Source organism: Aricia agestis, chromosome 13, assembly GCF_905147365.1.
Source record: "Aricia agestis chromosome 13, ilAriAges1.1, whole genome shotgun sequence".
Taxonomy (NCBI): Eukaryota; Metazoa; Arthropoda; class Insecta; order Lepidoptera; family Lycaenidae; genus Aricia; species Aricia agestis.
The window spans coordinates 7218580-8372012 of record NC_056418.1 but is presented as its reverse complement, the minus strand read 5'-3'; the positions used below and the strand labels follow the sequence as shown (position 1 = coordinate 8372012).

The window sequence follows — 1153433 nt, the reverse complement described above, 5'->3', positions numbered from 1 at the left end:
ATAAAACAAACTGATACTACATTGGTGTGTGTATGTAAGGTGAACAGTGGAGTGTAATAATACCTATAGTTTTAAAAAAAAATTAAACTATTAAATCCTGGAAAACATCAGTGATTTCAGTAGGTATAGCATCAGCCCGGCTAGCTCAGTCGGTAGAGCATGAGACTCTTAATCTCAGGGTCGTGGGTTCGAGCCCCACGTTGGGCGACCTTTTTTGTAGATAAATAAAATTTTAAATTTTGTATTCCTTCCATCCTTCCACAGTAAACACAATATACATGATATTAAATTATAATCATCACTAAATAGTAAATTATCACTTTTATAGTTAACCGTAATTAAAATCACAAAAGGTGGAGGTTGCTCCCATTCTGAAAATAATTGAGAAATGCAAGTTAATATTAAAGTTCATTTCTTTATCTGATTATGATATTTCAAGTCGCAAGCGCGTAAAACCTGTCTGTTTGTGTTAACTTTGATTCGCTCTACTGTATTATACCTATACTGTAGCGGTAGTCCATGACGCAAACGCCAGCGACAAATTTGTGAATGAACCGTTCGATGTGACGTCACAAATATAACATCATAATTTTTACCCGTCCTCTAATTCCAGATGCTGTCTATAAAACCAGTAAGTGATTTTCGTAATTAATTATGGCCGCGAGGCCATCAAAAAATATATTGGAAAGTTGTGTGACTCTCTTCTAGGAGTTATAGGCCTGGGCCCTTTATATGGCCTACCTAGATACTTAATCCCAGAGCCTTCTTTAATTTGATATTTATTCTTTACCACGCTTATATTATAAGCTTCGGTTGTATCATGTACATAATATTTATGTAATAGAATCTTTAAGCATGATTTTTACCATAAAGTTAGTTACCTATCTCCAGTAGTCCAATTCGAAACTTTGCATACGTATTAAGAGCCAATGAAAATGCAATAATTTATTATTTTTTTTTAAAGAAAAGCGTGTTTTTAATATTATATTTGATCAATTTGAATTTGAAAAAATTTGAATTTTATCTGAGCTGGCATATTTTCTATAAATTGTAGGTACAAGTTTGATAGGTAGCACGTTGGTCGACAAATCGCCAATTCTTGTGCTTTAGATCGCAACGAGGGAAAATGTTGTAAAAGCAGAACAAGCGTCAATTAAACGATGACTGTTATAACAAATTGTGGTTTTACAAGCTCTTACCGCTAACACTATAGAGGTCTCTCTGAGTCAGCCCGCGGCCTACTTGATGAAAGTCAGTCAGAAGCTTAAGGTGGTTTAGGTTAAGTCCCGAAGTTTCTTAAACACCTCTTTCTTCTAGTTTCTAATATTTCACTTAAATTTTATGACAAAAATATGACCGTACACTTAAATGCACGTCTTTATTACCTCTTCATATCAAAGAGAATTAATAATAGCTCCCACACCGGTTTCGGTCACGGTGGCCGGTTTCATTGAAACCAGGCCAGCTACGCAGGAGTAATTTTAATAGTGACCAAGTGTGTGCGTAGTACACAAGAGCACTCTCTATTCCTTTACTCTCATAACCCAGTGGGACGGACGACCGACACGACTGGCGAGAGATCAGGCGCAGGACCGACTTTTTACATGCCCATCCGACGCATGGATCATCTTACTTGTCAGACAATCAGATGATCAGCCTGCATTGTCCTAACCAAACTTGGAAATAACATGTTTCCAACGCGGGAATCGAACCCACGACCTCCGAGTCAAGAGCCGCGCTCTATACCACTAGACCACGGAGGCGTTCTCTTCGACTTGGGGGACGCATGGTCTAGACGCTAGCTAGGTACCATACCGTGAGGTACACTATCATCCGACGCCACCTAGGATCAAATTATCACAAAGATAATTATTGTAACACACAATATTATGATGACTCTGGATGCTTCTACTAAGTATCTCCTGATAGATGTTTGAGGATGGGAACAGCAATTTTCTTATAACTTCCGTAACTTTTAGTCTTTTTCTCTTCCTTTTTCAAACAACGTCTGCTTAATGATCGAAACATTCTGAAATAAATATTTTTCTACGAGCTTTTGCCCGCGGCTTCGCTCGCGTTATGAACTATTATTATATACACACTTTCATCCCCTATTTTAACCCATTGGGAGTGGAATTGATCAAAATCGTTTCTTAGCGGATGCCTACGTCATAACATCTACCTGCATGCCAAATTTCAGCCCGATCAGTCCAGTGGTTTACGCTGTGCGTTGATAGATCACCATGTCAGTCAGTCACCTTTGAGTTTTATATGTATAGATTATTAGTAAAGAATAAGGATTATCCACTCTTCCGACTTACAAAACATTCTCATTTCTTTCTTTCTTTATCTTCAAGCATATCAAGTGGATTTTCGCCAAACTTGGCTCTCGGCTGTAGCTATTTATCTCTTTAAAGTTTAAACAATTATCATGATCAACTCATCCTGCCGACGAAACTTTGTGACTAATTTTCTAGAACGTCCTTAATTTTCGAAAACTTAACTCTCACTATCTGTCACGATCCACTTTCTGTGGCAGACCACAGAATGAGTTGTCAGCAAAAGGGATCGTCATACTGAGAGTGGCTTAATCTCTTTTTAATGTCCACTAAATTCTATTTATTCTTTCACTATCTCTCTCTAAACAATTATCACGATCAGCTCTTCCTGCTGGCGATAGCTCGGGTCACGAGCGGCGCTCACGACGACACGTACGCGCCATATACGCCGACCTCTGCGCCTGCGCATGCAGCACTTTCCTGATACAAATCGTGACATTAAAAATGCTTGTTTGCAATTAGTTTATCAATTCAGTTCCGAACGGGCTCAATATTTGTTTCGTTCCTACTTTCTAGGCTGCAGAATATAAGCAGCTTTTTATTCGAAATTCTGCTGCATCAAAAAAAAAAACACTAGACGATGTGAAGCATTTTCCCGAAGTAAACTATACTATTTCTCTTTCTCGGACGTATTGTACGTGTTTGGGCGTGAAGAGGTTCCATACATACAGACGTACAAACACAATTTCGCATTTATGACATATGTTTGGATATAGATTGAAGAAGCAATTAGTAAATGACTAATAGGTTTACATTGACTAAACAAAGGTTGTTGCCACAGGAAAAGGAGTGTATTTGGATGAACCGAAAATGACATGAAAATATGTAATTTTTCGGAAAATATAATTTACAGAAGGTTGCAATTTTATTGTCATGGTGTGTATTTAGCCAAATAATTGCTATAGAATTGAATACATGCATAATATTCTTCTTGTTATTATTAAAATCATAGAGAAATTATATTTTCCTTTGTCCACGTTAAAATTATGTTTTAATTACGTATAGGTACTCATCATTAATTTTATTTTTATCGTTTTTTAAATTTATGACAGGATTATTTTGATTTATTTACTTAAGTATATTTAAACAATTAAAATTTCGTTGTTTTACAGAAATATTTCTACATTTTATAACTGTAATTATTTTTTCTTGTATATTTAACTTACTTCTAATAATAATAAATTACCTTTGATATAATATTATGACTATAATACAGGCACATTCTAGTACATAAGTGGGCATGTGTTTATGCCACATTTGGGCTTTACCTTATATGTATTAGAATAAAATGTCATATTTGTTTGGCCCTCCCAAGGTTTTCTGGTATACTAAATACAGTAAGCTATGCAGACTGAGTACCGCATACGTTTGCTGGTCGATGTTTTATTGAACTAGTTATATCCGTTATTATCAACTTATACTAATATTATTTTAATACTATTATCATAAACATAAAATACTGTCTGTTTGTCTGTCTGCTTACTGCTACCTCTTTAGGCTTACTGCGCTGAACTGATTTTAATGAAAGGTTACATGGAGATACTTTTTGATCATATGGATATAGTACCTATTTTACTTATAATTTTATCAAGGAAAAATACAAATAGTTTTTTTTTTATTTCCCTGATAGAAAGTATATCCTTAGATCCTATGTCCCTCCTACACTGAGTCGGCGGTCTACTCTCTGCCTGTTTTAAGTTAGTTTTCTTAGGTATGGTCCGGGTTCCCTAGAATATTTTTTTTTATTACTATCAAGCTAATTTTTTGTGAGTAGCTTCATTTTGATAAGACAAACTGTTGTTTTTTTTTTCAGAAAAATACGAAAGTGGCTAACGGAGATGGAAAAGATTTAATACTTTGATTTGATGGTCCTAAAATATGGATTGTTCTATTTGTAGGACAATGTTACTCTTAAATAATATAACTATAAACCTATCAATATACAAAAAATCTGCTGGTTAGGGTTCCGTTTTAGGGTTCTGCAATCAACAAAACTTGGTTGACTACGGAACCTTAACCCTGCTGGTTAAGGTTCCGTAGTCAACATAGCATGAGCACGGATATATCTTATATCTTTAACGGCTCCAACGATTTTCATGAAATTTAGTATATAGGGGGTTTCGGGGGCGATAAATCGATCTAGCTAGGAATCATTTTCACCGAATACCGAGCACAGCTCGGTCAAATAGCTAGTTATAATTTATATGGGATATATCATGTTCATGTAACGTATGCGGAACGATGTATGTTATAGTGGGCAGACTTTTCGTGGGTGGTCCTAGGATTATTTAGGTCAGCTGACTTGATAAGGAGTAAGGATAAATTTATGAACATAGAACTTATTCCACCTTACTAAATTTAGCAATAAATCATTCTATTCTATTCTGTTCTGTTCTGTTCTATTCTAGACGTTTTACTTGACGAATGTAGTCAAGTGAAATAGCATTTACAAAGTTAGCTGATCCTAAATCCTAATTAACGTTTAGTACGCTATTCGGAAGAAGTGTGGCTTCTGATTGGTGGAATCAGAAGCTTTTAATTAGTCTTCTTTTTAGGATCCTAATTAGGTGTCTAAATTTAGTAAGGTGGAATAAGCCCTTATGTTTGAAATACAAAAATAAAAAAAATCAAAAGCTATAATACGAGTATATAATTCTTTAACAGCTACACTAGGAGAGATTTAATTAATAACTTAACTTTGATTCAATAAATATTGGCTTATAATTAACTGATCACCAGAAATGGTAACATTTCACAGACAAAAATAGTAAACGATCACCAAAATACAGACCACCATTTTAATGTAAAATGATAACCAAAGATTTAACATCTTAAAACCAAAAATAGTAAATGATCACCAAAATAAGTAAATGATCACCAACATTATACTAGCATTTTAAAGTAAAATGATCACCCATACAACAAACGTTATTTTTTTGGCCTTTTTTGCTCGATATCAATAATGGCAACCGGTAGGCACGTTGATATTTTCGCAAAGGCCATGATTATATTATGTTAACTTCAATAATTAGGTTTAATAATAATAATAATAATAATAAATAATTTCAAAGGCCAAAGACCAAAAATTGTGTTTTTGTATGGGAGCCATACAAAAACACAATTTTTGGTCTAATTTTGTTCTATAACGGTACGGAACCCTCCATGTCCGACTCACACTTGGCCGACTATTTTGTTAATAATATGCTTACATGTTTTGTCAATCGTAGTGATTTATTTGGTCAGAAATATCGCATTGATTTGCTCACAAGGATTTGGTGATCATTTACTATATTTGGTGATCATTTACTATATTTAGTGATCATTTACTATATTTGGTGATCATTTACTATATTTGGTGTTCGATTACAATTTGAAGTGCTATCATGACTAAAATAGCTGGTAGTATTGCAATTTTAGACTTTATTTTGTTGGTGTTAATTATCTTTTTTTGGTAAACAAGTTTAGAGTATCAGTGCATTTTTTGGTGGTCATTATATTTGTTCCCATAAATATTTCGTCATAAACTCTATTTTTTTCGTCAACTCTTCATTTAAGTCAGGTAATTATTTGCCAATATAAGTATAAGAAATTGCTTGAATATTTACGAATTTTGAACCAGTAACTATCTGACAAAGATTCTCAAAATATTATTAATTATTATCGAATCATTGCGGCCATATAATTGTAAACACTGGTTTTCTGCCGACTTCAATGAATCAACTGTACTAGGTCAAAATCCATGTCATGACGTACATAAGACACAGCACTAACCCATAATATACTTACCTACCTCTTGTACAGGAAATAATATAACTCCTTATCAAACTATAGTACTTGTAAATACAGATTTCGAGAAATGGCTGTATTAAGGTCATTCAGGTGCAATGACGAGGTCATAATGAAGTCATCTTACAGTCATTATGAAAAATTTGTCATTTTAATGCATTTTTTGTAGATCTTAGGTCACTATGAAATATTATAAGTAATCTAAATGTCGATTTATTGTTGCCAGCAACTTCGTTCCGCGATTATTTGTAAACGGGAACCGTTCATTTTAACCGGCCAAATTTCAGCCCGATCCGTCCAGTGGTTTGGGCTGTGCGTTGATAGATCACCATGTCAGTCAGTCACCTTTGAGTTTTATATAATATATAGATTATTAATAAGGAATAAGGATCTAAATACATAGGAAATAAACAAACAGATTTGCAATGAAAACATTTCACTTAACTGCAAGTTCACTCCTGAAATTCAGGAAAACAGCAGTTTGCACGGGAGCGAATAAATTAGACCTTGTCTAAACAAAATCATCTCCAGACAAAATCAAAGCAAAACTTCAGCGCTATTTCGGTGCGCGAGTTCAGACGCTAGTCGGGCCAAACTTTTCCGACTCATTTTACACTATTTACATGTTAATTCCCTTAATTTGTGATGCACAAAGGCTCCAAAAGAATTGAATCAAACTTCATTGTGTACAATAATAACCGCCACGCACACATGCAGGGCGCATGCACCGACGATCGCCGAGCGAAATGCGAACCGAACTCAGAACTTTAGTAAGTCGCGCGACGTACTGCCAGCCGCGCGTCGCGTCACACTCGACTCCCGTTTACGAAACATCAATGAGAATAACCGAAACTGTGACATTCTGTGCTCTGGATACCGTTCAGTGATTGTGCATTTGATGAAAGGGAAATTGTTTTGAAGTGCGAATAAAATTGTAAGTGTGTGCTAATTTTTGTTAAAACAATGTGTTGTTATGCTACGGATTGAAAAAGCTTACTGAAACACTATTTTGAGAGTGAAAGCTTTACTCATCAAAGTTCATTATAAGATGCGCATTGATTTATTTCTATCCAGTATTATTGTTCCCTGCGCTGGAGGATAATTTAGTCTGTTTATAAATAGTCACACTTAGTCCACACTTAAACTTGTGCCAAGGAACTTTAGTTTTAGTCATTTCAGTTTCAGTGTATGTCTGGTTTAGTTTAGCTAGGGGGATAACAAGTTTTCATATGAGAATAAGATGCTCAACAGGTTGCTTATATATGACGAGCTTTTGTCACGGCTTCGCTCGCATTAAGAAGTATTATTATATACAACCTTTCATCCCCTATTTGAACCCCTTGGGGTCGGAATTTATCAAAATCCTTTCTTAGCGGATGCCTACGTCATAACATCTACCTGCATGCCAAATTTCAGCCCGATCCGTCCAGTGGTTTGTGCTGTGCGTTGATAGATCACTATGTCAATCAGTCAGTCAGTCACCTTTGAGTTTTATATGTATATACGTTATACGATATATCCTACGATTAATCTAATTTATAAGATGTTTGTTTTTATTTTTAATATGATTAAGTTGTATGTTTTGATGAAACTTTGCTTGGGACTAGTTTAAACTTCCAAACCAAGGGTAAAAGTTAGCAAAGAATTTACGGGCAACATCCAGTTTTGGCAATAGCCAAAGCAACGAAAAATGCAGTTACTATATTGAATCGTACATTGACCACTTACAACATATGGCTCTGTCGGCTGATTGTTTGTACAGATTCAATTGAGTCTTAATTTTTTGCGATGGAGGTCACTATTGCAACGCGTTACGCGACAGCTGCTTACGACGAAGTTTTAAGAGACTTTTGACCATAATATTATCAATGCGAAAGTCTGTCTGTCTGTTATCTTTTTACGCTTGAATCGCTGAACTCTACTGAAAGAACTCAGATGAAAATTTTCCGGTAAAATGTAAATCTCAAATTAAAGACACGTCAGACTGATTATTGGTATTGAATGCGAGTAGTATAGTCTAACTCTAGTTTAATATTAACATCTGGTTGCAATGAGTTATTCCACAGTTAGTAACTATGAACCTTATTGTGTGGAGCCTAAAGCTTAGTTTTCCTTTTATCCCACTCTTGCGAAAATCGCCCCTCTAAATTCTGGTATTTAGATGTTTGCAAAAGCATAATTAAGACGAAACTTCAAGTAATAGGGAACGTAAGTATTAAAACTTAAAATATGAAGATATCATGAATATCCCTTGCTGCTTTTCTCTCTAGACTCTAATCAGGGGTTACCAATTAGTTTCGCTCAGGGTCCGTTTTAAGGAATGAAATGACCTTCGCGGTCCGCACATTTTATAAAAAATATTTTTTAAACATAGATAATTACAGATTTTAAAGAAAGAGAATTACAAAGGTATTTATTTACATACCTATGAGAAAAGCGATAATTTTTGTTGCTAATTATCTGTCTAAAGTTTGAATTGAAATTGGTGCAATTAAACGAAGTTCATCTTCGAAAATGTTTGGTCGGTGGTCCGCACACAATGGGTCGGCGGACCGGATGCGGACCGCGGTCCGCCATTTGGTGAACCCTCGTCTAGATGATCTTAAGGAAGTATAAAATGTTTAATGGATGACTCAGATTTAATGATTCGTTATGTATCATATATTAACATGTCCAAAAAATGTAATCTATGCAATAATTTCATAAGTGAATTGATCACGGACTCTACAATTATAGAGCGCTTGATAGTCCGGTAACTCGCACGTGTCATAGTGATTGATTATACTATTATTTAGGTATTAATACTAAGTCAATTCTAAATAGGAAATAATAAAAAATAAATTAATAGACGACGCTCGCAAGTCGCAACTCCGTTTCGCCAAAATTCGTTTAACCGTTATTTTTTGCGGGATAAAAACTATCATATTATATTATGTCCTTTCTTGGGATTCAATCACTTAAAGTATCCATAACAAATTTTATCAAAATCAGTTCTACAGAGGTAACAGATAGACAGAGAGCCAGACAAACTTTCGCACTTATAATATTAGTACGAATATTGCCCGGATCTAGATGCGCTCTACTCATTTATTTCGCGACATATTTTGTGGATTTTTTACTCTCTTAATTCCTATACCGAATTTAAAGACTATGCCAAAATATTATGGAAATCGGTTCAGCGATAGGCGTGAACAGCTAATAGACTGCAACTGAACTGCAATCCAACTGCGCGTTTGGTTTGCAGTTCTATTGCAGTCGTATTGCAGTCGTGTCAACTGCATTCAAACTGCACTTGAACTGTAATTTGCAGTTGAAATGCGGTCCGTCTGCATAGACCCTAATGATAAGGAACATTAAAACACAGCGAGCCTACACATCCCATAATATACATATATAATATATATAATTAAATCGAACAGTAGATACAGTGTCTGCAGCGCTCAAGGCTAATGTTTTATTAGTGCTTATTAGTATTTCACCTTTAAACCGTACTCCACTGCCAATTTCATCCAAAAGAGTTTTGCGATGTCCATGTTTAGGGAATTAAAAGTTTTTTTTAAATATTAAACTTGATGGTTAAATATAATAGCTCCCACACCGGTTTCGGTGACGGTGGCCGGTTTCATTGAAACCAGGCCAGCTACGCAGGAGTAATTTTATAGTGCCCAAGAGTGTGCGCAGTACACAAGAGCACTCTCTATTCCTTTACTCTCATAACCCAGTGGGACGGAAGACCGACACGACCGGCGAGAGATCAGGCGCAGGACCGACTTTTTACATGCCCATCCGACGCATGGATCATCTTACTTGTCAGGCAATCAGGTGATCAGCCTGAATTGTCCTAACCAAACTTGGAAATAACATGTTTCCAACGCGGGAATCGAACCCACGACACGAGTCAAGAGCCGCGCTCTATACCACTAGACCACGGAGGCGTTGGCGTTGGTTAAATAACTATATTTTGATAACTAAATATATCCTATTTATACTATTACCCACAATACATCAACGGTTTGAAGGTGAAGAGGTAACAGACAGACAGACTCAATTTACAATATTAGTATGTGTAACAAGAACTCTACATCAGCCGCTCTATCGAGTCTCCAACTTTAAATTCTCAAATCTATATAAGCCTCGGTCTCATATGCACACTTTGAGCTTTTTAAATCTGGTTTAGAGTTTACGTGTTGCTCCAACGTAAGTACTGGCTTAAGACGTAGTCTACGTTGGACGTGGTCTAACGTAGTCTAAACTGTAATCGATTTAGCTTCTGTCACGTAGAGTCTGCCACGTACAGCCAGGGTACAAACACTTCTGTCTTCCTGTTTTGTAACTTTGAAAAAGTGACAAGAAAAAAGTCAAAGTTTTCTCCGTCTGGTTGTGTATTTTCTTTTTGTTTTTTAGTTTTTTTTTTCACTTCTTGCTTGCAAGAGGTATTAATAACGTAAAGTAACCGTACTTAGTATGACTGGGTACATGAAAGTTGTGTTTGCACTAAATCTGCTTCGACATTATATTCGATAGACAGTAATTAAATTCGTCACAGTTATAAAGCAGACCAAGGGAAACAATGTAGGTCCTTTTAATCGCGAAAGTGTACGGTTTCTGTGTTATTTTCCATCTACAATTCTACGCAAAGTCGGGTATGGTTATAAGTTATAACTTTAAATAAGTTACAGCATATTATTACTTAGGAGTTAGGGCTACCGCAATTTAATTACACATTACATAAGCCATGATATGTCGATATATCTCCCAGGCAATACATCATACTAAGATTTACGAGGGGCTGCCCTTCATTTGTTATCAGGGAACAATAACTACTTCGAAGTTGTGACGTCACTAAGTTAAAATCAGAAGACAAACTGTGGGCAAAGCAGACATTTTAATAAGGGCTTGTTTCACCACTTCCTGATAAGGCTATCCACTAATTAACTTGACAGATCAAGTATGGAGAATCTGTCAAAAAAGTTGTGAATAGCCAATAGGCTATTCACAACTTTTTTGACAGCAGTTGTGAATAGCCAATAGGCTTTCTTATAAAGTGCCTAATAAGGCACTTTATAAGAAAGTGGTGAAACAGGCCCTATATAAATAAACAAATACTGATTTATTCGTGCTTTATACACACTAAACAACTACGTATTTAAAAAAAATTGTTAACCCTGTACGCGGGGTCTAACACTGCACGCTGCATAGGTACTGAGGTACAAATCCAATTATTTTATTTTACAAACTTGAAATAAATTCCCTTGATATAAAATTTGAATGTACATTGTATCTACGTTTCGGAAACGTGGTGTGGGAAGGTACTTCAAGTTTATGAATATCTCGGATCAAGCACCTCTATTATTGTCTGTATTTTGAATAACAATAGAATAAATTCACGTGATCCTTATTCTTGAATTTGCGTGCTCCAAACTTAAAATGTCTGTACCAATGCCGTGGTTGTGGATGGTTCTTCTTCTGAGCCAAAATGAGTGAGTAAGAGAACGGTAAACGCGTGAAAGTTGACAGCGGCAAACTAAGCGCGGACGGGTACCTAGTAGGTGATTAGCTTTGTCCACACTGTGCCTTTTTCTGTTCGTCAAGGGCATGCATTATAGCGCAGTCAACAGCGAATGTAAGGCATGCCCGTGACACATGCCCTCTGACCGTATCCAAAACTTCAAACGCCCAAACACGAAACCTCTGCTCTTAGTTGGTGAGGAGTTGGATATCCTATTGATTACAAGGTGATGCTGCAGCACCAGGTCAACTTTCCATTAATGTGTGTGTGTGTATTGTATATATTCACAAATGTCACGAACTATAATAAAATATTAAACCCATCAACCATTGCGAGTTGCTAACGGCCTTTCACGAACCAGATAAATTCTGATTGTCCAGCACTGAGCAGGTTGATGATGATGAATTATAGCTAAGAACACTCTCGATCATATTAGCTTTCAAACAAAAAAACTAGATCAAAATCGGTCCACTCGTTTATTAGCTACGATGCCACGGACAAATACACACACAGACAAACAGACAGACACGTCAAACTTATAACACCCTCTTTTTTGTCGGGGGTTAAAAACTGCACGTTATTTTTGATGTTTTGGAAAGATAAATAAGATTACGTATCATCACATTGTATGGCCGACAACGAACGCGTAGGTTGATTTATGCTAAAGCAAACACATCAAATTGAATCATCTTGGTCCGTAAAGTCAATATTTCTTGACTCTTTGTATCTTATCTTTTTGTTGCAGAAAATCGCCGGGATTATAGTGAGCAAACAGCCTCCCACCGCGTCGCGTTACTATCTGGAGCTAAAACCGGAAATATGATAAAATCCTGGAAGACCGACGAACGATGATACGAGCAAACTTTAAGACGAGTAGAATTTGACATGACGAAATCGAACTTTGAGATGGCGACCGATAGGTGCAGTGAAAGAGAGAGGACAAGGTGTTGTGTAGTGATGAGAGTGTTGAAAGTGCTGTGTAGGACAAGAGCCCAAGTGTTGGTGTTACTGTTAGTGACGTGTGTGGCGGCGGCTCCTGTCAGATCCAGGGAGGAGAGGGACACGCATAGCGAGAAAGCCGTGGTAAGTACCTTCCCTTATAATATAGAGATAGGAAAGCTTTCAAGTATGTTATCTGAAATCTTACATCTATCATCGATCAAGATGCTAGTCTAAAAATAGTAGTAATATAGGTGGAGATTCTAAGCCAGGGGTCGGCAAGTAATTTTAGGTGGGGTCCGGATACTGTGGGAATTTTTTACGAGGTCCAGAAAAAAACACATTTGTCCTATGTAGCTTAAAAAAATTATTCAAATTTATAAACTCTTTATTAATTGGTACTTGGTATAAAATACATTCCAATATTTCGCGGTCCGAGATTCGACCTTTCGCGGTCCGCATACGGACCGCGGTCCGCCTGTTGCCTACCGCTGTTCTAAACTATAGATGCGATCTTAAACTGTATTTTAGGATATCAATTTCTTGAGTATGGACCTAGAAAACATAGCTACAAAATTATAGTTCTAACTTCCAAATCGTTGCTCTAAAGGACTAACCTTAATGAAGAAATGAAGCTTAATTTGATTTTAAAGTATTAAGACAAATCCACTTTGCAAAGCAAAATTCTACATAAACAAAATATACGGAGTAACAAGCTTGAACCAAAATTGAGATTCGTCTGCAAATATAACAGAAGTTGATGCAAGTTGCATACACAATGTCTCGTCTGCGACCGGAAACCGACTGCATAAGTTCCCCTTTGTTTAAAAAACAATGTTCGTTCTGTTTGGTGACAATGAAATCTTTTTGGGTGCTAAGGTTAAATGTTAACAGTTAGTTGGGGGCATGTTTTGCCCTCTATCCTTTAAATCTATATTACTCGCTCGTAAAAGTGTTTAAACACATCAGGTAACTATTACGTTTTCTGCTTTCTTTGGATGTGTTGCCTTTTCAATTTATTATTCTGATAGACAGCAGACAATGTATAATAGTTCTCTGTGTCAATCATAAAGTTATTATACGTATATTAACTTTATGGTGTCAATAGACATAGAGAACTAACTTAGTAATGCAGTTATTTTTTTAATTTGTGTGTCAACATGTCTAACATTTTGTACGAGTACGCACCAAACACTCCACCATAGACAGTTAAATAAATAAACGCGTGAAGCCCGTTACATCAAGAATCCAATTATACAATCCATATAAGAGTTCCTATCCCGGAATGCATTATCTATAAAAGGAGATGAATCGTTTCGGCCGAGTCGAGCGCGACAAACGGACAAAAAGCTGGCGTGTCGTATTAGATTACGTGATGGACGTGGACAAATGGATAAGTGGCGAGTGGGATGATTCCCACCTCAGCCATTAATCGGAAATAACGAGCAGTGACGGAATCCACTCGGCAAATTGTGCCGGATGAAAAATGATCAGTTTAAAGAGTTTAAACTGCGTTACAGATGCTTTTTTCACTCGCTTTGGGCTTAATAATTGAAAGTTGGGGGTTTTCTTAACACATTTTAGAGTGAAAAATAGAACGATAAAGCTTTTTGACTCGTTTTAGGTTTAATAATCGAAAGTTTAAAGTTCAGACTCTCTTCGTTCTGCGTTTGGACGCATAATTTGATTAGTAAGGAATGGGGCAACATGAAGTGTTGCAACTTGCAGACATACATTAATATTGCCAAATCCTATCCATGCCTATCCATGCCTTGCCTATCCTTGCCTTGCCTATCCTTTAAAGATTTGTCTTTGTTTATTATTTAAGTACTGTTCCCAAAAACGTATTTGTAATTTATATCAATCTCTATATAAATTTGGCTATCAAAATTCACAGACTATGTGGTTTTTCCTCAAAAATAGTTTGCATGCTTGGTTGCATCTAACTAAAGTTTTACTTATGAGTTCCATAAAGAATAGATCCGAGAATGGAGTGATAAGCTTGAGTTATGGAGGAGATAGGCGATGTTCATTGTGTTAGGAGTTAGGCTACTATTCAAATGGAGCGATTGTCTATGATAATTCGAGGCACGTCTGAGTCACGGAGCTGTCTTTCCGGTTCCGGTCTAAGGCGCTTCTGAGTTATGCAATAGATTATTGTCTTTGGTCTTTATAACATGTCTACGACTATAATTTATATTTAAAATAACTCGGAGGAAGCATTGTACTCTTTGGACTAAAAAGTAACCTAACTTTTTTTCCTTTGCAATGTTTCCGTTAATCCAGAACCTACTAATTATCATCCAAATCTGATCAAAATCTGTAAAGTAATTTTTGCGTCAAGAAGTAACACCTTTAGCAATAACCAAATTTGGCGAAAGGGAAAGTCCCTTTCGACCACGATCACAAATTTTGAAATCACCAATAGGATTTAGGCTTTGGCACAAGTCTATTTAATCGAATGCATCTTGATTCTTGACTGTGGTTACCTTGTACCATTAAAAAAAAAACCTGTAACTGTAAACACCATCGGTGACCGTATGTTGGAGAAAAATAGAGCGTATGCTCGGTATTGATTGGAATAGTACAACGCATGCTTCATTCAAAAAGTCGGTCGGAAGTCGGAACTCGGAAGTAATATGAAATTTCAATCATCCCGATTCTTAATTATTATCTTCTGATTCTTCTGAGGTCTTAGGGTCTGATTACACCTTCCGTAGTAGATTGGCGAGACAGTGCTCTCGTCAATAGGCATGATGACTATTTTTTTTTCTTATCGGTAATTGAAAGACACTTAAAAAATAGAAACATCGTTGAAAGAATGACTCTGATAGCTTAAAAATTCACAAAGATATGACAATTCAAATATCTCATAAAAAAGACCTGCCCGAAACGCTCCATACAAAGTGCTACGAAAGTATGACGTCAGTCTTTCGTAGTTTGTACGCATCGGGAGACAACTTTGTTCGACAGGTATATTAAATATTGCGTTTATGAAAGTGGTTTCCTAACAAAAGTTGTTTTTAATTGCATAAGTTATCGAATTGTATACAAATACGATCGTGGAATAACGAGACACAATAGCTTATCTATTGTTATTGCGGCTGGATGCGGACGCTTAGGGCTTCATGAATTAAGAAATTTAATTGAAAAAAAATCGACTTGAATATCCAACTTTGAAGGCGCATAACAAAAAAAATACAAATGCTATCAAGCTGAAATTTTGGGAACACTTATTTTTTCTCTTTATTTTATTAACAAAATTCGCTAATCTTTGACCTTGTCATCATCCCTATTGTCTGTTTGCACAGTCGCCACTACACGGTGGGTGTAATCAAGACCATACAAAAAGTTTATCCCTGATGATTGTAAAACACGTTTACGAACATAATCATTTGAACTTTGGGTCAAATCTACGCTCCATACTGAAATCAAAGTGGGACCATTACTACATCCTGTGCATGTAGGTCGAGTTTACTCCTGATAACGACCGCTCAGCACTTGAAATGCCCATTTAAATGTGCCTCAACTATTCAGGCAATGTTTTCTTTTATAATTGCATCTATTTTAATCTTAGTTTAGGCAATACTAAGGCAAATGGCGGGCGTATTTCATCAGGTATTGTTGAACAGGGGGGTGAGCCAAAATCTTTTCGTTTTCGCTTCTATATAGAATCGCCGTTGAAAATGTATGGAATTGACATAAGCGTTCGTTAATATGACGTTGACGTTCGAATCGTCTTATGTCAATTACATACATTATGATCGTCGATTCTATAACGAAGTGAAAACGAAAAAGTTTGGCTAAATGGCCTGGAAAGAGACTTGATATAACTTGAACAAAATATAATGTCAATCATCAATGCATGGCGAACAGATAGATAGAGCGAAACCGTAGTTAGTGAGTTTGCATGAAGGACAGATTCATATAGCGAGACCATACCTTAAGGTAATTTGTACCAAAAACAATAATATTATGCAGCGACCGGGGAAGCCCTATGCTACTTTTTGATGCTCACTTCAGCCAAGAATTCTTGGCTACGGTCTACAACATTGTCTAGAATTAATGATGAATTGACTAAACAAAAGTTTGAACCGAAGCAAAACCGAGTTAGATGTTTAGAATTTTAAAAGGTTTCATTCATCCAGTTAGATGTTTTTCTAGCAGAAACCATATTTTTTGCGATAAAAATGAAGTGGTAACAGATATACAGACAGAGTTTTTCTACTTCGAATTCAATAACGTAAATCATTTTAGTTTTGGAGTCATAGAGTTCGTTGTCACCAATACAACTGTATACATTAATATGTTATCTTTATACAGCTGTGATCGATTAAAATAATAACGATCCTCCAGACAACAGTTAGACACGTACTCGTACTAAAATAACAGTATTTTTATTGAACACTTTCAATGTTCTGTTATTTCTATAAGCAACAACGCAGACGAGATACAATTTGTATGAAATTAACGATTAATGTAACTGTTCTATAAAAAATTCTGACTTGATTCGTGATTTAAGCTCTAAATACTAATAGCTTAAATAGGGTATTCCTGTGTATTTTATATGTAAAGAAATTTTCTTTTGTCTATGTAATGCTACACGATGGAGGCAAAAGCTCAAAACTGATTAGCAAGTATTCGATTCTAAAACAGCATAAATCCACATTTCACAAAGCCATCTCTAGCCTGAGCAGTCGTTTGTTGGCTGTGGCATGTCACACTTCCTCTCCTCTTATTCTTCCGTCTTATTACATTCCTCCTGCGATTTTAAAGGTCCCAAAATGTGTTTTCCACGCCCTTCGTAAAATAACCAAAATTACCAACTCTGATGAACGTACATTGAAGGTTCGATTCAAAACTTTGTTCATGTGATTTGATATGGCCAAATTGGCCATAGAGAATGGTCTGGTATTTTGAATTGCATAACGCACTACCTACAATCTAGATGTAGCATTTCCTAAGTCTAGTACATCTATTGGAGCATGTTTGTCGGGTGGTCAGGTGTGGCGACTGTGCCCTTTCTATGCGCGTGGGCGACGAACACTTTCGGTTGCGTAGTTTCCTTAATATACTGTTACAAAACGCATTACTGCATCCCAATTCTTCAATTTATTATGACTTGCGAATTAATTTGAATCTTCTTGATAATACCTTTTGGTACATTCCGTGGAAACCGTACGTTTTGTCCCGTAGTTTGAAGTTCCGCTTTACTCTTTAGTTCTTTATACATGACGTTATCTCTCCTTGTCTATGGCATCTCTATACCGAATAGATATGTCCACACTATGCACTTTCATCTTCAATTTTCGTCATCAACTTTCATATCAATGGCAAGGAACGCAACGCCAATATTGACAATAATACCAGTGACACATACGTCATAACTCATACAGCACCTTATTATGAAACCGTACCATAAGAACGAATTATGAGGAGAACAGCGGGGCTAAAATGGTCACATTTAGCAATTCCCCTCAATCAATTCAGTAAATGAATTGTCAAACTGTCAAACTGACAAATGTCAAACAGTACAAAAATACAGAAATGAATTGCAAGCAGAGTTGCATTTGCGATTATAGAAAAATGAATCATATAATGATTCATATCATGATTCTTCAAAGCGACCATTTTAGCCCCGCAGAAATAATGGGATTGCTAAACATTATATTTTCTGTCTACAGTACCACGTGTTGACTGCAGTCGGAGCACGTCCGCCATTTCCTTATAAATTATTTTGCAAATTGAATAAGTTTGAGAAAACTCATCACATTCCCACTCAGATATTCTGTTTATCACGTTAATAGAATATTTATTTGGAACTTCATTATAGTATACCGATGGCGCCCGTAACTCCTTACAATATTATTATGAATAAGTATAGGAAATATTATGTGTGTCTTTCTGTATGTCTGGAACCTGAACTGATGAACTGAAACCATTAAATTGATTGTGCTGGGCACGCAGATATTAAAAGCCCCGGGAAAGGACATAGGATACGTTCTATCTCGGAAAAACGTAGGTTCCCGCGCAAAAGACAAATTTTGGCGCAACAGGGTCGTAATCTAGTTTTATTACCACAAATAATATTATAAACTTTTCTGCCTTGATGAAGCCTCGTTTGGACTTTATTTAATACTCATCCTCATAAACATACATATATATGCTAGTTACATCTGAATCAGAATAATTTATTATGAAATATTGATATTAATAGTCTGGGTGCCGTCGAAATTCTCATACAAACGTAATACCAAGATCATTTCCCATACGAGAATATTTTAACCATATTTGAGTTATTATTCAGCTTAAAATAGTAATTTTATTATGAAATATTGATATTAAGAGTCTGGGTGCCGTCGAAATTCTCATACAAACGTAATACCAAGATCATTTCCCATGCGAGAATATTTTAACCATATTTGAGTTATTATTCAGCTTAAAATAGTAATTACCTAGGTTCCTGTACAAAGATTCACTGCAAAATATTTACATACCAAAAATATGAACGATTATAATATTTACATACTAAATTGTAATCGTTCATATTTTTTGGTAAGTATGTAAATATTTGGCAGTGAATCTTTGTACAGGAACATAGGTAATTACTATCTTAAGCTGAATAATAAGTCAAATATGGTAAGTATTCTCGTATGGGAAATGATCTTGGTATAACGTTTGTATGAGAATTTCGATGGCACCCGGACTCTTAACAGCGTGTTACTGATGGCATAATATTAGTCTCAGTCGGTAGGATATCAAGAGACACAGGTGGTGGTTTATTGACTATAAAGGGGTGTTGTGGGCACTAAAATACTCCATTTCACAAGCCCGTATTAAACATAAGCCAAACCAATAAAGCTGGAAATATAGCTTTTTCTATATTGTTTTCTTTCTTGTTTGTTTTTTTTTTTTTGCTATAAGTAGTTTTAATCGATTTTAAAAAGAAATTTATTATTTATAACTTTATTACGTAGAGCTATGTGGCTTAGTACTGAGAGAGCAACATTATTTTTGAAGATGAATTGTTTCTTTTAGACAACATTGTTTTATTTATTTTATTTTATTTTATTTGGGTGGCTTATAGCTAGTAATATTATATTAAGCTTAAAAGATAGATAACAAAAAAGCCAATTACAAGCTCCACAGATAACAGTTACTTTAGAGTAGGTAATTGGTGTAAGATAAAACTTAATTTTAACAAATTAGTGACAGGACTATTTATAGTATGCGACTTATAATAATAATTATTATTTAAAATTAAATAAGTTTAAAGTTATCCTATGAAGTTATATTTAAATTTTAAATGCTTCCGTCAATAACATTATCTAGCCTTCACCCAATACAAAGATAGTTATTATGTCTCGCCTTACTTTGCCTACTTTCCAGGGATGTGACGTCATTCTTGGCGCCATGTTTAACATAATACAGAACCTTTACTTTGCTTTTAATATCACCATTATGCCTTGGACATAAAGTACACGATCGGGGGTCAAATTATTCTGAAAGGAATGTACACAATTGAAACTGTCATGCCAATTAGATTCACTTTGCCAATACTGTAAATTAATATACGGACAAACAGATGAAGACGTAAGGCTAGTTGGAGCAAGAGGGCACACGTTATTCCCTTTTTGGGTCAAGTGGACCTTACCTATGTATTATAATTATGAATGAATTAAATAATGTTTTTTAAAGCTTCAAAACGTAAAGAATTTAATTTTAAAACCTATCTTATCTTTAATTTAATGAAGTGTGCAAGACACCACGGACTTATCAATCACACAGCCTACAGCTCGACAAGGCTTTAAATGAATGTGGCGAGAAAAGGAACTGACGCTTCTATCATACAAAAACTTCATTTTTGACAATTCCCCTTTACCAGCAGCGCCCCGTCCGCGTTCATTTAAAGCCTTGGAGCACTTTGTACCACCGGTACTATAATGACACTGCTGAAACTATCGACACTGCGTATAGGTATAATAAAGATAAAGCCATAAGTAGCATAAACTCCAATACTATAACTTATGAACTCAACTAATCTCAATGTTGTCTCTATGCGTTGTCTCAAACGAAGCACTCCAAACTCTACATATTAACGTTAAACATAGTTGTGCTGAACACAACGATTCCAAAACTTTTAATTAAATACGTGTTCATTGTTTATGTACAGCATTGTTGAGACAGATAGCAACTTCTGAGCTAGAAATATCATAAAATATTAAGATCTAAGTCGGTAGACGTACAGTTTACTAACAAGTGTTATCCACAGCATTATTTGTAAAATAAATGAAAAATCCTTTTATGAATTCTACATAAAAAGTGTTAACAGTTAAAAAAATTGCTTTAAAGCCCCCTATAATAATTATTATTATACGAAGAGACCAACCGAATGGACTGGACTCGTTCACGGGATTGCACTAATAGAGAAGAGTAGAGTCTCCAAACCTCTTTTCTATGATAAAAAAATAATACACAGCCGAATATATTAATATAACCTCCTTTTTTTTGGAAGTCTGTTAATAATTTTATTTCACCATTCAACTGAGCTGTTGAAACGCAAAGTTTTTTCTGTTACAGTACCAAGTCTAGAATCTAGACGACTATTTCTGTCAACTTGCTTTTGTTATTTTTATATTTCTAGCCAATTGAGCGTAAAACTCTTTTGCTATTTTTTGTGCACAACGCTCGGGTATTTTACCTAGTTTTAATAAAGCAAGAATTGCGTTATAATATTGCCAATATTGTGTTATAATATTTTTATTAAATATTTAGTATACCGCTCGCCCTTTTTAGTTGAGTTCGTGCCTTGTAACAATTTAGAGATTTTCAAACTGTGGGTAGCGACCCCCTGGGACCCCCCAGGGGGTCGCTTCTGTAGGGGGTCGCCAAAGGTTGAAAGGACTGTTTTAGTAAAAAAAAAAACAATAAAGATAAAAATTCAATTTAACAGCTAAGGAAATCTTTAAAAATACATACTTACATGATAAAAAGCCATTGGGGGTCGCGTCATAAATAAGTTTGGAAAAACACTGATTTAGAGCTCAAACACACACACACACACACTTTTCGGTCACGTTGCAACTACTTTGCTTTGTTTACTACTTAGCAATTCGGAAAATGCGCGATTCCCGTGGGAAAGATAGGAAATATCCCTAGCAGATTGGCGGTCTCTTTAGAGCTATATTTAGCGTAATGTAGACTAGAGTAGTGATAATTCGTTGCGTAATCGCCTATCTGCCCGCTACAAGTGTGAACTGACACAATTACAGCTTGCCGATATGTTTCTACAGACATTAACATACAAGTTATAAATTATGCACTTTCATTATGGGAGAAAAATGAAAAGTCCAGTAGGTATAGAGACGAATACAAGCAACCATTTTTATGCTGCAACTTGAAAACAATGTTTAGTTTAACCAAAGACGAATTATCCATTCTCCGTGGTTTAACTAAACTAAATAAATAAATAAAATAGAACATCAAAAGCAAAAGCTTATCATAGGAGAGAAAAAAAGTATTCGCCCAACGTGGGGCTCGAACCCACGACCCTGAGATTAAGAGTCTCATGCTCTACCGACTGAGCTAGCCGGGCTGATGTTCAATAATTCGAAATAACTGTACGTTTCTAAATAACTTTATTTTAAGAATTAAGATTGCCGGTATCCAGTCTTCACTCTTCAATGATACCGAATTTGCTATTTTTATACAACACTAGAGATCGGCCAATGGTCGAAATTCGACCGTAGTTTCAACGATATTAGGACTACTACCTATATTTTGTAAAAAAATATTGACTTTATCATATTTTTTTTTCAACTCTTGTCTCTGGGACTCAGCTGATCTCAGACTGGCCGTGTAAGCATTGTCTAATAGTACCTAAGATTCAATTAAAAAAAACTATAATCCATTTTCAATTTGTCACCTTGTTGTCAACAAACTACAACCATAAATAAAAGAGTAGGTATAATTCGTATACTGGGGAAGGGGGTATATGTATGTATAGGCTTGTCACTCAAAAATCTGTCATTTTTCCTAGTGTGTGTGTAGTGTGTGTAATGTTTTATTTGTTAAAAAAATGTATGACAAAGGCATAATTTCAAAATAATATTAGCTCGATGCACTCCTTCACCATATATAAACTATAACTGTGCAAAATTTTATTCACCTACGTTTTCCCATTTTTCGTCAAAAGGGATACAAAGTTTTTGGCTCACGTATTAATATATACTTGGATACAGTTTCGATTCAGTCCGGACTCCGGACTCTATCAAGTAGGTACCAAAAAGTCAAACTGTTTTTGGATATTTGTCCAATCAGAAGGCATTTGGCGTTGGTTTTTCATTTTATGAAAATGCCTCTTTGTAGTTTTATGTATTGTATATTGTATATATACAATACAGTAGAATTGGCTGCTGTGAGAGCACTCCACCAAATTGTTGATATTTATTATAATTTGCGTTGTGCATTCAGTTTACGGTCGAACGTGCATTTTGCCGCTCACGATGTTAATGAAGCGACGAATGAACTATCGACAGCCAAATACTACGCGGTTCAACAAACTTCTAGGTAGTTACGTAAACTCACAATAATGTGACTGCCGTACTCAGGGCCCATACCACGAAACGGTTTTGCGGCTCAAACAATCGTACGAGAATGTTGCGTCCTACTCTTAAAAACGTGAAATGACGTTGTTAGAGCAGGACGCGGCATTCTCTTCCAATTGTTTGAGTCTCAAAACGGTTTTGTAGTAGGCCTACTGAGACGAATATTATTACTTAACTGTAATTTAATGAAGATTTAGACATACGCCCCTTGTCAAAATTTTCATTAAATCATAATATTACTTATACGAGTACAACCATACATTACTTGTCAAACTCTTCATTAAATTGATGTTTAATCATCATTAAATGTCTCTGATTGGCCGTTATGTTGTTACATTGAAAACTAAAAGTGTTTACTGTTTACTAGTTAAATATTGTTTATTAAAGAGGTGCTTAAATTATGCTTATGCTTAAAATATATATACTTATGTATTAAATTGTTCGAGCCCTTTTTCTCTACACTTCATGACAATAATTGCTGAAAACTGATCGTTTAGAGTTAAGGATCTCTATTCTTAAGTCTAAACGATCAGTTTGCAATTAATTTGTAAAGCTAGTTACTACAAAAAAACCGGCCAAGTTCGAGTTGGACTCGCCCATGAAGGGTTCCGCAGCAACAATAAGGTTTGTGTTCTATGAAATTAAAAGGTTTTTGATGTTTCAATTGATTTAATGAAAGTTAATTTAAGGTTTACTATTTATGACGTATAAAAAAAACTACTTGCTAGATTTCGTTCAAACCAATTTTCTTTGGTAGTTTTTATAGTAATGTACATCATATATTTTTTTTAGACTTAGCATGCCCGTACTTTAGAAATTAGAGGGGGGGACACACATTTTACCACTTTGAAAGAGTCTCTCTCGCAAACTATTCAGGTTAGAAAAAAATGATATGAGAAACCTCAATATGATTTTTTAAGACCTATCCATAGATACCCCACACGCATAGTTTAGATGAAAAAAAATTTTTTTTGTTTCAGTTGTACCTCTATGAGGACCCCTAAAATTTTTAATAATTTTTCTATTTTTGTATCAAAATCTTAATGCGGTTTACAGACTACATCTACTTACCTAGTTTCAATAGTATAGCTCTTATAGTTTCGGAGAAAAGTGGCTGTGACATACGGACGGACAGACAGACAGACAGACAGACATGATGAATCTATAAGGGTTCCGTTTTTTGCCATTTGGCTATGGAACCCTAAAAATATATCGAATTTAACCTCTGTAGAGTGTAGTGTAAATTAAATGAACGGATAATAGCCCGAAACCACATCAAACACAGGTGAAAACAGTTTTATTAATTGATCTGTAATATATTAGTGCTATCAATAATAGTTCTAGAATTAGTTAGGTGGGCGTACAATGTAAATACATACAGTAGACCACTTCATACTAGCCTGAAAGGCACTGCGCGGCGCGGTACTTTTATCTCTGTATTGAGTCAGCGCTCGCGTATCTGTGTTGAGAAATTTTGTTGTTTAGGACCCGGCTATTACGAGTATACTCACTTCTTCCCCTAAGTTCATCAGGGATTGTCTTCTGCTCCTTTTTTTTTGATGATTTACTATACTGCATGATATTATACATTGGTGGGTGTTAGAATCAACACGGGAATCTTACGGGAATATACGAAATTTTCGAGCGGTCAAGAACTTTTTGTTCGAGGTTAAGGCAATAAACGTAGTGAATCATTGTAGATAAGTTGCTTCTGCGTCTACACTGAAATAAACTTCCTTGTCTATCCCACATAGTCCATACGGTATCCATAGTCCATACTTGTACTAATATGTATTCTGTGTCCATACTAATGCGAAAGTCTGTCTTTCCGTTCCTCTTTCCACCCAAACCGCTAAACCAATTTTACTGAAATTTGGTATGGAAATACTTTGAGTCCCGGGAAAGGACATACGATACTTTTTATCCCGGGACAATATACGGTTACTGCGCGATATACGAATTTTGGCGCAACGGAGTTGCGGGCGTCATCTAGATAAGTGTGTTATAGTGCGACTAATATCTAATGTGTAAGATTGTGTAGATAGAGTCGTAACATGTTATCGACTGCATGAAAATATTTAAATGCTATTAGCTGTCAGTGATGAAAATGATGCTGATAGTGATGAAGCGATAATGATGATTTTACTAACTCTATGAAAAGTTACGTAAATAATACTTACTTCGGGCAGCATAGGCTCTTAAAAAATACTTGTCAGCTGTTATTAAAATTCTTAACTCAAATTTATGTTCCCTACAAAGATCTCAATTGGTAATAAAAATTGAATACCATCGTTTAATTAATAATAAACCCATATAAATTTATAATTATGTTTATGTCCATAAGTCATCAACATACTTTCTTCGAATAAAGAATGAACAATAAATATAATTTAATTGGCGCTACACGATCGGAGTGACCCAAAAACATTGTAATTGCAGTGTTAGTCAACTGTAGATCGCAGACAGATAAACATATTCCTCGAATGTTGAAACATATGTTTATGTTTACATATTAACTATATTTTGGAGAGGATTAAGAGATTGTTGGACTTAGATAAGCTAATTATTATCACCATGATTCAGATTCTTAGTAACTAATTTTATCATCGCAATTTTTAGTTAGGAAAACAGTTGCTATGCAAAAAACAAATAATGTCTTCGTGTAGAAGGTATTATTTGTTTTTATAGTGCCCAAGTGTGTGCGCAGTAGATACGTTCACAAGACTACTACCTCTTTATTCTAGTCTCTCGGTGGAACGGGTGAACACGACTGACTAGAAATAAGGCTCTGGATTGACTTTCTATTTGCCAATCTTGATCTTTTCGATGCATGAATAACTTTTTGTCGAATAATCAAGTAATTATCCCAACAATTATATCCCTACCAAACTTGAAAACAACATTTACCATCCCGGGAATCAAACCCACGATCCCTGATCCACAATCTGCTTTGTATAATAAATCAGTCTTCTCGTACAAGGAAGCAAGGAGCAAATTTTTATTTGCGCTTATTGCGGCGCAGGCGCAAGGCATCTTGCACCGGAAACCGCGGCATTTATATATAGAACGCAATTCTGTCTGTACGTTTGTTCGCCGTATTAACACGTCTAGATAAACAAGTGTGAAGTGTGTTTAAAGAGTTAACTAACATCGTTTTAACTTCAGCTTCTTTTGAAAAAATCGATAAGATTCGAAATTTAAAATATTGGGAAACAAGAGGAAATAAAAATTAAATTTTAAATAATGAAAAAAAAACTGTTAAATAATTAAATTTTCGATTTACTACAGTCCGAAGTCCAATGAAATTTTCTATTAATATTCACTCATAGTACTAGAAAAAATATTTCTACTAGAAAATATTCACAACAATCACAACACACTTTTGACATTTAAGGAAAAATAAGTTAAAATGTGGCTCGTCTCATAGTTTGGACTGAGACATACTTAATAACGCACTCTGAAAACAAAAGTGGCGTTATGCAAAAACAGTAGTTTTTCAGTATGGCCATTTAAAAGTTTGGGTCTAATACTGTGATCAATATTTAATGCAAATAACTGAAATATAACACGGTAATTAGTTTCACCAACAGTTTGACTATCTGGCTTTTAGTTAATTATTAAAAACATGCGATTAATTAAGATAGTTATTTAGAAAATAACAGTTTAAAAAAATAGTCCGTATAGTGCCACTTTTGATTTTTGTATTTGTTTCCGTTTTATAATAAAAACCCAAGTTAAAGCTCATCTACATTATTATGTCGGGCCCGGAAGTAATACGTGGTTAAAACTACACACCACAGACGATTGTGTATAATTTATCACTGTAACAATACAATCACAATTGTACTACTAACAATACTAATTTATGTTAATTATTGTGTCACTTAAAATTCGGTGCGGGTTCCGTCCCGTGTGAGGTCTATACTATTCTATCCGTCCATTGTATGACTACGTAACTTAACTGTTTTTCGAAAATAAAAGCTTGACCAATTATCGATACAATATACTAAAGTTCGCAGCTTAGGTAGAGGTAAAATGTAGAGTATTTTTTTTTTAATTTCGTACTAGATGACGCCAGCAACTCCTTTTTTTATGAAATAGGGGGCAAACGAGCAAACGGGTCACCTGGTAGAAAGCAACTTCCGTCGCTCATGGACACTCGCAGTATCAGAAGAGCTGCAGGTGCGTTGCCAGCCCTTTAAGAGGGACTAGGGTAATAGGGGAGGGTAGGGAAGGGAAGGGAATAGGGGAGGGTAGGGAAGGGAATAGGGAAGGGGATTGGGCCTCCGGTAAACTTACTCACACGGCGAAACACAGCGCAAGCGCTGTTTCACGCCGGTTTTCTGTGAGAACGTGGTATTTTTCCGGTCGAGCCGGCCCATTTGTGCCGAAGCATGGCTCTCCCACGTCTAAAACCGTTGCGCCAATAGTAACTTATGGCGCAGGAACTGTACATTTTCCGCAACCAAAATGCCCTTTCCCGGGACTCAAAGCATCTGCATACTAAATTTCATCAAAATCAGTTCAGCGTGAAGAGGTAACACAGAGACAGAGACACTTTTTCATTTAAAATGGAAAGTAGTATGGCGAATTTTTGGTGTGCAATGAAGTCTTAGTTTGCTATAAAAAGATTCATAATACTATCAGCGCCTAAGCCATCTTTGGACTTTCTTTGGTTGCTGCATGTCCAGCAATCAGACCAAGATTTTAGCCAATTTTTTTCATTGTCTAATGTCTAGTTATGTCGTATTGCAGTGTTCTATATTCACGTCAGAAAGGCTATACGTAACGTACGTGAAATGTATAATCACTGTCGATGCACTTTTGTCATTACATTCCACGTAGGTCTCAAGATTCACTAGAATCGAACAATGCATCACCATTACATCGCACTTTCATCCTTACAACCATGCCGTAGAGGTCATTTTACCACCACATCAAACATAATGGCAGATTCTGCCCTTGTTGGACGAGTAGCCTTAAAAGTGCATACCGCGTTCTCGACTGCCATATATCGCAGGGAAAAAGTATTGAGTAATATTACGGGGTCCTGAGAGTCTTTCCTGTTTAATGACTGCTCCTGGACTATGAGTCATTGACGTCGGGGGCTGCCATGTTTGTCAAGTCTTTGATTGTGGCTTTGAAATTGTTTATCGTGGTTATCAGATAGTACCTACTATCCTATAGTTATAGTACCATCAAAGTGATTCAAATATGCAGTTGACAGACCAACGTCATTTGGTCAAAAAATGACAATTCAATGTAATTCGTGGTTCGTCAGCTGGGTTTGACAAAACGCGACCAATTATTTACAGTAGCTCCCTACGAATAATAAAAGTAGCTCCTCTATCTGCCTATATCAACTTCTCTGATAGCACAAATTACAATTCATTCATCCATAATATCATAGCTTAATATCATACACACATGTAACATGTCTAATAACACAATGTAAATAAGTGTCTGCGGAAGTTGTTATTTGAACATATAAATATTGAATGTACTGTCGCTTCTTGGTGGAAATTCATCTTCAATTAAATAATTATACACTTTCCTTGCAAAATTGTTAAATACACGACCGGTTTAGGACACCTGATGATGATTTTTTCGAAACCGGTCGTGTATTTAACAATTTTGTAATAAATATATCAAAATAAAGTGGAATAAGTGCAAGGAAAGTGTATAATTATTTAATTGTTATTTAAACGAAAGTTATTATTGAAAAGAATGTGTTATTCGAACGAAATTATGGTGAAATTTTACTTTAAGTAAGTAAATAGAAAAGTTATTCTAGAATTCCCTTAGCAACTACTGGTTATTAAGACTTTAATATTTTATAACACAGTTTCAATTTATCTAGATTAAAAATTCAATAACAGATTTCTATAGAAATCAATTCATTATTTAAATTAGGTCCTCAAACGATTGTCCTCCAATTTCATCTCTATAAACCTTTTTAGGGTTGAGCGGTCAAGCCAATAATCTGGCCTCAGGTCTATCGATTTACCCTTATGCTAATTTCGGTTTCTCATTATCGTTTAAAACTTTGTTTGCAATCAAGTAGTTTATAACAAAAACATACTGTTGATTTTATGATCTAGTTTGAAAAATGGATTAAGTATATACTTTGGTCTATCGTTTCAAGATCAAAAGTTCTAAGGTTATCTATCCGACTAACACGCTACTCAATAATATTATTGATTTATAAGTAGCAATTTCAGTTAAAAGTATTTGAGCAAAACATATAGACAGACATACACACTTTCGCATTTAATATATTAGTATGGATATGAATAATTAGCGTAGTGATTATTGTTTTTTGAACCAAAACACACTAGACTATTGTTGTTTTTGTAAAGATCACTCTGATGATATAAATGTATTGTTATACAAAAGAGTTCGAACCTTTTTGTATGGAGCGTGGCATACCTAAAGTTATTTTCGTGTACACCTATGAAACATACGGCAATCGACAGAGAAAATAATTGCAAACAACAAATACACTTTGACAAAATGTCGTAAATGTTATACTTTTCGAAATATTTCAGATTGTATATCTAAAACTAAAATGTTAATCAATTTAAATTTTCAAACTGAAATAACTCAGAAAGTATATCATTTACTATATTTTGTCAAAGAGTATTTATTGTTTGTAAACATTTTTTCTATCGATTGGCGTATGTTTCATAGGCTTATACCAAAATATGACATTTTATATGTACTATCAGAGAAGTTGATTCCTATGCAAATCAGGAACCGAAATAGTTTGGTTGCGTTACGTCAAACCCAGCTAACAGATCACAATTAAGAGCTCACCTGACTCTAAAAATCAAACATCGTCCTTCTCTCTTCACACTAACGCCCGTCTTTCATATGCCAGGTGAAAAAGGACGGCGCGGAATCATCGCCGAGTTAGTTTTACTTGAATAAAAGACGAACTATAATGATTATGAAAAAAGTGTTTTGAGCAAATTTAGGTTTTATCAATACCTTTTTAGATGTTAAAAAATAATAAAGAAAAGATAGCAAACTTCTAAGATCCAAGCAAAAATGTGTCTAAAACAAGGTTTTTTGTAAAAAAGAAACTATCGAGCATTTTTTGAGTAATCGTGTTTTCGTCTTGAGCATTTAATCTTTATGAACTGAAGTTACTTGTGTCAAAAAATCAGTTTTCTCGACCTTACAGATTTTGAGATCTAGGTTAAAGTATGTAGTCAAGTTAGGGTCATATGGGCTCTTAACATTGAATTGACATATTCAATTTGGGGGGCAAATTACCCAGGTCCTGGTGCCAGGGGGGGGGGGACAAATTACCCAGGTCCTGGGCCAGGGGGGGGGGGGGGCAAATCAGATTTTTCATAAGCAAGGTGTTTATAAAGAATAAAAAATTAATAATTTTTAGTTGTAAAAATATTGTATTGCAAACAAATGGCAAAAAATAGTTTTCTTAATTTTTAATTTTGATAGATAAAAGTACTAGATAATATACTTAGTAGGGACGTCAACATGATCCAGGGGGGGGGGGCAGCCGCCCCCCCCTGCCCCCCCCCTCGGTACGCCCATGGATCTCTTTGCTTGTTTGTTTGCCAAAACAAATTCATTTCAGGACTTTAAACATGCCAGCAGGTCTGTGGAAAACTTGAAACTAACTTTGGGCAAAATACATCTTATATATAAAATTCTCGTGTCACAATGTTCGTTCCCGTACTCCTCCGAAACGGCTGGACCGATTCTCATGAAATTTTGTGAGCATATTGAGTAGGTCTGAGAATCGGCCAATTTCTATTTTTCATACCAAAAATTATTTATATGGCAAAACAACGTTTGCCGGGACAGCTAGTATATACATAAAAATTCACCGTATTATTCATGTTACAGTAAATAAAAATTCGTTGAGCATAAAATAATGCACTTTATTTAATTATGTTTAAATCAGTGGCTTTTAAGGTCGCTATACCTATATGGTACACGCAACTTTCACATGCAGTCCTTTTAGGCGCATCTGTACTTCGATTTTGCTAGTCATAATAATTTTTAACTGCGATCCAGCTCGCCTTTATCTTATAGCTGTCAAAAATGACCGGCGCTGGAAGACGAGATTCCTCCACTTACCGCGAAGAATATAAGCTATGAAATTGAGCTTTACTCTTTCTCGAATGTCAGGTAGACCCTCAGCACTGGATACCTCCTAATCTAACCGCGACCGAAACTCCATAGTTGCTGGTCGTTCTTACCTCTGTAAATGCTACAAACAGATACTTTCAACTTTAAGAAACTGAGGAAGGTCTGGCCGTCGCAGGCTCTTGGTCCAAGCAGAAAATGGTAGGTATATGTATATGTACGTTGGTTCTACATTTAATTAAAAAAAAAACTAGGCCTTTTCATCGGTTGTGGATGATTTATAGAGTACTTATATGTATTTTCAGAGCGAAGTAACCACTCCTCAATACTGTAGTGCCTGGGACAAGATTTTTAAATGTCCGTATGGTTGCTCAAGCACATACGGCATTCTCGCAGTGGCAACATAGTCGGCCTAGTCCAGAGGAAAGAACTAGTCAATACGTCTGGGACCAACTATGTGCGGGTGTCCTCACGATGTAATATGTACTTCAGATCAGAAAATGTCTCAAAGGTACACGCCTCCACCTGGGATCGAACCTGCACCCTCTAAGAGTGCGAACCAAAGGTCTACCCATTAGGCCACGGACGCTCACTTTCTCAGGTTCATAAAAATACCAGCTTATAGGTATATGGTAGAAAATTGACTTGACTCGAATAAGGTACGAAGCGGTATTAATGTTGAATTTAATAAAAACACAATCTGTACAAGGTACAAGCCATGTTTAAAAAACGTAAACTTTTTATATTATTAGTAGTGAAGTAAACCTTTATAAGTTACAACCTATTGTTAGATCGACTGTGGGCTGGCTGCCTACACTTCTGTTGAAATATTGTGTTATCCTCTTAGCCCACTTGCGCCAAAGGTAAAGTTAACATTATGTTAAAATAACATACATTTTCTTTATAAGTTTATAAATAAAAAAACGAGAGAGAGATTGCTACGGTCTAAGCTATAAGCTCACAACAAATTATGTGTTAAAAAAAAATCCACTTAAACTTTACATGAAAAGAAAATTATTAACTGGAAATTTTGTAAGCAAACTGGAATCACTCAAAAACTCATTTTTTTATCTCCTCTTTCCTTTGTAGATTAAATTATTAAATCACATTTTTCTTTTTTCTTTTTCATTGTCGATTCTAGATAAAACTTCTCCAAATATATTTAGAAATAGGCGATAAAAAACGTGGTAGACGTACACAAGAACTATTTCCGTGGCGAAATGTTATTGTTTGTTTTACAACCTGACGGATCGCTTTCTTGTCGGCGCGGCCGTTTCCAAAAATACGCGCACGTGCCGTTTGAGTATAATCCTGTGGATGAAGTGGATTATACTTCACTGGAAGTGTGATCTATGGATGGCTGGATCATACTGTATCTTGAAAGTATGTCTATTAATTAATGGTCTCGGCTTTTAGACTCAAAGATCGAGGCTAATGCCTAATACAGGAATAGTAATCACACGCTAAAGAAAATGTTTGGCTGTTTGTGCATGGTCACAATTTTTCTTTTTGTTATTATTCCCTTAATATTTGATCGGAAAGGCATATCATACTATGAATCCATACTTATACAGTGTGTAACAAAAATAAGTGATAATACTTTTGGTTTGGCAGCGCTGAAAGACCAAAAATTTTTTTCACTTTTGTATGGGGAAACTCGTGACGCTCGGGCCCTTTCCCATACAAAAGTGAAAAAAAAATGTCGTCTTTCAGCGCTGCTACTTTCACAATGAACTCTCTACAAGGAACACGTACACACCCTAAAGTATTATGACTTATTTTTGTTACACCTGTATATTAATTTAAATGCAAAAGTGTGTAGGTATGTCGATTCGTATATGTAACCTTTCCACGGTTAAATCGCTGATCGGATTTTGATAAATTTTGAATGCAGATTTTTTGATTCCGAGGGATAGTTGAAATCCCGGAAAAATGACTTTTCGCGCGATATAAAAACTGCTGCGTAAGTTAGTTGCGGGCAACAGTAATAATTATAAATAGTAACCGGTTGCTCTACATTTAATAAACTCCTATTAGTACTTAAATAGATACTGGTTACATTGTAAATTGTTACTTATAAGTTATAACAATGTACCGGCAAATACAGTAATGAAAGTAAAATCATATTTGAGCTAGACCGTTGCTTCCCGGGTCTAAATATAGCGCGCTTTCACCGGGTAGCGCCCCAGTCAGCTGATTCAACTCGTTTATATCCTTTTTATTGGAGCTCTGTCTAAACAAACCGTTAACGTAAGCGCCTGTTTTGATTCATGTTTCAGAGATCCGCATAAAACGTTAAGTTTGGAAAAGGATAAGTTTTATTGGTGCTCTGGAATTTTAAATGTATAGGTTGTTACCTTTTGCCTTCTTATCATTCGTTTGTGTGTTATTTTTAAGTCAAAATCAAAATATTTATTTCTGAATAGGTTAACAAAGTTAAAACTTTTCGAACGTCTACATGAGGCCTACCACCGGCACCGGTTGTTCAGGTTTCGCTCTGAAATTTTAAATTAATTCATTGTTATCTTTTTCCATCTTAAGTTCTGCTTTGTTAAGTTTCGATAGTGAGTAAAAAATTTGGTAAAAAAGATGTTATATTCTTTCACAAATATGATATTTTAGTTTTGAAATGTAAACATTCATTAGCATTAAACGTACTTGGAGCAAAAAAATAATAAATTTTCTTTCATTTAGGAATGAAACAAAATTTATTAATTTTTTTGCACCAAGTACGTTTTCTCTACGCTATATAGGGCATAGAAAAAACTGGGACTGGAAAAAGTTCTTTTTTCCTCCGTATTCCAAGCGTAATTTTTGCAGAATAAATATTTAACGCAACATATTTCTCATTTAAAGGGCTAAACAATAATTGATGAAGTTATTTTTAACTCAACTCGAGCGGATACTCAGTTACTCATTCTGTTGTAATTAAGATTAAAGAGATACTGCAATTTCTCGAAAATGGCAAAAACACAACAATTATGCGAAACTTTTTAAATTTAAGCATTGAAACAAAAAATATATTAATTTCATCAAGGACAGTGACAAAAACTATTTATACAATCTGTATAGAGAAGATAGAATTCAAGCAATAATGAGAAATTTGTATCTTGCTTGTGCCATGCACTTTATATTTGCGATATATCGCTTCGATAGATTCGATCTATCGCAAGTAAACAAGATACATATTATTATGAATTCATAAATAACAAGCTAAAACCAGTTAATTACTAATAAGTAATAGGTATATCAAGAGATTTAATTAACTTTCTATAGCAATAACAATAACCACGTGCCTTTAGAAATCTAATTAAGTTTATGAAAAAAAAAACCAGTACGTTTGTTCGTGTCTTCGTTCCTTCACCTAAATAATTCGGTACGTTTATTGATTGTTTACTGTCAGTATTTTTTTGGTTTCCAACAACGAATGTCTGTAAAGGTCGCTCATCCCCTAATATATTAATAGCGCGCGCCCCAAGGGAGCTCAAAAAACAACTGCACCGCCCCACTTGTAATACATCAAGATATCGATTTGAACTGCAGCTACTACTTTTGTATTATAAAATATTGTTTAAAGTACTCATACTATATTTTGGGGTTCAATAAACTATATTATTAAATATACCTCCATAAGATATAAAATACTATACTGTACTCGACGAAACATGGTGGTAGCGGTCATTGACTCCCTGTCAAAAAACTTGTCATTTTCTATATAAGCCGCGATTGATGAACATCTGTCTCTTCATTGTCAATCGTTGTTTATATAAAAAATGACAAGTTTTTGACAGGGAGTCAATGACCGCTACCGTCATATTTCGCCGAGTACAGTATTTTAACTCATTTTAAATGGCAAAGTACAAAATTTTGTAAGCCTCTTGGTTTGTATTCTAAACAAAGATAGTTTCGTCGTGTTTCTTTTACTATTCTCAACAGGATTTTCACATGGTTTTTCCATTAAAACCTAATGACGGAAAGCTGCTCTACAAGCTCTACATTTTAAAATTTACATGTTACGAAACTCCGGTTTTTTTCATGATAAATTAATATCAAACTAGTGTGTCGGTTTTAGTTCTATGATTTACCTTTATATTTTACTCGGTGTATTGTCTTATTGTAATAAAAAATCATAATCCGTTACAAAATATGTGCGTTTCTTTCGGGACGAGAGCTGAATTGCATTTCTCCCCCTAAAACTAAATACAAAATTTTGTGGAAATACTTGTAGTCACGGACGTAAAAAAAATACGGACGGATCGCCATTAAGAAATGAGTGAAGCACCCTTAATAAGCCCAGGCGTTCATATGTACACATCTTGCACAAACACTCGCACTGTAATAAGCCGATCGTACCGCCATTACGCAATTAGACTGCATCGCGGTGACACATCTTTGTCATTCATAAATAAAAATAAATATGCCATCTTGTGTTGTAAAATGGTGCAAGAACAATACAACCTTACACAAAAAACATCAAGGAATAATATTTCATAGGTAAGATAACATATTTTTAAAGTATTTTGATAAAATAATGTAAATATTAATTCAACTTCAACAGGTCAGTAATGTCCATAACAAAGTGGGGAAATTTTCCCCAAACCGGGGAAAATTTTAAATTATTTTTAAATAATCAAATAATTAATTTTATTTTCTTTTATTAGTGTCATGTAAGTATTTAGCATACTATTGACCAGTAATTAGGCAGGAATACAATAATAGGGGTGTAGACAGTAAACGAAATCTAATACAAATTATTGTTTTTTTGAGAGTTTGTATTATAGAATTACCGAAAATGGACATATTTTACTTACTTAATAACTTTATAATATTTTTTATATTTAATAAGTGATTTTTTTTATTGAAATAAGAGTGTATTTATTTTTATACATATTTTTAGGTGTAACAAAATACTTATGTACTATCAGAGAAGTTGATTCCTATGCAAATCGGGAACATAAGTAGTTTGGTTGCGTTACGTCAAACCCAACCGACAGATCACAATTAACATTGAATTGACATAAGTATTCGACCAAATAACGTTGGTCTGTCAGTTGCATAGGAATCAACTTCCTTGATGGTACATTTGTAAAATAAATATATTTCCTAAAAATAGTCTACACCCATATTAATTTCTTAATTTACAAAAGTGGATATAACTGTTGTTTGACGACTTCTGTGGCTCAGTGGGTGGGCTGTCGGTGGCTCAAGCCGGGGGTCACGGGTTCGAATCCAGCCGACGGAACAAAAAGTTTTCAAAGTTCCTGGGTCATGGGTGTGTATTAAATATGTGTATCATATAATAAAAATCTTAAATATATGTATAGTATAACAGTATTAAATATATTTCCGTTGTACGTTGTGTCGTTTACGGGTACCAGACCCGTAACACAAGCCCTTCAGGTACTTAGCACGGGGTCAGACTGACGTGGTGTGAAGCGTCCATAGATAAAGTTGTTGTCTTAGATTTCCTTCAGTAGTAGGGGAGGGAAGGTGCTATTGGTGTAGTCACCCGAGCGTCATTGAGACCTAGTAGGAATGAAAATATTGAATGGACCTCTAGACCAGGAATAAATTTAACACCATGTTAGGTGATTTGATTTGACGTTAGCGCATGGTAGAACTCTCGATAGCTCTAACAGGCCGTTAACTGATTTAACAAGCCATTATTTATTTAATATTACTTGATTGTTTGATGAAACGGGTTACGGGACTTAAGTATCTTATATCTTTTCGTATACAGGTTTCTTATATAGGTTTCGGGGACGATAAATCTGTCTGTAGGAATTATTTTTAGAAAATGTCATTTTATTCGTGTTTTATCGAATACCGAGCAAAGCTCGGTCAAATAGCTAGTAATAATTTTATTATTGTAAATGTTTGTACATAATCATTATTACTAATAATGTTATGTAAATAATATACTTCTCTGTACGTAATAAGTATGTGTTTTTTTTCTATCTATAGTGTCATAAAAATATTTCATTTTGACAAATATTCAAATTTTCATTATGACATCTTTAACAACCGCTTACATTTCTGAAGCGAAAAAAACATAAAAATATGTTTAAGTATAAAAAATACATTTAACTTGTCTGAGTTTACAAAATTTAAAAGTAGGGAAATTTATGATTTATATGGCAACCCTCATATCACGCACACGTCTTACACGGGCGGCCATAACTAGGCTTCACTCGTGATTAGAGAAGGTTACGTCCGTACTTTTTTTACGTCTGTGCTTGTAGTTATTAAAAAAAACCTATATTAAAAAAATACAATATTATCTCGTGACAAGCATACAATAACATTTTTTTAATAATATTATAGAACGAAAGAAAACTGCCAAACTGACCGGAAGGTTACGCATATCCGACCTATTGGCACGAATTCACGATTTGTAAACGGCAGACAAAAATGTTGCTCATCAATAAAGATGTAAACTTACGAAAAAAAAGAAAAAAATCAATGAGCTGACCTACGAATAATAAAAACTAAGGAAAAATAACTCCGTCAAAAAACATGCTCCACAATACTTGTCAAAAAAGTGTACCTTAGGTACACATTTCAATACATTTGCAATATTTAGGTGACCTTGAGCGGTACTAGGCTGACGTTACATGACAGATCAAAAGGAACCAAATTTAAAACGGTAATAGTATGGGAGTTACGATTCCTTAGTTTTTATTATTCGTAGGAGCTGACGCATAAGTTTACAAAGCTGTCATGCTGTCAATAATGTTCTCCAATCAGTGTCCGCTTACTCGTAAGGGCCTTAATCGATCAAATTAAGGCCTAAGGCCAAAGGATGGTCATTGGTACACTTTGGTACTGATTTGCTGAGTTAATTACCGTAAATAATTTGCTATGACTTAATAAAATTTTAATAACAGTTTCAGTGATTTTAGTAGTATTTTCTTTTAAAATAAAATTACTTATTTTAGTTTTTTTACATTTTTTTACTGAAAGATTTGCCGCCGATACGCCAATTTATGCCACGGAAATCGTGCAGTTTTCCAAGATAGAAATTATCCTGTCTTTTCTCGAGACTTAACTATTTTACATAATACCTTTCATCAAGAATCGCGTGTTCAACGGATTCACAGGTTTCACATACATATTTTATCAGCTTAGCTTCAATTCATCAACATCTCATAGTCTTCAATACTAATAGAGACCATAAGACTATAGGGTTACACGGTCTGGCATTAGCTCAGTTCATCAGTCTGATCCAGACCGACGGGAGAATGATCATGTAACCGTGTGATTGACGGACTGATCATTTTTTTATTATGTACTTTTCGGCCATCATTCTGACGTCAGTCTGAGAGTTAACTGATGCCAGACTGACTGACTGACAAACTGATACACTATCGTATTTACGATATCAGCTTAGCTTTTATTTGATGCATTCATCTCGTAGTTTTAATGCTATATAGAGGACCATAAGGTATAGAAGCAATAGAGGGTTTAGCGCGCCATGTGCGTGAAGGGCGGCAGTCGGCACACAATCGATGCGGGGTCAACGACACCGGAACTGACCTTTTGCGACACAGCTGATCACTTTCGGCGTCATTGATTCGTTCATCAGCATAGTGTTGCCAAAAAACACTTTAAAATTACTTTGTTTCTTTCTGACTTAATTATACTTTCTTTGTGTCACTGTGTCGTGAATCGTGATTCGCAATACATACTATACAATAAACGGAACCCCGTTTCACACAACGTCTTATTATTTACTTTCATTTTGTGACACAGCTGATCAATTTTGGCGTCATTGAATAATTTATCAGCATCATGCCAAAACAGTTACAATCGTGGTGAAAGTATTGTGGTGACTAATTAGTGCCGCAATCTTGAATGGCGCTATCAAAGTTTTCAGACTGAGAAACTTTGTACAGATTTAGACAACTACGAAAGGGGGCTTCGACCTGGCTAAGTATACCTCGCTTATTCAGAGATCTCCTGTTATCGAAACTGTAATATTGTAAATTGGTAGAATCGACCTACATACTCGTAACTCTTACTCTTTTAGAATATTATCTAATGTCTTCTTTTACATGGAGAAAAATTATGATAAAAGTATTATGATATTAAGGGCCTGTTTCACCACTTCCTGATAAGGTGCCGGATAGGCTACCCACAACTTATTTGACAGGTGCCCCATATTCTATCTGTCAAGTTAAGCTATGGATAGCCTATCCGGCACTTAACAGGAAATGGTAAAACTAGACACGCGTCAGCGTGTCAAAGCCAAATTCAAGCAAAGGAACTGGCTAGCCAGCGTCGAGTGTATTATTACACGAACCATTTGGTGCCACTTCTTTACTTTATCCCACACTGTCAAACCTAACCTGACTTCAATAGCCCTTTCTTGCCAGCTACCATTTCCAGGTAGGTGAGGCTCAAGGGCTGTTTGACGGTAATTACCATGCGGGTTGGCAAACGCCTTGACATTCAGGACACTCCCTCTGGGCCCATCATCTCAAGGCCACGTGATTCACGTCACGGCATATAGTGTTGCTACCAGACGTGTCACAATGAATTTCATTGAAGTTTCGTGCTGCGTATCAATGTTTGGACTATAGTTTTCGTAGACTGAAGGAAGCTGCTGGTTTAAAAAAGCTACCATAAGCCAATAGCATGACAAAATAGTTTACCTTACCTTAATTTTATGAAAAGAACATTACATACTTATATTTCTTTTGAGTTTTGTTGCCTAATAGGTTAGTGTACTTCATAGTGCATACTACCTAGTTGTATAGTAAGATGTAAAATTCTATAATTCGCTTACGCCTTATATTAAAGCAGCCATTTGGTGAATTCGCCAATTGTTTACCCAAAAGGAAATCACCAGTCACTCAATGAGCTCCCTATAGGGGGGTTGGGGGGTACAAAAGGGGGGAGCGAAGGGGGGTGAGATCAAATGCAGCTCCGACGGTGACCGGTGGTGCGTAAAATAACCTATTACGGAGCCCTTTTGTTGTCATACCGATGCCAGCGCGCCGGTTTATTTCCTCCCACAGACTATGTGCTAATACTGATAATGATAGTATTTTAGTGCTTAAAATGTTATTTTATATAGTGCTTATAATTTTTGTGCTTTAAGAACGCCTCCGTGGTTTAGGCTTTAGAGCGTGGCTCTTGGAGTTCGTGGATTTGATTCCCGCGTTGGAAAAAATGTTATTTCCAAGTTTAGTTATGAAGTCAGCAAAGTGTGTCTGTTAGTCTGGCTGTCACGCTGAGGCCAAGAAAGGTCATAGAATAGTTTTCGTCCAGGAAAAGTGTACAGCTCTCGCTGACGTCAATTTTGGCCCTTTTAAAAGCTGACATTTTATAACATCTAGGGTCCCCCTACAATGTAGAGGCACGTTTAAAATGTAGACTGTAGAGTCTACATATTATTAAAATATGCCAAAATGTTACAGCTGCACGAGCTTTTAAGTGATAATATTACGATGTCCTGCTCTTTGACCTAAGGGAAGAATAGTGACGAATAAGGTCTCAGTGTTTGAGCATTCAAAAAGCTCTCTCTATTTTATACAAAATTGTATGTAGCCAATTCTCAATTCTAATAAACTGTTCAATAAACAAAAGTAATGATCCCTAACAACTGCACCATCTTTTATTCATGTGGACAAACTACTGGTATACGCATGATGCGAGTCTTCGTAAATAATGTAACGACGATCGCTTGAATATCTTAAAATAATTTACCTACTGCACTGATAAACTGATTTATAATCATAGATTTTGTAGCATTATTTTCCATTTATCGGGAAAGAAATGTCAAATATTCCATTGAATGTAAAAAACAACAGCGCCAAATAAATATAGAGTTGTGTAAATGTAAACTCAATGGGGAATATATCGTAAGGTTGGATCAGAGGGAGCTACTGGGACATGTATCTTTAAACGAGCAATTCTTGATTCCAATATATATATATATATATATATATATATATCGATCTAGCTAGGAATCATTTTTAGAAAATGTCTTTTTATTCGTGTTTTATCGATAATCGATAAACTGAAAAATATGACTCTTCCTGACATCTATTGGCGAATAATAATACTATTTTGTAGCAACTAATTGTTTTAACGATCAGCAGATGGCGTTATTTAGTAACACGAAGTCAATGAGTGTTTGCTATACCGAGCTAAGCTCGGTCTTCCAGGTACTAATATTAATTGCCCTATTGAAACGGTATACAAATAGTAGATACACAGTGGTTCTTTCATACTCATATCAATTTGTATTAATGAATGGAGGTATTTCTGTAGTCGGCTCGACAGACGAACGATTATATTTATTCATTAATCTTACACAATGAATGAGTACAAGTGGCACAAGTTCAACGTCTTGTTGACAGGACATTTTGTAAACTCATTTATCAATGCACATTTTACAACGTACATAATGTAAACATTTCATTATTTAAATCATGGATGTAAATGACAAGGCGTGGTAATATCAACTCAGATATTAAGTGAATATGATCTACTGATAATTGCTACTATCACAGTGAACTCTATTTAAGGGACACATAATAAATACAATTAAATAATAATACACTTTCCTTGCACTTATTCCACTTTATTTTAATATTCTATTTATTACAAAATTCTTAAATACACGTTTCGAAAAAATCATCATCAGGTGAAGGAATAAGTGCAAGGAAAGTGTATAATTATTTAATTGCAGATGAATTTCCACCAAGAAGTGACAGTACACTCAATATCATATAATAAATACAATCTAATCCATCTATAATCCAATCCATAATAAAGAAAAAAGTATTATCACTTTGTTTTGTAATTTTGTTACACTCTGTATAAAGACAGATAGGAAATTAATTGCCACACTGGTGCCTAAAATATCTGTATATTTTGTACACCTGATCAAAATACCATTTCTTTGGCCATTCCTAATACTTCGGGGTTGTTTGGGCTATTTGATATTTGAGCATATTGACGGATCATTTCTTGTATGAACAACTTCTTTTAAATATGACTAGAAGGAGTGCTGTAGGTGTAGAGTGTTGATTATTGAATTAGTGTGGTTTTTCGTTTGACAACCTCAAGAGTAAATGTAGAGATAAGCTAGAGTAGGTAATTAAATAGTGATTTGAACTTTAAAGTTAAGCACAAACACATGTTAAGTATATAGTTGGGTGGGGTTAAGTACTACGATGATTGATTTGTGAGGGGTTCCGTGACAAAAAGTAAGACAAACAACCCGACGTAGCAATAAAAAACCATGTCCCTGGGTTGTATAGTTTCTTGTTTCTGTTTTATTGTATAAATCCATAAAAAATCGTAAATATAAAATCCCTAATATTATACCTAAGTAATCTAATATATAAAAATAAATCGGGTTTTCCCTCCTGACGCTATAACTCCAGAACGCACGAAGCGATTTCCACGGTTTTGCATTCGTTGGAAAGGTCTCGGGCTCCGTGAGGTCTATAGAAAAAAAAACCGGCCAAGTGCGAGTCGGACTCGCGCACCGAGGGTTCCGACAGCTTAAAGGTATTATAGACCTGAGTATTTGGTATGAATTTCAATTTAATACCTCTACGCGTTTATGAGGAAATGGGTAGTAAGTTTAAAATTATTAAAAAAAATATATTATTTGATGTAACTAAAAATTTATGGTTTTCGTAATTTTTCCTTTATCTATGCTATAAGACGTTGCTTCGTACCAAATTTCAAGATTCTGAGTTCACGGGAAGCACCCTGTAGGTTTTGATTCCCTTGCAAGTGTCGAAAATTTGCGGCATAAACGGCTGTATCTTTTGATTGCGTTGGCTTAGAAGTTTGATTTTTTCACAGCTTCAAGGGACAGTAGACCTGAGTAATTGATATAAATTTCAGCTTCATACCTCCACGCGTTCCTGAGAAAAAGGGTCTTGACAGACGGACGGACGGACAGACGGACAACAAAGTGATCCTATAAGGGTTCCGTTTTTTCCTTTTGAGGTACGGAACCCTAAAAAATATCAGAAAAAACTTCAAGAGAAAAGCAGGAAAACGGGGAAAATCATTTTATGGCAAAACAGCGTTTGCCGGGACAGCTATGCATTATAATTTTTAAAGATTTTCTAAAAAATGTCCAGCCTGCAAGGTTAAGAAAATCGAAAATTTAATTATAATTTTCATAACCCTTGGGCTCTTCATTTATTTGACGTCGGTAAAATAAGATTTAGGTTAGGTTCCATTTAAGGAATGATAAATCTATTTTCTTCATTCCTACATAAATAAGGATCAGTTCACGTGACGACACAATTCGATGCGATTTATTTTAAACTAGATGACGCCCGCAATTCCGTTTATCGCCCGGGAACCGTACATTTTCCGAGATAAAACGTATCCAATGTCTTTTCTAGGAACTCAAGTATCTCTATAGCAAATTTTAGCAAAATCGATTTAGCGGTTTGGGCGTGAAGACGTAACGGACAGACATACTTTCGCATTTATAAGTATGGATGAGCCAATTTAAACTGAGCTTAACTTACAAAACAGTAATGTGTATCTTACATTTAATTGACAGTCTTGGCCGCGGTGTAAGGCTGCGTGTTTCAATTTGAATGGCTCATTTAAAAATTCGTCGCATCGGCTCGTTACGTTGTAATGTGACTCTAAGGTTGGGTTGCACCAGAGGCGTGGTTAAAGTTAAAGTTATGGTTATAGTTAAGGCTAAATTTAACTTTAACTTTAACCTTAACTTTGACCGGAGAAATGGACAGATGACAGCTGGTCCAACAAGGTTATAAATGACATGGGCGGGGGTGCTGCTAGTAAAGGAGAACTGTCAAAAATGGCGTTTTTGTATGATGACAGCGTTAGTTCCTTTTTTCACCACGTGCATTTAAAACCTTGTCGAGCTCTATGGTTATGTTTAAATATGGCGTCTTGATGGCGTCAATTTTTAACTTTAACCAAAGATTTGACATTTTGCATTGTAGTTAAAGTTACAGTTATAGTTAAAGTTTGTTGGTGCAACTCAACCTAAGTAGGAAATAGTATTCAATTCAATTTATTTATTTGCATTAATGTACATAATAAAGTTTTTAAAAGTAATTATATTAGCTATTATGGTAATCAGGGCGAGCGAAGCGAACCCTAGTATATCCCACAAACTTACGGAAAAACTATCACGTCTATTGATTTGTGCTTGATCAATGATCATAGTAATTTTTATTTAAGAACTTTATGATATATACATTAATGTACATAATAAAGTTCTTAAAAGTAATTATATTAGCCATTATGGTAATCAGGGCGAGCGAAGCGAGCCCTAGTATATCCCACAAACTTACGGAAAAACTATCACGCCTATTGATTTGTGCTTGATCAATGATCATAGTAATTTTTATTATTTATATGAAGATATGTTATCATTATTCATCAGTCAGTCAAGGTGTGACGACGCGAGCCCTCACAAAGCTCGGCTTTTTAATAGCTAGTGTATTATGTATTTAGTATGGTCAGATGTTAATTTTGGATGTACGTTACTTAAATATAAAGAAGAAAATATCCGTTTTACAGGTCATCAGGAATCTAATTATGTATCATAAAAGTTGGCTCCTCGCCAGAAACTTTCACCTTTTATCAATGCTGATTAAAATATTTCCTAATAATTTTCCTAAGCCATATTTCTGAAGATTATGACTTGTACGATAATATGATAAACATAATTTCATGTTTAGGTATATAATGTAGAAGTTTGTTTGTACGTCAAGAAAGTTTAAGAAAATAATCAACAAAGGCAATTTTATGCGCCAGAAGTAAGGTAAAATAAGATGAAATAATCCAATAAAAAGACAAGGATGTATTGAGGAATCAACATGTATATAATATAAATAAGCCAAGTTTTGTAGCACCCTCTATATTCTATAAAATATGAGCCTAGTCCAGGGTCTCAAACTTTTTTGGTGGCGGACTCTTTCAAGAAGTGTCATTTTTGAGGGTTACAAAAAAAGGAATATTATGTATTTTTTATATTGTCTCCACGCTACTGTCTTATGTCGTTTCTAAAAAGAAGTAATTATGCATCACGAGGTGACGCCCGCAACTCCGTTGCAACAAAATTCGTTTATTGCAGGGGGAACCGTACATTTTTCGGGATAAAAATTATTATATATCCTTTCCCGGGACTCAAAGTTTCTCCATGCCAAATTTCAGCAAAATCGGTTCAGCGGCTTGAGCTTGAAGCGGTAACAGATAGACAGACAGACAGATAGACAGGCACACTTTCGCATTTATAATAATACAGCTAGTGCTACAGCTACAGCTACAGCGGTGTTACCCGCGGTTCAAGTGATTATATCATAAAATACTTTGAAAAGAACGGTTTATGGTAGTGATGATGATTAAGATGAAGGTAATTTGTATAGTAGTATGCTTTCCGCTCTTAAAATAACGTCGAAACCCCCAAACTCGTATATTTAAACAGTCAGGAGTTCTCTTAGCACCTTCCGAACCATGGTATACCTTAATGCAAAATCTTACTTGTTGGTAGCATATGCTTAGAATACTGCTCACAAAACCAAAGTCAACACAATATTCCATATACATTTTGAGGAGTTCCCTCGAGTACTTATGGATCTCTTCATCAGATCACCATTTTTATGAGTATGGTACCAAATTAGAATGATAACCTATACACCTAAAGAAAATTTTTCAAAATCGGTTCACAAACGGCGGAGTAATCGTTGAAGATAAAAAAAAAACGAACATAACACCTCCTCCATTTCTAAAGTCGGTTAAAATTGTAGCCTATGTGTTATTCTGATTTATAAGCTATATTATTGCAAAGTTTCATTAAAATCCGTTCAGTAGTTTTTGCGTTAAAGAGAAACAAACATCCATACATCCACTTATCCATACATCCAAAAAAGCTTTCGCCTTTATAATATTAGTAGGATTAAGTATGGATTCGCGGAGCCCTTACAAAGCCTTTGCAGAGCCAGAGGTGAGAGGGCGCCGCGGAGTACACTTTGAGAATGTCTGGTCTAGTCTATGTATATTAAAATATAATATTCAAGATATTTCAATGTCATCCTTGTCAACTTGCCGATAAAACAATTTTGTTAAGTGCTTAATAAATTGTCGTGCTACTGCAGCAGTCTACAGAAACTTCGTTCATAGTTTTGTTGCCCTTGCCAGAACCTTAAGTCGATCACATAAGGATCACTTTCGTTAAAACTCATAGGCAAGATAAGTATGAAAGAATAGATGGGTTATATCTGGGGTCAATTTATAAAAGAGATAGCATAATGTCGACATTTAAACCCAAGTAATAACCCAAGTTATAGCGTTGCAAAGTCTTTAATATTACATACATGCAAAACCAAACTGAACTTTTTGAAGTGAAAACTTTAGTATTGGCCTTCTCTCTGCAGATATTATCTTTCTTTAGATACAGCCTGGAGACAGACAGACACACGGACAGACATCGAAGTTTTAGTTAAACAGGGTCCCGATTCTATCTTTTGGGTACGGAACCCAAAAAAAGTGTAAGAAAGAAAGTTATAAAAATTGCCTCATCGCATTGTTTTGACTAAAATTTTTACTTAAGAAAGCCTTGCTATACGATATCAATCATCCACACTCCATGTAATTGAATCCGCAGGATGTTACCCATCAGCTCTATTGAAACTTTTTACAAGCTTTTACACATATCCATCAAATTTCAACTTTATTTACATTCGCGTACGACACAAATTCTAATGATCGTATGGTAATTATTAGAAATTGTTTATGTTCATTATTGAGAGATTAAATTAATTTGTGAGAAAATAATAAATTAATTGACTAACCTCCTTACTTATTTATTCCCTTAGTAATAAAAAGCTTCACATTGTTACTAACCCCTTTATTAATTAATGTAGTTTTAATAATTTAGGCTCATATTTTTTTAACAGTAACTTTTATCCCCTAATAACAATTATTATAGTAAAGTAGTTTGAAAAAACTTTTGAGTAACAAGCTTATGCTCAAAGTACTCATCAAGAGGAATCTAACGAGCCCAAATTCGACGGGGCTACGTGTTTTTATTACGGAGTTCATACGGCAGCCTTCCCGCTCCATCATCGGGTGTAGCTGGATTGAGCAGGCAGCTAAAAGGCCAGCTTCACGTCATTATAATATCTATTGCAATCAACGGACAAGTAAATTAAAATGAGTTTATATAGATTCTTAGCCATTATTACAGTTCTACAGGAATTAACTCTTGGACAAAGTCAGGGCAACATCTAGATTCTAGATTCTAGATCCATAAGCGCACTCTGCGTGCAAGAACCTAATAAGAAAGTGAAATTATTTCTTTTCTTTTCTTTCTTTTTCTTTTTATTTCTTCGGAAAACTTACAGCTATTATCATAAATTAACTTGACTAAATAGTAACTATAAGCCATTTAAAAGTTTTCGCAAATAGTTCAAAAATGTAAGTGCACAAAAAGTATGAATACAAAAATTATGAACATCATAAACAAAATGAGAACATAAAGGTAACTTCGTTAAGTTACTTTGTATGAAAAATCAATATCGCTTACTTTATTGTTCTTATATTTCTTTGCGCAGATTGCAATAAACTCGTTTATAAAATCATTTGTATTTTATATGTACGTTTTATATTTGTACGTGGGAGAGCCATGCTTCGAAACGAATGGGCCGGCTCGACCGGAGAAATACCACGTCCTCACAGAAAACCGGCGTGAAACAGCGCTTGCGCTGTGTTTCGTCGAGTGAGTGAGTTTACCGGAGGCCCAATCCCCTACCCTATTCCCTCCCATACCCTCCCCTATTCCCTTCCCTTCCCTTCCCCACCCTCCCCTATTACCCTATTCCCTATTAAAAGGCCGGCAACGCACCTGCAGCTCTTCTGATGCTGCGAGTGTCCATGGGTGACGGAAGTTGCTTTCTATCAGGTGACCCGTTTGCTCGTTTGCCCCCTTATATCATAAAAAAAAATGTATAAGTACTAAAATTATTTTAAAACTTGTATAGTTTGGTTTACTTTGCAATTCGGTCGTAAGCCTATTTAATTTAGTGTGTTATTATTGATTTAAAATGTAATTTATGTATTACGAGCTTTTGCCCGCGGCTTCGCTCGCGTTAAGAAGTATTATTATATACAAACTTTCATCCCCTATTTGAACCTCTTGGGGTTGGAATTTATCAAAATCCTTTCTTAGCGGATGCCTACGTCATAACATCTACCTGCATGCCAAATTTCAGCCCGATCCGTCCAGTGCTTTGGGCTGTGCGTTGATAGATCACTATGTCAATCAGTCAGTCACCTTTGAGTTTTATATAATATATAGATTCCCTGGCAAGGCACTAACAGAAAAAAATCTGATTTATTGAAAAGTGATGAAATCGGTTCATAGCGTGGAGACAGCTAGACAAACCCGGCAGAAACTTTGTCATTAATGTTTGTAAGGATTGTTGTGAAGAAAGATTAAACGGTCACGGAATCCTTGAAATTAATCAAGATTGTCAATAATATCGTCTGATAACGGTTCATGGAACTTTTCATTAGCTACACAATAAACTCATTTGAGCCAATCACCGCTTTTCACTTTTACGACGCGAAATATTGTTGATTATTATTTCCTTCTTAATATGTCTCAATTGTTTTTGTCTACTCTTTAATCTAGATAGGTAGAGGAGAAATTAAAAAAGAATATTAAATTTTGTTAGTCTAGCTTAAACTCGAGATCGGCTAGGGCTAAACCGATACGACTACATTTAGTCTTGAAATGTTCGTGAAAGTCCAAGGAAGGTTTATATTAAGAGGAAGGTGATACGAACTTCACCGGGTCATCTAGTAGGAAATATTATTATAGTTACCTTCAACAAGGCTAAGGATACGTTTAGTCACGCTGAAAAAAAAATTACAACTAATTTTGTTGTTTAGTAAAACGAGTTGCTTTTGTCGCGTCTTCGCGTGAAAGTGACAAGATATTATTGTCTACAAAAATAAGTGATAATACTTTAGGGTGTATACGTGTTCCTTGTAGAGAGTTCACTGTGAAAGTAGCAGCGCTGAAAGACCAATTTTTTTTTTCACTTTTGTATGGGGAAACTCGTGACGCCTTTGCCCATACAAACGTGAAAAAAAATTCATCTTTCAGAGCTGCTACTTTCACAGTGAACTCTCTACAAGGAATAAATAGACACCCTAAAGTATTATCACTTATTTTTGTTACACACTGTATACTCTATTGACCTAATATTCTAAAACTTATATTTTTTATGTACCTATAATGATTTTTATGCTCAAAATTTTACGAATGTCTCGCAAAACGGTGCCACCGGAAGAACTAACATATTTTATCTTCTCTTTATTTGAGATTTGACTATACCTGTGATGATGATGATACTTTCTCGTAGTCGCAGTAGATATAATTCTCGTTTTCCTAGACTCGTGTGAAGTCTAGTGCTTTTTTATGCGTCTCGCCCCTGGCTTAGAGTGTGTTCAAAGACGGATAGGACTTTTATACTTTTTTCGCAGTCGTTACTCTTGGCGACTGTATACCGAAAACTCTTTGTACAGAGTAAATATTATACAGTAGAATGAGACAGCGGGGCTCTAGAAATCTGACTCTTGTTGATACAAGTTTTTCAAGGTCTGCGCGTGTATCGTAATTCGTACCTATCTGAAAATGTCTCGATGCACATTGCTCGCTACGTCATGAAATGCACTATAATTGCACGCCACTGTATGAAAAAAAATATGAAATCGTAGGAAATCAGTCCTCAAGTGTAAATTAAAAGGTCAGGGAGCCCTAGAACATTTTTTTAAATTACTATCAAGCACATTTTTTGTGAGTAGCTTCATTTTGATAAGACAACCAACATAATATTTTTTATTTGCGAAAAATCTTGAAAGTGGTAGCTAACAGAGATAGAAAGGATTTCATACTTTGATTAGATGGTCCTAAAATATGGATTTTATTTGAAGGACAATGTTACTCATAAATTATATAACTATTAACCAATATACAAAAAATCTACTGGTTAGGGTTCCGTTTTAAAGTTTTGTAATCAAGAAAACTTGGTTGACTCCGGTACCCTAAAACGGAACCCTAACCAGCTGATTCGCAAATAAAAATGAAGCTACTCACAAAAAATTAGCTTGATAGTAATAAAAAAAATTGTTCTAGGGCTCCCTGGCTACTAACTAATGGGTACACACAAATGGCCACGGAAGCTCCTTTCTTATTTGATTTATTTTGAGAGCTAATGTTGTTGACTTCATTCAGGATGTCCATTGTCCAGTAAGGTGATCTACTGCATATTATTTAATATATTATGCTACAACAAGAGCTTACATAAAGCTCCTTGCTCAGTCAAACCGCGATTTGTCTGTAAGCTGTGACAGGTTTCTGAATGTCTACTCGTAACTCGTGAATTCTTTTCTAATATAAATGAGGATGTAAGTGGATGAAGTGGGTAACTAACATTTTTTAATGTTCCTTTTGGAACGATGTTCCTTGTCGTGCGTTCGGCGTAAAGGGGGCTCGACACTTTTTTATTAGTAATTACCTGCATGGTAGGGGCAGAATCACAATAAGGGCACAGAATATATATTAGTAGTACCAAATAAGGGCAGAATAAAAAAAATATGGATGATAAAATATGTTCATAAAGAATACATTAAATCGTTTTTTATAGCCTCTATCCATACTAATATTATAAATGCGAAAGTGTGTCTGTCTGTCTGTTTGTTTTGTCTGTTACCTCTTCACGCCCAAACCGCTGAACCGATTTTGCTGGGTATGAAGATACTTTGAGTCCCGGGAAAGGACATAGGATACTTTTTATCCCGGAAAAATGTATGTACGGTTCCCGCGCGGAAAACGATTTTTGGCGCAACGGAATTGCAGGCGTCATCTAGTTTAAAATAATACCTAAAATTTCAAAAATTTTTAGTTACTATTTCATCATTCATCCACCTACGTTTTCAAATGTTTTGCTGTTATTTATATTAAAAGTATGTTTAAATAAACTATCTTCCAATTTTCTAATTCCTACCAAGTACCTAATGAGTAATGACTTTCGCGTGTTGTTAAAGTTAGAACTGTCACGTATTTTAAACCTTTTTTTTAACAGTGGGAAAACCTGAACCTACTCAAATAATTATTATTATGAGTAATTTGCGTAATACTGATATCATTTCAAATACAATACATTTTTAGCAAGAATATAAGTAATTAATAAATAAATAACAAAATATAAACTTAAAAAATCAACTTCTGTGTATAATTTGATAATTTAAAGTTTATATCAGTTTTTATAATATTTTGTACGCATTGTTTATTTTAGAAACTTTTTGGCAACGCACTTGTAACTCTTCTGATGTTCCAAGTGTCCATGGGCGACGGTTGCTTGCTTTCTATCAGATGACTCGTTTGCCCCCTAATTAAAAAAAAAACTTTGATAGTTGATACCTCAGAACAGCAAAATATAAAATCTGTCGTTGATACTCTTAAAGTAAGCAATTTTTGGTATTACTTGACTGCAATGCCTGCAAATAACATTTGCATAACATATTTTAACCGACTTCAAAAACAGGAGATTATCAATTCGACCCGTATATTGTGTATACTATTATTCCGACGTAAACTCAAACTCAAACTTTTTTATTCAGAATAAATTATTCAAATGTTCTTTGAACGTCTACTCTAACGTCTAGGCATCATGCCTACCACCGGTTCGGGAACTATCCCGGCGAGAAGAACCGGCGTAAGAAACTCGCACGGGGCCCACTTTTTTACCAAAAAAATTTAGAAAAAAATTTATCTTTTAAAATAGGGTTTACAATGTTGTAAGGTTGCATCTATTCCATGATCCATCACTATTATTCATCTTGTGAGTCTTTGACATTACAATACTTAACTAGTAACTACAAACAGACGTACAGTACATAAAATATCTAGACGGGCGCTATACACAGTAGCAGATGTAGCAACTTTACTACCTAATATAAAACACATAAACCGTATTATTGAGGCATCTACAGTCATTTACATTTTATTTACCGCCGCACCGTAACAGAAGCCGTTCAATTGTAGTAAAGCTTTATTGGATGCCTTTAAAGATGTAAAACCACAGTAATCTTAACTATTCAGTGTTGTTATACGTCATAATTTGAATCAATTTACATATCGCTAGAACCACTAGCGGCGTTAGGGGGGGGGGGGGGGGGGTCTTAAAATAAATAGATTATATTAAAATATATTTTGATATCGTTTTTAAACTGTCTTTTACAATCGCAGATTGTTGATTCAACCAGTCATTGACAATTGTGGTATGCTACAGCTAAGCGCCAGTAATTTCACTTTTAAATCAGTACTTATACTAATTGAATAACCTAATAAGTGTTTGTATAGGATACCAGTCAGACGCCACATGACGTGTGCCATTGTTAACAATTCGTAGAAAGGTTTAGGAATATCCTGCCGGCGTTTTCCGGTGCCCAAGATGAGTCAAGGGATGTTTTAGTATGCGCTGCTGATGTGAACGGAAGCAGAGGCATCGGAAGAAGCAAGGGTATCGGAAGTTGATCTTATCTTTTTTAACCGACTACGCTCAAGCCTAGATGATGATAAATGATGACAGTAGGAGATACGTTAGACCACAGAAACATTTCTAGGTAGTAACCTATAAATGTTTCTGTGGTCTAACGTAGCTCCTAAAGTACCTACTTATCTATTTAATTTATGTAATCGGATGTCAAGCGGATGGCAGACTTATAAAATAACTAGCTGGTGCCCGCGACTTCGTCCGCATCAGCATAGTAGATCTCGTTCCAAGTATTATTTTTCAAAAATATTCAATGTACAGAATTGAGTTTCCTACGATTTTATTATATGTATAGATGACTTACTTTGTTCCTAAAGAGGAGAAGTGTAAGTCGAGACGAGTTTTGTGTAGAGGAAAATTTTAAGGGGCGCAGCCCCCAAGAAACGACCGGTGCCGAAGCTCGCTGCATATAAATCAAACGACACTCGAAATATGTTTAGATAAGAGAGATAAAAGCTCATAGCAAGAAAATGAGTGGAGATAGTTACAAAGTGTAAAGGAAAAATTTGTAGGAAATTTTATGAGCTTTCATAGCGTACTGCACTTTTTTCTCTACGACGCACCGTTTTAGCAATATGATCAAAAAACTAAAAATAATGAAACTTGAGCATAGGCGATATCGTAATAATATATACGATACGCCTATGTGTTGACCCAACATTTAAATAATATCCGTGCAAAATTTGAAGTAAATCCATCCAGTACTTTCTGAGTTTACCCCGGACATACATACAGAGAAACAGACAAACAGACAAAAATTTTAAAAACTATATTTTTGGCTTCTATATCGATTGTAGACCACGTCGCAAGTATTATTTTTCAACTTACTTTGTTCCTAAAAAGGAGAAAACGCCACGATACCATTTCGTTATAAGTAACAGATCCATGGTGGGGGGGGGGGGGAGCCTCTGTATATAAATCAAACGACACTCTAAATCTGTATAGATAATAACAAAGACGGATAGTTTTCTTTTCTCCTTTTTGTTTTTGTGGTTCCTTATACAAAGGGTAAAAACGGACCCTATTTAAGCAAACGTCAATAAACTTTCATGTTTCTAACTCAAGAAATGACGCACTTTCATTGAAACTTTCTACCCCAATTTCACCCCCTTGGGGGTAGAATTACCAGAAACACTTAAATACGTATCCATTCATTTTTAATCAGTAGCACAAAAATAAAGTTTCATGTTTCTAACTCAAGAAATGACGGACTTTCATTCAAACTTGCAACTCCAATTTCACCCCCTTGGGGGTAGAATTTCTAAAAACGCTTAAATACCTATCCATTCATTTTTAATCAGCAGTCCAAAAATAAAATTTCATGTTTCTAACTTAAGAAATGACGGACTTTCATTTAAAGTTTCAACCCCTATTTCACCCCCTTCGGGGTAAAATTTTCAAAATTCCTTCCTTAGTGGGTGTCTACATAATAAAACAACCCTATTCACCAAATTTCGTGGCTGTAACTTTTACAGTTTTTGCTCAGCGATGATGAATCAGTCAGTCAGTCAGTCAGGACATGTAATTTTATAAGTATAGATTTTGCGTATTGACGTAGATAGTGTGGTTGCAACTGCAAGTTTTCCTGGAGATTCAAGGAGACATTGCAGGGGCAAACCACAATAAGTACATATTAGTAAATAGTAACCGAAAGGAGGATTCATCAGCAAATGTTTCCATACACGGTAATGAAATGAGGATAGTGCATTTGTTACTCATGAACATTGACGCCAACTTGAAGAGAATATCATAATTATTCATCATTATACTAGTTTCGACGACCTCTGTGGCTCAGTTGATGGGCGTGTTGGTAGCTCAAGCCGGGGGTCGCGGGTGCGAATCCCGCCGACGGAACAAAAAGTTTTCAAAATTCCTGGGTCATGAATGTGTATTAAATATGTTTATCATATAATAAAAATCTTAAATATAATAATATGTATAAGTAGTATAAAAGTATGAACTATAATTTCTGTTGTCCCGTAACCCGTAACACAAGTCTTTCGGGTACTTAGCACGGGGCCAGATCGAAATGGTGTGAAGCGTCCATAGATATTATGTTATCATCATTATACTAGTTGTCAGTTAATGCCCGCAAGTCCGATGTGATGAAATTCTTTTGTCGCGCAGAAACCGTACATTTTCAGGATAATAATATAAAGTATCCTATGTAAGAACATAGGATACTTTACATCCTGAAATGTACGGTAATCCTGAAATGTAATGTACGGAGCTGGGTATGGAGATATGTTCAATCATGGGTCCATACCCAGCAAAATGGGTTTAGCGGTTTAATCTTGAAGAGGTAACAGATACATAGACACGCTACGCATTTATAATGTAGTATGAATTATATGACTAGCTTTTGCCAATGATTTTGCTTTCGTGAAAAAGAATAATTCACTTTTCAAGACTACTGCTATTTACTGCTAAACGTCAAGTTTATAGTCAAATCGCAATAACACAGATACCACAAGGAAAACCGTGAACTTGTCTTCCATTCAGCAGAAGGACTATCTTGTAACATGAACACGAGGCATAGACAAAGTTAGTCATACAACGGAGCAACATAATAATAATGTTATTATCATACTAGTTGTCCCGGCAAACGTTTCTTTGCCATATAAAATACTAGATGACGCCCGCAACTCCGTTGCGCCAAAATTAGTTTATCGCGCGGGAACCGTACATTTTTCCGGGATGAAAAGTATCATATGTCCTTTCCCGGGACTCAAGGTATCTCCGTACCAAATTTCAGCAAAATCAGTTCAGTGGTTTGGGCGTGAAGAGGTAACAGACAGACAGACAGACACACTTTCGCATTTATAATATTAGTTAGTATGCTATGAAATTAGTATGAATTTCGGCCGTATTATTTTATTGAAGTGACTAAATAAGTATGACACCATGGCAACGTCCATCGTTATCCCGTCGCACAAACAATGGTCGCCGTCAGTCTCGAGTTGTAATAATTTACTATTATTTATTCAACAAATGCACTTATCAATATAAAAAGTACCCAGTAGCCGATTCTCAGGCCCACTGAATATGCATTTAAAATTTGGTTAAAATCAGTAAAGCCGTTTCGGAAGAGTACGCGGCCTAACATTGTGACACGAGAATTTTATAATTTTATATATTAGATTACTAGCTGTGCCCCGCGGTGTTACCCACGGTTTATGGTAGTGACGATGATTAAGATGAAGATAATTTGCATAGTAGCATATGCTTTCCGCTCTTAAAACAACGCCGAAACTCCCAAACTTGTATCTATAAAGAATCAGGAGTTCTCTCAGCACCTTCCTAACCATGGTATACCTTGGTGCAAAATCTTACTTGTTGGTAGCATATGCTTAGAATACTGCTTACTAAACCGAAGTCACCACATATTTCCATATACATTTAGAGGAGTTCCCTCGATTACTTATGGATATCTTCATCAGGTCACCACTTTTATGAATATGGTATCAAATTGGAATGATAACCTATACACTAAAAGAAAAATTTTGAAAATCGGTTCACAAACGGCAGAGTAATCGTTGAAGAAAAATAAACGAACATAACGCCTCCTCCATTTTGAAAGTCGGTTAAAATTGTTGCCTATGTGTTATTCTGATGTATAAGCTATATTACTGTAAAGTTTCATTAAAATCCGTTCAGTAGTTTTTACGTGAAAGAGTAACAAACATCCATACATCCACACATCCATACATCCAAACAAACTTTCGCCTTTATAATATTAGTAGGATGCAGGAATATGTTATAGTAGGAAAGTAATGAAAGAACATCTTTAATACTAACTAGATGACCCGGTGAACTTTCCCTCCTAATATAAACTCTCCCCGGACTTCCATGAATATTTCAAGGCTAAAATTAGCCAAATCGGATTAACGTGGGAAAGCCATGCTTCGGCACGAATGGGCCGGCTCGACCGGAGAAATACCACGTCCTCACAGAAAACCGGCGTGAAACAGCGCTTGCGCTGTGTTTCGCCGAGTGAGTGAGTTTACCGGAGGCCCAATCCCCTACCCTATTCCTTTCCATACCCTCCCTTATTCCGTTCCCTTTCCATCCCTACCTTCCACTATTACCCTATTCTCTCTTAAAAGGCCGGCAACGCACCTGCAGCTCTTCTGATGCTGCGAGTGTCTATGGGCGACGGAAGTTGCTTTCCATCAGGTGACCCGTTTGCTCGTTTGCCCCCTTATTTCATAAAAAAAAAAACCGTTTTCAAGTTTTAGCGAGATAAGGATAATAGAAAATTCATTTTTATTTATACAAGGTGTAACAAAACTAAGTGATAATACTTTATGGTGTGTATATGGAGTTCACTGTGAAAGTAGCAGCGCTGAAATAGCAATTTTTGTGATTTGTATAGGTAAGCACCCCAGCGCGAGCGTCATGAATTTTGCCATACAATATTAAAAAAATACTACTACTTACTACATATACAAGCCCTAAAGTATTAATTATTATTGACCATGGTGATAATACTTAAAATTAAAACTTTTGTATGGGCAAGCTCGTGACGCTAGGGCGCTTGCCCATACAAATCACAAAAAAAATTCACAGTTAACTCTATATTATGAGGGCACTCTACATTATGTGTATATGACACATCCTAAAGTATTGTCACATAGTTTTGTTACACCTTGTATATAGCTCTATCTATGCTATGTATGATAGTACTGGATATAGCGACTATTACTTAGTGAAAATGTATCCCAGGGTGAGTCCTCGGACGCCGGGCGCCGCCGCTCCTGAGTCCTGACTCACCCGACCCTCTTAATAAGCATTTCCGCACCTGCATTGCAAAATATACTCTAATCTATTAGCGATAAATACCATTATCCTAGATTAACGATTCGGTTGCAGCTGTTTTATGTAAGTGGATGACGAAGTATCACTTTATTATTCTCATAATTAGCTTAATATTGAGGTTTTGGCAATATAGGGGAAATATTTCTGGTGTTATCCGTCCGTACTAATAAATGCGAAAGTGTGGTTTTACGATCGAACCGCTGAACCGATTTGAATGAAATTTTAAATATAATTTATACGTGGAAGAGCCATGCTTCGGCACGAATGGGCCGGCTCGACCGGAGAAATACGACGTTCTCACAGAAAACCGGCGTGAAACGGCGCTTGCGCTGTGTTTCGCTGAGTGAGTGAGTTTACCGGAGGCCCAATCCCCTACCCTATTCCCTACCCTCCCTTATTCCCTTCCCTTCCCTTCCCATCCCTACCCTCCCCTATTACCCTATTCCCTCTTAAAAGGCCGGCAACGCACCTGCATCTCTTCTGATGCTGCGAGTGTCCATGGGCGACGGAAGTTGCTTTCCATCAGGTGACCCGTTTGCTTGTTTGCCCCCTTATTTCATTAAAAAAATCGGTATGGAATTTGGATAAATAAATAGGATAGTTTTACTGCAAAATATACGGGTCCGAAGTTGCGCAAAGTTGCAGGCAAGACGCTAGTACAAGCTAGTAGGTCATTCGTTTATGCTGCTAAAAAAAGTAATTTATGAAAATGTCCTTTCCATATCCTAAAGATTATTAAGGCCAATTGAACTAATTCTTGACGATTGTTCTTCGATGCTACTGATGATTGTAAACAATGTTTAATTTGTATGAAGTCTACTAAATTATGCCTACTTATACCTAAAACTCCGAGACGTTTTTTTTTCTTACAAATTGATTTTTATCAATTTGTAAGAAAAAAAAAACATTTTTAACATTTTTGTTAATAACTTAATACTTATGTCTACTCAAATATTATTTAAGAGAATATTTCGAAATAATTTCCTAATTTGTATGTAATATGATCATAAAAGCATAAAATACTCCAAACCAATATTGTAATATATTTTGTTCACTTCAGCGCGGTATATCATGAAAAATATCGAAAAAGGTTTGCTCACTTGAGTTGTGCCAAACTTCATATTCTAAGTGGCGAATAGAAGGTGCTTTATTCAAAAAGTTATGAATAAATTATTGTATTGCCCAGACGTTATGTGCTAGTTCGTCTGAAGAAAACTCGATATTTTCATACAAAAGGGTAAAGTATTCGGGAGCAGTTTAACCCGACATTCCATCTGGAGCTTATTATTGCAAAAGTGTCTATAACCTTTTCATAGCGTTACCTGCTAAACTAAGGGCGCTTTTCCTGTCATGCATGTTATCACCAGCGCGCGGATCTGGTCCGCACGCGGGCGAAAACATGCTCCTGGCCGTGTGTTGCCTGCATAACAGGAAACCATCTATCAAATGATGCGGGAAACTTGTGCGGACCAGACCCGCGCGCGGGCGATGACAGCATATCAGGAGAATCGTCCTAAACGCCAGCCTGGCCAGCGGTGGCACAGGAGCCATCTTTTTCTAGGCGCCATCTTTTTCTAGGCCGGCCACGGCGCGGCGGCGGCGTCCATCTTCCGGTACCCACTCTGTTGAGATCTTTGCCCAGCGGTCGGGATGCATGCAGCTTACATGTCCCGCCCAATCCCATTTCAACTTTGCCGTCTTTACTCCTACATCCTTGATTCCCGTTTTTGAGCGCAGTTTGTTGATTCTCATTTTATCGAGAAGTTACAGTTAAGTACACGCGTAACTCGCTGTATACATTTTGATGAATACAATGATACTCACAAAGGACACTTACTAAAGGACCATTCAGATTAAAATCAGCGCAACTATTCGGGTTAATTTTACGATTACCCACTATCATAAAATTAGCTCATAATGCAAACGACGCAGTTGTTCGCTGTGCACCATCTACTCGCTAGTCTAATCTATAATGAAACATCTTCATTGTTCCCACAAGTTTCGCTTTCGTCGACTTATATTAAATTTCGTTTTTAGAGTTCCTTTCCCAAAGGTTCAAAACGGAACCCTATTACTAAGACTTCGCTGTTTGTGTGTCTGTCACAATGGCTGTATCTGTATACAGTTGTAATTATTGTTGCCACTATAAAAGCAAATATGTACTAAAAACAAGATTTTTGTGCATTTTTACTCGAGAACATCAACAGGTACCTACTTGTAATTTTCACACAATTCTCAATAGTAGATATAAATTTTCACTTAAATAATAAGTAGTAAAAATGAACTAAATAGTTATTGTCGCACTAACATACGAAAAACGCCATTTTTTGCTTATTTTGGTCGATATAAAAAAATGCTACGGAACCCTTCGTGCCCGAGTCCGACTCGCACTTAACCGATTTTTAATATATGCATGCACCGCATGGAGCTTATCAAGTCAGTGAACTTCGTTAACCCGATTCGGTCCGTCTGTCCGTCCGCGATTAATCACTGGACAAGGGACGCTAACGACGTCCAAGGACTCCAATTTATTACAATTCCCTGACAAAGTCCACCGGACAATTAATAGTTAAGATAAAGTGCATGCTAGCCGACATAATCCGACACATACCTATTTGTTGCTACATGACGCCCGCAACTCCATTGCGCCAAAATTCGTCTATCGCGCGGGAACCGTACACGTCCCAGCATAAAAAGTATTATTCGTCCTTCCCCGAGACTCAAAGTATGTGTCTCTACACAAAATTTCAGCAAAAGAGGTTACAGCCAGATAGACATACCTACTTTATTTCTTTACTACATACAGTGTTAGATGGCACAGTTATCCAGAAAGACTATAGGCTACATTTTATCGCGCTAAAACTAATAGGAGCGAAGAAATAGACGAAAATGTGGAAAAAACGAGGAAAATTATTTGAAAGGGCTAATTTGAACGCGCTAATCTCAGTAACTACTGGTCCGATTTGAAAAATTCTTTCAGTGTTAGATAGCCCAGTTATCGAGGAAGGTTATATTTCATCACGTTAAGACTAATAGGAGCCGAGAAATAGAAGAAAATGTGGAAAAAACGGGGGAAATTATTTGAGAGGGCTTATCTCACGAACTACTAGATCATTTTTTCTGTTATTTGGATCAGATAAGAAGTAGACCACGTGAAGGGTCATAAGCTTTTTTGTAGACTAATTTGTCTGTGAAATATCTAATTTACGCGGGCAAAGCCGCGCGGAACGTCTAGTTTATAATATTAGTATGGATGCTGAAGACGTCTATCTGACTCACGGATTCTCAGCTTGAACCGTACCCTGTTTATATCGCATTGGAAATGCTTTATGCTTTTTGAAGTCAAACTACTTTAACCACCTTTTTGGGGATGATTTTAAACTCTCATCAGAACTTGATGCTTATAAAATATAAGACAAGCTGCCTAATCTCCTACTAACCGAAAAGCAAAAAACAAATTGCACTCCGGAAAAGCCAGCCAAAGTGAAAAACAAACTGCTAGAGATACTACTTCCTCTCTTACGCCACGCCGGCTGATTACGCTCTCTCCGTATTGCGAATTTTCGATGGTCACGTGTTCTGATTTCTGACAGGAGTTTGATATTTTTTATCCATCCCAAAAAAAGTGCACAACGCTATTAAATAAGCGCTTTAAAAGTAAATTAAGTAATTTACTTACACAAAAAAGTTCACCAAAGCAGTGCCCACCCATCCATGAAGTTTAGTGTTTTCATCGACTTTATAATTCGTTTCACTTTCATAATAATATGTACTTTGACTCAACGAATTTTAATTTTAACATCGAAAGTTTATTGAAAATTCTTCTTCCTTTTGCACATTTAGCCTTCGCTGCAGATTATTATCGGAGGGCTGTATTTGCTCTACGTTTTATTGTTAAAGTTGAAACTTAACCAAGAGTGTCTGGTCATATTTCAGGCGGGTTCAGTATTAAATTGGAGAACATTTTTGCCTTATAAAAATACAAAATTTTCAATATTAAATTACAAATCAGTATAGCGTTTTAACCGTGAAGAGGTGATAAACAGAAACATACATACTCGTACGAAAACAATGATAGTTTGATATGTCAAAACTGAAATTTAGGCTAGGCAATGTACAACCATAATAATAATATTATGAAATACAATTAAATATGATATTAATCATAGTAATTACAGAAATGAACCTACTCAAATCGAGTTGATTGTGTCGGGACTCGGGAGTAAGGAGGTAGAGCGACATTATAACTTGTACTACGGAACCCTGAAAACCTCAAACGCTGTCACTTCGAACATCATTATTTATTGGCGTGCTGCACTTATTTATGGCGCCCCCGTGATAATGGCTACTTACGGAACCCAGCTCGTAATCTGGCTAAATCACGACCTGCCAATTTGTGCCAGGTCAATGACTCTAATATCGTAGATTGGCGACTAGTCCGCGGCCTAATTCGTAATTTAGATAGTGCTCGTTAAAAAGACAAACAGACAGTAATTAGAGGAAGTGTAAACAAAACGTAGGCTTAAGTCGATGTTGTGCGAAATGACTCCTCTGCAAGCTCAGCTTTGCAATTTTTTTTATATATTTTTTAGTTTTTCCACTAAGCAAAGGCATTCAAACAATCTTCCAATTGCCAAACCTAGCTTTAGGTTACATGGCGACGTAGAAATGTGAAAGAATAGAAATACTGACAGATTTTAGGAACAAACTGACATAGGGAATTGTGGTAAATATTGTAACAATTGTTTTAAATTATTAAACAAGTAGGTTTTGCCAGTAACCACGTGCAAAAACAATGATTTTAAGATTGGTTATCTCCTATGGTGTGTTAATGATATTTGCTATTTGATTTTTTTTTCTAACTTTTATCTGAAAAATCTTTTTAAAAACTCGAAAAAAAACAAACAAATGAACGATTCAACGATTTTTCGTGCATTAGTCGGATAAGATAAATTGTTTAATCTGTGTTTCGTAGTTTCGTCTGCGAGTCATGTTCGATTTTTAAATTCGTTTCGACTAATTTTAGCCAAATATTTCTCCTTCTAATTTGAATAGTTTTGGGTAAATAGTTTTCTGTCTGGCTCGGAACTGCTGCATCGCTTGAGGTGCCAGCGACCTACCTATCTGCTTTGGGAGCGTTGACTTATCAATATTGTTCATTGCAGGGATGTTTTGGTGCGTGAACTTAAATAGATCGCGGTGCTCTTGTAAAATGTCACTTGAGAGTGTTTCTCATTCAAGCGTTTTTCCTTCAAATTATGAAGTATCCATGTCATTTTTATTTTCAAGTGACGGCTGTTCGCCTCCATGGCATAATGTCATCCACGTCCCAATCATAAAGTTAATATACCTAGCGGAATAGAGCAACAATCTCGAGCTGTCAATCGAAACCGAAATTGGTTTCATCTGTGTGTAAAAATATGTGTACATATACACTTACACAAGCATGATTGAACATGATTTCTATGAGATTAAATTGTCAACGTGCGGCACGTGCCGACTAGACGTCAAAAAAGAGTGCTGCTGTCATGTATCACACGTCTCTTTTTACCACGCCGTGTTACTGATAGTGACATCTCTTTTGCTCAGGCCTATGTTTCTCTATTCCGCCAGGTATATTAACTTTGTGGTCCCAACTCCCAATACAATTTCATCCACGCGTTAAGAGCTCACCTGACTCTAAAAATCAAACATCGTCCTTCTCTCTTCACACTCACGCCCGTCTTTCATATGCCAGGTGAAAAAGGACGGCGCGGAATCATCGCCGAGTTAGTTTTACTTGAATAAAAGACGAACTATAATGATTATGAAAAAAGTGTTTTGAGCAAATTTAGATTTTATTAATACCTTTTTAGATATTAAAAAATATTAAAGAAAAGACAGCGAACTTCGAAGATTCAAGCAAAAATGTGTCTAAAACAAAGTTTTTTGTCAAAAAGAAACTATCGAGCATTTTTTGAGTAATCGTGTTTTCGTCTTGAGCATTTAATCTTTATGAACTGAAGTTACTTGTGTCAAAAAATCAGTTTTCTAGACCTTACAGATTTTGAGATCTAGGTTAAAGTATGTAGTCAAGTTAGGGTCATATGGGCTCTTGAATACTTGTAGGTTTGTACTACGCTTTCCTTGACGTGTTATTTTTAAAACAGAAACCTAATGTTACTGACATCCTATCTATTTGTTATTGTGTTTTACAGTTTACTGAAAACTAAAATAAAATACGCTACTTTATATTTCGTACTTCTAACTTTTTTATTTGGTTGCCGCATCCGATTTCTTTGGGCAGCAAAATATAATCTTAACCTGCTTCAAATATGTGAAGCATTGATACATTTTTAACCCTCGGTTAGTCGCATGGGGTTCTAAAATCACCATCAAATCACATCAAACCCAAACACTCATAAAAACAAACTTTTTCCGAAATACTTTTCGCTCGTTGGTTGAAATTGTTACCTCACTCCCTGGAGAAATCAGACGCGGTCTCAGTAGTGACTGGTGAGTAAACTTTGAGAATCACTTCGATAGCCATTGTCGATAGCTGAAAACTTCATGTACCAAGAGTTCTATTGAAAGTAAAAGTTTGTAGAGTTATATAGGTATGTAAAATGTATAATTTACATTTTTATACCAGTAAAAATATACTTTATAGATCGCTATCAGTAGCGTTTTAAAGTGTATTTTATCATGTTTAACTACGTAATGCGTTACATAACTAAGCTACGGAGGAACACAAGAAAAGTTACGGAAAAATTATTATAATATATTGTACATAATATTATTATATCAAAATGGACCCCAACAGTCTCGAAGTTGCACAGTGCACACACAGAGGAAAATGTGAAAAAACGGGGAAACATATTTGAAAGGGATTATCTCACGAACTACTGGAGCAATTTTTATGTTATTTAGCACAGATAAAAAGTAGACCACGTGAAGGATCATAGGCCTTTTGTGGGCTAATTTGTCTGAGAAATTGCTAATTTACGCGGGCGAAGCTTTCGGAACGTCTAGTCTAATAATACGAACTCAGAACTAACGTAATTTCTTTGTTTCATCTAATCCCTTTAATCGCAAGCCCTTATGAAATGGCAAATTCCAAGGCAGGTAATAAATTAGTTCTTTGTGTAGTGAGCTGGCCACTAGTTGCCATAATAGTAATGTTGAATCACTAAATACAAAGGAATATGGAGAACACTTTCAGTTGTTAATATTAGCATTAAAACTTAGAATCTAGTTATTTATTATATTTCCTACTTGGTATTTATATAAGGCCAGATAAAAGTTTTCCGCAAATGTGTTTGCTATAGGAAAAAAAAAACATTAGACCTAGGAAAAATTTGCATAGAGTTCAAAATTCGTAGAGAAGTTAATTACACCATTACAAAGAAAACCTCGAAAATCCCCGTCGATCGAATCGTTTTGTACATTTGACCTTAAATAAATTTTTCTGCACAAAAGGGATTGCCAGAGAATTTTGATGGTTTCTTTGTGATGGGTGTATATTTAACGTCTCTACCAATTTTCAGCTCAATGCGAATTTTTCCTAGGCTACGACTTTTTTGTCTGATTTGTCTGGGCTAGATAGAATTAGGTCACACAAATACCGTTTGTAAATAGTTCGTTATAAAAACTAGGTTATGTCTTTTCCCGGGAGTAGGGACTAGGGCCCCTTAAAGTTTAAACGTGAAGATGTATATAGACACACCAATGAGTTCAAAATATAAGTAAAGGGTAGTTGCAGATTTTTTTTTTATTATTAAATAAGGGGGCAAACGAGCAAACGGGTCACCTGATGGAAAGCAACTTCCGTCGCCCATGGACACTCGCAGCATCAGAAGAGCTGCAGGTGCGTTGCCGGCCTTTTAAGAGGGAATAGGGTAATAGGGGAAGGCAGGGATGGAAAGGGAACGGAATAAGGGAGGGTAGAAAAGGGAATAGGGTAGGGGATTGGGCCTCCGGTAAACTCACTCACTCGGCGAAACACAGCGCAAGCGCTGTTTCACGCCGGTTTTCTGTGAGGACGTGGTATTTCTCCGGTCGAGCCGGCCCATTCATGCCGAAGCATGGCTCTCCCACGTCACAAATAGAATAAAGATAGTTCAAATTAATGTTCCTAAAATAATGCTTTGTACCTTTAGGCCCTTGTAAACCGTAAGGTCTGCTAGTTCAAATTAATGTAAAATAATGCTTTGTACCTTTAGGTCCTTGAAAACCGTAAGGTCTGCTGTCTTTATCTGTCACTTGACTTTTCCAATGTTCCGGACAAAGACAAAGAGACCGGTATAAGCTATTCGCTGTGATTTTTTTATAAGTTATAATATTTGGCGGGTGGTGTATTTTAATTATTTGATATGCGATGCATTGATGTACGAGTATCCGGCGAATAGATGCACATACATTGGAACCAGCTATAAATCATCCTTTGAGTTAAATATGTTTGGTGAGATCATTGACGTACCAGCTGGGGATATCACGTTATTATAAAAATGTATGTTTGTTTGTTGATAAAAGAAAAACAAAATTGCATTAAAATAGAGCATAACATGCAATATATTAATTACAATAAAACTCCGCGTAGCTGCAAAAGTGTAAAACACAGGTGCTACGAAATGTGCTCACACAATTCCGCATTGTTCGTGAAATGATTTACAAAAAATTAAAACAAGAAAAAATACTAGACCTAATATCCAAAAACAAAGAAGTTTTGTAGTAAACACTACACATTTTTTGTCTCGATTTAATTTTTTCGTAATACCTATGCATTAAAATATTAAATAAAAAACCATACTTAAATATTAAATAAAAAACCATGCAATACAGATATTTTCATCTACACTTTTGTCAGTTCTCAGTCCTATTATATTCTATGTAATGCAACGTCCTGTGTACGGTATGTCAACGGTGAAGATTAATCATTGTCGCGCTCCAGTTTTATATTTTATTTTGAACCACATACGTTTGTTACAAAATTGGAAAATTGCAAATGCGTCCATTAAATAATTGCCTGCCAATTTCTATTTTACAAAGTGTCGCAACTCGTAAGTCGCTAACTACTAAACTTATGACTATAGTAGTAGTGTAGTATTATGTGTATACTACACTACCACTATTATTATCCTAGTCTACCAGCCTGCCTAGCATACGCCAACGACATAATATCTCACTCTACATGTTTTCTCGATGTTTGATAGTTTTTCAGCAGATTTTCAAAAAACATCCTTGATCATTGGATAAATTTTATATTTGCATGTTCCAGTAAAGAAAAAAAAGGATCAAAAGGTTTTACTCCTCTTACCCCGGTATTGCTTGAGTCAATTTATTTTATCACTTTTTGCCATCAGATTCTGATAGACCTATACTTATATAGGTACAATAAGAGATATTGACTTTTTGGCAAATCGCAGACCTATGTAATTTAGTCGGGCTCTGTCAATCCCAGCCGATTCGATATACCATGTCTACTATTATACGTCTATGAGTGCCGACCAGAAAGCCTTACCACTACAATACTTGGGCCATGATTTATTACCATGTTTGTGAAGCTAGGTACAAAATGTTGATCATGGGCAAACATAGTCGAATATTATTTTGTTCGTAATGGATCACGTTCGTATTCGCTTGTAGAATTGTAACTTTGTAAGTCCAAGCGCCAACATAGAGGCCACATAATTTAAATGTAATAAATATTTGTTGGGGCCATGCTTAGGGCACAATTATATTGAGTGTGAAGCAGTAAAATGTTACTGCCCGAAGCGGGTTCCCAATATTTAATGTACCCCGCTGTGCCCCGGCGCCCCCTTCATGCGCAATATTACGTTTTTAAAGTCAGATAAGACATTTTTTATTGGTTAAATCTATTATTAACTTTATGACAAAGTGCTTTTTTAAAGCCAGCAACTTTATTGTGTAAAACAATGAAAATTTAGTAGGCGTTTTTTTGTTGTTTTTATTGTACCATCGAGGAAATTGATTCCTAGGCAGTTGACGGACCAACGTCATTTGGTCGGATCATGTCATTTCAATGTTAATTGTGATCTGTCGGCTGGGTTTGACGTAACGCGACCAAACTACGTAGGTTCCCCATCTGCCTAGGAATCAACTTCTCTGATAGTACATATTAAGTACTTGTTGATTACAATGACAACGTGAAAAGGAGAAAAAATATTGTTTACTGTCTGTGCTGATGCTGCAGTGTAGCGTGAAAACATTGCAGTAATATAATATTATAATTTTCCTGAAACTAAACTTGAAATTGAAAGTAACGACCACACATTACATAAAGCACAACACATACACTACTAATACTCGTAGCCCCCGACAACTTAATATTCCGAACCACGTGCCTACAGCCGATAGTAATCTCTCCCTCATTTGCATTTCATCAGATTAAAAATACCAGACGCTTCTTAGACTACGTTTATTAGTTTTCACGGTTGCAATAGTGGGTAGAACGCAATTAAATAGTTTTGTGTCTTACATTTTACTGGTTTTTTCTAACGTACTAGTCTAGGTAAGCCGAATTGGCTATGAACCGTTTAGGGGATGTAGGTCCCCTATGTCAAAATCTTCACTTAATTACAGCTAAGTAATTCGTCTCTGAGTGCGGCAGTTAAAATATATCCAAGTGTGGCCGTAACACTCAGTCAAGTCAATTTCCTAACGTAGCAATCAGACGAGGACAAAACAAGAACTATAGTTAACTCATTATTGTAACGTGTTAAAGTTTTTGTAATGAAATAAGGGGGCAAACGAGCAAACGGGTCATCTGATGGAAAGCAACTTCCGTCGCCCATGGACACTCGCAGCATCAGAAGAGCTGCAGGTGCGTTTCCGGCCTTATAAGAGAGAATAGGGTACGAGTAATAGGGAAGGGTAGGGAAGGAAATAGAAGACGGTAGGGAAGGGTAAAGGGTAGGGGATTGGGCCTCCGGTAAGCTCACTCACTCGGCGAAACACAGCGGAAGCGCTGTTATACGTCGGTTTTCTGTGAGCCCGTGGTATTTCTCCGGTCGAGCCGGCCCATTCGTGCCAACATGGCTCTCCCACTTCAAAAACTACAACAATAATGAAATATTATTGTTGTAGTTTACAATGTTCTCTCTCTCTAGTCTCTATCTTTATGAATCGGGTTTCCTGCAGCTTCAGAACCCCCTGCGGCTCCTTTATCGCACCGGAACCAGTACTCAAAGTATAATATAATACCAAATTTCAGCAAAATCAGTTCAGCGGTTTAGGCGTGAAGAGGTAACAGACAGACACACTTTCGCGTTTATAATATTAGTATGGAAGTATGGATGTAATGCAAGTTAAAGTATGAAAAATTAAATAGTCCCATGCTAATTTCTTGGAAGTCTAGACTTAAGTTTATGTATTTCATATTTAACGCTGGTTTAACATTTTAACTGTAGTTTGGACAATGAAAAAGAACAATTATTGTTGGAAACATAAAGTTGACTTGCTCTAAATTTATGAACGAATTTTCTTAAGAGGCAAACTTAGTAATCCGTAGAAGTTTAGCAAAGACAAGAATATGATTAAAAAGTTTTCCTTTCTTTCATAATCAAGTTGAGTTTCCTGTGAATCTCTAATGAGAAGCGACAACACGTCAAAGTGCTACGAAGCTCTACGCGCTACGAAAAAATCATTAACCGACTTGCCAAAAAGGAGGAGGCTCTATTTGGTTGTACTTTTAGGGTTCCGTACCCAAAGGGTTAAAACGGGACTCTATTACTGAGACTTCGATGTCTGTCAGTCTGTCCATCTGTTTCCAGGCTGTAACTCAAGAACGGTAATAGGTAGAGAGTTAAAATTTTCACAGATCATGTATTTCTGTTGCCGCTATAACAACAAATTCCTAAAAATAAAATAAATTAAATATTAAAGGGGGGCTCCCATACAAGAAACGTGATTTTTCAAACATTATTTGTTCGGTATCAATGATGACGACAGGTAGGCACTTGAAATTTTCAGAAAAGCCTTAATTATATGTGTACTTTCATAATTAATAATAATATTTAAATAAAATAAAAATTTAAGGGGGGCTCCTATACAAAAAACACAATTTTTGGCCTATTTTTGCTCTTTAACGGTACGGAACCCTTCGTGCGCGAGTCCGACTCGCACTTGGCCGATTATTATAACGTACTCGTATCTAAAAAAATCCACTTCGTATTCTTTTTCTTAATATGACTTAACTTGTACTAACGTCTAATTTTCAGGTTTCTTAACATTTCAGTTCTAAGCATGTACTAAGTACTTAGTAGCTTTAGATCGGTTTAACTAATGACCGGATTTTGTTGTACTTTTTCAGTTATATTTCAGACTAGATTAGGTACATAGGTACATTTTTCCGGGATAAAAAGTATCCTATATCCTTTCCCGGGAAAGTATCTCCGTGCCAATTTCTTTTGTTAAAGCAAAATCGGTTCAGCGGTTTGAGCGTGAAGAGGAGAGACAGACACACTTTCGCATTTATAATATTAGTATGGAATATGGATGCTTCCATAGTTTCTTTACATCGAGGTATCCAGTTAACTTCTGCGTGTTGTCCTTTCCCGGGACTCAAAGTACTCTGTGCCAAATTTCAGCTAAATCGGTTCAGCGGTTTGGGCGTGAAGAGGTAACAGACAGACAGATAGACAGACGGACAGACAGACAGTCACACTTTCGCATTTATAATATTAAGTATGGATTTTAATAAGTAATTAATTGAATAAATAAATACCTAAGTAATGTTTAGTCGACTACTTCAAATATTACAAAAGTGCCAACCTACCTACCTAGTAAATATTATATTACGTACAAAATTCACAGAGTAATGCATGAACAGAGTTTCCTAGTTACATGAGCCGGTAATTTCTCAGTAGCGGCTAAATTTAATTATGCGCTGCACTAGTCCACGTGGAATTATTCATTGGACAGACAAACGTCTCCTACGTGAGACACATTTGTCTGCATTATGGGTTATCATATTTTACAAAACTTAAAGTAGGTAATAAAAAACCATTACAAAACCTAAAGACGTCGACAGATAGAGTCCTCTAAGGAGTCTTGGTTTATTTTTAATTTTCTAAGCATAAATTAGGGTTGTAACTGTCTCACTCAGAGACGAATGTGAATTACTTATTTATGTAATAATGAAGATTGAAGACTGCTTTAAGATATGGAATCATATTCTGGAAATTGTTCGACGTGCATACGTTGTCTGATTGCCATAACACAAGTTTTTACTTAGCATGGGATTAGACGACGCGATGTACGCTACCTAGCTTAATACTATTGTATATTATTTATTGTATGCTTAATAAAGAATTTGAACTTGAAATTGGCCCTCAAGCATTTTTTTTTCTAATACGTGTTGAATTTTTTTTTACAAAAGATCAAGACCAAATCACTCCGATACGTTGCGTCGTCGCAACGTAATAATAACGCATCGCATTTGCACTATCGTTGCGTCCAAGTTCGAGTGTCGCTAGTCGCTACTCGCTACTGAAACAATACAACGCAATCAAACTCACGCTTCAACCAACCATAAAAATAACTATTATTATTTAAATAACTATTATTACCCTTATCCATTTTTTGGGATCATTTATTTTTGATCCTATTTATACCGAAACGGAGTACATAAATTATTCTCCCACGTCGTCCTTTCCTCATTAGCCGAACAGATGTCGGCTGATGACCTATTAACCGTCATTACCTCGCGAAATGTTGACTCGTCATCGACCACGTGTTCCTCCGTTTCGATTAATCTTGGTCTGAATGTAAACAAAAAATTTCCACTGTGTGTGTAGTGGTCCCTTTTTACTTCATGTGCGGTTAAAATGTGACATATAAATAGGTAGCATAATATTATCCGCACACACACAGTATGGACTATGTCCATACTAACTCACATTCTCATTTAAGAACATTTTGCTTTGTATATTATATTTTAAGATTTAAATTATTGAGACAGAGCGTAGGAGATGATATGCTCACTTCTTTTTTTGCGTAAAGGGGTAACTGCAGGACGTAGAGATAGGCTTAAAACGAATAAAACAAAACACTATTGCAGGATTTTACAAGACATAGAGCATTGAAGAGACAGAGCATAGTCATAATATTAATAATTTAGTACCTACTCTGTGGTGGCCTGGTGGAGTAGACACCCAAACAGACTAGACATTCTCGGAAAATGTTCACGCCTCGAATTAATGACGTTAGACACGCACGTCTCAATGGGTTATTAATCATTAGACCATTTTTTGTACAAACTTGACCTTCTGGTATTTTTATCCTTATTAAAAGTCAAACATTGAATCATGGGCACTGGCAAAAGGGTTACATTTTGGCCTTACAGTGCGCTGTAAAAACCTTACCTAAGCGTTTCATTGAAAAGTCATTCTTATATCCTTGGAACAAAGGTCATGTCAGTGGCAGTATAAATCTGAATGGATAGTAAATGGCTCTTTCATATCACTGTCAAGCATCAAGATAACAATAATTAAATGTGCGTGACTGTACTTTTTAATTCGATGTAAACATTACTTTCTAAAAGGGCGGCGAACTGTCACTGTCAGTGTCAAATTGACATTAATTATTTGTTTGCTTTATAATTGGCAAAGCGCTTTAATAGGACTAGCATTGTTAGATTAGCTACCACGAATTGCAGCTGGTTTGTTATTGCCATGTTTGGTTAACATAAAATCATTTAAGAATCGTTTACTTTTTAACGGATATTTAATAATTATGATTACACTTCAATTTCACGAAGAGTTTGACAAACAATGTGAGGAACCTTTGTCAAAACCTTCATTTAATTACAGATACAGAAGTGATTAACATTCGTCTCTGAGTGCGGCAGTATTTATTGTCCAAATTGTATTATCTATCCTGTCAGTCAACTACAAACTGACTAGCACCACCCCGTTAAACGTTTAACAGTTTTAAGCGACTTCCTTTTTTGTTATTTTGTCAATGGGCGACAAAAAAGCAAAAAAAAAAATGTGAATAATGAACGGCTAACACATTCCTTAATCGTCTAGGTTTTCAATTTAAAGAACCAAATGCCGTTCTAAATTTAAGTCCTAAACAGGACATAGGGCGCGCGCTGTCCGCTGTCAGACCCATGTCCTGATGCACGATAAAACCTGACAGTGTCCGAATTCAGAACACAAAGAACGACCAACTGGCATGGACTGATTAATGTGTTATCTGACTATGAGAACCATGAAATTAATTATTATGTGAATCTAGATGATATTCAAAATTTTATTTGCGCAAAAATATTTTTTTCAAAGATTTTGAACAAATTACAAACACAAAAAAAGACAAAATTTAAAGCTTTTTTGTATTCTATCCTACATTTTTCTGGAGTTTTCCCAATATGAAGTAATATCAAAATCGGTTCATCGATGTCGGCGTGAAGAGGCAGGCAGACAGTCGTTAATAGACAGTTAAGTTAGGCTTTGCTTCAGTTACACTACGGTTACCTATAACTATTAATATTTTTTAATCAATTTATGTATTAAGCTTGACAGCTTTTTTATATTCTGTGAAGTTTACCTTGCGGAATCGGTAACATTAATATTAATAAGTAGTTTCGATTCAAATCTTCGAACATAAAAGACTGTAAAAACTGAAGAGCAAATTAAAAGCGTGTTCACATGCTCATAAAAGCATTAAAGATCCATTAGAGTGGTCAGTGAACGTTCCCTGTCGTCGTGTCATCGCCACTCCAACACTGAACAAGGAACAGTGATCAGCCTGACCTCTAATCATCTTTGGCATTCGGTACATTAATGCTTCCATATCCTGCAGCAAAACAAATAATACTTTAGAATTTTGTTAACACTTAACTACTACAAGGGAACAGATAAACATCCAAAGAAATATACACACATACATACAATTCAAAATCATATCCCTCCTTTTTGCTTCGCCGTCGTCGGGTAATACATCGACGGTGGCTAAGTTTGCAAATTGATTTTACGTTCTTGTTTACTATTGTTACTTTTTAATCTATTAAGAATTAAAAAGTAACAATAGGGAATATTATGCAAAGGTCACAGCAGAGGGCGTTACTTATAGCACATACAGTAAATAATCCGACCGACATGTTGCACCCGTCATATCCATAAAGTTAATATACCTAACGGTCATATCAGAATATAGACAGAAACGTTGTCAAACGTCGAAAAAAAATTGTTGTTTACTGTCGATGCTGGTGCTACCTCTAGCGTGAAAACATTGCAGTAATATATCCTATTCTGAAACAAAAGTTCAGGTTTGAATGGCTTATTTAAAAATGCATCGCCTTACATAACTAATATCTTCTTCAAATTGCAATCTGCACTGACCCTCATGTAATAAATCGTCTTAGGCAAGGAAAGCGACACCCTTATCTAAAGACTAGATAAACCAGGGACTAATGTGTCTAGGAATCCTACAACTCGTTACTTAGTTATCTTAATGTGGCTAGATTTTAAAGTTTAGACCCTGGAACAAGTTACCCCAACCTAGATGCTTTCAACTCTTCATGAAACAAAACTTTGGTTTTAAAAAAGAATTACCATTTATCGTACCTATTCCAATTCAGTATAAACTAAACCGATAACAATAAAGTATGGCCAGTGAAAGGTCACAGGTACCTACTACAGGATTTAGCGTGGTCTAAAAGAATTGGTATAGTTCATCAATTATTATTGTAAATAATTAATCGTAATTCGTACGAATATATTTAAAAGGCGAAAGTAAGTACTTTATGAGTTTGTGATAAAATTTAGCATGAAGTTAGCAGCTGACTTCATGGATTAACACTAATTATACGCCATGATATATTCGCTACGGCCTGAAATAAATTATGCTTTCACTAAAAAATCGGCCAAGTGTGAGTCGGAATCGTGCACGAAGGGTTCCGTACCGGTATAGAGTGGAAGTAGACAAAAATTGTGATTTTTGTATGGGAAATAAATATTTACTTTATTTTAATTTTATTGTTAATTATTAAAGTCCAAATATAAATAAGGACTTTGTGCAAATTTCAAGTGCCTAACTGTTACTTGTGTTATTATTGATTAAGAGCAAAAAAGGCCAAAAAAATCATGTTTCTTTCTTCACCCCCTCAAATATGAACTTTATTTTATTTTTAGTATTTGTTGTTATAGCGGCAACAGATATACACAATCTCTGAAAATTTCAGTAGTCTAGCTATAGCGGTTCTTGAGTTACAGCCTGGAGACAGACAAATGGACAGACAGACCGCAGACGGACAGACAGGCATCGAAGTCTCATGAATAGGGTCCCGTTTTCACCCTTTGGGTGCGGAACCCTAAAAACCGCGGGCAACACCGCGGGCGGCGGGACATAGCTAGTAATATCATATAATTACTGCTTAATTTAATGATCATGATTCATGATATTAAGTATAAGAAACCTGCAGTCCATTCCGGCACGTTTGGGATTGACACCATAGAAAAAGTTTCTTTCTACGGAAAATTAGACAAATAATAATATATCTATGGACGCTTCACACCACGTCAGTCTGGCCCCGTGCTAAGTACCTAAAGGACTTGTGTTACAGGTACCAGACAACGGAAATATATTTAATACTTTTATACTATACATATGTTTAAGATTTTTATTATATCATACACATATTTATAATTTAATACACATCCAGACCCGGGAATATTGAAAAACTTTTTTTGTTCCGTCGGCGGGATTCGAACCCGCGACCCCCGGCTTGAGCTACCAACGCGCTCACCATTGAGCCACAGAGGTCGTCAAATAAAATAAAATAGTACACTGTCGTGTCTGAACTTCTTTTAAAGGGCCGTTTCCCTTAATCGTAAAAGTAGTGGGCTAATGAGACCATTTAATTATGGAACAGATAGGGCACATCACGCGACCCTTATTACTAACTTAATGCCCTCATGTACATTTTGTGAGTGGTTTAATACTTGAGTATTGATCGCGCAATTAGGTGGATTTTTACCATCCCCTTTACTGTTTCAGGACTCAGAGCTTGTTTTAGCTCTTTTTTTTTAATTTTTGGTGGATGAGTGATACCTAAAATTTTGTTAAGTATTTTTTATTATTTATTTTTCTACCTATATCCTTACTATAAATTTACCGCGAGAGAATCCCGCGTTAATATACTTAGTTTTACCTTTTTACGCGATAAGAGGTATAAATATTTTTAACTAGATGACGCCCGCAACTCCGTTGCGCCAAAACTCGTTTATCGCTTGGGAACCGTATACATCTCTTCGGGATAAAAAGTATCCTATATCCTTTTCCGGGACTCAAAGAATCTCCGTGCCAATTTTTTTTGTTACTGCAAAATCGATTCAGCGGTTTGAGCGTGAAGAGGTAACAGACAGACACACTTTCGCATTTATAATATTATAGTATGGAATATGAATGCTTCCATAGTTTCTTTACATCGAGGTATCCAGTTAACTTCTGCGTGTTGTAATATGGCGGGGAGTACACAGCTCTTAATTGTAATTCAGGTTTTATTGCTCATAAAAACTTCATTTATAAATATCAAATAAATTGACGAGTACTGTAGATTGGACAATAAACTATTAAGGACATTTAATTAAACTATGAGTTCTATTGGGGTACTGATTGAGGGCTTTTGAATAAGTCTTACAACTAATCAAGTTGCACAAGTGCGGTTATTAAATTTATTTACTATTTTTATTATGACATCCAAGACTACTTTTTTGATATAAAAAGTCATAGAACATAAAAATACAGCTTATTAAACCCATTGGGCATACTTATATAATATTAAAAATTAAAATAAGTATTATAATGTTAATAAATCTTATAACTTTAAACGAGCAATTCTTGTATATATATATATACACATACATGAAATTTAGTATATAGTATCGGGGGCGATAAATCGATCTAGCTAGGAATCATTTTTAGAAAATGTCATTTCGTGTTTTATTGAATACCGAGCGAAGCTCGGTAAAATAGCTAGTTGTTACTAAACTGTCCACTAATTTATAACTGTTTTTTTTAAGTCCAAAAACCAATTAATATTAATTCATTAATAATTATTAGTATCGACCACTTGGCCTACATAGAGTTCAGGTCAACGAAGGGAATATTTCACTTCGGGCGATCTCGTAAAACAATGCGAATGATGTAATTAGGTTAAAAGTGCTAGTGATCTTAATGGCCCCGATCGACGGCCTTCGGATCACGCTACTCGTTATAGGCCGGCCTAATGCGATTTATATGCAGCGATGTCACGGCAGAAGAAAGTAGGTAATATATCAGCTGTATTACAGCTGCAGAGTTTACGCGCTAATAACAAGGCCAATTCATAGGCCAAGTTCTATTGATAGTAATTATTGATGTATGATTAAATGGTATTTGGACTGAAAAAAAAATACGAAAGGAACAATTTTCGAAAAATATTTTATAAGACGATTTATAAATTACCAATTATTATCGTCACATTTTCAAATAATTTACAAGTAAGTAATAGCGTAAAGCGCAATAGGCATAGGCTTAAGATTTAATTTTGTGTTCAGTGGTTTAATCAATAACTACAGAAAATTGCAGAAAAGTCACGGAAAAAACTGTAAGTGTACTGGCGAAAACCTAATAATATAAGAAATCATACACTTTGTCACTTTCGTCTCAACCGCAAGGCGCAAGTTATTACATAATATGTAGGTATATTGTATAACAATAAGCCTTCATTAAAACGGAAGCCACAACTTAATAGCTTTTTATATGGCTGTTCAGCTTTGAAAAGGGTTCGGAGGCCCTTGTTAAGGAGCAGCTGTTACAACATTGTAAATTCTTCAAAAACAAATAACGTCGATAGATGAACAATCAGTTCGTTTGTTTTGTGGATTTGTGTGTTTGGATGTTTGGATGTGAATGTAAAGCTTTAGTTGTATGAGAATTAGAGTACATTACAAATCAGTAAATAATACTCGTTAGCGTATGCGATGCATCTTGAATGCCTTTCAATATTGCATTAGGTAGCCCAATACCGCGATTTCTTGTGTGCGTAAACCGATTGATACCACAATACTACTAGTAATATAAATTAAGGGTGGGTTGCACAATGATTATTTGTATAACATGTTGCATAACATTATTCTATGTTACTAACGTAACTAGATTGGAAGTTTACGGTAGCAACGCGTTGCCACTTCGAAGATACCTGCAGGCATATCTCACATACATAATGACATAACGAATATATGACTTGACATTGTCTTTTGAACAAAAAAGTGGTTACGCATTTCTGAGAATCTTTTGTAAGACATTGCTACTCTAGTATTTTAGAAACTCATTGGGGTTGCACCAGAGGCGTGGTTCAAGTTAAAGTTATGGTCAAAGTTATGGTTATAGTTAAGGTGAATTTAACTTTAACCTTAACTTTGACCACAGAATTTGACAGAAGACGTTCCTGGTCCGACAAGGCTTTAAATGAACGTAGACGGGGCGCTGCTGGTAAAGGAGAACTGACAAAAATGGCGTTTTTATATAATGACAGCGTTAGTTCCTTTTTTCGGCGAAAAAAGCCTTGTCGAGCTCTATGGTGATGGTTAAATTTGGCTTACATTTTTTACTTTAACCAAAGGTTTGACATTTTGCTATGTAGTTATACTTAGTTAAAGTAAGTTGGTGCAACCCAGGGTGGGTTGCACCAAGGGTGCATAGCCTCGTCAAGCTGCAGTGTTAATTATTGACCCTTAAAGGCACAAGTCAAATATTTTGAGGTTGAAACCATGTTGAAACTTAAAATTTTACTCCTGTATCTCTCAATATGGTTACATTCACATTACACATTTTGTTTCAACCCCTAATCTTTACTATCACTATTTTACACCCCAAAGAGAACAATTATTAATTTTTTAAAACAAAGTAGGCACAACATAACCCTCTGATGGTAGAAATATTTTGGATCCGTGACGCAATTGACTTATGGATACTCTGTTGTAATTTCAGAGGTCATACCTGGAGACGTTTGGGTACCTGAAGAAGGGTAACCCGGAGGTGGGCAACCTGCTGATGGGCGACGTGGCGCACTCATACGAGGACGACTTCAGGATCGCCATCAAGACGCTGCAGGTGAGAATCATCTAGATTCTAGAAACATCGTCAATCGTTTGATCCTTGTGTGTCATAATTTTTTAATTCTAGTACAAGATGTAACAAAACTACGTGATAATACATTGGGATGTGTATTTGTTTCTTGTAGAGAGTTCACTGTAAAAGTAGCAGCGCTGAAAGAACAAATTTTTCACTTTTTTTTAGTACTCGAGTTTCCCCGTACAAATTAAGTGAAAAAAATTTGGTCTTTGAGCACTGCTACTTTCACAGTGAAAGTTGCAGTGCTCAAAGATGACTTATACAGTATACACACCCTAAATTAGTATCACATGGTATCACTTAGTTTTGTTACATTCTGTATATTATCCTTACTAATTTATTATTAGCTGTTTCCCACTGAGGTGTCTTGATAATATTATTCTTCATGAAACGAACAGAAACGAAAGAGAGAAGGCCACAGCCATTTTCTTCAATACCTCGTCTATTCTAACAGTGTTTTTCCCCAATTTCCAGGAGTTCGGCGGTATACCGGTGACGGGGGTGGTGGACCATGAGACCAAGCAGCTGCTCCGGCGGAAGAGATGCGGCATCCCCGACCGGGAGCCCGGCGAAAGACGACGGAAGAGGTTCGCCGTACACGTGGGGGGCAAGTGGAAACACACCAACATCACGTGGAGGTAAGTGGTACATTAAGCCTGCGGGATTCAAAATGTTAATAATTATTATAGTTTCTATCTAATCCATTGATATATTATACCGTTCTATAGCAATTTAATTTTTAATTTAGGCTTTCAAAAATTAACAAAGCTTTTTGAGCGCCATCTATGACATATCATCCTGAAATTTAATTCAGCGCCATCTAGTAACGGAGTATTGAACTACGATGAGCGCTATCATACTAACCTCGATGTTGGTGTTTTCTGAAACTGCTAGATGGTGTTACCTAGCTAATACTAGTTTTTATATTCCTAATTTTTTGTAACAAAAGAAATTTAATTGATGTAAAATTTGGTTTTGCCTTGGCTTTTTGAAGCTATTGTTATTTTTTACTGTTCAATGAAAATAATTATTGTTTAAATGTGTTGCCCAATAAAATAGCTTATAATTTACTCATACTCTACTTCTCTCTACTAATACTCATAATACGCACTTAATCTATAAATTTTACCAGAAACTATCTAGAAATCTATATTATAATGGTCAAGTACCTACTTCCATTCTTAGTTTCCAGTCAAAGGAACACCGTATCATCTAAAAATAAACTTTAGAAGTCCTGTCGGTAGTAAAACAGTAAACTTTTCATTTGTCGTCCGTAATGACAAAATATTATTACCTTTCGTGTGCTATAATTCTTGGGGACAAAAATGCTTTATGGGGGCGTAAAATTGATGACAAATAATAGTTAAATCACGGAGCTCGTAAAAGTTACGAGGCCCTTCGCCTCTTAATTAAAAGAATATGTCTATTCCGGAGTGGAGTTGCCTATTCCGAGCCCGAATAAACAATAAAACCCCGTGTGTGTTCAACACGATTGATATTATGAAGCATTCTTCAAATTGAAGTTTCCTTACGATACTTTTGTACTTTTATAGTGCTTCTATTTTTATACGTCTCCACAACATAGACACAATTCATATCGAGCCAAAATGACATTTTGGCTATTACATTGTGACTTGTGTGGCCAGAAATTGAGGCCACTTCGATGATTCCATTTTACCTACATTTGAAAATTGAAGAAATTGACAATAGCCGATAGTGTAACTTCTTCATGTATGAAATTTTTGTGCCATAATTATCTGGAGTTTTGGAATCCTTATAAAAGTTTATTTTTAAAGTTGTAGAGATACACTAAGGTGGCTAAGTATAATAAAAGTTTTCATTCATCAGTTTTCATACATAGTAACTAGTAGAGGCCTAGAGTTATAATAATATTATAACTTATTGTATACATATTTAACAGGGTCTTTCAAAAGTGGTACTTATAGTAAGCTGAAAGGGGGCCATTCTGAACATTTGGAAATTCGCGAAAAAAAATGTTGCTTTTCCATAGTAAAAACTCACGTGACCATCAAAGTTTCTACAAAGTTTCTAAGGAGAATCAATATTTGTTTTCGCGAATTTCTAAAAGAATAGTAGAACAAAAGTTATTCAGAATGACCCCTGAGTCACCCTTATTCGACTACTATTATGTAACCACTTTTGAAGCATTCTGATTTCTGTATACCTATAGACTATAGACTTATACCCCTTATTAATAAACATTGTATAAGCTTAGAATAGTTATGCAGTGTTTTGTTCCTGTCACACAAGTGACATTTTTAATTGGATTGTAGAAGACAAAACATCGTGTAACTATTCAAAGCTTATACAACGTTTATTAATAAGGGGGGTAGAGTATAGACGTTAAGTAGAGTTTGATCATTGAAAAACATAATCACAAATAATATCAAACTTAAAGAAGGTAGATACATAAACCTTTACATTTATAAAAGGAATCCGAAATACAAAAAGCGCACTCGTCGACTCGGTATTTGATGTGGAAACAACGGCGTTGGTAATTTGAAAAGTTCACAATCACCTGGCCCTCGCTGCAGCGGCTTCAGCACAATTTCCTGGCGAATTAATGGTCTGTCAATATTGTAGTCTTCCATTACTGCTTGTTGTGTGTCGGCAATAAAGCGGACGACGCCATCTAGCGGGCGGTTTATGTAGCACAGCGCGGACCTGAAAATTAGCTTTTTGTTATCTACATTCTAGATTCTAGACTAATTCAAATACATTAGTAAATACTAAATAGTAGTTATCAGGGCGAACGAAGCGAGCCCTAGTACATCCCACAACCTTTACATTTTGTGGTACACTTTACGGAAAAACTATAGATTTGTGAAACATAGTAATTTTTATTATCATCAGTCAGTCAAGGTTTTTTTTATGTAGATGTGTTTTCATCAGTCAGTCAAAATTTGACGACGCGAGCTCTCACAAATCTTGGCTTGTTGCTAGTATTCTGTAAGTAAAACACTTTATGAAATATAAAAACTGTTAAGTAATGAAAGTAAGTAGTAACTCTAAAGAAAGAGCAAAATCACGCAATATTTGTGTATCAATCTACATAATATTATTTCCTTTTGTTTCAAAAATAATAGGGACTCAATGTATATATCAGAATAGTATTTTATGCATATTAAATAATAGTTGCAAATTAACTATGGTAAGCAACCTTAGAACTTATCTAAAACCAGATGACCCGGTGAACTTTGTTTTTTTTTTTTTTTTATGAAATAAGGGGGCAAGCGAGCAAACGGGTCACCTGATGGAAAGCAACTTCCGTCACCCATGGACACTCGCAGCATCAGAAGAGCTGCAGGTGCGTTGCCGGCCTTTAAAGAGGGAATAGGGTAATAGGGGAGGGTAGAGATGGGAAGGGAAGGGAAGGGAATAGGGGAGGGTAGAGAAGGGAATAGGGTAGGGGATTGGGCCTCCGGTAATCTCACTCACTCGGAGAAACACAGCGTAAGCGCTGTTTCACGCCGGTTTTCTGTGAGAACGTGGTATTTCTCCGGTCGAGCCGGCCCATTCGTGCCGAAGCATGGCTCTCCCACGTATAAATGTTGTATCACTTTCCTACTAATATATTGCCTTCCCTGGATTTCCACAAACATTCAAAACTAAAATTAGCAAAATTGGTTTAACCGTTCTCCAGATTTAGCTAGACTAACAAAATTTAAAACTCAGTACGGTACTTAATTTTTATGTAAATAGTTAATAGATTATACAAGTGATTTATGTCCAGTTTCACAGAATACATATTAGTTTCTGAGTTTTTTGAGAGGAGTTTATCTATTCGCTATTGCTTTTGTTATTTTTTCGCTATTACATCTTCAAAAATATACCCATCAACAACGCTAGTGAAAATATCCTGTCAAAAAACCTTACAAACCGAACATAAATGAACTAACCTTTAATAAATGTAGCTATGCCTGTAAATTAATTTTATCTTAATCATCCGAAACTGACACTATCCAAAAAACAAGCATTATAATCATGAATGTAGCTAAACCTGTAAATTATGTTTTAAATAATTATTATCTGAAACCATGGGCGTATATAAGGGCGGTGTCACTCCTGGGGGTCCGGACCGGAATTTCGACAATAATGTATGTACCTCGCCGATTAAAATCAGTGCGGTACATGTACAAAAAAATATTTTTGATTTCCTAAACACGTTGCCTATTTGCTGCTGCGGAACCCTTTATGGGCGATTCCAGCTCGCACTTGGCCGCTTTTTTACGTTTGGGACCCCCCTTTTATCAAAGCTATATATACGAACTATCCAAAGAACAAGCATTCTATAGAATAAAGATAGTTGTTATCCCATAGCCAAGAAAAGCGCTACCGAGTCACGTGGGCTCAGACAAAGGCATCGAGCGTAATATCTAAACAATGCGATGTAAATAGGCGTGTGCGAGACACCTAATAACGATATAGTTACAGTATCGCTTGCGACCGACAACCCCCCGCAGGCCTGTCAACGCCACGGCCCACGACACTCAATAAAACAATGAATATTTGTATTTCTAGGACAACCAGGACAGATACTGGGAGTACTTCGAATTAAAATGTTAGTTTTAAAAGTTATATTATTTTACTTCGTCTTAGCGTGATTAAATTGATTTATAAATTATAGCCAACAAATGGACTATCTTAGCACTTACTTTTTTAATCAGGTTCTTGAAAGGAACAAAAATATTAGTGTTTTTTTGGTAACAATCAATACCGTACAATATTAATTGTAAATGTAAATATGATTTGAAATTATCTGCGCGAGGTGAGCTGCTGTTGCATTCGTAGAAAAGATGACTGATTTTATTATAGTGATTAAATTAGCTCAACTTTTTTTTTCTGACGCGAGTCTATAACATTAACATGAAACACTAAGTCTAACTTCAAAAAAAGAACCGCCCGAACAGGGACTTGAACCCTGGACCCTTGGATTAAAAGTCCAATGCTCTACCGACTGAGCTATCCGGGCTCATGCTAAGTAGGTCGAAATTTGTAATCGGTCTAAGTTCAATATAGAGCTAATAAATTAGTACATATTTTTAGGATTCCGTACCCAAAGGGTAAAAACGGGACCCTATTGATGACCTGAGACTTTGATGTCAGACAGACAGACATCAAAGTCTCAGTAGACTTTGATCTCTGTCTGTCTGTCTCCAGGCTGTAACTCAAGAACCGCTATAGCTAGACTTCTGAAATTGTCACAGATTATATTGTATTTCTGGTGCCGCTATCACAATAAATACTCAAAACAAAATAAAGTTAATATTTAAGGGGGGCTCCCATAAAAAAAACGTTATTTTTTTGGTCTTTTTGGCTCGTAATCCATAATGGCAATTGACATATTATGGTGCCTTCTCACGGCGCGTATTATCGCAAGCCGCGCCGCGTCCGCTCGAGCCACGCGCCGTGTGAAGGGGTGGCTCGGGCTGGCTCGAGCAGGCGCGTTTAATATAACGCGCCGACTCGAGCCACGCGCCCTAAGAAAGTGGTGGCGTGGTTGCGTTCTCACGGCGCGTGCTACCACGAGCCGCGCCGCGCCCGCTCGAGCCACGCGCCGTGTGAAGCACCCCTTCAAGGAGCGGCTCGTGCAGGCGCGTCCTGATCTGGAGTGAGACCTATAACAAATATCTTCGTGCTAGCTATAGCGCGATGTAGCCGCCAGGCAGCGGCATCTGTTATCAAAATAAAGGAATTAAACTTAATATAATAAAATTAGCGGCATAGATTGAAATACAACCAACTAGGTTGTATTTCAATCTATGCCGCTATTTGTGAATAAAGTTGCATTTCATTAAAATTTACTTATTTAACGTAGTGACTTACAGCAAAATGATATCTATTAACGTGTTAATAAAGTTTAATTTTACTTGAATGTTTGTCAGCGTGGCGCGGCTTGTGATATAGCGCGCCGTGAGAAGCCAGCCTTATAGACACTTGAAATTTTCACAAAATCCTTAATTATATGTGTACTTAAGGTGAGGATAAACCCCAATTTGTTATTCCGTGACTGCCGGTTTACCTAGTTCCAATATAATAACGAAGTGTTAAAAAATATGAGATATAAAGCACAATATTTAAAAAAACCTTAAACCGTAAACATTTTAATAAAACGTAATACTTTGGCTGTAATTAATTTACAAACTCACCTCCGAAAAAACTCTATTTCATCGAAATATAAGTATTAACTAGGATAATTATACATTTTATTTGAATAAATTGTTAGTAAATGTATATTAAAATTTCTTTAACCGAACAATCTTGTTTCTTAATATTTATTTCCAAAGATATTTAAAAAGAACATGAAAAATAGAGAAGATCCGCCCTTGTTGTTACAGTTTTATGCTAAGCTAAAATGAATCTTATTGCGATGTGTATACGCTTGGTCTTTGGTTGTGTGCAAGGTTATCGTTTTTGATTGAGATTGATCCCTGCCTTAAATATTAAATAATAAAATTAAAATAAAATAAATAATTAAGGGGCGCTCCCATACAAAAAACACAATTTTTTCTTTATTTTCTATAACGGTACGGAACCCTTCGTCTGACTCGCACTTGGCCGATTTTTTTTTGTTACTGGGTGTGTTCATAAATCATAAGGCGTCATTTGACTTCTTGGTAGCCAAAAACTTTCGTCAAAACAAATCACACTGATTAGTAATAACAATGGTTAGTGTTTGGGAAATCAAAGTAGGTAAACTTTTAAAAATCAAAATCAAAATTGTTTTATTTCTGAATAAATTTAAAATAAATGTTTTCAGAAGGTCCTACATGATGCCTACCACCGGTTCGGGAACTAACCCGGCGAGAAGAACCGGCGTAAGAAACTCGCACGGGGCAATTTATACTAGCAAAGTGCACTCTACCTACAACTAGACTCTAGTTACTTAAGTAAATTACTACTTTAACATATTTTATTTACCTACTAAGTAGTATGATAACTGTTTTTATTTTATATCTTAAAATTTAACGGGCTACCTTATTCCGAGGTTATATATTATGTGTTATGGTTATTTTATTCAGGTGGAACGTGGTAATCATGACGTATTTATTTTTTATAGAGCTCGACAAGGCTTTTAGTGAGGGAGCCCTAGAACAAATTATTTTTTGATTACTAACAAGCAATTTTTTTGTGAGTAGCTTCATTTTGATAAGACAAACAACTTTTTTATCTGCGAAAAATCTTGAAAGTGGTAGCTAACAGAGATAGAAAGGATTTCATACTTTGATTTGATGGTCCTAAAATATGGATTGTTCTACTTGTAGGACAATGTTTATCTTAAATTATATAACTATTAACCTACAAATATACAAAAAATCAGCTGGTTAGGGTTCCGTTTTAGGGTTCTGTAATCAACAAAACTTGGTTGACTACTGTACCCTCACCAGCTGATTTTTTGTAGATTTGTAGGTTAATAGTTATATAAATTAAGAGTAACATTGTCCTACAAGTAGAGCAATCCATATTTTAGGACCATCAAATCAAAGTATGAAATCCTTTCTATCTCTGTTACTTCTGTTAGCTACCACTTTCAAGATTTTCCGCACATAAAAAAGTTGTTTGTCTTATCAAAATGAAGCTACTCACAAAAACTTAGCTCGTTAGTATTAAAAAAAAAATGTTCTAGGGCTCCCTGACTATTTATAAAGTCGTGACGGGCGCGCTGCTGGTAAAGGAGAACTGTCAAAAATGACGTTTTTGTATGATGGCAGCGTTAGTTCCTTTTAGCGCCACGATCATTTAAAGCCTTCTCCTGCTGTACCACGATTTTGAACATGGGAACATACCCTTATGATTATTGTTGTTCCTCAGAACAGACAAACATGTATAATATAATGACTAAGAGACAGACATGTATAATATTATTTCGCATTTATAATATTAGTATGAACATATAAAACAGATATCATAGTGAATATATAGTTCTCTCGGCGTGTACAACTTCATGAAATAGTTTCTCTGACAAAAGGTAATAGTTTGAGCTTGGATTATGGAGCACAAACAAATCCGGACTGTCAAATTCAGCCCAGCCCGGTGCAAATTGTAATTGTTTTGAATATCAACCTAAGAGCGTTATTATGCTGGTCTAGACTTAAGTTTTATCCGGTTACTGTTTTAAATAATATATTCCATTAGCTTCTAGTATTTTTTGCATTCATGTGGGCAGTGGCGGGGCAAGACTTAAGTTTAAGGTGGGCAAGAACCAAGATATTATATTTTGCGAGGCCCTCTGATGGACCGCGAGGCCGGCCGTGAGCAGTCGCCCACGTCGCCCACGCCTTACGCCGCTTCTTGATGTGGACTAGGTATCTACAGATACAAAAAAATCTTCTTAAAATCTTCTTCAGTAACTAAAACAGTAGAATATGTTTGTAGACGTTTTAATCGCTTTTATAAATCATTGCATTTAGTGATTGAAGTCATACACCTGGTCCACATCAAGAGGGCGTGGGCGCCCAACCAGCCTCGTATCTGTAGACTCGACTGTCTACAGATACATAGTGGCAAAGACTGGTTGCTTTTTAGAGAGGTTTAAATATATACATATTAAAATAGGTAGAGACTTGAATGATGATCTTTAAAATGGAGAAGTCCGATAAGAATCGAGTACTTAACAGGCTCTATGCTACAGTTTTAGGTAAAACTAGACAACGCCCATAACTCCGTTGCGCCAAAATTCGTTTATCGCTCGGGTATTGTACATTTTTTCGCGATAAAAAATATCCTATAATAATCCTCCTTTCCTGGGACTCAAAGTATCTTTATACCCAGCAAACTCGGTTTAGCGGTTTGGGCGTGACGAGGTAACAGACAGACGGACAGACACAATTTCGTCTTTATAATATCAGTAAATTTTGAACCTCAATGGGCATAATCCAAAAAAATCGCATGTGCTTTTTATTTATTTTTTTCGTTGGAATAGGGTGGGTATTTTAAGAATATAAATGAAATATTTTTTAAATTCGTTGGATTGTTTTTTAATATTTTTTTAAAGTTTTCGTATCTATGACGTCATCATCGGCGGCCAATATTGACCTACAGTATTGAATACATAAGAGCATTGTTAAATATCAACAAGGTGTTAAATGTCATAAGAAATATTGACCTCCAAACCCTACGTCTCCTCCTCGTGTTTATTTACGAGTATACAATTTTGTTAAGTAAATAAAAAAATTTAAAAAATCCTATCAATCGTATTTATAATGACTCGTTCCTCAAACGCAAGTTCCCTTATATTTTATGTGAAAGCTGATTCGAGAAAATTACCAAAAGTTCAAAATGTTGTTCGAGTTTATTGCTAATTTAACGTTATGCCTTTCAGTGATGACGTCATTGAAGGTCAAACTAAGGTTAAACATATTTGTTTAAAAATATAAGTAACTAATGGGTATTTTTTAGTTAATATACAGAATAGCGATCACTGACCTTATTCCTCGAAATTTTTTTGGAATGGGCAGTGGGCACAATAAAAAAAAGGACAATCCCAATTCTATTTTCATTCTGTCCCGCTCACTGTAACTCGAATATTCAAGTTATAAAATTTGGGTGCAGCGTAATATCAAGAATTGCAATCAATTTATCCTTAAACTAACGTATGCCGCGTCCTAACCTTTCGGCACTACTTAATACAATTGAGGCTTCTGTACATACGAGTGGGAGATTGAAAAACAACTACAAAAGAACTCTGTACCCCTATTCTGCCATTTTAATCCAACATTAACATGGCTTCGATCCGGCAGAGACATTGTATTAATATGCGACAGCCATGCAACAAAGCAATTATTGTACAATATATCCAATTAAAGCTGCTTGCAGTTCGTTGCAATGCTGTCGCATGATATATCATCACCCTGCCAATCTTGTCCAGCAGCAAAATAATATTCTCATTTTATACGAGTACAAGTATATCAATCAAACGTCAAAGGACATTTTTTATAGTTTAAACTATTTAAACCAATCAGAAATTGATTAACGTTGGTTTGTCGTTTTACGAAAATAGAATGTTGAGGTTTTATTATAATAAAACTTCAAAATAGGCTTGATGACTTATTTTTTTTTCTTATTGGTGATTGAAAGACCCTTAAAAAATAGAAACATCGCTGAAAGAATGACTCTGATAGCTTAAAAATTCACGAAGATATGACAATTCAAACATCTCATAAAATAGAGCTGCCCGAAACGCTCCATACAAAGTGCTACGGAAGACTGACGTCACTCTTTCGTAGTTTGTATGCATCGGGAGAGAACTTTGTTCGACAGGTATATTAAATATTGCGTTTATGAAAGTGGTTTCATAACAAAAGTTGCTTTTAAATGCATAAGTTATCGATTGGTATACAAATATTAAGACATTCAATTGAAAAAAAAAATCGACTTGATTATTATCTTACTTTGAAGGGGCATAACAAAAAAATTAAAATGCTATCGAGCTGTAATTTTGGGAACACTTATTTTTCACCGTGATTTCTTTATTTTATTAACAAAATTCGCTAATCTTTGACCTTGTCATCATCCCTATTGTATACTTGGTATACCAAGACCGCATAGAAGTTGCATTTTCAGAAATACTTAATATGTATAATTGCAGAATAGGGGTACAGATTGAAAAACAAGAGCAAAGGAGCTGTGTTTTCCAGCGGGCGGTCAAAACAAGGCTGGATATCGCGTTTGTAAATTTATTCATGAACATACAAATGGACACTCGATCGAACGTCTTAAATTAAATTATGTTTTGATTTCAATATGTTGGGTTTATTTGAAGGCGTATCAGCGATTTCTGTTGATAAAAATATTAGGAACTATATGAAGTGCCTGATAGACGTACGAACTTAAAGTACGCGGGTTTTAACTTCGCGAACATACTCGGCTCGCGTCGGTGACACACGAAAATCGCTCACACTGGATTACTATGCCCCAGGCTCGCGGCTCGCGGCACACAGGCGATTAAGATCGTCGAGCCATAAGTCCGCGTACTTACTCGCACGTCTGTCACCCCCTTGACGGTTTTCCGTTGCGCCAAAAATCGTTTATTGCGCGGTAGCTGTACATTTTGCTGGAATAAAAAGTATACAATGTCCTTTCCCGGGGCCTAAAGTATCTCCATACTCGTAACATCCAAAATCGGTTTGGGCGTGACGAGGCAACAGACAGATAGACAGACAGATACACTTTCGCATTAATTTATAATATTAGTATGGAATTATGGATTTTATCAGATGGCTAAAGTCCTACTATAATATTATGACTGTAGACTAAATTGTAAGCCTTACATTTTTCTGGCATGAAAAGTATTTTATGTCCCAGGACCTTAATGTATCTTCCAAACAGGAAAATTGGTTCAGCGGTTTCGGCGTGAAGAAGTAACATACAGATAGACGGACAGGCAGACAGACTGACAGACTAACAGACAGACAGACTGACCGACTGACAGACTGACAGACAGACACACTTTCGCATTTATATTATTAGTAAGTATGGATACTTTTACGTAGACACTTTTACGTAAAATGTGATAAAACTTCCCATCTTCGCCGTTTGGAATGCGCTTTATAAATGTAAATAGGCTTAATAATAACTCATATTTATTATATCGTAGAACGGTTTAAGTGTAGAACTGTAATAGACGAAGCCAGTACTGGATATATTGGAGACGCCGCGTTTACAGCGCATAAAACCACGGAATTGAACGTAAACTGGAACTCCAATACTAGAGATGTAATGTGTGACTATAAATACACATTATTAAAATATATTAATCTAATATAATTTATAAACTAGCTAACCGGGCAAACGTTGTTTTTCCATATTAATATAAAAAGTAGATAAAAACCTATTCACAGACGAACGAACGAACTTAATTACAAAATTTCAATAAAATCAGTTGAGCCGTTTTGGAGGAGTTCGCGCACAAACACTGAGACATAAGAATTTTATAGATTAGATAAAAATGAATTTTAAGATTTGGCTAATTTTAGACTTGAAATATTCGTGGAAGACCAGAGGAGGCTTAGGAGGAACTTGATACGAAGTTATAGTCCGTGCAATCCACGGAGACGCGCCCCACTATTCCTCCTAATCGTTTATAGTATATGTGTGCAAGCTTTCGCCAATGGTTGAGTGTTATCGGTACACACAAATTACCTATGAGTGCACGCGCACACTACAATAAATAGACCAATTAAAAAAAAGCGTCACGGTCAAAGGGAAAGATGCTCACCCAAAAAGTGGTGCGGCGCGTCTTCGTGGATTGCACGAACTATAACCGGGTCTATCTAGCACTTAATGATACAAAATGTATACCATAATAATAAAATTAAGTATTAAAATGTCTATTAAAGTTTTAAAGTTATAAAGATACTTTGAGTCCTGGTACATAGTACGATCGTATTTATTTCTGAAAATGTACGGTTTTACGCGATACACGGTTTTGAGCATCTTTTATCTTAAAAATAATTTCTGTACTGAAATGTATTTTTTTCATCATTTTTAACCGACTTAAAAAAAGGATAACAATTCGACCCGTATGTAATATTTCCAGAACTGCCCAGTTTTCGTGTTAGTCTATATCAGCGTCTGAACAAATGTGCCATTACTATGTATGTATGTTTTTATGTTTGTGTTCGCATATCTCCGGAACTACAAGTCCGATTAAATTATGTAATTCTTTTTTTGTTGTACCTACTAGTATTTTTCAATTAGGAAATGTACAAGTTTCATCAAAATCAGTATTTTTTGAGCTAGGGAATTATTAATTACGTAGATACAATTTTAAAGTCAGTTTTATCTGGTTTTATATTTTCAAAATATTATTATCTCTAGTAAAATATAATAACAACGAAAACAGCATACACAAAACAATAGAGAATATCGGAGTTTCTCGATGGCGCAAGGCTTTCAGGGTGATCCAATTAGGCTACTAATTACTGGTCGACCGCCGCCGATGTGCTCCGTATTCAATTACAGGTTATGCTTTAAAAGTAGCCTAACTGTGAATTTTATTAACTTTAATTCTCTGATTAAAACTACTTCACAGACGGGACAAGCTTGTTAGGCTTCATATTATTGCGGAGATTGCACGGTTTCAACACCATTCTTCAACTCTCTAGCTATCACCGTTCGTGAGATACAGCCTGGAGACAGACAGACGGACAGGCAGACATCGAAGTCTTAGTAATATGGTTCCATTTTACTCTTTGGGTACGGAACCCTAAAAAAGGGATGTAATATTTCAAAATAATAGAACATAATTTACTGTCTCAAAAGCTGAAAATAGGGAATCTCGTAACAGACAGAACTTTGCAAGCTTAATTGAGCTTTCCAACTTTTGAAACTGATGTCTTCAAACATTTAGAGCTTTCTTAATAATTTATGTAGTCCGTAACTTTAATCGTATACTATTATTACAAATATGAATGTGTATAGGTAATATGCCTGTTACCTCTAAACAGCTAAAATTCGGTACAGTACTCCCACATTAATAATGCGCATGGAAATCTTCGCTAATTGTCGTAATCACTGAAACACCCGAATCTATGAAACGTAAGAGCCCCAAACAATGCACTTGCATTTTGGACCTAAGGAAATAGAAGTAAATATCATATAGCCGGTGGCTGTCCGCTATCACCTAATTTTGGACGTTACCATGGTAACGTCCAAGCAACGTCAGACGCCTCTACGTCGCTGCAAAGCGCAGTTTTTCTTAAAGTTAAGTTTCAAACAGCGCTTGCAGCGATGTCTTCCGACGCTCGGGAAATACGACAGTTGCCGAAAATTTTTTTTACAATTTATCACGCTTACAAAAAACGGAGGCCAATTTTGGCTTGAAAAATAAAATAGGTTGTTTTTTTAGAGTTCCGTACCCAAAGAGTGAAAACGGGACCCTGGTACTGAGACTACGATGTCTGTCCGTCTGTCTGTCTGTCTCCAGGCTGTAACTCAAGAACCGCTATAGCGGTTCTTGAGCTATAGCTACACTTCTGAAATTTTCACAGATTATGTTTTTCTGGTGCTGCCATAACAACAAATACTATATAAAGTTAATATTTAAGGGGTTCCCATACAACAAACGTTATTTTTTTTGGTCTTTTTGGCTCGTAATCCATAATGGCAACATGTTAGACACTTGAAATTTTTATAAAATCCTCAATTATATGTGTACTTTAATATTAAATAATAAAATTAAAACGAAAAAAAATATTAAGGGGGGCTCCCATACAAAAAACACAATTTTTCCCTAATTTCGCTATATAACTGTACGAAACCCTTCGTGCGCGAGTCCGGCTCGTACTTGGCCAATTTTTTATTTTACACAAATGTCAAGCAGTCGAAAACAGTTACGTTACGAAAATTTCCATACACGCGACCGGCAAAAAATAAACCGATTTCGAAATTGTAAGTTTAAAATGAAAACATGTTTCAATTTTATTTTCATCGCCTGGATATGGCCGACATAAGCCGCTGTCTAAAAATGGCGATCATAGTTCGGGAGCCACGTCAAAGTTGATCGTCAAAATGAATTCGCATCCGAAACGGCGGTAAAATTGGCTATAATATATTATATTATGTGACGCCCGAAAATCCGTTGGGCTGAAATTAGTTTATCTCGCGGGAATCGTACATTTTTCCGGGATAAAAAGTATCTAATGCTCTTTCCCGGGACTTAAAGTATCTCCATACCTTTCACCAAAATCGCTTCAGCAGTTCGGGTGTGAAGAGGTAACAGACAGACAGGTAGACACGTACACTTTCGCATTTATAATATTAGTAATAAATATTTTATAATAACACACTCGAACGCCTGCAATGTTGGAGTATAGTGATAATGCCTTGCTCAATTGCTCATCAACGTCCATTAAAATGCCTGATATTAGCCTAATCAGCCCAGCAATTCTTCAGTTTTTTTCAAGAAAAATATCAGTTTAGCGCTTTATGCCTAATAGTAGAAGAAGGGAGGGTGTTATTTTTGTAGTCACTCGAGCGTCATGGAGACTTAGTAGGTTTTGTACATTAGATAAAACTGATTTAAAAATAACAAGAGCGTTTTTTATTTTAGTGGTGGGTTCAGAAATGCAACCATTTTAAAGTTTTGAAAAAGAAAATATATTCAGAAAATTGCTTATTTATTATTTAAGTCAGTTATAAATATATTTTAGACAGCAAGGACTAAATCATTTAGTTTAGTGCAAAATAAAATATCTGCGAAGCTTAGTTAGGAAAATATAAAGGTTTACTTTTTTATATTTTAAAATGAACCTACAGGCTTACCAAACCTTTGAATCGTCAGTGCTTTATATGGAAGCTTCTTTGGGTTATACTAAACATCCAGTATCTTAATCTGACAGATCCGATGACATTTCAATGTAAAAAAAAATTAACCCACCACATGAGAAATCTGATTTCTATACCACGATAATTATACACATGTCGGAAGCCTATAAATCCCTTCTTCCCCTCCCCAACTATAAAGAGGTAAAAGGCAGTCACACTTTCGCATTTATAATATTAAGCATGGATAAGATTTTCAATTCAATAAGTTTATGAAGTATGAATTAAATATAAATGATGTAATAGTTGGAATTCTAGCTATGTCGGCGCTTTTCTTTCACAGGGCGTTTTTAGCGCGAGTTCGGAATACCGCCGGGTGACCCCATTGCTCGACCACTATTGAATTACAATTATGTTCGTCGCCTTCAAACAATAACAGCTACACTAATGACTCTTGCCCTAACTTTGTCGTAGACAAGTCTTACTTTGCTAGGCTTTCTATGAGACTCGATATGATGGTGTCTACGAAGTGTCTAGGTGTCTACGAGATGCCTACGAAAACTGAATAGATCTCTACGAAATCTGTTTAGATGTCTACGGAAACTAGTACAGGTATCTACGAGGACTGTACGCAAGTCTACGAAAACTGAACTATGTAGTATGTACTAGATGTCTACGAGAATTGTATTGGTCCCTACGAAAACCGTACAGTTGTGTACAAAAAATATGTATGTCTCTACAAAAACTTTACAAATGTCTACAAAAACTGTACACATGTCTACAAAAAATGTACAGATGTCTACGAAAACTGAACAGATGTCTACGATAACTCTACAGATGTCTACGAAAACTGAAAAGCGGAGCTGAAATGGTCACATTTTGCAATTCCTCTCAAATCAATTAAGAAAATGAATTGTCAAAACTGTCAAACTGACGAATGTCAAATTAGTATGAATTACATACGAATTACTAGACATATGAATTGCAAGCAAAGTGACCATTTTGTGATTTTTTAAAATGAATCGTATTACGATTCATAATATGATTCTCCAAAGCGACCATTTTAGCCCAGCTGATATCTACGATATCAACGAAAAATGAATGTTCAGATGTCTAAAAGAACTGTACAGATGTCTTGTATTGGTCCCTACGAAAACCGTACGTTATCTACGAAAACTATACAAATGTTTACAAAAACTGTACACATGTCTACGAAAACTGTATAGATACCTATCTATGAAAATTTCGCAGGTGCTTACATAACTGTACACCTGCCTACAAAAACTGTACACTGCACATATTTATAATATTAAAACCGTACAGAATGATGAGAATATTTTTTCCGGTTATATTTTTATTGATTGTATTAACTTTTAATGTTGTTAACGTTAGCTTTTTGATGATCTATCACGAAATATACTAATAATCACGAAAATAACTGTATGATCCACTACAAGGGTTTATTCGGAAATTTATGGTTTTCTATTTGTTATATTGTCTTCCGGTTATATTTCAAACAAGGGTTATTAATACAGAAACTACAATTCAGTCAAGTCAAGTCAGTATACAAAACTGTAGACATTCTTATAAGGATAAAATTCGAAAATGTTTCTTCAGTGTTATCAAATTGTTTAATGCATAAGTTTATTTTTCTCTATGGTTTAATGGTATTCATAATATTATGTTTCATATTGAGACATACTCGTATTATAACACTTTTTTTCATTAAAGACTTCAGTCTAGAGTGCTCATGGTGAATCGAAAAAAAATGATATCAATAAAACCGGTAAGGCCCTTGTCACGTTAAATTTTATTGACATTCAAGGCTATATTAGTAGCTACTTAAGGTAGCAAAACTGTCGCAGCGTCTGCTTGAATTGTAGCAATATAAAAAATAAGTTTTACAATGTTTAAATTTCAGTAATTGAAAGGAATATCTCTATTAGGAAATATAGAGCTAAGCGTTAGAAAATAGTCGTTAAGTTAAAAACTTTATAGATGTACCTTCGCATTCATTATATTAATTGCAGTAAATAATCACGTTTTGAGTGTTAATCAAGTAAGTTTCCGCGTTTAGTTTAGCAATTTTCCGAGCTAGGAAACAATTCGAATCCCACCGAAGTATATTCCAATTAAGGGTGCGCTAGGCGAGTTCTCAGGCCTGTGCGGCGATCACTCACTTGCACTTTTAATTAATTTATTTATCGAGTCGCGAATCGACGGCGCAACTCGCGCCACCCTCTCCCCGGCCCGCACCCCCCGCCCGCCTATATAAGCCGGCGCTCGGGGCCGACGGCCGTCAGTTTCCACCGGGAGGCCGCGGGCGCCGGCGTCCCCGCCCGCCACGTGTACAGGACGAGGGCTAGTTCTAATCACAGAATGTAAGGGTCTCGAGGGTCGACGGGTTCGGCTCCCGGCGGCGATGAGCGAGCTGGAGGTGAGTACCGCGGCCGAGCGGCGCCGCCCGCCCTAGACCGCCCGACCCCCACAGCTGATCCCTAGCGTACCATTTGGACGACCCACATTTTTTTTTATTTTCTATTTTTTATTTATGTATTCAATATCTTATTACTATTATTTTAAACAGACTGTGTTTTATTTAAATAATTTTAATTAAATCGTAAACAGACTTAAAGTTGCCGGCGAACTTTCGCCGTAATTCGAGGCGGCGAAACTTTTTTGATGAATAAGTTAACATACGTTTAACGAGAATTAATTTTAAAATGCCTCCGGAGGAGCGGGGCACGACGAGCAGATAACATTCATAGTCCGCCAGGGGGCTCGATCGAGTTTCATACGGAAATCTGTTCCCATACGTCTAACGTCACCGCGCGATGACTGACACTCCGCCGGCCGTAATCGTATCTTCGCATCGCCTCGTAATTTCCCCAATCCGAAGTAGCCGATCGCTCGCCACTCGCCTTCTCGGGAATTCCCCTAATGCCGGTGATTCCGAGGATAATGCATCCAGCAATTTTATTAAAACGCAAAAATAAAGAGTTGAAATTTCGCCCGTGAATGGAACGTTTCGGTCTTTTTCGTTTTCGAGTAAGTTTGAAAGAGGGAAAAATACAATGCGCGGTTATTCAAGACTGCTATCTCGTGGGCCGCAATAAAAGCCCAGTGGGTTCGAACGACGGCCGTTTTTGTATTTGGAGCATGCATTTTAGAACCGCGACAGGCTCGAAATACTAGCACGAAAATGTCTCGTTTTGCCCGTTTCAATATTTTGTAACTTATAAATGTTTTTTTTACAATTCGCTGCGCTCGTTTCGTTTACAGGTATTCCAGTTTATGAATAACGTGTAGTTATGAAACTATTGTAGTTGTAATTTGCAAAGGCTAAATGCAATGCAAATGTAACAAAAGTTCTGAAATTCGAAACTATTCATTTTACTCGCGAGGACTGATTTTGAGAAAACTTGACTTTTTGGGCGTGTGTGGGCGTGGCCACAGATACTATACCTATTAGTCGGATTTAAGATTAAAAATGTATCAACTCTTAAGAAACATTGAAAAAAATCGATGATCCGAATAAAAAGATATTATAAAGTTAACTTATGTCAATTATTGTCTTTAAAAGTGGCTTTTGCCAAAGTACCGTTGTAGATATTATATTTGTCAAATGAGGTAAAAATAATGTCCACATCGAAGTTATAAAAAAACCAAAAAACGATAGATTTGGATTCTGTTGTCTTAAAGAATTAGACCGTGATAGTTATCTAGTCTTTGGGGGAGGCCTTTGCCCAGCAGTGGGACAGCATAGGCTCTTAAAAAAAGAATATCTAAGAGCTGGCACGCACTACGACTTTTTGCCGCGCGATTATTTTACCGACCGACGAAAATTCAAATAAAATGTCACTTCATGAAATAGGCTAGGTTTCATTTTCTACCGACCATTGTCTAGCGACCCATGCCGCCGCTGCTTTTCAATGGGATAGAGCAAAATGAAACCTATAGCGTATGTCGTAAAGTGACATTTTATTTGAATTTTTGTAGGTCGGTAAAATAATCGCGCGGCAAAAAGTCGTAGTACGCGCCAGCTCTAGCTGCCGCACGTAGAGACGAATTTTAATTACTTATCTGTCAAACTCTGCATTAAATTGTAGTTTAATCATCATTGAATGACTTTGAGTGCGGCCGTAGCAGTTTTGAGTTTTTGCAATTTAATTATTGTAAATAATTTTCATAGCATGCAAACTTACTACGAGTATATATTCATATCATGATAAGTATATTCGCTATTCGTGCTCAAAAGACTTATCGTTCCGGACCTAAATTAAATTCCAGACGTTTCTACAACAAATAAAGACATCCATTTATAAAAATATGAAGAAATCTACATCCATATATTTTATAACAAAGCAAAATATGTGACTTGAAAACTCCGTTGCGCAGAAATTCGTTTATGGCGCAGGAACCGTTCATTTTTCCGTGATAAAAAGTATCCGATGAACTTTTCCGAGGCTTAGGTGGGATTTCACCAATCACACATAAAACTCCGTTTTATAAAACTTAATTCCCATTAAACGCGTTCATGCGGCGACGTAAATCTCGTTTTGTTTCGAATGGATTTCTCAATCTTCTTTTAATCGCGATTAATAAATCTAAGTTCACGTGACGTCACGCGATCATTTTACATGTTTTTATCATTTTTGAGCCTTTTCACGTTATTTTATCATAATATATAAAATAGCAAGAAAAGATTAATAAACTAACCAAACGCATCTGTCAAAACTGCCATTTTGACATTTTTCGATCCGCCATGAGTCATGACTACACAGATAGGGCTTGAACAGGGTTTATGAAGTAAACAGCAGAAGTAAAAAGATGAATTAAACTCATGAAATCAAATCAATTAGTACATAGACAGATGGCGGATCTTAGTTATTTAGTAGGGCTATGGTCAAACCCTGCCTATACATAAATACCCACAATACTTAGCCCGACCAAATAACGTAAGTCGGCCATTTGCCTAAGGATAAATTTAATTGATGGTACAAAAAAATACACTCATAATTATAGCAAACAAGTGCAGTTTTCCTGCTTTATGATGATTGTATGGAAATAGTGATTTTCATACAACCAGTGTATTCCCGCCCTACGTCAGTTGTTTGTAAAGGCAAACGTTTTCCATCAAATTGAAAAGCTTCTGTTTTTGAGATATGACATAATTTAATAGGGCGCTTGCGTTTTGTCATTGTAATAAAATTGCGATAAAGAAACAAAACACTTTCTATAATTAAGGGAAAGCTTTCTGATGTTAATGTTTTTTTGTAACAACATTTTTAATATGGGAACGTTTTTAACTTTTTATCGCCTGGATTTTAAATTTTTAAATTATTTTCGGTAAACATAAAGTTTAAGTTAAAGTTTTAAAATATTTTTGATCATTGAAAGAGAGACAGAGGTTGCTCTCTCTTCCTCTTTGTCTCGACGACGTTGACGAAGTTTCAATTAGGTTATGACTTTTCAACAACTTCTCATCATTACATAAGAAGTAAATTATATTATATTAATTTTACCAAATGTTCTCTAAGCTATGAATGAGTAATAGTAACTAGGAGGAAAACAAAATTTTAAAATCTTAAATGGGCATGTGACTCATCTATTTATATTAGTCACTGCGAACTAAAAAAAAGGACATAGGGATAAAATATAACACCAAATGTGGGGTTTGTCATATAAAATACACAGCAGCAAACTCTAACTCTAACTCTATTATAACTAGGTTATGAAAAGTAAAAAAAAAATACAGACATTGATTTAATGTTGCAAGCTACTTTTTTATTATATAGAAATTCGATTATTGCATGACAACCGATATCTTGAAACGTCTTTTGATGTAAGTCAAAGTATGTTTATACTTACCCGGTAAAATCGGTTCAGCAGTTTGTCACGTTCGCATTTATAATATTAGCATAGATGAAGTATAAAATATCTGACTACATTGTTGTTATTAACTGAAATGTTATTTCAATCTCGTTAATACGGCCTAGTTTTCCATCAAAGTACGCTGGGTGCAACTTTTTATTTTACCACAGAATAATAAGCTCGGCTGCCAAGACATTAATTGATCTTTTCATGATCTCTTGTTGTCAATTTTAATAAACTTTGTTAAGGATCCTTGTATTTTCCTTTTTTTATTACTTGGCCATAAATTTATTTATAAAATTTATAAGTTCACTGTATATTTATTGTCTCAATCTTCCATTAATCCTTTTTTTTTCTATTAAATCTTATTAATTTTTAAGGAAGTGCAATGAGCTAATAAATCAGTAGTCAAAACATTTTAAGTACTTATATCAAAGGTTTTATATAACCAGCAATTTTTACCACATGTCACACCCAAGACGAAAAAAAGAATAGTAGAAACTAAGAAAAAGTAAGTCCGTCAAAAAACATGCTCCACAATATTTGTCAAAAAAGTATATTATAATATAATACATTTTGATTTTAAACAAATGATTAAAGTGGAACTAAAAATTGTCTGTAAATTAAATGAAATTGTCTGTAAATTGAATGTGACAGCTTCCAAGAAACTAGCGCCCTCATTTTCAGTAAACTCTTTTTGACGCAGCTGTAAATTGCCCAATTTTTGTCTATGTAATTGACAATATTTTTGTCGGTTTCGGCGGTTGTCAATACATGAACACCGTCAAGTGACGCCGAGTGGGTCGCGACTCGCGAGTAATTGTATTCTTAGGACCCCTCTCCACTGTACTGGTAATACTATGGTGATGTCTGATGTTATAGCTGCGCTACAACTAAGGAAAAGTAACTCCGTAAAAAACATGCTCTACAGTACTTGTCAAAAATGTGTACCTCATTACACATTTCAATCACACATTCTTTAGTTTTATTCGTAGGCTACAACTAACAAAATAATAATATGTTCAGTAAGTGTAAAGATGTTACTTACTTACTTACTACGATGGCTCAGCGACCCAAAGTGGATCTTGGCCTCCGACACGAGTTTGCGCCACTTGTCGCGGTCTTGCGCAGTTTCTTGCCACTCTGTGACTTGAAGATCGCGCAGGTCCGACTCCACGACATCTAGCCACCGGTATCGTGGACGGCCGACAGGCCGTCGCTCGATCGGACGCCCAAGAAACGCCATTTTAGTGGCACGATCCTCCCCCATTCTTGCAACGTGACCGAGCCATCGGAGTCGCTGGGCTTTTGTTACGCCAATAATATTGGGCTCGGCCATGAGGTCTTCAACTTCGGCGTTGGTTCGGATTCTAGTTCCTCCGTCTTCTGTCTTCACCGGGCCCAAGATCTTGCGGAAGATTTTTCTTTCGGCAACCAGTAATTTATTCTCTTCATCGAGTGTAAGCGTCCAGGTCTCGCATCCGCACATAAGTATTGGCCTTATTACAGACTTGTAAATGGCGATCTTACTTTTTCCACTTAGGAGATTGGACACTAACACTCCATGAAGTGCCGCGCTGCATCGTAAGGTGTTTATTTCCTCCTGTCTCGTGTTGGTGTTGGTAATGGTGCAGCCTAAGTATTTAAATTTGTCCGTCCCTTTATAAGAAATCCCTCTCACTTTCAGGTCTTCTCGTTTTGTGCGCGTGTTTTTATAGCGTTTAATGTGGAGGTATTCTGTTTTCTCGCGGTTTATACTTAGGCCTACCTTAAGGGCTTCGTTTTCTAAGACTTCGGCCGCGCTGGCCACTTCCTCTGGAGTTTCACCCAGTAATGCCAGGTCGTCGGCATACCCTATCAACCTATGTTTCCCATTCAGTTGTAGCCCTTCATCTAGTGCATTCACTTCTTTGAGGACATATTCCAGAACTAAATTGAAAAGCACAGGTGACAGCGCATCTCCTTGTTTAAGTCCTGTGACCACTGCAAACTCGTCCGTAAGCTCTTTAGCAACCCTTACTCTCATTTTGCTTTCCTTAGTGGCGACCATTATCATGTCAACTAGTTTTTTAGGGATGTTGAAGTTCCTTAAGATCGTGTATAACGAATTACGGTCGATGCTAATAACGCGTGTATGCTTTGGGCGTATTCCCAACGTTTTTCCATAAGTTGTTTCAGAAGGAAGATCTGATCGATTGTGGTGCGGTTTTGCCGAAATCCACACTGATAATCGCTGATGATTCGTTCTGCATGAGGTTCTAGCCTTTTAAACAACACATATGTTAAGACCTTGTACGCAGTTGGCAAAAGAGCTATTCCGCAAATATAAATAAAGATGTTACATAGAAAAATTAATATTGTGTCACAAAGGAAAATCATCGCATGTGATGCAAAACTTGCAAACATCTCTTTGCACTCGCTCCAACAAAGGAAGTTTTTTTGCGACAAATTTTGTAAACGTCTTTGCATAGGTTATTATACTGAAAAGTCGTTAATTGATATGCCTCATTTAACATTGTAATTTTTATAAAAAATCCCTTTTATAGAGTCCAATCTACGAAGAATAAAAACTAAGGAAACGTAACTCCCATACTTCAACCGTTTTAAATGTGGTTCCTTTTCGCACACTAAAATATTATGACAATAGCTACGAAACACTAAAATTTACGAAATGAAGCCGTTGACAATAATTGTCATTTCTATAAACACACAAAATTGTATTGTAATATTATATGTGTACCGAATACATGCAGAAAATATGCATGTATCCAGGTCTCATTTTGTAGCCTCTTGGTGCAATTTTTTTGACGGAGTAACTCTTCCTTAGTTTTTATTATTCGTAGAGTCCAATACATATTATAAAAATATTAAAGAGGCAGATAGTCACTGCATTACGACCATACCTTGTAGTGCTGTCTACAGCCTCGCAATTTAGTTAACCGTTACCTACTCAAACCATTTCTCCGACCAAACTATCAGCCAAAACTACAGTTTACTCAAACCAAATAACCAACGAAACCTGCAGTGTACAAGGTCCGTGAAGGAATCACCCGTGATCCACCCGGAATGTAATATTCCGCCATTTTCCACAAGTATCGCGTATCAAGGAACACACTTATAAAGGGTGTCGCCTTATTATTTCTGCTCTCAACCGATAGTTTATTGTATATTTTTATCTCTTTGTCGAACCTTTTTATTGTTAGTTTTCGTTTATACAATTTCATTCGACACGTTCATTGTATTTTATTTTATACTGGATTTTGCCCGCCACTTCGGTGCGTTAAAATCGCCGAAACTATTGTTTTTCGTGATTACAGCTATCCTATGCACTTTTCCGGGACACAAAATCCCTTCATACTACTCGTAAAATTCGTTGAAGTTGGTTTAGCCGTTAGACACATTTGAGCATTTATTAATATTATGTTTCAATATGGTTTTGTTAAAAAAAAAATCTTCTACTGCCATAATACGTATTTTGTTGTGTTCAGTAATCTCCAGGCTTTCTTAAGTTAGTTCGATCAAAAGAATCTTCATTTAATCATTGTAAGCTAGAGAAATGAGTATTTTTAAGAAACTCAGAAAGTATAGAGCCATAACTTGGTATTAATCGTAGAAACTTCTAAATCTTTATCTAACTCTGGAACATTTTCTTAAGTTGGAAGTTTAAAGTAAACTTACCTAACCCATGTCACTTCAGACCTCTATAATTGACTTATTAGGTTTATGTTTATTGTTAGTTGGAGTCCCGTAAGAGTTAGGATTAACTATGTGTTAAAACTTAACTTAACTGTTAATTGAGTCTTTATTAAAGCCTGCTGTTGCCTCAATAAACATTATATCACCATTATTATCAGCCTTTGTGGTCGTTTATTTAGAACCTCAGTATAATATTAGTATTTTCTGCAATTTGGTATCGTTCAGTATAATAAATTATGTGAATATTTTAACTTAGTTTGTTGAAATAATTACAAAAATTAGGATATATTATGTCGTGGTCTATCCTAACTTATGAGTTTTTTTTTTCATGAAATAAAGGGGACAAACGAGCAAACGGGTCACTGTGGGAAAGCAACTTCCGTCGCCCATGGACACTCGCAGCATAAGAAGAGCTGCAGGTGCGTTGCCGGCCTTTTAAGAGGGAATAGGGAAATAGGGGAGGGTAGGGAAGGGAATAGGGGAGGGTAGGGAAGGAAATATGGGAGGGTAGGGAAGGGAAAAGGGTAGGAGAATGGGCCTCCGGTAAACTCACTCACTCGGCAAAACACAGCGCAAGCGCTGTTTCACGCCGGTTTTCTGTGAGCCTGTGGTATTTCTCCGGTCGAGCCGGCCCATTCATGCCGAAGTATGGCTCTCCTACGTCATATTTTTTCTTAAAATACGCGTGGCTGGGTTTTTCACCTCAAGTGTCAAAATAGCCCCCAACTTTGGAAAAGCCTTTTTCCTCATGCCCATATTATATCTAACACATAAATATTATTATACACTTAGGGCCTGTTTCATCACTCTCTGATAAAGTGGTGAATAGGCTATTCACAACTTATTTGACAGATTCTGCATACTCTATCTGTCAAGTTAACTTATCTGTCAATAAGTGGTGGATGGCCTATCCGAAACTTGCAAGTGGTCAAACAGGCCCTTAAAATATTATAATGTATTTTATCGCACTACTTTTTCAAATTAAAAAGTATGCAAAGACAGTGTCCCCGAAGGATATCGCGATAACTCGGAGTGTATGAATTTTAATAAATATTTCCACACAAACTGTGCTTGATTGGAACAATTTGAGCCCTTAATTAAGTTTTCCTTATTTCAATAAACCCGCCTGATTCCTCGTTAATTGCTGGTAGATGCGGCGACTGGAAATGCAAAATAAAAATACAGGGTGTAACAAAACTAAGTGATAAAACTTAAGGGTGTGTTTGGGTCCTTTGTATGGGGTGTAACAAAACAAAGTGATAATAATACTTTAGGGTGTATATGGATGTCCCTTGTATAGAGTTCACTATGAAAGTAGCAGCGATGAAGGAGCAAATTCTTGTGATTTGTATGGGCATTGGGCAAGCAGCATAAGGATTTTGCCCAAACAAAAGTAGAAAAAAGTTACTCTTTTAGCGCTGCGACTTTCACAGTAAACTCTTTACAAGGGAAATAGAGACACCCAAAAGCATTATCACAGATTATCACTTAGTTTTGTTACACCTTGTATGACCTGTGAGTAACTTTTTTTAACTTTTGTATGGGAAAATCCATGACTTGCCCATACAAATTGCATTTTTTTTTTGATCTTTCAGCGCTGCTTTCGTAGTGAACTCTATATACGGGACCTATACCCTAGAGTATTATGACTTTGTTTTGTTACACCCTGTATACAGACCGACTGCCAGTTCTAGTTAATTCGCTGAACCCAGATTACTCTGCCGTTTAACATTTGTTTTTTAAATGAAAAATTTATGCAGCTTGTTTGTCTTGAAACAAAGAACCCGGTTTATTATTTGTGATATTATACTATTTTGGTTGGTGATGGGCTTGTTACCTACTTATTTTTACTTTGTGTAATGTAAAAATGTGATAATGCTTTAGAGTTCAGGTGTGCACTGTGTAGTATGCAATTTGCATGTATCACTAATTGTTCACTGTTCACAATTTCACTGTTAGCTGTGGCGGTGAAAGGATTAAATTTTCAAAAAAATATTTTCAACATTTGGCATATTATATTATTACTTACTAATTTTTTTGTTACTATAATTATTTAAATCAATGCTGAAAATGCTAAATGTCAAGTGAAATTTATATTGTCCAAAATTAAAAATACTAGCATTTTCCAGAGGAGTAGTTCGATTTAATAGCACTGGCCAACGCGTCTGAGACAGCCGGAGCTCACTCAGGGATGAAATTATTTTATTTAAAATGGATATTATATTTTGAAACACTGAGAAATCTTTATGTTTTAGGGAAATATAGCAAGAGCAGAGGAAATAAGACATGACATATTTTATAAAATCGTTATTTTAAATATTTAATAATACTTCAGAACTACGAAGGTTTAGTACAAGAGGAAACCAAGCTTTTCTTAAAGTTTGAAAATAGAAAAAAAAAACTAAAAACTGCATGGCCTCCGAAAATCTCTTTCTGCATTCACAAAACCTTCATATTTCTAAATTCATCACAGTACTGATTGAAAGAATTTTCATTGAAAGTAAGATACGATAAAGATTTATATAATGATGTTGACAAAAATTACAATACTTCATGAGTTCCTCTATTATCTATTCTATCTGCATAGTTATAATCCTAATACAATACATTCTGTAACATTTTGTCCCTAGAAATGGGGACAATACGGCATTATGACGATATCACCATCAAACTTTATGTAAATATGACTCGTCTTCGTTCCTACTGAAGTGAACCGGTTTATGTAATGTCCCCGTTACCCCGCGAGCTCACAGACGGAATCATTTAGTAGAAAATTAATTATTGAATGAAATCTTTGACTTGTATCGCCAATCTATGGCTCGTGAAATGGAGTCTAAATGCACAATTTAAACTGTTGTTTTCTGCTTTTTAAATACAGCTGCACTTAAGGAGTAGGTAACAAATTAAAATGGTAATAATTAGAGTGTTTGTAATATTATGGAGTTAATTAGTATTTAGTTAAATAGTCAATCATAAGCAAAACATTTTTTAGCTATTTTGTTATTAAAATAATTGGCCAAGTGCGAGTCGGACTCGCGCACGAAGGGTTCTGTACCGGTATAGAGCGACGGTAGACAAAAAATTGTGTTTTTTTTGTATGAAAGCCCCCCTTAAATATTTAGTTTTATTTAATTTTATTATTAATTATTAAATTAACAATGTAATTAAGGTTTTTGTGAAAATTTCAAGTGCCTAGCTGCTACCATTATTGATTATAATCTAAAACGTCCAAAAAAATAAAATCACGTTTCTTGTATGGGAGCCCCCCTTAAATGTTAACTTTATTTTATTTGTAGTATTTTTTGTTACAGCGACATAATCTGTGAAAATTTCAGAAGTCTAGCTATAGCCGTTCTTGAGTTACAGCCTGGAGACAGACAGACAGACAGACAGACGGACAGACAACGAAGTCTTAGTAATAGAGTCCCGTTTTTTACCCTTTGGATACGGAACCCTAAAAAGATACTATTTTTAAGCCTATATTCTACGGACAGCCCCCCTAGACAAGTGGCAAAACGCTAACGCTAACGCTACAAAATTTATGTGATTTGACATAAGTCATCGCTTCGCTAGCGAACACTAATGTCAAATCACATACATTTTGTAGGGTTAGCGCTAGCGCTAGCGTCAGCGTTTTGCCACTTGTCTAGGGGGGCATCAACTTTCGCCTACGAGGAGTTAAGAGGCAGCTGGATCGTTACTATGGTCGAACAGACTTTACGATCGCATAAAATCATAATCAGTTTGAAACTTCTCATTCATTAATTATTATATTATTTAATGTCATCATTAATATTCGAAGCACCTAATAAAACCGGGTTATGAAATAATTTTCTTAGAAATGATATCTGAGGCGAGTTCTCGAACGTTCGAGTGGGTGGACTTTGACATGAAAATTACAATTTTTCATTATTTGTTGATTTTTTGCTCCAAGGCGGGGGGCATGTTCATACATTTCAACTGTCCCGCTCTAATTTCATGAAAAATATCGCCATCTCACTCACACATGAAAAACTGATAACCGTGGCCTACTAGATGTCATGACGTCATGCGCGACCAACTCGATTTTAAGGAAATTCTAGAAGGAAACAAGAGAACGCGTGGAACACAAATAGAACACGCATCAAGACGCTTCATATGACAATTATTATTCGACATCAATATTCGAACTAGACGACACGTATTTTTTCACTAATTGTAAAATTCGACAATAAACGTATACGGCTGTAATCTGTAGCATTTTTTATTCGAGAAAACGCTTAACAGTAAGTGTAATACAATAATCACGTCCCCCGATTCGCCCGGGGCAAGAATCAATTTTCAGTTACACTTAAAATTCGAACACATTCGCCGATATCCGGCGGCGCATCGTACATTTCCTGCCGCCATGATTGAGTCGCCACGTCCGCCCCCAGCGCCGCGCAGCGAGCGAATGAGTTGCGATTCCTTTTTTGAATTTTAACTTTTTTTGAGAAGCGAATTCGAGCTGCCAGTTTGCCAATTTCTATACAGATTGGCACATAAAATGGCCGTAAACATGGGAACGGTCGCTTCCGACTGGAGCCGGTTTACGCCGAGGAGTGTAAGGAGATAAGGTTCTTTATGTGTGTAATCATTTTGTGTTACGACGGACTGTGTCGTGAGTGTTATTAAGGCGCTGGCATCCTCGGGCTTTTATGCTGCGATTTTTAACCGCGACCTCCGAAAGAAAATGCTCGCAGCGATTACTTTCGTACATATTCGTGTGTTATTCGACTCAGCTATAAAGAGCGTTATTTTCTATCGTATCTTTTTTAATGCGGAATAAAATTGCCTTAGGAAAACCATCGCTTTAACGTCTTGCCATATTTGAATTCGGAGGTTGCTTTTAAATTTTATATTATTAAATATACATACTGTATTACATACAGTACAACTTATTTACTAAACATAAAATCACGTTTATTGCTAGTTTCTGTAATAGTAGCCAACATACATACAAAATTATCGACATTATAACCGCAACCGTTGTAACCGCACACATACCGTCGAGTTCGGGTGCGATTTGGGCGAGATGCCGGTGCGATTCGGGTGCGATTACGAATTGAAACATTCGCAGCTAATATGAATGACAACGGCCGACCCACTCTGCATGTATTTCCCTCGACGCGCCTCTTATTATAACTTACGTCTTACACCCTCAATACACGTGCCTTTTTACCAGGCGGAGCCTGATTTCAGGAAAAGCAATGATTTTGGTAATAAATACGACATACATTGTAGGTTTGTTCTATTTGCAGAGCACAAACTACTGGTCTGAATTTATAAATAAGATGAGAACAATGGTCCGGATATCGAAAAAATGTTTGTAATCGAATTATATTTTTAAGTTGGCGTTACTTACTTGCAAAAACAGTTGTGACCTTTGCAAGATGGTGTAAAATATATTTTTTGTCCTGTTTAAAGTTTATGTAACGCGTAAGATATAGCTAAAGTGTTTCTTAGGGTTGGCACAAACAGGGAATATGGGACGGCCATTAGCCGCTTAGATCAGAATGTAATTAAACTTTTCTAATTAATATAAATGAATTTACACCGATTCCAGCGTTCGGGCTATCAGCGATAAGCGAGCCCCGACACTGATAAATACATCTCGCTAATAAATTGCTTGAACAAGTTTTGGCCTTATTAATCTGTTATTGTTTGTTTTGTGGCTTCAAATCTTGAATCGAAAAACTTTGCGCCGAAGAAAAGAGCAGTGAATAGTATTAGTTAGTGTCATTTTCAAAGTAATAATATTTCCTCTTAAACAACCACCGCGTAACACAAGGAACACAAACATTACTACCCCCGACTGAATACGGGCCGTAATCACGAGTAATCGCAAAAAATAAATTACAGGGTAACACGAGAACGCGAATAAATAAAATCAAACAATGTCCGTAAATAATTCGCGGGCCCGAATATATTATTTACGGGGCCGAATGAGACGCGAGGGGCACGATTTTGGCGTTTCAATGGCTTCAAACACTTTTATATATTCGCGACGAAGCCTGAAGGTGATAGCTGCGGCGCCCTATAATCCGGCCGGCCCTCGAACGCGTCGAGCGGCCGAGGTTTGGAGAGGCCCTTCAATCAGCCCTCGCCGCGGGCGGGCGCGGGGCGGGCGGGGGCGGCGCGGGGCCGGGCGGGGAAGGGGTACGAGGACTCCGGAGCCGGGGCTCTTTGACACGAGCCACTGGCGCGCTCTTCAAGTAATGATTCATTCTGCTGATGAGTGAGGCGGCTAATGCTCCCCACGATATTTGGTTACGGATTACGGTTGCGCACACAGGCAAGCCGCACAGGCTTCGAATTGCATTTTAAAAGTGCACTGATTCTGCTCGCAGGCTTTTACGTGCTCTATCTGCTGTTGTTGAAGCTTTGTTCCGAAGTGACTCTGGAGTTTAAATGTGCTGTTGAACGTACTACATTACTGATATTGCTGTTCCGAGTTAAGCGTAATTACTTTCATAATGTTTTGTTCTTAAGTGGGTTTATCGAGGAAGCTGTTTACATAGATTAAAGATCGGTTTGAAACCAATGTTTTATCCTGGATAACTGAAGTTTTTATTATTGATAAATACCACTTTTCCTATGCAAAGATTTGTTTTTATGTGACAAAAAGTTTTTATATTATGTGCATAATGTTTTTGACTTTTCTTTATTTTATCAGATTAACTTAAAAGTCGTTTTGTTAATGTTTTGGAATAAACTTCACTTCAAAACCCTTTCTAGGGTCCTTATCATACAACACATGTCACATACCGATAGTAGGTATCGATGGTTTATAATTGGATAATTAATATCCATAAATAGATTAGCCGTACGTAATTCTCGGCAGCGTGCGTCGCCATTATGTGTCAAAGTACACCAATTATGGTGCACAATGGACTCCACCCCGATTGTCTCCAGCCTAATTCTATAAAGGCCAACATATGCATCGCAAGAAGGATTCAGTTACAGCCACTGGTCTGTTACAGCAAACAAGTGAACTTGATCGATCAACGCACTTAAACTACGGAGGGGAATTTTGTTAGTCTATGTAATTTATATTTTTGGGTTCTATCTGTAGTGCCTTTATCACCTATTGGTGGTCAAATTATATTTTTTAAATAAGTTTTCAATAGATTTCTTTTTGACGTAATGTTAAAAGCTACGCAATTTTTCGGGTCGCATATTTTTAGCATAAATATTAAATGAATAACAATTACAAAATTGGCCTTACATTTTAGAACTTATTAGCAGGCTATTTGGAACTTATTGGGGTACCATTTTTACTTAACCCTTACATCCCAACTCCCAACCCCCATATGACATGGGATACTTTTAGCAACTAATGACCAGATGGAGGGTTAGGATATGATATTTGAAGGCACATCTAAGAATGTATCGTGTGGCCGGCCAAGCGCGCGGTCCTTTTGATCCCATGGATGAGAGATCTTACACAAATTAAATTAGAGCTTTATTTCAGCTTAACCCGTTTCAATATAATATTTTTTCGTTTGAAAATCGATTTTTAATTCTTGTAAATATAGTTCATTGGTGAAACAAACTATATTCTGATATCGATATCTGCATAATAGTATGCAATTTTAATTGTTTTAAGTGATTTTATTGGTTTTACTCTATTAAATTGTTACTCATTCTTTTAACTGTTATTGTCTTAAATAGGTAGCGATTTGATGTAGCCACTGGGTGTGAAAATCCTTAAATAATATGTGAATAAAAATATAGATAATAAGGAAAGTAAAGATTTTTATATGCTCTTGCTACACAACATTAAACATACGATGTTCCTTCTGAATAAAAAGAAAAATATAACACGCTAGTTCCTTTTAAAAAACAAAGCGTAGACGTAAAAAAATAAAAACTAAACAAGCGCTTTCGCTGTTATTTCAGGACGAGTTACTAACATAATTCTACTGATTATAATATTTTCAAATGCAAACTTAATGTTATTGTTTACTTCTGCATACATTATAATTTATGCAGGTCTGAAATAACAGTATATTATGATGAGCACACGTTTATACATCACTACTAGCTGTCCCGGCAAACGTTTCTTTGCCATATAAAGTATTGCGCCCGTGTTATTTTATTGAAGTGACTAAATAAGTATGTCACCATGGCAACGTCCATCGCTATCCCGTCGCACAATGGTCGCCGTCAGTCTCGAGTTGTAATAATTTACTATTATTTATTCAACAAATGCACTTATCAATATAAAAAGTACCCAGTAGCCGATTCTCAGAACTACTGAATATGCATATAAAATTTGGTTAAAATCAGTAAAGCCGTTTCGGAGGAGTACGCGGCCTAACATTGTGACACGAGAATTTTGTATATAAGATATTGTTTTTCAGAAATTAATGTAGCCTTACGTTTTTATGCATTAAAACGAAAACGATTATATGCCTTTTTGTTGGAACCCGCAGTACATTCATAGGTTTGAGCATTAGGATGTAACAAACATACATAGTTTCGAATAACAAATTGCATTAAAACGCAAAATTAAAGTTGTAGATGCTGCATGTTACTTTATGCAGATGCAGTCGATAAAAAAATCAGACGAACATATAACATCCTCCTATTCGGAAGTCGGTTAAAAAATAGACGTCATTTTAAGAATATTCTTCCTATTTTCAGTGCCAAAACTGAATCACACTCAAAGGCTAAAGTCATACAAAAATCCAATATAAAATCTAGTCTTATATTTGATTTTCACATAATCTAAAGTCGGATGGAGCTCAAATACCGTTACTTGTCACTTAAAAATGCAGCTAAAGTATATATTCGTGTTCCTTCGTATGCTGCTCACAATGCCGCTGCAATACTGCATATCAAAGTATACAATAACATATCCTTAATACATCTACAATGACGCTAGAGTTTATGGAAATCATAAAACGCGCCTGGAATTTTCTGGAAAATCTTAGCTGAAATTTTCAAACAGGATTTTCTTATCATTAGGTTGCATTGAATTTAAAGACTTTGATAAAATGTATACTGTACTCAGCGAAACATGGCGGTAGCGGTCATTGACTCCCCGTCAAAAAACTTTTTTTTTTTTACAGGGAGTCAATGATCGCTACCAATGTTTCGCCGAGTACAGTATAGTTACTATCACATCCAAAACTAGTAGGAGCTATTCAATAAAAGCTTTTAATCGCGACGCGTTTCTGAGGTTTTTTGACAGAAGTTTATCTATTCACTGGCGATTTTGGTTGCCTAACGCCATATCAGTAACTTCTTAACAATAGCCGAAGCAGAATACGTATTGTGCGGTCCACATCTAGATAAGTAGTGAAGAATTTAGCAGTTTTACAAGGCATGGTGACGTACAATGTTGCTACATCGTGCATTTTCACGTTACGTTGACGTAAATTTTCACGTCACAATAACGTACCGTGCCACGCTACCGCACCTTTCCACGTTTACGACGTTGTGACGTGGAGATGTGGACAGGCCGGTTTGAGAATGTTTTGACGTTGATACATTTTCTGCCAAAGTAGCTATTAAATGTCTCTAATTACTAAAATAATTTTACTACCTCTTCCTATACTTTTTTTAAAAATAATACGCAAACATAACATTTAAATAAGCCTTTTTTGAGAATTTTTTGTGCGTACGATAATTCATACCTAATCCAGGCAATAAAATTGCTAATTTGTTTTTATTTTGGCCGCATTCTCATTAAATGAAAAATACGGTTACCTCTGCACCGCCGAAACGTAAATGAAGTAAGTATTAATTTCACCATTAAGTTTGAATAATTGCGTACGGAGTAAGCCGGTATTATGTAAGATTTTATAATTATACTTTTCGGTTTCCATGGGTAAATTATTTAAATTAGTACCACGGATATTATTCTTCATTAAGGGATTTGTTGGGTCATTAAATTAGAGTGTTACAAATCTAATAAGTCTTTATTTGGTATAGCACAAAAAGAGGGCTTATTTTAATGTAAATTTTTTTATGTGTTAATAGTATTAGAGTAAGAGCCTGCGATGGCTAGACCTTCCTCCATTTCGTAAAGCTGAAAGTTTACCCGTTTTTGGCCTATACAGAGGTAAGTTTTTACGTGGGAGAGCCATGCTTCGGCACGAATGGGCGGGCTCGACCGGAGAAATACCACGTTCTCACAGAAAACCAGCGTGAAACAGCGCTAGCGCTGTATTTCGCCGAGTGAGTGAGTTTACCGGAGGCCCAATCCCCTACCCTATTCCCTTCCCTACCCTCCCCTATTCCCTTCCCTTTCCATCCCTACCCTCCCCTATTACCCTATTCCCTCTTAAAAGGCCGGCAACGCACCTGCAGCTCTTCTGATGCTGCGGAAGTTGCTTACCATCAGGTGACCCGTTTGCTCGTTTGCCCCCTTATTTCATTTAAAAAAAAAGAATGACCAGCAACTATGGAGTTTCGGTCGCGGTTACTTTATAAGGTATCCAGTTCTGAAGGTCTACCTGACCTTCCAGAAAGAGTAAAACTTAATTTCATAGATTATATTCGTCGCGGTAAGAGGAGGAATCTCGTCTTCCAGTAGATGGCGTTATTAAGTAACACGAAGTCAATGAGTGTTTGCTATACCGAGCAAAGCTCGGTCATCCAGGTAATAATTAATAATGTTATGTGTGGTATAGGCTTAAGTAGCGAAAGCAAATTATTATTTTGTTATTTTTATTTTATCTAACACTAGAACAGAATAAAATAATATAAAATGCTACATTTAATAAAGCTATTATGCTATTCCACTCTTTCTATTTTACTCTTCTTTCAAAAAACGAGTATTAACGTGATAACGATTTTAACCAATTTTGTTCGTTTACAGGTACGTTAAAGTTTTGGCCGGCTTTGGGTATGTACACAGCTCGGCCATAATAGACAGAACGAACCGGTAGCCCGACTTCAAACAAACTGACGAATTGCTGCGGGTACCGCTGTAAGCGTGCTATGAACATCAGTTTAAATAGAAGTCTTTGGCTATGAACGGTTTAGAAACGCATTGTCACGGCGCGCGCCGGCTGATATGTTATACTTCGTCTAACGTATATTCGAGAAAACTACTAAGCGCGCATCAGACGTGCGCGTACTTTGCGCGCGCCAATTCAGCTCCCGTGTTTTTCAAATTACTACAGCAAAAAACGAGTATGTCTGACCGCGCCGTCAGTCGGCATACTGGTTCGTTGTATATTGTGGCTCGGCCTACATATTATAATGTAATGACGCCGACGCTAAGTTACCTTAATAGTATTACTTAGATTAAGCGATTTTACCTAGCGGCTGTCCCGCGGGGCCGCTCCTATAAATTGGTTGAGCGAAACAACTATTTTACTGCCCATAATAAAGTGAAGGCCTTAAGTCGCCTCAAATTTTAATGTTAAAAATTGCCTACATATTAAGTTTCGGTGACGGTATCTTCTGCTTATATTCAAATCAAGCTTTTTAGGTTTATATAGTGCCCAAGTGTGTGCCCAGTACACAGGAGCTCCCAGCTTTTACTCTTCTAACAGTGGTGGCACCCAACATGACTTGCGAATATTTACATTTTTCATGGCCATCTGACGTTTGGACCATCTATCTTGTCAGACAAATAGGAGATCAGCCTGCATTGTCTTACGAAGCTTGGATACAAAAATTTCAAGGCGGATTCGAACCCTCCTAGCTCTAAACCACGAAGACTATTTAGATAGTGATTAACACTCTACATCAAATATAAAAAGACTGAAAAATTATCGCTTGAAATAGTTGTATGAAAAAAGCAAAACAGATCAGTGCGATATATTACAATAAGCTAACCCGAATGGATGTCGGCCTGAACAGTTGTCGGAAATAGACGTCCGACCAAATTGCTTCCGGACTCTTCTACGACCCTACTAAGTAATGCTCTACTACACCTTCCACTCTCGATATAACTATCAGCTATAAGATGGAAAGAGGTAGAATTTGGCAACATGAGTATAAGATGCGCACCTGTTAATTTCGTGATCTTACCTTGCTAATAAGTAATAACTGAGTTAGATTTTTATAAAGTACTATTATAGCTAGCAACTATACTAAGGTACTGCTGAGTCCTGAGGCTACTTGGGCAGTGGTTGTACACTACGCTCTACATGAGAACACTAATAAAACAATATTTGCGTGCACTTTTTCCACTATATTAAGAAATTATTAACAAATTACACGACCGGTTTCGAAATTAATCATCTTCAGGTGTACTTAGTGTACCTACACTAAGTACACCGTTTTACAAAATTAAATATAATCAAAAAAATATTGGGAATTTAGCATCATGAAATTTTTTTACCATTTGGTAGAATTTCTCTACCGAATACGACTTTTTTCTACTAATGAAACTCTACATGAGAGTTATACAGGCATCACACATCAAACTACGCGATTTATCCATCGTGATTTTTACGTGTTTGGTCGACTACCCAAAAGTTACCTTGAAGGGGTCATCAGAAAACACTTTGCCTCGCCATGCGTCCATAAATGTTCGGTCGAGAAGGTGAGCTTAATACTTGCGCCCGTAATGAAAAACTTGTCTTTCATAAGTACGACTGCTAATCCGACTCGGAGTCTCTCGATCGGAGTGCTGTCAAATATGATATAAATACATCACGTATGTTCGGGGTATTCCCCGCACGTCCCGCGGCTTGCAGGGCTTAGCCCAACTCGCTCCATTACCCGATCGTTCCCGCTTTTCCCCACTTTTCCCCGCTACCCCCCACTATTCGCCGCTTCTCGCCGATACTAAATTTAAACTGTTTTATTGCTTGTATCGGAATGAGATTGCTGGACTTATGTTCGCGTTTATTTTTAAAGTGGCAAGATCAATAAATAAAAATAAAAGAGTATGTGGGAATATTCCCACAAGTATATTAAGCATAACTTTAATTTGAAATAAAAGTGAGAGCACTATAATAGTAATGTGCTAAACAAGGGTAAGCAATTAATCTGTTTTTTTATTGTTTATTCAAAAGTAGTACAAAAGTAGCTGACACTATGTAATATCTCGCCAAACTATAAAGGTTCTCCCTCACCGGGAGCATTCGCTTGTAATGTAACGTTACAGAGTCCAGCATTGCAATGCGAACCTTTTAATAATACAATATGTAATATCTTGTCACAACTTGTAACATCAACTAGATATGGAATGCTCAAAGTCGAATGTTACATTACACGCGAATGCTCGTCAGTCAGGGAGATAGTATTATAATGTAATGCTCAAAGTCGAATCCTCAATGTTTTATGTTATATTACACGTGTAATGTAATGCTCAACAACATCTATTACAATTATCTGTTACATCTATTATATATAATGTTACATTACAAGTGAACACTATTACAATTATTGTCAAAATTGACATTAAATCATAACATATTATGTACGTTACGTGTATCGATGAACATTTATATGAATTTTTACAACCGCGAAAATTCTGTAACATCTATATGATATGATACGTCTACGTAGAGAAAAGTTGTGTATCGGAGCCTCGGAGGTACAAGATTGTTCCACCCGTACTCAAATAAAACTAAATGGCCCGTGTTCAAGTGGTTACATATTTTATTTCACCTTTTTGAGGTGAAATCTATAATATGAGAATTTTATAAAGAGGCTTATTAAAGTCGTAATTATTAGATTGTGTCTTTTATCTAAGAATTCTTCTTCTAAAACACATTCAAAATCATTTCTCCTCCTGAGTTAGTATTCTGATAAATAATTTTTCACACTCTTTAAATAGCGGTCATATTTAATGAAATAGCCCAACATTTTCATTATAAATTACACTAAAGTACACAAGTAATTGGTTGAAAATGGCAACAATAATATCACTATAAGTTTTCAAGCGGTTTATTGAAATTAACCGTAATTAGCGGTACAATTAAAACAAACGCACAGACACTCAATCCGACTGAATAATATATTTAATGGAGGATTCACACTGATCGAGTTTTGCTGCACGATGAGATTCGCTCATTAAATATTACGGGAAATGCTCCACTGCTTTCCTATCACTGTAACTCCTTTGTAGCCAGGATCTAATTCTATAGACGTTCGCTGCGTTGAGCGTGTACCCGGCGCGGCTGCCCGTCGCGGGCGCCCGCGCCGCCATGCGCTCGCCATAGTAATCGTGCGACGGCTGACCCGCTCAACGCAGCGCTGCTCTATGGGATGACATGAAACAAGCACACCTCGCGGGTGGCCGCGCCGTGCGCACGCTTAACGCAGCGAACGCCCTTAGGTTTTAGTATAGATGAAGATCACCAAATGGAGATACTTTGAGTCCCGGGAAAGGACATAGGATACTTTTTGTCCCTGAAAAATGTACGATTCGCGCGCGATAACTGAGTTTTGGCGCAACGGAGTTACGGGCGTCATCTAGTATTTTATAATGGGATATTATTAAATACACATCAGAATAATTTTTCAGCACACTACCTTAATTCCGCTAATTAACTGAATGCATACCAGAAAAACTAATACTGATCAAAAAAAACAATTGATTAACTGAACATGTCCTTAAAAAAAAACTTAAACATCATACAAAACGAGACGACTTTATAACCGAATTCACACCAAAAATATGGTTCATACATCGGATATATTATTTGTAAAACTAAAATTTAAATTGTTTATCAAAGATACTAACTTGCACTCTAAATTGGACAATCTTACAACGGAATTTCTAAAAACGATATCGAAAGTTGCACCACAATAAAATCAATTTCTATTATCAAAACAAGTCTACAAATTGACAAATCGTGCAACTAAAATATTTTTAACCTAACTACCTAACCTACCGCAAAGGAGTGAGTGCGGCGTTAGATGAGGAGGCCCCAACATGTTTTTCAGTAAAACAGAGAAACAAAAAGAAAATAAAGTTAGGTTAAAAATATTCTAGTTGCACGATTTGTCAATTTGTAGACTTGTTTTGATAATTGAAATTGATTTTATTATGGTGCACGTTTCGATATCGTTTTTAGAAATTCCGTTGTAAGATTGTCCAATTTAGAGTGCAAGTTAGTATTTTTGATAAACAATTTAAATTTTAGTTTTACAAATAATATATCCGATGTATGAACCATATTTTTGGTGTGAATTCGGTTATAAAGGTCGTCTCGTTTTGTATGATGTTTAAGTTTTTTTTGAAGGACATGTTCAGTTAATCAATTGTTTTTTTTTTTATCATCATTAGTTTTTCTGGTATGCATTCAGTTAATTAGCGGAGTTAAGGTAGTGTGCTGAAAAATTATTCTGATGTGCATTTAATAATATCCCAATAATTAATAGCAATGTTGGCCCAATACGACTTGATTGGGTTAGGTTAGATGGCTAAGGCGGGAGCGTAGCGCAGCGTAGCTCCCGCCTTAGCCATCGTGGTTATTTTTTGTGAACCACCCAGAAGTAGGAGCCCCGCGTAGCGGGGCTCCGTCGACTCATAATTGAAGCCAGTTTTTTCTTTCTTTTTTTTCTTTAGTAGCTTGTCAACCCCTAGAGTGCAATTCCTAAGCCGGAGGCTTAATTATTTTGCAATATATCGGTAAGGAACCCTTTGTGCACGAATCCGACTCGCTCTTTGCCGATTGTTTATTATTATTGTTTATAAACTGAGTTACCATTCACTATGCCAAAGTTTAGTCCATGCTAAGTTAGCACTTGATGATTTTTATGTGTTCTTAATTATATGAACATAACAGATTAAATTGGGTTTTATTTAGAATAAATGATGTTCCTAAAAGTAATTTAGGTGATGGTTTTCCTTTAAAAAGTTGTAGTATGTTTGTTGAACTAAGGAATTGTTAGATATACTATTTTAATGATAGTTATTCGTTCAGTAAAACAGTTTCGCAAATAACTTTAAATAGTATGCTGAATTCGAATTATTTAGGGTGCATAATTAGTGTGCAAGTCAGTATTTTTGGTGAAACTTTCAAATATTTTGATCGAGAAAAGGGAATATACAGATATTGATTTAAATACATACCTTTTATAATTCAATCGATTTTTGCGGTGCGACTTTACTCATCAGTGTGAAACCCGCATAATGGTATAAATGAAACAAAATAGGTTTGTTTATAGAATCTGTACGTGCCCCGTGACCGCGGTATGTAAATCTGCGGCCGATCGTGTTCCCTCCAGTGACGCGCGGCTTCCCGTCGTAATGTTGCCATAAGTAATAAACCACTAATATTGTTAATGGAATTAAGTTTATATACACGGAAAATTCCTGGTTCAAAACAAAATAAATTTATACATTTTATTAATTTAATACTAAAAATATGTTTCTTAGGTTTTACATCCGAATAAAATGCTTAAGTTTTACTTAGATTGAAAGTCGCTCTATACGTCAATGTGCGTTCTAGTAATCATGCCGAACTTCCGCCGCGTAACTTCGACATGGTGTGTTTAGACGTAGACACTTAAAAATGTCAACATAATTCACCCGACAAGCGCTGCTACGGAGCCGCGTAGCACTTCGTAGACGTCTCGTCTACGAAGACGTAGCGTCTTCGACGTCAAATGTAAAAGTTTTAGTTTTAACTATATTATTTGTGGATTTTCACTTTACAAAACAATGATAAAATAACGTTAATATGAATGATCCACATTGCTTTATTGACTAAACATCAAAGAAATCATGAAAAACGACGATAGAAAAATCTATATATTAATACGTGAGCCAAATACTTTATCTGTATCATTTTTGACGAAAAATGGGAAAACGTAGGTGAATGAAATTTTGCACAGTTATAGTTTATATGGTGAAGGAGTGCATCGAGCTAATATTATTTTGGAATTATGCTTTTATCATACAATTTTTTAACAAATAAAACATTACACACACTACAACACACACACTAGGAAAAATGACAACAAGGTGACAAATTTAAACTGGATTATAGTTTTTTTTATTCAATCTGAGAAACTATTAGACAATGCTTACACGGCTAGTCTGAGATCAGCTGAGTCCCAGAGACAAGAGTTGAAATTTTTTTTACAAAATATAGGTAGTAGTCCTAATATCATTGAAACAAAGGACGAATTTCGACCATTGGGCGATCTCTAGTACATTTAAACATACAATGTTGAGGTATGCAATATTTTAGTATTTACTATGTGAGTATTAAAACGTTAATTATTCAGTAGTGGTGGGCTGCGATAGGCCGGCTGCAGGCCGACAGGCCCGACAGGCGGCAGGCGGCAGGCCTGTGCCCGATACCGGACCACTTTCATGCGCTTAACTATAATTACTCGCGCAAGTTTGACCCAAACTTTTTAATTGTTATTTGTACTGCTACACTGTGTTTTAATGAGAAAGTTTGCAACTGTTAAGTGTCATTGTTAGTATTTTATGATATAAAAAAATATAAATTATTAAGTTCCTAAAGTAAGTTACTTAAAAAAAAGTTAACCTCTGGCGGTTAATGTCTGATAAGTCATGTTAGTATTATCCATTATTCAAGATCGTTGACTAACGAACATTACCTTCATCTACTACTTTTCTCTTAATAATTATAGCATAGAATATAATTATATGGTATGGCATGTTCAGGCAACAAGCGTATCACCTAAAGCGCCCCACTTTTGGGGACTTTGATGGGGACTAGAACATGGAATTTAGACTTTTCAGATTTAAAATGAGGTAATGTAACTTTTCTTCTAAGAATATTCATCTGATCCAGCCTTTCCCAAAGTTGGCGATAACGCCCCCTTGTGGGCGCTGAAAATCTAAAGGGGGCGGTGTGGGACCCAGAAAAAAATAGGGGCGTTGTTTAGAGGCATGAGGGGTAATTTGTAATTTCATTTCATCTGGATGCATTTTATATTGAAAAAACATACCTAAATGGGGCGTTAAAACATATTTTTTTTCTCAAAATGGGCGGTAGACAAAATAAATTTGGAAACCCCTGATCTAATCTAATCCTAACTTTTGATTTCTATACCCGTAAGATTACAATATTAATATTAAACTATAACCGCGTCAACTCTTGTGACTCAACTCGTTGTTGACGCGAGTAACGTGTTACACCGAAGTGTCGGCTGCAAGATAGTAATTTATTCACACACGAACCCCTCAAGTTAGATTGGACTTAAACGAGTACGTATTATGCCAAATGAAGTTGAAGCGAGACAAGTTGGCGCTGTCGCGAGATGAAACTGTTTCCAAACAGCGGGGTGTTCTGTACCACACCACGTAGTGGGGGGTTAGTATGTAGTGTAACTTTATCACGTATTAAGTTTTATTAAAGTCTAAACATGCATATCTCTAGGATTTTAACATACTTTGTAGCGAATTTATATAACGGATTCCCTCCTATGTACTGCAGGTTCAGTTCCTATAAATTTAGTTCTATCGGCTTTACTACTCATTACTTATCGAAGATCGCCAACCAAATCTCTTCCTGTTTTTTGCTTGGCCTTTCTCTGAAGAACTAATCTACTAATCTTATCCAAATCTAAATCTTCGTCATCACGCTGTCTCATCGCAAAACACGCTGCAGGCCTGATTAATTTGTGCCAAATAAGGTCTTGTATGACCTAAAGTAAAAATCTTATTAATGTTATGCTCTAATGGATAATTACTTAGTTTAACTATTAATTATGTATACTGCTTTGCCCGCGTATTTCTTCTTCTCATTTCTTATTTTAATTATTGTAAAGCTGTCCCAAACTTTATCTTAGGCTGGCCGCATACGCACGTTTTCCGAATTCGTTTTCTGTCTTCGGAATTCCGAGAGTCTAGCGCAAACGTTCGTTTTTTACGCGCGAACGCGCCGCCTTGGACTTAAAACGTACGTGCGGAATTCGTTCCCTTCGAAAAAAAGCAAAGGTGTGCGCTAGTGTATTTTCTACTGATTACATGCTTTCGGATTTCAGAATACTGAAAACGAATTCGGAAATCGAATACGGAAAACGAGTGTATGCGGCAGCCTTAAAATGAAGTAACGCAATACAGATTGTGTGTAGGTTTGTCTTTGTAACGGTAGTACGATGAAGTTCGCTAAAAGGCCATTAGCTGGCCGCCGTATGAATTATTCCTGGCCGAGCGACCGCCTACTGAAATTATTGTACCGGCGCCCTCGTTCCTTACAACATTATATAGTGTACCAACATCTGAATATAATTTACTGGAATTAATTCTTATTATTTAATAATTCTTAATGAAGCATGTAAATAAATGAAGGCTATTTTATTGATTTCTTGGATATTTAAAGATGCTCCAAATAACATAACCATAATATTAATTACTTTGACATTATTTGATTCTACAAATAATATTAAATTAATATTATGCTAAAAAGAACTAACCAACCTTACTAATTAGTGGTTTGACGAAGTCTATAAGTGTGCTAAAAAAGTCGAGTCAAATTATTGTTTCTTAAGAAATACGGGGAGTCCGATCGGACTGATTGCAGGCTGACTAAATTGGGATCGTGCCACACATGACACAGGTAAGCACGAAACGAGTCAGGTCGGCCTGCCTTTTTCAAAACGCCTCTATAAAGCGAATATTTAATAAAAACCCCCTTAAAAGTAGTCAAAGTGAGTAGCCCACTTAAAGGTTAAAGTCTATATCAGGGGTCACCAATTAGTTTCGATCGGGGTCCATTTTAAGAAATGAAATGACCTTTACGGTCCGCACATTACGGAAATTACAAAGGTTTTTCTTTACATCATCATTTACAATTATATCAATGAGAAAAGTAAAAATTTTTGCTAATTATATCTCTGATGTTTGGAGTGAAATTGGTGCAAGCTATTGAATCCTGGTGATGTTGATCAGTAAGTCGAGACCGATTATTACCTACGATCATACTCAGAAAGATATGAGTGATTGTATAACATAAAGAAAAGATTTTCTGTCAAACTCTTCATTAAATTAATGAACATATCGATTATCGCAACTGTATTATTATAGAATTTGAATACCTGAAATTACCTACTGGCCTTCAGTGTAAAAGTAATTATTGATTACAACGAAAAGCAATAAGATACATTTACTTTACAAAAAAGCGAATAAGACTTAAAATTAATATAAATTAGTCTTCGGAATTACTGCCATTAGGATTCGTTCAGATCTATCTTTATTTTTATTAAGGGCCCTTCCACATGACGTTTTTTACGCTCGTTTGTATCGATACAAACGCAAGTTGAACGCTCAGCAAACGGAAGGAAGCCGGAAGTTTTAAACTTTATATCTGCCAAAACGCGATAAAAACACGCAGAAGACGAGCGCATCAGAAACGCGCGTCGTCAGTGCGCAAAAAAATACGTCGTGTGGAAAGGCCCTAAGGTTAATACTAAAGATATAGGCAAAATGATGTAGTTTTACGACTTACGAGCGTTTTTAATTCCCTCCTTTTTCTTATATCGCCGCGGTAGAAAAACGCGAAGTCATCGTGTTGTATCGTCGCGCGTTGCCGCAACGCAAACATGACATACTACGACTTTACAACGCACCGCAATGTAATGGAACATATTCACTCTACATTGTTAATTATTTATAAATAACTAACTAGTTATTTATAAATAATTAACAATGTAGAGTGAATATGCTCCATTACATTGCGGTGCGTTGTAAAGTCGGATCTATTAACTAATAGATCCGATGACAAGGTCAAAGATTAGCGAATTTTGTTAATAAAATAAAGAAATAACGGTAAAAAATAAGTGTTCCCAAAATTTCAGCTTCATAGCATTTGTATTTTTTTTGTTAAGCGCCTTCAAAGTTGGATATTCAAGTCGAATTTTTTTTCAATTTAATTTCTTAATATTTGTATACAATTCGATAACTTAAGCAATTAAAAACAACTTTTGTTATGAAACCGCTCTCATAAACGCAATATTTAATATACCTGTCGAACAAAGTTGTCTCCCGATGCATATAAACTACGAAAGACTGACTTCATACTTTCGTAGCACTTTGTATGGAGCGTTTCGGGCAGGTCTTTTTTATGAGATATTTGAATCGTCACATCTTGGTGTATTTTTAAGCGATCAGAGTCATTCTTTCAACGATGTTTCTATTTTTTAAGTGTCTTTCAATTACCGATAAGAAAAAAAATTAGTCATCATGCCTATTGTATTAAACGAATGAATGCCATAAAACCTTTTATCGTCCATTATATAAAGTATATTGTTGCCAAGTCGACATTAATTAAATTATACACAAAAGAGAATCATAATAAAATAAATTCAAGTATGAACGGACATCGGGAGCTGGGACGGAAATCAGGCGTTAAAATATGTCTATATTCAATATAAACTCAGGTTCAGCTCAGTCGATTAAATTTCTCGGTTTAAGCTGTTTTCAATTAAGAATACGTTTAAACTTGAACTTAATATGTCATGGTCATGTCATGGTAAGTGTTTTGCTAATTTATGTAAAATACAAATTTACTATAACATATAGGACAAAACAAGTTTTGTCGAGTCAGCTATTTTATAAAATATTCATAGATAATACTAGATGACGCCCGCAAGTCCGTTGCGCCAAAATTCGTTTATAGCGCGGGAACCATACATTTTTCCGGGATAAAAAGTAAAGTTTAGTTCCGCAAGTGGCTGCTAGAGGCGCTGTAAAATTTTCCATACTAAAAATTTACGGTAGTCGGTATCGAGTATCGAGAAATAAATACTATAGCTTTAAACTCATGGTAGAGCTACTGGGGCTTAGGCGTGAAGAGGTGACAGAAAGACAAACAGACAGACACACTTTCGCATTTATAATATTAGTGTGGATTTTAATAGAGTGTCGCACGTTACACGACTCGCTCGAAGTCTAGATCTGTCACCGCTTAGCTCTGACGTTTCGGAAATTAAGCCTAATGTTACTACCAGTTACTACTGAACACCGTTCACAGTTATTTTACTCCTACATCAACTTTATTCCAACGAAATAGGGATCAATCTCATGGCACTAGCATACTCGATACTATACAGTAGATAGCACATTAGTATTCAGAAGATATCTCATACTCAATGACTTCATATTTTCATCTTAATCTGGTATAGGTATGTATACTGAAAACTAAAGCTTTAGGTACCGTGGAGTGCGGCCACGTTTTCACCGCAACGAGGACGCGACGTTTCAACATCTTAGAGTTGATTCAGACCGCAACGCGACGCGTAGATGCATTCCTAAATTTGTATGGATTTGACAGATTTCAATTGCGTCAGACGTCTTCCGAATCTGTCAAATCCATACTAATTTAGAAATGCATCTACGCGTCGCGTTGCGGTCTGAATTGACCCTTATGGTCATTAAAATATTATGTCGCCGCGATCAACGATATCAATATACTATGGCGTTCTAATTCTATGGCCGCGATGCGATGCATTTTTAAGTAATCTAAATAACCAAGTCAAACCTGAAATTTATTTACCAGTCAAGATACATTGAAAGATTGCCGCTTGCGTTCTCGGGCTGTCTTTTATAGAATGGCTCATTTAAAAGTTGCAACGCCTCGTAATGTTGCTGAGAACTGCCCCTTACATCTATATCTATACATATTATTATGAAACAAAGTCGCTTTTTTTCCCTCATGTCCCTTTGTTCCCTTTAATCTTTAAAACTACGCAACGGATTTTGATGATTCTTTCAGTGTTAGATAGCCCATTTATCGAGGAAGGCTATAGGCTATATTTTATCACGCTAAGGCTAATAGGAGCGAAGAAATATTTCTTCGCTCCTATTAGCCTTAGCGTGATAGGAAAATGTGAAGAAAACGGGGAACATTATTTGAAAGGGCTAACTTGAACGCGCTCATCTCAGGAACTACAACTACTGGTCCGATTTGAAAAATTCTTTAAGTGTTAGATAGCCCATTTATCGAGGAAGGCTATAGGCTATATTTTATCACGCTGACTAATAGGAGAATGTGGAAAAAACGGGGGAAAATTATTTGAAAGGGCTTATCTCGCGAACTACTGGAGCAATTTTTGTGTTATTTGGCACAGAATAAGAAGTAGACCACGTGAAGGATCATATACTATCGATTTTAATAATTTTTTCAGTGGCTATATATTTTATACCCGTGCGACGCCGGGGCGGGTCGTTAGTACATAATATTTCATAATGTGACGCTGCGCTGTCACCATCTATCATGTCGCACGACGCCACAACTGCGTTGTGTTGTCGCGCGATTATCTCGTATTAATCGCGCGTATCTGTTGCGACCACGCAACGCAAAAGAGCAATGTGGAGTGGTTCTTATGAAGATATGTATTTAATTACTAAAACTTGTAGCTACGAAGTATATACTAAGTGTTATAAATGAAAATAAAAATGTATTAATTCATAAAGGATAATAAAAAAGGTTTCAATCATTTTGCCTTCCTACGCTTGCTTACTTACTGTGAACACAATCTTTTATGAAACATAATAATGGAGAATTGATGGCCACTAGTAACTAGATCTTGGTCGCTAAGAGTCTCCTCAGAAAGTACACTATATTTCTACTTAAAGACCGAAGTAACCATTTAACGCGTTCATTTGAATAACACAAAACCGGTCAAGTGCGAGTTGGACTAGTACAAGGCGGATTCCGTAACAAACGGCTCTTTGATTTCCCGTCTTTTTTTTTTCTTTTTACAATTTTTTGTTAGGTTATGTTCTGATGACAAGCGCTCATCGCGCGTTTTGATGTAGTATATGCACAGTGTACAGCATGAAAAAAATGTACCTATTTAGTTGTGCGCGTGGAGCGTTTATATTCTGGCCTTCTGTTTGTATCTGACAAGTAGCAATACAAAATATATGTACATGAATAATATCAACTGTCTAGCTATCGCGGCTCATAAATTCAGCCAGTAACTGAAAGACATACAGAAATCGTAATCTTAGTGGTTTAAACTCTTCGTCCCGTTTTACCACTCGAATACGACACCCTAAAAAGTGTTGCCTCGGCGCGTCTCGCTCGGCTGGTTCGCCGCTTTAAGAAAATCCCGCTTACATTAGCAAATTTTACATGTGTTTAGCGCGAGGGCTTTTAAAACGACGCAAATTTATTCGAAATTCTAAGGAAGACAAAAATTATATTCTCATTTCTTTTATTTTGCAAAAGTAACTTGAAAGCAGAAAAAATAAATATAAGGTCTGTGTTATTTTGCAGAATTTTATTTTAGTTTATATTAGTACAAAATTCAGATTGTACTGTGCCCTCTGTAACTCTATGTAACTACAAAAAATACTTATAGCTATAAAGATTAATAATAAATAATAGTAGAGGAGAGGAGGGTGCTATTTTTGTAGTCACTCGAGCGTCATGCAGACTTAGTAGGTTTTGTACAGTAGATAAAACTGACTAAAAATAATAATTTATAGTTTTTTTAGCGGTGGGTTCAGAAACTGCAGCCATTTTAAAATTTTGAAAAAGAAAATATATTCAGAAAATTGCTTATTTATGTCAGTTATAAATATATTTTAGACAGCAAGGACTAAATCATTTAGGTTGGTGCAAAATAAAATATCTGAGAAGCTTAGTTAGGAAAATATAAAGCTTTACTTTTTTATATTTTAAAATGTACCTACAGGCTTACCAAACCTTTGAATCGTCAGTGCTTTATATGGAAGCTTCTTTGGGGTATACATAACATCCAATATCTTAATCTGACAGATCCGATGACATTTCAATGTTAAAAAAAAATCCCCTCCCCAACTATAATGAAATGTGTCCTAATAATATTGTGTCAAAAATAAGAAGCAGAAAAACAGATAACTTTCAACCATAACGACTTTAATCCAAATGTTTCGCTGTAATATTTAATTTTCTCCTTCAATTTGTAGTCTATAAAAGAAAATCACAATAATCTGTTTTTATTTGTATACGGACTTTGACTTGTGAAGTTGTTATACAAATATGGAGAGGCCGCTCCCGAAGGAATCATAATTTGTAAATATTGTGTAGGAAGGTGTAGACGTTGGAAAATAGCTACAGATATTTTACAATATAAAATCTCTGTATCAAAGAAATTTATGTATAGTCAGATGATTCGTAGAAATGTTGTTTGGTCGGGTTTAATTGTCAAGTCAATTTTTGTCCTATATCTGTTGACTAAGCTTGTTGACTTCTGTCAAGCCTAGTCAATCAGCATTTTAGCCCGTTTTTACGGGACAGTTCCCGTAAAAACGGGCTAAAATGCTGATTGACTACTACAAATTTCCACCATCACCCATGTCGCCATCGATAGCGGTATCTAACCACGAACACGAACATGAAATGCTGACCCAGGAGTTGGAGTAGAGATACCTGACGTAAATCGACGTAATCGAATATAAATTTTAGTGCATTTAATTTACGTAATATATAATTCAGTAAATGAATCTAACAAGCAACTAAGTATTTAAAAATTTCTTCAATCGTTAAGGGATCATTCAACAATTACGTGATCACCGTGAAAACAAAATATTACGCTGTGATCACATAGGGGGGTGGGGTTAAAAAAACGGCAAAAAATGATCACGTAATTGTTGAATGATCCCTTATAATACTATACTAGCTATGTGACCGAGCTTTGCTCGGTATTCGATAAAACACGAATAAAATGACATTTTATTAAATGATTCCTAGCTAGATCGATTTATCGCCCCCGAAACCCCCTATATACTAAATTTCATGAAAATCGTTGGAGCCGATTCAGAGATTCCAATTATATATATACAAGAATAGCTCGTTTAAAGATATAAGATTTAATCCACTGGCGCCTTATTACTACTTAAAGTTCTATTGCATTTTATCCACCTTCCACGTTTTGACGAGATTAAAATATTATTTTGTTAAGCTATTTTGCCCGTTCATTTAGTAACATTTGAATGCGAAGTTAATAAGCGGCACACAAAACTCTGACGTGTTGAAAGGCATCAATTAAGTTAGTAAAAAAATTATCAATGGGTGTAGGCTACGGGAGAAGGAATTCAGATTAAAATTCTAAATGTACGAGAAAGTCACTCATATTAATTAACGAAAAACACAGAATAAACTTTTCATGAACTAAATCTAAATCAATTTATCCGCCGGCATTCTTTTCTTAAAAACAATTGAAATTCGAGGCGTCGCTTAGCCATAGACAAAATAATATTATAAACATAGACAATAACTTCTTTTTTTATAAATGTAGCAAGGTCACAGCAAGGTGCAGTACGGCGTGGGTTAGTGAATATAGAACCCTAATTTTCTATACATATTATGATCGGTACCTGAGATTTTTTGACTGGATTTTATTTATTGACTTGCGCTTTTGATAGGCTCTTAAACTATAATATTATATCATCAAATGTAAAACAATCAGCAAAACTCTATTTCTAAACTTTGTTTCTAGGTGTATCTGAATATACACTGAGAAACAGTCAAACAACCTGAGAAACCGAGAATTAGAGTTTCAATAATTACTTATTAGTTATAAGTCAATATTATTTATCATTTTATTTAGCAGACTCCAACTGCCCATTAATATTAGTAATAGTAGTTAGTGGGTTGTTAATATATTAATAACACACTAACTACTAATACGCCAACTAGATTTAGAGCTCTATAAATCGAAATAAAACCCGCCATCTTCAAATAACTTAGCAATTTAACTGTTCTATAAGTGGGAATGACATAAATTCTCGTTCACATCGAGTGGAAGGAAACATCAATACTTCTAAATAAAGGTCGTGTAAAGGGCAAACATCGGGCCCTGCTACGAGCCCTGCATGTGACGTAACTCTATAAAGACAGACCGACTTCCGAAACAGCGGCCTTTTACCGAAATAAAAGTGAACAAAAAGCGCAAACTCCCACACCGAATGTGGTTTTGTTTGAAAAGGACTAATTCGGTAACCCTGTTTAATCTTTATTAAGTTTTAGCTCGTTTAATACGTCATTATGTTAGCCGAAAACGGACAGTCCTTAATATGCGGATCTTTTTATAAAAGTATCCGCATATTAAGGACGCTATCACATTTTTTCACAAATATCAGCGATTTTCAGGTACCATTTTAAAGAATTAGGAGTCACACTGTAAGGATATTTTGGTTTCAAATGAAAGATAATATATTCATCTCCACGTCTATATCATAAAAAATTTATAGCCGCATACAAAATTTTCACATAAATACATTTTAACCATCACAATAATCGCAAAAGATTTAAAAAAATGGGGTTTAATTAGGTACCATTATAGCTAAATACACTGAGCTAAGGAAAATAAATATACAAGAAAATTGTTGCTTATTTAGTCCCCTATGCCAATAGCTAAATATTTTATATAGAAATAAATAACATTTCCATTTATAAGAAAAATAAGAAACGCTCTCAAATTTCTTCATACATTTTCGCCCTATCAAGAACGCGGCGAGCGTCGTAACCACTACTGTAGAAGGCGCGCTGATATTGAATGTTTTTTAATGTCCTTAACGTCGATATTCGTACGGACTTGCTAATTTTTGACATAACTCTTGTGATAGCGTCCTTAAATAGCGTCAAAATCAATTCATTCGTCAAAGTCTGTTAAACCATAATATAGAGTATAGACTGTAGAGGTATTGCTTACGCATTTATGATATCGGTGTGCACAACGCTAATTAAAAGTTTATGTTTTGTCACTCACGTGGAAATCCCGAAATCCACGTGACACGGGACTTTAAAGTCGCGCTGATGAAAAATGGCAAAGCCGATCGAGCAGATAACGAAGGCTAATCCCTAAACACGTCGATATCCGTCAAAGCCGTCATTAAACGCTGTATTGTGTAACTTCTAAGCCAATTAGCTGATCATTTTTGCCTGGACTGAGCCGGCCTGAGCTGCTCCACCCCGGAATCTAATTAGAGGCCAGGCCGAAACGCTGACAGTCGCTCGCCCGCGTTTTTCTACGTTTCAAAGGTAATTGGTTTGTTTGTAACCGTGTCTAGTAATGCAGCCGCACGAATTAATGCAATTGTTTGGATTCGTTCGTATTAAACTCCCGAGAACGGGTAACTATGTAAGACGGGCCCCGAGCGAGCGCCGGAGCTTCGTAAAAATAAAATTATTTCAACACACGCGAATTTTCTTCAGGTATCAACGTATATTTTAATTTGAGCTGTGTACTTAACCTTCTTTCGCGAGTTTATATAATACTTTGCGAAGTTTTAGCCATTTTTGTCGGAAGGTTATCGAGGGTATCGTGCAGGCCGTATACGGTATTCAGTGGGCCTGTAATTTGATTTTAGCATTGTAACATTCGTGTATAGTCTGAGTAGCATGCCGATATGAGCGGCGTACTGCGGGGAGGTAGCTTGGGGCGTATTTTATCCAATATTAAACGTAGTGGAGTCTCCCAGGAGAATACTTTACGAAGGCAATGACTTTTAAAATAGTTACGGAATAACAGAGGAATTAGTGCCGCTGCTTATCTACATATTACTGCGGTCTACATGTGCTCTGTTTGTATTTTCTTCTGAATAAAATTATCTTTTGACTAGAAATTAACTTTTGCCTGTAACTTTGTTGCGCCAAAATCAGGCGAGTATCGTACTTTTTTTTAACTGCAGGACAGATCCTACCCAGGAACTCTATGTAACTTTTATCCCCTTACCAAATTTCATCCTAATCAGTTTCGTTATAGATAAGCGGTTAAGCATGAAGAGATAGTCAAAATGGCTGATTATTTTATTCTCTGTCGTGAAAAAAAATCATGCATTGAATGGGAATAAGTTATCATTATGAGAGTAAAAGATCAGAGGGTGACCTTACATTGCCCACACACTTGGGCACTATTACACCTAAATAGGTTTCAATGAAACCAGCCGCTAATGTCAGTGGGAGGGGAGGGCATCATGGATATAGAGATTGAAATCTGAAATGTAATAATGGAGCCCTTTATTTTATAAGATCGTGCGAAAGTCCCTAGACCCTTAGAGATGTGCGTCAGTTTAAGGTCGCTATAAACGTTTTGGATAAGTAGAAAATCTCAATTTCCCGGGACCTTTGTAATGTAATTTGTGGTTTTTATTTTCTGTTCCCCAGAATAACCTTGAAACCTTATTTCATAGGTATTTTCAAGTTACGCGTAATCCTTGGCCGATGTTAATCTTGTTAAGTTGAAAATAGACATGACATTTTTTTTGCGAAGTAAGTATGGCTTTAACCACAAAAAGTCATGGTCGTCGCTTTGCTAGCGAATACTAATGTCAAATCCCATACATTTTGTTGGCGTTTACGATAATCTCTTGCCACTTATCTAGGCCCTCTAAGTATAATATTACTTTTTACGAAATTACAAGCCAACGCCTAAAACCTTTCGACATATGAGAATATGTTTGCTGTTTGATAGGTAACGCGGACGGTGAGGACGCGACCTGGATCGAACAACGCACGAAACTTCATTTATATAACATAAAATAGTAGAATCGATGTACAGGTCCATGACCCGTATACCTTTGGCGTTCAGAAATAGCATAACATGCAAAACACAAGAATGTAACCTGCGCTGCGCGGCGCTGCGGCTTTGTAACCGCGAAACGCGAGCCGTATCGATATCATTTCACATAGCTAGAGCCGTACTTATTACTGCCGTAAAGACAGGCTCACACACCCTCAAAAATGTCTCCAAAGTTAGTGACCCGTTGGGGACAATGAAAAACATGCATGATTTGGGAATCTCGAGAACTTATCTGCAACGAGATAATATTATGAGATTATGTCTTGTAAGGTATATGCAACACGTATAAGGCTCAACCTTACTCTCTTAATCATAGGGCCCTTTTACTCGTTTGAATATTTATTACTTCATTAATATGCCACCCCTGACTCGGTGCGGTGCGGAATTGTACGAAAGTGTTTTCAAAGGCCGAAGCTTGCAGTGATTTTTCTAATTACGACAAAATTTCGAGGCGAAAAGCGACGCTGTAAAATTACACGAAATTCCTATTTCCTGTGATAGTTTCATCATTACCTATGTAACTTTGTGACATTATGTAATATCCAGATGAAGTTAACCCTGTATTTTAAGTACAGGTTTTCCAAGTTATCAGGGACAACAGACATTCACCCAACTGTGACTAGATCGTAAAATATCAGAAATCAGTAATATTTGTACCAAATTGCAACAACAATAAAGTGATTTTCTTTTTTAACCAGCATAACTTCGTATAAGAACAAAAGCCTAATTTTAATTTTGATAGATCGCCCATAATTTGCAACTTTACTAGTGAGTGAACCAGTGAAACCTGCGACTTGGCTACGACCTAGGACAGTGCTTAGTGATTGGACCTAGTGATTAGTGTTTGGTCTTAGTGCTAAGTGTTGTGACCTAGTGTGTGCTTGTGTGACCTGGACATAGTGAATAAAGTCTTCAAGAGAGTCACCAGTAGCGGTAGCATGGCGACCAGCGGAAATGCGAAAGTATGGACAAACTGTGGAAATAAACCTAAGGTGCCGTTCCGATCTTTTTTCGTTCCGAAAAATTCAATTGGACTGGACTGGAATATGACACACTATAGTATATGTCATAATGTAGGATATTATTTGAATTTTTAGAACTATAGTCTGTCATAAAGTGGCTTTTTACTTGAATTATTCGAAACTAAAAAAGATCGGAACGGCACCTTAAGTTTATCTCCACAGTTTGTGACTATAGTCTGTCATAAAATGGCATTTTAATTGAATTTTTCGGAACGAAAAAAGATCGGAACGGCACCTTAGGTTTATTTCCACAGTTTGTCCATACTTTCGCATTTCCGCTGGTCGCCGTGCTAGCACTACAGGTCTTTCTCTCCAATTCCTTCGAACCCTAGCACGTAACAATAGTAACTAGTTGTGTTTTAAAGACAAACGAGAGGCATATCATACGCTAGATTTTCACGAAGAAAACTAGAAAATAATTGATAATCACGCCGTCTAGTCTAACTCTCTTGTCAGTAAACAAAAGGGTGAATTGTACAAAGTAAAGCTGAGACTATTTGGATGCTTCTAGAAGCCGTGAAAAATTCATGGTTTTATTCGCGAGTGTCGGGTGTGTCGGGTGTCGGGTGACAGTCGATCGCTTACGGCGCCGTCACTCACCGCCGCTTGATTTATGTGACGGTGGCCTGTCTCTGCACGAGAATCATATTAGCTATCGACTTTAGAGTTCAGACCGTTCTATGTACTAAGTCAAATTGCATTCGATAGTTTTGACAGTACTCCATATTCCATACGTGGGAGAGCCATGCTTCGGCACGAATGGGCCGGCTCGACCGGAGAAATACCACGTTCTCATAAAAAACCAGCGTGAAACAGCGCTAGCGCTGTGTTTCGCCGAGTGAGTGAGTTTACCGGAGGCCCAACCCCCCCTACCCTATTTCCTTCCCCACCCTCCCCTATTCCCTTAGCTTCCCATCTACCCTGCCCTAATTACCCTATTCCCTCTTAAAAGGACGGCAACGCACCTGCAGCTCCTCTGATGCTGCGAGTGTCCATGGGCGACGGAAGTTGCTTTCCATCGGGTGACCCGTTTGCTCGTTTGCCTCCTTATTTCATTAAAAAAATATATTAATATTATGAATGCGAAAGTCTGTCAGTCTGTTACCTCTACACGCTTAAACTATGCGTGTCAAGTAAGAATATGGGATACTTTTATTCCTTTTTTTTTTTTATGTACGGTTCTAGCGTGATAAACGATTTATGGTGCAACGGAGTTGTGAACGTCATCTTGTTAGATGAAAATATGGGATTAGACAACGCATCGCTATGTAACATGGCGCTTGCAATGCCTTATGCGAAATCCTATGTATTTTTGATTTTTAATCTGTCGAATTACGGTCGAAAGCAATTTGACTATGTACCCAGATGTTTTTTTTTAATTAAATAAGGGGCAAACGAGCAAACGGGTCACCTGATGGAAAGTCCGTCGCCCATGGACACTCGCAGCATCAGAAGAGCTGCAGGTGCACTGCCGGCCTTTTAAGAGGGAATAGGGTAATAGGGGAGGGTAGGGATGGGAAGGGAAGGGAATAGGGGAGGATAGGGAAGGGAATTGGGCCTCCAGTAAACTCACTCACTCGGCGAAACACAGCGCAAGCGCTGTTTCACGCTGGTTTTCTGTGAGAACGTGGTATTTCTCCGTTCGAGCCGACCCATTCGTGCCGAAGCATGGCTCTCCCACGTATGTTTTGTTACCTTTAAGGGCCAGGCCACAACACTGCATTGCGGCGTCGCATTGCATAAACAACATCGCACAGAAATGCGATGCGTTGTCACAATGCACAAATGTCATCGGAAACCTCGCTGTCGCGTCGCAAATTACCACGATGCGTTCCGCGACGTCGTAGATTTTTACGATGCGACACCGCAACTCACTGTTGTGCTCTGGCCCTAACGGCCAACGGGTTTCAATAAGATAAGGATTTATTTTATTAATGACTCGTGTTTTGTTCGTAGTAATAATAAAAGTAAACCAGTTACATACTAAAAGTCAAGCTAAGCTAAGTAAAGTTTGGGGTATCAAAATATAATAATTTCAGGTTGCACGTACCCACACACATAGATCAAGATAGATACCGCATGTGTATGTACTTCGGTTGCCACATCGCATACCCAAACGACGAGCAATGCTCGTCTTTCGAAAGTCTGTTCTTCAGTCTGCGCTCCACCGTTATCGGTATCAGACGTCAATCGGATCAAATTCGAACAGAAACGTTGGCCTAGATAATTGACATGTTTCTTATCATCGGTACGTCACAGTAGGTAAGAAAAAAGTGGCACGCTCGTTTTCATACAAAATATGGAGGGACATGCGCTATCTATCTTGATCTATGTCTCTGCACGTACCTCACAATTATCTTTTTAAGAAGGTAAAAAATGCCCATTATTTAAGATCTCCAACAATCGTCAACACAATGACTCTCACAATAACCAAAAGCAAGCACAAAAGAATCAAAAACGGAGAGTGAATCGGGGAAGTTTAAGATTCATTGTGAAATTTTCTAATAAAGACACAAAGGAGTAGTTGAGGAGCGTGGCCCTCGATGGACCGCTAAGTAGGTCGAATAATGTGACGGGACGTGAGGGCTCTCGTCTCCTCTCGAGCACCCTCGCCGATCCTCGCAGAATCGCTCGATTTGACATGATTTTTAAACGCTGATAACAATTTACATCCTTGTTTCTGGGCGCACAGAATTAGGTCTCAGTTATTAATATTCATTTTAATTAAGAATCTGTGCGTTTGTCTAATGCTCCTCACGTCCATAACATAACATGGCTTACGTAATGGGTGATCATATTGTATCCTTGATTGCGAACAGACGACCGTTTAAAGGCTTTCCTCCAAACACACGTATACAAGTACAATTTACGAACGGTTTTAGAGTGTTGACCGGACATTTGATGGAAAGGTCGCACGTCAATGCACGTCCTATTTACATTGTACTTTTAACGAAAGTTACGTTAGCTTGTAGGTTAGCTTCTATTAACATAAATTTCGTGTATTTATACAAGGTGTAACAAAACTAAGTGATAATACTATTACCGACTGCCGACTACTGTCGACTCCCGATACATTTATTAGCCTGTTTATTTTGGGATTTACTGAGGAATCCCGTTTTAGAATTTAGAAAGTATACAGGGTGTAACAAAACTAAGTAATAATAATTTAGGGTGTGTATGTGTTCCTTGTGAGGAGTTCAACGTGAAAGTTGCAGCGCTGAAAGACCAAATTTTTGTATGGGCCAGCGCTCCAGCGTCACGAGTTTCCCCATACAAAAGTGAAAAAAAAATTTGGTCTTTCAGCGCTACTACTTTCACAGTGAACTTTCTACAAGGAACACATACACACACTAAATTATTATTACTTAGTTTTGTTACACCCTGTATACTTTCTAAATTCTAAAACGGAATTCCTCAGTAAATTCCAAAATAAACAGGCAAATAAATGTATCGGGAGTCGACAGTAGTCGGCAGTCGGCAATAGTCGGCAGTCGGACACGGGAATCGCTCAGCGGGGTTGACGGACCGACTGAATTGAGAAATTGAATCGCAAGATTACATAGCGCACAGATAGCGCTGACGTATATTATACTGTCGATAGGTTTAGCTTTGGTTCTTGTTCTGATATAATTCGTCACCCTCCTGGCTAAGTGTAGTATCTAACAAACTGTCGTAACTACACTGATACTACCTTCGAAATCGTAGCTTCTTTTTGCATAAGTTCTCTCTAACAATCGTATCGGTATCTTCTACCGTTAAAGAGATATCACATTATTGTAAAACGCTTATCTGTTAAAGTATGAGAAAAAAGTAATGCTAACTGTAGTATGTACATACGGTTGAATGATTTTCCCAAAAAACAGGACATAAAAGGTATTCATACCGTATACTTATTTGCTGATGGGTGCAGTGGTTAGAATAAAATCTCCATTGTGGCTTCAACTCTCTTATACACTGTCAATAATGCTCAAGATATACAGGAAATTATTTTACGATTTTCGGTACCTAGTCACGGGCAAAGTGAGGGGGATTCCGTGCATAGCTGCGCTATTGGATACGCCTCCGTGGTCTAGTGGTATAGAGCGCGGCTCTTGACTCGGAGGTCGTGGGTTCGATTCCCGCGTTGGAAAAATGTTATTTCCAAGTTTGGTTAGGACAATGCAGGCTGATCACCTGATTGTCTGACAAGTAAGATGATCCATGCGTCGGATGGGCATGTAAAAAGTCGATCCTGCGCCTGATCTCTCGCTGGTCGTGTCGGTCTTCCATCCCATTGGGTTATGAGAGTAAAGGAACTCTTGTGTACTCGCACACACTTGGGCACTATAAAATTACTTCTGCGTAGCTGGCCTGGTTTCAATGAAACCGGCCACCGTCACCAAAACCGGTGTGGGAGCTATTATTATTATTGGATACGCCCTTAAGAAAAGTGGTGACATTATCGTACCAAGCCAGCTACATCCAATATTCAAAATTAGCTAGAAGAAGCGAGCCCTATGTAATGAAGGGAATATACTTGGATATTCTGACTATAATTATATTAAACAAGACTTGCTAAGTTTCTAGTAGTTCATTGATTTTATTAAGACTGTTCATTTCATTGTTATAATTATTATGTTTCTAAGTTAAAAATATATAATTTCACATAGAATGTACTTAGTCAAAGGGGGCCGACCTTTTGGTATGGAACCCTAAAAATTTTTGTTTTTCAAACTTTATAATATCGTTTTTTTTTTATTGATGGCATTGACTGATGTACAATAGATAGTAAATAAAGAAAAAAATATACTGCAGCATTGGGACAGCATGGGCTACATAAAAAAAATATCTAAAATAAAAAATATATTTACTTTTTTATGAATTCCATCACAATTTATAGTTCCACCGAGATTTCAGTCTTCTGAAATCAAGATGAGATAATATTTCCCGCCTATTAATGGGAGACTGGAAAAATCCAAAGTATTGTTACTTTTTTGACATTATATATGCGAAGACGTCCACGTTCCTCTCAAATTCAGCGAGATGAGTATTTAGAGGCGTTGATAAATTGAACCAGAAATCGATTTATGGCAGCAGCTTCCGGAAAAATTCATAAAATCTGTTACGAAATTATAATAGCCTTTCCATCCATCACCAGGCGGAAGTCCGGATGAATTGCGAATAGACAAATTACAATTGATTAAGACTAGAGCTGGGTCGAGTCGAACGCGTTTCATAAACATTTCGATTCGTACCTATATTGGAATGGTATGTAATAATTTATTTAGTAAGATGCTTCCATTTCTTTTTTCTAGCTGTCCTGCAATTATTTCCAATTAAACGGTACACCTATTTATACAAACAGCCGGTCAACTCTTAAGACGTCTGAAATTTGCGTCAGTACGTCCGTATGGATGGATATTGGATAGTTATATTAGTTTGATAAAGTTGAGAAGAACGGCCATTTCATAAGATTTACAATATTTTTGAGTATATATACGAAAGTTTGAGACAGAAATTCTATTTTAATGAAGCATAATATAAGATTTACGATAATTTTAAGTAGATTCGAAAGTTTGTGATATCTCTATCACAAACTTTCGAATCTACTTTAATAATACTTCTCTTCTTCTCTTCTATCTTTTTAAATAATACTTAAAACTCAAAACTACTTAGCCTATGCTATACTCGTGAAGCATAATATTATATAGAATAGCTTAAACTACGTAAAAATATACAGCCTTTTTTTCAGCTGTTGTAGCCCGGTTCTGTAGGAATTTTCAAAAAATTCAAAGAAGAAAGACGACTAAAGACACTTGCTACTATATCTTATAGTTAGGGCATAATGTAAGGTTCGAGGCCTTTGTTTAATAAGCCTTTGGACAGTAGATGAGGGCTGCCGCGCCAGCACTCCGCTCGAGGGCCGTCGACGTCAAGGGCCCGGTACCGCTGACTACTTAATATACCACAAATTACTATAAAAACTTGCCACTAACCTTATTTTAAACTTCGGTTTGCTATATACTCAGTTAAGTATTCGATTACCGAATTCGTTTTCTGTATTCGGTCTTTCGATTCATGGATGTTTGAAACAGCAGAAAATACATTAACTGATGCACACGTTCGTTTTTATCGATATTTCGCACGTGCGTTTCGAATGCAAGCCGGTGCGTTCGCTCGTGAAGAAAAAGAAAAACCGGCCAAGTGCGTGTCAGGCCACGCGTAATATAGGGTTCCGTAGTACCGCCAGTTAATGAATGTACATTTATAATGTGTTTTTACGTTCAAAGAAATTTGGACGACCTTTATACTTCTACGAATACATTTTTTTTAGTTGAGCGACTATTACTTAATAATTTTTGAAGTCTTCTTAGCCGTGATAGTTTTTCATTTAAATTCAGGATATTTCCTACTCCCGTGAATTTTTTTCACATTTCCAGAAGCAACCGTTTAGCAGTTAGCTGGTAGAAGGGGGGACACTGGACTCTAACGATTTTTTCCACTTTAAAACTTCATATTTCACAAATGGATTCCTAAATCGGAAAATGAGCGTTGAATACTCATAATATTTTTAAAAAACCTATCCAATGACACCCCATATGATAGGGAGGACGTGGAAAAAAAAAAACACCCCCCGCTTGATGTGTGATAGGTACTTAGCATAAAAAATATATATTTTTTAAGATTTTATATACCATTTTGTCGGCATCATTAAGATGTGCATTCATGCCGAATTACAGCTTTATAGGCCTTATAGTCTCTGCCAAAAAATTGCGGACAGACAGACGGACAGAAGGATGGACAGATCGAAACTATAAGGGTGCCTTGTTGGCTGCGGAACCCTAAAAGCGAACGCTAATTTCACGGAATTCCAAATCGAAATTCCACATAAGAAAACGTATGTATGCGGCCAGCCTTAAAGTCTTTTAAGCATCAAGCATGATTAAAACAGTAACACTGTTTGAAATCAAAGGCAACAACAGCTACCTCGTTTGGTTTGTTTTTTTTTTTATTTCCTTAGTGAAAATGTAGCACGGATATTAGTATCTATATAATTTACAGTTTGTAACATATCGTAATTTGTATCAGTAGATCGTATACTAACGTTATAATTTAGACAAGAGAATAGATGTTTGATGTCGCACGATATTGATCTGAGCCCAGCTATCGCATGAGAAAACTATTCTCGAATGGGAAAACTCTAAATATTTTACTATTCTCAGCTCTGATTGTTTCTTCTGCAACGAGAACATTTCTATTCAGTCTCTATTGGTGTCATGTAAAACAAGGAATGCTATTGGGTAGCGTTTTGCACTTTTACACACCTAAACTGCGAATTATTTACATAGAATAAACTTAGATCATGCAGATTTAAGTTTAGAAACTTTCTATGTTGTGTTTACATTACATATTACAATATAATATGATATCAAAATTCGAAACGGGCATTTTGCATTTAGTTGAAACTAGATGACGCTCGCAACTCCGTTGCGCCAAAACACGATTATCGCGCGCGAATCGTACATTTTTCCGGGATAAAACTATCCTATGTCCTTTCCCGGGACTCAAAGTATCTCCATGCTAAATTTTTGCAAAATTGGTTCAGCGGTTTAGGCGTGAAGAGGTAACAGACAGACAGACAGACACACTTTCGCATTTATAATATTAGTATGGAAGTATGGATTTAGCATATTTCAAGTAAATACAAACAAAAAACACATTTAAACGTTAAAACACTTTGTATATCTTTTAAAATAATTCCAGTAAAAGGGAATAACAATTACACATTTGTTTTGGGCATCATTGTAAGCGAAATAAAACGCTAAGATGAAAGAAGTTTATAATTTTGCGAGCGCGCTGCAGCAGAAATTAAATTTTCAATTTGGAATGAATAACTGTAGTGAGGCGACAATCTAGCCGAACAAAAAGTTTCATACAACCTCTGTAATTAGACACCGCAGCTCCCGCCGCCCGCTCGCTAGCAACATGCCGCTGAATTCAACAATAAAATATATATTTCAGTCGGTTGATTCGTTTTTTACGTTGCTTTTTTATTAGAAACCCGTGGTCATGTAAAATTAGACTCCAAAGGATGTTCTTACTCGCTCATTGCTTAGACATCCATTATACGATCATACAAGCGACAGTCAATTCCGTCAATCATGAATTATGTTTGACTGATGGTGACTGATGGACTGATGAATGGATGAATGGTATTAGACGGTCACTCAATTCTCTTCAGTTTTATGTCAGTGAAATCCAACATTTTGAAAGGTATACGTTTCTATTTTTTTTCCTATTTTGTCAGATGTGACAACACTCACTCAAAATATGTGACTGATGGTTGCATGAAGCAAAAATCAAGATATCCAGATTTTCGTCAATCAACTTCATGCAACCATCAGTCACTGCATTACACGACAGGTTATGCATCAGTCACAGTCATGACTGTGGTAAAACTGACAGCAAAACCTACCATGTAATGTTTGCCTTACGATTCAGCCGTACTGCGCACCGAAGCCCTTTGCTCATCTCGCGGTGAAAAGTAAAAGCCTTATTTCGCACCGGTTTTATGCGAGGCCGCGATCGAGTGAGTTTCAAAATAATATTCGAAAATTCCTCGCTCGAAGAACTCAAATAAAATTGCACTAAAATTATCTCAAACCGGGAGAGTCAACATATTATATTTGCATGGATAGTTAGCAATCTACGTTCCGGGCGCTTAGACGGGATGTAACTCGATTAAAATTTGCACAGGTAGCTCGGACAATGTGGTATCACAATTATTCTATAGTACCCCGATCCTACTATTTTATTGCAAGATTAATGTTGCATGGTAAAGTCTACTAACTATGCAAGCTTAATATGGAATTAAAATCTGGGGTGCATTATTGCATCGATCCTTGTTCGATCTAATCCGTTTTTTACCCAACTGCATGGTATTCTCATAATTTCAATGATAGTTTAATTATTATGAAATAACTGTTTTTTTAGAAATCAAATATAAAAAACTGGTTTATTTCAGTTCACTTACGATGGATTAAACAATCGATCGTAAATAAGTTACTGCCATTAGACAGTATTCGCCACGGCAAATAAGCCTCCGCAGCTCCTCATCGATCTTGCACATTTGCAATTTTAGAATTATATCACCACTTTGTTACCAACTACAAGTAACTGAAATATGTTCTTTTAATCATCATAAGGCGTTACCCTTTATTTATCAACCCCAAGATATAAAAGTATACAGAGAAAAACTATAGTGACCCCGCTGCGCCGCGCGGGGGAGCGACACGAGTCTAATGGACGACGAGGCGCGCCGGGGGGCGGCACTAACTTTAATCGAAAGCCAATTCCTCCAATGTTAATAGCTTCCATTGATACACTGCAGCCTTGAGTTAAATGACTTATAATAACTCAATTATACGCGACGAGACAATGTAGAAACAACACACCTTTTAGTAAACTCTAGGTGAGTTTAGGGAAGCGTATTCGGCGTTTTACTCAGCGATGTAGGTACCATTATTAATAGTTATTACGTTGGGATCTTAAGAGGTGGTACACATTGGGCGTTCGAAATTTGAAAAAAATCGAATCCGGGGTTCTCAAAACGCGCGTTAGAAAAGCGCGCGCCTAACACGCGCTTCAAAACGCCCAATGTGTACCTGCTCTAAGGGTCAATTCAAACCGCAACGTGACGAGGCGAGGCGTGACGCGACGCGACCTAAATTTGTATGGATTTGACAGATGTCGTCAGCGTGAGACATCTTGCGAATCTGTCAAACCCATACTAATTTAGAAATGCATCTACGCGTCACATTGCGGTCTGAATTGACCCTAAGAGTCAATTCAGACCGCAACGCGACGCGTAGATGCATTTCTAAATTTGTATGGATTTGACAGATTCGCAAGACGCCTGACGCAATTGAAATCTGCCAAATCCATACAAAGGAGTATGTTTTATAATGTATCTGTGTGGAATCTGGTCCAAATTTCCACCACTAACAAAACCCATTTTGACTTATTGTGTATATTTTGAGTTTTTTTATTGTTTTTCCTCGCAAAAAAACTCTGTAACTGGGCATGACTAAGGCTGAAGCGCTTCTGTAGATAATTTAGAATTATGATTCAATAAAAATATACGTTGGGAAATTAAATTATTTTTTCAATTATTTCATACAAGGTTCTGCAAACAGATACTCATTAATATAAAAGAACTCAAAATAAAGCGGGAGCACTTACCTAATTACCAAAATATTTATTCGTTCATATTATATAATATAAACGAATAAATATTTTGCTTCACGCACACACAATCGGATAACAAAATCACAAAGCCATCTCGTAATTAAATTAAACAAAAATAATGAAATTAAACACACCGTCCCTTAATTCTTGGCCGTTTCGCAGTCACTTAAAAGTTGCGAGTGAATAACGAATACTCGAAAAGTTGGTCCGCAAATTGTTTGGGACACCGGGTCTTAGCGGGGAGCATAAAAGGATGGGGTCTTGTAGCCTCAACCGTAAAAACGTTACGTGTAAAATGTTGATTCCATTATTTCTCTCGAGTTTCAGTCGCGCGGCTCGCATGTTATTAAAGCTTTTGTTTCAAACTTAGTTTAAAAGGAAATCGAGAGTGCTGAGCGAGTTGGTGATTAAAATGTTTTATAATTTACAACTTTTAAAGGACTTGAGTTTAAAGGAAACGAGATTATCGAGTAACTTGGAGTAACAAATCCTACTACTTTAATAAATGTTATAAAGTGAGAATGCATGGATTGCGTTATTCTTTCACGCAAAGTTTTATATCTTGATTCTTGAATAACAATGGTAATACCATCAATGTTTGCAATATTTTAAGCTAGAGCTTAAAATAAATACCCAAAACGCTGATTTTTTGGAACGAAGTTCCTTATCGCGCGTTTGGCGTAAAGAAGGCTAGACATTTTGACGTGGGAGAGCCATGCTTCGGCACGAATGGGCCAGCTCGACCGGAGAGATACCACGTCCTCACAGAAAACCGGCGTGAAACAGCGCTTCCGCTGTGTTTCGCCGAGTAAGTGAGTTTACCGGAGGCCCAATCCCCTACCCTTTTACCTTTCCCTACCCTCCCCTATTTCTTTCCGTACCCTCCCCTATTCCCTTCCCTACCTAGGGGAGCTATTACCCCTTAGAAGGCCGGCAACGCACCTGCAGCTCTTCTGATGCTGCGAGTGTCCATGGGTGACGGAAGTTGCTTTCCATCAGGTGACCCGTTTGCTCGTTTGGCCCCTTATTTCATATAAAAAAAAAGACAGAACGATATTTGACCTCGACACTTTTTTATTAGTACCTGCATGGTAGGGCAGAGGGCGTTGATAGTATTCCCGTGCGTTTTTTGAGAATAAACAGCGACGCGTTCTTAGTATTCCTGGGCATGGCGATTTTTTAATATTTTTTTGAGTGTATATGTTTACAGATTTTTTGAACATAAGAAATAACTTTGTTCCATTCAAGTTTTTAGACTTGTATTAATTTCTTTTTTTTTTTTTTTTTTCCTGCCATGTCCCATTGCCATAGGATTGAGTGATAGCATAATTACCAGAGCTGACGGATGGACCGCGTACCTCATGTACGATAGTTATTTATTTAATTACGCGGTGACAAATCCATTCGCCGCAGAAGCCTGATTATCTTTTGTTGTCTGCAAGTCTCCGCAATCAATTACTCACTAGCCGCTGGGGACTTGATTACCGGCTCCGGCTAAAGTATCGGCTAAATATCTAGCCGGTTTGTTGCGGCTAAAATATAGGTGCATTTATCTGGAGTCATTGCGCGGAAATTGCACCTGCAACTTGATTGTAACGAACTGCGAGAAGTCATCGGTTGTTCTCGGGTATTTTATACCTTTGTAAAGTATGATCAAATAGAAGGACTGATTTCAAAGTTGTTTGGAGCCATTTTCATATATTTTGGGGTCATTTTAGCTTACTTATTCTTGATTTACTCGTGAATTTGTGGTATTTTAACGGGTGATAAAGTTAGCAGGGTGCCTTTTCCTTTACCAAGACTACGTCAACAGAACGTAGGTATGTCACTCCGAAGTGGAAGTTTCCTATTTCGTATTAAATCAGTCACTTAAATTTTATTTTCCGCACTCTCCGTTTAATTTAGAAGACATGGAACGATTAACATAGATTTTAATGATGACTTACTTTGATTACTTTTTCTTAATTTTTATTGTATGATGAGTTTGGCAGATGTGAAAATCTTAAGTAAATCAAATTAAGGCCGGTATAAAAAGTCAAAACTCAAGATGCGTCTCGGTCTCAAGACGCGATTCGGCTCTATGAGTGGTCCAAATTTTGACAGCCAACCAATCACCGAGCCTGAACCGTGTCTTGAGACCGAGATGCATCTTGAGTACTGACTATTTATACCGGCCTAAAATAATCGCTAAGTCTCTCTAAGCCCGCTCGTAACCTTTGCAAATAACCAATGAAGAGACTGCAAAATCGCAAATGCATTCTTAATAGGTCAGTGTATCAGGAAGCAGGTACGGGTATAGGCTTTATATAGCCCGGGGCAGACAGACACCGGCTTGTTTTAGCGGCTGATCAATACGCCCCCCTCACCCCCTCCGCCCTCGTCCTACTTAACTTGTGGTCACACCATTCTGTTTTGTTCCATTTATTTGAGTGGATATAAATTTCATTAACGTTTCGTGAGAATATTCGCTTTTGTTCTATTACTTGTTAACATTCTTCGCGGCAACATATTTCGGGAGTTTGACGAAACTTTCCAAAGTTCACCGGGCTCACGCTTTTTGCTAAAGTCATTGGACTTTTATGTTCTAATTCTGTTCTAAATATATTATTATTTATACAAGGTGTAACAAAAATAAGTGATAATACTTTAGGGTATGTATGTGTTCCCTAAAGAGAGTTCACTGTGAAAATAGCAGCGCTAAAAGAGCAAATTTTTTTTTTCACTTTTATATGGGGAAACTCGTGATGTTCGGGCGCTTGCCTATACAAAAGTGAAAAAAAAATTTGGACTTTCAGCGCTGCTATTTTCACAGTGAACTCTCTTTAGGGAACACATACACACCCTAAAGTATTATCACTTATTTTTGTTACACCTTGTATATATAAAACTCAAAGGTGACTGACTGACTGATTGACATAGTGATCTATCAACGCACAGCCCAAACCACTGGACGGATCGGACTGAAATTTGGCATGCAGGTAGATGTTATGACGTAGCCATCCGCTAAGAAAGGATTTTGATCAATTCTACCCCCAAGGGGTTAAAATAGGGGATGAAAGTTTATATATAACACTTCCTAACGCGGGCGAAGCCGCGGGCAAACGCTCGTTATATTATATGGAACAATATCTCTCGCCAGTCATGTCGGTCAAACATCCTAATAGGTTATAAATGTAACGGAATCTGCAAAGTGCTTTTTTATAGAACGCACACACTTGGGCATTATAAAATTAAACAACAAAATTCTACAATTTCAACATAGTAGATTTTCCCTGCCGCTTCGTGCGCACATGAATTAATCGTACATTTAGTCGCACACTAATTACAGTTAGTATATAATATATTGACTAATATGATTAAAATCAGCCAATCATTTTGGATGGATATACTTTCAGCTTGAAAAAGTAGTTCCTTTGTACTTCATTATATGGCTTCATTATCGTTATTTGACACTAGCAGCTGCGAGGTGAAGCCCACACTACAATGTAGAGGCGACACCTCGGTCAATATTATATGGGACGGTGGGGCATGGGGTAGCCAAGGATCAAAGCATAATAACACCTGTCGTCTACATGATAAAAGCTATTCTAGTGTAAACTTTAAGCAAAGAGTAAAAAACTATAAGATTTCTTGGTATGAACGGCTAAAATGCTACTTTACGGACTATAGGGTTATCAGAGAAATTGCAGGTAACTGACTTGTCTTATATGGTCGGATTGTGTCAAATCAATGTCAGTCATAATCTGTCTGCTGACATAACTCAAGAAAATTACGAAGATCTGTGTATCACTTTCACCGTACCTCATCTTCCTCCGTCCCCTACCGTACCCGCAGTTGACGTATTATTAATTATTTCAATATGTACTGTGGAGCGATCCAAATCACTATTTACTCTCATCAAATATTCATTATGACGGCATCCATTTACCGACATCTCATATTACTAATCGAGCCCGGGATTCCACAAAAGAAAATCCTTTTATATTTTCCAATGTGATGAATCATACTAGATAAACACCGTAATGTAAATCAGGCGATACGGGGGCGGCGAACTTTACTAAGCTTTTAATGATGGCGTTCTGAATTACAGAATGACACTGATATTGGAAAACAATGATTGAGTAATGGCTTCAAGGCTTGTTGGTGCTTTTCGTTAAAGTCTTTATAATGTCCATGTGTGCGCATAGTGCACTAATCCACATTTAATATTATAAAGTCGAAAATGTTTTTCTAAACCTCTTTACGCTAATGAAACAATTTTGATAAAATTTGATAAACTATCTCGGTTATTGGATAAGGACATTGGCTAGTTTTTATCTCAGAAAAATATGCGGTTCTCGAGTGATGAATGAATTTCAGCAACATCAAGCAATATAATAACGGATAAAAAGCCTAACTTCTAAGATCTGGGAGCGTACTTTCAAATTTCTATAGCATTAATATTCCAAACGTGAAGAAAGATCATTGATTACGGGCGACAAGTTTCCCAGCAAATCTCTCGGAAACATTTTAGCGCGAAATTTTTGTTTACGACACGTAAAAATATTGTGAAAACATCTCGACGATACTATAAAGTAATTTTATACGGTCGTTCGACTTAATGGTTTATTAGCGCAGGCGAGATTCGGCGTTTCGTTAGTGCCTTTTCCGCCCCGACGACTCGACACCAAGTTAACTACATAGGGCCTTCAAACTACATTCCATAATTCTGACAGCGAAGATAGAAATCATCAGACAGACATTTAAAGGCAAGCGCCATGTCTTGGCAAAGCTTAGCGTTACATAAAATCCCGTACATGTATATCCGATTTTTTCACTGTGGAAATTCTCGAACGCAAGTCGACTAAAAGCTCCACAGTCAGCCTCTAATCAGTCGCCCCGATCGGTATTTACTCCGGCACATTAAAACCTTTAACAGCTGTCATGAATGTTCTCCTGCACTTAGGACGTCCATTAGACCTGCAACATTCGCTGACGGAAGCGCCCATTAAACCGTTATATTTCCAGTGCTACGTTTCGAGGGCCCTAGCCGTTTTATGTGACCTATAGTGCCACTAAAATATATCGTGTCGCGAAGCGATAACATATTTAGAAATTGTTTTCGCACAAAAGTGACGTTGAGCGCTTTAGAGTTGTAAAGGTTAACTTTTAAATTGATAAGACATATTATTACACGGCCTCTGTACATTGGTCTGTGATGGATAAAATATATATTACGAACTTCGTTACATGTGAATGATCAACGTCGATTGTGAATACTATAGACATTAGACAGCTTTGCAATCATAGAACATTAATTATTGTCATAGCCAAACGTGGAGACACGGGCCTTAAGGAAGAAAGGCCTTAATTTTTGACGTGGGAGAGCCATGCTTCGGCACGAATGGACCGGCTTGATCGGAGAAATACCATGGGCTCACAGAAAACCGGCGTGAAACAGCGCTTGCGCTGTGTTTCGCCGAGTGAGTGAGTTTACCGGAGGCCCAATCCCCTACCCTTTTCCCTTCCCTACCCTCTCCTATTTCCTTCCCTACCCTCCCCTATTCCCTTCCCTACCCTCCCCTATTACCATATTCTCTCTTAAAAGGCCGGCAACGCACCTGCAGCTCTTCTGATGTTGCGAGTGTCCATAGGCGACGGAAGTTGCTTTCCAACTGGTGACCCGTTTGCTCGTTTGCCCCCTTATTTCATAAAAAAGCTAATTGTGTAAATCCCTAAATGCATTCCAAATCATTCGAAATAACTCAAAGAATGAGATCAAAATCACACTTCGACTTGCACTTGTTTTTCAAACTAAATATATCATACTCAACTTTCAAAGTCGTTGTACAAGATATTTATTAAGTTATCGTTAAATTTTAAAAGAACATTATACAAGAAATTTTATGCCGACAAGTGTTGGCCATTCGCCAGAGTGTATAGGTTTATTCGTTTCATATTACGTCAACAACCGAACTGCGATTAGTGTCTACGAGTATATCATATTTTTTGAATAGCTTGAATATGCTTCCAATGCGGATTAGAATATTCTAAGAACAGTGCAAACTAATTTTTCGAATGTCAAACTTGATTGGTAAGAGGTGTTATGTAGATGTAACGCTCTTCCAAATTCCAACTTAAAAGCTATTTATTAAGTTGCACGTCTGTGTTTTCTTTTATCAAACTCGCAAGTGTGCATTCACAACAAAAGCTAAAGAACATAATATCGTTAAAACGAGTTCAATAAATCCGCAGTCAATTCCCACCACTCAAAAGAAGTTAAAGAGATATTACCTCGAGCTGATCAGCTGAATACGAACTATTAGCTCGCGGGTGAGATTTAATCATAGTGTCGTTAAGTTTTAGTGGTGCATACGGTTTACGAGATGGCTCGGGGCTGTTGGGCCGCAGGGGCGGTCGCAGAGGCGGGGGCGGTCGCAGCCGGGGCGGTCGACATTGTCAACAGCGCGACTTTACGGCTGCTGAAACGTTGCTTTAACGGTTTTATAGTTTCGTCCGTCGCCGGCGGGTAATAGCCCGCGCTAAGTGCCCCCTGCCCCCCAATATCTTTGTATGTTTTTCTCGTGTTTCCTAGATTTCCATCTTTACGATATAGAACTTTTTTATGGGCGCTGAAACCGCGTCGCCATAAAAGGACGCACTTTAATCTTAACGGTTAGACGATACGTAGCTCGTCTTAATAGTCTATACGAATGTAAGTTAAAATTTAGTGCTTATACGAGGACCCGGTCAGGCACCATCAGCATCACATCTTTTTTTTCTTTCTGACATTATTTTATTGAATCTCTCTGCGCCAAGTAATCGGTGAAAATCAATTCCGGAACCAACTTTAACATTCCCATCCGTTTATCATCTTTTTTGTCAGACATTATGATCAGCTAACGTTGTCCTAAGTAAACTAGGAAATAACATTTTTGACATTTCAACCCCCGATAGAACTCCCGACCTCCGGAGTCGAGAGCCTATTCAACCACTGGATCACTATTATATTATGCAAAAATAATAAATAATATTATTATATACGAAGTACAAAAATCGATATGACACTCGGGGACTGTCGCGGTAAAGCTATCGCATAGCATTTTTTATCAACTTATCTATAATAATAATATAATAATAATAATAATAATTATCTATACTCAACTCATCTATACTAATATTATAAAGCGGAAGAGTTTGTTAGTTTGTTTGTTTGTTTGTTTGAATGCGCTAATCTCAGGAACTACTGGTCCGATTTGAAAAATTCTTTCAGTGTTAGATAGCCCATTTATCGAGGAAGGCTATAGGCTATATTTTATCACGCTAATACTAATAGGAGCGAAGAAATAGAGGAAAGTGTGGAAGAAACGGGGGAAATTATTTGAAAGGGCTTATTTGGACGCGCTAATTTCAAGAACTACTGGTCCGATTTGAAAAATTCTTTCAGTATTAGATAGCCTATTTATCGAGAAAGGCTATAGGCTATATTTTTATCGCGCTAAGACTAATGGGAGCGACGAAATAGAGGAAAGTGTGGAAAAAACGGGAGAAATTATTTGAAATGGCTTATTTGAACGCGCTAATCTCAGAAACTACTGGTCCGATTTGAAAAATTCTTTCAATGTTAGATAGCCCATCTATCGAAAAACAATATAGGCTGTATTTTATTACGCTAAGACGAATGGGAGCGAAGAAATAGAGGAAAATGTGGAAATAATGAAGGAATTTATTTGAAAGGGCTTATTTGAACGCGCTAATCTCAGGAACTACTGGTCCGATTTGAAAAATTATTTCAGTGTTAGATAGCCAATTAATCGAAAAAGGATATAATAGGCTATATTTTATCACGCTTAGACTGATAGGAGCGAAGAAATAGAGCAAAATAGAAAAAAACGGGGTAAATTATTTGAAAGGGCTTATCTCACGAACTGCTGGAGCAATTTTTCTGTTATTTGGCACAGATAAGAAGTAGATCACGTGAAGGATTATAGGCTATTTTTGTAGACTAATTTGTCGCGGGCGAAACTGCGCGGAACGTTATATTTCGCGTGGTCACGACATCACGCGTAAACGGCTGGACCCATTTTGCTGAAATTTGGTATAAATAAATGCTGAAATTTGGTATAAAAAAAGTACTTTGAGTCTCGAAAAAAAACATAGGATACATTTTGTCCCGGAAAAATGTACGTTTACTGCATAATATACTTTTATAATTTGCGCGTAAACTATTCAATCTATTTTGATGGCATTTGGTATGGAGATACTTTGAGTCTCGGGAACGGACAAGGAATACTAATTTTGTCCCGGAAAATGTACGGTTCCCGCACAATAAACTTTAATGATTATCGCCTAAGCTATTCAATCTATTTTGATGAAATTTGGTATGGCAATACTTTCAGTCTCGGGAAAGGACAAGGGATACTTTTTATCCCGGAAAAATGTGCGGTCCCACACAATATACTTTTCTGATTTGCGCGTAAACGACTCAATAGATGTACGGGAACAACTATAAATAAAGTCCACGCGGACGAAGTCGCGGTCAACAGCTAGTGCAATTATAATTCGCATGCGTCTAGTCGCACGCGCACAAACACCGTGCCGAAGTCTATTGAACTGAAACAACGTTAGACGATGCACGGCAACACCGCAGTGGGGATGTAAGGTTTATTTTCGATACGAAATTTCTTGATTCGGTCGCCGCGCTCAAAGCCCTAAATAATAGCTATATAATAACTTAAAAATATATTAATAGTGGCTTGTTGAATGTATTTATTATGTACTAGATGACGCCCGCAACTCCGTTGCGCCAAAATTAGTTTATCGCGCGGGAACCGTACATTTTCCGGAATAAAAAGTATCCTATGTCGATTTGGGCGTGAAGAGGTAACAGGCAGGCAGACAGACAGACACACTTTCGCATTTATAATATTAGTATGGATGTATACCAGGGAATAAGCGTATCCAAATGTCCCGTAATCACAAAACTAACATACAGTTAAAGATATAGCTTAAATCTTAATTAGCAGTAGACAGTAGACGCAGAGTGCAGCGACGTGCAGCGGCCGTCAGCTGCAAGCCGCTCATTATTAATTCGCAAATTAATTAATAACGCACCAACACTCGCTATTAATCACAAGAACACGGACGCGTCAGGGCTGAGGATTTTTGTGTGTAATTTGTTTGAATTTACATCTCTATATTAAATCTCTAATATATAAAATTCTCGTGTTAGATAGCGTACTCCTCCGAAACGGCTTTACTGATTTTAACCAAATTTTATATGCATATTCAGTGGGTCTGAGAATCGGCTACTGGGTACTTTTTATATTGATAAGTGCATTTGTTGAATAAATAATAGTAAATTGTTACAACTCGAGACTGACGGCGACCATTGTTTGTGCGACGGGATAGCGTTGAACGTTGCCATGGTGACATACTTATTTAGTCACTTCAATAAAATAATACGGGCGAAATACTGTATATGGCAAAGAAACGTTTGCCGGGACAGCTAGTATAAAATATAAAGATATTTAAAATCAATGCTACTTTTCGTTATAATTTTATAACCCAAAACGGGCTTACGTATCCAAACCAAATGTCAAGGCTTTGTTCGGACTATTTAGTAGGTGGTTTATGTGAAGTTTGTACAAAATCGGTCGAGCAGTTCTTCATTTTTTGTAACAAATGAATTCTATGAATGTCGGATTATTTTGTAAATGGGGATTTTGCTGTCAAATTGAAACTTTTTTCAGTGTTGACAGTACAATTAGAGTTTTTTTTTTCACTTTATACGTAGTGAAGCACCTACCGGGCCGCTAGTTGGTGTATACTTTAAACGATCTGGAATATATTCCAGCAGGAGTTTACACCGATCGAAAAGTGGGCATAGTAATTACAATAATTGTAATTCACCCTGATATTTTAATAATCAAAAGTGTTTAGCTACCTAACTGTAAAGGTGTTAATTTCTAACAATTCCATAAAATATATTAGAAACTAACATCTATTATGTATATAAATACATAATAGATGTTAGTTTCTAATATAGTTATATACTGCGAAAAAGAGTCGCATCGTAGTTGCATATATTTTTTTAATTTATTTATATTATTTTTTGGTTTCATACAAATCTCATTTACGTAATGGATTATTCAAAAATTCGAAATTCAAAAATGTTTATTTTACACTTTAAAGTTAAAGAGATTGGGACCACCTGGTAAGTACTTATATATGTACTTGTATTAGGCAGCCCCGATCTTCCATAAAATATAGCATATATAACAATATTTAACTATAATTTAATAGGTAAGTACATAATCTAAGAAAAAATAATTAAAAATAATTTATTAACAAAAATAAGATCTAAGGAATTACATGTCAGTATGGTATACTATATAATATATTACATTGTGTTGGTATGTGTGTATGTGTGTGTGTATGTGTATATTCGTAAGAGTGTGTAGGAAAAATAATATTATGTACTCACGATAATAACCTAGAAAATTAAGAACATTATCAAATACGAAACACGATTTGTTTTGTTAAGCTCCATTTACTTCTACTTTATTAACCTGAAACAATAACACCGTAAACGTAATTCAATGATCAGAAACGTAACAGTTCGATAGGTTATGAACTTTATTAGGGCCATCAGCGAGAATAACAAGTTGAATGCTTCGCTAATAAATGGCGGAGTAAAACACTATTTGAGCGTCATGTAGGAGCAGTTTGGTGTGGCCACGAGCTTAGCAGGCAGCGGTAACGTGTACCGAACAACGTAATTCTATTTTATTTAGAAAATAAACTTTTTAAAGGTACATACAACAAGGATCAAGAAACTTAAATTTAAAATCACAATTCAAACTAAAAAGTTATACGTCCTTTAGTTTCATCTAGAAGAATACCTTGTAATCCGTAAATCAAACTAATATATTGCCTTGTAATCTTCTAGATCCGTAAGGGGACACAAAGTAACTCCATACCAATTTTGCAAAATCGGTTGAGCGGTTTAGAGGTGAAGAAGAAACAGACCGACAGACACACTTTCGCATTTATAATATTAGTATGGAAGTATGGATCATTTTGTGGCACGGAAGTCGATAAAGTTCAGCATGGCAGCAAACTCAGGATGAACTTACGCTACTTTTTACAAAAGTAGGGTTCCCGAGGAATACAGTTTATGTCCATAATGTATCACGTCGCAGCACGTGGCCGTGCGGGTAGTTATGACGTTTCGGCGACGCAACAAGTGCGGGCGCCGGAGAGTCGCCGGCCCGGAATTTCAATCTGGTCGGGACGGGGCGTCAATTACATAAAACCCCTCCACCGTACCCCCCCTACACCCCCCCTCAGCCCCATCTAGGACCCCGCATTACCCCACCTCGCCGACACTTATAAATAGATTTCATTTGTATCCCTAATTGATTGGGAGTGTAATGTGTTGTGTCAACTTTTCTTCTAAGTGTTGCTACACAAAATATCTAACTTCTGAACTTAACTCCGATGACGTAGTCAATGACTAAAGTTAAGTCCAGAAATAAATGCAATTTTTTTTAATTTTTTTATTTTACTTTATTCAATACCAACAGCGTATTACAATTTGGAACTTAACACTAAGCATGTAATAATTAGTATGGCCAGTAACAGGTATATTGTTTGACAAGTAGTAGTTCCATTTAACATAATAATAAAAACAATTTAATAAAAACATCGTCATCGTAATTATCCACATAATGAAGTCGTACCGCCGTACTCAGAGACATATAACTATGATTAACCTTCAATTTAATGAAGAGTTTGACACATAATATATGGTGCTACTCGTAATGTCAAAATTTTGAACTAATTACATTTAACTAATTAATGTTCCACTCTGAGTGCGGCAATTAGAAATGCAATGCAATGTTAGAAAGATTTAGTAAAAAATCTTTATATTAATTTTAATCTTATTGTCTTCCTTTGATACGTTTGAAATCGCATGAGTGATAAACATAAAACTTTGTGGAACCATAACGTACTGCGTAGAACTTGGTTTAATAAGGTGTTAAATGTTTAAACCAGATTTTTTTATAAAACGTAAAACATTTGTTTATTTCTTTATTCTTTATCGTCTATACTCTATAGTCCATACCAGGGGTTCCCAAAATGTGCGCCGCGGCGCCCTGGTGTGCCGTGGAAAGGCAAGAGGGGCGCCGTAAGTCGATCCTTCATCATTATCCAAAACCACAAAATATATTATAAAATTATAATAATAATTAAGTATATAAATCAGGTAGATATTAGTTTAATTTGTTTATTACTATCTACCTGCTTAACCTAACTATAATCATTAAAGGTGTTTATTTATGTACCTTTTTGTAATAGCCTAGGTAGAGTAGGTCGCCGTGACAAAATATTGTGACGCGTAACTGCGCCGCAGACTGAAAAAGATTGGGAACCCCTGGTCTATACTATGGTTTAAACGTTTATAAACATAATATATTATAGTATGTAACGGCAGGTAAAGTCTGCAAACTGTCGTATTGCAATTTCGGCTTTAGCTAGAAACTTATTATATTTACTTGCGGTAATATCGAGGACGTGTAACTTTGATAGCTCTGTCTTGACGCTGTCAAAGTGTAAGTACTTGACAGTGTGGGTAGTGGAACAACTTAGGTGCATCGACAACTTGAAAATGAGTGAAAAGTTGGAATTATTCCCTGTAAAGTTAAAGTTTTAAAGGTGACGTTCTGTTTAAACAACAAAATATATTTAGTCTATGAATTTTAAATTGTGATTATACTGTATTGTTTTTGTTCTTCTTTTTTAATTAATGATTTCTTTTTGTTTCAGGTAAGTCTAAATACTCGGTGCCGACTAATTCTCAAGAGTTACAGGAAAGGTTTGAAATTTTTACCTATTCATTTCTCAAATAGAAAGGATACAGTACTTTTTTCTTTTTGAGTGTCTTGAAGGTCGGAAAAGTCGAAAAAGAGCTTAGCCTAACAGTTATTGCTAAAATTAACTCCCGATATAAAACAAGTCGGACGTTCGACATTATATAGTCGTAAAGTTGAGTACTTTATCTACTAAAGTATTAAAGTTCTTATATTCTTAAACGCTTCGAATGTGTTTACGCTCATAAAGCATGTGTACATACAAAGCATGTAATGATCCTCTTTATTGGTCGTATATTCAGGTTACAATGTAAAATCGATATCGTCGCCATTTAACATGATAGAATTAAGTGTTATTGTTTAACGGTATCAAAATTATTATGAATTTGTTACTGAAATGATGTACGTTTAATAAAGTTTTGAAGGTGTCTGTTAAATTTTCACAAAACTTTTATTAAATTACGGTCAATTTTGTACCGGAATTTTGTAAAGAATACTTACAAAATAATTCGGTACAATATTCGTAGCGCTACGAATGTTACTTGCTACGAGGCTGCTACGCGCGTGCTACGCCGCGTAGACAGCTACGTCTGTAATATAAATCAAAATTTATATTGTCATACATTTTCATTAAACTATGTCGCTGTTTATAATCTTATGCAATATATTATATACGTGCTAGGTTTCAAGTGACTTATCAGAGAAAATATCTGTCTGAAAAAATATATGTCTGATAGCTTATTAGTTATTACTATTCATTTTATTAAGAATATCAGAGAAAATGTCTGATAGCTTATTACGATTCATTTTAATATTATGAATATATCAGGTAACTTTACTAATAATTTTATATTTACTACAAATTTTAAAATATTACATGTTAGTGAATTATTTGCCTTCATGTGAGCCAGTTCTTCATTGTTTCTATAATAAGATCAATCATAAACTAGTTGGTACGAAGGTGTCAGACTACAAAATACAGAAAAAAGGCTTCATTTACTAGTCCGGTGAGGCTTTAATAAAACCGCTCGGCGATCCGTCCCTTGTCCAACTATGTACTAAGGTCGAAAGGGGCGCGTTAGGCATTTTGTCCATCGGCGTGGTCACCGGGATGTCACCACTCACCGACAATAATTCAAATAAAATGCCACTTTATGACATAGGTAATAGGGCCAGGCCACAACGTAATGCGTTGCGTCGTCGTATCGCAAAAACAACTTCGCACAGAAATGCTGTCTCATCTGTCGCATCGGAAATTTCTACGATGCGTTCTGCGGCGTCGTAGATTTTTACGATGCGACGCCGCAACGCAGTGTTGTGGCCTGGCCCGTAGGTTTCATTCATACGCTGCTTTGTAGTGGCGTAGAGCAAAATGTAACGTATAGCCTAGGTTATTGCTTCGGGATTCCTCAAATGAAAGAGCGGACTGTATAATAACGTAGAGTATTATAGAAAATTCTTTATTTGTACTTTAAACTTAAAAGCCCAATATACGAAAACTATGTACAAATAGGTAATGTCTTACTGCTAACAACGATTGTACTGTATATTAATATGATATGTCTACATAGATTGGTATCGACTAGTTGTGGTGTCGGTCCCAGGAAGAGTGCGGCGCCCGCGCTCCCTGTGCCTGGTGGAAGGGGTCCCCGCGCGCCCCGTCAGGGCCCGCTAAAGGAGTGAGCACACTGAGACGGGCCGTGCCGGAGCTCAACATGCCGGGGCTCATCGCGAAAATCCGCCTCCATACAATTTGTATGGAAGCGGATGCGCGTATCGCACACTGTGTCGGGGCGCAGCGGATTTCCGCACGCACACAGTTGCGCTGTTTGTTTGCGCTAAGGGCGCGAACAGGTCATAAAGTAGCACTTTATTTGATTTTTTGTCGGTGACGTCCCGGTGATAGTAACGGTGGACAAACGGCCTTACACTCCACTTCCGCGTTATTAAATTTCTTGGCAAATACGCTTTTATTGTGTAGGACGAAGGTTCCAGCGCATGCAAATAAAACTGCACTTGTACTTGTAAGTTGAAGTGTTTACAACAATATGAATCACTATACGATAAAACTTTTTAAAGGACTTTGTAAGCAATGTACGACACTTATTATACTCGATGCTGCCCGATACTTACGTAAGTTGAAAAGGGAACCGCACCGTATACATTGACGTGGTATGTAACTTTGATATATTCCGTCATCTCTTTTTAAGTCAAATTTCTTTTACAATTTTATCTTCTTATATTATATAAAATTCTCGTGTCACAATGTTAGGCTGCGTACACCTCCGAAACGGCTTTACTGATTTTAACCAAATTTTATATGCATATACTACTGTGTTCTTTTTATACACAAGTGCATTTCTGGAATAAATAATAGTAAATTATTATAACTCGAGACTGACGGCGATCATTGTGTGTTCGACGAGATAGCGATGGACGTTGCCATGGTGACATACTTATTTAGTCACTTCGATAAAATAATACGGCCGAAATCCTTCATATGGCAAAGAAACGTTTGCCGGGACAGCTAGTATTAATATAAATTATATAACCAACGAATTTGATATGTTATGATGATAGCCACATAATAATGAATATAATCATAACAAATAAAAAAAACTTTCTTCTTCATCATATTTAAAGTTTCAGCAGTAACTCCAACATGGCCGGTTTTTTATGTGCAAAAACTTGTCTCGATGTACATATTTTTACATGTACTTATTTTTAGTCTTAAAATATTGAAGGCATAATTCAGTTCCGCTAATACAAAATGCTAACGTTATTTTGTATGTCACGGCAAAGAGTAAACAACAGAGTAGAAGGAATTTAGTACGACGCGCGCCCGTCGCCCGTCGTCTTCTACTAATGAAGTTGTCAGCGACGCCGTGTATGTACGTGTGAGAGTGTTTATATGTGTGTGTCTATGTAGTATATCACACCTATGTATACTCAGCACTACGCTACGTAGATGTGATAGCTCTGTTTGTACCTACAGGGATAAAAAGTAGGTATATATTAGTTCCAACCTACACCACAGTTCTATATCCTTCTACGTACAATCGCTGACAGATCTAGTAACAACTTTTAAACCTTACTGCCATGTTAATAAGATCTAAACGTGTTGATCGGCAACAGGCACACATTTACAACATAGTACCTACAGCAGTAATGACATGCTCACACTGACTACCGAGCCGGGCTGAACTGATTTTAGGCTAACGGACTTAGCGATCTATAATCACTTTCGCGTGATTTCCTGCGACAGCACGGGCATAAATTTATCTAGGGTTGCCAAAAATAAAATGACAATATTATTATTTTACGCTGAAATATAGAACATAGCGTTTCAAACTTTATCTGTTAAAGTACGCTACTTTTTTATACCGTTTTACGCTTATTTAATGTTTTACAAAGTTCTAATTAAGTTTTTTGTGTTGAAAATAAATCTTGAAGACTGCACTAAGTATCTGGTATCGCAACCCTACTCGAGCTGGCTCTTAGTTGGGGGTTTATCTAGAACAAATTGCCACGGTGCCCCCACCATATTAACTTAGCGTCAATCCCACCGCCCCCTTTTCTTGACTTCCACAAAACTTACTGTGACTTTTATATGTTTAATTTTTAAAGCATCGTGCATCGAAACATTTGTTCTTGAATCAATACATTATTTTAGATCGGAGGGATATGAAAATATTTTAGAATTATTTAAAATCTGGCAAAATTTTTTTCACTGTAAAAGTAGCAATTTTTTTGTGACTTGTATGGACAAGCGCCCTTGTGTCATGAATTTTTCCATACAAAAATATAAAAAAGTTAATCTTTCAGCGCTGCTACTTTACAGTGTTTATATAGAAGACCCGAACACTTTTTCGGTTCGGTCTTAAAATTTTATTACTTATATTTTTTACAACGTGTATACTGTATAAGTTGAACTAGATAGTATATTGACCTAAAATAACCAAGCTAAAGTTCGAAATTAATAAGTGTAATGATATGCACTAGTCAGGGCGGGGGAGGGCGGCTAGGGCGGGCGGCGGGCGGGGTAACAAAGGCGATGACATTTAACATAGAGCGGTTCACGCTCCGTTATACCAGACTGTTGCCAACTTGGCCACTTTGTACTTTTACTAACCATGAACCTTTGAAGATTTCTCGTGCCGAACTTAAATAAAAGGATAAGGGATATTAGATGTGGCAGTAACTTGAGGGTTCGAAGCGAGTTTCATCGTAGCTTTGTATCTTAAAGGTATTAAAATGGGAAACAAATTTAGAGCCGTGAAACATCCATATTCATTCTAATATTATAAATACGAAAGTCTGTAAGTCTGTTACCTCTTCACGCTTAAACCGCTAAACCGATTTCGATGTAGTTTGGTATATTTTATGTCCCGGGAAAGGACATGTGAAACTTATTGTATCGGAAGTATGTACGGTTCTCGCGTGATAAAAGAATTTTTACGCAACGGATTTGCGGGCGTCATCTAATTTATAATATTAATAATAAAAGCATAAAACAAAAGCAGGAATTTAGAGGCGTGAAACACACACTATAAAACAAAGTATCAATTAACTTTGTCAATTTAAATTGAAAAACATCATTTTATTTTCATGTCACTAAATAAAACCAATTTTTCGCCCACATACGAGTACAGCCACTAAAATAAACGATATTATTAAATTAAAATAAAATGTTTTGCATATTAATACAGTGCATTTGCATACATTTTGAGGGTACGGCTAAGTGCTTTACGAACGCAGGCCATTTTAAAAGCCTAAAGAGTTTAATTGCCGTCGAAATGGCTTCTGGTACAATGCCCCCCCCCCCCCTCCCCCCTCCCTGCAGCTCCTTTTGTTCGTACCGACAAACACCTGTGCTCATGCTAAATACTATGCACTGTTTACTTCAAAAAGAGCGAAAGTAGGCGATTTTTTTAAACGACAAAAAATTTGGGAGTTCAAAGTTTTTTTTTTGTTTCTAATGTGCCGTACATTTTTATTACAAGCTATCCTTCGTCCTTTCCTGGGACTCAAAGTAACACCCTAACTTTCATCAAAATCGGGTCAGAAGTTTCAACGTGAACAGACAGATAAATAGATAGACACATTATCTCATTTACATCGTTAGTAAGGAGATAAGTTGTAATAATAATATAACAAACTAGCAACCCGCCCCGACGTCGCACGGGATATATTGCCACTGAAAAAATTATTAGAATCGATAGCCTATGATCCTTCACGTGGTCTACTTATTATCTGTGCCAAATAACATAAAAATTGCTTCAGTTGTTCGCGAGATAAGCCCTTTCAAATAATTTCCCCCGTTTTTTCACATTCTCCTATTAGTATTTGCGTGATAAAATATAGCCTATAGCCTTCCTCACTAAATAGGCTATCTAACACTGAAAGAGTTTTTTTTTAAATCAGACCAGTAGTTCCTGAGATTAGCGCGTTCAAGTTAGCCCTTTCAAATAATTTTCCCTGTTTCTTCAACATTTTCCTCTATTTCTTCGCTTCTATTAGTCTTAGCGTGATAAAATATAGCCTAAACCTTCGTCGATAAATCTAACACTGAAAGAATCATCAAAATCCGTTGCGTAATTTTAAAGATTAAAGGGAACAAAGGGACATGAGGGAAAAAAGCGACTTTCTTTTATAATTAATAGATATAGATAATACGAATATTTCAATAGGAATAATCCCTAAGTTACCTATAACACGACGAATATGAAAACAAAATGAAGGGAATGTCTCGAAATGTTCTCCTATCCCCCATAATTATTTGTTTGGAGAACAATGAAGATTTACAAAAGCAAACTTTTGTTGTTGTTTATAAATAATTACCATAACAACTTCTGTTTGTACTTAAGTTATTCGGAAACTCTATTAAGCAACGATTAAGCACACAACCTTTAATCTATTAAAATATCATTATTACCATATCTATTTTTAGCCCAACCGGGATAGGTAATGTTTGAAATCGTTACACAATAACAATATTTTCCTTGTCGTTTAAAAGAAGGCCTAAGCTTATCAGCTGTTGCATACCTGTGGGAGCAGGATAGCTAATATTATATCGTGAGTGACAGAGACCAAACAACAGTAGGTCAACGGCAACTACGTGTTCGGTAACCAGGGTATAAGCCAATGATTATGATAATTTAATGGAACACAGACAAAGGATAGTTGCATTGTACTAGATCTACAAACGGCACTAGAAATCATTTCACATTATCCGATGCAACGGGTTTTTACATCGGCGATAGGCAAACAGTGGCCAGTATTGCCGTGCCATTAGGTTCGGAATGGCATTCAAATGTGAGATTCGAGTGGGCGGACTCGTTTACATATTACAATAACTCCTGCAGACGGCCCATGTGGCTGACAAGCATTCAGCGAGATAATCGCCTGTATTGTTCACCAAACCCGTAATCCTTTTAAAGGAGACTTATCTGCCGTAATCGCGATGTAAACCAACTTTATTAAAATTGTTTATTAACTTCATTTTCCGAGCAATTATTTTTTGAATGTTTTTGGCGGCGGGCGCTTTCTCGTCGGGGCTATTGTAAACATATTTATTGCGGTAAACATTTTATCGCGTGCTCTGCTCCTTCACTATTTAGTACCTAATATTTTTTGAATACAAGACATGTAGATTACATTATTGGATGTATCTGTAGCTTTTTTTATGAAATAAGGGGGCAAACGGGTCACCTGATGGAAAGCAACTTCCGTCGCCCATGGACACTGGGCGTGGGACATGGGAATAGGGGAGGGTAGGGAAGGGAATAGGGTAGGGGATTGGGCCTCCACCAGTTTACCAACTCACTCACTCGGCGAAACACAGCGCAAGCGCTGTTTCACGCCGGTTTTCTGTGAGAACGTGGTATTTCTCCGGTCGAGCCAGCCCATTCGTGCCGAAGCATGGCTCTCCCACGTAAATAATATAGTTGATCAATCTAATTTGCATGTATATTTGTTAGGTGAAATAGTTTTATCACGAGCCTTGCGAGCCTTATAAATGAAACAAAACGTACCAGCACAAACCTGCAAGTATACACGAATGTACCAGTACATACGAATGTATGTATATACGAATATACCAGTATATACGAATATACCAGTATACACAAATATACCAATATACACGAATATACCGTATATTCACGAATGTATACGAAAAATCGCAAGATAATTCCTGTCATGCGAGTCTGGGTATGCGGCTCTCGTTAAGGGCTGAGGCAATAAGGGCTCGGTTACAAATGGCCGGGCTTCCTGCGACGGAACTGCCTCTGTTTAAAAACATATTACTGTGTCACAGTAATACACTCGGGACACTGTTTTGTATTGTGCACAGGGATTATCGTTTTAACCGACTTCCAAAAAGGAGAAGGTTTAATGTTCATCTGTATATTTTCTCAAATAGGAAATGATCACTAAGTAGTGCATATTATTGTAAATGCAAAAGTTTTTCCATCTGTGTTATGCGGGTAGATATTTAAATTTTATATTGAAACGAGCTTTTGCCCGCGGCTTTGCTCGAGTTAAGAAGTATTATTATGTACAAACTTTCATCCCCTATTTCATTCATTGGGGTTGGAATTGATCAAAATCCTTTCTTAGCGGATGCCTACGTCATAACATCTACCTGCATGCCGAATTTCAGCCCGATCCGTCCAGTGGTTTGGGCTGTGCGTGTCAGCCATGTCAGTCAGTCACCTTTGAGTTTTATATATATATAGATAGATTTTGTATGGAGATACATTGAGCCCCATAGACTAGTTTTCGTAGCGGCAAAATCTGCGGTTCCCGCGCGATGCAGTAAATACTGCGAAAGAAAATTATAGGGGAAAACTTTGTGATCTACATTTTCGAAAATAAATTTCCATTCTATAATTTGCGACAATGAAAACAAAAAGACTACAATTACTGAACATCATTTTAACAGAATATTAACGATATTTTTCACACTACATTTTGTAGATTATAAACGAAATACAAAGGAAACGAACTGAACAAAATTATAAATATTAAACGTGTTCCAGTCCCTCGCCAACCTCCTGCAGTTCTAAAATATTATTGGTAATGCTGTAAATAAAGGCATTAACGATTTTTTATTGCATTTTCATGGCCCCAGCAACGGGGGGAGGTTGTTATGGGCGTTTTTATTTTATGCGGTGACACCCTGCACGTAGGGAAATTGGATTGATATTGCTGAGGGCTCCTTCGGACCTCGGTCGCGAATGTCTCGGGATATTTTTTTATAATTTTCGGCCGTATCCTGTCGAGATAAGTGAGAAAAGGGCAATAGCTTCTATTTGTACTTTGTCCGGAATTCTTCTAAATTCGATTTAATGTACGACGATACGTTATAGCTTTATCATCATTTTATTTATATTTTAGTTTGAAGCGATTATATTAATACACTTATTTTTAATACAACATTATTACAAATTTCTTCATTTTCTTTACGTTCTTATTCAACTTTAAATGCGTTCTGATTGGTCAAACCTATCGTTTGACATGTATTTGACGTATAAGAGAATATTATTTTGCCATTTTAGAAAAAGGGACTCGATCGAAAAAGGAACGAAGCTGTGTAATGTAATTATCGTTGGACTAATACGATCGGGGTACAGTTCTAAATCCATGTGCAGATTTCGAGCACAATTTCAAATATCCTTTGAGTGAATATGTTTTGGAATAAAACGAGTAGTGGAAGTTGTCCACGGCTGAACATTCTGGGACGGAATAAACTTGTAGTATGCAAGTGGTGCCGCCGGCCATACGGAACTTGTACTGTTTTCCAAATACGAATTTTATACTTTCCAGTAAAGTAGTGTTGTTGTGCCGGTAGCGTATATATATATATATATATATATATATATATATATATATATATATATATATATATATATATATATATATATATATCTGTTACGCCTAAACTACTGAACAAATTTTGAAGAATTTAGTACGAAGATACTGCCCCGAAAAGAACAGAAGTATTATTTTTTCGTGGCAAACTGTACCTACAGTTACTGTATTATAAAATATTTTTTTCACAACGGAGTTCCGAGCAACATGTAATGAAATTTCGAATGCCAGTAATACTTTTTACTGATAAATCTAGTAAACCACAGCTAGCAACGACGCCGCGTTAAAGTAAAAAACCGTGTTGGATATGTTTTAGATTGCTAAAACAAGCAATGGAAAGAGCGTAAGCGACAAAATGGTTTTTGTCGCGTAATTTAAAAACCATAAATATATTTCATATAAGCTATGGGCAAATTAAAGTGTATGCTTGAACCAATCTATGTCCAAATTTTGAAAGCTTAAATCTCTGTTGGCAAAATAATAATCTCTTTTTTTACAGAGATCTTTTTGATTGATTATTCTGTGTTATAAAAGTTGACCAATCGTGTTTTGCTATGAGTAATTTAAAGACAAAGACATGATGAATACTGACAATGAACTTTAATTAAAATTAGCTTTAGTCATTGCTGAGAAAAATCGATATCGCTACTGCAAAATTATCAAGGCGTCGCCTTAATACCTAGGTATGTCCTAGGTACAGTTAATGGAGTATACAATATACATCTATTTGTATTTCTTTACGAGCTCCGAAACACATAAAGTGAATCCTCGTTTTATTCCAGTTGTATTCAATTACAAATTGTTATTTATTGCTTCATTAATTAATTCAATGTAATTCTTTAATCTTATTTAATAAATTATTCTAAAAATCCTATCCTCAGCTGACCTTAAAATTTGTAAAAGCAAAAGTGTGTCCATTTGTTTGTTAACTTGCAAGTCGTAACGCTCAAACCGCTAAACCAATTTTGATGAAATTTTATAAAAGAGTACGTATGTACTATAATTTTTTTTTTATGAAATAAGGGGTAAATGAGCAAACGAGAACCTGATGGAAAGCAACTTCCGTCGCCCATGGACACTCGCAGCATCAGAAGAGCTGTAGGTGCGTTGCTGGCATTTTAAGAGGGAATAGGGTAATAGGGGAGGGTAGGGATGGGAAGGGAAGGGAATAGGGGAGGGTAGGGAAGGGAATAGGGTAGGATTGGGCCTCCGGTAAACTCACTCACACGGCGAAACACTTCTGTGAGAACGTGATATTTCTCCAATCGAGCCGGCCCATTCGTGCCGAAGCATGGCTCTCCCACGTTACGATCGTTACGAAAATTTCATCAGAAGTTAAATTATCTCAAAGTAACCAATAGGTACTTCTTTGGGAATTTGCACACAAAGCTCAGGTATTAGCTGATAAATGATGCGAAGCCTTAAGATGTCACTCAGATGTATCAACATCACTTCGCGGTTCACCGATCGATTATCGAAAATCGGATATACTTTAGAATCTAATGATAAGTCTACATTTAAAAAGTTAACATATTAAACAACGTCCTATTATAACTCCACTCAGTTCAGTTTATTTAATGCTCATACTATAACTTTATTTAATTGGGACCAAAAAGATGCGAAACAGATGTCTACCCCCAATCTCTGGAAACATTTCCGAAGAAAGATATTTCTAGAGGTTTATCGACTGTTTTTTTTTTTAAATCAGCTCGCAAGAAAAAATACTTAACACGTAATAGGACTTCCTCCTTTTTTCTTCGTTCCTACAATCAAAGTCACAAGTCAAATGTCAGACAAATGTAATCCATCTGCACCGGGCCTTATCCTCTGTAACCAAAGATAAAATATCAACATTTTTCACATCCTATTGTGAGCGGAAGCAGGATAATAGTATTACAGAGCTGAGAGCACAAAGTTACGGACCGCAAACGGGCGACATCCGAACTGCACGAAACACCTTTGTAACTCTGTATTGGCTTGTTTGAATTACAAGCTACAAATATCGGTATGAGTTAGAAAATTAGATTCTTTAGCGCTTTACGGCTGTGCCACACGATGCGGTGCGCCACTGCTCCGGTGTCTATATTATATTATAATAAAGATCATAATTATAAATTCTTGAACCATAATGGCCTGTTTCACCGCTTCCTGATAAGGTGCCCGATAGGGTTATTTGACAGATTTTCCATACTCCATCTGTCAAATTAAGTGGTGGATAGCCTTATCAGGAAGCGGTGAAACAGGCCCTAAATCTCATATTAGCTATGTCCACACTGTGCACTTTCATCTTCAATTTACGTCATCAACTTTCATATTGGCGCATTCAATAATTGAATGCGTCAAGGAACGCAACGCCAATATTGTCGTTTTTGAAGTTTTGGATACGGTCAGAGGGCATGCGTCGCGGGCATCCCTCACGTTCGCTATTGCCTGCGCTATAACGCATGACCTTGACGAACAGAAAAAGGCATAGTGTGAACAAAGCTTTTTTTTGCTCTTGTAAGTTGTACGTAAACACGTTGGTACTATAACGTTATTGTGTTCTGTGCCCGATGATAAATGAGCGGATGTAGCTTATCACTGCGCTTTTGCATACAATATTATAAATATCATACTATTTGCTAAATTCCACAACATATTTCCATGAAATATAGTTGCCTACAGAGCGGAAAGTTTCCATTGTTTGTCAGTTTGCATATAGGCTTCGAAACTACTGAACCAATTTGGATGACAGTTTAATGGATTACGAAATATAACGTCCCTGTTGTATCAAAATTAAATAACTGACACAAGGAAAGTTTCGAGATACTTATTCTAGTTTTTCTGTTTTTTTTTTTTTTTTTCATAAAAATGGCGATGAGTTTTTGAGGTGAAGATAATTTTGTGTCGGTCTTTTAATGTGTTATACTGTATACAGCAGAATATTCCGATTGCCGATGCAGATTTGACAACAACAGTGTGGACGAATAAGGTTACGTTTACACAGAAAAGTGTACCGTGTACGGTTTCCCTGGGATTGTCTAATAAAAAGTCACGAGCAACATTTAGTGTAGAAAATTCTAAAGCATTTCATGAAATAGTGATGTTACCGTAATGAATTTTAATGGGGATTTAAAATGTTTTCGTTGAACGTTATTTCGATTTAATGTCGAGGATTATTGTTGTTGAACTGTATCGGAAATATTAAATTTAAAACAGTGCAGTTTATTACAGTTTTAAGGCTTTAATATATTGTAATCGCATTTAATTCAACTACATTTTAATGATATTTAAAGATACTGAAAGAAATTCTTTAAATCTTTTTAGATGCCGACTTATAATAAATTTTATGTCCATTTAAGCTTAAGAAATTAAATGTAATATATTACGAATGCTAGAGCATAATGATCAAGACGCGAGTGGAAGAATAAGGTAGGTAACATGAAAAAACTCCCCGTTTTTTGCTTAAACAGGCTTTAGGGCCAGAAAATTTATTTGAAATACAAAAACTGTGGATTATATGTGTAGCCAGATACATTAGCTAGGTTATGAAGTAGGTAAGTTACAAGTTTTATGAAAATAATTAGGGAAAAAATGAGTTATTGTCCGTATGTTACGAAATGTTACTTGTTCGATTCTTCCACTCACTTATCGTCTACGATTGCCTAAAATTAACGTTGATTGTGTACGTTACAGACAGCTTCAAAATCGTGCCACATATCATGGCCAAAGCATATTTTTATAACAAGCATTAACCAAACAAATGTGACGGCGTATTCGAGGTGTATTTTAATTAAAATGGAGGAGCGAGCACTTACGTCACGCGTCGTGTTTGCTCATTGACCGCCGCGCGCCGGGCGCAAACAGCCGCCCCTAGTCCCACACCTCCGACCTCTCTAAACGCTCGATAATTTGACTTCTCAATAGTTTCTATCGATAACGACTTTTGACAACACTAAACCGATTTGCGGCTTTTATTTGTTTTTTCAGTCTTTCTTGTAAAATTGGCGGTATGTGAGGAATATATTTGTATATTTGTCGTTTAAAGATTTAAATAGCATGCTTTAGAAAATCTAAAAATTATGCTTCTACTACAGTTGATCATAAAATATGTATTATGTAATGGCACAGGAAAAAAAGGAGCTCATTGACATTTTTGTTTTTTTGGATTAACTGTAGCATTTGCTTCTTATTTCTGTGGCCAATCAGATCACTTAATTTTAAACATGATAAAAGGGGCTGAAATGATGTAAAGTTCTTTAAAAAAAAAAACAAATTCATAATAAAACGCGCTCATTGCATTCCATTTAGGTTTAAATCTCTTATTACTGAAACAAAGGCAATGTCAATGAACTCCTTCTTTTCCTGTGCCCTTCGTATATAAGCGTATGAATCTGTTGTACAATGGCTCTTAACCTCGCCAAAACTTTGCATAACTTTCCTTAAACTAAATGTCAGTCTGAACACGAGTTTATATTTACCTAAAGGATTAAGAAATCCTTTAGGTAAATATAAATTTCATTATTCAGAAGTCAAAACTTTAATCACACATATCCAGAATGCGAGGGAAAATTCGATGGAAATTCTGAAGTTCTCATTGTCGGAGATCTAATAAGGCGTGCCAGCTGGAGCACACAGCTCACGGCGCGATCACGTGGCCGTCACGTGAACACAGCCTTAGGGGTCAGCTCATACAGAAACGAGAAAAAGTGGCAGCGATTTGAATTTCAACTTTATTTACTACATAAGAAGATACACATTGAGAGAATTCGAAGAACGTTGCAAACGCCATGCGGCTACCCCATCAGCCATTCATACATAAAGAAAATTATCGTTGCATCTCGACTCACGTCACATCTCGTTTTGATGTGAACTGACCCTTAATGCATTTCAGATGGCGCACGTAATTATGCATGCTCAAAAATGGAAGGAAATATTTTATTCGATTGACAGCATGGCTGCCGGTGCATAGTAAGGATATAGGCAGTCAACCGAAGCGTATTCAGGCGGTAGCATAATGATTAAGGCGCTGTGGTTGTTGAAACTACGTAAAATGGATTTTTTAAAACTCGTTTTTAGTAAAGGAAATGTCATTATTTAAGTATGAAATAAGTACTGTTTTAAAATTGAGAAAATTTCCTATACGCAAAGGTATATCAGTACACAATTTGAAAAATTCTGCTCGATAGAAAAAAATCTCAAAGATGACTGTTATAACGCTGTTTTTCATAATTAAATCATTTCATGGCTAAATTACACACTTTCTAGAAAAAACAAAAATGTAGTATATGTGTCGTAACCGTAAACGATTTGATATATTATATATTTGATTTGTGTAATACTAAAAACAAAAGGTTTTTACTCCTATTTTCTATTATCAAGGCACGCGGCGAGCGCGTAACAGCCACTATACAAGGCGCGCTGATATGAATGTTATTTTAATGTCCTTAACGTCGATATTCGTACTGACAAACATCGACCTGCTTATTTTAGGGACTACTGGGCCTTAAACCAGTGCAGCAACATTTTCAGTCGAAGGAAATATTTAAGTCCTTGGTTAATATTATTATCCTAAAATACGTACAGTATAACATTATATCGTGAGCAATAAATTCACAAAATGGAATGTCACCGGAAAATAATAGAGGTTTTTATTTATAGTATTATTTTAGACGGTAAATAGAATTACAGGAGCGGGCGCTTTGATACACGGAAAGGTTTAAATAGTTGAAACAATAGAGGGATATGTGAGTTTAATCCGCGCCAGTGCGAAGGAGGCACGCTCCTATCATTTACAATTTGCGTACATTCAACATGGTCGGCATCACGATTTGATTGCTGTCATTTCACTATCAGATGAGAGAGGGCAGAATTCAGAAAGTCTTACTGCCGCACTCAGAGACGAATATTAGTTAATGAACTGTAATAATATTAAAATTTTGACATAAGCCCCGTACATCGTCTGTCAAACTCTTCATTAAATTGTATCATAATTTATGTATCTGAGTACGGCGATTAGAATCACATAGATGTGTAAATAAATAATAAGTATTTGGAGTACAAATATAATAATAAAAAGATCTTTATAGACACGTTAACATTAAAGTTACAAAATATTTTGTCCTTGCCTATTAAGCCAATTTTCTTACGTATAACACGTATGAGTAAGAACAAAACATTGCATAACTGTAACTTTATGGATGATTTTTTTTAAGGGTGTGTTCTATCGATCATAGTATAATCATCATTTTGTAGAAATAATAAGCCTAAAGGCTAAAACAATTTGAAACAATCGTTAACGACGTCTACACCAAACAAAACCGGCGAGATTATATTGGGATTGGCAATGAATGTCATCTCAAATGCAACGTGCGAATCGAGCCATTGAAATGTAAATACGAGCGGGCTACGTTGCGGAATTAATATTTTGATTGGATTAATCTATTAACACAATATTCGGGACAATAACTGCACTCGCGTCACTTGCAGACCGCTGCCGATTTCTGATGTTAAAAATGTATTAAGGGTGGAGCTAAACGAGCGTAACTTAGTGAGTTGTGAGTCGCAGAATTTCGGTCGCGTAAATTATTTTTCATACTATAATCATTACTCACAAAATTAAGCTCGTGTGAATGAAGTAGGAATTTGCTATGAAATTGGGTGCAGCAGAATTTCTGCCAACCGAAATTCTGCGACTCTCGACTCACAAAATTAAGCTCGTTTGGCTTCAACCTTAGTGTAGTAATATAATTAACTGAAATCCATGTTAAGCTGTTTTAGATAGAAAAAATATGCGAAGTGAAGTAGTCGGGCTTGTCTCTTGCTGAGTCATCAATATACTTGAGATGTTTCGACTTTCAAATAAGACTTGAGATTATTCTATCTAAACACCTTCATAATATTAGTAGTAGCCAGAAGTTTATTTGAGTTTACCCTATTTTAAATAACTTGTAGCTTAAAGGAAGTGTCACAGATCTATTAGGAAGTTAGTTTCAAAGTAAAAATGTATTTCAAAACGAAAAGGTATTAGGTAACTTCATAACTCCATTTTCAGGCTTCATTAAATTGGAAAAGAGGCCTATTTTTAAAGGTTAGATTCAAATGTCACTCGCTTTACACCCAAAACGGATACAATAGAACTGAAATTAGCCTAAATATAGCTGGAAGCTTACGTGTCTAAACACACTATGCCGAATTTCCGCGGCGGAAGTTCGACTTGATTCCGCCTGCAAGGTATTTTAAATTACCATGCCGAAATTCCGTCGCATTATATATATTGTATGCGTTTGACATTGCTGACGTAATCATGCGGAATTTCCGCCGCGGAACTTCGGCATAGTGTGTTTAGATACTTACTGGAGGCCTTCGATGACCATTCGCGAACAAGTAGCTGCAACTTTCAGGGGCTAACTTAGTGGCCCCAAGATATTGATATCAATATGAGGTGTGGTCAGTGGATATTCGTGTACCGGGCCGAGTTAATTTCGTTTTTATAACACCACAAACCCGAATGATCTGTTTACTAGCGGGTCAGTAATAAAACGAGGCCGTGGTGGCTATTACGGGGCGAGTGGGGGGTATGGGGGAACGTGTCGAGGGGGGGGCGGTCGCCGGCGTCGCCCCCTATCGGGTTACAAGTGAAATGGAGCGCAGGGGGCGGCGACAGATAACGACCGATATACTCCGTGGTGGATGTCAGCCCAATTATATCGGGCACGTAAAAACCATCTGCGGACACGTGATCATAAATCCAGATGTGAAGCTCCTTTCACAATGCCTGATGGCTATTAGGTGTTAGCAATTTCTTTCTGTTAAGGTTTTATGCTATCGACTCAAGCGATGAAACCAAAAGGCTTATGATTCTGATTGATGTCATATCTGTCTGTTTACATCATGTTTAATTGCTCCGATTTTATGAAATTAAGGGCCTGTTTCACCACTTCCTGACAAGTGCCGAATAGGCTATCCACCACTTAACTTAACAGATGAAGTATGGAGAATCTGTCAAAAAGTTGTGAATAGCCTATTCGGAACTTCATCAGAAAGTGGTGAAACAGACCCTAAGTGTCAATAGGCTGGATCGGTTCCGAATTAGTTACGGAATATTCAGAGCTTACTGTGTACATATAAGTGGATGAAAATTCCTAGATTATAGGATAAATTATGAATCGTTTTTAATATATATAGGATGATCTTATTGAAAAAATCAAATATTGCCCAATTTCGCAGCGAATTTCTCTGACGGTCCTCAACTCTTATATTTTGGTGTGAATAAAATTTAATTAATATGAAAAACATTGGTTCGTTTGTAAATAACGAAAAGTATTTGGAATTGTCAGAGAAATTGATTCATACGCAGATGTGACGAACTTTCATAACCTAACCAAATAACGTAGGCCTGCCATCTGTCTATTTTTTTTTTCAATGGTAAAGAAGAATTTTAATATTTAGTACGTATAAAGTGCAGTCGTTTTCGTAAGGTACAAAATATTATTTTCAATACAACGAAAAAGTAGGTTTAATAAAGGAGTGTCCACTTTTGAAATAGACGAACTGTACATATTTTATAATATCGGGCCTTTCATCATCTATCATGTCGGACATGTTTACGTACTGTGTATTTATTTGCTATCACACGGAGCGATCGGATGCATTATTTTGATTATGGCATTTCTATTGTACTCCTTGTTTATGCTTTTAATTAAATTGAAATGTAATTTTGAACCTAGTTACTAGGTAGTAAGTAACCTTACCAAGTTACCTACAGAATAATTAAGTAGAGCACGGCCATTCTGCTTATAAGTTAAGTAATATCCGTTTTTTTGCAAATTGACAGATGATGTATAAATATATGATTGCCTAGCACTAGCTCTGTACTTATTCAAGCCCAAACGCCGAATCGAGGCACAAAATTCATTTAAAATCTCAAAAGTATGAAATTCTGCGTCTTCCGTTGAATTGTATAGCATTATCAAGTTAAATGATGCATTAATTAAAAGTTATAGAACTTAAGTTAAGAAGTAAACACTCCTCTTTAACCCAACTATTGTTGTTTGCGTTAACCCATAATTCCTTTCCGACCACAAGACTCAATATATTTTTATTTGGTCCGGAATGAGGGAATTTAACGAATTTAAATGGTTAATTCGTCCGGAGTGGCTTGTACATGCCAATAGGCCGAGCTCGGCGCGTTGTCGCTGACACATCCATTATGGCGACATTTTGCCGCCCTTTTTCCTGTCACTTTTGACAGGTTTCAAAGCGACTCCTCCTCACCAATGTTTTTACTGTATTCGATATCTGGCAAAGACAACTAAGTGAAGCCGTTTTGCTAAAATCGCATTAAGCGTTTTTATGCCATATTATTTGCATCGATTTTAATTTCGTATCTTTAGCGTATAATCCACATAGAATTTTACGTGCGAATTAGAAAGTAATTTATATAATTATTCAAAAAAAATGTTGTTAAAGTACTTAGATAAACCCTAGAGTTTAGAGTCTAGACTAAATAACATGTTATTTCTGTTTTCATCATGCTTCCGATAGTGCTACGATGATAACATCATGATAACATTTAACAGTTAACTTTATTCCAGATCTGCTCGTCCTTATAAATCTATTCAAATCTGCAAACATCTTCTCTTTGTTTTAATAAACTAAACAATCTCGTGTAAGTTATATTAAATCAATAAATAACGGTGCACGTAATAAAACGTAAGTTAGGGCGGGAGTGGCCGCACGTGAGTGATTTTAGTGGACAAGTAAACACCGATGGCGTCAATACACGAAGTCTATTGGATAATTAATCACGTCGCCTCTGAGGGGACGTCGGGACTCGAGAGGTCCGAATCTGAATATTATAGACGCGTAGGTATAAAACAATGAGCAGTGCTGTTGGTAACGTTGTTTTTTCTTCATATTGGTAAAAAAATTACAGAAAACGGGAATGAGCGGCTTTTTTATAAATTTTAATAAGTTTTGTTTTCTTTTTACTGAAACTAAATAAACTACTTAATTTAAATAACAAACAAATTAGAAGAGTTTCTGAATGTAGAGTCAGTGTTTAAGTTGTAACATAATATAGAGACCGTAGATATTTTTAATTATTTGTGAATTATACGGCAATTCTCGCGATAAATGTCCGCGTGATGCATTCCTGCGTTTTGCGGAGACGGGCGCTGACTGTCCGTAATGAATGTCATTACAGCCCGTGACGTCACAACATGGCCGACTTGCCATATCCAATTTCGTCTCAATACCGCCGAATGTTATTACTTATTACAATAACGACATTATTTTGTGGCGACACTGCCGTTTTATTGTAAAATAACAGCGTAACACAATTAAAGGGACTCTGCAAAATGCTCAATTATTTTCACTCCAGCACGCTTACATTTGACATCCAGGGCACTATTCAAAGCGTGCTAAAAAGAAAGAGTTACCTGCCTAAAGAATAAACAAAATTAAGTACAGATTATTAAAAGAAATAATTTAGTTCCTGAAATCTAACAATATTTCTATTTTTCCCATTTCTATGGCCATACTAAGCCTTTTTTTTTGACATTGGGAAATGCGTTACGCATCCCCGGCGGATTAGGGACATCGGCCGGAGTATGTGGGACTCTCCGAGGAACTACCCACTAAAACCCCATGATGCTCCACTCACCGCTTAGGCAAAGTTACGGGCACGATCAACCCACCGCAACTTTACCAACGGTTGTCTGTGCCAGACCCATCAAAACATGCAGGCTTTTCTAGGTCGCCTCGCGAGGTGGCCTAGAAAAGCCCACACGGTGGCCGCGATGTGCAGGAGCACCATGCGCATCACGGCTCTCTCTGGAACTCGGTGTAATGGGCGGCGGTGTCCCCACACTACCACCCCGAGTATCCTAGCTAAGGCAAGGCGCTGCGGCCACTCCGTGGTGCGCGTCTTCTCCTCGGCCGTCTCAAGGGGTCGAACGCCTCCCGTTCTCTCCTGCGCTCGGCCTCCTCCTTTGCAGTGTTCATCCTGCATGTGCATCCTGGGCAAAGTTATTCACCGCCTGCCACGCAATCTCGCTGCTCAACATTGCCCGGATTATTGATGGCAGGGAGAGGTCCACTCCAATGGCAGCCGTAAGGATGGCCACACTAAGCCTGCAGCTATCAACATTCATAATTAACACACATACATAAATTACCAAAATTATTAGCTTCCTCGGGTGAAAGATTAGGTTAATTTAAAGTGTATATTATACCAAAGGATTCTTATTTTAATGACAATCTAAACTGAATTTGGCCATAATATGTCCCAGCGTAACATGTAATAAAGAGCGGAGAAACGTAGGGCAATAAAAATTTCGCCGGTACGTAAAATTATATCGTCGATTCGGCGTCGTATGAAATTCATGAGTGTTCATTTATTATTGTAAACCCCGATTACGGTATCTGTTTTCCAATTTAAGTGTATCGCTTACACAAATCCTATCTGGCCTGACTTATTTATATATTTATGAAACGAGCTGTTGAATTAAAAAAACACATTAAGCTAAAACACCCACAATTTTTAAGGTTCCGGATCCAAAGAGTAAAAATGGCACCCTTTCACTCAGACTTCGAAGTCTGTTCGTCTGACTTTTCGTCCGCCTGTGTGTGTGACAGTAGAGATGTTTCATATACGTTAATACATAAGGCATCTTTTAAATTTCAGTACTTTAACTTATTATAACTTAGTCATTGTTATGAAACGGTTGTAAGGCGAATTATTACTTATTATTCAACAAAATGACGCCCGCTACTGCGTTGCGACTGGCGCCAGTTCCTTGCGACCTTTTCCGGCACTCAAAGTATCTCCATACCTTTCAGCTAAGTTGGTTCAGCGGTTTAAGAGTGAAGAGGTAACAGACAGACAGACAGATAGACAAACGGTCAGAAAGACACACTTTCGCATTTACAATATTAGTACTGATCTGATCATTCTTTAAAAAGTTTCGATATTTTAGGTTGAATTGGTGTGGTCGAGTAGAGGTATGGAAATGACGAGTTTTTTTTATCTGTTTTACGTCCTGTTTATATTATTAACTTTGCTCATAAAATAGCCGTGTATTTTAATACGCACTAACTTAAATCCTCGATATATGTTTAGACGTGCGATTTAGTACGCGCACATAACAACCGAAAGCTTATTTTGCTATACATTTTATTTATTTTATATTATTTATTTATTTATATCAGGCTACATAGGCCCATACAATATATACCTTAATGAGTAACATACATATAAATTATATTATACACTTAATAACTACACTTTATCACGAGTTATCGGCGACGTGACGCGCGCTTCATTCCGGAGTCTCCCCCGGAACCTTCGGTAGACCACATAAGTCGGCCAGAATTCCTCCGCTTCAAAGGTCGACAGAAGATGCGTCGGTACTCTCACCACAAAGGAACTGAAGTTGACCTTGTGGCGAGACTGCCGACGTTCGACCCTCAAGTGGAGGGATGTCTTCTTACTGATGTAGTTCACGACGTCCTCGTCTTGTTTTTGTTCGCCCGCGGGGGAGGTGCGGGGCGACCAGCGACAGTGGCGTAGTTTCGCTGAGTCGCCTGTGGACTCGGATTTTATGACCGCAAGTCAATAAAATGTATGCAAATGCGACCGCCTCCACTGCGGCCCGTCAGCACGTGCGCGTGCCTATATCCTGTCACGTGGTCTGTAATTAGCAGACGGATACGAAGCCCCGTATACCTCACAAGTGCGAAGCCCTACGCACGCACTCCAACTTAAACTCATTTGTGTTTTGTCACTAATTAATTACCCGACTGTAAAGGGAGGAAATATTTTGGCTTTCTGCTAGTATGTTTTTCATAGTTGCGTTACTTCTAGTTTTTAACTTACTTCCAAAAAAGGAGAAGGTTCTATATTCGGCTATGAAATTTTTTTAGTAAACTTTTAATGTAAGTACCTACCTTTAATTTGTATCAACTATCAATATCTATAAAAATATGCGTTATTTTGAGATAATATATTAAAAATTTGTGAGGAATTTTCCAATACCTTTAAGTTTCTGAACACGCTTAGATTTCAACTCTATGTAGAGTTTTGTTGTTAAATACTACCAGAATTGATTATTTAACACCTCCATCGTGGGTATCGCAGACACAATAGATTTTCAATTGTTATGCGGCAGCCGGCTACCGCTTGGGGATTGATGGAACAATTGAGCTCGACTTCATACAAAAATCAGTCCTTAAAATTTGTACAAAACACACTATAATTTTTTTTTTTAAGTATTTATTCCATTATTTTACAACATTATGTCCTTATCCTAAAAACCGCCAAACTGCATTTCAGTTTGTGGGTATCGCAGACACAATAGATTTTCAATTGTTATGCGGCAGCCGGCTGCCGCTTGGGGATTGATGGAACAATTGAGCTCGACTTCATACAAAAATCAGTCCTTAAAATTTGTACAAAACACACTATAATACATTGGATATCGCACAAGCGATAGAATGCAACTGCGACGAACTTTCTCATTACCTGACAGTCGGTAAAAATGATCTGACTATAATATCTCAGAACATACGATCTATTTACCGCAATCTTGACGATTTTCTTATTACAATATCGGCACTATCTTTTCTTCCTGACATTATGGTTTTCACTGAATGTAGATTAAGCCCCAATAAACCAGTACCTCAAGTTGATAACTATACCTCTTTTTTAACCAACTGCTATCTGAATCAAAATGATGGAGTAGTAGTCTATGTCAAAAACACTTTGTCCGTCATGGTCAAAGAAATCAAATTGATACAAGCGTCATGTTTACAAATTGATGTGTCAAGCAATGTTATAATTTGCATCTACCGCTCTCCATCTTTTAACAAATCAAATAACTTCGTTGACTCGCTTTGCACCCATTTAGATACGGTTAATTCTAATAAAAACATTATTATTACGGGGGACATTAACATAAATATTGCATCAAAACTAACTGAATCAAACTTGGACTATAGTAATAAAACTTACTATCTTGATTCACTCTCTGCGTATGGCATACTTGCTGGTCATACCTTACCAACGAGGGAGAAAAGCAGTCTAGATCATATAATGTTGAAAATCAATAAAACGAAATTATTACCTACCATCGCTATTCTTCAGACTACAGTAACTGATCATTTTACCACATTTCTTAATCTGTCAAAATGCAAAACTACGCCCAATGTGAATAGAATTATATCTGAAGTGAACTTAGACAAGGCATTACATGATTTGCGTCTAAAAAACCTATCTGAGCTGCTAACCTATGACGATCCTAATGCTCTTACTCATAAATTCATAAGTCTATTAACTGAAACTCTGAAAGCAAACACTGAAACTTCTAAAATCTCAAAATCTCAAATTATCATTAAGCCATGGGTGACTCCCGGTGTCTTGCGTTGTATAAAAAATAGGAACAAATTATATCTAAAACTAAAAAAAGACTCTCACAATGAAATATTAAAAATTACATACGTCAGATACAGAAACCACTGTAATAACTTATTAAAATCACTAAAACACCAATATGAGAAGGAACTTATAGCTAAATCTCTTAATAATAACAAAACTCTGTGGACTAATATTAAAAAACTAACGTATAATAACAAATTAAGTAATGACAATAATAATGAACTAATTAATTTAAAATCAAATACAATCGAATCTATAAACTATATTAATAATTATTTCTCAAATATCGGCAAAGAACTTGCACAAAATATTCAATGTGACTCTTCAATGAACACTCGTTCTGCTATAAAAAATGTTTCTTCGTCAATCAACTCCTTTGTGTTACTAGAGCCTGATATTGAAGAAGTCAAAAGCACTATAATGAACCTTAAATCGAACAGTGCACCTGGCTGGGATAACATACCCAATGAGTATCTTAAACTGGCTAAGACGGAGATTGCTCCAATAATTACACGCATTGCTTCTCTTTCTTTTCAAAAAGGTATATTTCCAGATCTTTTAAAACAATCAATTATTACTCCAATTTTTAAAAGTGGTGACAAAAATGATGTTGGCAACTATCGTCCTATATCTGTTCTACCGGCTATTTCTAAGATTCTGGAACGACTTCTCAATGTTAGACTTCTTAATTACTTGAATAAATATAATTTAATATCTAACAATCAATTTGGCTTCAGGCGTGGAAAATCTACCGAAGATGCAGTAATGACCTTGAGTCAATTAGTGACGGAACACGTTGATAAGGGACAAAAATGCGCTGCAGTTTTTTTGGATTTGAAAAAAGCTTTTGATACCGTATCCGTACCACTTATGATACAAAAATTGGAGAAAGCTGGCATAAGAGGCAGTTCACTCTCTTTATTTATTAGCTATCTGACTGGTAGAACGCAGAAAGTAAAAGTTAATAATAATATCAGCGATGACACTACTGTAACTTTCGGTGTACCACAGGGTAGCGTCTTAGGACCTACACTATTTCTTATTTACATTAATGACCTGTGTGAAATAAAAATCAATAATGCTCATATACTATCATATGCTGATGATACTGCTATTTTATTTAAAGAGAAGAACTGGCTCTTACTAAAGAAGGGTATCAAGCATGGTATGCACCAAATTGCAAACTGGTTGATAAATAATCTTTTAACTTTAAACACCAAAAAAACTAAATTCATATGCTTCAGCATTCAAAACCGTTGTCAGCCTGATCCTAGCTTTGATGTAAGGATTCATACATGCCAACTGGATGATATGAATCCTGCAGCTTGCAAGTGTCCAGCTATTGAGAAGGTAGACAGTATTAAATATCTAGGAGTCATAATTGACCAAAGACTCTCCTGGCAACCGCATCTTGAGCAGGTAGCCAGTAGGATACGAAAGTTAAACTGGATTTTTAAAACTCTAAGACAAGTTATGCCTAGTCCACAATCAAGTAATCCTCAGCGAAATTTTCTAAATGAAATTTACAGAGCATTGGCGGAATCGATATTAGTCTACTGCATTCCTGTGTGGGGAGGTGCTAATAAAACGAAAATGTTAAATTTAGAAAGGGCACAACGCTCTCTATTAAAAATAATACATTTCAAAAACAGGAGAACACCAACAGAAGAGATATATCGAATTAGTAAAGTATTAACAGTACGAAAATTGTATATTTTACTCACGATTCTACGAAAGCATAAAACCAGTACCAACAGTATAATATTAAAAAAGAGAAATAGAATGAAAATTTAACTACCTAAAATAAAAACAGATTTTGCAACAAGACAGTATGATTTTAGCTCCACTATTATTTATAATAAATTAAACAATGTTATAAATATTAAAAATAAGACAAACAGACAGGTGAAGTTAATAGTCAAAGAATATCTTACTTCTTTAAGCTACAATGAAGTAGAGAAACTAATTGAGCCGATAAAACTATAGTTAAATATTGTATACACATACACGTGCACACACACACACACACACAAACAAACACACACACACACACACACACACACACACACAACATACAAAACTATAAATTAGTAGATAATAAAAAATAATATTATGTACATAAGATTGTTTTGCTAAAAATTTATATTGTAATTTTGTAACATTTTTTTTTTATCTTAGCTTTTTCTTATAATATAATAGGTCTGTATTAGAACTAAGAGTTTTTGTAGTATTTAAGATTAGTTTGCTTCACTTTACTTATGCGATTTCTTTATTTCCCTTGTAGATGTGGAAGAGGGATGTTGCCTGATACAGGCTAAGCCTACTAGGTAGCTTCCATCATTGTACTTTAACTGTAACTTTTGTAAATGAAATAAAGATTATTATTATTATTATTATTATTATTATTTTTTTTTTTTAAGTATTTATTCCATTATTTTACAACATTATGTCCTTATCCTAAAAACCGCCAAACTGCATTTCAGTTTATGAACTTTATCGCTGCATTAAACTGTTTTAAAGTGCTACTCATAAATATAATTTATTTATCTTTATGAACACATGAAACTTTGACCACATGGCAGGATGGGTTTCATGATAAGTAATTATTAAAAAAAACAGATAGTGGTATATCATTAACGGATACGTATCTCTATCGTTGTTTTAAAATGTGGGCATGAAAGTATGGTCGGCAGATAAAATTCATTGTTTAAAAAAAAGTTTGTTTTAAATATTTAATTGAAAATTCGTCAACAATCAATACTATTTTTTGCTAACCATTAAAAAAGGAGCTTTACCAACTCGACCCATGTATTTTTTTGGTTCTTTTTTGTACGTTTAACGATTATTCCGCCGTTTACAGTAGACCTATTCTGTTCAAAAGAAAAATAAAGTTTCAAGAAAAAGCTGTTAGCTTAACAATTTTACGCTATAACCCTAAATTATTTATTTATTGAACACACATTAAAGTAATTGTTAACTTAAAATGTTATGTAAAGTAAGAGTAGTCATAAAATAATATTAAATAGGTACTAAAGTAGTTTAAGAATAGTATTTTAACAGAACGTCTCTCCCAAACCGATAAACCTTTTAGGTTTTTGTATGGGAAACTATGTCATGTTTTTTCTGTAAGTTTATTGTAATGCTTTGAATAAAGGAATAAAAAAAACATAGAAACGGTATAATAATTTAATATACTTATTGTAAAATTGTATCTATGAGAATGCGATGTTTTACTATTCAAATATATAATAGAGCGTCATAACTCATAATCATACTCAATACTCATACTCGTATCTGTAAAAACTAGAACATAATAACCTTCCTATCGCAGTTGGTTAACCAAAGTCCAGAGATGAGAGCCAGGACGTGTCACCAGTACATTATCAATCAATTATTATCGTGGCATGCTGACGGTATCAGGAGCCGCCCCGCTCGGCGTCCTGCCGGCCTCTCATACCACGCTCGCGCGCAGACCACTACGGTCGTATTATACCGCAACATACTAAACTACGTTATACTGTACAGTGCCAAGTGAAATGTGGACGATCATGGTAAGATGTTCTCTTTTTAAATTCTGTGTTCCATTATGGATTATCGGATATCGTTAACAGGACGCATTGTGAGCCAATCAAAATCTATTAGCGGTCGACGGTTCTCCGAACGTTATCCTTATTAAACTATAAAACGTTAATTCCGTACAAAGGGTAGTGATAAAGTGTCCACGCCCCCTACGTGTTAGCAAGTTTATTTTGTGAATAACGAAACTCAAAAAATCTTATCGCAATGATGGACCGTAGTTTTTATACTCTTTTATTTATGGTTGAAGATTGTTTCAAATTAAAAATGGATTTTTGTTTTTTATTACATCTGAAATAGTCAATACTTTAAACGGGGAGCCAAAAGAAGAAGAAGAAAGTCAATATTTTGGTCATAGAATATTAATAGCATTAAAGTCGAATTTCGATTATTGGGCGATCTATAGTAATAAAAAAAACAATGAGCTAAACAAGTTTTAACTGGAACCTAGCGTTAGATCGTAACTCACATTGCTAGAACAAAGCTGAAACCAAGTATTTACATACTCCTAATTAACGTTACATTGTATACATTTAGCTAAAAATACCCCAATACAAATAGCACGTGAGCTAAAAACCCGTACCACGGAGCTGTAAACAAATTGTAATTTCTTTGATGATATCATTATTGTGAAATTTCAATTAATTGAAATGTTTTACATTCTAAAACCCTTCGCGGTAATAAAACCGCAATTATTCAGCTAACGTCGTTCTACTTATTCTTTTTCATTATTAATAATTGTAATTTATTATTGTAGGTCCTAAATGACGCCCGCAACTCCGTTGCGCCAAAATTCGTTTGTCGCGCAGGAACCGTACATATTTCCGGGATAAAAAGTATCCTATGTCCTTTCCCCGGACTCAAAGTATCTCCATACCTAATTTCAGCAAAATCGGTTTAGCGGTTTAGGCGTGAAGAGGTAACAGACAGACAGACAGACCCACTTTCGCATTTATAATAGAAGTATGGAAATATGGATACCTATTATTTATTATGCTAGAAAAAATGTTAACGTAAATTCTAAAATCATTTTCTCATTAATCCAAATAAAACATTTCCCGAACGTTGTAACTGTTTCCATTTTCCAGGATAAAACAAATTAAATGGCATCTATGTGCTTTCCAGAGACTCAAAGTATCAACATACTTTTAATCTCACCAAAATCAGTTTTAGCGTAAGAAATAACAATTAACATACTCTTTCGCATTTACACTATTAGTATAACTAGCTATTTGACCGAGCTTTGCTCGGTATTCGATAAAACACGAATAAAATTACATTTTCTAAAAATGATTCCTAGCCAGATCGATTTATCGCCCCCGAAACCCCACAAAATTTCATGAAAATCGTTGGCGATTCCGAGATTCCAATTATATATATATATATATATATACAAGAATTGCTCGTTCAAAGATATAAGATATCATATTATCTTCTAGAGGTATCAAAATAACACTTAAATTTTAATTACTTACTTAGTTATGGCAACAAGCAAAAGTTAGTGTCATCTCCAATAAAGGAAATTCGGCCAACTAGCTAATTATCTCTAGCCGCTTCCCCGATGTTAATTTGTTAAGAAAGTTACCAGTCCAGATCACTTATACTCTTGCGACGTCACACTCATTATAAGCAAACAAAGAAAATACGTGGGAAATTGCTGCCTATAATTGGTTTAAAGGAATTTTTCTAGAATAATCAATGGGTAATATATCATTCCGATGCGAGTGCTACATTAAAATGTTTTCGCATCGATATTTTTATCGTATGTAAATGATATTTCGAATGTGTATTTTTGCGAGCAGATTGCTTTTGTATTTGCGAATAGATATTGTTTTGATTTCATTTTTAAAATATTTGTAACACCTGCCACTTTTATGACTGTTTCGTAAATTAATTAAAATAATATTAGGTTTTACCCGTGACTGATCACCTTAATATATACGTACATAACTCTATGTTATGTATGTGTCTACAGACAACATAATCTGTTTATTAGAAAATGATTTTTATAATATTTTGTTACTCGCGCTATCACTCAAAAACAGCTGAACCGATTCGGCTAATTTTAGTCTCCAATGTTCTTGGTAGTCCAGGGAAGGTTTGTATTAGGAGGAGAGTTATATGTAGTTCAACAGGTCAGCAAGTTGCAATTTAGGTACAATTCGTTGGTTTTTTTTGAAGGCAGGTTGCTGTAGCCCTGACGTCACTGCGACCCATAAGGATCTATTATGACTAAGTTCATTTCTACGGATTTAAAATTTACTCCAGAGGTTATTTGTCGACATAATTGTGGCAAACGATGATTATTATCGCTTCAGACTTAAGATAAACCATAAACACAATCTCAGCAACAATAAAAATTGTAGAGTACACAGCGCAGAGTCGACAGTCGACAGTCTAATCAAAACCTTTTCATGTTGTCACAAACGCTGTTGTAATACGAACCATTTTTCATACGTTCCCAACGAACGGTCACATTCATCACGTCTGTCATACGTTCTAAACATGCGATACACTTTTATATTGAAAATATAACAACTATTGATTCCGTGCATACCATTAGTATGACGTGCGAGCCAGTTAAATAACGTTACAAATGTTTTTATACCATAGAAATTGTACAATATTTTTAAAAGCTTACTTACGATTATAATTTTTTTTAGATGAAATACTTTCTATTTTTAATAAAAATGTATAAAAAATAAAACAGAACGCAGGATTTCTACTCTATATTAGGTCTTTAGTTGCCAAAATTTTCTGTACGCATGCCTATGCGTACACTAACTCATTTACTTACAGGTTGACGTTTATTTCGCGGAATGTTGCTAAAAATATCAACATACTTTTTAAAATTTTCTTTATTTTGCCATCTATCACTTCTATAATTGTCAGAAGTCGTTAGTTGCGGTGTTGCTGCTATTTATTTATTAGTTAGCACTTATTATAAATTAGCACCATTTTTTTTAAATTGCTGTCTGCCTATTTCTTTATGCAATCATTTGATTACGAGTTGTAAACTTACAATAAATACAGAGATAACCATACTTGTACTATTTTGTGTGTCTATTTGTACCGATAAATTAATTTAGAAGCCTGTAATATCCTAAGATCCGACCGTAAAATCCTGCATGAATCGTTTTTTTCGATCAAATATATTTTAAAATAATCTTTAGAACGTATAGAATGGATTAATGTTGTGTTGCCTTGTTAAAAGTAGCCGCAAGTACCTTTAATTGAGCAAAATGAAATTCAATAGAAAAGGAAGAACTAAGAAAGAATGACATTGAGGAATGACAAGACACTACGCATAAAAATAAAAACGCCTGTTAAATAAAAATAGCAATCCTGCGGGTTCTCGACGTCCTCAAATCCAGCTAGGCATAATAATTGTAGGCCTGAACATTTGTCATATACAAAAGTGATGGCAAACCCAGTTTGCGGCTATCGTGCAACTGGCAACCATGGATATTCATGTACAAAATGCGTAAAACTTTAATTTTGTACCAAAATTATTAAAAAATCGATGCTTCAATTTTGATGAAGAACTATGTTTGTTTACGGGCTGGCAACCCTAGGTTGCGGCCGACTTAGAGCTGGCAACCATTTATACCTTATTTTGTCACGTCATTTTCTTTCAAATGATGTAAAATTTACTGAAAAAAAAGATACATGCAAATTTATGCATTTATCTCATGAACATTAAACTTAATTAAAGGTACTTGCGGCTACTTTTGACAAGGCAACCCAACATTAATCCATTCTATACGTTCTAAAGATTATTTTAAAATATATTTGATCGAAAAAAACGATTCCTGCAGGATTTTACGGTCGGATCCAATACTATAAAAGGAAATACGGTCGGCTTGTTTTTTTTTTATCACGACATGCCTCTCAAACGCAAAGATCTCCAGTATTTTATATAGAGTCAGCCAAGCTCTACCTAAACAGAGCCTCTATCTAACGTCGAAGTTGGTGCGGGAACATGATCCTGGCACAAATTGATTGAGAGCGACATTTGATATAAAATTGTGTTGTGATTGATGCGACTTCGCCCCGACCGCCCGCCCCGCCGCTCTAAGTGCTCTGTCGTGGTGTCGCTTATACCAGGGCTGCCGCGTACTAGTTTCTACCGTCATTATATCTCATGCCTAACGGCACTCAAATATTTAAGGATTGCTTAACTTTAATGAGGAGTTTATAGTTATAGTATAGTTTATTACAAAATCAGTATTATATAAAATTACGTTTTAACTTGTGATAAAAAAGTTTTAATACATGTAAATTCCAATATCAGCCTGAAGACACTTTGAAATATAGTTCATCATCTTTGTTCAATTAAGAGCTTTTAATTTATAAATACGTAAAAAATACGATGGTCTGTATAATTGTCCGTAGCTACACAGCATTTTATGATGTATTCTCTATTTTCAAATAAAATACTACAAGTGAAAAATATTAAAGCTATTCAACAGGTCACGACTAACATTGAGTTGACATAACGCCCAAAATATAACATAGGTCCGCGATCAATTTTTCTGATTCTACCTTAGTGGCGTATGGCAACCCTATTAATACATAGCTGCCGTGATACATAGCACTAAGCGAGCATAACATGTAACGCGTTTCTAATAGACACATTATTGTGTACGCTTTAGAAAGCACTTTTGATAAAATGTCCTTTAATGTAATCATATATTTTGCTCTCGTCTCACGAAATTAAGTAATTAACGCGGAGTAAGTCGGCGTCGCCGGTGATTCCCCAAATTTGAATTTAAAACAGGTGGGAAATTGGTGACAGCAATTTTTTTTAATTACCTAAGAAGCAAAACAACTTCCATGTTTGGATTTTGTTAACATGTATAATTTAGATAAACGACGATCCAATTACATTTCTGAGAGTTAAACCAAAAGACGCTAAAGATTTTGCCGCGACATCTAAAAAGAAAATAAAAGCGACGAGCGTTTTTTAAAGTTTTTCTTTTGGTTAAAAATAAAAGTGTTGCACAAAATAAAGACAGAACACTCGAGAATAATGGGAAGACGCGGCACTCGGTATTAAGTCGTGGGGAAGTGACGACGAGTCTTCAAATTTAACTTAATTTACTAGACAAGTTTTTAGGTCAGTGTGACGAAGTTTTACAAGTTACAACACCTTCTCGGTTTATTATGCGTCAAAAGCGGGGAAATTCAGTATACTTTACTATCAACCTTTTTTTAATTACTTCAACTATATTACAAGTCTTCTTCTTTTGCAGGAAGTGCTTTCCATTTACCATCTAGCTACTACTACGGATCGTACGGATTAGTACTTTTAAATCTACTTGACAAACATTATCCTTTTAAAATAATCACGTAATATATTTAATTAGATATAAACCTAACGCAGTCTATATCCAATCTAATATATAATATGCAGAGAAAATGATATTACATAATACCACAGCAGTGATAGTGATATGATAATGTATTAGTGGTTCGCATAAATCGTGTACGTACTTAATATAATATGACGCGGGTTTAGCGGGATCCATCCATCATGCCACTCATAACGTTCGACTGTCCCAGCTGTCCCGTCTCGTCTCATCTCGTCCCATCTCGTCCCATCTCGTCTCATCTCGTCTCATCTCGTCCCATCTAGCCCCGTCTCGTCCCATGTCCAGGAATTCCCGTTATTATGTACAGATGAAAATTCATATTGATTGACAAATACGCTTTCTACTTAAACTAGTTAACTAGTAGTTTAAGTTTCGTCTACAACGTAGGCTAATAAATAATTATAATTTACGATCGCACACAGAGACATTTAACGATTACTTAACTTTAATTTGATGAACGGTTTGACAGGAATACATATAATGAAGTTTATGCAAAATCTGTTTTAAAATAATGTAAACTAATCTCTCTGATCTGTATGTCTCTGATTGTGGCCGTTAATATGCCATTGCACGGCTAATAAGACTACATTCATAGTGGTAACTGGTAGCATTATAGATGCTCATACGAAGCACTGTTTACATTTATATCAAAATTTATTGATACAGGACCGTTAGCCGATACAAAGCGATTTGTTTTCTAAATTTTCACCAAAAATGTTTGCACTTTAATTGGTGTAGGCGCTAAAATAATTTGGGATCAAATGTGTGCTCTGGAACAATAACATTTTTTATCCGCGTATTCGCTCCGCCGTAAAATATTGGCAATTTCATTAAAAGCAAAGCTTATCGGACGATACTATTTTAAAATGTTAAAAGAAAGGTCAGATTTTAATATTTATACTTTAAATATTTGTACACTGTACATGTACAAATTACTGTCATTGTTTTTTTTTTACTGTCATTCGTTGTAGTTTTGCTAGTGTAAACAAAGGTTTATGTCATTGACAGGCATCGCAAGCGCAATGTCCCTAAATGTGCTCTTAGACAGTAGTTATAATAATATAATGTTAGATAACATTTTTGTCTAGCTTTTTTTAACAAATTATAACAAAACACACGTTTATTTCTTGACGTGTTGAAGCGTTTTACTCGTATAACGAACGCACCTTTACGATGCGTTATAACTATTACATAGTATTCTATACTTTACTTCTTTATTTAGAGGCTCTGTAAAATTTTCCATTTTTTGGGTCCAAGATTTTCTTCTTGTTATCGAACTAACTGCAAACATTCTTTGCTGTACCAAGTTACATATAGTGTGGTATAGATCGGTCGCGCCACGCCCCGAGCGCTGAGTGATGACGCGGGAGATACTCGTATATCATCCCGCTGGTAACTCCCGTAAAAACTACACCAACACTCAATTAAACTTTTAACTGAGAGATAGGAGTAACGAAAAGATACGTTACAAAGATTACTTCTCAAAAGAAGGAGGTTGACACAGTTTACCACGGGCATCATTACAATATTAGTGCTTCTAATAATTTTTATGATGACTGTATGAATGTTTTTTTCGAGCTAATAGTTTTTCATTGGTAGGTTGGTAGTAGTTTAGATACGTGACACCTTTCTATACTGAACAATAAAATAGTTCAATGTTTCCGTAGGATACTGTATTCACTTAATCGCGGACAAACTAGTGTTCTACGAACCCATCATCCCACTCTGATTCCCTAAACAAAAATTCGTATGCAAATTGACGGATGAAAATGTAACGTTAAATGAGTTGGACGTAATTATAACAAGTATCGGGTGAAGTGTTGGGAATTCAGGGACAGTGCCCGTTTCATTATGCAGGCGAAGCGGACCAAGTTAGATTGAGGGCGAGACGCGTGACGAGACTAGCTCTTAGACGAAGATTTATCACAACTTTGCACTGCATATATAATGCTAAATTACACTGCGCTTCATAATCAACTTCGAAAATAGACGCATGAATACTGTAGGAGTAGCTTATTCAGAAGGTAGTGGACTTGCTAATGTTAATGTGAAAGTATGTCTATCTATTACGTCTTCACGCTCAAATTGCTGAACCAATTTTGATGTAAGCTGTTGAGATACTTTAAGCCCCGGAGGACATAGAATAGTTTTTGTCGGGTCAAAATGTACAGATCCCGCGCGGTAAACGATTTTCTAAGCAATGAATATGCAACAATGTCTAGTAATAGTCTGATCACGATATCAGCTATGATCGTTTCACACTATGTCTGATCATCTATTTCGGGCAACTGTCATGGAGAATCAGTACATAGTTCTATCTTAATATATTTACTTAGTAATGTAGACGTAAATATTAGTCCATTTGTAGATACAATATGAAATTTAGACAAAGTTCCAAACATTAGTAAGGATAAGCGAAGTCCACGCGATACGTTACAGTTTCTAGAGGCTTTATCTGCGACTGCAGTTAATTAATGACTTCTGCGCCGTCATGTGCAAAAATATCGCCTGGGTACCGCACATGGCTGCCAACTTACAACAAACTAATATTATTGTCATTGGACGTAAACCAATAGTGTAAATGGTTTATAGAAAGAACTCAAACATTAAAAAATATCATCCTTATTCAGTATATTCATAATTTAAATTATATTTTGATATGTATCTACTTAAATGTAATAGAAAAATTTAAACTTTTGTATTGTGAAATTTTTGTATTAATCCTATAATTACGTCATATTCCGAACTTTTTTATATTTCCCTTATTTCATAAAAATATTATTTAAGTATAATAATTATTTTAATAAACAAAGTGGCTAACATTCCATTAGTTTCGCATGATAAACAGGATCTGACACACTGCGCCGGAAGTACCGCTGGGGCCTGGGCGATATCGTTATCGTGAAGCCCTGCGTCGGACGCGGTGGGCGGCGTCCGGTGTGCGCACGCGCCGCGGCCCGCGTCACCCGATAGCTTACTTCCGAAAATGTAAAAAAGGATCCCTAAAGTTTTTATTTAGTAATTTTAATTAAAGTACATGTTGCCCGCTTCTTTGTTGTGTAAAAATTCGTCCTTTCTTGGGACTTAAAGTACCTCCATACCAAATTTTATAATAGTAGTAACAGACAAATGGATATTTATAATATTGGTAATAACACATTATCATGATAGCGGTATATCTATACAAGCTTTCTCACAACTTTGTTTTTGTGTCACGTCATTTCTCATTACCTTAATTATAAATAATTTTTGTTAGTATTGAAAAAAGTCCTCAAATTCTTGTGAATAACTTGTACCTAGTAAAACATTTTTTCACTTTACTTTTTTTTAACTACCCCCAATGGCCTAGGCCCTAGGGTATGCCGTAATCCGAATGGATTATCGTGCGGATACGCCGTCTTACAGGAAGACTACACCGTCACCCGACACTGACCGCACGGGCTCGGGTGTCCGACACCTGACACGACACTCCGCTGCCGTAATCGATACAACCAGATATTTTACACAAAGACCCATAATTTTATAACAAGTTTTATAAGTTTGATCCTTCGCGCTTAAAAGTGATTTAGGGGAGAAAATAGGCTTTATGTATTCGGAGGATTATATAATACGTACGTCGTACTACGACGCTTCGACGCGACGCCTATTACTATCGTCGTTGCATCGTCCGTCGTGCTGTTTTGACGAAACAACAAATTTTGACCGATCAGAAAGACGGACTGCGCTGCAGTGCACGATCTTGTATAGTGTTGTCCGCGTCGCTGCAACGCTGCAGCAGAATAGGCATGATGACTATTTTTTTTCTTATCGGTAATTGAAAGACACTTAAAAAATAGAAACATCGTTGAAAGAATGACTCTGATCGCTTAAAAATTCACCAAGATATGACAATTCAAATATCTCATAAAAAAGACCTGCCCGAAACGCTCCATACAAAGTGCTACGAAAGTATGACGTCAGTCTTTCGTAGTTTGTACGCATCGGGAGATAACTTTGTTCGACAGGTATATTAAATATTGCGTTTATGATAGTGGTTTCATAACAAAAGTTGCTTTTAATTGCATAAGTTATCGAATTGTATACAAATATTAAGAAATTTAATTGAAAAAAAAACGACTTGAATATCCAACTTTGAAGGCGCATAACAAAAAAAAATACAGATGCTATCAAGCTGAAATTTTGGGAACACTTATTTTTTACCGTGATTTCTTTATTTTATTAACAAAATTCGCTAATCTTTGACCTTGTCATCATCCCTATTCAATGTATTTTTCCATTCCGACGACGCAGCGCTTCGAACAGCTCTCTCGGTAATATGTTATTACCAAGAAAACTTTGATTTAAAAACCTAGTAACGTTCATTGTTATTACTTCAGTAACTTTAACAATGGCCGCTGACCCGACGCCCACTACGAAGTGAATTTAACATATCAAGATCCTTATTTTGACAACAAACGAAGCTTCCATAGAAACTTCGAAGGCAAAACATCTCCGAACGGTCTGTAACAGATTTAATTACTTAATAAACAAGCCGCAAAGTGTAATAAGCGGCAACAGACGGAGAAAACCCACAACTATAATTACTCGCTCAGTCACCAAACGGGCATTCGCACCCGCGAAGCCCCTTAAACGCAAATTAACTCCGTATATGGAAATTTTATTTACACGCGTTTTTCTATGGCTTTCCCAATTATAATTGAATTACAATATAGTTTGGGGGAAGTTTGTTGGGGCGAGGACAGTCTAACGACAAATCGAGGCAAATAACTTCATATAAAATGATAAAAATTGTGTGAAATTCTTCGTTTCGTTTTGATTATGGTAAATATCATTATTGCCTAATACTGATTTAAACGCCCTGGACGTCATCGCATTTATATAGATAGGACATTTACACATCTATAGTGCAGATTCCTTTTCCGAGATACTTAGTTCAAGTGATCCACCCACGGAACCCTAAATAGTAAAGTATTGGCGCTACAAAGTTATAAATAACGATCGGAGACTGAAGCCATTTTTATTCGCATTTCATCACTTAAATAAATGGTTCTATCCTGGTCCGGAGCCATTAAAAAGAATATAAATTTCTTTATACGCTAATACACTTAAAATATTTGCAGATTTATTGCAAGAATAAAATTATAAACAAATCCTAGTATTCTTTTGTGACATCATTTTAATTTATTGCATTCACTCGCATCTTGTTTCTTTAGTATATGCATTATTTTCTAATTTCATGATAATTATTATGACATTTTATGTTAGTGCTATTTTAAAATTATTTATTTCTGTTTAAGAAATCTTATTATTATTACTTGTAATATAGTGCGTTATTAAAACAAACGTATAAGACGCGGAAAACATTGCGTATCATTTATTCTGTAAATAAATTTAGTATTAGTCCGGTTTTAGTTAATTTACCTCATTTAATTTTAAGTATATTAATGAATTCAAGAACAATTAGAAATAGCTGAAATATACGGTTTTGCACGTATCAGACATATTGCATCATGCATGCGGCATGCCTCTGGTGTGGCTCCGGCCGGATCATATTTTAATTGCATATTAGATTTAGGAACCGTAGCTTGTAGAATAATCATGCTACTAATACGATAGTTTCCTAGTTTTATTTAGTTACCTATTACTTCAATATTATAAATATGAATAATATTCTAAGTACCTACATAATTGGTAATACCGTTTGTATAAAATATTTTTCCTTTTCACCTACTAATAGGAGTTACTTTTAATTACATTTTGTTATTTTTTTTGTTAAAAACGGTCACTAATGAAGGTTAGTAAATAACTGAAAAGTAGTCTTGAAAAGTCTAAATAAACGCTCTTTTATAGTGTTTAATTTAATTAGGACTTTGTAAGAAGTGTTAGTTTATTAGTCCAAAAGTGATTAATTCGTATGGAACTGGTATTTGTGTTTACAAGTCGGAAATAGCCACTAAGACGTGTATCGACAGGGAGATGTAAGTCTATTTTTAACGCCCTGTGCCAAACGCCCCATGCGATAACGCGCTCAATCAATACTAAATTATATGAATTGTAAAAGTTATTTTTTTTTATTTTTCGTGTGAAGGCGTAAAGAGCTAAGTTCTTATATTTATTTATTATGTCTTATTTGGCAAGGTATATAATTATATAAGAATGATTAAGAGAAAAGAGACGTAATATCATATCTAAGATAATAATAGAAACCATTTCATATATTATGTATAAGACTTAACTAACTTTAGTTTTTAAATCTTTAAAAATATTAAGCACGTTAGACTTGGTGTTAATACCATAATATCATATTACTAGCTCTCCTGGCAAACGTTGTTTTGCCAAAGTAAGTATGTTACCATTGCAACGTCCATCGCTATCCCGTCGCACAAACAATGGTCGCCGTCAGTCTCAAGTTGTAATAATTTACTATTATTTATTCAACGTATGCACTTATCAATATAAAAAGTAGCCAGTAGCCGATTCTCAGACCCACTGAATATGCGTATAAAGTTTGGTAAAAATCAGTAAAGCCGTCGAAGTACGGTAACTAACATCGTAACACGAGACTTTTATATATAAAATATTTCTTTATGTTTCAGTACGTTTATGTTAAGTAACGATCAGAAAGCTTTTTAAAATGTATCAGTGCAAAGTGAGGGTGGTGTATAAAAAATGTTATTAACGTTTATCAGCAGTTTATACCGACTTGGATTTATACGACTTACAACCGTTGTAAAAATAATATACAGATTTACACAACATACTTTGTAAGCATTGTAAATCATTGTGATTAGTTTATGTTTTGCGTGTAAAAGTTCTTTTGTTGAATACGCGTTTGTATTGTATGATATTTTTTTAATCGTTTTTGGTATCTTTTTAATACTGAAAAGCTACTCAAGAACTTAAAAATGCAAGCTGGTGTTTTGTAGTGATGATGTAGTCTTTAGACGTAACAATCTTAGGGACATACAAAAATATATACTTTGGGGTAACCACTACCTATGGGACAATAATACTCAAGACCTCTTGCCTCAATAGCCTGGAAGAAGATGAAAGAAGATAGCAGAAGAAGCCCGGTTCCGATGACTCACTCAACCTGGGTGTGATGTGTGCACTCGCTGCTCGGCCCATCACAACCTCCTTGAGTGAGCGATCGTGGTTGGGATAACAACATCAGAAGCAAAATAGTATAAGAGCCAGAGTATCACTTAATCAACTAACTTTTTGTTGCAACTGGACAATATTCTGTGAAAGCAGTTGGACAGGTTTGTGCCGGAAAAAATGTAAACCCAAAGAAAATTATAAACATTTTAGGAATAATTTAACATAATACTTATATAATTATAAGTATACGTAATATATACGTATACTGTATGTGTTGTCTTGAAAATGTTTGTGTATTATTTTCATGTCATACCTGTTATAGTTTCATACCCACTCAGTTTTGTTGTCTCGAGTAGATACTGAAGTGTTCAGTCTCCCTCGCTACTTACACACATAGTATAAAATACCTGCGAGCGTTATACCAATTTGGCGTTACTCCAGCCAATCTTTTTTGCTTAAAATTTACTCAAGTATGAATAAATAAAGAAATTCAGCCCAATAAACTAGAATTTCATAACAATGCCGACTAACAGGTGGCCGATATACATTTATACACTAACGTGCGGAAATATTGATCGGGAAAAACTATCAGATGCCGACCTCCAGGAATAGATCGGCCGACATACAAAAAGCAGGCGCAGATATAACGTGATTTATTAGATATCGGCTCCCGGTCTATGTTCGCAACGCGACGCTTACAGCACCCAAGCGGGTTGACATGATACTTTTTGATTAACGGCGACGCGTTATATAGAAATATACACGATCTAACACTCGCGTTTATAATATTGGTTATAGCAACTAAATAAACGTATCTAAGTACTATCACAGAAATAAATCATAGTCAGTTAGTGGCATTATGGTATTATAAATCACCGAAGTATGTGAATCCCGTATCTTCATTATATCACTTTTTCTTATAGTACTAAGATAGTTTAAGTTCCAATTGCTAATATCTTTTATCAGCACAGTAAAACGATGGTGTATTTTAGTATGTTAATGCCTCTCTAGCCAGACAACAACAATCTGTAGCAAAATGTTCTGTTTTACACTTGCCCGTCAAAATCCCTTTACCTTTATCGACGAGAGGAAATTTGCATATGCAGTGTGGCAACACATTACCCTGTGAGAAATTAGATTTACAACAGTGTTACCAGCGAGTTCCCTTCCAACTTCCGTGATTTCCACTTTTCACGGGAAATTCACACTTCCATCCGCAAGACAAATAATCTAAAACGTACTAGCTAATGACATGTTCATAAGGATGTATTTCCCTTGAGATAATGATTGTCGTGCTTTATGACAGTATGTATATTTTTCAACAGCTTTTGCTTATATTGCTTGGTGAATATTGCCGCCTCTGTACCTTGGCCCATGATGGTTACAAGCGATTATGAACGTGTAGTCGTATGTTCGTCTATTATTTCATATAAACGACGTTAATTATGCTGCATGCTATAGCTTCGCAATGATGGTAATCATGGCTGTCCATCAGGGTCCAATGTGTAATTACATCATTTTACATTATTATATCGTCTGCTTCTACATCTGTCTACACTCTCCATATTTGATGTCATGTGGCTTGGTAGTTTTTGAGTCAATGTTGAACCTTTAGGTTTAAGATTAATAAATATAATTGCTATTTTAAATCTTATTTATCTCAAACTTGTGAACTTCGTTCGTCATTTCCCTCCTCATATAAATCTTCCCTGAATTTCCCCTAATATTTCAAGTCTAAAATTAAGCAAATCGGTTCAGCTGTTCTCGGGTTTTGAGCAAGACTAACAAAATTTAAAAATATTTTATTATTAATGCAGATTTAATTCAAATAATTATATTATAATCTTTCCACAATCAAATCACACAGTCAAGTCAGTCAATCAGTTAATCCGAATAATTCTACACACATTGTATTTATCTCTCTCTATATTGGTGTTAATCAAGATCTCTGAGTGCGGACACGGTGTTTGCGGTGTCTCGTCCAGCTCATTCTGGCCGGCTATGCTCGGTATGCATGCCCAAAATCCCAGACGACATTCCCCCAGCATTCTCCAACGACTCTATCATAAGTTGGATAAACAAGTACGTTGCAGTGAAATTGCAAGGAGTTTGAGGTTTGAGCTATAATGGTAGGCAGAAATCACTTCAGTTTCCGAATTCACATGCAAAACTGATAAAAAATATAACTTTTTCTAAGTTTTCTAAACAAAGACTTTTTTAAGGTTTTATTTATTGTAGTTGTTGTGTAGTCAACATAAAGTTCATACACCAAGCGGAATAGAGAAACAAAGGCCTGAGCAAGAGAGATGTTGATCGACCGGATAAATACCACGTTCTCACAGAAAACCGGCGTGAAACAGCGCTTGCGCTGTGTTTCGCCGAGTGAGTGAGTTTACCGGAGGCCCAATCCCCTAACCCCTACCCTATTCCCTTCCCTACCCTCAACTATTCCCTTCCCTTCCCTTCCCTACCCTCCCCTATTACCCTATTTCCTCTGAAAAGGCCGGCAACGCACTTGCAGCTCTTCTGATGCTGCGAGTGTCCATGGGCGACGGAAGTTGCTTTCCATCAGGTGACCCGATTGCTCGTTTGCCCCCTTATTTCATAAAAAAAAAAAAAAAAAAAAAAAAAAAATGTCACTATCAGTAACACTGCATGGTAAAAAGAGACGTATGATACATGACAGCAGCACTCTTTTTTGACGTCCAGTCGGCACGTGCCGCACGTTGACAATTTAATCTCATAGAAATCACGTTCAATCATGCTTGTGTAAGTGTATACGTACACATATTTTTACACACAGATGAAACCAATTTCGGTTTCGTTTGACAGCTCGAGATTGTTGCTCTATTCCGCTAGGTATTTTAACTTTATGGTAGTCAAGGACGATAGATAATTATTATCATTTTTGCATGAAAATGACAGACCAGACAAAGAATTGACAAGTTATACTCAAACACTTGTCCTACTAAAACAAAAAAATTGCAATATAATGTGTATACAGAAACGACTGAATTCTGTTCCTTATAAATACTTTCTTATCGTAAGCAATGGCTAAGATGTAAGTGAGGACATGCCAAGATAATATCGGCTGTATGTCTATCGATATATGGTGTGGAATGGCCTGGCGATCCCCATTATCTGCCACACCTGGTCGACTGCTCACAATTGCTCCTACATCTGTCTACAGATTCCATTCAACGCCATGTGGCTGGTTAGATTTTGAGACGTTGTTCAATGTAGTAGTTTATACATTTGAAGTTGATAGTACTGTGTAACATTATGTTATGCCGCTTTTTTTTTAATTTAAAATATTTCCTGCTAATTGACGCCCGCAACTCCATTGCGCCAAAATTCGTTTATCGGAAACGTAAATTTTTGTGGGTTAAAAGTATCCTATGTTATTTTCCGGGACGCACAATATCTCCTGGATACCAAATTTCAGAAAAAAAAATAGTATACAGAAATTCAGAAAAATAAAATAGAATATAGCTTAGCGGTTTGGGTGTAGGGGTAACAGACAGACAGACACACTTTCGCATTTATAATAATATTAGTATGGATATATTATACTGTTTCACTTTTTTATTAGCACCTAGCATATGCTAGGTGAGCCTACTTAAGTATAAGGTCAGTTAGAGAAACATGTTTTTTGTTTCCGAATAGAGACTGACATAACTTCATGCAGCTTAAAAATCAAACCAAAGTTCCAAGGAATTAGCCTTCCGGTCATCCTTACCCCATGCTTCAGTTACAGGTTAATTCTGAATAGGTATAAGACGCTCGTCTTAAGATCTGTCCTAATGGCCCGGCTTTGTCCGCGTAGCTGGCAAATCGTAGATTCGTAGCGTGTGCCAACAGATGGCCTACGAAGCTTAGCGTAGAGGTGCTACGGCGTAGCACGTCATTGACGCCAATCAAAATGACATTCTTTATTTTAGCATATTGGAAAAGGAAAATGTTTTTCATAATATTATTTGAAATTAAGATATTTCAATGTTGGTGCATGTGCATTAATATTTATGTATGTAAAATAACGTTCATGTTATATGGTAGCTTTTATCTGTGTTTTAAATATACCTCGTATTTTACAGCCACCAATTTGTTTATGATTCAATCAATATAAAATGTATTCGTTAAGAAATATTATTTTATGTTTCAAGTAAAATAGAATACAGTTTAATTAAAAAACTAATATCAGATTAGTAAAAAGTTGAAGCTGTTCTTAAGTGTAGAGCTCGGTGTTCGGTCGCAGCTTTTAGTAATTTGGCAGTGGTGACAGCCAGTCTGCATCCAAACCAATTTCGCGCTGCATCTAACTGTTTTTTGTTCTTGCACTAAACTACATAAGATTTTCAATTAAGTAAAAATCTAGATTAAAGCAACGTTGTGTTGTTATTTCGCTTTAGATTCTCCTTCGAGCGAATTATATTTAGACTTTGTTTTTCACTAACTATGAGTAATGCGTTGTAAGCAAAAATACTCGTACAATGAAATTTAAAAAGTGCATTGATTTCAACTACCCCATCAAAACTATATTTTTTATTGAACATATTATATTTACCATTTTACCCAATGTTGATGACTTTTGATTACAATACAGAGTCAAGATGCAAATTGAAATTTTGTATCGAATATTCTGTAATGTAAATGTACAGCGAGGTGCGTTTCGGTACCCACTCGACGATTGAAGTTGTGTCCTGTAATTAATCAACTTGTTTCGTTATACTGAGCAACTAATAATTGTTGAAGTTTGCAGACTTAATTGTACAGTATTTTTAAACAGAAACTTAGTAAACGTGACTTTATATAACGCGAAGAATCGTTTTAATTAACTAGTTTCAGTTACGATATTTTTCATTTACTTAAACTATTTGGAGGATCATGAATAGATGTTAGATATTCCTGTTTATGATATTACTCTTGTATATCATAAACAGGAATCGCGCATAAAATTTCATTGAATAGACTCTAAAACTACTGGGTTAATTTTAATGAAATATGTCACACACATAGACTACGATGAAGGAATTAGGCAATGTTTGTTGCAGAAGAATGTAAAGTTATTTCCAACTATGAGTTTAATTCACGAAAAAACACGCCAAACACATATGTAACTTTCACTCAATACTCCCAACGTTTAGATATCTTAGGATAGGGCAATATTGGATTACGAATACATGAGTTGTTTTTCCAACGAATGCGATAAAACCGCAAACGCAATTCGAGCTTACTTTGCAGATTAAACAGAAAGGGTGCAAAATATTCACTTCGGTGGAGCAATTTCGGTGAGCACTCGTGAGCAGAAGGTGTTTGGTTTGGATCTGCATATAGTGTTGTTTACGTGGCTCGGTCTCAAGACAATTTGTTTGAGAGGTGTCGCGCAATCCGCTGGAGTGAAGTCCGCAGGATAAATCTCCAGACTCCATTTGTTGCTAAATCGAAAAGTGCTTTGGAAAAATCACTTTCGTCCTCGCTTTTGTGCTTAAGTTACGGTCGAAAGGTAATGCCGCAGGAATCATTTCAAAAATCGTTTTGTAGTTTTCTCATAAGAAAAAGGTAAATAGTAATTACATAGATACACAGGACACATTTTTTCTTTCTAGTCATTTTTTGCCTAAAATCAATATATTATTGTGATAAAAAAGGTGTTATTAAATAAAACCGGCCAAGTGCGAGTCGGACTCGTGCACGAAGGGTTCCGTACCGCGAAAGTAGACAAAAAGTGTGTTTTTGTATGGGATTAAATATTTTTTTTTTATTTTATTATTAATTATTAAAGAACACATATATTTTTTTTTAATTTCAGTTACTGTTACTGATATAGAGCAAAAATAGCCAAAAAATCACATTTGTTGTATGGGAGCCCCCTTAATTTTTAATTTTATTTTTAATTTTTGTTGTTTTAGCGGCAGCGTTGTGAGAGCGTCTGTGGCTAATGGGTAGACCTTTGGTTCGCACTCTTAGAGAGTGCAGGTTCGATCCCGGGTGAAGGCGTGTACCAATGAGACATTTTCTGATCTCAAGTACATAATGCGGACGCTCGTACAGTGAAGAAAAACATCGTAAGGAAACCCGCACATGGTTGGTCCCAGACGTATTGACTAGTTCTTTCCTCTGGACTAGGCCGACTATGTTGCGAGAATGCCGTATGTGCTTGGGCAACAATACGGACATTTAAAAAAATCTTCTCCCAGGCACTACAGTATTTGAGGAGTGGTTACTTCGCTCTGAAAATACTGTATAAATCATCCACAACGGATGAAAAGGACTAGCTTTTATAGCGGCAACAGAAATACACAATCTGTGAAAATTTCAGAAGTTTAGCTATAGCGGTTTTTGAGATACAGCCTGGAGACAGACAGACGGACAACGAAGTCTCATTAATAGGGTCCCGTTTTTACCATTTGGGTACGGAACCCTAAAAAGTGTTAAGCCTTTTTATGTCGACGCTCAACTGTTTTGATATCCATCCGATATCCTTCATAACCTTTACATAATATTATATTATACGTAATTTATTGAAAAACTAAACTCGGGTGGGGCAATTGGGCACAGAATTACTCGCCGGCTCTCGTAATTGGCAATTAATCGGTGGCGTTTTCTATTTCACCGGGCGACGCGACGCTGGGGGGAAGTGCATCGTGTGTCAGGACACTCTATTACATTCTTATACTTAATACATCAATACTAATAATAATTGTCATATGTCTTTGCAGCTGTAAAAGCGGAAATTAATTTGAATTGGCTCCTACTACTGTATGTGGTTAAATTATGATAATTTATAATTATTCCATAGGCATAAGAATGCTAATCTCATGTTTGGTAGCAACTTTCGCATGAACTCGTCATGCAATAGCCGCATGACAACGGCATCCAAGCACTACATCCTTGTAAGTTGTAGCTCTGTACCTTTATTCGATTTATCATGTGCGAGATTATTATATTCACTTTACTTCTAAAAGTACTTGAGATTATATTATATTTAGTATTCACAAAGTATACAAACAGCAGCTAGCTCCAAAAATAAGAATAAAACTCGAACACTTCCGTAGAATTCGCGAGCGGAAACTCGTACAAATATTATTTCCAGTAACGCTTAAACTATTCGGCCCGAACATCTTTCATATCTTTAAAATTTGCGCGAGAAAACCCCCACTTCAGAAATACCCCCACTCGGAAATACCCCACTGTCGGAAATATCTCTGCAAGTGTTAAAACTGCAATCACCATATATCCCGAACCACGTACGTCCGGCTTTTTATTGAAAATCTTTGACTAATATTCCCGAGATTTTCACGAGAAGATAACGACGCGTTGATTTATTTGATGGTCGAAAGTTTTAAATATTTAAGTACAGGTTAAACTTAACCTCTACTTAAATATTACACGTTATGCGAGCATCGAAAATCCATTTTCAAGTGCGAGATCAAATCGTTACTCATTATTACTTGTAACATTATATTATAATATTTTAAATTGCAAAAGCAACTCTAAAGATTAACAAGTTATGATAGATTTACGAATACTTTTTACAAATTGTTTGTGCCTGAGCTACAACAAAGTCTTAACTTTACGTACTCGGTCTGGTATTCCCAACATTTCTGAAATAGCGAGCACCGGATACTGGATAGTATCCGTTTATGGAGCACAAAACCTGGCTCGTCGCTGGAAATCAGTACCCCGATTCTACTTTTCTAATGCAACATTAATGCAGCATCGTTCCTAGTTCGATCCAATTCACTATTAAACTACAAGATTGATAACTACATAATAGAATATCAAACCAATCCCTTCGTTTGAAGTTGGTTTTCTGTTTTACCATCGAAGAAATTGTTTTATGGGCAGTTGACGGTCCCAAGTTATTTGGTCGGATTATGTCAATTAAAGTCGATCTGTTGGATGGATGGACATAATGCGACCTAATTACGTAGGTCCACCTACTGCCTATATTCAACTTCTCTGATAGTATTACGTTTGACATATTTTGTATATTGTTATCTGTTTTCCTAATTGATAGAAAACAAACTAGATCGAACAAAAAACTGAGCCGCATTAATGTTGCATTAAGCTAGTAGAATTGAGGTTCATGATAGTATCCGTTTATGGAACACAAAACGTGGCACGTCGGTGTAAATCGGATGTATTGAAGACTCGCCTCGATTGTCGTTCCGGGACCAACCGAGCTAATAAATGTTTATGGTGGTACATAGAAAACGCGTTACGATGCTGATAATTTCGAACACCGAATAACAATAAAACTGATTCGACTTGTATCGACTCGAATCAATCTCGTTTTATTAGTTGTATAGTTGTTGTATGGCTTAGTTTTTGGCAATTTTTGCTATCCCCTTTTTAATAAAAGTAGTGTAACTGGTAGCGGCAACTGTGTTATAACTTTATAAGACAAAGGCCAGTTTCACCACTTCCTGATAAGGCTATCCACCAATTAACTTGACAGATCAAGTATGGAGAATCTGTCAAAAAAGTTGTGAATAGCCTAATGGGCACTTTATCAGAAAGTGGTGAAACAGGCCCTAAATAAAATATAAATCGAAAAACAATGTCATATAACCTACGAATAATAAAAACTAAGGAAAAATCAAAAAACATGCTCCACAATACTTGTCAAAAAAGTGTACTTTAGGTACCTACACGTCATTCCAATACATTTGCAATATTTAGGTGACCTTGAGCGGTACTAGGCTGACGTTACATGACAGAACTCCAAAAGGAACCAAATTTAAAACGGTAATAGTATGGGAGTTACGATTCCTTAGTTTTTATTATTCGTAGCATATAACTATAAAATCTTAATGTTTTACAACGTAAAATGTAACCAATAAAATATCCGGTCGAGTAGTTACTACGAGTGTATTTGCGCTGTAATCACTTTTGCCATCCAAGTGACTAGTGTCCCGGCGAGATTGTAATTTACCATGATATAATCCGATATTAAGCATGGTGTAATTGAATATTTTTCCAATTTGTCGCGCGTAATGGGGCAAGATTGAGTTGACGGTTCTCGGGGGGGACGCTAGCGCCGCGCCGTCCCGCGCCGCCCCGCGCCCCACAACTGACGCATAATTTTACAATTCCAATTACATTTTCTTCCCTAAATATTATGGGCTTTAAAATAGACACCTTATTGACGATAGATAATTTAAATTATGAAGTAGAGATACATTACGACCGAGATTGACGACCTCTGTGGCTCAGTTGGTGGGCTGTTGATAGCTCAAGCCGGGGGTCGCGGGTTCGAATCCCGCCGACGGAACAAAAAGTTTCTCAAAAAGCTCCTGGGTCTTGGATGTATATCGTATAGTAAAAATCTTAAATATATGTATAGTATAAAAGTATTAAAATATATATTTCCATTGTCTGGTACCCGTAACATAAGTCCTTCAGGTACTTAGCACGAGGCAAGACTGACGTGGTGTAAATCGTCCATAGATATTATTATTATTATTGGAATACTTAAGCCGACTTTCACGACTAAGTTTATGTTAATTCAGGGTCGTCAAAAGTTTATGTTAATTCTAGTCGTCTCTTTCATAAATACGAATAGCGATACGATAAATTGTAACAGGGTTAAAACTTTAAGCAAGATTGATATAAGTGGGCTTTAATTTGCTACATCATTAGTATCTCCAGTAATTGACGTAACAATTATTACGTCATTCATGTCACTTCCACAGGGCGTAGGAACATATTAGGTGCGAGTAAGCCGTATCGATATGTGAGTAATTGGCAGCTTACCGGCATATCCCAAGTTGGGCTTACGGCGATATCCATATCAATGCATTTTGACGTGGCAACAGACGTGACGCCGCGCTCATTCCGTGAGCGTTCGTCAGTTGCATACTAATACCCGAGCGATTCCCCGTAATGCCGGCTATTCCGCCGCCCGATTGAGCGCCAACCAGCATCTTGAATATGTTACAATAATACTCCGATAGCCCCGAATACCTCGGTTCATCCGAGATTGACTCGTTCCAGTTAATGGAGCTGTAGGGTTAAGGGTGTGGCTATTGAATTATAGAAAATTCATGTTTATATTCATGAGCGATTATTTTATTATTTAGGGTAAAACGATGGAATTAATAACAAAGTAAGAGAGAGTAGTTTTATGTTTATTACCACAAATTAGGTACCTACATCAAGTTTAATATAAAACGCTAAAATAACGAAAAGTAAAAATGTTTTCCCGATATAACATAAATGCCTACATGATTAGGCTTCATACGAATATTTTGTCTCACATCGATTACGAATACCTTAATATTGAGAGAGTAATTCAGTATTTACAGGATAATATCGTCAAGCAAATATGAAACACGTTGGTTTTATTGGCTATATATAAGTGAGTAATATGAATGAGGGATAGCGACGTCGCTCGCTGGCGGCTAAACAAACTGCTTATCGCGCGCATAAATTGGCAACACGTCGTAAGGCGCGGCGCGGCGCGGCGCGTTATCGGCGCTGTAGCACGGCTACTGCGGTTTTTTTTTTTCATTTTCTGGTGTTATTAGCGCTTGAAGCTGTAGTATAATTTAGGTTTCAAGGAAATTGTAGCATTTTACATACTCTTTGATACGCGAAAGATATGACAGAACATGCATATAAACGCAAAATAAATAAGAAATACTGAGTCCAAAGTGCTCAATATCTGGTGCTGTTTTGCAAAGACGAGGGTCTTGGAATGGAATAAAAATCTTTAATTTTTATAAATTATCGTACAAAATAAACTAACAATACCGCGGAGCCATATCACTTGCTACCAATCCAATAAAAAATAAATGTATATTTGGCACTACGCGACGAAAAAACGCTTCGCCTTGAGCACCGTTGTAATTAGAGGCCAATCGTAAAACGAAAGGGTTGGTCCCATCTGATAATGAGCGCTGGCGGAGCTCCAGCCGCCATATTAGCCGCTATCGTTACGACTTTTACACTTTTACGAGTTGTTTAGTTTACATTGCCGGCCGCCGCCGCTGCTGCCAAATGCTAGTTCGCGGCTCGCCGCCCGCGTTCCTAAATATGCTGTACATTGACGACTCGGTTTACCAGCGCGTAACTCACTGTCGACAACCCGGTCGATGTAATAAGGTGTCGATTATTTGGCGTGTACACCCGGACGCGCGGTGACCACGTTTGTGTGGTTTATTAACACACAGGAAACTTTTGATATTTGCGTTTGGTTGGTGCGTTTGCAGCAAATTATCGTTCTGTAGACACTAAAATAACAAATGATACCATTGATAATTAATATTGTTACTTCGCATCTAAAGAACTTAAGCGGCTTGCTGCTTAGTTAATTACTAATAGCGCAACTGTTAAAGATTACGACCCGTTACATTTTTATTTCAACTAGAGAAATTGATAAGTCTTAAAGCTTATTAAGATCCCTTAATGAAAAATACAATTGCGCGAAATTGATCTCGGATACTTCAAAAAACAAACCGATCATCTTTTACAATGAAGAAACTCCATCCCGTCGATATCAATTTTGTTCGGCGGCTCTTAATTAACATTTTCTTTCTTTCTTTTCCAGGTGAGTGATACTCCGGCTTTGTGCTGCGCCACTCGGCTCGAGACAAAAAAGAATACTGCGCCATTTCAATTCGAATTTTGAACACAAGAAAAAATATGATCTACACTTCTGCGGACGCAAATGAGGCCCTTTGTAGCGGCGGACTTAATTTAAATAACGCGCACCTCCAGCGAAATAATATTCGCGGTGCAGCCTGCACCTCGAACGCCGCCAATCCAACTAACATTTCGCCTAAAAATACAACCACACTCCAAAATTCGACAAATCGAAGAGAAATCGTAGTATTCTTTTTGGGTAAGTAAAACATTGCACACAAAGGACGTTAAAACGCGAAATTCAAAGTTTTATAGCTCGTGAAGTTTTTAAAAAGTCTGAATAGTAAGTAAATCAAAGCGAAAGATACGCAGCACGAGAACATAAAATGTTACATAACAAAAGAGCGTCGTCGGCAGTGCCTCGACCTCGGCGTGCTTTGAACCTCTCGGCGCTGACCTCGCCCGAACCCGCCCGAACCCGCCCGACCTCATGAAATTATTACCCTGAACTACAACTTACAACCAGCAATATCGCGAAGCCCCGTTAAAAATGCAAGCCGCGACAAAACTAGTGATTTACTAATGATTTCATCTCACTTAGAAACTGGAGCTCCCTATAATTACGAAATGCGGCGTTCTCGTGCGACAAGTCGTGTTTTCATTAAACTCCGCGAGTAACATGTGTTCCGTTCTAACAGTACATGAATACATGCCAAAATATAAATTGGATTTGTTGGCGTTATGTTTCATATTTTATCGCGGAATTGATGCAAAACTGTTAGTGTCTGCTACATGAACTATTACAACAACGAGCATAAGTATCTCCAGAGGATATTCTGTCCTTCTCACTAGTAAAAAGATGTAAACAACTAATCCGCTACTTAATCTTAAGATTTTGTCTAATACGTCGGAAAAGCCGTTAGACAGAAAAAGGACAGCATACTGAATAGTTGTAAAATTTTCCTAGTAGTTTTGATGATCTGCATAACAAGACCTCCTTGCTACGAATTTTAAACACAGAATCCATCCTTTCTTTATAAAGATACCTACTTTGTAAGTTATCGTGCGCTTTACGCTTAAACTTCCTAATACTGAGTACAGCGAGGGTCGGTGGAGAGGCACCGAACAAAGGGCCAGGAGCGCCCCCTCCAGATTTCCCCACCACTCCACTTGAGATAATACTCCTTCACGTAACACTAGCTCGGAAAAGACTGCAAAATTATAAAAACAGGATTGCCAGTTCACTGGCTCCTATAAAATGACATTTGAATTCTCTTATAAACATATTAGTTTTATTCGGGTTCAAAAGTCTTATTTATTTTTATTTGTAAGTTTTTAACACGCGAATGTAAAATTTCAACAATACTCTTGATAATAGTCTGTTCACGTTAAGACAGCAATATAAATTATGATTTATGGGTGCATAGCTTATTGTAATTCGTATAATAGTGTTCACATTTACACTGAACAGAGCTTATATTTCATCGGCCAAAATAAACATGTTATTACCATAGATCAGTCATTTTCAAAACGTGATCCGTGGGGCCATGGGGCTTCACAAAGGCCTTATAGGAGTTCCGCGAGTGATACATAAATTGTTTTTAGAAATGTCATCGGACACCAGCAATAAGAAAATTCCAAAGTCCATCCAAATACTTGTCACTTTTTAAAAGGGTTCCGCCACGAAAAACTTTGAGAACTACTGCTTTAGACTGTCTTCTAAACCCGTATAGACTATAGAAACTCATGTAGGTATAAGTTAGCTATTCAACATTGTATCCCTCTACGAGTACGTCGTAGCTCCCCGTAGCGTAGAGCCTACGAGCCCTCTACGCGCTACGACATGACGTAGCATTGTCTACGAGACATACGGCTGCCCGCTATTTGCCTACGCCCTACTATATTGCTCTGTTTTGTGAAGACATAATAATTAATATACATTTTAATTTAGGTCAGGTTCGGAATATTAGGTCGATTAAGTTAAGAAATATGGAAAATTAAGAAATATGAAGACCATTTTACGTAATAGTTGAAATTTACGTAAAAGTTAAAATAGAAATAATATTATATTGTACATTGTTTTAGTATAGAGTTTGACAATAATTTTATAGTCGGTACTCGAAATGTGAACGTCCTATTTATGCTAGAGCGTTGCTATATCTTTATGCTCCTCTATCGTGCTCCTTTAAAGTCTTGCAAATAATCTACGATGATCATATTCCGTCTCAGTGAATATTTCAAGTATTGAAACTTTTATTGGAGAAGCAGTTTTAATATTTCAATACAATTTAGGATGCACGTTCTCGTTACACGGTAATTTATATTCTATAACGAATTGTTATTGCATCGTAAACATAATATTTGTATCCCTAAGGGGATGGCGTAATATATTATGATAAATGCTAAGCTATATCCATTGCAGTTATATTATAATGTTCAATTTGCGCATAATTTCTCTAAAAGTGATCCAATTAACCCGTTAACGATAGCGAGATCGACTTAACCCTTCAAATTCTCGCGGATCATTAGTCGAAATTCCCTGCGTTCATTAGACGGCCTACCGCGCGTAAAGGTCGGACCGCGGGAAGTGGGAACGAGCGGGGCTGACAGTCCGATCAGGGTATGTTGATAAGAATACAGTTTTATCCGTACGTGCTTGGATATGAATTCTTGCATATGAATAAAACTGTTTTCTCATGTCAGTATAAGTCTATATCTAATATATAAAATTCTCGTGTCACGGGGTGCGTGGCTGAACTCCTCTGAAACGGCTCGACCGATTATCGTGAATCTTAGGGAGCATATCGGCTGGGGTTAAGAATTCGACAACATCTACTTTTTATATTGATAAGTGCATTTGTTACTTAAATAATAGTAAATTATTACAACTGCAGACTGACGACGACCATTGTTTGTGTGACGGGATAGCGATGGACGTTGCCATGGTGACATACTTATTTAGTCACTTCAATAAAATAATATGGGCGAAAATCGAAATACTTTACACGGCTAAACAATGTCTGCCGGGACAGCTAGTATTTATTATATATTCATATAGTTATTAGAAGTCTATATACTTGATTACATAATAAGCTGTTGTACTAAATTGGCATAGTTCGGTGCGCAGTCGAAACATTCGTATCGTAAAGTTTTGTAATAGCTCTCCCTTTTAAAATGTAGACGTGTGAGGCAGATACTTCGATTGTCGATTCACACTTTCCACAGCTTTTCCTAACGCACAGACCTCAGTTACTCCAGCAGTTTGTTTGTAATCATCACAGTTCGTTTCGCAGTCCAAACCGCACAGATCACACGTGTGTGAAGCGCTTTTGGCCCGGCGGAGTGGACGTAAATAAGTGATTAACGCAGTTGGGATTGTTTCCGACTGCAGCTCCAACTCTTGATACATTTACAATGAGTTCTCGTTTGTGTTGGTGGCTGTTACTGTCACGCAGACGCGAAACTTTAATTGAAGTAAACTATTTTAATTGTTGAACTCAAGACTTAAATATACTTAAAGTTTGTAGCTACATAATGTAGGCTACATTGGCCCATGGTGAACTAACACAGGCGATTACAAACTTGTAGAGGTGCAAATAATTCGTATATGATTTACCATAATTGACGCAAATCATGATTTTATCAATCATAGCCCAGCCTGAAGACAGGCCTTTAACATAGAGTTCGATTTTAAAGTACAAGACATTTGATTGCGACTAAGTCAAACTTTATCAAAATGCAATAAAACTCGAACACGGGTTAAGGACCGAACTTTCGACATTGGGAAAGCAAACAATCACACCGGGCGGATCGCAAATCGATTCGTAAAATTTTCCACTTCATAAACGAAAGTGAGAACTAGTACTCCTAAGCTGAATTTTATTACGTCGTCTGAAAGAAGCTTGAATAATCCGCGTGTCGCCCCCCACCCCGCACGACTCCCCTCTTCCCCCCGCGTCCCCCGCACCGCCCGCGCCGCCACTTCAAACGAAAAGCACCGTAATATTACGTGCAAACATATTTTAGACTTTTCAACATCCACCGAAATTTTGTAATAAATGTGTATTTAAAGAAAGTCTGAAGCGTTATACGCTGCATATTTCTTACTGGCTGGAGCTGCTAAGTTAAATTCAAGTTTGTATAATGTGAATTTCCTTTACATAAAGGAAATTCGGTGTAGTTGAATGGATTAAAGATGACTTTGTAGTTTGTACTTACATCGAAAGTATAACTCAATCTCACCAGACAAAATATACAAATAGTAATAAAAACAAATACTTTGTCATTATTTGTAAGGCGCGACTTTTCGTTTGGCCGTCATGGATAACCTTGATTATGGCTATCATAAACATAAACGAATATGCCCCTCTAAACGTTCTCGTTACCACTTTACCCGTCATATTATAGCGTAGCATAAACCATCTGGTGTCGATATAGTAACGTGGTGTAGCCTAACATTCTCACCACACCAACATTTTTTTAATAATGAATATCATCAAACATCATAAATTATGAAAAACTACACGAGTATCATGTGTAGCGCGGGTTCATAATACGCGAGTAGACGTGTTCTGTTTCAGCTCAATAGATAATAAATCACATGATGAATTGAGCAACACGCTCGGAAGTTAACAAGTCAAACAAATTATACGCGGCGTGGCGTAGCGTGGCGTGGCGTAGCGTGGCTTCGGATCGCTCCACGCCAGATGAGATTATAACTGTGTTTAACTATTATGTTACGATCCATATTATAATATGAGACTGCTTAGTCTGGTTTTCGGTTACGGTGAAACTTGCCTCTCTTTTGTCTACGCTTTTATGAAGAAAACAGGGTGCATAGTTAAATTGATTCGATAGCAATGATGGCATTGCAATCGCCATGTCACGCGATCAATCCAAATCCCATATATTTTTGACATGTAGCGTTGAAGTTAATTCATAGGCAGATTGCGGACCTAAGTAATTTGGTCACATAAGGGTTAGGTCACTTGATGGAAAGCAACTTCCGTCGCCTATGGACACTGGCAGCATAAGAAGAGCTGCAGGTGCGTTGCCGGTCTTTTAAGAGGGAATAGGGTAATAGGGGAGGATAGTGATGGGAAGGGAATAATGTAGGGAAGGGAAGGGAATAGGGGAGGGTAGGGAAGGGAATAGGGTAGGGGATTGGGCCTCCGGTAAACTCACTCACTCGGCGAAACACAGCGCAAGCGCTGTTTCACGCCGGTTTTCTGTGAGAACGTGGTATTTCTCCGGTTGAGCCGGCCCATTCGTGCCGAAGCATGGCTCTCCCACGTGTAAATCCATACAAATTTCTAAATTTGTATGGATTTGACAGATTTCAATTGCGTCAGACGTCTTGCGAATCTGTCAAATCCATACTAATTTAGAAATGCATCTACGCGTCGCGTTGCGGTCTGAATAAACCCTTATGTGAAACTCAGCCGACATCACAACTTACATTGAATTGACATAATCCGACCAAATTGTCATTTGATTAGATCCGTTAACTGCCAATGGATATATTTCTTCGATAGTACATTACGAACAGACAAACACAGAACACAATGAGGTATATAATTGTCGGCGGTGTGCGGCAGGAAACAATTCCGTTTGGCGGATATACACCACACACTTGCCGCCAATATCGCCGCTTCCTCAATCGACTGTCGCAACAGGCTATGGTCTAAGCCGTGAGACGTACACACTACTTTATATGGACGAGCGAGGTATTGTGTCACTCAAAAAATCAAGTATTTAGTTATGAATGCTGTCTTATTCTATACCTAATTGTTGGTTAACACACAAATGCTTAACAACGACTATAATCCGTCAACTAGACATTCCGTGAGGCATACTCAGAATCCCGAGGAACTGTACATTTTCTACGCCACATCTGTGCCAAATTGCATTAAAATTGGTTCTGTAGTTCGTGAGGATAGATAGAGGTACAAAAAAAATTAAGCTCCAGCTTTATAATATTAGTATAGACTATATATGAAAGTCAGTAATATACAGTCCCACCATTTGGACTAAGTGGACCACTGTCCAATAATGAAGACTATAGTAAGTACTAAATAGTTGCTATTGATACCTCCTTGGACCTTTGAACCTTAAAATTTTTATTAACAGCAACGCATAGAATAGTAGCCACATACGCATCCTTAATTTTGGTAATGTATAAATACTAAATAGTGTAACAAAAGTTGATCTACATAATATATTCTAATTTGATTTTAAATATCCTTAAAAAGATTTTAAAAACAGAATCCTGAAAACACATTTAAAGTCGCTAACATTTTAGCACCCATTACAGTAACACGGTTACGTCCGCCTTCAAAACTTCAATTGCTACTTTAAAAATTCAACACCAATGCTTTCAGTTCCCAGGAAGGTTAAGAATAATATGAACCTTTAACAGGTTACCAGGTACCGTGGTTATTGGCTTCAAATCAGGTTGTAAATGACCTTTACACCCTGATTGGACGCCTGATTGTCTACATGCTGTTTCCCCATACAAGTTGTTACCTCGTAACTATTGTAATAAAATTATTAAATAATCTTTCTTTGTCATCTTACGGTGATTTTTCTAAAAATCTGCTAGGTCGGTTCAGTCAGTTTAAGTATTTTAGGATTTGGTTGAGGAGGAACTCAATTTGAAAATCAAGGTGGGGAAATCCAACTTAATTTGCGGCTGAAGATTATTAATTTAAATATTTACAATAATATGTAACATTACTCATAAACGAATAAAATATCTAAATTTTTGTAAAATTATGTATCTTTAACAAATTTTTTACAACTATTTCTTCCGAAACTCTACGAATAATAAAAACTAAGGAAAAGTAAATCCGTCAAAAAACATGCTCCACAATTTATACTTGTCAAAAAAGTGTACCTTAGGTACACATTTCAATACATTTGCAATATTTAGGTGACCTTGAGCGGTACTAGGCTGACGTTACATGACAGATCGAAAGGAACCAAATTTAAAACGGTAATAGTATGGGAGTTACGATTCCTTAGTTTTTATTATTCGTAGCTAAAACCATAAAAAATTAACACAGTAAAACACAAGTCGCAGACATATTACATTAGCACGGCAAATATAAAAGTTAATCAACTTTTCACATCTGCACTAGTAAATTACACAGATAGAATTACCGGCGCACCCGCGTCTCACCGTTTCAAGTTTCCAATTATATCTCTCTCGGTTTAGCTAACTCGTATAAAAGTTGCCGTCCTTAACTACTAACGATACTTCGCGGTATCATCTATAAGAGAAGGTTTCACCACTTTCAATAAGATATGGTGTCAAATGAAACTTGTAACGAACTTATGGATTTGTGGATTATGGATTGCAGCGTAAGATACACTCGATGCACATAGACTCGAAGTCTTGTGTATTAGGAACAAAACGTTTTGATCCAAAAACATTCTGATAAATGCCATGGAAAAATTAGAAGATCTTATTATAGATGATGTAAAATTAAATATTAACAAGATTTACATCTCAAAATCTATGCAGCCTATAGATTTGTCATCGTTATAAAAAAATTCTTGAACAAATAATGGTCATGCAGAAAATTTTATTTTTTTAGACGCTGCATACTATTTATCCCGTTATTAGTACCGAGTACGTACGTAATTACAAAACGTTATTATCCGTATGAAATACATAATAACAGGATAACAGTAACAAAAAACCTATGCAGCCTGAAGGCTAATGTGATAATGGTCGGTTTATAGAAAATAATAATTATTAAAATTTTCAAGCTATTGATAGTCACACAAAAATCTGTTAGATGCTAAAAGCAGCTGATGCTTCTATAATTGCATTCTGCTGCATGCTAACATCACAAAATCTATGCAACTTTATTGAGTCCTACCTCATCACCATTGAAAATAATTTCAATTAGTGTGGTAATGAGGCGAGCGGCGCGCCGGTAATACGGTCATCATAACCATGTTACTCCACTTTAGCCTGCCCCCGGCTGCCGGCTAGGGTCAATTCACATTGCAACGTCGCGAGGCATTGCGATGCATTTTCAGATGATACATTCAAATTTGGAACAGCCTGATACTGCAGCGATGGAAAAGTCTATCAATTTAATATGGATTTTCTTCTTAGGGTCAATTCAGACTGCAACGCGACGCGTAGATGCATTTCTAAATTTGTATGGATTTGACAGATTTCAATTGCGTCAGACGTCTTGCAAATCTGTCAAATCCATACTAATCCTTAGACGTAGTGTAGTTTTAAAAGGCTGATTTGAAATTGCATCGTATTGCATCGACATGTCACGTTATAATTTACATTAACGTGACATGTCGATGCAATACCACCCTTACTCATGCCTGCCCGAGGTGGCTGGCGAGCTGGTCACTAATTCCAATGGCCCATTTTAATCCGTTTTCAACGTCATCTGCATGGAATTATTATTTAATGAAGTATATCTACTGTTGTCACATGCTCACCGTAACTTTAAGATTATGTACGATTCAAGGGAACATATAACAATATTTAAGTGCTATTAATTCGGTGAGTTTATTCACACGAAAATACATTTGTTTATTGCCGTTAGTTTTTTGACTTACTCCATTTACGTGCAATTTAATTATTGTGCGCAACTCACTGTTATATGGCCCGTTTTGATTTAAATACATTTGGTATGTGGCCGAGGCTACCGGCTAGGTATTCAAGCCGATGCTTCGGAAATCCGCCCAAATCCCCCAAGGAGTCGGTTTCACTGCGGCCGGCTGCCGGCTATCGGCATTCAAAGGAGCTATTAACAAAGCATAACGATAGGCCGATTTAGGCTGCCCGGTGCCCGCCGCACACCCACTTTAACATCGCGATGACCGCATTACGCAACTATTTATTACTTCTGGCAACACCGATATTGAATCCACGATATTTTTAGTTTCATTTACATACGAGTAAATCATTTTAATATTATACTTGACGTATTGGTCCGGAAACTACACGAAAGTAGCGGTTTTAAAGCGGTTGTGAAGATCTTTAGGACTCTTTTCTGCTGACGGCGACGAAATAGATTTGGGATTAACGTCCATTACAATTCTTTTTCCAGCTCTCGTCTTTCGATTAAGGAACCGAGTAGCTAACGTAGGTAATTTCGTGTCTCGTCCAACAATTGAATTTTCACCATTAGGACATTTTCTTTTCCAAAGCATCCCTAAAAATAGAGTTCACAAAGACGTCGAAGCGTTATAAAATATCTCTAATTGAAATCATAGCATTTAGATTTTATTCCTTTACATTGAATGCCTTAAATCCTTTTCTGCGCGGAAGAATAGAGTCTGCTATAGAATCCCCAGTGAACACGAATGCCTATTGCCACGTCGCTTATCTACAATATACGGTGCGAGGCGATCCCGTCGCGCCGCCGCTCGCCGTGGGAGAACTAGGAATTTCAATGGGGAATATTATTGCATACACCTCGCATAGCACTATCCGACCTTTGACTGAAGGACTTGTCAATTCGGTGTGGTCAACAGTCGTCTGTTTATTTGTTCGAAGCGAAATGTTGCTGGACCATACTTTTCCCTATTTAAAGGTGCAATAATTAAGTTATAAATAATATTTATTTAGGTGAAATTGTAGTAAAAAAAAAAGAAAAAAACGGGTAATAATCATTGTATTATCGAATGGGATCGGGAGTCCATACACATCAGCGGGGTAGATAATTGTGTCGACAGGCGGTCCGCGTCGAGACTCGAGATGACACGGGGGACCTGTCTACTGACATTTTATTATTTTTATGTTAATTCCGCAAGCGGAGGAGTGAAATTGGAAAAATTTTCCTCGTATGTTCGAGTGCGGGGTCCGAATCGATACCGGATAATTGTACGTTTCGAGTTGCGACTTGCGACATCTCACCCCATAACACCATAAACTGTAAGGCGACGCGAACGGCCGAATAATTTTAATGGTTCGCTGACGGATTATTTCGGAGAATTAAATTTTAGCTCGTCGGACACAGACCATAAAGTAAATGCTTACAAATCTGTTTGTTATGACATCGTAACGAGATTATGTCCATTACGAAGACGCCGCCACCCCCCGCCGCCCTCCGCCGCCCCCGGGGTGCCCCTCGCTTGATATCGCAGGGTTTATAGTCCGCATCATCCGATTCTCTCAATTATAATAAAACATTTAGTACGCTCGTCGGCGCTGTGCCTACCGAGTGTACACTTACCGATGACGAATCCAGGTTCTGTGTCAAGTGATGAGTTACTTCTGGTTTATTCTTTTGGTTTCCTAAAAATTGACATTTACAGTCTTCCTCACCCGATTCGGGAAACTCGCGCTCGACTCGTAAACATATTCCCCAATTAAAATTTTATTCGCGCAAAAAGTTTTCTCGTTAACAAATTAAATTATTAAAGGGCGCAATCTTGAAAAGGTTTCTAGAGGCGCGGGCGAGAACGGGGAAATTTCATCGCCTGGCAACCCCGACAATGGTCGGTCACGTGCTCACGTGGAGCTTGTCACGTGATCACAATCAGCTCGCTACAGGCTTCTGTTTGTCCCAACTTCGGATAGCCCCAACGTGCCCGCCTGCTCCGGAACGCCGCCAAACTTTAACTGAATCACGTGTTGGATATTTCATATTACAAACTCGCTTCATTGTGCGAGTGGTGCTTCTTTGACAAGAATTATTGCGTATTACAAATACCATTTTTAACCCCCGACAAAAAAAGAGGGGTGTTATGAGTTTGACGTGTCTGTCTGTTTTATCTGTGTGTGTATCTGTCCGTGGCATCGTAACATCCAAACGAGTGGATCGATTTTGATCTAGTTTTTTTTGTTTGAAAGCTGACATGATCGAGAGTGTTCTTAGCTATAATAATTCATCATCATCAACCTGCTCAGTGCTGGACAATGAGGGTTTATCTAATTCATGAAATGTCGTTAGCAACTTGTAGTCATTTGATGGGTTTTATATTTCATTCTAGTTTGTGACATTTGTAAATATATAATATATGTATACATATATTAATGGAAAGTTGACCTGGTGCTGCAACATCACCTGGTAATCAAAGGCTATCCAACTCCTCGCTAACTTAGAACAGAGGTTTCGTGTTTGGGCTCATTTTAATTGCGACAACCAGTAAAAAATAGATAGATAAACAGTAAATATTTACATGCTGCTACTGCTGCAGCATCACCTGGATTCTATGGGAGCCGAACTCCGTATAACTCCCAAAGTGGAGGTTGACTTAAAGGCAGTAAATATTATTTCATTACTTTTTGAAATTGTTTGGCGGGGTTTTTTTTTCTTATTTATACAATACATATTACGTACAATTGCTCGTGATCTCGCGATGTAGCCGCTAAACCGCGCGTTCGTGCCTCCACATATAAATCCAGCCTAAACAACACGGTACCAAAATATTTCCTTCAATTAAGTTGACATAGGTAGTATGGGTATATTTAATATTATGTTTGGTGATTTATTTGAAAAGCGAGTTATAGTCCTTATCGGCAATAGGATCCTCAAAGCGAGCCGTCGCGCACTGGTCCCAAAGTAAAATAAATGGGACATTAAGAATTTTTGGATCGAAGGAAGGACGGATCAGGCTGATTTTTTTTTTTGTAGACAGCTGATGCAATTACAAGTCACTTTTATAGATGTCGTTTTTTTTCAAATATGCCGTATCTACAGAGATAAAAAATAATTAATTATTTTTTGTATGGACGAAATCATAATTTTGTCATTTTATTCCAAGATTCAAACGTATTCAAAATAAATCATAGCACAGGTTATAGAGGGACTCTTGTCGTACATTTTTGTCATAGACACTCAACTGCGATTTTTGCGCCTTTTAGAGCTACAGGCACTTTTTTTTTTTTTTGGTCAGCGGATGAAGCTGATTTTTTTTGTAGCATCTGATGCAATTACAAGCAACTTTTATAGATGTTGGTTTTATTCAAATATGCCTTATCTACGGAGAAAAAAAATGAATTATTTTTTGTATGGATAAAATCATAATTTTGTCATTTTCTTCCAAGATTCAAACGTGTTCAACATAAATCATAGCGCAGCTTATAGAGGGACTCTTGTCGTACATTTTTGTTATAGACACTCAACTGCGATTTTTGCGCCTTTTAGAGCTACAGGCACTTTTTTTTTTTTTGATCAGCGGACTTACAAAAATCGCAGTTGAGTGTCAAAATACCGTCACGGTATCAAAATACCGTGGCCGGTCCGCCATTTTATGTTCCGGTTCTCCGAGGTACATAAACTGTCAAAGTGTCGTAATATAGGGATGTCGAAATTGAAAGAAAATATCGATATATCGATACATCGATATTTGAAAAAATATCAATATCGGTCTTGATATATCGCGAAAAAAATATCGATATATATCCGTCAAAATTTTCGACCAATTTGCTTTTTTTAAAATTAATTTATAGTCCGTCAAAAAAGTGAAGAAATTTAAAAAAAATTGTCCTTGGATCGGTACGTTTATATTTTTACTATTTTTTTTGTTATTTTACCGATGGCTTGATTTCGTATGTGCTAATTTAGTTAATAATTAGACAGTAAATAAGATTTGTGATAGAATAGATTATAGAATATAACATGGCTTGATTTTCGATATTTAATCAACATAGAAATTAGTAGATTTGACGTTTAGTGGTGTACTTTTTTATCGAATTTAAAAAATATATTTATTTAAAAGATTTTAACCATAACATCTTACTTATCGATATCCTCGACAAATATCAACCGAGTGTCCCATCACTATAGGCCGCCATGTTTAGTTCTTGGCAATATAGGCCGGCCACACTTTCTTGTAGTTATGTCGCTTCCATCTGTTTCCCTATTCATTGTATCGTCCATACAAAAAATAATTCTTATTTTTTTCTCTGTAGACAAGGCATATTTGAAAAAAACAACATATATAAAAGTTACTTGTAATTGCATCAGATGCTACAAAAAAAAACAGCTTCATCCTCAGACTACTAAGGAGATACTACGAATGCTTCATCCGCTGACCAAAAAAAAAATAAAGTGCCTGTAGCTCTAAAAGGCGCAAAAATCGCAGTTGAGTATCTATGACAAAAATGTACGACAAGAGTCCCTCTATAAGCTGTGCTATGATTTATGTTGAATATGTTTGAATCTTGTCTATACAAAAAATAATTCATATTTTTTTTCTCTGTAGATAAGGCATATTTGAAAAAAACGATATTTATAAAAGTTGCTTGTAATTGCATCAGGTGCTAAAAAATCAGCTTCATCCGCTGACCAAAAAAAAATAAAGTGCCTGTAGCTCTAAAAGGCGCAAAAATCGCAGTTGAGTGTCTATGACAAAAATGTACGACAAGAGTCCCTCTATAACCTGTGCTATGATTTATTTTGAATACGTTTGAATCTTGGAATAAAATGACAAAATTATGATTTCGTCCATACTAAAAATAATTAATTATTTTTTTATATCTGTAGATACGGCGTATTTGAAAAAAACGACATCTATAAAAGTGACTTGTAATTGCATCAGCTGTCTACAAAAAAAAAATCAGCCTGATCCGTTGACCTTCGATCCAAAAATTCTTAATGTCCCATTTATTTTACTTTGGGACCAGTGTGCGTCGGCAGCGCGCTATGACGTTTTGTTAACAATGTAAAATGTCCGTGAAATGAAACGAAATGTAAATAGGGGTGGATAATGCGGATCTCTTTATAGTTTATTGCTCTCTGCTTTGCATATTTACTATTTTTAATTAACTGATTGTTTTTACATAAGAAGTTATACGTTTGGCAGTTTTATACAAAGAAAAATCTTGCTATATATCTATCTATATATTATACGCAAGCGAAAAACTTTGTATCCCTTTTGACGAAAAATGCGGAAACGTAGGGGAATGAAATTTTGCACAGTTATAGTTTATATGGTGAAGGAGTGTATTGAGCTAATATTATTTTGAAATTATGCTTTTATCACACATTTTTTTAACAAATAAAACTTTACACACACTACAATACGCACACTCAAGAAGATGACAGATTTTTGAGTGACAAACCTATACATACGAATTATACTCTTTTATTTATGGTTGAAGTTGTTGGCAAATTGAAAATGGATTATAGTTTTTTTTTTTATTGAATCTTAGATACTATTAGACAATGCCTACACGGATAGTCTGAGATCAGCTGAGTCCCAGAGACGAGAGTTGAAAAAAATATGATAAGGTCAATATTTTTTTACAAATTAAACCTACTTACTATATTAGTCCTAATGTGTTTGAAACTAAGGTCGAATTTCGACGATTGGGCGATCTCTAGTCAACATAATTTGTCATTATTCCAAATCAAATTCTATGGAAAATATTTTTATACACACCGGACACAATAATTATCATAATATAGCTGTTAATAATTAATAGTATTAAAACCTTGAAAGGCGTTTACTCTTGAATGTAATTTACCCACTAGGTACAAGACTCGGGAGTCGGGGCTCCAACCGCAGCTGTTTGTGTTCCGAAACAAATAGGCCTAAATTTTGTTTGCTAGTAATTGTACAAAAACCACACATGATTCGAGCGGTCCACACGAATTGTGGCGACGAAATTCATTCAGTGAAATTTAGTGGGCCGTCGCGGGGTCCGCGGCGGTGGACCGTGGGCCGCGGGGTCCGGCTGTCGGGGGCCATGTTAATATGCCCATAATAAATTTCGAGCGGTCTCCGGCCAGTATCGGTCCATTAAAAGACTTCATTTAATATTTCGCCGCACGATTTATCAAAGCACGCGATGAAATGAAAATTATGCTGCACATTGTCTATTTATATTTCCCCGGAGGCCCCTAATAATGTTATGCGAAATAATTATAGAAGCGCCGGCCAAACCGACCTTAGTTTTAATTACTATAGCTCATATGCGATTATCTTTTTGCATGAAAACCGCTAATGAACCGAAGCAACTTACGACTCTACATTACGATTTTATTTAAATTTTTTGACATAATGCAACAGATTGCGATGACTCTTATCTACATAACTTCAAACACAACACACTGATTTTGCTATTTCCACCGAAGATAATATAAAAAGGCAGAGCATGGAATCAAAATGGAAGTTACAGGTAAAACGTCCATTAGCTAACAGAAATCCCGTGACGCCATAAATTGTAGATTAGTGAAGTGAACACGAGCGCGACGCTAATTAAAACTGTTCCGAACTTAATGAGATCAGTGTGTCTGTGACAACGCATAAATCCCACGTAATAAACGCACCGTGCGTTAAACAACGCTCGGCCACAATGCGATTATTCCGTTACGCGACCAACGCAACCTTTGTCGGACTTTATCGTTTCAATTCTAATGATGATCTTTAATTACGTGTGTACTAAAACTAAACGCTCTTTACGTTTGATTGACAAACTTGCGTGTAGCAGTAACACAATAGATATCACTACTTAGTTATGTCTACTCTAGCAGTAAGATCCAAAATATTCTTTTGAATATTTTGGATCTTACCACCTTAACCAAAGACATAAAATTCAAAAACCAAACATGTAGAACGTTCGATTTTTAAATTTTGTTTGTGTGGTGTTTCTAATAGCCTTGTTTTTTTCTCAACTAATACAGAGTTTTTTGCCAACAGCCTGTCGCTGAGCCGGCGGCCGTCGCAGCTGGACCCGCACCGCACGCGAGAGGTGCTGGCGCGCGCGCTCGATGTGTGGCAGCAAGCCTCGCGGCTCACCTTCACAGAGATCAACTCCGATGACGCTGACATCGTCGTCTCCTTCGCCAAGTAAGTCATGACTTTGTACTAAACTGTTCCTTAAAAGAACTTAATTATCTTCAAGAAATCATTCTACAATTTTTACCAGCTAGACATGAGCTAGACCATCATCACAAGTATCGCTCATAGAAACTCCATGGTGAATGAATGTACTTAAGCCTCAAAATGAACTTAACAAAATCATGGTTCTACTCTTACCAACTATAATTTACTCTACTTTGAGCAAAATAAGATTTAAATTCAAGAAAATGTGCTTTACTTTATTGATCTTGATGGACTTACAATTGAATAAAAAGGCCGAATTATTTTCACTTCCAATAAGAGAGCTTCGAATTCGTCTGTTGATTAATTGTGCTGATAATAAATAATAATCAAGTAAGGATTTGGGGACACGTCCTATCCATTTAGGGGGATTTGGGCGACGCGTGCGAGGCATTCGGATAACACGCAAATACGACTTTACAAAATATACTGAAAAACCTCCAGAGTAGGTGAATCACATAATATATAACTAGCTATTTAACCGAGCTTTGCTCGGTATACGATAAAATACGAATAAAATGACATTTTCTAAAAATGATTCCTAGCTAGATCGATTTATCGCCCCCGAAACCCCCCTATATACTAAATTTCATGAAAATCGTTGGAGCCGATTCCGAGATTCTAATTATATATAATATATATACAAGAATTGCTCGTTTAAAGATATAAGATATTTGCTTGACAAAAATATACCATTTGTATATTTTTGTCAAGCAATAAAAAGTATTTAAGGTTCATAAGCGATATTTAGTCAAATTATCGCTTATGAACCTAAAATATTACTTAAAATTAAGTATGTTGTCTTTGTTGAAATTATTTAGCCGAAAATATTTAAAATTATAAGTTTGTTTTTTTTAATTAAACCTTATTCTCTATCGAATACAATATATAAGATAACAGACATTTTTGTTGTTTATCTAGCATCAGTTTATATTTAACCAATTATTTCCCAACCAAAACTATTTAAAAAGCAGTAGAAGCATATGCGAAAGTAAACGTAATTGATTTTACCTATCTGACTTTCCCTAGATGTAGGATAAAAATTGCATTACCTAGCTTCTAGGATGTTTTCGATTCAACACGTTACGTTTCTTTAGCGATTCAGTTTTACAGACTACGTGACTGGCTCAACTTACTTTTCTATTAATCTAATACAACCTTCAAACGGATTGTATCGTTCACTGCTTACTTTATCAGGCGACTCTAAAGAAAGGACATAATGGTTCGAAGGACCGTAGTGCTAAAGCAATGTTTTTTAAGAAAGAGCTAGGTAGAAAACAGACTCTAGATAGAGCATTCTATTAATATAATATTTTAATGATTGCCTCGATGGCTTGCTGACTTAAAACGACTATATAATATTGTTACAAATTAAATAGACCATCCATAATAATAATTCATTAAATATGTAAAAGGGCGCATCTTATTAAGGCGCTGTGGTTGTTGCAACTACGTAAAATGGGTTTTTTAAAACACGTTTTTAGTAAAGGAAATGTCATTATTTAAGTATAAAATAAGTACTGTTTTAAAATTGAGAAAATTTCCTATACGCAAAGGTATATCAGTACACAATTTGAAAAATTCTGCTCGATAGAAAAAAATCACAAAGATGACTGTTGTAACGCTGTTTTTCATAATTAAATCATTTTATGGCAAAATTACACACTTTCTAGAAAAAAACAAAAAATGTAGTATATGTGTCGTAACCTAACGTAAACGATTTGATATATTATGTATTTGATTTGTGTAATACTAAAAACAAAAGGTTTTTACACCTATTTTCTATTACCAAGGCACGCGGCGAGCGCGTAACAGCCACTGTACAAGGCGCGCTGATATGAATGTTATTTTAATGTACTTAAGAGGATTCCACACCGCCATTTTTTCCATACAAACGTTGTCCCCTGTTTCCTCCCTGGATAATGCTAGTAGAGTTATAATTTTTTTCCTGAATATCTACGGCCACTAATACAATGTCCCTATGTTTTCTTTTTTTTCATAATTTAATTATTAAATAAGATATGAACGTTCAAAAACCCAAAAAAATGGCCAGATTTTCCACTGTGTTCAAACGTCCAGAAAACAGATTTGGATAGATTATACAAAAAAAGCAAAACATAGGAACACAGCTCAAGCCTTTTTTTAATCTTTAATGAAAAAAGTACTTAAACCGGTTAAGTTTTGGAGAAGGAATCAGGGGACAACGAATCGTTGATTTTCTGGATTTTCTGCAGTTGTCTCTATCGCGTTCTGCGGTATAGGCTTGAGGTAAGGGAGACAGCTATAGATATTACACGTACTTTTTTTTCATTTCTCTAGCCGCTGTGGTATCCTCTTAATGTCGAACTTAATGAATGTTATTTTAATGTACTTAAATTCGTACTGACAGACATCGACCTGCTTATTTTCGGGACTACTGGGCCTTAACTTATAACCCCTATTACATTCCAATTTTCAACTGATCCACAACCTCTGAAAAATATAAAACAGTTATCGTTTCCGAAACATAAAATGGCCGAAGAGGCGGACCTCAGTTGCATAACAATAACAGGAGCAAGTTCCGTTTATTAGATCACGTTAGCGGGCGATATGAGAAAGTACCGTCAACAAAAACCTCAACAGATGACATATTGGGCCAGCCGCCATGTTGCAAACTTGCAGCGAAACTTCGCGGTACGGTCTACATAAAAATTTTGTTTTTTCACGAAACTCGAAAACTCCGTGATCATATTACTTGAGGCGTACGTTTCGCTTCGGGAATTAAAGGTTGCGCAATTTATTCCTCTTGTTGTGGAATATTGTGCACTTTTGAATTATGTTTTCCATTGCATTTTTTAGGGTTCCGTACCCAAAGGATAAAAACGGGACCCTATTACTAAGACTTCGAAGTTCGATGTCTGTCTGTCTCTAGGCTGTAACTCAAGAACAGTAATAACTAGAGAGTTTAAATTTTTGCAGATCATGTATATATCTGTTGCCGCTATAACAACAAATACTAAAAACAAAATAAATTAAATATTTAAGGGGGGCTCCCATACAACAAACGTGATATTTTTGCCATTTTTTGCTCGATATAAATTATGACAATAGATAGGCTCCTGAAATATTCATAAAATACTTAATCATATTTATATTTTAATAATTAATAATAAAATTTAAATAAAATAAATAATTATGGGGGCTCCCATACAAAAATACAATTTTTGGCATTTTTTTCCTCTATAACGGTACGGAACCCTTCGTGCGCGAGTCCGACTTGCATTCGGCCAATTATTTACTCAATGCATAACTGTTTGTTGCTGTTGCGTTTTTTGTTTTTGGTTTTGTTTTTGATATGCCAAACACGTTGGCAGTGATGATAGTCAAAACCTTTTAATATCAGGTACCTTACATTAAATACAACATCATGGCAGCGACTATCGTGTAAATGGGCGGCAATAGGCCACATCATTAATCAACCGTGCCCCGAACCCGACGCTTAATTTTAAATGAAAAGGCCTAGAAACGACCACATGAACACTTTATAATAAATATCAAATAGTCCATAACGTTTAATAACAAATCATAGAAATTTTATCTCCAACATAAACTTATATTACGCAATAAAAAGTATCTGTTTTCTGTTGAAACGAAAATTTCATGTAGTTTTTACAATGAGTTCTATTACGTAATGGACTTTACGAAACACATGCAAGTCAGTTATGACTTATGGGCCTGTTTCACCACTTCCTGATAAAGTGCCGGATAGGCTATCCACAACTTTTTTTAACAAATCCTCCATACTTTATCTGTCAAGTTAAGTGGTGGATAGCCTGTCCGTCACTTATCTGGAAGTAGTGAAACAGGCCTTAAGTCAATTAAATTATTTAGTACGAAATGATTGCAGAAAGCGCAGCCCACTATGCGTATGCGAGATTTATTGGCCCATAAATTGTAATATTACCCGAGCAATAAAAGATACATACAACTTAACTGCGTTCCAGCTCGTAAGTAATATACGTGCAATTATACCGTGTAGAACGTTCCAGAAATATGTATTAGCGTTTAGCGAATAGCGTGTGCTGTATGCAGAGGCGGCGCAAGGCGTAGGTGACGTGGGCGATCGCCCACGGCCTCGCCGTCTAAGCCTCTACGAGGCCTCGCATCCCTTGGACCACGAGGTTTTTTTAAGGATTTACTGGTTTTGATAATCAAATATACATCAATAAAGGTTTTTTAAATAAAAGTTTGAGTATTAAAAAATTCATTCTCTCAACCGTCCTCTTGCATCATCCATCAGCCTCGCAAAATATATTTCAGGTCAGGAGGCCTCGCAAGATATATCTTGCCCACATCAAATTTAGGTCTTGCCCCGCCACTGGTTGATATTATATTATACGGGAGAAAACGTGCGCCCGGAGCGACGAACCGATCTATTCTGCAACTTCTACGCGACATATTGCAATACTTTGAATTATGCCTTTGAACGTAACTTTTAGATCGGTAGCAGGAGAGATATTAATCATAGACGGCACGATAACATTTCATATATTGTATGTTATGCTTGCCCGGCTTTCCGCTCATATGTTATGCGCTTGTTAAGGAAAAGCGTAGAGGTAGTTAGACAAGTTAGAAAAAGGCATCTGAAAACAAGCAAGAAATATTTTTTGAGCTTAACGTTGAAGCTTAACTTTCCTAGAGTTCTTTAAGGGTTAAAAGCTCTTTCATCAATAAAAAACTGAAGATAGCACCAAAATATTTTTCTAAGTAAAATGGAATATGATAAGCATAACGCTAAGTAAACGTTAAGTTATATATATTTATTATATATATATATATATATATATATATATATATAACGTTAAGTTATACGTGGGAGAGCCATGCTTCGGCACGAATGGGCCGGAGAAATACCACGTTCTCACAGAAAACCGGTGTGAAACAGCGCTTGCGCTGTATTTCGCCGAGTGAGTAAGTTTACCGGAGGCCCAATCCCCTACCCTATTCCCTTCCCTACTCTCCCATATTCCCTTCCCTTCCCAACCCTCCCCTATTCCCTCTTAAAAGGACGGCAACGCACCTGCAGCTCTTCTGATGCTGCGAGTATCCATGGGCGACGGAAGTTGCTTTGGATCAGGTGACTCGTTTGCCCCCTTATTTCATAAAAAAAATACTACACTCAATTTTCACGGAAAAACGAGATTGTCCAATTGTCCAGAGTATCATATTATTTAAATATAAAGTCGGTGAAAACTGTAGATAACATTGGGTTGTTCGCCGGCCGCAGTCGAGCCGCGGCGCAATACATCATCCTCCAACTGGAAAACTTTTCATTTCGATGCCATTACTGTGATCGCGAGTGTCAGCACCAGACGTAATGATATAAAGGTTTTATATGTCCGTATATTTTAACTATCTTTGTGATTAATCTGAATGTTCGTGCGTGAAAAACTTTTGTGGAATAAGAGAGATATAAATACACGAGCTTTTGCCCGCGGCTTCGCTCGCGTTAAGAAGTATTATTATATACAAACTTTCATCCCCTATTTGAACCCCTTGGGGTTGGAATTTATCAAAATCCTTTCTTAGCGGATGCCTACGTTATAACATCTACCTGCATGCCAAATTTCAGCCCGATCCGTCCAGTGGTTTGGGATGTGCGTTGATAGATCACTATGTCAATCAGTCAGTCAGACCTTTGAGTTTTATGTAATATACAGATTATCTAATGTAAAAACATTTAAACCCAAAGGTATTAAAAAGGTAATCTGGGTAAAAGACATTAAATATTAATACGTGAGAGAAAAACTTTGTAACCCTTTTTACGAAACGCAGGTGCATTTCGTAAAAAATTTCGCACAGTTATAGTCATGTTATAGTATATATGGTAAAGGAGTGCATCGAGCTAATATTATTTTAAAATGATGCTTTTAACATATATATTTTTAGCAAATAAAACGTTACACACACTACGACACTACTACTAGAAAAATGACAGATTTTTGAGTGACAAGCCTATACATACGAATTATACTCTTTTATTTATGGTTGAAGTCTGTTGACAACAAGTTGACAAATTGAAAATGGATTATTGTTTTTTTTTTATTATTTAATTTTAGATACTATTACGGCGATTCCCAATATTTGATCTATCTCTGGTTTGGCCCTACTAGAGATAGGAATAACTCACATTAGACATTAGAGACATATATTTTATGTCAATTGTGAGCTATTCCTATCTCTAGTAGGGCAAAACCAGAGATAGATCAAATATTGGGAACGGCCGTTAGACAATGCTTAAACGGCCAGTCTGAGATCAGCTGAGTCCCAGAGACAAGAATTGAAAAAACTATGATGAAGTCAATATTTTTTACAAAATGTAGGTAGAAGTAGTAGGTAGTAGGTAGTAGTAGGTAGTAGTAGTCCTAATGTCGTTGCAAGTAAGGTCAAATTTCGACCATTGGGCGATCTCTGGTTAATCTAAATAAATAAAAAATATTTTTAACTTTTGTTAGTCTCGCTATAACTCGAGAATGGCAGAGATGATTTGGATTATTTTAGTCTTAAAATATTCGTGGATATCCAGGGAAGGTTTATACGGCGAGAATATTTAAGAGTTAAGCGATGGGAAGTTCACGCGGTCATCTATAGTTAGCTAAAGTATACTTCGGCCAGACTCGTAGAACGGACGGCAAATCACATTCTTCGGAACCGACTTACCTCATAAATAGAGTTTTATTAACTTAATTGAACTATATCGAAAAAACACATCGCTTATTCCAGTAAAAGGGTTTCCTAAACGCCTACGCGTACAAGTTAATTTCTACGCAAAGTGCTTTTCCATATCCACCACATAATAATGGTTCCGGGGGCGATCGGATATTTCAAATATGCATAGAGAAGACTTCCCGTTGATGCGAAAAATGATTAGATGTTAGAGAGAGCGTGGTCCCCCCGGACACAAGTTTGATTGCCGTGCCATGTCTAGTTGGTCAGTTGTTTGTCAAAATGAATATATTACTTTAGATCGGGTATTTTATCAAGTTGAACTCATTCCGCGATAGTGCGGAAGTTTCCGAAGTAATTATCTGTCGGGCAACGGATTACTTACTTGATGCGGTTTTTTCGAGTGATTATTCACTTGGATTTTCTCCTAACAGAATGCGATAGTGTTTTGCGTTACTAAGCTGTTAAAAATTTAGTCAACTAATAATTATCTAGTGGATTATATTATGCTAGTTAAGAAAAATATTCATAATACAACTTTCACAACCTTTAACATACTTACCTAATATTAAAGTTATTTGTTCCATCTTGACGACCTTAACAAATTGTGTATCTTTTTTTTCATTTTTAATTGAATGAAATAGATCTTGGGTTTATCGGAAATTTGGGAACCCTTTTAGATAAAGCTAAAGCATTCGTTTGTTTTTCAGGCGTTATCACAACGATGCATATCCCTTCGACGGTCGGGGTTCGATCCTGGCGCACGCGTTCTACCCCGGCAGCGGGCAGGGCGGCGACGCGCATTTCGACGATGATGAGTTGTGGCTACTGTCGCCGAATAGCTATGATGAAGAAGAGGGTAAGTTCTATTCATAATAAAAAGAGATAGATTTAACCACAAACGTGTGAAATACATATAGAGTTTGGATTCTCTATTCTATATCTAGCGATTAACGATATTTGCAACAGTCTATTGACTATTCAATGCAGTTGCAAACGTCCATCAAACAATTCTAAAAACAAACAACACGCATCAATTCGCAATTGATTATACAGGCGTCTAATAACAGAACAAGTATATCACGAGCATGGACAGCCTAATCCTATCGGATACATGTAGCACAAACACAATTGCACGCTGTATGAGGAGCGACCGCAACGCTGACTGAATACAACCCGATAAGATCCGTACATAGCACGTGATGACTGAATCTACGGGCTATATACGCCGTGTTTGCTCCACGCAAATATTTGGGAGATGCAAATTACTACAGGACTTCATTATATGCGAATACGGTGGCCATTTTGCGACGAAAACTGCATGTGCCATCGATAATTACTTTTTGATATTATATTTGGGATATTTTGAGGGATTAAAAAACTTTTTTAATAAATTTCAGGGACGTCGTTGCTCGCGGTCGCCGCTCACGAGTTCGGCCATGCGCTGGGCCTGGCCCACAGCTCGGTCAAAGGCGCTCTGATGTTCCCGTGGTACCAAGGCATCCAACCAAACTTCGTTTTGCCGGACGACGACAGAAATGGGATTCAACAGATGTATGGTAAGTTTTTAAAGATTTCTCGTCCCCTTAAAAGAGACACTTTCAACGCAAGCTAAACATCTTTACATATCATTCTAGGTTCAAAAGTTCAAAGAACTTGGGGTAAGATTCCATACTACAGAACAACGGAGACGACTCCACCAACAACAACCACGACCACGACGACAACAACAACGCGGCGACCACACGTCTACTACCCCGAGAGGCCGGACCACCGCAACACGCACACTCCCAGCAGATATCCCAGCTACCCCAGCGACAGGCATCGCCCCTACATCCCCGACCGCCGGTACAACTACAACAGAACCCATCACAACCCTCGACACGAAGCCACGACGTCCACGTACCGACCTCACTATCCACACCATAGACAGGACTATCCCTCGCATCCTCGACAGAACCATCCTACTAGTGAAGGGGACAAGTACCCGAAAAGGACCAACTACCCGGTCAGGCCGACAACCGCACGGTCCGTCCCGTCCGACAAGCCGGACACCTGCGACACCACATACGATGCCGTGTCCGTTATCAGGGGAGAACTGTTCATATTTAAAAACAGAGTAAGTAACTTGACCTATATCGACGCACGGCCGACGTTGCATGTTGCAATTTTACATAAGACTCTTAAACCCCTTTTTTCGGCATTTACGTCAGGTCTAAATGTAATTATTTTTTTTAGTATCACTGGAGGATAGGCTCCAAGGGTCTATACCCTGGGTACCCCACGGAGATATCGAGGATGTGGTCGGGTCTCCCCAGCAATTTAACTCACGTGGATGCCGTATACGAGAGACCAGACAGAAAAATTGCCTTCTTTGTTGGTAAGTTTATCATTATGACCTTACAGATTTCTGTTTTTCTATGGAATAGAAGTGTCACCAATACATTTTACTTAAATATCTATAATCCTAAAAACTCATCGAGGAGACCTATTTCTAATTAGCTCAAATCATTATTATTATAACTAACCCAGTTTTTTTTTAATATTTTAGGAAAGGAGCTATATTTGTTCGACTCGCAATATCTCATGCCTGGGTACCCGATAAGGCTATCTCGTCTCGGCTTGCCTGACAACCTGGAGAAGCTAGACGCTGCCATGGTCTGGGGGTACAACGGGAAGACATACTTCTACAGCGGCACTATGTACTGGAAGTAAGTTGATATTTAGAAAACTTATTTCGAAGGAAACAAAGAACAAAAACTGTTGATAATAATTGATATTTAGTCAATAATAATATTATCTTTCTTTCATCTTTGGTGTCTCATCTCTTAACCACACTGTTTTTTTTTTCAGGTTTGATGAGGAGACGGGAATGGTAGAGCTGGACTACCCTCGCGATATGGCCATGTGGAAAGGTGTTGGATATAACATCGACAGCGTCTTCCAGTGGAAAGATGGTATTTATTAAATTGACGATAAGTCTAGACAAATTGTTAAGAAATATTAAACTATGGTAAAAGAACTCATGTTTTGTGCTCACAATCTACGCAGTGAAAAAGAAAAAAATCTTTAGAAAAATGTAGTTTACATATCAATGACGGTTGACGACATGACCCTAAAGCTTAACATTATAATTTCCAGGGAAAACCTACTTCTTCAAGGGCAAGGGTTTTTGGAAGTTTAACGATATATTGATGCGGGTAGAAGAGGAGAGACAGCACCCGTCGGCGCCATTTTGGATGAACTGTCCGGTGGAGCGCGCGGGTAGACGAGCGCCGTATCGCGCGCCCATGAACGAGCCCGAAGCCCCGGGCTCCACCCTCCGCTCCCCCAGCAAAGGGACGAGCATCCACGACTTTAGACTGTACTTCACTACCATTGCATTAATTTTCATTCGATACGCGCATGTCGACTTGTAAATTACCATAAAGGCTGTAAACAATTTTAAAATCGCTCAGCGGAACTGAAAATAGCAATAAGCCCCTGTCAATTACCAATAGCGTCCAGTAGCTTCAGATATCGAGTCACCGTCTGATCACAATCTACCACTAACGCCGCATCCGATCAAGCTGGTCTACCAACAGCGTGCCGCGAGCGCGTCCACCCGCCCCGCTCACTCCTCGCCCCACCAAAGAGATCTAAAAATCGAACACAGCGACTCCATTTCTTTCTGAGCGGCTTTAAATTCAAACGCGGCTTATACTTGTAGATCAAAATTTTATACCTGTAGGTATCTTAGGAAGAATGTATGAAAATCGAATACATATCGTAACTTTTGTATTACTCCTAGACTAAGTAAACTCAATTGCGCAAAAAGCACTGCCGGATTAGTAAGTAAATTATTGTCTTAGCGTAGTACGTGAGTCCTATTGGGGCAATCTGAATCTTGTGTGTACATTTTGATCTCAGTACGATCGAGCTCTCGTTTATTTTTAAGTACGTAAGGTACATAACACCATTTATTTAGCTTCTGTACAGATTGGTCTGTTGATGTTGCTTGTTGGCCAGTGAGCCCAAATGTAACCGCGTAATTTATTTAGGTTTTAAACGTACTAATTGTAAGGTACCGGTTTTTTCAGTATCGCACGCACACTGCAGTATGAATATAATATAATCCTATCGTCATGGGCGTACCGAGCCCCCCCATTTGTTTGCAATACAATATTTTTACATTAAAAATCTGATTTGCCCCCCCCTGGCCCAGAACTGGGTTATTTGCCCCCCCCTGGCCCAGAACCTGGGTATTTTGCCCCCCCCTGGCCTAGAACCTGGGTACGCCCATGCCTATCGTCATAATAATTAATAGACAGACTCAAAGTGAAAAGAGATAAACTTAACTTGCAAAGCTTAATCGAGTATATTACTATTAATATGCAAATATTACCATTTATTGAATCGAAAATATAATTATTTAAATGTATGTAGATAATTTTTACTATGTTCACTATATGCCTTATACTATTGATAAGATATTGACTCGTAAGGGAAGAAATCCTAATTAAAATTAATTATAAAAAATATGCTGGTTAGAGGTTCACATATAATATAGTACTTTGTATCATATAAGTAACCATAGGAATAAATAATAATATTACTTAGGTATAGTGAATAATTATTAAATGTGAATGTGCAAAGAATATTTATGTGTTAATGGAATTATGTTATGCATTGTGACTACATTGAAATGACGCTTAAGTTTATTGTATTATAAATTACTTATTGGTAAATTATTGAATTCAATATTAAGTGTACCGACAAGCGCATAATATGTAGTACTTCGATTCTACCAATTATCTTATACTCAGTCAGTTTTATTATTTAAGTAGTTAAAATGTTAGGATATTGTAGACCAAAAAACTTTTGAAAATATACCATAAAAATCTACTTATTCTCAGACCCATTAGAAAATAGAAAGCTTTTTATTGCAATGTGAGAAAATTGTTAAGAGTTTTTTTGCTGACTGTATCTATTCTGTAATAATACTAACAGAAGACATCAGTCGCTGGCCACACACGCTTTCTCCTGATTACTAATCACCTGCACTTATCACTAATCAAAGTGAATACATGGGCCGTACCACGAAACCGTTTAGAGACTCAAACAATCGTACGGGAATGCCGCGTCCTACTCTAACAAACGTGAAATGACGTTGTTAGAGCAGGACGCGGCATTCTCATTCGATTGTTTATGTGATGAGTCTCAAAACAGTTTCGTAGTAGGCCTACAGGCCTTATTGTAGCAGTATAGTGTCATAATATTATATGGAGGGATATGTGGTGTAACTATATAATATAAACAATAAATACTTAAGTATAGCTTTTATAAAACTTATAAAAATTTGATGTGCAACTAATGTCTATACCTACCTAGATATAAGTCTCAAGAAAATCTATAAGTAGACTTACTTTTTGGTACAATCCTACAAGGCTTGTGGTGTGCGACCAAAATCAAAACTAACGAGTAACGACGCCATCTTGTAAAATTATACTTGGAAGAGAGCTATTTTCTGTACTTTCCTGGCAATGCATCCAATTTTGAATTACATGTGGCCTCATAAAATATAAATCATTACAAGTCTCATTTTGAGTGTCTATTGTTTTGTATGATCGCATCCATGATAATGTCAACTGTCAAGCGCCACAAGAACCTTGAAGGTTTGTATTAATATTTTCTGATGATATAACCTATACTCCATTCGGGCTAACTTGTCGCAATAGCGGTCATTGACTCCTTGTCAAAAACTTGTCTTTTTTCATATAAAACCACGATTGACAATATCTGACACTTCATTGTCAATCGCGGTTTATATGGAAAATGACAAGTTTTTGACATCCCGTCATTGACCGCTAGCGACAAGTTAGCCCGAGTGGAGTATAGGTTACACATGTAGACATGAAAATGAATGTGTGCTTTTAAATTGAAATGGTGCTTATAATAGTTAGATACTGTACAGAATCAATTTGTGTAGGATATTTTTGTACTACTTAGTCCATTTATCACATTTAAAATAATATTAAATTACTCTTCCATATTCTTAACTAGTATTAAAATTAACATCATAACTATGTATAATATTGATGTGCAATGAGAAACAGAGGTACTACCAGGAAATCTAAAAGCGAGGCCATGATTGTGTTGGCCACACCTGCAATAATATTATGTCGCTGTGCAACAACACAATACAAAACAGTGACAGTTCAGCCTCCTACTTAATTTCCTGATAGTATATTATGTACACCTTATTCATAATAATTAATCATACATTTTTGATATGTAATACTTAATAATTTATTACTTATATCTTTTCTATTTATATTAGAGCAGAGCTAAATACAAACCTTAAAGAAAGTGCTCACTAACTATAAAAACATACAATTTCCCATTATTTTTGGTCACTGCATGTATAATTAAATAATAACTGTGATACTTATTTTTACGACAAAAATGCCACTGGCAATAAAATAATTCAAAATTGTGTCATTTTAAATAAAGATAATTATGGTTTATATACTATGTAGCATTATATTATGAACATAAATAATACAGTTTTTAAGGAAGTAAAAGATTTTCTAAGAATACAATGTGAATTTTTTATTTACCAAGTCTCATTTCCTATTTAAAATTCAGGTAAGAGTGTAATAAATTTGATTATTTCTGATCAAAAAATAGCAAGCAATATTTACTATATTAAACAATATTACAGTGGAAAAATATTATGTTGATTTAATCATGTTTGGTACTACCGGCTACAGTTGACATTCAATGTTAATTTGAAAAGTAATGTATTCTATCACTTCACGATTAATCAACTGAACATAATTTCCAATATATCTCCTATCCCGGGCTACGTATATCACTCAACGAAAAATAATAACTCGCAAAACGACGGCGTAATCGTTTACACAAAAAGAGTACAACTATAAGAGTCGAGGAAAAATCTCTAACACACGCAAACTGTTTACAAATTACCATTGACTCTAACACCATTATACTTGCTGTATATAGAAAACCTTCAAAAAAAGACATTGCTCCTTTTCTTAGCTCTCTAGGCAATATCCTAAATACCTTAGACAAAACAAATAATATCGCAATCATAGGTGACCTTAATATAAATATAGGCGTAGACTCTAAAGACCAAAACAAAAATAATTATCTAACATTGCTGGCGTCTTTTGGTCTGTTACCAGCTCACTCTCTAGTCTCTACCAACCAGATTAACAAATTGTTTGGACCATATTATGTTGAATTGCACTTGTTGCACATACTTCTATCACAGATCATGACACAACAATTCTCTATTTATCTAAATCTCCATCAAAACCGGTCTCCAGCCGAACAATTAGAAAGCTAAACTATGAGCATATATCTAAAGACATATCTAACCTAGACTTCACCCCAATCTATACCACCCAAGACCCCAATGTTGCCGCGAACTATCTTGTTACCGCCATTAAAGCGGTAATCGAATCAAATACTGTCATACTCATAGTACCAAATCGCAAAATACTCTTGAAACCCTGGGTCACTCCTGGTCTCCTCCGATGTCTGAAACACAAAGATAGATTGCATAAAAAACTAAAAGAAAATCCAAATGATCAAATCCTAGCAATCTCATACTCCCGATATAGAAACTACTGCACAAAAATTCTAAAACAACTAAAAAAAGATTACAATAAACAGGAACTTATGACATCACGAAAAACACTAAATATCTTTGGCAGACTATAAATAAAATTACCAACAGAACCTCCGACAAATCCAGCGCCAATATCCTTCTCACCCAAGCACATTTGCCCAAACTTGCTGTCGACAACATCAATAATTTTTTCACCAACATTGGCAAGACCTTAGCCGGAAATATAAGCCCAAAAAACCTTGCTGGCTAAAACTCCATGCCACTCTATGTCACTTCTTCCCACGGATGAACAGGAAGTGACGAGGATTGTAATGTCCCAAAGAAGCAATTGTGCGGTGGGATGGGACAATATTCCAACAAGTGTCCTAAAACAGAACATACGAGCCATTGCCCCACCTTTAAGGCGGGGATTAATCTCAATAAAAAACGATAACCTTGCACACAACCAAAGATCAAGCGTATATGCATTGCAATAAGATTCATTTTAGCTTAGCATAAAACTGTAAGTTCCCGGGCGGATCTTCTCTATTTTTCATGTTTTTTTTAAATATCTTTGGAAATAAATATTAAGAAACAAAATTGTTCGGTTAAAGAATTTTTAATATAGATTTACTAACAATTTATTCAAATAAAATGTACAATTATCCTAGTTAATACTTATATTTCGATGAAATAGAGTTTTTTCGGAGGTAAGTTTATAAATTAATTACAGCCAAAGTATTACGTTTTATTAAAATGTTTATGGTTTAAGGTATTTTGAATATTGTGCTTTATATCTCATATTTTTAACACTTCGTTTACATATTGGAACTAGGTAAACCGGGAGTCACGGAATAACAAATTGGGGTTTATCCTCGCCTTAACTCACATCTGTAATATCTCGATGTCCGCAGGCATTTTCCCCGATATCTTCAAAAAAGGTATAATACATCCGGTGTATAAGGCAGGCAGCAGAGATGAAATAAGCAATTATAGACCCATAACCATATTAACATCCCTATCCAAAGTGCTTGAACGAATTATGAATAGAAGGCTTATGGATTACCTTGAAAAAAACCACATCCTCTCTACATCTCAGTACGGTTTCCGTGCTGGAAGGTCCACTCATGACGCCGTTCATGATCTTACTGACCACATAATCAAAAAACTAGATGACGGTCAAAAAGTCCTGGGAATCTTCCTGGATATAGCTAAAGCGTTCGACACTATCTCTGTTGCCACCCTTATAGACAAGATGGAACTATTAGGCATTAGGGGCACCCAGCTTCAACTGTTCAAAGATTTCATAACCAGGCGCACGCAGAGCGTTAAAGTAGATGACTACTTAAGCAGTGAACTCGTCACCACCCACGGTGTCCCACAAGGCAGCGTGATAGCTCCGACCCTGTTCCTAATCTACGTTAACGATCTGTGTGCGCTCAACCTATCAAACGGACAAATTTTCACCTTTGCAGACGACACTGCTCTCCTATTTCACTCGGACACTTGGGATAACGTATACGAGATCTCTCAAAAGGGCCTAAACACAGTATCAGAGTGGCTACGTAATAATATCCTGTCACTAAATACAGACAAAACAATATACATCCCTTTCTCTATACGCAAATCCTCTTCCCCCAAACCATCCCACTGCCTCAAAGTACATTCCTGCACTAATCCTCCTACAATGCAATGTTCCTGCAGGACCTTGAAAAAATCATTCACAACCAAATACCTTGGTGTGATCCTAGATTCTTCTCTTAGCTTCAATACCCACATCGAGGCTCTTGCATCTAGAATACGAAAACTTATTCCAATATTTAAGAATTTAAGAGATGTGGCGGATGAAGCTACGAGAAGATCAGTTTACTTTGCTCTCTGCCAGTCACTGCTCACATACTGCATCACATCATGAGGTGGCACCCATAAAACCTCTCTTCTCCAACTGGAACGTGCTCAGAGAGCAGTCCTTAAAGTTTCTTATGGCCTTCCATATCTTTCTCCTACCCAAGACCTCTACCAAAAGACAATGGTACTAACAGTACGACAACTATTCATTCTCCACACAATACTCAAACAGCACAGTCTCCTATCTTACGAACAAACGTCATCCCAAGGAAAGAGTCGACACAATCCCGTCAACACTTGTACAGGCGATAAATGAAAAAGGTATTCCTTTAGAACGATTTGTATTCAATAACCAAGATAATTAATTAGGAACTTGACAAAATATATTTTTGGAAAGAGAGAGAGAGTTCACACGCGGCGCTCTGGCTGGCACAAGTACCAGCCAGAGCGCGGAAACGAAAAGGTCAATGTCAATGCAAGACACAGATGATGGCGCCTACGCCGGGCGGAAGCGCGGTGTTGCCACTTCACATATTATTTTATTAACTTAAGTTTGCTGCTACTTCACATGCTGGCCCCGTTGGAAGCGAAGATTCCAAAACAGGTAGCGGGCAGAGCCGGTTGTAGGCGCGCCGTAGAGTCCCTGAGGTCGTCTGGATGTCTGCTACTCGCGCGATGCCATCTGAGCCAGGGTAGAGGTGGACCACACGTCCAAGCAGCCAGCGGTTCGGAGGCAATCGATCGTCCTTGACCAACACCATCTCGCCTAGATGAAGTTGACTGTGATCACCTTTCCATTTTTGGCGGCATTGCAGCTCAGCAAAGTATTCTTTGTAGAATCGTTTCCAGAAGTGGCCCTTTAATGTGCTTATTCTTTCATATCTAGTCTGTAGGTGTAATGGCCTCTGATCATCTATTTGCTCTGGAATATTGGTCATTGTTCTTCCGATCAGGAAATGGGACGGTGTAAGTGGGATTAGGTCAGTGGGATCGGAAGAAAGAGGAGTTATGGGCCTAGAATTGAGTATGCCTTCTATCCCTACTAATAGAGTGTACATTTCTTCGTATGTTAAATTGGTAAGTGTTAAAACTCTTTTTAGATGATGCTTAATCGACTTTACTGCTGCTTCTGCTAAGCCGTTAAAGTGTGGTGAATACGCGGGAGAAAATTTAAAATTAATCGCTAACTCTGATGCCGAGACACCTATCTCCTCACCACTCGCCTTCAAGAACCTAGCCAGATCCCTGCTAGCCGCAGTAAAATTGGTTCCGTTATCGGAATAGATACTGATGGGCTTTCCCCTACGAGCAACGAATCTCTGCAGCGCTGCGAGGAAGCCATCTTTTGACAAGTCTGTCACCAGCTCAACGTGTACAGCCTTTACCGCCAGACAAACAAAAACGCAAATCCACGATTTAATTAATTTGCACCCTCTACCTTTCTTGTCAGCAATCAAGATTGGGCCTGCGTAATCGACTGCTACATTTAAGAACGGATACGTCATAGAAAGACGTTCCTTTGGCAAGTTACCCATGACTGGTTGGATTGATCTACCTGCGAAACGACAGCACTTAATACAATCATGAACTGTTTTTCTTGCTAGATTACGACCTGCGATTGGCCAGTATTTTTGACGAATAGTGGATAATAAATGCTGTGGTCCCGCATGCATAGTGAGTATGTGATAGTGTTGGAAGATTAATTTCGTAAGATGGTGTGAAGCATGAAGTATGATAGGGTGCTTGGTATCGTAACAATATTCCGAATTTGATAGTCGTCCTCCGACGCGTATCAGACCGTCATTATGCATAAACGGTCGCATATTCTGTAAACAATTTTTTGCAGGTAAGTTATTATTTTTTGATAAAGTGGAATATTCTTTAGGAAATATTTCCATTTGTGCTAATTTACATAATGTTTGATTAGAGGACACAAGTTCCTTGACTGTTAGATGTCCAGTGTATTTATTGTGTGAGTGACGGCAGTTATATATGAAGCGCTGAATATATGCCATGACTCTCTGTAGTTTGCAAAAATTTGAAAACCTTTCTATCCAATTTCCCATCTCACTAGAGACGCTGGAAGTTACTTGAGATGACAGTGCGACATCGCAAGGAATGGACGAAGCTAAATTTCTTTTATTTACCTCAGGTAGTAATTCTTCCTTTATTTTTACAGGATTCTCTGGCCATGTTGACTCGTCGTATTTAAGGAAAGACGGGCCGGACCACCACCTCTGCTCGTGCAGAAGCTGAGTGGCATCGAGGCCTCTACACCCTATATCGGCTGGATTGAGAGCTGTAGGCACGTAACGCCATGACAAAGGATCAGAACATTCAGCTATCTCGTCCACTCTGTTCCTAATATAAGCCTTAAGCTTTGAAGACTCTGTTTTAATCCAACTAATAACAATGGTAGAGTCACACCAGAATACCACCCGGTCAATGACCCTGTACAAACTGAGCGCCTTATTCACCTTTTTTGTAAGTCGTGCCGACAGTAGAGCTCCACAGAGCTCTAACCGAGGTATAGTAGTCTTTCGAGCTGACTGAACTCTACTCTTAGCGGCAGCTAAATGAACAGAGAATGTCTGATCACCAGAGAGTGTGCGAACATATATGCATGCACTGTACGCTTGACCAGATGCATCACAAAATGAATGAAGTTCAATTTTTGCCGAATTCCCTAACATACGTCTAGGTATTTTAAAATTGTTTAAGTCTGGCAACGCTTTAAGAAATTTTGACCATTCTAATTGAATTTCTGGAGGTAGTGGGTCCTCCCAGCCTATTTTACACTCCCAGACCTTTTTTAAAATAAGTTTTGCCTGTAATATATATGGATTTATAAGCCCCAAAGGGTCGAAAATCTGAGCTAGCGTGGACAAGATTGTCCGTTTCGTCGGCATGGACTGACTATGTGAAATGTCAGGAACTGTAAAATACAATTGATCATCATCACATGCCCAACGCAAGCCTAAAGCCTTTGTACTATTATCATGAAATTGGATTGATTCGTTCGCTCCAATTGCACCTTGAATTTTATTTAAAATTTGCGGGCTATTAGACCGCCATTTCCTTAGTTTAAATTTTGCGGATTCTAATTCATTTATTACACCCTTTGCTATATCTACCGTCTGACTTATGGAGTCAGCACCCGAAATGTAGTCATCTATATAAAAATCATTCGCAATGGCTTTGCTAACTTGAGGGTCATTGCACTCCTCAGCAAGCTTTCGTAAGCACCTTGTGGCTAAGAAGGGAGCCGATGCTGTGCCATATGTGACAGTATTCAAGGTATATTTTGTTATTGGGTCGTTCGTGTTAAAACGCCATAATATATGTTGCAGATGACGCTGCGAAGGACAAATTAATATTTGCCTATACATTTTTTCAATGTCCCCACAAAGAACATACTTATGCAATCTAAATCGGATTAGAATCGAGAATAAATCATCTTGGACAGTTGCCCCTACCATCTGTAAATCATTTAAGGATTTCCCATTTGATGTGGGATTTGAAGCGTTGAATACAACTCTTAGTTTTGTACTAGTACTCTCCTCATTGCACACAGCATGATGAGGCATGAAATATGGTGTGGGCCTAGTAATATCATGACCTACCTCACTCATGTGACCCATGTCATAGTATTCTTTAATAAAGGTTTTGTACCTTTCCTGTAAAATCGGCTGTCGCGCCATCTTTCGTTCCACTGCTAAGAACTGAGCCCTAGCAGAAATGTATGAGTCACCCAGTGTATCTGGATCCTCTTTAAAAGGTATTTTTACCACAAACCTGCCCTCACTATCTCGCCTTGTATTGGCAACAAAATCTTGTTCGCACTGTTTCTGTTCAGGAGTTAAACTCTCAGGTCTATTAATTGTTTCAGACTCGAAAAATTTAGACATCTCAAAGTGGAGTTGATTCTCACACAAATGATGGCAGTGGACGGTGAAGTGCTTAGGGATACCTTGATAACTCGGTACAGAACCTGAGACCAACCATCCCAGCTTCGTATCGCTAAGTGTGGGCTTGTGCTTACCCAAAGAAATGTTGTTATTCAATAAAACATTCCAGAATATATCAGCACCTAGCAGCATTTCGATTTTTTCAGGGATGTGGAACATCGGATCAGCTAAATTCAATTCAGAGGGGATTTGGAATGATGAGACATCAATTATCATAGTAGGTAAGTTTTGAGTTATGTGAGGGACTATAAAACAACTGACATTCGCATTGTATGGATACATGCGTGAAGCAATATTTATTTCACAACGTTTAGTTATACGTGAAGACTGATAATTTAATCCTTCTACCGACGCAGCAGTAGAATAAAATGGCAATTGCAATTTAGTGCATAAGCTTTCTGTTATGAAGCTTGCCGTGCTTCCATTGTCAAGCAAAGCCCGCACATGGTGTTCCTTCCCATACTTGTCTTTAACCTTTAGCAGAGCCGTCGAAAGCAAAACAACTTTACCTCCTGTATTCGACAGAGTTATGTCACTATGAGACGAGACAGATGCGGGGGGTGCGAGCGACGGTGCAGGGGCAGCGGGCTGTGGTGCAGCCGCTGCGAGGACTACGCTGGACGAGGTACTTGCAGCTGAATCCAAAGTAGAACTTGGCTGCTGTCCATGTAATAACGAGTTATGTCGTTGCGAGCAAATACGACATGGCCCTAATTTGCAATCCCTTTCTTTATGTCCTGAACGCAAACAATTTATGCATAAATCTAATTGTTTAGCCTTTTGAATTCGCATAGGAGTGGAAAATGATTTAAATTTAAAACATTTATAAATTGAGTGCTTGTTTTTACATACTGGACAAGCAAACCTACTAGTACTAGTATTAGCATTGCTCTGCTGCAGAGAGGTAATAAACGTTTTATGTTGTTTAGGTTTGAGGTTTGTCTCACCCATAGCCTCCAGCATGTCCGCACGAGATTTCAAAAATTCATAAAAATCTTTAAGGGTCGGAAGAGCTTTCATTTTGTTTCTCTCTTCCTCCCATTCCCTATTTGTGCTAGGGTCCAATTTAGCAGCTACAAAATGAATAATGAGTATGTCCCACTGATCTGTAGGCAACTTCAGGGTATTTAGAGCCCTGAGATTTCGATTAGTACTATCAATTATGCCCCGCAAAGCCTGGGCCGATTCCTTGTAAATTGGTTGCATATTAAACAAATTAGTGATGTGACTGTTAACTAACACTCGATCATTATTAAACCTATCACACAGCAAGTCCCAAGCAACTTCATAGTTTTCCGAGGAAAATTCAAGAGAACGTATGACTAAAGCCGCTGTATCCTTTAACGCAGCCCTCAAATAATGAAACTTATTGATATTTGGTATTGTGTTATTGTTGTGTATAAGAGAGGTAAATGTGTCATGAAACTCAAGCCAATCTTGATACTGACCAGAAAATGTAGGCAACTTAATAGTGGGTAATTTCAGACCTGTTGGTGCGGCAAGTACTGTACCCGTCTCGCTGCCCGTAGTGTTGCTCGTAGCATTAGCCTCTGCATGGCGGCCGCTCAGCTCGCGTGCAATTGCCAATGTTTCGAAATAAGTGAGTTCGAACTCCTCCCGCTCCGTGAACTGATGCTCTGGAATTTGGGAGATAATTTCGATTTCAGATTGGATGAGATCAAATTCTGTGTACAATTCCTCTATTTTAGATAATCTCAAATTTAACTCACAAATCTTTACAGCTGAAAGAGATGACTCTAATGTTTCTAAATATTTTTTAAAATGTGTTAATTTTTGTTTACAAATACCTCGCTTCCTGATAAGTTTCCTTTCATTTTCCTCCACAGTGAGCTTACTAGAATCCTCACATGAAACTGACATATTTGGAACCAATAATAATGCAGCCAACAAAAATCAAAACAATACTTAAATGCGAGTGATGACGATGACCGATGTTGATGAGGTGCCCGATGTAGCAGCAAGATATTATGAACACGAAGCTTGCAGACTTGTTGCAGTCTCACTCCGCACAAAGGTGCCGTCTCGCACGTATGCCACACAACTGGAATTAGCAGTTACCCAGTGTATAATATTTGTTACAGCAATTGACATGCAAACTTTATACTGCAGCCGCTGTCTCGACAAAGAAATGCAATTAATGCAATATTTATAATAAAATTAGATTGAGCTTACAAATACTCAATGATTTTAATGAAACAATATTGAAATTTGTGCTAAACCACTCAATAATAACTAAGTAACCTACTTTGTATTATGGAAAGGTATTTTGTATTGTTTACCCTTTAAATTAGAATGTAGAACCAATATGTGCTTAGTGCATAAACTAGGCACAAAATATGCAACGTGTTTATCAGTATTTAAATCCAAAACTGAACCAATCTAGTACTCAGTTCTAGGTGTTAGGATTGGAATATGTATATGGAATGGATAAGTGAATGAACATCGGAATAAATGGAACAAACTGACCAAATTAACTGCGTGATGGGCCTCCGCCGCTTGTTGCCACGCGGTGTATCAGTGTCCTGGTGCCTCCGAGTCGTATGTTGTAGATGTGCGCCTGCACAGCGTGGTGGGCCTCCGCCGCTTGTTGCCACGCGGTGTCTCAGCGTCCCGGTGCCTCCGAGTCGTGCGTTGTGGATGTGGATATGCGCCTGCACAGCGTGGTGGGCCTCCGCCGCTTGTTGCCACGCGGTGTCTCAGCGTCCCGGTGCCTCCGAGTCGTGCGTTGTGGATGTGGATATGCGCCTGCACAGCGTGGTGGGCCTCCGCCGCTTGTTGCCACGCGGTGTCTCAGCGTCCCGGTGCCTCCGAGTCGTGCGTTGTGGATGTGGATATGCGCCTGCACAGCGTGGTGGGCCTCCGCCGCTTGTTGCCACGCGGTGTCTCAGCGTCCCGGTGCACCTCTTTTCTTCACGCCACTTTATTCCATTTAGCTGGACTGGTGCGGTTGTGATCGTCGGCAACGTGATGGGCCTCCGCCGCTTATTGCCCGTCGCCTCCACGCCCTCGAAGTAGATAGTGGAATTTGAACAAAATGGCGTGCTTGCTTCCGCCACGCCGCGCCTTCGTGTATAACTCGCGTGTGAAACCTTGCCTGCCTACCTTGCGTGTGAAAAAAATAATAATAGACTTTTTCGTACCCGTTTAAGTAACCATTTCTTTTGTTTTATTGGGGGATACCTATACAATAAAATAAACAGATGTGAAAAAATACACAACCTCACAAAAGCAGTTTGTAAAAAACGACTTACCAAATGGCTCCAAAATCTAAGCTATGACGATACTGAAAAGTTAATGGCAGTCTATGATCTATAGACAATAATTAAGTACATATTCCCACACACGCATGTCGCACACACTCACACAGACACACACACACACACTCTACCTCACACACACCACATGCACACACAAACACACACACACACATATACGCACACACACACCCACACGCACATACACACACCCAATATTCATACTAACCTGACTTCACCATCTCTACCTTTAAAAATACTACTCCTTTATTTACAATTATAATCATACTACTTTGTGTGTATAATTATGTACCTACTTTCTGTCTTTTAATATTATGTGGTGAGAAATAAATAAAATTATTATTATTATTATAATTAAATTTTATATGAAAATATTTTGAGTCCTGGAAAAAACATTGGACAATTTTTATCCCGAAATTCCCATACAATAAACAAATTACAGTGCAACAAACTTTGGAGACAACATTTAGTTCCCTATTTCTTATATGTCTTTCCTAATAATTATAAAAGAATTCAGAATATATGAACAGACTGATGATAGAAGGTTGATAATATTATTTTTAATGCAAAAAAATCACAATATCATACTAACAAATTTATTAAAGGGTTTGGAAATATCTAGACAATAAATAAAGTCAATGATAATCACTTTAAAACAGTTGTGTCCTTAATCTATATCACATTTTTAATATGAAAAGGTGGTACTATGTTTCATTTTTTAATTCGGCGTCTTTATAACCAAGTTTCGACCATTCTTCTTTTGCCATAAGATTGTGTTCCATTCGACAAGCCAGGTATTCCTTTGCCTCAGTTCGGCACATGGTGTTATTACTTTCATTATTGAATAAGCAAGTCATATATTTCACCATAGTTTTCTTACAAATGCCGTCGTGATCTAGTGGAAAACTGCCCTTCTCTGGAGGTGTTGGAATAAATTGTTTTTGACCAAAAGTCATTGCCGTCGACATTTTTATGAAATTTATCAGTGGCTCACTTGTAATATAACAGTTTTATAGATCACTCAGATGAATAACAAATACAATATTTAAGAAATCTAATAATATTTAAAAATAGTGGATTAATAACAATTCACAACACAAATTTGACATTACAAATTGACAATTTGTTCATTGACACTTGACACTTGACAGCTGTAGTTTTTTTTTGTTTTTGCTACAGGCCACAGCTGACTGTCTACAGCCAAGTCTATTATTTTTATTTTTTCAATCATCAATTCCAAACTCCAAAGTATCCCGCCATAATATCAGGGATTCATAACGTTATCGAATACCCGAAAAATATCGTTACGTACCGGTATTTTCATAATGGTAGCCAGATAACGATATTTTTTATCGATATCTGAGCATTTCTCATAAAATTTGCCACTACTTTTAAAAATTTATCAAAATAGAAAAAGTATGAATAAATTAAAGATAGCGATGTTCGGTGTAAAATTTTAGAAAATGAACAAGTACTCTTAGTTAGAGGATTTAAACCGTTAAAACATTAAATTACTGAGGGAATACAGAATTTTGGTTCCTATTGTGTTACCTTTTCTTTGAACAATATCTTAAAAAGTTGCATATTTTTCCTTTTGGTATAGTAATTTAATAAAAATATAAATAAAAATAAATCAATAAAGTAAAAATAATGTATTAAAAATGTAATTTATCGTTAAATTTCGCTATGTACTTTTTTTCTGTGTTACCTTGACAGCAAATCTGATCAAATCTGAATCTGATATCCAGGTACTTATATTTAAACAAAACTTACAAATAAAGTTTTGTTTAAATATAAGTACCTGGATTCCAGTTTGTATCTCTTATTAAAATTAGGTATTGGTTCTTTTAACTAGCAGCCAAATTATTAATTTTGGTAGAATATAAACGAAATAAATTAAAAAGAACGACAGTGAAAATGTTGGGACAGTAACAAAGAAGGAGTACTGGTAACAAAGGAGGACCCACGACTGGGTGAAAAAATTGAATGTCGTTTCAATAAAATGTGTTATTATTTTTTACCCATAGGTCGTTTTATAATCTCCCGAAAAATATTAAAACAATACAGTAAAATATGATTGATTTTCTAGTAAAATTAAATAAAAAACCAAAACAACATCATTTTTAAAGTATGAAAAAATTAATGTCCCATATTAAAATACGTTACTTTTTATTCAATTTATTCATATAACTTACTGTCTCGTGTGTTGTTTTCTATTGTGTGACTGCTTTTACTAGTTAACTGTTAAGTCCAATTAATAACTAAAATTTTACTTTTTTGTATCCTAGATAATATTATTATGAACAGTTTAATACCAAATATTGGACAGTTTTGCTAAAAAACTGTGGTGTTTAGGTGTTGCGTTTTTAATCTTTCTCTATACCTTTTCATTTTTATGCCTGTAATTGACAATATAAACTAGCCTTTATAAAGTTCCTAGCCTTGCTTTCTTTTGATATGTTACCACGAAAAAGTAACACAATAAGAAGCAACACAACACGTCGTCAATGTTTCGGATGTTCATAATAATATTATCTAGGATACAAAAAAGTAAAATTTTAGTAATTAATTAGACTTACCTAGTAAAAGCAGTCACACAATAGGAAACAACACGCGAGACAGTACTGGAGACCCGTGCACTCGTGTATTTAGCCGAATGAAAACTAAATGAAAACATTGGCCGCATAAACATTAAACAGTGACAGCTACCAGCGCAAATAATGCCAGTCTTAGTAGTTTTTATATTTCCTGAAGTATACTAAAATGGTAACACACAAGGAAATTACTTTTTGGAAATTTTTCTGGGACATGGTTTATTAACTAATTTTACCGCGATTTACTGGTTTTATATTAACAAAGCAGTCGAAAATTGAATCTTATTAATATTGAACAAAGATCAAATACAAAAAATAATGTGGGTTATATGAATAAATTTAAAAATATTTCAATTCAAAGTTACGTAAGTATTTTAAAATGGGACATTTATTTTTCATACATTAAAAATGATTATGTTTTGGTTTTTTATTTAATTTTACTATAAAATTAATCATTTACTGTATTATTTTAATATTTTTTGGGAAATTATAAAACGACCTATGAGTAAAAAATAACAACACAATATGAATTTACTGAAACTACATATTCAATTTTTTCGCTCAAAGTTGTGGGACATGGTATAATGTACAAGTGGCAAATTAAAAGAGAAATGCTCATCTATGTCCATAGATATTATTATTATATTATTATTATTATATAGATACTTTGACTCAACAAGTCAAGATGGTGGTGCAATTTGTTTAGTCAATGAATGCAGAAAATTATGCAAGGTATCCGTATCCATATTTATTTACTTGTTTTAACTGTGGCGAATGCGGGGGATGGGCAAAATATGGATAATAATTTGTATGTCTTAGTATTTATTACTGAACTCTAAGTTTAATATATATGTAGGTATTTTGTAGACTGTAGTTAAAAATATCAACACATTTAAAAAAGGAAGCACAAAATTATATGATAGCATTTACAAAATATGTTGGTATTATAACACGAAGAATATTTTAAAGAGCGTAGCCCGTCGGATCAGAGGCGCTTTGCACACGACGGGGCGGGGCGGACCGGTCAATTTTGCCGCGAACGATAGCACAAAGGGAATCCTACAATATGTATTACCAACGCACACCAAGGGCAAAAAGACCGCTACGCGGCGAGGGCGGCAGCAGACATCGACGGGCAGACGCGGTCTTTATTCCTTCGTGGACAAAAAGCCCGCCCCACCCCGTCGTCTGCAAAACAACAGAGTCCGCCCAGCAGCCAGCGCACGGCGCACGTGCTGGCAATACAATAATTTACTATACAAACCATAAATTAGTAATATTTGAACAAACATACTAAGTACTGACCATGTCATTCTCATTAGACGTCATTTTTGCTATAATATATACCTACTGTTCACCAGACACGACAGAATTGACTGTTTAAATTAAGTACTTATTTTACAAAAGGTAACTTTATCAAAGAACATATATTTACCGTTATAAATCCTATTTACCGTTATAACATTTACCGGTATTAATTCCAATTTTTACCGTTATTTCTAGTATCGGGTATATTTTTATACCGTTACCCTTGAAGCAGTAACGTTATGAAAAAATATCGGTATTAATTGAAGCCCTGCATAATATACTCGACACTGGCCATGGTTATATAGCCGAAGTGCCATAGTAAGAAAAATAAATGTCAACCAGATGTCAAGTGTCAACTGTCAGTTTCGTATGTCAAAGCCATGTGTTTGTGTTGGTGTTTACTGTTTTCATAAAATTTAAAATCGTTTTCAAATACAATTTATGAAATATTCATAAATTATTAGCAATAAATATATTACTTCTCATAAGAAAATATGTCGCGACTCATAATAAAAAATTTGCCCAACAAGGTAACCTATATATTTATGTTTGTCTAGAACTTCTAGAAGAGACCCAATTTGCGCTATTGCCTAAAAATTGATTCTCTTTCTCGTGTATTTTATTATGTGCAAATAAAGAGTTTATTATTATTATTAACCTAAACCAATATAAATAAGATTTTAGCGCATTTAATGTTGTAGTCTGTAGATTTCAGGACTGAATAATTCTCGTGTGACGCTCATCACGTTTCAGGTGACTGTGGAAAAACTCAAAACTCTATTTGGAGAAAAGGGAGAAGTGACGGATGTTCAGTTAAAATATACTAAAGATGGCAAGTTTCGGAACTTTGGATTCGTTGGCTACAGGACGGAAGAGCAGGCAGCAGCAGCTCGGGAACACTTCGACGGCACATTTGTCAACAGCATGAAAATTAGTGTACTAGTCTGCTCAAATCTAGGAGATGAAAAGAAGCCCAGGGCATGGAGCAAATATGCCGCAGACAGTACAGCATATAAACAACTCCATAAAGATGAAATACAAGTGGAAAAACCCAAAAAAGAAAAATTGACCAAGGAGCAGAGGAACAAAAACAAAATTAAGGAGCTCTTGAAAAAGGTTTACTACCTTTTTTTAACTACAATTTTTACAAAAATTTTACTTATGTTTAAAACATACATACCTATTATTACAAATTATTAATATTGACATAAAATTTACAGCATAAAGGAGATCCACTTTTTGTGGAATTTATTGAGGCTCATACTAATGAGAAGACATCATGGATAAAGGAAACATTAAATGAGCTTGAAAAAAGTGATGATGACAGTGGAGTGGAGGATGAAAAGACTGAAAACAAGCCAGATGACGATCAAGAAAAAAAGACAACAGAAGAAAAAACTGAAAAAGTTGCCAATACACACATTAGTGACTTAGAGGTAATCTAAACTCTGTATGCTACCAAAAAACATAATATTATATATTACTTGCAGCAACAACAAGTCAAACAAATACATAATATAGTAATAACCTGCAGAAGTTTTTATATTTTTTTTTATTTATAGACAGTTTTTATTGTATTAATGTTAGTGTTTATTTGACCTAACTTTCAGTAAATGTTTTCATTTTAGTACATGAAGAAGTTAATGAAAAGAGTGGATGGACAAGTCAATCAGGAAGAAACACAACAACAGACAGAAGAAACAAAAGAAAAGAAGATAAGAAATAGGCCACTGTTCCATGTTAAAGTAAGTCATGTTTTTTACAGACTATATTATTATAATTTAGGTGTTTATTCTATTGTTGAGATTATGTATTTTAACCTGACAATAGCAAAGCCAAAATGAATAGCAGGCCAAACTGTTAAAGTCCCGGCGGGCTGCAATATATTACTTTATACCATGGGCGCCGGCAGGGGGGTGCCAGGTGGTACACTTGCACCCCTTGGGAATCTCGGGATCAACAGAAATTATTGAAATAAATGCCGTCTGTAACCCTATTAAATCATGCCGTACAAAGATAGTTCGTAATGTTTTGGCACTAAATGTATTCTGTTGACGTAAATAGACAGTAAGTGTTGTTTGTAAAAAGTAAAAAGAAAAGAAAGAAATCTGCACCCCTTGGAAATTATTTCTGCCGGCGCCCATGATTACTACTTATGCTATAAAAGGGACCCCTTACAAAATTTCAAGTTACTTGGGTCTAAGGGCTTAGGCCCTGTGCACAAGTCAGTCAGTCAGCTTTTGATTTTGGAGACTTAGAAGAAGAAGATATAGACTAATAATAGAGAATATTATTAACAGGTAACTTTTTTTACCTATTTCAGATTACTGGCTTACCTTTTAAATGTAAAAAGAAAGACATAAAAGAATTTTTTAAACCCCTGGTACCATACTCAATAAGACTTCCACTTGGTAAGGGAAAGAAACTCGCTGGCTTCTGCTATGTTGGTTTCAGAACAGAGAAAGAACTTAGTAAGGCTCTTAACAAGGACAAACTATTTATAGGTAATGTATTATAAATTATTTAAAAGTAAGAAACCTATACATTTTATAGAAAAAATATCTAGATATAAAAGATATGAGCTATTCTTTCACAGAAGACCTAATAAATCGATTTGCTGAAGAGCCTCGAAAATTACTTTTAAAATAGACAATGTATAAGTGTACCTGGTTAAAGAAATTACCTGTATAAAAAATATGTGTCATTTTTTATTCTTTATAATATAACACCTATGTTATATAAAATCTGATCCCCCCCCTGGCCCAGAACCTGTGTAGGGTATGCCCATGAACCTGTACTTAAATTAAACTTTTGACATGCACTGAGGGTTTTGATAATTTTATTTTTTAATTTCACAGGAAATCATAGACTCCATGTTCATAAATATGAGGACAAGGCCAAATTAGAAGCAGAAGAAGAGGAGAAAAATAACACAAAAAGAAGAAAAGAGGTAACATTTTTATTTTATTGTTTTTACATATAACCTTAAGTATAGTAATATAATTATTATAATAATATTATTTTTAGAAAACGAATAATGAAGAAAGCATTGGGGAGAGTGGTAGTATCTTTGTCAGGAATTTGCCATATGTGGTGTCAGAAGTCGAATTAACACAGTTATTTGAAAAATATGGTAAGTTCATCTCAATACAGAAAAAAAAACCTTGATAAAGCTAACTTTAAGTAACATTTTAATTATTTAATACTTAATCATTTGTTATATTAATTTATTAATGTATATATTAATTTATTATTTTATTATATATAAATAAATGGAAAAAAAACTTGTAAGGAAATATAAAAAGCTTAAAATAAAAAATATTAAAAAAATATTAATTTATTTAATATTTTTAAAGGTCCACTAGCTGACGTGAATATGCCAATCGATCCAGTTCTGAGGCAACCGAAAGGGTTTGCCACAGTCACTTATGTGATGCCTGAGCATGCAGTCAAAGCATTTACGGAACTAGACGGAACCGCCTTCTGTGGCAGGATGCTGCATCTTTTGCCAGCCAGAACGGAAAAATTGGAGGAAGAAGAAGGCGACGGTAATACGGGCATTTTTTTTTGTTTGTAACAGCTAACAATAAACAATGTTTTAGAATTACTATCCATTTCAATATTGGACCGATGATAATGAGAGAAACGCGTATAATATTAAATGTACGAAATGCGAGATTAGTCTACTCTAGTTTACGTGTTACTCTGATATCGGGCACCACAAATTGCGTTATATTATGCTCGTTACTAACGTCACCGCATTTGTCTAATACATTGAAAATACCGCTTGACAAACTGAGAAACACATATTTAGCTTAAGAGAGAAGTAATATTTTTTTTTCTAAATTAAGGAGTTATGTCCATCGCTGTTTTAGCATTACCTACCTGTGACCTACCTATCCTTTTTTCGGGCATAAGGGAACTTTTTTTAAACTCTTATATTTTTTCAGAGGGTCTTAGTTTCAAAGAGAAGAAGGCGAAGAAGTTGAGAGAGACAGCCAAGTCGTCGCACAACTGGAACGTGCTGTTTCTCGGTGCCAACGCCGTGGCTGATGTCGTTGCCGCCACCTATAACACCACTAAGGAGAAACTCCTCAATGATAATAGCAAAAGTATGATTTATTAAATTACTTAGGTTGCTTACTTGATACGAATTGCAGCAGATACAAAGAGATCTGCCGCAAAATCAAATCAGTGCTGACTGCTATAAAATCCGAAATCAAAGCTATTTTCCGGGTTTCAAAACCTTACCGCATTGAAAGCGACACTACGCGACACTTCACGTTTCATGGAGTTGACGTTTGGTGCCACGTCGCGTCGCTGCCGCGTAGTGTCGCTCAGTGCGGTCTCACCTTTAGTTGCAAGTCAAAGATCAAAGTTGACCAATTATACGGAACTCGGACAGTGCTGGAGAGAAAGATTCCATGAAAAGTTACTTTTTGGTCAATATTTTTGTACCTAGTAAATAAGAACTAAAGTAATTATTATGAAACATAATATTGTAATTTTTTTAGCCACAAGCGCCGCTGTTAGGCTGGCACTCGGAGAAACTCAACTCGTCGCCGAAACAAAAGCATTTCTTGAATCTAATGGTGTTTATTTAGACGCATTTAATCGAGTAAGTTTAGTAAAATACAATATTCCATGCTTTCAACAAATAATAGGTTTCATGGCAGACCTACTTCATTTTGTCGAGTTATGTCTGCTCACTCGGCACTCGGCAGGGTCCATAGAGACTATCATTGATTTGATACCCGCCATCTGCCTAAGAATTAATTTCTCGGATGTTAAAATATTATATTCATTCAGTTTAAGAACTTATATTATTTTAATAATACTAATTACTGGATCTAGCAAATAATTATTTTATCAATTTATAATTATTATGCTTCGCTTACAGCCTGCCAAGAAACGTTCGAAAACATGCATACTAGTTAAGAATTTACCATCGGGTACAGACAAAGAAGAAATAAGGCCGCTTTTTGCAAAGCACGGACAAATATCGCGGTTTCTTATGCCTCATCACGGAATTACTGCATTAGTTGATTTCATAGAACCATTCGAAGCTAAAAAGGCGTTTACGAAATTAGCATATTCGCAATTTAAATCTGCTCCACTGTATTTGGAATGGGCTCCAGAGAACGTTTTCTTGAAAGGGAAAGTTCCTGAGACAATATCTAAACAAACTGAGACTATCGAGAGTGAAAGAGAAACAAAGTCTGTGGAAAATGAACATAAGAAAGAGACAACTGCGAACGTCGAAGATAAGAAAGAGACCGCGAAAGTCAAAGAGGCAGCCATCGAAGAAGAAATTTATGAACCAGAAAACGATACAACTCTGTTTGTAAAGAATCTTAATTTCAAAACAACCGAAGATTCATTGAGAGAGGTAATAAAATAAGTAGGTAACTCAAGAGTCAAGACTCTCAATGTCTTAACTGACTTCGTTGAGGTTAGCTCAACGATCTAAGTTTCCAACATGATTAAATTAAATTATTTTACAGCATTTCTCTTCATGCGGAAAAATACACAGTGCGACTATCGCCAAAAAGAAAGATCCGAAAAATCCTGGACATTTCTTGTCCATGGGTTATGGATTTGTACAATTTTACAAGAAGAGTCACACCAACGAAGCACTGAAGAGTCTTCAAGGTAGCACACTAGATGGCAAGTCCTTAGAGCTGAAACGCTCTGAGCGAGGAAATTCGTAAGTGAATTTTCAGAAGTGAATTTATGTTATTAGTTACTTTATACTTGTACGTGGCTAGCGGTCGCACTGAGACTTTAATAAATCATAACTTAACTGTTATTTCATAAAAAAAGTTCCTAGTTTGTGTAAAAAGATCCATCAAATTGATATGATATTGAATGTACTGTAACTTCTTTGTGGAAATTCATATTCAAATAAATAATTATACACTTTCCTTGCACTTATTCCACTTTATTATATTAAATTAATTACAAAGTTATTATTTACGCGACTGGTTTTGATAAAACTAAAAACACCTGATGATGATTTTATCGAAACCTGTCGTGTAAATAATAACTTTGTAATAAATCTAATACTTATATAAATAACTTGGAATAATAGGAAGGAATATTTAATAAATTGAAGTTAAGTAATCATTAAATGTAAGATACACATTAAAGTCTTATTGCCGAACTCAGAGGAGTTCGGCAATAAGACTTTAATGTGTATCTTTTCATGAAAAAGACGTTAAGGCTGTTTTCACACTATCCGATCAGTCAATGATACTATAATGGAGGCATGCAGTACTCTGCACTACCGATCCGATATTATAAAGGACAGTTACTGCAACTTGCAAGACATGCAGCTAAGTGACCTTATTAATTTTCTTATATTCACAGGACTGAAGTTAAAACCGCAAAGAAGAGTACCAAAGATTCAATACAGAATGGTAACAAGATCTTAGTACGAAATGTGCCCTTCCAAGCCAATAAAAACGAGTTACACGAAATATTTAGGTAAGTGCATGTAATCATGTTCTAATTTATATTATTAATTGGCTTCTTTCGTGTCAAATATGTTTAACAACGTGCACTATAAAAACACTAGTTAAGGCGAGAGCGCACTAATGTTGTATCCACACATGCCGCCGGCATCGGTGGCAACTGGCAAGGCAGTCTGAAAGTCGGCGACAAACCCGGCGATATAAGCCGGCGGCATGTGTGGATGCGCCATAAAGCTGATTGCACATTTGCCAGCACCGTACGCGCCGTACGCATCGAACGCACCGCATAGTACACGAATTTAAAAATATTATGAGTATTCATAGATTATTTTCCGATTTAGGAATCCATTTGTGAAATAATAAGTTTTAAAATGGAAAACATCGTTAGAGTCCAGTGTCCCCCCCTTCTACCTAATACCCTATATTGTGCGTGGCCCGACATGCACTTGGCCGGTTTTTTATCTTCAACGATTACTCCGCCGTTTGTAAACCGATTTTCAAAGTTTTTCTTTTGGTGTATAGGTTATCATTCCAATTTGGTACCATATTCATAAAAGTGGTGACCTGATGAAGAGATTCATTATAAGTAATCGAGGGAACTCCTCAAAATTTATATGGAAATATGTGGTGACTTCGGTTTCGTGAGCAGTATTCTAAGCACCTACCTACCAACAAGTAAGATTTTGCACCAAGGTATACCATGGTTCGGAAGGTGCTGAGAGAACTTCTGACTTTATAATACTAGTTTGGGAGTTTCGACATTGTTTTAAAATCGGAAAGCATAATATGCTACTATGCAAATTACATTCATCTTCATCATCATCACTACCATAAACCATTATAGAACCATGTATCGTCCCGTTTTGAACCTATTATTGGTACCTTTCATAGTCTTTTATGATAGATAATAATATATCACTTAAACCGTGGGCAACACCGCGTGGCACAGCTAGTGACTAGATAAGCTTGATAAATTAATGGGTGGTTAATGTTAAACCTATCTAATCGCTTCCTTCAACAGATTTTATTTCCGATAGGCGATATTACTATTAGGTACCTACATGTCCGACGTTAAAGATAAAATATTAAAGTAAAATTTTCCAATGCATTGAGTTGTAAATATAATGGTTAAATTAATATGTAATGCAATAAATTGTAATCTTGTTGTGACTAACATGAATTTTATCTAGATCAAAATAGTTTAATTAAGCTTACTAGGCATAGAGGTTTATTAATAAAATGGTTTTTCTAAATATTTTCGATGTTTTATAAGCCCATAGCTGTACTTAGCTGCCTCGACTTCCAACACCTGCTCTTATATTTTAACAAACTTAAAAAAGGAGGGGTTCCTACAGGGTGTAACAAAAATAAGTGATAATACTTTAGGGTGTGTACGTGTTCCTTGTAGAGAGTTCACTGTGAAAGTAGCAGAGCTGAAAGACCAAATTTATTTTTCACTTTTGTATGGGGAAACTTGTGACGCTCGGGCCCTTGCCCATACAAAAGTGAAAAAAAATTTTCGTCTTTCAGCGCTTCTACTTTCACAGTGAACTCTCTACAAGGAACACGTACACAGACTACACACCCTAAAGTATTATCACTTATTTTTGTTACACACTGTATAGTCCGTCAAGAAAATCATGACAGGCGGGAAATTTTTTAAATGAAATAAAAAATATGAGAACTTTATTAATTCGAGATAAAAATGTGCAAGGTGACAATATTTAAAATGTAATAAGCGTTCTCTGTGAAAATACAAAGAAAAAATACACCTTTTAAGCGTGATTACGTTTAGAAAATTTTCCCGCCTGTCATGACTTTCTTGACAGGCTATACGGCTGCAAATGCTTTTTTGTTTATTTTTTTTGTTAAGTACAATATAATATGCTATAATTGAAAAAGGTTGAGGACCACTGAGCTAAATCTTAATATTGTTTCTTCCAGAGCTTTTGGGGAGATAAAAACTGTCAGACTTCCAAAGAAACTAACGACGGGATCCGACCAGCATCGTGGTTTCGCCTTTATAGACTACTATTCTAAAGCTGATGCTAAGGTAATGTTGTAAACAGTCTTATTATTTTTCTTTAAGTTTATTTAATAGAGTTTTTTGTTCTCTTTAATGTTCGCCATTTTTGCTAGGTTAATATCCTTAACGTATTTATTCGATATAATGTAATCATAAACAAACAAGGTTGCAAGCAGAAGATTATTAATTATTATCTTCTGCGTGCTATTAGCAATGATAATATACATATAGTACTACATAATATTAAGTAGTTGCAGAACGTGACCAGTATTTGGATGTATCTAGTACGGAAATTTCTTCTTTCAGTCTGCGTTTGAAGCTCTGTGTCAATCGACCCATCTTTACGGGAGGCGCCTCGTCCTAGAGTGGGCGGACCAAGAAGAAGAGATTGAGAATGTTGATTTGTTGAGGAAAAGAACAGGCGAGAGATTCAACGCCAAGACACCCGGTGGAAAAAAATCTAGAAAAGGCGCAGTTGATGTTGATAACTTTGTAGACGCTGATGCTGTACAATAAAATGATAAAATATATTTTTCAAATTAATTTATAATGTTTGGTAAAATCAAATATTAATATTTTGAACATTAGATGTTTTGCAGCTGTAGGTTGTTGACATCACGTTGCCATGCCTGTTGGTGTTTAAATAAGCGAGTTTGTCCCCAAATTGTCGCAAGCTCTGAAGCTTGTGTCTTTCTAAAATAAGTAGACAATTATTAAACAACCATAACAATGTTTTGATGTTATATTTATCTTTATATTATTAATTATTACACATTGTTGATAACTTTGTAGACGCTGATGCTGTACAATAAAATATATTTTTCAAATTAATTTATAATGTTTGGTAAAATCAAATATTAATATTTTGAACATTAGATGTTTTGCAGCTGTAGGTTGTTGACATCACGTTGCCATGCCTGTTGGTGTTTAAATAAGCGAGTTTGTCCCCAAATTGTCGCAAGCTCTGAAGCTTGTGTCTTTCTAAAATAAGTAGACAATTATTAAACAACCATAACAATGTTTTGATGTTATATTTATCTTTATATTATTAATTATTACACATTGGATGGCATACAAAAAATTATTTCTCTTGATAACAAACCGTAATTAAGTTCAAGATTATATTATTCAAATGGTGTCACTATAATAATTAAATCTAATAATAATATTAATTATTTACATAAGTAAACTAAATGAATCTAAAACTCCCGGCTCTTTTGTATTCCTATGGAACAACCATTACAAACAAAACTATAGTTTATACTTTAAACTTCACTCACACAAGTGATTTACTAATAGCATACAATAAAGTGTTTAATTGCTTTCATAAAGAGACTAACCCTCTTACAAATAAAAATATTTAATCCGTCCATCTGGGTATCGCAGACACAATAGATTTTCAATTGTTATGTTGGCCACCGACGCAGCATAATCTGTTCAAGGATTGCTTTTTTTAATCTAGTGGCTAATCTAATGTTTCAGACAAAGATGAGTACAGTTATTGCCTGTTTAAACGTTTTTATGAGTAAGGGGTCAAATCTATAAATGTACATTAACATATATTTTATCGTACCTACTAATAATATAATTTTACCCAAAGTACTTACAAGGCTAAAGTGAGAGTTAATGGTTTTATAGACTGGGCTCGCTGTGTGGGCAGGTAAGCCACAAGTCAGAAATACTTCAAGACTGAGAGGCAAAACTCACTCATAAATGTTGAATGTGAATGTGATAAAATCTAAAAAGATATGCACACATCAATACACTAGACTTTAGAGTATTTAAACTAGTTCATAAAAAATTAACTGGATTTGTGATAAATGTATTTTAATCTAGAACAGATTGATAGAACACTGTAAAGGTATTTAATACAAAAATGTGCACAATACTAACAATTGCTTACAAGACCAAGTTGCCATACATAAAAGATACTTTACTAACATAAAAAACAGTTAAATAATACAAAATTTCAAAATATTAGGAGGCTCTTTTACAATTGCCTAATAAGAGACAAATAGCTTAGGCTTAGGCAATTGTGAAACAGGCTTTAAGTAAGAGAGATAACAGAGACTTTATAATAAATTGACTTTTTGAACAATTACAAAAAAAAAACAAATGCATTATTCATTTATACTATTTGATGCAATTTAGACTTTAATAAGTTCCATCACACAATAGTAATGGTTGATATTACAACCACAAACTTCAAAGCCACAGTATTTATATCTTACTACATTATTATTTATTATTAATCAGGCCAAAAATGTTAATTTGTAGACATATTTTGTATTTAAATATTACAGTACATAATTTTCTACTTGTAGCATATTTTTGATGGCCTTTTTAATATACATTATGATTTATTTTTTTATTCAAACAAACCTTGAATTTTTTCAATCTATTTTGACAGTTGAATAAATTTTTCTGACAAATATGCTCGTTCCGATATATCCTACAGTTCCACAAATTATACCCAGTGTCAAGCTGAACAATGCCATATAACCAAAGTAGAAAGCAGTTTGGAACAAGCCATACATCTTTGTTTTGAACAAGAAGTAGTAGAAGGAGTAGAGGTAAACATAGATAGCAGTACTTCCAGCAGACAGGAAGCTTGTCCATTGCCAGCGGTAGTCCTCGGCATTTAGTAGGAAATATGTGCAAACAATTGTCACACAAATAGTAACAACCATCAGAATTAGGAATACCAGCAGCATAAAACCATATACGTAATAAATTTTGTAGGCCCAGAATGAAGTAAAAATAAAATACATCTCGATGAAAATTGAACCGAATGGCAGTACACCACCCATTATAATAATTATAAGTGGCTCCATGAACCATTTCTTTTCGGGTATTGGTCGCGGTACGGCATTGATGCGGCACGGGTAGTCTGGCTGACCAGCGAGATTACGCCCCAAAACAGTTCCGACTAGTGTCAGGGGTAAAATGACAAAAATACAAATGGACATCACAGCTATCATACTTCCAAATGGAATAGCTCTTGAAGCATGATAATACATAGCAATAAAGTTAATAAAGAAGGCAGTGCCACACACAAGAACCGGCAGCAGGAATGCTGATAGTAACATCTGCTTGATCCATAGTCTTCCACCCATTCTAGCGTATAAGGAGCCACCAAAGTAGCCATTTACAGGAGAAGTAGCTGCATAGATGAATATAGCAGTGGAGAGCAGAGATCCTCTCTCTGTATAGAGCTCTCCAAATATTGTAAATATTATGACAGCAAGTGTTACAACTGTCAGCTGGTGGCCTGCTCCCACTAGGGCAGAAAATATGGCCAAATGTGGCACAGGTCTGAACACATCACCATGGACTTGTTTCCATCCATATTCATCACCCAAGTCCTTCTCCAAATCATCCAAGTCATCATCTTTTGAATATCTTGCATAATCTTTTCTGAGAGTTCTCATTAGAATCATAGATACTAATCCAACTAAGAAAATCACCATCATAAAACTATTGAAGATGCTAAACCAATGGATTCTGTGCTGAAAGAAATTAGGATCCAGGTATTTGTCAAATCTATCCTCAAATTTAATGTTACTCTTCTTCCAATTCACTTCATAAGTGAACGGAATTTTAGCGCCGAGAGCCAGACGCTCTTTATTCTCAGCTGTAAGGTTGACTTCAACAATCCTATTTCCATTGTAACCAATATCAAACTTTTTGTGAGTCCAAATATAGTAATTGTCTCCATCTATTTCACCGACGATTCCCCATATTGGCAGGTCATCGATGTACATCTGATACCAATAATGATTTCTAACAGCGTACACCAGAGCTTTAAATGATTGTTCGTTTAACTCGATAGCGCAAAATTGTTGGGCTGGTACATTATCTTTGTAGGTAATGTCTAGTCCGCTCAGTTCGAGCTCGACGCCCTGCAGGGCTTCTGATAAAGTTTCATGGTAGTGACCAATAGTTACTTTCGTACCAGAACAGAAAGGTAATGAAAAATATGCATACGTCTCTTGACGATTATGGTAGGGTCCAACAGTGTTCATCCAAAGTACCACTTGCTCCCCATCCTTATAAGTATGTGTATGTTCGTCACAAATAATAAATGGCCATAACAAAAAGAGAAGACATAAAATCTTCATTATCACTTAATTATTTAAAATCCCGTAATTATAAGGATAAACATAACACGTATGTTAGAAGCCGATGTCAGACATTGATGATTAAAATTGCGTGTTGCCATTTAAAAAAAACTGTATGGAATCAAAAGTCATACACAAAAAGTTAATGTTAACTTTTTGTGTATGACTTCGTGAACCGTGGTATAATTTATACCACGGATGGTCCACGGTTCACGTAGTACCTACGAAAGTTACCTACGAACACGATTCGTTCGCATTGTACCTATTCATTTTTTTATAAACGGTCATATCGTATGGTTCAAAACTACTGAACCGGGTACCATACATGATACACCAATTACACCATTGGTATCAAGATTGGTACCTACCAAAACTTGAAAATCGTTTTTTTGCTCATAAAAAAGTAAAAACTAACAAGTAGGTAGACAAGAAGAGAACTCAAATCTCAATGCAAATGTCACCGCGGTATACAGCGACAAGGCTTTAAATGAACGTGGCGAAAAAAGGAATTAACGCTTTCCGTGGCTGCCAAGTGCCATCATACAAAAACGTCATTTTTGACAGTTCTCCCTTATGAGAAGCGCCACCGCTGACCGCCCACGTTCATAATAAAGCCTTGTCGCACCGTACAGAAAGCAGGCTACAGCTCCGAGCTCGACGCAAGCTCGACGAGAGCTCGAAAAGACTTTAAATTAACGTGGCGAAAAAAGGAACTAACGCTGCCATCATACAAAAACGTCATTTTTGATAGTTCTCCTTATGGGGGATATTAGATCATCATATATATTGGATCCGAGATCATTGAGTCAATGATATTGGATAATGTAATATAGACATAATATGATTCATTTCTTCCTTGATTTTTGACATATTTTGCTGAGAGATTGGATCCAATACGGTCATAGAAATTGTGGTGTTGCCAGTTATTAAATATAAAACAGACTTTTTAATTTCTTGTTCGATAATATGTTTCAACTAATGTAATGTAATTATTTTTCTAATTATATACTTGGATAATCTTGCTGAAATAACAAAATACAAGCCATATTAAAAATGACGATGCCTTTTCACAAATCGAATTCTCTGACTGTCTCTGAGATCTAGTAACCCTGACGTCAATACCTGTCAGCGTTAGCGCTCTCCATTGGCTATTGAAACCACATATGACGTAAAATAGGATCAATGAAATATGATAATGTAATATGCAGATATGATCAAATGATCATATATATTGGATCCTATATATGATCATAGAAATGATCCAATATAAATGATAATGTAATACCTACCCCCCTTAGACTCTAAACTCTAAAGGAGAACTATAAAAAATGACGTTCACGCACGTTCAGCCTTGTCGCACTTTAAATAGTAGCTTGTCGCACTTTATATAGTCGCTTGTCGCACTTTATATAGTCGAAAGACTAAGCCATGTGAGAAAAAAAAACAAATGTCACAGTTGACAGTTGTCAGCTGTCATCATTCAGCTGTTGTCATCATCTCATCAATCATCATGTCAATTGTCATATTCATGCTCTCAAATTTGTAGGTTAGAATTTAGAATAATAAATTAAAAGTTTTTTTTTGTCTCATAAATTAAAATAAAAGTTGACAAAAATGGATACTGACGTAGAGCTGCCGAGTTGTATACAAGCTAGATTCATATCAGATTTAGGGGAAGAAACGGGAAGCCCTTTAGATTTACCCCTAAATATAACCAAAGATCAACTAACACTAATTTGCAATGCATTATTAAAAGAGGTACGTTTCTATTCTTACACTAAAGCGTAATTTTTTTACTTATTAATATTTAAATATATATATAAATAACCTACTATTTATTACAGGAGGACAAGCCATTTTTATTTTTTGTAAAAGATGTAGAAATCACCTCTACTTTACAAGATTCTCTTGACATTTCAAAATTGAACTCTGAAGAAGTTGTAGAAATTATATACCAACAACAAGCTGTTTTCAAAGTAAGGCCTGTCACTAGGTGTACTAGGTAATACAATTATTCTTATTTATTTTAATTTAATGTGCAATCTGATGTTATACATCACTTTAATTAAATATATTTTACCACACAGTTCAATACCTGGCCATGCAGAGGCTGTTATCTCAACAAGTTTCAGTCCATCGGGCAAACATTTAGCAAGTGGTTCTGGTGACACTACTGTAAGATTTTGGGACTTAAGCACACAAACTCCACAACATGTTTGTAAAGGTTTAACCACTTAATATTTTTATTAAGAAAATACAACTACCTAAGTCGTAAGATTTGATTAACTTAATAATTAATCTATTCTTGCAGGTCATTCTAATTGGGTTTTATGTATCAGTTGGTCCCCTGATGGCCTAAAGTTAGCCTCAGCATGTAAACAAGGCAGAATAATAGTATGGGATCCCATCACTGGAAATCAAGTGGGAAAAGTGATGATGGGACACAAACAATGGGTTACAGCATTAGCATGGGAACCATATCTAAGGTAATGTTTTCCTAAAGGCACACACATACACTAAACAAAAGAAACTTCAATAAAACAAACTTTTGTTTTTTCTTGACCAACAACTGCATACACAGTGGTTGTGGAATAAATTACACTCTCATCTCTTTTTTTTTCATTCTAGTAATCCGGAGTGCAGAAAGTTAGCCAGCTCCTCAAAGGACGGAGACGTAAGAATATGGGACACAGTAATGGGCATTACTGTTCTCAGTTTAACAGGGCATACAAAAGCTGTTACATGTGTAAAGTGGGGTGGCGCAGGCCTGATCTACACATCATCACAGGACAGAACCATTAAAGTAGGTTTAAAATATTTTTCCTTATAATTTTCTGTGAAAATTTAAAAATGAATTGATTCAAAAAATGTATTAAAATGAAAATTTCCTATGATGATAGGTTTGGAGAGCCAGTGATGGTATTCTCTGTCGGACTCTAGAAGGCCACGCTCATTGGGTCAACACTCTGGCACTCAGCACAGACTATGTCCTAAGAACTGGTCCTTTTCATTCAATATTAGACAGATTAGATGCGACTACTGATAGTAAGTATCATATTTTTAATGCTCATTAGGCAATGATTTTGTGACTTGTGAAATATAAATGTATTTTTTGCAGAAAAAGTACTACAGCAGAGAGCCTTAGAAAGGTATGAGCAAACATGTCCACAAGGCGTGGAGAGGCTGGTGTCAGGGTCTGATGATTTTACCTTGTTCCTGTGGATTCCAAACAAGGAAAAGCGTCCCTTAGCCAGAATGACTGGTCATCAACAACTCATTAATGACGTAAGATTCTCCCCAGATTCAAGGTTAGTAGTACTTTTGCAGAAGAAAATTAAATTTAGTTGTTATTTTTAGCAATATTCCGCGAAAACAACTTCCACCTTTAAGTAAATGAGTGAGTGTACGCATAGACATGCGTACAGCACCTCCCTCCTCCCACACTGCCTATGCGTACACTCGCATGCAAGAACTTGCAAACACCACCACCACACAAGCAATAATGTTGGCAAATCCGTGCAAGGCCCCTCACCACCATGCAGGTTGAAAACCTCGACGCGCGTTTCGCCCCAACACCGGAGCATCCTCAGGATGTGGACTCTACGAACAACGTCCGTTAAGTGCCGCCAACGGCCAAAACACCGCCTTTTATACACTATCGAGCCCCGCTACTATCCCCACTACCCCCACTACTCTCACTAGTACCCCCGAACATATTAATAAGCGGTGACGTAGTCAAGCAAGTTTGGTCATTCAACAATGCAAATCTGTTATTTTTCTTTTCTTTTATGATCTCTAATTGTTTGAAGAAAATTAAGTTACAGTAGGGCCTTGATAGTCCGAACCCCAGCTAATCCGAATACCTCTATAATTCGTACGACCTCTCTTTCCCCGCACACATCACTCCCGCAGCCGCGCCACTGCATACTGTCCGCATTCTAGTGCCAAGTTAGATCTTAAAATAAAATAAAAATAAATAAAAAAAAAATGCCTTAAAAAATGTCTACATACTATAATCCGAATGCTGCGTACATCCGAACAGGATATATACTTTGGGTGTTCAGACTATTGAGGCCCTACTGTATATATTATGCATATTTTCAAAAAATTTAAGTACATTAAAAAAGTGGTTGTCTGGCACAATAATTCGTTTATTTTGTTTCAGGCTAATTGCATCAGCATCATTTGACAAATCAGTCAAGCTATGGGAATCATCCACAGGAAAGTTTATAACAACCCTGAGAGGTCATGTGCAAGCTGTATATATGGTGGCATGGTCCGCTGACTCCAGACTCCTGTTGAGCTCTAGTGCTGATTCCACCTTAAAAGGTATTTTGAAGCTAGCATGCCTTAATTCACACTTTTAATTTCTATGGAAGATTAAAAACTTTGTGAATGAACAGAATAATAATTAATAATTATTATGCAAATGTCTTCCCTATTTTTCAGTATGGAACATGAAAACAAAGAAATTGGAGTTAGATTTACCAGGGCATGCTGATGAAGTATATGCTGTTGACTGGTCTCCCGATGGAAACTATGTAGCTTCAGGTGGAAAGGACAAAGTATTGAAATTGTAAGTTGTAATTCTATAAATGAAACAAATTTTTTCATGCATGTTATATTTTCCATTTGTTTAATTTATTTGACTTATAAAGAACATTAATTCATGAAGCCCTAAGCGGCCGCATCCGGCCGCGATAACAATAGATAAGCTATTGTGTCTCGTTATTCCACGATCAATAGGTTAATACCAATATGAGGTTAACATATTTTATTTTGTTTCAGATGGCAACACTGAGATGGGACAGCATTTAATTCAAGTATTTTATAAAATAAATATAGAAGGGCTGACTTATTATTTAATTTTAATGCCCTTCTTGACATTTGCCTTAATACCAGAAGCTTCGCCCGCATATCGTGTTACTTCAGTACGTGGTTCCCTCACTGCGCCCTTTCGCCTTATCTTTGCCTTCCTGTACTTCAACTTGTGCTTGACTCTTGGATTTCTCTGGTCTTTCTTTCGATGAGGTGTTAAGCCTTTGTTTTTAGCGATTTGGTAGGTAATCTCCCTTTTATCACCTATATCTTCAGGTATCACATCCTGAAGTGACGTTGATGGTTTGTTCATGTCATTTTCAATGTCATTGTTATCAGAGAATCCACTTTCCTCTGATTCTTCTGCATCACGTGATAACTTGTCGACATCATTACTAAGATATAGTCCATCATCTTCAACATCATCCTCATTATCATCAGATACACCCGTATCATCCCCATCATCATTTTTAATAGAGTTAAACAGTTTTAACTTTTTAGGAGGCTTTTCAATTTTCTTAGCTAGCTTATGTTTATGACCTTCCACTTTATTTTCTAATATTAACTGTAGTTCTAAATTATTCTTCACGGCATGCAAAATTTTGTCAATCTGTGGCTTTATAACTTCGAGATATATGGGTTCCATTTTTTTCAACATTTGTCTGTATTGGTATAGTCGTTTAATTACTGGATGATTATGAATATTAACTTTTTGACTTTTTAGTAGGAGGTAAAAACTTATATTTGTACAATAATTAAGAATTAAATCATAGTTAGTTTTGACAAACTTTGAGGCTGAACAGTTGGGAAACTTTCCACCTTTAACCAGCTCCAACACGGGGTGCAAATCATCTTTTGCGACTGTTAGTTTGGACTTAAAATCATCTATGAGACCCAAAAATTCTGGGCTTTCCTTTTCCAAAATTTGCAGTTTTTGCCTTTTAGACATTTGACTTATATCACTTTTTACCACTGTATCTTTTTCATCAACTTCTTGAGTTTTGACATTTAGGAAATCTAATGCAAAGTCTTCTTCGCCCAGTTGTTCCAGTAATCTTTTTTGTATATTTTTTGCCTCCTGTTCTTCCATAAGGGCATCCTCTTCTTCATCCCCAAAGCCTCCATAGTCTTGATCTACGTAGTCAGTAGAATAATATGACTTCTTTTTCTTACCCCAAGCTTTAGAATCTGGCAAATCATCATCAGATTGTTCTTGGCCCTCAACGTCGCTGTCAGCCATATCATTTTTATCACTTTCATCTTCATCAGACTCAGAAAAGGCATACATTTCATCTTCACTACCAGAATCTTGGTGTTTTCTTTTTCTTACTTTTTCTAGAAGCCTTTTCTCAGTAGCTGTATACTCGTTTTCCGAATCAGAAGGTTCGTAGTTCCCCTGCATATCAAATTTGGAATCAATCCTGTAAAAATAAATGTTTTTTTAAACATTACAACATCACATTTTTATTTACTTAGTAATTTTTTGTCGACACAATGAAAACCATTTATGAAAATAGAAATTATAACTAATAGAAGACAATTTTTTTTCAGCTTTACTGAGTCATTAATCATTATGTATTATCAACGTGAGAAGAGCTGGTTAGGCTAGCTGTTTAGTTTAATTAGTAGTAGGTTAATATTTTAATACCTAACTTTAGAATTAGAAATTATGGAGTGTATAATACGTGACTATTGTAAATAGGTAAGTACCTTATTTTCTCAGCCATCGTGTTGTTCAACTTAAAAAACCGCGTGCCTTATTCTCATGGGTTATACTAATAGTACTATTACACTACGTGAAAGCTTAAACACGTTATCTAAAATGTGTAATTGCACATTTACTAGCAAAAACACTGATAGAGGTTATAATTTACAACACGAGAAAAATAAAATCACAAATTCGCCATTACACGCAAATGTCGAAGATTGTTGATGATTGCACAGATTATAGTCCGTCAAGAAAGTGATGAACAGTGTTGCCACACCAAATTTTAGAAAATCAGTCGACGTCATGCCAAAAATTGGTACAAATAGGTAGATGTTAAGCGCTTATTCCACTTGTCCTATTAAGGAAGTCCTACCTAGGATCCTAAAAAATTTTGTCAATTGGGATAACATTTAGAAAGCTAGGTTCTTAAATCGGAAAAAAATGTGGCTCCTGAATGACTAAATCAGTGTTGCCAGATGTTCAGCCTTTTATCTGTAGTTGGAACTGCTAAATCTGTATTAAAGTCAATTTATATTATGTTATAAGATCTGGAATCCATTCGTAGGTAATTTCTTAAGTCTGCTGGTTCCAAGTAGTTCAGAAAGTTCATAATTTTACGTGGAGCAAAAATTCTTTCAACCATCTTTTTCGCCTTTTATTTATTTTTATTTTCATTAAGCCAACAGCTAAGCCTAAGAGAAGACCAATTTTTTGTTGCTTTGATAGAACTGGAGCCATTAAGAAGACGTCTGACCAAAATGACAACTGATTTACGGTCGTATGAATAAAAACTTAGCGAAGGTTTACAACAGCTTTATAAGCCTGTTGTAAAATTTAATATGAATAAAGGTTCTCTAACAGTGCTCTAACACCTTTTTAAGGTGACAGCTGTCAAAAAATAGCGCGCCTGTTTTAAACCTATTTTAAGAACATTTTAAGCTTAATCGATATGAATAAACGTTTGCTAACAGTTGTTTAGGCGCGAAACGTCAAATAGGAGTTCGCAAACTTTAGTGAAGCCTCGGACCTACTTTAAGACCATTTTAAGAGACTGAAAATGGACGCAATATCGAGTATTATCGCGATTTCTGACATTATTGCAATTTCAAGAATCAGTAAGGGTCTCTACAGACGGACCGCATTTCAACTGCAATTCAACCGCAAATTGCAGTTCAAGTGCAGTTTAAATCCAGTTGACACGATTACGGGTCTACACAGATGGATCGCGTTTCAACTGCAATCCAACCGCAAATTGCAGTTCAAGTGCAGTTTGAATGCAGTTGACACGATTGCAATTCGACTGCAATAGAACTGCAAACCATACAGTTTACACGACTGCACGCCAACTGCAACTGAACTGCAATCCGACTGCGCGTTTAGTTTGCAGTTCTATTGCAGTCGTATTGCAGTCGTGTCAACTGCATTCAAACTGCACTTGAACTGCAATTTGCGGTTGGATTGCAGTTGAAATGCGGTCCATCTGTGTAGACCTTACAATAGAACTGCAAACCAAACGCGCAGTCGGATTGCAGTTCAGTTGCTTGCAGTTGGCGTGCAGTCGTGTGAACTGCATACTGACTGCATCTAAACTGCACCATCCTACCCGCCCGCACGGTCCGCTCTCCAGCAGTGCAGTTTGGATGCAGTCGGTATGCAGTTCACACGACTGCACGCCAACTGCAAATGAACTGCAATCCAACTGCGCGTTTGGTTTGTAGTTCTATTGCAGTCGTGTCAACTGCATTCAAACTGCACTTGAACTGCAATTTGCGGTTGGATTGCAGTTGAAATGCGGTCCGTCTGTATAGACCCTTAGATACATTGTGTCAAATGCACTAATTGTAGGCCTCAAAAGTAAAACAGAATAAAATAGTATTTTTAGTTATCTTCTCCTTCTTTTCATTATTCTTCTTCTTCTTTTATTATGGCGGCCTTAGTGAGTTGCCAATGTCAAAGTCTACTTTGCTCTATGATTTATAAAATCCATAAAGTACATTTATTTTTTCTTTACTCTTTATTTTTGACACATTGAATACAATTTTTAATCTGTGGAATACAATAAATTGACACACTGCCAACATTACCAAAAAAAATCTTATAAAACGTCATCTAAAGGTATTTTACTTAGCGAAGGCTTAGCAAGCGTTTATTCATATGGAGTGTTATAAGACGGTTTTTAACTTTAGTGAACATTTTAGTTAGAAAGCTGTTAAAACGTTCACTAAGATTTTTTTATTCATACCACCGTAGTCACTAAATTAGGACAAGTGGAATAAGAAGCGAACTAATTAGTCTCCTATGTAGGATCTTAGCTAGGACTTCTAAATAGGACAAGTGGAATAAGCGCTTTATTAGAAATGACTTATGTTAGAACCAAAAATTGGTAGATCTAACGCCCTCATATCCAGTAATTTTTTTGGCAATTTCTGTTCAATATTGCTTCAATTTCATTATTTTCAGGCATTGTCACGTAATGAATGCACGAGCCGTGTACAGTTGTAAACGTACCAAGTACTTACATAATCTAAACTTAATATTATAAAGCGGAAGAGTTTGTTAGTTTGTTTGTTTGTTTGAACGCGCTAATCTCAGGAACTACTGGTCCGATTTGAAAAATTATTTCAGTGTTAGATAGCCCATTTATTGAGAAAGGCTATAGGCCATATTTTATTACGCTAAGATCAAACTAAAATATTTTATTTTTATTTATTTATTTATTTGTATTATTATTTAAAATTTACAATGTATATGTACTATTTAATTTTAACTTTTAATTTAATTTTAATTTAAATATTTAGGGCTTACTTGAACGCGTTAATCTCAGAAACTACTGGTCCAATTTGAAAAATTCTCCTCGTAAAAACTACTGGTGCTATGTTTATGTTATTTGGCACACATGAAGAATAGACTACGTGAAAGGACATAGGTTTTTTTTTGCGGAAAAATTTACGGATTCCGTGACATTCCTAACTTACGTGGGCGAAGCCGCGCGGAACATCTAGTATTATATATTACGTATTATTACGTATTTACGTAATGAATATTTATTGCATAGTGGTTTTTAACGAAATTGCTTTCAATGTGATTGAACCGTGTAAATCCTCCTTTTCGTTCCAAAATGTCAAACGTTCCGGTTCGTGAAAAAAACAAATGTATTGTTGTCACCACTCTTGTAACGTTTTGGAGTTTGGACCGTTCACAGACTAATCTGCGTTCCGAAAGTAAGCGAACGGCTCAGAACAGCTGCAGCTCGTGTAGTAGCGGTCCGTTTTTGTTTTTAAATGACAAGTATCGGACGACGACTCGGATACCATTTTGGTACAATTTGTACGAAAATGGTATCCGAGAAGTCTGTAACGTTTATTACTTGTACGAGAACAATGATCTGTCGAAAAATAGGTGGATTTGATACCGAAGTTGGTAGATAGGTAGAAGGGAGGTGAAATAGGTACCTAGATCTACCATAAAGTTGGTAGATGTGACAACACTGGTGATGAAACTAAAAAGTGGCAACATCGTAGTGTGAACAGCGCTTATTGTTTCCAGCTCCCAATAAATTAATTAACAGCGCTTATTGCTTATTCCATAATCCATTTGACTAAATTTAGAATTTTAGTAGAAGAAGAAGAAGATTAATTAGAAGCTTCTGATTCCACTTGTCATAATTTAGTAACTAAATCAGTTGTGAGTTGTGACTTGTGGCCAAGCGGCGACTTCGACCAGCGGGAACAAGCAAATTTAGGCTGTAATTCATACTCACTAAAGTTGAATATTATTGTAGGGGAATATATATTTTTAAATACGTCGATATGAATGCGACAGGTTTCAAATTTTCAATTTTTCATTTTCTAATCATTCATCCGATACGCAACTTCCCATAGGTATTGTATTAACGCAAATCAAATGTCTAGTTCAGACCCAGACAGTGATTTTCCAATCACTATTATTGGTACGTTCGAAACAAAAAAAAAAAGATATACTTACTACAAAAATATAAAAAACAGTGGGAAACACGCCCGGAGTTTGCTGGGTGGTTACAGGCAAGCAGTAATATTAAAGATGCAAACTACGCCTATTGTCTAAGCTGCAAGGAGGCTAATGATTAATAACTTTAACACGTGTTTTAATTTGATTTAATTAGGCAGCAATCTCTCTATTTCTCCCGATTTTTAGTTCGTAGCAATCTCCCTATTTCTCACGATTTTTAGTTGGTAGCAACACCGATTTCATAAATGTCATTTCTGCAACATCGCAAATGCCAATTCCGGCTTATTTTTTACAATATCAAAACGAAATACGAATATTTGAATTATGAATTAAAATTGAACCTATTAATCTTTAAAAGATATTAAAGATAAAAAGAACATAGTTAGCTTCAAAAATATTGAAAATGGCAAGAATTTTTATTACAATTTTTGTGTACATTTTTTGTTTATGCCCATTGAATTTGGGCAAAGAAAGCGACAAGACTACTAGGGAAGACTGTTCAAAGTGTCGATCCTTATCTAATTCCTTCAATCATTGGCTCGAGAAAACCTCTCGCGGAAAACACGAAGGAGGCGATGCGGCATGGGAAGAATCTAAATTAAAAAACTATGCCCGAAGTGAGATGAGACTCGTCGAAATTCAGGAGAAGTTATGCTCTGATTTAAAATCTAAACCCCAAGACCACTGCTATGCGTTCGCAGAAGAAACCGAGTCCTTGGTAGAAAAGTGGTGGCATGAAGAAAGTCCCTCTATAGATTTATTTACATGGCTTTGTATCAATGAACTTAAGTATTGTTGCCCTAAAAATTTCTTCGGCGATCAGTGTCAACCTTGCCCGGTAAATGATAGAAATGAAATTTGTAATAGCCATGGTAAATGTGATGGAGAAGGAACTCGCAGCGGCAACGGCTCTTGCATTTGTAAAAACGGATACGATGGAGATGCTTGTGATAAATGTAAAACAAATTACTTTTACAACGAAGTTGCTAAAACATGTGATCCATGTCATAAATCTTGCGATGGATGTCACGGTGGTGGAGCAGCGGACTGTGCTGAATGTGCAGATGGATGGAGATCAGAGTCTGGAACCTGTGTAGATGTTAATGAATGTTTAATTTTTGCACCAGCGTGCCAAAAAAACGAGTACTGTAAGAATACAGAAGGCTCTTTTCTGTGTAAAGCGTGTCACAAGAGTTGTGAGACTTGTAAGGGTGCTGGACCTGGCAGTTGTAGTTCCTGCTTTGGTAATGACTTGCTTTGGTCTAGTAGATGTCTGGATGATGATGAACAGCAAAACTTAATCAACCAAACATTTGTCAGGATTGTTTGTTTTTGTGTTGTAGTAACATTAAGCTTAATGATGTTTAGAAAATATGTGTGTGTAACTTCAATATTTGTACTGAGTACTACAGTACTCTATTTATATCTTGAAATTCAACAAGAAGGAAGTCTTTTGAGGCCCTTATGGCCCTTGTTACAAAGTTTATATGACGCATAGATAAATTATTATAATATTAGGTAAAAAGTTTAATGAATGAATAGAAATAATTATAATTTATTTCAAAGTTACCATTGTTCTTAATTTTATATAGCTTCTTGCTTAGAAATGTTGGGTTGCATTTTAATTTTAAGAATAAAACAAAATAATTAGGAATTTTATGGTGTATTAAAAATACATTTCATTGTGAAGGATGCATAACTACATTAGTATCATATATACAAAAATTAAATTAATTATAAAACATAGCATACTGCCAAAAATTAAATACATTCTAGTACTAAGTTAATTAAATATATTATATTGACCTTAAAGGGTAACAAATCATGAGGATTGTAAACAAACTATAGATTTTTTATAAACAATAATCAATTAAAATTAAATATGTAAACTGAATACCTTTAATTCTTCACCAAATATAATCTTATTTTAAGTAATATTACAGAAATTGTGATACAAAATGAAGTTATTTTCTTTGACCAAATTTAAAAAACAATAATATTTACTACTACTATTAACTAAGTATATTGTTCTTGCAATCTACGAGCGCGCGTTGCCTTTATTTTTTATTTTTGTTAGTGTGCATACCTGACAGAGCAGTCAGTAGGGAGCGAGCCATATACGCGTGTATAGATATTCACTTACACAACTAAGGGTGCTGCGCGCTCGTAGATTGCAAGATCTGTATCATGAAAGAAAATTTATTAACAACTACTCACAAATATAGCAATAATTTAACCTAGATGCCTAGAAGGTTGTTGTGATAATTCTGTTATGAATTTAGCACATTTTTGTGTTATTTGCAAATTCATATTTTGATGAAACAATATTAATTGTATATTTTCAAAATTACTAAGCTGTGAAAGGAATTATAAGATTAATGATGTTGTTAAGAAAAAAATGTGTTGGTAAGAATTTTCCCAAAATAGCTAAATGATCATCAAATATTATTACTGTAACACAGTAGCAACTATAGAAAACTCCACACAGAAAATAGCATACACTCGTAAAGATGTTATTAGAAGACACTCGAACCTATTTAAATATAAAACCATACTTTTATTTTTGTATACATTTTCTAGAAAAAAACTAACTGACAAGTCATTTCATAAACGATATTAAACCCAAAATCTGCTCACCTATTGAAACATAAAAATCAACAAAAATACAATTCTTGAGCCTATCTTACAATGTCCATCAACTTTCAAACATATCTTGCTTAGGAAAATGGAACTAAAAAGTATTGATAAAATAATATTTATTACAAGACGGACTGATTTATTCAATGTTGCTGTCTTTGTCTAATACAGCTACCCCAACCCGCGGCCCGCGGACCGCATTTGTGGCCCGCGACACACAACTCGCAAGAGGATCGAATTGATCGAATTCGACAGATGTCATTTTTTGGGCTGAAATACGTTCTCCTAGTTGTTATTGCTTACATAATAAAATGTAAAAAGACTCAGCTCCGTGTAATAATAATATGCGAGTTATATTTTTTAAAGAAATGTTTGTATGGAGCCGACAGGAAAAATGAGCATATCTCTGGAATCGCATGGTTGGCCGTTATATCCTTACACACTATTATAGTACTAATTATTACTCACATTTTGGCATATTTTGTATTACGGCATCATTTGCGATGTTTTTTCTAAAATTCGTCAAAATTAAAAATATTTATTTGTATTTATTGCAAAAGTTTATGTTCTGGTTAAAGGAGGTCTCTTTCATAATATTTAATACCATAGGAATTAGGATCACATAATTGGCCAAGTGCGAGTCGGACTCGCGCACGAAGGGTTCCGTACTATTATAGAGCAAAAACAGGCCAGCAATTATTGTGGGAGTCCCCCTTAATAATTATTAGTACTTAAATGGTGTGTAAGGATATAACGGCCAACCATGCGATTCCAGAGATATGCTCATTTTTCCTGTCAGCTCCATACAAAAATTTCTTAAAAAAATTAAAACTCCCTTATTATTACACGTAGCCAAATCTTTTTACATTTTATTATGTAATAACAACTAGGAGAATATATTTCAGTCATAAAAATGACATCTGGAAATTCAAGTTCCTATGTTTATGAAACTCGATTTTCGATCCACTGTGAGACACCAAGATAATAACATGTTTGTGGTCCGTATGAAAAAAGGTTTGGGACCACCGGTCTAATACATAAGAAAAGTAACTAAAATAAAAAAATAAACATTGATTGAAATATGATCAACTGTGTAAATATGTATTTTAATTTTATTATCGGAGTTTGTTTATTTTATTACACAAAATTACTGTTTAAAATATGTCATAGGAGTTTATAATTAAATTTATAATAATTACAGCATAATTTTTTATTATGAATAATTTCTCTTTATTGACTTTGTTGGCCATTATAAGATAAGCTCTTACCGGCCGCATAGACGAGCAATTTTATTGTCAATATTATTACGATTCAATTTTATTGAACACTTTATTTGACAATAAGATTGAAGGCGCGCTATGTTCAATATCAACCCTAGAGGTCAATCAAAATCAAATCAATAAAATTGCTTGTCTAGGTGACCCGTGACATGAAACAACAATCTTTTAAAATTTTTCATTTTTGGTAATAATATGTTGTTATTAAGTACTAACACATGAAAGCTACTTGTGAAAAACTTAAATAAAGGAAGCTTGTATCCTATGGACTGTTTCATTATTATTAGTAAAAATTGTTATTAGTTATTTAAAGTACTACAGATTTAATATAAAAAGTACTACAAATTATATGTACGACTAGTAATAAAAATGCTCAAAAACATATAGGTAGTCCAAAACAACTAAACAGTTTATTGAAGTAGAAAAGTTTGGCCGTATTATTTTTAAATGTGAATTTAAAAAAATGTTATATTACTTTAAAAATCAGTCTGTTTTAAGCTAATGTAACTACGTTTTATCAAAATTTCGTCCCGCTATATAATACTTACCGAATCTCCCTATCCCAACATTCACCCATCTTAAAACTTATTTGTATATCCCTAGTTTAGTATATTTCAGTCGTCAACTTGTGTATTATGGAACTCTAGAGGTGGGACCTATTTGTGTTACATCTATGTTTTACTGCCTTTTAAGTTTGTGCAAATAAATGTATTCAGTCTACCAAACTTGTGGAATGTTTAAATGAGAAAAAAAAAATTTGATAATGTTAGAGCGTTTTTGATTCAATATTCATTCAAGATCCAAGATATTGATTGGCCCATAATAAGGAAGGTCAATGAATACGGCATAGAATTATAGAAAATTGCTGCCCCTTTTACTTATAAAGACAATTACGCAGCGTATTAAGGTCACAAGCACACATATCAACTCTGAAAGGGATCGTCACCGTATCGCGTTTCACCTCGCCGTCAACCTAACGTATGCACGTAACCAAAGCGTATCAGTAGCGCCTGCACGTCAACTCGGCAACAGCTAGGCGACGCCTCGCTTATACGCAAGGGAAAGGGGCAAGGGTGGACGAAGAATCGTAAGCTTGAGTACGGAGAGACGAAAGCACGGGGACGACGAGCCGTAAGCGGGGGGACTGCTAGTTGACCACGCGTTGCATACCGGTTCGAAGCCTGTTCCGAGGCGAGGCGATTACGTTACGGTTCCGCTTAGTGTGCGTTGCAGTAGGGAGTTTTATACAAACAATATTGAACGGCTCGAGGCGGTACGGTGCCGATCCCTTTCCGAGTTGTTATGTGTGCTGTGACCTTTAGAAGACAGCGCTCTTTGGCTGTCATATTAGGACTTATTCAGACAAAGCTAAAAATCTTAAGAGTTAAGATATTATGACAGATCTGATAGAAATCTTTAACGCTGTGTAAAGTAAAGGGACTCAATAATTAAAAAAAAGAGTGTCACAATGACACTTGTTTTTTTTAAAACTTTTGGTAATATTTTTTTAAATGTATGAAGGCCCTAAATCTTGAAGACATTATTACATTATTGTGTTCATTAACACAAATTAAAAGAATATCTCTAAGCTAAATATCATTTTATTTTTAGGCCGTCACGATGTTTTTGAGCTGGTGTTTTTTAACCAAAAAATGCAGTTCTAAAGTATATTGTCCACTATTATGTAATAAAAATGCACCTAGATACTATAAGGCCTACATTTGATTTAGATACACAAATTAACAATAACTTCCTATTGCAGTTATCTCCTAAGGCGCAGCGCAGACGACAGACTATCCGTGACGCACTTTTTAGTCCGTGGAAATAGAACCTATCCAATTATATGCAGTAACGCACACGTCTGCACTGCGCGTCGTGTGCGTTACTGCATATAATTGCATAGGTACTATTTCCACGGACTAAAAAGTTCGTCACGGATAGTCTGTTGTCTGCGCTGCGCCTTAATCTTTAAAAAATCGCGTTAATTTTGCCGTATTACGTATAATCATGTCGTTTTATAATAATGTATATAAACATCCAACCCGCTTAACATTGCCACTATAGAAGCCCCTTTCTACGGAAAAGTAGACAAGGTGACAGTTTGAAAAGTAAAATCTGTCACTTTGTCCCTAAAGTCTGTCAGTATTTCTTTTTCTTTCACAATCATTCTGTTGCTAGTCTGCAAATTTTAAGTGGCAGTTAATTGAACACAAAAGTTAAACTTTGGCCAGATTTTAAAATATTTGGGACAACACGACTCAAAATACTCGACTCTACTTTCTTGTTCGAAACGCGAAAAATCTGCGAAACAGGAATAGAGCGAGATGCAATATAAGCCATTGTCCTGTGGCGGATGAGACAGTAAATCGGTTCGCCGCTGTTTCGCAGTTCGCAGCGTCGGTGTACTAGAGGCGTAAAGAGCTTCACTATATTTGTGACTTTTTTAAGAGAGATTTTTCTAACACTTATTTTTTTTTACAAAACCTGAACATTTATGTTCCTATTTTACATAATACCGTCAAATCTGTTATGTCAAGACTCAAGTCAATGTTGGCCATATTGTGTATGCGTGACTTGGCCCGACAAAATCACATAGAGGACCCAAGATCATCTGCCTGTGCCTTAATCTCTGTTACATACATCCAATTTACTCAACGTAAGCATTTTAAATATCGGGCATATCTTCGTTTGACATACGGTATTAATAAGATTTTCCATAAATAAGCTTGAGTTGCCCACAACTCTCCCTATTGCACAAGCCCGATATGGTGGTATTTATTTTGCACCAATACATTGTTTGTCAAAGTAAGCAGATGGTAAGTTGTCTTTAAATTTTAAAATATAAACTGGAAATAATAATAAATTTAAAGCGGTTCATAACGCTGATCTGTTAACATTACGCATGTTGAAATACATAAAACCAAACAAAGTGACTGATATTTTTTGTTTGGCTAGGGCACCTAATGTTCATTTAGATATAGAGGAAACCTACTACGATCTTACGCTTATAAGTATTACCGATTGGTAGGTGGTGTGCACGATAATTATACGTATGTTTATATTGTGTAGCACCTTAGCGACACACCATTTACAATATTTAAAAAACTAAACTTAGGCTTAATGACATATCGGTAATGTAAGCGACAATCGTACGTCTAAAGTAGGTTGGGTCGGCCTAAACTCTTGTTTCTGTTATACCTTAGTTTTAAAAGTGATGAAGGCAGTTGTAAAATAATTTAAAATCAATACTTGGGTACCTTCAAGGTGAAGCCCTGCTGTAAAGTATTTAGTACATTGATACACCTCAATCCTCACACGAATGATCGAATTACGACTTCAGAATTGTTTACCTCTGACAATATCCGTCTAAGCCGCACACAACTTTATGATAGTTTGGCAAAAATGGAAGGGTAAGGCGCATTGTATGATTTTAAAAACTCATGCTGTGGAAAGAGTTAGCGGGATGGTTGCGCGCGTACGAGGACACGCTATTGGTAGACCAGTGATCAGAGTCGTTATGCGTCAATTGCTACTCCAGTCTTATCGAGCAATCATAATTCATAAGTTTGTGTTTAGCCTTATTATACTAGGGCCGAAGTCGACTCTTGTGCAAAGAATACATAATCCCGATGGTCAATGTACTTTAACTTAGCTGGGCTCATCAGTCGAGTGGGTGTAGGGCATGCGCGGAGAGATGCGCCGCTAGCTGGCGCTGTTGCAGCAACGCGTACAGTATGCCCGCCTGCGCCATGGCGTTGACGGTGCCGTCCGCTATATCGTCCGCTCGCAGCTTGTTCGCGCCCGGCCGCAGCAACGTCGGTCCGAACACGGTCGCCAGATTGTGTAACGACATCTTGTTCTCGCTCTCGTGTTGATTCACTCTGCAATATGTTTGAATTGCTTGTAAGAAATATTTTAAAGTTGAAACAGTAGGTGGTGTGACGTTATTACAAATTAATTGTTGGTATAGCATAAAAAGTAAATGTGTGTAAAATAAGTTTAAGTGAAGTGACAAGTAAGTCTTTGAATTTCCAAACATGCAAACAACAATAACCGGTCGATCGTGGAAAAACGAGACGCGACGTGACCGTATGGAGCTTGATGAAATAATATTACACAAAACTTACACTTGCAAATACACAATCAAATCATTTTGGTACGCGTTATTATTTACATTATTATTTGTATGAAAAAAAAGTTAGTAAGATCAAGAAGCCAATAACTCACTTAACAAAATGATTGAGAAGGAAGTCGATGCAGTTCTTGTTGAGATCGGGCAGCTGCGCGTAGCACTTGAGTAGCGCGTGACGCCGCGTGTGCGCGGGCGCTGAGTCCACAGAGGTGCCGCCGCCCTGGAGATAAATAATTTTATGTAATGTAATAACAAAATACATACAACTCCCTTATTAATAAAATTATTCAATTTCTAAAGCGGCGGTCTGATGATCTGGTTTTCTTTGTCTGACAAATTGTCAATGTTAAACAACACAATGTCGACCAACCCTCAATAGCTATGTCCACACTGTGCACTTTCATCTTCAATGACAAATACCGACCCGAATACATGCATATATTCGGTACAAAATTTTGTGTAAATATAGAAGTGACAATTAATGTCAACGGCTTTATTTCGTAAATTTCAATGTTAGTCATTCGTCGCTATTGCCATATTTTAGTGTGCGAAAAGGAACCAAATTAAAAACGGTTGAAGTATGGAAGTTACGTTTCCTACGTCCACGTTACCTGCGTGGATCCCCAGGCCCGCACCAGCTCGGGGTAAAGCGCGTCGGTGAAGAGCGCCTCGGGCAGCTCGCGCAGGTACAGCTTGAGCACGCCCGTCACAGAGTGTATGTCCACTTCTTTCAGTAGCTGCTCCGCCTCGTACGCGTCTGAAAATGCGGTTATCGGTGTAAACAAATACTTTTTTAAATGGTTAAAATGAATGTTTTTGTGAACTTGTATTTCCTTTTTTGCGTCACAAATGACAATAAATTTTAGTTATATAATGCGCCGTGCGCACAAAAATATTCTTTGAACAGCTACTAGAAATTATTTCAAATTAAATTTAAATTAATAATAACCATTTTCACCCATAATTTTTAAAATTAATCGTTCGTCCGGTGCGATAGGCGTACGCAAGTGCACGTGTGTCAAGAATTTGCCGGTCACAGTTAAGGTTGTTTGTGTGTTTATCGTTATCTACGCCGCGCTATTCAGCGCCGTAGGCTTGAACTTACCTAATCTAAACAAAATAATTATGAGTGTGAATGATCCATTTATGAATAACAATGGATAGCGTCGGTTTGGAGTGTCTAAATGAGGAGATAGTAATTGAGTGTGAGCAACAAGTTATGGAAGAGGAATTTAGTTCGAATAAATCTGCAGAAAAGCGACGCAGTTCCGATACCGCCGAGATGGATGATGAGGGGTTCACAACTGTATGCCGTAGCCGTAAGAAAGTAATTAGAAGTTTATCAGATGAGGATAGAAATATCGAAGTTTTGGTGTCTTCGAAACAGGTATTGCCGAAACAAATAGCTTTTGCCAAGTTGTTAAGAGAAGAAAATATACAAAATATTTTACGTATTAAATACAAAGGGCCGTACAAAGTTAGTATTCAATTCGAAACGGAAGAAATGGCCGAAAAGTTGATAAACAATAAAAAATTTGAAGAGTTAGACTATAGGTGCCAAAGAAGCAACTCAGTATCGATATGTTATGGAGTTATTAAAAATGTAGAAATAGAGGTTGATGAAAAGGAGATTTTAGAAAATTTTGAATGCGAATATCCTATTATTTCTATGAAAAGATTAAAACGGAAAGACGATGATGGAGCCTGGATTGACAGTGATTCGGTGCGTTTGGGATTTAAGGGTAATTCCGTACCATCTTATGTTTATGGTTATGGATGCCGATTCAGAGTAAATGCTTTTAAATTTCCTGTTTCCCAGTGCTCGGTGTGTTGGAAGTTTGGGCACTTGAGTCGGCAGTGTCCGACTAGGAGGATTATTGGTCCGAAATGCGGAGGCAAGCATGCTAATTGTGACACATATTTTTATGTGTGTTAATTGTAAAGGTCCGCATATTTCGTTAAGTAAAGAGTGCCCAATATTTAAGAAGGAACAAGAAATTCGAGAAATTATGACCCGAGAGAATTATACGTATCGCAGAGCTTTGACAGTATATTTAGCTACGAGAAGAGGAGAAGGTGCTTATATACATAAAGTGTCCCTCCAGAAACAACAGGACGGTTCAGAAAGGGAAATGAGCCCCGTAATAAGTCATCCTACTAGAAAATCATACAGGGAAGTACTCGTCACAGATGCCATTATTCACAGAGAGAAAGTACCAGAATTAGATGTTGAAAAAGAAAAATACGAAAACACAACAAAAAATAGAATAACAAAGGAAGGAGCTCATAAACAAAACAAAGAAGAAAATACTGCAAAGAAGAACACAAATGATAGAAAGATTCTTAAAAAGAAGAAGGATCCCGTTCAGAAAGAGGACGATGAAAATACGGAGAGTCAAATACAAAAAGATACTGAAGAAACTAATGATGTTAGGCAGAATAAAAACAATTTCAAGCAGTTTTTTTCGGAAGCAAAGATAATTTTTTTTGAAGATAAGACAATGCAAGAAAAGATTCAGGACATTATAGTTTTATTTGTTAAAGTTTTGTTGTCTTCTGTTGGTGAGTTCTTTAAAAATTTTGACGTGATAGACAAACTTTTTACAACTAATAATGACAGGAAATCCTAATAAAATATTTGATTGTAACATATTACAGTGGAACGCACAAAGTGTTAAATTAAAATGTCAGGAATTAGAGCAACTTTTAACTCAAGAAAAAATACATATTGCATTAATATCAGAATCATGGCTGAAGTATGACACTGATTTTCGAATTAATGGGTACAATATATTCCGAAAAGACCGCCCAGATGGTTATGGAGGGGTAGCTATAGTGTCACATAAGAGCATTAAAATTTTCGAAAATCCTGTGCAATTAAAAAATAGTTCTATAGAGGTCATCCATGTTGTTGTATCCAATTGTCACAAATTACGAAACGTTATTTTAATTTATTGTCCACCATCAATAAACACTGCGCAAAGTGACTGGGATGACATATTTAGTAAATTCCCTAAAAATTGTTTAATAGCTGGCGATTTTAACGCACATCATTCAATTTGGTCAAATCGAACAGATAATAAAGGTATCTTAGTAAATGATGCAGCGTTAGAATATGGTTTTGTTTGTATCAATAGTGGTCAAGCAACGAGAATTAAATTGGTTAATAATATTTTACAGACTTCTAGTCCCGATATCGCATTTGTTTCTTCAGATATTGCAGTGAATTTTGATTTTAAAATTTTAAATGAAAATTTAGGAAGTGATCATTTGTGTATTAAACTAAAGTATCGATACTCTGGAACTAAACAATTTGTCAAAAAAAGAAATATTAAATTAGCTGATTGGGATGAATATAAAAACTATTTACAGAATAATTGGTCGGTGCCAGATTCATTATCTGAAGTGGAAGAAATGTACAATAGCCTCATTACTCAAATAAATACGGCCGCTGATAAATTTATACCTTACATTAAAATTTGTCAAAATCCAACCAGTAATTTTACACCGAAAAGGTACTGGAATTCAGAATTATCTCGCCTCGTAGCTTGTAGAAGGTTGGCCTTAAGTAAATTTCGTAAAAATCCTACTCCGGAGAATTTAAATAGATTTGAAAAGGCTATCCGCGAATTTAAGACAGAAATCAGGAAGGCAAAATTTAATGACTGGCAATTACATTGTTCTGCGATAGATAATTCATTAACAGCCACTGAAATGTGGAATAAATTACGTTGGATTAAAGGAATAAAGAAAAGTTCTTATATTGTGTCACAGGAAAGAAATGAAGAATTACTCTGTAGTTTGGCACCGGACTATGTACAGGTGAAGTGTCCGTCTCTTACATCTAGCAATGCGGTCATGGAGGCTGAATTCACCTACCCAGAGTTATGCAATATCTTAAAGAAAAAGGATACTGCACCAGGCATTGACGAAATTACATACTCCATGATTTACTATTCTCCTTACATCTGTAAGTGTTATATTCTTAAAATATTTAATTTAATTCTAAAAACCGGAGTAATTCCGACTCAGTGGAGAGATATTAAAATAGTGCCCATACCAAAAGCTTGTAATGACCCAAATTTACCACCAAAATTAAGACCAATATTTTTGATTAATTGTTTATGTAAAACATTTCACCTGTTACTACAAAAACGCATAGAATGGTTCATAGAAAAGAATCAGTTACTGTCTCGCAGTACGACGGGTTTCAGAAGAGGTCAGAGTTCTTTGGATTGTTTAGCTAGACTGATTTCATATATTCAATTGGGGTTTTCGAAGGAAGTTCCTACATTAGTGTTATTTTTAGACGTAGATAATGCATATAATAATTTACTTATAGAAAAACTCGTTACTGAATTAGATAGGCTTGAAATGGGTAAAAGAATATGTATTTATTTGTGGAATTTTTTAAGTCAACGAAATTTAAATATTTTAAATATTATAAGATCGACCTTTAGAGGATTAGCACAGGGGGACCCCTTGTCCCCTCAATTATTTAATATCAGTACGGCAAAAATTGTTAAACAAATTAAGATGGTTCTTCAAAGTCAGTATGCTGACGATTTTGTTTTTTATATTAGTGGCTGCAGGAACAGTATATTGGAATGTGTTGAAAAAATGCAATTTGCCCTAAACGTTTTTTCATCATTATTAAGGGATATAGGATTAACTTTATCAGTTAACAAATCTAAAATATGTTTATTTAATAGGGGACGTAAAAACTATACACTTTCATTAAAATTAGATTCACAAGAGTTAGAAGTAGTTGATAATTATAAATATTTAGGATTTTGGCTGGATAAGGGCTTAAGGTGGGGTAAACACATAAAAGAAATATCTGAAAAGACACAAAAAATATTAAATGTTATGAAGATATTAACAGGATCTAGCTGGGGTGTACATCCCAAGCACTTGCGCAGGATTTATATTTCCTTACTTCGGAGTAGGATAGATTATGGAAGCTACCTTTATAATAATAGTGCTAAAGTTCATTTGGATAGACTCGACAGGATACAAAACCAGGCTTTGCGTGTCATAGGCGGTTTCATCAGAACCACTCCAGTTTATGTCATGGAGACTGAACTTTGTGTGTGTCCACTGTATGTACGTAGAAAATATTTAGCTTACAAATATTTATTAAAGGCGCAGTCTTTTAAAGATAACCCGACACTAAATATTCTGTCCGAACTCTCAGTGTTTTGTAAAAATAATACTTTTTGGAGAAATAAAAATTACCCCTGCTTGTAGAAACGTGGGATCAAACAAGTAATGAAATAATAGAATCGTGTTACCCGCTAGAGATGTTTTCGCTAAATGCATGGGTCAGTAACTTTGATGCGAATAGTGTGATCCACTCCACTTTGGAGAGCTTGACTGATCCGAAGAGATTGTATGGTTACAATGAACTTAAATTTAATGTTATTATAGAGTTAAGAAATAAATATCAAAATTTTCATTTTCTATATACCGATGCCTCTAAGTCGGGTGGTAATCAGGGAGCTGCATTTTATGATCCTTCGTGTAGAGGGGAATGTAGTAATAATAAATTTAAAATACTGGCTACTACTTCTATTATGTCTTTGGAGCTCATTGCAATCTCACAGGCGCTCAGTTATGCGCAGCACATACCTTCTAAATACATTCTTATTTGCACGGATAGTAAAAGTTCACTACAACATATAGCTCGTTGCACCTCTAGCTATAGAGGTTCACCGATAGCTTATAAAATAATGGAAGCAATAATGACACTGATGAGAAAAAACATAACTGTGAGATTGCAATGGGTCCCGTCGCACATTGGACTTACGGGTAACGAGGAGGCCGACAGGCTGGCGAAAGAGGGTTCTATAGACGGTATAATAATAACGTATAAAGCTACGTTTTTAGATCATATAAATGCATATAAATATAAGTGTAGAATAGAATGGAAGGAATATTTCGATAGGAGTTCTAAAGAGAAAGGTATATGGTATAGGACACTGCAAGCCGAACCCCCTCGTATACCCTGGTGCGACAATACCGATTTCAGCAGACAAAACTGCGTTATTTTGTATCGACTGCGTTCCGGACACATTCCGCTTAATAGATTCAAGCATATGATGAGATTGAGTGATTCTCCGAACTGTTCAGTGTGCGGCGTGGTGGAGGACGCACACCATCTGCTGGCGGAGTGTGTCCGGCACGAGCCGCGACGTCGGCAGCTACTGCTAGACCTAAGTCTCAACAGAACTGACGTAGGAATGTTTCATAATTTATTGTCGCAAGTTAATAACTCAAAGGAACTTAAGGTTTTGGTGAGATTTGCATCTATCAGCTTATCAATTAATATTAATAGTTAAGAATTAGTATTAAGTTAATGTATCTACAATTGTATAAGATAAGATGGGGTTGTCATGTACTTATGTATAAAAACCTCTTAATAAATAAAGATTAAAAAAAAAAAAAATTAATCGTTCATCATGACAGTATCTCTGTTGTGTGTTTACTGTTTACTAAAGAGAAAAGATGATATTACTAGCTACTTCTAGATATTTTGCTGAAAGGAGTTTTTTTTTCATTATCAATTTCCGTTCGACTCTGATTCGAAAACTATCGCGTTGTTATTGGTCAATACAAGGCGTGCTGAGCGTTTATTGGCTATTAAGTTGTCAAATTGTGTACCCAAACGCCTCTAGTCCACCGACGATTCGAACTGCTATCTGCGAAACAGGAATAGAGCAAGATGCAATATAACGCATTGTCCTGTGGCGGATGAGACAATAAATCGGTTTGCCGCTGTTTCGCAGTTGGCAGCGTCGGTGGGCTAGAGGCGTAAAGAATGCCAATTAAGTATTTGGGTAACTCACTGGTCTCGAAGCTCTTCTTCAGTCGGTTGAGGTCTGAGGCGCTGCCGGAGACGCGGTAGATGCCCACCTCCAGTATCCCGCGCCGCTCCACCTCGCGCACGCACGCACTTATTATGAACGGTATGCTGCGTTTCTCGCGTCTGAAATTCATAACTAACGTTTCGGTTCGCTGTTGGGACATATAAAGCTAGGCTAGGTTTAGTATAGTGTTGTTATAAATTGCTTCTGCTGAAGTCAACTATACTAGGTTCGACTTTGTTTTTCTGTTTGCGAACCCTGCGTTCAAATCGCATGAAAGAACGTCGTTTTTAAATCGCATAGCATAAACGATATTCTCATTCCTGACAATGTGTTATTAAAATACACATTGTATTAACATATTAATATAATATATAAATGACAGCATTGTATTAGATTTTATTAGCAACATTTTGGGCTAAGAAAGAGACTGGAACACAAGTATCACTAATATTGCATTTTTCCGATTGACACTAAATTGTACAATAGTTGTGTAGTAACAGAAAATAACCTATATAAGTGGGCCCCTAGACGATTAATTTTATCGTGCAATATCATAGAACCATATTATTGAACAATTTATTTGACAATAAGATTGAAAGGCCGGGCGCGTTCAATATTAACCCTAGACAGTCAATAATATTGCACAATACGTGATATTGCGCAATAAAATTTATCGTCTAGGGGCTTGCTTAGTTAAAAATAGCTTAGTTTCTTGCATACTCACTTAGCGACATGCGTGATTTTAGCACCGAATAGCGCGCCGGACTTGGCACTGGGGACGTGCGAGGCGGAGCGCTCGGGCGGCAGCACGCGCAGCCGCAGCGGCAGCGACCCGCCGCCCAGGCACACCGTGCGGGACGCCGCCACTGACACCCACTCGCGAGACAACTGGACAGACGTATTTTTATTCGTAAGTCGTGTGTATTTTTAGTAGTAACAACGCACAGAGGATCCTCTGTGCAACGTTGCAACGTAGACGTCATCAGCGAGTTTAAACTTATGTTTATGTAAAATGTAAATAGTAATTTTTAATTTGTATTTAGGTTATGTAAATACCTACAAATAAAACAACTAAATATATTGCAATTTTCGTCTTATCGAATTGATTTACTAACAGAAAGATTTACTCTGTGTATGTTATTATACAACATTTTTACGTTAAAAAAAACGTTAAAATAGGCAAAAACAAAAAAATGTCGTAACGTCTGAATTAGAAATTATTTTTTTAACATTTTACCTTGAGCGTACACTTCCCCCTTAGCACGGGTCTCGCGGCGTCCTCGTACAGCAGTAGCCGCAGATTCTGCGAGCCTTCGAGGTCTATCGTGAAGCTCTCGTTCCACCGCGGCTGTGCGCTCCGACACACCAACTTCGATTTCGCCTTACGGAAATAATGACCGTACGAGTCTACTTCGATGACGATGTAGTAATCTGTAATGGAAACATTTTATACGATTAAATCACACATCTCTCGATATATTTTTGAAAGAGAAGAGATGATAAATTGACAAACGATTGACAATAATCGAGACTGGCACATGCGAGTCTAAAGCTGCGCGTCCACCGGGTCGGACGGACGTCAGAGGGAATCGGAGCGTACGGAGCGTCATCATTTATAATTTGCCAGGCGCAGAAATGAAGTTTCAGACGCAGTACCATAGAATTCAATAAAAACCAACAAATCCATCAGCGCCGTACGGTCCGATTCCGACCCGATGGATGCGCACTTTAAGGGCCGATTCACACCGGAATGGCAGCGCAGCGGCGAGCATTTTCAGTGTCATATGATTTTAAACTTAATCTTCATTATTGTAATACATAGTATCGTTTGAGAAACTTGGAAAGTCTTGCGACCGTCATTACAGGCGAACGGTACTTGTCGGCGGCACGCGTCTAAGGCACCGTCAACGTGCGCCGTCGACGCATGCCGTCGAGAAGTGATGTTCGTCTGTAAACGCTCTAAGTTTATCATCAAAGTAAATTTCCGTACATGTACATGCCAATATGCATATTTTGAAGTTTTGAAAAGTTTTACAAAAGAAAAGTTAAAAATGCGAGTTATTAAAAATATCATACAATACATATTTATCCTGTCATATTTAGTCGTAAGATACTAAGGTGCGGTATAGTGTGACTTTTGTGCTAGCGTACCTGCGGGCGCGTCGAGCGGCGCGGTCATGCCGCCGACGTGGAGCTGCAGGTCGCCGAGCAGCAGGGAGTCGTCGCGGCCGGAGCGCAGCAGGTACGAGCCCATGTCCGTCTGCAGGTAGCTGCGGCACGCCGTCACCCACGTCTGCAGCTCCAGCATCGACACCGCGCCCGTGCCCGCCGGCGGCGCCGACGACGCCTTTACCGCACATAAATATTTATTACTAACTGTATAAATAGGTATTAATGTGTTTATTTCAATTGAGCATCCAGAATCCAGATAGTGCCAAGCGCTTGCTATTGTATCAATGTAAACGGGCACTTGCTCTGGTCATGAATACCATTGTTAAGATAATGTTTTCATCATTATCTTATCGTCATTAGCTTGATACTATCTGGATTCTGGATGCTCAATTAAAATAAACACATTAATACCTATTTATACAGTTAGTAATTAGATTTTCTTGTAAGATATCACGTGAACATTATTTCTATTTTACCTATTAAACTGCTATACAAGTTACAATTTATTGCATTCGATTTTAGACTACAAACTACAACTCTTATTTATAGGATATCCCATAACTGCCATTTCAGTAAACTAAGTAATAGTTAAATTACCTGCAGCGCGTGTATGGAGTCGATCCACTGCGTACGCTCGTACTCTGAGCTGAGGAAGAACACGTGCTGCCGCTGGAGCGCCGCGGCGCCCGGGGGCTTCGCCCCGACACGGAACACCAGGTTAGGAGACGCCAGCACCAGCTGCCCTTCTAACTCTGCTAACTTCTTCCGCTGTTTCTCGGCTATATTGCGACTGCCTAGACGGATTTTCTGTAGAGAAGATGCATAATTTTAATAATTTATTTATGCAGCACCTACACCTATTAATACTTCATATTGTTATTTCGCTTAAAAAATATATGAAGGCTACTATAAATTCCAACCTTATCATCATGTGCGGCCCTCTCCTCCGCCAGTATCTGGTCCCGCACGGTGCAGGCCTGCGACTTGAGCGCGACGATGTTGGCGGGCGACGTCTCCCGCTCGGCCGCGCCCCCCGCCTCCTCTTCCACCACCACTATGTCCGACAGCGGGATGTACCACTTCAGCTCGAACGTGAACTTATCGCGACCCGACGCCTGCCGAAAGTTAGGAAAGGCTGACGTCGATGGCAGATTTATGAAAAGCGTGCGCATGTAAAAAGTCAGAAATATACGAAGCTCGTGCAAATGACAGCCAAAGAGCGAAATACCGTCGGAATAAATGTCTAATAATATAATTATAAGGAAATATTATCGTAGGTATAGTAAGTTGAAGACACTCAAGATTCTTGAAAATTTAAAATACTTAATTTAACTTTTTAAAAAGAAATTCTGATTTTAGAACTCAAACAATTGTATATTACCCCAAATAAAAGTTATTACCTTGTACTTTGCACACGCAATGACATCGTTGAACAAGAACAAATGCCTCAGTTTCCTGTGACCATCCGATAGTTCGACTATGAATGAGTTCTTGACGAGTCTTCGCTGAGCGCGATCAGCATTCTGTAAATTACAAAATGTCGAAACAAAAATTGAAAGAACATACATTGTGTTATTCTTATATAATATAAGGTCCGAAGAAGTAACTTACAGGGAACATAGATTTAGTCTGAATGATGTTGAATTCGTCAAGGAAATGCTGCGTCATGTTCAAAGCGTCAGTCAACATGGCGTGATCGGGATGACTCGCTGGCGTGTATTTTATCAGATCCTGCAATTAAAAAAAACTATTTTATTATCCCAATTAATATAATTGTTACTAAATAAGATTATGTGAACGCACAACTGAACGCACACGCGTGAGTGTGACAGCCTGCAATGGAAGCGACATTCAACTTATGAGTATAGGCCCACCCCCAGTATGGTGACATGCTGTCCCACGCATGAGTGTGTGTCTCACCCTGTGTGTACCTACATGCAGCACTAGCGCGTTCTTCAGCAGGCGCGCGACGGGCTTATGCAGCAGGTCGTCGAGCAAGACGGGTTGGACGCGGCAGGCTGCTGCAGCGCCGCCGCACCGCGTCACGAGATTAGGCTCCACCCACCGAGTACGAAAGTATGCGTACACGTACATGACACGTACTTACAGCACTAGCGCGTTCTTCTGCACGCGCGCGATGGGTTTGTGCAGCAGGTCGTCGAGCAAGACGGGCTGGTCGCGGCAGGCGAGTGAAGTCGGCGAAGCGCGGCGAGCTGCTGCAACGCCGCCGCAACGCACCATGAGAATAGGCCCCGTCCCTAATTCGATAATCTACGTATACGTACGTGCAATACGAGCGCGTTCTTCTGTACACGCGCGACGGGCTTGTGCAGCAAGTCATCGAGCGACACGGGCTGGCCGCGGCAGGCGATCTGGCGCGTGAGGTCGGCGAACCGCGGCGAGCTGCTGCAGCGCCGGCGCACCGCGTCCGTCGCGCGACCGTAGTTGTGCAGGAACGCGCCGTACACATTTATATTCTCAGCCTGGAACATACATTATTATTATATTAGTCACCTACACGCACGCACACAAGCTCTAAGTTTTGTATTCAATGTAAGAAAGATCTAGAACGATTTGAATCAAATAGAGAATAAAAGTATGCGGCCGAATATTCATCTATTTCGTAGAAACGTTTTATATAACAAGAATGGTCTGAAAGCCTGTATTTTTTACAACGAAAATGAACATACATAGACACCAGATCTTCCAGAAAGGTTACTTATAATGTAAGGTAAGTAGTATTGATATGGAACCTTTGTGGATAATGTAATTACTATTTACAAATTATAAAGCAAAATATGTGTAGTAGATGTCCAGTTACTCACCATTTTCTTAAAATGTATTCCAACTGAGAGCGGCTCCTCCCAGCTGGCGACCGCTTTCTTCAGTCCCTCCAGGAAGCTCTTGTGCAGCTCGTGCAATTCCGATATCTTGTAGAATATCGTCCCGAACTCCTCCTCCGATATCACAGGTTGAGACGTCGACAGCGTCGCTTTGATTGCGTTCATATACTGCGGAAAAAAAAGATTATGAATAAAATTATTTCACCCTCAAGTATTACTCATCCTCATTCTCAAAATGAAAGTCTTACCTTCTCCATAACGTACAAGCACTCGACGTAGACAGTTTCGCTCTCGATGATGCTGGTGACGATGCACCGGTGCATCGTGAGCCGCTCTGCCTCCGCATTGCTGCTGTTGGATTCCTGTAAGACGCAGTTTCAATGAAATAAATGAAACTAAATTATTAAGTGTTTAATATGGCATAGTGTCTTGCGGCCATATTTACAGAGATTTAATAATTACTTTATATTAAAAGAAGTTTCTGACACTAACTTCATACAACTTCAAACTGTTAATAAAATTAAAATTAACATATCATCAAAATCTATCTGAATGCGGTATTTAAGATCATTCCTACCCAAATTGAAGGTTTAACTTAGAACATACATTTTTCATTTTGATTCTATTTCCTTATTTTTCTTAAAACAGTTACGTTTAAGCTATCATCAAAGCTTAAATTCAGTCAATCAAAGCATAAATCATGTGAACCTGTGTCACAGGCTCATGTCAGTGAAGATAAACGAGACCTTCAAAATATTATATTTATGTTTACATATTATATTTATGTACCAAATTATGATCATGGGCCATGGCTTTGTACTTCATAATTCATTATCAAGACATTTTTAATTCAATTTTTAATTAAAAAAAAATCGATAGAGAACAATAGAGAGGTGTAAGCAAACGAATCGATAACTAACCAGCAGTTTATTGAACAATTCAAAACAAAGATAAGAATAGTAATTTACCACTAAGCTTAAAGTATTTCATTTCAGCTTTAGCAGAGTTTTGAAAACGTCTATTTGTAAGAAAAACAGGCTTACTATGAATTCAGTGGTAACATTAACCATTATAATATTATGCTTTAAAAATTATATTCGATGCAATGTTGATGGTAAGAATATTTTAAATTTATGTTAAATATATATTTTTTCAAATATTTTAGGAAGCCTCGAAACTATACTAATTTAAATAACACAAGCTTTATAAAAATTGCAGATTATGTGACAGCAGATGTAGAGATTTTACCACCATTTGAAACAATAATTGTTAGTGACTTAGCTGATGTTATAAACGAATTCAATGACAACTTGGTAAGTTTTCAAACGTTTAGTAATGCGAAATTTCCAATCGGTTTATGATACAAAATAAAGACATTCAAAATATTTGAAAACATATATTTTTTTTTCATTACAGAAATCTGGATTCGACTCTAATGTTTATAACGATAGCGATGAAAAAGAAAGCATTGACGAGTTAGTTTCGAATTATCAAACATTTTTAGACAAAAAACATAAGCATAGAATGAACATAAAAGAAACGGCATCCAATTTACCTAAATATACTAGAACATTTTCTAAATATCAAAGTTCTAAAGATCTTAAATTCCCCCGAAATCTTAACCGTTTCGTATCCGATTCATTCTACCCATATAAAAACAAAATACTTAGAAAATCTGACAGGCATCCTAAAATAACATCTCTATTAAATACTCTTGATACTTGCAATTGTGAAGATAATGTTTTTCCGTGTAAGTGTAACTCTGATTTTAATACAAATTCATATGAGCCATACTTCAAAGACGAAGCAAATGATGACCTAAACAAAGACAACCTAAACATAAACATTAATGTGGAACTTAAAATGGATGACTTTATTGAAACACTAACAAGCATACTTTCAAAAATATTTGTAGGAGATAAAAGAGAGGAAAGTTTTGGCGCCAAAGATCAAAAGCACAATCCATTTCTAAACTTTTTTTCAATGCGGTCATTTAACAATAACAACAGCCACATAATTTTGCCTAACAAAAAGGTTTCATTCTATAAAAAGAAGGCCAGACATTCAAACAAGGTAGGAAGGAGGCATAAAAACAAAAACCATTTATCGATAAATAGCCTAGACGACGACGCATTGTTAAAAACAAAATTTACAACTGACAAAAACACCACAAGTCCTAGTATCAAAGACATAATAAATACTGATAAAAATTCTACGTTGAAAAATGTTAATTCTTCCTTACATAGTTTTCAAAAGTTAGAAATCAACAACATTGTTAACAAGGAACATATGACAACAGTAAATGTTAATAAAATTGAAAATAGCACTGGCTCAACGGGCGAAAAGATATTAAAGGCAAGTTACGTCGTAATAAGGAATAATACAGAAGATTTCCAAAGCCTAGGAAACAGCATCGAAAAATTCGATGGTGCTAAAACTGAGCCAATAAAAACACGCAACCGAAGGCAAACTAAGCCAGTAAAATATGTCCCTGAAGTAAACGAAGATTACAAATTATTGTACTGGCCTCCTTATAATTCGAGCAATGATTCAATAACATCAATTGGCGTTCTATCGATTCAAAAAGAACAGAAGGAACTCAATGTCACAAATAAGAAAATACTTAGTAACGTTTCTGTTGCAATCGATAAGGAAATATTTAACGAAACAAATTGGAAAGATGTAAATTCTATCGCACGTCAATTTGTATTCTTTGTCGGGAAGCATTTAAATGGAATGCTCACATTATGTTCAGAGGACGTATGTCATTCTATAAACTGCGCAAACAAAGTATGTCTTGAAAGAATTTGCGAGCCGCAGGAAAGATTTAATGCAAAAGGACACTGCACCGCAAAACTTAGTGCAGGTAATACTAAACCCTACTTATTTTAAATCCCTCACAAAGAACAAACAATAAGTAGCGTATTATGTTCCCTTCGAATATTTATGACGCATAGGAACTTAATGCTAGTTATTTGTGAACAAGTAAATATTATTTAGTTTCGTTTAAGAATTTTTGCCAAAGAGGTTATATTCACTACTTATTGCAAAACGTAAGAGTTACGTTAACGTTACTTTGTAAAACAAAAAGCATGAAAATATTTTTGCAAAGGATTTGCAATGACAAGCGATTCTAAGGGGGGTATTACATTATCATTTATTTTGGATCATTTCTATGATCATATATAGGATCCAATATATATATATGATCATTTGATCATATCTGCATATTACATTATCATATTTCATTGATAATATTTTACGTCATATGTGGTTTCAATAGCCAATGGAGAGCGCTAACGCTGACAGGTATTGACGTCAGGGTTTCTAGATCAAAGAGAATTCGATTTGTCAAAAGACATCGTCATTTTTAATATGGCTTGTTTTTTTGTTTTTTCAGCAAGATTATCCAAGTATATAATTAGAAAAATAATTACATTAAGTATATTATTTGAAACATATTAACGAACAATAAATTAAAAACTCTTTTTATATTAAATAACTGGTAACACCTATTTCTATGACCGTATTGGATCCAATCTCTCAGCAAATTTTAAAAATCTATGATCAAGGAAGAAATAAATCATATGTCTATATTACATTATCCAATATCATTGACTCAATGATCTCGGATCCAATATATATGATAATCTAATATCCCCCTAAGGTGTTTCTTATCATCACATTTGTAGTTTGGTATGTAACTTATTCGCTTCTCTATGTTTTCAGACACAGTAGCCCCCGTTTCTGTGATCGATGTGCCAACAACCAAAGCCTTCAAATTAATCGACGATTTGAAAACCAAAATGGCGGGAAAACTGTTTGGAAAAGCGACTCTCTGCGAAACTCAGAAATGCGTCACGTTCGTCGCAACCGACAAAGCATTTTTGAAATCAGACTGTACGTCAAAAGAGTTAGCAAAGGGACACAGCATACATAAAATGATGTAACTCTTACGTAACGAGTTTGTTGAAATAACAGAACTAGAAAGTAATAAAGGTTTTTATTTATAAACAGTACTCTCCTCGAAGGAGCGATAAGGAGGAGCGCTTAGTCGTTTATTGCCCGTATACATGGAGTTATCGCTTAAAAAATCTACGGCTAAAATATTTCTAACGCGTATTAACGTACTTATTTTTGTATATTTGGCTCGGAGATCGCGTGCCGGACATGTGAGTACATAACAGAACATAACAGTATGTACTGTTATTATGTAGATACTGTACACTCTTCCATAACTCAAGTTAGTTACACTTGGATAGTTAATAACATTGTTGATGCATAAATTAATTGCAGATTAAGAAAGCATAATGTTATAGGAATTACTTGACCATTTATGCTTTCATCCTACGGTAACTTACAAATGTTTCTGCGAGAGACATTTTGTAATCTACTCATTTCTAGTCTGCCACCGAATGTTTGCTTAATTTGCTCATGAACATCAATGACAATAGATACCTTGTTAGGAACACCTCCCAACAAAAGAAAATTATAGTTATTGGAGGGTCTGTAGTAGATGAAAATAACTTTTGGAAGTCCTCAGAATTATTTTTTCTCAAAGACGCCGATTAAATCATAAACGGTAATAAAATATTTTTATGAATTTGTAGGATACCGAAATATATTTCAGTCCATGGCGTTCCGTTGGAAACAATCCACAAATTATTCGTTTCGATGGCAGCGGCAATATAAAGAAGAAAAATATTTCGCTAAAGAATATAGTCGAAGAGAGAAAGATGAATGAATTTTTCAACAGCACAGAATACTTACTCGAGGATACTACAGAAATCGAAACCACCACAGAACTCGTTACAACTACTCTGTCCAATGAAGAAAAACTCTTGAAGAATTTTATAGAGAATGCAAGAAGAGGCCTAAAACCGGGCCGAAAGGCGAAAATACTCACAAACTGTAGGAAAAACATGAGATGGTGCAGATTCCTCTCTTGTCCACAGATACAAAAATACTGCACCTTATGCGAAGTGAATCTAAAGGAGAAAAATGCGACTAAGTGCGAAAATTACTCAACTTCTTTTCTGTTTGGTGTTAATTAAATCTATACTAATATTATAAATGCGAAAGTATCTCTGTCTGTCTGTCTGTCTGTCTCGCTTTCACGCCAAAACTACCGAACCGATTGTAATGAAATTTTGTACACAGATAGTCTAAAGCCTGAGAAAGGACATAGGCTACTTTTTAACTGGAAAAAAGGGTTGTAAGGGGGTAAAAATCCGTAAATTTGTTCAAATTAAGTTACTTCCAAAAATACATAATAGATGGCGCCGTGCCGTCTCCTAAATCGCGCTGACGCTTGCGCAAAAGTCTTTCTATAAGAGGTGGTATCATCTTACATTTGATTATCTGTTTTTCGATTGTCATTTCTTTATATACTTTATTAAATTATAACTTTGTACTTTATCTATGCAGTGATGACTGATGAGTGACGTAACCTTAAATTTATCAATGATAAATAGTTTATGGGTGAAGTTGTGTAATTGGGGGGCTAAATATACTTTAAAATTTGGCATAAATAAAGTTTAATTTAAAAAAATGAAATAAGTTATGTGCACACTGCACAGCTGTTTATGGTTGTTTTGATTTAAGAGGATTCCACACCGCCCTTTTTTCCATACAAACGTTGTCCCCTGTTTCCTCCCTGGATAATGCTAGTAGAGTTATAATTTTTTTCCTGAATATCTAGGGCCACTAATACAATGTCCCTATGTTTTCTTTTTTTTCATAATTTAAGTATTAAATAAGATATGAACGTTCAAAAACCCAAAAAAATGGCCAGATTTTCCGCTGTGTTCAAACGTCTAGAAAACAGATTTGGCTAGATTATACAAAAAAAGCAAAACATAGGAACACAGCTCAAGCCTTTTTTTAATCTTTAATGAAAAAAGTACTTAAATCGGTTAAGTTTTAGAGAAGGAATCAGGGGACAACGAATCGTTGATTTTCTGGATTTTCTGCAGTTGTCTCTATCGCGTTCTGCGGTATAGGCTTGAGGTAAGGGAGACAGCTATAGATATTACACGTACTTTTTTTTCATTTCTCTAGCCCCTGTTGTGTCCTCTTAAGGGTACCAGGGTTTTTTTAAAAAAGCTTTTGACATAAATTTTGTTGTCTGAACATCGCGCGCTATAAACTGAGTTCCACGCGGACGAAGTCGCGGGCAACAGCTAGTACATAATATTGTACGTATATACTCAACTACAGTTCAGTTTCAGAGGTTTTTTTAACTCGTTAAAAATTTATCGAAAACATAAATCCCTGTAAAAAAACCTCATGTTCTATTTCTTTTCATTGTCATTCCTGTTTCCTGTTACTTTCTGAAACTTTTTTTAAATGGGTTTGTCTAGTAATGAAGCATCGATGGCATGGGACCATGACTGTATCTCTCGAGTCGAGATAATTAAAGCGTTCCTATTATGTCCCCTGTTAACTCATTAAGTAAACATTCCCGAAAACATCTTATCTGCGAGAGATAGGGCGAGCCCAGGTATATAAGGCGCTTGAAGGAGCTAGTCCCATGATTTCTAACGCAGTGACAACATTTTGGCTTAACTATGGCTCAATTTAAGTTTATATTGGCCTTGTTAATTTTGTGTTTGGTGTGCAAATACGAGTGTACTCCACTAACAGGTAAGTGTAAGTTTTTATGTAAACAAGCTGTTATAGGCTACGGCCTAGGGGCGGCAGCGTCATAGGGGGCGTCCATAGACGGCTGCAGATTTCTATGGCCCACTTTCATAAAAAATATAAATTCGGCACTGTGTGTATGTAAAATGTTTGTTTTAAAAGCTTATTAGTTAGGTTAATGTAGAAAGTTATGGAGAATCCAATTACAATTATTTAAATAATTTGAACGTAAATATTATGTAGGTATGCGTAATAATTATTATACTACTTTACATAATCGACAGTTTTTATGCATTAGCTAGTCTAGAAGGCATAATACAATACAATCATTCATCTGCAATAACAAATAGTAAATGACATGAGGAAACTTACGATTAAAACTTGTAGGTCTCATATTGATGCATCATAATATGACATCTAAAGCCGTATTATATGTTATTAATGCATAGTATTAAAAACATGAAAAAAAAATTGTAACCAACGTTAAAAATGTTCGATTTTTCAATTAAACATTTTTTTAACAGATAAAAGAGTCGAAGGTCGCGGCATCGGTTCCACGCTATGGGGTTGGATCACCTACCCCTTCACCTGGTGGAGTTCGGGCTCCACCGACATACCGGCAGACGAGAACCACATCACCAGCCCATCGTTGGACAACACGAGCCCAGCGCTGGGCAACGCTAACCCAGCGCTGGACCAGGACATAGAGATAGCGACGCACAACGTTACAGTCTGGTGCAACGACCAGACATGCACCACGCAGCGCTGCGACAGAGCCAGCTGCGTCAACACCACTTGCAACATCTACGACACGGACCTCAATGGCGAGTGCAGACACTACAACACTGTCAAACCCGAGCATGACACTGTCAAACCTGAATACGACTCTGTCAAACCTGAAATTGTCAGTCCTGCTGACAAGCCCACCACTGTCAAAAGTCCTTCGACGGAACTCTCCAGCGGTGAACATGATGAGAGACCCTTGGAGCTAGAGGCGGTGCTGTCCTCGACTGTCACTGAAGTCAGGGACAACGATACTAAGCAATAGAATACTGATTAAATAATAAATTGATATCTAGTAAGCTGTTTTTTTTAAATCTCGCAAACTTACAACAATGAAAAATTTTAGACAGCAAAAAAATAATAATGTTTCAGCTTAACCCTCTATCTATAATAAAAATAGACAGAGACAGATAGACATAGACAGCCGACTGTAGTTACTCAATAGGTGGTCGCTGTTAAGAGTTTGTGTATCAACCCACATTTTTTTTGTTGAATTATAAATAAATAAAAATTATCTATTTTTCACACAACATAACATAGTAGGTATTTATTATGAATGCAGTCTTGTTCTAAAATCTAAATGATCTAAATAACATGACTGCATTCATAACTCAATGCGTAATTTTTTTATATACTTAAAGATCCATAGACAGGATTAAAGCAATTATTTAACTTTGTTATCTATATAACTATCTCTTTTTGGATATTATATCATATAAACACAATATTTGAGACACGGGAAGTTATGTAGCTATATCCGACGCTGTCTACATTCTAACCGTTACATACGGTATGAATCATAGTACAACAAGTCATGATTCATAGTAACACAGCGTGCCGTTTGTCATCTATTTTCTTAAACATGTTACGTAAAGGTTTGTTTGTATTTAATGTTTATAATCGACCTGGGTGAGTGGTGACACTAAGGCGTCATAGAATAATGGCGTAGTATGGGACATCGGTCAAGCCCTAAATTTCGAACAAATGACGTCATATGTCTTCGAGAATTTTTGGCCCTTCTGACTCAGATCTAACAATGACATCACACTCCTTTTGCCCCTTCCCTTAACAGGAGACGTAGGACGACATTACATTTGAATACTGAATTCTTTTTTCAAAGCTTTTCATTTGGATTTATAACAGAATTATTCATAATAACATTATAATATTAGTCATCGGAGGTAAAGTTATTTTGAACCTACTGGACCGTGCAGTCTGCACGATTTAACTGTGCACCTAGCATGTGATCATTCGGTGACGTCATGGGTGTGATGCACTGTAGTGTTTTTTTGTAATTTACACCGCACGCGCATGGACAGCCAGTTGAAGACTAGTCGTCAACTAGTTGTTCTTAAGTTAGTAAATTAGCTCCTAAGTTGAGTCGGGTTGACAATTGGCGTTGGCGTAATGTGCGAATACCTTTAGTCAGTACAAGCAGTAGTATTCTGCGAGCACGGCACGGACCCAGCCAAGTCTTTAGCAAGGGTACGGCCGTCATGCCAGTTTTCGTTTCGCAACTATTTCACCCCTTTTATACAGGGTGTAACAAAACATAGTGATAAAACTTTAGGCTTTAGGGTGTGTATGTGTCTTATTTTTTTTAACTTTTGTATGGGCAAACTCATGACGCTGGGACGCTTACCCATACAAATCCCAAAAAAGTTTTTGCTCTTTTAGCACTTTCACAGTGAACTCTTTATGAGGAACACATACACACCTTAAAGTATTATAAAATACTTTAAGGTGTGTATGTGTTCCTATGTTTTGTTACACACTGTATATTCGACGTGGACAAAGCCAGTGATGTTACCTGCGTGTGCAGCTTCCGTATAGCCGGCGGGGTGTTGGCCTCTGTGTCGGAGGAGATGGTGCGCAGCAGCAGCGGGCGGTCGCTGGAGTCCGCCAGCTCCGACCCCGCCTCGCTCGCCTCGCCGCCCTCCACGCCCTCCCTGTTATTATTACTACTTATATTATTATCAATAGCCGTAAGTGTTCCACTGCTTGGCAAACCATCTTGGTTTGTTTTACCATCGAAGAAATTGTTTATAGGCAGTTTGAAGACCTACTTTTGTTCGTACTGGTTTGGTCGGGTTATGTCAATTTAATGTTGGTCTGGATGTGATCCACTGACCTCCATTATACACGAACGCTGGACTTATGATACCCACCTGCTTTTTGTGCCTATTTGAAGCGGAATCAGCGCCCCCAATGCGGGGGAAGAGAACTAAATTTGACGTAAATTGCAAATGGCCGCTTAATCATTATTGGTTGTCATCACTAGTATTAGTTCCAAGTACACAAGATTAATGCAACTGCTATTATTATTGTTTTATGTAGCTTTATCTTATTGTTTATGTTTTAAAATGACACTGTAATGCCTAGTTTTAATTTCGTTATTTTATTTTCATCATTAGGCGCTTACTGAAAACCAGCGTTGCGACTACGGTCGCAACACATGCTGAGTAAGCACTTATTTGGTAAAGGTGTTGAAATGTTTTTTAATTATTTAGTTTGTTTGTATTGTTTACCAAATAAAGTTTGTTTCTTTCTTTCTTTCTTTCTTTCTTTCTACTCTCCCTTCTGCTATCAGCGCCAATATGGCGACTTTCAAACGTCATTTTTACGTCAGATTTAAGTTTTCTTCCCCCGTATTGGGGGCGCTGATTCCGCTTCAAATAGGCACAAAAAATAGTTGTCATTTCAAAGGGTATCATAAAGTCCAGCGTACTTGTATAATGGGGGTCAGTGATGTGATCGGTTTCGGCTAGGCTTGACGTAACGCGACGAAATCACGCAGGTCCCCAATCTGCCTATTAATCATTCTTTCATGATATATATTTCACTAGATGTCCCGCGCGGCTTCGCCCGCGTAAATTAGGAATTTTACAGAAACCGTACATTATCCCATAAAAAATAGCTTATGTCCCTACTCCCTTCACTTGGTCTACTCTATATCTGTGCTTAATATTGCCATAAAAATTGCTCCAGTAGTTGTTAATTTCTTATATTTCCTCCGTTTTTCCCACATTTTCCTGAGTTTCTTCGGTCGTATTAGTCTTAGCGTGATAATATTTAGCCTATAGTCTTACTCGATAAATGAGCTATCTAACACTGAAATAAGTTTTTAAATCGGACCTGTAGTTCCTGAGATTAACGCGTTCAAGCAAACATACTCTTCAGGTTTATAATATTAGGTAGGTATAGATTTTTTTTAATTATCGCTTGATAAACTCGAGTCTCGATCTAAAAGACTATGAAAAGTACCAATAACAGGGTCATTATAGGCTCATAAGTCATAACCATGGAACGATGCATGGTATATGGTAGTGATGATGATGATGAATGTAATTTGCATAGTTTTATACGTGGGAGAGCCATGCTTCGGCACGAATGGGCCGGCTCGACCGGAGAAATACCACGTTCTCACAGAAAACCGGCGTGAAACAGCGCTTGCGCAGTGTTTCGCCGAGTGAGTGAGCTTACCGGAGGCCCCTTCCCTACCCTCCCCTATTCCCTTCCCTCCCCACCCCTACCCTCCCTATTCCCTCTTAAAAGGACGGCAACGCACCTGCAGCTCTTCTGATGCTGCGAGTGTCCATGGGCGACGGAAGTTGCTTTCCATCAGGTGACCCGTTTGCTCGTTTGCCCCCTTATTTCATAAAAAAAAATAAAAAATAGTAGCATATGCTTTCCGTTCTTAAAACAACGCCGAAACTCCTAAACTTCTACCTATAAAGAATCAGGAGTTCTCTCAGCACCTTCTGAACCACGGTATACCAGATATACCTCGGTGCAAAATCTTACTTGTTGGTAGCATATGCTTAGAATACTTTTCACGAAACCGAAGTCACCACATGTTTCCCTATAAATTTTGAGGAGTTCCCCCGATTACTTATGGATCCTTCATCAGATCACCACTTTTGTGAATATAATACCAAATTGGGATGATACCCTATATACCAAAAGAAAAAAATTGAAAATCGGTTAACAAACGGCGGAGTAAACGTTGAACATAAGAAAGCGAACATAACACCTCCCCCATTTTGAAAGTCGGTTAAAATTGTAGCCTATGTGTTATTCTGATGTATAAGCTATATTATTGTAAAGTTTCATTAAAATCCGTTCAGTAGTTTTTGCGTGAAAGAGTAACAAACATCCATACATCCATACATCGAAACAAACTTTCGCCTTTATAATATTAGTAGGATCTCTGTGACTGTTATTGCATATTTATTTCTATTATTACTACATAACGCCAGCGACTCCATTGCACCGATTCGAAATTCGTTTATCGTGAGGGTATCTAGCCTAGTAAACGAATGATTCTGCTTGGAAAAGTCGAAAGCAGAAATTTTGACTTTGGTACCTTGTTTAGACTAGTGAGAAGATAAACATACAAAAAGTCCTGACCCCTCCGAGGTGAGCTCGATGGAGGGGGGGGGCAAAGAAGGTCCCGTTTTTTGGCTTTTTGCTTACTCATCATAAACGGTGCTTCGTACGAAATTCTCTTGTAGTACATGATAAAATCTAATTAAATTCTCTACAACTTTGTCCTTTACACTTTGTATCTATCTCCAATCATTGCCTCGCTATGAGCTTCTAAAATTGGCCGATTTTCAAAAGTGTGTTTTTTAGGGTTTCGTACCCAAAGGGTAAAAACGGGACCCTATTACTGAGACTTTGATGTCTGTCCGTCTTCCTGACCGTCTGTCTGTCCATCTGTCTGTCCGTCTGTTTGTCCGTCTGTCTGTCCGTCTGTCTGTCTGTCCGTCTGTCTGTCCGTCTGTCTGTCCGTCTATCTGTCCGTCTGTCTGTCTTGTAAGTTGTATGAATTTACAACCCAAGTATCACTGGATTTGAGAAATGTATCAGTATCTATATTTTGTGCGTCAGTTGTGAGGAGCTGTAAGGAATGTTGCGAACGGGAGTGCGGCTTATTTTATCATAGTGCGGTTTGGCCGCTACGCCGCAATATCACAAGCAAATGTATGTAATGATTCGGGACGCATACAGGGTGTAACAAAAATAAGTGATAATACTTTAGGATGTGTACGTGTTCCTTGTAGAGAGTTCACTGTGAAAGTAGCAGCGCTGAAAGACCAAACATTTTTTTCACTTTTGTATGGGGAAACTCGTGACGCTCGGGCCCTTGCCCATACAAAAGTGAAAAAAAAAATTCGTATTTCAGAGCTGCTACTTTCACAGTGAACTCTCTACAAGGAACACGTACACACCCTAAAGTATTATCACTTATTTTTGTTACACACTGTATAATTCCGTGGTAGAGCAAACCCTATTATTGGTTCTTTAGATATTTGTAAAAAAAGACTACTTATATGCCCATCATATATTCTGTAATATGAACTCTTTAAATTACAAAATATAGCTTGTCAAGAAAGAGTAGAAGCCGAAAATAATTTTTAAATTACGTAAAAATACAAAAAAAACTTAGTATTGCAAATAAAAAAATGTGTCAGAGCGTTAATTTTTAGTGTACAAACGTTCTCTGCGCAAAAACTACCATTTAATCGTGATTATGTTTGGAAATTTTATTTCAGCGTCTACTCTTTCTTGACAGAGTATAATTTGGTGTTTTACCTACGTGTATAATATACTATACTCACTGTATAAAGTAATGTATGTTGACGTAGTTGGGCGCGGCGGCGGGCGGCGAGTCAGGCGCGGTGGGCGCGAGGCAGGCCGGCGGCGCGGACGCGCTCAGCGCCAGCGTGCTCGCGCCGCTAGACCCCTCCTCCGACCCCGCCCCCGCCCCCGCCCCCGCAGTGCTGCCCGCACCGCCTGGACACAAACATCAGTGTTAAAAGCTTTATACGAGGCACAAACCTCCATATTATGACGTTCCGTGCCACTAAAGAGTTACCGCAGACTACAGACTAAGTCAGTCGATAGGTTCAGTCTAACGTTTATCCAGTATGAAGATGTATGGAGGTGCACATAATAATAAAATTTTGATTTGTATCGGCCAATAATAATGGACGTAAGCCAAACTATCGGCCAACTAAAAGTTTGTAGTTTGTGGGGGCTTTTAATTGTGTCGAACCTTTCCAACTTTACAGCCAGCCAGCACGAACTACCCAGTTACGAAAAGTCAAAGGGCCAATTCAACACGATTCTTCATAAATTGCACTTTGGCAAAAAAAAGTCCAGTCTTTTAATGGTGTTCTGTGTACACACAATTAACCAACCCCAATTTGCCCCTTATTGACAAGGTCTTTGTAATAAACTCGTCTACCTAAATTAGAATTTCAGCAGCCGAAGTCTGAACGCCGCTTTACTTCTGAGAAAAACAGCTAGTAGAACTAAATCTCAATTTGAATAATATCGCAACTGAACACGTCAAACGAAATTAATACGAGACGCTGGTCAGGGAATTCCCGTCTTTATATTATGTAAATATCGTCTCAGCCAGACGGTAAATCCATCGCCCAAGTTTCATCGCGGAAACTCGGTCTGATATTATGACCTAGACTTTACGCACCGCACGAGACAAGGTCTCGATTAGTAACTTTACACTTTCATGCTTATTTACCATGAAAGATTAATATCAATATTATCATAGCGAAGTCTGAGTGGCGAATATACTTCATTTACCGTAACAAAAAGTACCTTACATTAGCTAATCCACCTATGCCACCCCTTCCGTAATAACGAGGGGCAAAGCATGACGTGTACATATTAATAAGTGAATTAATACTTAGTAGCCCCTGCGCATCGATAGAGCGGATGTAAAAACGTAGGTGTGCCGTGTGACCAAACCCTCGCCCGGCGCTATTCAAAGGGGTCGAGTGGTTCTGAATTTTGCAAGACATAATGATGTGCGGACGTTTCTATGGGCCGTTCTCATTACATTTTTGTGCATGCTTTTAAAGTAGATATTATGCAGGATTACGCTGCATAAAAATATTATATAGGCGCGTTAAGGATGCCCAAAAAATATTTTACGGCAAATAGTGACGTCAGTTTTTGTTTATTTATTTATTCACTTCGACTTTTAGTAGTTACTAATGTCAGTCCTCCAGATACAGACATACATTGCTTTCATATTTACAGCTCTTCTGTTTTCCAACTTCTATCAATTTTTGTTACAATCCAGCAACCTAGCGAATATTATGTCTGCTTAAACTATATCTTATATGGCTACAAGCAAACAAAAGTTTGACTTGAGCTTTGGCGGACATTGATCATAGAGTGCAATGCATTCTGAGGATGCTCTGCAAGGAGGGATCTTGCGAGTTGCGACGGCAGTCGTCTGTCAGTCGCCTGTTACATAGCTGTCCTAAGGGCCGCGCCACACCTGAATGGCAGCGGCGAGGCGAGCACTTTCAGGGTCATATGATTTGAAACTTTATCTTCATTATTGTAATACATGCTGCGTAGCTGCTGAAAGTGCTCGCCTCGCCGCTGCCATTCCGGTGTAGCGCGGCCCTAATGCCGGCTCTTGATATAGGCGAACGCGTTGGCCAACGCGTCTGCAGACGCGTTGGCCCAATGTGTAGAACGGGCGTTCGCGCGTTGGCCGTAGGTATTTAGACGTTGGCCGATGCATCTGCGAGCTTGCCGCGCGGGTCGGAAATGTCGGCAAAAGATCAAAGGACATTTGTCGCAAGCTTCGCGCTCCATCCACACATAGGCCGCGCGATCAGTTTGCCCGGAGTTATAATTATGATAATTATTATAATATGTAATAATTTTTGTATGTAATAATTTAATAAATAATAAGTAGGTAATAAAATAATTACTTATATTATTTTAATATTATAAAATATTATGTAAAAGTGAGTTTATTTCTTTGTTTGTTACGTTTTCTCGCCTTTTATTTATTTATTTCCAGAATACTCTTTAAAAACTTTTTCTTGTCCACATTTACAAAGTAATTATAAGCTGTGAATAAATAAACAGCTGCAGCTGTTAGCGACTAAACATCCATTTTGAATCCGTCCGCACATTGGCGCGATCCAAAGCATACTGAACGACCTTCCTATGTGTGGATTACTCACAAACGCCGTTGCAAGCGCACTGCCAACGCGTCTGCAGACGCGTTGGCCAACGCGTTCGCCTATATCAAGAGCCGGCTTAAGACACTGCCTGTGTCGAGTTGCAGTGGCGGCCCTAGTCTTGCTCTTGCAGGGGCCTCGCAAGGTATTTTTTGTAAGACAAAATGCCTCGCAAAGACCTTCCGCCGGAGCTTCGCAGTGGGTAGAGCCGCTATTGTCGAGTTGAGCTATCGAGGAAGTTTATTCCTAGGCAGTTGACGGACCTACGTCATTTGGTCGGCTTATGTCAATTCAGTATGTATCACAACCTGTGATCGGTCGGATGGGTTTGACTTAAGAGCGGGCTGCCAAATTTTGCAGTGTTTTATAATAAGTATTGCGATCGCGGAAGACGATTGACTTAAATGAAATTGAGATTTATTTAATCATTGTATATTTATCTGATATTTGCCTAACGAAAAACACGATTAACTTATTTTGACTCGATAGTTATATTTTTCGAAATTATGAATCTTTCTGGACTTTTCAACAAATATCTGTTACACTTATTGAGTTACTATCATTAAATAACTTGCACTACTACAATCACACACTTTATAAAATAATGGCTAAAGGAAATATTAATTTTTAAGTAATCATCAAAAACAGTTTTGGGACTTACGACCTTTACTTTCGTGCTATAATGCGGGAACCGTTGTTACGTTATCGCGTAACAACGGTTCCCGCATTATTGTAAGTTCACTATTAGCTGCAGTTGTTCACTATTAGCTGCAGCGCAAAGTACAATTCTCAGGGGCACGATTCATGGAATCATTCTATTATCACGATTGGAGGATAGCTGAGTGTGTACTGTGTAGGCGGGGCTAGCGTGCTTTGATATTTTTAACAGCAGGCTCTTAACGCGACTAAATTACTTGGGTCCGCCACCTGCCTAGGGATCAACTTCTCTGATAGTACAACCAGCATGGTAACTCACCGGCTTGTATATAGACGTACTCGCCGTCGTTGATGTCGACAGGCACCTGGTCGTAGTAGGGCTCGTCGTCGCGGCCGGGCAGGCTCTCCAGCGACATGGGCGTGCTGTCCTCAGCGGGCAGGTCGGGGGTGCTCGGCGTCACCTCGTCTATGGACCGAGGGGTCGCGGCGCCGCCGGACCGCTTCCGCTCGGATGATAGAGAGTTGATCGACTCGTAGCTCTTAACCTGTTTTTGTTATTTATTATTAAAGTACGTTTAATTGTCACGTGCTCGCCTCGCCGCTGCCATTCCGGTGTAGCGCGGCCCTAAGACACTGCCTGTGTCGAGTTGCAGTGGCTGCCCTAGTCTTGCTCTTGCCTTGCTTGGCCTCGCAAGATATTTTTTTCTAAGACAAAGGGCCTCGCAAAGACCTTCCTGTTTTTTTATTATTATTATTAACCTGTTTTTTATTTATTATTAAGTACGTTTAATTGTCTATGAGCTTTTCGTCTATATCCTTTGTATTTAGTTTTTTATATAATTTGTTCACGTACCAAGTTTACAGTTGCTCTTAATCTACGCTCTTTACCTGTTTGTAGTCCCCCGACACACCGTGACAACAATTATGGACTAAAATATCACTTTACACTTAGGAATTATTTAAACTTAAAGTCAGTAAAATATAATATTATTTAATTACTTTTTAAAGTTGTTTGGCGGGTTTTTTTTTTAATTTCTTAATTTAATTTTATTATAGTTTGCTAACTTTGTTTACATATTTATGTCTTATAAAAGATTAGTCTCATGTCGGCATATATATAGGCGAACGCGTTGGCCGGCGCGCTGCACTGGCCCAATGTGTAGATCGCGCGTTGGCGGTAGGTATTTCGCCTGTTCTACACATTGGGCCAGCGCGCCGGCCAACGCGACGGCCAACGCGTTCGCCTATATGTAGTGCCGACTTAACGAGCTATGTGGTTTTATAGCTGTTAGTTAATGAGTAATGCGCTATTTTTAATAGGAGCAGTCATAAATAATGATGTTATAGTATATATATAGTATATGGATTCCTGAATTTTAATTGACATTAATTAACTTGTTATACAGGTATATAATAGCCATAGACACGTAATAATCAGGTAAAGGTCACGCTCACCCCATGCGAGGTTTCGAAGGGGTCACAGGGAACATGGCCCTTCTCAAAATCTTGGTAATTAGTAATTACTGTGTATTTTATTGCGACATAGGTATTATGTCTAAATATTCGTGCCACCCCTCCCTCTCCCCTAATTTTAAAACGCACTGATAAGAACTAAGGGCTCAAATACACCTACCGAGTAGCGTGACGAGACAGCCATGACGAGACGAGAGAGCAGACAGCGGAAACATACAATATTTTGATTGGCCGAGAGCACCGTCTCGCCTCTCTACTCGGTAGGTGTAATAAAGCCCTAAAGATCTTTGTACACTTACCCGCTCGCTGATAGACGGCGTGGAGCCGCGACTGGCGATGGACTCGCGGGAGTCGGCGCTGCGGAGCCGGCGGCCGAGCGACGACGGCGGGCTGTCCTCCGCCGCGCCGCTCTCCGGCAGAGACGCGCCGCGCTTGCTGAACACTTTCGGTGGTGGCCTGACAGAATGATAGGGCTATAACTCACTCGATACACGAAATTCTCAATGAACTCCACAGGCTCATTGTTATAGTGTGTCTTAAGGTTCTCGCGTCTCAAAAACGTGCGATTAAATCGAAAGTACTGCACCAAAGGGATTCAGCTCTTTCAGTGGTGGAATGACAGATTGATATTAGGGCTATAGCGCTATAACTCACTTGAGACACGAAAGTCTTAAGACAGACTCCACAGTCTCATTGTAATAGTCTGTCTTAAAATTGTCGTGTCTCTAAAAAGCGTTCGCCCTTATAAATACGAAAGGGTTCACAGCCTTTTCAGTAACGGCGTGACATACACATACACGAAAAGGTTTCTGGGTGGCAAGAAGAACCTTTAGGCTGTTTACACACGGCGCCGCAGCGGCGGCGGCGATACCGTACCGCTGCCGCTGCGGCGCGTGTGTAAACACCCTTAGTCCCGAAAAAGGACGTAGGATAGTTTAAAAAGAAAAGGCTATGGTCAACACCTACATATAAAAATTATATGTCTCGTATTGATGCTCGACAAATGGCAATCGCCGTTGGTACAATTTTAGCTTCTTCGTAATTTTATGTCCTTTTCAATGCATGTTTTAATAATGTTTATCTGATGAAAATCATACCTCTAACATAATCGACGCGTCGCAATGACTGCGTGTATAATATGCATGCAACTTGACTTTAAACTGTACCTAATACAATATGAAATGCTTACTTAGGCGGAACTTTTTTCTTGGCAACAGGCAATGCTGGCTCCGCGGCGCTACTCTCCGAAGATTGGGGGGAATCCTCGGACTTCTTCGATGCATTTTCGGCGAGTTTGAGGCCGTTCACCTCAATAACTGTCACAAAGTCACCGGCTTGCGACACTGGACGGTTTTTGGGACTCGCTTCTGGAGTCTCTATTTCTGTTTATGATAAAAAATTGTAAGAGCGTAAGTTGCTGTTGATAGCTACGTAATACGGTATCGTAATTTTCATACAAATCATATGCGATAAAGTTACGATTGGTGTAAGTAGCTAGGCGTCTACCAGAATCTCGTGCTCACAACACCTCATGTTGACATACAATTAGTAAAAATGTAGTATTAAAAATTTGACGGAATGCGGCTAAATTACGTAGGTTCGTCTGCCTGTGAATCGACATCTCTGATAGTATACAGACCCATTTTATTGTTGAAATATGGGCGACACAATGCGTCATTAATATGTAGGTAAACGAAACTTTACAACGACTTGTTTACATTGCTATTACCAATTGTCAAATGAACATCGTTTAAAAAGAGAACACGCCCTCAACTACCACTTCAATTCGATTAAGTTAAGGCCTCATCACACTGGCGATTTGCGGGATATGAGAATTCGCGGCACTCGGCAGTCACCATACGCGATGTGATCGCGGCGAACACGCAGCGTATCCGCGGATCATTAAACGTATGAAAACCGCACTACCGCTTCACCCTTAAACCGTCAATGTGGTAAGACCTTTATGCGTATTAAATAGTTTAGACTGAAATTTTACCGTCAAGAATATCACTACGTTGGACCACTTCGCTGTTGCATCTTCTGCGGGCCTCGGCCGCGAGGTTCGACGACAGCTCATTGATGCATTGATTCACCGAGCTCCTCTCGGCCAAGTTTACTGCCTTACTTCTAAGATGCACCTCGTTAGACTCCCCATTCTGTGGTGAATCGTCGCTCTTCAGGCTCGAGAGGCTTCGCTTGGATAGAGAATCAGAGTTCGTTTCCTACAACAAAAAACCTGACCGTACATAATAATCCACTATGCGCCGTCAAATTTAGAATAGCTGTACTGCAGTTATTCCAAATCAAATAGTTTCCATAATATTAAATAAGCAGCATAATAGCATGTACGGAATAATTTGAAATGTAATGTGCATTTTGCGTACGTGCGTACATGCGCGCAACGCATATAGACCATTTGGTCTAAACTCTAAAATGTTCAGTAGGCTGAATCCCGCGCGTCCGAATCCGAATGTGTCCGCGCAAACGTGCAGTTTGGCTGTAACACCGCGAGATCACAAGCAACAGTTTGTACTGATTTATTAAAGCGACACGACGTGGTCGCGCTATCATACGTTCAATAGTGATCTCGCGATGTAGCCGCCAATCCGCGCGTTCAGGCGGACGCATAATATTATACTCATTACTCGGTGTATATTTTGCGTCCTTTTGATCGCGCGGTTTAGAGACAAGATTAACCTTTTTTTTGCGCAGGGGAAACCCTTTATGGGTGCCCCGGGTTGTGGATGTGCCTCAGTTAAGCTGAAGCACCCCGAGGATATGTGGGAATGCCGGCGCCGGGCTTACGCACTTAAACCGTACCGACTGCCTTCAGCCGTATTACGTATAGGGAGAGATGTCCTAGATCTAAACAGAGACAAGACTAACCTAAGTTAGGTTTGCAAATAAAAATTATTATTATTATTATTACCTAACCTAACCAGCCTAATCCAACACAGACACACTTTTTAGCATAGATATTTATTAAATATCAATTCTAATGCTAAATACTCACATACGGTTTTGCTTGATCGAGCAATGACGTCGAGCAAAACCCGCGGCTTGGGCTTTCGTCCACACATTCAGCATTGCTCGATAGTTTTATTCTAAATCGAAATATTTAATTTCATCAAGCTGGCTCGATGCGAGCCTTCGAGCTGTCAGTTTTGCGGTCCACACAGTAATTATTACTCGATTTGGAGTAAAACTATAGAGCAAAACCGCATGTGAGTACTTAGCATAAAGAAGTCATAAAATCTTGACTTTAGACAAAAAAGGAAGTAAATGTCAAAGTGTAAGTGTGTCATTTGTATGTATGATGTAACTATGTAGTTATGTATAATCCAAATCCAATCTCCTTTTTTTTGGCTAAATGTATCAAATTAAACAGTTTTCATTACCAAGCCAATTATGTAACATTTAGCCAATTAAGTTTAAATATTTTTACAAAGCTGTTATATGTTTATTTCAATTGAGAGAATTTGTGATGAGATATTAATAACAATCAACATAAAACTAACTATATAAAATACTTGTTGTATTAGTCTCAAGATAAACAAAACCAATGTATGGCAAACATACATTTATTAGTCATACAAAAATTATGTATGTCAGAAGCACTTTGTATTTTTATTGTTGTTTAATCCAAATACCCAAAAGATTATTTATAATAATCAAAAGATATATTATATAGCAAAAAAAATAGATACATATGTTGTCTTATTAGATAAAGTAGATTGAAATTAAGTTTAATGTGTTGGCTAATTACATTTCTGTAATATTTCATAAGTTGTTAAATAACACTGTTTTATAACAAGTCATTAAAACATAGATATTATGTAATAGTTTGATTATTTTTTTGAGATGTAGAACTTAGATAAAATAAATGAGCATTGCTAAATATTGTTTATTTCCTTTATAGTTTACAGAATAGTTTTAACTCTGAACTATAATTTAACCTTTTATAATAGATGGTTATTTTACAGCAAGTACAATAAAATCAAGTAAACATTGTAATCACAGTTTCTGTGATTTTGGTCAATTTTAAGTTTAATACACAAATTTATTCAAACGAAATTAAAAATTGTTAGCAAATCTTTAGTTTATATACTTTATATATGATATGATTGAATGATTGAATGTACCGTAACTTCTTGGTGGAAATTCATGTTTCACAGTAATAATATACATTTTCATGCACTTGTTCCACTTTTTATTAAAACAAGTGCATGAAAAGTGTATATTATTACTGTAAATATTCCTTGTTTGTGTTGGGACAAACATCTTGGAATCAAACCTACAGCCTCAGTATTATGATGTTCTCATTTCAACACTACACTTCATGAGAAACCAGTTCTTTACCAAGCCACAATATTATAAGGCTGTAAATGACTCCAAAATATTATACTGTCTTTAGGTTATTAGTAAATTAACAAAATGTAATAAATAACACTTGTATATTCATACAAGTGTGCGTCTATTCTATAGATCAACATTGCAAACTACATATATTAGAATGATTCACATAAAACCTTTTGTTATCTTTTTGCGATATTAGCAATTAATATTGATTATGTAGATAGATAAAGTGATTATTTCCATACATTTATAGAAAACATTGTTGGTTGTTGTTAGTGGAAGGGCATACATTTTAGTACAGATTCAACTGTTGTTACTTAATTTTAGGTAAAGAACTGTTAAAAGAATCTAATAATCATAAATATAAGTGGGGAACAAAATATTACCTGTTTGATATCTGATGTCTTATCGTCAACAATGTCATCTGTGGGCGGCGCCGACTTGCCCTGGGAAGCCTTGTGTTTCTCCACATCAGATAACAAAGTTTCCAAATACTCTACATAGAACTCTTCCTTTTCTAACTCCTCCCTGAGAATTGCTACCTTCTGTTTATGTTTAGCTAAATTAGCCCTGACATCTTCTTCCCAAGCGGCTGGCAAAGCACTTTCTGGAAATCTTTGAACCCACACACGTTGAAAATCTCCAAAGACACTCATCTCTCCCAAAACGATTTCATGACAATTTTATGTTAGAATTTATTTGTTACAATCCCAGTAATAAAATAATTTTGTAAAATATGAATTCTGTCATTACGAATATAACTTTTTTATTTTTTATTTTTAATAGCAACACCCCATTTGGACAAGAACAGTGCTGTCAAAGGTTTGGTCAGCCGTCAAACAGGGCTTCATAACGTTATCGAATACCCGAAAAATATCGTTACGTACCGGTATTTTCATAATGGTAGCCAGATAATGGTATTTTTTATCGATATCTAGTAACATAACCAAAAAATATCGTTATGAAAATATCGGTAAATATAACGATATTTTCTGATATCAGGTATGCGGTATGCGGAATGCATCGTGCACCAAATCTCACTCGCAGCCCAACTTCCGACTTCCGAGCACCAGTTTTTATATACGTGGGGGAGCATGCTTCGGCACGAATGGGCCAGCTCGACCGGAGAAATCCCATGTTCTCATAGAAAACCGGCGTGAAACAGCGCTTGGGCTGTGTTTCGCCGAGTGAGTGAGTTTACCGGAGGCATAATCCCCTCCCCCATTCCCTTCCCTTCTCTTCCCTACCCTCCCCTATTACCCTATTCCCTCTTAAAAGGCCGGCAACGCACCTGCAGCTCCTCCTGATGCTGCGAGTGTCCATGGGTGACAGAAGTTGCTTTCCATCAGGTGACCCGTTTGCTCGTTCGCCCCCTTATTTTCATTACAAAAAAAACTTTGACTTAACAAGTCAAGATGGTACTGCAATAAACAAATTGCAGCACCATCTTGACTTGTCAATGAATGCAGAAAATTATGCAAGGTACCTATGTCCGTATTTATTTACTTGTTTTAATTGTGGTGAATGCGGGGGATTGGCAATATATGGATAATTATAGATAGATAGATAGATTCTTTATTGCTCACATTAACTAAATAATACAATAATGTTTCTAAAACTAAACATAACAAAAAACATAAATGTGTGCAAGGGCGGCCTTATCGCTATGAGCGATCTCTTCCAGGCAACCCTACGAGAGAGGAAAATTTAAACTAAAAGTAGTAGGTATGCGGGGTAAAGAATACGTCAGCTAAATTAATAAAAAATAAATAATAATAAAATAAAAATGACAAGAATATTAAATAAATATAGTTTACAATTGGATATCAAACTGAGCAAAAACGCTATAAGTAATGTAATGATTGTTAAAAAATATATATTTTATAGACTTACATTCTACTTGTAATACATACTTACTTATTATATAATATTCTAAATAAATAAAGACATTTATACCCATTATAAAATTAAACAAACAGTTAATATCAGCAATTACCGGCAAGAGACCTTACTCCTCAGATGGATATGTAGCTTTGATTTAAAAGAAGCTAGTGACTGCGACTCGCGAATCTCTAGTGGCAGATCATTCCACAAGTAAGTGGCCTTCACGGCGAAAGAATCCGCAAAATATCCCGACTTTGTAAACGGTGCTAATAGTTTATTATTATGAACAGATCGTAACACACGCTTATGGTCTGCACTACGATACTGAAAGCGATCCTTAAGGTAGGGGGGAGAGCGGGGATCATTAAGGATATTATATAATAGGACCAGGACATGCTCCTCCCGGCGGAGTCTGATGGGCAGCCACCCGAGTTTCTGGCGAAATTCAGTGACGTGGTCGAACTTGCGTAGTCCATATACGAATCTGATGCAGATGTTTTGTAATCTTTCGAGTTTATTGAGTTGTGCTTCGTTGAGATCTATTAAACAAACATCTGCATAGTCGAGGATAGGTAGAAGTAAAGTCTGCGCAAGCTCGATTTTAGTCTTTACAGGGAGTAAATTTTTCAAGCGATTTAGTGAGCCCACCGCCGCAAAAAACTTTCGACTGGTTTCAGAAATGTGATGTGACCATTTTAAAGTGGAGTCGAAGTATACACCCAAGTTTTTTGCCACATCACTACAAGGTAAGGCTACATTGTTAAAGGTAATACTAGGCAGAGTATCATAATTAGGCCGGTTTATTTGTTTCGAACTACCAATAACAATAATTTGAGTCTTTTTGGGGTTGACCATCAGACCATGGCCCTGGCTCCAACAAAGTATAGTTGCAAGATTCATATTGATAGCTGCAATTGCAGACTTCAAATCATTTGCAGGTGCATGGGTGTAGATTTGAAGATCGTCTGCATAGAGGTGGAAGAGGCAGGTGAGGAGCGGAGTGAGGAAATTAATAAAAAGGGAGAAAAGGAGAGGGGATAGGACACCACCCTGAGGAACGCCAGCTGCAATATCACAGTAACCAGATATTCGATCATTAATTCGTATACATTGCTGCCTACCAACAAGATAGCTACGAAACCACTCCATCACAGGATCCGAGAATTGAAGCGCACCTAGCATAGCAATGAGGATGTCGTAGTCCACGGTATTAAAAGCATTACTGAAATCTAGCAATGCTAGAACAGTAAGTTGCTGGTTAGACATGGCAAAGCGTATGTCATCAGTCACCTTGGTTAAAGCAGTCACAGTACTATGTCCCGGACGAAAACCAGATTGGAAAGGACTAAGCAAACCATTGTAATTTATGAAAGAATTTAATTGCTGGTAAACAAGGCGCTCGAGTACCTTCGATAGGAACGGGAGAATGGAAATGGGTCGGAAGTCAGAGGGTAAGGTTGGACATTTGATTTTGGGAATAGGAATAACTGCAGCTTTGCGCCAGCAACTGGGAAATGTGCTGGAACTAAGGGAGAAATTAAAAATATGACAGAGGACGGGGAGTGCAACGGGTAAACTGAGAATGATCATTTTTCGGCTTATGCCATCAACGCCCTCGGCGTTCGATTTAATGCTTGCTATGGATTTCTCAACTTCCTGGATAGTAACGGGCTTAAAAGCGAAAGGAGAAAGCGGAGGGTCAGGTGAAGGAGAATGTAAAATATCATTTAGGGACTGCTGTTTGATGGAGGCCGGAATAGGACAGGTAGAAGTGAGGTGACGATTCAGGCCATCAAGGTCAAGGTTCGGCGAGGGAGAGGACTTTGCTTTTCCGATACCCAGGGAGTTGAGAAATGACCATACTTTCGCTGGATCGCCGTTACTAACCGATGAGTGAATATGGCGACGCTGTGCATCCCTGCACAGGCGGCTGCATTTATTACGGAGCTGTTTGTATTTGTCACGATTTTGATCAGTAGGGTTATTTTTAAATTTAGCTTTGGCAGCATTTCTTTTGGCCATAATGCCCTTAATCTCATCTGACAGCCACGGTGCAGGAAGGTGTTTTAATTTCACAGGACGTAGAGGAGCATGTAAATCAAAAACCTGCATTAAGAGAGAGTTGAAGCCATCCATTTTCTCGTCCACAGTGGATGCATTATATACCACATCCCAATCTATAGCTCTAAGATCCTCAATAAATTTTACAGTATCAATTAAACTATAGTTGCGTTGCATTATAATACGGGGCTTGGGTTTAGGATAACGGATTTTATAGGAGAGGAATATGAGGTCATGGTAGGAGAAGGCTTCGGCGCTAAATTGCCCATGTGTGCTAACATGATCAGAAGAGGATACAATCATGAGATCGAGTAGGGAAGGTGCACAATTTGGAAAAAAATGCGTTGGATTAAGGGGGAGGATATGAAGATCAAGGGAGTTAATTATGGATCGGAGTTTGGAGGCACGGGCTGAGTGTAGTTTATCTGTATTCACTAAACAAGTGTTAAAGTCGCCCATAACAATTGTGTGATTGACAGAGGTGACATACTTTTCCAAAAGGACTTCAAATTTGTGGAAATAGTCTATTTGCAGTGAGGGGCTATAGAACACACCAAGCAGTAATTTTAAGTGACCGAATAAAACTTCTATCAACAAGTGTTCAGAGGATTCCGAGTAATCAGAAGGAGATTTGTCAATGATGGTAAAGTTTAGATGTTGTCTAAGGTATATGGCAACACCACCGCCACCTTTACCAGTTCTATCATTGCGGATGAGGACAAAACCAGGTAAAGAGTAGGAAGTTGAAGGGAGACACGGCTTCAGGAAGGATTCGGATATAAGTATAGCATGGACATTCAGGTTGTTGGAAAAGGTAGTAAGGAGGTCAGGATAATGTGCTGGGATGCTCTGTGCGTTGATGTGTACAGCGTTAAAGTTTCGGGGGAACGATGCGAATGTTGTCTCCAGAGAGACATCAAGAGATTGTGAGAGACTGTGAAAGCTCTCATCTGAGGAATGTGACAAGGATGTAAGCGAGTGAAAGTCCGATCCATCATCCGGAAGATCATCGTTGCTAATACTCGCTGGCATAGACTCAAAATATAACCACTAATAAAATAATAGATACTTACTAATAATAATAATTACTTTCCTATATAAACTTAAAAATATAAATTATGAACTATGTGTAAGGCAATTAATTATAAATTAATATTATGAATAATTTATAAAATACTAATGAGTAATAATTTCTCCACCCGCCTACAGTGTTACAAAACTAAAAGATAATACAACTTAAAATTAATATTCAAATCATTACAACAAAAGTCACAAGTAAACATCTCCACAGCAGACACAATAACAACACGATGTAACTTAGTTATGCGACGACTATAAAAATAATTGAAATTATGAAAATGCAAAACATTCATTCTAATAATTTACACACAATTTCAAAAAAACTTATCCAAACTTTTTCTTCACAAAAAAGAAGAAGAAGAAGAAGCCTAGCCGTCAAATGTAAGGTGACAGTGACATTCATGTGTCAGCTGTTACATTATGTCATTATGAAAGAAAAAACAAAACGATTTTATTTTGTAACCCACCAAAAATATAAATACAGTGATAAACAAACAAATAAGTACCTTAATTTGTGGTTACAAAAAAAAAACACGGTAATTTTCGAACTGTGGGTGCTACGAATAAATTAAAAGATCACATCTACACCGATGACTTGGGATGTTTCGTTTGTAGGTTATGAAGCTCCGCCAATGTCTCAATCTTCTGCCTCGAGCCGTCTGGACTTTTAATATAAATGTAGCCGTCACGGGTCCAGCATGAAGAAACGCCAAAATGGTCTCTGGCCGCCATAAATGTGATGTGTCGCGGCTTTGTAAGGAACTCAGAGATGGTGATTTTTGTTCCTTTGAGACCCTTCTTAGCGTTCCACACCCTGTCACGCATTACAGCATCGTTGAATTTTATTAATATTGGTCTCGGCTTAGGGTTATCCGTGTTTTTAGGCTTTCCCATTCGATGACAGGTACGGACACTACTCAGCGTTAGGTCTGCAAGTTTGCACTTAGTAGACAAAGATGCCACAATAGTACCCGTGGTGTCTTCATTCTTGCCCTCAGGAACCCCATGCACAAGAAGCATTTTGCGACGTGATCTGGTCTCTATACGGTCAAGGCCTCTTGCAAGTGCATCCATCTCAGCGCGCAGGATGTTAAGTGCACCACAAACAAATGATTTAAAAGCTTGGAACTCTGTATTAAGTGCAGCTATAGTGTTTGGTGGCTTACGTGAGGTGGCCTGCTGTAGATCAGCTTGAAATTCAGCCATCTTAGTGTGAAACATTTGGATCATATCTTCCATATTTGATTGCACTTGTGTGTAGTCCATGTTGAATGTTGTGTTTTCAATAAATAAGATTTATAGACACAAGAAAACACTGCAGGCAAGTAGCACTATTTACTCATGTAAGAGAAACATGAAAGTTATAATAAATTAAATACTGTAAATATTTTTAATTTTAAATAATTCGAGAGCTACTTTTTTTTTAATTATTTGTATGTCTTAGTATTTATTACTAGAATTATAAGTTTAATACATATATATTTTGTAGACTGTAGTTAAAATATCAACACATTTAAAAAAGGAAGCACAAAATTATACGATAGCATTTACAAAATATGTAGGTATTATAACACGGAGAATATTTTAAGGAGCGTAGCCCGTCGGATCAGAGGCGCTTTGCACACGACGGGGCGGGGCGGACCGGTCAATTTCGCCGCGAACGATAGCACAAAGGGAATCCTACAATATGTATTACCAACGCACACCAAGGGCAAAAAGACCCCTCCGCAGGTCCCCGGCGGGCTCTTGCGGCGCGGCATGTCCGTGGATCACACAAACCAGTTTACATGCAGAAACGCAGACGGCACGGCGGCGCAAGGTGGCAGCTAGCTCTATTCTCTCTATCTCCACTAGAACGAACGTCCTGAACTGACTGCCTCCACTCGTCGTGTGCTTTGTGTATCACCGTCGTCTGCAAAACAACAGAGTCCGTCCGGCAGCCAGCGCACGGCGCACGTGCTGACGATACAATAATTTACTATACAAACCATACATTAGTAATATTTGAACAAAGATACTGAGCACTGAACTACTGAGTACTGACCATGTCATTCTCATAAGACGTCATTTTTCCTATAATATATACCTACTGGTCACTAGACACGTCTAGTTTAATTTAGTGCATACTGCATACTGAATTGACTGATTAAATTAAGTACTTATTTTACAAAAGGTAACTTTATCAAAGAACATATATTTACCGTTATAAATCCTATTTACCGTTATAACATTTACCGGTATTAATTCCAATTTTTACCGTTATTTCTAGTATCGGGTAAATTTTCATACCGTTATCTGTGCCCTTGAAGCAATAACGTTATGAAAAAATACCGGTATTTGAAGCCTTGTCGTCAAAGGCTTCAGTTTACTCTTCCTTATCTTCTTTTCTATTTCCGTATTATAAAATATAATTCCGTAATTATATTGTGACTTACGGGAACCAAATTTAAAACCAAATAACATTATAATTTATAAAAGGCTGTGTACTGACTACTGACATTTGCATAACTTAAGCGGGGAATTCACTACCGTGCTGCCCGCGGGCCGCCCGGTCTGGCACAAGTCTGCCGCTTGCCCCTATTGAACACACACAGAACAGGCAAGTCAGTCGAATAGATAGGGAGCTGCAGCTCGGTCGTGGACTCATGGACTCAATCTTTTTTTTAACAGATGATAGATCAGCATTCTTTGGATTTTTCAATAAGTTCGCTGTAAGCGGCATTACAAAGATCGATGTTCATTCAATACTTGCTTTTAACTTTCCACAAATAAGGATGCGACCGGTGAATGGAAATAAAGGAATGCCAAAATTGTTTTCGTTCCTAAAGTCTTAAGTTTATCGTTTGTGATGTTTGCAATAATATGTTTTAAAATAATATTTTAAGCGCTCTCCAAGGCGCGAATGACGGTGGGCCGCCCGTCGCGACCATTAATGTACAGACTTGTCCGTGCCCGCGCGGGAAAAATGCGATCTCGCGGGCAGGCTGCGGGCACGGGCCAACGGGCATGTCTGTGCCCGTACCTAGGAATTGACGAGCAAACATGCGACAGACCTGCCCGTGCGGGCGGCCCGTAGCGGGCGGCGCGGTAGTCAATTCCTCGCTTTAGGGAAAAATGAAAAAAAAAAACAATAGAGGCGCGTTCCTGTATTGTACCCAGTTTATTTAATGGCCGCCAGTACGATTTGACGTTCTTATTGCGAGATTTGATTGGCTACCAAGATGACAGATGACTCAGATGACACTTACTAATACACTGCAGATAGTACAGAAAGCCCCCAGGAATCAATAATTATTTTAAAATATTAAATTAATAATAATGAATATATTTATTTAAAGGATAAAGAACAAAAGTTTTCATTAAAATGGATAAATCTTACGTTAAATCAGTTTTGGCAAAGCTAAAATCATACTCATCTCGTGAAATCCAAGATGCACTTCTAAAGATAAAAACTAACATAATAAGTAATGAACAAGGAATAATTATATTTAGAGAATGTGGAGGGCTAGCTTATATACTCCCTCACATAAAGAAACCTAATGAAAGGACCCTCGATATATCTCTGAGTATACTTGGCAATTTGTGTTTAGATGAGCAAAATAGTTTAGATGTAAGTACAACATAATGCATAAATACTACTAAGTCATTAATACATAGTCTACGACTTATAACATTTTAATAAACATACTTAAATAGTTAGTTTTTTTCTGACTTTTACAGGTGGCAAAATCAAACGTCTTTGGTCCTCTTGTGACTATAATAAACACAGTCAAAAGGGACAGTCTTCTCGGTAGAACTTCTCGCTTAATAGGTAACCTGTCCCAAATTGAGTCTAATGCAGAAAGTTTTCATAATTATGGTGCAGTTCAAGCGTTGGTGACGTTAATCAACAATAGAGATAAGAGCACCTCTTATCCTACTCTTATAATGGCAGTAAGAGCTTTGAGGTAAGTACATTTTATTAATTTTATATAAATATTACAACTTAACAAGAAAATACCAACTGAATCAATATACCTAGGTATTTTGTTTTCTTTTACTGTAAATGTTGATTTAATAAAACAGGTTGATAAATTACCTTTAGAATTTTTCTATGGTGGCAGTTATATTTTAATAACTCATAATTGCTTATAAGTTTTATTATATTTTAGATTGTTATGGATGGTTGAAATTAGAAGACATGAAATGTTATCAATACATACTGTATTTTGTATATCACAATTGCTGTATGCTGAATGTCAATCCATGGGATTAATAAAACCTGAGAGTGCAGAGAGAGTTCAGGAAGTAGAGCAGAATCCAAGAAAATCACAACAAGAACTTATTAGTGGCATTCTGAAGTGTATGGGATATTTTAGTACATGTCAAATGCAGACTTGTGTAAACCAGGTAGGTTTCATTATTCTGCATATAATATTAGTATCATGTTTTAAATTAATTTAATAGATGTATAGGTTACATGTAATTCTGTCCTTCCCCAAAGTCTACTAGATGTATTTATCAAATTTCATCTAAACTAGTAAAGTAGCTTCAGAGTTATTTTACATTAATAGTTCTTTCTTCTCTATAACTATAGATGTATTACATATTTTGTAATAATATTTTTTCAGATTGGTCCAAGAGGAGTTACTTGCCTAGTTGCACTAATGGATACTCATGATACAGCATTAAAATGTCTGCTAAATCTCTGTTACATTGAATCTGCTCGCCCCCAGCTAGGGGCGGCAGGTCTCGTTGAGGGTTTGGTGAATCTTCTTGAAAAAGAATCAGGTATGCCGTATGTTGTTTCTATATTTCCTTAATGAGTTTAAATTTTAAGTGAGTAAACATAAGCAACAGATAGACACACCTTCATTTTTTTATCATTCTTAATAAACCAATAATAATGTGGGTTAATCCTAAAATAATAGGATTTTCAGACCTTTCACTTAAAATGTATTTATTCACATAATATTCTAATTTATATGCTACTAACAAAATGAATAAAAGTTTTTTAATCTGTGGGTTTTATAAAAAAATTATACTTTTCAGATGTTTCCCAGTGGCCCCCTGATGTTGTGAAGGCGTTGGCTCAGCTTTGTCGTGGGTCCACGAACCGCGCTCGATTAAGGCTCTGTGGCGGCCTGAATGTTCTTCTAAAGGCCGCTAAATATAACACACATGCCTTTCGAGCACTACTCCAGTTCTCTTATGATGAAAATTGTATGTATGCTACGTAAAGAAAGTTTTGTTAGCTGAGTAAGCTCCTACATATCGTATAGTAAATATACACATTTTTTTATTTACAGCATTTCAAATTCTAGTGAAACTTGGTCTTGTTAATTTAGTAACAGATAAATTGAAATCTTACGTCTCATCAATGGATAATGAACACAACCACAAAGGTAGTGAAATCATAGAGGTGGAAAATATCAAAGATGATAATGGTAAGGAAATAGAAAAACGTGATGAATTATATGTGGATTCAACTACAAATGTGTCAAAAGAAACAGAGCATAATAGAAAGTCATTGGCAAGAAGTAACAGTAACATAGAAGATGCTATTCATTACGAGTCACAGGTCAGAAAGAGGCGTAAAATTCTAAAAAGAGCTAAATCCTGCAACTATGACCACAATAAAGTAAGTAGTATGGCATAACACAATATATATACGAAAATAGCGTAAAATATGTAATTTTTTTTTTTTAAATCGGCTTGATTGATTCATCTGAGATGTAAAAAATTATATATCCTTTATTTTTCATATCTTTACAAATAGAATACATCAGATAGCAGCTCAGAGTCGGATACAGAACCAATTGAGCCTTCGACTCTCACGAAGAACATAAAGTTCGACTTCATGTCGGGATTGGCTTCAGATGGATACAGTTCAGGCTTCAGTTCGGAGTATGGTGGGTCCACTGCTAGCAAGAGGGCGCGGTTCGATTGGAGTCCAGAGTCTGGCGTCAGCACAGGAGACTGTAGTACCTCTCCAGACCGCTATGCACCATGGAGCCCTACTAGCTCTGGGCCTACGTCGCCAATCAGCATTAATGAAGGTAGTATTGTAGAAGAATAGACTACTTCTCACTTAAGATACATCTTAAGACCGTCATTATATTATAACAAAACGCATGAAGATGTGCTGTGCACTCAAAAAGAAATTTTGTACTGTCTATCTTTAGAATGTCATATTATCTCAAGTTATACCATGACTTATAACGTAAATATGTCATTCGAGATATCTAGTTTCTTCCTCAGATTTATCTATTATATTACCTAGATATAGGGCCCGTTTCACCACTTTCTGATAAAGTGCCGAATAGGCTATTCACAACTTTTTTGACAGATTCTCCATACTTCATCTGTCAAGTTAATTGGTGAATAGGCTATACGGCACTTTATCAGAAAGTGGTGAAACAGGCCCTTAGATCTGTTTAAAAAACAATTTAAACAAAAGTTACTTCTCAGTTTCAGAAGAATCAGACTCGGAGCTGTCGGGTCGATACTCGCCGGTGTGTGGCGAGCCCGACGAGGAGGACGTGCCGGCAGCCGAGCCCGAGGCACCGGACACATGCAACATGGAGGCTCTAGTCCTTTACGAGAGCGACAATGAACCTGTCCCATCTGAAGGTGAATACAAATTGACAGAATATAAAATTACTTGTAAACTAGATGATACCTGAAACGGGCTGCTTAGAATCTCGTTTGTCGGACGAGAAATGTCTTTTCCCCAGTCTCAAAGTATCTCCATATTCCATACCCAATTTCATCGAAAACTGTTCAGCGCTTTAAGCGTGAGGAGGTAACAGTCAGACAGAGTGTCTGTCTCGCATTTCGCATTTAAAATATAATATTAATATGGATTTCCGAGCCGATATTTGTACAACTTAAACAAACTGCGACACGCAGCTTTTGCAAAGTTTTGTCCTTGTATGTTGTATTGAAAAAGGTGCTTGATAGAGAATTATTATTAACTTCGGCAAGGCCACGCAAATGGTCCTTACTAGAAAAACGAATTAAAAAAAAAGATGATTGATGGTCCCTCAACTCTCTTTCTCCTGTACTGAAATTTCAATAATACCTTATTATTATAGGCATTAAAAAGTTTTTCGTCCTGTCGAAAGCTTAACAGTAAATTCAATTTATTTTCAGAAGTAACAAGCGATGTAAAGAGCGATTACAATTGTAACATTGGATACATTGTGAATATTTTATTTCGCGTGGCGTTTGGAAGGGCAGAAATTATTGTTCGCCAATATGCAAACACTATTAAGTTCCTAGCTGACGAACACTGCCTTAACAGTATGTTAGACTATATTAGCAAGACTAAACGACCGATTAGAAAGGTGACGAAGACACTCCTAAAAGTTATGGGGTAAGCAAAAAAATGTTGCACTGTGTGCATTAAACTTTATGTTATAGTTTTAAGTCACTATTTAACTACGTAATATTATGATTCCAGGCACAGTTTGTGTTTGATGGATATTTTGAAGCATAGATTACCATTGAGACTTTACCGTATTATATGTCGTCCTTCCAATCGTGAATGTGCTCAATGTAAAAAGGTGAGTACCTAACTTAGGTATAATATTTACTTGGACCATACTTTTTAATTTATATGTATATACTGTACCAACTTTCATAATTTTTAATGGTTAGAATGCTAATTACCATTTTATTTTATTTGCTATAAATATCACAAGTAAAAAAATCAGTCTATGCCCAAAAAGCAATTGCTCTGTTTGTTCTGTGATTTACATAATAATAATATGCATTTATTTGCTATTAAAAATTTGTTTTACAGGTTGGAATTTTTTCTAAGAAGATGTTAGGTGCTCTATGTACAAATGCAGAATCCCGTTATGGAATTGGTCAAATAAGTCATAAATTATTAAAAGGAACTGAGGATGAGAAGACAACTCTGACAACAGTTTTCCCTTTTGTCATTGAGTGAGTATAGTTGCACCAACTAACTTTGACTTTAACCTTAACTATAACCGGAAAAATTGACAGATGTCGTATGAGAATATGGGGTGTTTGGACGCCATATTTAACTTTAACTATAACCACGTCTCTGGTGCAACCCAACCATAAAAATATAATATTATTATAATGTAATTATTTTGTATATTCTATGCTAATTTTTGTTATTGGTTTTTTTTTGCAGAACTACAAAAATTTTGAAAATATTCTTACTGGATTGTGATGCACTGACTTTACTAATTAACATGATCAGCAATCCTTCAGAGGACCTGGAAAATTGTATCATAGGACTCAGCCTTATTGCTTTAAATGTAGACATTAAAAATCCTAAGTTGTTGGAACAAAAATATAAGGATCATGTGATAGTTAATGATGATCCGTTAATTAATAATTTGCCTGAAAGTGACATTGTGACATTCTTATTGGACGACTTATCTACAGTGAAAACGAGTAAGTCATTTTTGTGTGAAAACTCAGAAGTATTCAGTGCCATGTTAATGGGACAGTTCAAGGAGTCCAGTGAGAAGACAGTTCAATTGAAAAATGTGTCTCAATCCGCATTGAAATATCTTATAACACTCCTACAGTTTGGTCTTCATGAGAGTACTGGTGATATTGAAATTTTTCCAATCACAAAAAAGTTGGCGACTAGCTTAGAAGTTCTACTGTTGGTTGATAGATTTTTATTTGACAAATTAAAGGACTTATTACGAAGTGCCATAGTCCAATTTCAATTAACACCAGAGACGGCAGATAAAATTTACATTTGGTCCCTAGAGGAGGGCATGGGATTTCTATGTGTCGAGGCTGTGGCTTATATACTTACTGGAAAAATGAAAGATAACGAGCGGCTAAGATTGTTCAACAATATCCTCCAGCTTGAATATAAAAACCAATGGTTAGAAGATATTAAAGGCATGATTCTTAGACAGCTCAAAAATTAATACCTTTAGTTTTTGTTTGCTAATTGCTATTAATTTGGAAGAAAAAATATTTTTGTACCGTTGTATATTTTGTATCATATTATTGTAGTTAAATATTATCACGTATTGCATTAAAACTTTGCACTGTTTCCATGAAGTTAAAACAACATTTTATTCACAAAGAATGAAAATTCTTACATCCTTAGGGGGGTATTACATTATCATTTATATTGGATCATTTATATGATCATATATAGGATCCAATATATATGATCATTTGATCATATCTGCATATTACATTATCATATTTCATTAATCCTATTTTACGTCATATGTGGTTTCAATAGCCAATGAAGAGCGCTAAAATTGACAGGTATTGACGTCAGGGTTACTAGATCTCAGAGAATTCTATTTGTCAAAAGACATCGTCATTTTTAATATGTCTTGTTTTTTGTTATTTCAGCAAGATTATCCAAGTATGTAATTAGAAAAATAATTACATTACATTATTTGAAACATATTAGAATTCTAACGAACAAGAAATTAAAAACTCTTTTTTATATTAAATAACTGGCAACACCTATTTCTATGACCGTATTGGATCCAATCTCTCAGCAAATGTCAAAAATCTATGATCAAGGAGGAAATGCATCATATGCAGTGTTCCCAACTTAGGGGTTTTCCCCCCAGATTTAGGGGTTAAATAAGTGAGATGGGATTTTTTTAGGGGTCTAAAATTTTTAGGGGTATTTTCAGGGATTTTTATACTTTTTAATATTTTTAAATTGTTGATATTAATATTAATTATTTCTTGACCTAGCGACTTCTAGCAACATCTATTACGTAATTCTATGACCACTCTGTGGTGACTGGCGGCAATACTGATGGTCCGATTTACATTAAATCGTAATGATGTCACTTGTGCAACATTTAATCCAACAAATAAAATGTTGAATTTATTCAATAATAAGATGTACGACTTCAAAACATCTGAATCTTCAGATGAAGATGAAATATTTAACTAAAATTAGCCCAATCCGTTCAGCCGTTTTCGAGTTTTAGCGTTACTAACATAATTGAAAATCCATTTTTATATATTTACAGATTTTAGGGGGAAAACAGAAAAATTAAGGCGATTTTAGGGGTTTTTGACACCAATTTAGGGATAAATATTTTTTAGAGGTGGTAACACTGATCATATGTCTATATTACATTATCCATGACTCAATGATCTCGGATCCAATATATATGATAATCTAATATCCCCCTTAACCTTCAAGTGGTCGCGCAGCGTCGAATCGACTCCACTCAATACATTTTCGTTGATATTATCGACATTTCTCGTTGAATCTGTATCATTCTCTCAGTAGCTTTTCATAATTTATCTATCTACAAAATAAATGGCTTACACTTACTCTCCGCACCCCCTTTGCAGCAAGGACCTCAATTGTTTTGGTCACGGCGCCGGCGTCGAAAAGACTCCGCGCGCCTCTCTTATAATTTTATATGTAGTTTTCATATAATTGAGGGAAATTCTATGTTTATTTATAAAACTAAGTCGTCGTTGACCGATAACACAAATATATACTAGTAATCTGTGGATAACACCGAGTGTTATTGGCAGATGAAGAAAAAATTGGAACTAGGATAAGAAAATTCCGATCCCTTTTTCTGCCGCTGTTCACACAAGTTATGCTACTTTGGATCACCTTATTGTATAATTAAGTTTTTAGTAAAAATACATTTAATTTTCTGGGTGAACTGTTTACTTTTAAAAAGAGTACTTACTTAATAATTAAATTTATGAAATAATAAATAGGTAATGTTGAATGAAGTGTTTTGTTTTCCAAATTCACCTACGACTTCTTTTAGGTTACGCGCGACCACTGCCGTTACAAAATAGCGCGCGCCCGCTTGAAGGTTAATATTATAAAACACCATAACCACATTTAATATGGTTGAGGACTTTGTGTTAATAGAAAATATTACGCAAAGGACGAAGCAGAGAGAGTCCTAATAGCACATACAGTAAAGAATCCGACCAATATCCTACATGCATGAAATGCACACGTCTTATCAGAATATTGAGATTTGAGAGAAACAGTGTCACATGATTCATGAATCAAATGAAACAAAACTTTTTGTGTACTGTCTATACTGGTCTCCGGTAGTCCAGTATTAGTGTTCTGTGATACTGGTGCTGCCTCTGACATCTCCTATTTATCTAATATATAAAAATAAGTCGGGTTTTCCTTCCTGATGCTATAACTCCCGAACGCACGAACCGATTTCCACGGTTTTGCATTTGTTGGGAAGGTCTCGGGCTCCATGAGGTCTATAGAAAAAAAATTCAGGGAAAAAAAATTCAAGAGAAAAGCAGGAAAACGGGGAAAATCATTTTATGGCAAAACAATGTTGCCGGGACAGCTAGTTTGTCATAATTATTATCTAATTATGTAATTAAACTTAAAGGTAACTAATAATTTAAATAGTGTTGATTAATTCATGAATAACACTTGGTTTACTAAAAATAATAAAAAGGATATTGTACTTGCATTTATTGTTTCTTAGAAAATGTTTTGTACATTATAGTATTAAAAATATTTTATGCTTACTGCAGTAACCTGCCTATTTCTGAACCAAAATAATAATCATATTTTTGAAGTTATAATTAGGTTGATTTTTTCATCAGGCATCAATATTTGCGAAGTAACAGCTTTAACTTCTGAATTATTACTATGTAAATCAAAATTATTGACCACCTGAAAGTGAAACATACACTTATAATAGTTTTTATTATTCGTAGCATACACTATTTGTGATTATAGTAACAAACTGGAACTCTTGTAACTTAAAAATGTTCAGAATATTAAAACCTAAATGCAAAGAGGGTTTCAAAATGTATTTACCTGGTATAAAACCTCATTTAATTGTAGCATAGCTAATTTTTTTCCAATACATGATCTTACACCCAAAGCAAATGGTATTGCTGCAGAGGCTTCATGATTATTGAGATCTTTCTTTCTAGCGTCTGCTCTGTCCCAACGATGTGGTAAAAAACTATTTGGGTTTGAAAAATATTGTTCATCTCGACCTGCTGTATAAATAGATGCAATTATTGGTGTCTGAAATGATAATAAACAACAACTATAAATATTATTTATTGTAACAACAACATACTTCGTTTAAAATCTACGTCTTCTTTGGTATGACTTTATGTAGTGTGTCATAAATCTCATCTTTTATGTGACTGTATGGCTGTTCAAGTTCACTCGGTGCTTCTGGAATCTTTAATTTTCTTCTCAGAGATGGTGATAATAGACATAAGTTCTGAGCTAGTCCAAATACACTGGAAGTGGTCCAGTATAAACACATACACGATGGAACAGATGCTGCTATGGGTATCATAACCACAGTGAACACTCTAAATACATTTGTGAATATATTATACATTCTGGAAGGTTCTCTTAGCTTAGACATTCTTTGTATTTCAATAATGCCCAGGTTTGTCAACCCAAATGCGACTGGTAGTATGTATGAAGCATCTGGCACTGTCAAGTTTGGGATCCAACCAAAACCTCCCACTGACAATTCCATAGCTGTAATGGTAGCCACAGGGTCTGGTGGGTACATGGTCACTAGGTTCCTCAGTGCAAAAGACATGCACACCCAAATTGGTATTTGAAACCATATAACTAGAGTTGCCTTCAAAGGATGACAATTATCTCTTTCTATAAGAAGTCTCCACTGTTTTTTCATTGATCTTCGGAACAAGAGGAAAGCTTGTTTGTCTGTCAAGTTAAATGATTTCTTGGCCATGGCGGTTTCCATTTTCATCTCTTTAGCCATATCCTTGAGCTCTAGTGTAATATTTTCAACTTTGGCAAGTATTTTATTCTGATATATTGCAAGCGGTAGAGTCACGCCCGCTCTCACAAGTATAGTGGAGAAAACGATTGTTGCTGACCAGTTCAGACCACTAATATCATGGAAATATAATAGTCCATCCTGTATGTAGTTTACCATACTACTGCTAGCAATACTGGTGTATGTTTGTTCTTGCCATTTGACTATACTTTCAATCGATAAACTTCTCTTAGGATAAATAGGTTTATTATACATATTACTATCATTCTGCAAGTTTAAAATGCTACTTTTTCGCATACAATTTGTCCCAAGAATACTATATTTTCTATATACTGAATGTTGTGCTTTGTTCAGATTTAATACGATTTTGTGGAAATTCATGTTATTTTATAACAATCAATTCTAATAATTATTTTCCCAAATCATAGTTTTCCAAAATATTGTATATATTCTTCTTATTCTTCAGATTTTGGCACTTTGTCATTTTTGACATTGACATCCAATTTTTTTTATAATATGGCGCTCGGCTTTTTAACCATGGCCAAAACCGAAATAACATAATTTTAGGAAAATAATACAGAAACACAACGTCACTATTTCGTATTTCCAGCAAAACTACATTTTTTTTATTTATTTTTTTATTTGCTTTGGTTTATCATTAGGTAAAATTTGGGAAAAATCTAAACCACCTACCTAGATATAAAAACGACCTACGGCTTACGGGTAGCCAGTAAGGCCCGTAAGATACGACCGATGCGTGTCCTTATGGCATTGAGATATAATAAATACAAAAACAATACACATCATATTAAAGTAAAAAAATAATTAATACTATAAACAGTGAATATACTTACTTGTTCTGTAAGAAAGTATTCTCCAAGTAAAGTATCTTTTGATAATATCCGTGTTAGAAATGGAGCCACTGGATAAAGTCTCATCGCTTCTTTTATAACATAATTAATGTATATTCGATCCTTATGCCGAATTTCTTCTACTACATTTGGATGTTTTGATAGTAAGTAGAGAATCCAGAGCGAAGTATAAGCGGTCTGAAAATAAAATTGGTGTTTGGTTATCTTCTTAATCATAATTAGATATTAATTATTATAGTGAGTGTTGCAAAGCGCGCCACCCCGGCAAGTGCGCCATATTAATATACTTAGCTATAATAATTGCATACGGTACTGCCGCTGCGATTGAATTGAGAAGCAAGTAGCAAAGTGTATTTGTCTTACCGTATCACCGGAGGCAATTATAAGATCTGAAACTATTTTTATAATATCAACATCGCTCATATTATCCTTCGATAGTTTATGTACCAAACCGTTGCTAGTGTTCTTGAGTTTTATTAGTTCTTTTACAATTTTTGTAGCTGAAATTATTATCAATTAATATATTTTTCTTTGTTTTTACTGTGTTATTTTAGCGCTCGTGATTTTACTTACATAATGACAAAGAAAGATCGACAGATGACTTGAATTCCCTCCATACTTTAAAATTAAGTTGGTGGCATATTTTCAAAGGTAGTCCGTACAATTTGGTGGTGTTATGAAATACTTGCTTGACAGAATTTGAAAATATACTCACGAGTTCGTCGTAATGATTACTAAATTCAATACAGTCTTGTCCAGCTAACACATTTATGATAACTGAAAAAAGGGTGCATTTTATAATTTTACACAGTCCACAACACTGATAGCGTCAGAAAAGTTTCATTTAACGTCACCCCTTCTTAAAATTTTGGTTTCATTACCGTTTACTGAGAGATTGTAGAGCTCAGATTCTAAATCTTTAACCAAACATGGCGTGTTTTTCTGTTTCCAAGCGCTAATAAAATCAGATACGGCTTTTTCCACAGAAGCATTCATCCATGTTTCATTATCATCGCGTAAAAAATGCTTATTCATCACTTTCCTGTTTCGCAACCATTCTTCACCGTCCATGAAGAAGAGTCCTCTTTGAGTTCCGTACAGTTTACCATAAAGGACCCAAGGCTCCGGCAATATGTGTTGCGGGTACTTGCCTTCGCAACCCAAAAAGAGGTCTTTCATAAGTTTAGGATCACTCGTAAAAACCATGTCAGTGTTCCCATCTAAGCGTTCGCAAAATGTGGGGCCTAGTTCCTTGTGACGAACATCAATATATTCGTGTAATCTAATTCAAACAAAAAAAGCTTTAACATACATTATAATAATATTATTTGCATTCTTAATTTGAAAAGGTTCTAAAATGCCAACATTAGCGACATCTGGTGGTAAGTTGTTGTAAGACTAATTTTAGCTTTATTTGATAAATTTTTCGGGATAAAATGTACCCTATGTCCTTGTCCGGGACTCAAAGTATCTCCGTACCAAATAGACCAGACCATGAAGCTATTATAGAGAGGAGCCTAAGCAACTGTGCACTGTGATTTTCAACTAGGTCCTGACGTCATCATTGTGGGCGGGGCTTAAGTCAGTACACTTTCAGCGTTTGTCAGGTGCACACGTAACGAGACTCCCAATAAATTAGTGTTTTTTGCGTTTTTAACAAGGAAAGGATGAAGTATTGTGTTTTATAATGTCGAAAACACTCAGACAGACGTTCTGATAATATAAATACCATCATATTTCATTTGTAAATAATTTTAAATGTAATTTACATATAAAAGTTCTAGAACATTTTAGCTTTCAGCGTTAATTATACTACTTGACACTAGATGGCCAGACCTTTGAAAACGTAAATGCTTATAATTTTGCATAAGTTTATTGCAATAATCATACTTGAATACTTAAAACCGTGATACAATTTGTCTTAAACACATTTAATAGCTAAAACCGTACTTATATAGCTTTTATTATCATATTACTTATAAAGCGCCATCTATCGTCATCTTGGATAACTACTATGAACGTAACAAATATCCAGGGCCGTATTTAGAATTAAATTATTAACCGACTTCCAACAAACGAGGAGGTTGTATTTTTATTAAGTATCGCAATGACACTTTGTTTGCTAATGTTGATTGTTGACGCGCGCGGCTGATATTTGGCCAGCCGTAGGGTCGACAAACAAAAACGTTTTTATTTGCGGACATTTCTTTTAAGTTTTTGTTTTATTTTTTTTGTGATAATAATAGGTAATATGTGATATTATTATAGTAATTGATTAATAAAATAATAGCTGAATCACATTTATTGATAAAAGATTACCACAAATCTTTTACATGAAAATTTTGGATTCGCTCAAAAATAAAAAAATAAAATACTTAACTGAAAGAGTTGAAGCTGCCACGGGGTTGACCAAAAACAAGGTACCTTAAGGTTGAGTTGCACCAGAGGCGTGGGTAAAGTTAAAGTTATGGTTATAGTTAAGGTAAATTTAACTTTAACCTTGACTTTGATCGGAGAAATTGACAGGTGACAGCTGGTCCAACAAAGTTATAAATGAACGTAGGCGGGGGCGCTGCTGGTAAAGGAGAACTGTTTTTTGTATGATGACAGCGTTAGTTCCTTTTTCCGTCACGCGCATTTAAAACCTTGTCGAGCTCTATGGTTATGGTTAAATATGGCGTCTTGATGGCGTCAATTTTTAACTTTAACCAAAGATTTGACATTTTGCGTTGTAGTTAAAGTTACAGTTAAAGTGAAAGTTAGTTGGTGCAGCCCAGTCTTACGGCCGTTCCCAATATTTGATCTATCTCTGGTTTTGCCCTACTAGAGATAGGAATAGCTCACAATTGACATAGAATATATGTCTCTCATGTCTAATGTGAGCTATTCCTATCTCTAATAGGGCAAAACCAGAGATAGATCAAATATTGGGAATGGCCGTTAATGTACAGAATTGGTCGATTACTTACCTATTTAATGCTATCAGAAAATTTTGCTAACGCTACTTTTTTAGCAAACAAAACTATCATTGCGATCCCATTCTGATCGAGCGTGGATTATCATCTTTCATGTACTTACTATCGAAGAAATTGATTCATAGTCCATAGGCCGCCTCCCCCCCCCCCCCCTATTACCTCAAAATGCCGGCAATGCACCTGTAGCTCTGCTGATGTTGCGAGTGTCCATGGGCGGAAGTTGCTTTCTATCACCGGTGGACGGTGGCAGGCATCATGTAGACGTTCAGAGAACATTTGCAAAAATTTATTCTGAATAAAAAAGTTTGAGTTTATCAGGTGACTCGTTTACTCGTATGTCCCCTTATTTTACATTAAAAAATCGGTCAAAATACTAACTCTTACTTTTAACACTTATTATAATAATTAATAATATACATTTTTTAAAGTTCTGAGTACGTCCCATAATATTCAAGAATTTTGACATCTAGTGTTAGATAGCTGAACTACGTAGTAACATCAACATCGACCTAAGCTAGTAGTTTTGCTTTTAGCCGATAGATGAAAGATTGAAAAGTGGGCGAAGCTTGACACCCCCTCACCCCGCAAATTGTCACGCGTCGTTTCTTAAGGAAATTCGATTACGACACCTCCTCTCTATATTAGCTTCATGGACCAGACAGACAAACACAGGTATGCACATCATAAGCTTAAAGCTGCAAGTTTTACAATGCTTCTACTCTAGTTCTACAGCTTGTAACTTATGCACATTGCACCCTCATCGAAGTTTTTCGCACCTTAAAAGTAAAACCGTTACTAAACGAAAATTTTCATTAATTGAGGTATCAATGCCATCTATCTGAAATAAATGTAAACTACAAGATAAACTTTGTGTTTCTGCAAAATTTTGTGTTTTGCGCCATCTAGCGGTAAATCAAAGCGTTACTAAGCCGAGTTATGTTCGGGTCGATAAATACAATATTGTGTCTATACCAATAAGAACATGATCGTGATAAAGTGATGACGGAAGTTTTAAACAACAGCGTGATTATTTGGATAAACACGGCTTTAAGTCACAAAATATTTTCTTTTTTGAATAGGTAAAGTGTTTCAATTTGTTTAGACACATTTTTCGTGTTATGAAATAACGCAATTTATAGTTAAATTTCATTGGATGGTATGTTACAGTTTGTATAGTCACAGTTTGCCTTTATTTTTTTAGAGATTAATCCAATAAGGTTTATCTCTAGAGTGTAACATTTTTTATTGAGTTGAAGTGAACATCACTTTTGTTAGCTCAAAGTAGGTACCTACCTCTCGTGGATAGAGAAATGAGGCTGTGATTGTTACTATGTTTATTTTCTTTTATTGCTATTTCCAGTTGATCTTCTTTCAGTCAAAGTGTTTTAAAATGTAAAAGGATAAGATAGTTAAAAGTTAAGACGGTAAGATACTGTCTTAACTTTTAATTATGTTAAATTATGAAGTTTTAATAGTTTTTTTGTTTTGTAACATTAGTTGCGCTTACCGCAATGAACAAAAAAATTAGTGGTAAAGTGTTACTATAAAAATATAAATCAAAATAAATAAATCTGTAAATATTTTAATTATCTTTTTTAAATGGCATGTCATAATATAAACAGAGATCTATCTTATAAACTCATTAAATATCTTAAAAAAACCCTGAACTCAGATTTTATTTAGAAAAAACAGTGACTATTTTCTAATATTTGCTCCCCTGTAAAATTTGATAATTTCATTTAGTCACGGTATTACTTTAAAGGTGCGTTTTAATAAAATATAATAAAGGACAGACAAACCTTAATCCACCACCAACTTTGAAATAGTTGATCACTTTCCCTAATATCGGAATCTCTTTAGGGCGAGGCATGTCTTTGATTGTTATAGATGTGCTCTGAGTGACCTCTCGTCTGCTAACTCTTAATTTCAAAGATTTTTTCATCGAAGTCTGAATACATTTTTGCTGAAAGTAAGGAAAATATAATTATTTTCATTAAATATTAAGTGCTTTCCGCTTACGTTACAATATTATGTAAAAATTCCTAATAGTTATTTTTGTGATTTATATTTCAACTTTGCTATTGACTGGTGGCTGTTGAGATTCACTGTGCGTAGATATACTAAACATTTTTATATATTACAAGCTGTCCCGGTGAACTTCGTGTCACTTTAAACCTTCCCTGGACTTCTACGAATATTTTAAGACTAAAATCAGCCCAATCCGTTCAGCCGTTTTCGAGTTTTAGCGCGACTAACACATTTGAAAATTCATTTTTATATATAAGAAGATAATATTTCGATAATCTCTTCGATAAATGGCTTACCATTGTGCAATACCTTACGCAGAGAGTTCCAAATGGGTATTTTATTTCACCACTTTTATAGCAGTTGCCTCGTATAATCGTGAAGACGTAACAAAAAGTGCCTAGGTACTGTGAACTGTCTGAACTTACTGCCTATTGTAAACTGATCCCACAGTAAACAATCCACATTCCTAGCTCATTAAAAATCATGCATTCAAGACATTCTGGAACTTGGGGACGCGAGATAAAAAATGTTTTATTTATAACTAGAAATGAATTATTCATGGGTTTAAATTATTATTACTATACAGTTTATTCTTCTTGATCGCAATAATGCTGTTTGAGACGCCACTGAAGCCCGTCGCGTTGCAACCAACGGATATTATACTCACAAGGAGGTTGCAAGTTGCAACGCGTTATTATAGTTATTATAGTTTAACCGTTGAATATATTATATTTTGCATTATTATGAAAGTTAAGGCTCCATTCCACCGCGGCGCACGCTGTACACGGCCACGCGCACGCGTGGACGTGCACGTGCGTTACGACTATGTACACGCTTCCGTGTATCCCGTGCATACAGGTCAGTTAACAAGAGCTGGCACGATCAACACATTTAAACATTGTGCTTGAGTAGTGTCTGTGAATAAGCGCGTGGCGTGACGTCGTATTTCATACGCATCATAAAAAGTCTGTCCGTCTCTCTCGCGCGGTCTATCTTATGAGCGTGAAGGGGTCAGTTATTATTTTTCTTATGCTACTGTTTGTACTAAATACATCGTGATCGTTACAAGTCGGTAATGTGTGATCGGCGCGCGCAGGGTCCGGAACCGTACGATAATTATCGTACACATACGACAATTTTGTGCGTACGTCCGATGTACGATAGCATATTATTATCGTACGCAGATTAGGTATACGATAATAGGTTACTTGACCTAATTTTTTTCTTCATGCTAATCGCTTCTTAATCATTCATTTTCACAAAAAAACTAATATTTTAATATTTTACACAGTAGAAACCCATAAAAGTGTTGATTGAAAAATATGCCTTAAATATGGCGCTGATCACACTGTCCGCCATAGTGTGACGTCATACGTTTTGTATTTTAAACTTTTTATTGAACATTTTTTTATGTGCTAAATGTACGAGTCTAAAAGTGCCCAAAAATTATAAAATAATTAAATAAGAAATTATAATTCATTTGTAATGTGGAAAACTTTTAGAGAAAAGTTTTTCATTTCCCGTCTACAATAAATGGAGATAATACATAAAACTATCCCTAAGTAGTCTGTGCATAAAACTGATGTTTTATTTGAATTATTCAAGAAAATATATTTTAGAAATCTTTCTAGGCTTATTCTTATTATTTATGTACAAATAAACTTACATATAACGCGCGCGATAAATAAAAGATATTAAATTAGGAGTCTGATGACGTCACATCCAAATCGGAAGTACCGCAAAAGCGTTTTCGTCAGTACAAATCCTATTTTCATAAAATCATATTTTCAAATCAACTTTATTTATCAATCATAAGCTTTTATTTGATGATAAGCATGAAATACGGTTTCCTAGGCCAAATTCTACTAGAAATATGCATTTGTTCAATGAAATTAAATATAGGTCAAGTAGCCTATTTTTATCATGATGCAAACATATTATATTTTTAAACATACTGTATAGTGAAATTGCATAAGTGTGAGCACTGGCCACTGTGAACGTGCCAGCTTTAGTTAACTGATCTATAGCCTATAGCATGCGTAGCGTGGCCAGCATTGAGCTACGGCCTACGTGTGCACTCATATTCGAGCAAGCTACGTGAGTCAATTCGTGCGTAGCGTGTGGACCGTGGGTTGCAGTCACAGATTTTAGAAGTATGCAGTGGACACAGTCACATATTTAGTGATTAAACGAACTTCCCTGAAGTGAAGTTCTATCACAATTATACGAGGGCTTTGTCCGAAGAGATTAGCATTAAGTATACATGTAGTAGGCAGACGGTGTCGCCAGATCTTTGCACTGTATTTGAGATATTATAATCTGTGGAAATCTACCCTGTTTTTTTTTATGTGAGGGTAGATTAATAATCGTCATATTCAACCGATCTTCCTTTCTTATTTAGTTCAGAGCAACCTATAATATTATATTGATATTTTATTCTCCCTGGGAAGAGAAACTTTAGTTGGGTGGGTGGGATGCTAATCTCTTCGGACAAAGCCCTCGTATAATTGTGATAGAACTTCACTTCATGGAAGTTCGTTTAATCACTAATTATACTCATTCTTTGTCCTCGAGATTAGCATTAAGTATACATGTAGATGTTGAGAGACAAAAATATCAACTATGTGTAATCAGAATGTTAGGTATATTTCAATATTATGTAGTTAACATAACAAAGAGTATTTAAATGTTACATAGTACAATCAAGAATTGTTTATAATACTTCCCGCAAAGAAAACATTATTTACCATATCCTGAATAACAATTCTGTTATAAAATCTACCAAAGGTTTGGGAGCTGCCACTCCAACCTACGGTTTTTAGCTCTAGAAGTTGCAGCGTGTCTAGCGTTGTGGGCAGTAAATACTGATACATCGATTCCACAACTTGCCACATGTTAGTTTTATCCATCCTTAGCGTTTATGATGAGATAGGTTTATGGGGCTTTTTTATACCAATAACTAGATTATAATTGCTACGTAATGATTGTGTTTTGCAAAGGTAGCAGCGTAATGTAACGATGGACAAATTTTAGGACGTCTGTGGAAGACGGGACGAACTAAAATTGGTTGTGGAGCACCTGGGCGTGAGGTTTCTAGCAAGTAGGTATGCCTCTTACGAATGACGCCTCGAAAACAGCCCGGTAACCAGGGTAACCTTCCGGTGAACATCTCCATTGCTGGAATGAGAGTTGATCTAAGTTTTAGATGGTCGAAAGATCAGGGACTCCGTTAAGAATAGGCTTTTAATTAAAGGGTACCACGGCTGCGTGGGCCAGAGGCGCACAACCATTATACCATGGGCTCTATCATCAACAATTTTTCTTAATTATTTCAAAATAATAGCAAAAGGGGGAAGCTATAAAAATAAAAGTTAGACCATGACAACATAAATGCATCAATGGCTACGGCATCCGGGTCCCGGTGCCAAGATATATATTTTTGCACTTTTATTTATCCTACTAGCGAACAAGTCAATTTCGGGAAAAAACAAAACGATCAACAATTTTTTGAAAAGCGTAATCAGCTAATTTCCACTCAATATCGGGGTGAACACGCCGTGATTCTGTGTCCGCAACGAAATTATCAATGGAGCCTATGTATGACGAAAAAACTATTAAATTACGTTTTCACACCATTGCCACAGTTGTCGAGTGACGTTAGTCAGGTGTGGAAACTGCACACCGCCCATGCGGTTGATGTAAGATACTGCTGTTACGTGTTATCTATTCTCAAAATAATGTGGCAGTCTCGATAACTTTTTGCAAGCACCTTGAGACCGAAAAAAGCGGCTAAATTTACAAGATAATTGATATGCTACCACTAGCGCGTTCACCACCACAGGCGACCCCCCATCCCGTTGTTGAGGCATCGCTGTAAATCTCTTAGCAAAATTTGTTTTGCACGATTTCATTAGCGGGGTTATCGATTATATCTTAAACCACCATTGAAGGTGATAATAGTGATAACGGTAAGTTCATGCGCTTATCGTAACTTTGTCATCCTCTTTCAAATTTAAATATTTACACCGTTCCAGTTCCTTTGTATATAACCAGTACTTAACGGCGGGACAGGACAGTGAGTAGCCCTACTAGGCGTGCGAATTCCCGGACTTTACACTGTTTTATTATCAATAACTTGTCAATTTCAGTTTTGATTTTTAAACATTTTTCTTGGGGTAAAGTGACTTGTAATTTTTCGGAGCCTATGACGAAACCCAGGAATTTACACGTAGTAGAAGGTGTATTGTTTACTCTTTTCCCAATTAATAATAAATCCTAAGGCGTCTAATAATCTAGTGGTGTCTGTAAGGTGTAAACACTGCGCCTGAGGGTCGAGCGTCTGCAGTCTCGCCACAAGGTTAACTTTAGCTCATTTGTGGTGAGAGTACCGACGAATCTTCTGTCGACTTTCGAGGCGCCGGAGTTCTGGCCGATGGATGTAGTCTATCGGAGGTTCCGGGGGAGACTCCGGAACGAAGCGAGTCACGTCGCCGGCAAAATGTGACAGTGTTAGTTTTTAAGTATATATAAAATATGTATGTTAGATTTAAGGTATTTATTATATAATTATATGTATGTTAGATTTAAGGTATTTGTTATATGGGCCTCTGATGCCGGAATTAAATGATTTGATTTGATTAGTAATAAGAGACCACTGGTCAATAAAGTTTGACAGCCTGCGGGCATATCTTACTTGGTCTAACGACGATTGTGGCTGCGACTCTGCGCTGGACGCGATGACCTCTTCGATGAGCTGGCCGGGCGGTCCTTGGGTGTAAAATGCTCCTTCCTGTGGATCCCCTTCGGCCTTTGACTCTGGGGAGGAACACGCTAGTTTAAGTTCGTTTGTTTAACAGGCGGGGGCTTCATTTCAGCTCCAGACCTTGATAATGCTTTCGCGGCTTTCAAGGTTTCTGCTAGTTTTTCTCCAAATAGAAGCTTGTCTATCTTGGTCGCCTGTAGCTGATCCTTCAGGTCTTTCTTGAGGCCATTAAGGGCGAAGCTTCTACGTATTAAGGAGTCTGTAGCTTGGCTATCACACATAAGCTCAGTTGCATCCATTAACAATTGTATAATTGTAGTATTTTTTGGTTCCGATGCAATGAGGAGAGAAATAGCTTCCGCTACGCATGACACTGCAGAAGCGCGTTGCTTCTGTCTGAGCTCAATGCCTTTGTCCCTTTTTAAGACAGCATCTGTAATAGCAAATACTGCTTCCGGATTCAAGGCGGGTGCATCTATCAATACACAATTGGCCGGCGGCAAGTACTTATCGAGAAGTTCTTTGCGAGCTTCTTTAGTTAAACCAGATGTGGCCACGTGTTGTAGCCTGACCGCGAGGTCAATTTGGATGTCTTTGCCATATGTTTTTAGCTGTGAGGGATCCTCTCCCAATATTTTTAATAACTCGTCATCGAGTTCTGGACGCTGTCCTTCAAGGCCACGGGTCTGGTCGACTGCAGGTGGCATGGCCGAATCAGAATCCGTTGCCATATTAGGTACCTGTTCAACCTGCCTGACAGCACTGCTGGTCAAAGGTATTGGGGCGTATGCCGCAGCGCTGGTGGAAGGCTGTTGTGCAACGGCCATCGAATTTGAACTAGGTAGCGGTTCGTTCACCACTGCGCTGGCCGGGGGCCGAGGGCTGACATGTCCGCCAGCAGGACCCGACGGTGTGATAGGCACACCTTGAATAAAGAAACGAACTGTTAATTTTATTGGTTAAGTGACTGTCCCAAAGGCAGTCCGCATAACCAATAATTTTTAAGCAAATATTAATAAAGTGACAACCCGAAATGGCCGACCGCATTAGTAATTTAATGCTTGTATGTATTTCATTACATTATCGACAAGGTGACATTCCCAGAGAATGCCCGCACTGTCGTTATTTGTAAAGTGTTAGCCACAGAGACTAACCGCATTACATATTTTGTGGGTAGGTTTGCTAATCGAGTTTCTACCACATTTATTACTAACTTTCAATGTATGGCGGCTCAGGCAGCGACCGAATTGTAACGGGTGTCTGCGACCGGGATCTTGAACTCGACGAATCCGACGAAGTGTTCGACGAGGACGATGAGGTCGATGTTGTAGTCTTAGATCGTGATAGACGATCTTTGCGTTTCACACGCTTGTATTGCTCTTCCATTTTCTTGATTTTCTTTGCAATAAGTTTAAAGTCGTCGTAATTATCACGTGTACGTTTGCCCATATTGGCTAACAGAACAATAAGGCGCGCGGAAATGTGCAGTCTGGCGAAGCACTGAATGCGTAATGAAGAACGGAAGATCGGTTGAATATGACGATTATTAATTTACCCTCACATAAAAAAAAAAACAGGGTAGATTTCCACAGATTATAATATCTCAAATACAGTGCAAAGATCTGGCGACACCGTCTGCCTACTACATATATACTTAATGCTAATCTCGAGGACAAAGCATGTGTATAAATTTTCTTACAAAGCGATAAGCGAAGCTTGACGCACGTGCGTAGCCTCTCCGTGCGCCGCGGTGGAATGGAGCCCTTAGGCACATGCTAGGCAATAGGCATCGAAGAGTGGGGCTTACTATAGTAAATCTTTGCTCAAGTGGGTTTTGGCAGATTTTATTTTTAATCTCTAGCACTTGGAGGCAGGGTCTCCAGATTGGGCGACAAGTAGCCAATTGGGCTATTTTGCGGTCCCCCGCGGCTACAAAAAATTTGGAATGGCGACTTATCGCCTGTTAGGCGACACGGTTTTTTACTTATCGCCTATTGGGCTACTGCCTACTATTGTATTTTCGTGAACGCGGCCATAATATCAACGAACGCAGCGATGCGTTGTCTATGCGCGGCCACTTCCACCCATAATCTGTGGTTCGCCGCGTGGGTACTGGGTGGCTGTTGAATATCCATGTCCCATGAATATCATTCTGTTTAGGAGCAGAGACAGGCAGTAGATATGTTGGATCGTAATTTGCTCGACACCATCCAACTTTTTGCAGCAGATGACGATTAATATGCATAAAAGATTTTTTATTTGTAAATACATAATTTTAAAATAAATACATAATATGAATTATAGATTTTCATTGCTAAATATATCACTTTTATAGTGAAAAAAAAAAAAAAACGCCAAAAATAAAAACAACTGGTTACCACTAATACAAATTTACAAGTAAGTATCCAATTAAAGCAAGAATCTTATGTTATATATTATAAGCTTCTTGAATTAAACGAAGCAAGTCTCCTTAAAACATTGATTAAATTACATGTAACTACATAACTCTAATGTAATAGAACAGTAGCATGCATGATAATATTATTCATACGTTTTATTGACATTACTTTTAATTACCGTTTTTTTTTATTGGGCTACTTTGGGCTATCTTTTTATCGCGAAGTGGCGATTTAACCGGTCTTTGATCTGGCAACCCTGCTTGGAGGAGTGACTTGTTGAGCAAAGGACTCGTTTCCAGCTCCCAATAAAAAAAAAAAAAGAGTGACTTGTCAAAATTTACAAAAATCATCAAGTTTGACGATTGGAGTTGGTTTGCGGTGATTTTTATTCAGTACCTAATATAAAAAAAATACAAAGATGACTACTAAGAATAAAACAGAAGAAACAAAGAAAGAAAAGCCCGAGGCAACACCGGCACCAAGTGATGATTTGGTACAGTAGATTCCATTAATTGTGTATGTATGATATTGTATCAAAGTGGCAAACAATTGATGATTTTTTGTTTTCAGTCTGAAGAAGATAAGCGTCTCCAAGAGGAGCTTAATATGCTTGTTGAAAAGTTAATGGTACGTAGTGTTTAAAAGTTCATAACACGAAACTGCTACAGTTATATTTATGTCACTATACTTTAACCTGAAATTGATTTATTCCCCAGGGTAACGATGTCGACTTGTATTTGCCAGCCCTACAAATGCTGAGCAATCTCATCCGGACTTCTACAACTTCTATGACATCAGTACCTAAACCTCTGAAATTCCTTAGAGAACACTACCCGTCTCTCAAGGAAGTTTATGAAAAAATTAAAGATGAAAAGACAAAGAAGTATTGTGCAGATGTAGTTTCAGTCCTAGCCATGGGAGTCAGTGGTTCACTTGTAAGTAGAAACAAAGAAAACAATATAATAAACTATAATTATTGAAGCCTCTAAGAATAATAACTTAGGCTCTTGATTTTAATTCATTAAGCTGAAAAGTTTTAATATGATGTGTACATATTTTAGGTTTTACTACATTTTCTTGGTGTAGCAATTTACTAGAACTGCTTAGTTATATACCTTTAAAAAATATATATTTAATATTTTACGCCTGGTGTAGTGGCTTTTCCAACATAACAAAGAACTTCAGTAAAAGCAGAGTAATTAATATTCATTTTAATAAGTGCTACAGAATTTGTGTTGTCTTTTTTGACAGGATGCTGCTGAGAAGCGTGAATGTCTCAAGTATTGTTTATTGGGAACAAAGTCAAATGTCGGGGAGTGGGGGCATGAATATGTCAGGTACTCTATTACTTTACATTACAGCAAGAGCTTACTTGAGACAGAACAACTGAGACAGGCTATTGCTATACAAAACACATAAGTACATAAAACACTAAACAATCTTTTGCAACAAGATAATCCTAATGTATGTTGGTTTCAAGTGGGCATTTGCTCTTACTTTTAATCAAAACAACCAATGCTTAAAAATATTTCTTTTATAACTTTTTTACTTCCACATAGTGATGATTTTCTTTATAATTTTAGGCAGCTGGAAGGAGAAATAGCAGAGGAATGGAATGTGGAGAACATGGACACTCTGCTGCCCCTGGTGTGTGACGTGGTAGCCTTTGACATGCAGCACTCTGCCGAGATTCAAGCCTGTGATCTACTTATGGAAATTGATCGTCTCAATCTGCTCACTCAACACATGGATCAGAGCAATTATGCTCGTGTCTGTTTGTATTTGATTGGGTAAGAGTTGCTTTTCATATGCATTATATTCTTTACCCCTTATTAGTCAAAGATCCTTAGATCATTGTATACAAATTATAGTTAGACAATGTTTCCTTCTACTCTATCAGGATACTTTTCTAATGTGAATTGTTGTGTAAATGTATTATGTTGTGTTTTTATAAGTTTTTGCTGCAGCATTGTTTCTATTATGAATTTCTCTTATATCTTATTTCAGATGTGCTAGCTATGTAGTAGAACCAGAATCTACACAAATCCTGCAAGGTGTCCTGGACACATACTTACGTTTTGAGGAGTACCCTCGTGCGTTGTTGGTGGCTATGCAACTACATGATACACAAAAATGTGAAGCTATTCTGAATGCTTGCAAAGATGGGTAAGTGCTCTTATAGTAAAGGTATATTAAAATGTAATGTACCATTAAATAAAATCATATTGTGTTGTAACATAAGACATTATTTTCTTCAGTCTGGTCAAGAAGCAGCTTTGTTACATGATGGCCCGTCAGTATGTTCCAATTGAACCAGAAGATGAGGACCTGAGGAGCATCCTTCTGAATGCCCATGTTACTGAACACTTCCATAGTTTGGCCAGAGAGGTAAACACTTTTTATTGTTATACAATTTCAATTTTGGACAGAATTTACTTTAATTAATGTAAATGTTTCCTCAACTTTGTTTGCACAAACATTTGCTTATTGTGCAATTTTCTGGGATAAAACAATCCAATGTTCTTTCATATGGCTTAACAGTCAACATACATAATATATTTTTACCAATTTTCACCAAAATCAGTTTAGAGGTTGAAGTAACAGACAGATAATAACTTTCATAGTATTTATAATGTTAGTAAAGCTATTTTTCCTTTGAAACAACTTGAAACATTTTCAGCTTGACATCATGGAACCAAAAACTCCTGAAGAGGTATACAAAACCTGGCTAGAGTCTGCTGGCTCTGCTCTGAGGCCATCTCTTCTAGCTGAACATCCAGTAGACTCAGCCCGACAAAATCTGTCTGCGACATTCGTCAATGCATTTGTCAATGCTGGCTTTGGACGCGATAAACTCGTCACAACTGAAGACGGCAACAAGTGGATGTATAAGAATAAAGACCATGGTTTGTATTAATTTTTTGATTATTATTATTAAATATCTTAATATATATATTTTTTGTGTGCGTGTGTATGTGACTGAACTCCTCCTAAACGACTGGACCAATTTTGATGAAATTTTTTGTGTGTGTTCGTGGAGATTCGAGAATGGTTTAGATTTACAGTTTGGTCTACTGGAAAATGTTTTTTCAATTAATTTCTTATTTATAAGGAGTTGTTGATTTTGGAATGTTTTACATTAGATCCGGCGGACGGCGCTATCATCGCATTCAATATTATTCTATTTCAATTTTAGTTTGTCCTGACAGATGGTGCTACGATTAATTTGAAAAAAATTTTGTTATTCAATTCATGTGCTGATTAAAATATTAAATAAATAACACATAGGCTACAATTTTAACCGACTTTCAAAATGGGGGAGGTGTTATGTTCGTTTTCTTATATTCAACGATTACTCCGCCGTTTGTTAACCGATTTTCAAAATTTTTCTTTTGGTATATAGGGTATCATCCCAATTTGGTATTATATTCAGAAAAGTGGTGATCTGATGAAGGATCCATAAGTAATCGAGGGAACTCCTCAAAACTTATAGGGAAACATATGGTGACTTCGGTTTCGTGAGAAGTATTCTAAGCATATGCTACCAACAAGTAAGATTTTGCACTGGGATATACCTGGTATACCGTGGTTCGGAAGGTGCTGAGAGAATTCCTGATTCTTTATAGATACAAGTTTGGGAGTTTCGGCGTTGTTTTAAGAACAGAAAGCATATGCTACTATGCAAATTACATTCTTCATCATCATCATCATCATCATCACTACCATATTATACCATTTCATAGTCTTTTAGATCGAGACTCGAGTTTGTCAAGCGATAATTAAAAAAAATCTATATCTACCTAATATTATAAACCTGAAGAGTATGTTTGCTTGAACGCGTCAATCTCAGAAACTACAGGTCCGATTTAAAAACTTATCTCAGTGTTAGATAGATCATTTATCGAGTAAGACTCATCATTTATCGAGAAGGTTATATTATATTATTACTCTAAGACTAATACGACAGAAAAAACTCAGGAAAATGTGGGAAAAACGGGGGAAATATTTTTTATGGGAAAATGTACCTACGGATTCTGTAAAATTTCTAATTTACGCGGGCGAAGCCGCGCGGGACATCTAGTATTATTATAACATTGTTCTTGTCAATTACTGTATAAAAAAAATGGCTCCCACACCAGTTTCGGTGATGGTGGCCGGTTGCATTGAAACCAGGCCAGCTACGCAGGAGTAATTTTATAGTACCCAAGTGTGTGCGCAGTACACAAGAGCACTCTCTATTCCTTTACTCTCATAACCCAGTGGGACGGAAGACCGACACGACCGGCGAGAGATCAGGCGCAGGACCGACTTTTTTACATGCCCATCCGATGGATCATCTTACTTGTCAGACAATCAGGTGATCAGCCTGCATGGTCCTAACCAAACTTGGAAATAGCATGTTTCCAACGCAGCAATCGAACCCACGACCTCCGAGTTAAGAGCCGCGCTCTATACCACTAGACCACGGAGGCGTTCAATTACTGTATACATATTTGGTGGCAATAATGTTTTATAAATAAAAATTTTAATTACATAATTTTGTCCACTTTACAGGCATGTTGTCAGCAGCAGCATCTTTGGGTATTATACATCTATGGGATGTTGATGGTGGTCTGACACCTATTGACAAGTATTTGTACACTTCAGAAGAACATATCAAAGCAGGAGCTCTGTTGGCCCTCGGTCTTGTCAACTGCGGCGTACGCAATGAGTGTGATCCAGCCTTAGCGCTGCTCGCTGATTATTTGCTACACTCTAGTGTCAATTTGAGGATCAGTAGTATTCTTGGTGAGTTTCTAAATTTTTAAAGTTTGTATGATACAACATCTATATTTATACACTATAATATATAGGTAATTTTACTTAAAAGGGGGTCTCAAACAAACAAAAAACGGGTTTGTGAATAAAGATTCTTGTATCTTGTATAAAGATTCTTGTATACTGGCAAGAACAAAACAGTGAAATCCATTTAACACTTTCATATTTAACATTCTTTGATAACTTCTGCAAAATATAACCATTAACCACAATATTTTTGGTTTTGTGAAGAATCTATCTTGCTCTCACCTAATGCTATCTCGCTCAGGTCTTGGTCTGACACATGCAATTTATATTAATCACCAGGCTATTTAACATATTGTAGAACATTATCCATCCTGCTCCCACTTAACTATATTGTGTATTGCTATCTCGCTCAGGGCTGGGTCTGGCGTACGCGGGTACGCAACGCGAGGACGTGCTGTCTCACCTGCTGCCGGTGCTGTCGGACGCGTCCGCCACCCCCGAGGTGCTGGGCCTGGCCGCTGTGGCCGCCGGACTCATCGTTGTCGGCTCGTGCAATGGAGAGGTTAGTGTTTACTGTACATAATATTATATGTTTTATAATGTAATAATAATAATGAATTCTTTATTTGCTCGTAAACAAAAAAAACAAGAAACAAAAAACTACAAAAACAAAAGAAATAACAAAAAAAAAGGAAAATAATGAAGATGTGCAAAATGGCTGCCTTATTGCTTTAAGCGGTTTCTTCCAGACAACCAAACGGCAAACCTGTGTATGACAAGTTGTGTCGCGTCAGTCTGGTATAACGTTCATTCTTAAATATCATTTATCACGCCTTCTCTTTCATATGTCAAAAACAATGTATTTATAGTTTGTGCGTTTTATGATGATATGCGTGACACATTATAATTGACAATAGTAGGGAAGTTACCTAATAGAGCAAGAGCCCGTGAGGGCCAGACCTTCGTCTTTTTATAAAACCTGAAAGTTCTTCTGTGTATATCCCCAATACAGGTAAGAATGATCCCCACCCATGAAACCTGGGTAGTGGTGGCTTTGGCAGGTAATAGGTAGCAAAGGTGTAAAAAATTCCGCCTCAAATTTATCAATTTATAAAACTCAATTTCTTTATATTTTATTCATAATAATATTAAAACTCGCGTTGCTCATTGCCAGACACTTAGTATGGTTACAACCCCCTGCCGGACACCCCTAAACTATTATAATTTGTAATTATACTTACGTTATATTATAAAAGCTAAATTTTACATATGTTTTTTGGAGAACTATTTAATAATGTTTCCTTAGTAGCCGGACAGTTTCGAGGGTTCTATCGTCCTGCCAGACGTATTGAATGTGTACAATACTTGTGAGCGCGAGGAGCATATATAGCAACGGGTGCGAGTGAAATAGAGTGTTCGGTCTATTGCGATCCTTTACTGCACATCTACTGTTGTTTACTCCGAATTATCTAGTAATCTTTTTTCTAATTTTTTGAGAAATTTGATTGAATAAAATTATTACAGTCTGAGCAATAAATTTTTAAAACAATATTCTGTAAAATTTTACAATAAAATATCAATCATATCAAAAATCTAGTAACTCAATTCATATTATTTCTAAATTTTATGAAGTTTATTATATTTAATTCAACTGAAATTTCAAAGTCATCAAAATCTTATTGTTTATTATACAGAAGAACAATTTTTTTGTTAATAAAAAATTTAGAGGAAAATGAATTTATTTAAATCAAATATTTAATCTTCTTCATTGTCATCGTAGTTGATATCTTCATTTTCGTCGTCACTGCTACTCCACTCCCTAGATTCATCGTTATCAACATCGTCTTCTTCGCCTGCTTCTGCAACAGTAAAATTAAACCAAGTTAATTTAATTTTAATTAGTCACAAATTAATGTGAAATAATTTAACATAATTATTATATACCTGATACGGTTTTAAGCGATTCACTGACATAATTCGGTAGTTGATCCCCTTCAAACCATTTTGGAAGATGACCACTACCAGTTTAAATGGTTTGAAGGGGATCAACTACCGAATTATGTCAGTGAATCGCTTAAAACCGTATCAGGTATATAATAATTATGTTAAATTATTTCACATTAATTTGTGACTAATTAAAATTAAATTAACTTGGTTTAATTTTACTGTTGCAGAAGCAGGCGAAGAAGACGATGTTGATAACGATGAATCTAGGGAGTGGAGTAGCAGTGACGACGAAAATGAAGATATCAACTACGATGACAATGAAGAAGATTAAATATTTGATTTAAATAAATTCATTTTCCTCTAAATTTTTTATTAACAAAAAAATTGTTCTTCCGTATAATAAACAATAAGATTTTGATGACTTTGAAATTTCAGTTGAATTAAATATAATGAACTTCATAAAATTTAGAAATAATATGAATTGAGTTACTAGATTTTTGATATGATTGATATTTTATTGTAAAATTTTACAGAATATTGTTTTAAAAATTTATTGCTCAGACTGTAATAATTTTATTCAATCAAATTTCTCAAAAAATTAGAAAAAAGATTACTAGATAATTCGGAGTAAACAACAGTAGATGTGCAGTAAAGGATCGCAATAGACCGAACACTCTATTTCACTCGCACCCGTTGCTATATATGCTCCTCGCGCTCACAAGTATTGTACACATTCAATACGTCTGGCAGGACGATAGAACCCTCGAAACTGTCCGGCTACTAAGGAAACATTATTAAATAGTTCTCCAAAAAACATATGTAAAATTTAGCTTTTATAATATAACGTAAGTATAATTACAAATTATAATAGTTTAGGGGTGTCCGGCAGGGGGTTGTAACCATACTAAGTGTCTGGCAATGAGCAACGCGAGTTTTAATATTATTATGAATAAAATATAAAGAAATTGAGTTTTATAAATTGATAAATTTGAGGCGGAATTTTTTACACCTTTGCTACCTATTACCTGCCAAAGCCACCACTACCCAGGTTTCATGGGTGGGGATCATTCTTACCTGTATTGGGGATATACACAGAAGAACTTTCAGGTTTTATAAAAAGACGAAGGTCTGGCCCTCACGGGCTCTTGGACTATAACAAAAATTAATCGATAGTTTAAAAATATCGAATCACTTCGTAAAGGAATTGCAATCGAAATTATCGATTTCGTACTGACATTTCAGTGCTGCCGGCGATTTATGATGGCCGCCCTTTTTTATCGATTTGATTTCGATTCAACAGAGTCAATCTCTATTGACATAAGTTCCGTTTCATGCATGTGACATTTTTCAAATGTTTTCGTAACAATAATTTTATACTCCTATTTCACAGTTAATATTTATTATTTTATATTAATAAGTTAGCATTTAGCAACTTTTCATGTTTATTCATTTACAATTATAGGAAACATTTGTTTTTGTAGATGGAATATAATTTATTACATTTTGATTTTTTTTTGTTTTCTTGTAAAAAAACCCGTAGCAAGGAATATGAAAACTGTCACCCATATCATCTTAAAACGCACAAACTATAGTGGTAGTAATGAAAGAGAAGGCGTGATATGTATACCTTTTACTTTAATAAAACTGAGATTAACTAAAAATTAAAGACAATTAAAGTCTCATATAAAGTATGTTATGAGTTTTAGTTGAATATTATGCACTGTTATGGCAAATAAATTAACTAACTATATTTTCTAATTTTTCTAGGTCTCCTGTGCTATAATCCAGAGGCTTATAGAAGATAACAAAGAACTTCACTCGTCGACATTTGCGAGGTTCTTGCATTTAGGTCTAGGATTGTGTTTCTTAGGTAAGTTTTAATAAAATAATCAACATATTTTCTTCTGTTACAAGATATAAGAGGTATGTACTATCAGAGAAGTTGATTCCTAGGCAGATGGCGGATCTAAGTAATTTGGTCGCGTTAAGTCAAACTCATCCGACAGATCACACCTACACTGAATTGACATAAGTCGACCACATGAGCCATGACGTAGGTCCGTCAACTGCCTAGGAATCAATTTCCTGAATGGTACCATAGAGGAAATTGATTTCTTCTTCTAGGCAGTTGACGGACAAATGCGGCCTGTGATCGGTTTCACTTAACGCGACCATATTACTTAGATTTGCCATCTGCCTAGGAATCAACTTCTATGATAGTACAAAAGTATTACTTAATAATATTGTTTAACTTAATATAATACTTTTGTGAGTATTGCATAATTGTAGGACTTAGATTTATACAAGGTGTAACAAAACTAAGTGATAATATTTTAGGGTGTGTACCTACTTGTTCCTCTTAGAGAATTCACTGTGAAAGAAGCAGCGCTGAAAGACCAATTAATTTTCACTTTTGTATTGGAAAACTCATGACGCTGGGGTGCTTGCCCTATGCCCATACAAAAGTGAAAAAAAAATTGGTCTTTCAGAGCTGCTACTTTCATGTTGAACTCTCTACATTCTACAAGGAAGTAGGAACACATATACATTACACACCCTAAAATTATACGACTCTTTAATTATTTAGGATGTAAGGAGCGTACAGAGGCGACGATGGCCGCGCTAGAAGTGTTACCGGAGCCGCAACAGTCGCTTTGCCAGACCACGCTGTCCATGTGTGCGTACGCGGGTACCGGCGACGTGCTCATCGTTCAACAGATGCTGCACATCTGCTCTAAGCATTACGACACTGATGTAAGTACGCACACATTACGCCTCTAGTCCACCGACGCTGCGAACTGCGAAATATCTGCGAAACCAATGTGAAACAGGAATATAGCGAGATGCAATATAAGCCATTGTCCTGTGGCGGATGAGACAGTAAATCGGTTTGCCGCTGTTTCGCAGTTCGCAGCGTCGGTGGACTAGAGGCGTTAGAATGGATAAAAAAATTATGTGTACGCATATGCACACATATGTGTACGCAATAGTGTTCGCAGGGGACGTACACGCATGCATACGCAACACTGCGGACGCAGTACGTACTCCAAAGTATACGCTACTTTGCTCGCGGTATACGTTTTATGCGACTTGTAACGTGTACACTGTACACAATACAAAGAAGACGAAATAGCAGTGTAAACTCTTTTATTGAAAAGGATTTCATTAACTTGTATGATTACGTTTTCCGACCTATAAATTTTCCTATAAAATATACTTAATGTAAAATTAAAATGTATTAAATTTTAATTACTTTAGAGTAATTTTAAGCAATATATAACTTTCATATTTAACAGAATGAGCAATCATCGACCGAAGATACAGCATTTAAGAAGCAAGACAAGAAGGAATCTAAGGAAGGCACCTCGTCTAGGAGCTCCGCCAGCGCCGACCAGAAAGATGATAAAAACAAAAGTAAGACTACAATTTGTGTGGTAAAGTCGAATGCTATGTTAGCATAAAACATAAATGTGATTATTATAGCAATTATTGTTTAATTACATTTAAGTAATTAATGTTCCACTCTGAGTATGGCAGTTACACACTTGAGTGTTTCATTACATCTACGATACTTTAATTCAAAATTTTGACATAAGCCCCATACATTATCTGTATAACTCTTCATTTATTTGAAGGCTAATCATAAATTAATGTGTCTGAGTACGACGGTAAGATAGTTTTATAATAGTATAATATTTTGTCAACACTTCATTTTTTGAGTTATAGAATCAACAATTTGTATCATCTTAAGTTGCAACGTATCTTACTTTTTTTAATTTTTTTTTATTATGAAATAAGGGGGCAAACGAGCAAACGGGTCACCTGATGGAAAGCAACTTCCGTCGCCCATGGACACTCGCAGCTTCAGAAGAGCTGCAGGTGCGTTGCCGGCCTTTTAAGAGGGAATAGGGTAATAGGGGAGGGTAGGGATGGGAAGGGAAGGGAATAGGGGAGGGTAGGGGATTGGGCCTCCGGTAAACTCACTCACTCGGCGAAACACAGCGCAAGCGCTGTTTCACGCCGGTTTTCTGTGAGAACGTGGTATTTCTCCGGTCGAGCCGGCCCATTCGTGCCGAAGCATGGCTCTCCCACGTATGAAAATACTTAGGGATAGGAAGTAAACATGTTTACAGCCAATATTAAAATATTGGCTGTAAACATGTTTACTTTTAGCGGTTGTACTTGTAACACGCGTTATCACCTGTTTTTTTTCAAAGGCAAGTCGAAGGAGTCAAAGAGCAAGGACAAGGAGAAGGAGGCAAACAAGGAGCTGTCGTCGGTGCAGGCGGTGGCCGCGCTCGGCGTCGCCGCCATCGCGCTGGCCGAGGAGACCGGCGCCGAGATGTGCACAAGGATCTTTGGACAGCTGGTAAGTTTTTTTTTTCTTGTGAGAAGGGGGGGTTTTGCCAATTAAAACTGTTTACGAATTTTCCGTCAGCAGGTCAATTTATAATAGCGCAGAGTCGAAGCGAAGCGAATTCCCCAAAGGCTGAACACAGAATATTCAACCTTAACTCGGGAGCCTAACGCATTGATGCGAATTCGCGCGGCCTTTTTAAATAGGAACTTATTTTTTGAGCAGTTATTTAAATATTTGAAATGTTATTATGATGCAATGTGCAGGCTTGGGAGATTTAAATGAAAGATGAGTTGTAACCGCGAAAGATGTTTAATGACTAACTTAAGAACTAATTACATTATCTTATATAGCTAATAGCAGGGAGGTGAGCCGCACACTACAATGATATGACAGTTGAAAAAAATATTGAGCTGTCCAATAACTGAATGAGCGGTAAAAATGATGGAATGAGCGGTTCGATAAATTAATAAGCGGTAAAAATGATGGAATGAGCGGTTCGATAACGACTTAACAGAAGGCCTACTTAACCACGGATACCGAACCGGGGGGTCGAGGGGGCGCAGCGCGCCAAAACAAAAACACAACACAATCCAGAAATTTTGTTTACTTTACTGCTTAGTTTTAACTGCTAAACTAGTTATTAAACGTGCCATTTATAATTTTTAACTTACCAAAACTGCTATTTACGACTGCCAATTAAATCAGTGCCTTTTTAAATTTTCAGAAGTAATTAAGTGCGTTAACGCTTTGAAGTTAAGGTTCAATTTGTTATGCTCAGTTTTAATAATTCGCTTCGATGCGCTTCGACTCTGCGCTAGTAAAAATTGACCCTAACAGTTTTTTTGTAACAAGTGTGAGGGATACCAATTTACGTTGCGGGCCCCTGATCTTGCGCCAATCTTGTTGTCCATCTGCCCCAGTGGGTTGGTGGAAAGTAAAGACTATAGCTGTTGTCACCAGCAGTATTTCCTACTACTGGACTAATACGACCGACAAACCTTCAAGAAGAGAGCGTATTCCCTGTTAAAACCAGCAACGCACCTGCAGCTCTTCGAGATGTTGCGAGTGGCTCGAGCGCGCGCGGCGCGGCTCGTGGTAGCACGCGCCGTGAGGACGCAACCGCGCCACCACTTTCATAGGGAGCGTGGCTCGAGCTGGTGCGTGATAATAACGCGTCGCTCGAGCTAGCCCGAGCCACCCTTTTACACGGCGCGTGGCTCGAGCAGGCGCGGCGCGGTTTGTGATATCACACGCCGTGAGAAGCCAGCTTGAAATTACCGATGACTGATGAGTGATGACACACTATTCATGAAATTCCGTCGCGTTATATTGTGTGCGTTTGACACTGCTGACGTAATCATGCCGAACGTCCGCCGCGGAACTACGGCATAGTGTGTTTAGACACTTACAGCACTATTATAACAAGGAATCCTTCATTACAGGGTCGGTACGGCGAGCCGGCGGTGCGTCGCGCGGTGCCGCTCGCTATTGCGCTGTGCTCGGTGTCCAACCCGCAGCTGTCCGTCATCGACGTCCTCAACAAGTACTCGCACGACGCCGACAACGACGTCGCGTACAACGCCATCTTCGCCATGGGCCTCGTCGGCGCTGGTACCAATAACGCCAGGTGACGAGATTGTTTTGTAGCTTTTGAAGTATGATTTGATATATTTTAAATTCAAACACTGTCTTTTACGCCAACACGATATTCGTGACGAAACTACATATTGCTATCCAGCACCATATTAAAAAAAATGCGTTTCTGTATATTTTCCAAAAGCATTTGACGTAAATGAGGTTTGCGAAAACCGTCTGTTATACCTAACTCATAATATAAACGATAAATAACTCATATTTATATAGGTTGGCAACAATGCTGCGCGCGCTTGCCCTGTACCACGGCAAGTCGCCGGTGCATCTGTTCATGGTGCGGCTGGCGCAGGGGCTGTGCCACGCGGGCAAGGGAACGGTGACGCTCTGTCCCGCTCACGCCGACCGCCGCCTGCTCAACCGTCCCGCTCTAGCTGCCCTGCTAGTGGTGCTCACCGCGTTCCTTGACTGCAAGAACAGTGAGTATTTTCTTAATTGTTAGGATTATTTTAAGTTATTCTTATGTTAGATATTTTAAACAAATTTAACCTCAGAAGTAAACTTTATTTTTCTCGTTTGTAGTATGTAATTACAAGGTTATAAGTCTTTGAATTAAAAATCATTGTATTTGTTACAGTTATTCTTGGCAAATCCCACTACCTTCTGTATGTTCTGTCTGCGGCCTTCCAACCCCGTTGGCTGGTCACTTTGGATGAGAATCAACAGCCCCTCAACGTCAGTGTTCGTGTGGGACAGGTCAGTACATTACCAAACAAAAAGTAGTATTGAAATTGTTTTAGAATCTAGGGTGATTTATGTGCTTATTGGACCCAGCCCAGAATTATTTTAATCTAAAAAACCTTTAATATATTTCAGGCAGTAGATGTGATTGGAAAGGCTGGCACACCAAAAACTATTGCTGGATCGCACACACACACCACACCAGTTCTCCTCTCGTTTGGTGAGAGAGCAGAGTTGGCGACGGACGAGTACATTCCCCTGTCGCCGGTCATGGAAGGTTTTGTCATACTCAAAAAGAATGAAGACAGTGTTATGGCATCCGTACAATAAGTAATCTAACCTACATATATTTTTAGTATTAATGTATTCTATCTTATATGTCAAAAAAGTTTTTAATAAATAGCTTAAAAACAAAATGTTTGTTTATTTTGTAGTTTATTAATTAATAACCAACCCTGAAAATGTGACAATTTATTCTTCTTTTGAGTTGTTATTTTCTGGATTCTCAGTATCTTCATTGGAGTTTTCACTATCTGAGGCAGATTGAGAGTCTGTTTTGCTTTCTGTGTTAGGTTTCTTTGCTTTTTTAGCTTTTTGCTTTTTCTTTAACCTTTTTGCACGCTTTTTGGCAGTCATTTCTAAGGCTTTCAGTCTGTTTTCTTCTATTTTCCTATGATATTCATCATCTAGCTTTTCCTGTAAAATTGATATTTTATAAACAATTTTCTTTAATAAATATAATAACTTAATGTTTGTTTTAACAATAAAACAAATGATAAAAGAATCCTATGTCCCTTTTGTGGGATGGGCGTCAATGTTAAGAATTCTATAAAAATACCTTTTCACTTTTTTCCTGAATGAACTTTTGTCTTGCATACTCTTTTCTTCTTAAATGTCTGTAAACGTGAAATTCGCCAGAGCCGGCTCCAGCACTTGATCCCATCACATTGCGTACAAAGTCAGGAGGCGGAGGTAAAGATTTTTGCCTTGGTCCATCCGGAATCACTACTGGCTTATCCTAAAACATACAAAGTACAAACTTACCTTATACATGTAACAGCAATGTTAATAGAAAATACGGCGTAATCATTAACTTCGTAAAGAAACTTACAGGATTTTTCATTAGTTTTTCCAACTTTAGTCTTTGTAAATCGGTAGCATTTTTTATCGTTACCGGTTTCTTTTCTTCGGATGTACTATTATCTTTTTTATCCATTATTTTGTTTATAAAAATAACGCAATTATATACTTATAAATAAAAACTTTTGAAGATAAACATAACCTCTTCTTACAAATAACAATATGTCAATGTCATTACTTTAGATCCACAGAGCACTTTATTATATACTGGAACTCTAGTTCTTCTTTCTGATTTGTGTGGTCTAACTTTTTGCCTAGCCTCCACCATTTTTCCAGTTAAAAAAATAATGACCATGGTAATTTTTTTGAGTGATTTCAAAATATAGTCCTCATAGCCCTCATATTATCCATTAGATCTTCCTAATTCCCACTTTACAAAATAAACATGAAAATCGATAATAAAATATGCCACGTCTATTCGAATCGCGAAGGCGCAACCCTAATTTCACCTTGTGAAGGTCGAACGAGTGACACCGGCAATCATTCAGAGGACGTGAAATTTATCAACTTTTATCGAGAAAAGTACTAGTAATATTGTTTTATTCTCGTTTTATCAAGTAAGTGATTGTGTTTTATAAATAATATTTTGTATACAAATCATAGTTTTATATATTTACACAAATTTGGCGCAGGGTGTATTAGGTAATGTCAAGTTCATTTTCATATTAGAATTTAGAACACAGGAAATAAAAATTATTACATATAAAATCAGTAACAGGCAGAATTACTTAGCTTCTTTGAGTTAAAAGCGTCCCCAATCAGCTTCTTTGAGTTAAAAGCGTCCCCAATCATTTCAGATACTTGAAGATGCCTATCAAATCGATCAAAGCCCGTCAAATCTTTGACTCCCGCGGTAACCCAACTGTCGAAGTTGATTTGGTAAGAACTTTTTAAACTAAGTAAGAAATAAATAATATATATGAAATATTCAACATAATATGTTGTAAAATTGCTGACTAATTACAACAATGTCCAAATATTCCCTTCCACTTTAGGTAACCGAACTTGGCCTTTTCCGAGCAGCCGTGCCCTCTGGAGCATCCACTGGTGTGCATGAGGCTTTAGAGCTGAGAGACAATGTTAAGGGAGAGTACCATGGAAAGGGTGTCCTTACTGCCATCAAGAACATTAATACCATAATCGCACCTGAACTGATTAAAAAGAACCTTGAGGTTACTCAACAGACCGAGGTATATAATATCTGATTGCATTATCTCCCATATTATAGAATTTGCCTTATATGTTTATAAAATATGTAAATATGTTTTGATGATGAAACAAAGATGCAACAAGTTTATATATTTATTTTATTAGTCACACATGTACACACAAGTGTACATCTTACAAAACAACAATTATAGCAGTGATAAAAATAATTTACCCTGTTGTTTATTTTAGATTGATGAATTTATGCTAGGCCTTGATGGCACTGAAAACAAGTCTAAACTTGGAGCAAATGCCATCCTGGGTGTCTCTCTGGCCGTTGCTAAGGCTGGTGCTGCCAAAAAGGGAGTACCACTATACAAGCATTTAGCTGATTTGGCTGGTAACAGCAACATTGTGCTGCCAGTGCCAGCATTCAATGTTATCAATGGTGGATCACACGCTGGCAACAAGCTGGCTATGCAGGAATTCATGATTTTGCCCACTGGTATGTATTATATTCCCTATTTCTTAAGTGGTAATGAAAACCACTAATTCTGTATTCAATTTTTCTAAGATTGCATTGTTATCTTTCTCTTTGGCAAATGGCATAGTCACATATCATAGAAGTTGATTCATAGGTAGATGGGGGACCTACGTACTTTGGTCGCGTTATGTCAAACCCACACAAGCAAGATCACAATTTAACATTGAATTGACATGATCTGACCAAATGACGTTAGTCTGTCAACTGCCTAGGAATCAATTTCCTCTATGGTACATTATGTAGCTTTCCCTTCTTCAAATTATGTTTTAAAATAATCTTTGCCTAATATACTTATTTTTATACATAGGTGCCTCCTCATTCAGTGAAGCCATGCGTATGGGCTCTGAAACCTACCACCATTTAAAGAAGATCATCAAGGACAAGTTTGGCTTGGACTCCACAGCCGTAGGAGATGAAGGTGGTTTCGCACCCAACATCTTAAACAACAAAGATGCTCTGTTCCTCATTCAAGATGCTATCAAAGCGGCAGGATACACGGGAAAGGTAAAATGATTTGTATAATTAATTTGAAAAAGACATGTTATTTCAAAATGATAAGTAAAGTATTTGTAAAGGCATACATTTGAATACTTGTAATGAGTGAATAATTAGCTTAAATTTTTATTTTGTAGATTGAGATTGGTATGGATGTAGCAGCATCTGAATTCCACAAGAACGGAACTTACGATCTTGACTTCAAGAACCCCAAGTCCAACCCAGCTGACTATTTGTCATCAGACAAGTTGGCTGAGGTATACCTGGACTTCATCAAGGACTTTCCTATGGTTTCCATTGAGGATCCCTTCGACCAAGATGACTGGGCTGCCTGGTCCGCTCTCACTGGCAAGACTAACATCCAAATTGTCGGAGATGACCTTACTGTAAGTATTTAAACCTAATATTGGAATATTCACACTTACTCAACCTAATAATTATGATATGTCTGGAACTTTGTCATAAATTCTTTTTTTTTAATTAATTTTGTTAATACTTGTAGGTCACTAACCCTAAACGCATTGCGACCGCTGTAGAGAAGAAGGCTTGCAATTGCCTGCTACTGAAAGTAAACCAAATTGGCAGTGTAACAGAATCCATCAATGCACACCTACTGGCCAAGAAGAATGGTTGGGGTACCATGGTTTCTCACAGGTAATTTTTTTTTTTTTTTAATATAGATGTAAGTGTTTATTAAATGTTTAAAAATATATACATTATTATTTTTTGCTTTAGTATTATTTTACGACAGTTTGTAGGAAATTTAATAAACTTTTAATGGTAATAAAATATTGTATGTATTTTAGGTCCGGTGAGACAGAAGACACATTCATCGCGGATTTGGTAGTGGGTCTCTCTACAGGCCAGATCAAGACTGGCGCGCCTTGCCGTTCCGAACGTCTTGCGAAATACAACCAGATCCTGCGTATCGAGGAAGAGCTTGGAGCTGACGCCAAATACGCCGGAAAGAACTTCCGGAACCCGGTCTAAATGTTGCAAGATTATCATGTAATCATAATCTAGCACAAGCAGTATAACCAGTAAATATGCATTCTCGTGTAGAAATTATACATAGTTAACGTATGATTTGTTGTGATTGTTTTCGGCGTAAAGGCATAGACTACCAGGAAATATTTATTTTTTCGTTTGATTTGAATAAGTTTATGATAATAAGTTAAGCCAAAATGAAATTATACAATAAAGTGTCACTCTTAACTCTACTTGTGGCTTTTAATTGTAAAAATTTGACCTTTTACAATATTATGTGCAAGTATTTTATAGACTTGAGCTGAAATAAAGAGAAAGCGCTTTCAGTCTTTAGTATAGTTACCAAGTTGGGCGTTTAAAAAAATTTTTAAAATCTATACCGTACCTACAAAAGCTATAGCTGATTAATGTCATTCTAATTATAGTCCGTCAAGAAAGTGAAGAAATTAAAAAGTGACAACATCGTAGTGTCATCCCTTTTTTCTTAAAGGCAGTCACAGTTCACGGCGTATATTATAAGTTTATGTTCACGGCAGTCCGCCGGCTTATGTAGGATAGTGAATGGGCCACTTTAGATTCATTTTTTAAAGGGATGACACTACGATGTTGCCACATTTTAATTTCTTCACTTTCTTGACAGACTATAAATTAGAAAATGCGACAAGGCTTTAAATGAACGGGGGCGGGAGAGCTGTTGGTAAAGGAGAACTGTCAAAAATGACGTTTTTGTGTGATGGCAGCGTTAGTTCCTTTTTTCGCCACGTTCAATAAAGCCTTTGTGGAGCTGTCAGTAGCGGGTAGTCAGCTTTTTGGCCTGAATTTTGGCCATTTTTGGATTTTTTGGCTTCGAATCAATAATATATAATCTGTGGTATGACAGCGGTCAGCTGTCAATACTTAATTGTCAGTGTCAAATGTTGGTCAAATGTCAAATAAATTCCCAAAAACACCTGATGTAACAAGATCAGTCCACTAAATAACTTTATTATCGGTAAAAACTACAGAAATACCATGGTTCGAGTCACATCTTTACTTCTGCGGGTGCCAGCAATAAAGTTTCGCAAGGGAGGTGTTCAGTTTTCACCTGCAACCCCTGGAGTATCAATGCCGTCCTCGCAAGCAGCAGCAGCAGTAAGTTCTATTGGCTTTTAGCGAATAGTTCCGTGACAAAACTTTATTAATAACATCGTCTAGAATTTAGGATTATTCGTAGGCTATGAAACAACTTACGCTTTGATAAATTAACAGACTTCTATGTAAGCTAGTGATTTTGGTTACTCTTTGATTCATGATATTATAAGGTTGAAACACTTACGGATTTTTGTCGTGGAGCACTTTTATTAATCCACCTCGGCTTTAGGGCACTGTGAGTTCGTTCTGCGTATATCGGAACACAAGCAAAAATTGATTAATCTTCGGGTAGTTGAAGAACTTCAATGAATTGGACGCCTGTCACCTCAGTACACCCATGACCACGGCCGCTGTAAAGCAGCCGAAACATCGGGATTATTAAAAGTGCTCCGCCACAAAAAATCCGTCAATATTTCAACCCTTTAATATCATGAGTGATACTTGCGTGAACTTAAGAAATCAGTACTCTTTGATTTATAACCAATTCGTTTTTTATATAATAATAATATCTATGGACGCTTCACACCACGTCAGTCTGGCCCCGTGCTAAGTACCTGAAAGACTTGTGTTACAGACAACGGAAATACATTTAATTTAATATAAATGGCTAAATTTTAGAATCATGCCCAACGATTTTGTTGGGAACCCTGGACACTGGTGGTGAGATGGCTTGAATGAGCAAAACCCCCTCGTACCCAAGGGCGGATTCAGGGGGGGGGGGGGTCGTGGGGGTCATGACCCCCCAATTTTACTTAGTAGGTGAACCACTAAGTAAAATTTTTAAACATACTGATTTTATATATTTTTATAGATTTTATTTAAGACTTAAAAAAAAAATGATTTTGTTATTTCAATATACTTGTATCTATTATAATCCAAATTAAATCATAAGTTTTTGTGTCTTGACCACGACTATGTGATGGCTGGCCCAAAGCTGGATCCGCCTTTGCTCGTACCACTATAAAGCTTATAAAGAATATAAAGCTTATAAAGTCCGGTCGCCGGATAGAGAGAAATTCTACAAAATATAAGTATTAGGCTTACATTTGTGTGCATGAAAATGATATACATATCAATCAAATGCAAAGAGTGTGTTGCCTTTGCAGCAACAGACCTACAAGCAGATAGATTCTACTACAATTCCTAATTGTTTCTTTGTAGAGCCCACGGGCACAAGCCGCAGCAATGAGCAGCGTAGCCATTTCGGACGTTGATCTACCTCCACGGTACAGAAGACGACCCTTGTCTCAAGAGGAAATAGACATCATTAATGGTGGAGGTGTGGCTTAATACAAATATTTCAGGATTGTACTTTATTGTTCATAGCAACAAATTACTGGTAAATAATTTATTTATTTGTAGACCAAATATCTATTGTTAGACACATTCTAAGTCTTTAAATACATGTTATAAAAATATTATTTAGTTTATTTTTTTTTATTTCATAAATAAATAACTTTATTTCATAAATAAAAGTAAAAACAGTAGTTCATACAGTGTATTAAAAAGAATAATATAAGGATATCAAAAATATTATTTTAAAAACAAACTTAACAGAGATTCTTAATTTATGACTTAAATTATATTGTAAATGCTTACAACTTACTTTGGCGTATAATCAACATACAAAATATACAACACATAAACTAGACTTATAGCTAGGAAAACCCTAATAATATCTAACATTGAGTTTTTCGCTCTGGATGGACCACATCTGTGAAGCCGGCCCATTGTACGCACCATCATGGTTGGCATCAAATTTAATTATTCCAAACTTGGCAAATTCGTTTTTCCACTTTGTATGTGGTAACGTTAGGAGTGTCTCAACAATTGACTTCTTAAGTTCATCTGAAACAAAAAAAGAAATACAGAATAATAATTCATTACTCATTAAGTCATTAATGGTTTGCCGGATTTTTCCAAATGTTCTTAAATACTTTTTGAACAATTTATTTGCTAAGGTTAATAATTACTACCTAAATTAGTAATCTATTGCTTCACAAACTTTATTGACGTTTTTTTTTTAAAGTACCGTTTTACGTATGATGCAGTACATGAAGTATGGCTAATAACATGGTATGCATTCTTCTCTTTAACAAGTAAACTGCCCAGACACTTGTGTCTAAGTGGGAGCGTTATCATTATCCAATTGCGATATCTAGGGACTAGGTACAAATAAACCGACCAGTTATTTACGTCTGACCAGGTTTGTTTTGGAGAATATTCAAAAGTAATACAGAAAGAGGCACCAAAAACCAGCTATAATGATCATAGCACTTGCATTGTATGTGACAATATGGCATACTTATTATCATTCACGCATTTTTCTGGTGTCTAGATTCTAGACTGTTGTAATTACGATAAATCTCCTAGCCTATAAAAATACGAACCGGAAAGTCTCGAGTTGACAACCACTGGGTAGGGGGGTAGGCGCCCTAAAGTTTCCAAGGTAGTGATGTCCCTTCCTCCGTCTTGCATGAATTTCTTGGAATACAGGAGCGTGGTCGAGTCAACCGCGGCCCACTCCGCTCGCTTCGTTAACACCATTTGCGCTGAAGCTAGATGTGACCCCGACTCTGGAAAGACATTAAAATCCTGAGGGTGAATATAGTAGAATTATTCATAGTCTCATAATATCTATGGACACTTCACACCACGTCAGTCTGGTTCCGTGATATGTAAGTACATGAAGGACTTGTGTTATGGCGGCTCTCGACATAGGCGAACGCGTTGGCCAACGCGTCTGCAGACGCGTTGGCCCAATGTGTAGAACGGGCGTTCGCGCGTTGGCCAACGTCTAAATACCTACGGCCAACGCGCGAACGCCCGTTCTACACATTGGGCCAACGCGTCTGCAGACGCGTTGGCCAACGCGTTCGCCTATGTCGAGAGCCGCCATATGTCGAGAGCCGCCATTACGGTTACCCGACAACGGAAATATATTTTATACTTTTATACTATGTAACATATATTTAAGTTTTTTTTTATTATATGATACGTGACATATTAATACACATCCATGACCCAGGAACTTTGAAAACTTTTTGTTCCGTCGGCGGGATCCGAACCCGACGACACACGGTTTGAGCTACCAATAGCCCACCAACTGAGCCACAGAGGTCGTCATAGACCAATTATTGTGATTATTATGTAGACAAATAAATATTTTTTAAGTTTCATGATTACCCATCGTGAAACATGTAGAAATTCTTGAGTATCTCTGTCTTTTGTCACTCAAGAGTCAGGCACGTGATGTTGAGTATTTGCTGTCTCTGTGATACAGGTGTGCCATATTATATCTAATATTTTGTCCCCGAGACTTCAGCAAAAGAGACAAGTTGCGATAGATCATGAAATAATTTTAACGTGCTCTTTAACCGCGCTAAGGCGTTGAGAAAAAGTTAATAACATATTGTGTAACAATGTCTTAAGGCGAGGATAAACCCCAATTTGTTATTCCGTGACTCCCGGTTTACCTAGTTCCAATATAATAACGAAGTGTTAAAAAATATGAGATATAAAGCACGATATTTGAAATACCTTAAACCATAAACATTTTAATAAAACGTGATACTTTGGCTGTAATTAATTTACAAACTCACTTCCGATAAAAATCTATTTCATCGAAATATAAGTATTAACTAGGATAATTGTACATTTTATTTGAATAAATTGTTAGTAAATCTATATTAAAATGCCCTTAACCGAACAATTTTGTTTCTTAATATTTATTTCCAAAGATATTTAAAAAAACATGAAAAATAGAGAAGATCCGCCCGAGTAACTGGAGTTTTATGCTAAGCTAAAATTAATCTTATTGCGATGCGTATACGCTTGGTCTTTGGTTGTGTGCAAGGTTATCGTTTTGGATTGAGATTAATCCCCGCCTTAAGTTCGCAATTAAAATGATACATACTCCCATACAACAAACATAATTATTTTGGACTTTTTTGCTCGTAATCAATAATGGAAAATTGGCAATAGCTAGGCACTTACTAATGTACGGTTCCGCGCACGAGGACCGGTCACAATTTAGTAGACATTTTAATAATTTCAAAATACTCTTACAATCTATACTAATCTATACTTATAATATTATAAAGCGGAAGATTTGTAAGTTTGTTTGTTTGTTTGAACGCGCTAATCTCAGGAAGTACTGGTCCGATTTGAAAAAACCCTTCAGTGTTAGATAGTCCATTAAATGAGTGGTTGATGAAACTTAATTATGATGAAACTGAAAACCTGCTAACATAACATAGTGTTAATAATTACTTGTTAAGCTCCTAAACATAGACTCACACAAACACACACACGCACACGCACACGCATACACACACACACACACACACACACGTGCGCACGCACACACACACACACACACACACACAGACACACACAATAATTATAAAAGCTAGTAATACAAATTAGTTTTTGTTTTATATATATATTTTTTAATGTAGGTACAACAGGGTAACCTAGTTTGGGCTCCTGTCTCCCACACAAGTCTGTATAATATTATGTATGTCATATTTTTAATTTTGTATTTATTTTCTTAATGTACTTGTTGTGGGAGAAATAAACTTATTTATTATTATTATTATTATAGTCCATTTATCGAGGAAGGCTATCCTACTAGTCCTACTAATCCTACTAATATTATAAAGGCGAAAGTTTGTTTGGATGTATATGGATGTGTGGATGTATCGATGTTTGTTACTCTTTCACGCAAAAACTACTGAACGGATTTTAATGAAACTTTACAATAATATAGCTTATACATCAGAATAACACATAGGCTACAATTTTAACCTACTTTCAAAATGGGGGAAGTGTTATGTTCGTTTTCTTATGTTCAACGATTACTCCGCCGTTTGGTAACAGATTTTCAAAATTTTTCTTTTGGTATAATGTAGGGTATCATCCCAATTTTCGGAAATTACTAATTTACTCGGGCGAAGCCGCGCGGGAGGTCTAGTAGGGCTATAAAAATACCCGATCACATAATCAAAATGTTTTGTTATAATTATTATCAATTAAGTATGATTAAGAGGAGTCCACACCGCCCTTTTTTCCATACAAACATTGTCCCCTGTTTCGTCCCTGGATAATGCTAGTAGAGTTATATTTTTTTTCCTGAATATCTACGACCAGTAATACAATGTCCCTATGTTTTCTTTTTTTCATAATTTAATTATTAAATAAGATATGAAAGTTCAAAAACCCAAAAAATTGCCAGATTTTCCGCTTTGTTCAAACATCCAGAAAACAGATTTGGCTAGATTTTACAAAAAACATAGGAACACAGCTCAAGCAATCTTTACTGTAAAAAGTACTTAAATCGGTTAAGTTTTGGAGAAGGAATCAGGGGACAACGAATCGTTGATTTTCTGCAGTTGTCTCTATCGCGTTCTGCGGTATAGGCTTGAGGTAAGGGAGACAGCTATAGATATTACACATACTTTTTTTTCATTTCTCCAGCCCCTCGTGTATCCTCTTAAGTACAGAAATCATAAAAATATTACTCACTCAGTACCGAGCCGAAAAACGAAGCATTTTCACCCTTTTCCTTTAGAGTTTTGAGCACTATTTTACTTCCACTGAGCGACTCCTCGTTGCTGTAAGCGTAAGTGCAACCTCTCAAATCCAACAATGTATTCACGTTGTGAGCTCTAGAAAAATTATGAATTCACGTGTCTATTAGATTTGTTTCCGAAGACCACTACAATAATTATGTTAAGTTAGAATACTCGTTATCAGTAAAATGACACGCCTGATAACAGCTAATTTATCTTTGTATTTATTTTTGAAGGAATTCTTCTAATTGATATAACTTCGTCTATAGGCTATAGTTACCTACTTGTTATAGGTGGTAGTCCAATCAAAACTTGTTATCGCCTTATCTTAACTCTTAAGTTTCATTAAACTACCATAATTGTCTTAAGATTGTCACTACAGAATAGACCGTTTATTTATAGTTCAATGTATTGGATAAAAAATGTAAATGAAAAGTTTCAACAATAATAGTTATACCGGTCTATTAAGAACCTGATGACACCTGTTAAATTGATTCAAATAAATCTTACTTTTTATCGCTGTGGATAATGATATCGGAGAAGTATCCAGGTTTGTTTTCGACGTTCATTTGATGAGCGAAAACTGGCGTGACGGGTAATAGCTGCATGTGTTCCTTGTGTATATCCCGCAGGCGTATGTACGCTGCGGCCGTCATGAAACCTACGAATGAGAGAGTTCATTAAACCTTTGTCAAAGTTCAACGCATTACACGGTAGTCTTATCTCATTGTTTAGTCGTTCCTAGTATCTTCTGGTTCACTATATTTCTGTATATGTTACATGTTTGTAGCTAGGCACTTTACTAGCGCAGTTGTTTGTTGATTGTTTAAGGCTAGCGGAAATCCAATACTCGTCCTATTACGAGAACTCGAACTGTTTAAAGTAGGTAGTAATGAATAAACAAAATTTGATGCCCCAAGGCTACTCACCTAGGTCAACTTTGTCGGTCACAAATGGGTCCGGCCGCCCACTGAGCGGCCCGGAGCTCCGGCTCTCGTACTGTAGGATCGCTTGGACGCCGATACTCTGCTCCAGCACCTCCATAATTAACTCGTACAATTCTACCGGGTGCGTTGGGCACATGTAAGTCACAATTCTAAGCTCCTTTTCTCCAGACATTTTGTAAGTACGAGCCAACCTTCGCAGGTCCTACCGACAAATAAATGAAAGGCGAAGTAACTTGTTTATACGGTGCGGTATTATCGGTGTAAGTACTCTGTGTACAGTCGAGTGCACGCTGCGGCCACGAATTAGCCGGTAAGTATCATCGCGTCATGCACGTGAGACGCGCGTGAATCGAATTATTATAACAGGTACATAGGTATTATCATAGGACCAATAGCTTAATATTGTGAGCTTTGTAACAAGTACCCTCATCGAAATGTTGAATGCTCACAAACAAATTAGGAAAAGGTAAAATCGTCTGAAATCAACCTAAAATATATATTCATCATGATCTACTGTCATGCGAGATGCTTAGCTTGAAATTAATTTAAGTGTTGCATCATGCACGCTCAAGTTGTGTTTAGATCGATAATAATATATACAAGTTATCAATGCTAGAATCCAGGAGCTAACCCGCATCCGCCAAATTGATTGAGAGTACCTACATAATAATTTCCTACCTTATAGTGCCAGGAATGGATAAAATTGTAAACTGTTTTTGTGGCTCATGGGTCATGTCATGAGTCATGACTGTGTGTTTTATTATGTTGTCGCAGCTGTTGTTTTCTAAAATATAAAGTTTCTGCCTGTTTCTGCCAACTCAACTCTTCATTTCTGTCTCTTCTAGGTTATAAAATATAGTTTTAGCAAACACTTTTTTTGGCCATTTCCATAGTTGTATGATATAGATTCCAGAGGTAGAAGAAAATGTCAAATGTCAATTTAGTACGTTTTGACAACACTTGTCAGTTGTCAATTTCGCAAACAGCAAGCCAAAATATATACTAGTAATCTGTGCAGCAAGCTTGACAGTTGACACTTTACTCTTCTCAGATTTTCATGAATTTTTGGTGTAAGTCAAGTGTAAATAATTGATTTTCTTGGTCAGCATTGAGGCTCAATACCGATTTTCTCTGTATTTACTAATGCAAATAGAAAATTTGTAAGAAATACAAGATTTTTCAGTGTTGTTCTAGCTAATTGATGACATAACCTTAAAAGAATAAACTTGGCTGTGATTGTTGCTTGAAATAGTTACCGGCAAATAAATAGATCTGCTACCACTTCTAAAGTTGTACCTAACTTAGTATTAAATATGGGAAAGGACGAAACTTCTGCAAAAAAGCGTCGTAAAATAAACACAAGTGTATCGATTGAAAATACGAAACAAGAGCCCGTTGATATTTACAAGGTAAATGAGTCATAAACACCTGATTATGTTGTAAGGAAGTGTTAATTATTATATTTTAATTATATTTTCTGTTACAGAAAGTTGTAGAGTTTGAAGAAGCTGAAGCTCAGCTTAGGCCTGCAGAGAAAGACGCAACAATTTTCAGAAAGATATGTCATGATGTACGACAACTATTCTCAGATATAGCAGATCTGAAATCAAAGGGAAATGATGAGGTAAGGCGGCTTATTTTACCTGTCTTTTAAATAACACATAACCTTTAACTTATAGACTTCTTGGTGTTCCTTCTGTTATATTTTTTTCACACAAGTGTACCTAAAAGAAACCTTATATCACTGTGTTCGTGTTGTAGGCCAAAGATAAAATTGCTGCAAAGAGAATAGAAGCTTCACTTCTTTTAGTAGCATTAAAGAAGCTTAACAGATTAGAGAAGGTACGCACAAGAGCCGGGCGAGATGCACTGAATAAGGAGAAACAAAGGGTGGACTCAACTCATCTATTACTTCAAAATCTCTTGTATGAAGCTGATCATCTTAATAAAGAAGTAACAAAATGCTTGCAATTCAAATCTAAAGATGAAGAAATAGAACTTGTTCCTCTTGAAGACTTTTATAAAGAAGCACCAGCAGAAATTGCCCGCCCGGTAATTATAAAACTTATATCTTCGTAATTGTTTTATGTACAATGTTTATTTTTTAGGAAATTTGTATTTTCTTTAAAAATACTATATTTAGTAAAATGAAGCTTTGACTTTTAGGAATTGACAAAGACTGACACTCATCAACTTCAATTAGCGAGACTTGAATGGGAACTGCATCAACGCAGGGAACTGTCCGGGGCTTGCAATGAGCTAGTTGCCTCCAAAGAACGAGTAGCTGCTGCTATTGCTGCGGCCAGGTCCAGATTGGATGCTCTCTCACCGCACTTACGAGATGTACTCAAAGCTACAAAGCCTCTACAAGAGTGCTTGGCTCTGAGACTTGATGAGAAACGAGATGAGGCTAGAGCGGCTGCACTATTGCCATCACCTTTGTTTTTGTTATATGCTAATGCTACTGCATATTCTGATGTTCTTGGCACAGCAGTAGTGTCTGTTGGTAAGTTATTTCTGTATTGTTAGAAACAACATGTATTTTTTTTTCTTTCCAAAATATTGTCCTTTTAAATTCTAATTTATTATTTTTGGGTAACATTTTTTATATCTATTAATATTTTATTACAGCAATATCAGGTGATGAAGATGAAGCAAGGAGATTGGATCAGACAAGTAACATAAACAGTGAACTTGTCGTATCAAATGATTCGGATTCTGATCAGGATAACAATGAGGAAGAACAAAGGGAGAAAAAGAAACGTCATCATAGAAATGCGAAAATAAGTAAAGAGGAAAAAGCTGAAGCAAAACGCAAGGAAGTATTAAGAAAACATCCATTAAGTATTCAGCTAACAATAAAGGTACCAGATGGCAATGCTATGAATTTAATTTATTCATACCTATTGCACCTCAAAATTGTAGTGGTTAAATTCACTATGTCTCTGTTGAAACCTATCACTGGGGTTTCTGCAGCAGATGTCCTGAATGGGGACAGTATACTTCATGAATTGTATCCTCAAGATAATGGTAATGACTCACCACATCCAGCCACTACCTATTTATTGAATGCTGCTGGTGTGACTCAAGAGTTTCAGCACTTTATACCTGAAGTCGGTCGACCCTATATATGGGCCCAAAGAATGTGTGGCTTAGATTTTATGTCAGTTGTGGGTGAAGATCAGAAATTCAGTAAACCTGTTCAACCCTGCCAGAGCCTAAGTGTGGCAACTGTGGAAAACTTCATCTTCACCTTAAAAAAGAGGTTGACATCAAGAATGGAATTAGTTAGGGAACTACAAGATCTTGAATGTGGCAAAATATTACCAGTGAAGGAGATGGGACCCAGTAGACTTTTGGGCTCCTTGACTCAATGGCAGTCAATCGGTTGGCAAGAATACTGTCAGGCTCCTTCCACATCATTTTTGATATCTGAAGGTTTGGTCAACTCCGAAAATATGCTTTACAGGGCAATTATTACTCGACAATCTGCTAAGCTAGTGGCTCTTGTAGCTGTAAGCTGTGACTATCCAAAGACTGCACCCTTATTTTCTCTCACTCTGCACTGGAATGGCACTCATCATGGTGGAACAAACGATGATATCAGGGACATTGAGAGAATTATCAACACTAATTGTGGAATCAAGGAGAACATGCCTAACATGTTGTCTGCACAAATCACTAAATTACTAACTTGTCTGGATATACTGCTGGAAACTACAGGAACCAGTGAGTTCCCCCCAGATAAAATTATGATTCAAGCTGTTCGTGGTCGTAACAGAATGAAGCCATACAAGTATTTAAATCAAGGCACTGGTATGTTCATACAATATTAGATGAATAAGAAATGTTTGAGTGTCTCATTAATTAATAAATTAAAAGAACTTTAATACTAAGATCTTGTGTATTTTTATTTTTTCCCTAAATATAAAAGGACTTGCGATATTAAGGACACTATGACTTTTTTCACAAATATCAGCGATTTTCAGGTACCATTTTAAAGAATTAGGTGTATAATTAAAATATCCTTATTATTTTGGTTTCAAATGAAAGATAATATATTTGTCTACAGTCTACACCATAAAAAATTTATAGCCACATACAACATTTTCACATAAATACGTTTACAATAGATTAGGTACCAGTATAGCAAAATATACTGAAGTAAGGAAAATAAATATACAAAAAAATTGTTGCTTATTTAGTCCCCTGTGCGAAGTGCTAAATATTTTATATAAAAATAAATAACATTTCTATTTATAAGAAAAATAAGAAACTCAAATTTCTTCATACATTTTCGTCCTATCAAGAATGCGAGCGTCGTAACTCGTAACCGCCACTGTACAAGGCGCGCTGATATGAATGTTCCTTTAATGTCCTTTTTTCATTGGTCGTTAACTTGTTCGGTATACAGTATACGGGGAGTCCCCGCAGCCGAGATAACAACTAGTGAAAGTTACAAGTCGATACGTGTTCGTTACACCGCCTGCGGGGATTGCCCGCATGCTTTATAACGACCGTGATATCGACAATTGAAATTCATCGGTCGATATACAGCTTGCGGGACGCGAGTCAAATACATTTTCATTATTCAATTTCGATTCACAAGTACTTGTTATAGTTGAAAGACATGCGGGCCCTATCGACTGATGTAAACGGTTCCCCGAATGCGGGCCCTGTGGCATGCATTCTATAAATTATCCCGCACCCCGCATGCGGGCCCTAATATCGACTAATGAAAATGGTTCCCCGAATGCGGCCCCTATAGCATGCGTTTCAGAAATCTCCCGCACCCCGCATGCGGACCCTATCGACCAATGAAAATGCGCCATAACGTAGATTTTCGTATTTTATACTGACAGACATCGACCTGCTAATTTTTAAGTGAAGGCATGCCAAGGCATGCTTGTACTATTATCTATTCTGTGGTAAAGAGTCCTTAAAATAGATTTGAAATAAGATAACAATGATGTTGAAATAAGATTTATTAAAACAAAAAAAATATTTTTATAATACAACAGTCTTTATTCTTATTCCGGTAAAGCATTCAATGATATTTCTGAAAGGATAATACACAATGATCACAATTCGGCAATTAAAATATGATATAATATAAGTTTAGACAATACATACAAACTAATTTTACACAATTTGTCTAGAAATAAAATTACTTAAATAAAATAATTTGTTTCTTAACCTAAAAATGCCATATTGTTATTGGTCGATAATGAGATCTCTAGCATGTTCATGTTGAGATATAACGTCTTACACTTTACACAACACACTACATCGGTAATAATTAAATGTTAATTAATACATCATGAGATAAGTTTGCAAAATCATTCTACATTATCTAACCTATATTTTTTTGTTTTTATTTTTTATATTATTTATGTACTTTTCAATTCTTACGACACAATCATGGCCATCCTATAAGTGCATTCGAAATCCGGACCGAGTTCCACATAGAAATAAAAATACAACCTTTTTAATTTCTAACATCTAATCTACATGTGATTTGTCAAAGCTCCAATAAAATCTCTGCACTAAAATTTAAGATTCTACAACACACTACGATGTCACTACAATACATATTATCTACATACATTTAAAAAAATATAACTCACTATTGCAATCTCTGGTAATCTTCGTAGCTACACATTCTCTGCTTAAAGTTCGTTTTTCATTCACGTTTTATTTTTAATTCACTTTTTATTGTTTTATATCACTTTGACTCATTTTGTTGCAAACAAAATAAAATCACTTCTCATTTTACGTTGTGTACTTATGTTTAATTAATAATAATAATAATGACTTAATCCATTATGAGATCCCAGCTTCTAATTTAACGTCCATAATTTTTCTTGGACCCTTTAGACAATTTAATCGCCTCTGTACAGCATCTCGATCTGCAATTAAAAATTAACAATTTAGTAATTCATACACTTATTAACCACTCCTAAAAACATTGTTAAGAAATTTCCACCAGTAGAATAACCAATAGAATATTATTCGCCTGCACTTTTGCTGCACATGTCCCTATAAAAACAAGAATGAGTTTGAATTGCGATTGCTTTAGGTATAGGTTATAAAGTTGTAGCGGTGTACCAAATTTCGTTAAAGTATAAAGCTTAATTTTTACATGTACAGAAAAACTTCAGGCTTTCGTAATAAAATTACGAAAGCTTGGCTTTTACTCTAACGCTAAGTGCTACGAGTATCTTAAAACACATTGCTGGCAATGCATTACATAATATAAACTTCACAGCTTGAACTTAATTGAAGTTTTCACATCAACAACTCAGCAACTACGGTATGTAACATCACTAGTAGTCGGTGGTGTCATATTATGGACTAGAGATTCCATATGACACCACCGGTGGTGTCGTTTTGATGGTGTCGAATGGAATGATCGGCAGGTTCAAGTAATGTGTGTACTTACACTTGGAGAGCGTGGTGCGGTGGTGCGGGTGGAGGGGGTGTCGCTGGACAAGCGAGTGCAGCAGCACCTGCGCCGACATGTACCGCCGCTCGCACTCCTTCACGTCGCCGAACAGCTCCTCGATGGCCGCCATCTGACACTGGAAAAGAAAGAAGTAATAGTTACTAATCTTTAATCAACAGAATTTTATACAAATTTAACATTTTAATATGCAGTCTTATGCAGAGGTTCGCTGTTTGGACTTTTATATAACTATGGTTACACCATACGTCATTTCCATTCAATTTTAAATGTAAGCAAAGCTTAGTGTAGCCAACTATATTGATACGTTTTTAAAAATTACATATCGCGTGGCTAAAACATAGTATAATATCTATAAGAAAGAGAAGTATAAATTACTAGTGAATCCTGGATTAACTTAGACTGCCAAGCATAATTAATGACTTTGCAAATTACCAGCTCGATAGCATGTTCGTAAAGTATTTTATCACAGACTGCGGGTGTCACGCCGGCCTCGTGGAGCCGCCTCGACTCGTTAACGATCCATTTGTACTTGCCGTTCATGAGGGAGACCACTGGAATAACACAAATATAATAAATAAATAAAAGTTTCTTATCACTACATAATGTCAGTCTAGACTCTAGACTTCTGGACTCTAGATACCAATTAGACTCTAGATACAATTGTTAGTACTGAGACGAAACTAAATCAATATTTGGTAAAATTAGATTTTGATGCTGAAAGATTCAAATAGTATTTCTGGTGTTATGTGTGCTTGTTACAAGATGTCACTAAAAGTAGTTTTTGCCATCAATATGTATTGTATTATTCAAGACATTTACGGGTTATCGAAAGATATACAATTTGAAATATACTTATATTTTGTTTGATATACAACAGTGTATACGCACCGGAGCGCACTTGCGGCGTGGGCTGGAGCGTGCGGGCGCGGTAGTGGGCGGTGGCGAGCCGCAGGCCGGCCGCCAGCGCCTGCATCGCCTGCACCAGCAGACCAAGGCGCACGCTCTCGTGTGACCGCTCTGTAACATATACCATACAACTATATTTGTGTGGCTACTTCTAATATAGAGAACAAAACATTATACAAATACTATATTCAAAATAATTTAAGGTGGCGCCAGCGGTCATTGACCTTTCTAGTCTAGGAGCTATGTGGAAAGATGCTCACACTGTGTTCTGTTAACTTAATAAAAAATTGAACTCTTATAAATACACCGATTATTATAGATTCATTGGAAAACCTCTTGGTTACTTTTTGTATGATAATCTCCAACTATTTATGAGTTCGAAGTGATATACTTCATACTGGGTTCATATCGAGTATTGTCAATCGCGGTTTGTATGGAAAACGATGAAATATGATAAGAATATAATAATTAACAGCTATCATCATTATTGTGAAAATTTGAATCACGCTTTGCGATGCGTTATGACTTATGACGTCGGCGTATAGTATTATAACACATTGTGTATGTTGTGGCAACGCACGTTAACATAATATTGTTACAGAGCAACGCGGCGTTCGTTCTTCCTATTTCATCTCATGTATGGTTACGTAAAATCACCGTCACCGCAAATCGTCAATGTGGCAAAAACATACATTTGAAACATCGGAGCGACACCGAAACGTATCAATGTGGCTTCGCTCTAACAGTAAGCAAACAACGTACCGTCGGAAGCGTCCATGAGCGCTGCGATGGGCGCGCCGCACGATACGGCCAGGTCGGACAGCAGCTCCGCCAGCATCAACACAAAGTTCAGCTGAGAGAATACTTTGCTGTGCTCCTCCTGTAATAATTATGTACTGCTATATAAAAGCTGACATGGGAGGGACCTTGTATAATAGGTTATAGGGCAGAAGTTTCCAAGCATCGAGGGGGGCGTGCATAAGATTTCTATTTGGGGCATATAGCACAATACAAATTAAACAATGTTCCTCAATTAAAATACTGATAATACCACGCGATAATACTAATCATATCTGTCATTGTCTATAGTATTAACGTTACAATAGTTACAAAAAACATTTTAAATACAACAACGAGTACAAAGCACAAACAATTCTAAAAAATCACTTTACAATGATCTTTATTATCGGACTATGTCAAAAAAAGTAGTGTAACTGTGATACTGGATACATACGGCTAGTATGGTCTCCTCCTGCAGGTTGGGTATGTAGACTGGGGGGTCGTGCAGTTTGAGCGGGCGGAGCAGCGCGTCGGGCAGCGCGCCGCGCTTCGGCGACGCCGCCTCGCCGCTCGCCTTCAGGGCCAGAGACACCGGCGGCGACGACCCTGCAAGTTAAAACAAAACGATTACTAATAATATTAATTCTATATTGTTACACATCAACAACAGCTTTTATTGATTGACGGTGATTGATGCTGGAAGCTGACAAATGATAGATTCATATTGCCTGCATTTCATTGATCATTGGAAATGCAATCGATGACAAGGAACATAGCACTTAGGTGATAGGTCATTACTAAACATTTTAAAAGAAAATATTTGGATACGTAACCGGGGACGTCGCTAAGGCGTCTTCGTGAGTTAGGGCCTTTAGAGATACAACATAATATCATCAAAACTTTTTTCAAAAATCTAAGTAAAATATTTTTTATATATTTGGGTACTTTTTGATAAGTACGTCTTGTTGCTGCGGCACCCATATGCGTAGATACACTACGCATATGGGTACCGGTAAATTATAAAATTACCGGTACCCATATGCGTAGTGTATCTACGCATATTAAATATTAAAATAAGGTGGTACCTGATCTACGCAGTGGGCTGGCATTGGTGGGTGAGACCTGCCACAGCGACGGCGGCGGGGAACTCCCGGAGGCGCTGCGTCGACGCGTCGACGGGGGAGTCCCCATAGTGAACGGCACCTAAAAACAGCGAATCGACATTTAGAAAGTTGAAAGGACAAACATTTTTCTACCTTCCAATTCCAAGAATTATTGATACAGCGATTTAAAAAAAATCGTTTCCGGTGGCAAATCAGTTAGCATTATAACAATTTAGGCATCTTCAGTATCCAGCTGTATGTACTTTTTTGCATATCAAGGTATTAGGTAAGTACGCACAAAGCGATACGACGTTGCAGCCGAGAGACACGACACGTCGCGGTCGGAAGCGGAGCTACTCGTCATTAAACGTCAGGGCTATGGAACGTGACGTACCGCGTCGTTTCGCTGCAGCGTAGTGTCGCTGTACGATGTAGGCTGTAGCCCGCTGAATCAATATAAGATGTTAACAAAACTTGTGGTGTCGGTGAATAAAACTACGCAACTCACCGTGGGTGGTGAAAGTGATCCGATATTGTTCGTGTTTCGATTGTGGTTGGATCGGAGGACGTCTATCGGTTGCGAGCGAGGCACGTTCGACGCCACGCTTATGGGGTTCTGTTAGAGTGACAATGTTTCGATTATTCGACAACGATCACAAAATTATGATACACTACATGATATTTGTAATAAATACTGGTTATTTAAAATATTATGTGCTCAGTGCTACAGAAAATGTAGGTAAGTATTGAATGTAATAAGTGTAAATTTATTATTATAAGCTTTTTACAAAAATATAAAATCTGTTAGGTAAAAGCAATTACTTTCATACACTTTAGTTGGAATTAAATAATCAATTTAATTCATTAGTATTATTATCTATGTATGATCATGGTCACTTCGTTTCAATTCACATGAATGTGCCACAAAAACCACTATAAGCAACATCCTAGTGTATAATAAAAACAAAAACGTGATCAAATTTAAATGATAATTAATTGAAACGAAGTAATCAGCAATCCACAAGCTACACAAAACTACTACTGCACAAGTCATACACACTATATGACTATACTGTTTATACATACCCGTGCGGGCGGGGCGTGTTCAGGCGGCGCGGGAGGCGGGGCGACTAGCGCGAGCGAGCGCGGGCGCGGCGCCGCCTCGTAGCCGGAGCCGGAAGTGTGCGAGCCGTCCGACCCGGTGCTCTCCGCCTCCACAACCACGAAGTCCTCTGCTCCCGCCCACAGCAGATCCGCAGATTCCGCTGTGAATAATACACACATGAATCATGTTTATAGAATAATATAAGAGCAAGACGGGCTACCTCAAGATAAAAATAATATTATAAATAAGGGGTCAAGATTAACAACCTAACGTTTACGGTATAGCTCTTGTAGTCTTAACAACATGAAACGCCTTTTAAAATTAGAAAACAATACGCAATAAGGTTTTGCTAGTAGGACTCGCGCCTGGCACCTGGCTTGGTAGTCACAAGTCAATAGTTAATAATGTTTCTTACAAAGTATAAAATATAATTAGGTATATAGTGAAAAAATACTTGTAACTTATTGGTATCAGTTAAAAAATAAGTAATATACGCACTTGATTTTTTCATTTCATTCACGATGTTATATTGTTATAAATAAAAAATATAAACCAAATCGACAACGCAACGACAATTAATTAAAAATATAATTACAATGTATTATACAATAATCGAGAACATTCATAATCATTATCTGCAATATTTATAGCTAACCGATTTATCACATATTAAATATAGATACATTATATAGCAGTAACAAAAAGTTACTTATTAAAATAAACCTTCTAAATAATTTACAACATTTCGTTAAGGAAAAATCTTAAATAATTTGGTGCAGAGGATATTTAGTGAGGACGCGAAAGAATGCGTATAATAAAAATTAAAATATTAGTTAAATTGACGTCACGCTTCTTAACTAAACTGCAAAATATTCAAAACTGCGAAATATTTAAGCAGTAAATCATATTAGTTTGGTAACTAACTAAATAATTTATAATTTACAATAAAATTATACTAGAGACCGCCCAATGGTCGAAATTCGACCTTACTTGCAACGACATTAGGACTACTACCTATATTTTGTAAAAAATATTGACTTCATCATAGTTTTTTTCAATTTTTGTCTCTGGGACTCAGCTGATCTCAGACTGGCCGTTTAAGAACTGTCTAATATTATCTAAAATTAAATAAAAAAACAACAATAATCCATTTTCAATTTGTCAACTTGTTGTCAACAGACTTCAACCATAAATAAAAGAGTATAATTCGTATGTATATAAGGCATTGTCACTCAAAAATCTGTCATTTTTCCTAGTAGTAGTGTCGTAGTGTGTGTAACGTTTTATTTGTTAAAAATATATATGATAAAAGCATAATTTTAAAATAATATTAGATCGATGCACTCTTTCACCATATAAACTATAACTGTGCGAAATTTCAACTACGTTTCACCATTTTTCGTAAAAAGGGTTACAAAGTTTTTCTCTCACGTATTAATATATAGATAAGGTCTGAGAATGATAGCCTAGTAAACGAATGCCAAAAATGGGGGTCTGCTTGGAAAAGTTGAAAGCAGAAATTTTAACTTTGGTACTTTGTTTAGAGTAGTTAGGACATAAACATACTAAAAGTCCTGACCCCTCCGAGGTGAGCCCGAGGGAGGGGAGGGCAAAGAAAGTCCCGTTGTATGAGAGCCCCACTAAAATATTTAATTTATTTTGTTTTTAGTATTTACTGTTATAGCGGCAACAGAAATACATATCTGAAAATTTCAACTCTCTAGCTATTATCGTTCTTGAGTTATAGCCGGAGACAGACAGACGGACAGACAGACGGACAAACAGACAGACAGACAGATGGACAGACAGACGGTCAGGAAGATGGACAGACATTGAAGTCTCAGTATAGGGTTCCGTTTTTACCCTTTGGGTACGAAACCCTAAAAAACACACTCGGCCAATTTTAGGAGCTCATAGCGAGGCAATGATTGGAGACAGATACAAAGTGTAAAGGACAAAGTTGTAGAGAATTTAATTAGCTTTTATTATGTAGTACAAGAGAATTTCGTACGAAGCATTGTTTATGATGAGTAAGCAAAAAACAAAAAAACGGGACCTTCTTTGCCCCCCATCGGGCTCACATCGGAGGAGTCAGGAGTTTTTGTATGTTTATCTCCTAACTAGTCTAAACAAGGTACCAAAGTCAGAATTTCTGCTTCGACTTTTCCAAGCAGAATCATTCGTTTGCTAGGCTATGATGAAATAGTACGACATGGTTCCCGCGCCAACAAGCCCTAAAATAGAGCGCTAAAAATAACCACCGAAATAAACCTATAGATAAACCGTATAAATTGAGAACGACTTATGACAAAATGTACAGGTAACAGTTTTTTTTTATATTTTGTACTCTATAAGATTGTTGCACAAATTTAGATGGGATAATAGACTGTTACATGAACTTCGTGCCTCTTTCAATTACTCATCAATAAAGGTTACTTTTATTGAGAAAAACATCTAATAACAAAAATATTCTTACGCCACGCGCTCTCTACCAAGCGTACCGCGATGGCTGACTGTTAAATACTTGGGTGGGTTGCACCAGGGGCGTGGTTATAGTTAAGGCTAACTTAACTTTGACCACAGAATTTGATAGATGTCAGTTGCTGTTGCGGTTATGGTTATCGTTCAATTTGGTAAAAAGTCAATAATCCAATATTGACTTCAACCAAAAATTGTAGTTATAGTTAAAGTTACAGTTATAGTTAAGGTAAGTTTTGACGTTGCACGTTGAGAAAGTGTTTCCGACATTGATTTGCATCATTATGAGCCTAGTTGATACTTCCGGTAAGCCACTGTTTTTTAATATATAATTAACCGTTATCTGTTATGTAAGTTGGCTACATACTGGAAGCGGGACGCGAGGACGCGAGGTTATCTGGCGGTTGGCAATTATTTACATAATTAGTGCTTATGACTTTGTTTTATCTTCTAGGATACACGTTTCCTCGATGACGATAGGGTTCATTATTTTGCAGTTACACTTTATATTACAAATAATGTAAATTAAATGCGTAGAAAGAAATGAAACTTCTTTCTTCAATGTTTAATATCCTTAATAATAAATGCGAAAGTGCATATATGTCTATTCACGCTTAATCGACTGAACCGATATTAGGTACATGAAATTTCATATTTGAGAGCCGGGAAATGACATAGGATAGTTTTGTTACGGAAGATGTACGGTTTCCGCGCGAATTTTTTGTATAAAGTCCGGTCGCTCTATAGAGAAATGTTGAACGAGGCCTAAAGCTCTTTGTCTCTTTCAATTGTTTCCACAGGTGACATAAAGGCTGAGATAGCAATGTATAAGGGCTCGTTTATCTTCATAAGTTCATACAGCGACCGGATTTTAGTTCTTTATAAATTATATATTTTTTACTTTATATTAATTATATTTTACTTATACGACTGTGTTCATAATGGTGTGACGGCTAACAAAGAGTGTATTGACTTCAGAGGTAGGTCGGCGATGACCCCGCAATGATACAACAAAAATGTCGATCTGAACTCTGATAAGAGCGCAGATTGTCTGACAAGATTGATGATGCGTGCCTTATCCGTCTTAAAAGGGGTCTAGGTCAGACCCGTATCAAGAATTTGGCGTGTGGCGAGTGAAAATGTATTCTCCCTTAAATACATTTGTGTGTCCTGAATATACTTAAAATAAATAAAAAAGCGCCTCAAATCTCAATCCGTCATTATTCTTATCACTTCCAGGCGAAAAAAAATTGAACCCTACCATACTAGTGAAATTATATTACGTAAACCTACATTTAGCTCAATTTAACTTTAACCTAACCTAATGCGTAAGCAGCATTTCGTCACGTGGAGCTGTCAACGTTAGGTCACTTTAATGTAAATCTTGCCTATCATTTTAACTAAGCCTCTAATAATAATACTCCCCACACCGATTTCGGTGACGGTGGCCAGTTTCATTGAAACCAGACCTATTACGGAGGAGTAATTTTATAGTGCCGAAGTGTGTGCGCAGTACACAAGAGCACTCTCTATTCCTTTCACTCTCATAGCCCAGTGGGACGGACGACCGACACGACTGGCGAGAGATCAGGCGCAGTCCGACCGACTTTTTACATGCCCATCCGACGCATGGATCATCTTACTTGTCAGACAATCAGGTGATCAGCCTGCATTGTCCTAACCAAAATTGGAAACAACCCACGAGTCGAGAGCCACGCTCTAAACGCACTAGACCACGGAGGCGTCAAAACTAAGCCTAACTTAACTCTAACAAGTGACGGGTGATACATGGCAGGGAACGCCCTTTAATAACTAAAGGTTTGAGGGTTTGACAAAATTATAAATCACGTAGTCTTAAACCTCACTACATATCACCAAGGGGGAAAGTTAAAATAATCTACGGTAGTTCTACAAGGCATTAAATATAGTCTGTGTACTCACTGGATGACGAGGGTTGTGCCTTCTTCGTGTCTCTGGTCTGCGGTGGCGCGGGCTGCACCGGCGCGGGGGCGGCGGGGGCGCGCGCCACGCTCGACGTCGGTATTGCGTTGTTCGAATTCGTTTCTGTTGAACAATTCAGGTTTTAAAAATCGAACACATTTAAATAATAAAGCATCTAATACAATCTGTACAACCAGCGGCCTGTTTCACAATGTTCTGAAAAGTTTGAGTTCATTTGCATATTTTGTCTTTGCCACTCATTATACAGTGAGCAGCCACAAAGTTTCTCAATTTGCAAAGATTGTGAAACGGCCCTATACTTTTGCTTTACAGCATTTTTGATTTGTAGGTTTTTAACTTACTCAGAGTTACTTTATTAACATTTGAGGTTACTTGTAAACATTACAAGTTTACTTTGTAAGCGGAGTTAACACAATATTTTGTTAATTTACTTTTTTTTAAACACTAAAGTTAATAAAGTAAAGTTAAGAAATGATAAGGTGGGTGGGTGATATCATGAGCACATTTTAGGCATATATTTTTGCATACACTTGACGTGTTTTTGTGCTTGTAGGCCACAAAACTAATCATAGCATGCTATTTGTTGGTGCTAGATTGCTACCAAATCACCAAAGTCTTTATGTGATCTGTCCGTGTTTAAATGTGATTTTTCATTTGTTAATCACAGAATCCAACATTATGCCCAATATTTACCACGATTGCGTAAATTTACAAAAAAAAAGTACTTAGTGATATTTTCTATTGAAAAGTTTTTTTAAATTAACAAAATAAAAGGAAAATCAAATATATTTTTTTAATATCTTTAAAAGGGTTAACAATTTGTTTATCAAATGACTCATCACCAGGGCAGATTGCTTATGCACAAAATGATGGCCGCTGGCCGACCCAAATCTAGAGTATGACGAATTACAATTTGGCCTCGAAACACCATTTCGAATTGTCTTATTCTTGTAAAGTATTTATTTAAATATTTATATTATATAAGCATATTTACTATTTAGTGTTTAGAAGTACTTAACATGTATTGCGAGTACGTATCTCTCTCTCTTACTCGCATCATAGACAAAAAGCAAGGTTACCTACATCTTATAACCTACTCAAAGGATTTTAATGCAGTTTTCAGAAATAAATATATTATAAATTCAAGTGGTTTAAGATCCTAAGGCCATTAGCGCTATTAAAAGACAACCTAAATTTTCGCAATCGTGGCAATGTCGTCCTTTTCATGCGTATTTTATTCACACAGTTTAATATATACCCTGGCTATCCCACAAGGCCTCCATACAATTAGCTTCATAATTTTCATTACATTCGATTATGTCCGGCAGATCCAAGTTTAAACCTAAACAATACATAATACACATAATAAATAAGTATAAATTAATTATAAAATATGCATGAAAGGGTCCGTAACGAAGATTTTATAATCTCGTATATCGGTATCGGGATTGTTAGTGAGTTTAGTAGTATATAAAAGTTTACACCCGATTGAATATTATATTATTGTTCCAGTCACAGAATACAGCGAATACGAGCCGCGAACATTATTCAGACGGTTCTAAAATCTAACTAGACTAAGGGCCTGTTTCACCGCTTCCTGATAAAGTGCCGGATAGGCATTTATTTGATAGATTCTCTATACTCTGTCAAGTTAAGTGGTGGATAGCATATCCGGCCTTATCAGGAAGTGGCGAAACAGGCCCTAACTTGTATTTCGAATGCACAAACTTAATATATATTCAGACTGAAGCACGTACAGGGCACACATACAAATACAAATTATTGATGTATTTCGTTTAACTACTACATGTATCATGTATGATGTGTCCCTACAAGGGCAATTTAATCATAATATCTATGGTCTATTAAACATACGTAAGTAAATGCTTTATGTAAGAAATATGAGTCGTGAGAGCTAAACAAGAGCTTAAATTCGCCTGATGGAGGCGGGCAAAATGCCCATAATAGTCTATAGCTCTATACTCCCGTCTACATTCTAGGCAACCTGTCCCTGTTTCACCACTTCCTGATATCCACCACTTAACTTGACAGATAGAGTATGGAGAATCTGTCAAAAAGTTGTGGATAGCCTATCCGGCACTTTATCGGGAAGTGGTGAAACAGGCCCTTAGTATTTTAATGTGTCAATAATAATAGGTTGACTACCAATAGTGCCAAAGATTGGGAAGTTTTAAAAATAATCGGCCAAGTGCGAGTCGGACTCGCACACGAAAGGTTCCGTACCGTTATAGAGCAAAAATTGGCCAAAAATTGTCTTTTTGTATGGGAGCCCCCCTTACATTTTTATTTTATTTAAATATTATTATTAATTATTAAAGTACACATATATTTTAGGCCTTTGTGAAAATTTCAAGTGCCTACCTGTTGCCAGTATTGATATCGAGCAAAAAAGGCCAAAAAAATCACGTTTGTTGTATGGGAGCCCCCCCTTAAATATTAATATTGTTGTTTTTAGTATTTGTTGTTATAGCGGCAACAAATATACACAATCTATGAAATTTTCAGATGTCTAGCTATAGCGGTTCTTGAGTTGCAGCCTGGCGACCGACAGACAGACATACAGACGGACGGACGGACGGACGGTAGGTCGGTAGGTCGGACGGACGGACAGACGGATAGACGGACTGACAGACGGACAGACGGACAGACGGACGGACGGACGGACGGACGGACGGACGGACGGACGGACGGACGGACGGACGGACGGACGGACGGACGGACGGACGGACGGACGGACGGACAGACAACAGACGGAAAGTCTTAGTAATAGGTCGCGTTTTTACCCTTTAGGTACGGAACTCTAAAAAGGCAGTCTAATGTAAGTCAGAGGTCAAACGCTTGTAAACTATCTTCAATTGTGGACGTAGGTTGTAGGTAACTGATGGGACGAATGAGGTCGCTGTTTAGCAAGTGGCATAACCTACTTTTTTACATTAACCCGAATAGATACGAAACAAACGCTTTACAAAACTTTTCTTCATACAATTCCTAAATTACTCAACCTTCACTAAAATGGAGTGTTGGTTCTTCAAACTAATTTACAAATAAAAAGACAATTATTTGAATACAATTTTGGTACAAAAACGTTGGTTCCCCATTAATAAAACTATACCGTCTGTAAACCATTTGCGTCTTTTTATTAAAAAGACGCAAATGGTTTACAGACGGTATAGTTTAGGTAAATATGCAATGTTTAGTTCTTTGCAAGAAAAGTAGTTGACCGACAAGACTAAAACTTTGTATAACAATTACGCCTGTATTCAGATTAAAGCAGAATGTAGATATCTTATTATTAGTAAGACATAACTCATTTAGTTTACACAACTTTTACACCAAACATGGCCGAAATTTGACGGTGCGTTGACCTCATAATATGATGTATCCTTTTCAGTAAATCATGGAGCAAAAAACATGTTACCTTGTTTATTGGGGTTAATGGCTTTTCTTAGTACCTATATTTTTGACTGAGGAGCGTGAGTGGCCAATTTTTTGTCGCTTTTTATCGAATGTCTTATTCAAACGACCGGGCAAGTTTTTAATGAAGCAATATCATAGAAGTGTTTTTGTACAATAATGATATCACCAGAAATTAATTATTCACTGCGTCGGTTTCAAATAACGAACGAGGAAACTTTTGTAGAACATGTTTAGGCTGTGTGCCCTACAATAATATTGTAACTTAGTAAGGGCATAGAGGAATTATGTAACAAAGAGATATAAAACCTTTATTTACATAGGGCTACTTATGGTTATCCATAAGTATGAGTTAACTATCATATTATTGTCACTTTCGTTTACACGAATAACGACAGATGCGACATAATATTTGAGCTTTATTTTAACCTAGATCTAGGCAAGTGGGTTAACTTACAATATGGATTAAAGTTGGCCAGTGGCCTGAGCGATTTTCCAATAAAAAAATAATATAAAATTATTATAGTTTGTGCGTTCTAAGATGATATGGGTGACAGTTTTCATGTTCCTTGCTACGGGTTTTTTTTACAAGAAAACAAAAAAAAAATCTAACTGTAATAAATTATATTCCATCTACAAAAACAAATGTTTCCTATAATTGTAAACGAATAAAAATGAAAAGATGCTAAATGCTAACTTATTAATAAAAATTATAAATATTAACTGTGAAATAGGAGTATTATTGTTACGAAAACATTTGAAAAATTTCATATGCAGGAAACGGAACTTAGGTCAATAGAGATTGACTCTGTTAAATCGAAATCAAATCGATAAAAAAGGGCGGCCATCTTAAATCGCCGGCACCACTAAAATGTCAGTACGAAATCGATAATTTCGATTGCAATTCCTTTACGAAGTGATTCGATATTTTTAAACTATCGATTAAATTTTGTTAGGTAACTTCCCTACTATTGTCAGTTATAATGTGTCACGCATATCATCATAAAACGCACAAACTGTAGTAATAAAGAAACGCAATTAACATGGGGCATGTCCTTAACACATAAACATGTCAAAAGCGTGGATTACCTAATTAGTCGTATGAATAAGTTATGTGCAGTTAGTATGAACAGTTGCGAATTGCGATACATTGTCTACACTCTACGACGCATCACTTAAGATCCTCGAATCTTCTGTCTCTTAAAGCATTATCAAGAAAAGAAGAATAAGACAAGACTAATCCATGTTGCTATCTTTATCTTATACATTGAAAAGGCTACTTGAAATTGTCCTGTCTAATTCTTCGTCTTAGTCCCTTAGGGCTTAGGGTTAAGGCTCTTTAATGTTCTACTATTCTGCTAAGCAGATATAGGCAGAAATCAGCAAAAAACCTATTTATAAGTTGGTCTATATATTTTTATTTAGCAACGTAGATATTAAGGTCAATCAATCGAGTGCTATTTATTTTATTTGCGCAATTAGGTATACATTGTATGTATGAATTACTAACAGTAACAGACAATGCGAGGCTCGCCCCTAGCGCCCATGACTCACCGGGTCACGTGACCACGAACGTTAGTGGATAACTACAAAACGGTTTTTATTTGACTGTGATATTATAAATGGGAAAGATTTATTCCTTTGTTTGTGAGGCTTCGAAAGTATTGGATCGATTTTGATGGAATTCTTTATGTACAGTAGTTCACGGAGAAGCTCACGACTCATGGATAACATTGGCCACTCAAAATCGCAGTCAAAATAAGACTATAAGGTCCCTGCAGAATTCCTTTGCGCAGAATTTGTCTCGTGCACACAGTCGCGGGCAACATTTAGTATTCTGATAAAGTGAGTCATTAATGTTAATAAGTAACATTTTACTTTAAAATTATTACTTTTACATTGATAATAAAAGCGTTTGAGTTCAGAGCCTTAGGTCAATTTTAATGTAGGTAAATCCCTCCTCGTATTTCGTAACGACGCAAAAAATTACAATTTGTTAACAGTGAGGGGTCAAGAAATGTCACGAATATAATTTTTGCATCATTCCACGTTAGTTAATTAGTTATACTTACAGTAGGAATAAGTATATGTATATAATTATGTATTTAATATTATTAAATATTATAATGAGAACTAGTGGATATTGTTGACAACAAGTATAACTAAGTATGATCTATTCGAGCAATTTAAATTATTCATGGATATTTTGTTCCATCAACAATATTTGCTCCCGTCACTAAATTCGATTCGCGATCAATCGAGACTGTCAAGTGTCATCACATTTGTGATCTATTGCGTTTGACTTTCTATTTCCCAGTCATTGATTGTCTCGGTCATAGAAGAAATTATAGTTCTGATTCATATCAAACACTAATTAAAATTAATTCTATTCTTTTGGTAGACAGATTTTTGCACAACCTTCTAATATGTATTAACCTACAATTTTGAAATCATTTGTCTGATCTGATCATCAGGCTAATGATAAAATTTTTTAGGTCAATCTTCGTTACGGGCCTTCTACGTGTTGTATTATACTTACTAGTGATGGAGGTGGATCTCGGTCGCTGTAGGAAGGGGTGGTTGAAGAACACCTCGAAGGGCATGCGCTCTCGCGCGTTGCGGCGCAGCAGCCCGATCAGCAGGTTGCATAGCTCGGGGCTCGTGCCGGCCGGCATCCTGCAAATATCACGAGGAAATTATTGGTAAGGAGTTAGAGTAAGAGGAACATACTATCTCATATTATGTTTATCCGAGTTTCTTAGTTACGAGAAAAAATCAAAAGTATACTCTGACAACGGTAACACGGTCACTGGTCAGTCTGGCATCAGTTCAGCCTATCAATCTGAGACTGACGCGGACGTCAGAATAATGGCTGAAAAGTACATAACAAAGAAATGATCAGTGCGTCAATTAACCGGTTAGACGATCATTCTCCCGTCATTGTGACCAGCAGGCGTAGCATGGTTACCATAGAAATAGTTTCTTTCTACGGAAGAATAGACGAAGTGACAGTTAAACAATGGAAACTCGCCATTTTGTCGATAAAATCTGTCAGTTTATCGATTATTTGCCATGTCTACTGTTGTTATGCTAAGCCTACAGACTGATAGACTGAACTGACTGAGCGTGTAACCTTTCTCTATGTCGCGAGTAATTCTTGAGACACCAGTTAGAATCCACAAACTCGTATTGGCATAAAAGGAGTGTTCTCTACCTACAAAGTATGTCATTTAGATACAATATTATTTACTGTTCATTAATTAGCATCGTTTTTTTTTTTTTTTTTTATGAAATAAGGGGGCTAACGAGCAAACGGGTCACCTGATGGAAAGCAACTTCCGTCGCCCATGGACACTCGCACCATCAGAAGAGCTGCAGGTGCGTTGCCGGCCTCTTAAGAGGGAATAGGGTAATAGGGGAGGGCAGGGAAGGGAAGGGAATAGGGGAGGGTAGGAAGGGAATAGGGTAGGGGATTGGGCCTCCGGTAAACTCACTCACTCAGCGAAACACAACGCAAGCGCTGTTTCACGCCGGTTTTCTGTCAGAACGTGGTATTTCTCCGGTCGAGCCAGCCCATTCGTGCCGAAGCATGGCTCTCCCACGTATACATCGTGCAAGTTTCTTGGTGTCTAAACTGTAAACGCAGGTGCCAGGTACGCAAGTACGATTTTAGAGTTATTACGTAGACTGTAGAGTAATAAGCAGCTTGGCTCTACCTGAGATCTGATAGCCTCATGACAGTGTTATGGTTGCATTGGTCTTGGCAACGTTTTATATGAAAATGATTTCGTGAGATTCATCTATTTTCTCATGTAATATGCCATTTCGACACTTACTTTCGTAAATGCTCAAAACTTCAGTATGAGTTTTTACAGTAGGTATCCGATACCGTCCCGATATCAAATCGGTTCAACTCTAACGATTCACAGACATCAAAGTAAACTTACATTCGTATCAATTATATGAACAGAAAATAATATAATGAATGTCGGTGTAGTTACATAAGGTGCGGCCGTGTCACTGACATTAATATTACCTGGCCTTGTCTCGGAGATTTGGCGAACTCACATCACATACGGCAACCAATTAGACGATCACAATACGTTTCATGAAACTCTTTGCATTCATTTTCTTAATACGCGACCGAGGTAATCGAAAAACAATACGCATTTGCATTAAGTATATTAAAAGCAACCGAAAATAGAGTATCATTTATTCAAAAATTTTAAAGACCAAGAAGCTGAATAAATTAACATGTATGCTATTTACAGTAGCAGCAGTGGTACGTCGTACACTCGGCGAGCTATAAAATAAGCCATTTCACACTTAGGTATTGTTGTGTAAACACTACTTACTAGGCGCTCCCATCAAGGGCGCCACATCGATAACAAACATACGCTCTAAGACGAAATGCAGACCGCAACGATTGACAAGAACTAATCCGGGTTTATTTGCAAAATATACTCTACAGTCTACAATCTACATAGAGAGTATACTCCACATGGAGCGGGGTCGACCGAGCGACGTATTTAGCACATGCTACCATAATTTATAATAGGCGCTCAACGAGGAAGCTACTTTTAATTCTGTTAGACCTTGAATATGGGCATTCGCTGCGTAGATTATTTATCACCGCGATAAAAAATGCCCGAAAACGTACAGTTTTTGTGTGGAGCGGTGTATTTTTGGCTTCGGGGTTTCGCTCGTCCGGGGAAATGAAAACATGAAGCCAATTATAAAATTTCATAGCTCGACACCGAGGTCCGAGGCAGCTAAGGCACGCTTATTATAAATACATTTCTTATATTTAATTAAGTACTTAAGCGTAAGTGCTCGCCTGGTAGGTATCCAAGTTACCTAGCACATTATACGTGAACCTGAGCCCTTGAAGTATTTATACCGGGAGATCTTACATTTCATATTGTGTGTTAATTTTGGCCGGGCAAAGACCCAGGCTCGAGTTCAAACACTGGCTGCGATATCATATTAAGGGTTTAGTGCACTTAAATAAACATAATAATTTATTATAATACATGTAAACATTTTGTGTATGTGTGCGTATTTTCCGGTGAAAGTCAACGCCTCGCTGTACGGCTTCTAAACCCCTCTTTAGTGTCACTCTTGAACAGATTTAGAGCTTATAATAGCTATAATATCCGCGGAGCAATTGTGTGTGTGACGTTTACACAGCTGAGATCACGTGGCGCCAATTGAATTATAAAACACAGAGACAGCGAGAGGTTGAGTTTAGGCCAATGGTTCGGATTCTCAAGTGTAGGTCGTAGTGTGACGAAATATTATAATTTATTGACGCCTTACAGATTTACGATTTGAATCCTTTCGTTTGATAGGAAATTGGCTCATCACACTTATATTATAAAAGCGAAAGTTTGTTACTTCACGCAAAAACTACTAACAGATTTTAAATCAAATTTACCATAATAGTGAGCTCTGGGGTGACACGTCATATTTTACCCCAAAAAGTAGTAGTTCCTGTAGGACACTTTCCACCATCAAAAGCAAGTGTTAACTCTTACATCACTTTCCCAATATCCATCAAAACGGCACAAAACATGACCTCAAAATGGCACAAACACAAACTATGGCTTCATCGCTAAATGACTTACTTTGGTTGTAAATCGACGGAGTTTTCATAGAAGGCCTTCAACTCATGAGGGGTGGTGGCTTGGAAGGGCGCCTTGCCCGTCAGGCACTGGTAGACTATCGTGCCCAAACTCCATAAATCCGCCTTCGCGTCGTACTTCAGCGACATTATTACTTCGGGGGCCTGTGAAACATAATAGCTTAAATGCATGGAAATATCGCCTGTATATCTTGTTCCAGTAGAATTATAATCGTGTTGTATAATGATGACTCCCAAGTCCCATAACAACTTCAATGAAGGTTTCATTAAATAATCAGACCTACGCAGGAGCAATTTTATAGTGCTTGAGCGTGTACGCAGGACACTAGTCTCTTTTCCTTTACGGGTACGGATGACCGACACAACTGGCGAGAGGTCAGGCGCAGGACCGGTTTTTACGTGCCCATCTGACGGATGGATCATCTTGTCAGACAACCAGGTGACCAACCTGAATTGTCCTAATTTTTGGAAACAACATAATATTTGGTCTCAACGCGGGAGTCGAACCCACGACCGAGTCAAGAGCCACACTCTAAGCTACGGGGGCCTGTGAAACGTTAGTTATACGCAATGGTTTAAGGACGATTATGTTCGTATGTATCGGCATAATGCAGCGTTTCGCTTTGCATAACAATTTGGACAGAATTCAGAATACATTTGAATGCTATTCGATAATAGAAATATTAATTTAAAACCCGGGTTTTGCAATTCGCAAATTATAAATTTCACACATTTTCAAAATTTGAACCCTGTAGTATACTGTATAGGTAGGTACTCTGTTTTCGTTAATTTTTATCTAAGTGTTAACAAAAATTTGAAACCCTACCAAAGTAATGTAAAACCGCGGACAGACAGACGGACAGACCGAAACAATAAGGGTTCCTTGTTGACTACGGAAACCTAAAAATGAAGTAACTTTCTGAATTGTTATTTAAGTTTAACTGCAGATCCTACTTGCTCTACATTTGTAGAGTATAAAGGGTTCTTCACCTTTTTATGCATCTGCCCGAGTTTCATTGCAATTAAGTCTCCAGTCTAAACGGCCACTCATTAGTTTTATAGCGCATAATTATAAATTGCCCGACTTCCTAGGACTAATTCACACGGTCGAAACTGTACCACGATTCTACTATCTAAAGCAACACTAATGCAGCTTTAATCCTCGTTCGATCTAGTCAGTTTCCTTGTAATTTACAAAACTGCATTTTCGTGAAATCAGAAATGTTAAATGCGTTCTAACTTCTGACTAACTGACTGGTCATTGGTCAAGATTTTAAGTCAGTCGTTTCATGTCACATATCAAAAGACCGTTTTGTAGTTTGTTAGGACATGGACTGATGCTCAGTTTCCCAGAAACTTTTTTGTGACAGGAGTTTGTCTGTTCAACAGCGCTGTTAATTGGTTTAATATTTTGACGTGTGTCAATCAAAAGAGTAGATAAACTTCAGTCAAAAATCTCAGAAACCGGCTTTTATTCAAATAATATAGGAAGCTTAATAAAAGTAGAATCCGGGTACTGGTCATGGTAACACTTGATGGCTTACACCTATAAACATTTCTTACGTATATCTTTTTTAAAACAAATCTCACCTTGATTCGGCTATTATTATCGTAGTTATCGCTCGGTCTTACGTTTTTATATAAGATTTGTTACTATATGAACTGAATAAATTATCATCGCAAATGTTATCTTTAGTTTTGATTTTAGTTCATCCTAATACGGCCAATCTGTTTTAGGTTAAAACGGGCAATTGGCCCACCACCACTGTAACTCCTGTGTCGCCGGGAACAGTGGTAACCGTTAACCAACCATGAAAACCCTTTGATATGATCTCCCCGATATGAGGGGTGCCCGAGGGCCCCGAGGAGCAAGTTTTGGGACCCACAACGAAATTATTGGGAAGAAGAAACCTGTCTTGTTTAAGCTAGGTCAGATAAGTTACTATTTATTTTAACTTCATCAATGCATGGTTGCCTACTTAATCGTAATACACATTTTATGTGCTGTAAAGTTACGCATTACTGGATGCATGAAAAAGTACAGTTTTTCTTTACGCAACATAAAATTATCTCCATCTTATAAGAAGTGTTATTACTTTTAGTGCTGAACTGTTAATGTAATTTACATGTATCATCACTGAAGTGTAAAACCAGCACAAACACAGGAAACCGTTTCTAAAAGTGACGTATTACTTATTCATAGGTATATTGTATATAAAGGTATGTATACATATAACATGAATAATTACCATGTACATCGGTGAACCGCATAGAGTGACAGCCATGTTGCCCTCCTCCAAAAATCTCGCGAAGCCAAAGTCCGCTGCAAGAAAAACATAGGTTTTATTATATTAAGTACATCGCAAGATATGTACGGTAATTTTCCAATCTAAACCAATAATATGAATAATGATCCTATGAGTAATAACTAATAAGTCTAATATTAGGTTTTTCGCGCGAGCGGTTTTTCTATGAACTCAAACCATGGAAATATGAATGCTAATTATAAAATATTAAGTATATAATATCATAAGTCGTAATCATTAAAAATATTGCCGAGAACCTCCTTAGTACTCCGTAATTATTAAATAAATTATTGTAAAAATCATTGTATCGCCAAATTGTTAACATTTTATGTAAGTAAGTAAATAATTTTTTGGCATGAGCGACCAAGTGAAAACTCTGAAGGGTCATTGTGGAAAGCGAAAAAAATTAGACGCGTTCTCATAGACTACTTAATTAACTACGCTGTAGTTTCAAATCGGCAGTAAAAAATCTGCGTTGTATAGTATTTTTTACCTTCAAAACTTATTTTGGCTTAAATCTACTGCTGTTGAATCTTCTTGGCTGTATGAATGGAAAAAAATCTTCTTTATTTCATTTAAATTCTGCCTTTTGGATATTTTTGTTAGTATTAACTATTAAGGCTCAGTCAGAGTCTATAATCTATACTAATATTATAAATGCGAAAGTATCTCTGTCTGTCTGTCTGTCTCGCTTTCACGCCAAAACTACCGAACCGATTGTAATGAAATTGTATATACAGATAGTCTAAAGCCTGAGAAAGGACATAGGCTACTTTTTACTGGAAAAAAGGGTTGTAAGGGGGTGAAAATACGAAAATTTGTTCAAATTAAGTTAGTTCCAAAAATTCATACTAGATGGCGCCGTGCGTCTCTTACATCGCGCTAACGCTTGTCCAACATCTTTCTATGAGAGGTGGTATCATCATACATTTGAGTTTCGATTTTTTTCGATTGTTATTTCTCTTTTACGTTATTTAATAAGTCAGTACTTTATATTATATACAGTGACGTGACCTTAAACCTATCAATGATAAATAGTTTATGGGTAAGGTTGTGTAATTGGGGGGCTAAATAAGCTTTAAAATTTGGCATAAAATATAAACTTTAATTAAAAAAAAGAAATATTATGTGCACACTGCACAGCTGTTTTGATTTAAGGGGTACCAGGGTTTTTTTTATAAAAGCTTTTGACACCAATTTTGTTGACATCGCGCGCTATAAACTGAAGTCCACGCGGACGAAGTCGCGGGCAACAGCTAGTATATATTATTTACATCTTGAGTCTTGACATAAATAACGTTAAAAGTTAGAAACGTTACAAATTAGTCATCCCACTTCTGATGCTATAATCTATATTCTTTAGGTTATCGTTTATTTCAAAATACATTTACAGATACGGGAAAATAAAGTTCTTTATCGATTATTCATTACGATGAAAAATACCTTCTGTGGATTATACTAGCGAATGACACTCACCTGATGTCAACTTGTGACAACAGCTGCTTAGTAATTACAGGCAAAGGTGTGAGCTACTTAAAGGCCATTATAGAGGTAGAACCTCGGTAGAACCGACAAAAGCGTTCCACAAAGCCTTCATCTATTAAAGTGATCATTAATAATGACAAAATGGCCGTCCTGCAGTCGAGGCGCAAACCATAACTTATTTATCCGGAGTACACAGGAGATGTAGAGCACACCTGCGTAACTATCTACATAAAACAGTTCCCTTTTGCATCTAAAACAATAGCGGACTGCACGCAATGGTGGGGAACTTAGAACAGCTGTTAAGTGTTCACTCGGCGAAATTTCCGGCTTAGAAAAACTTTAGCTTCTTAAAAATTTTAAACTTTGCATTTGAGACCACTTACATGATCGACATAACAGAGGTATATTGAAATACTGCTTTGAAGGAATCTCTGTAAAATTCCATCAGTATATCGCGCATTGGCGACTATTATGTTTGGCAACTTTTCAAGTTAGATACCAAGTTACTACTTAATAACTTGAAAAGTTAGCAAATAGAGGGTAGAGCATCTTACCTATCTTGAGTGTAATTTCAGTGGGATGCGGCGTGCGGGGCGGCATGACGTTATGCGTGAGCAGTATGTTCTGTGGTTTGAGATCTCGGTGGACGATGCCCTTGGCGTGGATCGCCCGCATCGCCTCCGCCAGCTGTCGGAGGAACGTTCTGATGGTACCCTCGCTGAGAAGCCGGTTCGCTTGCAGGTAGTCCGCCAAGTCGCCGCCATTGCAGTACTGCGGGCAAAAATGGATCTTTAGCACGGTCGTACCGCAAGAGTAATTACATACCAATAATAACAAATACGGGCATATTAACGCACGATTTTTTCGGAAATAGATGCTCGGTGTGGGTATATTAACAGGTTACGTAAAGAAGCTAACGTGTAGCTCCTTCCTTGAAAAACGTTAAACGAAAAATCACGCGTAATTTGGTCGCTAGCGAAAGCCTAAACCCTAATGTTATATAATATCGGAAAGACACCAGCTGGTTTCTGCTAAAACAGGTTATAGTTTTAAAATTGTTTTTGGTATTAACTACTCATTAATTAGATTGAATTCAATCGAACCATAAGAGGTGTAAGGCTCAAAAAGAGCATAAGTAATGTAAAAGTTGGTAAGAAAAGTTATTTATTCATCGACCATACCATAATAAAAACGTACGTTACATTCGGTTAATGTAACATACGTTTTTATTATAGGCTGTAGATTGTTAAAGAGAAAAGTGATTTCGTGCAGTGAGTAGTCGTAATAACAAAATATTATCTTGAGTTGAGATTTGAACATAATTGACGATAACAGACCTAGACCTTCACAAAATCATAACCCGACGTCAATTGTTTGAAAACAATAAAGCATAAAACAAACATACTAAGTATCTAATTGGTTAGGAGCCGACCAAAAATCAGTGTCATTTTGACATCATATTGTAATACTCACGTTCAACGTTTTATCGAGTTATTTTATTTTTCGTGTATTTATATGTGTGATTAACGGCGCGTTCACTGAAAAATGATTCGATTTATCAATAGGAAGATAAATACTTGTGAATAATAATTTCAGGGAAGTGCTTAAGATTGTTATCAAGAATTCCGCTGCTAGTTTTTTCTTCAAATATATTTTTTGGGTTCGAAACGTAGTGTTCGTCTTGGTGTGCGTGCGTTACGCGTGTGTTGTGAGTCTACTTTCCGAAGGATATGTTTGTGAAAAAGTGGCTGATATTGAGGAGAAGATTGCCCGTATTTCGCCTATATTTTCGCTGTTTGCATATGAATGTTATCGAGTTTGATTCGAGATAAGCTACGCTACGTTGCGGGTAATCTTATCATTGAGTGATAATATTTATAAGTGTCAGTGAGTTACTCGATTTACGAGTCGGTGGTGCTGGCGTTGGGTCTAGTCTATCCCATCTGCCCCTGTCCTGTAGCATTAGGAGTTTGTGAAAATGAAGAGCTTATGCTTTGCGGTGTTAGCAGTATGCGCGTAAGTTAATAATTTAATAAATTTTTACAAGTCGAACCGGTCCAAATTACTCATCACATTAAGATTAAAATACTCGTTTTTCTTCATGTTCATAATAAAAGATATCAAATTATTATTCTGAACAATCATTAAAAATTAAATATGTTAGTGCTTACTGTTGGCTCTAGCTCAAGTAAGTCTTATCCAAAAATATGTAATACAGAACATTCTATAGATAAATTATATATTTTTATCATTATATCTTCTCACTTCTAATGCTAAATTAGAAGCAGTGTTGCATCGTATAACAAAACTGGTAATCCGAATAATTTATTTTACATATTGATGCATAGTATTCTGAAAACCATGATTTAGTTCATTCTACATTTTAGATTGCTCTTACCTTACAACATGCACCCTTGAAGTTATCAATGCTGTTATCTTACCAAGTACTTAGCAATTTTACGTCACCTCGTTACGATAAACAAGATATCAAGTCGATTTTGATGCAGTCACGTGTAGTAAAAACTCATCACTACTTTTTCAGGCTGGCGGCGGTGAACGCCCAAAATGAAGACGAGGCACTACAAATACCCATAGAAACCAATAATCAATTCCCTCCGGACCAATTAGAATCCGAGGGTCTGATCGAGGGAAGCGGCGCGGGCGGTGGCATTGAAGAACCTAAAATAGATATTACGTCCGAAGTAGTTCCTCCGCCTGAACTAGAAAATATAGTGCCGGAGGCTACCGAAAACACCGAAACCACAACGACTGCAGATAATGCCTCGGAAATTCCGTGTCCGAAGCCGTGCGTTTGTAGCATCGAGGGTGATACCAACAACTTTGCAGTGGATTGTTCTGGATATGACCTGACAGAGTTTCCCTCGCCCATCGACTCGCGGACGACCACGTTGAAACTACACAATAATAAATTAACCGAGATACCCAAGGACATTTCTTCCTTGAAGAATTTAAAAGTATTAAATGCTGAAAATAATTCAATAATGGACTTGGCTTTGGGAGTAAGTGCTACTTTGTTGCTATGTATTTTCGCAAAAAAATTGCTAAAGCATGTTAATAAGTTTCAATACGCACTAATATATCCCACTTAGTTTTTTGTAGACTCAATTTTTAGGGTTCCGTAGTCAACAAGGAACCCTTATAATTAAGGTCAGTCCGTCCGTCTATCTGTCCGTCTGTCTTTCTGTCCATCCGTCTGTCTGTACGCGGTTTTGCTCAGAGACTATATTAGACGGTAGACTTACAAAGCTGTAATTCCGCATGAATATCAAATCTTTAAAAGAAAATGTTTTTTACGGTACCTCCCCTACACATCAATGCGCGATTTTTTTTTCGCGTCCACCCCACAGTGTAGGGTGTCGTTGTTTTTTAAAAGTACTAAGAGTTTTCAAAGATCATTTTCCGATTTAGGGATCCATTTATTTGTGAATTAATGTGAAGTTTTAAATCGGAATAAAACGTAAGAGTCCAGTGTCCCCCTCTTCTACCAGCTAAACAGTTGCTTCTGGAAATGTGAAAAAATTCACGGGAGTAAGAAATATGAATTTAGAAAAAATATCACGGCTAAGAAGACTTCATAAATTATTGAGTAATAGTCGATCAACTAAAAAAATGTAAGTATTCGTAGAAGTACAAAGGAACTCTTCGTTCAAAATCCTTTGAACGTAACTGAGATCATGTTGCTATTTGTGTAAAACAAGTTATGAATGTGTTTTGTTGAAATTCATTGACCATACAAAAATTATCAAAAACTAGCGGTACTACGAAACCCTATATTGCGCGTGGCACAGCACGCACTTGGCCGGTATTTTTATATTTTCAATTCACAATATTTGTTTACATAAATTCTTAATGTTTAGATGACCGAAATATGGATTTACATTCTTGGATTAACTATAATATTACGAGTATGCGTCGGATGGGCATGTAAAAAGTCGGTCCTGCGCCTGATCTCTCGCCAGTCGTGCCGGTCTTCCGTCCCACTGGGTTATGAGAGTAGAGGAATAGAGACTGCTCTTGTGTACTGCGCACACACTTGGGCATTATAAATTACTCCTGCGTACCTAGCCTGGTTTCAATGAAACCAGCCACTACATTACGAGTATAACAAAATTACCAAAGTACACAAATTAATATTATTGTCTTTTTGAAATGTTACAGTCGGTCAGTGAGCTTCCAGAGCTGACAACACTGAAGCTTGGCAACAATCGTCTTATTGAGTATCCCAAGGATTTAAAGAACAGTTTGTCCCTCAATAAATTGGAGGAGCTAGACTTAGGAGGAAATGACATTCGAACGGTAATCATATTTTATTTGATTTTAATGTTTATATCTAATTGAATATTAATCAACTACATACATACATGTAAACTGTAAATTATATACATTTTATTTATGTAAATGATAGACAAATATGCCAATCTAATGTGATTAATCTTATAAATATCTGCTTTATCTCACTGGAAATATTTTCTTTCTTTCCAGGTTATGACTTCATCTACGTTTTCAAACTTTCAAAGTCTTCGTAAAATAATACTACCAAACGCATCGCCCGAGTTGATGGGTGATTTGTGCGGCCTATTGAAAGACTCTTTGGAAACAGTTTGTTCAGAAAATTGTAACAAGCAAATTTACGAATGTCCTGATGCACCAGGAAACTTAGATGACGGTCTCATGGACGCCGTTATACCAGGAATAATTTCACTGAGCACAGCACTAATAGAAAATAGCGATCCAGCCATCGACAAGGAAATTAAAAACGAGGAACCTGTCACCACAGAGGAGCCCCAAGCCCCAGTAGTAACGACTACAACCACCGTTTCAAGCGATAACATTCAAGCAGCGTCCGATTTCTCTCTCCGAGCTAGAGTAGAAAATGAACCACAAAACATATCAGCCATGAATGCTGTCGTAGAGGCGCCTAGGGAGAACGATAACGAGGAAGTCAAAGTGGGGGCCAAAACTGAAGATAACAAAACTGGTGGAGTCGACAAGAGCGTTATTGGAATTATAGTCGCCGGTATGGTCGTGGTAGTCGCTGGTATAACAATTAAGAAAAATTGGAGTTCAATAACAAAACGATTTAGTTCAAATCCGAGACCACACGAACGCAACGGAACAGTACAGAGCAATGGCAATGGAACAGCGCCGGAAGAAGTTCCTCTACAGAGTAAATCGCCGGTGTAAAACATTAATTTAGTGTATAAGTGGATTGATTCTTAGATTGCTTGGTTTGGGCTTGATCTGAATGAATATGTATACAGGTTGTTAGGGTTAATACCGTTATCCTTAAAACCATCAAAAAGATCCGTCTTCATACCCATACAAATTGCCCGGATCGGCAATTTGTATGGGTATGACGATGGATTTTTTTGAATTCCCAGCATTGTTCTCATAGAAAGTTGTTAATTTTGACGGGCTCATTTGATGGTTTTAAGGATAACGGTGTTAACAATAACACCCAGTATATTGGTAGTTTTTTAATCCTTGTTATATTGGAGTAATCCTACGAAGTAAAATTTATTTATAAAATTAGATATCTTTTAAATAAGTCAATATTTATAAACATAAACAATTAGATGAACTAATTGTTGGATAGAATGGGCATTAGATGTATATTTTGTATAATAGTCAAAAACGTATTATAATAATAATTGTAAATTGAACAAAAGTTTTTGAAACGGACTTACGGGCTGATTCTTCAAGAAGTGTTAGTATTAGGGATATAATTTTTGGTCTTGATTCTGGGTATGCTTTAAAAACAAATTATTTTTACTATACCAAAACCGTTTTGAAGACTTTGTGAAATAATCTGCAGTTATGTGCAAAATAAAATCATTTTTATACTTTTTAAGGGTTTTTCTTTAATTTATTTTATGAATTATTGTTAAACGTAGTTCACAACTCTTGATCACATGTAGTGGTACATCTATATATATATATAAAACTCAAAGGTGACTGACTGACATGGTGATCTATCAACGCACAGCCCAAACCTCTGGACCGATTGAGCTGAAATGTGGCATGCACGTAGATATTATGACGTAGGCATCCGCTAAGAAAGGATTTTGATCAATTCCACCTCCAAGGGGTTAAAATAGGGGATGAAGGTTTGTATATAATAATACTTCTTAACGCGAGCGAAGCCGCGGGCAAAAGCTCGTTATCTATATTTGCAATATCTTTTAGTTCTTATCCTATTATTATACTGATTGACTTTCTATGTGACAATAATTATTCTATTTAGATTTTGAAAAAGGTGGCTTCTAAATGTTAAAGACGTTACAACTTTTATAATCGTGTTTAATTTGGCATTTAAAATATTATTATAATTTGTCGTAAAACACATCCGTAATAATTGATAGCCATCTGCTGTACTGTAGCAATTAGCAGGTGATACACATAAGCCAAGTGCCAAGTGAAAGTTTTTTTTAACTTCCTTTCATAATATTAAATACTTTTTACTGATGGCAATTTAAATGTTAATTAAAATGGCTCAAATTTTGTACTTAACTATCCCGTGGCTGTCCGCTGTCGCCGATCCGTCGACGTCTTCCGACTCTCGGGAAATACGACCGTTGCTAAAAAATTACGAAAATTTCTATGCGCATTATCACTTTGGGAGCACTGTAATATTATATATTATGTATGTATGATATTTAAGGTATCCTTTTATAGATTTAACTTAAAGCTCTACCTACACTCTAGTTAACTACAAATTACAATACTTTTAAAAGGTATTTTAGTTACCATTCAAATTTCAAAATAAGGTCCAGTGTTTCTGTCATGTGACGTTTCCAATTTTCCAGATCACTTATCGGCTATCGCCCTTATGGGCAATTAAATTAGCTGTAGAGTGTAAAATCTAGATAGAGCCTCTAAAACAAATTGATTCTTTATACAAGTGGTACCCTAATATTATGTAGACAGTAGAGCACAAATATGTCTACGTAGTCCGTATGTACCACTGAAGAAATTGGTTCTAAAGGCAGTTGAGACACTTAATAATACTAGAGATCACCCAATGGTCGAAATTCGACCTTAGTTTCAACGACATCTGGACTACTACCTATATCCATTTTCAATTTGTCACCTTGTTGTCAACAGACTTGAATCATAAATAAAATAGTATGATTCGTATGTATAGGCTTGTCACTCAAAAATCTGTAGTGTGTGTAATGTCTTATTTGTTAAAAAAATGTATGATAAAAGCATAATTTCAAAATAACCTCCTTCACCATATAAACTATAACTGTGCAAAATTTCATTCACCTACGTTTCCCCATTTTTCGTCAAAAGGGATACTAAGTTTTTGGCTCACGTATTAATATATAGATGTCATTTTGGTCGGACCATGTTAATTCAATGTAAGTTGTCATCTGCCGACTGGACAAAACGCTATAAAAATACGTAGCTCCGCTATATGCCTATGGATCAACTTTTCTGATAGTGCACTTAATAAGTACTGCATTTATCGAAATATCTTATAAGTTATAGGTTGATACGTCCGTGCATCACACACAGGGGTTATTGACATGGCACCGTTCGCAGGTTCGTAACGGGCGCCGGCTGTTTACTGTTTACTAAAACTGTGATACGGTAACTTATTGCGTTGTTTATCTTTGTTGTGCAAAACTATGTACGCGTCAATACCGTAGGTATTCCCAAAAAGTTGTTTTGACTGCGACCTACGTCTTCTAATTCACTATTACTGTTTTTACGTTCGTTTGATAAGAGGCAAAATAATATTTTTTACAGGTGCAAGTTTTAATTATTATTTTATTCTTCGTGCAATGGCGAGCTTATCTCTTTAAAATTATAAAAAATATATAGGATATAGAAACTGGCTTTAGAATAAGACGATAAGGTGACGGATTTCCTCGTTCGATTTACCTACTAAACTAATCAATTAGGTGTTGTGTATGGAAAATTATGAAAAATCACGCGATCAGTTCTTTAAATGTTTCGCGGACCATCACGTTGGAAGGCTTCATTATAATATTTCTCATGTATCAATGAAACATTGTTCGACATCGGCCTTTAAAACTCGAATCGCATTCGCAGACGCGTTCACACGATTGCGAAACTATCACAAAGGGGACGAGCGAGACGAACGTGAGAGGCGAAACAAAGCGTACCGGTACACGCCGTTCAGTCATCTCAACTCGAATATACGAGATTAAACCTTATATCATCAGCATAAAAACCCCGTCAGAGGTAAAACAACGTGGAACGCTACAACGGTGCTCTACACTCGACACTACCAAAGCTACAGTGCCAGCCGGATGCGAGCTTCAGTGCTCACTCTGACCGCAGCCGCACTAGGATCGGACTACCTACATCATCCGGATCCGCGATGGAAAACGACGAAAAAAGAACTCTACATTTATAGAATACGGTTAAGAATCGAACACAGCAGTCATTTTCAAAAAAATTTTCGATTTTCAGCTTTGTTGTATAAACGCTACCTACAATGAACGCAAATAGCGGGCTACTAGAACATACAGTAAATAATCCGGTCAAAATCTGATATTTTGCACACGTCATATTATCAGACTATTGACAAAAACGTTATCAAACGTCGAAAAAAAGTTACAAAACTGTTTGTTTAATGTCTATGCTGCCTCTAGGTTCAAAACATTGCAATTCTCATTCATCAGCGTTGTTTATAGTGACAACTGACAGCGCTAAAAAGCGTTCGAGAAGACTCGGGTTAAGACTCTACCGCCCTGATGCCCAGTTTCTGAGTTTTTTTAACCGGAGTTTATCTTTTTACTATTGCTTTTGATTGGCTAGCGTCAAAAAATTAATCAATCAACACCGCTAGTGAAGTGATAAACTCCGGTCAAAAAACCTCAGAAACCCGCCATTAGTCATTCACGCTTCGCCCGACGAAGTAACACAAAGCCAACGACTGTACATAATCGGTCACAAACCCATGCTCGGTCAATTTTCGTCAAACGCAATTTCATGCCGATTAAAAAAAACAAGCCGGTAGAGGTTAATTGTTACGATAGACATGGTGATAAACTTTAGGAAGTGTATAACTGTAAAATTAGTCGACAGTGCACGCTAGGAACACCTTCTCAATCATGAATGAACGTAGAGCCCCTCTCTACTTTTATTCATGATTGAGTAGGTCTTTCAATAAATAAGTTTGCTGCGAGTGTACTAATACATAGTAGACACGCAGCAAACTTAAATTTGCTAAAATAAGAACAAAGACCCCATTGACATTTTCCAAGTAACACTAATCCGTGGAAAGATCTAGAACAAAGGGTTCGAGGGACGTGACGGCTTACATCGTACACTGCTGAGTGGATGGGCAATGAACGTTTGGACGTGTGTTATTGCCCGCGATGGATCGCGCAGGTGCCGAGTTTATATTTACGCCCTAACTTAGTACGCATTTATCAAAACACTATCTAGACTTTGCTTCAAGGTAATTGACATTATTTCAAACGGGGACGTTTGAAATAATGTCAACAATCGCAAAACTCTGTAACGTTATGAGCAATATCCGCCCGATAATGATGATTTATTTACTATTTGAAGCGATAAAGCAGATTCGCTATCGAATATTCACTTTGGACTAGAATCAACCAATAAACATATTTGTGTCACGGCATCCAAAACAACTACATAAACTTTGGCAAACAGATGATAAAGAATCAACTCGTTTATGCAATAGTACCTAATTACAAAATGCCAACAAACGAATACATCGTTTTACACAAGAACACACTAGTAACTTCTAACTCCATATTATTCAAAACATTTCAAAAGTAATAAAATCTTATCAGCGGCACCATCAGTATGGAACCATAAATTATATTGAATACAAATGTTTTTTTTTAGAAAGCTCGCAATGTTCGTGTCACTTTCAGGCGAGATGTGTGGTGAACAGAGAAATCAACCTGACGCAATCGCGCACGGCTATTAGCGCAGACAGGTTGGCGTTATTCTATCACAATTAAATTACACACATTCGAATATAGAATGCAATTTTAAATGTGGAACGAGGAATCGAACTCACCAAAGATATTGGTAGAGTAAGAGATACGCAGTAAAGCGTCGGAAGGGCCCGTAACCTTGATGAAAAATGTAGAGAATTATTTATGGAAGTCTGGAAGGTTGTCGATAGAAAATGTTTTTGAATTTAGAAAACGTTGACTTAAAAACAATCTGATTTTTTTACGGAAGGCTACTGATAGAAACAAGACAAACAATGAGGTTGACGTAAAAGTAAATTATCAACTTTTCATTACGTTATCGACGCATAGGTTATTGCGTCGACTGCAATATTCGTTATTCGATTAATGATAGAGCTTTATAATTAAGTTTGCGAATATTAATTAAATAATGCGCAAGTTCTTTCAACTTCCAATATAAATATAATTCGTTCGTTATTTTTAATCCGAATTCTCAAAAACATTAATTAATTACATGAGAATATAAATAATCAAGTAGTCTTTTAATTACTAACCTTTTAACTAGCTAAACATTGTCGTTATAAGAGCAACCTGCTTAAGGCTCAGAACATCTGTCCTTTCCAAGAAAAGATCCCTTGTCAGTACAATATACAAACTGCTGTGTTTGTCATTTTAGAAACAGTAGCGACTTTCCTGGTAATCTGAATTATGTATCAGAAAGGTTGACATGTTGACATATTTTATGTCGTAACAAACTTCTCTTTCACCAGTTCCGGATAGAGGCGAGATCTATTGTCGGTTTAGAAACGGTGGCAACCTTTCTGAATGGTGCAAAATACAAATATTGTTCCTGTTGGCAGCTACGTAACCGTCACCTTGTCGAATCATCAAAGTTTTTATACAAATCATTTTCGATATTTCGACAATTTCGATACAGGAACCATGCTGAACCCCTCTTAGCCCATCTATAGTCAGCCAATAAAATTCCTGACACAGGTATAATTCACACTTATTCAACTTTAATCATGATCTTTATTACGTTGGAATAAAACTGTTATCAGAGGCATATCAACTGCGAACAGAGTGTATGATGCATGCAGAAATGACGTGCATACAAGGCCGGCACCTCCACGTGTTGGGCTTGGGTGTAACGTAGCGGACTCGTGTTTAAATAACATTCGCATCTAACTTTAGCTAACATTAACACTTGATTGCTCTACGCGATCTTACTGTCAACTCTGATCTTTGTGGATTCAACGAAATCCATTTTCTATCATTATTTCTTGACTTCAATTTTTCATTATAAATACATCAATGGAAACTTGACATTCTTTGATGCCGCACCCCGACTCTACACTTTCCTGGATTCCTATCAAGGGACAAAATAGTATTTTCATGAAAAATGACAAACAAACGTATATATAAGCGGACCTCTAGAGTCTAGACGATCAATTTTATTGCGCAATATCACGTGTTGTGCGCCTTTCAATCCTATTGTCAAATAAATTGTTCAATATATTCGTTACTATTATTTTAGATGCATGTGGGAAACCAGAATATTTTATTATGTAGTTTGACAGATGGATCACTGGATGCAAGTTGAAACAAGTAACGAAGCTGCATTTAATGTTTCATTAAAATATAGAGTCAGGGTACTGTCTCCTTTAGATCAGAATAACACATCTCTATATCATACGTGAAGTTCTTTAAGGTGCAATGGTTATCCTCCCTTCTCTCCTTTACCCACTAAATTGTATCTTTTATAAACGAGAAAAGTTCTCTACTCAAGCAAGCTCTTCAGACTTCCTGTCTCCGCACCGTGCATGACGCATTATGTAGAGTCGTACACGAATTCATTAAAATATAGAGTCAAGGTACTGTCTCCTTTAGATCAGAACAATACATCTCTATATCATACGTGAAGTTCTTTAAGGTGCAAAGTTTATAGGTCCTCCCTTCTCTCCCTTACCCACTAAATTGTATCTTTTATAAACGAGAAAAGTTCTCTACTCAAGCAAGCTCTTCAGACTTCCTGTCTCCGCACAGCGCATGACGCATTGTGTAGAGTCGTACACGAAGTTTTAACGACTGTAGTTTGTTTTTCGTTTAATTAGCGTAATTAGCACTTAGCATACCTAGCTCCTAACTATTATTTAAGTACTGTGACACAAAACCCCTGGGGCTTTGTTCAACACGTGTCTGCGTATTGCGACTGAGTTTGTAATGATAAAGTAATTAACACCTTGTCAAGATCATCTTAATCCTTAAGTGATGGAGCTATAACACTTGAGTGCTGACTCTTGTAGTATAGGTAGGTCTTAAATCCTTTGTGAGGAGTAGCTGTCTGCTGTCAACTTTTTTATCTTACTTGGCAAAATATCACCTATGCCCGTGTTTGTGACGAAAAAAAGCACATTACATCTGCGATTAGTTTTTTGTGTTGTCAAAAATGACAGCACATTATGTTTTTTTTCGCGTCGACGTCCGCGTCAGGCAAATGGCAATACGACGCAATACTGTCCGACCGTCAGTACCGAATACGTAAGTAGCGGTCAGCCAATTTGCACAACGCCTAGTCTGGTTAAGGCAGGCCAATTACGGATTCAAATCGCAACGAATAATGAAAAAACTTCCTTTAAACTAGCTGTACCTAGTAATTTAAGGAAATTATTTGCATTAACCAACAACTATTTATATATTATACTCCATTATACTCTATTAATGTAACTTATACAGGTTTCTACCTACCTTCTAAATATCTAGGCCTTAAACTGTTTCAATTACTTTCAAGTATGTATAATTCAAATCTAGGTATATTATTTATGGTTTTGACGATGTAGAGTCAAATTTTTATAAAGCAGTAAATAAAGGCTTTTGACAGTACGAGGTTTTATACGTACACGTATTTCGAGGTTTTTAAGCTGAAATATGCCTCACGTGGTATTTGGCAATGAATATAAAATGATGAATAATACAGTGTATAATAGATATATTTTGTTTGTATTTATGTATTCTTGTCACAAATAGCCATCCTAGTCTGTGTGCGACAGTTCGTTACGGAGTGGGCGAAAAGGTCATCACTCTTGTACATAGGAATGTATTACAAAATAGCTCTTTATTTATATTATTTGAATATAATAAAACGCAAATATGTTTTAAAATAATATGACCATTACTATGTTACTGTAACATTTTACTAGTCCCGTATTCATCGTGTGCGAATTCTCCACAATCGTGTCGACTTTTGCATGCAAGTGCAATTTAAAACATTTTATACACCGGTTTATGCGACATATAAGGTTCTGTGACACATCAACTAGTTCTCTAGCATGAAGACAACGGGCATTACGCAATGAAGATACAAGAATAGCTTGCAAAGCTCTAAATAGCGTTATAGATAAGTATAGCTTCCGCATTGTAAAAATACGTTGAAGTATATACTACATACTACATAGTATGTATCTTCTATCTACAGTATTTGTATTGCCATCGTCATTCAATAATTCTTTAGCAACAAATAACGATCATGGAATGATGCACTCTATAATATTTCAAGGCGGTAGAGTTTTATAATACACGCAATATAATATTATTGTGCTGAATACTTCTTAATCATGATTACAGGATTTTATTATACATTATTATAACTGGATCAGTTACAACTTATAACATAAAAGTTAAACTGTACAAGTAAACACAGTTTGTGTTTCATTCGGTAAATGTGTTTGATCATTTGCATATTCTAAATGTCAGGTTCGGTTCGAGGACGCGGCTAAAAAACTAAAACTCAGTTTTGGGTATCACCGCTCTACTAATCCGAGATGAGCGATAAATGTTAATATGCGAGTAAATTTTACAAAAACAAAATCCTTTTAGAAGCTACGTAGGTGTTTTAACTATACGAGTATGTTATATAGACGTTATCAACTCTACCTTGAATGTTCTAGTGGGTGGTAATTAAGTGGATTTTAGAATTTTTCGCTTCAGCGCTTTGTTTTTGTTATTGAGGTATATAAGTGACGCCGCTTCCGTAACAGTAAATCTGAAACGCATGCGCAGCAATCAGCTGTTGTTATATAAAATGATGGCGTAGTAACAAATCGCGACGCGTTATGTGCTTTCGCCCGGCACTTTCGCGCATTATTGAGATAGGAGCGTGGAGTGTTATGTAGATTGTAGAGACTCTGAGCACGTCGCGACTCGCGCCTGTCGGTCTGCGTATGCGCACTCAACTTAGGGTTTCCAGATGGTTCTGAAATTTTATATTTTTATGTCCAGAGCTTCAACTAATATCAACGCGTCCCTTTCATTTTCCCTGTTTCTTTGCTAAAAATGGATGATTTTTGGCAAAAAACTTAGGGGACAAAAGGAAAAAACAGTGTGATCAAACTGTGAATACACAGTTTTATGTACTTTACATTATCTATTTTTATCTAACAAGTGGCAACCCTAGCTCACACGTGCAACGCCAATCTCGTGAAAACGTGGTCGCCGCGCGCGCTCTAAATATACAAACAATAACCATGGTTGACCCTATATAAAAATAAACCATTATAAATATACAGTTTTAATTAGATCATTAATCAACGTTGATGGTGTTCATTAGTGTTTATCAACAACGCCATCGCGGCGACACGCTCCGGCTCCCGAAAAATCAATCATAATAATATTCATCAGGCCACACTCCCCGGCAGAGCTTACAAATGGAATTTTTTGGTTGAATTTGTACATTCAGAATGCTGTTGCGAAAGACATTCAGTTTACATTATCAATTTATTGGTCCTTGGCCATATTAATTTATTGAGCAAGTACATAAAATTGGACTTGTTTTACCTTTCGCCTATTGGGATATCTCTTTCAAATAGTGACTTTTGTAAGCCAGTATAATAGGTTAGGGCATTAGCTAATTAGTTTGTTTGCTCTCTGCATTTTACTACCTACTTTTACTTCAGATTCTAGGTTATCTTATTGACATTAGATAGTTTTGTTTGTGCATACCCAATCTTTATGGTTTCCCAGAAAGATTCAAGTTTCTCAAGTTTTCAACAAATCAGTCACATGAGCATGACCGCCAGCGATAAGGGTTTAATTATTTTAATTAGTCGAACGAAGCTTTATCATTAATACAATTTACATAACATTAATACATTATCGGCGTAGCATCGTAGAGCAGTGACTAACGATAGAGAGGTTAGTAGGGCAGAATCAAGAGTGGAGCATGAATGAGATAAAGTCGGTCCGCATTTAATCTGTGACCTGCGAAATTCACATGCGCAATATTCGTTTGGCTTATCGATGTCAACGAATTTAGATACGTGTGTCGCCTGCTGGAGACCACGCGCGGCCCGCGTGCTTACATAACTCTACCATGTGCTCGGCTCTCATCATTCGCACTAGCACTACCTAAAACGCTGAAATCGAAGCTATCATTCGGTGTACCCATCCGTTTAATGTTGCGTGCAAGAATGACAGACGCATGTCCATCTTTAGCAACGATATGCAATTTGCATAAATAGTTAAATAGATTACAAAATTACAATTTACAATCGTTTGTGACGAGGCAGCACTCGGCGCTCACCGCTCGGTTCTCTATAATCTCTTTGTTGCGGCCTGGCGTTTTTAGGTTACTTTCTTTTTTATCTGTAGTTAGATATGGTGTTAAAACATAAAAGGTTTTCAAACTGATGCGGAAAAATATTATTCTATCTTTTCATGCAATTGTAATATACTTAATAAGAGTTTCCTAACAAAAAGTAGAGGTAAGAAAGGCACTAATTGTAGATGTGCTCTACTTTTGTGTTTACAAAGTTCTACATCAGAAAGGTTCTAGTGCAGGTAGCTTATAGATTCAAAAGATTATCTTTGTTACAGAAAGTCTGATAAGAAGAAAACCACAACAGATGACTCTATAAAGCCCCCAATAATCTAGCGAACATCCCAAAGACTAACTACATAACAGAGAGTCCGAACGATATTACAAAAGCCGTCGTATCGTCCGCAATGGCCAATGATCTAATACGGGGGCTAACGAAGCTTTGGGTCTGACCTTGCTGGTCGCGAACCGCGACGGACACACGTGGTACCTAATGGCCCGGCCAGGTACGCGTCGCGTGATATATACACTCCGTTCACGATAATTTTGCCTCCGAGTTGATATGATAGTGGTCTTATTTATTTTGCCTCCTTATGTCGAATGGCATAAAGGTTTTGTTAGACAGACTATCTGAGTTTGACCAGATACTGCTCCTATTCATAGTTTAATTGTATGTACATCCTTGAGTTACGAGTATGCAATAAATAATAATAATTAATAAATATTAACTATCCTTCCAAAGGTAATTATAAAGCAATATTGAGATCGATTTAATTGTTATTAGTTTGAGCAAAATCATAAAATGTTTGCTCTAAATATAATCTTACATTAGAGTGATTCATGCTGAGCAGCTACTCGTAAAGTCAAAATCTTTAATCTAGGGAATCGTTTAGTTTTTATTATAGTCAGTTTATTACAGCTACAAGTAATGCAGATTTTCTACAGAAATTTCGACTATGAAATAAGTTATTGGGTATTGGCAAGACCTAAGACGTAGGTAAACTTGTCTAGTGTTTCAAAATATTTATCTAATCTAATCTATTAGGCACAATAACCGACATTTTGCAGACGAATTTTACATGATATGTGTCATTTACAAAAATATTACAAGGCTTTTGTTATGTAGAGACCAGACTATCTATTTTATAGCGAATCTTACGTTCCTTAATAGATAAAGCTATCCATTTCAATGTACATATTTTTAGTTACATGTAATATTCCAGAGAATTTTGAAATAAAAATTTGTGACGAAAGCTCAACAAGTATATTATATATATTATATTATAAGCTCTACATAATTTCACTCCCAAAACGGATATGAAGAAGACATCACATCTGGCATTTCCGACAGTCTATCGACCAAAACTGACGGTACATATTTAAATAAGCGACCGCCACTTAAATTAAGAGGCTTTTAACATGAAAAAGTATTCTGCGGTTCAATTCATTTTGATGTAAATGTCGTGTAGTGTTGTGACTTGTGTTTAAACCCGGCCAAATTAATCTGCTATTGTATTTCTTTATTGCGCGGTTAGTACGTGACATTTAAATTTGTATTAATATAAGCCGCTCATAATATCTAGCTTTTTATCTCTGCCCTGAAAAAAACTTGTTTTCATTATAGATAAAAATGAATAGGGAATTTTACGCACGGCATAGGACGGAGAAGAGGGACCTGATCAAAATCCGACATGTTATACACCTTATATCAATATATTTATAAAAAACGTAGTCAAACGTAGAACCTCAAAAACTTTTTGTTTACTGTCTATGCCTACTGGTGCTGCATTCTAGCGTGAAAACATTGCAGTAATATATCGAAACCGAGTAAGATTATTCCGCCGTTAGTTATAATAACATGTGAGGCACATAACAATTAAACGCGCACAGACGCGGCGGAGACCGATAGTCGTTATCAATTATCATGGATTAAGGCCAAGGCCGGTGGGTTACGGACGGCAACCAGCTCCTGCTTCCTGTTCATTGTTGCCGGGAACAAAGCGGAACACGACCTGGACTCATTGTGTGCTAATCTTGGGGGCTGGGAAGGGTTAAGGTTTGACCCGCGGATCGACCTTTATAATCGATGTGGGAATCTAACTGCTTTTTAATTTGTGTTTTTACAGGTTGCCACTTGCCAGGATTAAAGGTTAAGCAAATTTTTAAGGAGTGTTGAGTACTCAAGGGAAAAGAGTGTGCCTGTTTCTAAGACCTGTCTGTCCGTCTTTATCTCAAAAATAGACTAGACAGTTAAAATTTTTCACAACTTATGTATTTCTAATTCTAATTATTCTATATTTATAGCGATTTTCTGCGACATTCAGCAGAATTTTTAGTAAATATTATGTCGAGCTGTAAATAGAAATAGTAAATTTAAATCGTAAATTTCGAGAGGCAAGGAATGGTTGTCTTGAGGTTAAGTGTCGTTACTCCTCGTCCCTTCATGGGAAACAAACATTGTATTGGCAAGGTGAATCTAACAAGTGAGCGGCAGGCGACTTGCATTTAGATTAACATACTTTATTGCAATATCGGAAGATTTGGCACTAAAGCATGTAATAAGCAGGAAAATTAAACATCTCAAAATGTGATAACCTCTATTTATAACCGAAAATTGATAAACGACCTATCGATTATTGTTGTAAACAATTTATTTGAGTTATTATGTAAATTAGTATGAGTTACGAGTTTTTATTATTTATTGATGTAACTATTACACCTACAATATTATTGTCATTCATTTCTTAATTACAAGGAAGAAAAAATAACATACCTGCTGCATAATGAAACTTTATTACACGCAAGCGTAATTAATAAAGAATTCGCTGTGGAAAATATAAGTTTTATAACAAACCTGTCACATGGAAATACCCATAAATCTTACCATATTTTGCTGTAATTTGCTAAATATTTTTACGGAATAAAGTCAACAGCATTCACTATTCACACGCTAAAATAATTACGATTTCTAAAATTCAGAATTAATTTGAGGAACTCCTTCGTTATACATAGAACATACTACTGTAAAGTATGTAGACTCTAGATATTATAACTTTAAGCCCCAATTTCACCAACGTCTGTTAGTGTTAACAGCTTGTTAAAATGTAATGTCTTCTCTTTCATTCATATGAAAATCGAAAGAGGTAACGTGATACTAATTCCGGCGTTAACTTTAACAGTCGTTGGTGAAATTGGGGCTTAATATAATAGATAAGTTTTTCGATCATCACCGCCTTTCGACTACCATCTTAGAATCACAGCAACAAAGTCCTATTCGTACCAATAACATATCAATTATCATGGTTAATCGTATAACAAAATGCTCTGTCTCCCTAGTCCCTACAAATAACTTAGAATAACTCTACAACAGAGATTCTGTGAATATCCCCTTTAGCATAGAATATAGATTAACTCGACAACAGAGCCAAATAACATAGATTAAACAACAAACAGACACGTACCTCCATGACAACGTAGACGTAAGCTGGACTGTCCATGCAGTCGTGCATGGCGACGAGGTTGGTGTGGTGCAGCGCCGTCAGCTCGCGCAGGATCTTGATCTCCTTCACGAGGATCTCCGACGCCTTCTGTATGCCCTTCTTCGTCACCACCTTCACTGCCACCGACTGGGACGGATTCTGGGAACAACGCATGGTGATTAGAAGAGTTTTAGAGGACTTAGGGCTCCCACACAAAACTGCAAATTCGCATCGCATGTATCGCATCGTAGTGTCATTTTTAGTATGAGTTTTGTCGCAGATTTTTGCGATGCGATGTGAATTCGCAGTTTTGTGTGGGAGCCCTTAAAATATCCTTAGTCCTATTACTAACGTGTGTTTCGTCAGAAATCATGCCTTCCCTTTGAATATATATAAAAAGAGTACTTATGTAATATTTAATCAAGGAGCAACTGTAACAGGCGTTAGGCAGGTTACAGGTTCATTGTTAAGATCTCGAAAGCTCATCTGACACTATCTCTGATTGGTACAATGTTAAAGAATTTAGAGATTTCAGAGCCTCTTAATTTTATATTCCTTTGAGTATTCAGAAACATTGAACGATAAATTGACGTGGTGTTATTTGTTATGACAGTAGACTCAACATAATATTATGTGTAGACCGTGTATAATGTAGAATAACACTTATCTCGGTGCTGGGTGGCAGCCAATTTCTAGTTCAACCGGACATAGGGCGGATTAAACACAGCTTTTCCACCTAGAAAGTGCAGGATTTGCTCGGGGAAGTTATGAATCATGTAACACCTTATGTGGTATCATTAGATGACGGTATAATGCTATCATTAAGCAATCATAATGCATCATGATCGGAATCATGCAGTAGGCAGAACTGTAGCTAAGCTGTTGTCATGTTTAATAATATACAGTACGATATCCATATGCGAAGGTATGTCTCTTTCTGTTGTGTCTGTTACCTCTTCATGATTTGAAAGGATTTTAATGAAAGTCGATATGGAGATACTTTGGGTTCAGGGAAAGGATAGTTTAATATAGCAGCAAAATATATAGTTACTGGGCGAGAAACAGGGCGTAAAGACGTTTCGGTCAACATCTAGTAATATACTAACTGCTCGAGTAGAGCAGAGACTAACTTTTAAGCAGCCAGGCTTTTTGGTACGGTGCAATTTGCAAAATAGAAGCCTTAAAATCATATTGGAACCACGGTATTAATATAAATTTATTTAGGACGCAAATTATATTTACAGCTCAATCGGAAAATTACGTAAATTGCTTCATGTGAAATGCTTGCTGCAGATTATAATCTGCACAGCGCACGCTTCGAATTAACTCCAATATTTATGCCTGCAGATACTCATAATTTACTATTACGAAATAAAATGCAATATAGAAAGTGGGTAGGTGAATAGCCCTAACCCTAGGGTCAGCTCAGTGCGGTCTTAAATAGTTTCGTCACCAGATAAATGACGGCTGCCACTGAACTACCGACTTGGAAATTTTGTAATATTGACGTAGCCAGTTTGCTAAGAGCGACAGAGCAGACCCCAGCCACATGGTGGACCACTGAATACGGACAATCACCAATCACAGCATTAACTGTAAATAAATTGTCAAAATCGACAACCTAATGGTGCCTTCTCACGGCGCGTGTTATCGCAAGCCGCGCCGCGCCCGCTCGAGCCACGCGCCTTGTGAAGGGGTGGCTCGGGCTGGCTCGAGCAGGCGCGTTTAATATCACGCGCCAGCTCGAGCCACGCGCCCGAAGAAAGTGGTGGCGTGGTTGCATTCTCACGGCGCGTGATATCACAAGCCGCGCCACGCCGACAAAAATTCAAGTAAAATGAAACTTTATTAACACGATAATAGATATAATTTTGCTCTAAGTCACTTCGTTAAATAAGTAAATTTTAATGAAATGCAACTTTATTCACTAGGCAACTAGGTTGCATTTCAATCTATGCCGCTAATTTTATTAAATTAAATAATTCATTTATTTGATGCCGCTGCTTGGCGGCTACATATTGTGGCTACATCGCGCTATAGCTAGCACGAAGATTTTTATTATAGGTGATTAACTAATATGAAACTTATTTTCACTTACACTCATTCTTGGTGTTGTAGAAATATCACGCCAGAGGGATTTAAGTCCCAGGGTGGCATACCCTGGGGGCTGGGAATAAATTCCTATGGCGTGTATTGGTCCTCAAATACTGGTGGCAGTTCATTACTGAGTTTTACAGTGCATGGCCGGATGTTACGCAAAAAATGCACGGTGGAAGACTGCCACTCACCAAGGTGATGAGGATTGATGATGGTATGTTTTTCGCGTGGAATGATGACGAAAGCTTGCAGGATGTACGATTCCGAACAATAATAATTGCTCAAAACCTTCCCAGTTCCCCTTGATGCTATACTACTTTTATAATTCACAATAATAATAATTATTATGTTTCCACTCGTACTGGTGTGGAAGAATGACGCTTCTGTTCTCTTGTGTAAAATCGCTCTGGCATGATAATTGTACAACACCAAGAGCGAGTTTGAACTGAAATAGTTTCATAATAGTTAATCACCTTATACCTATAACAAATATCTTCGTGCTAGCTATAGCGCGATGTAGCCGCCAAGCAGCGGCATCTGTTATCAAAATAAAGGAATTAAACTTAATATAATAAAATTAGCGGCATAGATTGAAATGCAACCTAGTTGCCTAGTGAATAAAGTTGCATTTCATTAAAATTTACTTATTTAACGTAGTGACTTAGAGCAAAATGATATCTATTATCATGTTAATAAAGTTTAATTTTACTTGAACGTTTGTCAGCGTGGCGCGGCTTGTGATATAGCGCGCCGTGAGAAGGGGTGGCTTGTGCTCGCCTGTGGCTCGTGCTCGCTCGTAATAGCTGGCTCGGCGCGGCGCAGCTTGTGATATCACACGCCGTGAGAAGCCAGCTTAAGATAGAATTTCTCGACGCAAATGTTAGAAGAGATCCGACCCTACGTAACTTAAGATAAGAAAGAGCTAAGAAGAAGACATAGCCAAGATTGCTGCTTTACGCTTAGTCGATGATTTTAGAATTTAAGCATTGTGCTTTGATTTTAATGGCAACAGCCATGGCCAACAATTACTCAGATCATTTAGCTCTATGCTTGATTCTATCCTCTAATATAAACCGAGACAATAATGTTGCTCCATGCAATAAGACAACAAGCTTGCCCGCTGTTCGCTACATTCAGAGGCCTTAAAGTTAAAACAAGCTTTGTCATAGATTGGTCATCGTTAGTAGATAAATCCTATTAGTTTCTTATAGAGACAAATCGTGCATAACGTCACAGTCGTTGACGACAAAGGTTTAAGCCTACATTGTACATACTGGATATTAATACCTGAAGACGTAGCTATGCCGTCATAACGGTGGGCGGACAAGCGTGCACAAGTGTATAATGCATGTACTGTCCATAATATTATGTTACATATAACTAAGGTAAAACACCCAATTAGCAGTTCATACAGAAAAGCCTACTATTGGCATTCTTATAGTTTTAAACAAAAATCGAAGGCAGTGATTTCTAAACTTTGTTGGTGGCCACCCTTTTAAGAAGCGACATTTTTTACGGACCCTCCAATAAGTAATGGTTTGTCATTGAATGAATTTTCTCCATACAAGCTGGTCTCTGATACTAGTATCCAGTGATAACATCTCTTAAAAAACAATTCATGAATCGTTCGCGGATACAAGGCTTTTGTGGAGCCCCAGGTTTCCACCGAGCACACTTTGAAAATGGCTGGTGTGGTGCCAATAATGAGATGACTGCCAACGATGGAGTAGTTTGCCACAGTCATCCACAGTGGCTATTAATTCGTACCTCATTACTAGCGTATTGACATATTGATGGAGCGCGACTCGCGCAACGGACACAAATAAGCTCTCGTCAGAACTTTCGGGAGAAAAGCTTTGTTGTTGCCAAAAGCACTAAAAGCTCTTTCTCTTTGGATTGGCTTAGAAAAGCGAGACTTGCTTAGCTTGTAAGGACCGAGGAGTATGCTATCTGTTAATCAACTCTTGTTTCTCAGCAACAAGTTAATAGAGCCTTAGATCTTAAGCAAGCAATCCACAATTTATATCTTCAAGCAATACCAATAACATATTTATCTTTAGGATCGTAGTTTATACGAGCATTCTCCCTGTTCTCGCGTCTATTTTGATAATAGTTTTTATATTGTCTATGAGATATTAGATACAAGATTATAAAGTATTAGTTGATGCCCGCATCTCTGTTGCGCAGAAATTCGTTTATCGTGCGGGAACAGTTTTCCGGGATGAAAAGTAAGAATAATAAGAATAAGTGTGTTGTCATGTGAGTCGCAGAATTTCAGCTGGCGGAAATTCTGCTGCATTCAGTTTCATACAAAAGTCCTGTTTGATTCACACGAGCGTAATTTTGTGAGTTATGGTTTGTATGAAAAAATATTTACGCGACCGAAATTCTGCGACTCACAACTCACAAATTACGCTCGTTTGGCTTCACCCTTAAGCTTGAGGCGACACACTATCGCGTTTATAATATTAGTAATGGAAATAGGCACATACGCGGTAATCGCGGTCCAAACATTTTGCCGTCCGCACCGCAATTTTGGTGATCGTTTTTTGTCTGCGCGCTCTGCATTAATGTATTATTTGTCCAAATGTAGCCGGTGTATGGCGGACTGGCGGTAGTGTGGCTAACATTAGCCCGTCCTACATTCCGTACTCAAACTGCGATTACAGCTTGACCTCATTTCAACACGCGCCTTGATCTGCATCGTGTCTATTCAGATGATAAGATATTCAAATTTGCATCCGTCGTATTTGTTTATAATAATTTATAATGTCGTTTGGTGTATCCATAATTCCATACCAATATTGTAAATGCGAAAGTGTGTTAGTCAGGGATCCCTAGAATTTTTTTTTTTTTATTACTACCACTTGCAATTTTTTTGTGAGTTAGCTTAATTTTGATAAGACGAACAACAATTTTATCTGCGAAAAATCTCGAAAGTGGTAGCTATAAGCTAACAGAGATAGAAAGGATTTCATACTTTGATTTGATAGTCCCAAAATATGGATTGTTCTATTTGTAGGACAATGTTACTCTTAAATTATTTTTTGTGTATACTCAAAAAAAAATTGTTCTAGGGATCCCTGACTATGTTGCGGTAGGTTCTATCGTACCCGCAACTCTGCCTTTAGGGATGAGTGGAGCACCATGGGGTTTTAGTGGGTAGACTACGCAGGATTCCCACATACCCCGGCCGATATCCCCAATTTGCCGGGGCCGCGTAAAGCATTTCCCCATGTTAAGGGACCAAGGGATCCCTATGTATCTTTGCTACCTCTTCACACCCAAACCACTTAACCGATTATGCTGAAAGGCAAGGAGATATTATGTACTCTAAAGTTTAAATCCCCGAAAAAGATATAGGATACTTTTTCAATTAAATACATTATTGATTTAATACAGATCTATATGGCCCTTTACAGCATATGATTTAAATGAATATTTTCGAAGATAAATTCAAAAATTGCGGGACGTAGCTTTTGCGGCGGTACACAGTACCGACCAATGCGGGCCACGGGTAGCTTAGTAATGACTAATGAATAAAACTACTGAATCGATTTTCATTTCTTCTGTGAGTGACATGGGCAGTAGGCTATAATATATTTTATACCCGTGCGAAGCCGGGGCGGGTCGCTAGTTTATATAATATAATATGAAATTTCTCTTCGTCTTCACTCTTTATATTAGGCATCAGTGGTACAAAAATTCTAAATGGAGTTACCTCACGAGTCACGATAGTGTAAAGTTTTCATTTCTCTTTTCACCTCTATTTTTAGCGTTTTACGCAAGATTTTCACAAGAACTTTGGACCTGAACTCGATTATAATATTCTATGCAACATTAATGCCGCCTACTCTCCGATTTTGATAGGTTTAAATCTGTCAATTTGACTAGATCGAACGAGGAGCGAACTGCGTTACCTAATGTAAAATTATATTTTAGTAGAATTGAGGTACTGAACTCAATTGGGGGTTAACCAGCAATGAAAGAGACACAAGTTAAGACAAAAAGTAAATTGTGGCTGTAGTTATATTATCCCGGGCTACTAATACCTATTACAGTAGTGAAAGTATGTCGGTCTGTCTGCTACCTCTTCACGATCAGACTGCTGAAACGATTAAGATGAAATTGGATATATGGGCATACTTTAAGAGGAGTCCACACCGCCATTTTTCCATACAAACGTTGTCCCCTGTTTCCTCCCTGGATAATGCCGGTAGAGTTATAATTTTTTCCTGAATATCTATGGCCACTATTAGCATGTCCCTATGTTTTCTTTTTTTCCATAATTTAATTATTAAAAAAGATAAGAACGTCCAAAAACCCAAAATATAAATAGATTTTCCTCTGTGTTCAAACACCCAGAAAACAAAACTGGCTAAAATATACAAAAAAAATAAAACATAGAAACCCAGCTCAAGCCTTGCTTTAATTCTTAATGAAAAAAGTACTTAAATCGGTTAAGTTTTGGAGAAGGAATCAGCGGACAACGAATCGAAGATTTTCTGTTCTTTTATTAGAACTTTTGTCGTGTTGTCTCTATCGCGCTCTGCGGTGGGAGACTTGAGATTGGTGAGACAGCAATACATTTTCAAATACCTATTTTCAATTTCTCTGGCCCTTGGTGTATCCTCTTAAGGCCCGGAAAAGTACATAACATACTATTCATTGCGGCAAAATGCGCGGTTCGCGCGCGATAAACGAATTTTTGCGCAACGGAGTCGCGGGCAACATGTAGATTGTAGTGTATATTTTTGTGTAGGGTGCCGCACGTGTTGCCCTTGGCGAACACAGTGCGTATCGTATTATGTGTTCAATGGTATTGTCGTTAAGAGACATTTTAACGCGTAGTTCAGATAACAGTGATCCTTATGACGTTCGTTTTAAGGTTCTGTCAGAGGTGTTACAACTCCGAACGGCATGTAAGTACCGTCAGCGCCGATTTCGCACAAAGGATCGTGATTAGAAGCGTGACAAATAGTAGCCTATCATAATAGCACAAAATAACTACTTTACTAGTCGAGTTATTGAATATGGTACGAGTTGGTTTAACGGGTTTCTTTAGTTTAAAATAACAAATCTAAGGTTATTATATTTATAAAATTATACCGAGAGCTAAGCAATGATTGTATATAATAATGAACAGATAAGCTTATCATTAAGGATGACTTGTAGCTTCTTTGTGATTCATCTAATACTAGTTTACCTAGACAACACTATAAGCCATCTGTTGTAGGCTTTGCTCTAAATTTTCTTTTAAATCCCCAATAAAAACATAGGGGTATAATTATATGAGTTTCAGCTATTTGCAGATTATATATACAATGTGTCCCGACACCGGTGTCCGATCCTTTAATGTTGATCCTTTAGTGTGAAAGCCTGAGAAAAACTAAAATGGCTGCTATTTTAGAACCGTGAGATAGAGAAAAAAATTTGAGGGCCAATTTGTCACTAAAATATGCCATAAATCATGAGTTCGATTTATTTTTCTCCAACTTTTGAATAAATTTTTTTTTCTCTGGCTTCATACTAATCTAACCTATACTTTATAGGAAAATCGTTATAACTTCTAAACTATCTGGCTTAGAGCATTGAAGTAAAGAATTTATTTAAGATAAAAACCTCATCTATCTTTTTAAAACAAAAAAGAACCAGTTTAATGTGCTAGATTTTTCACAAAAAGCCATTAATTAAAAAATTCACGATTTTTTTCTTAAACTTTGGACACCGGTGTCGGGACACATTGTATGTATTGTGTGTGTCTGTTGACTGTTAGTGTCATTATAATGGTCACTTCACGATTTTAATCAATTTTAATAATAGATAGCTGATATGATTAAAAGTTGACTGGTGAAGGGTTTGTTTCTGATACTTACACAAAAATTTTTTGGTTATAATCTAAGGCATAAAATATAAAAATACTAAAAATTATAATAGTATGTATTTTTTGAAGTTCTTTTTTTTCTTTACTTTTGCTCTAGCTTTGCAATTTGTTTATTAAACATGAAAATAATGATAAAGAGATGAGTTTAATTACACACTAAAAGTTTACAGCTTTATAATGTGATCATTTATAAATGAACTTTAACAACACGGTATCCTTGTCCCACTGTGTCTCAGTTAAATATTATAAAGGTTAACAAAGCCTTTTACCAATTCCTTCATGTTTTATTACACTATAAAATATTTTGAGTAAAATACTGTAAGTATGTAATCAAATATTATATCTATACTAATATTATAAAGAGGTAAACTTTGTTTTTTTTTTTTTTTATGAAATAAGGGGGCAAACGAGCAAACGGGTCACCTGATGGAAATGGCGCCCATGGACACTCGCAGCATCAGAAGAGCTGCAGGTGCGTTGCCGGGCTTTTAAGGGGTAATAGGGAAGGGAATAGGGCAGTGCACGGAAGGGAATAAAGGAGGGTACGGAAGGAAATAGGGGAGGGTAGGGAAGGGAAAAGGGTAGGGGATTTGGGCCTCCGGTAAACTCACTCACTCGGCGAAACACAGCGGAAGCGCTGTTTCACGCCGGTTTTCTGTGAGGACGTGGTATTTCTCCGGTCGAGCCGGCCCATTTGTGCCGAAGCATGGCTCTCCCACGTCAAAACTTTGTTTGTTTAATTGTAATGAATAGGCTCAAAAATTACTGGGCCGATTTTAAAAATTCTTTCACCATTCGAAAGCTACATTATTTACAAGTAACATAAGCTACTTTTTATTTTGGAAAATATAGGGTTCCGTAAGATATTTCAGTTTTTCGGAAACAACCAGAAAATTTACTTATTTTGCGTACGCTGCCTAAACTATAAAAGATAGAACCACACAATATTCTGAGTAAATGTAGATCTTATAAATATATCTACATTATATGTTATTGATTGTGCTGTCGGTTCTTGGTGGAAATTCATTATGTAATTTGTTAAAAGTTGTAATAATATCTTAATATAGTGGAAAAAGTGCACGAAAAGTTGTGTTTTATTAGTGATCTACAAAAATGTCCGCGACACACTATGTAACCTATCTATGTCAAGTGAGGCACAACAACCATTGTTTTATTTAAAAATCTTATTTTTTTTGGACTACATTTAAACGCATTTATTTTACTCATGCTAATAATCCTTATCAAAATAAATTATTTCATCACTAAGTACATTTTATGTAGTAGGTAGTACGAGTAAAATTCCAAGACTGCGAACTTACGCGGCAATCTTTAAGAGGATACTGCACCAGGGGCTAGAGAAATGAAAAAAAGTATGTGTAATATCTATAGCTGTCTCCCTTACCTCAAGTCTATACCGCAGAACGCGATAGAGACAGCTGCAGAAAATCAATGATTCGTTGTCCCCTGATTCCTTCTCCAAAACATAACCGATTTAAGTATTTAAGGCTTGAGCTGTGTTCCTATGTTTTATTTTTTTTGTATAATTTAGCCAAATCTGTTTTCTGGGTGTTTGAACACAGCGGAAACTCTGGCCATTTTTTTTGGGTTTTTTAACGTTCATATCTTATTTATTTATTAATTAAATTATGAAAAAAAAGAAAACATAGGGACATTGTATTAGTGGCCGTAGATATTCAGGAAAAAAATTAATAACTCTACTAGCATTATCCAGGGAGGAAACAGGGGACAACATTGGTATGGAAAAAAGGGTGGTGTGGACTCCTCTTAAGTACACACAGGCGAGCAAGGTCGTCGAGACATAAGACCGCTTACTTACTCGCGTGTCTGTCACCCCCTTTAGCAACTATTTCTGTGGTGTGATAAGTCTATATCAGGGGTCACCAATTAGTTTTGCTCAGGGTCTATTTTAAGAAATGACCTTCATGGTCCACACATTTTAATAAAAATATATTTATTAACAAAGGTAATTATGGAAATTACAATTACATATCAATGAGAAAAGTGACAATTTTTTGTTGCTAATTATTATCTATCTGAAGTTTGAAGTGAAATTGGTGCAAGCAACATTAAATAAATCCTGGAGATGTTCATCAGTAAATTGAAGACCGAAATTTATTTTTAGGGTTCCATAGCCAAATGACAAGAAATAGAAGCCTTATAGATCCATCATGTCTGTCGGTCTGTCTGTCCGTCCGTATGTCACAACCACTTTTCTCCCAAACTATTAACTAAGTTCATCTTCGAAAACTTGCTTGACCCACAGTCCGCACACAATAGGTCAGCGGTCCACCATTTGGTGACCCCTGGTCTATATTTAACCCATCAATGCTAACAATTGAAAATCTATTGTGTCTGCGATACCCACAATGGAGGTGTCCCACAAAAAATGACTACCATACCAAATGATGAAGTAATTCAATGATTCCAAAAAATTAATTTGGAGCTCTGACTTTGTCTGAGCGGGCCCCTAAATGAAAATCTATTGTGTCTGCGATACCCACGATGGAGGTGTCCCACAAAAAATTACTACCATACCAAATGATGAAGTAATTGAATGATTCCAAAAAATTTATTTGGAGCTCTGACTTTGTCTGAGCGGGCCCCTAAACAATCAATTTTATTGTGCAATATTGACAGTCTAGGGTTAATATTGAACGCGCCTTTCAATCTTGTTGTTGAATAAAATAATATATTGTGTGTGATATTGCACAATAAAATGTACTGTCTAGGGTTACATTGGCTAAGTGCAAATGGTGAATTAGGGCACAAAACATTACACAAAATGTCAAAATTTGAAAACAGTCCAATCAAAATTAAAAAATGCTTCAACTCCCAAGGCGACTACATGTGGCCACGAGAACAATAGATTTCCAAGAATCCGCGATTGAAGGATAATAATTAAATTTGCAACAATTTAATAAGTAATAATAATATTATGATAAATATAACTATTTATACATAAATAGTTATATTTATCATATAAAATAAAATAATAATAAAATATAATATTAAATAATCTTCCGCGTCTAACATTTCAACATCAAAACAATTATGTTCCGGGCACTTGACAATCAGCTGATGATGAGGTTAAGATTTTATTTTCTTAAAATTTTTAATAAGCACAAATATTTTATTTATTTGAGCATTAATTAGCAATATTTTTTGGAATATCTACTATTCAAATTTTTAAATTAAAAAAAATCCTAGCTTAAGTATACAATAGGTAGTTATCAAAATGATTAATTTAATTTCATTACTGTTCCTGAAATTAAAATGTACACGAGGTAATGTTTACAAATACTAAACAAAAATAAAACGACGATGTTCACCAAATACACAATAAATAACAACAAGCTTAATTTGCTTACCTTTCTCTTCCTTCCTTTGTAAACCATGGCAAAAGCCCCATGGCCTATAATGTCTTGCTTGGTGAACTCGTATTCACCAACGTGAATTACGTCCATTTTCACTAATGCTTTACCTTTAACCACTGACATTTTGAGTATTTATAAAATCACACTACAAGCATCCGAAGACAAAAGATCGATACTCCAATTTTTGTTAACTTGTCTAGGCAACTTGACTAAGGTCTACATAATGTTTATAGGTCTTAATCACTTCCCTATCGTTCATTAAAGCAAACTGCTTTACACTGATACTATGTTCCAAACTAATTCATCATTATTCCGTGAGAAAGACAACATTCGATGAACGCAAAATACAGAAAAGTGATTTTATTTTGTGTTGTGTTTAATTTTGCAAAGAAGACTGGGTTGCCGCGACAAAATTTAACAATGACTTCACTGTTCTTTTTCTAGATTGGCAATATAAAAAAAATCAAATAGAGCAAAGAACATGTTTCCAGCTCCCAATAAATTTAAAAAAATATATAGCCTGTCAAGAAAGTCATGACAGGCGGATAAATTTTCTAAAGCCGGCGCCAGACACGTGTTCAAATACGCAAATACCCAAGTGTGGCACTGACTTTTGCCTATTTGTGCAAAGTTTGAATACACATTTTTGTAGTTTGCCATCATGAGTCGGTTTTTCTGCGCACATCAAAGTAAACAAACTTCAAAGTTTGTGCGGCCTGCCACACTTATCGCACAAACTTTGGACTTTGGAGCAATTGTAGATTTGAACGTCAATAATGGAGTGGAGTAATGACTTAGTTATCGAATTTTTTGAGCTACTTCAAGCAGAAGCCTAAAAAATTTAATTATATTATAAAAAATGTAACTTTTTTGACAGACTGTAAGTGACAGTCTGTCAAAAAATTGCAGAAATTAAAAAGTGGCAACATCGTAGTGTCATCCCTTTTTTTCTTAGATTGATTTGAAAGGGATGACACTACGATGTTGCCACTTTTTAATTTCTTCACTTTCTTGACAGACTGTAAATAAAATAGATTGATAGCGTCCTCAAAATAGTCGTCCAATCTGTCAGCCATCTTTGCAATAACTGTGCCGTAAAACCTTTGAAAACAATTCTGGCAGGCATATTTGTGATCCTGTTTAAGCATGTCAAAGTTTTCAAAAAGTTTGCTCATACTTTGAAGCACATGTCTGCCGCCGGCTTAAACGTAAATTTTTCACGACTAAAAGGCATAGATGAAGTATTATAATATAGATGTAACCTTAGCCCGCCATCGCGTGGCCATTTTGTGCTTATTTTCATACAAGTAGTGTGCGTTTATTTTCTTGGATATTTCTATTCGTCGATCATTTCGAAGCACATTAAAATCCAGAAAAGAAAGTCATTTAGTTTATGATATCGATAAACTATAGTTCAAGTAATGAGAATCCGTAAGCACATGTAAAAAGTTATGCAATGTTTGTAGCCAAATTTTTAATTGATGTGACATTTTTAGCACTAATGCCTTTTAAACATACAAAAATACCGATTGAAAAGCCCAAAAAACATTGGGTTAAATCCACGTTTTTGAGGCATTCTTTGGCCATTCTTATGGTTTACGGATTTTAGCGGAACCACAAAACTCAACAATATCTAGCATTAAATGTTCACTAAAAACCTTTACTAACACTTTTATTACATGAAATATGCAGACCGACCCCTTTGTTATGTCCTAGTAAGTAGGACATAATATTACACGCTTTCGACGCTTATACACCGATATTATAAGGCTCTCTCCAGTCTATAGTACCACAATGGGTTTGTCACTCAAAAATCTGTCATTTTTCCTAGTGTGTGTGTTAAAGTGGTTTTATTTGTTAAAAAAATGTATGATAAAAGCATAATTTCAAAAAAATATTAGCTCGATGCACCCCTTCACCATATAAACTATAACTGCTGTGTTTCCCCATTTTTCGTCAAAAGGGATATAAAGTTTTTGGCTCACGTATATATATATATATATATATATATATATATATATATATATATATATATATAATACCCACACGGGCACTAGTGGGAGTGAAACAAATGCGTCGCTCGAGCTGGCGCGGCTCGTGTGATTTTAGTCGTTAAATTATTACGTGTACGTTAAGTTTGAATGCGATTTTCTAAATATCACCTTTTACGACTCTCGAGTTTCAACATTTTTTAATATTTTCCAGCCTTACGCGCAAGTTACTTGCATCGTTCGATAGCCTGTTAAATGTATATTATGGGGATATTAATAACTCAATACCGATAATAAGATCCCTTCACGCTGATAATGCCCCATTCGCGTTAAGAGGGCGACTAACGCAAAAAATCGTCCTTCTCTCTTCACACTCACGCCCGTCTTTCATATGCCAGGTGAAAAAGGACGACGCGGATTCATTTAAATAAAAAGAAAATTATTTTTTTCCTAATACCTCGATAAATATGTAACATTTAAAAAATCCGCTAGGTCAGTTCCTCAATGATAGAATTTTATACAATGTGTTAAAATATTAACTTAGTTTAATGCACGGTTATGGCAATATATGAAAATTCATGAAAATTAGATGCATCTTTGTGATCGAGAAAATTTTAAGATATCGTGTTTTTGCTAGGTCTGATTCTCGGAAATATAATGTAGTATCTATGTCTACAAAATAAAACAATTCGGGGCTTATTTTCAAGTATAAAAATGAATTATAAAATCGTCAATTTAGGGTTAGTCGCCCCCATAAGATAGTGATAGGGTATTAGAGCGAGCGAGAGAAATGCGTAGCTCGATTTTTATTCGGCGGTATCCGCTTTTCTGACATTTCACTAGATTTAGTTTAGTGAAATGACATATCACTAGATTTGTTTAGTAAGAAGACGTAAGAAACAAGAATATTCGGTATCTACCGCGATTTCGTGATATCCCTAGGGATTTTGGGATATCCCTGATATCTTCTTTTCCCTGCGACATATAATATAATAATATAATATCTATGGACGCTTCACACCACGTCAGTCTGGCCCCGTGCTAAGTACCTAAAGGACTTGTGTTACAGGTACCAGACAACGGAAATATATTTAATACTTTTATACTATACATATATTTGAGATTTTTATTATATCATACACATATTTAATACACATCCAGACCCGGGAACATTGAAAACTTTTTGTTCATCATAAGTCTTAAATTTTGTTTAGTCTAGTTAAAACTCGAGAACATCTAAACCTATTTGAGTAATTTTAGTCTTCTTCTTCATTTAAGAATAATTTTAGTCTTGAATATTCGTGAAAGTCCAGAGGTGTATAATATTAGTAAGAATGAGATACAAGTTTATGGACATGAATTAATTAATAGTAAGTTATAAATATCTACATCTTATGCATGATTTTGAAGCAGATTATACTAGCTAGTAGCTTATAAATGCATTCTTACAAGCATAACATTTTTTGTGAAAATAAAAATGCAATAATTAATTGTTTGTGAAATTTTTTATATTTTTAAAAGCTGAAAAATTAAAGTTATTTCATGAACATGTTTAACATATGACTGTAATGTCAATCACATATTGAAAACTTTAAAGCATATTATATTTTCTCCAACATATTTTAAAAACTATCTCTTTTGATCTCCAAGATCTTCAATACTATCTTCATCAATCTGAAATCAAAAAATATATAAATTGAAATTGTTTCTGAAGTGTGGGTCAAAATGGGCTTTAGCATCCAACACAATGTTTATTGCCACTCAATAGACACAATACATAATTAATTTTTTGGACTATGTTGTTCTGCAATAGAAACTGTGTTGTTTGAGAAGCAAAAAATGTAAAAAAAAAATTTTTTTTTTACCTCAGGCCATTTTTCAGGTATCACATCAAAAAGATCATCCTTTACATCTCCCTGAATAACAATTTCATCATCACCAGTCACAGAAGAACCACATGCAAATTTTGTGCCAAAAAACTTTGCAGCCACCTTCAAATCAATATCTGAAAGAGATATCATATTTTAATATTTATTACTATTTGATTATTAAACCGTTGATCGTGGACAAATGAGACACAATAGAATTTCTATTGTGTCGGTCACCGGTGACCTTTTGGGGCTTGATTAATTAATATAATATGTAGTTTGCAACACTTCCACAGTCTAGGTTAAAATTATTAAACCCATAAATATTGTGTTATTTCTCTTGTTTCTAGTGTTTATGAAAGAGATGACATGAAATGTTAACTTGGTTTGGGGCAAGTGGTGTCAATTCAGATTATGTAGAGCATACCAAAAGTACTAAGTCCAGACACAACAGTAACAGATTTCTTCTTTCCCCTGGGAGCACGTGAAACTTGGACTAACTTGGGAACATCTTCTTTTTTCTTAGATTTAAGCATTCCCTTTCCGCCTCGCTTTTGTCGTTTCTTCTCTTCTTCGCCACCACCATTATCATCCTCATCTGAAACAGAAATAGTTGTTGAAAGTCAGGAAAACACTAAAACTCAACATCATTGTAGGTATGTGGGCCAGCTTACCGATCTTCACTTTTTCGAACTCTGTCGGCAAATTCTTTTCCAACCATTGTTTGCACTTATCATATTCTGGATAATACTCGCAATATTCTATTGGCATGGAACAATTACCACAGTATTGTACTTTAATAGGATAAGTTACTCCTTCTCGTGGACCGAGGGATAGATCTCTGTCTGCCATGTTTTTATTTGCTTAAAATTTAAACTTTATCGCATAATATATCTAAAGCTTTATTGTAATTTTTAAATAATGTATAACAGTATTTCTTAAATAAATGAAATTACTTAGAAAATCCAAATTTTAACCTTTTTAACCAAATTTATCGCCGGATTCATCAGATTCGTAACCCGATGAATTGACAGTTGATATTAGTGACACTGACATTTGACAAATGACAACCTTTGACAGTTGTTTTTTTTAACGACTCCAAGGGCTAAGTTGGCCAAATCATAATTCATAGCTCTGCCTGAAAGTCAATGATAGGCACAATGAAAGCTTGGAAACAGGGAACTGGGAGTCTGGGAAGGCGTGTAAAGTGTAAAGAAAATTTTACTTTGTTTATTTATATTTTTGAACCCTTTGTGCGCGAGTCCGACTCGCACTTGGCTGATTATTTTAGTCATTTTAACGTAAAGCTATGGGATGCATAATTTTTGGTACGGTACTACGCAGTTACGTGGTTACGGCCTCTATCATAAAAATATAATATATAGAATGTACCGCGAACCTTGCTAGATATGTGGCCCCCTCTATTATACATTGCAGTTACTTTTTGAAAAGTCTTTGCAACTATACTCCACTCGGGCTAACTTGTCGCTAGCGGTCATTGACTCTCTGTCAAAAACTTGTCATTTTCCATATTAAACCGCGATTGACAATGAAGTGTCAGATATTGTTTATCGTGGTTTTTTAGGGAAAATGACAAGTTTTTGACAGGGAGTCAACGACCGCTAGCGACAAGCTAGCCCGAGTGGAGTATACGATTTGAGCTAGTGCTCTCAGTTTGACTAGATGTTTCTGAAGATGTTAGTTGTTATCATAAACTTATAATATACTGTCACAGTATAGCAATATGACATATCCCTATTGCTATACTGTGATACTGTCGTAGTTTATGGTTGTTATCCTATGTTTTAGGACCAATGATATTCTATGTTACTAACGTAACTAGATTGGAAGTTTACGGTAGCAACGCGTTGCCACTTCGAAGATGCCTGCAGGCATATCTCACATACATAATGACATAACGAATATATGACTTGACATTGTCTTTTGAACAAAAAAGTGGTTACGCATTTCTGAGAATCTTTTGTAAGACATTGCTACTCTAGTATTTTAGAAACTCATTGTTTAGGACGGTAAGCCCCAAATTGTTTATCGAAAGACATGGAAATGGTTAAATTATAAACGATTCATATTGTAAAGTATCAATTTATTTTAAAGTAATACAAAACACATTACGGTATATAAACTTTGGTATTCACTTTGTTCATAGTTTTAGTTAAGTAAAAATAATTGATTTTACAATTATTACAATATAATATAAATAAAAATGTATACATTCCTGCCGCTGGATAGTGAGAAATTCGGCCTGTAAGAGCCGTTTGTCTTTTTAGGGTTCCGGGTCCTAAAAACGGGACCCTATTACTAAGACTTCGTTGTCTGTCCGTCTGTCTCTCTCCAGGCTGTAACTCAAGAACGGTAATAGATAGAGAGTTAAAATTTTCACAGATTATGTATAGTTGTTGCCACTATAACAACAAATAGGTACTAAGAACAAAATAAACTTAATATTTAAGGGGGGCTCCCATACAACAAACGTGATTTTTTTGGCTTTTTTTGCTCTATATCAATAATGGCAACAGGTAGGTACTTGATTCTTTCTCAAATTCCTTAAATATATATGTGTACTTTAATAATATAAAAAAAAATAGGTATTTAATCCTATACAAAAACACAATTATTTTTGGCCTGATTTTGCTCTATATTGGTACGGAACTATTCGCGCGCGAGTCCGACTCGCACTTGGCCGAATATTTACACGCACACGAAACTGCTTATTAAAATAGGCTGTCTCGTCTACACGTACAACCATATACATATAGCAGTTGGACCAGATACCTAGCTACAGGGGAATTATTGCTATCTCAGATAGCAATATTCCCGTGCGCGTTTGAAGGAGACATGTTGCTATTATAGGTAAATGGCCGTGTTTCTGTCTATCCAGCGACCGGACTTTTATTATGAGTATTCAATATTCATTAATATGAGTGTTAGTATTATTACTATTTAGTATTTCATATAGGTACAAGAAAATTAAGGGTCTGTTTCACCGCTTCCTGATAAGGCTATCCACCACTTAATTAATTTGACAGATGGAGTATGGAAAATCTGTCAATATCGGGCACCATCAGGAAGCGGTGAAACATCAAACAGGCCATTAATATTGAAAATCATTAGGTATTAGGTAGCTACCTGCTTACTCTATTCTAGATCTGCATTTACTGGTATTTTACCATTTAATATTCTATGGCGGCTACCTAATTCCTCTTGTGATAAATATCTAGTAACAAAAAATGTGTTCTAATAATAATTTATTTTAACCTATTTTATCTATTTTAACAAAATATTATGTTATGTTACCTACTCTACGTAGTTTTAAGTTATGATACAAAATTAATACACACTTCAAGAGTATTATAACTCCATCCATAATTTTTTACTGTCGTGCTCAAGGAATAAACTCAATTATTCTAATTTCTATTTTCATTACCTCCCTTACTAATAAATATTTACCTAGCATTTTGTGTTCCGCTGTTCTCGTTTTTCATAATATCATGATATTCTATACTTATGCCAGAAAAAAGTTAATAATAGTTATTCGCTCTGTGAATATTTTATTAGTTAAGGGATGGTATGGTATTAGTTACTGTGGTCTACAAAGCCATTACTCCAAATGCTATCTCAGGTATTACATTGACTCTGCAGTTATAAGTAGTATTCTATTTATCTAAATGAATCTAGCTACGTTATTTACTCGTCATACAAGTTATATATTCTGAACAACACACGATTTTTTTTAAAAGCAAATAGATTCATCTTAAAGTAAACTACTTTTATAGTACCTAACCTATTAAGGTAGGCATGTTTTGTTGTTATGATGTCTCATCCAGATTTTTTAGTCGAAAAGCCGATTTCGGAGGTTTTTTGACCAGAGGTTAATGTATATTGACTAGCGCTTTTCATTGGCTTATGTAAAAATATTAGCCAGTAAACAGCGCTGTTGTATAGATAAACTCCCATAAATAACCTCATAAACTGGCCAATAGTGCAACACCGCAGGTTCCTTAAATCGTTGTAGAATAACAATGTATTGAATATATTGATATTATACTGCGGTGCAGACCTGTGAATGTTCTTTACGCTTGTTTGTAGACTTACAAGGATGTTATGGCGGAACCAACGTCACCATGTTGTAAAAATACCCCCTATCCAAACCATATCTGTCGTCATTTCAAGTGGTAGCTTCTAATCCACTTTCCCATGACAATGTTATCTACGAGCCAAAACATCCTTGCTTTTAACATTGAACTTAAACATAGAATTACAGCCAAACTCTACATTTTAATAGGCATCGACGTCTAGGACACTTTTGTTTTTCTATTTCAGAAAATTTTCCGACTACTTTTGTTACAGTTACTGATTTAGTTAATTACTAGTTATAAATGAACATGTATTCTTCGGGAAATTGAAAAGGCGTACCTAGATGGAATTAATATGAAAATATCCCTTAATCAATGCTAATCAATAAAGATAGCACTAGTAAGACAGACAGACCTAAATATTCGCAGTTACTCATAAAAATACATAAAAATATTGATATAACAATAAAACCTCAGAAATATAGTTAAAGCTGCGTTTTTCTAACTGGATGGTTAACTGTAAACAGTGTAAATATAAACTAAGTTAGAATTAGGTAGAAAAGAAAATTTAGAATATGTTGAGATATAGTGAACTTTGATCACTGGTTAATACACAACTCCTTTACTTTCAGCAAGGGATTGAGACAAACAAAGTCTGCATATTACACTGGTTTCCCAGAAATCAGTGTAATATGCAGACTTTGGAATAACCGTTTGCAAAATTTGTCTCAATCCCCTTCTTTCTTTGTGTGATTGTGATCAGGGCCCCCGTAAGTGCTACTGGCGCCTGTGTGCGAAAAAAGGACTTTGGCGCCCCTTTAGCTTTAGGCAAATTTTTTGGGTCCTTGGTTTTGGCGCCCCGAAAGATGGCGATTTGGCGCCCCTAGAGGATGGGCGCCCGTGTGCATTGCACACATTGCACATATGGTAGCGGGGGCCCTGATTGTGATACAATATATATACATATTATCGCCTACACATCTTAATTCTTATCTACACATCAATAATACTGTCGTGTTTTTTGTCGGAAGCTTTCAGTTTCTCCTGCATCTGCGTCAGCATGTCCTGCATTCGTCGAATCTGAAAATAGTATTTGTTTTAAACAATCTGCATATTAATCATAAATCCTTATGCCATACTACACAAAATATATATGTATAATAGCCTATGTTATTTCCACTGGCCTTCAAGACATATCTATTGATACCTCATTCATTAAAATTATATCTAGATTCTAGACGCTACAATGGATGAAACAAACATACAATGCCAAACTCATACTTTTTGACCTCATTTTAGCAAAAATAGGTATCTAAGGCTTACTTAGTGGCTATTTCTTGAATCTCGATTATCAACATGCTAATTTTCCTTACCTCTTCATCCTTCTGCAGCAATAGTCTGTCGGTGTCGGTAATAACTATGCTCTCTGGATTGTTGCCCATGGAATCCCTTTTCAGTTTTCTGAAAATAAAGTCGCACAATAATGATTAATTTAAAAGTGAGATCAAGACGCGGACCTTCTTAGTTCTTAATATTTAGAAGCAGACTTTAAGAGTAGAAAACTTTTGTTACTGAAGGGCTTCCCCTATTCCACCATCCTCTGTGAGATAGCGCAGGCCGGGCCTCCCTCCATGAACATTTGATATTCTAAATTCTTATGTCTATTTTCACCAACTAATCGCTCTAACGCTTTTGTGTTAATTGCCTCCTAACTATAACTTTAACCGCCGCATTCAGAGACATTTAATTATGATTAACCTTCAATTTAATGAAGAGTTTGACAGATAATTTTGACAATAGCCCCTAATGTCAAAATTTTGAATTAATTAAAAATTAAAATTAAGTAATTAATGTTCTACTCTGAGTGCGGCAGTTAGTCTCTTAAGTTTAATTATGTAGTGACCTAAGTCCTAATGGCCTATAAGAACTTATTAGCTGTGTGTCAGCTGTTAGGCGTTGGTGAAAATTTGCTTTACAATCGCTGCGCTTTGCGATGTCAGGCAAATGAACTGTAGGGTACTAAAACAAATTAATTAAAACGCAGGTTTGGTGAAAACGCCGCATTTTAGAATTCGTTGGATGAAATGGCATCACGAAATGCGGTGCGTACGGTGCGGACACATTCATCCGCACCGTACGCGCCGCATTTCGTGACGTCATTACTCATATTTTCATACAACGAATTCTGGGATACGGCGTGTGCGGCGCGTGCTTTGCGGACAAAACTACGATCACCTTTAGCATCAAAGATCGGGAAACCTACCCTCTCTCCCGCATGGCGTGCTGCGATATCTGCGAGATGCACTGCGCGCGAAAGTTCTCGTAGTGGACGTCCTGCGTCACGTCCTTGAGGTCCTGCATGTGCGTCGAGATCAGCATCGTGCGCAGCTTAGTGAAGTCCGAGTGGCGGGGATTCTCCACTGGTGGGGAAATATCAAGGGTTAAAGGCACAACAAAAACTAGGCCTTTACATCCGTTGTGGATGATTTGTACAGTAATTTCAGAGCGAAGTAACCACCTCCTCAAATACTGTAGTGCCTGGGACAAGATTTTTAAACGTCCGTATGGTTGCCCAAGCGCATACGGCATTCTCGCATCATAGTCGGCCTAGTCCAGAGGAAAGAACTAGTCAATACGTCTGGGACCAACTATGTGCGGGTTTCCTCACGATGTTTTCCTTCACCGTACGAGCGTTCGTATTATGTACTTGAGATCAGAAAATGTCTCACAGGTACACGCCTCCACCCGGGTGCACCCTCCAGGAGTGCGAACCGAAGGTCTACCCATTAGACACAACACTGTCAAAGGAAGCCGTAAACATCTTGAGTTGAAGCTAGTAAGCTTAAAGTATATCAATATGAGTTTATTTTAAATTGCATGAAGGACAAACAAGCAAACGGATCCTCTAATCTCAGTGCTGCCTGCAAGATATGCAAAGCTATGTAAGGCTGCCCCACAAATTGATTAAATTCGTCGTAATCACATTTTTACAGCAGCGCATATAAAGCAGAAGATAGAAGGAATAGAAAACAAGATAGTAGGAGTCTTGTAAGTTAATTAAATATAAGGACATAATCCTACTAATATTATAAATCCGAAAGTATGTGAGTTTGTGTGTTTGTTACTTCTTCACGCCTAAACGGCTGGACCGATTGCGACAAAATTTTACAAGAAGGTAGCTGACATACAGCATTAACACATAGGCTACATTTTTTACCGACTTTCAAAATGGAGGTTATGTTATGTTCGTTTTTTTTTATTTATTCATGTTCAACGATTACTCCCCCCCCTTACCCCCCCCTGGTAGTGTTGATTTTTACGAAATGGTGTCACGTCGTTAGTGCTGAGTTTAAATTCTCAATTTTAGGATAAAACTAAGTAATTTATCATAAATGTGAATTTATTCTAACCTAATCTAAGCATACAGATTTCGAGTGTCATTTGATTAATAGGCTTTCGTCCTGTCGTCTACTTGGGGGGGCTGCGCCCCACCAATCCCTCCCCCCTCCCTCCTGGTAGTTTCGCTTTTAACTAAATGGTATCGCGTTGTTAGTGCTGAGTTTAAATTGTCCTTTTTAGGAACAAACTAAGTTATTTATCATAAATATGAATTTCTACTAACCTAAACTAAACACATAGATTTCGAGGGTCATTTGATTAACATGCTTTCATCCCGTCTTCTACTTGGGGGGCTGCGGCCCCCCGACCCCAGATCCTTTTCGTGACACAAACGGCAAAGTATTAATTATCATAAAAAATCACATCTTAACATAAAATATATATTTTTATCTCCTTCGTTTTGGAAATCAGTTAAAAACAATAGTATAAGACAGAATAATCAACTTCCATCTCTCAGTCATCCAAATTGATGTTTGCGATTATCAAACTCAATTCGTTTTGTCTCTTACACCAATAACTATTTACCTATGAAAACACTATTTAGTTTACCTTATAAATCGCGGGTAACACCGCGGGGCACAGCTAGTATAAGATATATTATATTACAAAGTAGAAAACATACCGTCAACTATTCCCCAAGGATACTGCCTGCCCCGGACTCTCTTTCCACCGACCTCTAGGACCGTATCAGCCGCCACCACCGCGAAGGGCGCCGCTGCCTTTAACTCCCTGTCCTGTTGTTTAAATTCTTCATCTTCGTCGCTATCACACTCAGGGAACTGGTAAACCTGAGGATTATTTATCCTGATTAAAAATGGATCATCAATCGCCATCACTCTCCATGAGTAAAGTTCCCTCCGCTTCTGCTTTGTCTTTAAAGATAATTAACCATAAGCAACTTGACTAAAATTAGTCTTGTTTTTTTAAGCAGCAAGAGTCTCAGTAAAAGGAGGCCGTGACTAATGTTGGCACTTCGCTAAAAATTCACTAGATATAACACATTCTGATGCTCTCTTCTGATGATCTAACGTAAGCCCTTTAAACGGCTGGATCTGGAAGTATATGTTCGTACTTACCTGAATTTGATGTTCCTCCAGATCGTTAAGTATGCGTGTTTTGAGCCGCCTAACTTCGGCCGCCGTGAGGGAATCCGCCTTAGCTATAACTACAACTATGTTAACTTTACGATGCAGCCTCCTCATCATTTCCAAGTCGACTTGTCGTAAACTGCAACAAATTATTTCTTATATTGCACCTTTAACTCTCAGCCTTTAACTTCTAAGAGTTGGAAATATAATATGCTAGTTGTTAATTTTAGCTTATAACTGCCGTACACTTGTGCTAGTTCTTAAACTTGAAGAGTCTTTGATTAACTCATCTGGGCGTAACACGAGGTTATTTTTCTGGTCATAATATATTTTTCAGGTCGAACCAGCCCATCCTTTCAGAAATATATAGCCCGCCCACGTCTCATATCAATACCTCTACATGAATATAGATGAACTTTTATTCCACCACAATAAAATCGAAAGTAACCGTAGATAATACTAACAATCTACGCCTACAGGTACATGACACTTTTTGTTGTGTCAATAATGGTGTCAATACGTAACGGTATCGTGGTAAAGGCAATAAGACGAATTCAACTAGCATTCTAAATCTAGAGACTATGAGGGCTCTGATAGACACTTATTAATGTGCTATAAAAATACTGGAGCAACGATCACTATTCATTAAACGGTAGCTCTACTATTATTGTCCCAGATGAATTTGTATCATATTTGAGTCAACGTTAAATTTCATCTTGTTAAAAAATTTGGTCCTTAATTTGAATTAAGTAATTTGAAATTGTTATGTTTATTTTTTCTGAAACTAATGACAATTAATGACACCGGCGATGAAGATCTTTGGAGATATGCCATGAGAGCTTTGCACCAAGGCATTATTGTTAATCATCGTCACATTGCGTCTTCTTACGCCTCATTGTCAATTGACCCATAAGTAGACATCATATTATAACATTTTGTTAATGTTAATGTATTCGATTCTGTATTTTACAAGCACTACACCTTATAATCGATGATAAATCACTCAATAATGTCTTAACTGGTAACGAAATAATAGACGATCTCTAGCGCATAAACATTGATTGTTTCGTGCCAATAACAGCAATGTTATTGATTACAGCAATTAGCATACTAACGCAAATATATCGCGTATCAAACTACTAATTACCGTTAATAAGGACGCCAGTAAACGATCCAAGAGAAACTTAAATAGAGCTTTAAACGGTAGAAATCACCATAGCAAGGGCTCTCAGGAGTACCTTACATTAAATCAATCATCTCACAAAAACATACCTATACAAGTATGTTTGGCAATGCATAGCTTTTGGTATGTTTAATGATTACTGATTACTATATCTTCTGAGGATCGATTGGCGATTGAGGCTTTTTTGCACATTAATAAATTAATATTCTTCACAGTAGGCATGTTTGTATGTATGAATAGGGATACTTATTTTAAGTACCTATTTATGTCTATATTGTAAACATAATTATTTCAATATGTAGAGTGACATCAACAAATTATAGTTATCAGATTGGTAAATTATGACATAAGAAACTCTATCATGCTCAGTGATCATATATAGAACGTATATTCTCTGATTTTCACAATCTGCTATTGTTCTCAATTGTTTGTAATCATGTCCATTTTCACGCATCTCATTGTCATAATAATAGGAATTACGGATGTGCTAGCCAGTCGACTCTACGTCCTAAATTCCGTTATTGTTGAAACGTTTGTTTATAAATGACTAGATGACGTCCGCAACTCCGTTGCACCAAAATTCGTTTATCACTCAGGAACCGTACATTTTTCCAGGATAAAAAGTATCCTATGTCCTTTATCGAGAATCAAAGTTATTTCAGCAAAATCGGTTCAGCGGTTTGGGCGTAAAGAGGTTACAGACAGACGGACAGACAGACATTCTTAATAATTTATAATATCATTATGGATAATGGATTAGTCAAATAAAGTTACTGAAATTAATAGTTTCAAGATAGTAGGTTTTTCCAGGAAATGCAACTTGGTGGTAGATCTAAAATTTGAACGCTCTACTTGTTTTATTGCTGATAGAGATTGCCTGCGACTTCGTTGGACCAGCAAGTCGCTTATCGCAGAACCGTTAATTTTGCTACAATAAAACTATACTAGCCTATTAGCTAGCTTAGCTAATATAACAAACATACAAATTGGTTCAACGATTTAGGCTAAAGTTAGTTGATAACAAACACATAGACAGATGCACATTTTCATTAATATTAGGTAATTTACCTGTATGCCCAAAGAGAGATTAAGTAAATACACTCATTTATAACATGCAGAGTATAAGAATTGACAGTGGCGGCGCAAGACCAAAATTTTATGTGGGCAAAATATATTTTGCGAGGCCCCCTGATGGATGATGCAAGAAGACTGATTTTGTTGAAAGATTTTTTTGATATTCATAAATCCTAAAAAAAACGCGCTGTCCAAGGAGCGCGAGGCCCCTAGGCACCGCCCACGCCTTACGCCGCCTCTGAGAATGGATATGGATTTACCTGTGTGCCCAAGGCGGGACGAAGTACAGGCAGCAATGCACCCTGTTGTCCTGCATGTGTCGTCGGTTGAGGCCGCTCTCATCAGTGAAGTACTGTCGGAACTGCTCGTCCACGTACGCCGAGCACACCCGCCACGAGTCCTCGCAGTTGATGGAGTCGCCGAAGCCGGGGGTATCCACGATGGTCAGACGAAGCTTCACACCCCGCTCCTCGATCTCCATCGTTTTCTTTTCTATCGTCGTCGTCTTTTCTATTCTATCTGTAGAAAGAAAGTATACCTGTAAAAACGACCGCACCCCCTTAATTCAATGAAGATTTTGATTTGAAATTCACACAATATTTGTGAAACTCGTAAATGTTGTGAAAACTTACGATCGGTACTAAATGTGGGCGTTTAAATAAACGCCTTATATTATATCAATGGCATAAACGCCGCGCCGTATATTAGTTACTTATAATATCAATGGCAAACATTGATACCGTAATACTTTTCTATCGTCGTCGTCTTCTCTATTCTATCTGCGTCAAGAAAAAATACCTAAATTGATAACGGCCGCACCTAGAGAGATTTGACGATTACATTACTTTAATTCAATGAAGACTCCATAAAATATTATTTGTAAAACTCTTAATTAATTGAAATTACGATGTTAAAATATGTGGGCCATTAAAATAGACGCCATAATATTAAGTATACATGAATGTTTGCCATCTCCTCTATTAGTCTTTGTCTGTTTAAACAGGAGGTTATATATTCACATATTCATGTGAACATATAACCTCCTCCTTTTTGGAAGTCGGTTAAAAAAGAGAAATGAATATAGACAGGTACATAGCTATACGTTTAAATTGCATGTTGTTCAATTGCTTCGCAATCGATAAAACTTTTCAAACCCGATTTCACCGACATTTATTCAATTAAATAAGTAAACAATAAATATTGTTGCCAATATCGCACACTCATGACACACTTGCACAACTAAAATTGACTGCGGTGAAAATCTATTGCCGTACCTAAATGTGTATTGCTCTACATTTCACTATTTTGTATTATTACTGCTATCTATAAAATGTTCAATACTCTGGAATCTAATAAAAGCTAAAATATTATTACCTACAGCAAACCTCAAAAAGATTTGGGCAAAATTATGTAGTAGATTCTGGACTCCTAATTAGGCAAAGTATCTATAAAATACCGTAAACGGTAAATTAATGGTTAACATATTGTCGGAATTAGAAAGGCATGTATATCATGGTTGGCAAGGTGAAAGACTTTCCTAAGGTGCATCGAAAATTAAAAAAAAAACAGGAACACTGACGTGTGCAAAGAGAATATAATCACTATGAACGTGTGACGCGAGGAATTAATGACGGACTTACCCTGAACATCGGGAATTTTTCTATTTTTGTACAGGTCTCCTAGGAAGAGGCTGTTGATGAGGGTGGACTTGCCCAGTCCCGACTCGCCCACCACCATGAGCGTGAAGTCGAACCCCCTCTTCACCGACTTCCGGTGCACTTGCTCCGGCAGAGTCGCGAAGCCGATGTAGTCTCTTTCGCCCCGCTCGCGTTCTGTGCAAAACATTTTTTTTTAATTTAATAAAATTACTGATAAGCGATAACTAATTTTAATGTGTGATGTTATTTTTTACAACAAATACAGTCGATCACTAAGAATACAGGTGGTTTGTTAAGAATTCGAGAGGTTAGAGGAGTGGCACTTTGGTTACGTTCCATTTCAAGTTTTAAGCTATTTTAAAATTTATTTGTTTAGTCGATAACATACCTATTCTTATGTCATGGCTTATCTTAGTTCTTACGTAATGTAGGTATAACTAGTACTACTGATTAACTGATATAGTCCTAAATCTTTAAATCGAATAAAGCGAATACTAATTATTCTGCTTAGGTATTGTATACTACTATACAATACCTAATAGTACCTAATTACTAAGTCTGTAGTAATGCTAATAATGCCGACCAGTGAGTGGGGTATAATTAGCATGTGAAGCGATAGTGTTGATCGTTTTATTGCAATAATGCATTACCATAACCGTAACTTCTAGATCATAAAACATTTCACCAATAACGACGCTTCATCTGTTGATTTACTAGCAAGGAACGATATGCCGAAAAACATGATAACCCATAACCCTTATCCGGTTCATTACGCGTCTATTTCAAGATATGAGCATCTTTACGATCGCGGAAGCGCCGTATGAGCGTCTTCCTGCAATCTGCATAGAAATCTAGAAAGTGGGATTGATTATTATGTAAACATCACTGTCCTATTGTATGGGTACGTACTACGGACCGCTTGGAGAACTTTTTGCATCGTCCAGTCTAGTCCTTGTGTCCGGGCCATAAAGGTTATATCAGGCTGATTGTAGGTGAGCAGCGGAGTGTGTCGCGACAGGTTCCCTCGGCCCTGCGGCGCGTGCGCAGCCAATAAGGAGAACGGAAGTGGAACGTGGTCATCACAGCCTACATGATCCCCGATTCAATAGTAACATACATCGTAACACGAAAACGTTACCTTGATTCCATTGTAGTTAATAAACTCGTTGATATCGAATATCTGTCGTATAGATGTTGTTTCCTAACAGGTAGAGTTAACTATATTACTAATAGGTAAGTATAGGTCTACCAGAATCTGATGGCAAAAAGTGAGAAAATAAATTGAGTCTAGTAATACCGGGGTACTTGGAATAAAACATTTTGATCCTTTTTTTTCCTTACAGCGGCTTATTGTGTGTGTGAAACATGCAAATATAAAAATTTATCCAATGATCAAGGATATTTTTTTAAAATCTGCCATCAAAATTTGCCATCAGATCCTGGCAGACCTATACATACATAACATAACATTTATATAACATTACTAATAAGTAGAAGTTGCTCTCATTGCTTTAGGTCTTTTTCTTAGCCGCCAAGACAGAAGAAGCTACTCCAGCAGTTCCTTTCTACTTTTTGTTTGATTATAAGTAGTAAAGTACTACGACTGATTCTATTAAATAACTCATTATCCTAAAATTAGGTAGAGTATTTGATAGTTGATTAACTATCCTTGATTCTATTGCACAACATAGACAATTTAAGAACTGAGCACGTATTTTGAGATCATACACCATTTATCCTATCAATCGCATAACACAATACATCCTTGATTGAATCACAACAATTGATCAGATAAAGTCTGGAAGAGCTAAGCACGTATGCAGTCATTGTATCTATTTATACAATATATCTATGGTAACATGGTACCTATCTATGGTAAGTCTTATCTCTACCAATAGGTAGAGAAACTCTTCCTATTCAAACGTGGTACGCTATCTCACGTTCTCGATATATTTTTCCTCTATTACGACCAGGCCAGGAATCCAATTAAATGTTTTTATTGATATTTAAATTGTTCTATTGTTATCGATGTAAATTGTAAATAACTACGATCTTTTATAATGGCGAAGTATTTTTGAAGTATATGAACACTTTGATGAAATATAGAATGGATGTGGATACCCAAAAACCAATGTATTTAATATTTAAATTAACTTACGTGTTTTAAAAACAGCGACGTTTTTCTTAACTTCATTCTTATCTTTACCGCCGTTTGTATTTGAATCTTTATCGTTAATGTTTATATCTACTATCGTATATGAACCGTTTTTCTCCATATCAAAACAATTAAAATTTTCTCGCGGTTTATTTTTTCAAATTAGCACATTATCACTTTTGCACAGTTTATAGACCTTAATTGTTTATGATTTATATACATAAGGCGGTAATTGTGTAGACAATTTTTTTTGTATTTTTTTTTAGATAAAGCACGGCGGTAACAGACGCGATGCTAGAACAGCGCGCGGCGTGCGACTGTGCACTGTATTGTAGAGCTCGCGAAAGAGCTATTATGAAATTCGGAGTCATTCATTAACTGCAGCCAAATCGAATTAACTTCAATATAAATTGACCTGTGACAGTTGGCCAGATAATGCCCTCGATACTAAACTAGTTCAAACTTACAGACGAAAGAGAGTTAGGATAAACAATGTTATAAAAAATACTAAGACCGTAGACTTAAATTAGTGTTTAATATTAATTATTATTTTTAACAAAAAATTAAAACCGACTTCCAGGGTAAAAACAATAATAATTTATAATGAACAAAAAAGTGTTAAATAATGCTTACTCTTTAATGTGCCTTATGCATAACTCTCCTAAACATCAACTATTTATATCTACACAATCTTCATTATTTTGAAGACGGTACCAGCTAAGAATGCTGAGTTCGATGACAAAATATTTTTAATATTTAAGACTGGTACCGTTTTTGGAAGTCGTTTAAAAATAAACTAAATTTCACAAAAGGAGCAGGAAATGGGAGGCTCGTCCTGCTTATGTAATGCTGAGTAATAAATTATGGATTAAAATGATTGTGGTATAGTATAGGTAATATGATCGCGCGTTGTGTAAAATTATTTACCTTCTATAATGTAAGGAAAAAGTCCTAAATTTTATTTTTAAATTGCAAAAAATTATCGAGTCGCAAGTTTTCTTCGTGAATTATCTTGAAAGCTACAAATATTTTATGAAAGAAAACACAAATAGCTAAAAATTTGTGTGATTACTCAGGGCCTAGTCTGCTAATTTTCTTTAAATAAATTGCAGCGTAGCACTTGCAGCCATTTCCTTTTATTATGTGTAAAACTTCAATGTATCATTCAAGCATAAGAATTCACATTAAATGTAGGAAGAGTGAAGTATAGGTAAGCTAAAACTCCAGAGTAATAGAGATTAGGGTAGATACATATCAGTGCAATGTAATAAGTAGGTCAAACAAGTGCGCAGCGCAGACTCTACGTAGAAACGAGAGATGATATTGTGACCGAGACTAAGTATTGAATTTCGCACTCATCTTCAAAACTTTATACCTACGATGAATGCAGATTGAAATAGGCACTACTCAGAAAAACAATTTGAATGCCTAAAAAACCAGGCGAAAAACGCAACGATAACCGATGATGCCTTTGAGTATACGGATGCAATAATGTTTTATTTTTGCTGATCTAAATAACTAAAGAGTGCAGCTTTGATAAACGACTATACAATATAAACAAAAAAATACCCACTTAAAAACGTGGCCGTTAATAGTTTGAAAACGCAGTACTCTATGAAAGTAAGCAATTCAAATTAAAAAAAAAGAACATAAATGAGTAGAAAGTTTTTAATACGTACCAGTCATCATGATTCCCTCCAAAAAATCTTGACTAGTTATAAAATGTTTGAATCACGAAAATAACAATGAAAATTTTCAATTGAATTTTCACGATTTTCGTTTCTTCTTTATTGTTATCAACATCATAGGATGTATTTATTTCGGTTGATCGATCAGGTTAACACATTCTTCTATCATTCCTCTTGCAAAATCACTGCCCATCCTGCCGTGTTCTTCTGTTATTGCGCAATACACTAGCTTATGTATAGGTTTGTCGACATGTTCACCTTAAGTAGTAAAAAAGCCGCGCGACTAAACTACAACAATATCACGATACTAATCCTAAAAAAGTGTATAATCGAAAAACGGTAGAAAAAAATTGGAATAAAATAAAATCACATTATTTGTGCGCCGTCCTGTGCGTGTGAGTTACGTAATGTGAGGGCCCGGGTAGAGCTTGGACCCTCGGAGCTTCGCCCGCCCCCCGCGCCCCGCCTCCGCCCCCGCCCCCGCCCCGCGGAAAGCTCGCTGCGCGGGAGGGCGCTCGCCCTGGCCGGGGCTGCGCGCGCTGCGAGAAGCGCCGCCGATCAATAGCTCGGACCTCGGAGGCCGCGCATGCGCTCCCCTCAGCAATGCAATCACCTTCACCCTTAACTTTCGAGCGCTTTTTCATTAAAGCTCATTTGCATTACGTGTCGAGGTCAATCATAATTAGTAATACACAATTATGAATATTTTTAAGGCTTCCGGAAAAGCTTTAAGCTTGCGCTTTTCTAATTACACTCAATTTAATCTTTTAAGTCACGAATAAAGAACTGCATAATAATGTTTTTGGAAAATATCTATATATATAAAACTCAAAGGTGACTGACTGATTGACATAGTGATCTATCAACGCATAGCCCAAACCATTGGACGGATCGGGCTGAAATTTGGCATGTAGGTAGATGTTATGACGTAGGCATCCGCTAAGAAAGAATTTTGATCAATTCCAACCCCAAGGGGTATAAATAAGGGATGAAAGTTTGTATATAATACTTCTTAACGCGAGCGAAGCCGCGGGCAAAAGCTCGTCTTTGATAAAGAAGACATGAGTAAAATATCAATAACTGTTATTACCTACGGATGTGAGTTGTCTTTTTTAAGCTATTACTTTAGCTTAAAAAAAACAATATATAGCTTAAAAAAACAACCTAACTTTTACTGTGCAACCTAGGTTTTACATTAAAAGCTCATCCCGTTTAAAGTTAAGTTACGCACTAGCCAACTGCCTGTTTGCTTGGATCTTGAAAGGACCGTTGTAGACTTTACTTAGTAGAAACTTGTGTATAAAAGCTTTTTGTGTAAAGCTTAAAAAGTAGTGATTATCAGTTAGATATTATGTAACTATAAGTTTAAGATTTTAAATATGGAGTGCAGTTTTCCAGACTTTTCTTAAGCGTTGCGCTAAACGGTGTTTAAACCGTTTAAAAATATATATTTAAAAACTCTATTATATATTCTATGCAACGATTGAACTTTATACTTTATACAGCCTCATAATTAAAATGTAGTAAAGGACAAGAGGCAGGTGGCTAAAGTATAGTTGCGTGGCGCCCTTTACTAATGAGTTCGTTTTCCCTTAGGTGAGTTTAACGACCCTTTCAAAATTAAAGAAAGGTTATGACTTTTCATAAAGTATTTATTATTTACGGAGTAGGTTACAAATAATGTGCTGCAATGCATAGTTACATTAGCGCTTTAAATAAACAAATTAATATAGAAACAGATAATAACTGTAATGTTATGAAAATTTAAAAGATGGTGGAATATAAGATGGCTCTGTCAGCAGCCAGCAGGCCATGAATACGATATAGAACTACTTGAGTGCGATGTTTTAAGATATGAGCCAATCTTCAACATAATAATTTTTAGTACAAAAAAAAACATCAACAACATAAATAACAGCTTTAATTTAAGGTTGACAATTTCTAACTGACTTCTGCCCGAGCTGTGTTTTTGCCACAAGCAATGTGCTACGGCCTACGGCGCAGTCAAAATTTGAGACAAGTACTTTTTCTAGTTTAAGAGTGTCACAGACAGAGCAGGTAATGTAAAGATGTATATTATAGCACGCTGCACGATACATCTCGATACATCTTTCTATAAAAATCGTCAGGAGACCACACATAACAGCTATAATGTATATTTTTACATCTTAAGATACAGAGCTATATGAAAATATACATTTATATTTTGATACATCTAAATACATCTCAATATATTTCTGTATATTACGATTTACGCTACATCTCTTCTCTTCATAGGATGTTCAAAAATTTCTGTGATTATATTATATGTGTATGATAGACAGATACACACAGTGTTGCCACTTGCCACCTTAGCACAGCACTTCACAGCAGGTACTGCAGGCAGTCTGTTCCCCAGAGCCTATATTTTCAATCAAATATCTTCAATCCACATCGTTCTGTTTTTTGGCACAATATGTAACAATGCGCGCATCAAAATTACAATCCGAATCATCTTCTGATGAACTATCTAGTGAATCTAATAGCAAGTAACTCGAAAGGCCATAGTATTACAACATTAAAAATAAGAACAGCCTGTATAACACTTTAGCAGCTGAAATGTGCGTCAAGCGGGGCGTTTAGCATTGAAATGTAGGGAAAGATGCATTACATTACCTATTGTGTGTGTGATACATTAATATACATCCCGGGATGTAATGTACATTAATATACATTACCTGCTCTGTCTGTGACAGCCTTTATGTATATAGTTAATATTTTAAGTGTATTTACAAATAGGAAAGAACATGGCCAGGGTTAAGTTGTAATATTGTGCAAGTTCTTTTTATCAACCGTAGCGCCTGATCTTATGAAAGAGATGTCGTTCAAAACCGCATAATATCTAAAGGCTAAATGCCTATTTCTTTCAATTCTTGACTTGACTAAAATTTTATACTATACTGGTTACTAGTTACTACCACATATCAATAAAATTGATACTCGAAACTAGTACATGGCCTAACGAAAGCGTCTGATTTCCCCCGACGTTTCCGACGATACTCATGTAGTCGTTAGGCCTAAAATAAATCCGTGACCTTTGAACACGAACCCAGATTAATAATTCCAATGAGTACGGGGAATTTATGGCGGATTAAAAATAACTCCCTACATCGAAATATCGTTACGATCGCAATCGTTAATAGGGGCAATCGCATAATCTATGGGGGCAATATTTGCGATCAAATACTTCTGATTCAATTGAAGAAATGAGTGATGAAGCGGATAACTAACATTTTATAACATAAGACCATATTACTAATTTTTTCCCTAATAATTTGAACAAACCTTGTAAGTTGTAACTTATATACTTTATTTTCCCGGTCGTAAAGCCTCAAATTATAGGTAAAATAATCGGCCAAGTGCGAGTCGAACTCGCGCACGAAGGGTTTCGTACCATTAGAGAGTGAAAATAGGTCAAAAAATTGTGTTTTTGTATGCCCCCCTAAAATTTTTATTTTTAATATTATTATTACTTATTAAAGTACACATATAATTCAAGATTTTGTGAAAATTTAAAGTGTCTGTCTGTTGATACGAATAATAAAAACTAAGGCAAAGTAACTCCGTCAAAAAACATGCTCCACAATACTTGTCAAAAAAGTGTACCTTAGGTACACATTTCAATACATTTGCAATATTTAGGTGACCTTGAGCGCTACTAAGCTGACGTTACATGACAGATCAAAAGGAACCAAATTTAAAACGGTAATAGTATGGGAGTTACGATTCCTTAGTTTTATTGTTCGTAGGTATGTTGCCATTACTGATATCGAGCAAAAAAGGCCAAAAAATCTCCGTTCTTGTATCATGTATGGGAGCCCCCCTTAAATATTAATTTTATTTTGATTTTAGTATTTGTTCAGCAGTGGTATCAATCAAAAATCTAAAACACGCAATCTGTGAAAATTTCAGAAGTCTACCAATAGCGGTTCTTGAGATACAACCTGTAGACAGACAGACAGAAAGACAGACGGACAGACATGAAGTCTTATTAATAGGGTCCCGTTTTTACCCTTTGGGTACGGAACCCTAAAAAAAGGTCAGTTTTTTAATTTTTAGTTATCCACTTCATCGACTTTCGTCTTCAATTCGCCTTCGGCATCTTGTAAGCAATGACGCCCATGATGCTAACGCCTGCAGGCAAGCAGACAAACAAGACAACTCGTGGCGAGTCCGGGTATGAGTTATCTATGGATCCTTTATTCCACGTCCACGTCAGTGTGACCTCGTGGTAAGTACCTGAAAGACTTGTGCAGGTATCAGACAGCGGAAATATATTCATTTAATATTTTTATTATTATACATTACATATATTTAAGATTTTTTATTATAATATCATAGACATATATTTTAATACACATCGATGACTCAGGAACATTTAAAACTTTTTGTTCCGTCGGCGGGATTCGAATCCGCAGCCCCCGGCTTGATCAGCCAACACACTCATCCACTGAGCCACAGACGTCGTCGAACCTTATCGTTAACCTTCTTGTGTAATATATTTAATTTTACAAAATATATTATGATAATACGGGAAGCGTGTTTATGAATTAATTAAGCAAAACTATTTCTCGCACATATTTAATCAAAACAAAACATTCACCAATCACAAATTCAAATTTAAATTCTTTATAGATAAGTACAAAACATATTATAGCAATTAACAACAATTAGCAAAAATGCTAACAAGCTATATCGTCATAAAATAAATAATAAATATTCAAAAGCGCCTACGTAATTCGTAGAGCAATGAAAAACTAGCTTTTATTTTCCGCGTATCGCTTGCTCGCGCCACCACTACTTAACAATAGCGTCAAATTAGAGGCCCAATACGAAGAAACGTAACGAAATTACACGTTTTTCTGTTCACCATTTTTTCCTTCAAATTTGCCCTGAAATTAATTAAACTTTACCGTGATTTTCTTTGTGGCTCTTTATATTACTTAAATTTTACTCTTTATTACTTAAAAGTTAAAAGGCTCTTGATTTAATTTTTTTAACCGACTTCCAAAAAGGAGGAGGTTATATTATTACGCCGCTGTGGATATTTTTTATTTTTGTATATTTAACGATAACTCCGCCGTTTGTGAACCGATTTTGAAAATTTTTCTTTTGTTGTAAGTAGGTATAAGGTTTTACCCCAATTTGGTGCCATGTTTACAAAAGTGGTGACCTGATGATGGGATCCATGAGTAATCGAGGGAACCCTTAAAATTTATATGGAAACATATAGTGATTTCGGTTTTGTTACAAGTATTAGATACTACCAAAAAGTAAGATTTTGCACCAAGATATATACCATGGTTCCGAAGGTGCTAAGAGAACTTCGGATTCCTTATAGGTACAAGTTTGGGAGTTTCGGCATTGTTTTAAGAACTGGAAGCATATGCTATTATGCAAGATACAATCATCATCATCATCATCTTCATCATCATTAAAATATGTATAAAAACCGACTTCCAAGTTAAAAAAAAAATTAACATCCTCATATGAACTAAAAAGTATTAAATAATTTTTCCTATCTAAAAACGCCTTTTTCCGAAATCGGCTAAGTCTCAACTATTTCTGTACTAAATCTTCATCATTTTGAAGTTGGTGCCAGTTCTAAAAGTTTCAAATATTATTTCAGAGAACTGAAGATTAAGCTATCTGGTACCGATAGCCGGCAGCGGAGGCACTCCCTAATAATTATTGTTTTTAACTTGGAAGTCGGTTTCAATTTTTTGTTAATACACAGACGGGTTCTTATCGTATTAATTGCACTATAATAGGTGATGTTAAAATTGGCATCTTCATAATAAACAGAATCTTTACAAACTGAGTGCGACTGTACCACTCGTATAGCGCTTATTCAAACAAAAAGCTCTCATAACTTCTAATTAGATTTGCGGGCATTTTGCTCAAGAGCACAAGGATTATGTTGGAAATAGACGCGGCCTTGACCCAAATGTCATGGAGACCCGCACTAACTAGAGAGACCTCGGGTAACAAAACTTCACCATCCACCGCATTTTTCAAGAGCTTTCACAAATTGATTGTCATGTCTCGCAGTTAAGTTTACTGCGGAATTTCTAAGACTTCCAGACGGTAAAGGATGAAAATGTTCAGTTTTTAGACATTGAGAAAACCTTATTACTTACTCGATAAAAAGGTTTGATTAAAACTTTTGGATGTGGTATGCAAAAAATAAAAGTTTTATTTTATGACATATCACAAGCCAAAATCGCCAAATGCAATATATACAGAAAAATAAATGACTCAGCAAAACGACCGTTAATGAGAAATAAAAATTTTATGAAGAACTCGACAGCTGATAAGCTAAGAAGCACAGCAGCTACAGCTTAGACGTTAGAACACTAACGATCTTGCCTGCTTTCAAATAAAAACTAAACCAAAGAGACTTTAAGAGCTACGATGATACAAACTAACACGTGAGGATAACACTTCTGAACCGTTTTAGATGAAATTTGATGAAAGACGCGGGTTAGTTTTTCCCGTACGATGAACGAAATTCGGTACGTGCAACGGAGTACGCGCGTCACCTAGTTAAATATATTGTTCCAGCCAAACTTATCGGTCAGTCCAAATAATCAAACAAAAAATTTTTCTTATCAATGTTTCAAAAATTGCATGAATTTAAATATTATGCCAGTTATTTTGCTAACAAGCCAAAGTTAGCTATAATCGTAGAGATCTAGATCGTACATCGTCGTCGTCGATACATTAAAATAATAATAATAATTATCGTTTACCAACATTTGTAAAGTGAATTGCATTATAATTTACCCGAAATTAAAAATACAAAGAAAGTGAGTTTTGCTGTAACACAAACTTCACAAGTCACGACACCGTATTGTCAAAAACGCTCATTAAAAAGATATCAACGCACTCGGAAAAACCATAAAAATTAACAAAGTATCTAGTAGTATTTTTTTCTGGTATATTGATATTGAACTATTTAAGTAGATATGTTTAAAACAATGTTCAGTACGTAAATGATAATTTGTTTTGATCTTGATTTGGCTTTGTAATTATTTAGTAGTATGTGCTTTTGTTAAGTTCTAACCGAGGCCCGAGGGCTTTTGCCCGCTACTGCGCGTAAATAGTATATCTTTTTGGGTTGTTGTTGCTTTATTAAAATTATGCTATATGCATAGCATTATGCTATGGATTGGATGGATTTATTAGTAGTTTGCGTTGCGTTTAGTAGTATAACTCCAAAACGAACACATTACACACCTCACACCTGTTTGGGTAGAAATGTTAGTATTCTATCAACTTACTCGTATATCATATCATGTTTCAGGGTATTTTCAAGTAAATTGACACTTATCCAATGCTTACTTTATAAAATTACTAGGAATATGTTACGGCTTACCGTAATATTACTCAATAGTTGAGACTGTAATGTTCTTCTCAAATTATAGAGCACGCTTTTCTCTCAGCCATTATCTAAACTATTGTCTGTCGCAAATCGCAATATGAAACAAAAACAAAACAAGGAAGCGAGTATTAATGAACTCAAACAATGAGCCACTATAGTTTCACTTCGGAATTTTCTCATATCGAATATCGAGTATATGTAATCGAGAAAGAAACTATCTGCGGGAAAAGTGCCAGATGAGACGCACGGAACTCTATGTCTACGTCATCGAAGCCGTTCGAGTAAAGTCGCCTCTATGTACACCGGCGTAGGGAACTCGCACCGCACATATTTATATTGCAACTGTAAGTTTACGAATTGAACTTTACTCGTTGGGCATAAGATGAGTTTTGGCGTGGCCGCAGCGAGAGAAAGCACTGTACGTCGGCGTGACGCCGGATGACGCAGATGACACAGTCGTCGGTAGCCAGTCGAGTTCGGTGCGGCCTCTCGCGAGGACATAGTCCTCCCTCCTCCCCTAAACTTGCCCGCGATCGAAATAACATAAATGATAACGGTAAAACACATTTAGTACCGGGTGGAAAATTATATGAAGGTAAGTTTGTTTCTATAAATACATTTATTTTAATTAATATATTTTATTTAGCAAATGTTGCTCATTAAGTTCGTAAGATAAGTGATCTTAATTATTGTTTTGTTGTAAGTTGCATTTTCGACTTGCTCTATCTTGTATTTAAACTACATCGTTATGCTAAATACTTACCTAAAATTTACGGGCATTAATCATTATAATTATCACTGACTATTATTGCTATTAAAATACGCTTTATTTATCTGGGGGCTCAATTCTACCGGTGACCTAAAATAAGCAAAAATTCAAAATATTGTAAGGAAGTCGGTTAAAAGACGATTGTTCGGTACTTACCCAAACATTACTTTATGGCTTATGCATAAGGGTGAAGCCAAACGAGCGTAATTTGTGAGTTGTGAGTCGCAGAATTTCGGCTGGCAGAAATTTTGCTGCATTCAGTTTCATACAAAAGTCCTGTTTGATTCACAAGAGCGTAATTTTGTGATTCATGATTTGTATGCAAAGATATTTACGCGACCGAAATTCTGCGACTCACAACTCACAAATTACACTCGTTTGGCTTCACCCTAAATGATGAATACTAAATAGCATGTACTTAAAAGTTAGAAACTATAAACAATGGTATAGGACCAGCCTATCTCCTACTTTCTCCACGAAGTATGGAGGCGGAGTGCGCCGGGAATTCAAATGCCGGCTTTCGTTTTCTGACTTTTTAGTCTACAGATAAATATCAATATTGTTATGAATAACAACTAGATAATGCGGGTTTTGCGGTGGCCTAAATTCATAAATTAAACATGCATACTTACCTAAAGTTTCAAACAGGTTCGAGAGGTAAGTCATGACATCCAAGGATACTTAGTATCTGTCGTAATGTAATTAAATACATTAAAAATCTTGACGGATGCATACTTGTACAAATAACTAATATTACGAAGATTTCCTTTATTTGATCATATTAACGCCTTATAAGAATAGAGATGTAGAGAAACTCCTCAACGGGTCTCACATTTGATAAATTGCATTTCTATGTTTTCGCGAGATAAACCTTTACAACCATACACCATAATAATTATTATACTATCTATCTTAAGTATACCTATACTAATAAAATAAACCCCTGTTTTTTGTGGAGCCAACATACACAGTAGCTACAATACTAAAGAGTGTGTTATGCCAATTGCCAACTATTATCTAGCATTATTACTGCAACCAATATCCTCTTCTCAATCTTCTCAATTTATCATCATCAACTACAATATACATCGTCAGTAGTGATAATGGTGATGATGATTGAAGAGTATAATATATTTGTAAGGTTTCGTCTATAATAATATTACTAGCTATTTGACCGAGCTTTGCTCGTTATTCGATAAAACACGAATAAAATGACATTTTCTAAAAATGATTCCTAGCTAGATCGATTTATCGCCCCCGAAACCCCCTATACACTAAATTTCATGAAAATCGTTGGAGCCGATTCCGAGATTCCAATTATATATTATATATATACAAGAATTGCTCGTTTAAAGATATAAGATGAATATAATAGAATGCATTGTGTGAATCATGATGAACTTTTTGTCGTTTGACAAATACCTAAGTATCAAGTATGTAATTCTAAAATCCTTCAATCGCCACAATAGCAATCTGCATAACAATGAATTGTGTTGTAATTGTGAGCATATTTGTCTATATTTATTAATTCCATGTTAGAAATACACCTACACATAAATAAATATGTAGAGTATGATAGAGTGTTTAAGGGGCCCAAACACCAATTCAGTAGACGAATGCGGAATGCCCGTTTTGTGTAATTCCCTACTCTCTACTTCTATATTAAAAAAATTATAAGTATGTAGATTTCAATTCTTACTAATCTATAGCTAGTGATCAATGTTATTTGAGAAAATGAATATCATCATAATATTAATACGCGAACGAAAAACTTTGTAACCCTTTTTACGAAAAATGGGGAAACGTAGGTGCATGAAAATTTGCACAGTTATAGTTTGTATGGTGAAGGAGTGCATCGAACTAATATTATTTTGAAATTATGCTTTTATCATATATATTTTTAACAAATAAAATATTACACACACTACAACACACACACATGAGAAATGACAGATTTTTGAGTGACAAGCCTATACATACGAATTATACTCTTTTATTTATGGTTGAAGTCTGTTGACAACAAGTTGACAAATTGAAAATGGATTATAGTTTTTTTAGTCGAATCTAAAATACTATTAGACAATGCTTACACGGCCCCAGAGACAAGAGTTGAAAAAAATATGATAAATTCAATATTCTTTTACAAAATATAGGTACTTAGTAGTCCTAATGTCGTTGAAACTAAGGTCGAATTTCGACCATTGGGCGATCTCTAATTATCTTTAAACCTTAACCTATTCAGTACAAAATGCAGAAGCACTAGCTCTTACGCTGACCGTTCCAACCACATCATAACCCTTACACACAGAAATTAAAACCTTAATTTAACATATCCAGAAGCCTTCTGTTTGTCGTTAATTTAGAAATGGTTGATACGAAAATGAAAGTTACAAAGCACAAATTAATTTGTGTGAACAAGGTCAGCGTGTCAATGCCAAAAAGCAGAAAGAAAGTTTAAACATAGCGATGCGGCGGACGGACGGACGTGCCTGCGTTTGTGTTGTGATTTGTGAATATGATACAATGGTAACTTGCTATGTTGCCATGTTATTAGAGTGAAATAAACAAGAAACTGACTAAAAAGTTATGTTTGAGTAAAAATGAAGATATGATCAGATATTTGTATAAGTATATAAAACTCAAAGGTGACTGACATGGTGATCTATCAACGCACAGCCCAAACCACTGGACGGATCGGGCTGAAATTTGGCATGCAGGCAAATTTAGATGTTATGACGTAGGCATCCGCTAAGAAAGGATTTTGATCAATTCTACCCCCATGGGGTTAAAATAGGGGATGAAAGTTTGTATATAATAATACGTTTTAACGCGAGCGAAGCCGCGGGCTAGTGTAACATATAATTGCAGAATCTCAAATTATTATACAAAACCAAGTTTTCTTTAAACGGCCCACCAGTCGCAACTCCTATCAAAATGGACAGCGGTAATCAACCACGATGATCTTGAGGACCTCTAAAGACAACGCTAGAACTATCTTAGGAATCAGAAAAATTGAAAAGTAGAAATGATGCATAGGTATTCTAAATCTCCCCAAGCTAAGTGGAAGACAGCACAAAGTTGTAATTACCAAAAATTAAAAGAATGAAAAGGGACATGAGTAGACAACTAGATGTTGCCTGCAATTGATTACTGGGCAACCGTCGACTTTTCCGAGATAAAACGATGGCCTTTTCCGGAACATATTTGATTAGAAATTATTGTCCCTCGGTTTAAGCGTGAAGTCATAAAAACATATATTATACACACAGTATGGATATTATCTTATCTTATATCTTTAAACGAGCAATTCTTATCTTCTATATATATATATATATATATAATTGGAATCTCGGAATCGGCTCCAACGATTTTCATGAAATTTAGTATATAGGGGGTTTCGGGGGCGATAAATCGATCTAGCTAGGAATCATTTTTAGAAAATGTCATTTTATTCGTGTTTTATCGAATACTGAGCAAAGCTCAGTCAAATAGCTAGTATTATTACCCTAATAGCCAATAGGTAAGTAGGTACGATTTTGCACATGAGTATTGTTTACGATTCGTTAAGCCTTACAATATTTGAGTGACATATTTTCGTACAAAACTAGTCTTCTATTGTTATTTATTACGTCTTGTTACGGTAAGTTGAAATTCTGACGGATTTTGTTTACCGTAACGTGACGAATACTTTCTCGAAATTTTCGTGTTTGCTCAACTGTGTTGAATTTAGGGAAAACCAAAAACGCATTGATTCATTGGTGCATATAATTACTACTCAATTATCCAAGGAAGACTGCAGAAATTTCTGAGCCTAACTAATGCTACTTTTTACCCGACATCCAAAAAAGGAGATTCTATGTTCAGTTGTATATTATATACATTCAGCTCACAGCTATATATTATATATAATATACATTTCTTTTTGTTATTTCATAGATTCATTTACACTGCAACACATCTTAAATAAAGTTCAAATATTTTAATTACTTACTTACTTTATAATTAGGTTACTGTAGTATTGATTTCTGCTACTAAAATATTAATTTACTAATTTATTGGGAATCCCTGCAGTCAGCAAACTTACACAACAAAATAAGAGGAAAATTTTAGTATCGAACACATCGAATGATAACATAATACTTATTATGTTCATATTTTATCCTCTCAATAAATCGTGTATTTTTATGAGAAATGGTAAATACATAATTTAAATTTTTTAACAGTAGTGAATAGGTCATTCTTAGATAACTCAGGAATTACAGCAAGCTATATTTTCATTACAGTTACTGTCAATAAGATTGAACGTTAGTAAACCATCGCTTAACTTGGAGAATAAGCCACATTAGGTATTTTTTATCTCTCATTCTAGTCCATTATGGCGAACTGCCAATAAAAGATAGTATATGACTAAACTCAATTAAAAAACCAGTTAAGATCCAATACAGAAATTTATGTTTACTTTTAGTTGGGAAGTAAATAAACAGTCCGTTGCTCCAATAACCTTCATACGAGGACCGGTTACACGGCATACCCTAGACAACCTAAAAATTATGTGCCATTAAGAAAGTAGACCGGATTATACGGCTCTTATCTTCGGAAACTTAAAACTTGCCAAAATACAGCTGCATGGAAATGAAAATTATTTTCCAATGCTGTAAACGAGAAAGTATATTTGTCTGTCTGTTACATTCACGCTTGGTGTCTAAACAAAGTAGGCCGAAAATTGGCGGCCGAAGTTCGCCATGTCGGCCTAGTGTGTTTAGACACTTAAGCTGAACAGATTTTGGTTAAATTTGGTAAATAGACAGCAAAAACACTTTCTTTGAATCCCGGGAAAGGACTAAATAAATAAACTCGGCTATCGATAGCCGAGTTTATTGATACAACGTGACGATCATTAACCAAAATTGAAAATACATATTTTAAGGTTTTTCTTTAAATAAAAATGTTCTCATTCTCTTTTTAAATATCGTGATCGGCGACATTGAAAACGGCAATATTCTTCGTTTTCGATAGCAACACCTATGCGACACTCAGAACATTCTAAAAATAGCTTGTGCTGTCTGTTTCTATTGCTTAGATACACACTTTTGTTAGAAGACTACTTCTGACTTCACCTACGCTAGCGACTACGGCCTATGTTTTAGAATTAAGATATAAGAATAGACTATCTTAAAGATATATGGATACTTTGACGAGAAGAAACTCTTCATGGTAGGTACTTTACAAAATCTACACTAATAACATAATCCTCACTGGTATTTCTGGTACTGAAAACTGTAGGTACTGCACTGTTACCGTGGGTTAATATATATAGATTGGACAGTACTGGTAATTGGACAGAGAAAAAAACATAAAATTTATTAAAGTTGCTTTAAAAACTAACTGCTTTTCTTTAAAATGAGGCGTTCTATTACACAACCTTAATAAATATTGTGTTTTTGCGCTTTGTCTAAAGACTGGTACTGTCCAATCACGAGTCGTTTACCGTATGTATATTTTAATTTCAGATGACCCGTATTATGACACTCCAGGCGAGCTTGGTACTTCTGTTGGTGGTTTCAGGACTAGCGTATGGACAATATGCGACTGGTAGGTCTTAACACTTATATCAATCTTTAAATTGCAAAACTACACGAGAAAAGAATTAATTAACAAAGCAGTAATTAAACATCGAATGCGATGCGAAACTATGATTTTTTGATACGATTTGTAATCTAAGATTTTAGAGACACAATAAAAGCGGCGAAGGCGTGTCCTCGTTCAAGCGAATGCTTATCGTACCTCCCTCAATGATCATATTATATTATGTTTGTCGAAGTTAGGGTTAGACTGACCATAGAGCTGCAGACGGGACCGACTGCTGTAAGCGATCGCGTTGAAATTTGCACTTACCGCTCAAGAACTGCTCGAACGGTCCGTGTATTGCGGATATGAATTTAGTATGAAAACTGCAGATGTTTGCGGATTCGTCTATGGCGGGCCTTAAACTATTGTTTATTCTCTAGATGGGAATGTTGAGGAGCTAGAGTCGCGGGAGAGCGGCCCGGAGCTGGAGTACATCTACCACGACCACGAGCAGCTGACGCGCTACCTGCGGGCCGTCTCCGCGCGATACCCCGCCCTCACCGCGCTCTACTCCATCGGCAAATCCGTGCAAGGTAAAGTCGTCCTTCGTCTACAACTACATAGATTTTAAAGTCCCCTGAACATGAGATAGCCTGCATAAAAGCCCGGAAATCCTTGGGACCCAAACCCTAGAAAAGAACCTCGAAAATTCAAAATATGCTTATTTCCATGGGCCCAGGATTTTCTGAAAGCTTTACAGAATTCTGGATAAGTCCTTGCTCATTTAAAGATGAAGCTGCTATTTGCTAAAGCCTACTTGTTAAAATGTATCAGAACTCTACCATCACTAACGTTTAGAAGTAGAACTTGCTTACTGATGTCCTTTGATCCACACGTAGTCTGACGAAATGTTAAATCAAGCCAATACTACAACACCTCCTTGAATATTAAGCGTTTACTTAAACCAAAACTATTCTCCGTTGCACAAAATAGGTAGCCGTGTTGAATACTAAAGTAAAACTGTTTGGCGTGACAAAGTGCAATTAATGTGTCTACTCGTCGACTGCTCAATGGGTAGCGACACGGTAAGTGAGTTGTAATGACTGACTTAAAGTAGTGACTGACGGGGTAACTTAGGAACTTTTATCAACAGTTAGGATAGACCTTTTGATGCCTTTTTTGTTGCGTTTCGCCACAGTGGTTCATGAGTATGGCATCTTACTCAACATTTGAATCTGATAGTAGAAAGTATATCATAATATTATTATTTAAGTATCATTAAAACAGTATCTAAACCCAGAAAAAGGTTAAGCAATAAAAACAAATCCCACCATTAGTCCAATAATGAATTTCCATAAAACATGCGGTTTACCCTAATACTATGAAATAAACATAACATATCTGTCAGTACGTATGGTTAATTACATGGCAATAAACCAAATGGCACTAACTACCTGATATGACAAATGATGGCTGTTTATTTGTTTATTGTGCAGGTCGCGACCTCTGGGTTATGGTAGTATCGTCGTCGCCGTACGAGCACATGATCGGCAAGCCGGACGTCAAGTACGTCGCCAATATACACGGCAACGAAGCCGTCGGACGAGAGCTGCTGCTGCACCTCATACAGGTTAGAGCTGGATTAATCTGGAATATTATTAAAGCGGACTAAATAGCGCACGATCCAGATCAAATATTCTGAAGTCAACGCGACATATGCCAGAACATAGAACCTTGCTTCTTCTCTTTCTTGCTTCTACGCAGCTTGTTTCTACAAAGAGTAAACACACTGAATTATTATACGAGATACTGCCCTAGTCCCTACTACAGAGCAAACAATTACCTTAGCGTAACCTATTCACAAAATAGAAATTTAATTAAAAGTTGCACTAACAACTAGATATTTTAACGTCTGTACTCTGTGTACACAGTGTCCTTCCTAATGAGGAATTATAACTGGTCGCTGTTAAGCATTTGTGTAACAGCATTTGTGTATCAAGTATCAACCCACAAAAAATCAGATTTTGAGTAATTATAAATGCAGTTTTGTTCCAAATTATCTTAAGAACAAGACTGCATTATTTGTGGGTTGATACACAAATGCTTAACAGCCTTCAACTAAGGATTTCTAATTGTGTTTCCAGTACCTCGTGACATCATACGACACGGACCCGTACATCAAGTGGCTGCTGGACAACACGCGGATCCACCTGATGCCGTCCATGAACCCCGACGGGTTCCTCATCTCGCGCGAGGGACAGTGCGACACCATACACGGCAGGTTAGTCAAATGTACAGAAGTAATTAATAATGAATATAGTGGAAAAAGTGCACGTAATATTGTGTTTTATTTGTGTTTAAAATGAATTTCCATCAAGAACCGACAGAATAATCAATAATAATCTATACTAATATTATAATTGGGAAGAGTTTGTTTGTTTGTTTGTTTGAACGCGCTAATCTCAGGAACTACTGGTCCGATTTGAAAAATTATTTCAGTATTAGCTAGCCCATTTATTAAGGAAGACTATAAGCTATATTTTATCACGCTAAAACAAATAGGAGCAAAGAAATAGAGGAAATTGTGGAAAAATCGGGGGAAGTTGTTTAAAAGGGCTTATTTAACGCGCTAATCTCAGGAACTACTGGTCCGATTTGAAAAATTCTTTAAGTTGTAGATAGCCTATTTATCGAGGAAGGTTATAGGTTATATTTTATTACGCTAAGACTAATAGGAGCGAAGAAATAGAGGAAAATGTGGAAAAAACGGGGGAAATTATATGAAATTACTTATTATCTTAAGAACTACAGGAGAAATATTTATGTTATTTGGCAAACATGAAGAATAGACCACGTGAAGGGACATAGGCTATTTTTTGTGGAAAAATGTACGGTTACGTGAAATTCCTAAATTACGCGGGCGAAGCCGCGCGGAATATCTGTATAATTTATATGTACATAATAAAATCATAGGAAAGTCAATTCTGTACATTAAATATTTTTGTACAATAAATAATACTTGGGACGTGATCTACTATGCTAACGCGGACGAAGTCGCGGGCAACAGCTAGTAATTACATAATAATTGGTTTAGCGATTTGAGTATGGAGAGGTCACAGAAAAACAAGCAATCACAGTTATAATACTGGTAAGAAAGGGCATTGAGTAACTTTGTATGGACCTGTGGCGTCATTTTTTTTCCAGCGGCCAGGGATTAAACCAATGCTATTTTGTAGCACTACATTAGAGACATACATACATATATTAGTAATAAAAATTGTTCTAAGTAATATCGGAGCTGAGCTACGATTATTTTAGTATATTTATTTTTGCACCTTATGTTCACAAAATCAATAGTAATTAACGTTACTTTATGGAGCTATCCTTAACAAACAGGCGTAGAAAGGGTATATTAATCTGTTGGATATATATTTCTCACTAAACTATTGCCCACGACTTCGTCCGCGTCAAATATAAATAATTTTTCATACATATTTTCACACACGGTTTAACTCTCGTCCGACTAAAATATAGCCAGACTTGAGACTATAGTTCATTAGATAGTGGTTTTCAAAGGGCCAGATGCAATATTAGGCAATTATAATTATTGTTCTTGTGTATTAATGAGTTGTAGGTAAAATGACTATATTGTTCCCATAATATAATGTTGATTATTTCCACTATTTAGCGAATTTTGGCCATAGCTCAGTGAATATTAACTATTTACTTACACAAAAAATATAAAAAAATCAAAACAGGCCCCATTTAAGAAATTCGAGAAAAAAATGGATTTGCATTTTTTTGCAAAAGAAAACTAAATAGTAAAAATGCTCATTAAATGACGGCGCGTAGTTGTATGTTGGTTAAGTCATTCTTCTAAAATGTACGAATACTTAACTAAAAATAAAAATAATTGATGAAATGAATTGTACTTGTATCTACAGGTTGTAACAAAACAGTGATTAAGACTTTTCTTGTGATTTGCATGGGCAAGCGCCCTGGCGTAAAGAATTGCCAATGTGGTGTAGCAAGGAATGGAACTTTTCATTCCGTCCTCTGTAGTGCCAACTGGCGGCAGATTTCGTCCCTGGTTTGGTTCATCCTCGAAAAAAGCTTCTCGCCGGAAGCAGGAGGCTTACCAATCCTGGGCCAATGCAGTGTCTGCTCTGGATTTAAATACCAGCACATATAAAATGGAGTACAACCTTGCCTCTAGGTCCCTCAAGAGAGAGATCACTCGGGCAAAGAAACAGCACGTCAATAGAATTGGCAAGAGACTCGAGCGCCTCCCTTCGGGAACCCGTGCATTCTGGTCTCTGGCCAAAGCTATTGAAGGGAATTTCTGCAAGCCAACCCTACCATCCCTACACGTAGGAAATGGATCATTGGCCCAGGACGCAAAAGACAAAGCCAAACTTCTGGGCAAGCTCTTTGCGTCAAACTCGAACCCTAGATGACCGGGGCAGAAACCGCCGACCATACCGCGATGTTCGAGCATCATGTCGGATATTCGGTTTCATCAAAACCCTCCGTTCCCTTGATATCCAAAAGTCGAGTGAGCCTGACGGAATCCCGCCTATTGTGTTGAAAAAGTGTGCTTCAGAGATGGCTCCGGTCTTGACGCGTCTTTTTCGGCTCTCCTATTCCTCTGGCATCGTCCCGGCTTCTTGGAAGACATCCTTGGTGCACCCGATCCCCAAAAAAAGTGATCGCTCAATTCCTTTCAACTACAGACCAATCGCTATAACCTCTCTTTTCTCGAAGATAATGAAATCCATTATCAATAGCCAGCTTCTTCGATACTTGGATGGCTAGGGATTACTAAGCGACAAACAGTATGGGTTCCGTAATGGTCGCTCTCTCATCGTTGGGCTCAGGCAATTGAGTCGAAGGCAGAGGCATTGGCTGTTAGTTTGGACATTGCGAAGGCCTTTGATCTGATTTGGCATAAAGCGCTGCTATTAAAGCTTCCATCATACGGGCTGCCCGAGAAATTATGCAAGTGGGTCACAAGTTTCTTAGCAAACAGAAGCATAAAAGTCGTAGTTGACGGCGAATGCTCGGAAAATCAGTCTGTTGATGCTGGTGTCCCTCAGGGCTGTGTGCTATCGCCTACCCTATTCATACTGCATATCAATGACATGTTACAGACCAACGGTATTCATTGTTATGCGAATTATAGTACAGGCAGGCCTGTCCCACTCGCGGGTATAGGCATAGAACTGTAAGTAACCCTTTAAAGGGGCACTTCAGTAGGGACTCACAGGCGAGCGGTGACGCACGCGCACGAGTTTTTAGTTGTTCGTTAATCGTTGCATACCTACCTGCGTACTTATTCATTCGCTGTCACAGTTGGGTTTACTAAAATTTGCTCGGAGAACTAAATTATAAGTACTTATGTGTTTTAGTTGTTGGCTCCTGGACTATTTGTTCGCGTCATTGCTATTAACTATATTATTTCGTGATGAGTACTATTCAAAACCTCCAAAAAACCTTATCTGCTTACAAAAATAACTAAGTTACACCAACACTTTAAGTAGGTAATATCAGACCGGTTTCAATAATTAAGATACCTAAGTAAGTACGCGTAACTAGTTACACGTGAATTTATGATAATTAAATCTATATAGTACTAAGACACAATATCTTAGATTATTTCGAGTTAAATAAAATGTAGTTAATTAAATATAAAGATTAAAATATTATTTTTAACTCCTTAATCCCCATAAGGCCCACTTGGGCCGCGCTAAATGTCAAGCGCCATTCCGTCAAGCACCATAAGGCCCAAGTGGGCCGCGCTCTTCATTCGATTATATTTCGTATTTAGCTGATTTAGAGACTACTTTTGTATGAAGAAGTTGGGTTAGTTACGATCTATGATACATTTGCCACATTCTGAATGCATAATATTATACAATCTGTGGTCGACGAATATTTTTCAGTCATTTGAAAATCGTGAAATTTTTCGTGTGTGTTCTGCAGTGTTGTGTAATTTGTTTGAAATAATGGATTGATTTAACGAATGTAAGTAGTAAAATACCTAAATTTACTAATAATTAATTATTTTAGATAATCATTTGAAAGAAATACATCGTAAAAACTTTTAGGTTACACTCGAAAATTTGGTTTAGTTTTTGGTGATTTGGACGTGATTTGCTTCATATATTTGTAAATTAATTACGTAAAACGCTTATACAAGTTATTACACAATGTCTCTAAGACAATTTATATCAATATTATGCATTACGTTTCTAAACAATTGAGAACAAAAGTTCACAGATAACGGCTATTTTCTGCCGGCCGCGCCATTTTGAACTTTATTTATATAGCACTAATGACGAAGTTTGCTTGTGGGTTATACGAAACCGGTTTTTTTGGGTCGTAAATCACGGCTGTTTTTATAAACAATTCAAGATGTTTCGTTGAGTTGTTGATACAAGGGTCTAATTTAGGGTTCCGTCGTGTAGATTTTAACAAAATACTGTTTAATTTGTAATCAAAGGGTCTGAAAAATAATTTTCAAAGTACATACTGTGAAAAGAATATTAAATCAGACTAAAAACTATAATTATGATGGCTTGATAGATAGAAAATTTAACATAGCTGTTAATGTTTTTTACAGAAACATAAAATGTGGGTTGGATGTAAAAATATTATATTATTTGTAAAAAAGGGGCGGGTCCTGGCGCCATTTTTTTTTTGGATTTTGGATTTCTATTTTTGACAGATTTTTTACGAGTATCCAGTGGTTAAAAAGAGACAACCCAGTTTCGTCAGAAAAAGTACGAGTTATGCGATAGAAAGGGAGTAAATATAATTGGAGGCACCTAGCACTGCGCGGTCGGAATTCGAACTTTATAGTACCAACAGATTTCGATATATATTATATATATCGAAATCTGTTGGTACTACTATTGGTGGTACAGGTAATGCTGTATATACCGGCTCCCCCAATATTTCGCGGCTAAATGTCATTGATAGTCGAAACGAACTTGTGTATAAGGTGGAGAATTCATTGGGGAAGGTCTCTGAATGGGGTAGACGTAACTTGGTCCAATTCAACTCCACCAAGACACAAGTCTGCGCGTTCACCACTAAAAAGTCACTAATGGTCGTATATCTCCGTTTTAAAGGCACATTTTTAACCATCACCCCTAGCATTGAAATACTTGGCGTTAACATATCGAGCGAAGTCCAGTTTCGATACCATCTAGAGGGTAAGGCCAAGTTAGCCTCGAAGAAGCTTGGTGTTCTGAATAGGGCGAGACAATTCTTTAGTCCGTACCAGCGCCTACAACTACAACATATTGAATATTGTTCTCATCTCTGGGCAGGGGCGCCAAAATACCAACTGCTCCCTCTGGATCGTATCCAACGAAGGGCCGCTCGAATTTGACTGCCATAGTGTTTCAAACAGCTTGGATCCCTTGGAATTACGCCGAGATGTAGCTTCAGTCTGTTGAATTGTTCGGAATCATACCACCTGCAACTTTTCGCCATCGTCCCACGCGAAAAATATACCATCCTCATCACCTTGATGAGTGGCAGTCTTCCACCGTGCGTTTCTCGCGTAACTTTCTGCCGCGCACTGTAAAACTCTGGAACAAACTGTCACCAGCAGTATTTTCGGTCCTATACGGGCTGCAAACCTTCAAGAAAAGAGCGTATTCCCTCTTTAAAGGTCGGCAACGCACCTGCAGCCCTTCTGATGTTGCGAGTGGCCATGGGCGACGGTAGTTGCTTTTCATCAGGCGACCCCTTTGTTCGTTTGCCCCCTTATTTCATAAAAAAAAAACAAAAACAAAAGTAAAAAAAAAATGTGTTCTCTTTTAGCGCTACTACTTTTACACTAAACTCTATACACGAGACTCATACACAGCACACACCCTAAAGTATTATCATTTATCACTTATAGTTTTGTTATACCCTGTATACTAATATTATGAAGCTGAAGTGTTTGTGTGTTTGAAAGTGCTAATCTCAGGAACTGTTTGTTCGATTTGAAAAATTATTTTTGTGTTGGATAGCCCATATATCGAGGAAGGCTTTAAGTTTAAGATAATAAATAATACCGTTTTCTTTTATTTTCCTGAGTATTCATGTTATGATTGAATTTACTTTTAGTTGAAAATACGAACTTAAAATGCCTAATATCTCGGCTCCGATATAGTTTAGCTATATATCCCCCATAATAAAGTTTACTCCCCTTGATATGTTCTTTCATAATATGTCGGTTTGGTGAGTGGCCGCGAAATTTGAAAATGACGCCAATATTACCCAAACCCCTTTGGGTTATCAAGCTTAAAAGATATGAAAGTATTGACTTTACTCTATGCCCATAATGTATCAAAGAATCAAATCTAGCAAGTATATTACAATATGAGTTTTATTCTTTTTTTTAACTTCCTATGCAACTGTCTTCGTAGTTCGTAGCACCTGCTACGCGGATCGTAGCACTTTTTTAATTCAATTATTTTAACAAACTTCTGATACAACAGTTCTAAAAATGAAGAAGGAATGCCTCAAGACGGTCATAAATATAAATCTAGATTAGAACAGTTACTAGATCTGAAGATAAGATTGATAGAATCGTCTCGTAGCCCACGCTACGGCATTGTAGCCTACGCTACGTTTGCAAATCGGATTGTATCTATAAAAGTTATTATTATTATTTATTATCGTTTATATCTATTTCAGTGCTCTGGATATTTTAAACAGTCGGTCGTAGCTTTATTAAAATAATCGGTCAAGTGCGAGTCGGACTCGCGCACGAAGGGTTTCGTACCGTTACAGAGCAAAAATAGACCAAAAACTGTGTTTTGTTAATTATTTATTAATATAATTAACAAAACACAGTTAATTATTTATTTTTCTTTAATTTTATTATTAAATATTAAAGTACACATACAATTGCGCATTTTGTAAAAATTTCAAGTGCCTATATTACCTGTTGCCATTATTGATGTCAAGCAAAAAATTCCGAAAACATCACGTTTGTTATATGGGAGCCGCTCTATTAAATATTGAATTAAATTATTTTTTTTAGTATTTGTTGCTAAAAATTTCAACTCTCTAGCTATTACGGATTACCGTTCTTGCGTTACAGAGACAGACAGACGGAGAGAAATTGAAGTCTTAGTAATAGGGTCCCGATTTTACCCTTTGGGTACGGAACCCTAAAATAAATAATAGCTCATCTCTATGCCTCCAATAAATAACAATAGAGATACGATATTTTATTGTTGCTAAACGATTACCGCTTCTGACCTCGCGCTATTTACCGTTGTCGAGGTTGAAAAAGGGTTTTGTAGTATAAATATATGAATATTTTCCTAATGTTTGTCGCTTAGTTAATCGGTTCAGTATAGTTTTTGGAGATAGAGAGTTTTAATTCTCAATTACGTACAATTTTGAAGTTGGTTTTATCTTTTTAAAATACAGTTATTTTCGTTCAAATCTAAAGTAAAATTTTTAATTAAATACATTTTTGCCTTTTTCTAATTATATTGACCGTTGAATTTATCAAATTCCGTTGAATTTATTCGCATATCTCTATTCTCTGGAACTACCATTCGTTAATAGTGCAAGTTTCATCAAAATCGGTTCAGTATAGGTTTTGGAGATAGAGAGTTTTAATTCTCAATTACGTACAATTTTGAAGTTGGTTTTATCTTTTTAAAATACAGTTATTTTCGTTCAAATCTAAAGTAAAATTTTTAATTAAATACATTTTTGCCTTTTTCTAATTATATTGACCTTTGAATTTGATAAATTGAATTTGATAAATTCAACGGTCAATATAATTAAAACTCTCTATCTCCAAAACCTATACTGAACCGATTTTGATGAAACTTGCACTATTAACGAATGGTAGTTCCAGAGAATATAGATATGCGAATACAAACATAAAAATATCCCTGGTTTGGTTCATCCCCCAAAAAAGCTTCTCGCCGGAAACAGGAGGCTTACCAATCCTGGGCCAATGCAGTGTCTGCTCGGGATTTAAATACCAGCACATATAAAAAGGAGTACAACCTTGCCTCTAGGGGACCTAGAGGCAAGGTTGTACTCCTTTTTATATGTGCTCAAGAAAGAGATTACTCGGGCAAAGCAACAGCACGTCAATAGAATTGGCAAGAGACTTGAGCGCCTCCCCTCGGGAAGCCGTGCATTCTGGTCTCTGGCCAAAGCTATTGAAGGAAATTTCTGCAAGCCAACCCTACCATCTCTACACGTAGGAAATGGATCGTTGGCCCAGGACGCAAAAGACAAAGCCGATCTTCTGGGCAAGCTCTTTGCGTCGAACTCGACCGTGGATGACGGGGGGCAGAAACCGCCGACCATACCGCGATGCACGAGCATCATGTCGGATATTAGGTTTCATCAGCGCTCAGTGCGAAAAGCCCTCTGTTTCCTTGATATCCAAAAGTCGAGTGGGCCCCACGGAATCCCGCCTATTGTGTTGAAAAAGTGTGCTCCAGAGTTGGCTCCGGTCTTGACGCGTCTTTTTCGGCTCTCCTATTCCACTGGCATCGTCCCGGCTTCCTGGAAGACAGCCTTGGTGCACCCGATCCCTAAAAAAGGTGATCGCTCAAATCCTTCCAACTAGGTACAGACCAATCGCTATAACCTCCCTTCTCGAAGATAATGGAATCCATTATCAATAGCCAGCTTCTTCGATACTTGGACGGCCAGGGATTGCTAAGCGACAAACAATACGGGTTCCGTAAGGGTCGCTCGGCTGGTGATCTCTTGGCATACCTGACTCATCGTTGGGCTCAGGCAATTGAGTCGAAGGGTGAGGCATTGGCGGTTAGTTTGGACATTGCGAAGGCCTTTGATCGGGTTTGGCATAAAGCGCTGCTATCAAAGCTTCCATCATACGGGCTGCCCGAGAAATTATGTAAGTGGGTCACTAGTTTCTTAGCAGACAGAAGCATAAAGGTCGTAGTTGACGGCGAATGCTCGGAAACTCAGTCTGTTGATGCTGGTGTCCCTCAGGGCTGTGTGCTATCGCCTACTCTATTCATACTGCATATCAATGACATGTTACAAACCAACGGCATTCATTGCTATGCGGATGATAGTACAGGTGATGCTGTATATACCGGCTCCCCTAATATTTCTAGGCAAAATGTCACTGAGAGTCGAAACGAACTTGTGTCTAAGGTGGAGAATTCATTGGAGAAGGTCTCTGAATGGGGTAGACGTAACTTAGTCCAATTCAACCCCGCCAAGACACAAGTCTGCGCGTTCACCACTAAAAAGTCACCAATGGTCGTTTATCCTCGTTTCGAGGGCACATCTTTAACCATCTCCCCTAGCATTGAGATACTTGGCGTCAACATATCGAGCGAAGTCCAGTTCCGATATCATCTAGAGGGTAAGGCCAAATTAGCCTCGAAGAAGCTTGGTGTTCTTAACAGAGCGAGACAGTACTCCGGACCAACGCCTACAACTTTACAAGGCGCAGGTTCGGCCTCATATGGAATATTGTTCTCATCTCTGGGCAGGGGCGCCAAAATACCAACTGCTCCCTCTGGATCGTATCCAACGAAGGGCCGCCCGAATTGTTGACTGCCATAATGTTTCAAACAGCTTGGACCCCCTGGAATTACGCCGAGATGTAGCTTCACTCTGCATCCTCTATCGGTTGTATCACCCCGTGATACAACCGATAGAGGATGCAGAGTGCTCTGAGGAATTGTTTGGAATCATACCACCTGCAACTTTTCGCTATCGTCCCACGCGAAAAACATACCATCCTCATCACCTTGATGAGTGGCAGTCTTCCACAGTGCGTTTTTCGCGTAACTTTCTGAAGCGCACAGTAAAACTCTGGAATGAACTGTCACCAGCAGTATTTCCGAACCGATACGACCTGCAAACCTTCAAGAAAAGAGCGTATTCCCTCTTAAAAGGCCGGCAACTCACCTGCAGCTCTTCTGATGTTGCGAGTGTCCATGGGCGACGGTAGTTCAGTATCAGGTGACCCGTTCGCTGGTTTGCCCCCTTATTTAATAAAAAAAAAACATATTATATACATACATTTTTGAAATTTGACAATGCATACATAAATACACTTTTTCGTATATATATACGAAAATTGACCAGTTCTGTAAATATTTCATACATACGCGTCGAATTGATAACCTCCTTTTTCAGGGTTCCGTACCCAAAGGGTAAAAACGGGACCCTATTACTAAGACTTCGTTCTGTCCGTCTGTCTATCAGTCTGTCTACAGGCTGTATCTCAAGAACTGCTATATCTGTTGCCGCTATAACAACAAATATTGAAAACAAAATAAAATTATTATTTAAGGGGGGCTCCCATACAACAAACGTGATTTTTGCCCTTTTTTGCTCAATATGAATAATGGCAACAGGCAGGCAGTTGTTCACAGAATTCTCAATAATATGACGTGTACTTTAATAATTAAAAATAAAATAAAAAAGTAAAATTAAAATAATACAAAAAACACCATTTTTGGTCTATTTTGCTATATACTCGTACAGTGTGTAACAAAAATAAGTGATAATGCTTTAGGGTGTGTGCGTGCTAACACCTAGTAGAGAGTTCACTGTGAAAGTAGCAGCTCTGAAAGACGAAAACATTTTTTTCACTTTTGTATGGGCAAGGGCCCGAGCGTCGCGACTCACGAGTTTCCCCATACAAAAGTGAAAAAATTTTTTGGTCTTTCAGCGCTGCTACTTTCACAGTGAACTCTCTACAAGGAACACGTACACAGCCTGTATAAGAGCCAGTCCACACGGCGCGTTGCGTTGTTTTACATACAAATAACCAAGGGGGGTGAGCCAAAATAACGAACCGAAAACGAAAAGATTCTGGCTCACCCCCCTGGTGTATACACGGCGCGCTGCGTCGTCGCAACGCACACATGACGGACAGCAGTCTCTGAGACGAAGCGAGAGGGGGTGTTGACGTTAATTTACTGCTTCGTAATAACGCTGCGATGACACTGCCCGTATGGCCGGCTATGTGTCAAACTGCAGCGCTGCGTCGATGTAACTCAATGATACTGCACGTGGTAAACGCCAGTAGTCCGTTTACTCCTCCCTCATAAAAAAAAAAACATTGCAGACACAACGCCCGCCGCTACGACTTAAACCGCAACTTCCCGGACTACTTCAAGGCTAACACGAAACAGTCACAGCCCGAGACCGAGGCGGTGAAGGAGTGGATCAGCAAGATACAGTTCGTGCTGTCGGGGTCTCTGCACGGCGGCGCCCTCGTCGCATCCTACCCCTTCGACAACACGCCCAGCTCTAGTAAGTGTCATAGGAGTTCTTACTTCCTGCTTTCTAATGCATAATGCTTAATGGTTATCCATATAAAACTTATGAATGGTCAAAAGTCGAAAACTTACATTTATATATTTTAATGATCAGCTAAAAAGTGAGGAAGCATTAGCCAGTTAAGCCGGCTGAAAAAGAAAGCTAAGTTTAGTACCTTTCGGTTACATTAACTTGAGTTAAACCGGCAATTTAAGATCCGTGATAAATCTTACCATACCAAGACTATATGAAGAAAACTTTATTTTCACGCTGCTTAGGAATATGTAGATCTTCCGTTCTATGTTCGGGTAAAGTATATTTGCTTAGTAGTCAAACTTATCACATCTAATGTTAGAAACCTATGTTTTGTTAGTATACTGCATGGCGGATGTAAAGATATAAAACTTTTCAAGACATTTCTCATTCAACTTTCCGTGACCACAAAGAATCCTCACACTCGTATATAACCAACAACCATACTTCGCAAATATTATGTACTGTAATTTAACGTGTCATTTCCGTCCACATATCCCCTGAACGCAGTGTTCCAAAGCTACGCGCACAGCCCGTCCATCGCGCCCGACGACGACGTATTCCGCCACCTGTCGCTGGTGTACTCGCGCAACCACGCCAAGATGGCGCGCGGGGTGTCCTGCAAGTCCGGCTCGCCGCGCTTCGAGAACGGCATCACTAATGGCGCCGCCTGGTATCCGCTCACAGGTATTAAAACTTCAATATTTTTTGCCATAGTCTATTTCATGGGGAATGGGGATCCTAATCACTGTTGCGTCCGAAAAGATAGTAAATATGCGCAGCTTCTATCCAGTAAAAACTATAGAACTAAACAATGTAAAGGGGTCGCTCCTACGACCTGTAACTGTACTGCAACACCGCGACTTCGGCGATGACGGCGAAGCCTGCTAACGTGCAGGCTTTCGAGACAGGAAGAGTTACAATCTTGAATCTACCCACATGATTAAATTTCGTTGCGGCCTTAGTATGTTTCCATTCAACTATGGCGCACTATGTTCTGTTACCGAAACCCAATATTTTAAATATGATGAGAAATAATGTTATTTCAGGTGGCATGCAGGACTACAACTACCTGTGGCACGGCTGTATGGAGATCACGTTGGAGATATCCTGCTGCAAGTACCCGCCCGCGCACGAGTTACAGAAGTATTGGCAAGACAATCAACAGGTATGATCTATTTACAACTTAGTTACTTACCTAAGATATTCTGGTTTACTTACCTAAGATATATCACTAAGTTACCACAAAGCGTAGACGATGCAATTCAAGCAATTTACATAAAAATACGTTTCAGTATCTTTCGAAAACTTTATTATTTACTAATTAATATTAATTATAATCACTTCAAATAACACAAAGATTAAAGCATAATGAAAACATAAACATGAACTATTAGATATTAAACCCACTAAAGTGCACGCTATGCTATGAGCAATCTACATGTACCGTACATACGTGAACATAGCCGCAACTACGAGGAGGATAGTTGACGGTATTTTGGCAATGCCGGCATTCCACGGATCGTTAGGGCTTTTGAGCCCTACGACTGCGCAGGCAACGCGCGCACCCGCATTGCCCGTCGTCAGCGACGCCTCATTCCCACCCAGTCCCAAGTCATCTTCAGCCTCGTGAAGGACCAGAGCGCGGCCTAAGATACTGTTGCGGCCGTGCAGGGAGATGACGCTATCTGTGAAGTCTACAGTAGCTACAACGCCCTCAGCCGACTGCACGAACTCTACATTTCCGAGGTCCCCGACATGTCGCGTGTCGTGCTCCGGGCCGCCGTGCGTCGTGTCGTCTGGGTTGAAGTGGGCTCCGGTGGCGTCGCAAGTGCTTATATCTCCCAGCTCGTGGATGTGGAAGCCGTAGCGACCCGGGCCCAAGCCGGTGATGGTGCCGGTAACGCGTAAACCGGAATCCGTCTCCGTGAATGTGATGCTGCCGGCGATTTGTTCAGACACCAAGTGGGCCACCGCCACTCTGTCCTCTGATCTTATTTCTCCAGCTACCAATAGCAGCAGCGGAAGACTGTACAAAACTTTTAACGAAAACATGTCTGCGCGTTGCGACTTGAACGATGTTTGTGCAGTATTGATTCCGAAAGTATCCCGATAGCATGTGTGATGTAACTGATAAGATAGGATTCTATGATAATAATCACACAGTTCGGTGCCTGGTTATCACCTTTTGTTTTCATAATTTGCCAGGACGATAATATGTTAATTAACATCTGTCATAAGAACTTATATATAAATACTTATATATAAACTTATATATAAATCTGTTTTTGGTCTAACTAATGAGTATACGTCCAATCATCGTCGCCGTTGATCATGTTTTAGACGTTACTTTGCGTAAAGACATGCAAATGACGATATAAACTCCTTTCAGTCATGAATTTCAGTATCGTCAGTAATGGTCAATCAACAATCTGTATCCATTGACTCCTTTCAAGCTTTCTCAATTTTTTTGTTTATTGTGATAACTATATATCGCGGACTTTAACCCATCAATCCCCAAGCGGCACCCGGCTATCGCATAACAATTGAAAATCTATTTCAAATTCAAATTCATTTATTTTTGTGTCTGCGATTCCCACGATCGAGGTATTACGCCAGAAGGGTGTATATAAAACAAACTGAAACAATAATTGAAACAGTTAGTACAGTATCAAAAAATGTCGATGGCTCCTTAATATCATGTTATTAGCATTATCAATCTTCAAGTTACTAAAGATTGTTTCACCCTCCCCCAGGGCTTCATTGTAATTTTTTTCTTTGATGTGGTGTTTCTTTTCTAGTGGCCCTTTTTTATAATTTTGAGCCACATTGACACAGGTGAAGAAGACTAGGTGAACTAGGTGAAAGTGGATCGAAAATATGAAATTATTATTATTATTATTATTATAGATATCATAACGTCGAATATCATACTATTATTTAATCTCAACTGCTGCCTAGCCAAGACTAAGCATACTCACATGAGAAAAGTAAAAGGTATTACGATCAAAAACGGTTTACACTTTACAGCCTTTCTTTTATTTCCCAGCTGTAACCTTAAAATATACATTTTTAAAGTGTTTAACAATAAAAATTAACTATGTTATTTACAAAGATTTATGTTGATAAAAGTAAAAATAAGAATGCTTACTTCATAGTATTAACAAAATACGAGGACTGCTATTTATGTATCCGGAACTGGCCACTTACAAGAACAATATTTAAAAAGTAATTACAACATTTGAAAATAGAACTCTTTGGTTGAAGAATACATTTTGTTTCATGTGACTGTCAATTATTTTTCCATTGTGGCGTCATTTTGAAAATTGCGTGTCTTCATTTGCCATGGATTTAACGCGTGAACATTTTCGTGCAATGATTTACTACGATTTTCGGCGTGGGCTAAATCAACAACAGTGCTTTATTCAACTCACCGCAACTTTTGGAGATGAAGCACCATCAAAAACCACTGTTTATCACTGGTACAGTGAGTTTAATCGTGAACGGTCTATGCTCACGGATGAAAATAAAGAAGGTCGCCCAAAAACAGCTGTTGCCCCACAAAATATAGATGCTGTGCGGGAACTAATAATGCGTGATCGTCATGTTACATATCGCGAGATAGAGGCGTCCTTAGGCATAAGTATGACGAGCATACATAAGATATTACACGAACATTTGGCTGTAAAAAAAATATGTTCGCGTTGGATTCCGCACAACTTGACAATCGATCAAAAACGGGCTCGTGTCGATTGGTGCAAAAAAATGATAAAAAAATACAACCGTGGTACGTCAAAAGCCGTTTATAATATCTACACAGGTGATGAATCTTGGATCTATGCATATGACCCCGAAACTAAACAACAGTCAACGGTGTGGGTGTTCCAAGATGAGCCGAAACCAACAAAAGTTACTCGTGCAAAAAGTACTTTGAAGCAAATGGTCGCCTGTTTTTTTGGAATTAATGGACATGTGGCTACAGTGCCATTAGAGAATCGTAAAACGGTTAATTCTGAATGGTATACGACCATTTGTTTACCAGAAGTCTTTGAAGAAATAAGAAAGGACAACCGACAACGCAGAATCATATTACATCACGACAATGCTAGCTGTCACACCTCAGCTGAAACAACTCAGTTTTTGGAGGGTCAAAAGATCGAATTGACTGGTCATCCGCCGTACAGCCCTGATTTGGCACCTAACGATTTCTTTTTATTTCCATACGCGAAGAACAAATTACGTGGTCAACGTTTTTCGAGCCGCGAAGAGGCTGTTGATGCGTTCAAAATGCACGTTTTGGAGATACCTCAATCAGAATGGAAAAAGTGCTATGAAAATTGGTTCCAGCGTATGCAAAAGTGTGTCGATCATCGCGGCGAATATTTTGAAAAGCAATAAAACCATATTAAATGATATATGTTTGTTTATTTTTTTAATTCCGGATACATAAATAGCAGCCCTCGTAGGTTGTACATGGTTGTATGAAGCTTTTTGTTACATTTATTCAGAGTTTTCAGCATTTTTCATAATTTTTGAATTATTCGAATAATATTCGAATTATTCGAAAACTTTTGTAAATCAAATCAAATCAAAAGTATTTTTATTCGGAGTAATTTTTTTACAAAAACTTTACCGAACGTCGATACTACGGTGCCTACCACGCGTCGGGAACTAACCCGGCGAGAAGAACCGGCGTAAGAAACTCGCACGGGGCCATCTTTTACTAAAAAGATGGAAAATTACAATTTAAAACATATACAGTACAACACGGTCACATTAACCTGACGCACCACTGAAATGTATATGCAAGCTTCGTAATGACGTCATCACCATGTGTCTAGTTAATTTGACTGTGTTATATAACAATATTATCACTAAGAGCTATTTACAATAGGAATTATAAAAAATATTCTAGTAGCCTGTAAGAACCACCCTATTCCCAAGGTGTGTTGTCGTCGATGAAATCATTGATTTTATAATAAGCTTTAGTACACAAACGTTCTTTTACTACATTTTTAAATTTATTGATAGAGAAATTTTGAACGTTTTCTGGGATTCTATTGTACAGGCGTATACACTGGCCTTTAAAAGATTTGCTGACTTTGCTATGTCTGATCACTGGTATTTCTAATTTGTTCTTATTCCTAGTGTTAAAACAATGATTGTCGCTTTTCTTTTTGAAATTATTTAAGTTCTTTCTTACATACAGTACGTTATCCAAGACATATTGAGATGCGACGGTCAGAATATTTATTTCCTTAAACTTTTCTCTTAAGGATTCACACGATAACATCTTATAAATAGAACGTATGGCTCGCTTCTGCAGCACGAATATTGAATTAATGTCCGCTGCATTTCCCCATAGAAGGATTCCATATGACATAATGCTGCGGAAGTAACTAAAGTAAACAAGTCGCGCTGTTTCTACATCAGTTATTTCTCTGATTTTTTTAACAGCATATGCTGCAGAACTGAGCATATCTGCCAGATTTGCAATATGCGGACCCCACTGTAATTTACTGTCTAAAGTTATACCTAGGAAAACAGTGGTGTCCACCAATTTCATTTTCTCATCATTTAATAATACATTGGTTTGTACTTGTCTAACATTTGGCAAACTGAACTTTAAACATTTCGTTTTGTTAGAATTTAATAGTAAATTATTAGCATTAAACCATTGTACTATTTTTAAGAGAGCACTATTTACCTCGTCGTAATTATATTGTTGTCGCTTCACATTAAAAATTAGTGAAGTGTCATCAGCAAAAAGTACTATCTCATGCTTATCTTTAACTAGATAAGGTAGGTCATTTATGTAAATGAGAAAAAGAAAGGGACCTAAAATAGATCCTTGTGGAACACCTAGCTTTATTTTACTACCATTAGACCTTTTAGAATTTACTTCAACTCTTTGCGTTCTATTTGCAAGGTAAGAACTTAACAGTTTTAGGGCTGTGTCCCTTATACCATAATGATACAATTTTCTGATTAATGTAGCGCCGCAGTCTGCATGGCGCGCGCCATGCAAAATGTATGTAAGTCGCAGACTCGATCACACAAAAAGTGTAACGTCTGCGGCGCGCCTACAGTTTTAATTTGTGTGTTGCTCGGACGGCGGCGGGTGCGTCACTGCCACACAAATTAAAGCTGTATAATTAGTAATTACAAGCGCATCCAGACATAGCGTCGCGCGCAAAGATGAGTATCTATACCTAACTTTACCTTATCTGTGCATTATTGTCTTACCTTGGTCTCACCCAGATGTTACTATGATGCCCTTATTGTTATTTCACTTTGTAAATATTATTGCAAATAAAAGTACATGAGTTAACATAGTATATTTTAATTCACAACAACTGCCGATGATGTCGACTGCGCTCAACTTACAAAACCAGAAAATTACGTAAACTCGAACGAAACTCTAACTCACGCGGAAACACAAACACGACTGCAGTGAGCAGTCCCTACAAGAAAGTCTACAGTCATTCAAAGAAGTACAATAATAATAGAATCGGAAATTGCAGATGACGAATTTGATAACGAAATGGTACGAAATTGAAGAAAAATTTACGCTATTGAAAACCAAATTGCTAAATATGCCTGATCAAAGTGAACGAACCAAGAACGAAACCTTATATCAACACAATCAACGTCAAATCCACAATTGGCTACCAACAGCCTAGCAGAATCCAAACCGAAAATAAACTTCCAAGCGCTACAAGAAAACGAAACTTTTAAGAATCTCACTCAGCGCCTAGCTGTAGGTATATTTCCTGCTGAACAACATTACAGATGCGAAATTTAAAATGTACATATTACTCTCGGCGTTACCTCCTATACTTCACCAGAAACTCTACGATCTATATAATATGCTCTCCGGAAGAACCAATCAACATGGATTTTACGAAACTGATTTATTAGACGACTACATAGAACCTAAACCTAGCACGTGGGAATTACAACACCGTATTCGGGGCTTAAGAGACAGCGACATCAGAACAAAAAAAATACTTCAAGAAATAGATACGCCACCCTTTGCAAAGCTAATTCAAATAGCTTCGGCAATGGAAATGGGGAAAAACAAAATTAAAAGACGACTGTATCCTCAAGGGAACTCGAGTCGTTATACCACAAAACCTACGAGAGCGGGTGCTAGACGAACTCCATGCCGGACACAGTGGTATAGTCAAAATGAAGGGTCTAGCTCGCAGCCACGTTTATTGGAGACCGAGCGAGGTAGTATGCTCGGTCAGGCCGGAGCCCACGTGACACATTTCAGCTGTCGTACTTATATACACTGACGCGCTCAGAAAACTTCGATAGCGCGATTCAGGAATATTAGGCGAATTATGGGTACCGCCACAATAACAATTAAATTTGAAGTGCAATACTTCAAATTACACAAATATTAAAGCATACTATAAACATGAACATGATAGATCTATATTAAAACTGACTAAAGTGTACTCTAATGAGCAATCTGCATGTACCGTACATACGTGAACATACAACATACCAACTACGAGGACGGTATGTTGGCAATGCCGGCATTCCACGGATCGTTGGGGCTTTTAATCCCTACGACTGCGCAGGCGACGCGCGCACCCGCATTGCCCGTCGTCAGCGACGCCTCATCACCACCCAGTCCCAAGTCATCTTCAGCCTCATGAAGGACCAGCGCGCGGCCTAAGATGCTGTTGCGGCCGTGCAAGGAGATGACGCTATCTGTGAAGTCTACCGTAGCTACAACGCCCTCAGCCGACTGCACGAACTCTACATTTCCAAGGTCCCCGACATGTCGCGTGTCGTGCTCCGGGCCACCGTGCGTCGTGTCGTCTGGGTTGAAGTGGGCTCCGGTGGCGTCGCAAGTGCTTATATCTCCCAGCTCGTGGATGTGGAAGCCGTAGCGACCCGGACCCAAACCGGTGATGGTGCCGGTAACGCGTAAACCGGAATCCGTCTCCGTGAACGTGATGCTGCCGACGATTTGTTCAGACACCAAGTGAGCCACCGCCACTCTGTCCTCTGATCTTATTTCTCCAGCTAGCAATAGCAGCAGCAGACCGTACAAAACTTTTAACGAAAACATGTCTGCGCGTTTCGACTTGAACGATATTTGTTCAGTATTGATTCCCAAAATATGCCGATAGCCCGTAACAGATAAGATGAGATTCAAGTATTATAATCACACGGTTCAGTGCCGTCAAGAAAAGGTTGATAAGGTCCATCAAACTTTTGTTTTCATAGTTTGCCGGGACGATAAAATGTTAAGGCGAGAACAAACCCCGTTTTGTTATTTATTGACTCCCGATTTACCTAGTTCCAATATAATAATTAATAACGAAATATAAAAAATATGAGTTATAAATGTAATTAATTTACAAACTCACCTCCGACAAAAATCTTTATCATCGAAATATAAGTATTAACTAGGATAACACACATTTTATTTGAATAAATTGTTAGTGAATCTTTATTAAAAAGATCTGAACCGAAAAATTTTTTTTATTAATATTTATTTCCAAAGATATATTTTAAAAGCACATGAAAAATAACATAGAGAAGATCCGCCCCTCGAAACTACAATTTTATGCTAAGCTAAAATGAATCTTATTGCGATGCGTACACGACTTCGGTTGGGTGCAAGGTTATCGTATTGGAATTAAGGTAAATGCTCGCCTTAATAATAAACATCGATAGTAATCGATATCAATGTAAGTACCCTTTTGAGAACCTTACTCTTCCACAATGAATAGGCACTCCATACGCTGTTTATTTCTTGTCTGATAAGTTAGAAAAGCCAATTGAATAGAGAAAGCAAAGAACAAAACATAGTTTTTATACGTTTTATAACTTTATTATTAATAAGGAAGAAAGATTGAAATATTATAATTACCAAATGAATAGCTTTAGGTTATTTAACAATAATCTATTGTAAGTGTTATAGGTACATTTGTTGTTGCGAGAGTATATTGGTCGGTTTTATAATTATTATAAAAGTCACTACATAGATTCGAAATAAAATATTTATTAATAATCATTTAAGTACTTCTTAGCCATACCATTACTAACTTTCCTATACTTTTTTAGTTTAATTTTCCTACGTCCACAATATTTTGACTTTGACTTCGACATTACTTTGACTTCAAACAAACGAACGAAACGGCACGAGCGCCGATAGTCGATACTGGCGACGACTTGTCATTGTTTGACGTACAAACGTAAAAACAACAACAGTCAGCAAACTCCCTCCGTGAGTAATTTGTATTCTGTGCATACTCCTTAGTTCTTTCTACTCTGCTACAACTATTGTCTCTATTTCCAGTCACTAATAAAATACATAGCGGAAGCCCACCGCGGCGCGCACGGGTTCGTGATGGACGAGCAGGGCAACCCGGTGGAGCGCGCGGCGGTCAGGGTGAAGGGCCGCGACGTCACCTACCACACCACCAAGTACGGCGAGTTCTGGCGCATACTACTACCCGGGACTTACAGACTTGAGGTAAGTATTTAACGTTTACATTTGAATATTAAGTAAAGGTTTTTAAAATATTGTTTCAATGCTGCTTAGAATACCCTACCTAAAGTAGAATGGATAGTTAGCGAATGGATAATTATAAGTTATGACACTCTGATAAAATTAACAGATGAGACAGCACTACAAACGTCAGTTCTATGGAACTTAAAGTGTCTCGTCATGTCGTAAGGCGCTAGTGCGGTTTCGCCATAAGTGTAAAACAGCTTTCAAGTCAAATTACAATACGGCGGCCTTAATCCCGATTTTGGCTACACTTTAAACGGCCTTGTAGACCTGTTAAAAACGCTTTCTTTCACACAGGTGTCAGCTGAGGGCTACCTGCCGCAGGACATAGAGTTCTTCGTCATCGACAGTCATCCGACCCTACTCAACGTGACGCTGCACTCAGCTAAGGTGAGTCGATCTCTGAGCATACGCTGCCTCTGCCTCCTCTCGATACTCTGTATATATAAATTAAAAACACTGGTGATGTGTTGTACGTGTAAAACTAGAGGTACTACTGTGGTGACAAGTCTGTAAATAGAAAATTAACGACCAAATTACTTGCGAATATAACAACCAAATTCTATTTTTCAAACCTAACAACTAGATAACACAATAACGACTGCACTCAGAGACGTTTACTTAACTTTAATTGAATGAGTATGAACAAAAATCAAAATCCGCATTAAATTGAAGTTATGTAACTAATACATGTTTTTGAGTGCGACCATAAGAACATATTTTGTAGCAACTTACCAAATACTAAAGTCAGCAATATTAAAAAATACAATAAAATAGTATTATGGAAGGGTTTTATATAGATTTATATGTGTATGTAATGGCATCGCGCAAATATACGCGGATGGAGTGGCGAGCTATCAAGCTAAATGTGAGCATTACTTACTACATAGTCACTGCAAGCATAGATCACGATGTAGTAAACACATCACAAACAACATACAACACTTTCTTAGATTTCAAAAATAGAATATCTAATACCACTGAAACAAGATATGTATCTCTAGATCTTAGATAACACTGTAGTGAAACAAAGAGCAACGACAAACCCAATATTTAAGAGAAATACTTCATATGCCATTGCCATAGACTTTAGGGTAAATGACCAGTAGATTGGACAGTACCAGTCATTGGACAAAGCACAAAAGCACCATATTTATTAATATTGCTTTAAAAACTGCCTGTTTTTAAAGTAAATGAACGCCTGATTTTAAAGAAAAACAGGTAGTTTTTAAAGCATCCTTAATAAATATAGTGTTTTTGTGCTCTGTCCAATGACTAGTACTGTCCAATCACTTGTCATGTTCACCCTACTTAACTTTTAGAATTTGCATCTAACATAGTTGCACTATTAGGGTCACGTGATCACTACATCCTCGCCGAAGAAACAGAAATCTATGAGAGTGACAACCGTCCGCACCACTACCGAAGACATAGCAAAGGAGTAAACAACTTAAAGTGATACGTCCATATTAATAAACCGCTCTTACCGCTAAAATCGTTTTTGAGATCATTATTGGAATATTGTTTAAATAAATAAAACGTACTTATGTGTGGCGTATTCAATAAATGCGAATCTTTTAAGAAAATTGTACCTATAACTATGCTGAAAAATAGTTATAGCCTGTCAAGAAAGTGAAGAAATTAAAAAGTGTCAACATCGTAGTGTCGTCCCTTTCAAATCAATCTAAGAAAAAAGGGATGACACCTCGATGTTGCCACTTTTTAATTTCTTCACTTTCTTGACAGACTATACCCGATTGACTGCTGTATCTTGAGTGTGGTGTAACTTTGACTTATTAGTGCTATACCCTCTTGATATCAAACTAATAATAATTAAATACCGTACCATCTTAAGACGCTGTGAGCGTATCTGTCAAGATTAGTATTTAGTATTCAGGAGAATGAGAGCGGCTTATTAATATGGCCTTAAGATGTCAAGATTATGATGAACTAGGTACTTATGACGTCAATAACAAGATATTTTTGTAGCAGTTGAACAGAGTACTTCATAGACATAATATATACTGTAGCATTATAGGTTTATGGAGTACTTCCCCTTAACATAAAATCGTTCTCAAATGGGGCCAATGTATAAAAATATTGACTTTAATACCTTCGGTATATAGAGCCATATTTTAATATTTTCGCTTAGAGCTTAGTAGAAGAAGTCTATTTTTGATCTGATGCTTGTCATTCAAATTTATTTCTACTTATATAATCTTGAATGAATTTATTATGTTAAGTAATTATTTAATTTCCACTTTAAAACTGTAAATATCTATCTATATTTTTAATATTATAAAAATTATAGGTTGTATGTTTTAAATATAGTCGATTGATATGAAATATTATGTTTGGTGCGTTAATTTGTTATATAATAATAAAATTGTGATTTACATATAAAATAGTATTAAGGTACTATTGGGACCTGAAATATTATGTACCTAGACAGAAGAAAAGTATGGCTTTAGCAGTAGAAATATTTCTTATGAAATGTATGTACATAATCAAAAAAATTGCAAATGTTACATTTGTTTTAGTGAATATGTGATTTAGGCAAATAATTTTATTGTACTAATTTTGTTTCTCTATCTCTTGATTAAAACTAAAAAGATAATAATGTCTTATTTCCTTATCAAAATATTATTTTATAACCGGGATCTGCGGTGAGTTAATTTGAATCTTTTGAGCATGAATTTTAATAAGCTTCTATTTAAGTTTTATAAAAATTAACGCCTATGCCTTTACACGCTTTTTTGCATGAATATTACTAAGTTATATATTTTAGGTGTATAACAACAAAGTAAGTAAATCATTCAGTGCTTATGAATCAATTTCTCTGACAGATAGCACAATAAGTGCTATCTGTCAGAGAAATCTAATGGTGGACCTGCGTTATTTTGTCGGCTAAAGTCAAACCCAGTCGACAAATCAAGACTAAACATAACCCGAACAGAAAAGGTAGGTCTGCCATTTGCCTATGTACTAATTTCTCTTATTCTATAGTTAATCAGGTATAATATTATCGGTTAAAGTTTCTAAATCATATGTGCAGCGTTACTATCGTTACCGCTTAGCATAAAGTATTTTTTTTTTACATCAATTTGATTAATTCCATAAACCAAAACCTCAAATTACATTGTATAAAATTATCTAAAGTCTCATCGGCTATTGATTACTATCTATGCCTGACATCATGCGTTCTCTTTCATATGCACGAAGATTGTGAAAAATGACTTGATCAAAGATTAACTTTAACCCACACTGAAGCTGAAAATTTCGATAAAGCGCTAGAAAAACGTAGCGCATTGCCAGAGTAATCTGAACTAACGAGTAGGCCAACTCAGAAGAGATCTTGAAAAAATGTTTGACGTAGTATGTAGTACGCCCGGCGCCGTACTAATGCGTTAAGCCGCCAATCCACCGCAGCGCACGGAGAGACTACGCACGTGCGTCAAGCTTCGCTTTGTAAGAAAATATATGTGACTGTGTCCACTGCAACCTACGAACACGCTACGCACGAATTGACTCACGTAGCTTGCTCGAATATGGTGCACACGTAGCTCAACTCTGGCCACGCTACGCATGCTGTGCACGGGATACACGGAAGCGTGTACATAGTATTCAAAACTGTGCTGCGCTACAGTTGTAGTACATAGTCGTGGCCGTGTGCATAACGTGTGCTGCAGACTGCAGTGGAAACGTTGACCCACGTAGTCAAACTAATAAATCCGTGCGCCGCGGTGGAACGGCGGCTTTACGCACACTGACATCCATTATACAAGTACGCTGGACTTATGATACCCACCCGCTTTTTGTGCCTATTTGAAGCGGAATTAGCGCCCCTAATGTGGGGGAAGAGAACTAAATCTGACGTAAATTGCAAATGGCCGTTTAATCGTTATTGGTTGTCATCACTAGTGTTAGTTCCAAGTTCACTACTGCTATCAGCGCCAATATGGCGACTATCAAACGTCCTTTTTACGTCAGATTTAGTTCTCTTCCCCCGCATTTGGGGCGCTGATTCCGCTTCAAATAGGCACAAAAAATAGCTGTCATTTCAAAGAGTATCATAAGTCCAGCGCACTTGTATAATGGAGGTCAGTGGTTACTCAGCATTGTGAAACATGTTGAAAGTGACAGTCGCGTTGAATCGCCGGTTTGTTTGAAGTCGAGGTACTCCTTAGTTCTGTCTACTCTGGCATTGCGGTGTCCGTGTGTGGCATACCGACCACGAGCCCCCGTCGGGGTTAGTACTAGATGTCTTCTCATTCTTAATACATTCGAAAGAGAAGGCACGACACAAATATTTTTCAGAACCATCGAAGAAATTGATTCATAGGCTCTACGTAATTTGGTCGCGTTACGTCAGATCACGACTGGCATTGAATTAACATGATCCGACCAAATGACGTAGATCCGTCAACTGCCTAGGCATCAATTTCTTCGATGGTACATCAGTTTATTTGTGTAATGTGTACAGCGCATCGACGGTGGGCCGTACTACCGTCCGCCGCCGCGGCCGCTGCCGCCGCCGGCGCCCCCGAGCATCTTCTCCCGCTTCACCAGCTCCATCAACAACTTCGTCTCTAATATACTAGGCTAATTAGCTTTACAACTGTTAACTGAAGACCAGTAATTGCTATGACCACAGAATATATATTAGTAGTACCAACAAAAGTCCAACTCGTGAAACCCGTTTAAAAAAATAACAACTCTTGCTGCGAAGTCCAAATTCCGACCGCGCAGTGTTAGGTGTCTACAATTATATTTGCCTACATGTGCGCTCTCTTTCTATCGCGTAAGAGGTACCCTTTCTGACGAAATCAAGATTGTCACCTTTTAGAAAATAAAATAATCTTCTTTTAATTACTATAGCTACTAATAGCAAACTTTTTTTATAGTAATAATCAAATTTTAGTAACCAAACGTATATTTTATAATAGTTTTATATTCGATTAAAGTGTAGGAGCTGGTCAGGAATTTTTTACAACTTAAACATAGTAACTTGTGTTTATTTACGTGTAGTATGCGGTTTGTTTGTAACAAATTGGTTTATTTGCTATGTTTGTGTATTTTTTAAATCTTTTTTGTATTTTAAAGACTTAAATTACTTTATTGAAATATTTCTTTGACTTTTTTCAATTGTTCATATTTATCAGATTAATAATGATTCTCTCACAGCGGTTAAATCAGTACGTAGATATATGCGACGAAAAAATATTGCGCGCGCGTCACCGCTCGCTTGTGAGTCCCTTGTGATCTGCCCCTTTAGGTATCGAACTGTAACGAGTTACAGTTCGATACCTAAAGGCGCTAGTGGGACAGGCCTGCTATGACTTGGTGTTCTGTAAATTGTTACATCTCTGTCCTGCTCATAAGACGTCTATATTATTGCTGTCCTGCTCACACAGAAGCGTAGAAGGGACATAATATTATCTTTCCCGCTCAAGACGTCATAAATAAGCTCGCACAACATTATGGACTGCCTACGCGATTGTAAAATATTGTCATTGTAATAGGGTAGGTATGTCTGTAGTAAAATTTTTACCACCTCCTCGAGTTGTATGCATTTAAAATAGTAAAAGTAACTAGAGGTATAATAAGCAATGTATAGTTACGATTATTTTTAATAGTCCTAGTGACTACATAGATAATGGTACCAGCTAAACACATAATTATTTCTTTCACGGTTTATTTTTTTAAACATCGATTTATTCATATTTTATGACCAAGAGGCTAATTGTGTAAAATAAGGAGATCTCAAAATTGTTATAATTTCTGATTACTCACTTTGACTTCTTTTTTAAAGTAGTAAGCCTCGTTTACTGTTATTTAGTTTATTAAGTATTTATAACTGTAAATATATTACTGATAAAAACAAGTTTAGTGTGTAAATAGCGAGTAAGAAGAGAAACGTAATGAAAATAAGTAATAAAATTATTTAATTTGGAAGTTTAGTTTACTTTATCGATTAATTTTTTTCTCTTTTCATAAATGTTATGCTGTAGCAGTTACTTTTAATTTTATTTATTTACTTGCCTATATGCTCAATCCAATTAAATGTGGAAAAATTGCATTTTCAGCCAAGGGAAAAAATTAATACAAAAAAGTTGAAAAAATACTGTTTATTACTTTTTTAAATAATATCACAATATAACTACAAGATTCGTTACATAAGACAATGATTTAAATGACCTGTTGTAAATTGTTATTGCCCTTTATGTTTATAACGCCGCTTTAACAATTGACATGACATTTAGGGGACTGTGGGACAAGATAGGATTGATAAGGTTCAGAACAAAATTCTATAGCTCTTATGGACGTAATATTACCAGTATATCGCAGCGAATTTCAGTTTAATAGCCCTTAATTCTTATCTAGGTAAGGTTACTGGTGTATTTTAAGTCGTACCGGTGTATTTAGGTAGTTTAACTATTCGGTATCGGCGCATTAGAGCTACGAGCGCCCTTACTAAAATAAAGTCCTGAGAATTAGGTAGTAAGTCAACTCATACTACTGTATTAGGTAGTAAGTAAACTCGTACCGGCATACTAGGCAGTGAGTTCAGCGATGTTGATATGTTCCCGGGCGTCGACAAACGCGGCGATGAGCGCGGCCAACTCGATGCGCTCGCTGCAGCCGCTCGCTAGCCGCGCCTCCGAGTCCGACATCTTGATTAGCAACGTTATTAGCACTTCCGGCGGGAATTTCACTGAAAATAGGCATTTAAATACTTGAAGTTAGTATGGTTTGGCGGTTATAGTCAAATATTAAGGTAGAGTAGCACTGAATTTCATAAATCATAACAATTAATTGGTATGGTATGGTGCTTAAAGTCAGAAACTTGAAATATGGATTACATGACATGTGGAAAGTGGCAATACAAGTTTTGAGTCTCTTATCACAGTTTTGACTTTAGACAATCTAAAACAGGTTCATAAGAACTATAAAGTACTTAATTATTGTATGTATTTCTTACCTCTATGTATGATTGTGTGTATTTCAGTGAGGATATCATTGAGTGCTAATCCTTTTGCAATTTTCAAATCTTGAATATCTGATTGTGGAGTTCAGGAATATATTACATAGTTGTATAAATATTATGATTTTGTGACACCAAAACAACGACACGTTCTTACCACTAACAATAACGAAAACCACTATACATTCATGCAATACGAGTAAGTACCGTCCCTACTACAATATAGATAACTGAAATTTTTCGAAGTCTTCATAAAACTCTGACAAATCAAATAAGCATAAACTTTTTATAAGTGTTAGACTAACTCTGCTTACTTATACACGTTCAACGTACGCAAATCATTACAGTATCCTTTTTATTTTCCCTCTGTGGCTCAGTTGGTGGGCTGTTGGTAGCTCAAGCCGGGGGTTGCGGGTTCGAATCCCGCCGACGGAACAAAAAGTTTTCAAAGTTCCTGGGTCATGGATGTGTATTAAATATGTGTATCATATAATAAAAATCTTAAATACGTGTATAGAATAAAAAGTATTAAATATATTTTCGTTGTCTGGTACCCGTAACACAAGTCCTTCAGGTACATTAGCACGGGGCCAGACTGACGTGGTGTGAAGCGTCCACAGATATTATTATTTGTTGTAAAACTAGCTTGAAGATTAATCAATAGTTTGTAAATACAAAAGGATACGTTTAAAGCACGCCGCAAAGTCGTTCTCATTGAGCAGCCAGTTGAGTATGGCGCTGATGTCCGCCCGCTGCGGGTGCCCGACGCACGTGTACACTGTACGCTCGGTGACGTCACGGTACGCCAGCCACGTCGACTGCAGCATGTTGAGCACGCGCCGCATGTCGCCGCCGCCTAACGTGAGCAGGGCCTTGATGCCATCCTCGGTTATCTTCACACTGTACACATAGAATTAGGGTCAATTTATAAGGGATATTATTAAATGCACATCAGAATAATTTTTCAGCACACTACCTTAACTCCGCTAATAACTGAATGCATACCAGAAAAACTAATGCTGATAAAAAAAAACAATTGATTAACTGAACATGTCCTTTAAAAAAAACTTAAACATCATACAAAACGAGACGACCTTTATAACCGAATTCACACCAAAAATATGGTTCATACATCGGATATATTATTTGTTTTAAAACTAAAATTTAAATTGTTTATCAAAAATACTAACTTGCACTCTAAATTGGACAATCTTACAACAGAATTTCTAAAAACGATATCGAAAGGTGCACCACAATAAAATCAATTTCTATTATCAAAACAAGTCTATGAATTAACAAATCGTGCAACTAAAATATTTTTAACCTAACTTTATTTTCTTTTTGTTTCTATGTTTTACTAAAAAACATGTTGGGGCCTCCTCATCTAACGCCACACTCACTCATTTGCGCTCGCTCTTTACTCTTTAGCGACCACAGATATATCTTGATCTATTTCTGAGTTAGCGACAAAGATTTTTGGTAATTATGATGAGATATGGTGAAAGATTTTATCATTCCAAAACTATATAATTCAAGGTTTCTTGATAAAAATTTATCAAAATTCACTACTGTATTGTAATTGTATGGGTTAATAAATTTATTAATGATTCTTAAATAATTAATAGCAATGTTCGCCCAATACGACTTGATTGGGTTAGGTTAGATGGCGGGAGCGTAGCGCAGCGTAGCTCCCGCCTTAGCCATCGTGCTTATTTTTTTGTGAACCACCCAGAAGAAAGGTACGCTACGCGGGGCTCCGTCGACTCATAATTTAAGCCAGTTGTTTTTTTCTTTTAGCTTAGCATAGCTTGTCAACCCCTAGAGTGTAATTAGCGTAGCTTGTCAACCCCTAGAGTGTAATTCCTAAGATGGAGGCTTAATTATTTTGCAATATATCGGTAAGGAACCCTTTGTGCGCGAATCCGACTCGCTCTTTGCCGAGTTACCATTCACTGTGCCAAAGTTTAGTCCATGTTAAGTTAGCACTTGATGATTTTTATGTGTTCTTAATTATATTAACAAAACAGATTAAATTGGGTTTTATGTTGTTCCAAAAAGTAATTTAGGTGATGGTTTTACTTTAAAAAGCTGTAGTATGTTAGTTGAACTAAGGAATTGTTAGATATACTATTTTAATAATAGTTATGCGTTCAGTAAAACAGTTTCGCAAACAACTTTAAATAGTATGCTGAATTCGCATTATTTAGGGTGCATAATTAGTGTGCAAGTCAGTATTTTTGGTGAAACTTTCAAATATTTTGATCAAGAAAAGGGAATACACAGATATTGATTTAAATACATGCCAATTTATAATAGCGCAGAGTCGAAGCGAAGCGAAGCGAATTCCCAAAAACTGAACACAGATAATTCGACCTTAACTTCAGAACGTAACGCATACATTACTTCTGCGAGGCCAATCAGCGATGGTCGAGCGCATCCACGCGAATTCGCGCGGATGCGCGCGCCTTCTTAAATTCTCAGAAGTAATAAAGTGCGTTAACGCTTTGGATCTAAGCTTGAATTTGTTATTTTCAGTTTTAATAATTCGCTTCGATGCGCTTCGACTCTGCAATAGTATAAATTGACCCTTAAGGGTAAAGACTGGTTAATTAATTTAAGTTTAATAATAATACATTTTAAAAAGATAAAACCGTAAATAAATTGTACGTAATTAAGTATAATGTATGTACATAATTACATACATACACTTTTGAAATAATAATAATATCTATGGACGCTTCACACCACGTCAGTCTGGCCCCGTGGTAAGTACCTGAAGGACTTGTGTTACGGGTACCAGACAACGGAAATATATTTATATTATAATACTTGCACTTTAATACTTATATGTGCTAAACATTTGTTTAGACGCTGATATAGACTAAAATGTACGAAAACTGGGCAGTTCAAAAAGTTACTTTTTACATTTTTGTATGGGCAAATTCATGACGTTGGGGCTTTTGTCATAGAAACAATAAGTCACTTTTTAGCTTCTTCTTTATAGTGCTGCCGCTTTAACAGTGAACTTTATACAGGGTTTAACAAAACTGAGTGAAAATACTTTAAAGTGTGTATGTGTCCCTTTTATAGAGTACACTGTGAAAGTAGCAATGAATTTTCCTCAGCTTTCCCATACAAAAGTAAAGAATTACTCACATTTTAAGACTTATGTTTTCTTACACTCCGTATAAGGGACGAATATAAACGCTAAAGTATAATCACTTCGTTTTATAATACCTCATATAAAAGCGCAGTATAAGCACGGCTGTAGCAGCGTTATTTTTTTATGTAATACTCACTTCTCCTTCTCTATGATATCCCTAAGTCGCGGCACGATCTGCGCCTGCTGGAGCGGCGCGAACCGGAACCGCGTGCAGCGCGACTGCAGCGCCGGGATGATCTTGCCCAGGTAGTTGCAGATTATGCAGAACCGCACGTTGTCCGTGTACTTCTCGATTACTGGAAATTGAGAAGTAGTCGATTAACACACATGTTCAATATTTTAAACGGTTATATCCGAAATCGGTAGCTATTATATAGCCTAACCTTCGCCTGGTCGGAGGACTTCTTTGGGACTTTCCCGTATATTATGTATTTATGTCACACAATATATTATAGCAAAACTATTTTACCTATGCAACTTTTTGCTATGGCCTATGACTGTACAATGCATTATAGTGTTCGTTGACTACTGTTCATTGAATTATTGTAAATATATTATTATTTACATAATTTAGATTAATTACTGCTCGCCCCACGAAAGAGACCTTCAATTCAGACATTTTAGTTTTGGCTAAACGGCATATGGATGAAATAAATAAAACCACTAATCAACTTAATTTTATTGAACACAACAAACTGATGACGAGGCGTTTCTCTGTAGTTTCCTGAGAGCTTTCCTGTTCATGATGAGGGTCTGTGCCGGTGCCTGTACGGGTACGGTCGAGGCAGCCTCCACCGCTTGCAGCAACACTGTCTTGTTGTAGGGGCTCGCTGCCGGCGCCTTGATACCGAGAGCACGAGCCACTAGACTCGTAAAGGTCGTGTTTACCTGAAATGAAAATTAATTTTGACACATAACTCTTATGAGTCTGAGTGAGTAGGCGTCTAAAGGCCCCCTTTCCTTTCATGCGTATTATCGCTGACACGTAAATCTAGTCCGCATACGGGTGACAACTTGCTCCTTGCCAAGCGCTTGGTGCTTGAAAGACAGAAAAAACATCTATGAAATGATAGGATGCGGGTAACTCGCATCCGGACCAGATCGGTGCACGGGCGATAACGCATGATTGGAAAAGGGCCCTAAAGAAGCATTTGAAGGGTTAATTTTATATTATAACTAGCTGTTCCGGCAAACGTTGTTTTGCCATATAAAGTATTTTGCCCATATTATTTTATTGCAGTGACTAAATATGTCACCATGACAACGTCCATCGCTATCCTGTCGCACAAACAATGGTCACCGTCAGTCTCGAGTAGTAATAATTAATTATTATAATAATTTATTCAACAAATGCACTTATCAGTATAAAATACAACAACAGTATATACGTGGGAGAGCCATGCTTCGGCACGAAAGAATTTTATATGATCGTTCTTTGAATTAATAAAAGACATTATATGATTTTAAATATCCAAACCTGTGCAAGGGGGCCCCAAGGGTGAGTTATATGTATAGAGGATAAAAGATTGTGTGCCAAAAATCTGATTATTATGAACAAAATTATTGCCACAGGTACCTTTTCACCAGTCTTTGCAGACCCTTTGAAGTGTTCTAAAAGATATTCAGATGCAAATTTTTGAACACATGATATCCTTACAGCCCTCTGGTGCTCCAAATCTGTTTTGTTTCCGAACAGAGCCATAATTGGCTTCTTTTCTCCCTCCTCTACTATTTTCCTTACTTTTAAAAACCACTCGTTAAGTTTTTCGAAACTCTGTAAGTTTGTCAAGTCGTATACAAAGAGAACTACCTGCAACAAAATATTATTGTTAGTAAAATATTTAACTTTCTGACCGCTCATGACTCAGATAAGGCATTAGGGAATTTTTGTACTATACTATTTTAATCTAATAATAATTATTGTAATACTTACATCTGAACCATACAAATAGTTTTCAAGCATAGATGTGTGTAATGTATTACCGGCCACATCGCACAGCTGTAGTGGTACTGGTGGCCGCAGCTCAAAACACTGTCCAGCCATCACCTCCGCACCATGTGTGCTGCCCGATACCCCTCCTCCTCCAAGGTAATAGTGACATAGAGTACTCTGAGGAAATTTTATGTCAAAATGTATTATATAATGCCTTATTTAAATTAAAAGCTTATAATGATCTCGAGGAGAATGTTAAATCCACATGTTTATATGCGTTATAAAGAAAATGTTTTGTCTGTCTGTGTGTCTACTACTTGTTCATAATTTTTAAGTGCTGAACTATGAGAAAGAGGTTTTTCTATGGATACAGATAATATAAGATATGTAGTATCATAATGAAAAATGTATGACTCCCTAGCAACAAAAATTAATGCAGAAAGAAGTCAAGGCAAGACTTATAACAGAATGGAAAGCTAAAATTACAAAAATTGTTCAGAAACCTTACATACCTTGCCAGTCAAAGGTTCCCCAACCAGAGTAAATTTAACAGACCTTCCCACTGATTCTTCGTCATCAGTATCAGACATATTATCACTTTCAAAGTGTGAAACTAAATATTACATTATGTACCGTATTAATCACAAATACATTAATTTGATTACATAAACTCTATGTAATAAAATGGTATTAACTTATGTTTTGAACTTTGTTTCTATGGTTACTTCCATAAAAAATGTAGGAAAAGATTTTATTTTATTCACAATCAAGTGAATTCTGCAATATCATGCCTTGTGTATTTGATATGCCCATAATGGATATTGTAGTTGCGCCTGCCAAACCTGTATGTGTTTTTAGTAAAATTTTCAGGGGCAGACAATAAACTATTTTATTTAATGATTGATGGATTTATTAATAACTAAAAGGTCTTAGTTCATACACTATACTGCATTTTTAATTTATTGATAAACCCAACCATCATTAATTAATAGCAGAAAATGTTCAACCTACATTGCTTGTAAAGCTTACAGCTAGTGCTTCCTTATAGAAATTGGAATCATGTAAGATTTTCATTACTTAGATCTAACTATAAAAAATATCAAGAAACTCACTTCTTCTGAGTGCATTCTGGGCATCATTGGTCATTGCATCAGCTTCATCTAGAATAATTAACTTGGGTCCAGCCTTGAATATTGTCCGTGTTGAAGCAAAACTCAGTATTTGTCCTCGGACTATACCTATCCCTCTATCATCAGATGCATTCAGCTCCAGGACCTATAAGCATTTATATAAATTAATAAAAGTTTATTTCTACACATTTTATAAAAAGTTTGCCTTCACTGACTTTATATAAATTCAGTGCAGGCAAACTTTTTATGTTAGGCATGAAAAAGAAAATAATAATTTATTTTAAACAATTTTGATAATTTATTGGCACTGATACAGAGTATGAACATACATACAGTGTACTTTACAATGAGAAAATAATATATAAAGCTTCTTTTAAAATAATCTTATATGCAAAATAATCTTTGTCTAGTAAGTAAATATAACAATTTTCAAATTAATCAAAACATTTTACCATGGAGTTGAACTGTTGTGGTGTATACATTTGTTTGGCACAGGCAAGGATTGTGGATGTCTTCCCCGTTCCCGGTGGTCCGTAAAACAGTAAATGTGGTAATTGATTTTCTTGCATAAACTGCCCAACTAAAAATTGATTACACATTCATTTTATAATAGAAAACTACTAATCAAACTTGAAAACTACGTTATTATGTACACTAAAAACTTACTTGTTTTGATAATATCATCATGAGAAACCAAGTCGTCTAACTTTGAGGGACGATATTTTTCCACCCTATAAAAATATATAAAAGTTGTGTAGGTACTAAAAAATTAACAAAATATTTACAAAATTCAAAAATTGAACGTGAATTAACCTACCATGGTAAGTTTTGTCCAACTTCCCCGACAGTCATCTTGTCTGGGTAATTCTTGAATTAACTTAAATTATTGAATGAAAATGTAATGTTTTATGAAATTATCAACTTAAGTATAACACGAAAATTAACTTCGAATAATTTAAATACAATTTTCCGCCAAAGGCAAAAATCAAAAGTTTGACATTGACATTTGGTGCCTAACCATGGCATTTTGACAATTCTCTACACAGATTACTAGTAGGTACCTATTTATTTGATTCTCTACACCTTCGCCCAGGTTTCACGACTGTTGTTCTGTGCTGTCTGACATTAGACATAAAAGTAAAGAAATTAACCCCTCAGACGCGAAAAATCGCGAAAAAAATACTACCTACTTTTTTTGCAAATTTTTGCAAAACAAGATGGCGCCCGGCCTACCCTCTTTGAACAAATAATGTATTTATCCTTACATACAATCCATATTTTATGTTTGTGTGAAAAATATTATAATATATGTTAAATTTTCAATCTATCAAGCCATCATAATATAGTACTTAGTCCGATGTGATATTCGTTTCACAAGTAATAAACTTTGGAAACCATGTTCTTACTGTTTCGCTAGAAATGAATGAAAATATTATTATAATCTCAATAACAAAGACCTATTCAAACCGGTTATGTAAACAATTCAACGCAAGAACTTGAGATTCATAAAAACAAAGCACTTGAAATATGTAATAATAGTACCCTCCGACGAACAAAAACATAACAAAAACAAACTAGGGATGTCCTTCACTTCGATTTGATTTTATCGATAGTTTTTTTGCCCGCTCCACTCTTGCGAGATATTCGTGAGAATTTTGGGAGAATATGAGAAATGGGAATCTCTTGAAGATTCTCACGAATAATAATAATAATATAATAATATCTATGGACGATTATATACGAATATCTCGCGAGAGTGCGAGTTTTGTATGGAGCGTGGCATACCCAAAGTTATTTGTACAATAAATAATAAATAATCGTGTACAATTGACGTGGGAGAGCCATGCTTCGGCACGAATGGGCCGGCTCGACCGGAGAGATACCACGTCCTCACAGAAAACCGGCGTGAAACAGTGCTTCCGCTGTGTTTCGCCGAGTAAGTGAGTTTACCGGAGGCCCAATCCCTTACCCTTTTCTTTTCCCTACCCTCCCCTATTTCCTTTCCTACCCTCCCCTATTCCCTTCCCTACCCTCCCCTATTACCCCTTAGAAGGCCGGCAACGCACCTGCAGTTCTTCTGATGCTGCGAGTGTCCATGGGCGACGGAAGTTGCTTTCCATCAGGTGACCCGTTTGCTCGTTTGCCCCCTTATTTCATAAAAAAAAAAAAAAAAAAAAAAAACACCTAATAAATATACGTCAATCGATAGAGAAAAACAAATACTCTTTGACAAAATGTCGTAAATGATATACTTTTTGAAATATTTCAGATTATATATCTAAAATATTATTTATTTTACATTTTCAAACTGAAATAACTCCGAAAGTATATCATATACTACATTTTATCAAAGAGTATTTATTGTTTGTAAACATATTCTCTATCCATTGCCGTATGTTTCATAGGTGTACACCAAAATACATTTTATATGCACTTGTAAGTTTAGGTATGCCAATGAGGTTCGTTGTTCTTTCTGAATTTAATAAAAATACAATTTTATACAGCAATATATTTATTTACAGCACAAATTATAAACAAAATATTTAAATATAGAAAAAAACATACAATATTCATTATAATATTTTATCCTACATAGGAAAAAATTGTTAGGCATGCATCCGTTGTCTGATTGCCATAACACAAGTTTTTACTGAGCATGAGACGACATGATGTACGCTACCTAGTTTATACTATTGTAAGTATAATATTATTGTGTGCATAATAAAAAATTAAGTACTTTAATTTTTTTTTAATTTAAAGCGTTTATCTATACATATTATAAAACAAAGTCGCTTTTTTCCCTCATATCCCTTTGTTCCCTTTAATTTTTAAAATTACGCAACGGATTTTGATGATTCTTTCAGTGTTAGATAGGCTATATTTTATCACGCTAAGACCAATAGGAAAATGTGGAAAAATCTCGCGAACTACTGTAGCAATTTTAATGTTATTTGGAACAGATAAGAAGTAGACCAGGTGAAGGATCATAGGCTATCGATTTTAATCATTTTTTCAGTGGCTATATATTTTATACCCGTGCGACGCTGGGGCGGGTCGCTAATTTATCAAAAAAATAACAATAGTCTTTTACAATGTGCCGTACCCGAAAACCTCGCAGGGTTTATCTGGGTTCCAGCGAGTCGCTATTACATAATCTTATAATAGGTATTACTTACTCAACAAAACAACATAATCAGGTCTTAGGTAAATAGTGCAGTTTTAACTTAGAATACAATATCGTATTACATACCCCTTCAACTGTGGCGGCCATATTGCACAAATAATTATTCAAGACAAGGGTCAAATTTCGAACCTCGTCGTAAGTGTGTTTTAGAGCCATGAGAAGTGACTGTAGGCCATCTTTATTATTTTATGTACACTTCGTGCAAGTTACAGCGGACAGATATAGTTTACGATATACTGTGGGGACACAACGATAATGAACCCTACCGCATGGACCGCCACATGTACGGTTTGTATTGTCTTATATTTTCAATGCATTTTCAGAACAATGCATAAGGATAATATTAATTAGGAACAGAATATGTTTAGCAAGCCAGCAATTGCTTGGATTTATTGTCTACGATAGATTTATTTAATTGAAAATGTGTTTCAACGAAATGTATCAAAAGTTAAAGGGTTATGTACTACGGTAAAATATACGTAGATATGCCGTTACAGTAAAACCGTGGCATCTTTTTCGAATGTTGCAAAGACAATGACACACGCACACATTGTCTAAAGATAATGCCTAATGCCTTTAGATTGGAAATTTTGTAAAAAAGTGACACACACATATTATATTATGTGTACATGCAAATCACAAACAGTATTAGCAAACAAAAAAATTGCAATGTAAAGTAAAAAAAAAATGTATAAAATTGTAAAAAAATTGTAAAGGCATATCTAAACTATATACAAAAAATACAGAAACATTCTAAACCTTCCACTCTGTTTTCATACAATACCAATCATACGAATGTGACTTAGCAATCACAATATGCGAATGCGAGTTTCTTACGCCGGTTCTCGCCGGGTTGGTTACCTAAATTGTGCAAGTTTCTTACGTCGATTCTTCCCGCCGTAGTTGTTTATGAATAATTGGTAAGAAAGGTATTATGGTAATGTATGATAAGCCTTAAAACATTCCTCTATACACAATGGCACGCGACAGGATTCGCAACAGTAGGGCGTTCTTATATTTTTTTTGCCATTTTTTAAGCACACAAAGCAACGCTTCCTGGTTTTCCGGTTGCTTGCTGAGGCGCCCTCTATTGATTCCCATGACACAGGCCAATGTGTAGAGAGGATAAATCTATTAGGTTGAAGGTGCGCAGATCTACTGCTAGACGCAGTACGTCTACGGCTTTGCGGACAATGTGATAGATGATTTGAAAGGATGGTATCTACAAGCTGAAGGCGGAAAGCTAAATGATCAACGTTTTTATGAGTGGATGACTCTACAAGAATGCGAGAGTTAAGAATGGATACATTCAGAAGGCGTTTAAAAAGTTTCATGTACCATTTTTTACAACGTTTCCTCTCTAATAAATAAGGCTCCAACATTTGATCTTTTAAATCTACACCCCCCATGAATTTATTGTAGTCCAGAACGACTTGTGGTTTGAATGGTATTTTACGCGACAATTGTCTAGAAGAGACTGTAGGCAAGGCTGTAGATGCACCATGACAAGTGGAAATCATGGTAATTCGTTTCTTGTCTTGCCATGCTAAAACAGTGACATCGCCGGAATGTCTGGCGATGTACTCTCCCTTATTAAGAGGAGCCTTATTTATTACAGTGGGAACATCGCTTCGGGAAGCTCTCAAAGTACCAATGCAGTCAGTACCATTGAGTTTCAGAAACCTAGCTAATAGGGGTGAATTGTACCAATTGTCCATAAACAATCTATACCCTTTGTTTAGTAGGGGACCAATGAGCTTTTTTACAACAGCTGTGCTTTTAAGCTCTCCGGGCGACTGCTCCAGATCTGTTGCGGATTGTTTACCGGTGTAAACAATGAACGACCACAGGTAACCAGTGGTGCTCTCACAAAGCTCGAATGTTTTGATCCCAAACTTAGAAGCTTTGTTCCGAATATACTGTTTGATATTCAATCTGCCTTTCCAAAGTGTAAGGCTTTCATCAATACAAATGTCTTTATTTAAAATATAATTAGATTGAAAAGTTGAATTTAAATGTGTTAAAATTGGTCTCAAACGGTGTAAACGGTCAAAGCTTCTGGCGCCAGTGTTGGAGGGATTTTCGTTATCCGTAACGGGGGGGGAATCTATAAAATGTAAAGCTCTATTTAACATTTCATACCTTTTTCGTGTGAAGATGCGCCTGAAAACTTCCGTTTTCAAGAGAGGATCGACCGAAAAGCAACTGGTAACAGTTGGCATTCTGACGATCCCCAACATCATCCAGAACGAAAAAAGGCATAAAATTTCATGCAAATTTGTGGGGACCCATTCAGCCTGGAATGAAGCAGAAGAAATTTTTGTAGCATAAAGGTTCGTTTCAGCCACAATTAATCCTAAGACCTCATCGGTCCAATAGGAACGAAAAGCGTCGTAGGCTGAATTGAAAAACTGAACCGAACCGGTACGCTCTGGCTGAAAAATTTCTTCCTGACCTTGAAAAGTATCCATAGGATACCACTCAAAGTCAGCATCACCTCCATCATTGGCGTCGACAAATTCATCCTCGCTCTCACTATCAACCCTTCCTCGTTCGGTACTATCAACCACGGCATCACCTTGCAATCTCCTCTGTCGTCTCCTCACTACATCCGTCGCCAAACTCACCAATTCGGGAGGAACGTCGGCATCAGTCAGCCATATTTGGTGAAGTGGTTGTCCCACCTCCCACTGCCGTCCTCCTCTACGGCCCCTGATTGGATACCCACCCCTGCGTGCACTCTGTCCTCGCACACCCCTGACCCCCCTTCGGCCACCCCTTCTCCCTCTCGTTCCTCTTCTATTGCTAAACGCTATAGAAGCTCTTTCACGCTCTACTTGCTCTACTGTTACATACAATGGGTGGGCATCCGGGGCAAAAAACTCGTCGCCCGTCGGCTGGTCACCGATCAGCGCACCAAACTCATCGAACAGAAGAACAAGAGGCTCTGCAGGCACCGCACTGTGAAAGAAAAAAAAATTAGACTTGATTTATATCTACGCAGACATAAATTAACTCGTGAACAACATACAACAGCACACTTACGGTTCTGCCGGAGATGATAGTGGCGAGCGTGACCTCTCCCGAAACTCTCGTCGAGGCATTATTGGATCGTCCTGAAAAAACATTAATACAATGAAGAAATTCTATATATATCACTATCGTAAACCTAATAAAATAACCAATGCATACCATTCGCGACCGCCTCTCACGGATCTCCGGGGACGTGAGAGGGGAGTATGGTGGAGCCTCCACTTCATCCACTTCATCTCCAACCTAGGCCAAAATAAAAAGCATAAATACACTGCAATCCATAAGTGTTATAAATATTTATAACCACTAGTCGATGCTCGCAAGTCCGTTGCGCCAAAATTCCTTTATCGCGCGGGAACTGTACAGTTTTCCGGGATAAAAAGTATCGTATGTCCTTTCCCGGGACTGAAACTATCTCCATACCAAATTTCAGCATAATCTGTTCAGTGGTTTGGGCGTGAAGAGATAACAGAGAGACAGACACGCTTTCACATTTATAAACCTAATAAAATAACCAATGCATACCATTCGCGACCGCCTCTCGCGGCTCTCCGGGGACGTGAGAGGGGAGTATGGTGGAGCCTCCACTTCATCTTCTTCATCTTCATACTAGGCCAAAATAAAAAGCATAAATACACTGCAATCCATAAGTTATATAAATATTTGTAACCACTAGTTGATGGGCGACGACAGTTGCTTACCATTGGGGGCAAACGAGCAAACGGGTCACCTGATGGTAAGCAACTTCCGTCACCCATGGACAATCGCAGCATCAGAAGAGCTGCAGGTGCGTTGCCGGCCTTTTAAGAGGGGAGGGTAGGAATGGGAAGGGAAGGGAATAAGGGAGGGTAGGGAAGGGAATAGTGTAGGGGATTGGGCCTCCGGTAAACTCACTCACTCGGCGAAACACAGCGCAAGCGCTGTTTCACGCCGGTTTTCTGTGAGAACGTGGTATTTCTCCGGTCGAGCCGGCCCATTCGTGCCGAAGCATGGCTCTCCCACGTATAAACCCGTGGTGACCCGTTTGCTCGTTTGCCCCCTTATTTAATTAAAAAAAAAAGCAAAATCTGTTCAGTGGTTTGGGCGTGAAGAGATAACAGAGAGACAGACACACTTTCACATTTATAATATTAGTATGGATAATCAAAAATGGGTTACCAACCTCGTCTTCCAGGTACTCCACCTCTTCCCCATCCGATGAATCGGCATCGGAACCACCGTCAGGATCCTCATTACCATAGAGGAGATCCAGGTATTCCTGCGGTGGTTCCTCGCCAGTTCCTACGCGCCAGATTGACATGCTATAATATAAAACAAATAAGAAAAATCAATAAACGTTAAAATAAATATCAACATAATAACGTAGAAATAAAAGAAAATTCATTACGTGAAACCGCCATCATTATCGATATTACAAAAATTTTATCGATAATCAATCGACACTACGCTATCCCTATTGAAAACGTACGAAAAAAATGCAAAAAAAAATGCACAAGCTAACTTAGTGATTAAACCATAGACGTAATATATACTGTCGTAAAGACCACCTGACAATTCCTGTATCACACTTTTTTCGTTATTTATGATAAATCCTAAGCATAGACATAATATAATGCTAAAGACCAACAAAGAGTGCGAGAGAGAAGAAAATCCTTTATGGAATTATAACAAGATGAAAAGAGAGAGGCAGTCTAATGAAAATTGTAACAACTTTTATTTGACAGGTCGTCAAAAGTCGTCAATCGTTTTTATGCCCTTTCGGTATTTGCAATTTATTATTTAAATCGTATGTTATTTTCAACAAATACTATTATATATAACAATAATAACTTGTGCTGTGAGTGATTGCAGTGTAAATCATAGGAATAATCCTGAAAAATATACATTTCACCCGTAATTAATCTTCATGTCCTAATTGCTACGATGTGTTTATTTTTGCTATATTCTGGTCTTTAGTTCTCTATTTCAAATAAAATATTGTGAATCCTCCCTTTTACTTTCATATTTTGCGTAACTAAAGGTACTATTGTTCCTATATTACACAAATTTTGAAGAAAAATTTTTCATAAAATTTTTTTACATATACGCTAATGCTTGAATCAAATTTATCGATATGCTTATTGATATTTTACAATAACATAAATCTAAAATAAAAATTATTTACCTTTATATTTATCACCTTAAGCCCGGCCGCACATTATCCAAATTTCTGATCAGAAAAATTCGGACGCCCGGCGGAACGCACTCTGTTCATACATTTTGTTGTAGACCCATCATACTAAAATAATTTCTGACGTGTCAAAATGTATGAGCGGGGCGGGGCGTCCGAATTTTTGTGATCAGAAATTCGGAAAATGTGCGGCCGGACTAAAAAGGACATATTATCTTATTTTAACTAATATAATATAGTATAGTATAATATAGCTAATATAATATAACTACTATAATATAGAGTGACTCTAAAACTAGAGGAAGGTTTATATTTATATATCATAATCATTTGTTTTTACAGATTCCCTCAAGATCCTCTAATAAGAGGAAAATGGCTGAAATTAATTGGGCGTGTTGGTTGGAATCCCAAGAAAAATTCAACAATATGTAGCAAACATTTCATTGAAATTCTTTGAAGAAAAATTAGAATAAATACTATTTTGGTTAAAGGAGCTATCCCAACTTTATTTGTGCCAGTAAGTTTGACATACTGTTGCACTTGTTACTGAAGCAATTGTTAAAAATAAGCAATTATAAGCAATTAATGCTTTTTAGTTCATTTAAAATTATACTTATATGAACTAAAAAGTATTAAATAATCCTTATTCTGTACTCAATCTTCATAATTTTGAAGTCGGTACCAGTCCTAAGTATATAAGTTGCTGTTATACCTATTCTGTCAGTAACTTGCGATTAGGTTAGCTGGTACCGATTGCAAAATAATGAAGATTGAGAACAGAATTAATACTGAGTACAGAATAAGAATTATTTAATACGTTCATTTAAGTATAATATTACTATTGTCATTGCCTTGGAAGTCGGTTTTAATTTTTTGTTTAAAAATAATAATTTTACTCATTTTAGCTGTCCTTAAGGTTTTCTATACTTACAGTTGGTGTTTTAAAAAATCAAAATCAAAATTGCTTTATTTCTGAACAAATCTAAAATAAAATATATTTTCAGAATACATGGTGCCTACCACCGGTTCGGGAACTAAGCCGACGAGAAGAACCGGCGTAAGAAACTCGCACGCCCACTTTTTACCAAAAAAAGTGAGAAAAAAAATAATCTTTTAAAACAAAATTTACAATGCTGTAATAAAAATTATACAATGTAAACATAGATACATAATAATTGTAATCGTTGAACATACATAAAAATATATCCACAGGCGAACGTCTAGACTCCTCCTGTTTGGAAGTCGGTTCAAAATAATTGTAATCAAATATTAAGATATTTTATAATATGTAAGTATTTAATTTAAGAATAAAATATTTACTTTACGTTTACTTTCAATGTAAGGACTGATTTACCAGATAGATTTTACCTGAGTAATAAATAAGTAATGTGTTAAGTGTAAATTATTTACCCCTATAAGAACCTCATGTCATAACATATCCGACGATTGAAAAATCATTCCAAAAGAAAATGTGTATCTACTTTTCAATCGTCACCTTTTTATGCCAATTAAAATTTATGCTACGTAATTTGAAATACAAATCTATCAGAGTTGCATATTATTTATTTCTTATAGAAACTCAGGTAAAATAACTCGAACGGACTAAACTATCGATAGCAAAATACTATACTATCGATAGTAAAATATACATCACTAGCACACGCACACATTGACAGATCAAAAATGGTCACGCATTTTCGAGTTGTCAGGTGGTCTTTACGACAGTATATATTATGTCTATGATCCTAAGTATCTACATTTTTGACACATTCTTCATAAGTACCCCCAATTAAAATTAAATCATCCAAGTACTAAAACGTAGTGATTATATTCTCTTTGGTACATAGAAGATAACAAGCCGCACGATCGTAAGAATTTAACAACTGGTTTCATAATTTTTGTGAAAATATATGGAGCTGTACATAAGCCAAACGGTAAAACATTGAATTCATATAATTTATGACCCACAGAAAATCTAAGATATTTTCGTGAATCGGGATGAATATTAATTAAAAAAAATAGGCATCTTTTAAATCGAGGGTAGCTAAATAACAATTTCTTGAGATTAATTTTAAAACTGTGCGGATATCCTCCAACTTAAAATGACGGGTAATTATGAAAGTATTCAAATTCTTTAAATTTAAAATGAATTTCATTTTTCCATTAGGCTTAGGTATTAAAAAGACACGGGATACATATTGTTCTTGACACGGTTCACAACAATGAGTTTCTAAAATACTAGAGTAGCAATGTCTTACAAAAGATTCTCAGAAATGCGTAACCACTTTTTTGTTCAAAAGACAATGTCAAGACTCAAGTCATATATTCGTTATGTCATTATGTATGTGAGATATGCCTGCAGGCATCTTCGAAGTGGCAACGCGTTGCTACCGTAAACTTCCAATCTAGTTACGTTAGTAACATAGTATATCATTGGTTCACAACGAGAAATTATTGATTAAACTTACGTGAAGTTCAATAAAAATTATACGAGGGGTTTGTCCGAAGATATTAGTATACCTTTTTACACTGTAGTTTCACCTCTATTTGTTACCACGTCATAGCATCATTTTAGAGAAGAAAAAAATAAAAAGTTGTCTCTGGATTTCGATTGTCTCCATATTTTTCCGCCTCTTGTCTCTGATTTGGCTGTATGGGCAACGCTCCCTTTGCCTGTCCCGACCGGGACGAATTAACAAAAAAAAAAAAATGTCTCTGATTTTCCGTTTCTCCTGTTACCTACCTGCAACTCTAGACGTTTGTGGTGTTGACAGCAGCTTTCAACTATAGTGCGAGGTGGTATCACTTATCGCGATACTACATTGTGTTATATTATATTAAATACCTTTATCTATGGGGATGACACTACGATGTTGCCACTTTTTAATTTCTTCACTTTTATCTAGACTATAGTTTCTAATATATTCTCTGACGATTACACTATTTCGGCGGTAGGCGTGAATTTCAAAATGATTAAACTATACGTAGTATCCCTAAGTAGTCTGTGATTAAACTACACGCGAGCTACTAACAAAGTGCCGGCTGGTCGTAGGTTGAGTATAGCTCAGATACTTGATAAATGATTTTTCGGTGGAGTCCAGGCAGTCTACATGAGATGAAAAGGTCAAGGACCTTTTCATCTCATGTAGACTGAATGCATGAATAAACTGAATGCATGAATAACTTATTATAATACTGCCTGGGCTTGTGTTGTAAAACTAATTATCCATACTAACCAGTAACCTGAATGTGTCTGTCTGTTACTTCTTTACTCTTAAACCGCTGAACCGATTTTGATAAAATTTTGTAGGATAGTTTGGAGTATAGTATTCGTTGATAGTTTGAGTCCTGGGAAAGGACATAGGATATTTTTTTTCCGGAAAAATGTACAGGATGCTAATTAATGAGTAGCGAGCAATGATGTTTTAATAAAGATGGCGTATGCTCATACAAAGCGGTCGTCAGAATTTGTTCCTATACGACATATAAATACCTACCTCTGGTATATATCTGGACATAGGATATTTTTTTTCCGGAAAATGTACAGGATGCTAATTAATGAGTAGCGAGCAATGATGTTTTAATAAAGATGGCGTATGCTCATACAAAGCGGTCCTCAGAATTTGTTCCTATACGACATATAAATACCTACCTCTGGTATATATCTATAAATTACACAATGAATGCGACAGATAATACGTAACGAATGATATAGAAAAGGATTGCTATATACCTATTTTGAGTTGCACTTGACAGGCGCATCGACGCGCATGCGCGACATAGATCAAGAGAATACTGATATTCGAACGTGACACCTCGTCGCTCACTTGCTGCCAACATGCAACTAATTCAAAAGATTAAAGAAGGGACTTAGCTTCATTTGGCCGTATCAGACTGTACGCGCTAGTGCGATATCTACCTTTTTTTTATAATAGAATATCATAGGTACCGAGCGTCATCTTGTAAGTAAATTTAAGAATTTACATAGGTTACTACCATAAACTAATAAGTGATTTTAGGTTTGTATAAAAAGTGTTGTTATATTTTGGTATTTTTATTAAAATGATAACTATTTACATCGTTGTCGCATAATATACTGTTCCATATCTATTCTTGATAAATATGAATTTGTTTTTCCATCAAATATCGCATTAGTTGCATCACCCCATGGCCACATAACTCTTCTTTCATATGAACTAGCCATGTCCAGCTTTCCTTCCTGCGGTAAATGAAATAGGCTCTGTATTTTTCCATCCCTGTCTTTTCCATAGTAATATTTGGTGTTATGAGTTCTTGAAAATTGAGCAATCCAAGGAACTAAAAATAAAATAAGCCATAAAAATATACGGCGGTGATACGTAAGTGTAGTTGGTGGAGAATAGAAATACTTATTTAATCTTAAATGACAATTGAAAAGAAAACACATCGAAATGAGATATTTCTCATTTCGAAGTGTTTTCTTTTCAATTTTGTTTTCTTTATTCAAAATATCCCTAACCATAATTCGACACCTTTCCGTAAAAAATACCTTTTAATTCTTTTATAAAAAGTATGGAGCCCACTATAAAAAACTTATCGTCTGCATTGATTCGTCTAGGAATGTTTATAGTTAAAGCTCTTCTAATGTTCTTCATAGCACGAAATTCTAAATTTGCAACACTGTGACTAAATGTTTCCATACTATAAAACTTTTTAAATCTTATTGGTAATGATTGTGGATGACTTTTGTCTTTTTCTAATGCTTTACAGAACAGCTCACACTGGTTAATTCTGAAAAAAAATTTAAATTAAACACAGCTGTTGAAAATGCATTTGTATTTGTATTAAAATATTTTTATAAATAATTTTTATAAAATAATAATCAATACATTCAATAAAACAATCAAAAGCTATGTCCACACTATGCACTTTCATCTTCAATTTTCTTCATCTTCTTTCTATTCAACTTTCGTTTTGCGCATTCAATAATTGAATGCGTTAAGAGGATTCCACACCGCCATTTTTCCCATACAAACGCTGTCCCCTGTTTCCTCCCTGGATAATGCTAGTAGAGTTATAATTTTTTTCCTGAATATCTACGGCCACTAATACAATGTCCCTATGTTTTCCTTTTTTTCATAATTTAATTATTAAATAAGATATGAACGTTCAAAAACCCAAAAAAATGGCCAGATTTTCCACTGAGTTCAAACGTCCAGAAAACAGATTTGGATAGATTATACAAAAAAAGCAAAACATAGGAACACAGCTCAAGCCTTTTTTTAATCTTTAATGAAAAAAGTACTTAAATCGGTTAAGTTTTGGAGAAGGAATCAGGGGACAACGAATCGTTGATTTTCTGGATTTTCTGCAGTTGTCTCTATCGCGTTCTGCGGTATAGGCTTGAGGTAAGGGAGACAGCTATAGATATTACACGTACTTTTTTTTCATTTCTCTAGCTGCTGTGGTATCCTCTAAACGAACGCAACACCAACATTATCATTTTTGTTCAGTTGCAACTTGCAGTGTCTATCAGCTTATTGTAACATGTGCGACAAGAACACTTTACTGGGTGGAATATGTGCAGCTTATTTGGTCATAAGAAATTCCAGAAAAAAAAATAACCAAGCGAAAGTTTTGTCATAGCGCGTGCTATACTTTCAACTGTCAGAGCGCATGCGTCGCGACTCGCGGGCATGCCTCACGTGTTGACTGCGCTAAGACGCATGCCCTTGATGAACAAAAAAAGGCACAGTGTGGACATAGCTATTGGAATTAAATATTTCCAACATAGCAGTGAGTAGAATACATCGAAAGTAAATAGTTTTAGACGAAAGAAAAGTACATACATACAAGTATTTTTTACCTGTCAGTTAGAGATTCGTTGGATATGTCAATGCCACCGAGAAACAAAGCGTCGATTATGTGTAGCGCTTTACTGTGCTTTTGAGCCATTCCTTCTCCACTAAACTCTTTAACAACCTGAAAATAATTAAATTAATATAAATTAATATACAGGTTAATTATTCAACAATTAATATTATGCATACAGTACTTAGTTTATTACTAGTGAATTAATATTTCGCGAGTCGCGCGGCTCACAGCCGCTGCACTGACACCATGGCGCTCGTATCCAACGAGCTGCTGGCGTTCGTACAACACGTCGTCAACACCATGGACGAAGATGGCATCGTGCAGCTGTGCAGGTCCACCTACACCAACGAGGAGTTCTGCAAGGGCAGGCTCGTGCTGTACAAAGCGCTCAGACAGCGCAGATGACGTCCCGGAGGAGAGACGAAAGCGAACGAAGCTTGCAGGACATCATCTCCCTGCTCAAGCAGACTAATCCTGCGGAATTGCCGGTGTTTGTGGCCAAGCAGCTCCACAAACTGCCGGCGGTATCAACGGACCACGTCAACGTCTCCAGCCTGCTCCAGAAGTTCAACATCATGAGGGCCTCGGAATCCACCATCAGTGAGTTACGTAGTGAATTATTACAATTAAAAAGTAATAATTCATTATGTAGGTCACCCGAGCATCCGATCGACTCGATAAATATGCGTCGCGGAGCTCAGCGTGACTCGCCGTTTTGCACGTTCAGCGAAATCGAGTGGGTCAGCAACAGCCGCCGCCGTCAGCTCGCCGTCCGCGTCACCGCGTGACGTCGACACGAAATTGAGGCCATCGACTCAAGCAAAAAATTATGCAAGCGTCGCTGCGCTGAGGGTGGAGCGTCTGCACTCTCGCCACAAAGTGAATTTCAGTTCCTTTGTGGTGAGAGTGCCGACTCAAGTTTTATCCATCTTTGAGGTGGAGGAGTTCTGGCCCGCCGGTGTAGTTTACCGGAGGTTCCGGGGGAGGCTCCCGAACGAAGCGCGCATCACGTCGCTGAAAGAGACTTTACGTGACAAAGTGTAGAGTGATTGTGTGTGTGAACGTGTAAATAATATATATTAGGATAAAATTGTTCGGCGTGCATCTGTTGTCTGATTGCCATAACACAAGTTTTTACTTAGCATGGGATTAGACGACGTGATGTACGCTACCTAGCTTTTATACTATTGTATATTATTGTATGCTTAATAAAGAATTTGAGAATTTGAGTTTTACCTCTCCATAAACCAGTGTTTTAGCTGGCATAATTGCTTGTAAATCGGCTACACTCTTCCAAATGTTTCCATCCAATTTGAAAACTTTTTTCCCGCCACATCCTTAAATATTTATGAATAATTTATTTGATTAAAAGCTGCGGTTTTTTGCAAGTAAAGCCAATGCTAATTAAAAAAAAACTAAAAACATACCCATGAATAGCTTAAGGTCTGGACCTTCTTTATTGGAACTCAGAAAAGTAAAATGCCAATCATATATGTTTTCAAATACATTAACATCGGGTTTTGCCTCAATATACTGTGGTTGTTTATTCAGAATGTTACTTTTGAATGAGGCAACATTCATTTTTCTTATTGAATGATTATCTATGTGATTGATTATATAGGTGAGTGTTTCATCAGGGCTTAAACTCTTCGATTTAACTCTAACTTCATTTGGTAACTAAAACATTACATAACAATTAATAAGGCATTCACAACATATATGTATACAATGTGTCCCGAGTCCCGACACCGGTGTCCGATCATTTAATGTTATGATCTATGGCATATCGACATTATTATTATTTATCGACAAATTGGCTCTTACATTGTATAATAGTTTGTTGAAATATTAATGAAGTCTTATGAACAAACTTTAATAATAATATAACACTAAATTAAAAATAGGTACATACATTCCAAATTTTTAGACACTCAATTTTCATACTAGTTTGATGTTCATCTTTTAGTGATTCATTTTTACTATATTCTGCTATTTTAAGTAAGTTTTCTATCTGCTTTTCGCCAATTCTAAAAAAAAAGAATATAGAGTTTGACTCATTTTCTCGATATAAAAGAGTTAACTGTACCTATGTATTTTGTAATTTGTGGTACTATGTAACTTGAGGTATTGTGCGACAATATATATTATAATGTATTGTAGCACAATACCTCAAGTTCTAATAGAGGAGGCATTTTATTCTTTCTCAATATTCATTTACAAAATTAGTTTGTAGTTTAGTATTGGTTACACTAGCCTACTGTAGTTTCGACAAGAGATTTTATAGTTCTGATTGACCTACATTTTGGACTTTGAAATTAAATAAATTATTTCATACTTGCAGTTGCTAGTGTAGATGTAATCATAGAATACTTTGTCTTCCTTTAAAACTGACACTGGTACTAGTTCAGTAATATCTTCGTTCTTGCCTCGATTCTTCCACATCATAGAGTTGACGGAAAACAAGTGCTTCTCTATTGCATCAACACCTGACTTTTTCCAAAAACAAACTAGATATCTCTCCGAGTTTGCTGGTCTTGAAGTCACAGGTTTATGTATGTACACTGGAAGAGGTAGAAGAGAGTGCTGTGTGCGAATTTATGTTACTACTAGCTGTAAAGTAGTTAGAATTTGCATTGTTTCGAAACAGAGCCTCTAGTGGTAGTGGTACAATGGAAACTATACTCATCACGTAAGCAGACCAGTGTGGGACCGCGCCTTGACTCCTAACAGCTTACGTCATGTAATTACTTAGTTACTTACAGCTTTTAACAAGTTACTAAAAGCATATTAACTAACCTTGTCCAAAACATTGATACATCAAATAAACAAGTCCAACACTAAATGGTGTGAATACATCAAACAGTTTGACGACGAAATTGCCTCCCGTTCTGACGAGCATAAGTGCAGCCAAACATTGACAAAGATACAATTGTTTTGACAAAATCTCTTGAATATTTTCTTGACCTTCAACTGAGAAACCCTGAAAGAGTAAAATTACAAATTATTATTGAGTGAGCTTCTTACTTTAGAAAACATACTCTTTTTAAGGGGGATATTAGATTATCATATATATTGGATCCGAGATCATTGAGTCAATTATATTGGATAATGTAATATAGACATATGATTCATTTCTTCCTTGATCATAGATTTTTGACATTTGCTGAGAGATTGGATCCAATACAGTCATAGAAATAGGTGTTGCCAGTTGTTTAATATAAAAAAGAGTTTTTAATTTCTTGTTCGTTAACATGTTTCAAATAATGTAATGTAATTATTTTCCTAATTATATACTTGGATAATGTTGCTGAAATAACAAAAAACAAGCCATATTAAAAATGACGATTTCTTTTGACAAATCGAATGCTCTGAGATCTAGTAACCCTGACGTCAATACCTGTCAGCGTTAGCGCTCTCCATTGGCTATTGAAACCACATATGATGTAAAATAGGATCAATGAAATATGATAATGTTATATGCAGATATGATCAAATGATCATATATATTGGATCCTTATGATCATAGAAATGATCCAATATAAATGATAATGTAATACCCCCCTAATAAAAAAATGTATTTACCCCATCAGCCATCAGGAAATGAACACCCAAATCGTCTGTTTGTTTCAAAACATATTCCTTGAGAGACATCAAATTGACTGGGTCGAAAATATTACCGTCATTGTTTTTCCCGTAATATGGATTAAACGTTTCTGGAGGTCCAGCATGGAAATCGCCTAGTTTAAAGTCGTTTGGACCTTTGAGAGTAAATCCAAAACCTGAAATAATAAAGGATTTTTATTGTTAGTAACACTAGCTATAATAAGGGTCAAGTAATACATAACGCGATGTTGACGGAGCGGAAAGTCTTAAAATAAAAAAGGAAAGGAGGAGTTTAAACATCTTATTACGTAATGTTAAATATACTTAACACTATTTAGTAAAATCATAGAGTAATCTGGTCTCTGGTAAAATTGCCAAAAATGGTATCTTTCTAACGCACATGTGTAGTGCTTCGTGCTTGAGACGATACTATTGGACGATCTGCGTGTATCGTCCAATGCAATGGTATCGTGTCATAGCACGAAGCTTCATGACGACAGACGCATGTGCGGCCGCGGCATAAGGAGTAGTGGCGGTAATGAAAAATCTTATGGTGCATTACACAGAACAAATCAGAAGTCTAAAATCTTTAAAAACTGCCCAACTAGCAAAAAGCACTCTTATAATTATCTCAAGACCATTAATTTCTTACACTTATAATACACTATTTCCTATTTCCAAGACCGCAAAAGGGCCCACTTTATAAGACTATTTGCTCTTAAAGCATGCTAATTGAATACTTGGTGAATTCGATTTTAACTTCTAATAGGCTTATTAAACACATGTTTTACAAAACTCGCACTTGTCAAGTGGAATGAGATTGTGTTACAAAGTATTTCTGGAATAAATACATTTTGATTTGATATATAACATATTATGTACTAGCTGTTGCCCGCGACTTCGTCCGCGTGGACTTCAGTTTATAGCGCGCGATGTCAACAAAATTGGTGTCAAAAGCTTTTATTTAAAAAAAACCCTGGTACCCCTTAAATTAAAACAGCTGTGCAGTGGGCACATATTTCATTTTTTTAAATTAAACTTTATATTTTATGCCAAATTTTAAAGCTTATTTAGCCCCGCAATTACACAACTTTACCCATAAACTATTTATCATTGAAAGGTTTAAGGTTACGTCACTGTATATAGTATAAATTACTGACTTATTAAATAACGTAAAAAAGAAATAACAATCGAAAATAATTGAAACCCGAATGTAAGATGATACCACCTCTTATAGAAAGATGTTGGGCAAGCGTTAGCGCGATGTAAGAGACGCACGGCGCCATCTAGTATGAATTTTTGGAACTAACTTAATTTGAACAAATTTTCGTATTTTCACCCCCTTACAACCCTTTTTTCCAGTAAAAAAGTAGCCTATGTCCTTTCTCAGGCTTTAGCCTATCTGTATACAAAATTTCATTACAATCGGTTCGGTAGTTTTGGCGTGAAAGCGAGACAGACAGACAGAGATACTTTCGCATTTATAATATTAAGTATAGATTTAAAATTAATAATATTTTTAGTTTCTGGTGTAGTATAATTTTTCATTGTCGACACTTGTTTATAGGGGAACGGGAATTTCATGTGAAATATATTATGATACTAGATGTCCCGCGCGGCTTCGCCCACGTAAATTAGAAATTTTACAGAATCCGTAGGTACACTTTCCCATAAAAAATATTTCCCCCGTTTTTCCCACATTTTCCTGAGTTTCTTCTGTCGTATTAGTCTTAGAGTAATAATATAATATAACCTTCTCGATAAATGATGAGTCTTACTCGATAAATGATCTATCTAACACTGAGATAAGTTTTTAAATCGGACCTGTAGTTTCTGAGATTGACGCGATCAAGCAAACATACTCTTCAGGTTTATAATATTAGGTAGATATAGATTTTTTTTAATTATCGCTTGACAAACTCGAGTCTCGATCTAAAAGACTATGAAATGGTATAATATGGTAGTGATGATGATGATGATGATGATGAAGAATGTAATTTGCATAGTAGCATATGCTTTCTGTTCTTAAAACAACGCCGAAACTCCAAAACTTGTATCTATAAAGAATCAGGAATTCTCTCAGCACCTTCCGAACCACGGTATACCAGGTATATCTCGGTGCAAAATCTTACTTGTTGGTAGCATATGCTTAGAATACTTCTCACGAAACCGAAGTCACCATATGTTTCCCTATAAGTTTTGAGGAGTTCCCTCGATTACTTATGGATCCTTCATCAGATCACCACTTTTCTGAATATAATACCAAATTGGGATGATACCCTATATACCAAAAGAAAAATTTTGAAAATCGGTTAACAAACGGCGGAGTAATCGTTGAATATAAGAAAACGAACATAACACCTCCCCCATTTTGAAAGTCGGTTAAAATTGTAGCCTATGTGTTATTTATTTAATATTTTAATCAGCACATGAATTGAATAACAAAATTTTTTTCAAATTAATCGTAGCACCATCTGTCAGGACAAACTAAAATTGAAATAGAATAATATTGAATGCGATGATAGCGCCGTCCGCCGGATCTAATGTAAAACATTCCAAAATCAACAACTCCTTATAAATAAGAAATTAATTGAAAAAACATTTTCCAGTAGACCAAACTGTAAATCTAAACCATTCTCGAATCTCCACGAACACACACAAAAAATTTCATCAAAATTGGTCCAGTCGTTTAGGAGGAGTTCAGTCACATACACACGCACACAAGAAATATATATATTAAGATAGCCTAAATTTTTAATGCGCCTCTTCAATACGACATAATATATTTAATAACTATTTAATAAATTACTAAGAATCAATTGCGGTAGCAGACATTTTATTTTTATTAGAATTGTTTAGAGCGTTATAAGACTATTATAGGAAAAAGTAGTTTTAAAAGGGCACCAATCAAGTGTCTTGCTAAACTGTTTCCTGCCATGTTGCGATTCATTAGGGTTCCGCAGTACGTACCAAACAACCCCTGTGTGTGTATTGTCATTCGAATATGCAATTTAAGTGATATGATATTCATTGCCATTTAAATTGCAATACAAAATAAGTTTCATCTGACATAGTTTATATACAAAATCAAAGCAATGTTTTGCTTTACTCAAATCACAAAAATAACGAAAATATAAAATTGTTTGAGTTCCGTACCCAAAGGGTAAAAACAGGACCTTATTACTAAGACTTCGATTACTGTCAGCTTACAAGCACAGATATCCAGACTCCAGAGTACACACTCTTAAGCCTAATTAATCTTATAACTGTTCTTATAAGCTACTACAAGAGCTCACTATCGGAGTAACTTTACTTCAGTATGTTTTCTAATAAAGGTTAGAATTTTTTACTTATACACGCTTGTAAGTGTATTTATAAGAATAACATTACTTGAGTATAAAATGCATTTTGCTTTACTTTTAATAGTGCAAACAGCACATGTCAAAACTATTATAAGTTCAGTATTCTTATAACGTATGTGTGTTGGGAGTAATTTGCTAGTTGGGTGTGTTACTTATTACTTGAACACTTTCTATGTGGGTCAAATAAATTATTACCTTTTGCTCTCCATCCCTTCCTGTATAAAACATATTCGGAAAACCCTCCAGGGCCTGCACAAACATCAGCAAAGTACAAAAGGTCCTTCTCGCCCACTATGGGCTGGCCATGTCTATTTTTTGGTAAAGTGAACATGTAGTCAAATATGGCATCTATATTTGCCATCTTTACTGCAGCTCTGTTCAGAAATATCACAGAACCAATAGTTTCGTAAGGGTTACTACGGAATCTAGCTTTCCTCATATCTTCATCTTGTAAATTGTCAAATATGGACTGAAAAATGATGTCATATTCAAAGTTAAAGTAAAAATATTGGTAATTAATGTTAAAGTAAATATAAAAATATCAGTGATGTCTTATAATAAGTTGTACTATAACAACTGGTAACACTATCTAACATAATATCAATTATTATCATACCTCCAAGAAAACCTTCCAGAATAGAGACCATTATTAAAATATTATTACATTATATTTTATTGTGTGATGTCATTTTTTCCCATTTTTTAATTAAATAATCTGTTTGACTGCCAGGAAAAATTGTTATTATCTTGTTATTATCTAGATTCTAGTCAGTCATAAATTATTATGTATATATCTGACGTTGGCATTCTGTGTTTATAATTAAATATGTATATTACCTTAGCATTTATTACACCTTTTAGAATTTTTGGGTCTACAAAGTTAGTTTCATCATCTATAGTTAGTTTTTGGGGGCCTTGCCTCAACCACTCTTCCAATATTGTATCACTCAATGGTTCCTCATTGTTGAACGGCAATGGATACTATAAAAATTATATTCAATTATTAATTGTACATTTTAATCCATACATTTTCCATTCTATACATTTTTTTATAAATCAGTTCAGAGGATATGGCATGAAGAGGCCAGACAGATCTACTTTTGAATTTATTATTTTAATTAGGTTTTAGAAATATTAAGTTATATACTAAATTGTCACTTGAAATTTGAGTTTTACTCTTTAAAACATTTTCTAATATTATAAATACTTTTTTTTTAAACTTACTGCTTTTTCTCTTGCTATTGGGGCAGAAAGATCTTGACTGAACTTCAAATCTGTTGGTATCTCTCCCACAACAGAAGGTTTTGCACCTAATCCTCTTCTGCCTTTTTGTTTTGATGCCTCAACCGGCTCAACCCTTCCATGTTCATATTTACCCAAACCCTTGCCAGGTTTGTAACCCATGTTTGCCATCATCTTTTTAGAAAATTCTGAATATTGGCCAGTATTGTTGTCTGACTGTGAAGTAGTTTCAGTTCGATTATAATATGAGGTGTCATTGGTTATTTGATAGGAGTCATTATCTGTGTCATCCTCATGATCCTTATTATTGTATACAGTTCCATAATCATCATTTGAATAGTTTGGTGAGGAGCAGTTTTCACTGAGGCTACTTCTGCTCTCTCTATACATGCCTTTCGAAACGTCTTCACCATATTTAAAATTTGACTGTCCTGCCCTTACATTGTCTGGAGTGTAGCTATCTCCATACGATGCAGGTGAATCTTCATCTGATTCTTGTAAAACTAAAAAATAGGACATAATGATAATTATTATCTTATTACAAACAATTGTGTGGAAAGGATTCAATTTTGTTAGAATCAAAGCACGCCATTTATTTATTTTTAAATCCTAGACTGTAAAACTTACAAGTACAGAGCTAAGCAGTTGTATACTTATTAGTATATTTAGGTTATTTTTACCTGCCATTCAAGTTATCCTAAATATTGAAATATGAATACAATGTAGCTTATATACTCACTATAATGTCATGTTGTTGTGTAGAATTGATAAAACTGATTAATTAAAAGATTTACCAGAATTAGTAGACGAAGCTCCGTATGTATCGAGTCGGCTCCTTTTCCCAGGAACAGGGCTGTCTTCGCCGCTTGAGTCGTCCTCTTAATAAGAAGAAATACATATTAATTTATTGATATCATTCATGAATCGCACATATTTTATGTGCGATTTATGAATGATATCAAGTAATCTTCAAAAGTAAAACATACCGGATAAATTCATCTTCGTTTTTAATCTTCTGTATGAATAAAAAATAGATTCTGAAGTACAGGTATAAAAGTATATGGCAAAGATATTTAATATTTAGTACTAGAACTATATTATCTATTAGAAATAATAACTATGTTATTATTTATAAACAAAATAATTATGTTCCACAGTTTTGTCCACCGTGCCGTGCACAGATTACTAGTATATATGTGCCGTCAGCCGTGCACGACATGCATGTCAATTGTCATGTGTCAAATTGACATTGACTTTTACCAAAGTGTTTTTTTTTTAGATTTAATAGCCAGGGTAACGGGCCCATTCACGGCAGGCCACGGGCCGCCTTGCCAGTTGCCGTCCGCCGGTTATGCAGTATGCAGGCTAGTGAATGGTGTCATTGCCGACCATAAAACTTAAACCTTTTTGAAATTCTCGCCCACCGGCATAATCATGAATTTCTTTCCATTTTTAAATCGTTAATTTTAAAGAAAGATATGTTTTAACCCTAAAAATTTTTTGTTGCGGCCCGCGACATCAAGATATTAACATGTTTGTGGCCCGCATGAAAAAAGGGTTGGGGACCACTGCTTTAGAAGGTTCTACTCTGAATAAAAATATTTTAATTTTCCTCGTAAAGCAAGCCTGCTTCGTTTTTGAATATTGTAACCTTTTTTAACAGCTTTTGAATATCCAGTTTTCCAGATATTACAATGGTTTGATTCTTGTTCATACAGCATACTATACTAGTTTTGATTGGGGTTAACCACGAAGCTAATGGGTTAACTAAGTTATGCTACATACCTACTTTAACATATTATTTGTAGTCACTTGAGTTATGAGTATCTACCACTAAGCTACATATCACGAGCGTAATTTTGTAACTCATGATTACTATGAAAAATAATTTACGCGACCGAAATTCTGCGACTTACAACTCACAAAATTACGCTCATTTGAATTCACCCTAAATTTTAACAATAGAAAAAGGTAGGTAAATAAAATCAATTTTTGTTACGAAAATTATATCTATTACAGCTCATCTTCATGTCAACTTGATATTTTGAGGAATATGAAATTTATTTCACTTGTCTATTTGAAAATAGTTTTGGTTAAAATCTTAACTAAACCACCTTAGTCTTATAACACAATGTATTGTGCTTCACTTAATTTCTTTAACATAAGCATCAAGTTCAGCATCCAACTGCTCAGCTGTGGGGACGGGTCGTCGACCACCTCTACCACCGCCACCCCCTCCTCGGCCACCTCTTCGTCCACCTCCTCCAACTCGTCCACTGTTTTGATTTCTTACTGGTGCATTTCCTGGAATAATTATAATAATATGTGCATTATAATATGTAATAAATATGGTAGTTTAAAAAAAAAACTAAAAAAACAAACTTTTATTTTAAGTTTAACAAATTTTTGCAATGTTATTGGCTTTTTTCTTTAAAAAATATAAAATTTCGAATTAATTAGACTACTGGAGATAGGTTAAAATCATGCTCAAATATTCCATTACAAACATACAGCCCAAGCTAATAAAAGTGTGTTAAAATGGCCATAAATGATTGTCAGAAGACTCAGAGATCATCAAAAAAGTACCAGAGTGATCAATATTGAAATACATTTATGGCCTGTTTCACCACGTCCTGATAAGGCTATCCACCAATTAACTTGACAGATCAAGTATAGAGAATCTGTCAAAAAAGTTGTAAATAGCCTATTAGGCACTTTATAAGAAAGTGGTGAAATAGGCCCTTAGTATTCAAGCCACATGATCTTTATTTTAAGTACTCATTTACCTCTGTTAGAATTTCTTCTGCCAATGTTTCCACCTACTGGTCGGGGTCTGTCAACAGATCTGAATGTGCTTATTTCTGATGTCGCCAACTGTATGTTCATAGCACGTCCATCTAGTGGTACACCATTATATTGTTTCATAGCTTTTAATGCATCTGACTTCCTGTCAAATACAACATCTGCAGTCCCTGTAAAATAATATTTGATCATGTACTTGCTGCTACATAATAGGTTAACAAGTGGCTAAATTAACAGTTCGTAAGAAGAATAATAAACTAAGCATGAAAGACTAGGTATAACCTTGTATATTAATAATAATAATTTGTTATTTCCTAAGGAAGCCAATTTGTAATTTTTGTATAAACAAGATGATGTAATTATAAATAAACTGTTTATTGCCTTACCCAGCGATCTTCCAGATCTATCATAATGTACTGCAGCACTTTTTAACATGCCAAACTCTGAGAAAAGTTCTTGTATATCAGAGTCTGAAACTCCAAAATCCAAATTTGATACGAGGAGCTTGGTCGGCCCTGTAGTGAGCGGGGTGCTCCTCTGAATATTCCTGTCGCTAAATTCATTGTACATGTCATGTTTCCATGTGCTGTTTACATCACCCTGAAATAGGTTGCCCTTCATAGATCATACCAATGCCCATTGCGGCCTCGAGTATACCCTGAATACTCAGCCAACAATAGCTTTACAAATTAGTACATTCACATTACTATTTTATAACATAAATTACAACAGAATTGCAGGCTACATAATTACAATTAATTTACAACCACAGATAGTCTTAATCACTGGCACATCACTGTTTTAACACAATACTGTTCAATGCATCACAAATACTGATTGAACTGCTCCAGACATTTCCCAATACTTGGTGAAAGGAGTGACTGGGAACATACTCTTATATACTCTGCTGTATCGACGTTGTTTCCTTTGCGAGATTCGAGATCTTCCATAAGGACAGTAAAGCAGCGATCTGCCACTTGCCAGCAACAGATCCAAGTTTCAGTCGCAAAGCTCACCCAAACTTATGTTTTTATGACCACCATTTTCATAAGTAGGTGTTAGCAAACAATAATAGTGAAGTATCGAGTATGTAACAGATACATGGTAGATATAAATAGATTTTACACGGAAGACGTGGATTTAATTTTAGTGTAAGCTGTCTTTGAACCCCGATTCCACCAAATTTACTTTATTACTGGAAGCAATTCCCTGGTAAAGGAATTGCTAAGATCGAAAACAATAGCCATTTATGTGTCACCAAAGACGCGTCACGTTTCCCCACGTTCGTCCGCCATATTTAATTTTTTATCGACATATTTTTGATTTACCCTTGTGTAATTAGTAGGTTTAGATACGCCTCCACGATTTCTTCCGCGCAGAACCCCACCGGTACGGCCATTACGGAAGCCAGTTCCACCACGGCCAGGTTTTTTGGCACCAAACTTTCTTCCAGCGCCACCGCCACCACCGCCGCCTCTTCCTTTTTTGTTTGCTTGTATGATGTCGTCTAATGCCATATCAATTCTATCTACCATTTTAGAAGATTTTGTAACTGATTTTTCGTTAAATACTTTGAATTACTTTCACTAAACTTCTTTGACTGGAAAATGAATAAAATTGAAAACTTGTATGACGTGCAGAAAACAAGCCGAAGGAGCAATAAAATGGCCGTACCCATGGAATTAATACGTAGTACACAGTGGGTGAAACTTTCAAAGAAAAAAAAATTGGGTTCCAAATTTAAACGTAGCAACTAAATTAAGTTGGATAATCTGTGCAATTTTTAAGCAAGATCGACTGTGATTGGTTGATAAAAAAGACGAAGAAGAAGTTTAAAACTCAAAGTTCGATTTTCAGTTAGTGAAAATTATTTTGTAGCAACTCTTTCAAAAATTGTAAATTAGTGGATTAATTATTGAAAAACAAAAGGTAAGCCATTGTAAAATGTAAATATAACCGTAAATTGATAAATTGAAGCAAAACATAACTATGTCATACCGTGTTCTAATACAAAGTATGTCATACACGGACGTAAAAAAAATACGGACGGATCGCCATTAAGAAATGAGTGAAGCACCCTTAATAAGCCCAGGCGATCATATGTACACATCTTGCACAAACACTAGCACTGTAATAAGCCGATCGTACCGCCATTACGCAATTAGACTGCATCGCGGTGACACATCTTTGTCATTCATAAATAAAAATAAATATGCCATCTTGTGTAGTAAAATGGTGCAAGAACAATACAACCTTACACAAAAAACATCAAGGAATAATATTTCATAGGTAAGATAACATATTTTTAAAGTATTTTGATAAAATAATGTAAATATTAATTCAACTTCAACAGGTCAGTAATGTCTATAACAAAGTGGGGAAATTTTCCCCAAACCGGGGAAAATTTTAAATTATTTTTAAATAATCAAATAATTAATTTTATTGTCTTTTATTAGTGTCATGTAAGTATTTAGCATACTATTGACCAGTAATTAGGCAGGAATACAATAATAGGGGTGTAGACAGTAAACGAAATCTAATACAAATTATTGTTTTTTTGAGAGTTTGTATTATAGAATTACCGAAAATGGACATATTTTACATAATAACTTTATAATATTTTTTTTATTTAATAAGTGATTTTTTTTATTGAAATAAGAGTGTATTTATTTTTTATACATATTTTTAGGTGTAACAAAATACTTATGTACTATCAGAGAAGTTGATTCCTATGCAAATCGGGGACATAAGTAGTTTGGTTGCGTTACGTCAAACCCAGCTGACAGATCACAATTAACATTGAATTGACATAAGTATTCGACCAAATAACGTTGGTCTGTCAGTTGCATAGGAATGAACTTCCTTGATGGTACATCTGTAAAATAAATATATTTTCTAAAAATAGTCTACACCCCTATTAATTTCTTAATTTACAAAAGTGGATATAACTGTTGTTTGACGACCTCTGTGGCTCAGTGGGTGGGCTGTCGGTGGCTCAAGCCGGGGGTCGCGGGTTCGAATCCTGCCGACGGAACAAAGTTTTCAAAGTTCCTGGGTCATGGGTGTGTATTAAATATGTGTATCATATAATAAAAATCTTAAATATATGTATAGTATAACAGTATTAAATATATTTCCGTTGTCTGGTACCCGTAACACAAGTCCTTCAGGTACTTAGCACGGGGTCAGACTAACGTGGTGTGAAGCGTCCATAGATAAAATTGTTGTCTTAGATTTCCTTCAGTAGTAGGGGAGGGAAGGTGCTATTGGTGTAGTCACCCGAGCGTCATTGAGACCTAGTAGGAATGAAAATATTGAATGGACCTCTAGACCAGGAATAAATTTAACACCATGTTAGGTGATTTGATTTGACGTTAGCGCATGGTAGAACTCTCGATAGCTCTAACAGGCCGTTAACTGATTTAACAAGCCATTATTTATTTAACATTACTTGATTGTTTGATGAAACGGGTTACGGGACTTAAGTATCTTATATCTTTTCGTATACAGGTTTGTTATATAGGTTTCGGGGGCGATAAATCTGTCTAGCTAGGAATTATTTTTAGAAAATGTCATTTTATTCGTGTTTTATCGAATACCGAGCAAAGCTCGGTCAAATAGCTAGTAATAATTTTATTATTATAAACGTTTGTACATAATCATTATTACTAATAATGTTATGTAAATAATATACTTCGCTGTACGTAATATCTGTTTTTTTTCTATCTATAGTGTCATAAAAATAATATTTTCATTATGACATCTTTAACAACCGCTTACATTTCTGAAGCGAAAAAAACATAAAAATATGTTTAAGTATAAAAAATACATTTAACTTGTCTGAGTTTACAAAATTTAAAAGTAGGGAAATTTATGATTTATATGGCAACCCTCATATCACGCACACGTCCTACACGGGCGGCCATAACTAGGCTTCACTCGTGATTAGAGAAGGTTACGTCCGTACTTTTTTTACGTCTGTGATGTCATAGTGATTATTTGCATATTTGTATAATAATTTACAACTTAAACTATAATAATATAAAAAAGATAGATTATTATTTCATGGAAAATATTATAATGTATCAGTATGTATGCAGTTAATTTCGAAAATGTTGAAATGTGTCTATTGATTTATTGTAGTAATTAATTGCACATTAAGGTTATGAACTATAATAATTTATGTATGGAAATGTAGTAAATGAAAAACTTTTCATTAATTTCAGATTTTTAGGTCCCTGTACTAGTTTGCAACATTTTAGTCTGCAGGCAATGGTTGTTAAGAAGATTTAAGGAGGAGGAGAAGGAAGGTATGGGATTATGAGAGGTGCGGCCACTAAGGGAAAATCCTCTGATCAAGTGAGGTGGCATACAGCTGGCCTGAGCCCACGCGATATATTTCAGCTGTCGTATGTACAGGGTGTAACAAAACAAAGTAATAATACTTATGTGCGTATGTATAAAGATGCGCGTCCACTGGATCGGAATCGGAGCGTAAGCAGCGGACGGATTTGTTGCCTAAACCTTGTGGATTAAATCTGTTTTATTGTTTTGTATTTATTTAGCTATGTACAATAATTTTTATTGAAATAAAACATTTATTTGAGCTCATTTCTTTTTTTTTTTTAAATTTTGGTATGTTTAGAGTGGAAGGTTTTGTACTTAAAATTTTTAACTTTAGTTTCAATTTAAAAAAATAATAAATGTTTTTTTTTTTTCTTCTAAGTCCGACCTCTTGTTACGTAGTATATGACATTCTCTTTGATAGTACATATTGGCCATGGCCGTACCTATAGTGCGTCAAGAATGTCTAGGAGGCTGAACTTTTTTTTTAAGCAATAGCAACATTTTTTTGACATTTGTCCCTTTGTTGTATCAATACTCTACGACATAAAATTTACAAAACAAAGATTTTCAATTTGCTTCAATTTAGTTTTACAATGTGAAAACTACATGTTACTGTGATTAATATAATTAAAGTGAAAGACGTGTCATCGTGCTTAAAGATTTTCATTAAAGAAAAATAGTATTACGCGAAAATATCACTGAAATTCTCGCGTCCACATTTCCGATTCTGATCGCACAATCGCCATAGTAGTAGGTAATTAAGCGTTTGTTTTATCAATTTTATTTGTTCATTTTATTGTATAATGCAATTCCAATGAGTTTCTAAAATACTAGAGTAGCAATGTCTTACAAAAGAATCTCAGAAATGCGTAACCACTTTTTTGTTCAAAAGACAATGTCAAGTCATATATTCGTTATGTCATTATGTATGTGAGATATGCCTGCAGGCATCTTCGAAGTGGCAACGCGTTGCTACCGTAAACTTCCAATCTAGTTACGTTAGTAACATAGAATATCATTGTGCAATTCTAAGTAAACTTAAACCTTATGTTTATGTAAACAATGAACTGTCAAAGAAATCTATTATATAACGCGCCTAACAATGATTGATACTTTGACTTAGGTGCTTTGCATAATTATGTATCTTAGACGTAGGTATATAAAATTCTCGTGTCACAGTGTATGTGCTTAACTCCTTTTACACTTTGGTGTAGCATAATATAATATTTATGTTTTATGTTTACAGGTAGCAGAAAAAGCGTTTAACGAAATAACCGAAATGACTGGGAGAATTTATGCTATCATTTTGAAACACTGAAAATAAATACAAGGAGTGGGAATTAACCCTTTATTAGGATATCCTAAATTCAATATTGAAGAGCTGATTATTGAAGATGAAAGTGCCTCTTCACTGTGACACCACTGCTGTAACTACACGGACCTAGAAAGTGGCGATGATTCTGTTTCCGGCTGCATTGTAGAATATTATTTGGATGATCATATTTTATTAAAATAACAAAACCCTGTTTTTCACTTATTTATTTTTTGTATTTTCTTAAATAAGTAGTTCCATAATAAAAAAGGAGTGAGCTTCTCTCAGCTCTCACTGGTCATCAAAGTAGCTCTGCAGCTCTCAGGAATAGGGTACATAAATAACAGGTGTTGTAAATTCATAATAATATGTAGCACTAGTGACTAGATGTCCCGGTGAACTTTGTGTCACTTATAAACCTTCCCTGGACTTCCAGGAATATTTAAAGACTAAAATTAGCCACATCAGTTCAACCGTTTAATCGAGTTATTGCATTTTTTATATAGTCCGTCAAGAAAGTGAAGAAATTAAAAAGTGGCAACATCGTAGTGTCATTTCTTTTTAGGGTTCCGTACCCAAAGGGTAAAAACGGAACCCTATTACTGAGACTTCGATTTCTGTCCGTCTGTCTCCAGGCTGTAACTCAAGAACGGTAATAGCTAGAGAGTTGAAATTTTCACAGACTATGTATTTCTGTTGCCGCTATAACAACAAAATAAATTAAATATTTAAGGGGGGCTCCGATACAACAAATATAATTTTTCAAACATTTTTTGCTCGGTAACAATGATGACAACAAGTAGGCACTTGAAATTTTCACAAAGGCCATAATTATATGTGTTATTTAATAATTATTAATAATATTTAAATAAAATAAAAATTTAAGGGGGGGCTTCCATACAAAAGCACAATTTTGGCTGATTTTTGCTCTATAACGGTACGGAACCCTTCGTGCGCAAGTCCGACTCGCACTTGACCGATTATTTCTTAGATTGATTTGAAAGGGATGACACTACGATGTTACCACTTTTTAATTTCTTCACTTTCTTGACAGAGATAGACTATGATTATAATAGGTACCTTACATTAATTATTAGATTGTTTCTTGTAATTTCGTAAATTAAACACACAATACTATAACTACATCATAATTATTTCAAATTTTCTTAACTACATAATATATATAAATCATAATATTTACAACGTGTTTTTAAGCTGTATTTAATATAAAGTATCAAAATCTTTTATAGTGACTGGATACAGTGTGGCCATAAGAGGCCGCACTGGAAACAAGTGGCGACTCTATTAATGTCGTGACTTTTTTGACGGGCTATACTTTGGTCTTTGAGTTTGAACTTTTTTTTCTTCATAATATAATATGGCACTTCGGCTATTTATAGTCTGTCAAGAAAGTGAAGAAATTAAAAAGTGGCAACATCAAAGTGTCATCCCTTTTTTCTTAGATTGATTTGAAAGGGATGACACTAGGATGTTGCCACTCTTTAATTTCTCCACTTTCTTGACAGGCTCTTTATGAAAAGGAACAGTTTTTTTTTAATTTATTGGGAGCTGGAAACAAGTCCATTGCTCCAAAAAAGGGACTGATGTCAAGAGAGTGTTGCTGTTGCTAAAAAAAGCGGACGGACTGAATACAAAAAAAATATACTGTCATTCTCTACTAGAAGTTCGACAAGGCTGTATAAGAACGTGGCGAGAGACGTGGCGAGAAAAGGAACTAACGCTTCTATCATACAACGTCATTTTTGACAGTTCTCCTTTACCAGCAGCGTGCATTGACTGACATTGATACATTCGATTAAAGCCTTGTCGAACTGTTTAATATTATGCGGGCGCCAGACATGTGATCAAATACGCAAATTCGCCAAGTGTGGCACTGACATTTGCCTATATGTACAAAGTTATTGCTGGCATCATAAACTTATAATGCATAGACCAACAAAGAGTGCGAGAGAGAAGAAAATTCTTTATGGAATTATAACAAGATGAAAAGAGAGAGGCAGTCTAATGAAAATTGTAACAACTTTTATTTGACAGGTTGTCAAAAGTCGTCAATCGTTTTTATGCCCTTTCGGTATTTGCAATTTATTATTTAAATCGTATGTTATTTTCAACAAATATAATATATAACAATAATAACTTGTGCTGTGAGTGATTGCAGTGTAAATCATAGGAATAATCCTGAAAAATATACATTTCACCCGTAATTAATCTTCATGTCCTAATTGCTACGATGTGTTTATTTTTGCTCTATTCTGTCTTTAGCTCTCTATTTCAAATAAAATATTGTGAATCCTCCATTTTACTTTCATATTTTGCGTAACTAAAGTTACTATTGTTCTTATATTACACAAATTTTGAAGAAAAATTTTTCATTAAATTTTTTTACATATACGCTAGTGCTTGAATCAAATTTATCGATATGCTTATCAATATTTTACAATAACATAAAACTAAAATAAAATCATTTACCTTTATATTTATCACCTTAAAAAGGACATATTATCTTATTTTAACAATTATTTTTAAGTAATAATTATCTTTTGACATACCTAGTATAAAATCAAGGTTTCCCAAATCAGTCACTTGAATCTAATACTCATTGAATGCAGCTTTCAATAATATAATAGACAGTAATTCTCTAACAGAATAGGTATAAGTGCAACTTATATTATACTTAATAGGACTGGTACCGACTTCAAAATTATGAAGATTGAGAACAGAAATACTGAATACAGAATAAGAATTATTTAATACTTTTTAGTTAATTTAAGTATAACATTACTATTATCTTTACCTTCAAATCGGTTCACAAACGGCGGAGTAATCGTTGAACATACATAAAAAATATTATATCCACAGCTGAACGTCTAACCTCCTCCTTAAAGTCGGTTAAAAATGATTGTAATAAAAAGTATGAGGGAGTGCCTCCGCTACCGGCGCTGGTTGCCAAAATGGCTGCCAGCGCCGTTTTCCGAACTCCGAAGTTTGCCGAAGTCACGCGATGTTTGCCGAATAGGCTTCCGGCGCCTATTCGGCAAACATCGCTTGTCAAACAGAATAATGATCAAAAACATCAGTCTTGAGCTAAATGACTATGAAAAGTACCAATAATAAGGTCATAATAATTGTAAGGATGCATAATTATTTGAATCCTTCGATCGGGGATTCTCGGAAATGCTATTGTATTCTATTGTTGTCGCGATCACCGGTGCTCGTATGGGGCTTGAATCTTGGATGGGTTAGCATCAGCATCTTCATCATCACCACCATTAGGTGGTGATGATGAAGATGCTGATAAATGTGATCTGTATAGTAGCATTTAAAGACAATATCTTTGCTTCTTTAAACAACGCTGAAACTCTCTAACATGTATAAGGAATCTGAAGTTCTGTTCAGTACCTTCGGAAGTATACCACGGAGTTTATAACTGTAGCTGTGGTGCAAAATCTTACTTTTTGGTAGTTGAAAAAAGATAGCTAAGGTAAAGCTAAGGTAAGAAAATGCATCACAAAAAACTAAAATATCCACAGCCGAACAAATAGGTACCAAACCTTCACCTTTAAAAGTCGAATATATAAATTGAGATTATAATTATAATTTCTTTTTCAAATTTGTGTATCGGCACTGGAACCTAGCGCTTTACGTATTATCACCGGCTACCATTTTGAGTGCCAGCGCCGGTAGTCGTTGTTTTATATCTCGGCTGCCGGCAGTATACTTACCGTAGTTCCCATTACTGATATTTTTGGAAGCCGGCGCCGGCAGCAGAGGCACTCCCAAAAGTATTATGATATTTTATGATATGTATTTAATTTAAGAATAAAATATAATATACTATGTGTGTTGTTTACTTTCAACGTTTACTTTCAATGCAGCAATGTAAGGGCTAGATAGATTTTACCTGAGTAATAAATAAGTTACTTTATAATGTGTTATGTGTATATTATTTACCCCTATAAGAACCTCATGTCATAAGTCATAACATATCCGACGAATGACGATTGAAAAATCAATCATACGAAAATTGGTATCTACTTTTCAATCGTCACCTTTTTTGCCAATTAAAATTTATGATACCTAATTTGAAATACAAAATCTGTCAAAGTTGCATATTATTTATTTCTTATAGAAACTCAGGTAAAATAACTCGAATTAAACTATCGATAGCAAAATACTATACTATCGAAAGTAAAATATACATCACTAGCACACGCACACATTGACAGATCAAAAATGGTCACGCATTTTCAGGTTGTCAGGTGGTCTATACGACAGTATATTATAAGTTTATGGCTGGCATTTTCCTATTTGGGCAAAGTTTGCTCAAACTTTGAAGCCCATGTCTGGCGCCGGCTTTATGCATAGTCTATGGGAGTTTTGTCGGGAATGGAAAAGAGTGAAGTTGTGTTTTTGTATTATTTTCCTAAAATTGTGTTAATTATGGTGTATTTAATGTGTAATATTGGTAGAATATTAACCATTAGATATTCGTTATCGTGCACAAGTGTAGGAAAGTGATGCAATATCCAGAAACAAGCTATTTTATGTTCCCTCCAAAACTCCATCGAAAGTTTCAGTAAAGCGTCTACCACTTTACTGAATCGACCAACTTGACTCCTTGACTGCATTGACTTTTTACTTTGACTAGACTTTTGACCTGCGATATAAAGAAACGATGCTGAAAATTGTATGCAACTATACTGTTTTCCCGCCATTTACAATACTTGACACTGGCCATGGCTATATAGCCGAAGTGCCATAATAAGAAAAAAAAATGTCTATGACTGTCATTGTCAATGCCATTTTGGCATTGCTAAAATTTCGGTGGAAAAAAAAGCGCGGGAACTTGCAAAAGGCGGACGCGGTATTTTTTCGGAAAATTTTAAAATTCTTTTTATCTTTAATTAGTTAATTAAATAGTGTAGTTTTAGTTTTATTTTTTCTTTCTTGTACTTTATATTCATTTTATTTGGTAAGTTTTTATTTTATAACGTAGTTAATAAGAATATTATGGAGGAGCCCGACCCGGGGGGACCTGGTCCCCCCGTTGGTCTTTATATTACTGTATCTAATGATTCGAGCATGGATACTGACACCTCATGCTCAGTAAATACTAGAAAACGTCCAGCGATTCCTAGAAAGCGGTGCAAAAAGTGCCAGAAAAAAATTAAAAGGGACCCAAAAAAGGCTAATCCGAATATCAATTGCATGTGTCTTAGCGACACCGAAATCCACAATGTACCTAAACAAGACGTTATTCCTGAAACGCAGACAAATATGAGTACAATTGAAAAAACCCAGGGCTTAGATTCACGGGTCGGTAGGATGCTGTATAAAGATACAGACTCTTCTCCTTATATTGTCCATATACAAAAGGTACCAAAGTCGCCTAATGAAAACATAAATTTTCACCCCATAGTGTTTGGCCATTACTTGAAAACAAATAACATTAAAAATATTGTAGATGGTAGTATTAAGAAAATAGCCAGAAACCGATTATCTGTAGCCTTTTCTTCATATAATGAAGCCAATAGTTTTATAAGTAACCCTCAATTCAATTCAGAACAATTTAAATCTTTTATTCCATCATTTCAGGTAAGTAGAATAGGATTAGTTAGAGGCATACCTGCTGATTGGTCCGATGATGATGTTATAAATAATATTACTTTACCAATTGGATGTGGTGAAATACTAAAAATTAGGAGGTTAAAGAAAAAAACAATAGTGAATGGAACCGCTCAATTTAATAACACCGAATCTGTGGTAATAACATTTGACGGACAGACGCTACCAAAGAGAGTCTTCATGTGCTATAATGCACTTCCTGTAGACTTATATATATTCCCTACAATACAGTGCTTCAATTGCTGTAGATACGGACATGTCAAAAACCAATGTCGGTCAACACCTAGATGCTTTAGGTGTGGCCAAGGGCATGCTGGTGATAGTTGCTCAGTTGAAGAGGAGTCTATTTACTGTTGTATTTGCCACGGTTCGCACATTGCAACTGATAAAAAATGCCCAGAATTCCAACGCCAAAAATCAATTAAGGAGTCAATGGCTCACAATTGTCTATCCTACTCAGAAGCTTCTAAGTTACATCCTCCCATTTCAAAATTATATTCTGACGTGTTAATATCATCTACTTCTTCATCATCATCACCTGTAAATACACAAAAATCATTTTTCAACAACAATAATAATAAACAGAATTTGAATTTAATGCAACGGTCATATAAAAAAACTGTTTTCAAACAACCAAAATTGCCACAGAAACAACAAAATGGGTATGACAGACAAACACATAATAGCTTAATAAAAGATTATAATCCTCCATTAGGAGATAATGGATCTGCATATCCAGCTCCCGGTATTAACATGGATTCGATACAAGAAACAATTTTAGCATTAAACAAACTGATTACATCATTATCATCTTTATCACCGTCCAACGCTGCCATATTCACCACTGAATCACAAATTAATACCACTTCCAACAATGGACAACGTAGTCCAGTGGAATTGCCGCAGTGTGGTTAGTAAAAAACACGAAATTATTTTTTTAATTAATAAATACAAACCTATTGTTCTTTCCTTACAAGAGACATGGCTCAAGCCGGAATCACTTTTCAGGATTTCTGGCTACACTTGTCTCAGGGAAGACAGATCAGATGGGTATGGTGGTACAGCCATGCTCATCAAACACCATCAATCATTTCATCACATTCCTCTTCCATCACATCACTCTGATTTTTCAATCATCGCTGCATCTGTAAATAACATATGTTTTGTTTCACTGTATATACCTCATCCTTCATATTACATCTTCTCTGAAATAAAAAGTATTATTAGCCAATTACCACAACCAGTAGTAATTCTAGGAGACTTCAATGCACAGCATCAGTCATGGGGGAGTCACAAAGACAATCAATGGGGTTACGAAGTTTTAGATTTAATAGATTATAATAAACTGTGTATTCTCAATTCCGGCCAACCTACTCGGCGCACTGCTCCTCATGAAGGTTGTAGTGCACCAGATTTGTCAATATGTTCACCAAATCTATCATCTGTTTTTCATTGGAATGTGTTACAGTCAAGTCATGGAAGTGATCACTTTCCTATAATTCTATCATTTCCAGGTAAAGATAAAAGTAAATCGAATCAGTCTGAATCAATAAAGTATCATATTAACAATAATTCTAACTGGGATAAATTTCAAACTTCACTCAGGAATCAGTTATCTTTTCTTCCTGAAATATCATCAGAAAATGAGTCACTATGTGCTGAGGCTTTGACTGCAGCATTTATAAAAGCTGCTGATGAATCATTTCCAAAAAAAAATACTTCACGTCATCATACACCATCTCCACCTTGGTGGGATCAAGAATGCACAGTTGCCATTAAGAATAGGAAAGAGATTGAAAAACAATATAATACAAATCCAAACATAGCCAACTATCAGCTATATCTTGATTGCGTTAAGGATACTAAGAAATTATTCAGGAAAAAGAAGTTACTTAGTTGGAGAAATTTTTGCTTATCATTAAATCCAGGTATTCATCCTACTATAGTATGGAAAAACATAAGACGGTATAGATCTGCATTCACTACCCCATCTCATCCTATATCTGACTCTTTAGCTTCTGAGTTTCTAGATAATTTAGCTCCTCCCACTATTTCTATTGAACCTCCTCCTCCTTTACAAAATGTAAATTTTGAAGACCTAAATTCGCTTTTTACAAAAGAAGAGTTAAAAGGGGTAGTACAAAACTTAAAAGATTCTTCTCCCGGATTAGATGGCATTCCATATTCTTTCTTTCAACATGCTGATGAGGAAATTTTACAATACTACCTCAAGTTAATAAACCAAATTTTAATAACTGGTAATTTACCCACTTCATGGAGAAAACAAAAAGTTATTCCAGTACCAAAACCCAACAAACCCCCATCTTTGGCTACATCATATCGCCCCATTGTTCTATCCTCTGTTTTATTAAAGATTGCGGAACATTTAGCGAAAAACAGACTAGAATGGTTTGTAGAAAAACATAACCTCCTTTCCAATACACAGTTTGGATTCCGCAAAGGTAGAGGTACCATAGATAATATTGCCATATTAACCACAGATATACGCACAGCATTCACAGAAAATAAATCTGTTGTTGCATCTTTTTTGGATATAAATTCTGCATATGATAATATTATTATAAGTATCCTAAAGGAAAAGTTAATTAAATTTGGTTTGCCTTTAATTTTAGTAAATTTCATTATTAATATTTTAATAGAAAGAATAATAATTTTAAATAACTCTTTGGAAACTAGAACTGTTCGAAAAGGCATTCCTCAGGGGTCAGTCTTAAGTCCACTACTTTACGATATATACACATCCGACTTAGAAAATTGTCTAGATTTAAGTATCATAAAATTACTTCAATATGCAGATGACAAGGCTATTTATGTAATCAATAGTTCGATAAATATTGCATGTAGAGATCTTATTAGCGCTTTGAAACAGTTAAAATCTTGGATGGACAAGCATGGCTTAGACTTGTCCATCAATAAAAGTTCCGTCGTCTTATTTACCCGTATGCGTATGCCTCCTCCTATTACTATTATTTATGATGGAGTGCCAATTCCCGTTAAAGACAAAGTCAAATTTTTAGGGCTATATTTAGATGGAAAATTAAATGGCAACGCACACATCGATTACATCTGTTCCAAATGTGAGCGGCTTCTAAATATGTTAAGGTGTTTATCTGGTGTCTGGTGGGGATCACATCCATTTACTATGAAATTAATTTATAATGCAATAATTAGGAGTGTCCTAGATTATGGCACTTTTCTTTTGGAGCCGTGTAGCGTAACTGTTTTACAAAAAATGGACAAAATACAAGCGAAAGCCTTGCGTATAATCTGCGGAGCTATGAGATCATCTCCAATAAACGCACTTCAGTTGGAATGTTGCGAACCTCCTCTTCAACTCCGTCGACAATATCTGGCGGATAAATATTTTGTTCGTTGTTATCAATTTAAAAATCATCCCTTAATTCCAAAACTTAGAACTTTATTTCAACTGTGTCATAGTAATAATAAATACTGGCATCATAAATCTCATCCCTTACTTCTTACTAGTTATCGTAAATTCTTAGTAATTGACGCCCCCACTTTTCGTTCTCAAACTTTTCCATTATTTGATTCAGTATATGAAGCTCTAACGCTTGTGCCAGATATTAGACTTGACATTGGCATTCAAAAAACAGATACATATTTTGCTAACAATATATTTAAGTACATCACGAATAACAATTGGCAGGGTTACCACCACATGTATACAGATGCATCTAAGGATACTACAGATAGTTGTGTTGGAGTTGGTGTCTACCATTTACAATATAATATTGTACAAAAAGTAAAGTTTCCGCCTGAAACATCTGTTTTTACAGGAGAGTGTTACGGCCTTTTTAAGGCTGTTGAGTATATTTTACTTGGCAGGCTTAAAGAGACTCTAATATTCACAGATTCTTTAAGCTCTCTACAATCCCTGATTAAATTTCCTTTTAAATCAAAACATTGTTATCCAATTATTGTTCAAGTTAGAAACCTTCTATATCAATGTAAACTTCAAGGCTTTTCAATAACATTTATATGGATACCGAGCCATTGCGGTATTGTTGGCAATGAAATTGCCGACAAATTGGCAAAAGAGGCTGTTTTCAGTGGTGATTTGATCCCTTTTAATAATTATGCGCATGATTTGGCTGCTCTGGCACGGAGTTCCCTATTGAAATCTTGGAATAAGTCGTGGGCCTTGAGTAGTCAAACAAAAGCTATACAGTATCGTAAAATTCAACCAGAGATCCCTACTAAGCCCTGGTTTTCTAAAATATTCCTCTCTAAAAATATAACAACATCAATTATTCGGATGAGACTGGGTCATATGTGCATTCCAACGCATCTTAGGAGAATTGGCGTTAAAGATGATGATTTATGTGACTGTGGAGAAGTAGGTGACTTAAACCACATTATCCTATCGTGTTCCCTCCATGATCATTCCCAACTGTATAATAAACTGTCTTTAATCCCTATTCCATTTCCTACTTCTGTAAATATACTACTTGCTTCCAATGATAAATATGTATATAATTGTATATCTAATTACTTATCATTAAATAATATTAATATTTAGAATAAGTTATATGTCATTTAGTTTATTGTAGAATTTAATTATTTACCACACTGTTTTAATTAACTTTCTTCCAAATTCCGTTTCCTTTTATTCCTTCCGCCGTTCCTTACCTTTTTACCCTGTCTGTGGCACAATACGCATCCTTTGTGTCAAGTTGCCAAAATAGAAGAAAAAAAAAAAAAAAAAAAAATTTCGGTGCTTTTGTTTTGTGCATTCAGAAGTTTTAAAAATTTCAAATTCAAGTAACTATTAACTAGTTTACTAGTACTCTGTTTATTAATATATTTTGTGAAAAATGGCACTAAATAAATTTATGCATCCCCGTAACATTTACAAAAACCCGCCAGACTTTCGTGAACTCGCCAAAAAGTATGAGGAATTTTCAAAAGTTGCTAAAACGGTACGTATTTGCTGCAATTACAGTTTTCCTTCCCTTGTTTCAAAAAAATATTACGTTACGGTTCTTATATTGTCAAGTTTTTTTAAGCAGTTTCGTCTTTCAGGACGTATCTGGAAAAGTTAGTATAGATTTCAAAAATCCTCATGCATTGAGGATTTTAACAAAATGCCTCTTGAAATCTGATTTTAATCTTGATGTGAAGATACCTGAGGATAGGCTGGTACCTACGCTTCCCTTAAGACTCAATTACATCCTCTGGATTGAAGATTTATTAAGTTGTATTGGACCTTGCGATTTTGTAAGGGGTATTGACATAGGTATGTTTAGAAATCAACTAAGAATTAGAAATATAAAATTATTCAAATCAGAAATGTAAAATTATTTAGGTTTTAGATTGTGTATATCTCTTTGAGGTTTAAATTTTTTAACGTTTATATTTAAACTGGTATTTTCATTCTGTTTATTAGGAACAGGAGCATGTGCTATTTACCCGCTACTAGCAGCAGTAAAAAATAAATGGCTTATGGTTGGTACAGAAACTGATGGTGAAAGTTATAATAATGCAATAGAAAATGTTACAAATAACAAATTAGAAAATTTAATTGAATGTAAGTAATATCTTTAAATTGAAACTACAGTGTAAACTCCATGTAACGTCACTCTATTTAACGACAAACTCTCTAAAGCGTTGAAATCAATTGACTTTGGTTGGTTTAGCTTGTCTACCATACAATGGTACACTCTACATAGCATCACACCCACTCTCAATAACGCCAGCATTACAACAATTCAACAATAAAAAGTATATTTTAAATTGCTAAAATTAGTAAAAACTGCACAGCTGTGTACGTTTTTTTGTCGCATTGTTATTCTAACCTGCAATAAATTCGACTTTCGGCATCATGCATACAGACAGAACTTCCTAAGAAATTAGTCCTTTTGTTTACAAATTGAGATTGATTGCACATGTAGGTTTTTTTAAGACCCTAGTCCCTAACTAATAATAAGGAGTCCTGGATTATTAATATCTATTTGTTATCATAATATTCTCAGTTATAGTTACATAAACTTTTAAACTGTAAATACGTTTAGTAAAAGAAAATCACTCTATAATGATGAAAAAGTATTGATTTTTCTTCTCTCCATTTAACAACAACTCCATATAACGTCATAAAATGCACGGTCCCTTCAGTGTCGTTATATAAAGTTTACACTGTATAATAAAAAAATATTTATTTCATTAAAGGGCATTGGGTAACTTTGTATGGACTTGTGGCGTAATTTTTTTTTCCAGCGGCCAGTGATAAAACTATAACTATTTTGTAGCACTACATTAGAGAAACATATATTAGTAATAAAAATTGTTCTAAGTAATATCGGAGCTGAGCTACGATTATTTTAGTAAGTAAGTACATTTATTTTTGCATCTTATGTTCACAAAATCAATAGTAATTAACGTTACTTTATGGAGCTACCCTTAACAAACAAGTGTAGAAAGGGTATATTAATCTGTTGTATATATATTTTTCACTAACTATTGCCCACGACTTCGTCCGCGTCAAATATGAATAATTTTTCATACATATTTTCACACTGGGTTTAACTCTCGTCTGACTAAAATATAGCCAGACTTGAGAATTAATTATTTCATTAGACAGTGGTTTTCAAAGGGCCGGATGCAATATTAGGCAATTATAATTATTGTTCTTGTGTATTAATGTGTTGTGGGTGAAATGACTCTAGGGTGTTGTTCCCATAATATAATGTCGATTATTTCCACTATTTAGCGAAGTTTGTAGTATGACGCCCGACGTCACCAGCTTTCAGCAGAATTTTCAGTCCAGCTTTTAATCTACTTTCCGATTCTATAAAACATTCCTGCAGCTGTACTTCTATAATAGAAGTACAGCTGCAGGAATGTTTTATAGAATACTAGCTGTCCCGGTGAACTTCGTGTCACTTTAAGACCCTTCCTGGACTTCTAAGAATATTTTAGACTAAAATCAGCCCAATCCGTTCAGCCGTTTTCGTGTGTAAGCGCGACTAACACATTTGAAAATCAATTTTTATTTTTTAATAGCTGTCCCAGTGAACTTCGTGTCACCTTAAAACCTTCCCTGGACTTCTAAAAATATTTTAAGACTAAAATCAGCCTAATCCGTTCAGCCGTTTTCGAGTTTTAGCGTGACTAACACATTTGAAAACCCATTTTTATATATAAGATATACTTATGAGAACATTAACTATTTACTTACAGAAAAAATATGAAAAAATCAAAACGGCCCTCTTTAAGAAATTCGAGAAAAAATTGATTTGCATTTTTTTGCAAAAGAAAAACAAATACTTAGTTAAAAAACTCATTAAATGACGGCGCGGCGCGTAGATTGTATTGTATGCTAAATGGTTAAGTCTTCTCTAAAATGTACGAATAACTAAAATTAAAAATAAATGATGAGATTAATAATTAATTGTTCTTGTATCTATAATCTATATCTACAGGTTGTAACATAAGTGATAATACTTTAGTTAGGGTATACATTATGTGTCACTTGGGCTGAAAGACCAAAAAAATTTTTTTTTGTGATTTGCGCGCCCTGGCGTAAAGAGTTTGCCTATACAAAAGTGAAAAAAAAAATCTCTTTCAGCGCTACTACTTTCACAGTAAACTCTGATACACGGGACTTATACACAGTACACACCCTAAAGTATTATCACTTAGTATTATTATACCCTGTATATTAAGTTGAAGTGTTTGTGTGTTTGAAAGTGCTCATCTCAGGAACTGCTTGTTCGATATGAAAAAATATTTTTGTGTTGGATAGGCCATTTATTGAGGAAGGCTTTAAGCCAATAAGTAACGCCGTTTTATTGTATTTTCTTGAATATTCATGTTATTATTGAATTTACATTTAGTTGAAAATACGAACTTAAAATGCCTAATATCTCGGCTCCGATATAGTTTAGCTATATGTCCCCCATAATAAAGTTTATTCCCCTTTATATGTTCTTTCATAATATGCCGGTTTGGTGAGTGGCCGCGAGATTTGAAAATGACGCCAATATTACCCAAACCCCTTTATAATTGTATTTAAAATGTTTGACGAAATGATAGTCTCTCTTTTGTTTTCATTAATATGTACTATCGGAGAAGTTGATTCATAGGCAGATGGGCGATGGCAGACCTAATTTGGTCGCTTAATGTCAAACCCAGCCAGCACATCACATTCTATTATGATTTGCCACAGCCTGACCAAATGACGAAGGTCCGTCATCTGCCTATGAATCAATTTATTCTATGGTACCTACAATAATTAGTTACTGACATGAGTAAAAAAGATATTTTTACAGTTGAGTGACAACACAAATAATGATTTTTGCAGTGAGAAAGAACAGTACAAATACTACCATTGAGCATTTGTTTGATGATGACAACTCCCTTATCTATCAGTTTACAATGTGCAACCCACCGTTCTACACTAACATACAAGAACTTTGGGAATCCCGAAGTCCAGCAAGGTATTGTTATTTTCAATAAACATTTTATACAAAAAGCCATTTCCTGAATTTCTTCAGGAAATGGCTTTTTGTATAAAATGTAATATTTCTATTTGTGATTATACATATTGGCTTAGGTCCATTATAATACTCAGGTATAATAATAGCTCGTCTGTCAAGCACCCAAAATTGGCGTCTACTCTAAGCTGCCACTGCCCACCCCACCAATGGAGTCGCAGCTGACGGTCGCTAGTATTCATAGTATAAGTCCCTTATTCATTTTACGAAGTTTCGGTTGGGAGGGACTTGGTCATGAAAATCTGTCACTGGCCCAGCTTATATTTTTGTTTGTACCTAGTTTTGTACCACTATAATTTTTATGTTATAGGCCACCACCAAAAAATGGTTTTACTGGTTCACCTCAGGAACTCATAACAGAAGGAGGAGAGTTGCAGTTTTGCCGGCAAATTATTGAAGAAAGTAAAAAAGTTAAAGATAAAATATTGTAAGTTGTATTTTCTTATTTACTTTTTTTTATTTAGTATTACTTGTAGGGCAGTTCCATGTAAAAGTCTACCATAAACAAAAAAAATAAATACCTGATTTTGGTATTAAAAATACTTAATTACGGTCACAACATTATGGCACTATTAAGATTTTATAGAAGCAACAATTTCTAAGCATTACTTTTCTAGCAAAGCTGCCATTTATGAGATGATGTCGTGAGCTCGGCTGAGTGTGGTTTTGTGTGATGAAGTTCTGACTTAGTTTTCACGTTATGTATTTTAAATTCTTGTCATATTTTGTTACATACTGATTGTTCAAACAATTAAATACCGATATAGCTTTTGAGATTCGAGAAAATTCATTTTTATAAAGATATAATAAGCTTGTAATATCACAGTGTCAAGTTGTAGTGTCGGTCACATAAAAATCATTACTTTTGTCTATAACTACAGTAAAATTACTTTTACATCAACAAAATTAAAAAATTTCCTACGTGACGGCGTTACTCAAATGATAGTGGCATTAAAAATTTGTCATCTTTTTTTATAACACCTAAACTCTAAAAAATATTTTTTTAGTGTCGGCCACATTATAGAGTCGATCACGCCCAAAAGTAGCGTTTTGTATGTTATTTTTGCTGATAGATGGCGAATAGAACAGCTATAGAAAGCAGAGAGAGAGAAGCAGAAAGCTAAATTATTATTTTAAGAACCTGCCAGACCACCTCAAAGTCAAATAAAATCCAAAATTTTGCGATGTCTGGAAATTGGAAGCAATTGTCACAAAAATCTGGCAGTAAGATATGAGATTATTACATCTAGTGTCCGACCGAAGCTTCGGCTTCGGCGGCCGAAGCCTTCGGCCAAAAAATCCACCTTCGGCGAAACCTTCGGCTTCGGCCTAAAACCCGGCCGAAGCCGAAGCTTTGCCGAAGGTCCGAGCAACCATCGAAATTGAACGAAAGACTGAATGAGTCGTGAGAGAGCGACGGACCGGTCGTGTATGAGGAGGCCACTGGGAGTCACTGTCAATTAATACAATAAACAAACAATAACTTCTTAATAAATCATTTAATTTTTTATTAGGAAGTTAATGTTTGTTTATTTTATTTTTTAGTCTAGTTTCGGTCTAGTCGATTTAAACAAAGACTGATTGATTGGTCTAATTATTGTTATTTGTGAAATAATAAAGAAATTATTATTTTTTACAATAGTACAGTCAATAAAGTAGTTGTAGAATGCGTAAGGGCCTGAGCGGGAACCTAAGTAAGAGATTTCTGCTGGAACTTATTCAGGGTGCTTAGGAATAAAACATACTAAAAGTCTAAAAGTTGATTCCTCGTAGAGATTTCGTAGAGAGCGGTCGTGTGTTGGAATTCGTATTAAATCAGCAGACTGTGTTGTGTGTCTTGGATCAGCTAAGCCCCTGTAAGCCCATGCTCCTGGGAGCCTTCGCCCCTTCACGGAGTCCTCGGGTCGTGAGTGTGTGCTCCTGGGAGCCTTCGCCCCTTCACGGTGTTCTACGAGTCGTGAGTGTGTGACTGTTTAGTGTTGGTGCAGATTTGCAAAGTTATTACAAGATCTGGCGCCGGCTGGATTTGAACCCGGGTGCATCGGAGTTTCGTACCGCTCTGCCGGACCGCTTAGCCACTAGGACGTGAGGCGCCGCCGCGAAATTATCCTTCGGTCTCTCCACGCCTAAAGTATAAGCAGTGATCAATGGAGAAACCTAATGAGGCAGGTTGTTAACAGATGGCGCTTTATATTCTGTAAAATATTTTAAATCTACGATTGCGACGAAAAAATTAAATATGTCTTTTGAATCCAACAATATTACCTTCAGGAAGAAAAACCAATATATATCAAGGTCCATGGATTCAGAAATACTAAATAATTCTTCCTTAAACTCATCGGAACCTGAAATTCATAAAAGTTTAGACCTATCTACCGGAATAAATATTGATTATGAAGAATTAAAAACAGAAATTTATGAATTAAAACTACAACTGGAAAGCACTAGAGAGGAACTTGACAACATCTTGCTTGAGAATATTGATCTAAAACGCATAATCTCTCGTCAGAGCCAGCATATAAATGCTCTTAAAGGTATTTGCACAAACCCACGTAGCTGTGAGAAGAAAAAAATCAACTCGGCGAGAAAAAAGAAACGGCGATCAATACAGGACAATTACAGGAATCTGAATGAAGAGAATAATACTTCCTTTAATTTTAATACTGGAAACATAACTAGCACACATAATTTAGACGAAGAACTATCATCTGCAGAAAAATGTAAAAAAGTTCATTCTTCCTCTCTGATTTCGACAGATTTCTCACTCGATAACCACCTATTAAAGCCAACTCAATATCAGCAATTATCAGGAAATAATGATGACCTGGAAAACACTGAACCGTGTTCAAAGATCATAGAGCTATCAACAGCACAGCCAGAAAAACATGAAAACAATAAAAAAACTATATACATAATAGGCGGTGAACAGTGTATAAATCTAGCAGAAAAACTAAATAAATCAAGACAAAATTCCCAATATGATAAGTACAGGGTTATGTCATTCATTAAACCAGGTGCAACAACAAAAGAAATCCTAAAAACGTGTAAAATATTCGAATACTCTACAAAAGATCGGATTATTCTATCAGTGGGCGAACACGACAGAAACCCTACAGAAGTATCATCAGAACTTAGTGCGGCTTTAAAAATCCTACCTTGTCCAGTGTTTGTGTTGAGTGTAGACCATAGTAAAATGCTAAACGAAAACAAACTGAACAGTATGCTAAAATGTCTTTGCAATTACTTTTTATCTAGTAGTTATATAGATTTTCGAAAAAACGAGCCTACACTAAAATATTATAATAAAACGGCAATTTTGTGTAAATATATAAATTATGCTATAGATAAATATGATTATGACAATGAATATTTTTGTAAAAGCAAAAAGCTATATGTATGGAAAAATTATTCAACATATTATAACATTAATAGTAAGTATAATAAGCTGCATGATTCATTAAAGGTTCAGGATTTGCAACCTAAAAAAGGAACAATGCCTTATTATTTCCCTGTCGTTAGCAAACCTCAGACTGCAAAACAGTTTTTTCTCATTTCAAACTGACAAATCTGTAGACTTACCGAACGAAATAGTTAGTAATGCTAACAAATGTATAACACATGAAACTCCTCAATATATTCAATTATTGCACCAAAATATTGCCGGCTTATTTTCAAAACAAGATTTAATAAATATAACAATTGCTGAACTATATTCTGGAGCTCAAAAGCCAGACATATTATGCTTTACTGAAACTTTCTTGTGCTCAGGAAATATGCAAAATGTAAGAATTAAGGGATACAAAATTGCTTCCTTTTACTGTAGGAGTAATAACAAAAATAGAGGTGGTGTATGTATATGCTTGGGTGATAATATTTCATATAACGATTTGCCAATTATAAAAGAGAAATATGCAGTGGACAACACTTTCGAATGTTGTGGAGTGGAAATACCACAGTGTAATATAACCGTTATTTGTTTATATAGGACACCAAATTCTGACGTAAATCTATTCTTGCAAAAACTTGACATAATACTCTTTGACCTTCTAAAAAATTCAAAGAAAAAGTTAATTATCGCTGGAGACCTAAATATAGACACTCTAAAGGGTAATTCAACGGCAAAAAAATTTATTGCAACTACACAAAACTTTAATCTAACCGTCCATATAAATGAGCCAACAAGGCAAAAATCATGTATTGATCATATCTTAAGTAATATACATAATGCATCAAGTTCTCTAATTGAACTTGGACTATCTGATCATAATACCTCACAAATCCTGAATATACCTGTAAATAGTAAACCACAAACACCAGCGACATACTACATTTACAAAAGAGATTATAGCTTAGAAAATATGAATAAATTTCGTAATTGCCTAGACAAGCTATCTTTTAATGACGTTTACAACGAAGGGAACATTAATATGGCAATGCAATCCTTCTATGATGAGTTTACTCTTTTCTATAAACTATGTTTCCCATTAAAAAAAATAAAAATAAAAAATAATCTTACAAAGCAGAAATGGATAAGTAAAGGTATACGAATAAGCTGTAAAATAAAAAGGTCCCTACGTCTTAAATATTACAAAAATAAAACAAACGAAAATAAAAATAAATTCAAATCTTATTCAAAGGTATTGCGTACTAGTATATATCTGTCTCAAAAAATATACCATGATAAATATTTAAACCAGGCAAAAAATAAATGTAGAGCAACATGGAAAATAATAAATAATGAAATTAATAATAAAACGCACAGTAATGACTTTATAACAGAAATATATAATAAAAATAATGAATTAATTACTAAGCCTTTTGACATTGCAAATGAATTTAATAACTATTTTATAAATTTGACAAGTGCTAATAATGACAAGGTAAATAACATCAATACAAATAAAACAAACGTTCTCAGTAGTATTTTCTTGACACCTTGTGATTTTACTGAAATAAGCAAAATCATACAGTCATTAAAAAACACAAATTCAGAAGGATATGACGGTGTCTCAACAAAAGTCCTTAAATATTGTAAAAAAGTAATAACGCCAATACTCACTCACCTCATAAACTTATCTTTTGAAATAGGACAATATCCAAATATATTTAAAATATCATTAGTAAAACCGATTTTTAAAAAGGGGAATAAAAAATTAATAGAAAATTACAGACCTATAACACTTATACCTGTTATATCAAAAGTTTTCGAAAAATGTATGCACAATAGAATCACTACTTTTATAAACAAATACAAAATACTGAAAGAAGAACAATATGGGTATCAGACTAATAAAAACACTATTTTAGCAGCTTCTAATCTTGTTCATACCGTAGCTAAAAATTTAAATGAAAAAAAACCTACATTTGGCATATTTTTTGACATGTCAAGGGCGTTTGATTTTGTTTCACACGAGCTATTGCTGCAAAAACTTGAAAATTTGGGAATCAGGGGTCCAGCTCTAGATTGGATTAGATCTTACCTCTATCAGAGAACTCAATTCGTTGAAATAACTACAATAAATAATTTCAATGTACAATTGGTGCATAAGTCCAAATCTAGAGTAATCAAATGTGGGGTACCCCAGGGCAGTGTTTTAGGCCCATTACTATTTTTAATCTTTATTAATGATCTTCCTGCCGTGACAGACGATAATTTCACACTATTCGTTGATGACATATCAGTGATCGTGAATCTTAATAATTATATAAATATTGACCTTAAATTAAATGAAACAATTAAAAAAATTATTCTTTGGATGCAAAATAATAATCTTAATGTTAATCTGACTAAAACTAATTATATCGAATTCAAGACTCGTGTAAATGAAACAACAACTTATACTATTATGTACAATAACCAACCAATAAAAAAGGTAAATGAAACAAAATTTTTAGGAGTCTATATTGACCAAAATCTAAATTGGAAGTCACATATAGAGCATGTATGCTCTAAGCTGAACCGATTTGTTTATGCTATTTACAGATTGAGACAAATATGTGCACTACCTACAGTTCTCGCTATGTACCATGCTTACGTAGCATCTGTTCTCAGATACGGACTAATGCTCTGGGGAAACTCGACAGAAATTAATAAGGTATTCATAGTACAAAAGAAATGTGTAAGAGCCATTTGCGGTAGACCCTCCTATGAATCATGCAGACCACTATTTAAAAGATTAGGACTTATGACATTGCCTAGCCTATACATATTTGAGCTAGCAAATTTTGTAAAGCAGAATTATGGACAATTTACAGAAGCACATGAAATATACACACGAAGCAATAGAAATGCTGATAGATTGGTACTCGATACTTTACCACGAGTAACCTTGTATCAAAAACAATACTACCCTATGTGCATCAAAGTATACAATGCCATACCGAAAAAAATTAAACAGCTACCTTATATTAAATTTAAAAAAGAACTAATAAAGTGGCTTAAATCTAAAACATTTTATTCTACAAATGAACTTCTACAAATCTGAAATTATTTATATTAAGTATGTATTGAAACAGTGTTGACTAAGAAATTGATATATTCTATAATAATATTGTAACCCTATAAATTTTGCATGCCTATAGTTATTAGGTAGAAAGACTGGAATCCTGTATAATTATTGTAACATCTTTTGTAACGGTACTTTCTGCAAATAAATTATTCTGATTCTGATTCTGATTCCTTAAGTCTAGGAGATGAGTGAGGGGAGAGTGACAAAAGTCTAAATTTTTGGTTTTTGGCTAATAACTAAAATACGATGCGTTGTAGCAAAAATGTTCTACAATGAAAAAAAATTATTAAATTCTCTATAATTTTGATTCTACACACTTTTTCCGAATTCTCATCCGTTTTGTACACACACTCCGGAAAACTACTTATACTACACGCTCAGGAAATGTGAAAATAAAAAATGTTTTTTTTTTAATATTCCTGTCTAATTCTGATTGATAAAGTAGCTTTACCGCTTCTATGCAGCGTTCAGTAAGTGAGAGGGCTGTAAGCACATCCCCCCATCCTCTCATTACACCCCTTGACGCGGCAACGCACCAGTAGCACCCCTGGTGTTGCAGACGACGCAAGGCATTACGGTAACCGGCTTCCATCAGTTGGAAAATACACTAATTGTTAGCCTGCTTAGTTAAATGTATAAAAACATTCGAGAATGAGCTGACCCCTCAAGAGTGGGGGTGATAAAATGTAGGTAATTTCTTGACGCCAAGGACAATAGGCGACTTGCCAGCGCCTGAGGCTTCACTAAAACAGTAATATATTTTGTCACTGCACCAGGGATTGTAGCAGCGGCTAATGTAGATGCCTGAGAGCAATTCTGAAACTTCCAGAGCGTGTAGTTAAAAAAACGGATGAGAATTTGGAAAAACTATATAGAATCACATAGTTATAGAGAATCGAATAAGCTTTTATTTCGTTATAGAACTTTATTGCCACAACGCATCGTTTTTAAGGTATTAGCCAAAAACTAAAAATTGAGACTTGTCACCCTCCCTTCACTCCGGCTCTTCTAGACGACAGGACTTTTAGTATGTTTTGTCCCTAAGCACTCTGAATAAGTTCCAGTAGAAATCGCTTAGGTTCCCGTTCACGCACTCAATATCCTCCTTTAAGTCATTCCTTAACCAGACTATAAATAATCCTACTATCCTACTAATATTATAAAGGCGAAAGTTTGTTTGGATGTATGGATGTGTGGAGGTATGGATGTTTGTTACTTTTTCACGCAAAAACTACTAAAAGGATTTTAATGAAACTTTACAATAATATAGCTTATACATCAGAATAACACATAGGCTACAATTTTAACCGACTTTCAAAATGGGGGAGGTATTATGTTTGTTTTCTTATGTTCAACGATTACTCCACCGTTTGTTAACTGATTTTCAAAATTTTTCTTTTGGTATGTAGGGTATTATCCCAATTTGGTATTAAATTCACAAAAGTGGTGATCTGATGAAGGATCCATAAGTAATCGAGGGAACTCCTCAAAATTTATAGGGAAACATGTGGTGACTTCGGTTTCGTGAGAAGTATTCTAAGCATATTCTACCAACAAGTAAGTTTTTGCACCGAGGTATACCTGGTATACCGTGGTTCGGAAGGTGCTGAGAGAACTCCTGATTCTTTATAGATACAAGTTTGGGGGTTTCAGTGTTGTTTTAAGAACGGAAAGCATATGCTACTGTGCCAATTACATTCATCATCATCATCACTACCATATTATACCATGCATCGTCCCATGGTTATGACTTATGAGCATATAATGACCCTGTTATTGGTACTTTTCATAGTCTTTTAGATCGAGACTCGACAATTAAAAAAAATTATACCTACCTAATATTATAAACTTGAAGAGTATGTTTGCTTGAACGCGTTAATCTCAGGAACTACAGGCCCGATTTAAAAACTTATTTCTGTGTTAGATAGCTCATTTATCGAGTAAGACTATAGGCTATATATTATCACGCTAAGACTAATACGACCGAAGAAACGCAGGAAAATGTGGGTAAAACGGGGGAAATATTAGAAATTACGAACTACCGGAGCAATTTTTATGGCAATATTAAGCACAGATATAGAGTAGACCAAGTGAAGAGAGTAAGGACATAAGCTATTTTTTATGGGAAAATGTACGGTTTCTGAAAAATTCCTAATTTACGCGGGCGAAGCCGCGCGGGACATCTAGTTATTAAATAAATCACAAAATCACAAGCTTTTATTACTATCTCTAAATCAACTTCTATATGAAACAGTCAATATAGAAGTAAACCTTCAATATTGAAGTTTTGAAATAATTTTAATATTCATTGTAGCTTAAAGACAATTTTAAACAAAATTAATTACTAAGAGTCGAGATTAAGATTATAAACCTTCGGCTTCGGCTTCGGCCGAAGGTTGTGGCGATTGCCGATTAATCGGCTTCGGCTTCGGCCAAAAATAGACCTTCGGTCGGACACTCCAGATATCGCAAGAAAATAAGATAAAATTATTGATTTTTAAACTTTATTGAACGTAAGATAGACCTGCAGAACTGGAAACCTTCTAAAGTAATAGCGACCGAAATTTATGGAATTTAGGTCGCTATTACTTTAGAAGGTGTCTGGTCGTTCTTACCTCTATAGGGCTCATATAATGGAAAATTTTTAGCTTAAAAAAATGACGAAAGTCTGCCTATCGCTGCTTTTTGGGTTATTATGTTAATAGTTTTGGAGAAGATTTCGTGTTGAGTTATTTTTTGACTAATTATTAGTGATTTCGTTTTTGTGACGTTTAAGTTCAAAAAAAGCATTTTAATGAATTAACTAATTATTGATTAGCTTTTATATACTTTAAGAGTTCGTACTGTACGTGCTGAAATACATAAATTTTAAAGTTTAATGTAAAACTACCGACTTTTACCTGCACAAAGTGAGTGTAGTGTCGGTCACGTTTTGGGCTGTAGTGTCGGTCACAATTTCTTTTGCTAATAAATATTTTTTTAAATAACTTACAGGTTATAGCCATAGGTAACCATTTTATAATAGTTTGTTTCATGTACTTTCGGTAAAAATACAAAGTAGAGTTATTTAGCACACAGAGAGGAAGATTATTGGTGTTTACAAACACTCTCGGAAACGACTTCCTTTTGCATGTAGTGTCGGTCACGTTTATGTTTGACTAAATAAATGCTATTTGAAAACAACAGTATATACCATTTTTACTTCATAAGTTAACTTGTTTTATCTGCTACAAAGCCATCTTAAAATTGATACTAACAACATAATAGTAACCATAATATATGATAAAATAAAACTCAAGTCGTATCAAATGTAGAGTCAGTCACATATGGAATTATGTGACTGACTCTACATTTGATACGACTTGCGTTTTATTTTATTTACTGTATACTTATGTAGACACTAGCTTTTGCCGGCGGCTTCGCTCGCGTGGAATTCTAAAATCGTGTACAATACGAATATTCTTGCAAATCTCCTTTAGAAACATGATGTTTTTCCAAGACCAAAAGTAGCCTATGTTACTATCTATCCTTTCAACTAAGTCGATGCCAAAAATCAAGTCAATTGGTTGCTTCGTTAGGCTGCGAAGAAAAGACAAACAAACAAACAAACAAATACACTTTCGCATTTATAATATTAGTATGGATAGCTGTTTCCCGTAGGCGTTACCATAGTATAATAACGGAAATGGATAATTCTCTCCTTTTTATGGTCCCTTACTCAAATGGTAAAAAACGGAACCCGATTACAAAGATATAATATCAGGCGAATTTTGGGGCGGCGCAGATGCTAAGTTTGAATAAGGCATATATATCTGCAAAAACCGTATTCAAATCGGATCAGTAGTTTTCGTGTTAAAGAAAAAAGTTTTATACAAAATCTTGCCCCCTCTCTTGTCCCCTTAGAGGGGTGAGGGGAAAAATTTTATACACCAGATATTAAATTGGAAATTAAAGTTTATAATATGATGTAAGTTTATTCAAGAAAAAAGTTTGATACAAAATCTGCCCCCTCTTTGGTCCCCTTTGAGGGTTGGGGGGAAAAATTTTATACACCAGATATGAAGTTGGAAGAAGACAAATATATCTGCGAAAACCATATTCAAATCGGATCAGTAGTTTTCATGTTAAAAAAAGTTTGATACAATATCTGACCCCCTCTTCGGCCCCCTTAAAGGGGTGGGGGAAAAATTTTATACACCAGATGTTAAATGGAAAAATACAGTTAATAATATGAAGTTAGTCCATTGAAGAAAATAGTTTGATACAAAATTTGACCCCTCTTTGGTCCCCTTAGAGGGGTGAGGGGGGAAAAATTTATACACCAGATGTTAAGTTGGAAGAAGATAAATATATCTGCGAAACCCGTATTCAAATCGGATCAGTAGTTTTCGTGTTAAAGAAATAAGTTTGGTACAAAATCTTACCCCCTCTTTTGACCCCTTGGAGCGGTGGGGGGAAAAATTTTTGTACACCAGATGTTAAGTTGGGAGAAGACAAATATATCTGCGAAAACCGCATTCAAATCGGATCAGTAGTTTTCGTGTGATGCTGGAACAAACATACAGACAGACAGACAGACAAAAAACTAACCACAGTTTTGGCTTCTATAGCGATGTAGTAACAGCCCCCGCTTATTATTTTTTGGATATCTTTAATGTCCAGAATTGTCATTTCTACAGTTTTATTATATGTGTAGATAAAATGTTTTTAAAGACTATGTAAGTATAGGTCTACCAGAATCTGATGGCAAAACGTGAGAAAATAAAATATTGACTAACAATACCGCAGTAATTGGAATAAAACATTTTGATCCTTTTAAGGGTTCCGTAGCCAAATGGCAAAAAAACGGAACCCTTGTAGATTCGTCATGTCTGTCTGTCCGTCTGTCCGTCCGTATGTCACAACCACTTTTCTCCGAAACTAAGTATAAGAGCTATATTATTGAAACTTGGTAAGTAGATGTAGTCTGTGAACCGCATTAAGATTTTGATACAAAAATGGAAAAATGATTAAAAATTTTAGGTACAACTGAAACAAAAAAAAAAATTATCTAACCTATGCGTGTATCTATAGGTCTTCAAAAATCATATTGCGGTTTTTAATATCATTTTTTTCTAACCTGAATAGTTTGCGAGAGAGACTCTTCCAAAGTGGTAAAAAGTGTCCCCCCCCCCCCTCCCTCTAACTTCTAAAGTAGGGGCATGATAATTCTAAAAAAAATATATGATGTACATTACTATAAAAACTACGAACGAAAATTGGTTTGATCGAGATCTAGCAAGTAGTTTTTTTATAGGTGATAAATGGTACACCTTAATTTAACTTTCATTAAATCAACTGAAATATAGAAATAAATCAAAAACCTTTTAATTTCATAGAAATAAATCTTATTGCTGCTGCGGAACCCTTCATGGGCGAGTCCAACTCGCACTTGGCTGGTTTTATTTTTACTCATAGCGGCTTATTCTGTCTGAAACATGCAAATCTTTTTTAGAAATCTGCCATCAAAAAATCTTGCCATCAGATTCTGGTAGGCCTATTACAATATTAACATTTTTTTTTGTTATTTCTAGAATTTTTACTACAATGGTGGGGCACAAATACAACCTCAAAGAGCTGATAATTGATTTAAAAGCAGAAGGAATTAAGCATGCTACAACAGAGTTCTGTCAGGGTCGGATTACAAGATGGGGTCTAGCATGGACATTTCAAGACTATGATTTTTCTAAAATAGGTAATCATAATTTTCTTTTATAAGCAATGAAAATATATTAAAAATGTGATAAACACATATATCATACTAAGAAAGTAATTTTCTTTCAGAATTGCATATAGACAAATCCAAGAAGAAAAGTAGCACTATTGTGTTTAGTTTACCTGAAATTGAAGGTGTAGAAAACAGCTTTGATAATATTTATACAAAAACCAAAGAAATTCTGCAGAATTTACACTTAACATATAAAATTATCACAAAAAGAAATAATGAAATTGTATTAGACATTATGGCTATGTCTAATACTTGGTCAAACCAGAGGCGAAAACGCAGATTAATGAAAAGAATGTGTGAAACAGGTGCCAAAAAACCAAAAGCTAATGATGTATCTGCACTGGCAGCTCATATAGAATCTTCTCAGTCCGCAACTACTAATAATGAAAAAAGGAAAGATAAGCTGCAAGAGAAAATAGAACTTAATAATACAAGTGAGGAAAGTAAAGGAGAATTAAGTAACCCAGGCACAACCAATGAACCTGTAGTACATTCAATAATGAAGATACAGTATAAAAGTAGAGATTCCTTCATTGAAATGGAATTTATTAGTGGATCTGCTGGCAAAGAAGGCTTGCATCAAATTATCCAATACATTAAAAATAATTGGAAGTAAAATCTTGTTTTTATTTTTCGCCACCTTGTCTCCCAAGGGGTAGAATAAAGTAACTAATTAACAATTTGTTCAAGTTTGTCAAAATTAGTAAGATGTAGATACTTATTCAAATTTTAGATTAGAAAATTTTACTTAGTACAGTCCTATTATTCTTATACGTGGAAGAGCCATGCTTCGGCACGAATGGGCCGACTCGACCGGAGAAATACCACGTTCTCACAGAAAACCGGCGTGAAACAGCGCTTGCGCTGTGTTTCGCCGTGTAAGTGAGTTTACCGGAGGCCCAATCCCCTACCCTATTCCCTTCCCTGTCCTCCCCTATTCCCTTCCCTTCCCTCTCCTATTTACCCTATTCCCTCTTAAAAGGCCGGCAACGCACTTGCAGCTCTTCTGATGCTGCGAGTGTCTATGGGCGACGGATGTTGCTTTTCATCAGTTGACCCGTTTGCTCGTTTGCCCCCTTATTTCATATAAAAAAAATGACGATGTCTTTTGACAAATCGAATTCTCTGAGATCTAGTAACCCTGACGTCAATACCTGTCAGCGTTATGTTCCGGCCACACTAAAGGCCCGTATTCACTTTCATTAGTAGTCAGTGCAAGTTATTAGGGCAGGTAATTAGTTATTAGGAGAAAGTAAGTGCGGACAGCGACTGGCTAGTGCAAGCGATTAGCCGGCTGCGTAGTAACGTGAATAGAACTGTATTCATCTTGATTAGTGATTAAGTGCAGGTAACTAGTGCGGGTCATTAACTCATTAGTAATTAGGAGAAAGTAAGTGTGGACAGCAACTGATCAGTGCAAGTGATTAGTCGGCTGCGTAGTAACGTGATTAAAAGCGTGTTCTATTTTTTGCAAGTGCAAGTGCGACTACCCACGTCCCGCGCGCCCTTCCTCCCTTCACTCGCAGCGTGCCTGCCAGCTATGAACTTGAGCTTTATTTTTTCTCAAAGATCAGGTAGACCTTCAGATAAACAAAAAATAATAATAAATAAAATTTGTTTTATTTCTGAATTTTCAGAATGTTGAAATACAGCTTTCCGAAACTGAGGAAGACCTGGCCGTCACAGGCTCTTGATCCAGTAAATAAGATGGATCATTTTTGAATTTTTTGATCAATTTTGAATTCATTCTGGGGACAATGGAAATAGTGGGAGCTAATTAATTATAATTATCACTTTACCTAATTTATTTTTTCTTACAATTTAAATAAAGTTAGTAATTTATCAAAATAAAGAGACGACCTCTGTGGCTCAATTGGTTGAGTGCATGAAGCTAATACAAAGGTGTGGCAGCTCAAGCCGGGGGTCGCGGGTTCGAATCCCGCCGACGGAACAAAAAGTTTTCAATGTTCCCGGGTCTGGAGACTGGATGTGTAAAAAAATATCTTAAGTGTATAATATAGTTTAATAAAAATCTTAAACAATATAATAATATTATGTATATTGTATACCTATCCATACTAATATTATAAATGCGAAAGTGTGTCTGTCTGTCTATATTCTGTCTATCTGTATGTCTGTCTGTTACCACTTCACGCCCAAACCGTTAAACCAATTTTGCTCAAATTTAGTATGGATAATACTTTGAGCCCCGGGAAAGGACATTGGATACTTTTTATCCCGGGAAAATGTACGGCACACGCGCGATAAACGATTTTTGGCGCAACGGAGTTGCGGGCGTCATCTTCTAGTATAAAAGTATTAAATATTATATTTCCGTTGTCTGGTACCCGTAACAAAAGTCCTTCAGGTACTTAGCACGGGGCCAGACTGACGTGGTGTGAAGCGTCCATAGATATGATATTATTATTATATTATATTAAAAGTACAAAAGGACACCTTTTCAATTACTTCCATACTAATCTATACTTACTAATATTATAAATGCGAATGTGTGTCTCTCTGTTTGTCTGTTACCTCTGCACGCTCAAACCTCAGAACCGATTTTGCTGAAATTTGGTATATTTTTATTTTATGAAATAAGGGGGCAAACGAGCAAACGGGTCACCTGATGGAAAGCAACTTCCGTCGCCCATGGACACTCGCAGTATCAGAAGAGCTGCAGGTGCGTTGCCGACCTTTTAAGAGGGAATAGGGGAGGGTAGGGATGGGACGGGAAGGGAATAGGGGAGAGTAGGGAAGGGAAAAGGGTAGAGGATTGGGCCTCCGGTAAACTCACTCGGCGAAACACAGCGTAAGCGCTGTTTCACGTCGGTTTCTTGTGAGAACGTGGTATTTCTCCGGTCGAGCCGGCCTATTCGTGCCGAAGCATGGCTCTCCCACGTATAAAATGATGGAGATACTTTGAGTCCCGGGAAAGGACATATGATATTTTTATATCCCGAAAAATAGCACGGTTTCCACGTGATAAACTATAGGCTGCGTTCCAGATGACGTTAATTTTGACCAAAACGCTTAAAACGTCCCCTTCCGCCGTTCCCTTTGGCGACCGGGGTCGTTTTGATCGCGGCTATGACGTCACTCATGACGTCATCATTTTCGCTCAAAACGACCCTTGACGAAGATGGGTCGAAGTGGGCGTTCTAGTTTTTTTTTTCATTTTAACGTAACTATATCGCGAAAGCCATGTTCGGAAAGTTTTCAGGAGAGAGTAGAGACAAAAAAACTTTATATTATTTCATTACAAATAATATTTTAATTAAATAAATTAAATAATATATTATAATGAAATATTTTGATTAGAAAATAAATTGTTTTAAATGAAAGGTCAAATGATTTCTAAAATATAATAATTAATACTAATTTTCATCTCTCCTATAGTTTGTTGACTTACTACTTACTTGACTAAGGATTAAGCGGTATTGTTACCTTAGAACGTTTAAATGTATATTGTGACAATAGTCAATATTCAAAGTATGTGGTTTTGTTATTAAAATATGATTCAATGTGAATACTCAAATATAATAAAAGTTTAACTATTTTAAAATATGATTACTTAAGTAAAAAAATGTAATACTAAAAACGAAACAAATATAATATTATGTATTTTATTTGTAAAATAAATATAACTATAAACAATAAATTACTTTTATTTACGACTTGCAGAAAAGGATCGTAATATCCAAGTTCGGTTCAATGTACCTATGTATAAAAAAATATAGTTCTTTTTGTAAACTTTTCTCAAAACGCTCCATAATCCGTTCCACTTGGGTTTGTATCACTGACGCTCACATGCTAGTGGAACGGGAAAAACTACGGTCTTGAGCGTGAGCGTTTCTAACGTCATCTGGAACGCGGGGTATATCTTTTGTTTCACTTCTCTGTCAAATTTGTCAATGTTTGCAATTTTGAATTTGAAAATTGTTCGGAAGAGATAGTAGCCGGAAAATAGTATGGACGTAACAGATCTGTATAAGTACAATATCATTGATCCTATAATATATGATCAAAGAAATGATCATATATAAATGATAATGTAATACCTACCCCCCTTAGGGGGATATTAGATTATCATATATATTGGATCCGAGATCATTGAGTCAATGATATTGGATAATGTTATATAGACATATGATTCATTTCTTCCTTGATCAAAGATTTTTGACATTTGCTGAGAGATTGGATCCAATACGGTCATAGAAATAGGTGTTGCCAGTTATTTAATATAAAAAAGAGTTTTTAATTTCTTGTTCGTTAATATGTTTCAAATAATGTAATGTAGTTATTTTTCTAATTATATACTTGGATAATCTTGCTGAAAAAACAAAAAACAAGTCATATTAAAAATGACGATGTCTTTTGACAAATCGAATTCTCTGAGATCTAGTAACCCTGACGTCAATATCTGTCAGCGTTAGCACTCTCCATTGGCTATTGAAACCACATATGACGTAAATTGGATCAATGAAATATGATATTGTAATATACAGATATGATCAAATGATCATATATATTGGATCCTATATATGATCATAAAAATGATCATATATAAATGAAAATGTAATACCCCCCTTAGCGTGCCGGGGCTCATCGCAAAAATCCGCCTTCATACAATTTGTATGGAAGCGGAAATCCGCTGCACCCCCGACACAGTGTGTGATACGCGCATCCGCTTCCATACAAACTGTATGGAGGCGGATTTTTGCGATTAGCCCCGGCACGCTGAGCCTCGGCACGGCCCGTCTCAGTGTGCTCACTCCTTAAGCGTATCTGACTGTCATGCCTGCTCCACACTCTGGCGAAATATTTAACGACAATCTTCAAAGATTCTCGGCGAGATTTGTAGTGAGAACTTTTTTGGGTACACCCGCGCCGTACGGTAAACACAAAATTCTCAAAAATTTCTCACTACAGTTCTCGCGCTTCAGGCGGCTCGTTTATTAGAATTACTGAGAAACCTGTCCTCACACTCTCGGGTTCCTTTGTCTCGCGACAAAAGCCGGAGAACAAATGTCAAGAGAACTTGAGAAGATTACGCGAATCGCTTGAAGCTTCGCTTGGCACAATCACACACATTCTCATATTTCTCACAATATTCTCCCGAGAGTGTGGAGACTGGAGCTCCGTGTATTATTTTCCTCTATGGTGTGGAGCGGGCAGAGTTTTGGTTAGATAAAAAAAAACAACGTCACTGTCAACGTCAAAACTGAGATTCCAATTTGTTTTTGGTTCAGTATTGCCAATTTAGCATATTTTATGCTAAATTTGGCATATTTTACGTTGTTTAGCATATTTATTTGTTGTTTAGCATATAGCATAATTTTTAGCATATAATTATTTTAAAAAAAATTACCATAGCAGAGTAATAATTACTCTGAAAAGAGTATTTATTACGCATTATTATCACTACCACATTCTAACGCTGAAATTGAACGCGTTTTCAGCCAAATGAATGTAGTTAAAACTATTTTATACATCGAATTCGGCCTAAAGAGGACAAGGAAATGCTGTTATTCTTACTCAGTTCCGGATAACGAATTGCGCTCTATAGCCTATAGGTAGGACCCAACTATTAAAGCCTATAGGTAGGACCCAACTATTAAGGAGAGCTATAGTTTGGATATCTTCTACTAAGTATACGTTTACATGTACATCAGCAGCATCAGCTATCGATGAAGACCATATTATTAATATTTTGTTCGATAATGTAATAATTGATTAAAACATAAAATAAAATATTGAGATTTTGTTGATTATTGGAACGAAGTTCCTTATCGGGCGTTGCGCCTTGGGCTGGACTGAAAAAGTTGTAACGACACTTTTTTATTAATACCTGCATGGTAGGGGCTTTGGGTGTTGATAGTTTAGATTTTTTTATATTGAATCTTAAATACTGTTTGACAAATAATACGCGGCCAGTCTATCATCATTTGACTTAATTAATCTGAGACTGTCGCAGGAATGTCTAAAAAATAATAAAGTCTATATTTTGACAATAGAAAAGCGTTGAAATTTGAAACTATGATTTTTTTATTTGAGGTCGAATTTTGACTATTAGGCGATCTCCAGTATTAAGAAATAGATACCCGATGTATGTTTTCTCTATTGAAATAGACTCCTATTTAAAACTTCGTTCCATCCGGGTGTCCCTTGACACTTTTCAAGTTTTTTATTAAAGATTTAAAATTAAATTAGTTTTATTAGACTTTGAAAAGTTTTAGCATAATTTTTTAGCATAATTTAATAGCAATTGGCATAATTTTGGCAAAATTTTAACAGCAGTTTACCAAATTTTGTATGAGTCGTGTTGGCAACACTGTTTCGGTTTTCGCGCGCTGCATTGGCTTCATGTTTGTTGAAGTTGATTATTATTAATTACAATTAAAACAAATTAAATAATCGGTTCCGTGCTCAATCAGATTCAAAATTTACACAATTTAATAAACGAACGAATAAATAGTTGCACGCTAAAGTTTCCATTCTTTTTAAACTCCTTTACATTGTGGTGTGTGACTTGTGTTGTAATTTTCACAAATGAATAACAAATAACTTTCAGTAAGGAAAATACAATCAAGGCATAGTTTCAGAAAACACATAGGTAAAACCATTAAAAACCTATTGTTTCATTACTTTTTTCATATTTATTGTATTCCTTGGCATCTTGTTTGATTTATATTTCATTCTTTATTTTTGTTTGCTTTTAGGTTAATATTTCTAATAAAATGAATGGTGTTAATTGGGCAAAAAATGAAGTTACAGATGATGTTTTTGGTAAGATATTTTTTCTAATTTATATGAATAAGAATATTATTAAGGTGGAGATATTAATATGTATTACATTAATTTGTATTAATTTGGTGTTATTTAATAAAAATACTCTTGGTGTAGAATTCAAGGGCAGCAAAGAAAGAACAAGAAGCAATAGCAATGAAAGCGTACCAAGCAGGAAGAGATCTAAGCCAAATAACAAAAAGGATTGTGAAAAGCAGAGGTACTTATTTATTATAATGAAACTTTTATAATGTTGTGGTCCATTAAATATGCAATAGGTTGTAAGCAACGATATCAAAATACTTAGATACGACGTATGCTGTCAAAACTGTAGCAATGTTTTTGCATGCAAAATGTGCATCGAGAAAATATTGTCGTCCTTTTTTGTCTTACAGTAATATCATATACTACTTTCTCTTTCGCTCATTTTACGCTTTACTCGAATCGAGAAAATATTGTCGTCCTTTTTTATCTTACAGTAGTATCATATACTACTTTCTTTTTCGCTCATTTTACGCATCGCCTTGATTTTTCTCTTAAAAAGGAAGACAATAATTTAAATATTAATAAAATCTTAGTAATTATGTGTGAAATATTACACCTTTGGCTTTATTTGTATTCTTCGTTTTGTTACTGCACTGTCAGAAGGCACATGATGGCATTCTCGAGCGAAATGTAGCGAAAAACAACGCTGCAATTAATGAATTAAACACGTCTGGCTGTTACCGTGTCCTAAGGCACACTGCTCTCAGATGAGTGAGCTCACTCATTTCGAGGGTGACACATTTTCGCGCTGACGATTGTATGGAATGTCTTTTCTAACATTCTAATTCTATGGTTTTAAGTGGAAATGCTACACTACTTAATTTTTTTTTTCAGCAAACCTGAGAAAAAAGTCATTGAAATAGAAACAGATCCAGATGTTCTGCAAAGGAGACAAAAACAGATTGATTATGGGAAAAACACAGTTGGTTACGAAATGTATACTCAAAAAGTGCCATTGTAAGTAAACTGTTTATTTATTTTGAAAAATTAATATTGTAGAAAATAAAATGGCCATAATATGATTTTGTCCTTTAAGTTCTAACACCGAATAAGTCAAAAATAACAACTTTTCAAGAGAGAGAAAACAATTGCATAATTTTGTATGGATACCAATTACCATACGAAAGCAGATTGACTATTTAACTGACGCACCCGGCGCGTCATTTAGACTGGGTTGCACCAACTAACTTTAACTTTAACCTTAAATATAACTGGAAAAATTGACAGATGTCGTATGAGAATATGGAGTGTTTGGATGCCATATTTAACTTTAACTTTACCCACGCCTCTGGTGCAACCCAGTCTTAAAAAGATTCAGTGAAGCCGATGACGCGCCAGTTGCGGCATATAAGGATCGTTAAAAAACACGTTAAAACTAATTTATTATACTTTCCTATACTTACTATAATTCCCTAGTCTAAATGTACATGTTGAACTCAATTTTATGTGTCACCGTTTATTTTAGAATTAAAGGACTGTAAGTCAGAGGTCGTCAATCATTGGTTCACTCGAAGAATCCTTATTTTTTTGCGATTTGTGTTTTTATATACTTTTTTTCTTATTAACACTTTCACTGTCATCACTGTCAGTAATTGTTTGATGCTACTGTCTGTTGAGTTAGTTTTTGTGTCATGACAAGTGCAAGAACTTTCGAATGTCCTTTTCAATGTAAAGTTTTGCAATATTGATTACTGATGACTATATTCTGGAAAACTTTCATTCTCCTTATTGTCGTTTTCCAGGCAATTTTCATCTATGTTTGTAAATAGGGGCTGGCTACATCCAGGAAAGTAATTATATTCCTGCTGATTATCTAACACAAATAAGTATTTCATTTGTTTTATATTTTAAATTTTCTGAGGGCTTTTAAGGTTTAATATAAATTTAGATTGTTCTATCTAAACAACAACGCTAAGTTATTTATGAGCCGCCATGCCGGCCTCGCCGCGCCTTGTTTTTTTGCGATGGAAAGCAACTTCCTTCGCCCACTCGCAGCATCGGAAGAGCTGCAGGTGCGTTGCCGGCCTTTTAAGAGGGAATAGGGGAGGGTAGGGATGGGAAGGGAATAGGGGAGGGTAAGGAAGGGAATAGGGTAGGGGATTGGGCCTCCGGTAAACTCACTCACTCGGCGAAACACACCGGCGTGAAACAGCACTTGCTGTTTCACGCTCGTTTTCTGTGAGAACGTGGTATTTCTCCGGTCGAGCCGGCCCATTCTTGCCGAAGCATGGCTCTCCCACGTTAGACTTGCACGCCTCTGCCGATCTCTGCCATTCCTGTGTAGGCCGGCCCTAAGAGTCTATCATGCTATTCACATCTTATTTTTTTAGGGTTCCGTAGGCAAATGGCAAAAAACGGAACCCTTAAAGATTCGTCATGTCTGTCTGTCTATCTGTCTGTCCGTCCGTATGTCACAGCCACTTTTCTCCAAAACTATAAGAGCTATACTATTGACACTTGGTAAGTAGATGCAGTCTGAGAACCGCATTAAGATTTTGATATAAAAATGGAAAATTTATTAAAAATTTTAGGGGTCCCCATAGGTACAACTGAAACAAAACATTTTTTTTTTTCATCTAACCTATGCATGTGGGGTATTTATGGATAGGTCTTCAAATATCATATTGAGGTTTCTTATATCATTTTTTTCTAACCTGAATAGTTTGCGAGAGAGACTCTTCCAAAGTGGTAAAATGTGTGTCGCCCCCTCCCTCTAACTTCTAAAGTAGGGGCATGATAAGTCTAAAAAAATATATATAATGTACATTACTATAAAAACTACCAACGAAAATTTGTTTGAACGAGATCTAGCAAGTAGTTTAAAATATACGTCATAAATGGTAAACCTTAAACCAACAAAAAAAATTTTTTTTCATCTAACCTATGCGTGTGGGGTATCTATGGGTAGGTCTTCAAAATTCATATTGAAGTTTCTAATATAATTTTTTTCTAACCTGAATAGTTTGCGAAAGAGACTCTTCCAAAGTGGTAAAATGTGTGTCGCCCCCCCTCTAACTTCTAAAGTATATAAGTGATAAGTCTAGAAAAAATATATGATGTACATTACTATAAAAACTACCAACGAAAATTGGTTTGAACGAGATCTAACAAGTAGTTTTTTTTTATATGTCTTAAATGGTAAACCTTAAATTACCTTTCATTATATCAACTAAGATATAAAAATAAATCAAAAACCTTTTAATTTCATAAAAATAAACCTTATTGCTGCTGCGGAACCCATCATGGGCGAGTCCAACTCGCACTTGGCCGGTTTTTTTATTTATAGGGGAAGGAAGGGTAATTTGATAAGTTATTAACAATAGCAGGCATTTGTTAGGATTAAAGCTAAAAATATGGGAAAGATATTTCCCTGCAATTATTCTTAGATTAATTGCAGTGCTCCACCTTCATAATACTCTTTTTACATTATAGTGACCAACGCACAAAAGGCGATCCTAAGACTCCAGACAAATACTGCAAGTACAGTCGTAGATCTTGGGATATGTTGATCAAAATGTGGAGGAAGAGTTTGCACAAGTATGACATAGAGGAGTGTGGGATCAAAGAAGAAAGAATAAAGAAAGAGGAGGAAGACTCTGATGAAGACTGAACCATTCATATTATACTATGTTTATAAGAAATAATTAAGTTAATTTTACCCTCAATATGTTACAAATTTAGAAAGTAATTAAAGATGCCTAGGTATATTATAAAAATATCAGAAAATATTATCTTCTTTATTTTTAATACTAGTGCAAATTAAATTAATATACTAGTAGGATGAAGATAGTTTCAATATTGGAAATATTCTGAGAGGGTGTATAACATTATTCCATATTATGTAAAATAAATAGTACATGTTTTATGTGTTTATTTGATTAAGATCTGTAGACAATAGTAATGTTTAATAATAAATATATTTATGCAGATGGCAGGTCAGCTTTATTGAGGACATCTTTTGCTTGTTTCAGAATACCATTATTCTTCCCTTCTAAAGCAAAACTTTGCAATTTCTCCATGTACTCATCAATATTGTTTTCTGTCGCGCCAGTAGGTCCCCCTGCAACAAAAAAAGTTGATTTCGTCTTACTGCAGTTTAAAAAAAAATACGAAATACGAAAATACGTTATTTTCTATAATATAGGGCCATTTTATACATATTATAAAACAAAGTCGCTTTTTTCCCTCATGTCCCCTTAAGACTGGGTTGCAAAAGGGGCGTGGGTAAAGTTAAATTTATGGTTATAGTTAAGTTAACTTTAACTTTATCCTTAACTTTGCTCGGAGAAATTGACAGATGACAGCTGATCCAACAAGGTTATAAATGCGCGTGGGCGTGTCGCTGCTGGCAGAGTAGACAGAATGATAGAGTATACCGACTTAGAACTGGTGTTGAAATTTTTAAATTTGACGTATTATGACGAAAATCGTCGCTAGGGTTGTTAACTTGTTACCTACGAATTTAAAAATATGACATATTCGATGGACGTGTTCCTCTTTGGTCGTATTGTTGTTTATGTTTTGGCACATGTGATTAAAATTGTCAGAATCCAATTTTGAAATCTTTATTTTAAATATTTAAAAATAAATTATATCAGCCAGCGCGAGGCACATTCCGTTCATAATCCTAGTGAAACCCGACGAATTTGACAGATATTGAAACCTGTCCGTCTCTTTGCAGTCGAACTACTGGTCGTTATGTCTATTGTGCTGCTGGTAAAGGAGAACTGTCAAAAATGGCGTTTTTGTATGATGACAGCGTTAGTTCCTTTTTTCGCCACGTGCATTTAAAACCTGGTCGAGCTCTATGGTTATGGTTAAATATGGCGTCTTGATGGCGTCCATTTTTAACTTTACCCAAAGATTTGACATTTTGCACTGTAGTCAAAGTTAAAGTTTCAGTTAAAGTTAGTTGGTGCAACCCAGTCTTAATCTTTAAAACTACGCAACGGATTTTGATGATTATTTCAGTGTTAGATAGCCCAAGGTGCCCATACACGGGACAATTATTATCGTAACGATTTATCTCCTCGATGTTAAAATCGAACGACAAATTGTACGTGTGTAGCAATATCGCAACGATTTTACGTTCAAAAGATCGATCCATCGATTGGACGATTTTCTTGACGATCGATCGAAACGACAAATTGTCCCGTGTATGGGCACCTTTAGACTAATAGGAGCGAAGAAATAGAGGAAAATGTGAAAAAAAGGGGGAAAATTATTTGAAAGGGCTAACTTGAACACGCTAATCTCAGGAACTAGTGGTCCGATTTGAAAAATTTTTTCAGTGTTAGATAGCCCAGTACCTGGATGACCGAGCAAAGCTTGGTATAGCAAACCCTCATTGACTTCGTGTTACTTAATAACGCCATCTGCTGGTCGTTAAAACAATTAGTTGCTAACAAAATAGTATTATTATTCGCCAATAGATGTCAGGAAGAGTCATATTTTTCAGTTTATCGATTCTGTCATTCTATTCGTGTTTTATCGAATACCGAGCATATATATATATATATATATATATATATTTAAATCGCCGAAGACTTGTTGCGTCTTTTCAAAGTCGAACCCTATGGCGTCTACCATTTCCAATGACTTTTTAATTGTTATTCGTGCGAATATAGTTACATTGCTGTCATGTGAATTCTATTGTCGACGAGAAATTTTGTTTACGTACGAAAATTAGATATTCAATTTGAAATAATTCTCGCTGGTTTTTTGCTTCCGTTCGCGATGGAAATCATGTGACACATTGTATATTTTTGTATTCGTTCCATGCATTTAATCGTTTTTCCTACATCCATTTAAATGTATGGTTATATTGATACCGTATATTGTACTATATTAATTCCATGCATTCTACTAATTAAATGACTCCTTACTATATTTGAGATTATATCGGTACCGTATATTATTTTTGTATGTATGCCATAAACTGTTGAGTTTGTTGCTTCCTCCTAACCTTATATGTTATATCGATACATACATAGGTACCTATATAATAGATTACATAGATTAATTAAATTTTAAATTATAATTAGGTAAGTCCGCTAGGCTAACTAAAAAATATTAAGGATAATTATGATAGATATGATCATTTTATTTATTTATTTATTTATAAATTCTTTATTTGCATTATAAACTATATAAAATAACAAAAACAACATTAAGCAAGGAACATAGCAAATAGGCGGCCTTACCGCTTTCAGCGGTTTCTTCCAGGCAACCAAAATATGGTGGCAGAAAATAATGTTAAAGTACTAACTAGCCAAATGAACTACACAAATTTACACAGATATAATAAGGTTAAAAAAGACATGTTGATATAATTACCTACATTACATTAAAAACCTACATTATAAAAAATAAAAGAACATTAAAATAATTGTACAAAAAACACCAAGAGTTTTACAAGGACTGAGCCTGATCTAGGTAGTGTGCTTTCAAACGTTTCTTAAAGATGTTAATTGATTCCGATTTTTTTATAAAATCGGGCAAGGAATTCCAGAGACGAATAGCGGAGATGGTGAAAGAAGAATCGTAGAATGAAGTATTGTGAGAAGGAAACGCAAGAGTCAGTTTGTTTGCAGAGCGAAGTATAGGATTGTCATGACCGAGGAAATTGAATTTTACTTTGAGGTAGTTAGGAGTAGAAGGACTAAAAAGGATGTTGTACAGTAAGTGAAGTATGTGAGAGTTTCGACGCAACTTGATCGGGAGCCATTCGAGCTGAGATCGATAATTAGAAACATGGTCAAACTTTCGAAGGCCAAAAATAAAACGAATACATAAGTTTTTAAGGCGTTGAAGGGAAGAAAGAAGATTTTCGTTTATGTCACTGTAGCAGACATCATGTGAGCGTGTTTCTTCTGAACTTAAGTATGAACACAAAATGAAACAATTGTTTCGGTAGTAGGTATTTTTAAGTTTTATTGTTTAAAATCAAGTAGGTACAATACTAAACCCATAGTCATAATAATCAAAGTGTCGGACAAATCAAATACACCGAAATAGGAACATAAAAGTAATTTAAGAAATTAACAATTTTAAGAACGACCAGTTGAGAGGCTAATTTACTGTGACATTGACTATAGTTAACTTGTGTATATAAGCAATACTAGTTTTCAATCGTGGCTCTGCCCACGTGACAAGTTGACAAAATTTAACAAATTGAAATTCGTTATTAGCCGTTTAGGCGTTAAAAAAATAAAACAAAAATGCTTAGAAAAATATTAACCTGAAGAATCACATACCAGACATACCTATCAGTACAAAGTCTCAAAAAAAGGCCCTTTAGGCGTCGAAAAGAAAAATAAAAACGTTTAAAAAACTATTAACGTACCTATCAAAAATAAGATAAAACAGTCCAAAATCTCAAAAAATTACACAACTACACAAAAATTACACAACAATATATATACTTTGTTTGTAAATTTAAATTATGGTTATTATCTATAATAGTACCTATTATTTCTGTTTATTTGTTTTGTACAAAAAAAGGACGGTATTTGATTATAATACAAGTTCACAATAATAATAAATTTTTTCGTAAGTAGTTGGTTAACGCGCGCGCGTAAACAAACACGACGCGACGTTGCGTTCTGTGCTGTGATAGTCATAGTCAATCATGGTTGTCGTGATTGATGTAGATCGTTTCGATCGTTTTTTGTATTGTTTATTGTATCTTCTTCTTCCTAGTCGTATCCTCATGGCTGAGGGACGTGACCACCAAAATTTGCTTTTTGGGATAGGGCTCTCCACTTGTCTCTATTTTTGGCCTGATGAAATGCCTCCTGGAACGTGCAGTCAGCAGCCTTGACAATCGCGTCTGTCCATCGTGTAGCCACTCTGACTCTGCCTCTTTTCCCCTCTAATTGCCCAGCTAGTATGAGACTCTCAAGATTATTAGGCTCCCGGCGGGCTATGTGGCCAAAAAAGGCAAGTGATCGTTGTAGACAAAGCGTGGACAGGCGGGTGGTAATTTTGAGTTGCTGAAGTATAGACGTGTTGGTCCGGTGTGCGGTCCAAGGGATGCCGAGCATTTTACGCCAGCACCACATTTCAAAAGCGTCAATCTTAGCTCGAGTACGTGCTTTTAGTGTCCATGTCTCGGAGGCATATAAAAATATTGAAAAGATTAGGGAACGCATTAGTGTTATTTTTGTGCTACGATAGATGTTCTTATTCTTCCATATCTTTTCTAAGCGCCCAACCGCAGATTTAGCCATCTGAGCACGTCGGACTGAGCCTCTCGCAGTTACCATTGTTGCTAATCAACGATCCCAGGTAGACAAACTCCTCTACGGGTTGGAGATCTTGTAGTAAGGATGTCTTTTGTATTTGGTTCAGCTTATCGACGTACATCAGTTTGGTTTTATTGCGATTGATTTGGAGGCCAAAGTCTCGACTAATCTTTTCGAGCCGCGCTAGAAGTTCAGCAAGTTTCACTTCGCAAGTACTTATAAGCGTGGTGTCGTCAGCGAACCTTAGGTTGTTGAGAAGGTATCCGTTAATTTTAATACCATCCTCCCAATCTTCCAACACTCGACGCATTATATATTCGCCTACGAGGTTGAACAGCTGTGGAGAGAGGATGCAACCCTGTCTGACACCACGCTCTGTAGCAAACGGCTCTGACAGATCATTGTCTAATCGCACCCTTGATCGACCTTCCAGATAGAGGTTTTGTACCAAAAATATGAGATGATCGGGGACGCCCAACTCTCTCATCACCTCCAGCATTTTGGACCAGACGATGCAGTCAAAGGCCTTAGCGTAATCCACAAAACAGAGTACTATTGAGACATTGAATTCTCTGCTCTTTTCTATCAGCTGACGGATGTTTAGGATTTGTTCTCGGGTACCCCTGCCCTTTACGAATCCCGCCTGCTCTTTGGATATCTGTCTAGTTATATAGTGTGCCAATCTGTTGTTTATAACATGGAGAAGAATCTTACTGGCGTGTGAAATTAGTGAGATGGTCCGATAATTTCCACACTTTTTAGTCGACCCTTTCTTATGTAGTGGTATCACGAGAGATTCTGTCCAATCGTCTGGCCACTGTCCTGTTCTCCATACTTTAAGACATATTGAATGCATTACTCTGATTCCAGACTTACCCAAGCTCTTAAGCACTTGTGCCTGTATACCATCTCCACCGCAAGCTTTTGTTTTGAGCTTATTTATAGCTGCTTCTACTTCATGGAGAACGATGTCGGGTTCTTTATCTGTAAAATCTAATCTAGTGTCAGGTTCATCAGCGTCATATTTGTACAGGTCTTGGCAGTAGTTCCTCCATCTTGTCATCACTTGTTTCTTGTCTAAAATCAGGTTACCCTTTTCATCTTCTATGTTCCAAGATTTTGATTTTCGTTCCCGTGTGAGAATTTTCACCTTTTGGAACATGTCTCTTGGATGTAGGGTATCAGAGTGTGTTTGTATATCTCTACATATGGAATTGATATATGCATTCTTGTCATGTCTACAGAGACGCTGTACTAGTGAGTCAAGTTCAGAGTATCGCTGTTGTTCTTCCTTTGAACGAATTCCTCCAGTCTTTAGAGCCTTTCTTTGTGCGATTACCTCCCAAGTAGTCATCCACTCAGATCTAGGGTGTTTTACTTTCCGTCCATTTGTGATTGTTCTAGTTGTCTCTTCTAATGCGGCCTTAAGCTGATTCCATGATGTATTGGCTGAGTCAAATGGGCAATACGTTTCATTGTCCAGTCGAGTTTGTAGTGTGTCCTCAAAAGCTTTCGCTTCTTGTGTTAGAAGAATATTTTTGGATGGTGGAGGCTTTGAAACTACTTTGAGGCGGACTCTGTATTGATCTATTAACAGCTGATGGTCGCTGCCACAATCTGCACCCGGAAAAGTCTTTGAGAGAGTTATGCACGACTTCCATCTGCTGCTGATTAATATGAAGTCAATCTGATTTTTATGACCTGTTGGCGATCGCCATGTCCATAAGCGTCTTGGATGTTGTTTATATGCCGTGTTAGTTACGAATAGTCCTTTTTCAATGCAAAACTCTAACAACATCTCACCTCGACTGTTGCGGGCTCCTAAGCCGTATTCCCCAATAACATTCCTTAGGTGTTGATCATTATCAGTGTGCCCTATCTTAGCATTAAAGTCTCCCAGGATGATAGTACATTCCTTCTTTGGTAACGCTTTGCAGGTTAATTCTAGCTCGTGGTAAAATTCCTCCATCTCTTCTTCGGTGGCTACAGTGGTCGGCGCATAGACCTGTACAAAGTTAATTGGGTGTGGATGGGCTGAAATTTTTAAGGATATAATTCTATTGTTGATGGTATTATACCCCAATACCTTGTCTCGTAGCCAGCTAGCAACTATGAAGCCCACACCACTAAAACTATTGTCTTGCCTGTCAGAGTAGATTACCGTATTTCCTTCAGGTGTGATGTGGTATCCGTTATCTTTGACATGGGTCTCACTCAATCCTAGTATAGCCAGATTATAGCGCTCCATCTCCGCTTCAACAACTTCGGTTTTTCCTGGCCTTAAAAGTCCACGGACATTCCAGGTTCCTATTGTTATTGCCCTTCCCTTGGGTGTTAGTTTGCTAGAGTACGAGTAAGATGTTATGTTTCCAACAGTAGCAGAGTTTCTGCAAGCAGCCTGCTGGTTAACTGACCTGCAGCCGGTAGCCAATTTCACACCAGTCGGCCCGGAACTTAGCTGGCGCCGAGCGTTAGTCGGGTCGCATGACATCATATTATCTCTGGTGGCGTTCTTAATCATGGTGGTTTTCTTGGGATTATAGTCGCGGTAGTTTCCCGTTGCTTTCCGCGCTAGACTTTTTGAGGGTATTTAGTCCTCAAGGCCACTACTGCCTAGGAGTCAGGTTATCATATCCGCCGCCTGAGACTCGGCGTTGTTACTCGTTTAGCACCACCCTGGGGACACGTGTAGGGTAGTAAAAGGTAATTCCTACGGACGCGAGTAACCACCGCCCCCGTTTATTGTATCAAGTTTGATTAATTTTAAACATTGATTTAATTTGTAATCTAATTTTAATTGCCTGAAATGTAAAATCAGTGATATGCGATCAGTAGTTGGGAAAAGGTCCGGTGGCTTTAACACAGGTTATACTGTAACCTAGCTAAGCTGCCGGTTGCGATCTTAACATTCTAATATAAAAAACCATTGAAAATAAAATAATTTGCATGTTGTAATTGTCTAGATTAAGGTTTTTATGTTATCGAGCTGAATAAAAGTACATTATTATTATTATAAGTATGCCATCACAGTTACTATAAATCTTGTCAAGGGTGTCGATTTATGAATGAAGAAAGTCACCAAGTCAAGATTAAAAAAAAATCTCAGAACACTGTACAGTGTACAGCCTAGCCCATGACCCGGTAACCACTTGACGTTGAGTTTCGATGCACTTGTTTGGGCTATTTTCTCATTACCGTGGCTTTCTAATAGCGAAAGAATTATTTAAATTGGTTCAGTAGTCTCGTAACTCGTAAGTTAAATAGTAATAAGCAAACGATTAAATATTTCGTCTCTACAATATTAGTAAGTATAGATATTTAAAAATACATTAGTCCCAACCCAATTCGCAGTCTAAACTCAGTCACTGATGGGCTTTTGTTTAAAATATACAATAGGTAAGTACTTATCAAAGAAAATCATATACGTAGGTATGTAGGTAGGGACATAGTAGTTAATACAATCGATCCAAAATACTTTTAGACAGGTAAGTATATAAACAGTTCAACAACAAACAGGACACTGGACGTCAGGATAATGATCGTAAATTGCATATTTATTTGTAAATAAATATGCTGCACCAGAAAAATGAAGATTTATAAAGCGATTTTATGTTCTTTCGTTGCATAGGTAGAACAAAATGATTTGTAATAATATTGATTCTTGGTCGTTGCACCACAATTAAAACATTTTTTTTGTATTACAAAATGGGTCGACGGCCAAGGCCATTTTATTTTGTCTTTAAAATAGTTTTTAAAATCACTTCTTTTAAAAAAAACGATCTAAATCAATCACGACAACCATTGACACGACAATCTAACACTGAAAGAATTTTTCAAATCGGACCAGTAGTTCCTGAGATAAGCGCGTTCAAATAAGCCCTTTCCAATAATTTCCCTCCGTTTTTTCCACATTTTCCTCTATTCTTCTATATCTTTGCTCCTATTATTATTAGCGTGATAAAATATTGCTTATAGCCTTCCTCGATAAATGGGCTATCTAACACTGAAAGAATTTTTCAAATCGGACTAGTAGTTCCTGAGATTAACGCGTTCAAACAAACAAACAACCTCTCCTGCTTTATAATATTGAAGTGTAGATAACATTTTTACTACTTTTCTTACTATTCTACTACTATTTTTCGAAAATGTGTCAAATAACTACCTAATTGTAATATCGACATTGCATCGATTCGATATATTTGTTCCTGTTTTCCTGAAATACAGTTACAGATTTGATCATTATTCTGAATGATCGTCATTATGTTTTTAGGGCTATTCAGGAAAAAGACGTTCAGGAAAATGAGAAATTCACTAAATTCGTTTATAATTAAGTATTGATATAAAGAAAATTATTAAGAACTTAGAAATGTTGCGGGCCTTTATAACTCGGTATAAAAAAAGTAGTGAAAAACAGACAAATGTTGGCACACATCGAGAAATGTAAATGACGTCTTATTTGGAAATTTTTGTAGAACGTATTTCAAAGAGAGAGAGAGAGCATAAAACGAAGACCTCTATCCACACCAAAGCACTGCGATCAAATAAAGTGAGCCAGCAGATTTTATCGCAAAATAGGTTTCAACCCGTCACGTTGAGTATATCGGCAAGGCATTCAAAACAAACAATGCGCAGGACAATGACGCGAATTTTATGAACATTTTAAAAATATAATTTTTAGTTATTTAATGTAAGTTGATGTGTTATTTGTTGGTATCGGATTCTTCTCTTCTTTATCTTCAAATTAACATTAAATTTTTAATCCTTTCTAGCTCATTTTTTTCTATAAATAATAAATTGTGAGCGGCAGTATCGAAACGACACGCAAAAATTTCATAATGTGGTACTTTTTTTTATAATAACTTTTGAAATAATAACTCTACTTTCAAATAGTTTTAGCAGCATTTTTGTAAGTTAATTAGACATTGAAATGTGTAATGTTACATCAAATTTACGAAGGCGTTGTGAACCCAACTTTGAAGACATGAATTTAGTCTCTCTCAAATATTCGCCCCACTACACAATATTTATACCACAAGCGTCATTACGTCCGCGCTGGCCGGCAAAAAATATAAACAAAAACATGCCCTTGCATGTCGCGTGCGAACTCCGCCCCCTCGCCTCTGGCACCCCCGCGTCTCCTCTGGGACGATGTCGTTTTGTGGGACGTAATTAAATCACACATTAGAATTGATAAAAACTTTATTATATACAGGAATCCACATTATCGGCGTGTTATACGTAAACAAAGTATCGAATATACGCCACCGATATACGGCGCACAGTAGCGACCTCCGAAATTCGCGCGCCAAATAGCGGAACTAAGAAATACGCCGAAAAGCACTCCGGTGACAAAACAACGTCCATGCCAATATTTCACCCAGCCATTGTACTAACCTTAACACTACTTCTGGCTGAATTTGAGAGATGGTCAATCTTGCGTCCGTATACAGGATGCAACAAGTCAGTCGGACGCAATATCATCGGTAAAAACCGCCATGTAGGACGTAATATGAACTCCGGGGTGGAAATATATATATATATATAATTGGAATATATATATATATATATATATATATATATATATATATATATATATATATATATATATATATATATATATATATATATATATATATATATATATATATATATATATATATATATATATATATATATATATATATATATATATTTCCACCCCGGAGTTGATATTGCGTCCTACATGGCGGTTTTTACCGATGATATTGCGTCCGACTGACTTGTTGCATCCTGTATACGGACGCAAGATTGACCATCTCTCAAATTCAGCCAGAAGTAGTGTTAAGGTTAGTACAATGGCTGGGTGAAATATTGGCATGGACGTTGTTTTGTCACCGGAGTGCTTTTCGGCGTATTTCTTAGTTCCGCTATTTGGCGCGCGAATTTTGGAGGTCGCTACTGTGCGCCGTATATCGGTGGCGTATATTCGATACTTTGTTTACGTATAACACGCCGATAATGTGGATTCCTGTATATAATAAAGTTTTTATCAATTCTAATGTGTGATTTAATTACGTCCCACAAAACGACATCGTCCCAGAGGAGACGCGGGGGTGACAGAGGCGAGGGGGCGGAGTTCGCACGCGACATGCAAGGGCATGTTTTTGTTTATATTTTTTGCCGGCCAGCGCGGACGTAATGACGCTTGTGGTATAAATATTGTGTAGTGGGGCGAATATTTGAGAGAGAATAAATTCATGTCTTCAAAGTTAGGTTCACAACGCCTTCGTAAATTCGATGTAACATTACACATTTCAATGTCTAATTAACTTACAAAAATGCTGCTAAAACTATTTGAAAGTAGAGTTAATATTTCAAAAGTTATTATAAAAAAAGTACCAAATTATGAAATTTTTGCGTGTCGTTTCGATACTGCCGCTTACAATTTATTATTTATAAAAAAAAATGAGCTAGAAAGGATTAAAAATTTAATGTTAATTTGAAGATAAAGAAGAGAAGAATCCGATACCAACAAATAACACATCAACTTACATTAAATAACTAAAAATTATATTTTTAAAATGTTCATAAAATTCGCGTCATTGTCCTGCGCATTGTTTGTTTTGAATGCCTTGCCGATATACTCAACGTGACGGGTTGAAACCTATTTTGCGATAAAATCTGCTGGCTCACTTTATTTGATCGCAGTGCTTTGGTGTGGATAGAGGTCTTCGTTTTATGCTCTCTCTCTCTCTTTGAAATACGTTCTACAAAAATTTCCAAATAAGACGTCATTTACATTTCTCGACTGTGCCAACATTTGTCTGTTTTTCACTACTTAGAAGAATAGCCCTAAAAACATAATGACGATCATTCAGAATAATGATCAAATCTGTAACTGTATTTCAGGAAAACAGGAACAAATATATCGAATCGATGCAATGTCGATATTACAATTAGGTAGTTATTTGACACATTTTCGAAAAATAGTAGTAGAATAGTAAGAAAAGTAGTAAAAATGTTATCTACACTTCAATATTATAAAGCAGGAGAGGTTGTTTGTTTGTTTGAACGCGTTAATCTCAGGAACTACTAGTCCGATTTGAAAAATTCTTTCAGTGTTAGATAGCCCATTTATCGAGGAAGGCTATAAGCAAGATTTTATTACGCTAAGAATAATAGAAGCGAAGAAATAGAGGAAAATGTGGAAAAAACGGAGGGAAATTATTTGAAAGGGCTTATTTGAACGCGCTTATCTCAGGAACTACTGGTCCGATTTGAAAAATTCTTTCAGTGTTAGATTGTCGTGTCAATGGTTGTCGTGATTGATGTAGATCGTTTTTTTTTAAAAGAAGTGATTTTAAAAACTATTTTAAAGACAAAATAAAATGGCCTTGGCCGTCGACCCATTTTGTAATACAAAAAAAATGTTTTAATTGTGGTGCAACGACCAAGAATAATATCAATATTATTACAAATAATTTTGTTCTACCTATGAAACGAAAGAACATAAAATCGCTTTATAAATCTTCATTTTTCTGGTGCAGCATATTTATTTACAAATAAATATGCAATTTACGATCATTATCCTGACGTCCAGTGTCCTGTTTGTTGTTGAACTGTTTATATACTTACCTGTCTAAAAGTATTTTGGATCGATTGTATTAACTACTATGTCCCTACCTACATACCTACGTATATGATTTTCTTTGATAAGTACTTACCTATTGTATATTTTAAACAAAAGCCCATCAGTGACTGAGTTTAGACTGCGAATTGGGTTGGGACTAATGTATTATTAAATATCTATACTTACTAATATTGTAGAGACGAAATATTCAATCGTTTGCTTATTGCTATTTAACTTACGAGTTACGAGACTACTGAACCAATTTAAATAATTCTTTCGCTATTAGAAAGCCACGGTAATGAGAAAATAGCCCAAACAAGTGCATCGAAACTCAACGTCAAGTGGTTACCGGGTCATGGGCTAGGCTGTACACTGTACAGTGTTCTGAGATTTTTTTTAAATCTTGACTTTCTTCATTCATAAATCGACACCCTTGACAAGATTTATAGTAACTGTGATGGCATACTTATAATAATAATAATAATGTACTTTTATTCAGCTCGATAACATAAAAACCTTAATCTAGACAATTACAACATGCAAATTATTTTATTTTCAATGGTTTTTTATATTAGAATGTTAAGATCGCAACCGGCAGCTTAGCTAGGTTACAGTATAACCTGTGTTAAAGCCACCGGACCCTTTCCCAACTACTGATCGCATATCGCTGATTTTACATTTCAGGCAATTCAAATTAGATTACAAATCAAATCAATGTTTAAAATAATCAAACTTGATACAATAAACGGGGGCGGTGGTTACTCGCGTCCGTAGGAATTACCTTTACACGTGTCCCCCGGGTGGTGCTAAACGAGTAACAACGCCGAGTCTCAGGCGGCGGATATGATAACCTGACTCCTAGGCAGTAGTGGCCTTGAGGACTAAATACCTTCAAAAAGTCTAGCGCGGAAAGCAACGGGAAACTACCGCGACTATAATCCCAAGAAAACCACCATGATTAAGAACGCCACCAGAGATAATATGATGTCATGCGACCCGACTAACGCTCGGCGCCAGCTTGGTTCCGGGCCGACTGGTGTGAAATTGGCTACCGGCTGCAGTTGGAAACATAACATCTTACTCTAGCAAACTAACACCCAAGGGAAGGGCAATAACAATAGGAACCTGGAATGTCCGTGGACTTTTAAGGCCAGGAAAAATCGAAGTTGTTGAAGCGGAGATGGAGCGCTATAATCTGGCTATACTAGGATTGAGTGAGACCCATGTCAAAGATAACGGATACCACATCACACCTGAAGGAAATATGGTAATCTACTCTGACAGGCAAGACAATAGTTTTAGTGGTGTGGGCTTCATAGTTGCTAGCTGGCTACGAGACAAGGTATTGGGGTATAACAATAGAATTATATCCTTAAAAATTTCAGCCCATCCACACCCAATTAACTTTGTACAGGTCTATGCGCCGACCACTGCAGCCACCGAAGAAGAGATGGAGGAATTTTACCACGAGCTAGAATTAACCTGCAAAGCGTTACCAAAGAAGGAATGTACTATCATCCTGGGAGACTTTAATGCTAAGATAGGGCACACTGATAATGATCAACACCTAAGGAAGGTTATTGGGGAATACGGCTTAGGAGCCCGCCACAGTCGAGGTGAGATGTTGTTAGAGTTTTGCATTGAAAAAGGACTATTCGTAACTAACACGGCATATAAACAACATCCAAGACGCTTATGGACATGGCGATCGCCAACAGGTCATAAAAATCAGATTGACTTCATATTAATCAGCAGCAGATGGAAGTCGTGCGTAACTCTCTCAAAGACTTTTCCGGGTGCAGATTGTGGCAGCGACCATCAGCTGTTAATAGCTCAATACAGAGTCCGCCTCAAAGTAGTTTCAAAGCCTCCACCATCCAAAAATATTCTTCTAACACAAGAAGCGAAAGCTTTTGAGGACACACTACAAACTCGACTGGACAGTGAAACGTATTGCCCATTTGACTCAGCCAATACATCATGGAATCAGCTTAAGGCCGCATTAGAAGAGACAACTAGAACAATCACAAATGGACGGAAAGTAAAACACCCTAGATCTGAGTGGATGACCACTTGGGAGGCAATCGCACAAAGAAAGGCTCTAAAGACTGGAGGAATTCGTTCAAAGGAAGAACAACAGCAATACTCTGAACTTGACTCACTAGTACAGCGTCTCTGTAGACATGACAAGAATGCATATATCAATTCTATATGTAGAGATATACAAACACACTCTGATACCCTACATCCAAGAGACATGTTCCAAAAGGTAAAAATTCTCACACTTGAACGAAAATCAAAATCTTGGAACATAGAAGATGAAAAGGGTAACCTGATTTTAGACAAGAAAAAAGTGATGACAAGATGGAGGAACTACTGCCAAGACCTGTACAAATATGACGCTGATGAACCTGACACTAGATTAGATTTTACAGATAAAGAACCCAACATCGTTCTCCATGAAGTAGAAGCAGCTATAAATAAGCTCAAAACAAAAGCTTGCGGTGGAGATGGTATACAGGCACAAGTGCTTAAGAGCTTGGGTAAGTGTGGAATCAGAGTAATGCATTCAATATGTCTTAAAGTATGGAGAACAGGACAGTGGCCAGACGATTGGACAGAATCTCTCGTGATACCACTACATAAGAAAGGGTCGACTAAAAAGTGTGGAAATTATCGGACCATCTCACTAATTTCACACGCCAGTAAGATTCTTCTCCTTGTTATAAACAACAGATTGGCACACTATATAACTAGACAGATATCCAAAGAGCAGGCGGGATTCGTAAAGGGCAGGGGTACCCGAGAACAAATCCTAAACATCCGTCAGCTGATAGAAAAGAGCAGAGAATTCAATGTCCCAATAGTACTCTGTTTTGTGAATTACGCTAAGGCCTTTGACTGCATCGTCTGGTCCAAAATGCTGGAGGTGATGAGAGAGTTGGGCGTCCCCGATCATCTCATACTTTTGGTACAAAACCTCTATCTGGAAGGTCGATCAAGGGTGCAATTAGACAATGATCTGTCAGAGCCGTTTGCTACAGAGCGTGGTGTCAGACAGGGTTGCATCCTCTCTCCACAGCTGTTCAACCTCGTAGGCGAATATATAATGCGTCGAGTGTTGGAAGATTGGGAGGATGGTATTAAAATTAACGGATACCTTCTCAACAACCTAAGGTTCGCTGACGACACCACGCTTATAAGTACTTGCGAAGTGAAACTTGCTGAACTTCTAGCGCGGCTCGAAAAGATTAGTCGAGACTTTGGCCTCCAAATCAATCGCAATAAAACCAAACTGATGTACGTCGATAAGCTGAACCAAATACAAAAGACATCCTTACTACAAGATCTCCAACCCGTAGAGGAGTTTGTCTACCTGGGATCGTTGATTAGCAACAATGGTAACTGCGAGAGGGAGGTTGTCCGACGGGCTCAGATGGCTAAATCTGCGGTTGGGCGCTTAGAAAAGATATGGAAGAATAAGAACATCTATCGTAGCACAAAAATAACACTAATGCGTTCCCTAATCTTTTCAATATTTTTATATGCCTCCGAGACATGGACACTAAAAGCACGTACTCGAGCTAAGATTGACGCTTTTGAAATGTGGTGCTGGCGTAAAATGCTCGGCATCCCTTGGACCGCACACCGGACCAACACCCGCCTATCCACGCTTTGTCTACAACGATCACTTGCCTTTTTTGGCCACATAGCCCGCCGGGAGCCTAATAATCTTGAGAGTCTCATACTAGCTGGGCAATTAGAGGGGAAAAGAGGCAGAGGCAGAGTGGCTACACGATGGACAGACGCGATTGTCAAGGCTGCTGACTGCACGTTCCAGGAGGCATTTCATCAGGCCAAAAATAGAGACAAGTGGAGAGCCCTATCCCAAAAAGCAAATTTTGGTGGTCACGTCCCTCAGCCATGAGGATACGACTAGGAAGAAGAAGATATAATAAACAATACAAAAAACGATCGAAACGATCTACATCAATCACGACAACCATGATTGACTATGACTATCACAGCACAGAACGCAACGTCGCGTCGTGTTTGCTTACGCGCGCGCGTTAACCAACTACTTACGAAAAAATTTATTATTATTGTGAACTTGTATTATAATCAAATACCGTCCTCTTTTTGTACAAAACAAATAAACAGAAATAATAGGTACTATTATAGATAATAACCATAATTTAAATTTACAAACAAAGTATATATATTGTTGTGTAATTTTTGTGTAGTTGTGTAATTTTTTGAGATTTTGGACTGTTTTATCTTATTTTTGATAGGTACGTTAATAATTTTTTAAACGTTTTTATTTTTCTTTTCGACGCCTAAAGGGCCTTTTTTTGAGACTTTGTACTGATAGGTATGTCTGATATGTGATTCTTCAGGTTAATATTTTTCTAAGCATTTTTGTTTTATTTTTTTAACGCCTAAACGGCTAATAACGAATTTCAATTTGTTAAATTTTATCAACTTGTCACGTGGGCAGAGCCACGATTGAAAACTAGTATTGCTTACATACACAAGTTAACTATAGTCAATGTCACAGTAAATTACTCTCTCAACTGGTCGTTCTTAAAATTGTTAATTTCTTAAATTACTTTTATGTTCCTATTTCGGTGTATTTGATCTGTCCGACACTTTGATTATTATGACTATGGGTTTATTATTGTACCTACTTGATTTTAAACAATAAAACTTAAAAATACCTACTACCGAAACAATTGTTTTATTTTGTGTTCATACTTAAGTTCAGAAGAAACACGCTCACAGAAATAAAATGATCATATCTATCATAATTATTCTTAATATTTTTTAGTTAGCCTAGCGGACTTACCTAATTATAATTTAAAATTTAATTAATCTATGTAATATAGGGATAACTTGTTTTTAATGTCTGTTATGTACTCCAAGTTATAGAAATAAGTATTTCATTTTAATCGACTTCATAAAGAGGGATGATTCTCTATTTATACATACATATCGTCACTCCTGTCCCTCATTGGGGTAGACAGAGACCACATCACGCAATGAATTTATTGGGATCTATTATATAGGTACCTATGTATGTATCGATATAACATATAAGGTTAGGAGGAAGCAACAAACTCAACAGTTTATGGCGTACATACAAAAATAATATACGGTACCGATATAATCTCAAATATAGTAAGGAGTCATTTAATTAGTAGAATGCATGGAATTAATATAGTACAATATACGGTATCAATATAACCATACATTTAAATGGATGTAGGAAAAACGATTAAATGCATGGAACGAATACAAAAATATACAATGTGTCACATGATTTCCATCGAGAACGGAAGCAACAAACCAGCGAGAATTATTTCAAATTGAATATCTAATTTTCGTACGTAAACAAAATTTCTCGTCGACAATAGAATTCACATGACAGCAATGTAACTATATTCGCACGAATAACAATTAAAAAGTCATTGGAAATGGTAGACGCCATAGGGTTCGACTTTGAAAAGACGCAACAAGTCTTCGGCGATTTAAATATATATATATATATATATATATATATATATATATATATATATATATATATATATATATATATATATATATATATATATATATATATATATATATATATATATATATATATATATATATATATATATATATATATATATATATATATATATATATATATATATATATATATATAATTGGAATCTCGGAATCGGCTCCAACGATTTTCATGAAATTTAGTATATAGGGGGTTTCGGGGGCGATAAATCGATCTAGCTAGGAATCATTTTTGGAAAATGTCATTTTATTAGTGTTTTATCGAATACCGAGCGAAGCTAGCTCAAATAGCTAGTATATATACAGGGTGTAACAAAAACAAGTGATAATAATTTAGGGTGTGTATGTGTTCCCTGTAGAGAGTTCTCTATCAAAGTAGCAGCGCTGAAAGACCTATATATATATATATATATATATACTAGCTACTATTAAAGAATTGATCGTTTAATGATATAAGATTTATTGAGGAAGGTTATATTTTATCACGCTAAGACTAATAGGAGAATGTGGAAAAAACGGGGGAAATTATTTGAAAGGCCTTATCTCGCGAACTACTGGAGCTGTTTTTATGTTATTTGGCACAGATAAGAAGTAGACCACGTGAAGGCTATCGAGTTTAATCATTTTTTCAGTGGCTATATAAAATTTCAATTACTTGTATAGTGGTGTTTGTTGCAATACCAAAATATATGCTTAACCGATTCAATGCGGCGCACCTTTTTGAAGACTTTCAGTCGTGGCGGCATACAATTTTCCCTTGACACGTGAGCCGTGTCATACGCCATAGGAGTAGATGACACGGCTACCGTGTCATCCGCCATGTTCAAAAAGCTTTATGGTTTTTTTTGGTTTTTACGCTTGTATTAACTTAATTTATTTGATTGAACCCAAACTATTGTTGTTGACGGAAGGCTACTTTGTTTTAAGTTGATTTCGAGTAGTTTTACTAAGTGTAAACCCGAAAATGGCAGGTAAGCGATTTTTTTATTCAAATGTTGCAAACCTTTTGTAGGTTTCAAAGTTAGAAAAATGACTACCTACCTATATTAAATAGCTCTGGGTTTCCAAAGTAAATTATACGTTCGTAGATAAATTTAAAGAAGTTCGTAGTTAATATATTTTATCCGACTTCCAAAAAAGAGGAGGTTATACGTTTGGCTGTGGATATTTTTTTATGTGTGTTCAACGATTACTCCGCTGTTTGTGAACGGATTTTCAAAATTTTTCTTTTGTTTGTATGGGGTATTTGTTCCGATTGATCCGGTTCCGAGTTGGTACCATGTTCACAAAAGTGGTGATCTGATCTTTATCTTTATTTTCTTAAAAGTTTACTATTAAAAAGCCCGGCCGCACATTATCCGAATTTATTATCAGAAAAAGTCGGACGCTCATACATTTTGACACGTCAGAATTCTGATAGTATGCGGGGTCCACAACAAAATGTATGAACAGAGTACGTTCCGGCGGGCGTCCGAATTTTAGTGATCAGAAATTTTGGATAATGTACGGTGGGCTAAAAAAGGAGACAGCACCTACTTTTTTCAATTCACAGAATATTCAGAGAGGAAGCCTATAAGCTTGTTTTACGTAGAAAATTTAGATGGTTTTGTCCGGAGTAGAACCTTCTAAAGTGTAATTTGAGGGAGATACAATCGCTTTTTAAATGACACGGCTCACGTGTCATACGCCACACGTTAAAAACCCATAAGACGCGAATGCACCTTTTAAAAAAGCTTAACGGCCCCTACTTTTTTTCAATTCACAGAATATTCAGAGGCGAAGCCTATAGGCTTGTTCTACGTGGAAAATTAAGATGATTTTGTTCAGAGTAGTTAAAAACGCGTATGACACAGCTCCCGTGTCATCCGCACTGAGTCGGTTAACACGTTTTTGCGTCGGTGCACAAGCCACTCGTCGATATTTTGATATTTTTATTTCGAAACTTAGTTGACTTTAAAAGATTCAGATTATTATAATAGTACTTAAGTTTTCTTAATGCAGTGAAGTACATATAAAATAATCTTATTATCTCAACTGAAACACAAACCTTGTAAAGGCAATGTAACTGAATGTAGGGCCTTCACCAAGGCGGTGACCAGGAGTCGGCGATGCGCGACGAGGGCAGCCGTCCTCTCCACAGCCGCAGCGGTTTCGGCGCGGAGTCTCTGCGTTGCGGCGCCCACTTCCTCAGCGTGACGTTGCAATATTGCATTCTAAAAAAACACCAAAATGTTCCCAATATTATATACTAGCTTGGTCGGCAAACGTTGTTTTGCCATATATATTCGCCCATTGCCATATAAAGTATACTACGTACTTAACACTTATATCTCAATGATTTCGCCCATATTAGTGCCTTATCACACTGGCGATTAGCGAGCGTTTTGAAAGCGACACGACTGCGCAGCGTCGTCGCGGCATGGCGTGGACGCCATTTTGTACAAATCAATCAAATCAAATCAAATTTATTTCTGAATAAATTAAAAATAAATGTTTTCAGAATGTCCTACATGATGCCTACCACCGGTTTGGGAACTAACCCGGCGAGAAGAACCGGCGTAAGAAACTCGCACGGGGCCCACTTTTTTACCAAAAAAAGTGAGAAAAAAATTAATCTTTTAAAATAAAGTTTACTTATTATATACAATATCCACATATTGTAAGTCCTATAATAATGAAGAAGTAGCCTTGCAAGAAGCCATCCTACTCCCAAGGTGTGCCATCGTTTATGAAATCATTGACCTTATAATAGGCTTTGGCACACAAAAGTTATTTAACTACTTATTAAATTTATTAATGGAAAGATTTTGAACGTTTTCTGGGATTTTGTTGTAAAGGCGTATACATTGACCTTTAAAAGATTTACTGACTTTACTAAGTCTGATCACCGGCATATCTAGCTTGTGCTTATTTCTAGTATTCCTAGAGTGAATGTCACTTTTAACTTTAAATTTACTTATATTTTTTCTAACATATATAACATTATCCAAAATGTATTCCGACTCGCACTTGGCCGATTATTATCTATGTGCTGCATATTCAGTAGGTCTGAGAATCGGCTACTGGCTACTTTTTATATCGATAAGTGCATTTGTTCAATAAATAATAGTAAATTATTACAACTCGCGACTGACCATTATTTGTGCGACGGGATAGCGTTGGACGTTGCCACGGTGCCATACTTATTTAGTCACTTCAATAAAATAATATGGGCGAATTGTGAAATACTTTATAAGGCAAAACAACGTTGCCGGGACAGCTAGTTGTAAAAAGTATCCTATGTCCGTCTCCTGGTTCTAAGCTACCGGTACCGGTAGGTATTCGGGGTAAACGTACGCATTTTTTTTCCAAAGCTTATAAAATTGATATAAGTGTAATACTGCATACGCCTTCTATTCCACGATTAAGCACACGTATTTCACCGTATGTAAACGTAGAGTTTGGGACCATTTTGGTTCCCGTTAATTCAACATTAGTATTTCTATTTTTTTTACTTCAACTTTTACCTCAACTTGTGGGTAAAAGTACGCAGTCCTTTTTTTCCAACACCTGGTAGGTACTTAATAAAGTTAAGTTAAAAAAACAGCATTGTAGCAAATTGCCTAATAAATCGTCATCGTAACAAATCATCAAAAACAAACGAAAACACTTATTTTTAGAGATGTGCCGACTAGTCGGTAAAGCCGACTATCCGGCCACTTTTGTAGTCGACAAATAGTCGGCAAAAAGCGCCGACTAATCGGCTTTTTACTTTTTTGCTATTATTGAAATTATATTAAAGAAAAACCTTGATTATTATTTACTAGAGATCGCCCAATGGTCGAAATTCGACCTTAGCTTCAACGACATTAGGACTACTACCTATATTTTGTAAAAAATATTGACTTTATCATTATTTTTTTCAACTCTTGTCTCTGGGAAGTAGCTGATCTCAGACTGGCCGTGTAAGCATTGTCTAATAGTATCTTAGATTCAATAAAAAAAACTATAATCCATATTCAATTTGTCAACTTGTTGTCAACAGACTTCAACCATAAATAAAAGAGTATAATTCGTATATGTATAGGCTTGTCACTCAAAAATCTGTCATTTCTCATGTGTGTGTGTGTTGTAGTGTGTGTAATGTTTTATTTGTTAAAAAATATATACTAATATTATAAATGCGAAAGTATCTCTGTCTGTCTGTCTGTCTGTCTCGCTTTCACGCCAAAACCACCGAACCGATTGTAATGAAATTTTGTATACAGATAGTCTAAAGTCTGAGAAAGGACACAGGCTACTTTTTTACTGAAAAAAAGGGTTTTAAGGGGGTGAAAATACGAAAATTTGTTTAAATTAAGTTAGTTCCAAAAATGCATAATAGATGGCACCGTGCGTCTCTTACATCGCGCTAACGCTTGCCCAACATCTTCTATATATATAAAAGAAAGTCGTGTTTGTTACAACACTTATAACTCGAGAACGGCTGGACCGATTGCCATGGTTTTTGATTTGTTGGATTTGTTTCCGTCCCGAATAGCAGAATACATCTTAAAAACAATGAAAACTCGATATGTGTAATGATTAATGAATAATTTATCATTTCAATAGATGCTGATTTGTTTATTACATGTCAAACATTTGTTGTCCAATCCTGTCAAATAGTGTAACAATTTTTTTTTTGGAGCTTATGGCCTGGTTGCTGAGACTTTTAGCCCGGCCGCACATTGTCCGAAATTTCTGATACGAAACATTTGAACGTCAGCCGGACCGCCACACCGCACACTACGTCGGAAGCTGGCTGAACCGGCAAGACTAGACGATAAAGTACGAGACGTCATCTTGCAGGAGTCAAAGGGCGAAGAAGGTCATGACAAATTTACCGGCGAAAATTACCAGCAGAGTCACCGGGAATTTTTATAATTTTGTAATTTAGAAGACAAGACTTATTTTATTACTTATTGATTATGTTTATTTTTATGAAGCATTTTTAAAATAGGTTTTGATGATTATTGCGCACATGTTGCCTCCCCCGGGAGTGTATTTATTTTTTGTAAAATGTCTACAAAGTTCAGGTACCTACTGTTATATTTGTTTGTTTTAGACATTAATTTTCGAAATTTTTTTATTAACCGAAAATAATACCTAAGATTGCCATTATTGGTTCCGCCACCAGAGCCATTGTGCAAAATCAGAAAAACCTTCAAGAGAAAAGAAGGAAAATAGGGAAAATAATTTTATGGCAAAACAACGTTTGCCGGGACAGCTAGTCTTTCTATAAGAGGTGGTATCATCATACATTCGGGTTTCGATTTTTTTTCGATTGTTCTTTCTTTTTTACGTGATTTAATAAGTCAGTATATTATATACAGTGACGTAACCTTAAACCTATTAATGATAAATAGTTTATGGGTAAAGTTGTGTAATTGGGGGGCTAAATAAGCTTTAAAAATTTGGCATAAAATATAAAGTTTAATTTAAAAAAATGAAATATTATGTGCACACTGCACAGCTGTTTTGATACCCCTTAAGGGTACCAGGGTTTTTTTATAAAAGCTTTTGACACCAATTTTGTTGACATCGCGCGCTATAAACTGAAGTCCACGCGGACGAAGTCGCGGGCAACAGCTAGTGTATGATAAAAGCATAATTTCAAAATAATATTAGTTCGATGCACTCCTTCACCATACACCTACGTTTCCCCATTTTTCGTAAAAAGTATAATAATGTGTTCATACACTCAATCACTGTTACACATTTTAAAATTAAATGAAGTGTTTCTGAAATTACTTGCCAGCAAATAAATTATTTTTGTAAATATAATTCTCGATTTCATAATATTGAGTATGTATTATTAAATCAAGATTTCATATACATGAAGTATTTAATCAAAACCTTTTTTTTAATTTAATTTTAAAAAAATTAATCAACTGTACTTCACGGACGTAAAAAAAGTACGGACGTAACCTTCTCTAATCACGAGTGAAGCCTAGTTATGGCCGCCCGTGTAGGACGTGTGCGTGATATGAGGGTTGCCATATAAATCATAAATTTCCCTACTTTTAAATTTTGTAAACTCAGACAAGTTAAATGTATTTTTTATACTTAAACATATTTTTATGTTTTTTTCGCTTCAGAAATGTAAGCGGTTGTTAAAGATGTCATAATGAAAATATTATTTTTATGACACTATAGATAGAAAAAAAAAAACACATTACGTACGGAGAAGTATATTATTTACATAACATTATTAGTAATAATGATTATGTACAAACATTTACAATAATAAAATTATTACTAGCTATTTGACCGAGCTTTGCTCGGTATTCGATAAAACACGAATAAAATGTCATTTTCTAAAAATAATTCCTAGCTAGACAGATTTATCGCCCCCGAAACCTATATAAGAAACCTGTATACGAAAAGATATAAGATACTTAAGTCCCGTAACCCGTACCTATCTTCAAACAATCAAGTAATGTTAAATAAATAATGGCTTGTTAAATCAGATAACGGCCTGTTAGAGCTATCGAGAGTTCTACCATGCGCTTACGTCAAATCAAATCACCTAACATGGTGTTAAATTTATTCCTGGTCTAGAGGTCCATTCAATATTTTCATTCCTACTAGGTCTCAATGACGCTCGGGTGACTACACCAATAGCACCTTCCCTCCCCTACTACTGAAGGAAATCTAAGACAACAATTTTATCTATGGACGCTTCACACCACGTCAGTCTGACCCCGTGCTAAGTACCTGAAGGACTTGTGTTACGGGTACCAGACAACGGATATATATTTAATACTGTTATACTATACATATTATATTTAAGATTTTTATTATATGATACACATATTTAATACACACCCATGACCCAGGACCTTTGAAAACTTTTTGTTCCGTCGGCAGAATTCGAACCCGCGACCCCCGGCTTGAGCGACCGACAGCCCACCCACTGAGCCACAGAGGTCGTCAAACAACAGTTATATCCACTTTTGTAAATTAAGAAATTAATAGGGGTGTAGACTATTTTTAGGAAATATATTTATTTTACAGATGTACCATCAAGGAAGTTGATTCCTATGCAACTGACAGACCAACGTTATTTGGTCGAATACTTATGTCAATTCAATGTTAATTGTGATCTGTCGGCTGGGTTTGACGTAACGCAACCAAACTACTTATGTCCCCGATTTGCATAGGAATCAACTTCTCTGATAGTACATAAGTATTTTGATACACCTAAAAATACGTATAAAAAATAAATACACTCTTATTTCAATTAAAAAAATCACTTATTAAATATAAAAAATATTATAAAGTTATTAAGTAAAATATGTCCATTTTCGGTAATTCTATAATACAAACTGTCAAAAAAACAATAATTTGTATTAGATTTCGTTTACTGTCTACACCCCTATTATTGTATTCCTGCCTAATTACTGGTCAATAGTATGCTAAATACTTACATGACACTAATAAAAGACAATAAAATTAATTATTTGATTATCTAAAAATAATTTAAAATTTTCCCCGGTTTGGGGAAAATTTCCCCACTTTGTTATGGACATTACTGACCTGTTGAAGTTGAATTAATATTTACATTATTTTATCAAAATACTTTAAAAATATGTTAACTTACCTATGAAATATGATTCCTTGATGTTTTTTGTGTAAGGTTGTATTGTTCTTGCACCATTTTACAACACAAGATGGCATATTTATTTTTATTTATGAATGACAAAGATGTGTCACCGCGATGCAGTCTAATTGCGTAATGGCGGTACGATCGGCTTATTACAGTGCGAGTGTGCGTGCAAGATGTGTACATATGATCGCCTGGGCTTATTAAGGGTGCTTCACTCATTTCTTAATGGCGATCCGTCCGTACTTTTTTTACGTCCGTGCTGTACTTATCATAGCTAAACAGAAATAAAGTAACGTACGCGAAGTAAACATACTTGAAACGATTCGACACGTTTGCAGGCGGCATGTGCGACGCGAAACAGCAGTAAAAAAGCGTTACGGAAACTTCCGAAACCATGATCGGCTTGGCCGACTAGTCAGCTTCTTTGCAGCCGACTAATCGGCTAGTCGGCTAGTCGGCCAAAGTCATGATCGGCACATCTCTACTTATTTTCTATAATTGCCTTCATAATAATGTGACACACTTTTCCCTAGCACAAAAAACTTCGAAAAACTTACCGATTTGTGTTTTTTTATATTTTTTTCCGAACCACAACAGTCAACACGCACTGCGCAATAAATGACAGCTCAATATGTCGTTGTTGCGCCGTTGTTTTTGTCAAGAAAGCCCCCCCCACCCGTCCTCCTCTTACTGAGATATTGGTACTGCGTACTTTTACCCAGTGCGGCGGTTTACCCCGAATGCCTATATTATGTAATATTTCTAGAACTGCCCAGTTTTTGTATATGCCACTCAAGGTCAGTGTCTGAAGAAATGTGCCAAATTTCAAAAGTGTATCATGTATGTATGTATGTTTTTATGTTTGTGTTCGCATATCTCCGGAACTACAAGTCCGATTTGAGTAATTCTTGTTAAACTTAGGGAATACTGCAAGTTTTTTCACAATCGGTCCAGTAGTTTTTGAAATAACATAATTTTAATTCTCAATTACATACAATTCCGAAGTCGGTTTTATCTTTTTAAAATACTATTATTTGTTAGGACCTAGCTAAGGCCTCTGTTAGCTGTAAAATCCATTTAATAAAGGTATTAATCTAGGTTAATTTTCTGAACTTACCTGCTGCTCATAATCTGAATTGGCTTTTCTAAGTTGCCTGAGCTCTGACTCTCGTAGTTTATTGTGTTGAAGAAACTGATCTGTGAAGATAGGAATGTCCGTGTCGCCTGCTAGCTCTTCTCCCTAAAAGAATATACGTTTCGTTGTATTGACACAATCCTTCCAAATGACGTTGGTCTGCCTAGGAATCAATTTTCTCGATGGTACATACTGAAATATAGATTGATAACAAATAATCATGGACGTATAATACGTCCATGATTATTAAATTTATATAATTGATAACAAATACCATCAATCATACCAATACATACCATCGAGAAAATTGATTCCTAGGCAGACCAACGTCATTTCGAAGGATTGTGTCAATACAACGTTAATTGTGATCTGTCGGCTGGGTTTGATGTAACGTGACCAAACTACGTAGGTACCCCATTGCCTAGGAATCAACTTGTCTGATAGTACAATGTTTTAAACTCAATATTTTAAATCTTGGTTTGGAATTAGGTAGAAGAAACAAAGCAGGTAAAAAATGTCAGGTAGCAGTAGTATATGAAAACACTCACAGAAGCTGGGGTTATACAGGGTCGTGGTCGAGGTGGTGTTGGTTGCCTCACTGCGTTGGAGGCTGGAGGGTTGTTAGTTACCACATTCTGTTCCACCACTGGGGCAGGTGCTGAAACTGATACAACCAATAATAATATAAATAAAATAAAAATAGTCTTTATCTACTACAGTTTTACAAGCATGATTAATAATTAGCAATTATATTTAATAACCAAAGTCAGCATATAATAATATGTTGTTTTCAAGCATATAATATATTTTAAATATAAATATTTTCAATTATAAAACTAACTTCGAAATTATTTTATTTTTACTAAGCATATAATTGTAAGTATACCTGTTGTTTGGTTGGTAGCGTCATTACTAGTACTGGTTTTGATTTTTTTGGCAACACTGCCGGCATCCTTTTGTTCCAATTGTTGTCTTCTGAACTCTTTGTATGCATCAGTTTTCTTGTATTCTGCCCATTCTTTAATGTACCTGCCAATTTATTTAGAAAGTTAATAGAAATGTCTTAAAAATTAGGGATCTATTTTGAAGAAATAAGAGTGCAGAATTATTAGTGCTCCCAGATATCACAACTTACAAGAACTTTTATGCTCAAAACTACAAGACAAGTCCAAAATTTGAATAGCCATTCTATAAAATTTTCTAGTCTCTTGCTTTAATTGCGGCTCTTCACGATGGGCCATCATGATGGCCCAGCGTGTGGGAGGACGTAGTGGCGTAGGATGGCCGATGGCGCCAGCGCTGGCCGTGGAATGGCGGCGGTGTCGGTTTTTCGGCCGCACATCAAAGGATGATGGCTCAGCGATGGCGGTACGCCTCTACACGTTGGCGATACGACAGTCGGTGCCTGACGCGGTCGAGTGAGGACGTCGTAATTCGTATTACAATTTACGAATTTCATTCAAAATGTCGAGTACGTGGTCTCATATGAATGAAGCTATATTAATATGATAAAGGCGAAAGTTTGTATAGATGTTTGTTACACTTTTACTCAAAACTACTGAACGGATTTTAATGAAACTTTACAATAATTATTATAGCTTTTACATTATATAATATGTATATAGCTCCTGACTCTTTAAAGATACAATTTTAGGAGTTTCGGCGTTGTTTTAAGAACGTAAAGCATATTATGCTGTTATTACATTCATCATTGTCATCATCATCACTACCATAAACCATTATTTTAATTTTAGTCTCGAAATAATTATTCGTAGAATCAAGAGAAGGTTCATATTAGGAGGGAGGCGATACGAAGTTCACCGGGTCATCTGGTGAAGTCATAAATTATTAAAAATGCACGTTTTGCATTGCCGCAATGGCTAATGCTTACACGTCCATCTTGAACGACGTTTAGATCACAACTGAACACGGCCATCATGTAGAGGCGTTGCGACCATTGCATAGCCATCGCATGCGCCATTCGATCGCCTAGCGCTGGCCCATCTTGAAGAGGGGCCATAAGAGGATACACCAGGGGCTAAAGAAATGAAAAAAAAGTACGTGTAATATCTATAGCTGTCTCCCTTACCTCAAGCCTATACCGCAGAACGCGATAGAGACAACTGCAGAAAATCAACGATTCGTTGTCCCCTGATTCCTTCTCCAAAACTTAACCGAGTATAAGAAATTACTATAAGAAAGTACTTTTTTCATTAAAGATTAAAGAAAGACTTGAGCTGTGTTCCTATGTTCTTTTTTTGTATAATCTAGCCAAATCTGTTTTCTGGATGTTTGAACACAGCGGAAAATCTGGCCATTTTTTTGGTTTTTTGAACGTTCATATATTTTTTATTAATAAAATATGACAAAAAAAATAAAACATAGGGACATTGTATTAGTGGCCATAGATATTCAGGAAAAAATTATAACTCTACTAGCATTATCCAGGGAGGAAACAGGGGACAACGCTTGTATGGAAAAAAGGGCGGTGTGGACTCCTCTTGAAGTTTAAATAATAGATATAGTAAAGGGAGTGCCTCCGCTGCCGGCGCCGGCTACCAAAAATATCAGTAATGGGAACCGGCGGTAAGTATACTGCCGGCAGCCGAGATTTAAAATAACGGCTGCCGGCGCTGTCACTCAAAATGGGAACCGGTGAAAATGCCTAAAACACTAGGTTCCAGTGCCGGTAAACAAATTTTAAAAATAAATAACTATACTTATTCTCAAATATTCGACTTCTTAACCGACTTCCAAATGTGGAGGTTATATGTTCGGCGGTGGATATTTTAGTTCAGCTATCACAAAGTAAGATTTTGCACCACAGTCCACAGGGTATACTTCCGAAGGTACGGTACTGAAAATTTCGGACTACTTATACATGTTAGAGAGTTTCAGCGTTGTTTAAAGAAGCAAAGGTACTTATATTATGCTACTATGCAGATGCAGATCACATTTATCATTATCATCACTACCATTAAAATATGCATCCTCACATTATGACCTTATTATTTGTATTTTTCATAGTCCTTTAGCTCAAGCATAGAGGAAAATAATACACGGAGCTCAAGACTGATGTTTTTGATCATTGATCTGTCATTTAACAAGCGATGTTTGTCGAATAGGCGCCGGCAGCATATTCGGCAAACATCGCATGACTTCGGCAAACTTCTGAAAACTGCGCCGGCAGCCATTTCGGCAACCGGCGGTGCCGGCAGCGGAGGCACTTCCTATAAAAAAAACAATATTTCTTTGTTTCAAACATATACATAGTACTTACCTTTCTTTGTCTTGGTCTGCTGCATCTAAATAGTGTTGTTTTGATTCAGCGGGAAGTTTACTCCACTCACTAGCCAGCTGCCTTGTCAATTCTGCAAAGCCCAGCAGTGCTATTCTGAAACCCAAAAAATTCCGTTCGAATGTCACTTCGAATTTCACTCTCGCTTCACTTCTCATCTCACCTGAAGTTTGTTTGGTATTCTGAAATACGAATCCGAAAACTTCAAGGCCAGGCGAAGTGAAGTGACAATTGGAAACTTGAGTGAGTTTTGTCTATGGTGCTAGTGCGGAATATCTTCATATCGATAGTAAAATATTTATTTTCAAAGCATATTTTGGTATTATAACTACTTAAAAATAATGAATATATGCCAAAGCAATGCCGTATATTCCATTTGAACATTGATTTCTATTCTTAAATATAATTTAGCTAAGATTTTATTAACTCAAACGAGTATTAAACGTTGCCAACCATTGCTGTTACGTGTCAGAAAAAAAAAACATTAGTTAGTAAACATTATCAAGCGGCAAGCGCTCTTGAAATTTGAAAGTTTTATTTTCAAAAGCTTCGTGTTTTCAAGTGGTTGTGTCGTGTTCACGGTGTTTTCTCAGCTCTATTTTATTAAATAATCGTTAGCAAACTTCGTACCTAAAATAAATCACCACAATAGTAATGGAAAGGTAAGTGATAACTAATATTTACTTACTTACACATAATATATTTAACTAAAGCATATTATTATTTACTTAAACCAAGCTTTCTAAACATTTAGAGTACGGACTTCCCATCCCTCTCCTGCGCAGTTGGAAGCTTTAGTACAGTTTCTGGAGAGAAAACCTAGTTTAGCGAAAGGGTTTTCAAAATCACTGGGAGCCAAGCAATTAGCTCATAAAGAGTGGTCTAGATTGGCCACTACTTTAAATAGTATGGGGGGGTGCATTAAAAATGACAAAAAATGGATAAAAGTAAGTTGTATTTTATTATTGCTACCTGAGACTAACAATATGAATATAAGCGGGGCTTGGAATAATACCTAATCTTTGTAACTCGAATTACTGCCTAAGGTATTTAGCTAAAACTTCGTTAAAAATTGCTAATTATTATTTTCAGTACTGGAATGACAAAAAAAGTTTCATAAAAAAAAAGGCTGCTGCTCGAGCTCGAGCTAGACGTCAAACTGGTGGTGGAAATGTTGAAGTCCCCGAATTGACCGAAGTCGAGGAAAGGATTTTGACATTGATGGGTGGTGAAGGTTTTGCAGTTGGTGATACACATTTAAGAATAGAACCTTTTGTAAGCAATGATAAGATTGAATCATTAAAGTATCTACTCTGAGTGCGACTTGCAGTATTTATTGTTGTTATTTTTAATTCCAGCAATCAGAAAATCAAGAAAGTGAAAGTCCATCTATTTTGGCAAGAGGGCTCTACGAAGAGCCAATACCTGGGACATCCGGCGTTCTTTTAGAACAACCAATGGTAAGAAATTTGCTTTTTTTAAAATATGTTTATCAATTATCAAACCTCTACAATTCCAGAGTAGGCTATTCTTAGGTATAAGTACCTATTTCATTTTTCTGCCAAATTAAACAGTGTTTTTTTTCTTTTTAAAATAGATACTCTATTAAATCAAAGTTATATCCGACATGCAGAGCTTATTTCAACAGTCGCCTTTTCTTTACAATCAATTAGAAAGTGTTATTTTAATTGCAGGATTATACACCTAATGAAATAGTAATAGACAATGCTGAGAGAAATAATTTGAACGCTATTGTAAGTACAAACTAAGTATACCTATGCCTAACTACCTTTCTTAAGAAATGAAAAATAAAGTTGTTGGCTAAATGAAAAAATATAATAAATAAATGAAAAGTAAATCAGAATCTACTGAACTCATATTTTATTTTTAGATGGATCATGAATTGGAGAATGAAAACATTACGTTGCAAAATCAAGAAATGTCTCCAGAAACTGTACCAGTAGCCTATAATACTGTAAGTTATTATGTTTCAGTTAACCTTGTAATTTACCCTGTGTTTTTATATAAAATATTTAAAAACCATCAAAAGTGATTCAATCTCTTTTTTTTTTCTTTCAGGAGAATGCTGATAGTGTGCAAGTAAATGTGTCAGAACGCATTCCATTACGTCGAAGTCGTCAACCGCCATCTGTTACATCAAGTGAGTATAGTTTTTTATCAGCACCCACTTGACTCAGAGGCAACCCAACTAAACAAGATTTGTTTGGTCGGATCGGCGCTCATTAATTTAACTACCTGAGACATAAGGTTCATACTTTAGGAAAGTTTTTTATTGCTTTGTGCCAGCTTATTAATTATGATAAAAAAGGTTTTGCCAACTTGATTGCAATGCATTTCAAGATCCAAAAAAATGGTTTTGCCCTTTTGCGTTTTTTGTATTTCACGGTTGGTCATAAACGAATAGAAAATTAAAAAATAAAAAGTATTTCCCTATTGGTATTTTGCGTTTTTGGTCACATGTGTCGAAAGGGTAGTATTTAGTAAGTACCAGCTACTTAACACAATTTAAAATGTTTCCAGCCCCTAGACGCCCTCGATGCCGAAGAAGACTCGTGCAAAATAGAGTGTTGCCGTCCTCACCTCCGGCACAAAGGAGGACGCAACTCGTTGGTGTCACTCATAAGTTCCTCGAGTTGGAAACTCGACGCGTCAATTTGGAAGAAAAATTAGTTTCCGTCATGGAACATTTTATGGAGTACCAACGCGATATAATCGATGCTGTTGGGAAATTAGGCGCGGGCATGAGTTCTTTGGCAGATGCCATAAATAGAACCAACACTTAGTTACTTTAAGTAGGTAGATTATAATAGGTAAGTCATAACTCATAGTCATAGTAATGTGTAAATTCAAAGAATAGGATAATAGTCATTAGGTTACAGGCACAAAAAAAATATATTTTTTATCGACTTATGTTATTTTTATTTACTTTTTACAAGTGTACTTATTGTATAATATTATTGTTTTAATTAGTTAAGTTTCTATAATGTTAGTACAAGACTAAAATTAGAAGACTGTTATGTTAACACATAGATACTTAAAAATTAATAATTATTTACTGTTTAATTTAGAATTAAAAATGTATATTGTAAAAATATCACTATCAAGTATAGCTATTTAACTTAAAAAAATACTTAGCTTAATTTAAATAAATACATATTTTAAAGGAGTTATTTTTATATTTTTAAACCTTTCGCACCTACAAAATAAACTATCTCCGCCCTCGCCATAAAACATTGACTAAGTCATTACGTGCTGCCCTACCCATGTTTAGGTCTTGAAGAAGGGAATCTGCCACCTGTTCCCTTTCTTGCATTGAAATCTCCCTTCTGGCCTCTTCTACACTGAGAACTGGTGCAGGCATACCAGCTCTATTACACATGTTGTGCAAAACACAACATGCTGTAATAATTCTCCCAGCCACATCAGGAGCGTAATGTAAGACCCTATGTGCAAGAAGACATCTGAAACGACCTTTCAGAACACCAATAGCACGTTCGACACTGTTTCGAGCTGTTGCATGCAATTTGTTGTAGTGCTCTTCAGGACTGTTGTCTTCTGCATTGGCTATCGGGATCATTAAATAGGGCCGTTGAAGATAACCTGAATCACCTAAAACAAATAACTTCTATGAAACTAGAAGGCACTGAGTACTGGGTACTATAATGATACTCAATTAAGAAAGTTGATTAAGAAAGTTTTGGAGGTTAAGAAACTAGTGGTTCTAGTACTAGTACCTAGTAAGTATGCAGTCTCTCCAGAATTTATTAGTTGCTCGAGGTGAGATTTTATTGGCGAGTTATTAAATATGTGGCTATCGTGTGAAGCTCCACCAAACGAAGAATCCACATGCAATATATTTAAATCCGCATCTGTGATCTGAAATACACAAAAACTGAAAACATTAAGTAAGTAGGTAATTGGTAGGATACTTACTTTAATGAAATTCTTAAGCAGAACTTACCAATAAAACATTTCTTGCATGAAAGCCTTTACGGCAGTAAAACCTATCCTCATTTTGTCGCGGTCTTATTATTGCAACAAATGTCCCATCGATACAACCTATGACACCTGGTATGCCAAACTTTTCATAAAACCTGTAAGAGAAAAAAGATTTTAGCGAGATTTATTTAAGAACTTGGTGAACAAACTGTTGTGTGTGTCTAGATACCATAATTTGTTGCTAAAGTATTTGCTTTATGTAGAATTACTTAATTAAAGTAGGTATCTTATACCTGAAGACTTACTTTTCTTTGAGTCTTGTCCTTTCAGCTGAATTTTGGGGAAAGCGTATATACTTCCGTACTATACTCGGCTGACTTAGCAATCTTACTATCTCATCAATAGATCTTGATATTGATGGTTGGGACATAAAGGTACCTATATTCCTTCCTATAATCCTTTGGTAGCTCCCAGTGGCTAAGAAAGCAAGAGTGCACAGTAACTGAAAAGAAGGTGTAATGTTATTATGTTATGTGTAGGCAGCTGCAGGTATATAATATAGGCAGTTATCACCTAGGTATGTATAAAGGTGAAATTAGTAGGAAATCTATATTATTTGTTATTTACAAGTTTAAACTATAATGAGTTAGACAAGTAAGAAAGTAACTACCTATTTATTATGCACCTACAATAAATTAGTAAGTTGGATGTCTTATCATTAAATACTTACTTTTAACCTAATGCTCAAACTTCCTCTAGTCCTAGTACTGACGAGATTAGATAATTCTTCCTGCAACTCCTCTATCATGTCCTCGCTAAGGCGGTATTGGCGCACATAGTCATCTCCTCTATTCAGCAGGGGCAGATTTCTGACACGCCGAGCTTGGCGTCGAGATGCAAATAAATCCAAATCATTGGCTTCTTTTAATAAATACAGAAGAAGAAAGGAGCGTGACATCTGAAAAAATAGGTATTAAGTAGTTTCAGACTTTGTAATTCGGCACATAGTTATTTCGGCACATAGTTATTTTATTGTAAATAGTAATTATTTTAAATTTTACTATTAACGAAAAGATAATAAACTTAAGTGTAAATTGTTGGATAAAAATACAAACAAAATTTTGATAAAAACAAAAGTTTTGTCAAGTTATTTTAGTAGTTTATAAAGCTATAAGTTTGCAAAATGATTAACATAATCAATAATAGTTAAAAAGTCGTCACTTACGTTTATAAAACAATGAAAATCCAAACACAAACACCAACCAATACAAGATTTCACTAGAAATTTAGTAACCTAAAATCTGACAGATGAATTCGTAAGTGGATTCGAAGCGACTGCTGAAATAGCGGCGGAATTTGTTTCTGAATACCAAATCCTCATAACAACTGTCAAGTTCTCACTTTATCTAGTTCACTTCACATGCGTTTCCGCCCGGGCGGCGCTAGTGTCGATTTCACGTTGTTTCTGAATACCGATTGTTCATGTAGCGCTAATTCCGCTGCGAATTCACAGGCGACATCGCTTGTGACTATTTCAGAATAGCTATGCAGTTCTGGTTGTTCAGCACGTAATACATCTCTCCTTTCGTTGAGATATCTGACATAACCTGCAAGATAATCTTATCTCAACTAGCTTGACTTTAAACCAGAGATGTTGCGAATCTCGATTTGTTTACATCCGCGGATGTGACTGCGGATTTTAAGAGCCTCACATACGCGGATGCAATATGTTTCGGATCCTATTATATTAGGTCCGTAGCGTTTGCTGCGTTAAGCGTGCGCCCGGCGCGGGCGAGGCGTGCTTGTTTCATGTCATCCCATAGAGCAGCGCTGCGTGAGGCGGTACAGCCGTCGCACGCGGCGCGTGCAGCGGCGCCCGCCCCGCGGGCGACGGGTCAACAATCTAGTCGTGACAAATGGGCTGATTGACTGACGCCTTTGTACACGTCCGCGTCGTCGTCTGTTGACTAGGTAATAATTTATATCTTTAAACGAGCAATTCTTGTATATTATATTAGAGATGTGCCGACTAGTCGGTAAAGCAGACTATCCGGCCACTTTTGTAGTCGGCGAATAGTCGGCAAAAAGCGCCGACTATCCGGCTTTTTATTATTTTACTATTATTGATATTACATTTAAGAAAAACTTGATTGTTTTAAAATTAATTGATTGTCTTTCTGAAATTACTTGCTTGTAAATGTAAATATCTATGACATTTATTTAATAACATCATAATATCTTCTTTATTCTAAACAATTTTAATAAAAAAATACGTGTGGCACTCGAGGACTGCCGCAGTAAAGATATAAAGCGGTAAAGCTATTTCATAGCTTTACCGCTTTATATCATGACGTTAACATAACCAAAACACGCTCAGACAAGTACGCAGGCGGCGTATGCGACTTACTTTAGTAAAAGAAGCGTTACGAAAACATCTGAAACCATGATCGGTTGGCCGATCGGTTGGCCGACTAGTCGGCCGGTTAGTCGGCTTCTTTGCAACCGACTAATCGGCTAGTCGGCCAAATCATAGAGTAATAAATATAGAAGAGTATCAAAGCCCATACAAACCAGCGTGATTGCAATTTTAGTTCTCATCTGAATGATAGATGGCGTTGGGTGTATCAAATTGGCCTTAACATGCCCAGAGATGTCGCTGATCGAGAAAGGCATTTATTTAACCCGGCGACAATGACGCCGGGTCATATTGACCCGGCGTCATTGTCGCCGTTTGTTGTTTGTTTAATTGTATATATTTTGTCTTTGCGCCAATCGAATTGTTTGCCAATCTTCGTATAGCTGGAGATACAACCCCCTTCCATCCGCCTAGCTGTTACGGCTAGAGCCATACCTCGTGTGCAGCAAGATACTTGCGCGTCAAGTTAAAACGGGTCATTATGACCCGGCGTCATCGTCGGTGTAGAATTTTCGTGACTCACTTATATTAGTAATAAAATAATGTTTTGCCTAATTTTTTAAGTTTAAAAGGAGAATGTCATTGACAAATAGCCCAGAAAGGATTTAAGATTTGTTACAAGAGTTAGACTTTGAAGAAGACTCAGGCTGCTTTGGGCATTGAACTTGTAGACCACGTATCTAGGTAAAAGCGAAAAAATTCCTGGAACTTACAAAAGATGTGAAGTCTGTTCTTATAAAAAAAAAACACTTCACACATGCCCAGCATGTCCAATTTTTATATGCTAGGGCATGATTACATAGGATGAGGGACGTTCTGGACAGGGGCGTGGTGAAGATCGCTCGTCCGGTCAAAAGGGCGGAGTTGCTAGTGTCCGGAATGGACGATGCGACGACCGCCGCCGATGTCACCAAGGCAGCGGCGAAAGAAGGCGGTTGCCCGGCCACCGATATCCGGTCGGGCAGAATAACGGTGGGCCCCAGGGGTATGCGGAGCGAGTGGCTCCACATCCCCACAGCGGCCGCCAAGAAGTTGGTAACTTCTGGGCGGCTGCAGGTAGGCTGGGTCATGGCAAAAGTAGTGCCACTGGCCGCGAAGCCAATGCCGTGCTACCGATGCCTAGACACCGGCCACTTGGCGCCGAAGTGCCAGTCCCCGGTGGACCGTAGCGGGAATTGTTTCCGCTGCGGTAAGCTGCGGCACAAGGCCGCCGACTGCGCGGAAGAGCCGAGCTGCTTTTTCTGCGCCGAGGTCGGCAAACAGAGTAACCACGTGCTGGGACTAATGGCTGCATCGCAGCGGCCAGCAAGTCGCCCGGCACGAGGAAGAAGCGCAGGGCTCCCTCCAAGGCTCGGCGGCGTAAGCAGCCTGGAGCCGATACGGCCGGGGCGGGTGAAACCGCCCCCGCCATGGAGGTTGAAGCCTAGGCCTGTGGGCGGTTGATCGGGGGATCACCGCCCACAACATAGGCCCCGAAGAGAAAGGCTCCCCCGATGCCCGGGGAGCCTCTCGGTGCAGGCAGGCGGCGGCAAGGCTGCTGCAGGTAAAGAGATGCCGGAAGCGGCAAGCGCTGCGGAGGACGCGGTGCGATAGCGATCCCGCTCCTCCGCGTGTAGCATTGACGATGGGGGGGTTTTAGTCGGTAAACCTCTGCGGAGGGAGTCCGACATACCCCTGCCCCTTCCCCCGAAGGGGCGGGGGATGCGTAATGCATTTCCCCTCCTCAAGAAAAAAAAGGGCATGATTACAATATGTTGTGATAACTGTTGTATACTATAACTCTGAATGAGGAAGTAGAAGACTGATTTCTTTTTATTTTCATGTTAGTAAGTTATAACAACCGCTCTTTAAATTCATCAGTAATTTTTTTCCTTCATAGGTAAGAAAATTTTGCGAAAATATAAAATTAACGTACACGTTAAGTTTTCAAGGTTGATTTTGCGTCTGCCGTGAAGAAAGCCAAGAAACAAAAATATTTTTTAAATCACACAGGGTTTTTTTTTATTTTATGCATAATTAAAGTCCCCTTTTTAAATAAATTATAAACAAAATTGTGGTAGCTTACTTAGTTTCATTAAAAATGTATCCACAAAGTTCGGGTCAAAATGACCCGACGTCATAGTCCATGTAATTATTTTCACGTCATTGACGCCGGGTTAAATCATTGAAATTTTGTTGAACATGGTTGAACAAAGGTTTTGGCTTTTTGTAAAGCTATTTAAAATATTTTTTTAAAGTTACATGATAATTTATAATTTTAATAACTAATAATAGTAACATATAAAAGTTCTGTTTATTCGAAAATATTCTGTGCATTAGGTGCGCCAAGATAACTAGGCTTTTGCATAATATATTGTGGATGATTTATAAAGTATTTTCGGAGCGAAGTAACCTTCTCTTCAAATATTGTAGTGCCTGGGATCAGAAAATGTCTCATTGGTAAACGCCTCCACCCGGGATCGAACCTGCAACCTCTGCGAGTGCGAACCAATGTGTCTAAACACACTAGGCTGAATTACGCCGCACAGTGGATCGAAAATCGAGTTTCATAGACATAGGAACTTGAGTTTCCAGATGTCATTTTTTTGGGCTGAAATATGTTCTCCTAGTTGTTATTACATAACAAAATGTAAAAAGACTCAGCTGCGTGTATAATAAGGGAGTTATAATTTTTTTAAGAAATTTTTGTATGGAGCCGACAGGAAAAATGAGCATATCTCTGGAATCGCATGGTTGGCCGTTATATCCTCACACACTATTATAGTACTAATTATTACTCACATTTTGGCATATTTTTTATTACGGCACCATTTGCGATTTTTTTTCTAAAATTCATCAAAATTAAAAATATTTATTCTATTTGTATTTTTTGCAAAAGTTTATGTTGTGGTTAAATGAGGTCTCTTTCATAATATTTTAAAACCATAGGATCACATAATTGGCCAAGTGCGAGTCGGACTCGCGCACGAAGGGTTCCGTACCATTATAGAGCAAAATTAGGCCATAAATTGTGTTTTTTCTATGAGAGTCCCACTTAATTTTCTATTTTAGTGTAATATTATAATTAAATATTAAAGTACACGGATTGTGTAAAAAATTCAAGAACCTATCTGTTGCCATTATTGATATCTAAGAGCAAAAAAAGGCCAAAAATCACGTTTCTCATATGGGAATTTTCTCCTCCCTTAAATATTACATTTATTTTGTTTTTAGCATATTTTGTTTGTTGTAGCGAAAATAGATATTACATAATCTGCGTCCTGCGAAAATTTCAACTAGGTATCTAGCTATATTACACTCAAAGAGTAGATGATTAAGAAAGCTAAGTACAGTGTTATTGATCGTTTAAACTATTTATTAGGGTTCCGTACCCAAAGGGTAAAAACGGGACCCTATTACTGAGACTTCGTTGTCTATCCGCCTGTCAGTCTCCAGGCTTACTCAGGAACGGTAATATAGCTAGATAGTTGAAATTTTCGCAGGACGCAGATTATGTAATATCTATTTCCGTTACAACAACAAATACTGAAAAACCGGCCAAGTGCGTGTCGGGCCACGCGCAATATAGTGTTTCGCCGCTACCGCTAGTTTTTGAAAATGTTACTACATACTAACAACATCATCTCAGTTACTTTCAAATGAATTTAAACGAAAAGCTCCATTATACTTCGCTGAATACATTTTTTTTAGTTGATCGACTATTACTCAATAACTTATGAAGTCTAAAGTTCGGCAGCGATTCGGCAGTAATGTTTTTCAAAACCGAATCTAACCTTAACTCCAAAGCGTTAACGCACACATTACATCTGAGAATTTTAAAATTCCGCCGCGTAATTTCGGCTCTTCGCGTAATTTATAGTCGTATCAGACGGATGCGGCGGAACGTAATTTCGGCCACGGAAATTACGCCGGCGTAATTCAGCCTAGTGTGTTTAGACATAAAGAGGAAGCTAGCTGCTATAGCAGTGGTTCCCAACCTTTTTTCACATGTATGGCTGGTCAATATATATATATATATATATATATATATATATATATATATATATATATATATATATATATATATATATATATATATATATATATATATATATATATATATATAATTGGAATCTCGGAATCGGCTCCAACGATTTTCATGAAATTTACTATATCCGCATGAAAATATACATAAAATATAGATAGTCAAATTCTTGCAGATGCGGATGCGAATATTCGCATCATCTCTGGTCCAAATCTTTGCGGATGCGGATATTCACATCATCCCTGCTTTAAACTAATTTGACGACTTCTGTGGCTCAGTTGATGGGCTGTTGGTAGCTCAAGCCAGGGGTCGCGGGTTCAAATCCCGCAGATGGAACAAAAAAAATTCAAAAGTTCCTGGGTCATGGATGTGTATTAAATATGTGTATCGTATAATAAAAATCTTAAATATATGTATAGTATAAGAGTATTAAATATATTTCCGTTGTAACACAAGTCCTTCAGGTACTTACCATGGGGCTAGACTGACATGGTGTGAAGCGTCCATAGATATTTATTTAATGTTGTACCAGAATAGTAACCGTATTCCGTAACTTTCTATTCCTATAGGAATAATGGACACGTAACTTGTATCAAGGTAAATATCTAGTTACTTAGTTGTAACTTGTAGGTACATACCTGTTAATGGTTGGCGAGGTGCAGTAACATCTCGAGGCACTTTAGGTTTCCTTTTCTTCGGTTTCTTTGGTGAGGGTTTCTGAATATCCTTTGCATTGGATAATTCCGAAGAAGCTTCAGTCTCATTATTCTGATCCACTGGAGTAGTAACAGTACTTGTTTCTTGCTCCGTGATCGTATTATTTGCACAATCTTCGGTAGGTTTTGTTACGGTTTCACCAGGTTTATTTTCCTGTTCCATGTTAAGTTAGGACAGTATTAGTGTTCTGTGAGTTTGGATTTCCTTCTTATAATGTATTTCTTACATAAAAATCGAAAACTGATCGAAAACAAAAATGTTTACGACTTTTGGCAATAGATAAACCACAGATTACCGTACTAGTTTAAATTATAGATAAACCTAAAACCATAGAGCATACTCATAGCATAGCACACAGCATAGATAAAGTATTATAGTATAGATGTAGGTAGTCTTAGGGGGGTATTACATTATCATTTATATTGGATCATTTCTATGATCATATATAGGATCCAATATATATGATAATTTGATCATATCTGCTTATTACATTATCATATTTCATTGATCCTATTTTACGTCATATGTGGTTTCAATAGCCAATGGAGAGCGCTAACGCTGACAGGTATTGACGTCAGGGTTACTAAATCTCAGGGAATTCGATGTGTCAAAAGACATCATCATTTTAATATGGCTTGTTTTTTGTTAATTCAGCAAGATTATCCAAGTATATAATTAGAAAAATAACTACATTACATTATTTGAAACATATTAACGAACAAGAAATTAAAAACTCTTTTTTATATTAAATAACTGGCAACACCTATTTCTATGACCGTATTGGATCCAATCTCTCAGCAAATGTCAAAAATCTATGATCAAGGAAGAAATGAATCATATGTCTATATTACATTATCCAATATCATTGACTCAATGATCTCGGATCCAATATATATGATAATCTAATATCCCCCTTAGCCCGTCATCGCGTGGCCATTTTGTACTTATTTTCATACAAGTAGTGTGCGTTTATTTTCTTGAATATATTTTGTATTTGTCGATTATTTCGAAGCACATTAGGATACAGTTGCCTTACTCCCGAAACTGATATCAACTTGATACGAGTCTGATTTCGATTTCGTTTTTGATGTCATTGTAACGCGTAGGAATTCCGGAACAAAATCGTATCAAAATCGAGATGTTGCCATGGCGTCTTGTCAACGTCGTTATGGCAACGTTGTATTGTTATTTAAAATTATTAGAAGGTTACGAAAAATATGAAATACTAGCTGTTGCCCGCGACTTCGTTCGCGTCAACATAGTATAATAACAAAGATGGATAGTCCGCTTACAAATATGAAAAAAGTAAAATATAACCTCCTCCTTTTTGGAAGTCGGTTAAAAAGTAGCCTAAGTTACACCTTACTACATCAGCTATCTACCAAAAAAAGTCCCGGCAAAATAGATCCAGCCGTTTCAGAGATTAGCCAGAACAAACAGACAGACAGACACAGACAAAAATTGTAAAAAATGTTGTTTTGGTGTATGTACCTACATACATTCATATGCATGTAGTAAAAAACGATTCTTTCAATATTACAAACAGACACTCCAATTTTATTTATATGTATAGATGTATAGAAGATGTAACATAGATTATGTAATGTTTGTGTTTTTTCGTCATACCATAAAAATACATTTCTTTAGAAACTTTAGATGGATGTGCCCATTTTCTACTTTAGTGGGTTTAAAATGGTTATTTTCGTTAAGGAACATCTTGACATTAAACAAATATGTAAATTTCTTTTGTAGTTACACTTAACATTGTCATACATATTCTAGTATAAAATTTGTATCCCTGTATGCCGACATCAAAAGTTAGTTTTTATTTGGAAAATAATGGTCCGTCCGACGCACCTTACTTATTTATACGTGGGAGAGCCATGCTTCGGCACGAATGAGCCGGCTCGACCGGAGATATACCACGTTCTCACAGAAAACCGGCGTGAAACAGCGCTTGCGCTGTGTTTCGCCGAGTGAGTGAGTTTACCGGAGGCCCAATTCCCTTCCCTATCCTCCCCTATTCCCTTCCCTTCCCATCCCTACCCTCCCCTATTACCCTATTCCCTCTTAAAAGGCCGGCAACGCACCTGCAGCTCTTCTGATGCTGCGAGTGTCCATGGGCGACGAAAGTTGCTTTCCATCAGGTGACCCGTTTGCTCGTTTGTCCCCTTCTTTCATAAAAAAAACCTATAAAATATAAATGTTGAGATTCCTGGAAGAAAATCCAGGAATCGCAAAAGGGTACATGCGAGCGAGCGTAGCTAAGCACGATACCAAACTTAAATGGGACCGTATAGCTGTACAGCTCCATTGGCGGTACCATCAATCACATTAAAAAAGCTTGCAGGCGAACTATATTATTATCACGATTATTATCACGGACGTAAAAAAATTATTATGTTAAAATAATAATGAATTAATATTTATTATCAACAAAAAATGAAACGACACCATACCAATCGATACCACAGTGACCCTTAAAAACGTTTACAATACCTAACTCGGCAACAATCGATCTCAATCCAGGAAAGAAAGTCAATTAGTTCATGATATCGATTAACTATAGTTCAAGTGATGAGAATCCGTAAACACACTTAAAAAGCTATGCAATTTTTATAGCCAAATTATTAATTGATGTGACATTTTTAGCACTAATGCCTTTTATAGCTAATAGCACAAATAAGGGATTAATAAACTTATAAATTATCTTTTTAGCTTACAAAAATAAAGATTGAAAAGCCCAAAAAACGTTACTCGAAACTAACGTATTTAATGTTAAATCCACGTGTTTGAGGCATTCTTTGACTATTCTTATGGTTTACTAGCTTTTGCCCGCGGCTTCGCTCGCGTGGAATTCGAAAATCGTATACAATACGAATATTCTTGCAAATCTCCTTTAGAAACATGATGTTTTTCCAAGACCAAAAGTAGCCTATGTTACTCTCTATCCTTTCAACTAAGTCGATGCCAAAAATCAAGTAGGTGCGTCGGACGGACCATTATTTTCCAAATAAAAACTAACTTTTGATGTCGGCATACAGGGATACAAATTTTATACTAGAATATGTATGACAATGTTAAGTGTAACTACAAAAGAAATTTACATATTTGTTTAATGTCAAGATGTTCCTTAACGAAAATAACCATTTTAAACCCACTAAAGTAGAAAATGGGCACATCCATCTAAAGTTTCTAAAGAAATGTATTTTTATGGTATGACGAAAAAACACAAACATTACATAATCTATGTTACATCTTCTATACATCTATACATATAAATAAAATTGGAGTGTCTGTTTGTAATATTGAAAGAATCGTTTTTTACTACATGCATATGAATGTATGTAGGTACATACACCAAAACAACATTTTTTACAATTTTTGTCTGTGTCTGTCTGTCTGTTTGTTCTGGCTAATCTCTGAAACGGCTGGATCTATTTTGCCGGGACTTTTTTTGGTAGATAGCTGATGTAGTAAGGTGTAACTTAGGCTACTTTTTAACCGACTTCCAAAAAGGAGGAGGTTATATTTTACTTTTTTCATATTTGTAAGCGGACTATCCATCTTTGTTATTATACTATGTTGACGCGAACGAAGTCGCGGGCAACAGCTAGTATTTCATATTTTTCGTAACCTTCTAATAATTTTAAATAACAATACAACGTTGCCATAACGACGTTGACAAGACGCCATGGCAACATCTCGATTTTGATACGATTTTGTTCCGGAATTCCTACGCGTTACAATGACATCAAAAACGAAATCGAAATCAGACTCGTATCAAGTTGATATCAGTTTCGGGAGTAAGGCAACTGTATCCTAATGTGCTTCGAAATAATCGACAAATACAAAATATATTCAAGAAAATAAACGCACACTACTTGTATGAAAATAAGCACAAAATGGCCACGCGATGACGGGCTAAGGGGGATATTAGATTATCATATATATTGGATCCGAGATCATTGAGTCAATGATATTGGATAATGTAATATAGACATATGATTCATTTCTTCCTTGATCATAGATTTTTGACATTTGCTGAGAGATTGGATCCAATACGGTCATAGAAATAGGTGTTGCCAGTTATTTAATATAAAAAAGAGTTTTTAATTTCTTGTTCATTAATATGTTTCAAATAATGTAATGTAGTTATTTTTCTAATTATATACTTGGATAATCTTGCTGAAATAACAAAAAACAAGCCATATTAAAATGATGATGTCTTTTGACACATCGAATTCCCTGAGATCTAGTAACCCTGACGTCAATACCTGTCAGCGTTAGCGCTCTCCATTGGTTATTGAAACCACATATGACGTAAAATAGGATCAATGAAATATGATAATGTAATAAGCAGATATGATCAAATTATCATATATATTGGATCCTATATATGATCATAGAAATGAACGATTCTGATCGCACAATCGCCATAGTAGCAGGTAATTAAGCGTTTGTTTTATCAATTTTATTTGTTTATTTTATTGTATAATGCAATTCTAAGTAGCCTGAGTAAGTATTATGTGGTATAATAAAACAACAATTTTACTTAAACCTTATGTTTACGTAAACAATGAACTGTCAAAGAAATCTATCATATAACGCGCCTAACAATGATTGATACTTTGACTTAGGTGCTTTGCGTATTTATGTATCTTAGATGTATATAAAATTCTCGTGTCACAGTGTATGTGCTTAACTCCTTTAACACTTTGAAGCAGCGTAATATAATATTATAATTATTACGTTTTATGTTTACAGGTAGCAGAAAAAGCGTTTAACGAAATAGCCGAAATGACTGGGAGAATTTATGCTATCATTTTGAAAAAAAAAACACTGAAAATAAATACAAGGAGTGGGAATTAACCCTTTATTAGGATATTGAAGAGCTGATTATTGAAGATGAAAGTGCCACTTCACTGTGACACCACTGCTGTAACTACATGGACCTAGAAAGTGGCGATGATTCTGTTTCCGGCTGCATTGTGGAATATTATTTGGATGATCATATTTTATTAAAATAACAAAACCCTGTTTTACATTTATTTATTTTTTGTATTTTCTTAAATAAGTAGTTCCTTAATAAAAAAGGAGTGAGCTTCTCTCAGTTCTTACTGGTCATCAAAATAGCTCTGCAGCTCTCAGGGAGAGGGTACTTAAATAACAGGCAATGATATAATAATAAAAAACTCAAAGCAGATATGTTACTACCGCGCGCGTTGTGAAGCTTCAAATACGACCCAATTGGGTCGTCTTTTATTCAGTCTGTCTCTTTTATGTAAATGGCATTTCGTATCTTTTGTTTCACTTATCTGTCAAATTTGTCAATGTTGTTCGGAAGAGATTGAAGCCGGAAAATAGTATGAACGTAACAGATCTGTTTAAGTAGAATATCATTGATAACAGGTGTTATAAATTCATAATATTATGTAACACTGGTGACTAGATGAACCAGTGAACTTCGTGTCACTTATTAGCCTTCCCTGAACTTTCAGGAATATTTTAAGACTAAAATTAGCCACATCGGTTCAACCGTTTAATCGAGTTATTGCATTTTTATATAGGTAGTCCGTCAAGAAAGTGAAGAAATTAAAAAGTGGCAACATCGAAGTGTCATCCCTTTTTTTCTTAAATTGATTTGAAATGGATGACACTACGATGTTGCCACTTTTTAATTTTTTCACTTTCTTGACAGAGACAGACTATGACATATACAAAGATTATAATACTTTACGATTAGATTGTTTCTTGTAATGTCGTAAATTAAACAGACACTATAACTACATCATAATTATTTCAAATTTTCTTAACTACATAATATCGTGTATTCGTATAAATCATAATATTTACAACGTGTTTTTTAAACTGTATTTAATATAAAGTATCAAAATCTTTTATAGTGACTGGATACAGTGTGGCCATAAGAGGCCACACCGGAAACAAGTGGCGACTCTATTAATGTCGTGACTTTTTGACGGGCTATTCACGGATAAGGCTCTCTCCAGTCTATAGTAGGTACCTCAATTCAATGGTTAAAACCATAGACTTATTATATGTACTTTAAAACCCATTTAATAAGTCTATGTTAAAACCATAAACCTACAGTATATATTAAGTCTATGGTTAAAACAAACCACGAATGGGGAAAAAATAGGTCATTTGACAACTGACACTAGCTAATGAACGGGAGTTTTGCCGGGAATGTGAAATGGTGATGTTGTGCTTTTATATTATTTTCCTAAAATTGTGTTATCTGGGTTTTTAATGTGTAATATTGGTAGGATATTAACCATTAGATATTCGTTATTGTGCACAAGTGTGGGAAAGTGATGTAATAACCAGAAACGTGCTATTTTGTGTTCCCTCCAAAACTCCATCGAAAGTTTCAGTAAAGCGTCTACCACTTTACTGAATCGACCGACTTGACTTCTTGACTTTATATTTAGACTTTGACTAGACTTTAGACCTGACTGACCTGACGATAATATAGAAAAAATTGTATTAAAGAATATTGTTTTCCCGCCATAATATTAAACTCGACACTGGCCATGGTTATAGCCGAAGTGCCATTATAAGAAAAAAAAAAGCTAATGAACGTCATTTGTGGATGACATTTGACAATTGACACTTGACAGTAATTAGTAAAAGCGAAATTTCTAAAATCCCATTTTTCTTACAAAATTATATTTTTGAAATAATATTCATGAAGCAAATAATTGAGATGAGTGTAAACAACTAATATGATCATAAGATGTTTCAAATTTCATTATAGTAATCATAAATAATTTATAATATAAGTAAATAAGTTTAAAATAGTATACAATGGTAAGTTATTAATTTTTATCCATTAATTTCTTGATTAATATTTTTAGCAATAAAGCTATTAAATTTGTCAACCTTTAAAGATTTTTGAGACCTATTTTCATATCGTAATAACAAATGTATGTTGATTTTAGGCTGCCTCCGAAATCGACGAGGCCCTGGCCTCTTTGGAGATGTTAATGTCTGAGTTTTTTGCTCCTACAACAAACAACTTTCGCAAGAGAGAAATTGAAAATATGTTAGAAAATTTTTCTAACGCAAGAGATTCGTGGAAGCATTGCTTAATATTTTTACAGAAATCACATAACCAATATGTGTTGGTGTACATACTCACCACCCTGGAGGTATGTTTCAGCAAATATTGTTTTACTTACGGTTTTTTAAATACATACAACTCAATAATATCAACTTTTTTCATTAATTTTGTCTTCACTTTTTAGAAAATAATAAACAGACAATGGATTATAATGCCGGAAAATGAAAGGACAGAAATTAGACTCACATTGATGAATGAATTGATGACAAAACACAAAGTAATGGTTTATTTTATAAGAAACAAATTAGCCTCTCTTCTGGTGTCCATAGCGAGATACGATTGGCCACATTTATATCCAGATTTTTTCGAGAACATTATTGAGGTAGCTCCTGGTAATAAATAACAAGTCAATGTATTCCTTACTAATATGTGCACATTATTTATTCAACTCTTTTATAATTTTAGTTGTTGCGATGTGAGGGTCACAGTTGTATATTGGGGCTTGTTTTGGCACAAGCTGCAAGTGAAGAGCTAGGAGCAGGGAGAGATACTGGAGTTCTGCTGCCTTCTGACAGGAAAACTACTTTGGAGCGCCTGATGTTGAAAGGAATGCCACAAATGCTTCAAGCACTTAGTGGTAAGTTCAAAAAAGCAGCTTAATGGGCAAGCCTCATATTATACACACACACAGCCTTAAGCTTATCATAATGTATGCCATACACTTTTTAAAGTGTACATTGAATATTAATTGTTTTTGTTTCTTATATGTAGCCATCTTGGAAAACAATGCTCAAAAAGAGGGGCAGTCAAATCCACCTCCATCACCTACTAGTGGGATGCCACAGACATCAGTTTTGCCAGATTTGCTCTCCAACACCCATGATATTCATAATCCAGAAAAGTAAGTATAATAAAATCAAATGTCATATATAGTTATTATATATATTTCATCAGAGAAATCAAATCAAACTATGTAATTTGGTCACCTTATGTCATACAGAGCTATTATAACTATAATCATTGATATTACATGACAAAATAACATTGGTCTGCTAAAAATCGATTTCTCTTTAGTGTTATATTAATAGTTGATTAAAAATGAGATGTGACCCTTAAGTTATAATCGTCTAATGTTTTAAACCCTTCCCTTTTACAGAACATTAAATATGGAAATAGTTGTGAAATGTCTCAACACACTGCAGCATTTATTCTCCTGGCTACCACTTTCATCGCATGTGCCACCCTCTCTAGTCACTACTGTATTTTACTGGGGCAGTGTTGCAACACAATCACAGGTCAGCAATTATGACACATGATATTTTAGACCGGGAGATGGTGACACAAAATTCTTGGTCAATTGTACCAATACTGGTACAATTGACCAAGACCCCTGAAGAACCTCCCACCACCCACCCGAAAATTATGGCATTACGCTACTACCTACTTCTTTTTTTTCGACTATCTGAAAATACAACCATTTTTGTGGAACAAATCGTTCGACACTCGTTATTCGACGCGTTCGATTAACGTTCACGCGTTTGGGCTGCCGGTGCGAGCGCTATGACCATCATTTTCCATTTTGCCTTTACGTAATTAGACCCCTGAAGAACCACCATACTGGTACAAATGACCAAGAATTTTGTGTCACCATCTCCCAGTCTATTTGTGTTCTGAAGCATTTTTAGAAGTTTGAAACAAATATAAATATTTATCTTAATATTATAACATAACTAGCAACCCGCCCCGGCTTCGCATTGGGTATAAAATATATAGCCACTGAAAAAATTATTAAAGGTCTGTCAACTGCCTATGTATCAATTTGTTCAAAGGATAAAGACTTTTTTTCTGTTGATTAAAAATAGATTGGAAATAATATTTCAGAGTGCGGAGGCAGCCTTGGCGGGTCTGGGTGGTGTGTGCGAGCTGCTGTACCGGCGGTACGCGCCGCCGTCGTCCGCGGCGACCGCGCTGCGCCTGCATCACTGCGCCCTCCGCCTACTGCGCCATCTCGCAAGCCCACATCATATGCAACGCACGCCTATTGAGTAAGGACCCTTCCAAACGACATTTTTTTTACGCTCGTTTGTATCAATACAAACGCAAGTTGAACGCTCAGCAAACGCAAGGAAGCCTAAAGTTTTAAACTTTATATATCCCAATATGAGATGAAAACGCGCAGAAAACGAGCGCATCAGAAACAGCGTCGTCGGCGCTCAAAAAATACGTCGTGTGGAAGGGCCGTAAGTTTCACTGTCACCAGCAGTATTTCCGGACCAATACGACCTGGCAAACGTTCAAAAGAAGAGAGTGTATTCCCTCTTAAAAGGTCGGCAGACGGCAATCCACCTACAGCTCTTCTGATGTTGAGAGTGTCCATGGGCGACGGTAGTTGCTTTGCATCAGGTGACCTGTTTGCTCGTTTGCCCCCTTATTAAAAAAAAAGGTAGTATTTTGCCTGGTTTCACCAACCACCCTGCAACGTTAAGTGCTAGTGGTTTTTTAGGGTCATATGTATCTCTTAAAAATACACATATTTAAAAAAAAAACTTTTGATTCGCCAAATTTCTGAAAAAAGAATGTAGGACACATAAATATAAAATTTTAATGATATATTCTTGTAGTAGAATCTTGAAGTAAAATCTTGAAGGATTCATTAAAATTTAATGACCGGTAGGAAACACTATGCGTGAAGAGAAGATTTAATACAATTAAAACACTCTCATACTCTTACTAAATAGTAAATACCAATCTTCGCCGACATTATGTCAGCGTTTTAAGATGGTTTTTATTTATTACTAGCTGTTGCCCGCGACTTCGTCCGCGTGGACTTTAGTTTATAGGTAATGTACCCGTACATCGATTGAGTCGTTTACGCGCAAATCAGAAAAGTATATTGCGTGGGATCCACACATTTTTCCGGAACTAAAATATTCCTTGTCCCAGATTCAAATTAGTATCTCCAATCTCCATGCCAAATTTCATCAAAATAGATAAAATACTAAATAGTTTAGGCGAGAATCATAAAAGTATATTGTGCAGTAACCGTACATTTTTCCGGGACGAAATGTATCCTTTGTTCTTTTTCGGGATTCAATGTATCTTTATACCAAATTTCAGCAAAATGGGTTCAGCCGTTTACGTGTGATGTCGTGACTCGTGACCACACGAAATATAACGTTCCGCGCAGCTTCGCCCGCGTAATTAAGATATTTCACAGACAAATTAGTCCATAAAAAATAGCCTATGATCCTTCACGTGGCCTACTTCTTATCTGTGCCAAATAACAAAAAAATTGCTCCAGTAGTTCGTGAGATAAGCCCTTTCAAATAATTTCCCCCGCTTTTTTTCACATTTTTCTCTATTTCTTCGCTCCTATTAATCTTAGCGTAATAAAATATAGCCTATAGCCTTGCTCGATAAATGGGCTATCTAACACTGAAAGAATCTTTCAAATCGGACCAGTAGTTCCTGAGATTAGCGCGTTCAAACAAACAAACTAACAAACTCTCTCGCTTTATAATATTAAAGTATAGATTCGAATTATTAGAATTATAATAAGAACTGTTTCGTAAATGTGGTCAAATGACATATACTTTTGAAACTCTTAAGCCTCTTAAGAAAAATTGACAGCTACGAAGATTCGTTTAATAATATACACACTCAGTTGATAGGCTAAACACAAGTTTGGTACTTAATATCTTAAAATTTTCAGCTACCTTGACAAGTTGGCAGAATTCCTAAAACTATTTATCTCCCTGCATTTCAAGAGGCTGGAGGCGGAGCCAGAATTTGATTCATTGGACTTTTTGTCCTATTTATTCCGGTTTACATTCCAGGTTAGTTATCTTAATAATTATTATGGTCTTTTTGTGATTGCCAGAACGCGTCGTGGCCATTTTCATCAGAGACTGTTTCACTGTGACCACAACGCGTTGTGAGCTTTTTTTTCGCTCACTGAGCGATTTCGGTATTTGAGCATACATATATAATATTTACACATTCACATTCACACACACAATCACACTTTGTAACTTACTACAAAGTGTACTTTATCACGTAAAGACTCTTTCGGCGACGTGATGCGCGCTTCGTTCGGGAGCCTCCCCCGGAACCTCCGGTAAACTACACCGGCGGGCCAGAACTCCTCCATTTCGAAGATGGATAAAACTTGAGTCGGCACTCTCACCACAAAGGAACTGAAATTCATTTGTGGCGAGAGTGCAGACGCTCCACCCTCAAGGTGTAGGTGGTCTTCTCGCGGATGTAGTTACGACGACGTTAAAAAAGGAATTAGGATTTTTAAGTTGTCTTAAATCGCAATTGATAGATTTTTAACTAGCTTAGTTAAAAATCTATTAATTGCGATATACTTATTTTACTTAGCCCCAATTTCACCAACGTCTGTTAAAATGTCAAGTCTTCTCTTTCATTCATAAGAAAAACGAAAGAGGTAACATGATACTAATTCGAGCGTTAACTTTAACAGTCGTTGGTGAAATTGGGGCTTAAACTACTAGCACCAGCAGTGTTGCCATACATATATATATATATATATATATATATATATATATATATATATATATATATATATACAGATTTCTCCGTATTTATACAGATTTTTGGTGTACTCACCTTCTGTATAAATACGGAGAAAATCCAGTACTTATATGTATTACTATACATATAAGTACTGGATACAGATATTTATACAGAATTACAGAATTTTGTAAATATGATTAATTTTGTAAAAATTTAACAAATTTAACAAGCTAAATACAGACCTTTTTAGAGTTTTGCATACATGATACAAAGTAACTGATTGGTACAAAACCATGCTATAATCTAGAGGTTGATGAGCAGTTGCTGTCGAAAAATAAAAAAAATACAGATGAAAATAATATTAATTCTATCTTTTTGCTATGTTTTTTTAAGGACCTGTTTCACCACTTCCGGATAAGTGCCGGATACTTAACTTGACAGATAAAGTATGGAGAATCTGTCAAAAAAAGTTGTGGATAGCCTATCCGGTACTTTATTAGGAAGTGGTGATGGCCCTTAGTGTGTTTAATATATTTTTTTCTATTAGATTTTAAATTTTTATTTAAAATAAAAAGTTACCAATTTATGTATACTTTTATTTATTAAGTAGGTATACGATTATCACCTTATCACGTCAATACGTATTCATTTTTTTTATTTTCATAAAAAAGCGTAGATAATGATTAATAGGTAATTTTTTTGTTGACTTTAATACAGATTTTAGCAGTTCCCACTACAGATAAAAGGTTGAAACCATCTGGCAACACTGGTCTGCACCAGTCTGCGTTCCTGCTAATTGTGTCTTAAAAATAGAATTCTTTCTCCTTCATTAATACGAATAACGACGAGACCGACACGACCCATGGTTAACTTAAATCCAGACTAGCAGAAGTGACTTTTATGTATTTTTAATTAAATCATAAATTTCCAGGTACCCACGTGTTCCACTTTTGTGAGCTGTTTGGAGATTTGGATACAGTTTATTGATGTCCTCAAACCTGAAGACACAGTGAAGTAAATATTTTTATGTTATATATTTTTATAGTGTTTGTATATATCGCAAAAATTAAAAAATAATTAGCATCTTATATTGCTTTATTCTACGTTCGCTTAGTTTTTTTTTATGAAATAAGGGGGCAAACGAGCAAACGGGTCACCTGATGGAAAGCAATTTCCGTCGCCCATGGACACTCGCAGCATCAGAAGAGCTGCAAGTGCGTTGCCGGCCTTTTAAGAGGGATCAGGGTAATAGGGGAGGGTAAGGAAAGGAAGGGAATAGAGAAGGGAAGGGAATAGGGTAGGGGATTGGGCCTCCGGTAAACTCACTCACTCGGCGAAACACAGCGCAAGCGCTGTTTCACGACGGTTTTCTGTGAGAACGTGGTATTTCTCCGGTAGAGCCGGCCCATTCGTGCCGAAGCATGGCTCTCCCACGTATAAATGTTTTATAGGCAGTTGCTAAAACTGCCGCGGAATGGTGCGACAATTCAAGTACCGTAGTGATGAAGTTTTATGCCGTGTAGTTACACTGCTCCGTAGTGCGGTTCAGCCTGTACAATTTTATACAAAATAATATTTGGCCCCGATGTGTCCCGTCCATTCACTGCAGTGTAATAACGCCTATGCTGTAATAAAAATAACGAAACGCAGAATTAAATCCAATTTTGACATTTGATATGCAGTTTTGTGCATTGGTTGGCCCTTCGAACTTTAGTCTTTAGTGCGTTTTCACCTGCATATTAAACTTGTGCTTCAGGTACTGGGAGGCCCTGCAGGCGCTCGTGGTTGGTGTCCTCAATAAGATACAGTTCCAGCACAATAAGGCACAGCTCCAGCATCTAGACAACGACACATGTGATGACGATGTAAGTACACACACATTTACATTACAAATGCACACATAACAAATCTTCAAACATTATAACGCACTTAGTTATAGCGTAAAAAAAAAAATATTGTGTAAAATTCTATTTAAAGCATTTTTTTACGTTGTGTAAATAAACAATTGCTACTTATATTAACTACAAATTTATACTGCGTCAAGAGAAGAAATTAAAAAGTGACAACATCGTAGTGTAATCCCTTTTTTCTTAGATTGATTTGAAAGGGATGGCACTACGATGTTGCCACTTTTTAATTTCTTCACTTTCTTGACGCACTATATTTTATAAACTGGAAAATAAATGCTTTGTTCCAGGGTGAGACTGAATGGCAGACATTCCTTAAGCACTGCATAGAGTGCATCGCTCGTGTAGCGGACATAGCGCCTTTAGAAGTTTTTACGGCGGTCGTAAGTATTGTTTCTTTTAGAGAAGAACGACTTTAATTACCACAGACAACATTATTGGATTGGATTAAAATAAATTTAACTCAAATTATTTATTTACTGAGAATGTTTAACAGTATGTAGACATTACTTTTGCTAGGTTTTTGTGTTCTGTCTGTCGAGTATCATTTTCAATGTAGCAAGTAAAGCAAATGTGAATAAGTTATTTAACGAGCAGTTGTTCAATCAAACCAAAATGTTTTCCCCTCTACACAATTCTAGAATCTGATTTAACTAAGTAAAAACAAACGACCAAAGTTGATTAAAATACACCAGAAAAGTGCATCTATCGGGATTTTATCTTATTTGTAACTGTAATGTCTAAACTTTTGGTGTCATCTTTCAAATAAACAAATAAATATAAAATGTAATAATCAGTGACGGTGTGTATAGATGGACCAATGGCAGTGTCTGGCGGGCGTGCACGCTCGCGCGGCGGCGCGGGGGGCGGGCGCGGGGGCGGAGGGCGGGGACATGGAGCGTCTGTTGGCCGCGCTACTCGACCTGGCCACCCTCACGCGGCTACTAGGCCGACTGGCGCCAGCGTTGCTCGACACTACGGGCACTAATACCACCGGTAACTATAGCGTCTTGCTACTGTGTAGCTTTGAAGGTAGAATAATTTGGCACGAATCATAATATAACGTCGAGGTTTTAAATAGAAAATAAATGTTTTTTTTTAAATCTTTATTTTATAAAGGCCATACATCATTAAGATTAAGCCGGCCTTAACAAAAATTTAACAAATTAATTTAGGCGACATACATAACATTATTATCTAATTCTCTTAAATATAGGGAATGTATAACAAAACTTATAAACCTATCACTATGCTCAGCTTCGAAATCCGAACTTACAATATTATGTATAAAAAAATAAAAATCTAATTTGCTACATTTGGTGTCCACAATAAATTCGTTTCTGAGGGATTCGTTCCTATCACACTCCAAAAGAACATGATATAAATCCTCATAACGATCACATACTACACAATTTGGGCTGGAATTTTTGCCAATCAAGAAAAGAAAATTATTGAGAGGAATGTGATTGGATCGAATTCTAAAACAAACTGTGAGATCTCTCTTATTCTTGACATTAGAAAACCAGGGTTTTTTGGGAGGTTTACTAACTATGGTTCTATACCAAATGCCAGAAGTTAATGACTTTTGTTGAAAGTGCTGATTCCATTCATTATAACAATTATCTTTAATTAACTTAACATAATCTCCCTCTCCCTCCCGTAATCCCTGGAATTACGCCGAGATGTAGCTTCACTTTGCATCCTCTATCGTTTGTATCACGGGGAGTGCTCTGAGGAATTGTTCGGAATCATACCACCTGCAACTTTTCGCTATCGTCCCACGCAAAAAACATATCATCCTCATCACCTTGATGAGTGGCAGTCTTCCACAGTGCGTTTTTCGCGTAACTTTCTGCCGCGCACTGTAAAACTCTGGAATGAACTGTCACCAGCAGTATTTCCGGACCGATACGACCTGCAAACCTTCAAGAAAATAGCGTATTCCCTCTTAAAAGGCCGGCAACGCACCTGCAGCTCTTCTGGTGTTGCGAGTGTCCATGGGCGACGGTAGTTGCTTACCATCAGGTGACCCGTTTGCTCGTTTGCCCCCTTATTTAATAAAAAAAAAAAAACAGCACATCCGGAATCCAGTCTACTCCTTATTAAACTAATATACACTCTTCTTAATTGTAAGGGATGGACACCCCATTTATAATTGATGATACAACTTAGTATATTTATAAATTTTGAACATTTTAGGTAGGTTTCGTTCACATGTTTAACCTGTAATCAAACCATACGCCTAAAAATTTAACAAATTTTACTAATTCTAAAGAGGTATCATTTAATTTGATTTCAACATTAGGAATACGATACTTTCGTGTAAAAATACATAACTTTGTTTTATTTAAAGATAACTGTAAGCCTATTTATATATATTTTAATAATTTTTCAAATTGAATTAGTGTCGTCTGCATTAGAGAAATACATTCGTTGATGTCAATGCTACAACAATAAATTGTAAAATCATCAGCATATTGGATGAATCTTAATTGAGATGTACATAATCTACTTATTTTTAAGGTCGCGATGTTAAACAATACAGAAGACATCGGATCACCCTGAGCCAAACCATCTCGGCATATTCTGCTAATCTCTTTACCACAAGACAACACGAAAATAATGGTTCTGAAATGCAAAAATTCCCTAATATATTTACAAATACGTATATCGATACCGAGTTCAATAAGATATTCTGTGAGTACTTCCACGGAAACACAATTATACGCGTCCATGATATCTGTGAAGGCACATAGTAGGTATTCTTTTTGAGTGAGGCTCACTTCTATATCCGTAGAAAGACGACACAGACCATCTTCACACGATCTACCACGCCGGAAACCTATCATGTAGTCAGGAAAAAGCGTATTATTTTCAAAGAAATATTCTAACCTTCTCGTTATCATTTTATTGTAAATTTTACAAAAACAGCTTATTAAAGAAATAGGACGATATTTCAATGTAGAACCACTTCGCTTGGGAATTCCTATTACTTTGATTTTTCGCCATTGGTGAGGTATAACGGAGGTAGAATATATTAAGTTATAGATATTTAATAAAATTAATTTAGCACTGAGAGGTATAAGATGATAAATCATTGAGTAGACTATACCATCAATTCCAGGCGACGTGTCTTTACGTTTAATAGCAGACGTTAATTCAGCTAAAGTTAAAGGCAAAATGTTATCACTCTCGTGACCAAACATCGTGACATTCTCAAAAGGGGGATAAGCTACACCATCAGAGCTCAAACTTACAAGCAGTTGATCGGCTTCTGCCTCTGATAATAATACATGCGATCCAATAGGATGACCTTTGACCCAGCGAAGTTTGCGCTACATATCACCACTAGAAGTTTTGGGGTTTATATTATCGCAAAACCGTTGCCATGACTTGTACTTAGCCTGCCTAATTAACTTTCGAACAGATACAACTTTTTCTTTTAAAGCAAAGTAATTTTCTACTGTACGGTTTTGTCTTAGTTTTTTAAGTGCGAGTCTTCTCTCTGCTACTGCCTTCGATAATTCTTGATTCCACCAAGGTTTTGGCTGGAATCTGGAAGATGGTCTGTTGCTAGTTTTAGTGTTGGGTTATCTGTGTGGACTCGATTACTTTACTAAGGGCGTAGGTGTAATCCTTAAGTAGGGTGTCATCAATAGCATCGATAACAACAGCTTGCTCCTTAGTGCGAAAAACAATGGCTTGGGTAACGGAGGAGTAACTTAGTTGAGGTTCCATCGTTCCCGTAGTCAGAAACGACGGAGGTATTAAAGATTATAGAACACGCGATGCCTCGCGCGAGCGCGGGCGCCTTTCACTCGGATAGGTACTCGCTAATACACGTAGTCGATATAATGCGCGTACGTGCAAACCTTACGGCACACCGATAACGACTGAAAAAATAAATGCTATAAAGTTGACATTATAGGTACCTTTTTACACGCTTTATATATTAGCTTCACTTGTAAGTTGTAACTATTTGACCCACTTCCCGGTCTTCGATTAGGATGAAATTTTGATTGTTGAAACTGAGTTCTGATGATAATACATAACTAGCTAAGAAACTTCATTACAAATCCAATATGGCGGACAGGCTATTTGAAATGCACCCCCATGATATGTGTATCAAATAAAAGGGTTTGCTGTTTATTTATTCTTGGTTTCATTTTGAATATTTAATCTTAAATGCGAAAGTGTATAACGTTACGTTATTTACGTAACGTATAAGTATAACGTTTTAGCGTAGCGTGACGTATAGTCCGTCAAGAAAGTGAAGAAATGAAAAAGTAGCAACATCGTAGTGTCATCCCTTTTTTCTAAGATTGATTTGAAAGGGATGACACTACGATGTTGCCACTTTTTAATTTCTTCACTTTCTTGACAGACTTTAGAAAATGGTACCTTTAGTCTACGACGTCGACGTACGTCCTACGTCATAAAGTTGCATTTTATTTGCTGTTTTGTCGATCGCGGCTAGGTAAAAGATCGGAAAGTCAATTTTACAGAGAACGAGAGTCGTCGTTGCTGTGCGGGCGCGGCGCTGGTGGAGCGGTGTGCGGGCGCGCTCGCCGGCGCCGCCCTCACGCGCCCGCACCGCGCGCACGCACAACCGGCCCTCGCACACGCTCACGTTATGTTGTACGTATAAACAAACCCCCTTAATACAATGGATACACTATCAAACGCTTTTTCCAATGTTACATACAATGACAAAACATATTTATATTATGGGGTTACCCCCTTGTAATCGATAAAATGTAATTTGATTCGATGAAAAATTATAACAATACTTAATACTTATACTAACTCTATCGCTTGGAAACTACATGCAAACTTAAGTCATTCAAATTTCAAACAACGAAATCGCTTAAGAATCTAGCAACTGTCCTTTTGTATTTATTCTAATTATGATGCCATTGCAGGCATGCAGAGATGTTTGCATGTATGGGTGCATGGTGCTGCTACGCGGGCGAGTGTAAAGTTCCGATGTCCACTATGGAGAGTTTGGTCAACTCCGCCGTGCCTTTTCTAGTTCCACACGAAGTTCCTGTAAGTAATTACATTTTGCCCGCGCTATATAGAAACGTATCGGTACTTATACTGTGTTCAAATTCAATTTAATCTCAATTTACGTTCAGCAAAAGAAATATCACATTAATATTATTTTATAAAATTACGGCAAAGTTCATATCATTAATGTGCGTTATAATATTTTCCTTGTCTAATAAACATGACCAGAGTAGGTATACAAAGTGTTTATGATTATATTATGGTCATCCTGGATCATGATGACGTCCCTACTAAGTATATTATGTAGTAATAAGACAACGAATTTTTGCCATTTGTCTGCAATACAATATTTTTACAACTAAAAATAATTAGTTTTTTATTTTTTATAAATACCTAGCTTATAAAAAATCTGATTTGCCCCCCCCCCCCCCCCCCCCCCCCTGCCCATAACCTGGGTAAGCCCATGCCTTTGCTAATTACGCATTAAAAATGAATTGACGTGTGTATGGAACATACAAGGAGCCCCCGCTGTTGTGTCACGCGGCGGCGCACCTGCTGCTCAGCCTGTGCAAGAACGTCAAGTTCCCCGCCGACCCCGTGCTCATGCTGGCCGACCTGTACGCGCACGCGCAGCGCTCGCTGCACTATCTAGAACCAAAGGTGAGTGAGTGTGTACTGTGTTGTTTCTAATTAAACTTGTTATAACTATATAAAAAATATATAATTATATCTATGGATAATAATATCTATTATTATTAGATATTATTATATTGACTTTTAGACGTTAAAAGTTTGTTTTTGTTTTACGTAAAACTAGTACGTCACACATGGTCACACATGTCTCACCCGTACAAAATGGCGTCGGATTGAAGACGTTACGAGAACTGTCCAGGGTACCGGGTTATATTCCCGAAGTCTCGCTTTAAGTTTTGTAACGTTGAAGTGAAATTCTGTCTTATACAGGGTGTAACAAAACTAAATAATAATACTATAGGTTGTGTATAGGTATGCTTACACACAGTTCGCTGTGAAAGTAGCAGCGTTGAAAAAGTAACTTTTTTCCATGAGATTCATGAGAGCGCTTGCCCATACATATCACAAAATAGTTACACTTTGTCACTTTTTCCACTGCGTACTCCACAGACTGCCGGAGTGGTCCGTGAGGCGCTACTAACAGCGGCGCTGTCGCGGGTCGCGGGGGGCGGGGCTGGTAGTGCGGGGGGTGGGACGACTAGCGCGGGGGGCGGGGAGGCGGCGCGCGCTTTACTCGCGGCCTGGTCCACCGCGCTCACTACAGCGGGGCCCGCCGTCGCGCTGCCCCCCCTCACCGCGTTACTACACGCGTTCGCGCACGCACCAACGCACGCCAAAAAGGTATAACATCGCTGGATAAAAATAAAAAAAAACGGCCAAAGTGCGAGTTGGACTCGCCCATGAAGGGTTCCGCAGCAGCAATAAGGTTTATTTTTATGAAATTAAAAGGTTTTTGATTCATTTGTATATTTCAGTTAATTTAATGAAAGTTAAATTATTATGGTTTACCATTTATAACGTATAAAAAAAACTACTCTCGTTCAAACCAATTTTCGTTGGTAGTTTTTATAGTAATGTATATCATATATATTTTTTAGACTTAACATTGACCCCTACTTAATTAGAAGTTAGGGGACACATTTTACCACTTTGGAAGAGTCTCTCTCGCAAACTATTCAGGTTAGTAAAAAAATATAAGAAACATCAATATGATTTTCGAAGACCTATCCATAGCTGTGACATACGGGATGGACAGACAGACAGACAGACAAAACTGACGAATCTATAAGGGTTCCGTTTTTTGCCATTTGGCTACGGAACCCTAAAAAAGTAGTAATCGGTCTAATTGGCAATTGTCTCATACTTCTACTTTTAGTGTATTGATAAACAAAGATAGACTCGCCCACGAAATAGTGGGATTGTTGGGGAGTCCTCGCCCGGAGTCGGAGTGACGATCACTCTTCTACCAACCACCACGGATAGTGGAAGTCTTTACTGATACAGTATTCTGTGTTTAATTTACTCGCCCTACAAATGTCTGTATTGCACAGTACCCAACCTTTTTTTTATGCGGGCCACAAACACGTTTTGGTCTTGGTGTCGTGGGCTAGAACAAAATTTTTTTTGGGTAAAAAATATAATAACGGTCAAAATTAGCAACCGGTAAAATAGTAAATGACTTTGCACTATTTTGCCGGAAAGCGTGAAATTTAAAAGGGTTTAACTTTACACGGCTCACTTATAAAGTCTCTTAGTGAGTACAGCTGGACTAGAATCTATAATACCATAATCAAAATAACCCTGCACGGAATTTTATACACATTTTATAAGAATTTTTGTGCCTCGATTACCTTGTACTTTATCGTAAATACCGATTTTTTAGATAATAGCGGAGGGTATCCAGGGCGCGGCGGAGACGGCGTTACGTATGTTGTGCGAGCCGGCGTACGCGCCCGCCGAGGCTGAGATCACCGACTTCTTTCTCGCGCTGTTCACTGCGCTACTGCCGCAACTCGGCAACTTCACTTACACTGCCATAGACGCCTTTTTAGAAGTGGCTCAAAGGTAATTTTAACCTGAATATACGAATACCACTACAGTCCCTATTGATAAGGCAGTAGGTAATATGTTAAGGCGATATTTATTAGAAGCAAGTGGTCTCATATTTAAATACAAAATATTTTATTAAACATATTTTTTTACAAGTTATTTACAATTAAACGCTCCGCCAAACTAACTTACGACTAAAATATTATATTGTGTGTGTATTTAAAAGTGTATTTCGCATTGAGTAACTGACTTACAATGTAACTCGTGTAACGTGTTACGTACGCAGGGAGGGCGTGGACGGCGAGGGCTGGGCGTGCGCGGAGCGGCTGGTGGAGTGCGTGCGACTGGGCGTGGAGGCGGGCGGCGGCGGCGTGCGCGTGCGCCCCGTGCTGCAGCTGCTGCACCACGCCGTGCTGCCCCGCGCCGCCGCACCCGCCGCCGCGGCACTGCAGCGCGCCGCGCATCGCTTGCTCGCTAGGTTAGGCTAGGCCATTACCTTTAGCCCAGTTTGTGGGAGTTTGGCTGGTAAAACCGAATGTTGCTCGAATTATTTATTTTTACTTTTTACTTAGGTGCTGTTAATGCCATAAAGGTGCTAGAAAGCGTGCGCGGTGGTTCTTAGTGTAAAGTCTAGTCTTACTAAAAATGCTGAGTAAGACACCATACATCGTTAATCGTTATACAACGTTGTGCTACATCTAATCTGTGTATCCTAGCTAAACACAGAAATATAGCAATATTGTATTTAGTTGATTGACATTTTAGCGTGGGTGTGTTGTCGCACGCCAGCCGAGTCAAACTAATTCTAGCTCATGTTCTCAGCGTCCTAATCCACCGGTGGCGGTACTTCTTCCCCCACAAGTGCGAGGGGGGCGAGGGGTCGCGGCGCGTGTCGGAGCTGCGCGGCGCGCTGGCGGCGCTCGGCCGCGCGCTCACCGCGCCTGACATCGAGCTGCTGCGCCTCGTGCTGCACGCGCTCCACCAGCTTAATACCAAGTGGAAGCTCTATCACAAGGTACAGCCGCCTTTAGAAATTTAGCTTGTGCGTTTATGGATAATGTGTTCTTCTCTTTATGTATGTGAAAAATTATTGTGTTTGTCAGGGCTATTAGTACGGGAGCCCTAGAACAATTTTTTTTATTACTGTGAAGATAATTTTTTGTAAGTAGTTTCGTTTTGATAAGACGAACAACATTTTTATCTGCGAAAAATCTTGAAAGTGGTAGCTAACAGAAATAGAAAGAATTTCATACTTTGACTTGATGGTCCTAAAATATGGATTGTTCTATAACTATTAACCTATCAATATACAAAAAATCAGCTTGTTAGGGTTCCGTTTTAGGATTCAGTAATGAACCAAGTTTTGTTGATTACAGAACACTATAACGGAACCCTAACGACCGGATATTTGTATATTGATAGATTAATAGTCATATTATATTTTAAGAGCACTAATATTGTCCTACAAATAAAACAGTCCATTCATTCACCATCAATTCAAAATATGAAATCCTTTCTATCTCTGTTAGCTACCACTGTCTAAATTTTTCGCAGATACAAATGTTGTTCGACTTATCAAAATGAAGCTACTCACATCAAAATCAGTTTGATAGTGATAAAAAAAATGTACTAGGGCTCCCGTACTATATTCTATAGATTTTCAAAAACATAGTTCACGCAGCTCCGTTGGAAACACAATCTAATAATAAATATGATCAAAGAGGTGTTATTCAAAATGTGTTACTCCGCAGGCGCTATTCCGCAGCGAGTTCCTGGCGGGTTTCCTCACGGTGATAGTGGGCGGGTTGGGCGAGGGCGGGGCGCGCGCGCTGCTGCGGGACGAGGCGCTGGCGGCGGCGCACGCGATGGCCGCCGTCGACTTCGCCGCGTTCCGCCTCGCCTTCCTGCCGCACTTCCTGCGGGAGCTGCCCGGCTTAGCGCCAGAACATATACAGCATCTGCCGGAGTTTCCGCCAGACACGGTAAGGACCAGTAAACAATAAATAAATACGTTATACAGGGCGCAATTAAACCTTCCTGCCAAATTTATTTATATTGATCCTTGTTAAAAGTTTTATAATCACTCAGTACTAAAATGTTGAGAAATAGCTTCCGAAAGTTATCCTACAAAACACTACAATTAATGGACACGACGCGTCGCCCGCGCGTGATGTGACCCTGCGCGCGCGCCTCCTCCCGCGTTTCCCTCTCTCATGCCCCCGCGCCGCGAGCGACCGTTCTGCAACGATTTTAAATAGGATAAAATATGTCATTGAAAAAAAAAATAACACCCAATTTTTTTTGGTTAAATGGACTCTCCTAGTGATACAGACTAAGCCCTGGAAAAAATTTGGCAGGAAGGTTTAATTGCACCCTGTATATATCGTTTCAGTGACAGCGACGTACAACTTTAACCCAGTAAATATTCTGGAATAGAGGCCATACTAATTGATTAATTCATAATGTGCCAGTGCATTGTCGTATATTACTTTGTTGGGATGTCATACTTCTTTTACCAGTGGTTTATCAGGACATTATTTAATATTTGTAACAACAAAAAAAATTTAAATATTTTTTTTTCTTCTAGGACCTTCCTACATTCACTCAGAACATACAGCGGCTCATGAACGACGTGAACTTCTATCGTGCCTACAACTCGCTCACCGCCACTATGAACTCCTAACGACTGTCAAATATCTAAGTTGCTGTGATACAATGTACAGATAACCTGGTAAATAATAATGTTATGTTATTGTAAAAATCTTGAGATGGGCAAACCTTTACTGACTTATCACACCGGCGATTAGCGAGGGATTTGAAAGCGACGCGATTGCGCGGCGTGCTCGTCGCGACTGCGCAGCAGCGTCGTCGTGGCGTGGCGTGGACGCCATTTTGTACGCTCGTCTAGACAGATTATTATTATATATAGTAGACTCGTCTAGGGAGTGACGTCAGAATCCTTTTTTTCTGCTGAGTGTCCAAAACGCCGAAGGCAAGCTATGCCGCGCAATCGCGGCGTGTGCGCTGCATAGTCGCGTTGCTTTTAAATCGCTCGCTAATCGCCAGTGTGATAAGGTCCTTATATACGACGACACAATATTTCTAAAGTACCGTGCCGCGTCTCACGGTCTGACTATAAGTGCTCGAATATTTTTCATTTCAATCATAGTGTAGTGATGTTACAAAATTTTAATTTCTATTGAGGAACCAGAGCGGTTCTCTGTGTTTTAATGCACGAGTTGTTCTTTCAATATTATGAAAATGGACTTGGTTTGGCTGATAACCATTTACTTTTTATTTTTTTTTATATCTAGTCAAAAGTTTATATGTGTAGTCATTTTCATCAAATTAAGTACATAATTACACTACCCTAAATAATTGCTGTAATATTTATTTCATCAACTATTTCAAATTATCAAATATCATAACGTTTAAGTGAGCTATTTATATAAAGTAATAAAAGCTTTTAACTAGTTATCGAAAATTGCTAACTGAAGTTCTTGTAGTAATGTATAGAAACAGACTGTAGCCGTTTGAAATACATAAAACTATATTCTTATGATAATAATAATTGTAATGACTTCTGTTTTACTAATTAGTAATTAAGGACTTAGTATTAAATAATATTAGAAAGTCAGTAACCAAGTTTGTGCTCATAATAATTCTAAGGTACAGGGCTGCGCAGAAATGTGTTCAACCCCCCCTCTAATAAAATCGTTGTATAGCTTTATTGTGTAACTTTTATTAGGAAGGGGGTTGAAATTTTAAGATTTGTAAACCACAAAGTGCCATTGACAAACATAGTAAGTACCTACGTGTTCCAAGAAAAGATGAAAGAAGAGTGAATAGTGATAAGGAACTTTTGTGAGTATGGCTATCTCGCTTAGGGGACTAGTAATTACACGCAGTACAAAGTATACAGCTACTTAAATTATCACGTAACTTTTCTAGTTTTGTAAAGTTTGAAAGGTTTTAATACTTTACGCTATGTAGGGTAGTTTCGAATTTGGTATTTATAAGACTTAAAAATAATCCCCATACGTCATTATATTGCGTAGTTACTGCATTTTTAGGTGCCTTCATTCCTTTTTGTCTTATAAGGATTACATAGTGCTTTTTAGATACGACATATTGCCATAGCAAACTTAGCTTGTACCTCGTATTGAAAAACTATGGACATAGGTGCTTGCATTTATAGTTAGATAGATTTATATGGAAAATAAAAAGTATATTTCAAGTTCAACTTCTAACCATGAGTTTCCATTTATGGAAATAATCTGCCAAGTGCGAGTCGGACTCGCGCACGAAGGGTTCCGTACCATTATATAGCAAAATTAGGCAATTTGTGTTTTTTGTATGGGAGCCCCTCTTAATTTTTTATTTAATATATTATTATTAAATATTAAAGTACACATAAAACTAAGGATTGTGTGAAAAATTCAAGTACCTACCTACTGCTATCATTGATATAGAGCAAAAAAAGGTCAAAAAAATCACGTTTGTTGTATGGGAGCCCCCCTTAAATATAAATTTTATTTTGTTTTTAGTATTTGCTGTTATAGCGGCAACAGATATACACAATCTGTGAAAATTTCTTGAGTTACAGCCTGGAGACATAGAGACGGACAAACTTAGTAATAGGGTCCCGTTTTTACCCTTTGGGTACGGAACCCTAAAAATACACGATGTCTACTGATTCTCGAGTAAATAACTAGATACTTGTGATTTTCTGTAAATCTTCAGCAATATATGGGCTTTCTATGTAATGGCCTCAACAATGTATTGAGCGGCCTGCTAAGAGTGCTTTACAATCATTGTTTTTATGGTAACTATAAATTGATAATAATGTATTGTAAATCGACGATTGCCAAGCATTTTGCGGGAAGACAAAGCAATATATAAATATGATTACTTCTTACTTGTACAACGGGACCAATGTTTTACTCAAACAACTCGTTATTAAAATAATGTATATGTCGCAGGCGGATTGTATAATCCGCTGTTTTACATTACGGCTAGCTGTTTTAAAAAACAGGGCCGTTTTGTAATGCGGCGATTTATCGATTAGCCGGATTGAATGCGGCTGAATGAAATATTCGGCGCCAGTCGCCTCTTTGACAGTTTTTAGTTCCGATTCTTAATACTCTTGGCGCTGCCTGTGACATAACAACAACAATAGCGTTGGATACCGAAAGTGCTAAATTGCGAAGTTTTGAGTGAATTAAACAAAAAAAAAATCGGTAAATTTCAGAACAATTTTCAGGTGCAATTAAAGAATTTCCATTATTCTCTATGTCAAACTGTAAAGAAAGTACCGGTACGAGGAAAGTACTATGCGGCTTAACGTGGGCCGCCTTATTGTAGAACGCATCGCATGGACAATCCGGCTAATCGTTAAACCGCCGCATTACAAAACGACCCTGTTTTTTAAAACAGCGAGCCGTAACGTAAATCGGCGGATTATACAATCCGCCTGCAACATATATATGGTTGAAGTAGTAGTATTTTATCAATTTTTGTGTTGTATTTTTACACAAAGTTTTAACTATTAAGTATTCATACTATTATTCAGATGCATGAATTATGTATAAAAATATATTATTGGTTCTACCTACACCAATACATTTAAACTTGTACTTAGTTAAGGTACTCCATAAATCATAATGTGGTCCAACAAAACTTATTATGCTATCCAATAAGCTTCAATTAAATGCAACATACATTTCTATTATAATTTTAAATGCTTACAAAAAATTTCTAAAAAAAGAGATTGTTTTTTTTTTCGAAAGTTCTGATGAGAAAATTAAAAGTGCAATAAAATCATAATACTGCATATCCTACATTAGGTTAAAATTATATTACATATGTAAATATTTAGTTTAAGGTCATTTACATATTTTAGAAGTCAATAAAAGCTTAAACAATAATTTTTGTTTGGAAGCTATCACCCCAGCCTTGTTCTCATTTAATATGTAACTATAAAAACTGATGCTACGTTATTGTCGCCTTCAAATATTGTACACTTTATCAGTGATTCCAAAGTGATTACTCATATTATTTGTTTCATAACTTAAAAATTAAAAAAAATACAGAGGTCTTTCGTTTTTATACACTGATTTGTATTGCAGGTATAACATTTTCAAACATTGTAAATTTTATTTACACCGAAGAGCTAAGACTGCATTGACCATGTCTTTGTGACTTGCGTACAGATTCAATTCTGGTGTAATGTCCACCCATTTAACACCCACAGCATCATCACCAGCTTTCAGTTGGAGGGAACCGACAACAGAACCAGTTTCATCATGATAATTGTATGCTGTTGTCTCCATCCAAGCATTGTCTGTATTTCTAGGATCATCAACATAACCGGAGTATATCTCAATGCCAGTACTGAAAAATTCTTTAAATTTGATTCTCCAAATCTCTTTCTCACCTAAAACATGTTTTAATTTAAAATTACTGAATTTATGAAAGGGCATAGATATTTATACTTCAATTCATTTTAGAATATAAGTAACACAAGTTGCTTACTTTCAGAAGTTTCAAGAGAATTCATAGCTTCCTCCTCAAACTCCCTGATGGCAGTAGTGGAAATTTTCTCACCCGGATCAACCATGCCTCCTGGTAATGCCCACTCTCCTGTATCTCGACGTTTGATTGCCACAAATTGTAGTATTGATCTATTTCATAGTTAAAAATAATATTAATAGTAGCAGAAATAGAATTGGTTTTCTGTGGTATTATTATTAGTGAAATACATACTTGTCATTGTGATTAGCACCATTTTCAATTTTCTTCCATCTTGTAACAATGGGGTCGGCTGCATGGTTTGGGCCCCATCTTCCTAAAACACCTCTTCCTTGTAATCCTGTGCGTCCAATTGGATTTAGTGGATAGCTGTTTACTATTTTGTATGGTCCCATGTAACTTTTTCTGTTGACTTTTCCATCAATGTTATTCCATTTCGGTGTAAAACCAGGCCTGACTTATTATTTTTTTGATTATAAAGTATCAAGTAAGTAATCATAGAAAAATACCCAAGATAGTAATAAAAACTTACCGATTTCTGGGTCAGCCCAAGGCTTGCCATCTATTCCTGGATCCGTATGTGATGGTGGATCATACTCTTTATACTCAGTACTCCAAGATACTTTAGAGTCTGGTACAGCAAATCTTTGTACGAGGGAACGAGGGTATAAGCCCGAACGACACTTTACATGCATCATTGTGTGTGTTCATAAAACACTTTAAACAAAACTAATAAACTTGCAAAAAATTGTAATGAAGTAGGTACATACATTGAAAGTGCGAAATTAAATTTGAGACTTTAATTTCATAAATTTTGCAATTATAATAATAAAAACAAGAAAGTTATATTTTATTTCCTCCAAAACCAAAGTTCAAAGAGACCTTAGTGAAAGAGACCAAGTGGATATCAAAACAAAAACCATAACAGAATGTCTTCTTCTTCTTCGAACAATGACATCATTGTGTCTTCTTCTTCTTCTTTTTGCCAGTGTCAGAGTTGCCAGCGTCAGAGCGCCAGCATCCTGCATCATTGTGTCTTGATTGTGTCAGTGACAAGGTCACGTGACAACTGACAAGTCACGGACTACGACATAACTGCCGTCATAATAAAAAAGGCCGCTAAGTGATTTTCGCGATTTTTTAACTTAGTTCAGTGGACTCACGCGAAAATCACTTAGCGGCCTTTTTTCTTATGACGGCAGATAAGGCGGGTTTTAACTAGATACGAGTACACTCGGACCGAGTGCGCTCGGATTACTATAATTTACTACTCGGAGAGTCGGAGACGGACGCTACTCGTACTGTGTAAATGGCCCATTTGTTAAAACTATGAAGTGTAGTCCGTCAAGGAAGTGAAGAAATTAAAAAGTAGCAACATCGTAGTGTCATTTTTTTTTCTTAGAATAATTTTCGAAAGGGATGACACCACGATGTAGCCACTTTTTAATTTCTTCACTTTCTTGACATTCTATACAAGGAGCGCATAACATAATATGAAAAGGTGTGTGGGTGTTTGCGTTCAATTTTATCGACCTACCCATTAATTCTAAGATTTTTCTTGTGATTACCCTTAATATTTTGTTTAATTATTCTAGTGAATTGACAAATTAATAGGGGTAGCCCATTTGTTTGAAACTTAGGAAGTTGGTACCAGGAGCGCATAGCGTATTTAAAAGAGGTGTTTACATTAAATTTTTTTGACCCACCCACGAATTTTAAGATTTTTCTAGTGATTACCCTCATTCATTTGTTTCATTTTTTGTGAATTAAAACAAATTAATAGGGGTAGCCCATTTGATTTCCTCAGTACCAGAAGCACATAACGTATGTGTTTTTTGACTTCTATTTTCTAGAAAGAGTATGTAATATTATCAACTGTCAAAATATAAGGCGCCCTCCAATAGTATCCCTCGATGATCTAGGATGAAGTCTGGACTAGCTTAGTTTATGATGACTGGTAGGATAAATAATAAACGGCATAAACACAATTTAAGATTAAAATAATATAATACAGCATGTTTTATTGTAGGCGAAGAGATAAAACTGCATTAACAAAGTCTTTGTGAGCTGGATACAAATTTAATTCTGGTGTAACATCCATCCACTTAGCCCCTGCAGCATCATCACCAGCTTGGAGTTGGAGAGCCTCAGTAGTAAAGCCAGTTTCATCATGAAAATTGAATGCCGTACTTTCTATCCATGCATTGTCGGTATTTCTAGGGCTATCAATATATCCAGAGTATATTTGAATCCCAGCACTAAAGAAGTCTTTCAACTTACTCAGCCAATTCTCTCTTTCATCTAAAACATTTATTAATTAATATCCTAATAGCAGAAAGCCTACATAAAAATTATAATAGTAGTATGCTCACTTTTTGAGATTTTAAAGTAATTCAATGATTCTTCTACAAATTCCCTGAAAGCAGCCGCGGAAAACGTCTCACCTGGATCAACCATACCTCCTGGTAACGCCCATTCGCCAGTATCGCTACGTTTGATTGCTACAAACTGTAATAGTGACCTGAAAAAATATTTTCATAGAAAGTTGAAGAAAAAAAAAGTTTTACTAACTGCCGCCGCACTTAGGCCGGCATAAATAGTCAGTACTCAAGATGCATCTCGGTCTCAAGACGCGGTTTAGCTCTATGATTGGTCCAAATTTTGACAGCCAACCAATCACAGAGCCGGAACCGTGTTTTGAGGCCGAGATGCATCTTGAGTACTGACTATTTAGTATTTATACCGGCCTTAGAGATTTAAGGACTACTTAGCTTTAATTTAATGCAAAGTTCAGTTTAGAAGTTCAGGTGCAAACAAAGATTATCTAAAATATTTATCAAATTATACTTTTCATTGCTATAAGAGCTGTTGTCAATTTTCTTCCATCTTGTTACAATACAATCTGCTGCATGATTGGGACCCCATCTCCCTAAAACACCTCTACCTTGCAGTCCCGTGCGTCCAATAGGATTACGAGGGAAATTGTTCACTATCTCATATTGACTAGTGTAACTTATCCTGTTAATGTAGCCATCAATATTGTTCCACTTGGGTGTAAAATTAGACATGCCTGTAAACATTTTGAAAGCGAATTTATGTAGAATATAAAACATAAAAAATAAAAGCTCTTTCTGAAACAGCCCAAGGCTCGTCATTATCATTACATAAATGTGAGTAATACTTGTTAAACTAATATGTATTCTGTGGTAATACTTAACTGGTGTTCAAACTTTTAAATTACACCCACAAAATAACATTATGTAAGTATCGCCCATTAAGGATTATTTTACCTTTTTAAAATATAAATTTTAATATACACTTACCTATCTCTGGGTCAGCATAAGGCTTTCCATTTAACTTTGGATCAGTATACGATGGCGGATCATATTCTTCATACTCAGTATTCCAAGACACTTTGGAGTCAGGTACAGAAAATCTTTGTACAAGAGAACGAAGATAAACGCCCGTGCGGTACTCCTTACTTATCTTTCTTGCGTTTTCAAAGTCGCACTTAGAAATGGAACACAACAATAATATATTATACAAAATAAAAATATACTTTGCACAAGTATACATTAAAAAATCCATTGCACAAAGCTGTAATTTTTTTAATATATTTCTTAATCTTTTTTCGAGGTTTTCATCACGTGTTGATGTCAGCCTCTAATATTATTTGGAATGCCAAAATGTCTTTATAAAACAAATCGTAAATTGCAGAAGCCGGTTGTAGCATTGAAATTAGCGTACTTAATTCAATGCCACAACCGGCTTCAACACAAACTCAAGGAAAACAAAACCAAACGTATGTTTTCATGTTTATTTCTATTACCAGAACTCACCTATTTAAATATAATTGCATAACTAGTTTATCCAGTTTGGTATATTTCCAACATCATTAAATATGTGCCGCGGTACCAGGTGCGGCGACTTAAGCTTTAGGATGGAGTAGAATACAGTTTAAAAATAAGTTAAATTATTGTTTAAAAAAACCAATACATACCTACCACAAAATTGGAGAAATAAAGGAAATTAGGATTTAAAAACCTCTAACTTATAAACTGTTTTATTAATTACTTCATAATTCTACGGGTAGCTTTTCTTGTGGGTTTCTTGAATACTTCTTGTTTTTTTTGGAACTCTTCATCATCTGGAAAATATAAATTATTATAAAATACATTTTTTTTCCAGTATGCAAAATAGGCATGCTCAAGTTTATTGGCAAGTAAGCACGGTTTTCTTTATCTATCAGATTATTTTTCCAATTATATACTAGATAAGTAACCTCGTAATTTAAAATCAGCATGTATTATTATTTTTTTGTTTAAGAATGTAAATATTTTACTACAGGTAAGGTAAAGGACATTGTGCCATGTAATTGGAAATTATAATAAAGTACCTGACTCTCCTGAATCGTTTTCATCGCCCTTATAGTTTTGTACAACTTTTCGTTTAGACTTCCGTGCTGTCTGGGGTGTGAATTCTTTATTTGGAGGCTCATTCTGAAAATAGAATATAATGTAAATTACAAATTAATAAATAACTGATTAACAGTGACATACTACCGAGAACTTTGAAAAGATTAAAGTTCTTTCTATCAATTTTCATCATCACACTTAAAAAAATTCAAATAATTTACTGCAATTTAACTTTCAAACGAATTTGAATGAAATAGGGTGTGGTATATACAGTTAGTCTCTCAATAATTACGCTCTTTTTAAAAATTACTTATTAAGAGCGGGCTGCCAAATTTGCTGATATTTGTCTAATGGAAAACATGATTCACTTATTTGGCTCTTGATAGTTATATTTTTCGAAATTATGACTATTTCTGGGCTTTTCAACAAATATCTGTTACACTTATTGAGTTACCATCATTAAATAACTTGCACTACTACAATCACACACTTTATAAAATAGTAGCTAGTAGTAGTAATAGCTAGTAGTAGAAGGAAATATACATATTAGTATTGTATTTAATTTTTAAGTAATCATCAAAAACATTTTTGGGGCTTACGACCTTTACTTTCGTGCTATAATGCGGGAATATTGTTCACTATTAGCTGTAGCGCAAAGCACAATTCATGCGGGCACAATTCATGGAATCATTATATTACGATTGTAGGGTAGCGGGGTGTGTAGGCGGGGCTAGCGTGTTTTGGTATTTTTGGCAGTCCGGTCTTAATATGCAGCGGCAGGAACGCGCGGTTCGGCCGCTACGTTATCATCTCGCGGGGTAGCCGCCAAACTGCGCGCTCGAGCCGCCAAAGACGAGCGATATGCGTAACGTCTATAACTCTTAACATAAGGGTCTTTTCCCTTACTTCATCCGGACTGGACGACGATCGGCGCTGTTGTCGTCGCGGCGCGCGCTGGGCGGGGCGGCGGCGCGGCGTGGCGGCTGGCGCGCTCGCCTGCACAGACTCCTCCCGATCCGCCTCCTTGTCGTTAACCGCGAAGCACTCTTCTATTTTGTCGCCTAACTCCGTGACGAGCGTCTAAAAATATGCTTATATGTAATTATATATTCTATGAAGGCTTCACGTCACGTCACGTCACGTTTCACGTCAGTCTGGCCCCGTGGTGAGTACTTGAAGGGCTTGTGTTACGGGTACCAGACAACGGAAATATATTTAATACTTTTATACTATACATACATACATGCGCCTACCTGGGTACGCCAGGAATAAATAATAATAAAAACATCTTTATTAAACATACAAGGACAGAGCACAGCCAGAGCTTTTAACACGGAAGAATAACAACAAATTGACATGACAAATTAACATACAACATTGAACTACTTAAAAACTAATGGGTGTTCGGTTATGGCTGTGCAATGCACACACCGCATGTTTAAAGGGAAAGCCACTCAGGCATCGACCGCGGGAAGCCGTGGCGCCTGATCTTCCGTGGCCCCCTGTCAGTTTGTGATCCCACAAACGGCACTCTTATAAAATTATTTACTATAAGCATAGATGAATAAATACTATAAGATTACAAATTACAGGAACATTGAAAACTTTTTGTCCCGTCGGCGGGATTCGAACCGGCGAACCCCGCCTTAAGCTACCAACTGAGCCATAGAGGTCGGCTTATGTTCATGTTTAAGTTAAGTATGAATGTTTTTTTGAAATCAATTTCTTCGTTGTTTTTATTCAACGGCGAAGCTACAGAAATGTTAGTACTCACATTTCATCAGTCTTTTGCATTATTACGCAAAACTAAAACAAGCGTAATAACTTTGGCACCATATCATTTATCAGATTAATAACAGACGCGATTCAAACACTAATATTATTCTGGGCTAAAGTTTAAATCTTGATTTTACATACCTTGATCTCGTTACGAGCCATTTTAGAGGTGTTATGCATTAAAGTAGAGAAGCAGTCCATCACTCCTTTGCAGTGTAGCTTGTCTTTGTAGGCGTCGAGATTCTCAATAAGTTTCCGAAGCGAGCGCTCGTTGTACGTGAAGAGAGACAGACAGTACGCTAGATCGCGCCACTGCCGCTCTTCTGTAGCTAACTTGAATCTTTGGCACAGCTTCTCAACTAACGCCTCCATTTGTCTGTCCTTTTGTATTAGTGACGTTATATACCTGGTGACAAATAAAAAGTTTAGGCTAAGTGTAACTAAACTACCGTCGCGGGACAATAGAGGGATTAACAGATGCATAAGCTAAATCGAATTTCCGCTTTCAGCAACATTTTTTTTTATTTCTCGGAGGTCGCGTGAGATACATGACAAAAACATACTCACTTCATAATCAGCCGATACCGTTCCTCCGGCACCGCCAACTCGGGGTCGCTGAGCCGCGATATGATGTCCGGCATCACGTTATACAGGGCGTTGCCTTTATGCGCCAGCTGTTTGAAGAACTGTCGCGTCATGGCCGCGACCCGCGCGTCGCCGTCCGCACAGCACAGCGCCATGTCGGCTATCTGACCCTTCACACGCACCATCTCGTGGAGTACCAGGAACGACAGCATTTTGACAGCACACTGCCTCACTTCCAGGGATTCGTCACTTAGTCTGAAAGTTAATGAAACTTTTGACGTTGCGTAAGTACTAAAGCAATCCTTACTAATATAACAAATGCGAAAGTATGTCTGCATGTCTGTCAGATACCTGAACACAACCGATTTAGATAAAATTTGGTATGGAGATACTTTGAGAGACGACAAAGTATACAGGATAGTTTTGTGGCGGTTAATATTTTTTTTTAATTTATAATTTCTTTTAGAAACTTACATTAAGTAATAAGAAAACATAATACTAACATGTGATATATGTGATGGGTCCAAGGTTGCGTGAGATTAGGAAAGCGTAGAGTCAAATCAGCGAACGCGATGGTGAGGTTTGTCCGTAACGACACATTGCTGGATCTCTTCAAAACGGTAACCATCAGCTGCAGCCCGTCCTCGCATACCGAACTCGATACCAACATGAATCTTTTAAAAATAACAATCGTTACTAATAATTCCACATAAATCATCCTTTTCCTATTTTATTACGAAATAGTTTTCTTTTGTTTCACGCAAATTCATAACCGCTGTAATAGTTATGTCAAGTACATAATGTTATTGAAGTGATAAATTAAGTAGTATTTTCAATTTATACCTTTCTACCCACTTGCTTGAACAGCTAAAAGCTTTATTTACCAATGGTAGCATAGTATTATAGGGCTAACTTTAGTACTCATAACTTGCATACAAGCTACCATGTCATGTTATCTTAAGCCTGGATTTTAACATAGCTCTGCGCAAGCCTTTATCTTAATAGTAATCACCATTAGAACCAGTTCACACGGCGCGCTGCGTCGTCATAACGCATGACGAACAGCAGCCCCCGAGACGAAGCGGGGGTGTTGACGCTAAGACTGCTTCCCAATAACGCTGCGATGACGCAGCGCCCGTGTGGCCGGCTATGCGTCAATGGTCAGCGCTGCGACGACGCAAAACTGACGCAACGCGCCATGTGGACCGGCTCTTACCTGGTGTAGGTAAGCGCAGCGGCGGCCTGCAGCACTGGCGGGCACCCGGGGCGAGCGAGCACGTGGCGCAGTAGCGGCAGGTATCGTGCGAGCGCCGCGCCTGCACCCACGATGTCTCGCTCGCACACGCCGCGCACGTACTCGGCGTCCGCGTCGTCCGCCACCGCCCCCTCTAGCCCCGCCTCCTCCTCTGTCATCGTCGTGTTCGCCTAACATAGAATATAAGTAAATACATAACTTGTCCTGTTTTGTAAGAAAAATTAAACACGTGCAAAGTTTTTCTGTTTGTAATTTGCATATTTATCATGATTATCCTATACTAAATGATATAAAATTAAATTAAGAAATTTAAAAAAACCCCCGCCAAACAACTTTAAAAAGTAATGAAATAATATTTACTGCCTTTTAAGTTCAAATAATTCCTAACTTGTGTGAAGTTATATTTTAGTCCATAATTGTTGTCATGGTGTGTCGGGGGACCGCTAATGTAGATGTTTGATTTCACATACTTAACATCAGTTCACAGCGAACCGAATCGAGATAATCAGCGACTAGGCGGTTGTAGTTTGTAGTTTACTTGGCGGTCCCCCGACACACCTTGACAACAATTATGGACTAAAATATAACTTTACACAAGTTAGGAATTATTTAAACTTAAAGGCAGTAAATATTATTTCATTACTTTTTAAAGTTGTTTGGCGGGGGTTTTTTTAAATTTCTTAATTAAATTTTATTTCATACTTTTTAAACTTGTGTTGGTTAAAGTGCAAAATAATGCCTGTCAACAGAATCATATTCTCATGATTACCATCTATCAATATCCTTTTCAATGAGGCCGTTAATATGAGCCCAAACATGAAACCTCCACTTTGGGTTCATACGAAGCTCGGTTTCTATAGAATCCAGGTGATGCTACAGCAGCAGCATGTAAATATTTCTACTGTCTATTAAAATGAGTCCAAACACGAAACCTCTGCTCTAAGTTGCCGAGGAGTTGGATATCCTATTGATCACCAGGTGATGCTGCAGCACCAGGTCAACTTTCCATTAATATGTGTACACGTATATTGTATTTTCACACATGTCACAAACTAGAATGAAATATAAAACCCATCAAACGGCTACAAGTTGCTAACGGCCCTTCATGAACCAGATAAATCCTGATTGTCCAGCACTGAGCAGGCTGATGATGATGAATTATAGCTAAGAACACTCTCGATCATGTCAGCTTTCAAACAAAAAAAACTAGATCAAAATCGGTCCATCCGTATGGATGCTACGATGCCATGGACAGATACATACACACACAGACAAACAGACAGACAGACAGACAGACAGACACGTCAAACTTATAACACCCCTCTTTTTTGTCGGGGGTTAAAAAGGATAATCGTCAACTTCGACCCGTCAGGGCTCAAATACAGCATGATCTACTTACTTAACGGCTAAAAGAAATAAACACTTAATATTCTCATTCTAACAGTTTCTATCAAATGAAAACACTATAAACACATTTATAGCCAAACTTGCATAACACTTATACATTTCATAACCAAAAAAATCGTCGTTCTAATTCTTTCCCTATATTTTGTTACTAGCACTCGCTAGCCCATTCATTTTCTTTCTATTAGTTATTGCCAACAGTGCTGGTAAACTTACCGAAGGTCCCTTACTAGACATGACGCTGGCGGAGCGCTGCGCACGCGACGACGCGCTCGCGGTGCTGGCGTTCATGAGCGTCTGGCGCCGCAAGTCGTCGACGCGCCCCCGTCTGGCCGGCGTCGCGAACGCACCTGCCTTTTTCTTACGTTTTTCCTCCTCTTTGCGTTCTTCACGCACCTAAATTGACATTTTATTAGGAAACTAGATTTTGCCCACGGCTTCGCTTGCGTTAAGAAGTATTATTTTATACAATCTTTCATCCCCTATTTTATTCCATTATGGGTGGAATTTATCAAAATCCTTTCTTAGCGGATGTCTAAGTCATAACATCTACTAATCTACTCTACTAAATTTCAGCTAGATACGTCCAGTGGTTTGGACTGTGCGTTGATAGATCACTATGTCAGTCAGTCAGTCAGTCACCTTTGAGTTTGTTTTATCATTAAAATCTAAAACATGTTTGAAAATTGATACACTAACCTGATTGCGTCTTCTCAATTCGCTGTATACAGAGATATCCAAATAAATGAGTTGTTGGAGAGCAATATGTCCAAGTACGAATATAAACCTCGTGAGCAGCTCAGTTGGCATGCTTATATCCTCCTCATTTTCTGCATCCTTTACCATGGTCTCTTGAATCTTCTTGTACATATCGCTCAAGAGTTTCGTGCAAAGAACGTCTGGGGTATCGCATATAGCGTAAATAACATCGATGGAATTTCCAGCAAAAGATGTGAACTGATTCATGGTAGAAAAAGTGTCCATAACGCTATCATATAACGCGGTAAATATCGCGTGATCAGCAGGATAGCGCTGATTCTTCTTCGCAATAGTGAGAAGTAGCTGGGCGCTCAAGTTTCTAGAGTTGTAGTCCCCGGTCAGTCCGTGTGTTTGAATCACTTCTAGATTAGCCAGCGCCATGGACGGCTTAGCTCTCGCTATCATCACTAAAAATGACATGGCAGCGTGGCTTTCCATTTCTGTCGTCCCGTCGATTTTCTTCAAGTACATCTCCCAAAATACCTAAAATAGACGTAACTTATTAAAGTGGGAGTTAAACGTTAACTGGCGCGGCGTCGCAGCAAAGATTGTAAGCGAGTGGACTCGGACTCGGTATAATCATTGAAATAACGAGGCACAGAGTTCAATACTTTTTTTTAACATTTTATGTTAAGGTTTTTTACAATTTTGCTTCATATTTGCAATTACATATATGTTTTATTATATTCATTCATCGGCGTCATTACCCGCGCCTAGTTCATATTAATTTCTCGGCAAATCAGTATACTGCATCTCAATCTGACGCGGCTGGCAACTCTTAAACGGGGAGGTATACGCTAAAAGAAAAGTTTTTGCAACGATTTGCCGTTTCAACTTTAGCCAATCCATACCTGCTAATATTATGAATGAGAAAGTGTATCTGTCTGTCACTTCTTCACGCCTAAACCGATTTTGCTGAAGTTTGGTATGGAGATACTTTGAGCCCCGGGAAATGACATAGAATATTTTTTATCCCGGAAAATTTACGGTTCGAAACGAACGAAAACGACTATTGGGGTAACAGCGTTGCGGGCGTCATCTAATCTATATCTATCTATATCTCTACATATAATAAAATCGTAGAGGTAAAATTTTTGTACATTGAAAATAAACATGAAAAAACTAGTCAGGGCCTTGTTAGAAGTGTAAAATAGAACACATCTCAACTGTTTCTGAAATTTTTGTTTCTCTGTTTGTACAGGCTAATCTCTGAATCTGCTGGACCGATTTCAATTAAATTTGGCATTATGATACCTTACAATCCCGGTCAATCTTAGATACTCTTTTTTAATTAACCGACTTCCAAAAAAGGAGGAGTTAAGCTAAGCATTCACGCGGACGAAGTTACGAGCGTCATTTACCTGTATAAGTGCAGGCGTGATGTCCCCGCGGTTCACCCACTTGTCGACAAGATGGTCAAGCGCGAGAGCGGCGCCGCGGTCAACGTGCGCCAGCAACGCCACCAGCCGCTTGGCCACAGTAAACGCGCGCCCGCGCTCCGCCTTACTGTCACTCTCCAGATACATTTCGCGGTACGCTCGCTCGACCGCCTCACGCTTGTCCTAAAAGGGGTATAAAGGGATTTAGAAGTATGTTTATGGCCTTTCATAACTAATTCACTAACAACACTACCAATTTAAACATAAGGCATACTGATTGCTATAACATGGGATGTTCTTTTACTGGTCACTGTTTACTGGCTAGTGGGATCTGACGTCTTTGTAGCCAATGAAATCTCGTTAAATAGTAACATCCCTTTTATTTTTTTTAACATAATTACAGCACCGTGAAATCACTTTTTCACTTTTTGTCTGTAATTCATTTTATATTGTTTAAACTATCTAGTATCACAAATGAAACAATTTATTGACATTATGGAGACTCACTTGATCTGGAGACCAAACAAGAAGCAGCATATTGGCCACGCCCACTTTTGCCGACTCAATATTGAACTGGTGCGCCGTTGTGAAGAAGTCTATTGCCTCGCTTACGTCTCCTGCTTGTTTCGACATAAGCAGGGCATTTATCAAAGGCACTGCTTCGGAAATCATGCGACTAAAGTGAACGGATTCCTCTAGGAAAGCCACAATATTCTCCTTCTCTTCAATCCTCTTGTAAATCGCCAATTCGTTTTCGCATTGCTGCGTTATAGATTGTCGTCTTTCGGGTATAATATACACGTTGCGCATCAAGGCAACGAAATAATCGATCTAAAATTAAAAAATGGTTTTGTTTTATGGTCTGTGAATAAAAGCTTTATTTATTTATTACTTAGTTACTACTCGCACAATTATTATTCAGTTTGTTCTACAGATTAATCTTAGATATAAGAACATACCTGATCACTCTTTTCCATATCACATCTAAGTAACTTAGCGTCTGGATACATCCGCTCAGTATGTTTTATTATCAAATAAGCTTTATAATAATCTTTTTCATTTAGGTGTCTCCGAATGGAGCTATACATATTTTCCAAGGAAGCTTGGGAGAGGTCAGGTTCGTCCTGAGTCAATGTATCAATTTTCTCCTTAATTGTTTTAACAACATTGGCCTCAATTTTCTCCCACTTCTTAACTAGCTCTGGATCGGGACACGGATTCACTTTCTTATTGAGTTCTTCTAGAATCTTCTGTTCAGTTGCAAGCTGCTCCTCTAGTAATTCTAGTTTCAGTTGAGCAGAGAATGGGTTACTTTCTAAAAATATCTGAAATCAGAGACAATTTAATTGTAAAAGTCTTATGATGTATCTTGAAATTCAAGTTAAAATATGGCTATCAATAAAGATTATTAATTGTTACCTTTAATTTTATAAGAGAGTTTAAACTACTTTTACTAAAAAAAATATTAGGTGACGTGCACTTCTATTTCATGTGTCTAGAATACATACAGTACAGTAGTTTTACATAAAATGATTGTATATGTCGCAGCCAATTGGTTAAAATAGCCGTTCAATGAAACAGCTAGCTTTTTAATTGAATATTTATGTCGCTCAAAACGTTCAACACTACAGCTGATTCAAAAGCAGCCTTTGTAACGTAAATATACGTTACAAGTGTTATTACTTATTAAAGTGACAGAAATTATGGGAGCACATAGGAGTGAATCAAAATTTAAACAAATATTCGAGGAGAAATTACGGGATTATGAAATGCCACCAAGGTGTTTATTGCAATTGTGTTCAAAATGAGTTAGAATACAATTTAAGGTCACATCACACATATCAACTCGGAAAGGGATCGGCACCGTATTGCCTTGAGCCGTTCAATATTGTTTGTATGAAACTGCCTAGTGCCTACTGCAAAGCGCACTAAGCGGAACCGTAACGTAATCGCCTCGCCTCGGAACAGGCTCCGAACCGAGATGCGACTCGTGTTCAACTAGTAGTGCCTGCGTCTACGGCTCGTCGTCCACCCGCTTACGGCTCGTTGTCCCCGTGCTTACGTCTCGTCGTCCCCGTGCTTACGTCTCTTCGTACTCAAGCTTACTCCTTCCCCGAGTCGTAAGCGAGGCGTCGCCCAGCCGTAGCCGATTTGACGTACAGGCGCTACTGATACGCTTTGGTTACGTGCATACGTTAGGTTGACGCCTGGTTGACGGCGAGGCGAAAGGCGATACGGTGACGATCCCTTTCCGAGTTTGATATATGTGCTGTGACGCTTGTGTAATAGTAACAATAATCACCTTATTTAATTTGCCATTTAACCAGTTAGCTAAGCGTTGTCTAGCTGTAGTGTTGAACGTTGCAGGCAACAAGTCGGCTAAGAACGCGTTTCCACTGACGCGGAGCGGAGCGAAGAGGTGTCGAATTGACCAATCATCATGCTCGAAATCTTCACTCCGCTTCGCTGTCATTCCGCTGGAATAGCACGATTGGTCAATTCGGACACCGCTAAGCTCCTCTCCGCTCCGCGTCAGTGGAAACGCGGCCTAAAGGACGTATGGCCGTGTGATTGAATGGCGTTGTTCAGTCAAAGGACTAGCTGTTTGACTGAACGGCTATTTTAACCAGTGGACTGCGACATATTATATACATATTATAGCCTTCTTCTCTCTTATCTTAAAATATACTTTTAACAGTTGTATAGCGGCCTTCCTGACAAGCGCTGCCTTGTCTTTCAGTCTGCCGGTCGCGCGCTCTAACACCGCGCGCTGCCGATTCACCGGCACGCAGTTTTCACGCTGCAGGCGACCCCAAAATTGCAACACCTAGGTCAAATTTATTATGTTACTAAATACTATTGTCTATTTGCGTTCATTTACAATAAAGATTAATTGGCCAGTGAACTATATTTATTTTGTAAGTTGGAAGAGGGTTTTAATGGCATTTTGTTTAAGGCTGCCTTCACATTACGTCGCAAGCACTGCGGCTGCAGCGCTGCTGCCGCACTGCTTGCGACATAATGTGAAGGCGCTCTAAAGTATTATTTTGAGGCCTAAAATAATACATATTTTTAGGCCTAAATTAAATTAACGCTGTGTACAATAATTTATTTTATATTGGCGTATAGACGTTACTACTAACTCACCCCTCGCCCCACTAGAGATATGTAAATAGAACATTGCGCTCCCCCTTACATTTTTGTCAACAATCTTATGACCGGATTTAGATTTTTTTTCGGACAGGAATTTACTTATTAGCTAGCACTTTTGATTAGTTAACATCAAAACATTAACCAATCAACAACACTGTTGAATAGATAAATCTTTGTCATAAGCCCTCAGGAACTGGGCCTTAAAAAGGCTCGCAGCCGCAGTAGGCAAAGTCAGTATACTATTGACAGTACCTTGTGTCGCACATAAGCAGACAGATCATGCATGTGCTCGTACAGATCGTCTAGGAAGTCGTCCCGCTGTATGCGCTGCGCGTCCGACAGACCTTCGCCGCGTAATTCCACGCTCAAAATCTCACACATCATACCCAGGATACTAATGCGAAGTGTGTACGACTGAAAATGAAAGAAACTTCTACCATATTATGACAATAAAACTTGTACCACATTAGGCGGGTCCACACCAAGCGAGCCGCCGCGGCCGAGGCCCGCCTCGCGCGGCATGCGCCGTACGCTCGCTTGGTGTGGACGTTGTTCGCCCGAGGCGGGCGCATGCTCACGCTCGGGAGAGCGCGCGCGCGGCCGAGCCGAGCGGTGTCGGTTTTTTGAAATGCTCAAAGGTGCCTCGGTCGTTTGCCTCGCGCAGTGTGGACGTCACATGTGTTTTATTGTGTGCCGCGGTCAAAAATGAATGATCAGAGTCGACAACTAATAAGTTTATACGCCGCAAATTTATGGCTTTGGGATGCCAGAGATCCCAATTACTCTAACAGAGGGATAAGGGAAGATTCTTGGAGAAAAATCAGCCGCAAAATGAATATTCCTGTTAAGGATCTAAAAAAATGGAGTCTTTGTTAGGAACATACAGACGAGATTCTCCTATTTTTTATAGTTGTGTATAGCAGAATAAAAGCATAAGCTGCCACGGCTGTGCGTACGTGTGGTGCCATCGTGTCTTTGTGAGCAATGGCTCGGCCTGTTCGAGCGAGGCAACCTTGCTGTGTACGCCCGTCCGCCTCGCCCGAGGCGGCTCGCTTGATGTGGACCCGCCTATTTCCGTTACTGATATGACCAATGGCCATACACATAAAACTAATATTATGATAAAAACAACATTTTCTGTGTTTGTTGTGTTTCACATTTTGTATACAGATACACTACATATTATTTCGATTAAAAGCATGTATCTTGAGGCTCTTGATAAACTTCTTTTTAATGCAACAAAGTGCTGTTGTTACATAAGTATTACAATTTACAAGGAAGCATTACCTCATCACTTTCTAGATATGGTTGTAATGTGGCTATAGCATTTGCCATTTCCTTTGGTAGTTCTTTTGTAAGTTCCAAAAGAAATGCACCACAATTTTTTGCAGCACCTTGCTCTGTCCCTCCACCAGCATTGTCTTCTTCTGATGAAGCCAAAGCTTCAGCAATTTCACGGACCTGCACCATGAAAACAGACAAAAATTTGCACCACAAAGTTGATTTACAGTTCACACATAAAAAATGTCAGTATGTAAAAATGGAACATACCATTTGTGGGCCAAAAGTTCCAAGGTTAAAGTCTTTGGTCAGTTGAACAACTCCAGCACAAATGGGTAACACAGAATGTTCAACTATTTGAAGGACCTAAAATATAAAATAACAAATTAAAATAGATACATTTTTGTTTTTTATAGTAAGTATTATTCTACTAAACTTATTAAATTTGTAACCAAATCGACATTTTGTAGTTTGGTAAGGACTAGATAGAACAAGTAACAAATTGTTTTACTCAAATATTCACATGCGCTGTCTTACATGGGGCCATGTCATTGGACATACCAATAATAGGACAGGCAGGTAACAATTAATGATTTGAATCACTTACCTGAACTAATTTAATGAGGCAAGAGGTACCATGGTTATATTTCTTTATAAGCACACCGAGGATTTGGAATATGGTTTCTCTGACTGTTTTAGTTTTAATTATCTGTTCTTCTAAAGCTTTGTAACAAGGTTCAGAAACCATCCTAAAAATAAAACAAATATTATGAAAGAACTCCTCTTTTTATTTTTTATATTTGCCAATTTCTGCATTTAAAACTCAGTTGGTCACGCTTTTACAATAATGGGCTCAGACGAGTGGCAATTTGAAACATAATTACTTATAGGAAGCTACCTAAAGGTAAAGGTGGAGTTGCTATGATTTATTTAAATATACTTTTATCTGGTTTTCACAAACTCCGGGCTTTTAAAGACCTCAGGTGACCAACCAAGGGTTAAGAACTGCATGGCTTACGTCACAAAATTGTCCTCAGCTAATGGTGGGTCCCAGAGCAGTGACAATGGCTGTTGTAGCAGTAAATGTAGTGCTATCAGTGCCCCTTGCTTGTCTGATTCTGTCCAACCACAAAACTCGTCTTCTTCAACTGCTTTCTTTCCTTTTTTGCCCAGAGTTAGCTTTGTAGAATTCTAAAAAAAATATTACTGGTAAAGATGTATTGTAGATTGACATAACCTTTGTGTAATACCCTACTCTTACCTCTGCGGCCAGTTTTGCATCTTTGGTTTTCATTATTTGTGTAAACAAGTAAAGTACCATTTTAACAATATTTAGGTTTTTAATTCTGACATCAGCGTCAATTGTTTGCTCTTTTAATATGGGCTCCAAGTGTGTACATAGATTTTTTATTGTCCTTGTTAAATGATCAAAGCCTGGAATAACAATTATAATGAACAAAGCAAAAACTGTAATGTTACTTAATGTATCACTAGTGTCCATTGTTAGAAAATACATTAGAACCAAATTAGAACATGTGCTAAGATTTTGTAGTTTGGTTACCTTTATTTATTGCATTCCATTCCAGCTTCGTCCCATGAACAATGATAGAAAAATAGGTGTCGAAGTGGTCTAATATGTAGTCGACACCGTCGCTATTGTAGGCGCGACCTGCATCTATATTTTGAGTATAAGTATTTAATAAACAATATACAAAGCTTATTTGAAGCTTTATTAAATAATGTTTGGCATAATATACCTTGAATTTTCGATAGCAGCATACGCGGCTGGACAACATCCTCAACATGGTACTGTCCAGCGTGGGACTCCAGAAGCTCATCTTTATTTAAAGGAATCGAAAACTCGAAGTGGCTCATTTTCAAAAACTTTTATCCATCAGATTTTCTCCAACTTTCGTCAGATTTTGGATACATTTAAATATAACACAAACACCACTCACAAGTCACAATACAAATAACCGCCGCTATGTTTTGAAATGTTTTGAATTCAGAATTTTACATTGACATACCTATATGACAGAAGTGAAATATGAAATGACATCTGACCATTGACTTTTATAAGTTTTTTTTTTCTTATAATGGCACTTCGGCTATAACCATGGCCAGTGTCGAGTATAATTTTATGGCGGGAAAACAATATTCTTTATACAATTTTTTCTATATTATCGTCAGGTCAGTCAGGTCTAAAGTCTAGTCAAAGTCTAAGTATAAAGTCAATACAGTCAAGAAGTCAAGTCGGTCGATTCAGTAAAGTGGTAGGACGCTTTACTGAAACTTTTGATGGAGTTTTGGAGGGAACACAAAAGAGTACGTTTCTGGTTATTACATCACTTTCTTACACTTGTGCACGATAACGAATATTTAATGGTTAATATCGTACCAATATTACACATTAAAAACCCAGATAACACAATTTTAGGAAAATAATATAAAAACACAACATCACTCTTTCACATTCTTCCAAAAACTCACTTTTATAAGTTATTCATTGCATCTGACCATAGACTTATTAAATACCTACTTTATAGGTTTAGGCATCTGACCAACATCTGACATTGATGTCTACAGAATATAAAAAATTAAAAAAGAGATGACAAATTTTTTTTGGAACTTGGAAGTTCCAAGTTCGGAACTTGGAATTTTTTATTTGGAAGTTGGAACTTGAAGTTCCAAATAAAAAAATCCAAGTTGGAACAAGTTGGAACTTCCAACTTGTTCCAACTACTTGGAACTTGGAAGATTATTGTTTTAAATGACTGACGAAAGTGGCAACATTTTTACCACGTCGTCTTGTGCAAATGACATGTAGCCAAAACGTCATCGAAATTGGACAGATTTCAGCTATTCGAAACCGATTCGTGGCTTCATTTACGGATTGAAGAGCTTGAATATAGTGAAATAACTGCTAGTAATTTGTGTTTGTGAGTGAAAGCATACATTTTAAAATGATTGGTAAAGCAAACATCAAAGCTTTCACGAAGGAAGAGGAGTTGCTGCTGCAAGATTTTAGTCGGAACGTCTCCACAAAATCTTCGGCCTTATTTTATGGAAATGCTTTCATCGTATCGGCGATTCCAATCTGTAAGTAATATTTTGTTTATTGTCAAGTATTATGATCAAGGCTATGGTGAACATTTTATACGGAAACATCCTTATTTCAGGGCTCTTCTGGAGGGTTCATGCTTTAGAGATTAGTACGTCTCTGGCCTGGTTCGTACTAGTGACCGCTGTCAGTACATGGCTCCTGGCTCTCGCGTACCGCAACACCAAGTTCCAGCTGAAGCACCGCGTCGCCGTGCGTCGAGAGGATGCCGTCGCTAGAGAGATGAGCAGGAAACTGGCCGACGAGAAGAAAATGAGCAGAAAAGAGAAAGATGAAAGGTAACCTTGTTTTGCTTGTTACTCTTTGGCTTCATTACAAGTCAGGTACATTTATATTGTCTTAGTTTAGTCTAACTTTCATAATCATAGTGAAAGTAATAAAGATAAACACTTTAATTGCAATAGGTGCACCTAGCTTGAACATAAATTACTTTCACAATGTTTCCTTCACTTGATATTCTGTCTAGTAATTACTAAGTCTATACTTTTAAAATAAAGTATTGTTAAGAAATGAATATCCTTTTCTAATCTTGCAATTTTTTCAATTTCAGAATTCTGTGGAAGAAGAATGAGGTGGCAGACTATGAAGCAACAACCTTCTCAATTTTCTACAACAATGCTCTGTTCCTGACTATTGTTATCTTAAGCAGCTTCTACCTGCTCCGGTCCTTCACACCAACTGTGTATCCTTTATACAAAACATACCTTGGTTACTATAAACAGAATAAACATTTTTTAAGGGTTGCCTCTGGACAGTCAATAATCAAGATAACTTTCATTAGGGGGATATTAGATTATCATATATATTTGATCCGAGATCATTGAGTCAATGACATTGGATAATGTAATATAGACATATGATTCATTTCTTCCTTGATCATAGATTTTTGACATTTGCTGAGAGATTGGATCCAATACGGTCATAGAAATAGGTGTTGCCAGTTATTTAATATAAAAAAGAGTTTTTAATTTCTTATTTGTTAATATGTTTCAAATAATGTAATGTAATTATTTTTCTAATTATATACTTGCTGAAATAACAAAAGACAAGCCATATTAAAAATGACAATGTCTTTTGACACATCAAATTCTCTGAGATCTAGTAACCCTGACGTCAATACCTGTCAGCGTTAGCGCTCTCCATTGGCCATTGAAACCACATATAATGTAAAATAGGATCAATGAAATATGATAATGTAATAAGCAGATATGATCAAATGATCATATATATTGGATCCTATATATGATCATAGAAATGATCCAATATAAATGATAATGTAATACCCCCCTAAGTCACTAGTACGGATTTATTTAAAGCAGTGTGAAAAAACAAACAAAAAGTTGGCTACAGTAAGGCATGTTATATTTTTTTCTAATTTTCTTCTAATGCTGGGACTTTGACTGGACTGGAGCCTGGGAATTGTAAAAATGTAATATTCAATAGTAACAGAATGTTCTGATTTAAAAAAAAACTTAAAAAAAAGTAATTTTTAAAGGAGAATGCCCAAAAATATATGGTATCCCGTACCATTTTGCGTCAAAACGAAACTTGGTTTTTTAAAGTCTATATTATCACTTTAGCTCCTATAAAAATTTCTTTGTAAACAAAACCGGGGTTTCAGAGTAATTTGATAAAATCGAAAATAACCTCAACATCTTCAAAGTACCCATTTTATTGACAGGTCCATACACGAGCGAACGTTATTGCTCTAAAAACAGAGTAAGGCGCTTATATTAGTAATAAATCATCACCGAAATGTGACTAAAAGCCGCCGCTATAATATCTACTATCTAGGAGTATTTATTAAGTATTATTGAATACATTCTCTTAAGCAATTTAGGTAATTTAAGCAGAAATGTAACTAACATTTTAGTCACAATACTTTTCACACTGGACACATAGCCCAATAGGCAATAGCAGCCACCGAAAGTATGGTGTGGCCGCTTGGTGGCCAAGTGTGCGCGTGGCCTATTGCGGTTTCATACTAAGGCATCTATCTCGATAGTCAACGTAATATAGTAATAAATAATAATATATTCATTGTATTGTTAAAACTTACAAATAATAGTGACAAAAAAATAACAATTATTTGTGAATCCATGTTTATTAGGACGCAATAAGAAAAGCACTACCAGCAGTATCAAATATTAGAGACTAAAAATGAAAAATATTAGGATATAAGTCCAACGGAACTAGTCTACCGTCTAATTATAATGTTTCTTTCATGTCGATCTTGTCTTACAGGATATTATGTTCTTGTAGTAGGTAGAATAGACTGGCCACAAGAAAAACATACATAGAAATAACACCTATACTTTAAAGTCTAAATAGTAATTGTGAAATCAAATACCTAGATAATTTGTCAGAAAATAGGTACATAGAAGGTGCCTTTTTACTTAGAATTTAGTATAGGTACTTACTTTACATATTCAGAATATAAATTAAGGTGTGCTTACCGGACTAGGAGTTATCCAAGATTGTAATTAATTAAACATTGGAGTAGACACTTGTTCTAAAGTATATTTATTAACATTTTGTGAAATAATTCTGAAAAATAAAAGACGTATTTGTAAATGTCACAATGACAGATGTTAGAAAAAATGCGTCGGTTAGGGATGCTATCGATCGATCGAAGTCTATGAAAAAGATCGATTTTATGTCTAATAGCAGCACTGAATCGATTAGGTGTAATGGATTAGCTTAATATTTTACTGTTATTTAACATACATAATACAAGTATAGAAAAGCTAATGAATTATTTCAATAAATAATATTATCGTTTGGAAATTGTTATTAAAGCAAGTAACATTTATAAAAATTGGAATAACGATTGCAATATAACTGCTTTAGTCGAATGAATCGATATAGTTACAATATATTATTGTTTGATGTGTAATCTGTGGTTTCTAATAATGCATTACATCACTAAACGAATGTGGAGGGAGTCATTTAGTTACTTTTATTCTTTAATTAAAATTCCGGGTTCAAAAATTGGATTCCTGGCGTGTAATTACGTAAAGAATTCGAAAAATAATTACTATAAGAGTTTCATATTGACGCATGAGAATTTATGGTACCGACCTTGGGCATTCTCCTTTATCTTTTAGGCTGCCTTCACATTAAGTCGCGAGTTAATGTGAAGGCAGCCTTAAAAGTTAATCTTTGCAGCAATATTAATATTTTCCTTAACAGCAACATGACAGTAACTACATTGTATCTCTGTCTGCGGCCTCGGGACTCCTGGCGCTACTCTCCACCGGCACCAAGTGAACCAAACTGACTGAGTGTGAGTGAAGGAGTGTCTATATTGTTAATTTATTAGAAGTAATTTTTTTATTGTGAATTTATGGTTAAGTAAAATAAAACAATAAAAATATCATTATAGCTTTATTTACAAAATACCTATCACTAGTTTCATTTTATGACAAACACATCAGGGTGGGTCACTTTATGTAATTTCATCACACAAGTTGTTATTCCATTCAACATGACATCATCTAAAATTAGTCAGTCTAAACCTTAAAAATATCTTGATTATGAAAGATAATTTTCAGTAGTTTTAGTTCTCGTAATTTCATATTACTCGTAGTATTTTTACCAGTAGAAACAATTTTTGTTTTAATTATAACTTTGAACGTCTTATTAAAATACTGTGGCCCTCAAATGTGATGAACATTTTTAAAAATTATTTTACTGTCATATCTGTACGTTACTTGAAAAGATGGTCCAACAATAAATATGTAGTTGTAATTTGGGATCTACACTTGCGCCATGAGAGGGTTTTTAGGGCATGGCATCGCGGTTGTGTAGAACCGCCGTAAGTCGTTAGCAGTTGCACTGTCAAATCTCACTGTTCGTGGCGGAACGCTGGTTTGCCAGGGCTAGTACATCATGCCGACGTGCATGGGTTCGGTGCGGAAGAACACGTTGGGGTTGCTGCTGAAGGTGGGCTCCACGCTCGTGTACACGCCCTCCTCCGGACGCACCATCATGCCTGCAATGTCAGCTTAGGTTAGTCAAGAAGCTCATAGCCGGCCATATCTAAGCCTGCGTTTCTAACGCAAATCGTATTTTTTTTAATACAACAATCGTAATGTTTTTTAACAATTACATTTCATGACTGGTTATTTACAAAATACCTAATAGAAACTATGATTAAAGATACCCGAGAAAACCTAATAGGTACGATCAGAGAAGTTGATTCCTAGGCAGATGGCAGACCTAAGTAATCGTATAATATATCGACCTAAATAAAAAGTCGCGTTAAGTAAGTCAAACCCATTTCAGTATATACATAAGTTACTTTATGTATCCGACCGATCAAAATTCGCAGCTAACATTAAATTTACATAAGCTGACCAAATGACGTAGGACCGTCAACTGCCTAGGAGTCAATTTCCTCGATTGTACTATAGAAGATTACAGATGAAGTTAGAAGAAGAGGTGCGTATTTACCTGGCGGTACATAGTAATAAGAGGGTGGATAGCTGAATTGGTAGTGCGTTAGAGGGTGCATAGGGTAGTGGTGCGGTGGGCGCGGGGTGCGAGCGTGCAGTTGCGAGCCCGTGAATACGGCCCCATACGGATCTGCGAACAGGCGGACTGCGATCAGTTGCGGTGCACGCAAGCGCTAATTCTCACACGATAGCGCATTTTAGATACTTAACTAACCGGCTGGCCGGGCGGAGGCGTCCTTCGTCTCCAGAACGGGAGGCGGGGCCGGCGCCGCCGCCGCCGCCGCCGACACGATGCCGTACTTGACCGGCTTGAAGTGGAAGAACGAGGGCGAGTAGCCCGACCCGCCGGCGCCCAGCGAGCTCAGCCCCTCCTCGCGGTCCGCGTCCCAGCGCCCCTCCCGGCCCAGCGCCGCCAGCCGCCGGCCCTTCGGCGCGAACATGAGCGCGAACACCACGGCGCACGTGCCCAGCAGGCCGGCCGCCACGCACGCCTCGCGGTGCTGCTCCGGGGCGCCCAGCGCGGCCGCCACCCAGCACACCCACACCGCCGCGCTCGCCCCGCCCGCGCCCGCGATGTGCGTCGACTCCCGGTAGTTGTCACGGATGCCGCGCGACCGCAGCGCCACCCCGCACACCACCACCACCAGCAGTGCCGCGTAGCACAGCGACAGCAGCAGCGACGCCAGCGGGGAGTCGCAGCGCGCCGCGCCCGGGGCCACCCGCGGCGGCGACCCGCCCAGCCACTGCGCCCCGATGGCCACCTGGATCATCACGGCGAAGAACAGCAGCAGGCCCTGGTACGCCGCGGGCAGGTACACGCCCCCGTTCAGGCTCAGCAGGAACACGCACTTGACGAGCAGCGACGCGAACACCACGACGTAGGCCACGCCCGTGCCGAACCGCACGGCGCCGCACGTGAACGCCGAGGGCGCGGCCGCGAGCAGCGCCGCCACCGCCGCGCACGCGAACAGCCCGAACAGCAGCGTTTGACCCAGCAGGAGGTGCCGCTGGCTGGGCGCCCGCCGGCTCGCGCCCCAGACCACGAACACCTCGAAACCGCCGATGACCGCCATGCTGACGCACGACAGGGCCAGGATCGGAACCGCCCAGGACTCGGGCCGCAGCAGGCCGATTCTCGGCGGGGTGGCGATCTGCGGGACCGTGGTGGCGTTGCCCGGCGGCGGGGCCGGGGCCGGAGCGCGCGGGGCCGAGGCGAGCGCGGGGCGCGGGGACGGCCGCACCGGGATCACGAAGTACTCGGTGCTCATCTCGAGGCGGTGGGCCTCGGTCCGCGTGGGCCGCTTGGGCGGGTCGGGGTCGCGGGGTGGGCGCGCATCCTCATGCGGGTCGTAGCGCTCGTCGTAGTCGGTGTAGACGTCGTCGTCGGCGTCGGCGGCGCGGTCGGGCGCGCTACGCGGCGAGTAGGGCGCGGGCACGCGCGGCGCGAGGCGGTCGCCGAAGCGGGCGGCGTGGGCGCGGGCGAGGGCGGCGAGCAGCGCGGCCAGCAGCAGCGCGCGCAGCCGGGCCATGCCTGCGCGCCGGCCGTCAGCGCGCCGCCCTCCGCGCTGCACCTGCTGCGCACATTCGCACTCGTCGTCTCGGCTCTGGAATTGACGAGTGTGTCATCAGTTGCAGTTATGCGGGCGAGCGAGCCGCGGCCCTGAGATAGCCGAACAAAGAATCCGCCAAACCGGTTGGCGGTCGCGCGGCCCGGGCACCCTTAACTTTGCTGATTTTGTATTCTTTGTTTTGTTTTATTTATGGTACCGGCTCCAAAGAATAAAACGGCCGAGTAATTTTGTTTCGCATGTCCGTTCCTAGACGTGGAAATGCAATGGCACGTTTGATTTTACATAATATTTCATGGCTAGCACGTTATGACCTGAGTTAATAATAATATATATTATATTGCATAACCCTATTTATAGATACTATTTAAGTAAGCTGTTGAATATTGTATAAGTACAACATAAGTTCATAATAAGTAGGTATAACAAGTTAAAAATAATAATATTCAATTGATGCGCCTTAGCCCTAACTAAGGCTGCATTCAGTTTATTAATTATTTATCACAGTAATTACGGGTAGATATAAATTTATTACGTTCTTTAAAGTAACCTTTTTAATGGTGCTCATTGATTACATTAGCGTAGGCCGGAGTGGTTTTTGCCGTACGAGTTATATTGAGCGTGGAGTCTCAATGTGCTATGAAATTGTTGTCAGTACAAAAATAGTCATACATGTAACATGCCAGTCACATAACACGACCGCCATGGGGCAACGAACGTATTAATTCTCATTTCTCATCCCTAAAGGCCGATGTGTATACTACTCGGCAACGACTTCGTTTGTCGTTTCTATTAAATTATTCCTTTTATGATCGTACTTGTCCTACAATACCTATGGTGTAATGTGCTGTGGGCTATGGCCTATGGCTATATTATTATGTTTGTTGCACATTATATATATTTTTATTTTTTTAGTAAGTATAAATATAGTATTTTGTTGTAAAGAAACGTCTGTACCGTTCTTATATTATTATTTTTGAGGGCCTCGAATCTCGATTATTGTGGAAATTTATTTTTCTCAAAGAAATTTTAGGAACTGCAAAAACATAATAAATTATATTATTGTTACGGTACATGGTATACGGACACGTAGTGCCATCTAGCGACAAACCAGTGAAACTTACACAGGCAACATAAATCCTCTACTCAATACTAGATGGCACGAGATGCGCAAGTACATACTCGAACCTACTAGAAAAGTCCAACAGTTGTTTACGTGTTTACCTGTTTATTTGTTTACTTGTTCATGTGTTTTTGTGTACATTCGAGAAGAAATGTTCTAGTACAGTCTCAGGCTCGTCTCGACCCACATAAATAGTCGTAGGAGGAGGAGGAGGAGGTGATAGCCCTGTTCGGTTCGAGCGATCATCAAGGCGATTTCGGAGTGACAGCAAGTGATCAATAGTGAATGAACCAGTGAAACCTTCGACTTGGCTACGACCTAGGACAGTGATAGTGCTTAGTGATTGGACCTAGTGATTAGTGTTTGGACTTAGTGCTAAGTGTTGTGACCTAGTGTGTGCTTGTGTGACCTAGACATAGTGAATAAAGTCTTCAAGAGAGTCAGCAGGTCTTTCTCTCAAAATCCTTCGAACCCTAGCACGTAACATTATTATGGCAATACTGTGTATAGGAAATCATTCGAAAGGTTTCGTGGTAATAATAATAAAATATCTATAACTATATCCACTTAAGTTTCCCTAATACTATTTTATCCTACACTAGCTGTTGCCCGCGACTCCGTCCGCGTGGACTTCACGGTGGTTCCCGTTTTCATGTAGGCTGCTACATTTCCACGACAGAGTTTCTCCGCGGTACGCACACTTCAAACTTCAATGTTTACAGACAGACAGATACGTCAAACTTATAACACCCCTCTTTTTGCGTTGGGGGTTACAAATGTTACAATACTTCTTGAAAGTTCTCGAAAAGAAATACATAGACGAATCCTTACCAACTCTTATAGAAACGAATTCGTACTACCGCTACTCGCTAACTGCGACCTATCACCTAGCTGGTGACGTTCAGCGCCTTCTATTATGAATTATTGGAACTATCTTAATTTTAACAACATTACGCATAAACACTCCCTTACAAGCCTTTGTCCAGTTAAAAAGTAGCCTATGTCCTTTCTCAGGCTCTAGACTTTCTGAGTATAGTGCATCAAGAAAGTCATGACAGGCGGGAAAATTTTCTAAACGTAACCACGCATAAAAGGTGTATTTTTTTCGTTGTATTTTCACAGAGAACGCTTATTACATTTTAAATATTGTCACCTTGCACATTTTTATCTCGAATTAATAAAGTTCTCTTATTTTTTATTTCATTTAAAAATCCCGAATGTCATGACTTTGACAGACTATACAAAATTTCATTACAATCGGTTCAGTAGTTTTGGCGTGAAGCGAGCTGCGAGATAGACAGACAGACACAGAGATACTTCGCATTTAAAATATTATTAGTATAGATAGCTGTTACACACACGGGCCACGACTTTGTCTGCGTCTATTTCATTAATGCATTAATTTCGATCAAACTTGATTCTTATACCATATACCTAAAACGATTATTGTGAGCTAATCCTAATAGATAGACATGCACTATTATAGACATTACACAAGTTAGGAACTATTTGAACTTAAAGGCAGTCAATATTATTTCAATACTTTTTAAAGTTGTTTGGCGGGGGTTTTTTTAAATTTCTTAATTTAATTTTTCGGCCCTAAAAAAGTCACAGCGTGATTTTATATAATACATATATTATAGTCTATAGCCTTCCTCGATAAATGGGCTGTGTGAAATAATTTTTTAAATCGGACCAGTAGTTCTTGAGATTAGCGCGTTCAAACAAACAAACAAACTAACGCAATCTTTCGCTTTATAATATTAGTATAGATATTATGTAGTATATATGCAAAGCAAAGGGTTTACGGGGGTATAACTATAATTCGTTGCTTATGGGCCTTATGGCAGTTTTAGATAAGACTCATATAAGCATATATCAAGGTATTAAACAGCGATAAAATACTGCGCGGGCGCAGGCTGTGATAGAGTATATTAATGGTGTATTGCCGTACAAGGAAGCTCCTAATTCTAGTCGGGTTTGGCGCAACTTCGGGAATGAAATCGTGACTTAAACCGCTTATCCGAATCAAACTACGTACATGGCGCTTATTGTAGACAGATTTGGTGCTAAGCTAACGGTCCGCAGTTCCCGAGGCACGCCGGCAGTCGCTCTCGCGATAGACACCAACGGTAATTACCTACTGAATGGCGGTAAAAGTCGAATTTCGTTCATGTAACATGATATAGAATTTGAAGTGGCTCGCGGTGTGTGCTACAATTTTTTGCACGTTTAGGGTCATTATAGATTTCACTTTTAATTTTATTGCATATTCCTATGTTAATATAAAACTAACTACTTACTATTATTTTATGGCGGTTTCTCCTATCGTTTTCCAAGTTTTATTCGCTCCCGAGAACGCCCACCTTTCTGTGTATGGCTCGAAGCGTAATCTTATTTAACCACATAATCGGTCGCGCGCTGCCCAGTAAGTAGTAAGTGGCAACAATTACTTTCCATATACACACTAAAACAATTTTAATAAAAGAAACAAGTCGCAGATGTGGATGCAAGAATTTAAATAGGCGCAAGCCAATAAAGGCAGACAGATCTTTCGTATTCATGCAACTTGGCTCTTTTGGCCCGAAACGTCTATAGGCATGATCTAATCTCGGTCCATTCGCGAGAAATTCCCTCCGAACATGCTATTAGAGTCGCCTTATATGTCCTTTACCTAGATATGCTCCGTAGAGACCACGGCGAATACTGCCTTAAATGCATTGTTTGTTTAATGGTTTTTGTGATAGGTAACATATTTTATTCCTTTCATGATTTTGCATTTGTTTTAGCGACACTAATTGCCTAGCTTCGCTAAACTTAAACATAAGAGACAATCGGCAAGAAATCTTGCATTTGGTATTTGTGAAAGTGGTAGCGTTGATATTTATTGGTAATTGTTGAGTGTTAATGCGTATTGGCGCGGCGTGGAAAGTCAAAGTTTTCTATTAGGCAACGTGATAGGTGAGACAATAAGACCTAAGGAAACAGAGCGTTGTCATGTGCGGCGGCGCGTTGTAAAAGTAACAGCGTGAATATTCTGGGTGAAACTCGGTTGAACTGATTGGCGAGCGCCGACTGACTGCGACTGTGAGCTCCACACATTCCGCTCCATCTGATACTGCCGATGATTAAGTACGCTATACCTGCTCCACTACCTTGACCAGCTATAATAGCCCAAGTCATAACCTTCAGGGATAGGATAGGGATCCATGATAGACCGGATAGACGGTCAGTGCAGCGACAATAGCCTTTTAAGTGCGTTCTGACTTCTGAGCAAATTAGGCAAACAAATTAAGATTCAATATCATGTTTTGTAAGTTTCTTCCACCAAGCACCTGTTAAGCCTTATAAGTCTTATAACCATGCTTATATTATGCCATTATTAATGCATGGAAGTAAGAACGGTAATACTATCTAAGATATGCAAGGTTGACTAATAACTTGTTGAAGATAACCTTGCATATAATAATGGTGTCTGTAATCGGCCAAGTTCGAGATCCTAGAGTTTGGACTCTACCTAGATGATTCTTGTAGGTTCATCTCCCGTGTTGCTATCTTTCTGAAAATCTGTGTTTGATATGCGAATATAACATTTTCCACAGCTTTGCGTTTCGCCCATTAAGCAAACGGTAGGGTTACGTTCCTATTTCCTGCGTCGCACAAAGAAATACTGTTACATAAATTGTCGTGCCCATCATGCCATGTCATGAGAGACGAAACTTACGAACTCTGAAAGATGTAGGATGTCTCTTTTTTGATGTAAGTAAAATTAGACGAGCAAGAAGAAAAACTTTCTTAAAACATATGTAACTTACATCTTTATACTGAAACATTAAATTGAGTAAATGCAATTAGAGCAATTTTTACAAATTGGCTCTAAAAGTATCTAATTTAGTTAGGTTTGTGTATCACAGCTAAACGTTTTGTTTTGCATCAAATTATTATTTATCTCATAATTTCTCAGCATGTTTGAACTACAAGAGATATATTACGTCGTGGTAAATGCATGACGTACCGACAAACCGTAATTTGTGGCTTGTCGGCCGTTTAAGGGATCATTACCGAGATCGCCGTTTAAATTTATGACCCAGGAAGAGATTTCAAATGATCCCGTGAACTATCATACAAATGGCGTCGTAAAATTGTTCGTATCACAATAAATATTGTTGGACGTTATGACTATGGTGGGCAGAGCCTAGATAGGGCTTAGGTCTCGCAATTTTATGTCAGTGCACCAATCAAGTCGGGTTTGCGAGGGATTTTAAATTCCTATTGCATTTGCCGTCTAACAAAGTATTTTCTAGTGGTGCTTTTTTAGGGTTCCGTACGCAAAGGGTAAAAAACGGGACCCTATTACTAAGATTTCGTTGTCTGTCCGTCTGTCTGTCCGTGAGAGTTGAAATTTTCACAGATTATGTACTTATATCTGTTGCCGCTATAACAACAGATAATAAAAATAAAATAAATATTTAAGGGGGGCTCCCATACAACAAACGTGATTTTTGGCCTTTTTTGCTCTACTTATATCAGTAAAGGCAACATGACTAGGTTTAAGCTTCTTGTACGGAACCCTTCGTGAGCGAGCCGACTCGCAATTGGCCGATTTTCTTTTATGTTTTTTTACTGATGCATGTAAATTTTACGTTACGTATATTATTTATATACTTACCTACGCGTTAAAACTTATACCTACAATACCTAGAGCGTATGGAACCGTGGGCCGTGTACCTAGTGGACTGCTTTTTAAGAAATTTGGCAAGGATATCATGTCCAATAAATACACCATGCTGCATGGAAAATATTATGTAAATTGATCATTTACAAAATACATATTTTATTTTTTGAATAATATGCCCACAAATAAAACAAAAGCGTTTAGTTACTAATAAAAGTAGAGTCGCTGAAATTTTGTACGTACTGACTACTGTGTCTCACTGTATCTCAAGAACCGTGATAGCTAGAGGGTTGAAATTTTCACAGATTAGGTATTTCTGTTGCCGCTATAACCACAAATACTAAAAACAAAATAAATAAAATATTTAAGGGGGGCTCCCATACAATAAACTTGATTTTTTGGCATTTTTTGGTCTATATCATAGTTTCTCAACCTTATTTTGCTCACCGCCCACTTTGGGAATATGTTTTTTTCTTAATTAAAAATTTTACTTACAATCTGTCGCGAATTTAAAACAGCTATTGCCACGATTATATTTAAACGTAAGATTTTATAATATTATAGTCATAAGATCTCTGTACTTTAACCTCGATCGTAGTACTTTTTATTTTATAGTTTTTAGTAATGATTATTTTAATCCATTGCTCGTCCTGCCAAAATAGATACGTGCACACGTGATAAAAATGATTATAATACCTACATTAAAAAAAATTAAACGATATTAATTTTTATTTTACTTTAGTATGTGATTAGCGTGTATTTGTTTGCCTTTTTAGACTATATTTTTTAATCTACCCACGCCCCATCTGCACCATCTCAATGCCCCCTAATTTTCTCTGGGTCTTCTACTGCCCCCCCGAAAGTCTCAAACGCCCACAAGGGGGCGTTATCGCCCACGTTGAGAACCTATGGTCTATATCATGGTATATATCATATGGTCTAATGGCAGCAGGTATACCTATAGGCACTTGATATTTTCACAAAGGTCTTAAATATATTATTATGTCTACTTACTTAAATAATTAATTATACAAATAAAATAAAAATTTAAGAGGGGCTCCCACACAAAAAACATAATTTATGGCCTATTTTTGCTCTATGACGGTACGGAACCCTTCGTGCGCGAGTCCGGCTCGAACTTGGCTGATTTATTTATTTACCCTGGTCAATTGTCGGTATTTAGTGCTAAATCCGACTAGTTTTCTCATGTTAGTGTATGTAAGTGGGTACTTGTCAGAAGTAAAAGGTTGTTACCTGTTACATACATCCGATGACGGCTAATAGCGGTGATACGAATACGAAAGTGTTTGGTCATCTTGTTATTACACTAATCTGTTACTACCGTGACATGTACCTACTTAACAGTTACGATATCTGGAACAAAATATTGTTTACGTTTAAGCTATATAAGTCTTAGTTTTTACTCCTCCACAGTGACGAATTTGTATTTTTTATGAGAGTAGGCCACTTTATTTCCGCCGCCCCATGGACGTAATATCTATAGGGCCTGTATGGACGCTACTGCCCCTAGGCCGTGTCATATTATTACGACTTATTTATAAATCCGGGGCTGCTACTTTAGGGATTATTATTTATTATCTCTAGAGCAGCCCAGGATTCTTGGGCCTCAACGGCCATAAAAAGATAATTTTTGAAATGATTGTACTGTCCAATACAGAAATAGGTTAATGTGTTATTTTACACAAGGAATTTATACTTGTTTAAATCGTCTGAGTGTAAAAATTTTCAGGCTCAGAGACTTATATACCTAACTCTACCACTAATAATTAGATAGTGGTAGAGTTAAGTATACAGTATAGTTACATAAGTCTCAGAGCCGTACCTAATTGTTTTTATTAACGGTTTTTAGCCTCTGTAAAGTGTATTTTTCTAAAAATGTCACTTAAATCCAGACGCAGAAAGTTTATTGTTCGTTTTGTCTAATTGCATTAAAAATTTCGGTAGAAGTGTGCCAAATTAAGCGGGGCAAAAGCTGTCCGGTTTTTTAATCTACGTTTCTTATTACCAATTTACCGTTAAATTATATAAGTATAATATGTCACAGATGGACAAAAATATACTATAGATCCCAGTCGTGAACCTGCTTTTTATTCATCTGTGCTACTAATATAAACAGTTCGATTCCAGTTTTATGAAGTAAGTAATTAAGTAGCTTCTCAATAAATAACGTCTCAATGGAAATGTTGAAACCGTGTCTGCTACGTTTTTAATCGAGTAAAAACTATTATTATCATATTTTTATGGATGTTGTCAGTACTGCTGAGTGCTGGTGCATTGACCTAGCAAGAACCGTTTGTATTACAAAAATTTGTTGAAAGCACGATAGTGATCTAATACCCATTAATATATGATCCGGATTCGAAGATTATGTGTGTTATTAGAGTTTTTGATTATTTAGTTTTGAGAAATTACCCAATACGACTTTAGCACTTTTAGGTTTAACTTGGTACCTATGTTATACTCAAGCTAAGTAGGTATGTACTACCATTATAAGTTGTAATTAGGTGGTCTTCCTGTAGAGCAAAAAAAGCTATAATTATACTATAAGTAGACCTCAATATCTACGCTAGGGATGTATACCTACGTAACAGTAGACTTGAAGAATTTAGCAGCTTTATTTGATCTTATAAAGCTGCTTAAAATTTTGAAAAGATAATCTTCAAACTTTAAAGTTCTGCAACTATAATATATTCTGTGGTTCTGCTTGATCTTTTGCTATCGATCGAGATACAGAGATACTATAATAATTAATAATATAATATTATGTATTTTGTAGTTGAATATTTATACAATAATATTATATTCTAATTTCTAATTATGTACTTATATGGTAGAGTAATCGCAAAGTCTTGGCAAGGGAGACTAAAGTCATTCCTGTTGCTTGGGAGTTGGGACTTGGGACCCAATCCCAAGCATCAGGAATAAGCAAGTATTCCTCAATCCAATACTAAGTAATATTTTTTACTATTTTACTTGGGGGTGATAAGTTTAATAAACAAAAGTATCACATTATTTTCTGTCCTTTTATCACAATGAAAAGTCTCTACTAAAAGTTCACACTTTACTTGCTATTCTCTACATGATTTCTATTATCTATAGATACATGAATACATCACATCACATAGAGTCTATAGTCTCAACTCTTTTCATCTTATTTAGGCGCTAAATTAGTTTAAATAATATCTAGTTATAAAAAAAATATTTGAATAAAGAACTTACGAAAAAGCTGCTTCAGCGCTCCGAAATGTCTAGACAACAAACACTCTATTGTCGTTGAATATAATCCAAAGTAATGTTCATATTTGCATAACGTGTTCACAGACGTGCGCGACCCGCGAAGGTTGAGGACACACTAAAAGAAATACGAATTTCTCTGTGTCCGTCATGCGTGAAAGATGCACGTGCTCGATGCGCCCGCGCATCTCCACTGTGAAGGTAGAGCCGGCTAGGGCTGCCTCTTCCACAGTTGACAGTTCCACACCGTATCTTCTCGGGTCCATATTCAATACTTGAAGCTCTTACTGCCGCACTCAGGGTAGAACATTAATTACTTATGTAATTAATTCAACATTTTTATATATCTCTTTAATCAAATTATACCTTACTCAATATGTAATTTCTAAACTAATTAATAATAACCCACAACATGTTGCAACGTTTAAATTTTATAGTCTTGCGTATAACTCACTCAAAAACATAATTTTAACATACAGAATTTTTATTTTTATACGCTCTGTTCACACATTATTAAATTACTTCTACAAGAAACCAAACACTGGTATATTCTACTTAAAATGTTTAAGTCCAAAGAGTGCACCCGTAATGAGCGCATGTACTTTAACAGCGGGCGGTCTTGTTTACCAGTTTCTATGCGATAGTCGATCGGTTCAAAAATTTTCGTACTACCGACATTTCGTCGTCACATTAAATCATTATATTATATCGATCGGGACTTTTACTCGCACGAAATACTTAATCCTACTGACTAACTTTAGGCATTTTAATATTATTAAACCTTACATTGGTTTGTGGAAGTGGCGGTCTCCAGCATTAATATATAATATAACACATCTATGTTTTTTTAGCTTCTTTTTTATTTTTTATTATTTAAATTACTCGTCGTACATTGTAGCTATAAAGAGGCGATACAATGCAGTAAGCGAGGAGCGAACGGATAATAATAAACTTATATTTAAATGGGTGCCAACTTCCTAAACATTTATTATCAAAATGTACGCGGGCTTAGAACTAAGTGCGCGGACCTAAGGCTCAATATTCTCTGCCACGACTACGACATTATCGTTCTGACGGAGAGCTGGCTGCACAACGACATATTCGACGCGGAGCTGTGCGACGACCGGTACGACGTGTTTCGCGCGGACCGCGACGCCGCCGCTAGCGGCAAGCGCACGGGCGGCGGCGTCGCGGTGCTGGTGCGGCGCACGCTCGGGGCCGTGCCGCGCGACGTGGCCGCGCGCCCGCACGCCGAGCTGTTGTGGCTCACCATGCCGGCGCGCGCCTGCGCCGCCGCGCGCGACCTGCACCTCCTCGCCGTCTATGCTCCCCCGAACCCTCGCGTCCTACCGGCCGAGTTGGAAGCGATCGACGCGATTATCGGCAGCGCTTTAGCTCTCCATCCGAACGATTACTACATTTTTATCGGTGATTTAAACCTCCCGTTCTTGTCTTGGGACTTAAACGGATACACGGTTTTAAAAAGAGGCCCCGTCGAAGTCCAGGACCACGGAATTAAACTCATGGAATCGCTAACCTTCCACGGATTTCATCAATACAACCTGCTAAAAAATCACTGTGGCAACACGCTCGATCTCGTCTTTTGCAACCTGCCGTTATCGGTGAGCCCGGTCTCCGCGCCTCTCCTGCCCGAGGACCGCGCGCACCCGTCGTTCGCCTTCACCGTGCTAGACCTGAGCGTTCCTAAGTTACGCGAGGCCATAATAAAAAAGTTTAACTTTAGAAAAGCTCCCTACCCCGTATTAAATGATCTTTTTGAAAAACAAGACTGGAGTACCTTGCTGTCTGCTAAAACAGTCGACGATTCTATAGATATATTTTATGAGACCATAAACGCTTGCATCGCATCACACGTCCCTATTATTAATACCTTCGGGCGACGCACGTACCCCAACTGGTACTCCCCAGCGCTCATTAATATCATTAAAGAGAAGAGTAGGGCACACAAACGCTGGAAGAAGTTCGGTAATAACTTGGATTACGACGAATTCGCACTTTTGAGGTCCCGTGAACGTCGTATACAAAAAGAATGTTTTAATAAATTTACATCCGACTGTGAAAAAAAATTTGAAAACTGACCCTAAGACATTCTGGACGTATGTAAAGGCCCTACGCGGTGGCTCAGCGTACCCTAAAAAGCTAGTGCTCGATGGAGTAGAATACACTGAAGGCAGGGACATGTGTGACGCCTTTAATACTTTCTTTAAGAGCGTTTTCGGCGAGCCTAGTAATGTTACTCCTGATAGATCATTAAATTTCAATTCTGATGTAGTGTCTAACATTCAAGTATCGACCTCGAGTGTCGAAGGTATTTTACGAAATCTAAATATAAAAAAAGGCCCTGGCAGTGATATGCTCCCATCTCTATTTTGGGTACGCTGCTCTAAATCTCTAGCTACTCCATTGACCATCTTGATAAATCGATCGCTGCGTGATGGTGTGTTCCCACAGAAATGGAAGGTAGCCCATATCGTTCCAATACATAAAAAAGGTTCTCGTATGGACGTTAAGAATTACAGGGGCATCTCTATTTTAAACACGGCTGCTAAAGTAATGGAGAAAGTAGTACTCAATTTTATTTATCCGACACTTCACCGATCGATCCCCTACCAACAGCACGGTTTCCTTAGGCATCGCTCGACGACTACTAATCTAGCCTGTTTCACTTCCTTTATTTTAGAGAATATGGAACGCGGTGGACAAATAGATGTTATCTACACAGACTTCGAAAAAGCGTTCGACCGGGTAGACCACCTCATTCTTCTAAAAAAGCTCCAGGAGCTAGGTATCCACGGGGATTTGCTTCGGTGGATGGAATCTTACCTATCGAATCGATCCCAGGCTGTCGTAATGGGCGGTTATCGCTCAGACTATATCGAGATGCCCACTGGAGTTCCACAGGGCTCACACCTGGGACCATTGCTGTACAACGCCTATTTGTACGATATTGGTTCGTGCCTCCAACATATTTTGTACTATCTCATGTATGCGGATGACAAAAAAATCTTTTGCAAGATTAATTCGATCCAGGACTGTTTACAGCTCCAAGCAGGCCTTGACAGCTTGTTCAATTATTATACTCGCAATAATATCACTGTCAATTCTACTAAATGCGAATGTATTACATTCACTCGGAAACCAAAGCCCATAACCCATAATTATTACATGAATGGTATATTAATTCAAAGAAAACGTATCGTTAAGGACCTCGGTGTATATCTGGACAGTAAACTGACTTTTTCGGACCATGTTGAAAACGTAATTTGTAAAGCTTACAAGAATATGGGCTTTGTTTTTCGGACGTGTAAGTCATTCTTAAGCATCTCATCACTCAAAATCGTTTATTCCGCATACGTGAGGAGCGTTCTGGAGTACAATAGTCCGATATGGTCCCCTCATTACATCATATATAAAAGTCGCCTGGAACGCATTCAGAAAAAATTTATAACTTACCTGACTTACCGCTGTGGTAAAAGATTTGATTCCTACGCCGAGAGCTGCGCTGAGTTTGATCTCTTGCCCCTGGAGCAGAGACGTACTGTTTTTGACTTATGTTTACTGTACGACATCGCTAATAGTAAAATAGATTGCCCTGATCTCGTGTCACAACTTACCTTCCGCACGCCGAAATTCCGCACTAGAAACACCCCCCTACTGCACATACCTGCATCAAACACTAGTTATGGACAGAACTCTGTTATATCACGTATAAGTCGCTCATACACAAAAAATTTTAATTCTGTAGACCTATTTGCTTACAATACTAAAACGAAATTCAAGAGTGAAGTTATAAAAATATTAAAAAATGATACTTAATTAAAGAAAAAAAAAAAAAAAAAAAGAGGAATGAATTTGCATAAACATGTTGTATGTACAAACCTTACATGCGGTACCCTAGTGGTATTTTTCACTGATCCCAAGACTTCGTGTCGTAGGGCTAGGGTGCCGCACATGCACACACACATACACACTTACTTGCACACAAACACACACACACATACATTATATTAATATAATTAATTAGCTAAGACAAAATATTTTACATTTTATTAAAACCACAATACTGGGAGTTGACTAGCTTATTAAATAGTAACCATGTCAAGACCTTATTGTGTCGATAATAACGATGACGGTCTTCTAATTTTTAATGAAATAGTTTTTATTATAATGTTAAATACATAGCACTACAATTTGACAAACAATGTAATACCTGTTACTGGCCATACTAAGTGTCACATGTTTAGTGTTAAGCTCCAAATTGTAATACGCTGTTGGTATTCAATAAAGAAAATAAAATAAAATAAAAAATAAAATATAAGCCCCATATTATTACCCATATTATCTGTCAAAAACATCATTAAGTTGAAGGTTAATCATAATAAATTCTGAGTACGGCGGTTAGACTCGAGCATTTGCCAACCCTGAAGTCAAGTGAGCTGCGGCTTTCATGATATTTTGATAATAAACGGCTAGCTAGACCGTCTAGCATCACAGAGTTATGACACCGTCTAGCCTAGACTGTGTCATAACTTATTATGAGAAATAAAGCATAATACATGCGACTTTTTGCAGCGGCGTAGCGGCGTTTTTCAGCACGCTAAATAGTAAAAGTAACTAAGCTGCAAAATCAGGAAAGAAAACACCAGTAGGTAGAGTTATTTCTTGATTCTAGAAGAACAACTCTTGTACTTATTTCTAGCTCGCCAGCAAGCTCTTACTCACTAACAGTGATATTGACAATCTTCTCATTTAATAAGCACTCAGATAAAAATGAAAAAATCCTTAATGAAGATGATACTAAGGTTCTTGAATCTTGATACAATCACTGAAGTTTTCTTGCTGCAATTTTGTACGTAACGAGTCGACTAACGAAATCAGCAATTCGAAATGTATCAGTGTAGTACTCTAGTTTATTACATCTTGCACTGAACCCCAAAAATAAAATGTCCTTAAAATTACTCCGTATTATCGAACCCCGGGACATTATAATACAATTTATGTATCCTTGAGTCGCATAGCGCAAGTTTTTCCAAAGGCACCTGCTCAGTTAAGTACCTACCGGGCAAGTAATGTATTTTTAATATAATGGCCAGGATTTTTATTTTCTTCCAGTTTTTATTGCGCTTGGTCCATTAATGACTACCATAAATAATGGATTATATATAACTACTGCTGAATTATACCACTAGATAACACACCTTGATGATTAAAGCTACTAGATGTAGAAACTGGAATAGACTTTTTAAATTTATCTATTTATAATTCATAATTAGTTATTACTTCAGAAAAAACTAGATAGTTCCAGGTTAGAGCTAAACTTGTCAGAAGAAATATCAAACTCACCTAAAGATGGTTCCCTATGCTCATTATTTTATACAATAAAATATTATAAAATATTCCTTGCTCTACATTATCGACGGTCGACGGAGAAAATAGACAGACTACTCGAAAGCAAAGCGGTTGTAATTAGCGAGTAGTCTCTTATATTTTCTACATATCTTTCTCTCTATTATCTCAATAGATATCATAATAATATAATTAAGTACCTATGTAAGTATATAAGTATGTATCATAATTTTAAGTTGAGTGCAGTGCAGTCGAGTACAGCATACTATCGTGGATTCTTTACAGTAGGCTATAAAAGGGCCATGGGGAGGTAGAGCAAAGATTTTCTCAAAGAGATTCTCGCATCCCTTTGCGTTGTATTAGTTATTTGTATGTTGATGACTATATAAAACGAGCCCATCTTGATAGTTGTAAATAATATTGTCGTGTGCAGTTGTGAGTATCGGTGCAACTTTCCCGTTCCGCGCGGCTGGCGCCATTGAAGAGTTTTATACGCATCAATCGACGAGCACGCTCCATTACACGGATACCTAACACACGTGACGACGGATAGATGCACTAAATGGCGTTGAGAACTCGGTTTTTCCACTGACGAGTTTGGAATGCTTGGCTAATCCCATAAGCGGCGGCGAAATAGGCGACATTTTGTATTTCCTCGTAATTTGCGAGAAAGGAAATTAAGCAATGGAAATTAAAAATGGGAAAGTCTTTCAAGCTTATATTATAGCATCAACATTTTTGCAGTTAAAAATATAATCAAATTTTATGTAGACAACTACAGAGATAAGATTCTTACTTCACCTGTACTTACTTCAGAGTGATCAGACTGTAGAAAATAATATAAAATCTCATGTAGAGCCAAGATTCTATATATCTTCGTACTGCAGAACTGCAAAAAAAATGTATCAAAAGTAAAAAAAAAAAGAAGTAAGTATCTTATGTAGAGCTAAACTCCTAACTTTCTACTGTAAAAAAAGTTAGTAAATATTATGTAGAGCTACTTGTACTATTATCTATTCTGTGGTAGAGCCAAGATTCTAGCTTCATACCGCAGAAAAATTTATTAAATCTTATAAAGCCAAGATACTAATTAAATATTGTCGAAAAAAAGTTTTATGTAGAACCAAGACACTTACTTTATACTGTACAAAACTTATTAAATCTTACGTAGAGCCAAAGATACTAATTATTAACTGCATATCTACTATAAGAGATGTTATCAAATCTTATGTAGAGCCGATTTTTTTAAATAAATAAAATATTAATATGGATTTTTTTATTTAGACGTAAAAACGTAGCGTAAGAGCTACTAACAGCGAAATGTAATTTACATAATGTATCATGAACTATAGTAAGAGGTTGGATATATTCTAATCAGCTTATGAGAAAAAATTTCTTTCGCGTGTGAATATAACATTAAACTTATACAATATGAGGACGGACGATGGTTAATCAGTATACATCTCATGGAAGTGGAGAAAAATGGCTTTCCGACGCATTTATTTGCATGCATAACTACCTCCGGCCACTCAGCCGTGCCATTATAATATGCACATAACGGGGTGTAGACGCTCATATTGTTGTTACTGCAGCAAAAACTTTATTTTAAATAAGCTATAAAGTAATTCGCTTGAGGGAAATGGGAATATTTTCTGTTGCTCTACGTGCGTTTCGTCCCCAGATAAATTCTACTTATGTTCTTCAAGCCCTAAGATTATATTAAAGCGCTTCAATTGTTGATTGGCGATACAAAATTGTAGTGATGGGAACGTGTGGGCAGCTATTTGTCGATAGAAAGACAAATATTACTATATTAATTATTATACATTATAAATAGGGAATGCAAATCTCGCGAGATTGGGGCTCAAGCGAGATCCCGCGAGTTTATGAATAAAATACCGCGAGATCTCGCCAGTCGCCAATGTCGAGATCTCGCGAGATTAGCAGTTTGGTGTGTTTTTTTGCAAATAATCTTTTTTTTTTGTTATGAAATAAGGGGGCAAACGAGCAAACGGGTAACGGGGAAAGCAACTTCCGTCGCCCATGGACACTCGCAGCATCAGAAGAGCTGCATGTGCGTTGCCGGCCTTTTAAGAGGGAATAGGGTAATAGGAGAGGGAAGGGAAGGGAAGGGAAGGGAATAGGGGAAGACAGGGAAGGGAATAGGGTAGGGGATTGGGCCTCCGGTAAACTCACTCACACGGCGAAACATAGCGCAAGCGCTGTTTCACGCCGGTTTTCTGTGAGAACGTGGTATTTATCCGGTCGAGCCGGCCCATTCGTGCCGAAGCATGGCTCTCCCACGTATAAATATTGTGATATATAATCACAATATTTGAATAAATTACGAAAAAAAGTAATGAATATTTTAAGTATTATAAGATTAACATTCATTTTCACGATTTTTTTCAATAGAATTTTATGTATCAAACATAGTTTGATGTGTCTGTCTAGTGTCTATAATTTTTAAGAAGTAAACTTTGACATACGTATCTACTATCTATCAAATAACAAATGAAAGAAACAGCCAGTCTTCTCTTCTAATGCGCTTTTATAATTTTGGACGTGGCGGTAACATGGTGGACATCCGCGGTAAAACGATAACATAGGGAAGTAAAATGTATGGAAATATATGGAGACGTTTTTAAATTTCCATCGACGATAACTTTTTAACGTGCACGATTGGACATCACAACGTTGACACTTCTGAACCGCACAAAACTTTCACGGTGCGTAAAATCAAAAGGGCATTTAACGTACACCCAACGTTTTATAGTGGAAGCCGGCATTCACGATAACGTGACGTCCAGAATTTAAAAGCCCACTATCAAACACAAATCTTTTAGTAATAAAATAGTTCTTTTATAACTAAAAGTCAAAATTCAGGACCTAGTTGAGAATCACAGTGCACAGTTGCTTAGGCCAGCTCCTCTATGTTTTGACTCCGTGATCACAACTCCGTCCGCGCTTCAAATAAGACATTTTTATGCTCAAGTGCAATCTCGTCAAACTCGCGAGATCTCGCCTTTTTTTCGTCCGAGATCAATCTCGCTAAAAAAGGGCGAGATCTCGCGTGAACGAGATTGCATTCCCTAATTATACAGCTACAACTAATTATCCAGAAGAGACTGAAGCCACAAATAAAATTAGCTAGTTACTTACCTAAGATTAAATTTTCTTTAGTTTTAGATTTTACGTAAGTGTGCCCGTCACTGTAAAGCAGTAACTAGTAGAGCTACGATACCACGGACGGACACACAAACATACAACATCAAAATAAACCCCTATTTGCGTCGGACTAGGGTAAAGGTACTCAGGTATACCGTAAGCTGAGGTCAGCATTCATATCACGGAACTATTAGGGCCCTGACTAACTGAAGCCGGAATTATCTATGGCAGCTTTGACAGTAATAGTACTGCCAAGATGTATGAAACGCCCTTGTGTGACGGATGGTTCGTGCCGGGCGCGGCCAGTGTGAGGATCGAATCAATCTCATATTGTTAGGACGATCTAACATACTATTAGAGCTCTTGGTTATATTTATGTACTATCAGAGAAGTTGATTCATAGGCAAATGGCGGTACTCCGAGCAATGAGCCAAAATGTTTGTAGTCGTAGACTACAGAATACAAATCCTAACTTGTAGTTTGCCTTAAATATACTTAGTGATTTCTTTTTTTATTTCAAGTTTTCCGGAACAGCATACAAACATAATACTTACCTCAATTGAATAATTATACACTTTCCTTGCACTTATTCCACTTTATTTTAATATATTTATTACAAAATTGTTAAATACACGGCCGGTTTCGAAAAAATCATCATCAGGTGTAGGTAGGTATTGCAGGTAATTTTAATACTTAACCATTAAAGTGGAGAAATAAAGTGAACCAAAAAAATATTTTATTAAATAATACTAAACAAAATGCACAGAAATTAACAATCTAATAATTATAAAAAATGCTCAATCAATTATTATACCTTACTTAAATTATCTAGAACGACTTATTTTATTTCACTTTTCTCATGCCTCCTTACTAATAAAAATATTGCTTGTCTTGGTCTGGCACGTCGGAAATGACTCTTGATAGAATTCGAATAGTTTTACGCTCTGAAATATTTTTATTCGTAAGTGGGATATAATGTTCTGAATACTCTATTTCGCGTTATCCGAAAACGTTGATAATGTACAAACCATCTTAACATCAACAACAACAATCTTATCAAAATGTTCCCAGTCTTTTGCCAAACCACATGAAGGTGCGTACAAAAACATGCCTTTAATGGCTCTTCATTATTTACATTCAATGATAGGGATGGAAAGTAAAGTGGATGTAAATGATTAAAATTCGTAAAAAGCGAGTAATTTTTTTCGTGCCTAATTTAGGACAGAATTTCCAGAATAGTAACCGTACGCACACATGTTACTTAATCTTATATTATTTATTTATTGCTTATCCTTAGTATAATATTATTCTAAGCTCGCTATGTTCCCAATTTGCTGTTATTTCATTAAACGCTCGTTAGCATGCCAGTATAATTGGCAACACACCATTTAGCAGGAAAGTTGCTAGTTTATTTCGGAAAATTAATGCATATTATGTAAAACTTTCATTTTACGTGTTCAGTGTTCGTGTCATGAATCATGATGATTAACAATTTTCGTGTAATTTAAGTAACATGAAATGTCCGCAAATTTTTCTACGCACTCTATTCGATTGTGAGGAATATGCCTTATAATATTAATATGACTGTGAGCCCTAAGGTACCTACTTAAGCCGCTCTACATATTTTATACACATGACTGGTGGGTCATGATCAATACATAAGGAGAGTACTCGGTACTCGATTCTCATTATAATTACTTATGTATTATAATTAGGTACTTAATTTTTGACCTAATTTCCCTTTAAATAAATGAATCATGGACACATAGTAAATCACTATGCGGCCGGCGCTGCTGCGTGGGCCCTGCGCCGCGCGCTACCCCTCCCGCGCGCGGTGTCCATGCGTTGGGTAAATAATTATTTAACTTTACGCCACATTTACTCAGTGATCAATTGATATAAATTTTTTATGTTATTTTTTTTCAACTAATATAATAGCTAAATATCACGTCCTCGAGTATTGAACATGTCTCACCAGTCATGCTGTATAAGTACGGTTCAACACTCAACAGACATTCGAGTAGGAAAGTTACTTGTTAGTTATGTTAGGTCATGGTTAACTACAGAGGCAAAGCGCCACTGTCATTAAAAATCCTAAAAGTACTAACTAGGTAAAGTATTTCATATTGGAATTAGGAAGACCACTTAGCATGTTTTTGTACCATCCACACACTACATACCGTGCCCCTATCAATTGACGAGGGCCAAGATTCGCAAAGCGCAATTCGGCTCGGATTCAGAAACTTCATCGCCATACATCCAATAAACGCTCGTCATATCAGGCATCGACCAATGACACGGTAAAGTTTTCGAATCCGAGTCGAACGGATATCGCGAATCGCCCTGCAGCACATTAAGGCCATGTTTCACCCCAGCGCGAGGACCGTCTGTTATATCTTTATGTGGTGCGGCTGGCGGTCCTCGTCGTCGCTGTGCTCCTCCTGCAGCAGGAGACTATCGGGGGGACCGCGGGCGGGGGTCCGGGCGTTGCCGCTTCTCTTTAGCCCCCCGCGGGAGAACATTCGCGACAGCTGCGCGAACTTCTTCCGGGATACTGAAATTATTGTAGTTTGTATCAAAATCCTGTAAATGCTAAATGCGATGCTAAATGGCTGTTTCCTATTAAGCTGTTTCACTTCTTCTGATACTCCAAGTCCATACTCTATGTGTCAAGTTAGTTAAGTTGTAGATAGCCTATTCTGCATTTATCAGGTAGTGGTGAAACAGGTCTTAAATGTAGTAGACGCCAATAATTTGGGACGCCTGCCTAAGCTGGCGGAGACCTTATTTTAGGTATTATTCGTAGGGAGGCCCTATATTAGCTTTTTGGAGGAAGTTTCCAAACACTGAAAACATATCTATAACTAAACCTTATTTAGTAGGGCTTCCGATATTGATTGTGGTATACCTATAAGGCTATACCTACTTATTTTAACGTGTCAATTGTAGGTTTTGAGAGTAAAAGTACAATTAGTAAGTACCTAATTGTCAATTTGTGTATGATATGTTTTATTCAGGTCCCAAGATTTACCAAAGTACGTATTTAACATTTATGTTTTTGTTATTGATGGTAGCAAAGCAGTTCCACACGAAGGTGCCCCGTTGGTTTATGCTTTATTAATATGTAGGTAATGCTAAATAGGTAAGAGTTATGGACTGGGGATCTACAACACTAATAAGTAGCATGCGTGTTGCAATGACTCACCTAGGTAATCGGTTTAAGCCCTAGGGAAATAATAATTATGTCCTGCATTTTATAAAAACATTATTTTTTGTAAACCCTAATCTAATAGGTAGATGTTTATTCGTAGGTAGATGTGTAGATATTGACGTTCATCTTCCATTATTAAACTTTTAAGATACTTTCAAAATGTTTTCCTAAAAGCCACTAAAACAATATATAAAAAACACTACTAGTCTTGTAAGATCTTGATTAAAGCTATCTAAGAAAAATGTAGGGTGCACTTGGCGCTGGTCCAACTGCATGTTATAATGATCACACGGGTAAATAGACAGCAGCGTTCTTGTATACTTAATCTTAGTTAAAATTTCGCATTCGCTTGGATTTTAATTGGATAGGTTCGTTTAATCAGAACGCTAAACCAGACCTTTTATTAACTTGGTGAATATTAATATATTATATATTTTTTAAATTAAGTAACGATTTTTAGAAGAATCATTATGTCGCTAATACCTTAGAGGTGCCCTGTGATTAGTGCCAAATTTTTGTTACCGAACTGAGAGAAATTGCATTGTAACGTACAATGCAATTTCTCTCAGTTCGGTAACAAAATATTGCGTGTGTGCGCGCGCCCTTACAATTTGTAAGCCCGGGCGCGCACAAGCGGTCTATGGCGGTCAGCGTTGCCAGTTTTTTTTTGTGCCAAGTCGGGACTTTGAAACTTTTTGAGTAAAAAAGCGGGATTCCACAGTCAAAAGCGGGACAAAGTAAAAAAGGTACTTATAAAATCAAAAGTTTTTTTAATCTTTATCTTTTTATTTGTGTTAAAATAACGTTTACGTGACAAAAGAGAGCTAAAGTAGCCAAAGAAAATCCACCCCTCTACCTCCACACTCTTATCTTCATTACGCAAATTTCTTTCTCAGCACGCTGCACGTACGTTCGGACTTTCCCCGAAAAGCGGGACTGAGCCTGTCCCGCGCGGGACATTTAATTTTGGTGAAAAAATCGGGACGTCCCGTCAAAATCGGGACGTCTGGCAACGCTGATGGCGGTTTCATACTAAGGTATGTACTATGTATCTCGATAGCCGCCGCGACCTGGCCGCTAGTGCGCGCCCGGGCTTACGGTGGCGACAAAACATTCGACTTTACAATGATACTCAAAGCAAAAAAAAAAAATATATATAATAGAATAAACTTATTTGCAAAACCCCTATCTTTCATGGAAGATATACGACCTGCAAACCTTCAAGAAGAGAGTGCAATCCCACTTAAAAGGCCGGCAACTCGCCTGCTGCTCTTCTAATGTTGCGAGTGTCCATGGGCGACGGTAGTTGCAATTTCCATCAGGTGACCCGTTTGTTTGCCCCCTTATTTAAAAAAAAAGTCTTATGTAGGTACTCACATTTTCCCATATTCTTCAGTCTCTCCTTGAAAGCGGCGTCGTCGTCGTGGCATTTGGTCTTGTGTCCCTGCTCGCTGTCGAGGGCCGCTATGAACTCCTGGTTCCACCGCAGTTCAGCCATGAACTCCTCGTTTTGGAGAAAGGCCACGATCCTCTCGTCATCCATGTCCAGACTAAGGTCGATCCTGGCGTCGGTGCCGGGCGGTATCCGCAGGAACATCGGAGGAAGAGGCCCCAACATCCGAGGAACCCATTTTCTTCTCACCGCCAAAGGAACTGATTCATCCTCTACATCTCTGAAAACAACTATTTCAAGATATTATACACAGTTTAGTGTATATGTTGCGTAAATATGGATTAACTTTCATTACTTTTTATTTCGGTTGGCTAAGTCAAGGCACTTTCTATAGGTTCTAATTATTACTTTGCCTATTAGCAAGGGCGTCGCCAGCCGATGGCGCAGGGGGGGGCAAGTTCACTTTACCTACTACAATTCATACTTTTCTCATTCTCTACGAATGAGAAAAGTAGGTATGAATTGTAGGTAAAGTCGACAGCACATGAAGGTTTTTACTTGTACTACGAGCCTTACATCTACAGCGATTGTAAAAACAGTATCTTAGTACTATATAAATATAATATATTCTGTAACAGTACAGAGTCCAATGTGTCTACGAGCACGAGGTCTTGACTATGCAATAAAAAACTTGTAAATAAGTTATAATAACATTGTATTTATTTTTAATTATCAGATTTTAATTTATAGTGGTCTTTGTTTGCATTATATTTGGCAACTTTTTTAGAATCTCTAGGGGGGGGGGGGGGGGCAGCTGCCCCTCTTTGCCCCCCTTGGCGACGCCCTTGCCTATTAGTGTTAGCAAATTAGCAATATTAGGTGCGTGTGTTATAATTGTACTTATTATGTAAGTACGGTTTTCATCGTTTTTATAGTCAGGCAGGAGTCAAAGGGCCTTTCCACGTCACGACGTCATCAACGTGGAAAGGTGCGGTAACGTGGCACGGTACGTTGACATCATATACAAATTTACGTTAACGTAATGTAAAATGCACTGTAACACGATTCAAGATATAGCAACATTGTACTTCGCCATGCCTTCTAAAACTTCTACATTCTTCACTACTGGATCTAGATGTGCACCGCACAATACGTATTCTGCTTTTACTATTGTATAACGGAGAAAGAGAAGAAAAAAAGACGGGTATTTTTACGTTACGTTGACGTAAATTTACACGTTACGTCAAGCAAAACATGTATATGATACCGTACCTATCAAAGAGAATAAGTATAATTGTAATCACTACGTTTTATATTATAATGTCGCAATGCGTCTTAGTGTTGTGTCATGTGTGTTTACATTTCCTCTACAAAATTCGGAACCTGCAAACTTGATCGTTTATAATACGATAAAATTATAATGAAAACAGTGTAACCGTACATATTTTCTCGAAATACAAGAAGATGGTAATCGTGTTTAGCCATAAGCACTGACCTCTATATGTCATAACTTAACCATGATATCTAACTTGCAATACCTACAACTTTTTAAAAGCTAGAATACTTTTTTAAGCGTGGGGATAGATTGGTAAGGTTATAATTGAATCTAACTTAAATAGGAACTAATTAATTTTTCACATAAATTATCTAAGTAATGCAGTAATGAAAATATTGTCAAACAATATTATCAAACTGTACCTAGATACTAGATATAGTAATCAAATTGGGCAGACGGTACTTAATTCGCCGTGATACCACACTACCAAGATCAAGTAGCGAGAGGTGAACTTACACGAGCGCGGCGGTGTCGTCGGCGCTGGGAGCTCTTGAGGCGGCGCGGGGGCGGCGCGGTGAGCTCGCCTCCACCCGCTCCATCTCCAGCCGCAGCCTCTCGTTCTGGTTGTCGGTGCTCATCGCCAGCAGCTGGTCGATGGTCGCGTCCACCGCGCCCTGGTTCGCGCGGAGCACCGCCTCGATGACGTCGTCGTCCATGTCCGGGAACATCGTCTTGAAGTCCGTCATCGCCTGCGTGAACTCCAGCTGCATGGTGGATGCCATCTCGTCTCGCGTCACGAGCGTGGTGCGGGGGGCGGGGCGAGCGCGTGGTCGTCGGCCATAGCGGCCTCACTGCGGTGTTTAGCGCCCGCTACGCCGGAGCGATACCATGATGTGCAATTTTCACTTTCGGAGTTCCAGGTGCAGTGCGCTTGCGTGAGAGCGAGGAGTCGCGGGGAGGTGGAGTCGATATAAATAGAGCGGCGCGCGCCGGCCGCCGCGCATGTCACACCATTGTTTGTAAATTGTGTGTATCACTTTGACCTTTATGGTTGCACGTCGCACTTCGCTGTGAAGGTCTCTTCACTGGCTAGTGCTACCCTGTTAAATGTTTGGAAGGCTGTTTGACTGTAAACTTAAAGTACCTTATATGTACAGAAATTAAACATAGGTACATGGCACTGATTTTTAAAACAAAAAATAGTAGTTTCCCATTGCCTTTGGTCCTACTAACTTACTAGCTTAGTGGGCACATTGCCAGAATTTTAAGCACTTTAGGCCATGGTGGATTTGCGCCATGCGAATAAACTTAATACTTGATTACTTATTAGTCTTATAACCAACTATCCTCCTTACTATAGAGAAATTCGTCCATGCCCTTACTGATAAAGGCAGCGTATATTATTCAAGGTCCGTAATCGTTCTCTGACATGTGAATTCTCCAATGAGCCAAGAAAAGTAGATCATGTATAGAAATCCGCTGTTTAAATTTAATTTTATAAGTCAGGAAGTATTTATAATAATAATGAAACCGTGTTCATGAACCTCAGTAATATATCAAAATATGTAGAGTAGGTACTAGGTAGTATATTGTTTCAAATAAAAAACAAGTTCACATTTATTTGATTTTATTAAGTTACCCAGGTTAATTTACCACAACTATGTGCATTACATAACCAAAATATAGTACCGATAACGCTTTAGTCACGTTAGTCAAAATAAGTGAGCATCTTGTATAATATATCAAGATTATACCTAGCCAGCAACTCGGAAATACTTTTATTTTGCTGTCCCACACCTAGTCTTAAAATTCACACAATATGACACTGTAACTTTAAAATTTAGAGGCTCTATGAATTTTGAGACAAGTTTTGGGATAACAAAGTAAAGTTTATACGAGTTTAGCTTGGTATCTCGAACTTAGAGGTAAATTCCTCAAATCAGTAGGGTAATTATCATAATCATTAATTCATCCTTATTTCTAATACACATTATAATTTACTACAGAAAAAAAGAAAACCATTATGAAATAACCAGCATTAAGTAGTTCAAAATATAAGTTTTTATGTAGGCCATCCAGAAGTTATACAACATCAATAAATATAATATTATTTGACAATGCTTCGTCTACTATTTTAATATAATGATTAATATAAGACATATACTTTGAATATCTTTTCCATATTTAACTATAGAAGGTACAGCACACCTAATTTTAAAATTGACTTGATATTCCATGGACAGTTGGACACATCTTATTTGATATTTCATTACATCTATGTTAGCAGGTGGGTGGATAGGTTGCCAACTAAAGGTTCATTAAAAATCAAAGGTTTTCAAAATCTAGTGTATTATTTTTATTTTCATTTTTGTTTACATAGTGAGCCGTATTTAAAAAAAAATGCAAATTAATAAGTTGTGCGACGAGCTTATACAATTACTGGCGAATGATTTTGACCTTTTTTATGTTTATTTCTCACAAAGATCTACATTGTTTATTACCTACATACATACTTCAAAGCAATACAATGTTTAATTCCTGTCTTGCTACTTATCAGGATAATTATATCAGACACGTTCATCATCAACATTGTATAAATATAGTGTCTGTCTTAGAAGGCGTTTACTTAAAAAAAGTTTTAGTAAGGTGAAATACTGTACTTATATAAAAAAATATAAGCTGTCGATATTATAACATTACATTCTTTAAATAGTGGAATGTGATAATTGATAAATAATTCAGTTCAGACATGGGCGTACCCAGGATTTTAGCTTGGGGGGCAGCATACCTGTTCCGAGAAGATGGTCGGTCTGGTACTTATATTGAAACAAAAAGATCATGAAAATTGACTGTTATTAATCTGGCTGACATATTTTGTTTCCAACTCTTCATTTTGCGCAGAGTAGGTAACATGTAGTATTATTTTATCTTCCGGGGGGGATCGGCTGCCCCGCCCCTACCTGGGTACGCCCATGAGTTGAGATAAATCATGGCACAATCTAGTCATCAGTTACATTCTCTCGATGTCCCAAAAATATTTTTTTACAATTTCATTTAAATAGTAGTATATTATTATAATAGACAAAAATGCTTAAGTACAACATTTTTAAAGGGTTACTATAACTTTTGTCTTACTGACTGCAGAAGAAATGCGCAACAAAAGAAATAATAAATAACGTTTATAATAATGCCTTATTCTCCAATAATATCAATTATAATAATCTAAATTCTAAAGAGTTATGGCATTTTTCACCACTTCCTGAAAAGTGACGAATAGGCTATCCAACAATTAACTCGACAGATCAAGAATGAAGAATCTGTCAAAAAAGTTGTGCATAGCCTATTCGGCACTTTATCAGCAAGTGGTGAAACAGGCCCTTAGTGTTTTTTGGCCATATGCAAGCATCTAGTTCCTTTTTTTTCTCACACAGCTCTCAAATAAGTAGCTGCTAAATAATGCAGTATAATGTGCGTCTTTAGTTCCAGCAAAAACAATATAACTTATTAAAATTAAAAATATTAAATTCATTTGGCAATCAGTTGAATTACACTAGTTGAAGCAGATTCTCTCAAGATAAAATTGCATTGCTTTTAAAAATATATTTATAACTCTAACACAGATCTTCATATTATGATAATAATTTATGGTCTAATTTTTAATTTTATATTTTTACCTTTTCTTTTAAAAGCATTAAATAATAATAAAATGGTAAGCTCACAGTATTGTAATAGGTAATCATAACATATTTTCTACTTACCCAAGACCATTTAATCACGATTGTTAAAAAACCATTTAGGCATGAGAAAATATTCTTCTAAATAATTTAAATAGAAAACAAACATTGTCAAACGAATCTAGTGCCATTCCAACAGCTTGAAAATGTGAACAAACTCCATCTTATAATAATAAGTAATAACAGTTTATTTTTTTAAAGAAGCAGTTATTAGTAGCAAAATACATTTGTGGCAAACTTTTACGTTTAAAACATATCAATGCAACAAAATGTTATATTACGCCTATCACCTACACATTCGAAATGTATGTTACTATATTGCCTCCCGATCATTAATATCTGGATCAACAACATTTATCGTTTACCATACACAATGAAATGGAATTTGCTAACACCAATGACATTTGGAATGGAATACATTGTTTAATCTTTATGGTCGGTTTCTGATATTTGACCGCAGCTAGTCTATTCACAAGCACTTTGATAGTCAGACGTCGACACATGAACTATTCAACAAAGCTGTGGAATAGACAAACTCCTGTCAAAATATTTCAGAAACCGATTACGAGAGATTTAGTTGCGAAGGAGCCGGACCAACTCCATTCACGTTAGACCAGAGCGTCGGCCCTGGCTTGCGGCAAAATAACGACGGTATTAGCGGGCGGGGCGGGAGCCGCCTGCTCTGGAGTAGCCGGGACCTAAACAGGATTGAATTAACTTCAATTAGGTGCATAAAGGTCACAGCACGCATATCAACTCGGAAAGGGATCGGCACCGTATCATCTCGAGCCGTTCAATATTGTTTGTATGAAACTCCCTACTGCAACGCACACTAAGCGGAACCGTAACGTAATCGCGACAGGCGCTACTGATACGCTTTGGTAATACGTCTCTGCGCTTCTCTCTCTTTTATAGGTAGTAGTAGTAGAACAGCGATCAAGGGTCGTTATGGGTTACTAGCAGACAGTGTCACGATACTGTTAGGCGATAGCTTTAGTACGTTCTTGTTAGATATCGGGGAGCGATCTTAAAGCGCGGCCTCCAATCGACCATTATCTCTTATGTCCAAGAATGTTCTAACGGCTAACCTTGCAAAAAAAGCAGCGTAACGACGCATAACGCACACAACAACTGTACCTGTGCGACGGCGGCACGGTAGGAGGGGGGCGGGGTCTGCTTGACCGCCTCCTCGTAGTCGGGCAGCAGGCTGGTGTAGGGCGCGGGCGGGGCGGCGGACGGGGCGAGCGGCGCGGGGGCGGGGGTTATCACGAACGGCGTGAGCTGGGCGAGCGCGTGCGTGCGCATTGTCAGGTACTTGTAGCAGCGCCACACGACGCCGATCCAGTATAGCTGTAAGGAAATACGATTTAGCGGAAATTCGCAAATAAATATTTAATTTCAATGTTGAAAAAGTACCAGTTTTAAACAGTAATATAAATGTTTAAATAATGTATTATAATATTAGCTTGGCCAGGCAACCACAGTCCACACGACATTTTAAATCATACAAATTGAACAAACCTTCTCTCTGCCTGTTATCTCACGTTCAAACTACTACACCGATTTTTAAAGGTTTAAAAAATGCAAGCAGACAAATTTTCTTGTCCCGCTTTTGATAAGAATATCTAAGTGTCTAAACACACTAGGCCGAAAATATGCGACCAAAGTTCGACATGGTCACGCCTGCAATGCGCTACGCATACGATTTAACGCGACGTAATTTCGGCATGGTGTGTCATCACTCATCAGTAATTTAAAAATCCATTGCAGGCGTAATTATACTGAGCTTCGGCCACGTATTTTCCGCCTAGTGTGTCTAGACGCCGACGCTGGAGATCTTACCTTAACGACGACGGCCAGCACGAAAGCGCACAGCACGACGAAAGCGAGCGCGGGGGGCGGCAGCGCCAGCAGCTGGTCGCGCCACGGCACGCGCGGCGCCTCCCGCACCAGGCTATGCATCGAGCGCAGGTAGCACATGTAGCCCATCGCCGTTAGCCTACACGGAACATAGACAATTAGTACCGAGTACCGCAAAACCAAAAGGTAAATACATAGCCTGTGGATTTACTCTTTAGTCTATGGCATAGACTATATAAAAGACAATATCAAAGATATATTAAGGCGAGACTGCACTAAACGATATTAAGGGTATGCGCGCACGGGCAACTTAGTTGCTCGGCGATTTATTTGTCTCTTGATGAAGTCTAGGAGCTAGTATGAAAGTGCGCGCACGTAGCGACGCAACTCTGGGCAACTTTTTCGTTGCCCAGAGCCCGCGACGCAACTGTCTCCTTTCCTATTGGTTTCTATGCAAGTGCGCGCACGGGCAACAAAAAAGTTGCCGATCGGCCAGTTGCCACTCGACTCCCGCTGCGTGAGTTTGTGTGTACTTGCAGTAATGAGTTTCTAAAATACTAGAGTAGCAATAGCAACGTCTTACAGAATATTCTCAGAAATGCGTAACCACTTGATAGCTCAAAAGACAATGTCAATTCATAATATTGTTATTGTGTCATTATGTAGGTCAGATATGCCTGCAGACATCTTCGACCACTTCGAAGATGGCTCGAACGCGTTGCTGCCGTAAACTGCCAATCTAGTAAGATTCTGCACAGTTCATCGAAACTTTCGACACTCAGTCTAAAGTAACTAAAAATTTTTTTTGGGTATGCTCTCAATTTCATAAAACTAGTATAAAATTTCCCGAGAGTCAGCCGATCGCTCCATGATAGTGGATGCACCCATTATTCTGTTTTTCGACGCTTTCTTCAGTTTTTTATAGCGAGTGCAACGACCACTGCAGCCGTCTCGACCAAATCCATGTTGATGACTGTCAAGAAAAAAACTGAAAAAAGTCGGGTTGCTGTCGCTCTCGTGCGCGCATCCCGACGACATGGCAATTAATTATTTTTTCGAAAGAGAAATAAATCGCCGAGCAACTAAGTTGCCCGTGCGCGCATGGTCTAAGCTGCAGCAACGCGATGCGACTATTCACGTTCGCGGCATAAAACGTCAAATCTATACTTTGACGTTTTATGCAGCGTTGTGCGGCCTCATACGATTTCATACCAAGACTATTTGGCCGTGACGTGTCGCTTTAGTGCGGTCTCGTCTTTGTCGGCATAATTTCAAAGTATGTGACACGCAATACATACTTACACCGCATTTTTATAAAATCAAGTGATATTCTTTTAATGAAGATTGAACACCTATGAACATATTTATTTATAACGAGATTTTGCCCGCAGCTTTGCTCGCGTTAAGAAGTATTATTATATACAAACTTTCATCCCTTATTTAACCCCTTGGAGGTGGAGTTGATCAAAATCCTTTCTTAGCGGATGCCTACGTCATAATATCTACCTGCATGCCAAATTTCAGCCCGATCCGTCCAGTGGTTTGGGCTGTGCGTTGATAGATCACCATGTCAGTCAGTCACCTTTGAGTTTTAAGTTTTATATACATATATAGATAAAGATATACATATATAGATAAAGATAAAGATTTTTTTAAATGGACGCTTCACGCCACGTCAGTCTGGCCCTGTGCTAAGTACCTGAAGGACTTGTGTTACGGGTACCAGACAACGGAAATATATTTAATACTTTTATACTATACAATATTTAAATTTTTTATTATATCATACACATATACAATTATACATATAATACACACCCATGACCCAGGAACTTTGAAAACCTTTTGTTCCGTCGGCGGGATTCGAACCCGCGACCCCCGGCTTGAGCTACCGACAGCCCACCCACTGAGCCACAGAGGTCGTCAAATAGAGAATATAACAGATAATGTTCTAAATGACGTTTGAAATTACTCTGAAAAATGACTTTAGCAGCTAATTGAATAAATATTATGTTGTAACTTGTAAGGTGTTTTTATTATTTCAATGTAATCATCAAAACAATACCGCTTTGTCCACAATTCCGGCTCGCACTAAGCTGACTTTTTTAAGGTTTACTTTCTTTATCTTCATCTTATATAACTTGATACACTTACACAGTGATAGCAAAGTCGAATATCTGGAGACAGAAGAAGGGCAGCAGATGTGCGGGCTTCCCCCGAGCAGCTCCGTAGATCAGCATGAGAGTGATGGCCAGCGTGCACACCGTCACCAGGGCTCCCATGTCCACGTCATCTATACAACAAATACATAATTTTGCATACAGCAAAAATTGAAATAGAATATTTACTTACCTAAATTCGATACAAATACAGTATATTCATGTACTACAATACTTCACTTCACATATTGTTTAATTTTAAAGCTATTTCTTATTATCTTTTATTATGAAAATAAAATATTTCCCTTGATTAAGGCTTTACACAGGAACGACTGAACCCATTTAGATGTGGTGCAGTGCAGATATAGAGTAGATCACTGAGAAGGCTACTATGTATTAACAAAATTGAAGGGAACAACATAACAAATTTGTTAATTAGAAATACTCGAACAAAATACTAGAATTGATTTTGAAGAAATTTAATATGGATTTACGTTAAAAAGTAAAAAGCATTGTTCCCGCGCGAAAAAACAATTTCTTCGTGAACAAAGTCGCAAGCATCATGTAGAAATAAATATATTTTGTGCTATGGATCTAGATCCTAATGATATTATCAGAATGTGCACACAATATTTTTATATTATTATAAGTAATATTATTATCTTTGACCTCGACACACTCAGAGTGAATAACAAATTCGTTTTGTTAATAGTCATCAGAGGAAATATTATGTGATAAGAGATGTGAATAAAGTATTGTTTTTGCCTTTTAGATCTATCCTGATATAACATTTAATGAATGTTAGCTAGTTTTAATAATGGATCATAATCATGTAAATTGCAAAGCAGATATAAATGGATGTCTTATCTTCCTACTTAAAACATATTATTTACGAAGCAATTATACCAGGTCTACTTGTCTCTCTAGCACATTTGTAAAGTCACATGACAACAGAGAGAACACCTTTGCCGAGATCGCACCAAAATCCTATTTTTTACTTATCTTAGTTCAAAATTGACCTAAAAAAATTCAAACGTCCAGTATGTAGTTAATTAAAGTGTCGATCTATTGGCGTGTGTTTCAAATAATCGTAATTTGTAAATACTAGGGAGATAAATTTAAATAAATTGGTATTACTTTGGAAGCTGATATCAAGAGTATATTATAAAACAATTATTGCTGTATTTTTTATTACAATTTTGTAGCTTTCAAATTACGAGTTAATAAGGCTCTAAAAACGGTAAATTACGGCATCTCCGTAGGGGGAGCGTCTTAAGTATTAACTCATCAATCCGGCCGCGGCACCCGGCTGTCGCATAACAATTGAAAATCTATTGTGTCTGCAATTCCCACAATCGAGGTATTAATAAGGTAATTGGTAACAAAACCAATTTAGTTTAGTTAGACCAAGACTTACGGTATATTAAGCTGTGATCTCTCGGCAGTTGTCCATATTGCTGATGCGCGGTCGGACGGGCTTCCACATTGGACAGGGGTGTAGGCATAGCATCTCCGTACATCGGACGCCAATCTTTTATGGAGTCGCGCTCCAGCTCATCCAGTAGATTTGGATCACGTACAATCGCCGCCAGAAAACCTAACGCCACCAAATGCAGTATCTGTAAACAATACATTTCATTTGTGACATTGATCGTATCTTCTATGAATATTATGTTTTAAAATATAGGTAATTAATGTAACTAGAGATCGCCCAATGGTCGAAATTCGACCTTACTTGCAACAATATTAGGACTACTACCTATATTTTGTAAAAAATATTGACTTCATCATAGTTTTTTTCATAGACATAATATATACATGGTTTTTTTCAATTCTTGTCTCTGGGACTCAGCTGATCTCAGACTGGCCGTATAGGCATTGTTTAATAGTATCTAAAATTAAATAAAAAAAAAACAATAATCAATTTTCAATCTGTCAACTTGTTGTCAACAGACAACCTTAAGAAGAGTATAATTCGTATGTATAGGCATGTCACTCAAAAATCTGACACTTTTTCTAGTAGTAGTGTCGTAGTGTGTGTAACGTTTTATTTGTTAAAAATATTTATGATAAAAGCATAATTTTAAAATAATATTAGCTCGATGCACTCCTTCACCATATAAACTAAGTATAACTGTGCGAAATTTCATGCACCTACGTTTCCCCATTTTTCGTAAAAAGGGTTACAAAGTTTTTCTCTCACGTATTAATATATAGATATTAAGATCCTATTTAACAATAATTATTAAATAAATAATATCTAAGAGCTTTTTGGGAGACCAAGCTTTGCTAAGTGTTATAGACAATAGTACTCAGTATGCAACAAAACTTTCTTGAAAGACAAAATTTTTTAGAATAAGAATCAATTATTCTGAACCTATAATAATTACTTATTAAAAATAATCAAAAACCATCCATGGCCTAGTGGGTAGACCTTAAATTTACACTTGAAAGGGTGCAGGCTCGTTCCAAGGTGGTGGTTAGTATGTTGTACTAATGTGACATTTTATGATCTCAAGTAAATAAATAAACATATTTTATTCACCTTTTTTAACCATTACACCACATGAGTAATACAACCAAGAGACACAAGAAATAGGACATTAGTCATTACATAACAAGGTTACAAACTATAATTTTGTCAAATGCTACTGAACAATCTACAATAAATGTTACAAAGTATAGGACGAAAAATAATATGCATATTTAATAAAGGCGTAGTACAATTTTCAAGTCCAACATAGAAGGACAGGTAGCAAAGTCCAACATAGAAGGACAGGGAGTGTAATGACTGTAGTTCGCAGTCCCTGATTTTCAGTGGATCCAGACTGTCATACGAGTGATCCACACAAGTCACCAGTCCTGTTTAATTATATTTATTCATAGTCCCCCTTACTAATAAATGTTGTTTAAGCTTTGAATAGTTAAACAGTGTTTTGTTTCTGTCACACAAGTGACATTTTTAATTGGATTGAAGAATACAAAACACTGTATAACTATTCAAAACTTATACAGCGTTCATTTGTAAGGGGGGTTATCTTTAATGGCTATTATACTAAAGTGAATATAGACATAGTATGTGCTAATTGTTAATATTTAAATATGATAATTATACATTGTAATATCTATACTGATATTATAAAGCGGAAGAGTTTGTTAGTTTGTTTAGTACTGGTCCGATTTGAAAAATTCTTTCTAGATAGTCCATTTATCGAGGAAGGCTATAGGCTATATTTTATCACGCTAAGACTAATAGGAGCGAAGAAATAGAGAAAAATGTGGAAAAACGGGTGAAATTATTTGAAGGGGCTTATCTCACGACCTACTAGAGCATTTTTTCTGTTATTTGGATTTTGGATCAGATAAGAAGTAGACCACGTGAAATATCATAGGCTTTTTTTTGGACTAATTTTTCTGTGAAATATCTAATTTACGCGGGCGAAGCCGCGCGGAAAGTCTAGTACTAAATAATTATAGTGTATAATACTATTATAACAATCACGAGCCCGGAAGAGATGGTAGGCTATGGGCGAAGGGGGGCAGCAAGTTGCATCTGCCGCGCTCTACGACGCCCGCGCCTTGCCACACTCTGCGCAAGGGCCTTGCACTGCACCATAGACCCTTTCTTGTTTATCCGTTTTGCGATAAAAAATAATATTTATTCTTGGCTGATTCAATAGATGATTAGAACACAATGTATACTATTTCACTGAGGATATGGGTAAGGGCCATACAATACAAATAATAATAATTGGCCAAGTGCGAGTCGGACTCGCGCACGAAGGGTTCCATACCGTTATAGAGGAAAAAATGCCAAAAATTGTATTTTTGTATGGGAGCCCCCCTTAATCATTTATTTTATTTAAATTTTATTATTAAACTATAAATACAATTGAGTATTTTGTGAATATTTGTTGCATGGGAGCCCCCATTAAATATTTAATTTATTTTGTTTCAGTGTTTGTTGTTATAGCGGCAACAGATTTACATAATCTGTGAAAATTTCAATTCTCTAGCTATTACCGTCCTTGAGTTACAGCCTGGAGACAGACAGACGGACAGACAGACATCAATGTCTTAGTAATAGGGTCCCGTTCTTACCCTTTGGGTAGGGAACCCTAAAAACTGAGGAAATGTAACTCCCATACTTCAACCATTTTGAATTTGGTTCTTTTTCGCACACTAAAATATGACAATAGCTACGAAACACTAACATTCAAATTTAGAAAATAAAGCCATTGACAATAATAATTGTCACTTGTATAAAAACACAAAATTGTGTACCATGTGTATAAACAGCCTGTCTCTCTGTAAGTACATTACAAAGACAATTGTATGGTGGATGTAACAAGGAAACCCAAATAAACTTGATGCTAGTCATTGAGTAATGAGTTGGTCATTCTTCTCAATTACGCTTTGCGCTACTAGTTATGAAAATGCCATACTGCTAGGGCATTGATATAGAACTAAAATTTAAAATGAACATTTTTTTTGACAAGCACCACAGCATTTGAAGAGTAGTCAGTACTCAGTATGCTTGGAAAATACTATATTACTATAACATCTACAATAGAATATGAAAAGGTTCTTTTTAATGTAATACTTACAAGGTGCCATGATCCCAACAGTATACATCCAGTGCGGACATGTAAACAGAAGCAGCAGCGCCACTCCTTGCCTTGTTCACTCCCCAATTTGGGGCGAAATGTTAACATGGTTGCCTAAAAACAAGAGTATTACATATTTATTAAAGATATTTTATGTTGACTGAATTTGCATTTTTCACATCACAATTTAGTAAATCTTTGAGGTTTTAGTGAAGACAATTTGAGATGATCTGCTTCATGCCATCTCATTAGAGACATAAAATTTTAGAAAATCAAAGATAACTGCTCTTGTAAACTTAAAGTAAAGATTTTTCTCCTTTGCTGACGTATTTGATTTCATTCATTTAAAGATGTTGCAGGGCGTATATTTTAATAGACAAAGTATAATGCACTACTTTCTCCAACTTAATAGTTTTCCTAATATTTCCAGAGGTATATAAAACACATTGAAGTATTTTACATGGTAGGTGACTAAAATAACAATAATACGTGTACAAAAACATAAATTAACCATGAAAATTTAATATACAACATGTAGGTATGATGTAAGCAGGCAAATGGTTTTAGTCGCTAGTAATGTTTAGTTACACGAATTTTTATCGTATCGGAAGTAAGTTTAGATGTATTGAAATGTACTTTTGCACTAACAGAAGTGTAACTATAACAGAGGATAATACAATTTGATGAAAGTTCGTCAGTCGTCTACTCGTCTCCAAATGGCGACACTAAACAATTTTCACACTAAGTTAAATAATATGTAAATATTGATCTTGGACTTACAGGTATTGTATAGCAACTTAAATAAATAGATAACTAATTATTAAATCACCAAAATTTATATTATTTTCCCCAATATTATTAATCACACACAGTAAGCCTTTGGAAAAATATTTGTATGGCGATTGGCGAAAAACAAATTTTCTGACAGCTGTCAAAATTGCAACTTGCAAGTTTACTGACGCTGGCAACTCCTAAAAGGCTTACGCCAAAAGAAGAAGAAGTACATTTGTAACGTTACCGCTTCAATAACGGTATGAACCATAGACATAATATATACTGTCGTAAAGACCACCTGACAACTCGAAAATGCGTGACCATTTTTGATCTGTCAATGTGTGCGTGTGCTAGTGATGTATATTTTACTATCGATAGTATAGTATTTTGCTATCGATAGTTTAGTCCGTTCGAGTTATTTTACCTGAGTTTCTATAAGAAATAAATAATATGCAACTTTGATAGATTTGTATTTCAAATTAGGTATCATAAATTTTAATTGGCAAAAAAGGTGACGATTGAAAAGTAGATACACATTTTCTTTTGGAATTATTTTTCAATCGTCGGATATGTTATGACATGAGGTTCTTATAGGGGTAAATAATTTACACTTAACACATTATAAAGTTACTTATTTATTACTCAGGTAAAATCTATCTGGTAAATCAGCCTTACATTGAAAGTAAACAACACACATAGTATATTATATTTTATTCTTAAATTAAATACATATTATAAAATATCATAATATTTTATTAAAATTATTTTGAACCGACTTCCAAACAGGAGGAGTCTAGACGTTCGCCTGTGGATATATTTTTATGTATGTTCAACGATTACTCCGCCGTTTATGAACCGATTTTCAAATTTTTTCTTTTGCTGTACATTGTATTGTTCCGAGTAGGTATCATGTTCACAAAAGTGGTGGTCTGGTGATGGAAACAATGAGAAATCGAAGTGACTCCTTGATATTCAAATGGGAACATATGGTCCCAGAAAACGTTCAAAATCTTTCGATTAATAAATTTAAAAAAGTAGTCAAAGAACGTTTTGTGCCAAAGCCAAAATGATTTCATAATTGATGGCACATCTTGGGAGTTGAATGCTGAATGACTGCTTGCAAGGCTACTTCTACATGACTTACAATTATTATGTATCTATCTATGTTTACATTGTATAATTTTTAGTTACAGCATTGTAAATTTTGTTTTAAAAGATAATTTTTTTTCTCACTTTTTTTTGGTAAAAAGTGGGCGTGCGAGTTTCTTACGCCGGTTCTTCTCGTCGGCTTAGTTACCGAACCGGTGGTAGGCACCATGTATTCTGAAAATATATTTTATTTTAGATTTGTTCAGAAATAAAGCAATTTTGATTTTGATTTTTTAAAACACCAACTGTAAGTATAGAAAACCTTAAGGACAGCTAAAAAGAGTAAAATTATTATTTTTAAACAAAAAATTAAAACCGACTTCCAAGGCAATGACAATAGTAATATTATACTTAAATGAACTAAAAAGTATTAAATAACTAGCTGTTACCCGCGACTTCGTCCGCGTGGACTTCAGTTTATAGCGCGCGATGTCAACAAAATTGGTGTCAAAAGCTTTTATAAAAAAACCCTGGTACCCATTAAATCAATACAGCTGTGCAGTGTGCAAACAATAAGTACTTCATTTTTGTATGTTAAACTTTATATATTATGCCAAATTTTAAAGCTTATTTAGCCCCCCAATTACACAACTTTACCCATAAACTATTTATCATTGATAGGTTTAGCCCCAATTTCACCAACGTCTGTTAGTGTTAACAGCTTGTTAAAATATCCTGTCTTCTCTTTCATTCATATGAAAAACGAAACAGCTAACGTGATACTAATTCGAGCATTAACTTTAACAGTCGTTGGTGAAATTTGGTATTAAGGTTACGTCACTGCCTGCACAGATAAAGTACTGAGTTATTTAATACCGTAGAATAGATATAACAATCGAAAAAAATCGAGACTTAAATGTAAGATGATACCACCTCTTATAGAAAGACTTTTGAGCAAGCGTCAGCGCGATGTAGAAGACGCACGGCGCCATCTATTATGAATTTTTTGAACAAATTTACGACCCTTACAACCCTTTTTTCCAGTAAAAAAGTAGCCTATGTCCTTTCTCAGGCTTTAGACTATCAGTATACAAAATTTCATTACAATCGGTTCGGTAGTTTTGGCGTTTGGCGTGAAAGCGAGACTGACAGACAGACAGACAGACAGAGATACTTTCGCATTCATAATATTAGTACAGATTATGTGCACACTGCACAGCTGTTTTTGGGTATTTTGATTAATTAAGAGGATTCCACACCGCCCTTTTTTCCATACAAACGTTGTCCCCTATTTCCTCCCTGGATAATGCTAGTAGAGTTATATTTTTTTTCCTGAATATCTACGGCCACTAATACAATGTCCCTATGTTTTTTTTTTTTTTTCATAATTTAATTATTAAATAAGATATGAACGTTCAAAAACCCAAAAAAATGGCCAGATTTTCCACTGTGTTCAAACGTCCAGAAAACAGATTTGGCTAGATTATACAAAAAAAGCAAAACATAGGAACACAGCTCAAGCCTTTTTTTAATCTTTAATGAAAAAAGTACTTAAATCGGTTAAGTTTTGGAGAAGGAATCAGGGGACAACGAATCATTGATTTTCTGGATTTTCTGCAGTTGTCTCTATCGCGTTCTGCGGTATAGGCTTGAGGTAAGGGAGACAGCTATAGATATTACACGTACTTTTTTTTCATTTCTCTAGCCGCTGTTGTATCCTCTTAAGGGCCGCGCTACACCGGAATGGCAGCGGCGAGGCGAGCACTTTCAGCGCTGCCATTCCGGTATAGCGCGCTGCGCGGCCCTAAGAGGGGTACCACTTACCAGGGTTTTAAAAAGTTTTTAAATTTGACACAAATTTTGTTGACGGCGCGCGCTATAAACTAAAGTCCACGCGGACGAAGTCGCGGGCAACAGCTAGTTATGAATAAAAACAATAATATATAATAAAGTAGGTATGATTAGTTCTGTTATAATAATGAAGTAAAAAAATAAAGCGCCATCTGTTTTCATATATTAGAATTAAAATGTTGATTGCATTGATATATTTTCTGGATGGAATATAGGCCAACACAACACACTCGAACTCCTTAGAAATGCAGTAGGAGTTCTATAAGATAAGATAGATTGATTATTATTATAGCAAGTGATAACATTATTAAACATAATATTCTAACGTATTAAAAACTATAAACAAAAACATAACAACTAATAAGTATGATTAGTTCTATGTTACAACGAAGTAAAAAAAAGCGCCATCTGTTGAATCGTATTAGAACTAAAATGTTCATTGCATCGCGTCGATATATTTCTGGATTTTTTATAATATTATACTTACATAAAATATATTTAAGATTTTTGAAATATTATTTTAATACACATCCAAGACCCAGGAACATTGAAAACTTTTTGTTCCGCCTGCGGGACTCGAACCCAGGACCCCCGGGATGAGCGCTGGCCACGCGCAATGCGAAGTAATTTTCATCGATATTTTCATGGAAATAAGATATTTTCCCACATCAAAATGTAGCCTATGTCCTTTCTCAGACTCAAGAATAACTGTGTACAAAATTTCATTGCAATCTATTCAGTAGTTTTGGCGTGAAAGCGAGACAGACAGGCAGACAGACAGACAGACAGACAGAGATACTTTCGCAGTATATTTCGCAGTATTTATAAGTCGCGGGCAACAGCTAGTTATGAATAAAAACAATAATATATAATAAAGTAGGTATGATTAGTTCTGTTATAATAATGAAGTAAAAAATAAAGCGCCATCTGTTTTCATATATTAGAATTAAAATGTTGATTGCATTGATATATTTTCTGGATGGAATATAGGCCAACACAACACACTCGAACTCCTTAGAAATGCAGTAGGAGTTCTATAAGATAAGATAGATTGATTATTATTATAGCAAGTGATAATATTATTAAACATAATATTCTAACGTATTAAAAACTATAAACAAAAACATAATAACTAATAAGTATGATTAGTTCTATGTTACAACGAAGTAAAAAAAAGCGCCATCTGTTGAATCGTATTAGAACTAAAATGTTCATTGCATCGCGTCGATATATTTCTGGATTTTTTATAATATTATACTTACATAAAATATATTAAAGATTTTTGAAATATTATTTTAATACACATCCAAGACCCAGGAACATTGAAAACTTTTTGTTCCGCCTGCGGGACTCGAACCCAGGACCCCCGGGATGAGCGCTGGCCACGCGCAATGCGAAGTAATTTTCATCGATATTTTCATGGAAATAAGATATTTTCCCACATCAAAATGTAGCCTATGTCCTTTCTCAGACTCTAGAATAACTGTGTACAAAATTTCATTGCAATAGGTTCAGTAGTTTTGGCGTGAAAGCGAGACAGACAGACAGACAGACAGACAGACAGACAGACAGACAGACAGAGATACTTTCGCATTTATAATATTAGTATAGATTCTTATTCTGTACTCAGTATAATTCTGTTCTCAATCTTCATTATTTTGCAATCGGTACCAGCTAACCTAATCGCCAGTTCTCTGACAGAATAGGTATAACAGCAACTTATATACTTAGGACTGGTACCGACTTCAAAATTATGAAGATTGAGTACAGAATAAGGATTATTTAATACTTTTTAGTTCATATAAGTATAATCTTAAATGAAATAAAAAACATTAATTGCTTATAATTGCTTATTTTTAATAATTGCTTCAGTAACAAGTGCAACAGTATGTCAAACTTACTGGCACAAATAAAGTTGGGATAGCTCCTTTAACCAGAATAGTATTTATTCTAATTTTTCTTTAAAAATTTTCAATGAAATGTTTGCTACATATTGTTGAATTTTTCTTGGGATTCCAACCAACACGCCCAATTAATTTCAGCCATTTTCCTCTTATTAGAGGATCTTGAGGGAATCTGTAAAACAAATGATTATGATATATAAATATAAACCTTCCTCTAGTTTTAGAGTCACTCTATATTATAGTAGTTATATTATATTAGCTATATTATAATATACTATTAGTTAAAATAAGATAATATGTCCTTTTAGTCCGGCCGCACATTATCCGAATTTGTGATCACTAAAATTCGGACGCCCCGCCCCGCTCATACATTTTGACACGTCAGAAATTATTTTAGTATGATGGGTCTACAACAAAATGTATGAACAGAGTGCGTTCCGCCGGGCGTCCGAATTTTTCTGATCAGAAATTTCGGATAATGTGCGGCCGGGATTAAGGTGATAAATATAAAGGTAGATGATTTTTATTTTAGATTTATGTTATTGTAAAATATCGATAAGCATATCGATAAATTTGATTCAAGCACTAGCGTATATGTAAGAAATTTTGATGAAAAATTTTTCTTCAAAATTTGTGTAATATAGGAACAATAGTACCTTTACTTACGCAAAATATGAAAGTAAAAGGGAGGATTCACAATATTTTATTTGAAATAGAGAACTAAAGACCAGAATATAGCAAAAATAAACACATCGTAGCAATTAGGACATGAAGATTAATTACGGGTGAAATGTATATTTTTCAGGATTATTCCTATGATTTACACTGCAATCACTCACAGCACAAGTTACTATTGTTATATATAATAGTATTTGTTGAAAATAACATACGATTTAAATAATAAATTGCAAATACCGAAAGGGCATAAAAACGATTGACGACTTTTGACGACCTGTCAAATAAAAGTTGTTACAATTTTCATTAGACTGCCTCTCTCTTTTCATCTCGTTATAATTCCATAAAGGATTTTCTTCTCTCTCGCACTCTTTGTTGGTCTTTAGGTATATATTATGTCTATGGTATGAACATTTGTCCCGATACGAGAAATTATAACGGTAAGTCTCTCATATTTTTTATGAAATAAAAAATATGAAAACTTTATTTATTCGAGATAAAAATGTGCAAGGTCCCATTTCTACCCCCTTTGTACGGAAACCTAAAAGAAATACACCCAAAAAAAAAGAAAAAATTAACTAAAATAAAAACAACATAAACCGCCTTACCGCCGAAATGAAATTTCACCAAAAATAAATTCATCTAAAATGTTGCCAAGATGAGAACATATAGTTCGTGGTGTCCAAAATTAGTGAGATGTCATGTAGAGCCAAGTTTCTAACCTTACATACTCAGCCCTAAATCTAAAAACCTTAATTTTACAGTAAAGCGCGGCAAAATACTTGATGGTCGGCCGTACGAGAAGAATCTAAAAACTCTATACATTAGCATTAGCTTGGCATTTTACATGAAAATGTTTTTGGTGGGGGTCCCGTATAATTGATACGGCATATACGGCGGTAGCTGCGCCCCTGAGTGTAGCTCTAACGGTTCTTGAGATACAGCCTGGAGACAGACAGACAGATGGACAGACATCGAAGTCACAGTAATAGGGTTCCGTTTTTACCCTTTGGGTGCAGAACCCTAAAAACCTATCCAAAGACATCGGTAGGGAGGACGCAAAGAAAAAATCATCCTGGCTTGATGTGTGGGGAAGATTAAAGGTACCATAAAAATATTTTATTTAAGATTTTATATACCATTTTGGTGGCATTATTAATAATGTGCATTGTGCATTCATGCCAAATTACAGCTTTGTAGTGCCTATAGTCTCTGAGCAAAACCGTGGACAGGCAGACGGACAGACAGACAGACGGACTGACAGACCGAAACTATAAAGCTTAGGCCAAACTTACGCGACCAGGTGACTGCGAAGCGGAGCGTCAAGTTGTCAAATGTGTGTTTTGTATACAAAAAACACATTTGACAACTTGACGCTTCGTCACTGACGCGTAGGTTTGTTCCTTTTTGACTACGGAACCCTAAAAGTAGGTAAGCACAAATCTCGCGAAATCTGGTGCTCTGGTGCTCGGAAGTAGGGCTGCGAGTGAGATTTCGTGCGTCTACAAACATGAACGAAAGGTGTCGCGTGACGCGTCGAACTGGCAACGTCGCATACCTAAAAATACCGATGAAAATATCAGTATTACGTTATTTTCTTACCTATATCTAAATGTTACCCACAGAGTTGTATGAAAATTAACGAAATGTGACGCGTTGATCTGGCAACGACGTCGCATACCAGAAAATAACGATATATTTACCAGTAAAAATACCGTTATTTTTATAACTTTATATCTGAACGTCAACTTACTAGTGTTATAAAAATACTGCTAGTGGCTATCATTATGAAAATAACGGTACGTAACGTTATTTTTACTAGTATTCGATTAGCAGGCAGCGTTCACTCGTTCAGTTTATGCAAAGAAGAAGGATTAGCTTGGAGCAAACTTGGAGTTTTGCCGGGTACGTGAAAGCGTGAACCTCTCCAAAACTCCATCGAAAGTTTCAGTCTAGCGTCTACCACTTTACTGAATCGACCGACTTAACTTCTTGACTTTTACTTAGACTTGACTAGACTTTAGATCTGATCACGACCTGACAATAAAATGACTATGCCCAAAAAAAACCCACAGTCGATTAAAATAATTTATGTACAGCAAAGTAGAGCATAAATAGTAGATTGAAAACATATTGAAAATATACAATTCATTTTTTTCTAAACCGTTAATGGAATCAGGCGTTACTTTGCGAAAATCCATAGTTTAAATTTAGTTTGTTATTATTTTTAGCAATATTCCGCGAAAACAACTTCCACCTTTAAGTAAATGAGTGAGTGCTGTACGCAAAGGCATGCGTACAGCACTTCCCTCCTCCCACACTGCCTATGCGTACACTCGCATGCAAGAACTTGCAAACACCACCACCACACAAGCAATAATGTTGGCAAATCCGTGCAAGGCCCCTCACCACCATGCAGGTTGAAAGCCTCGACGCGCGTTTCGCCCCAACACCGGAGCATCCTCAGGATGTGGACTCTACGAACAACGTCCGTTAAGTCGTTTCAACCTGCATGGTGGTGAGGGGCCTTGCACGGATTTGCCAACATTATTGCTTGTGTGGTGGTGGTGTTTGCAAGTTTTTCTAACAATTTTTTTCTAAACCATAACCGAAACCGATAATTTGGAAAAATAAATCTGAGATACACAGTGTGGTATCTACTTCGAATCAACTAGTTATTTCCTTTGTTTTTGTGATATTTCTCGTGAAAGCGATGTTGATAGACAATAATGTACAATTAAATAGAAAAAAAATTCGGCCAAGTGCGAGACGGACTCGCGCATGAAGGGTTCCGTACCGTTATAGAGCGAAAGTAGGGATAAATTAATTATTTATTTTCTTTTAATTTTGCAATTAAATATTAAAGTACACACTTAATTGAAGATTTCTTAAAAAAAATCATGTGTCTACATAATACAGCCATTATAGATTAGGAGATAAAATGGGCAAAAAATCACGTTTGTTGTATGGGAGCCTCCCTTGAATCTTAATTTTATTTAGTTTTTAGTATATTTTGTTACAGCGACATCAGTGAAGTGATACACAATCTGTGAAGATTTCAGAAGTCTAGCTATAGCGGTTCTTGAGTAAGAGCCTGGAGACAGACAGACGGACAGACATCGAAGTCTCAGTAATAGTGTCCCGTTTTTACCCTTTGGGTACGAAATCCTAAAAAAGTATGTTAAATAATATATTTTAAGAATAAACTAAATCACAAGTGACTCTACATCCTCTATCGGTTGTATGATGTATCACGGGGGTGCTCTAAGAAATTATTATCGGAATCATACCACCTGCAACTTTTCGCCATCGTCCCACGCGAAAAATATACCATCATCATCACTTTGATGAGTGGCAGTCTTCCACCATGCGTATTTTGTGTAACTTTCTGCTGCGCACTGTAAAACTCTGAAATAAACTGTCACTATAACATTTTCAATACGACCTGCAAACCTTCAGATGCCGGCAAGAGGCAACGTACTTGCAGCTCTTCTAATGTTGCGAGTGTCCATGGGCGACAGTATAGTTGCTTTCCATCAGGTGACCCTTTTGCTCGTTTGCCCCCCTTATTTTATTAAAAAAAAGCGATCATATAACCGATATCGTGTACTTAATAATCCTAAAATAACAGTACATATTGTATACAGATTATTTTCTATACCAAACTTACAATCTATAATGTCAGATATAAAAGTGATAAACATTTAAACATTAAATTCATAAATACATAATTACAACACTATACATCTGTATTAAAAATGTTTTTACTACGTACTAATCGCCACATTATCGTTTGTAGCATCGCGCCGTCCTGAATATCATATTCCTTTATGAAAAGTCAATTAGTTACAATCGTTTTTAAAGTACTCGGTGATTGTTTAATCCAAAAAGGACATCGTATTTGGGATACAGTATAAGTAGTCTACTATGCCACGTATAAATGGTTTCAATCGATTACGGGTTTTTGGTCCATACATTTTTGGGCATTCACCTTTATTGTTTTCCCACCACAATATACTTGACACTGGCCATGGCTAAATAGCCGAAGTGCCATAATAAGAAAAAAAAAATGTTGACACTTGACAGTGTTACGAAAATTTGTCTTTCTTGTCAATGTCAGTTGTCTACTGTGCTTGTCAAAACAGAAAATATTTTATAATTTGTATTTTGTTCATTATATTCTATAAACCTTTTTATTTGGTAAGAAAAAACCCTGTACATTATTTAAAGGATTATTCCAAGATCCAAATTGTATATGTTATCAAAGTTTCAGCTATAATGGAAAAAATTCCAGACCAACTCGGTTATCTGATACTTACTGAGGACGGCGCTGTTCTCGAGTCAGGTGGCGAATTGGAGAACGACGAACGTGTTGCGACTATTATTACTGATCTTATTAGCTTGTCCAACAGGTCCGTACCTAAAGTATTGACAAAATTTGAAAGCTATTCATAATGTGTGTCATAAATTGCTATTTTGTATTACAGTGTCGATCCAGTGGCATTTGAACCAGAGGAGCAGTTTAAGAAAATAACCATCACTTATGATGACCATTGGTTCGCAATTTGTATTTCGAATAAAAAGATTTACGTAGTGAAACGGAAAATAGAAGCATCTGCATCAGAAGGAATAAGTGTTAATGTGTAAATGATTTGACAAAGGAAAATATTTATAAATTATATTATATAAGATGGGGCGAAATTTGTTGATGAGCAGTTTAGAAAATGCCTCATTCAATATACTGCTGCAAATTGTTTTCCGGTGCATAACATTCGCAATCAACGCATGGGTCATCAGAAATGTTGGACATGAAGTTATAGGGATTATGAATGTACGTCTCTTGCTCCTCGAAAGTACTATTCTATTCTTGAGTAGAGAACCATTCCACAGAGCGTGTTTAGGGCAGAAAGATACTACAAACTGGAATCAGATCATAAACCAGGTGTGGCTGTCTGTACCATTGAGTGGTTTATTATCACTCCTATTTGTCTACATATGGATACAGTGGCTGCCTTTGAATCACCCAGAACATGCAGCGCAGTATGAATTTGGTTGCTGGTGTGTTGCTCTGTCTTGCATTATTGAGTTATGTTCAGCTAACTTGGTTCTTGTCGCTCAACTTTATTGCTTTGTTAAATTAAAAGTCATTTTAGACACACTGCATATTTTCGTAAGGACTGTACTATTTCTATCAATAATTTTGTATGATAGATCTCTAGCGTTGATTGCATTTTCTATTGCCCAAGTGGGTAGTATCGGGGCAGTTGTCCTAGCATACTACTATTTCTTCCATTGGTATGTTAGAAACAAATCATTATATGCAAAGGGGGCATTAAAAACTAAACTCATTCCTGCTGTCATTTTGGAAAGATTATACAGTAATATGGAAGACTTTAATTTTACAAGTTTGAAAGATTTTTTGCCTAAATACTTAGGCTCAGTAGATACTTTTAACAAGAAGTTAAGCACTCTTACATTCAGTTTTGCGAAGCAAGGAGTAGTCAAGCAGCTGTTGACAGAGGGAGAGAAATATGTTATGTCTATGAGTCCTGTTATGACTTTTTCAGAGCAAGCCACTTATGATGTTGTTAATAATCTCGGTAGCTTAGCTGCACGGTTCGTTTTTAGACCTATTGAGGACAGTAGCTACTTCTATTTCACCCAAATGGTAAGCAGGGACTTGCCTCTGTATAAGCAGGACCAGCATAAAATAAAAGAATCTTGTGTAGTACTAGCTAATGTTTGTAAAACTGTATGTTCCATAGGATTGGTAGTCCTCGTGTTTGGACAAAGCTACTCATACACTTTATTGTATTTATATGGGGGAGAAATATTTGTATCCCAGGCATTGCCTGTATTATTATTGCAGAGTCACTGCTTGGCCATATTTGTAATGGCCATCAATGGTATAACTGAATGTTATACTTTTGCCACAATGACTAGTAAACAACTAAACAGCTACAACTACTTAATGGTATTTTTCTCAATTGTATTTCTACTATTATCATATTTGTTAACATATTTCTTAGGTCCAGTCGGTTTTATTATTTCGAATTGTGTCAATATGTTTGTGAGAACCGTTCACAGTATACATTTTATCAGTAATAAATACAAAGGCACAGATTATAAACCCTTGGAGGGTCTTTATGTAGGAAAATTATTTTTACTAATTTTGATTTTAGCGGGTTGTATATGTAAGTGGTCTGAAATAACATATTCTCACAATTCAATAATAAAACATATAGGTGTAGGTGTAGTGTGTTTCATATCTGTGATAGTGTCATGGGGATATGAAAATAAACATTTAGTTCTTAAGATGTACAGAAAAGTAACAGGGAGAGAGGAAACTAAGCTTTCACCTGACTAGTGGTAATAGAGTAGGTACTTTACAATTAACCAAAATATAAAGCTGGAAATACATTATTTTGACTTATTTATTTGGTGTAGGCCAAGCGATCTTCAAGTTGTGAGCGACCTATAACAAAAAAGTAAAAAAAAAAAAAATATAATTTACAACTTTAGCATTTTTAGTTAAGAATGCACACTTGTATAGGTGTTTTGTTAATTAAGTTAGTTTCTCGCTTCCAGCCAATACACATTAAAATTATTATAGTATTGTAAAATATTTATGTACAGAATATTATAAACGAGAAAATAATATATTTTATAATATGATTAAATTATTTTTTACTTACCTACCTGAATAATAATATTAAATAAGTTTCAAGCACTTTGATAAAAAGAAGCATAGCAAAGAAACAAAGATTTATAACATAGATTTAAAATTTATTTTAAATATTAAGATTAAGTATATTTAAATATTCCTATTTTTTTATTACATCGGATAAAAAAATATTCCTTTCATCTGAGCTTCACATATTCGTTTTACTTCATCTGTAAACAATATTCAAAATGTTATTTATGAAAGTTAACAAAGACTTACGCAAATCTGTTCTAAAATTCAATAGCATACCTGCAATTTCTTTGAGATTTGCATTTTTTTTGTAAATAACAACATAGAACTCTCTATCATTAGAAGATTTCCCAGTAATCCAGTATTCGTCGGGAGTTTTTATAATAACTTCGCCGAAATCACCGAGACTGTAATTGAAAAAAAAGATCAGCAAAAGAAAAGAAAGATTAGATTATGTTTATTATGAAAGGTATACAATATCATTCTGTACCTCTTTTTATCTGCGTGTATGCCGGCTATAATACTGAGTACTTCTGGTTTGATCGCCGTGGACGGTGTCAGCGAAGGTGGGGACTGAAATAAGTTAGAATTTCTGACTTAATATAGCAGAATCATTTTTTATAACTTTATATTATACACTGGCGATTTAAGTGACGATCAGGCCGCCAGTCCAGTGTGCATACTGCGGTGTTCGTTTTGCGGGCCGCGAAAACCGCGACATTGCGCTGCGCATTCTAGTGAGGGCCTAGCTACTGCTACACATACTTACAGAGGTTTTAAACGCCAAATTAAGTCGATTGAAGTATATAAACTTATGATCTGAATGATTGATCTGTGCATTTTGTAGAGCTTGAATAGTGCATTCTTCTCCTATTGATGATGCTATCGTTGATAATTGAGGGCCAATGAATGTATCTAAAGACCGGAACGTATCAATGTCGAGAGCTGTATCAACTGAAAGAAAAAAAAAATCTTATACTTATATAAAAAGAGATTTTCAAGTGTGTTAGTCGCGCTAAAACTCGAAAACGGCTGAACCGATTGGGCTGATTTTAGACTGGGTTGCACCAGAGGCGTGGGTAAAGTTAAAGTTAAATATGGCGTCCAAACACCCCATATTCTCATACCGTGACATCTGTCAATTTTTCCGGTTATAGTTAAGGTTAAAGTTAGTTGGTGCAACCCAGTCTAAGTCTTAAAATATTCGTAGAAGTCCAGGGAAGGTTTTAAAGTGACACGAAGTTCACCGGGACAGCTAGTCTTATATATAATAAGTTTTTATGCAATATCCTAAAACTAACACTGTACACGTAAAATACGTGACAAATAAAGCCACTTTCATTGAAAAATGTAATTTCATCATAGTTTTACAGGTAAACATTTTATCTCCTCTCGGGCGTCACCCGCCATACAGAAAACTATCCATGATGCCTATCGGTGACATCCGCACGGAAACGGTTAAGAAATTTAAAAAAACCCCCACCAAACAACTTTAAAAAGTAATGAAATAATATTTACTGCCTTTAAGTTCAAATAATTCCTAACTTGTGTAAAGTAATATTTTAGTCCATAATTGTTGTCACGGTGTGTCGGGGGACCGCCAAGTAGGTAAACTACAACCTACAACCGCCAAGACGCTGATTATCTCCATTCGGTTCGCTGTGAACTGATCCTTAAACTATAATGTTATGTGAAATCTCAAATCAAACATCTACATTAGCGGTCCCCCGACATACCTTCCATTTCTAAGTTACTTACCTTCCATTTCTGTTTGTACACGTAAATAATCACTTTTAAATACTTGAAATGAACTATAATTCCGTTCACGTTCGCTTTTGGGTCGCTACTAAAAGAAAAACAATTGGAAACAGACGAAACAGCGATAAATTACAATCCCTGGGGGGTGGCGCCGGAGAGGACATATCAAAGTTCCTGGCGGCAGGCGCCTCAGTGGAGATACGAAATATTTGTTCGCAGCCAGGCGCGTGAAATTGCCAAAAATGACACCGCACTGAATCGGTTAATTTAATTTTATTTCAAACTTTTTAAACTTGTGTTGGTTATAGTGCAGAATAATTCCTATCAACATAATCATATATTCTCATGAATACCATCTATCAATGTCATTTTCGATGAGGCCGTTAATATGAGCACAAACATGAAACCTCCACTTTGGGTTCATACGAAGCTCGGTTCCTATAGAATCTAGGTGATGCTGCAGCAGCAGCATGTAAATATTTACTGTCCATCTACTTCTTACTGATTATCGCAATTAAAATAAGCCCAAACACGAAACCTCTGCTCTAAGTTGGCGAGGAGTTGGATATCCTATTGATTACCAAGTGATGCTGCAGCACCAGGTCAACTTTCCATTAATATGTGTATACAAATATTGTATATTCACAAATGTCACGAACTTAAATGAAATATAAAACCTATCAAACGAATACAAGTTGCTAACGGCCTTTCATGAACCAGATAAACCCTGATTGTCCAGCACTGAGCAGGCTGATGATGATGAATTATAGCTAAGAACACTCTCGATCATGTCAGCTTTCAAACAAAAAAAACTAGATCAAAATCGGTCCATCCGTATGGATGCTACAATGCCATGGACAGATACATACACACACAGACAGACAGACACGTCAAACTTATAACACCCCTTTTTTTTGTCGGGGGTTAAAATGGATTTTCAAATGTGTTAGTCGCGCTAAAACGGCTGAACGGATTGGGCTGATTTTAGTCTTTAAATATTTGTAGACTAGAAGTCCAGGGAAGGTTTTAAAGTGACACGAAGTTCACCGGGACAGCTAGTTACATAGAGGAATTAAATGGCTGGTCTCTGGTTAGTTAATAATAATTCTCTTTGCAGTAGCTATGGATGCTGTTATCGTTGTTTAACATCCCTGTTTATGTACCTTGAATGAATGAATGAATGAAAATGAATGAAGGTACCCTATTTTGTAAAACACAAATATAACAATAAAAATTTACAAATTGCAAGTTGCACTTACCATCGACCGTAAAAGTGACAGTTGCACTTAAAGTTCTGTATATAACTAGATAATAATACTTTGCTTCTGTTTGGTCCTCTAATGTTAGGTAAACTTTGTTTAGCTTTAACAAATCCTCTTTGGTTCGTATCCCATCGGGTGGACTGATGAAACGGCCATGCCTTTGGGCAGCTGTAACTGCACCACCCTGTATTTCTTTTTCAACAAGCTTCGGGAGTAAAGTCTGTACCAGGTACTGATATAGAGTGAGCATATCATCTGTTGTGAGACCATTCCTAGAATATCATTAGTTATATTGTGTGTGTGAGTTGTGTGATTTGGTGTAAGTACCAAATTTTTATTTTTACTGTTATATCGAAAAAAATCCATACAAAAAATACATCCACACTGTTTATACATGGTCAGATACACAAAATTTTGCCCTTGTCTGCTACAAAAAAGTAACTTCACATAAATAATAACGTAATAGTAATACACTAATACGTACCATATAAGTTGATCATTGTATACAAATGAAACACATTTGAACTGTGGAAAATTAATTTCCAGCAAGTCAATAAAACACACCACATTGAAGAATGAGTTTTTCTGCAGAGGTAGGTAATATATACCCTGTATTATGTTTGTTACTTCATTTGAAACATTTTTGTTTGCTATGTACTGAAAAAAGAGAATAAAACTTACAAATCTTATATTCTTTCAAACTTCTTCTTCAAAAAATAATGTGGCATTTTATTACACAATAAGTAAAAAAGTATACTCACTGGCCCAAAAAAATGCTCACATTTGTCATATACTTCATCAACAGGTATTTCGCTTAGAGGGCCAAAAAACATTTTAAACATTTTGTAAGCAGATGCCAGTAAATCATACATCACTGATGGCTCCACCTGAAAAGAAGATGAAAGCTTAGAGTTATCTAATAGATAGGTATATAACTTTATATGAATAACATAACTTTTTTAGTTATTGCTTGCATTTTTAATGATAATTTAAAATGCAATGCAATGATAACAAGACAATTTTCGAAAACCTCTATGAGTATAAGTTAGTTATCTTACCAATTCCTTTTTTTCACCAGTTGCTGATAATGCTTTAGTGGCATAAGGTATTCTCACAACCTGCAATAAGTATAAAAAAGTCTTATTTAACACTTTTAGGGAAGAAAAATGTCTATGAAAACTAAAACATTTTTTATGAAAATATGGTACTCACTAGAACCAACCAAAAATCTTTTTCGGGCTGATAGAAGATGTATCTTTTTGTTTGAGTCTGTAGGGCTTCGCAAGGTTCTGGCGTAAATGTGCTGGAAAGAGGCGGCGTTATTATGAGTAAGTATTGCAAACTTTTGTTTTATCACCAAATTTTTTCAACTCACGTCATGAATTTCACCACTGCCTCGCATAGTCCTACTTGCGTTTTTCTATTGTTAGGGCTTGTGTCACTTGGATAATAAAAGAGAATCCTTTTTAATTCCTGTGGATAGATTTTTGTCATCAATGTTGTTCTCTCTACGAAATAAATATTGTTTAAAAAATTAAAATACACTAACATCGCCTTCTTTCGGTCCTAAGTTTGAATTAAATATAAAGAAAGAATTAACTTTGTTTTTAACATCAATCATTGTATTAATTTAATAAAATGTATGTAAAATAATTTTATTTTGTTTTTACTTTTTGTTGCTATTTTTGACTGACATTTCACATTTGCCAACAGTCAATGTCATCGTCAATTTGCTCGGCAGCTGACAGTTGTTTTTTTTATTCTAATGTGTTTATGACGCAAAGATAACGTGATCATATCTCAAACTTTCATGTCAGGTGACGTCAGCTGCCTCTGCTCTGCCTGAGCTGAGCTGCTGCCTCATAGATAAAGTATTATAGTATAGATGTAGTCTTAGCCCGTCATCGCGTGGCCATTTTGTGCTTATTTTCATACAAGTAGTGTGCGTTTATTTTCTTGAATATTTCTATTTGTCGATTATTTCGAAGCACATTATGATACAGGAAAGAAAGTCAATTAGTTTATGATTGACTATAGTTCAAGTGATGAGAATCCGTAAACACACGTAAAAAGCTATGCAATTTTTATGGCCAAATTATTAATTGATGTGACATTTTTAGCACTAATGACTTATTTATATAAGTACGTAATCACGAATAAGGGATTAATAAACTTATAAATAATCTTTTTAGCTTACAAAAATACCGATTGAAAAGCCCAAAAAACGTTGTTCAAAACTTACGTATTTAATGTTAAATCCACATGTTTGAGGCATTCTTTGGCCATTCTTATGGTTTATTATTTAGCAGAACCACAAAACTAAACAATATCTAGCATTAAATGTTCACTAAAAACCTTTATTAACATTTTTATTACATGAAATATGCAGACCGACTCCTTTTTTTTTTTTTTTTTTTTAATGAAAGAAGGGGGCAAACGAGCAAACGGGTCACCTGATGGAAAGCAACTTCCGTCGCCCATGGACACTCGCAGCATCAGAAGAGCTGCAGGTGCGTTGCCGGCCTTTTAAGAGGCAATAGGGTAATAGGGGAGGGTAGGGATGGGAAAGGAAGGGAATAGGGGAGTATAGGGAAGTGAATTGGGCCTTCGATAAACTTACTCACTCGGCGAAACACAGCGCAAGCGCTGTTTCACGCCGGTTTTCTATGAGAACGTGGTATTTCTCCGGGCGAACCGGCCCATTCGTGCCGAAGCATGGCTCTCCCACGTATATTATATCCTTTGTTATGTCCTAGTAAGTAGGACATAACATTACACGCTTTTGACGCTTATACGCCGATATAAGGCTCTCTCCAGTCTATAGAACCTCAATGGTCTGCCTCTGTTCCTTGCAACTCGTGTCGTAATAGCCAATAAATTAAAATGTTCCGAGTTTCGCAAAATACCTAAAATTTATTCGATACTAATTTGTGTGAGCCAAGCCTATTTTTACAATAATTGCCTAGCGTTTAAAATATCGCAATGTAGCCGTTCAGTGAAATATAGCAGAGTTAGCAAACCATGTATATAATATAAGTGTAGCAAATAAAGGAAAAAATTAGCAAACGCAACGTGTCGCGTTGTCACGCTGCAGCGGAACAACGCGACACGTCGCGGCATAATATTCTTTGTATAATCGTAATTAGCTAATGCCCACACACAGAGTACCTCTTTATATATGTATACTGAATGCCCACAGCCCAAGCCGCACTACGGGGTAGCAGAGCGACGCGTAGTCAATGTAACTATGGAAAGTAGAGTATCGCGTCGCCAACGCGTCGCTCTGCTGCAGTTTATTTATCGTTTGTGCCAGTTGTATATTCGGGTGAAAAAAAAACTTTTACTAGTCGCTATGGAAACAGACAACTGTTTGATTATCCTTTATTTGAATTGTTTATGTTTGGTTTATGTTTAGCTGATTTACTTGTTTATATGGGTTTTTATATTATTGTGTTTCGATCATAGTACGCATATTTAAATAATAATGGCTATAAGAAATCCTAGATTACCTCTTTTACCGGGATACAGTAGCAACCCTTTGGTAAGCTCTTCTGTTTTAGTCCTGTTAAAAAGTATTTAGTAGGGCCGGTGCGAGCGGTAACATAGCCCGTAGCCTGCCTATAACCCATTGGGAGATTAGATGGAGATGAGCGATTATCGAAGGTGACGCGTGTCGGTTGGTACACGCACCTCCAGTTTTGCTTAGCGATCTTAAAGTTTTGCGTTTTTTAAAATCTAGATCGGCAGGAAGAACTTCGGTTTACGTCCGGTGTTCACGTCGGTGGACAAGGTGAACATGTTGGTGGACAAGTCCGAGGGAGTGGGCCGCGAGCCCGCGTTGTACGCCCGTCGGCAGGCGCCAGACCTGCCCGCATGGATATTGTACGACAAACATGTGAGTGCTGGGAAGTCACGCTTAGGCAGTAGCGACGTTAGGGGGGGGGCAGCGACCGCGGCAGGCCACCGCGCCGAACATAGCGCTGCAGCAGCATTTTATGCACTACCAGCACCCTGGGTGCTAAAGAAATCTCGCACAGGGCGCTGGTAGTGCTAAAACCGGCACTACACTTAGGGCACAGCGCCCTCGCATACTTGAGATACGATATAGTCTTAATAAAACAGCTTACTTCTATATAATGTACTGCACGTGAAACATAAACATTTTTTAGGGTTTCGTACCCAAAGGGTAAAAACGGGACCCTAATTACTGAGACTTCGATGTCTGTCCGTCTGTCTGTCTGTCTCCAGGCTGTAACTCAATAACCGCTATAGCTAGACTTCTGAAATTTTCACAGAGTGTTTGTTTCTGTTCCTGCTATAACAACAAATACTAAAAACAAAATAAAATTAATATTTAAGGGGGGCTCCCATCAGCCCCGGATCTAGGGGGGGGCAAGCCGGGGTCTGTGCCCCGGGCGGCAAATTCAGGGGGCGGCCAAATTCATACTTCACGGACCAATGGACAAGTCATCATTGACCACGTAATAAAATATAATATAATAGCACAAGTACAGCAATTTCATGGCCATATCAACTTGACCGATACCCTGAGCGCGGACTACGGAGTGAGACGTGCTGCACGAACATTAATTATTATTCGCGAGGCGCGTAGGCATAGTTCAAAATACGCGCCCGGCTCTCGCACGTTTTTAAACCCTACCCTGTTAATTATATTATATATCCTACTTATTATTGATAGCTGAAATTATATGGATGATAAAGGTGAAAATAAACATAAGTAGGTACGGGGGGTGGCATGGGCGTATATAACGGGGGGTCCTGGGGGTCCGGACCCCCCACTTTACTATCCATCTTACTTGTCCAATCGACAATATAATATTATTGTCATCGATTGTCATCGGCGAGGTACATATTGTTTTTTTTTCTATTTACATGTTTACAATATAATAAAAAAATTTATACTGTGGAGCGTGTCCGTAGGCAGAGTAGGTATTTAGGCTGCTGCAGAACCCTTCATGGGCGAGTCCAACTCGCACTTGGCCGCTGTTTTACGTTAGGGACCCCCGCTTATCAAAGCTATATATACGCCCGTGGGGGGTGGCATTTTTCAGATTTTGCCCCACCTGAAAAAAATTGAAGATCTGGGGCTGGCTCCCATACAACAAACGTAATTTTTTTGGCCTTTTTTGCTCGTAATCAATAATTACAACAGCTATAGGCACTTGAAATTTACATAAAGGGCCTTATTTTTATATCTACTTTAATTATTAACAATAATATTTTTAACTAAAATAAAAAAAAATATATATTTTCAGTACACGCCACGTCGGTCGTTTTAAAATGTAACTATGATTTTGTAAGTTTTTCTATAAGTTACTTTTTTTACAATAAATTGTAGATCCTGCGTTTCCAAGCGTTCTACCAGCAGTCCCTCCATGAGCTGCGAGAGCCACGCGTGCTGCGGAAGGTGGACATACTGTTCTATCTCGAGGACGGCACCATCAAGGTCAACGAACCCAGAGTCAACAACAGTGGCCTGCTACAGGGTACTTGTTATTAGAATGTCTGCTTGTGTGCAAATGTTATGTAAATAAAATAAGTAAATGGTAGATCGATAAGATCATAGCCAGTTCAAGCATACGCCAAATTAGCCCAAATATTCAAAATCGCAAAGCTATTCGCATAGTCCTACGAGTAAATTCTTATAATAAAGTTGCTATAACAAGCTCCTTTGCAGAAACTTTTTGTTCCCTTTGGGGTTTCTAATTTATATTATCTGATTATAAAAAAATAGGACTAGAGAGATCAAGTTTTGCTTGCAGTTAAAGAAAGTAAAAAAATGTTCTAAAATGCCCGGTGTTGTCAGAGATAACATCTAGCAAGATAGTGTTTTCTTGCTCGACTATATAAAAATAGAGCTGAAATAATAGGGAATTTTGAATTTATTTTAAAGAACTCCATGTAGAATAGACCACAAGTATATTAAAAAACTGAAATTTACTGAAAAAAATGCGGTTTAAAATTGTCATTTTAAATTTTGGCGCTTAAACGGATCCATAGTCTGTATGACGTCACTACTGTCCTGCCCCGCCAGCGACCACATAGCTTCTAGACGCCTAATGCAAGGCGAATACTTTCAGACAATATGTAACTGCCGATCCACACTCGCGCGCGAGTGTGGATCGCGGCGCGCATCGCGCCGCGTATCGCGCATTCTGCCAAAATTACTGATCCACACTCGCAAAGTTCGCGACATGTTCGCAATGTTGTCACTTTTTAATTTCTTCACTTTCTTGACGCACTATAGTTTGCGCTCTTGAGCCGTATTTATTGTACTTTATATTATAAACTAGATGTCCCGCGCGGCTTCGCTCGCGTAGATTATTAGGAATTTTACGGAAATCGTATATTTTTTCGCAACAAAATAGCTTATCTCTCTTCACGTAGTCTACTCTATATCTGTGCCAAATAACATACAAAATTGCTTTAGTAGTTCGTGAGATAAACCCTTGCTAATAATTTTCCGTTTTAACCACATTTCCTCTGTTTCTTCGGTCCTATTAGTTTGCGTGATAAAATAGCCTATAGCCTTCTTTGATAAATGAGCTATCTAACACTAAAATTTTTTTATCGGACCTATAGTTCCTGTGATTAATTTGTTTAATCAAACAAATAAATATTTTTTTAAATCGCTTGACAAAATCGAATCTTTATCTAAATGACTACGAAAAGTACCTACCAATGGGTCATAATAGGCTCATAATCATGGGCATATAACTTTATAAGGTATAATATAATATGGTAGTGATGATGAATGTAATTTGCAATTTTCCGTTCTTAAAGCAATGCAAAGGAGTTCTCTCAGCACCTTCCCAATCTAATCATGGTGTTTAAAACACCATAAAGGTATTTCTTAATACTCAAAGGCTGTAAAGCGTTTTATATATAATTTATTCATTTTCACAAGTTGCTGTTACAAGCCATTTTCCTAGACAACAACATGACACATTTCTATTGTCAACAGTATTATTTTTAAATCTAAAGAGGTATCACAATTCGACTGAACATGCCGCCCACCAATGACATCTTGTAATGTCCTTAACGGGAGAGCAATAAATTAATGACAATGATAAAGTTTTAAAAAGTAGCTGAGTATGATAACAAAATAAAGTAAACTGAATATAAACAAGCAAAAATAACTAAAAATAACTATCGTCCTGTTGGAAGAGATTACGCTTTGGCAATTGGTATTTGTAAAACGTTATTACATTTTATTTCTTTGTCTTTTATATGGCCCAATTCTTAATATTCTTGGCATGTCTTGTATGGCAAAAGCCCTTATTAAAATAGATATTAAAAAAAAATATCTTTGTCGCGGGACAGAAAACCGACAACAATCGGGGAACGGGCCGCGAAGTGCGAAACATATTATGCGAATCGGATCTCTTACTCATGCTTCGCAGGAATTTCGCGGCGCCGCGGCGTCGCGCACGGTTCGCGCGCGAGTGGGGATGCGGTCGGGGAACCAGCCGCGAAGTGCGAAAAATATGCGAACCAGATCCACACTCACGTTTCGCGGAAATTCCGCGGCGTCGCGCGCGGTTCGCGCGCGAGTGGGGATGGGGCCTAAGACTTATAGGTCTTACTTTAGATAATGACAGCGAAATCTGTCTTAGTATCGACCACATCCGTGACCCCTGTACATCTCGTGCGTTCCATACAAAATATTTTTTTTACTGTCAAGAATCAATTTATTCGGAGCTCAAATTACACTGGTCTGAATCCATGACGAAAGCATTTGACATAAGTCATATCCCTTTCTATCAAATACAAATTAGTAATGCTTATTCTTTCCTCCGTTATCGTCACGCGTCACTAGTGATGTGATACCAACTATCTTTCAGAGGTATAATATTTTTTTTATCGAAAATCGAAACAAAGCGTGATATGATCAAGTCATTTTGAGTTGGATTGTTGTTAAACAACTGATTAATGATTATAATTTATAGCAATAAAAATTGTCGACGATTACTGAGCTCTGCAGTACCAACACTGTTTTTGCCAAATTTAGTAAGAGAAATATGGATAAACCATCCATCTACTACCAGGGCCCCCGTAAGGGCTTCTGGCGCCTGTGTGCAAAAAAAGGATTTTGGCGCCCCTTAGCTACCCCTTAGGCAAATTTTTTCGGTCCTTGGTTTTGGCGCCCCTAAAGATGGCGATTTGGCGCCCCTAGAAGATGGCGCCTGTGTGCATTGCACACATTGTACATATGGTAGCGAGGGCCCTGTCTAGTGTCTACTACTACTATCTACCCATCACAAAGCGTAGTTTTTTGTCGGCGTTGCGAAGTAATCATGAAATCTTATCTTGAAAGCGCAAAGAAAGTAACCAAGTAAAGATTTTAGTCACTAAAACTTCAAGCAGTTTTATTGACGAACAATTATTTTTAGAAATAAATTTCCATCAATTTCATTGTGACTTAGAAATCATGTGGCGGAATTAGCAAGTCAAATAATCTATACTAATAATAAATATAAAGCTGAAGTGTTTGTTTGTTGTTTGAACGCGCTGATCTCAGAAACTACTGGACCGATTTGAATTTTTTTTTCCAGTATTAATCAAGGAAGGCTTTATTATATATCCTATGTAGCCTATACGCGTCGTCACGTCACGCTAAGACCAATAGGAGCGGAGCACCAAAGAATGTTTCAAAATCGGGTGATTTTTCCTATTGTGCTGCGTAAACGATAAAAGTTTCGCAAAAATCATATAATATCACATGATTTTTGCCCTTTGAAAGTTTAAAAAAGTATATAATATTATTTGTAAAAAAAAGTATGTTTTTAAATATAGGTACTTTTTTAATATAATCCGAAGACGTTTTTGTATATCTTAAGAAGCTTGCCACAATTAATAACCTTTTTTATGCTAAACAAAGGCTGGCAGCTTTTATTTGCATCTCTGTTTTATTGTTTACGTTGTAAGAAGTGTAACAAGGAGAGAAACAATATAAGCTGGCTTATATTGTTTATTTATATTAGGTCGTATTAAGACGCCGATTTTGGGCGCTTGACAGACGAGAGGTTAGAGGTCTTTTCTTCATTCTATACTTTAAAATAAAAAATAAATATGTACATTGTACTGGTCTTTTTTATTTCTTTTGACAAGCGCTTCTCGTACTTCCCATCACTAGTTCTGATTTATGACATGCCGTGAATTTAAATTGGCCAATCGTAATGCATTTCTTCTCTCTCCCCCCGCGTCGCTTACCTCAGCACATTGACACAATAATTTGTTAAGAGAAATCAAAACATTAGGCGTCTACTGGGTTATGTGGTCGCTGTGCCCCGCGTTCAATGTAGCGTTAATAAAAACGATCAAAACGCTCAAAATAGGAGGCATTTTGAGCGTTTTGATCGTTTTTAACGCTAAATGGAACGCGGGCATAGCAAGTACGTGTCGTCATGGAACGCAGATTGGTGATTTGAAATCCATTCAATTTCAAGTTACTTTAAACCCGTGGATCGTGGGAAAACGAGACACGATAGATATTCTATTGTGTCTCGTTCACTGGTGAGCGTATGGGGCTTGATGAATTAATTCGTAATTTTTGTAAAAAAAAAAAACAATACATATTTTATAAAATACTAACCTTTCAGTACAGTTCTTTTATATTCTTTCAACATTTTAATAGCAAAATTTTCATAAATATTATATTTGCATGTTCTATATGTAATTATAGGAACTCTGATAAGTCGTCAGCGCGTTCGTCTGCCATACAGCACCGACCTCTACTACGACGTCCTCGACCTCAACGTCGGTCGCGAGGTTTCCTTTTATGGAAAAAATTTAAAGGTATCCTTAACACAATGTTAAGAAAATAAGCTGTAACTTATAAGGTAAAACTAGCAATTATTGGCACTTTTAACAGTTTAAGTCCAGTAAAGTAAATCCTATTACATATTTGCAATAATTTATGTATAGTATTTTTAATCTAAAATCTAAGTTGTAATTATTAATAGGATAACTGCCAATATGTCAACGATGGGGTAGTTTCCCCTATTATTATAGATAGAAGAAATAAAGTTTTTTAATATTTACATTACATGCTACGAACTCTTGCTACGCTGCGTAGCACTCTGCTACGCAGCGTAGCGCTGGGTTACGTTTTTTTTAAGTACATACTTAAATTATATTTTTGAGATTTATTCGCATGAATCTGGATTAAAAGTAATCCTGGGTTATCTTTTGCATAAATTACTAAGTGCGATAAATGACATAGTTAACTTTAAACCAGATTTGAGCATGTGGATTTTTAAATTATTTTCTAATTGTAGATTGTGAATTGTGATAATTTCACGCGAGTTTTTCTAAATCGTTTGGGAATCAACGTGCCTGATCCCATACCTTGGCCAGATGTTGTTGAGGTGAGTTCAGTCAATTATTTAGGAATTTGGATATTTTGTGAATCTGGGTGCACGGTAGTCGGTAGTGCACCCGCCGAGACGAGCGAAGCGAGCTTTTTTTTCGATAGAGATTACTTCTTGTGTTTCTATTTGCCTTTATACACGGCGCCGCCACGGCGGCGGCGATTCTTTACCGTGGCGGCGCCGCGGTGGCGAATAATGTTTTTGGTGAGATTCAGTTATTTTGCGAAAGGATTCTAACTGAGTAGGTTGCCAATAAAGTAAATTGAAATGAAATTAATTATTAAAATATTATTTTCAGCGAACTCCACATTTACAAAAACCATCGAAACGGTGGCCTTTCAAACAATTTTTGGACTTTGATGGGCGCGTTTTAAGGTAAGTATTATTATATCCTTTTCCGTCGCTGAAAATATATCCATACCAAATTTTATCTAAATCGCTTCAGCTTAAGCGTTAAGAGGACAGATAGACGGACAGACACACTTTCACGTTACAAATAAGGTATCGCAAGCAATGCGTCCCATTATAATATATTTTAAATTCTTATTTGCCAACAAAATTATCAGACCAACTTGACTGATTACGCTGTCCTCAGGTTTTTCGGTTACTGGGACGACCGCGGCTCGCAGTTCGGGACCGTCCACCGTCTGGAGATCCACTACTACCTGGCGGACGACACCGTGGAGATCAAGGAGTTGCTCCCCCCCAACTCCGGAGTGGAGGGGGGACCGATGTTCATGAAGAGAATGAAATTACCGAAGGTATTATAGTAAATATAATAAAGGTATTTGTAGACGTAGAATCGCAATTTTGACGACACTTTGTACTATATTTGGGCTCGACCCCGATTTTGTTATTAATCCTTCGATCCTGGATTCTTGGAAATCTATTGTTTATTTTTATTTTATGAAATGAGGGGGCAAACGAGCAAACGGGTCACCTGATGGAAAGCAACTTCCGTCGCCCATGGACACTCGCAGCATCAGAAGAGCCGCAGGTGCGTTGCCGTCCTTTTAAGAGGGAATACGCTCTTTTCTTGAAGGTTTGCATGTCGTATAGGTCCGGAAATACTGCTGGTGACAGTTCGTTCTAGAGTTTTACAGTGCGCGGCAGAAAGTTGAACGGATGAGTTTAAGATTAAATACAACTACGATTCAGTTCGGAGCAAATAAACATTCTCATCTATAATAATTTTACAAACCCAAAGAAACTGGTTCTACTGGACAGTACATTTATCAAGGAAGGCATTAACCTATGTAGCGTCAAGTTGCGACTAATAGGATCGAAGCATCAGTGAAAATGTGTAAAAAGGAGAAAATTATTCATATTTGTTACTATGCGTTGCCTTGGAATAAGTCACGATCGAGTGATCAAATAATGATCATACGGGTCGTTATTGGTTCATATTGTACGGTCTATTATATTATATGCTACATGTCTTAGAAACTGCCGGCCCGCATCGAGATGTCATCGGAGCCGGCGCCGACGTCGTACTCGCCCGAGGACCTCAGCATCGGCGCCGTTCTGGACGTGTTCAACCGGAAGGTGGTCCTCACCGACTGTGATCCCTTCACCAGGGAGTACTATAGAGTCACTTACGGGATAGGTACGACTAGCAAAGATTTTAAAACTAAGAATGGAATATGACGCGTACTTACATCGGACATACATTTGAAAGAAATAGCCTTGTACTTATGGGCCATACCTTAAAAACCCCTAAAGCTTGTGAGTTTAGGTGTCGAAGCTTACTTGGACACGTCTAATATATAACCTGATAATGAGTTCGATTGAATGACCTGATTAATAATATTTTTTTACAATTCTATCGGGGCCTTTAGTAGGTAATATAGACGCTGTCAAGTTTGTGGGATGAGACACAAATTTTGTGTATCATCCCACAAACTTGTAGTTGTAGTTGAAACAGTGTATCAAAAAAAATACTTATTGAGTTATGAATGTAGTCACATTCTCTAGATAATTAAAAACAAGACTGCATTTATAACTCACTACAATTTTTTTTGTGGGTTAATGCACAAATGCTTAACAGCTTACACATTATGGATTGCTGAGGTTCAGATAGAAGTGGCGTCATTTTGAGATCATTTCTGTTTGCATTCACCCATCGCCAGACTCGTTCAACCCACTGCCGACGCCGGAGGACGGGAACACGGAGTGTATATCGACCGCGGCGACGCGTCAGCTGCCGCCGTGGAACGGCTACGGCAGCTACGCCGACTCCGCCGAGAACTGCCGCACCGTCGAGCCTAAAGCGCCACATCGTGATTTCATCAAGTTTCTGCATAAGGACCGGTAGGCTTACAGCGCTTCTTTCATATTATACGGACAAATTAGGTCCATTTGCGCCAGTCTGGGTTGCACCCCGTGCAAACGGTCGACTTAAATTTGCCCTTTGCCCGCAATTTGTATTTATTCATAAAACTATTTCACAAAACGTTATCGTTTCCCAATTCCCTGTTCTGTGGAGTGATACATTTTCAAAGTTACTTGACGGACTGAATAAAATGGTGGGTTGCACCAACTTACTTTAACTGTAACTTTAACTACAATGCGAAATGTCAAATTTTTGGTTAAAGTCAAAAATGGACGCCATGTTTAAACAAAACCTTGAGCTCGACAAGACTTTAAATCAACGTCGCGAAAAAAAAGGACCTAACGCTGTCATTATACAAAAACGCCATTTTTGACAGTTCTCCTTTATCAGCAGCGCCCCCGCCCACGTTCATTTATAGCCTTGTCGGACAAGCTGTCATCTGTCAAATTTTGTGGTCAAAGTTAAGGTTAAAGTTAGCTTTAACTATGACCATAACTTTAACTTTAACCACGCCTCTGGTGCAACCCACCCTATATAACTATATTAATGCATGAATACATAGTGTGGGTCTTTGCTATTAGTACGGGGAGTAATACTTTCTTTGTTTTCAGCATCGGATTCGATTCCCACATTCTACGATTCGCAGCTCGTCTCATAAACGACAATCCCATAGACGCGAGCCGATACTTCATAGTCAAGTATTACCTTTGCGACGATACTATTGCAGTGTTTGAATTGGGAGAACGGAACTCTGGTTTCACGGTAATATTGTAATATTTAAATGATTATTAATTGATACTGTTATTGAACTTTAATTTTACCGTCGGAAAAAGTATACTTACTGTATTTGCGTGATACTCGCATGGTCTTATTTATTTAGGATCTGACATATACAACATAGCACATACTATATTTGGCACATATACGGCATATCAAATATTCATAGCTGGCCGGACTACGGACCCGAGGGACAAACAGATTTCTGTATGAAAAGTAGCGTGTCTGTAAATTTGACATTTGCATTCCAATTTCAAAAAGTGTCTACCAAAATTCAATTGACAGAATAATATTATAAGTTTGTGCGTTTTATGATGATATGCGTGACACATTATAACTGACAATAGTAGGGAAGTTACCTAACAAAAATTAATCGATAGTTTAAAAGTATCGAATCACTTCGTAAAGGAATTGCAATTGAAATTATCGATTTCGTACTGACATTTCAGTGGTGCCGGCGATTTAAGATGGCTGCCCTTTTTTATTGATTTGATTTCGATTCAACAGAGTCAATCTCTATTGACATAAGTTCCGTTTCATGCATATGACATTTTTCAAATGTTTTCGTAACAATAATTTTATACTCCTATTTCACAGTTAATATTTATAATTTTTATTAATAAGTTAGCATTTAGCATCTTTTCATTTTTATTCATTTACAATTATAGGAAACATTTGTTTTTGTAGATGGAATATAATTTATTACATTTTGATTTTTTTTGTTTTCTTGTAAAAAAAACCCGTAGCAAGGAACATGCAAACTGTCACCCATATCATCTTAGAACGCACAAACTATAGCTTATTATGATGCTCTATTTAGACTTTGGAGGGATAAAACGCGACATTTTTATTTATTTATTCGCATCGATCGCTTTTATTAAATACTGTATATTTTTGTTTAGAAACGCAAGAGATTTCGTGATTCTAACAAGATACGTTGTGATTCTAAGACTAGGGTTGGAAGGATGAATGATCGTGTAACCGTGTGATTGACAGACTGTAAATTTTTATTTTGTACTTTCCGGCCATCGTTCTGGTGTCAGTCTGAGACTGATGGACTGACCGTGTAACCGTACTCTAACCCATTTTGAATGTTATACTTATAATACACACACAGGGTGGCAATTTCTTCCGTCGCGACAAGATGTATCTCCCCGACGTGGAGTTCTTCGTACCGGAGGAGCCACCATCGTACACGGACCGCGACATGTGGGTCGGCAACGAGCTGCTCATCAATAGACATCGCTTCCGACTGGTCGCTGCCGACGAGTACGCTCTACGGTATATGGAGCTCAATTCCGCACAGGTAGGACTTTAAAGGAAGTTACAATATTGTACTTTGAGTTTTTCATAATATAATATCATTCATTCCATCAAGCCGGCTCGATGCGACCCTTCGAGCGGCTCGATGCGAGCCTTCGAGCTGTCAGTTTTGCAGTCCACACAGTAATAATTATTACTTGATTTGGAGTAAAACTATCAAGCAAAACCGCATGTTAGTACTTAGCATTAGATGTACTAAAACACATGACACTCAAATATCAAAGAGTGTTAAAATCAATGAAATTAACTTTTTTGGTATTTCTAGTATCCTATGGCCAACATAGTATTGATAATGGACAAAATTCGTCGAACACTGGTTTCTAAGGAGAACGGTTACAAAGACTTTGTGGCTAAATACATGGACCTGGTAGCACCACATAACAAACAACTTATGTCTGTCAGATGCTTTAAGTAAGTTCATTTCGTATTTAGAGAAAATGAGTTATATTTTTTTGATAACATAATATGCTATGAACTTCTTAAACGGATTAACTTTCCATTCTTGGTGCAAGTGAATATTTTGTAAAATTTACAGGCAAGCATTACGGGAGATAATATGTGAAAAGATGACTGAACATGAGTTTATCACACTGATACGATACTTCAGAGGAGACCCCGGAGCTGAGAGGAATCCGCGTCGTGAAATGATAAGGTGGCTTAATATTTTTACTAAATAAGGCAGTTGATTATTTATTTTTTGATGACTTATTATTATCATTACAGACAAAGTTTTTGTTTTTTTTAATTGATGCTAATTGGAAGTAATATTCACTAACGACTACACACAGAGAGAGTTAATTGCTTGTTACCTAAGTTCCGAAGGAGAAGAGATTTGAATTTCGAACTTGACCACTGATCGTAGTCTTTCAAACAGATCACTGGTATTCTCTGAGCTGACGCGCGGTCTATGGGACGATCGAGAGCGTCTGCGAGAAGGATTAGCTCACGCGGACGAGGTCGGTGCCGGCGTACTGTCGCCGCACCGACTGCGGCAGCTGCTGCGCGCTCACCGCCTCACTCTAAGCACCGATCTGATGGACTGTATGCTGCAAGTGTGAGTATATGTCGCCATAGAGTAAAGATCTATTGTAAAGTATCGACCATCTTTTTACTAGAGTCTAGAATCTAGATCGTCCGAGTCGAACAAGTGTAGTTACACTAGCGTGATTTCAGATAATTTTAAGCAATAAAAAGTGCTCTACATTCCTGTAGCAGAGTTCAGCCCTTATTACCTGCCCCTCAACAGTGGCGAACCCCTCTAACGGCCGTTCCCAATATTTGATCTATCTCTGGTTTTGCCCTACTAGAGATAGGAATAGCTCACATTAGACATTAGAGACATATATTTTATGTCAATTGTGAGCTATTCCTATCTCTAGTAGGGCAAAACCAGAGATAGATCAAATATTGGGAACGGCCGTAAGGGTCGCACCGCGCACGTCAAAAGTCCACATATGTGGTGCAACCCTTTCCGTGGCGCTGTGTTCAAGTGGGCAAAAACAGCGATAAAACTGCTTTTGTCTTTGTTGTTTGTTGTTTGATTTGAATGATTCAGATCCTTATAAGGGCTTCCGTAAGACCAAGGAACATGAAATTTCAGTTTTAGTGTATGCTGGGCGTGTAGAAACTTCTGCCTGTGGCGAAACCCGCTTAGGGCGCCACATACTTGACTAATCGGCCATTTTGCATGCCACTGTTTTGGTGTTTAAAAGATCACTGTGGAACTAACATTGCTTCAAAATTTATATAATATCCAAACAGGTTGCTATTTGGTGTGTTTGTGTGTGTAATGAAAGTCAAAATATGCCAACGTCACGATGTCGATGGCCCTACTTCATGCACAGTAAAGCTTCGAACAAACCTACGCGTCAGTGACGGAGGGTCAAGTTGTCAAATGTGTTTTTTGTATATGTCACCGTAAGATTGTAAAAACCACGAGATTGTAATATGACGAAGTGATGAATTGTAAACAAACAGTTTTCCGGTGATTTTAAATTAGTTATTTCGTATTTAAAATAACTTCAATGCCAAATAGTATGAGATGTATAACATAAAATAATATTTAGATATATCTAAAGTGCTGTTTGAATGTTCAGTTATTAAAATTAACCTAATTTATAATTCAAACTGCACTTTAAATATATCTAAATTTTATTCAATGTTGTACATCAAATATTCAGGCAATTGAAGTTATTTTAAATACGAAATAATTAATTTAAAATCACCGGAAAACTGTCTTCGTCATATTACAATCTCGCGGTGTTTACAATAAAACGGTGACATATACAAAACACACATTTGACAACTTGACGCTCCGCTTCGCAGTCGCCTGGTCGCGTAGGTTTGGCCTAAGCTTAAAGAGCATCTATACTATTTTTCAGGCTGCAGAAAGACAAAGACTGTAACATCGTCTACGAGGATCTGATGTCGTTCCTCGACTTTAAAACCCAACCGGCGTCTCACACTGACGAGGATATTGCGAATTTAGTTCGCCACGCACCGCCAGTTAAAGATACAGAGGTACATTACTCTTTTGATCGACTTCTAAAAAAATTGTAAGACGTTTTCCTCACCACAGTGACAGCTATTACTTACAGCATTAACATTAGGAAATACGAATGGCTAAAATAAGTAGTAGCCTACCTGCGCTAGTCTACCTAATATTATTCCTTGTCGTTTGTTTAAATTTCAAGTTCTCTGACAGAAATTAGGGTTGTTGAGGAAGTGATTATGAGGAAGAGGAGGAGGAAGAGGAATTGTCACGCGCAAATTTAGAGGATGCGGATGAGGAAGAGGATATTTTTTGAGGAAGAGGATGCGGATGAGGAAGCGGAAGAGGAAGTACGTCCATATAGTACAGCGTTTCCCAATGTGGGTGATTACGCCCCCTTGTGGGCGCTGAAGATCTAAAGGGGGGCAGTGTGGGACTCAGAAAAAATGGCGGCGTTTTGTAGAGGCTGTGGGGGCTAATATTACCGACAAATTAAGGGGCAAAAGCCCCTTAATTTAAATTAGGAAAAGAAAGTAGGTGAAACAATGGGGGCACTAAAACATATTTTGTTCTCAAAGTGGGCAGTGGACAAAAAAGTCTGGGAACCCCTGATATAGCACTACACTTCGGTATCATTTCGGTTTTCGATAGAAATCAAATTATTAGATTATTCGCACTGCGTACGTACACGCGTAAACAAAACAACGCTTGCTATATTATGTCAATAAAATTAAAACAAACAAGCAAGGAACAGCGCGGGTGGCGAGAGAGACAAGGAACAAGGAACAGCAGCGCCCGTTCGGTCCGGCATCGCGCTCTGGCGTGTGCGTTGCCATGATTGGATACGCGCCGCGCATGCGCAGTGAAATTCCTCATAAATTCCTCCTAAATTTTGAGGAAGCGATAGCGGAAGAGGATTTTTGTATTTTTATTTATGAGGATGCGGTAACGGTTGAGGAACCCAAATTATTGCGGAACTTCCTCATTATGAGGAAGAGGAAGAGGAATCCTCAGCAACCCTAACAGAAATAAACAGGGCTATTGTTGATTTTCTGATGTTAAGGAAAAACCTATGAGTTTATTATGTTAGGTAGAAAGAAACTAAGTAGTATAAACTACTAATACTACTACTAGTATATAAATAATTATATAATATTATTGTTTTTTTTTACTTTTTACTGTGTTCCTTTGCAGTGTAAGCTGTGGGCCGACATGGACACGTACATAAAGGGAGGTTACGTCAACTGGAACGCGTTCCTCTGCCAACTGAACCTCGAACATCTAGTCAAAGATCAAACGTCGTGAGTTTTTAAATAATTTATTGTGAGTCTACCAATTTTTGTATGCTTTTGTATTTTGTGAATTGTGGCCAAATAAAACATGTTGTCGATGTCGAATTCGTATATTTTAAATCACAATAAATAACTTTACAAGTACAACATTACACATAATTCTCACTTTTTACATGTAGGTAGGTTTTGCACTATTGCGAACATATTTTCGCAACAATTGTTAATGACATAGATTTAATAGTAATAAACTATTGGCGTAAGATTAAAAGATTCATAGAAAGAAAATGAAATTAAAATAAAAGTACCATCAGAGAAATTGATCTATAGGCAGATAGGGGACCTACTATATTCGGTTGGGTTATGTCAAGTAATTGTTAATCTTCTGGGCTTGACATACCCTGACCAAATTACGTAGGTTTGTCACTTGCTTATGAATCAATTTCCTGATAGTACACTTAAGTCAGATGAGATCACAGGGATCCAAGTAGGAATGTTAAGCATTCCTCTATATAGACACTACCCAAAAGTTTTGTAGATAAATAACCCTCGTCTAATAATATACCCCCTTTTAACGAAAATACTACGAGCTTCATTAATCTATGTTGCTATCCTTGTCCGTCAAATGGATTTTCCCACATACCAATTAAAGACAGCGACATGGGTTAGTGTGAGCGTAGAACATTTTTATAGAAAAGGGGTTATGTGCACTATTTACTAAATAATGACGTCATTACACATGGCACCGTATTTCACCTGTGTATTCAATTAAAATCATATTTACATTGTCTAAAAAACCCCAACGACATTGGACAAAAAATCTTGTAGCGAATCAACAAGCAAGTTATCACAGTCACAAAAGTAAATAATATAAATCTACACAACTTGTAGATATTAAGTATTGTTAAATTGTTCGGTCAACAAAAAAATCATAAGATTGCAGATACTTTTGGACACACAAAAATTGGTTTCTCATTTGGTTTTTTTATAAAACTGTCGTTGTACAACTTCCGTCAACTCGGTACATAGTAAGTACGAGGTAAATACCTACTACCAGCAGAGTTGGCGCTAGACCAGACAAAATTAAAAAAAAAAAAAAAACGCCCTACGCTGTTGAATTGCGCCTAAATAACGCTTAGTGCTATATTTTCATTTGTATTTTTTTTGGCAATTTTTTTGTGCTAAAAATATCATCCCACAGCAGACGAAAACTTTGGGACTGGTCGCAAGCTCCAACTCTGCCTGTCAAACCTATGACACTGGATACATAATTTACTAGAGCCTAATAATTTACATATTTACACACACATTAAATACACCTTACCTAATCATAATTTAGGGTAGCTATCACTTGTTCAGGCTTAATTGTCAAGGCAAATAATACTATCGTTTTAGAACGGGCTTCGTCAAATGTCCAATATCCACCCGTGACTGTTTTTCCACTCAAAATCGTTGAATATTTGAAATCACCACATGTCCTTCACTCTCTCAGTAGCGGGATGCTGCGGCCGATATCTGGAAAATATAACAAGGTATCCACTTTTAAATTGTACGTAAGGTATATATTTTTTTCGCGCACGAATTTCTTTGTCTTTGTGATCGAAAAAAGTATTTGTAATCAAAGATCAAGAACAGGCAAGGACGTGGATGACATTTACAAATCTGAATTACGACACCTAACTGCGTGCACAAGTGTAAAGATTCTGGCCATGCGTCAAAGTTTAGGTCGTGTTTCTAGTTAATGTTTATTACATCATACCTAAATTTGAATTTACTTACATATGACGTTATAATATTTAACTTAAGTATATAATTGTCACTTGAACATGTAAAATACCTTTGAGGTGATATCGCGACGGAGTTGGAGGGCGACTCCCTCGCCAAGGGCGACATTTTGATACCAGAGGTATTGCCGTTTATGCTTGAACCTAAACTGGATGCGGAATCCACTCTGGAAATAAAAGATTAAATGTTTTGTATTATGACTATTGACAAAGTTCGTACATCTACCTACAACAGTAATAATTGACAAAGCTCGTCAGTTTTAAAAATTTTGCCATTGGACTAACTGCCGCACTCAGAGTGGAACATTTAACGGTGCTTACCAGCAAAGATCAAGAGCATGTAGCCGAGACCATTTCTTTATCGCTTCTTAATCACCGATCAAAATGTATGGAATTGACTTTAAACGAGTCGAACGTCAACGTCATAATATTAACGAACGCTTATGTCAATTACATACATTTTGATCGGTGATTCTATAAAGAACCGATTAAGAAAAGGTCTTGGCTAAAGGGCCTTGGTACACCTATATGTCCATGATACGTACCTGTCAATCTGTCGTCGGAAGAGCGGGTACCGCCAGGGCGAGTTGGGTTTACGCTCGTGCTGGTATGCGGGGTTGTCGCGCCCGCGCTCGCTCTCGTTCACCACCGACATCGACACCTGACCGTTCGTGTCGCGAGTCTTCGACGATAGCCTCCTGGAGATAATGTTAACAGACACTAAGCAAAGTTATTGAAAGAGAATATATTGATTATGGTGATAATGCCATGTATAGTGAGGCTTTGGTTGTGATTTTGGAATGATGCATTGTGTGCCAAAGAAAAGCCGCGTTGCGACAACACGCAACGCCAAACAGTGACTGCATAGTGCACCATTGAGATACCCACTTCAATTCTTTATCACCGTGCTGTTAAACCACAAAGCATCAATGATAAGCCCGGGCGCACACTAGCGGCCAAGCCGCGGCGGCCAGGCCGCGGCGGCCATCGAGATAGATACCTTAATATGAAACCGCCAGAGACCACGTGCACTTGGCCGCACGGCGGCCAGCGGCCACACCATACTTTCGATGGCCGCTGCGACCTGGCCGCTAGTGCGCGCCCGGGCTAAGTATTAGCAATTTATGTAAATCGTTGAACCAGCTAAACACCGCAACGCTACGGAGCTATTTGGCTCCACTCTAAGCAGGGAGAGAATTTGTAATCACCTTAATATTCTAGACGGTAAAGAGCTCTGCGCCTGCGGCCGAGCTCTCTGCCGGCTGTCGACGATGAGGACGTGTCGGTCGTACGGTGTATCGTAGTCCACTTCTAGAACTGTCGAGAATCTGTGAGGCCAGATCCAGTCCAAAATTGCTATTAAAAGACCTACAACTACGCATACGCAACCTGAAACAGAAAATAAACGCCGTCGAACTGTTCTTCGGGAATGCAAATGTTGTGCTGTTAGTACACTGACGCCGCAATTCGCAAAAGCAACTGAACGGTTTACTGTCTTAGGGTTGATTCAGACCACAACGCGATGCGTAGATGCATTTCTAAATTTATATGGATTTGAAAGATTCGCAAGACGTCTCACGCAATTGAAATCTGTCAAATCCATACAAAATGCCGTGCCACGCCTCGCCTCGTCTCGTCGCGTTGCAGTCTGAGTTGAACCTAAGGGTCAATTCAGACTGCAACGCGACTCGTAGATCCATTTCTAATTTTGTATGGATTTGACTGAGGATTTGACAGACCTCAATTTGCAACGTCGTGCAAATCTGTCAAATTCAAACAGATTTTGTCGCATTGCGGCTTGATTTATCCGTACGTCAGACTACAATACGTTTTGTTACATCTTGCTCTATATCTTTTTCGCCGCTTTTCGCGATTTGCGACGTCAGTGCACTAACTTGATATGCCGTTTGCGTCTAACGTACCTGCTACAAGGACTAGCCAGAAGCACCAGCCGAGCGAGAAGTAGAGCATCGCTCCGTCGAGTCTTACTACTAGAGGAACATGGGGCAGCGAGGCCCAGTAGCCGCCGGCGGCCGCGCAGAGCGTCACTCCGACTGATGTCATCGCGTACGCCCCGTACCGCGGTACCACCACCAGGAGGAGGTTCATCAGCAGCCACAGCGCTAGCGCGGTCCTGGAATATAAAGATTTCATTTACATAATCAAGATTTTACAATCAGAAAAATATTATCAATAAAGAGGCTTATAGTGTTTCCATCTTTTAGGAATCTGCTCCAGGATAACAGTGCAGCACAGATAGTGCCTTTTGAATAAGGCTTTGTTTTTATAGATCCCGCACGAAAACATTGCTAGCTCGTTCTTTAAGCCGGCCTATGGAAATAAGATAGGTTTTTTTTGGATAGGTTCTTGTCTCTCTTACTCGCGTACGCTAAGTGCTAACACGCGAGAAAGAGAGATAAGAACCTATTTCAAAATATCGCTCTATCCGGAAATTTGACGTTTAATATCTTCCTAGAGTAGAAGGTTATTATCATATAGAGGCCGATTTTACGAACTGAAGCAATTTTTATATAATTACTAGCTGTCCCGGCAAACGTTTCTTTGCCATATTTAAAGTATTTTGCCCGTATTATTTTATTGAGGTGACTAAATAAGTATGTCACCATGGCAACGTCCGCTCCGTCCGTCCGCAATCGCTATCCCGTCGCACAAACAATGATCGCCGTCAGTCTCGAGTTGTAATAATTTACCATTATTTATTCAACAAAATATGCACTTATCAATATAATAAGTACCCAGCAGTCGATTCTCAGACCCACTGAATATGCATATAATTTGGTTAAAATCAGTAAAGCCGTTTCGGAGGAGTACGCGGACTAACATTGTGACACGAGAATTTTATAAATAATATATTTTAGAGGTAAAAGGTCATTACTCATTATAAATTCAAATTTTTAATAGTTAAAGAACATTATACTTTCGTATACGTATGTGAAGAAGCAATAATAAGAAAACTGAGACTAAGGACAAAAAAACCTTACCACAGCAAAGTCCCCGTGGTATACCCTGCGGCGCGGTACTTAGCGCCCCACTCGAAGCCCTCGTGCTCAGCGGCGAAGTGCTCCGCTACCGACAGCACGGGGTAGGGCAGGCCGCGCCGCAGCCCCGCCTGGTACCACTCCTGCATCGCGCCCGCCTCCTCCCACATAAACTGCTCGTTGTAGTCTATGCCGGGGTCCGTCGTGGACGAGTTGCCCCAGGATAGCGCTGAAATATGAAGTTTACGCTAGTTACATGTTTTGTATGTCAAAAAGTACTGTGTCTAGTATGGACAAGTAACGAGTCGGGAATACAAGGATGTTGTCTAGCACCAGTAGTAAAAGTTGGTTCTTCTGAGGAAAATCCTAGCTCGTTGAGGATATAGAGCATGAAAGGTAAGCCGTAGTGATGTAAGTGAAGCCAATAGGTAAGTGTTATTTTAACCCTTAGCCACTCGAAACTCGAAACGAAAAATCTAAATAATAAAATAATAAAAAAAAGATATGGATGAACAGTCCATAGACGGCCACAATTTTATAATTTAAAAAAAACCCTTAGCCACTGTATTAACACTTCTAACAACAACATCAACAACCAACATAGTTGAGAGTTGAGACTAGATCGTCAATAAGTCTTATTTATTTTGGGAAATTTTCTACAGTGTGGAGTTGTAGGTCTTAATTCCTACATATAAATATGGGTTACCACTTACCAGTAAGCGTAATGTTGACATGGCCCAGGCCGACGTGCACGGCGAGCCAGCAGTCCATGCGCTCGGCAGAGAAGGCGCGGTAGGCGGCGCGAGCGACCCGCGCGCCCGCCACGTGCCACGACGAACCGTGTCTACATACTGTAAATGATTAGTCAAGATTAATAGACCTTAGAAAGAAGAATGATGGTCAGAAGTCTGTCTATTAAATAATGGAGAGAACTGTAAGGCTGGATTTATACGCGGCAGACCGAACGCGCGGTTTGGCCGTTACACTGCGAGATACTTGTGATTATGTAACGATTTATGTAAATAGCCGCGCGGTCGCGTTTTTATTTAAATATATTTTGCTTGTCATCTCGCGGTATATCCGCCAAAATGCGCGTTCGGACGGACGCGTATAAATCCAGCTTTACGGTAATTGTATAGCCCGCTACCTATCGAACGATAATATTGTCAAACATCATATAACGAATCTAATGAGACCTATTAAATTAAGATCGGAACAATGATTTAATCAACACGGTGGCACAAAAAGACAAAATAATTACGTCGTATAAAGTTAATGGAAAAGCTATATTAAAGTTCTTAAATGAAAGAGAGTATACTCTTTTATTTGAGAGCTTTAATATAGCTTTTATAAGAGTAGTTGTACAAACATATTAATAGTTGTAGAACTTCTTGGGTGTTTGTTCAGGACAACTACTCTTGACACTCAATGGGAGATCGCAGACGACAGACTTTTTGTGCGATCGAGGCTGCGGCGCCCATACAGTCGGCATGCATGGCGCGGCCTTCTGTGATCTCCCAATACTTGACTACATAAAGTTATTAGGTACTCTATTTTAGTAGCACACTATGCTTGTATGGTAACTACTATTTGGTCAAACTAAACATGTGATGTCGATAAGTCGGATTATAACCTAAACATTATGGTTTTACGCATAGACATAATATAATGCTATATTATGTCTATGGTTTTACGTATAAACATGTTACGACATTTTTAACAAGCTCATAACACGTAAGGACGTTGTCGGCATTTTACGAATTCCTCGTCTGTATCGAGTGGAACCGTCAATTGTATTTAGATTCCGGGATCAACAACCTCGTGTCCTTTAAAAGGTATTGTGTGGGCACATTACTCAATTCGTGCCGAGGTCCTGTACGTGACGCATCGGAAATTTTGAGACTTTTGACTCTTGCCAGAATTGCGCACGCGCAGTGCCAAACTGTACATAATACTGTATTTACAATTTTTTTTATATTATACTAGCTGTTGCCCGCAACTTCGTCCGCGTGAATGTATGTTATTAAAATCGAGATTTAGAAAATTGAACACCCATTTACGACTATTTTATCTATTATATTTCGTGTGTAATATTATCTATTATAATACACACGAAATTTTTAATTTACTTACTTACATCAAAGACCCAGGAAACTTGAACCTCAAATACTTATCGTTTTGAAAAATCCTTTCTTCGAAGACCGCTTGGCGTGGACAGGGGATGGGGGCCACAGGACAGGGGAAAGGAACATGTGACGGAGATAGAGGATAGACTACAGAAGACGGGATTTAATGTAGGCATCTATCCCTTTTTAACCTACCTCTTATTCTCAGATACATAATCTACAATTACACCACAATTTCGAGGAGTTTCTTCATTTCCATTAAATATCAAGTCACCGTTTTTAGGGCTCCGTACCCAAAGGGTAAAAACGACCGGGACCCTATTACTAAGACTTCGTTGTCTGTCCGTCTGTCTGTCTCAAGAACCGTTATAGCTAGAGTTCTGAAATTTTTACAGATTGTGTAATGTGTATATCTGTTGCCCCTATAACAACAAATACTGAAAACAAAATAAAATCAATATTTAAGGGGGCCTCCCATACAACAAACATGATTTTTTTGGCCTTTTTTGCTTGATATCAATAATGACCACAGGCAGGCAGTTGAAATTTTCACAGAATCCTTAATTATATGTGTACTTTAATAATTAATAATAAAATTAGAATATAAATAAAATTTTAAGGGGGCTCCCATACAAAAACACAACATTTGGCCTATTTTTCTCTATAACGGTACGGAACCCTTCGTGCGCGAGTCCGACTCGCACTTGGCCGATTTTATTGTAAATTTCAATTCGGGCAATCTATATAACAAAAAAAGAATTTTGAAAATCTGACCACAAACAGCAAAGTAAACATTAACTCCTCCTTTTTTGAAAGTCGGCTAAAAAAAGTATCTAAGATGTTGACCAGGGATGTAAGGTATCATCATGCCAAATTTCATTGAAATCGGTCCAGCGGATTCAGAGATTAGCCTGTACAAACAGACAAACAGACAAACCGACAAACAGACAGAGAAACAAAAATTTCAAAAACAGTTAAAATGTGTTCTATTACTCTTCTAATATGCCCCTGACTCGTTTAGTCAAGTTTATTTTCAATGTACAAAAATTTTACCTCTACGATTTTATTATAAGTATAGATTATGAAGAATACATTGTAGTATTTTTGTACAAGTATGCAGCTATTATTGTACTTCATTGCATTTTGAATTAAAATGTTTTCTGGAAGAATCCTCTGTTAACCATCGAACTTATTTTTAGAGTTCCGTACCCAAAGGGTAAAAACAGGACCCTATTACTAATTTTAGTATTGTCTGTGTGTTTATGGAGTCTACACAAATAGCCATGTGAATAATAACTAATAAGTAACAACACATTTCGATGATAATAATAATTAATTAAATAACTTGAACTTGAAATCGACGCAAATGAGTCAAACACAAAAAATTCCTGCGATACGTTGCTCATGAGGTTAAAACTATAAAAATAATTGCTACGAAGTACACGACTGACTTAAGTTTCTTGTTTAAAATCTTCGCTTCGACGAGTATGTGGCTTATGCTAAGTACTGACATACGGTTTTGCTGGATAGTTTTACTCCAAATCGAGCAATAACCACCGTGTGGACCGCAAAACTGACAGCTCGAAGTCTCGCTTCGAGCCGGCTCGATGAATTTAAATATGTCAAAGATGTCATTTCCTTCGATTCGGAGTAACACTATCGAGCAAAACTGTATGTGAGTACTTAGCATAATAGTTTTATCTTTACGTTTGGATCAACTTCTATGGTTGGACTTAAGTACTATCGAACAAATTTATTCATAGGCAGTTGATGGGCCCATGCTATGTGGTCGGATTATGTCAATTTGTTTGTTAGTTGTGGTCTGGCGGCTGGGTTTGACATACCACAACTAAATTACATAGGTCCGCCATCTGCCTATGAATAAACTTCTCAGTTAGTACTTAGTAGTCATTGTCGCCCCTACTGATAGCGATCTCTTTATCATTCAAGAAATACTAGGTTTATAAGTATGCAACTGATTTCTTCACTTGGTGGTCACCCAAAAACAATTGCTTCTTGCGAAATGCAAATTGTTTGGTTCACTTTAAGCAATGGTATGGTTATTTTATACTTGCAAAGTTAATTTAATCTACCTGTTGTAACTTAATTTAATTTGAGTGCTAAGTAGTTTGACATTATATGATAATTTTCGAATTTTGAAAATTTGTTTTTTTAACCTAAAAAACGTTTGTGTTCCTACTTATTGTTATTGGTAGGTTTTTTTAAGTGTGAAGTTTTTACTTCTGTAGCTTACAACAAACTTGTTTTAGAAGTTTAGATAGAGAAGATGTAGGTTACTCAAAAATAGCTTACCTAGAATAACTGTGCCCACGAACAGGCTAAGCGTAACTATTGTAAATGTTGAAAATCTCTGAAACAAAAAGGGTTCTTATACACAAAAAATATGCGTTTGGAAAAATTGTATCATTAATATTTTTTTAATTAGGTAGCGCTAGCTTTAAATGTAGTGAAAGGCTAATCAGTCATGTTTTAAAGTTTCGCATTCAGCATCGATTCTTTTCAGTAGAGTCAGAATCACTTAAATTCTTTTAAATTGTTTTAAATAATTTAAATTTCGAATTTTCTTTTTATTGCTGATCAGTAGACTCTTTCTTAAAAGCAGGTACACATTGGGCGTTTTGAAGCGCGCTCTTCAAAACGTCTGCTCTAAGGCCGGGCGCATACACACGTTTTCCGAATTTGGAAATCCGAATGCATGGAAGCAGTAGCTAACATAAATCGTTAAAATCCTTGAAACGATTATAAATAATTTAAATTTCTAATTTTCTTTATTTTTTTAATGATTACCAACCTCTTTTCTGATCCCGGGGAAAATGGCCAGGAAGGCGACGTAGACGGTGAGCGCGGCGACGAGCAGCGCCAGCGCGGGCACGTCGGCGGCGACGGCGGTGCGGTTGTGGTACGCGTACAACGTCGGCCCCCCGCCCTCCCGGAACGCGTCGAACCACCCCCTCATCGCTCATCCAACCTGAAAACAACAAGGTATCACATCGTATTTTTTTTACCTTAGGTCATCCTCAGAAGCCACGAAGGGGAAAAGCTGATGTCCGGCTCTGGATTTATGTATGGTAGCATAGACCATGTCCTATGGGCAGCAGCGTCCAAGAATGGCGGCAAATTTCGTACATAGGTGCGGCAGAAATAAAATGACCAATACACTTAAAAAATATAAATCCGGCCCTGCTGATGACAATTATTAATAGTTGGGGAGGGGAAGAGGGGATTTCGGGAGTAGCTCCAGCGTATCAGATGAAGTTTGTATAGGCTTCCGACATGTGTCTAGTTATCATGGTATAGAAATCAGATTTCTCATGTGGTGGGTTGATTTTTTTTTTTACATTCAAATGTCTTCGGATCTGTCAGATTAAGATACTGGATGTTTAGTATACCCCAAAGAAGCTTCCATATAAAGCACTGACAATTTAAAGGTTTGGTAAGCCTGTAGGTAGGTACATTTTAAAATATAAAAAAGTAAAGCTTCATATTTTCCTAACTAAGCTTCGCAGATATTTTATTTTGCATTAAACTAAATGATTTAGTCCTTGCTGTCTAAAATATATATTTTTTAACTGACTTTAATAAGCAATTTTCTGAATATATTTTCTTTTTCAAAACTTTAAAATGGCTGCAGTTTCTGAACCCACCACTAAAATAAAAAAACGCTCTTATTATTTTTTAACCGACTTCCAAAAAGGAGGAGGTTATATGTTCGGCTGTAGAGTTTTTTTTTAAATCAGTTTCATCTAATGTACAAAACCTACTAAGTCTCCATGACACTCGAGTGACTACAAAAATAGCACCCTCCCCTCCTCTACTATAAGCAATATGTACGAGTAGATATTGAAACAAAACAAGTAAATAATTTATGACTTAAATACAGGTTACGTTCGTGAAAAGGTACAATGTGGGATCTTTGTAGTGGTTAAAATGTTTATAGTAGTCTCGTTGAGTATGTTTAAGTAAAGTCTTTATTTTGTAAAAATGTCAGGCGATGAGTAAATACGATTTATGGAAAATATTCGTATAGATTAAGTAGTACTAAGATTCGTATAGATACTACTGTACGAACGTTTGGGGTATTGAAAGGAAAGGCCAATTGAATTTTCTATGGCTATAAAAAGGGAAACTGCAATGTTATCAGAAATTATTTTGTAAAAATTACTGACACAATCAGTAAATAACTTTATACTAATGTAAAATGAAAGTACTATTCATTATTACTTATTACTTTATAATGCACTGACTTATGGAATGATGAAATGATAAAGGAAGGAAGTTTTACGCGGAAGGAGGAAGAAATAATGATTGTATATGCGAAGGTATTCGAGGCCAACTTGTGTGGATATTATTATGTATCTAAATTGACTAGTTTGACCTTTGAATTACGTATTAATATTATGATAAATTGATAAAATTTACGAACAATTCTAGTAGCTTCATCATGAGTGTAGACACGTAGTAACATTAAATAACATTACGAGCTGGAGTTACACGTAATATTATAATGCTCGTAGTAATAATAATTATAACGAGCTTAATAGTACTCGTAGCGTACATCTTCTCACAAAGACAGCCAAGGAGGCAACAACAACACAAACAACAAAACAAGGCACGGGATGATGACATTTTATATGAATATTAGCTGTCCCGGCAAACGTTTCTTGCCTTAAAAAGTATTTAACCCATATTATTTTATTGAAGTGACTAAATAAGTATGTCACCATGGCAACGTCCATCGCTATCCCGTCGCACAAACAATGGTCGCCGTCAGTCTCGAGTTGTAATAATTTACCATTATTTATTCAACAAATGCACTTATCAATATAATAAGTAACCAGTAGCCGATTCTCAGACCCACTGAATATGCAATTAGGTTAAAATCAGTAAAGCCGTTTCGGAGGAGTACGCGGCCTAACATTGTGAGTTGTGACACGAGAATTTTATATATAAGAAGATATTTATGCCGTTCGAAGTTTAGAACCTAGAATCCTAAGCTTAGTTATCAATATAATTAGCTCCTCGTTGACAGCAGTCTAGTTTAATTACAATTATGTAGCTCAAGGAGCGGCTGATAACATTGTCATAACTCTGTCGTTAATTGGGCTACGAGACTGAGCTAACAATGAACGAGCAGATCACGATTCTCAGGTAAATAACGACCGTGGGCATTCACTAGCTACATACAGCTCTACCAGATCATTATGTTACGTAGAGTTTATTAATCTAAGATATTTCAATCTAAAACGTAAGCACTTGATACCTAATAAAGAAATCAAACAAAAGATATGGACGCAGGCATAAAAAAATATTCCATTTGAATTTCTTTTTTTTTTTATATTAATTAAAATTTCTGAGAAGTGCTACTACCGGAACCACATATAAAAACAGCTTCTTGGTAATTTTACTTATTCTTGTTTATAAAATTTGTTTTACATAAAATATTATTATGAGAACATTTATCAAATGAAAATATTATAAAAGTCAACGTTTTAATTAATTCAAACCTTGATAGTATCGGAATATTAATTCGTTCCGTTTATTAGAATCTAGCTTTTCTTTATGTGCAGTATTACTTATCAGTCTTATAAAGTATGCAGTAATGAATCACGTCAAAGTAACTAATTTTTAGGGTTCCGTACCCAAAGGGTAAAAACGGGACCCTATTACTAAGACTTCGTTGTCTGTCTGTCCGTCTGTCTGTCAGCAGGCTGTATCTCAAAAGCCGCTATAGTTAGACTTCTAAAATTTTCACAAATTGTGTATTTTTATTGCCACTATAACAACAAATACTAAAAACAACATAAAATTAATAATGAAGGGGGGCTTCCATACAAGAAACACAATTTGTGGTGTACTTTTGCTCTATAACGGTACGAAACCCTTCGTGCGCGAGTCCGACTCGCACTTGGTCGATTTCATTTCTCTAGCCGAATGCCGAATTTAAGCTCCAATTTTCAAATTACATACTTATGTTATCTTTAAAAGGGTTAAAACATAAAATAATATTATCACAATGGAGTTCATCTCTTTTCATATTTAAGCCGACAACTAATTTTGCGGTCAATCCTTTCGGTCCGTAGCAAATGCTTTTAGAAAACTGCAAATGACGTGTCATTTAGGCTGTACAAGGTGTAACAAATCTAAATGATAATACTTTAGGGTCTGTACATGTGTTCCTTACAAAGGTTTCACTGTGAAAGTAGTAGCGCTTATTTTTTTTTGTGATTTGTATGGGCAAGCGCCCGTGCGTCATGAATATTCCTATAGAAAAGTAAAAAAAAAAAGGTTACTCTTTCAGCGCTTATACTTTCACAGCGAACTCGATATAGGGTACCTAAAGTTAATCACTTAGTTTTGTTACACCCTGTTTAACTAGGCGTAGATATCTACGTCTATTTAGCTCGTACAGGCTAATTGCAGGCTATGTGATGTGTGGCACGTCACCCGGATGTTTAGGCCTGAGGCCGGCGGGCACCGGAACGGCCTCGCCTGCCTTACCAGTGATAGCAAGGGCGCGGAGTCACGGCCAGCACTCAACTTTCCTACAGTATTTGAGAACCAACTAGATAGCTTCGTTATAATATCTGTTCTGTAGTTGATATGGAACTTATGCCGTTGGGGTAGAAGGTTCTCCCGCGGGACGACCTAGAAAAGTTTACATGCTTTAATGAGTCTGCGACGCGGACAACCGCTGGTAGAGTTTCGGTGGGTTAATTGTGCCCGTGACTGTGCCTAGGCGGGGAGTGGAGCACCATGGGGTTTTAGTGGGTAGTTCCTCGGAGAGTCCCACATACCTCGGCCGATGTACCCAATCCGCCGGGGATGCGCAAAGCATTTCCCCATGTAAAAAAAACCGGCCAAGTGCGAGTTGGACTCGCACATGAAGGGTTCCGCAGCAGCAATAATGTACTTTATTTTTATGAAATTATAAATGTCACAAACGGATCACAAAATCGGTAAATGATCTATAAATACTCATAAGTCATAATATTAAAAAAAAAATCCTATCCAACGACGCCACACACGATGGGGTGGACGCGAAAAAAATATTCATCCCTACTTGATGTGTAGAGAAGGTACCATAAAAAATATTTTTTTAAGATTTCATGTACCATTTTGTCGGCATCATTAGTATTAGTGATTAATATTAATGATGCCGACAAAATGGTACCTATATGAAATCGTAAAAAAATGTGTACATAATATGTGCATTCATGCCAAATTACATCTTTGTAGGTCCTATAGTGTCTGAGCAAAACTGCGGACAGACAGACGGACGGGTTCCTTGTTGACTACGGAACCCTAACTATAAGGGTTCCTTGTTGACTACGGAACCCTAACAAAAAAGACGCACACACAAACACAACTTGAATGTCACATTCGTTAGGTTTCATCACAAGTCGTATTTATTGCGTTGCTATTGATAATATTACCTGCATTCAAAATATTGTTCAGGTAGTGAAGTGTGTCTGAGCCTCGTTTACGGAAGGACACCATGATAGGATGTGTTGACAGTAACCTTGCGGGTGACTTTACGACTGATGATGCAACTGCCTAGAATCTTCTATGATTAATGATACGAAGCGTTTATCAAATTCCGATAACATTAATCATGAGTTCATCTTCATCAACGTGATAATCTTCTTTTTTTTTGCGATGGATCTAGAATCTAGATGGATGAATGGAATTAAAATTGGAACCAGCATTTTAGTTTTGTTTCTTATTGATGTGTTTTGGTATATTTATGTGATTCGATAAGTAGTATTTTTACGGTGTTAGTCGGGTTCTTAATTCAGTGGGTGATCTGTCGGCTGGACTTATTCGACTGACGATCTGACTAAATGAAGGAACTAAATAAAAATACTAAAAGAAGGCATCGAGACTGCCTATGACTTAATTTCTCCGATACTAATTCATAGTATTACTAAATACACTTATTTGCTATTAGGAAACTTGAAAACTGTGAACTTTTAATTTGGGACAAATTATATTGCCCACAGGGAGTTAAAATATTATGTAAAGATGCTTATAATTCCAACATTATAAGACAAGTAGATGTAAATTATTCCTGTAGCTTTAACAAAAGTATTAATTTCTTTAATAAATATATTATATTTGTTTGTTATGAATATTAATTTAATTTATTATGTTGTTACTGCAGCCTTCAAACAAGTTTGGTAACCTTTAAATTCTGAGTAAATTTTCGCACGAGTTTAAACAAAAATATTGTTTATATAAAAACTTTTACACATAGTCGGCGTGTATTTACACTGGTGTTCTGGTAACCTACTTTAAGTTATATAATAATTGTTTGATTCCGATATTTCTTTCCGTTAACCTTAGCGATTTTACCTTGCACTTTATTGGTTGTAGTGTAGGGCTTGTCCTATATCCTAGCTATAATGTTATACAGAAAGTTTTTTTTTGTTTCATGGAAACAGAAAATTTAATTAAGGTGTAATACATAACTCATACCTCATAAGACATACTCTACTTCATACTAACACACACATACACACACACACACACACACACACACACACACACACACACACTCTCTTTTTATTGTAATTCGGTAAGAATTCCCCCATAGCACAGGCTGCACCTAATTTGGGGGACTGCCATTTAAAAAAAAAATTGTAAATCAAGCTATGACAATAAGACTATACTTCTAGGGATTTATTTACTATGGCAAATTAATATGTTATTTAAATATTGGTAGATAACTTTAATATCATTTATGACAAGATAAATTGACATTAAGTACATAGTATTGCCTATGATATACATTACATCATCGTATTTATCTCATTATAATGAAGAAATTATCCGCCTTGAGCCTTTGTATGCTTTTTATACTCCCGGGTTTTTACCCGGATCTCATACCGGATATAATTGTATGATCATCTGAATTATTGTTTTCTTACCTACAGCATTTTATACCTATGCCTCTCCACGCTTAAAACGCCTTTATCAATTTAGGTGATTATTTTGCATTAAGTTAATATGTGCCCGGGAATTTCAATTTTTTCATGTTTTCAAACTTAAGTAAACATCATGATATTTACGCGGTGATGTTAAGGTATAGAAGAACTGTACAACTTTCTTTAATGACTTTTTCGGTAAATATGAAACAACAAAGGTTCATAGAGGTAACAAAATCCATACTGGGTGCTCATTGGTCACTATAGCCATATAAATATTGATGGCTTCTCTTAGTAAGGCGTTCTTAAACATAATAAAAATAAGTGAAAGCTAATTAAATAAGTAACCAACATAACAATGAGTTACATAAAGTTTTATGTGGAAGTGGTTAGGTTCTTCAAGTGTAAAGGGAACCTAAATTTACTTTTCTTATAGTAATTAAGTTAATTTGAAGACATGAGGGGTTGAAGTGGATAACAAACATTTTACAACGTAATATTGTATGTACCATCGAGGAAGTTGATTCCTATGCAATTGACAGACCAACGTTATTTGGTCGAATATGTCAATTCAATGTTAATTGAGATCTGTCAGCTGGGTTTGACGTAACGCAACCAAACTACTTAGGTCCCCGATTTGCATAGGAATCAACTTCTCTGATAGTACAATGTGCAGTCATAATAATAATATGAGTAGGTGCAATGTTTACGCAAAATAAAGTAATTTTAGTTTTTATTAGAAATCTTTATCATCTATAGTCTCGTATCTTCTTACCATGACCGTTTCAAATGTTTACCCTATATTATAAACTATAATATCTACCCAAGCAGCAAATGGACGTGCTATAATGGTCGAGAGCACGTTTTTGTTTTCGCTTTAGGTTCTATAAAAGTTCTTAAAACAGTCGAGTAAAAGTGCTGTAAACGTTTACTCAACGCGAAAAAGGCGCATTTTATTCAGACTAAAGTCCTATTGAAGTGGAATAAGCGCTGAGTAAGCAACAAAAAGATGCTGTAAGATTTGAGTAAAAGTGGTAGAAAACACTAAGTGTGTTTTAAGAACAACCAAAATGCGTATATAGGATATTTAGTTCAATAAACGCAATTGATTTGCTATTAGACAGATAAAGTGTGCTATTATAGCAGACGAATTGCTTTTATTCTCCTTTTTAGTTCTATAACAGCGAATAGAATGCTTTTACTCGACAAATTAGTGCTGTAAAGAGTGCGAGCTTGTGTGCTACATAAATTTAATGTAAAACAATTAAAGTTATTAAACTACATCTCAATCCTTATCTATATTATCAAGTTTTTGAGAAATCAATATGTGATTATTTTTACTGTTCATGTAGTTACTCCAAAACATCATGCGCAACAAGCTTTATTGATAAACCCAAAGGCATTTTTACATAAACATTCATGCGCTGCCTATTTTCTTAAATTTGAAGACTAATTTATATAATTAAACATACTTAAAATATATTTTTTTACTGCCATTGTCCATATTGATAATCTAGTTGCAGTTACAGCTAATTTATTCCATTAAAAGTCGAGTAAGAGTGCTGGTCACCACATTTATAGCACAAGGTGTCGCCATGATAACAGAATTTAGGGTTCGCTTCGTAAATATCGTATAACAGCTCTTAATTACACTACAACACCTATACGAACGTTTTTAATTCTACTATAAGAGTTAGTCTATAAGCGCGCAGTAACAGCAGCAATATTGCCATAAGCAATACGATTGCGTTTATAGAGCATTTATAGAAACATAAAAGATAGCTGAGTAACGGCTGTATAAAAGCACCCAATTCAGCGAATCATCAATTCTACAGCTATTATACGAGTGTTATAGATCAAACAATCGAATAACGAGTATTTTAGCCATATTAATTCAGCATCTGCTAAAAGGTGGAGTAAAAGGGCTAAAACATAGTGCTGTAATCGTTTATTCGACGTCCTTAAAGCACACATTAGCAAATATTGCCAAATAGTCGAGATAACCGCTATTATACGATAAATGGGTGTTTTATGAACGGTTACCCGGCTCTTATACGATTAAAGGCTGAGTAAAAAATCCTTATTCGACTGTTTTGCTGCTTGGGTATGGAACCCTCCCAAAAGCCCTCTTGCATACGATCTTGGTAAGGGTTAGGTTTAATGTGCATCAAATTTAATCGGAACATAGTATACATAGATAGCGTGGACGCCAGAAATTGAAGACATACCTAATTAGAAGATGAAGTGGATAACCATTTTATAAGATAAGGGCAATTACTCGTTTTTTTCTTTTAATTTGAACAAAACTTGTACATTATCTTCTTCGTTACTTACTTCGTCATCTGGTTAATATAACGACTTTTTTTTTATTTCAAATCATTTTCCCTGTCCTGAATTTGTAAAAAAATTAAACTTTTAAACTGTTAGTTACCCACTTGATCCACTTACGTCTTGATTTTTATCACGTAACAGTATAACACATAAAGTGTGGTGTGGTTACATAACAGTTCCGATCGAGTTAGACTTGACCTTGCCGGTTGCCGGACACCATCTGTGTTCGCAACCAACTGGTTACAAGGTTGAATTCGGAGCTTTATAGCTTAATAAACAAACATCTTTCTCATTAAGACTGCTGAGCTATGTTGGCTTTTCCTCGCATCGAAAGCTATAAGTGTTAAATTATTTTTGTCAGGTTATTGTTTTTGTTAGGTTGTATTGTAGGATTGAAGTATTAATATTTTCATGATTACATAATATTTCTTAAACATAATTATTTTGATTTGATTGACGGCCCCGAGCGAGTTTCCTACGCCGGGTCTTTTCGCCGGGCTAGTTCCCGAACCGGTTGTAGGCACCATAGATACGACGTTAAAAAAATGTATCTTGACACCCATTTTGAAAATAATATTATTTTATTTAGCCCTTCCATGATTTAGAGATTTTCTTTGTCTTACATTAACTTCTCAACAGGAACTTATTTTGTGTAACATTTCATATTAGAAGCATCTTCCTACGATTTGCATTGTAATGTCGCAGTGATTGTTTCGGGACATATCTACCTTGAGTTGTACATTTGCCGGATCTGCATTTGGTATTTAGGATGTGCACGAATTTCTTCACTCACTCAAATTGCAAAGCTACATTCAGTATTAGTTCTGTTCTGGAATTAATGTGTTGGTAATAGTTCTTTATTTTTTTATATTTTCCAAGTGTTTCGACCATATTATTTTATTGAAGTGACTAAATAAGTATGACAAAGTCCATCGTTTTCCCGTCACACAAACAATGGTCGCCGTCAGTCTCGAGCTGTAATAATTTACTATTATTTATTCAACAAATGCACTTACCAATATAAAGGAGTAGCCAGTAGCCGATTCTCAGATCTACTGAATATGCATATAAAATTTGGTAATTATTTTTAACAAAAAATTAAAACCGACTTCCAAGGTAAAAACAATAATAACATACTTATAATATGAACTAAAAAGTATTAAATAATTTTTCCTATCTAATAGTGCCTTTTTCCGAATTCGGCTAAACCTCAACTATTTCTGTAGTCAATCTTCATCATTTTGAAGTCGGTACCAGATAGCTGAATCTTTAGTTCTCTGACAGAATATTTGAAACTTTTGGAACTGGCACCGACTTCAAAATTATGAAGATTGAATACAGAAATAGTTGAGGTTTAGCCGAATTCGGAAAAAGGCACTATTAGATAGGAAAAATTATTTAATAGATACTTTTTAGTTCATATTATAAGGATGTTATTATTGTTTTTACCTTGGAAGTCGGTTTTAATTTTTAAACCATCGCGTAAGTATATTTAATATTCTACGTATCTTAATTCTTATTAGATACAATTTGTTAAGAGTCAGACGTCGTGCTCACAAATATCAGGTAGATAATTTTAAACAATACATTTGAAAAAATCGAAGTGAACAGTAAACACGTGCTAGCCGCTAGGCAATTATTGTACCTATAAACTTGCATAGGAATTCGATCTGTAGAATATGTATCAAAATCGTGTAAATATAAACCGTATAAACGAAGTATTTTTTATACTAATTGCGATTGTGTTTCTTATTCCTATTACGATGTAGATTAGCTATGTATGTGGACCACACTGTGCATTTTCATCTTCAATTTTCGTCATCTTCTTTCATTCAACTTTCGTATTGGCGCATTCAATAATTGAATGCGTCAAAGAACGCAACGCCAACATTGTAATTTTTCTGTATGGCTTGAAGGAAACGGGGCACTATGGGAAAAAGAAAAATAAACCCCCAATGACCACCCCTTTTTATTATAGCAATCGATAGGGGGTGCCAAGGGGAACAAAAAATATTAAATAAACTTTTCTCAAAAATAAACCCCTGTCGAATGACAGGCCGAAATGTGACCCTCGTTAGTATGGCGAAAATACTTAGAAAAATTTGGCTAAGGTTTAGGAACCTGCGTCAATTAAATGTTGGTGACATGGGTTAAGGAGGATTGTTTTGGGTGAGAAAAACTTTTATTTATCGTTTCCACCGCCAGTAAACTCTCCGTTTAGAAGAAATTCGCATTTGAGATTTTCGTAATCTTCAAATAAGATCATCTGTTTTCTGATGTTTACGTAATAAAATCAGTAAAGCCGTTTGGGAGGAATACAGTAACTAACATTGTGACACGAGAATTTTATATATATATAATATTAACAATGAATTCAATACAAGATTACAGCAGTAAACTGATAAGGAAAAGGTAGAACATTTTCTGATTTTTCTTTATTTGTCATTACGAAATCATCTATGACAATTAGGAGACCATAATTTAGGCAAAATGTGGAGTAGTTTGTTGACAATTTATTCTGTTTTTGGGTCTAGTAGTCGATTACCTAATGGCTAATACCTACTCATTATACAATATACACACTTAGCTTCAAAGTTCAACATGGACTACTGACCGCTATTGCGGGTAAAGTATCGTGTAATTGATACTAATGTCAGCTACACACGATGACGATTAAACTGCACAGTTCGGTCTCAATAGACAGCACACACACAAAAAAATTAACACTCAAGCGATTTGAGTAAGGGTGCATTTATAAACTGAATTGCGACTTACTGCGAGGAATGTGTTTTGATAACCAATAGAATTGCTCAATTTCGCTTAAAAACACATTCCTGGTAACGCAGCATCGGTGGAAGGGGTGTTGTCGAAACGCAGCCTAAACCTTCCCCAAGTTCTCGGCGATGACTGTCAAATCCCATACATTTTTGTTCCCCATCTTCGTGACCGGCGGTTACTTAGCTTAGCTAAGTGTTCTGTTTAGCTTTGTCGTCTGTAAATATCATTAGAGATATAATTTTTCGAGTGGCTGCCTCTGACATTAGCTTCAACAGGTTTGCATTGAGTGCGGCACAACCTTCTCGACTGACAGCCAGCGCCAGTGCCTAGCACAACAACACGGTATTCGAGCCAAGGCTGTAATCAGATATTTGATGCGATAGCTGCACTTGTTATTCTACTTTATGCAGTCATTGCCCGAAATTATCGAGTATTTGGCATAGGAATTAGATGTAAATAATTACTTGAGTATAGAACACCCTATCTATACTAATATTATAATTGGGAAGAGTTTGTTTGTTTGTTTGAACGCGCTAATCTCAGGAATGACTGGTCCGATTTGAAAAATTATTTCAGTGTTAGATAGCCCATTTATCGAGAAAGCCTATGGGCTATATTTTATCGCGCTAAGACTAATAGGAGCGAAGAAATAGAGGAAAATGTGGAACAATGGGGGAAATTATTTGAAAGGGCTTATTTGAACGCGCTAATCTCAGGAACCACTGGTCCTTTTTTGAAAAATTCTTTCAGTGTTAGATAGCATATTTATAGAGAAAGGCTATAGGCTATATTTTATCACGCTTAGACTAATAGGAGCGAATAAATAGAGGAAAATATGGAAAAAACGGGGGAAATTATTTGTAAGGGCTTATCTCACGAACTACTGGAGCAATTTTTCTGTTATTTGGCACAGATAAGAAGTACCACGTGAAGGATCATAGGCTATTTTTTGTGCACTAATTTGTCTGTGAAATATCTAATTTACGCGGGCGGAGCTGCGCGGAACGTTATATTTCGCGTGGTCACGACATCACACGTAAACGGCTGGACCCATTTTGCTGAAATTTGGTATAAGGATACTTTGAATCCCGAAAAAGAACATAGGATACATTTTGTCTCGGAAAAATGTACGGTTACTACACAATATACTTTACGGTTCGCGCACAATAAACTTTTATGATTATCGCCTAAACTATTCAATCTATTTTGATGCAATTTGGTATGGCAATACTTTCAGTCTCGGAAAAGGACAAGGGATTCTTTTTATCCCGGAAAACATACGGTTCCCGCACAATAAACTGTTTTTTTTTTAAGATTGTTTGAGTTACAAAACGGTTTTGTGGTATGGCCCCTGGCTACGACGCGTTGGCGTCCCGGTGAGTTATGGCACTTAAGGGTGAAAGAAGTATATATTAATAAATTATTATTAGATGACATCTACCAAAAACCTCGTTGCAGGCTACAAGGCAACATAATAAATAAACTGGTACTAGATACATATAATAAATAATATGTAAGACAACTCTTGCGATTTAAATACTGAAAAATATACTTATAGACTGCAGTGTATACTTATAGACACCTACTAAAATGTTTAAGACATTAAAGTAAATGCTATAAGTGCATTAACCTTGCTATGATTTCTAAATCAAGCGGCAAATTAGACATTATGTAGGTAGCTGTACTATAAATTATAGCGTCTATCACATCTCGGAAAATGCATTAGTTCTGAATAAGAGAACGTAGGCCTTGCGATTTAGTAGTAAAACATAATCATAATCATTGCCTGTAATGGTTTCACCACGAATCTAAACTAATATTCTTCAGAAGTTATAAAATAAAAATAATGATGTACTTAGGTATAAAGTCAGGTCTAAAATTTATTCTGATTCAAATGCAAACAAGAAATCAAACTCCACCAAATTAATTTCCCGATTGCACGGTTGTGACATTTAAATACGCAGTATTATAACCGATAATAATCTAGGATACTTAATAATGAAATTCTCGTGCCACAGTATCGTGCGCGAAATTCACCAAAACGGCTTAATCGATTTTAATGTGTATGTGCATACATTCGTTAGGCCTGAGAATAGGTTTTTATCTACTTTTCATATTAATACTATATTTTTTTTGGTAAAACATCTTTGCCGGGTCGGGTATGTTTTGCATTTAGAACAGAATAAACTGAAACGGAGTTGAGTGGCAAATTATAGCAACATGTTTTGTTGATATCGATATAAAATATACGATAAATAGATCGAGATCTTATCACAAGATTCATTCACTTTTTTTATTTTTTTTTTATTTTTATGAAATAAGGGGGCAAACGAGAAAACGGGTCACCTGATGGAAAGCAACTTCCGTCGCCCATGGACACTCGCAGCATCAGAAGAGGTGCGTTGCCAGCCTTTTAAGAGGGAATAGGATAATAGGGGAGGGTAGGGATGGGAAGGGAATAGGGGCTACCCTCCCCTATTCCCGAATAGGGGAGGGTAGCCCCGTAGGTAAGTGCTGTTTCACGCCGGTTTTCTGTGAGAACGAGGTATTTCTCCGGTCGAGTCGGCCCATTCGTGCCGAAGCATGGCTCTCCCACGTATAAAACTCACTACCTCATTGAACGTTTTCCGCGGATCCATGTCGTCTAATCTCAAATAGCTTGTCGTTGGCTCGTGAAGGTCGCTTGTGACGTGCCTTCTAAACAACTGCTTTACATTTACGAGCCTGTCGAATTATTCGAATGCTAATTGGCAAACAGTATTTCGCTAGAAGGCTCTAATGTATAATGACACCTCCGTTTTTCACAGCTCCCGTCGTTTCCTTCTGGTAATTACTTAGCTCGTGCCTATTTATTTTAAGGTTGTTTTTTCGGTATTTTTTTATCTTAGGCTTGATTCACAATGCCGTTCGACTTGGATTCGGACACTCACCGTGCGAGGATGTTCTCAAATCTCGAATGCGAGTCAAACAATAAATGTGAATCAATGCGCAAGAGAAGGCTTTTCAATTTTATTAGCTTGATTATGTAGGAATCGGGTATGTGTGAGTTTGGTTTTCCCGAGTTGCTAAATAAGAAAACCAAAAAACGTTACAAACCACCATCCGCGAGCAATTTTTTCTCCGAGAAGCGAGAACAGAACCAGGATGTTAAAGTGATTAAAATAAGTGGCTTGAATCGGATAATTATACGTTATTATAGTCCATTCAGTTTTATTTTACTTTGGAGTCTCTGTAAGAGTGAACCTTATGTTGTAAACATAAGGGTCTTGTCAGAGGCACGATCTGGTTTTCCTATCCTTATATTAAAGCCAAGCAGCTGGATACCAGTTTACTGCTACTGGTTTATTTTTAAATTTATCGTTCAGTCTGTTTAAGTATTGTTTCTTTGCTTTTAAATTTGGCTTAACGTCTGCCAGCCCGATTTTTTGGCGCAAAACATCGGACTACCGGAACTCTTATCTTTTTATGACACGACTTTAATTGAAATAATCTGCAATATTTTGATGTAATTCTTTAGAAACAACAATAGCAACGTTGAAACATTACTAACGTAAACAATCGCCTTAAAAACGCTAGTCTAATTTGACATCAGGCGAAATAGATGAAATCACTTCAGTAAATCACGACTCTTTTTGCAGTTGGCCGGTTATACAATTTGGTCATTGACAAATGAATAGGAAGAGGTTGATGCAACGCAAACAATCGCTGAGAACCAGATCTGATAGAGCATCATACCCACTGGGACTCTCGCTAATTAAATTGTTAGTTTTACACTATAGGATACGATAATGGACCTGAGAATGCTCTTATGTCGTTTGCGTTATTACTTATTACGCAGAGATCTTGAAACAGTTTTCACTCTTTAAATTTTTTAACAGCCAATAATAAAGTTAAAAAATATAAAAAAGTTGTGTTCGTCGTTATCGGTCCGACACCGATATCGTACCGGTTGATTTAAAACACACATAATATATTATCTCGTAAGTGACGTGTGGATTAAGGGCCTATTTAAACCGGAGCGGTATCCTCTACTGCCACGGGTAGCGGTATCCCGATGTATACGCGATTCCATACTAAATATTATTATCATTACCCACGACGGTAGCGGATACCGCTCCGGTTTGAATAGGCCTTAAACCAAATTAAATAACGCCCGAATTAATATAAGATGGCGCCATCCGAATATTGTGTACAAATATAATAACAAAGAGTGCAGAAAGAAAAGACATCATTGCGAAAGCGTGTCCGAGTCCGACACCGATATCGTATCGGGTGATCTAAACATCCACTATATGGATGTTTTAGGTCACTCGATACGATATCGGTGTACCTCGTCAGTGTTTAGATTAAGTCACATTAACTAACGACCGAAATATCAGATGGTGCCATCCAAATATTGTGTACAAATATATTAACAAAGAACGCAGGAAGAAAAGACATCAACGACATACAATGTAATAATAATTTTCATTTTTTTATGTGTTAAATGTAAATTATGATAAAAGTTTTTTTTAGAAATAAAAATATTGTTACGTACATATTATTTAAATTAAATGAACTATCAGTATACCAGATCCATGCTAATATTAAACATTGCGAAAGCGTGTCCGAGTCCGACATCCGATGTCGTATCGGGTGATCTAAAACATTTATAATATAATATTATCTCGTATGTATGTGGATTAAGCTAAATTAACTGACGCCCGAAATATCAGATGGTGCCATCCAAATATTGTGTAGAAACATCAAAACAAAGAACGCTGGAAGAAAAGATATCGCCGACACACAATGTAATTTTTCAAAAAAGTTTTTCGTGTTAAATACATTTAACAAGAAAAACTTTTTTGAATACATTTTTTTACTGTAAATAGTACGAGAAATGTATTAAAAAAATTGAATTATTGTTATGTACTTAATATTAAAATTATTCTTGATGAAACTTAATAAGGAATGGTTTTTATAATAGAAAAAAATGTATAGTTCGTTATTTCGGCAAATTTTGACGAAGCAAGGTTGAATGCATTATAATTTACTTATTATAATTAGGAATATTAAGTATTCTAATCTGCTTCGGATGTTCTTAAAATGAACCGCAATTTAGTTTTCACTCAATTAACGTTAAATTATTGTGATTTGTGTGTAATCGTACTACATCTCTAATTAATCTTAACGTGCGGAGATGTAGATTACTTTGAATAGTTAATTCATTAGCGTTTCATTGCTGTTATCTAATATCTCTATGAGTTCGAGGCCATTGTATATTATGGATCTTGTGTTTGTGTTTTACGAGTACAATATAGATCAAGTATATTTGGTACTTTGCTTAATTAAGACGGTTTCTTCTAAATGTAATCGTTTTACTAAATGACGCCCGCAACCCCGTTGCGCCCAAATTAGTTTATAGCGTGGGAACCGTACAATTTTCCGGGATAAAAAGTATCCTACGTCCTTACCCGGGACTCAAAGTATCTCCACACCAGATTTCAGCAAAATCGGTTCAGTGATTTAGGTATAAATAGGTAACAGACAGACAGACAGACACAGTTTTTCATTTATAATATTTGTATACAGTGTGTAACAAAAATAAGTGATAATACTTTAGGGTGTGTACATGTTCCTTGTAGAGAGTCCACTGTGAAAGTAGCAGCGCTGAAAGACCTACATTTTTTTCAATTTTGTAAGGTCAAGGGCCCGAGCGTCACGAATTTCTCCATACAAAAGTGAAAAAAAAAATTTGGTCTTTCAGCGCTGCTACTTTCATAGTGAACTCTCTACAAGGAACACGTACACACCCTATAGTATTATCACTTATTTTTGTTACACCCTGTATATTTCTTAATGCTACGCCACTATTGTATGAGTAACGTAAATAAACGTGTAATGCCTCCATCGTCTAGAGGTTTATTTTTGTAGAATCCACTCTGAATCAAACTTGAATATTAGAATGTAATATTAAAATCGTAGTATTCGAGTGCGCAAGTTTTCCAATAGATAGTAGTTCGACGTGGGAGAGCCATGCTTCGGCACGAATGAGCCGGCTCGACCGGAGAAATACCACGTTCTCGCAGAAAACCGGCGTGAAACAGCGCTTGCGCTGTGTTTCGCCGAGTGAGTGAGTTTACCGGAGGCCCGATCCCCTACGCTATTCCCTTCCCTACCCTCCCCTATTCCCTTCCCTACCCTCCTCTATTCCCTTCCCTTCCCATCCCTACCCTCCCCTTTTACCCTATTCCCTCTTAAGGCCGGTAACGCACCTACAGCTCTTCTGAAGCTGCGAGTGTCCATGGGCGACGGAAGTTGCTTTCCATCAGGTGACCCGTTTGCTCGTTTGCCCCCTTATTTCATAAAAAAGAAAAACAGCTGACTTCTTCACTTGCAAAACCCATCGGTATCCCACAAAAATAAATATTTTTTAAAGGACAAAACGTGACATGTATTAATCCATAGCCCAAACTACTACATGCCAAATATTACGCAGGGAATATAACTCAAAGTACATGGCGCCACTAGCGCATACATCTATCACAACATTAAAAAAACGTTGTCAAACGTCGAAAAGCCTTTTTTCAAAAGTGCAAGTAACGTTTAACAATTTTTTATATTTAAAAATACGTGATGATTATAATTATTCACCAGACAATACATATATTTCTATCAAATCATTATTACTAATGATTTGCTAGAAATATATTAATATATGACTAATTATACTCATACAGCTATAATATAGCTAGTATAAATTTGGTGCAGTACCCGCACGATAAAACTGTAAAGTGTACCAAACTAATTGAGCGTCGAAGCTAAACCTTGGAACGAAGCCCTGACCGCGTCACATTAATTAATTACTAATTATTGCTAACTTTTCATTTTTTTTAATGAGATAAGGGGGCAAACAAGCAAACGGGTCACCTGATGGAAAGCAACTTCCGTCGCCCATGGACACTCGCAGTATCAGAAGAGCTGTAGGTGCGTTGCCGGCCTTAAGAGGGAATAGGGTAAAAGGGGAGGGTAGGGATGGGAAGGGAAGGGAATATGGGAGGGTAGGGAAGGGAATATAGTAGGGCATTGGGCCTCCGGTAAACTCACTTACTCGGCGAAACACAGCGCATGCGCTGTTTCACGCCGGTTTTCTGCGAGAACGTGGTATTTCTCCGGTCGAGCCGGCCCATTCGTGCCGAAGCATGGCTCTCCCACGTCTAAATGACGTCTGAATCTATGATAAATATATTTGTTTGTTTTATTTTACTAATTTGAATAATTACCTAATATCTAGTGTAATCATAAAGTGATTCAAAGTATGTAGATTGTAGGCACTATAAAGTGTGTTTCTGATATCGATGAGTCAACCCACAAAGCATGCTTTTCAATATTCGCAGTCATTTCAATAAATTTGAAGTGCTATTTAACACTTATTTAGTACCTACCTATTAATATAATGTTGCTTAAGTGAGAAGAGTTAGTAACTTAGTACGTGTAATTTATGTAAGTGCAGATTTACAGAAGTTTACAGAGTCTGCTAGTGTGATCACTGCAGGTTTTGGCGCTGGATCAAAACACATTCTCGTATTTTACTTTTTAATTTTCTGCCGCACAATTCAATTGATTAATTATTAAACTTCATTATAAGAGTTTGGACAGATACAGAAAACTTCATTTAATTAAAGTTATTAAAATTCACGTCTTGGTGCGGCAGTTAGCGAATTATAATTTATAAACATAATATTGTCGTGATGTTATTTTCATACCAATAAACGTTTTTTTCGGCTTTTACCAATGAGAACGTGTTAGACGAGAGAGAATGCATTTTGTAATATAGATACTGCAGCATCGAGACTTATATAGTCGTGAACTTTGTTGAGATAGCCCAGCAATACTAATAAAGGTGAGACTGCACTACGCGACACATCACATTGCATAGAATTAACGTTTTGCGTTCGTGAGTCTGACGTTTTACAACTGTCAGTTCTATGAAAGTTAAGTATCGCATCGTGTCGTGTGACGTGTAGCCTTTCCTTAATAATAAATAATACGCCAGCCCGCTACCGTATCAGACTAATTCAGCAATACTGTTTAATTTCAGAATTTCCGACCGTATTTGATTGGTTTTGTCCATATTAGATTGGGTGAGCTGGATTCTTAAGATTTAACTTAAACCTAAGTCTCTTCCGATTGTTAAATGGTGATTTAATCCAGAGCAATACAAAACTGGTTTACCGAATGTAACCAAACTGGAACTACCGAACAATTAGAGCTTTGTCTTAAGGCTTTTACGCAAGGTTCCGGAATTTTTTGTAAATGTATTAGAATAGCTTAGTTTAACAACTAACTGCTGATCAGAGACATGTGATGATTAAACTTCAATTTAATTAAAAGTTTGACACTAGTAATGTATAGGGTTTATGCCAAAATCTAAATTTAATTACAGTTAAGTAATTAATATTCGTGGCTGAGTGCGGCAGTAAGATCACTAAGATGCAATAAGTGCAGTGTTGTCTAGTAATAGACAAAACACCACAAAATTACGTAGGTCTGCCATCTACCAATGATTCAAGTTCTCTGATAGTACTATTTTATATAATCCGGAAGTTGATACTATGACTTGCTCTTGTAACAAATGGCACTGATTAAATTATTATAATGACAGTTATTTAAAGAGTTCAATAAGGAGATAATTGTCCAATGATGACTATTGTTAGGTGTTTGGTAAGTATTTGTAATCTAGCATTTTTATTACCTCTATAGTCCAAGCCACGAGACTAGGGCATCGAAACCCGGACCCAATTTTCAAAACCCGGGTTTTCGGGTTTTTTAAAACGAAAACCCGGGTACTCGGGTTTTTCGGGTTTTCTTAAAATCCAAAGATTAACGAAGCGAAAATACTTTAAATATGATTTTCAGCAATTGCCAACACCTTTCTAGTAAAATACTATTTAAATACCATAGTGTGCGGTCACATACTTTAAAAAAAGCGACTATTTACCTCTCTATATTTCTCTATTATGTGATTGCTTTATAAACGATAAAATTTATACGTGGGAGAGCCATGCTTCAGCACGAATGGGCCGGCTCGACCGGAGAAATACCACGTTCTCACAGAAAACCGGCGTGAAACAGCGCTTGCGCTGTGTTTCGCCGAGTGAGTGAGTTTACCGGAGGCCCAATCCCTTACCCTATTCCTTTCCCTACCCTTCCCTATTCCCTTCCCATCCCTACCCTCCCCTATTACCCTATTCCCTCTTAAGAGGCCGGCAACGCACCTGCAGCTCTTCTGATGCTGCGAGTGTCCATGGGCGACGGAAGTTGCTTTCCATCAGGTGACCCATTTGCTCGTTTGCCCCCTTATTTCATAAAAAAAAAAACGGAAAAGTGTTTAATAATATGTTTTATTAAATATTAAAAATAAGCTATAATTGTTCCATACACTGTCTTCAAAAATTCCTGATAGGTTTTTAGATATTCCAAAAATACAAATATCCCGAAGACTTTGTTGATGGGTGTATTTTAACACCAACGGTCCATACAAGTTTCATCGTTTTGTCACCTAGTGGCTGACTTGCCCATCATCAAAAGTCTACGGTACTTTCAGCAGACTTAGAAGTTAGAACCTTTTGAAGCTGTCCACACTTTATTTTGTAAGCCTTTGATCACATAATAAACAAAACTGTAGTCAATCACTGAATGTTAATTGAAAACTATAAAATAAGTTTAATAATACTTGGCTTCTATGAAATTTGAAAACTTTTTGCGAAGGATAGATTGTTTGAAGAGACTTAGCTTTTTTACATTGAATAGTTTTGGTAGGTTTATTAAAATATGTATTATTATTTATTATTAATAAATATATTTATGACAATTAGTCTTTAATGCTCCTAAAACGAAACTTTTCCTTAAAAATATTATATTTTGTTTAATTATGACCAATATAGATAATGAAACCTATACAATTTATGTTATAAAAATAAATAATTTGTATGTTAGTTTGTTATAAATACCTTTAAATCAGGTCTGGCCCTTAATAATTATCAAAAAAACGAAAAACCCAAAAAGTTCGAAAAACCCGGGTTCCATTTTTGAAACCCGGGTTTTTTCATGATCCCCAAAACCCGGGTTTTTCCGGGTTTTCGGGTTTCGGGAAAACCCGGTCTCGATGCCCTACACGAGACTAGACACTAAATTTCACATCTCAAACGTTGTATGTAATTCTGTGACTCGCCTCGTCGCTTAGACTACAGGAGACATACAAGGCACGGTTGCAAATGCTCAATTATTATCATACTTAATCAGGGTCTTGAGCAACGGAATGACTGTGTCAGTATTTCAGAATTTAACGTCAGGATCAAATCCGTCCACAGTTATTATGCCTGCCAGTTTCTACGAAAATGGTCCTTGTGCTGTTAGCGTAAAGGTCCTTTCTGGGGAAAATAGGTTTGAAAGGACTGTACAATCAACCCACAACTGCTTACATTTAGAAGGGTGTTGCCAGTTGCCACCAAATTTAAACTGTGAACAAAAAAGGTTTGTTTGATGGAGATTTGGCGCAAAATCAACGCGCAAAAAGATGTTAAAATCACGTTAAAACCTTTGAAGACGTGGTTTGAAATAAAGACTTAGAATACGCGCTTATCTTTTTAACGCAATTTACTGTTTTTGCCTTAAACTTTGACGAGTATAACATCAATATACGCATTCTGGACAGAAATAGAAAACCTACCGTTTATAGAGTCACGTTTAGAATATTTTTTTACAAATTGTAGGTAGAACGATAACTATTGTTAAGAAGTTTTCATATAGATAAGAACGGATTATACTGCGTGAAATTTTAATGGACGTTTTTCCGCAGTAAAATGATTCTATCTTAGTAGTACAATAGATTTGTGAAGTTTTTTTTTTATTGAAATCATAAATAAAATTCGGCCGGGTCATAGCCACTCGCGCTTATTGGCATAAAGTTATTTTGTACGTCATACAAATTATTTTTAATTTTCAAAAAAAAACTTGCATGATTCGATAGTACCTACTACTATAGGTAAATCGTTAAAAACAACCACAACAATGTCACGTTGTATATATTTATCATACGATGATATCATAACTAGGAAAACATTGTCAAGCATAAGTGGAGAATATAAATTATGAATAAGCATCGGCCTCCTATCACTATTCATCATTATGATCGAATGTACTAGGACATAAAAAATCCAAAAAAATCTTTAGCCTTTCTCAAGTTCAAGATCAGCAGGAACTTTTGCTTAACAATGTAGTTTGCTTGTCAATAATGTCCCCGAAATTGACGGTAAAACAGACCTATTTAATGGTAAAACAGACCTTAATGTTCTATTGGAAACTCCTATGGCACAGTGCACATCACAAACACAATAATCACACAATCGGCACTCGCGTTTCGGACATCGTGCTGCGTTCGTTGAGGTTTAAACCGGACTGAGTGGTTTATTATTATATCGAGGGAAGGAACGTTCAAGGTTCCCGCGGCCGCGGCCGACTCACGTAGCGAGGCTTATCTGTCGCGTCGCTTTGTCGAGACCCGAGAACTCGTAATAGTACGTTTTCACGTGTGCCACGATTCGACAAATAAAAAAAAACATTTGAAATAAATCTTTTCAGTAAGTCTACGTGTTGACCTACTAGTTGTTCGAGAAGTACCCGGCGAGAAGAACCGGCGCAAGAAACTCGCACGAAGCCACTTTTTACCAAAAAAGTGGAAAATTATTCTTTCAAAATACCAGATAACAATGTTCTTCCACAATCAAGCTTGTGTGGCTGACTGGCTTGACTTGTGTTTGTGATAGCTTGTGGACGACACGCAGTGATTATCTTACGACAAGTAAACACTGTTGCTTACTTGTATAGGTACCAGATATTGCACATACAGATAATAATAATATATCTACTGTCAAACGCCTGTTGCTAACTTATCGCAAGATGCGTAATTACACCATCTGGTTGGCGTAGATTTTTAGACACAAATCAAAGGAAGTGTGCGCTTGCAACTAGCTAGCTTTTTGCTGGCGCACTCGTAAACGTGAAATTGAAAGTTTGGAGTTTGTGGGCAAATTCTTCGCAGGCGTGTAGATTTACCATTACATGTGGCTCGCGGAAATCATCACAGTTTGGCAATTTATTGGCATTTGCCAGAATATAGTCTCATGAGTCACCCTGATCGGTTCCGATTTAATATGGCAGTTAATATTTCATAACGAAAGTGAAAATTGCATGTGAGATTTACGTTGGTCTTTGTGTAGGTAAACTATAACCATCTTTGTAAAACCATATCAAGTGAATAAATGATTATTATTATAAAAAAGTGTCAAATACATTAATTATAAATATTAACCACTTTTCAACTTTTTTCCTTACTACAAGGTTCAAGAAATCAGCTGTAATATTATATAATTTAAAGTTCTTACTACAAGACCCCCAGTATCTCTAATTGCAATATAGAATATAGTTTTCATGGTTAGTAATTGAATAGGACAACGTCATACATTACAATAAAATCTGAAATTCGTCATCGCTTCGTTAGAAACTTGAGAACGGCGCGGCATTAAACACGATAAAATCTAAAACCTACACGATGCTATTCACAAGTTACTGCTTACCAGAGTCGCATTGTCATGCGCCAATATTTAAGCAAGTGTACCTATACTCCGTGCCAATTCAAACAATCAATACAGGCTATAATGCTGTCTATGTTTTATGACTAATCATTTCGAGTCGTTCGAATTTTAGTTTTTAGTATACATTTAGATAAAAATTGTTAAATCTTAGTACAATACGTAAAGTACTGTTCTGCTAATAATGTTTTAACTATCCCCGCCTTTCTACAGTGATGCCAGATTGGGGGGAATCCCCCCAAATTTGGGGGTTTTTTTAGGTGATGGGGGGAAAATTGGGGGGAACAATTTTTTGGGGGGATTGTTGGAGGAAAAAATCTGGGAACAGACGGCGAAATCTAAGTACTATGGTCCCGTTTTTACCCTTAGGTAACGACTTACGGAACCATAAAAATGATCAAGGAGCTCGCGAAGATGCTGATTCTGTAAAGATTGGACGCTATTGTCGAAATAGTGTACATTCATCGTATCCATTTGTGAAATTCCCATTCATAATGAACAAAAAATTTATTTTATAATTTGTGGGGGGATTTTTCTTGAAATCCCGAATTTTGGGGGGATTTCGGGGAACACTTGGGGAGAAACCGAGTTGGCCGTCTGGCAACACTGCCTTTCTATGATAATGACAGTTGATGTACGAAGAACGATGATAGGCTGATTTATTTGATGATTTTCAATTTACAATTAATTTATATTATATACCTCTAAGGACGGCATTATCGTTTTACGATAAAGTCCTTTCTTTTCTAGATTAAAGAAACAAGAACAATGATTGCGTAGCACGGAGCACCATTATAGCAAATGTTTACTGAAGGCAACTAGTTCATCAGTCTTGTTAGTTTATTACTTGAGACTTATGAGTTGTGACCATAATTTGTTGTTATACTAATTAGTGTGTATTAATATAATATAAATGCAAATGTTTTTTCAGGTCTTTCAGTCAGTCTTTGATGTAGGATAATAATATATTATTCTTTCTCGCTCAAACTTTCAAATCGATTTGTAGATGGGTACGAAGAACTTTGTGTCCCACACAAGTAAATCTATCACATTTATTATTATTATTATACATACGGTTAATGCCGCGCTAGGAACAATATTAGGCGTCTTCGTTACGCCTAATGTATGTGCCTATGTGCTATTTATTTATTTATAGCGTGGGTTAATAATATGTAACGAATCGGTAGCGCCATGGCCCATGGCCTATGACGCCGATGAATTATGTGAAATCCCATATATTTTTGACATCAAGCTTCGCTATCGAAATTAGCGAATGAAATTTGACTAACGCAGTAAGCATTAAGTGACGAAAAGCAGCAGCTTGATGATGAAATGAAGTTCAACATCAAAAAATCGACCACCAACGTGTGTCATGTTTGTATGTAATGTGCCAAGTATTTCAATGAACATGATTTTCGTCAGCGAGAGGCGACGTGCGAAGACGCTCGTGATAAAACTCATGCGGGCAATACGTATCGTGACGTGCCGCAAGTACGGTCCCCGTGTACTAATTTTGAATCCTATTACCATTATAATAAGATCGATACGTGGCTTATAATTTCTGTAGCAGCATTATTTCTCCTGAGGTTCTAATTTTGCACCTTATTACAAAAGAAATAAGATCGAACCGTGGTTCATAAAGAGATACCACTACCACCAGTATTATTTCTAGGACCAATAGTTATTGCGAAATCTTAATGCAGAAACGAATTTAATCGTTAGATTGATCGCTGAACAGATTATTAATTTTCAAGTACTATGTCAAATTGTAGGTAAGAAACCGCAGATTTGAAAGCGACATCAACAGTATAGGACATAGGTAGTCATTGGTAGTAGTGAATCTGATATGATAGCTGGGCTAACATAACCCGACCATAAGGTAGTTCCTCCACTTGCCTACTAATAATTTTTTTAGATAGTACATAAAATTCACGGATAGTTTTGAAATTTAATATACATAATATAATTTATTTCGATATAGTTAATAATAAATTTAGGAGAGCTTAGTCTATCTATCTCATGTCAAAATGTTAGGCCGCGTACTTCTCCGAAACAGCTTTACTGATTATAACCAAATTTTATATGCATATTCAGTGGGTCTAAAAATCGGGTACTGGGTACTTTTTATATTGGTAAGTGCATTTGTTGAATAAATAATAGTAAACTATTACAACGCGAGACTGACGGCGACCATTGTTTGTGCGACGGGATAGCGATGGACGTTGCCATGGTGACATACTTATTTAGTCACTTTAATAAAATAATATGGGCGAAATACTTTATATGGCAAAGAAACGTTTGCCGGGACAGTTAGTCTATATCTATACATATAATAAAACTGTAGAAATGACAATTCTGTACATTAAAGATATCCAAAAAAATAATAAGCGGGGGCTGTTACTACATCGCTATAGAAGCCAAAACTGTGGTTGGTTTTTTGTCTGTCTGTCTGTCTGTCTGTCTGTCTGTCTGTATGTTTGTTCCAGCATCACACGAAAACTACTGATCCGATTTGAATGCGGTTTTCGCAGATATATTTGTCTTCTCCCAACATAACATCTGGTGTACAAAAATTTTTCCCCCCACCTCTCCAAGGGGTCAAATTTTGTACCAAACTTTTTTCTTTAACACGAAAATTACTGATCCGATTTGAATACGGTTTTCGCAGATATATTTATCTTCTTCCAATTTAACATCTGGTGTATAAATTTTCCTCCCTCACCCCTCTAAGGGGACCAAAGAGGGGGTCAAATTTTGTATCAAACTTTTTTCTTCAATGGACTAACTTCTTATTATTAACTGTATTTTCCAATTTAACATCTGGTGTATAAATTTTTTCCACCACCCCTTTAAGGGGGCCGAAGAGGGGGTCAGATATTGTATCAAACTTTTTTTTTAACATGAAAACTACTGATCCGATTTGAATATGGTTTTCGCAGATATATTTGTTTTCTTCCAACTTCATATCTGGTGTATAAAATTTTTCCCCCCCCACCCCTCAATATTCGCATTGTACACGATTTTCGAATTTCACGCGAGCGAAGCCGCGGGCAAAAGCTAGTATATAAATAAAAATGATTTTTCAATTTTGTTGGTCTCGCAAAAAATTTGAGAATGGCTGAACCGATTTAGCTAATTTTAGTGTTGAAACATTCGTAGAAGTTCATGTTTATTAGGGATATGAGTTGTGCCACAAAGTTCACTGGGTCAACTAGTAGTCTTACAGTTTTTGTAAACGCAACTTTTAAAGTACTATCAGAGAAGTTGATTCCTATGCAAATCGGGGACCTAAGTAGTTTGGTTGCGTTACGTCAAACCCAGCTGACAGATCACAATTAACATTGATTTGACATATTCGGCCAAATAACGTTGGTCTGTCAATTGCATAGGAATCAACTTCCTCGATGGTACATCTAATATGTACGCGTAATATTCTAATTACAAATATTGATCTTTCTGTTTAATTGTAATTTAAGAGTAGGCGGGAATTAAAATAAGAAAGTTTATTTGCTACCTTGTACGGAGCACGAATCAATCTCTGCTGATTTTAGATTCAAAAGCTTTTAACATAATCGAAAGCCATTAAATTCATGACGTAATAAGCTTAAACAAAATAAGAAAAATGTAGATGCTTATTCTAGTTTTTGAAATTGATTACCATCCGAATTAATCGGTATCATTTACCACCTAAATTTTAGCTGACTTATGGGCTATGGCACATGAAAAATACAAATGCTTGTAAAAGTTGTTACTTGTGGGTTGAGATTATTTTTTCTTTATCAGGGTCAATGTTATAAAAATAAACCTTATTGAGAAATATTTTATGATTGGTTTAAAAAAAATCAGAACGTTTCTTCTGATTGTTTTTTACTTTACACAATTAATCTTCGAAAAAAAGTGAAGTTTTTTTTTTTTTAATGAAATAAGGGGGCAAACGAGCAAACGGGTCACCTGATGGAAAGCAACTTCCGTCGCCCATGGACACTCGCAGCATCAGAAGAGCTGCAGGTGCGTTGCCGACCTTTTAAGAGGGAATAGGGTAATAGGGGAGGGTAGGGATGGGAAGGGAATTGGGGAGGGTAGGGAAGGGAATAGGGTAGGGGATTGGGCCTCCGGTAAACTCACTCACTCGGCGAAACACAGCGCTAGCGCTGTTTCACGCCGGTTTTCTGTGAGAACGTGGTATTTCTCCGGTCGAGCCGACCCATTCGTGCCGAAGCATGGCTCTCCCACGTATAATGATGATGTTTTTCTTCAACTTTGAGCACTTAAGTTCTTCACAAATAAAAATATTTTCATCATCTGTCTGTATACAGGCGATCGAGATCCTTATACATACATACATTTTTAAGTCTTTGTCAAGGATTATTGTCTTTGTTAGGATCAAACATTTTATGACTATCACAACATCTGCATAAACAGTGTGGATCTTTTAATCGGTATGAGGGTAGGCCCTCAAATATTTTAGATTCGATAAATAGGGCTTAATTGGATAAAGGTGTGTCCATAAAGGACTACAATAAATCATGATGATTGAGCAATGACTGCGAAGCTGAACTCAACTGAGACATAAACAATTTAAATATTTGATTAAGATTTATGACTCAAAAATAATTTATGTTTATAAAAATATTTCTGATTAATTTAAGGTATTAATAATTGTTTTATCATTGGCGTGGGATTCCATAGAAACAATGTACCTGATTCACCAAGGTAACATAATATATTTTAAGTATAACGTATTTAAGTTCGATCAGAAAAGTTTTTGAGGAGTAACAGAATAAATAAACAAAATAAAATCGCATTAAAATAAATAGCAAAATATCTTGCTTAAATTTCATGTTTTTGTTTGTTCATAGATAAAATTGCTCCACTATTATATGTCTACCAGAATCTGATGGCAAATTTTTATCGCAGATTTTCAAAAAAAATATCCTTGATCATTGGATAAATTTTTATGTCTCACACACCGCTAAAGGAAAAAAAAGGATCAAAAATATGTTTTATTCCTATTACCCCGATATTGCTAGAGACAATTTATATTTTCTCACTTTTTGCCATCAGATCTGGTTGACCTATAGTTCCGAATATTTGCGTTTGAACTAGAATTTAACCGCATCGACTACAATTAATAATGTAAATAAACTAATATTTGAGCGTCCCTATAGCAATAACTCTGATAAGCAAAATATCTTAAAATAATTATTATCATGGGTAACATATTTTACAACATCGAGAAGTTGTTAACTTAAAGTTATTTTAAGATATTTTTATTTTTTGTCTTCATGCCAATTTCCGGTTCGGCGTCGCCTTCAGCTTTGCTTCCTGCGCACGATTTATCGGTTGCATCATTGCAAAACCTTATTAAAATGAACCTAGCAAACTATCATAGTCTTTAACGCTTGGAGTTTAAACTCTAAATTCAATTTCTGCGAGCAATCAAAGGGCACCCAGCTTTAATAGGTCAAAGCTTTACATTATGTATCTAGCTTTAGATCACAACCTTAAAGTTTTTGTTGTCGCTTGCCTAGCTATTTAACCTCTACGTAAGGCGCATAGTAACCTAGACTCTTGGCCAATCATAAATTAATTTATACCGACTGTTAATTAAAAGCAACCTACAATAAAACATTATGACTCCGCTGACTTTTAATGAGTTTATACTCTGTACAATAACGTAGCTATCGCAAGAAGTAATTGGCGATAAAAACTCGACAAAAAATGAAACCATAAAACATTAATTAATATCTCAACATCATCTTAATGGTTTTGAATGTCAGTAACATTTTTGAGTAGTTGACATAATGATTTTTGTAATTTGCCATGAGAAGTTTGTATTATGTCCGACGTCTAAAGTATTATGATGGCATTATGAAGGTACTTCTCTTTAGTTGATGGCTCTTTTTTGTCGGATAGTTGTTTGTTATGGACGGCAATGAACTTAGTCTTTATGACGGTGCTGATGCGTGATATAAAGTGATTATCCTTGATAGTTCGTTGCTAGATACAACAGTATTATAATTATATATAACGTAATTAGTGATCGGATAATATTAATACGAATATTAACTTAAACTCGAACCACCATAATTGATATCCTAAATTACGATCGAGGTTTATACAAATATTTTACGTATGCTTTTGTTTGCAAATTTAATTGTAATAAAGGATATTATGTGCAATAACGTAGCTATATCATATTATGCAGGAGTGGCAACTTGGCTAAAGGATCACTAGTTGATGTCGTGATGACAATGATTTTTCATCACATTACATAACAAATATGTGACAAATAGGTTGGCATATCTATACGTCACTGAAAACTTTTACAGCTTACTCAATGCGAAAATGCTATAGGCATAGAAATATTAGTCTGTGGTCGCACCGACACGCTGGTAAATCATAAAATATTTTACATAATATGTACACACTACGTAAGTATTACTTAAGTTACATAGCTCAGAGAAACGCTCAAATAATATGGCTTTCTACGACACCAATGTTTTGGTTGTTGGCGAACCATTTCTAATGGATTGGTTACCCTTATTTTGCTGGGGGCGCAACTGACTGGTTATAGCTGTAGTCACCGCGAAGTATTTCCTAAGTGTGAGCAAGGAAAGCAACATGCTGAAGAAATAACTAGTAGGTTTTACCAAACATATTGCTAGTTATTTCCTTACCTAACCTGAATAAATTATTCAGGACATAATAGGATTTCAAAATATAATTTCAAATAGGTTTAACAATTTTCGCAATTACATATTTTTCACATAGGAAAGTTTCTGCTATAAAAAGTAACTTATTTCAGTTGTGGTTAAATTCTCGAAACGTAATAAAACTTATAATCGCCCTGTATAAGTTCTTCTGCCAACTAGAGTTACTATAAGCCCGGCCGCACATTGTCCGAAATTTCTGTTACGAAACTGTTGAACGTCCGCGCTGTCTCTTACATTTTGTACTGAGCCGAGTGAGCTCGAACTCGCCGGAAGGATATTTCGGATAGTGTGCGGGGTGGCGGTCCGGCGAAATTCAACTGTTTCTGATCAGAATTCGGACTCTTAAAAGGCCGGCAACGCACCTGCAGCTCTTCTGATGCTGCGAGTATCCATGGGCGACGGAAGTTGCTTTCCATCAGGTGACCCGTTTGGTCGTTTGCCCCCTTATTTCATTAAAAAAAAACCATAATAATACACATGTATTTCTGATGATAATGATAATGACCATCCTGCATTAGTGCCCAACTGCTCACATCAGAAGCGATTGTAACAACTCTACCGTATAAGGCTTGAATATACATTATACACACATTCCGAACTGTACAGTTTGGTCACAGAAGTCCAAAGTGGAAATGCTTTTGTGTGTTTCTTCAACTTAAATTACTCTAAATGATGCTTTCATGAACAAGTGCCAATTCGAGCGGTTTAGGAGGAAAAATTAAGTACATCTTAATTTTTCCTCCTAAACCGCCTTTCGATATTACCAATATTATGGATATATGGCTGTTTTGACAGAACTATTGAATGGATTAATAAAATTGCCTTTGTTATTAGTATTATACTTTTAGGCTCAAAATTATCACGGGCACTGTAATTTTATAAGAAAAAGGCCTGTAAGTAAGTTGTAACTGAACGGTTTTATCTCGTCGTCTGTAGCAAGCATAAATACGATTTGCGATTCACGATTAGAGCCACCGAGGTTACTGTTCTTGTGAAATACCGACCATTAAGGGCTTTAGTCGGAGTCGGTCTGCTTGTAGTTGGACTGAATCGGGCTAATGAGATAACCTATGACATTATTTACTTGAAAGTCTAGAATCTATTGAAAATTTTGGATATTTGATAATTATTAGATGTATAATGCTATGGGTATAAACACCGTCAGAAATTATTGACATGTTTCATTCGTTGATTTAAGTAACCTTATGCGACTTCTCCGCATTTGAATGTGATTGACCAATATTCGTTCCGGTAAAGACAGCTTTGCTATCTCAGTGACAATCATGGAACTCCATCATGGCCTAAAGTTGAGAAGGGCCTGGAACTACTAAAACTGCATATTTTTAGTGCTATTTACTAACAGAAGCTTTTTGTCTATTTAGGGTCAATTCAGACCGCAACGCGACGCAAAGATTAATTTCTGTACTGATGCATCTACGCGTCGCATAATTGCAGTCTGAATTGACCCTAAGATGTCGGTATATCGGAAGCGCAATAATAAATTGATGTTCCGAATTAGTGCTTAGTCATCTGTTATCAGTAAACTAAAACTGTTTAAGTATGCAAAGCGTTTCAAAATGACATGTTTGCATTAATTTACTGCCTTTTCATGTTAAAATAATTCGTTAGGAGCTTTACCGATTCTATCTTTTAATAGTTGGTTTGGTTATGTTTTTAATGATTTAAGAAATTGGTAGGTAACTCTTATATCTTTGAACGAGCAATTCTTGTATATATATATATATATATATATATATATATATATATATATATATATATATATATATATATATATATATATATATATATATATATATATATATATATATATATATATATATATATATATATATATATATATATATATATATATATCATCCAGGTACTATGAATGAATAATATGGGGTAAAACGTCTAAAGATGCTGCAACTCAACGAATAAACAACTTATAAATACAGTAAATATAATGCAGTTCAAGAAGATTCTTTGCATTTAAAGCCTATTTTTTCTTAGAAATAGTCTGCAGATTATGTTTACATTCGTGTTAGGTTAATTAGGACTTAAGGCATCCTTTAATGATTTAGTTAGTAATGTCTACAGAATTCAACTCTATAACGCGGTCAAATTGTTGCTCTACCAACTTCCAGGAATTTCAAGAGCTTTTCAAATTAGGTTATGCTAACCGCCATAGTAATTAGACTTCACATTCTTCAAAAATTAGTTACGGCATCTTCTAATTACGAATTGCGGACATCTTTGAGAGTCAAATTATTACTGAGATCGCAGTCCACAAATTACATGCAATTTATATTAGAACGTGCGCGCCATCACAAGCGGAACTAACGAGCATTAGGTCTCACCTTGTGGTGTGACCTCTCGCTGGCCTCTCCACAATAGACAGGAAAACGGGGTGCTTCCGCGCACCTGATCTCTTGTTAGGGCTTGCATCATCTCTGACCCTATAACTGCCTATTGTGAGTAATCCATATTATGGCTCCAACGCTTATGATTATAAATTCCATAAGCATAAGAGGTGAAGGATAAAAACAGACATACGAGGAGGAGGATACAGGAGTTCCCAATCAATGGGGTACCTCTTTGTCGTGCAAATAATATTTCAAGGAAGCTCAAAACAAATTTATTCTGCTACCTGCTTCGCTACCACCTGTATATTATGTCGGGAATATCAAAGACTTCTATTTAAACCTCAGTTTAAATAGAATTCTTTGGGGAATATGTGTGGCTTTACGCTTTTGAACACTATTACTATTTTGGCATTACAATATTTTAGCACACTCATGTATGGGATATGATATTATGCCGTATGCAGTTTAAACGAATAAGTTCCAAATAATCCATAATATTATGTTACCAGTTTGCGGAAGGCACATCTTCACGTATTTCCAATTTCCATACAATTATGATCGATAGAGGCGACGAGAATGGTTAGGTAACAGTAAAAACTGCCACTTAGCGGCTTTGTCGTAAACGATGACGCTCAGCACAAGACACAAAGTAGTATTTTCTCTTTTTTTAAATAATTTTCATAATTTTGTACATTATGCAGTTTTCGGGACCTCGACTTTGAATTCTACATAGAGGGATCTCTTTTTTTTAATAAATAAGGGGATAAAACGAGCAAACGGGTCACCTGATGGAAAGCAACTTCCGTCGCCCATGGACACTCGCAGCATCAGAAGAGCTGCAGGTGCATTGCCGGTCGTTTAAGAGGGAATAGGGTAATAGGGGAGGGTAGGGAAGGGAAAAAGGTAGGGGATTGGGCCTCCTCCTCCTCTTCTTTGTTTGTAAGTCGGTTAAAGTTTAGCTTTCCTCCTTTTTTTTAAATGAAGTAAAACCAGGCTGGATTTGCGTAAATGCAACCTAAGTAGCAAGTAGAGGAAAAAAACACTTTGATTTTCAATGGTGTCTTTTCTTTTGAATATTTAAATTGTATATAGTGTAAATATTGTGATGTAGGTAAATAAAGTGGAATAAACTACTTTTAATCGTCTCTGAGTATGATCATTATAAAACAATTATGTTCTCGCATAAGACTTGGACGTGCTGTTATTAAAATAATTGTCAGAATTATAGTAAAGTTACAAGTATCTTACAAGATAATGTTATGGGTTACATATTTGTAATAAAATTATGTAAGCTGTGCTTAATTTTTGAATCCATACTTACTTACTAATATTATAAATGCGAAAGTGTGTCTGACTGTTACCTCTTCACGCTCAAACCGCTGAACCGATTTTGCTGAAATTTGGCATGGAGATACTTTGAGTCCTGGGAAAGGACATAGAATAGATTTTAACCCGGAAAAATGTACGGTTCCTACGCGCTAAACGAAATTTGGCGCAATGACGTTGCAGGCGTCATCTAGTATTATTATTACTAGCTATTTGACCGAGCTTTGCTCGGTATTCGATAAAACACGAATAAAATGACATTTTCTAAAAATGATTCCTAGCTAGATCTATTTCACGCCCCCCTAACCGCCTATATACTAAATTTTATGAAAATCGTTTGGAGCCGATTCTGAGATTCCAATTATATACTTATATATGTATATAAAAGAATAGCTCGTTTAAAGATATAAGATAAGATAGATAACGCCCTTAACCCCGTTGCGTCAAAATTGTTTTATCGTACGTGAATTTCATTTTCCGGGATATACGTATGCTATTTCCTTTCTCGGGACTCAAAGTATCTCCATACCAAATTTCAGCAAAATTTGTTCTGTGGTTTGGGCGGGATTAGGTAGCAGACAGACAGACAGACACACTTTCGCATTTATAATATAATATGAAACTATGGAATATGGGTTGTGAGTATTTACTGCAGCTTGTAAGTAGAATGCAAGTCATCAAAACGTACACATTCCGTTCGTCATTTTTAGGGTTCCGTACCCAAAGGGTAAAAATGGGACCCTATTACTAAGACTTCGTTCTCTGTCCGTCTGTCTGTCTGTATCTCAAGAACGGCTATAGATTTAAAATTTCAGAAGTCTAGCTATAGTTAGACTTCTGAAATTTTCACAGATTGTGTTTATCTGTTGCCGATATCACAAGAAATACTAAAAACAAAATAAAATTATTATTTAAGGGGGGCGCCCATAAAAGAAACGTGATTTTTTTTTTACTTTTATCACTCTATATCATTTTTCACAAAATCCTTAGATTATATTATGTGTATTTTATTATTTAATAATAATTTTGAAATAAAGTAAAAAAATTAAGGGGCTCCCATACAAAAACACAATTTTAGGCCTAATTTTGCTCTTTAATGGTACGGAACCCTTCATGCGCGGGTCTGACTCACAGTTGGCCGATTATTTCTTTATTTGTAATGGGTGCCAACGTGAAGAAAGTGCACACAATCGATTGCGAACGCGCCGTGCCATTGCGCAAGGAGTTTCTCCCATGAGTTCTTCGTGGTGGTAACAGCTAAACATTATGTACACACGGTCACCGAAAACACTTGTCGATCTTATTATTATTAAGATAAGGTTCATAATCGGTACAGAGCGTACCGGCTTGATGGCTTAACAGGCTCGATATTGGATACGTCGTCGAAATGGTTGCTATTTTACAGCAACCATTTCGACGACGTAGACGTTTTCATTCCTAACTGCCGCACTCAGAGACATTTAATTATGACGCGCACTAGCGGCCATCGAGATAGATACCTTAGTATGAAACCGCCGCACTGTGGTCCCAAATTCGACGCTCCATACTCATACAACTCGATTGTTGAAAATAGTTGTTTTTTTTGGCCAGAAACGTTGTAGGGCATTGTTCTATTATAAATATTAGGATATAAAACTCCCTCGTTAATTTGTTTGCGTAATATAAGCGATTTTTTTTTTTGTATGGGAGAAAACACTCAAATCCATTTTTTTTCGGACTGTCAACAACTGTAAAGTGGAGATTAACCAGGGGTTGTTATCCTACATGAGACGCATCCTACAAGCAATAACACTTCTGCCCGTTCTCGCCCGTTTGGAAATAATTTACAGAAATAAAAAAAATTCTATGGTTGAAATCATTTAAATCCAATTTATTCCGGACTGACAGCAACTGACAACTTGGGATTCACAGGGTTTGTTGTCCTACCTGAGATAATTTTTATAAGCTATAACACTTATGCCCGTATTCGCTCGTTTAGACAAAATTTACATAAATGTGAATTTTTCTATGGCCGAAATCATTCAAATTCACTTTATTCAATACTGATTACATCTGACACCTTGAGATTCACAGGGATTGTTGTACTACCTGAGACCATTCCTACAAGCTATAACACTTGTACCCATACTTGCCCGTTTAGACGTGAGTACATAAATATATATTTATTTTTTATGAAAGAAACTATTAGAATCTATTTTGTTTAGAACTGATTACAACTGACACTTTGGTATTCACAGCGATTATTTTCCTACCTGAGACGATTCCTACAAACTATAATACTTGTACCCGTACTTGCCCGTTTGGACGTGAGTACATAAATATGTATTTTTTTTTCTATGAAAGAAACCATTCGAATCCATTTTGTTTAAAACTAATTACAACTGACACATTGGTATTCACAGCGATTGTTGTCCTACCTGAGACGATTCCTACGAACTATAATACTTGTACCCGTACTTGCCCGTTTAGACGTGAGTACATAAATATATATTTATTTTTTATGAAAGAAACTATTCGAATCTATTTTGTTTGAAACTGATTACAAATGACACCTTGGTATTCACAGCGATTGTTGTAATATTTTAGACGATCCTAAAAGCTATAATACTTGTACCCGTACTTGCCCGTTTGGACGTGAGTACATAAATATTATTTGTTTTCTAAACTATTCGAATCTATTTTGTTTGAAACTTATTACAACTGACACCTTGGTATTCACAGGGATTGTTGTCCCACCTGAGGGTGAGACGAATCTTAATTACCTCTTAAATAATACACAGTTGAAATAATAATAATGTGTTTTTATTATTTCTTTGTCCAAACATATTTAAAACTTATAAGAGTAAAAATTTTATACTTTAAGAAACTAATGACATCTATGTAAATATATTCAATTAGTTTGCTAGTTAAAAAATAAGCTTAAAATTATGTTAAAAATGTTAGTAATATACACAAACAAGGTATAAACTTTAACAAAAAATATCCTTACTGTTTTAAAGACCTTACTAAAATTACTAAAACTAAAAGAAAGCAGACATAAAACTCTACCACAATACCATTTTTTACTTGTCATCAGACTCGTCATTCAATGCAACATCATTGAGGCTGGAACTAATCTCTAAAAGATATTTTAAATCATCATTTGCGTCTGCTTTTTTATGCCTTAAAATCGGTCGAACACTCGACAAGTAGGGATCTGACGATATAATTAAACCATGAAATATGTCTTCATTTGTCTTTCTTCGATCCATTTTGCGGAAATGATTTTCTGGTAACTTTCGAAAGTCCTTGTTCTTCTTCAGAAGCTTCAGAGGCTTCTTCCTAAAGATGTCCGACAGGTATAAATTTGAAATGTGCAATGATGTCTGCACCATGTATCAATAATTTAACAAAATGTTCACTTGAAAGCATGTAGTGCATGTGCACGTGTAATAAGTTTCGAACAAAATAGATTCGAATAGTTAAAAAAACAAATAATATTTATTGACTCACGGACTCACGTCCAAACGGGCAAATACGGATACAAGTATTATAGCTTGTAGGAATCGTCTAAAATAGTATAACAATCGCTGTGAATACCAATGTGTCAGTTGTAATTAGTTTTAAACAAAATGGATTCGAATGGTTTCTTTCATAGAAAAAAAAATACATATTTATGTACTCACGTCTAAACGGGCAACTACGGGTACAAGTATTATAGTTCGTAGGAATCGTCTCAGGTAGGACAACAATCGCTGTGAATACCAATGTGTCAATTGTAATTAGTTTTAAACAAAATGGATTCGAATGGTTTCTTTCATAGAAAAAAAAAATATATTTATGTACTCACGTCCAAACGGGCAAGTACGGGTACAAGTATTATAGTTTGTAGGAATCGTTTCAGGTAGGAGAACAATCGCTGTGAATACCAAAGTGTCAGTTGTAATCAGTTCTAAACAAAATAGATTCGAATAGTTTCTTTCATAAAAAATAAATATATATTTATGTACTCACGTCTAAACGGGCAAGTATGGGTACAAGTGTTATAGCTTGTAGGAATTGTCTCAGGTAGTACAACAATCCCTGTGAATCTCAAGGTGTCAGATGTAATCAGTATTGAATAAAGTGAATTTGAATGATTTCGGCCATAGAAAAATTCACATTTATGTAAATTTTGTCTAAACGGGCGAATACGGGCATAAGTGTTATAGCTTGTAAAAATCATCCCAGGTAGGACAACAAACCCTGTGAATCCCAAGTTGTCAGTTGCTGTCAGTCCGGAATAAAATGGATTTGAATGATTTTGGCCATAGAATTTTTTTTATTTCTGTAAATTATTTCCAAACGGGCGAGAACGGGCAGAAGTGTTATTGCTTGTAGGATGCGTCTCATGTAGGACAATAACCCCTGGTTAATCTCCACTTTACAGTTGTTGACAGTCCGAAAAAAAATGGATTTGAGTGTTTTCTCCCATACAAAAAATAATTAAATCGCTTATATTACGCAAACAAATTAACGAGGGAGTTTTATATCCTAATATTTATAATAGAACAATGCCCTACAATGTTCCTGGCCAAAAAAAAACAACGATTTTCAACAATCGAGTTCTATGAGTATGGAGCGTCGAATTTGGGACCACAGTGCGCCGCGCCGTAGACCACGCGCACCTGGCCGCACGGCGGCCAGCGGCCAAACCATACTTTCGATGGCCGCCGCGACCTGGCCGCTAGTGCGCGCCCGGCCTAAACGTTAATTTAATGAAGAGTTTGACAGATAATGAGGCTCATAAGCCTTAAATGCCTAAAAGCCTAAATGAAGATTTTGACATATCGAAATCTTCATTTAATTACAGTTAAGTAATTAATATTTCTCTCTGAGCGCGTTAGTAATGGCCGGTTTACACGTATTAAGTAGATAAGTAGTAACTTAGTTCTAATTGTCATCTAGTTTAGTACTTACAAAATTTTAACTTGCTACTTGCTACTAAATTTTGTGTTTACATGCAATTAACAACTTAAAATTTAGTTAACTACTTATCAACTTAATACGTGTAAACCAGCCATAAGCGCTTAGACAACTTGCTTTCGATCATGTTTACAGCAAAGCTGAAAATCATAATATAGGTGGTTTGACAAAACTCGTCGCTAATTGACATGATCATTACCATAAACTTATAATATACTATGATCATTACGATAACTTACGTCAAGTCGCATATTATTTTTTTTATATCTGACTTCCCAAACACAATGAAATTTAAATTTCTAGGTTTTTGTAAAATATTTATTTATTGTTTCCCAATGTTGTTTCCTATTTAGTCATTATTCAAGGTGTAACAAAACTAAGTGTTAACTTTAGGGTGTATATGTGTTCCTTGTAGAGAGTTCACTGTGAAAGTAGCAGCGCTGAAAGACCAATTTTTTTCTTACTTTTGTATGGGGAAACTCGTGACGCTGGGGCGCCCATACAAAAGGGAATAAAAAATTTGGTCTTTCAGCGCTGCTACTTTCACAGTGAACTCTCTACAAGGAACACATACACACCTTAAAGTATTATCACTTAGTTTTGTTACACTTTGTATAGTCGCGTGCCAAGCAGTTTGTAGCTACATTGCAAACTTTAAGAAAAAAAAACTGCAAGCGGTTATGTACTATAACAATAAATATAAGATATTAATGTGCTAATATCGACATGTCGTGTTACGTGTGGATTATACGGTTATTATTGCATTTAATAAAAAAATAATGAATAATGTAAGACACTTTGCTCTTGCCTTGAGGTTGACCATGATTTAAGTTGTCCAAGAACATTGCTATTTTATTATTGTATAAGTAATACACTGCCTTATGTATTCGCTACTAACGACGAAGGTACATTTGAGAAACAAAATAATAGGTACCCGAGACTCATACTAACATTATAAATGCGAAAATGTGTCTGTTACCTCTTAGAGTATCTATTAAATATACTTTGAGTTCCGGAAAAGGACATAGGATAGTTTTTGTTGCGGAAAAAAGTACGGTTCCCGCACGATAAACGAGTTTCGACGCAACGGAGTAGCCGGGGTCATCTAGTAAAAAAACAAAAACCCGGTTTACTTACTTTGATAAGCTATAATATAGCAGATAGATTGCAATATAATAACTTTTCGGTAAATGAGAATTGCCTGGAGGGGGACTAACACATTTAGTTTATTGAAAGTATCCCCTTTGTTAAAATTATTGTAGATGAACGTGCAGTTCCATGAATAAAGTAATGTATCACCCGCATCTATTAGCAACAGAAATGTTGTTGCTATAATATTTGTGTACGACATTCATATAATGTGGGATAGAAAAAGTTACATTTTATAAATAAATCTGACGCTTGAATAAGATCGAAAATAGTCATAAAGTTTAGTCAAATAAAAATTTTCCAAAACTTAATTTTGTTAAGCTGGATTAATTAAATAACTACGTTAGAGTAACATAGGCAACAATTGAAATAGCCTATGTTACGTTACAGCGAAGCTATGTAGGTTATGTTAATAAAATTCGCATAAAATTGAAACTTGGGTAACTACTTTTCTCATACGAGAACTCAAAATTGTATAATCTTGGTTAACACTACAATTTAACCATTATAAAACTGAGTTATTACGCGTATCTAATTTTATAATACATCAGCGTTGCCACAGTATATTTTTACAGTAAAGGAACTTAGTAGTATCTTTAATTCTAGTGAGCGGGACGGACAACACTGCATAAAGAGGCCGGGTACCATCGAAATTCTCATACATAGTTACGTTATACCAAAATCATTTTCTCATACGAAAATATTTAACATGTTTGATGTATTTTTCAGCTTGAAATAGTACTACCTAGGTTCCTGCGTAAAAATATACTACAAAATACAAAAAATAACACTAAAAAATATATAAATAAAAGCGTATTTATCTCTGTAGAATATATGGAGCACACGGGGTGGTATCGAATTATGCAGCATAGGCAGCTACAAAAGCTTTCTCACTTGTGAGGTAAATATTGCACTCGACGTGATACTGCATATTTTGCTATCTTAAGTTATCCGAAATCGTACTTGTGTGTACGTGTGCCATTTTGGACGGATCCACTTAACTGTCCAAATGCCCAATTTGGGCGTCTGCCAAAAAGTGCAAGTCTGTCAAACGCTCGAATTGGTCTTTATTAACATTGCAACAGATGCGCTATTTTGAAAAAAAAAAATGGTTTGACAGTTAAATAAGCATGGAGATGGTGTACAGTGTACTGTATGTATTTACATTACTTTGCGGTGTCTGTCTGTAACACCCGCATGTCGGTTTTCCTCATGAACTTATTGTATAACCTAATGGCTCAGAATCCGGGAAATATTTACACTATTGTACTTTACTAATCACTCGTAGAAAGTCGTGATGGCTTCGTACATTAGCGTCACAAGTGAGTGTAAAAGTTACGTTATACTTTACAAACTTCAATAATTACAAACACTTCTAGTGAATACTAGAAATGTTCGTATTTATATGTATGTTTGTTATAGTATAGTCGTAACATTTAGGACTTTATTAATAAGTCGTCGTTAAGGGAAATTTGTTTTTATGTAAACTAGTCTGAAAAGAATCTTGACCTACTAAGTTTTTTATGAAATTTTGGATCCTTATCATTAGACTATTACAATCTAAATTTTATTATTTAGCTAAGTGATTAATGTTGATTATTTCTCAATAATACAATTAGACTAGATAACAAATCTGCGATTTCGTTACAAAGGATGTTCAAAGGTGCTTAGCTCCTAGAATATAATAGTCAGCCACCAGTCCAGTGAACATCGAGGTTGGCCTTTCAAGGTCTGTGATCTTGGACTATGTTTTGAGGAAACGCTCAGGTGCACGTGACCTTTAGGTAATTTTAGATTTTTATTTTATTTTTCTGTTTACGAGCTATTTTATAAGTTCACTAAACTTTAAAAGTATTTAATTTTAAGATAAGATAAGATAAATATTCTTTATTGTGCATACATATTATAACAATTTAAAATAAAATACATTTTTAAAACACAGGTAACACACAATGGCGGCCTTATTACTAATTAGTAATTTCTTCCAGGCAACCACAGGTAGAGGAAACATAATTTTAAGATATAAGTATGGTAAATGTGCCATTAACAAAAACGTATTACATAATATATCAAACGTAACATGATGCTTCAAAATAAATATAATAAAAATATAGATATATATAATTATAAAATAAATACACAGCTACATACATACATACATAAATACATACATACATAATTAATCTAAAATACTTACATATATACGGACATACATAATTTATAACAAAGTATGGAACATTATTTTTTATGTAATTGTAATATTTTAGCGATAGAAAAAAAAAAAAAAAGTTATTATAATTGTATCTATAGTCGTAAGGAAATTTAAGTTGAGCTATTATCATTATTAGCGATAGCAAGTAAGTGTTGCTTGACCAAGATCTTAAAGCGACTCAACGTTTTCGTCATTTTTATGTCTCTAGGTAAAGCATTCCAGAGTTTGATTCCAGTAATAGTGAAGGAGGAACCATAGAATTTGGTGTTATGTACAGGCATTTCTAAGAGCAAGTTAGACACTGACCGTAAGTCCTTGACATCTGCCCGTCGAAATAGAAAAACATTTTTCAAATAAGAAGGTAAATACGGGTCGTGTATATTGGAATATACAAGAGATAGTACGCGAGCATCCCGTCGAAGACGTATAGGCAGCCATCTCAGCTTTGCACGGAATTCGGAGACGTGGTCGTATTTTCGAAGGCCGAATATGAATCTTATAGCAAGATTTTGCAGTCGCTCGAGCTTGCTAAGCTGGTCCTCCGTCAGATCAACAAAACAAGCGTCCGCATAATCAAGCGTAGATAGGAACAGTGATTCAGCAATCTTAATTTTTATGGGGATGGGAAGTAGGTAACGCAGGCGAGATAGAGAGTGCCAGGTTGCGTGTATTTTTCTACTGATCTCTTTAATGTGTTGTGACCATGAAAAAGTTTCGTCGAGGTAAACTCCTAAATTTTTAACCACATTAGTAAAGGGAACTACAACGCCATTCACGACCACCTGAGGTAAGCGATCAAACTCAACCCTGGATATTAGCCCAGGACTACCAATGAGTATTAATTGCGTCTTAGTTGGGTTAATAAGGAAACCATGTCGTTTACTCCAATTACAGATTATGTTAAGGTCATTGTTGAGTTGGTGAATAGTGGCATGTATGTTATGTGGGGATGACTGACAATAAACTTGGAAGTCGTCAGCATAAAGGTGATAAGATGAGGATAGTGATTGGGTGATGCTGTTTATAAAGAGAGCAAAAAGCAAAGGAGATAGCACACCACCCTGAGGGACACCGATAAGAATCATGGACCAATCGGAAGAAGCATCAGCTACCTTAACTCTTTGTCGACGCCCCACAAGGTAGCTGCGAAATAGGGCAATTACTTGAGGTGAGAAGTTATAAACTCTCATCATACCAATTAACACGTCGTGGTCGACAGCATTAAAAGCGTTGCTAAAATCTAGCAGTGCTAATAGAGTAATTTGTTTATCATCCATGCCACGTCTAATGTCATCGGTGACCTTAATAAGAGCCGTAGTCGTACTGTGCCCACGTCGAAATCCTGACTGGAAGGTGCTAAGTAGGTTATTCTGCACAACATAATTCGTGAGCTGCTGACCTATAAGTTTTTCAAAAACTTTGGAGAGAAATGGCAATATTGAAATTGGGCGAAAGTCTGATACAACTTTAGGTCGAGCAGATTTTGGCAGTGGGACTATGGTGGCATTTTTCCAGGTATTAGGAAATACGGAAGTATTAACAGCATGGTTGAAGATATCGACAAGCACCGGTGTAATGATGTCCAAAACAGGAATTATCATTTTACGACTGATCCCGTCGTCACCGACGGCATTCGAGGAGATGGACGCAATATGCCTTTTAACGTCATCCCCAGTAAATGGGTTAAGTTGGAATGGCGGAGAATCAGGGGTGGGTAAGTGGGAAAGGTTTCAACGTAAGCGATTTTTGGCATAGGTCGTAGTTATTAGGTGGTGATGCAAAATGTCGGTTTAGTGTGTCAGCGTCTATACAGGAATTTTGGAACCATCAGAATTTTTGCCGACTCCCAGCGTCTTCAGAAATTTCCAGACGCGACTGGGATCGCTATTCTCCACAGAAGAATGGATGAAACGACGTTGAGCATCCCTACATAATTTGTTACAGCGATTTCTTAGCTTAACGTACTTTTCCCGATGCTCTGCACAATTTGAAATCTTGTATTTAGTCTTCGCCGCGTGCTTTTGTTTTATTAAATTTTTAAGATCGTCTGTGAGCCAAGGAGCCGGAAGATGCTTTATTCTGACGGGTTTGATGGGAGCATGCCTGTCATAGAGATCGGTAAGCAGAGAGCTGAAAATGCATAACTTATCGTCAACATTATCAGCGCTGTGCACCGAAGACCAATCCATATTACTTGCATCTTGTTTTAAGTTTTCCATATTCAAGTTTGAGAAATTGCGTCGCATTAGCACCTTTCTTTTTACCTTAGGGGGACGCATCTTATATGAAAGATAAATCAGATCGTGGTATGAAAATAAGTCCGCAGAAAGCTGCCCATGTTTCACCACTAGATCCGGGGTCTGTACAAGCATGAGATCTAATAAGGATGGTGTACAACCAGGGGAGGTATGGGTAGGATTTAGAGGGAGCATGTGTAGGTTGCAACTATCCAAAACTGAGGCGAGTTTCCTAGATCTTAAATCACCCCTTGCCATGCAAGTATTAAAATCTCCCATGATAATTGAGTGCTGGTAATTCGGTGTGTGAGTCTCTAGTATGTGCTCAAAAGCTGAAAAATAGTCCATTTGAGATGAAGGACAGTAGCAAACTCCTAGGAGAACCTTATTGGTAAAAGTCATTTGTATTTCAACCAGTAGGTACTCAGGAGAATCGGGAGGTGGGGGCTGTGCAGACGAGCTAACGAGAGCGTGTTCTAAGTCAGATCTGATATACATCGCAACACCACCTCCACCTCTCCCCACCCGGTCATTACGGACTAATTTATATCCAGGTAAGCAATAGCTGGTAGATGGAAGGCAAGGCTTGAGCCACGATTCCGATACCAAAATTGCATCAATTTGTGTTTTTTGACCAAAGGAAGATAAAAGATCCGTGTAGTGAGCTGGTATGCTCTGGGCGTTAATATGCACAATGTTTAGGTTTTTCTCGACGCTTAAGAAGGAAGTGGCCAGAGCTTCATCAAGAGAAACGAAATTTGCGCTCACGTAACTATCATCACTATCGCTGGATGAGCATGAGAAGAAGTCTAAAATACAATCATCATCATCTTTATAATGTTCCATAATTTACACTATACAATAATATATAATATATTAAGATATATAATAAATATAAATATATAATATTATATAAATAATAATTTAATGCAATCAAACTAATAACAATATAAACTTTAGATACCAATACCCAGCAGTGCCAAAAAGATAATTAACTTATTAAAAACAAAAACATTTTTAAAATCCAGCCATGCTTAGATAAAAAAAAAAATATTCAATAAACAACACAGAAAATATAGTAAAATTATTAATACAAGATAACAAAATTTTCTATATTTATAATTTTAGTTCCTACGAGGAAATGACCATCAGCTTCTCGTAACCTTTAGATATGTTTTATTTTATCTTTTATATATTTTGCTCTTATTTTTTAGAATGTTACAACTGACTTTATGTTTACATGACATCCTTAACCTTTTCCTCCTATTTAATATATTTCATCAATGGATTTCACAAGATCACTTTACGATTGTTTAGAAGAGTACTTTACGATAATATCAGGGCCCCCGTAAGGGTTACTGGCGCCTGTATGCAAAGAAAGGATTTTGGCGCCCCTTTTGGCAAATTTTTTGGGACCTTGGTTTTGGCGCCCCTAAAGATGGCAATTTTGCGCCCCTAGAGGATGGCGCCCGTGTGCATTGCACACATTGCACATATGGTAGCGGGGGCCCTGTATAATATTACTTAACAATCATAAAACTATAATATAAAACAATTAAGCCCAAAAAATGCGATTTTGCATAATTTACAAAATTTAAGATGAACCGATTAAGATTTTAATTTGCATTGTATCATCATTATGTAACGAACCACCTTCATTAGGGTATTTTAATAGTTAATCATCATATTTTAGAGTATCATATTTGATACTCTATCTTCTAATATTATAAGATTTAGAAGATTTCGAGATATTTCTCGAAATCTTCTAAATCTTATAATATTCGAATTGATAAAAATGTTTTACATTTCGTGCTTTCGTACTCCTGTCAAATGATTCTTTTATATCGTCTCTATCCAGTATGACCTTTTTAATGTCATACTGAGTTAATAATAATTTTCCTTGTCTCATATGATACGGAAATAGGTATCGGAGTGATATAACAATAACTACCGACAGTGCAAAGTTGAATGTCATCTTCAGGTGATGCGATGACTCATGACTCATGTGAGATATTTCCTGTGTTACGGACTTTCCAAAACGTGATGGAGATTACGGAGTTATGTCTTACAAATTGCACTAACGGTTATGTGCCCCTGTGTAAGCGAGTAATTACTTCAATTCGTTTACTTGTTTTTAGCTTTTTACTTTTAACACGGAGGTGTTAAAAGTAAAAGCTAGTAAAAAGATTTTCAATTGTTGCCGCTTGGGGATTAATGGGTTAAAATTTTAAGGAGGCTTAGGTGCTTAAAATGTCTTGTTTAAAAGCGATACACTGGTTTATATACCAACAACAAGGATTTTTTGACATGGCGGCTCATGATAATATGTCATCCAAGTAACACAATATTCTTGTAGGATTTTAGTTATACATTCATTGTTCATTAAATACTTAGTTATATTTAATGAAAATTATTTTGCATCAAATTATGGTGTGTTATTTCTTTGTTCCACTCTGCCTTGTTCTCTCAATACTTGCTTATTCTAATTTCTACCAAATAGAACTGTCCTAACGTAGGTACGTAAATATAAGTAGTGGGCAAACAATTTGGTAATATTGCGAAGAATGCGGAATGACCGTTTCTGATTGGTCGGAGGCTGAGAAACAATGGGTGACCTTGCCTTGCCCATGTTGTGACACCGTACTTCGGGGAAAGTCGGCTTTCTTCGCTAATTGTCGAAAACCGTGACGCAACGAGCAAGACTCGGCACTCGGTACCCACAGCTGATAGCAAACTCATATTTTACGTGAGATGTACCATTCCAAATGAACCATAAAAAATAAGTTCTGATTCATAGGCAGATGTACACGTGGGAGAGCCATGCTTCGGCACATATGGGCCGGCTCGACCGGAGAAATGCCACGTTCTCACAGAAAACCGGCGTGTAACAGCTGTGTTTCGCCAAGTAAGTGAGTTTACGGGAGGCCCAATCCCCTACCCTATTCCCTTCCCTACCCTCCCCTATTCCCTTCTCTTCCCCTATTACCCTATTCCCTCTTAAAAGGCCGGCAACGCACCTGCAGCTCTTCTGATGCTGCGAGTGTCCATGGGCGACGGAAGTTGCTTTCCATCAGGTGACCCGTTTGCTCGTTTGCCCCCTTATTTTATAAAAAAAAACCTTAAAGGCAATTTTTAGACTAACATGATAAAAGTTTTTATTAGATACAGCTAATATTATCATCGGCGAAATAATTTAAGTCTATTTGGAAGGGTCACGTCGAAGTTACGGGCAATGACTAGCGATGCACAAAAAGTTTTGGATTAGTCAGTCACTTCGCTCCAAAGAAAAGTACAACAGTGATGAGAAGTCACTTATATAATAACAAGTGACACACTTTTCTTAACGCGAAAGAATTTGTATACGCTGACCTTTGATTTCCCAAAGACGATAGAGTTCCAAAGACAAGTGGAACGACGAACGTAACAATGATGAATAGATATCATTGGCCAGCACGCTCAATCAAGTTACGTCAGTGTGCATTCCGAATTCTCTATTCAATTTTTTATCGTTACAGACTTACTAGGCTGTTTTAGCGCGTTGACAAAGTGCAACTAATGCCGCCATAGCCCATATTGTAAAGTCACACCGATCTATCAATCTATAAAACTAACACCACTTTTCTCACGTTATATCGAATAAGCTTATGCCCGCAACTCCGTTGCGCCAAAATTCGTTTATCCGGGAACCGTACATTTTCCGGGATAAAAACTATCCTATGTCCTTTCCTGAGACTCAAAGTATCTCCATGCCAAATTTCAGCAAAATCGGTTCAGCGGTTTGGGCGTGAAGAGGTAACAGACACACGGACAGACAGATAGACAGACAGGCACACTTTCAAATTTATAATATTAGTAGTTATGGAAGTATGGATATGGAAGTATGTATGTTTGCCAATATAGTTGCGATGCTTCACATCAATCACTGACGTTCGTAAGCGATTGAATTTGTCCATCATAAGGCTGCGTTTCCACCGGAGACGTGTTGCGAAGAATGTGTTTTTGAGAACCAATAGAATCGCTTCATTGACGTGACAAGCTCACGTCAATGACATCGCTCAGCGCGGCGATGCTATTGAATCTTAAAAACACATTCCTCGCAGCACATCTCTGGTGGAAACGCAGCCTAAGGCTGGAGTCGTTTTGAGTACCAGCTTCTTTGCCCTATGTTTCCGTGACAATAAAATCTACGGGCCAAAACATACTTGTATATAGTACAATTCCCAATCTTTAATGCCACTTGACAAGCTTCAAATTGTTTAGGACAAGGTAAACACCAGTATTTATAGAGTACTTGACTTTAATTCAAGTTTTATGGTTTGTTTACAGTGCCTAGTAATTGTTACAAATAATAACTATTATTGACTAAAGGTCTGCGATTGTTGCACCATTTAAAACAAATTAAATGTTTTAAATCGATTTATTAATTGAATTAATAATATTATTGCTATAAAGCCTTCTTGCTAGTAAATTACCAGCTTTTTCTCGCAGCGTATCCCACGGGATCGTGAGAGGATGTTCATAATATTTGCGTTGTTTTTGCGAAAAGTACCTCTGTGGCTCAGTTGGTGGGCTGTTGGTAGCTCAAGCCGGGGGTCGCAGGTTCGAATACCACCGACGGAACAAAAAGTTTTCAAAAGTTCCTGGGTCATGGTAATTTGTAATAAACACACAATTAACACACTATTGATTGTGTTTTAAACACACAATTAACACACTATTGATTGTGTATTAAACACACAAGCTTGTGTCTATAAAAGTACGATATATTATGCCCTGAATTATACGAAGAATATTGTGTTAAAATTCCATAATCATCATCAAATAAATAAATTAAAAGCAAGGCATGAAGTAATACATTACTACAATACTATTTGCTTAATATGCTATTCGCATTTTTGTAACTAGGATATAAAAGTTAAAATCTAGCACAGCGAATTATCTTAACAATCTTCTGCCGGATAAGGAGTTCCACATACTTAACCTTTTTAAATTAATTACCAGATGTTACTCATCACTTTTACATAATATTATGTGATTACATAAAAACTCTTAAAAAAGTTGATATTCTTTACTCGGATAAAATTTTCGTAAATATTTGTAAAAGTCCATACTAATGTTAATATAAATGTGAAAGTTTGACTGTCTGTTACCTCTTCACACCCCCAACCCCTGAACCGATTTTGATGTAATTTGGCATGAGTCCCAGAAAAGGACAGGAAAAATGTTAGTTGTGGGCGTCATCCTGTTAATAATAAATGTTGGTAGTATAAAACACATGCAATCCTTATTTAAATATAATGTTTACATTATGATTAACATTAGTAATGAAATGGGGAAAAAAGAGAAAAGCGTTTGTGGTTCTACATTTTTGATACAGAAAATTTTGAAAATAGTAATAAGTGGTACTAAATAGGGGATAATAAAACATGCATATCATGGCAACAGCTACTTAAAAATTTCACGAAATCCTCAGTAATATGTACAATTTAATAACTTATATTAAAATAAAAATTTAAGGGAGCCCACATTCAAAAAAATTAAATTTTGGCCTATTTTTGCTTTATAACGGGATGGAACCTCTGTCTCGTACTTGGTCGATTTTTTTACTTACCGGTGTTTTTTTAGAGATGTTCTATATTTTTCTCTTTTCATTGCCGATGTTAGCACTAAAATCATAATGCACTCATTTTACACCATTAACACCACACCTTCGATATGAATCCACAGATCAAAATGGTCAGGTCATTTCATCATCATATAGAGTCCATCTGAAACAAAATACTAAAATTAATTTCATTCTTGAAGATTCAAAACTTGATTCGATTACTACAACACCAACTCACTTACGTAATTTATTTAAAAAAACTTCGACAGCATAAAAGTTGTATAATTAGGTTTAAGTAAATAAAAGATAAAAGTATATTTTCTACTCCTAAATCTAAACGGTAGCTAGTAATTACAGTTATTACATGTAACATAACTAACTGCAACTTGAGATTACTTAATAATAAAGTAATTGAAGTCTTATTTCTTGTAAATCTTTTAAAATTTATAATTAATTAAAAAAGGTGTTTCTTTAATTAACTGTTCAAAAAATAAAATGTATTTATACAGAACTATACAGGGTGTAACAAAAATAAGTGATAATACTTTAGGGTGTGTACGTGTTCCTTATACAGATGTATGGGCAAGGGCCCGAGCGTAACGAGTTTCCCCATACAGTGAAAAAAAATTTTGGTCTTTCAGCGCTGCTACTTTCACAGTGTAAATAAGTGATAATACTTCAGGGTATGTATCTGAAGTATTATCACTTATTTTTGTTACACACTGTAGAGCTGGCACAGGCCTGCCTCCAATGCTCCCTTGTGAGGTAGACCGGCCGGTCGTGGAGGGAGTCCTATGTTAGTCATCCCTCCGTATAAGGCTGAAGGCAGTCTGCAGGTGGTTTTTAGTGGGTAAGCCCGACGCCTTTCGTCGAGAGTCCCACATACCCCCGGGTGGTTCAGCTTAACTGAGGCACACCCCCAACCCGGGGCACCCATAAAGGGTTTCCCCTGCGCATCAAAAAAAAGGCCCGCCTCCAATGATGAAACCGTAATTGTGTTCGTGACATAATTTGCTATGCCTAATCATTACATATTGTACGAGTCTGTAAGAGTCCACCTTAATGCGGTGACACAATAGTATATTTTATATTGTGTAATTCGACTTTATTTAAGTCATTATTATTTTAGAATTAAATATTAGTACTCATACTTTTGCAGAAATCATTTCTCCGTTTAAAAAACATAGGGAAATGCTTCCTACATCCCTGGTGGATTGGGGGCATCAAATGAGTACCTCGACTCATGCGTATTAAATACCATTTTATGGTGAAGCCGCTCTTTCTGGACCATGTTTTATTTTTTATCTAAGAACAATAATAATTATATTATGATGTGTAAGCATACATGATATAACACCTTCTAAATCAACATTACAACAAATTATATATTTGTATTTCAGTTTAAAACGCAATGTTATACAAATTACATACCCATCAATCCGCATAATATGAATTTTGTAAATTTGTTTTGTTAACATCTTTCGAACATTGTTTCTTGTAATTGCAAAACGTTGTGGACTGTGGTGTATTTTCTTATCGTTAATTGTAATTATTATTGTTTGTGAGATTATTTTAGTACAGTAAATTAATAAGATATTTACAACTTCTAATAACTAAATTGTCCGAGTGTTGTCACCTTGAACGGCGTCGATAGTATCATGACCTCGTGTAAATAATCCTTACAATTAATAATTTCAGTATTGCAAATATAAGTAATTGCATTATTATTGTATTGTAACATGTAATTTTAATGATTACTACTTTTGAGTAAGGTATTGTTACGTCGACTCGACAGAAAACTAGTCAAATTGCGTTCGACAATTTCGACAGCGAATTTAGAAATCAAAAATGTATGGATTCAATATAACGTGTCGCTCAGTAACATCATATTCGCTACATTTTTTCTTCTTTGCTGTTAAAATTAGCGAATGCAAGTTTTGTAATTAATTTTTTGCCCCCCCTTCCCTGGTGAGATTTCGTGAGATTTTATTCAATCCCCCCCTCCCCCCATAACTCACGTGAGATGAAATGGACCAAAATAGTATTATTTTGTTGAGAAAAAAATTACGTGAGATTTTCCGAGAACCCCCCCCCCCCCTCTCCCCAATGTGAGATTAGATGAGATTTGACTCGACCCCCTCCCCCCCTAAATACCTCACGTAATTTGTGAACGCCCCCTTAACTGTGCACTGAAAAAACCATAATTACTAAAATTCGGTTCATCTGATGTGAAATTTACTTATAACATTCTATAAATTAATGTTAGAATGATGTTTGTGATTTGAGCACAGAATATGTATTATTTGAGTCAAATTATTTGTTTACATACAAAAGACATCAACGAGCTCTCATTATGATGTTAATTTCGAATTCTTACTCTTTATTTATTCTTATAATTAAAACAAAAGTTTTTTATTTTGAATTTAGTAAATGGCTAATGGAGCTTAACCAAGGGGTTGGCTTTCATCTAAATTATTATAAAAAAATTATTTACTTTACAAACTGCTTTAATAAAAATTAAAACCTTACTTGAAATCACTCTAGTCCCAGTATGAAGCAAGTCCAATCTCGTATTGACCAAATGAGTACATGTTATTGCTCTACTTGAGCCCTCAGGCGGAAATATATGCTTTAATTATGGTGTCAAAGAGATATTTTAAAGGGCACATATAGATCTCCTTACAACACGACCTTAACAAAATGGCGGACAGGACCCGCGGCTAAAATGGCGCCAACACCTATAATTACTCATTACACTAATGGATTTCTAATCTAAACAATATTGTTTGTTGTCACGACTTTAATATACGTGTTTGCATGTAATTTTGTAATATAGGAACAAAAGGTGTAATATTTGTATTATAATATACCTAGTCGTAGTATATCGACTATAATAAGTACCATATTGCACCTTTTGTTTAGACTGAAAATTATTTTATTATCTGTCACTTTTTATCTATCGTGACAAAACAACGAACCAATTGTGGCATACTTTAGCGGAACACCTATCGCCACGATCCTGCATCGCGCTATCAAAGTTTTTGCGTCGTAAGATATTCCTTTGTGGCTTTTCTACACATATTATTTCCACAATACCATTCCGCATAACAATTGAATATCTATCGTGTCTGCGATAACCAAGATGGAGGTGTTAATTTAATAATATTATGTGAAACATCGGAGAGTCTCGACGCTCGCGCTGCCGCTAATACACCGTTAGGCCTCTTACACACTGCGACTTTTAACAGCGATGTAGTCACGCGTTTTTGAAACGCGCGATAGCATCGCGACACCAGCAATTTTTGTATCGATGCTGTCACGCGTTAGTATCGATACAGTTGCGCATTAGCATCGATACACACGCGCGACACCATAGGTTTTTGCATTGATTTTCTTCTGCATCGCGACAGTATCGCTACTGTATCGCGACTGTATCGATGCTTAAAGTAGCGCGAGTGTATAAAGGTGGACCATTTGCAACTGCATCGATGCTGCATCGCGACTGCATCGCTGATAAAAGTCGCAGTGTGGAAGTGGTCCAAGGCATCGCAATGTGTCTTCGCTTTTTAAAACAATACATAATCAGTTCTGCCTTTGACAAAAAACTGAAACAAAGACACGAAAAATCTTTCAGTCTAGAGACTACATTCTTAAATAAGCCTGACTTAAACGACCTTAGAGTATATTGGTAGCCTTCCTCACATTGTAGAGTCTAAAGATTAACTCCACACGTGTTTGTTTAAAAATTGTCACGTTAGTCTTACCGAGATTACTCGAAACCTACTTCTTACGAGGACGGCCGTGTTAACACATTAAAAAAGCAAATATAAGGAAAAAACACAAATTAAGTCAGCAGTACTTTACGCAAGAGCACATAGAAGCGACCTTTGATTGAACTATACTGAATGAACTAAAAGTAGATATTTCATCTCATGACGCTTTCGTTCATTATGATTCCCGGTCCAGAGGTTTTCAGACAAGAGTTTATCTATTTCTTTAGATCTTCTAATTGGCTGTCTTTCATTTACTCCTGTCAAATGAGAGGACAGAAGCTGGGTATAAGGTCATTGAGATAAACATCAAAAAGTCTGTTAGATCTTTGATTGAATTGATTGAAACCCACGTTACTACGTGCAAACGATTATCTTAAGATATTTACTGATAGATCAATAGTTACAGCACAATATAATCGTGTATAGTGGAACAACTTTACATTAGCCACTCGATTGAGTAAGATAATTTTAAATTATAGCTTACAAATTATAAGAGTAGCATGCGTTTGTTTAGGTACCTGTACTAAGCAGGTCTATTACATTATGATATCTACACGCTTATTAATCGAAAAAGTCTTCACTTGTCTTTAAGCTTAGGCCAAACCTACGCGACCAATGGTTTAAAAAAAGAAGTCTAGTTACAAAACACACATTTGACAACTTGACGCAACTTGACGCTCCCGCTTCGCAGTCGCTTAGTCGCGTAGGTTTGGCCTAAGCTTTACTCTCTTGTCAGGTACAATTCGCAGGAACAACCTTCAGGAATTAGGCGTAACCACGTAAGAAATGACAATCTCTCGTCAGTGAAAACTTAAAAGCACAGTATAGCAATATTAGTTAGGGATATGTCATATTGCTATACTGTGCTTAAAAGGCATTACGTAAAAGCCTTCATTTCAGTCAAAATTAAAAGGACAGCTGTCACAATAAATCCTATTGTATTGTCAAATTAATTCGACGGCCCAAGTCATCCACGGGTTGTCGAATGGTGACACGGCTGAGCTAAAACAATGGTGTTTACATAATACAATGTAAATTCCGCCGCGCACAATGGCGACGTGAGAAATTGTAACGTATTGTGTTCGGGGTAGGCACGAGATTGCCGGATTAACCACGCATCAAACTCGGATGATTACTAGAAGATTCTACGACGAGAATACTTCTTCGATCCGTAATAGATTTTGATTTAAGAGAAGAGAAGAGATTGGCCAAAATATAATATATCTATAGTCATGCTACATATAGCATGACTACCATCGCAAATGATTATACTTAGCGGTTATTTATTAAATAACTTGATATTTTGATTTTACTTATATGAAATTTACAAAGTCATATTGGGTGCTTTTCGCGGGGTCCGCGAAAAGCACCCAATCGCATTTCTTGATGAAATACGTCGGCATTTTTTATAATATAATTTATAAGTGTGATATCTTCAGAATTCTCGTGATAATACGAAACACCTAGTTGATAAATTGGCATTTGAACAGAGCTAACATAATATATTTTATTATAAGATTGTCAGTCAGGTATTTTACCTACATAGGTTACAAAGTTCAACGTAGGATCAAGCGTCTGGCTGGTCGAAGCGCGATGTACATTGTACATAGAATATAAATAGCGATTAGCATTACTCTTTAGTCTTTAGATATTGCAAGTACGACCTGTTTAAGGCCTATGCGAATTTTAATGAAGCTAAGACCAAATAAGTTGAATCTTCATTTACTTGGTATGCTTTGCTGTCTAGTATAGTTCGCGGATGGAAGAAAAAATATGATTTTGTAAAAGGATGTCAATATTTTACAATTTCTTAATTAAACCTTATTTATTTACTTAAAATGTGAGATTTTATTGACATTTAAAATTTATTTGCTTGTAAATGACTGCATTTTAACATTTTAAATGCACGGATGCAGTTCTGTAACCTTTTAAGTTTTAAGGATTTGATATTGATATGTGCAATTACGCAATGCAAATTCAAATCAATCATAAAGTAACATCAAAATTTAAAAAAATGAGATTCAGTTATAAATAATTTAAATGACAATGTAAACAAATTGAAACAAGAACAAATTAAATACCCGACACGGTTTTATTGTAGCAATTATAACCAATACTAATCTTAAATCTATGTTTGTTAACATTTAGCTCAAAATTAATAGAACAATGTAATTGAAGATGAGGACTGAAATGAAGTAGTCTCAACTTTCTAGTCGGTCACAGTGGAGGTGCAAAAGGTCGTAGGTCGAATGACGCAACAGATGTGAGATATTGATTTAAAATACTGTGTAATGGTGATGATTTTATTACGTGCGCATCCGCCCCTAGGCCATCACAACGTTTCTCTTCGGCTGACATTTTTGGTGGCATATTTATCACTATTCATTAGCTACCATATTGGATATAATTACTGCAATGTTTTCACGTTAGAATGCAGCACCATCATAGACATATTTTGACAACGTTTCGGTCAATATTCTGATATATGACGTGTGCAACATGTCGGATTTTGGTCAAATCATTTACTGTATGTGCAAGTAGCGCTATCTGCTCCGACTAGGGAATGCAATACCGGGATACCGGGATCTCAAAATACCGGGATCCCGCATGCATTTTGCGGGACTAATCCCGGTCGAAAATTTTGCGGGATCCCGCGGGTCTGGCGGGATTACAAAGAAGCGTGATTCATACGTGTTACTCTGCAGGCGGAGGTGCGTGAACTGGCTACTAGCAGCCCACTAAACAATTATTTACCTTCAATTCACTTTTAATGACAATTGTACAAACCAACGTGGAAGCTGAGCTAACTTTTTCAGCTGCTGGCTACCTAGTGTGGAACATCAGGAGCCGTTTGGCAGACGACACAAAATTAACTTTTTTAACATACTTTTATAAGTTTGGGCTGTATGGACTCTTTGAGTTCAATTTTATATCTATATTTCGAAAAAAAAAAAACTTTATTATAAGATGAAAATAAATAAGTGAGTTTTTTTTAGTTTTTTTTTTAACTATTATTATTACGATTATACACTAGACATATAAAAAATAGTTTTATTTTATTTTTATTAATAAACCCCTGTAAAAAAGTGTTCCACAAAGTTTGTTTTCTTTGACTTTCTGAGCATAAAACGGGGTATATCAAGTATCATTATAACGATTTATTTTAAAAGTTTAAAATCAACCTGCGGGATCCCGCAAATACCGGGATCCAGCGGGATTGTGATGGTTCAATCCCGCAAATACCGAGATTGAAATAATCTTGAGGGATTGCATTCCCTAGCTCCGACCTTTGAGTTATATTTCATATTTAAAAAACGTGACGATGGTGTAGAAAAAAAACATATTATAGTCACGGGATTTGGTATCTAACATTATTATATCCCAAGTTTCAGTAAAATAAGTTCAGTGGTTTGGGCGTGAAGAGATAACAGACAAGACAGACATACTTGAGCATATAATTATAATATCAATAAAGATAATTTTATAATATTATCATGTATATTGTAATAATTCAGGAATAAATGAGGCTAAATAAATAAATAAAAAGATAATATTATGGATTGTTAAAAGAAAATTGACGACAAATACCTAACAACCGTTAGAAGGAGACGACAATACGTCACAGAGCTGCGGAGCGAAACGTGAGCAAATGTCAAGATCGCAGGTGCAGCGGTTTTGCAATCGGGAGTTGAATAGTTGTAGAGCCGTAAGGCCTATTTCGTTCTCTTAATTACTTACTATTAAAGTAACTTTAATAGTGTACTGAAAAGTAAAATATTACAATCAATGAAATTGTCTTCTAATACTGATCCGTAATTTTAGATTTAAACATATGCACTAGATATGCTATGCATATTTGTAACTAAAAATCTTAATAAAAACTTACACCTTCAGTACTTCAAATAACTGGTAAAAAGTATCGAAATGGCCTAATCTGTGAAATATAGTATATATATCTACGTTGAAAAGTATTTTGAAATGTAATTTTTATCTTCTTATTCCCATTTTAAAATTATTCAACTTTGGGTTGGCGGCAACACGAAAACAACAGCCAACTTATGCGGAAAATGTGATGGTATTCCATCACTGACATTAACAGTAATACAATAGCTACAAGATAATGCTCATTATGACTATCGAATTGGTGTCACATTAGCATATGTACGAAATTCAAAATGGCTATACAAGTAGGTATTTGCATTACGGGTAATACAAGACGTCTTGATCATTCTAACATAATATTATAATATGCAAATACATAATATTATATTAAATATTCATGAGGTTAACAAAATATGAAAGGTTAGCAATGCATGCCCAGGTATTTAGATATTTTTTCCATCAACTTACTAGATCAGAAATTCATTGATAGTAAAGTAACCGTTCATTTTGCCGTAATAACTATCATCCTTATAATTATCCTTTTCCGATTTATAGTATTCCCATACAACATTTCTAATATTTTTAATAGAATAATGTATTATACAAATAAAATCTTTTGTAAAAATTATAATACTTTTACAAAGATTTTAAGGTAAAATAAAAACGATTTTTTTAAGTTAAGTATAATATTATATCATGTGCTCATATTTATTTATATTTATTATTAAATTAAAAGCGCAAGAACTTTATATAAAGAGAGGAATTTAGCGGAGTTATATATTACAATGCCTACTTGAAATTAAATTTTCTCGAGCCTAATATTTCATAGGCACTGTGTGACGAAATTGTTGCGATAGGCTACATTATTTATTGAAATTAAGTTTGATAAAGCTGCGATTGCGAAACTCTTCAGATTGCTTTAAATTGTAAGTAAATAAACGTCCGTTAAAATTTTCATTAGGGAGATCGCAGACGACACCTTTTGTGTGATCGAGTCTGCGGCGCCCATAGGTATAGTCGGCATGGCCGCAAAATTGTTGTGATTTGTTTGATAGTAAAACGTACCCCTATGTGATATTATATAGGTCAACGGGGCTAAAATAGTCGCTTTGGAGAGTCATGATATGAATCATAATATGATTCATTTTTTCTTAATCGAAAAATGCAACTCGGCTTGCAATTCATGTCTAGTAATTCGTACTGATTTGACATTTGTTAGTTTGACAGTTTTGACAATTCATTTGCTGAATTGATTGAGAGGAATTGCTAAATAAGGCCATTTTAGCCCCGCTGGGCTTCCACTGGCTCTTACCAGAACTGCAGTGTCTCTTACTCTCAATATTACGCTCGTATGTTTCAACTAAAACTGAGTAAAATTTAAGGTGACAACTGCTCGATACAAAATTATTAGAATGGTGCAAATATTATAATGGTTTAAGTTCAGATTATACGTAAAGATTACAATGGATTACACTAAACATAGTAGGTACACACTATACAGTCAAGTAGTCAAGTCAAAGTCAAAGTCAAAAATGTTTATTCAGAATAAGTTTTTTCAAACGTTTTCCGAACGTTGTTGCTACTGGGGCCTACCACTGTTCTTTTAAGTCAGTACAACAGCACTATTGTTTTAACTTGTATTGAATGTAGGTAAGGTCGTTGTAGAGCTAATGCACACTAGTTGTTAGTGTTGTGTAAAAATAATTAGACGTACTGGATGACGCGCGCTACTCCGTTGCGCCAAAATTCGTTTATCCCGGTGGGAATATACTTTTTACGGAATAAAAATATCCTTTTTTTTTGGGACTCAAGTATCTCCATACCTAATTTTACGAAAATTGGTTCAGCGGCTTAGGCATGATAAGATAACAGACAATCAGACAGACAGACAGACAAACTTTCGCATTTAAAATATTTTTATGGATTCAAACAAAACCAACAAACCAAAAAGCTAGCCCAATGTTCTATGTGACATTTGATGGACTTCAATGCAGACCCAAGGTGTCGTAAATATTAAGTTCCCCTGAGTTTCCTTTTTCAAGGAAAACCGTCTGTTAAGTCCTGTCACTGAAATGCCATTTATTTTTGTTGTTTTTGTTAATTCCGAAAAAAGTCCGTCTCTCGGGCACTAGTTTTAAAAATGTTAAGAGTAGAGTACGCTATAATAATCTTGCTGGAGGATTGAAATGTAAAATGTGCCACGACGACCATTATCTTTGTGAATTATCGACGTTTATTTGCACAACGCTTAATGGTGTAAGGTCCTGTACCAGTGTTGTGAAATGTGCTAACAACGGTAGTTCACATCTGCGAATGTAGAGACCTCATCTTGAGCTGCTGCGCCTTAGTAGATAGTTAAACGGAATATTTCATATTTCCTTTTAAGGCAGTAAAGGTTTAAAATAAATACATATTCAATTTATTTCTTAACCTCATAAAATATGCTTTTGTATTAATTTGGGTTTGTTAAAATTTTTGTTTTGAACTGGTTTACTAAACTTATATTTAATTAAAATATCATCAATTCAATTAAATTATGTTTTATTTTAAGTTAATGTACATGTTCTAAAAATTAAATCATTATTTTGTTTTGTTATGTCAAATCAAATCAAAATAATTTATTTATATAGGTCACACGGTAACACTTATGAACGTCAAGATTCTTAAATAGTTATTGCAAAATAAACATCTCATTCTTAGATACATTAATACATAGTAATTATCACAATTTGACTTACATAAATTACTGACAAATTTACTGACAAATTATGTTTCTGAGGCTTAGATTCTAGATCTGTGTCTGCAAGGCCTAAACCTACACTTAGTAACCTTTTTTACCTTCATTGTTCCTACGTAGAAGCATATTGTAGTCAAGGTACTAGTCCACTATATTGTAAAGAATGTCATAATTACCTGCTTATACGTAGATAAACAAACACACTCTTACATAATAACATACAATGAATGAGGATCGTAGTGCTAACTTTTAGTTAAGTAATAATTTCACAGGTCTTATAATAGACCTAAGTCTAATTACTTTATTCAGGTTACGTTGCCAACTTTTATAATTTAACACCTCTTTTGGAACTATAGTCTCTTAACTCGATAGGGTTTTAAGATGGAGACTAATTATTTTTAACAGACTTTTGAAAAAGGTGGTTTTAACTTTTATGTTCGACTGAATAGTGTATTTATTTTGATTGTATCTGAAATTAACTGACTTATTAATAAGATCGAGTAGGTATAATATATTTCTTGCGAATAGATTTTCGTCTATGGATTTTTCTATACATGAAAAAGGTTGTGCTTTTTTAAATTAAATCCATAAAATTGTATCACGATAACGTTATTACAGCGTAGCTAATCGAATTATTAACCTCAGAGTTCAAGTGTATAATTGAAACGACGAGTGCTATAAATTGTAAACCAGGGCAAGGATATTTGGACGTCGTACTAGAAAGTGCGAGTAGACGTACTGTTTGTACCTGCATTATGACAATCCAATTATTCCTTTCCTCATTATAATGAACACAGCACAGACACAAGAGACAACGAAATACCGAGGCCGGCACAGCACGGCGCCAACGCGCGGTCACCTAAAACTAACCTGTCTTCGGTGGTGCGCCCGCGCCGAAGCCTCAACGAAAGTGGGCGAGAAAGGGACGACAGATCATTTCTTTCTTTCACTCTTCGAGCGAAAACGGCTTTCATATTGATTACAGAGTTCAATGGGTATTTATTGTTGATTATCGATACTGTGACAAATGTTTCTGTACGTTACTGTGTTGAAGAGAGCGTCGTCGCACTGTTGCGTAAGATTCTTATTAAGTGTACAATGATTAAGGTTTATAAATACAAAGTTTTCCCATCTCACTTTTTATCTTGCATGCGCTCAGCTTATATAAGCCCTGAAAAATGGTCTCTATAATCATTAAATCCCAGTGAAGTTTAAATTATATTTGTAATTCGACAACAACTTGGTGCTTGAGCGTGGTAATAAACATAAATTATGTTCAGTTAATAAAACATAATGCTCAACAGCATGATATGATGTAATTAGTAACGCGTTATATACTTTTTGTATGTAATTGTAACAGGAACTATTATGTTCTGTATTAGCCGGAGTATCGTGCGCGACTGTTACTCACCACTCTTTACATTTTCCGGTATCATTTTCATTTCCTTATTGAGGTTAGTACGGTTGCTAAGTTGTTATGAGTGTACTTATTTATATCTTCAAAGGCTAAAAAAAGCTAAGAATAGTCTGTCAAATAAGGGTTCCGTTTTTTGCCATTTGGCTACGGAACCCTAAAAAGTGAAGAAATTGGCAACATCGTAGTGTCATCCCTTTTTTCTTAGAATGATTTGAAAGGGATGCACTACGATGTTGCGACTTTTTAATTTCTTCACTTTTTTGACAGACTATAATTTACTCGATATCTATTAATTATAGTAAGTTGTTAATTAGGTAACTAATATAAGTACCAGTAATATTCAATAGTACCACTTCACTCGATAAACGCAAGATTTCCACGCCCCCTAAATTATATCTAAATTACTGTATAAATTGTTAAAATTCTGTCACTAGAAGAAATTACTATTTAGAATACGAAACCTTATATTTCAGTACAGAAATGGAAAAACCTAGTGTCTAGTCTAGTGTCTAGTGAAGACTCTAACTAAACTTTGAGCGCATTTACAGCCCGTAGCGCATTTCATGTCAAACCGTCATCACTTTTGGTTAATCCCTGTTTTGTTTAATTGATATTGAAAATGGATGATATAACGAGCAACTGCAAACAGAGCGTACAATGTGAAGTCCTCGGTCGGTGTAATTAGAGTGCGCTTGTTACCTTACTGAGTGTCGACTCGGGAGCCCCGTGCTCTGATTCCTATTGTTACATAATATTAAAATTCAAGGCTCACTCATAGAGATCACGATATTGTACTGATAACTTAGTTTAAAACATTGTTTTTTTGCAGTAATCAATGTAAAACTGTATTTTCAGATATTACTTACTTTTATCAATAAAAGTAAGTAATATCTAAAAATACAGTTACGATTTCAGTATATTCTAGTGAGGTCGGCACAGTAGATTTATTTGAAATACCAAGCTAAAAATTTGTTCACTCAACTTTGAATATTTTCAGAAAAATGGATTGAAAGAGGTTGGTTGATACAATACTGGACACATTCCATGGCCTTTATCCAGTTTCTATTTATCTTTCTTCAAAAATATATTAAATTGGACTAAGAAAACCGAAACTTTTACAGAGCATTACCTACTTTTAGGGCAGTTATTTTTAATAACTACAATATTCCATGCACTGATTGTTAGATAATAATATGTTTTCTTATAATTTTTTATTACTTACTACCGGAACTTATTAAAAAATAAAAAGTACTTAGTAATTTGTATTTTAAAAAAATTATGTTAGATGAAAATTTAAAATAGTCACATTATTAAAAATTGATTTTTGTTAAGTAGCATCAATTCAATTTATCGACTATTTCGATAAATAACCAGAGTCCCACATACCCAGACTGTCGGGGAACTGTACCTACCTTTTTTCCCGACGGAAAAATGGGAAGGTAAAGTTTTATATAAAACTGATGCGAAAGTTAATTCAACTTGTAATTATTCATTCTCATGAAATAATTGAAACTACCGTTCACTTTTTATCAAATTGACGCTTGGCTTATGTAATTCATAAGTACAAAGGAAATTATTATCCAAGAAAATTGTATAGTCTGGTAGTATTTTTATGTTGTTATCGTTATGCATTCTATTGATATAGCAACCTTTTTGGTAGTGAAGAACTAAGTAAGATATTTTTTTATTTTGAACAATGTTCCCCCGTCGCATGAGGCCAGCAGTTTGACAACATCTTCACATCGATAATACTCGTATAAATTCCAATTATAGTATCTTAGATCAACCATTCTCAATGTGTTCTTCCTCTAATTAAAAAAAAATGGCTCTGGGTCTCTGCGAAGGCCTTGTAGGGGCTCTGGGAAGAGACAATTTATTCAAAGAAAAAAACTTTATTTTTTCTGGGATCTCTAAAAAATAACACTTCTATAAAAGGTTCTTCTACCAAAAAGTTCGAAAACCGCTGCCTTAGATAATAAAGTAACTCGAGTTCCCTGATCTTATTTAAATAACAACAATTTTACCTGACTGCTTAGTACTTATCTCTGTCAAATATCCTAGCTTACAGGAACCGCCGCGCTGTGGTAGGAAATTAATAGTTGACCGATGTCCGTGAAAAACGCCAAGTCATGTAAACAAAATAAGCTTGCCCTTGGCCGTCCAAGCCGTGTCCCTTAGGTCCATATTTTACATTATCTGGTATGTCGTATGTCGCAAGCCAACTGCCAAATTGTTTGATGCAATGATGAATATGAAAGCGACGTATGTTAAGTTTAGCGGTTGCTCAAGCGCTGGTGACAACATCTAACAGCATTCTTATCATATTAATAAAGGCCTTACGAGAAATATAAGGGCTCATAAAGTGTTAACCTTTGAGGATTAGAGAATTTTCATAAGTTTGATTCTCTTGAAATTTCTTAGGTTTTTTTTTTAAATTACAAAGCATGCATTTTCAAAAGAATACCTTTTCTAGGATGAATGATTTTCAAGGAGGTTTTTTTATCACTTTTGTTTGTTTCCATTATGTAGCATACCCGATGCAAAATGTTCCTAAGACTGGTACAAGAATGTACTTAGGATTTCCTAATAATAATACTATTTATTAGTTCCGTTATCTCTAGTTATACTCGTAATTTATCTCGAGTACCTAATTTGAAATGTCCATTGATATGAAATATGGTTTCGAAGGCTTGGGAATGGTGCAACATGATTTAGGGTTCATAATTATAGGGCTGGCTCCATTGTTTGCTATCGCACCCAAAAATCTCTATTTTAATGGAAAACTACTTTTAATGGATTTACTAAAGAGTTGTGAAACTATAGTGTAATGATAGTAAAGTATTTGGAAACGACCTGAAGTCTGAACATTGGCAGCTATGTATTTTCTTCACCTACTAAGTACTTTAGAGCTTATATAAAAATTAGTATTCTATTTATTTACATGCATTTCCAACACCATAATATATTATGGTGCTTATATAAAGTAGACAGGACAAACAAATGTCAGTATTTGGTAGATTTTCTCTTCAAGTTCCATTCGAAGAAAATGTCGTGTCATAATTAGTAAAAACTTGTCGTCTGGGCACTGAAGGTATTGAAAATGCACTACAGAGGTGGTAGATCTTGACATAACTCTAACTTCACCCTTTTGAAATCTGTAATAATTGTGATAAGTAATTATGGGTACAGGAGTAGATACGTTGCAACCTTCTTTTACACCACAATCTAATAGGAGGAGTAATGATCTTACCTGTTTTGTATATACAGTTGTATTCTACTAAGTCACATGGGTTAAGGAACCGTCGAACTTGCTTGTCACTTCTTATCCCACAGATACCGTCCTTGGGTCTAGTGTGCACACATAGAGAAGCTTCGACGCAGGGCTAAAATTTGTAATTTTCAAAAATTGTTGTTGAATCTTTAAATCATCTCAAAAGAAAGTGAAGGTACTTTGAATTATTTCAGGCTATACTACTAGAATAGCTTGTTCTGTTAATGCCTATAAATAGAAATCTACACTTTTCTGTACCTACTTATAAAAATATTCTTAATCATAAATGGAATAAATAATATTGAAAATTCATTGAGGACTACCCGAAGTCTGACGAATTTTTATATGTCAGAGGAAACAGAAAGATAAAGAGATAAAGAGAGAGATAGAAATGGAGAGTTTTTTTTAAAACTTACTGCATGTGCACTGGCAGTTTTACTAGGAATACACATTACTGAGGCAATTATGCTATTCATCAAAACAAAAAGTTCCATGTTCATTTTACACTCAAAACAATGCACTGGTGATTTTTATAGAACGGAAATATCAGTAGCGAATATGTAAAATGAAAATAGCGGAACATGAAAACTCATAAAAACTAGTAATCGAATTGATTTTTTATGTTCGAATACTTGTAAATCATATTATGATAAGGTAAAAGAATTCGTGTACAATTTTACAAAGATCATGCAAGTAATATTATTGATAGGTAATATTATTGCAGTAACTAAATGCTTAGCAATTTCAACTCACAATCATTATTCAACACTTAAATTAAAGTAATCACTTCAAAGCACAATATTTTTTCAGGTTTTATTCTTATTTTCAGTTTAGACGACACACATGGAAGTAGCGTGAGTATAATAAAAAATATTAATATGTGTTATGAAACTATATCGAACAATTCAGTTTCTTTAATCGTCGCTTAAGGTTGCGTTTCCACTGAAGCGGAGCGGAGCGGAGAGGAGCGGCGAAAAGTGCTCAGTGTTTCCACTGAAGCGGAGCGGAGCGGAGTCGAGCGGAGCGGAGTCAAGCGGAGCGGAGTCAAGCGGAGCGGAGTTATGTCTATTGTGACGTAACGATGTCGCGGTCGCCAGTGACCGCCTGAGCGCGAGTACGCACCGCACCGCCCAGCTTCGTACCGCCCCGCTCCGCTGTCCTCTGCTCTGCACCCCCTGCACCTCGTCCTCCGCACCGCTTCGCCTCGCTCGGCTGCGTTTCTATGAAAATCCGCTCAGCTCCGCTCCACCCCGCTCTTGCTGTTTCCATTGAAGCGGGGCGGAGATTTCGAGCATGGTGATTGGTCAATTCGGGCACCGCTAAGCTCCGCTCCGCTTCAGTGGAAACGCAGCCTAAGTGTCACCGCAGACTTACAATTTAAAGTTGCCCGACTATCGTACAAAACACAGAAATAGATCAAGATAGAAGCGCCATGTCGCTCCAATTTGTATGAACACGAGCGTGTGGCGCTTCTATTTTGATCTATTTCTCTGGTTTGTACGATAGTCGGCCAACTTTAAATTGTAAGTCTGTGGGGACCCTAAGTCGTCGCTTTGATCAACAGAAATGCTACAAGTCCAGGATCTGTATCCACACAAATAAAGAAAAATGCGGAAAGAACAGAGACGGAGAAGTCAGGCGATTCTTAGACTCTTGTGACATGAAGGAATTTAACTGCCTGGAAGATACTAGTAAGTTGATAAAAATCTATAAAAGAATAAAATATTATACATAACTAGCTGACCCGGCAAATGTTGTTTTGCCATATAAATTATTAAGGGTGAACGAACAACCCTTATTACTTAGGGGTATGAAAAATAGATGTTGGCCGATTCTCAGACCTACTCAACATGCTCACAAAATTTCATGAGAATCGGTCAAGCCGTTTCGGAGGAGTATGGCAACGAAAACTGTGACACGAGAATTTTATATATTAGATAATCATTAATGACACTTAAAACAATTATGTATTTTAATGCATATGTTTTAAAAAAACTGAAAAAAGTTGTCAATTTAATAGATCATACAAACTTTATGTTTATATTTAAAGTGTACTTACAATAGATAATACTTTGTAGTATTTCCTAATTTTTCAGATTACGTTCCAACAAATTATGAAGAATGTGAGGATTTACCTGAACTAGATGCACCTGAATCACAGCCTGAAAGGACCAAGGCAAACGAGCCTGAGGAATCCGATGAAGTCAGTGAATCTGAATATAACAAGCCAGACGAATATAAAAGCAAAACAGAGAAGCAAGATGAAAGTTCTCTAGGATCTGCAGAGTCATTGACACCGTTATCTGATGTATTAGTCAACGGACCAGAAGAGTACGAAGGGGTTACTGAGGATGATGTTGAAACTGAAAAGATAGGTGGAGACGGTGTTGAAGAGGCATTATATGAAGTAAAAGAACTGAATAATCGTTTGGTAAAGACACCCACTGTCGAGGGGTACAAATACGATAGAAATAAAAACTTTGGAAATAACAATGAAAACAATAGGGATGTGAGCGGAAATAGGAAAGTCGTGAGTGGCGAGGAATCAGGAATAGAAAACGCCGAATAGTTTTTCGATAAACCGTTTTTCGTAATCAGGGTTCGAGCCAATTGAATCGATGATATTACAATATATAAGGATTAAAATTAAAAATTCTTTTAAACAAATTTTATTTAATCTAAGTATATACAAATAAAATTTTATAAAATACTTGGTAACTCTACATTTTATTTATACAATATTTACATTCAATACAGTGGTTTTTGGAATAATCATAATTCAGGTTTTATGGAAAAATTAAAGTTTAAGTAAGCAATAACATTTTTAAATATTTTTATGTAAGTACTAATTTATGCTTTTATTGTAAAGACAAAATTATAGTGCTAATAACATAAAAAAGTATAAAATTTAAAGTCTAACACACTTCGTTCTTCCAATACTGAGTAATATTTGTACCTCCATAATAAATTTTGTACTATTTTTCTTACAAAATTATACGTCGTGTATTTTGTTTATGGCACAACGTCGATACATTATTTGAAACACTTTATCATGATATTTTGTCTTATGGGAATAAATACTATACATATAACATTGAATCCAGAAATTAGTTATATTAAAGCCGATAATTTTAGCATTAACGGTTTAATAAAACACAATTATTAGCTATCGATTGGCATTTTTTTTTTTAATTTTAATTTATGAGTATTACAATTTCTATCTAAATTGAATATTATTTGACTATTTATTTAAAATTGATAATAAAAAACAATAATTAATGTAAAAATAAATTACAAGAATAGCTAGGCATATAAAAGCAACAAAAAAACAATTAAAGTAAAATCTATTGTTGGCCGTTTAAAAACTAAAAGACTCGTTTAAAAACTCTGAAGTTTATAATACACACACTGGCAAAATTAGCGGAACATAGGTAAAAAGGGCCAAAACTTGAACTCAAGTGGGTCGGGCTGTCTGAAAGCCTTTTTTATAGCTTCTAAGCTCATTCAAGAAATAAAATATTGAACAAAACTGGCAAGTTGACAGGTTTTTATAGCAATTATGCCCTAATAAGTGTTTTTCGATTATTGACGTTGTAAGTGTTCCTGATAAGAATGGCGTTTTAGCGGGGTGCAAGGTGTGCTCAGCTCATTTGATTGTTTGGTTTTTGGAAGAACACATTGCTTAGATACAAAACTAGTGATTTCCCAGCATCTGCGACAACTAGAGTTGTAACCACGATAGAGAAAGGTCACACCTACCGTTCGGTCAGTCAGGCCTTAGGTGTGTCGGCTTCCGTGGTTCATCGTAACTTTCAACGCTTCAGAGAGACTGGATCTTACGTTCGGAGACGAGAATAAGGCAGATATCGGGTGACAATGGTTCAGGATGACCATTTTGTAAGGAAACAAAACTTAAGAAATCGACCTCAAACTGCTATGCAGACACGAAACCTGTCGGAACAGGTCCAAGATGAACGTGTAAGTGATTGTACAGTAAGAAGAAGATTCAAAGAAGTTAAATTAAACTCATAAGTGCCAGCAAGGGCACCAAAACTTGAGACAGGACACCGAAGAGCCAGGCTAAGATTTGCGCATGAACATCAAAATTAGACAAGCGAGTGAAATCTTGTGCTGTACAGTGATGGGAGCAAATTCTGTGTACATTGTATTGACAGGCGATAAAGAATGTGGATAAATCATAAGGAAAGCTACAGGCCATCAAACTTACCGGAAACAGTGGCCTATGATGCAGGCTTCGTAATGGTTTGGAGTTGCATATGATTTGGAGCCCGCATGGAGCTGATGATTATAGATGAAGGTACTTTGACAGTACAGGGCTATAGCACCGACATCCTGGAACTGCATGGTGTGCCTTTTACACAGTTTTAGGTAGTAATTTCAATTTTATGTGCGTCCATAGAGTAAGAAAATCGGGCATTATTACCTAAACGATGCTGGCGTAGCCCAGGTGGAGAGGCCAGCGTGGTCTACGGATATGGATCCGATTGAAAACGTGTGGCACATCAATGGGTGAACGGGACAAGTTAAAACTCCAGCTCCAAAATGTGTCCAGGAGCTCGAGTTAACGCTAGTGGAGGAGTAGGAGAATATCCCACAGGAAATGATTGACAATTAAAATGCAAGCATGGAATGGCGTATCCAGGCCCTCTTGGGATCCATAGAAGGCATTACACGCTTTTAACATGGCATTTCTTTAATAAAAATGGAGAATTTATCTTAAAAACTTACTACTGAAATTTCAAAGATTTTCTTAATTTTTTTATTTTTGCTGATTTTTTTTCTATTTTTAACGTTTTTATGCCCTAAATTTATATAAAATTTCTTTTTAATAATCAATTAGTAAATAAATAAATAAATATATAAAAATCAGTGAACAATTTAAAAAAAATTGAAAATTTTGTTATGTTCCTCTAATTTTGCCGGTGTGTTTATTATGATTATCAAGAAAACTTTTTTGTTTGCGTACTAATACAATTTGAATGTCGATTGAAGTTTTCAATTTCATTACAAATATCAAACCCGAATTCTGGCTATCCGAAATTCTCGAAGTGGTGTATGAAGTATGGCAGGCGTCGCGTCCGGTTGACTTCCTCGCAGGCGGACATTATAGACTTGGTCAGCGGACGAGGCCCACACGAGAACACGCCGATTTTTGATACCTGATGAAAAAATATGTTTAGATTTTTACATTGTAATAAAGGCCCTCCTTTCCTATTACAGTATCCTACACACAGAAGCAGACCTCATAATTCCCACGTGTTTTTAGCCTGAAGGTTGATTGCAAGGTTTAGAAGAAGAAAGATAAGATAAAATAAAAGGAGTCCGAATTAAATCACTGTTTGATTAAGAAACGTAAAGAGAAAATAATCTACTTTTAAGTAAGCAAAGAAAATCACCGTAATGATTATGATGACGACGAAAAATGCTAATGATAACGACTATGACGACGAAGATATAAATTTTAATTCAAACATACAAACAAAAGACTCGCGTGGAGGCCACGAGCCGCCGGCTGATTGCAAAAGTATTGACCTCACACGTAAATCTCAAAATGAATGAATTAATTGTGTTTCTAAATATTTAGATGTAACCATGATATTGCTATACGTATGCATGTCTTAGGTTCTTTCTACCAAGGCTTTACAAACATGTTTACGTTATTAATAATTATTTATTTTGTGACAAATGTTAGGAATTATTCCAGTACTCTGACCTTTTAGACTTCTCATTGCTTTGTTTTTATGACTGTGAGATAATATTTTCGATTATATATTATTGACAAAGTTATAGATTTAAGAGAATATACCTACTTATATAATATTTTGGTATAGTCACCGAGGTTTATTTTTGTTACGCAGCAAAAATTTTGAGCGGAAAAATTTAACTGGTTAGTTAAGTATAATATTACGAAGACAAAAATATTTTTTGGCTTATACTACGCATGATTAACTGGAAGGGTATAAGAATTGGCAAGTGCGTAAAATTCTCTAGCTAAATAGACTTACATAGCTGTGTTTCTTCTGCACGAACTTGAGGAAGGAGGACATGTCGGGTCGGCCGAAGTGGTTCACCGCCTTCAGGCCCGTGAACATCGACGTCCGCGACAGGCGCTGGAAGTGATTCTCGCAGATGTACTATAAACAAACAAGCGATTAGTATTCGAGATAAAAATGCTACAACTGTAAGCTACGATGATTTGAATTGGTAGCTTCAAAACTACGCAACTAACACAATAAAGGTTTGTAATAAGTTGTGTATCTGCTCCCGTGATTTATTGCCTACTTTTATGTTAGAGATAGTTCTTAGCTGTTATCATCATCTCGCTTACAGCTGGATATTTTCGAATAGCAACTGAGAGCTGAACATAGTGATAGGTTAATAAGTTTTGTTATACATTCCCTTTCAACTGGGACAAATCCGGGGAAATCCGGACGGATGGCAGCCCTAGATACAACAAGCGGTTGCGTAGCAATAAACGTGTACGTATTTATGTATGTACACGTTACTCACCAACATGGTGGTCCTGAGATCGAACTTGTGGAAGAACTGCGTGATGAAGATGTGTATCTCGAGCACGTTGGTGACGTCCTTGCGCTCCACGTCGCGCAGCACGTCGATGAACCACTCGAAGTGCTTGTGCGACGGACATATCCATAGGAAATATACCTTACACGAAGAATATTGAATATTAATTTCATAACGTTTGTATAGTCAATACACACTACATAATGTACAATGATAAAAAAATCCACAGCCGAACATGGAACCACCTCTTTTTTGGAAGTTGGTTAAAAAAATTAAAGGTAAAAACTTAGCATGATCACGCAGTTGTGTATCAATAAAATAGACGCATTAAACAAAATGAGAATGCTACTATATACGAGTATGTATGTACAAAAATACATTTAAATAGAAAAATTCGAAAAGGACATCGCTGCGTAGACCCTGCTACGAAAAATTCGTAGCAGGGTCTACGAAAAGAATGTCATCGATAAAAGTCAATATTGTTAGCTGGAAAACAAAAAGTATCAAATATTAGAGTGACATACTTGTAACAAAAGATTTCTATTACTCTATATTAATTAGTAATAAATGCTTTAAAAATAGATGAGAAAATTTATTCATGAAATGTTTGATACCGTATTTACAAGGTGTAACAGAGTGATAATACTTTAGGGTATGTGTTTCTTATAATATAGAGAGTTCACTGTGAAAGTAGCAGCGCTGAAAGAGCAATTTTTTTTGCGATTTTATGGACAATGTCCTCCTGCGCGCGTCATAAATTTTCCTATACAAAAATTGAAAAAAGTTTCTCTTTCAGCGCTGCTACTTTCACAATGAACTCTCTACAAGGGACACATACACACCCTAAAGCTTTATCACTAAGTTTTGTTACATCCTGTATAACATAATATTGTATATTGATTTTGACGAATAACTTACTTTTTTGCAAGCGACCCCCGAATACCTATTGGTGGACGTGCCGAAGACAAGGTCGTTGAGTATGGAGGCGTAGGGGGTCACGCCGATACCGCCCCCCACCATCACCGCCACCTCGAACTTGTACCAGTCCTGATTACCCCCGCCGAACGGACCCTGGATCCTGGGTATCAAAGTCAAATTGTTATCAGTTTTTTAAGGTAAGTAATTTGGCTGCGTTAAGTCAACCCATCAGACCGATCACAGCTAACCTTGAATTGACATAAGCCGACCAAATGATGTAGGTCCGTCAACTGCCTAGGAATCAATTTCCTCGATGGTACACACTAGCTGACAAAGCGCGTCGGTGGGGCAAGAAGTGAGCGGGACCCGTCCTCGCGTACGGTATTTTAATAACACACTAGACCGACAAAACGTGGCTGAAGTTTGGCATGATTACGCCTGCAATGTTTTTTTAAATTACTAATGACACACCATACCAAAATTACGTCGCGTTTGTATGCGTAGCGCATTGCAAGCGTAATCATGCCGAACTTCGGCCGCGTATTTTCGGCCTAGTATATTTAGACCACGGAGTTTAGACACTTACGGTATTTATAATTTTATGTAAACAGCCGTGCGCCTGCACCGCTGTTTAAATAATATAATAATTTAATGTACATAATAATATAATATCTATGGACGCTTCACACCACGTCAGTCTGGCCCCGTGCTAAGTACCCGAAGGACTTGTGTTACAGGTACCAGACAAGGGAAATATATTTAATTCTTTTATACTATACATATTACATATATTTAAGATTTTTTTATATAATACACAAATTGAATACACAAAATACCCAGGAACTTTGAAAACTGTTTGTTCCGTCGGCGGGATTCGAACCTGCGACCCCCGGCTGGAACTACCAACAGCCCACCAACTGAGCCACAGAGGTCGTCAATGAATCGCAACGTATGTACAATATTGACTGTGATCTCGCGATGTAGTGGGAAACCGCCCGTTCACGCAGACGCATATAAACCGCCGCTGCCCCCGCCGCCCGCGCCCCGCCTGCAACGGAGCCGCGGCCGAACTACGCAAGGGTCGCCGCTTGCCCTCTGCCTCCTCCCCCGCGTTCCAAAAACAAGATGCCAAGGCTATTTTTTTAATATTTTTTTATTTATTTATTTAACTCAGGCCAAGATGCCTGAGTTAAAAAAAAAAATAAAATATAAATCTCCTAAGAAAGAGCCCATCAGGTTCATTATTGGAAGATCGCGATCAGATAGAGACAATATTATGTTATTGGTAGCTAGTTTTGTAAGTGTTTGGAAACAATTTCCTAGGATAATGTTAAACTTGTGCGTACTTATATGGCGGTCTTAAGTTTCAGAGTTTAACGAGAAAACAAATACCTATTATGTTTTTACACAACGCACATAATGATATGTTCTTATTACCATCGTTATATAAATTTGTCCAGAGATTGCATAAACCACGTTTCGTGAATATATTACGACCATCGATAAAAATAGAGTTCATGGTAAAGATCAAAAGTAACAAAGTTCAAAATAATTTACATTGCAAAAAAACACTGCAAAGTTTTTATATAACATCTGTAAGGACAAAAACGAACCTGATTTTAGGTTGAGTTTCAGGATTGTAGTTACAAGGATCAAAGTAGTTTCTGAGTTTCCAAGTCCAGGGTCCCTGGGCTTTGATGTGACACGACAGGAAGTTCTCATGTGGTGCTGAAGTTAGAGTGAAGGAGTGGAACTCTTCTTTCTTGAAGGCGGTACAGGCCAACCTCACCCATTGACCTAAGAAAATAGAGTAATTAGTTCAGTCTCAATACTGGTAGAAATTCATACCTTTACTATTTAACTCTTTCCATAGCACATTTATGCAATATAGCTTGCTTGTTTCCACATTCAAGCGATAAAGAGCATTATAACAATATTCTTGTGTATGAGGAATGTATGAGGAAAAAAGAAAAGCAGTGACAGATTAATGTAGGAATTACCTACCACATATTGGGACGTGAAAATTCCTGCACGGAATTTTTATGTAAGCAAGAAATAATAACTTACCAGATAGGTATTTGAGGTTAGGTGGTCTATAAAATTTTATTTTGATCACGTCAGAAGGTAGCATTTCAGTTTCTAGCACATCTAGTGCCAGATATTTTGTGCGTAGGGATACCACCTAAAATGAAAAAAAGTTTAACATAACATAAATCTAAGGTATGGTAAAATCAAGTATCAATATTTTGAGCACATAACTGCTTAGTATAGTTAGTGCTCAGGTACAACTAGTAGGAAAATACATTTTGTTTCTCTTTCACTCAAGCAATAATATACCTTATCTAAAGTGTATATGATAGCAGGTCCCATGAAGAATATCCAGAATCTAGGTGCACCAGTCAATCTTGCCAGGCCGTGCACCAAACAAAGAGCATAAAGGGCGACGTGCAGAGAGTGCGCGCGCCAGAACCACGGGTAGGCGCGTTTGCGGATCGTCGGATGTGCGAATATGAAGATTATACACATTATTATAAATAGTAATACGCCTGTGACACCTGAAACAAGGAAGTTATAATTATGTGTCTACATAATGTATATTTTATATTAAGTTAAGTACCTATATAGTTAACAGTTTATTATTTGTCACTCATGGTTGCATCATCTAAGTCTCATCATCTAGGATTCTAGACCGCGGCACCATTCCCAATTTGTACAGGAATGACTAAACATCAACTTTATATAAATAGTCATCTTTTTATAATTACGAACACACTTCGCTTTATGCTCGCAATATTATAACTCATCAACAATAAACGGTCACGGTAAATCAGTCTTTAAATAATTCCTATACCTCCACACTGGTAGGTAAAATTATAACATTTTGGTCATGAGCAACGAAGTTGACTTAAAGATTAAATTTCACTTTTATTATAAAGACGAAAGTTTGCGAGAGTGTGTTCTTCTGCACGCAAAAACTACGTAATCCATTTTGATAATTTTTATCATGGCAGGATTTTTAGGCACTAGATTAACGCATGGGTTATCTCATAAACTACGCATATTCTCATAGAATTCTTTTATATAAATAAATGGTAATCATATAGGTTTCTAGTTATACCTGTAATAGTTTGGAAGACCCAGTATGTGATGCCCGGTCGGAAGTCAGATGTGAAATGAACCTCTTTTGTTAGACACTTCAGATTTTCTACCGGCTGTGTAGAGACATGGTAGAAATTGACCAAGTGACCCGCTGTATGCAGCAGGGAGAAGAATAGCGCTGTACATGCGACTATCTTGTGGAACTGTATGCTGGAGTCCAGGGGTATGTATTGTTGAATACTGAATTCCTAAAAAAAAAACAATATTTGAGGACACAAAAGTTATATTGCATGGAATAAAAGCAGAAGCATTCTGATTTTTAAGATCTATCAAATTCATATTCATATTATAAATCCTATAGCGAGTCGGTCTGCGATCTTTTTACCCAAAAATTGCTGAACTAACTTATATAACTTAATGTCTGGCAAAGGACATATTAACATAGTTTTTATTGAGGCAAATATGTAGTAAAAGTTAATTAATATAAATTTTCTTACCTTCAATTTAGTTAACAAGTTTCTAGACATCGTAAGAAGGAGAAGACTGTAGCAGAATGAAAGGGATGCTGCCGATCCTCTAGTGATAGCTATTCCAACTCCCATTATATGCCGCAGGTCCAAGTGCTCAGACATGAACGAGTAGTGCGCGAATCGTTCAACAAACAAACCAATCGTGATCACGTAAAATACGAACAAATAAAATATGTTCTGACGGTTCTCTTCCAAGAACGTGGTGAGATGGTCCCATTTCAAAAGCAGCCAGTGTCTGAAAGAATATTGTTTTAAGCGCGAAGTGAAAGTAACGATTATAATAATTTAGGTTGATAACATCTGAAGTCACACAGACGTACTTTTTACTTTATGTAATTAATTTAGCTTATTAATATGAAAAATGAAAATGGTACCTGGTCTGCTCCATAGAAGGTTCAATATGAAAACTGGTCATTCTCGCAACATTAGTTGATGTGTCTAAGAAGTTCTGCTTAGCGCCTTTACAATCCAGGCCAATTGCTACAAATTCGCCTTTATATTCTTTCATCATGACCTTGAAATCTGAGTACGTCAAATGGTCTTTTTGTTGGAGACCAGCATCCTAAAAAATAAAATAGTTAAATACAAATCACTGATAGAACTTCAGTGTCTTACTTTGGATTGCACCTAAATCCTTGCTCCCAAATTATTTGATAAAAAACTTTATATTTAATAAATGTTTACTCTAGATAGATACAAAGCTATGCTGCAGCCATTGTGTATCAAGTGGATTCCAACGTATCAGAAACCGATAACAACACAGAAAAGCGTAAATGTGGTGTAAATATTTTTACCAGCAAGGTACTTACAAAGGTTTTATGATTGATTCTTATATGAATACTCACAGAAAACATTCCATTAATAAGCTCTGTCACTTGTTCGTCTCTCAATGATGTAGTTCTGGCAATTTCAACTAATGAACGCAGCATTTCGCTCAGCTCACCCTTGTCTATCACACCGTTTCTATCATTGTCGCACATGTCGAATATTATACGTAGCTTGTCCTCAGTAGCGCCTCGGGAGAACAGGACCACTGTGTCCAAGAATTCCTAACAGACTTTATATCGTTAATATAGAATTAATTAGAATATTAACTAGACTTACTTAAAAGGTCTTCTAAATACTCACTTGGAAGGATATTCGTCCGTCCCCATCTTTGTCAACGATATTGAACATCTTCTTTACGAAAACGGCATCCGCTTTCATGCCAAGGGCACTAGCAAATTCACTTTTCGATAACGAGGTCCTCATTACGATGGACTGAAAAAAATTGATAGTCAGACGTCTGTGTGCTAAGTTTATTTACGTAGCCATCCGGTAAGTTATGTACTGTCAGAGAAATTGATTCAAAGGCAGATGACGGACCTATGTAATGTAGCTATCTACCCACTGAAAAAGTTTTTATGATAACTACTATTAAGCCACTTTTCGATATATTATAATTTTTAAAATACCTCAGGATCTGAATCCTCATTTCTCCATCTTTTTTCCCCAGCTGCTAAGCCAAATGTTATGGCATAGGCTTCTCTGAAGAAATGTTCAAGCTTACGCTGCCGTCTCTCTCTTGTTTCAGCCGAAGCTAACATTTGCTCACGATGACCCTAAAATAAAATAACCATTATCTTTTTACTCCAATTAGGTTATAAATATGAAAGTTTTTTCTTTTAACTATAATGAGTGTGACAAAGCGCGCCACCCCGGCAAGTGCGCCATATAATTCCAAACTTCTGATTGGAAATCTCTAATCCGCTTTGCCACACTCACTATATATTTAAAAGAAATAAGTGAAGCAATAGCTAAATTTAATACAACAACAGTAATTACTTGCGTGAGATTCAGAATCTTCTTGTGTTGTGATAAAAATGTATCTAATTTGACAAGGAATTTACGCCTTGATGCCAGTGAGTCTACTTCTAGAACTAGATCATGTTCTCTTGGCACTCTGATGAGGACTAGAGGCCGTTTGTTGTTTCGGCCTTCCTGTAACAGAAATAAACTGTTTAGTCAACATTTTCTAGAAACAATATATGGTAAAAGCCGCGCACAATTTTAATATTAGATTTTACATATTTTGATGCATGACTGTGTACAATGTCTACCAATATCGCACAATAATATTTACCAATAAGGGCATCCGTCTGATTTAAATCTACCAATAACAACTTGTCTGACCACAATAGCGGGCGCACCGCGCCTCGCACCTCCAAAGAGACCTAAAAATCAGTGTTGCACCTTCCCCTTTTATTTTTATAGTGCTGTCTTAAAATTTATCGCGCTTTATATTAAGCACGGTTTTGATTGCATAGGAACTTACCTGGCTCTCTACAACAGTAAGTTGGTCCGTATGTTCCAGAGGTACGGTCCGCAGCTTGTCACCTTTTCGGTCCGTCACGTGTATACACGGCTCTGGCCCAAGACGAAGTTTGACGAGCCGCTTGTGGGAAGCGTGGACCCATTCACGGCATACCATTTTGTCCACGGAACCTAAATTGTTATAATACGAATAATTATTTGGTAATTTCATTAATATGTAAGAATAATCGGAAAAATATTTTTATATGTATGTAGATGGCAGACGTTATTTGATCAGGCTACATCAACTCAGTGTTAGTCACACCACAGATCGCACCGTTAGTCTCTACACTTACTGAGAAAAAAATAAATATACTTAGCTCGAAGTAAAAACAATATACATAATATTAGTTGGTAAAGGTGACAAAGTTTTGACAAACCTTTTTGATTAGCGTTTTTCAGATGTTCCTGTTGTATTTTCAATTTTCGTCGTCGACTGTTCTGGAGCTTGACGACCCCATATCCTGCGCCCGCGCATAGTATGGGAACGAACCCCAGTATTAGACATGTGTAGATGTATGCAAACTCGTTGCCCTGAAATGAACACAATTTAGTGAGTAAATAATTATAGTTGGACATAATAATTATGTGAAAAGCATATAAATAATAGCAAACTACATTTAGTTTAAGGTTGGGACTAAGTTCAATTACTTGTACTATTATTTATTCTGTGGTTCAAGGCACAATTTTTTTATGTGATTGGAGCCATCATCACATAGTTTCTACATCTCTTCTGTGACATGTCCTGAATTCCGCAGACATAGTGCTAGCCTTAAAAGACGTGACCTTTTATGCCATCACACTCGTAACCTATAACATTTTCTCATAAATTACCATCAAGAACATACCTCAAAATAATCATAGCCCTTCAAGTATTTACAGGGGGGTAGTTTGGAGGCGTTGAGCTGGTACGGCTGGCGGCAGGGATCCCCCTCGCGCCAGTGAAATACGTCGCGCTGTATGTCGCCCGGCCCCACCGCCGTGCTGTTCACTATGATGTCCCACATCGTGATCTTCTGCAGCTCCGAGATCTCCTCTGATGTGAACATTCTAAAAAAAAAGGAAATTATCTTTCATAATATTATTTTCATAATATCATTTTGGAGGGGGTCACTCACTAGTCACTACACTAAAAATTTATCGCTGTTATAGGATAACTAGAAATTTCCATTTATTGTTTGGCAAGATTTTGAGATGTCGACCGCGCCTGCTACAGTTAAGGTATCATTGGACTTGTTTTTAAATTTTGGGATTGCCAATTGAAAGATAAAAAAATTGTAAGCAGAACTTCAAAGTGGGAAATTAGTAATTTAAATAAGTTTAAGTGGAAACAGGTAACATTAAACAAACACTTGATGTCACTTACCCATTCTTTTCATTTTCGAACCAAAATCTATCTCCATCTCGTATTCGTGTGAACTGATCGATGATGATGGTTCTAAATAGCTCGCCAGGGTGACCAGAAGATTCAAGCATACCACCTACGAAATAATATTTTATATTGTGAGAAGTGTATAAATTTCAAAATATATGAGGCATAGCGCATCCGTTCGATTTTCCGATCAGCAATACAGATACGGAATTTTGCGTATCTAGCACAAGCTTTGCTGAACATTTGAAACATTCAAATATTATAAATGTTCTGATATAACCGAGCATATGCGCCAGGCCTTAGGATTCAATTTTAGATAATTTAAGATAATTTGTATTTACCGATATACACATCTATATTGTCAACATTGCCTTCATATATTCGTATGAAATTTTGTAGCAGGTCTGGGTTATTTTCGAAAAGTTCCGGGTTAATTTCACTAAAAGTTTTCCTCTTCGGTAAACCGAAGTACTGTCTGAAAAATAAATGAAAATGTTGAAAGATCAGAAAGTAGGAAAAAATAATCGTTGGAGATGAAAGTTCTAACACAATATACCTAAATAATATTTAAAAAGTGCGCAATCACAAAAATTGTAGATAAATTACTAATTTAGCAAAACAATTCTTTATGATGTCGTCGTATTAAATTGTCTCTGCTTTGAGCAAGTTTAACTTCAACGGCTGATCTATACTATGCATTACGTGTTTGACATCAATTACACTGAGGTTTATATTTGAATTTTTTGGAGGTTTATATTTTTAACTATATTAATAGTATGATTTCTTACCTTGCAGTATTATAATCTGGTAGCCCATTGTCTCTTCCTCTCATAATGTTGAGGGCACCTAAGTCTCTTCTAGAGAACTCCATGGGTCCGAACAAATTGTCTCGTACGTCGGAACATAGTAGAGCGTCTTCTCTCTCCGACAACTGTGACGCCATTCCCATAAGAACTTCCTCTATTGGCACTTGTGACATCACATCCTGGGAAATAAAAGTTAGTCGCTCTTAAAAGGAAGTACCTATGTAAAAAGCTATAAGTCTAGATTTAGCATGATCTGCATCGACGACCATAATATTTTTAAAGTGAAAATATTATGATATAAAAAGTTTTACCTAAGAAAAAAATTACAAAAGAGGATGTTTTTCTTATTAGGTAAATATAGGTAAATATGATTATGGGTAAGTATTTAACGAATTTTAAAATGTCTAGCAGGTAGTTTTACGCACACTTTTAAAATTTCTAAAACACTCGAAAGGTAAGTAAGTTCAAAAATTATATATCTGTATTCATATTGTAGGTATATTTTAAGTATTTGTTCGGTGAATATCAGTGTAATGTTAAAGCATTCGACCTTCTTTTGAAGTAACGAACGGAAACTAATTACGGTTTATCTTATCTCTCTTTCGGCTCAAGTAAACCTTTTGTCTGTAATGAACTTCTGTAACAAGGCTACCGTAAGTGCTTAAGACACAGCCTACTGCAATGAACACCAACTATGTTACAATTATTATATTATCATTGACTTGCTTTAGAGTGCAAAAGGCATAGTTCATGTAATTATATTGCAAATAAAGTTTTAAAGTACAGGTCCCTAATTAAGGTAAATAAGTTTTTTCACTTCGTTAGCTCGATTTCTATATTATTACAGTTCACCAAACTTCTTTAAACACGTTTAACGCTTAGCCCGGACACTAGACAAGGCTCTTTCAATGTTAGAATAAGACTGATAGATCGGAAGCTTGTAGGTCGATTCTGTTAAATAGCCTTAACAATTTCGATATGTTTTCGATTCAGTGTCGGGAAAATAAAACTAAAACAAATGTCGCGATTTGTTGACGAATCTTTAATAATATGAAAAGCCTTTTTTTCTGTTTGGTAGGATCTTAACTAGACCGAAGTTGTATTAAGTTGGGGTAAAATAAAATAACATGTGAATTAAACCAAACTCACATTTCCATCCCACCAAGTCTGGCAGAGTCTGATCGCGTCGTGGCCGCCCGGTGCTCTGCTGGTCCTGCAGTTCCGGTCCCTCAGCAGGATAGCCGGTGGGACCAGGGTGTGGCCGAAGCGGAAGGCGGCCACGGCGAACGCATGTGTCACCCCCGGCGCCACTTCAGCATGATACCCCGTGTACGCCGGCATGGGAACACCGAGAAACGCTGGCACGTACTCGTAAAGGATGACGTTCTGTGTAAATATTTTTATTTACAATGGCTATTAAGATAAAAAGCTACAACATTTTAGGAGTTTTATACGTGGGAGAGCCATGCTTCGGCACGAGTGGGCTGGCTCGACCGGAGAAATACCACGTTCTCACAGAAAACCGCCGTGAAACAGAGTTTACCGGACGCCCAATCCCCTACCCTATTCCCTTCCCTACCTTCCCCTATTCCCTTCCCTTCCCATCCCTACACTCCCCTATTACCCTATTCCCTCTTAAAAGGCCGGCAATGCACCTGCAGCTCTTCTGATGCTGCGAGTGTCCATGGGCGACGGAAGTTGCTTTCCAGTGACCCGTTTGCTCGTTTGCCCCCTTATTTCATAAAAAAAAAGTTTTGAGTACTTTTTCTAAAAAACGATTCAGCAGTTCCTAAATTGTTAGAATGTCCGCTTTGGGACTCTATTGGCTCGTTACTCCCAATTAATATATAACTAGCTATTTGACCGAGCTTTGCTCGGTATTCGATGAGAATGACATTATCTAAAAATGATTCCTAGCTAGACCTATATACTAAATTTCATGAAAATCGTTGGAGCCGATTCCGAGATTCCAATTATATATATACTTATACAACAATTGCTCGTTTAAAGATATAAGATATGATAGCAATTATAGTCTCCCCTATCTCCCTAACTATTTAGGTTATGCAATGAATCCATATTCATGTTATAAGAAGCCCAATGTTAATGATAATGTTACTTAATATAGACTATCTTATTTATTTACCATATAAGTAAATAATAAATGAACATTGAACATGTAGTATATTAATAAGGCTGTTTTAATTAAAAAAGTTCAAATCATAAGAGTTTCTTTCACTCGCTACCGAGCGAGTGAAAACAACATCGATGGGTCTTGATGGTGAATTGATATCATTTAACCATTAGCTTTGTCAATATTTAGCTCAGAATAAATCAAGATGTTTATGTAATATGTAGGTAGTGTTTTTTTTTATATGCAAACGAGCAAACGGGTCACCTGATGGAAAGCAACGTCCGTCGCCCATGGATACTCGCAGCATCAGAAGAGCTGCAGGTGCGTTGCCGGCCTTTTAAGAGGGAAAAGGGTAATAGGGGAGGGTAGGGAAGGGAAGGGAATAGGGGAGGGTAGGGAAGGGAATAGGGTAGGGGATTGGGCCTCCGGTAAACTCACTCACTCGGCGAAACACAGCGCAAGCGCTGTTTCACGCCGGTTTTCTGTGAGAACGTGGTATTTCTCCGGTCGAGCCGGCCCATTCGTGCCGAAGCATGGCTCTCCCACGTATTAAAATAATTAAGTGTAAGTGTCTCAACACGCTATGCCGAATTTCCGCAGCGGAAATTCCGCATGATTACGTCAGCAATGTCAAATGCATACAACATAACGCGACGGAATTTCGGCATGGTGTGTCATCAGTAATTTAAGAAACATTGCAGGCGGAATCAAGCCGAACTTCCGCCGCGGAAATTCGGCATAGTGTGTTTAGACACTTAAATTGATTAATTATATTAATCGTGAGCGGGCAACACAAGACCCGACGGGTCTTGTGTTGCCCGCTTACGCGCATCCCTATGTAGACGATGATGATTCGAGTTGCAACAAAATGGCAGGATTGTCGCCTTTAGTTTTTAAAACTGCTCGTGTACCTAACAACAGCTAACCATATCCTAAAATGATAGATGTATTAATATTCTGTTAATACGATATTATATTTAAAATAAAACCAATAAATCAGTGTGTACACAAAGTAATGATAACATCCTGTATGTGAAGGGTCGATGCTTACGACAAAAACCGGTCCAGTCGCAGTCCGCAGTTCACAGATGACACTATATTGTTATACTTACTGATAAGTGATGTAGTTTAGCAAATTAAATTGTAATAATGTTTTTATTTGCAACTGCAAAATACATCATATTTAGTTTATACTACACTATCTTTGTTATTAGCTGTACTTCCCCGTGAAGGATGAATAACTATAGTCAATAGATTATTGGATAAGTTTATTTGTTTATTAGTTTCTTACTAGATTATAGTGATAAAATGTTGCGCGTGGTGAACTTTCTAAGCTGTACCAGACAAACCTTGCAGGTTTATGGTACACTCTCAATTAGACATAAGTTATAATTTGTATTACTTAAATAAATAAATAATAAATAAATAAAAGCGGAGGATATTGTGATTATGTTAATAAAACTTGCTGCATGACGGATATTTAACTTTTTAATTTTAATTTGCTTTCAGTAGCTTTGTAACCTGTAAGCTGGCGATGACGATCCTTCTCGCTCGCTGGAACAGCTGCTCGTCGCTCCAGTCCGGGTGGTTGCGGTGAACCCGCGCCGCGATCACGTTGTGCCACCGCATCAGCAGGATACCGAACGTCACCATCGCCGGGTTCTGGTTCGTACGAGGGTCACCGAGAACTGGATGAAATGACATGGAAAAGAAAGAAACAGATTAGAAAGGAATGGGACAAAATGGAGCAAAAATGAGATCTATTACTTTATCTGAAGAAATGGGAATGAAACAAAAGGGAAATGAGATAAATTGAAACGGAGTGGATGTTCAGGTGTGGGCTTACAATTCTAAGAGAGCGAACATAATCGTAACTTTATTTAATCAAAAATTTTCATTCTAAATATTTTCGATGACGCAGCATTTCACTACCACGACTATAGAAAGTCATGTTTCAACTTCTGAACGGAGCCGCGGGGCTAAAATGGTCACATTTAGCAATTCCTCTCAATCAATTCAGCAAATGAATTGTCAAAACTGTCAAACTGACAAATGTCAAATCAGTACAAAAATACAGAAATGAATTGCAAGCAGAGTTGCATTTTGCGATTTTAGAAAAATGAAACATATCATGATTCTTCAAAGCGACCATTTTAGCCCCGCAGGTAGCATCTTTAAGGTGTGTGTGGTAGACTTACGGAAGAGTCTCTCGGGGCTGAGCATGCGCATGTAGTGTGGTGGGGGGTTGTTGAACAGCGGCACGCGCTTCGTGTTGCGCGGCGGCAGACCACCCTCGCTGGATAACGTGCCGTTCTGTAATGGTAGGTACATTAATATCGTAAAAAAATACGGGTTGTAATGACACAATAAACATTTGTAATGCTCCTTAACTGTATTATATTGTGTCAAACGAAACATATATTCAATGATTTCTCTACTCTTTAATGACGAAAAATCACAGAAAGCGCCATAATTGCCACCATGATAAGCTAAGACGAAAAAAATCTTAGTCATATTATGCCATAACTATGTGGCATAGTACTCATATTTATGACACAGTTGTCATGGTTATGGCAATGGACGGACCGCAGGTTGCAGTCGGGACTGCTCTAGAGCGGTTGCGTTGAACGATTGCTTCAATCGCTTAAGAACTGCTTAAACGGTCCGTGTATTGCAGATATGAATTTAGTATAGAAACATGTAGATCGCCGTGCGGCGACCGCATCTTGCTGTTAGTCTCGATTGTAAGATGCGGTCCGTCTATGGCCGGCCTTATACTCGTGTTGTTCGCCAGCATAGATGACGGGACATTGTCTATGCTAACCCATGTAGAGGTCGCAATTATAGGCTCATATTATAATGTGTGTGGGTATATAAGTGATGTACAGGCAGGCGAGGCTGCGGGGGGCACCTGAAACGACCTGAGCGCGTTCGCCCACGCCTCGCTGGCGCTGTACACGAAGCTGCCGTCGATCCACGACGTTATCTGGTTGATCTGAAACAAGATCAGAGGTGAATGGCATTTATTAAAAAAACTCGAGAGATGTCAAGGGACACCCGGATGAAATGAAGTTGCTTTCTATGAGAGAGGGAGACAGAAAGAGAAACACGCACACAAAAAGTGTCGTTACAACTTTTGCTCTTAATTTTTTCCATCTAGCAACCTTACGCTAAGCGCGATAAGAAACTTCGTTCCTAAACTAGATGACGCCCTCCACTCCGTTGCGCCAAAAATTATTGCACGGGAACCGTACATTTTCCGAGATAAAAAGTATCCTATATCCTTTCCCTGGACTCAAAGTATCTCCATACCTTTCAGCAAAACCGGTTAAGTGGTTTGGGCTTGAAAAAGTAACAGACAGACACACTTTCGCATTTACAATATTAGTATGGATGTTTCATACATAATATCCTAAGATCCGACCGTAAAATTCTGCAGGAATCGTTTTTTTCGATCAAATATATTTTAAAATAATCTTTAGAACATATAGAATGGATCAATGTTGGGTTGCCTTGTTAAAAGTAGCCGCAAGTACCTCTAATTGAGCAAAATGAAATTCAATAAAAAGGTAAGAACTAAGAAGGAATGACATTGAGGAATGACAGGACACTACGCATAAAAATAAAAACGCCTGTTACATAAAATAGCAATCCTGCGGGTTCTCGACGTCCTCAAATCCAGCTAGGCATAATAATTGTAGGCCTGAACTTTTGTCATATACAAAAGTGATGGCAACCCCAGTTTGCGGCTATCGTGCAACTGGCAACCATGGATATTCATGTACAAAATGCGTAAAACTTTAATTTTGTACCAAAATTATTAAAAAAATCGATGCTTCAATTTTGATGAAGAACTATGTCTGTTTACTGGCTGGCAACCCTAGGTTGCGGCTGACTTAGAACTGGCAACCATTTATACCTTATTTTGTCAAGTCATTTTCTTTCAAATGATGTAAAATTTACTGAAAAAAAAGATACATGCAAATTTATGCATTTATCTCATGAACATTAAACTTAGTTAAAGGTACTTGCGGCTACTTTTGACAAGGCAACCCAACATTAATCCATTCTACGTTCTAAAGATTATTTTAAAATATATTTGATCGAAAAAAACGATTCCTGCAGGATTTTACGGTCGGATCCAATACTATAATAATACTACGATTTTATTCTACTGTCTGTATAATCTACGTTCATTTCGCAAGTGGTAACCCGAAAGAGAAATATTATGTTGCCGTTGGTCATTTCAGTTTAGGAATCACAACTTATACAACTAACGGCCGTTCCCAATATATTTTGATCTATCTCTGGTTTTGCCCTACTAGAGATAAGAATAGCTCACATTAGACATTAGAGACATATATTTTGTGTCAATTCAATGTTAGCTGCGATCGGTTGTATGTCAAACCAGAGATAGATTGAATATTGGGAACGGCCGTTAAAGTTTACACAAAAGTTTTAAATACCATAAAGTAATTCAAAGTTGCCATGGACCGACCGATTGACCGTTAAAAGTACAAATGATTGTCCTTTTAAATCAAGATTAAGGCCATGATCTAGCTGTAAGTTGTAACATAAAAGCTACATTTAGTATTCCAAGATCGAATAAATAAAATATGCACGTTGCCATGTAAATTGAAGTAACGAGCATAAAATTGATAAGTAAATATCTCGCTGATCGAATAATAAGCGGTTCTTAGCGCAACGTTTATCACAATTAATTATAACCCGTACTAAATGGCCGCCAATTTATTATACACTTAACAGGCCATTAAACTGGTTTCAAATTCAATAGATTTTGGTATTATTAACATAAGAATTAGGCCGTACTCGCCGTAGGGAATTCGTTAGCAAAGGATTGTGTGCTGTTTGATTAAGGCGACGCCTTGATAATTTGGCTGTAGCGATATCAATTTTTCTCAGCAATTACTAAAGCTAAGAAATTAAAGTTCTTTTTCAGTATTCATCATGTCTTTGTCTTTGAATTACCCATAGCATAACACGATTGGTCAACTTTTATAACACAGAATAATCAATCAAAAAGACCTCTGTAAGAAAAGGGATTCGTATTTTGTCAACCGAGGAGAGTGATTTAAGCTTCCAAAATTTGTACATACTTACATAGATTGGTTCAAGTATACACTTTAATTTGTCCATAGATTATATGAAATGTATTTATGGTTTTTAATTTACGCGACAAAAACCATTATGTCACTTAATTATAATAATTAATTAATCTGAGTAATGTTTCAGCCTTCAGGACCGAAAATTATTTTAATCAGGATTCCGTATTTCCCTTTTTATTTGTCAATTTTTTATTTATTTTGCCGACTTTTTTCTTATAATATGGTAACTACGTGAAAATGTTAACTATATTATAATAATCGTAATCTTTTACGTTCCTTTATAAGCCAACACACCCTTTTATATTAGATATATTTTATATAATAGTTGCACTTTTCAATTTGTCGACGAATATAATATCTATTTATTAATAAAATAATTTATAAAATAATATATAAATCATAGAATAATATCTGTATCACGCACGCAGTTTCAACACGCATAATATCAATTGCAAATGATAAATTATTACAGCTTTTAGAGTCAATAGTGTATTAACTACTTGTTCGATATAGCTTTTAGAGTAAGTAGAGCAGTAACTTATAACTTATAAGACAATATAATAATTTTGTAGTTAAATTTGTAGAGTATTATAGCTGTTATTCTTAAATTTTATATATTAATTCAAAAGAGTAAATTATCAACTTGGTTTCTTATAGTAATAAAAAAATCCGCAGTGTATCAAACTATTCTCTATTTCGGTCGTTTGTTTGCAGATATATTATTTATAGTTATACAATAATATTATATTGTAGGTAATGGCATCATCTGTCAATAGAGTATTCTAAATTTTAATGCATTAAAAAATTACAAACTTTCATAACTGTAAGTGGAGTCGAGATTCCCAAACTTATTTTGTCTACGGCCCACTTTGAAAACAAAATATTATGTTTTAGCACCCCCATTGTTTCAATTTAAAACGTATCCAGATGAAATAATCACCCCCCAAGCCTCTACACAACGCCCCCATTTTTTTCTAGGTCTCACACCGCCCAGACCTTCAACGCCCTCAAGGGGGCGTTATCGCCCACGCGAGTTTCTTACGCCGGTTCTTCTCGGCGGGGTAGTTCCCGAACCGGTGTTAGGCAACGTAGTTTCTTCGTTCGACTTTCAAAAAGTGTATCATGATACCCATTTTGAATAAAAAGATATTTTATTTATTTATTTTATTTTATTTGGGAAAGTCTGATATAGTGTGTAATGTGTATACATAATAATATATACACATTACACAGTACCCAGTCTGGACCTCTTTAATACTTAGTAATTCTATAAGTTCTCAAGTGGCCACGGCAGACTTTGATGTTAATCGTGTGTGAGAGGAGATCTAGGTTAGATGGTGCCATTAAATTTTATTGCATCGTGTCCGGCCTTCAGACACAATCGGACCACGTTTAGGTGTTAATACTAGTTTCATTTATTGGACTTTAAGCACTACATCTCTAAGTACAACCAAAGTAATTCGATAAAGATAGAAAACATTATTTTTAAATTATATGACAATGTTTTGAAAAAAAAAAGTTATATAATATCTTTAAATAACATATCGTGAGCTTTAGCTTAATATAAACTGAATTAAAATAAGGTATTCATCTTCCCTTAATAATATTTTGAACAGTCTTTAGCTAAATCTACGTAATGTAAGCGCTTTTGTTTATTTTGTACTCATCTGTAACTTAGATTTTTTAAAATAATATCTTAGCTTTTCTATCATCAAAGTAATAGTTAAGCTGTTTTAAGCTTAACCTGTTTTAACTGTTTTAACTCAATATTTTGAACTGCTTGTATCTGAAAGCACATAACGTAAACGCTTATAATATTTTTCTTGTTTTTTTTTTCTTAGGGAAAGTCACAGCATTTTAAGACAACAGTGAGATACACGTTACACATTGATATGCCAATTAAAAGTTTCCACTAGTGTATAATGAGTTACACTTAAATCTAACATACAAAGCTTCAAATCATAACAAACACAACATATGACTTAAAATAAGCTACATAAATTTAAAACTGCTGACAATAAGCAACAAAGCTTATTAAACCATATTGTCTACTCATATTTTTTTCTTCTCTAACATACTGTTAATAGTCATTTCTTTATTGTTCTTACCTGTTCCCTCGGGCTGTTAGGGCTCTGTCCGGTGTTCCTGTCGTAGGCTGCGCGGTGGAAGGGCATGTACTTGGCGCCCTTGCAGTCGGGGTCGTACATGTGGTCGCACTGCTCCACGGGTATGCGGTGCTGCTCTATCGGACACCCGGACTCCGACGCCATCACTATCTCGCCAGTTACTACTTGACCTGGGGAGGGAAGTTCGTTTTAATGGAAGTCGGACTCGAATGGGCCATTAGCCTACCACGCATTTATTTCCACCGCTGAAGCAGCGTTTATGTCACCAGAATCAACAGTGGTTACCAACCACGAAAACCCTTTGACATGCTCTCAGAGGTATCCGAGGGACAAGCTAAATCCGTCCTGGGACTCGCAACGACATTAATTAGAAGAAAGATCTTAGACTCGAAAGTCGCTACCTCACACGCTACTATATTTGACCTAACCGCGGGGGTAGAAGCTAATTTTTATGGAAGTGGATTTAATCGATATTTTTATTTCGCATTTTTTTTGTGTTGTCACGTTTTAACCAGACGTTGAAGAAAATTACTGGGCTTTAGGTACTTATCGTAGAACTATTGATTTTGTATAATATTTTTAAAATCTAATTTAAATGAATACAAACACGTGTAGCCAAAGAATTTATTGATAAAATATTCATAGATGATGTTATTAAATAACATACCCACTATTTACCCAATTAAAAAGATAAATGAACGGATGCACTTCACCGCTACCGTGTTGATATTTATAACATGTTCATGTTCATAACATAAATATAGTGCAACATGTTACATGATGTAAAGATCAAAATAATATTATGTTGCACAACTATTATTATACGAATAAAAATAAATATTTAGATATCCACCGTAGGTTCTAGTTCAATTGAAAATTATAGTCCGTCAAGAAAGTGAAGAAATTAAAAAGTGGCAACATCGTAGTGTCATCCCTTTTTTCTTAGATTGATTTGAAAGGGATGACACTACGATGTTGCCACTTTTTAATTTCTTCACTTTCTTGACAGACTATAACTTTGTAAGCATTTACCAATGCTATTTCACTGGGTTAAGTGACGTGTAGGTGTAAAGGACAAGATAATGCTTATGTATTTACTTACACTTCGGCACAATAAAATTACTGCTATGTCAATGAAACACCGTAATCAATGTGGGAGTTATTATTATTACTTCAATACTAGATACCCTTTGTCGGCCGTAGTTACGTTATGGGCGTAGCATGACGAAATGCTTTTATTTACGGACTATGAATCATAACTTGCTAACAGTCGATGCCTTAGGCCTTAGGAAATTCCTGTACATATATGGTAAGACTGTCTTATTCGCTATCCAATTGATTAGCCTGAGTCTGGCTGGTTCACGTCTGCCGTCTCAAGCTATCTATCCCATGGGATCTGGTAAAAACCCTGCCGAAGAAAACCAGCAGTGCTGTTTTATTCGCCAGCGAGGGCAGTCCATCCTATATATACATGAAAAGCTTGAAAAATGCGCTGGCTGGTTCGTATCTGACTTATGGATCACCGTCTCATAAGGATCCTTGTAAAATTTACCGCAGAAAGACAGAAATGAAGTCCTATATGCTAGCGAGGGCAGAGCGTCCTGCCTGCGCATGAAGACCTTGAAGAGGTTCGAGCTTGGCTATGTCTAACCAGAGCTAATTAACCGAAAAAGCCTGCTGAAACTTACCAAAGAAAGCCAGCAGGGCTGTCCTATTCGCCAACGAGAGAGTAACCCATCCTGTCCGCGCATGAAGAGTCGGCTAGCCTGGCAAGTTTGTACCAACTATCCATAACTATTTACCCACAGGTAGCTTAGTATTTCGTACCGAAGAAAGCCAGCAGGGCTGTCCTATTCGCCAGCGAGGGAAGTCCATCCTGACCACGCATAAAGAGCTTGGAGAGTGCGCGTGCGCCGGGCCGGTCTGCGCCCGCCATCATGTACACGCCGTCCGCGTACGACGCCGGCGTCTTGCGTGTAAGTCGGCTACCTGCGAAAATGTGACGTCACTATTAAAATACAGTTGATAGCAAAGTACATAAAGGGTATGTTCCGAAATTTGTCCCAGTGAACTAGTCAGTGCTCATACTCATGACATATTGTTACAAATAAAGTAATACTTAATGGTGTGTACTGTGTATGTGTCCCTTATTGTATAGATTTCACATTAAAAGTAGCAGCACTGATGGATTTTTTTTAATACTTTATATGGACTTTATGACGTTGTGATGTGTCTCATAGAAACATAGAAGTCAGAAGTAACTCTTTCAGCACACTACTTTCATAGTGGACTTTATGAAAGGGACACATACACTCCCTAAATTATTATCACCCTCTTTTGTTATCTTATATAACGGCGTGCGCGATTAACTTGTCTGTTGGCAACTCATTTTGAGATAAGTTTCATAATGTACTCGTATGTTATCTGTTGGAGCGGCCAGCACACCGGATGGGGTTTTGAGTGACGCTGTCTAACTGACGATGGATATTTGAAAGGTGACCTGAAAAATATCAGAATTATTGTGAATGTCGGAAGGCACGGTGTATGCTCCCAAACCCATCGGCTCCAAATCTCACGATATTTGGTTAATCACAGCTTTATTTCAGCACCTAATGTACGCCCACAATCATGGAGAATGAATGCAATGTTATTCCACAGTCATTGAATCAGTTTCAAATACCGCTCAACGATCCGATTGGATGGATGGATGAAATGGATTTTCAAATGTGTTAGTCGCGCTAAAACTCGAAAACGGCTAAACGGATTGGGCTAATTTTAGTCTTAAAGTATTCGTAAAAGTCCATGGAAGGTTTTAAAGTGACACGAAGTTCACCGAGACAGCTAGTACCTTATATACGAGAAGCTAATGCAACTTAGTTGGCATGCCAACTGAACACAATATAAATTTATATAAATATACTACACTATCAGTGATCAGCGTAGTTATAAAGTAATTAATAATAATAATAATAATATCTATGGACGCTTCACACCACGTCAGTCTGGCCCCGTGCTAAGTACCTAAAGGACTTGTGTTACAAGTACCAGACAACGGAAATATATTTAATACTTTTATACTATACATATATTTAAGATTTTTATTATATCATACACATATTTAATACACATCCAGACCCGGGAACATTGAAAACTTTTTGTTCCGTCGGCGGGATTCGAACCCGCGACCTCCGGCTTGAGCTACCGACGCGCTCACCACTGAGCCACAGAGGTCGTCGCATTGATTTCACATTGATTGAACTTAATATGTTTTACTTTATTCAATACATAAATTACAGGAAATTCTTGAAGCTCGCAATGATAAATATGATACGTTCGCCACATAATATGTTGCCTATGAGTATTACTAATAGGTGTGATTAGTATTTAAAAACATTACTACTTAATATTTAATGTAAGTAATCATCACTACCGAGTCGAAACTTAAGAATAAATTGTAATCTTGTAGTTAAATAAGAAACGGACTTTGATTTAGTAGCGTTATAACTGCCCAATGTGAGCATTATGTTTACATCAAGTTCAAAATGAATTAAAGTAAAGAATAAGTGAGCACTGTATATCTGGTACCTATATAAGTATAATATGATAATATGTGATTGCCATGACGTCTTGGTTATGTAGGTCGTGTTACATATTTAAACTTTTAAGAATCACTCTAGATCCGGTCAGACAATAATATCCTCTGTGATGATAATAATTAATTCATCTGTTTTTAAAATATGTCATGTAAATATTTTTATTATATAAAAATATTAAAAGAAAAAAAAATCGCAAGTAATACTAAATTTTTCGTGCGTGAAATAAAAAGCAGCGTAGCGCGTTGAAGTCTTTTACATTAGGCTTTAGAAAACACAATAGAAAATTGACATAAAGTTATATAAATATTTGTATAATAATTAAGTAATTATCTGTTTATTTTTATTTAGAAATAGCTGTTGCCCGCGACTTCGTCCGCGTCAACATAGTATAATAACAAAGACTTTTTGGAAGTCGGTTAAAAAGTAGCCTAAGTTACACCTTACTACATCAGCTATCTACCAAAAAAAGTCCCGGCAAAATAGCTCCAGCCGTTTCAGAGATTAGCCGGAACAAACAGACAGACAGACAGACATACAGGCAAAAATTGTAAAAAATGTTGATTTGGTGTTTGTAGCGTATATAGATTCATATTATGTATGTAGTAAAAAAACGGTTCTTTCAATATTACAAGCAGACACTCCAATTTTATTTATATGTATATATATGTATAGATAATTCATGAAATTATTAAGATTATTATTATTTATTAGGATCCCATTTGAAGATGTGAATTTAAAGTAATAAAATAAATGTTGTTTGTAGGTATGATTAATTGTTATAAATATAATTATTACCTCCCTGTACGCGATTAATGATAGCTGTAATAATTGTAATTGTTATTAATTTACTGTCAAACATGTGTAATTATCACGAAATATGTTGAAAGATGAATACAATATTAATAATATTATGTATTCATCTGAAGATTCAAGACGAATTGTTGTAGCGTAAAGCTTTCAACGAAATAAAAAAACAGCAAAAATCAGTTTTCAAACTTTCTTGAAGTTTATTATCTTTAGCATATAGTGCGTAAAGTGTCTTGTAAGTTCATAGAATAAATAAAATGTGATAAAATAAACATTATTTTCATAACTTATGATATTAGTAATGATATTATATCTCAAGATTTACAATAACTATTAAACACTAATATGTCCAATAGATGTGACAGTACTACAGATATGATCTAATAATCGATTCTGAATCGATATAACCTAATTCTACTAAAACACCTGCTACGTCAAGGCCGAACCGATTATTTCTATCGATTATAATCGACATTAACTTGTCAGGTGAATATCATAATCGAGTAACGTCGATTTAATATCGACAGCTGACATACACTTGGATGTTGAAGCTGTGACATGTCATGTCGCTTCTAATGGAACTACTTAATTGTATGTATGTTTGTGTAATTGAAATATTGACTATTCTACAAAATTAATATTTATTACGTTTAGGGCCTGTTTCACCACTTTCCGGCACTTTATCAGGAATAAAGTGCCGGATAGGCTATCCACAACTTTTTTGACAGATTCTCCATACTCCATCTGTCAAGTTAAGTGGTGGATAGCCTATCCGGCACTTATCAGTTAGTGGTGAAACAGGCCCTTAGATACTTTTCGGAATAAATATTAAACTGAAATTATGTAACTTTTTATATGGCAGCAGATTTCCTACTTGAAAAAAATCTTCTTTTTATACAAAGTTGATTCGCGCTTAGACAGTGAATTATATTGATTATGTAAATGGGAGGCCTCAGCAACACAATCACTAGAAAACATCTTATAATAATATAATCTCAGCATAATTAACTAGTTACTAAATATTTTTTGTTTCTTAATATAACAACTTTAAATTACTTAAAACGCAACTCAAATTCGTCCAATTATTAAATTGTATTTTTTAGGGAATAACTTACCGACGGACCCCCAGTCGGGATAGGCTCTGTTGTTGAACCAGCCATCGTACCGCTGCTTCTCGTAGTACACCTCTGTAACAAAATACGCATTATACAAATAAAATGTAATAATAATAACAATATCTATTAAGGATAAATAATAATAACAATATCTACTAAGGACGCATCTTGCCACGTCCCGTGCTAAGTACGTAAAGGGCTTGTGTTACAGGTACCAGACAACGGAAATAATATACAGTAATGACTGGTGAGACAGGATCAATACTTAAGGAGAGTACTCGGTACTCGATTCTCATTATAATTTATAATCATGTAATAAAATTAGTTACTAAATTTTGACCAAATTTTCCTTTAAATAGATATTATCTATAGAATATCATGGATACTTAGTAAATTACTATGCGGCCGGCGCGGCGGCGTGCGCCCTGCGCCGCGCGCTACCCTTCCCGCGCGCAGTGTCCATGCTTTGGGTAAATAATTATTATTTAACTTTAAGGCTACATTTACTCAATAATCAATTGATATAATTTTTTTGTCATGTCTCACCAGTCACCACTCACCAGTCATGCTGTACTCGTATTTAATACTTTTGTACTACTTATACATATATTATGTTTAAGATTTTTATTATGACGCGTATATTTAATACACATCCATGACCCAGTAACATTGAAAACTTTTTTGTCCTGTCGCGTCGGTGAGTTCGAACCCGCGACCCCCGGCTTGTGCGCTGACCACACGCTCAATCACTGAGCCACAGACGAGGTCGTCGATCATAGAGTGACATTTTATTTGAATTTTTGTCGGTCGCGTTCGCTTGCCGCGTTGATCGGAACGAAGTGATAATAGTAATAAGTAGAAATATTTTAGTTTTTCTGCAACACCTGTGGGCAATTTTCCAGTCGGTAATGCCGACAATTAAGCTGACATGCACTTGGAATATCTATGAAATATCTGTCGAATGCGTATTATTTAATCGCGCTATATGTCCTTTGACACATATTTTTTGCTGCGACATAAATTATGTTATAAACGTTTTTGTTAAACATTGTTAAAATGAATTCTCAATAAAAATGTATAATATACATTTATGACTGGCTCTGAACATGCCAATACCAACTTTAAAATGACGTTTAAATATTACGTTTGCGTAATTTTGTTGAAATTTTCATGAAACGTATTTACTTTAAGCTTACCTAAAAAGTATTGAAACCCCCAGATCTTTAATATTATAGTCTCTTATCCCCTAGATCTATAAACATTAACTATAAGTATCTCTTGCTCAAAATCTACTTTTGATAAATTTATTCTAAATTTAATTTAAAGAGTAATAATTAATTTTATGCAATTTAAAAATATGACCATGGGGTTGCAATAAAGTTTTATTTATTTATTTATTAATATCTAATTTTGAGTTACATGGTAACAAAAATTTTTGTCTATTAAATTACTTTAATTAAAATACATAATATAAGATTTTTTTGCTAACATTTGAGCTAAGTATAGACATAATTAAAGTTTTTGTTCTTTTTTGATCAAAATGAATTAAAACTGAGTATAGTTGTTAATATATCTAGCTACTGTATAAACCTTTTTAATCGAGATAAATTAATAATTTATTATCGTATACGTACAAGGCATACGTGACTGAATGCGAATGTAACCTTAAAATTGCAATAAAATAGGATCAATATATAATGTCACAGACGATAAATAACAAGGTACGGGTTAAGTAGGTTAAACTGTAACTAAATGTATCACTTTGTTTTTGTATGAGTACTGAGTAATACATATTTATTGTATTAAGAGCAAATATAGATGCACAAAAAGTTCTCGATCTAGTAATGTGTCATGTAAGAACTCTGTTTTTAAAGACAAGCGTGTGTACGTTCATTCAAAATGGTCGGTCAACATTAAAAAATATATAAAAATATCGTGATTTTTTTTTAAACGATGATAGGTTAACATTTCTGTCGTTGTCAAATAATGTTATAATATTTGAATTAAATTATTGATATCCGTATAAATATGACCTACAAGCTGTCCCGGCAAACGTTGTTTTGCCATAAAATGATTTTCCCTGTTTTCCTGCTTTTGTCTTGAAGTTTTTTCTGATTTTTTTATAGACCTCACGGAGCCCGAGACCTTTCCAACGAATGCAAAACCGTGGAAATCGGTTCGTGCATTCTGTTGTTATAGCGTCAGGAAATAAAACCCGACTTATTTTTATATATTAGATTATAATATTATACAAGGATTAATATTTTATAATATTTTGAACATTTGGAGAGGTTTCATTTATAACTTATTCATATAACTTAATTAACGTCATAGTATACAAAGAAACGTGATAAATTATCCTTTTTATAATGCCTAACAAAGTTAATGAAGAAAGAGGAAAAAATGAATCCGGCAACTCACAACGGCTCAGTTTTTGCGCTAATTAGTAAATGTTTTTGCACTGAAATGAGATCATGTTTTGATGGTTTGTATGACTAATTAGAAATGTCGTGCAATGTACGTAATTGTCTATGCATGTATGATATATTTATTAAAGTTAGTTAGTTATTAAAGATAGTTAGATATATATTTATATTAGATATATCTATTAAAGATAGTTAGTTTGATATTGAATGTACCGTAACTTCTTGGTGGAAATTCATGTTTCACAGTAATAACATACACTTTTCATGCACTTTTTCCACTTTATTAATTTATTTTATTACAATTATGTTTCACACATAATTCCTCATTTAGTCTCATTAGCAACATCAAAGCCTGTCTTCAGACATCCTTCAGTGTATTTGAGTGGCAACACAATGGTATTTTTTCTAATAATTAGTAAAGATATTCTAAAATACGATGATCATACGAATAATGGCAAAACTTGACAATTTACAAGTTTTTTTTTGTTTTGGCGAAGTAGGTACGAGATGTTTTTTAGGATGTATTATGGAAGAATGATTTTGTTGCTAGGCGTAGGCCACAATGAAGAAAAACGCTTACGAAAACAACACGTATAGGATGTTGCGACTAGATTAAATACCTACAACTCAAAGCATAATAGTTTTTGACGCTACCAAAGCCTAGCCTAGCCTATCTACCAAATCTTTCCCCTCCATCCCTTACTCACATTTATGGTATACCTTTCGCCAGTCCCGTTTCAAAAATTCTCATATTACGTGTCGTGTCGTAACAGAATATTTAGACTATGTGACACTATCTGGCAACTTTATCTATACAAACAAGTCCACCTATTATTTATTTTATCACAGTATGTTATTACTGTAAAGTTAGTTTTTATTTTGTAAATCTGCATCAAACTTTTTGCGCAATTGTTTTATATTGCGAAATGTTAATCCATAATATTTACTACATTATTAAATTCGAAACTGTGTATCTTGTCACCTCTTAGCCCTTAAGCTGCCGAACCGATTCAGATGAGCTACATTCAGTTCCGATAGTGGACATAGGATAGTTTTTGTATTGAAAATGTTCTCGGATGATATTTCTGTCTGTGCTAGTGTGCTATTAAGTGTGAAAGTAAATTCATTGCCTCTGTACGATATTAAAATAAATAAAATAAAGAACAGCAGTACTTAGTGTATAATATGATTAGGACTAGAGTACATAATGTTAAAAATAAAGGAAGCAAATCCCGCTCAAGGAGAAAATCCTTATCGATTCATTGAAAACGAGGCACTCGAACACTTGCACTTATGTTTGTTCATGTCGAGGAAGTGTTTATACACTAACAAGTAACATGTAATGTATGCGTGTACATAACACACTGATGCGTTGTCAAAGATTATTGCTAAGGTAGATTAAGTGTTGTTTACACCAGTATCTTAGCTAAAAATATAAGCTAGAGTTCGTTTACAATTCATACGTGGGAAAGGCATGCTTCGTCACGAATGGGCCGGCTTGACCGGAGAAATACCACGGGCTCACAGAAAACCGGCGTGAAACAGCGCTTACGCTGTGTTTCGCCGAGTGAGTGAGTTTACCGGAGGCCCAATCCTCTACCCTTTTCCCTTTCCTACCCTCTCCTTATTCCTTCCCTACCCTCCCCTATTCTCTTCCCTCCCCTCCTCTATTACCCTATTCCCTCTTAAAAGGCCGGCAACGCACCTACAACTCTTCTGATGCTGCGAGTGTCCATGGGCAGCAGAAGTTGCTTTCCATCAGGTGACCCGTTTGCTCGTTTGCCCCCTTATATCATAAAAAAAACTGTGCTATCTGTCTGTTACCTCTTCAGTCTTCACGCCTAAAACACTCAACCGATTTTGTAGAATGGTATGGAGATACTTTGTATCCCGGAAAAGGACATAGGATACTTTTTATCCCGGAAAATATACGTTTTTAGCGTGATAAACGAATTTTGGGCGCAACGGAATTTAAATTCATCTAGTATTAAATAATTGTTACCATAAGAACTCAGATATATTTTTTTTAAGTTTCAAACGTAGTCTATTTTATTGCGTATGAAAGCTGGATCGTGCTGTACTATAAATTAAACTTACTACTACTATCTAATATATAAAATTCTCGTGTCACAGTTTTCGTTGCCATACTCCTCCGAAACGGCTTGACCGATTCTCTTGAAATTTTGTGAGCATGTTGAGTAGGTCTGAGAATCGGCCAACATCTACTTTTCATACAAAAAAAAACAATTATATGGCAAAATAACGTTTGCCGGGACAGCTAGTTTTTTATAAATATGCACCTAAACTATTTTTTAATACAATGGATAAATATTATGACATACATTTTATTTCAATTCAAACATATTCGTTGTTTAACGTTGATTACTATTATGAATATACACTTTTACAATACATAATAATATTATGAATTTGCATATAATATTACCGCATGTAGCAACAATAATATGGTATTATCACATATGGACCCAAGAAATCAGCTACGTATTACATAGTTGCAGCTAATATTATGTATTTAAAATCCATCGTTATTATTGTCTTCAATAATTATAAATTTTATTTTGGTGAATGAATTGCTAATACGGTATTATATTCACTTTCTAACTGACTTCCGTTAACGAAAAATAAATCATCAATGAATTTTTAAGAAAATACCTTGGAAACTCGGTAAATTACAATCGAATAATACAAGATGACTAAACTGCAATCACGAATTACGGGTCACGTTTTTGACTGTTTCTGCGTCAGGCCTTTTTGTTTGACAGAAGATCCAGCTAAATCACCAAATCCCTATTAAAGGCATTTTTTCGGGTTTTCTATCAAAAGTTTGTTTATAATATAATTTTAACACCATAAAATATTTTAAAACCATTACGGCACTTTTAAGAATATAATTATTTATGAAACGGCAAAGTAGGTATGTGAAGAATTCAATGACATGTAAAACAATTTGTGAATACTTTGTAGGCTTATTGGGGCTAGCTTAAAACCTCGTTTCACTAAATTATATTACCGTTAAAATTATTTTCAAGTCACGACCACTCAAAAAGAGTCATTCTTATTTCTAAGACCGACTTCTAGCAATGTATGTTGGTGTCCATACTAATATTATGAATGCAAAAGTGTGTCTGTCTGTCTGTTACCTATTCACGCCCAAACCGCTGAACCGATTTTGCCGCATCTAGTACATAATATTTACACAGAGAAAATGCGAAAGTTCTTTTTTTTTTAATGAAATAAGGGGGCAAACGAGCAAACGGGTCACCTGATGGAAAGCAACTTCCGTCGCCCATGGACACTCGCAACATCAGAAGAGCTGCAGGTACGGTGCCAGCCTTTTAAGAGGAAATAGGGTAATAGGGGAAGGTAGGGATGGGTAGGGAAGGGAATAGGGTAGGAGATTGGGCCTCCGGTAAACTCACTCACTCGGCGAAACACAGCGCAAGCGCTGTTTCACGCCGGTTTTCTGTAAGAACGTGGTATTTCTCCGGTCGAGCCGGCCCATTCGTGCCGAAGCATGGCTCTCCCACGTATAAACGTAGGCCTTTTTATGTCTACTTCTCTGTCTGTTACCTATTTATGCTTCAATAGCCGTAGAAACTTTTTGAAGAATATTATTTGTGCTCTTGGATATCGATTCCTGCACAGATAAACGAATTTCGGACAGATATTTTAATTTGACACATGAACAAACAACATTTTATAACTTCTAATTACACACACAAATCACCATAATATTAAGACGGGTGGTTTTCTACACGGATTTATAATTTAAATATATAATTTATCATACTTATTACTACCTACCATAAAAATTATATATTCCAATTTCCAACGCATAGAAAGTGAAATTCCAAGTAACTATAGGACCTCTTACGAGTAAGAAAACAGTTTGCTGAGGTAAAAAGAAAATTAAGCTATCCGCATTCAATGGGTACGTGTCCCACTTACAATGTGCTCCTAATTATAGAGCTACTGTAAGCGTTAACTATACGAAACTATTTAGTAATCTATTAGTGCGGGAACCCTTGAACAATTTTTTTTTATTACTATCAAGCTAATTAACCAAGTTTTGTTGATTACAGAACCCTATATCAGAACCCTAACGAGCTGATTTTTTGTATATTGATAGATTAATAGTAATATAATTTAAAAATAACATTGTCCTACAAATAAAACATTCCATATTTTAGGACCATCAAGTCAAAGTATGAAATCCTTTCTATCTCTGTTAGCTACCACTTTCAAGATTTTTTGCAAAGAAAAATGTTGTTTGTCTTATCAAAACGAAGCTACTCACAAAAAATTAGCTTGATAAGTAATAAAAAAAGTGTTTTAGGGCTCCCGTACTATATTCTTCTAATTTGCTAAAACAAAGCTTTTTCGTGTTTACTCAAAAATATTCAGGTTTATTTATTTGCAGGGTGTTTAAAATGTGATTATATTTTAGACAGACAGACAGACACATGGCCGCCATATACAGTGATATAATATGTAGAGTTCACTGTGAAAGAAGCAGCGCTGAAAGTATTTTCACTTCTATATTTGTACAAGAAAAGCCTCAATGTCATGAATTTGCCCATACTAAACAGAAACTCTTTAAGCGCTACTATTTTCATAGTAGACTTTGTATAAGAGACTTTACATTACACCCTGTATATATTTTGCCCTACGTATCAAGTAAACATCCATTGTAATATTGTAAACGCGAAAGTGTGTCTGTCTGTCTGTCTGTTACCTCTTCACGCCCAAACCGCTGAACCGATTTTGCTGAAATTTGGCATGGAGATACTTTGAGTCCCGAGAAAGGACATAGGATACTTTTGTTCCGAAAAAAATTACGGTTCCCGCGCAATAAACCAGTTTTGGCGCAACGGAGTTACGGGCATTCATCTAGTAAACAATAAAATCAATAGACATTATTCGTAAGGAACCGCGTTTCATAGATGTACACCATCTCTATATTACATCAGCGGCCTTCAGCCACTTTCACTGCCAGTCCATGTGAGCCGCTGACGTGATAATGGGCCCGTATCGCATACGATGTGCTTGTCGTCCCAGAGTGTTAGTTTCGTGTTCGAGTGATAGCGAAATGTATGGAATGTAAGTAATTTAAACGTGGGTGAGCCATGCTTCGACACGAACGGGCCGGCTCGACCGGAGAAATACCTCGTTCTCACAGAAAACCGGCGTAAAACAGCGCTTGCGCTGTGTTTCGCCGAGTGAGTGAGTGAGTTTACCGGAGGCCCTACCCTATTCCCTTCCCTACCCTCCCCTATTACCATATTCCCTCTTAAAAGGCCGGCAACGCACTTGCAGCTCTTCAGATGCTGCGAGTGTCCATGGGCGACGGAAGTTGCTTTCCAGCAGGTGACCCGTTTGCTCGTTTGCCACCTTATTTAAAAAAAAAAAAAACATCGACGAAATTGATTCATAGGCAGTTGACAGATCTACGTCATTTGGTTGGATTATCTCAATTCAATGATTCGTGATTGTGAGCGGAGTTTGATAAAACACGACCAAATTACATAGGTCAGCCATTTGCCTATGGATCAACTTCTCTGATAGTAAGTAGATACATAGTACATACTCATACCAAGCACCGTAAAATTAATGATTTATGACACTTAGCGATACGTTATGATCCATACATCCCGTGAATTTTTATAAAAGGCAAACAAGAGGGAAGGTTAAAATGAAAGAGAAAAACGAATTCGTGTTCTTGTATTCTATAGGTATATATTTTGTTCTGGTGATATTATAGATAGATTATGACTTACTTACTAACCTAATGGTCAGTATTATATTATAGAAACTATTTACTTTCTAAAATGTAGCCTATGTTTGGGGATACCGATAAGCATGACTTTACAGCTGTTAGATCTCCTAATACTGATTGAGCTAAAAGACAATGAAAAAATTTGGCGATCCCATCAAACAGCAGGTATGCTCGCCCGTGACCTGTCTAAACATCGAGGAAGCACGACGAAGGGCACAGGGAAATGTGGCGAGAATCGTGACTCACGCACCCAAAATGTCAAGATCTCCGCCGCACCGATAGACCTAGTATTTGAGAACTAAATAAGTAATCATTCTGGAGATGTCAGAAACCTACTTTATAGGGGTAGATATTGCTGGTAACCTCGTCCATGAAAAAAATCGCAACTAATATAACGTACATTTGACGCAATAAAAACTATAGTACCATCGAGGAAATTGATTCCTATGCATTTGACAGACCAACGTCATTTGGTCGATCATGTCAATTCAATTTGTGATCTGTCGGCTGGGTTTGACGTAACGCGACCAAACTACGTAGGTCTTCTTCTTCTTCTTCTTTTGGCGTAAGCCTCCCCATTTAGGAGTTGCCAGCGTCAGAGTTGAGGCGAAAAATGTGAACAGTTATAACTTATAACGTAAACTGATTGCCATGCAGCGGGCACGGGTGATGACTTCATGCGACCAAGCAAATACAAGATAAAATAATAAAACAGAAAAAACCAGAACAAGCAAATAAGTACAGCAAAATATTGTTTCTTAGCCTTTAAAGATACACAGAGTACATAAACATAAATACAATCTACTTATATTAAATATAAAAGGAAGAGAATTCATATTACAACTAGAGCCTAATGTGATTATGAGCAATGAACGAGCATAAGATGTCTATAAATGGAGAATATACTAACGATAAAATAGATTTAAGATTAGTGGGACGAGGAATATTAGGAGGAAGGTAATCGTACAATGAAAGGTTGTTTTCGCAAGCAAAAAATATATGGTCTCCCCATCTGAATAGGAATCGACTTCTTTGATAGACCCAGAACTCAAACTATCATTATATAAATTATCTCAAACATTCAAATCTACTGCAGTCAACAAGATTTTTAAGTTTTAAGATGTTACTTATGGCTTGAGAAATTAGACAAGATTTTCTTAAGTATAATCATCACATCACATCACATCACACAAAATCACCTCCAGAATTTCCTACTGTATACTTAAATGGTAATAAGCAGAATTATCTACGAATTTTGAGCGCTAAAAATGGAGATAATTTTAACTTGGAATTATCGAGCGTAGTTTTATAGATTTTGAAATATCATGGCCAGTTTAATTATAACCGATCTGGCCTCCAGTCTGAGTTTATAGATGTAACGCAACGTTCCTGCAATTTTAAGATGCTTAGCGAAGGGGCAGATGGGCACATTATTCGACAGTACTAATTATTTTGAAACTGAGCATGAAAACTGCAGCCGGTCAAAATTATTCTACTTATCACGAATCTTATCAGAAAAAATCGTGTTGCTTTGCGCGGTATTTAAAAAATCTAGTGGCCTTTTCCCACGTATGTCACTAGTTTTAAGACTTATGGTACATCATAATTACAGCAATTATGAGTGCTCAATGCTCATATTATGATGTTATGTATCGTATATAGGCATACAATGTATTATGTAGTGAATGCGCCGGCGACGTATTCCCACGCGGTAGAATTCGATCATCGTGTCGCAAGCGCCCCGCGATGCAGGTAGGTAACAGGATATGGCGGTTTATACACGATTGTTTAGCAAATATAGTGCAATTTGCGAACATTCAAATATTTAAGTTATTTGAGGAAGCAGTTTACTATCATGGCACTCCTGTTAGACAGGATAAATAGCGGTATCCAATCAAAAACTTTGATTTTAGGGAGTCCGGAAGACAAAGCTTTCTTTGAAAGTAAAAGCTTTCTCACGGCGCAATCAAAGATGTTTCATGATGAATTAGTTATTTATAATAAAAAAAATTAACACAAGATGTAACAATTTGCCACACTCAGGGTAGTGCGGCAGTTAGCAAACTAACTGACAGTAACAAATGCAAGTTATCATACCTGGATCACAGAAGGTATTGGTCGCTAGGACTATGAAGATTAGAAGCCCGAAGCAGCATCTTCTGCTTCTGAATATCGCCATAACAGTTTATTCTCCTAGAAAAGAAAAATATGTAAACATTAGTTACTAATAGTTTTTTCATTTGTTTGTATATCTAATAAATTATAATGAAATTTCTTAGCAGGTTTTGATGAATTTTGGGACAATAATCCACAAAGCAGGACATAATAATATTTTGGTAATTAAAAGCGCTTTAAATATTAATATAATGTTATCATTCTCTTAGCGAATGCTTAGCCAAAAATAAGCGGTATTTTAAGATTTTCAAAAACATATAATAGTCGTTTGATTTGTAAGATTTGTGGTATCTCATGATTCTAACATTGTAATAAGATGTCACGTAAAGATTTAAGCCTCAAAAGGAGTGCGATTAGTATCACTAAACATGCCTGAGTAAGGAGGATCCTACCATATCGGACTGAAGTATGGTACATGGGCACGGCGGATGTAAATACCTATGCCATTAAAATGTCTACGTAATTATGTTTACGCCTAAAAACTAAATTAGAATTCATTGACATTTATGTTTTCATTACGTTAATTTATTGGTAAAGTACAATGCCAGAAGAATAAGCTGTTGTACACCCAGAGTTAATTGTTATCATGTTATAAATAAGTGTCATTTTGCGTATCGCTAAATTAAGAATTGTCAATGCTGACATCTTGAGTGACAAATGTTTTTCATTAATTACCTAAAGAAAATAGTCATCCACGTCCTTGTAGGCACACAAATAAACAAACTGTGAAGGTCCTAAAAGGGGTTGATAATAAGTCAACTAAACCCTGTAGCAATAGGGAGAAGCTATAAAAAGCAAATTGGAATCCACTCCTCGCGAGAACCTAAAGAAAGGCTAGAGATAACAAAAGTCCAAAGCCCAAAACTAGTAGGTAGTCCGGGTTCCGTAGAACTATGTTTTTTTTATTACTATTATGCTAGTTTTTGTAAGTAGCTTCATTTTGATAAGACGAACAACACGGTACCGTAGTAAACCAAATTTTGTTGATTACAGAACCCTGAAACACTTAACACCTGATTTTTTTTATGTATTGGCAGGTTAATAGTTATATAATTTAAGAGTAACATTGTCCTACAAATAGAACAATCCATATATTTTAGGACCATCAAATCAAAGTATGAAATCCTTTCTATTTCTGTTAGCTACCACTTTCAAGATTTTTCACAGATAAAAATGTTGTTTGTCCTATCAAAATGAAGCTACTCACAAAAAATTAGCTTGATAGTAATAAAAAAATTGTTCTAAGGCTCTAGACTATAGTCAGAGAATTTGATTGAATTTTTTATATTTGATACTGAATTTAGAGGTACTAACCACTACATATGAATAACTAGACAAGACTAGACACAGACAAATATAAAGAAGTATATTAATATAAGAAAACAGGCTCTCTACAAGACAATACAAATCTAGCTTCCGAACTGATCGTAAATACGCTTTTATGAGCACACCTGACAAATACTGTTCAAGTTTATTGGCTAGAAGATATAGTACAGCTTTATATGGTACAGTCGTGACTAGAACCTTTTATATGTGGAATATAATATTAATAATTCATTAAGTTAAGGTAACAACAACTCATATGGGTAAAGTGTAAAGGACGACTGTGTGTGCTGTACCTTGCTGCTATGAAATTAGCTTATAGTGCGGCAACCGTACGTACCTTTTTTCTTAATAAAATATAATTTACTCTCTTTGCGGGAACTTTCAAAGTAACTCCATACCTTTCATTACAGGATACTAATAATAATTCTAAGCCACAAACGATTGCTCAAGGAATTTGTAATCTATGTTTTTCTATGTTCTATGCTAAAAAAAAAAAGATGGGTTCCACACCGGGAGTGCCGGCAGAAGTGAAAACTTGATTATTAACGTTGCGCATTATTTTTTTTAATTACTTAATCGAAACCCTTACAATTTTTTTAACCCATTTTTTATGAAAATCGATTTTTCTAATTAATCGATTAAATTTTTAACCCATTTTTTATGAAAATCGATTTTTTTAATTAATCGAAACCCTTACACTCGATTAAAAAATATCGACAAATGACCATCGAAAAAACAATCGATTGTTCGATTAATCGATTTCGATGTTACAACACTACTCTCCAACCGTCTTACGGTTTTTCGATCAGCACGAGAATCTGACGCGAGTTTCACAGTTTTTACCCATCCCACAAAAGTGCTCAACGCCGCTAAAGAAGTTTTCATTTGAAAAAAATTCTTTGTCATTTAATTAAAATTGCTTATTACAGCAAGTCTCTGCAATTTTCCGGTGTCTCTGTCGCTTTCTTTGTATTGCGTAAGTAATTAATAAGATCCATTAAATATATCATCGTCTGTAGGTGGTTTAACGAGGACGTTTCCATGTAATCGAACGTCAACAGCTAACATGTATATAGGATTTAATTTGCTTGCCAATATCGGCTTAAAATAAATTTAAAAAACGTGGTCCGCCATAGTACTTTGAGTTAGAAAGTGAAAGAAGAAAACGAAAACGCTTAAAGTTTTGTAAGGTCGATTTTGATAGGAACTAAAAATGCATTAGATTCGTTTTTCGTAGCAGTTAAATTTCTTTAAAAAATAAATCTATAGAAATAAATTTTAATATCTATACTTAATTTATTATAATTGGGAAGAGTTTGTTTGTTTGTTTGAACGCGCTAATCTCAGGAACTACTGGTCCGATTTGAAAAATTCTTTCAGTGTTAGATAGCCCATTTATCGAGGAAGGCTATAGGCTATATTTTATTGCGCTAAGACTAATAGGAGAGAAGAAATAGAGGAAAGTGTGGAAAAAGCGGGAGAAATTATTTGAAATGGCTTATTTGAACGCGCTAATCTCAGGAACTGCTGGTCCGATTTGAAAAAATCTTTCAGTATTAGATTTATCGAGAAAGGCTATATTTTATTACGCTAAAACTAATAGGAGCGAAGAAATAGAGCAAAATGTGGAAAAAAACAGGGGAAATTATTTAAAAGGGCTTATCTCATGAATCACTGGAGTAATTTTTCTGTTATTTGGCACAGATAAGAAGTGGACCACGTGAAGGATCATAGGCTATTTTTTGTGGACTAATTTGTCTGTGAAATATCTAATTTACGCGGGCGAAGCTGCGCGGAACGTTATATTTCGCGTGGTCACGACATCACGCGTAAACGGCTGGACCCATTTTGCTGAAATTTGGTATTTAAAAGATACTTTGAGTTCCGAAAAGAACATAGAATACATTTTTTCCCGGAAAAATGTACGGTTACTGCACAATATACTTTTATAATTTGCGCGTAAACTATTCAATCTATTTTGATGGAATTTGGTATGGAGATACTTTGAGTCAAGGAATACTAATTTTGTCCCGGAAAATGTACGGTTCCCTCACAATAAACTTTTGTGATTATCGCCTTACTTTTATGATTCTCGCCTAAACTATTTAATCTATTTTGATGAAATTTGGCATGGAGATTGGAGATACTAATTTGAATCTGGGACAAGGAATGTTTTTTTCCCGGAAAAATGTGCGTTTCCCACACAATATACTTTTCTGATTTGAGCGTAAACGACTCAATCGATGTACGGGAACAACTATAAACTAAAGTCCACGCGGACGAAGTCGCGGGCAACAGCTAGTGCTGTATATTTTTTTATTCTTGTGCCACCAACACAGTTTCTTTTTTAAATGTATATAGGATTTAATTTGCTTGCCAATATCGGCTTAAATAAATTTAGAAAACGTGGTCCGCCATAGTACTTCGAGTTAGAAAGTGCATCCGAATTCCGAATCTAAAGAAAAAAACGAAAACGCTTAAAGTTTTGTAAGGTCGATTTTGATAGGAACTAAAAATGCATTAGATTCGTTTTTCGTAGCAGTTACATTTCTTTAAAAATAAATCTATAGAAATAAATTATAATATGCTGTATATTTTTAATTTTTGTGGCACCAACACAGTTACTTTTTTAATGTAATTCGTGTTTAAACATCGTACCATCTTCGTGATCAGAGATAAGCGTTGTTTAAAATAATAGGTGGTATACTTAATTGCAGTTGCAACACCGCGCGTGATTTTGACCCACAAATTCGGACAAGGACATCTTACTAAACCAGCCGCTGTCTAACCGAGACCATCTTCAAATGTGCACGAATCGTGAGTATTCTAGAAAAAATCACATTTATCTACTTACTAAATGACACCAGCAACTCCGTTGCACCAAAATTTGTATATCCTTAGGCCTTAGATACATTTTCCGGGATAAAAAGTATCCTATCTTTCTAATTGGACGCTGTAAAGCATTCGTGAACTATGCCACAAAAATACGCATTGAGTTATGAATGCCGTTATGTTCTTTAGATAATTTAAAACTAGACTGCATTGACGACCTCTGTGGCTCAATTGGTTGAGTGTGTGGCAACTGGCAGCTCAAGCCGGGTGTCGCGGGTTCGAAACAAAAAAATTTCAATGTTCCCGGGTCTGGATGTGTATTAAATATGTGTATGATTTAATAAAAATCTTAAATATATGTATAGTATAAAAGTATTAAATATATTCCGTTGTCTGGTACCTGTAACACAAGTCCTTCAGGTACTTAGCACGGGGTCAGACTGACGTCGTGTGAAGCGTCCACAGATATTACTATATTATTCAAAATTCAACAAAAAAATGTTTGTGGGTTAGAACACAAATGCTCAACAGTGACCAATTCCTCCTATGTAATTAAATGTCTGGGACTCAAAGTATCTCTACACCAAATTTCAGAAAAATTTATTCAGTAGTTCTGGCGTGAAGAGGTAATAGACAGAAATATAGACACACTTTCGTATTTATAATATTAGTATTGATGAGTATTCAAGTCTTTCTCTGTCAACCGCTAGACTCAATCAAATTCCAGGCTTAATCTTAAAAAAGGCGAGACTACCAATGATATATTTTTAGATCTCAAGTACCTCCATTATAATATGAATGCTCGTACATGAAGGAAAACTTGACAATATATTATAGTCGCATACAGAACAACCAGTTGATTTTTCTGGACTATGCAGATTCTGTTGCTGTCATTATATATGTTTGGGGAAACAGACAGACATTATAAAGCTATCTCAGGCACTACAGTATTTTAAGGGTGACTTGAACTTCACTCGCAAATACTATATAAATCATCCACTACTGATGTTAAGGCCTTAATTATTGTTATCGCCCTATAGCAATAAGTTGTTTTCTGGACTATGCAGATTATGTTACTGTCATTATATATGTTTGGAGAGACAGACAGACATTATAAAGCTATCTCAGGCACTACAGTATTTTAAGGGTGACTTGAACTTCACTCGCAAATACTGTATAAATCATCCACTACTGATGTTAAGGCCTTAATTATTGTTATCGCCCTATAGCAATAAGTTGATGTTGCTACAGTTATAAAACTCAACTGAAATAAACTACACTAGAATAAAGGCGATGTTTGTGTTCAACAATTTGTACGTTCATAGAGCATCTGGACTAACTGAATAGAAGCTATTTGTCGTCAAATAAATCTGACCTTCGCTACTACATTGTGCCTTCTGTTTGCTTAAACGTCACGCAAGATATTTGAGGATCAAAGGCATTCATTTTTTATGTAGGAGTCATATTACCATAATGTAATGTGATTACTACTTCGTTCATAATTCATAGTTAACACATCACTAAAAAACATACTATGTCATATAATTATGAGCACCACCACCGTTGAAAGCCACCGTTGACTCCATAAGCAGTTTGTAATTAAAATAGATATGAGTTTTTGTCATATTCCATCTAAAGAAATAGTCTAAGACGGGTCGCCTAATTCAGAATTACATGGGAATTAAGATTCTATGTTTGGAATTTCTCCTTATATGACGAAGTTTGATTGATTACTGCGATAGTATCAGTATGTGAGTGGTTTTGATTTGGTATCACCTTATAAGGTAACTTTGAAGTTTGTCGTAATTTGTTCGCGCGTCAAACTGTACTGCAAAACAGTATACTCGTTTACATAACGGAGAAAAAACTTCGGGCCTATAATGTTACCTTGTGGTACTCCTTAATTGAAATATTCCTTTTTATGCTACAGAAGTTGAAATATGCGAATCGTTTTGATCTATGCGAAAAATGTTAATTGAGACCATAAGTAATTGATCATTAAAAAAAAAACTTAAGATTTACATTTTACATAAAAAGTAAAGTTATCGACTGGCTTAAACGAAACCGAAACTTAGTAGTGTAAGTAACTGATAACATCTGATGAAACCTACATCAATGGTATGGATGTAGGATCATCATTCATTAGTCAAATGTAACGAAAAATGTATGGAATTTGACGTTAACGCATTACTGACAGCGCTTAAGATGCCTTATTATCAAAACTATCAAATCGATCTAAGAACCTATCAGGATGAAGCTGTAATATAGTTCACATCCGCAATCTCGTCCAAACCCACGCCGAGATCCGGGTGTTTGATCAGCAAGGACGATACTGGAACTTTTTGTCCAAGATACATACGTCAATATGAAATATCAGTCACGACAGAAAATTATTCATTTAAAAATGTTTGGAATACACTATGCTGAATTGGTTGCTTATTTCTAACATTTTTCGTACCATTACATACTCTCTTTCGTATTTGAAACTACGAAGATCAGAAGGGAATACTCCACCAATAAGTAGTACAAACACATGTGGCCTTGAAATTTGATCTTAAAATATTAAAATGACAAGGTCAATAAGATTATATTATTTTTCTCACAATCACGTGATTCTAAAAGTACAGTAACAAGTTGTTCTACTATACAATATACATTGACCCCTCATTCCATTATAATTTAATGAAGTATGAGTTCAAAATAAATTAGACTCGGTAAGCTAAGATCGAGTTTTCGATAAAGGACGAGACATACAAAACCATTTTGCAAGATTAATATTATGACGAGTCGTTATAATGACGAGGTTGTCTGAAGTAACGGCATCGTTCGTTACTTGTTACGTATCATATGAATGACGATAATCAGGGCTGCCAGATGAAAAATAGATTAAAGTCATATTTTTCTTTAACTTCGCTGCTTTAGTTGATAAATGTTGGGAGTGTAAGTGCAAATGGCAAATCCCTTATAATGGAGCAAACAAATTCTTACTCACGTGAATTCTTACAGGTGTGACGCATTTGTGTCACATCTTTAAGAAATTAATTATTATTCACAAAAATGAATTAATTTAATTAGATATGAAGATTTGTTTTTGTTTTATGAACGTACCTTTATTTTTGTTTTATAAACGTACCCAAAATACCAAAATAGGTAATTTTTTTGTAGGTGCTTCGCGAAAGATAAAGAAATCATTGTGATATTTTTGCAAACATATCTTACAGGTAGCAGCCCTAATTCCTCGTATTGTAATAGGTCATTGGCAGGATATAGTAGATCCTCAATGAATCATGCCTCCATCATTAAAGTTTTTACGTGCGATTCATTACCTACGCGTAGGTCCGGGTGGTAATAGGACAAAGTAATTGCTGTAATCTTCGCCTATTACCAATATTTCGCTCCGAACATGACTTGACATGACATATTGACATGCAAATTGGTCGGGTATTACTGTACATGTGTGTTAGAAACGAGTTTTAGCATGAAGTATCATAGGACTTACCAAATATTAATTACATTTTATAAGCTTAAATACTGATTACCACGGAGAGAATTGATGGATTTGTCAACTGTGTTTGTAACACCTTATGTTACGAAGAATATTTCTGTACTAAGAGATACTAACTGTAATTTTTGATAGTACCTATGGATATTGAAAAAAACCAATCCAACTTAACTTTACTAACTATATTTAAATATTATATCTTCATGAACCAACCCTTAGGCTGGTATAAATAGTCAGTACTTAAGATGCGACCCGGTCTCAAGACGAGGTTCGGCTCTGTCATTGGTCTAAATTTTGACAGCCAACCAATCACAGAGTCTGAACCGTGTCTTGTTTTTTTTTTTTTTTTTTTTTTTTTTTTATGAAATAAAGGGGCAAACGAGCAAACGGGTCACCCGATGGAATGAAGCGGCAGCAGACAACGTGTTGTCGCGACACTACGTGTCTATGTATTTCTATGAATAGTGTCGCTAGCTTCGTGTCGCTAGCTAGGGTGTTTCATAGAAATACATACAAACTAGTAGTGTCGCTGTGAAACGTCGTCTGCGATTGCTTCATGTCGCCCGCTGCCAACCGGCACCTTAATATTAATATCAATAGGCACTATGGAAAGATTTTTTGAATTCCACCTCCAGAGGATTAAATAGGGATTAAATCTAATACTATCGTCACGCAGGCGAAACCCTAAGAAAAGCTAGTTCATTTATATTATATCAGGTTTATATAATTTATCTCATACAATAGCTTGTACAAATACCTCGCACATCGTGTGGTCGTAATTAGTTCCATCAATCAACATTATAAAAGCCCTCAATATGTCATTGTGGACCTTCGGAACCTTAGGGCCAGCGCATACCTTACACATACTGACCTACAATACCTCATGTTTAACCATTACTATCAATACAAGTCAGTAAATTAATTTAAAATATTACGCAACCCGCATAAGAAAAAATAATCTTAACATAATGCAAATTTTTTAAGTATGTTCATGTTATAAATATTATGACACATACTTCAAAAGGAAATAAGGGATACCTTAGTTGACCTTTTTAAACTATATCCTTGATACTCTTTCATCTTGGAATTTGGAAATACCATGCGTTTAAAGGTAAACAAATCCTGTTTTACTAAAGCTATCTGCTAAACTCTATCATTTATTGCTGTATTTCCAAAAGGCAAAGTGATTACACGACAGGTTTCATCGTGAAAAATTTTATGCGTAAAGTTATTCATGACCCCGTATCTAAGCACGAATTATGTACGAAATTGTCTATTGAATGATGTATCACGTAGCCATTGATTTAGCATTATATCAGCAGACTGAGAATTATTAGGGTCGTCGTATATTATTATCGTCACAGTCAGCTGATATTTAAATGCCAAAGCTATTCGATTGCAAAGGTTTAATTATTTTTAAAGTTTTATTTCGTAATGCGTGAATTCGAATTGTTACGTTGGATTAAAACTCAGCGAGTTGCATAATATCGATTTTTTGTTGACTTTTTATTGTATCTTTTGTTTGTTTCGTCTTTTAAAGTTGTTGTTAATAATGTATGTTTACCTGTGTAGTTTTTCGAGAAATTAAGTAAATTAAGCTAGGTTGCAATCAAATTATTTTCAGTTTCGTAAGGGCCCTTAAAGCCAGCGGTAGCTATCATTAGCACATCAGCAACCGTTTGGAAGATAATCCGTCGAGCACGTTGTGTGCAAAACAATGCAACAATGTATGATTAATGGGAAATTACTTAATCAAACAATAAACTAAGCTTTTATGCGACCGGTCGCGTCCTTGCGTTCACCACGAGGCACTAATCATGCCATCATTTCACTAGCTGGACTCACCTGCTATTTAGTTTAACATTTTCACTGGCACAGCACTTTATGGTTAGAGTGTAGGTTATGGAAACACGGAAGTGCGCGAGGCGGGCGGCTCGCGGGCAGCGCGGTTGCGACTCGCGACGGCATCAGTCTCTCTGCTGATGTCGCGAAGAGAAAGTTTCGACCGTGGGCCGACGTGGTGGGGCGTCGCAAAACCAAAAGCCGCACATCATCTAGTGCACGTTACAATTTGTACACAATTATCGCAATATTTGCCGAGACCAGCACGATTTGCATAGGACTTATGGGGTACCGTGTAGAATGTAGATGACTCAAAATTATGATATGACTTAATATAAGCCACTTTTCGGTGACGGTAATCCAGATTGGGCTGAGAATATATTACAATGCTTCCTAAGAAGTAATCAGCCATACTACTTACCTCTAATAAAAAATAATTATAACAACTTATTAGACTATAATAAAATCATGTATTATTGTAAGTTATATGGTAATACTGTAGAACAGAAACTTATTTTCTATGTGGCGTTAAAAATATAATTTATCAGCGAATCTAATACTTAAGTGTGTAATTTTTAAGGGAAAGTAAAAAGTTTACAACTCAACTGATTAAAAACGCAAGTTGCTGGACTTGCAACCATAAGATTAAGATAAGTGAACAGATAACTCAAAGGTACCTTTCACTTGAAACAAGAACAGCCTACAGGCCACGGCCGAAGTCTTTGATTGACCTTTCAGTCAAAAAACAAATATAGACCTAAAAAGCTGGAAGCTGATGCAATAGTATGTGGCAGTGTCAAGAAATTGTTGGGAAGGCAACAAGTAACAACCATTTCTGACTTCTGAGGTTTGCGGTCCTTAGTCCTTACGTTATTATGGTCCTGTTATTTTTTATTAATTGTTACTGACTTTAAATACCTACTCAGAAATATTCTATTCGCATATCCACTTGAACTTAAAATTAATAAATATGCCCGTTGAAGTTAAAAAAAACAAAACATCAGAATACGATGGATTTAATCCAAAATATAATAGCAGCGTATCATTCTAAAATAAATAATAGCAGCTGTATAAATCTTCTTCCCCGCCTAATCGTTATTGTTCTATTATCACCTACTTCATTTTAGAACAAAATGATTGTTAATTTTTATCCCAAGCTTTATATTCGTGTGAAGGTTATGATTATAAATTAATTAATATCGCTGTGCGGCCATCATTCTACCAATTAACGTCGTTCCCACGTGAATTACTCCTCTAAAGACAGTGTGAGATAGAGAGAATCTAGAGAGATTGAACGACTATGAATTCAATTTGAAATTATTGAAAAAGAACTTTCGATTTTGTAGTACGAATAGACTTATACTTCTTCTGCATAATTTTGTTGTAAGTCTCAAGTCAATTTGGACATTTTGGCTTCCTAAAATCAGATCAAGGGGACGGGGTTGGTTGTACAGTGTACTGCAGCTGTCATGCAGGGATTGCAGTGATGGGAATGTGTGGTAGGCACCACCTCTGTAAAGGTATGATTTTCTTTAGTCTATTAGCTATTAACCTACATTAAGGCCTTGTTATTTTTTTCCATATTTTGTAAATTATAAAAAATAACAAAATATAATATTATGTAGATGATATTGAATGTACCGTAACTTCTTGGTGGAAATTCATGTTTCACAGTACTAATATACACTTTTCATTCACATTTTTTTCACAAAATAAACTAATATACACATGAAAAGTGTATATTAGTTTATTTTGTACTGTGAAAATATAATATGTAGGCAAAAGTACCATACGAGAGTTCAAATTCTGAAATTTCCAATTTTTTTTATCTTTTTAATTCTCCGGTGTTTTAGTTCCCTTATTTACGCCACATAATATTAAGTGATACGTATTTATTAGTCATCGGGGTAATTAAAAATATTTACGAGTGCAGCTTGTACAAACAGGGACAAATTGGGGGAGCCGTTTACGTGCTGATGACAACTTGCTCGTTTGCTCGGGGACGGACTCCAAATATATTATTTGGAGCAATTAATGAGCGTGTAACATGGTGGTTGTAAAATTGAATTTATATTATATTAAATTTACGAAAAGATTAAATGATCTATTTAGATATGGATTACATTTCATATTAATTTTTTTATCAAATCAGTACTTTAAACTACAGTAATAAACCAAGTCTCATTCAGTGAAAACACACATCACCATTTAAATAGTATGTGAATATTATAGTTATTTATCTAATACTCCGAAAATCATGAATGATAATATGAGACGTCTGCAGATGTAAGCTTAATAACGTTTATTGCCTCTGTAACCAAACATTTTACCGTAGTAAAAAGTTACCTATACTATACCGTGGACAACTTGTATTAGTACAGACATCGAACCGAATTTCATCTACTTACGTGAGGGCCAGGCCTAAGCATTCTGTGCAAAAACACAAACATTTTCTTTTTATTATTATAATCAGGGGCGGATCTTGAATTTGTGGGGCCCTGGGCTAATACTGCTTAGGGGCCCTACCTAATTACTCAACTAATTGCCATTTTGACAAGAAACTGTTTTCTGTAGTGATGTAGGTATATCTGTATTTTATACTATTATAATAAAGCGGAAGAGTGTGTTAGTTTGTTGCTTGTTTGTTTGAACGCGCTAATCTCAGGAACTACTTGTCCGATTTGAAAAGTTCTTCCAGTTTTAGATAGCCCATTTATCGAGGAAGGCTATAGGCTATATTTTATCACGCTAAGACTAATAGGAGCGAAGAAATAGAGGAAAATGTAGAAAAAACGGGGATAATTTATTTGACAGGGCTTATTTGAACGCGCTAATCTCAGGAACTACTGGTCCGATTTAAAAAATTCTTTTAGTGTTTGATAGCTCATTTATCGAGAAAGGCTAAATTTTATCACGCTGAGACTAATAGGAGCTAAGAAATAGAGGAAAATGTGGAAAAAAATGGGTGGAAATATATTTGAAAGGGCTTATTTGAACGCGCTAATCTCAGGAACTACTGGCCCGATTTGAAAAATTCTTACAGTGTTAGATAGTCCATTTATTGCAAAAGCCTATAAGCTATATTTTGTCACGCTACGAAGGAGGAGCGAAGAAATAGAGGGAAATTTGGAAAAAACGGGGGAAATTATTTAAAAGGGCTCATCTCACGAACTACTGGAGGAATTTTTCAGTTATTCGGCCCACGTAAATTAGATATTTCACAGACAAATTAGTCCACAAATTTGTCTACATTTTCCTCTATTTCTTCGCTCCTATTAGTCTTAGCGTGATAAAATATAGCCTATAGCCTTCCTCGATATATGGGCTATCTAAGACTGAAAGAATTTTTCAAATCGGACCAGTAGTTCCAGAGATTAGCGCGTTCAAACTAACAAACAAACTGCAAATTCTTTTATTTGGTCATCGCACTGTAGGTCCTTTGTTAAATAGAAATTTATCGAAAGAACTGATAATAATTGATGATGACATTGTTGTCCTGTATTTGTTTTCTATATACGACATCCTGGAGAAAGAACGCTCTGCTCCCCGTGTATTATATTTTTCTATGGCTTTGCTTCATAGCTAGTGATCTGCATCGTTAAAAAATCTTTAAGATGGTATAGCAGTTTGGGAAAATATCAACAAGTTTCTTTTCATAAATTAGCCAAAAAATTTCACTGCAAGAGGTGTAAGACTCTGTCTTTGACTGCAGTAAGTAAGATTTTAACTGAATGCACTCATTCACTAAATGTTCGTCTACGGCATTTGTATAATGCGCCAATCTTATGATCGGATTTTTTTTAACTCTAGATAATTTTTATTATTGACAATATCGTCTATTGGTTTCAGTTCGATTGGGGGCCCTCTGTATTCGCGGGGCCCTGGGCTGCAGCCCAAAAAGCCATATAGTAGATCCGCCCCTGATTATAATTATTAGTAAATAGTAGGTAACATCTACGGAAGACTTTTGCAAACTGAAAAAAAAATGTTGCTATATTGAAATAATATGGAACACTAGAATTGAGCTAAAATACTTAAATAAAATTAAGTAAGAATTGGTACAGTCATTTTGGGTAACTTTGAATTGCGGTTTAACTTTGAACAACACAACGATGTATTGTTCAAAAGTTAAATCGCAATTCAAAGTTACCCAAATTGAGCGTATTTAGTAAATTAAAAAAATATATTAAATCCGGCCCTGCCTGATCATAAGGCATCTGTTTATACAATTATCATTTGAGAGACGCGCTCTGTTCTTTCTAAATGACTCCTTTATAAAGGAACCATTATGGGTCACTACACGCCAGGATTAGTTAGCGAGCTGCTGTCGGTCCGATTAGGTTCATTTGTTGGGAACAGACTTCGTTTCAAGAGTTCAATTTCGAATTTTACTGTGTACGCTACAACTATTAAGTAATATCATGAGTGGTTTAGTTTAAGTTTTGCCAATTAAATCTTTAAGTAGAATGTGAAAATATTAAATAAGTACAGTATTTAATAATGGACTCTTTGGCGAAATGTAAAGTGAATAAAACCTGGGAGCAACATGTGTTTGCGGTTCCCTGCAGAACTGTTGAAGCCTCAGTGCCAACGGCAAAACAACGTTGTCAGGCCAACGCTCGGGAGAGAGACCGGACGCAGAAGTTAGTATCAATTTTTTTTATTACATGGGCTAGGAAATAAGTAGCTTGACCACCTGATAGTTCAAAATTACTTCCACCACTGGACCTTTAACACTAGAGGAAATAACTTTTAATACCTTCTCTGATGTTGCGAATGTTCGTAGACAGTAGTCAATTTAATCCTAACTTCTTTTGGGATTTAATTTGACTTGCTTGACTTGATTTTGTAGTACAGTTTTATGATTTGAGGAAAGGACACCCAGGCGCCGATCATAATTTATAGACATAGTATTTCATATTCAGTCATTTATATTTCTACTCAAAAATCGGATATTCTGAAAAACATGCGGGGCAATGGTCGCTTTGGAGAATCATATTATGAATCAAAATATGATATATTTTTTTTAAATAGCAAAATGCAAGTCTGCTTGCGATTCATGTCTAGTTTCGTACTAATTTGACATTTGATTGACAGTTTTGACAATTCAAATGAATTGATTGAGTGGAATTCCTAAATGTGACCATTTTTACCCCGCTGAAAGTGTTTCTAATAAAACTGCCCTAACCTTATTTTCCTGTTCTGAGGTCCTAACCCACAATCATAACTATTGGCTATGTAGTTGAGCATAATAATTGTTAGTATAACCAGTAGCGCCTTTATCAAGTTGTTTTTTCATAAGCAGTGTGAACACGGCGTTCAACGCGCTGCGCCTGCTGATCCCCACCGAGCCCAGAGACCGGAAGCTCAGCAAGATCGAGATCCTGCGCCTCGCCACCAGCTACATCACACACCTCGACAACCAGCTGTATACAGGTGAGAAACATATAAATCCTACTTCTAATATATAAAATTCTCATGTCACAGTGTTTGTGCGCGAAGTCCTCGAAAACGGCTTAGCCAATTTTCATGAAATTCTGTATGTTTTCTAGGAAATTGACTCCTAGGCAGTCGGCAGACCAACGTCACTTGGTTGGATCATATCAATTCAATGTTAAAATTGTGATCTGTCGGCTGAGTTTGACGTAACACCACCAAACTACGTAGATCCCCCATCTGCCTAGGAATCAACTTCTCTGATAGTACATTCGTTAGGCCTGAGAATAGGTTTTTATCTACTTTTTATATTGATATTAGAAATAATTTATATGGCATTTGCCGGGTCAGCTAGTAATATTATATACTTAACTAGATGTCCCGCGCGGCTTCGCCCGCGTAAATTAGAAATTTTACAGAATCCGTAGGTACATTTTCCCATAAAAAATATTTCCCCCGTTTTTCCCACATTTTCCTGAGTTTCTTCTGTCGTATTAGAGTAATAATATAATATAACCTTCTCGATAAATGATGAGTCTTACTCGATAAATGATCTATCTAACACTGAGATAAGTTTTTAAATCGGACCTGTAGTTTCTGAGATTGACGCGCTCAAGCAAACATACTCTTCAGGTTTATAATATTAGGTAGATATAGATTTTTTTTAATTATCGCTTGACAAACTCGAGTCTCGATCTAAAAGACTATGAAATGGTATAATATGGTAGTGATGATGATGATGATGATGATGAAGAATGTAATTTGCATAGTAGCATATACTTTCTGTTCTTAAAACAACGCCGAAACTCCCAAACTTGTATCTATAAAGAATCAGGAATTCTCTCAGCACCTTCCGAACCACGGTATACCAGGTATATCTCGGTGCAAAATCTTACTTGTTGGTAGCATATGCTTAGAATACTTCTCACGAAACCGAAGTCACCATATGTTTCCCTATAAGTTTTGAGGAGTTCCCTCGATTACTTATGGATCCTTCATCAGATCACCATTTTTCTGAATATAATACCAAATTGGGATGATACCCTATATACCAAAAGAAAAATTTTGAAAATCGGTTAACAAACGGCGGAGTAATCGTTGAATATAAGAAAACGAACATAACACCTCCCCCATTTTGAAAGTCGGTTAAAATTGTAGCCTATGTGTTATTTATTTAATATTTTAATCAGCACATGAATTGAATAACAAAATTTTTTTCAAATTAATCGTAGCACCATCTGTCAGGACAAACTAAAATTGAAATAGAATAATATTGAATGCGATGATAGCGCCGTCCGCCGGATCTAATGTAAAACATTCCAAAATCAACAACTCCTTATAAATAAGAAATTAATTGAAAAAACATTTTCCAGTAGACCAAACTGTAAATCTAAACCATTCTCGAATCTCCACGAACACACACAAAAAATTTCATCAAAATTGGTCCAGTCGTTTAGGAGGAGTTCAGTCACATACACACGCACACAAGAAATATATATATTAAGATATGCGAAAGTCCGTTTGTTTATTACCGGTACACACCCAAACCGCTGAACTGATTTTGCCGTAATATGGTATGGCGATACTTTGAATCCGGCGAAAGGACATAGGATACTTTTTATCCCGGAAAATGTACGGTTTCCGTGCTATAAGCGGATTGTGGTGCAATGGAGTTGCAGGCGTCATCTAGTAGAACATAAACAACAGGTTTAAGTAATACACGTAGGTCGTACGCCCTGCAGTCCTTTACCAATACTAATTTGTGTGATCTGTTAATACTTAATTACCATCTTCACACAGTGATACACTTCCTCATAGTCAACATATTCTAATTTATCATATTATAAAAGTACCACACATTACAACATACTGTACATAGTTTTTTTTATGACATAAGGGGGCAAACGAGCAAACGGGTCATCTGATGGAAAGCAACTTCCGTCGCCCATGGACACTCGCAGCATCAGAAGAGCTGCAGGTGCGTTGCCGGCCTTTTAAGGGTAATAGGGGAGGGTAGGGATGGGAAGGGAATAGGGGAGAATAGGGAAGGGAATAGGGTAGGGGATTGGGCCTCCGGTAAACTCACTCACTCGGCGAAACACAGCGCTAGCGCTGTTTCACGCCGATTTTCTGTGAGAACGTGGTATTTCTCCGGTCGAGCCGGTCCATTCGTGCCGAAGCATGGCTCTCCCACATAGTTTATCATTTACTGCAGTATCAATATCATCTGAATATCATACATGTCCAATTGTCATAGAGCATTAAACCTATTATTGTCCATGTTTAAAATAGTTCTACTTTTACTTTTTCTAGGTAATATGGAGCAGCCGTGTTTATCAAAAAATAGTAGTGACTGCACACACACATCGCTGTGTACATTTTGCTGGTCTTCGGTGAAAACTGTAAGTATAATATCGCTGGCAATAAAGGCGTAATATCAAAAATCGTTTTTACAGGAGAGACAAAATAAGCTAATTTCATTATAGTGCAGCGTACAGTTGTGGTACAGTGGTCCAAAACAAGCGTTTGAAGTGTCATATGAAAGTTAATTTTTTTACCTATTTAACCATATCAAAAAAAATTGTAATAGTGTAAAAATTTATTGAAATAATTGAAAAAAATATATATATTACAACTAAAAAGCGATATTGTTTTAATTGCAACATTGACGACCTCTGTGGCTCAGTGGCGAGCGCGTTGGTAGCTCAAGCCGGGGGTCGCGGGTTCGAATCCCGCCGACGGAACAAAATGTTTTCAATGTTCCCGGGTCTGGATGTGTATTAAATATGTTTATGATATAATAAAAATCTTAAATATATGTATAGTATGATAGTATTAAATATATTTATTATACCCAAAATGTTATTTAAAAAAATTGAAAAAAAAAAGGGGTGATAGACCAATACTCAGAGAAGCCAAAAATCTAATAACATTAAAAAGGGCGTAACCGAAGTTTACCGCTTTATTGCCCGGGGCAAGCGATATTTGAAATGTTATTAAACGTTGTGCCCTGTTTAAGATTGACGGATTTAAGACAGGCCTGGTTGAGAAACATTTGAGGGACGTAATGCAAAAAATAATTTCCATTTGATCCAAAGTGTTTTTTAACTTTAATTGGACCATTATAATAATAATTTATCTTTGCTTGCAACAAGAGAATTTTTACTACAGTTTACCAATTATATACTTAAAATGTTGTACAAATATATAACGAAAGTATTTATACAATAAGAAAGAAAGGTTTTAAAGATAACTTGGTTTGTTGCAGAACACCTTCACACCTAGATGAAGACCAGAATCAATGTGACTACAACAAATTTACGCTTTTTTATATAATATGTACTCAGTAGTCTCAGAAGTTGAGTTTTTCGTTCTATAAAAGATCGTCACAGTGGGACGAATTGGCATTTAAGCCAATTATTCTTTAGAAAAAAATGTAAACTGCCACAAAATATAGGATAAAAGACTCAACGACCCTTAAATTTATTTTTTCACCTAGTGAAAACTGTTTTACCTTGTATGTACAGATTTAGAAAGTATTATTAGAAATGTTAATATGTTAGGGAGTATACCCATACTACGTGACCTACTTTTTAAGATTTATTGACCCCTCCCCCTGGTGACCACGCGTAGTATATGCCAAGACCACCCCCGTTCAATTGTTCACGTGGTATTGACAAGAATATTTTTTGGCTATAAATAACCATAATAAATGCCAGTGTCAAGTTATCAAGTATTAAATGTCGAGAAATTTTTTTTCGTATGACGTTTCTCTCGGCGAAATTGACTACGTGACAAAAGTCTTGACCCCCTCCCCCCTCTCGTGACCGAGCGTAGTATTTTGAAGACCCCCCTTCCCCCCCTAAATGGGTCACGTGGTATGGGTATGTTCCCTTATCTATATAGCTAATGGTAAAGAATTTTACAACTGATAATGTTGTTGTTGTTAAAATAAAAGCAATAGAATGGCACCATTCATTTATTTCGTTTCATAATATTGTAATAAGCGTTATCAGAAAGTTGTAAATTTACAAGTAAAATCACAATCTGTGGCTTCAAAGTTTCGAAACCATCATTTTCTAAACCTGTTTATGAATTTTATGAACATATTTTTAGGAAATTATAGAAGTAACAAATAAAACATGACAGGTAAGGTAAACAATTTTAAGGCTCTTAACAGTATTGTATAGTTGTATAGTCCGGCCACCAGATAGAGAGATTTTTTTAAAGACCTAACGTTATTTGTCATTTTGATTTGCTCCCGAAAACATTTTATTTACATTTTAGTCTATACGCGGACTCATAGACAGAGATAGCGTTAAATATTTATAAGTGAGTGAAAGAGACAAGTAGCGTTAGGACTCTTCAAAATTTCACCTTCTCTGACTCGCGTAAATCACATTAATAATAATATAAGCTGTGCTTTTTGAAGTATTTACACTTTAGCCAATGTGTTATTTTAAATATAAAATATTATACAAAGACTAATATAAGATTTAAGTAAAAAAATAAACAGTACTTAACCATTCATTCATTCATAATTTTTTTATTAAGAACGATCTATTACAAAAAAATATATCAAATAGCTATTGTGAAAAAGTGTATAAAATTCATTTTCTATATATTTCTACTAAAAATATTAAATTATCTACACTGAAAATGCCTTCTCATCAGCTGTAGTTGAAATTGATTAAAGTATTGACAAAAAACGTTAATGTTTTGTTGTGAGGATGTTACAAAAATGTTAAGGACTCCCTGTATATTTATAAATGGTAATTATAATAAATTTTAATACCTTATATATTTTTATCTAATAAAAATATATTTAAATGAACAATATGGTGCTGTGTTTTTATGACATTCTTAGTGTAATTTTCTTTATTTCTGATATTATTTACATGTTGTCACCAAATTGGTCTTAAGTAGAAAAACATTTAAGTACCGAAACTAAACCTATATTAGGTAAGTAGTTTATAATATTTGTGACTATTAACGAAAAACCATAGGTTTCAATTACTGACTAGTAAAAAATCTAGTCACCTTATCCTAAATTATAAATAAAGGCAAGTAATTATTTACAAAATTATCGAATATATAAAACAAGTAATAAAATTTATTCTCTATATTAAAATACTAAGGAAATGCAAATAAAACAATAACCATCATCAGACATGTTCAACAATAAATACAACACGCCGTGGTTTCAAGCATCACATACTTATTGGTTTATTCATTCCACTACAATGGGTTAATAATTTTATTTCTGAATTAAAAAATTCATTCATCTGAAAATCATAGAGAAAAGTAATGTAGTGAAATAAATAAACGTTTTCTCTATAAAGACATCACAGTCAAATGTTATTAAGTAATATAAACACTACGCGCACAATGATGGCAGTGTACAAAGCAAATTCATGCGATATGTTCCTTTGATAAACATCAATATTTCTCCTACGAACTGGCCATGTGCAGTGCGCTCAAATTGTCCCATATGTACACTAAACTCTTGTGCCAACTTTTTGGCCGAATAAAAAAACTTCTAGCTATCGAATACTGTTCCTGTCCCTACCGATGAACGGGCTGGACTCATGGTTGTTCTTCTCCAGGTTACCGGACAGGGTAGGGTCCGGTCTACTTCTCTTGAAGAACCCGAGCTTCCACAGTGCAATGATTAGCAACACTAGAACTATTAGTCCCACTATAACTGACACTATAATCACCCACAGAGGCACCTCCGAAGGCTCGCTGATCTTCAAATCTGGATACGCAACTGTCTCCACCTGAAATAAAAAATTCACTTGAGTGGTCCACGCAATATAATAAAGAAACAAAGCGCAAAAAGATATTTAAACTCAGGTTGGGAAACTACCCTTCGTTGGCAATCTTATTATTGGTACATTCGATTATAGATAAAATACTATGAACGCCTAATTTAGTATTCTCTGAAAAGCATGAATGCTTAAAGTGCCAATAATTGGGTATTTTATCTTATTTTTTTTATAAATGTATACCTAGGAAAAATAGAACAGCCTGTATAAGCAAATCTTACCGTTGCCGTATCATCGTGGTGCTTGTTTTGATGGATGTTGTAATGTTCGGGGACGTAAATAGACGCGGAGGAGGCGATGTTCACGTGACTAACACGTGGGTAGTCCTCCACCAGCGTAGAGTTCCAGAGGCGGGCTCGTATCGTGATGGTGGTCGCCTGCATCCTGCCCAGGCGGTAGATCACGCATTGGAACTGAATGCATTTGGCAGTCTTCTTACGACAGTTCTGGAATTGATAATGGAAATAAGATAAGTTATGTGAGGATAATAATATTACTTTAATCTAGTTGATTGGTAAAATATCTATTTGAGATGTTCCTGCTAAAACCTTGCCCAGCTTGTCACCCACCATTTGCATTTTGGTTATCAACTCTCAAAAAATTCACTCTGTTTCATTTTGCCATGAAATGTGAAAAAGTCGTCCTGATTGAGACGTGTTAATTTATAATCGGAATACAAATGGTGGACAACTGAGACTTTTCTGTCCACTATAAGAGCTGGCCCTTAGTAAGTAATTATGTAAGAAAACCATCTTACCATGTTTACTACATGTTTTCGTTGCCCATCCTTATCAGTGTAAGCTTCAGCTTTGACGATATCGTTTTCTCGTTTCCTTCGAATTTTGTTTTCGGTCGAAGTCGAATATTCAACAACTTTCTTATACGTAGTATTTTGTTCTTTTTCTCTGGAGCTGGCACTCAATTTGCCATAGCTCAAAAATGGATCCAGTTCCAAGTTGTCAAGAAGAGGTTCGGAGGTTCCAGGTCTAGTTGTTAATTTTAATGGATTAATGGAGCTTTCAGCTATGAAACATTCCCCGTTACTTTGGTCTGAAAAATAAAATCATATCATACTAATTCTAATTATAATGCTATAAAATATAATAATAATTTTATTAATTATTCACTTTAACGCAGATGTACCAAACCCTCTAAAATCTATTGAGGTTCGAAGAATATTATATTAAACAAGAGGATATAATACGTAAGTAGATAAAGCATACCTGCTTCTCCATCCACAGTTGGTACATCTTCAGGATACAGAAGCCATTTTCCTTGTTCATTCTCTGACGCGACTTGATGCGGCCATGATATCACTACTTGGACTGATGACACTCGCCATGGTCCCTCATTAAATAACTGCAAGTAACAAAATATGTATTTATTGCTCTTTTCTGCTAAAGTCAACAAAATATCTATTTAAATAAAGTGTAGTAATGTAGATACTGCCTTTGTTATTAGTCATAAAGTCTACCTGATATGTATGAATAACCCTTGTGCCAATGTCATCAAAGTAAGTCATCGCAGTTTCTCCCTTTATTTCGCCTCCATAAAACACTTGCTCTGGCCTTGCAGCTCTATAATAAAACAAATTATATTTACTTTCTGTTTCACATTTTACGCGATGTTTTTTTTTATTAAATCCGTTTCAGCTTATTTACTTACCCTTTTATTAACAACTCTGCATTCTTGATGACTAATGCTTCTACCAGAACTGGTTTCTTTCCTGGATTCAGTTCTTTAGAGGTGGAGTTAGCCCACACAGTGAATACAACTGATGGTTCATTATCTTCTAGCGCCCTCGCATCAAATCTCATTGTGATTGGAAGAGGCCCTTCTGTTTGCTTCTTGAAAGGATTTTCCAATAGACAGGATACTGTTGTCTTATTCACACTTGTGCAAATCATATGCTTGCCCTGAAACATCACAAATATATACTTTAGTAATTAGTTCCATTAATTTGTTAAATAGGTAATATATGATGCTGTTATAATTACTTTAAAGTTTAAAACATTTAAAGTTGTTCTATTACTTGATATTGATTAATATATTTTAACGTAGATTGTAACGCCTCTGATGAGGTTTTAATTTTACTTACCGTAATATTAGCAGCAATGTAATGAAGACTGGAGTGATGGTTGACAAACAGTTGCGCCTCATACGCCGACTCCCCGTTATTGTCGACGTGTATCGTTAATTTTATTTCTTCTTCCTGTCCCAAAGTAAGAGCGTACGCCTTCCCGTCTTCCGCTATAAAGATAACATTGTTTTTAGAATACATGTCAACTAGGTTCGAATTTTCAAGCCATCATAAAATAATAGTAGGTATACTTGAGGGAACCACATTCCAATTGTTTTTTTTTTGCGAAAAGAATCCATGTTTTTATATGGCCATTTTGGTGCCAACTTAAATCCTACTTATTATGTTGATATTTAAAGTTTCATTGCAATATGTTAAACGGAACTTACTTTTTGGCAATTGCAGCACTGGCTCCACTATTAGATCACTCTCACAAACGCCATCCAGTCCACAATCGTTCAGGAAGTTAGCGCTGAATGCAGTTGTCGCTGTCGCGTTAAGTACAGGGTAGTCGTCGATGTTGGGTATTGCTCCCGAGGTTGAATACTGCGGCTGGACGTGGACTATTTTGTATGTCACTTGAAACTATAACCATTAAATTAATATTAAGTAAATAATTTCACAAGTATTCGTAGTAACAAAAGTTTTAACTTAATAGCTATCTCGGCCAAAAAACATAATATTATATTATGTGATTGAAAACCAAGTATACAGTTACTCACTTTAATAGGAGTTTGTATATCTCTCGTATTATTCTTTAAGTACACAATATGCGCGGTACAATGTTCCTGATCCTTCTCCAGATGTATAGTTTTGTTGATCATATTAGTTTTCTCAGAATCAAAGAATACTCTAGAATATTTTCTTCCTCCCGGGAATGTTTCAGCTTCTACCAAATAGTTAAGTTCATGGGCATTACTTTGAGTAGATCTGACTAGGGATTTTATGATGCAGCAAGCTTCAAAGTGAAAGCACGTGTAGTTCGCGTTTGGATTCCTTTGACATCCTTTGATGGTTGGGTCTATATTTATAATATTCTTTGATGGTTTTATAGAAGTCTTGATATCAATGATTGGCTTCGTCCGTATGAGAGCTACACTACTCTGTAAGAAAAAAAAAACTTAGTAAACACCTTACATTATTTTAGGTGCAAGAATGAAACAGAACTTTTAGAAGTGGGAGGGTCATGCTTCGGCACGAATGGGCCGGCTCGACCGGAGAAATACCACGTCCTCACAGAAAACCGGCGTGAAACAGCGCTTGCGCTGTGTTTCGCCGAGTGAGTGAGTTTACCGGAGGCCCAATCCCCTACCCTACTCCCTTCCCTACCCTCCCTTATTCCGTTCCCTTTCCATACCTACCTTCCCCTATTACCCTATTCCCTCTTAAAAGGCCGGCAACGCACTTGCAGCTCTTCTGATGCTGCGAGTGTCTATGGGCGACGGAAGTTGCTTTCCATCAGGTGACCCGTTTGCTCGTTTGCCCCCTTATTTCATTAAAAAAAAAAAAACACGTTCTTACATTTTCATATGCACCAACGAGTAAATCAGGATAACCGTTCTCATCTAAATCCATGCCACCAGATAGGGAGTATCCAAAGGTTCTCATAAGTATGGGTAATGCCTCAGCTTTAATTGCTTGATTAGCTTTACTGGTTAGTCCGTTCTTTCTATCACCCATATGTATATAAACTACTCCGTTTCCTTCGTACGGACTGCCGATAGCAATATCTTCACAGCCATCTTTATTTAGATCGCCCGCATTAGCGATGGAAATTCCAAACTGAGACTCGGGCTTCCCAGTCAATCTTAATGTGAATTCAGTTGGTAGATTATGATTCTTGTTGAGATATAAATAAACAGCTCCACCGGCATCTTTTGAGAAGTAGAATGGTGCACCGACTAATAAATCCGGTAATCTGCAAGATAATGATAATAAATAGTAAATGATTATAATTATAAGTAAATCGTTAAAATCATATTTTCATAACTTGATTTATTGCACATTTATTGTAAGTTTTTCCATCCCAAAAGTTATCCTTTGTGGCTAGAGAAATGAAAAACAAGTATTTGTAAAATCTATTGCTGTCTGCCTAAACTCAAGCCTCCCCCCGTAGAGCGCGATAGAAACAACTACAGCTTGAATTGAAAATTCTGAACAGAAAATCAACGATTCGTTGTCTCCTGACATCTTCTCCAAAGCTTAACCGATTTAGGTACTTTTTTCATTAAAAATTAAAGCATGACTTGAGTTGTGTTCCTATGTTTTTTTTGTATAATTTAGCCAAATATGTTTTCTGAATGTTTGAATACAGCGAAAATCTTGCCATTTTTTGGGTTTTTGTCGTTCATAATAATATTATCTTTTTGAATAATTAAATTATGAAAAGAAAGAAAACATAGGGACATGCTAATAGTGGCCATCAATATTCAGGAAAAAAATGATAACTCCACCAGCATTATCCAGGGAGGAAACAGTTGACAACGTTTGTATGGAAAACGGCCCTAGTGTCTCCTCAAGTATCTCTACGGCTAATTTCATAACATTCGGCTAAGCGGCTTAAGCAGCAATAGTTAAGGGTAACAGACAGACACACATATTCATAATAATAGCATAAGGTATGGATACTTCATTATTATTTATCAAATTAAACTTACCCATCTCCATTGACATCAGCTGACGCTACTTCATATCCGAAGCTCGAACCAAACTGTTCCCCAGAGAGGATGAGTGTGAAGTTGAGCAGGTCCACATAATCACCCCAATCTTTGATTACGTTTTTGCTGAACAAAACGACTTGACCTGTCCCGCGTGCTCTAGGTGCACCCGCTGCGTACGACGGATGTGAACCAAAAAAGCTGGCTCCGGATACTGACATACCTGAAAAAGTCACATATACATTTTTATTTTAGTACGCAACGTAGCATTATATTTTATAGTATGTTTTAGAGGAATCACCGAAAAGTGTCTGAAACTGTACTCTGCTAAGACAATCTCCATTTTACGCTAACAGATGGCGCTAGCATTAACAATTTATTTCTAAAACTTAATAAGTAGGTATACTTGTTTTAGAATGTTTAATAAAATAATAATTATGAGAATAGTTTCAATAATAGAACAATAATAATTAATTCAATCCTATAGAATCTAACATACCTAAATAACTGTACTTTTCAACTGGACTAGCGCCGTCTTCCACAGGAGCCATGTACACAACGTGATCCCTATCGAGTAGGTCATCTTTGACGTCTTGAGTGAAAATTGTTCCTCTCCACGTGAACGGCCCGGGACTCCCCAGCAATAACGTGTCATCGTTTAGTAAAGAACTACTGGTCCCAACTTGGCAGTATCCAAATTCTTCGTGCTCTCTGGCAATTAAAAAAAACTGGTTTTATGTATAATTATGAAGGTTAGAAGAATTAACTGGATGGCATGAAATCTCAGTCATATAAAAAAGGACTCCAAGTAGATTTATTGCAAATTGATCAAAAGGTTGATGGAGGCTATAAAGTAAGGAATGTTACCTTTGAACAGATCGGCCGCGACACGGCTCCCACACGTCGATCAGCTGGAGATCGTTGCTGAGCGTGTAGCACAGCCCTTGACCAAATTGCGACTCTCCGGATTTGCGAATGTATCTAGAAATGTTTTAGGATCGTTTTAGATTAAAAGTTAAGCCCAGTAAGTATTCTTCGTATTCTTTAAAGAGATGAGATTAAGGAAAAGAAGGTAATGAGGACAAATAATATAATTTTGTATTTGAAAGATTAAGCACCAAAAGTGGAGAATTATATACCTGTGAGCGCAAACCACGGCTTTCCTCCCAACTCCTTGGCTCCGAACGGAGACGCCGAGCCATTGACCATTCTTGATTTCGTTCGACTGCGGCCCCGTGAGGGTAGACGAGTCCAGAGCTAAATAATCATGATATAATTAGTGGTGAACAATGCGTCATAATTCGACTTGCTGTATATGACGGAAAACACGCAAGAAAAATGTTGCAAATTAATTTAGCTGACTTTTGTATCACAAGCATACATTTTAGGCAAAATAGCAATATTAATCACAAAACTTATTAATTATTATCATAAAACTTATTTTAGGAGTGATATCAGCCCAAAAATATTGATCCAGTAATAAAACCCAATCGTTCACTTGAAGAAGTCAGAAGACATGAGTAGTAAGTGATAAAGCACTGAAAGATAATGGACTCGATGCTCCGGATAAATAAACCCCAAAACGAACAAACATTGTCGTTTTCGGTAAATGCAAAGCATTGCAACCAGGCGTGAATGATGCAAATAAAAAATATAAAACATGTGGTAAATAAAAATTGTGACCAAAATATCTTGCTGATATAAAAACAGACATCGTGCGATCGTCGACAGCATTCTGAACTGCTAAAAAATAAAATCATGCAGAATGTGATTGCTGTAAATCGTATGAGCAATTTCTTCTTTCAAGGCCTGTGCTAGGACTAACTTTTCGTGAAGAACGGCGAAAGTTTATGTGTGGTCTCAGGTTAATGTTCGTTATTGAAAACTACTTTGTTATTTTGAGTTTAACAGTGGCCGATTCGTTAATTCACCAAGAAGACACCAATTAATTGTCATTGTATAAGAAAAGTTCAATGTTAACTATGATGACTACGTTAAGTTAATCGGCCCAGTATTAGATCTCATTACTTTAAGCGTTGTTATACCAGATATTATTAATATTTTAAACTTGATTAATATTAAAAAGATTTCTAAAGTTTTAAGTTTGACAATTGAAAATTCTTTTTACCATCCACCTTGCTATCAAAATGCGGCTACCTGATTTAAGTTTAATTCGACTTACATTGCACTTTTTTTTCTCTATCTATTCTATTTAAAAAAGCGTTTACTGCATTGTTCGATGATTTTACTATCGATGATTAAGCATTATATTATCTTTGTACGCAAAAAACAGCAACTCAAATAAATATTGCATTAACGTCTACTGTACTAGATACAAAGTAACTTGAGGCATACGTTGTATGTATTTTACTGCATTGTTCGATGATTTTAGTATCGATGATTAAGCATTATATTATCTTTGTACGCAAAAAACAGCAACTCAAATAAATATTGCATTAACGTCTACTGTACTAGATACAAAGTAACTTGAGGCATACGTTGTATGTATAGCATAGTCATCTGCTTTCGTATTTACATTTTAAGCTATTATTGTGTGCTTTGGCAAGCAGTTAGTGCTTAGTCTTGAAATTTATAATTTGGACATATTTTGTTTTGTCGACCCTTTAAACTCAATCAGTAGTGTGTCTAGTCTACCTCTATATTTCGTATATGTTTTTATCAATCATATAAAAATTATAACAATTTTGTGATGATGGGTGTAAAACAAAATACGTCCAAAATTTCAATTCCGAAACTTGATTACAGTAATGTACGTGAAATGCAAGTTAGTGGTATCCATGCTCAGTAGGGCGTTGCTGGAACAGTCGGCGATTAGTATAATTAAGAACAGCGATTAGTGATTATTAGTCATGGAGCAAATTAATCAATATAAAGGATGTTGAGACCACAGCTCACTTACTCGTGTTTATCTTGCCGTACTTCGCTGTTTGGGGCACCACCGACAAAAGACAAGATTTTATTAAATGTTACACGACCTCACTTACGTAATTTGATTTTGCTGTAACTGCTGTAAGCTCTAGGTGGAAATTTATGTTTGATAATTTCACTTACGTCGATCACTGTTCCTTGTTCATCTACAGACCTAAATCCCTCGTAAATGCGTGTAAATTCTACAGTGCTGTCCTATTTAATTCATCACAACTATACATATCTACCTCTACTATTTTCATAATTTACTGTACTGTTTGGAATGCAGACAAAATGTGCTAATGTTTTTTTTCTAAGTCTAACACAAATTACTTTACAAATTACTCTCAAACACTTTGACTATCTCTATCAAATATTTTACACTAATATTATGTTCTGTCTGTAATTAATTTGCTATGAATTTGAACATCGACAGACCTCCCTTTAATTGATTCCAATAGGGAATATTACGCAAAGGTTGGAGCAGAGGGCGCTACTGGCACATACAGTAAATTTTTTAAACGTGGAACAACATTTTTTGTTTACTGTCTGTGCTGGTGCTGCCATCTAGCGTGAAAACATTGCAGTAATATATCCTATTTGCGATATAATGTATCCATGGAGATATTATGAATTATGACAACTCGTGAGTTCGCTATGTGTGAACTTTTTCACATTCCGCTCATATTTGAGCAGCACGTGTGTCACTTACTCGTTTTGCCGTCGGTAACTATTTGCTCACAGTCTCGAGGGGAGGCAGTCAAGCGGCATTTCCATAATGCTCCTGACTTCGTCGTGTTCGGTTGTAAGTTTTGTCCCAACGGGGCTCCAACTAGTAACCTAGAAAGAAATAAAGAGTGTTTTTAAGACACAGTTTTTTTTATGCGCAGGGGAAACTCATCATGGGTACCCTGGGTTGGGGATGTGCCTCGGTTAGCTGAAGCACCCCGGAGGTATGTGGGACTCTTAACCACTAATACCACCTGCGGTTTGCCTTCAGCCGTATACGAAGGGATGTCCTGGATCTGTCTAACACAGGACTCCCACCACAACCAGCCGGTCTACCTCACAGGGACCGGACTTCCACCAAAATTAGAGAACGCAAGACACAGTTATCCCAGTCATCAATAACCGACTATTAAACACCTCAGTTTTAGGACATGAAACTATACATGAAAATATATATTTTTTGGTTCTTATTAGATCCAAATGACTGAATAGGTAGTAGGGGAAAAGCTGATAGAGATAATAAAAGTAAACACAATTTGTACTTGTTTTCTATTTTATGTATTAGTGTAATCTATTACAAATACTGTGCTTGCATTAAGTAATGTGGAGGCAGGTAACTAATTACATATACCGGCTGCCTGGGCAGTGACCACGGTGCACTGTAATGATAGGTTGCCAATGCAAATGCATTTATAATAACTGCATCTAATTTGCAATTCGAGAAGCAAAGGAATTCCTAAAATTTGACAATGGTTCTGAATTGTTTATTATAAATAGTTTTTATTATTCGTAGATTATAAATTAATGTTGTTATGTTGTGTTTATCTTATTTTTTCTCCATTCAAATCATTAATATTATTAAGTTGTGGCATGGCTCGTCTGTATTTAAGTAAAACAATTTCATCATATAATAAAATTTTAGGCGCTATCTTTACAAACATAAATTTTTAGTTTACGTCATATAAGCACCATAAAAATGTCGTTAAGATAGTCCAAATTAGATTAATTGTTGAACTGACTGCACCGATGATCATGTATCACATCGAAACGAATCGATTACGGCGCACGCGCTCGCCTCGGTATCGAATTCACATGCTCATTTAATATTGGTTACGGGAGAGTCTTTCGAAACCGTCTATCGTGTCCCTCTTGGCCTACAACAATAAATCCCAATGTTTCGTGAACTAATCCAATTAAAATGGAATCGAATAATTCGAATTCCGAACGTGTTCGAGTTTTACGTGACACGTTATCTGTTACTATCACTATCGCCGCTCTATTGTTTATGATCTTTCAAGTTCGACACCCACGGAGGTTATTGAACTCGTAGGGCGGGATGAATTCAATTAAGACTATTGTTTCGCGGTATCGCAACGATATTTAAAAAGATTGCAGTCCAAATGGTACAGTCGCAGCGATCGTGGGCGGCTCAGGTTCACGAAGGCAATCGGTCAAACCCCCATCATCAATTTATTTTACAAAGGGTTCATTAGAAGTAACGGTGCTGGCACCCACATGCGAAACAATCGCTTTTCCGTACTCAATTACATTTCATTTCGACGGATGCACATTTGTGAAAGGGGCGTTTCGCTTTCAATAATAATCTGGTTACTTTGATCTGGTTTTGTACATTTGTCTTTGTGGCAAACGAGGAAATTATAAATGTATTTTCATCGCTTTAATTTTACAAGATTGAGACCCTAGTTTAGGTAATTATAATTGTATATATTTTGTCCGAAAACGTTTTTACTTTTAATATTGTTGCTCTGGCTGTATCATTTTCAAGGCCAGGCGAAGCCCAAATAAGGGCTAAGTTACCCAAATTATGTAAACAGACATAATGGTAATACTTTCTGTCGCTGACGTTATGCTTGCTCTACGTAAACAGATCGCTGGGAAGAAATTCAATAGTTCCATTAGTGAAACGCTAGCGTTTAAGGCACTCCTATGTGGTATGTAGGCACCTATTTGTATCCTTGATAAGGCCTCACCCTTGTGATAAATCTTCATCGCGACGTCTCGTCCCCGACGGTCGATATCGAACTGCAACCATTTAGATAAGTTTGACAATAAAAACGGCCACGGTTAGTTTGGTGACAAACAATGAATGGAAGATATAAATTTGGTTCCTGAATTCCTTGCGGACAGCAAGAATTTGGGTAGATAAGTTGCGAACTAGTTAAGATGACTCAGATGTAAAAAGTTTTTGAAAGAATATATTATTATATATAATAATAATATGTAGTTACTATTTTTAAACTTACACTTAAAACTTAGAAAATCATCGAAATATAAACTGAGTAAAAGCTAAAATAAACAACCCTTTTAAATTTTAACTAAAAACCAAAATATGAGAGTAAAGTAACATAAATTATTATATATTTACAAAATGAATGTCTATTTTGAGAGCAAATATTTTATCAATTAAGTCACTTAATAGCAACAGTAAATAAACCAGAAGCAAGTGATATATTTAAAGAACTATTAGATTATACTAATTGAGAAGATCAAAGGGCCGATTGGAGATTAAAGGAGGCCGAACAACTTCATACACGACGTGAGCTTACTGCACAGTGTACAATATGTATGCAGTATGGAGTAGGTTACACTACTATGAACAATGTACACGTACGTGTATGATTTACGTGATATGACACTACAGAATTTTAAGTATCAATGTGTACTAGAATGTCATAAAATTTTGTAGGAGAGAGAGATGTAAAAGTAGCGCAAAGGCAAAAATATGACGAGCATGATGAAATTAATGAATTAAATTCAGATGTTATGATTATTATTTATTAATGATAAATTAAATTCGAGAAAGACTCTCTACCTTACTACAGGACCACACAAATCTTTTGAACCATCCCAAAATATAATGACGACGAATGCGTTGTTCATCATACGTCGTGATTGAAAGACGCGATATTCATAATGCCCATTCATTCTTTTGTTTGGTGTTTCGCCAAGCCTTTTTGATGATAATTAAATGACATTAAAATTACAAGAAAACCATTAAATAAGCTAACTCAAAGAAACCTTATACCTATGGGTACCTAAATGGATTTTTATCGAGATGAACAAAATATGCGTAACCGAACTTCAAAAATTTACATAAAAATTTTTACACTTTGCCGCTAAACTGACTAAAAAGAAACTTTAAAATTTAAATTGCTACTGAATTATTGCTTTAATGTGTATTTAAAGAGTGCCGTGGGGCTTACGAGCTATAAGTAAATATTATGGTAGGCAGTTCGAGGAGTCGACGCGTCGTCGGTGGTCCCCCGCGAATACCGGACCCCCGCCCATTGTCCAAAGTTTATTACTATCATTACATAATATTTAAGAATATTTTAGGTATGCTTCAGTCGGCTTAGGAACAAAGTGATCAGTTTTTTTTAAATAACGGGAGTACTCTTTGAGATTCTTTAAGGAAAGGGTTACTATTCATATAAATATGAGAAATTTATAAAATCCATCTTATGGTCCCGCTAAATTAGGAATTTTAACCATTAGGAAGTACGAGGCTATATTTTTAGTTTTACATTGTGACAATATTGATGTAAAAGTAAATAGAAATTCATCACTCTAGTTGACTACCGTCAAGATATAGGTAAGTGCTTCAGAGAACTTTGTGTTATGTAAATGAAGATTTACACGACACAAACTTTCATTAAAGTCCTCGAGCCGTTCGTGGAATTTTAACCATAGTCGGTTCGAAGACATTTTGTCTCGGAGTTTCTATGAGAACGGTCCTTATATCATTGCAATAAAGATCCTGATAGAGGCAAATTAATTCTGAAAGGACTCTACGTTTAACATTCACCGAGACGCCTTTGATGCATGAAGCTGTTTACAAATATGGTGTGCACATTAATTGAGATATTTTCTCTGCGAACCTGATTATAATTAAGATATTTCAGTGACGCAAGCTTTGACTCAACAATTCTTACTACTTTGTTGCAAATATATTTTGTGTCCAAGAATTCAGTACTCTGTCCAGTTTAAAACAGAAAAGTGAAGTTGCGTCCAGACTAGTCATGACAATGACCTTGTAATTTGAATGTGTGTAGATATGAATAAAGATAGTATTTCAAACGATACATCCTGACTCCTGAGAGGTCATAGACATATGTTACGCTAATCTGGACGCACCCTTATAATTGTAGTTTAAAAAGTCAAAAGGTGACCATTCAAAAATTCTTTATGTGAACAAATGATTCTTTGTCGAAGCAACTATTTGTTACCTGCTATATGAACCTGAGTAAGATCTATTGCTCTGTTAAGCTAACAAATCGTTAACTATAGATCAACATCCACCGAAAGCACGTACTAATTACGCCGTGAAAGGTAAAGTATTCTATACATTCCCAGCAAATGATCGTGCTTTTTAATATATTGCATCTTGCACACCTCGGTACTCATGTTCTGACGTCTATTGCACCATACACATTAGCGGTGGAACCTTCTCGTAAAATGTGGGTAAAATAATAAAGCATGTTAGGTAGAGTAAGGGCTTTAGAGATAATTGTTATACAATAATACGCAGTCAAAATTGTTTTCCTGTTCTCGTCTAATAAGTCAAGACATAACATAACCTCCTTTGTTTGGAAATGGTTCAAAACCATCAAAGCTTTTATAAGAAAATCTGCTTTCGCATCAAAGCCTACGCACGCGACGTCAAGGGTATAAATTATAAAAGACGTCCATAAACTAGCGTGCTGATATAAATGTTATTTCCTCGGCCTTTCTAATCATAAACAATGACTTTCTAACATTAATGACCCTTGAAACCTCTCAATTAAGTGACCATAATTGAATGGACACGACTTTTGTCGTGGTCTTATATCGCTTGTAACGTTAACGTCGTTGGTTAGATTAACATAAAAGATATCGTATTTCTCTTTGCACACTTCATGAAGAAGTACAATAGGAGCAGTTGGGTTTGTAATTTGACTATTCACGTATATTATAACTAGGAAACTCATTGTTTGGTAAATACTATACTGTTCTATTTTTACAAACATCTGAACAAGGCACTGTGTTCTCTATAGCTTTGTCCACACTGTGCCTTTTTTTGTTCGTCAAGGGTATGCGTTATAATGCACTGCGCTATAGCGCAGTCAACAGCGAACGTGAGGCATGCCCGCGACGCATGCCCTCTGACCGTATCCAAAACTTCAAAAATGACAATAATGGCGTTGAGTTCCTTGACGCATTCAATTATTGAATGCGCCAATATGAAAGTTGATGACGAAAATTGAAGATGAAAGTGCACAGTGTGGACATAGCTATTGAGTACTTAATTTATGTACATCGAAGAAATTGATGCAGTTGACAGACTTACGTCAATTGGTTAGATTACGTCAATTCAATGACTGTGATCTTTATGTCAAACCCATCCAGGGTTTGGCATTACGTGGCCAAATTACGCAGAATCAACTTCTCTGATAGTACTTGGTAACAAATAAACTTCGAAGTTAAAGTACATGTACTATCAGAGAAGTTGATTCCTAGCCAGATGGTGGACCTACGTAGTTTGGTCGCGTTGCGTCAAACTCAGCCGACAGCTTCGATCGTATATTAGTGATCGAAGGCCGACAGATCACAATTAACATTGAATTGACATGATCCGACCAAATGACGTTGGTCCGTCAACTGCCTAGGAATCAATTTCCACGATGGTACTTTCTATCAACAATGCTAGTAGTGCTATTTTTATCCCTTAGTACTTATTTGGTCCCTTATTACTTACTTATTTGATTTTGGAATCAAACATTGAAAAACAACTTTTGTTTCTTGTCACCAGTTTTTTGTCAGTAGTATGGATCTGCTCACGCAACTTTTCGTTTAGCTGCTGAATAGCCTCCAAGAAAAATACGAACTTCACTTAACATTTTATCCCGTCGGGTACCCGAATTATCCTGAACAGGATTTAAGAACCAAATCTTGACCTTTTTGATTAACAAACAAACATATCTGTAACTCGCACGATCCCTCATTAGCGGCGCGATAGCGGTCGGTCGTGACTCGCCGCAGATCAACATTCAGGTTTATTTTTCCTCTATCAGAGGCTTTGTTCCAACTAAGTAAAGTCCATTGTTGTAGAAACTCTGGGGTAAAATAATATTAAACGGGTTGTACACGCTACCCGCCGACACGCTGTAACAATGTTTTGCTTCCTCTTGTCTACAGTTCCTATCTCCTTGTTACTTTTCAATTATTTTACACTCCTTATTGTTGTATTTCCTTTAGTATCATAATTTTTTACGGGTTTTAACTTAAAGTTAATGTGCGTGAATAGAATTAGCTCTATCTTCATTTAATTTCCTTTTAAATTTTAATTAAGAGGTATCGTATTATCTGTGCACTTAAACTCAAGTATCCATGTATATTTTTAGAATTTAAGTTGTATCTTAAGCGCCTGAACTACTTAAGGTATCGCTATGATATCTAAACGGTGTTTAAGCTACATTATAGAAAGCACTATTATGGTGCTGGACTCTGGTAATTTTAGATACGCATCGTGAATGGATCCATACATCTTTATCTATTTAAGTATTCCCTTAAGTATTCGTGTTTAAATTCAATTGGACGATCGACACTTTCGCTGATAACTTTTCTCTCGAAATAACTTTTACATGCGTGATAAAACAAAAGCGATTTATACCCTACAATAGAGTTAAGAAGAATTCCGTGAAACTTTAAAAGTAGTGCCTAAAGTACCCATTAAATTTGTTTTGAATCGACTCGAAAGAATAACACGATTTAACGGCTCCGAAGATACCGAGCAAATAAACATTCGTGTCGACAATCTATATAAAATTGTTCCTAGAAGGGAGCCTGCATATCCAGAATCCGACAGAGAAATAAAACAAAGAACGCAGTCGCCCGACCTCATAGCTCAGACCGTTCTCGTTTCACACGCGATCACCTCTAGCAGACATTTCATAAATAATTCTATGAAAGATCTATTACACACTTTAATTTATAACAATACTATTTTGATGTTGATTGTGTATAAAAATAATCAAATATTTAAAAAATCAATGCTAATCAGAGAGCCTTAAAAGTCTGATCATATCAGTTATTTTAAATTAACCGAATTAGGTAAATTATAAGACAGATACATTACAAAATTAATAAAACCACTCAAGCTAACATTACAAGTTTATGGCCACTACGAGCGCCATACAAATAGCTGCATAAAATTTGCACTTAGTTAAAATATGAGAGACGATAAATAATTGGAAGGCAGTATAAAACAGTGCAAGAGCCTCTTGCGGATTATCAGAACCTGTTCCGAGTAAATAATACTGGTATGCATTAGTCAGATATCGACCCCCGTTGTGTGGGCGACAGTGCTGGGATCATTCCTCAAATAGGGCTGTTAAATACTAAAAAAGACTGACTAAAGCCTCACGCAACAATAAGGACTAATCCGATTCAAAATTGAATAAAGCATATCTACACCTGAATAGGCTAAAAAAATCCTATGTGCAAAAGCGTCAGTCTGTGGTTATTAATTCACTAGCAGTGAAAGATTTGATAAATTTATCTCAAGTTATATCAAATTGGACAACCCTAGCTGCAACTGAACTTTACTATCCTATGAAATCTCTGGACGGAAGCCAGGATTCTTAACGCTTTATAGCACTATAAATAAAGTATTGATACAGGAGATTAAGGTAGAGCAAAACATTGTTTCCTTAGATCTTGTTATTACGCAAATAATGTTCTAAAATGGGCTGATGGATCGGTTTCGAGTGGATAATTTATATTTCTTGAAATAGCTATTTATAATATTTTACTGCAATATTTCTCTACAAAGCCGTTGGCCTTTTGTATAAGATTATTACTAAGCAATGTTTGCTACAGATATTTTATCATTTGCTATCTAGTTAATAGGACAAGATGACTTTGATAACATTCATTCAAATTTTACATTTTTACTGTTATTCTTCTGTTTCTTACTGCAAAAAATCTTTGTAGTAAACACATCGATCACAACGATTTTTACTCGCATTGCTTTCGAAAGATCGTATCATTGATCGTTTCGCGTGTAACATCCTAACAATTAATCTTTCGAGCCTCCGAGGAGTATAAAAAATATATTACACATCCTTTCGACACAGAACCGGTTGACGGCAACCGCACGAAGGACGATATCAATATTTGATGCCCGAGTGAGACCTGTTATATCTTGCAAGTTTTATTTATTTATTTTCCTGTACCATTTATATTTTTTATTTCTTCTTAAACATCAAGAATTTCATCACTTATTCCATTCTAATTTTGTAACCATTTTTTTCTACACTTCTAACTATTTTCATTAGTACAGAAAATAGACATCACACACCACACCACACATATTCTGACCGGTCACGGCGGATTCGCCTTCTACTTGAACAGATTCAAGCTGAAGGAGGATCCGTCCTGCCTGTGTCAGCCAGGAGTTGAGGAGACGGTTCCTTACCTGCTACTCGAGTGCCCAATTTTTGCTAGCAATAGATACGATATTGAGCAGAAATTGGGCACATCGATAACGGGTGAGAACCTGCCATCCATCCTGGAGGGTAAAAAGCGGGATATCTTCCTGGCTTTTTGCAGGACAATCGTGGGTGTAGTAAATAAGCGTAACGGTAGTACTTTGTGTGAAAATAACAATAATTAGGTTCTTACTTTAAGCTGTGATATTAGGATAGTCTCTGTACCTAAAGTACGCCCTTATATTTGTACCGTTGTGCCGTTCTTTTATTAATTGACATTTTAATTTTATTTTATTTCATTTGTTTATTTTAGTGAAATCATTTATTGTATTTTTTTTTATTGGAATTGGTATTTTATATTGGATATATCATAAATTTTGTACATAATTGTTACATCAAAGGCTGATCAGACAAATTGTATATATTTATAGACAAATAGAAAATAAATAGCCCTGATAATGTAAAAAAAATGTAAAAAAAACTATTTTCGTTGGATTCTTTGTAGCAGATTTACACTTTGACTGGTGAATAAACTATCAACATCAGGCTATAAACAATCTAGTCGTCCGATAGAGTAAATCCTGGACTTTGAGAATCCTTCTTTGTGGTGTCGCTTGTCTCCATGTTCGATTTACGGGAGTCGTTGTTTAGCGTCGCCGTAAGATTTAACGATTCCGTATCTTGATCATGTCTCGCGTTAAATTTATGTTCAAGGACCCAATAAAAAAAGGATTATGGAGCTATTAAATGAGAAATTGTTAGCCCTGTTGAGTCCATTACCTCGGGGAGAAATGTGTGCTTTTGGCTACGAATACTTAGTAACTGCTTAGCATTTGAATTAGTATAATCAATTTAAATAAACATTGAATATGATATTAGCCAATGTATGAGATAGTGTAGATACTACTGAAAGTAAAGGAAGAAAGGTTCTATATAATGTCACATACGTAACGATGCTGCCTACAAATAAATTCACATAATCACTAAATGAAACGTAAGTAACAGGGATTACATTACTTAGTAACGTAAATATCGTTTATCTAATGTTTACGTAAAACGAGTGTTTCTCACGCGTACGGCGTACGGCGTGGGGCGATCGGCGAATGTCAACAGGCCCACTCGTGTTTGTAGCAATACGAGTGGGACTGGCCGTTGCATCTATGAACTTCCACATTTGAACGTGGAATGTTACAATTTCAATTTAGAACGAATTGTTTTTTAACCGACGACCAGCTAATTACTTGCTTGATTGCTTTATTATTTTTTTAAGGATCGCAGGTCGCGTTAAGAGGAATATTTTTGAAAACTAAATGATTCGCTTCATTCGCCTGACCTCGCGCGGCGATTCTATTGGATATTAAAAAGAAATTTCTCGCTTTGGTGGTAACGCAACCTAAGTTTTTCTTTCCTTAAATTGTCTTAGATACGATGATATTATTTCCATAGTTTCTGTCAAGCTCTTTTATGCATGCGGGTCTTATGTGGTATGTCATTTTCGCGGTATGTGGGACCACGTTTCCCCCATCCACATGTGCAAGCAGTTACGACGGAAATAAAATGACGCTCGCGTCATCGTGATCAGGTTAAATTTAGAATTGCGAGTGTCTTGCAAACTAATCGTGTCAGCTAAATTTAACCGGCGACTGGAGCTGTTAAAAATAAATAATAATGTCACTGTCGCTTGTTTGTAGTTTTACTATGCACTATGTGAGGAATCGGGCCGTAAGCTCCGTACACGTACTCTGTAATTAGATTTTTTAAGATGGTATATGGGATATGGTTTACAATACAAATCAAATAAAAGAATGCTGACCATCCGTGGTGGCCTTATTCTGAACAGAAGAGTCGCAGTTTTCTTAAAGACTTAAGAGTTCGACTTTGACCAGGAATTACAGGTTAGTTGTGAGTTGTGACTTATAGTTCTTTTTTTCTTTTTTTTTAATGAAATAAGGGGGGCAAACGAGCAAACGGGTCACCTGATAGAAAGCAACTTCTGTCGCCCATGGACACTCGCAGCATCAGAAGAGCTGCAGGTGCGTTGCCGGCCTTTTAAGAGGGAATAGGCTAATAGGGGAGGAATAGGGGAGGGTAGGGAAGGGAATAGGGGAGGGTAGGGAAGGAAATAGGAGAGGGTTGGGAACGGAAAAGGGTAGGTGATTGGGCCTCCGGTAAACTCACTCACTCGGCGAAACACAGCGCAAGCGCTGTTTCACACCGGTTTTCTGTGATCCCGTGGTATTTCTCCGGTCGAGCCGGCCCATTCGTGCCGAAGCATGGCTCTCCCATGTCAGTTCGATTTCCAATAGGTCAAAGTTGAATATTTATTGTGTCGCTAAAAACCAAAAGGGATAAAAGTGGCTCCACCAAAATGGAAATACAAAATTGTTATTGTGCCTTTAAAAACCAAAAAAGCAAAAAATTACTTGTCGCTTTTGGATCACGACATGACCCTCGATTTCAGAGTTGTGAACTTCAACCGTAATAAAACCAAGAAAGATCCACCCAAAAAGGTGGACAGCACAATTTTTATTTCCTTTTTTGGATTTGGATAAAACAAGACTGATTTCAGATTTTTCGCAGCTTTGTTATTTATCAATTAAACTTATACTTAAATCAATTAAATAATATGGTCAATGACTCCTAAACCGTACCTAAACGATTATAGAATTGTTATGTAAATAGCGAAACAACCTTGACAACATACACTAAATAGTGTAAATAGTCTAGATGAGGCAGAGCGATTGTCAATGGTACAATATGAACGTGGGAAGCAAGCCAACGTTAGTACGTTACGCACTAGTGTGCTAGCATATCATATAGGAATATCTGAAGCACAAATTAAATGTACGGGGTGTAACAAAACTAAGTGATAATACTTTAGGCCTCAGGGTGTGTATGAGTCGGGACTCATACACACCCTAAGGCCTAAAGTGTATAGAGTTCACTGTAAAAGTAGCAGCGTTGAAAGACCAATTTTTTTTTCACTTTTGTATGGGAAAACTCGTCACGCTACAGGGGCGCTTGCCTCTGCCACAAATCACAATAAAATTGGTCTTTCGGTGCTGCTACTTTCACAGTGAACTCTCTACAAGAAACACATACACACCCTAAAGTATTATCACTTAGTTTTGTTACACCCTGTATACATGTAAGTTTACATGTATTTGTCCTTAGAAACAAACCACTCAACACTTTTGTATGAGAAAAGTGTTATGTGGTTTGACTCTATTATTGTTTTGCTCGGTTTAAGTTATTTGAATACTGAAATCCGTACAATGATTCGTATGGTCAAGTATGAAGTCAGTCTGATGTATTTTCTTTTATGTTAGTTAGTTAATCTGTTAAAAAGTATAGGATGAAAGTTTATAATCAAAAAGCGAAAATTGCTATAGAATGTAGAGTTCCTAAATTAATTTTTAAATATTGATTTGAGGACGACAATTTTTTTAAAGCTTAAATCTAAAATATAAAACTTTAAGTTCCAAGATACACTAACATAATATAATATCGTTGACCAATAACAATTCCATTACATTTACAATTGATAAGACAACATGCTGGGCTTTTCCAAGCAATAAATTCAGTCAATTAGGAACATTTTACAATAAAACATATGGCCAAATATGGCACTACCATAGTCGGCAAAATATAAACTGATTGGACGCAAATAGTACAATGAGCTTCTGGGTACCCCCAAGAATTAGCTGCGAGGCGACTTAGCCGTTAATTGGGACCAAAGTTGGATAAAGCCGACAACTAGAGATAGCATCGTATGCATAATATAAAAGCTATTTTGGTGTTGCCTCAAAGGCATAAAAAAGAAGACCCTGATTCTAATCAAAATACCTCATTTTTATTAGAATCAGTGTACCTAAATGTGATCCGATAATTTCGACAGCAAAGTAAAAATGCATACACCGAGAAGCTTGTGATAGAAAATGTCAAACGTTTTTGATATAAAAGCTAACGAAACTACTAATCGCAATTTGACTAAGTACCTATAATTTTTTTGAATTATACTTCTATAAACTAATAAATATCATAAAACAATAACAATAAAAGCCAAATTCTGTGGTAAATTTTTATAGTTCTTTCCCTTAGTGGTAATCTGTAACTTGACGTATGGCGCTCGGAGCCCTTAAACATCGGTTAAATCCCTTGTGAAGCGTGGCCGACACGTCCCTTCTCACCATGACAATAGCAGGTACGTTTTTTACAAGACCGCCATAGAGAATCGCTTGTAATTTATGGAAATGGCCGCGAACAAAGGTGTCTACTCGAAATTAAGTAGATGGGTCGATATCGTATTGTCTAACTATTGTTCCTTGGCGTCCTTATTACGTATCGCTATTCATCCTTACAGACTATAATAGTCATGCCTATTTTGCTTTCTACTATTTCGAAAATGGAAATAAATATTTAAGTAGGTAGAGACACCGGATTAAATTTATTAATTTAAGTAGAATCATAATATTATAATAATAAAAAATAATTTAAAATAGTTCACGGTTGTTTATAATACACAATACGACACAAAATATTGAGGGTGTTCAAAAAAAAATATTATGCTCATGAATCAACACCATAACTATAATAAATGTATATTGAATAACTATAATGGCCTCTAATCTAAATGCTACTGATGCTATCAGCTCCTTATTTATCATCTTTATTGATTTTATCTCGATACCAGTTGTCCCTTTTTAGACTAGGAAGCAAATATGTTAATGCTTAAGTCCTCTTAGCTTTTGTGCCGCTGACACTTGCTAATTGGACGTAATTTATCGCGCGAGCACCGTTCCTTATAGCGCTATGTCGTACCGATCTCGTTTCTATATCGCGATCGTCTCAAAATAGCATCCGTAATTAGCATGTTTCATGTTAGTGGTTGTAGATTTTTAATCACACTATTTTTCGAAATTTGAATAGTAAGGAAAAAAAGCTATAGATAGGTAGACTCTACGTAAAAAAACATTAAAGCTTATCTATTAGCTTACTAGAATTAAATATTAAAGAAGTCGGTTAATAAACGACGAGTACGTTGTAGAAACGCGCAATGTGCAAACAAAGCTTACTAGGCGGCCATAATGCTACCAATTTCAATGACACTTATTACCGAGCAATAACTTTAACAATCAACATATTTTGGTAAAGTTTTAATTTCTAATGACATTGAATGTACTGTCACTTCATAGTGGAAATTCATCTTCAATTAAATAATTATACATTATCTATAATATAAAAATGAGTCGCTGAATGTGTTTCTAAGCGCAAAACTCGAGAACGGCTGAACGGATTGGGCTAATTTAAGCCTTAAAATATTCGTAGAAGTCCAGGGAAGGTTTTAAAGTGACACGAAGTTCACCGGGACAGCTAGTAATATTATACATTATATTATGTATACATTATATATTATAAATAAAGTGGAATAAGTGCAAGGAAAGTGTATAATTATTTAATTTTAATTTCTTGTTTATATTTATTTTTAGATCGAAATGAATTGAATCGGAACAAGCCCGGGTGCAATCGGCAGATCGCGTTGACCTAGATAAATAGTGGGCCCTTCAAATAAACTTTCTATTTTTCGACAGTGAAGCCGATTTCGACGGTGGGCGAACGTTTCGTCATCAAACAAAGAAAGCTTTAATCCGTTGTACGATAACTTAATAATCCGAATACTGTTTGCAAATACGATTTTCTGAATATTGTTTAATTTTCTTTTTCGGAGACTTCAAATTATGATTCTAAATAAATTATGATCATAATGTTACAAGTTATACAAAATAACTAAAAATCTGAATTATGATTAGGTGAAAAAATCTTGAAATTAACTTTCTTTAAAAATTATTGTTCATAAAATAGTGTGAAGCTTAAATAAGCCATGAAAAGTTACGGACGAAACTTAATAAATTATATTACTTAATAAATTATAACTAACTTAATAAATTATATATAATTCTGGTGTCCTGAAATACAGGCTACGCCTAGTTTAGGCACCAGTCTCCCACATAACCAGTGCCAAGTTTGTTGAGTATGTACTACATAACATTGTATTTGATCTTAATGTGGTGAGATAATAAACGAATTATGAATGAATGAATGAATGAATATGGAGATACTTTGATTCTACACGATAAAGAACTTTTGCGTAAATGAAGTTGATGAATATAATATTTACTTTAAATACAGTGGAAAACCAACCAAGTACTTTACCTAATGGGAACTGTTGTCCCAATTCTACAAGCCAAGGTTCTGATCTATGACATCGCACTATGACTAATTCATTAATATTCGATATAAACACGTACATATTACTCAACGTAACACATTAGCATATAATAGTTGCCATATACAGGGTGTTAATGAAACGATCGATCATAAATTTGGCATTCACTCCCCATAGATTTTTGGATTTCCTTCGCCCCTTATTTGTGTAGACGCCACCTTTAAAAGCTTTGTTCTATTCCCGTACCTTGATGTTAACATTTGGCTTTATTTTCTTAGTCTGGAGACTGGAGTACATACTACATAGTAAGTATAGTTTACGTTTATTTTTACATATTAGGTATATTATACTATAAAAAAAATAGTCCATGTTGTGATGGACTACAATAATTAATAATATTATTTCAATTATCCTTGGTGCGAAAAACGATACAAAGAGAGCAAAAAAAGGATATGGGCGCAGAGCCCAAAGACGGCCCCAAATTAAATAAATAAAAAAAAGTATAGTTTACGTAATACCTGTTTAGTAATCTGGATTATAGTACTATCAGAGAAGTTTATTCCTATGCAAATCGGGGACCTAAGTAGTTTGGTTGCGTTACGTCAAACCCAGCTGACAGATCACAATTAACATTGAATTGACATATTCGACCAAATAAAGTTGGTCTGTCAATTGCATAGGAATCAACTTCCTCCATGGTACTATCAAGAAAGCTCGTACATCGGTCGAGCGGTCGGACGAGATCTCTTTGCAGTGCCATTAGGCACTGCAAAGAGATCTCGTCTCTAATCGTTGCGGACTGCGGTCAATTGATTTGGAATTAAATATTTTTAGGCATTCTACAAAGGCAAAATTGAAACTGGTCAGAAGGAGGAATACTTTCATTTTACGTTGTGCGTAGAACTTGATCAATGAAAGAAAAATTTGCAGTTTATCCGCAGCACCGTAGTCCGTACCTCTTTATTTATAAAACATTAAACACAAAAATGGAGAAATGATATCATAATGGCACGTATGAAAATAAACCATGTCAGTTCCGTATGCCCGTACGTAAGGTTACTCTTTTAAGACTTGGCCTACTTCTGCGTGATGCAAGTTGCAGGGTTGTAAACTATTTTGATGGCTACATTAACGCATAACACCATTATTATGGGTTTAACTGTTAACTGGTTTTCTGGTGTTTTTGAAGTGTGATGCGGAACCGCGATGAAAGTTTTAGGTTACGTTTTTGTTTACCTGAGTTTTGATGGCTTTTGGGCCGAACGAAATTACTTTAAAATGCGCAAAATATTGCTTTGACTATTAATTTTTAATTTATTTCTTAAAAAATTACTTTTATGCCTACTACATTAGTAAAAATTACGATCCACACGATTACAACGATTAGAAGATATAAAGGTCATCCAAGAGCGCGCCATAATGAATCATGCGCAAATTAAAAAGAGTGTAACGAACATCGCTTATTTGCTGAGAGGGAATCACGAGAGGCAATTAGAGGGTATTATGAGGAGTGACTCAGAGCTGGGAGGAAACGACACGAGCCTGCTTGAAATTCTCAAGAAGTCATATGACGTAAGTAGCAGTAAGTACTCGAACAGGGAACATTTGAATACATACATCGTTCGGAAATTCCTTCACATATTTTAAGAAATAATAAATAAATAAATAAGTTTCTAGTTTTTTTTGTAATGAAATGAGGGGGCAAACGAGCAAACCTGATAGAAAGCAACATCCGTCGCCCATGGACACTCGCAGCATCAGAAGAGCTGCAGGTGCTTTGCCGGTCTTTTAAGAGGGAATAGGGTAATAGGGGAGGGTACTGAAGGGATGAGAAGGGAATAGGGGAGGGTAGGAAAGGGAATAGGGTAGGGGATTGGGCCTCCTCACTGACTCGGCAAAACACAGCGCAAGCGCTGTTTCACGCCACGGTTTTCTGTGAGAATATGGTATTTCTCCGGTCGAGCCGGCCCATTCGTACCGAAGCATGGCTCCCCCACGTAAGTTTGTTTTAACACTGTAAAGAAAATTTTGTTATTCCTCTACAATAGTCTGTATGTTCTTCAAGGCATTATATTTTCCCCCTATATCACCATGATTAGTAATAATAGTTTTAGCCTTCAGAGCTACTTTCTTCAGGAAAGTTTTCTCAACAATGTCTGGATGTAGAATGGTAATACGTTTCTATGGTATGTAGCTTCCGTAAGAGATAAAATGATATAACTAGTACAAGATAATTCGAGCAAAGCTCGGTCTCCTTGTTAGGTACTTATTTTCGTAACACGAGGTGCGTTCGAATGCATTTGGGTGATATTTTTAACTGGTCGTCGATTTATTCCGGATGTTCAGGGTCTAATCACAACAGCACACAATACATGACCCGCGGTGGGAAAGACTAGTGGGTGGTCGATAATTACCGCTTCTGGATAATCCGAACGAGTTGAATGACCTATTTACCGTGACGCCCGACGTGACGTTTTGTCACCATCACTTCAATAAAACAAGTTTACAGAGTGCGTTGTCGGTAACTTAAGCCACGACCAGAAGAAGAATGAATGTTCTCAATTCTCATTTCTTTGTAGGTCGTAGCTAAGTTTATGTCTGCTTTTTTAACAGATTTTCATCAAAATTGTTCAAATCATCGACTTATAAAATGTTTATTATTACTATTATGGATATTAAAATAGCTGTTATCTAAAACAACATGTTTTTAAACTTGAAACGGAAGCGCTTGAGTCTAAACAGGCGAAGTAACCACTCGAGATTAAAGTAACACCTCAAATAGATTTATGTATGTTGTTCTTAATTTATTCATGTAGACACTTAGACGAGACATAAATATCTAAATTAAAACGTCTTAACTTTTATTAGGCGTATTACTTTAATTTTAATTCGTGCTTGTTTTATCTCTTAACTCCTTGTTTGAGAGCTTTTTAATTTTTATGTATTTATGAAACTGTTATGAACAAGCTGTAATGAGCTTTATGCATTAATTAATAAATATAATAATATTTAATCCAACTATTATTTTTGAGTCATTAGTTGTTGCAAGGAATGTCTTTTCCACAACTAGCAATTTGTTTATCTATTCTCTAGAACAAACTACTCAAACATTCTGATCCTATTTGTGTTTTATCGATTTTGATGTTTTCTTAATATTACATTTTATATATCACTTGTAATAACGCGGCGTAGAATTTCATCATTTTAAACATTTTTATGAAGTATTGTGTCTCCAATCTCGATTCGCCGTTTGAACTTTAGAATTTTCTTTAAGCTCTGTTGCCATAGATCGTAATGACATCATGATAAATTATTAATTTAAACGCTCTTTAGATAAGCAAATAAAATTAATTGAATATTTTAATTCACAAGGTAAGTATTGATTGTGATTAATTACTTGCATTAGCTGCCCACGACTAACGGTGCTAAGGTTACCTACATTTCCTAATGGTTTGGAAGCGGAAAATTATTATTTAAGTAGTAAACATTTTGTTATAAAATACTAGCTTGCCTGGCAAACGTTGTTTTACCATAAAATGATTTTCCCTGTTTTCCTGCTTTTCTCTTAAAGTTTTTTTCTGATTATTTTTCTATAGACCTCACGGAGCCTCGAGAGCTTTCCAACGAATGCAAAACCGTGGAAATCGATTGTATGGTGGCGTACAATCGCACCATTGCAAAAGGTTAGAAAATGAATAAAATGTGACAAATTATTATTGGAAAAATTCATTTCATTTCATTTTCATTTCGACACTCTTTCTGCGATATTATTTACATTTAGTTTATTTACATTTAGTGCGATATTATTAGTTAGCTATGTAGATCACTATAATAGTCATTCTATCAAAGCCAAAAAATCTGCCAATCATACAAAAGCTCGCTGTTACAAAAATTCAGAGTTGGAATTAAAAATACACAAACCTATTTTTTAAACATACAGCCGTTTTATTCTGAGCAAGGAAACTATGCATCATACCAAAAATTAATATAATTTGAATGTATTCAAAACCAAGTGCACAATGTTTGTCTGATATGTCAACACCAGCGTATAAAAAGCTCTCATTATTACAAACGGAAATTGTTAACAAGGAGAGCTTTACTAAAACAACAAACACGAAGGATAAAAGAAAAGGATACGGCAATAATATTTTATTAATATCTATACTAAGGTATTTTAATGTTTAAAATAAACTAAATGTCACGAATATGGTGCAAGCTTAAAAACATCTTAGAGCCATAAGCATGATACTTACTGCTTTAAGATGTTTTTAACTTCCTAACTATAGCCGTAGATGTTGTCCGCACAACAACACGCTTGAACTAAAGTGATTTGGATGAAATTTGTTATGGAGACATTTCGAATTGCGGGAAATATTAGTTTTTTGCGGCAAAAATAAGTTTACTGCGCGAAACATCTGAGCAAACGAAGCTGGTGTCATCAGTTTATCACAATATATCAACTCAATTACTGAGTATTATTATCAGAATTCATAAGTATAAAGAATGGCAATTTGTACCAAAGGGACAAAAAGGAGGAGTGTAAGATCAATCGGCGCGGGCGCAGCGGGTACACATGTAACTCGTTACTTTTGAACTTTCGTATCGGCCGGCGGCGCCACGGAAGCACACACTATCTTCATAATTAATTATTCATAATCATTACTGACCTTATTTCATGTTTACCTCGTATAATCTTTTTTTTTTTTTGGGAAAAAGGAGTATTATTGTTTAATACTAGACTGAAAATGCGCCGAAATAGTTTATCATAAGGTAACCGTAAAAGCCTATCCGAAGTCCTTTTCGGGTAAATTTAATCGAAACAGATGTAGCTGTTTAAACGCTAAAAGGTAACAGATAGACAGTCAGATACACATGATAATAAATAGTAACAACCCAAATTTATGAGTTACAAAAAATCTCTATCTTTGTAGAGTCTTGAAACATGCATTCTTCGATCCAGAAATTAAAAAAGGTCTTATGTTTCTTATTCATAAGGTACTTACTTACTACGGTACTTGATCAAATTGTATTTGATAATTTTAACATAAGTTACATATACCCTGGTGTATTCAAGATCGTGTAATCATCAAATAAACGATCTATCTTTTTATCTAAGACACGAGAAAAAGCGCCTTGCTGTCATGTATTTGTCTTGAAATTATACAAAGTCTGCCCACTCGCACACGCTACGCGACAAACCCCCTGCTGATTGCACGTCATCAGTTTTCTCCCTAAATTAATTAGTATACTTGTACAACTGACAGTTAACTACAGAAGTAACTATCTAGTAGATAGCAGACACAAAAATATTCAAAGAATATGACCTTGTCTAGACTTTATTCTACACTGAAGTTTTATTCGCAAGTCGCAACTTAGTTGCGACAAAAATCTTTAGTAGCGCAAGCATCATAATTTGCAATATAAACTATTCTTTACCATTTTCCAGGATTTAAAGTACATACCTATCTCCATTCTAAATACATAATATTATCAAAATCGATTTAAAGGATCAAGCGCGAAGCGGTAATAAATAGAGAGACAGTTACTTTCGAATTTAGAATGGTAGTGGTATCCTTTTTGGAATTTGGTAAAAAACGACACATAAATTAGCACTATTAGTGTAACTAACAACTAATGCTCTACTTACTGTTCTAATTAATTCCACCTCAAATTGGTAAACGAGATATTAGCACTCGTGTTGGAATACGAGAGCTTAAATTGGTGAAACTTTCATACTTTTCTTCATGTCTACAGAGTCTTTAGACACGAAGAAAAGTATGAAAGTTTTTTGTGATTAAAAAAACCTTAAACAGTATAAAGAAGTCAAATAACTTTTGCAACTTTCATCTAACTATATTGAAAAATACATTTTTAGATATTTTATTATAATACATAGGTATATTTAACAAAGGCAAGATTGACTCTTTGGTTCAATAATAAAAAAAAAACTTTCACGTTGAGTACAATAATACAATAATGTTTTGGCTCTTGGCTAAAACCAGAACTCGTGATGCCATTTACTTGAGGGACAGTAGATTTGCACCCACGCTCTAATGTCAATGTCATCCTAGTAAGTAGTATCAAGAGTATTATGTGGATTTGACAGATTCGCGTGACGTCTCGCGCGATTGAAATCTGTCAAATCCATATAAATTTATGCCGCGCCGCGCCTCGCCTCGCCTCGTCGTGTTGCGGTCTGAATTGACCCATATTGACGTGAGAGAGCCATGCTTCGGCACGAATGGGCCGGCTTGACCGGAGAAATACCACGTTCTCACAGAAAACCGACGTGAAACAGCGCTTGCGCTGTGTTTCGTCGAGTGAGTGAGTTTACCGGAGGCCCAATCCCCTACCCTATTCCCTTTCCTACCCTCCCTTATTCCCTTCCCTTCCCGTCTCTACCCTCCCCTATTACCCTATTCCCTCTTAAAAGGCCGGCAACGCACCTGCAGCTCTTCTGATGCTGCGAGTGTCCATGGGCGACGTAAGTTGCTTTCCATCAGGTGACCCGTTTGCTCGTTTGCCCCCTTATTTCATTTAAAAAAATTGCAAGTGGCCGAAATGTGAACTATAACTCAGGTGTCACTTGAGGTAAAGTCTACGCCTCCATGACAGTGTTATTAAGTGTCACAAGATCCTTGTAGATATGTCACATATAACTTGTGACATATCTACAAGCATCTTTGTAGCAACTTTGAAATGCCTCTACATGGTAGAGTTTAGTATTTTGTTAGGCCCATTGTAGCTGTAGAGTGTAGTCTTACAGCTTACTACAGACAGACAGACTGAATGCGAAAGTGTGTCTGTCTATCTGTCCGTCTATTAACTCTTCACTTGGTATGAGATATGAGTCCCGAAAAAAATATAGGATGCCTTTCATCCCGGAAAAATGTACGGTTCTTGCGCGAAAAATGAATTTTTGCGCAATGGTGTTGCGTGTTATGCATTTTCATGTGTTTTGGTTTCGTATAAGAATATAATCTGTCTTCAGTCGTCTCTCAAATGAACGCGAGCCCGTAAATGCCTGAAATAATAGAGTAAACAGAAACAATGGCTCCTAATAAATAATTAAATATAAACAAATGAACGCGTGGGCAGCTCACGAAAGCTGATTGACGAATGCGCCTCACCGGACCATATACGACCTTATTATCAGGCACATTAATTACAAACACCTACGGTTTAATCATAGTAATTGATTTAACCGGTTGTTTTGTAAATATTTTAAGGCTCTGTTTCACCACTTCCTGATAAGTGCTAGATAGGCTATCCACAACTTAACTTGACAGATAGAGTATAAAGCATTTGTCAAATAAGTTGTGGATAGCCTATCCGGCACCTTATCAGGAAGTGGTGAAACAGGTCCTTAAGCTCAAGTATTTTGGTACGAGCTCCGATATCCAGACTTCCATACTAATATTATAAATGCTTTATGAGAATGTGTGTCTGTCTGTCATTTACCTCTTCATGCCCAAACCGCTGAACCGATTTTGCTGATATTCGGAATGCCTCATGGAAAAACTTTGAGTGCTGGGAGGACAATATATTTATCCCGGAATTTGTAATATTTATTTTTATCCCGGAAAATATACGATTCCTGCGCGATATTTTGGCGCAACTGAGTTGCAAGCGTCGTCTAATAAATATTATGTAGATTGTAGATCGTATCGCAGTCTCAAGTACGTTGTTTGTGGTGAATTTCATGGGGGCAGCGATCCGGAGTTAGGGGAATTGGCACTGTAAAGTTTTTATACCCTGTTTTCGTATGCAGATTATTGCTGAGTAGTTTTATGGAATATATTTCAATAACTTCCCCCTGCTAAAAATACAGATAAAGGGAGGCAAGCACACTTATTAACTCTTATAACTCAGTGATAGTAGTAAAGAAAAGTATTATGTATTGTGTATTAATAGGCAGTAAGTACAAAATTCTGCTATGATTTTATCCATATTCCATGCTAATATTATAAATGCAAATGTGTCTTTCTGTTTATCAGTTTGTATGTCTGTTAACTCTTCACCCCCCAACCGCTGAACCGATTTTGAAATATTTTGAGGCCCGGAACATAGATGTTTTTTATCCCGTAAAATCGTCCTGCGTCATGTAGTCAAATAAAGTTAAAAGTAGGCTCTTAGACCAAAAGCTCTTTAGCTGTAAATATTATTAACCAGATGAGGCCCGCAACTCCGTTGCGCCAAAATTAGTTTATCGCGCGGGAACCGTACATTTCCCGTCGTAGAAAAGTATCCTATGTCCTTTCCCGGGAGTCAAGGTATCTCCATACCAAATTTCAGCAAAATCGGTTCAGCAGTTTGGGCGTGAAGAGGTAACAGATAGACAGACAGACAGACAGACACACTTTCGCATATATAATATTAGTATGAAAGTATGGATTCTGTTATGTAAGGTCGTATAATGGAAAACCTGGTGCCTTACTCCCGAAACTGATATCGATTTCGATTTGCGACTTCAACGGTTTTTTGACACTTTAACCATCTAAAATATGTCTAAAAAATGTCAAAAAACCGTTGAAATCAAAAATCGAAATCGATATCAGTTTCGGGAGTAAGGCCTCTGTCCTCTACAAGTACAATATAAAGACAATATTTCCATTCTGAACTGTCAACAATATACCTACGTCTTTATTACTCGTAGGCGAAGGTAGTAGACAAACTTGTTTAGCAATTTTCGATCATAATGCTTGACAATAAGATCTAAAAGCAGTAAGCTGCGGGTGTCCGATTGTACAGTAGTAACTATTTGATGCACAGACATAAAACTGTATGTATGAGATTGTTCAGAGTTATTCTGCCTCTACAGGACCTTTAAGCTAAACACTTAAGGTACATTTTCCTATACTTCAATAGAATAGCTTAACATTTCACAGTGCTCCCACGAGGTATCGGAATACGTATCAGGTGACAGCTCAGCTCATTGCTTACGTATCCCGCAGTCACCGTACATCCGCTTATTACTTAAGTTTTAGAGTTCCTGTAGGTCAGAGTTTTTTTTAAATAAAAATCTAAATATTAAATAACTAGCTGTTGCCCGCGACTTCGTCCGCGTGAACTTCAGTTTATAGCGCGCGATGTCAACAAAATTGGTGTCAAAAGCTTTTTTAAAAAAACCCTGGTACCCCTTAAATCAAAACAGCTGTGCAGTGTGCACATAATATTTAATTTTTTTTAATTAAACTTTATATTTTATGCCAAATTTTAAAGCTTATTTAGCCCCCCAATTACACAACTTTACCCATAAACTATTTAACATTGGTAGGTTTAAGGTTACGTCACTGTATGTAATATAAAGTACTGACTTATTAAATAACGTATAAAAGAAATAACAATCGAAAAATAAAATGTATGATGATACCACCTCTTATAGAAAGATGTTGGGCAAGCGTTAGCGCGATGTAAGAGACGCACGGCGCCATCTAGTATGAATTTTTGGAACTAACTTAATTTTAACAAATTTTTGTATTTTCACCCCCTTACAACCCTTTTTTCTAGTAAAAAAGTAGCCTATGTCCTTTCTCAGGCTTTAGACTATTTGTATACAAAATTTCATTACAATCGGTTCGGTAGTTTTGGCGTGAAAGCGAGACAGACAGACAGACAGACAGAGATACTTTCGCATTTATAATATTAGTATAGATTTGACGCACTTACTTACAGATTTATTACAATCCTATTTCTGCAGTGTGTAAAAAAAATAAGTGATAATATTTTAGGGTGTGTACGTGTTCCTTGTAGAGAGTTCACTGTGAAAGTAGCAGCGCTGAAAGACCAATATTTTTTTTTACTTTTGTATGGGGAAACTCGTGACGCTCGGGCCCTTGCCCATACAAAAGTGAAAAAAAATTTCGTCTTTCACAGCTGCTACTTTCACACTGAACTCTAAGAACACGTAGACACACTAAAGTATTATCACTTATTTTTGTTACACACTGTATAACATTAGGTATTGACTATTGATATAAATAAATCATTCTTTGTAAGTACCTAAGATTCATGAGATTATTTTTGTGTCTGAAATGTGAATCTTGTCGATAAGATAAATAGTTCTATAGGACAATATCGAGAAAATCAATAAGTCAGTATGTTTAACGACAATTAATCAAATATACGGAACCATGTCAATCAACAAGCGATCCCGCTTGGTTATGAGGTCGGTAATGCGGCAGTCGAGATGAAAGACGGCGTTATAGCACCCCGGGTAGAGTTACCGAGCGTAAGGCTGAGTCTACACGCGCCGGGATTCCGGAATTACGGAAAAAACAGCATTGAAATTAGTATACAGTGCATTGTTGCATTAGGGCCAATTCAGACCGCAACGCGACGAGGCAAGTCGAGGCGCGGCGTGGCATTTTGTATGGATTTGACAGATTTCAATTGCGTGAGACGTCTTGCGGTCTGAATCAACCCTTAGTAGTCGTAATGATTATGTAATAGAATTTGGGAAGCTACCAACTTCATGGAACAGCTTATTCCTTGTTCGGTCCAGTAGGCTGTCAAACTTCAAAACGATATACGTATTTACGAAATGTCAAACCAACGTCCCACGCGTTCTTATTGGCAAAACTCTGTTGTTTAATTGTTTTAACTCGTTTTTAATTTGCTGTTGGTTACAAAATGGACTAAACAAAAGATGGAACGCAGTTGTACTTAAACTCGGCGTGCAGAATTTTGTGTACGATAAAGCCTAAATCAAATATTTTAAGTATCAATGACACCTGCTCAAAATTAAAAAAAAAACCCGCAACTTCGAATGCGTGTAGTCCCAGCCTAAAGCTATTTGTTTATATTAGCTCTGGTTTGAATCAAACTACCCATAGTGCTTAAGAGTCTACTGTTCTGAGAAAGGGAGTTAAAATTAATGGCAATAATACGTGCGCTGTTTAATTTTTCCGTACACGAGTGGTTATGAACTTATGGGTGTTTTGCTAGGAATCAATGTGTTTAGTTAGATTTAAGTACCTATAAGGTACCAAAAGTACCAAAATCTATGAACACAACTGCCTTACTAGACAAGTGGCAAGCGATTATCGTAAACGCCAACAAAATGTATGCGATTTGACATACGTCATCACTGCGCTAGCGAATACTAATGTCAAATCCCATACAGTTGGCGTTTACGATAATTGCTTGAAACTTATCTCTAGGCCCTGCCTGGTTGAACAATATTCACGTAAACATAAGAAATCAATATAAATATCAAGTCTTCAGAAGGAAAGCTTGTGATGACGTCACGCGAGGTCGACGCCCTGTCTCGTAAAACTTCCATCGTGAAATTCGCCACGAATAAATAACCGCTGAAAGATAATTCACAAACTTCGGGAGTCTGGCTCACTTTTTCAGACGACGAAACAAACAAAAACATTGTTGCTTTACAGCCTCTTAGTCACGGTTTGAGCGAGGTTTTGAAATAATTGATTTCTGTTCCAACACCTTAAAAAACGCAGGAAACTGAAAAAAAGTTCTCAGGCGTTTTTTATTCAATTTTTGTGAAAGAACGGTTACGCCTTTTCACAAAATTAATCACAATAATGATTATACCTACCAGGGATGTTGCGAATATTCGCAACATCCCTGATACCTACCAAGTAGAGTGGTGAGATAGTGATCTCGGCCAATATAATTGTCGATTTGCACTGTCTCACCAGACGTCTACTCGGTAGGTGTAACAAGGTCCTAAGCATCATATACCGTATTAGATAAAGTAATACAAATCAAATTTCTATCTTGTTATCTGGGATAGAAATTAATTATTACTATAAGGCCACACAGGGCGTTCCTCGCCGTAGGAGCCTTAGCAATTTGAGGCTCACCCATACAATTATACCTACAGGCTATAAAATTTAACTAAATCGATAATAGTAACGTTATTTTGGTAATAAATCTAGTTTGTGTTGAAAGAACTATGTAGAGCAATTTTCTCGTTGTGTTCGAAGGATTTTCCAACTTTATAAACTTTCTAGATATCGCCCGCAACATAGAAATTGTGCATAAATTCGTTAATCGCACCGAAAATGTTATTTTTTCGGGATAAAAACTATCCTGGCAGTTTTTATACCGAAAAAGCGTTTCATGGACAGGTCCTTTTCCGGGACCGATCAGCAATTTTATCAAAATTAGATCAGCCGTTTTGCTTTGAAGAGGTAACAGCCAAATAAACAGACACATTTTCGCACTTATAACATTATTGGTAAAGATTTTTATTCGTGAATCATTCATTTTAATATAGTAATTTTTTCATTTCATGCTTGAGTGCACAGTATTACCAATTATTCAAATTTGATAGGAACAATGAAATGTTATGTTAATGTTTTGTTGAGACATAATATTATTATTAAGGTCAAAGTTTATGTTTATTGTAAATATCTGCAATATATTATGTACTACGTAAATGGGCTTTATAAAACTTTATTAACAGTTGGTAAAAAATCTTTTTTTAAACTCTTGCAAGCCACGCACACTTAAAAATTAAGTTACTGCTGCACTAAGAGACGAATATTGGTAAATTGATTGTAATTAAATAATAAATTAAATCGACATTTCTAATCGAATTGAATTGACAGCCGTACAGTTGTACATTTAAAAAAAAACTATTCCTTGATTTGGTGCATAATAAATAACAAACCACCTGTCCAAATTCCAATACAATTACCATAATAATGTCGTCACTTTATACAAACTGCTAATGTGATCTTATCTCGGTGCTCGGCGGAAGTGTTGTTTGTTAACTTCAATCTTATAATTTACTTAGGAACCGGATATGTGGGCTTTGGCGCCCTCTCCAAATCGTATTGTTTGTTTTTATTTTAACTAGAAATTTCAAAGCATTGGATAATTTTAGTCATACTTAGAGAATTTCTACCATAGTCAACATTCGCGCTGGAAAAATTCATGACTCGCGAACGCTAGCTGGGTAAGTAACTTTTGTACTAACAACTATTGGTCTAAATATGCACTATGTATTTATCTGGAAAGTGTAATTGCCTTTTATCGAAAGAAATCTCGTTTACTTCTTTTTATTTAAAAAGCTGCCGAATTTAACAAAAGCCTGTGACCCAATTTCACCAACGACTGTTAAAGTTAACCATCGAATTAATATAACTTTACTTCTTCCGATTTTCGTATGAATGAAACAGAAGACATGACATTTTGACAAGCTGTTAACCCTAATAGACGTTGATGAAATTGGGCCTTAATCTGTTAACAATATCAATATCATTTTAAAGTACAAAACGATACATGACACAACAATGGCTTTCCTTTAATCTGGAGATCGCGTGCGGGAGCGGCTTCGAGCAATTTTTAAGCCCTTGATGTTAACAGGTACGTATTGTCATGTGGGCGCGGCGGGGCCCCCGGCACGCAATCTTCTGTCGCCCCTGATTTATGTTTTATATCACCTCGCATTCCCGCACTCTATTAAATTGTTAAAATAAAGTGGATTTCGGCTTTCGGTACAACTTATTTAAGTGGTATGAAAAATGTACATGAAGTACTTAAATGTGTGTTTTTGAAGTGAAAACTTCTTTAACGGCGTTGAGCACTTTTGTGGGATGGGTAAAAACTGTGAAACTCGCGTCAGATTCTCGTGCTGATCGAAAAACCGTAAGACGATTGGAGAGTAGTGTTGTAACATCGAAATCGATTAATCGAACAATCGATTGTTTTTTTTTCGATTGTCGATATTTTTTAATCGATTGTAAGGGTTTCGATTAATTAAAAAATCGATTTTTTTATACAATTATTATTGTTAATCAGCATAATCACTAATCAACATCATGATAAAACTTCATGATTTCAAATTATGTCTTCGTTAAAAGAAGTAAAAATTATACAGTCATAAAACGTAAAGATTATGATCGTGATGTTGGCCCTACAGAAAACAACTATTACAAAGTAATATCTTATTAGAAAGGCGGAGATAAAAAACGGTAAAATTTTAATTAGGATACACAACTTGTTAAGGAATGATGATAATATTGTAGTGGTTACTATAAGATAATTTCGCTATATTTTATGTCTGTTTCATGATTTTTTTCATGTTTTATTTCTAAAAACCTTTGTTCATCGTGGAGAAAATTGATAAAAAAGTAAAGGATTTTTAATTAAGCATTATTATCTTAGGCTTATTCTAGTTATCCTTCAAAATTACCAAATGTAACTAGGATAACATTGGCAGTAAAAAGTGAGTGGGAAACAGCTGTATCACTCAACTCTCAACTCTCTAGTAACATTATAAAATACGGCATTGTTTATAATTTTAACCACGCGCCACAGCCATACATGGCTGTTAGTTCTTGGCTAGTTAGTTTCATAAATTTTTGGCAACATTACACAACCTCTTTGTGATACCATTATAAAAAGGTTTTAATACCCTGACCTACTCTAGATATTTATGGTCGATGCTTTTGAATTTGGAATACGTTAAACATTTAAATAATCTGTGGGAGCGATTAAACCTGTTAAGTCTGGGCTCGATATCCGCTTGGAGTGACACTAGAGTAGTGAATAATTACGGCCTGACCCAAATGCTAGGGCCAGTTAATTGATAGACCAGTTTCCTGGGCGAATTAAACTCAACCTTCATATGCAAGTGGCTTATAAACTAAATATGGGTCAAGGCTTCTAGTTAAAAAGTTTTCATTGTGTGAAAAGTTCAAATTAATTGGTTCATCTACAGAGGGCAGAGGCATATAATAGATATCATTTCGTGTCTTATAAAACGTAGTTACATGATTAAAATAATGACTTTATATTGATTTTAGTTCGTTACCGTGTAGACTACTGAAGGTATCAGGTCTGACCATTCACCACAGACCACAATCTACAGTAGAAACGCGAGAGAAAAGAAGTACTGACAGATTTTAGGGACAACAAGGTTTACTTTATTAATTACCATCATGTATTCATTTTGTCTATTATTAGATATGAACTCTTTCTATTATGATTTATGACCGTATAACTATTCATTTTGTCTATTATTAGATATGAACTCTTTCTATTATGATTTATGACCGTATAAAATGATCTCTACAAGAAATATATTCCTAACGGAATATATTTCTTGTAGAGATCATTTAGTCAATCACTTTAAATATTATTATGTTAGTCAGTTGTTTAGAATTTGGATGCTCTTGCCTCTTTTTCCAGAACTCGGTTGTTTCTTTGATTTAAAATTCATCCGCAACGTGCGAATTTTACGATACATTACGATCTATTGGCGCACTTTTACGATTTTTACGATGATACATTAGGATTTATTGGCGCATTAGTCGTCCAGTCACGGCACTGTTATCGCGCGTATCGATCATGTCGGCGGATGTATCGCGGCGAAGACAATCGTTTTCACGCGGAGTGCTGACGAATATGAATTATGTGCCACTGGCATTATGTATATAATTCTTACTTAGGCCCACGACGTTTATTTTCCGGAAAAAAATTACATATTATAGTAAAATATAGTAATAATTAGTAATACTAGAGATCGCCCAATGGTCGAAATTCGACCTTAGTTTCAACGACATTATGAACTACCTATATTTTGTAAAAAATATTGACTTTATCATTTATTTTTTTAACTCTTGTCTCTGGGACTTAGCTGATCTCAGACTGGCCATGTAAGCATTGTCTAATAGTATCTTAGACAGTGCCGTAAATAGGGCGGTGCCACCGGTGCCCAGGCACAGGGCGTAGACTCTGGGGGGGCGCAAGAATGGCCAGGTAGACTCTTATTTTTTCGAATTGCTCCCGATAAGTACTTCCCACTGCACCCCAGAGATGTTATCCAATGTAGGACAAAAAAAATATCCACAGCCGAACTTATAATTTATAACCTTCTCCTTTTTGAAAGTCAGCTAAAAAACAAGGGTGCAGTTATATGTATAAGCTCGCACAGGGCGCCAAAAAGGCTATTTACGGCACTGATCTTAGATTCAATAAAAAAACTATAATCCATTTTCAATTTGTCAACTTGTTGTCAACAGACTTCAACCATAAATAAAAGAGTATAATTCGTATGTATAGGTTTGTCACTCAAAAATCTGTCATTTCTCATGTGTGTGTGTTGTAGTGTGTGTAATGTTTTATTTGTTAAAAAAATGTATGATAAAAGCATAATTTCAAAATAATATTAGTTCGATGCACTCCTTCACCATATAAACTATAACTGTGCAAAATTTCATGCACCTACGTTTCCCCCATTTTTCGTAAAAAGGGTTACAAAGTTTTTCGTTCGCGTATTAATATTATGATGATGATGTGCAAATGTACATCTAGTAAGATGTCCCGGTGAAATTCCCATCAATTATAAACCTTCCGTGGACTTCCACGACGACGATGATGATGATTTCAAGACTAAAATTAACCAAAACCAGCCGTTCTCGAGTTATAGCGAGACTAACAAAATTATAACTCCATTTTTATTTACATAGACTCATTGTCAGCCCCATGACTGAAAATCGATACCGCATAAGTAGAATCTGTATTTAATTTTGATCCCCTTTAATTGAAATTGTGCATGTTACAACAGCTTTGCAACCACGGTTATCCAATATCCATCACGGCCCAATGTGAAGAGGGACATTTAAAAAGCGTAGATTTAGAAAACACCTCGAGGAGCCATTCATTTGACTAAACTTTTTGACTCTCAGTGTTGATTATTATAGTCATACGTGACTGTCTAAATTTTGCGACTCAAGTAACAGCTACTTAAGAAATATAAAAGTAATACAAAAATACTATAATAATTATTAACAAAGTCCAATTAATTATTGAATTATTTTCCCTATACCGCTATAACCTTATTAAATAAAATTAATTACCTACATGCGGGCTGTTTGTTAAAAATTTATTAATAAAATACTTTTTCCTTTTATGTCATCGATGAAGTAAAGGGATGTGACCGGCAGTCGATCGTAAAATCACATTTGGTCAGCTCATCCTGTCCCTTTATAGATCAGATAAACAAATTTTTATTCGTCGATTTTAATCAACATTCAACATAGGTGTAAACCTAGTAACTGTTTTACTGACTTTGGCTCTACTAGGCTCTAGCAGGCGTAAACGAAGGCGTAGACCATTACAAAAATATGATACTCAAAAACAATTTCAGATAATTTGTAGAATGTAGATTGCGTTGCATGATTGCATCAAGAATATTTCCATGAAAATGCTGCAAACAGTTTAAATAAAATACAGCGTTGTATTAAAAAGGATGACGCTACATGCGTAGTAGTTTAATTTAATTAATTTATTCAAACAAAAACAAATCGATCTACGAACAACGAATACACAATCAATTTCAAAATAAGGCGCACACAATTAGGGCACGCTCACGTCCTAGCGGTTGTATTCAAATTTCGAACAGGACAGAGTTTTTTTTGTTTTAGCTGCATGCTGGGAATTGAGATTGAGGATCGTTTAATTAAGAAATATGTGATTGGAAATAATAATGATAAAAACTTTTACGGTGTTTTTCCTAAAAAACTTACCCCCTTACTAATAAACGTTGTATAAGCTTTGAATAGTTATACAGTGTTTTGTTCCTGTCACACAAGTGACATTTTTAATTGGATTGAAGAAGACAAAACACTGTATAACTATTCAAAGCTTATACAGCGTTTATTAGTAAGGGGGTATCTGTTTATTTGTAACTACCGCATAAGTATAATATTTTCTACTGTCATTCTTTTGAGACATTATCCGTAAACAGCGGGGCTAAAATGGTCGCTTTGGAGAATCATATTATTATAATGGTCACTGCTTGCAATTCATGTCTAGTAATTCGTACTAATTTGACATTCGTCTCGTCTCGTCATTGATTGAGAGGAATTGCTAAATGTGACCATTTTCATATCTGTTTACGGATTCAAAATGTCTGAATTACGGATACTTACCATTGTAGTCAGAGTAGTCCAAAGACCTTTGAACCTAGAGTAGTCAGACGAATGACAGTAGAAAACAAAAACTGGGATTTAAAACAAAGTAACGGTTATAACGTAGCTCGAACCATGACACACCTTGCTAGTTGCTCATGTCATCACTCCTAATGCACTGTAATAAATATTGATTGCTACGTGACGAGAGTAACCGAGTGGGTCAGATGTAAAAATATCTGAAACAGTTGTAACTGCATTGTAAAAATAACTGCAACATATTTTGTAAGTGAACTGTAAAAATAACTGCAAGAATTGCAGCTGAGCTACGAGTTCCGCTGCAGAATGCAGATGCCCGATTTAGGTTAAGTAAATAAAAAAACATCCGATTTCGTACGCAGCACCGATTCTAATGGTGTGGGAATTACTTTGCGATAGCCAAAACCAATATAGGTTAAAGGAGATGGTGCTTAGGTGGTAAAGTAACCTCTCTTTTTTTGTTAAGTAAGTTTTTTTTAATTTAATTTGGGGCCGTCTATGGGCTCTGCGCCCATATCTTTTTTTTTCCTATCTTTGTATTGTTTTTCGCACCAAGGATAATTGAAATAATATTATTAATTGTAATAATTGTAGTCCATCACGCCATGAACAATTTTTTTTATAATATAATAGAATAGAATATAATATAATATAATATAATATAATATAATATAATATAATATAATATAATATAATATAATATAATATAATATAATATAATATAATATAATATAATATAATATAATATAATATAATATAATATAATATAATATAATATAATATAATATAATATAATATAATATAATATAATATAATATAATATAATATAATATAATATAATATAATATAATATAATATAATATAATATATAATACATAACGTAGTCGTTGTGTTAAGTAAGTTATTCAACTTTATTTTCTTATTTAGCATACTGCATATTTATGTGAAATGAATTATGCCGTAGCCTGCGGGGCTAAAATGGTCGCTTTGAAGAATCGTGATATGAATCATAATAATATGATTCATTTTTCTAAACTCGCAAATGCAACTCTGCTTGCAATTCGTTTCTGTATTTTTGTACTGATTTGACATTTGTCAGTTTGACAGTTTTGACAATTCATTTGCTGAATTGATTGAGAGGATTTGCTAAATGTGACCATTTTAGCCCCGCTGGATTAATCTATACCTATTGTGACAAATCTTAGACATGACTCGTTTTCGCACTCATCTAAAATCCAAAGTCTAAACTGTGGTAAACAGCATCTTTCCTTGACTCGACCAATAGCCTAATTCCAATACATTTTATAGCTTTTAATCCCCGGAAAAACAGGACTTAGGACAGTTTCTATTCTGGATAAGTACGTTCCTAGCGCTAAAAACGGTGTTTCAAACAACGTACAGTAATACTCATGAGAATATACTCAAAGAAATATGTAGTTTAACGCGGTACAACTCGAAATTAGTAGATAAAATCTATGACTAGTAGATAGAAGCCACTTTCATTAGCAACTAGAACGGCTAAGTGAAATTATACACGCACGGAAGTGCATCAAGTCGCGCCAGTCGGCACCGTACACAAGTTTTATATGAAACATGAAACTATACCATAACAGCTTTTATGAGGTTTTAAAACATGAATTATATTTAATATTTCACGTTTAAAGAGCAGCGGCAGTTTCTCGTCTTATTTTATTAAAAGAATTCTTAATGACTACGGTAATTTTCATATTTAATATTTATTTCTTGTAATAAAGATAGAAAAGCTGCTTCCGTAAGCATAATATCTTGTTAAATTTAAACAAACATTTTACTATTTCGATTTAAAAAAATGTTTTATTTCTGAGTAAATTTGAATCAATTTTTTTTCAGAATGTCTACCTGATGCCTACCACCGTGCACCGGTTCGGGAACTACGACGGCGAGAACCGGCGTAAGAAACTCACACGGGTCCCACTTTTTACCAAAAAAGCGAGAGAAAAATTATTGTGGGTACCGCCACAGTTTTTTCTAAATAAAAATTTTGTAATAAAACCTAAAATATCCACTACGCAACGATTTTACTACGTAATACTTAAATAAGTAGTAATTCTAAGGCTTTAGTTAAAATGTTTGCCTTGCCAATAAGAACGTCAATAAATAATAACATAGAGACCGTTGACCGTTTTACCCACTTAGTACAACGACTACGTTGTTCCAATCTCAGCCAAATTACACGCATCTCATCCCGGCTCATCTATGCCAAATCGCAGTTATGGCTGCCAAAAATATGGTGTGCTGATTTACATTGATCTAGTAGTAGGCGCCAGCATCATTGGTCAGCGTTGTACCAATTTGGACATGTCCAAAAACTAGTAGATCCTGCATAAACTGCAGCCTGGCAGTAACATAATTATACTGCCAAGATGTTGGTGTCATCTTGTTATTTGAGGTCCCTTTCGTGGTAGCTTACTCAAACGTTTTATTTACCGTTTTATAAATCGCAAACACAGCTTCAAGCTAAGCTATTTAGGGTGAATGTCAACATTGTGTTAATACAAACGGTCTTACTACAAAAGATTTAAACACCTATTGAACAGTTGATTAGAGAAAAATTCAATACAAAATTGTCTCAAAACAACTGTTCAACAGATGTTTAGTTTTTTGTGGCAAGACCGTAAATCTTTAATTTATCCAAAATAGTCCAGAAAAAGCATTCATTACGGCGAAAGACGATTCATTGGCGTTGCTTTTCAACAAGTATAAAATAAATAAGCTGAATTTATTACAGCTCTGTTCATCCCTTGTGATTTTCTAAGCTATTGCCCTTACAGCCACGTGGACGTGTTCAATGGACCAGAAACTGGAACGTGCCAGTGACTTATGGCGCTCATACACGATACGAGAAATAGAATTACGGACCCCTTGAAGAGGATAAATTACATCTATTCATTTGATCACAATCGTGAGAGCACTGGATAAATATCAAAAGGAAGTCAAATATATCTGGGTTTCGCAAAATTTGATGTATTATAAATTATAATAACTTAAATAGGTAACTACATTATGCATTTGAAAACGTTAATGGATCTAGTCTAAATTAGCTACTTGCTCAGTACCTTTTATTTATATACAGTAACTAGGTAACTATTATTTTACAGCAAAGCTCATGCAAACAAGAAAATCTGCAAACTTTACGTAAGTTGTTTATTATTATAGTCATTCAAATATCCCTGCATTGAAGCTACATGAATAATATTGAATAGATAAAATCACTCTCATGTGCAGAATTCATTTAGAAAAGGTGCAATAACAGATGTGTTTGACAATGCGTCGTTTGTGCTGGCCCTGCGCAGGCGCATACAATACGCTGCACTGTGTTCCGCAAATTGAACGGCACAAAGGTCCGTTTTGTCACTCATAGGCCGCGTAAGAAATCGAATAATGGACCATTTACTCAAGTATACGCGTAACATTGACAACAGGCGATAATTTTAGTGAGTCTTTGATGGCGACAAGATTTCTCTCGTAAGAAATTACGGTTCTCCAAAACAAAATTAATTGATAAATAGCACTTGCCATACCAGGGGTCCTATATTAACTACTAGAATAAAGTTCATATTGATAATAATTTCCAAGAACTTACTGTGTGGAAAGACTTTTAACATAATATAAACATGTACTCTCTACTAATACTAATTATTAGACATTCAGATTGTCCAATGTCTAGTTACAAAGGCAAACAACCAATTTGCGGAACTGAACCAAAACATACATGAAGCGCGCTGACCTGAAACTTTACAAGTATCGATCAGGCACTAATTTATAAAGTTAATGAGCCTTGATAATTACTGGAGCTTTGTGTGTGTTTGTGTGTCAACCAACAAAGCGTTTTCACTACATTAAACGTGTTTACAAATAACTGCGTGAAAGCCGATGATTAGCATGTAGATTCAGTACACCGTACTTGTTTTACGTCTCGGAATATGCTTAGGAATATTGATGCAATGTTTTAGTTGGTAGTTGTGAATAACTTTAATTATACATAAACTTACCGGTGCTGCAAAAGTTTCTATATTAAGGGATATAGGCAAAGGTCGACGTAGGAGGTTAAAATAATCTGAACAAAACGTATTTTAAAAAAGATAAAACCGACTTCAAATTGTACGTGATTAAGTCCCTATCTCAAAAACTACTAAACCGATTTTGATGAAACTTGCCTAAGTTGAATAATACCTAGTACAACAAAAAAAAAAGACTTGTAGTTCCGGAGATATGCTTGCACAAACATAAAAACATACATACACTTTTGAAATTTGGCACATTTGTTCAGAAGCTGCTATAGATTAACATACTTAAGTATAAATATACAAATAAGTCAGTTCTGGAAATATTACATACATACGCGTCGAATTGATAACCTCCTTTTTTGAGGTCGGTTAAAAATCTGACAATACGTCATATCAGAATATTGACTGAAACGTTGTCAAACATCGAAAAAACTTTATGATTACTGTCTTTGCTAGTGCTGCCTCTAGCGTGCTGCGTGGCGTAGCCTGCGGTAATCCGTGATATCTCCTATTGATAGTTGTTAAGTTTTCCTCCACCGGCTCCACGTGAAATTACTTAGACAGTACTTACCTGGAACAAAAATAATAGTATGTTAGGACAATGTCTTAAAATTGGGATAATGTCGATATTACAATATACAATCTCGCTCGCAAACAAATTAAAATTTACACAACCATGATGATTCTTTACAGCAAAAATACTTGCAATATCATAGCGTCATTGAAGTTCTAACACCACGTAAGTCATTTTGCCTATTTTGACCTTTTGATGCAATTCGTTAGAAAATCGGAAGACGTGTCGTTTTAGCCAATTGGAATACGTGTCGGCCAACAAAAACTCGTAAAATAGTTAAAAAGCAAATCTGAACTACTATGGAATCTGTACAAAATTCAATTCATTTTTTCTCTCTCCTGGTTAGTTGCTATTTTTGACTTACGTGGTGTTAGAGCTTCAACGACGATAGTCATTCTATGATAACATCAAAATGTAAAATGCACCAAGGACACATTCTCATAATTGGATTAAAGCTATGAATAGCATTTGAAACACTGCAAATATTTCCATTGTGCGTGAATAGCATTTCAATAGCTTCATAAATATTTATGCTATTCACTCGAAAGCCGTATTAGCTATAGGGTGGAAAGTAATTAAGCGAATTTCTAAAGTGAGATGACCATTGACCACCAGTGGGCAACTGGGCAGGGGATCCGACTGTCATTTTGATTGACACGAGGGGAAACTAATTGTGTGTTTCAATTGAAATACATTACGGCATTATTGTCAAGCTTATAAATTTACTGTTAGATAATATTGAAAACAGAAGTTTAACGTAGTACTGCAGTATAACGTAGATAGAAATCTACGTTATACTGCAGTAGGTACTTCAGAAGTAAAAAAGCTTAGATATACATAATTACTTTGATCAAAGAGTTGGTCTGTTGTTAGATCTAACTTGGTATTTATATTAAAATTATTTAGAACATTAAAAGTTCAGATAAGTAAATGAACTTGCAGGAATGTAAGGGACATTTAGACTAGTGTTACAAAGCCTGAACAAACAAAAAGTCCTGCGAGCGTAATCCTAGGTCTGTGACCTCAGAGCAATTAAATGTCTTCAGGTACTGTGGGCACCACAAATAGCCGGCTTGACGGTCGTCGTCGTAAATAAAATGCTTTGGAAGCCACCGAACAAATCATGTTAAATAAGCAGCCATTTTGGGTATAGAATTAGCTTGGATTTCACAATCGAGCTAACTCCTACTCTAATACGTAAGCCGCAGAATTGAAAATACAACGAGCACCCCTTTTTTGTTACCTAAATGTAGTAATGGAATACAAGGAAAAACAATACGACACAAACGGGATTTCATCTCGTTATGTCCGCCATAAATGGAAGAAAGATCTTTTTCTCCTGTCGACTGTGAAAATATTTTTTAATTGATAGTATTAAGGTTATTTATAACTTGCGAGTTACGGAATTTACTCGACAGAGTTAACCGCGAATTAAATTAATTTGATGTAAAAGTGGGTTTGGTGGATGGGTCATTATTTACATTATCATTCTAAAGTGTCACCCAAGCAACTGAAATAAAGAGAAAAAAAAATTCAGTTGTTTTTTTAAGTTTCTTATTTTTTCAGCGCTTTTCCTTTTTAATACTCTTTGAATGGAAATTGTAATTATGTTACTAAATACTACATACTTCTTAAATAAAAATACATGAATTTAACTTGCTTATATTTATGGTTAAAGAGTCAATTAAGTACTTATTTCACGATAAAAGAAAGTGCTTACAAGCTTATAACCACTAGGTACATTAATTTTGCACCATCACCTCATCTCCTAATATGGTAAGATTAATTACCATAAGATCGGTATCGTCCTACAACATCCTAAAAGGAATAATGACTCCTTACAGGACCACTTAATATTTCCTCACCTACTTTGCCATTTAAGGTAACATTACAAAAGCTTGTAATAACTAAAATCCGCGTTATACACACGGCATATTTCTTTTTAAACTTCATACGCTTTCATACTTTAAAGAACCCAATGAAAAGATGATGAAGAGAAAAGTGTAGTAAGTGTGATATTGCATAAATTGTTGCGACTGTTTTTTTAACACAACAAGTTTCGGAGTTGACAAAATATGTTACAGTTTATTATATAGTTTTTCAGCACTTAAAATTAATTTCTACATAATTAAATAAATTAAAATCTTGATTGACGTTGTACTGTGGTTAAATATATTTATTATTATTGATTTCCTTTAATCTAAGGCGTTTATTGTAGCATTAGTCATAAAATATAATAGATAGTAAAAAGGCAATAAATAACATCAGATCTATTATGATGTAGGCCATTTTATGATTGGCAATCTCAGTCGTAATTATTATGGCGATTGCACTGTGTTCGGAAAACGTTACAAGTTTTATGACGAAACATAATGGCGTTCAATCAGTGCTTTATTGGGATTAATATTATTATCGTGAGCTAGCATAATCTCTCCATAATTTTAAGAGTTAAAGTACAGCAAAATAAGTCTTTAAAAACAATGAAAACGTTTTTTTATTTGTTCTAATGTGAGCTAGTAAAATGCCTGATGCAATTCTGCAATTATATTCTTCATTTTTAGGAATTAACTAATTAAGTACAGAAATATCCATGAATTATAAAGAAAGAAACCTTTTGTAGGTAATTTGCTTTCTTTTGTCGCTGTTTGGTTGTCTTTGATTCAAGAAAATTTATTTAAATCTATTATCCCGCCGTTCCTTTTTATAGAACATTTTGAATAAATTAATTTATTTAAATTATTGCTTAGGGCCTTGGGGCTTGGCGCCTCCTAACTAGCACTTATAATTTCAAGGAAAATGAAGTTAATAAATAGTCGCTTCCATCTTATTAGCTCGTTACATCCACAATCTTCAGGCGCAATCATCCTGACGTAACCGACAAATTGACCAATTTTCGTATGTGTTGATATTTCCAATTTATGGTGTGTAATAACAGAGTGGGCTCTTGCAGTAACGAGCGTAGGCTGGGTATTGAAAATAAGTTGGTATTGTCTGGAAAAATCTGATTTCGTAGCATATCTTATATCTTTAAACGAGCAATTCTTGTATATATATATAGATATTTATAATTGGAATCTCGGAATCGGCTCCAACGATTTTCATGAAATTTAGTTAGGGCAGGAAAATAAGAAATGTCTCAGATCACAATATGTTTGTTGACAGAGGCTTCCTATTCACTGTGCCCATGGTGCGTATACTATTTTTCTCTTCGACGGAGGTGGAAAACACAGCAACATCGCCCATCGGTAAGCGCAGCGAGACGAAAGTTGACGTTTTCCGCCCGGAGGTGAGAAAATTCATTTTTTAGCAACAAAAAATCTAACATTAAAAGTTCCTAAATTTTCAGGAAAACTGAACCACAAATTTCAATTTTTATGGAACTCCAACAGGAAGGAAATTGTTAGTTAATACGGGGGGATATAGGACTTTTTGTGTGGAATGAAATAAAATGTATACCTAAAAAATTCTTTTGTGCCTGATTTATTAATATTTTGTTATGTTTGTTACTCTTTGTGTATAATTAACTACCGACTTTATATTTCTTTCCTATCTATATTTAAAAACTTTTAATTGGCCTTCATGTATGTCATATGTGTTCTTCTGTTTATATTTATATGTAGCCGTAAGTTTTCCGAATTTACTAAAATATAAAATAAAATAGTTATAATGCAATAATTTGCTAACAATGTTGCTATGGTTTTGCTAAAACTATAACTTTCACGGAACCTCTCAGCTCTCACCGGCTACAGCTATGATTTACTAAATCAACAGAAAGTGCTAATTGAGCGATAACAAAAGACGATAATATTGACGGCCAGAGAGTGCGGAGAAAATAGTTACGAACTGAAAGTGCGGTCAAATACATATTTTCTAATACATACTTAAAAATATTTACATAGTGTACAGTAATATAGTGTAATATTATGTTATTAAGGATTAAGAAGACTAGTACTACTTTTTCTATTGCTTAAGGTCTACTGATATAATAAAATCATATGAAGAGAGTTTTCCTTTCTAGTAGTTTTCTTTTTATTTTAAATACCTAAATATAGGAATCTATTTTCACACAAAAATTATATTGTACAAAAACAATTAATAGGTATATATTATGGTTTAAGTTAGCTGCTTAATTTCTAGATAATTTTAATTAAAAAATAATTTTAATTAGAAATAGGAAAACATTGAATTATTTCACATCTATGATAATGTCTCGCAGTGCGATTTACATGTATTTGAATGTGAATTCTAGTGCAGGCGAGGCGTCATTATCGGTGACAAAAAGTACACTCAGAACCGGGTCTCGAGTCGCCTACACGAATTCCTGACAAGATCGCACTGCCAGCAGTTACTACATCTGCCCAACTCCGTGATTGATCTGTTCAATACTGATAAAACTTTCCTTCAGATTATATTGGGTAAGTATAAAGTAAGTTACGTGGGCATTGTCGGTAAAGAATAAAAGAGTCTGACAGTTTATCTAACAACTGACTTAATATAGATATAAGTATGAGGTAATATACTTAGTTTTTTTTAAGATCCTATGCTGTCCCATTGCTGGGCAAAGGCCTCCCCCAAAGTTCTCCAGTTCTCTCGATCAAACGCAGCCGTAGGCCAGCCTGGCTCGTATTTGTCTAGCTCATCGTGCCATCTTTTTCGAGGCCGGCCACGGCTGCGTTGTCGATCCTCTGGTACCCTTTCTGTGGTGATCTTTACTTAGTTTTAGATATAATTTATTAAGAATATATTATTATTATAGTACGCAATTTAGAGGATCGGATAGAACAATAAATAATATTATGCATAATCTGTAGACTGCAGAGCTTAAGATGAAACGAAAACGTGCACTGCTGGATTTGCACTACAACTTAAACAAACGACCTACCTTTGTTTCAGGTTAGACAAAAAGCCCTTTTACACCCTCACATCCTTAACCCTAGAAAGATAATCATATTTTGCAATACGGAAAAGATAATCATGCGTAAAATTTACGCAATTATTTGAATTAGTTGTAGCTCTGGGTTTATTAATGTATTTTAATGAATTATATGTTATCACGTAAACACATATATATTAGAATAATTAATACTGCACATAATTTTTTAACCTCCTTTATTTGTATTTAAAAAAGTCAAAACTTGAAACTCCTTCTATAAATCAATAAAATAGTATAAACACCTACTCTTTCCAATGAAGACTTATTTTTTATTTTAATGATCAGTATCTTTTTTAAGTAGAAAATCAACAGTAAGCTTTTTTTATAATTTTAGAAAATAAAGTTAGTTACATATAAGTAAGTTACAAACAGCTTTGGCACATATCAACATTATGCTCACTTTTTTACAGTTTTTGCAGGACACATTTGCCTTTCTCCTTTTTCAAAAGGGAAAAAACAACCATAAATCCTTTTTTTTTTTTGCTATTGGCTCATTATTATGGTCTTCGGGTGTATCAAGCACTTCAATTGGCAACATATAAGAGATATTGTATCTCAAATATCTCTTCAAAGTTGGTGCTTCTAAGCGTCTACGCATAAACATATAAGGCAGTCCCAAGCTAAGATTTTTCATAAATGTTATGCTACTCAGAGAGCCACATTGATGTTAATTGTAAAGGAGAAATCCTTTACAATTAACATTATGGCTGTAAATTACATAACATGCGTTAATGCACGCAATATTTATCATTCCATAAAATAAAGCCATAGACCAGATGTCCCTTACCTAGGACATTAGAAAACACATTTGGTCTAGCGTGTCAACGCCAACTTTTGCTTGATTATAATACATAATCATTTCTAGTCACTCTGCACTCCATCTTCACTTTCGTGGTCCGCTACTTCACTGTCGGTGTCCTTGCAAGGAAGCTCTTCATCACTTTGCATAAGAGCGGCCAGAATATCGTGATATCTAAATTGGTACTCCCCATTGTGATATATATTATCCATAATATCAATAAAAATAAAATTGTAATGTTAGTTAAGATAAAAAGTATTAAAAGTAACGAAACAAAAGAAAACGGTCATATAAGCCAAAATCATAAAAGTCACGATAAAGATAATCATGCGTAATGTTGACTCACGCGGTCGTTATATTTCGAAATTGGTGACACATACCTTATTGAAAAGTATGCCACTCGGCAGCTCCCAGTGATGAATGAGATGTCCTAAAAGCACAGCTATGGATTCGCGCTAATTAGAAAGATAGAGCAATTATACGAAAACGCATGCGTAAATTTTACGCAGACTATCTTTCCAGGGTTAAGTAGCGTCCGCTTTACATTTCAATATGAAATATAGAAGGCATAATTTGCAAGTAAAATTTAAAACCTCCGTAGCATTTAAATGTTTTGCTGGACTTTTGTAATTAAAGCAATATGCAAAATTCCCGGGAGCAATGTCCTCTGAATCAGTCACAAAATTTCAGATTAGGTCGTGGTACTAAATATAGTACGAAAAGTTAACGCTTTGGCCGTTCTAATCAAATAATTCTGTGATTGCCAGATTCAGTTAAATCATTATTTTAAACATGCTGTTCCTAATGATAATACTACTCGTATATTATATAGATGCGTTATAATTTTTTCAGTAGTACCTAGTAACAGAATAATAGAAATTTGTTCAATAAAAACAATTTAAAATTTCTTTTAGGTGATTATCACTTCCTGTCTTATTAATAATACTCATTTCATTCACAATATTTCATTTCATTTCATCCCATTGTCGCAAAGCATGTTGTATTTCATCTTTCATTGGAACACATTTCATCCATAAAAAAACTGTGCTGAATTATTTTGTATTTTGTTAAATGTGGTTCTGTTGGTGAATCAATAAATAAATAAATATATTATCTATTTCACAAGTCGTGCTTATTTCAATAGGTTTTATCTTCTAAACTACTAATTTGACAAGTTTTAAACTTAATTTTACACTTTTTCTACTAATTTGGAAAGTAAAGGCTTGCAAATTTTCCTTTTGCCAAAAACCTTCATGAAGCGGAAGTTTAGCGTATGGGAGTGTCAGAAATGAAATATTAACACTAATAAGGGGAATTAATCTTATGATTAAATGAGTAAGCGTCATTTCAGCGTAAATATATGAATGATCTCACCGCGAGCTTTGGACTGTAAACTTTTATGTTTCTCCCGCTGAGCTTTTTATTTTCTGTTAACTGTAGTATAAATGGTATTTTACTGCTTTCATCGAAATATTAAAAGCTTTATTGCTGGATAATTAAACGGAAAATTGATTTGTCATTAAAAATATATTGCTATTTACATCGGTTACGAGAAACTCTCTAGTATAACTTATTTATTATTCTATGCCTTTTTCCGGGGCCCAAGGTATTTTCATATCTTTCAAAGCGTTATAAGGTATCAGATAGACAATAAAACTTTCCGATTTATAATATTAGGAAGAATGATCTCAAATTGGACTAACGTCTATTTGATTTACGACCTCACATAAAACAACAAATATTCGATCTACTTATACAAAATCTCTAATTTATGACGTTCTTAAACCCGCAGATTAGTAAGAAAACAGTTAGATTATCTTACAAGTATTACTAATCCAACGAGGCTCATATCGTGACCTCCGACCTCGACTCATCCTTGTAACGATCAAATCACAAACATGGTGAGGTCAACGATAATCACCTCGAGGTGAAATAGGACGGCATCGAAATAAAATGTATAGAACCATAACTCTCATACATTTGAAGGCTCAAATATTCAGGCTCCAGTCACATAAAAACGGAGCTGGCTTGCGGTGACTCAATGTTATTTGTGGCAGTCTTGAGTCTAGATGACCCGGGTTTGAATCTGGGCAACGAAAATTGTATGACCGATCCGAGTCCGACAATTAACTGAAAGTGTATTCTGTGCTGAAAGTACGAAAGTACCATCGAAGAAATTTATTCATACGCAGGTGACGGACCATTCGCATCATTTGGTCGGAATATCAATTCAACATTAGTCTATGAACTTGGTTGGATTGATTTGATAAAACACGACCAAATGACGAAGGTCCACCATATGCTTATAAATCAACTTCTGTTATAGTACCACGAAATGTACCTAAGTTTACATTTCGTGGAACCATTTACTGACTCAGTTACTCTTCTATAGTATTTAATAATCGTAGGACGGTTACTAGTCCACGTAGCGGTACAATCGAGTTATTTAATAAATCCGCAATCAATTATAGATGAACTCGGGTGAAAAAACGCGCGGCCATGAAAAGCACAGTTACGTAAAACGTCTAACGTTCTGGCGCGGAAAAAAGGAAAACTCGTCTCGTCGGCGTAACGGGCCGCTTGACCTAGTCAATGGCTGCGTAAAAACATTATGCCATCTGCGTCACATTTTTCTCCCGCTGATTCTAAGGCCAACTTGCGCCAATGCGATTTAGGCGCAGCGCAGACGATAGACTATCCTTGACGCACTTTTTAGTCCGTGGAAATAAAACTTATGCAATTATATGCAGTAACGCAAACGTCTGCGCTGTGCGTCATGGATAGTCTATCGTCTGCGCTGCACCTTAAAGTTCACCCTGTGATAAACGCCTTCTCTTCCATAAACTGGCAAGAGAAATAACATTATATTACCCAATACCCTTTACCAAAGTTAACTTTATTCCAGATTTGCTCAACTTTGCTTTAGCATATTCCACTAATGATGATTTTCGACTACCTATTACTTACCCAAAAAAATGTTTAATAAACCTTATATTGTATCTCTCTAAAATACCCAAAATTCTCTCGTCTCGGTGGTTTTTAACAAACTCCTGCGGAACTACTATTTTCTGTGTTTATCGGGTAGATCTGAAAATCGACTATCGTCAATTTTTCATACCCAAAATATTTTTTATGGCAAAACAACTAGTCAGCTGGTATTACTAAAAGTCCGTTACTTGTCTATGTGTGTCTTGTATAATATGTGTCACACATAGCAGTGTGCAAGTACTAGGCTCACATGAACGGGCAGTAGATGATCCAGGTGTCCGCGCCGTTAGCGCCGCTAACTGTACCGCGGTCACAGTGTAACGAGATATGCGACATGGCGATACCGTACACAGAGATTCCGACCACACGATTACACCCAACTATTATATCCAGGCTGGTTCCTGTTAACTACATTTAGCATTATCATCATCAGCAGCAGCATATTTCAATATTATTATCAGCTATCACTATCTCAGGCTGATTTTAGTCTCACGCGGACCATCGGTGCCGACACCGAAATGTATGAGATATCAGCTCAGATTTTTCAAAAACCTTTCCTAGAATTTCATACACCTCGGGTCATCAGCGCTTCGAGACGGTGGTTCAGCGTTACACTAAAATCAGACTTATTGTGAAGTTTGATGATCATGCTGAAAGGTTTTGGTACTGGGAAAGAGGTTATAAATTAAACTTGATCCCACGTGATACCATCATACTTAGCTACTAAAAATATAGGATTGTGCTTGGAACACATAAATTAAAATTATGACATTTTTGAACTAATGGCGTAATCCAATACTTTTTACGGACCACAATGGAGCAGCTACGAAAATGGTTTACATCCATCCATTATTCAATTTTTATTCATTCAATTATTCAGACAATGAATGAATGAATGTATGAGGCGAAGCAGTTAAGATATTCATAGATATCAGATGATTTGTGAACTGAATAACGGCCGTAACTCGTAATTGACATGGTTGAAATGTGATCTGCGTGGTTTATTGTTTACTAATGTTTACATTGATGGTCTACATTATGTTATTCAACTGTCAAGTCAACTCTTCAAGGCTTGCTTAAAAGCAGATCTAGTAGTAATATTAGTAGGTGATTCGCATGACCCAACACACTATCTTCAAGAGCAAACAAGATCCTTATACCTAACTCTGTACGAACATTGTCTCACAAAGTTGTAATAACGCGAACATAATAGGGTAAATGACCAGTGATTGAACAGTACCACTTACCAGTCATTGGACAAAGCAGAAAAACAGGTAGTCTTTAAAGCAACCTTAATAAATATCGTGTTTTTGTGCTCTGTCCAATGACTAGTACTGTCAATCATAAGTCATTTCACCCTATTTTCTTTAAAATTTGTTTTTCACAAGTTTCATATTCATTTGTTTTAATTTTGATGATGTTGGTACAATATAACTGTCTTTTCCTTTTTTTTAATCAGGCCGACGGCCGTAGACATTGAGGTACTAAAGACTGGAGAGAGCCTTATATAGGTGTATAAGCGTCAAAAGCGTGTAATGTTATGTCCTACTTACTAGGACGAAGGAGTCGGTCTGCATATTTCATGTAATAAAAGTGTTAATAAAGATTTTTAGTGAACATTTAATGCTAGATATTGTTGAGTTTTGTGGTTCCGCTAAAAAATAAACCATAAGAATGGCCAAAGAATGCCTCAAACACGTGGATTTAACATTAAATGCGTTAGTTTTGAACAACGTTTTTTGGGCTTTTCAATCGGTATTTTTGTAAGCTAAAATGATAATTTATAAGTTTATTAATCCCTTATTCGTGCTATATAAGGCATTAGTGCTAAAAATGTCACATCAATTAATAATTTGACTATAAAAATTGCATAGCTTTTTACGTGTGTTTACGGATTCTCATCACTTGAACTATAGTTAATCGATATCATGAACTAATTGACTTTCTTTCCTGTATCATAATGTGCTTCGAAATAATCGACAAATAGAAATATTCAAGAAAATAAACGCACACTACTTGTATGAAAATAAGCACAAAATGGCCACGCGATGACGGGCTAAGACTACATCTATACTACATATAATACTTTATCTATGGCCGTAGACGTACCGAGTATAATATTCGAAATTTAAACTGTACAAAAACGTTCTCAATTTCCAATTCGGGATCGGTAAAAAAGTAATAATAGCGGCGTATTGAGACCGTGGCGAATGCCTAATGCCCGAACTCCAAACGCGTTCGTAAATAGTTCAACATCTATCGATTTATTCGATTTTATATTTGGTATTCGATTCGTTACTACTTACTAGTTACTAGAGTTACTACATACGCCACCGATAAGCTTTTAAATCTTTTTTATTATATTTTGGACTCAAAGTGTCTATTGGATGGGTACCTACAGAATCCGAATTAAGGATTAAACTTATAAAGTAACGCAAAGTTACTGCATTCTATGTTTGTAGTAGATTTCATCACAACATTTTGTTCTATTCACCAACTAAGGTTTAGCGTTTGAAAATAAACCAAGAGATTTTACCAGGGCCCTCAGTCAAGATGCTGTCGTTAAATCAATCCCAAATTGCCACATAGAAAATGTAGGAGTTTTGACCTTGTTATATCGAATCCAAAAATAAAACTCATTTTTTATTCATAAATGATTTTCCATAGTCTCTTTATGAACGTCAAGTCTACAATATACCTACCGATTCGAGAAACTAACCCACCTTTGATTACCAACATCTTAGATGTCCAATTTCGCAACTGAAATTATCGAAAGCATCTAAGCTAAGGGTCCAATTTAGCCGGTTCTTGTACAGATAGACATACAGATGGTCTCTCCTGACGTTGAATAGCCCTAATCTGAAATACTAGCTTCAGGAACCACGCGCCTATCTCAACATGAGTCATGTTCCGAGAAATTATATGAGACTGCGGTATGTGAATAAGATGTTATTATATGTTTATAATAGTGTTAAATATACATAATCTGTGTATATATGAATCATAATTCTAAAGTTCCAGACAAGACAAGCATTATGGATCTTTTGGTTAGACAAAATATTATGAAAATAAAAAATATTTTCAACTAACTGTCACCCGCGACTTCGTCCGCGTCAACAAAATGTGAAAAGTTGATAACAAAGACAGAAAATTTTCTACTCTATTACAAAGGCACCAGCAGCCTGTCTGTATGTCCATCTCTAGGAGCTGTATCTCTAGAACCGCGCTAGCTAGACAGTTGGCATTTTCATAAACTACGTTTTTCTATTGCCACTAAAACTTCATTAAAAACAAAGTAACGTAAATATTTGAAGGAGGCTCCCATACAATCAATGCCTTTATTCACGGATTTAAACGCGGACATGCCGAATGAATATCTATAAGGATTCAATAGTTCTAAACAGCACCTTCGGTATATTCAGTGAAAATTCTTATTTTTTGGTAGTGTATGCTTGAAATCCTTCTCAAAAAATTAAAATCACGATATGTTTCCGTATAAATTTCAAGGGGTTCCCTCGATTTCTCATGGATTACATCATCAGATCACCACTTTTATGAACATGGTATCTAATTTGGACCATTTCTTATGCAACAACAAAAGAATTTCGAAAATCGGTCCACAAACGGCGGAGTAAAATACATAGGTAAAACATAAAAAAGTAAAAAAAAATCCTCCTCCTTTTTGGAAGTCGGTTAGAAAGTAGCCCAAGTTACTCCTTATTACATCAGCTATCTTCCAATAAAAGTCCCGTCAAAATCGGTGCTGCCATTTCGAAGATTAGCCGGAACAAACAGACAGACATAGAGACAGACAAAAATTCTAAAAATTGTTATTTTGGTGTCTGTACCATCTAAATATTCATATGCATGTAGTAAAAAACGGTTATTTCAATATTACAAACAGACACTCCAATTTTATTTATAAGTATAGATTTTAATCGTGACTTAAAGAACTTATCTAGTATGTGTTATCTTATATCTTTAAACGAGCAATTCTTGTATATATATATATATATATATATATATATATATATATATATATATATATATACATACATAAAAATACCTTTTGCAATTTGTATTTCGCATTAAACCGGAGTTGTAAATTCAAGTTGAGACGTGTGAGTTGTGACCAATCTGGAGCTTGAACCTCGCTACAGACGCAACGATGGAACTGCACAGTTCAGCCACAACAAACAGTAAATATTGCTTCAAATCCCAAGCGGCCACATGCGGCTGCGATAACAATAAATAAGCTATTGTCAATTGTGTCTGATTTTTCCACGATCGAAGGAATATTCATGGTATGGATTCTATAAAAATCCATACTTTCTATCAATTCCGTATATAAATTTGTTACTGTGTTGGTTCTAAAAAGTTAATATAATAATATGGAAATAATTAAAGTCCCAGGAAGAGATAGTATTTACTATTTATCTCGATAAAATGTATGGTCCTGAGTGGAAAAATAAGAAAGTTGCAGTGTTGCGTACTAGTACATTTTCACAGTATTTCGATGAATTTGAAATCGAAGCCCTCGAAAAGGCGCATCTCCTTTCCGTAAATATATTGTGATCAAACTGTGCAGTTGTATCCTCACGTGTAAAGCTGGTATAAGCTGCGAGTGCGTTGACCGATCGTAAGTGATATGGAGAGATTGGCGTGGAAAATGGTTTATGTACTCTAAACGACGCTTTATACTATCCTACTAATCCTACTAATATCATTAAGGCGAAAGTTTGTTTGGATGTATAGATGTATGGATGTGTGGATGTATGGATGTGTGGATGTATGGATGTTTGTTACTCTTTCACACAAAAACTACTGAACGGATTTTAATGAAACTTTACAATAATATAGCTTATAAGCTATATGTATACATCAGAATAACACATAGGCTACAATTTTAACCGACTTTCAAAATGGGGGAGGTGTTATGTTTGTTTTCTTATGTTCAACGATTACTCCGCCGTTTGTTAATCGATTTTCAAAATTTTTCTTATGGTATGTAAAATATCATCCCAATTTGGTATTATATTCACAAAAGTGGTGATCTGATGAAGGATCCATAAGTAATCGAGGGAACTCCTCAAAATTTATGGGGAAACATGTGGTGACTTCGGTTTCGTGAGAAGTATTCTAAGCATATTATGCTACAAACAAGTAAGATTTTGCACCGAGGTATACCTGGTATACCGTGGTTCGGAAGGTGCTGAGAGAACTCCTGATTATTTATAGATACAAGTTTGGGAGTTTCGGCGTTGTTTTAAGAACGGAAAGCATATGCTACTATGCAAATTACATTCATCATCATCATCATCACTACCATAATATTATACCATGCATCGTCCCATGATTATGAGCCTTTTTATAGTCTTTTAGATCGAGGCTTGAGTTTGTCAAGCGATAATTAAAAAAAATCTATACTTAATATTATGAACCTGAAGAGTATGTTTGCTTGAATGCGCTAATCTCAGGAACTACAGGTCCGATTTAAAAACTTATTTCAGTGTTAGATATCTCATTTATCGAGTAAGGCTATAGGCTATATTATATTATATTATATTATATTATATTATATTATATTATATTATATTATATTATATTATATTATATTATATTATATTATATTATATTATATTATATTATATTATATTATATTATATTATATTATATTATATTATATTATATTATATTATATTATATTATATTATATTATATTATATTATTCGGAGTGAAGTTTGGCTTCTCACAGCTCTCGCTGGCATTCATCTCAGTCCCGCCCCGAAACCTTCAGGGAGAGGGTACTGCGGATTCGCCTTCGACTGTTAGTATGTTACTTCCCAAAACTTTTGAAACAATTGTACTTGTGTAAATAGCTGTTTGTTTTTGCATTATGGTTAGATCCAATTTAGCATCCAGTGTGTCACAGTATCTACGGATGCTCTTGGCGACCATTCCTGTTGCTCCTATTACAATTGGTACGATGATGGCTTTGGTTTTCCAGAGTCTAGTTATTTCTTTTTTCAGCAGATGGTACTTGGTTAATTTTTCCATTTCTTTAGCGCCAATATTGTAGTCGGTGGGTATTGTGACATCTATCAGGTAAGTGATGTTTTGTTGCTTGTCTATGTATATTATATCCGGTCTATTGTGGATAACTTGTACGTCTGTCTGTACTGGCATCTCCCACATGAGTTTGGCTGTATCGTTCTCTTTAACTTGGGGTTGTGTGAGCTTATCTCTCCACCATAACTGCTCTGTATTGAAATTGTGTTTTTTGCTTAGGGCCCAGTAAATATATTGAACGATATTGTTGTGTCTTTGTGTGTACTGTATTCCTGCTAATTTTTCGCAACCTGAAACTATGTGTTGGATTGTTTCATCTTTGGTAAAGCATATTCGGCATTTTCCATCTGCCTCTTTCTTTAGTATATCTCGTTCGAACTGTTTAGTTATTATAGATTGGTCCTGGATTGCAAAAATAGCAGCTTCTAGTGTAGGGGATATCATTTGTTTTTTGATCCAATTAAACGAGAGATTTTTGTCAATATTTTCCTTTTCTAGGACTTGTTTATGGAATTGTGCGCGCAAGGGTTTCGACTTCCAGGTATGTATTTTCTTTTTTAATATAGCTTTTTTAATATCCGTCTCATTTATATTATCTCTTCCATTTAATCCTATTTCTCTTACATATTCTTCTGCATTTACATTTATTGAGTATTTATTTATATTTTTATCATGATCATTAACTGCTTTTATTAGGTAATCACGCGCATTATTTAGATGCTGTTTATATTTAATAATTTGGCTTTTATACAGTGATTCTATATTTAATAACCCTCTTCCTCCTTCCTCTGTCGGTAGATATAGTCTTTCTACTTCTGCTTTTTGTTGGTGTGCCTTATTAAGTGCTAATAATTTTCTTGTTTTAGTATCTATTGCTTTTATATCTCTATCTTTGTAATTAACTATGCCGAATGAATAGAGTAGTACTGGAGTTGCATACGCATTTATTGCTTTCATCGTATTTCTTGCGCTAAGGTGTGTGTTCAGTATTTTCTTAGTTCTTTTAAAGTATTCTTTTGTTATTTGATGCCGTAGTTCTTGATGATTTAGCTTTCCAGATTCATGGATACCTAAATATTTGTATGTTTCGTTATCTTTTAAGTATGCGAATTCCTCTCCACTTAACAGCATCTGCCCTTCTGTTTGATTTCTGGATTTTCGTCCTTCTATTATGTGTAGTGTATTGCATTTTTCTAGTCCGAATTTCATTCCGATGTCATTTGTAAATATTTCTACTGTATGTATTAGGCTTTCTAGAGTTTTCTTAGTTTTAGCGTATAATTTCAGGTCATCCATATAGAGTAAGTGATTTATGTTTGCGCTATCCTTGAGCTGGTATCCTTTGTTTGTGTATTTGTTTAGAATTTGAGATAGCGGGTTTATAGCTAGGCAGAAAAGTAAGGGCGAGAGTGAGTCTCCTTGGAATAATCCGCAATTAATTTGTATCGGGTCTGTAACTACTGTTGTTCTTTCTCCATGGGCTGTCATAACCACTTTCCAGTTTGTCATTACTTTCTTCAGAAAGCTTATGACAGCAATCGGGCATTTATAAAGGCTAAGTAGTTTTATTAGCCACTCGTGGGATATACTATCGAAGGCTTTCTGATAATCTATCCAACACATACTTAAATTTTTCTTTGCGTGATATGCATCTTCAAGTATTGCTTTATTGAGCATTAGGTGATCCTTGCATCCTCTGGTACCTCTCCTGCATCCGCGTTGTTCAACTGCTAGAATTTTGTTGTGTTCACAAAATAGGTATAATCTGTCTGCTATTATGGACGTTAATAGTTTGTACATTGTAGGTAAGCAAGCTATGGGGCGCCAGTTCTTTGGGTTATCTGTGTTATTCTCTGTTTTCGGTATAAGGATCACCTGTCCTGTAGTGAACCATTCTTCTGTATCTTCTGTTCCGTTAAAGATCCGGTCAAATGCTTTTGCTATGTAGAAATGGGTACTAGTAAAGTATTTTAGGTAGAAATTTTGTATTTTATCTATTCCAGGCGCCTTCCAATTATTAGTTTTTCTAATTGCATTCTTCAGCATCTCTACACTTATATTTTCAAACCTGTAAATATGATTGTCGGGGTCAATTTGTACATTGTTCTCTATTTCTTTTATCCACGGAGCATTAGTATTAAATTGCTTTGGTTGTGATAGTATTTGCGACCAGAAAGTTTGTATGTCCTGCTTATTTGGGAGATCTCGGGGGCTCTTGGTTTTATTACCTAAAGTCCTGTAGAATTTGTATTGGCTTTCTTTAAAGAGTGTGTTTTGAATTTTCCTGTTTATGATTTCTTCATATCGTTTTATTCTTCCTGCATATAGTTTGACCTTTTGTTTCAAAATTTCTATTGTGTTTTCTAAATCTTGCTCATTGAATATTTGATATTTGTCATAGAGTTTGTTAATAGTGTTTTGTTTATTCAGGCTTATATTATTGTTTTTACTTTCAATTAATCGACCTAGATCTTTTCTGGTTTGCTCTATTTTATTTTTTATTCTCATTTTCCACGCTGGTTCTTTGGCGGGTCTTGCAGCCTTTTGCTTGCAATATGGCTTTTGGCAGTTGCTGATAATTAGTGTTTTTGCAGCAGCATAAATTACATCGTTAATGCCTCTGAGTGTTTCCTGTGTTTCTAAAATATTCGGTAAGTACTTATTTATTTTATTTAATTTGTCAAAGAATGATTTATTAAAATTGGGCTTAGGTAAAGACTGTCTGTTTTCAACTGGGGTTTCTTTAGTCTCTGCCAGACTTTGTAGGAAATCATTTATAATATTTTGGTCTTGCATATCATCGACTTCAGCGCTCTCATTCTGTAGCCTTGATTCCATCAGCGCGTTTTGGTCAAGGGTAAACGTACTTTCTGTTATATTTAAATGTGGTTCTGTCTGGTTTACTTCTGTTTGTGCGCATGATTGTGGTTGTCTATATGTCTGCGCTAAATGGTTATCATCATCATCAGTCCCTGGTATCCCTGGTAATTCTGAGAGTCTATGGTTGTCTTCAGTAAAGTTTGCAAGATTTGGTGTTTGCATGTCTGATTGTATTACTCGATTTTGTATTGAATGTTCATTTGGTTCTACTGCATCATTTGTTTCTTGCACGGAGCGCAAGCTACTATCGTTTGGTTGATCTGCACGCATTCGTATTTCTCTTAATGTATCATCTGATAAATCTTTATACGTTATTATCCTTCGCGCTTGATTAGATAAAAGCTGCCCTGTCATTTTTCTTGCTTTAGGGTTATTTGCATTTCTTAGTTTGAAAAGTGTTTCTAGCCTTTTGACATATCCGGGTCCTTCTGATCTAGACTTGAAATAGCAATACATAAGTTCACACACTTCTTGGGGTGTCCATTTTCTTCTAGAGTCTTCTTGCGAAATTCCTGTGTCTAATGAATCGTTATTATCTCCTTCAATTATTGATCTTTCTGTACTTTGTATATTTTGTGTTATTGTTATTTGAGGGATTAACTGATTTTGGCTTCGTTCGCTAACTCTATTGGTTTCAGAATTAGTATTTATTTCGGAACTTTCAGCCTGATTTTTTATAACATTGATGATTTCGTCGGATAAAGTTCTTCGTGCAATTATACTGCGAGCTTGGTTAGAGAGTGTGATGCCTGTTAATTTATTGATTTTATTACTAGTTGGATTTCTATCTTTAAAGAGATTTTCCAGTCGTCTAATGTAGCCTACTCCTTGTGATTTGGCTTTGAAGTAGCAGAATAGAAGCTCCCTAGCTTCTTCTAGAGACCATTTTTGCCTGATATCAACATTCGTGTTCTGTGATGCTATGGTCTCTGGCGATATACCGGCGGAGTTTGTGGCATGAGGCCTACTTCGCAAGGCAGTATCGTCCTCTCGGATGTGTTCGGCTGTAGCATTTTCGAGTTCCTCGGCCCTCGCCCGCCTGGTCAGCGAGTAGCCACTGGCGGTTCGCATGCTGTAATGTCCAGCGCCAGCTCCAGACATGCCCCGGCGATCACCCCCGGGAAGCGGCTCTATACTAGTACGATCAAGTTCTCTCTCCATATTTGAAGGTAAGTTTATAAATATAATAGTGATATATATTATGTTAAAGAATAAACATACATAAATAAAATATAAGAAGGTATACGCTTTGCAACATCCAAGGTATGATTCCTTTGGTGTTGCAGACCGCATCCTCCTGTGGGCGTCCGGAACCTCACTCACTCGACGAAACACAGCGCAAGCGCTATTTCACGCCGGTATTCTGTGAGGCCGTGGTATCTCACCGGATGAGCCTGCCCATGCGTGCCGAAGCGTGGCTCTCCCACGTATATATTATATTATATTATATTATATTATATTATATTATATTATATTATATTATATTATATTATATTATATTATATTATATTATATTATATTATATTATATTATATTATATTATATTATATTATATTATATTATATTATATTATATTATATTATATTATATTATATTATATTATATTATATTATCACGCTAAGACTAATACGACCGAAGAAACGCAGGAAAATGTGGTAAAAACGGGGAAAATATTAGAAAGGGTTTATTTCACGAGCTACTGGAGCAATTTTTATAGCAATATTTGGCACTTATATGTGTTTGGCACTATAAAAGGAGTATTTATAGCTATTTTTATTCGAAAATGTACGGTTTCTGTGAAATTCCTAATTAACGCGGGCGAAGCCGCGCGGGACATCTAGTCTGAAATATAAGATGATTAAAGATACCTGAATATACGCAACTAAAATACCTCGTAAGTACTACAAGAGAAATTCATTCATAGAAATATGAGGACCTACAAAATTTGTTCGAGTTATGTCAAATTCTAGCTTGATATGAGTATAATATTAGAAACCAGACTATACTACACATAATGAGCGCGGTTTACTAATCCAATCCAGCGCTGGATTGGATTACTTTATTGGAATAATGTAAGCCTGCTATAATATGAATAAGTAATTTTCCCGATTATACTTTTTTTTAAATATATAATAAAAGTCTAAAACGCTTTTAGTCATCGCTTGAGCTGTAACCTCAAACCTGCTATTTATTTTGTTTCTAGTATAACTGAAACCATTTAAAGCAGAAATAATCGCATCTATTTCAGATAAATTTTGCGAAATAATTTCAGACAAATACATAAATTAATAAAGCTTTAACTAACAAGCAATAATTTTAAATCAAATTACCTTTAAAACCATGTTTGATGTTACAAATATTTTATAGTACAATCAAAATTCCAAGATTATTTTTATACGTTTGTATGGGTTATTGACACGTTGAGCGATTTGACTAAACGATTGATGTCCATCGTTAGTAGTAATTGGACAGCCAGGTACAGACAGCAAAGTTGTTTGACATTTAGACAAAAGTACAGACGTCAATCGCGTCGTCATCATTTTTTTCCATACTATAATAACAATATAATATATTATTATAATAATTTACAAAATTCAGCGTGTCTGTATGTTGCTGCTTGAAGAGGTTAAGGGTCACCGCAGATATACAATTTCAAGTTAAATAAATAAATAAACAAAATTTATTAGACACTACATAAAAATCAAGTGAGGTGAAGCGCCTGCTACCCTATATAGGTTAGGAAACCTGTAGTTAGGGCTAGCAGTCTCTTTTCCCCTAAATACAGAACATACAATTTTTATACAGTATTAGCAATAGTTCCTTAATTACAATATGTTATAAACTTATGTATTCTAAATGGCACAGATTTTGACTCAGTATAGTTATGATTTTATCTATTTACCTTTAATATAACAATACAATTAAATATTTACCTTATTTTATCTTAGTTTTAAAATTACATAATAATATGGATGTGGAAGAGTAGACAGAGTATGTGGGTCTGTGAGTATTATGTGCAATTGTTATTGAGTTGTGGTTACTTTATTGTATTATGTAGATATATTTAAAACATAATTTGAGTATGCAAGTTCCATTATACCACAGAATATATATTAGTAGTACCAAATTATACCATGAAATTTTCAGTTTCATCATAGGACATTTTGTGAAGATAGGTACGAATGAGATTTTTGCAGGTGGAAAAGGTTGTTTCATATATTGGTACATTTAGGTTAATTTTATTGTAGAGGTAAGGGCCTAGATAGAAGAAGAAACGTTTGGTGAATGATACCCTTGGTTTTGGAATCTGAAGTCATCAAGTTGGCCGACTATCACACAACTAATCGCGTAGTTTCACAATTTTATAATTGGACAACTTTTTAACGACCGGTGTCCAATTATTTAGTTGTACAATCTAGTTGGATGCAATGTGCGAGCTCTCATAAGTCGCTATAGCTATTGGTATACGATGCGATTTAGTTGGCCAATTTGAAATCTAAGTCTGCGGTCGCTCTAAATCGCTGAACCAATTTGGATAAAACTTGTCACGGAAAACTCCTGCGTTATACTTTAAGCTGTGCGTAAAATGACTGTATAAATTTTAAGAAATTGAAACTATAGACTGTAGAGTGTAGAGTCACGTAGAGTATACCTTCGTATGTATAATAATATATTATATGTAATTACAAAACCATTCTATCAATGGTATTCGCTTATTTACATTAATTAAGACAGTTAAAAAAGCAATAGTTTCTGTATTTCAAAAAAGTAAATTTTAGTTCAAATTTAAATTAAAAATACCTACCAATAATTGGTTTAATTTCATGGAATTCATGGAACGATTTGTACAATCATTTTATTATGCCGACCGTACCGTGACCGATCACCTAGATTATCGTTATAGATTCGTCCGCATCACATCATCACACGCAGTCATTATCAATAAATTATTATTAACATACACGATCTACATCTTCATTCAATCAGATGTAGATCGTGTAAATCAAACAGACAAGGAAACTCAAAATCGTGAAACTATTGGAAAAAGAAAGCTTGATCTTGCTGACAATAATTATGTAGAGATAAACTATTAGAGAGTAGAGAATGAGATATCAATAGATAAATATTTGGTAGAGATAGACTAGTAGTTTGAACCTCTACCCGCGTCTTTTTTGATGCTCTATTTCACCACTTTAGCCAAGATTTCTAGGATGTAACTTTAACAGTAATTGGGTTATTTGGCATGTGGGTTTATTTATCAGATGAGCTTTGCTTTTATTTAAAAAAATTCTCTGTTTTTAAACAGAAATGTCTAACGGTATTTCTGTTTAAAAACAGAGAACACACAAAAATTACACAACAACAACGCTTATTTGAAAACTTCATTATTCTAAATTTCTATTATATAAGTACCTACTTATAAAACTAAGAATTCTTGTATAAGTACTAAGTAGCCAGTTCACGACTGCTCGTATCTAAGTACCTATACAAAAGCACTGTATCCCTCAAACAATACTCTTTGTATAGCGGTCGGCACCTAGAGTCCATCTCCTAGAAACTTACCTGCTTATTGTATAGACTACAGTGAAATGCATTGTCACTCTAAACAATAATTGTATTCGACACCTTTCTATTCAGATTTATCTACAAATAAATAGAATAAAAGTGTCTGCGGCGTGAAACTCTATGCTTTGTAGTTTTGATGCTTCATAACTTGCATGATACCCTAATAATAGGTACAAAATATGTATACATAAGAATTAACGTACGTCATCAAAAAGCATTTTTTAAAAGTCTGTAAAATCGTGGTTTTCAAAGTATCTCTACAGCAAATCTCATCAGAATCGATTCAGCAGTTTATCGTGAGTTAATTAGATGACACATTTGCATTTATGATGCTACGAGTATGGACTTGTATTATATGTATGGTATAGCAATAGCATAGCATCAAATAATTTATTTAATGAGGATGAAATCCTAAGTTTTTATTAGTGGATGCAGCCTTCATGAGGCGCAAGCAAGGTCGTCCGCTTTGTGGTCGACCCGTCTGATCTTTTGTGGAGATGCTATTGAGCCTACAAAAAATGTTTTGAATACCTTCTCTGTGCTCCATTATTTAAATTTAATCCGTCAAATCAAGGTCTTTTTTTAAGCTGCGTTGTTCAGTTGCTTTGTATTTTTTATGAAGCCTGGACCTGTAGAAATTTAAACATTAGCCTCCTTTTAGTTAAACTTTTAAGTTTATATTAGTTGTCTACATAATATTATAATTTATAACGTAACTAGAACTATGTAGATGTATCAATTATGTAGATCACGGTACATACTTGAAAATCTAAGAGACGTTGGAACGATACAATTTTATTTTTACAAATCAGAGGTGATAAACCTTTTATATCTATTTTAATTAAGTCGCGTCCTCACTTCTCTAATATACATAATAACAAGGTTTTATAGTTGTTTCATTGTTTTTATTAGTGTTCTAACATTTTATCAACGATATAACCAATAAAACGTTTTATGTGAGGAGATACAGCGTGTAAATCGACGTCACAACTCATCGTCCTACGCCCGTCCCACAAGGAAATATCGTATTCTCATTGTGCCATGCATGTACGGCAATTTTGTTACATGAGCTACATTTATGTCAATATTGAATCAAAAGCGTTTTGTTTGTTATAATAAAAACACTCAAACTTTCTTTCTGATTCTTGTATTTATGCAGTAAAACTTTTAACGTCAAAATCAGCTACTAAGAGCGTAACAGCTTATTTAAAGCATAAAAATAATAAGTAGGTATGAAGTCATTCTGATATTACGTATTTTATAAAACACGATAATGTTAATTTAGTGTTATCACAAGATAAATAATGATAATCCTGTTAGCCTCGCATTTGGCGACCCTCTGTTTGCTCACAACTCGACTCGTGTCTCCATTGAAATTATTCATATTACGCTAATACATTATTAAAAAGGTTGATGACAACTACCATTTGGCATTATAAAGGGGTATGAAGATTTTTGTATGGAGCCTGGCCGACCTACTTTCTGCCATTGTGTTTTTCCGCGTTCACGAATATTTTTTTCAGAAATGGACAGCTAACATCAATACAAGCAAAAAATAATCTTGAACAAAACCGCGTAAAGTGTCACATTTCGAAGATCTGAGCTGCCAAAGTTGCAATATCTTATATTGGTAAAACTTTGGCAGCTCATATCTTCGAAATGTGACACCTTACGTGGTTTTGTCCAAGATTATTTTTTGTTTGTATTGATACTAGCTATCCATTTTTGAAAAAAAATATTCGTGAACGCGAAAAAACACAATAGTGGTATAATAGGTCGGCCAAAATCTTCGTACCCCTTTAGTGCTATTATGAAAAAAAACTAGTTCTTCTACTAAACGAAAATTATAACGATCAAAACAATTTATTGAATAAAAGGCATTGATCCATCATCGTTTTTAGTGAAAAAAGTTCAGACTGTTATCGTAACCACTAAATCAAAATTATAGCACTAAATCATACTACATATGTAACCACAGTTTTGCAATAATTTTATGAATGCGCTCTCAAAATACAAACCACTTATCTGAAGACAGAAACTACACACTCATCTCTGAATGCCCGACACAATATAGAGCACGTATAACGAACTGTTTATATGGAATTTATTGTATAATTAGTTGCGATAAAATGTGTCCTTCATTCTCCTTCATTACAGTTATGGGTTGCAATGTTGCATTTGATGCAGCGCAGCCGACACGAGTTAATATTTCTCTCAAATGAGCCGAGTTCCCAGGGCATTGTCGGCCGGTCCTTTTATGGTCATCACACAGGGTGCTCATAAAGCGCTCTTGACGTTTATCACGTAGAAAGTTGGTGTAGTTGAGCCTTACCTTTTCCTTGGTCATAACAATAACATTTATATTTTTAGGTGTTATGTATGTATAAAATTGTAAAATACTAAACTTACATTATTAAGCTCATATACTATTGCAGTAATAAATGTGTGTGTGTGTGTGTAGTGTGTACATCTTTATTATTCATATTGTGTATGAAAAATAATGATAATAATCTGTTGTTTTCCAATAAACAATGTATTGTGTATTGTCATAATAATAACCTGTCTTAGGACTGTCGTGTCTCTTGCGAGCGCAAGCACTAACTGTGCCCGATGGCCATAATTTGAATTATCCCTCATTTTCCTAGCCTAAAGCCCGCTGTACACATTGGACCAACATTGGGCCAACGCATAAAGCCAGCGCATTTGGCCATCGTGTAGAGAATGTCGCTCCCAACATATGGCCAAGTAGGTCTACACGTTGGCTCAATGCGCTAGCTTAATCTTTGTGTCTAAACACACTAGGCCGAAGCTACGCGGCGTAAATTCCGCATGATTACGTCCGCAAAGTCAAACGCATACAAAATACGGATGGAACGCGGCGGAATAGTGTGTCATCAGTAATTTAAAATACATTGCGAGCGTAATCATGCGGAATTTACGCCGCGTAACTTCGGCCTAGTGTGTTTAGACACTTTGGCCCAATATGTACAGCCGGCTTTAAAAATTTACGCCCCACAAAAAGCAATCACCCTGTATACTGTCTATACTGTCAGTGAGCACATACCTTGTAATTGGCCGAGCGGACGGCTATGTATAGGCCGGACCACTTTCGTTTCGTTTCGGACTTTTTACACCGGCCCGTTCTAATTAACGCCTTCTCATTAATTACTGAATATGCTAAACTTAATTAGGTACTAGAAAGTGTCTAGAAAACAGTGGGATTAATTAATAATTTGTTATGGCATAATTTGTCAACAGTAATTAAATATGTTGCCGTCATTTACACGCAGAGGACATAACCCCCCAAAAAATGCTAGTCAATTATGTAATATTTTAATAATAAATAAAATCTACAATATGGCTGTGCTATTACAGCAGATACCTATTATTGTTCGTAAACCCCAAAATTTCAGGCTGGACCACGTCTTCTTTGCTAACTAAAAATTCTACCTCATCAGTTTAAACTGTAACTAAAACTAACTTCCATGAGGCGTTACATGAAGCTTAAGTTAAGATCTTCTTACTTATAGTACAAGTTAAACAAATGGTGTCCCTTGTCGGAGGTTACACTTAGTTAGGCTCGTTGTTACTCTCCCTCCTATGGAAAATTCAGGCTCCATTTACTCGCGTCTTATTAAGGCGCTCCCCCTACGGAGATGCCGTAATTTACCGTATTTAGAGAGTTTATAAAACTCATAATAACTTTGTAGCTATCAATAAAAATAATCTTTAGTACATCAACATTCATTTCCCCGTTATTAATTTCATATATTTGTTTAATATACTCATGATATTATTAGCTTAAAAATTAATACCAATTTATTAAAATTGAAGTATACTTTCAGCATCTCCCGAGTATTTACAAATTAGGTTTATTTGAAACATACGACACAACAATAAATAGACAATTTCAATAACTACATATTGTTTGAATTTTTTTTAGATCAATTTTGAACTAAGATAAGTAAAAAAGATAGGATTATTGTGCGATCTCGGCAACGCGTCAAATGTATGGTCAAGGTCTTTTGCTCGGGGGATGGCCTTAAGATGCCCAGAAAGATGTTCTGACTTAAACTAATGTCTGGTTTTAGTACATTAGGCAGCTGGTTCGTTAGTTCCTTTTAGAGTTATAAGCGTAGATGTATCTTAGAGAAAACTTGTATTATGATAACTTGAACAAGTTTTGTCCTCCTCTTTAATACATGAATATTATTGATGCTAATAATATTATATGACTGTCTGTTGCTTCTGCAAGCCGTTTAACTAATTTTGGTGGAGGTACAGATTACAGAATATATATATATATTTTTTTTTTTTTATGAAATAAGGGGGCAAACGAGCAAACGGGTCACCTGATGGAAAGCAACTTCCGTCGCCCATGGACACTCGCAGCATCAGAAGAGCTGCAAGTGCGTTGCCGGCCTTTTAAGAGGGCATAGGGTTAATAGGAGAGGGTAGGGAAGGGAAGGGAATAGGGGAGGGTAGGGAAGGGAATGGGGTAGGGGATTGGGCCTCCGGTGAACTCACTCACTCGGCGAAACACAGCGCAAGCGCTGTTTCACGCCGGTTTTCTATGAGAACGTGGTATTTCTCCGGTCGAGCCGGCCCATTCGTGCCGAAGCATGGCTCTCCCACGTATATATGTATTATGTATTAGTACAAGTAGTCCCATGAAAAAAGTGCTTGTTGTGTGTGATAAATGAATATCGATCAATTCGATCGTATTGCGCAGGATCGAAGATATACTCTACTTTTTTACTGCTAGTTACATCTCTACATTTTTACCGAAATCATTAATTACAAAAAATCTCATCGACAGATTGAGCAATTCAAGATTTAAAAAATATACCACTCGGAAATTAAAATGTTTTAAGTTGACAGCAGTAATTTCATTAAATGGAAAAATCACGTAAGAATACCTGCGAAAATCGTAATTAACGCGTCGTCAAACATAAAAATAGTAATTTGAAAGTATTGTGACTCAACAAAATAGCACGTTTGAAGCTATTTTGTAATTGAAAACGGTGACATGTTTATTAATTAGCTTTTTATAGGGCTGCTGCCCCGCCATTAATGAATTCAATTAAAACAATGCAGTAATAGAAAAACGCACTAATTGCTAGCTGCATGCTCCGTGCACGCGACCACAGACCCTTCAACTTTCGAGTTATTTTCTAGGATAATAAATATCCTTTTGTCATTGCCATTAACATACATAACGCGCTATATTATACTCAATTATTTTCTATAGTCTGAGTTGTATATTAATTTTAACATTGGCATTGTTGTATTATAATTTATAAGGTATGTATTATAGAATCCTTCGTCTGGTCTTTTTAAAGCGAAAAATTTTTGACTATAGCTGTTTGCGTAAAATATGGTCTTAAGAGGATACACCAGGGGCGAGATAAATTGAAAATAGGTATTTGAAAATGTATTGCTGTCTCACCAATCTCAAGTCTCCCACCGCAGAGCGCGATAGAGACAACACGACAAAAGTTCTAATAAAAGAACAGAAAATCTTCGATTCGTTGTCCGCTGATTCCTTCTCCAATGTTGTATTATAATTTATAAGGTATGTATTATAGAATCCTTCGTCTGGTCTTTTTAAAGCGAAAAATTTTTGACTATAGCTGTTTGCGTAAAATATGGTCTTAAGAGGATACACCAGGGGCGAGATAAATTGAAAATAGGTATTTGAAAATGTATTGCTGTCTCACCAATCTCAAGTCTCCCACCGCAGAGCGCGATAGAGACAACACGACAAAAGTTCTAATAAAAGAACAGAAAATCTTCGATTCGTTGTCCGCTGATTCCTTCTCCAAAACTTAACCGATTTAAGTACTTTTTTCATTAAGAATTAAAGGAAGGCTTGAGCTGTGTTCCTATGTTTTATTTTTTTTGTATATTTTAGCCAGTTTTGTTTTCTGGGTATTTGAACACAGAGGAAAATCTGGCCATTTTTTTGGGTTTTTGGACGTTCTTATCTTTTTTAATTATAAAATTATGAAAAAAAGGAAAACATAGGGACATGCTAATAGTGGGCATAGATATTCAGGAAAAAAATAATAACTCTACCGGCATTATCCAGGGAGGAAACAGGGGACAACGTTTGTATCGAAAAAACGGCGGTGTGGAATCCTCTTAATGCCTGATTTTTAGCGACCCCGCGAAGGGCGGAGGATTGATAAACGCCGGGTTTTCTGTTCTGGTGACTGGTGCCAAAGACATAGGTAATAATAGAAGAAGCAAGAAAAAAGATGTGATCAGTTTTGGGTTCCTCATCTAATAACATAATGTCACTCATATTAATGATCGAAGTGTCACTCACATTAATATTGCTTATCTTTAATCACAGATAGGTATAGATAGTAATTTATTTATATTTTACTACTGATTTCGCGTGTTTTTAATCATTTATTACCTTTAGCCACATCCGCAGGAGCATGTGTGGTAGAATCGTAAATACCATCAATATTTAAATGTGGAAGATTAAAAAATGGGAGCATAGGTTCACGTCTTTACAACAATATGTTTCAATAAAATAAGAACTATGTATTTGACAATAAGTAATTAAAATGAAATTTTGCCAGCCCTATTTCGTCAGGGACATTAAAGGGACAGTAATTAATCATAGTCGGAGTGTTTGTGGATTTTACAGTGTGTTCAGAGTTATATTACCTCTGAAATCATCCCTATGCCAGCGACATAAAGATTACTCTCATAGAAACTCCGAGGTAAATTAATTTTGAACGGTCTGTACATGTGGCGGACATTCTTTGCGGTTTCATATTATTTTCAATTAATCTGCTCTGTCATGAGCAGCATAACATTTTTATCTAAATTATACCGAGAACTGGGTAAGCTATTATTAAATTTTATTGACTTTAGTTATAGAATTGAGTACCTACCTAGTTTTCTTTTTACAAGATGTTTAAACTAAGTTCTCAAAATCAATTTTGCAGTTTAAGTTTTTCCTATTTCCTGTGCGATTTTCATTTCGTTTTATTACTGTCTGTAATATTATGGTCGGCCTAATATTATGGCCGGTTTAAAATACTTGCAATTATTTAAGACTGTTTTAGGGCTCCCACACAAAACTGCGAATTCGCATCGCATCGCAAATATCTGCGACAAAACTCATAATAAAAATGACATTGCGATGCGAATTCGCAGTTTTGTGTCGGAGGCTCGGAGCCCTTAATCCGAAGAGGAAAATTTATTCTAACAAACAATTCAATATGAAAAAAAATGTCTGATAATCGCAAGTAGGCCGAGAGCCCGCGCCCGCGAGTCCGCTACACAAACATAGATTATTGTCATAACTCATAGTATCTGCTCACAGATATATTATGTAGTATGTACATAATATATTGTACATACAGATGTGTGAATTAGGTTACGCTGATATGATAACATAATATTGACCGGCACAGACGAGCGACAGATTTGTACTATTTTTATGTGCGCCATTTTTATCAGTGGGTGTCATTTATTTAATACTCCCCAAATCTTTCCAACTTGTAACAGATTTTTTTTACAATTATTGTTGAAAATATTGTCACAAGTCGAACAACTATTTGCAATTATTGTTTAAACGTGGCAACATCGTAGTGTCATCCCTTTTTTCTTAGATTGATTTGAAAAGGATGACACTACGATGTTGCCACTTTTTAATTTCTTCACTTTTTGACAGACTGTAAGTCGAAATAATTCTTTACAAGATTTTTACAAAATAACTGCAAAAAGTTGTAAAATATAATAAATAAATAATAAAGCAAAAACCTTGCAGCTGCAGTAATAGTCCAATATCCCTACTTCTATAAGAACTCTTTAAACAATTGTGAACACTAGCTTAAAGTATGTATTATCAAAATAATTTCTCCGAGTCGAATGTTCAATTGTATTTGAACTCTCCAATGAAGTCAATTGTACAATATCAGATATTTTAATTTAACGAGCATAGGGGCCGTGACTAAACGATTATGATTATAAACAAACCGAGTTAAATTAATGAAACGAAATCAGATTAGAGTTACGACAAATGAAAGCTACAAAGCTACAGGATTTAAGAAATAGAGTGTCAAAATAAAATTACGTATATAGAAATATTCCTGATTACTACATTTATAGTAAGTACCTAGAACAATTTTTTTTATTACTATCAAGTTAATTTTTGTGAGTAGCTTCATTTTGATAAGATGAACAATATTTTTATCTGCGAAAAATCTTGAAAGTGGTAGCTAACAGAAATACAAAAAATCTGCTTATTAGGGTTCCGTTTTAGTGTTCAGTAGTCAACCGAGTTTTTTTGATTACAGAACCCTACAACGGAACCCTAACCAGCAGATTTTTTATATATTGATAGATTAATAGTCATATAATTTAAGAGTAATATTGTCTTACAAATAAAACAATCCATATTTTAGGACCATCGATTCAAAGTATGAAATCCTTTCTATCTCTGTTAGCTACCACTTTAGAGATTTTTCGCAAATAAAAATATTATTCGTCTAATCAAAATGAAGTTACTAACAAAAAATTTGCTTGATAGTAATCAAAAAAGAAAATTGTTCTAGGGCTCCCGTACTATTAGCTTTTCTCTCATCATAAGAACATCACATAATATGTTACGCATTACAGGGATCTAAAAAGGTATCTAAGAAAACGGCGTTCATAACTTTTTCTTAGCCACGGCTATTTAGCTTTAACCTACTATAATTATTATTATTGAGAACAGAAGCTAACAGTAGCTACATTAAGTAGTTCTAGCTATGTTAATGTATGTTAAATTCAGCTAGTTAATGGTGAGAAGCCATTTCCTCGGCACAGGTCACGTTATATTGATACAAACGGCTCTGTAATCATTCAGAGATTGATTTATAAAGCAGACAGTGTTCGATTGAGCGCGCTGTGCATTTCAAGCACTTAGGACACTGACTTATCAGTATGCATTTTAATACTATTGGCACTTTTATTAAGCTGCCAATAATTATTATTTTTATTAAGCAATTATTTTAACGTTGACTCTTAGACTATTGTAAATTTTGCAATTGTTTTTGCAACTGCTTTTCCTAATTCACAACACTTTATGGTTTAAACAATTGTTTCCATAAACTTGAGCTTAGAAAGCTCTGGGATGGTTTAAGGAAGTTGAGCTGTCTTTGTGTCATAAGTACAAAGAGCACTGTGAGTCCATCGGGTGGTTTGATAAAAAAAATAAACAGTGCCAGATTTGACCCTGGTTTCCTAAATTATAGATTAGGTACGTTGTAAGTTTGGATGAGACGAGGTCAGTATTGGGTCAAGACCGACGAGTGATATCACTCACTAGTCATTCTACGTAAAAACGCTCACATGTGTTTCGTCACCTTTTGTTTATTTTGTGACGTAATTATCATAGCTGTAAAATCGACACTATTTATGTTATCTGACACAAAAGTTGTTATTGCCTAACACGTTTTGTTTGTTTGCAAAATAAAGCTTAGTCAGCTTTGCTATTTGCTACATCTGGTCAAAAATAACTACATATAAGCGAAATATGAAGGCGACTAAAATTTTTACTGAATGTTAATTAATTTATATTTATTTTGACATGTGAATAAATTAAATGCTTACTACCTACTAATTAACTTTACAGCAAATAAAAAAAATATCGATTGACTGATTAATTTATTGATAGAGGAATATACTTTCGGTCCACATATTAATTTATAGACAGATTAAAGAAATTGCAAATCGCTTTTGTCATCCACCAAGTATTTGTCATCCACTTTACACTTTACTTTGTAAGTTAGATACTACTGTACAGTATTAAGACGTGTAACTGTGGAGGCGGCATCTAAAAGAATTAAGTATGTCCCACTTCACCCACTTGGTAGATTAGGGTTAGTTATTATTATTAGTATTCAGTAGCGCATTTCCATATTTGGCCAAATTAAACTGTCCACACTAATTTAACTAAGTGCTTTTAAATTAGGAATATTTTACGTTTTTATTGGGATTTTAATCATAATAAATATTTTATAATAGTAACAACGTACATTATGTGCATTTTATTTAAATCTAAGGTCGCCGGTTGGAACTTGGGATACAAGTGGTCGTGGACTCCTACGCCTACGTGGGCGGATTATACTTCGCATTGAACTATTTAAACGAGTTACTACTAAGCTATGCTTACAATCTTACTCATTATAAAATAGTAGTATTATTCATATTAATCCTACAAATAACAGTTTCTCTAAACTTTTTTCGATTTGCGAAAATCCTACAGCCTAATCCTTTATGACACAAAACAATTGTGGAATTTTTTCTTCTTCTGTAATTGACCTAAAATCGTACATTTGACTGAAGTAATCTTTGTGAAAGATTAACACTACGAAGTGAGCATATTGTAAATAAATTCAACAATAAAAACCAAGATAATACGTAGTAAAGAAAAATAATGAATTTGTTCCGTAGGCCTCTTTATAATAGGCAAATTTTATTCCATAATATTATAAGAAATATTTTTAAACCAATTAAATACTATAGTAGGTCGGTGTAGGTGTCGCGGGGCTAGTTACGGTCAACAACGCGGGTGTCACCGCTGGAAATTTATGAGTAACCGTTACCGGGCTCTTGGACTATATCAGGCACAGAATTACTCGATTTCCGCGCCGTATATGGACTAACACTAACTGGCACCCGTGTAAGTAGTGAGTACATTAGATTAGTTGCATAGAATTGTATTTATTTTAGAAATCTTGTATGTATTGAAGCAAGTGCATAGTGCGAACTGAGAGCATGTCAGCTTTATATTATAACGTCATAATAATTCATGGGCAGTTATTTAGAAATGAGAAAAAAAAAAGTTAGTTAGGTAACTAGGCAAATAATAGTGTGTAACCGAAAATAGTTGTTTTCAGTCACAAATTGAACGTTTGTCTGTCTATCTGTCTATACTCTATAACCTCTTCACGCCCAAGCCGCTAAACCGATTTTGTTGAAATTTGGTACCTACTATGTCCTTTTCCGGGGCTCAAAGTATCTGAGCCCCGGAAAAGGACATGGGATACATTTTACATATTTGATAAATGTATCCCATGTCCTTATGATAAACGAATTTTGACGCAACGAAGTCCGCGTCATCTAGTTGTTTATAAATTAAATATAATAAAAGCTTTATAGCTTTTATTATAATTAATTTATTACTTATTATAAAAAAAACTATTTACTAATAAATTATTATTCGAAGAAAACAAATAAATCATGACTAACCTAACTAACTAAAAAAATGTCTACATTACTGCATCTACGTGCTATATGGTAGTAAATCATACAACCGTGGAAAAGGGTGCGAAAATAATTTATAATGTCCTGCTTGCGTCCAATGTTTCATTGCAGTATTTTCCAGCTACACCCCGGAAGCATACTTACGTTATTAATATAGAAGGTCTAAACAACTGTAAATTATATTAATAGTGTATTAATAGGAATGTCGTTGTACGAATTTTTAATAAATAACTTAAATGTTGTTACACTGAATTTAACCTTAAAATCAAAACATTAAGAGGATACACCAGGGGCTAGAGAAATGAAAAAAAAGTACGTGTAATATCTATAGCTGTCTCCCTTACTTCAAGCCTATACCGCAAAACGCGATAGAGACAACTGCAGAAAATCCAGAAAATCAACGATTCGTTGTCCCCTGATTCCTTCTCCAAAACTTAACCGATTTAAGTACTTTTTTCATTGAAGATTAAAAAAAGGCTTGAACTGTGTTCCTATGTTTTGCTTTTTTGGTATAATCTAGCCAAATCTATTTTCTGGACGTTTGAACACAGCGGAAAATCTGGCCATTTTTTTGGGTTTTTGAACGTTCATATCTTATTTAATAATTAAATTATGAAAAAAAAGAAAACATAGGGACATTGTATTAGTGGCCGTAGATATTCAGGAAAAAAATTATAACTCTACTAGCATTATCCAGGGAGGAAACAGGGGACAACGTTTGTATGGAAAAAAGGGCGGTGTGGAATCCTCTTAAGGGCCTGTTTCACCACTTTCTGATAAAGTGCCTAATAGGCTGTTCACAAATTTTTTGACAGATTCTCCATACTTGATCTGTCAAGTTAATTGGTGGATAGTCTTATCAGTAAGTGGTGAAACAGACACTAAACATATTATATATATTAGAAAACACAACAAGTTGTAACTTATGCTACTATATTTACATCCTCTTACACACACATACATAAAACTATTCTATTTTGCATTATCGTTCTTGATTGGTCGACTATCCGTGCCATTCTTTACCTCAAACATTGAATAAAAGCTTACATTTTTATTTCCAGAAATCTTCATATATATTTCTATTTGGTCTGACAAAAAATAATGTTTTGTGGGTTGGGTAGCATCAATAAGAATACGGCAAATATGAAATTAAAAACTCGTTAGCGACGACCCTATTTGTCAAGTTTTTCTTTTCCAGTCGTCAAGCATGTGGGTACTGCAGGGCTCCCCGCTGTCACCGACGTGTGAACACTTTAATTGGTGAGAACTGGGGGACAACCCTGTATAAATAGAACAAAGATTTGGGACGCAAGAAAATTTATTGCTGGTACATGATAAGTTTTCTTGTGGGAGAAGAGAAGTCATGTGTTAGATGTTTATAATGAAGTGATACTAAAATTATTTTGTTTACTTTGTATGTATTTTATACATACATAATATTTTGATTACAAGTTATAATAATTATAAACTTTAGTCCAAAAAGTGGTCCATTCAATACCTCATAATTTTGCTAAACAATATAATATCTACTTAACATGGAAAAATAAATTTAATATGAAATTGTTAATCTTATCTTATATATAAAATTCTCGTGTCACAATGTTAGTAACCGTACTCCTCCGAAACGGCTTTACTGATTTTTACCAAATTTTATATGCATATTCAGTAGGTCTGAGAATCGGCTACCGGCTACTTTTTATATTGATAAGTGCATTTGCTCAATAAATAATAGCAAATTATTAGAACTCGAGACTGACGGCGACCATTGTTTGTGCGACGGGATAGCGATGGTCGTTGCCATGGTGACATACTTATTTAGTCACTTCAATAAAATAATATGGGTGAAATACTTTATATAGCAAAACAACGTTGCCGGGACAGCTAGTACAATATGTATATTACAATGTTATTTGAGTCTATAAACTTCTCAAAATCGCTAATAACTCTTCTAGTCTTCTACAATATATTTAAAATAGCTATGTGAATTCCAAAACTTTTAGATAACCTCTGATAAGTTAAAGTCAAGGAAACAATGTAAAATTTGAATGGTATTCAAAAAGGATGCAGACAGTACGTGATGTCCGAACCCCGAGCCACACAGGTAGCACAGTATAATATCGTACAGTAGAGTGTAACGTACAGGTTAGTCCTGTGATAGGTCCTTGAGATAGAAATAGCAGAGACCAGTTTTACGACGACGTAGTGATAATATTGATGCTATCTTTAGAAAAAAAAAGAAGTGAGATGGCAATTTTGCATTTTTTAAAAGTAACTCTATCAGCTATTCTTACAGGAACTCTACACAAGGGACACACACACCCTAATGTGTTTGCAATTAGTTTGGCCCTGTGCTAAGTACCTGAAGGACTTGTGTTACAGGTATCAGACAACGGAAATATTATATTTAATAATTTTATACTATACATAATATATTTAAGATTTTTATTATATGACACAGATATTTAATACACATCCGTGACCCAGGAACTTTTGAAAACTTTTTGTTCCGTCGGCGGGATTCGAACCCGCGATTCCCGGCTTGAGCTACCAACGCGCTCACCACTGAGCCACAGAGGTCGTCATACCTACAACCTGTATAAGCTTTAAAAACAATATAGGTTACTGTGGATATTTAGAACCTCGACGATCGTGCATTTTAACGGTCACACAAAATGTTTTTTTTTTTTTTTTTTTTCGAAAGGGTCTAAGCTACTGGTCTGGTTAAGACCATGGTAGTTTAATCGTGGCTATAACTAGTCTGTTGCTAGTTGGTTTGGAAATAAACAATGAGGGGGGCCTGGCCCCCTCCCCTAAAGTCACACGTGTGACATTCTAGACGGGCAATATTGGGGAGAGCTACGAAACAAAATGTTTTGACAAGACAGTGTTAGTAACGAGCCAAAACATCAGCCCACGTGAACAGCGAAGCCTACGACCATTCAGGTTAAATTTACCTCTGAATTTCTATAATCTAAACCTTATGCTTTGGCCATAGAGGCTCTGTTAAAGATAATCACTGTATAAAGTTAAACGTTATGTTTTATTACTCGTGTACATGTGTTGAGTCGTTAAATGTCCACAAAAAACGACATAAACTACTTACAATGTTAAGTAACGTACTATATTTACGTACTAAAGAAAAGCGACAGTCAGCTATAGATTTTTAGAAAACCAATGTGTTGATATCGGTCATTTGATGAAGCATCACATTTTTTTAAAGTCGATTAAATATCAAAAACAGGCGAAAACAAAAAAAAACAGCTATCTGAAAGGGTCAATGACCTTTTTTCTGACGTAAACTCATACTAAATTAATTTCATCTTCTCATAGAAGTCGCTTATCTACAAAGCAAACAGGAACGACCTATATTATGAACTATCTAAGGTTATCCTTATAGGTTGATTTGTAATTAAATAAATAATGATGAAAATATAAAAATAGGAAATATCGATTGATATAATTAATTGGCTATCTTGGCGGGGACACTCCCGTGCCCCCAGATATAAAGTAATTTAAGATTAACACAAATAATAATTATTATTATTACAACTGGAAATGCCGAGCAACAAAAATATACTTTTTCCTCTAAAATCGCAATAAAAATGCAAGTTGAATCTTCATTGCCCCGTTCCTTAAACACTTTATGATATCCATTACACTAATCTCGTTACTGCAGTGTATTTAATTTTAGCTCAGTTATACGAGTATAATCCTTATGTCCTTAGTTTAAAGGTGCCGGCAGAAGTAAGGTCACTCTGAACTAATCCTCTACTATCTCAAATGACGTCACACATGATGCGTCTTGGCAAAGTATCATAAGGATTTAATGGATTTTCTTATGCATCAGAATACCCTAATAATATAATCCTGTTTTGGCTACACCTACAGTCTACACCTTTCTTTTCTACATGCAATCTACACATTTACTACTTAAGTAATTACTACTTGACTACACATTTACTACTTGACGACCTCTGTGGCTCAATTGGTTGAGTGTGTGGCAGCTCAAGCCGGGGGTCGCGGGTTCGAATCTCGCTGACGGAACTAAAAGTTTTCAATGTTCTCGGGTCTGGATGTGTATTAAATATGTGTATGATATAATAAAAATCTTAAATATATATATGCACAGTATAAAAGTATTAAATATATTTCCGTTGTCTGGTACCTGTAACACAAGTCCTTCAGGTACTTAGCACGGGGCCAGACTGACGTGGTGTGAAGCGTCTATAGATATTATTATTAAGTAAAAAGAGAGTAAAAAGAGCAGTAGGGAAAAACTACATCTTTTGATGAGTCTCTACATTTTCCCGAAGGTTTTCATTAATTTTTATGGCCCCGTTTTTTTTCCTTTAAAAGCAAAATTAGGGATCTGATCATTCATAATATTTTTATGAAATATGCACTTACCAAATATAAATTATGTTCTCAGTGTTACCGAACTATAATATGTAATTTATACCCTATCTAAACTACCCTAATAACAAAGGAAGAATAATTAATAGCTACAATATCCATGTTGCTGTTTCTTTATATTGACGTTGTAAAATACCTATATAAGCGTTATTCAACATTCAGGGATCAGTTCATTTTAATATTCTTTGTTCATTAAATAATAAGTCGGAATACGCAGATATAAATATTTAATGGGTAACAACTCACAACTTTATTTCGTAACTTGAAGCTCTTAATGCACCGATATTCCTTATCAAACGCTTTAACAAACAGACCGTTTATCAGATTTGTATTTACTGAATGATATTGACTGACGGGACGTCAGAAGAATGATAAACAAGCATGAGAGTTTGAGGTGGGTGGTTGAGAGTTTGAGGTGGGTGGTTGAGAGTTCTCAGGAGATACTCTTTTCCTCTCTTCCTCAATTAGTTAACTTTCAATGATCGTAATCTTAAGGATTGAAATAAAAAGTAGAGCTAAAATGTCGTCTATACAATTATTTTAAGTTGAGTAAAAATATTTTATTAGTTACTTTTAACTAAATAGATTCATACATACAGTAAATATTGTTTAATTACATAGTTGAAATGATTCTCGTAATAAAATAACATTAATCATTATAATTTTAGTCTATAAGCAACTTCGTCATTCATTGAATTTGTCATAAAATTGCAATGTCTTAGTAACGTTCCGATGTTTTTCATGTTTAATTCCGATATTTGTTTACTATTAATAAACTATGATTAAAAAGGTCATAGCGTAGAATTCGTAATAGGTACGGAGAAGAATGAGTAATGTAAGATGTTGTAGTATGAATCAATGATTTATATTTTCCTCAAACGCCATAGATCAACAACTTTTACGACTTGTAATGATGACTCAAAATTATTTTGCGGAAGTAAATTTTCAGATTGGCCCATTTTATGGAACTTTTTGAAGTGAAAACTTTTTTAGCGGCGTTGAGCACTTTTGTGGGATGGGTGAAAACTGTGAAACTCGCGTCAGATTCTCGTGCTGATCGAAAAACCGTAAGACGAAGCGTAAGACGGTCGGAGAGTAGTGTTGTAACATCGAAATCTATTAATCGAAAAATCGATTGTTTTTTTTCGATTGTCGATATTTTTAATCGATTGTAAGGGTTTCGAATTTCGATTAATTAAAAAAATCGTTTTTTTTTAAATCGATTTTCATAAAAAATGGGTTAAAAAAAAATTTTAGGGTTTCGATTAATTACAAAAATCGATTTTTTAAAAATCGATTTTCATAAATAATGGGTTAAAAAAATAATGCACAACGTTAATAATCAAGTTTTCACTTCTGCCGGCACTCCCGGAGTGCAACCCGTCTTTTTTTCGAAATTGGAATTGCCAGTGGAATAAAAATAGGTTCATTATAGTTTTTTTTACAATTAAGTCATTCATATAATAATTTACAAGTCCGTATTTATAAAGTAGGGTTGCTGAGGATTCCTCTTCCGCTTCCTCATAATGAGGAAGTTCCGCAATATTTTGGGTTCCTCAACCGCTACCGCATCCTCATAAATAAAAATTAAAAAATCCTCTTCCGCTATCGCTTCCTCAAAATTTAAGAGGAATTTATGAGGAATTTCACTGCGCATGCGCGTCGCGAATCCAATCACGGCAACGCACACGCCAGAGCCAGAGAATTGTATCATTCACTCATCTTTTTTTTTTGTGTGCGTTGTTGTGTATGTTTAGCTTGGGAAAATTAAGGAATTCAGACCGAATAATTCGTGTAGTTTTGAAAGTTGGTACAGTTGTTCCTAAAGGTGTCTGAACCACAACCAAAGCAAATGTGAACCTGAATTGAAACGTTTAAAAATAACGCGATTGCCCTGCAGATGAATATACTAAAAGTCTCCGAGGGTGGGACAAGAGCCGGCGCGCGGTGGAATTAGGGGACTACGTTACGCCGATTTGCTGTATCTGTCTCTAGGTACAGTTAATCGAGGTAACGTATTCCCGTGATTCTTCCTTCAAAGTTGATCCTATCTAAATTTATTCTTTTTAAATATCTTCAGGAAGAATGAGTCTATACCACTACGTTTTTATTTTATCGTAAACATCTTTCAAATTTATTTTATGGTCGATCGATTGGCGGGGTACGGGGCATTATTTTTTATTTATTAGTAAATTTAGAAAAAATCTAACGTAGCTTTAACAGATCATAGTACTTATTGTATAAATATCATTTGTCTAAACGCATTGTCCAGGGAGTAAATTGGAGAATACGTTTGTATGGAAAAAAAGTGCGAGCGTACCCTTTTAATACTCTGTATTTCCTAAAGTAATGATCGTTTGATCGTACAGTTTGGACGTAATTTATAGTAATGTAGATAATTAAGGTAGAAGTCACTAAAGAGATATTTTAAATAATTTTCGAGTCACAAGCTAAAACCTTGAAAAAGAGACCTTTCCCCCCCTTCCCCACCGCCGGCTCTTGTCCCACCCTCGGGGACTTTTAGTATATTCATCTGGACACCTTTAGGAACAACTGTACCAACTTTCAAAACTAGACGAATTATTCGGTCTGATCGTCGATTTTGAAACTAATTTTCTTAGACTAGTTACTGAACTCCTCCTTAATTGTGGGACGGATTTTGATGATTCTTTAGTGTGTATGTTTTGAGAATGATTTAGATTCATAGTTTGGTCCACTGGAAAATGCCCTTTTAATTAATTTTTGTGTAATGTACCTATGTACCTAGTTATGTACAGACAGGACAAAGACTTTTGGGTTGGGTCCGCTAGTATTTATAATTTCCTATCATCCTCTTCCTCATCCGCTTCCTCTTCCGCTTCCTCATCCGCATCCTCTTCCTCAAAAAATATCCTCTTCCTCATCCGCATCCTCTAAATTTGCGCGTGAAAATTCCTCTTCCTCCTCCTCTTCCTCATAATCACTTCCTCAACAACCCTATTATAAAGTATTAAAATACTCTCTAAGAATACGCACTTTTATCAAGTTTTTGTTATTATTTGGTCAAGATCAGTTACTATTTTATTTTTCCTCTAAAGAAGTATAGACTAATACGATAACCTTTATAATTTACTTGACTTTATTTATACAAATAAATGAATCATCTTTAAAGTGAAGTAATAAGTAGAGCAGCAACCCCGTCGCGCCAAAATTCGTTTATCGAGCGGGAATCGTACGTTTTTCCGGGATTAAAAGTATCCTAGGTCCTTTCCCGGAACTCATATAATCTATCTCCAGATATTTCAGCAAGATCAGTTTAGCAGTTTGGGCGTAAAGAGGTAACAGACCGACACATTTTCGCATTTATATTATTAGTATGGATATTCCATAATATCGATTAATAGCCGCTAACCGTTTAACCATAAAACACAATTTCATTGGAACTGTTAAGCAATTTTATTTACTGCTGAACCGTAACAAACTGTAAAATAGTAAATAAAAGCTAAATACATATTATGTACTTTTAAATGGTGTAGCTTGTAAGATCTCAGACATATTGTTAATAGAAGACGGCTGCGAATTTGGAGGAGATCCAAATTAACTGAAGTATGCAGTTCATGAACATAAACTAAAATATTATAATCATCATTGTCACACTGAATCCGTACTAATCCGTAAATATTTACGGAATTGAATGAAACCTGTGGCTAATTGAACCGCTACCCGGGATTTTCGTGATGTTTGGTTTAGTTGCAATCTACGTTGCAATGTTATTAAAATGGCTGTAATATGACACAGACACGAAACATACCATTGTATAACGCCTGTAATCTGTATACAGAGTGGAAAAAAACTAAGCGATAATACTTTAGGGCAGTTTAAGGTATGTATAATGGGTCTCTTTCCTTGAAAAAAAAAACCTATTTCAGCTTTTTTTTTTACACTATACACTATCCTGTATAGTGTATAGTGTAAAAAAAAAGCTGAAATAGGTAACAAAACATAGTGATAATACTTTGGGGTGTGTATGTGTCCCTTATATATAGAGTTCATTGTAAAAGTAGCAGTGCTGGAAGAGGATTTTTTTGTAATTTGTATTGGCAAGCCCCCCAGCGTCATGAATTTTCCCATACAAAAATTAAAAAAAATACTCTTTCAGCGCTGCTGCTTTCACAGCGAACTCTATATATTATATAAGAGACACACACCCTAAAGTTTTTTGTAGGTTATTTACACCTTGAATTGTATAGTATAGGTTTTTCATTATTAAGGGAGTCAATATTTATATAATGGGAGTATAATCGCTAATGTAGAGTCATAGAGTGTATTAATGAGATGGGGGCTGCATCTTGTAGCGTGGTGTTATTAGACAACGCGCCCTCACTCAGTAGGTCATACTTTGCGACTTCTTGGCGCCAGTTCTAATGTAACTTTTTATACAACTTATAATATCTTTGCATTGTTTTCATTTTGATAAGATTTTTGCACGCGACAAAACGGAGATTATGAGTTTGTGTGTGTTTCACTGTTAGTCTGAGCATTGTTCTTATTGATCTAAGTATTTTTATTTTATATTTACTTTAACGTGAAAGTAGTAGCCGTATTATTTTTTTAATTTTACACAAAGTAAGTAAACATAAATTATTATCCTCATTATCAGTATCTACATATTAGCGTAAAAGGCAATTATTTCTTGTTGTTATCATTACCACCATCATTTTCTGACGCCTTTTGTATATAATTTTCTATTCCAATTTCACAGCCTTGCTCTATATTGAATACTTTAATTATTATCTATTAGTTCTCGAAAACAATGTATTAACATAATAATATGTTACTAAACATTACAACAACGTTAACAGGCACAAAATATGGTTTGAACTGAATATCTTTGTAAATGCTTTTTATGCTTAAGGAATTAAGGGTAGGCCTGAAATTAATTAATTCAAATTTCTAATATCATTCGATTTTATGAACAAAATAGGCCGTGCTGCTGTTTGTCTTTACAATAATAAAAACTTGTAATTTGTAACGGCATGATGATGAATAAAATAAAAGGTAAAGGTAACACACCTCTCGCTCTACCTGAACAGCTCTAAGAACTCGAATCCGACAAAAAAGTAATTGCCGTAAGTTAATGCCTCCAAGCAAAAACTGTACTCAACTATCTAGAACGCCCTTGAAAAATACAAAACTTTTATTACCTTATTATAATAAAGTGAATTCTAGTTTTAAAATAAGGTGGGTTAACAGCAGTATATTAGGACCACGAGGTAAGTAAGCGGTTAGAAGAAACGTTGTTTTATTATGCTAGGTGTGAACTGTGAAATGTATTAAAATGCCGACTCTACCACACACAGGTATCTCATATTGACTCTACTAACATCGCGTATGAATATACTGTGCCGGCTACTTCATCTAGATATTTACATAAACTTGAGCGCATTTTAGAAATACCTCAGTTAGTTTAAAACTTAATAAAACTTATTAAGTTGTAGATAAATAATCTCAAGTCTACTGTTTTTTTTTTGTCAGTTTCAATTAAAAGTTTTTGCAACGTCTATTTTTTTATGTATTAGGTACAATGTACGATCTACATATTTTGTAAGACCCTGCATTTGATATTCTAAATCAATACAATAGTATCAGAACAACTGATAAGGTTTAGTACGAGTATATTTCCGATAACTTGATAACAATTATCAGACGCGCTGAAGTTTTATTAAAGAAATTGAACGATTTTATACAAAACACATGGGCGACCTTCGCACATGACATCACGTCGAGGATGTCGGAATGTGGTGAACTTACCAACTGGTTTTTTCGCTGCTGCTGATAGTGAGATGTTCAGCTACGGAAAATCCAAAATACGAGCCCGGCTCGCCGAATTTTATCACAGGAATCCGCGGCTCCAGGTTGAAACTGCTGACACAGTATACGCACAGAAACAGAACACCAACAGAGATCGCCATGGCTAGTTCACAACGTACAAACCGAGTTATCACTAACTTTTAACCCGTTACTATTTGGCACATCGCGGTTTCGAACGAGTTACCGGCGCGTCGACGACGAGACCCCCAGCGCGGATGCCGTTCACCGGCCGAGTATTCCCGGCAAACTTTATACGTAGTCTCTACGTAGAGACACAACAATCCAACTCCACGTTAGAGGCGACTGAACTCATAAAACTTTATCACTGCGTACTGCGCCATCTAGTGAGCGTTTAAAAAACATGAAACGTGTTTTGCTGCCATCTTGTAAAATTTTAGTGAACTATGACAAATACTAGGTATCAAATTGATACTTAAGAAGTTCAAGAGATGGCGTGTTTTCAAAAATCATAAAATTAGCCACACATTACCTTTCATTTCTAAATCTAGGTCCTTTAATATTCATCCTTATATTTCAAATTCCCTTTTTAGCTCTATAGGATCCAATGTCTGGAATACACTAAAAATCAAATCTGTCACCAAACTAAGCAAATCTATGAAATACTTACTTACATTTTTGGATTCAACAAATTTTTCCTTATGAAAATAAATTGTCTGGCACTAAATGATTGTTTTATTGTACTTACGAGTACATAATATTTCTATTTTATTTAAATAGTTTTATTAGCTTTCCGATTCTGTGCCTAAGTATTAGCAGGTATTATTAATCCAGCTAGGTTCGGGATAATATGCGTGACCCAAATTTATATCGATTTATTATCCAATGACCTAGTTAATTATTTTTTTAACTGTAAGCTCCAACAATGAATAAAAAATCCGCCCAGTGCGAGTCGGACTCGCGCACGAAAGGCTCCGTACCATTATAGTGCGAAAGTAAGCAAAAATTTGTGCATTTTGTATGGGAGCCCTTATTATTTATTATATTTTTATTATTGTAATTAAAGTACAAATGTAATTGAGGATTATTTGTAGTATTTCAAATGCATACCTGTTGCCATTATTGATTACGAGAAAAAAACACTTGTTGTATTTTTTTTTTTATGAAATAAGGGGGCAAACGATCAAACGGGTCACCTGATGGAAAGCAACTTCCGTCGCCCATGGACACTCGCAGCATCAGAAGAGCTGCAGGTGCGTTGCCGGCCTTTGAAGAGGGAATAGGGTAATAGGGGAGGGTAGGGATGGGAAGGGAAGGGAATAGGGGAGGGTAGGAAAGGGAATAGGGTAGGGGATTGGGCCTCCGATAAACTCACTCACTCGGCGAAACACAGCGCAAGTGCTGTTTCACGCCGGTTTTCTGTGAGAACGTGGTATTTCTCCGGTCGAGCCGGCCCATTCGTGCCGAAGCATGGCTCTCCCACGTATTATGGGACTTTGAATATTAGATTTATTTTGTTTTCAGTATTTGTTGAAAAGTCTAGCTATGGTGGTTCGTAAGATGTAGCGTGGAGACAGACAGACATCGAAGTCTCAGTAATAGGGTCCCGTTTTTACCCGTAACGGTACGGAACCCAAAAAAGGATGGCAGGTGATAAAGGAATGAAAAAAGATTCAATTTAAAATAAAGTTTATATTTGATAAAAGTCAATAAGTTCCAATAATTGATTGAACTCATAGTAATTAAGAATGTCATTGAAATTTCAAATCTACATCGTAGATCAATAAATCAACAGAAATACTAGTCTTGTAGTAAACTCTCTCCAAAAACATTAATAGAAATTATTTAAAATTAATAAACAATACTGCTCCTGATTCTTGCGTGTCCAACAGCATGAGATTCATTTCATTCGTTAGGGAGCGGTACGCGCAGGTACCGGACGCATGCGGTGATTTCAACAGAATCGTAAAGCCATATCATTGATCCATTAGCCGATTCGAATTTGCAACCAACATTCCGTACGAGGAGTATTGCGAAAGCAGACCTCGCGTCGATTGCAAACTCGTGTTTAATCAGTTGACATGTGACGGAGCTAGTCCGCCAGGAAAGTTTTTAAGGCATCACAATGCTGAGCTGCGAATCGCTCGAACATCACAACACCTTTCAAATCTCCGGGGCAACTTATGGCTGGGGGTGGAAGGTCAGCTCGGTTTGTGTGTGAGCGAACAGCAGGTTCAGTTGGGAGTCCAGACCCACGTTGAACACCTTGACCAGCTTGGCTTCCGCCTGTCCCGGCTCCTTCCTGACCAACGCCACTCCGGACACCTTCATCAGATGCACTTCGGAGTCCACCGAGCCACCACCCGTAGTGGCCAGTTTGACGTGGCAGGTCACGTCCACCTGAATGTACTTCTCCACCGCCATTCCCTTCTTTCCCGGCACCTCCACATATTCCGTCTTCTCTTCGACTTGCGGGAGATCAGCGCGGAAAACTGTGGCCTCTCCTAGCAAACCCTGAAGTGAAGGAAATAAAATTAAAGCTTTCAATACATATTTTTGATTAGCAATCAAAACGAGTGCACGACTCGTGCCGCGGGGTTATATTTAGAAATATTTGCCTCCGAGCCAAAAGTGAAATGCTTCACCCGATTAATTTATTATAAACAAATGAATGTTTGCACGTCTATTTTTACGTTTGGCTTTCTTCCAGACTGCAAAAAATGTAAATACTTCAACAAAAATAATTCTTACCCCATTTCCAGTGATGGTGAATTTCATATCTGGGTGAATGGCTCTCGGCTCCATACCCAGACCTTCCGGATGGGAGTCTGACCAGAAGTAGTTTTCGGGTGCATTGAGCGTGTCGGGTTTGAACGTGATGCGTTTCCCGTAGCCCATGCCCACGGACTGCAACAGCATGCTTCGGCCCTCGAACAGACGACGGCGGCTCGTCGCGGGACGCACCCTATAGTAAAATCCGGGAATAATCCTGGGATCAATGTAGGTTCCTGAAACACAAAAAAGTAGCGTTAAGGCCTTGTAAGTGAGGTTAAGCGGATAAGAGCAGTGACTCAAAATAGCAGAATAACAACCAGCTCGAAGACGGCCATGGAATCGTACTATTTTGGGAATTCAGGTAATTACCATAAGGTCGTCTAGTTGAGTACCCAAAGTGGAAATGAAAATAAAGAAATAACTTTTTTTACGATTGTTTAAATGCTGCTGCTGATAACATTTTTGAAGAAACAGTTGCATCAATTTTGCTTACCAATAACAGGCAATTCGTATTTTTCAAGACCAACAACGGTGTACTGGCATGGAATGTCCTTAATATCACAACCGCTAACGGTTATCCTTCTTGAAGAGGATTTGATGCCGGGTTTCAGTTCGTATCCCTTCTTGAGTTGCTTGATGCCGATAGCGACGTTGACAACCCTACAGATCGTCGCATTGCCGCGACCTTTCTTCAAAATAACCGTTCCAGTGACCGGCACGAGCTTCGTGATTCCCTCGTTCTCGTACCACTCGACTTTGCATAATGTATTCACTTTGACCTTCTTTTCGATCGACCCGTCTTCAAATATTTTCTGATCGATTTCAATTTGATTTTTCTGGAAGGAATAAGTTTTATTAGTTTTTAAGTTAGATAAAAATCGCAGCGAATCATCATCGATTTCGTAAACGATATTTACCTGTTGCTGGACGACCTCCAGGATACCCTGAGGCTCATGATTGGCGTCGTAGATGGTGAATTTGTCGCCGACCGAAATGGCTTCGATCTCAAACACGAATCCTTCGGGACGAGAGTCGGTCCAGAAATAGTTCTCGTTCTCATTGAGGGTACAGTTGTAGGGCTCAAATGTGAGGCGGCGGGCGAACCCACGGCCGATGGACTGCAGGGTTAGCGCCTTCCCATCGAACAAGTATCTCGGCTTTAGCGACAACGGGGGCGCGTTGAGAGCCTGAAATATTTCCAATCATGATTTATAACCTGTCCCTACAGAGATTTAACATCACGAGTTATAGGTCTTTACTTCAACGAAAGTTACATTACTTTACAAAATCGTTACTTCCAATCATAGTTCATTCTACTTCAATTAATACAATATTTTACAGATAAAATATTTTACATACTTTCAAATTACTCAAATTTAAATAATTCTGCAGACAATTTTTGTTTTTATTTTTTATATTCTTTCTTCAATTAATGATCTTGAATAAAAATTATGATACCATGATATGTTTTACGAACATTAACAGTAACACAAAATGTAATGTAATGGCGTGTTGCCCTTATGAATGATACTTATGGTTTACCTATAACATGCTGGCAGCCAGTATGTCAGTTCGACCTGTCGGGTCTCAGCGAGTCCTGAAGTATTCGAGCGCCTCTCTGGGCGTCGTTCTGAAAAACTGGACGATCCACATACCATCGCCTACAACGGCACAAAACCAGTCGCTAACACGCTAACAGTGTTGGTCGTTGATGATATTTTCACTCTGTAAATGTCAGCAACGGGACACTGTCTAGCACTACTACCCAATGTAACCCAATGACTCGGAACGCTGAGTATGACTCGAATGGATTTGAACTCGTAACGGACTCGTACATCGTATTGTGAAACGGAATGTAACATAACAAATGGACAAGCATCTTTTAACATGTTTACGTGAGACTGCCATGACAATGGATGAGTTTTGAAAGTGAACAACTCGACAATGCGGACAATTTTATCGTCGACGTAACAAGAAACTTCACTTAAAAAGATACAAACATTTGTAGCATTCTATGGCAACCTCACTAATCGTGTTTATAATATTATGCTATTAATTTCCTAAAAAATTTGGTTATGATTGTAAAAACTTAGCGAATATTCCGATTCCGTTGTTGACTCCGCAGAAATCCCTTCTAATTTGTTAAATCTTTATCGGTCAGATATCCCTCAGATGCATTGCAAAATTAGCCCCGGAATTTTCGCTCAGTCGACGAACATTTTCGTAAGATTGCAATAGACGCAGACTCACCATCCTTATGGATTCTGAAATATTGATCTTGCGAAAAGTTCTTAATGAAATCGATAACCAAATCTTACACGAATATTGTAAATTGGGATGAAATTAACAACTTAAGCAATATTCAAAGTAAATAACCAATATAAATAAACAATATTAACACAACATGTTAAAAGATGTCTTCGATATCCGAATTCAAATCTGGTTATTCGAACATCTCTTTTGCGGTCCAGTGAAAAATTTTGCCCCGTAATGATATGGATCTTCAAAGTTTTTCCGAAAAAGTTCATTACGATTACGATTGGTGATGAAGCGACACCACGGTGTTGAGAAATCGTCGAAACATATGAATATTAAAGGAATAATGATAATGAAATGTGGAAGATTGCCGTACTCAAACTGACATAAGTTTGAGTCTCGCAATCTTCAACACTTCAATCAACAGAACCGACGATTTCTCAAACTTGCTACGATAGTCATGAACATAGATCTGGTATGAAAATTAAGTCTCACCTGCATGGGTCTAATTTTGTATCTGAATCCTGTCCTAACGCGGGGGTCGATGTAGACCCCGATGACTGGCATCTGGTGAGGAGCAGGCTGGGGCACGCGGTAGACCGCAGGTACGTCTCCGAGCTTGCCTGCGTCCAATATCACCTCCTTCTCGTGCGAAGCCTCGCTCCATAACTTCAGAGCAGGCTCCGTATACTCCTACACAAACATTCCCCATGACAATCACCAGAACATTCCAGCAACATCACTCAAAGTTCAAAATATGTCGGACCTCGAAAGTTTCCCCATCCAAGCACTCACAGAAACGACATCCACAATCTGGGTAGTTGGTACCAGTAGCAATTGTTTTCAACATTTTTAATTAATTTTGATAAGCCAATAAAGTGACCAACCCCTAAGATTCTTCGGAGAGAATAAAGGAAGCCCAGCATCTATTCTAGTTTTTGGCGTCGCAAATTCATTATTATTATGTTTGGTGCCAAATAGAGTTAGCGCAGTTGATTGTATAATTCTTAAGGTATCAGCTGGCATCCTTATTGCTTTTCAGAAGATAATTAGTTCTAGGTGAATATACTTTTTAATACTCGTATTCTATCGATGCCTAAATTTCGCTTCCATATCATATCTATCTTTGAACATTAAAAATCAGATGTAAAATATTCATCTTTAATGAAAACGAACTTGAATCTCGATTGCTTCTTAAAAACGAAAGTCAACAAGTTATTGAAGATGTAAACAGTGCGCACATCCTAGCAATTGAATCTATTTATGTAGCTTCAATCAGTGCAATTGTCCTCGTTGTGAAAAATTGCGGGAGTAAAGTCCATTCGAAAAACAATTTACAGGCTGCGTAGGCGTTAACCACACGAGAACATTCGATTTGCGTGTCTGGAAGCGCATTACAGTTTCGAACTCAAATAGCTGATTATTCAACACAAACGGTTTCTCAGCTTCTTAAAAATAGAAAACCAACGTGATTTTTGTTTATTTCTACTTCATTCAGTTCCTTTGTTTCGTCATTCAAATGTTTTTTGATCAAGTTAAGTTTTACGTTGACATTAATATTATTATTTTACAAAATAAAAGATTCTCTAATCGTGTCAGTAATTAAAAATCATGAAAAGTCTTCGATGTTTGAAAATGAAATAAAAATTCTAGCTTTGCTACAGAACTATGAATTTTTAATAGGCTAACAGCGGAAATCTGTCTTGACGTATACGCCCTAAGCATATAGACCATAAATTAAACAGTTGGCTCGGCGTCAATGGGTGTGTCCAGCGAAATTAATACCATTAGCGGGGAAGTAAACATAAACTAATATATTAAAGTGTTTGTGTTTATTGCGTATACGGCGAGGAAAACAACATTATTAAGGAAAGTTAGAGAAATCAGTTAAGTGGTTTTAAGCTTCGCTTGCAAACCACTTATTTATTACTTGGAAAATTATACTCTTAGAACTAAGTACTATTTACATGTCGCATTATTTTACATCTAGATCTAATGGTACTTTATTTTCATCAATCACAATTTAACGGCGAGATAAAATGTGTTTGCTGTTTGAAACTTCTGTTGTTTTCTCGCAATCGACATGTCATTCGTAAGGATTCGTCTCGTCCAATACAATCAATACCCCCTCGAGGTCAACACACTTTGTTAATCAAAGGAATACTTACGGGCACATCTACTTCAGGGAATGCTTCCTCGCCATCACTCTCATAGTCACTCGGCAGACACGGCTTTGGAGCATCTTCGGTTACCTGGGAACATTTGTATTCATTAATAACGCGTATTTGTATCTGAGATTAGCCATTTTAATGAGATTTGAAGATTTCATCTGCTTGTCAATTTGACAGTAAAATGTTTGATTTTATAATATAGCAAAAAATTAGTGGTTAAGTACTAAACCAAGCAATTAAGTGGCTTCCGTAAACATTTTATATAATTTCCAATTAGTCATTGCAATTATGATATTATATTTTATCAGAAAAAAAGTAATAGACCTATCATGATTCATGATATAAATATAACGGTCATATTTTCTATCAAAGAGCCTGTGATTGATGTGCAATATAATATCGCAGTCTAGCCATGTCAAAAGATATGCGCGATAAGTGAAATAGGTCAGACGCGACTTACGATTACTCAGCCCTTGGCTCAATTCCTATTTTAACAAGAGAAGTTATCACAGATGTAACTAAAGGTTAAAAATGACGTTAAACGAAGGTTGACCTTAAGTTTATAAAAGATATCTGATCCGATGCTTCCGGTAGTAGTGACAAAAAATTCAAACGATTTTATGGAGTTACATTGAACTTTGATCGATGAGGCTGCACGTGCAATTTATGCTTAGCTAAGAAAACACTGTTGTTAGCAAATTTCAAGGTGGTTTGAATTCTGCTAGCGTTAACTCGAGAGCTGTAGAAACTTAAGTATTTATACCTCTCGGCCCTAGAGAATATTACAGTTAAACCTGTAAGATATATACAGCTTAGAAGAGTCATAACGATGGTAACTTACCTGAGCAGATGGTAGGTTCTCAACCAAAGCTGGCTCCTCATCGAGGGCTGTAGAGGTTCCAGCGAGACGAGCTCTGGTCAAGTTCCAGAGACGACGCAGAGCCAAAGGAGTCTCCTCCACTTGCATATCCATTGAGGATGCAGACAGCATTTTAATTGAAGTTGATTATTCTGTTGAAGAAAATGTTACTTGAGAAAAGATTTCGAAATAGGCAGATAAAGTTTTCAGTACCGTAAGGTACTTACTAATTATAATTATATTCTGTGGTTTCAGTACGAATTGATTTATTTAAGTTTGGTGGTAAATGGAATATTTTAAAAGTAAATAGGTATGTATTAATTAAATTTTGGTAAATAATTTTCAATTTCTTGCACCATAAGTCAAGATTATCTAAAAAATAGCAGTAGGAAGTAATTTTAATAAATGTAACATTTCCTAATTTAATGCGTAAACTGAAACTGTAAAACACGGAAACATCGACCCGTTTGGTCAGTTCTGTGACGTGGCATATGAATTTACAGATGTTACAAAATCGACAAAGTTCCCTAAATATAAGGGTCAAATGACCTTCAGAAAACGAATAGGGTCCTAAAAAAGTCCCCTGCTTTGAATAGCAGGTAATTTTACCAACTCTGCGGGAGGCAGGTATTTTTCTATTCTGAATCCTTTTTTTTTGGGCATGAATGGATTTTAAATTTCTGTTTTTTTGTGCATCTCATCTTTTTAATTTGTTTGAGATTTTGAACTACATATTTGTAGTGAATAAATTATCGAACCACAACAAACCGTACCGTAGAAAATATTATTTTTCATAAAAATATTTTCTCTGCGCTCAATTTTAACGATATTTGTAACTGTTACTTTGTAATTCCCTAGTTAAGCTATAAAATGCTAGTATGTTCTAGTAAGTGCAGCCGAAAGAGAAAGCGCTGCCATGTAATGCGTCCGCCATTTGCTACAGGTTTTCGCTGCACTTTAACATATTTTTTTGTTTCTTTTTTATGTAGGTACCTATATTTGTTTATTATTTTATTTTCTTTCAAAATCATTCATGCATCTATTTGTTTCTGCTTTTGTTTAAGTTTTAAATGGTACTTATTGTTTTGTTTTTGAACTTACCTTTTGTATAAAATTAAAATCAGTGAAATAAATCACAGTTTTCTGTTAATTTTCCAAATATTCGAATCTGGGATACAAAAAAGTTGCAGCGGCGATCTTTTTCACAACAGGCGGGACGTGTGTTCACAAGATTCACTCGAGCACGACTGAAGGCGAACGCTGAGATAGAGATATTTTAAACTTGAGTAATCGGTCCTCCCCAACGGAGGGAGAGAGAGGGATGAAGCTACAGGTAAGAACGAGAGGTGGATACGTGCACGCCGGGAGCGCGTGCTCGGCCAGACTCACACACACAAGCGCAAGTGTTACGCATGCGTCCTGCTATTGATACGTCTCAAATAGTCGAGGTCGTCGTCACCAACCTCCTTTCAGTGCGAAGTTTAAGAAGGGTTTTGAGAGGAATACTCTGATACCAATTATCGTACCATTGTTAGATTTGTTAGATTCACTTCAGAAACACGAAAAATTCCAAGACACGATACCACGAACTGAAAATGTTGTGAAATTTTGTTAAGTAAGTACAGATAAAACGAGGAAATATCATGGGTTATACTTTACCAATAACCTCAATACATAAACCAATAATGCTGATATTATAAGAACAAATTGTAATAAAATTATTTAACAAGATGAATGAAAACCATTTGAATTGTAATGATACCCAAAAATCACGTGTTGTTGAGACAGATACAGACAGATAGAGGATAAAATGCACAAAAACCTTACCAGCACCGACAATAGAAAACGAAAACCGGGTTAATGAAATGCTAAAACCCGTTAGACGTTGCCAAAGTTGAGGAAAGAAAAAACAAAACAGAAACACGTGATGTTAAATAATAAAAAATATTCCAAAAATAATTCACCGCCGTACTCAGAGACATTTAATTACGATTAACCTTCGATTTAATGAAGAGTTTGACAGATAATGTATGGGGCTTATGTCAAAATTTTGAATTGATTATATTTAACTAATTAATGTTCCACTCTGAGTGCGGTAGAGTGCAGAACAAGCTTTACTTAATTTATTTTACTTTTATAAATATTTTGTAAGCAAAGTGAGTTAGCTGATGATGATGATGCTGTGAAGGAAATTAGCACCCTATTCGAATTATGTTTAACTGTACTAATGTTAAAGGACAACGTAGTATACCTAACTGCTAGAAGGACAAATACCTACTCAAATAAGGACACAAAGAAGAGCGCTACTTTTTAGTAATTTTGTAAAAAACATAATTAATATTATAATACCCTAGAGATAAATTCAAACATGCAAATAGAAAGAAAATGTTTTAGTATTTGAGTACTTTAACTATATTAGACGAAAAATAGACATAACTTGATCAATCTCTGATCGCTTCGATCATCAAAGCAAACATTGCAGTCCCTTTAACAGGTAGGGACCTCCCTAACTGTTAAAGGGACTACCCTACCTACCCTACCTGTTAAAGGGAGGGAAAGGGAGGGAGGGTAAAAAAGTAGAAGTAGATACCTATGACCTATCTATTTCTACTTTTTTACCCTCTTGTGATTTTGACAAGGTTAAAGGCATACATAACATTCAAATATTAAGGTGTTTAAGTATACTTACCTTAAACCTTCAAATCCACATTATAATTTTAAATACAGTTATTACTTATTAAACAAAAACTAAAATTACCTAATTGTGCACTAAAACCTGTTCTTTTAATTTTTCTATATGCGATGTTCATTTAAGAAATAAAAAAGTACCTACTAAGTACCTACACTTTAAAAGGACCTAAAATAAACTCAAACAAGCGATGTTTTAGTTTTGTAGCAAAAAATTGTTAAAAACCGATTTTCCTTCAAATTATACTAAAATAGCAGTCTGCTCTCACTTAGGACTTGAAAAAAACATTTTTATTAATTATAAAAAAGATTTAGTACCCTGAAATTAGCCTTTTATCATTTGATAATATCGTTTATTAGATAGGGAAATGACTATGTATTTATTGCAACATCTTTTATCTGATTAAAAGCAGACAATTTTGGTCTGGACTCTAGTTTCTTATCTTGGCGATTAGGTAGTAATACTTATTTACTAAAGATAAGATAACGATTTCACATTATTCCGGTTTCTGAATGGAAAATACTGCTTAAGACGTTTCCCCTGTGATATGTAATATGTATATATTCCTTTATACCTTGGCAGGTTAAATTTGGGTCTCCGAACATGTTAAAAATGGCCATAGACTACAGCTAGTCTCTAGCTAGTAGTTTCTTTTATATCGTTTAAAATTTAAATGAAAGAGACAAGTGACGATAAGATATTTGGGACATACAAAATACCAAGGATAGGTCCTTACCTATCGTATCATAATATATTATATTATAAATATATATATATATATATATTATATATATATATAATATATATAATATATATATTATATATATATATATTATATATATTATATTATATATATATATATATATATATATATATATATATATATATATATATATATATATATATATATATATATATATATATATATATATATATATATATATATATATATATAAAGAATAGAGATAGATGGGCCACGTGCGCAGATGAATAATAATGAACAGGTTTACAAGAATAAACTCACATTTCTCATTATTACATTTCTTTACCTATTTATACGAAATTATTTTCGCAAATTAAACCAAAACTACCAAAGATTTAAAAGTTAACTATGTAATAATCAAGTGATAATGAACAAAGAAATAAAACCTAATGATTATTTAATTGTTGCATTGTATTGTTTTTCATTTCTGATTTCAATAATAAATTATATTATTGTCGATTCAATTTCATAAGTTTGCAAAGATGTACCTAGATGGGACAGTTTCACCATATCTTATGAGTGATAAGTGATTAGACTGTATCTTAGATAAATGATTGGTCTCGCGCGCGCGCTCGATAGCTCGTAGCGCGAGCGCAAGACCAATCATTCATCTAAGGACTGTATAATGTTTGTGTATTTATGAGAGACATTTTCACCGTATATTACTCTTAAGAGTGATAAGTGATTAGACTGTAGTTATGAGAAAAATCAATCCATACCATTGGGTATGGATTGATTTTTCTCATATATTGATACGAACACTAGAATCGTGCCATAATAGTATGTCCGTTTAACCGGTTAGAGCTAGTTTCATATGACCATTTTAGACTTATCTAGATTCTAGAGATCACATAAACTTCTAGAACCCTCCTTGAACTATTCGTTAGGATTACAGAGAATTTTCCTTTCCTTTTAAAATGAATTGATTAAGACCTACAAAAACAAGGTGGTATAATATGGTTATAATAATAAAATAAAAAGCCTTTTTTTTCTATTTAAACAAAAAGTAACATAAGAAAGAGAAAGTAAAATATTATATTCGGCCTGACCGAGCATGCTGTCTTCTCGGTCACTATCGATAGTATTCTTGCCTATTATGGCTCGTCCTTTTCGCAGTTTTTAAGCCCTCTATCCACGTCCTATAAGCTCGAACGTCTTTGTTGGCTCTCTTTCTATATTATTACACTCTATGTGCCTTTCAATAATGTCCAAATGATGTTGTATACGTTTGCTGATTAGTTTGTAATATAGGGCCTTCAATTCGTTTCTCATACTTCTGGATTTTGGTTTTGTAGCCTGCAATTCGCGCTTTTTTTGTATGCGGTGAAAAAATTGAGTATTTTTTGTGAGATGAAATTTCGTAAGCACTTTTTTAAGCTATTATTTATTGCATTAACAATTTGGTCGTAGAGTTCTTGAACGGAACAACGTTGCGATACGTTTTTTAAGGGCTCTAGCCTCTATCACAGATATTTGGTCCAAGGCTCTATGATCTATCTTTTTCTTTAGACTTTTTTTTATATACTTTTATACTCTCTTCGTTTCTCAGGATCTAAGACTTTGAATTGTACTCGTATCCATAGCTTTTTCGGTTAGTGTATGGTTAACCATATACTAATTTCGACTAGTCCACCCAAAGAATAGTCAAAATGAAGGTCTCTACACGTCCTTCTTTTTTAAGTGGACTATAATCGAATAGAAAATATATTATGAGAGCTGAAGTTTCAACAGTCAAAACATTCGATACGAATTTGTAATGTAAATATTTTTGTAGCTACGTAGGTACCTCTTTGGTACAAGCTACAGATGTAATAATTATCTATAGGTAGACTATAACCATCATAGGCATGTAATTTGGTTCCTGAATCCGATCGATGTTCCTGTCGACATCGTGGCAATGCCGCAAGTCAACAGAGCGTTTTGCTCCCTGCTACTAGGGCAGCGTTGCCAGACGTCCCGATTTTTTCATCAAAATCATAGAATTAGAACGTTTTGATATCGTTGATCAAAATGAAATGTCCCGCGCGGGACAGGCTCAGTCCCGCTTTTCGGGGAAAGCCCGAACGTACGTGCAACTTGCTGAGAAAGAAAGGGTGGATTTTCTTTGGCTACTTTAGCTATTGTCACGTAAACTTTTGATTTTATACCTTTTTTTAACTTGTCCAGCTTTTGACTGAAAAATCCCGCTTTTTCACTCAAAAAGTTCCAAAGTCCCGACTTGGCACACAAAAAAATCTGGCATCGCTGTACTAGGGCTTCATTATATGGGGACATAAGTTACCCCGGGATAGTTTTTGAATGTAGTTCCGTGAGGAGCTCTGTTAGAGCAATGTGCTGGGAGAGCAGCGGAAGTTGTTCGATAGAGTTCCCGTTGCTCTTCTATGTGCGGAAGTCTGCCAATCGCAGGGGTTTTAGTGGGTAAAAATCCCACATATCCTACCCTCTTTTTTAAAATTTCCCCTGCGTCAACGAAAAAGGCATATAATTAGGTAATACTAGCACAGAATACATATTAGTTTAACAAGTAGTAGTCAAACAATAGCGTTATTATGGTATTGGTAGTGTCGCGATGGGACTGTTGTTCGCCACAACCAGTAGAACTGAACCAACAATATTAATTACGTAGGAGAGCAAAAGAGAGCAAATAGATCGGATAAATAGCAAGGTATCAAAAGAACTGAAATTTGTTCCCGGCTTACCACTTTCACCAGACGCCCAGAGGCGGTTTGAGAAAGGGACCGAAAGACGAGGATGTCTCAAATTCTGGCGTTTCGAGCTTGGCTTGGTAGTGCAGACTGTAGAGGACGGTGTGCTAATCACTATCAGAATATATTATGTCTGCTTGTTTCCTAAAAAGCAACGTCCTCCACTAGAAAAATTTGAAATGAAAATTATGGTATACTTTATAATAAACCTAGGGAATAATTAAAGACGTGAGTGGAAGAACCAGATAACTAACATTTTATAACATAAAAAAAATAATTACTATTTTTTCCCTTATAATTTGAACAAACGTTGTACATACTACTGCATCATCTGGCTATTATATCTGGCTATAGATAATAACCTCATTTTTTTTATTTAAAATCATTTTCCCGGCCCTAAAGACTCCATTTGTACAAAAATCGGCAATTTTTTACTGTTACTTACCTACCTAGACGCCATCCACGAAGGTCAGCACTTTTTATGCTTATGTTGTATGCTCTATGATAACGCCTCCGACCTCCGTGGTCTAGTGGTATAGAGCGCGGCTCTTGACTCGGAGGTCGTGGGTTCAATTCCCGCGTTGGAGACATATTATTTCTAAGTTTGGTTAGGACAATGCAGGCTGATCACCTAATTGTCTGACAAGTAAGATGATCCATGCGTCGGATGGGCATGTAAAAAGTCGGTCCTGCGCCTGATCTCTCGCCAGTCGTGTCGGTCTTCCGTCCCACTGGGTTATGAGAGTAAAGGAATAGAAAGTGCTCTTGTGTACTGCGCACACACTTGGGCACTATAAAATTACTCTTGCCGCCTGCGTACCTGGCCTGGTTTCAATGAAACCGGCCACCATCACCGAAAACCGGTGTGGGAGCTATTATTATGCTTTATGATAACTTAGGTCTTAGCAAGAGCGGATCAAGGGTTGGGTCCTGGTCCTTTTTTTTTACATGGGGAAATGCATTACGCATCCCCGGCGAATTGGGGACATCGGCCGGGGTATGTGGGACTCTTCGAGGAACTACACACTAAAACCCCATGGTGCTCCACTCACCGCCTAGGCAAAGTTACGGGCACGATCAACCCACCGCAACTTTACCAACGGTTGTCTGTGCCAGACCCATCTGGGTCCAGGTCCTAGGTGAACCACTAAGTAAAATTGTTAAACATACTAATTTAATTTTATGGGTCTTAAGCCCTTAGGATACCATAATAATTATTTTCTTTCCAATTTGTATTTAAAAGTAGGTAGGTAATTAAGACGTAGGTATACTTAGTAGGTATTAGAAATGAGTTCGTGGTGTATCTTTTGACCTATATCATTGTGATAAGGGGTATCTATCAATAAAATAATTTCATTTGATCGTCACGAAAGTTTATTTTTTGTCTAAGCACGCGGTGTCTGAGTGGTTTTATCTTTTTGCGTTCAATTTCCAAATAGACAAATAAAAACAATGATAATTATTTTGCTAGATAATCTATAATTATAAAATATTCTTTTTAGATTAGAGAGAATTTTGGATTACCCGGTTAATAAACATACGTAGAGAACTAGAGAATTAAAAGTCCTGAGTGGAAGAGCCAGATAACTAACATTTTAAATTGCACCCCCTGGAAGTCAAGTCAAGGCAGAAATAAATGTCAATTTTCCTGGCAAATGGGAATTAGAAACGTTACCTACTCTGCGTAAAATGAAGTGTTGGAAACAAAATATCTTTTCAGTCACATTAATAAAAGTCAATTTTCATGATTTTTTGTTTCAATATACTTACCAGACCGATAGGTATAACCTTTAGTTAAATTTTGCCAGTTAACTACATAAAATCCGTCATAGCCTATAATAACCCTTTCTATATTCGACCGTCATTACTCATTTGAGACGTTGTTATAAATTGATTTTCAAGCTCAAGGTCCAACCTCTATAGAGTTGGAACTTGCACGATTGCACTGGCTCTAACTACTGGCGTCTGGCTAGTTAAAACTTAAAAAAGTCACGTTTCGCCTCCTATCTCTGTCACATTTAGTAAGTTAATCGGTTGGTGATAAAAATGAGGAAGCTAGAATGTGATAGAGATTTTAACAAAGTAAACTACAAAATATATCAAATAGAAATAATTGTTATGACGAATTAAAAACATTTTAGGGTTTCATACCCAAAAACGGGACCCTATTACCTACTAAGACTTCGTTGTCTGTCTGTCTCTCTGTCTGTGTGAGGTTGTTTCTAAAAAACCACTAATGAAATTTCAGAAGTCTAGCTATTATAGGTAAGTATATAATAGCTAGACTTCTGAAATTTTCACAGATTGTGTACTTCTGTTAATTATTTTAAAATGACAATATTTAATTGTAAATTGAGGTAAAGATGAGGTGTTTCGTTATTATTTTCTAGTGCTATTAACGCCTCTGTGGTCCAGTGGTTTAGAGCGTGGCTCTTGACTCGGAGGTCGTGGGTTCGATTCCCGCGTTGAAAACATATTATATCCAAGTTTGGTTAGGACAATGCAGGCTGATCACCAGATTGTCTGACAAGTAAGGTAATCCATGCGTCGGAGCGGCATGTAAAAAGTCGATCCTGCGCCTGATCTCTCGCCAGTCGTGTCGGTCGTCCGTCCCACTAGGTTATGAGAGTAAAGGAATAGAGAGTGCTCATGTGTACTGCGCACACATCTGGGCACTATAAAATTACTCCTGCGTGGAAGCTGAGCTAACTTTTTCAGCTGCTGGCTACCTAGTGTGGAATATCAGGAGCCGTTTGGCAGACGACACAAAATTAATACCTTAACTTTTTTAACATTCTTACTTTTATAAGTTTGGGCTGTATGTATGTAGCGGACTCTTTGAGTTCAATTTTATATCTATATTTCGAAAAAAAAACTTAATTATAAGATGAAAATAAATGAGTTTTTTTAGTTTTTTTTAACTATTATTATTACGATTAGACACTAGACATATAAAAAAATAGTTTTCTTTTATTTTTATTAACAAACCCCTGTAAATAAAAAAGTGTTCCATAAAGTTTGTTTTCTTTGACTTTCTGAGAATCTGATATCAAGTATCATTATAACGATTTATTTTAAAAGTTTAAAATCAACCTGCGGGATCCCGCAAATACCGGGAACCCGCGGGATTGTGATGGTTCAATCCCGCAAATACCGGGATTGAAATTATCTTGCGGGATTGCATTCCCTACTCCTGCGTAACTGGCTTAGTTTTTAGACCGGTGTGGGAGTTATTATTGTCTAGTACTTAATTAGCACCTAGTTATATACTGAAGTCTGAACTTTCTCGATCGATCGCTCTAGAGTTATCGGTCAAGTTAAAAAATATTCCGTGTTAACGGGGACGCTGTGTAGTACGCAACCTATACATATCTTATTTACGCTAACTGTGCCTAGTGTCCAGACCTGTTAATTAGCCGATAATTGGTAACATCTCCGTGCGTCAATGCCCCTCACCCCAATTATTGGCATTTCGATAAGATAGGTAGTGCACCCGTGTCGCGGAGCGGTTACAACCGGATGTCTTTGCAGTGTGCACGCGTCTATTTACAATGTTGGATTACTGATACGGGTGCAATAATTATCATATTATATTACTTAGGTTTTATACAGGGTGCAATTAAACCTTCCTGCCAAATTTTGAATATATGTATATTATACCAATAATATACCCCTGTTAAAAATCAAAATACACGTATTTTGTGTTATACCTTCCGCAAGTTATCCTGAAGAATACTACAATTAATGGACACGATGCGTCGGCCGCGCGTGACGTGCCCCCGCGCGCGCGCCTCATCCCGCGTCACCCCCTCTCATTCCCCCGCGCCGCGAGTGACCGTTCTGCAAGGATTTTAAATGGGATAAAATGTCATTGAAAAAAAATAATACCCAATTTTTTTTGGTTAAATGGACTCTCCTAATGATACCTAAGCCCTGAAAAAAATTTGGCAGGAAGGACCCAAGAATAAGAAATATTTCCATACATTGATTGTAATAGCTAATTTGGACCAGTATTATTATTATTAACGTGTCAATTTTTACAAATGAGGCCCCACCAATTTGCCACGGGCCCCAGATAGTGAGTTACGCCACTGGATATTATGCAATACGGACTTCTCGATTATATTATAATAATAAAAACATAATATATTTCTTAACTTTCCTTAATGTAAGACGTATTGAAACATGTTTTAACTACTTATATTATTCAAAATTATTCAACATTCCATATAATTATTTGCAACTTATAATGTAGAATACGATTATATTGGTCACGTGATAATCAATTGTTATTTCTTAATGAACCGTACAATAAAATAAAACGCAAGTCTTTAAAACTAAAAATATTTTATTCGTAACAATAAATAAAAGGATTAGTTTCTGCACTAAAATAAAAAGGTAATAAATTATATTATTGTGCTCACCTACTAGTCTTTTATTACATCATAATAATTAAATTCTTACTTCGGCTTTTGAATCGTAGTGAACGCCATGATAAAAATATTTAATAATAATTCAGTGACAAATGCATTGTAAGTTGTATAAATAAAATCTAAGGTGTTATTACATTTTGCAAAGTGTATAATTAAAAATTGTGGATTACTTGGAAGACCTACCTAATTAATCCTAACCAGCCACAATATCATAGCTTCTTTTTGGACTGTTTTATGTTTTTTGACGTTTCCTGTTTTATAATATTAAATTCAAAAGGTCAATAATATACAGTACTCCCAAATTAATAATGCGCATGGAAATCTTCGCTAATTGTCGTAATCACTAAAACATCCGAATCTATGAAACGTAAGAGCCCCAAACAATGCACTTGCATTTTACACCTTGTTCAAAGGAAATAGAAGTAAATATATATCATATAGCCGGTGGCTGTCCGCTGTTCGTCGACCGTCAATAAGTGCTACTGCTAACTCACCGGGAAGCCATCGCGACGTGGCCAGTGACCTTACCATGGTAACGTCCAAGCAACGTAAGGCGCCTCTATGTAGCTGCAAAGCGCTGTTTTTCTTTAAAGTTAAGTTTAAAAATAGCGCTTTGCAGCGACGTCTTCAGCGCTCGGGAAATACGACCGTTGCCGAAAAATTACGAAAATTTCTATGCGCATTATCACTTTGGGAGCACTGTAAGCCATTTACTACAAGGCTGTTTAGCGCGTGGCTGATGTCAGATCTAACGAGAACGCCGTCTATTCTATTTTCTAAAGGTTATCTAAATTTGAACACCTTTTTTCACTCTCGACTCACGCTCTCCTATCAATATATCAATATCAAGCGAATATCACTTTTGTTACACCGAATAATGAATTATCACTTGTGTCAATAGCCTATATAATAATAGACCTTTCACATCCTCCAATAAAAATATCATCCACACGCAATATCCTAATAATTAATGCCCCTCTGGCATTGACAATTTACGAAGGTTGATATAAAGAAGAAGAATGTCCTTGTAAGTTTTTTTAAAAGCCTATACTGTGTCACTGTTGGTCAAAGTATTACGTATCCCAAATAAATATTTCCTGTAACATTCCAAGGGCTTGTTGCTGGGTGTCAGTCTCCGCTATTAGGTCTATGGTTACGAATTTCGCCGCCTGCAGCATTTTGAGGCACGACGCGTTCTCAGGTGGCAATTTATTGTAGAGCTGCGCGTACATGGATTTCGCGCAGTCGAAGTGGAAGACCAGGGGGTCTAGTATTTCTGGTAGGTCCGAAGGCTTTAGTAGACAGCAGAGGTGAGCGAGAGTTACGCAAAGCTGAAACAAAAACGTTAATAAGCAATTTAGGTAAGTACGTTGATTGCTTTTTCTACTGGAGCTGCGTCACGAAAATTGGAGTTTCAAAATCCAATAGAATCGCTGCGCTTAGCAAGGTCAAGCAAATGAGCCGCTTTTATTTGTTATCAAAAACACATTCTTCGCGACGCAGCTCCGGTGGAAACGTGATCAACAGCATGTCAAGGATAAACATTAATTAGTCATTTGTTTGGCAAAAGTCTGTGTAGAAATTCTGACTAATTTACATCTCATAACAACTTAAAATATAATCCAGTATTACCTGTTCAATAAGATTATCCTTATGCTTGTACTCCGTAAAGTCGTCGACGTTGGCGGCGGTCTCTAGGGCGGCCATTACGGCGCGCCACACCGGCACAAGATGGCGGCCGTACAGCGCGCGTTGCCATGGCGACCGCAGCGCCGACGCCGCGTTTATACGCACCTTCAGGTTCTTGCAGTCTTGCGCTAGCTTGCATAGACTCTCGAATGCTTTGCTCTGAAACGAAATAATTATTTGAAGCTTACTATTAGAAATATAATTACAAAACAAATAAATATACAAGTCTGATTTGCCTGGTGTGTGAGAAATGTCGCATGGCAAACAAATAGCAGAATTTAATAGTAAGTACATTTATAATAATGTATAAATTAAGTCATAGCAATAGCAACCATACGTTTGTGCATCGAGTTTTCAATAATTATTTTGTACACTTTTTAAGAACAGAATCTATGTAAAATATAGTCATCCGTGGGGGACTATAATTACAATATCTATGTTTTACCAGGGAAAACCTAGATACTGTAGTCTCTTACGACATTTTTATACTTTTTTGATATAATGTAACGAAAAACATAATAAAGCCAAAAATAGAACCTCCTATTTTGGAGGTCGATTACATAGCTTACCAGCCATCCATCGCACCAGGTATACAGAACGTCGTTTTTCATGGCATTGCCGAGGGCGTAACAGGCGTTCCACCGCACCTTCATGTTGGTGACTCTACACGCGCAATCCAGTAACTTCTCTACTGCCGCGTCACAGAGGCTTTTCAGCTGCGAGTGTTGACGGAGGTGGGCTTCTGTTATGTACCGGAGTAGGTTGCCTAGAGCTCGCACCGCGCTCATTTTCACCTGCGAATATGATGGCCGATGGGTTATAAAATATTAGTTTTACTGACCCTTACTATACTTTATTCAGAACATACATCTTAAAATAGTATAAGGGTTGAGCGAAAATTTCTTTTAATGTTGTCATAAGTATCTCCAAATGTCAGATCATATTGCTTTTTTCGAAGATGTTGATTTTTAATTGCTACGATGACTTTTGCCTATTTGTGGCATACATGAGCTTAAGTGCAAACACTATGGTTGGGTTGCACCAGAGGCGTGGTTAAAGTTAAAGTTATGGTTATAGTTAAGGCTTAATTTAACTTTGACCGGAGAAATTGACAGATGACAGCTGGTCGTCATCTGTCAATTTCTCCGGTCAAAGTTGACTGCTGGAACTGTCAAAAATGGCGTTTTTGTATGATGACAGCGTTAGTTGCTTTTTTCGCCACGTGCATTTAAAACCTTGTCGAGCTCTATGGTTATGGTTAAATATGGCGTCTTGATGGCGTCTATTTTTAACTTTAACCAAAGATTTGACATTTTGCATTGTAGTTAAAGTTATAGTTAAAGTTAGTTGGTGCAACCCAACCTATAGCATTGCGGTTGCATATTTCATCAGAAGATATCTCCATACCAAAACTCATATCTTTTATAATGAGGAAAAAACAATAAGGAAAAAAATCCTCAATCACCCAATTAATTTGTTTATTTACCTTATCATTATCTGTGGCGCAGCGTATGCTGACCTCTAGTAGCCGTAGTAGCAGGCTATCGTCGACCGAATCTATATCGGGTTCCTGCCTGAAATGTTCCACGGAAAACTTCCATTATCTCACCAAAACAATTTAAAAATATACATCACGAATCACGATACCTACACGTGGTGTCTGACGTTGGAGTACGATTGTTTTGTAAATAGCCAAAGATAATAGACACGAATTATACATGCGAATCTCTTGAATCACTCTATCCCCTGATGTAAGCATATGAAAATCAGTTGTGCAACATTCTAAGACACTCACGTCCGATGTAAACACACGATATTAAAAAATTGCAGATAAAAAAAGTGCTAAAGCATAACATTGAAAGAAGAATTAACTTTAATCACGGTTTTCGCAAATTTTAGAATCTAACGGTCGTACTAAGAGGCATTTAATATTAAGAGCCAATAGCAATGCAATATTTGATATTGCATTGCAATGCAATATTAAAAAAATGATTTCTAATAATTGCAATAAAAGATGAAAATAAATAAAGTGTGTTTTTTAGTTTTTTTACTGTTACTGTTAATCGCTTATTAAACTGTGGCACTTCGTATTAAGTTGATAAGTAGTCAACTAAATTTTACCTTAATTTAAAGTGCCTGCCCGAAATGTGTCAAGTGACAAGCCCCGCCTGCCAACTTAACAGAAAATAGTCAAAATTATAATTTCCTTGTTTAGTACTTAACTAAATTTTAACTTGCTACTTGCTACTAAATTTTGCGTTTACATGCAATAAATAACTTAAAATTAAGTTAAAATTTAGTTAACTACTTATCAACTTAACACAATATGTAAACCAGCCATTAGTGCGATTTAGTTCCATTGTGCAGTAGCCCAATTAAGCTAAATCGCAGTAAGTGTACTGCAGCATTCAGACACAAATATTAATTACTTAACTGTAATTAAGTACATTAAGAATTAGTGAAATAACAGATAATGTCTGGGGCTTACGTCAAAATATTCATTTAATTACAGTTGAACAATTAATATTCCTCGCTAAGTACGGCAGTTAAACTTTCAAACAAGCCAAACATGAAGCAACCGCAGACGACGTGTCGTCGCGACACTACTGGTTTGTATTTATTTCTATGAAATACCCTGCGCAGCTATCAACACATTCATAGAAAAAACTTGAGAGGTGTTAAGGGACACGGATGGAATGTACACTCAAAAAAAAGAGAGAGAGATGGATGGATGGATGGAGCTTCCAACTTGTACCTTAACCGTTTAAACTGCGTTCAAAATTCAAGGTGATTGAAGACGTAATAGTTAAATCGTCAACAAATAAACATATCTAATTAACAAAGATGACAACGCTAGAATAAGATTGTGCAACATTTGTTTTGTTATGACTTGTGACTAAATGTAATTGGAAAATGAAACACAAGTGACAAGTGCAACGAATAAGCGGATGTAGTTAGTAAAGTTATCATCTAACCTTCTAAATGTAAACATCTACAAGCTACATCATATCTAATGCATCCTTCTATATATCTAGCTTTTATATCATACGTCATCTGACTATCGTAAATAAACTTTTTTTTTTCCTTTTTAGGTTCTGACAGCGGAGCGGAAACATGTCGTCTTAAAATACAAATTTTACGAATAACCATTATTTTCTACACTGAACTGTGACGATATACGTGAGAGCGCTCTCAGCTTTTACGCATAGCCCTTTCATAAAAATAATGTTTGACCGCATATACGCTAAGGTTTTTCTGTACAGATGACCTGTTCAGGCATACCTGTCAAGAACACCCTTGTGTGTATGGTATTGTGTGTATTTTCAATGTTCATACATATTTCAAAACGCGCACGTCTAAATGCGCCCTAAAGTCTACACTTTAGGGCGCATTTAGACGTCAAGTCTACCCTTACTGCAGCAGCGATGAGCGACGCTACCGTCGCTCATCGCTGCTGCAGTAAGGGCCAAAACACACGCGGACTGCGGCACCGCATCGCCAAAATCGGCGGCAAAATAATTCAAAACTCAAAAAACTGAAGAATTCCGCCAATTTTGTCGGCCGCAACGCGAGTATGTGTCACGTTCGGCACTAAAGTTCCGTCTAGTGCGGTATAAGGCACATAAGGGCCAGGCCACAACAATGCGTTGCGACGTCGCAGCACGCATCGTGGAAATTTGCGATGCGTCAGCGACATTTCCGATGAAATGTTTGTAAAATGTAGGGGTGTGCTCACATGTTCAATACGAGCGCGTCGCTGAGGTTGGCGAGCGCCCAGGCCGCCTTCGTCCGCACCACCACGCTCGGCTCAGCCAGCGCGCGCAGCACGTTCTCACCGCAGTCGCACACGAAACACATGTCCTGTACATAACATACTTTTTTACGAGTTTGGGCCCGCCTTATATTTCAACTAATGTATTGTCTGTATCTACTGTGACGAACAGGCGGAATATTGCTAAAAATAATAACAAACTAAATTTGAACAGGTTTTTTTTTATTTATCATTCGTATAACTGGTAAAACAAAAATACTTCTTTCTAATACATTTGTATCTGTGAACAATATATTAAAAGTCGATCTATACGAGTCGTTACAATTGGAAGCCATTGTCCACACAATAACTTTGCATTTAGGTCACTACGAATTATATTCCATATTATTAAAAGTGAGCGTGGTCAAAGTGGGTGTATACCTCTCTGAGCGTGCGGTATATGACCGCCATGGCGAGCGCGCGCACGGCGGCGGCGCGCACGGCCGCGTCTGCGTCCCCACACGAGCCCACCAGCAGCGCACAGCATAACATCTGCGTGCGACTCTGGAATAAAATAACATAATATTATGAGTATATATTATTATTATAAGACTAGTTCTAAGTAGTTCTAAGTAAGCCTTAAAGTCCGTTAAGTAGAAATTCGTTTAATTAAATTCATAGCTTCCTTCACTCGCGAACGACTATTTGCTATCGTTTTAAAACAAGTACTAATCGTTTAAAATGGAATAACAATATATCCATTCATTAATGAGACAATTAGCTATTAGCCTTACGATCTACTAGCTTCAAGGCATTATTTTGGTATGCCAATTTTCCCCGGAGAACTTTGAAAACGAAGAAGAAGAACTCACCGGTAGCTCCTTGAAGGTCCGCTCCCCGATGTTCGCGATACAGTCGCAGACGACGGCCTTGGCGGACGTCGCGTCGTGTTGCAGCACTGACGACAACGGCCCTAGTACTGTCTCCCACATGTACACGCAGTGTTTGAGGTTAGGCGGTTCGTCTATTTGCTCTGAAAATTTGTATGTAAGATTCTGTTGTTGGTATATTTTAGACTAGTTGACGTCCACTAATTCGTTGCGTCTCAATTTATTTATCGTGCGGAAACCATACATTTTTTCACAACAAAAACTATTCTATGTCCATTTTGGTCTCTCAAGGTATCTCAACACAAAATTTTAAGTAAACGGTTCAGCCGTTTGAGCGTGAAGAGGTAACAGACAGTCGGACAAACACACTTTTGCATTTATAATATATTTTGTGCTCAATTGTAAGAGAAAATAATGCTCTGCGACCCGAACCTATTATTATTTTACAAAATGAATTATTTTTCACATACCGAGCTTCTGTATAGCGTCGCCTATAATACTGATCGTTCGCGACGCTTGCAATACAACGTCTTGGTGCTCATGTTGTAACACTTCGCTGAGCACATCAGCTAGTAGAGTCAGATGTGGTTTGAGCAACTCAGACAAGTGGTGGAACGCTATAGCCGATAGAACTTGCAGCGATTCAAGGACGACCGGTATAGCGGACGGTATACATCTCTGAAAATAATACAATATATTAGAATCTTTTTTTGGAAGTCTTATAGTAAAAGAAGACTATTTGAGATGGAAACGATTAGCAATAGCTGGATCAACTGGACCTAATGCTATTGAAATGGTGATTAAAAATCTGCGAGAATCGGGCCACACACTCCGTAAGCGCTGTCGGTATTTACAAAATAATAATAGCTCCCACACCGGTTTCGGTGACGGTGGCCGGTTTCATTGAAACCGGGCCAGCTACGTACGTTTAGTATTCCTTTACTCTCATAACTCAGTGGGACGGAAGACCGACACGACCGGCGCGGCGAGAGATTAGGCGCAGGACCGACTTTTTACATGCCCATCCGACGCATATCCATCTTACTTGTCAGACAATCAGGTGATCAGCCTGCATTATCCTAACCAAACTTGGAAATAACATGTTTCCGACGCAGGAATCGAACCAACGACCTCCGAGTCAAGAGCCGCACCCTATACCACTAGACTACGGAGGCGTTATTTTCATTTACAAAATGCTGTAACTTTGATGCTAACGTTTCACATAATTCAATCGACACGCTATTTACAGAAGTGACATGAAAATTGTTGTCCTTTTAATTGTAAGCAAAGTGATTTTGGGATCGGAAATAAACTGTGAAAAAAAATATCAAAAATAAACAACACATACCACACGTTCATTTCCTTTAAAGAGCCATCCAATATTTTTGAAACATATATCCAAGATCCAACTCTTGAAGCAATATTCATTTTCTTTCTTATCGCTAACTTCTTCGGCGAAAAATTCATCATCAGAGTAGCCTTCTTCGTCGTCTAAATTATTCAGATCTGAGTTTTCATCGCTCTGTGTTTTACACGAGGTAGAAGCGTCTTTCTCCATAGATTTAAGCACTTCTGGCACTTTGGGGTCAATAGATAGAACACAGCCAATAGTGATAAGTGCTCCAACTTGTAATGTCACATCTGAATTTTCAATAACGCGTTTGTGATTAACATGAATAATGATACTCTTCGTTCAAAATAAAATAAAAAACTTTACTCCAAGCATGACAAAAAGGTCTTACTGAGTCTTGTTTTATAACTTAACATACAGTTTGTATATGATAAATTTTGTACAAATTGAGCATTACAATCCCCCAATCTGCCTAGAACTTACAGCTTAACACAGCTACGCCTAGGTTGGGGTATTGTAATGTTCAATTTGCACAAAATTTATATGCAAACTTACACATGATAATAAAAACAAATATAATCTAATGAGTAATGTGCTTTTTGCAGTAGACATTAACCTGTCCAATAAAATAATAATTCATTATAAAAAACAAAAGAAGCAACTACATAAACTATGTAATGGTTCAGAAATTTATTTATTAAAAAAAATATAAGTACTATACCTCTATGTATCAAGAACTTTCTAGTAGCCCGTACTAGTTCAGTTATCAAGCCCTCTTGCATCTTATGGTACGGCGTGGCTTGTACCAGCGCTGCGCAGCACTTGAGCGCGACTAGTATCACAGCATGGCCTCGCTCAGTGTCCAATATACTAACTAGCACCTTGTGCATACAGTTTATTATGTTACCTAAAGATACTGAGAATGGAATGAACGAAGCATTCCACTTTTTGCTGAAAAAAACACATGTCGGCTTCATTATATTATGATTCGTGACATCAATTCAAATATCAAAAAACCTTCTAAGATCTGGACATCTGATCCCATAAGTAAAAGGATTAGGCAAAGCAAATATTGAAGTTGAATAATTAACATTACTATCCCACTATTAATAAAAACATTCTCTCTAGGCTCACGCTAATCTACGTCCCTGTCATTATCTGTCAAGTGGCATTTGCAAGGTATCAGACGAAGACAGCAACATGGATCAGTGTAAGAAATTTTAACTTACAAACTGTATAGGTAATTTATGAAGTTTCTACTTACCAAACTTCTGCCTGAGACAAATAAGGTCGAGAACCAGACAGCAAGGCCAATATAACACTAAGCGCAGCAGCTCTACTGCTAGCTATAGGATCTGTGAGGGCACAGTATGCTAGGGTCTTCTTAGAGTTAGGCTCAGCTAGCCAGTTGCTAGGCTCTGGAGAATCAGGAAACAGTGCCCACCAGTAACCAAAAATTTCCCTCTTTTCTTTTACCTGAGAATAAGAAAATTTTAACAGGTACTTTAGGCTAAGAAGAAAATAACTTGTATTGTTTGGTCCAAAACAGTTAAAATAAAATATACTTTTTGCAATGGTTACATAATATTATAAGCTCAATCAAAAATTCATACTGTCAAGCTCACCTTGAATAAAACTAAGAATAGATTTGCGGCACTCTGTCTTACTCTGGACTTCAAAGCTATGAGTTTAGCCTCTCTACCGCTCTCCATATCGGACATGTCAGAGTCACTAGTCAAAGTCCAAACAGCCTTACTCTTGTTGGGCTCCAAATAATTCTTACTGGCAGGTCTATATGCAGCATTGTTTTCGAAGTTATCTACATCTTTCATCAAACTACGATCAGACACAGGTATTTCCTTCTTGAGACTTTCGATAGCATTGTTTCTTTGCTTTCTTTGTTTTTGTTTCTGTAATAATAAAATATATGATGAAATATGTTTGAAAAAGACATGACCTAATTCCAACTTTGAAATACTTCAATTTTTTTTTAATATATAAAATTTTATTTAAACTTAAAAACTGGTGTAAAAGTGATATTCACTCTTGATGCCATTGTTCACTAGTCTTGTGAATCAAAATAAATACTGGAAAATGGTTTTTCTTACTTACCTTTCCCCCTTTGGTGTTGGGTTTTACTGGTGCTGAAGCAATAGTCTGTTGTGCTGGCATCAATCTTTCTGGTTTGTTGTTTTGATTGAGTATACCATAAAGAATAAAGTATCTACAAATACCCACAATTTCCGGTGTCTGAACACATACATTTGCATCATTGAAGTGAATATGGGCAAGAACTCGCAACGCTGATATCACTACCTAGAATATAATTTAAATATTAAATTCTGCACATATGGTTATACCTAGTTTACTTAACTTAAAACTAATTATAAATCTATTGACATTATTATAAATCTTATTAGTGTTAGTACTAAGAGGTACAGAGGCACAAGCATACATAAGATGCTAAATTCAATAATATTAATCATAAATAGTCCTCCTTTATAAGTTGTCAGGTAAGAAAATATTGAAAGAAAAAAATGTAACCCATCGGAAATATCTGAGGACCTTGCTGGAATGCGCTTCTCCACTCTTCTGCCTGTTATCGTCTATTCGTCGTACTGGATAGACGATAATGGGCAGATGAGCGGGGAAGGGCGCGGGGAAGCACATTCCAGCGAGGCGAAGATATTTCCGACGGGTTGTACAAACTTCATTAGCAACATTGTAATACAAGCAGTTCTATTAGGTTTAAGTACCTTACCTTGCAGTACATAAATTCATCTTGTGTTTTTGTATATCCTTTCATTAGAAAATTAATAACAACTTGTACTAAATTTTCCTTTGTGTCCACTGTGATAGACTTTTCTTCATTAGATTTATTATCATCAATAGTCAAGAGACTGATAATGCATTTGTAAGCCATTAAATATATCTGCAGTGAATTTTGAGCATTTGAAACAATATTTTTATCGATGTAGATTACATTTAATAAGAATCCATCCTTCCCAATGAAATCATTGATGTACTGAAAAAAGATAATTGGTAAAATCCAAGGAATTCTTAAGATCTTGATGTATTGACGAAAAATAACATTACCTGCGTGCCACTCAGTGGATTGTATTGCAGTATGCACTGCAAATTGTGTAATATATCCGGGAGTATTATATCTGAACATGTCTTCAAACATTGTAAATGCCATCCCACAGCTCTGCTTATGGAATCTCCGGGGAACTGTATGTTTTGTTTTGTTATGATTTTACATATTAGATGAGAAGTTTTCGCTGACAGACACTCATCTGATGGTTTTATGTTAACACACAAACCTATTATAAGTGGGTTTGCGTCCTAAAATACAAAAAATACTCAGTAATTTTTTAAAATTAGGTCAAAAAGTATTGTACAACCAAAATGAAAGAACATACCTGTATTGATACAAAAAGTTCCGATTTGTATGGTTTAGCGTTTAGTTCATCTATGAGCGAGTTAACTGCTAACTTATTGTATCCTTTCACATACAAATTATTACACAATTCAGTAGAGATCATCGAAAACTGCTGGGATAAGTTCATTTTGATATGAAACGAATAATTTTCCACCACAGCTTGGAATAACAAAGCCTTGGTTAACTGATACTTTTGTATATACGAATTTTGATATTTAATATAGTAATTATAAGCAGTAATAAAAAATTTAAATCAAGAAAATGCACAATTTTCTAACATTTGTTGCTGGTTTTCCATCTTCTTCTTCAAACGTCATGAGTCATGGCAACCGTCAGTGTCAAACTGATTCATCTACGTCTTTGTCACAATAAAATAAAACATACTATTTTGCCAATAAATAAAAAATAATGAATCCAAAAACTGTTTGCTTTTTGTTACAACTTACAAGACATTTGAATTGATTTTTTGACAAATCTTTGTTTACATAATTTAGCTCAATATTATGGAATCCTCGACTTTCTCATATAAAATTAGTGGCACAAAAGAAATCATAGACTTACATCCATGGGCAAAAACCATTAAGCCTAAATTAAGTGATAAAATTAAATATGCCCACAATTCTGTCGATAATCCTTGCTATCCTAGACCTAAGTCAGCTATTAGAAAGAAGGAACAAAATAAGGAGCTTGTGAAATTCACTGTAATCGGAAATAGACTTGCAAAGGAATTTATTTACTCTTCACACATAGTAAGAGGATTATACAAGTATCGGCCACGAGTTTTTGAAGAACCTACAGTTCATGGTATTTCTAAAGCCTTTTCGAGGAGTTGTCGAGATTGTAAGAATCTACAATCATGTTTAGGTCAATACAATAAATAATGATTTCATTTTAGGGTTGACTTCTGTTGAATGGTGTGATTTTTTGGATGAACTGAAAGTCTACTACAGAACCCCAGCGTACTGTCTGGATGGCCAAGTGGCTGTAATCGTTAACGACAAGTTCCTGGGAGGTGAAAAAGAGCTGCGCGCTGCTGTAAAGGAGAAATACCACTACCACGTCAGTTTAGATTACCAAAAGGAAGCCGAAGAGAACTTTGTCACGTACATCAGGTGTTCCGGAGTTAGTACTTCCACCTCTTAGCCATATTTAACACCAATAGTCACTTAGCTTTTACTAGTAGTTAATAATAATTACTTAGAATATAATAATGTATAACTATTCAATCAATTATTTACTTAGTAACATTCGCCTATTGTGAGTTGTGACACCACTAAGTCGCAGCCATAGTCTTTTTTACTTGCATAGCTCTTGCGTAATGCGTTGAACTTTCAGAGACCATGTGTTTATATGCACATCTCTATCAACGACGAACACATTGGAACACTGATATTCATGGTAAGACGTTTTCGTTAGAGCCCCGCAGACTGCAGGCTTTTAGTCGGCCGATAATTTGATAGAAAGCTTAATCAGCACGAAGATGCATGAAGGTGCGCATACTAAACGATTTGTATCGGCCGATAATTACGTTCTGAAAACCTGCAACTTGGTCAAACTATCGGCCGACTAGAAAAGTCTGCAGTCTGCGGGGGCTCTTATGTATACTTAATATTATAAAGCGGAAGAGTTTGTTAGTTTGTTTGTTTGTTTGAACGCGCTAATCTCAGGAACTACTGGTCCGATTTGAAAAATTCTTTCAGTGTTAGATAGCCCATTTATCGAGGAAGGCCTCAGGCTATATTTATCACGCTAATATTAATAGGAGCGGAGAAATAGAGGAAAGTGTGGAAAAAACGGGGGGGAAATTATTTGAAAGAGCTTATTTGAACGCGCTAATCTCAGGAACTACTGGTTCGATTTGAAAAATTCTTTCAGTGTTAGATAGCCTATTTATCCAGGAAGGCTACAGGTTATATTTTATTGCGCTAAAACTAATAGAAGTGAAGAAATAGAGGAAAGTGTCTAAAAACGGGAGAAATTATTTGATATGGCTTACTTGAACGCGCTAATCTCAGGAACTACTGGTCCGATTTGAAAAATTATTTCAGTGTTAGATAGCCTATCTATCGAGAAAGGCTATAGGTTATATTTTATTGCGCTAAGACTAATAGAAGCAAAGAAATAGAGGAAAGTGTCGAAAAAACGGGAGAAATTATTTGAAAGGGCTTATTTGACCGTGCTAATCTTAGGAACTACTGATCCGATTTGGAAAATTATTTCAGTGTTAGATAGCCCATTTATCGAGGAAGGCTATAGACTATATTTTATCATGCTAAGACTAATAGAAGCGAAGAAATAGAGGTAAATGTGGAAAAAAACGGGGGAACTATTTGAAAGGGCTTATCTCACGAACTACTGGAGCAATTTTTCTGTTATTTAGCACAGATAAGAAGTAAACCACGTGAAGGATCATAGGCTATTTTTTTGTGGACTAATTTGTCTGTGAAATATCTAATTTACGCGGGTGAAGCTGCGCGGAACGTTATATTTCGCGTGGTCACGATATCACGCGTAAACGGCTGGACCCATTTTGCTGTTTGGTATAAAAATACTTTGAGTACCGAAAAAAAAACAAAGGATACATTTTGTCTCGGAAAAATGTACGGTTACTGAACAATATAAGTACTTTTATGATTTGCGCGATTTCGTATCTTTTTGATGAAATTTGGTATGGAGTTACTTTGAGTCTCGGGAAAAGACAAGGAATACTAATTTTGTCCCGGAAAATGTACGGTTCCCGCACAATAAACTTTTATAATTATGCCTAAACTGAAAGTATTACACTGAAAGTATTACCATACCAAATTTCATCAAAATATATTAAATAATCTATTTTGATGAAATTTGGTATAGTAATACTTTCAGTTTCGGGAAAGGGCAGGGATACTTTTTATTCTCGCCTAAACTATTTAACTATTTTGATGAAATTTGGCATTGGCGAGATACTAATTTGAATCTGGGACAAGGAATATTTTTTGTCCCGGAAAAATGTGCAGGTCCCACACAATATACTTTTCTGATTTGCGCGTAAACGACTCAATCGATGTACGGGAACAACCTATAAACTAAAGTCCACGCGGACGAAGTCGCGGGCAACAGCTAGTTGGTAGATATTTAGTAGACAGTAGTGTCTCAATGACATCATCAAATCTAGTCTACAGTATTGGGCTTTGCATCCACCTTCCAGCTGTATGCAGAAATAGTCCCAAAAACATGCGAGAATTTCGTTCGTCTTTGTGAGACTCGAAAAGGCGGATACTCGGGCACACCTGTTCACCGCATCGTGAAAGACTGCTGGATCCAGTGCGGTGGATATGGACTGAAGAGTGTCAGTCTAGACTGCGAAAACTACATCGTACAACACGACAAGCGAGGAGTTCTCGGCATGGCTAATGATGGCAGGTATGATGGAAATGGTAGATTATTTCCCACACGTAGGTATTGTGGAACTCTTCAGACCAAGAACGTAGTCAATGTTAGGACAATAATAACACCGAAACGTATGATTAGGGTAATAACAACACCAAAACGTACCAGCACCCTGGGCGAGATTTCTTTGGCGCCCCAAGGGTACTGGCAGAGCTAAAACTTCGCCCCGTCGCATCGTCTGCCTTCGGCACCCCGTTTCGGAAAAGGGTTCAACTTTGTTAGGTATATCAAAATTCACAATATCTAAATGCTAAAAATATTAAGTTGTTTTATAGAAATGTGGATTGCTCCACGCAATTCTTTGTGCTTCTACAACCGGCACCGTGGATGGCCAGCAAGTACGTTGCGTTTGGGCAGTTGATAGAAGGTGACGAGACACTACGCAAGATCGAATCAGTGCCCACTTGGTACGAATCCCCGACGTCAAAGATTATAATCTACAGAGCTGGGATTCTTAATGTTGAAACACCAGATGTGGAGACAAAGAACAGAACTAAAGAGTATCTTCAAGGACACATTGAAGACTTAGCAAAGCTGGGAGAGTGGCTATATGAGGTAGGGATAGTTTATCATTTGACACAGCGCATAAGCAAACAATGTCGATTTGTTTGTTCGTATCCAAGAAATACAGCAAAATTGTATTGTTCGTTGCATATATTATATTATATACAATCTAAAAGCTAATAATACATAATAGGTAAGCTAATAATAATATAATAGGTACTTACCTACTTAAGAGCCCGTACTATCTTTTCTACTGCTCTCTTCACACTCACGCCCGTCTTTCATATGCCGGGTGAAAAAGGACGATCGCCAAGTAGCGGGCAGTTATAGGTTTTCTGGTTTTTAAAGGGTTTTTTATATGAAAGTGGTAAAAAATAATTGCAACATTGTATAGACGACTTTCTCAACAGTACATTGCATTTTTTTCATACCGTTAAGACATCAATACAATTCATAAACAGGTGATATTCTAAACCTTTTACAGCAAAAATCACAAAACTGTCGCGGGTTTGAGTTGGATTATTTTAAAATAAAAAAATAAAAAATCTAGCTGCAACATTAGATTATAATTGAAATGATATTGCATGTTGTGCATTAAAACTTATAGAAATACTGTATTTTAACTGTTAAATCACGTCTGTAAAATGAGCGGTATCGGCAAAATTTCGTATACGGACTCTTAAGTATTTTTATGGCTAAGGAAATTAAATCTTTACGAAATGTGCATTACAGGAACTTTTAAGCAATGTGTTTAAAATAGTTGATGTAGAGGTCGTTGTTAGCGAGGAGTCGTACGATCATGTGGCACCAGAAATTATCACAGACAAAATGGGTACAGGAACAATGAGAGCCGCTCAAAGGTACGGTATTATATCGTAAATCGTAATGCCGTTTGCCGCGAAAAGGATAAAGCGAGATGGAACATACCGCATTACCGTTAACTGTACGTAAATCTAACCACCACGTTTCTGTCTTCTCTTATAAACTTCACAGATTTATTCGCCATAAGAATGAACTAGAAGAAGTTCGTAGTCAATCGACTGAAAGTAAATCGATTTCTTCCAAGATGAGCGACATAGATGAACTTCACGAAGAGTCGATAGACAAAGTATCCGAATCGATAGAGATGAAACCGGGCGAAGAAAATTTTCATTACACTTCTATAGCGGAAAGTCTGAATACCAATCCTGAGAGACCGTTTGTGTTGCCTCTAACCAATGTGCCTTATCCGGAAGAAGTGGATTCTGAATTCGATTTAAAAAAGTTCGTTCGCCGTAACTTTTTAATTTTTCTCATGCCCGGGCCGCACCTGCGTAGTGCTTCGTGCTTAAAACGATACCATTGGAGGATCTGCGTGTATCTGCGTGTATCATAGCACGAAGCTTCGTACGAATTACGATAGACGTATATGCGGCCGCGGCATCAGGGACTCCTAAGTCCTGTTTAACAGGCAAAGACATTCATGTAAATCCTAATATTAACAGATATAAATGTTAGAATCCTCTACAATATAAATTTCATACGTAACAGGCGTTGAAATACATTGTCTATTCAGCTATCAGACTAGTTTCTTTATTTAATGCCCCACAGATTCTTGAAGGGCGATTACTGTTATGAAAATGACCTAATAACTGCTGAGCCTGGGCAGAAGAAATATACTAGACCGAGGGTTTTAACGGTCTCAGAATCTTCGTCGTACAAATACTACTCCCGACAGTCACAGCGTCACGTTTCTGAAGGCAATTTTATTGAATAGTTTATTTGACAATTAGATTAAAGGGCCTGTATTCACTTTGAGTGAAACAGGTGATTAATCAGGAGAAAGTCAGTGTGGACAGCGACTGATTAGTGCAAGTGCTTTAATTCCTACTAAACACTAATCACCTGCACTTGCACTAATCAAAGTGAATACAGGTCCAAATGCGCGCGATTTTCAATATCAACCCTAGACGGTCAATTATATTGCATTGATTTTCTAGGGGCCCGCTTTAAGTGGTATAATTACGAGCAGGGTACAACATAATATTATATATTCTTATCGTGTGACGTCAATTTTAGTAAGTACTATTTTATGTTTTAGGTGCATTTGAATCTGAGAATGAGATGGGAACGAAAAAACATATACGGTAGGAACCAATTAAGTATACTTATATTTTGTTAACATTGTAACGTGACGAGGCGAATTTTAAATGGCCATTACACAATAAGTTTCTTTACTACCCCAGGGCCCCGGGATTCGGAAATTTCAACGCGCGACATCCAATAAACGATCGCCGTGCACATTGACCAATGACTGCACGGTAAAGTTTCCGAATCCGTGTCAAACGGGAATCGTGAATCGCCCTGCAGGACTCAGAATATTCTCATTGAATTGAAATTGCCGTCCGCAGAGTTTAGCTGTCTAATAATCAACCAATAAATAATAATAATTACGAATGATGACCAATTTTAAATATGAAAAACTTAGCAGAAAATATTTTCAGATTGAGAGGAGAACGAGTCAGTTTTGCGGGCAGCGTGATCAGAAACATCGCGAGAGCGTCGTGGGCGCACAGCAAACACGATCTGTTTGAGAACATCAGAAAGTATACTCTACTAACTACTTATCATAACTAAAACCGTAAACAAGACACAATAATATTCATATTGATACATACAATTTCTATCAAGTTCCACTTCCATACTACGTGTTACTGCTTTGACAAAGTACCTAGTGACGTATTGAAAACTACTTATAACGAACCGTAACACAAAAATACTAGATATTTAAGATAATTCCGTAAAATTATGTATGTCTTCCGTAATCGCTGACCGCTGTAGCCCGTACTTTATAGTTTATACCTATGGCTAACTCATATTTGTTTCAGATCAGATATGGTTGGTGGTGACGAATCCAAACACAGGTAAAACTACAGCTAGTCGTTCTGATAGTCATCTAGCACAAACCATAATGGAGTCATCGTGATCAGAAAAGTTGATCATAAGCAAAAGTATCTTGCGGGGGATGGGGATCCTATCCGCAAGTATGTGGGTCTCTGTTGCGTCCGAAGATGGTGGAGGTACCCACTAAAAATTCGGCGGTACTCCGCTATGCAGGTTCGCGTGAGCTAACACCACTACCCAGCCGAGGCAAACGGCGGACTTACGTTACTTGGTCGCGTTATGTCAAACCCTTCCGGCAGATCACAGCTAACATTGAATTGAGACAACCCCACCAAACGACATAGGAAAGAAAGAAATTGACACACAGGCAGATGGCAGACCATCTGCCTGTGAATCAATGTCTTAAATGGCACTTATGGCTTAATTTACAGTAAGCAAATATGGCGTACGAGTGATGAGCAGATGACGTGCGTTTGTGACCCTGGTACCAGTTGTTGGGAGGACATAACATCAGATACTTCAGACGAACAATCCTCTCCTTTCGCCCATCTCTATCGGGAGAGCGCGCTCGATCCAGCCCCAACATTCAAACGACAAACTATGACGTAATATTCGATTTATTATTATTACCCATACTAGTATTATAAATGCGAAAGTGTGTCTGTCTGTTACCTATTTACGCCTAAGCCGCTGAACCGATTTTGCTGAAATTTGGTATGGAGATATTTCGAGCCCCGGGAAAGGACATAGGATACTTTTTATTCCGTAAAAATGACTGGTTCCCGCGCGATAAACTTTTTTGGCGCATCGCGCAACAGAGTTGCGGGCGTCATCTAGTAATTGATAAAAATAAATAGATGACTTGACACCCGCAACTCTGTTGAGCTAACAATCGTTTAGCGCGCGTAAATCGTACATTTTTCAGCAACAAAAGCTATCTTATGTTCTTTCCCGTCTCTCAATGTGTGTGCATACCAAATTTAATCTGAATCGCAACAGCCACTTAAGCTTGAAGAGGTAACAGACAGAAAAACTTCTTATTTTCCGTTGACACGTTCGCTGCGTTGAGCGTGTGCGCGGCGCGGCTGCCCGTCGCGGGCACCCGCGCCGTGCGCTCCCCATAGTAATCGTGCGACGGCTGACCCGCTCAACGCAGCGCTGCTCTATGTGATGACATGAAACAAGCACGCCTCGCGGGTGGTGCCGGGCGCACGCTTAACGCAGCGAACGCCCTTAATCCTTCGATCGCGGATTCTTGGAAATGCTATTGTATTCTATTGCTGTCGCAATCACCGGTGCTCTTATGGGGCTTGAAGGATTAATAGTATTTATAGGGTCCCGTTTTTACCCTTTGGCACGGAACCCTAAAAATGGCCCTTCATCTTTTGACATACATTTTAGCGACACAAAGGATACTAGAACGAGCCACTTAAAACGCAGTACACAACTGCCGGTCAGAAACGACAGACCGATTCGTTCGTCCATACGAATCACGTCCTTAGACCCAGTATTAGATCTACAACACGGTATGGCGGTGGCTCACAAAATATCATCGGACTACGTCAAAACTATCGACCAAATGGAAAACGACATGGAAGAGATCACTGTAGGCTTTACCGAGCTGAAGCGTTACCGACCCTCGTTGACTGTATCGGAGTATCAGTCGAAAAACCAAGTTAAAGCTGAATGAGGATGGAGATTTTTTGTTGAAATTGTCTCTTTGGCTATTTATTCTTTTACTTCATATCCGCAAAATATACAAAAGGAGTTTTTATGTCACAAATCGTTTTCCAAAAAAGGGAAAAAATATATTTAAAAAATACTTTCGCAATTTTTCTTCTACTTGACGTACATAAGGAGATTTTGTTACGTCACAAATCATTTTGCAAAATCTATCTTATATCTTTAAACGAGCTTTATATATATATATATATATATATATATATATATATATATATATATATATATATATATATATATATATATATATATATATATATATATATATATATATATATATTGATAGAAATATATAAGAAACAGTAATTTTTGACACAGTAACATGTAATCTTATATCTTTAAACGAGCAAATCTTTATTAAAGATTTGCTCGTTTCTAAAACATTCTACTTGTAAAAATATTAAAGACAAGGCAACGTGCCTATTACCTATTTGTTTTGATAGTAAAAAAAATAACAACTACGTTATTAAAAAGAACAATTTATTATCACTGAAATTGCACACAGATTCAGAATTTCTGATCTCAACGGACATTTAGGTACCCTTAGATCGCCTATAAAATTACATTGTACTATCAGGTAATTGAATACATAACCAGGTTGGCTACTGTCAACATTATTTGTTTGTGTTATACAGACCTACAAGGCTGCCGCAGCTGTCTTGTAAAGTGTAACTCGAGGGAGAGCTTTTTCACATACACTTGTTTTGTAAAAGTCATTTAACAATCATAATGTGGCCAATTAAAGGTAATCTCTGGTACAATTTTAAGTAAAAGTGTTGCATCCACGCCCCCCGTGACAATTTTATGCATTTGCAAACATCCTAATAGGTCTGCCTAATTATGAATTAGTACACATCTGTTCTATCAATATCTACATCTCCCTTCTATCTATATTTAGCTCCATAAATCACTTAAGACCTTTTGCAAGAATTTTTGAACAAATCACGTGACATTAACTGAGAATCCCCCCCCCCCCCTCCCTCTCAAAGTGAGATCTTACGTAATTTATGAACGCCCCCTTACACACAACCAGTCATGCTAGCTATCGCTAGAGAAACGAGCGTGTGGCGTCAATTTACTAGAATATTTTAATGCAACAATGAACGTAGCACACCATATTACAGAATTAAAAAATATATATTTTCAAACATACGTAATATTTGTTGTTGTAAGACGTGATATTATATATTTACACTGTGAATTGTTACATCTAATATTAAACAACAAAAAACATTAGGGGACGCCACACTCTTTTTATTCGAATATCCGTACTATATCGACAAAAACATCGACATTTGCCTTATCAACTGAGGTAAAAATTCACAATCTATCAAATTTAGTGGCCATGTCCAAACCCATGTCCGTGCCCGTGCCCGAACGCGTTCATGCCGTTCTGTTGCGGCTGCGGTGCGGGCGCGCGACTGTCGCCGCTGGTATCGTCGTGCCGCTCCGACTCGAGTTGCTGCTTCCACATCGATGCGTAGAAACCGCCGCTCCTCGCGGCCAATTTTTCGTGGCTGGAATGTTACATAATTTTATAAGTTGACGGCTCCCACACAAAACTGCGAATTCGCATCGCATCGTAATGTCATTTCTATTATGAATTTTATCGCAGATATTTGCGATGCGAATTTGCAGTTATGTGTTGAGCTCTAAAGTTCATTTTCGTGCCGCTGTACGCATTGAACAATATACTTCATCTATACATATTATAAAACAAAGTCGCTTTTTTCCCTCGTGTCGCTTTGTTCTCTTTAATCTTTAAAACTACGCAACGGATTTTCTATAATATAATACAAACCTTACTTATATTATTACTTAATTTTTCATGCAATACATTGAAAAGTCGCTCGGAAAACATAGACGAAACAACAAATAGCTTATTCATTGAGTAGTTTAAAAAAATAATAATAATTACTACGCCCAAAAAGCGTAAATTCATCAGATTTCAGAACTGTCCCTATCACTTATGGTCGATTTACGGCCGTTCCCAATATTTGATCTATCTCTGGTTTTGCCCTACTAGAGATAGGAATAGCTCACAATTAACATAAAATATATGTCTCTAATGTCTAATATGAGCTATTCCTATCTCTAGTAGGGCAAAACCAGAGATAGATCAAATATTGGGAATGGCCGTTACATGGGTGACTAACGGGTCAATTTTAGTCACCAGTCGAATCGCCTGTCCAAGTCGAATCGCCACCCCATTTACACGGGTGACTAACGGGTCGATTTTAGTCACCCGGCAAGTCACCAGTCAACAGTAGTATTCGCAGCAAGCGATCGCTTGCGACTGAGCGTTTGCACGGTCGATTTTAGTCACCAGCCGCATGCGGCCATTGGCTGCACGGCTTTGGGGCTTGCGACTTTAGCCGCAAGCGGCGTAGTCGAATTGCCATTTACACGGTCGATTTTCGCCGTGCGGCGGAAATCGTGCGGCTTTAGTTACCCGTGTAAATCGGCCTTTACGCAAAACAATCAATAATACGAATTGTTCAGAGCGACTTTGCTCATTCTTCCAATAAAAATAAGTTACAGTTCAGAGTGACTGCTTATTCTTTAAAAAAAAAAAAAAACGGTGTACTCACTCGCCCTGCTCTATGATCTCGCCATCTTTAAGGACGAGTATCTCGTCGGCGTGCGTGATTGTGGACAGTCGGTGCGCGATGATCAGCGTCGTGCGGTTGGAGCATACGCGAGCCAGCGCCGCCTGTAAATGTACCGTTTTAAAGATTAAACCGCATATTTTTAATTCTTATAACTTATTGGAACGAAGTTCTTTATCGCGCGTTGCGAAGGGGGGCTAGACGGAAAAAATTAAGACCAAAAGTTGTAACGATACTTTTTCCTATAGTTGTAAGCGTTTTTCTGTCTCTCTTTCTCTCTCTAGAAATTAGAAAGCAACTTGGTTCCAACCGGGTGTCCCTTGACACCTATTAAGTTTTTATGTTAAGGATAAAGGACACGACACAGGCCACAGCACTAGGGCTGTTTGTTTACACGCCACGGCGGCGGCGGCGCCGCTGCATACATTTCTATGGGCCCTTTTCACATGGCGCCGCCGCGGCGGCGGCGATTCTTTACCGCGGCGCGCGCCGCGGCGGCGAAAAACGCTGCGCCCGCGGCGCCGTGTGTAAACATGCTAAGCGACACATATACAGGCGAGACCGCACTAAGCAACGCGACACGTCGCGCCTAAATATTATCTGTATGAAATCTTCTAAGGTACGCGCCAGTGGCGTTACGCTACAAGAAACGTCAGATCCATGCGTCGGATGTCGTGTCGGTTGGACGTCTATAGAGATTAGAGAGTGCTCTTTTTTTTAACGGGCTTTGGCCCACCACACATTCCCACCACTGTATCTCCTGTGTCTAGAAACTAGAGAGTGCTCTTATGTACTGCGCACACACTTGGGCACTATAAGATTACTCCTGCGTAACTGGTCTGATTTCATTAAACGTGATGTAATGTGAATGCACCGATCGTGTTTTGCGGATATGAATTTAGTACTGAAACTGCAAATCCGCCGTACGGCAACCGCATCTTACATTCGATTCTTAACAGCAAGATGCGGTCCATCTACCGGTCTTACTGCCTGTCCACACGGGCGTTGCGTCAGCGTTGCGTCGACGCAGCGCTGCCGTTTGACGCATAGCCGGCCACACGGGCGCTGCGTCATCGCAGCGTTATTAAGAAGCAGTCTTAACATCAACACCCCCTCCCACTTCGTCTCGGGGGCTGCTGTCCGTCATGTGTGCGTTGCGCGCTGCTGTCACGACGCAGCGTGCCGTGTGAACACCTTGGTTATTTGTATGCAAAACAACGCAACGGCAGCACTGCGTCAGGGCAACGCTGACGCAACGCGCCCTGTAGACTAGCTCTTACCTGTATGTTCCGCTCGGTGTGGGTGTCGAGCGCGGACGTGGCCTCGTCCAGCAGCACTATCGCGGGGTCCTTGAGCAGCGTCCGCGCGATCGCTATCCGCTGCTTCTCGCCGCCGCTCAGCCGCAGACCGCGCTCGCCCACCTAATGATAACAGATAACAGATCATTAATAATAATAATTGTTGTGTAACAAGAAATAATCGAATGACTATTAAAATACGAGTGACGAATCTATTTTTTTAATAAAGGGTATCGAAAAAAATGATTTACTATAGTTTGTGCGTTTTATGATGATATGCGTGACACATAATAATTGACAATAGTAGGGAAGTTACCTAACAAAAATTAATCGATAGTTTAAAAATATCGAAACACATCGTAAAGGAATTGCAATCGAAATTATCGATTTCGTACTGACATTTCAGTGGTGCCGGCGATTTAAGATGGCCGCCCTTTTTTATCGATTTGATTTCGATTCAACAGAGTCAATCTCTATTGAAATAAGTTCCGTTTCATGCATATGACATTTTTCAAATGTTTTCGTTACAATAATTTTATACTCCTATTTCACAGTTAATATTTATAATTTTTATTAATAAGTTAGCATTTAGCATTTTTTCATTTTCATTCATTTACAATTATAGGAAACATTTGTTTTTGTAGATGGAATATAATTTATTACATTTTGATATTTTTTGTTTTCTTGTAAAAAAAACCGTAGCAAGGAACATGCAAACTGTCACCCATATCATCTTAGAACGCACAAACTATAGTCTATATTATAGACTTCAGCAACATAGCACTTCATGAAATTATTGTAAGGACTTAATGAACTCGATTACTTTATACGTAAATATTTCTATTCGGTAGAAACATTGTAATACGTCCAGTGGCGGCCTTAGTCATTGCGAGGCCTCGGGCGGAAGGTCTTTGCGAGGCTCTGGGCGGAAGGTCTTTGCGAGGTCTTACGAAAAAATAACTTGCGAGGCCCCTGGCGCCCCTGCAAAAGCGAGGTCCGGGCGATTGGCCTGTTCGCCACCCCCTAGGGCCGTTACTAGTAATAACTAATCATTAAATACCTTAAATACATTGTTGATTTAATGTAGATCTATATGGCCCTTTACAGCATATAATTTAAATGAATATTTTTAGATTTAAAAATTGCGGGACGTAGCTTTTGCGGCGGTACCGACTAATGCGGGCCACGGGCAGTAATAATGAATATTTAAAATCAAAACTGCTGAATCGATTTTAATAATTTTTTCAGTGGCTATAATATATTTTATACCCGTGCGAAGCCGGGGCGGGTCGCTAGTAACTAATAATATAGCAGGCTCTATTAACGTACCATCGTGTCGTAAGCGTCAGGGAACGTGAGTATTCTGTCGTGTATGTCGGCGTTCTTGGCGGCGGCTATGACGTCGGCGTCCGACGCACCCAGTCGCCCATATTGGATGTTGTACCTGCAAAATAAAGATGTCGTTGATCTCTTCGATGCAATTAATAACCGTAACTTTACTATATTTTATTTGTAGCTGGTTAACTATCAAGTTTTTTTTTTTTACTTTTTTATATACAATCTGTCGAAAACCCAAAAAAAGGCCTTCTAGGCGGTCGGAAAGAAACAACCAACTAAGGTGACGTGGGACGGTGGGCGGAAGGATAAAAAATGTATAAAAAGTTTTTGTAGTATTTTCATACGTATCAAATATTAAACTACTCTTTTACTTTTTCATAGATTGTGAATCAACAGCATCATCACCTGACAGTGTTGTTAAACAGCACGGTGTCCTGGGGCACGACGCCGATGTTTGCCCGGAGCGAGCTCTGCGTGACGGACCGCACGTCCTGCCCGTCCACCAGCACGGCGCCCTCGTTCACGTCGTAGAAGCGGAACAGCAGACGCATTATTGTGGACTTGCCCGCTCCGGATGGACCGACCTGTTGGTAAATTAACGCTAAATTTGTATAATAAACTTTTAAGTTCTGTATTTAACAGTATCTAACGTTATACAAGGTGTATCAAAACACAGTGATGATACTTTAGGTATATAATATGTGTTCCTGATAGACAGTTTACTGTGAAAGTAGCAGCGCTGAAAGACCATATTTTTGACTTTTGTATGGGGAAACTCATGACGCTGGGGCGCTTGGACGAAGTGAACTCTACAAGGAGCACACTTCACGAGCCGCTCGGGGCCGTAGCCGAAGCTGACGTGTTTGATCTCGAGCTCGCCGCGCCGCACCGACAGCGGCAGGCGCCCTTCGCGTCCGTTACGTCACAATATGTCGACGCCAGTAATTTGACCGCGTGCCAAAAGATTCTTTAAACAGTATCTTTGGGCACGAGTGATATTAATTTTATGATTATCAAGTTCTACTCACCAGGGCCACAGTAGATCCAGGCGCGACCCTAAAGCTGATGTCGTTGAGCACGAGCCGCTCGGGGCCGTAGCCGAAGCTGACGTTCTTGAACTCGATCTCGCCGCGCCGCATCGAGAGCGGCGGGGCGCCCTTCGCGTCCGTGACGTCACAGTCGACTCGCATCAGGTCGAACATGTTCTCCATGTCCACGAAGTTCTTCTGTATAGCTCTGAGGACAGGATTGAGTATAAAGTTCCGATCTTTGCCGCGGCTAACTGCCACCGACAAAAAATCACATAAAAACTTAAGAGGTGTCAAAGGACACCCGGATGGAACGAAGTTGCTTTCTATGAGAGAGAGAGAGAAACACGCGATATTCGCAGATAGGTGCGGCTAAATTAAAGTGGTCGATACTCATAATTACTCATAAATAATCGGTCAACTGCGAGTCGGACTAGCGCACGAAGGTTTCCGTACCGTTATAGAGCAAAAATAGGAGAAAAATTTTGTTTTTATGTATGGGAGACCGACTTAAATATTAATTTTATTTTGTTTTTTGTAATTGTTCCGATATAGCGGCAATAGATATACACAATCTGCGAAAATTTCAACCTGAAGACAGACAGACGGAGAGACAACGAAGTCTTAGTAATAGGGTCCCGTTTTTACCCTTTGGGTACGGAATCCTAAAAACATAAATCCGGTCCTGGTATCACTAAATAAATAAAGCCTTTATTTCCGGACCAGCTACAAGTTTCGGTTATACATTATTTAAAAACTATTTATAATATATCGCGACGGTCGGTGTGTCTTACGACAAAGGCCTCCTCCAGATCCTTCCACTGCTTTCTATCGGATGCAATTCTTAGCCATAGCGGGCCCAAGGTTAGATTTAGGTCATCCTCCCATCTAAGTACTTTACGGCCTCGGCTCCTGAAACCGTCTCTCGGGATCCAGGTTGTTACCTGTTTACTCCATTTTTCGTTTTTACATCGAAGCATGTGCCCGGTCCATCTCCATTTGAGTTGATCAACACGCCGTAGTATGTCTGTTAGTTTTGTTTTATTTCTTATGTTAATATTACTAATTTTATCCTTTAATTTTACCCCTAGCATGCTCCTCTCCATGGCTTTTTGACATTTTGCTAGTTTATCCCTGTGTTTTTTAGTTAGCGCCCAGGTTTCGCATCCATATGTAATGCAAGGGAGAATGCAGGTATCAAAAGTTTTTTTCTTTATTTGCATACCCAGTTTTTTACTCTTCATTATTTCTTTTAGAGCCCAATTTTTTTTCCATCCGGTTGTAATTCTCTTGTTAATTTCCTTAGATATCTGGTCTACAGGCGATATGATTTGGCCCAGGTAAACGAACCCCTTTACGTATTCTAGCTTTTTGTTCTCGATGATTATGTCAACTTCAGTTGAGTTAGTCATTAATTTCGTTTTTTAGCGTTCATTGTTAGTCCTACATTTCTGCTATTTTCCACCAGCATTTGTATCATTTTTTCCAGCTGTTTTGGGTTTTCTTCCATTATGACCAGATCGTCAGCGAATCTTAGATGGTTCAGTCTAGATTCGTTTATGTTTAGACCTAGTTTTTTTTCCAATCTAGCTTTCTAAAAATTTGTTCTAGCACGGCCGAGAATAGTTTCGGTGATAACGGATCACCTTGTCTGACTCCTCTGTTGATAGGGAAAGCACACCCTACGGTTTCTAATTTGACTTTGGATGTCAAGATTTTTACTGATGTCCACATAAGTCACTTCTTGTTCTAAAAGACTCTGCCAGACTGCTTCGTGCTGAAGACTATCGAAGGCTTTGGAGTAGTCGATGAAAGCTAGATAAATTTTCTTATTGTACTCTCTCTGTATTTCTGTAATATTTGTTTTATGGTGTGTATGTGGTCAATAGTGCTAAAGTTTTTTCTAAAGCCAGCCTGTTCAATTGGTTGGTTCTCGTCTAATTTTTTGGAAATCCTATCTAGAATTACCTTTCCGAAAATTTTGTACACATTCGATATCAGGGATATGGGTCTATAGTTCCCGATGTCATCTTTTGTCCCCTTCTTATAAATTAATATTATGTGTGATTCGGACCACTGTCTTGGAATAGTGCCTGTGGTTAGTATCTCGTTAAACAGCTTTGTAAGTATCGGGCTTATATACTCGATTGACCCGCGCATTAGCTCATTTGGGATTTTGTCCGGACCGGGTGTTTTGTCAGTTTTTTGACTTTTAATAGCTTTCATAACCTCCGAATTTAATATTTCTGGAATAAATTCTTTTTCTTTGGTGTTGATATCATGGAATGGTGATTTCTCTTGTGATCCATTATTTTCTTGTGTTGAGTATAATATAAGGTTCGGAAATAGTCTGTTGCTAAGTTTAGGATTTTAGGTCTTGTTGTGGTTAGTGACTCCTTAGTTTTCAGTTATGGTATGGTTGGTATCACCAACTTACCTATAATACGTCCCGAACCAGTTCAAAGGCACATACAGCTGTACTATGTAAGAAGCGAAGAGAATGTAGTCGCCGACAGTGAGCTCGTGTGTTCGCACCACCATGGACACGGCCAGCAGGGAACCGGCCAATAAGCCTGCAACATGATAATGATGATTATGAAAAAAAAAGTTCAGCCTAGTGCGAGTGGAAATTTATTTATATGTTATCAATTATTATCATTAATTAAATATTTAATTATTATGGCACGCTTCTGCATAATGTAAAACAATGAACTTCTATTCAAAACAAATAATGATAAATTCATGCAATAAAATGCATGTAAAGATGATTTTATTGCAAGAATGTCAATTGATTATTGCATATTATAATTATAATAGTATAAACAATCATTATTATATTTATAATACATCAACAATTTTAACACGCGACTCAAAGATAATAATTGTTTAAGGTCAGAAATAGTAAAGAGGGTCAAGCTAATAAACATTATAAAAACAAAAAATAAAACGCGTCCACCGGATCGGAATCGGAGCGTACGCAGTGGACGGATTTTTTGCTTTGCATTGATTTCTATGGAACTGCGTGCACTGGAACGTCATTTCTGCGTCTGACAAATTATAAATGACGACGCTCCCTCCGCACCGTACGCTCCGATTCCGACCCGGTGGACGCGCAGCTTTAATGCGCTTTTTCAAAGGTCGCACTTCTATCAAATCGCTAATATTTCGAAATTATTTATCACACTCAGGACCTGTTTCACCACTTCCTGATAAGTGCCGAATAGGCTATCCACCATTTAACTGGACAGATGAAATATGGACAATCTGTCAATACCCTATTCGGCCTTTATCATAAAGTGGTGAAACAGGCCTTCAGAATTCAGATATATAATTTAATGACACTTAGCATTATCTATTTCATATTTTACAATTACTGTAATTCACTATAAGTGATTACGACATTTGCACACTCACGCCGCACACCACAAGAATGCCACCAGAAAGGGGTTGGAGCGAGATGAAACATAACCTAATTATCATTTGAGGTGAGACAGTAGATATGTATTCAAGGCTGTAGCTAGGGTTCCCAACCCTCCCGGATTGCCCGGGAGACTCCGGTAATAATGCTTAACCTCCCGTCCTCCCGGAGAACGATAATTTCTCCGGTTTTCAAAAACTAATAATTATTGCATAATAATTGACTCTGGATTAACTCAGGGCTTACTAATGACTTCATATGAAAGAGAGAAATGGTCCTGAGACTATGTTCTTTCACAACCCCCCCTACAATCCTCCCGGGTTGGTCCTTTCGAAAGTTGGCAACCCTAGCTGTAGCTAGAGCCAAATTTGAGGTAGGGTAGGTTATATGAAATGAATGTCACAAACAGTGGTATGTTCGGAAAAGGTACCTATTGCTACGTTCTTTTGTACCTTAAACTATGAACAAACAATTTAATAATAAAAAATGTGACTTCAAGCATAGGCGCCGGCAGAAATAACTTCCAAAGGGTTCAGATTTTAGTTTCTTTCTTTTCTTTAATTTTAACTTTTTACGAACAGTGACTGTCTATTTACGTCAACAGAATACATATTTTAGTGCCGAAACATTATGAACTATATTTGTACGGCATGGTAATAGGGTTACGACGGCTTTTTATTTCAATAATTCCTGTTGATCCCGAGATTCCCAAGGGGTGCAAGTGCACCACCTGGCACCCCCCTGCTGGCGCCCATGACTTCAAGGTATAGACTATTGCCCTACAATGACCCCGTCGGTGCGCAAACACCCTTAAAATTCAAATGCCAACTTACCGGTACAAATAATTACATTCTGAATCGTATTCAGCATGCTAAGGGTGAGCAAAGTCTTAAATTCTTCTTTCTGAAAGAAATAACAAAACATTTTTAATTAGAATAACAAAATATTAACAAATTATTTTTCATCTTGTATTAATAAAAAATAAATAAATAAAAAAAAAAATATTGCAAGTTTAGATAGTTTGTACAATTAACAACAAGAGACGAGATATGTTTGTGGAAACGAAGTTTGCCGTTTCTGTTTTTTTTTTTTTATAAAATTGGGGCTATGGACTGTTCGTCCATATCCTTTTTTTGTTATTTTATTATTTAGATTTTTCGCACCAAGGATAATTGAATTAATATTATGAATTTTAATTAATTGTGGTCCATCACGCCATGGACACTTTTTTTTAAATATATATGTGTATATGTCGCAGGGAAAAGAAGATATCAGGGATATCCCGAAATCCCTAGGGATATCACGAAATCGCGGTAGATACAGTATATTCTTGTTTCTTACGTCTTCTTACTAAACAAATCTAGTGATATGTCATTTCACTAAACTAAATCTAGTGAAATGTCAGAGAAGCGGATACCGCCGAATAAAAATCGAACTACGCATTTCTCTCGCTCGCTCTAATACCCACACGGGCCCTAGTGGGAGTGAAACAAATGCGTCGCTCGAGCTGGCGCGGCTCGTGTGATTTTAGTCGTTAAATTATTACGTGTACGTTAAGTTTGAATGCGATTTTCTAAATATCACCTTTTACGACTCTCGAGTTTTAATATTTTCCAGACTTACGCGCATGTTACTTGCATGGTTCGATAGCCTGTTAAATGTATATTATGGGGATATTAATAACTCAATACCGATAATAAGATCACTTCACGCTGATAATGCCCCATTCGCGTTAAGGGGGCGACTAACGCAAAAATCGTCCTTCTCTCTTCACACTCACGCCCGTCTTTTATATGCCAGGTGAAAAAGGAGGACGCGGATTAATTTAAATAAAAAGAAAATTATTTTTTTCCTAATAACTCGATAAATATGTAACATTTAAAAAATCCGCTAGGTCAGTTCCTCAATGATAGAATTTTATACAATGTGTTAAAATATTAACTTAGTTTAATGCACGGTTATGGCAATATATGAAAAATTCGTGAAAATTATATGCATCTTTGTGATCGAGAAAATTTTAAGATATCGTGTTTTTGCTAGGTTTGATTCTCGGAAATATAATGTAGTGTCTATGTCTACAAAATGAAACAATTCGGGGCTTATTTTCAAGTATAAAAATGAATTATAAAATCGTCAATTTAGGGTTAGTCGCCCCCATAAGATAGTGATAGGGTATTAGAGCGAGCGAGAGAAATGCGTAGCTCGATTTTTATTCGGCGGTATCCGCTTTTCTGACATTTCACTAGATTTAGTTTAGTGAAATGACATATCACTAGATTTGTTTAGTAAGAAGACGTAAGAAACAAGAATATTCGGTATCTACCGCGATTTCGTGATATCCCTAGGGATTTCGGGATATCCCTGATATCTTCTTTTCCCTGCTATATATATATATACTTTATAGAATAGACTATAATATATTATACATATAATAAATAAATATATATTTATTGTTTTATAAATTACATAATAATAATATTAATGTTTTGAACGGTGAGGTCCCAGTCGGTGTGGCGGCCAGTAGATCCGACATTTTCCGATTTCCTTTGATTTTATGCTGCTCCACCCTTTGCCTTTAGATGTTGTGACATTGGCTTGGTGGAGAGGGGTCACTCAAGCTGGGTGGAGTTTCTAGGGTGTTAAAGAGATATCGTTCTGTGTCGAATCTACCCGCCATGTGGCCTAGGACTTTATCGTTCCTGTCTTTTATAGCCATTTTTATGTTATAATCTTTTATGTGTTCGGTTGCCGTTTCTGTTAAGAAGATTGCTAATTTCATAGCAGTAATAAGCCAGAAAGACACACTACTACGTACTGTGTGTGTTTCTACTATACTATAAACTTTCGCCTATACAGGGTGTTTCAAATTAGGTAGAGTAAGCCGAAAAGAGGTGACTCAGTGGTTCTCATTCTGAACAACTTTTGATTGAAAAGCGAACTTATTTCCCACCTACAGATGCTACGAGCCACAGGTGCAGTGGCGTAACTATAGGTTTGCAGGGCTGGCAAAATGCCACGGGCCCCCGACCCAAAAGGGCTCCGGCCCAAGAGGCCGTGACATCAGAATTTTTTTAAACGTTGTTTTATTATTAACGTGACTTTTTTACTGATGACGCCCATATCCATCAATTTGCCACGGGTCCCGGATGTTACAGTTACGCCACCGCACAGGTGGAAAAACGCTGGTGAAGAGTAACATGGTGTTATGTGATAATGATATTACCTGGTATCTAACAATGGCGTCCCCATACGAGTCGACCTCGTACCCCTCTGCGCCGTAATACTTGACGGTCTCGTAGTTGAGCAGCGAGTCGACGGAGCGCGCCTTCTGTTCGTTGTCAGCCAAGTTCATGCGCCGCTGGAACTTCGTCCGCCACTCCGTCACCGCGATTGTCGCCACTGGAAAAAAACGTTAAAAATCTGGCTACAAATTAAAAAAATATACGTTTATTAATATGTTTGTGATCCATATAGTCAAAACAAACAAACAAACAAATATACTTTATTGTGCACAAACATAGCAGTGAAATTTACATTATTTAACAAATGAGACATGTACACAAGGGCGGCCTTATTACTTGAAAGCAATTTCTTCCAGGCAACCCTTTAACAAATTTTATAGAGATGATGTGTTTACAGGAAAAAGGTGATGTGCAAAAGTATATTACATAATATATAAAATATAATATGTACTTATATTAATAATATAAATACTTATACTTAATATACTACATATACTATAATACTATAATATACTATATAAATGATAATAAGTATATAAAATATACATTATAATATGTATATTATACTGTAACCATTAATTATTGACAGATATAATAATAATTAAATAGCAACGACTTAAAGCGATTCAAGGTTTCAGCTTGCCTTATACAGGGTGTAACAAAAATAAGTGATAATACTTTAGGGTGTGTACGTGTTCCTTGTAGAGAGTTCACGGTGAAAGTAGCAGCGCTGAAAGACCAATTTTTTTTTTCACTTTTGTATGGGGAAACTGGTGACGCTCGGGCCCTTGCCCATACAAAAGTGAAAAAAAAATTTCGTCTTTCAAAGCTGCAACTTTTACAGTGAGCTCTCTACAAGGAACACGTACACACCCTAAAGTATTATCACTTATTTTTGTTACACCCTGTATGATCATGATCAGGGAATTCCAAAGTAAAATAGACTGAACGGTAAATAAGGAATTGAAATATTCAGTGTTATGGGCGGGAACGTTAAGGAGAAGTTTTGTATATGACCGGAGCACTTTTCTATCGTAATTGTGAAATACAAAATGTCAACTGATATTTGTGATCTATCAACAATCACTTTTCAACAATGAAATTTAATAAACTATAATTTATGTGACAAAGTTAGCTGAAAATGGTGAAAATCGTATGTTTCTGAACCTTACGCGACCGGCGGCCCTAGTGGCAAATTCACACGCTATAGACCCCATTACGTGTAATGGGCTAATGCTTAATAATACGTGGTTACAAATTAATGTTATTATTATTAATATTAAATAATATAATTATATTATATGATATTATAATATATGGTTACAAATTAAATATTATGCTTAATGGAAGATGAGTAGGATCTATATTTTCTTTACTTACTATAGCTTTAAAATATTCATATATTTTAATATGATGTAAGAATCTATTTTCCGTGCGTTGTTTCGATTATTTTTACATACATTGACACTGTACTGGCCAGGCGCGACGTAAGTGTAACCTTTATCGTCTATAAATACATATTTTTATTTTCGACAAACAATGGGCAGTTCATAAATGAAGTTTATCTCGTGAACAAAATTTTTATTTTCGACTAACAATGAGTAGTTCTTAAATGAAGTTTATCTCGTGAACAAAACAATGTCAATATTATAATACATACAATTTCACCAATGTATGTTAGTGTTAACAGCTTGTTAAAAATTCTTCTCTTTCATTCATACGAAAAACGAGAGAGGTAAATTTATATTAATTCGATCGTTAACTTTAACAGTCGATGGTGAAATAGGGTCTATGTCTCTCACCTATATAAAGCAGCATCGTCGTGAACACGATCAGTCCGAACCACGCGTTGAAAGCTGTCACGAAGTAAACCACCGCCACGATGATATCAATAATCGTCGGTGTTATAGAGAACAGGATGTAAGAGAGGAGGTTGTCTATGGAGTCCGTGCCGCGGTCCATCACTCGCAGCACCTCGCCCGTCTTGCGAGAGAGATGCCATTTCAGCGGCAAATCGTGGAGGTGTTTGAACAGTTCCAGCTGCGGAAAAAACATGCATTTTGATGTATTATTAGTACTATCAGAGGAGTTGATTCCTAGGCAGAAGGGCTCGACACAAAACTGCGAACTCGCAACGCATCACAGTAATCTGCAACAAAACTCATACTAAAATGACATTGCGATGCGATGCGAATTCGCAGTTTTGTGTGTGGAGCCCTAAGAATGATCGGTAGTGCCACAACTGCCACAAGACTCACTTGCAGTTCCCTAGTCGTGTACTGTTGCACTTTGATCCAGAGGAAGGATCTGAGATTGTTGAGCAGCCCCATACCGCCCGTGCCGCCGCCCTGGAGGAACTTGAACAGCACGTACAACACAACGAGGTCCCATCTGAACGACAGCGGCGCTATCGTTATACTGTTTACTGTGAACAACAAAATATCCAAAGTAATAATAATAAGAAATTATTTATTTGCACATACAAAAACCACATAATAAAGACAAAAACAAAAGGAGTGTTACTCTTACAAACAAAATTACAAAATTACGAAAATGTGCAAAGTGGCGGTCTTATCGCTTTAAGCGGTTTCTTCCAGACGACCAATGAAATATTATTAAATGCGAAAGTGGGTCTGTCTGTTTGTCTGTTACGTCTTTACGACCAAACCACTGAATCCATTTTACTAAAATTTCGTATGGATACACTTTGAGTCCTGGGAAAGGATATAGGATAGTTTTAAGCCTGTAAAATGTACGGTCCCCACGCGATACAATTTTGGCGCAACGAAGTTTCGGGCGTCATCTAGTTCAGTGAATAAGGCACCATCAGAAAAATTTAGTCCTAGGCAGATGTTGGACTGTATCATAAAGTTAATATACCTATCGGAATAGAGCAACAATCTCGACCTGTCAAACGAAACCGAAATTGGCTTTCATCTGTGTGAAAAAAATGTGTACGTATACACAAGCATGATTGAACATGAATTCTATGAGATTAAATTGTCAACGTGCGGCACGTGCCGTCTGCGGCACTGAACGTCAAAAAAAAGTGCTGCTGGCATGTATCACACGTCTCTTTTTACCACGCAGTGTTACTGATAGTGACATCTCGCTTGCTCAGGCCTTTGTTTCTCTATTCCACTAGGTAGGTATATTAACTTTATGGACTGTATACGTAATTTGATGCATGTCAAACAGCGGATCACAACTGACATTGACTGGACTAAGGCCGGCCATAGATGGACCGCATCTTACAGTCGGGACCGACTGCAAAGTATGGTTGTTTTTTACAGTCGGTCGGTAATTCCAACAGCAAACATACAAAAGAATGTATGAAATATTTGCGTCAAGATTGCACATCAAAATATTTTAGACGATACAATATTATCATAACATTAACCTCAAGGTCAGGTCAGATTTTATCTGTTTTATGTTTAATAACTTACCGATTAATTTTGTGTATATCTGTACATATAAATTGATGGCTCTGCCGGCTGCCAGCAGCAGTATGCAGATGAATACGTAAACTTGCAGGCACAGACTCTTCTTCGGCCACAGGAAAGGCAGCAACGTCCTCAGCTTACTGAATACATTTCTAAAAGTCGATCTGTGTTCTTCCTGAAATAAGTAAACGACTTAAGGCGGCGACTAAAGAAGAATAGATGATCTTATAATTAATTTTTGTACTGGATAATAAGCAATTAATTGTTTAATTTTTTTAACATGGATACTACACAGTATTTGCGAGGCTCTGTACTAGCGAAAATTCACAAAGATGCATATAATTTTTTACGAATATTTCATTTCTGTTCAAAACCATGCATTCAACGGAGTCAATAATAATTTAATAAATATTATAAAATTATATTACTGAAGGATTTTAAAAATATTGTTTATATATTTTATTAATAAAAAACCGCACCACGCTGATTCCGCACCTTTTTTAGGGTTCCGTACCCATAGGGTAAAAGCGGGACCCTATTACTAAGACTTCGTTGTCTGTCCGTCTGTCCGTCTGTATGTTTCCAGGCTGTAACTCAAGAACGGTAATAGCTAGAGAGTTGAAATTTTCACAGATTATGTATATCTGTTGCCGCTATAACAAGAAATACTAAAAACAAAATAAAATTCGATTCGACGACCTCTGTGGCTCAGTGGTGAGCGCGTTGGTAGCTCAAGCCGGGGGTTGCGGGTTCGAATCCCGCCGACGGAACAAAAAAAGTTTTTTAAAAGTTCCTGGGTCATGGATGTGTATTAAATATGTGTATCATATAATAAAAATCTTAAATATATGTATATTATAAAAAGTATTAAATATATATCCGTTGTCTGGTACCTGTAACACAAGTCCTTCAGGTACTTACCACGGGGCCAGACCGACGTGGTGTAAAGCGTCCATAAATATTATTAAAATATTATTATTATTAAAATTAATATTTAAGGGGGGCTCCCAAACGTGATTTTTTTTGGCCTTTTTTGCTCTATATCAATAATAGCAACAAGTAGGTACTTGAATTTTATACACAATCCTTAGTTTTTTGTGTTACTTTAATATTTAATAATAATAATCATATTAAATAAAAAATTAAGAGGGGCTCTCATACAAAAAAACACAAATTTTGGCCTAATTTTGCTCTGCAATGGTACGGAACCCTTCGTGCGCGAGTCCGACTCGCACTTGGCCGATTATTTTTCACCTGCCATATGAAAGACGGGTATGAGTGTAAAGAGAGAAGGACGATGTTTGAATTTTGCTTTATTCACCCTTTTAATTAATACAATTACGAAGAAATTGATTCACGGGCAGTTGACCATCACTGGTCGGATCATTTCAATGTTTTTCGTGATCAATCTATCAGCTGAGTTAGATAAAAACGCGACCAAATTACGTATGAATCAACTTTTCTGATAGAAGGTCCATGAGTCTTTTTTCCGAATGGCCTGTGCAGTCCAAAATCGTTTAGTAAATAGTTAGAATGCCTTGCACTTAGTGTGAAATACTTTTTTATTTGGAGTGTGTGGAGTGTATGGCCAGCTCAAATAGTATTTTTTTCTTAAAATGTGCGCGTACTTTAAAGCTATTACAACAATATCGTAGAATGAATGGTCGTACATAGCAATCAATTCATTTACATAATACCTTATGATTTCTAAATGTTTTTGCTTCACTTATCACATAATTTTGAAACGGGCATGACATTTTAACCTTATGTGTGAAGTTAAGCCGACATTAACGTTTTATGTTATGTCACATTTAATTAAAAGTTTTTTTAATGGACACAACAAAATGCCTTAGAAATCAGCAAAGGCGGCACTATAATTATTATATTACTTATCAGTTTCATTGTAGTACATATTATGACCTAGGCGTTTTAGACCCAACATTTTACGGATTTTCCTATAATTAATTACCTGGCGTAGGTACTTACTTAACTTTAATTTAATGAGTATTTTGCACTCTTGATTAAATAAAAGTTACGTACTTAGGGTGGGTTGCACCAACTTACTTTAACTATAACTGTAACTTTAACTATTACTTTAACTACAATGCAAATAATATTTTTTCATTTCTTTTTATTTGCATTGTAGTTAAAGTTTTAAAGTTACAATTATTACAATTAATGATATTATTTCAATTATCGTTGGTGCGAAAAACAATACAAAGATAGCAAAAAAAAGGATATGGGCGCAGAGCCCATAGACGGCCCTAAAATAAATAAATTAAAAAAAACTACAATGGAAAATGTCAAATCTTTGGTTAAAGTTAAAAATGGACGCCGTTAAGAGGCCATATTTAACCATAACCATAGAGCTCGACAAGGCTTTAAATGCACGTGGCGAAAAAAGGAACTAACGCTGTCATCATACAAAAAAGGCCTTTTTTGACAGCTCTCCTTTACCAGCAGCGCGCCCACGTTCTTATAAAGCCTTGGCGGACCAGCAACGTCTTCTGTCAAATTCTGTGGTCAAAGTTAAGGTTAAAGTTAAATTAGCCTTAACTATAACCATAACTTTAACCACGCCTCTGGTGCAACCCAACCTGAATATTTAAATTATAGGTAAGTATGTAGGTATCTGAGTGCGGCCGTAAGAGATATATAGAAATATTTACTATGTCACCAGTTTGTAACACTGTTGTGGTCTAGAGTGTGCACAAGTGATATCAATGCTTGATATATGATAGATTTGACCTGATACTGTTGACCTCTAAACAGCTTACATACATTCTAAGAAAATAGAGCTGGTTTTAAATCCGCGCTGACCATTCGCTTCCCAAGCAGCAAAACAGTCGAATAAGGATTTTTTTACTCAGCCTTTAATCGTATAAGAGCCGGGTAACCGTTCATAAAACACCCATTTATCGTATAATAGCGGTTATCTCGACTATTTGGCAATATTTGCTAATGTGTGCTTTAAGGACGTCGAATAAACGTTTACAGCACTATGTTTTAGCCCTTTTACTCCACCTTTTAGCAGATGCTGAATGAATATGGCTAAAATACTCGTTATTCGATCGTTTGATCTATAACAGTCGTATAATAGCTGTAGAATAGATGATTCGCTGAATTGGGTGCTTTTATACAGCCGTTACTCAGCTCTTTTATGTTTCTATAAAAGCTCTATAAACGCAATCGAATTGCTTATGGCAACATTGCTGCTGTTACTGCACGCTTATAGACTAACTCTTATAGTAGAATTAAAAACGTTCGTATAGGAACTGTAGTGTAATTAAGAGCTGTTATACGATATTTACGAAGCGAACCCTAAATCCTGTTATCATGGCGACACCTTGTGCTATAAATGTGGTGATCAGCACTCTTACTCGACTTTTAATGGAATAAGTTAGCTGTAACTGCAACTAGATTATCAATATGGACAATGGCAGTAAAAAAATATATTTTAAGTATATTTAATTATATTAATTAGTCTTCAAATTTAAGAAAATAGGCAGCGCATGAATGTTTATGTAAAAATGCCTTTGGGTTTATCAATAAAACTTGTTGCGCATGATGTTTTGGAGTAGCTACACGAACAGAAAAAATAATCACATATTGATTTCTCAAAAACTTGATAATATAAATAAGGATTGAGATGTAGTTTAATAACTATAATTGTTTTACATTAAATTTATGTAGCACACAAGCTCGCACTCTTTACAGCACTAATTTGTCGAGTAAAAGCATTCTATTCGCTGTTATAGAACTAAAAAGGAGAATAAAAGCAATTCGTCTGCTATTATAGCACACTTTATCTGTATAATAGCAAATCAATTGCGTTTATTGAACTAAATATCCTATATACGCATTTTGGTTGCTCTTAAAACACTCTTAGTGTTTTCTACCACTTTTACTCAAATCTTACAGCATTTTTTTGTTGCTTACTCAGCGCTTATTCCACTTTAATAGGACTTTAGTCTGAATAATTTGCGCCTTTTTCGCGTCGAGTAAACGTTTACAGCACTTTTACTCGACTGTTTTAAGAACTTTTATAGAACTTAAAGCGAAAACAAGAACGTGCTCTCGACCATTATAGCACGTCCATTTGCTGCTTGGGTTACCATACAATATACACTAGTGTCTAGTCACTAATATGTACGAAATGTGAGGTTAGACTGCTGCGCTTTACTCGAAAACATTCCCTAACCAAAAACACGGGCCGCACAAAATAACTATTTCGCCGCACAGCTTTAGGATGATCCGATGACGATGGAAGATGATCAGTTTGTTTTAAGGTCGTGACTGAGTAACGCCATTGCACATGGGTAGATGATGATTGACGTCATGGGAGAGCCATGCTTCGGCACGAATGGGCCGTTTCGACCGGAGAAATACCACGGGTTCACATAAAACCGGCGTGAAACAGCGCTTGTGCTGTGTTTCGCCGAGTGAGTGAGTTTACCGAAGGCCCAATCCCCTACCCTTTTCCCTTCCCTACCCTCTCCTATTCCCTCCCCTACCCTCCCCTATTTCCTTCCCTACTCTCCCCTATTACCCTATTCCCTCTTAAAAGGCCGGCAACGCACCTGCAGCTCTTCTGATATTGCGAGTGTCCATGGGCGACGGAAGTTGCTTTCCATCAGGTGACCCGTTTGCTCGTTTGCCCCCTTATTTCATTTTTAAAAAAAAGATGGTACAAGTAGAAAAGGTCGATGAGATGGTACCAATACCAGGATGAAATGGTGGTATGGACCTATGGTATATTATTGGTATTTTATATTTGAAGGACACAATAATTTAGATAAGTGTTCTTAAAGTTGTGCATTAGTATAGTAGTTATTATTTATACATACCCTTGGCGAATTAACTCTGTTGCCATCTTCGGCTTCTAATTCTTCAAAACGATGTCTTATAAGCGGCGCTTTCATCCCCAGTATAAATATTATCATGCATGATATGTAGCGGCTTACGAACAGTGCCATTTCTAACCGATCTTGTAAGCTGAAAATAAGATCACACGTTAAAACTTTCTAGATTAATTGTATAACAATATGCCATATTATACAAAAATAATTCTTAAATAAGTATATTACAAAGTCACTTACTCGTTAAGATGCCACCACCATCCATCCTTATTTAAATTTAAAAATGATAAATTTTCAGCAATAAACAGCATCGCCCAAAACACCAGGAGCACAAATCCATGACCATTTGGTGGTAAAGATGGTAGCAGGTACTTAAATTCTATTGCTGCTATATATGTTGATAGTGGGAAAATAATTAGATTCACCACTAATGTAACTATCTGAAATAGCAAACCATAATATTGTACTAAACATTTGAAAATTAGACTGATATGTGCGACGTGCGTGCAGTAAACACGTCTTGGTCTTTGCCTTGAATCTTATGGACAACACCCTATGGGAGTGGCAGTGTGTGGCTGTCTAATACTCAGCTAAAATAAATTAATTGAGAACGATAATTATTATTTTATGTTTTTTTTTTTCAAGAAAATTATTTGCTGGAATAGCTTTAGCTGTTGTTGTGTCGTTAAAGCAATTAGTTGCTCATAAAATAGTATTATTATTCGCCAATAGCTGATGTCAGGAAGAGTCATATTTTTCAGTTTATCGATTATCGATAAAACACGAATAAAAAGACATTTTCTAAAAATTATTCCTAGCTAGATCGATTTATCGCCTCGAAACCACCTATATACTAAATTTCGTGAAAATCGTTGGAGCCGTTTCCGAGTCCAATTATACATATATATATATAAACAAGAATTGCTCATTTAAAGATATAAGATTCTACAATTATACTCTACCTAGGTACACAATATTTTCAATACATTTGCAATTTTTAGGTGGCCTTCAGCGGTATCAGGCTGACGTTACATGACAGATCAAAAGGGACCAAATTTAAAACTGTAATAGTATGGGACTTATGTTTCCTTAGTTTTTATTATTCGTAGGCCATAGCCCATTCCAAAATATTTCATATTAGCTTTGCCCCCCAATACACTATTTATCCACTGAAAGGTTACGTCACTGAATAGATAAAGTCAAAGTTAGGTATTCAAAAACGTGTAAGTATTACGATCCAAAAAAGCAGGGCTTGGAAATCGGTATTTTTGAACCGGTTTGACGAATTTACCCACGGAACTTTTTAAAAAGGTTTCGTTCCTCTAAAGCAGTTTTTAAAAATAATGGTATTTTTTATTAACCGGTTATTTTATTTCAATCAGGAAAATAATTTGCGGCCCATGTTCATAGAACGTGCGTAAATAGTCGACCATACTATTCACACTGAACAGACAGAGCATTTGCAACCACACAGCATATATAGATACTTCGATCAAGTTGCGACTCGCGGCCGATCTCACTATAAACCGGTTTATTTAGGTTCCAAGTATCGTTCCTATTTGGTTCCGCTCCAGAACGAAACCGCATGACAAAATTGGTTTAACCTTTAAAATACAGGTTAATGTAGAACCGGTTTCAAGCCCTGCCAAAAAGAACCTAGCTTAACTCAAGAAAAATGCATGTTGGAAGACTGCCACTCAAGGTGATGAGGATGGTATATTGTTCGCGTGGAAAGATGGCGAAAAGTTGCAGGAGGTATGATTCCGACCAATTCCTCAGAGCTTGTTTTGTTAAATTGAACTGATATAGAAAATTAAATTCAAAAATATAATATAATAATATATAAGCTTTTTATTATCCCTTATTACAAGTTTTTTCATTTATTTACTGTTTTTTTTTTCCTAATATATGTATATATGTTTTTAATCTATAAAAGGGTCGCCTATGGCGGTAAAAGCCTCCTCCAAATTTTGCCATTTTTTCTGTCTCGAACCAGTCTATTCAAATATACATCTTACCATATATCCATAAATATGACCATCTTTAAACAGGAAAGCTTGCAACAGGAACCTCACAATAGTAAGCAAAGGTACAGCTAATAGCATAAACACTACTTGGAAAGCACCTAACCCACTTAAATAGGTATCACACGACGTTGCATACCTGTAAAGCAATGATCATTGAGTATACATTTTACAATACTGAATTATTTATATTGTAAGGTGTCTGTATGTAAAATTTGCTACATAATATTAGCACATGGCATATTAGACAACTGTTTGGTTTGCAGATAAACTCTTTCTTATCAGCGTACGTGATTTAGGGAGTGGGGCATTAATAAATTGGCACTATCATAAGTTTACACTTTACACAAAAAACATTTTTTTAAATGTCATGATTTAAAGTAATTTGCTATTGAAAAAAAAGCCTAGCTTTCGGTCTAACCTATTTAAGTAATATACATAGGCATAAGGGAGTCCTTAAATCTACAAGAACTATGAACAATACCGTACATTTTAATGTACAATAAGATTTAAAGGCACTTTGAATCCAAACCCTACACAATGCAATAAAAAAATATGGTACTAACATTAAAAATTACACTAGCTCAAACTTTCGTTCAATAGTTGCACAATTCATATTTTTTTTTAAAAATTGAGTCTAGGGTCTGACTAGCATAAATTTATATCTCAATAAAGACTTCAAATTCCCTTTACATTTTGGTTTTAACTATTTAATACAAACCTCTTGTACATAACCAGTTGGATAGTACCAAATACAACAATAAATGTTCCAATGACTCCAGCAGAAACTGTTTCCATAAAACACTGCGAGATCCCATGGTCTACCCATATTTCTGACAGGGTTATATTTGGCGGACAGTACCTCATTTTATCTATAACGTATAAAAATTTAGTGAATACTTTTGTTAGAGAACCATTAGTCGGTACGCATTATTTGAAGCATTTACTAGAGTACTAGCTATTCTTACATTTCACCCAAGGGAAAATACAGCAAATAACTATAGTAAATACTTATTATTATAATTAGGTGCACATTACGCGTAAAAATAATATAATATACATAAATTATTATAATAACGAAACTTACCGTTTTCCACCGAATATCATAAGCACTTGATGTTAAGCCCGGAATACCTCAAGATTGGTAAGTACTGATAAAGTACGAATAGATGCTGCTGCAATTCTAAAAATTATTATCAAATCATCGCAATTTTCATTTCTTGATTTGTAAGCACCGGAATGAACATAGACATAATATAATATATTATGTCTATGGGAATGAATAAAAACTGATGTCTTTGACGTAGGACACTTGACAGATTTGACAGATCTGTTTGGTGACAGTCGACAGTATTATTTTTTCATAATATGGCGCTCGGCTTTTTAATCATGGCATAAAAAATTTCGTGAAAAGTTTACTAAATTTAAAGTCGTTTTTCCAGATGATCGTCAAGTCGAAAATCTAGTAAAAGTCTATAAAAGTAGTTAGTAAGGTCAACGAGTCAAGTCAGTTGTTTTAGTAAAGTGTTAGACCCTTTACTAAAACTTTCGATGGAGTTTTGGAGGGAACACAAAATGGCACGTTTCTTGAAGTTGTATCACTTGCCCACACTTGTGTTATGTGTACGACATCGAATATTTAATGGTTAATACTCTACCAACATCACACACTAAAACCGAAATAACACAATTTTAGGAAAATAATACAAAAACACAACATCACTCTTTCGTATTCCCAGCAAAACCCAGTCGACAGTACAAAGTCTAAAGTCTAGTGAAAGTCTGTAAAAGTCAATACAGTCACGAAGTCAAGTCGGTTGATTCAGTAAAGTGGTAGACGCGCTGTACTGAAGCTTTCGATGGAGTTTTGGAGGGAACGCAAAATAGCACGTTTGTAAATACTGCATCACTTTCCTACACTTGTGCGTCTTGTGCACGATAACGAATATCTAATGGTTAATATCCTTTAAATCTTAGCAACACATTAAAAACCCAGTTCACACAATTTTAGAAAAGGATTTTCACATTCCGACAGGATACAGTTATATGCGAAGTTTAAACATAAAGTACGTAGATAAGTATTACATTATTTGCATAGTACCTGCTAGTGCAATACTTAGTTTAAATATTCTTAAATTAAATTATGAAAGTACTTAATATGTAAAAAAATTGACAGACACCCAGACACTTATTATTAATTAAGTATAATGATTTTTTATAATAGATTTTTAAAGAACTATTCGATATTTAATTATTATTGAAAAAAATATTGTTGCAATTTGACTACCGCAAATGGCGGCCAAGAAAGCTCGGCAAAGCTTTAAATGAAGGTGGCGAAAAAAGGAACTAACCAGTAACCACATACAAAAACGACATATTTGACAATTATTAGCAGTTCTTCTTTACCAGCAGCGCCCCCGCCCAAGTTCTTCTGTCTTTTTTTTGGGCTTAAAAATCGCAAATCGTACAAAGAAATTGATAAGCAGTTCTTTAGATATTTATCTTTGATACAAAGTACTCAATTCTGAAAAATTTTAACACTTCCGGCAAACATTACGTATGATAAATGGAAATTTTAAAATTAATTATTTCACGTAACTTGTCGGTAAGGTATTGATTTTTTGGATGTATTATTTTACTACTAGCTATTTGACCGAGAGATCGAACCCCCCATATACTAAATTTCATGAAAATCGTTGGAGCCGATTATATATACCAAATATATATATATATATATATATATATATATATATATATATATATATATATATATATATATATATATATATATATATATATATATATATATATATATATATATATATTTATATTTGGAATCTAGTAGAGTGAAAAATTTGTTCAGGGTACCAATTCCATAGCTGGAAATACAATACTATAGCTAATTCACATAGGATAACGGTGTACAAAACAGCCTACGTAGCTTTCGTAGGTCACTAGGTAACTTTCATGGGTGAAAATCCACGAAAATAGTGCCACAAAAGTTACGAAAATTTTACATTTTTTAGAAAACAATTAAAGAATAACTATAAATAATTATAGATGTTTTTTTTTAATCAGATACTTAAATAAATGAAGAATAACGTGTGTTTGGTCCTAAGGCTGTATGTTTAATAGGGAAGTAGTAAAGAGCGTGTGAGTTGTGACTTGTGAGTTGTGACCACATTTTGAGGGGCCTCGGAGAATTATTCTTTACTGAAACTCGCAATGGAGTTTTGACGGGAACATAAAAAAGCACTTTTCTCGAAGTTCAAAGTATCCTATGTCCTTTCCCAATATTCAAAGTATCTCCATGCCCAATTTCAGCAAAATCGGTCGAGCGGTTTGGGCGCGAAGAGGTAACAGACAGACAGACAGACCCACTTTCACATTTATAACATTAGTATAGAGGATTAAAAATAGGAAAACAATACAAAAACACAACACCTAGCACCCCGGCGACCGGCACCCTCGGCTGGCCTCACACAGCCGGAATTTCATAATCGGAAATTCATATTATTAATTCAGAAATATCAGTACGCTCCACACACATAACACATTCTAATTTTTTCAGATTATGAATTTCATAAAGAATATGAGTTTCCGATTATGAAATTCCGGCTGTGTGAGGCCAGCCTTACATGCCTGACAAAACTCAACATGATTTTTTTCATACATTTTTTTACTACGGGGCCCGTAGGTTCGTTCGGCCGCCGCGCCGCCCGCGCCCGTGCAGCGTGCCCGCAGGCCTCACTCGGTCCTTTGGGCATGTTGCACTTGATGTTAGGGCCTAATTTTTTATTAAAAAATTATACTCCTGGCATAGACAAACTTCAAACTCATCTGACATTTGACATTTCGCAAAATAATAAAAAAATGTAAAAATGTTGCAAAATGCAAGACCAAGTTTGTGAAAGAAATGACGGCTCGCGGGCGAGCGATCAGGTGTTATTTCGTATTTTGTAAAAAGTGCTAAGTTATCTGACGTTTTCGCGGAGTAAAATAAATAAAGTGTTTTATTTACCTTATGTAAAGTCAATTTATAACTCGTGTTTTTGATATCTATCCAATAAACTATCATGAGCGATGTGTCATTTTCCAATAACCAATGGTGTTATAAAATAATAAGTACTCATCATGTAGGGCAGGTTATGACTGGCACTGAGGGAGCTGCTAGTAAATCCAGTGTACTTCTGTGTTTGTGTTAAAAGTGCAAGTGTTTAGCTTTTATTGTGAGAGTGATAATATATCAAAATGGCGGACCTCGAGGCAGTGCTGGCAGACGTCAGCTACTTGATGGCAATGGAGAAGTCAAAATGCACTCCAGCTGCCAGAGCAAGCAAAAAAATCGTCTTACCAGATCCAAGGTACGGTTAACGCGGAGGCCCGTCCCCGCGCCGTAACCTCAATCCACAGGGAGTGTTCAATACTCATTGTTTACAAAATTGATTTTGTAAATAAAACCAAAACTTGTCTCGTGTACTTCAGGAAGTACAAGAGACAAGTTTTTTTAAAAATTGAACTAAATGGCAACAATATTAAATAAGCATCTGTTGCATATAACCTATTTTATGTCATAACTTCTACACAATACATATTATTAGGTTCAGGGAGCACTGTATACAGTCAGTCAGTTATATATTGAATATTTTTAAATACATATATTGTTATTGTTATTAACACAATAATATTTTGTCAGATGCTCATCAGAAGGGTGGGTAATAAAATAACACTCATAGAAACTTTGCTATAAAAGTTATTTAGTTTAAATAACTCTGAAACAAAATAAGGCTAAGGTTTAGAAACCTTCCCTGTACCACTTCCACCCCCATACACCCCCCCTGTTTTCCCAAGACATGTCCTGGTTTTTGTAGTATCCTGGGACGTCCGGAATAGTTTTTAAGCAGCATCCTGGGTCCTGGGTTTTTAAATTTTAAAATTTATGTGCCTCTTCTCAAATTTTAAGCTACTAGTGGCCTCACGGCTCGCAGCAATTGTGTTGCCGCGCTGCCATGCTGTTTCAAAACAAAGGCGCAACATGCCACAAAAATGTGATTATTTTAATTACTTAAATTCCATTTCACCTGTTTTCACTAGATATTTATTTAACTATTGCAACTCTATTAATGCGTCCTGTTTTTAAACTGAATTGTCCTGGTTTTTCCAACTTCAAATCCTGGATTTTCAAATTTGAAGTTGGCAACCCTAGATGGCTAACTAATAACCACGATGGCTAATCCCTTGGCCATTGTGGTTATTTTTTTGTGAACCACCCAGAAATAGGAGCCCTGCGTAGCAGGGCTCCGTGGACTTATAATTTTTGAACCAAAAAAACCTTTCCCTTTATTGGCACAAAAAGCAATTACATGTAACATGTTATAATATTTAATCCTTCGATTGTGGATTCTTGGAAATTATATTTTATTCTGTTGTTTCCGATTCAACCATGATATATGGGGGTTGAAAGGTTAAATTAGAAACAATTACAAAAATTACACACTGTACATTACTTGGACATAGTTTTCCTTCATTGTGTTTTAAGTTTAGTTTAAAGTTGTACTGAACAAAGTATTTTCTATTCTATTCTAACCCACACCATTCACAGAGTAACAAAAAGTATTATTAAAAAAAGGTACTTATAACAAATAAATGTCTGTCACATACAATTGAAAACTCTTTCTCAATTGAGTACAGGTAGTATTGTATTAATCTATCTAATAAATATGTATTATGGTAGTATTGTATAAATCAAGTAACATCGTGTCGTAACTTCAGTGCGGGATTTAAACTAATTTCTGTGAAAATACCGCTGTTAACCACAAGGACTATAAACCAAAGTGCAGTGCAAGAACCCGTGAAAAGGATAAGCCATAAGTTTTAACTATTCTTGTGTGATTTCGAGCATAAAACAGTGAAATAACGAAAGCATATATACGTATACATACAAGGTGTAACAAAAATAAGTGATAATACTTTAGGGTGTGTATGTGTTCCTTATAGAGAGTTTACTGTGAAAGTAGCAGCGCTGAAAGACCAAAAAATTTTTTCACTTTTGTATGGGGAAACTCGTGACGCTCGGGTCCTTGCCCATACAAAAGTGAAAAAAATTTTTTGTCTTTCAGCGCTGCTACTTTCACAGTGAACTCTCTACAAGGAACACGTACACACCCTAAAGTATTATCACTTATTTTTGTTACACAGTGTATATAGCTACCTACAAAGCGCCAACGTTTTCATACGTCAAATTGACAACCTAAAGGTGATACGGTAAACATGGAAAAACAAATGGAAGATTTTATAAAAGATATCGGCGTAAAGATGAACGAAACGATAAAGGAAATTAAGCAGCAACGAGTTTAAACGGCAAACAACAATTCTGACGGAAAATTTTGCTACATCTATGGCACTTACGATTGATGAAAAATTGAAACCTTTCTTCGAAGAAAAAAAGAAACTCCAAGAAGAAGTGAACATGTTAAAACAGAAAGTTCGACACCTAGAGAAAAGCAATAGAAAGAATAATATCATACTTCACAGGATCGAAGAGAAAGAACAAAAAAGAACAGACTTACTGGACTTAGTGTTAGAAGTCTTAAATACAATGGCAGAACAAGCAGACATCACCAGCTTTGACAAATGGGAAATCAGCGAAGTCCATAGACTGGGCAATAAGAACATCAACAAAACTAGACCTATCCTTATAAGACTTACACTGGAATGGAGAAAATACGACATTCTACAAAATAACAAGAAATTTATAACACCTACTTACGCCACTGAGGATTACCCACCTGAAGTTTTGAAAACGAGAAAAGAACTGAAAAGCAGACAGAAAGAAGAAAACGAGAAAGGAAATGTAGCTATAATTAAATATGTTAAACTCATAATAAAGCCACGGGTAAACCAGAATCCCCATCAAAAACACCATCAAAAAATCTAAACCAATCTGGCAGCAGCAACACAGCTACAAAAATAAATAAAACTAACGCATTTCAAAACATGAACTGCGCAAGAACAAATGTCGCCTCCGGAAGCAAACAATAGCAACCAAATATGTTTTTAAATACTAAGAGAAAAGGTCTCAATCCGGCTGGTCCCCGTGAGACGTCAGACCATCACCCTTCAACGAACAAGAAAAGATGCAGAAAAGATGCAAAAGTCTCCAAATTAAAACTTTGAACATTAGAACTCTTTAGAATATTATAGTATTTGTAGGAATCACTGACATACTAGAAATACTAAACTTGGAACTTAGCAATCCTTCTACAATCAAAAATTGTCACAGGCCTGACAGCCTGTGACAATTTTTGACGTACACATATTATCTTACTTACAAGAGAATTTAAAACACAAACTGGAGACAGCTTCCAAAATAATTAAAATAGTTAAAGTCATTGAAGGAGGCCTATGCTGAGAGGCACACTGTGTTAAATGTAATAAATCAAACTTTTGAACACTGATTATATATTTTGATGTGAACAATTAAACCAAAAAACTTGTAAAGAAAACTTGTAAACACAGAATAAAGGGCTATTTTATTTTATTTTATTTATTTATTTTAGTATTGTATTACAATATTGTACTCAATTGACAAAGAGTTTTCAATTGTATGTGACAGACTTCTGTATTTACTTTAAATTATTATTATTTATTACCTTACGATACAGTACTACAGATTGGAAAAGGCAACATGGAGCTTGTTTTTAACAAGTTATAAGTTTAAAAAAAAAACCTGAGTCTTGACTACATAAAATACCAAGTGTTGAAAAAAAATGTAGCCTATGTCGCCCATAGCACAATAACTAATCTATTGGCACCCCATTTGCTTAAAATCAGAACAGTAGACTTCTGTGAGGGTACTTAACTAAACAGACTAGATAGAAAATAAGTATGATATTATGTGAGTATAATTTATTCTATATTTAAATATATGCACCATAGCTTAGGTAAAATTAAAAATGTGCTAATACAATTAATAACTGTAATGGTTCAATTATAAAAATTGATTTTTAATATATTATACATTAAACTGATTGGTCTGTTTTAGCTATTACAAGCTGATGATAATCATAATGATGATTTAAGAAACCTAAGTTGCTTTGTATAACAATTGCTATATCTGCCACTTAAATTCCTATTTAAATATACTTCGGTTCAGAGATTAGTAGTTTACCTTTTATATATAAAAATTATGTACCCTAATATTATATTATATCATCTTCCTTCTGTCCCAAAAAGTTCATAACAATTGATTCTGCTGTCCAAAAAATCCTATCGTTTTTAAAAGCAACATGTTGCTATTAGACGGTTGTCCCAATTTCTACAAATTTTCCCCATTATTCTTTAATTCAGACTGGCATAAGTAACCCTATTATATAGCTGCAAACAACAAAATATTTAATTTCCAATCATGAGACATATTAATTAATAGAATGCCATGGAAAGGGTTTCTATCTACAGAGGTAAAAGAGTGATAGATTGACAAAGGAAATCTTTAATGTATCCCTTACATCTGTCAGTATTTTTATTCTTCACACTTCTATTGTCGCTATGCTTAGCCTGCTGGGGTATTAAATTACTACATTTCAAGAATTTTAATACCATCAATAACCATCAATTACAATATTATGCTGTTTGCAGCTGTGTTGTAATAATTTGAGTGCCTTATTTCAAAACCTAGTAAGGGACACTTTTTAGAAAAACCGTTTTATTGCATTAACTTCCTTACCTACGGTCTAGGTCCCTAGCGAATACAAAAACACTAGCGTTAAAAATTCATTTAGAAGTAGATTTATTTTTAAAGCATCAATACTAAGTAATTGCACTATCCAGTACTGAACTATATTATGTTTATGCGCAGCTCTCCTGTACGTTGTTGGCCCTTAATAGGTTTTGAGACAGGCAGCCGAATTATAAGTCTGCCAATTTCTGCCTCTTTGTCATAATAAGAAATGCATACATATATTTTAATTGTTTCAGTGTACGGAGCGTCATGCACAAATACATGGAGAAGAAGAATGAAGTAAATTTTGATAAAATATTTAATCAAGTCTTAGGTAAGCAATTTGTTACAAAATATGTTATATTTACATTACAGAACAAGTCGGAATAAAAAAATATGCAATATTCAGTACTTACTAAATTTTAACATGGAAATAATGATCTGGGTTAACTCAGATTTTAAAGTTGACACTTTCATAAGTCTGGAATCTGATAGAGAACTCATGATCCATGCTAATATTATAAATGCGAAAGTGTATTTGTCCATCTGTCTGTTGACTCTTTACGCCCAAACCGCTGAACCGATATTTCTGAAATTGGATATGGAGATACTTAGTATATATATTTAAACCTTGACTTAACTTCACGGCCAAGACCTGTACAGTTGGCTTATCAAATATTGTCAAATTCTTGCAATACAATCATACTTTCCAAAAATATATACAGAGTTCAGAAACTTTGATGCCTGTTTTCACCAACAGTCTCCTAACGTGTTCCCTAGCGATCTTTGCGGGTCAAATATCTCTTGAAACAAACACATTAAAAAAAAGTTATATTTTGCAAAAGTTCTTACGCCCTAAGGACGAACATGTCCACACAAAAATTCGTGAAATCTTGAAGGATATGTATCCTTAATGGCCGCTAGAGGACCACTTAGCGTTACGAGGCGGTTGGTGAAAACAGGCATAAATGTTTCGGAAAAAAATCGGTCAAAGGTGTGTTGTGAGAAAAATGGGGAATAAGGCTCACAGGCCACATCACACATCAATTCGTAAAGGGATCGTAACCACAAATTAATGAAACTCGTTACTGCAACAGTCTACACACAGTTGCCGAAAACGTAATTTGCATAGCCCCGGAGTAGCTCCTCGCTTAGTGCTTACGCCTCGTGGTCCACCTGCATAAAGGCAAACTTTATCAGTTATCACTATTAAGTATTAACGTTTGGAACGTCAGCCAGCGGTTGGCCAGAAATAAGGCCTGAGGGTGGTTTGCCTAGCCGTGACTGAGTTGACGTTAATTAAAGGTGTCTGGTGATGGCTACAGGCTTTGTATTGAAGAATCAAGCTATCTAAAGTCACGTTGATGTGTGCGTGCGTGCGTTTGATACCAGCCGTACGGCGCAGTCTTGTATGAAGATGGTGGCATTACCGTAGAAATGAGTTTGGCCTACACAAAAAAAGAAATAGTAAAGGGACAATTTTTTAAAATATTTTCATAATCCAAATCATTCCTTCAAAGTTCAAACACTGAACATAACGGAAGACCTGTTGAGATGTACTGTCCTCAGTTGTAATAGATAATAACTAGCTGTTTGACCGAGCTTTGCTCGGTATCCGATGAAAATGACATTTTCTAGAAATGATTCCTAGCTAGATCGATTTATCGTCCCCGAAACCCCCTATATACTAAATTTCATGAAAATCGTTGGAGCCGATTCCGAGATTCCAATTATATATATAAAAATGAGTAGCCAGAGGCTCTTTTATTTGTTCTTCAAATATTATACCTGTTTTTTTAATTTAAATCTTAACTAAACTATATGTCTAAAAGAAGGAAAATATATTGGTGATCTGCAGGACAGGCTCAGCCTAGTGCAGGCGCCAAAGTTATATAATATGGTGTAAAATCTATTATTTATTGTTTTCGTAAGTTCATATACAACTGTATTGTACTTCTAGGTCATATTATAACTACACATTGTAACAGATGCTAAATGTTTTAAATAAAGATTATTATTATTATTATATACAAGAATTGCTCGTTTAAATATATAAGATATGTGTTGAGTGTTCACAGTTGTAATAATACAGGAGCGTGGTACATTTCACGTATATTATAATATAACACAGGTCAACAAAATCGAAAAAAAATGTTGCTGCCTGCAAACTAATAGCAGTTTCTATATGAGTTTTGTGTGCACGATATATTATGTTTCTAAGAAGTTTTCTTTCTATCAGCTCAGATTTTTAAGATTGTTCATTCCAAAGTTTAAAAAATCTCGCATTTTAGTCTATTTCAGAATCACATTGCAGTTGAAAGTATTCATTTTTATTAGTTTTGATAAATGTATACCAGAGGGAGACACTTCTTATTGAGAATGTAACTTGTTTCAATGAGTTATGGCTAATTTTCCCGATGCAAATGTTATGACAGCTTTTAAAATGCATTAACTAGCTCATACTATGTGGACTAACAATTTTTGTATGAAAAAAGAAATTTTAGTTTTCAACTCTCATATTTTAATAAAAAAAATAATATGCAATTTAAATTGAGATCTAATTAATAGATGTACTGTAAATTTACTAAACATATTTTATCAAAACTCATGAAAATAAATTATTTCAATAGTTGTAAAGTGATTCCGAAATAGACTAAAATTCGAGATTTCTCAAACTTTGGAATGAAATATCTTAAAAACCTGAGCTGATAGAAAGACTTAGAAACCTACGAATAATAAAAACTATAGACACATATGATCAGGGTACAAAGTTCTTACAGAAACAGCTATTAGTTTTTAGGCATTGACCAGTATAATTATACAAACAAAAACATTAAATTCGATATTCTGGCTTGGCGGGATCCCCATTATGGACTGCTTTCCAAGATGATGAAAAACTTAAATACACTAAATCCCATGTGTCCTCTTGAGTAATTATGGAATAGATCTCAGCAATCAATATCTGGAGCACAGAATCTTATTAAGGTCGTAGATCGAAAGGCAATAGTTAATGCTGGCATGTGCAGTGGACGGGGAAATTGCTTCATAAGCTTGTTAAAATAGCTCAGCCGGTCCATTCCAATTTTTATACCGGAGCTGCAGTGTTTACCGAAGGTCCGCACCGAAATAGGACTCGAAAATTGAAATGCGCCTATATTCTTTCGATTAATTTCGGTTAGACCCAGTCACTTTTAACTTGAAATCCCTGATGTCAATAGGCTTTCGTGGTCACCGCTGTCAATCATGGCTTAGACTTCTAGCGGTCGGAACGTTTGGTGGGCTAATGCCAGTTAGAAAAACTTTAGGACATTTGAAAACATAGGTCTCCAATGTGGATTGTCCATTTTTTTTAATTTTGCTCATTACAAAAACATTTCGAGGAATAAGGTCAGTGATCGTTTTTCTGTATATAAACGAAAAAAATACCCATTAGTTACTTATATTTTTGAATAAATACGTTTAACCTTTGTTTGACCTTCAATGGCGTTACATTAGCAATAAATTCGACCAACATTACGTTTCGAACTTTTGGTAAGCTTCTCGTATCAGCTTTCACATAATGAGAACTTGCATTTGACGAACCAGCCATTATAAATAAGATTGAAAGGAAATTTAAAACATTTGCAGAGGTCAATTGACGGCCGATGATGACGTCACAGCGAAACTAAAAATTATTAAGAAAAATCTAGCCAATGAATTTCAAAATTATTTAATTTATATTCTTAAAATACATTATTTTAACGAAAAAAAAATATAAAAAGTACATGTGATTTTTTTTTTGGACAATGCCCATTGTGGGATATGCTTCTAACGTTGATTTATAATCATTATTCTGACGTCCGACCTATTTTTAATACGTCTACGTTATGTTTTGAAATTGTGTACCTAACGGTTGCGGTTTTCGACATTATCTTCTTCTTATCTTCTTCTTCTTATATATAAAAATGGATTTCCAAATGTGTTAGTCGCGCTAAAGCTCGAAAACGGCTGAACGGATTGGGCTGATTTTAGTCTTAAAATATTCGTAGAAATCCAGGGAAGGTTTTAAAGTGACACGAAGTTCACCGGGACAGCTAGTTTAATTAAAATTTCGATGTGGAGATAAAATAGTAATTAATTTTTATTAAGTGTAAAGGATGTGGTCTCGCGTTTAATATCCTGAGTGGTGTTTATTCATTTGAATTTTGAGCTGATTAGAGTCCATAGGTCCATTTTTGGCCAAATACGTCACCACCTTCAGTCGAAGTCAAAGGTTTATTTTATTATTCGTAGGTTTATGAGCTAAATTTATTTCATAACCTATTGAAATTTGAAGTAACTACAACTTCAAAATGGATGATTTGTAAACTTAATATTTTTACTTATCTTAAAAGGAAAAAGCAACATTTGGTGTAATATAAACTGTTTGTAGTAATTTAGTTTGTTAATAAATTTATTGTCAGTAGTCATGACGTAGTCGGCAGTCGCTACAAAACCTTCCAGCGTCAAATCTTTGTTAGCTCCATTAGGACGTACGAGGGCTGCTATTTATGTATCCGGAATTAAAAAAAGAAACAAACATATATCATTTAATATGGTTTTATTGCTTTTCAAAATATTCGCCGCGATGATCGACACACTTTTGCATACGCTGGAACCAATTTTCATAGCACCTTTTCCATTCTGATTGAGGTATCTCCAAAACGTGCATTTTGAACGCATCAACAGCCTCTTCGCGGCTCGAAAAACGTTGACCACGTAATTTGTTCTTCGCGTATGGAAATAAAAAGAAATCGTTAGGTGCCAAATCAGGGCTGTACGGCGGATGACCAGTCAATTCGATCTTTTGACCCTCCAAAAACTGAGTTGTTTCAGCTGAGGTGTGACAGCTAGCATTGTCGTGATGTAATATGATTCTGCGTTGTCGGTTGTCCTTTCTTATTTCTTCAAAGACTTCTGGTAAACAAATGGTCGTATACCATTCAGAATTAACCGTTTTACGATTCTCTAATGGCACTGTAGCCACATGTCCATTAATTACAAAAAAACAGGCGACCATTTGCTTCAAAGTACTTTTTGCACGAGTAACTTTTGTTGGTTTCGGCTCATCTTGGAACACCCACACCGTTGACTGTTGTTTAGTTTCGGGGTCATATGCATAGATCCAAGATTCATCACCTGTGTAGATATTATAAACGGCTTTTGACGTACCACGGTTGTATTTTTTTATCATTTTTTTGCACCAATCGACATGAGCCCGTTTTTGATCGATTGTCAAGTTGTGCGGAATCCAACGCGAACATATTTTTTTTACAGCCAAATGTTCGTGTAATATCTTATGTATGCTCGTCATACTTATGCCTAAGGACGCCTCTATCTCGCGATATGTAACATGACGATCACGCATTATTAGTTCCCGCACAGCATCTATATTTTGTGGGACAACAGCTGTTTTTGGGCGACCTTCTTTATTTTCATCCGTGAGCATAGACCGCCCACGATTAAACTCACTGTACCAGTGATAAACAGTGGTTTTTGATGGTGCTTCATCTCCAAAAGTTGCGGTGAGTTGAATAAAGCACTGTTGTTGATTTAGCCCACGCCGAAAATCGTAGTAAATCATTGCACGAAAATGTTCACGCGTTAAATCCATGGCAAATGAAGACACGCAATTTTCAAAATGACGCCACAATGGAAAAATAATTGACAGTCACATGAAACAAAATGTATTCTTCAACCAAAGAGTTCTATTTTCAAATGTTGTAATTACTTTTTAAATATTGTTCTTGTAAGTAGCCAGTTCCGGATACATAAATAGCAGCCCTCGTACCGAAGGTTCCAAATTCTATACTAGCTAAGTTAGCTCGCTCTTGGTCTTTACGGAAATGCATTCAAGCAAGGTAGCAAGTTAGCGACAGTGATGCAAACCTTCAATTGGCGAGTTAATAGCATTGGGATTTAGACCTCTAGGACAAAGCGAACAACCTGTGTTGATGTGAACAACAACTCACGCGGACGAAAAAGGAAATTGGCGTATCGTTGAGTCAATACGGTAGTATTCTCGATCAATCACGATGCCTACTGTCTTAGATCCGAATGTTTAAAACTTTATATTACACGAGTCGACGCGACGTCGGATTTCCGACGGGATGTGTATGGGTAAAGCATTTTTCTGACTTTGTTTCGTTTTGATCATCAGTCATCACCAACATGTAACACGCCAGGCTTGCGTCGGGACGCTCTCCATGCTAAGATTTACTACTTTGAGATTATAATTTTTTTTAAACTGACATTCTAGACTCTGAGTCTCAATTATTTATAATCTATATATTAATACGTGAGCCATTTTTTTTTTTTTTTTTTTTTTTTGAAAGGGTCTAAGCTACTGGTCTGGTTAAGACCATGGTAGTTTAATCGTGGCTATAACTAGTCTGTTGCTAGTTGGTTTGGAAATAAACAATGAGGGGGGCCTGGCCCCCTCCCCTAAAGTCACACGTGTGACATTCTAGACGGGCAATATTGGGGAGAGCTACGAAAATAAGCTATTTTTATCTGACGTGGGGACACAACGTGAGCCAAAAACTTCGTATCCCTTATGACGAAAAATGGGGAAACGTAGGTGAATGAAATTTTGCACAGTTATAGTTTATATGGTGAAGGAGTGCATGGAGCTAATATTATTTTGAAATTATGCTTTTATCATATTTTTTTTAACAAATAAAACATTACACACACTACAACACACACACTAGGAAAAATGACAGATTTTTGAGTGAGAAGCCTATACATACGAATTATACTCTTTTATTTATGGTTGAAGTCTGTTGACAACAAGGTGACAAATTGAAAATGGATTATAGTTTTTTTTTATTGAATCTGAGATACTATTAGACAATGCTTACACGACCAGTCTGAGATCAGCCGAGTCCCAGAGACAAGAGTTGAAAAAAATATGATAAAGTCAATATTTTTTTACAAAATATAGGTAGTAGTCCGGTCGAATTTCGACCATTGGGCGATCTCTAGTAAATATAATAAAGAACGATTCTGACAATACCTTCTAACTATATTATAGATAGAGTGCATTTCACGAAAGAAGCGGCAAATAGTGGAACTAATTAAACTAAATTTTTCTCTACAACCCCTAGAGTTGGAAAAAGTGTTACCCGAGAAAATATTATACTCGTAGTTAATGACTTTTGTGAAAGAGAATAGCAGATTTAATTTGTTCTAATGCCTAAAAATAATGCTAGCATGATCTTATAATACGACTACAGCGCCGCGTCTATGGGACTTCTTTCGTGAAAAAGACTAATATCTTATATCTTTAAACGAGCAATTCTTGTATATATTATGTATATAATTGGAATCTCGGAATCGGCTCCAACGATTTTCATGAAATTTAGTATATAGGGGGTTTCGGGGGCGATAAATCGATCTAGCTAGGAATAATTTTTAGAAAATGTCATTTTATTCGTGTTTTATCGAATACCGAGCGAAGCTCGGTCAAATAGCTAGTGTGTGACTTAAAAGCGATTATTACCTTACTTTGTCGCTTTCTCCCTGCCAACAAAAATAAGTAAAATTCCATGCCCCTGAACTGTTTGAGCGGTACTCGAGTGCCTCTTTATAACGGATTTTTTCTTCAATTCGAGCACTGGCTACAAAGACGGTGACGTCAAGCGAATTTTGAGTATTTTATACATTTGTTTTTATGTTCGTTACCAGCACAAGCTGTTGTGTTGTGATAGTCGACACTCGTGACTCAGTTTTGGAAATCGAACTTTCTAAAATATATCTTTAATGCGGTTTGCCTGAAAATAAAAGCTTTAAATATATTTTGCACTGGTCTTCCCCTTTTTTTGCACACCGGACAGCTACTTTTTTTACATTTCGCTACGATTCCGATTTACATTTCGCTACGATAAAAAGTAATGAGGTCGCTACAGACAATATCGTGGAGTATTAGTGATAGTCGATATTTGTGCTGAGGACTTTACTGCTCCACTCCGTGCTAGTAAATAAATTTATCGGCGCTACTGGGACTCGAGTTGAAACAGGCCTGTCGGTACGTAACGAGAAATACTTTATTACCCCGATGAGAAGGGATTACGACTGCACGTTTAGCAAGACTGTCAAAGAAAGAGTTTTTTTTCTAATGGCTGTCATACACGCTACGGTCTACCGGAGAGGTCCACCTGTGCACCGGCGCAGGTGTCACACGAAAGAATTGGTTTTCGATTTTGCGCCGGTAGCCTGCGCAGGCTTAAAGAACAGCATAGGTCTATAACACTATACCCATACACATTTCGCTCTACGCTACGGTCTACCGGAGACAGGTTAACCTGTGCAGTTATGCCTGCGCAGGTGTCACAAGAAATAATAATTGGTTTTCGATTTTGCGCTAGTCGCCTGCGCAGGCTCAAAAAACTGCACTGCGTTCCGGTCTACCTGCGCCGGCATTCCTGCACAGTAGGACCTCTCCGATAGACCGTAGCATGTACATGACCGTCGGAGGTTTTTTGCATGAACTGGTAATTCCTGCACTGCTGTAAAATCGAGAAACTTAAAAAGATGAATCCATAAAGTTACTGGTTTTGCATGTGGATGACATTTGCCTAAACCTAAACACATCCAATTTACTTAAATCGCCCAAGTTGTCATTATAGTAATGCCAACACGAATGTTAATCACAACAATTTGTGCCATCAAATTGGCTACTAATATTGATAATATTTACGTACTTACATCAATTATCGTACTAGGCCGATTGACCTAAACTCGTAAATAACTGCGTCATGAAACGTGAAACGTCATTTGTTATAATTTTTTATTTGAAACGTGAAACGTCATTTGTTATAATTTGTTTTCGCGGAATATTGCTAAAAATAATAACAAACTAAATTTAAACTATGGATTTCCGCAAAGTAATGCCTGATTCCATTAACTGTAATTTTTTAAACACGGAAGTGGTACAAAGTAAAAACGCAATTATGTATTATTCAAATCATCCGAAGATCGCGTAAAGGTATTAAAGGAGTGACGTCGTCGTGGGATTCTGATTCCGACACGGTCACCCAACTTATGTTGGTAAAGTTTACTACAAACCTATTTAATCGAACATAATAATATTGTTTTATTTTTAATATAAGGTAGACTGGTAGAGTGACATGTCTATCTATACTACTTAATATTATAAATGCGAAAGTATCTCTGTGTCTGTCTGTCTCGCTTTCACGCCAAAACTACCGAACCGATTGGAATGAAATTTGGTATACAGATAGTCTAAAGCCTGAGAAAGGACATAGACTACTTTTTTACTGGAAAAAAGGGTTGTAAGGGGGTGGAAATGCGTAAATTTCTTCAAATTAAGTTAGTTCCAAAAATTCATAATAGATGGCGCCGTGCGTCTCCTACATGGCGCTGACGCTTGCTCAGACCTCTTTCTATAAGAGGTGGTATCTTACATTCGAGTTTCGATCTTTTTCGAATGTTCTTTTTACGTTATTAAATAACTCAGTACTTTATCTACCTATGCAGTAACGTAACCTTAAACCTATCAATGATAAATAGTTTATGGGTAAAGTTGTGTACTTAATTGGGGGGCTAAATAAGCTTTAAAATTTGGCATAAAGTATAAAGTTTAATTAAAAAAAAACTTAAATATTATGTGCACACTGCACAGCTGTTTTGATTTAAGGGGTACCAGGGTTTTTTTTAAAAGCTTTTGACACCAATTTTATTGACATCGCGCGCTATAAACTGAAGTTCACGCGGACGAAGTCGCGGGCAACAGCTAGTACTTATTATAAAACAAAGTCACTTTTTTTCCCTCATGTCCCTTTGTTCCCTTTAATCTTTAAAACTACGCAACGGATTTTCATGATTCTTTCAGTGTTAGATAGCTCATTTATCGAGGAAGGCTATAGGCTATATTTTATTACGCTAAGACTAATAGGAGCGAAGAAATAGAGGAAAATGTGGAAAAAACGGGGAAAATTATTTGAAAGGGCTAACTTGAACGCGCTAATCATTGGAACTATAACTGGTCCGATTTGAAAAATTATTTCAGTGTTATATAGCCCATTTATTGAGGAAGGCTATAGGCCACGCTTTTTATCACGCTAAGACTAATAGGAGAATGTGGAAAAAACGGGGGAAATTATTTGAAAGAGCTTATCTCGCGAACCACTGGAGCAATTACTATGTTATTTGGCACAGATAGGAAGTAGACCACGTGAAGGATCATAGGCTTAGGCTAGGCATAGCATAGGCATCATTTTAATCATTTTTTCAGTGGCTATATTTTTTATACCCGTGCGACGCCGGGCGGATCGCTAGTAGGTATTTTATAAATAAATAAAAGGTCTTTATTTCAGGAATAAATGTACCCATAGAGGATAAAAAATATTATGTAAAATTAAAATTACTTAGAAATAAAATAATGTTGACACTGTAAAGGAGTGAGCACACTGAGACGGGCCGTGCCGGGGCTCAGCGTGTCGGGGCTCATCGCAAAAATCCGCCTCCATACAATTTGTATGGAAGCGGATGCGCGTATCGCACACTGTGTCGGGGCGCAGCGGATTTCCGCTTCCATACAAATTGTATGGAGGCGGATTTTTGCGATGAGTGGTACGCTGAGCCCCGGCACGGCCCGTCTCAGTGTGCTCACTCCTTAAAGGGGTGTCCAGTCATAAAATCACTTCTTGTTCTGGTTCACGTCAACAGAGATCCACCGCACGTACATTAGATTATGTTTAATGTTTTTAAACCTTTTATCTCTTGGAAAAGTTACAACGCTATTATGTCATCGGAGTACCTATACTTCTCGTGCAAGTTCCTGAGAAAAAAAAAACGATACCTGTTATTACTTTATACAGGATGTCACAATACAAAGTGATGACACTTTAGGGTTTGTATGTGTCCCTTATATTTTTTTCTTTTTATTGGTCGGATTATTTACTGAACATGCTGGTAGCGTCCTCTGCTACAACCTTTGCGTAACATTCCCTATTAGGGTACTCGTGTCGAACCTTTTACCCGTGTACACCAGAGTTGAATACCCGTTGTAATAGCGATAGGGTATCTATGTACCGCACACGTTGAATTTCTGTCCGGGCGTGTTCCGGTTGATTGCATACTGCAGCCGATATCGGGGATGATCTCGTTCCATCTCACTGGTTCCCAAACTCTTTTGTTAAAAAACAAAACTTTTTATTTTCTCACACCTCTTGCCTTCATATTCCCTACTCCTTCTGATTATTTGCAGTTTAAAGAAAGTTTTAGCATGTACCTCGGGCTCCCTGAGATATACAGGGTATAACAAAACAAATTGATAATATTTAGGGTGTGTATGTGTCCCTTCTATTGCGTATACTGTGAAAATGGCACCAGTCACCACTGAAAAAGTATTTTTTTGTGATTTGCAAGGGCAAAAGTTACTCTTTAAGCGCTGCTACTTTCACAGGGCACTCATAAGTCATACGTCGTGTACGAGTACATCACTTTGTTTTGTTACACCCTATATATTATTATCAAAGGGTTTTCACGGTTGCTCACCGTTGTCGACCTTGGCTTATAAGTAACTTGCGTTTTGGTACAAGCCCAGCTTAGACCCCCGTCGGGTCTCCCGTGCACCCCTGGGGGACACTTGCACCACTGCGGGAATCACTGTACCATCCGAACAATACTCCCGGCCCCGTTCAATCGGCACATCCGCAGAACGCATTACCTGATTAAACACGACACAGAGGTGATCAAATGAGCAGTATTGACTATCTCCACGTGCCGATAGATGCAGTTTGCGTCAAACGGCTGATGGATTTAGCAAAGGAGATTTTGGGGACGAAATATTTTGGTAGGAGTTTGCGTTTAAGGATGGATAATAAGCGAGGTTGTTTTTAGTAAAAATCGTTTAAAAACAAGCAGTAGAGCTACTGAATCGGCTTTACCTAACATACGTTCTGGGTGAATAATATTTATTTTGTTTTATTAAGGCGTGATGAGCGCGTAGCAAGTTAAATATAATAGTACCTGGATGACCGAGCTTTGCTCGGTATAGCAAACACTCATTGCTTCGTGTTACTTAACAACGCCATCTGCTGGAATAGCTTTAGCTGTTGTTGTGTCGTTAAAGCAATTAGTTGCTCATGTGGCGGTACCCACAATTCGCCTAACATTCCTGCATCGCGCTATCGAAGTTTCGTAGAACGGCAAGATATATACAACGTCTGAAATGACGTCAGTGGGCTTCGGCCTGACCGAGCATGCTATCTCGCTCGGTCGGAAGATCTTCCTTTTCGGCCGCCACTAGCAACGTTAAATTGGTGACCACCGACAAGAACACGCATCCTTCTGGACATGAATCATCATCAACACTCCCCGCCCCTCCGCACCACGTCAGCAGACATCAAGCATAACCGGGTCGCCTCGACCATAAGCCGCGTTGGAGGTCCGCGCCGGTCGAACCCGCGTCTGGCTTGAACGGGGCAGCCATAGGCTACAACGACCGGTCAGCAAGCAGAGCACGGGGTCCCTCCCCTGGTCATTGCACGCGTAGTTTCGGCCCACACCTGATAACACAAGCGCATCGAAGAATACCACAGGTCTTCGGGGGGGAGTGATGTGGCGGTACCCACAATTCGCCTAACATTCAACAAAGTTTCGGAGAACGGCAAGATATATACAACGTCTGAAATGACGTCAGTGGGCTTCGGCCTGACCGAGCATGCTATCTCGCTCGGTCGGAAGATCTTCCTTTTCGGCCGCCACTAACAACGTTAAACTCACAAAATAGCATTATTATTCGCCAATAGATGTCAGGAAGAGTCATATTTTTCAGTTTATCGGTTATCGATAAAACACGAATAAAAATACATTTTCTATGAATGATTTCTAGCTAGATCGATTTATCGCCCCCGAAACCCCCTATATACTAAATTTCATGAAAATCGTTGGAGCCGATTCCGAGATTCCAATTATAAATATATATATACAAGAATTGCTCGTTTAAAGATATAAGATAACAATTATGTAGTTAACCATCGCAGTGTATGGTCAATGCCTCAATGTTCATGAATCATGATTGTAGAGGTGTATCGGAGAATTACCTAATTCAAATCCTTGTTGCAGGTTACCTATTATTTAAGGAATTTTGTGAACAAACGTCAGACGAACCTGTACCACAGTTAAAGTTTTATGAAGAGGTAAGTTCTTATTTGCAATTTAATTTTAAAATATGGATTTAAATTGTGAAAAAAGGTTTCAATTACTAGGACTAATATCTAATAAGTATTATGTGTAATGTGTATGTTAGTTGGTTTCTCACGACCCGTACGGCATAAACAGTTGAGCTTTATGCGACATCTCCACGTAAGTCCCATACACGTATAATATGAATATTACTAACAGGTAGAGGGGCGTATTCGTTAAAAAATTCCCATGATTGATATCAATGGAATACTTTAGACAGCTTCGTAATTATTTTGAACCAACATCGCCCAACTCGAAGAAATTTTTAATAGTTAATAGGTCATATTGCTGTCCTAAGTCGTAACATTTGGTTTTGTTTTCAGATTAAATTATTCGAGAAACAAGAATGCGTCGACGAGAGGCGGAGGATCGCTAGGGATATTTATGATAATTTTATTATGAAGGAACTATTAGCACATTCTCACGTGAGTACTGTTTTTTATAACATTTTAAGATATTAACATGACATGGAGAAAGTTTTAATCAGAATTGAGAACTACTGAGAGCGCTTTCGCACTACGTCCGCTCCGAATCCGATTCGAACCCGAGATACACGGATGACGGAGTAAAGTGAGGTATCCGAAGTCGGATTTCGTGCGAAAGCTATCATAGAAACAATTCTACATCCGCTCCGGAGCATATTTTCACGGGTACGGATCGGGTTCGGATCGGGCGTAGTGCGAATGCGCTCTGAGACTCGTGGAAAACGTCGTTATTCTCGATTTATATTCGTCCGCCTGCACGCGCGGATTGGCGGCTATATCGCGAGATCATAAGAAATTGATTGTAAATGACGGCGAGAACGCGCCGCTATGTGAATAAGGGCCCTTCCACACGACGTATTTTTTGTGCGCCGACGACGCGCGTTTCTGACGCGCTTGGCTTCTGCGCGTTTTCATCGCGTTTTGGGACATATAAAGTTTTAAAATTTAGCGGATGGGGCGGTGAAAATAAGAACCTTTGCACACGACGTATTTTTTGCGCACTGACGACACGCATTTCTGATGCGCTCGTCTTCTGCGCGTTTTCATCACGTTTTGGCAGATATGAAGTTTAAAACGTGTCGGCTTCCTTGCGTTTGCTGAGGCCTGAGCGTTCAAATTGCGTTTGTATCGATACAAACGAGCGTAAAAACGTCGTGTGGAAGGGCCCTAAATCGTTACATTTAAAGTATTTGCTTGTGATCCCGCGGTGTACCGGACAAACCCCTCACATACAACTTACGCATCTTCGATATAAGATAATAGGTACCAAAATAGATTTTTTTTCGCTTGAACTTCAGCGATGTTCCCACATTCATAATGAAGTTATCTTTATAGTTATAATTGGTTGTTATAAATGATTATAATATCTAATGGTATTATTTTAATGATCCATTGAATTAATTTTATTGTTAACAGAGAAAAAAATAACACGTTCATTATACAAGATTAAGAATATTTACTATGTTAAACAAGATCATTAATTTATGTTAATAATTCGAAATGGCTACTTTACGTCAGTTCCTGGTACGGAGCGATGATAATGTAAGGATACACGCACATTCTACAATACTATAGTTCTTGCAATTTCATCTTTATACGTGGGAAAGCCATGCTTCGGCACGAATGGGCCGGCTCGACCGGAGAAATACCACGTTCTCACAGAAAACAGGCGTGAAAGAGCGCTTGCGCTGTGTTTCGCCGAGTGAGTGAGTGAGTTTATCGGAGGCCCAATCCCCTACCCTATTCCCTTCCCTCCCCTATTACCCTATTCCCTCTTAAAAGGCCGGCAACGCACTTGCAGCTCTTCTGATGCTGCAAGTGTCCATGGGCGTCGGAAGTTGCTTTCCATCAGGTGACCCGTTTGCTCGTTTGCCCCCTTGTTTCATAAAATAAAAAATAAAAAAATAATCTACGAGCGCGCGTAGCCTTTATTTGTAGTATTGTGAATAGACATTTTCGTTAGTGTGCGTACCTGTAGCGAGCGAGCCATGTACGCGTGTATAGATATGGTCAATCACACAACTAAGGGCGCCGCGCACTCGTAGATTGCAAGAACTGTAACGGACCAATATGGGCTAAACCACAGAATATATATTAGTAGTACCAACAGATTTCTCACTCGTGCAACCCGTTTAAAAAAATAACAACTCTTGCTGCGATACTATAAAGTTCAAATTCCGACCGCGCAGTGCTAGGTGCCTACAATTATATTTGCCTACATGTCCGCTCTCTTTCTATCGCGTAAGAGGCACCCTTTCTGACGAAATCAAGATTGTCACCTTTTAGAAAATATAATAATCTTCTTTTAATTACTATAGCTACTAATAGCAAACTTTTTTATAGTAATAATCAAATAGTAACCAAACGTATATTTTATAATGGTTTTATATTCGATTATAGTGTAGGAGCTGGTCAGGAATTTTTTACAACTTAAACCTAGAAACTTGTGTTTATTTATGTGTAGTATGCGGTTTGTTTGTAACAAATTAATTTATTTGCTGTGTTTGTGTATTTTTTTTTAATCTTTTTTTGTATTTTAAAGTCTTAAATTACTTTATTGAAATATTTCTTTGACTTTTTTCAATTGTTCATATTTATCAGATTAATAACGATTCTGTCACAGCGGTTAAATCAGTACGTAGATATATGCGACGAAAAAATCTTGCGCGCGCGTCACCGCTCGCTTATGAGTCCCTTGCGATCTGCCCCTTTAAAGGGGTACTTACAGTTCGATACCTAAACACGCGAGTGGGACAGGCCTGGCTAAACCAAGGGTGGCCTACCTTTTCGACACTTGGGCCGAAATTTGGAAGTAGAATTTTACCCCGGGCCGCACTACCAAATTTTATGTATACTCGTAGTGGAATGAAAGTAAAAATCAGATACTAATTTTTTTCCTATTAGAACTTACCGCCGTACTCAGAGACATTTAATTACGATTAACCTTCGATTTAATGAAGAGTTTGACAGATAATGTATGGGGCTTATGTCAAAATTTTGAATTAATTACATTTAACTAATTAATGTTCTACTCTGAGTGCGGAAGTTAGAGCTTTTATTTTAAAAGTAAAAGAAAAGAAGTGTTTGTTTGCTTTTTATAGTGGGTATGAATTATGATAAAGTAATTTTAGTAAGTATTAACTTTTTTTACTTTAAACAAATGTGCTTGGCTCCGCCGGCCACAAGGTAACAGACGGCGGGCCGCATGTGGCCCGTGGGCCGCGTGTTAGCCACCCTTGGGCTAAACCTAGTTTAACGATACGTTGCAATGTGAACTTACCCTAAGGCTCAACTTACACTGGCACTGGGGCAGAATCGAAGCGTCGATGCTCCCATATTTTCACAGCAGAAGTTTTGAAAATAATAATAGAACAATAGTGAAGAATATGCTTTGGCGAAAAACATGACGCGTCTCTTCGACTGCCCAAATGTGAGAATCAACAAGAATTTTAACTTGCCCTTATGTTCAATATCCATACTTCCATACTAATATTATAAATGCGAAAGTGTGTCTGTCTGTCTGTCTGTCCGTCCGTCCGTCTGTCTGTCTGTTACCTCTTCACGCGCGAACCGCTGAACCGATTTTGCTGAAATTTGGCATGGAGATACTTTGAGTCCCGAGAAAGGACATAGGATAGTTTTTATCTCGGAAAATGTACGGTTCCCGCGCGATAAACGAATTTTGACGCAACGGAGTTGCGGGCGTCATCTAGTCCGAAAATAAACCGACAACTTTATTTTGTTTAAGGGAAGTGCAAATAATATTTTTTTTATTTAAATAAGTAATTTTGATTGGAGAGTGATTAGCTGTAAGTCTGCAGGGATCATCATTAACTTGGAATTTGCGAAGGGGCTCTTAATTTAAAACACGCTTAATTGCTTTGATCGCCTCTCGGGTTCTGTGGATAAAAATAGTACTTCCTGTTTGTATTTGAAGACGTAATTAGTGGTTAAGTAAAAAAATAATAATCGGCCAAGTGCAAGTCGGACTCGCGCACGAAGGGTTTCGTACCGACTACCGCGACCGTTATAAAGCGAAAAAAATATTGTTTTTTTTTGTATCTGAATACAACTTGTTGTTAAAATATATTTTATCCAAAAGAACAGGAAACATACAGTACACTTTAATGTTTACTTAATAGGCTTGATGACTATTTTTTTTCTTATTGGTAATTGAAAGACCCTTAAAAAATAAAAACATCGCTGAAAGAATGACTCTCATAGGTTAAAAATTTACCAAGATATGACAATTCAAACATCTCATAAAATAGACATGCCCGAAACGCTCCATACAAATATGCTACGAAAGACTGACGTCACTCTTTCGTAGTTTGTACGCATCGGGAGAGAACTTTGTTTGATAGGTGTATTAAATATTGCGTTTATGAAAGTGATTTCATAACAAAAGTTGCTTTAAATTGCATAAGTTATCGAATGGTATACAAATATTGAGAAATTTAATTGAAAAAAAAATCGACTTGATTATCCAACTTTGAAGGCGCATAACAAAAAAAAAACAAATGCTATCGAGCTGAAATTTTGGGAACACTTATTTTTTACCGTGATTTCTTTATTTTATTAACAAAATTTGCTAACCTTTGACCTTGTCATCATCCCTATTGTTGCGAAATATGATCCGGCCAATAATCCATACCCTCGAAAAGCTGAAACATTAACCTCTTTACCGTAATTAGATTAGTGAAAGTAAACACAGTCATTACACACGCTGGAAACTTTTAAAACCATCTTACTGTATCTTACGATTAATACACGATAAATATGGAATCATCTGTCGATGCAGTAATTTAAGAAAAATATGTTTTGAAAAACATGTAAAGTGATTAGGTTTTCTAAGCGTAGCCAAGAGGGGAGTTCTGAAGATTCAAACCATTCACTTGTACAGTGACTATAATAAATACATACTACGCTCGTGAGGCTGCCAGTGTTAGGCTGCGTTTCCACTGAAGCGGAGCGGAGCTTAGCGGTGCCCGAATTGACCAATCGTGCTATTCCAGCGGAATGACAGCGAAGATTTCGAGCACGGTGATTGGTCAATACGGCACCGCTAAGCTCCGCTCCGCTTCAGTGGAAACGCAGCCTTACATTCCATGGTGGTATTGACCAGACAATTAGTCTTTTTTATTTGAATACTATTTCAAATAAAAAAGTAATGTAAAGTATTAGGTTTTACGTTATCGAAGTTTATGAACAGACTAAGTAACATACTGAAGCTACATTATAATGGTTTCTTGTAGTTACTATAATAATAGCTCCCACACCGGTTTCGGTGACGGTGGCCGGTTTCATGGCCAGCTACGCAGGAGTAATTATATAGTGCCCAAGTGTGTGCGCAGTACACAAGAGCACTCTCTATTCCTTTACTCTCATAACCCAGTGGGACGGAAGACTGACACGACCGGCGAGAGATCAGGCGCAGGATCGACTTTTTACATGCCCATCGGACGCATGGATCATCTTACTTGTCAGACAATCAGGTGATCAGCCTGCATTGTCCTAACCAAACTTGGAAATAACATGTTTCCAACGCGGGAATCGAACCCACTACCTCCGAGTCAAAAGCCGCGCTCTATACCTACCACTAGACCACGGAGGCGTGTAGTTACTATGGAACCCTAACAAAATATCAAAAGAACGGAGCCATTTCCATGTGATTTCGACGGGTAATTCGTTGAAAACTCCATAGATAACATTGTATCAGCGTTTCCAGAAATATTTGTTTGTGTTGAGACTTCTGTTAAGTAGATACTTTTGGCGCGACGCCAGCTCGCAGCGGAGCTTTAGTCCCAATAATGGACGTAATACTTTTTATTCGAGGAGGCGATGTTCGGAAAATATTGAATATTTATTAACGGTCAATGTACGAATTCAAGGATATCGTGTTATGCCTCACCGAGAGTCCACACAAACTTTCCCAATGGAGCGCAGAAGTTACGTTCCCTTTTACCTATTTGATGTGTATTGGATCCAATATCTAAGGATTACAAGTTACAACGTCAGACTGTCTGTGTTTCGTATTATATACGGAATGCCACATTTGTTTAATAATTCAGGTCGCTGCTATTAACAATCTCTTTGCGGTAATCTGGTTTCTACCAGATCGGCTGCTGTCTCCCGCTTTGCTCGGGAAAGGAATTTTGGGACACTGCCGATTCCTGCTATTTTCTTCTGATTAATGGGAGCATGCACTGTAAATCATCAAGAATGTCCACCACCTTTACTTAACGGAGTACCTCCAAGTCGTGTTACAAAATTTAAATATCTCGGTCACGTGGTGACAGATCACAGATACTCTCAGTAATGAGGAGGATATTGCGAGGGAGCGCAGGGCGCTATCGGTCCGCGGTAATAGGCTGGCACACAGGTTTGCCAGGTGTACAGCGCCTGTTAAGATAGCGCTTTTTAAAGCATTTTGTCAGACGTTTTACACTTGTGGTCTGTGGGCCAGCCTTACTCAACGGACCTATGGCGCCTTGCGGGTCCTTTACAATAACATATTCAGGTCTCTATTGCGGCTCCCTCGTTACTGCAGTGCATCCGGGATGTTTGCCGATGCAGGAGTCGACGACTTCTATGCAATTATGCGCAAAAAAGTAGCGTCAGTGGTGCATAGAGTTCGAGAAAGCCGGAATAGTGTCCTAAAGATGATAGCGGAGAGAATTGACTCTGCACTCCTTCGCAGACTCACTGAGCTACATGTCTGGGTAGCAAGATGAGCGGCATCGTAATTGTTATTATAATTAGATTGTAACAAAACATTTCTTAATATTATGGACTTTTTTGTCTGATATTAAATTATTTTTATTTTATTTATTTACTTTACTAATTGAATTTGTTGCCACGTATTACGAGGGCTGCTATTTATGTATCCGGAACTGGCCACTTACAAGAACAATATTTAAAAAGTAATTACAACATTTGAAAATAGAACTCTTTGGTTGAAGAATACATTTTGTTTCATGTGACTGTCAATTATTTTTCCATTGTGGCGTCATTTTGAACATTGCGTGTCTTCATTTGCCATGGATTTAACGCGTGAACATTTTCGTGCAATGATTTACTACGATTTTCGGCGTGGGCTAAATCAACAACAGTGCTTTATTCAACTCACCGCAACTTTTGGAGATGAAGCACCATCATAAACCACTGTTTATCACTGGTACAGTGAGTTTAATCGTGGGCGGTCTATGCTCACGGATGAAAATAAAGAAGGTCGCCCAAAAACAGCTGTTGTCCCACAAAATATAGATGCTGTGCGGGAACTAATAATGCGTGATCGTCATGTTACATATCGCGAGATAGAGGTGTCCTTAGGCATAAGTATGACGAGCATACATAAGATATTACACGAACATTTGGCTGTAAAAAAAATATGTTCGCGTTGGATTCCGCACAACTTGACAATCGATCAAAAACGGGCTCGTGTCGATTGGTGCAAAAAAATGATAAAAAAATACAACCGTGGTACGTCAAAAGCCGTTTATAATATCTACACAGGTGATGAATCTTGGATCTATGCATATGACCCCGAAACTAAACAACAGTCAACGGTGTGGGTGTTCCAAGATGAGCCGAAACCAACAAAAGTTACTCGTGCAAAAAGTACTTTGAAGTAAATGGTCGCCTGTTTTTTTGGAATTAATGGACATGTGGCTACAGTGCCATTAGAGAATCGTAAAACGGTTAATTCTAAATGGTATACGACCATTTGTTTACCAGAAGTCTTTGAAGAAATAAGAAAGGACAACCGACAACGCAGAATTATATTACATCACGACAATGCTAGCTGTCACACCTCAGCTGAAACAACTCAGTTTTTGGAGGGTCAAAAGATCGAATTGACTGGTCATCCGCCGTACAGCCCTGATTTGGCACCTAACGATTTCTTTTTATTTCCATACGCGAAGAACAAATTACGTGGTCAACGTTTTTCGAGCCGCGAAGAGGCTGTTTATGCGTTCAAAATGCACGTTTTGGAGATACCTCAATCAGAATGGAAAAAGTGCTATGAAAATTGGTTCCAGCGTATGCAAAAGTGTGTCGATCATCGCGGCGAATATTTTGAAAAGCAAACATATTAAATGATATATGTTTGTTTCTTTTTTTAATTCCGGATACATAAATAGCAGCCCTCGTATGAGCCTTTGAGAGAATAAAAAGGTTTTTGTAGTAATGGTGGGAAAAAAATGAGATGACTAGCAATGGTCAATTTAGCGATTTAATAATCTTCTGTATATGGCTTTTGGAATTCAAACGATCTCTTGATATTAATATGATTTATGATTAAGTAAAATGATATTATAATGAATCATCAATAATTAAACGCGGCGCAAATGTAACAAAACCCATTTAGTGACGCAAAAGATCACCTTATGTCTGTTTAGTGCGTCAATAATTGAGGCGTGTGTAAATAACACGATAAGAGGTAACGGGTCACACAGCTTACACGCTTAATTACTGTAAGGGTCGGTTCACATTGGTACGCGGCGAGGCAGCATGCATTTAGTTCCCGAACCGTTGGTAGGCAACATGTACAAATTCTGAAAGTACTTGATTTTAAATTTATTCAGAAATAAAACAATTTTATTATTTTTATTTTTTTTAATGATCAATCAGGAAGGAATTTATAATAAATTTTCATCAATTTCTAAGTTTCAATAGATCCTGCCGTATCCAGGTTTGATAGTAACTAATATTTAGGATCACAAATGGTAGAGATTTTCAATTTTTGTCTCCCCAGGAGAAAATACCAGTTACTTTATTGTTTTCGGTTACTAATGAACCAGTCAAAACTGAAGTTTTCCTTCCAATGCTACTACAACAAAAGAAGATGCCTGTTCCAATTTTGTATGGCTCATTTAAAAATGCATGGCCTCGTCTTGTCTCTACAAACTTAAACGATCGCTTACCTTCGACATAGTGTGTTCAAACACTAATTAATAACAATACATATATTATTGTTCTGTAGTATCGCTGTTTTCCTGGTAGTTACAATGCAAATTTCTTTAAATAAAATCTTATAACGCGATCATAAAACAAGTAGAGTTCCTTTCATGATTCTAGCTCTACTCGTAGCGACGTTGCGAGATTTTAGGATTTTCGACACTACGAGTATGTCATTGTTGCTGCGTTCCTGGTTATCTCTATAATAGGACTACTATCTCTATAATATTATAATTCCACTAGCTGTCCCGGCAAACGTTGTTTTGCCATATAAAGTATTTCGCCGTATATCATGGACCATGGCAACATCCATCGCTATCCCGTCTCACAATCAATGGTCGCCGTCAGTCTCGAGTTGTAATAATTTACTATTATTTATTCAACAAATGCACTTATCAATATAAAAAGTGGCCAGTAGCCGATCCTCAGACCTACTGAATATGCATAGGTATAAAATTTGGTAAAAATCAGTAAAGCCGTTTCGGAGGAGTACGGTAACTAACATTGTGACACGATGCTCGTGCTGATAAGCCTTCATAATTGATAACCATAATTATTGAGTGTGAAACGCTCAATATGCAGACCAAATGAGCCGTTATTATTTGATAATTGATATAACAAAATTTATCGCGAATTTGTCTTATCGCTACAAAACATTTGCTGCATCGAAATACCACACTATGGAAAAGCCAACAAAACGAAATGTACACCAAGGCGCTTTAGCTGGTTGTTATACTCTGGTCGGTCAATCAATTTTAGTTCCCCGATTATATTGATCACAATGAATGCTCGTGCTGATAAGCCTGCATAATTGATAACCATAACTATTGAGTGTGTAAACGCTCAATATGCACACCAAATGATCCGTTATTACGGGATAATTGATGTAACAATACTTTGTTATCGCGAATTTGCCATATCGTTACAAAACATTCGCTGTATCGATATACCACTAACCACACTATGAAAAACCAATAAATTCACGAAATGTACACCAAGGCGCTTTAGACTTTAGACATAGTAAAAGGAGGGGAAGTAAGTTATCTTCATACAAAGGCACCGCGCGCGGCTTGTATGTGTGCGCCATAGTATCAGTGCGTCACCACGTACCGCACACAACAAATCTCGACGGTACCCACGAAGCTAAACTGGCCGAGATTTTGTTGTCTGCCGTACGTGGCGACGCATTGATACTATGGCGCACACATACAAGCCGCGCGCGGTGCCTTTGTATGAAGATAACTTACTTCCCCTCCTTTTACTATGCTTTAGATGGTTGTCTATCTCTGGTCGGTGAACCATTTTTAGTTTCCCCGAATACGTGATAGTAATCGGAGACATATTTGAACGGTCAATATACAGGGTGTAACAAAACTAAGTAATAATACTTCATGTAATATGTATGTGTCCCGTATATAGAGTTCACTGGAAGAGCAATTTTTGTATGTGCAAGCGCGCGAACGTAATGGTTTTTTCCATTGTAAAAAAGTTACACTTTTAGCGCTGCTATATTCACAGCGAACTCTGTTTCCCGGCTTATACACCTATAATTGTCACTCAGTTGTGTTACACCCTGTATTATCATGTAACATATTGTATTTCGATGTTCAGCAGTTAATCACCTAGTTTAGTTAACAATGTGGTATGTGGTCATCAATAAATAGTCCATCTGCATCCATCCAACCAGAGCTGGACGTTAATTAAGAACGTAAGCGGCCGAGTCTCTTGAAATAAACACTACGGCATCGTTTATTGTAGTTTTCGTATTCGTTTTCCGTAGCCAAATGGCAAAAACCGGAACCCTTATAGATTGGTCATGTCTGTCTGTCTGTCTGTCTGTCTGGCCGTCCGAGATCTAGCCAGTAGTTTTTTTATACGTCATAAATCGAAATCTTAATTTAACTTTCATTAAATCAACTTAAATATGAAAATAAATCAATAACCTCTTAATTTCATAAAAATAAACCCTTCATGGGCGAGTCCAACTCGCACTTGGCCGGTTTTTTTAAATTTAATGGCTAAAAACCGTCAACCATCAACGATTTCGATGTTTTCATCGAAAATACAGCATAGAGTTTAAATACAAGTAAGGCTTCTATGAAACAGAATAACCATTCGAAAGTCGAAACCCCAAAATCAGTTGGATGTTTCTTTGACTTTCATGGGAATACACCCAATGTGTTTGACATTTCCTGACAATACTATTTTGTATAGGTCTACCAGGATCTGCTGGCAAATTTTGATGTCAGATTTTCAAAAAATATCCTTTATCATTGGATAAATTTTTATATTTTCATGTTTCACACAGAATCAGCCGCTATAAGGAATAAATTATAAACAAAAAACTTTTTGGAAAAAAGCTTTTATTTAAATAGAAGAAAAAAAAGAACAAAATAAATCTCTCCTTAAAAATTTTAACTATTAAGCTATAATCCTCAATATATTATACAATTTGCATGATAATAAAAGCTTGTCGCGTGATTTGTAAATAAACTAGTACCAATTTATATTATACTTATATATAACTATATTTTTTATTTTTTTATTTAAGGCGTAAATAAACTAGTACCAATTTATATTATACTTATCTTAATATATATATTTCTTGTGTGCGTGTGTATGTGACTGAACTCCTCCTAAACGACTGGACCAATTTTGATGAATTTTTTTGTGTGTGTTCGTGGAGATTCGAGAATGGTTTAGATTTACAGTTTGGTCTACTGGAAAATGTTTTTTCAATTAATTTCTTATTTATAAGGAGTTGTTGATTTTGGAATGTTTTACATTAGATCCGGCGGACGGCGCTATCATCGCATTCAATATTATTCTATTTCAATTTTAGTTTGTCCTGACAGATGGTACTACGATTAATTTGAAAAAAATTTTGTTATTCAATTCATGTGCTGATTAAAATATTAAATAAATAACACATAGGCTACAATTTTAACCGACTTTCAAAATGGGGGAGGTGTTATGTTCGTTTTCTTATATTCAACGATTACTCCGCCGTTTGTTAACCGATTTTCAAAATTTTTCTTTTGGTATATAGGGTATCATCCCAATTTGGTATTATATTCAGAAAAGTGGTGATCTGATGAAGGATCCATAAGTAATCGAGGGAACTCCTCAAAACTTATAGGGAAACATATGGTGACTTCGGTTTCGTGAGAAGTATTCTAAGCATATGCTACCAACAAGTAAGATTTTGCACCGAGATATACCTGGTATACCGTGGTTCGGAAGGTGCTGAGAGAATCCCTGATTCTTTATAGATACAAGTTTGGGAGTTTCGGCGTTGTTTTAAGAACAGAAAGCATATGCTACTATGCAAATTACATTCTTCATCATCATCATCATCATCATCACTACCATATTATACCATTTCATAGTCTTTTAGATCGAGACTCGAGTTTGTCAAGCGATAATTAAAAAAAATCTATATCTACCTAATATTATAAACCTGAAGAGTATGTTTGCTTGAACGCGTCAATCTCAGAAACTACAGGTCCGATTTAAAAACTTATCTCAGTGTTAGATAGATCATTTATCGAGTAAGACTCATCATTTATCGAGAAGGTTATATTATATTATTACTCTAAGACTAATACGACAGAAGAAACTCAGGAAAATGTGGGAAAAACGGGGGAAATATTTTTTATGGGAAAATGTACCTACGGATTCTGTAAAATTTCTAATTTACGCGGGCGAAGCCGCGCGGGACATCTAGTATATAACTATATTTGTTAAGTCTCGCGACAAGCTTTTATTATCATGCAAATTGTATAATATATTTAGGATTATAACTTAATAGTTAAAATTTTTAAGGAGAAATTTATTTTGTTCTTTTTAGACTATTTAAATAAAAGCTTTTTTTCAAAAAGTTTTTTGTTTTTAATTTATTTTTTGTTTTTTAGTTATCTCTGGCTAGATTTTTGCATAACTAAAAAGTTAAATTTCATTTAACAAAAGGGACCGGATTCAACCGGGCATTTTATGAAACCCGGCTGTCAGTCACGTCACGTGACGTCACGTAAAGTCACGTCACGTCACGTCACGTCACGACACGAAACGTCACGTCGCGTTACGTCACGACAAGACGCGACACGTCACGTCACGACAAGACGCGACACGTCACGTCACGACAAGACACGACATGACACGCACGGCACGACACGACACGATACGACTTGAATATTATTTTTCAATTTACTGTCAATGAGCCCTTTTAATATTGCAGAAGTACTTTAAAATAACTATTCCCCTATCTCGGCTAAGCTGCCATATTGGATATAGAATGCCATTACATTCGTTTCCGAGTTACTCTCAGTAAGTCCTTTCATTTAATACCCATATTGCAGAAGTGCATTAAAAATAACTATTCCTGTATCTTGGATGAGCCGCCATATTGGATGTAGAATGGCGTTACATTCGTTTTCGAGTTACTTACAATGAGCCCTTTCATTTGATACCCATATTGCAGAATAGAAGTGCATTAAAAATAACTATTCCCCTATCTTGGATGCGCCGCCATATTGGATGTAGAATGACATTACATTAGTTTTCGAGTTACTCTCAAAAAGCCCTTTCATTTAATATCCATATTGTAGGACTGCATAGAAAATAATTATTTTGCCATCTTGGATTTAGAGTGATGTCACATACAATATCGTGCATGGTCATCCAAACTAAACGCGTATGCAAAATTTCAGCTCAATCGGTTATATATATCTACCTTAAAATTGAGTTCCAAAATTCCACCGTAACATACATACTTACATACATACAGAGCAAGTTAAATAAAAGCTTTTAAAAAAGGATCAAAATGCTTTATTCCAATTACCCTGGTATTGCTAGAGTCAATTTCTTTTCTCACTTTTTGCCATCAGATTCTGGTAGACTTATTTATAAACCTGCATCGAAACCTTATCAAAGTTGTATTAATGTTGCATTGATATTTGATGGCAATTAATAAGAATCTGGGTATTACATTCTGGACACTTGAATTTTCAATGTGATCGTAGAGTCCCACGTCACAAAATGTATAGTTATAGAAATCAACGGAATTTTAAACGCTTTTTTGGTTTATTAGCAACCGACATACGTAATTAAAAATAGTTAAAACTTTCAAGGAAATGTAAGAAATGTGAGTTGCGTCATACTGATTTGCACATTTCAATAACAATTGTTTCAATGTTACGTACCTACGTCACTATTAATAATTACATTTATTATTTTTATGACTCATTTTGTCGTTTGTCATTATTTGTCATTATTTTAATTATTTTATGCGCTCGCGTCACTCGCTGCAGCCTGTACATTATACACATTTTGCCTCTTTTTCTGCCGCACTCAGAGTAACCTTCAACTGCATGAAGAGTTTGACAGATAATATTATAATGGGTCTTATGTCAATGTCTTCATTTCATTACAATTAAGTAATTAATATTCGTCTCTGAGTGCGACACTAACTCTATGCTTACGCTAATTCTTTTTGAATCCTGGAGAAATTGTCAGGCACATTCTGTCCAAACACAAACGACGTTAAACATGGCCTATAATCTTATATCATTAAACGAGCAATTCATTATATAATATAAATATAAATATAAATATATATATATATATATATATATATATATATATATATATATATATATATATATATATATATATATATATATATATATATATATATATATATATATATATATATATATATATATATATATATATATATATATATATATATATATATATATATATATATATATATATATATATATAATATATATATATTAATATGCCATATTAATATATATATACATACATTAATATGGCCTTCTAAATATTCGCAATCGCTTTTATTAATCCAATTTGGTCCATTGGAACCGTATCCATTCGATAAATCCCTTAAAGTTTAAACAAAGCAAAGCCTTATTTACTCGCAGCCGTATGGGGCTTGAGAAGTGTCGTGCAATCAATATCAGCTTTTTTCAATCTCGCTAAACGTTTAAACGTCCTCCGCGAGTAGATTGAAGATTTTAAACGAGTTTTTACAGTTGATGGGAATTGCTTTCTTCCAGCGCTCGGCGTCGGCGTATCACTTATCTATCTTAGTGATTCCTCACTGGGTAAAGAATATAAATGACTGTCTCCGTGGCTCGAGCTCGAGTGGTCCGATTATACCACCAATACCACTCTTTGTACAGAATTGTTGTTGTTATTGTGTTCGCGTTGGTTTGATTGAGGTGCATTTTTTGTTTGAATTTAACCGTGTATGTGCTCATATCTGGATTTATTGGTTCGTAGACTTAAATAATTTTATTTATTTATGAATTAGTGTTGTAGACGTGTATACTGTGCTTTCTCACTTCGACAAGAAATCACCTGCAGTCAACACAGTATACTTTTCAACTTATTTCAATTCAAAGAATTGAAAGCGACTGACAGTTCTATTTACTGTTGTCGACAAAGTTTATCCTTTACGGAGAAACTGTTAATTTTCAGTCTCAATATAAGTTTTATTGCAATCCAATAGCGTCGATCTGTTAATGGTTATCTCGTAAAACGAGCGGGGGAATGTCATAGAGGTAGAGTTAACAAAGTATATAGTCTGCCAAAAAAGAGAAGAAATTAAAAGTGGCAACATCGTTGTGCCTTCCTTTTTTTTCTTAGATTGATTTGAAAGGGATGACACTACGATGTTGCCACTTTTTAATTTCTTCACTTTTTTGACAGACTATTAGGTACTTACCTTAAATGCGAGGCCATACTGCTCCATTACGTTGCGTCGTTTGGACCATAGACTTAATATATATAGACCACCTGACAAGCCGAAAATGCGTGACCATTTTCGATCTGTCAATGTGTGCGTGTGCTAGTGATGTATATTTTACTATCGATAGTATAGTCCGTTCGAGTTATTTTACATGAGTTTCTATAAGAAATAAATAATATGCAACTTTGACAGATTTGTATTTCAAATTAGGTATCATAAATTTTAATTGGCAAAAAAGGTGACGATTGAAAATTAGATACACATTTTCTTTTGGAATGATTTTTCAATCGTCGGATATGTTATGACATGAGGTTCTTATAGGGGTAAATAATATACACATAACACATTATAATGTTACATTATTACTCAGGTAAAATCTATCTGGTAAATCAGCCCTTACATTGAAAGTAAACGTTGAAAGTAAACAACACACATAGTATATTATATTTCATTCTTAAATTAAATACATAATTATCATAAAATATCATAATATTTTTTATTACAATTATTTTTAATCGACTTCCAAACAGGAGGAGTCTAGACGTTCGGCTGTGGATATATTTTTTATGTATGTTCAACGATTACTCCGCCGTTTATGAACCGATTTTCAAAATTTTTCTTTTGTTGTACATTGTATTGTTCCGAGTAGGTATCATGTTCACAAAAGTGGTGGTCTGGTGATGAAAACCATGAGAAATCGAGGTGACTCCTTGATATTCAAATGGGAACATATGGTCCCAGAAAACGTTCAAAATCTTTCGATTAGTAACCTTCTTGGGATTCCAACCAACACGCCCAATTAATTTCAGCCATTTTCCTCTTATTAGAGGATCTTGAGGGAATCTGTAAAACAAATGATTATGATATATAAATATAAACCTTCCTCTAGTTTTAGAGTCACTCTTTATTATAGTAGTTAAATTATATTAGCTATATTATACTTTACTATATTATATTAGTTAAAATAAGATAATATGTCCTTTTTAGTCCGGCCGCACATTATCCGAATTTCTGATCACAAAAATTCGGACGCCCCGCCCCGCTCATACATTTTGACACGTCAGAAATTCTTTTAGTATGATGGGTCTACAACCAAATGTATGAACAGAGTGCGTTCCGCCGGGCGTCCGAATTTTTCTGATCAGAAATTTCGGATAATGTGCGGCGGGGCTTAAGGTGATAAATATAAAGGTAAATGATTTTTATTTTAGTTTTATGTTATTGTAAAATATCGATAAGCATATCGATAAATTTGATTCAAGCGCTAGTGCTTATGTGCGTATGTGTAAAAAATTTTGATGAAAAATTTTTCTTCAAAATTTGTGTAATATAAGAACAATAGTACCTTTAGTTACGCAAAGTATGAAAGTAAAAGGGAGGATTCACAATATTTTGTTTGAAATAGAGAACTAAAGACAGAATACAGCAATAAACACATCGTAGCAATTAGGACATGAAGATTTATTTTAATATAATTACCTGTGAAATGTATATTTTTCAGGAATATTCTTATGATTTACACTGCCAACACTTAAAGCACAAGTCACCATTTTTAAATATAATAATATTTATTAAAAATAACAAACAAATTGAACAATATATTGGAAATGCTGAAAGGGCATAAAAACGACTGAAGACTTTTGACGACCTGTCAAATAAAAGTGGTTACAATTTTCATTAGACTGCCTCTCTCTTTTCATCTTGTTATAATTCCATAAAGGATTTTCTTCTCTCTCGCACTCTTTGTTGGTCTTTAGCATTAAAGGTTTATGGTTTGGACAGAATCGCACTGTATGCTCCGTTGTGGTGACGCACGTCAACACTTTATATGACGGTGACAGCGCAACGCGTCGTTTACTTTATCTCCTGTCCATCGTTGAAACACCGCGTCCGACGACGCAACGCACTAATGTGGCATAATTTCATTAATTAATGTGCATTTAAAACGACAAAGCGACTCTGCGGTGATGCGAAGCAACTGGATATGTGTAAAATTCCCATTAAGGCCTAAAACGCCCAGGCCTTTTTATTTTTTATAAAGATATATAGATAAACGCCCATTTTGCCCAGTATTCCCGGGTGTTTACCCATCTATAACCGCAGTCCGCAAGTCGCAACGCACTAGAGCTAAGTGGCTTCGGCGTAAAGTCGTATATTCCTTGCACGTTAGTGTACGCCGGAGTCAATTAGAGCAGACGATGTCGAGAGTCCAGACTGCACATTCGTTAAGTTTCAGAGAAACTTATTTATCTAAGAAACGTTGGCGCTGCTTTAGAGCTCTCGAAAAGTATTAAAGAAGTTTGTTTGTTGCAGGATTATTCAAAAGAATGCGTAGCACATGTACAGAAATATTTAATGAAACACGAAGTGCCACCTAACTTGTTTGAGGTAAGATAAGTCGCATGCTAGTTTAGAGTTACGGGTACTTGGATAATTTGCATTCTTTAATTTAGGGTCTATACAGACGGACCGCATTTCAACTGCAATCCAACCGCAAATTGCAGTTTGAATGCAGTTGACACGACTGCAATGGAACTGCAAACCAAACGCGCAGTACAAACAACGCGTGCACTCACTCTAACATTGTTTTTGCTACTGATTCCATGCGCGGGAGAGCGGAGCGTGCGGGCGGGTGGGATGGTGCAGTTTGGATGCAGTCGGTATGCAGTTCACACGACTGCACGCCAACTGCAACTGAACTGCAATCCGACTGCGCGTTTGATTTGCAGTTCTATTGCAGTCGTGTCAACTACATTCAAACTGCACTTGAACTGCAAGTTGGATTGCAGTTGAAATGCGGTCTGTCTGTATAGACCGTTAGACAGCATATTCTTCTGTATATGATTTGACATACGGCAATTATAAGCGATATGGCATTTGCGAGTCCTTATGAAATCCACCAATGCAAATTAACTATGTACCTATATTTAGCTTAGACAAGTAGGTACTAAAGTTTAAAGAATTACTTATCTCATAACTTTAGTAGTTAGTACTTTATCAAAAGAGAGTCTTCAATAAAAACTATCGTAGATGGAATAAGATCTGCCTATGAGTATGAGTGTATGAGTTATGAAACTGAAGATTCGATATACTGTGGAGGTGAAGAAGTTGCAGCGAAAATTAACCAAACCATTAAGAACTTGTATATATACTTTACATCATAGTACACTGTAAAACTCTGGAACGAACTGTCACCAGCAGTATTTCCGGACCTATACGACCTGCAAACCTTCAAGAAAAGAGCGTATTCCCTCTTAAAAGGCCGGCAACGCACCTGCAGCTCTTCTAATGTTGCGAGTGTTCTTGGGCGACGGTAGTTGCTTACCATCAGGTGACCCGTTTGCTCGTTTGCCCCCTTATTTAATAAAAAAAAAAACAAATGTACTATGATTTAAGTGATTTTTGTGACTTCGTGTATTTTATAAATCTATTATAAGAACGATTCTATCTATAATGACCGGTTTACATTATTCCAATCCAACGCTTTTTTTTGCAAAATTGCATTCCATTATAGCTTTGTCCACACTGTCCCTTATTTTGTTCATCGAGGGCATGCGTTATAGCGCAGTCAACATCGCACGTGAGGCATGCCGCGACGCTATGATACTTTTCTTTCCAACGCGGGTGGATTTTGATGCATTCAATTATTATTGAATATGTGTATGTCAAACGAAAGTTGAATAAAAAGATGATGACGAAAATTGAAGATGAAATTACATAGTGTGGACATCTATTGTAATTTGTATTTCAGTGCCCGTTTACTTTATTCCAATAGTAACCCTGCGCTGGATTGAATCACTAGACTGGAATAATGTAAACCCGCTATAAATACTTGCCGCAGTATATATTTTCAAAATTAAATGACATTGTTATGTTTTAGCCTTATATTGAAGAAATATTTCAACACTTAAGAGGCGAACCCTTCAAGAACTTCTTAGAAAGGTAAGAATTTGTTAATAATACCATTTGATGGTAATAAAATGTAATTAAGTGCTTTAATAATGAGTTACTTACACGTACAAGGAGGTACACGGTTTTAGATAGTAGATACGTCATAATGTTGGTACTTAAACGAAATTCGTAAGTCACGTGTTCCTGTAGACAGCTGCGTTATCGTAACGATATTGAATAGTACATGTCAAATTGATGGCCGTCTGTATTCTTAGAGAGATTCAATATATTTGACCTAAGGCTCAATTTATACCGGCCCGGAATGGAATGGAAGCGACTTTTTGCAACGAAACTGCATATAGCACAATGAACTCTATAATCAACCTACGAATAATAAAAGCTAAGGAAAAGTAACTCCGTCAAAAAACATGCTCCACAATACTTGTCAAAAAAGTGTACCTTAGGTACCCATTTCAATACATTGGAATATTTAGGTGACCTTGAGCGGTACTAGGTTGACGTTACATGACAGATCAAAAGGAACCAAATTTAAAACGGTAATAGTATGGGAGTTACGATTCCTTAGTTTTTATTATTCGTAGATATCAACAGTATAGCTCACAGATTAAATACGAGGCAAAAAGTTGGCCGCGCGTCTTCCGCGGAATTCTCCAGTGTCAATTTCCTCGCATGAAGCGAAATGGATGCTTCTACTCCGTTCCATTCCGCATCGGTGTAAATTGAGCCTAATCCTTTTTTCTTGTCACACATCATTATATATTTTTTTTCTTTCAGTGATAAATACACGAGGTTTTGTCAGTGGAAGAATCTAGAACTTAATATTCAATTGACGATGAACGACTTCAGCGTTCACCGGATCATCGGACGAGGCGGCTTCGGAGAGGTAAGTCAAGAGTACACTAGTACTACACTTGGTGTAACAAAACTAAGTGATAATACTTAGGGTGTGTTCCTTGTAGAGAATTCACTGTGAAAGTAGCAGCGCTCAAAGACCAACTTTTTTTCAAGGCAAGCGCCCCAGCGTACGTCGTCATAAAAAAAAATTAAGTTAGCGATCCTTCGGTTCAATATAAGCAGTTAATAAATGAAATGCACCGCTTTTGTTATCTGAGCGTCGAAGATGAAAACATTAATATTCTAAAATGAATCGACGATGTCTTTATTTAACGTTTGACAGACTTATTCGACTTCCAAAGTTAAATAATGTTAAGGTAGCGAGCAATTTGAAAGGAGAAGTTATGAAGTTTTAAAATGAGGACAAGGAAAATAAGGAAAGTAGATCATACATTGTTATAGTCGTTACATAAAGGGTTTTGTAATGTATAATGAAATGAGTCTTCTGGACTAGGATGCGTCGTTGTGCTGGGTTTTATGACTCGCCTTTCCTGTAAAAAACTTGTCATTCCGGTTGGAGAATAATAATTACTATCGGAACAATGATATGAATGCGAAAATATGTTTGTCTGCCTATTTTCCTTATCTTTTCATTCTTTAACCGCTAAAACGATTTTGGTTTAAAACATTTTGAGTCCAAGGAACGGAGAGACGACGGTTTTTATTTCGCTCGATAAACAAATTTTAGCGTAACACTGCGAGCAACATCTAGTGCAGGAATAAACGAAATGACTTCGCAATTTACTGAAGGCAAATTCTTTTAAACGTAAACTATTTAAGTAGCTAGTGAACTACAACCCTCGGTAAGTCTATCTAATGTGATGGCGTCGTAAACAGTCTCTGGCGTCGTGAATTTCAGTCATAACTCCAAGTCGTTTCCCGGCGGTTTGTCTGTCGCGGCTGGGACTAATATTGTATGACGGATATCACAAAAGTTTCAGCGTCACACTGTCTCTGTAGGTAGTGAGACAGTGTGTAGTTGCAATTTGTATGATAAAGGTGATTTGCTTGAACGTGACCTTGAAATGGCTGTAAGAGTCTCCAAACTGGAGAACATATAGAAGATTTTTAGAGTATAGCTCGCATTTAAGTTAAGGGCAAAGGGTTGAATTTTTAAAGTCCTTTCTTGATGAATGCCAACATCATAAACGAACCTTAATGTTTCTAGCTATAATAACTAAGCCTGTGTGTACGTCTTTCATTAAATCAGCTTTGCCTTTGCCTATAAAATAAATGTAGGTCCAGGGTACACCTAAACCCTCTATCCTTGTCTACGGATTAGGAAATACGAGCTCGAAGCTTAGCCTTATAAATTCGCGTCGTCTCACCAGTTACCATGAATTGAAAAGAGACAAACACAGATAAAAAAGACAAGTACAAAGAAGAGAGACAGCAAAAAATTGCGACATGACGACTTTATAACGAACACGAGATGATCTGTAATGGAAACTGAAAATAAAAATAAAAGCTGCCCTTTGATGAGGTGAAACTTTGTGACCCTCGGTAGGGAAATGTTTGAAGTTCAACAAAAAGGGCCATTGAAATGAGCCCTCCGACTGGGTCATCGAGTGATTAATTCTGTTGTTTCATGTGCCCGACTTTTCCTTAAATAAAAAGCCCGCTCAGGTAAATGAAGTGACGTAGATTGGCCCCTCAGAGTTTTTTCTATAGAGCGTTATATTAGCTACGTATTGTGTGTCTTTTGGTAGGTTTCTATTGGGCATTGATAGTATCGAATAAGGTTAATAGAAGGACTGGAAATAGTTTCTAATTTCCAGTACGCTTTTTCCGGATCCCGGCTAGAATCCGGTCGAAGGAAGTTCGTTGCTTAACTTCACACATGCACGAAAATATTAGTTCGTGTAAACGAGGTACCATATTTAACATGGCACAAAAAGTTAGCGTCAGCATAACATTTGTAAAATTTGCAAATGCGACGCGAGTATTTAATACTCTACAAATAATCATTATTATGGGTAGAGCAATATCACATTTAAATGTCTGTCCAGGTGTACGGGTGTCGGAAGGCGGACACTGGCAAGATGTACGCGATGAAGTGCCTGGACAAGAAACGGATCAAGATGAAGCAGGGCGAGACGCTGGCCCTCAACGAGCGCATAATGCTCTCTCTAGTCAGTACTGGGGTAAGTCACTGTTCTCTATTGTAAAGATTTCTTACTTATTTTTATGTAAGGTCCCAAAGTACGCGATTCTATTCGGATTCGGAAACTTTATCGCGCGACATTCAATAAATGCTCGCCGCACTAGGCATTGACCAGATGCAGTGATTGCACGGTAAAGTTTTCGAATCCAAATCGAATGGAAATTGTGAATCGTGCTAAAGGAGTTCCATAAGATAGGTTAGTCCATAGCGTAGCATGCTGGGCCGACCCCCACGCATGACACAAATAATTGTAAGTTTAGGTACATAATATGTACCTTGATGTAGACTGTAGTCGTTGACTTAAAACAAAGTGCCTTCGTAAGTGACAAATGTATCTGTGTAGTGTACTACTAGTTCCTTTTAGATTTCTAATCCGATCCGCACTATGGATTGTGTTGAAGTTGTGGAGGAAGTGGTCTCCTAAAGTTGGACTCTTTGGAAAGTCAGTCTTATTTCACTCGTGGTTGTGGCTGAAATGCTCTATTTGCTAAAAGCATGTTTGAAATTATATTTTATGATTTTATTTACCTTTTTGCTATAAACTTTTAATACTTTATCTCAGGCATTATAAATCTTATTGCTTTCTATAAAACTTCTAAAGTTCTTAAAAGAACGCAATACACGATATTCCATAATCGTAAAATACTTTTTCAATTTAATACCAAAAAATAAATTGATAATTTTTTTTTCGGGATGATACGGGCTGAATTTTTGAAAAGAGAAAGGTAGGTTTCTATGTATCTAAAGTATAATCTGTCGACCTCTGTGGCTCAATGGTTGAGTGTGTGGTAGCTCAAGCCGGAGGTCGCGGGTTCGAATCCCGCCGACGGAACAAAAAGTTTTCGTTGTTCCCGGGTCTGGATGTGTATTAAATATGTGTATGATATAATAAAAATCTTAAATATAATATGTATACTATACAAGTATTAAATATATTTCCGTTGTCTGGTACCTGTTACACAAGTCCTTCAGGTACTTAGCACGGGGCCAGACTGACGTGGTGTGAAGCGTCCATAGATATTATTATTATTATATATTTTTTTAAATTACATAATAACAGCCAAACCATATTGCAACTAGATAACAAAAAGAAACGCACATACTGCATGTAACCTAATCAATAATATAGTAACACATAATACAAGACATTTAATTTTTTTAAAGGTGTTATAATAATTAAGGCAATTCCGCGTCGTACGTAAATTTCGCTCCTATTTTCGAGTATTTTTCGTGTTGACACGGTTATTAATAGGAAGTCCATAATTACGAAGGCGCTTGCTGGGGGAGACGACCTCAAATGAAATTACTTTGACATCCAGACCAATCTATATGATGATGCACCAGCGTACCATAGGGGAACGCCGAACGGGTACTACAGATTATTGGCACAATGTATGCAGTAGCGTAACATCATAACATAGATGTGATTTTGTAATCAAATTCGTAATGCTGCTTTGTCAACCCTGTTTATAGGCTTATTAGTTATTGACCTATAAACAGGGTTGACAAAAAAGATTTTTCGTTACTTAAAGTATGAAATGTGTATGATATGGGTACAAAAACACACCATAAGGCCGCGTAACTTCGGCATGCTGTGTTTCGACACTTGGACAACTTGTTTGCTTATCCAGTGCACCTTAAACCCTTTAAAACCTTTATTATTGCCCTACTGCAATAAAAAAATCACCATTCAGCAACAATAATATTACGTCGCCACGTGTATTATAGAAAAATATTTCGCGCGGAATGCAGAAACAGTAATTGAAATAGGCGCGTTTGTAAATCAGTATGTCGGTTATCATTCGTCGCCCACTTTGTGTTGGCTTGTATTGAGCGAATATGATTGACATGTACAGGATGTTGGCAATAAATCTATACTTTTATCGCGTTTTAGAAAGTAAGGCCCTCCTTCAGGTTGAGTCACAGGAAGTTTCCAAAAGAACTTTTCAGTTGTCGCGTTTTCGTGAGTAGTTCTCCTCGTCCAGATTGGGTGGGTAATGATGGAAAACTATGATTGCGTGTCTATAGCGTACACAATTGATGTTAACCATGGGCATCATGGATGAATATTCCTATCTGTTTATTCGTCATCGCTTGTATTGGTCCATCGGATGTAGAGATACCGCATTATAAGGTGTTAAAGTAAAACTTGTTCTATTTCTGGTCTTGTGAAATGACCGCTTGTATATAAAAACGCTTTTAGACTTTGTGTTGTTTGCTCTCTTCACAAAAACGACGTTTAAAAATTTACCTTCAGAAACCTAAGGAAGTCTTGCTTTTAGTGCCACTATCTATAACCTGCCTTACGGGTAAAATGTAACTGAACAACTAAAAATAAAACTACTTTTCCGCCACGAGCTTTTTGTCGTAGTTTTTTCAGTGCATAAATTTATGTCTCCATTCCAGAAACTCCATTGTGGCTCCCGGGCTTTCTCGTGTCTATGGGCGATATTTGAAATTCAAATGTTGCGGCCGTTAATCCAAACCATTTGCTGACGATAGAGAATATTTTTAAGTTAAATATAGATCTCGTCCTCAAGGAATCCTTTTTCCGTTCCGCATTAGACCGTCCCCGTCCTCATTGTGGAAACCGTCCTCGTCTGCCGTAGAGCGAGGCCACACTGCTCTCAGGCGTTGCGGTGCGTTGCCAGTCCGACGATTTTCCATACATTTTCGGAAAAACCAGCAATGGCACAATTACGATTTAGAACGATAATAATAGATGATTAGAGGGTGAACTGTATTGTGTTGACATGCATCGTCGCAAAGAAGCTATGTTATACGGTATACCAAAAAGTCGCAAGGGTACCAAAAAGTTTTCTGTGTTTGGCACTTCCTTTTTGCGGCCGATGGTATCCAGTGGATTATTTAGTATTCCTGCGTTTAAGGTATAAAGAGTATAAATCCCTATATAAAACGGATCTATGTAACATGCTATGCAGTATTCCGACGACGCAACGACGTCACCGCAACGCAACGCAGCTTTGTGGCCTCGATCTTACTGGGAGCCGGCGAATTAAGTCGATTTGAACTGCTTTCAGTTCAAATCGACTTTATTTATAGATTTTCACTTGGATTTACTGTCAGCAAAAAACACATCTGCAGGAGTGGATAGCAATCAAAAGTGTACTGCAGTCTGTAGTCCATCAAAAAAAGGATTTTTCAGATTATTAACGTAAATTGGGTAGAGTCTGTCTGTACTTTACACTCCAGAGCAATGCGGTATTGAAACTAGTATCTAAGCATAATCATGACAACTTCCAAGTTGGTCTCGACTCTCGAACTTTTCTGTCTACGGTACTTTATAGTTACGAAGGTTGATTAGGTACGAATCTTCAAGTTTTTGCCAGATAAAACTTAATCGAGATTTACATCAATAGACGTGCTACGTTTCTTTTCTATCTTCTTCATTTTTTATTTTCAACAAAACTGTAGAAACTTCACACCATGCTATCTATATATTAATACGTGAGAGAAAAACTTTGTAACCCTTTTTACGAAAAATGGGGAAACGTAGGTGCATGAAATTTCGCACAGTTATAGTTTATATGGTGATTGGTGAAGGAGTGCATCGAGCTAATATTATTTTAAAATTATGCTTTTATCATATATATTTTTAACAAATAAAACGTTACGCACACTACGACACTACTACTAGGAAAAATGACAGATTGTTGAGTGACAAGCCTATACATACGAATTATACTCTTTTATTTATGGTTGAAGTCTGTTGACAGCAAGTTGACAAATTGAAAATGGATTATTGTTTTTTTTTTTTAATTTTAGATACTATTAGACAATGCTTAAACGGCCAGTCTGAGATCAGCTGAGTCCCAGAGACAAGAATTGAAAAAAACTATGATGAAGTCAATATTTTTTACAAAATATAGGTAGCAGTCCTAATGTAGTTGCAAGTAGGTCGTCCATAAATTGCATTAAAAATGTATATAGGAAATAATTTTATCGCGCGGGAACCGCATAGTTTCGGGATTCAAAGTATCGTATGTCCTTTGACCGTCCGCCATCATACACCGCTACCCCGTCTACACAATGGCGATAGCTGGTAGACGGTAGTCATGGGCCAGCATGGACCATTGTGAAGAGGCACTTGATCATTCAATTGTGGAAAAAGTGACCCTCCCCGCTACATCCCATCATAATGTGCACATATAGTGTGAGTCATTTAAATTCTTATTTTTTCCTGAAAATCAGCACCTGACGCTGATGGGACGGCCTATTTTGTTTTATCTTTTCATTCGCTGGCCATGTTATCAAAAAAACCGCAACAAAGATTTCGCAATCAACAGTACCCTAGTGGTGAGAACTGCAGACAAAAGAAAGTGGAATAGGTTTTTTTTTCCAGAAATAACTTTAGCCTCATCCCTTTGTTCTGAAAATGCAATCAACATAGTACACACCACGCGATACGAGCATTACGTAAACCAAATGTTTCATGTACCCTGTCACTGCCTATTATACAGGGTGTAACAAAACTAAGACGTGATAATACTTTAGGGTGTGTATGTGCTCCTTTTAGAGAGTAGTGGAGTAGAGTAGTGGATGGTCGTGTCATTATCGTGTGTCTGACATTGGCAATGGCCTTTAGTGGGCCAGCGCCATGGACTATTGTGGACCTTTAGTTGTGATCTGTCGGTTGGGTTTGACAACGCAATCAAGTTACGTAGGTCTGCCAATCTATTTCTTCGATGGTACATAATATGGAATTTGATCTAAGGCAGGTGCCAGATTATTACTTGCCGTTGAGTCAAATCTCATACATTTTTTATTTTTATCTTCGCTGTTGGAAATTATTGAATGCAAGTTGTCTAAGTGCCAAGCTTGTATAGCGGCCCCAACAAGCGGACCCCAATTTTTCATTCCACACTTTCAAATGTGTTAAGGTCTCGAGATCCCTTTGTTGATGACATTTTCCCTTCCTTTATCCTTGATGTATACACAATGTTTATTTTTATACGCGCCTTAATGACGACTCGCGAAAAATATTCAATGTATCTTGTGTTTAGTGTGTATCTTGTATTTATGCAAATATATCTAGACTTCGTCGTTTATAGGTCAAGGCATTTTGACTAAAACTACAATTAATACATACAGAATGTAACAAAACAAAGGCTTCTCTCTTAGGCTGGCCGCATACATACATTTTCCGTATGCGATTTCCTAACTCGAATTTCGATTTGGAATTCCGCGCAAACGTTCGTTTTTCTGCACTCGTGAACGCGTTTTCTTGCGCTCTAAACGTTAGTCTTGTGAGCTGTACGGAAATCGTCCCGTTCGGAGAAAAGTGAACTTGTGCGTCTGTTAATGTATTTTCTACTGATTCCATGCATTCGGATTTCCGAATATATACGGAAAACGAATTAGGAAATCGAAAACGTGTGTATGCGGCCAGCCTTAGGATAAATAATCAAGCTTTCTTTGTGTGGCCCAGGGAAATATTGTATGTGTAAGTATCATAAATATGATTACAGATAGTACCTTACTTTTCGCTAAGTCTTCCAAAGCTGAGCTGAAGCGCGTACAGCGAACACGCGTAACGAAATCCCCTTGATATATGTTATCTGTATAATATAGGAGGCTGTTTATAGCGCACCTGTATCGTAAACAAAGTACTTCGCCTCGGTAGGTTGATGTACTTTATCGTTATCCTATATTCGATTTTTTTTTGCTTGAAATGCTAGAGAGATACTCCTTGTGTAGAACAAAGGCTCTGTAGAGAAATATTTAAGTACTGTTTGAAAACTGTGTAAAATGATCAGACAGTCTACAGCAGTATTACTTTGGTATTACTTTTGAATTTCGCATAAATATTAAATAAACATGATCTCTATTAATTTATATAAACAAAACTGTGTTTTTTGTCTAAAAGTAATATTAAAGTAATACTGATATAAAAGATCATGGTAGAGGGGCAGGATGTTACAGTTATACCAATGTATCAGCACTTTATCCGTTTGAACTTTGAACGTGCAAAATTTTGTATGAAAGGCGACGCCTTGATAATTTGGCTGTAGCGATATCGATTTTTCTCAGCAATGACTAAAGCTAAGAAATTAAAGTTCATTGTCAGTATTCATCATGTCTTTGTCTTTGAATTACCCATAGCATAACACGATTGGTCAACTTTTATAACACAGAATAATTAATCAAAAAGCCCTCTGTAAAAAAAGGGATTCCTATTTTGCCAACAGAGGAGAGTGATTTAAGCTTCCAAAATTTGTACATAGATTGGTTCAAGCATACACTTTAATTTGCCCATAGCTTTTATGGTTTTTAAATTACGCGACAAAAACCATTTTGTCGCTTATAGCTTATAGTATATTAGGACAAAAACCTTTTTTTAATAATATCTAATAATATTTTTTACTTTAACGCGGCGTCACCTTAAGCTGTAAAACTAAAAACAACAACACATAAAAGTAAATCAATAGTTGTAGTATACAATAATTATTTATATAGCTTCATACCAAAACAATATTATTTTACAGTTTCTAAATTACCTCTTAAGTTTTACTGTATTCGAATTCCATTATTGAACACTTATAGCATCTTGATGATTTAGCTACATTCCATTAATGTTGCATTTAAATAGAAGAATATTATTGACAACTGATTAAGAATCATTATATTTCAAAAGGCATCATGACCTTTTATACAAACAATCTTAACCAATTTGGTAAAAAGAAAAATTATATAAACAAAAATAATTATAATCGCCAATTTTCTATCACATGATACAACTCTTTTGCTCTCTCAACAAAACATCACGTTCGTTTTGGACCTGTTTATCCCAGCTCGCAACTTTTAATATTTATTTCCGTTGTTTTCCAATACCTTTACCTCTAGTCTATATGAAACAGACTCATTGTTATCCTTTTTAGTCCGATTCTCATACTTCGAAGTTCGAATGCTTTTCGAATACGAATTGGTATTAATAGTCAGGTAAGCACTGGGTATACTACTCGTAAAACTGAGCAAAGCTCTGTCACCCATCTACGCATAATAGGCATGATGACTATTTTTTTATTGGTAATTGAAAGACCTTTCAAAAATAGAAACATCGGTGAAAGAATGACTCTGATAGTTTAAAAATTCACCAAGATAATTATTATGCCAATTCGAACATCTCATAAATTATTTTTAACAAAAAATTTAAACTGACTTCCAAGGTAAAAACAATAATAACATCCATATTATATGAACTAATAAGTATTAAATAATTTTTCCTATCTAATAGTGCCTTTTTCCGAATTCGGCTAAAAATCAACTGTTTCTGTACTCAATCTTCATCATTTTGAAGTCGGTACCAGATATAGCTGAATCTTCAGTCTGCCAGAATATTTGAAACTTTTGGAACTGGCACCGACTTCAAAATTATGTTGCTTTAAAATAAAGTTGCTTTAAATAACTTATTAAGTTATCGAATGGTATACAAATATTAAAAATTTAATTAAAAAAATGACTTGAAGATCCAACTTTGAAGGCGCATAACAAAAAAAATACAAATGCTATCAAACTGAAATTTTAGAAACACTTATTTACCCTTATTTCTTTATTTTATTAACAAAATTCGCTAATCTTTGAGCTTGTCGTCATCCCTATTGAAGACGACAGACGTAGACGTGTATGAAGTAGTACCTTACAATTAGATTTTTTTATAATTTGCAAATGGAGGCTTACGGACCGGAAAAATTATTTGTAATCAAAAAATGTTTATCCTATGTATAGACAGATAATAGTAGCCAGATTATGACGTTAAGTTACAAGGTTTATTCAAGGAAAAAATTTGTAATTGCCCTTATGTTATAAAACATTAGTTATCTATTTCAATCACTTACGTCTTCAATTGTATTTAAGATTTTAAGCCTTCCTAATTATATCAATAACGCAAAAGATAGAGATCCCCGAAAATATATCCGCTGCTCTGCGGACTGCGGTTATGAAAATTCCTCCAAGCTTTGTGTTTGCTTTTGTATAAACAACTGAAAGCGTGCGGCTAAACTTGAAACTTACGAATATAGTTCGACCCAAATTACGTTACTCGTAATATGAATTAATAAAACAATATTATTATGTGACCTACTTGATCGCTCTAACGGTTTTCGTACTTATACGTTGATGGTATTGATATTTTACATCATGAGCTAGAAAAATTTCGACGATGAAAATTATGTATCTGAACTTATGACAGTTATGACTTATGACATATTACGTAGGTTACATGATCAGTTTTTCATCAATCTTATCCATCAATCTGATTGACGGAATACTGATGGTTATAAAAAGTACATATTATTAAAAATTATCAGTCCATCAATCCGTGGGTTAGACGTTCAGTTTTCCGTCAATCTTTACCAGATTGATGGATCAGATTGATGAAAAACTGATCGTGTAACCTACGTCATAGAGTAACATTGTAGTTTTGTAAACATTAACGAAAACAACAAAATATAATAATTTAAGGGTCCCAATTTTTATAAATTACGAATCGGACTTTCGGCTCATGCATATTCAATATGAAAATTATAAAACATAATATTCTCATCAGGCCCTGTACCACAGAATATAATATATTAGTAGTACCAACCCGTACACGTAGCATGGCCACCAAAGAAAGACGTGTTACTATCTACAAAAGAACAGAGGTTATTTCACATTTTTTCTGTGGCCATGCTAAGCTTGCAGGAGGGGTATAGGAAATGTGCGCTACTGCGAACTGATGTCGCTTATCCGGCACTTTTACTTAAGAGGATACATCAGGGTCTAGAGAAATGAAAAAAAGTACGTGTAATATCTATAGCTGTCTCCCTTACCTCAAGCCTATACCGCAGAACGCGATAGAGACAACTGCAGAAAATCAACGCTTCGTTGTCCCCTGATTCATTTTCCAAAACTTAACCAATTTAAGTACTTTTTGCATTAAATATTAAAAAAAGGCTTGAGCTGTGCTCCTATGTTTTATTTTTTTCCGTATAATCTAGCCAAATCTGTTTTCTGGATCACAGCGGAAAATCTGGCCATCTTTTTGAGTTTTTGAACGTTCATATCTTATTTAATAATGCAAAAAAAAAAAAAAACATACGGACATTGTATTAGTGGCCGTAGATATTCAGGAAAAAAAATATAACTCTACTAGCATTATCCAGAGAGGAAACAGGGGACAACGTTTGTATGGAAAAAAGGGCGGTGTGGACTCCTCTTAATTATTAACTTGACATGGGCTGCTAATAGTTACTGCACGTTTCCTATAAAAATCTTCGGTAACATAAAATAGTTTTATCTCGAAAAAAGAGATTGCAATGGCTTCCATAATACCGGTACTATCAGTTATTAGGTCCTTTGTCCAAGTGCGGGGTAATCGTTTGCCTTGCGAGTTCATTAGTTGCTTCTTTAATAAAAGCCTTTTGACTTCTCTAGTAAATCTAGTAAATCTAGTAAAGGATAATAATAATGAGATAGTGCTTTTTGCTGATGACACTTCACTTATTTTTAAAGTGAAGCGACAACAGTCGAACTACGACGAGGTAAACAGTGCTCTCTCAAAAATAGTACATTGGTTTAATGTTAATAACTTACTTTTAAATTCTAGTAAAACTAAATGTATAAAGTTTACTTTGCCCAATGTTAGGCAAGTCCAAACCAATGTGCTATTAAATGATGAGAAGATGAATTTGGTAGATAACACTGTATTCCTAGGTATTACACTTGATAGTAAATTACAGTGGGGTCCTCACATTGCTAATCTAGCAGGTAGGCTCAGTTCTGCAGCATATGCAGTCAGAAAAATTAGAGAAATTTCTGACGAAGACACGGCACGATTAGTATATTTTAGTTATTTTCATAGTAGGATGTCATATGGAATCCTTTTATGAGGAAACGCTGCCGACATTAATACAATATTTGTGCTGCAGAAGCGAGCCATACGTTCTATTTATAAAATGTCTGCTTTAGAATCTCTGAGAGATAAATTTAAAGAAATTGGTATTCTAACTGTTGCTTCTCAATACATTTTGGATAATGTAATATATGTTAGAAAAAATATAAATAAATTTAAAGTTAAAAGTGACATTCACTGTAGAAATACTAGAAATAAGCACAAACTGGACATGCCAGTGATCAGACTTAGTAAAGTCAGTAAATCTTTTAAAGGTCAATGTATACGCCTTTACAATAAAATCCCAGAAAACGTTCAAAATCTTTCCATTAATAAATTTAAAAAAGTAGTCAAAGAGCGTTTGTGTGCCAAAGCTTATTATAAGGTCAATGATTTCATAGAAGATGGCACATCTTGGGAGTAGGATGGCTTCTTGCAAGGCTACTTCTACATTATTATATTATGACTTACAATTATGTATGTTGACATTGTATATAATATTAAGTTACAAAATTTGTTTTAAAAGAAAATGTAAACTTTATTTTAAAAGAATAATTTTTCTCTTCCTTTTTTGGTAAAAAGTGGAACCCGTGCGAGTTTCTTACGCCGGTTCTTCTCGCCGGGGTAGTTCCCGAACCGGTGGTAGGCATCAGGTAGACATTCTGAAAAAATTTGATTCAAATTTACTCAGAAATAAAACATTTTTTATTTAAAAACATTTTTTATTTTATTTATTTATTCTAGATGTGTATTTTATCTTTTTTTGATGATTTGTTTACTGTATATCCAGATATTTTTTATTGCATCGAAACTGCTTTAATCTGCGGGTTTTGATGGTTTTACTTTAGATGGTTGTAGTGCTATACATAACTATTGATAGCTCCAAAACCATCAGAACTGACTTATTGGGATTCTAGGTATTGGATTGGATTGGATAAATTTACTAAGAGGATATTTTAACATCTTGCTAACTAACTGCTCTCTGAGACCATGATGCCATGAACCGAACTAAACTTTTTGTATCAAAGGAAGTTTGATATTTGTTTAGATTCTGGTATAAAATAAGTTCTAAGTATTTTTGATATAGCTGCGTCACCACAGCTTCCTCGTGTCACTCAATAGTTACAATTTCAGCAATCAATAATTTAAAAATAGTCTGCATTCGAAAGTGGGACGACCAGTGGACTATGGTTTGTAAATCTTGTTGGAATCCCTTCGAAATTAAAGTTTTTTTAATGAAATGAGGAGGCAAACGAGCAATGAAACGGGTCACCTGATGGAAAGCAACTTCCGTCGCCCATAGACACTCGTAGCATCAGAAGAGCTGCAGGTGCGTTGCCGGACTTTTAAGAGGGAATAAGGTACTTAATAGGGGAGGGTAGGGATGGAAAGGGAAGGGAATAGGGGAGGGTAGGGAAGGGAATAGGGTAGGGGTTTGGGCCTCCGGTAAACGCACTAATTCGGCGAAACACAGCGCAAGCGCTGTTTCACGCCGGTTTTCTGTGAGAACGTGGTATTTCTCCGGTCGAGCCGGCCCATTCGTGCCGAAGCATGGCTCTCCCACGTTATAGAAGATGTACGATGGTAAAAAACCTTATCAGTTGTCATTTCTCAAAGCCTACATTTCATTCCTCTTGAATGTTAAGGAAGGTATTTTTGGAATACATTTTTAAAAACTTTCGCAGTCGGGTAAAATAAAGCATAACTTCTAGAAGTCATTACTATTCATAAAGCCTTCTCCGGTCTTACTATGTTTAAAATGTCCTGAAGGTGAATGCCCAAAAATGTATGGACCAAAAACCCGGAATCGATTGAAACCATTTATATGTGGCATAGTAGACTACTTATATTGTATCCCAAATACAATGTCCTTTTTGGATTAAACAATCACCGAGTACTTTAAAAACGATCGTAACTAATTGACTTTTCTTATAGGAATCTATATGATATTCAGGACGACGCGATGCTACAAACGATATACGATAGTGTGGCGATTAGTACGTAGTAAAAACATTTTTAATACAGATATACAGTGTTGTAATTATGTATTTATGAATTTAATGTTTAAAATATATTTGTCACTTTTATATCTGACAGTATAGAATGTTAGTTTGGTATAGAAAATAATCTGTATAAAATATGTACTGTTTTTTAGAAGTACACGATATCGGTTATATGATCGTTTTTTTTTATAAAATAAGGGGACAAACGAGCAAACGGGTCACCTGATGGAAAGCAACTATACTGTCGCCCATGGACACTCGCAACATTAGAAGAGCTGCAAGTACGTTGCCAGCCTTTGAAGGTTTGCAGGTCGTATTGAAAATATAGTGACAGTTTATTTCAGAGTTTTACAGTGCGCAGCAGAAAGTTACGCAAAAAACGCACGGTGGAAGACTGCCACTCATCAAAGTGATGAGGATGGTATATTTTTTGCGTGGGGCGATAGCGAAAATTTGCAGGTGGTATGATTCCGAACAATTTCTTAGAGCACTCCCAGTGATACAACCGATAGAGGATGTAGAGTGAAGCCACTTGTGATTTAGTTTATTCTTAAAATATATTATATTTGACATACTTTTTTAGGATTCTGTACCCAAAGGGTAAAAACGGGACACTATAATTACTGAGACTTCGATGTCTGTCCGTCTGTCTGTCTCCAGGATCTTACTCAAGAACCGCTATAGCTAGACTTCTGAAATCTTCACAGATTGTGTATATCTGATGCCGCTGTAACAACAGATGCAGGCTCCCATACAACAAACGTGATTTTTTGCCCTTTTTGGCTCTTAATCTATAATGGCTATATTATGTAGACACATGATTTTTTTTTACGAAATCCTCAATTATGTGTGTACTTTAATATTTAATAGCAAAATTAAAATAAAATAAATAATCCCATACAAATTACAATTTTTCCCTACTTTCGCTCTATAATGGTACGGAACCATTCGTGCGCGAGTCCGACTCGCACTTGGCTGATTTTTTTTCTATTTAATTGTACATTATTGTCTATCAACATCGCTTTCACGAGAAAGATCACAAAAACAAAGGAAATAACTAGTTGATTCGAAGTAGATACCACACTGTGTATCTGAGATTTATTTTTTCAAATAGTCGGTTTCAGTTATGGTTTAGAAAAAAATGAATTGCATATTTTCAGTCTACTATTTATGCTCTACTTTGCTGTACATAAATTATTTTAATCGACTATGGTTATTATTAGTACAGGTTTTTTTTGGGCATAGTCCTTTGTTTTCCTATTGAAAACAAAACAATATTATGTTGTTGGTCGTGCAATTTGCTTTGGTACCTATATGATACGTGTCCCACATTCTAGAAATCTGAATGAAAATTTATTGTCTCAGTCATAAAATTCCTCGTGGACACAAACTGATATGTAAAAATTTTAATAGTTTAAATTGTGAATAGCTCTAAAACATTCGTTATTGTGTACTTGGGGGCGACTCAAATGTTTAAGAATCTGTTAAAATTTGAGATTACGCTTTAGCTATGTCCACACTATGCAACTTCATCTTCAATTTTCGTCATCATCTTTTTATTCAACTTTCGTTTGCCATATTCAATAATTGAATGCGTCAAAATCCACGTGCGTTGGAAAGAAAAGTGTCATAGCGTCGCGGGCATGCCTCACGTGCGATGTTGACTGCGCTCTATAACGCAAAAGACACAGTGTGGATAAAGCTTTTGTGTCTCTTCTTACATGTAATGTTACCTGTTTAGACTCTCTTTCATAAAGGCTTGCAACAAAGTTTTTGATAGACGGAGCCCCCGACAACTTTGATATACAAAGTTTTTAATTAAATGTGTCTAATGGCCCGTCTCGTATTTACCCCTTCGCGAGGAGGATCTTTGAAAACGCTGAACTTTGTGGAAATTATTCTAGGAGGTTTCTAGAAATTTGACTGTTGAGCTTGAGTGTAAAATGCACTCTAAAACGAACGCTGTCGAGAAAGAAATGTCTAAATTCCCGCGCATTGCCTTAAGTTTTTAGTTTTCAAAGAAAATACTCTACATAGAGGTCTGATGTCTCCTCTTCAATGTGATTGTGTACTGTTGATGAACTTAAGACTTAATTGTAAATATACTATTAACTAAATCAACAACTTTTATCCTACGAACTATATTTAGGGTCTGTTTCACCACTTTCTGATAATCCTATATCCACCACTTAACTTGACAGATGAAGTATGGAGAATCTGTCAAAACAGTTGTGACTGGCCTATTCGGCACTTTATCAGAAAGTCGTGAAACAAGCCCTTAGTCTTTCTTTAATGGAAATAATCGTTTCTCATCGCCTTGCTAAGATTAGCAACTTTCTTTCATTCTCATTATTATCTATATAGGACGTTCGATTTGATCTTTAATCTCTTTTGAGGAAAAATTAATACAAGTAAACAGCGTCCTTTACCCTTATATAGCTGTGTTTATTTGGTGCTTACGTTTCGGCGTATTCGGTACGTGACTTTGGTGTAGAAACTATGCCCAGCTTAATCTTACTTTGCGATATTATCTACTAGCTGTTGCCCGCGACTTCGTCCGCGTGGACTTCAGTTTATAGCGCGCGATGTCAACAAAATTGGTGTCAAAAGCTTTTATAAAAAAACCCTGGTACCCCTTAAATCAATACAGCTGTGCAGTGTGCAAACAATAAGTACTTCATTTTTGTATGTTAAACTTTATATATTATGCCAAATTTTAAAGCTTATTTAGCCCCCCAATTACACAACTTTACCCATAAACTATTTATCATTGATAGGTTTAGCCCCAATTTCACCAACGTCTGTTAGTGTTAACAGCTTGTTAAAATATCCTGTCTTCTCTTTCATTCATATGAAAAACAAAACAGCTAACGTGATACTAATTCGAGCATTAACTTTAACAGTCGTTGGTGAAATTTGGTCTTAAGGTTACGTCACTGCCTGCACAGATAAAGTACTGAGTTATTTAATACCGTAGAATAGATATAACAATCGAAAAAATCGAGACTTAAATGTAGGATGATACCACCTCTTATAGAAAGACTTTTGAGCAAGCGTCAGCGCGATGTAGAAGACGCACGGCGCCATCTATTATGAATTTTTTGAACAAATTTACGACCCTTACAACCCTTTTTTCCAGTAAAAAAGTAGCCTATGTCCTTTCTCAGGCTTTAGACTATCAGTATACAAAATTTCATTACAATCGGTTCGGTAGTTTTGGCGTTTGGCGTGAAAGCGAGACTGACAGACAGACAGACAGACAGAGATACTTTCGCATTCATAATATTAGTACAGATTATGTGCACACTGCACAGCTGTTTTTGGGTATTTTGATTAATTAAGGGCCGCGCTACACCGGAATGGCAGCGGCGAGGCAAGCACTTTCAGCGCTGCCATTCCGGTGTAGCGCGGCCCTAAGAGGGGTACCACTTACCAGGGTTTTAAAAAGTTTTTAAATTTGACACAAATTTTGTTGACACCGCGCGCTATAAACTAAAGTCCACGCGGACGAAGTCGCGGGCAACAGCTAGTTATGAATAAAAACAATAATATATAATAAAGTAGGTACCGTATGATTAGTTCTGTTATAATAATGAAGTAAAAAATAAAGCGCCATCTGTTTTCTTATATTAGAATTAAAATGTTTTCATATATTAGAATTAAATTGATATATTTTCTGGATGGAATATAGGCCACAACACAAGACACTCGAACTCCTTAGAAATGCAGTAGGAGTTCTATAAGATAAGATAGATTGATTATTATTATAGCGATAATATTATTAAACATAATATTCTAACGTATTAAAAACTATAAACAAAAACATAATAACTAATAAGTATGATTAGTTTTATGTTCCAACGAAGTAAAAAAAAAGCGCCATCTGTTGCATCGTATTAGAACTAAAATGTTCATTGCATCGCGTCGATATATTTCTGGATTTTTTATAATATTATACATAAAATATATTTAAGATTTTTGAAATATTATTTTAATACACATCCAAGACCCAGGAACATTGAAAACTTTTTGTTCCGCCTGCGGGACTCGAACCCAGGACCCCCGGGATGAGCGCTGGCCTGCGCAATGCGAATTCATTTTCATCGATATTTTCATGGAAATAAGATATTTTCCCACATCAAAATGTAGCCTATGTCCTTTCTCAGACTCTAGAATAACTGTGTACAAAATTTCATTGCAATCGGTTCAGTAGTTTTGGCGTAAAAGCGAGACAGACAGACAGACAGACAGAGATACTTTCGCATTTATAATATTAGTTTTTGGCGTGAAAGTGAGACAGACAGAGAGACAGACAGACAGAGATACTTTCGCATTTATAATATTAGTATGGATTAGTATAGAAGTATAGATACATAAAATATATTTAAGTAAAAAATAAAACGCCATCTGTTGAATCGTATTAGAACTAAAATAAAATAAAACGCCATCTGTTGAATCGTATTAGAACTAAATTGCATCGATATATTTCTGGATTTTTTATAATATTATACATAAAATATATAAAATATATTTAAGATTTTTGAAATATTATTTTAATACACATCCAAGACCCAGGAACATTGAAAACTTGTTCCGCCTGCGGGACTCGAACCCAGGACCCCCGGGATGAGCGCTGGCCTGCGCAATGCGAATAAATTTTCATCGATATTTTCATGGAAATAAGATATTTTCCCACATCAAAATGTAGCCTATGTCCTTTCTCAGACTCTAGAATAACTGTTTACAAAATTTCATTGCAATCGGTTCAGTAGTTTTGGCGTGAAAGCGAGACAGACAGACAGACAGACAGACAGACAGACAGACAGACAGAGATACTTTCGCATTTATAATATTAGTATAGATTTTGTACGGCGGGGTCTTCGTACCCTGTACACTACTTATTGAATAACAGAAAACGTGTAATATTGAAAAAGAACTCATCTGGATATTTTTTTGCACAGGGAAAGGTTTCATGTTGTTTTTTAACCGACTTCAAAAAAGTAGTATGCTTTTATTATTCACAACTAACTTTGTCGTTTATGAACCGATATTCTTTTCCTGTTGTAAACATGGGCGCCAGCAGGGGGGTGCCAGGGGGTGCACTTGCACCCCTTGGAAATCTCGAGATCAACAGGAATTATTGAAATAAAAAGCATTTTGTAACCCTATTACCATGCCGTACAAGGATAGTTCGTAATGTTTCGGCACTAATTGCTTCATATTGACGTAAATAGACAGTCACTGTTGTTCGTAAAAAGTGAAAAGAAAAGAGCAGAAAGAAAACTAAAATTTGCACCCCTTGGAAATTATTTCTGCCGGCGCCCATGGTTGTAAATAAAATAACATACTAACATCTCAAAGGCCCATGATAAGGTGTTGTTACCGGTATTTTCAGTTGTAGATTTGAACATAATTTCAAATCCAAAGTAATTTAAATGTTAATAAAATAAAATCTTTCTCTGCTATATCTGTACGGATTCGAAATAAAATTTTCATTTGGACGTCTGAATTAAATAAGATTTTCAGACGAGATAAGTTAGATGAGGAATTAAACAGAAGTTAAAACGTCTCGTCGGCTATCTCGCCACTCGAGATATCTATATCGATCTCAATAAAATCGTTTACTGTCGATACTCGCGATGTTCGAATTTACGAGACACACCTTATCTTGTATCACCTTGTATGTTTGCCGTGCATAAAACCATTACGATCAAAACTTGAGAAGGTGCTTGTAGCATCAGAGAAAAAGTAAGATGGCAAACCTACGTTTCTGAAGTTTTTTATTGGTTTACCCTTTGACGTTAGGGCCGGGACACATAAACACGATACGACGTCGTGTCGTACCACGATGCGGCGTCTCGTCGTGGGAATCTACGACGAGCATCGTAAAAAACTACGTCGCGACATCGTAACGCGACGTCGCATCGTAAAACGACGTTATAAATAATCGGCCAAGTGCGAGAGAACAGGAGTCAGACCAAGAGAACAGAAGGGTTCCGTACCATTATAAAGCAAAATTAGGCCAAAATTGTGTTTTTTGTATGGGAGCCCCCTTAAGAGGATTCCACACCGCCGTTTTTCCATACAAACGCTGTCCCCTGTTTCCTCCCTGAATAATGCCGGTAGAGTTATGATTTTTTTCCTGAATATCTATGGCCACTATTAGCATGTCCCTATGTTTTCTTTTTTTTCATAATTTAATTATTAAAAAAGATAAGAACGTCCAAAAACCCAAAAAAATGGCCAGAATTTCCTCTGTGTTCAAACACCCAGAAAACAAAACTGACTAGAATATACAAAAAAAATAAAACATAGGAACACAGCTCAAGCCTTGTTTTAATTCTAAATAAAAAAAATACTTAAATCGGTTAAGTTTTGGAGAAGGAATCAGCGGACTACGAATCGAAGATTTTCTGTTCTTTTATTAGAACTTTTGTCGTGTTGTCTCTATCGCGCTCTACGGTGGGAGACTTGAGATTGGTGAGACAGCAATACATTTTCAAATACCTATTTTCAATTTCTCTCTCCCCTGGTGTATCCTCTTAATTTTTTATTTTATTTTAATGTTATTACTAAATATTATAGTACACATATAACTAAGTACTTTGAGAAAAATTCAAGTACCTACCTGTTGCCATTATTGATATAGAGCAATAAAGGCCAAAAAAAAAAATAAGTTTGTTGTATGGGAATAATTAAATATTAATTTTATTTTGTTTTTAGTATTTGTTGTTAAAGCTGCAACAGATATACATAATCTGTGAAAATTTTAACTCTCTAGCCAGTGGCGGATTTACCAATAGGCTAAGTAGGCTGAAGCCTAGGGTGGCAGATTTAGAGGGGCGGTAAATTTAGCCCCATTTTTTTATCTTACAGAAATAAAAAATCCCACCAAAAACATTTATTGTAAAATATTGCCGAGACGACCACATATTAGGTTTACGGTTTAGGTACCCTGTGAAAAAGATATTTATTGTGATCTCATGTAGAGCCAAGTTTCTGAATCTACACGGCCTAACTCTACTGACCCTTACTAACTTAAACAAATACTACATACCAGTAAATATGTATGGCATCGCCGTTTCGCTACCGCACAGGGTGAAACCTTGTGTGGTCTTCTCAGCAAAAATTTTCAAAAAATGATTTTGGTGGGATATGATTGTGAACTAAACTAATGTATTCAATTTCAAAGGTCAGTTATAGGGGCGGCAACAGGCGGCAAATTTGGAAATCCGCCAAAAAATCTGTCTCTTGCTATTACCGTTCTTGAGTTACAGCTTGGAGACTGACAGACAGACAGACGGGCAGACAACGAAGTCTTAGTAATAGGGTCCCGTTTTTACCCTTTGGGTACGGAACCCTAAAAAGTACGTATCTTCATACATTTTCAGACTGATTTTAAGCGTTCGACTACACTATTGGCCTACTAAGACCCAATTTCACCAACATCTGTTAATGTTAGCAGCTTGTTAAATGTCATGTCTTCTCTTTCATTTATATGAAAAACGAAAGAGGTAAAGTGATACTAATTAATTGGTGAAATTGGGTCTTAAAGTCTATAGTCTGCGAGAACTCAGTTTCAATATGGCCGCTATCATTGTTTATCAATATTGCTCTGATTGAACGAAATGAGTGAACAATCGCTTAGCGGGTTTATGTTATATGGGACAGCCGGCCAATCGGACTGAAACGAATTGGCTCGCCCTCAATTTGTCATAAGGGTGAGCTATACTTGTACATCGATTGCCTCGCACTATGTGATTTTTATTTCAACAGTTTACACTACACTGCGCTTAGATATTATGACTATTAACAATTACTGTATCTTATGTAGTAACAGTGGTGTCTGCTTCCCATAACTCCATTCCTGTTGATTTCTTGTCTTATTCTTACATATATAATATTTTTTCTTTTTTTTACTAGGTCGCTTTTTGTATGTTGATTTGTTTGACCCTCAGATGGTGCTCTACCTCAAATTCTCAAAAAAATGTACATCTGTCAAATCCCCAGATTAGACAGGTAGATTTCAGAATTAAAGATGCTTACGTAACAAACTAAAAACAAGTAAAATATTATGCCCATTGCCCATTGACATTATAAGCTAAACATTTTCACTTGCATATCTAAAATATATTTGAGCAAAAATAAAAATATTTTATAATGATTACACTGCGTCGGGAGTCGGGACGTAGTGACGTTAATAGAGCGAATCCAGATTTCAAATTGGCTCAGATTGAAAGAAAATCTCGAGAGACTCTCTAGAATATACATCTTATATTATACACGGTGCATATAAATGCAAGTCTGCATTAGATACCTATATTATGTACCTCCAGTGTATTATAAAATGTAAAGCGATGTCTGTAGTCTGTACTGTTAAATACTGCAGATATTTAAGAGAAATTGTCCCTTGAAAATGCTAAGAGTAAAAATCATATGAAACGAATAACAATTTATCCTTTTTGCATCTAGATTAAATATATAGTTACTGTACCTACATTAAAATAATTGACAATCATTATTGTATGTTAATCTCTACTAATATTTGAAATACGACCATGCCTGTCTTGACGTCCTTGACGTTCAAACAAATGAGCCGACTTTAATGAAATTGGTTTTGGATTCTTTGAGTCCAAGGAAAAGATAGGGTAGTTGTAATCAAAGAGTTTCCTGGAGTATTCCTATACTTTTTCCTCTACAACGATCTAGCTCAACCATAAAAGTCGTATTGTATAATTATCTATATATTTAAACGTGAGAGAAAAACTTTGTAACCCTTTTTACGAAAAATGGGGAAACGTAGGTGCATGAAATTTCGCACAGTTGTAGTTTATTTGGAGAAGGAGTGCAACGAGCCAATATTATTTTAAAATTATGCTTTTATCTATATTTTTAACAAATAAAACGTTACACACACTACGACACTACTACTAAAAAAGACAGATTTTTGAGTGACAAGCCTATACATACGAATTATACTCTTTTATTTATGGTTGAAGTCTGTTGACAACAAGTTCACAAATTGAAAATGGATTATTGTTTTTTTATTTAATTTTAGATATTATTAGACAATGCTTAAACGGCCAGTCTGAGATCAGCTGAGTCCCAGAGACAAGAATTGAAAAAAACTATGATGAAGTCAATATTTTTTCACAAAATATATGTACTTAGTAGTCCTAATGTCGTTGCGAGTAAGGTCGAATTTCGACCATTGGGCGATCATAGCTAGTTATTATGAATACATTTTTTTATTTTACGTTTTTCAATGTAGTTCGGTCGTCGTATGTTCAAATTGAAGGCTTAATCTGCTGAAAGTTCTATAATTCATTAATGCATTGCCTAGAGTCCGAGCTTTGAACAAAAGTTGGGTTCGTCATATAACCAAACTCTAAACTCAGCAGTCTACGCGGTTAAAGTTACCGGTAGAGTCTACTTTGTCATAAATTAAATACTTTGAAATGAAACTTTATACCAGGAATATTTAAATATTCTATCAAGAATTCGACTTGTCGTCCAGGTAGACATTAAAAAGTATTTTTCAGGTTAAGTATATTAAGATTTAGTGAGTAATAAAGTGTGTAGGTCCATACGTCATTTGTCTAATCTTGTCAGTTAAAATTTAACGTAATATGTATATTTTTATGATTACTTACCAATAATTTCATAACAACTTATGTTAATCTCCATAGATTTGAATCACTCTTCATTAAATTAAAGTTACGTAACAATTAAACGTCTCTGAATGTGGCCGTTAGGGTGTAATCTTTTTTAACCGACTTCCAAAAAACGAGGAGGTTATATGTTCGGCTGTGGATATTTTTTTTTCAACATAGACGATGTTCCTTTATTAATTTCAGTTCAAACATTGGTCGAAATAAGGCTCAAACTAATCTACACTTACTGTTTTGCATTTCAAAACTATATGAATAATTTAACGTTTGGTTTTGTTTGTATTTAATAGTGAATATTATTCGGAAACCACAGTTTCATTTTTCCGGCCTAAAAGCCGGTACGCGGCCGCCTGTATATTATCTAAAATGTTCTAAAATGAAATTCGTGTAGCATTCGCAACATTTACTCAACATTTCAAACTGTTTATATGACTTCCCATTAAATTTTAACTTCGTGTTTTATATGATTTTATTAACTGCAATATTATGTGGAACATAATAACGAAACTTTTTTCTAAAAAGTTATTCGTTATTCAGAATCAGACAAATAACGAGTAACCCTCAGACTAAATGAAGGAATCAAAAGAGTAAGGTCAAATCGCATGCCTCGACCAGTTAAATTTTAAAACATAACAAATGTAAATGAAGTAATAAAAAAATAACAAAACAATACCCCTTCGTACTTATAAATTAGTTTTATTGCATGGTGTCGTGATATGTGAATTTCACATACTTTTGCGTAAAACCGAGTTTAGACTTACTTTTACCATGTCCATTCTCAAGACAAAAAACATTATAGTCCGCTATAATACCTGTCCCCATGAATAGATTTTTTGTAGCTGTCTTAAACATTTACAGGGTTGGCAACTGCAAAAAGTTTCACGTATGAAAAGTTCTTGTTAGCTTTACAAATATGTTTATTGTATTTAAATTGTTTTTAAATACACTTACTGGATTTTGAGTGGTCCTAAAAATTAAATACAATAAGAAATAGGCGTAATAAACACAACAAAATGAACAACCGTTGGCAGCCCTGTGCGAGCAACGAGACGGTGAGATGCGCTTCATCGATATGCTAAGTGGGATATAAATACGGGAGCGCTGATGATAAAATCCACTTACTGCGATTAACGCGCGCCTCGCGATTACTGCGTCCATCACCGCCCAACGAGCAGATGCTCACCTGATGGGGGAACTCTTGTGAGCCTAGGTATATAGGGCAAACTGTTTTGCAGTTATCATATTATTGGATCCTTAGATTTCATATAAACTTAAAGTGACAATAACTTTGGCCATATATTCTCGTTTTAAGTAGTTTTTAGATATTTATATTGTTGTCTTTAGTCTTTAATAGCGTTAAAGTTCAACGTATGAGCTGACTTGTTCAGTGTCAATGGTTTGCAGCGATAATTTATGTATGAATGTTGCTGGTTTCAGTACATTCAATTCCTGACTTTTATTTTAATGTAGGTACGTCCACAAAGTTATTTAATTCAACGCCACATTTGAAGTTTAACTTCTTTTATTTGCTAGAAATATTCAAATCTTTGCATCAGGATCATTATGCCTAATGGTGCCGTAGAAGGGACATTACCTTTATAGCGTAATGCAGAAAAGTCTAGAAACCGTAGCCTTCATTTCGAAATCTTGCGGAACGAAAGCTTTTGTTAGTTCAGTTAAATTTAACCCAGTTTCAGTTATAACGCTGTTCTGAGAAAACCATTGTTGCGAATATTAGGATCATAGATTTTATTGGCCCATAAAGCGACTGTATTTACCTCCACGTCGGTAACTCCCCTCGTGCGTACAGCTGCAAACAACATATGAATAAATCGTATTTTTGGCTCTCAATAATTGTTTTTGTGATCTTGTGTTCATATTTTTGGCTTCGAATCTTGTAAAATACATATCTCTCCATAGTAATAAATAATATAATTGTGGAGACAGAAGGTACCTCTGTTGCAAAGGTAACAGACATTATCACCTAAAGCTTAAACCGATTTAGCTATATTTGGCGTGGAGATACTTTGAGCCCTTGTAAAGGACATATTACATAGTTTTTATTCCGGAAAAAAGTACGGTTCCAACGCGAATCGCGATACACGAATTTCGGTGCAAAGAAATGAAGGGCGGACGAAGTGAAGTTTTAACCAAAACAACGCGTAGAAGCAAAATATCATATTCGTCTGTTTCATTTATTTAGGCTGCCGGTCCAATTAAATTAATCAAATTATCATAATCTGTTATCCTATTAGGGGTAATATAATGTGATAAATTAGAATTGGTTACGTCATTCGTAGATGTATAAAATAACATTAGTGATTAGACCATGTGAAAAAATATATTTTTATCTTTGCCTTTGCTTCAAATGCAATGAAAATAAGATTGAATCTAAACCGCTAGCTTATAGTATTAGAAGTCAGAAGTTTCCTTAAGATGTTTGCCTTAATTCTTGAGTGCAGACTGCAGATTTCAAAAATGGAATACTGCAGAAGCCAAGCTGTTCTAAGTTCTAAGTTCTAACACATGATGAGCAATAAGAAAATAACTCAGAATGGATATTGCTTTGGACAGTAACAGTTATAGTCGCCTTAAGATTTTTAATTCTATTCCATTTTCGAAAGCAACGATACTCAGTGGTAAATTAAGATTAACAAGAATCAAAAGCCAAGAAGGCAAACATCCTAAGGAAACTTCTGACCTCTTCCTTGGGTTAACTTAAACCTAGAGTAGCGCAAGCGTTAGGCGTCAAATATTATTGTACAACAAGGTTTGTTTGGTTTTCACAGTCTAACAAGTGGTCCAGTGTACAACGATGGGGTATAAAAATATATATCGCATCATTATTTCTAAGAGCATGGCCACATTGCTCCGTTGCTTTACATATTATGCATCGTCGCAGTCGCGACGCACCGATTTTTAACATAACATTCTGTAGATTGAAAGGTATATTTCTGTAAACATCTTTGAAAGAAAAAATAAACGAAAATGCAGAGATTCGTAGGTATAAGATCATGCTAGCTCGTCTTCTAATTTCTATCTCTAAGATTTTAGTATGCGATGCTATGTTAATGCGTTGCGTCGTCTCTTGCTGGACAGATAGAAGATAAAATGCAAAGTCTTCTATTCTTTTACCGCGCGTCAACTCAACGCAACGGTGACGTTGCAATGTGGATTGACGCTAAGGGCGCGTTCAGACTTGCGCGTTTCCTGCACTACAGCGAAAAACGCGCGCGTCTGAACGCGCCGTAACTCGTGAAGTGGGCGTATCGATAATTAACTGTATGCGCAATGAAATCCGAAACGGGGTAAACTATCGGCTGTACGGTGCCCGCTGTGTAAACACGGGGACGTTCGTCATAACTCCATCATTTTATATTTCCCGTCGTAACGTGACGGGTGACGTCACGGCTGTGTAATGGCCGCCGTACACGAGGCACAGTCGCTATTATGTCGATGATTGATAATAATGAGTCGTCTATTATATACTAATATTATGAAGATGAAAGGTTTGTTTGCCACGAATAGGCCTCGAAAGTATTGGACCGATTTTGATGAAATTCGGCATAAATATAGAGTTGACCACGGCAAAGGGCATAGGCTTATTTTTATTGCTGAAAAAATTATAGTTTCGGCGAAATTAAAATCGTAGGAAATATTGACATGAACTTTACCTTCGAATTTTTTTCTAGTTAGTAATCGTAGCACGAAGCTACGAGTTTCGTAGCACTAAGCTACGGAAATCGTAGAGGCTACGCAGAGTCTAGGATACCAAGGTGCAGTACTTCGCTTACAAAGTGTTGAGTTTCACTGTTATTGTTTTCCCAGGGATTATAAGGATTTTACCTCCTTGTCTGTTCAGGTCAAACTATAAAGACCTGTTTTAAAAATAAAATAATTCACATTCTTATTTTAATAGTGAAATATCACTCTCTTTATTCATAAAAATTAATAATAATAATGCACAGATACCTTATAAATTGAATGTAGCAAAACAAAGTGATATTACTTTAGGGTGTGTATGAGTCCCCTGCATAGAGTATATTGTAAAATTAGCAGCGCTAAAAGAGTAACTTTTTTTTAACTCTTGTATGGGAAAGTCCATGACGCTTTCATGGTTTTCCATACAAATCACAAAAAAAATTGCTCTTTCAGCGCTGACACTTTCACAGTAAACTTTATTTAAGGGACATAATATGCACCCTAAGGTATTATCACTAATTAGTTTTGTTACATCCAGTATCCTGTATATTAGAGATGTGCCTATCATGACTTTGGCCGACTAGCCGATTAGTCGGTTGCAAAGTAGCCGACTAATCGGCCGACTAGTCGGCCAAGCCGATCATGGTTTCGGGTGTTTCCTTAACGCTTTGTTACTGGCGATTCGCGGGTAAGTCGCACATATTATGCCGCCTGCGAACGTATCAGATCGTGTTATTTTTTGTTTACGTTATTAAAAGATATTGACGCGACCGAAATTCTGCGACTCACGTCTCACAAAATTACGCTCGTTTGGCTTCACCCTAATAGTACACAAGTTTGTCAGTTAAGATTTATGTTAGACCACTTAGTTACCTAACAATGATGTAGATGCATTGCTTCCTGTTTACAACTAAATTGCGCTTTCGAATGTTTCCGTAACTTTATCTTTTAGGATTCTTTACTCGAAATAAGGTTACTTAAAACTGTGGGGTAAATTATGTGTGCGACTGTGATAGCTATACACTATGATAGGAATACACTATGATCCAAACTACGAATGTAGTCACAAAACTTTATACAATTTGAATGTTCAAATAATGAAATTTTCTGACTAGCCTCGTTGTTTGGACGGTAGTTCAACAGAACATATTATATTTTGTTGTCGCTATATTTTAATACATAGTATTATAATTACTCATGTTGTAATACAAATACAAAGATTAAAATTAAAAAGGGCTTTTATACTACTTCATCTATCCTGGTCGCACTTGGCCATTTAATTGTTACGCAAGGTTGAGCACTTTCACTGCCTTATCATTCACCGATAAGCTACAGTTTGCTGACCGCTGACTGATAACGTTACAGCCAAATATCGATTGAAAATAAGTAGCGTTTATTATCTGCTTACCCAAATTAAATAGAGTAAGGCCACTTGCTACTTGTTGACCGTCCATTTTTCTACAGTAAAGTCTGTATCTTATCTTATCAGACTTATTATTGTTTTAAACAATAAGTAATAGAAATTGAAAATTGAAACTGAAAGGATAATTATGAACAAAAAGATACACAATCTTTTAAAATATCCACAATTGAATTTAGATACGTTTATACATTTTAAGAAGTCAATTAAAACTTGAAAGTCCTGTCCCAAAAGAAATTATATGTATTTTTAGGGTTAAAATATCAATGAATTAACTAATTTTAAATTTTGCAAGTCTCGCTGAAACTCGACAACGGCTGAACCGATTTAGTTGATTATAGTCTAGACATATTTGTGGAAGTCCAGGGAAAGTTTTAATTAAGGCCCAGTAGTCCCTAAAATTAGCAGGTCGATGTCTGTCAGTACGAATATCGACGTAAAGGACATTCAAATAACATTCATAATAGCGCGCCTTGTACAGTGGCGGTTACGCGCTCGCCGCGTGCCTTGATAATAGGAAATAGGAGAAAAACCTTTTGTTTTTAGTATTACACAAATTAAATATAGATATCAACGTTTAGGTTAGGTTACAACAAATGTACTACATTTTTTGTTTTTACAAGAAAGTGTGTAATTTAGCCATAAAATGACTTAATTATGAAAAATAGCGTTATAACAGTCATCTTTGAGATCGATTTTCTATCGAGCAGAATTTTTCAAATTGTGTTCTGATATACCTTTGCGTTTAGGAAATTTTCTCAATCTTAAAACTGTACTTTTTTATACTTACTTAAATAATGACATTTTCTTTACAAAAAACATTATTTAAAAAACTCATTTTACGTAATTGCAACAACCACAGCTCCTTAAGAGAGAAATGATACGAAGTTCATCGGGACATCTAGTTACATAAAGATATGCCTAGTTAGTGGTTACTGGTTAGCTTCTGAATACATGGCCAGCGGCTATCTGCTAGCGTATTGATAATTGTAATTAAACTTTAACGTTGTTCATGGCGGCCGAAAAGGAAGATCTTCCGACCGAGCGAGATAGCATGCTCGGTCAGGCCGAAGCCCACTGACGTCATTTCAGACGTTGTATATATCTTGCCGTTCTCCGAAACTTTGATAGCGCGATGCAGGAATGTTAGGCGAATTGTGGGTACCGCCACAAAACTATAAGTTGTGTATGCGGTATACCGCTCTATTATTATCAAAGGCGATCGATGACCTAATGTGAATAGAATCAAGACTAGACCAGTGCTAAGTATGTAGTACATGCGGTTTTGCTCGATTGTTTTACTACAAATCGAGTAATAATTACTGTGTGGACCGCAAAACTCACAGCTCGAAGGCTCTCGGGCTCGAGCCGGCTCGATGGAATTAAATATATCGATTTAGAATAAAACTATCGAGTAATGCTGAATGTGTGGACGAAATCCCGAGCCGCGGGTTTTGCTCGACGTTATTGCTCGATCGAGCAAAACCGTATGTGAGTACTTAGCATTATTGGTTCTACCTTGTGTTTAGTTACTGAGCTTAGAGCTGTCCATAGTTCTATGCTAATATTACAATTTTTTTATATATAAGTAATGTTTATTGTTCCCCCGTACAGTATACAGGTAAATTATTACATTTATTTATCTTTTCACAATTGAAAATTTTATTTTATTTGAGTTTTCTATACATTTTTGTTTAAAGGGGTACGAAGATTTTGATTTTTGGCCGACCTACCGTACCATTATTGTTTTTTTTTCGCGTTCACGATATTTTTTTCAAAAATGGATAGCTAACATCAATACAAACAAAAAATAATCTTGGAGAAAACCGCGTAAAGTGTCACATTTCGAAGATATGAGCTGCCAAAGTTTTATCAATATAAGATATTGCAACTTCGGCAGCTCAAATCTTCGAAATGTGACACTTTACGCGGTTTTCTCCAAGATTATTTTTTGTTTGTATTGATGTTAGCTATCCATTTTTGAAAAAAATATTCGTAAACGCGGAAAAACACAATGGCAGAAAGTAGGTCGGCCAGGCTCCATATAAAAATCTTCATTCCCCTTTTACGTATTTAAATTTTTTGATTTGTTGAACTTTTTTACCTTTAATTTTACAACAATCAATTCGCAATATTTTCTAGTACAACAGTGAGTTTATAATATTTTTTATACAATTGTTTTACAACAATATTTTTACAATATTTTGTTATTATACATAGATTTACAACATTTTACTTTTTTAGTTTCTTTATATTATGTATTAAATTTCCTAGTGTACTCCAACATTACAATATTAAATCAAGGACTCTGTTTTATTTTTCAATATTATTTACATTTACCTGTACTGGTTATTTACAATTAACATAATACATAATATTATATTACTTAGATAATTTTTTTATAAATAGCCTACGAATAATAAAAACTAAGGAATCGTAACTCCCATACTATTACCGTTTTAAATTTGGTTCCTTTTGATCTGTCATGTAACGTCAACCTAGTACCGCTCAAGGTCACCTAAATATTGCAAATGTATTGAAAATTGAAATGTGTACCTAAGGTACACTTTTTTGACAAGTATTGTGGAGCATGTTTTTTGACGGAGTTACTTTTCCTTAGTTTTTATTATTCGTAGTAAATAGCTAATATTATTATTGCAATAGTGTCTGTCTATTACCTCTTCATGCTCAAATCGCGTCACCCATGTATTAGATAGGTTTATACACAGGATAGTTTTTTACTGGCAAAATTACAATTCTCGTACGGCAAACGAATTGCTATGCTCGAAAAGGTTGTAGTCTTGTCTGTCTACCTCTCACCTTGTCACGCTTAAACCGCTTAACTGATTTAAGTGAGTGGAGTTACTGTCCCAGGTTGCATAAGATAGTTTTTATTTCGACAGGGTGATTTTTAACTCGGACATCTGGTGCTATTGTAACGCTTACATAACTACAATACGAGTAAAATGAGAGCGATGCAACGATTCTTTAGCGATATATTGTGTTACAGCCCTAGCCTAACCTCCATAATTACGTGGGAGAGCCATGCTTCGGCACGAATGGGACGGCTGGACCGGAGAAATACCACGTTCTCACAGAACAACCGGCGTGAAACAGCGCTTGCGCTGTGTTTCGCCGAGTGAGTGAGTTTACCGGAGGCCCAATCCCCTACTCTAATCCCTTCCCTACCCTCCCCTATTCCCTTCCCTTCCCATCCCTACCCTCCCCTATTACCCTATTCCCTCTTAAAAGGCCGGCAACGCACCTGCAGCTCTTCTGATGCTGCGAGTGTCCATGGGCGACGGATGTTGCTTTCCATCAGGTGACCCGTTTGCTCGTTTGCCCCCTTATTTCATAAAAAAAAAATACAATGAGAGCGTAGTATAATACTTAAGTAATTCTTTTCAACGAATTCAACTAAATCTAGCGACATCTTGTGGCATCATAATATAATCCCTACCCTAACCTCCATAATATAATAAGAGTAAAGTCCCTCTTCTTGTTCCAGGTGGACTGCCCCTTCATAGTGTGCATGACGTACGCGTTCCACACGCCGGACAAGCTGTGCTTCATCCTGGACCTGATGAACGGCGGCGACCTCCACTACCACCTCTCCCAGCACGGCGTCTTCAACGAGGCAGAGATGAAGTTTTACGCCGCTGAGGTTATATTGGGTGAGTGGATACAGAAATGCCCCACCGTCGTGACATACAAACTTACTGCCGCACTCAGAAACATTAATTACTTAAATGTAATATTAATTACTTAAACGTTAATCATAATTAAATGTCTATAGAGTCTAGAGTACGGCGGTTAATATTATCATTTTATCACAGTGACTCTATAGTCTATAGAGCAGTGTTCTGCAAAGGGTGTGCCGCGTTATTCCTAGTTTATAAGAACCAAAAAGGGCAACATCTCAAGACGATCGACGAAAATAATGGGAATTGAGAACAGAGCATCCTCGTACACGCTGATTAATTTCTGGTGTACCTTCAAAATTTTTCATTTTCTAGATGTACTTACCTACCTTGAACACAAAAAATTGCAAAAAAATTGCGGAACACTGCTATAGAGGACACACACAAAACCCTAAAGAATTATCACTTTGTTTTGTTATACCCTGTGTATTCCGTCCCAATAAATTTTTATATTACCTATACAATTTTGGTTTCTACTTTAAAAAGTGGCATGAGGGACATAGACAAAACCTTATGGGAGGTCTGGCTGTGTCATACTCTATCTACATTCTACAACATTAAACTAGACGTGTGGTAAAGCATACAGGGCTTCTGTTTTGTCACACAGGGTCACAGGACCTGGACTAGACTGAAGTTATATTCACGTTGGACTAAAATAGCAAAATCCGGGGTATTTCCGTCTATACTTTATAAACATCCTCGCAAGTCCCAATACGAATTCAACGTGTATTTATAAACTATTACGTCCACTACAATATGCCCATTGGCTGTACAACGCTTCAATTAATTAATTGGAAGCTCCAAGTGATTTTGGCCCATGTGAATTGGGGACGTGAGTGGATCAAGTGGGTAACTAACAATTTGAAATAAATGAGGGCTTTAGGACCGGGAAAATGATTTAAAACCAAAAAAATGTAGATTTCTTGTACAGCTAGATATTATGTTATAGTCATGGGAGCCCTAGAACAATTTTTTTTTAATTAAGTACTATCATAATTTTTTTGTGAGTAGCTCCATTTTGATAAGACAAACAACATTTTTATCTGCGAAAAATCTAGAAAGTGGGAGCTAACAGAGATAGAAAGGATTTCATACTTTGATTTTATGGTCCTAAAATATGGATTGTTCTATTTGTAGGACAATGTTACTCTTAAATTATATGACTATTACCCTACCAATAAACAAATAATCAGCTGGTTAGTGTTCCGTTTTAGGGTTCGACATCAACAAAACTTGGTTGACTACTGAACCCCAAAAAACATAAGAGCATGTTGTAAAATGTTAGTTACCCACTTCATCCGCTCATGTGTTCAACTGTTGTAATGGTCGTTTGAACCGGCGCCCGCGGATGAGTTAATTGACTCTAATGAAACGCCATTCTGGATGTCTCTATGATAGATATAAATGCGGCCGCCTTTTGACCCTGTCTAGTTATGTGGTCTCGTTTTTAAAACAAGACAGGAGACAAGGAAAATTTTCGGAACTGTATTGTCTAATCGGAGAAGGTTCTTTGATTGTTTTGATCCGTAGCAACTGAATTGTGATAAGCTGGTTTCTTAAGAGGGTTTCTTATTACTTATTAGGGAGGAGTAAGAGTTTTTCTGTTATATCAACGAGTAAATAATGAGAGAGAGCTATTCAACTAAAACATTTCATGTGGAGTCAAATTTTTTTACAAAACTTGTTGCCATTTTAATAGCAAATAAGCAAATACAATTTTTTTCTACGTGCGTACGTTGCTCGAAACTGAACAATATCGTCGGTTTAACGTCGTACAGTGTACGTTTCGGGTGCGGGGAATTTATCTGCGTGAGTACTCACAAAGCGAGTCACGTTCATATCGGCACCATCTTATTCACTGCAGCGACAATGGCTTTTGTGATACCGTGCTCAAAAATTTGCCCCGCCACTCAGCTGATACATATCGGACTTGTTATGCTCAGCTAAAGTACCAGAATTTGGGGAGATTGAAAACTCTTTTATTTTCTTTCACAAGCATGAAATTAATTGAACTTCAGAAATTGTAAAACCTTAAGCGGAGACTTTTTGAGATGGACCACCAATTTTTTTATATATTAAGTATAGCCATTACAAAGGCAGTGATATTGGTTTATGTTCGGCGATGGTAGATAATCATGATTGTCACTATGATTACAAAACTGCAGAACATATACTTAAGAGCGGGCTGCCAAATTTTGCTGTGTTTTTTAATAAGTATTACGATCCCGAAAGACGATTGACTTAAATGAAATTGAGATTTATTTGATCATTGTATATTTATCTCATATTTGCCTAACGGAAAACGCGATTCACTTATTTTGACTCGATAGTTATATTTTTCAAAATTTTGAATCTTTCCGGGCTTTTCAACAAATATCTGTTACACTTATTGAGTTACTATCATTAAATAACTTGCACTACTACAATCACACACTTTACAAAATAATGGCTAAAGGAAATATTAGTATTGTATTTAATTTTTAAGTAAGTAATCATCAAAAACATTTTTGGGACTTACGACATTTACTTTCGTGCTATAATGCGGGAACCGTTGTTACGCGATATTGTTCACTACTAGCTGCAGCACAAAGCACAATGCTTAGTGGCAAGATGCATGGAATAATTGTATTATCACGATAGCGGGGTGTGTAGGCGGGGCTAGCGTGCTTTGATATTTCTGACAGCAGGCTCTTAAACAAATATGCCGTGTAGTTGAGTCTTTCGTCCCAAAAATTCTCGCCTCAATGAGACGAAATACGAAAAAAGAAGAGAAAAAATGTTAAAAATTCATAATAAGTAGTCACTCTGTCGTCCCATTGAAATGAAAATTTTTGGGACGTAAGACTCAACTACTCAAATCTCAATATGCCTACCATTACGTTTATCGCATAAGGTTTAGAAATGGGGCCTTTAAAAATAAAAATAAAACAGGCAATAAATTAAATATAGCTATTCCTGAATGAAATTATAAATAGATGATTCGTCTAAATTTATCCAGGGTTCAATGGATAACCCTAAAATATATTTAGGGTTTCTCGTTACACCAAACCGTGTAAGGTCAAATGTCAATGAGCAATAAATTGAAAAGCCAAATTGACCACTTTCATAGAAAATATTTCAGCCAATTTGTAAAACAAACGAATGATTTTAGGTCGCATTTAAAAAATATATATAAATCAATATATTGGAGCTGCGGAAATAGGAGTTTATTGTGAGCTAGACTTTATTTAAAACTTCTATTAATATAAAACACATTATTATTATTATATATATATATTAGGTTGAAGGCACAATAAGCTATCGTTGTGACTGTTTGGGTGGTATTAATATGCAATATTTATGCATAATTAATATTTTATGATTATTATGAGGCAATTAAAAAATATCAAGCGTTTTACAACGTGCCAGCGTAAGGTTAAATGGGCGTGGGAAAGTAGCACCTCTAACAATAAGCTATAAAATGCATGTTATTATTTTTTATCTTAATTATAATAATAAATTACAAAATTATCATAATCAGGTTACACAATACACAATGTTTATGTGTTTTATTAATGTTTGTATGCGTTATTTTATTCATCCGTATAATATTTATTACTTTGTATTAGATTATTTTTATAATTCAGCAAGTATTTGCACCGTATAATATTTATGATACTAAAAGTATCATAAAAATCAAATAATCAACTTTTATTATTACATTATATTGTTATCTTATGAAATTGTTAAATTAATAATTTAAAAAACTAAAAAACACACACTAAGACAATCCGCCACCTTGGATGTCCGCCATGTTGGATTTAAGTCACGTGACTATTTTTTAGTACTTATTCCTGATAGCAAATCTTTGATAAACATTTGATACCCATTTCATGGGGGTGCATTTCAATATTGCCCTGTCCGCCATCTTCGAGAGGCCGCCATATTGGATTCGTAATGACGTTTCTTAGCTAGTCATGTATTGTATCAGAACTCAAAGTGTGTGCAAAATTTCATCCTAATCGAAGACCGGGAATTGGGTCAAGTTATTAAGATTCCAAGATTTCTTGCGTAGGTATGACATAATATTTAGTTGCAACTTACAAGTGAAGCTAATTTAAAGCGTGTAATAAAATAATATACATACATAATAATTAATAATATATTACATTAAAATAAGGGTCTATATTTTTGTACCTAATCTATGACAAAATATGTTTAGTCGGCAGTCGCGTCTAGTTTCCGAATTCGGTTGTTTCCGGATGTTAGTAATTTCAAAAGTAATAATTTAGTCTATGGCCGAGCTTCCGGCGTTTTATTATATTTTGACCCAGTTAATTTTTTCAATTGAAGCAATAAAACAAACACCAATATACGAATACGCTATCATAACATATTTGTATTTTGCTGTTTGTTTTTATTTATTTTATAAAAAAAAAGATAGCATTGATATGTAACATTAACTATACTTCAGCCTACATCAATACAAAATACATAGTTATACTATATACATAGTAAGTTTTCCTCATACATATCTTTGGTGTTCTAGTTTAGGTTAGTATTGTTGTGGTCTAGAGTCCACACTTTGCTCTACAGTCTACTGTCATGGCTCTACGCAATTTGCGTCTGTCAAACTTTCTTTCTGTGGCCTAGTTATAATACTAAAAAAAATGTTACTGCCAAACAGGCAAGAAATTTCTTGTGTTAAGTACTCACATACGGTTTTACTCGTTAGTTTTACTCCAAATCGAGTAAAAATTACCGTGTGGACCGCAAAACACACGGCTCGAAGGCTCGCATCGAGCTGGCTCGATGGAATTAAATCTAATTTCCTTCGCACTTACTCGACGTGAGCCGTCGAGCTTACTTACTCAAGCCATAGGCACTCAAGCGTGTGAGTTTTGCGGTCCACACCACAGAATACATATTAGTACAAGTATCCACACGATAAGTTCTACTCGATTTGAAGTAAAACTCGATAGTTAACCTACTCGATACATTACTCGAATTAAGCATTACTCGATAGTAATGCTGAATGTGTGGACGAAAGCCCAAGCCGTGGTTTTTACTATACGTGATTGGTCGATCGAGTAAAACTCAAATGCAAAGCAACTACCGTCGCCCATACATACACTCGCAACATTAGATGCGTTGCAGCCTGCAGGTGCGTTGCTGGCCTTTTGAGAGGGAGTTGAGTGAAGGCATTCGATTTATCATTTACCATCAGAGGGACCGTCCTTCAGGGACTTTTGTGTCAGACAGACATATGACGGCTAAATCGTGACATATGACAGCTGTTTGACACGACAGACCCCACGGCTACCTAAAACCATAAAACCCCCGTTGAGAGTTGGTCCTCATGGTAACCATGTTTTAGGTCTGGAGCACATGCACAAGCGGCACATAGTGTACCGGGACCTCAAGCCGGCCAACATCCTGCTGGACGAGCACGGACACGTCCGAATATCGGACCTCGGCCTCGCCTGTGACTTCAGCAAGAAGAAACCGCATGCCAGCGTGTGAGTATACTAATGTTATTTGTTTACTAAACTTGATATTGACGCATTGATACTACGGCGCACACATACAAGCCGCGCGCGGTGCCTTTGTATGAAGATAACTTACTTCCCCTCCTTTTACTATGGTAACAAGGTACCATCAAATAAATTGATTCATGGGCAGTTAACGGACCTACGACGTTTGGTCGGATTATGTCAATTCAATGCTAGCGCCTAGCTGTGATCTGTTGGATGGGATGGAACCGCTACAAAATGTGTTGAAATCCGTTGCGTACCCTAAAATTACACTCAAATGGTACTGTTCTCAATTGCTTATAGATACATATTCGCAGTTTGTATGCTACGCTATCAGCTATGAAATAAGGAATAGAGGGATGGGTTGTTGACCTTAAAATGTCAACTATGTAAGTTACCGAATCGAATTTGTAAACATCCCCACAGATAAACTGATAATACTATAACTGTATAATGGCGTATCAACTATCAACTACTCCCACTTTGTCAGTTGTAAGATGATATCAATGTAAAGATCAAGGTGAACATCACTGACAATATGCAGAATTGTTTGTTCGGATTTATTTTGCCTCGGAGTTTATTGGAGAGTGATCCTTGTGTTGTTGGAATTAAGGTTCTGTTAGAAGTAATATTATTCTTAACAACCAGTAGGGCATAAAATAAAGGAAACTAGTACGATCTTCCTTCTTGTTGTTAACATTCATTAAGGCATTTGAAGTTTCAATTTGTTTGCATATTTTATTGTTGGTGTAGTTGTAAAATTAATTGTTTATATTGTTATGAAATTGTTACTTCTAAGTTCTAATATTACTCTTTAATCTTTATGGTTAACAGAGTACAAAACATTATTACTTTGTAACCAATCTACTCCTCTATGCAATAAGAACTTCTTGCTGTAAATCGACCAAATATAGTAGCAGCGCTGAAAGACCTTTACCTTTACTTTCACAGTGAACTCTCTACAAGGAACACGTACACACCCTAAAGTATTGTCACTTATTTTTGTTACACCCTATATACATACATCGCTTTTTCGTGTCATGTCTCTAATATACTATTATTTTTTAGAAGTAGGAAATACATTGTTACATCTGTATTTCAATTTCATTGAAATGCATGTAGTAAATAGTAATGAATGCCTCATTAAATAAATGAAACCCTGATTGAATAAATGAATTATTAATTAAATAAATGTCAATTTCAGGGGAACGCACGGCTACATGGCGCCCGAGGTGCTGTCTAAGGGCACGGGCTATGACTCGTCGGCTGACTGGTTCAGCTTTGGATGCATGCTGTACAAGTTGCTCAAGGGCCACTCGCCCTTCCGCCAGCACAAGACCAAGGACAAGCACGAGATTGACCGCATGACACTAACCATGGTGAGTACTATAACCCGGTTATTATAAGTTCCGAAATCCTTGCCTGCCCAGCTTTTCTACAGAGCAGAAACAGGTACTTTGGGCGCTAGGAAAACTCATCTTCAGAGGAAATTCATAGCACCAACCCCAACCACATCACTCAATTTATGAGCACTTGAGCAGCTGTGGTTTGAGGACGAGTCACGATAGATCCGAGTCGTAGTGACGTCAGGGTAGCAACTGAGCTGCGTTCAGGGGGAAAAAAAGGTCCGAAACATAACCGAGTGTACTATAGTTTGTGCGTTTTATGATGATATGCGTGACACATTATAATTGACAATAGTAGGGAAGTTACCTAACAAAAATTAATCGATAATTTAAAAGTATCGAATCACTTCGTAAAGGAATTGCAATTGAAATCATCGATTTAACATTTGTTTTTGTAGATGGAATATAATTTATTACATTTTGATTTTTTTTTGTTTTCTTGTAAAAGAAACCCGTAGCAGGAAATATGAAAACTGTTACCCATATCATCTTAAAACGCACAAACTATAGACACTTCACATAACGTCAAAAATCAAAGCATTACTATTGATTCAGATGATAAGAAACTGCATGATGACTTTCAAATACATTTATTCTACAATATTATACAGTGGTACACTTTCGGGCAGAGATACCTCTTACAATTATTGTTCTTCCGTCAAAATTCGCATCATACTGCGCTCTTGGGGTATTTATACACAATTTTTACCCGTCAACCCCCACTCCAAGTGAAGCGAACGTAGCCTTGGGATTGCACGTTGTCAGTGTGGCCAGATTTAAATATTAAAACTACCATCTAATTTAGTCAAAAATAGTTAAGTTACAATAATTTAGTATTCTAAAAACAATAAACTAAGTACTGAATTACGTAAATCATAACACATAGTTCATATCCAAATATTCTAGCTTGTGCATTGACGTATTGACGTTGCCTGCTGTTTCAGCAATTTACTAAGGTTAAGAAATTATTTCTTAGCTATACCGTTACCGTAACGTTACCTCACCAATTAATATAATACTACTAGCTGTTGCCTGCGACTCCGTCCGCGTGGACTTCAGCTTATAGCGCGTGGTAGTTCCCGGTAGCGGTTCATAGAGTAACTTATATTATAGTAGGTAGTTCCCGACTCCCGTTGAACCATGTAGATTGTAATTTGTAGGCTACATCACTGCAAATTGCAAAATTTGCACGAGAGAGATGTTTCCGCGGTACGCTTACTTCAAACTTCAATGTGTTAAACACTTTACAGACAGACAGACACATCACACATAAAACGCCCCTATTTTTGACCGACTTCCAAAAATTTAATTGCGCAGGGCCCGGGTTATTAAAAACGGGAGTGGGCCGTGGGGTCGAAGTCGAACATCAATGATCAACTTTCATCAATAATTTTAAAAAGAACGTAACAGGGAAATTTCATCCTTACCACCTCTTATAGTAACACGTTTGAGCAAGCGAAAGCGCGATGTAGGAGACGGTACGGTACCATACACGGGATAATTATCGTAACGATTTATCTCCTCGATGTTAAAATCGAACGACAAATTGTACGTGTGACGTGTGTAGCAATAACGCAAACGATTTCGTAATCGCAAACGTTCAAAAGATCGATAGGACGATTTTCTTGACGATCGATCGAAATGTCCCGTGTTTAAGCGTAGGTGGTTAAAACTTAAAAGCTGGGAAAAGGGGATAAAGTCGAATTTCAACGATCAACTATTCTCAATGCTTCCTATTTTTTACTTAACAGGGAGCTACATCCTTACCACCTCTTATAGTAACACTTTTGAGCAAGCGATAGCGCGATGTAGGAGACGGCACGGCGCCATCTATAATAAATTTTTGGAACTAACTAAAGTAGCCTATGTCCTTTCTCGGGATTTAGACTATCTGTACAGTACAAAATTTCATTACAATCCGTTTGGTAGTTTTAGCGTGAAAGCGCTCGACAGACAGAGATACTTTCGAATTTATATTAGTATAGATTTACAGACAGGCAGACACATCACACATAAAACGCCCCTATTTTTGACCGACTTCCAAAAATTTAATTGCGCAGGGCCCGGGTTATTAATACGGGAGTGGGCCGTGGGGTCGAAGTCGAACATCAATGATCAACTTTCATCAATAATTTAAAAAAAAACGTAACAGGGAAATTTCATCCTTACCACCTCTTATAGTAACACGTTTGAGCAAGCGAAAGCGCGATGTAGGAGACGGTACGGCGCCATCTATAATAATTTTTTGGAACTAACTTAATTTGAACAAATTTACGGATTTTCACCCCCTTACAACCCTTTTTTCCAGTTAAAAAGTAGCCTATGTCCTTTCTCAGACCTTAGACCCAGAACCCAATCGGTTCGGTAGTTTTGGCGTGCAAGTGAGACAGACAGACTGACCGACAGACAGAGATACTTTAGCATTTATAATATTAGTATAGAATAGTATAGATATTATTTGGTAAGTTTCACAGTAATTGTTTATCATGAACTCTGTGGGTGGAATTTCCTTTTAGAAGTTTTAGCTGAGAGGAAACACGTAAGCGCGGGAATCCCGCGTCGGAAATATACGTCACCGCTAAAATTAGGCGGAATTTCCGTTTGATAAATCAATAAAAATAAATATTGCACGTGCCAAACTTCCGATTATATTGATTATATTATAAACTAAAAGCGAACGTAAAGATGCAACGTTCGTTACGTTACGTTTAGCGTTCGAGCTTTACGGTTTTTTGGAGTCATTTGCGTCTCCTTATTATATCCATTGTAAATATTGCCAATTCGCATACGTTATCCACATCCGTCTAAAACGCCCTTAATGAATGGAAAGTATTAAAAAATCAGGAAAGGATCATGTAACAGACCACACAGCGCACATCGTGAATCGAGCTATCAAAGTTTCTAGGTCATTTACAACGTCAGAAATCACTACAGATCTTCGGCCTGTTCCACCATAGCATAGAAAAAGTTTCCTTTGGGACTGGTCACTGTATTCCCCCAGTAACGTAAACGTAACAAGAAAAATAAAGACAAAATGGACAAAATATAGTTTTGTTTTCAGAACGTGGAGCTGCCGGAGTCGTTCAGTCCCAGCCTCAAGAGTCTGCTGGAGGGTCTGCTACAGAGGGACATCAACAAACGCCTGGGCTGCAAAGGACGAGGGTAAGTGCTATACAAGATGTAAGTGTAAACACCGTTATCCTTGAAACCAGACCAGATTGCCCGGATCGGCAATTTGTATGGGTATGAAGACGGAATTTTTTGAGTTCCCAGCATTGTTCTCATAGAAAAAGTTGTTCATTTTGACGGGCTCATTTGATGGTTTCAAGGATAACGGTGTTTACACTAACACACTGTACATATAAGCCCCGACTAAAAAAGAGGGGTTTTATAATTATACACAGTTACAGTCATGTATACAAGGTACTATCAGAGAAGTTAATTCATAGGTAGATAGCAGACCTTCGTATATCCGTCGCATTATGTCAAACCGAGCCGACAGATCACAGTACAACACAACAGGGCACAGGTTGTTTAGTCTTGCTGCTCCACTCCTATTGAGGTAGAGTAGCAAAATGCAGTATATTGTTAGATTATTTCAGCGACACGGTTAAGTTAATTTACTGTATGTAGTTTTTTAAGCAGTGAGGTCAAGCAACTAATATCTGCATGCTTAGTGTCCGCAAAAATGTACATATAATCATTATTTCTTGCATTGCATTTTGCTATACATTTGGTATACATACCAAGAGAGTAGAGCAGCGTAAGAATCCCCACATTAACCTATCGCATTTATCTCCGCAGGGCCGACGAGGTGAAGGAGCACGTGTTCTTCGCCGGCATCGACTGGCAGCAGGTGTACCACCAGAAGTACACGCCGCCGCTGATACCGCCGCGCGGGGAGGTCAACGCCGCCGACGCCTTCGACATCGGCAGCTTCGACGAGGAGGACACCAAGGGGATCAAGGTATATCGCTGTCTCGCTCTTACCGCCCCGAGCCGACGAGATGGAACACGTGTTCTTCGCCGGCATCGACTGGCTGGATGAAGATAGAGGAGAGTCTGTCTCTTTCTGACATGTTTGTCTCTTTTTAACATGTCTACTTCCTTCTAACATTAATCTAAGAATATAGAATATGCATCGTGAAAGGATATAGAATAATTTTTATCATTGTGATCAGTGATTATAATTTTATAATATGAAAATGTACGGATTCTGCGCTAGAAACGAATTAAACGTGACGAAGTTGCAAGCGACATCTAGGAATGTTTTAAATGCGTGATTTTGTTATTTATTTATGATTAAACAGCTGAAATCATTTAAATGTTTGTGGGGAGATACAGGGCCTGTACCACGAAACGGTTTTGAGACTCAAACAATCGGACGAGAATGCCACGTCCTGTTCTAACAACGTAATTTCACGTTTGTTAGAGTAGGCCGCAACATTGTCGTAAGATTGTTTGAGTTTCAAAACCGTTTCGTGGTACGGGCCCTGTATCGTGGAAAATCTGCGGTTCCCGTGCGATATTATTAAATAACTTTAAAACTTTTTCCTAAACTTTGTAACTAAATAGTAACTCATAAAGTCACTTATAAGCGACACGAATACATAACAGTACATCATAAAATATGTGTCGGCGTTATCGATACGACAAAGTCCTGGTCATGCTCCGACTGCTGCAACAAAAATGAAACAATTCCACTTAATCCAGCTAGCCTTAGCACACTGAATAGTACATGCCATTCTTCCTCTCAAATATGTTCAACTGACGTGTCCGAAATAGTAGAGATGCGTAGGGAGATGGCCCTGTACATGGCTCAACTGCGAGAGTATCGTCAAGAAATGTTGGAGTGGCGATCTGATATGCACAAGAGACTCGACAGCCTGGAACGCAGAATTGAAGTGGTTGAGCAACGCCAGTCCGAGCTCAACGATAGGGACCAGGAGGCTTTGCTGGCAGACTTAGACGTGGGACCTGCCCGAGACAACCGGCGAGAACACCGTGCACACGGTCACCGTGCTGGCCACAAAGCTAGGTGTGCAGCTGAATAGTGCCGACATCGTATTTGTCGAGCGGCGCAGTAGAGCGGTCCCCCACGGGCGACGCCACCGCGGCGGAGGAGCGGCGCGCGCGGCGCATCGTGGTGTGGCTGGCGCGGCGAGACCTGCGCGACGAGCTGCTGCGCGCCGCCCGTGTGCGCCGTACGCTCAGCAGTGCCGACCTCTATGTCAACGAGCGCCTGCTTGAACTAAAAACAATGCACAATATTATTCTTTTTTTTTTTTCACAACACATGTTTTGTTTCTTTTAGAATATTTTATTTTTTATTTCTAAGTTCTTTTTTTGTTATTCTTCTGTGTATTTTATAATGGTGGTGTTTTTGTTGCGATAAATTGAATAAATGATTCTTATTCTTATTATAACCTAAAATCATTATGAACAACTCTTACAGCTAACCTAACTTAAAAGCAACACGAATACGTAATCTAGAATCATTATGAACAACTTCTACAGCTGACCTAACCTAACCTAACCTAAAAGCAACACGAATACATAACCTAAAATCATTATGAACCCTTACAGCTGACCGAGGCGGACCAGGCGCAGTACAAGGACTTCCCGCTGGTGATATCCGAGCGCTGGCAGTCGGAGGTGGCGGAGACGGTGTTCGACACCATCAACCAGGAGGCCGACAAGCTCGAGATGAAGAGGAAGTCCAAGCAGAAGCAGAAGTTCGATGCCGATGAGAAAGGTTAGAGAGAAAGAGAGTCATGCCGTCTTGCTTATGCCCGCTAGTCGCTACAAATATAGGCGATGTAACTGTACAGTTTAGTCCTTTTAAACGGCGTCTTTATTAAAATATGTACTTTTTTATAGGATGACACTATCTTGTAGTCTATTCACGTTAAGTTTGCAGTAAATACTTGCAGTGTAAAACGTAAATAAATAGCTTCATGATCGAATTCTTAGTATGGATAGTTTGTCACTTTTGACATTTCGTTGATGACGTCACTGCAAAGTAAACGCGAATGGCTAATGTAGTTTTACTATCTCCAGAATCGGACTGCATCCTTCACGGGTACATCAAGAAGCTTGGCGGTCCGTTCGCGAGCGCGTGGCAGACGCGCTACGCCAAGCTGTACCCCAACCGCCTGGAGCTGCACCTGGAGAACAGCGCCAAGCCCGACATGATCCTGCTGGACACCGTGGAGGAGGTGTCCTCCGACCTCGTCTCCGTCAAGGGCGAGCAGTGCATCGTGTTGCGCACCAAAAACGACACCAAAGTGGTGCTCACTAACACCGTAAGTTTAAAGGCGAATACTAAGCGACACTACGCTGCAGCGGAGCGGCGCGATACCTCATGTTTCATAAATTTTTAATCTCCTAGCGCCTTCGGTCACTAATATATTAGTGCTCGAAGCCTAGCTTTGAGAAGATGTTATCTATACTAATATTATAATTGGGAAGAGTTTGTTTGTTTGTTTGTTTGATCGCGCTAATCTCAGGAACCACTAGTCCGATTTGAAAAATTCTTTCACTATTAGATAGCCCATTTATCGCGGAAGGCTATAGGCTATATTTTATCGCGCTGAGACTAATAGAAGCGAAGAAATAGAGGAAAGTGTGGAAAAAAAGGGAGAAATTCTTTGAAATGGCTTATTTGAACGCGCTAATCTCAGGAACTACTGGTCCGGTTTGAAAAATTCTTTCAGTGTTAGATAGCACATTTATTGAGAAAGGCTATAGGCTATATTTTATCACGCTAAGACTAATGGGTGCGAAGAAATAGAGAAAAATGTGGAAAAATAAAGGAAATTATTTAAAAGGGCTTATTTTGAACACGCTAATCTCAGGAACTACTGGTCCGATTTGAAAAATTATTTCAGTGTTAGATAGCCCATTTATCGAAGAAGGCTATAGGCTATATCTTATCTCGCTAAGACTAATAGAAGCGAAGAAATAGATGAAAATGTGGAAAAAAACGGGGGAAATTATTTGAAAGTGCTTATCTCACGAACTACTGGAGCACTTTTTCTGTTATTTGGCACAGATAAGAAGTAGACCACGTGAAGGATCATAGGCTATTTTTTGTAGACTAATTTGTCTGTGAAATATCTAATTTACGCGAGCGAAGCTGCGCGGAACATTATATTTCGCGTGGTCACGACATCACGCGTAAACGGCTGGACCAATTTTGCTGAAATTTGGTATAAAGATACTTTGAGTCCCGAAAAAGAACATAGGATACATTTTGTCAAGGAAAAATGTACGGTACTGCACAATATACTTTTATGATTTGCGCGTAAACTATTCAATATATTTTGATGAAATTTGGCATGGTGATTGGAGATACTAATTTGAATCTGGGACAAGGAATGTTTTTTGTCCCGGAAAAATGTGCGGTTCCCACACAATATAGTACTTTTCTGATTTGCGCGTAAACGACTCAATCGATGTACGGGAACAACTATAAACTAAAGTTCACGCGGACGAAGTCGCGGGCAACAGCTAGTGATTTTATAAAAAGTTTGACAAGATCTTATCTCATACGATTTTATAAAAAGGTTGAGAAGAATTTGAGTTAGGTAAATTAATTACTAAGCTAGTTCCATTTATATCATCACTAATACATATTTTATTCCAAATCACCCATCTCTAATTTCAGGACGAGATCGGCCTCAAAGAGTGGGCGTTGTCACTACGCTCCGCCCACAAGTGCTCGCAGGAGCTGCTCGCCTCCATGGCGAAGAAGGCCGGCAAGATCTACGGCGCCGACGGGCCGAAGGACTCGTTAGGGCTGGCGCGGCCCCCGCCGCCCGCGCCGAACGGCAACTAGCACGAGCTTCCCGCGCCCCGAGGCGCGAAGATGTTCCGCCGCTCCAAGAGCGCAGCGCAGCTGATCAAGTAAGCGCGCGGAACATACAGAACCCAACGACCCTGACGTAGTTGTAGATGCGATGGAATTTCAGTTTTTTTTTAAATTGAAGAATGCATAGAATGGAGTTGTGATAGACGCAAAAGTATCAAAATCGTCAGAATGTGTCAAAGCGCAAAGCACTGATAGTCAAAATGATATTGCTACATTTTATGATGCTACTATCTAAAGTAAGTATTTTAATTAAAAGACAACATTTGAAATTCCGTCGTCAAATTTTCTGTCAATGCTGGTAATGTCCAGAAAGTCGTAAAATGCGCTGTTTCCAAAGATTATTAAACGTCAGGAAACAGCCATGTTAGATTAGCATAGTCTTTTGTATTTAACCTAAGCAAGCCCCAAAAATATTCGCAGAATTTCTAAATATTTTAGTACCCACAACCATGACGAATCTGTCGTCGAATAAAGCAATAATAATTTAGATTCTCCGAATATATTTTAAAAGACATTAAAATATATTCGGAGCTAGCTTACTTTACGCAAAGTATATAAGGGTCGGTGGGTTCGAATTTTGTATACAAATTACAAATGCATACAAGTGCAAAATAGTGCCACCATACTACTGTGCCAGAAGTTATCCCAACGTATGTGAATATAGCGGGGGTGTTCCCAGTGCCCGTTTGACTAGGACTTGAATATTTACCGCCCAGCTATTGGCCGATGTTTCACCGCAAAAATGGTGGCCAATTATTACCGCGCGGTTATTCTCCATATTGGAATCAAACGGGTATTGTGAATACACCCGCTGCAGAGCTAGCATGGCGATTAGGTATATGATTGTTTCCTGCGAAGGAAGAAAAAACTGTACGGGAACAATCTTTTCCGAAATGGTCATTCTACGCCTGCTAGTATTGAATTCAATAAGTTGCTACAATGTGGTACTTTTTATGACACAAAGCGCCAGTCTGGGTTAATCATCGTTTTTCAAAATATCATGCCTTCTCTCTAACGTTAACACAAAAAATAACAAAGACAATGCCATGATATTCAATCCACGATTTACTTAAACCCAGATTGTGTGCGCCTGAAGCATGTTACTACTTTGTGTTAGAAGTTGACTTTGATTTGGTGGCTCTGTGTGCGTCGGTATTGATATGACTGTGAAAATTGTGTCAAAATCTATTGATTGCACCCACATGGTTTTAACAGGTAAAATTTGTGAAGAGCGAGCTACAAAAATTACCTTACTGGGTACAGGCAAACAGTAACATGTTTGCTATGTGAAAAAGTATCACGTTTATGTAATCGAGACGAGAACTTTTAATATGATATTTTACACTATGCAATAAGTGTTCAAATATAGTGAGAAAGTGATATAGCTAGTGTTAAAGTGACGATACGCGCGGACGAGTGCAGTTGGGATGCTGACTTTACTCGGATTCAGTGTCAAACTGTAAGAACTAACATTAGAGAGTGGTGTCCTATGTAGAGATTACGTGCAGTTCATTCAAATAGTGATGCGCCGTTGAGGGCGATCAGATTTGAATCGATTGCGGCTATTCGATAGTGCGTCGAACGCTCGTCGACGCTTGTAGTTCAAAACTATAGTGACTATTAGGACTGCCAATTATTATTAATAAAAACGCTGTTCGTATTTTATTGTTGTACGAATTAATGTGATAGGGCCGATGATTTCAATAAAGCATGTATAGAATTTCTTTACGGTCGATGTTGATTGTGAAAAAAAAAACAACTTTTGTAATTGTTTGCACCGATTACCTTTTGTAATTATTAATGTAACATTCTGAATGTTGTATTTATTAAAATTATGTGGTAGGTAATGTAAAAATTATTTATAATATGTGTAAATCGAGTAGGTTTAGTGAATGTGTTTGTGCAATAGGTCTGAAATATCGTGAACAAATTATAACATTAATATTCAAATATTAGAGTCTTGACATTTCGAATGTGAATTAAATAGTATATTATATTATAGAAGCTTCTAATTAATCAATCTACATCGTAATTAGGGAATCCAGCACTGTTACCTATAGTTATTGAAATTCACGAGCGTACGATAGTGTAGTGAGGTGCGTACGTGCACGCACACCGTGCGTCCCCCGCGTATGCTTTTGCGTACATAATCGTAAAAGTCGAATAATTAGAAATAATTTCTCTGCACGTTAAAATGTTTCGTGCAAAAAAAATGTCGCGTACTAAACAACGTATGAGTATTATACTTCAGTACGCGCGTGTCTTGAAACAACTATAAGTCGATAAGTATTGCACGGTGTCTACGTTATAATACTGTTCTGTAATTGCTCTCTTGCGCAATTAAAATATATAAGTTCCTTTTTCATTACATTCTAATGTTATTTATAAAAACGGTACTTAAAATAACATTTTCTATTAGTGTCTACTGTATTAAATTTAATTGTTATTTATTGAAATAGAAGCCATAATGTGTAGACGTACTTCCTCGTGTAAAATAGTGGCAATACTTTTTCTAACATTTAGGTGTGGTGAAATGTAACAATAGATATAAAGGCAATATTTAGATAAAGTTCCCACGTCTGAGTAAACAGATACGTCGGCAGCTTGTTCGTGGATCTTTGTATGTTTTATAACAATGCAATTTTATTAAACAAACAATAATTCTGTGTCTGACGCGTGTCCAGCTTTTTTGATTGATATTTTGTATTTTTCTACTTCTTATTGTGCAATCTTACTCTATTAAAATCTGTATTAAATATTATCATTGTTGCATTTTCATGAATCTTATATTATAAGCAAGTTATATTTTATCATGAATCATTTTTCAATTGCATCATCCACATTATATTTTCTTGTTTATGATTGTTAAATGCTAGTTCAATAGTTTTAATTTATTACTTTAGAAATATAATGCAATAAAATAAAAATAAAATATTCTAGCGACATTCCAAACATAACAGAAGATTTAAAGGATTTTTGCTGGATGTTTTCAATAACATATTATTACGAAATGATTAACGAATAACTGTTTAAATCGTTTATGAATTTATTATTATCAGCCTATCTAGTATAGCAAAGTATATCGTAAATGAAATTATATTTAACATATTAATACAATAACAATGTTATACACCGTTAATGTTAATAATATTTAGAGCGACTTCACCGAGCAATGTAGCTAGGCTTAGCTTTACAAGATCATAAGTTGTCGCATTTTTTTAAGCGAGCTTTTATATCTTATATCTTCTTTGGTGTGAGTTGTGTATGTATGAGTGAGTTTCTAAAGCGTGATTGGGAAAATGTTATTTGTTGAAGAAAATTACAGAGGCTATTACTTATAATTTTGCCGAAATTAGGCGGCATCTGCGCCAAATATCTTATGCACAACATTCCTTTATGCCAAATTAGTATTATGGTATGAAAGTGCATTTAAATTTTTGTTACGAAAAGCTGGATATACGTCGGGCGGTAATAATCATACATACCTCTGTTAGAAATATTTTTATTGTAAACCTACAGTACGTGTAGTAAATTGTTTATTTAATCCTAGATTTGTTTTATTACTACCCTGCAAATTAACCTAACAAGCTGAGTTATTGGAGAATTACTGACCCCCTTACTAATAAAATTTTAAAATATTTATAATTCTATAAATAGTATAATTTATCATTGGAAAAGTCGTCCGAAAGATAAAGACTAAAGATTCTCATAACCGACAGACTCATATTTATTGTGTCACTTTTCTATTAGAAAGAGGGTTAGGGTCATACGTTCATACTACTAATGCTACTAATGTCTAATTTGGTAAAAGCCAGTTTAGATTCAGCAAAAAAGGCGCGGGTTCGCGATTAAACCAGTGTGTCTATAACTTTTTGACCTACACTTAAATTTTATTTTTATTTTATGTGTAGGCTGTAGCGACCTAACGTAGTAGGTACGTAAGCGGTTAAGTTTTCTACCTACCCTCACATTTTTACAGTACAGTCAGTACTGTATCGATGCTAACGTGTTTAACGCCAGTTTAAAAAATTATTAGTAAAATATTTCTACATTGGCAGCCCAGGTCAGGCCCCCGCTGCGATATAGGCAAAAGGGAGCTGACCACCCCGTGAGTGAAGTGATGACGGCAAGTGGCATGACTTGCCGTCATGCCCATTACCCCGCGTCTGCAATTCTGCATCAATGCTAAAACGCGCTTCTGCATCGATGCTGTCGCGCGTGTGAATCGATGCTAACGCGCAACCATGGGCGTACCCAGGTTCTGAGCCAGAGGGGGGGGGGGGGGGGGCGCAAATAACCCAGTATCCCGTATCAAATATCCGCTGCTATACAATAATTCCTTTTTATTTTCATAAAATGATGGTGAAAACTTTGGGTGAAAATCCTTTGGTCAATCGAGGTTCAATCTATAAAAATCAAAACCAAATCAAAATGTATGTAGGTATGCCAAAACTCCTGCCAAATATGTCATTAATGTTTTGTTATCATTATATTTTACTTTAATAAAAGTACAAAATTACATTGTTTATGTAAAAATATGTCCTTAACATCGTTTGTATGCTACTATGGGTCGTTGTTGATGTGTATATCACTTGGGAGCCATTACAAGAATATTGCTGGCAGTGAAACGAGACGGAATTTCGGGACTGGACTGGGGGTGTTGATAACTTTTCTGATATGTGGTCAGTATATCTACCATACACTGATGATGGTTTGGGTGAATATCCTTATCATAAAATGCTGCGATAGAAGGTTAGTTTCACATAATTTTACTTCTCTACACGAATCAGACATGGATAAAATATTGTACTAATAAAGTATCTTTAAATCTTTTTTGTAACTAAGTAAGGGCGTTAGACTTAAATAAAGGATTGAAGCATCACAAAATATTTACTTGCAGCAAATTGTCCGAATATAATTTTCTTAGAATAAAAGTGAAATACCATCTCATACCATAAGGGCGTTCGTTGCGTTGAGCGTGTGCCCGCACCGTGCGCTCCCCATAGTAATCGTGTGACAGCTGACCAGCTCAACGCAGCGCTGCTCTATGGGATGACATGAAACAAGCACGCCTCGCGGGTGGCCGCGCCGGGCGCACGCTTAAGAGGAGTCCACACCGCCCTTTTTTCCATACAAACGCTGTCCCCTGTTTCCTCCCTGGATAATGCTAGTAAAGTTGTCTCTATCGTTTTCTGCGGTATAGGCTTGAGGTAAGGGAGACAGCTATAGATATTACACGTACTTTTTTTCATTTCTCTAGCCCCTGGTGTATCCTCTTAACGCAGCGAACGCCCTAAACGTGAGGTTGTTTTAAAGAATTCAAATGACATGTGGCAATTCTTCTAGTAACATTCACCTGCTAAGTCTGCTTTACACCTGGAGTCATCTGTTGTACTTGCACTACCAAGTGCCAGATATTTACATCATCTGGTTGCACCAAATGCAAGCTTTGAAACTTGTCGGCTTGGCGTTTGAAATCAACGCGAATACCATCTATAGCAGAGCCAAAGAGAACGTTATATATTTTAGAATTGACGCCAATGAGCCTATATGTGAAGCGCCCAGTACTTCAGATATTGTAGCTTATTCATTCTGTTTCATTGGACTGCATAAAGGTGAGATCTAAAACAAATCGATGCAATTTAAAATTTTAATATGTGCTAGCTGATGTTTCGTAAGCTCAAAGCGCAATGCCAACTTATAATCTAGTGCAGGGGTCACCAAAGGGCGGACCGCGGTCCGCATCCGGACCGCCGACCCATTGTGTGCGGACCAATCATGTTCGAAGATGAACTTCGTTGAAAATTAATTTCTCGACATACTGATGAACATGTAGCAACAAAAATTAACACTTTTCTCATTGATACAAATACCTTTGTAATTTCCGTAATTACATTTGTTAAAAAATTTTTATGTGCGGACCGCCAAGGTCAATTTAGTTCTTAAAACTGACCCCGAGCGAAACTAATTGGTGACCCCTGATCTAGTGTTAGGCTCAAAACACACCGGAATGGCAGAGGTGAGGCGAGCAGTTTCGGTGTCATATGATTTTAAACTTTATCTTCATTATTTTATTACATAGTATCGCTTGAGAAATCGCCGCCGCCGGCGCCCGCCAGAGGCCATGAGCGGCCACGAGCGTCCACGGGCGGCCGTAGATTTCTCAAGCGATACTACGTATTACAATAATGAAGATAAAGTTAAAAATCATATGACACTGAAACTGCTCGCCTCGCCTCTGCCATTCCGGTGTAGATCGGCCCTTACCCATGCACAGTGCGTAGTGCATTCTGTGCCGGATTTATATTTTTTATGTGTGTAGGCTTCTTTATTTGCCGCCCCATGTACGACATCTGCCCTAGGACGCTTCCGCCCCCCTAGGGGCTAGGACGCTGCCGCCCCTAGGCCTCGGCCTATACGGCATTTTTATAAATCCAGGGGTGCATTCAATTCCCGATCTCAAATGAAATATCACAAGGCATAAGATGTTGATTACACCTTCGTCACGGCAGCGCCATCTATGTTTTGACTGATATATGAATATATTTATCAGTCTTACCAAAAGCACAATAGACTGCCAAAAGGGAGGTTAGAAATGGTAACCCGTAAGTCGTAACTTCAAGTGCTAACATTTTAGGTCCGTACTTCAGATGGAAAATCTATTCAGACCATTTTGAACAACCTTTCAGTAAACTATCTCAGTGCTGGGATATTACTGAACTCAAGATAACGAAGGCTTGCATTTTCATGCTCATTTATCTACTGATGAGGTCCAAATATTCCACACAGGTATAGGTACAGTTTTCTAAAAATAATTATTATTTAATAATCCCGGCGAGTTATAGCTCTTACCAATAACGAATAGGTAAGAGCTATAACTCGCCGGGACGCCATCGCGACGTATTTCTACGTCGCGCCGCAAAGCGGTGTTTTTAAACTCAACTTTAAGAAAAACAGCGCTTTGCGGCGACGTAGAGACGCCAGACGTTGCTTTGACGTTGCCATGGTAACGTCGCGTCGCTGGCTACGTCGCGGTGGCGTCCGGGTGAGTCTCTTAAAAAGCCCTTTAAGATTAGTCCTTAAAAAGAAAACTCTGAGATATGTATACTAAGTCATGAACTAATCAAATTTAGATAATAATACATTTACATTTTAAAAACCTTTGCTAACCACTCAAGTACCTACACTGCAAACCAACTTTAAGGGTGCATACTGCATAAGGCTGTTTTGATAGTTATAATTTTAACGTTGTTAGTGGCGGCCGAAAAGGAAGATCTTCCGACCGAGCGAGATAGCATGCTCGGTCAGGCGTTGTATATATCTTGCCGTTCTCCGAAACTTCGATAGCGCGATGCAGGAATGTTAGGCGAATTGTGGGTACCGCCACATCACTCCCCCCCGAAGACTCGTGGTATTCTTCGATGCGCTTGTGTTGTCAGGTGTGGGCCGAAGCTACGCGTGCAATGACCAGGAGAGGTGTGCTCTGCTTGCTGACCGGTCGGTGTAGTGAGAAAGCCCGATGATGCCGATGCGGAGTCGCCCAGGCCGCGGTACATTGCGGCTAGTGGACGATGTACCCGATGAGGCGATGCTGGCTGGCGCGATGCGGAGGGGCGGGGGAGTGATGATGATGAAGGAGGCGTGTTCTGTCGAGGGTCACCAATGTGGGAATATGCGTGGAGGCCAAAGGTGTTGATGATGATTGATGTCCAGAAGGATGCGTGTTCTTGTAGGTGGTCACCAATTTAACGTTGTTAGTGGCGGCCGAAAAGGAAGATCTTCCGACCGAGCGAGATAGCATGCTCGGTCAGGCCGAAGCCCACTGACGTCATTTCAGACGTTGTATATATCTTGCCGTTCTCCGAAACTTCGATAGCGCGATGCAGGAATGTTAGGCGAATTGTGGGTACCGCCACATAATTATAATTAATAAAATTACTAGATATCAATTTCTCACATGATTTTCCTCAACCAGCGCAAAAGCATAACTTATTGAGTTTAAAAAATAATTTCAGCTATATCAAAGTCCTGCGTTTTATACAAAATACGGAATGGACTTTCGTTTCCTATACAACATTCCTCTAAGTATAATGTACGTGTTGCGGTACGAGGCGGCCGCGTTTCTCGTCACGAGCGTCTGCACTGAGACGGGGTTTGGCGTCTACCCGCAAAAGAGTTTACCCATACCCGGCCATGGACCAATGGAGAGTACTGATATTTTACCGTGAGCATTACAATATTAGTTTCAAGCAGTGCCGAATTTATATTTTTTATGAGAGTAGGTCACTTTATTTCCACCGCCCCATGTACGTAATCTCTAGAGTCTAGAGCCTCTATGGATGATGCCGTCCCTAGGCCGTGGCCTAAGCGGTCTATTTATAAATCCGGGGCTGGTTTAAAGTAGCCGGCAGTGACGTAGGATGTTATACTATCCTATCGGCTTTGCTATTTGTAGCTGGTACCTATAAATTTGTAGCAGCTGGACATAAAATACTGCCATAGATAACAACTGCTTTAAATAGGCGAGAGAGTCCCCAAGTCACCAGAAAAATATCAGAAAAACGTCTGCCGCTTCTTATCTCTTTCACTATAATATAAAAATAGTATCAGTCTCGGTCTATAACTGAGTTATATTCGTTACTAGTAAAAGAGACAGTATCCAAGACCTAGGCTTTCACAAAAAATCTCCACCCAGTTATTATTTTGAAATCATTGCCTTTTCTAGCACGTATGTTGTTGATTCTATAAAGCTTATCCTTACAGCGCAATAGACAAAGACGAAATAGAAGAGGAGTTTAGCTTCGCTTCGTTGAAATGTTTTTCGAACAAGAAGGTCTTGGTCGGGCCACGGATGAAAGACACGATTCGCGGCTGGGACATGCCGACTCGATACTGGTTCTGGGCTAACATTTACAAGGGACTCATTAGGTCTAACAAGGAAATAAGGTAAACAATATTAAATTTCTGATTATATGGACCAGCCCGGGGGTTTGATTCAAAGCCGTTTGACTCTGATTTTGGGCAACGCTTAGTCGCGATTCACGACTGACGAGATTCATGTGTGTGTATTGAACTTAAAGGTGCGCGTCTACCGGATCGGAATCGGAGCGGACGGATTTGTTGCTTTGTATTAATTTCTACGGAACTGCGTGCACTGGAACGTCGCATTTCTGCGTCTGACAAATTATAAATGACGACGCTCCCTCCGCACCACGCTCCGATTCCGATCCGGTGGACACGCAGTTTAGTAGCTGGTAGCATTGATAATAATAGTAGCTAGAGACATCGGCTCACGTGCTTACAAACGGCGCTAGCCTTCCCTATAGTTGTGTTATGTGGTTATACCGTTAATCCTTATGCCGCGGCCGCTGATTCGTCTATCGTCACGAAGCTTCATGCTATGAGACGATACCATTAGACGATACGTGTATCGTCCAATGGTATCTTCTCAAGCACGAAGCACTACGCATGTGCGGCCGCAGCATAAAACACACAACACTAAAAACTTTTTCAGTGTTGCTGTGATCTTACTTAGGATTGCTATTGCTTTACAGTTCTTCAAATCTTTAAAAGAACTACCTTTCCACCCTTTCTAAATTTTTAGAAGTGCGATGTCGTTTATGGCATGGACGATCTGGTGCGGGCCGACGCTGCCCAACTGCATACTGTCCAGCACACTGTGGGTGTACTTACAGCTGGAAGCAGAATACATGAGCCTGTACGATACACAGGGATCTGTAAGTTTATAACTACCGTACCTGGATTACCCGTCATACTCATTGGACTTTTATCATAATATATGAATGGTTATTGGTGCTCATCCTAAATTATTTCCTGACTTAAATAAGTTTCACAAAAAAGAAAAAAACAACGCTAGCTTTGCTGTAGTCACGCTTAGTGCTGATCTCATAAGCTGTTCAACTTTGATGTGGTTATAGTGCTTCCAAGGCTTTAAATTAATGTGTCAATGGGCACTGCTGGTAAAGGAGAACTGTCAAAAATAACGTTTTTGTATGAAAACAGCGCTAGTTCCTTTTCTCGCCACGTTCATTTAAGCCTTGTCGAACGGTACTGTTTATACGCAAACGGCACTGCCACACGTATAATTGAATTAAGATTAAGAAATGGCACCATTTTTAATAAGCTAACGGTCGTAGTCAGACAATACATAACTCTTAGGAAGAACGTCTGCGAAGACGACGCACTTTTTGTGTGATCTGGATTCTGGATCTGGAGTGGATCTCCCATATTAAACATAATTAATAAATGTTTCTTTTTAGAGAAAAAGAATACCTTTATCAAATTTTGATAAATAGTTTGAGAGAAAACGTAAAGTGCTTAATATATATATATATATATATATATATATATATATATATATATATATATATATATATATATATATATATATATATATATATATATATATATATATATATATATATATATATATATATATATATATATATATATATATATATATATATATATATATATATATATATATCTTCATTCAAGACACACGTTAGTTTCACGTTAGTTCATAAATCAAATGATATTCCATTCCAGATGAAAGTACCATGGGACATCGGATTCTCCATCATGCGCCTTTTCTGTCTGATCTACATCACACCGTGTCTAGTTCTAGACGACACTAGAACTGTCCTGCGCTACTACAACTCTATATTTTGGGTGTACCATATTATTTTACTTGTGTTGATGGGCGTGTCTGTAGTGGTACATAAAGTTAAACGGGTCCATTCGTAATGTTTTGCATGTTTGTGTTGTGTTATATTTAATAAATAATTATGAAAAAAATTTAGGGGATTATTATTTTTCTAGAATAATAATTGATCTAGTAAAAGCGCCTTCTATTAACGCACTGCAAAAGCTTTAGTATCGGAAAATGTATGATTGTAACCATAATAACAGGAGGGGAAGTAAGTTATCTTCATACAAAGGCACCGCGCGCGGCTTGTATGTGTGCGCCATAGTATCAATGCGTCGCCACGTACGTCACACAACAAAATCTCGGCGAGTTTTAGAGGCTGGTACCGCCGATATGAACTGAAGATAACTTACTTCCCCTCCTTTTACTTTGTTGTAACACTAGTAACTAAATTCAAACTATACGAAGTTGATAATCATAATTTATTGAACAGTAATTATTAACAAATAAACTATAACAAAGTAAAATCTATGACATTCACAAACATTTTGAGTTTGACAATAAAATCTATCACAGCAATTAGCGAATACATAATGATTAGAATATTATTAGTGTATAAATTGGAAGACATATTTGGTCATCTTTGCATCTGCCTGAGGCAAAAATATTTACATAATGCTTATAGTTCTTATCCATAATGGAACTACTATCATACCTATAAGGGCTTCATTCCACCGCGGCGCACGGAGAGGCTACGTGCGTCGAGCTTCGCTTTGTAAAAAAATATGTGTGACTGTGTCCACTGCAACCAACGCACACGCTACGCACGAATTGACTCACGTAGCTTGCTCGAATATGGTGCACACGTAGCTCAACGCTGGCCACGCTACGCATGCTATAGATCAGTTAACTAAAGCTGGCTCGTTCGAGGTGCTCACACTTATGCAATTTCACTATACAGTATGTTTAAAAATATAATATGTTTGCATCATGATAAAAATCATCGTATAATCTGCGTTCGTACGCAGATTATACGATAATTTTTATCATTAATAATATGCTATCGTACATCGTACGTACGCACAAAATTATCGTATGTGTACGATAACTATCGTACTGACCTGTATGCACGGGATACACGGAAGCGTGTACATAGGCAGTGGAAACGTTGACCCACGTAGTCAAAGAAATAAATCCGTGCACGTCCACGCGTGCGCGTGGCCGTGCACAGCTTGCGCCGCGGTGGGTTGGCGCCTTAAGTCCTATAACATTATATTGAGTACTTATTGCTCATTTATTGTTGTTGTCTTTTTAATGCAATCTCTAATTTTTATTGCTCAAGCAAAATATACGTAAACTTAAATTTAAAACAACACCTCTAATACATAAGTAAGTACTGTCAACATTTTTAGTTGAAAGCGTATATAAACGATTTCATCTAACAGTTTATACTTACTTAACATCTTTGTTGATATTTTGTACTTGATATTATTATTTGCTTTCGTGACATATTTTTATAACTTAATCTCCGTAGCCTGTATTGTGATTGGGGGATTTTCAATGGCGTTCTTATTTTGAATCAGTCGTAGTTCTCTGGCGGCTGCCGGGATTTTACCAGTGGGATAGGTCTCTGAAAACAACAAACTTTAACTAGAGCAATTTGCTTATGCTTACTTACGGCAGCACTGGAGAGATTTAATGATAACCTTTATTTAATTGAAGTAATCATTAAACGTGTGAGTTATAATAGACACAAAACCACGGGATAAGTTACTATCAGAGCAATTGATTTTTAGGCAGATGGGAAACCTGCGTTTTTTGGTCGGGTTATGTCAAGTCCCGCTCTACGACACTAGCTTGACGAAACGACGGTGTTAGGCTAAGCCGTTTCCACCAGAGCTGTGCTGACCGAGGCGAAGTAAATGAAGCGATTCTATTGGTTCTTTACAAACACATCCCTCGCTATGCATCCTCGCACATCTTTGGTGGAAAAGCAGCCTAAGGCTGTGTTTACACAGGAGATGAGCTAAGCTGCGTTGCAAGGAATGTGTTTTAAAATAACTAATAAAATCGTTGCGCTGATCGAGGTCATGGCAAATGAAGCGTTTCTATTGGTTTTTAAAAACACATTTCTCGCAACGCAGCTTAGCTCAGTTCTGGTGGAAACGCAGCCTTAAACGGGAGTAAAAGTATATCTCGCTTACCTCTGGCAGTATTGTATGTATCCTTCACGATAATCTGTAAGGTAGCGATGGTTTTCTCGAGGGTCAGTTTGAGGTTGTTGTTGGTTTTGTGTGACCAGGCAAGGAACAGTGCGGCGAACAAATCCCCTGTACCCGTGAAGTTGGAGTCCAATTTCGGGATTTCGATCTTGTAGCATGTCACTGAAAATATTAAGACTCCAATTAGGCATCTCTTAATAAATAAATAATAATATGATATGCGTGATAAAATGTAGCCTATAGCCTTCCTCAATAAATGGGCTATCCAACAGTAAAATAATTTATCAAATCGGACCAGTAGTTCCTGAGATTAGCGCGTTCAAACAAACAAACAAACAAACAAACTCTGCAGAATTATAATATTAGTATAGATTATGCAAACATTGAAAGACTGACTTATAAGATCAGAGGGTTCTGAATTCTGATTCATAATCATCAGCCTGCTCACTAGGCTGGAAAATTTGTGGTTTATCTAGTTAAGATTTTAATTTCGTAATTTATCTTTTTATTGATTAAAAGATTCGACGTTGGTAACATTTTATACCATTTACATATTATATGATTGGAAACAGACTTGATTTAACAATGAAAGGTGCTAATGTTGAAAATAATCGGTCAAGTGCGAGTCGGATTCGCGCACGAAGGGTTCCGTATCATTATAGAGCAAAATTAGGCCAAAAGTTGTGTTTTTGTATGTAAAGTACTCATATTATAACTGACTTTGAGAAAATATAGCGGCATTAGATATACATAATCTGTGAAAATTTCAACTCTCTAGCTATTACCGTTCTTGAGTTACAGCCTGGAGACAGACGGACAGACATCGAAGTCTCAGTAATAGGGTCCCGTTTTTACCCTTTGGATACGGAACCCTAAAAATAGTACCATCAGGGCACGGATTCGCGCAAGTAGGATTTATAATGAAGATATAATAATAATACCATTATTGCTAGCGATCCCAAGCATTTTCTGATCATCTCCAAGCTCTGTGCTGGACAACGCGACAGTCTTTACTCCACGCTGGTGCAGTGCCTTTATAACCTTCACAGCACCATCCTGGTTCTTCATGGATATACCAGTGATCAGTTCAGCTTCAAACTGGTTGGGTGTAAGTATATCTGCTAGAGGCACTAGCACATCTCGGTACACTGGCAGAATCTCATCCGGCACATACATTTGCCCATTGTCTCCCATTACTGGATCACATGCTGAAATCATTTATGAATATATGTACTTATTTCATTTAAAGGAAGTTTATAACTCGACATGCATACTAATATTATTATAAAGTACCTGGATGACTGAGCTTTGCTCGGTAAAGCAAACACTCATTGATTCGTGTTACCTAACAACGCCATCTGCTGGAATAACTTTAGCTGTTGTTGTGTTGTTAAAGCAATTAGTTGGTCACAAAATACTATTATTATTCGCCAATAGATGTCAGGAAGAGTCACATTTTTCAGTTTATCGGTTATCGATAAAACACGAATAAAAAGACATTTTCTAAAAATGATTCCTAGCTATATTGATTTATAACCCCCGAAACCCCATATATACTAAATTTCATGAAAATCGTTGGAGCCGATTCCAAGATTCCAATTATAAATCTATACTAATATTATAAATGCGAAAGTATCTCTGTCTGTCTGTCTCGCTTTTACGCCAAAATTACTGCACCGATTGTAATGAAATTTTGTACACAGATAGTCTAAAGCCTGAGAAAGGACATAGGCTACTTTTTAACTGGAAAAAGGGGTTGTAAGGGGGTGTTTATGCGTAAATTTAGATGATGCCAAGAGTCGCCTAGATCGCGCTATCGCATACGTATTTCTATAAGAGGTGGTAAGTGGTACCATGTTGAGTTAATTTTTCGATTCTTTCGATTGTTATACACGAACTCACCTACCAACATAGATATCAGAAACAACAGCCTTGTTTAAAAATTTGCTGTTTAAATATTTTTATTAGTAAGGGGGTAAAAGTTTTCAAAAGTTTTCAAAAGGTGTTAGCACACTTTATATTATATTATCTTATATCTTTAAATTTTTCCCGCGGCTTCGCTTGTATTATTATATACAATCTTTCATCCCCTATTCTATCCCCTTGGGGTGGAATTTATCAAAATCGTTTCTTAGCAGATGTCTACATCATTACATCTACCTGCATGCCAAATTTTAGGTCGATCCGTCCAGTACTTTGGGCTGTGCGTTGATAGATCACTATGTCAGTCAGTCAGTCAGTCAACCTTTGAGTTATATATATATATTTATAATTGGAATCTCGGAATCGGCTCCAATAATTTTAATGAAATTTAGTATATAGGGGGTTTCGGGGGCGATAAATCGATCTAGCTAGGAATCATTTTTAGAAAATGTAATTTTATTCTGCTTTATTGAATACCGAGCAAAGCTCGGTCAAATAGCTAGTATTATTTATCTTAGGTTGCAGTTGGTAATATCAGCATCGGTAACATAGATTTTTTAAATTTCTTACATAGTATCTTGACATAATAATATCATGTCATTGATTAATTGTAGTTAGGTAGGAAACAAGTACAAAAATTACAAGTCACAAGACAACAAGATTATTCCTTATCTATAAAATATATAACAGATAGTAATATTAAAACAGGAACTAGATAAACATGTCTGAAGTAAATTATATGATTGTTTGTTAAATTATGATAAGATATTGACAATCTTCTCTATTACAGGTGTCGGGTAGTGTGCAATGCTGCAGACAGAAAATGATAAGCGGGGGTTTAGGGTTTTGTAGTATGATTTATGATTCATGATTAATTTTCCTGTTGTGATGGCAGTGTTTATGGCAGAAATATCTTGCTTTTACGGAAAAAAATATTATAATATTGTACATAAGTACTTATTTTACTTCATATTATAATTTTTTATTACTTGATTCTAATTAAAAGTTACTTAGTAAATTTACTAATTAGGCACACATAATAAATTATATGCACTTATTAATAATATTATAATCGGCCAAGTGCGAGTCGGACTCGGGCATGAAGGGTTCCGTACCGCTATAAAGCGAAAGCGGCAAGAGTTGTGTTTTTAGTATGGGGAATAAAAACAGAACCCTAATATTTAAAAAAATTATGTAAAAAACAAAACAACAGTAAGCTGTAAGCATCAAGGCCAACCCAAATACAAGGAAGGTCAACTGTTAAGATAAACTTTTAAGTAAAATCCCTTATTATTTAAAGATATATTATCATCTCTACACATTTTGTTTTGAGTGAAATAGTTTTATTCAAACATTGCACTTGTGAGCACACAAGAAGAAACAATGTATCCATAATTATGTGAACAAGGACATATCAATAAAATGTGCTAAAGATTACAACATTTCTAATAAGAGTAAACACAGAATTGAGGTCAAGGAGTAGCAAGATTATTGACTGTACTATCTATTATGTGACGACTTACAACCATACTACGATATTATGACAATAAATTTCAACAATATCTTGTTTATCTCAGTAAAATATTCATATTATATATAGCTAGTACTGCCTTAAAAGATATGAGTCTTAAAAATCGGACAAGTGCGAGTCAGACTCGTTCATAAAGGGTTCCGTACCATTATAGAGTGAAAGTATGGAAAAAATCGTGTTTTGTGTTTGTGACGCCCCCTAATTATTTATTTTATTATAAAATATTAAAGTACACATATAATTGAGGATTTTGTGAAAATACATGTTGGCATTATGGATTATGAGACAAAAAGACTAAAAAAATTAAGTTTGTTCTATGGGAGCCCCACTTAAATATGAATTTTATTTTGTTTTTAGTATTTGATGTTATAGCGACACCAGAAATACACAATCTGTGAAAATTTCAAAAGTCTAGCTATAGTGGTTCTTAAGATACAGCCTGGAGGCAGACAGACAGATGGACAGACATCGAAGTCTCAGTAATAGGGTCCCATTTTTACCCTTAGGGTACGGAACCCTAAAAGTGATTTTTATTGAATAGTTAAAAAGAAGCTTAATAATAATTCAAGAGTGACAACATTTTTATTGACTCATATAAAGTTAAACTTACCATAAACCAAATGTGGATTTTTCTGTCTTAACTTTTGAATGATTTCTGCAATTCGCCTTAAAGAGTCTGGTGATCTAGAGTACCCCGTTAGGAAGTGTGTGTAATGATGAACATCGTTCAAAATGAGGCCTTCAATGAGCTCCTCCATTTCTTCATTTTGCAAGACATTGCCTTTCAAATGTTTGTATCCAGTGTGTGTTGAGAATTGTACAGTGTTGATGGCATCAACTTCAAATCCTAAAACCTGTGAAATATATTGAATATTATGAATAAAATTAAAGCAAGAAAACTATTTTAGGTACTGTTGTAGTTTTTAAAATAATAACGATATTATTTTTTAAGTATTATTCGCGGTATGAATAAAATTAAAATTAAAAAATATATAGTAAATATTGCTTTACCTGAAGCGGAAAAACAGCGCTTTTGTTTCCAACATATCCGTGGACAACATGACTCTGAATCGACAGTACTTTAGCTTGTACAGACATTGTCCAATAATATTAATATAATAAATTTATCCCAGAGTGATAGATATTGGTGATGTTGAAATATAAATGCCTAATACTCTGGCAGTCGTAATATTTACGCTCAATGTTATCTGTATTTATCAGTTATTATTATAGTTATTATTTTGTTCGAGATTAAATGTTCAGACACATTTAAGATGTAGGCCACATATTACTAGTACCTATATATTTGTTACAAACTTGTGAATTTTACGATAAACTTTAAAAACTTTTCCACTAATCTTCTTCTTCTTTTGGCGTAAGCCTCCCCAACCAAGACACATCCAAGCATAGACTTAATTTAAACTATAGGTTTAAGCATCCAAGACACCATTCACCAACGAATCTTGACAGCTGGAGCTGAGTACTGACGTCAGAAGTCTGACAAGTGACAGTAGATACCTGTCAAAAACGTGATCGCTCCATTTTACGTTACCTAACTATTTTTACTAAGCAGTGTTTTCATTAAATTCTAATGAGTAATGATAGGTTACTAGAAAGTTTTTACAAAAACAGAAAAATAATAATCAAGCTACAATTCAGATAATTTGGATAAATTGCGAATGAGAAAGAATATAAAAATGAAAAGGACATTAAATATGAATAGATGATAAATGTTCGTAAAATGGAACGAAGACCATTATCAGCTGGTTCTTGGTTGATTTGTCAAATTGTCAAATGTCAAGATTCAAGAAATTACATTATGAAAACAACATTACTGCTTGATAAAAATCAGAGTTTAATTTTAAATAAAAACTATAAATTATTCTTATCTGCTACCTTTAAATTTGCTTTTCATATAGCAGACATTTGTGTGCCGTACTGATTCTGAAGTTTACATAAGTACCTACTCAAGATAAGGAAAGTTTTCTGCATATTACCCTCTTGATGGTCTGATAAAATGTTGTCGTCTCTGATAAAAGAACACCAAGCTAAACAGGCTGCCAAACGTGTCATTCAAGGTATGATAATATTAACAAATCTGAGTTTTCTATATAAAACACTAATTCTATTAGCAGAACTTGCTCTTTAATCAATTGTTATAATCTGTATATTTTTTGTGTATTCTAGAACAGAAAAGAAAAGAATGCATCGCAGCTGCCAATGAGTTAACCCAGGCACTGGTAGATCATCTTAATGTTGGGTAAGAAATATATTTTTAAAGATTTTTGGTTTTTTTCTTGTCATAGTAACATGAACTGTCCCATGTCATTCCTGATGGAATGACATGGGACAACTTTCTTTCCTTCCATGTACAACTTTCTTACTCAACTCACTGAATACATATAATATATATACTTATATATTTGATTGTATTGCAGGGTAGCTCAGGCGTACTTAAATCAAAAGAAATTAGATGCCGAAGCAAAGTTATTACACCAAGGAGCTATAAACTTTTCGAAGCAGACACAGCAGTGGTTAGCACTCGTCGAGAACTTTAGTAGCGCGTTAAAAGAAATAGGTGATGTCGAAAACTGGGCCCGGAGTATAGAGAGTGATATGAAAATTATTACTGACACACTGGAAAGGGCTTACGAGACCACTCAGGAAACACCCAGTAATAGCACACAATAAATAAAGTAAGAATTATTTGTGTTTTTTAATTTTTATGTTCATTCATGTACCAAAATTGACTTTTTATTATAAAGCTGGATGATGTTTATTACTATTATTAGCATTATTTACATGTTAAAATAACTCAACAGTTTGCATTTGCTTTTTCATTAAATTGTATCTAACTATTTATTTATATTCTAAGTAATTACATTTATTATATCTACATTTTTAAAGTACACAATCTACACATATAATTAATTATTTTGTAAAAATTTCAAAGTATAGTCTGTCAAGAAAGTGAAGAAATTAAAAAGTGGCAACATCGTAGTGTCATCCCTTTCTAATCAATCTAAGAAAAAAGGGATGACACTACGATGTTGCCAGTTTTTATTTTCGTCACTTTCTTGACAGACTGTAAGCGTGTTTACACACAGCGGCGCAGAGGCCGCGTTTTTCGCCGACGCGGCGCACTGCGGCGCGATCATGGGTCCGACTAGTCTCGTATGTTTGTTGAAAACTGCGACACCGCTCGCCGTGTGAAAAGGGCCCATAGAAATACAAGGATGAGTATGCAGCGGCGACGGCGCGGTGGCGGTGCCGCTGCCGCTGCCGCTGCGGCCATTATTGATGTCGAGCAAAAGGCCAAAAAAAGTCATGTTTGTTGTATGGGAGCCCCCCTTAAATATTAATTTTAATGTGAAAATTTCAGAAGTCTAGTCTAGGGGTTCTTGAGAGACAGCCTGGAGACAGACAGACAGACGAACAGACAACGAAATGTTATGATTTATGTAATGCAGAACATAATATTTCATTGATTTTAGAATACTAAATTATCATAATTTAATTATCTTTACTAAATTAGATGGCAGTTTTAATATTCAAATCTAGCCACACTGACTTACCGAGGGAGTGTACCTACTAGCGGATTTTTTAAATGTATATTTATCGAGTTAAAAACTACTTGGCGTTGATTCCGCGTCGTTCTTTTTGACCTGATATCTTATATCTTTAAACGAGCAATTCTTGTATATATACGCGTAATATAACTTAGATAAATGATTGGTCTCGCGCGCGCGCTCGACTAGATACCGCGCTATATAGAAAAAAACAGATTTCTGAATGCGGCAAGTGCCGGCAACTCAATATTGTAGTGTGTGTAAAACAATGCACAAATATTGTTGTGTGCGTAGATAATCGGGTTGCCAGATACGTGACTGGTGCCCAATCAATGGGGAAAAATTAGTTGCTGTGGTCTTGTAATTTATTATTATTGTATAGTAAGTGCTGATTTTTCAATCACCAGATAAACTTTACCATTGGAATAAAGTCCATTCGAAAAGAATGCGATAAAATAACAACGTTGTTTAGGTCAACGAAATATAATGGGTACAATATTGATGAGAAAACAATTCAAAAACAATGGTAGGAAGTTTAACGAAAGTTAAGAAACAGTCATAAAAAACCGGCCAAGTGCCCATGAAAAGTTCCGCAGCAACAATAGGTTTTATGTTTTATGAAATTAAAAGGTTTTTGATTTATTTTTATGTTTCACTTGATTTAATGAAAGATAATTTAAGGTTTACCATTTATGACGTATAAAAAAAACTACTTGCTAGATTTCGTTCAAAACAATTTTCGTTGGTAGTTTTAATAGTAATGTTAAGTACATTATATATTTTTTCTAGACTTATTATGCCCCTACTTTAGAAATTAGAGGGGGGGGGGGGGACACACACATTTTACCACTTTGGAAGAGTCTCTCTCGCAAACTATTCAGGTTAGAAAAAAATTATATAAGAAACCTCAATATGATTTTTCAAGACCTATCCATATATACCCCACACTACATATACATCTACTTACCAAGTTTCAATAGTATAGCTCTTATAGTTTCGGAGAAAAGTGGCTGTGACATACGGACGGACAGACAGACAGACATGACGAATCTATAAGGGTTCCGTTTTTTGCCATTTGGCTGCGGAACCCTAAAAAGCAAAAGTTAAATTTGTGTACATAAAATATAAAATATATTTAAGATTTTTATTATAATATTATGATACTCATAATACATATTTATTAATACACATTCATGATCCAGGAACTCTGAAAACTTTTTGTTCCGTTGGCGGAATTTGAACCAGCTACCCTAGCTAGAGATTTTAATGCGCTCATCCACTCAGCCGCTATGTATATATAAAAAAATAAATAAATAAAAATCACAATCTCAGAAAAATTTGGGAATTTTTAGTTTATGGTAATTGGCAACACTGAACATCAAGCGGTACTCCGATCCGAATTTTCAGGCTTATATTATTTTGACGATTTATATAATATTTACTGATGGTATGTGATGCTAGTATCTTTATTGTTTCTTGTAGTGTTAAGTCTTACTACGCAAACTGGCATTTTGCTACGGACGTAACTTAAAATTTCGAAAATTATCGACACATCTACCTCACCCGAAGCTTGCGGCGCGACTGGCGCGGTTACGCCCGATGTGGCGTATGTTTTGTTGCCGCATTTTTCAAGTATTCCGACGGTATCTAGTCGTAGCGCGCGAGACCAATCATTCATCTAAGTAATATAATTTGAATCTCGGAATCGGCTCCAACGATTTTCATGACATTTAGTATACAGGGGGTTTCGGGGGCGATAAATCGATCTAGCTAGGAATCATTTATGGAAAACTTCATTTTATTCGTGTTTCATCGAATACCTACCGAGCAAAGCTCGGTCAAATAGCTAGTAGCTAGTTTAACATCTTTCGTAACATCTTAATTTTGCTAATCAATAGATTAGCATTGTATTTCCTGATTGAAAATGAAAGAATGAACTTTGAAGCGCAAAAATTCCCTTAATCCCGCTACGGAAGACGCTTATGACTCTAAGCGGATTACTTCGACGCTATATTGATTAACTTTTATACATTCCTAATTTATTGAATAGTAATTTTAACTAAAATGATACGTACACAGGGTAGGTGAGAATAATAAAATAAATGAATAAAAATACACTTTTTGATTTTAATATATTTCTTTAATTTCCTCTTACTATTCAAGGTACATATTGGTAAGGTATCATCACTAGTTGAATCAATCGTAGAAATGTTTTGATTTGATTTAGTGTTAGGAGCAGAGTTGCTTTTATCACAAATAAGCTCATTATATAAGATTTGGGTTTGGGTGGAATTTTGAGCATGGATTTGTTCTTCTAGTTTTAAGATGTAGTCTTCGGCACTACTCAGCTTGATTTTGAGGTTAGCAGAGGTCTTGAGAAAGTCTTCATATTCCTCTCTGCATTGGTCAAAGCCGTCAACAATATTCTGTAACTCAATGTTTTTCTTAAGAATGTCCTCGTAGTCAAGACTTAACTTATTGAGTTCTAACTTTAAATCCTGATTTTTTTGTATTACTGATTCTATTTCTTTTTCGTTATCATCTCTTTCCCTTAACAGCATTTGGCATTGTTCTTTATATTGCTTTAATTCTATGAGGGTTACTCGAAGTTGCTCCTCGGTGCGACGGGCCACGGCCGAGCGAGTCATCATTTTACTATCCATTCCCGAGCACTGAAATGAGTTATATAATATGTTAGGGCTTAACCGGCTTTATTGTAAATAGTGTAAGTCACCTTTTACTTTCAATGCAAAAGCCAGCCTCAATATTTCAGTTTAACTCATGTACAGTCAATTTTAGAGGGGAAAAGGTTAGCAAAAGATTTGAAAGGCAAGATTTAAGATTAATAATAAAGAATAAGCAAAGAACAAAGTATAGACAGATTAAATAGTAGTTATTAAACCTGAATATAACTGTACAAATCAACGTTTGAAAACTTTATTTTTAAATATAATTGAGGATGTCCTTTTGCTTGTATAATGTATGTATAGTATATTAGTTTTGGTTTTGTCTGGGCTTGTTGTTTTTATCTACAACTTCGCTTCCACTAGTCGTCAAGCCAAGAGAGAAATAAACTATGCCAAGTGTGATTTTGGACGTAGCTCACGGGTGTGAGCGGTGTAAAGTAGATTTGTAGTTGTTGAAATTGTAAAAGGTGACTAATTGATATGAAAATTAAAAGCAATACTCCCCGGGATTAGGCAGTCCTCGAGAATAATCCAGCTCCAATTTGAACTCGTCCAGACGTTGACAGTTGCACTTGGCTTGAACTTTAGTTTCCAAAATTACACAGTTTTAAACAAATACTGCTAAGGGTTGAAGAGTTGCAATAGTTTCTAACACTTTGATTTTTATTTTTAGTGATTTACAGTACAAAATATATCTTAAAACTTAGGTATTTAATTTTATTAAAATAGTCGGGAGGCAGGGTTGCCAGATCAAATCAAAGTGTCACCCATATACAGTATTATCACTTTCAAAGTGATAATACTGTACAGGGTGTGTACTTCTAAAACACACCCTGTACAGTATTATCAAATATAAATATATAAATCAGTATGAAGTGATAACACTGTACAGGGTGTGTACTGTGGTACTGTGTAGGTATCCCTTAAATAGAGTTCACTGTGAAAGTAGCAGCGCTGAAGCAGCAGCTTTTTTTCGGATTCATCACGCTGCCATACACAGCGTGATGAATTTGCATACATACCTAAATAAAAAATAAAAAAGTTACTCAGTCTTCAGTTAAGGTACTCAGTGCAATCTATGCAAGGGACTTCTCACCCTAAAGTACCCATAATAATAATTATTATAAGTACCTACTAATTTGTTACACTAGTTCTTTTGAAACAACATAGGTATGTATATACAGATAGAATAATATTATGTCGAGAACTTCCAAGAAATTTCTAGACCATAATTCGAAATTAGAATTGTCGATGATGTTTTAAATAAGTGAGTAGGTTCCCGATTGCATTTAATTAATTATGGCGGGCTAATGGAAGAGGTGGTATTGATTTTCGCTTATCGTTTACAACGGTGCCGGCTGCGAAATCGAAAAAGGATTTCAAGCGTTCAATTTATTTTCTTTGGTTTTCAATTAAAAGAAGCAGAAAGTAGGTAAGTAATAACTCTTTGCATTATTAATATTCATGGGCAAGAATATAAACCGGCCAAGTGCGAGTAGGACACGCGTATTTTATGTTCATTTTTAGAGTTCCGTACCCAAAGAATAAAAACGAGACCCTATTACTAAGACTTCGATGTCTGTCCGTCTGTCTGTCTGTATGTCTTCAGGCTGTAACTCAAGAACCGCTATAGCTAGCCTTTTGACATTTTCACAGATTGTGTATGTATGTTGCCGCTATAACAAAAAATACAAAAAACAAAATAAAGTTAATAAAAAACGTGATTTTTTGGCATTTTTTTGCTCGATATCAATAACGGCAATACATAGGCTTTCGAAATATTCACGAAATACTCTGTTTTATTTGTAATTTAATAATTTTTAATGAAACTTAAATAAATTAAATTATAAAGAGGGCTCCCATACAAAAAATACAATTTTCAACCGTTTTTGCTCTATCGTGGTACGGAACCCTTCATGCGCGAGTCCAACTCGCAATTGGCCGATTTTTACTATTTATCAGGACGAGCGAAGCGAGCCCTAGTATAATAAATAAATTATCTAATAGATACAAGGAATATTTAGCGTTCTTTGTCTTCTTTGTTCTGTGTGTTTCTACCTAGCTTTTATACTATTGTATATTATTGTATGCTTAGTAAAGAATTTGAAGAATTTGAATTTGTATGATTTCAGCATGTCTTGACCAAATTGTAGGAAATGAAATAAGGAAACAATGGGTGATTTTGCTATTTGCGTAGCTGAAAATATTTGTTTAGGCAGTGTCCACGTGTAACAAAACTACTTTATTGTTGTAATCTTTATTTACTTTTTCCAATACAATTAACAGTCTTTATACGTTATCCAACTTACAAATAAAAAAATACACAGCGAAAACTATTAATACCGTCGTTACCGTCTTTGCCTGTTGTGTACGTACCACATACACACACACACACACAAGAAAAGACGGTGGACCTTAGACGCTGCGTATTTCCTTTTATCAGTAAGGAGGTTTCTTCTACACTATTTGCCAAGTGCTGGCGGTATCAAATGGATTTCTTCTCGGAATGTACCACCCCAAACTGCGCCTTCATCTTCTCGGTGAATTCTGGGTCGTCCCAGCCCCAGAGATGGTGGGTACCATCACCAGTTCTCTGGGATCTTTGCTTGATAATCTCCGGCGATACTGTCTTCAGGTCGTAGGCTTGACCGATCTGAAAATAAATGAAACTGCTTATTCCATATTATATAAATACTAGTATATTAATAACAATAACAATATCTGGACGCTTCACACCACGTCAGTCTGGCCCCGTGCTAAGTCCCTGAAGGACTTGTGTTACGGGCACCAGACAACGGAAATATATTTAATATTTTTATATTATACAATATATTATGTATTTAAGATTTTTATTATATCATACATAATATTATAATCGATACACATCCAAGACCGTAACTTTGTAACTTTGAAAACTTTTTGTTCCGTCGGCGGGATTCGAACCCGTGACTGAGCCACAGAGGTCGTAAAAATAATAAACACAAAATGTAGCTACGTCTCTCTTTGTCAAGTACCTCTTACTACTACGGTAAAGTATCTCTACAGTATGTAACAAAAATAAGTGATAATACTTTAGGGTGTGTACGTGTTCCTTGTAGAGAGTTTACTGTGAAAGTAGCAGCGCTGAAAGACGAATTTTTTTTTCACTTTTGTATGGGCAAGGGCCCGAGCGTCACGAGTTTCCCCATACTAAAGTGAAAAAAAATTTTGGTCTTTCAGCGCTGCTACTTTCACAGTGAACTCTCTACAAGGAACACGTACACGCCCTAAAGTATTTTCACTTATTTTTGTTACACCCTGTATATCAAAGTTTATCAAAATCGATTCGGCGCTATTAAAACGAACAGGAAGTAAGAGAACGCGATTTCGGTTTTTTTTTTAATGAAATATGAGCAAACGGGTCACCTGATGGAAAGCAACTTCCGTCGCCCATGGACACTCGCAGCATTAGAAGAGCTGCAGGTGCGTTGCCGGCCTTTCACGAGGGAATAGGGTAATAGGGGAGGGTAGGGATGGGAAGGGAAGGGAAAAGGGGAGGATCGGGAAGGGAATTGGGCCTCCGGTAGACTCACTCACTCGGTGAAACACAGCGCAATCGCTGTTTCACGCCGGTTTTCTATGAGAACGTGGTATTTATCCGGTCGAGCCGGCCCATTCGTGCCGAAGCATGGCTCTCCCACGGTTGTGTAACAATAAGTAATGCTGCTCATTTTAAAACGAAATGACTAGAATTTAGATCGCAGGGGCAATTTATTTTAATAAAAGATCTGTGAAAAATAAAAAATGGCCTCAGAGGTGTTAAACTAGACTAGGCCATCGCGTTTGACTTCGCTTCAGTCTTTAATCAGTCCAACTTCCATCTTAATTAAAGTATTTATCATGCTGAAACTTTTTGCTCATTATAAAATACAGGCGCTTATAATACTGGCTGTTATTTCACTAGTTTTAGTTTCGCTTGAATAGAATCTATTCGCGTAAGTTTTAAATCTACTTTGGAATTAGTAGTCTGTGTAAAAGTTATAAGTACTTAAATAGTTCTTTTTGATAAATAAACCTAACTTTTTATCATAATCTATACTTAGCAAACGTATAAAGACAAAAGATAGAACATAATTTAGTTTTTTCTGCTTCATGTTGGTCAAAATACTAGGGCCGTAGGTATATAATAATTAATATGTCACTGCGTATAATATTATGTTAATTTGTGTTACATGGGTGCTTCCAGAGCTTTGACGTAGGTATGAAATATTACTCAAAGTTAAGGCGTGGAGCAGTTTGAAATTCTGTCAATAAATAATATTAATTTAAGCCATATTCGCGTATCCAATTTAGATGCCTAATTATTCTGTAACAGAATTCCGAATGCAGGATACATGTAGGTATAATTTCCTACAAAATAAATTAAGTGATATCAAAATTTGATTCCACTTTGATGTCGACTGTCGAGCGTAGACGAATTGATATATTCAGTAACCAATTCACGGCTACGTCATATTCTTAACTTCAAGTATAGCTTTCATGATTTTCTTTAAGTTTCTTACTTTCCGATCTACCTAATTATTCACCCGTTGAAAATTAACCCGTTGCAAGTTAAAAAATATATCTAACGGTACTTGTGTAATGTGTTGGTTTAATTTTGCTGGTTTGTGACTTACTAAAAGGCACGGTAGGTGGTGGTAGATAATACTAATATATCTAAAGTCTGTACTCTGTACAACCCTCAACCATCGCTACTTTACTGTTTCAGCCGAATATTAGAGGTTTATGAGGGATAGAAATAGGTTTGTGACAGAAATGTTCACAAAATATTCAGTTGTGAGTATCTACTTATAAATATAATAATAATTATTAAAAAATTAAATTAAACTAAATAATTAACTCTCATACATACAAAAAAACACAATTTTTGGGCTACTTTTGCTCTATAACGATACGGAACCCTTTGTGCGTGAGTCCGACTCGCATAATTTTTAAAATAAATAAATAAAAAGGTGCGATTAAAAAGGATGTAAGGAGGAGTCATCCTAACCAGACTTATGCTATATTATAAAAAAGTGCGATTAAAAAGGATGTAGGTAAGGAGGCTTATGCCATTTTATCTTACCCAAGCCATAGCGTCTATGAACATGATGGTGGGTGTGAGCATGTTCCACAGCGGGTGCTCGGTGGCGCGGTAGTCCCAGGGGAAGGTGTGGTGGTAGTTGTGGAAGCCCTCCACGCAGACCAGCCACACGCCGATGTTCTCCCGGGGGTTCAGGGACCTGGGAATGTAGATTATAAGAGTGAAAATTTCTTTGGACCCAAAATAGACTAGGGGGCTTATGCTAAACGGCCCTAGTCTATTTTAGGCTAATTGAAAGTAGCTCTCACCCATATAATTACATATTGAAAGTAGCTTGTTTTGTGCGACAAAGACAAAAGTTTTTTAAATACCGCATTGTCCAAACAGCTGATATTATAAAAGCTTTACGAAAATAATAGTTATGTTAGACGGCCGCAACTCCGTTGCGTCAAAATTCGTTTACCGCGCGGGAACCGTACATTTTTCTGGGATAAAAAGTATCCTATGTCCTTTCCCGGGACTCAAAGTATCTCCATGACTTTCAGCTAAATTGGTTCAGTGATTTGGGCGTGAAGAGGTACCAGACAGACAGATACACTTTCAAATGTATAATAAGTATGGATTAGTTCTCTTGAAAGAAAAACCGTTTTTACTGACACAACACATTTTTCAGAGTTCTTATATTATATATTTATATCGTATGTATGTCAATATATCTAAACAAACATATTATCTACTCACTTGTCATACGGTCTGTAGCCATATTTGTGTGCGAAGCTGTTGACGCTCCATACAACGTTGATACCGCACGTGTAGCGGAGTATCGTCGGTATGAAGAAGGCATTCAGCCAGCTCTCATTCCAGCAGTACACGGGAATCACGGTCGGCAGCACGAAGCATAGTATCGGCATCATTATTAGGTAATACCTGGAATGTGTTGCCGTGAATACCAAGGGGTTACTTGATTGTATTCGGTTTATTGAGATTATTTAGGGGATTTGAGGAATTTATGGGGTTATTGTAACATAGCCGAAAGAGTAAAAGGCAACTTATATAATATGGCCTCATTATATCCACGTTGACAATAGATACTTACTATTTTATATTCATAAATTTATGCTTTAAATATTAGACTCCGACGGAAACTACTGGACCGATTCTCTATAACTTTTTGTAGGGATATAGAGTCAATCACAGGAATACATTGGTAACATTAATTTAATGTCCTAAAATATACGAATACAGTAAAAAATCGAAATTGCAAGTGATAACAAAATCGATAGGGCACACCCACCAAATTGGCTTTCACCTTTTGTAAAGAGTATAAAACAACACTTACTTCTTTTGGAACATAACAACGGGATCCTCGTATAGATCGCTCAGATCCAACCGTCTGCCCCCTTCGATGACCTCCGGGTTTTTCTTGCAGCACAACCAGCCCATGTGGGAGAAGAATAACCCCCTTTCTGCGTTGTGAGGGTCAGCATCCGTGTCCGCATACTTGTGGTGGGTGCGATGATCGCGCGCCCATTCGAATATTGTGTCCTGTATTGAAAAGAAAACTGTATGAATCAAATTCATCAGTGGGTATTGTAATTGTAGATACAGTATTTTCCGAATAAAGTCTTCAAATACTCTATTGGAACAGGTTATTTTAAATCTCTGTACAGTCGTCGAAGACACATACGGCATTCTTGCAACTTCGTTCGAGCCATAGAAGCTATAGAATAAGTCTGGGATTGTACGGGTTGCTTTCAAGTTCAACGTGTGAATGTATCATTGATACCGCCTTCATCTAGTTTCGAATCTACATCATCTTGAGTTACAAATCAAAGGAACATACTTGGAATCCCATAGTCTGCCAGATCATGAGCAGCGTTCGCAGCGGAGTCTTGGCCTTGAAACTCCTGTGCGTCCACAGTCGGTGGGAGCCAGCACCGATTCCCGTAGCACACATCAGGTGGACCAAAAAAGCTGGAACATAAGTTCGTTACCTTTTTAGGTTCTATGTTTGTTCTTTAGCTGTTGCAAACAGTGCCGGTTCCATTAAAAAAAGAGATATTGCGCCATGCTTGGGTATTGTATCGTATATCTCTTCCTTTCTTATTGATGTCCCGAATCCTCCCAATTCAGGAATCGAACTTTCCTGTCTTCGTCCACTGGGCCCTGACTTCTGAGTCAAGAGGTTAGCTATAACGTGCCACTGGTGAATCGACCAGGCTACACTGGAGGCATAATTACGTGTGTTAAAGTACATTAACTTGAAAATAGCTGGTCAATTCAAGCAGGTGGCAAAAGTGTCCAAATTAAAATTTAAACGTCCATTATCCATAATATTATAATTAGGCGGAGGTATGTTTGTTTTCTTTGTTCGGCATTATTCGAGCAGGTGGACACACCTGATAAATTAAATTGACCTTGCAGATGGTGCTTAGTATAATTTTTATTGCTTGATAAGGAATCACGATATAATAATTATACCCAAAGAAGCCAAATATGTTTTGTTCAATTTTTAAGTCATGACTCATCCATGCTAGTGTGTCTGTGATCTGTATTATCTGTGTGGACTGTGGTCTGTGGAGAATCTCAACAGCCCACACAGAGTATATACCGGAAGAATCTGATACTCCCTGAAAAGGATAAAATCGAAAGCAGCTTCCCCCCCCAGGAAGAAAAAATAAACGTCAATTTTCCTGACATGTGGTCATTAATACCGTGTTACCTACTCTGCGCAAAATAAAGTGTTGGAAACACTATGCCAGAACGACCATCTTCTCGAACCTATGCTGCCCCCCTCCCCCTCCCCTAGCTAAAATCCTGGGTACGCCCATGGGAACATTATTATAGTTGCGTCATTTGGTAACTTAAAATTTTAGTAGCAAAACATCTTACTATATTTAACTTTTCTTAGCTTATCGAGTAAATCAGTAAGGAACTCACCAAACACATTAGTCTGCCATTTCGCCGAGGTCAGTGCCAAGTACACGCCATACACGGAGCCTATGTGCAGGAACAGGAACCAGAAGATATTGAACCAGACGTACTCGTATTTCTTGGGTGAGGCTTTCTTCAGGTTGGTGACGTCCTTGGCTAGACCCAGGTCGTTGGTTTGCGTGTCCGTTTCGAACACCACCCCGCTCGGTACGGGGTCTACTAGAGGAGGCATTATCTGGAAAAAATAAATCTCTTAATACAATACAATACAATACAATAAAAAACACTTTATTGCACACCAAAAAATACAAAATAAAAACATTTTTACATAAAACAACAATTTATAAAAGGCGAACTTATTGCTAATAAGCAATCTCTTCCAGTTAACCTTTTGTTTATCGAATGTCTGTTAGATATTGAGAAGATTGTGTAGGTGTACAAACCAGGTAACTTATTACATTTAAGTCACTTAAGATAAAATACACGCTGGCACTCGAGGACTGCCTATTGCATATAATTTTTTATCAACTTATGCAATTAGAATTCGCATACGACTAGTCGTACGCACACAAACACTATGCCGAAATCAGGCAACGTAGCACCGAGTCACACCGAGCCGACTTTTGCCGAACTGAAACGACGTTAGACGAATATTAGGTGTTTTTCGTTACGGAATTTCTTGATTCGGTCTCCGCGCTCAAAGCTTGTGATAAAAGCTATGCTGCAAAAGTTTAAAAAATATGGACAAACGATTCAACAGCTGATAGTCGAAGCATGCACCAACTGATAATAATCTGAGGTGGTTTAGTTGCTAAGTTAGGAATGGCAAATTAATGTTTTCAACTACCAGCCGCATTTTTTAAAAATGAAATAAGGGGGCAAACGAGCAAACGGGTCACCTGATAGAAAGCAACTTTTTTTTATGAAATAAGGGGGCAAACGAGCAAACGGGTCACCTGATGGAAAGCAACTTCCGTCGCCCATGGACACTCGCAGCATCAGAAGAGCTGCAAGTGCGTTGCCGGCCTTTTAAGAGAGAATAGGGTAATAAAGGAGGGAAGGGAAGGGAATAGGGGAGGGTAGAGAAGGGAATAGGGTAGGGGATTGGGCTTCCGGTAAACTCACTCACTCGGCGAAACACAGCGCAAGCGCTGTTTCACGCCGGTTTTCTGTGAGAACGTGGTATTTCTCAGGTCGAGCCGGCCCATTCGTGCCAAAGCATGGCTCTCCCACGTATAAACTTCCGTCGCCCATGGACACTCGCAGCGTGAGAAGAGCTGCAGGTGCGTTGCCGGCCTTTTAAGAGGGAATAGGGTAATAGGGGAGGGTAGGGATGGGAAGGGAAGGGAATAGGGTAGGGGATTGGGTCTCCGGTAAACTCACTCACTCGGCGAAACACAGCGCAAGCACTGTTTCACGCCGGTTTTCTGTGAGAACGTGACATTTCTCCGGTCAAGTTGGCCCATTCGTGCCGAAGCATGGCTCTCCCACGTATTTATATTTTGTCGATTGCATCACTTTTTCACTCACTCCATATGGAAAAAACAATGTGTATATCCTTATTAATTTATTAATTATTCCTTACCTTTATTAAAACTCACTTTCTCCTAAGACTAGTTTAGACCATACTAAACTTAAAATTAGTTGCTCATCCTTATAAAGACGTTGTCTGTAACTGAACAATAGGATTGAGAAACACTACCTATTTACTGAAATAAAGTGTAACAATCAAGTTATCACACTGACACTTTGAAACGCTTGGACGAAATTGTCGCAAACGCGGTCAAAACAAACTAGACTTTGTAAATGTTATGAATAATAATTTTTAATATAAATTATTTTGTTTAATTATAAAGAATTAACAATAAATCTACAAAACATTAGATAAGTATGTTTTAATACAAGGGTTAATCACAATCAATTTTACATTAGCATATAAACAATGTAGGTAATTAAATTGTAATATATATTTAAATAATTAAATATTATAATTTTTTTATATATAAGTACTAAAATACATAATTCATAACTATTAATACCATTTTGCCTTTTAAATCGCGTAACCCCTGTCGGGTTACGCGATTTAAAGTTACCCATGTGGCATGCGTAATTCCATCTTTAGTGTAATAACTTTAGTGTCACCTCTTTACCTAATAAACTTTGTACTGAGTATTTGTTTTTAGTAAGATAATCCTTCACTTTATTCAATCTTAAGAATAGATAGATAGCTTCAAGTATGTCCTCTACTTTTAGTCTTTGGAGAGTTGTAAGTATAGACTGTAGACTACTGTAGTGGATAAGACTAAATAGCTTAATTTAAAATTATCAATAATTTATAATTTTAAAAGGTCTTAAAATATAGTCTTATTCACTTATTCACGAGCCACTACCCAAAAGTGGAATAGTAAAAATGTATTTGTTGGCGATTCCTGCATTTCCGGCGGCCATGATTTACGATGACAGCGACCCAAAAAGCCTAAATTCCTGAGTTAAATGTTTGCCGGCATGACAAATCCCGTCGGGCCGGAAGCGCCGCGCACGTAATATCCGGGATGGCTGACGAGACCTGCTGGATTCCAGCAAATGCCAGCCTTTTGGGTTACGGTTTTCAGTTTGGCATGTAGGGAAATCTGATGTTACAGTAGTAAGTAACATTATGAACCTATGAGTCATGACTAATTTAAATATTTAAACAGAATAAAGTTTCCAATCTAAATAAACTTAAAAAATGTGCCAGTTTTTGTCTGGAAAATTCATTTGATAGGCACAGTCAGTAAGACCTTGAAACAAGCTAATTAACTGTGTTACTTTAGTAAATTAGTACTTTCAGATCTATACTCTTACTCAACATTAAGGGTGTTTTTAAAGAGTTATCAAACTTTCAAAATGTACCAGTACATAGCTGGGCACCGTTAATCAAATAGTTAACTTCGTTTATCGTTAATCCGTTAAAAAAATGTTAGCTTCGTTAAACGTTAAAAGATTACATGTCGGACGAATTAACGCAAGTTAACGTTAATCGTTAATCCGTTAATATGTGTAATATAGCCTTGTTGTAACTTTTCTCTCGGCATAGTGTTGGTTTAAGGTTTTGGAAGTTATATAACATGTTAGGGACAAAACAAAATACTTCTATAATAATTGTATTCTACCTAACTAAATTATACGATACTCTTCTTTATCAACATACAAATGATTTATAATAACAATAAACAAATGACTCTCTCTATAAGCACCGGCGCTGAGTAATGATATGATAAAACGAAACAAATCTCTTTTCACTCGCATGCGCCTGAAAATGTATCTAGTCTACGAATAATAAAAACTAGTTTTTGTTATTCGTAGTATCTAGTATTGTTTTTGTTTCGCTGCTGCCGTGCCGCGGCGCCGCGCTGCCCGCCCGCGCGGCACTTGTCGTTTCAATTACTGTCTGAACCTTTTCTGAACGTTTTCGCGCTTCGCCGCGGTGTCGCGTGGTAAATAGTAGGCATTGGATTAATGATTAACGGACTTCTGCATATTAATGGAAGTTAACGAGTCCGTTAATATTTTTAAAAGTTAACCCGAAAGTTAATCCGTTAATCAAAATGTTAACTTCGTTAATTAACGATTAACGGATGCCCAGCTATGTACCAATACTATAATAATATATTAAGGAATTTCTAGTATGAAGCCATTTCATACCTACTAAAAACAATGATACAGAATTTGCAGAGGCGATAGGCCGTTTTTGTCGATTATAATAATTATTGTAATAAATCCTACTTAGTACTTATATTTCAATAAAAATACGAAACATAAGAAATATCCTTTGCAAGAAAAATGTATGCGTAGAAATTATGATAAATAAAAGATAATGAATAAATTTATGTATAAACATAAACCATAATAATATACATAAACGTTCCGATGTTCCCCCGTAATACGGTAAATACACGTGAAAAGAATTAATGTTTTCCGTGCGACTACAACTCGTCCTAAGTTATTTTACTGCTCATTGAGTTCTTATACCCAGAATGTAAGGTTCATTTTCCTATAAATTTCGGGGTAAAATGACGGTGAATAGACACCGCGGGAAAGGATTCGGAAAGTGTTTATAACGTATTCTATTTATTTTGCACTCGGCGACGGTAGTTCTAATGTTTTTATTACACTTTATGTTTTTAAATAAATAAAATGTATGTTACATTAAAAAAACAACGGGCGGCACCCCGGGAGTGCTGGCAGAAGTCAAAAGTAAAACTCAAAACTAAAGAGCAGCAGCAACATAATATTATTACACTGCGTAGAAAAGGATCTTACTTTTTAAGAATATGAATGGCGACCGAAAAGGGTGATTTTCTGACCGAAGCCCACTGGCGTCATTTCAAACGTTGTATTATACTTATTATATTGTCGTGCAGACACTTCGATAGCGCGATGCAGGATTGTGGCCTAGTTCCTCTTCAACGCGCCGGCGGTTAACTCTTCCCCTGTTCCTGGAATTCTCGATCAATGTACGAGTATGTAAGAGTTTCGAAATTTTGATTCAGACAAGATGTACCATCGAGGAAATGGATTCCTAGGCAGTTGCTGTCAACCAGCGTCATTTGGTCGGATCATATTGTCAATGATGTTAATTGTGATTGACGTAACACCACCAAACTACGTAGGTTCCCCATCTGCATAGGAATCAACTTCTCTTGTAGTACTACTCTTGTAGGACCTAACATAGAAACTTAACATAGAAATTGCACAATCGAGCGTAGTGACACCGATTAATGTATGTGACTAAAATAATCTTGAAAAACGTACGCGCTCCGAACTGGAAACCGAAATGTTTGGTCGCTGCCCGCTGGTGTCGTTCCGATTCTGTGGTTAAGTCACAAAAAACCGTGGATACAACAGTGGAATTACAGCTATAAGCTTTCAATATGATAAACTGCTACAGATTTCATAATTATAACAATTAAACCAGATGACGCCTAACAAGATTGCCTAGAAAAAAAAGCTTTACGCGCGGAAACCGTACATTTTTCTGAGATAAAAGTATCCTATGTCCTTTCCCGGGTCTCAAGGTATCTCCATACTAAATTGAGCTAACTCACTTTCGCCGCATAAGAAGTTGGAAATCTCATGCCCCCATGATAGTGCCACGAATTCTACATTCCTTATTTTATAAATATCTTGCGGTTTTAACGTACGATTGTTATTATTATAATAAATAATTTGCCAAGTGCGAGCTAGACTCGCGCACGAAGGGTCCGTACCACAATTGAACAAAAATAGGCTGAAAATTGTGTTTTTGTATGAGAACCCTAATATTACTTTAGATTATTTAATTTATTTAAATTTTATTATTAATTATTAAAGTACAAATACAACTGAGTATTTCGGGAATATTTCAAGTGCCTATGTGTTGTCGTTATTGATATCGAGCAAAAAATAGCAAAAAAATCATGTTTGTTGTATGGGCGCCCCCTTAAATATTTAATTTATTTTGTTTTAGTATTTGGTGTTATAGCGGCAATATAATATATACACAGTCTGTAAAATTTTCAGAAATTTAGCTATAGCGGTTCTTGAGTTACAGCCTGGAGACATACAGACAGACAGACGGACAGACATCGAAGTCGAAGAATATGGTCCCGTTTTTTTTGGGTACGGAACCCTAAAAAACAATAAAATGGTTGAAAGGTAATCAAAAACGTCGATCGCAGCATACAAAGAACAAAGCGTATATAAATATTAATCAGTGTTCGGCAAGCAGCTAGTTTCATATTCATTACTCACTGGACTAGCATTAGCTCCGACTTCACGAATATTTATTATGTTGCGCAAACTTGCTCATTGTTCCTACGTGGTCGTCAACAAATTGTAATTAAGTAGTACAGTTCAATAAACTTCATTATAAATAATCATCCTTAGATGTATAATAAATTGATAATCATCTTGGCAGAGATTATAATACAATACAATAACATTTTATTGCACACCAAAAAATACAAAATAAAATCATTTTACATGTGACAACATATTCTGATGATGCACAAATGGCGAACTTATTGCTAACAAGCAATCTCTTCCAGCCAACCTTTTGTTTATCGGATTGTCTAAAAGAGATTGCAAACATCGTGTAGGTGTACAAACCTAATTAACAAAGAAAAGTTTACTTAATTAACAATTAACTTAAAAATAATAATAATAATATTATAATAAGTATAATATTATTCTTATGTGTTTTGGTAAACTGGTTTTGTCAGCATCGGAAGTGCTAAACACCTTTATCAAGGCTTATGAAAAACTTTGACCTATTAATGTGCACTATGACCAAACCTACACTATGTAGAGCATAAAGTTAGTATACCTAGCGGAATAAACCAACAATCTCGAGCTGTCAACCGAAAGCGAAATTGATTTACATCAGCTGTGTGTAAGATATGTGTATGTACATGACGTATACACTTACACAAGCATCTTTCTATGAAATTAAATTGTCAACGTGCCGATAAGTGCCGACTGGGCGTCAAAAAAAGAGTTCTACTGTCATGTGTCACAACTCACACGTCTCTTTTTACCACGCAATGTTACTGATAGAGTCACATCTCTCTTGCTCAGGCTTTTGTTTCTCTATTCCACTAGGTTTATTAACTTTATGATGTAGAGCCCGTCAGGCGTTTAAAAATCTTTTGTTCTTATGTTTAAGAACAAAAATTTTTCATAACTATAGTCTAAAAGTGAAGAAATTAAAAAGTGGCAACATCGTAGTGTCATCCCTTTCAAATCAATCTAAGAAAAAAGGGATGACACTACTATGTTGCCACTTTTTAATTTCTTCACTTTTTTGACAGACTATACTTCATGTCTCTGTATGCGTAAGAGTTTTAACGTATACATACTCCAAAATACTTATACAGGGCAAATCCATATGTGACTGACTCTACATTTGATACGACTTGCGTTTTATTTTGTCATATATTATGGTTATTATCATGTTGTAAGTATCAATTTTAAGATGGCTTTGTAGCAGATAAAACAAGTTAACTTATGTAGAAAAAATGGTATACACTGTTGTTTTCAAATAGTATTTATTTAGTCAAACATAAACGTGACCGACACTACATGCAAAAGGAAGTCGTTTCCGAGAGTGTTTGTAAACACCAATAATCTTCCTCTCTATGTGCTAATTAACTCTACATTGTATTTTTATCTAAAGTGCATGAAACAAACTATTATAAAATGGTTACCTATAACCTGTAAGTTATTTAAAAAAAATATTTACTAGCAAAATAAATTGTGACCGACACTACAGCCCAAAACGTGACCGACACTACACTCACTTTGTGCAGGTAAAAGTCGGTAGTTTTACATTAAACTTTAAAATTTATGTATCTCAGCACGTACAGTACGAACTCTAAAAGTATATAAAAGCTAATCAGTAATTAGTTAATTCACTAAAATGTTTTTTTTTGAACTTAAACGTCACAAAAACGAAATCACTAATAATTAGTCAAAAAATAACTCAACACGAAATCTTCTCAAAAACTATTAACATAATAACCCAAGAGGCAGCGATAGGCAGACTTTCGTCATTTTTTTAAGCTAAAATTTTTCCATTATATGAGCCCTATAGAGGTAAGAACGACCACAGGCACTATGGAGTTTCGGTCGCTATTACTTTAGAAGGTTTCCAGTTCTGCAGGTCTATCTTACGTTCAATAAAGTTTAAAAATTAATAATTTTATCTTATTTTCTTGCGATATTTGTAATAATCTCATATCTTACTGCCAGATTTTTGTGACAATTGCGTCCCATTTCTAGACATCGCAAAATTTTGGATTTAATTTGACTTTGAGGTGGTCTGGCAGGTTCTTAAAATAATAATTTAGCTGTCTGCTTCTCTCTCTCTCTCTGCTTTCTATAGTTGTTTTCGCCATCTATCAGCAAAAATTTAAGAAAACACACGCGTTATTTGTTGCAACCAAGAGTGCAATATTTTATTCAATGTCATTACGACCATAGATACATGGAACACAGATAATACAGAACCGATTCACAGACAATTATCAGTAATGTGTGTAACACACTGTAAGTAGTGTAAAGTAACTAAAATTAAGGAATAATTTGATATTATTTCAACAAAAATAACAAACAAAACGCTACTTTTGGGCGTGATCGACTCTATAATGTGACCGACACTACAAAAATATTTTTTAGAGTTTAGGTGTTATAAAAAAAGATGACAAATTTTTAATGCCACTATCATTTGAGTAACGCCGTCACGTAGGAAAGTTTCTAATTTTGTTGATATAAAGTAATTTTACTGTAGTTATAGACAAAAGTAATGATTTTTATGTGACCGATACTACAACTTGACACTGTGATCTTACAAGCTTATTATATCTTTATAAAAATGAATTTTCTCGAATCTCAAAAGCTATATCGGTATTTAATTGTTTGAACAATCAGTTTGTAACAAAATATGACAAGAATTTAAAATACATAACGTGAAAACTTCATCACACAAAACCACACTCAGCCGAGCTCACACATCATCTCATAAATGGCAGCTTTGCTAGAAAAGTAATGCTTAGAAATTGTTGCTTCTATAAAATCTTAATAGTGCCATAATGTTGTGACTATAATTAAGTATTTTTAATACCAAAATCAGGTATTTATTTTTTTAGTTTATGGTAGACTTTTACATGGAACTGCCCTACAAGAGAATAGAAGAATAATATCAAAACTGGTAAATCGAATTTTACAAAAATAATGGGCTACCTACGCATGCATTGTTATGTTGGTCACATATTTTTCAAAACTCAGATTGCTCAGCGGCTTATAAAAGACTTACAGATATCCTTTCAAAGTTTGCCCCCAAACATTAATCTTGTTTATAAAGTAATTACAAGAGCCAAGAATCGGGCTAAATCGTTACGAGATTTAAGCGGTAGAAACGTGAGGCATCCTAATAACGTTACCTTAACAATTCGAATTTCGAATACCTTTGCGATCACTGGGCCAATGAATGAAGATTTAAGGTGTTTGGCGCAGACTCACTATATTGGCTTTAAGAATATATTACATTCATTAGTTTTGCTGGATAAATCGAATGTTGAGCTTATTATAGGATAGAGTTTTGGAGTGAAAACTTCTTGTTGTGCATTATTTTTGAAATGGGCAAGGTAGATAATTCGTAAGAGGAAGTAGATTACTGGCGGGCCATTTGACGGAGTAAGGTAAGTCTACAAATTACGTGAGGTGTTTTTCTTTTAATTTTTTTTTACTCCCTGAGTATCGGTTGTATTTTTAGAATCAAAATTACTGCATTATAGAAAAAAGAAATACGGATAGCTCAGTTTTGTAGGTACCATAGGTATCTTAGCCGTAACATTTTTATTATTTTAAAAAAAATTGCAACGGACATCCACGACTTCATAAAGGAAAACTTTTTGTTCGATTCGTAAAAGTCGAAACATTTTATTTTATACGTTCCGTTAAAATATAGACATCCGTTTTTTTTCAGATCAAAATACATATTTCAAAGCGTCGTTCCCCAGACTAATCTTTTTTATTTTTGTTCCCGTTCACGGGAAGTTTTAAAAGCGGTGAGTGGAGGACGTCAGCCTTCGGCGAATTTGTCGGTGTATATTATTGTACCTATGTACGATACAACAGATGCATTAAGTCAACTTTGCAGTCCTTTTTACGAACCACGTACATTAATGATAGGTGAAACAAATGGGAAATATTAGCATATGAGAAAAAGATAAGATTTTTCGTTTCAAATAAACTGATAGTTTACTTGGTTTTATCGCAAGTAATTTTATATGTTACTAGAATGGAATGAAGTTAATAGTTAATGACTAATAAGTAATTAAATAATTAACAGGTGATCTGTCTGTCGTTTCGTATTTCATTATGTAAAAAGATACCATGATTTCATAATTCAAAATTTTCAACATTTATAGCATCGAAAATCACAATCATTGCCCGGTTTGTTAGGCTATTGACATGAGCTTATTTATTCAACAGCATTAATTCGCTAACGTCAAAGTTAACATTTTGACATTAGCTAATTAATGCTAGTGAATAGATAGAAGCTAGTCAATATACCTCGGAAACCGGTCTCTAGTTGAGGACAGCAGAAGCTGAAAATCCTCACAATTTTCATACTAATTCCAACTGCTAACAACTCCGTGACTCCGAAGTTATTAGGTGAGGCCAACTGAGTTATCACTCAAGTTGGCTTTAACTTAAATTGCAACGGTAAATCGGACGAAAGACAGTAGTCTAGAACTTTTTAGCAGGGAAACTAGAAAGTTCGTTATATTTTAATGAAAACTATGCATCGGAAATCATATTTGATCTAAGTTTGATTGCGTATAGAAATGAGAAAATTTATAGCTTTTTAGTGTAGTTTTTATTAGTATTAATTTATAAAGAATGTACAGTAGGTACATTTACATTCTATAATTCTAATAATCTGTCTGTTTATGAGTGAATTTGGTGTAGATAATATTCCCTGTATTCCGAAGAAGGACATAGGCCTAGATTATGTTACTTAGACCATTATTAAGAACTAGATTACCGCTCTTTGGAGGAAATAGGTTGCGCCCAAAATTCGTTACATTTTCCGCAATAAAAGGTATCTTATATGTCCATTCTCGGGACTTGGAGTATCTCCATAACAAATAGCGAAGAGGTAACAGACAGACAGACCCACTTTGGCATTTATAATATTAGTGTGGATCTATTGACATCACATTAATTATGAACAGCAGTCATTTACGGTATAAAAAACTACACGTATCCCTCCTTTGGGCTTCGCTGTAGTCGACTAAATGTCCATCAACGTTGTAAAGAGAATGAACCCTAATTACAGTAAATAAAAGCCTAGACCTTCAAAAAAACACTTAAACAATGTCTGACACCTACGTTGAGGCGACACTCAGTTCATAAATGATAAGTAAATATATTTTGTACCTCGTACCAACTCACAAAAGAAAATAAACCTTAACTAAATACGGATAGGGTTATTTTTCGAGCACAGAGTAAGCCTCACCAATATACGTATTGGAAAATGATTCTTCAAGACCGGCTTATTTCGATTTTCGCGAAAATCTAGAGCGATATAAGTGTCTGAGGTACTCTAAATGAACCCTCCACTGTTGAAGATACAAGAATCTTTATTAACATTTAATAAATAATTTAGCGTACAAAATATTACGTTGAAATGCTCCAAGTTTCAAATTCTCCTCTCGAACGGAAACTTAATCGTATATTAAAGATATACGTTTAAATTTTTTCGTCTGTAAAGCAAAAGTACCGTAATTGATTACTTTTCAAGAATTTAAATTAAACCAAGATTGATTTATCTTAATTAGATTAATTCTGTAATGAGCTAACGAATGTTCGGATGTAAGGGGAGGGACCTTCGGGGTAGAGGGTCATTGGGCCCTGCAGGGTTAGAGAGGGTCACTATCGGCCGATCACTGGTACATTTTTGTTAATATCACCCACTAAAAGTTCGCCCATGGGCGCAGCGGTAAATTTTCTATTGTATGCAGTGTTCAAATAACTATATTATTTTCACCATGAAATAAGGGATCTGTAGAATCATCTTTTGTTTTTTGTGACACAATATTTAAGTGTTGATACGGTTGACATTGAAAAGAATATATTATCTAATATTAATTTAAAAATTTTGGTAAAACATAGTACATACAAAATTTAAAAAATTACATATTATATGCTTTACAATCTAAACAAACATAGGATGATCAAAAGCAGTACATCAAACAATTTAATCGATCATGACACCGAATGACGCGACCCCAAATTGTCTTAAAGTGCTTTTAAAAAGCAAAATTGTATTAAAAATGTCAACCGATTTTATTATAATTGAGCGATTTTTACGCTCGTGACTTGCGCCGTATTGTCCCTACAAAGGGCAGGGAAGGGTGGCGATGACAATCCAAATAGGGCCCCCAGTAACAGCGGGGCCCTTTGTAACAAATCTCATAGATCCACTATTGGATGTGATCAAAGACAGTTCAGTGGTCTTACCGCTGATCCCAAAATAAATAAATGAAATTTTTCGTGGCCCCAAGATCGAAGATGAATTTCGAAGCATGAGTTGAGTAAATCGATCCTATCTGACTGAACAAAATGGTATTTTGAATGATATAAATGCGAATGTTTAGAATATGATTATCAGGGAGGTAAACATTTCTTTTTTCCACATGAATGCTGTTGATTAATTCAAATTCATTACAGTGTATGCGAAAATGTGTCTTTGTTTCTTTTAGGAATAATCTAAAGAGTAAATACGTATAACTTAAGATGAGTAAAAATATTTCAGTTCTAAAATATTTTGAATAATTTATAATCCTACGTTCTTAATTACTTAACCCAACGAATTCAGCTCGAGGCAAAACATTATTATATTTTAAATAATTATGTTTTGTGACATAGAAAGCTGGCC

At 36.4% G+C, this 1153433-nt stretch overlaps 59 protein-coding genes, 1 long non-coding RNA gene and 3 other non-coding genes across 93 annotated transcripts; 29 read left to right on the top strand and 34 right to left on the bottom strand.

Moving 5' to 3' along the window:
• Positions 1–134: 134 nt before the first annotated feature.
• Trnak-cuu lies at positions 135–207 on the top strand. Its single transcript has one exon. It is a non-coding gene; the product is annotated as a tRNA-Lys (tRNA).
• A 6707-nt stretch (positions 208–6914) lies between these two features.
• Positions 6915–234808, top strand: LOC121733108 (matrix metalloproteinase-2-like). Its single transcript, XM_042123261.1, has 12 exons — positions 6915–7059; positions 12380–12717; positions 78686–78808; positions 79304–79467; positions 223788–223937; positions 231386–231534; positions 232076–232234; positions 232313–232794; positions 232914–233055; positions 233227–233386; positions 233529–233632; positions 233817–234808. Exons 2-12 carry the CDS (start codon positions 12520–12522, stop codon positions 234092–234094), a joined length of 2109 nt encoding a protein of 702 aa, XP_041979195.1. The 5' UTR covers positions 6915–7059; positions 12380–12519; the 3' UTR covers positions 234095–234808.
• Positions 22096–22168, bottom strand: Trnak-cuu. Its single transcript has one exon. It is a non-coding gene; the product is annotated as a tRNA-Lys (tRNA).
• Trnak-uuu lies at positions 83750–83822 on the bottom strand. Its single transcript has one exon. It is a non-coding gene; the product is annotated as a tRNA-Lys (tRNA).
• Positions 234809–240542: 5734 nt separating the features above from the next.
• On the bottom strand, positions 240543–242719 carry LOC121733215. The gene is made up of 2 exons (XM_042123397.1): positions 242319–242719; positions 240543–242184 (listed from the first exon to the last, which is right to left on the bottom strand). Exons 1-2 carry the CDS (start codon positions 242399–242401, stop codon positions 240681–240683), a joined length of 1587 nt encoding a protein of 528 aa, XP_041979331.1. The 5' UTR covers positions 242402–242719; the 3' UTR covers positions 240543–240680.
• Positions 242720–243363: 644 nt separating this feature from the next.
• LOC121733319 lies at positions 243364–246085 on the bottom strand. The gene is made up of 2 exons (XM_042123536.1): positions 243934–246085; positions 243364–243409 (listed from the first exon to the last, which is right to left on the bottom strand). Exons 1-2 carry the CDS (start codon positions 245985–245987, stop codon positions 243364–243366), a joined length of 2100 nt encoding a protein of 699 aa, XP_041979470.1. The 5' UTR covers positions 245988–246085.
• A 1899-nt stretch (positions 246086–247984) lies between these two features.
• On the bottom strand, positions 247985–248494 carry LOC121733114 (cytochrome c oxidase assembly protein COX19). The gene has a single exon (XM_042123268.1). It carries the CDS (start codon positions 248368–248370, stop codon positions 248107–248109), a length of 264 nt encoding a protein of 87 aa, XP_041979202.1. The 5' UTR covers positions 248371–248494; the 3' UTR covers positions 247985–248106.
• Positions 248495–251699: 3205 nt separating this feature from the next.
• On the top strand, positions 251700–260337 carry LOC121733206 (probable RNA-binding protein 19). The gene is made up of 15 exons (XM_042123382.1): positions 251700–251834; positions 252058–252420; positions 252525–252740; positions 252933–253049; positions 253628–253808; positions 254163–254254; positions 254332–254437; positions 254661–254852; positions 255255–255416; positions 255819–255922; positions 256205–256693; positions 256809–257011; positions 257674–257790; positions 259722–259830; positions 260110–260337. Exons 1-15 carry the CDS (start codon positions 251799–251801, stop codon positions 260317–260319), a joined length of 2697 nt encoding a protein of 898 aa, XP_041979316.1. The 5' UTR covers positions 251700–251798; the 3' UTR covers positions 260320–260337.
• A 480-nt stretch (positions 260338–260817) lies between these two features.
• On the bottom strand, positions 260818–264013 carry LOC121733198 (transmembrane 9 superfamily member 3). Its single transcript, XM_042123370.1, has one exon. It carries the CDS (start codon positions 263922–263924, stop codon positions 262197–262199), a length of 1728 nt encoding a protein of 575 aa, XP_041979304.1. The 5' UTR covers positions 263925–264013; the 3' UTR covers positions 260818–262196.
• A 1440-nt stretch (positions 264014–265453) lies between these two features.
• On the top strand, positions 265454–268782 carry LOC121733101 (protein Notchless). Its single transcript, XM_042123247.1, has 10 exons — positions 265454–265682; positions 265769–265926; positions 266012–266148; positions 266236–266410; positions 266553–266727; positions 266825–266969; positions 267043–267232; positions 268090–268253; positions 268374–268500; positions 268713–268782. Exons 1-10 carry the CDS (start codon positions 265539–265541, stop codon positions 268723–268725), a joined length of 1428 nt encoding a protein of 475 aa, XP_041979181.1. The 5' UTR covers positions 265454–265538; the 3' UTR covers positions 268726–268782.
• LOC121733102 (something about silencing protein 10) lies at positions 268663–270679 on the bottom strand. Its single transcript, XM_042123248.1, has 2 exons — positions 270453–270679; positions 268663–270163 (listed from the first exon to the last, which is right to left on the bottom strand). Exons 1-2 carry the CDS (start codon positions 270467–270469, stop codon positions 268783–268785), a joined length of 1398 nt encoding a protein of 465 aa, XP_041979182.1. The 5' UTR covers positions 270470–270679; the 3' UTR covers positions 268663–268782.
• A 4087-nt stretch (positions 270680–274766) lies between these two features.
• LOC121733079 (cysteine-rich with EGF-like domain protein 2) lies at positions 274767–276043 on the top strand. Its single transcript, XM_042123183.1, has one exon. The coding sequence runs from the start codon at positions 274841–274843 to the stop codon at positions 275933–275935; it is 1095 nt and encodes a 364-aa protein (XP_041979117.1). The 5' UTR covers positions 274767–274840; the 3' UTR covers positions 275936–276043.
• A 4767-nt stretch (positions 276044–280810) lies between these two features.
• On the bottom strand, positions 280811–317027 carry LOC121732979 (active breakpoint cluster region-related protein). The gene is made up of 21 exons (XM_042123034.1): positions 316680–317027; positions 313934–314159; positions 313127–313319; positions 312237–312393; positions 310784–311009; positions 307417–307591; positions 303603–303741; positions 294616–294729; positions 294350–294535; positions 293810–294007; positions 293136–293255; positions 292925–293047; positions 292445–292639; positions 292122–292331; positions 291504–291699; positions 290590–290783; positions 290077–290240; positions 289332–289471; positions 283095–283240; positions 282579–282703; positions 280811–282232 (listed from the first exon to the last, which is right to left on the bottom strand). The coding sequence occupies exons 1-21, from the start codon at positions 316947–316949 to the stop codon at positions 282013–282015; spliced, it is 3717 nt and encodes a 1238-aa protein (XP_041978968.1). The 5' UTR covers positions 316950–317027; the 3' UTR covers positions 280811–282012.
• LOC121732981 (asparagine-rich protein-like) lies at positions 295372–299417 on the top strand. 3 transcript variants are annotated; one of them, XM_042123036.1, is made up of 5 exons: positions 295372–295481; positions 295577–295680; positions 295784–297233; positions 298097–298357; positions 298978–299417. In XM_042123036.1, the coding sequence occupies exons 1-4, from the start codon at positions 295412–295414 to the stop codon at positions 298315–298317; spliced, it is 1845 nt and encodes a 614-aa protein (XP_041978970.1). In that variant the 5' UTR covers positions 295372–295411; the 3' UTR covers positions 298318–298357; positions 298978–299417. The 3 variants fall into 3 exon arrangements, with proteins under 3 accessions (XP_041978970.1, XP_041978971.1, XP_041978969.1); XM_042123037.1 differs by lacking the exon at positions 298978–299417 and having other exon boundaries at positions 295586–295680; positions 298097–298361; XM_042123035.1 differs by lacking the exon at positions 298978–299417 and having other exon boundaries at positions 298097–298361.
• Positions 300560–302091, top strand: LOC121732982. 2 transcript variants are annotated; one of them, XM_042123041.1, is made up of 2 exons: positions 300560–301012; positions 301534–302091. In XM_042123041.1, the coding sequence occupies exons 1-2, from the start codon at positions 300937–300939 to the stop codon at positions 302055–302057; spliced, it is 600 nt and encodes a 199-aa protein (XP_041978975.1). In that variant the 5' UTR covers positions 300560–300936; the 3' UTR covers positions 302058–302091. The 2 variants fall into 2 exon arrangements, with proteins under 2 accessions (XP_041978975.1, XP_041978972.1); XM_042123038.1 differs by having other exon boundaries at positions 300560–301018.
• Positions 317028–321824: 4797 nt separating the features above from the next.
• Positions 321825–322703, top strand: LOC121732983. The gene is made up of 2 exons (XR_006036471.1): positions 321825–321854; positions 321934–322703. It is a non-coding gene; the product is annotated as an uncharacterized LOC121732983 (long non-coding RNA).
• A 1947-nt stretch (positions 322704–324650) lies between these two features.
• Positions 324651–330424, top strand: LOC121733072. Its single transcript, XM_042123172.1, has 12 exons — positions 324651–324928; positions 325039–325265; positions 325470–325707; positions 325929–326088; positions 326350–326520; positions 326607–326938; positions 327077–327356; positions 327769–327930; positions 328453–328675; positions 328763–328865; positions 329105–329250; positions 329468–330424. Exons 1-12 carry the CDS (start codon positions 324683–324685, stop codon positions 330225–330227), a joined length of 3048 nt encoding a protein of 1015 aa, XP_041979106.1. The 5' UTR covers positions 324651–324682; the 3' UTR covers positions 330228–330424.
• Positions 330425–332804: 2380 nt separating this feature from the next.
• On the bottom strand, positions 332805–340475 carry LOC121733073 (cytochrome P450 315a1, mitochondrial). Its single transcript, XM_042123173.1, has 8 exons — positions 340245–340475; positions 339720–339883; positions 335827–336227; positions 335519–335722; positions 335309–335445; positions 334928–335122; positions 333116–333331; positions 332805–332968 (listed from the first exon to the last, which is right to left on the bottom strand). Exons 1-8 carry the CDS (start codon positions 340245–340247, stop codon positions 332858–332860), a joined length of 1431 nt encoding a protein of 476 aa, XP_041979107.1. The 5' UTR covers positions 340248–340475; the 3' UTR covers positions 332805–332857.
• On the bottom strand, positions 333220–334474 carry LOC121733074 (cytochrome c oxidase assembly protein COX18, mitochondrial). Its single transcript, XM_042123174.1, has 2 exons — positions 333387–334474; positions 333220–333303 (listed from the first exon to the last, which is right to left on the bottom strand). Exon 1 carries the CDS (start codon positions 334452–334454, stop codon positions 333399–333401), a length of 1056 nt encoding a protein of 351 aa, XP_041979108.1. The 5' UTR covers positions 334455–334474; the 3' UTR covers positions 333220–333303; positions 333387–333398.
• Positions 340476–347439: 6964 nt separating the features above from the next.
• Positions 347440–360942, top strand: LOC121732926 (26S proteasome non-ATPase regulatory subunit 2). The gene is made up of 18 exons (XM_042122953.1): positions 347440–347602; positions 347680–347736; positions 347826–348044; positions 348361–348446; positions 348693–348899; positions 349117–349275; positions 349368–349497; positions 349790–350015; positions 351664–351897; positions 352308–352456; positions 355609–355711; positions 356429–356595; positions 357138–357255; positions 358059–358210; positions 359644–359828; positions 360065–360270; positions 360429–360547; positions 360668–360942. Exons 1-18 carry the CDS (start codon positions 347528–347530, stop codon positions 360860–360862), a joined length of 2787 nt encoding a protein of 928 aa, XP_041978887.1. The 5' UTR covers positions 347440–347527; the 3' UTR covers positions 360863–360942.
• A 41-nt stretch (positions 360943–360983) lies between these two features.
• On the bottom strand, positions 360984–361807 carry LOC121733117 (PRKR-interacting protein 1 homolog). Its single transcript, XM_042123276.1, has 3 exons — positions 361644–361807; positions 361371–361550; positions 360984–361228 (listed from the first exon to the last, which is right to left on the bottom strand). The coding sequence occupies exons 1-3, from the start codon at positions 361746–361748 to the stop codon at positions 361004–361006; spliced, it is 510 nt and encodes a 169-aa protein (XP_041979210.1). The 5' UTR covers positions 361749–361807; the 3' UTR covers positions 360984–361003.
• Positions 361808–362096: 289 nt separating this feature from the next.
• Positions 362097–365067, top strand: LOC121733451 (enolase). Its single transcript, XM_042123713.1, has 8 exons — positions 362097–362229; positions 362470–362551; positions 362668–362862; positions 363071–363323; positions 363670–363866; positions 363995–364243; positions 364360–364511; positions 364664–365067. The coding sequence occupies exons 2-8, from the start codon at positions 362480–362482 to the stop codon at positions 364845–364847; spliced, it is 1302 nt and encodes a 433-aa protein (XP_041979647.1). The 5' UTR covers positions 362097–362229; positions 362470–362479; the 3' UTR covers positions 364848–365067.
• A 700-nt stretch (positions 365068–365767) lies between these two features.
• LOC121733459 lies at positions 365768–367393 on the top strand. Its single transcript, XM_042123724.1, has 2 exons — positions 365768–365972; positions 367137–367393. The coding sequence occupies exons 1-2, from the start codon at positions 365856–365858 to the stop codon at positions 367263–367265; spliced, it is 246 nt and encodes an 81-aa protein (XP_041979658.1). The 5' UTR covers positions 365768–365855; the 3' UTR covers positions 367266–367393.
• Positions 367394–367491: 98 nt separating this feature from the next.
• On the bottom strand, positions 367492–372918 carry LOC121733455. The gene is made up of 5 exons (XM_042123719.1): positions 372478–372918; positions 372059–372209; positions 371502–371644; positions 368366–368551; positions 367492–367823 (listed from the first exon to the last, which is right to left on the bottom strand). Exons 1-5 carry the CDS (start codon positions 372665–372667, stop codon positions 367645–367647), a joined length of 849 nt encoding a protein of 282 aa, XP_041979653.1. The 5' UTR covers positions 372668–372918; the 3' UTR covers positions 367492–367644.
• Positions 372919–373526: 608 nt separating this feature from the next.
• LOC121733446 (THO complex subunit 5 homolog) lies at positions 373527–376391 on the top strand. The gene is made up of 5 exons (XM_042123706.1): positions 373527–373904; positions 373982–374119; positions 374257–374547; positions 374662–375001; positions 375127–376391. Exons 1-5 carry the CDS (start codon positions 373809–373811, stop codon positions 376329–376331), a joined length of 2070 nt encoding a protein of 689 aa, XP_041979640.1. The 5' UTR covers positions 373527–373808; the 3' UTR covers positions 376332–376391.
• A 1071-nt stretch (positions 376392–377462) lies between these two features.
• LOC121733444 (serine/threonine-protein kinase ULK1) lies at positions 377463–430956 on the bottom strand. 3 transcript variants are annotated; one of them, XM_042123703.1, is made up of 17 exons: positions 430558–430956; positions 419170–419346; positions 400720–400936; positions 398624–398697; positions 396358–396518; positions 393270–393406; positions 388554–388637; positions 387275–387397; positions 382837–383015; positions 382259–382366; positions 381733–381850; positions 381102–381253; positions 380630–380747; positions 379850–379978; positions 379394–379512; positions 378938–379076; positions 377463–378404 (listed from the first exon to the last, which is right to left on the bottom strand). In XM_042123703.1, the coding sequence occupies exons 1-17, from the start codon at positions 430684–430686 to the stop codon at positions 378319–378321; spliced, it is 2250 nt and encodes a 749-aa protein (XP_041979637.1). In that variant the 5' UTR covers positions 430687–430956; the 3' UTR covers positions 377463–378318. The 3 variants fall into 3 exon arrangements, with proteins under 3 accessions (XP_041979637.1, XP_041979639.1, XP_041979638.1); XM_042123705.1 differs by lacking the exon at positions 382259–382366; XM_042123704.1 differs by lacking the exon at positions 388554–388637 and having other exon boundaries at positions 430558–430955.
• On the top strand, positions 402042–406032 carry LOC121733450. Its single transcript, XM_042123712.1, has 5 exons — positions 402042–402181; positions 402708–403185; positions 404345–404482; positions 404669–405450; positions 405649–406032. The coding sequence occupies exons 1-4, from the start codon at positions 402144–402146 to the stop codon at positions 405368–405370; spliced, it is 1356 nt and encodes a 451-aa protein (XP_041979646.1). The 5' UTR covers positions 402042–402143; the 3' UTR covers positions 405371–405450; positions 405649–406032.
• Positions 430957–434051: 3095 nt separating the features above from the next.
• LOC121733458 (density-regulated protein homolog) lies at positions 434052–435422 on the bottom strand. Its single transcript, XM_042123723.1, has 4 exons — positions 435097–435422; positions 434850–435020; positions 434420–434559; positions 434052–434228 (listed from the first exon to the last, which is right to left on the bottom strand). Exons 1-4 carry the CDS (start codon positions 435272–435274, stop codon positions 434184–434186), a joined length of 534 nt encoding a protein of 177 aa, XP_041979657.1. The 5' UTR covers positions 435275–435422; the 3' UTR covers positions 434052–434183.
• A 4018-nt stretch (positions 435423–439440) lies between these two features.
• On the bottom strand, positions 439441–451180 carry LOC121733453 (septin-2). 2 transcript variants are annotated; one of them, XM_042123715.1, is made up of 8 exons: positions 450753–451180; positions 446901–447092; positions 445521–445779; positions 442992–443142; positions 442538–442703; positions 440780–440936; positions 439890–439977; positions 439441–439596 (listed from the first exon to the last, which is right to left on the bottom strand). In XM_042123715.1, the coding sequence occupies exons 1-8, from the start codon at positions 450760–450762 to the stop codon at positions 439510–439512; spliced, it is 1110 nt and encodes a 369-aa protein (XP_041979649.1). In that variant the 5' UTR covers positions 450763–451180; the 3' UTR covers positions 439441–439509. The 2 variants fall into 2 exon arrangements, with proteins under 2 accessions (XP_041979649.1, XP_041979648.1); XM_042123714.1 differs by lacking the exon at positions 450753–451180 and adding an exon at positions 449077–449403.
• Positions 451181–458659: 7479 nt separating this feature from the next.
• LOC121733448 (carboxypeptidase M-like) lies at positions 458660–492070 on the top strand. Of its 4 annotated transcripts, none has more exons than XM_042123708.1 (12): positions 458660–458779; positions 464464–464545; positions 464962–465114; positions 466018–466151; positions 466666–466802; positions 477624–477811; positions 478096–478125; positions 478361–478537; positions 478900–479018; positions 487176–487352; positions 487689–487781; positions 491875–492070. In XM_042123708.1, the coding sequence occupies exons 1-12, from the start codon at positions 458774–458776 to the stop codon at positions 491995–491997; spliced, it is 1419 nt and encodes a 472-aa protein (XP_041979642.1). In that variant the 5' UTR covers positions 458660–458773; the 3' UTR covers positions 491998–492070. The 4 variants fall into 4 exon arrangements, with proteins under 4 accessions (XP_041979642.1, XP_041979645.1, XP_041979644.1 ...); XM_042123711.1 differs by lacking the exon at positions 491875–492070 and adding an exon at positions 488744–489046; XM_042123710.1 differs by lacking the exon at positions 478096–478125.
• A 1463-nt stretch (positions 492071–493533) lies between these two features.
• LOC121733454 (replication factor C subunit 5) lies at positions 493534–524112 on the bottom strand. Of its 2 annotated transcripts, XM_042123717.1 has the most exons (21): positions 524036–524112; positions 523844–523927; positions 523032–523552; positions 522645–522788; positions 522003–522276; positions 518425–518621; positions 517639–517822; positions 517178–517403; positions 516755–516869; positions 516270–516519; positions 516079–516179; positions 514835–514950; positions 513518–513759; positions 513087–513306; positions 501269–501333; positions 501055–501182; positions 500585–500747; positions 497676–497835; positions 495062–495276; positions 494374–494451; positions 493534–494106 (listed from the first exon to the last, which is right to left on the bottom strand). In XM_042123717.1, exons 1-21 carry the CDS (start codon positions 524046–524048, stop codon positions 493946–493948), a joined length of 3657 nt encoding a protein of 1218 aa, XP_041979651.1. In that variant the 5' UTR covers positions 524049–524112; the 3' UTR covers positions 493534–493945. The 2 variants fall into 2 exon arrangements, with proteins under 2 accessions (XP_041979651.1, XP_041979650.1); XM_042123716.1 differs by lacking the exons at positions 513087–513306; positions 513518–513759; positions 514835–514950; ... (9 more) ...; positions 523844–523927; positions 524036–524112 and adding an exon at positions 501420–501569.
• LOC121733457 (ras-related protein Rab-28-like) lies at positions 498218–500193 on the bottom strand. Of its 2 annotated transcripts, none has more exons than XM_042123722.1 (4): positions 499985–500193; positions 499469–499649; positions 499116–499345; positions 498218–498427 (listed from the first exon to the last, which is right to left on the bottom strand). In XM_042123722.1, exons 1-4 carry the CDS (start codon positions 500060–500062, stop codon positions 498218–498220), a joined length of 699 nt encoding a protein of 232 aa, XP_041979656.1. In that variant the 5' UTR covers positions 500063–500193. The 2 variants fall into 2 exon arrangements, with proteins under 2 accessions (XP_041979656.1, XP_041979655.1); XM_042123721.1 differs by having other exon boundaries at positions 499116–499349; positions 499473–499649; positions 499985–500192.
• Positions 504459–508143, bottom strand: LOC121733443 (piggyBac transposable element-derived protein 4-like). The gene is made up of 5 exons (XM_042123702.1): positions 507982–508143; positions 507345–507428; positions 506979–507062; positions 506832–506902; positions 504459–506747 (listed from the first exon to the last, which is right to left on the bottom strand). Exons 1-5 carry the CDS (start codon positions 508117–508119, stop codon positions 504719–504721), a joined length of 2406 nt encoding a protein of 801 aa, XP_041979636.1. The 5' UTR covers positions 508120–508143; the 3' UTR covers positions 504459–504718.
• Positions 524113–525029: 917 nt separating the features above from the next.
• On the bottom strand, positions 525030–527526 carry LOC121733456 (THO complex subunit 4). Its single transcript, XM_042123720.1, has 4 exons — positions 527180–527526; positions 526238–526451; positions 525836–526021; positions 525030–525353 (listed from the first exon to the last, which is right to left on the bottom strand). Exons 1-4 carry the CDS (start codon positions 527384–527386, stop codon positions 525193–525195), a joined length of 768 nt encoding a protein of 255 aa, XP_041979654.1. The 5' UTR covers positions 527387–527526; the 3' UTR covers positions 525030–525192.
• Positions 527527–541936: 14410 nt separating this feature from the next.
• Positions 541937–558584, top strand: LOC121733447 (U6 small nuclear RNA (adenine-(43)-N(6))-methyltransferase). The gene is made up of 7 exons (XM_042123707.1): positions 541937–542117; positions 542221–542434; positions 542585–542725; positions 545498–545633; positions 546001–546117; positions 557773–557933; positions 558023–558584. Exons 1-7 carry the CDS (start codon positions 542013–542015, stop codon positions 558580–558582), a joined length of 1434 nt encoding a protein of 477 aa, XP_041979641.1. The 5' UTR covers positions 541937–542012; the 3' UTR covers positions 558583–558584.
• A 5725-nt stretch (positions 558585–564309) lies between these two features.
• Positions 564310–568431, top strand: LOC121733031 (histone RNA hairpin-binding protein). 2 transcript variants are annotated; one of them, XM_042123115.1, is made up of 5 exons: positions 564310–564579; positions 564674–564755; positions 564873–564975; positions 565635–565757; positions 568233–568431. In XM_042123115.1, exons 2-5 carry the CDS (start codon positions 564707–564709, stop codon positions 568408–568410), a joined length of 453 nt encoding a protein of 150 aa, XP_041979049.1. In that variant the 5' UTR covers positions 564310–564579; positions 564674–564706; the 3' UTR covers positions 568411–568431. The 2 variants fall into 2 exon arrangements, with proteins under 2 accessions (XP_041979049.1, XP_041979048.1); XM_042123114.1 differs by having other exon boundaries at positions 564310–564582; positions 564689–564755.
• Positions 568432–568654: 223 nt separating this feature from the next.
• Positions 568655–609668, bottom strand: LOC121733029 (high mobility group protein 20A). Its single transcript, XM_042123111.1, has 8 exons — positions 609322–609668; positions 603795–603850; positions 598266–598369; positions 595872–596014; positions 595534–595649; positions 594968–595090; positions 588271–588436; positions 568655–568860 (listed from the first exon to the last, which is right to left on the bottom strand). The coding sequence occupies exons 1-8, from the start codon at positions 609560–609562 to the stop codon at positions 568721–568723; spliced, it is 1089 nt and encodes a 362-aa protein (XP_041979045.1). The 5' UTR covers positions 609563–609668; the 3' UTR covers positions 568655–568720.
• On the top strand, positions 598376–601137 carry LOC121733030. 2 transcript variants are annotated; one of them, XM_042123112.1, is made up of 8 exons: positions 598376–598945; positions 599038–599230; positions 599376–599558; positions 599642–599743; positions 599978–600037; positions 600175–600258; positions 600363–600444; positions 600825–601137. In XM_042123112.1, the coding sequence occupies exons 1-8, from the start codon at positions 598938–598940 to the stop codon at positions 601085–601087; spliced, it is 975 nt and encodes a 324-aa protein (XP_041979046.1). In that variant the 5' UTR covers positions 598376–598937; the 3' UTR covers positions 601088–601137. The 2 variants fall into 2 exon arrangements, with proteins under 2 accessions (XP_041979046.1, XP_041979047.1); XM_042123113.1 differs by lacking the exon at positions 599376–599558.
• Positions 609669–616203: 6535 nt separating the features above from the next.
• On the top strand, positions 616204–633389 carry LOC121733028 (exportin-6). Its single transcript, XM_042123109.1, has 21 exons — positions 616204–616231; positions 616363–616572; positions 616669–616866; positions 616950–617121; positions 617256–617385; positions 617641–617779; positions 618366–618529; positions 620197–620320; positions 621955–622037; positions 622780–622888; positions 623221–623313; positions 623743–623926; positions 627436–627568; positions 627853–627979; positions 628460–628600; positions 629084–629314; positions 630357–630538; positions 630810–631001; positions 631346–631538; positions 632275–632505; positions 633111–633389. Exons 1-21 carry the CDS (start codon positions 616229–616231, stop codon positions 633204–633206), a joined length of 3135 nt encoding a protein of 1044 aa, XP_041979043.1. The 5' UTR covers positions 616204–616228; the 3' UTR covers positions 633207–633389.
• Positions 633390–636610: 3221 nt separating this feature from the next.
• LOC121733267 (ADP-ribose pyrophosphatase, mitochondrial-like) lies at positions 636611–637966 on the bottom strand. 2 transcript variants are annotated; one of them, XM_042123485.1, is made up of 4 exons: positions 637587–637966; positions 637289–637511; positions 637058–637206; positions 636611–636959 (listed from the first exon to the last, which is right to left on the bottom strand). In XM_042123485.1, exons 1-4 carry the CDS (start codon positions 637750–637752, stop codon positions 636679–636681), a joined length of 819 nt encoding a protein of 272 aa, XP_041979419.1. In that variant the 5' UTR covers positions 637753–637966; the 3' UTR covers positions 636611–636678. The 2 variants fall into 2 exon arrangements, with proteins under 2 accessions (XP_041979419.1, XP_041979420.1); XM_042123486.1 differs by having other exon boundaries at positions 637583–637755.
• A 1108-nt stretch (positions 637967–639074) lies between these two features.
• On the bottom strand, positions 639075–640868 carry LOC121733318 (ADP-ribose pyrophosphatase, mitochondrial-like). Its single transcript, XM_042123535.1, has 5 exons — positions 640857–640868; positions 640378–640564; positions 639902–640124; positions 639427–639575; positions 639075–639355 (listed from the first exon to the last, which is right to left on the bottom strand). Exons 1-5 carry the CDS (start codon positions 640866–640868, stop codon positions 639075–639077), a joined length of 852 nt encoding a protein of 283 aa, XP_041979469.1.
• A 233-nt stretch (positions 640869–641101) lies between these two features.
• LOC121733200 (condensin complex subunit 1) lies at positions 641102–655046 on the bottom strand. Its single transcript, XM_042123372.1, has 21 exons — positions 654819–655046; positions 654623–654736; positions 654323–654495; positions 654080–654252; positions 653669–653810; positions 653332–653427; positions 653068–653241; positions 652033–652194; positions 651317–651454; positions 649587–649952; positions 649135–649458; positions 648610–648810; positions 647189–647731; positions 646706–646885; positions 645047–645255; positions 644334–644504; positions 643813–644085; positions 643387–643651; positions 642376–642549; positions 641451–641553; positions 641102–641201 (listed from the first exon to the last, which is right to left on the bottom strand). The coding sequence occupies exons 1-21, from the start codon at positions 654934–654936 to the stop codon at positions 641125–641127; spliced, it is 4176 nt and encodes a 1391-aa protein (XP_041979306.1). The 5' UTR covers positions 654937–655046; the 3' UTR covers positions 641102–641124.
• An 852-nt stretch (positions 655047–655898) lies between these two features.
• LOC121732921 (translocon-associated protein subunit gamma) lies at positions 655899–659550 on the top strand. The gene is made up of 4 exons (XM_042122948.1): positions 655899–656160; positions 656241–656460; positions 656733–656864; positions 659386–659550. Exons 1-4 carry the CDS (start codon positions 656025–656027, stop codon positions 659450–659452), a joined length of 555 nt encoding a protein of 184 aa, XP_041978882.1. The 5' UTR covers positions 655899–656024; the 3' UTR covers positions 659453–659550.
• Positions 659551–659556: 6 nt separating this feature from the next.
• On the bottom strand, positions 659557–662239 carry LOC121732920 (metabotropic glutamate receptor 6). 2 transcript variants are annotated; one of them, XM_042122947.1, is made up of 3 exons: positions 660854–662239; positions 660638–660769; positions 659557–660176 (listed from the first exon to the last, which is right to left on the bottom strand). In XM_042122947.1, exons 1-3 carry the CDS (start codon positions 662166–662168, stop codon positions 660064–660066), a joined length of 1560 nt encoding a protein of 519 aa, XP_041978881.1. In that variant the 5' UTR covers positions 662169–662239; the 3' UTR covers positions 659557–660063. The 2 variants fall into 2 exon arrangements, with proteins under 2 accessions (XP_041978881.1, XP_041978880.1); XM_042122946.1 differs by lacking the exon at positions 660638–660769 and having other exon boundaries at positions 660088–660176; positions 660849–662168.
• A 19501-nt stretch (positions 662240–681740) lies between these two features.
• LOC121733317 lies at positions 681741–698946 on the bottom strand. Its single transcript, XM_042123534.1, has 9 exons — positions 698816–698946; positions 698036–698149; positions 694846–695047; positions 693424–693562; positions 691252–691408; positions 690534–690759; positions 686192–686522; positions 684384–684679; positions 681741–682349 (listed from the first exon to the last, which is right to left on the bottom strand). Exons 2-9 carry the CDS (start codon positions 698141–698143, stop codon positions 682186–682188), a joined length of 1623 nt encoding a protein of 540 aa, XP_041979468.1. The 5' UTR covers positions 698144–698149; positions 698816–698946; the 3' UTR covers positions 681741–682185.
• A 9518-nt stretch (positions 698947–708464) lies between these two features.
• LOC121733401 (ragulator complex protein LAMTOR4 homolog) lies at positions 708465–708975 on the top strand. 2 transcript variants are annotated; one of them, XM_042123643.1, is made up of 3 exons: positions 708465–708528; positions 708602–708740; positions 708816–708975. In XM_042123643.1, exons 2-3 carry the CDS (start codon positions 708607–708609, stop codon positions 708973–708975), a joined length of 294 nt encoding a protein of 97 aa, XP_041979577.1. In that variant the 5' UTR covers positions 708465–708528; positions 708602–708606. The 2 variants fall into 2 exon arrangements, with proteins under 2 accessions (XP_041979577.1, XP_041979576.1); XM_042123642.1 differs by having other exon boundaries at positions 708473–708528; positions 708596–708740.
• Positions 708976–709018: 43 nt separating this feature from the next.
• LOC121733397 (protein RFT1 homolog) lies at positions 709019–732971 on the top strand. 2 transcript variants are annotated; one of them, XR_006036550.1, is made up of 2 exons: positions 709019–710749; positions 732953–732971. XR_006036550.1 is itself a non-coding variant. In XM_042123635.1 (1 exon), the coding sequence occupies exon 1, from the start codon at positions 709019–709021 to the stop codon at positions 710693–710695; it is 1677 nt and encodes a 558-aa protein (XP_041979569.1). In that variant the 3' UTR covers positions 710696–710892. The 2 variants fall into 2 exon arrangements, 1 of the variants encoding a protein (XP_041979569.1); XM_042123635.1 differs by lacking the exon at positions 732953–732971 and having other exon boundaries at positions 709019–710892.
• LOC121733399 (vacuolar fusion protein CCZ1 homolog) lies at positions 711148–715730 on the bottom strand. 2 transcript variants are annotated; one of them, XM_042123636.1, is made up of 11 exons: positions 715592–715730; positions 715418–715515; positions 715255–715345; positions 715101–715160; positions 714804–714929; positions 714527–714699; positions 714040–714314; positions 711792–711976; positions 711513–711595; positions 711302–711429; positions 711148–711222 (listed from the first exon to the last, which is right to left on the bottom strand). In XM_042123636.1, exons 1-11 carry the CDS (start codon positions 715661–715663, stop codon positions 711164–711166), a joined length of 1350 nt encoding a protein of 449 aa, XP_041979570.1. In that variant the 5' UTR covers positions 715664–715730; the 3' UTR covers positions 711148–711163. The 2 variants fall into 2 exon arrangements, with proteins under 2 accessions (XP_041979570.1, XP_041979571.1); XM_042123637.1 differs by having other exon boundaries at positions 711161–711222; positions 715588–715716.
• On the top strand, positions 717433–732756 carry LOC121733396 (EF-hand domain-containing family member C2-like). Its single transcript, XM_042123634.1, has 16 exons — positions 717433–717583; positions 717782–717937; positions 719402–719549; positions 723749–723861; positions 724344–724433; positions 724735–724811; positions 725032–725197; positions 725880–726042; positions 726566–726746; positions 727380–727530; positions 728663–728851; positions 729134–729279; positions 729404–729520; positions 729743–729922; positions 731250–731388; positions 732554–732756. Exons 1-16 carry the CDS (start codon positions 717527–717529, stop codon positions 732662–732664), a joined length of 2184 nt encoding a protein of 727 aa, XP_041979568.1. The 5' UTR covers positions 717433–717526; the 3' UTR covers positions 732665–732756.
• Positions 732746–804325, bottom strand: LOC121733400 (dual oxidase maturation factor 2). 3 transcript variants are annotated; one of them, XM_042123640.1, is made up of 11 exons: positions 803939–804325; positions 792805–792961; positions 742370–742546; positions 741871–741928; positions 738145–738282; positions 737435–737660; positions 736355–736566; positions 735641–735821; positions 734978–735130; positions 734486–734599; positions 732746–734163 (listed from the first exon to the last, which is right to left on the bottom strand). In XM_042123640.1, the coding sequence occupies exons 3-11, from the start codon at positions 742532–742534 to the stop codon at positions 734115–734117; spliced, it is 1296 nt and encodes a 431-aa protein (XP_041979574.1). In that variant the 5' UTR covers positions 742535–742546; positions 792805–792961; positions 803939–804325; the 3' UTR covers positions 732746–734114. The 3 variants fall into 3 exon arrangements, with proteins under 3 accessions (XP_041979574.1, XP_041979575.1, XP_041979572.1); XM_042123641.1 differs by lacking the exons at positions 792805–792961; positions 803939–804325 and adding an exon at positions 764937–765127 and having other exon boundaries at positions 734978–735127; XM_042123638.1 differs by lacking the exons at positions 792805–792961; positions 803939–804325 and adding an exon at positions 764937–765126.
• A 4175-nt stretch (positions 804326–808500) lies between these two features.
• On the top strand, positions 808501–810532 carry LOC121733264. The gene is made up of 4 exons (XM_042123482.1): positions 808501–808587; positions 808689–808732; positions 809443–809569; positions 809975–810532. Exons 1-4 carry the CDS (start codon positions 808566–808568, stop codon positions 810445–810447), a joined length of 666 nt encoding a protein of 221 aa, XP_041979416.1. The 5' UTR covers positions 808501–808565; the 3' UTR covers positions 810448–810532.
• Positions 810533–812834: 2302 nt separating this feature from the next.
• LOC121733075 (dual oxidase) lies at positions 812835–858460 on the bottom strand. Of its 4 annotated transcripts, XM_042123177.1 has the most exons (30): positions 858316–858460; positions 853376–853383; positions 848726–848819; positions 838406–838477; positions 834715–834876; positions 832870–833057; positions 828547–828630; positions 827834–827948; positions 827157–827323; positions 824651–824887; positions 823484–823680; positions 823037–823170; positions 822690–822804; positions 822172–822373; positions 821704–821857; positions 821286–821455; positions 820796–820951; positions 820426–820572; positions 820100–820231; positions 819817–820020; positions 819346–819533; positions 818939–819206; positions 818461–818689; positions 817680–817897; positions 817410–817524; positions 816956–817139; positions 815343–815502; positions 814410–814565; positions 813905–814033; positions 812835–813058 (listed from the first exon to the last, which is right to left on the bottom strand). In XM_042123177.1, exons 3-30 carry the CDS (start codon positions 848805–848807, stop codon positions 812930–812932), a joined length of 4494 nt encoding a protein of 1497 aa, XP_041979111.1. In that variant the 5' UTR covers positions 848808–848819; positions 853376–853383; positions 858316–858460; the 3' UTR covers positions 812835–812929. The 4 variants fall into 4 exon arrangements, with proteins under 4 accessions (XP_041979111.1, XP_041979110.1, XP_041979109.1 ...); XM_042123176.1 differs by lacking the exon at positions 853376–853383 and having other exon boundaries at positions 848726–848825; positions 858306–858460; XM_042123175.1 differs by lacking the exon at positions 853376–853383 and having other exon boundaries at positions 848726–848821; positions 858309–858460.
• A 4142-nt stretch (positions 858461–862602) lies between these two features.
• On the top strand, positions 862603–867533 carry LOC121733077 (transcription factor 15). 2 transcript variants are annotated; one of them, XM_042123180.1, is made up of 4 exons: positions 862603–862948; positions 863611–863741; positions 866055–866143; positions 867010–867533. In XM_042123180.1, exons 1-4 carry the CDS (start codon positions 862806–862808, stop codon positions 867028–867030), a joined length of 384 nt encoding a protein of 127 aa, XP_041979114.1. In that variant the 5' UTR covers positions 862603–862805; the 3' UTR covers positions 867031–867533. The 2 variants fall into 2 exon arrangements, with proteins under 2 accessions (XP_041979114.1, XP_041979113.1); XM_042123179.1 differs by having other exon boundaries at positions 863608–863741.
• A 1011-nt stretch (positions 867534–868544) lies between these two features.
• On the bottom strand, positions 868545–959295 carry LOC121733241 (integrin alpha-PS1). 2 transcript variants are annotated; one of them, XM_042123440.1, is made up of 17 exons: positions 958938–959295; positions 877947–878074; positions 877227–877250; positions 875446–875563; positions 875174–875287; positions 874806–875017; positions 874307–874529; positions 873171–873567; positions 872372–872752; positions 872039–872234; positions 871668–871819; positions 871235–871485; positions 871044–871146; positions 870793–870928; positions 870327–870619; positions 869791–870015; positions 868545–869521 (listed from the first exon to the last, which is right to left on the bottom strand). In XM_042123440.1, the coding sequence occupies exons 1-17, from the start codon at positions 959096–959098 to the stop codon at positions 869285–869287; spliced, it is 3351 nt and encodes a 1116-aa protein (XP_041979374.1). In that variant the 5' UTR covers positions 959099–959295; the 3' UTR covers positions 868545–869284. The 2 variants fall into 2 exon arrangements, with proteins under 2 accessions (XP_041979374.1, XP_041979376.1); XM_042123442.1 differs by lacking the exon at positions 877227–877250.
• On the bottom strand, positions 937173–968253 carry LOC121733243. 3 transcript variants are annotated; one of them, XM_042123446.1, is made up of 10 exons: positions 968118–968253; positions 966999–967168; positions 966155–966238; positions 964482–964679; positions 962648–962917; positions 962224–962566; positions 961707–961963; positions 961110–961469; positions 947216–947225; positions 937173–937186 (listed from the first exon to the last, which is right to left on the bottom strand). In XM_042123446.1, the coding sequence occupies exons 2-8, from the start codon at positions 967146–967148 to the stop codon at positions 961137–961139; spliced, it is 1635 nt and encodes a 544-aa protein (XP_041979380.1). In that variant the 5' UTR covers positions 967149–967168; positions 968118–968253; the 3' UTR covers positions 937173–937186; positions 947216–947225; positions 961110–961136. The 3 variants fall into 3 exon arrangements, with proteins under 3 accessions (XP_041979380.1, XP_041979379.1, XP_041979381.1); XM_042123445.1 differs by lacking the exons at positions 937173–937186; positions 947216–947225 and having other exon boundaries at positions 960628–961469; XM_042123447.1 differs by lacking the exons at positions 937173–937186; positions 947216–947225; positions 966155–966238; positions 966999–967168; positions 968118–968253 and adding an exon at positions 964753–964940 and having other exon boundaries at positions 960628–961469.
• Positions 968254–978266: 10013 nt separating this feature from the next.
• Positions 978267–988973, bottom strand: LOC121733242 (HEAT repeat-containing protein 6). 2 transcript variants are annotated; one of them, XM_042123444.1, is made up of 16 exons: positions 988710–988973; positions 988384–988632; positions 988049–988312; positions 987400–987603; positions 986913–987197; positions 986552–986763; positions 986009–986238; positions 985285–985577; positions 984407–984614; positions 983919–984079; positions 983488–983610; positions 983032–983156; positions 980782–980869; positions 979865–980089; positions 979239–979454; positions 978267–978937 (listed from the first exon to the last, which is right to left on the bottom strand). In XM_042123444.1, the coding sequence occupies exons 1-16, from the start codon at positions 988854–988856 to the stop codon at positions 978680–978682; spliced, it is 3288 nt and encodes a 1095-aa protein (XP_041979378.1). In that variant the 5' UTR covers positions 988857–988973; the 3' UTR covers positions 978267–978679. The 2 variants fall into 2 exon arrangements, with proteins under 2 accessions (XP_041979378.1, XP_041979377.1); XM_042123443.1 differs by having other exon boundaries at positions 988049–988219; positions 988710–988927.
• A 246-nt stretch (positions 988974–989219) lies between these two features.
• On the top strand, positions 989220–997248 carry LOC121733277. The gene is made up of 13 exons (XM_042123492.1): positions 989220–989533; positions 989625–989851; positions 990065–990127; positions 991917–992131; positions 992434–992713; positions 993395–993522; positions 993656–993925; positions 994253–994401; positions 994743–994788; positions 995146–995247; positions 995530–995565; positions 995977–996150; positions 996947–997248. The coding sequence occupies exons 1-13, from the start codon at positions 989233–989235 to the stop codon at positions 997233–997235; spliced, it is 2280 nt and encodes a 759-aa protein (XP_041979426.1). The 5' UTR covers positions 989220–989232; the 3' UTR covers positions 997236–997248.
• A 500-nt stretch (positions 997249–997748) lies between these two features.
• On the bottom strand, positions 997749–1021782 carry LOC121733370 (ATP-binding cassette sub-family B member 6). Its single transcript, XM_042123594.1, has 17 exons — positions 1021632–1021782; positions 1021266–1021416; positions 1020539–1020683; positions 1018761–1018960; positions 1018509–1018656; positions 1013665–1013836; positions 1012477–1012643; positions 1012021–1012258; positions 1010200–1010375; positions 1007810–1007879; positions 1005996–1006131; positions 1003559–1003766; positions 1002936–1003114; positions 1002522–1002636; positions 1001175–1001315; positions 999877–999998; positions 997749–998802 (listed from the first exon to the last, which is right to left on the bottom strand). Exons 2-17 carry the CDS (start codon positions 1021409–1021411, stop codon positions 998622–998624), a joined length of 2544 nt encoding a protein of 847 aa, XP_041979528.1. The 5' UTR covers positions 1021412–1021416; positions 1021632–1021782; the 3' UTR covers positions 997749–998621.
• Positions 1021783–1024437: 2655 nt separating this feature from the next.
• LOC121733371 (G protein-coupled receptor kinase 1) lies at positions 1024438–1113914 on the top strand. The gene is made up of 16 exons (XM_042123595.1): positions 1024438–1024908; positions 1029521–1029597; positions 1042377–1042450; positions 1042820–1042921; positions 1060533–1060607; positions 1062100–1062161; positions 1062906–1063014; positions 1065035–1065169; positions 1095386–1095551; positions 1100935–1101076; positions 1102296–1102470; positions 1105559–1105659; positions 1106302–1106464; positions 1108084–1108252; positions 1108558–1108802; positions 1110167–1113914. The coding sequence occupies exons 1-16, from the start codon at positions 1024796–1024798 to the stop codon at positions 1110335–1110337; spliced, it is 2079 nt and encodes a 692-aa protein (XP_041979529.1). The 5' UTR covers positions 1024438–1024795; the 3' UTR covers positions 1110338–1113914.
• Positions 1113915–1114868: 954 nt separating this feature from the next.
• LOC121733372 (lysophospholipid acyltransferase 7-like) lies at positions 1114869–1121169 on the top strand. Of its 2 annotated transcripts, none has more exons than XM_042123596.1 (7): positions 1114869–1115122; positions 1115717–1115985; positions 1117008–1117159; positions 1118386–1118594; positions 1119134–1119316; positions 1119975–1120107; positions 1120940–1121169. In XM_042123596.1, the coding sequence occupies exons 1-7, from the start codon at positions 1114908–1114910 to the stop codon at positions 1121135–1121137; spliced, it is 1359 nt and encodes a 452-aa protein (XP_041979530.1). In that variant the 5' UTR covers positions 1114869–1114907; the 3' UTR covers positions 1121138–1121169. The 2 variants fall into 2 exon arrangements, with proteins under 2 accessions (XP_041979530.1, XP_041979531.1); XM_042123597.1 differs by having other exon boundaries at positions 1115014–1115052.
• Positions 1121170–1121988: 819 nt separating this feature from the next.
• On the bottom strand, positions 1121989–1128089 carry LOC121733129 (pyridoxal kinase). Of its 2 annotated transcripts, XR_006036504.1 has the most exons (6): positions 1127727–1128089; positions 1127326–1127569; positions 1124203–1124469; positions 1123244–1123423; positions 1122496–1122669; positions 1121989–1122301 (listed from the first exon to the last, which is right to left on the bottom strand). XR_006036504.1 is itself a non-coding variant. In XM_042123291.1 (5 exons), the coding sequence occupies exons 1-5, from the start codon at positions 1127811–1127813 to the stop codon at positions 1122554–1122556; spliced, it is 894 nt and encodes a 297-aa protein (XP_041979225.1). In that variant the 5' UTR covers positions 1127814–1128089; the 3' UTR covers positions 1121989–1122553. The 2 variants fall into 2 exon arrangements, 1 of the variants encoding a protein (XP_041979225.1); XM_042123291.1 differs by having other exon boundaries at positions 1121989–1122669.
• A 444-nt stretch (positions 1128090–1128533) lies between these two features.
• Positions 1128534–1129421, top strand: LOC121733130 (biogenesis of lysosome-related organelles complex 1 subunit 1). The gene is made up of 3 exons (XM_042123292.1): positions 1128534–1128793; positions 1128903–1128975; positions 1129154–1129421. Exons 1-3 carry the CDS (start codon positions 1128733–1128735, stop codon positions 1129404–1129406), a joined length of 387 nt encoding a protein of 128 aa, XP_041979226.1. The 5' UTR covers positions 1128534–1128732; the 3' UTR covers positions 1129407–1129421.
• Positions 1129422–1135456: 6035 nt separating this feature from the next.
• Positions 1135457–1141199, bottom strand: LOC121733128 (acyl-CoA Delta(11) desaturase-like). Its single transcript, XM_042123290.1, has 6 exons — positions 1140974–1141199; positions 1139877–1140007; positions 1139373–1139578; positions 1138775–1138960; positions 1138076–1138232; positions 1135457–1135624 (listed from the first exon to the last, which is right to left on the bottom strand). The coding sequence occupies exons 1-6, from the start codon at positions 1141197–1141199 to the stop codon at positions 1135457–1135459; spliced, it is 1074 nt and encodes a 357-aa protein (XP_041979224.1).
• Positions 1141200–1153433: the final 12234 nt, after the last annotated feature.

Coding starts and splice junctions, on each gene's coding strand:
- LOC121733108 (XM_042123261.1), top strand. CDS start 12,520: ATGACGAAATCGAACTTTGAGATGGCGACCGATAGGTGCAGTGAAAGA. Junction 78,809..79,303: donor TCGCCATCAAGACGCTGCAG/GTGAGAATCATC, acceptor CCCAATTTCCAG/GAGTTCGGCGGTATACCGGT. Junction 223,938..231,385: donor ATCGTCGTCTCCTTCGCCAA/GTAAGTCATGAC, acceptor TTTGTTTTTCAG/GCGTTATCACAACGATGCAT.
- LOC121733215 (XM_042123397.1), bottom strand. CDS start 242,401: ATGCCACTCAGCTTCTGCACGAGCAGAGGTGGTGGTCCGGCCCGTCTT. Junction 242,185..242,318: donor AGTCAACATGGCCAGAGAAT/CCTGTAAAAATA, acceptor TTGGATAGAAAG/GTTTTCAAATTTTTGCAAAC.
- LOC121733319 (XM_042123536.1), bottom strand. CDS start 245,987: ATGTCAGTTTCATGTGAGGATTCTAGTAAGCTCACTGTGGAGGAAAAT. Junction 243,410..243,933: donor AGGCGAGATAGTGAGGGCAG/GTTTGTGGTAAA, acceptor CATATGGCACAG/CATCGGCTCCCTTCTTAGCC.
- LOC121733114 (XM_042123268.1), bottom strand. CDS start 248,370: ATGTCGACGGCAATGACTTTTGGTCAAAAACAATTTATTCCAACACCT.
- LOC121733206 (XM_042123382.1), top strand. CDS start 251,799: ATGTCGCGACTCATAATAAAAAATTTGCCCAACAAG. Junction 254,255..254,331: donor ACACAAAAAGAAGAAAAGAG/GTAACATTTTTA, acceptor TATTATTTTTAG/AAAACGAATAATGAAGAAAG. Junction 259,831..260,109: donor ATTCTAAAGCTGATGCTAAG/GTAATGTTGTAA, acceptor TTCTTCTTTCAG/TCTGCGTTTGAAGCTCTGTG.
- LOC121733198 (XM_042123370.1), bottom strand. CDS start 263,924: ATGAAGATTTTATGTCTTCTCTTTTTGTTATGGCCATTTATTATTTGT.
- LOC121733101 (XM_042123247.1), top strand. CDS start 265,539: ATGGATACTGACGTAGAGCTGCCGAGTTGTATACAAGCTAGATTCATA. Junction 266,411..266,552: donor GCATGGGAACCATATCTAAG/GTAATGTTTTCC, acceptor TTTTCATTCTAG/TAATCCGGAGTGCAGAAAGT. Junction 266,970..267,042: donor ATTAGATGCGACTACTGATA/GTAAGTATCATA, acceptor TATTTTTTGCAG/AAAAAGTACTACAGCAGAGA.
- LOC121733079 (XM_042123183.1), top strand. CDS start 274,841: ATGGCAAGAATTTTTATTACAATTTTTGTGTACATTTTTTGTTTATGC.
- LOC121732981 (XM_042123036.1), top strand. CDS start 295,412: ATGAATTCAGTGGTAACATTAACCATTATAATATTATGCTTTAAAAAT. Junction 295,482..295,576: donor TATTCGATGCAATGTTGATG/GTAAGAATATTT, acceptor CAAGCTTTATAA/AAATTGCAGATTATGTGACA. Junction 295,681..295,783: donor ACGAATTCAATGACAACTTG/GTAAGTTTTCAA, acceptor TTTTCATTACAG/AAATCTGGATTCGACTCTAA.
- LOC121732982 (XM_042123038.1), top strand. CDS start 300,937: ATGGCTCAATTTAAGTTTATATTGGCCTTGTTAATTTTGTGTTTGGTG. Junction 301,019..301,533: donor TACTCCACTAACAGGTAAGT/GTAAGTTTTTAT, acceptor TTTTTTTAACAG/ATAAAAGAGTCGAAGGTCGC.
- LOC121732979 (XM_042123034.1), bottom strand. CDS start 316,949: ATGAGTGTCTTTGGAGATTTTCAACGTGTGTGGGTTCAAAGATTTCCA. Junction 294,008..294,349: donor GAATACATTTTAAGAAAATG/GTGAGTAACTGG, acceptor TGTATGTTCCAG/GCTGAGAATATAAATGTGTA. Junction 289,472..290,076: donor AAAATCACGCATGTCGCTAA/GTGAGTATGCAA, acceptor TATGAATTTCAG/ACGCGAGAAACGCAGCATAC.
- LOC121733072 (XM_042123172.1), top strand. CDS start 324,683: ATGGATAAATCTTACGTTAAATCAGTTTTGGCAAAGCTAAAATCATAC. Junction 327,357..327,768: donor GCCAATCAGCATTAATGAAG/GTAGTATTGTAG, acceptor GTTACTTCTCAG/TTTCAGAAGAATCAGACTCG. Junction 327,931..328,452: donor TGAACCTGTCCCATCTGAAG/GTGAATACAAAT, acceptor ATTTATTTTCAG/AAGTAACAAGCGATGTAAAG.
- LOC121733074 (XM_042123174.1), bottom strand. CDS start 334,454: ATGAATTTCCACAAAATCGTATTAAATCTGAACAAAGCACAACATTCA.
- LOC121733073 (XM_042123173.1), bottom strand. Junction 333,332..334,927: donor AATACTTTCTTACAGAACAA/GTAAGTATATTC, acceptor TTATCATTTCAG/ACACCAATAATTGCATCTAT. Junction 332,969..333,115: donor TAAATGAGGTTTTATACCAG/GTAAATACATTT, acceptor TTTCACTTTCAG/GTGGTCAATAATTTTGATTT.
- LOC121732926 (XM_042122953.1), top strand. CDS start 347,528: ATGACTACTAAGAATAAAACAGAAGAAACAAAGAAAGAAAAGCCCGAG. Junction 347,603..347,679: donor CGGCACCAAGTGATGATTTG/GTACAGTAGATT, acceptor TTTTGTTTTCAG/TCTGAAGAAGATAAGCGTCT. Junction 348,900..349,116: donor GTCTGTTTGTATTTGATTGG/GTAAGAGTTGCT, acceptor ATCTTATTTCAG/ATGTGCTAGCTATGTAGTAG.
- LOC121733117 (XM_042123276.1), bottom strand. CDS start 361,748: ATGGATAAAAAAGATAATAGTACATCCGAAGAAAAGAAACCGGTAACG. Junction 361,551..361,643: donor AAAAACTAATGAAAAATCCT/GTAAGTTTCTTT, acceptor TGTATGTTTTAG/GATAAGCCAGTAGTGATTCC. Junction 361,229..361,370: donor TTCAGGAAAAAAGTGAAAAG/GTATTTTTATAG, acceptor TCAATTTTACAG/GAAAAGCTAGATGATGAATA.
- LOC121733451 (XM_042123713.1), top strand. CDS start 362,480: ATGCCTATCAAATCGATCAAAGCCCGTCAAATCTTTGACTCCCGCGGT. Junction 363,324..363,669: donor ATTCATGATTTTGCCCACTG/GTATGTATTATA, acceptor TTTTATACATAG/GTGCCTCCTCATTCAGTGAA. Junction 363,867..363,994: donor CGGCAGGATACACGGGAAAG/GTAAAATGATTT, acceptor TTTATTTTGTAG/ATTGAGATTGGTATGGATGT.
- LOC121733459 (XM_042123724.1), top strand. CDS start 365,856: ATGGTTCGAGTCACATCTTTACTTCTGCGGGTGCCAGCAATAAAGTTT. Junction 365,973..367,136: donor CGTCCTCGCAAGCAGCAGCA/GCAGTAAGTTCT, acceptor GTTTCTTTGTAG/AGCCCACGGGCACAAGCCGC.
- LOC121733455 (XM_042123719.1), bottom strand. CDS start 372,667: ATGTCTGGAGAAAAGGAGCTTAGAATTGTGACTTACATGTGCCCAACG. Junction 371,645..372,058: donor ATTATCCACAGCGATAAAAA/GTAAGATTTATT, acceptor TAATTTTTCTAG/AGCTCACAACGTGAATACAT. Junction 367,824..368,365: donor TGTCAACTCGAGACTTTCCG/GTTCGTATTTTT, acceptor TTTTTGTTTCAG/ATGAACTTAAGAAGTCAATT.
- LOC121733446 (XM_042123706.1), top strand. CDS start 373,809: ATGGGAAAGGACGAAACTTCTGCAAAAAAGCGTCGTAAAATAAACACA. Junction 374,120..374,256: donor AATCAAAGGGAAATGATGAG/GTAAGGCGGCTT, acceptor TTCGTGTTGTAG/GCCAAAGATAAAATTGCTGC. Junction 375,002..375,126: donor CACAGCAGTAGTGTCTGTTG/GTAAGTTATTTC, acceptor ATTTTATTACAG/CAATATCAGGTGATGAAGAT.
- LOC121733450 (XM_042123712.1), top strand. CDS start 402,144: ATGAAGAGCTTATGCTTTGCGGTGTTAGCAGTATGCGC. Junction 402,182..402,707: donor GCGGTGTTAGCAGTATGCGC/GTAAGTTAATAA, acceptor CTACTTTTTCAG/GCTGGCGGCGGTGAACGCCC. Junction 403,186..404,344: donor TAATGGACTTGGCTTTGGGA/GTAAGTGCTACT, acceptor GAAATGTTACAG/TCGGTCAGTGAGCTTCCAGA.
- LOC121733444 (XM_042123703.1), bottom strand. CDS start 430,686: ATGTCAGTGGTTAAAGGTAAAGCATTAGTGAAAATGGACGTAATTCAC. Junction 382,367..382,836: donor AACACGCCCCGCCCGCACGG/GTATGTATAAAC, acceptor TCACTCTAACAG/AACCCCATAAGCGTGGCGTC. Junction 380,748..381,101: donor AGGAGGAGACCATACTAGCC/GTATGTATCCAG, acceptor TAATTATTACAG/GAGGAGCACAGCAAAGTATT.
- LOC121733458 (XM_042123723.1), bottom strand. CDS start 435,274: ATGGCAGACAGAGATCTATCCCTCGGTCCACGAGAAGGAGTAACTTAT. Junction 435,021..435,096: donor GTTCGAAAAAGTGAAGATCG/GTAAGCTGGCCC, acceptor TTTCTGTTTCAG/ATGAGGATGATAATGGTGGT. Junction 434,560..434,849: donor GTCTGGACTTAGTACTTTTG/GTATGCTCTACA, acceptor TATCTCTTTCAG/ATATTGATTTGAAGGTGGCT.
- LOC121733453 (XM_042123714.1), bottom strand. CDS start 449,194: ATGGAGAAAAACGGTTCATATACGATAGTAGATATAAACATTAACGAT. Junction 447,093..449,076: donor CGTCGCTGTTTTTAAAACAC/GTAAGTTAATTT, acceptor TGTTTTGCACAG/AACGCGAGCGGGGCGAAAGA. Junction 440,937..442,537: donor TCCTTGGGGAATAGTTGACG/GTATGTTTTCTA, acceptor TTTCCCCACCAG/TGGAGAATCCCCGCCACTCG.
- LOC121733448 (XM_042123708.1), top strand. Junction 465,115..466,017: donor CATCGGCAAATCCGTGCAAG/GTAAAGTCGTCC, acceptor TTTATTGTGCAG/GTCGCGACCTCTGGGTTATG. Junction 466,152..466,665: donor TGCTGCTGCACCTCATACAG/GTTAGAGCTGGA, acceptor TTGTGTTTCCAG/TACCTCGTGACATCATACGA.
- LOC121733457 (XM_042123722.1), bottom strand. CDS start 500,062: ATGTCTGATACTGATGACGAAGAATCAGTGGGAAGGTCTGTTAAATTT. Junction 499,650..499,984: donor GGGAACCTTTGACTGGCAAG/GTATGTAAGGTT, acceptor AAATTTCCTCAG/AGTACTCTATGTCACTATTA. Junction 498,428..499,115: donor CTGCAAAGACTGGTGAAAAG/GTACCTGTGGCA, acceptor TTTTCATTTCAG/GTAAACACGACCTTTACGAG.
- LOC121733443 (XM_042123702.1), bottom strand. CDS start 508,119: ATGTCAATCTGGCGCGTAGGAACTGGCGAGGAACCACCGCAGGAATAC. Junction 507,429..507,981: donor TGGAGTACCTGGAAGACGAG/GTTGGTAACCCA, acceptor ATTTTGGCCTAG/TATGAAGATGAAGAAGATGA. Junction 506,748..506,831: donor CTATCATCTCCGGCAGAACC/GTAAGTGTGCTG, acceptor TTTCTTTCACAG/TGCGGTGCCTGCAGAGCCTC.
- LOC121733454 (XM_042123717.1), bottom strand. Junction 522,789..523,031: donor CAATAGCAAGAGAAAAAGCA/GTAAGTTTAAAA, acceptor TAATTTTTATAG/TATCCATTGCCGTTCAACAA. Junction 513,307..513,517: donor TTTTATAAAAGAATTAAAAG/GTATTTTTTACG, acceptor TTTTATTTTTAG/TTCCTTGGATTGCTCAATTT.
- LOC121733456 (XM_042123720.1), bottom strand. CDS start 527,386: ATGGTAGATAGAATTGATATGGCATTAGACGACATCATACAAGCAAAC. Junction 526,022..526,237: donor TAGATCTGGAAGATCGCTGG/GTAAGGCAATAA, acceptor ATTATTTTACAG/GGACTGCAGATGTTGTATTT. Junction 525,354..525,835: donor CAGAAGAAATTCTAACAGAG/GTAAATGAGTAC, acceptor TAATTATTCCAG/GAAATGCACCAGTAAGAAAT.
- LOC121733447 (XM_042123707.1), top strand. CDS start 542,013: ATGGCACTAAATAAATTTATGCATCCCCGTAACATTTACAAAAACCCG. Junction 545,634..546,000: donor GAATCCCGAAGTCCAGCAAG/GTATTGTTATTT, acceptor TTTATGTTATAG/GCCACCACCAAAAAATGGTT. Junction 546,118..557,772: donor AAAGTTAAAGATAAAATATT/GTAAGTTGTATT, acceptor TGTTATTTCTAG/AATTTTTACTACAATGGTGG.
- LOC121733031 (XM_042123115.1), top strand. CDS start 564,707: ATGAATGGTGTTAATTGGGCAAAAAATGAAGTTACAGATGATGTTTTT. Junction 564,756..564,872: donor AGTTACAGATGATGTTTTTG/GTAAGATATTTT, acceptor CTCTTGGTGTAG/AATTCAAGGGCAGCAAAGAA. Junction 564,976..565,634: donor AAGGATTGTGAAAAGCAGAG/GTACTTATTTAT, acceptor TTTTTTTTTCAG/CAAACCTGAGAAAAAAGTCA.
- LOC121733030 (XM_042123112.1), top strand. Junction 600,259..600,362: donor TACCAGTAGCCTATAATACT/GTAAGTTATTAT, acceptor TTTTTCTTTCAG/GAGAATGCTGATAGTGTGCA. Junction 600,445..600,824: donor ACCGCCATCTGTTACATCAA/GTGAGTATAGTT, acceptor AAATGTTTCCAG/CCCCTAGACGCCCTCGATGC.
- LOC121733029 (XM_042123111.1), bottom strand. CDS start 609,562: ATGGAACAGGAAAATAAACCTGGTGAAACCGTAACAAAACCTACCGAA. Junction 603,851..609,321: donor ACCTCGCCAACCATTAACAG/GTATGTACCTAC, acceptor ATTATCTTGCAG/GTTATGTCAGATATCTCAAC. Junction 568,861..588,270: donor AGTTACATTGCCTTTACAAG/GTTTGTGTTTCA, acceptor TTTTTGTTGCAG/GGGGACCTACTGGCGCGACA.
- LOC121733028 (XM_042123109.1), top strand. Junction 617,386..617,640: donor GATATTCATAATCCAGAAAA/GTAAGTATAATA, acceptor TCCCTTTTACAG/AACATTAAATATGGAAATAG. Junction 632,506..633,110: donor CGGAGTTTCCGCCAGACACG/GTAAGGACCAGT, acceptor TTTTTCTTCTAG/GACCTTCCTACATTCACTCA.
- LOC121733267 (XM_042123485.1), bottom strand. CDS start 637,752: ATGATGCATGTAAAGTGTCGTTCGGGCTTATACCCTCGTTCCCTCGTA. Junction 637,512..637,586: donor TTGGGCTGACCCAGAAATCG/GTAAGTTTTTAT, acceptor AAAAATAATAAG/TCAGGCCTGGTTTTACACCG. Junction 637,207..637,288: donor GGTGCTAATCACAATGACAA/GTATGTATTTCA, acceptor ACTATGAAATAG/ATCAATACTACAATTTGTGG.
- LOC121733318 (XM_042123535.1), bottom strand. Junction 640,125..640,377: donor TTATGCTGACCCAGAGATAG/GTAAGTGTATAT, acceptor AAATGTTTACAG/GCATGTCTAATTTTACACCC. Junction 639,356..639,426: donor TTACTTTAAAATCTCAAAAA/GTGAGCATACTA, acceptor TAAATGTTTTAG/ATGAAAGAGAGAATTGGCTG.
- LOC121733200 (XM_042123372.1), bottom strand. CDS start 654,936: ATGAGCCACTTCGAGTTTTCGATTCCTTTAAATAAAGATGAGCTTCTG. Junction 653,242..653,331: donor GAACTTTTGGCCCACAAATG/GTATGTTCCATT, acceptor TTCATGGTGCAG/GTCCGTGAAATTGCTGAAGC. Junction 641,554..642,375: donor CGTCGTCCAGTCCGGATGAA/GTAAGGGAAAAG, acceptor TTCTATTTTCAG/AATGAGCCTCCAAATAAAGA.
- LOC121732921 (XM_042122948.1), top strand. CDS start 656,025: ATGATTGGTAAAGCAAACATCAAAGCTTTCACGAAGGAAGAGGAGTTG. Junction 656,161..656,240: donor CGTATCGGCGATTCCAATCT/GTAAGTAATATT, acceptor TCCTTATTTCAG/GGCTCTTCTGGAGGGTTCAT. Junction 656,865..659,385: donor CGGTCCTTCACACCAACTGT/GTATCCTTTATA, acceptor GCAACATGACAG/TAACTACATTGTATCTCTGT.
- LOC121732920 (XM_042122947.1), bottom strand. CDS start 662,168: ATGGCCCGGCTGCGCGCGCTGCTGCTGGCCGCGCTGCTCGCCGCCCTC. Junction 660,770..660,853: donor CGCCTCCGCCCGGCCAGCCG/GTTAGTTAAGTA, acceptor GCCTGTTCGCAG/ATCCGTATGGGGCCGTATTC. Junction 660,177..660,637: donor TTATTACTATGTACCGCCAG/GTAAATACGCAC, acceptor CTGACATTGCAG/GCATGATGGTGCGTCCGGAG.
- LOC121733317 (XM_042123534.1), bottom strand. CDS start 698,143: ATGTTAACATTTCGCCCCAAATTGGGGAGTGAACAAGGCAAGGAGTGG. Junction 693,563..694,845: donor AGATCACAGCTTAATATACC/GTAAGTCTTGGT, acceptor TTTGTTGTATAG/ATGACGTGGACATGGGAGCC. Junction 686,523..690,533: donor CGCACAGGTACAGTTGTTGT/GTGCGTTATGCG, acceptor CACCGCAGTGAG/GCCGCTATGGCCGACGACCA.
- LOC121733401 (XM_042123643.1), top strand. CDS start 708,607: ATGGAAAAAATTCCAGACCAACTCGGTTATCTGATACTTACTGAGGAC. Junction 708,741..708,815: donor CTTATTAGCTTGTCCAACAG/GTCCGTACCTAA, acceptor TTTGTATTACAG/TGTCGATCCAGTGGCATTTG.
- LOC121733397 (XM_042123635.1), top strand. CDS start 709,019: ATGGGGCGAAATTTGTTGATGAGCAGTTTAGAAAATGCCTCATTCAAT.
- LOC121733399 (XM_042123636.1), bottom strand. CDS start 715,663: ATGATTGATGTTAAAAACAAAGTTAATTCTTTCTTTATATTTAATTCA. Junction 715,161..715,254: donor AAGATTTTTGGTTGGTTCTA/GTGAGTACCATA, acceptor TACTTATTGCAG/GTTGTGAGAATACCTTATGC. Junction 711,596..711,791: donor ATTTGGCGTTTAAAACCTCT/GTAAGTATGTGT, acceptor AACTTATTTCAG/TCCCCACCTTCGCTGACACC.
- LOC121733396 (XM_042123634.1), top strand. CDS start 717,527: ATGGCTATAAGAAATCCTAGATTACCTCTTTTACCGGGATACAGTAGC. Junction 717,938..719,401: donor GGATATTGTACGACAAACAT/GTGAGTGCTGGG, acceptor AATAAATTGTAG/ATCCTGCGTTTCCAAGCGTT. Junction 729,923..731,249: donor ATGGACTGTATGCTGCAAGT/GTGAGTATATGT, acceptor ACTATTTTTCAG/GCTGCAGAAAGACAAAGACT.
- LOC121733400 (XM_042123640.1), bottom strand. CDS start 742,534: ATGAGGGGGTGGTTCGACGCGTTCCGGGAGGGCGGGGGGCCGACGTTG. Junction 735,822..736,354: donor CTGGCTAGTCCTTGTAGCAG/GTACGTTAGACG, acceptor TTTCTGTTTCAG/GTTGCGTATGCGTAGTTGTA. Junction 735,131..735,640: donor TTACCGTCTAGAATATTAAG/GTGATTACAAAT, acceptor CATTATCTCCAG/GAGGCTATCGTCGAAGACTC.
- LOC121733264 (XM_042123482.1), top strand. CDS start 808,566: ATGCAAGTAATATTATTGATAG. Junction 808,733..809,442: donor ACGACACACATGGAAGTAGC/GTGAGTATAATA, acceptor TTTGATCAACAG/AAATGCTACAAGTCCAGGAT. Junction 809,570..809,974: donor TAACTGCCTGGAAGATACTA/GTAAGTTGATAA, acceptor CTAATTTTTCAG/ATTACGTTCCAACAAATTAT.
- LOC121733075 (XM_042123176.1), bottom strand. CDS start 848,807: ATGGCGATATTCAGAAGCAGAAGATGCTGCTTCGGGCTTCTAATCTTC. Junction 820,021..820,099: donor ACGGACGAATATCCTTCCAA/GTGAGTATTTAG, acceptor AAAGTCTGTTAG/GAATTCTTGGACACAGTGGT. Junction 817,898..818,460: donor GGTCTTCCAAACTATTACAG/GTATAACTAGAA, acceptor TCCTTGTTTCAG/GTGTCACAGGCGTATTACTA.
- LOC121733077 (XM_042123179.1), top strand. CDS start 862,806: ATGGACTCTTTGGCGAAATGTAAAGTGAATAAAACCTGGGAGCAACAT. Junction 863,742..866,054: donor CGACAACCAGCTGTATACAG/GTGAGAAACATA, acceptor TACTTTTTCTAG/GTAATATGGAGCAGCCGTGT. Junction 866,144..867,009: donor GCTGGTCTTCGGTGAAAACT/GTAAGTATAATA, acceptor GGTTTGTTGCAG/AACACCTTCACACCTAGATG.
- LOC121733241 (XM_042123440.1), bottom strand. CDS start 959,098: ATGGCGATCTCTGTTGGTGTTCTGTTTCTGTGCGTATACTGTGTCAGC. Junction 877,251..877,946: donor AGTTACCGACGGCAAAACGA/GTAAGTGACACA, acceptor TGCCCCAAACAG/CGAAGTACGGCAAGATAAAC. Junction 873,568..874,306: donor GCTGATGTCAATGGAGATGG/GTAAGTTTAATT, acceptor ATTATCTTGCAG/ATTACCGGATTTATTAGTCG.
- LOC121733243 (XM_042123446.1), bottom strand. CDS start 967,148: ATGCTGTCTGCATCCTCAATGGATATGCAAGTGGAGGAGACTCCTTTG. Junction 962,567..962,647: donor TGGAGGTCGTCCAGCAACAG/GTAAATATCGTT, acceptor TATTCCTTCCAG/AAAAATCAAATTGAAATCGA. Junction 961,470..961,706: donor TCACCATCACTGGAAATGGG/GTAAGAATTATT, acceptor CCTTCACTTCAG/GGTTTGCTAGGAGAGGCCAC.
- LOC121733242 (XM_042123444.1), bottom strand. CDS start 988,856: ATGAACTTATCCCAGCAGTTTTCGATGATCTCTACTGAATTGTGTAAT. Junction 984,615..985,284: donor TTAAAGGAAATGAACGTGTG/GTATGTGTTGTT, acceptor TATTATTTTCAG/AGATGTATACCGTCCGCTAT. Junction 984,080..984,406: donor CGACGCTATACAGAAGCTCG/GTATGTGAAAAA, acceptor ACAAATTTTCAG/AGCAAATAGACGAACCGCCT.
- LOC121733277 (XM_042123492.1), top strand. CDS start 989,233: ATGGAATCCTCGACTTTCTCATATAAAATTAGTGGCACAAAAGAAATC. Junction 992,132..992,433: donor GGCATGGCTAATGATGGCAG/GTATGATGGAAA, acceptor GTTGTTTTATAG/AAATGTGGATTGCTCCACGC. Junction 995,566..995,976: donor GGTGACGAATCCAAACACAG/GTAAAACTACAG, acceptor CTTAATTTACAG/TAAGCAAATATGGCGTACGA.
- LOC121733370 (XM_042123594.1), bottom strand. CDS start 1,021,411: ATGAGGTACTGTCCGCCAAATATAACCCTGTCAGAAATATGGGTAGAC. Junction 1,013,837..1,018,508: donor ACAGAGTTAATTCGCCAAGG/GTATGTATAAAT, acceptor TACTTATTTCAG/GAAGAACACAGATCGACTTT. Junction 1,002,637..1,002,935: donor CTGTTTAACAACACTGTCAG/GTGATGATGCTG, acceptor TTTATTTTGCAG/GTACAACATCCAATATGGGC.
- LOC121733371 (XM_042123595.1), top strand. CDS start 1,024,796: ATGGCGGACCTCGAGGCAGTGCTGGCAGACGTCAGCTACTTGATGGCA. Junction 1,095,552..1,100,934: donor CGCCGCTGAGGTTATATTGG/GTGAGTGGATAC, acceptor ACCATGTTTTAG/GTCTGGAGCACATGCACAAG. Junction 1,106,465..1,108,083: donor AGGACACCAAGGGGATCAAG/GTATATCGCTGT, acceptor GAACCCTTACAG/CTGACCGAGGCGGACCAGGC.
- LOC121733372 (XM_042123596.1), top strand. CDS start 1,114,908: ATGTCCTTAACATCGTTTGTATGCTACTATGGGTCGTTGTTGATGTGT. Junction 1,117,160..1,118,385: donor GGTCCAAATATTCCACACAG/GTATAGGTACAG, acceptor AAATAATTTCAG/CTATATCAAAGTCCTGCGTT. Junction 1,119,317..1,119,974: donor AGGTCTAACAAGGAAATAAG/GTAAACAATATT, acceptor CTAAATTTTTAG/AAGTGCGATGTCGTTTATGG.
- LOC121733129 (XM_042123291.1), bottom strand. CDS start 1,127,813: ATGTCTGTACAAGCTAAAGTACTGTCGATTCAGAGTCATGTTGTCCAC. Junction 1,127,570..1,127,726: donor GCGCTGTTTTTCCGCTTCAG/GTAAAGCAATAT, acceptor TATATTTCACAG/GTTTTAGGATTTGAAGTTGA. Junction 1,122,670..1,123,243: donor TACATACAATACTGCCAGAG/GTAAGCGAGATA, acceptor TGTTGTTTTCAG/AGACCTATCCCACTGGTAAA.
- LOC121733130 (XM_042123292.1), top strand. CDS start 1,128,733: ATGTTGTCGTCTCTGATAAAAGAACACCAAGCTAAACAGGCTGCCAAA. Junction 1,128,794..1,128,902: donor TGCCAAACGTGTCATTCAAG/GTATGATAATAT, acceptor TGTGTATTCTAG/AACAGAAAAGAAAAGAATGC. Junction 1,128,976..1,129,153: donor GTAGATCATCTTAATGTTGG/GTAAGAAATATA, acceptor ATTGTATTGCAG/GGTAGCTCAGGCGTACTTAA.
- LOC121733128 (XM_042123290.1), bottom strand. CDS start 1,141,199: ATGCCTCCTCTAGTAGACCCCGTACCGAGCGGGGTGGTGTTCGAAACG. Junction 1,140,008..1,140,973: donor ATGGCAGACTAATGTGTTTG/GTGAGTTCCTTA, acceptor CTTATGTTCCAG/CTTTTTTGGTCCACCTGATG. Junction 1,138,233..1,138,774: donor GGCTACAGACCGTATGACAA/GTGAGTAGATAA, acceptor CTACATTCCCAG/GTCCCTGAACCCCCGGGAGA.